Source organism: Sphaeramia orbicularis, chromosome 13 (genome assembly GCF_902148855.1).
Source record: "Sphaeramia orbicularis chromosome 13, fSphaOr1.1, whole genome shotgun sequence".
Lineage (NCBI taxonomy): Eukaryota > Metazoa > Chordata > Actinopteri > Kurtiformes > Apogonidae > Sphaeramia > Sphaeramia orbicularis.
The window spans coordinates 40488784-41404400 of record NC_043969.1 but is presented as its reverse complement, the minus strand read 5'-3'; the positions used below and the strand labels follow the sequence as shown (position 1 = coordinate 41404400).

Sequence of the window (915617 nt, the reverse complement as noted above, 5' to 3'; positions counted from 1 at the left end):
TGAACGCCAAATGAATATCAGTCTGTTCACATGTAGCTTTTCCATTTATTTTGTCCTTCTTGAGCGATTTTCTGACATTTCTATGGCCGGAATGGAAAGTGAACAATACCTCTTTTGTAATGAGACATTTCTTTATGCAAAACAATCTCAGGTCTTATACAGCCATACTTAGTCTTTCAGACAATCCAGGCTGACACATTAACCAACCATTTTTGCACCCGGTGAACTGGCTGACAAGAAGTAATCTACAAACCATACAATATTGCAGCTGATTAGATCGCACACATCACTCCGAGGGACTTTTCATTTTCCAAATGAGTTATCCCGCCTGCACAAATGATGTAGCCGCATGACATCAAGTGTTAAATAAGCTTTGGACTAAGGCTATCCATTCTACTTTGCGGCTGCACTGTAATGCCTACTCCACCATAAAAATCTTATTTTCCATCCAGTGCAGGTAAACGATCTCCAGGGATATTCAAGCGCTCATTTAACTTTCTAATAAAGGACTTTAAAGACATGCAGATAGCTTCTTACAAAGACCAGATAGGCCTTCTCAAGTGCATCCTGGCATGAGAACAGTTGACTCTAAAAAATGCATGAGAAATATAATGGCAGGTGGATGCACGCTTTTCAGGGAAAGGAAAAGAAAATTCAACTGGAACAGCATTATAGCCGTCTTTCCTTTGTGCTCTTATGCAGGTATGATGTAACACCTTTTTGACAATACTGATAATAGGGGTTAAATTGTTCGTAATAGATCCTGAGTCTGATTATACCCTGGTCCTGGTCTATCATGTGCAGAGGATCTTACATACATGTGTTGACAAGTGAAACCGTTCGTAGAAGGACAGAATTTTCACTTGCGCCATAGCTGTTTAAACTGACACTGTTTATTTCAGTGAGTTCCACTGCAGCAAATGTTACTCATTCTAGCAAAGATATCCTGAATACGCTCCAAAACGTCAGACAGTCCTTGGAGCACCAAGGGAGACACATACTCATGATAATAAATCCAGACAGAGCTGTCAGACGAGGAGTGGAATAACACTGATTGAATAGCTGTGTGCGCACATTTAATGTGGTGAGAAAGTGATATCACTTAGATTATATAGGAATTCATAGATTCAAAAGCAATATTTCACTTTCCTGGTACTGTAAATGGAATGCAGCCTGTTTAAGTCCCTATCTTCAATATAAAAATCTAAATGTAATGACATTTAAAATGAAAAGTCAATGTGTACAAGAGAAAACCTGGTTAGGCATCAGAGCCGGACCCAGCAGATAGAAGTATAGATACAACAGAAGCACTGATTCAACTGGTGCAAAAGTTATAAAGTCCAAAAAGTAAAATGTAGGTTTTTGACAGAAAGCTACTGCTATGAAAGGAAAGCCACATGAACCTTACATTATATAATTAAAGGGGCTGTGTTTTTACTTACAAATACTACAAAATTACCTAAAAATGAACACTGGAGTGCCAATCACCTCTTTCTTCTGTATTCATAGCCACTTATTTTCAGTGAAAATAATACATTCTTCATGTGCTCCATCAGCTGATAGTTTACATTACAGCTCTGTTAACTTAGCTCTGTTTTCAGACTGAAAACAGCCACAGTAAAACCACTAATCGCCTCCGTTTTCTGTACGGTTTGTGTTGTCAGTAGCTGAACCAAAGATCTGTTTGGAATCGAACAAACAAGGTCAAAATTGTCACAGTTTAGTCTGAACTGTGGATCAACAAACAGCAATTTAGCAAAGATAAGAACATCCCATAATAACTTTATACCTTCCTAAGCCCCAGAATCAAACTCACCCATGCTGCCATTTCAGCATCAAACTCCATTCTTTACATTTACAGCTGTGTCCAGTGGAGAAAACAACAACTTCTATTTTTATCACTTTGACTCTAAAAGTTGTTTCTTATTGGTTCTCATCCCAACTGGTCACTTTCTGATGCTCACTACTCCCTCTAGTAGTCACAAAAATCCCCCGGCTCATCGTAAATAAATTCAATTCGTATCTCCATAATCCGATACATTGACATCTTTGGCAGAAGCTCTTTATTCTACACACTATAATGATCATATTTGGTCATTTTTTAAGATTTGAAACCAGAAATACTACATATAAACCATTAAGAATCTGTAACTGAATTCACTGAATTCCTCGAAATGTCATTCAATACTAGACTTGAACTGTTCAGTCAGTGTTTCATCATGTAGTAATGAATGTAATTTATTCATTACCCTACCTTGAATGATCTTTACAATTGATTTCTTGATTGATTGATTGTTTATTTAATCTCGAATACATTAAACATTAAAACCAAAACAAGAAACTTTATATATATAAAAAAAAAAGGATATTCGAAATCAATCAATAAAGTATGTATCTTAGGCTACGTTTACACGGCAACACTAAGATCCAATTCCGCAAAGATTTCTCCTTTGCGTTATAAAATCATTCCGCGTTAAGACGAAGCCGCTATGATAACGATCTGCGTTCACATGAGTCCGCGAGGACGGCTGAATACGCTGTAGTGGCCATGCCAGACCAGTAGCTGGCGATGTAGAGCTGTAGTGAAACAGTGGCGGTAAAACACGCGCCTGCGCACAAACGATTTCCGGTTTAGACAGCCTTTAAATGAGAAGAAGAAGAATAGGCGGACAACACTATTTACAAACAACAATGGCGAGTGGTCATACAAAGACGCAGGACTTCTTTGTCTGGACAGACGAGCTGAGCACAGTTAGCAGCACGTATGTTGTTCTGAAACCGGCCATTGTTGTTGTGGTTGTTCCTTCTTTTTCTGCAGTTTTATTGTGTCATAGAGGCTGGCAAACCAGCTTGGAGGCGCATTACCGCCACCAACTGGCCTGGAGTGGGTTAACTGGCGGTTCTTGGCTGCGCGCGCATACGGTGACGTCATATTTTACCCCGGAACGCTCCGACTCGCGTTAACACGGAGCTGGAATGCGGAGCGTATCGATAACGTTCCACCCTGGACCCTGGTATCAAAAGTTTCCGGATTCAGGCACTCTAGACACCGTTTCCATGTTAACAGAAGGCTAATCCGCGATGAAATCTTCCCGGAGTCGACTGAATCCGACGCCGTGTAAACGGCCCCTTATTTTATCTTATCTTCCAGACTTGAGTGACCAGGAGTGAATGAAGTGCAAAATGAAACCAAGGTTAACAAAATCCAAACATGATAATGATGATGAAACAAAAAACTGATTAGAACAGCTCCTAAAAGCTAATATTCCAAACAATCCTTTCTATATGTACTGACAATTAAGTGAAGATGCTTTTATTTTCTCGTGTTGGTTTACTGTTGTATTTTCTAACCTGAAGATGAGTGTGTTTCTGGATGTACAGACAGACCACATTCATTGACTTTGTATTGTGTGAAGGTGCCTCCCTGTCACTTCTGTCTTCGAGTAAAAAACTGAAAATGCCTTAAAGCCGCTGTCTGTTGGGATGAAGAAGTACCAACAGGGTAAAGAAGCCAGAACTAAGTTTTTTATAAGCTGTCGAGCCAAAAAACTGAGCCTTTAAGGAGACAAATGTGGATAAAAGCAATAAGACGCGAGGCATCAACGGGAAGAATGGAGCAAGTGTCAAATGTTGATATTCACTAAGTCAGCCATTGACTGTGTGAAGCTTCACTGTTGTTGGCAGGAGTTTACCATCACGGAGAATGATAATTGGTGTGTTAATACTGACTGGAAGCAACAAATATTTATAGAACAACAATCTTTACACAGTCTTGGTAGTGTGACTTATTAACCACAACTAAAGTGGAGTTGTCTGCAGGAAAAAAACAAAACAAAACAAAATAAGAAAAACATGTTTCATTCTATAAAAACAAGCTCAGAGAGTCCAACTTAGCTGATGAAACCTATACATATCAACACTTGTTTGGCCTAAAATTGTATTAATGGAGCAAAAAAATAAAAAAAGAACCAGTATATTTATTAGAGTCTAATGAAGTGCATGAGATCAGAAAGGTTTTTTCAGATTCCCATGTTAAAGTAATGTGTTAAATATCCAAAGGTCAGTTTTAGTCTAATGTATCCTATATTATATAAGGAAAGTGGACTTTGTCTGTGTGTCTTGGGCATCACACAAAATCCAAACAGAGCTGGCTGCTGCAGATTGGCATACTTATTTATTTTTGGTCAAGGAACAGACTAGCAAAAACAGCAAGTTGATAGGACCAGTATTTTGGGAGATATTAGTAATTTTGGAATACAACAGCCTTACAGAGAGCCTGACTTGCGCAGAATCATAGAATCATCATTGAAGTGCAACAAATAAACAATGGTGCCACGTTGCCATGATGTCAAATTTCATGAGCAGAAACAGACATGCCAGCTGAGAGGTTATTCAACTGAAAATGCCAGTGGAATTTACCAAGAAAGTAAAGGACTGAACTGTATCAGAGGATCTAGAACCTGTGGTAAGTCAACGTACCACTAGGGCCGGGTAAAAAAAAAAGCGATTTGATCGATTTTAGACTGATTTCTTTTTAATTTTGCGTAATCGATTAATGGTGGATGAGATAGATTTTTCAGAGCAGGACTCCGAGTCAATGAACCGGAAACCGCCGACGCAGAAGCGCGGCCGGCTCCATCTTGCAAGCCCCTCATGGAGTCTTGGTCGTGCTCACGACAGTTCTGGCACGGGAGGGATGTGGAGGAAGGGTGGGGAAAACCCCTCTCTGGGAGGTCCTCCTGGCCTCAAACTCGTACCCGCAGGGCGGAGGAACTGGCCGGCAGAGGCAGGTCGCAGAAGCCAGTCGTTCTAGAACTATTAACTTCAATCACCTGTGGCTGAGTGTGGACTTAGAGGGATAGTAAAGTGGAAATCACAAAGCTCCGCCCACCCTCCCCCACCAGTGAGTTTCTTGTACCAAGGGCCCAGCATGATTCTGTTTCAGGGGGGCCAGATTGGTTGCAGTGCCCCAGGGTGATAGTAATGTACTTTAAGGCTGGTAGCCCCAGCCATAAAACAGAATAAAGATGATGAAGAAGTCCATTCTGAGCCACTGGATATGGTTACATGATGTTTTTTCAATCCGATTTATTTTTCCAGAAGAATTTATTTCGGAACTAAAGTATGTTCTCTTCTGTTTACATGGAAATGTTAAACCCGAATAAAGGTTTACATGAGGCATTAATGAGGTAGATCGGTGAGTAAAAGGGTTTGCGCTGCAGTGCTCACGTTGCCTTGTTCTTGCAGCCCTTCTGTTAGCTTAGCTTAGCAAAGTCACTTCATTCCCATGGTCACACCTAGCCAGTTTTTTAAAGGTGATTTGTTGTCTTTTGTAAGTGATTTTGTGAAATCCAATTCTCCCTAATTATTTCTTTTGATCTGTGACTTACTGCACTCATACAATCTTGGGACTGTTGTGTTGACGAAAGTTGGAAAATCTTTTTGTCGGAAGGGATGCATGCGCAAAATTAGCTTTGCTTTACCATTTTAGCTTTGCATTAGTTTTTATTTCCCAAGATTTTAATACTGCAGTAAGTCACATCACCATGATTTGAGCCTCAATTTGTGATCATATTGACCCCACCAGACTAAAGGAATGATCAGGGAGAACTGAATTTCACAAAATCACTCATAAAATAGTACGGATCACCTATAAAAGCCTGGCTACATCTGACCATAGGAATGAAGCGATTATGCTAAGCTAGGCTAAGCTAAGCTAACGGAAGGGCTGCAAGAACAAGGCAATCGGTCCACTGCAGTGCAAACTGATTTGCCCACTTATCGAACTCATTAGTGCATGACAAATGAATTAATAAAAAAACAGGTGATGAACTCTTCCTTCAGGGTTTTAGAGGCTGGTAGATCCCATCAGAATAGCCCACTGGAGCGGTTTGGGTTGACTAGACTGCATTGCATATTCTTCCGCCAGCGCAGAATGTGTGCGTCATCGCGACACGACAAGACAACAAGCATGTGCAGAATGGAAGGAATAAAGTCCAAATAGAATAAAGGGTTTACATGTCCAAGGAATAATTTAGTTCAGAATTAAAAGGGGATTAAACCAGTGACTTTATTCGGATTTAAATGTTTTCCGAACTATTCTTTTTCAGCTGGAATAAGGTGTTTACATGGTCATCTTAAATAGGATCTAACGTTTATTCAGATTAAACCAGGAATAAAAGTTGTCATGTAAAAGCACGGACTGTAGAGACATGGGAATGTTTCTGTCCTGCTCATTATTTAAGAGCAGATTAATCTATTTACTGCTGAAATGTCAGATTTATTTCCTTTCTAATATCAATATTGATTCTGTGTTGCATGGCAGCAGTCGTCAAATAATCAAGTTACAACTCAAAATTGTACTTTGGTATCACGAAATGAATCTGAATCAGTCAATTAATACTGAATCGAATCGCAATTAATCAATTCAGGACCTTATGAATCGAAATCGAATCGATTAAGGAAATTGGCCACATGATACCCAGCCCTACATACCACTGTACTTTAACCATCTAACTTCTTTTTCACACATCATCATCATGTGGAAAAACCAGCCCAGATGCTGCTTGCTTGCTTTTTTCCAGTTGTAGACCTTAATGGCTGAGATGCTCTGGCGTGTTTCTACTGTTAGCGTGACTGCGTAGTGAGGAGACATTAAAAGCTTTGCAAACTCCTCCCCAGGGGTTATTTTTCATCGAGCACAAAGCACAAAACACAAAGCATAATTGTTTGCAAATTTGGAGGCTGAAAATAAATGTGTGCATTTGAAGCTGCAGTTAAAAGCCTTCTACCAGAATGTGTTCTCTTGGTGTTTGGATCATTTATCTTCTGTTTATACGTTCTCAAATTGTAATAATGCTCTATTTGGGGGAAAAAAAAAAAAACACCTCTAACTAATTCCCACATGCAGGCACATCACGTTGGATCGATATTAAGAACTTACATAAGGTAAGTGTTGCCAGAAATTGTGCAGCTCTGCAGTAAAACACACTTCTATACTCTGAGCTGAAGCTAAAGCCAAGCGTTCTGGGTTTTGCCTTTGAAACTAAGGCGTTTTCATTCCCCAGTGGATGGATTATAAATTCCATCGTCCTTTTATTTTTAGATATTTTCATTAGAAAACACTACCATTAGTTTTATTAGAATCAAGGATGTGAATACCATGCCTTAACAGTACAGCAGTTACTTTGTGAAAAAGCAGGTTGAGGTATTCGTCACATTCTGTTTCACGGAACAAATGGAAAGAGTTCAGACGAATCCCCAGATGGTAGATTTTACACAGCGCTGGGGGATGGACTGGTCAGCGCTTTGATAATAAACTAAAGATTCAGCATCTAAGAGTTACAGGATCTAACTTACAAATGGAATATAATAGTCATAATTTTGTTTTCCTTAGTGTATAATGATATGAAAATTAGGACCGTTGTGTTTTCATTACCTCTGAACAAGATGTTTATATCTACAGAGGTAGCAGGTCTGTTGCACTGCCATGTTTCTTCTTTTTATTTCATGGCAGTTTGAAAATTATCAGTCATGAGATCCTCCACATTAGGTGCCTCTGTTTTGTCACCACATCCTTCATTTTACAAAATACATGCAAAAATGACAACAAATCACTACAAAAGCTCAGACAGACTTTGTACTCAACATATTTTTAACCCTTTTGTTCAGACAATGAGAGATGTATAGCATAAATTTTCTGTTGTTTTGTACCAGATTTCATTCAACACATGACAGATGTCTCTAATTATTTGTGCTTGTGGTTACCCGATCCATACCCTGGAAACTGGATCGATACCCCGCATGCAAGAAATTACGTCACATCTGTCATTCACCATTGTCATTTATGGCTGATTCCATGAACATAACTGGTAATATAATGAATAAAGATGTAATGGAAAAAAAACAAAACTGTTAATATAACAATAATATATAAAAATAAAATGCCGCTATTGCATGAAATTCCCAGCAGTTTCTGGAGGTTCTGTAGGAAAAACTCAGGCTACAGTCTTCTCTAGGTGGTGGGCCAGACCCCAAAATCTCGTTTTTGATCAATACCGACAAGCTGTGTGTGATTTCTTGGCATGATGATATAGTAAAAAATCGTTCAAACTCCATAGAAACTGTTTCCTTTGTTGCCTCGCGCACCGATGTTAAATATAGTCTATTAAACACTATTAGTTTTGAGCTGGCAAACAGGCAGGACAGTTAAATGATAATGAGTGATTTGCATTAAATTTCATGGACATCAGGATCCACTTCTGAAGATGAAGCAAGTATGTTGGAAAAGTAACAGACAAGAAAACGTTCTCAATAATAAATTGATCTTTGTGCTTAAACGATGCTGATTTATGCTTCTAAAATTGAAATATTGTCAAACTGTCATGAATAGCGCATGAAAAACAGAACATGGGACAGGAAGTAGATGCGTTTCTCTGTGCTTCTTCGTGTCATGGGGTCAGAGGTCACAATAAATGGTGACTTTAACCTTCACAACCCATTTAGTTCAGTTTTTTGTGTGTCTTTTAAGGCTGTGCAGATATTTCCTGTATTTTCTTGTTGTATGTGAAGAATTGAGAAGGAATAATAAATATTTGTCATTATTTCAACCCTGAAAATACAACAGAGTAAATGCTAAAGCGCTAAAGACATGTCCACAAACTGTATGTATCTGATGTTGGGTTTAATTAAACCTGTCAAAATGTCCAGATGACTAAACTCCACACATTTGATGACTAAACTCCAACATTTGTACACATTTTCCTTTTCTGTCACTTTTTGAAATTAAATAAATACATCTGCATTCAACTGTAAAGCACCTCAAATTGTCTTTTCTTCCAAATATGTTTATCTTCCCAAAAAGTAACATATGGTTGTTTTATATTTTTGACAACAATCTCTGCAAATTAACTTCTTCAAAGTACAAAAAGAATAAAGGTTCAGTGTAGATGACCTGAAGTTTATGTTGGAGTCTTTTTTTATACTGGGAGATGTTAATTTGTCAGAAACACTTGTCTCAGTTGCCTACATCCTTGATAGCAGCTTGTATGTTGATTTCGATATAAGGATTCAGGTCAGTTTTCTGTGAAAATCCCTTTTCTTAAGTCTCCTGCGGTGTAAAATTTAACCCTTTTAGTTCAGTTTTTGTGTGTCTTTTAGAACTGTGCACATATTCCCTGTATTTTCTTGCTGTATCTGAAGAAGAAAATGATTAACAAATATGTATGTTAATTTCAACACTGCAAAAACAACAAAGCTACAGGTGGAATAACAGGGTTCCTACAGGTTTCTACATGTTTAAGACCTTTTTAAGACTACTTAGAGCATAGTTTAATGCACATTTCACAGCCTATTTCACTATTTCACATCCTGGCAAAAATTTGTGACTCCTAGAATTTAGGAAAACTTGTGTCAACCAGGTCAAGAATAATCTTTTCTCCAACCAGGCATTATTAAACTTGCACTTCCTCATGGTTACTTTTTGCTTGCAAGTCATCCCTTAAAGTTCCTAAAGTCAGCTTTCTTGGCTGCACGTGTTGAGCTGAATGTTCTGTGATCATTTCTCACCAGTTAGCAATAACTCCTACCTCAGGTGGAGGAGTTTAAGTATCTCAGAGTCTTGTTCACGAGTGAGGGTAGGATGGAGCGGGAGATCGACAGGTGGATCGGGGTGGCGTCTGCAGCGATGCGGACGCTAAACTGGTCCGTTGGGGTGAAGAGGGAGCTAAGCTGAAAGGCGAAGCTCTCAATTTGCCGGTCAATCTACGTTCCGACGCTCACCTATGGTCATAAGCTCTGAGTAATGACCAAAAGAATGAGGTCATGAGGACAAGAGGCCAAGAGGCCAAAATTAGTTTCCTTCAAAGGGTGGCCGGACTCAGCCTTAGACATAGGGTGAGGAGGTCAGACATCCGGGAGGGACTCGGAGTAGAGCCGCTACTCCTCCACGTCAAGGGGAGCCAGTTGAGGTTGTTTGGGCATCTAGTGAGGATGCCTCAGGGCTGACCCAGGACACGTTGGAGTGATTATATCTCTTGGCTGGCCTGGGAACTAGTCAAGATTCCCCCAGAAGAGCTGGTGGACGTGACTGGGGAGAGGGCTGCCTGAGCTCCTCTGCTGAGGCTGTTGCCCGGACCTGGATAAGCGGAAGTCATCGAGTATGAAAGAGTACGAGTAAGGGTTCCTAATTTCAGTATAACTTGTTGGGTTGGAGCGGATGAAACTGAGTAGACTAACATTACTGTCTTTATAGCTTTGAGATTTCCCAGAAACATTTAAACACAATACAGTGAACAAGTTCATGGCAACATAACTTAAAACCTACCATATCAAACTGAATACTTTTTAAAGGTATTAAATGCAGGGGTTTTGCACAATATCATATGCCACAATTGGAAGTGACTGGTATGGTCTATGAGTAAAAAAAAACCCTCCTGAATACTTTACCAAGTTTTAGTCATTAATAAGGGGAAATTAATAAATAAGAGTAATTATAATAAGAAAAATTAAGTCTAAAATGCTGGTTGGCTGTAGTTTCTATGAGACAGTCTTCAGTCAAAATGTGAAAGTTTGAGAATTAATGAGAGAATGGGTTTTAATCCAAGGGAATGTTTGAGTAAAACACAATCTCTACTTTACAATACGTTCACTTAACAGGTTATACTGGAACACTTATAGATATATTCTATAAAAGTACATAAACCAATATATATGTGTAATAACACTTTGTCATATACATTAAAAACATCAGCACAAACAACCAGCACATTGGTCATTTGTTTTCCAATTCATCTTATTCATGTATGTAAGATTTAGCACATTTAATCTCTGAGGCAGATCATTTCTAAAAATTAAAAAGAAAAAAAAAAAAGTAGACCAGTGTAATCAACATATTCTAAGGATAAATTAAACTGAAGCATGACTGGCCTGTAAATGACTGTAAATGTGAATTTTGTTCTCCTACTTCTGACCCAATACATGCTGGAAGACATGAAAAACACCAGAGTTTAATATCAACAAAAATTACTTATCACACACTGTTATTTGTTGTACTTTGAGTCATTTGCGGTGATTTGAGGATGAGTGCAGGTTCCAGTTGCGTGTGTAATATTTTCACGGTCAAGCAAATGTTTTGCCTTTGGAATATGAAGTGCACTTTAAAATTGTATGGTAATGTTAGATTGAGTAATAACACCCTTCTTCCTACACTGAATACACACAATATGCACACTGGCACCAACACAACCCACAATCAAATTTCACTCGGCATCTGCAAAACATCCCCAGCAGGCCTATATTAGCCTGGGGAAATCTATAAGTCTGACTCACATCACTGGTTTTAGTTTGCTCCTAAAGTTTGAGTGTGTTGTTCTCCGGCAGCTACAAAGAAGTGGCACAACACCTCGAACAAAGGAGCGCCCTGCACTTACACTCCTTTGTTTTGTCCAAGTGAACCATAAATCATCCATGGTTCGTTATGACAGTCGCAGCCACGCTCCAGCACATTACTTTGGAAAAACATTACAGTTACATGTCCAATAATCCCAAAGTTGCAATTTGGATTTCTATCGTATTTGTCCCTGGTTGATGCAATCATGGTTTTAATCGTGGTCGGTTGGATGGAAGAACGAGTGATTGAGTGAGCGTACGAGCATGCTGGAGCCAATTCCGATTTTTGTTTTGTGAAATACTCAGGAGGCAGAGCTGCTCTTGAAGTACAAATCATCTGGGTTTTATGGTCGTTTTATGTCTTGTTCAGCAATCTGTTCTACACTCACATATTGAATGAGACTGTAACAAACACACTGTGACCGTTTTTTAGTCAGATACTGAAAGTGTTTATAGGTTTGTCAAAGTGAGCGTGACCTATGTGGTCAGGCATGGCGGTAAAAGGAGGGGTAAGCATCCCCACAAACACTGCTCCTACTGCTCGAAATATTTTAATATTTACACCAAGGTAAAAGCAACCCACTTGTGGTAATTTAATGCAAAGTACATCCCACTTGACCCTATGCTTTGATAGTTATCCAAGTCTGGATGCATTAGCAGATGCTCCATTATTCATGCATGTGTTGCCCCCAAAAGTTGTGCTCAACCTTACCTGAGTTTCAGGTTTGATGTCCTGAATGAATAATGGTTGGTACTCTCATGTGGTGTAAATATAAAATTAGTTACAGCTAATTATACATTGTGTGTGGAATAATGGGCTGAACTGAGAGACCAAACTGCAAAAACAAAGCAAACAGCTGTAGACTGTCCAGGTATTTACAATGATGCATCCCCTATATGGGAAACCAGACAGACCTGCCATATTCACCATTCTACTTTATATTAAAACTAAACGACAGTACACCTGACCTCCTGTTGTGCCAGTTAATCTAGATGCTGATGTTCCATTATACATTGGCCTTAAATAAAGTACCTCATTTCCTCTAATAAACCAGAGTCAGACACAAGCCAAGTCTCTAATATTAAAGTTGAGCTCGACGTGAAGAAATACAGACCTGGAAAATAATAATACTAGCATTGTCAACCAATTAAAATATTTAATCAGATTAATCACAGGGTTGCTGTTGATTAATTTCAATTAAATATCATTCATTTTTAATCTACATTAATTGCTTTTCATTTTGCATGAGCAAGCAGACTCAAGAAAGAAGGGAATATATATGCACTTAACATGTTTATTAAATACCTTCAACAGTTTCAACAACTTGAAACAACTGTTCCGTCTTGGTTTTTTTGTCCTCATATTTCCATCCAGAGGGCCAACGTGCTGTTTAGCGTTTTCCAACTTTATGGGTTGGTTCTGCTACCTGTCACTACCGGATCAACTGCCAATTTGCTCATGTACAACTGCAACTCTATTCGGACAAAATGCTCGAGTTTTTCTGCGCTGCAGATGGGTTAAAATTTTTAATCAGATTAATCATGATGATGAATTAATCCATGTTAACGCGTTAACTTTGACAGCCCTAAATAATATGGATAAACTTCTGGTGGTTGTCATTTAATGTCCTGTCAGTTAAGTACAATGATTACTTGAGAATTGTTGTCCAAGGTCACTTATCTGAAGTATAAGTGTTGTCTGATTTCGAGGCACTGCAGGTGTGTGTATCTTATTTTTAGCAAAGCTATCACTTCGACAGGTAGACAATATTTGCACAGTAAAAGATCTGTCTCTTAATGGTTTCTATTCACTGAAATATCGTCCGGCTTTTATTTTAAAACAGGTACGTGTTGCATTTGTAGAGAACTGATATCCAGTACTTTTAATATCACCCACGGGGGTGGATCAAAATAAGGTTTCAGATCCCAAACCTCCACTGGCGACCAAAAGCATGTACTGATCTAAAACATTTAATACCTGTTGAGCTACTAATCCTATCAATACATGGAAATAATTGGTGTAAAATGCAGTTTGTCATCTTTTCATGGTCATCAGATATGACCCATTTGGACATTCAGAGGCTCCATAGTTACCGTGGAAACACCATCATCTTCAACATTGATTCACTAGTAAAACCCATGGAGTTTGATCACTGACAGTGGATGGAGATGCTTGCTTTTACGCTGAATCATTGATATATTTGCTGAGAAAGTCACTTTTTCTTGAGTATTTTTTGTTTTGATATGATAACCTTTGAATTAACTCTGAGTTTTCATGAACATCTAAATCAAATATAGGAAAATACACGATTTACAGTGAAGAATACAAAATACAGAGGATAATATTATAACAAATGGTGGTAATTCCCTTATGAAAAGTTAATTAGAGAGAAAAATTCATTTGGGAACTGCCACAAAACTAGCACTGGGTCTTTATGGGTTAATTAAAGTCTAAAATCACCTTTACTTTAATAACTGAACCCCTTCTCACACATGTGAAAGGGAAATGTAATTATTTATGCACACATGACAGAAATTGGAATAATTAAGCACTAGCTAAAGTTAGTAGGTGTCGTTTTTCTCTTTCTTACTGCTTGTCATGACTTGTGATAGCCTAGCGTTATATTTAACACATAATAGAACAATAATAGATCTGGTCTTATGGCAGTGGGCTGATGGTTTCTGCCTTCATTATTACAGGTTATAGTTTGCAAAACACTGAATTCAGTTTGACACATGCAGGCTAAGATGGTGAAAATGTCTGCTTCTTTAATACAACTGCACTTATTTATAGTCAGGTTCATGTATTAGTTGATATCTATAGCGACACAATATAGTATGAGTGTGTGCAGATTTAACTGAAATATTTGGGCCATCTTTTATATGATCATTTCAGAGCGATGATGGGATGAAATTGATGATGATCAGACAGCTGAAGTTCCTCTGACTGTAGCAGGTAAAGGTACAGTAAAGGAACAGTGAAAATAACAAGTGGTTCCAGGCACAACAATGCGTATTGTAGCTTATTTTGGCACAGATCCAGCTGTTCTCATCATGTGTATGCATGTGGGGATGTCAGCATATCAACTGCCTCCATCAATGTCCCAAGTTTGAAGTAAGTTGAAATAAAATTTATGTTTTTATAGACATGAAATTTCCTCTATTCTAAGTAAATGGGAGAAAAAAAAAAGATTTAAAAAATTCATTAAAAATTTGAACTTTGACCTACTGTTCCCAAAATGTAATGAGATCTATTCTGGGTCACTGACAATCTATAAACCCAATTTGGTATGAATTCAACCAATAGTTTTGTTGCTACAAATGTGAAATTTTACCCATTATAAGTAAACTGGGGAGAAAAGATTTTAAAAATTCATAAAAAATCTAAACTTTGACAGATTTTACCCAAAATGTAATCACAGCTTTTCTGGGTCACTGGCAATGTACAAACTCAGTTTGGTATAATTTCAACCAATAGTTTTGCTGCTACAGACATGTGAACTTTCTCCTATTATAAGTAAACAGGGAAGAAAAAAAAAAAAAAAAGAGTTAAAAAATTCATAAAAAATTGAAACTTCAACCTATTTTTTCCCAAAATGTAATAACATCTATTTAGGGTCACTGGCACTCTATAAACCAAATTTAATAGGAATTCAACCAGTAGTTTTGCTGCTGCATCCATCCATCCATCTATCCATCCATCCATCCATCCATCCATTCATTATCTGTCGCTTATCCCGATTTTTGCTACTACAGACAATTGCAATTTTGCCCATTATAAGTAAAAGGGGGAAAAAAAGATTTTAAAAATTCATTAAGAATTTGAAGTTTGACCTACTTTTCCCAACTGGTAATCTATAAACCAAAATTTGGTATGAATTCAACCATCAGTTTTGCTGCTAGAGTGTTAACAAAAAACAAACAAACAATTTGAACCAAAAACAGTCCTAAGTAAACTAATAGCAGTAACATGAAATTATGCAACAGTGGAAGTGAGTGAATCAGTAATGATAAAAATATAAATGACATGAAAATCTATCCCTCTAATTAATATGCAGTATTAACCTTGACACAAAGTAGGAGGTTTTTGAGCTACAAAAGCTTGATAATGATGTTTTATAATAATCCCCCAATGACTAATGACTAGTTATGGTGTGGCCCTTAAACCACTTGTGCAGCCAGGAAATTTCATTTGCCTGGGGCTGGTGGGTGACAGCTTTGTACTTTAACACTGGACACCACTCATCATAAAACAGAAAAAAACAAAGAATGAGGAAAAGGAAGTGTAGAAACACGGCAGTGCAACACCTCATTCAGGTAACGACACCCACCACGACTAATGAAAACATAATTATGGATATTATATTCCAATTCTACAGTCAGATTCATGTACATCTACAACTTTAAAAAACATTTCCAGAAAATTATATGCAGCTGCCATGATGGAATGTGTTAGAATAATGGTCTGAATTCAGCAGCCAAAATGCTAAAACAATACCAGCCATTACGACACCATGCTGGTGTTTACGTTGATAGATCTCCACATGTGGAACCCTATTGTGGCTCCTGACAGTTTAACCACGTTGATCCATGTTCTACCATAAGATTTTCCACATTCATACACAGGCTGTGCCATAAAAGTTGTCAACAAATTCACCTCAGATATTGATTGCATTAATGTTTCTCTTCAGTTTTTCTCATTTATGGAAGAAAACATGACAAATGCTGCAGGTTTAGACTAGGTAGCTGTGCATTAGTGAACACTTGACACATAAATCAGACATAGTTTAGCTATTTAGTTCTATCATTCGGCCACTTACTGCTACTGAATGGAATATCCCCTTGTGGAACTAATAAAGGTATATCTTATCTTATTTGAATCAATAAAATGTTGCCCTATGGGAATCAAAAAAACACATATATACACACACACACATATATACAGGGTGGGGAAGCAAAATTTGCAATGAACATTTAGTTGTTTCTTCTCAGCAGGCACTACATCAATTGTTTTGAAACCAAACATATATTGATGTCATAATCATACCTAACACTATTATCCATACCTTTTCAGAAACTTTTGCCCATATGAGTAATCAGGAAAGCAAACGTCAAAGAGTGTGTGATTTGCTGAATGCACTCGTCACACCAAAGGAGATTTCAAAAATAGTTGGAGTGTCCATAAAGACTGTTTATAATGGAAAGAAGAGAATGACTATGAGCAAAACTATTACGAGAAAGTCTGGAAGATACTATTAAAGAAGAATGGGAGAAGTTGTCACCCGAATTTTTGAGGAACACTTGCACAAGTTTCAGGAAGCGTGTGAAGGCAGTTATTGAGAAAGAAGGAGGACACATAGAATAAAAACATTTTCTATTATGTCAATTTTCTTGTGGCAAATAAATTCTCATGACTTTCAGTTGGAATGTGTTAGAATAATGGTCTGAATTCAGCAGCCAAAATGCTAAAACAATACCAGCCATTACGACACCGTTTATTTATATATATATATATATATATATATATATATATATATATATGTATGTATGTATATGTGTGTGTATGTATGTATATGTGTGTGTGTGTATACATATATATATATATATATAGATAGATAGATAGATAGATAGATACACACACACACAGGGTGGGGAAGCAAAATTTACAATATTTTGAGGCAGGGATTGAAAGACAGTGTATGACCAATTAGTTTATTGAAAGTCATGAGAATTTATTTGCCACAAGAAAATTGACATAATAGAAAATGTTTTTATTCTATGTGTCCTCCTTCTTTCTCAATAACTGCCTTCACACGCTTCCTGAAACTTGTGCAAGTGTTCCTCAAATATTCGGGTGACAACTTCTCCCATTCTTCTTTAATAGTATCTTCCAGACTTTCTCCTAATAGTTTTGCTCATAGTCATTCTCTTCTTTACATTATAAACAGTCTTTATGGACACTCCAACTATTTTTGAAATCACCTTTGGTGTGACGAGTGCATTCAGCAAATCACACACTCTTTGACGTTTGCTTTCCTGATTACTCACATGGGCAAAAGTTTCTGAAAAGGTATGGATAATAGTGTTAGGTATGATTATGACATCAATATATGTTTGGTTTCAAAACAATTGATGTAGTGCCTGCTGAGAAAAAACAACTAAATGTTCATTGTAAATTTTGCTTCCCCACCCTGTATATATATATAAAACTTACATTGATGTAAACTAGAAGCACTCGGAGAGCGCAGACCTCCGCCAAGGCTGATCAGTGCCCCCCCCGTGGGCCCCCCCACGCCAAGGAGGTTATGTTTTTGCCAGGGTTTGTTTGTTTGTTTGTCTGTCTGTCCGTTAGTGTGCAACATAAATCAAAAAGTTATGGACAGATTTTGATGACATTTTCTGGTCTGCGCCCCCCCACCCCCCCTGTGGGCCCCCCCACCCCCGATCACCACCAAAATTTAATCATTTCTTCCTTATCCCATTTCCAACAAACCCTGAAAATTTCATCAAAATCTGTCCATAACTTTTTGAGTTATGTTGCACACTAACGGACAGACAGACAGAAAGACAAACAAACAAATCCTGGCAAAAACATAACCTCCTTGGCGGAGGTAATAAATTTAGAAAAATCGAATGTTTAGTACAGGGGTCAGCAACCCTGGTCCTAGAGAGCCACTATCCTGCATGTTTTAGATGTTTCTCTCTTCCAGCACACCTGATGGTCATTATCAGGCTTCTGCAGAGTTTGATGATAGGCTTATCATTTGAATCAGGTGTGCTGGAAGAGGGATACATCTAAAACATGCAGGATAGTGGCTCTTTAGGACCAGGGTTGCTGACCCCTGATTTAGTAGATCAATTCATCTCTCTAGAATCAAAGGTTTAGTGTGTTTTTGAGACTTAATGATCACACACACACACACACACACACATATATATATATATATATATATATATATATGCATCTTGTATTAGACCCACCTGGATTTAATTGTTCAGATCCTTCTCCTGGATCATTGCAACAGTGATTAATATTAATATTAAAGCTGCAGCTGATTAATCGACTAGGTGCTTGAAGTCAATGCAAAAAGTCCCGATTTGATTAATCAACTCGAATTGATTGAAGGGAGATATTTTATTGCAGTTTTCCTGAATTGAAGCTTCTTTGTGCGTCATAATAAGCATCCGTGTGAAACACAACAGTGGAACCAATGTTTAACAGCAGAGAAATGAAGGAAACAAAGCTTTGATTCAGGAGAATTGTGGTTGAATGATTTTTTTTGGATCACTTTGAGTCGATTAATCAGTTGCAGCTCTAATTAATATGAATTATTTAGCCCTAACTGATGCAGTAAGTAGCTCAAGAGAATATAGATTAGACTGTGTTTCGATGGACGAAGGTCATGTGGTCTGATGAGTCCAGATAGACCCTGTTCCAGAGTGACGGACAGAGGTGGGTGAAATGATTACCCATAATGCCTTGTGCCTACAGTACAAGCCTGCGGGCGCAGTGTTATGATCTGGGGGTTGATTTAATTGGATCAAATGACGAAAAAAAATATGACACTTGATAAGTTTACTGAAACAGTGTTAGTGAATGTATGTCATGATCAAAGCTTAAAGGTGGTTCGATGAATACACAGGCATGGAAAAAATTATTAGACCATCAAAAGTCATCAAAAACAATGGTTATGCAATCAAGTACTAACTCCTGTGTGTATCATGTGAGTAAAACAGACAGAAAACATGGAATGCCTAAAAGCACTGTTTTTGTCAGTACAATGACATAGATATTGATGCAAGAACTGAGGTCATTTTGGTTATTGTCAAGAAAACCATGGAAAATGGATAGATATCAGCTCTGAAATTAAACTACAATGAGCTATTTTTGTTATCATTATATTTCTTCAAACAAATGTACCTTTAGTTGTACCAAGCATTAAAATGAACAAGAAATGGAAGAAAACAAGGGTGGTCTAATAATCTTTTCCGTGACTACATGTGGGACTTTTTTTTGTCCAGGCTTTGTATAATAACAGGCCTCAAAGCCAAATAAGAAACAGAAGCATCATGAAATGTTCACAAACAAAAGATCCATATCCTATATTTTATAAGAGCATTTCCAACTTACCTAAAGTAGGACATCGGTATTGCAATCATATTGTTCCAGAGTAGAAGGACATTTAACAAACCCTCTTAGATAATTAATACTCGCAGAATTTTTGTCACAGCTTGAAAAATAAATATTTTGTCCTAGAATAATAATCAAATTAATAACACAACTGTTGTTCTTTGTAACAGCACCGAACATGGCAGGGCAAAAAAATCTGATTTACGGCTTAGCTCCATTACACATCCATTCACATCTTTTTAACAACATAACATGAAAAAACAGAATAAATGAACTGACAGTCATCAAAGACCCAGCAAATTAAAATATGATTTTCTGTTAAATGTAAAATGTCAGCAAAACTACAGCTAATGAAATCAAAACAAAAGTTAATGCCTCAGGATGAAAGACAGAAGAAAATTTACAGATGACAACACGACTAATTCTCCAAATCAACCCTTTATAGGGAACTCAGAAATACTCTGAAAATCAACATTTCAACCTTAGTGTGTTATTGGAGGACACAAGATTGTATTACTTTTGAGAATTTTCTCTAAATGTTTTATTGTCATATAGAAAATCAAGGTCATTGAAGTTACCATATTTGGTTCCTTGCCCATAAACAAAAAAAAACAAAACAAGCAGTGTATATATAAAAAATACAAGAAAAACACATGTAAGGTAAAAGGAACATGTATTTTAGAAAAGTGTTTCCCAACCAGTGTGCCGTGGGACAGAAGTGTGTCATCAGATTTCATCAGGTGTGCTGCGGAAGATAATCCAATTTTACCTGATTGGTACCGTAAGAGTGCAGCGTGATATAGATACATACGACCGCACGCACCAATGATCCACTCTACGATATTATTCTCTCGTTTCCCTTTGCAAAATAAAAGTGAAAGTGAACCAGCCCCGATGCAGTACATTCTGTTGATAAAATCCCCACCATTAGTGATGCGTGGATTAGCGAGTTATCCGCGATCCCCAGGTATCAGGTTGGGGGGGGGGGTCTGCCTCCCATACCATAATAATAACAATAACAATAATAATAATAATAATAATAATAGTTGTATTTGTATAGTGTTTTTCATGGAACTCAAAGACACTTTACATACATAAAAACAGAAACCAAACAAATATTATCTACATTATAGGACGGACCTCAATCTGTAAACCAGGGGGTCCGTCCGAGGGGTCGCTGACGCACCCCCAGTGTACCAAATGCCCCATGACAACATCACCCCTGCAACCTCAATCCCTCCAAACAACAAACAAAGCTATTTCAGTTCTGCTCCCATTCTCCACAACCTATCTATGTGAGGTGGGTTTTTCAAGCATGACTGATATAAAGACAAAAAAGAGAGAGACTCAGAGCTGTTGAGGAAGATTCATGTGTGTCTTTCTTCAAGTCCTGCAAGAATATCAGCTTTGTGTTCAACTAAACAACTCCAGGGTTCGCACGAAGTAAATTGAGACTAGATTTGCATTATACTAGTACAGTAAAAACTTAGTAAAATTACAAAAAAGAGCTATTAGACTAATTAACAAAGTAGGATATTTTGAAGCAATTAATAATTTATTTGTTCAACTTAAAACCTTAAAATTGTCGGATATTATATATATTAAAATATTAGAGATGATTTATGGAGTAAAAGATAATATTGTTCCAAATACTATTCAAGAGTTCTTTAAATTAAGAGAGAGTAATTATAATTTAAGAGGCCTTTATATTTTTCAATATATGAAAGCGAGGACAAATGTGAAATCCAGATCTATTTCAGTTGTGGGTGTGAAATTATGGGATGGACTTGATGATGCATTGAAGTTGTTCACTTCTCTGACAAAGTTTAAAAAGTGCCGTAAGTATAAGATCATTCAGGAATATTAAGTGGAGATGGTAGATGTGTTTTTGTTATTATTGATTCTTTTGTTGATTTGAGAATGCTCGATGATATACACACTTAATTTAATGTAAGCTGTGTGTCAGGTGAAAAGGATAGGCAAAAAATAAGCTTCTACTTCTGGCCTAGGGATCTAACGATTACCAGTATAACGATAAACCGCGGTAAAATTGCCAATGGTTAGTATTACAGTTTAAATTCCAATTATCATCATAACCATGTTTGATTACTGCACTTTTCTGGAGAAAACCCCCACGTAAAGACATACTTTTATGTCAAATATTTGAGTATAGTTTTAATTTATTACAATTTAAATTTTATATACCTAATATTTGGAACCAATATTCACTTTTAAAGTCTTTGAAAAGGTTTGTTAAGCATCTGTGTGTTATTTATGCAATAAATTATATACATTTTTCAAATTGGATTTTATATTTCTTTCTTTCGTGTTAATATAGTAGGGTAAAGTGAAAAAAACAATAGGCAGATAATATAAATGAAGTTGTACTGAAAAAAAAGATACCAAACATGGGTATAGTAAACATTTCTGTATATAGTATATAAAGGCAAAATCAAAAGTACTAAAAACGGCCAAAATAGGCTCAGACCCCTGAATGTTAATATTTGAATGTTTCTGTCAACAGAGGCTATATTGTGCCAATTATTTTATAAGGAGTTTTTGGTGTTTTTTTTTTTTTTTTTTTTTTTTCAAAATACAATTTGGTTAAATTATTTCAGTGTGCATATAAGTACTTTTTGAACATTTTGAGCACAATTTCAAAAATACCGCAACAATAAAGATAACCGTGATAATTTTGGTCACAATAACCGTGATATGAAATTTTCAAATTGTTACATCCCTTTTCTGGCCTATTCCTTTTTTTTGGTTTTTGTATTTATTGTGCTGTGAGCAGTAATTACTGTACAAACCAAAAATAAACCATTCATTCATTCATTAAATGTACTTTTTGTGACATTTTTGTTTTGGTGGTGTGCCTTATGATTTTTCTAATGTAAAATATGTGCCGTGGCTCAAAAAGGTTAGAACATTAGACCAACATTAGTGCTGATCCAGACCCCTGTCCACATCCACATTATCCCTTTGAACATCATTCCTCACATTAGTACCATTACTTCATGGTACCTAACAAAGCAGGTACACTCACTGTTCATGCAGAGGTGGACCTTACAGACCCTGTAGACCACACTGGACCTGAGATTGTTGACTCACTGTCCTCACTGGAACTGTTGCTGTCACTGTCTTGTAATGTGTACGGAAATTACTGAAAATAGTCACTTGCCCGATAAAGGGTTAAAACCAGGTAATGAACATGATGTGAAAATAAAGTGTTCTTATCAGGTAAATAATGACAAAAGCATCATGCGTCTTTGCAGAAGACGAATGTTCCGTATGTTTTAGTCCAAAGGTTGCTGCTGAACATTTCCTCCAACAGGAACACATTGTTTATTTGCTTAACCTCCTGCACCTCTGCAGTTATTCCCTGTTTCTCTACAGAGCGGATTACTTTGTTTTAATCCAGCTCAGAGTGCCCCCGCTCAGCACGCAATAGTCCTTCGTCATCATAACAGGCCAGGTATCGACATGCGGACCCCTGTTTACCTCCACGGGGCACAGGAGGATTATGGGAGAGCGTACTTTGATGTCAGATTCACTGACAGTAGTGGAGCGAAGCTAAAGCCTCCAAGGGTTATTATGATATCCACGTCCATTCCTCCAGCAGATGTGAAGAAGCCACAGGAAAGACTGAATAGGACTGGGGAAATAGACCAACTGTTGTACGTTTGTATTCATTTTATCTTCCTATAGTGTAGGCCATTGTGCTGCTGGGTTGACCTAGAAATGTTATGTAGCAAAAACCCTAAAATGTCCTCACTAAGAAAAAGCTATGAAAATAAATCTTTGGGTTGTTTTCATATCTTTGAGGGCAACCATCAAGGTTTTTTGTTGTATTGTTTCACAGCTCATTTTTAACTCAGGTTTGTACTAAATGGTTGATTTGACAATTCACAGGAAAAGTATCTGATGTGTTCTTTCCATGATTGTTTTTAAATATGTATTTATTGAGATTTTTTTTCTTTTAACCAAGGCAAGTTACAAACAACAACACACATAGAGCGTATACATGTAAAGAAAAATACAAAATACACACACAAGAAAGAAACAACTACTACTAATAGTACAAAAAAAACAACTATCAAATAAATAAGAATATATATCAATTTGTGTCGCCCATCCAGCCATCAACAGGTCAGACCGATCTCATGAAATTGCGTTGTATGTGACGCCAGTTTATTGCATTTGGCGTGCTATACATACGCATTTTCATCCTTTCGCATGTAATTTAATACCTATGCCTAACCACTAACCCTAACCAGCTAATCACGCTAATGGTGTGTTATTTTACGTGGCATAAATATATATATACGCTCAAATTTTATAATGCATACAGACAACACGCCAACCGAAAGTGCCGTGTTATCTGTACGCAATTAATGATATCACGTTGAACAAGTATACTATTATTTTCAAGAAAATCGTAGAAAATCGTCCATATTTCCCAAAAGTTGTCAAGTCTGTTCTTTGTTGCGCAACGTATCTTTTCCTTTACGTGTCTTAATTTTATTTATTAAAATAACATTATTTTCCCACATAAGCTCCATGAGTCTAAACACTTTTACAGTCTATGTTTCCATCTGTAGATTCCTTCTTTGTAGAATTGCTGAGGCTATCTTTGACACAGTCTTTGTCTTTGATATTTGTCTGAGAACTTTTTGACTCTCTTGTATCTGTGAGCCAGTCGTTCATTTTCATTTTCTTCAAGAGGGCTGCAGAGGTGCTGGAGCCTTTTCCAACACATACACAGATGAACAACCACTCACTCTCACAGTCACATCTATTTACACTGACCAATTTAACCTAATGGCCTCTTCAGCCCAGTCACGCCCAGTAAGGGAGGTAGCCATGGTTCCATCTGTGTTACCACGGTAACGCTACACAACACATGTAGTGATATACACAATCTATACATCCACATAACCAGAAGAACGCCATTCAAAACCTCAACAAAACCAACTGTTTGACCACAGAAGACACTCCAAACAAGAATAAAAATCAGTTTGAGACCAACGTATGTCATGGAAAATTTCCTAAAACATAAGACCAACGCAAAGCAGATCCAGCAGTATTTGTTTTTATTGTTATGTGCCTTCTCTTTTGCACTGTGTGGGGTAGTGCTCCAATTTCCTTGTACTATATATAATTGTGGAAAAAATTATTAGACCATCAAAAACAATGGTTATGCAAACAAGTACAAACTCCTGTGTGTATCATGTGACTACAGCAGACAGAAAAGAAAGCATGGAATGTCTAAAAGCACTGTTTTTGTCAGTACAATGTCATAGCTATTGCTGTAAGAACTGAAGTGATTTTGGTTATTATCAAGAAAAATATGGAAAATGGCTAGAAATTAAACTCTTAGAGCTATTTTTGTTGTCATCATTATATTTGTCCAAACAAATGTACCTTTAGTTGTACCAGGCATTAAAATGAACAAGAAATTAAAGAAAACAAGGGTGGTCTGATATTTTTTTTTTTTCGTGACTGTACATAGTATGTTGGTGCAATGACAATAAAGATGCATCTTACCTTATCTAATTTAGTAGAGGACATTTTCATACATTCATTTCATCATTATGCTAATCTTTAACTCCTTGTGTGTGTCCTAATAGGTAAAGACCTTCCATGCTTCCTTTAGTGTATCCTTTAGCACGACGATCCTTTACAAAGTACATCTGAGAGAATGCAAAACTACAATTCACTACGACGTCAACATCCATTTAGAAAAACCAAACAATCAACCTGACAGGATGGACATTTTCATCTCCTGCCACAGCTGTCTGATTCACTGACAGGGGTTTGACCTTTAACGTAAAGGTGAATATGGACATGGCTGTTTGGTGTAACGTGAAATTAATGAAGCAGAACCTGTGCTTAGTTTGCATGAGTTATATCTTCATTTTGAGTCGAATCCCAGCCCGTAGGAACGTCATTTGTTAATTTCTGGCTTCTTCAGTCACAGATGCTTGAGTGAAACTAAAGTGTAAATGTTGAAAGTAGTTGAATCGGTTCATGAAATGTTATTATTAGGGCTGTCAAAATTAACGCATTAACATGGATTAATCCATCATCATGATTAATCTGATTAAAAATTTTAATGCGATTAATCCACCTGCAGCGCAGAATAACTCTGAACGTCTCTGGCAACGCATTTTGGGCAGTTTGTCAATCTGGATCATCAATTACAGTGTCCTTGGTCTCTGAAATCTCTTCCTCTGCATCACTATCTCAGTTCAAAATCTGTGAAAAAGCCTCTTCAACTGTAAACCCTCTGGGGCTCATTTTTGGCGTGTTTGTCAAAGACATGACATGAGAACAGTGACAAGGACAAGGGAGAGAAAGTTCCTCCTCCACACACACCTGGGTCTCTGGGTCTGAATGGATATTCTTAGGCAATCAAAATACAAACTAGAAAAGCACTCTGAGAGCGCACACTGAAGTGTGCCCATTGAAGTGTCTAGGTAAAAATGACCCGCAACATCATCATTATATTACAAACTCTGCACAGACATTCCACTACACATCAAAGTGTTCAGATTTTACACACCAGTTCATGACCCTAGATGAGGAAATGTCACAAAATGTCATAAAGAAAATTAAAAAAGCATTGGAAGAGCACAGACCTCCGATAAGACCCCCCACCACCACCACCCGATCACGACCAAGATTTAATCATTTCTTCCTTGCGCCACCTTTAGCATTTCCTGAAAATTTCATCAAAATCCGTCCATAACTTTGTTGAGTTATCTTGCTAACAGTCAAATCCCGATGAAAACATAACCTCCACTGTCCCTTGGCGGAGGTAAAGAAAAGATAATCAGTGCTTTGGTGAACACAACAACTGAAATGGGTCAAATTGTCCCTTAACATAATACGAGGGTTAAGTGTTTATTTGCTTCATCTACCCTCATTTAGATAGATAGATAGATAGATAGATAGATAGATAGATAGATAGATAGATAGATAGATAGATAGATAGATAGATAGATAGATAGATAGATAGATAGAATGGTAGATAGAATGGTAGATCGATAGAACGATAGATAGAACGATAGATAGAACGATAGAACGATAGAACGATAGATAGAACGATAGATAGAACGATAGATAGAACGATAGATAGAACGATAGAACGATAGAACGATAGATAGATAGATAGATAGATAGATAGATAGATAGATAGATAGATAGATAGATAGATAGATAGAATGGTAGAACGATAGAACGATCGATAGAACGATAGATAGAATGATAGATAGATAGAACGATAGATAGATAGAACGATAGAAAGAACGATAGATAGAACGATAGAACGAACGATAGAACGATAGAACGATAGAACGATAGATAGATAGATAGATAGATAGATAGATAGATAGATAGATAGATAGATAGATAGATAGATAGATAGATAGATAGATACTTCATTAATCCTGAGGGAAATTCAAGTACTCAACAGCTTTACATACAGCACAATAAGTCAAAAAACAGACAGACCAAACAAAACAAAACCAAACAAAACAAAACAGTGGGTTAGTAACCAGGTTGACATTAAGGTTAGAATATACACTCTAAAAGACACTTGCTAAAAGAACTACCTCTAAAAGAGCTTCCTGTACAATACTGTAAACAAAGACTTCTGATTGTATTTACACATTTCAGGGTGTGTCTCCAACACGTTTGCACCTGTTGTCATTTACGCAGTCACTCTTAGTAAATCACCCATAAACCTCGGTTCAGCCCCACATGCAAAATTCTAGATTGCAAATTAGTTCACCCAAATTGGAATCTTAGTGGATCTGGCCCTAAATCTCTTCCTCATGTACATTCTGAGTGCCTTATTTAGTAAAAACCTGTCAAATTTTCATTTGTCTCTTTGTCTTTTACTGTTATTCCACCCTGTTTTGATCCTAAAAAACATAGTAAAACAAAACCACTGAGGAAATGAACACAAGCACATACTCACAGCAGCTTTTATGACACTGAAAAAGACGCAAACTCACAGCAGTACGTTTCATTGAAACAATGTCTCAGGGGTTAAAGGGTTAATGAGATTTCAGTTCTGTGAGGGCTGGGAGAATGAAGACCTCTGATTAAAGGTGTTGATTAAATGTAGATTTTTATGCACAAAGTTCACGACGTTCGAGTCATCAAGAAAATGTTGACATGGGAAGTAACGAGTCGAGTCATTTCCACATATAAACTGCAGATTTTTACATAATTGTCCATTTTTGTGTTTAGCTTTTCATTATGATGTGTCATTACAATGAAAAAGACATGTTTTAGTGTTCATTATCGCATTCCTATCATTTAAACAGGTGAATTATCGGGAAACGACTCACCGTACATGACCTTTTTAACACTAAAAATAGTTTTTAACATGGAGATACACATGTTTATTTCTGCTGTTGGATAGTTTAACACGGGGGTAAATGGGGAATAATTCTCTGCCTCGAGGAGCCATCGTAAAATCTGCAGTTTTTGGCACATCTATGTTGGCTTCACTTTTCAGCCCTGGAGGATGTCGTTTTGTCTGAAGTGATTTTGTCGAGTTCCGATGAGGAGTTGAAGTAAAAAAAGGCAAACTATTTAAAGACACAGTGAGATGCAACGGATTTTCTAGCATGACATGTTCAATCTGAGTAGCAGGTTACATTTAGTGACCCAAAACGGGACATTAAAGAGTTAAAAGCAGTTGTCCGATCTGTTTCTTAAACAGGAATGATGACAAATAATCTTATCTCCTTCACTATTAGCACTGTAGTAAATGCAATTCCATTATTTATTCCTTGCTGTGTCAGGTAGTCTTTTATAATTAGAGGAAATACAAAGATGGTGTTCATTGCACTGTATTGCTATTAGGATTTTACAACAACCACTACCACTGAGGGTCAGTGTTTTTTGATTTTCCATTAATTTCCCTCTTGGCCCGAGGCAAAAACAGCTCCATTTTTTAGCTCCTCGTGCTGTAGGAGTCTGTAAACACTGTCAATGTGTTTCCCTATTGACATAATCAGGTTGAGTGGTGCTGATGCGGTGACATTTGCAGTAATAGGAGACTGATAATCCTCGCACAATTGCCTCCCCACTTTTGCACTACAGGGGAGGCCATGGGGGACACACTGTGCTTCTGCAGAAAATCTGCTGCTTACCGAGTGACCGTGAACATGATAGCCTAGCCCTCACTCTTTAACTCTTATTACCCTGCGGAAAATGGGAGTCTTGCAGGATCAAACCGTCAGTGCTGACTTGGTGAACGGGGAGTTGGGGGGCCCGGTAGAAATAAAAGAAGCAAGAGCTCTCTCAAGTGGCAAAAAGAGAAAACTTCCCTCTGATCAGGCATTAAAAGGCTCTTTTTTTTTTTAATCCTCTTGGATTTTTATCATCTGAGCAAATAACTATTCAGTCTAAGGTTTTTAATTGCCTTTTTAAGACCTTGCAGTAATTTGTCCAGATCAGATTTTCTTCTAAATTAAGTCCTGGGATGGCCTTAGAATACAGAGTTGCAGCAGCGCAGTGGTAGACGTTTAAATTAGATACTTAAAACCTGCAGCATTAGTCAAGCAGGTGTCATTAAGGATTTGCCGCAAGATGAGTCTCCAGTGTCGTATTCACATATTCTCCTGCATGCATATATTCTGTGCAACATATTTTATACTTTAAAGCCCACTGTTGGATTGGATTAGGGGAAGGGTTCTACCATGGGCCTGAATTTTTCATCATTTTTACAGCTGAACCCACATCACATTACGACAAATATCAATCACGGTAGCACGTACTCTATACAGTGGATCCCAGAGTTTTTCAACTCCAGACCCAGAAAAGAAATTCAGCAACTCCCCAGGACCCAAACTTGTAAAAATACATTATGAATTGCCATGACATCTATATTTTACTGACTACTCCACTGTCAAAACAATGCTGAATGGATGTTGTGCTGTGCTTTTTGCTTCCAGTCCACATCAGGGACAAGTCCAAGAATCAGGGAGGGGGGGCGGGGGGGTAGAAATGTCATGTCGCAGCCAAAGAGATAATGTCAAGAATCACTATTAGCAAGTGTGGTAGCAACTGCCCCGCTGGTGACCAACCGAATCAAAACACAGAGACACAAACACCTATTTGACTTCAGAACATGAAGCATTCTTGCGATACTGTGTGTTTACAAATGTCTGTCTGATTAGAAGTTTTCCTTACTGAGTACCTTCCCACATAAATCATACATCTTATTTCACCTTATTTTATCTGAAAAATTGCATTACTTTGGAGTAAACACATATCAAACATTTATTTTTTTATATCATTTAAGCCTTGCTTGTAATATTAGAGGTTTGTTTATTAGCAGAAAAATCAACTTGTATTACCTTTAGCTGAACATTAACATTAGTGACTTCTGTGGTGTAAGATAATATCAGTTCCACAGTATATCGCAATATTTCAGTGGACGATATAGTAATTGATATTTTTAGGTGTTTATTAAAATGCAGACATGGCAAAGGTTCTTGTTTGTTTATTTTTTTCTTGTTTGTGAATCCTTATTTATATATTTACATGGGTACTTACTCTTTCATTTATATATTCAGATGGGTATTTTACTCTTATTTATAAATTCAAATGGGTATCTTACTCTTTTACTTATATAATCACATGGGTATTTTACTGTTTTACTTACATATTCAAATGGGTATTTTACTCTTTTATTTATATATTCACATGGGTATTTTACTCTTTATTTCATATATTCACATTGGCATTGTACTTTTTTATTTATATATTCACATGGGTATTTTACTCCTTTATTTATATATTCACATGGACATTCTATTTATATATTCACATGGGTATTTTACTCTTTTACTGATATAATCACATGGGTATTTTACTCTTTCACTGATATATTTACATGGGTATTTGACTCTTTTTTTATATATATTTACATGGGTATTTTACTCCTTTGCTTATATATTCAAATGGGCATTTTACTCTTTTACCTATATATTCACATGGGTATTTTACTCTTTTAATTATATATTCACGTAACTATTTCATTTATATATTCACATGGGTATGTTGCTCGGTTGGTCGAGTTGCTGGTCATGCATGTGTTTTTTTGAAATTGCTAACACTGTTTTGTTAAATTATGGTTATTTCAAATATCCTAAAACCACTTTTCATCATCTGAAAAAGGCAGATGGTAGTTCCTTTGTTGGGATTGAACAAAAATAATGTCATGATGATGATGGATGATTCAGGGAATATACACTCTATTCACAACTAATAGAATATGAACATTTGAGCAGGATGTTAAACTGTAATGTCCGTAAAACATAATTTTATCTATTTTTTGTGCATGTGTTTTGTACTGGTAAAGCCAGATGTTAAACTTTATTTATCTAAACCCTGCACGATAAGTTTTTACAGAGGAATGTTTTGTGATGTAGCGTTAGATCCTGTTCTAATCAAATAAAAATGTGTTTAGTATTTGTGCACATTTTGGGTGTAATTCAATTCAATTTTTAAAAAAGAAACAAAACAAACAAAACAAATATCTTCTTGTTGACAGTACCATGATATATCATATCGGGATCCTAGTGTGATTTGTACGGTAGCTCCAGGTTCTTGCCAATAAACACCCCTAGAGACTTGCTTAGTAGAAGAAACAGTGCCACCTACAACTGTCTGCTGTGTTTAGTTAGAATGTAAAACCACAGTTAATGGAGTCCAACATGAAAGTCTACAAACTAAGTGGAAGTCCTCATCTGAAACAGGGAAGTTTTCTTTTTATAGCAGCTAAACCAGATGCCGTTTTAGCCGCTATACTTCAACCGATCCGATCTTGTTGTCCTTTTAGAAGTCCCAGAAGCCCATACCTCCATGAACTCTCTTGTTCCAGATCACTGCTGCCAGTAATTGGAAAAACGCTTTGAGCTGGAACTATTTTCATCTTTGGGATGCAGTTAAACACATTTACTCCAGAAGTTGGAGTCAGTTTTTAAGCCAGTGATATCCACGACTGTGTCTATCTGTGACTTTCCATGTTTTTAATGTTTGGACCAATCTCACCTGTATCTTTAGCTTGTACTTCATTACAGTTGGATTCTCCCGTTGTCACCCAGAATGTTCAAGTCTGTCTCCATCCATCCGCATCTATCCAAGGCTGTTTCTGTGGATATTCATTTAAAAAAAAAAAAAAAGGTTATTTTAATTCCACATGTTTAGGTTCACTTCTACTGAGGTATGACACAAAGTAACACCACAAACCATTTGACCAAACTCTATCTTAAACCAAGGATGCACTGGTTGGAGACTTGGCTGGGAAATATCCCAAGATGCACTTTGTGCTAAGGTATGAAATTTTTTTTTTTTCCCTCAAACCAATTATTAGATTGTAAAATAGAGGGTTTAAGGCAGTGGTTTCAACCTTTGTTGGCTCGTGACACCATTTTAACATCACAAACTTCTGGTGACCCCAAACATTCAAAACAGACATTTTTTTTGCTAAAATTAATTTGTTTTTGATCATGTAAGATTTGGCTATACTATGATACTATGTTGCAAATAAATGTTAATTTTAGATGACATTTAGACTATATAATGTATATAATTCACCTTTTTGGTGTCTGCTTCTCATTTTCTCTTGGAGATGTCTTAGCGAGGCCAGGCGGGTGAAGAAATCTTTCCATTCTCTGTCCGCTCTGGTTTTCTGACTGCAGCTGTGTCCGGGCAGGTTGAAGCGTAGTAACGCACACTGTCACATGATGGAGTCAATCAAGATATGCCCTCACAGATATTATATCCTGCATTTTATTTGAACTTGAGTTTTATTAAGAAAAGTGTGTGGTGTTTTAATTATGATAAAATATATATTGAATCATTTAAAAAATGTATTAGTATTTTTTTTTTATCAATTACTAGAAATTTGAGGCGACTCCATTTGAATTCCAGACCCCAAGGTTGAAAAACACTGGTTTAAGGTATACACTGAATACATTTTAGGATGAAAATTTCATAGGAACTTCACTTTTGAGAACTTTGTAAAAAGACGTTAATTTTTTGTCCATCCGTGACGCAGTAGTTTTTGGTACTTTTCATTTAAAAATATTTGAAACTAAATTTTGCCCTTTGAGTATGTTTAAGATGGCATTTAGACCTTTCCAGTGATGTGTAATATTTGTCTTAAACTTGTCTGGTTCAAAAATTAGGAATCAAAAAGTAGTGGGCTGTCCATCCGTGACCCCCTTGACCCCGTCCTCTTTTGAAAGGCATGTTGTGAATATTTCACACCATAGAAGTACATTTTTTCTAGTTTTGGCCACGTTAAAAAGAAACATCAACCAATCATTTATGTGAACTAGACGTGAAGTGACAACAATAATGAAGTCAGACATGTTCAGTTTACATAATTTAGTTTGAGAGGCAAAACTGGTCACAATGAAGAAGTGAAGGACAACGTGTGGAGCAGCACTGACAAACACCATCAGGGTAGTGAGTAGCATCTGTAACACATCCATCATATGAGTCTGTGTGTGTTTTATTTACCTGGACAATGGACATAGACCCAGAGGACCAGAGGATGATGGATCAGACAGATGGAGACGCAATGCAGACGAGGCTCCAGGTGATGTTGAATCCATTACTTTTTCTGTCGAATGACCTGGAGTGAATATTTTGAAAGCGTGTGAATAGTTTTAATGGAAAATAGTCGCCCATGAAGCGTCTGGCACTTTCATGTTTCTTCATCTCTGCCCTGGTGTACAAAGGCCTTTATGCCTTTAAACACTGGTAAATCTTACATCGCTTACAGGACCACAGGTATGGATGGTGGTCTACAGGGTAAAGCAAAACAACCTTATTATACAGTGCATTTCAATCAAATTAACCTTTTTTTTTTTTACCACAAAGAATTACAGTAAGTGCAACACAATCATGTAGAAATGCTTCACCAGCTGTGATAGGGCTCCAAATATGTCAAATATATACAAAGTTGGAATAAATTCACAATATTAGTCGTATCATTTTTAATAGTTTGTTTATGTAAAGGAATAAATGTGAATAATACTTGCATATTTGCATGTTGCATATTTTTGGTGGATGGCTGTAACTATATTTTACCCTCTTGGTGAATCTGACATTTTTATTAACAGTGAATATTTCACTTGGTTAAAGGACGGATGTAACAAAAAACAATCCATGGTCCTTTATGGAAAAAAAGAGTAAAACAAAAACAAAATTCTTACTAAATGAGTGATGGAATGTTCAAAAATATTCAAAGAAAGCAAAAAAAAAAAAAAATTAAATAGTATTAAAATTGTAAAATAGGTCTAATGAGAGTAAAAGGAAGTACTGTACTGCAGAAAATCGTGTAATATGAAACAGAGTGCAGTAAAATTATTGTTTAAAGTCTTATTGTTAAGCATATTAGCACTGTTGCCAAAATCTGGCATATTCATTAATATGCACTGTCCCAAATAAATAAATAATCGCATGAAAAGTGAAATGTTTTCAACTTGTATATAAAAGTTCAGACTCAGGTTATTCCAGGTCTAAACTTTTAAAGTGAATTATTGACTAGTGACTGTTTTGTGTATTTATATTGTGTATTTTTTGTTTATTTGTGGAGTTTCTGGGACACGCGGAGCTCAGTCTCCCCCTCCCTCGAACCGGCCAGTGCACGCGGACAGCCTGGTGCACGCGGTGGTGGAGAACCGCACACATTCACTGAACATATTGACATATATATTTTCCTCGTCACTCTTTCAAATGTACAGATACACAGACACACATACGCAGATAAAAATAAATAAATAAATAAACGTATATGGCGGCTGTTCTCACCGGCCGTACCTATTGCGATGATTTCTCGGGTCAAACCGGGTCAATTCTGTGTCACGCATGCGCGCTTGCAGTGACCACGCGACCGGTAGTTTGTCTTTTTTTTTTTTTTTTTTTTTTTTTTTTTTCGTTGTAGTTATGAACCTGTGGTGATCAGGAGTGTTTTCTATATTATTTATCTGAGGAGTGGACACTGTGGAAAAAAAATATTATACTATAAAATATGTGACATTATTTTTTAGTTTTTTAGTTTGCACCGCCCAGGGGAGGGGCTTAAGGAGGCACGTAACGGTCATGGCTCAGTCTAATCAGTTCGAAATTAGAACATGAAATGTGCAATTATCTTGTTATAACTACAACGATAAAGCATTTTTTTTAAACAACAAAGATGAATATTTTAACAGTATCAGTGGCTGTAATGAGCCTTTTTTATATTGCACTTTATCGTTATGTGTGCGAATTGTACAATCTGTGCAAAAACAGAAATGTTGCTTGTTTTCATTTACACCACAGGAAAACACTTATCCATTTTTCACTCTTTAACTAGTCAACTGACACATCGTTGCCAATTTGTTTGTTGTATGTCCCTAAAATGAGTTTGGAGTGCTGTGATGCTGAAACAGTTCCTCCCGCTTCATGTGAAATGAAGAAAAAAAAAAAAGTGTTCACACCATTAAGGAAGTGGAAAGAAATAAAACATCAACACAGTTTTGCAACTCAACCATCCTTCATTATTTTTTTAAAGGCTGACTTTGTAACGAACCCTCGATACCAAGACTAAGTGCAGATCATTGTAGGAATTTTGGAGCTGGAGTAATGTGTTCTAGTCCTTTAGTCCTGGTTCAGACTTTTGCAGAAGGGGTTTTATAGTCTTTTTGATTTCAAGTAGGACATCAGGGGGTTTTCTGAACCGGGGAACAGGGGTGCTGCGCCCTCATACTTTCGGCTTGCGCCCCGTTACCTAAATTTACAACATAATTACACTTCTAACAGAAGTATAAGTTACTCTTCGATTGGTTGTAGGGGTGAAACGATTCCTCGAGTAATTCGAGTACCTCGATTACAAAAAATGATCGAGGAATATTCTCTGCCTCGAGGAATCGCTTATTTAATTGTAAAGCTCAAAGCACGGCATTTCGGACGGACTATTTAATGTGTCACTACGCGCTTACGTTACTCAGGCAAAGGAAGATGACAGAGGACGCGAAAGTGTTCGGATGAAGCAGCGGGAAGATAGAAGAGGAGAGCATAGACAGGCGAGTCAAGACAGCAATGATGACGAAAGACAAAAAAAAAAAAACAGAACATGTCAGTGTGGAAGCATTTCAGACTGAACAGCAGGTAAAACACCGTGACATGTATCCGTTGTAACACTGCCCTTCCATAAAACAACAGCACATCTCCAATGTAGCATCTTCTCATAAAACACCCAGAATGGAGAGGAGGACCCCAGATAAAATAAAATTAACGTACCGCAAATCAATGAGATTAATGTCAATGTATGTTACTATAACGTTCGCCCTGCGGAGGGATAGGTTTGTGTTCTTTATGTAACTGTCCAGTGTGTGGATAGTTTACTACGATTTTCACAAGCATAGATACAGGCAGCGAGCCGTGATTTACTCAGTTAATTTCCCAAAAACACGGCCAAAATGGTGTAACGGCTTGCTGAAAGCTTTCTCTTACCTTGTCACGGCCGAATTTTGGCAAAATCCAACGAGTTTTTGCTAAAATGAAGCGAATCATCCATTAACTGGACGCGCGTGTGTGTGTGTGTGTGTGCGCGTGAGGGGGTTATAGGTTATGAGACAGACAGATCAGGTGGGGGGGGGGGCATTGCCTTGATTCTCCTGTATACAGCAGAAATGTGTCCAACTGTTCATGCATGGACGCGTTCACAGCTCCCGTTCAAATGTTCTTGCCTCTTATATGCCACAACACATTCCTGTTCAGTCTAAACTGTAAATTCTGAAACTTACAGCTGCCAAAGTTCAGTTGCACATCAAAAAGGCAATGTTTATGCCTTTTTTTAAATTTATTAATGCCTTATATGTTTGATACTTACAAGAAATACTAAGTTGAAAGTAATTAAATTTTATTTATTTTTATTTGTATTTGCAATTGCCTCTCTGGAAATGTTTTCTAGTCAAGACAAATACATTTTGTTAATTATCAAAAAATAAATAAATAAATAAAAAGGAAACCAATTGGTCCTTCATTATTAAGTGAAATAGCTTATTTCCTCTTGTGTATTTATAATTGCTCTTTAACCAAGCAAAAATACGTTTTATCCGATTACTCGATTAATCAAAGGAATTTTCAGTAGAATACTCGAATACTAAAATATTCGATAGCTCCAGCCCTAATTGGTTGCTTTAAAAAATTGCAGGAGGGCCACTAGAGTTACAATATCCCTCTTACATAGCCTCAGAATATTCCATTTTACCTCAATTTTCAAAAGGGAACTCCCCCCCGGCTTGGTCGCTTCGCGCCCTCGCCTACCTGTGCTCCCTCTTACTAAATTTTTCTAGAAAAACCCCTGGGACATCATTATAGTAGTCTGCTCCACTGGAAACCTTTGATTCCAGCTTTATTTTTAAGCTAATGAAAGGCTGCTTATATGATTGCTTATCAGCCCAGAAATCAGTAAAAAGGAAACATTTGTCCTTAACCCTTTCATGCATGACGTCCACATTTAAAGGCAATATTGTCCAAACCACATGGGGGCAATTTCTATAGACTAAGCAATACAGCGGGAGAAAAAAGTATCATCTTAGCTTTAGAATTTGGACTGCGCTGTGATCTCATAAAGTTAACCTCCTAAGACCAAGCAATGGGTTTTCTGTCCACAATTGTGGACAAGAGTTTCCCTGCTTTATACAAAAAAAAAAAAAAAAAAAAAAAAAAAAAAAAAGCTCTCCAACGCAAGGAACAACCCCTAAAAAGTTTGAAAAATGCATCTGATACATCCAATATAGGCAATTATATAATTTTTAAAAAGCCAAAACTTGTATATTCCTGGGTCTCAGGAGGTTAAATACCTTCTTAATAAAACCATATTTAAAATAAAAACAAAAAAAATTCAGAATCCATTTCAACTGTAGCCTAATTTTGAGTAATAAAATCAGCCTTAAAAAAAAATCTAGCTTTTTTTTTTGTTATAATTCATGCATGAAGGGGTTAAAGTAAGGATGCATGATTTTGGCCAAAAGTAAAATCCAGATTTTTGCCTCTAAAAACTCAATTTTTGATTTGGGCTGGTGTTGGCGTTTTAGCTAGCATGTCGTTTTCATGTGCTGCCTGCAATGCAACGCACTGCTCCCATCTGGTGCGTGATTATGTTTGAGGTGCTGAAATAAGTCAGTTGTGCTGCTGTCTTTGACTGACACCGCCTTCAGGCAGAGTTCACAGCAAGGAATGGTTTGGTCTTCATTGAAAACTTCGAAGCTGTACTAATTCTACTGTACACAACCGACTTGCTCTTGCTATTTTTAGCCACGAATTTCTCACTCTCCTTTTTGTACCGGTGTGTGGAGACCATAGACTGTGGAGACCTCACTCATAGTTAGGAGGAGGAGCCTATGGTAGCTTGGAGGAGGAGCTTACGGTAGCCTGGAGGAGGAGCCTATGGTAGCCTGGAGGAGGAGCTTACGGTAGCCTGGAGGAGGAGCTTACGGTAGCCTGGAGGAGGAGCTTACAGTAGCCTGGAGGAGGAGCTTACGGTAGGTCGGAGACACAAGAGAGATGAAATTCGATTTGATGATTACCCTTTTTTAAACTCTGTCGTAATTAAATGATCCAGTTTCAATTAAAAATCAATTAATTATGCAGCCCTACCTTAAAAGTTCGATATTTGACATTCAGCGGCATCTAGTGGTGAAGTTGCAGATGCTGAAGCAACCTATGGTGGCCACAAAAACACAATAATATACCTTATGCTTTTGTAGCTGAAGGGACAGTAGCACTTTGGGATATTAATGCAGATATTTGGCAGAACAGATATTTTTCTTTCACATTTGTCAATATCTAAACATCATTTTAGGTTGAAAGAACAGACTTTTTTTTTTCCTGAACTGTAGTTTTTGCAAATCCATATGTTCAAGGAAATCATAGAGATTAAAAACAATGCCATTCCAGTTTGTTTTGTTTATGTCTGTTATGTTCTTGTGTAATGAAACTGCACCTGAAACATCAAATCCAGGTGTATGCTCATGTCTATACAGAGATATTTTGTAAAAGGAAGGTTGTGTGGACTGAATTTGTTCAAAAAATGGGGAAAGAAATAAATATCTGTTAGTATGAATAAGTACTGATAAAACACCTTAACACTGAACACCATCTGCTGTAAAACAAAATAAGGGATAATGAAGTCCATTCAGAGCTACTGTAAAGGCAGGAAAAAAGCCTCATTCCATGGTTGTAAAGACAAGATTTTCATTTTCCCATGATTATGATTAGGTTAGATTAAACTTTATTGTTCTAAAAGTAGAAAATTGCATTTGGTTCCACACAAAGAAACATGAAATACTTACAAGAGACAAGCAAACCATAATTAACAGTAAAAAAGCAGAGTAAAACTGGAGAGCTTAAGGTTCAGTTACAGGCAAGTAAATCCAGTGCAAGAATTTAACACTTTAATTGCAATTAAATATATCAGAGATTACTTGTGGATATTTTTTGTGAATCTTAATCTAAAAAAAGGCAGCCGTAAGGAAGTAGTATGTACAGTCACCTGTATAACTACGAATATTACAAACACGTTAAATCTCCTAATTCCACTTTAACCCATAAAGACCCAGTTCTACTTTCATGGTAGTTACCAAATAAATTTTTCTCTCTATTTAATCATTCTGAAGTGATTTATCACCATATATTATAATATTATCCTCTGTATTTTGCATTTTTTTCCAATGAAAATCAGGAATTTTCTGATATTTAATTTGCTGATCATATAGATTTTCATTAAAGCTCAGATTAAAGTTGACGGATATGAAATCAGAAACAGACAAAAGTGAAGAAAACATGACTTTGTCAACAAACGTATTAATAACTGAACGTAAAAACAATTATCTCCATCCACTGTCACTGATCCAACTCCATGGGTTTTACTGGTGAATTAATGTTGTAAAAGATGACAATGTCTCCACAGTAACTACGGAGCCTCGGAACGTCCAAATGGGTCATATCTGATGACCATGAAAAGATGACAAACTGTGTTTTACACCAATTATTTACATGTATTGATAGAATTAGTGGATCAGAAGTTATTGAACAGTTTAGATCAGTAGATGATTTTGGTTGCCGGTGGCTGTTTGGGTCTTTGTGGGTTAATTGTCAAAACAAGCCTGAACACATTGTAATGTGTGTATGTATTTGTGCCTACTACGCTGTATTAAGTCCATGTACTTTGTACTTAATCTCATGATTACTGTCCTTTTTTTTATTTTAATTTTTTTAGACTAGACTGAAAATCATTATAGGCATATACTCACAGATGGTGCTGCTTGCTGTTTTTTTGTTTCTTTTTTTTTTGTATCGCATTAGAGAAGATAGTTCTTTTGTTATTGTGACTTTTGTTGTTATCCTGTTTGATGTATTTGCTTAGGGGTGTGTGTGTAGGGGGGGTTCTCTTACTTTTTCTGTTTTTTGATGTATCTTATGCTAATAGATAGATAGATAGATAGATAGATAGATAGATAGATAGATAGATAGATAGATAGATAGATAGATAGATAGATAGATAATTTTATTGTATGTTCCAAGTAAAAACAGAAATGTTTCAATTGTCATGGTTGTAAGACCAAGTTTAAAAACTACACTCAGGCATTAAAACACCTCAACACATCAAAAAACACAGTACAACAGAAACAAAAACAAAAAAATTCTTGAAATGTAAAAAAAAATTTCTAAATGAAATATATATTTAAAAATCTGATGACCATGTAAAGATGACAAACTGCATTTTACACCGATTATTTATATGTATTGATAGGATTAATGGATCATTTTATTTTTTTAGTCGCCAGTAGCTCTTTGTCTCTTTGTGGGTTAACCCTTTTAACTCTAAGTTTAAAATGGTCCACTTGGACTTTTTTTTTTTTTAATTATTTGACTATTTTGACTAATTAAAAGGTTAGAAAATATGCTGTGAGTGAATCCGTTTGCCCATTTTTACACAGCACTTTTTTTCCCCAGATCTCTGAAAATCTAGCAATCATTTACAATTTACTGCATGTTATCATTCTGCTAAAGCGGCTTCTTCTGCAGCTTCTAGTACAGGCCTGAGTAAAATAAATAAATAAATAAAAATAATAATACATTTTATTTACATTTATATTTTTATATTTTTATTTATAATACATATTATTTATAATAATACATTTTATACCTTTCAAGTCACCCAAGGTCACCTTACAGACAGTAAAAAGCATAAGATAACAACATCAAAACAAAACATCAGCCTAAAAACAAGTGTGGCGTACAGTGTCCAGTCAGAGTGACTATGCCAGTTTGAACAGATGGGTTTTGAGTTTGGTTTTAAATTCTGTAATGACCAAATAAAACCTATAAAGCACAAGATCTCAGGTTTCAGAAACCGTTGGAATTTTTCCAATTGCACAAACAGTGAAAGAGTTCCGTCCTTCCAAACTGCGTATGCACAGTGTGTGTCAGCGATGGCACATCAGGGTTTAAAGAGTTAATTGTTGCCGCTGGAGCTTTTACATAACAAATAAAACCTTCCAGAATGTTCACTCTGTGCTCATATCATCTGACAGGATCTGTTTGACTCTGCTGCTTTGCTTCATGGCATCAGCTCTGCAGAACACTGTCGCCTCTGCTCTGCATTTTTCCCTTAACCAAATACAGATGTTCTCACTACAAACAAGGTTCAAAGTCCACCTCTGCTTCCTCCCCCTTATTCCATTGGCTGAAAGAAATAGTAGAAGGCACAGAGGGGAAGGACCATCCACCCAGCTGAAATTTTAGGTGTCTTGATTTTCCTTTTATGCCATCTTTCTTTCTGTCTTTGGTTTCTCTACACACTGGTAAAATGGCTTCGGTGCATGACAGAGCCGTACTCCAGGCTATATTCAACCCTACAACCCCCTTTGGAGACATCCCTGGCTTGAACCAGGAGGAGGAATTAATTGATGATGGTGAGCGTGAGCCTCTGACTTGATGTGTCTCTACATATCATGTCACAGCTTTTTATGTTTATCACTTTATAGCATATTGAATTCATTTGAACACATTCCATTTCTGGACTAAAACATGACATTTTAATCCAACTTGAGTTCCTGGTGACATTTCTGTGTTTTCCTTTTCCACGGTACCTGTCAATTGAGTTTGAGTGCTTTTTCAACCTGTTTATCTCCCCCTGCCAGACAGTGGCTTTGACACAGAGTTGCTGAAGCAAGTGAAAGAGTTGGAGATGCGGGGTGTCTCGGCGGCTGAGGCTGGGGATTTGCAAGCTGCACTTCAACTGTTCAGCCAGGCAATCCAGATCCTGCCTCAGCGAGCCTCAGCCTATAACAACCGGGCACAGGCCCTACGGCTGCAGGGGAACACAGCAGGTACATGCCACAAATTCAATAATAACCCTCTCCCGTAGACGCCGCGCTGTGTAGTCATATCAGACTGTCGCCTCTGAGGCCAGCATGACACCCTATCACAGCTTTGTCTCTCTGATGCACTTCGTCGACTCGGTTACTGTACAAACTCTGCTTTCCTCCTGGTTGGTTATTTTACTGTTGTGCGTCAAAGGGCTGCAGGTTGTACACAGACTGTACAGAAATACATTGTACTGACGCTTGTGCAGGCTCGTATAAGACATATCAGAAAATTTAAGGAAAATGCATCAAAAATATTAGATTTTACAAGCAAATGAAGAAAAAAACAAACTTTATGCTAAAGTCTGTGTTATAATAGGTTAAAGGTTAACTTTAATATGTCTGTATGGAAATTCAGTTTCTTCATTTTACTCATTCTAATACACACACAGCACCCTGTACCTAAAAGTGTCAATTAAAGGTCCAGATTTAGAAGAATTTTTTAGAATGTAAATGCATACAACAGACAGAATTCAATACTTGTATTTAAAATAAGTGTTGACATTGACAGACTGTGAATTTTCCTTCTGGTTTGTTATTTTACTGTTGTGCATCAAAGGGCTGCAGGTTGTACACAGAATGTACAGAAAAACATTGTACTGATGCTTGTGCAGATTCATGTAAGACATATCAGAAAATCTAAGGAAAATGCATCAAAAATATTACATTTTATAAATAAATAAATAAATAAATATATAAACAAGCTCAATACTAAGGTCTGTGTAATAACAGGTTAAAGTTAATTTTATTTTCTCTGTATGGATATTGATTGCTGTATTTGACCCATCCTAATACACACACAGCACAGAGTACCTAAAAGTGTCAATTAATGTTCCAATGTTTATGATTTAGAAAGATTTGTTAGAATTTAATTGGACACATGGGATATAATTCAATTCTTATATTTTCCTCATGGTTTTTTTTTTTTTTTTATTGTTTTGCTTCAAAGGCCTACAGGTTGTTCACAGAATGTACAGAAATACAGACATTGTACTGACGCTTGTGCAAGTTTATGTAAGAAACATCAGAAAATGTGAAGAAAATGCATCAAAGATATTAGATTTTACAAGCAAATGAAGAAGAAAACATGCTTTATGGTAAGGTTTCGATATTACTTCTGTTTTTTCGACATTTAATATATATGGGTAAAGTTTTGCGCATATGTCCAATGGAAAAAGCAACTATTGACAGACTGAATTTTCCTCCTGGTTGATTAGTTTATTGTTGTGTGTCAAAGGGCTGCAGGTTGTTCACAGAATGTGCAGAAACACATTGTACTGATGCTTGTACAAGTTCATATAAGAAATATCAGAAAATCTAAGGAAAGTGCACCAAAGATAATAGATTTTACACATAAATACATAAAAAACAAGTTTTATACTAAGATCTGTGTAATAATAAGTTAAAGATTAACTTTAACATGTCCGTATGGAAATTTGGTTTCTTCATTTGTCAGTTGAAGGTTCAGTGTTTATGATTTAGAAGGATTTGGGAGGATTTAATTGCATACACTGGATATAATTCAACACTGATGTTTTCCTTATGGTTGGTTATGTTATTGTTGTGTGTCAAAGGGCTGCAGGTTGTACACAGAATGAACAGACGATGTACTGATGCTTGTGGAAGTTCATGTAAGACATATCAGAAAATCTAAGGAAAATGCATCAAAGATATGACATTTTATACATAAATATATATACATATATATAAAAAAAACAAGCTTAATACTAAGGTCTGTGTAATAATAGGTTAAAGGAAACTGATTGCTGTATTTTATCCATCCTAATACACAGCACCTAGTACCTAAAAGTGTCAATTAAAGGTCAAGTATTTACAATTTAGATGGATTTGTTAGAATCTAAACGCATATATGGATTAGGATTCAATTTGTATTGTACTGATGCTTTCGCAAGCTCATATAAGAGATAACAGAAAATGTAAGGATTTGTATCTTGTCAGAAAATGCACCAAAGATAACAGACTTTATAGGTAAATAAATAAAAAAACAAGCTTTATACTAAGGTCTGTGTAATAATAGGTTAAAGGTTAACTATAATATCTTTGTATGGATATTGATTGCTGTATATTATCCATCCTAATACACACACGGCATCTCATACCTAAAAGTGTCAATTAAAGGTCTAGTGTTTACAGTTTAGAAAGATTTGTAAGACATACATGTTATACAATTTAATTATACAATTCAATACTTATGTTAAAAAAAATCATCTGAAAATTTAAGGATTTAAGGTGTGCATGTTGTCAGAACATACATCAAAAATAATACATTTTGCAGGTAAATACATTAAAAAAAAACAAGCTTTATGCTAAGATCTGTGTAATAATAGGTTAAAGGTCAACTATAATATGTCTGTTTGGATATTAATTGCTGTATATTACACACCCTAATCCACACAGCATCTAATACCTAAAAGTATCAATTAAAGGTCTAGTGTTTACAATTTAGAAGAATTTGTTGGATTTTAATTACATACATGGGATATGATTCAATACTTATATTTTCCTCATGGTTTATTATTTTTACTGTTGTGCGTCAAAGGGCTGCAGGTTGTTCACAGACTGTACAGAAATACAGACGACGTACTGATGTTTGTGCAAGTTTATGTAAGAAATATCAGAAAATGCATCAAAGATAATAGATTTTACAAGTAAATAAATAAAGAAAACACATTTTATATTAAGGTCTGTGTAATGATGCAGTGCTGTATTTTCTATCATTGCTGTATTTTACCCATCCTAAAACACACACACACACACACACACACACACACACACACACAAACACAAAAATACCCAATACTTGACCTGACATGGACCTTAGTCTAAAGTTTTACTATTATTGACTGACTTACTGAAAAATAAGTGTTATTTACAATCGGGTAAAATCCCTCGCTCATTTTCTGAGAGGATACACACAACAAATCCTGAAATTTTAAGATATTCTTTATATGAATTTGCACAAACATCAATACAGTATCTGAATTTCTGCACATTTGAGACATTTATGTGCGTTAAATTGTATTCAATGCAAGTATAATCCCACAAATCCTTCTAAATCTTCAACATTGAATATTTAAATCACACTTTACTTAATAACTCTAATAAGAAAACACATTTAACTCTCATCTGTAGTGTAAAGTATAGAGCTTTTGTATATTCTTTTTGTAGATTTTGTTCATTTTAGAAGTTGTAGTAGTACTTTAGTAACATGTGCATTAATATTATATTCTGAAGCCTTTGCACAGTCCTACTTTTTCTTAATACTCTGTGATATTTTTAATTTTTTAATTTAATTTTAATTTTTTTCTTATACAGTCCCTTTTGTACTAAGTGTTTTGGCTAGACTGATTTTCATTGTTCCTGTGACAGTGACAATAAAGACCTATTCTATTCTATTCTATTCTATTCTATTCTATTCTATTCTATTCTATTCTATTATTAACTTGTAAAATCTATAATCTCTCATGCATTTCCTTTATGAAACACAGGAAAAGACACACACAAATAACCCTTAAATTTGAAGACATCTCTTATACAAACTTGCAGAAGTGTCAGTATAGTATCTGTGAATTTCTGTACATGTGGGACTCAACCCTGCAGCTCTTCGACACACAGTAAAATAATGAAGCTCAGAAAATCCAGTCTGTACAGTAACAAGTGCATCAGAGACAGAGCTGTGATACAGTGTCGCTCAGACTCAGCAGTGTAATACAACTACACTATGTGGACAAAAGTATTGGGACAGGTTGAATTCAGGTGGTTCTTTTCTAACAGGGGTCAGGGGTAGAAAACAATACTGACAAATGTCATAACATAGTTTTATATTGTGATTAATATCATTGCATTGGTTAGTTTAGTTTAAATTGTTATCTTTACTTCTAAAATGCCACAGAGATGTTTTTTTTACTCAAGTTCTCTGATTGATTTAAAAAAAAAAAATATATATATATATATATATATATATATATATATATATATATATATATATATATATATATCCATGACTATAATTTTAAATGTTCTACCTCTAAATTTCTAAATAATTTTTGATAGTCTGACTGTAAATACTATTTTATTTTTACAACAGCTAACCATCTACTTTCTGCACATCTCACTTAAGAAGAAAAATCTCCCATTAAACTTTCAAGAAATATTGATGTTTACAAACTATATGGACAAAAATATTGCTACAGCTGTCAAATGTCCTGTTTATGCTGGTTTAATATATAAACATCAATATTTCCTTCAAGTTTAAAGGGAGATTTTTCTTGAATTCAACACCTAAATTTAACGTGTCCTAATATTTTTTTCCAAATAGTCTGTGTAGAGCTGCAGCTATCGATTAATTTTGTGAACACTTCATTTTTAACTCAGGCTTCTACTAAATAGTTGATTTGACCATTCACAGGAAAAGTGTCTGATGTATCTTTGTATGTTTTTTTTTTTTTTTTTTTTTTAAATATGTATTCATTGAGATTTTTTTCTTTTAACCAAGACAAGTTACGAACAAACAACGCCCATAGAGAGTATATTTGTAAACTAGAAAAGCACTCGGAGAGCGCAGACCTTCACTAAGGCAGATCAAAGAAATAAATGAAATAAAATCGTATAAATAAATAAATAAAAGGACATCTTATACAGAGGTGATTTCTCATAGACTGCAAGGGAAGCTCAGCGTCCCCTAAAATTACGAAAATTAAATGGTCAAATATGTACGGTTGTGTTGACATTTCATTGACTACAAATGTGTTAGAACACGTTCATCTCACAGACGAGTTCGTTCAGAATCAGCTTTATCACAAATCAACGGACTCGATGTTGTTCACTTCTCATACATTCCCGTTGCACTGTTTTCTCATTCGATCTCTGCTCAGTGCATTTGTCCGTAGACGCTCAGCGTCCATGCACTTCAATGGGACTGAGTGGAACAGTTTTTTTCATTGCCTCAAAACTGGACGGTAATTGGATAAATACCACGATGTTGTCCCGCCCCTGGACGCTCGGTGTCTCTGGGGGTGAATGGAGCTGTGGACGGAGCTCGGCCGGGCTGGATGCCGGGCTTCCATGTCCTGATTGGAGAATCAGTCGAAAGACTGAATCCCGTTTGATTGACAGCTATTTTGAGATCTACTCCTTCACTTGACAGATTTCAGTTTAATATTCTCGTGCATTCTGCTGTGAAATGAAGAGAGAAACCACTACGAAATTACTTGTTCATTTCTTGCACTGTAAATAAAACACACTCATTGTACTTCCTTGTTTCAATTTAATATAATTTCAACATTTTCTTGTTTCAGTTACATAATTTAATCATTTCTTGTTTGAGTTTAAAATCATTTTGTAGGTAGTTAAATCAATCATACTGTTGGCTAGGTCAGAGTAAACTAGCTATCTAGCAAGGTGCACATGATCGCTAATGGAACGGAGGGCTGAATTTATGTTTAAATAACTTGACAATTTTTTTGATGTAAGCCGACAATGAGCTTCCCCTGTCTGAAAGATGGGCAGCTGCCATTGATCTTATAGCTGTAGCCGTGATGTGTCCCAATAATTTTTGTCCATACAGTTTAGAAACATCACTGGTTTTAAAAGCTAAAATCTCTGAGACATACTGGAAGCAAAGATGACAATTCTAACGAAACTAACCATGCAATGATATTTATCCCAAAGTAAAACTATATTATGACATTTACCATTATTGTTTTGTATCCCAGACCCCTGTTAGAACAGAAACACCTTGGTAAGTTTTATTTATAGAGCACTTTTCACAGACAGGGAGTTACAAAGTGCTTTACAGTGCAAGATACAATTAAAAGCAATTAAAAATACAAATAAAATACATTTTTAAAATGCAGTTAAAATACAGTTAAACATGTCCTAATACTTTTGTCCACATAGTGAACCTACACAACATGACATCGACAGGAAAAGGTTATTACATACTAGAATTTGATATTGGATACAAGGTTATTATCATTAACAAAAACTAACGAAATGATGAAAACTAGAATTGAAAAAACATTTTCGTTAACTGAAATAAATAAAAAAACGATAAAAAAAAAAAGATCACTAACTATAACTGTATTGTGAGCTTACGAAACTAACTAAAATGGATAAAAATTATGGATAAAATTCCCTTTGTCTTTGTCAATGGCGGACTGATATGAAATCGATTTATTTCGCTCGAGCAATTTTAGCTTGCGGCACTTCACGGTCCGTCACTTCTCGTCACTTGTCGTTGTTACCTGGCAACTGGAGACTGAAGTTGCGAGAAAGTAGAGGGGTTCTGTACGGGATTTGTTTGAATATGACGGTGAAGAAGATAAAAGAAATGAAAAAACCAAACTAAAACTAAGCATTTGGAAAAAAACAAAAACTAATAAAAACTAGCAAACCTGCTCTAAAAACTAATTAAAACTGAATTATAGAAAAAAAGTTATAACTAAATGGAATGAAAAAAATAAAATAAATACATTTTACAGGATTTTTACATGTTTGATTATGTGTTTTTTTATTTTGGCAGTTTTTGTTCATTTTGTCTGTCCCTCTCTTAAATATTCCTCTCTAATTTACACTAAACTCAGCCCGTTAACTTCTATCTGTTCTGTTGTGCAGGACTGAAACAGCGCAGTATTCAGCTGAAAACGTCTGCACAAATGGGTTAAAAATAGTTCACATACTGAGTCTGCATCGGACCTGGAATACATAATTGCTGCAGCTCAGCAGTAGATGTTTAAATTAGATACTTGAGGTGTCACTGAGGATTTCCTCCCAGATGAGTCTCTAGTGTTGTATTCACAGATTCTGCTGCGTACATATACACTGTACTGTGTATTTTACAGTTTTAAAGCCTACTATGGAATTGGATTAGGGGTGAGGTTATAGAGGTGTGGACTTTTTCATCAATTTTACAGCTAAACTCACATCACATTAGAGCAAAAATCAATCTGGGGGGGGGGGCTACTTAAACATTCAGCAAAAGTATAATATGATTAATATTAATATGGATATTATAGAGGATGAGTCAGACCCGTATTCATCTGAAAATGTAATTACATAGAGTTCACATACTCAGACTGGATATTTGCTTTAAAATCCAGTATTTGATTGTAATATTTTGACACATAATGTTTAATAACACAACAATGTTTTTGCACACTTAGTCATGTATATTTCTTTAAAGATCTCATTGAAAACATATTGTCTAGTACATATTATACAACTGCTGTTCCAATCTTGTCTTGATAGAGCATTTAATATATTTGGAAAATAATGTGGCACTCCTAGTATTTGACAGCAGGAAGTTTAATAAAAATAATATGAAGAGCACAGGAAGAGGAAGTAGTTTTGTTAACTATTTGTGTCATTACATTAACACATGAGAAAATGATCGATTCATTTCATTGTTGGACCTAGAGCTTTCACTAATGGTGTAGATTAAGAAAAAATCAAAGTGAACATAAAAAGGCAGATTAACGTCATACACACATATTAACCTAAATTCACATGACCACAGTGACCACCCTGAACCCCTCCACATAAAACAGAACACAATACAGCAAAATGTCCAATACCCACAATGCAATGCAGCAAACACGCCACAACATATATATTCAGAGCTAAATATATGTTAGTATATTCAGAGCTTTATACATATAGGGTTAGGGTTAGGGTCAGGGTTAGGTTTAGGGTTAAGGTTAGGTTTAGATTTAGGGTTAGGTTTAGGGTTAGGTTTAGAGTTAGGTTTAGGGTTAAGGTTAGGTTTAGAGTTAGGTTTAGGGTTAGGTTTATGGTTAGCATTGGGGTTAGGGTTAGTTTCAGGGTTAGGTTTCGTTTTAGGGTTAGGGATATGTTTACACTTAGGGTTAGGATTAGGTTTAGGTTCAGGATTAGTGTTAGGTTTAGGGTTAGGGTTAGCGGTTATGGATATGTGAACTGGAGATCTTGGCGAGGGTTAGGGTTAGCATTAGGGTTAGGTTTAGGATTAGGGTTAGGGTTAGGTTTATGGTTAGCATTAGGGTTAGTTTCAGGGTTAGGTTTCGTTGTGGGGCTAGGTTTAGGGTTAGGGGTAGGTTTACAATTAGGGTTAGGATTAGGTTTAGGATTAGTGTAAGGTTTAGGGTGAGGGTTAGCCAGTGTTGGGCAGTAGCGTCGCTACTTGTAGCAAAGCTAGTAACTTACTACAATTCTCAGTAGCTTGGCGGTAACGTCACTATTTCCTGAATCAAGTAACGTTTCAGTAGCTTAACTCTTTTATTGATCAAATAGTGTGGTAACGACCACAGAAGCTATTTTATATGCAGTGGAGAAGCAGTTTGTAGTCTAGAAAAATTCAATTATATCATGCACAACACAAGCACTCAAGATTGTTCGGAACAGGGCCACATACTCTGTCTGCATGGGACTCAGTGTAAACCAGGCATTTAACCCGGAGTGGGCGTGGTTTACTGGAACGTCGTCGTGCACATTCTTGGAAGCGCCGTGCCCGCACTTAAGGACCACGTAGCAGAATCGGGGCAGTGGTGGAGCTTTTCCCCACTTCCTCACTGATGTTCCCCTACCTCCTGCCGCGTCATTGCTGTCAGTACCAGTGAGCGGACAGTGGATACAGGATGGAGCGGACCAGATGTGTCATGTGGGGCTGAGTTTCCATGGAGGAGTTGGAAATGAGACCTGCACCACACACCTGGTATCACCTGGAGCACCTGTCAGATGACGGCGTTCACTTCAGTGCAGAGGGAAACGGTGTTCTGCTGAACATCGGATGGTTGTTGGCTGAGGTGTGTGGACGTTGATCACCACAAAGGCTCTTTTCAGAGCCGCCAAACCCACAGTAAAGAGCATTATAGCTGGTTCCCCTCTGCTTCTGTGGTTAATGGCTGTGACACAAGCACCAAAGGAAACAGTTTGTCAGTGGTGTAGTGGTCCCTGGAGAAGGGGGTAGACTCTCAATTTTTGCATTTTGTTTAAATAGTCCAGAAAAACGCCCTGTTTTTGAAACAGTGACATGTAAGACTATTTAGTTTACCCAAAAAATCTTTTTATTAATTTTAAAAAAAAAATCTTTTTAAATCTAATTATAAAATTATCATGACTTGATTAGGAGCAGGTTGTAGGTAATAGGGGAGAGTGGGGTGATTTGTGCCAGGGGGGAAGTACTGCCACCCCTTGTTTCTAGAAAACCATAAAATAGAAATTGGTCATGTGACCAAGAACCATCCACTTTACTCATCCTTCAAAGAAGAGACACATGGCATAAGAGGTAAGCACATTTTAGCTCACAAAACTGTTTTTTGCTTTTCAAAGTAAAATTTCTATAATCAAGGTTTTTTGATTCTTGTGTCTGAACAATTATAGACAAGTTTAAAAACATTTCACATTTGTTTTAATGCTTTAATAGGCTACACAGTGAGTCTGTATGTGATACACATGATGTTAGCTCTAAACTGCTGGACCATGCTAGTTTTTCAAAATGGTGGGGCTGGGGTGATTTGTGCCAAAGGGCCTGGGTTAAGTTGTGCCAGCGGCACAAGTCACCACTTCTGATTATTTTCAACATATTATTTTACAGTAATTGTATATTGAATGGTGAACGGTGGTGCAGTGGATAGCTCTTGTGCGTCACAGCAAGAAGGTCCTGGGTTCAATTCCAACACCATTCGATGTGTGGAGTTTGCATGTTCTCCCCGTGTCTGTGTGGGTTCTCTCCCGGTACTCTGGCTTCCTCCCACCATCCAAACACAAGCACTGAAAGGTTAATGGGTTAATCTAAACTGTCCATAGGTGTGAATGTGAGTGCGATTGGTTGTTCGTCTCTATATGACAGCCCTGTGATGAAATGGAGACATGTCCAGGGTGTACCCCGCCTTCACCCATAGGTAGCTGGGATAGGCTCCAGCGACCCCTGTGACCCTAGTGAGGATAAAGCGGGTTCAGATAATGAATGAATGTATATTGTACGCTTACATTTTATCACTAAAACTATATGACATTCTTAATTTTAGACCAAAACCCATCATGCCATGCACTTATAAACAGAAGGCTTACAGGGCTGCAGTGTCGACAGGTGGGATTTTAAGTAGTAGAGCTAGACCGATCAGTTAGGGCCTTTATGTTCACAGGACATTATTATTGCCCTTTTTGAAAAAATGTGGACCCCCATAATGTATGTAATTTGCTTGACATAGGCATTGAATTATGCGGTAACATAATGGTGGGGAGTGATTTTTTTAATCATGGCTCCAACAGGTCATGAACATTCATGGCTTTCACATGTGTTAAAAATAAATTAATTACTGCTTCACAGAAGTTTGGTAGAACAGGCTTTTAGAGGCTGTAAGTTCATAGATCATTATTATCACTGCAGGTGATACCCATTCCAATGTCCAAATGTTTCCATTAGGACCATTTATAAATGCTTCATGCTGGCAGAATGATTGTGGTGATTTTCTTTAATGCACCAGCATATGTTGAATGGAGTTCAGGAGGGATTCTAAGATCAGAGGTTTAGGGGTGCTGAGCACCCAGAGTGCTGGCTGGCCAGGCAAGAGAAATTTCACTGTTTAGTACATTTTAACGCAATTTCAGACCATCGTTCCTATATTTGTGAAAGAAAAGCTTAACATTTTTTGGGTATGAGAAACTCTGTGACTAAACCATCAAATCTGATAGAAGTCATTTAAATGCTGAGCCACAGTAAAAGAGGAATGGATTAGAATCATAAAAGAAATATACCCTAACCCTAATTTCTGGTGGAAGACAATCCCCCATTTTGATTCAGCAGCTCCTCTACATATACATATACATATGCATATGCATATACATATACATATACATATGCATATACATATACATATATGCGAGAATGGGTTTAACTCCAGAGGAATATTAGTGTCAGATCTACTTCAAAACACTGTCTGCACATGACAACACATTCACTTTACAGGTTCTATCAGTGGAACATTTTTAAATCTGTTGTATAAATGGACAGAAACCAACATATATGTGGAAGAACACACTATCATATACCATTAAAACATCAGCAAACCAGCACTTTTGTCATTTGTTTTCCGATTAATCTGATTAAAATACATAACATTTAGCACATTTAATCTGTAAGGCAGATCATTTCAAAAAAAAATTGTAGACCAGTGTGTATGTTAAGTATATCTCTGCTCTCCTCTCTCTCTTTGTGCTTTAACCAAAAGGCAAATAACCAAACAATGTGTTTTATATCTAATAAGAGATATAAACAGGTACATTTATTCAATTTATAACATCATTGTAATAGAATATTTGGTTGTTGTGGAAAATGAAGTTACATGAGTTGATCTTACACTCTTACCTGAGTCTGGCTCTTTTTTTTTTATTTTTAGAAAAAAAAAAAAAAAAAAAACAATTGTATGTTCCTGTCCACACACACACACACACACACACACACACACACACACACACACACACACACACACACACACTAGGAGTTAATGGTCATCCAGTCAGTTATCCAGTCAGATAAAGTCAGTATCACCTTTTCTTTAATCTGAACACATGCATAGACACAACAGCAGCTTCTGTCAGTCCAGTTCAGAGGACAGAGGTGGACGGAACCACATGGAACATTTCTTAGGCAGAAAAAACATCAGCCAACTCCCACCTAACAGCATAAACAGTGATCTACGTTTCAGTGCAGCTAAAATTGGGACTGGTGATGCTAATAATGTGTTGGTATTAAGTGGTAGAAGTAAACAAATGTCCTGGTTTACACCAGGTACTTCCACCACTACTGTACCCAACTCCAGAAGGCAGCGCCTGCACACTGCTCTGTACAGGTAGAGCCCAGAGTCCGAGTCAGGGAGAGGGAGGAGGGACAGAATGGATCAAACCATTTTCGAGACTAGATGGGTGAGGGGTGCTGTATTTTTGTTGTTAAAATATTAAGTTTCAGCCATGTACTGTATATGGTTTTGACATTTTTCTAGCATATTAAGTATTGACATAAAGTAAACAAAAAAAAAAGAAAAATTTCAGCAACCTTAAAATATTTTAAGGGTGCTGGGAATCAATTTAGGGGTGCTTCAGCACTCCCAAAAATGGGCTAAAAATGCCCGTGAGGGAGTTTAAAATACTATGTAGCCATTAGTGCGCTTGATCATGCATTGAATTATGTGATTGCACAGTCACATTTTTCTGAAGGGGACCGAGTTTTATTCAGTTTTTAAGTGGCCTCTTATATGTTAAATATGACAGACAGTGTTCTATGTATGTCAACGGTCATCTATTGCCAAAGCCTTTTTGCCTGAAATGATTCACAAGTACCATATATTGTGTATTTAAGTTTTTTGTGTTTTCCCAAAAACTAGAAAATATGTCTTATGTCAATAGTTTAATAGGGTGACGATATTTAAATAAACCTTAAATGAGTAATTTTTGTATTGAATTTGTCTTGCTTTTATATGGCATTACAGTTTATGAGATGAAAAGGTTCTGTTTTACTTCAATAATCACTGGCACAATTTACCCCAATGTATTCTCCCCAAAGGCACAACTTAAAGGAGCTTCACATGTAGTGTGCTACTTCTGTGGTGTTTGTGTAATTTAGCTTGCTGCATTTGACTGGGTGGTAGCTTCTGTGTAGTGAAGCTTCTTTCATGGCAGAGTAACTGGTAGCTTAGCTCACTATATTTTCCAAGTAGCTTGCCCAACACTGGGGTTAGGGGTTATGAATATGTGAACTGGAGATTTTGGTGAGGGTTAGGGTTAGCGAAAGGATGTAAATGCGTACGTATAGCACGCCAAATGCCATAAGAACTGGTGTGACATACAACACGAGTTCATGAGCTCAGTCTGGAATCCACAGTCATTCGTGTAGACTCCAAACTGAATGTCCTTTCTTCTTTCCTAACAGTGCTTCTTTCCTTTCCTCTCAGGAGCTCTGCAGGACCTGAATGAAGCCATCTCCCTGAGCGGCGGCTGTGGACGGACCGGCTGCCAGGCGCTGGTGCAGAGAGGCCTTTTACGTAGATTAGTTTGCCAGAATGATGAAGCCAGAGCAGACTTCGAGAAAGCGGCTGCGCTCGGAAATGAGTTTGCTCGACAGCAGGCGGTCGTACTTAATCCGTACGCAGCTCTGTGCAACCGGATGCTGTCGGAGGTCATCAACAAGCTGCGCAATCCGGAAGTACCCGAAATGGAGTAGCTAAAGCTGTTACCAAAACACCTTTTCTGTGATGAAGTCTGTGAGAAATAAAATGTTTTTTTTTATTTTTAAGTGTCTTTTTTAATTTCACCAGGTTTACATTCAAATAAGGACGCTGAAGTGCAGACATTTGAGAAAAGTCAAAGAAACAGGAGAGAAATAAATAGCATGGACAAAAAAGCATCTTTAACAATAATAATAATAATAATAATAATAATAATAATAATAGGTTAATATTGAAACTGTTGAAGCAAATGCTGCACAACAATATTATTATTTTTTTTTATTATTATTATGTTTATTATTATTATTATTTTATTATTATCTCTAACTTTCTATTATGAAAATTCATGCAGTTAAAATTCAGATTTTTTTCACATAATGTATCGACTTTTTTTTTTCTCTAAGTGTCATATTTTCCCCCTAATTTTCCAGATATTTCTACATATTTCATGCTTGTTTTCTCATGGATGATAAATTGAAACAGCCCTGACTCAGTAATAATATACAATATAGTAATAATAATAATGATTGATATTATTATTATTATCATTATTATTATTATTATTATTATTATTATGATAAAAACGTTTAGAAAAGCTCACAGGAAATTCAAAGGTTGTTACATCAAAATAGAAAAATAATGAAGAAAATGTCACTGTCTCATTAAAATATATCATAAACTGAACATAAAAACAAGCATCTACAACCACTGTCATTAATCCATATCTATAGGTTTTACTGGTGAATCAATGTTGTAGAGGATGACGGTGTTTCCACGATAACTACGGAGCCTCTGAACATCCACATAGGTCATATCTGACGACCATGAAAAGATGAAAAACTGTATTTTATTTACATGTATTGATAGGTTTATTGACAATTAGGGATATAAACAGCCTGTTACATCTCTCCAAATGCATTTATTGACTCTCAAACTATGTAAAGTGCACATTTTTTTCAGTTATATGAAAAAAAAAAAAAATAATAATAATAATAATAATAATAATAATAATTGTACGTCTTTAAAGAAGCTGGTTTGCCAATTCAATATAATATTATGACATGTAGTTCAGATGGTAGTCAGTATGGACAGTGTTTATGCATTTACACATAAATTACCTACTGTCATACATAAGGTCTATCTTGGAATCAGGTTGTGATGGTTTGTCATGTTTATTAAGTAGACAAAAAAAAATACAAATACTAGTCCAAATACAGTTTGGTGTAAAAGTCCTAAAAGTGCCAACTTTAGGTTTTGTTGCTTTATTAAAGTTATTGTTATTATTATTATTATTATTATTATTATTATTATTATTATTATTATTATTATTATTATTATTATATCTTTATTTGGAATGGACATACAGATACATCATAGATACATCATCATAGCAATTTAGTAAAAATAAATACAAATGACCATTTAGTTTTTGGTTTTGGGGCCAGAAAAAGTCGATCAACAGTTATCAGGGCATATGAGTCAGGTTTATTAAAGTTCTAATGTCCACACATATGCATTTGTCTCTGTATTTAGATCCACTGTGATATATGTGAAGCGGTCATATTTATGTGACCTCCTTTTGTATTTAACATGTATTTAACCCTTTTGTTTTGACAAAATGAGATTTATATCATTAATTTTCTGACGTTTTATACCAACTTTCATTCAACACATGCCAGATGTTTCTAATTGTTTGTGCTGCTTCTTGTCATGGGGTCAGAGGTCATATTAAATCGACACTTTAACCTTTACAACACATTTAATTCAGTTTTTAGAGTGTATTTTAAGGCTGTGCACATATTTCCTGTATTTTCTTGTTGTATGTGAAGAAAAGAGAATGAGATTTCAATATATGTATTCGTTTCAACCCTGAAAAAACAGCAAAGATAAAGGTGGTCTAAGACTTTTACACAGAACTGTAGTTGTCAGCAAACACATCACAAACCATGCACTGCAACATTAATTAAATATGGCAACAGGACAACACTGTCCGTCTATAAATACAGCAGTGTGTTTATGGTGAGAAATGTGACACAGATTCAAACACATGTGTTGTTGCATATTTTCTCCAGTAGGTGTCAGTCTGGCTACACTGAAAAACAGTTCAAAGCATCGATGTGCTGCCCTCATTTCTTTTTTTTTTTATTTTTTTATTTTTTTTATTTTGTTTCACACAGCAAACTGAACCACACACACACAAGAACAAAAACAAACCAAGACAAAATACCATGCATCATTCAGTTGTGAATCTAAAACACACAATTCAATAAATGTAAATACTGTAAATTAGATACAAACACCAGAATTGTAAAGTACATTACACTGAACTGTTAAACACATGCTGATCCATTAATCCTATCAATACATGTAAATAATTGATGTAAAATACAGTTTGTCATCTTTTCATGGTCATCAGATATGACCTATGTGGACATTCAGAGGCTCTGTAGTTACCATGGAAACACCGTTATCTTCTACAACATTGTTTCACCAGTAAAACTCATAGAGTTGGATCAATGACAGTGGATGAGGACACATGTTTTTATGTTTAATTAATGATGTTTTTGCTGAAAAAGTAACGTTTTCTTAATTTTTTTCCTGATTTGGATCAGATATCCTTTGAATTTACTTTGACTTTTAATCAACATCTACATGATCAGTTAAATACATGATTTACACTGAAAAAACTTCAAATAAAGAGGATAATACTACAGTAAGTGGTGATAAATCACTTAAAAAAGGTGAAATATAGAGAATAATTCATTTGTGAACTAACACAAAAGTAGCACTGGGTCATTATGGGTTAAATCAATGTAAACCAACACATAAAACACATCAGTACGTATCGATAAATTAAATAATATTTAAGTTAAAGCATGATGTTCATTGAACATCAACATCTCCTCATGGTGTTTTAACCCATGAAGACCCAAACATCCACTGATCTAAACTGTTTAATACCGGTTAATCACTAATTGTCGCTAATTCTATCAATACACGTAAATAATTGGTGTAAAATACAGTTTGTCATCTTTTCATGGTCATCGGATATGACCCATTTGGACGTTCAGAGGCTTCATAGTTACCGTGGAAACACTGTCATCTTCTACAACATCGATTCACCAGTAAAACCCATGGAGTTGGATCAATGACAGTGGATGGAGATGATTATTTTCTGTTCAGCTAATGATATATTTTGCAGAAAAATGTATCTTTTTCATCAGTTTTCTGTGTTTTAGAGATAATAACCCTCAACTTTAATCTGCGCTTTAATGAATCAGGACATTAAATATAGGAAAATACCTGATTTTTACTTAAAAATGCAAAATACAGAGAATAATACTATAATAAATGGTGATAAATTACTTAAGAAAGGTTAAATATTGAGAAAAATTCATTTGGGACCCGATATAAAAATAGCTCTGGGTCTTTGTGGATTAAATCGATGTAGGCCAAAAAGTGCTGTGTTTTGTTGGGCGCAGTTGTGAATTGCCTCCTGATTGGACGCAGCAGCTGCACATGTGGAGGATTTACAGTATGGTGGGCGTCCATGTGTCACGTCTCAGCGATTCTAAACATGGCGTTGCTGGTGTTTTGCGGTCCGCCCACTGCGCTCAGGGACCATGGGCTTCATCTTCTATGCTTTACTTCATCTCCCTGCTTGTCTCTGACCTCTCCCAGGCAGGCTAACGCCGTCGGCTGGGTCCTCTCCTCTCTCTGGTAGAAGGGACAGGTTTTTAGATGATCCGACATGGAGCGAATATTGCTGAAGTTCCATGTGTCCACGGTGGAAAACACAAAGCTGAACTCCCAAACCTGCGAAAACAGAAAGACAAGAGCTGAAGGTGTAGGAGGCGGCTGGCATGGCATCTATCAAACGGAACACAGCTATGACTGGCCGTGAGGATAAACATCTTTTTTATATCCCTGGAATCTAGATCACAGTATTTTTATCGCTCCATCACATGGTGTTACTTGTGTATCCGTCTATTATAAATGTATACAAATGATGCCCTTTACAGAGGAGCCACATACCCAGCTGTCACTCACATATTGTTATCAGCATCCGCCGTTTGTTTCCACGAATAATCACATATCTAGATGTTTTTAGCAGGGCTCTGATTACTGGCAGCCAGACCCCAGGCCATTCCACATCACTGATATCATCCACATGCTCCTCACTGAACCGCTCGTCCTCAGTCGTGTTCGTTTTCAGTCCTTAACAATATGTGCGCAGCTTTAAAAGAAGTACTACGCCCACACTGAGGATAAAAATACACCAGATACTTCAGGAAGAAAGTCTGAATATTATGTATGTTCGTGATATTTCAAGAGGTAATAATGTTTTGACAGTGAAGTGATACAATATCAAGACGAAAATATTAAAAAAGTTGAATTAAAATGAGAAAAAAGTTGCAGTTATGAAAATGAATATAGCAGCTAGCAGATGGTATATATATAAAGTTAGGAATAAACTCTAATATTATGAGAATAAAAGAATAAGTTAATGTATGATTATCCTACCTGTGCTAACAATTAAAATTTAATAAAATTGTAATGTTTCATGAGGAAAAGTAATATTTTTACAATAAAGTGATAACATTTAAAGTAGTAAACATAGAAAAAGCCATGATTATAATGAGACAAAAACTTGAAATTATGAGGATAAATATAGCAGCAAACCACAACAACAAGTAGTAGATGGTTAATTTATAAAGTTAGGAATAAACTACAAATATTCATACTAGCATAAAAAATATATATTTCACGATGAAAATCAGAACATTGAATAAAATTGGAATACTAATGTTTTTACAATAAAGTGATAAAATTTTAAAACGTAAACGAGAAAAAGTTGTGATTAAGATCATAAAAAAAGTTGTAATTATGAAGATAAATATAGCAGCCAACCATAAAAATAACTTGCTAATGGTTAATTTATAAAGTTAGGAATAAACTCTAATATTATGAGAATAAAAGTGTGGGTTAATGTATGACTATCATATCCACACTAACATACGAAAAATGCTATTTCAAGGTTAAAATCATAATATTGAATAAAATTTGAATATTTCATGAGGAAAAGTCACATTTTTTTTTACAATAAAGTGATGACATTCAAAGAAGTAAACAACAAAAAGTCATAGTTAAAATGAGAAAAAAGTTGTAGCCTAATTTATGAAGATAAATATAGCAGCCAACCACAAAAACAACCAGTTGATGGTTAATTCATGAAATTAGGAATAAACTCCACTATCATGAAAATGAAAGTGTAGGTTAATATATGACAATCGTACCCATACTAACATTTAAAAATAAATTAAAGAAAACTGTGAAATTTGATCAAGTGATAACATTTAAACACCTAAATATGAAAAAGTCACGATTAAAATGAGAAAAAAGCTATGATTATGAAGATAAAAATAACAGCCAATCATAACAACAACTAGTAGATGGTTAATTCATAAAGTTAGGAATAAATTCTAATATTATGAGAATAAAAGTGAGGGTTAATGTGTGATTATCATATCCATATTAAAATAAAAAATGCTATGTCAAGGTTAAAATCATCATATTGAATAAAGTTGGAATATTTCTGGAGGGAAGGTAATATTTGTACAAAATAGTGATATCACTTTAAAAAGTAAATAAGAAAAAGTCATGATTAAAATGAGAAAAAAGTTGCAATTATGCCAGAAAAGTGCAAATATAACTACCAGAAAGTTAAGACTATAAATTCATAAAGTTATGGAAAGTATCCAATTCTGTAAAAGTTATAGAAGTTAACATTTAAGGAATAAAATCTGAATATTTGGAGGAAAAAGTATCTTCAACAAGGCTATGATTCAAGAACACAGGAATTTACACAAATTTACACACATACAATGGTACCTTTGAGGAAGCTGTAATATTACACTAAAATAATTATAATTACGAGGGAAAAAAAATATGAATAATCAAAAGAATTATAAGTAATAGTATTACAAGAACAATGCCAAAGTAGGCTGAGAATAAAGCTGTTAAATTGTGGAAAAAAAAGGCCATTATTATGAGAGAAAAGTTGGGATTATAATAGAAAGAAATTGCAATATTAGAAGAAAATACATGCATTCTGTAAGTACTACTACTACTACTACTACTACTACTAATAATAATAATAATAATAATAATAATAATAATAATAATAAAGGGTTAATATTGAAACTGTTGAAGCAAATGCTGCACTGCATTACTATTATTATCTCTTCTTTTATTAAATTTCACGCAGTTAAAATTCAGATTTTTCTCCCATAATGTACTGATTTTTTATCTCTAAGTATCATCTTTTCCCTTCACTTTGACCCTGTACTTTGTGTGTTATCAGAATTAGACGTACTGTTCTTTAACCCTTTCACGCATAGTGGTCACTCCAGTGGACAGTTATTCTACAGCTTTTCTTTTGTATATTCATTAATTTTGCTGTTATAGTTCCATATCAGCCAACACAGTGGACACTTATGCATCATCCTATACACTGACATTCATACAGTTATCGTAAATTGCTGTTTTTATAAACCTAATCTGCAGTGATATGTTAAAGTGTAAAAAATTGCTTGATATCGTTATTTGACTGTAATTGACAGCTTTTTTTTTTTGATGAAAAAGGTGTTTTGTTTTGTTTTTTTGCATATTATCTCCATGAAGTGAGTAATAACTAGTATTAGAGTATGTTAAAATGTGACAAAACATCAGATTAGCTGCATTAAAAATGTGTTCACACAGTATATCAGTAAATACATGTTTATTTGCTTCAAAAATTAAACGCATGACATCCAGCTGAGTGGATATTTTTGCAACTTCATAAAAAGTAGGTTCAGATTTTTTTTTTTTCAGTTGCACTGTTTTTTTTAATGCCTGAAGAGGAATAAAAATACTCAGGGAAAAAACATCTTGATTAAAGTTCTGATAATTCATGCATGAAAGGGTTAAATAAGTACTTCTATTTTGGCTGAAATCAGTTATTTTGACATAAAGGGAGTATTTTAAACATTATTCACTCAAACTAAATGACTCTTGTGCTGGTTTCCTTTTACTTACTCCATACATTTCTACATTTTTAATACCCATTTCCTCATTTCATCAACTGAATCAACCCTGACTCAGTAAATGTGAAAACTTCAGAGAAACTTGATCCTTGTGAACAGCGCTTGTAATTCTGACCAGGATTAAGATAATCTCTATAAAAAAATTAAAAAAAACCCAGGACAGCTGAGGTGGTCCCATGTGGCTCAGACCACCAGGCTCCTTGTGGCCTGGTGGTCTAAGCTTGCAGTCAGAGGTCTGGTTTACTGGGTAATCACAGCATCCCTGGTCCGACCCCAGCTGGTGACCCCCCCCCACTCCCACCACAACACTTATTCCACCACAAAATAAGAGGAAAAACCTAGTGGTGGTGGTCCTGGATTTGAAGCTGCAGTAAAAGGAGTCCATCCTCAGTACAAACACAGAACACGTTCTCTAAGAGAGAAACTTAATTTAAGAATGAATGTGTCAGAACAACTGTGAAAAGGATGTGTGTTTCAATCACAGGGGTTAAATTATGTAAAGTAAGCAAAAAAAAAAAAAAAAAAAAAAGGAAGTAAAATCATACATCAGCTTAACCCATAAAGACCCGGTGCTATTTCGGTGGCTGTTCCCAAATCGATTTTTCTCTCTATTTAACCTTTCTAAAGGGATTTATCACTATTTATTACAACGTTATCCTCCGTATTTTACATTTTTTCAGTAAAAATCAGGTACTTTCCTACATTTAATTCACTGATCATGTAGATCAGGGGTCTCAAACATGTGGCCCAGGGGCCAAAGGTTCCAATACATGTGACCTGGCTGTTCAGACTGAAGTCGCATTGCAAAATATCAGATATGTATGTATGTAGGACCACATATGAAAGTGGCCTGGGTCGGATTTGAAAAACATCGGATTTGTGCTGTTCAAACTGTCTTTAACAGATCCAATACAGGTCACATAAGGGCAAAAAAAATTGGATTTGGGCCACATTTGCCTGCAGTCTGAACATCGCCTTAGTTCTGACCTGTTCTTTTTTTCTGTACTGTATATTTTTATCATGTAAAATTGGGATAGGATAATATAAGTTCAGCTTCTTCCAACTTAATTTCGGACATAAAGCGTTGTTGAGGAGCCACAATGAGCTAGTTGTATATTGTGTTCTTTTGTTGGTTGGTTTATTGCATTGAATATTCTGGAATGTTCTGTTTAAATTTGAGGTTTTTCTTTGCCTTTCGTTCACTTATGTGTTTTGTTATTATGTTCTAAATGACGTTCATTCGTTTGTTCATTGATTAACCGTTGTGTTCAGGTTGTGATCTGTAATATTGTTTGACGACCACTGATGACTGGAGGGTCTTAACAATGCAGCAGCTGTCCCACTGTAGGAATGACTGAAATTTTCCAATGACACTTTACATGATGGAGGCAGATACCACCGGAGGACTGATATAGAAGTCTGGCCTTCCCTTATGTGGTCAAGGTTGAAAACAATAAACACAGGATAATGGAAAACTGTGGTAAACAATCAATGTAAGTATAAAGAAACTAATAATTTTCTAAGTTTCTGAGTTTCCAGGAGTCTGTTTAATGCCCCAACGGACCAAATCCACTTGTATATTACTTTATTTATGTGCTATGATTACTGTGATTTAAAGATGAACATAAAGGAAGCATAAATTGTAAAGTGTTAGAAGAATAAAGAGGTAGTTTAGAATAGAAACAAATAAAAGGATTGGAAATTAATGTAATTTCCTCATTTTTTTCTGAATCTTCGCTATATCTGTTCTTGACTTTCAACACATAATGATGATGTTTTATATTATCCTCCTCCAGTTTCTCTTTTGATTAGTTTTAAAAGGCTGTATGTTGTATTTCCGTTTTCAATTATTAAAAAATTGACATGAAATTTATCATTATTGTTTAGAATAAAGGGTTCTGAAGCTCTGCCAAAGATGCCAATGTATTGGATTGTACAGAAATGAATGGAATTTATTTACAGAAACAAACCAGGGGTTTATAAGATCACTAGAGGGTGAAGTGAGTAACTACATTGGTTTTTCATGGTGAGGAAAACTAACACCAGAGCCTTTGACCAAAGTGTCAGAAAGTGACCAGACGGGATGAGAACCATTAAGAAACAACTGTTAGAGTCAAATAAAGTGACAAAGTGATAAAAGCTAGAAGTACTGTTGTTGTTTTCTCCACTGGACACAGCTGTAAATGAAAATAAGGAGCGTTTCTTCTACATAAGGGAGTTTGATTCAGAGGCTTATGAAGGTATAAAGTTATTATGGGATGTTATTAAATTTATTCACAGTTCAGACTAAACTATGACAGTTCTGTTCAATTCCAAACAGATATTTAGTTCAGGTACTGACAACACAAATCGTACAGAAAACAGAGGTGATTAGTGTTTTTACTGTGGCTATTTTCAGTCTAAAAACCGAGCTAAGCTAACAGAGCTAAGCTAATAGAGCTATAATGTAAACTATCAGCTGATGAAGCATGTCAAGATTATAAGACACAGTGTTACTTTTGAGTGACTGTCAAAATAAGCATCTATAAGGTTTAATTTGAAGAAGAAAACTTGATGAAACCATGATACAGATGTGTGTAAACAATGAGCTTTATACTTTATTCAGTTAGTGTTACAGTCTGTGGATACATGGTGTTGATTTGTTGGTGGTTTTGGTCCTAAGTGAGTTCTGGTACGAGACTTCCCTCTGCTGGTGAGAGTTTGGTTTATCGATATTACATGTTTATATTCTTATTTCTTTCTCTTTTTTTTTGGTATTTACTTATTTGAGGGTATTTTTTTTTATTTGCATTTATTTTAATATAAAAAAGAAGCTTTAATAAGAGATGCCATTTATCCAAGTTATTTTGTTGTTGTTATATTCTTGTAAACCAAAGGTAATTAAAGTTGACATGTTACAGTAAATGCCTTTTCTACTGGTTTGTTTTGTCTATTTTAAATCACCATAATTGAAAAAAAAAAAAAAAAAAATCTATAAAATTCATGGCAGTGGGGGGGGGGGCAAAACCTGATTTCACCTAGGGTGTCATAAAGGCTTGGGCTGGCCCTGTTTATTAATGAACACTAAACTTTATTACTAGGTGAATTTTTTAACATGAAAATACTGTTGTAGATTTTTAAGTAGATAAGTTTATAAAATAAACTAACCATACAAACGTTATCAAACCTTAGGATTTTTCTGTAAAACATATCAAATCCATATAGTTGTGACACCCAACTGACCATATATGTCCAATCCCATAGACTTTATCTGAAAAAGTTGAAAGATACTTGCTTTCTTTCGACACCTCCAGGAACTCCCCCCATGAGAATATGTCTTTTTCTCCCACTTGAGAGAAACCATCCCTCTTTCCTGCAACAATGTGCTGCAGACATCTCTCATCAGATGGGAGACCTGGGACAGCTGGGATAATGTAAAACTGTCAAGGTAACCGGCAATGTGTTGAAGGATCTCCAGGGGCAAGCTGCTCAGGTGATCCATATTACAGCCAAGATTTCTGAAGGTTTTCTCGCTCTCACACAGGAGGGATGAAGGCACTTCTGGCTGGAGGACGAGGGTGTTGACGTCCTGGCAGTATTTGATTGTACCTCGGTGACCTGAGGGGTGAAACCTGGTCTGGGTGAAAGTGCAGCCAAGGTATGCTAAGGGGCAGCGTTGTTGGAACCAGCCGTTCAAACCGGCCTGGATGTCAGAGTGCACATTCCTGAAATGAGAGCAATACTCATCCCGGCGAAAGAAGTGGCCACACATGTAACTGAAGGCTGAGCTGAATTTGTTGTGTCTTCTAGTGACAGATTCAGCTTCAGTATTTACATAAAGCCCAAGTGGTTTATCTGCGACAACATCAGCAAGCGACGCGTTGGTTTTGAATGGAGCTGAGGCAAAGTTATACGTCTGCGTTCCGACGTCTATGTAAAGTCCATCTGTAGACGAGCCCTGGGAGATTAAATGCCCTTTGAGTTCTTTTTCCAGTGAGCAAAGGAGTGTGGCGCTAATTTCGTCGCATTTTGGAAGATCCTCAAGCGACACGCCCAAATCAGCAGTGTCTACGCTTTGGTGTACGGACTTAGCTTTGCATGAAGGGTCTTTCGTATAATTGCGTTTTACTCGATAGCTTTTAGGAACATTAAAAGATCGGATAGTTTTAATCTCAATCGGCTCCAGGTTGCCATAAACAAAATCTTTTTCCCTCGGAGTGCAAGCTGCAAGTTGTCCAAAGTTGATGAGCATTGCCCCATTGTGCGCCAGATACATGTTATATTCAGCAATATTGACTTCTTTTCCGAGCCGCTCAAGGACTCCATCTTCCCATGGCGCAAGGCCAGTCGCACCAATCATGTCTGGAGCTGCAGCAGCAGTTTCTTGGCCCTGGTGAGAGTCTCTTGTCTCTCTCTGACAGTTCTGTGATTCTTGCTCTTCTTTTTCTTCAACTTTTTCGTCCAACCTTTTCAGATTTTTGACAGTTTCCTTGCATCCCTCCATCTCCTTCTTGAATATTCTCTCCCAGGAGCTGTAGTTCTGAATATTCTCTACATCCCTGCTCCTTGCCAAGGCGTCTCTCTCCTCTTTACTCAATTCTTTTCCCTCTATTACACTGCAGCCATTTTCTGCAAATTCAACATAATCTACAGAACAGGCTCCTTCACCTGCTGGACTGTTAACCCCAGCACTCGTAGCCTGAGGGGCAGAATCCTCCACCATCAATTCAGGAAAAATGTTCTTCATTTTGATGGATCGGAATAGCAGCTCTTGGTCCCTGAGAGCTATAGCAGTGTCGAGGTCCAGCTTTGCTTGTGGGTTTTCTGAAACATTTCTGTAGAAGGCTCGGTCTGTGTCTGAAATAGGCCAACGGTTCCACTCCTGAGAGCAGCTGACAACACTGGCAGGACAGACCTCCAGGTGTTTGGCGAGCCGGTGGCGCTGCATGGTGAGAGGGCAGCCATAGTGGGCGTTGAGGCAGCGGACTGTCTCATTAGGACAGAGAAGCCGGTGCTCGTCTTCTTTGCACATGTGGAGGGAGGCGCCACAGTTTTTATGACACTTGATTACCATGCATGACACGGAAATCTGCACTGAAACTTGACAGTGGAGGTTGTAACACTTGTCACAATGCTCATGCTGCCCCACTCTCGTCTTTCTGCTCCTCACCTTAAAAAACAAAAACAACATCACACATTGGAGTGAAAGTCAACAGTATTTTCCCTCACACTGTCACTAAAAGCTGCATCCAGTAAGGTTAGAATCAGATTCTGTCAGACATGTAATTTACACTGCTGTGGTCTCTCAAGTGAAACAACAGACAACTGACACTGATGTTGTGAATTAGCATGGGATCAACAGCTTTCATGTCAACTCCAAATGAAAATGTACCTGACATGACGCAGTAAAACCAATTTACGCTCATCATCTTTTGATAACATAGCCACAAGTAACATTAGTTACTCAAATGTCAATTACTGGGTTAGGGTTAGAGTTAGGGTTAGGTGGACTACAGGTGGAAATTAGCTCTAGGGCTACAACCTGGCACACTACTTCTCTCCTGTTGAAGGTTAATGTATTTTGTGCACTGTCCCTGTCCAGATAAATAAATAAAATATGAAATACTGACTTAACATTAGTTCATCTTAAGATTTTAACATTACCTTACACATTAGCTTAGTAGCTGGAATAAGTCACTGATCAGTCACTTGCAAATGACATGTTTACAGACTCAAGTTTTCTACAAATTCTGCAAAGTAACAAATACATTCTCATTAAATTTCATTCAAATGAATAAAGGGAAGTTAACATTATGTTATGTAATGTCTGAAGCTAACTAAACGTTAGGTGAGTCATCATACCTAATTACCAAATTAGCTTTTAGCAAATATTAGCTTTCAGTGAGTAGTAAAATTAGATTATATTCATTGTAATGAAACAGTTGCATGATGACCAAAGAAATGTTAGAAGCTAAAGTAAGCTGGACAAGTTGACTTATTTGTTACTAGCATATTACGTAACTATATATGTTTACTTAATGGTTATGATAAAGAATTGTTTATACAGTTGTATAAATCATATTTACAGAGAAATATGTAAATATGATTTATATACACACACACACACACACATATATATATATATATATATATATATATATATATATATATATATATATATATCCATTCTAATGATTAGCTACAGGTAACATTAGCAAATGTAATATTAAATGCTAACTCAACACATGTTGACCTATCTGTTGCTAGCTAGATTAACATCACGCTACCACAGGTGTTAGCTTACTGGCTAGCTCAAGTCAATGTTCACACAGTTAGAAATCGTGTACAGAGGAAATATTGAAATATTTTCAGTGTAATTAAGTACCTGCAGGTTTACATTAATATACAGTTATACGTTAATCCTTCTTCGATAGGTAGAATTATCTGTTGCTAGGTTATAAATATTAGGCTAATGTACATGTTAGCATGTTGGCTAGTGTAACTCACTGCTTTTACAATTATAGAAAGAATTTTTACAGAGGAGGTAATATATTAAAGCCACATTCACAATATATTTCAATGCATATGTTTCATATTTCTGTCATAATGAAGAAACCACAAATAATTAGTTAGCATGGAGGTTAACATTAGAGTCCACCTAATCTGATGGTGATCTATTAATAATGTATATATTTTACACCTTAGCTTGTTGTAAAACATAACCAACTGGTCCCAGTGGCAGATTTCATGTTTACAGATGAGGCAAAGAATGAAAGTTTTATTCAAGAACATATATTCATACTGCAAGTAACATTAAACATTAATGTTAGCAAAGGGGGATATGACTCCACTGACAGACGACCAACTGAAACGGATCATTTCACTGAATAAAAATAGAGTTTGTGCTCCATTTGAACATATATAATACACAGGGCTAGTTGGTTTTAGGTGATTTAGTGCAGGTGAGTTAGGCTACAGCTTAAATGCTAATAGTAAACAGGAAAAACAAATGCACTTACCATCATGGTTTATGGACAAAAGCATAGGATGATCTGGGACCGGTTTCATACAACATCACTAAAAGGAAATGATTAAAATGCACCTTAAGAATGCATTGAAAGTCTGTCTGACATATGGTAAAAAACACACACTTAAAGCAGGCTGGTTTACTTTATTAATTTATTGTTAATTTTTAATCACAGTGGAGGTTAAAATATACAATGCAAGTGGTTACATTTTTACATCAGCAAACAAACAAAACAAACAAACCCAAAAGTCTTGAGTCTTATAAGTTTTAGTTGATAAAAATGTCAACAACGGGGACAATAACAGTGAAATTTCTCACCCTTTGTTCCTCTGTGCCTGTCATCTTGTGTTTGCTGGCACCTCGGAATAACCTCTGCACTGTGTCTGGACATTATAAATAGACACAACACAGAGGCAGACGGGCCGGTGGGAAGGGGCATTATTGTCACTCAGCCATTAAGAGGCAAGGTCAAGTTACAGCCTCCACTCCTGCCTCTCAGTCTGAGAGAGGCTGGTGATAATGCCAGGTAATCCAAGTGCTCAACACTTTAACTACCGTATGGTCACATTCATCAGCGCTACAGCATGTGATCAACAACAACACCTCTGGGTGACGACGCCAACACCCCCGTGACCTGATCTGCAATAATCGTAAATAATGAGGGTTTCGTCAGACCTCATATAGTCAACGCTAGCTTTAGTTTTGAAGGAAATGTCGAGCAGAGCCGTTGCAAAGAAATGCCTCATTATGATCACTGTTGTAGATGTATTTTATTATATATTTATGGGCTTTATTAAAGTAGGATATAATAACTATATGACTCATAGTTTAGTTAAGTATAATATAATAAGGTATACAGTATCCCAGGGGTGTCAAACTCATTTTCTTCCGGGGGCCACATTCAGCCCAATTTAATCTGAAGTGGGCCGGACCAGTACAATAATAGCATGATAACCAATAAATAATGACAACTCCAAATTGTTTTAGTGCAAAAAATAATGTTCAATTATGCCAATATTTACATTTACAAACTATCCAAACAAAAAGGATGTGAATAACCTGAAAAAACGGAATTTGTTAAGAAATAAAAGTACAATTTTATCAATATTATGCCTTGACTTATCATTCATACATATACACAAAACATTTAGTAACAGGCAGAAAATTGTTAAAATTGCACATAATTTTCTTAAGTTTTTCATTTTGTTCAAGTTATTAATATGTTATTGTTAAAGGATAGTTTAATGTAAACATTTTCGAATTTAATGTTTTATACATTAAATCAAAGAGAAAAAATTGGTGTTGTCATTATTTATAGGTTATTATGATATTATTTTTGAGTTTGATGGCCTAACTTGCACTTTGCAAATTCATCCCACGGACCAGATTGGAACCTTTGGCGGGTCGGTTTTGGCCCCTGGGCCGCATGTTTGACACCTGTGCAGTATCCTATAAAGTGTGACAATTTTCACATGATTATTTCATCATTTTCTACTGTTTTGCATTTAACCCTATAACGCCAAAATTATCATATTTGTTGTGTTCCCATCTATTCTTTTTAAGACGTAGAAACAAATTCCGTGTCATTACAAAATCCAAAAAAGTATGCATAAAGAGAGTACGACGCCAGTATTTATTATTAAACAAATGCTTCAGTGAATATGATCAAATATTGTCAGATATTTTCTGCATATGAATATTGTGGAGTACAAACAAATTGGATATTGTCATTATTTTAGCATCTAATTGTTAAAAATGCTAAAGAAGAAGCAGTAAAAATGATAGCAAATGTAGCGCTGTGTGTTTAAAACATTAAGACTGGACTTTTAAAAAAAGGTGGCAGCAAATTTTGTGAAAACAAAACTTGTGTCAGTCCCAAAACTTTTAGCCACAGCTGTATGTAGCATCTGGTCTTTAACCCTATAACGCCAAACGTATCATGTTTGATACATGAGTTTTGAAGCCCTCTACATGATCAGTGTGATATTTTTTTTCTTGAAAAACTTGATGTATACAATTAGATACATGTAATACGCAGATAATCCACCGGGGGAGGAATTCATTCACCAGAGGCCTTTCCAGTGACACTACAAGACTGTCATTAATGAGGAAGGAGGCAGAACTTTGACAATTTTGAAAAGGAACTACCAATTTGTTAGAGATGTTTGTGTTATATTATGTTTTTGTTTGTTCAAAAATAATAATACTTGAGCACTGAGACCTGATGTATCAAATATGATACAAAATGAAACTCATGGAAATTGACATTTTAATTTTTTTTTTTTTTTTTTTTTTTTTTTGGGTTGTTCAGAAGGACCAATAAAGGCTCTGGTTTCAAAGAACTGGAATTTTCTGTCAGTGATTTAATGCTTCAGGCTTTACAGGGTTAAAAAAAAAAAAGCTCATAAATATATAACAGAGTAAATCTAAAACAGTGAATTTTTTTTTAGTTAGATTAGTTTTATTTCGAGCACATAAAATCATCAGATAAAGAACCATGCAAACGAAATTTTTGGTGCTCAAAAAGGAGTGGGAATAAGTATAACTTATAGACTCCCACCCCCTTTTTTTTCTTAAAAACTAATATTTAATTTAATTCCGCTTCCTTTGCTTTGATAACACACTTTTTTGATGATACATCTGGTGTTATAGGGTTAAAGTGGGACATAATAACTATGACTCATAGTTTAGTGAAGCATAATATTGATATCCCATAAAGTGTGACATATCAAGTAGTAATTTTTCATTTTCACATGATTATTTGATCATCTCTTTCCATTTTGCATTTAAAGTGTTATATTTGGAGACTAACCTTAGCGAATTATTTAATAAAACACATGCAGCAACATAAAGTTTAATAAACAGACATCAAACAATCATGAAATAATGCCTTTTTTCTTTAATACTGCATCTCCTACATTCTCAAATAACCCATGAGTTACTGTTATATTATCTTTATTCTCTACAAATGATAAACCATCACCTCATTCCTCATCCACTACCTGTATTTTCTTCACTGTATTGTTAAATGTTACCTTAAAATGCACCTACAAAGACCTTAACAGTCACCAAAAGCAGCTACAGATATGTCATGTTTAATAACTTCTTAACCACTTATCCTATTAATACATGAAAGTAATTCACATAAAATACAGTATTTCAGCTTTTTATCATCATCAGATGCTTGTTTTATGTTCAGTTAATGGTATATTTTAGCTGCAAAAGTCTTTTTTCTTCAGTTTTCTTTGTTCTGTTCTGAGCCTTTATGAACATCTACATGATCAGTGAATAAAATATAGAAAAATATCTGATTTTCACTTAAAAAAAAAAAAAAAAAAAACAAAGTGCAGAGGATATTATTATAATAAAGGTTAAATGTAAAGAAGAAAATAGTTCTAGGTCTTAAAGAGTTAAAGACAGATACCAGCATTAGGTCAGTTCCCAAAATGGGTCACATAGATGTGTTTATTGGGTCAGCCATTGTCAGAGATAATATGATATATGATGTATGGGCTTATTTTCATCACTGATATAGAAGCAGAATGTTCTGTGAAAGAGTTTATAGATGTTGACCCCAATAAGACCATGTGAAGAGCAGAGGCGGTGGATGTAACAAGGTGAAAACGAGATCAAGAGCTGACCGCGTGGACATAACACAGAGAAAAATGATGCAAACGATGTGATAACATGAAATTACAGTAAAAACAGATGAAATATGAGTGAAAATCAACATTATTTTGCGGAAATTTGGGTCCTAAGGAGACATGAAGTTGTATTTATGGTGTCAATACAATGAATTACTGTTGTATTTTTAATCAAACCAATGAGCTGAAACAATTCATCGATTAATCAACTCAAACTGATTTAAAAAATTAATCGATTACAACTGTCTTGAATCGAAGCTATATTTCCTTAATTTCACTGCTGCTAAACATTGGTTCCACTGTTTTGTTTCACACGGACAATTATTGTGATGCACAGGAGGCCAGGATCAACACAACCAGCTTCAGCATTTTTGCTTGAAAAAACTTGTTCTTGTGTCAAAGGTGTCTGTTTATATTTTCAAAACTTTGTAAACAAACAACATATATTTAACTGTTATATAAAAAAAATAACTAATTTTTAAAGTAAATATTGTGTGCAAAATATAAACTGAAAAGGGCCTTCTTTCATTGAGAAGAAAAATAAATAAATCAGTCATTAATTAATAAAAAAATAATTACTTAGCTAATAAAATAAACTCATTTTAATAATATAAAATAGAAATGTTCTTCAAATGTGACCAAAGCTTAAACAAGATGATTGACAATAAAACTATTATTGATATTATTGTGTATATTTCAGTGTTAACTCTCATTATTTATTTTTTGTTCAGTACATGATAACTTATTTAATGTATTTTTCCAAAAAAATTCCAAGTACCCCCTGAGCTTCTTTCTAGTACCCCTGGGGGTACACGTACCCCCTTTAAGAACCCCTGCAATACACCAATGACTATTTACTCTATGCAGAAGAATTGTTAATATGCACTTGAACGTTTTGAGCTTGTAAATTTGTGTTATTTTTTTGTTTGTTTTGCTGCTGTAATAATCAAAGTGTTGTTGGTGTAGGTCAGGGGTGTCAAACTCATTTTAGTTCAGGGGTCACGTACAGCCTGATATGATATAAAGTAGGCCAGACCAGTAAAATAATATAAACAATAGGATAAGAACTTTTGAGTTTTCATCTATGAATTGTACTTGAACAAATAGTAATCAGTAAATCAGTGAAATCAGTAAAATAAGTGCAATGTTCACAATATTACACCTTAGTTTATCATTTACACATGTGAATCACAACTTAGAGATCACAGTAGATCTACAAATGCACAAAACATTAAATAACAGGGAGAATATTATTAAAATTCCACATACATCTCTTAAGACATTTCAGATATTCTTTTTTTTTAAAGGCTAGTCTGTAAATGTAAACATTTGTGTAATTTTACTTTTTTTTTTACACTAAAACAAAGAGAGAATTTTACAGTTTTCATTATTTCTAAGTTATCATGATAGTATTTGACTACTCTGACCCACTTTAGACTGAAATAACCCAAAATGATTTTAACATCCTTGATTGTTAATATCTTCAGTGTAATTTTTGCATTTCACAAATTCATCCCAGGGGCCGGATTGGACCCTTTGGTTTTGGCCCCTGGGCCACATGTTTGACACCTGTGGTGTAGGTGAAGGCTGACCATTTTTTCTTTGTCTTTTAATTGTTCAATTAGGAGGCAGACAAATACAAGAAATGTTTTCTTCTTGCTGCTCCTTTGCAGTCATGGAGGTGTTGATTTGAAAATATACCGTGCATTTATGCATACATTCTGTTCTGAATGGAACAAATAAATAAAAAACTATCTACTCAAGCGCTGTCTTGTTGTGACCTGTGTCGTCCACTAGATGTCAGTCACACACTTCCAAACTGAACCCCCCCCCCCCTCATCTCCAGCTGACATTTTTTGCTCCGTCTCCAAAACGAGGCGTTCACTGCATCCTACATAGCTAATGGACTAGGACTCAAATAGCTGCCTCTTTTAATTAAATCACCATTCAGTTCTGTGATTTCATCAGACGCTGCTGCTGTACAACGTCACAACACAGTGCATTACCGCTGATTGTACACACGCTGTTGGCAGAGGTTTATGAGTTGTAAATGTGATGGTTTTAACCTGTTTAGTTGTAAATTGTAGGTGCGAAGGTGCATGTTGTCATTCATTCACGTGCACGATGTGGTGATTCAGGGTAACTAGCTCCGACTAATTGTCCTTATTTACATGTGGTCAGACTGAGCGACCTCCCCACATCCTGACACTTTCCACTCCATGCAAAAAAAAAAAAAAAATCCACACTCCGCATCTGGAAGTCTTCATGTGACTTTTTTTTTTCTTCACCTGCCTCAGATGAACAGCTTATCAGAGGCAGCTGCTTTGCTCTCCATAGGCTCTCTAATCAGCATACATTTCATCAAGCGAGAGGCACAGACAGAAATGTTGGCCTTAAAATAAATCCTGTGATATTTGTGCTGTGTCTGGTTGCAGCTGACGGCACAGAGTTCGACTGTCTGGGTTGGATTTATTGTCTTAAATAGAGTTCAAAGTTGATATTTTATTCATGCCGATGCTAGCCATGGAACCAACCCAAATTAACGGACGTGAAAGAAAGTGTTTGTAGAACAACAGTGACCTCGCTTCTTGTGTTTTACCACAATCGACACAATAAAACAGATTTAAAGTCAAACAAAGACAAGTATTCTTACATTTGTAGGTAGCAAAAAACATTCAGTGAAATGAGCTAATGTTAGAATTAGCTGTTTTATCTAGTAACGTCCTAAAATCAACGTGATATCATGAATTGCATAAATATGCACGTCACTTTTAATTGGTGTGTAATCTGTACGCATCATAAGATTTCCGAGTGTATGTTCACACTGCATCAAATACCACGCAATTAACTGTTAGGGTTAGGTTTAGGATTAGTGGTTAGGTTTAGGGTTAGGATTAGCAGTTAGGTTTAGGGTTAGGATTAGCGGTTAGGATTAGGTTTAGGGTTAGGATTAGCAGTTAGGTTTAGGGTTAGGATTAGCGGTTAGCGGTTAGGTTTAGGGTTAGGATTAGTGGTTAGGTTTAGAGTTAGGTTTAGGGTTAGGATTAGCGGTTAGGTTTAGGGTTAGGATTAGCGGTTAGGATTAGGTTTAGGGTTGGGATTAGCGGTTAGGGTTAGGTTTATGGTTAGGATTAGCGGTTAGGGTTAAGTTTAGGGTTAGGATTAGCAGTTAGGGTTAGGTTTAGGGTTGGGATTAGCGGTTAGGGTTAGGTTTAGGGTTAGGATTAGCGGTTAGGTTTGGGGTTAGGATTAGCAGTTAGGGTTAGGTTTATGGTTAGGATTAGCGGTTAGGGTTAGGTTTATGGTCAGGATTAGCGGTTAGGGTTAGGTTTAGGATTAGGATTAGGTTTAGGGTTAGGATTAGCGGTTAGGGTTAGGTTTAAGATTAGGGTTAGGTTTACGGTTAGGATTAGCGGTTAGGATTAGGTTTAAGATTAGGGTTAGGTTTAAGGTTAGGATTAGCAGTTAGGGTTAGGTTTAGGGTTGGGATTAGCGGTTAGGGTTAGGATTAGCGGTTAGGGTTAGGTTTAAGATTAGGGTTAGGTTTAAGGTTAGGATTAGCGGTTAGGGTTAGGTTTAAAATTAGGGTTAGGTTTAAGTTTAGGATTAGCGGTTAGGGTTAGGGTCAGGTTTAGGATTAGGGTTAGGGTAAAGGTTACGATTAGGTTTAGGTCGAGGGTTAGGATTAGCGGTTACGGTTAGGTTTAGGTTTAGGTTTAGGATTAGGATTAGGTTTAGGGTTAGTGGTTACAGATATGTAAATTGACACACGATCAAATGGCACTGAATAACACTCAAAAGGATAAAAATGCGTACGTATATCATGTCAAACGCCATAAGAACTTGCGTGACATACAATGTGATTTCATGAGACACTTTTTATTTGTTCAGGTAATGATATATTATACTGAAAAAGTCACCTTTTTTCAGTTTTCTCTGTTTTTTGATATAACAACCCTCAGGTTTAGTCTGAAATTATATGAACATCTAGATGATCAGTACATTAAATACTGAAAAATACCTGATTTTCACTGGAAAAATGCGAAATACAGAGGATTATTTGATAATAAATGGTGACAAATCGCTTAAGAAATGTTAAATATAGAGAAAAAAATCCTTTGGGAAATACAACAAAAGTAGCACTGGGTCTTTATGGGTTAAAATAACTTTTTATTTATCTCTTTATTGTCATTATACACCCATACATCCCACACAATGCAATGAAACAATATGTACAATGATTAAAAAATGTGTGTATAAAAAAACCAGAAATGTGCTAGTTTACATGGCATACTGCACAGCCGTAGCAATATTTGATATAGTGATTACATAATAGTTGAAATATTATTGATTGTACAATCGCACACAGAACTGTATCACTTGCACAAGAAAAAAAAAAGGAATATCATAGCCTTCAGTGTTTGTTTATTATTGCAACAGTCATGGGATATGTGTTGATTTTCACTGTTTTTATTGAAAACCAAGATTGCATTTCTAGTCAAGAACATGCTTGATTAGAATTTTTCTGCCTTTTTCCATTTCTTTCAACAAATTACACCTCGAAGGAGCTGTATTTATTTCAAAAGTATTGAAGTTCATTCCAAATCTGTCATATTTCATGAAAGGAATGATTTCTTTGTTTGTTTTTTTAATGGAATTCTGCATTCTCAAACATTTCCCTGTGGTCTACATAAACTGCATGTATGTTATGTTTGGGTCTGAATTCTTCATTAGGGTTTTGCTGAGAAGGAAGGTCTAAAGACACGGGATGCCTGGGACATGAATTCATTTCCTTCATCTACTGTTTATTGACTGTTGTTTGTCTTAATTTCCAACTAATTCTGTAAAGCCCTGTGTGGCAACCTTGTTGTGATATACGGCTCTTCAAATAAAACTGAATTGAAAATTGAATTGAATTAACCCATAAAGACCCAAAGAGCCACTGGCGACCAAAAGCATCTACTGATTTAAAATGTTTAATACCTGTTGATGTAAATAATTGGTGTAAAATGCAGTTTCTAAGCTTTAAATCGTCATCAGATATGACCCATTTGGATGTTCAGAGGCTCCGTAGTTACCATGGAAACACCATCGTCTTCTACAACACTGATTCACCAGTAAAACCCAAGGAGTTGGATCAGTGACAGTGGTCTCTGAGGCTTGTTTATGTTCAGTTAATGATAGATTTGGCTGAAAAAGTCACTTTTTCTTCTGTTTTCTCTTTTTATTTAATAACCTTTGAATCTACTCTTGAGTTTTCATAAACATCTACATGACCAGTTAATTAAATATGAGGGAAATTAAAACCGCAAGCGGTGTTAAGGCCCTCACCCTCCCACGCGACCGCCTCCCGACGCAACCGCCAAGGCCACCGACAGTGAGAGGACACCGTATCTTGGGCTCGAGCCGACATTCTGCGAGATACTTACAGTTTAATACTTCTGAAAATGAACGCTTCATCACAGGCTCGTCACAGCCACGTCCAACATTTGATCAAAAATGTAATTGGTAACTTTTGATCACACGTGTGTAGGTGATTTTCAACAAGTTTGGTCCAAATTGGATGTAAACCCTGGGAGGAGATGATGAAAGTATGAAGGGTGGGATTTTATAGGTCCACACTTCCATCCAATATGGCCGACTTCCTGTTGGGTTTAGGGCGGGGCCATAATGTAATTTTTTACTTGGCCTACCAGGGGCTATGTCTGTATCAAGTTTCATGGTTGTACGATGAAAAAATTTGGGGAGGGCTCCCATCCGCGTAATGTATTTTGATTTTTGAGGGGGTGTGGCCGAGTCATTTTGCAATATTTTTTCTTGGTGACTTCAAATAAAAAAAAATTTCGCCGGGCTTGAATTTTTGGTCAAATAAAATTGACTTTTTGTTAACATTCAGGGGGGCAAATTTGCGTTCAAAGTGTCAAGGAAAAATTATAATAACGGAACCATGCGATTTTAAAAGGCCCTCGCCAGCTAGTGCCTCAGGTCTAAATATATTATTTATGCTAAATTGTGTAAAACACTTAGGAAAATATCATTTTTAAAAAATGATGATAAATCTCTTAAGACAGGTTAAAAAGAGAAAAGTCCATCTAGGTGCTGCTATAAAAGTTGCACTGGGTCTTTATGGGTTAATTCAACTCCACAGATCCATCCTCAACCCTATTTCTGAGTAATGACACCAGAAAGGTCGTTTTGAGCGCTGGCCCTTTAAATGCAAATTAGCCACTTCAGGCCCCGCCCCCTCCAGGTTGTTGACTGTGTTGCTCTGTCCCGTTCAACCAACAACTGAATATTTTAGGTAATCGGCTCAAACTTTGGACATATTTTCAGTTTTTACTACAACTGCTGCTGCTGACAAACAATTATGTCATGTTTGGAGAAATGTTCATTGGAAGTCTTGACCTTATATGTGCAAAGGTCATGATGTAACTAGATATAAAACGTAACAAATTAAGCAGGAATTAAAACAGGTTGTAGAAATCCACTTGATTTTTTCCAAAATTAATAGAAAGATAGCTTTGCAGCAGCTGGAGGGTTCAAATTCAAACTTTTTGAACCATAAATGAACCAAAGACTAATAAAAATGGGTTTAGCAAAATAAGACCCCTTTAACTAAACTATGTAAGTGAAGTTCAACCATCAAGCACAGAAATCAATGAATACCTGCAAACATGTCAGTCTTTTCTCTGCCTTTAAATCCTATTAACCCTTAAACCCTTAGAACTATTTTTGTGTTGACTTTCTAATGAATTTTTCTCTACATTTAACCTTTCCTTTGTTGTTTATCACTGTTTATGTACGGACTACAACTGCTGCTGCTGATAAGAAATTTTGGCGGAGAAATGTTTGTGGGAAGTCTTGACCTTATTTGTGCAAATGTCGTGACGTAACTAGTTATAAAACGTAACAAATTAAGCAGGAATTAAAACAGGTTGTTTAAATCACTTGATTTTTTGCCAAAATTAATATAAAAATAGCACATGGAGGGTTCAAATTCAAACTTTACAAACTATTAGGGTCCAAATACACAAATAAATGAACCAAAGACTAATAAAAGTGGGTTTAGCTAAATATGAGCCCTTTAAAGAAAAACTGAAATAGTAAATTTTTTTTTTTGGAATATCATTAATACATTGCGCTAATTTACACATTCTAATCACCAGTAAAAATGTATAAGTGACATTCCCTCAAATCTCTCTAGACGTCCTTCCACTTCTGATATTTTACTAACAGGCAATAAAGTAATAAGATGTTTAACAGAACAGAGAAGTCTCATTTAATAAAATTCATTTAAATACCCAGCGTGAGCTCTTATGTAACCTGGCAGCTCAAAAAGGGGATAATTACAGCTTGTCTATTTTCTATACCGGGGATTTTAACAATTCTAAGGCTTCAGGTTAATGATTCATGCAAGTGCCATGTCATTTAACTCTAATTTAATGATCTGAAATGTGACTGGACAGCTTTTGATGGTGAAGAAAAAAGGCCAAGTTGATTGGTATTCATGGTGCTCTGTGGACTCCATCGTTAATACGAGCGCCACTGTTTCAGTTTCATGTCGAGGTTTGATTCTTCCTCCAACTCATGAAGCCCGTTGCATCCGTCTGTGGTTCCTCAGTGCGGTGGTTCTCAACTGGTCCGGCTTCAGAACCCACCATGACCCCTCAATGACAAGCTGTGAGCCAAACTGATCAAAGACCAACTTCTGAAATGTATTGAATGAAAATGTGGTTTGTTTTCAACCTGAGATAATACAAAGTATCTGTGTTTTCATGAACATTTACATAATCTGTCAATTAAATAGAGGAAAATACATGATTTACACCAAAAAATGCAAAATATTGGAATTTGATTGGAAACTCAAGACCAGATTTTTTCACACTCCTTTGGTTATATCTTATTTTGTCAAGGATCCATCTACAGCTTTATGCTGGAGAAATTGTGGTAAAACAGGTGACCATACACACATATTTTGGGACTGTCCGAGCTTGTTTATATACTGGAAAAATATCAAAGAAGAAATTGAAAGAATTGTAAAAAGAGAAGTCCCTTCAAATGTTTTGTTCTATTTACTTGGAGTTATACCGATCAATGATTTTAATGCAGAGCAGAGATATATTTTACATATTTTACTATTGATTGCTAAAAAAAATAGTAACAGTAAATTGGAAGAGTGTCAAATCACCAACGGTAATAGAATGGAAACAAAGACTGAAACAAGTGTACACTATGGAAAGAATGACTGCATCACTACAAATGAAAATGGATCTTTTTAAGCGGAGATGGCACATGGTTGAAGACTACTTGTATAATTAAACTTTTTGGGTTGTTAACGAAAATTGCTCTTATAAGCCCTGACATGAGGTGTTTTGTATTTATATTGATGTGTGCAAATGTATACAAATATATGAATGTTTTGATATTTGGCAATGTATCTATAGATGTAGTGTAGTGTCTGCAACAATAATACTGCTATGTGGTGTAAATTTTTATTATTATTATTATTATTATTATTATTATTATTATTATTATTATTATTATTATTATTTTATTTTATTATTATTTTTTTGTGTGTGTGTGTCTTATCCCAGATGTTTTGTTTTGTGCAAAAATCTAAATAAAAAGTTCAAAAAAACAAAAACAAAAAAAAAAGCAAAATACAGAGGATAATATTTTAAAAACTGGTGATAAATCAGTTAAGAAAGGTAGAAACAGAGAAAAATTAATTTGGGAACAGTCGCAAAATTAGCACTAGGGTTAAAGGAGTGATATTTAGCTTTTTTTTTTTACATGTAATTCTGCATTTTAAAATATTTCCCTGTCGTCTACCTAAGGCAAGGCAAGGCAAGGCAAGTTTATTTATATAGCACATTTCAGCAACAAGGCAATTCAAGTTGTTTCAAACAGGACATTGAAATACGACAGGGAAAAAGAAACACATTTAAAACATTACAAAAGAAACGTGTAATAGGTGATTAAAAACAGCAAGTAAGAAAACAACACATAAAATCCAAAAATATGAAAACACACACATAATAAAGTAAGAGTTGCAGTGCAGAGTTTCGAAAGAGAATATAAAATTTAAAAAGTCAAAAGCCTTTTAGTCGAAGGCAGCAGTGAACAGGTGAGTCTTTAACCTGGACTTAAAAGAACTCAGACTCTCAGCAGACCTGATATTTTCTGGTAGTTTGTTCCAGATATACGGAGCATAGAAACTGAACGCTGATTCTCCATGTTTAGTTCTGACTTTTGGAACACAGAGCAGACCTGCACGGTTCATACTGGACTAGAAGGTCTCTGATGGATTTTGGGCCTAAACCATTCAGTGCTTTATATGCTAGCAAGAGAATTTTAAAGTCTGTTCTCTGAGAGACAGGGAGCCAGTGTAGAGACCTCAGAACTGGACTGATGTGGTCCAGTGTAGAGACCTGAGAACTGGACTGATGTGGTCCACTCTCTTGGTCTTAGTGAGGACTGGAGCAGCAGCATTCTGGATCAGCTGCAGTCGTCTGATAGATGTTTTAGGCAGACCAGAGAAGATACTGTTACAGTAGTCAACTCCACTAAAGATAAATGCATGGACAAGTTTTTCAAGGTCCTGCTGCGACATCAGTGCTTTAATCCTAGAAATGTTCTTGAGGTGTTAGTAAGCTGACTTTGTAATTGTTTGTATGTGGTTTTTAAAATTCAGGTCTGAATCCATGACAACACCCAGATTCCTGGCCTGGTCTGAGGTTTTTAACTGAAGCGATTGGAGCTGCATGCTGATTTTAAGACGGTCCTCCTCGGGTCCAAAAACAACTACCTCAGTTTTTTCTCTGTTTAACTGAAGAAAATTATGGCCCATCCATTCAGATATTTGCTCCATGTGTTTACCCAGTGCTTGTATGGGGCTATGGTCACCTTAAACCGTAAACATAAACATAAACTGTAAATGCTCTGCTTGGGTCTGAATTCTTCATTAATTCAACTCCACAGGTCCATCTTCAACCCTATTTCTGAGTAATGACACCAGAAAGGTGGTTTTGAGCGCTGGCCCTTTAAATGCAAATGAGCCACTTCAGGCCCCGCCCCCTCCAGGCTTTGCTGCTCTGTCCCGTTCAACCAACAACTGAACATTTTAGGTGACCAGCTCGAAGTTTGGACATATTTTCAGTTTTTACTACAACCGCTGCTGCTAAAAAACAATTATGTCGTACTTGGAGAGATGTTCGTCGAAGTCATGACCTTTTATGTGCAAATGTCGTGACGCAACTAGTTATAGACGTAACAAATTAAGGAGGAATTAAAACAGGTTGTAGAAATCCGCTTGATTTTTGCTGAAATGAATATAAAGATAGCTTTGCAGCACCTGGAGGGTTCAGATTCAAAATTTAGGAACTATTAGGGTCCAAATACACAAATAAATGAACCAAAGACTAAGAAAAGTGGGTTTAGCAGAATATGACCCTTTTAAGTGATTTACCATTTATTTTCTGTATTTTGTATTTTATCAGTTTAAATCATGTATTTATCATGTATGTAGATGTTCAAAAAGCTCATAATAACCCTCAACTTTAACAGCAGAAAATGTGACTTTTTTTAGTAAAATACTGTATATCATTAACTGAACATACACCAAGCGTCTCCATCCCCCCGTTGGTTTTACTGGTGAATCAATGTTGTAGAAGATGACGGTGTTTCAACAGTAACTACGTAGCCTCTGAACATCCAAATGGCTCATATCTGATGAATGTAATCACATCTATTCTGGGTCACTGGCACTCTATGAACCAAATTTGGTATGAATTCAACCCATAGTTTTGCTGCTAGAGACATGTGAAATTTCGCCCATTATAAGTAAATGGGGAAAAAAAAAAAGATTAAAAAAATTCATAAAAAATTCTAGCTTTAACGTACCATTCCCAAAATGTAATGACATCTATTCTGGTGCATTTACAATCTATAAACCAAATTTGGTATGAATTCAACCTATAGTTTTGTTGGATGAGTGTTAACAAAGAAACAAACCGAACCAAAAATAACACCCCAAGCCCCTCCTTTGGTGGGTGGGGCAGTAAACCTCAGGATTTGTTTCTTAACATTATTTTTTGTCCAGACAAAGACCTGTGACCCACTGAAAACCGGTTTTTGACCCACTTTTCGGTCACGACCCACCAGTTGAGAATCACCACTATGAAGCTCACCCAATCCCCAGAGGTTTACCCACTTGATGCCATTCCTCTTAGAGATTGGCCCCATTTTGGGATTTCCATCTAGTTTATTATACCTGGTAAAACATATTAATAGGCACAAAGCATCCGGAAAAATATGCGACAACAGAATTTCCAAAGACCCTGAAAAAAACCCTGTGGTTTATTACCGAGCTGGGCCCAGCAGAGGCCGATAAATAAGCCTCAGATGACTATGGAAATGGAATGAAAATGAAAATACACAAACTCAAAGGTGAACTCAGGTGCTGGGTTGAGTGTGAACCGTGAGGCGGATAAACCAAAGACTGTTTAGGCTCAGGAAAATAAGGATTTAATATTCTGAATGTTTGAGCAAGGCTGAATATTTAGTGTTTTTCAGCCAAGCAGAACACAGATGTATACTTTTTGTCGTGACTTGGTCCATCACCTGGTCCCTAATGGGTTCATGTTGCTGTTTTAATTGGCGTTTAAAGAGACCAATGTACTTTAGTCCTGAAAAAAAAAACAAACAAACAAACTCCACATTTCATTCTCACTGCTGCAGTTTTAACCCATAAGGACCCAGTGTGACTTTTGTGGCAGTTCCCAAATTAATTTTTCTCTGTGTTTAACCTTTCCTAAGTGATTTATCACCATTTATTACCATATTGTCCTCTAAATTTTGCATTTTTATTCATTGAAAATCATCTGTTTTCCTATATTTAACTGACTGATCATGTAGATGTTCATAAAAGCTCAGAGTAAATTATATCAAAATAGATGTGGTGACTTTTTCAGTAAAATCTATCATTAACTGAACATAAACCAAGTGTGTCCATCCACTGTCATTAATTAAACTCCATGGGTTTTACTGGTGAATCAACGCTGAAGAAGATGACAGTGTTTCCACGGTAACCACGGAGCCTCTGAACGTCTAAATGGGTCATATCTGATGACCGTGAAAAGACGACAAACTGTATTTTACACCAATTATTTACATATATTGACAGAATTAGTGACAGTTAGTGATATAAACAGGCTATTACATCTGCCTACATGCATTTATTGGTTCTCAAACTACGTAAAGTGCACATTTTTTTCAAGTACATGCAAAAAAAAAAAAGGAAGAAAAAAAGAAATGAAACTGTACCTCTTTAAAGAAGCTGGTTTGCCAATTCAATATAATATTATGAGGTGATGTGAAGATGTTAGTCAGTATGAACAGGGTTTATGCATTTGGACATAAATGATCTCCTGTCACACATAAGGTCTATTTTGGTTTCAGGTTTTATTTATTTATTTATTTATTTATTTATTTATTTATTTATTTATTTATTTATAACATGCAAAGAAACAAAATAAAACAAAACAGAGCAAATTAAGACAAAAACAAAATATCATTTAAATGAACAGAATCTATCTCCAAGCACATACAAGTCTGAATATTGCATGGTCAAAAAGGAGTAGGAAGAAGTATAAACTTATTTAATCTTACCCCTCAGTGCTTTTACTCCTTTACCATTAACTTAATACAAGAATCAAACAATACTATTTTCCTAATTTTAGCATCGAACCACAACAATCCATAATGCAGTAACTGAATTATTCACAACAAAATGTTCATGGCAGTCCAGTCATACAAACAGACTCAACAATTCAACCATTTTCTTCAATAATTACAGCAGATTTATCAATACAACATTATCCATTAACAAACAGCCCTCCCTGTCATTATTAAATGCTGTACCTCTCAAGAGTCAATTCTTTATATCTTTTTTTAAACTGAATTATGTTTGATATTCATTTTATCTCCACACACAATTTGTTCCACAGTTTTACTCCACAGATGGTGATACAGAAACTTTTTAACGTAGTGCGTACTTTATGAATCTTTAAATTTAACTTTCCCCGTAAATCATAGCCTCCCTCTCTTTCACAGAACATTTCTTGAATATTGCCCGGCAGTAACTTATTCTTTGCTTTATACATTATTTGAATAGTTTTGAATTCCACAAGGTCAATGAGTTTTAAAGTTTTAGATTGGAAAAATAGTGGATTTGTGTGTTCCCGAAAACCAACATTGTGAACAATTCTTACTGCTCTTTTTTGCAGTAGAAAAAGTCTTTGTAATGAACTTGTATGTGTATTTCCCCATACCTCCAAACAGTAAGTTAAGTTGTGATGGTTTGTCATGTTTATTAAGTAGACAAAAAAAACAAAAAAACAAAAAAAACTAAATACTGGTCTAAATACAGTCCTGTGTAAAAGTCCTAAAATTGCAAATATTAGGTTTTGTTGGTTTATTCAAGTTCTTTTTTTTATTTTTTTTATTGTATCTTTATTTGGAATGGACATACAGATACATCATAGATACATCATCATAGCAATTTAGTAAAAATAAATAAAAATGACCGTCCAGTTTTTCGTTTTGGGGCCAGAAAAAGTCCATCAACAGTTATCAGAGCATATGAGTCAGGTTTATTAAAGTTCTAATGTCCACACATATGCATCTGTCTCTGTATTTAGATCCACTGTGATATATGTGAAGTATGTACAGTAGTAAAAACTAAAGTATCACTGAAAAAACAGCTTCTATAAACCAAAGAAGAATGGATTGATAGGGTTAGCGGGTCAACAGGTATTAAACAGTTTAGATCAGATGATGGTTTTGGTCAACGGTGCCGCAAAGAGCCACCGGCGACCAAAAGCATCTACTGATATAAAATGTTCAATAACTTCTAAACCAGCAATTCTATCAATACACGTAAATAATTGGTGTAAAATACAGTTTGTCATTTTTTCATGGTCATCAGATATGACCCATTTGGACGTTCAGAGGCCCCTTAGTTACCGTGGAAACACCGTCATCTTCTACAACATCGATTCACCAGTAAAACCCATGGAGTTTAATCAATGACATTGGATGGACACACTTGGTTTGTGTTCAACTAATGATATATTTTGCTGAAAAAGTCACCACATCTATTTTGATATAATGACTTTTGAATTTACTCTGAACTTTAATGAACATCAACATGATCAGTCAATTAAATTTAGGAAAACAGATGATTTTCACTGGGAATAAAATGCAAAATTCAGAGCATAATATTATAATAAATGGTGATAAATCCCTTAGGAAAGGTTAAATAGAGAGAAAAATTCATTTGGGAACTGCCACAAAAGTCCCACTGGGTTCTTATGGGTTAAAACTGCAGCAGTGAGAATGAAGTGTGGAGGTTTTGTTTTTTTTTTAGGACTAAAATACATGAGTCTCTTTAAACACCAACTAAAACAGCAACATGAAGCCATTTTCACTGGAAAAAAATGCCAAATTCAGAGAATAATATTAAAATAAATGGTGATAAATCACTTAGGAAAGGTTAAATAGAGAGAAAAATTCATTTGAAGAGTCTCCGTCGTTACTGTGGAAACGCCATCACCTTCTACAACATTGATTCATCAGTAAAATCAATGACAGTGGAGGGAAATGCTTGTTTTTAGATTCAGTTATTGATATCTTTGCTGAAAAAGTCACTTTTTCTTCAGTTTTCTGTATTTCTGATTCAATTTACTCTGAGCTTTCATGAACATCTACATGATCAGTGAATTAAATATGAGAAAACACATGAATTTCATTGAAAAAATGCCAAATACAGAGTATAATATTGTAATAAATGATGATAAATCACTTAAAAAAAGTTATATCTACAAAAAAAAAAAACAAAAAAAAAAAACAACTTTTGGTAGCACTGGTCTTTATGGGTTAATACAGGAAAGTATTTACTGAGTTCATGTTTGCCACAGATCCTAATTAAAGTATCACACTGGACCAGGAGGGGGGCCGGGACCATGTGTCAGTCATTCTGTCGTATCCCAGCATGCCTTGAGCATAGCATGAGCCAAACATGTGCTGTCGTTGCCTGTTGAGGGTGGTGATCAGAGTGTTGTTGATTAGTTTGACTCTGTAAAGAAGTGACAATAAGAGACGGTTGGGCAACAAAACTATTATTATTATCGCAGTACATTGTAATAATGATAAGGAGTTAGGGTTTTAGGGGACATTCTGGGCTAAAATGCTTAAAAATATTAGCTATTTGTTGATTTATTGTGAATTTTTTGACATGAAAGAAGGATTTTAGCTTTTTTTTTTTTTTTAGCAGTTTGGGGTGATTTAAATGCTTGTCGTGTTCTGCCAAAAATAAGAGCTTATCATACACAAAGGAAAAAAAATAAAACTTGAGATCAACATACTGCAAATACATACAGAAGAAACTCACTGTAACAAGTAGGGGCGTGTATTGGCCAGAATGGGGCGATACGATACAAATCACAATACTAGGATCACGATATGATATATCAATATATCATGAAACTGTTAAAAAGGCAATTTTTTTGTTTGTTTCTTTTTTTTCAAAGATTATTTCCTGGAAGAATTGAATTACTCCAGAAATATGTACAAATACTAAACACACTTTTATTTGATCAGAACAGGATCTAATGCTATTTTACAAATTTTTTAAATTCTCCTAGTTTCCAAAGGAACTAACATCTGCCTCTCAGACAGTTAAAAGTGCTTTTAGGATCCTTCAGATAAACATTATTTAATAAAACAGTGTTAAATAAAAATAAGTAAAATATAAACAATACAGAAAAACAAAAAACAAAAACAAACCTCCGCCATATCTGCATTTGAATATATACCTAAAAATATCGATACAGTACTTTTTAATATCGATACAGTATTGTGAAATTAAATATCGCGATATATTGCAGAACCAATATTTTTTAACACCTCTAGTAACAAGTGAAAAACATGAACATTTGCTCCAAAACTACTGAATTATGGGGTAAAAATAACATGTAAGATTTCAAACAAGGGGGAAAAGTAGAAGAAGAGACATTCTTTAACTTTTTTTTTTTTTAAAGCGGTTGAAACTCAGAAATAGCTATCATTAATACATGACGTGAATTATCAGAAGGGTTTCTTGGATGTCGAACACAAATTTCAACCAAATCCAGTTGAAAAACAAGCAGCTCCAGTCCACACTAACGATGAAATGGTGCTCCAAGGGACAAAGTAAAAAGAAAACAAAAAACAAAAAAACCTCAAACTAAATAGAACTTAAGAAAAAAAAAAAACCAAAACAAAACTAGATTTTGCATGAGAACTTAATAGAAGTTTTCAATATCCTTATTATTATCATTATTATTATTATTATTATTATTATTATTATTATTATTATTATTATTATGGTTTATCTTTATTTTCCAAGAAAACCTAACATGAACTGGGAGGTTTCACTGTATAAATAGTTTAGTTGAAATGTCTGGAAAAACTAAATAATGGTCATCAAATATTAATGTGGAGTGTACTTCAGATAAAAGATGCAAGTTGTGTTAAAAGATATAAAACTGGTTTACATAATATGGAAATGAACTGGAATAGTCCTAAAATGAACAAGACGGAGAAAGAGGAGGAGAAGAAGGAGGAAGAGAAGAAGGAAAAGAAGATGGAGAAGAATGAGAAAACAAAGAAGGAGAAGAAGAGGAGAAGAAGACGACGACAAAGGAGAAGAAGATGGAGAAGGAGAAGAATGAGGAGAAGAAGACGAAAGAGAAGAACGAGAAAACAAAGGAGAAGAAGATGATGGAGAAGAAGAAGACGACAAAGGAGAAGAAGATGAAGGAGAAGAACGAGGAGGAGGAGAAGAAGAAGGAGGAGAAGAAGAAGGAGGAGAAGAACGAGGAGGAGGAGAAGACAAAGAAGGAGGAGGAGGAGGAGAAGAAGGCAAAGGAGAAGAAGATGAAGGAGAAGGAGAAGAACGAAGAGGAGGAGGAGAAGAAGAAGATGAAAGAGAAGAACGAGAAGACAAAGAAGGAGAAGATGGAGAAGAAGAGGGAGGAGAAGAAGAAGACAGGAGAAGAACGAGGGGGAGGAGAAGAAGACAAAGGAGAAGATGAAGGAGAAGAATGAGGAGGAGAAGAAGAAGGTGGAGAAGAAGAAGACAAAGGAGAAGAACAGGGAGGAGAAGAAGAAGACGAAAGAGAAGAACGAGAAGATGGAGAAGAAGGAGGAGAAGAAGACAAAGTTGAAGAAGATGGAGGAGAAGAATGAAGAGAAGACGAAAGAGAAGAATGAGAAGATAAAGGAGAAGAAGATGATGAAGGAGAAGAAGAAGAGGAAGAAGGAGAAGAAGAAGGAGAAGAAGACCAAAGATAAGAAAAAGAAGACAAAGGAGAAGATTATGATGGAGAAGAAGGAGGAGAAGAAGAAGATGAAAAAGAAGAAGACGAAAGATAAGAACGAGAAGACAAAGAAGAAGGAGAAGAAGATGATGGAGAAGAAAAAGGAGGAGGAGAAGAAGAGGAAGAAGAGGGAGAAGAAGAAGATGATGAAGGAGAAGGATGTGGTTAATTTCAGTCAGGTATCATAATGTTTAAAAAAATGTTTTACCATTTTATGACAGTTGTTATTTTTTCCAGGTATCTTTAATTTATTTAGACATTTTTCTCTTTAAACTCCACATTTTATCCCAAATATCCACTTTTTTCTCCATACATTTTCCAAAACAGACTATTATGGGAATTATAGATTCTTCTGGTGTATTATTTGTTTGACATCATTATTATGGTGGTTGGATCAGTAACACGTCCAAAAGAAGATCCCTCTGTGTCTTTTCTGTTCAGTGCAAATGCCAGCAGCACCATCCATCATAAGGAGAACCTCTGAACGAAGAGCCTACGAACTCGTAATGAAATCTAAATAATAAAACCTACATTAATATATATTACAATTCTAAAAAAGGGTTGGTTCAGCCTGGGTGGAGCAGTGTGTAAATATCCAGACTACAGAGTAAATCAAACTATAAAAAACAACCAGGACCAGGGACAAACTAATAATCACAACCCATGCACCTTGATATTAATTTGACTGTTTATATATCCTTTATTACCTGTATATATCCTTTATGTATGTATTTATTTATTTAGGCTGTAGTATAAAGTTAGCCTTTTGTATATTTTAGTAGTATTTGTATATTTTAGTATGTTATCTTTTAAGTTTTGTATATTGTTAATATTTTCCAGTACATATTTTTAGTACAGTTTTATGTAATATATATAGTTGTATAGAGTTGGCATTTGTATATTTAAAAGTATTTCGTAGTATTTGTATTTTTAGTATTTTTATCTTTAGTTTTGTGTATTGTTAATATTTTTCAGTATATATTTACAGTATAATTTTGTGTAACATTATATACACAGTTGAATAGAGTTAACCTTTTGCATATTTTAGTAGTATTTAGTAGTATTTGTATATTTTAGTATTTCATCTTTGTAGTTTTGCATAGTTTTAATATTTTTTGGTATATATTTTCAATACAATTTTGTGTAATATCATATATACAGTTGTATAGAATTAGCCTTTTGTATATTTTAGTAGTATTTAGTAGTATTTGTATAATTTGGCATTTTAGCTTTTAAGTTTTGTGTATTGTTAATATTTTTCAGTATATATTTTTAGTATAATTTTGTGTAATATTGTATATATACAGTTGTATAGAGTTAGCCTTTTGTATATTTTAGTTGTATTTAGTTGTATTTGTATATTTTAACATTTTATCTTTTACATTTTGTATATTAATATTTTTCGGTATATATTTTCAGTATAATTTTGTGTAATATTATAAATAAACAGTTATATAAAAGGCCAACTCTATACATTTTAGTAGTATTTGTATATTTTAGTATTTTATCTTTATAGTTTTGCATATTTTTAATATTATTCAGTATATATTTTCAGTACAGTTTTGTGCAATATTATATATACAGTTGTATAGTTAGCCTTTTGTATATTTTAGTAGTATTTGTATATTTTAGTATTTCATCTTTATAATTTTGTATATTGTTAATATTTTTTGGTATATATTTAGTACAGTTTTGTGCAATATTATAAATACAGTTGTATAGAATTAGCCTTTTGTATATTTTAGTAGTATTTAGTAGTATTTGTATAATTTGGCATTTTAGCTTTTAAGTTTTGTGTATTGTTAATATTTTTCAGTATATATTTTTAGTATAATTTTGTGTAATATTGTATATATACAGTTGTATAGAGTTAGCCTTTTGTATATTTTAGTTGTATTTAGTAGTATTTGTATATTTTAACATTTTATCTTTTAAATTTTGTATATTAATATTTTTTGGTATATATTTTCAGTATAATTTTGTGTAATATTATATATAAACAGTTATACAAAAGGTCAACTCTATACATTTTAGTAGTATTTGTATATTTTAGTATTTTATCTTTATAGTTTTGCATATTTTTAATATTACTCAGTATATATTTTCAGTATAGTTTTGTGCAATATTATATATACAGTTGTATAGTTAGCCTTTTGTATATTTTAGTAGTATTTGTATATTTTAGTATTTCATCTTTGTAGTTTTGTATATTGTTAATATTTTTTGGTATATATTTAGTACAGTTTTGTGCAATATTTTAAATACAGTTGTATAGAGTTAGCCTTTTGTATATTTTAGTAGTATTTAGTAGTATTTGTATATTTTGGTATTTCATCTTTGTAGTTTTGTATATTGATAATATTTTTCACTATAATTTTGTGTAATATTATACATATACACACAGTAGTATCCTATATATAGTCTTTTTTTGCACTGAAGATGATTGCTGCTAAACAGAAACAGAGCAGCTAAATTGGTTTTAATTGTTCCTGTAACTGCAACAGTAAAGATCTATTTGATTCCATTAAAACAATGGAGGAAATAATACAATCAGGGAAGTTAATTCAATAAAACTACCTTAAAATGTCCAGTAAAATAAATAAAATAGAAATACACTCACACATACCTTTAAATACAGGCATAAACCTACTTAAAACCAAACAATACAAATGTCAATAAGACCAATAACGGTGAATAAAACCCACCCCCCACCATGCCACAGATTCAGGGTGTCATGGTTTCACTAATCCGATATCAGAGTAAAGCGACACATCCTGAATGTAAAAGTGAGCTGTAAATATGACTGAACTCGTCTCTGGTTCCTTCCAGCATCACCTGAGTCTGAGCTCCAGTTACCAAAGTGACATTGGCCCTGAAACGTGACAGGATCAACAGCAGCAGCAGATTCAACGCTGTGGCTTCGATGTAAAAGCTCCAGGCCTCTGGAAAAGCACGAAGAAAAAGCCAGCAGTGATGAGATCAAGTGACTATTTTTGGTAATTTCAGCAAACATTAAATAAGGGGCCAATCCTGTGCCTCAGTGAAGTAAAGATGCATGTTTTTTTTGTTTTTAAATAAAACTACATAGTGATTCTGAGAGATTCAATACAACTACTGAAGCAGTAAATAGTGAATATAAGTGATTTTTGTCAGTTTTTGACCTTATAATAGTTGTTTTACTGCATGTGTTTACTTTTTAGCGAGTGCTGCTCAGATGTCGTATGGCAAGAGGAGGGAGACTGTTGTCACGGCAACCAACAAAGAGGTAGATGACGATGTCCAATAACACACTAAGGTTGAAATTTTGAATTTCAGAGGATTTCAATGAGTGCCCCATAAAGGGTTCACATTTATCTGTCACAGGTTAGGGTCGGAGTTAGGGATGAGAATCGAGAACCGGTTCTTTTTGAGAACCAGATCCCAGTAGCTCGATTCCTTGGAATCGTTTGCCTCCCTGCTTAACAATTCTGCTTATCGAGTCCACCTTCCTTGCGCATGTGCGATGACGTCACGCATACGCTGCATTGTTTTGGTCAGAACGTGGCCGTGCGTTGAGGCAGAAATGGTCTGAGAAGACGACACCAGGTCCACTGGAACACTGTCAAAGCTTCCATGTCTTCAAAGGGTGGAATCCCTCCAATCTGCTCAAACATTTGTCCACAGCATGTGATTCATTTAAGGAGTGTCACGTATTTGATACTCTACTTAGCGGTGCTTGTGAATCTAGCAGCAGAGTGAACGCCGGGCCCAGTTCTGGTTCCTGTGCGGGCAACAAACGTCGTACCGAAATACATGTTTCCAAAGGTAAGAAGGGAAAGGAAATGAGGTGCACAACAACGGGAGATGAGCTGAGCCGAGTTGAACTGGTTCAACATAGTAGAAATACAGCAATAGAGGAATTAGTAAAGGGTCTTTAGTTTCACTTTCACAGCACTCTGCCACCGCCGCAGCCATCCCCCCGAACTGGGCACGGTGTCATCTGTTGTTATTTGTTCATACTGTATATGTTATATTTTCTGTGCAGAGATGGAAATATAAAAGACAGTAAATTCAAACACATCCATTTGTACTCTTTTATTCCCTCACCCAATGAGAATCGATAAGAGAATTGATAAGGAATCAGATTGATAAGCAAAATTAATAATGGAATCAGAATTGTTAAATTCTTAACGATTCCCACCCCTTGTCGGAGTGGAGCGTTAGTGCCTTTGAGTGGTGGAAATCCTTGATAAATTATACAGTCATTATGGAAAGCTGTGTTTTTTGAGAATGAATTTTGGTAAAAATCTGAGCTGCAAAAAAACGTACATTGTCTAAAGACACCAAACATGCATTTTAATGGATGTCTCAGACTAGTTAGCGATAGTTAACTAGGAAGTAACTGTGTATTTGACGGCAGCAGCCTCTCCACAATGTCAGCTGACAACAAGGAGGATGGTTTAACCCTTTATAGGCACTCGCTGAAATTTGGAATTTCAGAGTATTTCTATGTTATTTGTTATTGGAAGAAAATTTTTCACAAATTTTTATTGTTATGTAGAAAATCAAGGTCACTGACCATATTTGGTGATCATGTGTATGTTAACAGGTGCTGTATCAGCACTTATGTTGTTCTAACGTTCTAAAATACACGTTCCTTTCACCTCACATGTGCTTTTCTTGTATTTTTCATATAGGCCTTTTTTTTTTTACTTCATTGACTGATTTTCTGCATAACAATGAAAACATTTTAAGATTTCACAAAATAAATTCTTGTTATGTCCTCCTATTAACACACTAAGGTTGAAATTTTAAATTATTTAGTATTTCTGTAGCCACTTTTACAGAGATCCCGGAAAAAAGACGAGCTGGTGATCCCACCTTTTTTCCACCATTGACCGATTTCCACAGCCAAGACAAAGGAGTAACAGAGGTGAGACAGGCTGGACTTTTACACAGCGGACCTGCGTTCCAGAATCAAAGGGGCGGTGACACAGCGCAGCATAGAGTGTGACGTGTAACTTGCGCGTCGGAAATACCCCGAGCATAGCGGATTTGCTAACCTCTCCAGAGCCTGTCTTTCACCGTTACACCAATGTTAGCATGGATAGAATCCTCCACCCGAAGTGATAACAGCTCGCAGATCTTGGCGTCTCCCCAGTTCGACATCATTCTAGTCACAGTGATATGTTTGTTTATTGTACACGGCCCGCGCTCATTTTAAATCCCCCCTGGCGCAGAGTCAATACGTCATCAAAACGTCACACCTTGGTTGCGGAACGAGAGGTGTTCCTTTTACGTAGTGTTCCGGAATTATGATTCGACCTCTACTACTACCTCCAGAGGCGTTACAAAGTCACGATAAAGGTGGGACCAAATGAGCCACCGTTTCATTTATGCAGACGTCATTCTGGAATAAAGATGAAATATTCCCGGTACAGAAGTGTTGTGTCAAAAGGGCTTATGAGTGCCCTATAAAGGGTTAAGACATTATTATTATTATTTTTTTTATTATTATTTTATTTTGCACATCATAAAACAGCAAGAAAAAATTTAATAAACATTCAAACAAGTAACATCATTGTGCAGGAGAGGTTAGAAGTCGGTCGTAGATTATTCCACAGATTTGATCTGTTTTGGCGGAGGTCTGTGCTGTCTGAGCGCTTTTCTTGTTTGTTTGTTTGTTTGTTTGTTAGCAACTTTACAGGAAAACTATTCCAACCATCTTTACCAAATTGTACCCACAGATAGGCCTAGGCCCTGGGACCAACCCATTCAATTTTGGGCCAAGTAGGCCAAAGTTCAAGGTCACAGCAAAGTCACAAAATCTACAATTTTCCTATCTCTCATCATTGAGCAGTTTTGAAAATTCATAAAAAATTCAAAACATCTCCGATTAGCCTCCAATTTGATCCACCCATAGCTTATAACAATATCTTGTATCTGGCACAAAATTGTCCACATCCACTGTGGAATGTGGACTCTGTGGACATTTCAATTTAACACTGAAAATCCCATTCACAACACATTTTTCATTATAACTCAACAAATATTGATTGGAATTTAACCCTTTCATGCATAGTGGTCACTACAGTGGACAGTTGTTCAAAGCTGTTCTGTTGTATATTCATGGATTTATTGTTTTAGTTCCATATCAGCCAACACGGTGGATCATCCCATACACTGACATTCATACCATCACTGTAACTTTACTGTTCTTGATAAACCTCATCTACACTAACATTCTTTAGCATAAATCAGTTGCTTTTTATTATTATTAGACTGTATTAAACAGTTTTTTTTTTTTTTTTTTAACAAAAAGTTGTTTTTTTATGTATTATCTCCATAAAGTGATTAATAACTAGCATTAGTGTATGTTAAAATGCGACATCAGAAAACAGCAGATTAGCAGCATTTTAAAAAAATGCTCATAGTTTTCACAAAGTATGCCAGTAAATACATTTTTCTTTGTTTCAAAAATTAAACACATGGTGTCCAGCTGAGTGGACATAAATGCAACTCCATGAAAAATAGGTTCATAAAAAAAAAAAGTTGAATCGCATTGTTTTTTTCATGCCTAAAGAGGAATAAAAACACTTAGGACAAAAATCTTGATCAGGTTCTCATAATTCATGCATGAAAGGGTTGATATAATTTGACATACATATGACTGGTACCAAGCTTCAACTTTGTACAAAATATCGTTCTGCTTCCTTTCTCTTCTGTTACGCTCTGTTGACTTTTTTTTTTTTTTTAATGCACCATTTTCAAAAAATCATAAAAAATGCAGTTTGTGAAATATCATTGTGAAATTTGTTTTGCACACTCATTGTTTAAAAAGAAATAGTTGATCCACACATGCACACGGTTCGGGGTGCTTGGCGGAGGTTTACGTTCTCTGAACACTTGTTTCATAATGTAATTCTACCTTTTTTTTTACTGGTCTGACCCACTTAAGATCATATTGGGCTGAATGTACCCCCTGAACTAAATGTGTTTGACACCCCTGTTGTCCAGTGAATCTACTCCTGCTGCCTCTGTCTTTATTCCTTGTTTATTGCATATGTTGGTAGACTCAGACACTCCACATTCATTAAGTGTGAATCCCCTTTCAGCTCCAGGTTCATTCATTGTGTTTTTCGGTGACGCTGACGCTGTCATATTGTAACGTATGGTCAGCCAAAAATAGTTTGCGCCACACTTCACACCTAGTTTCCACCTCGTCTTCCTCGTCCACGTCGCCTCCCCCCCTTCTCACTTAATTAAGACTGTGTCACACACATTTTCCCTTAAATCCCTCTGCAGCTCAACCCTCCACACTCTGGTCTGACCCGCCCGAGTAAAACCGAGACGGTTTGCTAACCCTGACCAATGAACATGCAAATGTTTATGGGCATATCAATTTAGCTTCCAGCCGTTCTGCACCCAATATTCTGCTTTTAATTACAAAGACTAATTAAAAGTACCTCATAATGAAGTCTGTATAGGTTCCCCCTCAGGGCAGGGTACTTTGTGTCATTTTGCATCATTAATGGAGAATATGCTGAAGAATGAAAAGACCTCAAAAGTTGTAAATGAGACATTTCACTCTGCTTGTTTTCATAATGTTGGGGTCTAATAAGTACGACAAGAAGCCAGACGTCGTTTAGAGGAAGTTCTAAGCAGAGCCGTTTCATGCCCAATATACAGCAGTAATAAATAATAGATCATATAAAATTCATGAAAGTAGTAAAACAGCTTGTTGTAGACAAGTTCAATAATAAAAAGCACTGGAGCCATTCATAATTTAGATCTTATCCCTGTAGGAGGAACTTTACGTGTATAATGTGCAAATTCTGGGCTGTCCGTTTCACATGGTTTTGCATCCAAAAAAACCAAACACAGAACAAGGACTAAACTGAAAACTCCTAAACTCTTCGTATCCGTCTACCATCCGAAATGCAGGACTCGACACTTAGCGCGAAAGCCAATGGTTATATGTGAGATACATTTGTTTTCTCTGAGCGTCACATCTGTCTGCGTTGACAGTTCTCCTCCATAAAAGTGTCAAGAAAACATAAAGATGTACGGCAGCGGCAAAATGTGGAGAAACACTGCTGTCAGTTGTGTTTTTATAGTTTGGGTTTATCATCGTACACACACAGCGAATGTTCGAACACAAGCGCATTAATAACAATTTGACAAAAGACAGTCTATGTACCTTTACCAAAAAGGACGGACTTTGAAAGGTAGATTTGGTGGTCACCGCTGGGAGGGTCAGACTTAAAATGTACATTATTAAAGATTAAAGAATAGACGCTTTATTTATTTATTTATTTATTTATTTATTATTTTTTACATATTCTGATGGATTACTCAAAGTGAATCATGTATTTTAAAGGCTGAATGTGTTTGGTTTGTGCTCTAGTCTGTGAAGGAGTCATTTGTTTGCATTATGGTCGACTGCATTTCTAAAATAATGGTAAAACTGTTAAAATATCAGATTGAAAATACATAAATATAAAGACTAGACATTAGAAAGTGGTGTGTAGTCATGGTAACCATCTGTAGATGTCTCTGTGTGACCAGACTTTGATGATTTTAACTTATTTAACCTGTTGTGTAGAGGACAAGAGTTTCACTATTATAAAAAAAAAAAACTTAAAATGTTACAAAGGATATTCCATACATTTATGAGGAAATTATATCGTTTCCAATCAAGATAATTATTTAATATATAAAAAAGCCAAAACCTTTGCTTTCCTGGGTCTCAGGAGGTTAATACTTTCTCATCTTGAGCTGAAATATACTGAGGTAATAGTCGTTTTGGTGTTGTTAATGTGTGTAATGGTGGTGAGGGATGCAGTCCATTAAGCTACTTAACACAAAACTAGATGTAACTTTACTGTCTTTACCACAAACTCTAACACTGGTAACACTGGTCTGCAACTGGTCTTGAATTTTATACATTGAACCTTTACCATAAAATTTTCATAAATAGATGAACTAGATGAAAGAGCATCATACAAATAAAAACAGCTAATGAGTAAATACTAGTGCAATCAAATGATTAAAATTTTTAATCAGATTAATCGCAGAGTTGCTAAGGATTAATTTCAATTAATCACAATTAAATATAATTAATTTTTAATCTATATTAATCACATTTTATTTTGCATGAGCAAATACACTAAAGAAAGAAGGGAATACAGGGTTATTAAAAAAGAATGAACTGATTTAATTATTTTAATTTTTTTATTATTATAATAAGGAAAAGCAATAGAAAACTCCAGCCAAGTCACAAGTATTCTACTCACAATCAACTTTTATTTCCTGTCTTACAAGTGTTCAGTGTAGTCACCACCTGCAGCATAAGCAACATCAGTGCAATAAGAGATTTCCTCTCAGACACTTATTAGTGTAACAAATACAACCGGAACCCAGAAGCAGACCGACACAAAGGTATGAGTTTGAAAACCTTTACTGAGGCTTTGTTGAAGCAACAGGAGTTCAATATAACAGTTACAGTTTTAGACACAGTTACAAACTCAGTCTCAGTAATCCGACAGGGGTAAGGCAAAGGGGGGCGTCGGGGACAGGCAGATAGTCCAGTAACCGGGGAGTCCGTAGAGTCCAGAGGGGCTGAGACAGAAGACAGGGTCCGAGGCAGAAACAGGTCGAAACCAGACGGCAGGCAGAGAGACGTGGTCAGGGACAAAGGGCAGGTCGAGCACCAGGGAAACGGACGAAAAGGCAGAACCAGGCTGACGAGACAGGCAGGGATCAGACGACAGGTAGCAGAGCGGGTCAGGGACAAACGAGATCAGACACGAAGAATCAGGTAGGTGTAATGCTGGAAAGTTTCTCACAGGTAGAAGACAATCTGGCAAAGAACAAAGGAGGGAGAGGTGAATATAAACCCTCTACCTAATGAGCCCAGGTGTGCTCACAGGTGAGGGGAATGAACTGATGAGGAGGTGTGGCTGAGAGTGAGGGGAAAAAAGAGAAAGAAAGAGAAACAGCAGAACAAAAAGACAGAGATGTTACAATTAGCACATCATGATCCACTGAGTTGATCGCTGTTGTTATTCAATGTTTAAGGTCATCGAGGTTAGTGGGTAGCGGTGGAACATAAAAGTGATCTTTTATGTATTCCCACAAGGAAAAAAAAAAAAAAAAAAAAAAAATCACACACAGTGAGGTCTGGGGATCTCGCAGGCCAAGCACAAAGAACAAGGTATTGGGCCCCCTTCCAACCATTCCATTGCCCCTGGCGCCCCTGTGGCAACCAAACTTAGAAAACTTCTCTTTCAAATGGTCACTGACTCATTCCATGATCACGCTTGAGAACTAAAGCAATGCATGAAATCAGTTCATTCTTTTTGAATCATCCTGTATATATGCCTTTAACTTATGCCACATTTCCACTGCGTGGTACCGGCTCGACTCGACTCAGCCTTTTTGCGTTTCCATTACAAAAAAGGACCTGGAATCTGGTACCCGGTACTAGTTTTTTGGTATCATCTCCTCCAAGTGAAACTAAACCGTGACGTGTACACACTGCAGACCACTGATTGGTCAGACAGTTGTCTCTGTGACCCGCCGTTTTACAAAAAACAGATGCGGAAGTTGACAGTAAATACAGCGGTACATTAATCCACATAACAACAGCCCAAAACTACACCATGGTCGGTCGAGGAGATTCAGTCTTTGGTGGCCGACATAAAAATTCAGATGAGACAACACGCAACAAGCGAGTTTATCAGCAACTCTCTGAACAGACGACACAGAAATAACACGCCGCATCTCTATGACGTCCAGGTACTGTAAAGTCAGTAGTGTCCTGTAACGGAAATGGTCTGCAGGAATACCGAGTTGAGCCGAGCCAAGCCGAGTCGAGCTGGTTCCACGTAGTGGAAATGTGGCAATAGTTGTCGCAAGCTGGGCGACGCATTAGCCACAGTGCTAGCAGAATCCCCAACTAAGATATGTTTCATGTTAATGTGGTATTTTAAACTGGAAGTGCTTCGGTGAAAAAAAAACTCCTTCCTGCAGAGAGTGGATAATAGTTCATGTTGGTCGACTGTTCCTTCTTGTTTTGTTTTTTTTGTACTAATATTTCTGTCCAGCTGTTTAGCCGTTTATCGTCTTCCATCTTTATGGGCTGGTTCTGTTGCCTGTCTCTACTGGATCAACTGACCATTTGTTCATGCACGATGCTAACTCTGCTTGGACAAGTTGCCCCAAATGTGTTGTCAGAGACATTCAGAGTCATCATGATGATAGATTAATCTGTGTTAACGCATTAATTTTGACATCACTAATAAATATATAACTTGATAGACTATGGAGCTTGTATAATAAAGTTTAATGCAACTCAAGTTATTTATTCATTACTATTGATTTTAATACTGTACATATATTCTGAGTATCACCTACAGTTTATAAACTATGATTAAATCCAGTTCATATTCTGTATTCTATGCATCTAAAGCACTTACATTTATTCTGTCCCTCCCACCACTCCTCTTACATGCATTTCTTTTACCATCTGTACTGTCCTTAAGGTTTATATGATTGTCTTGTCATCGTCGTTGTTGTTCTGTCCTCCAGACATATGCAAGTACTTCTGCTTTTAGCTTTAACAATATGTTTCCTTCGCTGCTAGATGTTCGACTTTCTTTTCCCGTTAGCTGCAAACATTGCCTGTCTGTAGTTGTTTTAATCAGAGCTCATTTGCTGAACAGCTGCCAACAGGAGGTTGATGAGAATGGTGATAAACAAAACTGTTGATGTGCTTTAATACCAGAGCCATCAGTGAAAACTAAGTGAATTCAAAACCATTCCTGGCATTGATATTACGGCTACGTTTAGACAGCAACAATCTGAACCGAAAACGCAAAAGTGGCCTTTTAATTCTGCATTTAGACGTGTGTTTTGGGGTGGAAATCTGCATGCAGACAGACACGCAAAAGTGTGTGAAATTTCCTGTTTATCAGTTCTCTTTATAATGAGCTGAAGGACTGTAAAAACACATTCCAACTGAAAATAGTGTACAAAGACAGAACAATGAGATTATATGAACAGTTATAAGTTTTTACACTGTGCTTCGAATTTCTTTTTGCATCTTGTGACATTCATTTACATATTTTGGTCCAGTATCGTAATTGTTTTGCAATCATTTCGTCAGTTATATATTTACCCATGTTTTGTTTGTTTTGTACTTCGTAGATATGTAGTTTTGCACTTGGTTTTGTATTCATTTTGTATTATCTTTGGATGTATTTTGTTTGGTTTGTCTGACTTTTACAGTATGATTTTATAACTAGTGTATGGCTAACCATTAAGGCTATCATTATTTAGAAGGGAGCATGAAATATAAGACTTTCTTCATCCTGCTCCTTTTCAAGCATGGGAGTGTATGTATTTATTCACCTGATGATTACACTGGTCAACAACAAATTTATTGTTTAAGTTTTTTGAGCTGATTTAGGATAATTTTGGTGTGCTGAATCAAAAAAATCACATTAATTTTGCTCAGTCAGGTCAACTTTCTGAACTATGCTACATATTGGCTTTAACATTTTTGCTTACATTTATGGGCATTTTCACATCATATGATACAAAATTCTTTCATATTTCTTGCAATAAATGAGTTCTGAAGAATTTACTTTTGCCAATTTATGATTAATGTTTTTTTTAATATTTCAGGTGAATGAAATGGCTTCGACTAGAAGATCTTGCAAAAATAAGCCTGACATATTCTGCTACATTTGCGGTGAATACACCATTGTACCTAACAGGAATCAAGTGATCAAATGATTTTTTTTCCTCTTAAAACCTATTTTGGGTGAGAACTATATAAAAAAAATCAACTGATAAAGTCACAAAAATGTAATAAATTTTCTGAGAAGATCAAATTTTTCAAAATCAAATTAGCAAAAAAACCTGACCTGATTGAGAAAAACAGATGTCATTTTTGGATTTAGCGGTGCAAAATGGTCCTAATTCAGTTGAAAAAACCTAGACAACTTGCAAAAAACATTTTTTTGTAACCCAGTGTTATTGAATGTCTGCTGATTGTGACGGGCCCGCACCTTCTCTTCAAGCCCAACCAGCTGATGCTGTACCCCCATCTCTCTTAACCTGCTTGCTTGCTTCCATCCTTCCCTCTCCGCTCTTAAACTGCTTCTCCAGGTGCCGGAGTTGCTGGGTGACAGGACAGTGTTAGTAAGCTGGTAACTGGTTGTAGAGATTTGGGTGAGTATAAAATCAAAATTGGTATTGGGTAAATGTTTTGTTAAAACTGTGTTACGGTCCTCTTGAGGAGAGGCCCTTTCTTTTTCTTTTTTTTGCGGGGGGGGGGGGGGGGGGTGATGGCCCTGCACCTTTTGGGCACTAGGGGCACTGTCAGTTTTCTTTTTTTCAGATGGAGATGGCCTGATTGATTGCACCTGTGACGGGCCTATTTGAGCAGGTCAACATGGACGCTCACTCGCTCTCTCTGGTCTGATCTGTTCTACTCGGCTCTGGTCTGATCTGGGGTCTGCTCGTTACCTGGTCTGGTTCTGTTCTGCCCTGCCCTGGTCCTCATACTCCTCTCGACTGGCGTTTTGTGTTGCAGTATATTGGTTTTGGTTGTTAGTTTGATTTAATAAACCTTTGTTACATTTTTACCACCTCCTCCATCTCCATCTTTGTCCAACCTCAGAGCCGGGTTTTGACATGATGAAATACACAACCATGAATGAAATAAATGAAAAGAGATGAAATGAAATATAGTATGCACGAAAGGTGGCTAGGTAGCATCACCACCACCAAGACCAAGCACCTGCGTAGAACCTTTCCACTTCTCTTCCTGTTCTCTCCTAGTGTAAAATGCAATCACAAAACAGGAAACAGAACATGGTGAAGCAACTCACAAAAACTGACAATTTTGCAGCTAGGGTAACCTCAAGGTCCGTCACAGCGAAATAATCCGACATGTTGTTTTCCTGTACTGGCGCATGCCTGTGATGTAAACTCTATCTGACAAGAAAACAACTCTTTAGACCAGTGTTTTTCAACCTTGGGGTCGGGACCCCACGTGGGGTTGCCTGGAATTCAAATGGGGTCGCCTAAAATTTCTAGTAATTGATAAACATAAAAACTTACTAAAAAAAATGTAAGACAGACAGTGACTCGAAGACACATGGTTGTGACGTAGAATCTGTGAGACGGCGAGGCGGCAGATTAAAACAAGGCGTGTTTTCAAATATTTCATGTATTGAGCTATTTAACCGTTTTCTTTTGCCAATCCAAGCCTAATCCAAACCTAAAGTAGAGAAATAGTGTCCCTAATTCTTCACTCTGGAGCACAGCGACAAAGACCTGGCCAGTCTGACAGAGTTGATAGACCGGTGCTACAACGACATCGAAATGGGGAAACCAACACCTGGACTCCCAAAGCGGCGGCTAAAAGATCTCAGAGGGAGGACTCACCAGAAGCGGCTTCTACACCTGGAAAAGATTCGGTGGACATCCTGATGTCCATCGACAACAAGCTGTCCAGCCTTGCCACCCGTTTGTGTCTGCTGGAACTCATGCACAAGGAGTTTCAAGCGCTGTGGGAGTCATTGGAATTCAGCCAGCAGCAGGTGCAGAGAGAAACAATCCCAATCCATAAAGACATGACAAACTGTGAGTCTGAAACTGAAGCACTGTGGTTCTGTTTATCTGTCAAATGTTCATTGTGGTCAGTTTCAGATGCTGCAGCTCTTTCTTAATTCATAGTTTGAGTTCTTGTTTGTTCAGTATTAATTGTCAGCCTTGGAAATCCAAGCTGGACTGACTGTACATATCCTGACCAAGGAAAATAAAATTCTCATTTTGAGCAGTAATCTACACCTGGCTTTTCTGCCTCCGTCCATAATAATACACATTATATAGACTAAATGTCCTCTAAAATTAATGTATATTTGCAACATAGTATAGCAAACTATTACATGATCAAAAACAAGTTAATTTTAGCAAAAAAAAAAAAAAAAGTCTCCGTTTTGAATGTCTGGGGTCACCAGAAATTTGTGATGTTAAAATGGGGTCACGAGCCAAAAAAAAAAAGGTGAGAACCACTGTATTAGTCTGTTTAGAAAAATATATAGAAACAATAAAATTGCATTCACCACACTGACAAGTTGCTTGTTATGACACAAAACCAGCTGGATTTAAAGCCATGATGCCTTCACCGTCAGGTCACTGATGTGGGACACTACGCTTCTTGCCAAAACCAGAAATTGTCCAACGTCATCACTATCAGCTAATACTGATATTCTGCTGATACACTGTTTAACCCATACACAGTGGAGACTAGGAGTACACAGAATATGTATCTGTGTGCATGTTCAGAGGGTCTCAGAGTTTTTATCTGCTTCATATCAGAGTTCAGATGGTATTATTCTGACCCGACCCAAGTTTGTGATGTTAAAATGGGGTCATGAGCCACAAAAGGTTGGAAACCACTGCTTTAAATGGTGACACATGAGTGGAGTGTTTTTAAGATTTCCACTCTGGACGGTGGTTTGACTTTTTTGCATTTTCAACCCTTCAAAAAACACCATTCCTGTCTAAACAAAACGGACATCTGATAAATTTTTTTTTTTTTTTTTTTTTAACCTGAGAGCATTGCCGTGTAAACTGGGCCTAAATATTATCATGTCCAATGAGGAAATTGGGTTTGGGACTATTTGTTTTGCAACCGACGAAAGCTTCATTACTGAGTTTGAGTGCAGAAACGATGACATAAATACATTGCTTATACATTATTTAGGAGAAGCACTAAAATATGAAGAGAGATGAAACAATTAGCTGGGTGTGATGCCGTCTGAGGCCGGTGCGGTGTGTAACAGCAGATACATCTTATTGCTTATTTTCGCTCTGTCTGTGATGCAAAATTGTATCTGGGATTTGCAGGAAAACACAACAGAATGTCATGCATCAGACATTGATAAAGATAATTTCTTCTCAGGTGGTGCAGCTAAAATACTCTGTGTGTGAGTTTGTGCTGTTGTGTGGCTGAGTGATAAGGAGCAGACACTGATAAGAGACCTCGGCGGAACCACAGGATGTCACTCCCACCGCCAACCTTGTACTTTCCTTCCAAGTTTGCCAATGCACCTCGATGCGTGCACACTCCCGTTCACATATACCTGTTTTGATGTTATCGCACTGGAAACACCAATGATATGTGCAGCTCGTAGCATTTGCAGCCTTTCCGTGCCTGTCCCTGCTGCTGTACCCCGTATGCAGTGGTTATACATATGCATTAGAGGCCACGGTTTTGTGTTATTTAGTCTCCTCAGCATCGCCACCGTAATAAAACAGATAAGAGCTTTAAGATTGGAAGTTACCACAAACTCGCAAACGGAAAAAGAGCACTATAAAGCTTTCACAAAGCTTCTATTCAGGGTTGTCTTATCGAACTGTGTTTTCAAGGTGTCTATATTATCTATTTTTGCTCAGCTACCTACGCTGTCTCTACAAGCCTTTGAGGACACGGACCCAATGAACAAATGGGGAGGCAAGGACAGATGGATGGATTAAAAAGGACTTCCTTAAACACCTATAATGGATGACTAATGATATTGATTCCATCTAATTACAAAAACAGGACTAATAGCTCCAGTGGAGCGCTACTAAATTAGAAAAAGTGATAGACAGCCACAGCTCTGTGTGTTAGCAGCCAAACAAGGTGTTTATTTACACCTCTATTCTTACACTTCACAGTAAGAACTTTCAGCCTTTTCTCGAGGACAGCCTCTGTCCCTGCGAGTGTTATGTTTGGTTGTTTAATCAATGAAATGTTGACCTTTAACTATTACTGTATGTGGCCTATGTGTCGTGGGGAGTCGGCAGAATTTGGCACAAAGACAATCAGTCCTTTTCAACTCAAAAACTCCACAGTCAGGATATTCTCGACTGAGCTACCCAGATCACAAATGTATGAAATTCCCCGCTGTGCTGTTCTCCAATTACTGCCACCGATGTTTACCCCTGAATTGGCCCAGACTCTCCCAGCATGCCCTCTTAGTCTCGGTCTCACACAACCACCGCCTGCAGCTCTTCTCCAAACGGGGGCGTGACTCAGCTACACAACTCTGGGGGAACTGCCACTCTCATGCTCCATTAGCCCCTGCGTCCCCGGTGGATGAAGAAAAATGTATTCACTAGTGGGATGCTGCCGCCACAGACATCTGAATAGCAAACCATTTGTCCTTTCTGCTGCGATGCTGACGCTTCGGATGACCTCATGACTGGAAGCACATTCACGGTTAAACTAGTGGAGGGGAAAGTAAGTTTATAATCACTACATGTGAAGATCAAGAGGTTGACGTTGATGGGTTTTGCCCTGAAATTGTGCTGAAAAATGAAGCCAGGCTTCTATCATGGAAACTTACTGTAAGTGGATGAAAAATTAAACCCATTTTACAGCTGATCTTAACGGCAAAGCAATGACTGCAATTAGACCTCAAATATCATTCGCAGTGTGGTGATCTTCTGAGTTTTACATGTTATATAAACAGCATATTTCTTTTGGATTACATGATAGGAATGGTATAAAATGTTAAACACTTCCTCTCTCCTATGGTGGATGTAGTTGGAATTCAGAGTAGAAAATATCTCATGAATGGATCAAAGTAAATTAACCCTGTAAAGCCTGAACCATTAAATCATTGAGGGAAAATTCCAGTTCTTTGAAACTGGGGCCTTTATTGGTCCTTCTGAACAACCCCCCCTCCTTTTTTTTTTTTCTCCAAATATCTATTTCCATGTATGAGTTTCGATTTTGTATCATATTTGATACATTGGGTCTCAATGCTCAAATATTATTTTTGAACAAACAAACACATAACACAAACCTGTCTGCTAATTTTGAAAAGGAATTATCAATTTGTTAAACTCCTGCCTCCTTCCTCATTAATGACAATCTTGTAGTGTCACTGGAAAGGCCTCTGGTGAATGAATTCCTCAAATGATGCAAAAAAAGATTAAAAAAAGATGCATTACCAAATATATTAAAACTTGTAGTGAGCATTAGAAAGTATATTTGAGCAAAAATAGAGTAAAAGTACACTGTTGTCAGGATTACATATTGTCGCTCTTGGGCGGAAACCTCGTAAGTCCACTTTTGGTCTTTTTTTTTTGGCATAAAATTATTCTATTGGTCAGTCTTCATGTTGGCCTGACGGTTTTTAGAAATATTTGATTTGAATATTGATTGATCAGCTGACCATTGGCCTATTTTTAGCATGTTCAAGATGTTCTTATAAAGTGATCAGAATTAACTTGAACAAACATATTCAGAAATAGAGAAATCAAACAAAATACATTATAAATACAAACATAAATAAAAACACATTGTTGAGAGGTGGAAACCTTAAAAGTCCATTTTTGGTCACAAAATGATTCTATTGGTCAGTCTTCACGTTGGCCTCACTGTTTTAAAATATTTAACCAATGAAAAGTATTGAAAATGGCTTGTGGCTATGTTTCTTAACTCCATAATTTCTTTAGAATATACATCGTTCTTGCAGTTTTCTGAAAAATAACCGTTTTGGACATAAGAGGTTTCCACCCCACAGCGATGATATAATAGATCACAGGTGTCAAACATTCGGCCCAGGGGCCAAATTTGGCCTGCCAAAGGATCCAGTTTGGCCTGTGGGATAAATTTGTGAAATGCAAAAATTACACTGAAGATATTAATAGTCAAGGATGTTAAAATCATTTTAGGTCAGTTAAATCTTAAGTGAGTAAGACCAGTAAAATACTATCATAATAACCTATAAATAATGAAAAAAGCTATTTTTTTCTCTTTGTTTCAGTGTAAAAGTGAAATTACACAAAAATGTTTACATTTACAGACTAGCCTTTTGCAAAAAATGGAATAACCTGAACAAATAAGAATAGCCTGAAATGTCTTAAGAGAAGTATGTAGAATTTTACCAATATTCTGTCTGTTACTAAATGCTTTGTGTATTTGTAGATCCATTGTGATCTGTAAGTTGTGATGCATGTGTATAAATGATGGACTATGGTGCAATATTGTTAAAATTGCACTTATTTTTCTTCAGAATTTTCAGGTTGTTCATATATTTTTATGTTATGTTCAAGTACAGTTCGTAGATGTAAACATTTTCATTGAGGAATTTTACTTTTATCACTAAAAAGCATAGAGAAAACTTTGGAATTGATATTGTTTATAAGTTCTTTTCCTATTATTTTACTGGTCTGGCCCACTATATATCATATTAGGTTGTATGTGGCCCCTGAACTAAAATGTGGTTGACACCCCTGTAATAGATTATCAAAATTAGAGATAACTGAAAACTCCAGATATTTGTCAACAAACCAACAGGACAACAGTTTTTGAAGCCCCCCCCACATCAAATAGCACATTTATACATGAGAAAAAACTTGGATGTCAGTGGTCCCAAGAATATAACAACAAATCGAAAGAAAGCAGTTGAATGAATGACAGAGCAAAGAGTGTTTTTGCTAAGTTTGCACTAGTCCACCATCAGTGAAATACTTTTATGGTAATCAGTGCACAGCTCCATATAAATGGGAATATTAGCGGGATATTCATTCTCATTAGCCATGTAAGCAGCTTTTCAAGGAATATTGTCTTTTTCGGAATAAGAGGAGAAAGTGCAACATTTTGTGCATATAAATGTAGTCCCCAGTGACTTTCAGAAAAGGTAATCAGGAGACAAAACTGCAGGAGGCATGATAAGAGCATTAGGTATCAGTAAGTATATTTCCATGCGTGAGTTTCAATTTTGTATCATATTTGATACATTGGGTCTCAATGCTCAAGTATTATTTTTGAACAAACAGAAACATAATATAACACAAACCTGTCTACCAGTTTTGAAAAGGAATTATCAATTTGTTAAATGTCTGCCTCCTTACTCATTAATGACAATCGTGTAGTGTCACCTGAAAGAACTCTGGTGAACGAATTCCACGAATGATACAAAAAAATAAATAAGTAAATCACCAGATACATTAAAACTGGTTGTGAGCATTAGAAAGTATATTTATATTGATTGATCAGCTGACCGATGGTCTATTTTTAGCATCTTCAAGATGTTCTGATAAAGTTATCAAAATTAACTTTAACAAACTTATTTTTAGAATTAGAAAAATCAAACAAAACACATGATAAATACAAACATAAATATAGTTGTTGTGGGGTGGAAACCTTATAAGTCCATTTTTGGTCACAAAATGATTCTATTGGTTAGTCTACATGTTGGCCTGACTGTTTTAAAATATTTAACCAATGAAAAGTGTTGAAAATGGCTTGTGGCTACATCTCTTAACTTCATTCATTTTTTTTTTTTTTAGAATATACATAGTTCTTCCAGTTTCTTGAATAACAACCATTTTGGACATAAGAGGCTTCCACCCCACAGCAACGATATCAGAGAGGATTAAAATTAGAGATAACTGAAAGCTCCAGATATTTGGAGACAAACCAACAGGACAGGTTTTTAGAACCCAAAGAAAATATCACATCAAATAGCACATTTATACATGGGGAAAAGACTTGGATATCAGTGGTCCCAAGAATATAACAACAAATCGAAAGAAAGCAGCTGAATGAATGACAGAGCGAAGAGTGTTTTTGCTAAGTTTGCACTAGTCCGCCATCAGTGAAATACTTACTTTTATGGTAATCAGTGCACAGCTCCATATAAATGGGAATATTAGCGGGATATTCATTCTCATTAGCCATGTAAGCAGCTTTTCAAGGAATATTGTCTTTTTCGGAATAAGAGGAGAAAGTGCAACATTTTGTGCATATAAATGTAGTTCCCAGTGACTTTCAGAAAAGGTAATCAGGAGACAAAACTGCAGGAGGCATGATAAGAGCATTAGGTATCAATAAGTATGTAGATGTGAAAGTAGCCAAGGAAAGCAGGTGGATACGCCGCGGCTAAATCCAGAGGGAAATCATGGAGTTGTCTCTGTCAGGCAGCCAACCCTGTAGCTCTAAATGGGATGAATCACAGAGCAAATGCCCAGGTCACTGCTGCAGTATTGATTACCAATGGAAGTTGTCTGATTCTCTTTCTCAAGTCTCACTCTTTCACCGTGCCACACATAATCACAAACGCACAGCCGCACCACCGATACTTTGCTCTTATAGGTGGAACTCATTTGCAGTCGCGGTGCACGCCGTTAATGTTTATGCACGAGCTGTAAAAACTCATCCGGCCGTCGGCGAGTACTGTACGCAGCCATCGCTTTCAAATCCATTTTCCAATTTGCCGTAGAAGTTGTTCAGCGATGGGCGTTTGTTGAACATACAGTATCATTCATTGGGCAGACATTAAATTTGAAAGCTTGGTGGGGTGTTTATTGAAGTCCTGACCCCGTCCTCTGCTCATTAAATTGATTCATGGATTCAATAAGTGGGGCGCAGGCGGCAGGTGTGCATGTTGGCGTGCACATGAGGCACAGACATCGATCATGCTGATCAGGTATCTTCAGTCGCTCCTCCATGCAGCACTTTCACAAGACCCCTGCAGATGTCGGCTGGCCTACAGCCCAGTTTGACTAGAGGAGAGATGCGACGCAGAGGCACATAGAACCGCATACAGAGGCAAACAGGTGGAGGGGGGAAAAAAGAAAAAAAAGGAAAAACATACAGAAGAAGCATCATGTGGAGGAGTTTCAGTATCTGGGGGTCTTGGTCATGAGTGAAGTAAGGATGTTGCAAGGAATTGACGGATGGATCGATGCAGCAGATGGTTTGTCGTGGTCAAAACTGTCAATTTACTGGTTGATCTACGCTGGTTTGGTTGCGAACTGTGTGTAGTGACTGAAAAAAATGAGACCACGGTACCAGCAGCAGAAATGGATTTCCTCCACAGGGTGTCTGGGGTCCACTAAGGAGACAGAGTGAGGAGTTCTCAGAAGAAAGTCGATGGAGGACTTTACTATTTGTGTGAAATTTTTTTATTGTTATGTAGAAAATCAAGGTTAACGAAAGTACCATATTTGGTTCGTTACCCATAAGTGGCAAACCAGCTGGCTGGTTTCTGTCCTGCTGACATGAAATATTATTTTAATTCAGATATGGAAGTATTAGGATGAATTGTTTAATTAGTTAGTAGTTAATGTTGTAATATAGGATTCATTTGTTTAATTTGTTCTATTTCAATATTGTTAGTGATGAGTTGTTTGTGACCGGATTTATGCTTTAGCCTGTTGTGGTTTAAATAGTTGGTCAGTATGTTAAAGGTGCGGGAGACTTTCATGTGCAATTTTTCACCAAATCTGTAAAACCTCAGTCATATCCTAAGTATCATGAATCTGTAAGTCTTTCTGTGATTACTCATCTGAATCTCTTACATTACGGTGAACAATTTTGAAGTGCCATCCACCATGAACACGTTTACATTCAGAGCCGGAAGGGAACTCTGGCATCTTCATAATTTTGTCGCGACATGCATTTGGGGAAACGGAGGCTCGCGAACCAAATCCAGACTCATCCTCGGAACTTCCAATAGAAGAACACTGCTTATTCAATAAGTTTTTACCTGTGTATTATTTTTACACTTCTGGCGTTTTCGCACATGTGCACTACGTTGGTAAATTTAGTACAGCATGCAGCGTACTGGTTTTACATCCATATTTTTTTTTACCCCTATTAACCCTGTAAAGCCTGAAAAACCATTAAATCATTGGCAGAAAACTCCAGTTCTTTGAAACTGGAGCCTTTATCGGTCCTTCTGAACAACCAAAAAATGTTTTTTTCAAATATCAATTTCCACGTATGAGTTTCAATTTTGTATCATATTTGATACATCGGGTCTCAAGGCTCAATATTATGTTTGAACAAACAAAAACATAAAATAACACAAACGTGTCTAAAATTGGTAATTCTTTTTCAAAACTGTTAAAGTTCTGCCTCCTTCCTCATTAATGACAGTCTTGTAGTGTCACTGGAAAGGCCTCTGGGGAATGAATTCCTCCCCCCGGTGGATTATCTGTGTATTGCATGTATCTAATTGTATACATCAGGTTTTTCAAGAACAAAAAATATCACACTCATCATATAGAGGACTTTAAAATTCATGTATCAAATATGATACATTTGTTATAGGGTTAACCAAGACTCCAATACGTTACACTGGTATGCAACTTATATTTTCATGCTTATTTCCTCCTTCCTTTTTTACTTATACTGGTACTCATTCCAATGACTTTGTAGATACACCAGCTTTACAAAGGCAAATTTATGATGGAAATAAAGGTTCTAACATTGTGTAAGTTCATCAAAAAGGTGCCCCACTGAATATGAGTCATATTCAAAGCTAAAGGCTAAATATTACTGCACTGGACTTTTTATATTTTTTTTGTTCAGATTGTGTATTTTACACAGTGGGAGGAAAGAACATCATATTTCTATAGTTTATGGTTAACATGCTCATAGCTTCGTTTCTTCACTAACGTGCTGTTGAGGCAAAATTCCAAATGAGGTTATTCTGTGTTGTGGAAAAAGATCATTTCTGTTCCACCGGACACTGAGGGCTTCATCCAAAGACTCTCAGCTAAAAATAGAAGCAGCAATTCAAGAGATCTTTGAGTTTTCAGTTTGCTGATGCCAGTTTCTTTTTTTTATGTTTGACGAAGCAACCAAAGGTTAGTTTACATCTTTTATGCAGGAGATTGAAACAACTACAACAGGCAGCCTGAAGTTTAAGGCGATCTGATGTAATTACAGCTTCTGAGACAAAAAACAACTGATGGAGGGAGAAATGATTCCAAAAGGAGAGGCAATAAATATAATATGAATGTTCTGCCGGTAAAAAAAACATTGCCATCACAACATAAATACCAAGCTAAATCAGGCATATCTTGTATATAATATAATGCTGAGCACCGTGTTCATTAATGAACACATAGCCAGTGGTTTCACAGCGCCAGTGGTGAGGAAATAAATGACCTGAGGCATTTCTACCTGACATTTCCCTTCCCTGACTGACTAATGAAAACATTCTCTGAAAATCTGCCTGTTTTTTCACTCATTAGGTTTTTTTTTTATAAATTAAACCTTTCTGCTATAGTGTGCCTTGTTTACTTACAGTCCTGACTCATATCTGAGAAAATCTGTCAAACCACCCAATTTAATGCCAGAAATGTCTTATGCAACAGTGATACAACCAGAACTACTAAAAGCACAAGACGTATTAACAGTTTTCATGTAAGTTGCTTTTATAGCCCCCACAGACACAGATGATTCGGAGATTATGTAACTGTCACCAAGACTTTTTTTTTTTTTAAACAAAATAGCTTGTAATTAGCAAATGGGCGAACCTAAAAACAAAGCCTCAGTCGTCCTACTCACTGCTTCAATAAGTGATGAATAGATGCAGATTGTAAAACTAACTTTAGTGAAAGCAGGAAAGGTGAAAATGTGAGAATTACTGTTAATGTTAAGCAACTTTTGGGCTTTTAAACACAAATCAGCCAAAGCACTGTTCCAACTCTTTAATTAAATGAATAGGATACCAGCCAAAGCCGCTAATCATAGTAACACCTCCTTATTTCTAAATAAAACTATGTCAGTCCTAGGGATGGGAATCAATAAGAATTTAACAATTCCATTATTGATTTTGCTTATCGATCTGATTCTTTGTTGATTCTCATTGGGTGAGGGAATAAAAGAGTACAAATGGGTTTGTTTGCATTAACTGTCTTTTATATTTCCATCTTTGCACAGAAAATACAACATATACATTATGCACAAATAATGACAGATGAGGCCTGGTTTTTCAAAGTGTCCTGGTTAGAGCACACATCTGCAGTACACTGCCTCACCACAGGGGTCCCCCAAGGCTCTGTGCTGAGACCTGTCCTTTCAACCATATACACCACCTCACTGGGTCAGATCATCCACTCACACGGTTTCTCATATCACTGCTATGCTGATGATACCCAGCTCTATCTGGCATTCCCACCTGATGAGTCCACAGTGTCAGCACAAATCTCAGATTGTCTCTCTGACATATCTGCATGGATGAAAGCCCATCACCTTTAGCTAAATCTGTCCAAAACTGAACTGTTGGTCTTCTCAGCTAAGCCAACCATACAGCAGGACATATCCATCAGTACTGACTCCTTATCTCTGGCTCCTACCAATGTAGCAAGAAACTTGGGAGTCATGATTGATAATCAGCTGACCTTCACAGATCATGTTGCCTCTGTCACCTGATCATGTCGCGTTACATTATTCAGTATCAGACAGATCAGACCATACCTAACTCAACAGGCCACCCAGCTCCTGGTCCAGACCATGGTTATCTCCTGCCTTGACTACTGCAATGCTCTTCCAACAGGCCCCCCAGCCTGTGTCGTCAAGCCACTACAGATGGTCCAGAATGTGGCAGCGCGTCTGGTCTTCAATCAGCCTAAAAGGGCACATGTCACCCCCTTACTGAGTTGCACTGGCTACCCATAGCTGCCCACATCAAATTCAAATCATTAACGTTAGCCTACAAAGTTCTCCATGGGTCTGCTCCTACCTTCTTAGGTGCACTGATAAAAGCTTATGTTGCCCCACAACCACTCCACTCATCTATGGAATGTTGTCTGACAGTACCGAAACCTTGCACAAGGCAATCCAGGCTCTTTTCATGGGTTGTTCCACAGTGGTGGAACAATCTACCAAGCACTACCAGAACAGGGGTGTCCCTATCTGTCTTCAAGAAGCTCTTGAAGACCCAGCTCTTCAGACAGCTCCTCCTGTCCTAGCGCTTTCAAACATTCCAATTTAAATGTATTATCATGTCTATTCTGTTGTTTTTACTTGGTATTTTTATTTTACTCTTTAATCTATTCTTGTATTTTAGTCTATTTTGCTGTTTATTCTTCTGTATGATACTGTTTTAATTGTACAGCTATTTTATGTTTTTAATCTATTCTTGTATTTTTCTTTCATTTTTGGTTTTTCCCCCGTAAGTCGCTTTGGAAAAAAGCATCTGCCAAATGCATAAATATAATGTAATGGTTTCAGTGAAACTGAAACTTAGGACACTTTACTAATTCTTCTATGTCTCCCGCTTTTGCGCACCTCGTTTTCATTTTTCCTACCTCCGCCATGGTTGTTACATTACATAACCTTATTAAAATGATGCTACAGTAGGTCAAATCGAAGAAAATATTGGCTGCGTGTATCTGGAGAAAAAAATGGGGTTTTTCCCCACTTCTGAGATGTTTTCAAAGTACTGCAAGTATGATATGAACACTAATACTGGTACTACTTTTCATTCCAATTGATGGTTGTAGATCAGAGGTGTCAAACTCATTTTAGTTCAGGGGCCACATATAGCCCAATATGTTCACAAGTGGGCCAGACCACTGAAAAAATTATTATTATTATTATTATTATTATTATTATTATTATTATTATTATTATTATTATTAGTAGTAGTAGTAGTAGTAGTAGTAGTAGTAGTAGTAGTAGTAGTAGTAGTAGTAGCAGTAGTTGTAGCAGTAGTAGTAGCAGTAGTAGTATAATGACCCCACCCCCGAAGAGGAGGCAAGGGTATTGTTTCTGGTTCAGTTTGTTTCTTTAACACTTTAACAGCAAAACTATTGGCTGAATTCATACCAAATTGGGTTTACAGATTACCAGTGACCCAGAATAGATGTGGTTACATTGAGAAAACTAGGTCAAAGTTCTTTTTTTTCTTTAATAATTTTTTTCTCCCATTTACTTATAATGGGTGAAATTTCAAATGTCTATGAAAAACATCAATTTTGTTTCAATTTATGTCAAACTTGACACATATATTGAGCAATTGATATACTGACATCATCACACACATCGACATGGTGACATCAGCTGGATCGATGCCAAAATAAGATACAATACATGCGAGGGGCGGGGTTTGCTGTGCCTGGAACCACTTATCATTATAATAACTGCAAATTTTTCTTTTAGTTTTGATGCAAAAAAAAAAGCAAATTTACATTATGAAAATATAAATCACCTGAAAAATCTGTGAATTTTAACAATATTATGCCTGAACTTATTTACTCATGTGCGGTGGCATAAAATCATTTGGTAACAGACTTTATGATCAGAATAACATGTCGGGACTCCATGACACCCTTCTGTCTCATTTTTGTACTTTACAAATTCATCCTGTGGGTGGGATCAGACTCTTTGGTCAGCCATTTTTCATTCACAGGTCGTATGTTTGACACCCCCGTTGTATCTATACCAGCCTGGATCAGCTTTATGACTGTACTTCTGATTGTTTCTTACCGCTTTGATATTAGTAAGTTACCGTCTCAACCCTTTGACAGATCGCCTCAGGAAAAGAAGACATGCAAAGAAATAATGTGAGAATGGAAGAGGCTGTATCAAAAAGAGAACAGATGACTTTTAGCCGGTTACTTTTAGAAGGTGATGAAAGTCCAGGTCTTCCAGTCCAGTCACATGTTGTTTGATTACGTTGGTATCTGCAGGTCACAGTCAGTTCTTCGCCACAGGCTTTGAGCGGAAGTGAGAAGGGCAGCAGACAGGAGGAGTCCTCATCAGAACCCCACTCACCTACTGGAACCGCTGCTTAAGGCGCAAAACCACAATTAAAGTCAAGTGTGCTTTTCGCGGTGTCCTTTGAGCATTACATCTGTCTCTGTGTCCGTCCGTGGCCCGGCGCCGGCGGACCTTTCTGCTCGGAGCTGTATGCACTCTGCATAGCGGCTTCTTTTTAGTCCTTGTTAGAGGTAAGGAGTTATTTCATGCTCCTCGCTGTCAGGCCTGATGTCCCTGCATGTGATTCTCCGTCCATTTACTACAGCGAAGGTGATGGAGAGTCTGCAGCAGCTCGGTCCTGCTGTTTAGGCGCGTAAATGCCAGCGATGGACGAGGTGATGAGAATACGGAAACATTTTTGACTGAGGGGATGAAGTGTAACCCTTTCATGCATGAATTAAGAGAACCTTAGTTAATACTTTTTTCTTGAGTGTTTTTGTTCCTCTTTAGGCATGAAAAACACAATGCAATTGATTTTTTTTTTTTTTTTTAATATGAACCTATTTTTCGTGGAGTTACAAAAATGTCCACTCAGCTGGACACCATGCATTTAATTTTTGAAGCAAAGAAACTTTTATTTAAAAATCATCCTCAGAAAGTGATATACTGTGTGAAAACTATGAAATAAAAACATTTTTAATGCCACTAATTGCTAAATTGCTACTGTTTCCTCACATGTTATCATACTCTAATATTAGTTATTACTCATTTCATGGAGATAATATCCTACTGAGATCCAGGAAATTGACAGTTTTAGCTCTTTTACATTAAAAAATTGTCTTGATTGGAAACTGCATAATGTAACAGTTTTTTCAGATCCATTTTTAAAATTATTTTTATTTATTGATGGATTTTTTAATGGAATGTCCTTTGCAATGCACTGCATTTTTTGAGTAAAACTCTCAAACTTTTGTCCCCTATAGAGGACAATATGCATTGCTGGGTCTCAGGAGGATATGAATTTTTTTTTCTTTTTTTGTTAATTACAGTCTAATAACAATTAGCAATTGATTTACACTAAAACATGTTAGTGCAGATCAGGTTTATCAAGAGCAGCAAAGTTACAGTAAATGTATGAATTGCAGTGTTTTGGATGATGTATAAGAGTCCACTGTGTCGGCTGATATGGAACTAAAACAACAAAAGCCATGAATAAACAATAGAACAGCCATAGAATAGCTGTCCACTGGAGTGACCACTGTGCATGAAAGGGTTAATGTTAGAAGTCAACTAAATAATAGAAATGCTTTAACCCAGGGGTGTCAAACTCGTTTTCTTTCAGGGGCCACATTCAGCCCAGTTTGATCTCCAGTGGGCCAGACCAGTCAAATAATAGCATCATAGCCTAGAAATAATGACAACTCCAAATTTTTTAGATGCAAAAAATAACATTAAATTTTAAAAACATTTACATTTTACAAACTATTCAAACAAAAAAGATGTGCATAACCTGAAAAAAATGAAATTTCTGAAGAAAAATAAGAAGAAATAATAAGAAAAATTTGATCAATATTTATACGTGCATCTACCAAGACACAAAACAGGCAGAATATTGTTAAAATTACACATTTTTCTTTAGACATTTCAGGTTGTTCATATTTGTTCAGGTTATTGACATTTTATTGTTAAAGGATATCAGAATTTAATGTTCCTTGCAATAAATCAAAGAGAAAAAAACTGGTGTTGCCATTATTTATAAGCATAATGTTGCGTTATTTTTTTCCCATTAAACCAAGAAGAACATTTGGAGTCATTATTTATAGGTTCTTATGCTATTATTTTCAACTTAGACACCCTTGACTGTTAATATCTTCTGCACTTTGCACAGTCATCCCGCGGGCCGGATTGGACCCTTTGGCGGGCCGGTTTTGGCCCCCGGGCCTTATGTTTGACACCCCTGCTTTAACCCATAATGACCCAAACAACCACTGTCGACCTAAACCATCTACTGATTTAAAATGTTTAATATGCGATCTGTAAGATGTACAAATACACAAAACATTTATGCTGCATTCCAGGCAGGTTTTTGAGCCAGTAAGTCTCGACTTCAAACTACGACTCACAATTTTGTAACGTTCCAGGCAAGTCATGCCAAACTGCCTGAGACAATGCCTGAGCACAAGGAATTGTGGGAGTTAGATGTAAACAAACCAGCATGGTGGACCGTACCAAGGTTATAATAGTTTTGGATTTTTCATTATAGTTTAGTTTTATTTAGTTTTGACTTTTTTTTCTCTAATTCAGTTAGTTCTAATTAGTTTTTAGAGCATGTTTGCTAGTTTTTATTAGTTGTTTTTTTTTTCTGAATGCTTAGTTTTAGTTTAGATTAGTTTTAGTATTAGTTTCAGTTTTTTCATATATTTTATCTTCCTCACCATCCTATTCAAAGAAATTAGTGAGGCGTGGATCAGCGGGTAACCCTGGACACTTTATTTGGGGGTGCGGTTAGGGCGGCTCATTGACTGAGCAGAGACACAAACATATGTACAGTAGGATGTATAAATTCCCTATAACAGGTTGGGGGGGTGCGGTAATGTAGGTGGGGGTGTGATCCATACACAACGTCACTTACGTGAAAATGAAACTGAAACTTTCCATACTTTCACCGTTGACCTCCTGACTTCTATACCACTCTTATACTGCTGATCTTGGTGGAAATTTTCACATGTTCTACCCGATATCAACATTGACAAAGATGAAAACGAAGGGAATTTTATCCATAATTTTTATACGTTTTAGTTTTGTAAACACACAATACAGTTTCAGTTAGTTATTGTCAAGTTATGCAGTTTTTATTGTGTTCAGCTATTGCCCAAACTTGAAAAAGGCCTTGCAAACCATGAAAAATGAGCGGCTCAACTCCTCTTCCTTTTACTTTTTATTAAGCAGGATAATAGGTTGAAAACCTCTGAATAAACAGAAATATGCAACCATCATAAAATCATCAAATTATTTTTACACAAAACAATATCACATGCTTTTCAATAGTTTTTTTTAGACATTTCAAAGTCCTTCATCAAAGAAATATTTTAACTTTAACTTAACATTTAAGTACTTTCACTCAAACATTTTAACTTAAAGTTTTTAAAGTATTCTGTTATTTAAAGCATGTTAATATTAATTTAACTTTTAAAGGTACATAGCTGACAAACAAACAATCTTCATCATAATCTTCAACATGATTTAAACAAATGCTGTAGTTCACTCCTACCAGTAGCCCTTTCATGGATTGTTTCAGCTGAACAGTCCGATGTTTCTTCCTCTGTATCTGCAGCCACCATGAAACTGTGTGACCTCTTTCTCCCAGTCTACAGCAGGTGATCTCCATCCAGCTCATCAGTTGGATCCAAATCACAGAGGAAGGTCACTGCCTCTCTCCTCCTATAGGTGGCAGGCTGATGCTGTTTTGGCTGATACAGATTTGACTCAACAGTTATCGCTTTTTTCTTTTAATTTGAGTTTTTATTTATTTCACTTGACAAAAATATTTTCTCAATTCTAGTTTTCGTTGTTTTGTTAGTTTTTGATAATAACCTTAGACCGTACACAGTTTATGTTCCGGGGGGGAGCAGTGCATAAGGCAAGAGAAGCTGTTCTACCTTTTATGTTAAGTTTTTTGTATATTTGGATACATATTTGGTTTTAATTTATTCTTGTCCTAACGCTAGAGTAGCTGCTGATTATGCAGAACATTTGCGGATAAATTACGTACCTTGTTTTAATAAAGAATTTGCATAAACACCGTATCCATGGGGGCCGCCATCGTTGTTTGACAGGCTACGTGATGTCAGAGTTTGGAACTAGGAGAACATCGATCTAGTACGAGTTCACGGGTGAGAAGCCACAGGTTTGACTGCCATTCCAGTGCATTTTCACCGGTAGAAGGTTGGAAAAACATGAGTTACAGGTGGCCTGGAATGCAGCATTAGTAACAGGTAGAATATTATGGAAACTGCACTTATACCATAAAGACCCAGTGATACTTCTGAGGCATTTCCCAAATGAATTTATCTTTATTTAACCTTTCTTAAGTTATTTATCACCATTTATTATAATATTATCCTCTCTATTTTGCATTCTCTCAATGAAAATCTGGTATTTTTCCATATTTAATTCACTGATCGTGTAGATGTTTATAAAATCTCAGATTGAAGTTGATGGTCATAATATCAGAAACAGAAAAATGTGACATTTTTACATTTTAATGTTTCTAACTCTTGTTTTGAGTTAGAACTATTTTTTGTTCCATATTTGTGCAAAAGGGCCTATTTTATGGCAGGTTATTGAAAATCAATTAGAATAGAAGAATATCATTAATGTAGATAGTTATGAGAAAAAAAGAGTTTAGGTTTTTGGCAAATAAATAAATAATTCTGTTTAACTGCAGGAGCTATAATCAGTTCTGGTGTCATGTCTGATGGAATCTAATCAACGATAGGTAATTACATCTGACAGGTATTTAACGGCTAAGATTAGTGTATTAATAGAATCTAAGAAAGTACATTCAGTTTAACTCCGTTGCTATATTTACAGAAAACATTAAGTGAACTGAAAAGATGGAAAAAGAAAATGCAGCTTCCATAAACTGGTTTGTCATGAATAAAACAACCTGCATTGTGGGTAGGTGGAGCTGTAGGCTCTGTTGCATTTGGCACCAATAAACAATAGAAGAAGTGGAGCTTTTTTCTACCTGTTCTGTTTGTTTTCTTAATGAATGAAATGGGATGTACTAGATCTCTTTAGCATCTTGATCAATTATTGCACATTTTCTACATTCCTGTATATTTTTATTTGTCGTTGCTGTCAGGCGGAAAGCTTTTATGTCCAAAGTGGTTATTTCTCAGGAAACTGGAAAAATAACGTACAGTACATTCTAAATAAATGAATGGAGTTAAGAGATGTAGTCACAAGGCGTTTAACACTTTTCATTGGTTAAATTTTTAAAATTGTTAGGCCAGTGTGACGACTGATGAATAGAATCGTTTTGTGACCAAAAATGGACTTATGAGGTTTCCACCCCACAACAATGATATTTACGTTTGTATTTATCATGTGTTTTGTTTGATTTATCTATTTCTAAATATATGTTTGAAGTTCATTCTGATCGCTTTATCAGAACTTCTGGGAAGACGCAACAAACAGACCATCAGTCAGCTGATCAATCAAGTACAATCAATGTTTCAGAATTTAGTACCCCCCCCCGCCCAAACAGGAGGCACGGGGTATTGCTTTTGGGTCAGTTTGTTTCTTTAATACTTTAGCAGCAAAACTATTGGTTGAATTCATACCAAATTTAGTTTATAGATTACCTGTGACCCAGAATAGATATGATTACATTTTGGGAAAAGTACATCAAACTTAATTTTTTTTAAATTAATTTTTAAAATATTTTCTTCCCAAATTACTTATAATGGCCAAAATGTGTCTATGCTGTCTATGTTTATGCTGACATCAGCACATGCACAGACATGAAGACATCAGCTGGATCGATGCCAAAATAAGCTACAATACATGTGAGGGGCGGGGTTTGTTGTGCCTGGAACCAGTTAAAAAAAAAAAATTATTCATTGCGCAAAACCACCTCAATCAATTGAATTCGTTTCCATAAACATTTTCTAATGTGAAACTCCAAAATGTCCATTAACTAAAACCTCCAAACAACATGACCTTGACCACATATGCAGCGTTCGCAGCATTACACTGAAGCCACACTGAGCTGAAAGATGGAAAAAGGTTATTAATCCAAGCTCAATGGTCACGTTTTCTGATAGAGGAGGTGATGTTTCACGTCTGGTATTAACCCATAAAGACCCAGTGCTACTTTTGTGGCAGTTCCCAAATTAATTTCTGTATTTCTTCCTCTCAACTGATTTCTCACCAATTTTTTTTATTTATTTTTTATATTATCCTCTGTATTTTGCATTAGCATGGTGTAAATCGTGTATTTTCCAATACATTTCCTATATACAGATCATGAAGATCAGGGCTGTTTCAAGATATCTGGGGGCTCTAGGCAAGAATGTAAAGTGAGGCCCCTAATATGCGAAGAAGTGGTGGTCGAATCACCGAAGAAGAAAAATAAAATCCAGATGCAATTTCCTGTTTTCTGGTGCATTTAATGAGTCATGAATTACTCTGTATTACGCAACACAGAGTATCCACTAGAGTGTAGTAAAGGACACAGTGTCTTCAATTAGGTATTGTTGGTGGGAATGACACAAATTGTCACTATCAGTTGGCGCTGACAGAAATTTAAGCAAAGCGCCTAAAAAAGAAGAAGAAGGAAAAAAATGGCATTTGGTGAGTAGGCTTACTTTTGTCCTTATTCTAGAGGTATATGATTAAAGTGCGGAGGATTTGATAGTAACTTTGCAGGAGAAGAACTTCACTTCCCATAATGCACCAAAATGTAACGTCAGATCTCATCAGCAAAACTATCTGAGCACATGGTGCAAAGTGTTGTGATGTGTTGATGGGCAAGTGTGGGAAATATAGATAATTACAGAGTTTAAAATGTAGGATTGTGATTACATGGTTCACAGACATGGTTCACAGACACTGCCATTCATTTTTTTGATTTTGTATTTGAATATTCTGAATATTTGACGATTTTGAAAAGTAATGTAATTTCCTATGTATTGTAATTGTTCCTGAACGCCTCATGTCTTGTTTCCGCGTGCCTCCTTGCACGTGAACAGACCTCAGTTCTGCAGTGAGGGCACAGAGCTGATGTGAGGGACTGAACTAATGTTGGACTGAAAATACAAACTTCTGCTGCAGTCCTACTCTAGTCCTCTTCTGTGCCTAAACCAGCTGACACACAAGGAACAGACGTACTGATGAGACGGACAAACACAATGGAAAAGGGACATTTTTCTCCTAATGGGATGGACAGATCACCAACGGAAATTGCTAGCTAACTGAAAATGTCCACTGAACTGGATGGATTCTTTGTCCAAACTGGATGGGATTCATAGGAGCAGACGGTTTAGTTTGGAATAAAGTTGTGTGGGTGACCGCAGCAGGAGCAGACAACCGTCCAGAGTAAGTGAAAACACTTCAGTTGGCTTAGCTTTGGCTTTTCAGGACTAAATACTGTTAATGCTGTCGTACTTCGGTCCTCCACATCAGAATGATTTAACTCCAAAGAAGTTTTGGAACGCTGTCCAACAGTAGAAAAGGGCGATGGAGAAGTTGTGTTTCTTCTCTCCTTAAATTCTTCAACAGAACACAGCTGTGTTGTGTGTATGTGATTAGTTCTTGAACTGAATCCTCTCCCTCTCATGCTAACATCTATCTGTGTGTTTGGTCACTGATGTGAGGCCTTTTGTTCACACACTTTCAAACATATCACACAGTTGTGGCCTATTTGGACAAAACAGTGGTTTACTTAATACTTACCGCTGTGTCGTTGGCGTTTTTCCTCTTCTTTCTTTTTTTTGTCCTTTTTCAAACCCTGAAGGGTAGGAGCTCTTCATCATTGGTGTTCTTTTAAAATGGCCGCCGCCGTGCTCAGTGTGAACCAAGGTTATTATCGTTAACGAAAACGAACGAAATGACGAAAACTAAAATTGAAAAAACATTTTCGTTAACTGAAATAAATAAAAACTCTAATTAAAAGAAAAAAACGATAACTGAAACTGTATCGTGAGCTTACAAAACTAACTAAAACGTATAAAAATTATGGATACAATTCCCTTCGTTTTCGTCTTTGTCAATGTCGGATTGATATGAAATTAATTTATTTGGCTCCAGCAGTTTGAGCTGGTGACACCATACGACACTCCACAGTCTGTCATGTCTGGTCACTGTGGTTTCCAGTCGTCTTCTGGTCCCCACTCTACCTGGAACATACAGACTAAAGCTGGGACACAGCAGCACAGTCCTGTCTGGGGTTTACTGTAGTAATACATGGGTCAGGTTTTTTTTTTTTTTTTTGGCATACCGTGTGTGTGCGTGAGTGACAGAGCAGAGCTAAAGGACAGAGTCAGACAGGACTAGCATCCAGGTTAAAACTGGACAGTTTATCACCATGAAAAGGCCTTCCAAGCCCTGAACTGCACAGTTTAGAAGAGGAGAAAAGAGGAGGATGAAAACTAATCCAATTACAGAGGTATGGAACCTGTTAGAATGTTAAAAAACGTTTGATGTTACTAGCTACAGCTAGCTGAACTGAACTGAAGCAAAGTTAGCTAATAATGGAACTGGAGAGGATTAAGATATGAGAAATCTGCTAAGGTGTGGTTTACTGATGAGGAACTGGGTTATATATGTTTATAAGTGGTTTATATATGTTTCTGTCTGCTTTAACTGCTGGTTAGCTGGTTTATAATATGTTCCTATCTGCTTTAACTGCTGGTTAGCTGGTTTACATATGTTTCTGTCTGCTTTAAAGCTATACCGTATGATGTGGCATTTTTACACTTTTCTTTTGTCATCTTAAAATGCTCCTGATATGCATGTGTCAAACTAAAATGTAAAAGAAATCCACCAGGTATTGAAACTCAAAAATGTTTAATTCTCATATATTTCTGATAAAAGTCTGACCAATCATTTTAGTCGGTCCGAATAAAATAATTGGCCGAACCTGGCTGAGCCTCCTGTCAATCATCCATTACGGCCGTTCAGCATCCGATCCATTATCTCCGTCTCACATCCCATATGTGTACCTCTGAATCTGACGCGTCACTCGTGCTGCTTCTCCTGTCACTGACCACAGTCTACTGTCTAGGATGTGTTTGGATAGAACTGACATGCACATGTGGAAGGGAAAAAACGGATTTATGAACAGAAACGACAACTGAGGGGCACAAACGGGAGTCTGATGAATGAAGGATGGAGATAAAAGTCCGGAAGTCAGCTGTACTGGACTGAACAGGTCTGCATAAAGCTCAGCTTTTATGACGGTGGGACTCATACAGGTACATGTACATGGTGTCACACATGTAAGATGATGTAGGATGATAATTGTATGGACTATGAAACTTCAAATGTCCACGGAAAATTCGCGGAGGCCGCGCATTCACAGTGCGCGCGCCCATCCCCTGGGCACTGCAGTGAAAACACTGACCCAGTACTGCACAGACCAGGTCTACTGATGGAACAGGAGCCGCGGGCCCGCGGCAGGTGGATGATGCATCTGATTACTGAGGGAGGGGTCCGCGGACACGCCAAAACAGACCGGACCTCCACCTCTGCTTCCTCCTCTGTTTCCATCGCGCATCAGGAGAGAGGAGGAGGAGCCTCAGAGCTCAGGCAGAGGGAAGGGGGCGGGGCTTTGGAGGGAGGCGGATTGTTCATGTTCAAACTTTTGCTAAGTGCTGTGAGAAATGCCACATTGGTAGGTATAGCTTTAACTGCTGGTTAGCTGGTTTATAATAGGTTCCTATCTGCTTTAACTGCTGGGTGCTTTGTGCATCTCCTCTCATGCTTTGCACATCTTCGCATTGTTTCACGTAAGTGACGTTGTGTATGGATTGCACCCCCCCTCAACCTGCTATAGGGAATTTATACATTGTACGGTACATTGTGTCTCTGCTCAGTCCATGAGCCGCCCTAACCTGACCCCCAAATAAAGTGTCCAGGGTAACCCATATCCGCGCCTCACTAATTTCTTTGAATAGGATGATGAGGAAGATAAAATATATGAAATAACTAAAACTAATACTAAAACTAAACTAAACTAAAACTAAGCATTCAGAAAAAAACGATAACTAATAAAAACTAACAAACCTGCTCTAAAAACTAATTAAAACTAACTGAATAAGAGAAAAAAAGTCAAAACTAATTAAAACTAAACTATAATTAAAAATCCAAAACTATTATAACCTTGGTGTGGACAGACCGTTAGTTCCACTGACAGAGAGTGGGGGGTGTGATGGGGGGTGCAGGAGGGCGGAGGTCACTTCTACATGACCCTCATAGTGTTTATCATTGCATAGGGGGAATCCCTCTAGTGTGGGGGTCCCCAGTCACAAAACAGTACAGGAGAGGGTTAGCACTGCCTCACTGTGGTGGTTTGTTTACAATGGATGGTTTTTAATTAGTTGTACAGACAAATGACCATGCGGCCATCAGGGGCCCTCTTCAGTGAGGGGGCCCTAGGCAGCTGCCTACCTTGCCTATGTCATCCCGACGGCTCTGGTTATTGGACGACATAAGACTTTTACTTTTGTGAAATTTTTAAAAATTTGAATATTTTATTGATATGTAGAAAATCAAGGTTAATGAAGTTACCATATTTGGTTCCTTACCCATAAGTGAAAAAAAAAATGAAAAAAAAATCCAAGAAGTATATATAAAAATACAAGAAAAACATGTAAGGTGAAAGGAACATGTATTTTAGAACATTACACTTCAAATTATTTGGTTCTTACAAGATTAAAAAAAACTTAGATTTAGACGTGTTAGATGATTTACCGTGTTTTAAGTGTTCATACATCTGTAGACATGCTTATTTCTAGAATCTTAACTCAAGAAATCTGGTTAAGTGAAATTATCTTGCTGCATGGACAGGTATTTCACTTGTTTTGAGTACCTTTTTCCTCAGATTCAGTGTTTTTTTTTTTTTTCTTGTTTTTAGGCACCCTTTTTTGTACCGTACTGATCCAGACCCCTGTCCACATCCACATTATCCCTTTGAACATCATTCCTTACATTAGTACCATTACTTCATGGTACCTAACAAAGCAGGTCCACTCACTGTTCATGCAGAGGTGGACCTTACAGACCCTGGAGACCACATTGGACCTGAGATTGTTGACTCACTGGAACGGTTGCTGTCACTGTCTTATAACGTCTGTGGAAATTACCAAAACTAGTCACTTGCCAGATAAAGGGTTAAGTCACTGAAATGCGACAAACGTCACAATTGTGCGTCCCAGAAGTGTTACTTTCGTAAACAGTGTGTGGCTCCGTGGTCATGTATTACGTCAGGACCTCTTTTACGCATGTGGATCACTTCAGGGTCGCATTCAGATCATATTCAAAACTGATAGAAGTCGCATTTAATGTGTAATATGAACGAGCACACACACTAAAAAAAAAAAAAATCTGTAATTTAACAGAATTTTCACTTTATTTTACAGATTTTTTCTGTATTTTTAAGATACAGGAAAATATCAATGAAATGGCAAAAACAGACTGATTTTACATGTCAAATGTAAAATAACCTGAAAAAACTAACTGAATAACCATAATATTTCAATTTTTACAATTTTTTTTTCACAGAAAAATACAGTTAAAATACATTTGCAAATGTATCGTAGTTTCACAAATATGTCTTTTCTATTTATGAGATTAAACTGTTAATTTAAAGTTTAATACTGTTAAAAAAAATGAAACGAGATATAATTACTGACAATTAACCATAAAAGAAGTATTTGCTCTGTAAGCTTAACAAGACTTGTTTGTTAATTGACAAATATCTTGTGTAATTACAGGAGGTTTCGCAACAAAAATGTTGAATAAATGTATTTTCTGTTAATGTATAACATGTATAAACACTGATAAACTGTCAAAATACAGTTTTTATCAGTGGATTGTACAACTGAGTGTCACTGAAAATTATTTATATATATTTATAGGTAATTTGTTTTAATACATGAAAATATTCTTTATTAAACATTAAAAAGTAAAAAAAAAAAAAAAAAAAAAAAAAAAAAGCAAAATCTCATGTAAAGTTAGGGCAAACAACTGTATTTTAATTATGGAAAATTACCGTATATTTATGAGATAGTTATTTTACAGTATTTTTTTCGGCACCCCTGCTGCCGGAATATTTTTTTTTTTACAGTGCACACACACACACACACACACACACACAAAAATTGTATTTCACCAAAAAATCCAAATTGTGCATGAAGACCTGCTGTCTGAACGTAGCCAAAGAGACGCCTGAAGCATCCTCTTTCTCTGCTAATAATGAAACTCTGACCGAGGAAAAACAATCCTGTCAGATTATTTTACATATTCATCTAAGTGAATATATGTGAAAATAACACTATTTGTTGGAGGATGCTTTTAGCCGAGTGGTTTTTCTAAAATCGGATCTGCAGGACTCATATCTCATTAAGCAGAGATTGTTGTTACACATTAATTGAAGCAGGTCCAAACATTTATGTCACCAGTAGAAATGTGACCTCTACTTGACTAATTATGACCCTGAAGCCATTCTGAGACACACAAACACACAGAGAAGTGTACACTGTAAAAAAAAAAAAAAAAAAAAAAAAAAAAAAAAATATATATATATATATATATATATATATATATATATATATATATACATACACACACACACACACACACACAATTCCGTCTGTGCAGAATGGAAAAGAAACACATCTGATGAATATACTGAATGGATATTTGATGTTAAAGTCATTTTTTAATCCATGTATTATTCAGATTGATGGATGTACATTCAGATTTCTTGAGTTTTTCAATATTCATGTCCTGGTGCGTAGTCTGTTATTCACATTAATTACAGCACAGTCAAAAGGAAAAAAAAAGTTAAATATGTTGCTGTGTCTTAGTAAACAAACCTATGATTAGTAATTTTGGAAATAGTCGATATCCAGATGAGTCTTAAAGGACCTGTTAAATGATTAAAGAAAATGTTAAAATTCTGCAAATCTTTAAAATTAAATGCATCAAGTTACATTTTTCTCCACTTTTGTGCATATGATTAAAGCTGAGTTCTGTACAGATTAACATTTAAACATCCCTCTAGTTTTAGTTTGCAAGTTACGGCATGATTAAATGATAATCTTGAATTTCCTCTCCAGCAGAAAATAGAAATCTCTGCTTTTTTTTTTTTTTTAAGTTGGGATCATTTCAATGACAACGCCTCAAGACACACAAAAAAAAAACAAAGAACTGCATCATTAAAAAGGAACAACGTTGTGGCTATGTGCCTGGGAGAAATTTATCTTTAACTTCATTCAATAAATGTCACTTTTGCAAAATTGCTTTTATTTGCCAAATATCATTACTGCAATTCTCAGCTGTCATGCTGTATTTGATAATAAAATCATGAAAACTGCACAGGACCTTTTAGAAATCAGTGTGTACAAAGGTTGCCCTCTCACTTAAACGCCTCATTCCTCATCCTAGTAACTGTAACATAAATGTCTTTGCGACCATTATGGTTATTGATGGCTTTGATGGGGGTCATTATACATGCTGTGGGCAGCATATGCTCTGCTCTTCCACTGTTCTCGAGTCCTGTGGGGTTTGAGAACTCCTGGAAGGACACATGTCTAGACCTCAGTGTTTGCACCAACCCAATTACATGCACCTTCTACAGCTGCAATCACAAGCGCGTGCAATCACTTACGTATGTTCATTCAATCAATGTAAAGGACGTTTAGCTGCATACATAAGGTGCTGCTTTGGTTGACATGCATGAAAACCCTTCAACACGTCAATAAACGGTTGCAGGTTAACTAGATGTTAAAGCACCAGTGTAAGATTTAGTGAGTCTGACTGCAGAAATGGAATAGAATATTAATTTTCTGTCTGATGTCTCTGCACTGTAAAAAAAAAAAAAAAAAAAAAAAAAAAAAAAAAAAAAAAAAAATCTGCAATTTAACAGAATTTTTACTGTTTACCTTACAGATTTTTCCTGTATTTTTAAGATACAGGAAAATATCAATGAAATGACAAAATGGACTGATTTTACACGTGAAATTTAAAATAACACAAAAAAACTAACTGTGAATAACCATAAAATTCCCATGTTTTTAAAGAAATGTTTTCTTTTTTCACAGAAAAATACATTTGCAAATGTATCATAATTTCACAAATATTTCTTTTCTATTTATGATATTAAACTGTTAACTTAAAGTTTAATACCATAAAAAAAAAAATTAAATAAATAAATAAATTAAACAAGATAAAATTACTGACAACCGTAAAAGTAGTATTTGTTCTGCAAGTTTAACAAGACTTGTTTGTTAATTGACAAATATCTTGTGTAATCATGGGAGGTTTCACAACAAAAATGTTCAATAAATGCAGTTTTGTGAATGTATAACATGTATCAGCACTGATAAACTGTCAGTTTTTAACTACAGTTTAAACTACAGTTTTTAATCAGTGGATTGTACAGCTTAGTCTCATTGAAAATTATTCATAGGTAATTTGTTTTAATACATGTAAATATTCTTTATTAAACATTAAAAAGTCAAAAAAATATGCAACATGTCATGTAAAGTTTGGGCACAAAACTATATTTTAATTATGGAAAATTACAATATTTTTATGAGATGGTTATTTTCCGTTATTTTACAATATTTTTTCGGCACCCCTGCTGCCAGAATATTACTGTTTTTTTTACAGTGTGGTCATAAATCCCTTAACTGTCAATTTTGCACCTTCTCATTTGGAATATTTCATCTTGTTTTGGACCTTACAGTTGTATTTTAGCACATTACAGTTATTATCCAGATTCTACCTAGATGTTTTTATACTTCTAATTTATTGAGTACAGTGTTTGCTGTGGTTCTGTATTGTTATTGTATATGTGTCATGCTGCTGCTGCCGCCGCACTGTAATTTCCCAGTTTTGCATAAATAAAGTACATCCATCCAGCCATGTTCAATTAACAATGAACTGTTTATATCCAGAAACCTGATTTGTTCCACAGCTGTGCAAAAAAGACTTATTATAATGGCAGGTTATAGAAAAACAACCAAAAAGCCCTTTAATTTAGCTAGTTATGAAATAAAACATTGAGGAGTGCATTTAAATAAAAACATGTTTTTCTTGTTTAACTTAATAAAGACCAAAACATATATTTCATACTGTGTGGAAATTTGGGGCAATGTGTATAAAACTAACAGACCCCATAATTAAACTCAAAAAAGAAAAAAAAGAAAAAAAAGCTATTAGAGTAATAAATAAAGCTGGTTATGTTCTATCAAGTAATCAGTTTTTTTTTTATAGGACCTGGTATATTAAAATTTCCTGATATTGTTAATTGAAAAACAATGGCAATCATGTTTTGTGATAAGAACAAAAGTCTTCCTGTTTGTGTTTAAAAAAAATGGTTAAGAGAAATTAATTATAATTTAATAGGGTTGTTTGTGTTTGAAACATGTAAAGTAAGAACAAATGTTAAATATCGCTGTGGTCCTGTTATAGGTATTAAATTATGGAACCAATCGAAAGATGAAATGAAATTGTGTAGCTCGTTGTCGAGTTTAAAAAAAAAAAAAAAAGCTTTTATTTGTCAAATTCTCAAGGGCTATGAAAGTAAAACAATGTCTAAGTAACTTAAGACACTGAATGTAGACTAATTTGTGTTAATGTTTTATTTGTTGCAACTTCAGGTAATTCAAAAGATGGAAGTAGGAGAAGCAGAAAAAAGCCTCTGACTTCAGCTTCTTCCTTTTTCAGTTACAAATTGTGTTAATTGTATGTTCTTTATATTTATGTGTTTTGTACATAACTGAAATAAAATACTCATTCATTCAAAACCATCTTCTAATGCAACATCTTTAATACCTGTTGATCAGCTAATTCTATTAATACATGTAAATAATTTGTGTAAAATGCAGTTTGTCATCTTTTCATGGTCATCAGATGTGACCCATTTGGACCTTCAGAGGCTCTGTAGTTACCATGGAAACACTGTCATCTTCTACAACATTGATTCAACAGTAAAACCCATGGAGTTGGATCAATGATCGTGGATGGACACACTGGGTTTATGTTCAATTAATGATAGATTTGTTGAAAATGTCACTTTTTCTTCAGTTTTCTCTGTTTTTGATATAATAAACCTCAACTTTAATCTGAGCTTTTATGAACATCTACGTGATCAGCGAATTAAATATAGGAAAATGCCTAATGTTCTTTGAAAAAAAGAAACAAACACAAAATACAGAAGATAATATTACAATAAACAGTGGTAAATCACTTAAGGAAGGTTAAATAGAGAAAAGTTCCTTTGGGAACTGCCACAAAAGTAGTGCTGGGTCCTTATGGGTTCAACTGCAGGAGCTACAATCAGTTGTCATATCTGATGGAATCTAATCAGTGATTAATAATTATATCTGTCACATATTTAACTCGCCTACATATATGAGCAATTAAATCGATTTAATCTGCAGAAAACAGATTCTGGAAACAGACTTTAGAGAAAAGAGTGGTAGAAGTAGTAGTGTTGTTTACTCTAAGGCTTCTTGAATAACAAAATGCTTAAAAAGGTAATTATGGAATTTTGCCCAATGATGCAAAAAACAAAAAAACCCCAAAAAACTTTCATAAGCTTGGATAAATCAGCAGAGTCTGGAGGTGGACTGTCCAACTTCATCCAGTACCTTTAAGGGTTTTAACTTAAGTTGCATCACGTAAGTTGTTAGCTTATATCATTTAACTGCACATGAGCAGAAATGATCTAAATAGTGAAGATACTTTTATTTATTTTAATTAAGGATGCACTGATACCACTTTTTCCAGACAGAGTACAAGTACTTACATTTGAGTACTTGCCGATACCGAGTACCAGAACGAGTACTTAATAATCCCATTCTAGTTCTTAGTTCCTTTTGTAAATGTGCTTTATTGTCGCTGTCATTAGTCTGACCGGAAAAAAGTACTACTACTAACATTTAAAGTGTTGGAATGAGTGTTTCTCAATTAATCCACCAGGGGGCGCCGCTCTGAATTGACCATACTGGACAAATACCACGAAGAAGAGTAAAGTTTTTTGAAAAGAAGAAAGTCAGTAATAACAAACATGGAGACGACAGAGGTAACACTAATGTGATACTAAAGTTTCAGCATTTTCGCTGGTAAGATTTAAAATAAATATAATAATAATAATAATAATAATAATAATAATAATAATAATAATAATAATAATATAAATTTTATTCATAGGCACTTTTCAGGACACTCAAGGTCACTGTACAAAGTTGTTAAAAATAAATAAAACACAATTAAAATTACATATAAAAAACACATAGGTACATAAAATGGCAGTAGATAAAAGTGAAATTATGGAATTGAGTGGGCCTGTCTGAATAAATAAGTCTTAAACTGGGATTTGAAGGTGGTAATAGAATCAGTTTTTTTATGTGTTCTGGGAGGCTGAGCGGCTGAAAGCTCTGGACCCCATGGTAGTCAAGTGGGCAGGTGGGAGGGTGAGTTGGACAAATGATGACCTGAGACTGCGGGTGGGAATGCTTATGTTGAGGAGGTTCCTGAGGTACCGAGGGGCCAGGTGGTTTATGGCCTTGAAGGTAAGAAGTAGAATTTTATATATATATGATGCGAGATTTAACAGGAAGCCAGTGGAGTTGCTGCAGGACAGATGTTATGTGACTCATGGATGGGGTTCTGGTGATGATATGTGCGGCAGAGTTTTGAACCAGTTGCAGTTTATGAACTGATTTGTCCGGTAAACCAAATAAAAGGGAGCTGCAGTAATCTAGGCGGGATGTGACTAGGCTTCAGCAGGTAGAGAAAAGAGAAATGAGCCATAAGTTTGGTTTTCACTTCCACTGGTGGCGGTCCACACTGCTCCGTACCCCCATAGTATTATAAGTAGGACGGAAACTGGCTGAGCTCTGGGTACTGATCCGCCAGCCCCTGGAAAACAGATGGAATGCACGCAGAGGACAGACAGAACGCTGCGTCTGTATCCATGTGTGTCTTTAATGTTACTTGCAGTCAGCGTAACTGTTATCACCGTCATTTATTTTGAAAAATCTCCACACTCTTCACGCATCATTCCTCCACCTCGTACCTGTTGCACTGAACTGTGAATGTCACATGGCCGTAAGTGGTATCGGTGCATTTATATCGGATTACTTTACACACACTGAGTATCGGAGTATTGGAATCGGTGCATCCCTGATTTTAATACTTTGTAAGACTCTTCAAAGATTATTCCATTTAATTCCAGAAAATGGTTTTGAAATCCTGGTGACCAGAAGAAGTCAAGTTTCCATACATTAGTTTTGTCAGTGGAATCTCTCTACAGTCGCCCAGAATGGACAAAAAAGGAAAGGCATTTTGGGTTTTTAAATTGATGCGATGGCCACCATTGGCTGTATTGGAAAGAGTTGGATTCAACCTACATCCTATCCAATGTGTCACTGTCTAAAAAAATGTGTGCATTATAAACGGCAGAGGTGGAGGCTGTTTGTTGTGTTGAACTGTATATGAAAGGTCCTTCACAGGGAGGAGGTAAATGTGTGCGAACAAAACACCCAGTTAACCCTTCAAATCCAATTTACATACATGTATTATATTTTATATATCAGTGATTCTCAACCTTTTTTCCATGATGTACCCCCTGTGAAATATATTTTCAGCCAAGTACCCCTAACCAGCGCAAATCAGTTTTGGTTTAAAAAAAAAAAAAAAAAGACTTAAAACAGAGTGCTGTGCCAACAGTGTATGATTTATTAAACTTTGGAACTCCATTTGTAGTGGCTTCTCTTGAACTGTTTGGAAATAAAAAGTTATAACTAAAAAAAAAAAAAAAAAAAAAAAAAAAAAAAAAGAAAGAAAGAATGAACTTAATGATAAATAAAGATTTGTGCACATAAAAATAATCATCAACATAAAGTGTCCTCCTTTGGGATCATAGTAAAGATCTGTTCTCAAAAAGAATTATGCTTCAACCACGACTCCATTTTTTGTTTTCCAATAATTAACAGGTGATGCTAGGTGGCATATGACAGGTTGGGTTGAACCATTCTGGTATGGGGGAGACTGGGTTTTTAGGATGATGAAATTGAATAGCCGACTGAATGTAAAATTCATTTTATGAACTTATATATTTTCCTGAAATATTTAATTAATTTAATAATTATTTTTAAAGGATTTTTGCATGGATGCTACTTTTTAAATATATTTTAAAATCTCATGTACCCCCTGGAGTGCCTTCATGTGTACCCCCATTTGAGAACCACTGTTATGTATATGATACAATCCAGTCATTTATAATTGTAATTACATAATACATATGGATTTCGATTTGTTCAGATTCGTTGCTGATCCTGTTGTGCAGCCACTTATGTCCTGCACAAAGAAAGACCTTCAGTTGGCGGCTAATCACCATGGCATTGTCCAGGGAACTCCTTAAAAAGGAGCCAGCTGTAACAGTATTCTTGTACAAACTATATTAGAGAGTGATTATATTGAACGACAAGAGTATTTAAGCAGTGTTCAGAGCGGAGTTTGTCGACCCTTCGTCTTCTATGTCTTCCTCAAAGTGCAAGAGGTCAACACACATGGTAGGATCTTCAGTCAAATGATATTAAAGCCCCAAAGGGTAAAGGTTTGAGTTCAGACTTTGCTTGCTAAGGGAATCTCAACGCGATCCCTTGATAACAGCGTGGTATAAGGTGAGAGAGACCTTCCTAAGAGTCTTTACCACCTGCCAAGATCCGCTGACACCAGCAAAAAGTCAGCGCTAATGAACCCCAACCAGGGTCCCATCAAGAGCAGAGACCCCTGTCGTCCCCTCATATAGGTGATCTCAAGGGAGTGTACGATACTTTAGAAATATTGCCTGAATTGGTGTCAAGAGTCTGTTAATCATTTTCAGTGCCTTGGACAAAATCTGTGGACTACGCAGCTTCTTTAAGTGACACCGCAAACGTCAAAAAAAAATGAGCCGAGTCTGTTGTCAATGGATTTTACCCATGAGGCCGAACACTCTTTCCAGAATCAGGCTGCTGATTAGTTACCCTGAAGAGTGTCTGGGTGTTTTGACAGATGTTGTGGACTTAGGTCTCAATCTCTGTTATTCAGGACATGTCAGCAGAAATGAATATCATGGTGCTCACCCTGGTCAATGGGGAGAAAAAAAAAAAAAGGTTAATTTTGGCAAATGACTTCTGATCAACTTCGGCCCCTCAAAGCTATGTTGGGACACCTTTAGATCCTTAACTGATAACTGTCTTTAAAGCAAGAAGAAATACTCATCTATACCATAGAATTCTTTGTGTACAGCAAAAGTCAATACCCTTACAGTGGGGTAATGGTGCAGGGACTGAAGGCAGTAACCCCACTGAGTCTACTTATAAAAAAACACTGGCTGATGGCTAGGGGTGTAAGAAAATATCGGTTCTGCAATATGTCACGATATTTCATTTCACAATACCGTATCGATATTAAGAAGTACTGTATCAATATTTTTGTGTTTTATTTTTTATTTGCATATCAAAACAGCGGAGAAAAATAAAAACAAACAAACAAAAAAACCCCCAGCAACTTTCAAACAAGTAACATCATTGTGAATACCTCCTCGGAAATAAACAAAACACAGGGAAATCAATCAATCAAAAAAATACGATATAACTGAAATAATAAACTAAAGTAAAAACAATGAAAATACAAATCAAATTACAAGTCATCAAATGCAAATCAAAATATGTAAAGCCTTACATTTTTTCATGAATTAGAGTCCTCTTCAGCTGCTTTTTAAATGATGATAAAGAAGATGTTGATTCAAGTTCAGGTCGTAGATTATTCCAAAGATGTGGTCCACGATATTTTAGAGAATACTGACTGACAGAAGTTCGGCAGTACGGAATATGAAATTTTTAGGTATTTTTTCAAATGCAGATATTGTGGAGGTTCCTTTTGGTTTAGATTTTTCATCATCATCATCATCATCATCATCATCATCATCATCATCATCATCATCATCATCATCATCATCAACTAATTAAATAATGTTAGCTCCTTTGTTGGGATTGCACAAAAATAATGTTTTGTTAGTTACGAACTAATAGAATATGAACATTTGAGCAGGATCTTAAACTAATGTCTGTAAACTATGGAACCAACGGAACCAGTAACACCAGCATGAACTACTAGAATGATCTTTTGCACCATGGGGGCCCAAGACCTTCATCTACATCACAGGTGTCAAACATCCGGCCCGCCAAAGGTTCCATTCCGGCCCGCGGGATGAAAGTGCAAAAATGAACCTGAACAGTCCAGGTTGTCCAAATCATTTTAGTTCAGGTTCCACATACAGACCAATGTGATCTACAGTAAAAATAACACAGTGACCCAGAAATAATGACAACTACAAATTTTCTTTGTGAAAAATAATGTGGAAAAAAAATTCATGTGAATAAAAACAAAAACAAAACATTACACTGAAAATATTTACATTAACTAAACTGTTCTTTCACAATAAAATGCAAATAAATGCATAAATAAAAACAAAGATGAACAACCCGAAATGTGCAATTTTAACAATATTCTGCCTGTTACTAAATGTTTTGTGCATTTATGGATCCACTGTGATCTGTAGTTGTGTTAATGACAGATGTAATATTGTAGAAATTGTTCAAATTTTAGTTCCAAACTCCAAAATTTTTAACAATATTCTGCCTGTTACCAAATGTTTATGTAACACTGTGTGTAAATCCACATGTATAAATAAGTTGAGGCATAATCTTGTTAAATTTGCATTAATTTTTCAAATGAAATTTCTGTTTTTTTCAGGTTGTTCACATCTTTTTTGTAAAATGCAAATATTTTAAATATTTAATTGTTTTTTTTGTTCTAAAACAAAAACTTTGATTTGTCATTATTTATGGGTTATTAAGTCATTATTTTACTGGTTTGAGATCAAGTTGGGCTAAATATGGCCATTGAACCAAAATGAGTTTGACACCCCTGATCTACATTAACATGAGGCTCTACTCCAGTGAATATAAATTCATTAACATTTCAAACAAGATTGTTAACTATAGTCATTGGTCTAAGGTAAGTGAGCGCTTTAAGCAAATCATCCTACAGTCTTTTTTCTAAAAAATAAAGAACAAGTTCCTTTCTGATGCAGACCCATTTGGAACGTCACACTCCAGAATATTACTGGCCAAATTACAAAGAATAGGATGAATGGGATGTTTTCTGATGTGCTTCATATGCTGCGTTTCCACTATGTGATACCGTCTCAACTCGGCCTTTTTGCGTTTCCATGATGAAAAAAAAAAAAAAAAAAAAAAGGACCTGGAATCTGGTACCCGGGACCATTTTTTGGTATCACCTCCGCCGAGGTTCCAAGACTGAGGAACAGATACTAAAACGTGACGTGTAAACACTGCAGACCACTGACTGGTCAGACAGTTGTCTCTGTGACCTGCTGTTTTACAAAAAACAGATGTGGAAGTTGATAGTAAATATAGCAGTAGGTTAATCCACATGATGACAGCCCGCAAAACTACACCACGGTCGGAGAAGATTTAGTCTTTGGTTGCCAACATAAAAATTCAGCATGAGCTTGACGAGACAACACGCAACAAGTGAGTTTATCAGCAACTCTGAGGAGATGACACGGAAGTAACGCGCCACATCGCTTTGACGACCAGGTACTGTAAAGTCGGTAGTATCCTGTAATGGAAACGGTCTCCAAGAATAGGATGCGGTACCTGAGTCGAGCCGGTTCCATGTAGTGGAAACATGACATTATACACTTAGAAGTAGTTTTTGGACCAGACTTGGGGTCTAGAATGAGGCTTGCCAGAGGGGGCATGGGATCACTCCTGGGTGTTTTTTTTCCCCTGCAGGTCAGAACATGTAGAAGGTGGAAATTGTGTTTTAGTGTTTGAGCACCCTGGACTCATTTTAGGGACGTACAAACAAACAAATCTACTGCCATGGTGATGTGTCACTAGACGAGATGAAGAGTTTAGGTTTGGAGAATGGACAAGGATTTGACTGACAAAGAAAAATGTAGGATGTTTGTTTTTGCACAGTTTGTACAGTTTGCACTTTAATGTTCTGAGATGTGCAATGGAACCGGGCTCATTGCAGCCACTGATATTGTTAAAAATGTTCATCTTTGTTACCAACATTTGCTTGTTGTTCTAATAAAATAAAAAAAAAATAAAATAAAAAAATATTGTCATAGTTGTAAGATAATTGCGCTTCTCTTATTTTTATTTGAAAAAAAAAAAAAAAAAATTCTCAGAGCAGTCTTGAGTTTATTCGTATTGTTCAAGCAAAAATCTAAGTTATTTTTAATTTGAACAAAAAATTATTCAAGGAAAAATCAAAAAGCATTGTTATGATATTGATGTTTCTTTCAATAAAAGTTAGAATTGCACCACTGTTACAGTGTTGTTGGGGTTCGTCCTCTAAAGGGGGGCCCCGACAGAAAGAGACTGAGAACCACTGGCTTAGACCAATGACTGTATTTAAGTGTGAGCTTTTGGCAAACCATCCTAAAGTCTTTTTTCCCCCTAAAAAGAAAGAACAAGTTCCTTTCTAATGCAGATGCACTGTCCCATTTGGAACAAAATAACATGGAAACATGTTCCAGAATATTACTGGACATGGACAAGGAATAGGATGAATGGGATGTTTTCTGATGTGAGTCATATACACTTGGAAATATTTTTTTGGACCAGACATGGGTCTGTTATGTTTCCCCCAAAATAAATTCCAACAAAACATGGAATGGGGGTCACAAGTTGGGAAACTCACAAACAAAACTGCACAAAACCAAAGAAAAGGGGTAAAACCGAAGTAGAGACCTTTTAAAAAGGTTCTAAAAAGGAGACAGATTCTCAGTCACACACTAAGTCTACCATAAAGACAGAAAGAATGAAAAGGTGGGCCTTAAACTCTAGTGTGGAAAATTGGGGAGGGGGCAAAAGGGGTGGAAAATGGCCAGCCAAAGCAAACTAGGGATGATGATCATCAACCAACCAAAGGGGATGTTGCTTTCTGAATGGCTCACAGCCGACTGGTGTGCTGAGCTCCAGCTCCTTTTAAAGCCTACCTGACTAATTAAACCCAGGTGAGGGAACCATGGCAGGTGAAGTTGATAAACCAGATGACCTGAGGCCAACGTCCTAACCCAGAAAAAACAAAACAAAAAAAAATCTGTTGTGGGATAATCTGTGCCCGTAACAGGGTCCCTTGAGGTAGACCTGCAGGTTAACCCTGGTTATCTCCCCTAACTTAATATACTAGAGCTTGAAATAGAATGTGCTGGGAGATGCTCCAGGTTTCATCTTTCTTAGTTGCAAATCCTCTAGTGAAGAAGAGATTTATGGCCTTGTTTTGGATGCATTTAAGAACTTGGTTCATGTGGAGCTCCAGCCCTGAGCTAGAATTCTATTTAAGTGTTAAGTGCTGGTTAAAGACAGTTTAAAACTGAACCTTTGTAATACTCTTTTATTCTATTGTGTCAAATTAATAAATAATGTGTTTTTATCCACTGAAATATCTGCATGTTTGGCCTCAGTGTGTCCAATAAAAACAGAAGCAAAACAAAAAACAGGGGTTTCACTGTGACATAGGAAATAATTGTAATGCACCGTACGACCGGATGCTCCCTCCATAAAATGAAAAATGTGACTTGAAGGCAGCTGTTGTCACATGATTAGCATCCCATGATGCATTGAGGTTTTATGCTCAGACAAAGGGTCTGTGCAGTCAAAGCACGTTGGTAATGGTGTCCCTACAGATAATGAAGGACTTTTATTTTGGTTGTAGAGTGCCTCACACTCATTTCTGGCTGTTGTATTTTTTTTTTTTTTTACTTTTATGCTCTTTTGTTCTTCATGCATTCTGCTCATGTCCTTGATGAGCACCTGGTTCCTTTACATAAACCAACATTTTGTGTTTTTTGACCCAGTGAAGCACCTACTAATATTTTTTTTTCTAAATCTGTTGAAACAGTGTCTGCAGAGTATCTGTCCATGGAGACTGTCTCAGCAGCTCATTCTGGGGTATCAAAAATAAGGATTCTTACTCTTTCATTTCATTCTAAACTAATTAAATCATAATTAATATTTTCCATGTCTACTTACAGATCAGATTTATATCTTACCCACTACATATATCAAGCAGTACATCAAGTAATTAAACTTATCTCAACCTTCTACAGTAGAATGCAACATATACATGAACACAGCAGTAAAATGAATCCAAAAGCATCATACATACACATATATATACATTCACACACACACACACACACACACACACACACACACACACATATGTATATATATATGTAAGTTGACAGAGAACAACCAGGCCACGATCCTTTGGGACTTCCAGATCCAGACCGACAAGATGGTGATGGCCAATCAGCCTGACGTAGTGGTGGTGGATAAACATGGGAAGACAGCGGTAGTGATAGATGTATCAATCCCAAATGATAGCAACATCAGAAAGAAAGACCATGACAATTTGGAGAAATACCAAGAATTGACACAGGAGATAGAGAAAATGTGGGGTGTGAAGGCCACCAATAGGGTACCAGTAGTGATGGGGGCACTAGGGGCAGTGACCCCCAAGCTGAGAGGACGGCTCCAGCAGTTACCAGGAGCAACATCAGAGATCTGTGTCCAAAAGAGCGCAGTCCTAGGAACAGCTTAGATCCTGCACAGAACCCTCAGGCTCCCAGGAGGACCCGAGTCACATATATATATTAGGTCTGTAACGGTACACAAAATTAGCGGTTTGGTACGTTATCGGTTTTGAAAGCCATGGTTCGTTTTTTTTCGGTTCAGTACAGGAAGAAAGAAAAACCCTCAAAATATCTTTAGTACATTTATGAATGTTTGAAAAATTTTCCCCCAATTTTTGGACACAATAGAATATAGAAAAACAGGAATATAATTCTGCTGCTATAAATCAAACAGAAAATAAAATAAACTATTAATATTACTATGTGTTTTAAACATTAGTATTGCACTTTTCCCTGACAGGTAGTTTTGAACAAACAACAAAAATCTAATCACAGTTCTATCAGTTCACATTCTGCAGAAAAATACCAAAAAATTCCACATAAAGTGCAACATTAACAAGAGGACAAACTGGTATTCTCTTTAAACAAACTGAAGATCAACACTGACAACAAAAAATTAACCAAATGATTTATTTTAGGACAGATAACAAACTGTTTAGGCCACTTTGTGTACGTGCGCACGCATGCAGGGTGCGATTTGTTGGGAGGATGTTTTTTTTTTTTTTTTTTGGTCGGAGCTGGGGGGGTGGGGGTGGATGGGGAGTGTCCATAAGTAACGTAACAAATGCTGGCGTGAAACAAAAGTGAAACTTTATATACTTTCAACGTCCAACTCTGGGTTCTATTCCTTTATTATACAGCATGCGTGAGAGAGAGAGAGAGCGAGAGCTAGTGTAAGTGTTTTAGAACTACCGTAGTTCATAGGCGGTAAACAATGTCCGTCTTATTAACGTCTCTTTCTCCGTTGTTGTCTTTCATCGGGACCTGAACTGATCCCAAAAAGGACTATAATGAACCTTCCAGGTTCACATCATATTTGTTGTTGTTGTTTTTTTTTTACCTTATATCATCTGCTCTTTAGTATTTCGGGTCATTGTGCGCGTCCTTCAATATGTCCGTGTGGAACTTGCGCGGATTTAAAGTTTCGCATCAAACAATGTCTTTCGTTCCTTTTTCTTTTTCTCAACATACTGTGCCGTTTCGGTACAGCTGTGTACCGAACCAAACAGGTGTGTACCAGAACAGTCTGGTTCGGTACGTGTACCGTTACAGGCCTAATACATATATATATATATATATATATATATATATATATATATATATATATATATATACACACACACACACACACACACACACATATATATATATATATATATATATATATATATATATATATATATGACCTCAGCTGCACATGACATTTGACACCATGGCATGGCAATGTGGCCTCATTTTTTTAGCTGTTACTAGGTAACCCACTTCAATGATGATTCTATGATTATGGGCATAGTAATGGGATTGGAAGGTGATTGTTTTCCAAAATTGCTAATATTTCCCAAAATATTGATCCTATCAATTTGCCGTTTACACTAGTCTGTTCCTTGACCAAAAATACATAAGTATACCAAACAGCAGCAGTCAGCTCTTTACGGATTTTATGTGATGCCTGAGACACACATACAAACAGAGTCCACTTCCCTTTTATCATATTCCCTTTTATAATATAGATAGTACAACACTGACAGGGACCACTTTACTGTGCAGCGAGTACATTTAAGTAGATTTTCCTGACTATCATTGTTTACTTTTCACTTCAAAAGAAATCTTCCAACACTGAAAAACAGCATGTTGGCGTGACTCCATGGAATATGTTAATGAACTGTAACCTCGTAGGCCATGATTCACAGTTGACGCCTGAACACCTGCTGATTCACCAAAAACGGAATTTGTCCATCACTTGTTCTTTGACCTGTTGTTTAACTCTAACTTATATGAATGAAATATTTCTGTCTCAATACATTTTGTTAATTATATCAGCTTGAATGTTGGTTTTAAGGGTAAGAGTTACATATTAGCCACATTTACGTGGATTCAGCTCAGATTCTGTTTTAATCTCACAAACAGACACTAGAGGAAGCTTTCTGTCAAATTCATTCATTCAGAACCTACTTAAATCTGCAGAGATCATCGGGGGCATGTCCACATTTTCAGTGATGTGAACAGAATAAATACATAGAAATGATAAAAAGAAAAGTAGTACTGTTCAAAATCAGGGAATAGTTGTTTATTGTTTTAATATAAGTATAATGTTAAATTTTAATGTTCGTTGTGATATTTTTCAGGTAAATGCAGCAGAAAAACAGACTCTTTTTTTCTATTTGAGCATCAGCCAATCACTTAAATGTATTAAATAAAAACTACTGACATCTCAATGGTACACATATTTTGCATAATTTGGCAAAATCCGACTAAAGCAAAATGGAATGAACATCTCTGATTAGACAAAGAGTTTGTATCATTACATACAACACTACGCAAAAGTCTGAGTCCACCTTTATTTTTGTTTTTACAGGGTTGGAATGATCAAGCATATTCATTTCTCATTCTTTTCTTCACACACAACAAGAAAATAAAGGACATATGCGCACAGCCTTAACCCTTTTTTGGGCAAATGACTATTTTTGGTCATTTCTGCAAATAATAAATATGGGGCTAATCCCGTGCCTCAGTGAGGTCCAGAAGCATGTTGTTTTTTTTTTATTAAACTATACAGTGATTCAGAGAGGTTTTATAGACATTTTGGAGCTGTAAATAGTGAATATGACTGATTTTTGTCCATTTATGACATTTTAACCAATGTGATATCATGACAAGTGTAAATATCAATTATATAAATAATATTAAATTTAAGAAAACAAGGGTGGTCTCATAATTTTTTCCACGACTGTATGTTGTAATGTTCTAAAAGTGATGTTCTAATGTTCTAAAATACATTTTGCTATTACATGTGTTTTTCTTATATTTTTTATATATGCTTCTTGGATTTTATTTATTTATTTTTACACTTACGGGCAAGGAACCAAATATGGTAACTTAATTGACCTTGATTTTCTACATAACAATAAAAAATGTGAAAATTTTTACAAAAGTAATAAAATTTTGTTTTGTACTCCAATAACACACTAAGGTTTAAATTTTGACTTAGTATTTCTATTTCTTTTCTTTTTATTGTGTATGTTTTTTATCTTATCTTATGGATCTAGTTTTGTGTCCTTCATAAAGCTTGAATGAATGAATGAATGAATATGAGTATTTCTATGAGTGCCCAATAAAGGGTGAATACAGAGACAAATGCATATCCTCCTGAGACCCAGCAATGCATTTTTATCCTCTGTAGTGGACAAGAGTTTCACAGCTTTACTTTAAAATAAAAAATATTTTAAACTAGAAGCACTCGGAGAGCGCAGACCTCCGCCAAGGCTGATCAGTGGCCCCCCCCGTGGGCCCCCCCACCCCCGATCACCACCAAAATTTAATCATTTCTTCCTTATCCCATTTCCAACAAACCCTGAAAATTTCATCCAAATCTGTCCAGAACTTTTTGAGTTATGTTGCACAGTAACGATCAGTGCCCCCCCCACCCCCGTGGGCCCCCCCACCCCCGATCACCACCAAAATTTAATCATTTCTTCCTTATCCCATTTCCAACAAACCCTGAAAATTTCACCCAAATCTGTCCTTAACTTTTTGAGTTATGTTGCACACTAACGGACAGACAAACAAACAGACAGACAAACAAACAAACAAACAAACAAACAAACCCTGGCAAAAACATAACCTCCTTGGCGGAGGTAAAAATTCCACTGAAAAAGACATTATATTTAAAATACATAAATAAATAAAAAATGTATCGGGGAAAAAAACTGTTGCATCATGCTGTTTCCAATTAAGGCAATTATTTAATGTAAAATGGTGAAAAATGTTTACTTACTGGGTCTCAGGAGAATGGAACAAACTACAGGAACACATCACACAAGAAAACTGGAAAATCAAATTTAAGAAATCAATGAAGAAACATCTATTGACCATAAATGATTGATACCTGTGTTAATTGAATATATGTACTGTATATATTATACCCCTGCTGACCGAAAGAGCTGTCATGTCTGTTTTTTGTATGTTATGTAGTATGTGAAAATTGTTTTGTATGATTATGTTGTATGTTATTCGCATTGAGAAGTTGTAAAGATTATTGTAAGGACCCCAGGAAGAATAGCTGTAGCTATGGTACAGCTAATGGGGATCAGAAAGGAAGGAAGGAAGGAGGATATGTGGTCATTAGAACTGTACCAAACCAACAAACCTGATGATAGGACTCTTGCACAGTACTGTAGATCTGAAGGCTCTCACAGAAGTCCTAAAATGATCTATTTCCATCTGAAAACTGCAGATATTTATATTTTTGTCCATTTTTATTCATTCATTTAATTAAAACTGAATCGTATAATTCAATTTATGGCTCAAAACACATGTTCTAGCATTAGCCTCAGTTGAAGAGTCATGTCTTGCTGTTAAATGAAGTCGAACACTTGCATTTCAGTCTCTCACTTGAAAAGGCCAGTGGTTGAAAGGTTAAAAATGCCCTTTAAGCATGGATTTCACTCAAGTCATTCATTTCTCAACAATATGTCTGTGTCTACTTTCACGGTCGCTGCTTTTCAAACACTCGTTCCGTTGGAAAAAAGAAAAAGAGTCATAGCAATTTCAAGCTACATTTATCGCCGGTGACTTAAAATAGTTATGATGTTGCCGTGAGTGATCGTCGCTTAAGCAGAGTTTTACTGATGTTTCACTGGCGTCGCCTTCACTGTCCTGTCTGAGAAACATCTGCAGTTTTGATGAAGATGCCAGAGATGGGCGACAAAGTGGGAGAAAAGACTTAAAATCAGAAAGTCCACGAGCGAACAGGAAAAGGCCGGTGCACTCCAAATGTTTAGGAATAATGTGCTTTCCTATTACGATGTGAGCCACATGCAGCTGTTATTTTAGTATACATTTATTCATAGGCTTCCTCATAGAAACATGGGCTGTATAAAAACATATATATATATATATATATATATATATATAAATAAGTAAATCAATAAACATTTTGGGGTGGATTTAATTCACTTTCTGTCTGAGCCTGAAATAAAAATAAAAATCAGCTCTTTGTTTTTCCATTCAGTTTCATTTGTAATGTACAAAAATCCACCCTTTCTGGAAAGAAGCAATGAATTAACCCTTTAACTGCTGACGTGTCTGTGGTGAGAGTTGTGAATGTGTGATTTATTTTAGATATTCATAAAAATTCAACCGTTTGCTCAATAAGAAAAATTCTAACATCTGCTGACAGAATAGACCTTGTTTTTTCCATAAACATCTGAGCATGCTCAGTACACGTCCCACTGCCTGTGGAATGGGGGGGTGCAGTGAGTGAGACCGACTCACGATAAAAGTAGACGGTTTGGGATTTGTTTTTTGTCTTTGTTTTTTTTTACATTATATTCCTAGTGGGGTTTTTTTGTTTTTTTTTTACTGTTTACAGTGTTGTGGTGATTTTCCTTTATTTTATTTATTCCTTTATTTATTTATTTATTTTATTTATTTATTTATTTTATCGAGTTTTGACCATGTTACTGCTTTTTGGAGTTCAACCAGGTGTCAAAAAGCAGCTAGATGGATTTAGAAAAAGACAACCCCAAAACAAAAACTTTTGGGCCAAAATTCAAATACTTGTTCAGTGAAAAGAAAATGAATGAAAAGAATTGGGTGAACAGTCTTCAAGAAATGGGTTAAAATCAAAGTTGAAAGTTGGAGAAAAAAAAAAAAAAATGGGGAAAATAACTAACTAACTAACTAACTAACTGACTAACTAACCAAATAAATAAATGATTCTCGCATCAACCTGGGCAGTGCACCTGTCATAGTGGAAAAGAATATGTGTGTAAAAATTTGAAAAACACTTTGTGAATAATATCTGAAATTTTGTCCATCTCATTTTTTTCAAAGTTCATTCATTCATTCATTCATTCATTCATTCATTTATCTGAACCCACTTTATCCTCACTAGAATTACGGGGAATTTCAAAGTCCAAATGTTCAAAAATTTGCAATAAATAAATAAATTACAGCATCAAACTGTGCACATAGTGTGCGATAAATGGGATGGACAAAAATCTTGGACTGACAGACTGAATTCCTGTAATATCTTTATACCAGGTATAAAAATCCAGATTTATTTCTTCGGCCACATCAGCTGATGTATCATTTCAAGGTGTTTTTGTGGCATTGGAATTATTTTGACACTATTCGTCTTCCTCTGTGTCTAAACCATGATTGTACAATAAAACCTGGATACCAATGGTCACCTGCTGCTACTGCAATAAAAAAAAAATCCCCTGGACCTCAGCACCCAATATATATTTAAGTTGTAATACCTCTAATAACCACTAGATGCTGCTCCAAAAAGTCCCTGACTCCAGTAGAACTGCTCTAAAAATACTATACTACACATTTTATTTTATTTATTTTTTTCCCAGGGATTCATTTTTATTGCTTTTATTTTTATTTGTTGACTTTGGACCTCAGATAAAACAGAAGCTTTCATATCCGTTGTGTCGGGCTTTGATTGACAGGCCTGTATGACACTTCACAGTCTGTCAGAGATTGTGTTTATTTTATAAAACACATTTCCTCCTGACAGATGGCTCCACTGTAGTTCTGGTAAACAGGTTCTACCAAAATAACCAGAAAATGACTGTTACATAATTCATGATGAAGTCTACTATTCTGTTAAGTCCGTATGTTAGCATTTAGCATTAGCTGAACCTCAGACACAAATAAACTCCAACAGCTGCACCGGTTTTGTCCAAATATGGTCATTTCTGCCTCCAAAAAGCCAAGATGGTGACCGAAAAATAGCAAACTACTGGTTTCAGAACAGAAGAATTCATAACATTAAGGTTTTAAGTGTTTTATTAGTACAAAGTGGGCAGCAGCTGAAGCACAATGAACGATTAGCATTTAGCACAGGGGGGGTCAAACATATGGTCCGTGAGCTAAAACTGGTCTGCCAAAGGTTCAGTACGGCCCGTGGGATGAATTTGTGAAATGTAAAAATTACATATAAATATTAACAGTCAAGGAGGTTAAACTCAGTCCCAAACTCTAAAATTTTAACCATATTCTGCCTGTTATGAAATGTTTTGTGTCTTTAGATCCAATGCAATGCACATGTATAATAAGTTGAAGCATAATATTATTAAAATTGCACTTATTTTTTCTTAATTTCCAGTTTTTTTGGGGGGTTATTCATGTTCTTTTATTATTATTATTATTATTATTATTATTATTATTATTATTATTATTATTATTTATTTTTATTTTTTTTTTATTTAACCTTTACTTAACCAGGAAAAAAAGACCCCATTGAGATTAAGAACCTCTTTTCCAAGGGAGGCCTGGCCAAGAGGCAGCATGGAATACAACATACAATAATATATTCATCATTTAATTTTACTTTTTCTCACTAAAACAGGGAAAAAAATAAGTTGTCAACATTTATAGGTTGTTATAATAACCTAAGGTTCAAAAATAAGTCAAGGGTGTTAAACTTAGTCCCAAACTCCAAAATTTTAACAATACTCTGCTTGTTACTGAATGTTTTTTGCCTTTAGAACCAATCTGCAATACACATGTATAATGATAAGTTGAAGCATAATATTGTTGAAATTGCACTTATTTTTTTCCTAATTTTTAATTTATTCATAATTGAATTGGACTTTTTTGCACTAAAACAGAGGAAAAAAAATTAAATTGTCATCATTTATAGGTGATTATAATAGTATTTTACTGGTCTGACCCTTGTGAGCTGTATGTGGCCCTTTAAGTAAAATGACTTTGACACCCCTGATTTAGAATTTAATTTATTACCCTTCTCTAACCATTTGCATTTCTTTTATTCATTCATTCATTCATTCATTCATTCATTTATTTATTTATTTATTTATTTAAATTGATTTATTTATGGAAATGGTACAAGCTTCCTGATTGCTACTAATTGACTTCTTTGCACAACATAATATAGAAAAAAATTCAAGGAAGCAAAAAATAATACACACAAAAAAAATCTCTCTAAAATAATGCCTTAAAAACTACAGAAGGAAGAACTAGTTTATAAATCTGGAGTGTTTTTAACCCATAAAGACCCAGTGTTGCTTTTGTGGCAGTTCTAAAACATATTTTTTCTCTATATTTAAGTTTTCTTAAGTGATTTATGGCAAGTTATTATGACATAATCCTCTGTATTTTGTGTTTTTTCGGTGAACATCAGGTATTTTCCTATATTTAATTTATTGATCATGCAGATGTTCATTAAAGCTCAGATTAAAGTTGGGGATTATTATTATATCACAAACAGAGAAAACTTAAGTAAAAGTGACTTTTTCAGTAAAATCTCTAATTAACTGAACATAAACCCAGTGTCTCCATCCACTGTCATTGATCCAGCTCCATGGGTTTTACTGGTGAATCAATGTTGTAGGAGAGGACGGTGTTTCCATGGTAACTACAGAACCTCTGAACGTCCAAATGGGTCATATCTGATGACCATGACAAGATGAATAACTGTATTTTATACCAATTATTGACATAGATTGATAGGTTTAGTGGTTCAGAAGTTATTAAACATTTTAGATCAGTAGATGGCTTTGGTCGTCGGTTTCTGTTTGGGTCTTTATGGGTTAAGCCTCTGACTTGATCATATTATTGGGGACTTTGGGGTTAAGTTAGACTGTTTAACTCTTATTACCTGTAGATTTTTTGAATTGGTAATGATCAGGATAAGGCTGTATTTATTCAACCTGTCTTAAGTTTTACATAAACAGTATAAATCCTGTCAAAAAAGTCAAAAAGATAGTGACAAATTCATTAATATTCAGATGCTAGTTAAAGACTTAAACCAAATCAGTCCACATAATGCTCAGTGTAAAGTTTTCTTTGTTGCTATTTCTATATTTCACCTTAGTTGACTTTATTTTCTTGATTTTTTTGTTAACAAGTGTTTTTAAAATCAATTTCCCTTCATAAATGGGCCTAATATAGTCACATTCTGATCAGGAACCGAGGCCACAGAGGTAGTGCTTAGATTTTACGCTAATAAATACTGTCAAATTAAACTTCAATTATCACTACGTTAGTTATAACACGTGATAATTTTCCCTCAGATGCAACAACACAAAATGGATGGAAATGAGAAAGAAAAGCTGGCGGCAGTAAAAGCAGGTAGAGCAGGGAATGTGACCCTGAATGCATTAAATGTGGATTCATAATGGCAGGTGGTGATGAGCGGAATATTTATTTTGGTCATTACAGCTGACATATTTACAGCCTAGTTTTTCTCCTTTTTTGTCACTTTTATCCTTTCTCATTTATTTTGGTGGGTGGCCGTCAGAACCAGGTCACAAACGCCTCAGAAACCCTGAATTAACAGTCTCGACTCTTGACCATGTAGATCAGAACCACAGTTTTTAGCTTCGATCTTCAATGCTAGAGCCGATAATAGGAACTGTGTTATATGAAGAAAAAAAAAAAAAAAAAACTGACGAGAGAAAACAAGGTCGGCAGGGGTAAGGTCTAGATAAAACCAAGGTGTTCTCACACAGGGAAGGTCAAACCACAGTTCAAGGATTTTATTTTTTCTATAGTTTTGCCTTCAGTAGAAAAATAATACAGGGTGTGCACTCGAGTCATTGGTCCATTTTTCTTCAACAAGAGTACGTGTTTACTTTAAACATGTGACACCACAACTGGACAACCTTCAACCAAACATCATTTTCCAGGTAGATGGTGCACCATCACATTGGGGACTGCATGTTGGTGGGTTCTTAAATCAAACATTTACACACCAGTGGATTGAAAGGGATGGCAAAGTTACTATTATTATTATAAAAACCAATGGATGAACAAGTGGTGCCAGGTAGAACAAACCCCACCCCTCACATGATTTGTAGCTTATTTTGGCATCAATCCAGCTGATGTCATCATGTCTATGTGTGTTCTACTGTCAGCATAATTTCCTCTACACATGTGCCAAGTTTAAAGTAAATTGAAACAAAATTGATGTTTTTATAGACACGTGAAATTTTGCCCATTATAAGTAAATGGGAAAAAATTAAAGATTTGAAAAATTCATAAAGATTTTAACTTTGACCTACTTTTCACTAAATGCAACAACATCTAATCTGGGTCACTGGCAATCTATAAACCAAATTTGGTATGAATTCAACCAATAGTTTTGCTGCTACAGACATGTCGTCGGCTCCCTGATAAAACCTGCTAAGTGACATTTTTGGTTGGGAATAAAAACCTATCTCCCCTATTATAGTTTCAAATTTCAGTCTCCTGTGAAAGTTGTTTACATTCCATCGTAAGTACCAACATTAAAGGAACGGATATTTTTTTGTCATATTTCAAAGTTTCCTGTTATACAAACAGTTTTTTGTTTCTCCTGTAAAATTTGCCAAAAGTCACATAGCAGGTTGTATCAGGAAGCCGACGATGTGAAATTTCCCCCATTATATATATATCTTGAATTTCCCTCAGGATTAATAAAGTATCCATCCATCCATCCCTCCACCCCCCCCCCCCCCCCCCCCCCCCCCCCCCCCTACTTTTCCCAGCATCATTAAGATCCATTCTGGCTCACTGGCAATCTATCAAGGTTGTTATCGTTAATGAAAACTAACAAAATGACAAAAACTACAATTGAAAAAATATTTTCGTTAACTGAAACTGTATTGTGTGCTTACAAAACTAACTAAAACATAAAAATTATGGATAAAATTCCTTTCGTTTTCTTCTTTATCAATGTCGGACTGATACGAAAGTGATTTATTTCGCTCTAGCAATTTTAGCTAGTGGCACCAACGACACGTCACGGTTCGTCACTGCTCATCACTTGTCGTTTAGAGTCGTCTTCTGGTCCCCACTCTACCTGGAAACATGGAGACTAAAGTTGGGAGAAAGCAGAGTCCTGTCTGGGATTTATTTGAATACGAAGAAAAATGCGAAGAAGATAAAAGATACGACAAAACTAAAATTAATACTAAAACTAAACTAAAACTAAGCATTTAGGAAAAAAATGAAAACCAACAAAAACTAGCAATCCTGCTCTAAAAACGAATTAAAACTAACTGAATTAGAGAAAAAAAAAGTCAAAACAAAATAAAACTAAACTACAATGAAAAATCCAAAACTATTACAGCCTTGCAATCTATAAACCCAATTTGGTAAGAATTTAACCAATAGTTTTGCTGCTAGAGTGTTAGCACACAAACAAACCAAAACAAAAACATTACCCCTTGCCTTCCCTTGGGGCGGCAGTCCAAATATGTTGATCAGATTTGTTTGATGTACTCAGTGGTTTTCAGAGTTGGAGTGGTTGGTGTGGGATCATGTTGAATCGAATCGTTGGTCCATTTTGCTTCCACAACTGGTCAATTACTGGAAATTATTACCTTGACTTTTTCACTTAATGACCTTCAACCAACTATCATGTTCCAGGTAGATGGTGCACCACCACATCTGGGACTACATGTTGGTGGGTTCTTAAATCAAACATTTCCAGACCGGTGGATTGGAAGGGATGACCCAATTCCCTGGACACCTCGTTCACCAGATATCACTGCCCTGGATTTCTTTTTCTGGGGTTATGTTAAAGATTTCGTGTATATTGAACAAAAATATGGGACATCAACAACCTGAAGTTAAAGATCATTAATGCCATTGACACCAGTGATGAGGGTATGATGTAGTCAACATGTAAAAAAACAAATCCAGTACCGTCTGGATGTGCTTCATGCAACTAATGGTGTCCATATAGAGGGGGATTAAATGAGGCAAAACAAAACTCATCAATATTTAGTTTTCATTTTGTAATCATTTCCACAGAATTGTCTATTCATTTGCTTTTGTAATACATTTGTTAAATTGTGAAGATAATTGTAGACTTGAAGTGTCTTGAACTTAAAAGGGACACACTTTTTCACACAGAAAAAAAGGGCAAAATAAATTCACCACTCGGGGAGGGGTGAAGGCAGTTGGGTTGGCTGGCCCTGCCAATGAGGTGTCCTTACTGTATTTATGTTTTTAAGGGAGTTGGCAACCCTACTCTGACATCAGTTTTGTTTTGTTTTTTTCTTTCAGGGTGTTGGCTCTTTATCCCCCCAAAATTTCCAGACTTTCAAAACTGCTATTTTTTTCCTCCTAATTCCTTGACTTCATATACTTGTGTTCCTACTGTTTTGGTTGAGTTTGTACCTGTTGTGTGCAGTTGAAAAGTTCATTTTAATAAATGTATGAATGAATGAATGTATAATTTGCAGTAAATTATGTTTTACTGACAGAAACTTTTTCAAAAACATCTGAAAATCCCAAAAATGCACGAATATCACACAAACAAGTTTCACGAGAATCATTCCAGTATTGACCAGTTAGTGAAATTATACCATGTTTTATAAATACTTTCCTCATGTATTTCTCATCTTTCAAGATTATGTGCTTTTGCACATACTCTAAAACTTGACTATGACAGAAACTTTTTTCTATACTTTATTAAGACTTTACACAAAATTCCAGAGTTTTAAAGGTCTGTAAAGGGACTCCTATTTTTTGGGGTATGTACCCAGGGGCAGGGTTACGTCCTGAGTCACTGATGTGTTGTGTTTGATGCAGGTTCTTGTGTCGACACCTAACCCTAAACCAGTGTTTTTCAACCTTGGGGTCGCCTGAAATTTCTAGTAATTGATTAAAAAAAAACAAAAAAACCAACAACTTGCTAATAAAAAATCTGTGGTGAGTTGAGAGAGACAATCACAACACATAAAAGATATGACAAGCTCTGAAGCTGAAACTGAAGCACTGTGGTTCTGTTTATCTTTCAAATGTTCATTGTGGTCGGTTTCAGATGCTGCAGCTCTTTCATAATTCATAGTTTGAGTTCTTGTTTGTTCAGTATTAATTGCCAGCCTTGGAAATCCAAGCTGGACTGACTGTACATATCCTGACCAAGGAAAATCAAATTCTCACTTTGTGCAGTAATCTACACTTGGCTTTTCTGTCTCTGTCCAGAATAATATACATTACATAGACTAAATGTCATCTAAAATTAACATTTATTTGCAACATAGTAAAGCAAACTATTACATGATCAAAAACCAATTAATTTTAGCAAAAAATAAAAAAAAGTCTTCCATTTTGAATGTCTGGGGTCGCCTGAAATTTGTAACGTTGAAATGGGGTCCCAAGCCAAAAAAGGCTGAGAACCCCTGGTTTAGATGGTGACATGTGAATGGAGCGTTTTTTAAGATTTCCACTCTGGAAGGTGGTTTCACTTTTTTGCATTTTCAACTCTCAAAAAATACCATTGCCGTCTAAACAAAACGGACATGTGATAAAATATTTTGTCATTTTCACCCGATAGCATTATCGTGTAAACTGGGCCTAAGTATAACAGTATCCAATGAGGAAATTGGGTGTGGGACTATTTGTCGGTCAGTCTGCCTCAGGACAACTGTGGCTACATATGTAGTTTACCACCACCAGAGGGAGAAGGTGAGAGCGAATGAATAATGGATCAATAATGTAAAGCACTTTGAGTGTCTAGAAAAGCGTTATATAAAAAAAAAAAATCCAATTTGTTTTGCAACCGAAGAAAGCTTCATAATAATATACATTATATAGACTAAATGGTGTCTAAAATTAAAGTTTATTTGCAACATAATATAGCAAATTATTACATGATCAAAAACAAATTAATTTTAGCAAAATTAAAAAAAAGTCTCAGTTTTGAATGTCTGGGGTCGCCAGAAATGTTTAAATGGGGTCACGAGCCAAAAAAACGTTGGGAACCACTGCCCTAACCTGTAGAACATAAACCCAGCCCTGGGTGAAATGCCCCAAAAAATAGGAGTGCCGGTCTGGAAAACACAGTGTTTCCAAATTCCGTACTTTTAGACTTTCAAGACCTGCACAAGCAACCTGTCTTTTGTTTTCTGCAGACTGTTCACCAACCAAACCATGGTCCAGTTTGATCCAGACGAAGACCACCTGGTTTGGGTCCATTTTCTCCTTTTTGTTTTTAACTGTTCAGAAAATAAGTGACCCAGGAGTGATGGAATGTCCTACTTAACCCGATGTACACTTGACAAATCACCTACATCCAGAAAAAGTTGGGTCTTTGTTGCACTTAATGACACGAAGTGGACTAACGGACACGATTCTCTCTATTTACTTAACCCTGATTTCCCTCAGGAGCAGATGTGGGTTAGCTTTGTCCTCTTCAATCCACTATTCTGGGTCATTAAGATTTCCTCAAATTCCCAGACGAAAACGGTGAGTCATGTCTGTCTGATCTCCTGCTTTGGTCATTTATACTTGACTTTTGTGCCTCGACTACAGAGAAAAGAAAAGTTGAGAAAAGAAAGTTAGTTTCCTAGTTTGTCTGTTTTGTTTTTTTTTGTTTTCTATGCGTGTTTTGTATATGCTCTGTTCTGTATAAAAACAAAAATTCCTATTCCTAGATATTTTTTGCACTACTGCTGTAAAAAAACTCAATAAAAAATAACTGAAGAAAAAAAAAAAAAGAAAGAAAGTTAGTTTCCTGTCCTGCTGAACATTTAAATGGTGTTCTGAACAACATTGATCTAATATTTCTGGCTGTGCTTAACCATTTCATGCATGAATTATGAGAACCTTAATCAAGATTTTTTTCCTGAGTGTTTTTATTCCTTTTTAGGCATGAAAAAACAATGTTATTCAAATTCTGTTTTTTTCTGAACCTATTTTTCATGGATTAACAAAAATATCCACTCAGCTGGACACCATGCGTTTAATTTTTGAAGCAAAGAAACATGCATTTACTGTCATACTATTTGAAAACTATGAAATAAATCTTTTTTTAATGTCACTAATCTGATGTTTTCTCACATTTTAATATACTATAATAGTAGATATTACTCACTGAAATAAATATGCAAAAAACAACAAAACACAACAACTTTTTTTTTGGAACTGTTAATTACGTCTAATATCAATTAGCAATTGATTTACCCTCAAATATGTTGCTACAGATCAGGTTTCTCAAGAGTTGCAAAGTTACAGTAACGGTATGAATTGCAGTGTATTATGGGATGATGCATAAGTATCCACTGTGTTGGAACTAAACTAAAATGCAACTAAAACAACAAAACCCATGAATATACAAGAGAACAGCTGTAGAATAACTGTCCTCTGCAGTGACCGCTATGCATGAAAGGGTTAATGATACATCTCTTGATAATTCTCAGTATTTTTACATTGTTTGTATTCGTTGCAGATTTTGACAGATTCAGTATAAATGGAGTCTTCACCGGTTGGATCTCCTGACCTCCTGTCCTTCTCATCGGCTTCATGCTGTTCATCATGGCCTAGAAGCGAGTCCATCAAAAACTGACTTTGCACATATTTACAGCAATGTCGATCGCAGAGCTGGTTCTGTGATGCTTCCAATACCCATGATGGTTCAGGTGGAAACACAAGCATAGGGTAGAGTGGGCATCATCAGGTCTGTACGCTGTGGTGATGCTGTAATGCAACACAACTGGAGCCACTGGATATCATGGGTTAGTTAATTTTCTCTCTCTCTCTCTCATTTTTTATTTTTTTTTAATTTGTTAGAATTTTCCTCATGTCCTTGCCCTTTCGAGGTCCAATTAATTTATATAGCACATTTGACCCATAAAGACCTGATTACATTTTGGGAAAAGTAGGTCAAAGTTAAAATTTTTTTAAATGAATTTTTTAAATCTTTTTTTTTTTTCCCCCATTTACTTTTAATGGGCAGAATTTCAAATGTATGGAGCAGCAAAACTATTGGTTGAATTCATACCAAATTGGGTTTATAGATTGTCAGTGTAGAGAACAGATATAGAATAGATGTAATTACATTTTGGGAAAAGTAGGTCAAAATAAAAAAAAAGTATGAATTTTTACAATCTTTTTTTCCTCCCATTTACTTATAATGGGTGAAATTTCACACATCTATGAAAATATCAATTTTGTTTCAATTTACTTCAAAACTTGGCTCATATACAATACAATTGATGCTGACATTACCACACACATAGACATGATGACATTGGCTGGATTGATGCCAAAATAAGATACAATATGTGTGAGGAGTGGGGTTTGTTGTGCCTTGCACCACTTCGTTTTGTGTGGGATTTTTTTTTTTTTTTTTTTTAGTATTTAGCAGCTATTTTCCCATCATTCCATGTCAGATTGAGTGTTCATAAAAAGTCATCGATCCTTGTCTGCTTGTGTTTCACCCCCCACCCCCCTACCAAAAAAAATATTTAATTCTTGTGCTCAAGACCTGAGTCTGACTTTAAAACCCCAACACTGACACCTGCATGTGCTGCTCAGATGAGTGGCATCTCAAGGTTCATGAATCTGGTGATAAATCAGTGGTGTCTAGTAATTGGAAGACGGAGCCTGGACTGGGAGGCGCTGATTATAAATTCTAGGTCAATATTGATGTTTCCAAAAATGAAGAAAAATTCTGTACTCATCCAGTAGCACATTCAGAATGGGGAGTTTTTAAATAATCACCTTGGAAAAGGGAATAAAGATCCCTGCAAGATCAAGTTTGCACACAAATCTTATTTAAAAAATAATACTTAGTCATCAGCTAATGATAACTTTATCAATTTTTGCCTGATAAACCTGTAAAAATGACATGACATACAGCACTGCGTAAAAGTCTTAGCCCACCTTTATTTTTATTGTTTTTCCAGGGTTGAAATGATTATACATATTTATTTCTCATTCTTTTATTCACATACATCAAGAAAATACAGAAAATATGCACACAGCCTTAAAAGACACCTCTGACCCCATGACATTAAGCAGTACAAACAATTGGATGCTTCTATGAAACTGGGTTTATTTTGGTATCTGGTACTTTTCCAGCTTTTTAGACTCAATAAAAGAAGAAAAATTTAGACATATTTTCCCCCCAGGATGTACCTAATCATAACCTCAGATTAATACAAAAAAAATTATACTCTTGCTCTGACCCATCCTAAAATAATGAATTTTTTTTTACATATATATATATATATAAAATATTGGGGCCAAAAAATAGGACCAAAATTGGGACAGGAAAAACTACCTTGGTGTCAGTTTATTTTATTTTGAAAACATGGCTATAAATACCATACCATACCAACTTTATTTATAAAGCACTTTAAGAACTGTACAGCAGGCCAAAGTGCCGTACACCAAACATAAAACAAGGGATTAAATAAGTAAATAAAACTAGTGATAACACAGGGTGTTATCACTAGATGTCACTAAATGGTCTTATATACCGCTATAAATAAAGACACTGTATTAAATTTGTCGATCCTAGTGGCTTTTCTAATCCAGACTTGTGGGTTTTTCATGAATCTCAGTCTCATTCCAGGTTTCGTGTGTAACCCATTTTGTCCACTTGCATTACATGCAGAACTTGCCCATTTAAACACATATAAACCATGAGTGATTTTGCAACAGCGGTCATTTTTTGTGAAACACTCTGCCTTGCATAATTAGTTCAATTCCCAAAATATACCTGTAAGAATAAAAAGATATTCGAAAAATAGTAACGTGTAATTTTTGTGTCCTTTTTACCATGCTACATACGGATTCTTGTATAAAAATATACAACATAAACATGTTTTATCTAAAAAATAGTTTCTCTTTTATCTCAGTAAGTATTTATTTTTAAAACGGACATAAAGTGCTTCCAGACTTGATTCATAACAGTCTACATCTGGTTTGAATTTTTAGCCCCCATGTCCTGTTTTTAGGGACCAGTTTCATAGAAGCACCCATGTACTTCTTGGATTTTATTTATTTATTTTTTTTTAAATTTTTGCTGCCATGTATGGGCAAGGAACCAAATATGGTAACTTCATTAAACTTGATTTTCTACATAACACATTTTTCTTTCTTAAATTTCACAAAAGTTATGTCCTCCAATAACACACTAAACTTAAAAATTTGAATTTCACAGTATTTCTTTGAGTGCCTATAAAGGGTTAATATAACATTGTAGATGAGCTGTGATTCCCTGTGTTTTGCCAATAAACCAATGTCACTCGTCACAATATTCCGCCCACAGACTGCAGCACCTCTTGCTATGGACCGACTCATGATTTATTTGGTAATACTTTCACATAGTAGATGGAACCAATTGAGCTGCAGAGCTGTCGCTGCCAGAAGACGTCTCGGATGGATTAATACAATCTTAATATTGTGCACACTTCAAATTAACATGTTAGAAAAAAATTAGTGTTTGCACATACAGACTTCATCAACCATTACATACATATACAGTATAAATATATTTGACAGATCTGAATGCATCTCTTCCAAGAAATTCCGCTTATTCTGTCCCAGTATGAGGAAAAAAAAAAAAAGAAGTATATTTGGTGTCAAAACTCGCACCCACACAGGCCTCCTGTTCGCTGCTTCGGGCCAGTCTTTCAACTCGTCAGCCGCCTCCAGTGTCCGGCAGCATCAGATAGCGATGCGTTAAGGTGTGAGAGAGCCAGCTGCCCGTGGGTCTGAACGTTAGAAACACTAGATCCACTCTATGGACCGATCCATGCTCAAGGCCCAGAGGCAAACAATATGGAAAGAAATAGCACTCAAAACAACGCCTAAGATGCATGTGTGTATGTTTTTGACCAGTTCATATCAATAAAAACTGTTCTGAGTTTACACTATGATGTGAGATTGTGAAAATGCAACAAACACAATCAGCATATTTGTATCGTTAGTACTATTCATGGTGTTTTCACAGAATATTTTATTAACACCTTTCTAAAAAGCAGTAACTTTGTTTGCATACAAGCTTAGACGTGATTCAGATTTTTGTTTTAATTTGCACTTGTCAGAAATCTGATGTAAAAAATCCTTAACGTCAACTGCTGCAAACCATTAGTGATGGGAAGTCTGACTGTTTTTACTAACTTGATTGTTTTTGGTTTGTTTGTCTGTTGTGAATCAATTCATTTGAATTAAAGGTGCGGGAGACTTTCATGACCGGTTTTTCATCACATCTGTAAAACCTCAGTCATAGCCTCAGTATCATGAAGCTTTAAGTCTTTCTGTGATTACTCACCTGAATCTCTTGCATTACGGTGAACAGTTTGTTAGTGCCATCCACCAGAAACAAACCATGTGTTTACAAACAGAGCCAGGAGGTTATGAGGGCATCTTCAGAATTTTGTCGTGACGTGCATTGTGGAAAGCAAAGGTTCGCGCAGCCACCTGACAGCGGCAGCTGCTAAAGACACGACGCAGAAATGGCAGTAGCTCCCCTCCCTCTATGCATATTCCTCCAGCTGTTTCTGTGTTTCAGACGTTTCTGCATTGTGTTGGTTTCATCCGTATAATATCATATGGTTGTGCTGCCGATGCCAGCGACTGCACAAACCTCCCTTTCCCACAATGCACGTCGCAACAAAATTCCGAAGATGCTCGAGTGTCATCCCGGCTCTGTTTGTAAACAAATAGTTTGTTTATGGTGGATGGCACTAAGAAACTGTTCACCGTAATGCAAGAGATTCAGGTCAGTAATCACAGAAAGACTTACAGATTTGTGATACTGAGGATATGACTGAGGTTTTACAGATTTGATGAAAAATTGGTCACGAAAGTCTCCAGCACCTTTAAATAATTATTTATTTATTTATATATATATATATACACACACACACACACACACACATATATATATAGCATGCATTGATCACAAACTGGCATTGCAAAATTGCCAAATGTATGCTTATTCCACTACACCACTTAACAAATGAAAGAGGCATTAGGTGTAACCCTTAATTTTTCTATTTTCTGTCCATCTATGAATAATGTAATTAGGAAATTACAAAACTTAATAGAGATTTTCCACTAGTGTATCAACATAGTACTACTTTGTCAATACTTGATTGCATTAAGTATGCTTTTGTTTATCTATCGATCGATCGTTGTTTAAAACAACTTTGTGTGTTGGAAGAAACTAAGATTGCTGCAATAATCAGTATGTGTTAGGTGAAGGTTTGGGGAAGAAGTAAGAAACTAACAAAAACACTTAATAGATATGGACCAAAAACTGGATCTAAAAGGTGGTTTGGGTTGAAACCCCCACCACCCATTAAATCTTATCAAAAGGATAAAATAAATAGGAGTAATTGGACCCAGCTGGGGGTGTGGGTGAGGGGATAATGCCAATCTTTTCTTTTAAACTGAACAGTGAGTGCCAGCCTCCTTATATCCACACCCACTCAGGACAATTCCCCTCAGCTGTGGTATCAACACAGGTGCATCCACTCACACCTGATTAACAGAACCTGAATGCAGGGTCTGCCTGGAACACATGGAACCAAACAGAATTACAATGAATAGTTTAGTCTGTCAGTAGTCAACTTTTTGTACCAACTTCAAATTGTATTTTTCTTCACATTTAACCTCTCTTACACCATTATATTATCTTCTACATGTTACAAATAATTTCCTATGTTTTATTTACTGATAATATAGATGTTCATAAAAGCTCAGAGTAAAATTAAAGGTTATTATATCAAAACAACGAAAACCAATCATAAATTTAAAAAAAAAGCACAATCAAAGGGAAAGAGACTCTTTTTCCTAAATGTTCTACCTCTTGTTTAATTTATTTTTCAGTCATATATGCATTTCAAAGCAACAGAAGAAGACAGAAATAATACAATTTAACTGAAAAAGGCTCAGGCAGAAGCAAAGCTCATTAATGCGGGTCTACTTTACAGCTTCAACTACATAATACTAGCCTGGACAGCCATCCCGTTTTCTTAGTGTATTTAATACTGAGAAAACAGTCTGGAATTGGGCCTACTGTTGTGAAATATGCATAACCTATTCTATACCGACCAATCACAAGTCTGGGGGGCGGGTGTTTCGCGATGCGTGATACACATCGACTTATTTTGTCTTGAGTCAAAGTCAGTTCCAAGTCCGCACATCTCTTTACAACTGTTGTCAGTTATTTACTTGATTCAACAATAAGGATTGAATTACAGATTACACTCTGTATTCTTAAATTTCTCTGACAAAAGTGACACGTCCGTCTTACCTGTGATTGGTTATCTCGGTGCCTCTTAGTCCCGCCTTCATATTTGCGTTCAAGACCTACAATTCCAGACGGATTTCTCATTGAAAAAGATGGATGACTGACCAGGCTAACACAATACATGGTGTCGAGTAGAAAGAAAAGAAAATGCATATATATAATGCATATATTTTTATTTTATTTTATTTTATTTATTTTTTGTCAATTACAGCCATAACTCTCAAATATAGATGCATATAATGCTTTTTTGAACATAACAAAGGAAGTACATGGTTTAAGTTTGAAATTAGCACTACTCCGCAGTTGTCTAGAAAAAAAAAAATCTCACCTTTGTGGTGCTGGTAATAGGGCTTTTTAAAAATGGGTATAAATTAGCAAGACATACTTACAGTTTTGGAAAAATTCTGTTGAAGAATTACAAACTGAGCATAGATCCCAGAGGATGCATTTGGCACACACAGTATGCATTGTCTATAGAAGCAAACACACTCAGTGCAAGAGTTATAGAATGATTTTTCGGTGTGAACAGGAAGGGAGCCAGCACAGTCCCCTGTGGAGCCCCGGCGCTGCTCATTACCGGCCCAGAGACACAGCTCCCCAGCCTGATTAACTATGGCCTTCCTGTCAGGTATTCTGTGATCCAGGAAACAAAGGAGAGGTCAACCCCCATCCCTTTGAGCTGGAGGAAGGTAGGTTGGATGGTGTTACACGCGCTTGAAAAATCAAAGACCGTAATCCTCGCATAACCACCACACTGGTCCTGATGAGAGGAGGTTCAGCGGAGCATGTAGAGGACAACATCATGCACTCCGATGTGTTCCTTCTATGCAAACTCCAGGTCAGCCTGCTCTGTAGTGATCACATGTCCTCAGCAGAGCACAATAAATGATAGAAGGGAAACTGCAGGACGATGAGACCAGACATTACATCCTGACTATTGTAGATGGTCGGATTTGGGAAGAAAAGCACTAAGGTCATATTCAGAATGAGAAACAGACTGTTTGGTCATTTAAACCTGCTTTAATCCGAAAGACAGAACCACCAGCAAAGGACCAATGGATTGCAATTATTGGAGGAATATATACAATGGAAAAAAATAACTGTAAGAAGCACAAATGGACAGAAATATGGAATAAATGGACTGATTACTGAACTCGGAATAGAGGAAGGACTGAATAAATCTGAATGTAATGTCATATAGTGTACCCAAGCAAGTTTTTTTTTTTTTTTTTTTTTTTTTGTTGCTGATAATGTCTTTGTAAAATTTCAAAAAAAACTTGAGTGAAAAGAAAAAAAAAAACCCTGCTGTAATCCACACCTGTGCGTTTTTAACCCATAAAGACTCAGTGCTACGTTTGTGGCAGTTCCCAAATGAGTTTTTCTCTGTTTAACCATTCTTAAGTGATTTATCCCTATTTCTTCTAATATTATCCTCTGTATTTTGTGTTTTTTTAAGTGTATATCAGGTTTTTTCATATATTTGATTTAATGATCATGTAAATGTTCATTAAAACTCAGATTACACTTAAAGGTTATGATATCACAAATAGAGAAAACTGAGGAAAAAGTGGCTTTTGAAAGAAAATATATTAGTAACTGAATGTAAAAACAAGACTCTCCATCCACTGTTATTGATCAAAGTCAATGGGTTTTACTGGTGAATCAGTGTTACAGAACAGGGGTGTCAAACACACGGCCCGCGGGCCAAGATCAGCACGGTAACTATGGAGCCTCTGAACATCCAAATGGGTCATATCTGATGACAACTGTATTTTACACCAATTATTTACATGTATTGATAGAATTAGTAGATCAACAGGTATTAAAGAGTTTTGATCAGTAGATGCACTGAAAAAAAAAGGTGTCCAAAAACAAGATAAAAACACAAAATCTGAGGAAAAAGGTCCTCAAAACAAGTGAAATATTTGTCCATGCAGCAAGATAATTTCACTTCACAAGATTTCTTGAATTAAAATAGTTAAATCTAGAAATAAGCATGTCTACAGATGTATGAACCCTTAAAATAAGAAATTAACTCTGAAAACAAGAGAAATGATTTAACCCATAAAGACCCCAACATCCACCAACAACCAAACTCATTCACTGATCTAAACTGTTTAATACCTGTTGATCCACTAATCCTGTCAATACATGTAAATAATTGGTGTAAAATACAGTTCGTCATCTTTTCATGGTCATCAGATATGACCCATTTGGACGTTCAGAGGCTCTGTAGTTACCGTGGAAACATCATCATCTACAACATTGATTCACCAGTAAAACCCATGGAGTTGGATCAATGACAATGGATGGAGATGCTTATTTTCTGTTCAGCTAATGATATATTTTGCAGAAAAATGTATCTTTTTCATCAGTTTTCTCTGTTTTAGAGATAATAACCCTTAACTTTAATCTGAGCTTCAATGAATCAGGACATTAAATATAGGAAAATACCTGATTTTCACTTAAAATGCAAAATAAAGCGCATAATATTAGAGTAGATGGTGATAAATCACTTTAAAAAGGTAAAAAAAAAAAAAATAGAGAAAAATTCTTCTGGGGGTGGCCACAAAAGCAGCAATGGGTCTTTATGGGTTAACACTCCTAAATCTACTTTTTTTTTTTTTTAATTTGCAGTGTGGTTTTGGTCAACAGTGGCTGTTTGGGTCTTTATGGGTTAATACGACCAGTACACTGCTTACAGCAGTAACAGACCTGGACCTAAACCATCTGATATAGGATTTTCCTCTTAAAACTCTATCCACTGGATTTTATAAATATTTTTATTTCATCATATGCGGGTTTATATCTGCCCATTCCACATATCAGAGGTACATTAATCAATATGACATGTATGTATTCATAAACATTGCTTGTTTGTGCAGTTTGAGATTCAGATGACGATGATGGGTTGCACAGGAGCGGCTAATAAATTGTTCTGTTATGAATTCTATATACATGCTATCTTTTTTTTTTTTTTTTATGTCGTGTCTCTATTTCATTAGGTCTGGTAAAACTGTGCTTTAAAAAAAGTAGCACAACCTCCTAGGTGTGATGGATGTGATAGCCTGCATTATTGAATTTGATGCTGTTTATCTTGGCCATTATTGCTTTGCACACATACATTTGTTTTCTTAATGGCGATATTGAGATAGTGGGCGTCCGGCATGATTAATTATTTTCTAAAAGAGGCACTGCAACACCAGCAACGCCACATAGATTTCAATTCATTTTGAACCAGAACATTACGTTAATAACACTGGGAAACTATCTCGGAACACTGGGAAGAACTATTAGGCTACATTCAGACAGCAGGTCTTAATGCACAATTCGGAATTTTTGGGTGAAATCCGATTTTTTTTGTGTGCTCATTCATATTACACATTAGCCAAAAAAGGTTGGAAACCACTGGGCTACGGCTACGTTCAGACAGCAGGTCTTAATGCACGATTCAGATTTTTTTTGTGCGTGCTCGTTCATAGTACACATTAAATGCGACTTCTATCAGTTTTGAATCTGAACTGAATGCGACCTTGAAGTGACCCGCATGTGCAAAAGAGGTCCTGACGTAATATGTGACCACGCTGACATGCAAAATTGTAATGTTTGTCGCATTTCAATGACGGAAATGTCAGATAAATGTGACCTGGCTGTTCAGACTGAAGTTGCAGTGTTGTGTAAAAATGTACTGCTGCAGGTGGGAGACCTCTTTGGTCCCTTTGACGTTCTTCTACACTGTACTCTGGCATGTTGAATTTATGTCTCTGTCCTCCTTAATCTGTGTAGTGGAGCTTCGTCAAATAAATGCACACAGAGTCGAGTCAAAGTCGGAGATCGAGCTGAATTGGAGCCACATGAAGTGTTTATTCATGCATAAAATAAACACTGAGTTGATATCTGCAGAAACAACTTACTTTTCGCTCTCGGAGACCATTTTTATATCGTCAAAAGTAGGTTGGGTTTAGCTACAAACCATACCCATTTTTATCATATATTGAACATTAATCTACTCAAGTCGGAAACTCCCTTTTTAGCTTGTGTCCGATAGGATATGGTTTTTTTGGTGTGTTTTCAGGATTGATCAAAACATATACATATACAACTAATTCCCAGTATTTGATTATCGTATATTAATATTGAACTTTTTACCAGAAAATGTAAATTATTTCCCAGACTGTTCAAAATTTCATTCATTTTCTGAACCCGCTTTATCCTCACTAGGGTCACGGGGGTCGCTTGGAGCCTATCCCAGCTACATAGGGGCGAAGGCGGGGTTCACCCTGGACAAGTCGCCAGTTCATCGCAGGGCTGAACATATAGAGACAAACAATCACTCTCACATTCACACCTATGGACAATTTAGATTAACCAATTAACCTATTAGTGCATGTCTTTGGATGGTGGGAGGAAGCCGGAGTACCCGGAGAGAACCCACGCAGACACGGGGAGAACATGCAAACTCCACACAGAAAGGTCCCACACAGAAAGGTCCCACCCCCCGTCGACTGGTGTTGGAATCGAACCCAGGACCTTCTTGCTGTGAGGCACGAGTGCTAACCACTGCACCACCGTGTCGCCTGTTCAAAATTTCCACTCGTGTATTTCTTTTGTAAACCACGTTTTCCAAAACTTTCCATGAGCTCACATGTTCCTTCTGCCCGCCCTGTTTTTTAACTTCCTACAATTTCACGTGTTCTTTCAATGGCTACACGTGTTTTTCCTTTTGTGGGTCTCCCAAGGAAAAAAAAGTCAGCTACTCTGGTACAATCTACACATTACACTAAGAATAACCTCTGGCGTGCAAATGAATACAGGTTAAATACGTTTGAACACAAATTGAATACTATTGATTAAAATACTGATTTTTTGACACCACAGCATTGCAAAATATCAGATGCGTATCTGATTTAAGAGCACATACACTGGAAAAAATCTAAATCTTACCAAGTGTATTTTTCTCTTTTTTTGTCAAAATATCTCATCACACTTAAAATAAAACATAATCACCTAAAGAGTAATTTTTCAGTGAAATATAAGAACTTATTTTTAGACAATAGATCTTGAAAATCTTATTTCAAGAAATCTTACCAAGATAATTTTCGCTTGTTCCATTGGGAGATTTTTTTTTTCTTAATTCAAGGATTACATATCGTCGCTGTTGGGTCGAAAGTCCATTTTTGGTCTTTTTTTTTGGTCATACAGCAATTCTGTTGGTCAAGTCTTCATTATGGCCTGACGGTTTTAAAAATATTTAACCAATGAGAAGTGTTGAAAATGGCTTGTGGCTATATCTCTTAACTCCATTAATTTATTTAGAATATACATCGTTTCTCCAGTTTCCTGAAAAATAACCATTTTGGACATAAGAGCCCGACAGCAATGATATAATCGATTATCAAAATTAGAAACAACTGAAAACTCCAGATATTTGGAGACAAACCAACAGGACTACAGTTTTTAAAGCCCAAAGAAATCCGCAAAAGAGGTCCTGACATAATACGTGACCACGCAGGCACACAATGTGTTGACGGAAGTAAGTATATTTTTCCCACCGCTTCTCCTCCCGGGACGCAGAATTGTGACATTTGTTGCATTTCAATGATGTAAAGGTCGGATAAATGCGACCTGGCCATTCAGACTTAAGTCACATTGCAATATATCAGTTACATATCGGCTTTATGACCACATATGAAAGTGGCCTGGGTCGGATTTGAAAAAATGAGATGAGTGCTGTTCAAACTGTCTTTAACAGATCGGATACGGGTCACATACTGTATAGGCAAAAAAATCGGATTTTGGCCACATTTGCCTGCAGTCTCAACGCAACCTCAGTTGTATGTATTAATGAAAAACATTTTCCTTCCATTAAGCTTTATCTACAATGACAGAATACAACATAATCATAGTGGTATCTGTAATTATTTTGTTTAATCACTGGAAAAGCAGTGTTTTAATTCTATTAAATTTACAACAGGTGTAATTCATTGATTGTTCATTGTATCCAGGAGCAGATATTGAATTTCACTGTAGGGAGGACATAATCAGAGACATTCTCCAGGAGTCGTTCTCAATGTAGACACCAACTGTGCAGCTAAACATTAGTTTGTATCAAATGTACAATACATGGGAAAAAATAAACTTTATTGCTGCTATATATACACCAAATAATAATGCCATGTATACATGTAGTTGGTATCTGGAAAAACAGATATTTCTTGTGTTTTTGCCTTTCATCCACATAAAAACTCCAGTTTAGGTTAAAAAAAAAGAGATTATTTCTTAAGCCAAAATCGTTGTCAGCTCTCAGCTTCTTCTTGTGGAAGAATAAAGATGTCACAGGCGAAAACTAAAGAGAAATCGCACTATGCTAACAGTGCTCACTTCATGGAATGAATGAAGTCCATAGTCAGCACTGACTGTAGGGATGGGAATCATCAAGAATTTAACGATTCCGATTCCATTATCGATTCTCTTATCGATTCTCATTGGGTGAAGGAATAAAAGAGTACAAGTGGCTGTATTTGCATTAACTGTCTTTTATATTTCCATCTGCACAGAAAATATAACATATACAGTATGTACTAATAATCATAACAGATGACGCCGGGCCCGGTTTGGGGGGTGTGTGCAGTGAAAGTGAAACTAAAGACTCTTTACTAATTCCTCTGTTGCCGCATGTCAACTACGTCAAACCACTTCAACTCGGCCCATCTCCCGTTGTTGTGCACCTCATTTCCTTTCCCCTCCCTTTGGAAACTTGTATTTGGGTATGACATTTGTTACCGGAACTGGGCCCTGCGTTCACTCTGCCGCTACATTCACAAGCGTCGCCAAGTAGCGTATCAAATACGTGACATTCCTGTAAATGAATCACATGCTGTGGACAAATCTTTGAACATATTGGAGGGATTCCACCATTTTGAAGACATGGAAGCTTTGACAGTGTTCCAGTGGACCTGGTGTCGTCTTTTTAGACCGTTTCTGCCTCAACACCATGTTGGCTACGTTCTGACCAAAACAATGCAGCGTACGCGTGACGTCATCGCGCATGTGCAACGGAGGCAGAATCGATAAGCAGAATCGTTAAGCAGGCAGGCAAACGATTCCAAGGAATTGAGCTACTGGGATCCAGTTCTCAAATAGAACCGGTTCTCGATTCCCATCCCTAACTGACTGGCACTCATTCAGATACAATATGAGCAGTGAACGGCCTATTACAGAAGACAATAATAGTGTGAAGTACCTTGGCATAGCTGGATTCACATGGAAACTTCTCCTTCACTGATTCACTAGTCAAGGGCTATCCCTAGACCACGGGTGTCAAACATGGGGCCCGGGGGCCAAAACTGGCCCACTGAAGGGTCCAATCCTGAATGAGTGAAATGCAAAAATTACACTGACTATATTAACAATCAAGGATGTAAAAATCATTGTAGGTCAATTCAACCTAAATTGGGTCAGACCAGTAAAATACTATCATAATAACCTATATATAATAAACACATTTTTTCCTCTTTGTTTTAGTGTAAAAAAAAAAAAAGTCAAATACACAAATATGTTTACATTTAGACTAGCCCTTTTATAAAAAATGTGAACAACCAGAACAAATATGAACAACCTGAAATGTCTTAAGAGAAATATGTAGAATTTTAATAATATTCTACCTTTTATCAAATGTAGGTACAATTTTATGTCCGTATTCAAATGTTGTGAGGTATGCTGGGCGATTTTAGCCTCTTATGCTGTTGTACAGCGGCACCACGGGTACAATGCCGCTAGTAGGGTAAACATAACTGGCACAAACACACATTTGTACGTCCATCCCTTAAGCTTACCAATGAGCAAACATTCAGTTCATGGCATATTATTATGAAGACATATATGGATAATTCTGCACAGCCTTTTTTATAAACTAGCATTTTTTGCAGCTAACGCATTGATTTTTTATCTGTTCTTTGTTGTTGTTTTTATTGTCTTGTATGCTTTGCTGTTTGTGTAATTTTTACAGTGTTTGTTTCATTGATCTTATTAGTTTTTTTGTTGTTTTTATTGTTGTTTTTATTGCTTTAATTGTCCAGAATGCTCTCCGATAACCAAATTTCTGCTAAGGGAAACTAATAAAGAATCCTTAACCCTGAATCTTGACCCACTCCATCTGCAGATATAAACAGCTGATTCTAAGGTGATATAAATTAAAATGTCATTTTTGAATGAAAACATAACTGTAAACATGAGCTCCTTTTCTCCACTTAAATCCTCCTAAATCCCCTTAAATCTTCCGCGCTAAACCACTAGAGCTTTTTCTTTTCATTTTCCCAACAGTGAGGATGATATTGATTCAGAACACTCGCTTTAACCCTTTAACAATAGCAGTCTCTCCAGCGCTGCATTTTGCACTTCACAGCATTCAAATTAGTAACTCCTGAACCGTTTGTGCTATCCATAAAATTAAAGCAGCGTCGGAAAGCTGAGATCCTGAGCTTTCCGACGCTATCTAACACTTTACGGCAGCAATGTGGGACTGTATTACAAGTAGAAAGGAACTGTTTCAGAGACTTCCACACAGGATAAAATGCCTGGAAATAACAAAAAATATGAAGCTATAATACGGATACTGAATGTTCAAGACCAAAAAAGCATGTTTGAGTAGATATAAAATAGTTCAAAGTTTATTTTTGCCATCTGAAAAAGTTTTGTTATGGACATTTATATTGTTTCTCATCATAAATATGCTAAAAACTTCAAATCCATTTTTGTCTTTTTAATAAAACACAGTTTAAGGCATTTATTTCATATAATAATGATCATTAATGGACATATATTGAAAGTTCAGTTCTTCCTGAAAACAAAGTTGCAAAAAAATTGGTGAAAAAGACATTTTCGGAGACTTTTATTGCAAAGAAAGCATGAAGACACCTAGGCGGCCTGTTATAAAGGCAGCCCATTCCAAACCAAGGATTAAATTTATTTTCGTTTAACCCATTATCAGGCAAGTGACTATTTTTGGTTATTTCCGCATACATTACAAAACAGGTACAATGAGGCAACAATCTCAGGTCTGTTATGCCCCGGCCTAGGGGTTCACCAGGGCAAACATAATATGCTCTACTTTTGTCCCTTCCCAGCTCCCAAGCACACATGTCAGTCGAAACTAAAAATCACAATATTTATTACAATTACTTTTTTTTTTAAACAACTAAAGGAGGGTTAGGGGAGGACACGGCTAAAACAACAAACAAAAATATCTTCTTTACAGTTCAAACTAACTTACCTAATCAAAAATAAATGCATGAAATAAAATACAGAAAACTTACCTGAACTCCTTAACCGAAAAACAGGAGAAAACGGGAAAATAGAAGAGCCGGCCTCCCCTACCAGGAAAAGGATCGAATTTACAAAACATCTATCCACAACTATATACAATCTTGAATTAACACAAACACACGAAGACTGACAGTCACACACGCAGGAACACAGGGTTGAGAGCTGGCAGGAGGCAAGAGAGAGAACGAACTGAAGCTCCAGGGCCAGTTTTAAAGGGGCCGGGCAATCACCCTCCACCAGTCTGCTTCCTGCAAAACAAACAGACACAAAAGGGCACAGCACACCTACAGGACGGGGGAGAACACACACACTAAACCAGGGGTAGGCAACCTGTGGCTTGGGGGCCACAGATGGCTCTTGGGCCCTTTTCCAGTGGCTCAATGTGGCTTTGTTAAAAACCGTTTGGAAATGAATAACACTTTTTTTTTTTTTTTTTAACACATTTTGTTATTACTGCCACAACCATAAAGTGATTCTGATGTAATACAGTTGTAAAAAGGTAGACTATACTCCAAATTAATTAAAAAAAATTGTAGTAGCAGTCGTAAAAGTAGACTACTTTTTAATCTTATGACACTGAAGGTATTTGTCTGTGTTCTTCAATATAAAGAAAGCCTTCACATACCAGGTGATTTTTCCTGCAACAAACAAAAATAATGACAAATATCACTGTTTTCTTTTGTTCTGTAAATGCACTGAAACTGTGACGTATTCCCCACATATTCTGTACAAACTAATCTTGAAGAGCTTTTTAAACAGTCATCACTTTGAGGAAAGATATAAGTGTATCTTTTGGCTCCGGACAGTTTACTTTTTCTATTTCTGTCCTAAAATGGCTCTTTAGATTGTAAAGGTTGCCGACCCATGCACTAAACAGAACATATATACATGTAACACAAATAGACAAATTATGAACCAGAGTCATAACAGGTTCAGTGTGGTTTACAGGGTCTGTAAGGTCCTAATGTAAGGCATTTTTCTTGTAATTTTTTTTTATATTTACGTCTTGTATTTTTTTTTTTTTTTTTTTTTTTTGGGCCACTCACAGGTGAGGAACCAAATATGGTAACTTAATTGACCTTGATCTTGATTTTCTGCTTTTTTTTTTTTTTTTTTTGTTATTTCACAAAAGTAATAAAGTCTTGTTCTGTCCTCCAATAACACACTAAGGCTGACATTTTGAAATTCAGAGTATTTCTATAAAGGGTTAAGGACATGTTTTTACTTTCTACAGTTTGGGCTCAGCTGTTATTAATATGCAACATCTACTCCGCTCATACAAGAATAAACAGAGGTGGCCCATTGACCGAGTGGTGAGGGTTCAGACCACATCGGTACAACTGCCCTGAGCAGGGACTCCCCAGTTTGATCCCTTCAGCCTGTTCAGACAGATGTCCACCCGCCCAGTGTCCGGTTCTGTCAGAGGCTTTCCTCCTCTGTAAAAGAACTTTTTCCTCCTCGCTGTCGCCTCGGGCTTGCTCCTGGAGGACTTGTAGGCTTTCCTTTGTCCGAATATTTTTCTCTGAGGCTTCGACCTGAATAAGTGAAATGCCTGCAGATAATCACGTATAACGACCGCGCCATATAAACAAAACTGAATGGAATTTGCAGCATGTCAATCAACAAACCTGCTCTAATATTGTATGTAGAGCTGCATAATATATCGTTTGAGCATCGTCATTGAAATGTCCATGTGTGCAATAGTCACATCGTAGGTCCAAATGAACTTGACGTGTTCTGATCTAATTTTAACCTGGGCACCAGCGATCCACCTATCACAATCCTTCTTGATCAGTTTGCCGAAGCAGACCACGCCCCTGCACATGGAGTGAGTCAGTAACAACATTGAAAAATGAGCAACGAACAAGAGAAAATCACCAAAAACGAAGACTTGGTGCCAAAAAGAAAAGCAACGTCAGTTATCGGAAATTATTTCGGCTACAAGAAGGATGATACGGAAACACGTGTTCTGTGTCGATAGTGTCTTGCACCTGTTGCCATGAGAGGTAATGACTAATTTGTTTGACCATTTACGTCGGCACCACACAGCTAATATATCCTCCTGAGTATTTTTTTATATATCGCAGCGTTAAAAAAAATTTGCAATGTCACAGTTTTCCAACATCGTGCAGCCCTAATTGTATGTCTCCTGCAACTTTTATTGTCAAGTAAAGGTATGTCAATTCTTACAAATGTCTAAGGCACTAAGGCAGTGTTTCTCAATAGTCGCTTTTCCATTGACCCTACAATTGCGCAAATATAACTTGCGCATAAAAATTAACCTAATGGAAAACGACAATTTCACCAAAAGTCTCATTTTTTGATTAAAAGTTCTTGTGCTGGTAAGAGGTGGTTTTTCGGGTGTAGCGCAAATGGTATATCACGTAAAACTGCAATGGAAAGACCTTTTTTCGCAACTAGAGTCAGGTTAATTAAAAAACAGATGCTGATCTACATTTCAACAAACAAAGAAGAAGAAGAAACATGTCACGGTGTGTGTGGACACTCTAGGAAACCCAATCATTTTTTAATTTAGTACGAGATAGAGGGGTAATATATAATAATAATGAATACATCTGTAAATCAACACCATATTTACATTCATCGCCATGTTTATGGAATGACATCTCGTGTCATCTCATGATAATAAAAAAACAAATCATCATATTTGTGATTTAATGGAAAACCGACAGTACGTACTTCTGTGTTATCGACATTTAGTAAATATCGGTAAAGTTTTGCGCAGATGTTCAATGGAAAAGCGACTAATGGTGGTGGTATGGTTGGGAGGGTGTTTAGGATGAGAAAGTTGAGAGGGGGGCGCTGAGACTGAAATGGCATTAGTCTGTATAATCCCCCCCCCCCGGGTCCTTTGCAATAAGGTTTGTCACATTCCCTCCCCACTTCCACTACCTATGCAACATATATAACCTACATCAGACCCCTTCCCCCCTGCTCGACCACTTGTTATGGAGCATTTCGGAACCTCATTATGACGAGAAGTGGCGTTTGTGCGAAAAAGCTTGAGAAACACTGGTCTAAGGAGAAGAAAAAACCTCGTACTATGCGGCAGACTTTATTTAGTCCAGCCTTATGTGTGAAAGACTTCAAAAGAAGAAGCTGAATTAGTTGAAAGTGAATTGAAACATGCAATGAGTTGTGTGAAGATAATAAAAACTGACCGGAAAACCTCTTTCACACCAGCATTTCTTTGCAGAAATTGACCGACATGGAGGAAAAAAAAAAAAGCAAATTATGGGAACAATTCTGTCTGTGGTTATGTAAATATGTATTTTTGCTCTCACTTTACTGTTTCAGTCAGTGTTTGGAGGCTTGTGCTCTAATAGAATACGGTGTAATTTACCCCTGTTATGGTTATGTTCTTTTGGCTTTCCTGCACCCTCAGGTAGATTTCTTTTTTTTTTTTTTTTTTTATCATTTTATTATAAAATAAATGATTACTTTTGGCTGTGAACTCGGTCTGCAGTTTTATATGTTGCTGGCCTCCTGTTTGAGCCATGCTTTATTGAGGTCGTAACATATGCCATATAGCCTAGATGCTGTGGCTTGAGATATTATTCTTGTTTTGACAACTCAATTTTGGCAGTAGGTCCATACAATATACTCTCCTTTTTTCTGCTGTTGCAAGAGTAAAAATGACTTTGTTCGGCCATTAAAATGAGGTGAATAGTAGGACAGTCGCGGTTTGAGCTAACAGCTCTTTCAAAGTAGTTATTAATCATAAAATGCTCTTTTGATATTTGCACATGCCGTAGCATTTGCAGTCCAATAGAGGTGTGATGGTTCCAGGAGTGGCAGATTTATCCTCCCCTGCCAACATAACTGAGGCCCTATTTTCTTGTTCAGTGAAGTGGAAGTGGGTGGTTCAGCACTGTTTGCCAATGTAATACCAAACAGATCTTATACAAATGCAATTAGAGCACTGTTTGGTTCTATTGTGCATAAAATTGATTGACAATCAGAAAGCAGCATTAGCGAGAAGCATTCTGCTTTTCTCAGAGTGATGGCTTTCTGGAGAGGAGAAATGAGAGGTATGTCTACCGCGAAGGTGAAGACTTATCATCAGACGGAGCTGTGGGTTATTATGCGGAGAAATAATCTGTGAGCCTCCAGGGGTTGGAGATTTACAGAGCCAGTCGGTCTAAAGCAAATATTCAACTTCTGATCAACTCCAGCCCCAAAAAAAGCCTCTTGGATGGAAGGTTTTGGGCGGAAATGTACATTTTTAGAATCGTATGATATAGAGTCGGTGGCATACATTCACTAGAGGGAATAGAGGAATAATCCAAGATAAAAAAAAAAAGAGAGAGAAGAAGAACACAGAGGCAATACAAAAATAAAAGTTTGTACAAAAATGCATAGGGATGGGAATCGATAAGAATTTAGCGATACCGATTCATTATCGATTTTGCTTATCGATCCGATTCCTTAACAATTCTTTTATCGATTCTCATTGGGTGAGGGAATAAAAGAGTACAAAGGGGTGTGTTTACATTAACTGTCTTTTATATTTCCATCTGCACAGAAAATATAACATATACAGTATGTACAAATAATAAGAACAGATGACGCTGGGCCCGGTTTTTTTTTGGGGGGGGGGGGGGGGGGGGGGTACAGTGAAAGTGGAGCTAAAGACGCTTTACTGATTCCGCTATTGCCGTATATGCAGTGTATGAAACCAGTTCGACTCTGCCTGTCTCCCATTGTTGTGCACCTCATTTCCTCTCCCCTACCTTCTGAAACTTGTATTTGAGGGGGTACGATGTTTGTTGCCCACACCAGAACCAGAACTGGGCCCGGATGACGGCCTGGTGTTCACTCTGCCGCTAGATTCACAAGCGTCGCTAAGTAGCGAATCAAATGAATCCCATGCTGTGGACAAATGTTTGAACATATTGGAGGGATTCCACCCTTTTGAAGACATGGAAGCTCTGACAGTGTTCCAGTGGACCTGGTGTCGTCTGGTTAGACCGTTTCTTCCTTAACGCCATGTCGACTGCGTTCTGGCCAAAACAATGCAATGTACGTGTGACATCATTGTGCATGCGCAACGAAGGCGGAATCGATAAGCAGAATTGTTAAGCGGGCAGGCAAACGATTCCAAGGAATCGAGCCACTGGGATCTGGTTCTCAAAAAGAACCGGTTCTCGATTCCCATCCCTGTAAATGCATATATAATCAACACAATTGCGTGTCTCATTAACCATCCACCAAAATCTGAGTAACTGCTGTTGAGACCATTTGTCAGACTGTAGAGGAAGTGACAGATGATGTTTTAACACTTGTAACATTAGCTACAACATCAACAAAGATAGATAACCTTTGTTAACCAAGAGCTAAGTGGTATGGTAATAATAATTATCAATATTTGTCATAATTTGATAATGCAGACTGGAAACTGGGAACGATGGGAGACAACAAACCATCCATCCATCCATCCATCCTAGTCATCCATCCATCCATCCATCCAATCTATCTATCTATCTATCTATCTATCTATCTATCTATCTATCTATCTATCTATCTATCTATCTATCTATCTATCTATCTATCTATCTATCTATCTATCTATCTATCTATCTATCTATCTATCTATCTATCTATCTATCTATCTATGTCATCCATCCATCTATCCTTCCTTCCATTCTATCTATCTATCCTAGTCATCCATCCATCCACCCATCCATCCATCCATCCATCCATCCATCCATCCATCCATCCATCCATCCATCCATCCATCCATCCTAGTCATCCATCCATTCTATCTATCTATCTATCTATCTATCTATCTATCTATCTATCTATCTATCTATCTATCTATCTATCTATCTATCTATCTATCTATCTATCTATCTATCTATCTATCTATCTATCTATCTATCTATGTCATCCATCCATCTATCCTTCCTTCCATTCTATCTATCTATCCTAGTCATCCATCCATCCACCCATCCATCCATCCATCCATCCTAGTCATCCATCCATCCATCCTAGTCATCCATCCATCTATCTATCTATCTATCTATCTATCTATCTATCTATCTATCTATCTATCTATCTATCTATCTATCTATCTATCTATCTATCTATCTATCTATCTATCTATCTATCTATCTATCTATCTATCTATCTATCTATCTATCTATCTATCTATCTATCCTAGTCATCCATCCATTCCATTCCATTCGTCCGTCCATCCATCCATCCTTCCATCCATTTTCTTAGTCCTTGTGAGGATCTCGGGGGGTATGCCACAGGCTACTAACTTGCACAGGTGGGTAAACCCTGGATCCATCAGCAGTTCATCACAAAACCCACATATGGAAAAAAAAGAACAAAAAACCCCAGGTACTCTTACATTCATGCCTACTGTGTTTTAGCTCAACCAAGGGTCAAACACTGAAATCAAAGCCATGACCTTCTTCCTTTGAAGCATAAGTGCTAACCACCGCACCACCCTGGAATACCACATTCACAGTTAGAAGTAGCAAACAATTTTTATTTCGACTTTTTGTTTAAGAAACACCTTTGGTATTTTTCTACAATTCTCAGAAAAGCATTCACAGTTTTGCTCACATCTTCCTCTGATTCCAGCTGCATGTATGGACACACATAATGTAGATAAAACGCACTACAGTTATAAAACAATGCTCTCTGTTACTCACCCTTGTCTACTTCATTCCCACCACTCTTCACTGAACAATTTGCATTGCGTGGAGCTCGAAGCCCCCCACAGTCCACGTCTTTGAAGTCAGTCAGCGGTTGGAAGTAGCCCACTGATTCAGATATTGATTGCTGGGGAACCACAAGTATACTTCCTGCTGTTCTTTGTGTCTTTCTTTTCTTTCTTTTCCCAGCATAATCTTGATATTGATATATCAGATAAAAGCAGTTTGGGCTACAAATAGCTGAGACATGCTTTTAACCGTCGAATGAAAAGCCATTTTCTGGTTGTGAATTTTGGGTGTGGAGGATTTTTTAAAAGCACTTTGTTAAATGGATGGAAGATTGAATGTGGCTTTCTGTCTGTTTCTAATTTGATGTCATCAATTTACTGTTGACGCACGTTTGATGTTTTCAGGGTTTGGTTTATTCCACCGAGGAGGGGTTTTCTGTCAAGTTATTTTTCATGTCACAATTCATATTAGTAAGTTATTAAGCTTTGTCAGGACTTAAACTTGTCTTCCCTCGACAACCTTGGGCTTCATTAACATTTTGAACCTTGGATATGTTTTCTTCTCGCTTCATTGGCTCTCTCCTTCACTGGCTGCTTTATTTTTGTCCCTTTTGAGCTATAGTGAGACAGCTGTCCACTGAGATTTAGAAGCAAGTTGGCACAGAATGTTTTTCTCCATAGTACGAACGGTTACGCACGGGTGATTATTTATGCTGTGTTATAACTTACACCACAAGAGCAAATCTAACAACCCTTGTTATTAAGGTTGTTGGCACATCATTTACACAATGTGAACTTGCGTTAGAAATTCATCACTGATTTTTCTTCCAGTAAATTCAGAAACACATTGCATATATCGCTATTTAACATGTAAGTGTGAGGATCAGAGCTGTTTATTTCACACCTGTAGGCCTTCAATGGTGTTGTACATGACTTAATCTACCATTGCTGCCTAGATGTCCTCATATTTTCATTGCAATAAAAGTGTCAGAAAATGTCTTTTTTGATAATTCTTTACCACCTTTGTTTTCAGGAAGAACTTAACTTTCAATATCTGGACATTAATTATCATTATTAGAAATAATAAAGGCTTAAAACAGTGTGTTTTAGTAAAAAGACAAAAACAGACTTGACGTTTTTAGCATATTTATGATCAGAAACAACTGTAGATGTCCATAACAAAACTTTTTGAGATTGCGGAAATAAACTTTCAACTATTTTACACCTGTTCAAACATGCTTTTTGCTCTTGAACATTCAGTATCCATATTGTAGCTTCATATTTTTTGTAATTTCCAGGCATTTTTTAAGCCTGTGTGGAAGTCTCTGAAACAGTGTCTTTCCACTTGTAATAGAGTCCCACATTGTTGCCGTAAAGTGTTATATAGTGTCGGAAAGCTCAGGATCTCAGCTTTCTGATGCCATTTGAATTTTATGGATAGCATAAACAGTTCAGGATTTTCAGTAATTTGAATGCTGTAAAGTGCAAAATGAAGTACCTGCTGTTGTTGCTGTTGTTGAAGGGTTAAAGCAAATGTTTGAATCGATATCATCCTCACTGTTGGGAAAATGAAAAAGAAAAAGTTCTAGCGGTTTAATGCGGAAGATTTAAGGGGATTTAGGAGGATTTAAGTGGAGAAAAGGAACTAATGTTTACAGTTATGTTTTCATTCCAAAACAGTATTTTAATTTATATCACTGTAGAATCAGCTGTTTATTTCTACAGATGGAGTGGGTCAAGGTTCAAGATTCAAAATTCTTTATTAGTCTCCCTCAGCAGAAATTTAACTGGGGTTGAGGGGAACATTCTGGACGATAAAACCCATAAACCCCCCCCCCCCAAAAAAAACTAATAAGAACAATGAGGCAAGCACCATAAAAATGACAAAATCAAGACAATAAAACAACCAAGAACAGATAAAAAAAAATCAACGTGTTAGCTGCAAAAAATACTAGCTTATGAAAAAGGCTATGTCAATGCCATTTGAATTTTGTGGATAATGCAAATGGGTCAGGAGTTGAAGTAATCTGAAGGCTATTAAGTGTAAAATGCAGATTACTGTTGTTATCAGTACTACACAAAAAACACAATGTTGTCTGTTGTCATTTTCCCTGCAGGTGTGTGAGGAGGTGTGGCCAAACTCTACCTGCTGCTAATGAACTCACCTGTGTTGAATCATCTCCTCAGTATATAAGCCTGGTTTCACCCCCACCACCACATGGATGAATGATTGTACCATGTGCAGACTTCTGGTTTCCCACCATTATGAACTGCTGCCTGCAGATTTTAGATCATCATTGCATCAATCCACCCTTCTGCGTCTGATTTCAATGTGAACTTTAAGATGATAAACCTTCCGTTAAACTCAGTCCGCCTCAAGCTTCTACTTTCAGAGTCACTTCAGTCTCCAGTTTTAACAACAGACCGGCATCTCACCTAAGAATGAATGTTATTATTAAAGCAAGAAACCAATGAACACAACTCAGCAGGTCTCCTTTAACTACAGCCACAGCTGCACCACGAACATCAACTCAAACACAATCAGCAACACTTACTGAATAGAAGGATTAAAAACATACAATCAGTTATTTCCAAATATGTCCATTAAGCTTAAAGCAAATTAAGTGTATTCACACCCACTTCATTTGGTTTGAAATGTACTAGAGTTCATTTTCCTGGAAAGTCCGGACTTTTTTTTAGGTGTGAATACAAACGTGAACTCTGATTCAAATCAAACAAGCAGTAGGTGGTCTCAGTCCGCTTCCAAACGGACTCTAGGCCCATTTACTTGTGTGAATATAACCGGCCTTGAGCTGAAACAAACCAAGGAACCATGCTCCTTTTTGTGCTTGACGAGCCACCGTAGCCACTGGAGGTATTGTTGTTGTCAGAGCTGATAGCAGCAGCCATGAACTGTGGACAGACATAGAGCAATGAGGAAATTGAATGTCTCATTGACATTTGTTCAGATGTTCATATTACCAAACTGGCTCTGAATGAGCTGTTCTTGACAGTTACCGTTATTTTCGTAAATTTGTGTTTGCAAAAATAGAATACATATTCAGAAAATGATAACTGCATGCAGGACCTCCATGTCTGTTTTCATCAACACCAGCAGTCTGTGATTACCCCGCCCCAAATTTTTCTGTCCAATACCAGCGCAGTTTGTCACATGCTTCCGTTTACACACTTCAGTCCACTAGCAAAAAGTGTAATGAGAATGCGATCCGACCCAAACAAACAAAAAAAAAGTTCGCATTTGATCTGAATCGAGTAAGCGGACCAAAGGACTTTCCAGGTGTAAATACAACCTAAAAGGTTATTATATCAAAACAAAGAAAACTGTAGAATTTTATTTTCCAACCAAAAATATTGTTTACTATTTTATTATTTTATTATTATTTTAATATGTGTGTTTTTTATATTTTTGGGTTTTATGTGTTTTCTTACTTGCTGTTTTTAATCACCTTTAACATGTTTCTTTTATAATGTTTTAAATGTGTTTCTTTTTCCCTTGTCGTTGTATTTCAATGTCCTGTGTAAAGCACCTTGAATTGCCTTGTTACTGAAATGATAATACATTTTAGGATTGAGGAGTTTTGAGGGTAAACCACAGAGCAGGCTATTGCAATAGTCGAGTCAAAAAGTCGAAATGTGCTATACAAATAAACTTGCTTTGTCTTTACTAAATAAAAAACGAGTGTCTCCAACTGAGTGACAGGCCATGTATTTCACTCCAAGTCTTTCAGTGACTTAATCCACTTTTAATATCAGTACTATACAAAAAACACAATATAACAGGGCATTGCATCACAGACAGGAATGAATTCAAAGTCTGGAAAATGATGTCTAAAAATTGCAGACTTTTTAAGGCTTTCAAGACTTGCACAAGCACCCTGTTTCCTACCCGGCAACACATGATGCTGAAATATGATTGGACAAACGCTGTAACATCCACATACACGACTGGAAGCAGAACAACCAAGAGGAAATACATGGAATAAAGAGAACAGACTACTGGGAATAGTTTAATGAATATTCAGAGAACAAATAAAAAAATGAAGGGTGTAAATGTAGGTCAGTCATTCTGATTCCTAGGAGAGCCTTGGAGAGAATAAATGATGTTATGTAATGCGTGTAATGACCAATTGCAGATTAATACATATATACAGATGATTAAAAAAAAAAAAAAAAAGATCCAGTGTTGTAACTGTCTGGGTGTGATCACTCACCTCTGGCTCCCAAATGAGGGAAGTGACGGTGCCATTTCTGCCGACAAATTTAGATCTCCGGGTAATGTGAAACTTATCTCCAGTCAAATATTTGCCCGTAGATGCTGTCAAGGAGAGTAAAGAGCCAAGGGATGATGAGAGACAGCTCTCTGCAGGCCACTCTGTTTGCTCAATACTCATGGGAAGTCTTGATACACACAAGTCAATAATGGAGGAAGCACCAAAGCAGATGTCTGCCCTGTGAACGAGGACAGCCTCAGAAACAGCAGCACAAAAAAAAAAAAAAAACACCTTCAGCTGTGGTCTTTAAGGTCGCCTTCACCAACATTACAAAGAAAACGCAAACCTTATCTAGCAAATAAGACCAGTGCAATATGTAAGTGTATTATAATTGAATTTGGACATGTTTAGAGAGGTATGCATGACAGATATTTACATATATATTCTTTATTTTTTCATATTTTTCAGGGTTCAAGGTACTATATTATCTCCTAAGGGCAAATTATTGTACATCCAGCAGTTACACACACACACACACACACACACACACACACACACACACACACACACACATCATCAACAAATGACAAATACAATACAGAAACACAAACCACACACTATTCGCTATTCAGGAGCCTGATATCGTATTTATGCATTTTATACTTTTATACTGCTTATATCTTTGACTTATATTTGATTGTATCTTTTAAGCTTTATCCTTGCACTCTGAGAAACCTCTGCATAATAATTCCTATGTACCTGAATGTGTACAAATGGCAAATAAAAAACTATCTAACTAAAAAGATTTTTATCTCTGTAACTGAAGCAGTACTCAAAAAATAAATAAATAAATTCCAGAACTTTAACCCATACAGATCCAGTGCTACTTTTGTGGCAGTTCCCAAGTGATTTTTTTTTTCACTCTATATTTGACATTTCCAGACTAATTTAACACTCTTTATTATAAAACAATCCTCCGTGTTTTGCATCTTTTCAGTGAAAATCAAGTGTTTTCCAATATTAAATTCACTGATCATATTTATGTCCATAAAAGCTCAGGTTAAAGTTGGGGTTATTGCATCAAAAACAGAGAAAACTGAAGAAAAAGTGACTTTTCCAGTAAAATCTATCATGAACTGAACACAAAACAAATGTCTCCATCTACTGTCATTGATCCAACTCCATGGGTTTTACTGGTGAATCAATGCTGTAGAGGATGACATTGTATCCACGGTAACTTCGGAGCCTCTGAACGTCTGAATTGGTCATATCTGATGCCCATGAAAAGATGACAAACTACATTTTACACCAATTATTTACATGTCTTGATAGGATTAGTGGATCAACTGGTATTAAACAGTTTAGATCAGTAGATGGTTTTGGTCAACGGTGGATGTTTGGGTTAAATTCAATATAAACAATAATTGGTTTTTTTTCTTAGGATTGGGAAGGTTCATAGGAGATTTTATTTTTAAGATTTAGATACAGATTTGCCTTGAAATAACCCCACATTTTAAAATACGGGAAGATTAAAAAATTGATGAGCCTGAGGGAAATTCTATTTTGACCAATTTTTGTGTTATTATGCAGCTTGAACGTCTTCAAGTAGAGAAATGAAAATGTGAAATGCCTGTTTGTAAATATTTCACAATAAAACCATTAAAATTTAACTGGATAAAATCATTATTCATATTAAAATATCCTTATCAAGACTGACCTGGAAACATTCAGGCTGTTACAACAGTAACTAAATGCACTGTAAATGGAAATATGTATAATGGTGTGTGTGTGTGTGTGTGTGTGTGTGTGTGTGTGTTCATTTGGATACATGGGACTATGCTAGGGTTAAGGAATTTTAAATATATATATTTTGTGGTGGGAAAATCTGTCAGTTGAGAACTCAAGAGTCAAAACTGGTCTTTCATGTGAGTTTATTGCTTCATGCAGGAAGAACTCCCCCCAACCGAGAGCACAAGGCTGAGTCATAGGAGACCCTCAAATTAGACGAATATAACTTGCTTATAAAAATTTACGTAATGGAAAAACAATTTCGCCAAAAGTCTCGTTTTTCAATTAAAAGGTTTTTGCACTGGCAAGAGGTGGTTTTTTTCAGGCATAGTGTAAATGGTATGACAAGAAAAACTGCAATGGAAAGACTTTTTTTTCTGCAACTAGAATCACATTAAATGAATAAATAAAGCGGATGTTGACGGACTTTACAACAAGCAAAGAAGAAGAGTTTTAAAAGAAACACAGTGCAGTATGTGTGGACACACCAGGAAACCAAACACAGGTGAAATGCTCATCTGTAAATATTTCACAATAAAACCATTAACATTTAACTGGATAAAATCATCATTCATATTAAAATTTCCTTTTCAAGACTGACCTGGAAACATTCAGAATGTTACAACAATAAGTAAATGCACTGTAGATGAAAATATGTATAATGGTGTACTAGAGGGGTGTGTGTGTGTGTGTGTGTGTGTGTTTTCATTTGGATACATGGACTATGCTAGGGTTAAGGAATTTCATTCATATATATATATATATATATATATATAGATATATATATATATATATATATATATATATTATTCATCCATTTGGGTGCTCCAACCTACCACTGGTCTCACTAATATTTCCTAAATTTAGGCTTTTTTTTTTTTAATTTCCATAATAAAATAAGTCAGTTTTGTGGTGGGAAAATCAGTCAGTTGAGAACTCAAGAGTCAAAGCTGGTCTTTCGTGTGAGTTTACTGCTTCGTGCAGGAAGAACTCCCCCCAACCGAGAGCACAAGGCTGAGTCATAGGAGACAGTAAATGAGAATGGAGCAGTAAGCATCATATACAGAAGACAGGACAATGAAAAAGCAAGATTACAGTCTTAGTCAGCTGACAAGTGGTCAAATGTCATGAGGTAATCAAGGCTTCTATGGGAGGGGTCAGGGTGGGTTCAGAAGCCCTTCGTATGGAGGAAAACATTGAAGGGGTGATTTGGTGCTGCTCATGTACGTCAGTGTGAGATGCTTTGTGTTCTCTGAAACACACGGCGGCTACTGTCCTTGATGACAGAGAATGTGGTGCGAGATACAGATAGTAGTCGCTTTTCCATTGACCCTCAAATTGCGTGACTATAACTTAAAACTTTGACGAATGGAAAAACGACAATTTCGGCAAAACTCTCGTTTTTCAATTAAAAGTTTTTACCCTGGCAAGAGGTGGTTTTTCGGGCAGAGTGTAAATGGTATGTCACGCAAAACTGCAATGGAAAGACCTTTTTCCCGCATCTAGTCACATAAATTAAAAAATAAATAAATAAATAAATAAAAAACGGATGTTGACGGATGTTACAATAAGCGAAGAAGAAGAGTTTTAAAAGAAACATGGTGCAGTATGTGTGGACACACCAGGAAACCAAATATTTTTTAAATTTACTACAGGATAGAGGAATGATAATGATAATAATGATGATGATATCTGTAAATCAACACAGTATTTTTGTTCATCGCCATGTTTATGGAATGACTTCTCGTGTCATCTTGTGATAATTAATAAACAAATCATCACATTTGTGATTTAATGGAAAAACCGACATTACCCACTTTGTTTTTTTGACATTTAGTAAATATTGGTAAAGTTTTGCACATATATCCAATGGAAAAGTGGAAATTAGTATATTTTATAAAAAAACAAACAAAATCAAAACACCAAAAACCAAGGTGAAGTACATTAAAGCTGCGTATGACTTTGCTCACCAATTTTTCATCAAATCAGTAAAACCAGTCATGGCCTAATGCTGCGTTTCCAATACGTTGTATCGGCTCGACTCGGTGTTTTAGCGTTTCCATTACGAAAAAGGACCTGGAATCTGGTACCTGGTACTAGTTTTTTGGTATCACCTCCACTGAGGTTCCAGGACTGGGGACCAGATACTACAACGTGATGTGTACACACTGCAGACCACTGATTGGTCAGACAGTTGTCTCTGTGACCCATCGTTTTACAAAAAACAGATGCGGAAGTTGACAGTAAACATAGTGGTAGGTTAATACAAATGATGTCAGCCCGCAAAACTACACCATGGTTTATCGAGGAGATTCAGATGTAAAAATGCAGCATGAGCTTGATGAGACATCACACAACAAGTGAGTTTATCAGCAACTCTGAGCAGACGACACGGAAGTAACGCACCACATCGCTATGACGTCCAGGTACTGTAAAGTCTGAAGTATCCTGTAATGGAAACGCTCTCCAAGAATAGAACCTGGTACCCGAGGCGAGTCGAGCCAGTTCCACGTAGTGGAAATGCGGCATAAGTATCACAAATCCGTACGTCCTTCTGTGATTACTCACCTGAATCTCCTCCTTCACTGTGAACAATTTCAAAGTGTACTCCACCATAAACAATCCATTCGTTTACAAACAGAGCCAGTAGGTCACTTGGGTATTTTGGGAAATTTGTCACAACGCAGCAAGGGGCAATGAAGCTGTTTCTGTGTTTGTTGCTGCTGTGGCCATAATGCGGCTACGTGGAACTCCGCTTCCCACAATGCACGTCACAACAAATTTCCCAAAATGCCATAGTGACCTACCGGCTCTGTTTGTAAACAAATGACTTCAGATCCATGCAGCATGGGCTGGCCTTACCAACTGAACCACTCGGTGTTATATCAAGGACAATGAAGGTCGCTGTTCTTCACTTCGCCTCAAACAGGCTAATAGACAGACAAGTACTGCCACCACTGTAGACAAATGAACAGAACAGTTTCTCGGTTGATGACGTAAGGGTTTGTCTTCTTCTGACTTCCACGTATGTTGGATAGTGACAGAATTCCTTCCACACCGCCACCTACTGTTTTCGCCCCTGGAACACCCACTCATACTCGGGCACAGGCCACGGTACATGCTTGTGAATGCAACATCTGCAGGAAAGGTGTTAATGCAGTGTTTTTCAACCTTGGGGTCAGGACCCCATGTGAGGTCACCAAGAAATTCAAATGGGGTTGCCTGAAATTTCTAACAATTGATAAAAATAAAAATCAAATAACTTACTAATAAAAAATCTATGGTGAGTTGAGAGAGACAATCCCAATCCATAACAGACATGACAAACTGTGAGTCTGAAACTGAAGCACTGTGGTTCTGTTCATCTTTCAAATGTTCATTGTGGTCAGTTTCAGATGCTGCAGCTCTTTCATAATTCATAGTTTGAGTTCTTGTTTGTTCAGTATTAATTGTCAGCCTTGGAAATCCAAGCTGGACTGACTGTACATATCCTGACCAAGGAAAATAAAATTCTCCCTTTGTGCAGTAATCTACACCTGGCTTTCCTGCCTCCGTCCATAATAATATACATTATATAGACTAAATGTCGTCTAAAATTAACGTTTATTTGCAACATAGTATAGCAAACTATTATGTGATCAAAAAACAAATTAATTTTAGCAAGAAAAATGTCTCTGTTTTGAATGTCTGGGGTTGCCAGAAATTTGTGATGACAAAATGGGGTCATGAGCCAAAAAAGGTTGGGAACCACTGTGTTAATGTATCAAAGTACGATATGGACTCGAGTACGCTGTGTGAAAGTGCCCTATGAGGTCTGTTGGACTGTTATTTATATGAATGTAACGTCTGAAATTGATCAGAAACCTCAAAAAAACATCTTAAAAAGTCAAACATCTGGCTTCATCAAACCTGCAGGATTCTGGCTTCAAATTGTATCACAGAACCAACATGGCGACTCCTTTCAAGGTCCATCTTTACATACATCTGTGTTTGACCCTCAGCCACTGTTCCTTCATTTCCTTCTTTTCACTCCTCTGTATTTCTGTCCTGTGTGAAAATACTCATGACAAATACAACAGTTCAGGAAAAAATCCATCGATGTGTGCACAGAATAAAAGGGCTGTGGGCCGTCTGTGTGGGCGGCGTGTAAAGGGCTTAATGCTAGCGCTCAGGAAAAAAAAAACTTCGACTCACTTTTTATGAGCCATCAATCAGTCCCTCTCCTCATCACAGGAAGCTTAACCCTTTTGTTTTTAGAGTTCCCCTTTTACAATAGAGGGCTACTGATGAAAACTGTATTCACAATAGTCACTTTGAGACCACAAACGGGCCTGAGGCTTATTCAGCATCTCTACGACATTGTTCTTTTTATCTATGTTGCTGTTAATTGCAATTATTTGGGCGTTGTGAAGAGGTTATGGAGCTACTTTTAGTCTTCTGGGGGCGAACCAGCCCGCTAGTATAGCTGAAAATGTTTCTGCTGTCTATTCCTTTTATACACTAAAGCAATAATTTGCATCGTGAGCCAATAAAAACACAGTGTTTATTGTATGAATAATGACAGCTCAAAAAGGTGTTGCAGACAGTCCATTTATTCAGTGATACAATATTGTAAAGAACTCAGCATGACGATAGGATTAATGCTTTTAAGGCTCCACTCAGGAGACACAACAGCTCTAAAATGAGCTACAAACCATTTGATAAATCATTCATGCAGTCAGACCAATGCATTTAGTGGTAGAGCACTCAGTCTTAGAAGACCCCCCTGAGGGTGACTTCATTTGTTTAGTCTGCTTTTGCTGAAAAACTGTGATATTCTACAGGACGAGCTGCTGTACGTTTAACTCTTTATAGGGCACGCATAGAAATATTCTGAAATTCAAAATGTCAACGTTAGTGTGTTATCGGAGGACATAAGACTTTATTACTTTGGCGAAATAAAAAAAAAAACATGTTTTATTATGTAGAAATTCTAAGCAAATGAAGTTACTATATTTGGTTCCTTACACATAAGTGGCAAAAGAGGAAAAAAAAAAAAGGAGAGTGTCTATATATCACAGGTGGTGCCAAGCAAAACAAACCCCGCCCCTCACACATATTGTAGCTTATTTTAGCATCGATCCAGCTGATGTCATCATGTCTATGCATGTGCTGATGTCAGCATATCAATTGTACTGTACAGGGGTTGGACAAAATAATGGAAACACCTTCACCTCAAGATGATAATGCCCCAATCCATACAGCTAGAATTGTTAAAGAATGGCATGAGGAACATTCTAATGAAGTTGAGCATCTCGTATGGCCGGCACAGTCCCCAGACCTCAACATTATTGAGCATTTATGGTCAGTTTTAGAGATTCAAGTAAGACGTCGATTTCCACCGCCATCGTCTCTAAAAGAGTTGGAGGGTATTCTAACTGAAGAATGGCTTAAAATTCCTTTGGAAACAATTCACAAGTTGTATGAATCAATACCTCGGAGAATTGAGGCTGTAATTGCCGCAAAAGGCGGACCTACACCATATTAAATTACATTTTGTTGATTTTTTAAGGTGTTTCCATTATTTTGTCCAACCCCTGTATATGAGCCAAGTTTTGAAGTAAATTGAAACAAAATTTGTATTTTTATAGACATGTGAAATTTCACCCATTATAAGTAAATGGGAGGAAAAAAAGATTGTAAAAATTCATAAAATTTTCAATCAATCAATTCAAATCAATTGTCTCTATACATGCACCAAATATGAAGAAAAAAGAAACAAAATAGTTTTTTTTTTTTTTTTAATGGATGTGAAATTTCGCCCATTTTAAGTAAATGGGAGAAGAAAAAGATTTTTAAAATTCCTAAAAAATTTTAACTTTTTCCAAAATGTAATGAGATCTATTCTGGGTCACTGGCAATCTATAAACCCAATCTGGTATGAATTCAACCAATAGTTTTGCTGCAAAAGTGTTAACAAAGAAACAAACCAAACCAAAAACAATACCCCTTGCCTCCCCTTTGGGGCCGGCGTAAAAATACAAGAAAAGCGCATGTAATGTGAAAGGAACATGTATTTTAGATCAGTAGTTCGCAACTGGTCTGGTTTTGGGATCCGCTGTCACCCCTAAATGACAAGTCGTGACCCACATTGATAAAATGAATGTTTGGTGGTGGTCAGAGGGGCCGTAAGCGCGAACTGGCAGCCACGCTTCTGTCAGTCTGCCTCAGGGCAACTGTGGCTACATATGTAGTTTACCACCACCAGAGGGAGAATGTGAGAGCGAATGAATACTGGATCAATAATGTAAAGCGCTTTGGGTGTCTAGAAAAGCGCTATATAAAATCCAATCTATTATTATTATTATTATTATTATTATTATTATTATTATTATTATTATTATTATTATTATTATTATCATAAGTTAAACTTCTCAAATTTATTTAATGGAAAGATGGTGTGTTTTGAACCTGAGATGATACAGAATATCACAGTATAAAAACACAAAAGACCAGTTTGATAATAAACCAAAAGGAGGGAAATATTCCCTTTAACACTAAATTAGGTACATCAGTGTAGTCAGTTAAAAAATTAAGTGTATTCAGTGACTTATTCATGCATTAATCCTAAAGCTGACATAACCATCAGAACAGTTCAGTGACAGCCATTTTTAATACACTTGTGTTTTCATGCAAAAGGAATTCACTGGGTTTTTTGGAGTTGTTTCTATTTGAGAAGGAGGGTCTGAGGATGGGGTATGTCCAGGACATTGATCCATTTACTTCACTGACTGTTTACTAAGTGATTACTTGACTGTTTGTTTATTTTCACAGTTTTTTTTTTATCAATTCAACAATTTCTATGAAGCCCTGTGAGGTGACTTTGTTGTGATATTGGGCTCTATAAAAACAATTTAATTCATTTAAATTAATAAACTGACACTAGTGTTTCTTAACATTATTTTTTGCCCAAACAAAGGCCCCTAACCCACTGTAAACGGGTTTGCGACTTAGTTTTGAGTCATGACCCACCAGTTGCAAATCAGTTTTAGAACATTAGAAAATTAGACCAACGTAAGTGCTGATCCAGACCCCTGTCCACGTCCACATTCTCCCTTTGAACATCATTCCTTACATTAGTACCATTACTTCATGGTACCTAACAAAGCAGGTACACTCACTGTTCATGCAGAGGTGGACCTTACAGACCCTGGAGACCACACTGGACCTGAGATTGTTGACTCACTGCAGTGGTTACTTTCACTGGCTTGTAAATGTATGTGGAAATTACCAAAAATAGTCTCTTGCCCGATTGTGAAGCAGAATGGCTTTGCATCTTGCCTGGAGGTTCGAAATTGAAGACATTGGACTACGTGGATGTAACTGTGTTGGATAGTCCTCCATCTTCTTTAAACCTTTATAGGTCACTCAGAAATGGTCTGAAATTCAAAACTTCTACATTAGTGTGTTATTGGAGGACATAACAAGACTTTATTACTTTTGTGAAAATTTTCATCAAAATTTATTGTCATGTAGAAAATCAGGGTCAATGAACTTACCATATTTGGTTCTTTGCGCATAAGGTGCAAAACATAAAAAAATATCTAAGAAGTAAATATAAACTAGAAAAGCACTTGGAGAGCGCAGATCTCCACCAAGGCAGATCACCCCCAACCCACCCCAATCACCAAGAAAATTTAATCATTTGTTACTTGTGCCAATAGCAACATTTCCTGAAAATTTTGCCGAAATCCGTCCATGATTTTTTGAGTTCTCTTGCTAACAAACAAACAGACAAACCCAGATGAAAACATAACCTCCTTGATGGAGTTAAAAATACAAGAAAAACCCACAGAAGTTGAAAGAAACACATATTTTAGAACCTTAGAACATCACTTTTTGAACATTAGACCCCTGTCCACATCCACATGATCCCTTTGAACATCATTCCTTACATTAGTACCATTACTTCATGGTACCTAACAAAGCAGGTACACTCACTGTCCATGCAGAGGTGGACCTTACAGACCTTGGAGACCATATTGGACCTGAGATTGTTGACTCACTGCAACGGTTGCTGTCACTATCTTGTAATGCTTGTGGAAATTACCAAAAATAGTCACTTTCCCGATAGAGGGTTGAGAAGCAGAATGGCTTCACATGTTGCCTAGAGGTTAGAAATTGAAGACGGTGGACTACGTAGATATAACTGTGTTGGATAGTCCTCCATCTTCTTTAAACTTTTATAGGTCACTCATAGAAATGGTCTGAAATTCAAAACTTCTATGTTAGTTTGTTGTTGTTGGAGGACATAACTAGACTTTATTACTTTTGTGAAAATTTTTATTGTAATGTAGAAAATCAAGGTCAATGAAGTTGCCATAGTTGGTTCCTTGCCCATAAGTGGCCAAACATAAAAAAAAATTATGTAAAAAATATAAGAAATACACATGCAAGTTGAAAGGAACACATATTTTAGAACATTAGAACATCACTTTTAGAACATTCTCCCTTTGAACATCATTCCTTACATTAGTACCATTACTTCATGGTACCTAACAAAGCAGGTACACTCACTGTTCATGCACAGGTGGACCTTACAGACCCTGGAGACCACATTGGACCTGAGATTGTTGACTTTCTCTGTCTTGTAATGCTTGCGGAAATGACCAAAAATCGTCACTTTCCCGATAGAGGGTTGAGAAGCAGAATGGCTTCGTACGTTGCCCGGAGGTTAGAAGTAGAATACGGCGGACTACTTGGATACCACTTTGTCGGATGTTCCTCCATCTTCTTTAAAATAAGACAGGACAAGAGGATGTGCATGGGAGTATCCACCTTAAAAGAGAGGAGGAAAGGAGATATTGATTTATGGCCTCCTGCTGCTCTTCCCCCTCATTCATCATGCTGTCCCTGTTCACGCCGCCATCACTCGCCGGTAGGGAGCTTTTCTTCCACTCCTTCATCCTCACGTCTTGGTTACAAGCAGTGCCCCCCCCACCCCCTTCAGTCCCCACCCCAAGCAACCCTTACACCAAGCCCTTTCTTTCCCATTTGACTGTCACACTCCCACGCCCACAGATGCACCGTGACAGGATTACTCGCAATACACAAGGCTCTAAAATGTGGAAGAGTCAGATATGTGCAGATGAATACCCCCTGTCATCGTCTATCAAACAGCTTTTTAATTCCTGATTCATTAACAGGATGCTCCATTTGTCAGCTCGTTTGTTTCAGGTTTGGGTTTGTCTTTGATTGTCCTCAATTAAATGTGAAGTTTGTTCGTATATGTGTGTTTCTATCAAAGTGGTCCCTAAAAACAGGACAGAGGGGCTAAACATTCAAACCAGATGTAGACTAATGTTATGAGGCAAGTTTAGAAGCACTTTAGGTTTATTTTAAAAACAAATACTTACTGAGATAAAACTGTTTTTCAGATATAACACTTTAATTTGACGCACGCATACAAAAATCTGTATGTAACACTGTAAAAATGACACAAAATTTACACGCTGCTGTTTTTTTCAAATGTCTTTATTCTCTCTCAGGTACATTTTGGGAATTGAAGTAAATATGCAAGTCAGAGGGTTTTACAAAAATGACCACTGTTGCAAAATCATTCACCATTTATATGTGTTTAAATGGGCAGGTTCTGCGTGTAACACGAGTGGACACGATGGGTTACGCACGAAACCTGGAATGAGACTGTCAATTCATGGAAAACCCACACGTCTGGATTAGAAAAACCACTAGGATCGTCAAATTTAATAGCGTTTTGATATATAGCGGTATATAAGACCATTTACAGCCATGTTTTCGAGTAATGTGATATGAATTGCGTACAGATAATGCACCACTTTTAATTGGTGTGTTATCTGTACGCATTATAAGCTTTCAGCGTGTATATTTACGCCATGTAAAATAACACACCATTAGTGCAATTAGCGGCTAGCGTGATTAGCGGTTAGGGTAAGGTTTAGGGTTAGCGGCTAGCGCATTGACACGCCATCAAATGGCATTAAATAACATGTGAAAGGATGAAAATGCATACGTATAGCACACCAAATGCAATAAGTCAGAGTGATTCACAAAAATGACCACTGTTGCAAAATCATTCACCATTTATATGTGTTTGAATGGGCAGGTTCTGCGTGTAACACAAGTGGACATGATGGGTTACGCACGAAACCTGGAATGAGACTGCCGATTCATGGAAAACCCACGTCTGGATTAGAAAAACCACTAGGATCGTCAAATTTAATAGCGTTTTGATATATAGCGGTATATAAGACCATTTACAGCCATGTTTTTGAGCAATGTGATATGAATTGCGTACAGATAACGCGCCACTTTTCATTGGTGTGTTATCTGTACGCATTATAAGCTTTCAGCGTGTATATTTACGCCATGTAAAATAACACACCATTAGTGCAATTAGCGGCTAGCGTGATTAGCGGTTAGGGTAAGGTTTAGGGTTAGCGGCTAGCGCATTGACACGCCATCAAATGGCATTAAATAACATGTGAAAGGATGAAAATGCATACGTATAGCACACCAAATGCAATAAGTCAGAGTGATTCACAAAAATGACCACTGTTGCAAAATCATTCACCATTTATATGTGTTTGAATGGGCAGGTTCTGCGTGTAACACAAGTGGACATGATGGGTTACGCACGAAACCTGGAATGAGACTGCCGATTCATGGAAAACCCACGTCTGGATTAGAAAAACCACTAGGATCGTCAAATTTAATAGCGTTTTGATATATAGCGGTATATAAGACCATTTACAGCCATGTTTTTGAGCAATGTGATATGAATTGCGTACAGATAACGCGCCACTTTTCATTGGTGTGTTATCTGTACGCATTATAAGCTTTCAGCGTGTATATTTACGCCATGTAAAATAACACACCATTAGTGCAATTAGCGGCTAGCGAGATTAGCAGTTAGGGTAAGGTTTAGGGTTAATGTTTAGTGGTTAGCGCATTCACACACCATCAAATGGCGTTAAATAACATGCGAAAGGATGAAAATGCATACATATAGCACACCAAATGCAATAAACTGACATCACATACGAGATTTTATGAGATCAGTCTGTTTTCAAGATAAAATGCACTGACACCTTGGTAGCTTTTCATGTCCCAATTTTGATCCTATTTTTGGCCCCAATATTTTATTAAAAATTCATTAAATTTGGGATGGCTCAGAGCAAGAGTATAATTTTTTTGCATTTATCTGAAGTCATCAATAGGTACATCCTGGGGTAAATATGTCCAAATTTGTCTTTTATTATTGGGTCTAAAAAGCTGGTAAAGTGCCAGGTACCAAAATAAATCCAGTTTCATGGGAAGACCCATTATATATATGTATAAAAATAAAAGAGATGAGATTAAATATAGCACTCCCACATCTGACCTTTCAACGACTAGACCCACCTCTCAGGTATAAGGTATAACAAGCCCTCGAAACAAAGTGTCAGCCTCTTCATTATTCAACAAAACAAAGTGACAATTGCACCTGTGTGATACCAGCTCATCTCATCACGCCGAAGTCGTCTCATGCTAATTAGCTCCGTTTCCCGCTGTGGGAGGTCTAAATAATTTAATTGCTCGACTTCATTGTTACATTCAGACTGTGATTTCTGCAAAAGAATTTATTATTCCCTCAAATTTTAATGACCTCCTTCAGAAAGTCATACACTTTTATTGAGGTTTTACGGCTGCGTTCATTTAAAAAAACATTTTGTGTTTTATTAATGTGTCCCAGCGCAGAGGTCTGCAGAACGTGCTGTTTATGAATATTCAAATCAGACTCTGCCCTTTAATAAGAATAAGAGATGCCATAGCCTTTAGTGATACGCTGTCAAAGAGACGAGGCGTCTCTGGGAGTGAAATGACACTGGGCTCTATGCTATTTTTGACTTCCTTTCATTGTCAAGCTTCTGCTTTGCATCTGAAAAGACAACAGGATGACATGAAGCAAGGTCTTGGCGATGTTATTCTTCCTTTCCTTGGGTCATAAATGAAAGCGGGGTCGTTGTATGTCTGTTGTGGCCCTTAGAATAAGCATCCAGGGGTCATCTGGCCTTCACCTTTTGTAGAGGTTTTGTGCTTTACCACCCATGTCAGTGGCTTCTCATTTACCGCAAACATTTTCCAGCGCCATAGCAACAGCACAGTGTCATTTGATTATTTTCATGCTGTTTTGAGCCACATGATTAATTAATGTTTCAATATCAATCTTATTTAATGTAACGTGTGGGTTGGTTCATGGTCCTGATGCAACTTATTCATGCATGTCACCAACTAATGCATATGTTAATGAACAACTTACCTTAGATAAGTTGATTTATATAACATATTTTTGTTTATGTGTTAAAATAATTGAGGTAAAATGCCGTTTCTCACATTTCATCATCAGATTTGACCCATTTTGACATTCAAAGGCTCATAGTGAACATGGAAACACTGATTCACCAATAAAACCCATGTTTGACAAATGACAGCGGTTGTTGATGCTTGTTTTTACATCCAATTAATGACATATTTTGCTGGAAAAGTCACTTCTGACTCTTCTGATGTAATATAAATATTGAATGTGCTCTGACCTTTAATGAACATCTACATAATCAGTTAATTAAATTTAGGAAAATACCTAATTTTGGCCAAAAAATGCAAAAATGCAGAGGATAAAAATATTACATAACACAATAAATCACCTTAGAAAGACTGGATGTGTAGAAAAAAATAATTCAGAAATTGAACAATAGTTCTGCATCTTTAAGAGTTAATCTCAATGACCAATTTACCTTAAGATAAGTTGATTTATTGAATTTAAAAAAAAAAAGAGTCAGTGTCCAATCATTTCTAAAATGTGTCTGCTACTTTATTTCATTGTTGCTCATGCTGCTGTTACATCCACCATCACTTTAGAGAAGTTATTGTATTATTTTTTATTTTGTTTGCATATTTTACAGTAGTTTTATGCTATAAAACCAAGACCCGGTTAACTATAGTTCGTTCTATCATATACCATTGATCAAATGATGAAAAGCTGAGTCTGAGTGTAATAACTTTTGAACCACTAATCCTTTCAATATATTAAAATAATTGATGTAAAATGCAGTTTCTCACATTTCATCATCAGATATGACCTATTTGTACATTTAGAGCCTCCACAGTGAACATAGAAACACTGATTCACCAATAGAACCCATATTTAACAAACAACAGTGGTTGTAGATGCTTGTTTTTACATCCAACTAATGACATATTTTGCTAGAAAAGTCACTTCTGTTCTGATGTTATATAAATATTGAATGTGCTCTGACCTTTTATGAACATCTACATAATCAGTTAATTAAATTTAGGAAAATACCTCATTTTCGCCCAAACATGCAAAATGCAGAGGATGAAAATATTATTTATTGTAGAATACACGGCAATAAACCACCTGGGAAATGTTACATGTGTAGAAAAAGTCATTTGGAAATTGCCACAACACTAGTTCTACATCTTAAAGGGTTAATCTTAAGTGGTATCTTGTGGTTAAGGTCGTCTGAAGTGGTTCTTTCAACCGTCAGTGTTGGGTTTTTGTGTTCCAGGCTTTTCTAGTCAATGGGGATGTCAGCTCTGTCTGCAGTAAAACACAGTAAATGACTGTGAAACTGTAAATAATAAAAGATATTCTATTCTATTCTATTCTATTCTATTCTATTAATGAAGGCTATTCTATTGTATTTATCCTATTAATAAAGGCTATTCTATTCTTTTCATAAAGGCTATTTTATGCTATTCTGTTGTATTAATAAAGTCTATTCTATTCTATTAATAAAGGCTATTCTATTGTATTAATAAAGGCTTTTTCTATTATTCTATTCTACTCTATTCTATTCTATTCTATTAAAAAGGGCTATTGTATTCTATTCTATTAGTACATTCTATTCTATTCTATTCTATTCATAAAAGCTATTCTATCATATTCTATTCAATTAATAAAGGCTATTTTATACTATTCTATTGTATTAAAGGCTATTCTATTCTATTCTATTGTACCTATTCTATTAACAAGGGCTATTGTATTCTATTCTATTTGTAAAGTCTATTCTATTAATAAAATCTATTCTATTCTATTCTATTCTATTCTATTCTATTCTATTCTATTCTATTCTATTCTATTCTATTCTATTCTATTCTATTCTATTTGCATGCAGTGATGATTCCAGAGAAGACAAACACTAAATGTATCTAGCATTGAGTCGTCTAACTCACTATTTTCAGTCCATTCTCATCTAATGAAAGGATAATTATGTCTATTCTATTGCATTTCTGCTCTTAAATCCATCCACATTTTTCACATTTTTACCTTTAGTCTTTAACACTATGCGACCTGAAGTTCTTCTGGATTGTTATCACGACGGTGTACATGCTATTTTTGGCTTCTGTTCATTGTCAAGCTGGTTTGCATCTGAAAAGAACATAATGCGAAGCGAGGTCTTGCAATATTCTTGTTCATTTCCTTGGGTCAGAAATGTAAATGGGTATATTTTCACTTCCTTGTCGCTGTTTGAAGAGGAAGGTGCAGATTTCAACTTCTGCTTTGGTGGCCGCCACAAAAAGCTCAAATTGTGTTTTCTGTTGGTGGTCTGTGCTGGGTTTTATGGTTAAGGGGATGTTAAAGTAGGGCTTGATAGTGTTTTGGCATATCGGGGGGGGGGGGGGGGGGCGACATTTTTTTTTGCTAAAATTAATTTATTTTTGATCACGCAATAGTTTGCTTTACTATGTTGTAAATAAACATTAATTTTAGACGATTTTTAGTTGATATAATGTATATTATTATGGACAGAGGCAGTAAAGCCAGGTGTAGATTACTACACAAAGTGAGAATTGTATTTTCCTTGGTCAGGATATGTACAGTCAGTCCAGCTTGGATTTAAAAGGCTGACAATTAATACTGAACAAACAAGAACTCAAACTATGAATTAGGGCGGCACAATTAATTGTTAAAAGATTGTGATCTCGATTCACACATATATGCGATCTCATTTCTCGACATGGATGATTTTTAAGCATTTTATTTCACGGCTGCATTACAAATAAATGCCCACAAACGCAGATCCGCCACTGCCTCTTCCCTCAACCAATGATAAAGCGTCTTTACAACACATGAGCCTGCTGCTGTCGGCTGCAGTTGAGTGAAGAAAGAGTGAAGTACAGCGGAGGAACGTCTGCGGTAAAGAGAGTGAAATGGATGAAAACCCCAGTGGTAGTGGTGAGTCACCTACCTGAACTGGTGCCCAATTAAGGTTCACATTCGGCGGTGTTAATCTCATCTCGGTCTTTTCTGTCGTCCAGATCCAAGTGTGGTTTCATTTTCACTTCTCTGGCTTCTGCTGTTGTTATTCTCCTTTTCTTTGCCGGTGAGGATAACTAACCAAGAATCAAAAGTCTCACCCTCTCTACACATTTTATATTAAAAATATTCCATTGTGCTGCTGGGAAGTTTTTTTTTTGTGCTGCAAATTTTCACAGACGGCTGATGTCACTTAGCAACCGGGACCATAAGTGCAGCATTTCCGCTGGTAAGGTTTATCCATGCCCCACACCAAACATTTCATACAAAAAAATCATCACCGTTGTGTATTATACATATGTATAATATATAATAGGCCAGGACCATAAGTGCACGGAAAAGGTAAATGAACATAAAGTTTCACTTTCACTTCTGCGGGGGGCACGGACTGTGGTGTCAAAAAATCAGTATTTTAATCAAAAGTGTTCAATTTGTATTCAAAAGTATTTAACCTGTGTTCAAAAAGTTTTCAACCTATATTCACTTGCATGCCTGAAGTTATTCTTGGTGTAATGTGTGGATTGTACCAGAGTAGCTGACTTTTTGCCTGGGAGACCTTCGAAAAAAACGAACACGTGAAGCCATCGAAAGAACACGTGAAGTTGTGGAAAGTTACAAAATGGGGCGGGAAGAAAGAGCGTGAGAGCTCATGGAAAGTTTCGGCAAACGTGGTATACAAGAGAAGTACACATGAGTGGAAATTTTGGACATTCTGGGAAATAATTTACATTATCTGGGAAAAAGTTTAATATTAATATATGATAAATTAATTCTAGGAATTAACTGCATATGTATATTCTCTGACCAATCCTGATGGACACCAAGAAAACCGTACCCTACTGGAGACAAGCTAAAAAGGGGGGTTTCCAACTTGACTAGATTAATGTTCAAAATAGGATAAAAAATGGGTATGGTTTGTAGCTAAACCCAACCTACTTCTGATAATATAAAAATGGTCTCCCGGGGTGAAAAAGTCAGTTGCTTCTGCAGATGTCAACTCAGTGTTTGGTTTTTTGTAAGAATAAACACTTCATGCGGCTCGAATACTGCTCGATCTCCGACTTTTGCCTTGACTCTGTGTGCATTTATTCAACGGAGATAGACGAAGCTATAAAGATATAAGTTTGTCTGAAATATAGTGTGGAAGACTTCCAAAAGGGACCAAAGACATCTCCCACCTGCGGCAGTAAATTTTTACCTGACAGGACCCCTACCCCTATTGTATAAGCATGATGGAAACCGACGCATGCGTGCGGGTAACTGGCCAAAACGGACGTGCGCACAACCCCCTTGGCCGAACTGTGCGTGTGCACCCTCCACCCCCCCATTACACACAGCCATGCCAACAGATCAATTCCACAGCAAACACTGCATATGTGACTGGAGTACTTGTAGAGTGATATGAAAGATGCGAATCAGAGGTAAAAGAACCTATTTTCCTTGACAGTGGTGCAATAAACATTTTGTGAAAAAAATCGTGCCAGAGAATCATGATCTCAATTCTAAGCAAAAGAATCATAATTCACATTTTGGCCAGAATCGTGCAGCCCTAGTATGAATTATGAAAGAGCTGCAGCATCTTAAACCGACCACAATGAACATTTGAAAGACAAACAGTACCACAGTGCTTCAGTTTCAGCTTCACTTTGTCATGTCTTTTATGTATATTGTGATTGTCTCTCTCAACTCACCATATACTTAAAAGTAAGGTGTTTTTTTTAATTTTTTTATCAAATACTAGAAATTACAGGTGACCCCACATGGGGTCCTGACCCCAAGTTTGAAAAACACTGATCTACACACATTAACTACTGGTCTATTCACACAAGATTAGTATTACCTGAGGTCATTTTCCTGGACCCTTTTACAGAAGGTAAAAGTCACGGTAATCTTTATTGACATTGAGCGGTAATGATTACTGACGTAGCACATTCGTAAGGGCTAAAATCTCTGGCAATTATTACTTTACCCCATGTACCTATAAAAACTAACCCCGTCTGAATAGGGCTTTAACCCATAAAGACCCAAACAGCCACCGGCGACCAAAACCATCTACTGATCTAAACTAACTTCTGAACCACCAATCCTATCAATCCATGTAAATAATTGGTGTAAAATACAGTTCTTCATCTTTTCATGGTCATCAGATATGACCCATTTGGATGTTCAGAGCCTCTGTAGTTACCATGGAAACACCGTCATCTTCTACAACATTAATTCACCAGTAAAACCCATGGAGTTTGATCAATGACAGTGGATGGACACACTTGGTTTATGTTCCGTTGATGATAGATTTTGCTGAAAAAAGTCTCTTTTTGTAGAGTTTTCTATGTTTTTGATTAAATAACCCTCAGCTGTTTTGAAAAATACATTTTATTTTGCAGTTTTCAGTTCTGTAAAACACAAAAACATAAAAACAACGGCTCAGATGTGTGTAACAACTAACTTACTAATTAATGAACTAGCCAGTCCTTATTCAAAGACAGAGGGGCAGAGGCAGAGGACAGTCACTGGTGTACAAATATAATCCTTAGTCCAATTTAACTTCCTCCAAGTATGTAAGAAACAGAGTCCAAGCACTTGAAAAAGTGTTCACAAAGACCTGAGCTTTTCCATCTGTATTAATGACAACATATCACTGACCCACATTTGAAAAGGAGGAGGATTTGGAGACTTCCATTCTTTTAATATCAGCCTCTTAGCGATTATCAGTCCAAGTTCCAGTGGACGCTGTAGTGTTGAAGGTAGATTCCTGACAGTCTGAAAACAGCCAAATAATAACCCTCAACTTTAATCTGATCTTTTATGAACAGCTATATGATCAGTGAATTAAATATAAAAAAAATACTTGATGTTCGATGAAAAAACACAATACACAGAGGATTATGTCATAATACATTGTGATGAATCACTTAAGAAAAGTTAATGTAGAGGAAAAAAAATATTTTGGAACTGACACAGAAGTAACACTGGGTCTTTATGGGTTAAAACAGATTAGGGCTTAAATACATGATGAATAATGTAGATGTTTTTCGAACTGATTGAATTGGATTCTGCTTTGAGATGCTTTTAAGGAACATTGTTGTTATACTTTTAGTACCTTTGAATTATTGATGGTGTTTCATATGTATGTTCTTAGTTTAGTGATTTATGTATGGTTTTAGAACGGACATTTATTGTGTTTTATGGATATTTTTAGTGTGGATGCATGGCTGTGATATGTAATCTAAATGAGAATTTTTCCTGGTTAAATAAAAATAACCCACATTTCAGATTCAATCAGCTCAAAGTAGAACTGTTCTACTTTGTGGCTTGAAACAGATTCTTGTAAAAGCATCTTCACGTGACCACAAAGATCTGAAAATAACCTATATTTAGTGTGTCGATTTGGACTGAGAGGATGAAGCTGCAGAATGAAGATGTTTGTAATTTCTGGGTGATTTTTTCCTGATTGTAGGGCTTTAACACTTGTTAAAAAATACCATCAGATGGAAAAAAAGATATGTTTTCTGAGCCACTGTAGAAGCATAGTAGTCTGACATTGAACCAGCCCATTTTGTAGGTAAAAAATGGTCAATTTTAGCTAATAAAAATCCAACAATTATCATCATTAGCAGATTATATAGGGATGAAAACATAATTAGGAATTATATAAAGTCTCTAATTATGAAAGATGGTGTGGGGGTGACTGGAAGCCGTTCATTTTAATCCACTTAGGCTGTGTTTATGTACATATGAGAGTTTTAATGGTTACTGTAATTCACTATAATTACATTAATATTTATATACATATATTAAAAAAAAATTTGCCTGATTTTTACTGCACAGCCTTTTTCACACATAAGACTCAGTCGACTTACAATCTGTGACATTATATCACATCTGCTGCCGACTGTCTTCTGTACTTTATTACACATTGAGCTCTTGTCAAATCGGCTGCTGTTTTGTTCCATTAAACACCTCCTCACCTTTCATCACCGGTATTATGGAGTTAGGCCTTTTATATTCCATTAAAATCTATATTTTATACACTTTATTTATTCTTTTTCTGATTTTACCTCTTTTTTTAATTGAATGGCATTGAAATAGAAAGTTGACAGAACTGATTCAATTATGTCCTGTGCATTACGTGAAGTGACAATAAAGAATCTTTGAATCAACTGAATGTTTTGATTTATTATATATATATATATATATATATATATATATATATATATATATATATATATATAGTTAGTTAGTTAGTTAGTTAGTTAGAGAGCCCACACTGTTTATGTGTTGTTCCTTTGTTTTTTGAGTTGAATTGAAAGTTCTATAGTTTGTCTGTAAGTACTCATATGTCCTATGCCCTTAAATGCACCATTGCCTTGCCGATGCCACTGAATGCTAACATGTTAAAACTACTGAAAACCGTTAATTTTCTTCTGACACAGTGATCGTTTTATATTCAGTTGCTTTCCTCATCATTTGCCTGTACCACCCTAGTTAGTTGCTATGTGTGTAGGACAAAAGACCACAGCTAAAATAAATCAAACACTAACTGGACAACTGGACATCTGTATCCATGCTCTTTGACTGGAACACCACCTCCACACCTTGCCACTCTAACCACTTGAATTCCTGGAGACAACAAACCTTTTGTCCTTCATATATATATATATATATATATATATATACATATATATATAAAATAAATAAATAAATAAATAAAGTAACTACAGATTAAAAATCAGTAATAAAATCCATGTTCCTATTACAAATGGATACATGTTCTTTATTACATGGGAAAATGAAAGCAAATCTTTATGTTTCAACATAAGCACCGGTGGTGTCAACCAGTTTCCTCAAACGGTCAGGGATGGAATGAACAACCTTCTGAAGAACCTTGTCTGGGATATAACCGAAAACCTCCTGAATCCGTGAATTAGAAATAAAACAATAATAAAATAAGAAATCCCCATTTGTGTTGTCTGTTTAAAAATGTTTTTGTCATGACTTCAGTGATACTAAAAATTCTAAAAGCAATTTCTAATGCCTTGTTACTGTCACCCACCCATATATATGGGTGTTTCTGTGAAACAGGTCCCTAAAAACAGGACATGGGGGTGAAAAATTCAAACCACATGTAGACTGATGTTGTGAAGCAAGTTTGGAAGCACTTTGGGTCAATTTTAAAAATAAATACTTACTGAGATAAAAGAGAAACTATTTTTCAGATAAAACACATTTTTATATTATTTTACATTATATGTAACTCAAAAATCCACATGTAACATTGTGAGAAGGACACGAAAAATATGCGCTACTATTTTTTCGAATATCTTTTTATTCTCTCACAGGTACATTTTAGGAATTGAACTAATTACGCAAAGCAGCGTGTTTCTCAAAAATGACCACTGTTGCAAAATCATTCGCGATTTATATGCGTTTAACTGGGCAGGTTCTGCATGTAAAGCAAGTGGACACAATGGGTTACACGCAAAACCAGGAATGAGACTTAGACTCATGAAATACCCACATGTCTGGATTAGAAAAAACCACTAGGATCGACAAATTTAACAGTGTTTTTATTTATAGTGGTATATAAGACTATTTCAAGCCATGTTTTCTAGATCAAATGCACTGACACCTAGGTAGCTTTTCATGTCCCAGTTTTGGTCCTATTTGGCCCCAATATTTGTTTGAAAATTCATAAATTTTGGGATGGCTCAGAGCAAGAGTATATATTTTTTTTTGCATTTTCCTGAGGTCATCATTAGGTACATTCTGGGGAAAATATGTCAAAATTTCTCTTTTATTATTGGGTCTAAAAAGCTGGAAAAACTGCCAGGTACCAAAATAAACCCAGTTTCATAGATGAATATATACATATATATCCTGCTAGACCCACCTAAATCTTTCACATTGAACATTTAAGTCACATTTACCATTTCAGCCACAGGAAGGGTAGTGTAGTTTTTGCATCTAAAGAGAAAACATGACGACACAAAGCCAGATATCCTGCTGTTCTACTTCCTTTCCTTGGGTCACGGGTGTAAATGCTTTGCTGTCACCGTTTGAATAAGTTGTTCTTGTGTTTCACGGTGATGCCAGTGTCCGAGGTCATCTGCCCTTCACCCGTACAAAGGTTTCATGAAGCTTTACCGTCTCCGTCACCTAACATTACAATTGCCTCTCATCTTCCATGAATATTATCCCGCAGCATAGCAACAGCACATTCTCATTCCATTCCATTTCCCTTCCTTCAAGGCCCTCGCAAAGTCAACCCCAATTTATTCGCCGGGGATGGACTCATCATCACTCTGGCCTGCCTCTCTCACCAAGCTGCACTTGCATAGGGATAACACAGCCCTGCTGCTCATTCACATGCAGCTGTTCATACTGTATTTCATATATCTTGACTCTGAGTCACACTGATCCCTGGCCGGCCCCAGTAAATTAAAAACAGCAGCTGCATTCAGATGAATCGGCAATTAATAATTTAAATGAAACTAAAGTGTTAAATGCTTGCAAATTTACATATAGTCACATAAAATCCAGCTCTATGGACAGAATGCAAATGGCTGGCTCAGACATAGCCATAAAATTGATAGATTTTCTCACTTAACCGGCCATGCAAGCAGTTTTACTTATTTGGCTTAAGGTTTTTTTTTTATTTATTAATTTTCATGAACATTGCAAAATAATGGATTAATATGTAACATTTCTGCCTTTCAACATTCACTAAGTAAGAGTTAAAGATTGTTCCTGACTCATCTTCTTGAGTGTTTTAACCCATAACGACCCAGTGTTACTTTTGTGTCAATTCCCAAAATTTTATGTTAAAGAATTGTTTTTCGCAGGGTACACATTTCACTTATTTCACCAAAATGACCAGAAGCTACGTGCTAATGCTAATTGCTAATGCTAATGCTAGGTGCTGTGAGTGGATTAACCTATAAAGACCCAGTGTTACTTTTGTGGCAATTACCAAAAATTTATGTAAAATAATTGTTTTTCAAAGGCAACATATTTCACTTATTTCACTAAAATGACCACAGGCTACAAACTAATGCTAAATGCTAATGTTAATGCTAAGTATTGTGTGAGTTTTAACCCATAAAGACCCAGTGTTACTTTTGTGGCAATTACCAAAATTTTATGTAAAAGAATTGTTTTTCATAGGTTACATATTTCACTTATTTCACCAAAATGACCAAAGGCTATGTGCTAATGCTAATTGTCAATACTAATGCTAGTTATTGTGTGTGGATTAACCTGTAAAGACCCAGTGTTACTTTTGTGGCAATTACCAAAAATTTATGTAAAATAATTGTTTTTCAAAGGCAACATATTTCACTTATTTCACCAAAATGACCACAGGCTACAAACTAATGCTAAATGCTAATGTTAATGCTAAGTATTGTGTGAGTTTTAACCCATAAAGACCCAGTGTTACTTTTGTGGCAATTACCAAAATTTTATGTAAAAGAATTGTTTTTCATAGGTTACATATTTCACTTATTTCACCAAAATGACCAAAGGCTATGTGCTAATGCTAATTGTCAATACTAATGCTAGTTATTGTGTGTGGATTAACCTGTAAAGACCCAGTGTTACTTTTGTGGCAATTACCAAAATTTTATGTAAAAATTGTTTTTCATAGGTTACACATTTCACATATTTCACCAAAATGACCAAAAGCTACATGTTAATGCTAATTGCTAAAGCTAACACTAGATATTGTGTATGTATTAACCTATAAAGACCCAATGTTACTTTTGTGGCACTTCCCAAACAATTTTTTTTTTTTTTTTTTTTACCTCTATTTGACCTTTCTTAAGTGTATTATTCCCATTTATTATAATATTATCCTCTGCATTTTATGTTTTTAAGTGAAAGTCTGGTATTTTCCTATATTTAATTTACTAATCATGTAGATGTTCATAAAAGCTCAGGTTAAATTTGAGGGTTTTTATGCCAGAAAACTGCAGAAAAAGTGAATTTATCAGCAAATCTATCATTAACTGAACATAAACCAAGAGTCTCCATCCACTGCCATTTATTAAACTGGTGACAAACATCTTATGTGTAATATTGGAGTAATTTAAAGGGATTAAACAATACTTGTCTATTATTATATCATTTTTCCAAAATAAGTTTCCATGGTTTGTTGCTTTGCCTATTTCTCAAATAAATTCATTATTAACCCTTAACCCCTTCGTGCATGAATTACGTGAACCTTAGTCAAGATTTTTTCTTGAGTGTTGTTATTCCTCCTTAGGCATGAAAAAAAAAAAAACAATGTAACTGAGGGTTTTTTTTCATGGAGTTACAAAAATGTCCACTTAGCTACACCATGCATTGAATTTTTGAAGCAAAAAAAAACAACAACATGTATTTAAAACCCAATGTCAGAAAGGGATATTAAAACAATGAAAAAAAAAAAAAAATTAAAGCTGCTAATCAGGTGTTTTCTCACATTTTAACATATTTTATAACTGGTTATTACTGACTTCATGGAGGTAATATACAAAAAACCCTTTTTGTTTAAAAAGCAAACAAACAAAAAAATGTTAATTACAGTCTAAAAATTAGCAATTGATTGACACTCAAACATGTCACTGCAGATCAGGTTTATCAAGAACAGCAAAGTTACAGTAATGGTATGAATTACAGTGTATGGGATGATGCATAAGCGTCCACTGTGTTGGCTGATATGGAACTAAAACAACAAAATTCATGAATATATGAGAGAACAGCTGTAGACTAGCTGTCCACTGTAGTGACCACTATACATGAAAGGGTTAAAGACCTAGAATTAATGATTTTTTTTCTCTCTATTTAACCTTTCTAACTGATTTATCACTATTTACTACAATATTATCATTTTCCATAAACATAACCATTTCTCCCTCAGCATCAGTTTGACATTTTAATCCATGCTTTTATCACAACTCATTTAGAATACTGCAACGCACTTTATGTTGCATCACTTACTTGACTGCAGCTTGTTCAAAACGCTGCTGCCTGACTTTTAACTGGAGCCAAATAAACGGGACCATATCGCCCCAATTGTAGCATCACTTCACTGGCTCCCAGTTCATTTCTGAAATAGTTTAAAAACAGTTGTATTTGTTTTTAAATGCCTCGGCGGCCTTGCTCTGCAGTATCTGTGCGACCTGCTCCAGCCGTGCACTCCTTCGCCCTCTGGCATGATCAGCAGATCAGTCACTATTAGTCGACCCAAAGACACAGAGGAAGCTCAGAGGTGACAGGGCTTTTTCAGTCACTGCCCCCAAACTGTGGAATGAATTACCTTTCCACATCAGGCAAGACAACTCAATTTCTATTTTTAAGTCCTCTGAAAACAGATTTTTTCTCTTTGGCTTTTAGCTCAGTGTGAGGGGTTGACTTTTATTTTCTTGATGTATAATTACTGTTATTGTTTTTCTTTATTCTTTTATGTTATGTTATTTTGATTTGTATTTTTATTGTTTTTACTTTAGTTTATTATTTCAGTTACATCATATTTTTATTTATTTATTTTTCTTCCCTGTGTTTTGTTTATTTCCGGGGAGGTTTTCACATCAGCCTTTTTTGGCTTCTATCCTCTCCTGCACAATGATGTTACTTGTTTGAATGTTATTGTTGTCTTTTAATTTTTCTCTTGCTCTTTTATGATGTGCAAATAAGTAAATTAAAATAAAAAAATGTGTTTTATTTGTTTTTATGTCTGTGTACAGCACCTTGGCCAACTGTGTCGTTTTTAAGTGCTTTATATTAACAAAGTTGACTTGACTTGATTAATATTATCATCTGCATTTTTCGGTGAAACTCATGGATTTTTCTACAGTTGCGGAAAAAATTATGACACCACCTTTGTTTTCTTCAATTTCTTGTTCATTTTAATGCCTGGTACAATTAAAGGTACATTTGTTTGGACAAATATAATGATAACAACAAAAATAGCTCGTAGTAGTTTAATTCCAGAGCTGATATCTATCCATTTTCCATGTTTTCTTGATAATAACCAAAATCACTTCAGTTCTTACATCAATATCTATGGCATTGTACTGACAAAAACAGTGCTTTTAGGCATTCCATGTTTTCTTTTCTGTCTGTTTTACTCACATGATACACACAGAAGTTAATACTTGATACATAACCATTGTTTTTGATGACTTTTGATGGTCTAATATTTTTCTCTGCAGCTGTATATTTAATTCATGGATCATTAACCCTTAAAGGTCTGAGCCTATTTTGACCATTTTTGAGTCCTTCTGATTTTGCCTTTATATACTACATATAGAAATGTTTACTATACCCATGTTTGGTATCTTTTTTTTTCAGCACAACTTCATCTATGTCATCTGCCTTTTATTTTTTCACTTTAACCTACTATATCAACATAAAAGGACAAAAACACACAAAAAATATAAAATCCGATTTGAAAAATGTGTACAATTTATTGTATAAATGACACAAAGATGCTTAAGGAACCTTTTCAAAGACTTTAAAAGTGAATATTGGTTCCAAATATTAGGTATATAAAATCAAAATTGTAATAAATTAAAACAATACTCAAATATTTGACATAAAAGCAGATCTTTACATATGTGTTTTCTCTAGCTTCCTCACCGCCGCCCCCCCCCCGGTCCTCCCGGTTTCTGCATCTGGTTCAGGTGGGGGTCATTCTCACCCTTACCTGTAATGCTAATGCAGTCTGCGGATTAGAATCCACAGATGCAGCCATTTTTTTCCGTTTTGAAAATGAACAAAAAATGACGAAGATATGGTCAGAAATATAACGCTTGCTTTATATCGCTATAATAACGCTATATTGTTTGTTTGCTCTGGTTTCAAAACATCATATCTCCAGTTGTATTTGCTCTATCAACATCAAATAACAAGTGGGAGAGTGTTTCAAGTCTGCACTTTTGAATGCAATTGTCACTAGTGATCGATGTGAACAACTTCTGATGCTACGACGTATTGAAAATGTCATGTGATTCAGTCATGGGGCTGTGACCGTGGACCCCTAAGGGTTAAAGCTCAGAGTAAATTCAGACTTATTATTATATCTGAACACAAAAAACTAAACTGAAGTGTCTTTTTTCAGCAAAACACACAATTAACTGAACATTAAAAGAATTGTCTACAGAGGCATTTGTCAAACTCAATGGGTTTTACCAGTGAATCAATGTTGTAGAAGATGATGGTGTTTCCATGGTAACTACGAAGCCTCTGAATGTCCATATGAGTCATATCTGATGACCATGAATCTGCATTTTACACCAGTTATTTACATGTATTGATGGGATTATTGGATCAGAAGTTATTAAACATTTTAAACCAGTAGATCACAGGTGTCAAACATGCGGCTCGGGGGCCAAATCTGGGCCGCCAAAGGTTCCATTTCGGCCCGTAAGATGAAAGTGCAAAAATTAACCTCAACAGTCCAGGTTGTCCAAATCATTTTGGTTCAGGTTCCACATACAGACCAATAAGATCTACAGTAAAAATAACCACACAATAACCCATAAATAATGACAGCGACAAATTTTCTTTGTGAAAAATTATGTGGGAAAAAATTAAGTGAAAAAAAAAAATCATTACACTGTGAAAATATTTACATTTACAAAACTATTCTTTCACAATAAAATGCAAATAAATACATAAATATAAACAAAGATGAACAACCCGAAATGTGCAATTTTAACAATATTCTGCCTGTTACTAAATGTTTTGTGCATTTATAGATCCACTGTGATCTGGAGTTGTGTTAAGAATGAGAGATGGAATATTGTAGAAATTGTTCAAATTTTAGTTCCAAACTCCAAAATTTTAATAATATTCTGCCTGTTACTAAATATTTATGTAACATTGTGTGTAATGTATGTGTATAAATATTAAGTCAAGGCATAATATTGTTAAAATTGCACTAATTTTTCAAATGAAATTTCAGTTTTTTTAGGTTATTCACACCTTTTTTTGTAAAATGTAAATATTTTCATCATTCAGTTGGGATTTTTTTGTACTAAAACAAAAATAAAAACTTGGATTTGTCCTTATTTATAGGTTATTAAATCATTATTTTACTGGTCTGGCCTGCTTGAGATCAACTTGGGTTAAATATGGCCCCTGAACCAAAATTAGTTTGACACCCCTGCAGTAGATGGTTTGGGGTCTTCATGGGTTAATGTTTTTTTTTTTTTTTTTTTCCGACCAGGCCACTGCATAAATATAGGATTGCATAGGCATGTTGCTGAGTTTGCACAGCCACTCAACTTGATTTTATCTTCTCAAGTGATTGCATTTACACATGACTTCAGCCATATGTGATGAGTTTTATGTAGAGGACCATTATTGCGTTTTATGCCCTGATGAAGACCCTTCGGAGTCAAATCGCACTGTGTTATCCATGATTTAATAAACGCTTTATTATTATCATCATCAGACTGCCGACTAATAACCCTGGACAAATCATCTGGATGGTCATTGTTTTTTTTCAAGAATCTCATACTGGATTCTACAGTTGTATGTAGATGTACAACACAACACACACTGTTCACCATGGAAACGATTACTTGTCAGCTATTTATATTTTTACTCAGACTTTTGAGTGAAATCGTTTGATATAAATCAAGCTGTTGGAGCGGAACAGATATATGTACTTAGATGTGCAGTTGCTCATGTCTCCTGCAGTGCACAGATGCTTTTACCTACATTTTCTCAGCTGTATATCCATATTTAATGTGTATAAGTGGCAAAATCTTAGCTGAACTCCGGAAGAGCATGTGGCGATAATGCACTAATTACACAAATTGCAACCTACCCAGACTAAAGAGGAAGGGGAGGATGACTGTAATGTATATCATTCCGGTACAAACACATACTGAGACATTTACCCGAAGAAGTTTACATCAAGTAGTATTCACATCTTGCAGAGTTTAAGTTTTATTTTTTTGCCCGTACTACTTGTGCAGAACAAATACTTCTTTTGCGGTTAATTGTCAGTAATTTTATTTGGTTTTAATATTTTTTTTTACAGTATTAACTTTAAATTAACATTTTAATCTCATAAATAGAAAAGAAATATTTGTGAAATTACGATACATTTGCAAATGTATTTTAACTGTATTTTTCTGTGAAAAAAGAAAACTTTTCTTTTAAAAAATGGAAATTTTATGGTTATTCACAGTTATAGTTTTTCCATGTTATTTTACATTTGACATGTAAAATCACAGTCTAGGTCATTTCATGGATATTTTCCTGTATCTTAAAAATACAGGAAAAATCTGTAAAATAAAATGTGAAATTTCTGTTAAATTACAGATTTTTATTTTTTTTTTTTTTACAGTGTAACACTTAATTTAAAAGGGTCATATTTTGCTAAACCCATTTTTCTTAGTCTTTGGTTCATTTATTTGTGTATTTGGACCCTAATAGTTCATAAAGTTTGAATTTGAACCCTCCAGGTGCTGCAGAGCTATCTTTATATTCATTTTGGCAAAAATTGAGAGGACTCTACAACCTGTTTTATTTTCTGCTTAATTTGTTACGTTTTATAGCTAGTTACATCACGACATTTATACATGTAAGGTCAAGACTTCCGACGAACATATCTCAGAGTACGACATAACTGTTCATCAGCAGCAGCGGTTGTAGTAAAAGCTGAGAATGTCCAAACTTTGAGCCAATTACCAAAATTGATCAGTTGTTGGTTGAACGGGACACAGCAGCACACCCAACAACCTGGAGGGGGCGGGGCCTGAAGTGGCTCATTTGGATTTAAAGGGCCAGCGCTCAAAATGACCTTTTGTGGTGTCATTAATCAGAAACAGGTTTGAAGATGGACCTGTGGAGTTGAATTAATGAAGAATTCAGACCCAAGCAGAGCATTTACAGTTTATGTAGACCATAGAGCAATATTTGAAAATGCATTCCAGTAAAAAAATTAAAATATCACTCCTGTAACAACAATATGTGAAAAACTCATAATTATGCAACATTAGCCTGATAATTTTTGGATACTTCATTGTATAAATGCCATTAAGTTACATGTACCTCTTTAATAGATTGACATAATGTGAATATTTGGCACTAAATGTAAAACGCTTAAACCTTTAATACATTTCCTCATGTGTAAAAGTGATGTCATCGATGGTGCTGAAAACAAGAGGGAGCAGAAAAACAAAAGGTGCCTTATTCAATACATTTTTTAACTTTTGCTCCCTGAAGCTGCAGAGCACATGTCAAATAGGATTTAACCACATGTTCGAAAACTGCTTATGAATGAAGAAGTAAAGCAGCGTACATGTACCCACAGATATACTGCAGAAAATAGCCTTTTGGCCAGAGACACAACAACAGAATATCAAACAAACAGAGGGTTGAAACCTTCCTCATCCTTTATTTAACTTTACAATAAAATGTGGCTGTTTCTTATCTGCACTGTGAAAAGGCAAGTTGGAGGGATTCAGAAGAAATACTGTTTTTCCTCTAGGTGTAAAGCCTATGATTAGCATAAAAACACTTTCATGGATATCAAGACCGACATTATCAGAGAACAGAAATAAACATGTCAAACAACATCCTTCCAAGTGTGGAGAGTTTACTTTATATTTGAAGTTTTTATGCCCCTGTGGATTTCACACTGTGAGAACTATCAGACTTTGTATTTTCCAATCAGGCCCAAATTGATAAGAATTTAGCGGTTCTATTATTGATATCACTTATCAATTCAATTCATCGATTCTCATTGGATTAGGGAATATACTATAGTTCCAGTGCAGAGGTGACTTCTCACAGACTGCAAGGGAAGCTCGGCTTCCCCTAAAATTATGAAAATTAAATGGTCAAATATGTTCGGTTGTGTTGACATTTCATTGACTACAAATGTGTTAGAACACGTTCATCTCACAGACGAGTTCGTTCAGAATCAGCTTTATCACAAATCATCGGACTCGATGTTGTTCACTTCTCATACATTCCCGTTGCGCTGTTTTCTCATTCACTGGACGCTCAGTGTCCATGCACTTCAATGGGACTGAGTGGAACAGTTTTTTTCATTGCCTCAAAACTAGACGGTAATTGGATAAATGCCACGATGTTGTCCTGGCCCCGGACGCCGGGCGTCTCTAGAGGTGAATGGAGCTGTGGGCGGAGCTCAGCCGGGCTGGACGCCAGGATTCCATACCCTGATTGGAGGATCAGTCAAAAGGCTGAATCCCGTTTGATTGACAGCTGTTTTCAGATCTCCTCCTTCACTGACACAGTTCAGTTTAATACCGTTGCACATTCTGCTGTGAAATGGAGAGAGAAACCATGACGAAAATACTCGTTCATTTCTTGCACTGTAAATAAAACACACTCATTGGACTTCCTTGTTTCAATTTAACATAATTTCAACGTTTTCTTGTTTCAGTTACATAATTTAATCATTTCTTGTTCGAGTTTAATATCGTTTTGTAGATAGTTAAATCAATCAAACTGTCGGCTAGGTCGGAGTGAAAGGAGCATCTGTAGTTTAAAAAGGCTGAAGTCTTACACCCACAACACTGTCTAAGCAGCCTAGCTCTGCTGGACATTCAGAGGACACTGGTCCAGTCCCTGGAAAAGACGCCTACTTGGTATGATAAGGTCACTGACCATTTTCTTAAAAAGGAATGGAGGGCCAAATTTATGTTTAAATAACTTGAAAATTTTTGTTATGTAAGCTGACAATGAGCTTCCCCTGTCTGAAAGACAAGCAGCCGCCACTGTTCCAGTGGCTTTGTTTACATTAACTCTTTAATGTCAAATATGGACTAACATTTTGCATTTTTACATTTTTAAAGGTGTAGTTAAAGGAGTCATCTCTATTATCTATATTATAAAATCCAAATGGCCTCTGTGTGTGTGTGTGTGTGTGTCTCAGGATACACACAAAATCCAGAAAGAGTTGACTGCTGCAGTTTGTCATACTTATGTATTTTTGGTCAAGGAACAGACTAGCAAAAACGGCAAGTTGAATATATGTACGAGGGCTGTTCAATAAGTTCATGGCCTCACCCAGAAATACTGGTTGTTATAATACAGGATGTTACATTCTTTCGTGATGGGATAGTGATGCTTGAACATCGATGGACCAAGTGCATTGCTGTAAATGGAGATTATGTTGAAAAATAAAATATAAATTATCAGTCTGTGTTGTTCTGTTCTGGGTGAGGCCATGAACTTATTGAACGGCCCTCGTATGTATGTACGTATTATATACATGGATACTCAAAGTTGATGGGCACGGGATAAAATGCCACTATGTCGATATGAGGACCCCTTCTGGTTACGGGAGGGTGGGTAATTTACCAGTGCTCTAATGTTAGTATTTGCTGTGTGATGATGTGATATGTTTGGAAAACAGTCATAAAAAATCCAAGTCATAAAAAAAAAAAATAGCAAGTAGACTGACGATTCCAAGGAATTGAGCTACTGGGAGTTGGTTCTCAATTGTTCTCGATCAAAGTGACTTGTTTCATTGGCAAAATAGAAAAAAAACAAACAAAAAAAAAAACATTGAGATCATCCACCAGATTTCCCTCTACCTCCATCCTTCTTGGCTCCCAGTCCAATGAAATTTACATTTTCAGACCAATTGTAAACTAATCCGACAGCCTGCACAAATTGAGCACAGCACGCTTTTTAATCTGTCTCTTAACAGAAATGATAATCTTGTTAAATTTTACTTTTTTTTCTTCTCATGTATCCAGATGCTACTCGTAGGCAGCTCTCGATTCCATATGTGTGCGATTTTTAAAAGCAAAAATCTACATCCCAGGTCGGTTTAGACAAATAGTCGGTGGGTTTTGAGCGAGTACAATCAGAGCCTCACCTCACCGCTAAATGCCTTTTATTGTGAGCAGATCCATTTCAGAGGTGTGGTTCATCCTGTCCATGCCGCAGTTGTCTCCGGGTGATGGAGAGCATGTGTCTGTGGCCACGCGTGCTGTTGAGTGATCCAGATCACCCGCTGCAGGCGTGACCTTCCCTCTCTCGCTGCTTAACCTAATCAATTATGGTTCAGAACAGAAGCCAAGAGAGAGGGGAGACAGAAAGCCCACGACCTTGTCGGAGCTCTGAGGAGACTGTGAATAATTCCCTTTGAGCCCCATAAAGAAGGTTTCCATGGCAGGAGGAGAAGAGTAAAGGTAGCTTGTTGAGGGAGGAAGGAAGGATTCTGAACAATAGCACGGTGCAAAGGTAAGATTAGGAGCAGCTCAATGATCTAAAGCATCGATTCTCAACTGGTGGGTTGCGACCCAAAGGTAGGTCGCAAACCTGTATTCAGTGGGTCGCAGACCTTTGACTGGACAAAACATAATGTTAGGATTAGATGTTGAAAAACTTAGATATTCAACGAGCGGAACAGAAGACAAGTATCGTAAAACCTGGTCATCATTTATTGCATGTATTAAAAGACTTTCTTTAACCCTTTCATGCATACTGGTCACTACAGTGGACACATATTCTCCAGCTGTTCTATTGTTTATTCATGGGTTTAGTTGTTTTAGTTCCATATCAGCCAACACAGTTGACACTTATGCACCATCCCATACACTGACATTCATACAATTACTGTAACACTGCTGCTCTTGATAAACCTGATCTGCAGTAAAATGTTTTAGTGTCAATCAGTTGCTAATTGTTATTAGACTATAATAACAGTTTTCTGAAACAATTTTTTGTTTTTATTTTTTTTTGCATATCCTCCTGGGACCCAGCAATGCATTTTGTCCTCTGTAGGGGACAAAAGTTTGACAGTTTTACTTAAAAAATGCAGTGCATTACAAAGGACATTCCATTAAAAAAACAATCAATCAATAAAAATCATTTTAAAAATGTATCTGAAAAAACTGTTGCGTTATGCAGTTTCCTTTCATTCATTCATTCATTTTCTGAACCCGCTTTATCCTCACTAGGGTCATGGGGGTCACTTGGAGCCTATCCCAGCTACATAGGGGCGAAGGCGGGGTACACCCTGGACAAGTCACTAGTTCATCGCAGGGCTGAACATATAGAGACAAACAATCACTCTCACATTCACACCTATGGGCAATTTAGATTAACCAATTAACCTATTAGTGCATGTGTTTGGATGGTGGGAGGAAGCCGGAGTACCCGGAGAGAACCCATGCAGACACGGGGAGAACATGCAAACTCCACACAGAAAGGTCCCACCCCCCGTCGACTGGTGTTGGAATCGAACCCAGGACCTTCTTGCTGTGAGGTACGAGTGCTAACCACTGCACCACCGTGTCACCCTCTTTTTATGCAGTTTCCAATCAAGACAATTTTTTTAACGTAAAAAAGCTAAAACTGTCAATTTCCTGAGTCTCAGGAAGATTTTATCTCCATGAAATGAGTAATAACTAATATTAGAGTATGATAAAATGTGAGAAAACGTTAGCGATTTAGCCATTAGCAGCATTAAAAATGTTTTTATTTCATAGTTTTCACACAGTATATCACTTTCTGATGATGAGTTTTAAATACATGTTTCTTTGCTTCAAAAATTAAATGCATGGTGTCCAGTTGAGTGGACATTTTGTGACTCCACGAAAAATAGGTTCATAAAAAAAATAAAATAAAATAAAAAAAAAAATTTGCATTGTTTTTTTCATGCCTAAAGAGGAATAAAAACACTCAAGAAAAAATATTGACTAAGGTTCTGATAAGTCATGCATGAAAGGGTTAACCTGATCTCATGTGGACATTCTTCAACTGACCTGAAAATGTAGGAGGTTGTGTTTAAAATAACTGGAGGCATTGGCTATCGCATTGAACGAGCAATGTAGGATGTCGGTATTCGTAAATGTCAAACCTAATTTCACTTTGAGCCGCTGACACAACTTGTCATTTATATTGTTTCATATGCGTGCATCCCCTTTTTTTCTTTTGGTGTATTTTTGATTATTATTACTACTATTAGGTGGATACAACCTGGAAGAGAGAGGGGGTGGGATTGGGGGACAACAATCTGTGTAACTAACAGATTTCATTGAACTGTAAAATATGCTTATAAAATGATAAATAAAGTTGTAAAAAATTTAAAAAATTATTAAAAATAAATAAAAATAATAATGTGACACACCGCCCTCAGCAGTGCTAGGAATTTATGTGAGTTGGTTTCGTTCATTTCCTGTTTTATTTTGGTGCAGGCTTTGTTCGTCTGTGTGCACTGTGTTTCTTGTCCGCATCCTCCCTGATTCCCTGATTGTCTTCACCTGGGCCTCATGACCTCTCCACCCTTTATATTCCCTCCTCTCCTCGTGTCTGTTGTCAGTGCATCTTTCATGCCACGTCAAGACAAGATCTCCCTGAACCCTCTCCTGAGCTTCTGTGCTATTTTAATTCACTTTGTAAGTTTTTTGATACCACGTTTGTGAAGATCTTTTTGTTATATTTTTTGATACCTCAACTGAGAAGATTTTTGTTTATTTTTTGATACCACATTTGTGAAGATCTTTTTGTTCAAATTTTGTGGATACCTCGATCGAGAAGATTTTTGTGTTGATTTTTTTGATTCCACAGTTGTGAAGAAGTTTTTGTTGCTTTTATATATTGAGTTAATAAATACTCAAACTAAGTTCTTTTTTGTCTCTGTCTTGTGCATTTGGGTCCAAGCCTTGTGAGTTTGTAACAAATAATGTCAAGAAACCAATCCTCTGCTGTATTTTTTTATGAAGTTGAGCGCCATCCATTCACACTCCCCAGCAGTAGGTGGCGGTAATGTGCTGTAATGCTAATTAACACCAGACATTTCAGAACATCAAAGAAGACCCAAAAGTTTCTGTTCATATCATGGCAAAACTCACAAAAGGTTAATGTTTGCCGAAATAACCAAAAATAGCCACTTGCCCAATACAGGGTTAGTGTTTGCAGAAATGACCAAAAGACGTTACTAGCCCGATAAAGGGTTAATGTTTCCTGAAATTAACAAAAAAAAACTTACTTGCCCAATAAAGGGTTAATATTTGCGGAAATTACCAAAAAAGTTACTTGCCCAATAAAGCGTTAATGTATGCTGAAATTACCAAAAATAGTAACTTGCCCGATAAAGGGTTAATATTTGCGGAAATTACCAAAAAAGTTACTTGCCCAATAAAGGGGTAATGTTTGCGTAAATGACCAAAAGAAGTTACTTGCCCAATAAAGGGTTAATATATGCTGAAATTACCAAAAATAGTCACTTGCTCGATAAAGGCTTAACATTTGCAGAAATTGCCAAAAATAGTCACTTGCCCGATAAAGGGTTAATATTTGCGCAAATTACAAAAAAAGTTACTTGCCCAATAAAAGGTTAATGTTAACGTAAATGACCAAAAGAAGTTACTCGCCCAATAAAGGGTTAATGTATGCTGAAATTACCAAAAATAGTCACTTGCCCGATAAAGGGTTAATGTATGCAGAAATGATCAAAAATAGTCACTTGCATGATATAGGGTTAACATTTGCAGAAATTGCTCAAAAATAGTTACTTGCTTGATAAAGGGTTAATGTTTGCTGAAATTACCAAAAATAGTAACTTGCCCGATAAAGGGTTCATATTTGCGGAAATTACCAAAAAAGTTACTTGCCCAATAAAGTGGTAATGTTTGCGTAAATGACCAAAAGAAGTTACTCACCCAATAAAGGGTTAATATATGCTGAAAATGCCAAAAATAGTCACTTGCCCGATAAAGGGTTAATATTTGCACAAATTACAAAAAAAGTTACTTGCCCAATAAAAGGTTAATGTTAACGTAAATGACCAAAAGAAGTTACTCGCCCAATAAAGGGTTAATGTATGCTGAAATTACCAAAAATAGTCACTTGCCCGATAAAGGGTTAATGTTTGCAGAAATGATCAAAAATAGTCACTTGCATGATATAGGGTTAACATTTGCAGAAATTGCTCAAAAATAGTTACTTGCTTGATAAAGGGTTAATGTTTGCTGAAATTACCAAAAATAGTAACTTGCCCGATAAAGGGTTCATATTTGCGGAAATTACCAAAAAAGTTACTTGCCCAATAAAGGGGTAATGTTTGCGTAAATGACCAAAAGAAGTTACTCACCCAATAAAGGGTTAATATATGCTGAAAATGCCAAAAATAGTCACTTGCCCGATAAAGGGTTAATATTTGCACAAATTACAAAAAAAGTTACTTCCCCAATAAAAGGTTAATGTTAACGTAAATGACCAATAGAAGTTACTCGCTCAATAAAGGGTTAATGTATGCTGAAATTACCAAAAATAGTCACTTGCCAGATAAAGGGTTAATGTTTGCAGAAATGATCAAAAATAGTCACTTGCCCAATATAGGGTTAACACTTGCAGAAATTGCTCAAAAATAGTTACTTGCTTGATAAAGGGTTAATGTTTGCTGAAATTACCAAAAATAGTCAAGTTTCCCAATGAAGGGTTAACGTTCGCAGAAAAAAAACAAAAATCGTCACTTGTCCGATAAAGGGTTAACGTTTATCAGTGTGGGCCGCAGCTTGTCTTTGAGGGGTGATAGTGGGTCCTAAACCCAGACCAGTTGGGAACCACTAATCTAAAAGCAGGCTCCATCCTGAATCACCTCTGGTTTTTCGGGTTGATATGAAGCAAACATTCACAGACCTCAAATATTGTGCTTGGATCGTCACTGACCTCAGAAAGTAAAGAGGAAGGAACGCTAAAAGCTTCACACTGAGGTTTTCAGTCACTCAAATGTATTTACAGACTCCAACAGCAAGCATTAAAAGAGAGAGGATGGCACCAAATTAAAAAGCTTTTATGAAAACAGCTAAGTGCTAATTACAGCTTGGGACTGAGTTGCTAATTGCTAACTTCTAATTTTACATTTGACTCTGGTGTTTCGTCAGCTTTTCAATAAGTGTCATCTATGAGTGTTACATCACACAGACATTAAAATCATTCCGTTACAGTGCTCTGCTCATCATTTATCACCTTCATATTAAGATACACTTGTTTACCGGTAGCTAGTTGCTTAGTTACTTATTTAGAATATTATAAAACACAGATTATTGCACCATTTTTCATGACTAGTAGAACGATATATTGGAAAAAAAGTGTGCATAGAAGTTGTTTATGAATTACAATCTGAATACACTATGATCATTATGGCCTCGTAAGGTAGTAAGGACTCACTGATGAATCATCTGTTACTTCACAATTATTTTGATAAATGATGATGTTGCAGCCCTGTTCTTTGGTTTCAAGTAATTAAATTTTATTTTCTGTTTTTTCTTCTTAACTATGATTGACTTGGATGGAATCATTTGTGGAAATCACTTTGTGCTCTGGGGAACACTAGTTTAGAAGTTTTTGGAGCATTTGATAGATTAAATGATTAATCATGACAGTGATTGACAAGTTATTTATCAGTGAATATAATAGTATCCCTGATGCTAAACACAGAAAATGTCGCTTTCTTTTAACAGCACTTAACCCTTAATGACTTACAACTGTTTTGTGGCAACTTCCAAATGATCTTTTTTTCAACATTTAATCTTTCAGAAGTGATTTATCACCATTAATTTCAATATTAGACTCTGCATTTTTCACCGATAATCTCGGATTTTTCTATATTTAACCCTTTCATGCATGAATTATGAGAACCTTAATCAAGATTTTTTTCCTGACTGTTTTTATTCCTCTTTAGGCATGAAAAAAAAAAAAAAAAAAACTATGTGATTTAATTTTTTTTTTTTTTAATCAACCTGTTTTTCATGGAGTTACAAAAATGTCCACTCAGCTACACCATGAATTTTATTCTTGAAGCAAAGAAACATGTATTTAAAACCCAATATCATAAAGTGATATGAAAACAGTGAAATGAAACCATGTTTAATGCTGCTAATCTGATGTTTTCTCACATTTCAACATATTCTAATACTGGTTATTACTCACTTCATGGAGATAATATGCAAAAAATAAATATTAACAATTGATTTCCACTCAAGAACAGCAAAGTTACAATAATGGTATGAATTGCAGTTTATGAGATGACGCGTAAGTGTCCACTGTGTTGGTTGATATGGAACTAAAACGACAAAACCCATGAATATACAAGAGTAAAACTGTAGAGTAACTGTCCACTGTAGTGACCACTACGCATGAAAGGGTTAATTAACTGATCATGTAGGTGTTCATAAAAAAAAGCTGAGAAACTGCATTTTACCTGAATTATGTTACGTGGCAATAACATTAGTGATTCAGACATTATTAGATATTTTAGAATCGTTGCTGTTAAGGATTTTTTTTTTTTTATAAATGAATATTCTTCATCCTTATGTATCAAAACATTGAAACTATTAATATGATAGATTTAGTGTCTATTATGTGTATTTGTGCTTATGTGAGTCACTGTGAGCCATCTGTGCGTCGACATTAGCCAGCTGTTTTAAGCTAACGATGGCTAATGGTTCACACTGTTACCACTGTAGAAGAGCAAAAGAGAGGAACCCTAGGAGCAAATGGTCTTCATTAGAAAACAACTCAAAGCATTTTATGTAGAAATCAATGTCTGGACAGTTGTAAACAGTCATTAGATTAACACGCTAGCTAGCACAAAATGTACCCAATTCAATTCAGCTAAAGTATTTACTGCCAATTGTAAAACATGATTATCTTAATGCACTTCATACATTACAGTAAAGATCTTAAACCATAGAGAAGAAACCCAACAAAACTACTGAGCAAAGATATGGAAAGATAAATACAAAACTAAACATGGTCACATGGTCATGCAGAAAGGTTACATATATAATTTTTAAGTGTCAAAATTAGTGTAAATGTAGTCTTTTGTAAAATATTTAACGCAATCTAGTGTTGCTCTAGAGTGCTTTTACTAATAAAGAGTTAGCATGCTAATATGCTAATTAGCAGCTGAATGGTTAAAATGTGTACCTGAGGAAAAAATGTCAGTTTTTTTTTTTTATTTTAAATGTTATTTGTTTTTATTTATGCTCAAATTGTAGATGACTGATAGATTTTGAAAGTTCTAAGTCAGTGTTTCTCAGTCTTTTTTAAGCAAATGCCCCTTTTTGTCATCATGAGGGGAGATGGGGTGGGGAGGTTATACTGCTCCATAACATGTTGGTGGGGGGGGCTGCTCTGCATAGGTAGTGCCCCCCTCACAATGGGGGGAGGGGATGCTGCAACATACCTTATTGCGGAGTAGTGGTGGTGCACGGAAATTCGCCATTGACAAAACATACTGTTTTATACTGACAATTATACAGACTAATGGCCCCAATTTCAGTCTCAGCACCCCCCTCTCAGCTTTCTCATTCCAAACGCCCCCCAGTAGTGACCCAACACTCCCTAGGTGGTGGCACCAGCCCCATTTGAGAAACACTGTTCTAAGTGCTGTGGAAAAATGGGCTAAAGGACTCACTCAGAGCATATTTTCTAACCTTTTTATAGTCAAAACTAGAAAAGCACTCGGAGAGCGCAGACCTCCACAAAGGCAGATCAGCTCGCCCCCCCCCCCCCCCCCCCCCCCCCCCCGATCACCATCAAAATTTAATGATTTGTTTCTTGTGCCAGTATCAACATTTCCAGAAAATTTCATCAAAATCCATCCTTAACTTTTTGAGTTATCTTAAACTAACCCTGATGAAAACATAACCTCCTTGGTGGACATATAAAAAAAAAAAATGAATTGGTCAATGAATAAATGAACCTTTCATCAACAAAAAATTATTATTTAATGACTAAAATGAAATCATCTTGAACTAGAGGCACTCGGAGAACGCAGACCTCCGCCAAGGCAAATCAGTGGGTGCCCCCCCGATCACCAAAATTTCATCATTTGTCCCTTGTTCCAGTATCAACATTTCCTGAAATTTTCATCCAAATCTGTCGGTAACTTTTTGAGTTACCTTACACACAAACAGACAGACAGACGAACCAACGCCGGCAAAAACATATACATAACCTCCTTGGCGTAGGTAATAAGAAAAAAAAAATTTGGGCTCAGGGTTTGAACCCTATAAGGCTGAATGTATCATATTTGATACATGAGTTTTGAAGCTCTCTATATGATCAGTGTGATAGTTTTTGTCTTGAAAAACCTCATGTATACATTTAGATACATGTAATACACAGATAATCCACAAGGGGGAGGGATTTGTTCACCAGAGGCCTTTCCAGTGACACTACAAGACTGTCATTAATGAGGAAGGAGGAAGAACTTTGGCAGTTTGGAAAAGGAATTACAGTTTGTGTTATATTCTGTTTTTGTTTGTTCAAAAATAATATTTGAGCATTGAGATCCGATGTATCAAATATGATACAAAATTGAAAATCATACATGAAAAATTGATACTTGGAAAAAAAACCCAACATTTTTTTGGTTGTTCAGAAGGACCAATAAAGGTTCCAGTTTCAATGAACTGGAATTTTCTGTCAGTGATTTAATGGTTCAGGCTTTACAGGGTTAAAGGCGACTCTAAGCTGTGCCAAAGCTCTGTTGACACTGTTATCACAAGTCAGCTATCACTTTAGCGTCATTACCATTCACCGAGTCCTGTGCATACGGATAAAGTTAAATGAACATCTATGTAGTTTCGACGGCTGCAGATGAGAACATTGATTTGTTGCACTCGTGAAGACGAAAACAGATTTGAGCTGTGACGGAACCTCGGGGAGAAATGTAATTCTGCACAAATAATGTGACACATTTATGTTGATGCAGCTTAAAGCTAAGCAGCCGAGGGTCTTCTCTATTCCCTCTGCAGATGCCTGAAAGTCACCCTGACTCTCAACTGGACTGCAGAGCCATGACTCTGCTCATTAGACAAGTCCAGTAATTAAACAGCCCTGAGTCAGTCCAGTATGTGCAAGCTTGTGATACTTTTCACATCCTCAAATTAAGCTTTTTTTACTCTCTTTTATGCTCGATACTAAGACTGGAGGTTTGGTTATGGTACTGTATATTCTCACTATAAAATCCAAGAGGTTTGCTTCAATTTTTATGTTTTTAATCATGTCTTAACCCCCTTGGCATTAGGACACCCTGTATCTCAGTTTTTATGCCTCTGTTACAATCCAATGTAATTATTTCTGCAGGAGTTTATGTTGTGTTTTATTGTATTAATCTTAAACATTGCTAGATTACAAAGTTTCCATGGACAATTATATGTCTTAGTTTGCTAGCTAGTGCATTTTACTTTGGGAGTATCGGATTGATTTAAACTGTGAGAACCCAAAAACTGCTTATTTCTTAACCTGGATCGATCGCTTGGTGAAGTACTGGAATGTAGTTAATGTTAATGATATTGTCAATAATGTGTTAAAGGTGGATGAGGCCATATTTTTCATCAGGAGGCGTTTAATTGTCTTTTGTTTGGAAAGAAAAACCAGACTGATCCAAGAAAAAGGCTCAGAGCGAAGGTACATTTTGGGGGTTTTCAGTATCATTTGAAATTCTGAGAAGTTAATATGATGTCCTCTGCATTAGTCTTTCTCAAATGGGGGTACACATACCCCCAGGGGTACTTGGAAGAAGCCCAGGGGGTACTTGACAAATTTTTTTTTTGGAAAATACATTAAATAAGTCATCACTCACTGAATACAAAATAAATAATGAGAATTAATGCTGAAATATGACACAATTGTTACATTCATATTTCATTTCATTTGATTTCATTTATTAAGATCCCCATTAGCAACTGAAACATCAGTTGCTATTCTTCTGGGGGTCTCCTCTATATTACATTACAATTTTGATTATTTACATTAACCTTACACCATTCACGCCCACAAACACACACAAACAGGACATATAATACAACAGCCCAATTCAATAAAAATAAATAAACAAAATAAGTGCTATACATTTGTACTCATTCACCAAACAATAGCCGTCTGATACAAATCATAAGACATCTTTCAATATTATCAATACTCTTTCCATATCATGTCCATTGTAACATGTCATATAATAAAATTGACACCCCTGACCTTATTTCATTTCAATATTTTAAAAAACTCTGAGTCTATTTTATATTATTCAAGATAAATTCATTTTAGTAATTAAATAATTATCTTTTATTGATGAAAGGTTCATTTATTCATTGTCCAATTAAATTTTATAATCAATGAAAGAGGGCACTTTTCAGTTTATATTTTGACTTTTAAAAATGTGTTTTTTTTTAAAATTATTTATTTATTTAGTATATATTACAGTTAAATATATGTTGTTTGTTTACAAGTTTTGGAAATAATAACACACATTTGGCACAGGAATCAATATTGCATAATTTTTTCAATCAAAAATCGTGAGTTGGGGGTACTTGGCTTAAAAAAGATATTTCAGGGGGTACTCCACTGTAAAAAGTTTGAGAACCACAGCTCTACATGGCTCCCCGGTTCTTAAAACTTTAACGTTTCCTGTCATAATACCTATGCATATAATGAAAATCAAAAGTACGTAGTTAAATATTAAACCATCGTTCTCTCAGGAGGGGTTTTACAACATACCGGTGTATTTTTTCAATTTTTTGCAGAGCCGTACCTCAAACCATGTCAGCTGCTTGTAGTTACATTAGCATCGACGCTCAAGGGAAGTTTTAGAGGAAATGATATGGGAATTTCAACTAACAACCTTTACGTTAATGCCTATATCACTCAGGGTTAAGATAATTGTGTAATGACTGTGCTGCACTCATTCTGGAGATTCCTGCATCATTTTTATATGGCACTCTAAAAAAGCACGGGTGGAATTATACGAGTTTATGTTTTACAGAGCACTTATTCATTGGAAATTGTTTTGCTGAAGGGTCGGGTGGTAATGCAACTTAGAGTTATTTCAACAGCTTGTCTCTGCATGAATTTGTGTCTTTAGAGAAGCTTATTACCTTGCGCTGCTGTATTGTAGCCCGGGGAGAGCACAATGTCGAGTTTGCATTACTATAAGGCACTTTTCGAGGAGGTTTTCTGATCCCCTACAGTGTAGTGGGTATTTTAAATCACCAAAGTGTCTGTGGAATAGATGAATAGAACAGCAAATCATGCAGAGTGACACTCAATATAACATATGTTTTCATATGTGTACAAGTATAAATTTGAGTTCAATTCAGCCACAGGAAAGATGGGACGTGCTATTTGGATGGTGAAGGATTTATGACAGGAGTGTTTCCATACATATTTTATGCGCATTCTAAGTATATCAGGAAAATATCAAAGACCTAAACAGTTACTGGTGACCAAAACCATCTACTGATCAATAATGTTTAAGAACTGTTGTACTATTCATCTTAGCAATTCATGTAAGTAATTGGTATAAAATGCAGTTTGTCGTCTTTTCACAGTCATCAGATATGACCCATTTGGATTTTCAGAGGCTCTGTAGTTACCATGGAAACACAGTCATCTTCTACAACAGGGGTGTCAAACTCATTTTAGTTCAGGGGTCATATTCAGCTAAAGTTGATCTGAAGTGGGCCGGACCAGAAAAATAATAACAGAATAACCTATAAATAATGACAACTCCAAATTTTTGTCTTTGTTTTAGTGTAAAAAAAAAAACCCCATTACATTATGAAAATACTTTTATAAACTATCCAAAAAAAAAAAAAAACAACAGAAAAAACTGGAATTTAAATTAAAAAAAGTAAGAAAATTTAGTGCAATTTTAACAATATTATTCCTCAACTTATCATTTCTACATGTGCATTATGGATCAGACCGTAAACACTTCGTAACAGGCAGAAAAATTGTTAAAATTGTGCTTAATTTTTAGACATTTCAGGTTGTTCATATTTATTCAGGTTATTCACATTTAATTGTTTAGGATAGTTTGTAAATGTCAAAATTTTCATATTTTAATGTTATTTTTTGCACTAAAACAAAGAAAAAAAATGTTAATTCTAGATTTTTTTTTTGGCTTAATTCAAGATTTTTTTTTAATTAATTGAGGATTTTTTTTTTTTTTTTGCTTTATTCAATATTTTTTTTACTTAATTGAAGATTTTATTTTATTTTTTTGCTTAATTGAAGTTTTTTTTACTTAATTGAAGGGGTTTTTTTTTGGCTTAATTCAAGATTTTTTTCCTTAATTCAAGCAAAAAAATGTTTTTTCCTGAATTCAATTCAAGACTGGAATTTTTGCACTTGGAAAAAACATCCCAGGGGCCAAACTGGACCCTTCGTTGGACCACATTTGGCCCCCGGGCCGCATGTTTGACACCCCTGTTCTACAACATTGGTTCACAAGTAAAATACATAGAAGTGAACCAATGACAGTGAATGGAGACACTTGGTTTACGTTCACTTATTGATGTATTTGCTGAAAAAGAACCTTTCTGTTTTTTGTTTTTAACCCTTTATATTATTATTATTATTATTATTATTATTATTATTATTATTATATATTTTATACATTAATTCATTTTCCTTATTAACCCTTTATCAGGAAAGTGACTATTTTTTGGTAATTTCCCCATACATTACAAAACAGTTACGGTGAGGACAGTGAGTCAACAATCTCAGGTCCGATGTGGTCTCCAGGGTCTGTAAGGTCCACCTCTGCATGAACAGTGAGTGTACCTGCTTTGTTGGGTACCATGAAGTAATGGTACTAATGTAAGGAATGATGTTCAAAGGGATCATGTGGATGTGGACAGGTGTCTGGATCAGCACTTATGTTGGTCTAATATTCTAAAATACATGTTCCAAGCACACTACATGTGTTTTTCTTGTACTTTTTATATTTACTTCTTGGATATATGTTGTTGTTGTTTTTTGTCACTTATGGGCAAGGAACCAAATATGGTAACTTCATTGACCTTGATTTTCTACATGACAATAAAAAAACTTTTTAAAAATTTCAGAAAAGTAGTAAAGTCTTGTTATGTCCTCCAATAACACACTAAGGTTAACATTTTGAATTTCAGTATATCTCTATGAGTCCATCATTGGAATGACATTAATTCTCAAGACCTAAAAAGCTACTGGTGACCAAAACCATCTCCTGATCTAAACTGTTTATCCACTAAGTTTATCAATACATGTAAAAAAAAAATTGGTGTAAAATACAGTTTGTCATCTTTTCATGGTCATCAGATATGATGTTCAGAGGCTCCATAGTTACCATGGAAACACTGTCATTTTCTACAACATCGATTCACCAATAAAACCTATGTAATTTGACAAATGACAGTGGTTGAAGATGCTTGTTTTCACGTTCCATTTCATTAAAAATTCTCTTTTTCTTAAGTTTTCCTAATCATCTTTGAATTTACTAAAAGATTATATGAACATGATCACTAAATATAATACAGGAAAATAACATGTTTTCACTAAAAAAATGTGAAATTCAGAGAATAATACAATCAATAGTGACAAATCACTTGGTTGAGTTTACATCAAAGTCGCCACAAAAGCAGTTCTCGGATTTTAAGGGTTAAATAAGTGTTGTTTGTGTCATTTCGGGCATGATGAAATTAGTTTTCTTTATTAGTTTTAGAATATGTTTTCATATATGTACTAGTATTAATTGGATTTGTGTTCCTCTTAAGATGGGAATGTTTCCATACATATTTTACATGCATTCTAAGTAAATGTTACTGGAAAAAACAAAAACAAACCTCTAACGTTTTTAGGACCTGTTTGAGATTTTGTTGCTTCCTGTTCCACTTTAATTAAAATGTTTCAGATCAACTGCATCACTTTAATTTGTGGGTTATAGCATTAATGTTGCTAGCACAGGTCACTAGGCTAGTCATTTCATCTCAGTCTGTTTATGCAGGGGGTCTTAAAAGTCTTGAATTTACAAATCTGCATTAATACCTTAAATAAGTCTTTAAAAGGTATTAAATTTGACATGGCTGGTCTTAAGTTATGTTGCCATAAATGTGTTTAAATGTGTGTGTGCGTTAAATGTCCAAGCAGCAAAGAAAGGAACATTAGTCAACTCAGTTCTACCCGTTCCAAACTGACAATATTGAAATTAGGAACCAATTATTGCTAATTTTGCAGCCTCTGGGTAGAAATGACTTAGAACGGTGGGACTAAAGGCATTGGAGTAAATAAACAGAGAAATTTTTGCCAGTGTGGCTGTGAAATAGGCTGTGAAATGAGCATTAAATTCTGTTCTAAGTCTTAAAAAGATCTTAAAAAGTCTTAAATTTAACTTGTCAAAACCTGTAGGAACCATATCTGTCTGCAGGATAGTGTTAAGTTTTAGTCGACCATTTAACTTAGAGTTGAATGTGTAATGTATTGTTTTGATGTTGTTTTCAGCTAATGGCGGCTAATGGTGCACAGATGCTTTGGAGACCTGTAAGTGTGGAGACATTTCTGATTCATTATAAAGCAGGACAAAGTAGGTCAGAGCCTTGGTTATTCATGGAAACACTCCAGCTGTATGTACAGGGAAATGTCAACGAGCATTTACTTCATCTAGATATTGTCAATAATTTGGTCCAAAATGTTAAATCTCTTGTCAGCCAATAACAAAATGAAATAAAAGACATTATAGACAGCCTAAGTGTTCAGAAACAGGATCAAATTAAAGGAAAACTGAAGCTTGTGTGTTTTATGAAGGCAGAAAATTATGGATTTGTGATTCAGCCTCAAAATTTCACCATATAATCTTTTGGTTGGATCACCCAGCTCTACTCCAGACTGGTTTATACAAACATACCCAATTCCCATTTTCCATTTCGCTTATCTTAGCTTAGTTTCCTTCAAATTCGCTTGACGATTCCATGGAAGCAGGCTTGTTGATCTGAAAGAATTTAATTAGGGACTGCTTTCTGAAGAAGACTGAAGCCTCATCTGTGTTCTCCATGTGGAAGTTTTCTCAACGCTGCCAGTAATAAAAAAAAAAAACACAAAACGACACCCTGCTTGTCATTTAACCGCCGCTAATAGCAGGAGTTCCGGGTTGAAATACTGTAACGCCACTTATTTTCTTTGGATTCTTGCTTGTGCGATGAGGCTGCCATGGGAGCGCTAGCCTAATCATAATGTTTGTCCAAGTCCAAGTACTTGAAATTCTAGAAAGCGACTCTCCACAAAGGGACACTGAGCGTATCCGCTGAGAAATCCAAAAAGAAAAGTGTGTTTAAAGAGCAAACCACATCTGAATAGTCTGTCACGGAGAAGACAATGCACATATGGTGGAATGGATGCACCGTCTGCTTGATTCCGCAGTTGGTTCACCTGCAGTTTGTCTGGCTTCCACCGCCATTCCGGCAGCAGCCTATGGTAGCTTATTTGTTTCGAACACATCAATCATAGTCACCTCCTAATGACTTATTCATTAACTCCTCCAAAACACACATCTTGATGATGAGACTGGAAGGAGCATGTTTCAAGACACACAGTTGCCGAGTCTGCAGTCAGCATTCTGTGGAATTAAAGCCACTATTAATCAATTTTAGTCGAGCTGGAACAGATCCCAGATGCATGATCCGAAGAGCAAAACACTGAGGAATGTGCTCTGTTTGTGTCGCTGTGTGTGTGTGTGTGTGTGTGTGTGTGGCGTCGATATGTGTGTGTGTGTGTGTGTGTGTGTGGAGGTAAAGCAGATTTAAATACTAATGATGTCCTGAACACCAGGTAAGCTGTGATAACGGCAGAAAAGCAATGGATTTTATTAAACATGTTGATAAGACGGATTGAATGATAAGATAGTGAGATGGTAAACTCAGAAATAAACATATATAACCAAAATAATCCCCAATTTCCTGAATGCAAATTGTGTTTAACCCTTAATTGGGCAAGTGACTATTTTAATATTAAATATGGGGCCAATCCTGTGCCTCAGTAGTCGCTTTTCCATTGGACATCTGCGCAAAATATTACCGATATTTACTAAATGTTGAAAAAAACAGAAGTGCGTCATGTCGGTTTTTCCATTAAATCTCAAATGCGATGATTTGTTTGCATTTATCCATTTGGCAGAGGCTTTTTTTCAAAGCGACTTACAGGGGAAAACCAATTAAATCACTCAATCAATCAAATTTTATTTATATAGCGCCAGATCGCAACAAAAAACTTATCTCATGACACTTTATATATAGAGTTGGTCAAAACCAGACTCTAAGCCAATTTACAGAAACCCAACAGAATTTACAGAAACCCAACAGAATGTTTATTTATTATCGTGAGATGACACAAGAAGTCATTCCATAAACATTTCGACGAACGTAAATATCATCTTGATTTACAGATATATTCATTATTATTATATATTACTCCTCTATCCCGTACTAAATTTAAAAAATGATTTGGTTTCCAAGTGTCCACACATACCGTGCCATGTTTATTTTTAAACTCTTCTTCTTCGGTTGTTGTAGCGTCTGTCAACATCTGTTTTTTTTTTTTTTTTTTTTATTCACGTGACTCTAATTGCGGAAAAAGGTCTTTCATTGCAGTTTTGTGTGATATACCATTTGCGCTAAAAAAAAAAAAACACCTCTTGCCAGCACAAAAACTTTTAATTGAAAAACGAGAGTTCTGGTGAAATTGTTGTTTTTCCATTAGGTAAAGTTTTATGCACTTCACACAATTTGAGGGTCAATGGAAAAGCGACTAGTGAGGTCAAGAAGCACAATGGTTTTTATGACACTATACATATCTGTAGGTTAATAACAAGAAGTGTTGATTCTTACTGTCTGCAATCCCTTTCTCTTCTCAATCTCAATGGGATTTTTTTCCTGGTTAAATAAAAGTTAAATTAAAAAAAATGAAAAAAAATACAGTTCGGAGAGATTTTATAGAAATTTTGAAGCTGTAAATAATGGATATGAGTGATTTTTGTCAGTTTATGACCTTACGACAGTTGTTTTATTGCATGTGTTTACTTCTTAGCAAGTGCTGCTCGGAGGGAGACTGTTGGCACGGTAACCGACCAGGAGGTCAATGACGATGTCTAATAACACACAAAGGATGAAATTTGGAATTTCTGAGTATTTCAGTGAGTGCCCTATAAATGGTTAAATATTAGTATAAAAAATAGTCAAATTCATGACATTTGTGCTTTCCGTAAACTGGTTCTATTCATGATGGATAATAAAGGTTAAATCAAGTCTTTTACAAATGTATTAAGTTGTTTTTGACCATGTTTTGAGAAACATAGTTATATTACAATTCCAGGCATGCAAAGCTGCCGTTTCAGGGTCAGAAAAAGCAGGACTTGATTCCTTACATTCTAAAACAGTTTTCTACTGATCCGTTTTTTGTTATTAATTTTATTCTTATTTATTGGAATGATGTTAACTCTCACAGACCTAAACAACTACTGGCGACCAAAATCATCTACTGATCTAAAATGTTTAATAAATGTTGATCTGCTAATCTTATCAATCCATGTAAATAATTCAGGTAAATTGCAGTTTGCCGTCTTTTCATGGTCATCAGATATGAGCCATTTGACCATTCAGAGGCTCCATAGTTACTGTGGAAACACCGTCATCTTCTACAACACTGATTCATCAGTAAAATCCATGGAGTTAGATCAATGACAGTGGTTGTAGATGCTCGTTTTCACATTCAGTTACTGATATGTTAGGGTTAGGGTTCTCAAGTGTTCCTTGTTTTGATAATAATCCTTAAGTTTACCAAAAGATGGTATGATATTTGTATGATGGATGGATGGATGGATGACAAGGATGAATAGAATGGATGGATGGATGGATGGATGGATGGATGGATGGATGGAAGGATGGGTAGTTGGCAGGAAGGATAGGATGGACAGATTGACAGACAGCTGGATGGATGGGATGGATGGATGGATGGATGGATGGAAGGATGGATGGATGGAAGGAAAGGGTGGACGGAAGGATGGGTGGTTGGCAGGAAAGACAGGATGGACAGATTGATGAACAGATGGATGGATGGGATGGAAGGATGGATAGAATGGATGGATGGATGGATGGATGGAAGGAAAGGATGGTGGTTGGCAGGAAGGATAAGATGGACAGATTGACGGACGGACGGATGGATGGATGGATGTCAAGGATGAATAGGATGGATGGATGAATAGATGGATGGAAGGGAAGGATGGGCGGTTGGCAGGAAAGATAGGATGGACAGATTGACGAACAGATGGATGGATGGGATGGAAGGATGGATAGGATGGATGGATGGAAGGAAGGAAATGATGGACGGAAGGATGGGTGGTTGGCAGGAAGGATAGGATGGACAGATTGACGAACAGATGGATGGATGGGATGGAAGGATGGATAGAATGGATGGATGGACAGACGAACGGACAGACGGACGGATGGATAATAAAATCAAACATGGTTAAATAAAGTCCAAACAGAACCAAAATAGTCTGAGATGTTGACCAGATGTAAAATGATTGGCGCTGTAGGAAGCGTCACGCCTCGCAATTCATGTTTTTCCAGCGCTGCAACAGGCACATTAGTGTGATCAAGACAGGATTCAAAGCCCAGCTCTGGGATACACAGAGCCTTTCTGGGCTTCCTGCAGCGAAAAGACGACAACATGTGTCCAGCTGTCACGCACAGCTGCCGGCCTCTGAAGTGCTGCCCTGGGTGGGGGCAGCTGCAGTGGGGGGTTGCAACACAACTCTGGAGGTGGCCCCATCAATTGAGTTATGACAGAGCGGCAACCCTGTTAAATAAATATCAATATGTCCTTGGATTTGTACTGCTGCGCTACTGTTATTGATCTTACATAATAGAAACATTATGGTTTCGCTATTCTGTTTTTTTCTTGTTTTTTTTTTTTTTTTTTTTTGAATAATCCATGTAATTTGGTATAAAATTGCTTTTTGCTCCTGCAAAACTGAACAAACACAGTTGGTGGAGGCAAAGTGCTTCTTCCTGGATAAGCATAAGTGATTTCAAAGCAGCAGTTATTCTACTTGTTTGTAAGTTTTGCTTCATCCCCAGGGACGAAAATTGGCCGGTTTTCACATCATTGACTAAGTTGTTTGTTTTTTGTCTGTAGAGGAAAATTCTCAGTGTTCAGGCACCGGTAGAATCAGCTCTGTATTTACTTCAACACATAAAAATAGACATGACTGACCACATGTCCAGCAGGAAAAAAAAAAAAAGGAAGTAATTTGTCAATGAAGTATCTGGTACTTCAGCTTTCCTCTAGTATGCACATGAGAAACAGGACAAAAGCCACTGCAGGTACATCCAGCAAGGTGCACAAACACAACAATAAAAAAAAAAAAAATGCTACTATGAGGATTGAGGAGATGATGTAACGACCCCGCCCCATTTTCCTATTTTGAACTTACAGGTGCTAACAGTCCCATAGCGGTGCGTTCATAGTTTTTGTAAATTGTCTGTAAAACCCCTCCGATGGAAGATGCCTGGGAGACACTGCTGCAGTAAAAACTGTTTCAGTTACTCCCATAATTGACACAGCAAACGTACAGACCCGATGGTACATTATTTAGAGTTTGCAATCCCCCCCCAATCACCGCCAAAATTTAACGATTTGCTCCTTGTGCCAGTATCAACATTTCCTGAAAATTTCAACAAAATCCAACCATAACTTTTTGAGTTATCTTGCTAACAGACAAACAAACTAGAAAAGCACTCAGAGAGCACAGACCTCCGCCAAGGCAGATCAGTTTGCCCCCCCCCTCCCACCCACCCCAATCACCGCCAAAATTTTATCATTTGTTCCTTGTGCCAGTATCAATATTTCCTGAAAATTTCATCAAAATCCGTCCATAACTTTTTGAGTTATCTTTCTAACAGACAAACAAACAAACCCTGATGAAATCATAATCTCCTTTGCGGACATAAAAAAAAAAAAAAAAAAAAAAATAGAAAAGCACTCGGAGAGCGCAGACCTCCGCCAAGGCAGATCAGTGTCCCCCCTGATCACCACCAAAATTTAATAATTTGTTCCTTGTGCCAGTATCAACATTTCCTGAAAATTTCATGAAAATCTATCCATAACTTTTTGAGTTATCTTGCTAACTAACCAAACAAACAAACAAACAAACAAACAAACAAACCCTTGCAAAAACATAAGGTAAAAGGATATTGTTATAAGCTACAGGTGGATCAAATTGGAGGCTAATCGGAGTCATTTTGAATTTTTTTATGAATTTTTGAAAATTGCTCAATGATGAGAGATAGGAAAATTTGAGATTTTGTGACCTTGAACTTTGGCCTACTTGGCCCAAAATTTAATGGGTTCATCCCAGGGCCTAGGCCTATCTGTGGGTACAATTTGGTAAAGATGGTTGGAATAGTTTTCCTGTAAAGTTGCTAACAAACAAACAAACAAACAAACAAACAAACACGCAAACAAACCCACAAAGAAAAGCCACAATACCTCCTGGCGTCGGTAATAATATAAAATAGAAGTGTTCTTAAAATGTTACCACATCTTTGGGGGGGGCTCAGAGTTTTTAAAAATATTGAAATGAAATAAGGGCAGGAGTGTCTTTATTGGGTTTTTTAACGAGGTTCTTTGTTAAAAGTTTGGTTTGTTATATTTATTGACATTTAGCTGTGAAGTCAGGGCTTGCAGCTGACTGAATGCACCCTGCCGTTCTTTGCCGTAGCAGTAAAAATGTGAAAGTGTTTTGTCTGTTTAGCTGAGGGCATATTAACTCTGATCCACACTCTGACAAAGTAAACCATGCCACCTGCTCGAAACTGGAAAAAGACGAGGAAGTTGGGAAGTTTTGTCAGAGCTAGCGGTGGACGACTTGGAAATTGGCCCATTCCATCTGTAGAAGCACAGAAAAAGACTCATTCTAAAACACAGGTCGCAATTTTGTGTAATTATGAAGTGAAAACAAAACGAATGTGAAGACTTTAGTCCAATTTTCCTAAATCACTTGAAAGTTTACAAGCTGCATGTTTAACCCAAACCCTGGTAACTGTAATAAAGTACCTAAAGTGTCTGAACATGAACAAAAAATAGTAAAAAATAAATAAAAAACAATAAAATTTTAAAAAGTTAAATATATGCTTACACAGTGAATCATTAAACCAAAACCAAGTATCTATAATAATAAAGTTCATCTGTATTTGTATACTTTGCTGCATTCCATATGTAGATATACAGAAATCACTTATAATAATGTAACGAAAACACAAGTCTTAATTTTGCATAATTATACACAGACAAAAATACAATTAATATGAATATTTTATTTAATTTCCTTGATGAAATCCTCCTAAATCTCCCTAAATGTTGTACACTGCATCAAGCCCAGGCATTTATAATGATGTTAATTGTATCTATAAGTACTGAAATGACTAAACATAACACATAAAATAGTTAAAAATATTTAACTGTGAACATCTTTGGCCCATTTCATATGCAGATATACAGAAAATGACTCATTCTAATGCAAAAATTGCACAAGTTTCAATTTTACATAATTATACAGGCAAAAACACAATGACTATGAATATTTTATTCCATTTTGTTAATTAAATCTCCATAAATCTTACATACTGGATCTTTAAACCAAACCCATGCACCTATAATAAAGTTCATTTATATCTGTTAGTATTTAAAATATCTACACATCAAATATAAAATCGTTAAATATGAACATCTTTACTACATTCCTTATGTAAATAAACAGAAAATGTCTCATTCTAATGCTGATAACACAAATATCTATTTTGCATAATTATACACTGATAAAAAACACAATAAATGTGAATATTTTAATCCATTTTGTTAATTAAATCTTCCTAAATCTCCATAAATCTTACACACTGGATCTTTAACCCAAACCCAATCATCTATACTAGAGTTCATTTGTATCTATCTGTAAGTACTGAAAGTGACTGAACATAAAACATTAAAGGTAAAAATGTTTAACTATGTACATCTTTGGCTCATTTCATATGCAGATAGACAGAAAATGACTCATTCTAATGGAATAACAGCACACGTTTCAGTTTTACATAATTATACAGACAAAAACACAATGAATGTGAATATTTTATTCCATTTTGTTAATTAAATCTTTCTAAATCTCCATAAATCATAAACACTGGATTTTTGCCCAAACCTGTGAACCTATAATATAGTTCATTTGTATCTGTAAGTACTGAAGGTATCTACACATAAAACATAAAATAGTTAAATCTGAACATCTTTACTACATTCCATATATAGATAAACATAAAATGACTCATTCTTATGCAAAAATAACACAAATATCTATTTTCTGTAATTATACACTAACAAAAACACAATGAACATGAATATTTTATTCTATTTTGCTAATGAAATCCTTCCAAATCTCCCTAGATGTTGCACACTGCATCAAGCCCAGGCATTTATAATAAAGTTAATCTGTATTTGTCAGTATTGAAAGTGGCAAAACATTAAACATAAAATAGTTAAATATGAACATCTTTACTACATTCCATATGTAGATAAACATAAAATGACTCATTCTAATGCAAAAATAACACAAGTTTCAATTGTTCACAATATTACAGACAAAAACAGAGTGAATGTGAATATTTTATTCCATTTTGTTAATTAAATCTTCCTAAATCTCCACAAATCTTACTGGCTCCTTAAACCAAACCCATGTACCTATAATAAAGTTCATTTGTATCTGTAAGTATTGAAAGTATTTACACATACAATAGTCAAATATGAACATTTTTACTACATTCCAAATGTAAAAAAAAACATAAAATGTCTCATTCTAATGCAAAGATAACACAAATACCTATTTTGTGCACTTAGACACTGACAAAAACATGGTGAATATGAATATTTTATTCCATTTTGTTAATTTTATCTTCTTAAATCTCCATAAATCTTACACACTGCGTCTTTAAACCAAATCCATGTACATATAATAAAGTTCATTTGTATCTTTAAATACTGAAAGTGACTAAACATAAAACATAAAATAGTTAAATATGAACATCTTAACTACATTCTAATTCATATCAATCCATATGTAAAAAAAAACAAAACAACATAAAATGTCTCATTCTAATGCAAAAATAACACAAGTTTCAATTTTACACAATAATACAGACAAACACAGAATGAATGTGAATATTTTATTCCATTTTGTTAATTAAATCTTCTTAAATCTTACTCTTTAAACCAAACCCATGTACCAATAATAAAGTTCATTTGTATCTGTAACTATTGAAAGTATTTTCACATAAAATAGTAAAATATGAACATTTTTACTACATTCCATATGTAAAAAAAACATAAAATGTCTCATTGCAACGCAAAGATAACACAAATACTTATTTTGGTCACTTAGACATTGACAAAAACACACTGAATATGAACATTATATTCCATTTCCTTAATTAAATCCTCTTAAATCTTACACACTGACTCTTTAACCCAAACCCAGTCATCTATATTAAAGTTCATCTGAATCTTTATCTTCCTCTGTCGTACTTGAAGTGTCATAATCATCATTTCTGAGCGACAACAGTCAGTTAAACTTTATAATATCACACCTATACCTAAACTGTGTCGTATGAGGGCCTGTTTATATTTTGCAGAAAACCTTTGGCGTCCACATTTTCCTCCTGTTGAACGGGTTAAACTGCGATTACTTCACCCTCAGCTCAGAGAAACGGCGTCTATCACACGTCCTCGACACTTCCTGTCACATAATCTGCGACATCTGCCTGGTTTATCGCGTGTGATGTGGAATGGAGTCGCAGGTGGGGTATGCAGTGTTCCCCTCATTAAAGAGGCTCTTGGCTGTGCTGTGACACACCAATAATCCAACAAGGAATCAATCATTACATAGTTATTGAGGTAATAGGTGAGCAAATATGTTTCCTGGTGGCTGTCCTTATTATTCTAGGGCTAGTGGGGCCCCAGGAGACAGTAGAGCCAGATGGAATTGAGGTGTTGTCACTACTGAGTGAACAGGTAATGAATTACTTCAGGACAAATGGGTTCGCCACATGGGAGATGAATCCTCCCACAAAGAGAAGACACAGCGGGTGAAGCAGCAACCGCCAAACTTCCTGCTTGATGTATATATATTTTTATGTTAATGGTACGAGGTGGGAGGGGACGACTAGAATGAATAAGTTTGCTCTAATATTGAAATGAAAGCATCAAATGACCTATTTTAGCATCAAAAACACAATTAGGTCTCTAAAAAAATGTTGGTTTTTTTCACAATTTCCGTTTAATTTTTTTAATCACACGATATATGATTCTAAAAAATGTTCAATTATAGGCTCTGACTGCCTGTTGTTGAATCAGCTTTATTTTGACATTAAAGAAATGTTATTTCTTCGGTCATTTATTCATTATTTTGGGTTAATTTACCTTCATTTTGTTCATTTTTACTCATTTTCGCTGATTTAGTGCCTGTTTTGTTGATCATTTTGTCTAATAATTTTAATTGATTGCGTTCCACAGTGTGTCTATCTATCTATCTATCTATCTATCTATCTATCTATCTATCTATCTATCTATCTATCTATCTATCTATCTATCTATCTATCTATCTATCTATCTATCTATCTATCTATCTATCTATCTATCTATCTAATTATTTTAACACTTTGCCCTCAACTGTTCATCTGGTCACTGCAGGTGTGTGTGTATGTATGTGTGTGTGTATGTATGTATGTGTGTGTGTATGTATGTGTGTGTGTGTGACTTTTTCAGCTTAAGTGTTTGTTTGTTGCTACAGGAAGACAGTTGCTAATTTTTTAGTAATTTTTGTTGATTTAGGGCTTATTATGTTATTTTTGTTGATCATTTTGTCTAACAATTTTAATTGATTGTATTTCTCAGTATAATGCAGCAGTTTTAACACCTTGCTCTCAATTGCTCATCTGGCCACTGCAGGTGTGTGCACAAAACTTTGTATTAAACACCATTTCTACTTATGAAAGAGGAAATTGATTCTAATATAAGCCTATGTATATTTTTTATGTTAATGGTACGAGGTGGGAGTGAACAAATAGAATGGAATAAATTTGCTCTAATATTGAAATGAAAGCATCAAATGAGTATCGTGTGACCTATTGTAGCATCGAAAACACAATAACATCTCTAAAAAATGTATTTATTTTTTTTTCACAATTTGCATTTAACCCTTTCATGCATGAATTTTGAGAACTTTAATCAAGGTTTTTTTTTTTAATGAGTGTTTTTATTCCTCTTCAGGCGTGAAAAAAACAATGTGATTGATTTTTTATTTATTATTATTATTTTTTTTAATGGACCTATTTTTCATAGTTACAAAAATGTCCACTCAGCTAAACACCATGTGTTTAATTTTTGAAGCTCAGAAACATGCATTTACTGACATACTGTGTGAAAACTATGAAATAAAAACATTTTTACCCTCCTGAGACCCAGCAATGCATTTTTGTCCTCTGTAGGGGACAAAAGTTTGACAGTTTTACTTGCTGTCCATTGCAAAGAACATTCCATTAAATAAATAAAAAAATAAAAAATGCATCTGAAAAAACAAACAAACAAACATACAAAAACTGTTGCATTATGTGGTTTCCAGTCAAGACAATTGTTTGATGGCAAAAAGCTAAAATTTTCATTTTCCTGGGTATCAGGAGGTTAATGCTGCTAATCTGATGTTTTCTCACATTTTAACACACTATAATACTAGTTATTACTCACTCAGATAATATGCAAAAAATAACTTTTTTGTTAAAAAAACAAACAAAAAAAACCCCCCTGTTAATTACAATTAGTAATTGATTTAGATAATTGATTTAGATAAAAGAACAGGAAAGTTACAGGAATGTCAGCGTATGGAATAATGTGTACGCGTCCACTGTGTTGGTTGATATGGAACTAAAAGAACAAAACCCATGAATATACAAGAGAACAACTGGAGAATAACTGTCCACTGGAGTGACCACTATGCATGAAAGGGTTAAATTTTTTAATCCCATTATATATGATTCTACATTTTTTTCAATTATAGGGTCTGTTGTTGAAACAGCTATGTTATTGTAAGTGTCACTGAAATGGTTTAGGCATAAAGCAAATTAATATTTTAAGAGTTAAGATATTTTGCTGAAATGTTATTACAATTTACATTATTGTCTTCATTTGTGGAAAACATGTTTCATCTCATGCATAAGGTGCATTGTTTGTTACTGGACTTGATGTAAATCATTTTTATTTCGGTTATATTGCTAATATCGCAAGACTTGGTCAGAGTATGAGAGGCGGTGAGTCCCGTTTAGTCCAGACATGCTAAAAGCTTTTGACTGAGCCACATCTGCAGCAGTTGGATTAAGTAGCTAGCGGCACAAGGTATTTTGTGAAACTGTTTTGTAGTACTGTGTACGTTTGTAATTGAAGTTGTTCTAGAATGTACGAAACCGAAAGACTGTTCACTTAAGATCTCCGAAGTGACAGGTGGTCACGAGGTAGGATAGCGTTTTCCTATTCACTTCGTACGTTCCCTACGGTTCAGATAAGTGCCTAAATCTACTGTATTTTATTTCCTGTAGTTTTCATGGCGTTTGATAAGCCAAATAAAAGCGCACGTCCTTGAGAAGCCTGTGCTGTGTTCTCATTTTGGAGCCACAGTTATGACATTAAAGTAATGGTATTTCTCTGGTCATTTGTCAATTTTTTGGTTCATTTACCTTCAGTTTGTCAATCATTTTAGTAATTTTTACTCTTGAGGTCGAAGCGAGGTAAACAAATAAAAATCTGGGTAATAACAAAGAGAGGACTGGGATTATTTTGGTCATTTTTTATTATTATTTGTGTTTAGGTTTTGGTTTATTTTTCATTTTCTTGACGATTTTGTCAATGTTTTGCACATTATTGATTTAGAGCTTTTTTTTCCTGTTTTTTGTTGATAATTTTGTTCAGTTTTACTAATTTTTGTTGATTCAGTGCTAAATTTGTCCATTTCATAATAATGTGTTATCTGGTTGATTTCTGTTACATTTTTTAAATTATGTTTATTTTGTTCTTTTTTTTATTTTTGGATAATTTACTTTTATTTTGTTAATTGTTATCTGTAACTTAACTTCTGGTGTCTATCATGCTCTGCGCTCATGTTCCACAGTATAATCCAGCTATTCTAACACTTTGTTTCAGATTGTTTGCCTAGTCACTGCAGGTGTGTGTGTCACTGTTTCATCTACTGTTTTTTCTTTTTTTGTAAAAACTTACACTGAAATCCACTGAAATTGTGGAGGGTTTTAGAAATGTTGTACTTGTCATATTAAAAACAGCAAACAGACGTGCATGTAAACAAATCTAACCTACTTATTAAACAGGAAATTGATTGAAGGCCTGGTGCTTTCTGCCACTCTCCTTTATAAATATATTTTAATGTTAATGATTCAAGTGGGAGTGACCGACTAGAATGAATAAGTTTCCTCTGACATGGAGATGAAAAGACCAATTGAAAATATCCTCTGACCTCTTTTAACACTATAAACACAATTACGTCTCTAACCAAATGTTTTCTGTCACAGTTTGTGTTTTTGATTTTTTTTAAATCACATGATATATGATACTAAACCTTTCCAATTATAGGGTCCAACCTCCTGTTCTTTTTCCGGCTCCTGTTCTTGAAACCAGCTGATTTGTTATGACATTAGAGTAATGGTATTTCTCTGGTGACAGTCATTGCTGAGGGATATGATTACGCTGTGGTAATTATGATTGTTATTTCCAATCACCGCTGAATGGAGTCGGAGTGTGTTATTTCAGCGGCGCAGACGGCACCGGGGCGACTATCTGCACCAGATGATTCTGATGGGGGCGATTTGAGATACGAGCGTTCTGCTGGCACAAGCACTGACAAATGCATTCTGTATTTCTGCAGGGATACACCAGACAATCTCAGTTTCTCTGCAGGTGGATCTACCGGTCACTGAGTCAGCTGAATGACTTTGACAGCACTTTAGAAAGGGGAGTATTATGACCTTACACACGAAAAAATAGCTGAATTCTTTGTTTTGATTGCGAAGATGCACTCTTGCACAAAAAATATGTCAGATCTCTACAACAGAAGTGATACTTTTCTGCTCTTTTCAGCTTTAAACACAGATATTTTTCAACAGAAGACCAAACTTTAGGCTGTTTCTACTACATTTAAGCACTTTCTAAATAAAATTTTTACAGTAACGCTATATTTACAGTAATATTGTCTCTGATAAACACTTGAATACAGTGATACCACAGTTTGATTACTTTTTTGGCATATACAGGGTGGGGAAGCAAAATTTACAATGAACATTTAGTTGTTTTTTCTCAGCAGGCACTACGTCAATTGTTTTGAAACCAAACATATATTGATGTCATAATCATACCTAACACTATTATCCATACCTTTTCAGAAACTTTTGCCCATATGAGTAATCAGGAAAGCAAACGTCAAAGAGTGTGTGATTTGTTGAATGCACTCGTCACACCAAAGGAGATTTCAAAAATAGTTGGAGTGTCCATAAAGACTGTTTATAATGGAAAGAAGAGAATGACTATGAGCAAAACTATTACGAGAAAGTCTGGAAGATACTATTAAAGAAGAATGGGAGAAGTTGTCACCCGAATATTTGAGGAACACTTGCGCAAGTTTCAGGAAGCGCGTGAAGGCAGTTATTGAGAAAGAAGGAGAACACATAGAATAAAAACATTTTCTATTATGTCAATTTTCTTGTGGCAAATAAATTCTCATGACTTTCAATAAACTAATTGGTCATACACTGTCTTTCAATCCCTGCCTCAAAATATTGTAAATTTTGCTTCCCCACCCTGTATATTCGATACTGATACCGATACTTTCAGTGATTTTTTTAAAACCGATAACGTCAAACGTATCATATTTGATACATGAGTTTTATACAATAAGATGAGGCAAATGGATTAGTTTCTTTAAATACAATTAAAGTGTGGTTTGTTTCATAGTTGAGTGAAATGCTTTATAAACTGCTGCTCTAAAAATTTAATTAATTAGGTAACTTTATTGCTATTTCATAACTGCAACCTAAATTATCATTACTGTTAGACTGTGACTATTTTCTGTGGCTGATTGTTGTTTATGTTCTGTATGACAAAGTGAAAAATAACTAATAAAAACTATCAAAAAAAAAAAAAAAAAAGAATATCAACATTTAACCCTATAACGCCAAACGTATCATATTTGATACATGAGTTTTGAAGCCCTCTACATGATAAGTGTGATTTTTTGTTCTTGAAAAACCTGATGTATACAATTAGATACATGCAATACACAGATAATCCACCAGGGGGAGGAATTCAATCACCAGAGGACTTTCCAGTGACACCACAAGACTGAATTAATGAGGAAGGAGGCAGAACTTTGCCAATTTTGAAAAGGAATTACCAATTTGTTAGACATGTTTGTGTTATATTATGTTTTTGTTTGTTCAAAAATAATACTATTTTAGCATTGAGACCCGATGTATCAAATAAGATACAAAATTGAAACTCATACATGGAAATTAATATTTGAAAAAAAAAATTAAAAATAAAAATTGGGGGTTGTTCAGAAGGACCAATAAAGGCTCCATTTTCTGTCAATGATTTCATGGTTCAGGCTTTACAGGGTTAACATTAAAATGTTACACTTAAAATACATCTCACATGACAAATGCTGTCCATTTAATGGCTTTAATGTGCATTACCTTTGGTGGCCATTTTTTTTAAAGCTAAAGCAGTGAGTGGGCTTTTTTTTTTAAATTTTTTTTTAAAATTTTAAACTGGTGTCCTTTTTTGTTTTTACTGTTGTTGGCAGTGTTGTGGTGATTTTCCTTTTTTTTCTTTTTACTGTGTTTCAATTGAGTTTTGACCGTGTAACTGCTTTTTCGAGTTCAACCAGGTACAAAAATGTAGCTTCACAGTTCATGTTCAACATCTTTAATCTCTTATTAATGTACATTCTGTGTGCCGTGTTTCACAAAAACCTGTCAAACTTCAATTCCTCTCTGTCTTTTTCTCTTATTCCACCTCATTTTGACACCTAAGCATGTATTCACACCTGGGAAGTCCTTTGATCTGCTTATTTGGTTTGGATTAAATGCAAACTGTTTTTTTTTTTTTTTTTTTTTGTTTGGGTCGGATCACATTCTCATTGCATTTTTTGCTAATGGACCAAAATTTGTAAACAGAAGCACGCATGTGACAAACTGTGCTGGCATTGGACAGAAAAGTTAGAGTTGGATCAATGACAGTGGATGGAAACACTTGTTTTATGTTCTATTAATGATATATTTTACTGAAAAAGTCCCTTTTTCTTCAGTTTCCTCTGTTTTTGATACAATAACCCTCAACTTTGACCTGATCTTTTGTGAACATCTACATGATCAGCACATTAAATATTGGAAAATGCCTGATTTTCAATGGAAAAATGGAAAATATGGAGGATTATGTTATAATGAATGGTGATAAATCACTTAGGAAATGTCAAATATAGAGAGGAAATTATTTGGGAACTGCCCCAAAAGTAGCACTGGGTCTTTAGACTATGGGTTAAACATTAAAGATTTTAAAATGTGTATTTTTATTTTCCATTTGTTACTCTTTGGCTTCACTATTAATATTTATGGTAATATATGAACTGTGGTGGAAGAGAAAGAAATTCAACCCTCGTAATGGCAGACCGTTGTTACATTTATGAAGAGGTTGATCCATTAATCTTATCAATACATGTAAATAATTGGTGTAAAATACAGTTTGTCATCTTTTCATGGTCATCAGATATGATCCATTTGGACGTTACTGTGGAAACACTGTCATCTTCTACAACATTGATTCACCAGTAAAACCCATGGAGTTGGATCAATGACAGTGGATGGAGACATTTGTTTTATGTTCAGTTAGATATATATTTTACTGAAAAAGTCCCTTTTTTCCCCCAGTTTCCTCTGTTTTTGATATAATAACCCTTAATTTTAATGTGAGCTTTTATCCACATCTACATGATCAGCAAATGAAATATCAGAAAATACCTGATTTTCAATGGAAAAATGAAAAATTTAGAGGATTATTTTATAATAAATGGCAATAAATCACTTAGGAATTGTCAAATATATAGAGAAAATCATTTGGGAAGTGCCACAAAAGTAGCACTGGGTCTTTAGACTATGGGTTAAACATTAAAGATTTTAAAATGTGTATTTTCATTTCCCATTTGTTACCCTTTGGCTTCACTATTAATATTTACGCTAATATATGAACTGTGGTGGAAGTAAAAGAAATTCAACCCTCGTAACGGCGGACCGTCCTTACATTTATGAAGAGGTTACAGAAAAGGTTCTCAGATGTAAAATATAACACTGGTTCTGTTGCTTTAAATCTTTTTTTGGCAGGTCTCAAAACACTTGTCAGTAAAACTCTTGGACCCAGTTGGAGTGAAACACCATGGAGGGTAGGAGGCTTTAAAGGAGATGCCTGAATGTCTAGACAGGATCCATTTATTTGGCAGTGTGCACTCATATCCTGAGTGTTTTTGATGAGTTCTTGTTTAAATTTACTCTCTCCTCTTCTGCCACTCAAACCAATTCTTCACTCTCTAAATGACTTGACTGTACCATGCCAGGCTATGACCAAACCTGGAAAATTGACCGATATATTTTTTTTTCCTTCTGAAATGAGAAAAGGGACTCAAATATAACCGCAGAAAGAAAAAAATAAGTATTGACGAGCCGCCATTGAGGAACCCGGAGTCAAAGTCTTGTAAACAGTAGCAGCTGGATTGATAGTTCTGTCAGTTTTCAGAGTTGACCTGAATATAGACTTAGTTTGAGAATGTGGTTTCATTTTTTTTTTTGTCTCTTGCTGCATCAAAAGTTTGTTGTATGTGCTTCACATATTTATAATTCAAGGAGAAAACTTTTTATTTTCACTCTGTTCAGTGTTTGGTGTGAAATTATTGTGTTAGACTTTAATCCATAAAGACCCAGTGCTACTTTTATGGCACTTCCCAAATGAGTTTTTCTCTGTATTTAACCTTTCTTAAGTGATTTATCACCTTTTATTGTAATATTATCTTCTTTATGTAGTGCTTTTTTTAGGTATTTTAGTACATTTAATTTTCTGATCATGCAGATTTTCATAAAAGCTCGGAGTAAAGTTGAGGGATATTATATTAGAAACAGAGAAAACTGAAGAAAAGATGACTTTTTCATTAACAGAAGATAAAAACAGTGTCTCCATCCACTGTCACTGATCCAACTCCATGGGTTTTACTGGTGAATCAATGTTGTAGAAGATGACAGTAGTCGCTTTTCCATTGACCCTCAAATTGTATGAATATAACTAGAAATAAAAATGTACCTAAAGGAAAAATGACAATTTCACCCAAATTCTCATTTTTCAATTAAATGTTTTTGCGCTGGGAAGCGGTGGTTTTTCAGGTGTAGTGCAATTGGTATATCATGCAAAACTGCAATGGAAAGACCTTTTTCTGCAACTAGAGTCACATGAATTAAAAAAAGCGGATGTTGATGGACGTTACAACAAGCGAAGAAGACGAGCTTTAAAAGAAACATGGCGTGGTATGTGTGGACACACTAGGAAACTGAATCATTTTTTAAATTTAGGACGAGATAGAGGGGTAATATATAATAATAATGAATATATCTGTAAATCAACACCATATTTACGTTCATCATCATGTTTATGAAATGACTGCTTGTGTCATCTCGTGATAATAAATAAACAAATCATCGCATTTGTGATTTAATGGAAAAACCGACATTACAAACTTCTGTTTTTGCGACATTTAGTAAATATGGGTAAAGTTTTGTGCAGATGTCCAATGGAAAAGCCACTACTGTTTCCATGGTAACTATGGAGCCTCTGAACGTCCAAATGGGTCATACCTGATGACCATGAAAAGATGGCAAACTGTATTTTACATCAATTATTTACATGTATTGATAGAATTAATGGATCAACCGGTATTAGATCAGTAGATGGTTTTGGATGGATGTTTGGGTCTTTATTGGTTAAACTACTCCCCAGTATGAAACATTTGATGCAAAAGTCATCAAACTAACAAAATGTTGTAAGTCTGAATCTATTATCTGAATATGGTCACTCTGGGCATTTCAATAAACATATTACAGATCATGTTTAGTGTCATTTTCACTAATATTCTAATGAAAAGACAATTAGTATGAAATGCAAGCTTAATATGCAGGGTGCATGAAAGTCTTAAATAGTATAGAATATGGAAATGTTGTTTTCCAGACCTTGAAAAGTCTGGAATTTTGTGTGAAAGTCTTAATAAAGTATGGAAAAAAGTGTCTCTCATAGTCCAATTTTAGAGTATGCTCAAAGGCACATAATCTTGTAAGATAAGAAATACATGAGGAAACTATATAAAAAAACCTGATATGATTTCACTAACCGCTTGGTACTGAAATAATTTTAGTTAAATTTGTTTGTGTGATATTCATGCACTTTTGTGATTTTCATATGTTATGAAAATATTTCTGTCAGTAAAACATAATTTACTGCGAATTATACATTCATTCATTCATACATTTATTAAAATTAACTTTTCTACTACACACAACAGGTACAAACTCAACCAAAAAAGTAGGAACACAAGTATAAAAGTACATAAAGTCAAGATATTGGGAAAAAAGGAGCAGTTTTGAAAAAGTCTGTAAAAAGAGCAAGTAATCTGAATATTAGTTTATTGTACTTAATTAGGATCCACATTAGCGCTGATAACATGATCCTTTATCAATCCCATGACGGGGAAATTTGTAGCATTACAGAAGCATAGGGATTGTAGTATTAAAAGGAGAAAATAAAACATATATATTTAAATAAAATATATAAAGTAGCACTCAGTAGGAATGACGATAATAAATAAATACAGAAAATACATGTAAAATAGCAAAGTATGGAGTATTACAAGTGCTGTAGCTCGCTGTGGGCCGTATACTACAATGATTGCACATTGTATAAAATGATTGCACAAACAAAGTCTGTTGTTGTGTGTGGGTGTGGATATATGAGGTCTAGTGGATGTGGTGTGGGTTGTAAAGTCTGGTCACAGCAGGAGGGAAAGACCAGCTAAACCTTCACGCAATTAGAGTGAAGCACACATTATAGATTATAAATACACAAGGGTCAATCGATGTGAAACAATTGGCTTCATACTAAGAAAGAAACATTTAGTTCAAATAAACACTGCACAAAACTCCAACGTATACTGTATGTTTTGAGGTCTTGGTATTCTGAAAACTGATTTCACAGTAAAAACAAGTGATACAGAATAGTGCTGCAACAACGAATTGATTAAATTGATCCAAATTGATTCTTAAAAGAGTTGGCAACTAATTCGACAGTGGATTCGTTGGGTCTTGAGTAAGGAGAAAACACAGAGCACAGAGTAGCATGGGTGAGCCATTAGATGACTATTAAAGATTATTATTAAAGCTACATTTACGTTATGTTTGCGGTGGCCACGGCAGCCCCGTTTGCCCAAAACATAGTGCACCGTTTATGTAGCAAAACTTGAATATGGAGAAAAAAATGGCCAAAATCCCACAGTGCACTATGTTTCGGGCAAATGGGGCTGCTGTGGCCACTGAGAACATAATGTAAACCTAGCTTAAGATAGCCTACATGTCGTGATTACTTTAGCCCGCTAGCTAGTTAGACACTAAAGACAATATTTACATCCATGAACTGTACTTGAACATAGCATGAACAAATATGAACAACCTGAAAATTCTGAAGAAAAATAAGTGCAATTTTAACAATATTAGGCCTTAGTTTATCATTTATACATGTGCATCACAACTTCCAGATCACAGTGGATCTACAAATACACAAAATATTTAATAATAGGTAGAATGTTGGTAAAATTCTGCATACTTCTCTTAAGACATTTCATATTGTTCATATTTGTTCAGGTTATTTTTTATTTTTGTAAAAAGGATAGTCTGTAAATATCAACATTTTTACGTAATTGTACTTTTTTTTTTACACTAAAACAAAGACAAAAATTAGCGTTTTTCATTATTTACAGGTTGTTATGATTGTATTTTACTGCTCTGACCCACTTCAGATTGAATTGACCTCAAATGATTGTCACATCCTTGATTGGTAATATCTTCATTATAACATTTGCATTTCACAAATTCATCTGAGGGGCCAGATTGGACCCTTTGGTGGGCCGGTTTTGGCCCCCAGGCCGCAGGTTTGACACCTGTGACTTAAAAGATATTGATTATTCACAGCTATAGGCCCCTCCCCCTCTCCATTCCAAACGCCATGAACACATTGGCTCAGGAAAGATATACATGGCAAACTTAAGAACTCACTGAACCAGAACATATAAAGCATTTTAGATACTTCAGCACAATATGTGATGTTGGAGTCTTTCATAAAATTATAATAATTAGGTTGTCATTTAAGTAGTTGTAATGAATTATTTCCTTCTTTAACATATCCTGAAGATTACTGATGCCTATTTACATCAACAAACAGGCTGCACATTGGCATCTTAAACCAAACTAATTATTTAGGTATTAATTAATTTCAATATTGGAAACTTTTCCGAAACCAGCTGATTTGAGTGATTTACCCATAAGACAACATTACAGCCTACACAACAAAATAACAAGACTAATGAAAAGCTGTTGACAATTGTATAATTAACATCTATTAATTTGTTTTTCATGTACGGAGAGGATTAAAACTATTAGCATATTTCAACTCATTTGATTGTACGGATGTTCAGTCAGACATAAGTTACCAAACCAAGATATTCCATCTATCTTTTCTTCTGTAAATGACAAGTTTTGTACCTGTTAATAGCATTTCCACACCTGCAATCGTTCACCACCTTCATAGCTCATTACAATTCTGTCTTATTTCACTTCCAGTCAACACCATCCAACACTGCTCAATTATCAGGCTTATTCAACACACACTGTTTTCATATATATGTGTTTTTAATTGTGTTATGTCTTAATTCATAGCTCTCTATATAATTGAATTCCCATGATCTGACACCATAGACGTGTCTTACTGAAGCTGATAATGAATAATTGACACATTTCTCTGCATTTGAGCATCAGTGGAAACATTTAACATGAATACAAAAGTCAAGGGCATGCAGTAAACAAAGTCATTTTGATGTTTTTTAATGTATTTTAATATGAAAATGCAATGATGGGTCTAAATCAGGGGTGGGCAGAACATTTTCTTGTTGTGCCACCGATACACCTGCAGCTCTGCTCAATATATATCTGAATAAAAACAGTAAATGAAACAATACAAGGATACAAGGAAAATGCGGAGCACAGAATACCACTATTTAATGAATATTCACAAAAACATCTTTGAAAATGTGCAAAACCAGCTCCACATGAACCCATAAAGACCAAGTGCTACTTTTCTGGCAGTTCCCAAATGAATTTTTCTCTCTCTTTAAACTTTCTTAAGTGATTTATCACCATTTATTAGAATATTATTCTCTGAATTTAGCATTTTTCACTGTAAATCATGTATTTTCCTATATTTAACTTCCTATATTTCATTTAGATGTTCATGAAAACTCAGAATAAATTCAAAGGTCATTATATCAAAAGAGAAAACTGAAGAAAAAGTTACTTTTCCAGTAAAATCTATCATTAACTGAACATAAACCAAGTGTCTCTATCCACTGTCATTGATCCAACTCCACGGGTTTTCCTGATGAATCGATGTTGTGTAAGATGACGGTGTTTCCATGGTAACTACGGAGCCTCTGAACATCCAAATGGGTCATATCTGATGACCATGAAAAGATGGCAAACTGTATTTTACACCAATTATTGACATGTATTGATAGGATTCATGGATCAACAGGGATTAATCAGTTTAGATCAGTCGATGCTTTTGGTCACCAGTGTATTTTTGGGTCTTCATGGGTTAACTTTACATGAAAAACAATGGATGCATCCAGCTTTGTTTGTTTGCACATCTCAGTTTTTTTTTGTCTTTACCTCTGACTTCAGTGAAGAAATACTTAGAAGTCCATGCATTTGTTAAAAACTCTGCATTCTGAATCAATCTTTCTTTTTTTCTGGTGTTAGCGGACATCTTCATGGTCTGAAACTGACCAACAAACCAATTAGTGTATAAGCCTTATGCCACAGGTGTCAAACATAAGGCGGTGGGCCAAAACCGGCCCACCACAGGTTCCAATCTGGCAGGGATAAATTTGCAAAATCCAAAAATTACACTGAAGATATTAACAATCAGTGGTGTTGAACTCATTTTAGTTCAGGGGCTACAATAAATCTCAATAATTCTAAAGTAAAAATGATAGCATAATAATCTATAAATAATGACAAATACAATGTTTTCTCTTTGTTTTAGTGCAAAAAAAAGGACAATTTTTACATTTACAAACTAGCCTTTAACAATAAAATGTAATTAATCTGAACAAATATGAACAACCTGAAATATCTAAAGAAAACTAAGTGCAATTTTAACAATATTCTGCCTGTTACCACAAATTTTGTGCCTTAGTAGATCCAATTCTTAATGCACATGCATATGATATGTTGAAGCATAATATTGTTATAATTGCACTTATTTTTCTTAAGACATTTCATTTTTTCAGGTTACTCACATCTTTTTTTGTTTGGATAGTTTGCAAATGAATGTATTTTCATAATTAAATGTTATTTTTTTGCACAAAAACAAACAAACATTTGGAGTTGTCATTATTTTCTAGGCTATTATGTTATTTTACTGGTGCAGCCCATTTGAGATCAAATTGGGCTGAATGACAGTGGATGCAGACACTTGGTTTATGTTCAGTTAATGATAGATTTTACTGGAAAAGTAACTTTTTTTTTTTCAGTTTTCTCTTTGAATATAATGGCCTTTGAATTTACTCTGAGTTTTCATGAACATCTAAATGAAATATAGGAAGTTAAATATAGGAAGATACATGATTTACAGTGAAAAATGCTAAATTCAGAGAATAATATTGTAATAAATGGTGATAAATCACTTAAGAAAGTTTAAAGAGAGAGAAAAATTCATTTGGGAACTGCCAGAAAAGTAGCACTTGGTCTTTATGGGTTCATGCGGAGCTGGTTTTGCGCAATTTCAAAGATGTTTTTGTGAATATTCATTAAATAGTGGTATTCTGTGCTCCGCATTTTCATTGTATCCTTGTATTGTTTCATTTACTGTTTTTATTCAGATATACAGGGTGGGGAAGCAAATTTACAATGAACATTTAGTTGTTTTTTCTCAGCAAGCACTACGTCAATTGTTTTGAAACCAAACATATATTGATGTCATAATCATACCTAACACTATTATCCATACCTTTTCAGAAACTTTTGCCCATATGAGTAATCAGGAAAGCAAACGTCAAAGAGTGTGGGATTTGCTGAATGCACTCGTCACACCAAAGGAGATTTCAAAAATAGTTGGAGTGTCCATAAAGACTGTTTATAATGGAAAGAAGAGAATGACTATGAGCAAAACTATTACGAGAAAGTCTGGAAGATACTATTAAAGAAGAATGGGAGAAGTTGTCACCCGAATATTTGAGGAACACTTGCGCAAGTTTCAGGAAGCGTGTGAAGGCAGTTATTGAGAAAGAAGGAGGACACATAGAATAAAAACATTTTCTATTATGACAATTTTCTTGTGGCAAATAAATTCTCATGACTTTCAATAAACTAATTGGTCATACACTGTCTTTCAATCCCTGCCTCAAAATATTGTAAATTTTGCTTCCCCACCCTGTATATCGAGCAGAGCTGCAGGTTTATCGGTGGCACACCAAGAAAATGTACTGCCCACCCCTGATTTAGACCCATTGTTGCATTTTCATATTAAAATACATTAAAAAACATCAAAATGACTTTGTTTACTGCATGCCCTTGACTTTTGTATTCATGTTAAATGTTTCCACTGATGCTCAAATGCAGAGAAATGTGTCAATTATTCATTATCAGCTTCATTAAGACACGTCTATGGTGTCAGATCATGGGAATTCTACAGTATAGAGAACTATGAATTAAGACATAACACAATTAAAAACACATATATATGAAAACAGTGTGTGTTGAATAAGCCCGATAATTGAGCAGTGTTGGATTGTGTTGACTGGAAGTGAAATAAGACAGAATTGTAATGAGCTATGAAGGTGGTGAACGATTGCAGGTGTGGAAATGCTATTAAAAGGTACAAAACTTGTCATTTACAGAAGAAAAGATAGATGGAATATCTTGGTTTGGTAACTTATGTCTGACTGAACATCCGTACAATCAAATGAGTGGAAATATGCTAATAGTTTTAATCCTCTCCATACATGAAAAACAGATTAATAGACGTTAATCATACAATTGTCAACAGCTTTTCATTAGTCTTGTTACTTTGTTGTGTAGGCTGTAGCCCAAGAAAGAAAAAGTTTGACGTCCCTGCCTTATGCTAATATGAAAAGTATGTGTGAAAAAACCTTAATTTAGCAGAGCCTTAAAAGAAAAAGCACTGTCATTGTATTGGTCGCATCAGTTACATATGACATATATTTGCATTGACTTTTAATTTACCAATGACCTCATACAGGCCCGTTAGGGTCATTTATTGGGCCGCATGTGGCCCATGGGCCGTACAGTGCCCAGGTCTGGTCTAAATGATAATCCGCTTTGACAGGGTAACTCTATGTATCCTATTACAAACCCAAGTGCAGTCATAATTATAATACCAGGCTTCAGTATGGAGCAGCTGAGGGTTTCATGTTCTCCTCAAGGACCTTTTGACATGCAAAGGAGGACCGGCAAATGAGTCTGCAATTAATGGACAGTGTCTCCTCAGTAACAGCCAGACCGGTGATCATCCGCCAACTGTCCACTCGCCCCCGGAGCTTGACCCTTGACCCCTATTCATCAATGTGTGGACACTTCTAGTCTGGTTTTCACACAGAGCTGATGTCATGTTGTCCAGGTGTGTTTTTGGTGTGTATGTGGTGGATGTCGAGCGACGTTGAGTGGTTTGGTGTAAATGGTTAATTTGATGCTTATTCACATCCCCATTAGTCGTTACCTTAGCAACATTGATTGCGAAATGATGGCTTGTGTGCATGAGATTAGGTGGATAGTTTGACATTCTGGACAGGAGTTGTACTAAAACAATAGAACTGAGATTTGGTTGTACATGAATGATAAATAAATAAAACAGGATATACTGAATATAACAATAAATACTAATACTAATATTGGTGGCACCATTTTAGACTGTATAGTTGTAGTAACAGTCACAGTTGTAATACTAATAGTTGTAACGTTTAAGAGTTTTATGATAATGTGTCTAATTACAGTCATATCTAAGTATTTTGACAGCAGAATTGTAATGAAACAATCAAGATGAGACTGAAGTATGGGGTTTTAGCTTTAATCCAAAGGGTTTAATTAAAAATATTGCATTGACTGTTTATGAATTACAGCCATTTTAATCATAGTCTGGAGTTGATTCCAGATGTTGAATTTGCATTTGGTAGCTGTTTAATGGAATTCTCAATGTGACATCCAAAGGAGTCAATGCCAGGTTGTCATTAAGATAGAAAAAAAAAAAAAAAATCTAAATAAATCAGAAATGTGAGAACTTTAGGAGTGGTCAAATAAACAATTTAGTACATCCTTAAAAAAATAGGACCAACGGCAAATTTAAAAACATTAATTTACACTTGTTTGACCTTTCAAGGTCACTCAAGGTCAAAGGTCATGCCACCAAATGAAAGCTCATATGTGACTTTCTTTCTATCTATTGCCAATAGTAATTATATCAATATCTTTGAGCGTCTTTGAGCACTTAGAAAAGCGCAATATAAAACCGATGTATTATTATCTTCAACTGTTTTGAAGTTATAGCACTTTGAAATGTGTCTCATTATAAACCAATGGGGATGTTTAAATTTTCAAAAGTTAATAAAAAAATTTAAAAATCTATATTTCTCATTTCTTTGAACAAACTTGGTAGACCTTGCCCCAAGGAACCTCTGCTATGAATTTCAATTGATTGTGGTTGACGGTTTTGGAGAAGAAGTTTGTAGAAATCTGGACATAGATGAGCTTAGTTTTGACCTTTCAATGTCACTCAAGGTCAAAGGTCATGGCACCAAATGAAAGCCAAAATGTGACTTACTATCAACTGTCAATAGTAATTATATCAATATCTTCAACTGTTGTCAAATAATAGCACTTTGAAATTTGTCCCATTATAAACCAATGGGGACTTTAAAATGTCAAAAATTTATAAAAAATTCAAAAATCAACATTTCCTAATTCTTTGAACACACTAGGTAGACCTTAACTGAAAGATCTTCCACAACAAATATCAAGTAATTCTGATTGAAGGTTTTCAGAGAAGAACATTCTTGAAAAATTGTTTACGGACAGACAACAGCTGATACCAGTCGTCCATCAGAGCCTTCGGGCTGTTGGACTAAAGAAAATCCACTTGTGAGCAAAGCAACACCGAAAATCCTGGAAGACCACAGTTGACAATTGAAGAAGATGATCACAGAATTCTTATGTTGGTGAAGAAAAATCCTTCTACAACATCCAGCCACGTCCAGAACACACTGGAGGACGTTGGCGTTTCGTTGTCAGTCTGTGATCAAGAGTCGACTCCATGAACATTAATGCAGAGGGTGAACGTTTACACATTAGAATTTGGCAGGAAATATCTGAAGAAGCCCACACAGTTCTGGAAGAAGATTCACTGGACAGATGAAACTGAGTTTAACTTGTACCAGAATAATGAGAACAGCTCATGATCCAGAACAAACCACGTCATGAGTCCAACATGGTGGACAGTGTTGTGTATGGCTGCCAGTGGAACTGGGTCAGGGGCGTTTATTGATGATGTGATGCTGATTGAAGGAACAGGATGAAGTCTGCAGGACACAGATCCAGCCTCTCTGCTCACATTCAGACAAACACTGGTAAACTGATGAACGAAAACATACAACACAAGCAACAAAAGTGTTCAGAGAACGCAAACCTCCGCCAAGCACCCTGAACGGTGTGCATGTGTGGATCGACTATTTCTTTTTAATTAAACAGTGTCCAGGTTGTTCCATACAGCAGAAAAAGTTGAAGCTTGGTACCAGTCATGTGTATGTCCAATTATATTAAATTCCAATCAATATTTGTTTAGTTATAATGAAAAATGTGGTGTAAATGGGATTTTCAATGTTAAATTGAAATGTCCACAGAGTCCACATTCCACAGTGGATGTGGACAATTTTGTGCCAGATACAAGATATTGTTATTAGATACGGGTGGATCAAATTGGAGGCTAATCGGAGTCGTTTTTAATTTTTTATGAATTTTCAAAATTTGCTCAATGATGAGAGATAGGAAAATTTGAGATTTTGTGACCTTGCTGTGACCTTGAACTTTGGCCTATTTGGCCCAAAATGTAATGGGTTGGTCCCAGAGCCTAGGCCTATCTGTGGGTACAATTTGGTAAAGATGGTTGTAATAGTTTTCCTGTAAAGTTGCTAACAAACAAACAAACAAACAAACAAACAAAAACAAAGCAAAGTGATCACAGTGCCTCCTGGTGGAGGTAATAAGAGCTTCAGAAGGTGAAGAAATGGGATGTTCTTCAGTGGCTGAGTCACTCTTATGATCTCATCCCAATAAAGCAACTTTCCAGTTCCTGAAGAGTAAACTGAGGGAAAAAGACCCGTAACAACTACAGGTGGACATAATAAACACCTCGTAAAGGGTCAGTGTATCTTTTGGTAATTGGATTTTCTTTTCAGAAACAAAAGAAAAACTAGTGGTTAATTTGACTTTTGTTTGAAAATAGAAGAATTAAAATAGAATTTCAAGGGATGTTTTTCTTTTTCAGTGTCAAAACAGATAAACCAAATTTAAAAAATGGACTGATTTTCATTTTCTCTTTCTAATAACAAAAAGGAAAGTTACTACCTGACAGGAATGGAAAAACAGACTACAAGTGCATTTTTTCCCCCATTTTCTGAGACTGGATGTTGTCATTTTCAAGAAAAGGGTCACAAAGATTCTTACAAACGATGGGTTTGTATGAAATCTGGACATTGTAGACATCCTCCTCCATGAATATCTGCGAACTCCATTATTTCATACGAACTGGAAGATTCGTACAAAGCCATTGTTCGTAAGAATCTTTGTGACCAAAGCATTAGTGCTCTTTCCTTGAAAATGACAACATTCAGTCTCAGAAAATGAAAAAAATAAAACAGGTGTGTTTGGTCTGTTTTTCTATTTCTGTCGGGGGGGGACTGATCTGCCTTGGCGGGGGCCTGCACTCTCTGAGTGCTTTTCTAGTTTATATTTACTTTTTTGATTTTTTTTTTTTTTTTTGCCCCTTACAGGTAAGGAACCAAATATGGTAACTTAATTGACCTTGATTTTCTACAAAACAATAAAAAAATCATTGAAAAATTTTACAAAATAAAATCTTGTTATGTCCTCCAATAACACACTAAGGTTGAAATTTAGAATTTCAGAGTATTTTATGATGGTTCTATGGTTAAACCCCTTGAATTAAAGCTGAAAGTCCACACTTCAGTCACATTTTGATTAATTTCCATTCCACTGTAGTAGTTCAAAGAGGCAAAACTACTAAATTTGTCCAAATATTTACAGACCTGACTGTGAACATCATGTTTGATGCAGTTCTGTTTGTGAACGCCGAAAATCACAAGTCGGAAATCATTTCTGTTGTCTTCGCTTCAAGTCCGGCCTCCATATTTCATCCCTCAGACTGACTTTACGCAGCTTCTTGCAGGCATAAACACTCTACACAGCAGATGTTGGAGCTACCAGTAATGAAAAGAATCAGTCTACCAACCAAATTATAATTTACCACCTCTATCTAGTCAGCATCTGCTGAGCAGTAAATATAAATTGCTCAAATTTGCTAAGCATGTTAATATAACTGGCCATCTGTACTAGTATACCTTTATGCTTTCCTGACGTTTATGTGGCAGGAGGCCGTGAAAGCAAGACAGATGCAAGGCTTACACTCAACAAATAAAACACATATGCACATGTGCGGCTCTACTGTACATGGAGAGAGAAAATACAAACATATGGAAATGATAAATTCTACCCACTCTGGCATCTTCTTCAGCAATAAAAATGTCTGCACTTCTGAAATTGTACTAAAAGTAGGGTGCTGCTGTCTTCATCTCTAAATCAGAAGTTGGTGCAGCAGTCTGAGCAGCAGCGAAGTGGAAAGCAGTGTACCACAACAAAGCCCTCAGAGTGTGTAATGAAGATAAATTAAGACGTTTTGTTCGCGGATAGTGCTGTGTTAGCTCAAATGCTGCGGATTTGCCATCTTCTTAGCATTTTCTTGGGAAATTAGGATTCACTCAGCTGCAACATCACACACCACCTTGCAAGTCGCAGATGTCAGATGCTTGTATAGTTAGAGGCGTGAAAATGTTCATTCCCGCTCTGACAGAAAAAGGCACCGACTTGAGAGACCGACGATTACGTAAAGAACAGATTCTGACAAGTAGTGAGTCTGATCTGAGGCTCGGTTGAAGCCATCATGTTGATTCCTATAATGTGCAGGAGCAATAGGACTGGCACAGTTAGTCTGAGTCTGATGGAAACTAAGGAAAACCTCAAGAGAACGAGTCGAGAAGCAACTGGTCAGAAAGAAAATGCGAGCTCAGTCTCTGAACGACTGAAAGATGATGAGTTTGCCCTTCAGCGTGATGCCAAGAGTTTGTCTATCACAGAATTAAGTTATATTTAAACTAGGATTGTCAAAATGAACGTGTTAAGGTGGATTAACCCTCTGGTATCCCATCCTGCAAGACCCTTACTAAGCACCAAGTGTGCCTTTTTGGCACACTTGTGGAATAATGTCAAAAAAAATTTCATACAGTTTGTTTTTAATTCTTTTACACTTTGTTTCTATTTCATCAACTTGAGCCGTAAATAAAAATACCAAATACTCAATAATTGTCACTTTTTTAACCCTTTAAATGCTGCGTTTGAATTGTAAACAAACCATTGTTTTGGATAGAAAAAATACAATAAAATTATTTTTTTTCAATATACTACATAAAAAGTGGATCACATATTATTTGATTTTTTCATCCTGGCATATGTCAATGATTAACTCCAACATCAGTTAATTTGCATTATTATTTTTGGCGCTAGGTCAAATGTTCAAAAATACTAGCATCTGTCACCAAGTGTGCCAAAAATGCACACCTATAAATCAAACTACTAAATATTATATATTGATTTATTTTTCTGCTCTAATTTGATTTTATTTTTGTAAATCAAGGTCAGCTCTAATGATACATATCAAATGGAAGAAATAGTGCATTTTAGGCACACTTAGGGAGACAGATGCTAGTCTTGTAATTTTCTTTTGTTCATAATGTGCCAATTTTAGTTGGAGGCCAGAATTTTAAAGATCACGCAAAAATGAACAACTTTTGAATTCTAACTTTATTTAAATTGTGAAAAATAATATGAAGTTTTTTAACACAAAGTGCAAAGTGTGCCTAAAAGGCACACCCGGATTCCGGAGGGTTAATTCATCATCATTTATTTATTTTTTAATTTTATTTATTTATTAGGGACAGTACATATTAATGAACATCTACAACAACTGCAGCTGTAAATATACCAGATTGTGGCAGCAATGCTAATTTCCATTTGTAGTCCCATAGGCAGGTGACATGAAAGCCAGTTGACAAAAAGGCAAAACATCATAAAAACACACAGAACAACACAGTGAGGACTAGGGGTCACAATACTAGGATCAACGATATGTCACGATATATCATGATACTGTTACAAAGGCAATTTTTTTGTTTGTTTCTTTAAAAAAAAAAAAAAAAAAAGATTACTTCCTGGAAGAATTGAATTACACCAGAAATATACACAAATACTAAACACATTTTTATTTGGACAGAACAGGATTTAGTGCCATTTCACAAAATGTTCCTGTTAAAACTTAAATTATGTTTTACAGACATTACGGTTTAACATCCGCCTCAAATGTTCATATTCTATTAGCTCATAACTAACATCACAACATTATTTTTGTGTAATCCAAACAAAAGAACTAACATTATTTAATAAGAGTGCTAACTAATAATAAATAAAATATAAACAAAAATAAAACCAAAAAACCAAAAATGAACCTCCACAATATCTGCAGTTGAATAAATACCTAAAAATATTGATACAGTACTTTTTAATATCAATACAGTATTGTGAAATGAAATATCGCGATATATTGCAGAACCGATATTTTCTTACAACTCTAGTGAGGACTATCTACTGATGGTGACAGGCTTGGTTTTCCCTCATCCAACGTTTAAGTTGTGATTTGAATTAGGCATATGACCGAGATCATGATTAATCTGATTAAAAATTTTAACACAGTTAACCCATCTGCAGCACAGAATGACTGAACGTCGCTGCCAACGCATTTGGGGCAGTTTGTCCAAGTAGAGTTAGCATCGTGCTTGAGCAAATGGGCAGTTGATCTGGTAGTGACAGGCAGCAGAACCAAGAAAAAAGGTAAACGACACACACATCCAAAATAAGAGGTGTGCAGGATCCCAAAAAATGTAACCATGAAAAAATAAAGGAAGGTCCGCACGACTTGTGAGCTCCCAAAAACCTTTTATTCAGTGACGTTTCGGGCCGAGGCCCTTCATCAGACTGACTATTTTTTCAAGGCAGCAGAACCAACCCATAAACATGGAAGACAATAAACAGAACAATGGCCCTCTGGATGAAAATATGAGGACAAAAAAACCCATGACAGAACATAAAGGATTATACACATTCTGCAGGAACGAGTTTTCATTTGATAACACTAATTTAAACCCATAAAGACCCAAACGTCCACCAGCAACCAAAATCATCTGCTGATCTAAAATGTTTAATACCTGTTGATTCACTAATTCTATCAATCCGTGTAAATAATTGGTGTAAAATACAGTTTGTTGACCTTTCATGGTCTGGTTCGTGGTCTTTTCATGGTCCAGTAGTGACAGGCAGCAGAACCAACCCATAAAGATGGAAGACGATAAACAGCACGTTGGCCTCTGGATGGAAATATGAGGACAAAAAAACCCAAGGAGGAACATAAAGTATTATACACACTCTGCAAAGAGTTTTCTTTTCACCGAAGCACTTTCATCTTACCACATTAACGCGAAGCATACGTTAGTCAGGGATTCTGCTAGCATTTCAGCTAACGCGTCACCCTTCTTGCGACAAACTCGTTAAGTGCAGATATATTCCCTTCTTTCTTGAGTCTGTTTACTCATGCAAACTGAAATGCAATTAATATAGATTAAAAATGAATTATATTTATTTGCGATTAATCCAAATTAATCCACAGCAACTCTGATTTATCTGATTAGAAATTTTCATCATTTGACAGCACTAATTTAAACCTAAAAAGACCCAAACGTCCACCAGCGACCAAAACCACCTACTGATCTAAGATGTTTAATACCTGTTGATTAACTAATTCTATCAATCCGTGTAAGTAATTGGCATAAAATACAGTTTGTCATATTTTCATGGTCATCAGATATGACCCATTTGGACATTCAGAGGCTTCGTAGTTACTGTGGAAACACCATCATCTTCTACAGCACTGATTCACCAGTAAAACCCATGGAGTTGGATCAATGACAGTGGATGGAGACACTGGGTTTATGTTCAGTTAATGATAGATTTAACGGCAAACGTCACTTTTTCTTCATTTTTCTCAATTTTGCATTCAATTTAATCTGAGCTCTTATGGACTGTCTACATGACCAGTAAATAAAATATAGGAAAATTCCAGATTTTTTACAAAAAATGCAAAATACTGAGCCTAATATTAGAATAAGCATTGTACATGACTGCATACAATGCTAAAAAGAACAAAGCTCACATTAGTTGTTGTTGCTGTGCTGGCTAACTACTGATGCTAATCAGGGGCACTGCTACCAATTGTGGGCCCCATGAAAGGTAAACATTGTGGACCATTTCAGGAAATTCAGTGTCTTTTTGATCTGCTGGGGGGGGGGTTCCATACATAACGTCACTTACGCTGGCATGAAAACTAAACTGAAACTTAACACACTTTCAACATCTGACTTCCGACTTTATACCTCTCTTATACAGTGGATCTTACACGAAATTTTCACAACTTCTAGCCCATACTCACTGGACCCCCTCCATTGCTCTATGGGCCCCCCACAAATGCTGGGCCCCATGAATTTGTCATGTTTACCCCCCCCTTATTGGTGCCCCAGATGCTAATGCTACTGCTGTTGAAGTTGGAGTTTTATTTCAGGGTCGTTAATTTAGCTAAGGTTTTTATTTATTTATTTATTTTTTTAAACCACAGTAGAACCTTTGGGAAAAATTTCATACACATTTTTGTTGATGTAAAATCTAGCAAACTGCACCCATTAACAGCACGGTAAGTGAAACTCAACAACTATTAAAATGAATGGGAACAACAACTTCATTTAAGAACTGAATTTCTATGCACATCTATCTATCTATCTATCTATCTATCTATCTATCTATCTATCTATCTATCTATCTATCTATCTATCTATCTATCTATCTATCTATCTATCTATCTATCTATCTATCTATCTATCTATCTATCTATCTATCTATATCACAATTACATTTATCTCATGGAATATTTTCACAAATTGACTCAAAATTTGGCCAAACATGCACTTGGACTCAGGGATGAACTGGAAGGACGATGGCGGCTAAACGTGTTCACTGTTGCTGTGATCTCAAGAAATGGTATTTTATGCCAGAGTTCAGATTATGATGCAGGACAGTGGATGCATCCGACTGATTTCATGGTTCGTGTTAAATGTCTATTACATTCCAGTGTGTTTCAGTTCAAGCAGCAGGGGTTTGTCTCCTCCACAGCCTCCTGCTGCTTTCACTTCTCATCTATACCCGAGCTCGCTTTTAGGCTGACTAGACACTACTCCAGCTCTCTGCCGGTCCCAAAGTTTTAGTCGATTGGTAATCCCTCCTCCAGCTCTGTATGTGGGTCTTAGTAGTTGACTAGCAATGTGTTAGTCCTCAGCCCTGAAAGAGGAGGACGGACATGATTTCATTAGTCAAGACCAGTGTTGTTCAAGTTACTTCCAAACTGGAATCCATTATAGATTACTTGTTACTGCTATTTAAAAGTCAAAAGTCAAATAATACCCCCCCCACAATACAAGAGATAGGAGAGCCTTGGAACGCATAAATTTGTACATGTGGACGGATAGCTCAGTAAGTAACGCAATGGTCTGTGATGTTTGAATCCCAGCAGGCCGCAATTGATAAAGAATTCTAACTAGTCACAGTAACATTAGCTTACCTTGTCAGGGATCATGCTAATGCTAACTAGCTTCTGTAAAGCAGGGTTAGGGTTAGTAATGAGCATACGTCCATGTGGACAATGGACTGTCTTCTGCCGTCTTCACCCACTGGCTGAACACCAACAGGAAATAGAACTTTAAAGACACATTTTTGAGTCCTGAAGGTTTTACAGTCATGCTGTAATTTGTTTGTTTGTTTTTTGTCATTTGAGCAATTAAATCATGGCTGAAAAGTGTGTGGTAATGCAAACACTATTGAACATGTACTGAGTAAAATGTTACTGATAATTGCTTAGTAATGCCTTACACTACTGTTACAGCAAAAAGTAATCTGTTACTGTAATGCATTACTTTTGTAAATGGTTCTTCTATGAAACTGGTGCCTGGGGCTAAAAATTCAAACCAGATGTAGACTAATGTTATGAAGCAAGTTTGGAAGCATTTTGGGTCTATTTTAAAAATAAATACGGAGATAAAAGAGAAACTATTTTTCAGACAAAATACATTTTTATATTATTTTACATTACTTTTATACAATAATCCACTTGTAACAGTCAAAATACACCAAAATTACGCACTACTATTTTTTAAAAAAATATCTCTTTATTCTCTCACAGCTACATTTTGGGAATTGAACTACTTATCCAAAGCCGAGTGTTTCACTAAAATGACCACTGTTGCAAAATTGTGATTTCTTTGTGTTTAAATGGGTAGGTTCTGCATGTAACACCAGTGGACACGATGGGTTACACACAAAACCTGGAAAGAGACTGAAATTCATGAAAAACCCACGTGTCTGGATTACAAAAACCATTAGGATAATCAAATTTAACACAGTGTCTTTATTTATACCACTATATAAGACCATTTACAGCCATGTTTTCAGATCAAATGCACTGACACCTAGGTAACTTTTCATGTCCCAATTTTCATCCTATTTTTGGCCCCAATATTTTATTAAAAATGCATTAATTTTGGGATGGCTCAGAGCAAGAGTATAATTTTTTTGCATTTATCTGAGGTCATCATTAGTTACATCCTGGGGGGAAATATGTCTCAAGTTTTTTTGTTTTTTTTTTATTATTGGGTCTTAAAAGCTGGAAAAGTAATAGATACCAAAATGTACTCAGTTTCATAGAAGCACCTAAATGTGTTCTTCCCAACACTGCTCCTCAGCCCTGAAAGAGGAGGACGGACATGTTTTTCATTAATGAAGACGGATGAACCCTGTGTTGTTTTTAACCCATCAAGTCGGGTTTACAGTATGAAAGATGGGCTGTCCTGGGGATATTTCTGTCTGATGGTTTCGTATGTTCTAGCCAATCACAGATGGAGTGACACATATCTGTTAATACAAACCTTGCCTCTTGTTAAACCCTGTCATGTCATTATGTGTTATTACTTGTCAGGCCCTAATTTCTGATGCTGTTCTTGCTTCAAGGCACCACCTTCCTAATTATATGTGACAGTTTCCTCTTCCAGTACCGTCAACATGCCTCCATACTCTTTATCTGTAACCAGCATCCAAGTACATCTACACGTCGAACTGTACTCGACCATGGCATGCCAAACAAAAAGGTTTTTTTTTTACACAACATGACAGATGACAGATGTGGATTTGAGAAGAAATGCTATTTTGAACATGTCGACTTATTTTTCTTCCTCATCTGCTTCATTTTCTGCTTTTCTTAATGCAGTTTTCTGTGATTTTTAGAAGGATTACTCGTGACATTAGGGGACATGTTGTGGTTTATCTCGGTTTTAATTATGCTCTTGTTATCTCTTTTGCACCTTGAGTAGGTGGACTGACTGTAACACCAATGAATCAAGTGCAGGCGACTTGGAAAGCATTTTATCCACTGAATCCATTCCCAGAGAATGAGGATGCACCATGTATTTGCTTTTCTGTTCCCAAACTGCCACGAATATTTGCTTGATTAGTTATTTGCACATGCGAGAATGGACTAGCGTGAATGAGGCCACTGTATCAGAGATAAAAAACGTTCCGACAGTTCAACATATTATTGTTTTGGGACCACTCTACAAGTAAAATGCTTCCAGAATAAAAATAGTGAAATTTTACCACATGTGAGTCAATGATAAAGAAAAATCAAGTCAAAAATGCTGGTTGGCTGAACTTTCCAAGATACAGACTTGGGTTAAAATGTGAAATTTGAGAATTAACAAGAGAATGGGTTTTACTTAAAAGGAATATTTGTCTCAGAGCGGCCAAACACTGTCTGCACATGACAATACATTCACTTTACAGGTTCTATCTAGTGTAAAATTTATAAATCTGTTGTATAAATGTGCATCAACCAACATATATGGGTAAAAATACTTTATCATATACCTTGAAAACATCAGTAAACCAGCACTTTTGTCATTTGTTTTCCAATTAATCTTATTAAAATTTGTAACATTTATTTAGCACATTTAACCCATAAAGACCCAAATAGCTACTGGCGATCAAAACCATCTACTGATCTAAACTGTTTAATACCTGTTGACCCACTAATTCTATCAATACAAGTAAATAATTGGTGTAAAATGCAGATTGTCATCTTTTCATGGTCATCAGATATGACCTATTTGGACGTTCAGAGGCTCCGCAGTTACCATGGAAACACTGTCATCTTCAACAACATTGATTCACCAGTAAAACCCATGGAATTTGATAAATGAAAGTAGATGAAAACACTTGTTACCCTTGACCACACTGGCTGCAGGGTATTGTCATCAGTTGGTCATCCATCTGTCCGTCTGTCTGTCCAAAAACATTGCCATGCACCTGATAAGTCAGGCCAAGGGTTTTCAAGTGAGCACACATTATGTTTTTTTAGTTGAGTTATTGATATATTTTACGAAAAAGGTCACTTTTTCTTCAGTTTTGATATAATACCCAACTTTAATCCTTTCATGCATTAATTTTCCTGAGTGTTTTCATTCCTCTTTAGGCATGAAAAATACAATGCGACTATTTTTAATGGAGTTGCAAAAATGTCCATTCAGCTGAACACCATGCATTTAATTTTTAAAGCAAAGAAACATGTATTTACTAATTTACTGTATGAAAATTATGAAATACATTTTTTTAATGCTGTTAATCGGATGTTTTGTCAGATTTGAACATACTTGAGTATTAGTTATTACTCACTTTATGGAGATAATATAAAAAAAAACCCCAAAAAACAAACCAACAACGTTTAGTTTAAGTTAATTACAATCTAATAACAATAACAAGCAATTAATTCACACTCAAACATGTATGTATGAATGTCAGTGTATGGGATGATGCATAGGCGTCCACTGTGTTGGCTGATATGGAACTAAAACAATAAAATCCATGAATATACAAGAGAACAGCTGTAGAATAGCTGTCTACTGTAGTGCCCACTATGCATGAAAGGGTTAATGAACATCTACATCAGGGGTCTCAAACTCAACTTACCTGGGGGCCGCTGGAGGTAGAGTCTGGGTCAGGCTGGGCCGCATTAAGGATTCCACAAAAAAAGAGTTTCTTTACTTTACTCACTGCTTCATTCTCTTTACTTTCTATCTTGAATAAATATTGTTGCCTCAATAGACATTTTATCAGATTGGCGACCCTGTTTTTCCTCTCATCTCCCTGGTATGTTGTAAACTCCTCAGCATGTCTAGTTGAGTAATGACATCAGACGTTGTATTCCTTATACACCGCAACTTTCCCTGTGCATATGAGACATGTAGGAGTGCCCCTGTGCTCCACAAACAAATATTAAGTCTGCCATTTCTCCTGAAATTGTCTGTGCTCTTTGCTAATCCTTCTCTTCATAGCACATTTTGAGACAGAGATGACTGGAAGTGGGTGATGGCATATGTTTTCCATCCACTTAGTGTCACTCTGGAATATGTTTCAACTAAATGACTAACGTTCATACTTCCCCTGGTACTTTGCGGTTGGCTAGCTTGACAACTGTTGACCACAAATGCCACCGGAAGCTGTCACTAGACTATCTATGGTAACTCATAAGTGATAAAAATAAATAAAAAAATAGGACCAATGGCCCTGTAGCTTACCGGCCAAATTAAAAGCTTTGGGAAATGTATCCAGCCATTTGTTATCACCCAGTTATGTGTATTTATTATATTACAGAAATAGCCCATATTTTGGTCATATTCCAATCAGATCTGTAAAAAAATTCAAATTCCAACTTGGTATCATTGATACTGATTTATTGGATCAATCCACTTCCTATCTCTTATAATGGGAAAATTTGTCAAAGTCGGATCAAATCCAGAATCAGATCCGGATCGAAATAACTTCAATACCTTGTGTTGACATCATCATACAGAAGCTGTATACCAAGTTTGAAGTCAATCAGAACTGGAGTTTCAGAGAAGAAGATGATTAAATTTTTTTCCCCATAGGAGCCCATGTTAAATTTTCCATAAGTTCCCGGATCCAGAAGAAGATCCTGATCAGCATGTGGACATTATGTTTTGGTCATCTCCCCATCAGGGCTGGACTGTAGAAATTTACACTGGATATCATTTATATTTACTGAGTTATTGCATCGATCCACTTCCTATCTCTTATAATGGGGAAATTTTTCAAAGTCGCACCAAATCCAGAATCAGGTCCGGATCCAAATAATTTCACTAACTTTTGTTGACATCATCATAAAGAAGCTGTATACCAAGTTTGAAGTCAATCGGAATTGTAGTTTCGGAGAAGAAGACGATTGAAATTTTTGTAACGGACAACAGACAACGACAGACGCCACATGACGACAGTAGGTTACGGCCTGTCAGCTGGTAAGCTAACTAGAAAAGCACTCGGAGAGCACAGACCTCCGCCAAGGCAGATCAGTGGCCCCAGACGGACAGACAGACAAACAAACCAACACTGGCAAAAACATTATTTCCTTGGCGGAGGTCATAAAAGTGTGGTAAGACTCAGCAAAAAGGTACGTTTCAGAACTACGTGCAGGTCGCACTAACACTAAACTTTGATGTTAAGTAGGGGGCCACAAAATATTATCCCTCAGGCCTCAATTGGCCCCCGGGCCTTGAGTTTGACTCCCCTGATCTACATGATTAGTGAATTAAATAATAATAATAATGATAAATTTTATTTATAAGTGCCTTTCAAGACACCCAAGGACACTGTACAACAAGATAAAACAAACAATCCATAAAATACAAAGAAATAAACAGATTAAAACAAATGACTACTATGTATAGAAATGAAGTTGTAGAATGGAGAGTAGAGCTTATGGGGGGTAGGCTATTCTGAAAAGGTGAGCTTTGAGTCTGGATTTGAATGTGGGGAGAGAATCATAGTTATGGATGGATGGTGGGAGAAAACATGATTTTCACTGAAAAAAAAAACCAAAATGAAGAGGATAATATTATAATAAACTGCGACAAATAAATCAAGAAAGGTTAAATCTAGAGAAAAATTAATTTGGGAACTGACACAAAAGTAGCACTGGGTCTTTACGGGTTAATCACTGAAGCAGATAATCTCTAAAAAAAAAAAAAAATGTAGACCAGTGTATTTATAAAGAAGCTGAATATCGTCTCAATCAGGACCAAGCATCACTATGACACACATGCCCACTACACGGTATAAGTGAAGCTCTCCAGACACTATTGATGCTTTACAAAGGACCCTTAAAACACTGCCTTTCAAAAGATGCCATCTAAGAGCTGATAAGAGCTACAAGCATTGGAATGGATCAATTGTGCAATAGGAAGCGCACTCACTCATGGGTGCTGTTTAATTAATGATGGGGGATAGAGATAGGCTGTTAGCTCCATATTGTCAGTCAAACACTCACAGCAGAGGGTGGCAATATGAGCTATGTAACTGATATGTGAAACAGAAGGAACTAATCTATACTCTCCAGTCAGTACCGTTCATGTTTTGTTGGGAGGGCAGGGATGCTGATGTTTTACATGCATATTCCTTTTAAATGCAGCAGACGACACATAATTAAGACTAAAGTACAGACAGAGCAGGACAGTATTGTCATATGCTTTATTTTTATGGTGATTTTTAGTACTCTCTATAAAATATCAGTCATTATTCGTTGCCGTACTTGTTTTTTTCATTACCCTACGGTCTTTGTTTTCAGTAGTTTTCTATTACTTCCCTGTGCTGCTCGATGCGCCTAAATGAAGACAGAATATGGCACGTTGAAGAATGCATAGCCCCACGGGAGGACAGCCTTAAAACAAACAAAACAATTCAGCACAAACGGTAAAACAAAGACAGCCAAACAAGTCGGCCGATCGAGACAAAAGTCTTTCCGTCACAACAACCTACCGATGACTCCGACGTTCAATGAGCTAGAGCAAAGTGGCCTTATTGATCAGCGACACCTTCATAGATCTAAAGCCAATGGTGGCACATCAATAGGTGTTTTTTCCTATCAAAAAGTCCTTGGGCAAGGCATTAAAACCCCAGACATGTCAGCTTTAGTGGCAGTCTACCAGGAAGCCGGAAAGAGACGACTGCATAAATGTCATAGTCTGGCAATGCTCGAAAATAACAAGACAAGTGGGTGAAAATTGCAACAAATTCATCACTCTCTAATAAGGAGGTGAAGATGCAACTCTAAACTCTGCAGGATTGTGGTGAGCTTAACAATAGGTACATCAAGTCATACTTCAGGACAAAAACACTAAGCTATAGTCTAAAATCCTGCCTATTTATAAGGTTTTAACAAAAAGAAACCAGGCTCTATAATGACCATCTGCAAATTTTCTCAGAATGATTCCAATTTAACTGTGCGTTTATTGAGAAAGTACAAATAATATTGAATATTATTGAATTGTGTCAACATAAGTGTGTAAATGTGTAATTTATGTCAGGGGCTTGTGTTCAAAATAATACAATGTTTCTTTAGTTGAATATACTGCTAGCTGTGGAGTGCTGCAGTGAAACAACCAACCACAAAATATGACATTCAGAAGAATTGTTTACTGCCCCCTAGTGGTGATTTATCATGCAAAATTCAGTGTAACATTGAAGTAGTGAGAGAAAAATTCAGCAAATTAACAAAAGCTGTTAGATTAAGGTAAAAGAGCTCAAATATTCTGCAGAATCAGACATTATGCTGATTTTGAAGACAAATCACTGTCACTTTTGTCAATTTTATTTTTGTTCTTTTTTTTTTTTTTAATTGTTGTTCTTTACTTTTGTCTATTGTTGTCATTGACTGGATATAATTAGTGGATGGAGGAAGCAGAATGTAGCCAATTGGTTTAGTTTGGCTTTGGTTGTGGCTGTCTGTATATTGGCTTTTTTTCCCTCAAAGTGACCATATTTGGACAAATGGGGCGGTGATGTGGGAGAGGTTTCTATTAGAATCAGGCTTTAGTTTCTAACCTCTTCTGTTTAATAAATAGAAACATAGAAATAAGTAGAAACTCTTCTTTATCTATTTTAAAAATAAAATCCTTTTTGCGTTTCAGTAAATAGAAACGATTCATTATTTAACAGTACTTTTATTGGGAAAACATTGCCTTCCTATAGTTCTTTTAAGTCTCTACAAATGATTGTTCTGCTAATAAAGTAACACACACACACACCTGTAGTGACTATAACACTCAGTGTTAGACAATAACACTTCATGAGTGATGTAGAAAAACTGAAAACACTGCTGAAAACACCCAAATTATATTATTGAAAACAATAAATTACATTTGTAGAAACAGTCACCAAGGGTTATCCATAGGATTTGTTTTCTGGTCTGTATTTGAAAACGTCTTATTATTTCTTCATATTGACCACATTGTAACTATTACTAACTATTCCAAAATTAACTGGAAACCAGTTTTTTTTTTTTTTTAATTTCTATTTATTCATTTATTTATTTATCTATTTATTTATTTTTCTGGAGGGAAGTGGGATCTATATCTGGATTAGCAGCTCTCATTAATGTGAACATGAGATGCCACTCCTATTTGATTTTTACCTAATCTGTATTGGAAGACCAGTTTTTAATCTATTTGTACCAACTGACCTCATTCCAACTATAATTAGACCACTTTGTATTTGAGGAAATTCAGTAAATTTAACTATTTCTACTGGTGGTTGAGTTTTTCTGCCCTCTAGTGGTCATACCATGCTAGCCTTGCTTTATCTTCTACCGTATACCTTTAAAATGTAAGATTTTTATTGGTGCAGTTGCACAGTGTCACCACTGGGGGGCAGTGGGAATAGATGTTCATCCACCTATTGACCAGGTGTTGCACTGGTCACAGGTGATGTCACTAATTACATGTTAAGGTAAATCATGCAGCAAACAGTTTCACAGCAGACCTGTGAGTTTAATAACAAGGAGGAAGATGAACCTGAGAATCTGCTTACAGAGTCGGTGAATTATTTTGATGAGACAGTTGAGGTATTTTTAAGAATGAAACAAATTAATTAATCCAGCTTTCACCATGTGACATAAATAATAGCATGTTAAGATAAATGATGTGGCAACATCAGACCTGTGTGAAATGTTATTATGAATGATTTATTTCAAGTATTTTTCTGAATAAAATCCTGTGTTTTGAGCTGATATTTGTTGCCACTACAGGTTGGATAAGGTGATATAATAAAGCCACACATGCTGGATTGTTCTAAAGTGAAAAACATGATGGAGATTAAAAAAAAAAAAAAAAAAAAAAGAAAATTCAGTAAATTTACCCTATTTCTACTGGTGGTTGAGCTAGCCTTGCTCTATTTTCTGCTTTATTCCTTTAAAATTCAAGGTTTTTATTGGTGCAGTTCCACAGTGTCACCACTGGGCGGCAGTGAGAATAGATGTTCATTCACCTATAGACCAGGTGTTGCTTTGGTCACAGGTGACATCACTAATTACATGTTAAGATAAATCATGCAGCAAACAGTTTCACAGCAGACCTGTGAGTTTAATAACAAGGATGGAGATGAACAGAGTAGGTGATTTATTGTGGTGAGACAACTGAGGTATTTGAAAGAATAAAAAAATTAATTAATTAATTAATTAATCCATCTTTAAATAATAGCATGCCAAGATAACAAATGTGGCAACATCAGACCTGTGAGAAAAGTTATTATGAATGATATATTTCAGGTATTTTTCTGAATAAAATCCTGTGTTTTGAGCTGATATTTGTTGCCACTACAGGTTGGATAAGGTGATATAATAAAACCACAGATGTTGGATTATTCTAAAGTGAAAAAGGTGATGGAGATAAAAGGAAAAAAAAATAGAAAATCCAATAAATTTAACGATTTCCACTGGTGGTTGAGTTTTTCTGCCCTCTAGCACAGCTACATGCTAGCCTTGCTGTATCTTCTGCTTTATAACTTTAAAAATGTAAGATTTTTATTGGTGCAGTTGCACAGTGTCACCACTGGGGGGCAGCGAGAATAGATGTTCGTCCACCTATTGACCAGGTGTTGCATTGGTCACAGGTGATGTCACTGATTACACGTTAAGATAAATCATGCAGCAAACAGTTTCACAGCAGACCTGTGAGTTTAACAACACGGATGGAGATGAACAGAGTAGAGGAATTATTTTGGTGAGACAATTAGGGTATTTAAAACTAAAGTAAATGTAGATTTTAAATCCATCTTTTGACCAGGTGACATAAATAATGACATGCTAAGCTAAATAATGTGGCAACACCAGACTTGTGAGACAATTTATTTGAGAAATTTTTCAGAGTACAATCCTGTGTTTTGAGCTGATATTTGTTGCCACTACAGGTTGGATAAGGTGATATAATAAAACCACAGATGCTGGATTATTCTAAAGTGGAAAAATGTGATATAGATAAAAATAAATGAAAAATTCAGTAAATTTCACTATTTCTACTGGTGGTTGAATTTTTCTGCCCTCTTGTGGTCATACCATGGTAGCATTGCTCTATTTTCTGCTTTATTCCTTTAAAATGTAAGATTTTTATTGGTGCAGTTCCACAGTGTCACCACTGGGGGGCAGTGAGAATAGATGTTCGTTCACCTATAAACCAGGTGTTGCATTGGTCACAGGTGATGTCACTAATTACATGTTAAGGTAAATCATGCAGCAAACAGTTTCACAGCAGACCTGTGAGTTTAACAACAAGAATGGAGATGAACAGAGTAGGTGATTTATTTTGGTGAGACAGTTAGGGTATTGTAAAGAACTAAATAAATAAATTAATCCAGCTTTTACCAGCTGACATAAATAACAGCATGCTAAGAAAAATAATGTAACATCAGACCTGTGAGAAATGTTATGAATGATTTATTTCAGGTGTTTTTCTGAATAAAATCCTCATATTTGTTGCCACTACAGGTTGGATAAGGTGATAAAATAAAACCACAGATGCTGGATTATTCTAAAGTGGAAAAAAATGATGGAGATAAAAAGAAAAGAGAAAGAAAAAAAGACCTGAACTAGTGCATCTAAGTGTGTCTGTGTAGCTTCCACTGAGCTGAGATGCCACTCCTTGTAACTAACTGAGGGCCACCTTTTTTTTTTTTTTTTTTTTCCTCCTCTCTCCTCAGCACCAGTGTGAGTCGGGATGCTGCTGCAGAGAAGCCCGAGCGGCTGCAGCGGTGGAGGCTGACTGAGAGATCCGACCAACCCTTCGGTCCACGTCGACGCTCAGCCCCGGCTCACAGCTCCCTGAACCCGGTGTGTGGGGGGGGGATAAAGCAGGTCTGACACCGGAGGGAGCCGGGACCGACAGACACGCACAGATATTAGTGTCAGTTGTGTTCTACTGGAGGATGTACTGTTCACGGTGCCTGACCACATAGAGGAGCCGGACCGGAGTGGATACTGTTCAAACCGCTTCCATTCCGTCGGAAACAGGAGGACACAGGCGGATCCGGATCTCCAAAGCCATCATCCACATCCAGGAGGACAAACCCAAACTAAAACCCAGGACCACTTTTGTTTGGTTTTGTTTTTTCTACATTTCCGTGAGTAAACTCTTTTACTTTTGCGTTTCTATTGTGGTGCGTTTAGGTGCATGAAGCTGTGGGTAATGTCTGTGGTGATAAGTTCAGGCTGATGATGATGGTGATGATGATAGGGATTAAAAAAAACCACCTGAACAGATCCATGTCATGTCACCAGGGTTAGTTCTTGTGCTTTTTCACTGATATCATCCTACTTGGACTTTGGATCATTTCTCCACAGGCTGTTTCACTAACTTCACATAAAGAGTGAAAATTAACCATGTGGGGCTTATCAGGACCCCCAAAATACCCCAGAGCTGCAAAAACAACCTCATATATTCAATTTCTGCTCAATAAGAAACCCTTACCTTGCATTTACACTGAACCAGGAGCATGCACTTTGATAGGAACTCCCAAATATTTCATGCATTAAAACACATTTCTGCAGGTTTAAGGCTCCTGAGACCCAGCGATGCATTTTTGTCCTCTGTAGGGGACAAAAGTTTGACAGTTCTACTTAAAAAATGAGGACATTCCATTAAAAATAGATAAATAAATAAAAATAATAATTAAAATTAATTGTTGCATGAAGCAGTTTCCAATTGTCTTGATTGGAAACTGCTTAATGCAAGAATTTTTCCAGATAATTTTTTATTTATTTAACCCTTTCATGCATGAATTATGAGAAATTAAGTCAATATTTTTTTCTTGAATGATTTTTTTTTTTTTTTTTTCCCCTTTTAGGCATGAAAAAAACTATGCAATTGAATTTTTTTTCACGTTACAAAAATGTCCACTCAGTTGGACACTATGCATTTAATTTTTGAAGCAAAGACACATGTATTTAAAACCCATCATCAGAAAGTGATATACTGTGTGAAAAATATGAAATAAAAACATTTTTAATGCCGCTAATGCCTTTATCTCACATTTTAACATACTCTAATACTAGTTGTTACTCATTTCATGGAAATAATATGCAAAAAAAACCTTTTTGTTCAAGAAAACTGTTAATTACAGTCTAATAACAATTAAAAATTGATTTACACTCAAACATGTTACTGCAGATCAGGTTTATCAAGAACAGCAAAGTTGCAGTAATGGTATGAATTGCAGTGTTTTGGATGATGCTTAAGTGTCCACCGTTTTGGCTGATATGGAACTAAAACGACAAAATTCATGAATATACAAGAGAACAGCTGTAGAATAACTGTCCACTGGAGTGACCACTATGCATGAAAGGGTTAATGTTTTTTATTTGATGTAAAATGTTTCGTTAACTTCACATAAAGAGTGAATGGAGTGAAAATTAAACATGTGGGGCTTATCAGGACCTCCAAAATACCCCAGAGGTACAAAAACAACCACATATATTCATTTTTTGCTTAATAGGGAACCCTTACCTTGCATTTATTCCGAACCAGGAGCATGCACTTTGATAGGAACTCCCAAATACTTCATGCATTGAAACACATTTCTGCAGTTTTAAGGCTCCTGAGACCCAGCGATGCATTTTTGTCCTCTGTAGGGGACAAAAGTTTGACAGTTTGACTTAAAAAATGTGGTCCATTGCAAAGGACATTCCGTTAAAAAATAGATAAATAAATAAAAATAAGGATTTAAAATGTTTTTTTGCATGAAGCAGTTTCCAATTGTCTTGATTGGAAACTGCTTAATGCAACATTTTTTCAGATAATTTTTATTTATTTAATGTAAAATGTAAAAAAGATAAAATTTTCACCTTCCTGGGTCTCAGGAGGTTAAGGCTCTTTTTCTTTTTTTTTTTTTTTTTGGAAGTGCATCTTTAGGTTACCAGAGCATGAGGCTTCTGACACTCCACTTACCTCACAAGTAGACCCACAGGAATTATCTAATCACAGATATGCAAATTTCCCAAAGTCTAATTTTGCAGCTTGGTTGCAGTTGGGTGTTTGCTGGAACACAATCGTCTGACAGAGCCGGTGACAGGGTTGTGGATTGTGGCTCGGGGGGCTCGCAGACACCACTTTGATCTCATTGATTTGGCTTTTTTCTAGGCTGTGCTTTGCAGGATGCACAGAGACCTAGGGTATTATTAAGACCTTATTCAATTAGGGATATTTTTTGGAGTTTATTCTTGACGTTTTCTCCCCGGGATCTTGTCACTTTATTCTCTTTAGTGGCAAAGAAAATAAAGTCGGACAAAGGGAAATAGTACCACTTAGAAGTGCTCTGAAATCTGACATTTCAACCTTAGTGTGTTACTGGAGGACCTGACGAGAGTTTATACATTTGTGAAATTTGGCAGAGTTTTTTATTATGTAGAAAGGTCAGTGAAGTTACCATATTTGGTTCCTTACCCCCCCCTCCCAAAAAAAAAAAAATTATGTAAAAGTAATTATGAAAAAATACAAGAAAAACGCACATAAGGTAAAAGGAAGATGTGTTTTAGTTTTTTAGTTTGTAGTTTATTTCAAACATTTTCGCTCATGTACATTTTGAGGCTTAAGATGTCGCAGTTTTAAGTTACCAGTTTGTTTTGTTCTCATTCTGTTGATTTTCATTTATTTGCACTTCTGTTTTTAAATTGTCATTTACATGATCAAAATAAAGATATCAATCGAAACATAACACAAAATGTGAGGAAAATATAAAACAAGACAAAATTAAACAATAGAATAATAGAAAAAGGAACAACTGTTGTGCCTGAATGGGAGTAGGAAGAGGCCACCTATACCTATCCAACATAAGACTGTGATTATCCATAAACACACCCCTACAAACCTGTACACCCATTCACATACAGTCACATACACACATACAGATATTTTAGAATCAGAACCATGTTTATTGCCATGTAAGTAAACAGGGTTCACATTACTAGGAATTAGCTTCAGTGGTTTGGCACATGCAATTATTAGACCATCCAAAGTCATCAAAAACAACGGTTATGCAATCAAGTACTAACTCCTGTGTGTGTCATGTGACTAAAACAGACGGAAAAGAAAACATGGAATGTCTAAAAGCACTGTTTTTGTCAGTACAATGCCATAGATATTGATGTAAGAACTGAAGTGATTTTGGTTATTATCAAGAAAACATGGAAAATGGATAGATATCAGCTCTGAAATTCAACTACTATGAGCTATTTGTGTTATCATTATATTTGTCCAAACAAATGTGCCTTTAGTTGTACCTGGCGTTAAAATGAACAAGAAATTGAAGAAAACAAGGGTGGGTCAGTAATTTTTTTTTGCAACTGTACATAGAACATGGAGTAGGTAAGAAGCATATGCATTAAAAATAAAATACAGTGGATAGTGCTTGTGTGTCCTGGGTTCGATTCCAACACCAGTCGATGGGGGTGGGACCTCTCTATGTGGAGTTAGAGTGTTCTCTTCTGCTGACAGGTTAATGTTTTAATCTAAATTGCCCATAGGTGTGAATGTGAGTGATTGTTTGTCTCTATATGTCAGTCCTGTGATGAGCTGGTGACATGTCCAGGGTGTACACCGCCTTCACCCATAAGTATCTGGGATAGGCTCCAACGACCCCAGTGAGTAGAGTGAATAAAATAGAATAAACAAGAAAAGCACTCGGAGAGCGCAGACCTCTGCCAAGACAGACCTGCCCCCCCCCCCACCAATACACCACCAAAATGTAATCATTTCTTCTTTGTGCCAGTATCAACATTTCCTGAAAATTTCATGACAATCCATCCATAACTTTTTGAGTTATCTTGCTAACAAACAAACAAACAAACAAACATGCAAACACGCACGCATGCAAACACACAAAGCAAAGTGATCACAATACCTCCTGGCAGAAGCAATAGGATAAAGCTTCAAAATATACAATATACAGTGTGGACAAAAGCCGTACCAGTTATGGTTCTGTGGAAGTCATTAACAGTGCAGTCTTAATCAGCAGGTGCATAAAGTGACATTCCAACATTAGAACATGTATTTTAGAACATCAGACCAACATTAGTGCTGATCCAGACCCCTGTCCACATCCACATGATCCCTTTGAACATCATTCCTTACATTAGTACCATTACTTCATGGTACCTAACAAAGCAGGTCCACTCACTGTTCATGCAGAGGTGGACCTTACAGACCCTGGAGACCACATTGGACCTGAGATCATTGTCTTTTTTTTTTTTTTTTGTCTGGAGATATGATAAATAACCACTGGCATTGCTTGTTAGGCTTTGTTATATTGTCACTGTCGGGCGGAAACCTCTTATGTCCAAAATGGTTATTTTTCAGGAAAATGGAAAAGCACTATATATTCTAAATAAATGAATGAATGAAGTTAACCCTTTGTAGTTCACTCATACGGTGAAATTCAAAATTTCAACGTAAAAGTGTGTTATTGGAGGACATAACAAGACTTTATTTGTTACATTTTTATGTAGAAAATCAAGGTTATTAAAGTTATCATATTTGGTTCCTTAGCTGTAAGTGTCCAAAAGAAGGAAAAAATCCAACAAGCGCATTAAAAAAAACACAAGAAAACCACAGGAAAGATGAAAAGAGCATCTTTTAGACCATTAAACCAACATTAGTGCTGATCCAGACCCCTGTCCACATCATTCCTTACATTAGTACCATTACTTCATTTACTTTGTTTTTAATGTGTTTGGTTTCTGTTTTTATCTGCTGTATGTAAAGTGTCTGAGTTCCATGAAAAGTGCCATACAAATAAAAATTATTATTATTATTATTATTATTATTATTATTATTGTTATTACTTCTTCATGGTACCTAACAAAGCAGGTCCACTCACTGTTCATGCAGAGGTGGACCTTACAGACCCTGTAGACCACATTGGACCTGAGGATGTTGACTCACTGTCCTCACTGGAACTGTCTTGAAATGACCGAAAATAGTCACTTGCCCGATAAAGGGTTAAAAGTGCGTCTCCTGTCGGTAATCCCTTTTGCTGCTTTGGGCTTCCTCCACTTTTAATGCAGGTCCATTAAGACGCTGCATCCTGGTATTTTAGGACAGGGTTCTAATTTAAAGCCCCTAAAGTATGTCACTACAATATTCAAGATGTCCTGAAGATTCACACGATGAACCTCCGGACCAATTTAACTTTTCTATAAATAAACTAGAAACTAGTTTGTGGCGTGCACGTTTCAGTTTCAGTCACTCCACAATCTGACACAAATACCCCTGCAAATACTCGGAAACATTAGACGGCATCGAAAGAAAGGCCGGCAATTACAACATATGGCTCAAAGGCAGGATTTCCATGAAAAAGACATAAAGTCAACATTAAGAAAAAAATATAAATGCGGTAATAAAAATCTCTGGAACACAATTGTCATGGTTTACAGTTTCCACGGCGGGTCTCGACCCCCCAGGCGGAGTTATAATATAATATTTGGTGTGTATTTGTGCGTACGGGGGATGGGATATGCCCATAAAAAGTAGCCCACTCAGTCTATTTTGGCTTCAAGCGCAATTTCATTCACACTGAAACATTGTGACTCCAGCTCATCTCTATTCAACTGTTACGTCAAATATCCTTTACTTGTACTGTATTGTTTGGAACACGCACACGATCAATATTCAATTCTGCAACAATGCAATGCAATTCGAGCTGCTTCAGCAAAATCGTTTTGCTTTTTCTTCGCCGTATCTACACCAACTGCATCCTGGACTTTTTTTTTTTTAACTTATTTATTTTTGTTGCTTTTTAATGATACAGACAATTTGATAATTTCACTGCAAAGTCTGGCTTTGTTTTTTTGTTTATCCTTTATTTATTCAGGAAGGTCCCATCGAGGCACAATATGTCTTCTGTCAAGGTTTTGCAAAGAGGAAGAAAAAAATGACGATAGACACTTGGCAAACAAACCAAAAGAAAACGGAAGAGAAGAAAAAGGACTGAAAACTAAACAAGGAAATGATTACACGTGTTAGAAACAAGAGTAAAGTTAAGTAAAAAGGGATAATGAACAGAAAAAGAGGTGGTTTTGGGAGTTAAAAGTAAGACGGAGCAGAATTAGAGCAGTGTTTTGTGATTGTTTCACAGCAGTTATGTTCTAAATCACAAATAAGGCAAGTTTATTTGGTAACTCAAAGGGCTTTACAAAAAAATCATGACAAAAGCAAAAATAAGACATTGAAATTCCATTAAAATAAATTAAAAAAAGGAAAAAAGACTTAAAAATCTCAGAATAAAAGAAAGACAATTATATTACAATCATACATTAAAATTAACATTAAAATTAAAATAGAGTAAAGTCAGAAAAAAAGTGCTTTTAACCCTGAAAAGCTTGAACCATTAAATCATTGACTGAAAATTCCAGTTCTTTGAAACTGGAGCCTTCATTGGTCCTTCTGGACAACCCCCGAATTTTGTTTTCAAATATCAATTTCCATGTATGAGTTTCAATTTTGTATCATATTTGATACATCTGGTCTCAATGCTCTAATATCATTATTTTTGAACAAACAAAAACACAATGTAACACAAACATGTCTAACAAATTGGTAATTCCTTTTCAAAATTGTCAAAGTTCTTCCTCCTTCCTCATTAATTCAGCCTTGTAGTGTCACTGGAAAGGCCTCTGGTGGATATATTCCTCCCCCCGGTGGATTATCTGTGTATTGCATGTATCTAATTGTATACATCAGGTTTTTCAAGTAAAAAATATCATACTGATCATGTAGAGGGCTTCAAAAGTCATGTAACAAATATAATACGTTTGGCGTTATAGGGTTAAAAGACAAGATTGAAAAGAGTTTACTCACAAACACATGAAGAGGAAGGTTTTTTAAGATGGATTAATAAATATTCATATTTCTTATTCTGTTAAACTGGAAGAACAAAAATCCTCCAACTCATCAGGCTCTGTTGAAAGACATTATGCAACACTTACATTTGGATAAAATCTAATTTTCATTAAAATATTATGTTATTTTATTCAATTTGGCAGCCCTTTGTAGATTACTTTAATATTAAGTAAGTAGGCAGACCCCCCCCTTTTTTTTTTTTTTTTTTTTTAAATATGTGTGTATGTACATGTGAGTGCAGGAGTAGTGTTCTTGTTCTGACGTCACATATATTGGATACTATATGTGACTTGTTTAAATATTGTCATTGTTCTAATTTAAATCAAAATAGTTAAAAAAAAAAAATCACATTTGGGGCTGATTTCAATAAAACTATGTGAAGGATATGGATAAAACCTACCACATCATATGTAAATATTTGTATATCATGAACCGATCTGCAATAATTTCTCAGTTTTTTAGCGACTATTACAGCATTTGCCAAGTATTTTGATAATCCACAATCATTTGAGTCATTTTTCTGAAAGGAAAATCCAAACTCTCTAATTCCAGCTTCATAAACGTGAATATTTTCAGACTTATTTCCACTTGTGTGACCTTGAAACTAATTGGCTCGTGGACCAAACAAGACATCTGCCTTGGGAAACATAGATTTTTCAGTATTTTCTAGACCGAGCGAATAGTCGATTAATGGAGAAACAGATTAATGAGCTACAAAAATAATCGTTAGCCGCAGCCTTAATGATGATACGGCCGTTGTTCTGTAAATTAAATCAAATAATGGGTCATAATAACCATGTTGTACTTCATTACATTTGATTGGTTCCTTCTTTCTGGTTTCTAGCCTTTGTCTTTTCCACATGTGAATATAAAACTGAAAAACGTAGCGTAAGAATTCAACTACAGCAACAATAGGGGTTTGGCGCTTACAACATGATATATTTAACCATGTTGCACAGAAAATAAAAATGCAGCCACATCTGAATCCAACCTCAGACCAGTCATCCTCCTGCTCACTGAAGTCTACGAACCTGTCTTAGTCCTGATTCGAGACCTGAAGCAAAACCCAGAACAGGGAAAACACAGATCTGTGTTTTCCTTGCATGACGGTGCACAACCTACATAAAGGCTGACATCCACAAACATCCCAAACACAGCAAAACATGAGGAGAAATGACAAAATACAGGCAGAGGGCAGTGTCTGTGCAGGGAAATGGACTGGCAGATGCTTTCAACGATAAGAGAGAATCGAACTGTTTGGAGGATTTCTCTTTAACCCTTTCATGCATAAATTATGAGAACCTTAATCAAATTTTTTTTCCTGAGGGTTTTTATTCCTCTAGAGGCATGAAAAAAACAATGCGATTGAAAATTTTCTTCTGAAAAATAAAAAATAAATAAATAAAATAAGAATAATTTAACAAAAATTTAAAAATACATTAAAAAAAATAATAATGGGAAAAAAAATATTCTTATGAACCTATTTTTCATGAAGTTGCAAAAATGTCCACTCAGCTGGACACCACACGTTTAACCCTTTCATGCATGAATTATGAGAACCTTAGTCAATATTTTTTTCTGGAGCGTTTTTATTCCTCTTTAGGCATGAAAAAAACAATGCAATTGATTTTTTTTTTTCTTTTTTTTTAATGAACCTGTTTTTCATGGAGTTACAAAAATGTCCACTCAGCTGGACACCATGCATTAAAGTTTTGAAGCAAAAAAACATTTATTTAAAACTCATCACCAGAAAGTGATAAACTGTGTGAAAACTATGAAATAAAAACATTTTGAATGCCACTAATTTCTAAATTGCTACTGTTTTCTCACATTTTCTCATACTCGAATATTAGTTATTACTCATTTCATGGAGATAAAATCCTCCTGAGACCCAGGTAATGGACAGTTGTAGCTTTTTTACATTAAAAAATTGTCTTGATTGGAAACTACATAATGCAACCGTTTTTTCAGATACATTTTTAAAATTATTTTTATTTATTTATTGATTTTTTTTTTTTTTTTTTTTTTTTAATGGAATGTCCTTTGTAATGGACAGCATTTTTAAAGTAAAACTGTTAAACTTTTGTCTCCTACAGAGGACAAAATGCATTGCTGGGTCTCAGGAGGATATGCAAAAAAAAAACAAACACTTTTTGTCTCAGAAAACTATTAATTAAAGTCTAATGACAATTAGCAATTGATTTACACTAAAACATGCTACTGCAGATCAGGTTTATCAAGAGCAGCAACGTTACAGTAATTGTATGAATTGCAGTGTTTGGGATGATGCATAAGTGTCCACTGTGTTGGCTGATATGGAACTAAAAAAATAAAATCCATGAATATACAAGAGAACAGCTGGAGAATAACTGTCCACTGTAGTGACCACTGTGCATGAAAGGGTTAATTTTTGACGCACAGAAAAATGTATTAACTGATAAACTGTGTGAAAACTATGGGGAGGGCTTGTGATTCTGGGGGTTTATCCTCAGGAGAGATCTACATAATGTTACCAATTCATGTCAGAAAAGATATGTAGTGTCTTAAAACTTTAATAAAGATATGTGTAAAAAAAAAAAAAAAAGAAAGAAAGAAAAAAAAAGAACAACAAAACCCATGAATATACAAGAAAACAGCTCTAGAATCGCTGTCCAGTGTCGTCACCAGTATGCATGAAAGGGTTGAATACTGATGTTTGTGATGTTTTAAATCTAATTTGGATGTATTTTGTTTCTCAGGAGGTCACATCAGAAAGGCCTTATATCTCAGTAGGATCTTTCAAAGCATAAAAAGTAATACAAGACTCAAAAGTATCTACTGCTCTATAATGTTTAATACGTTTTTAACCACTAATCCTATTAATATGGGTGCTTCTGTGAAACTGGTACCTAAATACAGGATATGGGGGCTAAAAATTCAAACCAGATGTAGACTAATGTTATGAATCAAGTTTGGGTCTATTTTAAAAATAAATATTTACTGAGATAAGAGAAACTGTTTTTCAGATAAAACTCATTTTTATATTGTTTTATGTTATTTTTAATGGAAAAATCTGCATGTAACACGGTCAAAAGGACATGAAAATTACGCGCTACTATTTTTTCGGATAGCTTTTTATTCTCTCACAGGTACATTTTGGGAATCGAACTAATTATGCAAGGCAGAATGTTTTACAGAAATGGCCGCTCTTGCAAAATCACTCAAGATTTATGTGTTTAAATGGGCAGGTTCTGCATGTAATGTCAGTGGACACGATGGGTTACACACGAAACCTGGAATGAGACTGTGATTCATGAAAAACCCACATGTCTGGATAAGAAAAACCACGAGGATCATCAAATTTTACAGTGTCTTTATTTATAGCGCTATATAAGACCATTTACAGCCATGTTTTCCAGATCAAATGCACTGACACCTAGGTAGCTTTTCACTTCCCAAAGTTTGGTCCGATTTTTGGCCCCAGTATTTAATTAAACATGTTTTCCTTTGTATTATGCTTATTAATACTACGTGTGTATACATATATATATGTATTCATACATAAATTGCTTTGTCTTATTTCCTAGAAGTGTGGTTGGCTATATGTACCAGCTTGTTATTATCATTATTATCCATTTACATACTTATTTACTTTATTTATATTACACCTTTTTTTTTTTTTTGCATGTGTGTGCTTCATGAACACATCCACAATCATTTATACCTGTAGATAATTGTGAGTGCATGTAAGTAAATATGTTTGGTTGCATATATAATCTTTATTACTATTCATGTTATTGTTCTACAAAGTAGGATGACCATGAAAAGCACTGATCTTCATAAATCCTCTGTTGTGTTTCACACTGCAAAGTCTATGTTTATATGACATTATTAATGTAACAAGGATTCACAAATTAGTATTATTTTCCTTTCAGTGAGCAATATTGACACCCTTTTTATTTTTCTTAAAAAAAAAAAAGAGAGAGAGAACTGTGTATTTTCTTCCAATATTGTCCTGTGTAATATGTTATGAGACTGTTCTGAATGTAAAAAAAAAAAAAAAAAATCATTAATTTTGGGATGGCTCAGAGCAAGATTATAATTTTTTTGCATTTATCTGAGGTCATCATCAGGTACATCCTGGGGGGAAATATGTCTACATTTCTCTTTTATTATTGATCTGAAAAGCTGGCAAAGTGCCAAGTACCAAAATAAACCCAGTTTCATGGAAAGACCCATTTATGTAAATAATTGGTGTAAAATGCAGTTTGTCATCTTTTCATGGTCATCAGATATTCCCATTTGGACTTTGAAAAAAAAAACAAAACAAAAAAAAGTGCTAAAATCAACAATTCGGTACATTTAAAAATAAATAATAATAATAATCCAGACCTTTTAAATGCTTCATTTGTCATAGAATAACCAGGAGACAAGACACATCTACTGATCTAAACTGTTTAATACCTGTTGATCCACTAAATTTGTCAAATACAGTTGGAATACATCAGTTTCTCTGATTTTCCCAGTGTCAGCTCTAATCTGTGTTCCAGTTCAACGCTACGACGGTTTCCTGTTCGTGCTTTACAGCATCTATTAAAACCTAACAATGGAAGCCTAACGTAAAGGCATGCTTTTTTTCCTTTCAGTGAGCAATATTGACACCCTTTATTTCTTTAAAAAAAAAAGAAAGAAACAGAGTGAGAGAACAATGTACTTTGTTCCAGTCATGTCCTGTGTAATATGTTATGAGACTGTTCCAAATAAAAATTTGAATTAAAAAAAAATCATTAATTTTGGGATGGCTCAGAGCAAGATTATAATTTTTTTGCATTTATCTGAGGTCATCATTAGATACATCCTAGGGGGAAATATGTCTACATTTCTCTTTTATTATTGATCTGAAAAGCTGGCAAAGTGCCAAGTACCAAAATAAACCCAGTTTCATGGAAAGACCCATTTATGTAAATAATTGGTGTAAAATGCAGTTTGTCATCTTTTCATGGTCATCAGATATTCCCATTTGGATGTTGAACAAAACAAAAAAAAAAAAACATGCTCAAATGAACAATTTGGTACATTTAAAAAAAAAAATTATAATAATAATCCAGACCTTTTAAATGTGTCATTTATCATAGAATATCCAGGAGACAAGACACATCTACTGATCTAAACTGTTTAATACCTGTTGATTCATTACATTTGTCAAATACAGTTATAATACATCAGTTTCTGTGTTTTTTCCCTGTCAGTTCTAATCTGCGTTCCAGTTCAAAGCTATGACCGTTTCCAGTTAGTGTTTTACAGCATCTATTAAAACCTAACGACAGAAGCCTAACGTAAAGGCACGCTTGTAACTTCTATAATTCGCCATAATGGTAATCTAGATATATATTTCATAAGACTTAATGTGTGTAAAGTTGGGCACAGAACACTCCACTGCCAGCTTTAATTCCTTGGGGTCATGCGAAAAAGCTTCATCTCACCATGAGACGTACGGGTAAAGTTGCCAGATGTGGTTTGTAATAGAAAAGAGCTTCACCTGAATATCAGGGGAATAGACGGAGGGATGAACAGCTGTGGCACCAATCACAGGTTACCCCCTTTTCCTTATCTGTTGTAAATCACACATACGCTGGCGATACACGCTTTAAAATGCGCGTGAATCCACTTGGGATCAGGTGTGAGATGAAATGCAGATTAATGAGTCGATGGGCTTTATTTCTGGTGGCGAGGCGTTCCAGATCTGAGGACCTTTAACCCACAAACACGGCTGAACTAATGTTGTTTTTCAGTTTTCTGGTTTACAGTCTCCACCAGCAGCTCATACACAGCCACACATTTCTAGTACAAGTCCATTCGCACATTCAAAGATGCAGGTTTAGTTAATGAGAAGTTTCTGAAATTGTCATAACTTAACTTATTTAACTTTTCCTGTGTCGTACGAAGGCGATTTTTGCTTTTCCATTTAAAGAATCTGAATCGCTGACCTAAATTCACACTCTACATATTTTCTATATTTGTTCTATGAAGTATTAAATTATTCTTAATAGTCTGTTCTCTTTATTTAGTATCTTTTCTCTTATTTCCATTCATGTATGTGTATGTTCAAGTGTTTGTCCAATCATATTTCAGCATCATGTGTTGCTGGGTAAAATAAATCTGCCTTGATGCTCAGAATCAACAGTTCAGCCTCTGGAGCTTTAAATAAATGGAATAAACCTGTTGGTTTAACCAATCAGATATCATGTTGGCCACAGGGGGGCGATCTAACAGATGTACAATAACTTCTGCATTTTTGCATCATTTGATTGGACGGTCAAAGGAACTAGTTGGAACTAAGTCAGCTACAAACCACCTCTGTAGACTTGGATAAAATAAAATATATTGGTTTAGTTGTAATAGCTGTTTTTAACGCACAATGACTGAAAGAAGAGAAGAAATGGATTAAAAAAATCAGCGTACAGATAACACGCCACTTTTAATTGGTGTGTTATCTGTACGCATTATAAGCTTTCAGCATGTATATTTGCACCGCGTAAAATAACACACCTTTAGCGCGATTAGCGGCTAGCATGATTAGTGGTTAGGGGTTAGCGATAAGCGGGATTAGTGGCTAGCTCACTGTCATGCCATCAAATGGCATTAAATAACATGCGAAAGGAAGAAAATGCATACGTATAGCACGCCAAATGCAATAAACTGGCGCCGCATACATGGTTTCATAAAATCAGTCCGTGTACTTCATGAACAAATGTATAGTTTTGCTGATTGTGTTTGAGTTGATGTAGTGGTGCAGCTTTGGCTGTAGTTAAAGAAGACCTGCTGAGTTGTGTTCATTGATTTCTTGCTTTAATAATGAAATTCATTCTCACTACAACATGCGATGCAACACCCTGTTATATTGTGTTGTTTGGTATTGTATTAATGTTATAGTATTGATATGAAAAGATTCTGTTGGGTTTCTGTAAATTGGCTTAGAGTCTGGTTTTGACCAACTCCATATATAAAGTGTCATGATATAACTTTTTTGCTGTGATCTGGCGTCTGCCAAATGCATAAATGTAAACAAAAGGTGGGTTAAAGGGGTCATATTTTGATAAACCCACTTTTATTAGTCTTTTGGTTCATTTATTTGTGGATTTAAAAGAATGTATAAATCCACTATAATAACAAAATATAGAACATTATAGAAGTACACATAAAATAAGATATTATAGTTAATTGGTTATCATGATAAGAAGATACTATCATATTTATTGATCATTGTATTTGGAGTAAATATTTAAAGTGCATATAAATATTATAGTTTATATTAAAAACGGTTGATTATGCAAATCTGATTGTGTGTGAGGTGACTAAAAAAAGTGTATATGAATGGTTTTTATGGATGTTTTGTGTTTACTGTAAAAAATATACAGAGGAAAATGTGTGCTAACAAAGCACAGGAAGCGGATCTAGTATGATTATTAGTTTGTAAAAAGGGGGTGGGAGTCAATAAGTTATACTTCTTCCCACTCCTTTTCGAGCGCAAAAAAATTGTATTTATTTGTTTTGATCATGTTGTATGATTCTTTATCTGATGATTCTATGTGCTCGAAATAAAACTACTACTATTTGGACCCTAATAGTTCCTAAAGTTTGAATTTGAACCCTTCCGGTGTTGCAAAGCTATCTTTATATTTATTCCAGCAAAAATCAAGTGGATTTCTACAACCTGTTTTAATTCCTGCTTAATCTGTTATTTTTTTAACTAGGTATGTCACAGTATTTGCACATGAAAGGTCAAGACTTCCGATGAACATTTCTCAGAGCACGACATATTTGTTTGTCAGCTGCAGTGGTTTTAGTAAAAACTGAAAATATGTCCCAACTTAGAGATGATTTCGTAAAATGTTTAGTTGTTGGTTAATCGGGAGAGAACAGCACAGTCAACAACCTGGAGGGGGCGGGGCCTGAAGTGGCTCATTTGCATTTAAAGGGCCAGCGCTCAGAACCACCTTTCTGGTGTTATTACTCAGAAATAGGGTTGAAGATGGACCTGTGGAGTTGAATTAATGAAGAATTCAGACCCAAGCAGAGCATTTACAGTTTATGTAGACCACAGGGAAAGGTTTCAAAATGAAGATTTCCATTTAAAAAAGCCAAATGTCTCTCCTTTAAGTCAGGTAGAACAAGGCTTAGGTATGAATTATGTGACCCAACACTGGTTTATATCTTGACTCTACAGGTTTGACTAGTGTGTTGATAAGTGGGGATCCATGGGTTTTAGATGTGGTAGTTTTTATGCTGTTGTGTATTTGTACATGCTGTACTACATTGGTCCAGCAGTCACCACCAAAGCATTCTGGCCATAGTAACATGATTGTAAGGCTATTGTATTCTAAAATCACTAATATCACCCAAAATATTGGCCCTATCAACTTGCTGTTTTTACTAGTATCTTCCTTGACCAAAAATACATGATTATGCCAAACTGCAGCCGTCAACTCTGTCCGAATTTTGTGTGAATCCCTGGACACACACACTCACGTACACACACAGAGGCCACTTGGCTTTTATAATATAGTTTGCGGGTTAGGTTTCCTCATGCCAGATGTTGCGCAATAAGACAAATGTGATAAAATCATGTCATGCACATACACAAGAGCTCATTAATCAAAAGCAATTAAGGTTGGTCTGGATGGTTTTGGACTCTGTCCTAATATATGCATCAGATTTCAGCTATGAGTCCAAGACCACACATTTATTTTTCCAATTAGTCTCTGATTAATAGTTATAGGAAAGCCCTCACATAGATTATGTCTTATTGAGACAGTTTTTGAACAGTTTGTGGAACACTGAACAATGGGCTCTATGCACAGCCCTATTACTTCCTGAATTTAAAGCAGCTCCTTTAGTTCCTGTCTTTCACTATTGGACACACTGATTAATCCAGGTGTGCCTGCTAATTCTGGATTAATCAGTGTGTCCAATAATGAAAGACAGGAAATAAAGGAGCTGCTTTAAGTAGGAAGTAGTGGGGCTGTGCATAGAGCCCATTGTCTGTTCAATATTTCAACAGCTTGCTGTGTTGTCTTTGTTGGTGCATAGCTAATTGTGTCATCAGCATACATTTGACATCTAATTTCCCTACAGCTGTTTGGTTACTTGTTCATAAAGTGAAGGTTAACTTTGTTTGATATTCCCGTAGGGATGTTCAGTCTCTGAATTTTACTTAAAATATACACACAGTACTTAGCATTAGCAATTAGCCATAACACATTAGAAGCAGTATGTATGTTAAATATGTATGTTAATATATGCAGACGAGCAATTTGAATTTCTGTCTTTAAGTTACAGACGTCCCAACGTCCTCAACGAAATGATTATTGACACGGGTAGAGGTGACAGAGGTGCGTTTAAGGGTATCGCTAATTGAAAATGACAACTGCGGTGAAAGCTCGCCCTTGGGACGCTCAGGAAAAGAAAGCGTCCCAGCAGTGACAAGAAAGAGGCCAGAGATAGAAGCTGTCTCACCAAGACAGGGGCACCCAGGGGAGTCCTATTTTCACCAACAAACCCAAGACTAATAGTTGGAATGTGCAAAAAATAAATATATAAAAAAAATGTCTTGCAGATCACACTTTCTGTCCCTGAAGGATTTTTTTTTTCCATGTGATATGTGAAAAGATAATCCAGAAGTGGTGATATATTATTAAAAAAGGTGTAATTATTCTCATAATAAGATGACAGACGTGACACTACAATAAAAAACTGCCGTGCATCAGATATGTAAACATGTTTTTCACTGTCCAGAGAATGCCAGGGTGTAATTCTGCTTTCCAAACACTGCAGTGACTAAGAATGTAGGTCTCTGGACGTCTCTCCCCCGGAACATTTGAGCTGACATGCATTTGTTAGATTAAAGAAATCCTTTTTTCAGAAATGTTGGTAATCTTGACAGGGGCGTCCCCTTTCCCCGGCCGCCCTCCTGTCTAACACTTTGTTCGTTAGGGAAGAGGGCCCGCCGGTCTCGCCGAAGCCTGGAAGACGAACGTCCCCCAGGACCCATCTGACAACTTAATTTATGTAATTGCTGAGAAGCATCTGCGTAAGAAAGAGCGACGTGGAGCACCCTCCTCTTCTTGTCACAGTTATGAATGACTCGGGTTTGATGTCCGATGAGTCAAGCAAACAACTCACAGGCACACTGATGTTACTAAACACGCGTGAAGTACAAAATAAGCCCTGTTAATTTAATTACAGTGTTGCATCAGCGTCATGAATAGATATATTCACAGTGCGCTTGTTGTTGTCGGCCCGTCTTTTCTGATGCAACCAGCTGATTGTACTCCGAGTCCCCGCACCATGACAAATGTGTACATATGTTAAGAGGTAATGTAATTAACAGGAGTGACACGGCGGTGTCGACGTGTGGCCTTTTTCCCATGATATTTGCAGCTTACAATTCCTCTGGTATCTAGCGGCAGATCTAAACGGCTGAGGGAACAGTTTTTTTTTTCTTTTTTTTTTGGTCGACTGGGATAATTATGCAGCTCCTTTGTCTGTTTGTCTTTGCGCCGTCCTCGCTGTGTTCACTTCAAGTCATCTGTGGATACCTGCAGGCTACATCTGTGCTCTGCTTAAATAGGCGCTTTGGTGAAAATGTTAAAGGTGATTAATTGCATGTGCGAAGCATGTAGGCAGATAATGACAAAATTGCTTAGTGGCATTTAAGAGCCAAAAGTTAGCGAGGCACCAAAGTGTGAAACACGGGATATTCATGTGGTTTTGTGTTGCTGTTTATTTTGCATCTTTACAGTAGAGGTTGAGTGTGTTTATAAAGGCAGAGATAATAATAATGAAACAGGATCAGGAATAAGCCTATAGCGTATGGATATCATTTTAGTTCAGAGGCCACGTACAGCACAATTTGATCTCAAGTGGGCCGGATGAGCAGCTCATAAATAATAACTCCAAGTGCAAAAAAAAAAAAAAAAATCATTAGCCTCATACCATAGCTGCCTAACCCTATAAACCCATTTGTATCATATTCGCTACACAAGGTTCTGAGACCTCTGTCTTATCAACAACATCAATACTTTCCTTAAAAACACATTGTATATGACCTGATTCCTGTTTTCTGCCCCCTAGCGGATTATCATCCCACTACAGCCAGTGGAAAGGCTATTTTTCTGCCCTTTTGAACATGGTAGCTATTGTTAAATCATCTAGCACGGGATATTCACGTGATATTCTGTTGTTCTTTGTTGCATCTTTACAGTAGAGGACGAATGTGTTTATAAAGGCAGAGATAATAATAATGACACAGGATCAGGAATAAGCCTATAGCGTATGGATATCATTTTAGTTCAGAGGCCACATACAGCACAATTTGATCTCAAGTGGGGCGGACCAGCAGCTCATAAATAACAACAACTCCAAATTTTTTTTTTTTTTTTTTTTGGCTTAGTGCAAAAAAAAAAAAGTTAAATCATTAGTCTCGTAGCATAGCTGCTTAACCCTATAAAACCATTTGTATCATATTTGCTACGCTAGCTTCTGCGACCACTATCTTATCAACAAGATCCATACTTTCCAAAAAAAAACTGTGTTGTATGACTTGATATGCGTTTTCTGCCCCCTAGTGGATTGTCATCCCACTACAGCCAGTGGAAAGGCTATTTTTTTGCCCTCTTGAATATGGTAGCTATTGTTAAATCATCTAGCATGGGATATTCACGTGATATTCTGTTGTTCTTTGTTGCATCTTTACAGTAGAGGACGAATGTGTTTATAAAGGCAGAGATAATAATAATGACACAGGATCAGGAATAAGCCTATAGCGTATGGATATCATTTTAGTTCAGAGGCCACATACAGCACAATTTGATCTCAAGTGGGGCGGACCAGCAGCTCATAAATAACAACAACTCCAAATGTTTTTTTTTTTTTTTTTTGGCTTAGTGCAAAAAAAAAAAAGTTAAATCATTAGTCTCGTAGCATAGCTGCTTAACCCTATAAAACCATTTGTATCATATTTGCTACGCTAGCTTCTGCGACCACTATCTTATCAACAAGATCCATACTTTCCAAAAAAAAACTGTGTTGTATGACTTGATATGCGTTTTCTGCCCCCTAGTGGATTGTCATCCCACTACAGCCAGTGGAAAGGCTATTTTTTTGCCCTCTTGAATATGGTAGCTATTGTTAAATCATCTAGCATGGGATATTCACGTGATATTCTGTTGTTCTTTGTTGCATCTTTACAGTAGAGGACAAGTGTGTTTATAAAGGCAGAGATACTAATAATGAAACAGGATCAGGAATAAGCCTGTAGCGCATGGATATCATTTTAGTTCAGAGGCCACATAAAGCACAATTTGATCTCAAGTGGGGCGGACCAGCAGCTCATAAATAATAACTCCAAATGTTTCTCTTTGGTTTAGTGCAAAAAAAAAAATCATTAGCCTCATAGCATAGCTGCCTAACCCTATAAACCCATTTGTATCATATTTGCTACACAAGGTTCTGAGACCTATCTTATCATCAAGATCAATACTTGCCTTAAAAACATGATTGCTGATTTGCGTTTTCTGCCCCCTGGTAGATTATCAAGCCACTGCAGCCAGTGGAAAGACTTTTTTTTTTTTTTTTTTGCCCTTTTCAATATGGTAGCTATTGTTAAATCATCCAACATGAGATATTCATGTTATTCTGTTGCTCTATGTTGCATCTTTACAGTAGAGGTTGAGTGTGTTTGTAAAGGCAGCGCATGGATATCAAACTCATTTTAGTTCAAAAGCCACATATAGCACAATTTGATCTCAAACAGGCTGGACCAGTACAATAATAGCTCATAAATAGTCACTCCAAATGTTTCTCTTTGGTTTAGTGCAAAAAAAAAGAAAGTTAAATCATTAGCCTCGTGGCATAGCTGCCTAACCTTATAAAACCATTTGTATCATATTTGCTACGCTAGCTTCTGCGACCTCTATCTTATCAACAAGATTAATACTTTCCTTAAAAACCTGTTGTATATGACTTGATGCATGTTTTCTGCCCCCTGGTAGATTATCATCCCATTACAGCCATTGGAAAGCCCCCCCCCCCCCGCCCCCCCCCTTCAATATGGCTGCTATCATTAAACCAATCAACACACATTTTGTAAGGAAGTCTTTGGTAATTTTCAAAAAGTTATGTTATGAAGAACATTTATTTTGTTATTTGGGTAAAAATTGAGACATTTTATTTTGCCATTCAAGGGAAATAAAAAGGCTGTAAAAAAAAAAAAAAAAAAAAAAAAAAATTACCTGAAATGTTCTATATTTCCAAAATGTTACTGATAAAATGTGTTTTTCTGTCCAAAGTTAATGTTGTTGTTGCCAAAAATGGCCAACGTATCAAATATGATACAAAAATGGATATCAAAAACAAAATGGCGTGGTAAAATTTTGTCTTTGGATCATGTTAAAAGGGCTAATAAACATCTCAATTGTAGACGTTTGTGGCTAGTTTTTAATAGGTCAGATTTTACAGGGCTAAGTCATATTTTTGGCCACATTCTGATATCTGCAAAAAATGAAGCAGCAGTGTTAGAGTAAAGATACAGATATCACGATTTGGCCAAAAATATGACTGAGGCAATTATGCTATGCAGCTAACAAACTGATTGTCTGAAATTTTTTACATTTACTTACCTTAAAAAAAATGTTAATAACCTGAACATGCAAGCAAGGATATCAAACTCATTTCAGTTCAGGGGCCATGTACAGTACAATTTGATCTCAAGTGGGCCGGACCAGTAAAATAATAGCATAATAGGCCATAAATAATGATAACTCCAAATATTTCTCTTTTACTGCTTTTAGAATGTTAGCCCCTTTTATGTATTTGACTGTAACCTTTCAGCCTGAGCAAACTTTCCCATATCTGTCACTGTCTAACGGTTTTTTTCTAGTATATTAGTAGTTCACAATGCATGTGATGTTTTATTATGTTGGTCGTTTGTCCGGGACTACAGATGGAAATTAGCTTCTTTGCTAAATCTGGTGCATGCATCTTGTTCTTTGCAACTAATGCTAGTAAACACTGTTCTGTAACTAAATAAATAAATATTAAAAAAGACCAAAAAAAGGTAAAATCTTTAGCCTCATGGCATAGTTGCGAAATTCATAATTTTGGCCAAATTGTGATTTTTGTGTAAAATGAAACAGCAGTATTAAGAGAGTAAAGTTGTACAGATATCCCAATTAGGCCAAAAATATGATGAAGCCAATTATTATTATTATTATTATTATTATTATTATTATTAATAATAATCATAATCATAATAATAATAATAATAATAATAATAATAATAATAATAATAATAATAATAATAATAATGAAATGACTGTCTGAAATTTTTACATTTAGAACATGTCCCTTAAAAAAATGTAACAAACCCGAACATCCGCAAACAACCCGGAAGTAAAATAAGTGCAGTTTTAACAATGCTACATCAGTTTTAATACCTTTTGATATGTTGTGACCTATAAATCCTCTAAATATACTCCATAATCTGTTTTTCTGTGTAGTATTCCGGTCATTTCATGTTGATGAAAGTTAAATAATGTGTTACTATATTGGTACAATGTGTTTCTGATCCAGTTTTGTTTCAGATGAGTTACATCCACTGAAGAAAAAAAAAGCCTGTTTATTTTCTTTATTCCTCTAAACCCATCAGTCTCCATCTCCATCCTTTTTCTTAAATTATGTACATCCTGAGTCTGGTGTGATTCACAGCTCCAACGGCAGCAAATCTTTGGGCTTTAATGATAAAAATCTGCACGGCAGCATCCTTTTACATAAAGGATTTCTACTTTAGTCGTATTACGCTTGATAACAAAATAGGCGGAGGCAGGTTTGATTTGTCTTTGGAAATAGTTTGTCAGTGAAGTGAACGTCAAGTGTGTGTGGAGATGGTATGGAGAGAGCGGTGATGATGGCGATGGTGGGGAATAGCCCGAGGATGAAGTGTTTTTCAGTCGGCAGCCCCTGATTTTATGTGACAGTAAAGGGCCTTATCTACCAGGGCCATGATGAAGCACAACACCCTTTGATTTTTTATCTTCCAAACGTCTAACAATCTCATGCTCGAGACAGATTAGTGAGATGAAGGTGTAAAAATGGGGGCTGTGCGGTTTCAGGGGAGTCATCCAGCCAAATATAGGGTCTAAGGCGGTATCTGCATCACGCTGATAGACGCAAAACGAAAGATTAGCTGAAATTACTGTGGAGCTTTTGACCTTCAGGTCTGAGAAAAGTCAGAAATGTTGAGTCTGGTCGCAAAATTTGATTAGATTTACCTTAAAAACGCAGACGATGAAGGCGATTCACAGCCCCCCAGCATAATACAATGGTGGGACATGGTAAAGAGGGTGCGTATTATGGACAAACTAGCTGTCAATCAAATGGGATTCAGCCTTTCGACTGATCCTCCAATCAGCACGTGGAATGCCTAGCGTCCAGCCCAGCCAAGCTCCGCCCACAGCTCCATTCACCCCCAGAGACGCCTGGCGTCCGGGGGCGGGACAACATTGTGGCATTTATCCAATTACCGTCCAGTTTTGAGGATATGAAAAAAACTGTTCCACTCAGTCCCATTGAAGTGCATGGACGCTGAGTGTCTACGGACAAATGCACTGAGCAGAGATCGAATGAGGAAACAGAGACACGGGAATGTATGAGAAGTGAACAACATCGAGTCTGTTGATTTGTGATAAAGCTGATTCTGAACGAACTCGTCTGGGAGATGAACGTGTTTTAACACATTTGTAGTCAATGAAATGTCAACACAACCGTACATATTTAACCATTTAATTTTCGTAATTTTAGGGGAAGCCGGGCTTCCCTTGCAGTCTATGAGAAATCACCTCTGTTCTACTTCTACTATTACTACTACTGCTACTACTGGGGCGGCTGTGGCTCAGTTGGTAGAGCGGGTCATCCAGTGACCAAAGGGTTGGCGGTTCGAATCCTGGCTCCGACTGTCCACGTGTCGAAGTGTCCTTGGGCAAGACACTGAACCCTAAATTGCTAACAGTAGGGCCAGGCAGCGTCTTGCATGGCAGCAGTCGCCCGAGTGTGTGTGTGAATGGGTGAATGTGAGGAATTGTAAAGCGCTTTGGGCACCATGAAGGTGTGGAAAATGCGCTATATAAGTTCAGTCCATTTACCATTTACTACTACTACTGTTAAGTAGTAGTAGCACTTTAAGTCAAAGTGGCGCCCCCTGGTGGATTAATTGACAAACACTCATTCCAACACAGTAAATGTCAGTAGCAGCACTTTGTTCCAGTCAGACTAATGACAACGACAATAAAGCAGATTTTCAAAAGGAACTGAGAACTGGAATGGGATTATTAAGTACTCATATCGGTACTGGGTATCGGCAAGTACTCAAATGTAAGTATATGTATTTGTACTCAGTCTGGGAAAAAGTGGTATCGGTGCATCCCTAGACATTATTCCAGGTAAACGTGCTGCTGTGAATATGCGTCTGTTTCAGGTTCATAAAAACTGCTGTGAGTATGTGTTTGTGTTCCTTTTCTTCAGTGGTTTAGTTTTACTGTGTTTTAGAGTCAAAACAGGTGGAATAACAGAAAAAGACAAAGAGAGGAATTAAAGTTCGACAGATTTGAGAATGTACATCAATAAGAGATTTAGGATGTTGAACATGAACTGTGAACTGGAACACACTGAACAACAAGGATCTGAATTTTGGTCCGGTAGTTTTTGTTTCTAAATCAGTCCAGCTGCTTTTCGCACCTGGTTGAACACCAAAAAGCAGTTACATGGTCAAAACTCTGCAAACAATGGTAAAAAAAAAAAAAAACCCACAGGAAAACGATGTGGGAAAAAAAAAAAAATCCCAGACTGTCTATTTTTACAGCGAGTTGGTCTCGATCACTGCTCTGTTTCCTCAAGGGGTGGGGGGTGCACTGAGCATGCTCAGATGCCTATGAAAAGAACCAGATCAGCATGTTTTGAAATTTTTTCTATTGAGTAAATGTTTGAATTTTTCCAAATATTTAAAATAAATCGTACCTTCAGAACACTCACCAGACACGTCAGGAGTTAAAGCATTAACGTAACTTACATCCAAGTTTGCTCTACCTGTGAAAAATAAATATAAAGTAAAATATTTCTTTAATATTTTATATTTATTATAACAGGAGCTGACATGCAGGAGTTGGAGGTTTGCATTTCCTGTCAGTTTATTCTCCACATCTTAATATTATCAGTACAACTGCATATAAAGTAACTCACTCGAAGCCTCTCCCCTTTTATTTCTTTGTCTTATTACCTCTGACAGGGCATGGCGCCGTAAGGAGTTTATCCAGGTGTTTTCTTTCTTTTTTTTTTTCTTGACGCCTCTTAAAATTCATTGGAGGCTGAAGCTTTCTGTGCAACTCTGTCTCTTTTGGTGGCGTCTTAATAAGCCAATCTTCCCCGACACGGAGAAAGTAACTCTGGGCAAGACTCAGCAGCGTTGAGAGGCATCAAAGACACCTTGACAGATCAGTCAATTTTCATCCATCAGTTCTCATTACGCCTTATTATCTAGAATTACTATTTACATTTTGATCTCTCACCCCAATGAAATGACTTCGGGTCCTGTTGATTAATAGCCGTGATTTTGTGTCATAAATAGAAAATTGCCTCTCAGTCTCTTGTAAAACCATGTCCTGAATCAAAATAACATGGAACGTCCTTGTCGGTGTCTCCATTAGGATTTTATTTTATTTTTTGCCCCTTTTTTGTTTAACCCTTTCATGCATAAATTAGGAGAACCTTAGTCAGTATTTTTGTTTCTTGAGTGATTTTATTTGTGTTTAGGCATGAAAAAAACAATGCAATTGAAATTTTGTATGAACCTATTTTTATGGCGTTACAAAAATGTCCACTCAGCTGGACACCATGTGTTTAATTATTGAAGCAAAGAAACGTATATTTAAAACCCATCACCAGAAAGTGATAAACTGTGTGAAATCTATGAAAAAAAAAAAAAAAAATTAATGCAGCTAATCTCATGTTTTCTCATATTTTAACATACCCTAATACTAGATATTACTCACTTCATGGAGATAATTTGCATAAAAAGATCAGGTTTATCTGGAACAGTGAAGTTACAGTAATGGTATGAATGTCAGTGTATGGGATGATGCATAAGCGTCCAATGTCTTGGCTGATATCGAACTATAATAACAAAACCCATAAATATACAAGAGAACAGCTGTAGAATAACTGTCCGCTGTAGTGACCACTATGCATGAAAGGGTTAAACTGGGGTATCATGGTATACATCAGTATTTCAAGTATTCCTATTGAATTCAATTTATTGACATGGTTTAACCCATAAAGACCCAGTTCTACTTTTGTGTCAATTCCTAAATTAACTTTTCTCTCTATTTAAACTTTCATAAGTGATTTATTACCATTTATTATAATATTATCCTTTCCTTTCTTTGGTGAAATTCATGTATTTTCCCATACTGAACCCTTAAACCCTTGAATCATATGGCATTTTCAACACGTTGTAGCGTTGGAAGTCGGTCACGTGGACCACTGGGTACAATTGCATTCGAAACTTGAAACACTCTGCCACTTTTATTTGATGTTGATAGAGCAAATGCAACCAGAGATATGATGGATTGAATCCAGAGCAAACAAACGTGAATAAAAGTCTGAAAATGATTTGGGGGGGGGTGTTATATTTCTGACCACATCTGTGCCATTTTTTGTCCTTTTTCAAAACGGAAAAAAAACTAACCGAATCTGTGGAATCTAATCCACAGACTGCATTAGCATCGCAGCTAAGGGTGAGAATGACCCCCAACTGAACCAGATGCAGAAATCGGGGGGGGGTGTCTATGTAAAGATATGCTTTTATGTCAAATATTTGAATATACTTTCAATTTATTACTGTTTTAATTTTATATACCTAATATTTGGAACCAATATTCACTTTTAAAGTCTTTGAAAAGGTTTGTTAAGCATCTTTGTGTTATTTATGCAATAAATTATAGAAATGTTTCAAATCGGATTTTATATATTTTGTTTTTTTTTTGTCCTTTTGTGTTGATACAGTAGGTTAAAGTGAAAAAAATAATAGACAGATGAGATAGATGAAGTTGTGCTGAAAAAAAAAAAACAAAGATACCAAACATGGGTATAATAAACATTTCTTTATATAGTATATAAAGGCAAAATCAAAAGAACTCAAATGGCCAAAATAGACCAAGACCGCTAAGGGTTAATTCACTGATCACGTAGATGTTCATAAAAACAAATAATATCACTTTATTCAGCTTCCCCTGAACTGGACGACAGATAAATGACTGACAAACAAAATACTGAGTGTGAAAATGTGAAACTCATAAAAGTCTTCAAAAGGGAAACAAATGAGGATCTGGTTTTGGTGAATTCAGTGGGAATTAACCCATAAAGACCCAGTGCTACTCCCAAAATAGTTTTTTTTCCTCTATATTTGACTGTTCTGAAGTAATTTATAACCATTTATTCTAATATTATCGTCTGCAGTTTGTATTTTTACAGGAAAAATCAGGTATTTTCCGGTATTTAATTCACTGATCGTGTAGATGTCCATAAAAGCTCAGATTAAAGTTGAGGATTATTTTATCAGAAACGGAGAAAAGTGAAGAATAAGTGACTTTTTTTAAATAAAATCTATCATTAACTGAACATAAATCAAGTGTCTCCATTCACTGTCATTGATCCAACTCCATGGGTTTTACTGGGGAATCAAAGTTGTAGAAGATGATGGTGTTTCCACGGTAACTACGGAGCGTCTGAATGTCCAAATGGGTCATATCTGATGACCATGAAAAGATGAATAACTGTATTTTACACCAATTATTTACATGGATTGATAAGATTAATGGATCAACAGGTATTAAATACTTTAGATCAGTAGATGGTTTAGTTCAGTGGTGGATGTTTAGGTCTTTATGGGGAAAAAAAAATCTAATTATTTTTTTAATCAGTACTAAATAAATCATTTGCTGTTTTTTTCCCCTCTGAAAACTACTTTCAGCAGGATAACAGTACGAATGTGTGTTTACAGCCACATTGCTAATTAACAGTGTTACATCTTATCGCTGTCTTGTTTTTTCTGTTGTGACTTTTTAAAATAATTGCTGAATTAAGTTTGGTTGGTGTTTCAGAAGTAGGAAACAATTTGGCAAAATATTAAGCAATGTATAATGAGCATTTTCACAGCATATGTTGTGCTTTTTACAGCATGCATTTGTTTTTTTAGGATGAATGTTGGCTCCGGGAAACAGTAAGAGCATTTATGTCAAATGGGTTGATCAGCAACAAAATGCGACATACTAAAAACTGCAATGGTTACTAGAAGAAGCTAGAAAAAGAACTGAAAAACTCTAAAATTTATACAGTGGAGTTAAAAAGGGTGCAGGCAGAAGGTAGAAACAAGCTAAAAGAAGAGGATAAAGGTAACTCAGAACTAAATCATCTGTAGTGAGGCTGTTTTCTTGACTTTTATATCACATTTTTTATGCTGATGTCAAAGGGTCTCTACTAGGGCTGCACGATTAATTGTTAAAAGATCGCAATCTCGATTCACACATGTACGCGATCTTATATCTAAACACGGACGATTCTTAAGCATTTTATTTCACAGGCTGCATTACAAACAAATGCCCACAAATGCAGAACCGCATGTAAAAGAACCTATTTTCCTTGACAGCAATGCAATAAACATTTTGTGAAAAATTGTACCAGAAAATCGTGATCTCAATTCTAAGCAAAAACATCGTGATTCACATAATTCTTTGTTGTATTTTCACTTTAAATCTGTAAATGTGACCTAAAATAACCATTAGTGTTTAAAATAAAGAGCTCTGAAGTTCTGTAAAGACACCAACATATTGGATTGTAGAGATACGAACTGAATTTATTTATAACGACGGATGGGAGGATTTATGTGACCACTAGAGGGAGTAGTGAGTCACTCTGCTGGTCTCCCATGTTGAGGAAAGCTAACACCACAGGGCTTTTAACCAAAGCATCAGAAAGTGATCAGATGGGATGAGAACCATTAAGAATCAACCTTTTAGAGTTAAAAAACAAAACAAAACAAGAACACTGTTGTTTTCTCCACTGGACCGAGCTGTAAACGAAAAGAATGGAGTTTGATGATGAAATGGTAAATGGACTGAACTTATATTGCGCATTTTCTGCACCTTCATGGTGCCCAAAGCGCTTTACAATTCCTCACATTCACCCATTCTCACACACACACACACACACACACACACACACACACACACACACACACACACACACACACACACCAGAACATTCATAGCTACTTACACTCAGAAGTTATTTATTTATTGATTGTTGATGTGGTATGACTGTGTTTGTGGAGCGGTGATGGCATTTTGTATTTTGAATTTCATCTATCTATCTATCTATCTGTCTGTCTGTCTATCTATCTATCTATCTATCTATCTATCTATCTATCTATCTATCTATCTATCTATCTATCTATCTATCTATCTATCTATCTATCTATCTATCTATCTATCTATCTATCTATCTATCTATCTATCTATCTATCTATCTATCTATCTAATTATTTTAACACTTTGCCCTCAACTGTTCATCTGGTCACTGCAGGTGTGTGTGACTTTTTCAGCTTAAGTGTTTGTTGCTACAGGAAGACAGTTGCTAATTTTTAGTAATTTTTGTTGATTTAGGGCTTATTTTGTTATTTTTGTTGATCATTTCGTCTAACAATTTTAACTGTATTCCACAGTATAATCCAGTTTTTTTTAAGACTTTCCTCTCAATTGCTTGTCTGGTCACTGCAGGTGTGTGTATCACTTTGTCAGCTTAAGTGTTGGTTTGTTTACCTCCATTTTATTTATTTCTACTCATTTTTGTTGATTTAGTGCTTATTGTGGTATGTTTGTTGATCATTTTGTCTAACAATTTTAACTGATTGTATTTCTCAGTATAATCCAGCAGTTTTAACACCTTGCTCTCAGTTGCTCATCTGGCCACTGCATCTCAGCTAAAATTTGCTTAGAGGTCTTATTTATGTCTTTGTGCATAAGAAATCAATCTAAGTGAATCCCCAAAGGAACTTTGTGTTGGTAAATGCAAGTTATGCAAATTTACAGGATTTCAGTTCTGTTCAACATGTTGATGGTCATATGAACTATGTTTTCAGCTCAAAAATGTCCAATTTCATCACAATTAATGCTATATTTTCATGTCACAAATGGCCAAGTTATATTTTAACTAAATTTACCTGAAAAACAAATATTCTGTTCTTTTAGATTCCCCAGTTTGTCTTACAAGATTCTATCCTACATATCAATGTTTTATTTTTACAGGTTCAATATGGAGTATGGTGCTGATCCATCCTGCTTATGTTACGCCAATATATACATTAAGAATGTCACACGTCACTTTTTAAATCAACAATTTTCTAATAATTAGCATTTTTATAAAGAAATAACAATTCTATATTGTTATTTACTCTTTAGTATGATGATAAACTATACAATAAATAATTCTGATCCTAGTTTTTGCACAGGGATCATTTGTGGAAACGGTGACATGGCTGCAGAGCATCAGTATGATGGGATCTGGAACAACCATGTCACATCCGTCCACTGCCACATTTTGTGTTTTTGTGTCAGCTGTTATTGTTTTAGATTCACGCTTAGGGCTGAACAAAATTTCATATCTCGATATTCATGCCAGATACCTCGATATTGATACGATATGACTACGGGTTCGGTGAAAATCAAGCATTTTTCAGAAAAATACAAACATAGTACAAAAGAATGTGGAAAGTGCAGTTTTATTCATAAGGACTCACTGCCAGTCATCAACATTAACGTAAAGTACAAATAAATTAGTGGTGCATTCAAGGGCAATCGTAAAAATGATATTTGTTGTGATTTCCAGAGCTGTACATGCAGGGCGAGCGCGGGGGAAATCTATAATGTTGCTTTTTCGATATTAATATCTTGAATGCTCATATGTAGATATAGATACGATAACGATATATCTTTCAGCCCTATCCACAATACTAACATTTATGAACAAGAGGATAATTAGCAATAGTAAGTCTATAAGTTTATTCCTAATAAAGTACTGGTACTGACCAGAGCATCATGGGCAATGTCACATCCGTCCACCAGCAAAAGTTTTCACATACACATGCTATTCAAAATCCAATATTTCTGAAAATAGAGCTTCCACTGTCAAATAATGTCAGCCTGTGCACAAATGGATTAGCATTATTTCAACACAGTTCTATGCATTTCTTACAACTTTTTTTTCTTTTGACAAAAACGGCCACTCATTTGACCCCTTAAGTAAATTTTAGCCGATCTATATATTGTATCGTGATCCCAGTATTGTGATTTGTATCATATCGCCAGATTCTTGTCAATACACACCCCTTATTCTGATGCTAGGCTGATAATATTCTCGCAGTGACGCCTCTGCTGCAAATGCATATAAAAGAAACCCAGCATGCACAAAACGCCTTCAATAATTAATCGGATATTCAATCCTACATTGTTGTTGTTATCGACAGCGTATCCCTTTCGAAGTACACATCCCCGACTGAGACCTACCGTTTTCTGGCTTAAAGCAATTTATCATTTACACTTTGCATCAAAGATGGCATTTAAAGTCTGGGCACCCAGACTTTCAAGAGCACAGACGCCTTTTTGGAACCCATGAAAGTAACCCCTGAGGTCAAGACGCCGTTGAAGAGCTCTCAGATGTTTTTTTTTTTTTTTTTTTTTTTTTTTTTTTTTTTTTTTTTTTTTTTTAGTCAAGGTCTCCTCCCGAGTATGGCTGCATATATCGGCACTCAGAATGTGTGCAAAAAAGCAGCATCGGTGTACATTAAAAGAGCCGGCGGATTGTTTTAGGGTCACCTTCCTTACAGTACTAAGTCATGCATCCTGGAGGCTCATGATGAGTTGCCACGTTCCACTCTCATGCCTCCTTTCTCCCGAGAGATGAAATGTGTATGGAGGTATCTGTCAGAATACAAGTGAGAGGGCTGTGCTGCCTTCGCTCTGCCTCGGCACTACCTCCCCTGTTCATTCTCTTGTGACAAACACTGAATTTATTCTGCTCTAGTGAGGTAGATGTAGTATAATTCATTCAACATATTCAGCGTCATACAGTGACATACAGACACGGTACGTACTGTATATGAAAGGATAATGAATCACGGTCAGGTTCCTGATCTGAGATACGACGGCGCTCTTCAATGACGATCGGGCAGCATTAAACCAGAAAAGACAATGTGTGCTTTAACAAATGTAAAGCGTACATTTTACCAGACACATTGCTGATGAGACTCGCTGGCATATTAGCGCGACGTGAAGCTTCATTAGGCATAAGGGTAACGTGGAAACGCAAGATTTATTCTACAAGATTTCCGGAGTTGAAAGCCACTTTACTGTGTGATATTCTCAGCCGCCGATGTTTGGTTTCACACGTTTTCTTATCTGCTGTCAGTCGACTGTGGGTATAGTGTCAAGGCTGCACTGAGTTCTCTACCAAGTGGTCCTAGAAAATATTACAAATGTGATAAAACTGGAATTCTAGATTTATTCGCTCGGCATTTCACCACCACGTATCACTCTGTTAAAACGCCCGCATCTGACGTCCACTAAAATAGGTTTATTAATCATCGAGTGACGTATGAGTAGAGTCGGATAAAAAGAAAACAAAATATGATAACGTATACCTAGAACTGCCGAGGAGTCGTTTTTCATTCCTCACAGAATCATTAATCTCAGCTCTGGTTTTAAAGCAGTGATATTTAGCTGTTTTAAATGGAATTATGCATTTTCAAACATTTCCCTGCGGTCTACATAAACTGTAAATGCTATTCTTGGGTCTGAATTCTTCATTAATTCAACTCCACAGGCCCATCTTCAACCCTTAAGTACTAGCAGAAACAAAAAGTAGCAAAGTAGTAATAATAACTAAATAATAAATAGTTTGTTATAATATTCTGATATAATATTCTAATATGCATAGTATATATATGTGTGTGTGTATGCATGTAAATGGGGGAAAAAAGATTTAAAAATTTCATTAAAAAAATTTGAACTTTGACCTACTTTTCCCCCAGATGTAATCACATCTATTTTGGGTTACTGGCAATCTATAAACCAAATTTGGTATAAATTCAACCAATAGTTTTGTTGCTCCAGATGTGAAATTTTGCCCATTATAAGTAAATAAGAGGGAAAAAAAATCATAAAAATTTTGACCTTTGACCTACTTTTCCCAAACTGTAAGGACATCTTTTCTGGGTCACTGGCAATCTATAAACCAAATTTGGTATGAATTCAACCAATAGTTTTGCTGCTACAGACATGCATAGGAATACCATGCTAAACACCATAAGAACTGGTGTGACATACATTGAATGAGATCACCTTTGAATTTACAATGAGCTTTGATGAAATTCTGCATGATGAGTGAATTAAATATTGGAAAATACCCGATTTTCACTGAAAATTGCACTATTCATACAGTATTATTATAATAAATAATATAATAAATCGCATAGGAAAGGGTACAAGTGGAAAAAATGAACCAGTTCTAGTCTTTAAAGGAGTGATATTTTGCTTTTTTTAAATGGAATTATGCATTTTCAAACATTTCCCTGTGGTCTACATAAACTGTAAATGTTCTGCTTGGGTCTGAATTCTTCATTAATTCAACTCCACAGGTCCATCTTCAACCTTTAAGTACTAGCAGAAACAAGAAGTAGCAAAGTAGTAATAATAACAACTAAATAATAAATAGCTTATGTTATAATATTCTAATATGCTCTATCTATCTATCTATCTATCTATCTATCTATCTATCTATCTATCTATCTATCTATCTATCTATCTATCTATCTATCTATCTATCTATCTATCTATCTATCTATCTATCTATCTATCTATCTATCTATCTATCTATCTATCTATCTTGTGTATACATGTAAATGGGGAAAAAAGATTTAAAAATTTCATTAATAAAATTTGAACTTTGACTTACTTTTCCCCAAATGTAATCACATTTATTTCAGGTTACTGGCAATCTATAAACCAAATTTGGTATAAATTCAACCAATAGTTTTGTTGCTGCAGAAAAATTAATAAAATGGCCAACAAAATGAGTAAAATTTACCAAAATATCAACAAAAACAACCAAATAAACACGCCGAATACAAAACCAAACAAATAAAAAGATTAATCAAATTTAAGAAAAAATAACAAAATAATCAAAACAGCTTCTATGAACTAATATTTAGTGTGACCTCCCTTTGAATTGAACATGTCTTTAACCCTTTTGTTCAGGCAGTAATGATATTTACTGCATTCATTTTCTGATGTTTTACACCAGGTTTCATTCAACACGTCAGATGTTTCTAAACTGTTTGTGCTGCTTCTTTTCATGGGGTCAGATGTCACTGTAAAAACAGACATTAACCTTTACGACACATTTAATTCAGTTTTTTGTGTTTCTTTTAAGGCTGTGTGCATATTTCCTGTATTTTCTTGTTCTATGTGAAGAAAAGAGAATGAGAAATGAATATGTATGATCATTTCATACCTGCAAAAACCAACTAAACTAAAGTTGACCTTTGACTTTTGCACAGAACTGTATATTTTCTTTCTGAACATGTTCTCACTTTCTTCACATACTGTACTATATATTATATTTGTACTTGTATGTGTGTATTGGTGTATGTTTCTAGTCTACTCTTCACTGTAGCATGAATAACATATTCTGAATTCAAGTCTCGTATAGACTTTACCATAAGTAAATGTTATCAGTAGTTTGACACATCTATCGCAGTCATATCAAGGTCAGAGCGACGTAAAATAAGCATAAACATAAACATTAGCAGATGGGTTTTTCATCATCATTAATGCCGTATCATAAAAAACATGCAATAGTTGGCTGAACAGATGACAAAATCTGTACTGAACGAATGGTTTGGAGTTAAGACATTGTGTAAGTGTGGGTTGTGCGCCTGGTTTATCTTCAGTTCTAAAGCCCGGTCTTCCTCAAATACTGTCCAGTACCTTTATTTACCTCAGCTGCAGAAGGTTCAAGGCCATTAGCTGAAGGAGGCTTGTATTACAGGCAGCTCTTTATTTCGAATTTCCTCTCTTTCATAAGTAGAAATGCTCTTATTTGATACAAAACCTTGATTTGACCCACTCCTGTTTGTGCCGTTTCACAAACAGAACACTTCATTAACCGTTACAAAAGAAAAGTCTAAACCCTTAAGGGGGGGGGGTCAAGTAAGAGTCTGGTCACTTAAAGGATATTTGGTTCATTTTAAGACTATGGAGCAAAATAGACTGAATGGGAAACAGTGTTCAGTCAGTTACAGAGGTTTTATTGTGGAAACGTCTTCCTATTGTGTTTGGAAGTTCCTATAAGAGACAGTTTTACCCAAAAAAAAAAAAAAAAGAAAAAAGATGCACACCTGCAGTGACCAAGATCAGATAGCACTACAGGAAGACGATGTAGAACAAGGTGTTAAAGCATTTGGATTAAACTTGCAGAAAAGAACATTGTGCTAAACCGAACAGTAGTTTATCTGCATTATTTTTACTCAGCCTGAAATTAATAATAATAATAATAATAATAATAATGATAAAGTTAAATACCTGACTTATTTATTCAAGTCGATACCAATACTGTTACTAGACCCGTCTTGTAATTGACTTTTATTAGACTGACTTAGCAGTTAACATTCAACCTATTAAAGACCACTTCATGAAAGTGGTTTGTTCAACATCTGTTCCTTGGCGACTGGTTGCCGAGCAACGCAGATGCTTCACCAAGCTACAGCTAACTCCAGTAGAATCTGTCATTGGTGTTTTAGTTCTGTTTGACTCAAACTGTTCATGACAGTCCTTCGGTGCAGGAGTAGATTCTTTACTGTATGTAATATTTTTATATTTTCTTTTTTTTTTTTTTTTTAATCTAGCTGCGAACTACCCCTAAGAATAAATTTGTTGCATGCACATAACGACAATAAACATTGTTAAATCTTGAATATGTATCTATTGTCCAAAATTAGTTTTCGTTTTCTACAATCCCTCAGTAATGTGAATATGTTTATTATTTCATTTATTTCTTTATACATTTTATTAAATTTTTAACCATGTGACCCACTAAATCTGCTATAAAATGAATGAATAGAGGGTGGGTTGTGTGTTTATTTATTTTTAACACTATTTTATGGTTTGTTGTTGCCTCAGTTTCTTAATACTTTTTTATTTGTACATTAGTTTGTAGCCTAAAGCAACTGTGGAATTCATAACTCGCATAAACTGAATTTTAAATAGTACTTTTTTTTTTTTAAGTATTGCTCATTATTTTTTTTTAAAAAAAGTGAAAATGAGACTCTTTACTGTATGTAATATTCTGTAATATTTTTATGGTTTTTTTTATCCAGCCGAGAACTACCTCGCACAAAAATTTTATCGTAATGACAATAAACATTCTTGAATCTTGAATGTATCTCTATCGTCCAAAATTTCCTTTTATCTTCTGCAATGACTCAGTAATATGAATTATGTGTATTTTATTTATTTCTTTATACATTTTTGGGCGACACGGTAGTGCAGTGGTTAGCACTCGTGCCTCACAGCAAGAAGGTCCTGGGTTCGATTCCAACACCAGTCGACGGGGGGTGGGACCTTTCTGTGTGGAGTTTGCATGTTCTCCCCGTGTCTGCGTGGGTTCTCTCCGGGTACTCCGGCTTCCTCCCACAATCCAAAAACATGCACTAATAGGTTAATTGGTTAATCTAAATTGCCCATAGGTGTGAATGTGAGAGTGATTGTTTGTCTCTATATGTTCAGCCCTGCGATGAACTGGCGACTTGTCCAGGGTGTACCCTGCCTTCACCCCTATGTAGCTGGGATAGGCTCCAAGCGACCCCCGTGACCCTAGTGAGGATAAAGCGGGTTCAGAAAATGAATGAATGAATGAATGAATCTTTATACATTTTATTAAATTAGTTTTCATCTTCTACAATCCCTCAGTAATGTCAATATGTTTATTATTTCATTTATTTCTTTATAAATTTTATTACATTTTTAACCATGTGACCCACTAAATCTGCTATAAAATGAATTAATAGAGGGTGGGTTGTGTGTTTATTTATTTTTAACACTTTTTTATGGTTTGTTGTTGCCTCAGTTTCTTAATACTTTTTTAATTGTATATTAGTTTGTGGCCTAAAGCAACTGTGGAATTAATAACTCGCATAAACTGAATTTTAAATAGTACTTTTTTTAAAGTCTTGCTGATTATTTAAAGAAAAATAAGTGAAAATGAATGACTCAGTTGCAGTCATTGACACAAGGGGTGAGAACGACCGCCTGGAGGTTCTACTGTTAATAAAATATAATAAATAAGCAACAAATGAAAGGCCATGTGTGTTTTTTTGTTTGTCCTTCAGTGCTAAAGATCAGTATGGAATAGAGTGTGATTAATGCATGATGGGATGGTGAGGGGATGGCAGAAAAAGACTGGTGGCACATGTGCAAATTCCTGTTTTGAGATGAAGATAAGGGAAACCATTTACAGAGCAGACTGTTGGAGGTTTAATACACCTGCAGAGCGATTCGGTTGGATTCCCTCAACAGTGTTTGATAAGCAGCTTCCAATTGGAGGGATGTAATTAATCCGGAGCTCAGAATATCATTTGAACAGATGCAGAGGCCACGTTCACACGGATTACATCTGGATTTATTGCTCAGATTAGCTGGTTTCTATTTTGGGCTGTCCATGAAATGATAACTACGATGACTGACATTTTTCGGTTGGGTTTATTTTATTCACTTTTTCCACTCATTAGATTAGATAGAACTTTATTGATCCTTTGGACAGAATCCTCAGGAAATTGAGGTTCCAACAGCAGCACAACACAGAATATACACAAGAAAATATCAATACTAGAACTATAAAAAGAAAAAAAAAAACTGAAAAATTGCAGTTGCACTTTGGAAAGTACTAGTAGAAACAACAAGTAGCAAAGTAATAGTAATAATAAAGTAGTAGTAATGATAAATAGCTGATGTTATACTATTCTAATGTAATATTCTAATATGCACAATATGTGTGTACATGTATGTAAATGGGGAAAAAAAAAGATTCAAAAATTCATTAAAAATTTGGACTTTGGCCTACTTTTCCCAAAATGCAATAAGATCTATTTTGGGTCACTGGCAATCTGTAAACAGAATTTGGTTTGAATTCAACCAATAGTTTTGCTGCTACAGACATGTGAAATTTTTCCCATTGTAAGTAAATGGGGGGAAAAAAAAAAAAAAAAAAAGATTTAAGAAATTAATTAAAAAATTTCAACTTTGACCTACGTTTCCCAAAATATAATGACATCTATTCTGGGTTACTGGTGATCTATAAACTCAATTTGGTGTGAATTCAGCCAATAGTTTTGCTGTGACAGACATGTGAAATTTTGCCCATTATAAGTAAATGTGGGAAAAAAAAAAAAATCAAAAATTCATAAAAAATTTAAACTTTGAACTACTGGTCGTAAAATGAAATCTCATCTAGTCTGGGTCACTGGCAATCTATAAACCCAATTTGGTTGGAATTCAACTAATAGTTTTGCTGCTACAGACATGCACGCCAAATGCCGTAGGAACTTGCCTGACATACGATGCCATTAATGAGATCAGTCCGTAACCTTTGAATTTACAATGAGCTCTTATGAAATTCTGCATGAGTGAATTAAATCTTGAAAAATACCTGATTTTCACTGAAAATAGCTCTATTCATACAGTATTATTATATTCAATAATATAATAACAGGTTGTAGAAATCTACTTGATTTTTTGCCAAAATGAATATAAAGATAGTTTTGCAGCACCTGGAGGGTTCAAATTCAAACTGTATGAACTATTAGGGTCCAAATACACAAATAAATGAACCAAAGACTAATAAAAGTGGGTGTAGCAAAATATGACCTCTTTAAGGGTTAATTTGTCTCTAATATTTGCAGTGGTTCGTTTGGCTGCAGACATTTTAATAGATGATGTGAAGCTGGAATAATCTCAATCCTTATGAGCTGGTTTTGTGTCAAAACAAAACAAGGATTAAAGCCTTAAAGCCATGCGATGATGTTGCATGTTCATTTTAGGTTTTCATCCTGCCGTTTGGGTCCTAATGCATTTAGTTTACTTACATTTAGGGATGTAACGATATGAAAATTTCATATGACGATTATTGTGTTCAGAATGATCACAGTTATTACCTCCGCCAGGAGGTATTGTGATCACTTTGCTTTGTGTTTGTTTTGTTTGTTTGTTAGCAAGATAACTCAAAAAGTTATGGATGGATTTGGATGAAAATTTCAGGAAATGTTGATACTGGCACAAGGAACAAATGATTACATTATGGTGGTGATCGGGGGGACGACTGATCTGCCTTGGCAGAGGTCTGCGCTCTCAGAGTGCTTTTCTTGTTATTATTATTATCATGGTATTGTTGAAGTTGTGGTCAAAATGTTCAAAAAGTACTTATCCACACACTGAAATAATTTAACAAAGTTGTATTTTGAAAAACAAACAAATAAAATAGGCACAATGTACTTTTGGCAGAAACATTCAAATATTAACATGTAAACATCAAACATACAAATGTGGCACCTTATGGTCATTGTTTGACCATTTTTGATATCAAGTTTGAGTTGTTTTAGTTTCTTATAGATAGATAGATAGATAGATTGGGAATTTTACTGCGGTTTATCATAATACCGGTAATTGTTACATCCCTATTCACATTTATATTTATTTTGTTGGTTATTTGTCCATTAGAATAAACGCACAATGATTAAAATCCCATTTTCTTTTTCTTTTTTTGCCGAATCCTCTAAAGAAAAAATAAAGGCATGTGATCACCTATGGGGCCTGACAGCAGAGATCACTTTCAAATAAATTGAGAATTAATTAGATCTATAAATCAGCGCCACTAACGTACCGTGGGACTGCACAGAATTACACCGGGAACGAACACGTGACGCAGAAACTCAGTCACATTCCAACATCGGATGTGAAACACTGACCGTGCATGAAAACTCCCTTTGTCACAACACTCATGTTCCAGCGGAAGCAGGTTTTGGAGAGTGAGGCAACGACTGCAGGGTTTTTCAGACGCACCTTTACCACAACCTTTAATTCTGTGTGGACCATGCTATAGTTACCATAGCAACGTGTGCCCCCCCCCCCCCCCCAATCCTTCTAATCGGAGCAGGGGGGGAAATCAGGTCACATTATTGGTATGTTTGATGCGACCTTTACTTCTAATATAATAGTTGGTTTCCGCTTCCCATCCTGCCACTCAGCGTGCATCTCGCCTTCCCACCTTTAATGGCCTGCATTCGCTCAGATATCGGCCTAATTCAGAACACCAATTTCAATCAGGATTAAAAGCGTCTCGGGCTAATATACAGAGATTATACAATCAAAGCAAGATTTTTGTATCGGGACTTTTAAAGGACCATCTGTGCGTCTGTTGTCTCTCTGTGGTTTTAATATGATGTCGGGGGGGATATCTGTTTTTTTGTTGTTGTTTTTTTGCCGCTGCTGCTGTTATTGTTTGAGGGATACGAGGAAAAGAGCCGACAAATGAAACAGAAAACTAACATACACAGCTCACCGAACCACGTGCAACAACATCAACAGCAGCTTCACTAGGAAGCCAGAGTGGAAATATCAGGTCGTTAGCCTCATAGTATAATTACCTGAGTCATACACTATATGGACAAAAGTATTGGGACACATTGATTTCAGGTGTTTTTTCTTTTTAACAGGGGTCTGTGATAAAAAACAAAAATGACTGATGTCAGAATATAGTTTTGTATTGTAATAAATATCATTGATTTGCATTGGTTTAAGTCTTTAAAAAAAAAGTTAGTTTTGGTCATAAAAACACTTCAATCTACATGAAAATATCACATTTCAGAGCAGCGTTGGTCCTGTTTCAGTCCCAATTTAACACTTCTATTAAAAATGCTACATTTCTAGTGTTTCTTTTCGAACAGGGGTCTGGGATACCAAACTATACTGAACTCAAATGTTATAATGTAGTTTTATATAGGGATAAATATCATTGCATTGGTTAGTTTTGTTTAAATTATCTTTGTTTCCAAAATGCCTCAAAAATGTTTTTTCTTAATTGCTCTAAACATTGATTTTTAAAAAAAAAATTTTTATTCATGACTATGATTTTAAATGTTCTACCTCTAAATTTTTAAAATAATGTTTGTGCTCTGACTGTAAATAATAATTTTCTACCAAAACTAACCCTCTACTTTCTTCACATCTCACTTAAGAAATATCTCACTTTAAACTTTAAGTAAATATTGATATTTATAAACTATATGGACAAAAATATTGGGACACATCATGGCTACAGCTGTAAGATGTCCTTTTCATGCAGATTTGAGATATAAACATCAATATTAATAATCAATGTGATAATTATCACAATATAAAACTATATTATGACATTTGTTAGTTATTAACCCATAAAGACCCAGCACTACTTTTGGGGCAGTTCCCAAATGAATTTTTCTCTGGATTTCACCTCTTATCGCTATTTATTATAATATTATATCTTATATATTTTGTGTTTTTTCAGTGACAATGATATATCTTCCTATATTTAATTCACTGGTTATGCAGATGTTCATAAAAGCTGAGATTAAAGTCGAGGGTTATTGTATCACTAACAGAGAAAATAAACCCAGTGTCTCCATCCACTTTCAATGATCCAACTCCACTGGTTTTAGTGGTGAATCAATGTTGTAGAAGATGACAGTGTTTCCACGGTAACTACAGAGCCTCTGAATGCCCAAATGGGTCATATCTGATGATCATGAAAATATGACAAACTGTATTTTACACCAATTATTTACATGGACTGAATTAATGGATCAACAGGTATTAAAACCTCTTTAGCCCTATTGGCCTGCCCGCGAGCCGAAAAAATTATATTAATATTCATCTACTATAAAAATATAATAAATCAGGACAATGGATGTTTTTTTCAACTTTTGCTCAAAGTTTAGACCCTAATGTTAATAAAAGTACAGCAAAAGTGTATTTTAGTGCAAACTTTAATGTTCAAATATGATTTTTAATCTTTGTGAGGTGAAATATGCGCTATTAAAAATCTCTGACATGAACAATTTATGCATATCATGGTCAATCCAGCTGAAAAAAAAACCAGGCGAGGATAAAAAATTCTAATTTCTCTTTTAGTTTGTTACAGTTTACTCAGGCATAGTAATAGATACAATATTTCAGACAATGGGAATAGATTCTGTGAGGTCTCTAAATGTCCATAGACACCAAGAACATCCATATGAACCTTATTATGGTGAAGTAATGCTTTGTTTACTTTGGGTATGTCTTTTTAGGCGTTTTTCCCCTGAAAATATGGTCAGGGTTAAACAGGCTAAACAGTTTAGATCAGTAGATGGTTTTAGTCACTTGTGGATGTTTGGGTCTTTGGGGGTTTAACATTTTAGATCAGATGCTTCCTGTTTCCTGGTTATTCGATGACAAATGAATAATAACAATGGATTGGATTTATATAGCGCTTTTCTAGACACCCAAAGCGCTTTACATTATTGACCCATTATTCATTCGCTCTCACGTTCTCCCTCTGGTGGTGGTAAACTACATTTGTAGCCACAGTTGCCCTGGGGCAGACTGACAGAAGCGTGGCTGCCATTTTGTGCCTACGGCCCCTCCGACCACCACCAAGCATTCATACACCAGTGTGGGTGGCACTGGAGGCAAGGAGGGTGAAATGTCTTGCCCAAGGACACAACGGACTGACTAGGACAGAGTGGGATTTAAACCACCAACCCTTCGGTTATTGGATAACCCGCTCTACCACCTGAGCCACAGCCGCCCCAATGAAGCTTATAAAAGGTCTGGATTATTATTTTTCAAAATATATCAAATAGTTAATTTGAGCACTTATTATAGGTTGATGTTTTTGGTTTTTTACAGCAGAATAACACGTCCTTAATTTGCATTGGCATCTCTTTGGATTTCATATTGAGAACTCCAGTGAACATCTGCCAAATGTAAATTCAACATTTGGAATCGACCAACTCCAGACCTTCTGTATGCTTCATTTATTATAGAATAACCAGGGATCAGGACACATCTGGACACGAAGCTCCTTGTCAGAGCTTCTCAGTCCTCAGTGTTCATTTAAGGGAAGTGAGACAGCTTTCAAGATGTCAGCTCCAGATCGATTTTCTGGTCACCTTTGGACATAGAGGAACCCAGGAGGTGAAAAATAAGGAATTGAGAGGAGGCAATGAGTGTCAGGGCTTTGGTGTTTGGAATCATGGGTTGTTAGCGTTAATGCGGCTATAGGCTAGGCTCGGACTCGAGTGATTCTTCAGAGCCAGAACTGAACACATTTAGTTAAAGTCATGGTGTCGGAACTTAAAACGCGTTCAGATGGTGCAGATCTGTGGTTTAGAGATATCCCAGTTATTTGTCATTTTATGAACATTAGTGAAACTGTATACTCTATATTTTATCGTCTTTGCTGTTCACTTTATCATGCTTGGTGTTATTTACATGGGAGAGTGTTGCAAGCTGTGAAATTGCGAGTGAATTTATGCGGCATTGGGTTACTTTTGGCTGCAGTGTTAATGTTTTCTTTAACGCTGCTACTGTAACTCGCTGATTAACTGGTAAAGCAAAATCGTATTTTGTTGTGTAAGGAACTATGAGTAATGGGAAAAGATTTAAACCATGGTGATGATTAAAAAAAAAACACCTTTATTATTAGATATTTTTTAATATTTACATAAGTAGTGGGCAACATTTACTGTGTGAAGAATACAAAATAAAAACATGTATCTTTACAGCTGTAAATGGACATAATTATGCTTCTATTTCATGACATTTACCCTTTTACCAGCTGTATTGTCATTTCACCATATGCACCAGATGTAGATGGAGTCAAAAATAAGTTTCCCTCGAACCCACGGAGGAAGAGATTTACATACACAAGATAAAAACTAAACAATAGTTGGATAAACGTATAAAATGAGTTGAGGCAGAAAAGTACTGAAATATTCACCGTAAGTATAATTTAATTAAAGTAAAGATACTTTTACTGAAATACAAGTAAAGCTACCCATCTAAAAATCGGTGTAAGTAGAAGTAAAAAGTTCTTCATTTAAAATGTACTTTAATTAAAAGTTAGTTACTTTTAGCAACTTCATGAAAGTCATTCCTACGTATCGTAAACAAAAGATTATTTTTGATTATCCTCTGATAGAAACCAGTTTGTAAATGTGGTGTTAGGTGATTCATGCCATTGATTTATTTGTTGAAGACATTAGTAATCAGGATAGTTGATAGAAGGCTACTAGCCAAAATTATATAATTAGATTAGATTAATTAAAACTTTTTTGGGCAAAACGCTTAGGAAATTGAGGTTCCAATAGCAGTACGACACTAATATACAAACAAGAAATAATACAAGAAAATAATAAAACAATAACTATAAAAAAAGAAAACAGTGTTGAAAAAACAGGCAAATTATTCTTTCTAAAGTACAAGTAGAAAAAAAAAGTCACAAGGTGGTGATGATGGTGATGATAATTTAATTGTATGTATATTATATATGTATGTATAGTTTAATAATCTCAGCATAAAAGCTGTAAGGTAGTAAGAGTAATAGTCATAACAACATATAATAATAATAATAATAATAATAATAATAATAATAATAATAATAATAATAATAATAATAATTTAATTGTATTTATAGTTTAATAATCACAGTATAAAAGTTGCAAGGTAGTAACAGTAATAGTCATAACAACATATAATAATAATAATAATAATAATAATAATAATAATAATAATAATAATAATAATAATAATAATAATAATGATGATGATGGTAATAATGATGATAATTGTATGTATAGTTTAATAATCACAGCATGAAAGTTGTAAGGTAGTAACAGTAATAGTCATAACAACATATGATGGTGGTGGTGGTGATGATGATGATGATGATGATGATGATGATGATAATAATAATAATAACTTTTGCTCAGTAACAGGAGGGATTTCCAATATAGTGAAGTATACTTATTTCAAAACGTATTTGAGTAAAAGTAAAATTACCACTTTCAAAAATTACTAAGTTCACCAACCAGCTACTCAGTTACAGTAACATGAGTGGATGTAACTCATTACTTTCCACCTCTGTGTATGTAATATTGACTCTCCATACATTATATTATTTGCTCTGTGGTAGGTGGAGAACAGCTGATGATGGAGCAGCAAATGTGGTGCTTTGGACCATCGACCTTCGTACCTCCTCAGCTCCAACCTTTTGTCCAAATATGGTCACTTCAGGCACCAAAAAAGCCAAAACAAACCTCAAGCCATTGGGCGACTTCTTGGCGTTTATTCAGCCTGTGCTCTGAACTCTACCTGATGTATGAACACCATTCTTCCAAAAACACTTCCCCTTATTTGGTTTTGGAAAGTGCTGTTGAAGGTTTTGGTGAAAAAACTTTCCGTTTGGTTCAGGATTTTCTAGAAGTTCCAGAGGCCTCAGGTGCTGTTGGGTTTTAGAAGTCATGTTAGGTTTGTTTCACTTTGCTTTCGACTGACTTTAACTTATCCTTAATGCATTTGTAAAAGAAAGCTGGCAGCATTCATTGTTCTTTTCCACACATGCATATTCCCTAAGGCGGTGGAACATCGGCGCCTGTTTGGGGTCGACCTTCAAGGAACTTTGACATTTTTCAGGGTTTTTGGAAGACTGAGGTACACCTGTGGTTACAGCCTGAGAATTCTCCTGCTCCTCCTTTTAGAAAAACGAATATATTTCACTTTTAATTTTTTTTTAAAAACCAGTTTTATTACTATATTTCTGAATAGAATTGAATAGAATAGAACAGAATACAAAAGCCTTTATTGTCGTTGTGTGTACGATGAAATTAGGAGCGCAACCAGTACTTGAGAAAATAATTGAGGAAATATAAAAATGCAAAAACTAAAATAAGATAAGAAAATAGAATTGGAATTTTACAAAGTAACTTAAGAGTAGAGCTTAGTGGAATAAAAATAAAACAGGACAAAATATGAATAGATGCAAATTTACAGTTTTAACAGTATTAACAGTATGTATTACCCATTAATAACAGTATTTATATCTATGAAAACGCTATGTGTAGCTATGAAAACAGTATTAACAGTATGTATTTCCTATAAAAACATTATGTATATCTAAACAGTATTTACAGTTTGCATTTTCTATAAAACACTATGTATATCTATAAACAGTATGTATATATATATGAAAACAGTATTAACAGTATATATTTCCTATAAAAACATATATATCTAAACAGTATTTAGTTTGTATTTTCTATAAAAAAACACTATATATATATATATATATATATATATATATATATATATATATATATATATATATATATATATATATATAAACAGTATGTATATCTATGAAAACAGTATGAACAGTATATATTTCCTGTGAAAACATTATGTATATCTATAAACAGTATTAACATTATGTATTTCTTGTAAAAAAAAACAAAAAAAAAACAGTATGTATATCTATTAACAGTATTAGCAGTATGTATTTCCTATTAAAAACATAATGTATATCTATTAACAGTATTAACAGTATGTATTTCCTATTAAAAACATAATGTATATCTATTAACAGTATTAACAGTATGTATTTCCTACTAAAAACAGTATGTACAGTATATCTATGAAAACAGTATTAACATTATGTATTTCTTGTAAAAAAAACAACAAAAAAACAGTATGTAAATCTATTAACAGTATTAGCAGTATGTATTTCCTATAAAAACATTATGTATTTCTATAAATAGTATGTATATCTATGAAACACTGTGTGTCTACTAACAGTATGTATCTTCTATTAAAAAACTATATCTATGAAAACAGTATTAACAGTATGTATCTCCGATAAACACATTATTATTATTATATTACATACTATTAACAGTATGTATTTTCTATAAAACCAGTATCTATGTGTATGAAAACAGTATGTATACCTATGAAAAGCCTATTAAAGACGTATTAGATCAAGGAAATGTCACTTTATTCGTGTTTCTTCTCTTCATCTTTAACATAATTTGGTTTCTAAAGCTAAAGTAATCGTTGGCTTAAGATCTGATGATTCACACCATCTTCAGTCCACTTAGATTAGTTTTTCCTTTCGTTTGACGAGTATGTGCAGAATTCAACAGCATTTTATGGCAGATAGAATTTATGTCCTCATTAAAAAGTTTACGGTGGTGTTTTTCTAAATTGCTATTGCCAGAAATTAGACATGAGACAGCGATAAACCGCTCTATATTTACATGATAGACTCATTTCTCTGTTTGCTGTATCTATACAGATAAATCCAGTCAGGGCTGCAGCTTGAGAAACTGTTTTTTTTTTTTTTTTTTTTTTTACTTTGTTTTTCCATTGACGCCTCAGTTAATTTGCCAGAATTCCAATTAATTCAGTTAAAGTAGCTGTTTTTTTTTTTTTTTTGTCGTTAACGATGTAAAATTCATGCTTAAGTAGATGTGTTAACTGTGCTGACCTCAGAAGGAGAGTTCTAACAATGAGCCTTGAGACGGTCACCTCATGTGCCAGATCACATACTCATTAAATCCCAATTTTCACCAGAGCTCATTTAAATCACAATTGTGTGATGCACCGAGCCGCTGTTTCACTCTTTCCTATGAATAGTATCAGGTGCTGAGAGCTGGGATGTGTTATGCGCAGCAGCCTTTGAAGACCAGCCTTGACGATCGTGCTAAACTGTGAAAAATGGATGTGTATAGTATCTGTTCATACCTCTAGATGTACAACACTACCTGCATTCACTTTTTTGAGGATCGGAACATGGCGTCTTCTACTGTGAATACTTCTTAAAATGATCGGTTTCTGCCTTAGACTCTAATGACGCATCATGGTAATAGATTATTCTTCATATTTCATAAATACAGTCATCTGCATATGAAAGCCTGTGTCGGACCATCCACATTCACACCCAATTATAGAGGCTTCCTCTCTAAAGTGCATTGAAAATGAAGCCTCTATCCCATAAAGCTCAAACCCTAGCATATAAAATGTGGAAATTCACACAAAAAATGACTTCATAAAATGAGAAACAGTGCAGATTTCCTTAAACAGATACTAAAGATTTGTACAGCAACACCACTTTCCATAAATACGAGGTAAGTTTGTTGTTTATGTGCATGTATATTGGAAAACTCATTCGACTAGTTGATTTTCAATAAAACCCTTTAACAATGAGATGAAATGGATTAATAACACTGGTCAACAACAAATTTATTGTTTAAGTTTTTTGAGCTGATTTAGGATAATTTTTCACATTAATTTTGCTCAATCAGGTCAACTTTCTGAACTATGCTACATATTGTCTTTTTAACATTTTTGCTTACATTTGTGGGCATTTTCACATCATACGATACAAAATTCTTTCCTATTTCTTGCAATAAACGAGTTCTGAAGATTTTAATTTTGCCAATTTATGATTAATGTTTTTTTTTGTAATATTACAGGTGAATGAAATGGCTTCGACTAGAAGATCTTGCAAAAATAAGCCTGACGTATTCTGCTACATCTGCGGTGAATACACCATTGTACCTAACAGGAATCAAGTCACAAGTTTCATAAAGTGTGCTTACCAATCTTATTTTGGTATTAATTATTATATTTTGTGAGAAGATAAAATTTTTCAAAATCAAATTGGCAAAAAAACCTGACCTGACTGAGAAAAACAGATGTCATTTTTGGATTTAGCGGTGCAAAATGGTCCTAATTCAGTTGAAAAAACTTAGACAACTTGCAAAAAACATTTTTTTGTAACCCAGTGTAATTACAGCAAATAACAGCAAGAACTGAATCTTAATGCAAAATATATTCAGTGAGTTGGGCATAAAAACACAAAGTTAATATCTACAACAGAACCCAAACGGTGGAGCCAGTATATTTGTTTACTGTATCTTCTGTCTGTGTTGAAGCACCAGTTATGGTTCTAAAAGGGTTAAATTCATTTATTTGACTCAAATACTGTTGCTTTTGTAATTTTTTCATAGTTTTTTTTTTTTTTTAACCTACAGTAGAGTATGATCCACAGGGACACAGCAATTATATAATTAAATTGACCCTTATTATTATTTATTCATTTTTTTCACATTTTGGTGTAGTGCATCACTTCACTGTTACAAATAATATCACTTTATTCAGCTTCCCCTGAACTGGACGACAGATAAATGACTGACAAACAAAATACTGAGTGTGAAAATGTGAAACAAACTCATAAAACTCTTCTAAAGGGAAACAAATAAGGATCTGGTTTGGGTGAATTCAGTTGGAATTAACCCATAAAGACCCAGTGCTACTCCCAAAATAGTTTTTTTTTCTCTAAATTTAACTTTTCTGAAGTAATTTATTACTATTTATTCTAATATTATCTTCTGTAGTTGGTATTTTTACCGTAAAAATCAGGTATTTTCCTGTATTTAATTCACCGATCATGGAGATGTCCATAAAAGCTCAGATTAGAGTTGAGGGTTATTATATCAGAAACAGAGAAAAGTTAAGAAAAAGTGACTTTTTCCGCAAAATATATCATTAACTGAAGATAAAACAAGTGTCTCCATCCACTGTCATTGATCCAACTCCATGGGTTTTACTGGTGAATCAATGTTGTTGAAGATGACGGTGTTTCCACGGTAACTACGGAGTCTCTGAACGTCCAAATGGGTGCTATCTGATTCTGATTTAAAGCTGAGAAACTGCATTTTACACCAATTATTTACATGTATTGATAGGATTAATGGATCAATAGGTATTAAACAGTTGAGATCAGTAAAAGCTTTGGCTGTCTGGGTCTTTATGGATTAATGGTTAATCTCCTACTGCTAACTAGTGCCGAATTTTGTAACTTTCCCTCTCAACTTCATCCACTTTATTATCTCAGAGTCTTGGAATGACGACTGGATGTGTTTTATGGACTCGGAGACACAAAACCACAGCAGATTAAATACAGAGGAATGAACAAAACTAGTCCAGCAAGCAGGAAACAAGAGGATTATAAGGTCAAGACGATTAAAACGATCTTATAACTCAACCAAGACGCTTGGAATCAGCAGAACAACTCTTTATTTGAACTGAGAGAAGTAAAGAAGTAAAGTGTAGCTCCAGAAAAGTCTGCAAAGAGGCTGAATACACACTTCAACTCCACGCCATAGTGATCTGACATTTACTTCCACAGCTGTAGACGTATAATACTAGATTTCCATTAACATTAAACTATGAGTTGATGTAAGCAGGTTAATTATACAAGAGCAGTTTTGATTACAATCACCACTCGCCATTTAAGTTAATCATATTCAAAGCTATAGTAGTTAATATCAGACTATATTCAAGTGCACTTTTATTTCAATCAGGAACACTGCATGGCTTTTGTGCTGGATAGTACATGGATGCCATTTAATTCTTAGCAATCAGTTGTAGTAGTATATAAGAAGTGTTGTGCAAGTTACTTCCAAACTGTAATCCATTACAGATTACTTGTTACTGTTAATACTTAGCACTCTAGCAGCAAAACTATCAGTTGAATTCATACCAAATTGGGTTTATAGATTCCCAGTGACCCAGAGTAGATGTGATTAAATTTTGGGAAAAGTAGGTCAAAGTTCCAATTTTTAATGAATTTTTAAAATCTTTTTTTTTTCCTCATTTACTTATAATGGGTGAAATTTCAAATGTCTATAAAAACATCAATTTTGTTTCAAATTACGTCAAACTTGGCACATATTTAGAGGCAACTGATATGCTGACATAGACATGATGACATCAGCTGGATCGATGCCAAAATAAGCTACAATATGTACAAGGGGCGGGGTTTGTTGTGCCTGGCACCACTTGTTTAAGTAATTCCTTACTTGACAATATTACTGTCTCAGAATTGTAATGCGTTAAATAATTCCTGTGTTACTTTTGAGTTAAAAACAGACTCTTGCCATAAACGGCGCAGTAGAACCCAGCCCACCTCCAAAGTCAAATAATAACCCCCCAATACAACAGATAGTAGAGCCTTGGGACGCATACATTTACGCCCTGAAGTACATGTGGACGGAAAGCTCAGTAAGTAACACTATGGTCTACAACACAGGTGTCAAACATGTGGCCTGCCAAAGGGTCCAATCCGGCCTGTAGGATGAATTTGTGAAATGCAAAAATTACACTGAAGATATTAACAATCAATCCACATACATACACATACAGACCAATTAGATTTCAAGTGGGTCTGACCAGCAAAATATTATCAAATAACCTATAAATAATGACAACCCCAAATTTTCTCTTTGTTTTTTGGTGCAAAAAAGTAAAATTACATGAAAATGTTTCCATTACCAAACTATACTTTTATAAAAAATGTGAATAACCTGAACAAATATGAACAAACAGAAATGTCTTAAGAAAAGTAAATGCAATTTTACCAATATTCTGCCTGTGGTACTAAATGTTTTGTGCGATTGTAATGCACATGTGTAAATGATAAACTGATAAACCGAGGCATAATATCGTCAAATTGCACTTGTTTTTCTGAAGACAATTCAAGTTGTTCATGTTATTTAGATTTTTAAGGAAACTTTGTAGATGTAAACGTGATCATAATATAATTTTACTTTTTTCACTGTTGTTATTTTACTGGTCTGGCCCACCTGAGTTCAGTTTGGGCGAAATGTGTCCCCTGAACCCAAATGAGTTTGACACCTCTGGTCTACAATGTTCGAATCCCAGCAGGAACGCTTGCATTTTTTTCAATGTTTTACATGTTCACATGCAGAGGACACCGGTAGATAAATCCGCAATTGATAGAATATTCTATATAGTCATAGAAACGTTAGCTTACCTTGTCATTGCTGATCATAAGGATCATGCTAATGCTAACTAGTGTCTGTAAAGCAGGGTTAGGGTTAGTAATGAGCATACGTCCGTGTGGACAATGGACTGTCTTCTGCCGTCTTCACCCATTGGCTGAACACCAACAGGAAATAGAACTTCACAGACATATTTTTGATTTGATGATAAATGTGTCACCTATTTTTCATCAAATCTGTAAAACCCCAGTCGTAGCCAAAGTATCACTAATCCATTAGTCTTTCCGTGATGACGCACCTGAATCGCTTCCCTCAGTGAACAACTTTGAAGTGTACTTAATCACAAGCAGTCCGTTTTTTACATACCAAACCGATATGTCATTCGGGTCTTTTCGGAAATTTAGTTGCAGAGTGCATTGTGGGAATGGGTATTCCATGCAGCCACAGCAGCAACAAACACGGAAACGGCTTCATTGCTGCAGCAGCTGCGTGGAATACTGAAAACACCTCAGTGACTGTTTGGTTTCAGTTTGGTCTGTAAACAGATGGCTTGTAACAGAGTACACTTCGAAGTTGTTCACTGAATCATGAAAAGACTAACAGATTCACGATACTTAGGCTATCACTTGGTGTTTACCAGTTTGACGAAAAATTAGTGACAAATATCATACGCAGCTTTAAAATCTCACGGTTTTACTGTTTTTTTTTTTTTTTTTTGTCATTTGAGCAATTAAATTATGGGCGAAAAGTGTGTTGTAACACCAGCGCTATTGAACATGTACCGAGTACAATATTACTGAAAATTAATTAGTAATGTCTTACACTACTGCATTACAGCAAAAAGTAATCCATTACTGTATCCAACACTGTATATAAATAAGTACATTCATGAGAAAAGGCTCAAACAAAAGGCTAGTGGTGGAAGTTTGTGGTTACTGTGCATTAGTAACAATTCAGTAAATAATCAATAGATGTTAATGGTCGCTGCAGTCGTACGTTGAACCAAATGAACAGGGTTTAGTCAGTGTACAAAGGGATATTTCAGGCTTGATAGGTTATTTATCGTGTGCCAGTGACTGCCTGAAGTAAAGCGCTGTTTTGTCAGCGTTTTAAGGTCAGAATGAATTGATTAATTCATATACTGTATATCCTGCAGCCAAAGGGATTCTTTAGAACCTTAAAATAACAAGATGTTCCTTGGGTTTGTGGCCTTTGGCTGGTTTAGGTATTATACCGTGACTTCCTTTTGTTTGCGGGGAAAGATGTTAATTCGGAAGAATACAGACTTAACCCATAAAGACCCAAACAGCCACCGGTGACCAAAACCATCTACTGATGTAAACTGTTTAATACCTATTGATCCACTAATCCTATCCTTCTTTGTTATAGACGAATTGGTAGAGTAATAATTTTTCCATAACACATGTAAATAATTGGTGTAAAATACAGTTTGTCGTCTTTTCATGGTCATCAGATATGACCCATTTGGACGTTCAGAGGCTCCGTAGTTACTGTGGAAACAGAGTCATCTTTGACAACATTGATTCACCTGTAAAACCCATGGAGTTGGATCAATGACAGTGGATGGAGACACTGGGTTTATGTTCAGTTAATGATAGATTTTTCTGAAAAAGTCACTTTTTCTTCAGTTTTCTCTGTTTCTGATATAATAACCCTCAACTTTAATCTGAGCTTTAATGAACATCTACATGATCAGTAAATTAAATGCAAAAACTTTATCACTAATATATAGTAATTATTGATCATTTATTTTTATATTTATGTATTTACTGGACAGGGACAATGCAGTCAAACATAGTTACAAGTTCGCAGCTGATGCGATGCATGTAGAGTTTGGAACGGGTTTAGGGCGGCTGTGGCTCAGTTGGTAGAGCAGGTCATCCAGTGACTAAAGGGTTGGCGGTTTGAATCCTGGCTCCGACTGTCCACATGTCGAAGTGTTCTTGAGCAAGACACTGACCCCTAAGTTGCTCCCAGTAGGACCAGGCAGCGCCTTGCATGGCAGCAGTCGCCCGCTGGTGTATGAGTGTGTGTGTGTGAATGTGAGGAATTATAAAGCACTTACCATTTTTACCATTTTAGAACTAGTGATAAATCTCAACTCCAGTCCCGGTCCAATCTTTCCACCCTGTATTAACTTGCTGAGTTTTTATAACATGTTCTTGTGAAAACAATGATAAAATAATGAATTGAAAAATGAACATCTGGTTCAGTTTTGAACTCCTGATTCTGATTTCCACAGATGATCTAGACCACAGGTATCAAACATGCAGCCCAGGGACCAAATCTGGCCCAGCAAAGGTTTCATTCTGGCCCGTGGGATGAAAGTGCAAAAATTAACCTGAACAGTCCAGGTTGTCAAAATCATTTTGGTTCAAGGTTCCACATACAGACCACTGTGATCTACAGTAAAAATAACAACACAATAACCCATAAATAATGACGGCTACAAATGTTCTTTGTGAAAAATTATGTGGAAAAAAATTTAGTGAAAAAAACATTACACTGAAAATATTTACATTTATAAAACTATTCTTTCACAATAAAATGCAAATAAATACATAAATAAAAACAAAGATGAACAACCCGAAATGTGCTATTTGAACAATATTCTGCCTGTTACTAAATGTTTGGTGCATTTATGGATCCACTGTGATCTGGAGTTGTTTTAATAATAAGAGATGTAATATTGTAGAAATTGTTCAAATTTTAGTTCCAAACTCCAAAATTTTAATCATGTTCTGCCTTTTACCAAATGTTTATGTAACATTGTGTGTAAATGCACATGTATAAATAATAAGTCAAGGCATAATATTGTTAAAATTGCACTAATTTTTCTGTTGAAATTTCTGTTTTTTCAGGTTATTCACATTTTTTTGTAAAATGTAAATATTTTCATAATTTAAGTGCTTTTTTTTTTTGTACTAAAACAAAAAGGAAAAACTTGGAGTTGTCATTATATACAGGTTATTAAGTCATTATTTTACTGGTCTGGCCCGTTTGAGATCAAACTGGGCTAAATATGGCCCCTCTATAGCATTGTTTCTCAATCCTTTTTGAACAAACACCCCCTCACGTCATCATGAACCTTCTGATGCCCCCTTCCTCGAAAAACATTTGCAACTGGGGGGTTGTGCGAGTGGGTCTGAGGGGGCTTATATAGGTACGCACCCTTCATCTCATCCTGAGCCTCCTGCCACAACCCCTCCAAAACTAATCTGTGACCGGGGGGCTGGTGGTTCTCCGGTGGTGGTAATACTGCAACCAACGCTAACACAGAAGACCAGATGTAGGGTGTGTAGCTCAGTAAGTACCATGACGTACCTTCTTGCAGAGGGGGGTGGTCATGGAAATTCGCCGTCGACATAACATGCTGCTTGATATTGATACTTATCAGCTAAAATTTACTTAGGAGGTCAAATGAGTGGCCATTTTTGTAAAAAAAAAAAAAAAAAAAAAAAAAAAAAAGTTGTAAAATGCATATAACTGTGTTGAAATAATACTAATACATTTGTGCACAGACTACTGATATTATTTGACAGTGGAAGCTATATTTTCAGAAATATTGGATTTTGAATAGCACGTGTATGTGAAAACTTTTGCTGGTGGACGGATGTGACATTACCCATGATGCTCTGGTCAGTACCAGTACTTTATTAGTAATAAACTTATATACTTACTATTGCTAATTCTCCTCTTATTCATAAATGTTAGTATTGTGGATCTAAAACAATAACAGCTGACACAAAAACACAAAATGTGACAGTGGACGGATGTGACATGGTTGTTACAGATCCCATCATACTGATGCTCGGTAGCCATGTCACCGTTTACACTAATGATCCCTGTGCAAAAACTAGGATCAGAATTATTTATTGTATCGTTTATCATCATACTAAAGAGTAAATAACAATATAGAATTGTTATTTCTTAATAAAAATGCTTATTATTAGAAAACAGTTGATTTAAAAAGTGACGTGTGACATTCTTCATGTATGTATTGGTGTAACATAAGCAGGATGGATCAGCACCATACTCCATATTGCAACCTGTAAAAATAAAACGTGATATGTAGTAGATAATCTTGTAAGAAAAATTGGGGAATCTAAAAGAATAGAATATTTGTTTTTCAGGTAAATTCAGTTAAAATATAAGTTGGCCATTTGTGACATGAAAACATAGCATTAATTGTGATGAAATTGGACATTTTTGAGCTGAAAACATAGTTCATATGACCATCAACATTTTGAACAGAACTGAAATCCTGTAAATTTGCATAACTTGCATTTACCAACACAAAGTTCCTTTAGGGATTCACTTTTCTTATGCACAAAGACTTAAATAAGACCTCTAAGCAAATTTTAGCTGTTATACAGATTAACACCCCCCATTTCTGTCTCAGCCCCCCCCTCAGGTTTCCTTGCCAAACCCCCAAAAGTGTCCCAGTGCCCCCTGGGGAGCAGTACCGCCCCTGTTGAGAAACACTGCTCTCCAGTTAAATTAGTCTAAAAACATTTTTGATTTATTATAAAACCGTTGCCAAACTGGCTCTATTAGGCCACTACAGTCTATGTAATTAAGGGAAATCTGCAGCCGTCACATGAAACTGGAAAATGTTCTGCAGCTACCATCAAAATATCACAAAATATGGCCCAAAGTGATGCAAATTGCGGGGTTTCTAGTCAAAGGCAACAAAACATTTATCACTTAGAGCTTTGGAAAGCAGTAGTTGGGTTGAAAATTGCCTATATTTTAGAAGAAGTGAGAACATTTGCTCGTTCAGATGGTGGATTGTGATCTAACCTAAACAGGATCGGATAAGCTTTTGGCCAAATCACCCACAAGTCAATTCCTTTACCCATAAACACCTCTGCTGGGATTTCCATTCATGGATTGGAGTGGATGTGATTTCAATGTGTGCAATAATCTGACTTGTCTTGAATATCCAGCAACTACAGCAGATTTAGAAATGAAAGTAACCTCTGTCGTGGACCATCCATAAGAAATTGATTTTGTTGCATTTCACATAGTAGTGCCCCAACAGTGTTCAGTCCTTTAAAACAGGGGTGTCAGACTCATTTAGGTTCAGGGGCCACATCCTCCCAATATGATCTGAAGTGGATCAGACCATTGAAATAACATAATGATATATAAATAATGTCAACTCCAAACTTTTCTGTATGTTTTAAAGTGAAAAAAGTAAAATTGCATCATGAAAACATTTCCATCTACTAATGATCCTCTAAAAAAAATGTGAATAACATGAATACCCATCACAAAAAATGAAATGTATAAAGAAAAATAAGTGCAATTTTAACAGTATTACACCTCAGCTTCTCGTTTACACATGTGCATTACAACTTATAGATCACGGTGGATCTACAAATACACACAACTTTTAATAACAGGCAGAATATTAAAACTGCTTTAGTTTCTCTTAAGATATTCATATTTGTTCAGGTTATTCACTGTTTTGTGAAAGGATTGTTTATAAATGGAAACATTCCCATGGTATTTTACCTTTTTTTTTTTTTTTTTTTTTTTTAACACTAAATCAAGGAGAAAATTTTGGTGTTACATTTATTTATAGGTTATTATTATTGTATTTTACTGATCTGACCCTTTTGAGATTGAATTGGGCTAAATTTGGCTCCTGAACTGAAATGATTAATATTTTAAGTGAAATTTTCACATTTTACAATTTCATCCCATGGGCTGGAGTGGACCTTTTGGTGGCACGGGCTGTACACTACAAACAAAAAGTTAAGGATATTTCTTTTTTTTTTTTTTTTTCCATGTTTTTTTGTCATTTTTGGCCATTTGTAAATAAAACTGTGTGGTCATTAAAAATATGTGTTTCAATTCACACATAAAAAAGTAAAAAGCGCTGTGCAAGAATCCTGACTGAAAAAAAAAAAAAAGCCAGAAAAATTAAAAATATCCTTAACTTTTTGTTTGTAGTGTATGTTTGACACTTGTTTTAGAATGATAAAAGTAAAATTACATTATTACATTTGCATCTACAAACTATCCTTTAAAATTGTGAATAATCATGAAAAAAACTGAAATTTTTAAAGAAAAATAAGCACAATTTTATGCCTCAGCTCCACAACTTCTATATAATAATATTGTATACAGGTACTGGTGCAGGTAATAATATTGTTAAAACTGCTTTTATTTCTCTTCAGACATTTCAGGTTGTTTATATTTCTTCAGATTATTCACTGTTTTCGGACAGGATAGTTTTGTCATAATGTACTTTTAGTGTTTTACTGATCCGACCCAACTGAGATCAGATTGGACAGAAAGTGGAACCTGAACTAAAATAATTAATATCTTTAGTGTAATTTTTTAATTTCGTAAATTCATCCCACGGGCTGGATTGGACCCTTTGGCGGGCTGGTTTTGACCCCAGGGGCCACATGTTAGACCCCCGGGCTTTAAGACATTCTAGAGTCCGGATCTGGTTCCGTAGGAGGACTGAGATCTGGTCCTGAGACCTACCTCTGCTAAAAACCACCCAAACATCCTGATTCTGAGTTGTAGTTGTGAACAGATAATCACAGTCACACCGAGTGGCCTCATAAAGATTAAATTAAACAATACAAGTCAGACGAAAAGAAACACAGCTGCCACCGCCGACACCAGGAGCGAAAATTGACGACAAACCACCCAATGTGTGAACGTGAAAATTAATATTCTTATCAATGTCACATCATTAAGTCGCGAATGGATCTGACTATAATTATCTTTGTGTATTCTGTTAAATTAACACAGTGTGTAGATGTATTCTTGTAGCAATTTGAGCTTTACTCTCTAAGCCTCTCCAACCCTGTCGCTGTTAAATGGTCTGGGAACAAGCAAAGAGCAAAAAGGGAATTGAAACTGGTAATAAGGCTGACTGGGAAATCAAACAAAAAAGTCACAGGCTTAAGAATATGTATGTTATTTCCTTATGAAAAATAAAACCAGAGGAGACTGTAACGTTCTCTCTTTTCCAACTGATGCAAGTTGCAGAGTTTCTAGTCAGACGACAAACACAAAGCCGTCATTCACTGCCTAGGAAACCAGTTATCTGGTTGTAAATCACCTACATTTTTGAAAGAACTAACCAGATAACCCAGATAATGTAGTTGATGCTAAACATCTACAGCAGGGGTATCAAACTCATTTTAGTTCAGGGGCCACATGCAGCTTAACAGGATATATAGTGGGCCGGACCAAAAAAATAATAGAAATAATAGGATAAGAACTGATAAATAATGTCAACTCCAAAGTTTTTTCTATGTTTTTGAGTGAAAAAAGTAAAATTCTGTAATGAAAATGTTTACATCTATGAACTGTACTTGAACATAACATGAACAAATATGAACAACCTGAACATTCTGAAGAAAAAAAGTGCAATTTTAACAATATTACGCCTTAGTTAATCATTTATACATATGCATCACAACTTACAGATCACAGTGGATCTAAAAACACACAAACCATTTAGTAACAGGCAGAATATTATCAAAATTCCATATACTTCTCTTAAGACATTTCAGGTTGTTCATATTTGTTCAAGTTTTTCACATTTTTTGTAAAAGGCTAGTCTGTAAATCTCAACATTTTTGTGTAATTCAACTTTTTTTTTTTTTACACTAAAACCAAGAAAAAAGTTTGCAGTTTTCATTATTTATTATTATTTTATCATATTATTTATATTTAGTTTATTATGACAGTATTTTACTGGTCTGACACACATTAGATTGAATCGACCTAAAATGATTTGAATGTCCTTGATTGTTAATTTCTTCAGTGTGATTTTTTCATTTCACTAATTCACCCTTTGGCGAGCCGGTTTTGGCCCCTGGGCCGCATGTTTGACACCTGTGATCTACAGCACCAACACAGTCTAGGAATATGATGCAAGACTAGTTATTTTTGTGGATGTAGGGTATTACATTAACTTTCCCTCAAACCTGCAGACACCATGTAGGAAATTTCAGAGTTTCTAGTCAGACATCATTCACAGAAACCAAAAGTTTGGTTGTGAATCATCAATATTTTGGAAGAACTAGCAAAATAACCCAGATAATATCGGTAATGCTAAATATATCTGCACTGACACAGTATTGGGATACAGTGCAAGATTAGTTCGCATTTGTGAATCTAAGGTATTAAGTTTGGTCAAAGATGCCTTGAAAATTGTCTCAAAAAGTCATAAATTTAGCTTCCTCAAACCTTCAGATAGCCTGTAGGAAAATATAGGATGTTTTGATGTTGAACATGTTCATTAGCTACTATTAAAACATTGCAGTACTATGGTCCAAAGTGATGCAGATTGCATAGTGTCTAGTCAAACTGCAACAAAAAGCCATGATTTATTGCATAGGAAACCAGTAGTTTGGTTGTACATCACCTACATTTAGGAAGAACTACCCAAATAATCCAGATAATGTGGATGATGTTAAACATCTACAGCACTGACAGTCTGGAGATATGAAGCAAGACTAGTTATTTTTGTGAATGAAACATCTTAAATTTGATCAAAGATGCCTTAAATAATGATTCAAAAAGTCATACATTTAGCTTCCTCAAACCTGCAGGTAGCTGGTAGGAAAACCTGGGATGTTTGGATGTTGAACTTGTTCATCAGCTACTATTAAAATATCACAATTTTATGGTCCAAAATGATGCAAATTGCAGTGTTTCAAGTCAGACAGCAACAAAAAGCAATCATTTATTGCCTAGGAAACCAGTAGTTTGGTTGTAAATCACCTACATTTTGGAAGAACTAGTTTTGCAACAATTACCCAAATAACCCAGATAATGTGGATGATGTTAAACATCTACAGCACCAACACAGTCTGGAGATATGATGTAAGACTGATCAAATTTAAGATGTAACATTCACAAAAATAATTAAAGATGCCTTAAATAATATCTCAAAAAGTCATACATTTAGCTTCATCAAACCTGCAGATAGCCTGGAGGAAAATATAGAATATTTTGTTGTCAAACATGTTCATCAGCTACTATTACAAAATTGCAATATTATGCTCCAAAATTACGCAAATTGCAGAGTTTCTAGTCAAACAGCAACAAGAAGCCATCATTTATTGCCTAGGAAACCAGTAGTTTGGTTGTAAATCACCTACATTTTGGAAGAACTAGTTTTGCAAGAACTAGACAAATAACCCAGATAATGTGGGTGATGTTAAACATATCTACAGCACTGACACAGCATGGGGATACAATGCAAGACTAGTTATTTTTGTGAATGTGAGGTCTTAAATTTGACTAAATTCACTTTTAAATGTCTGAAAAAGTCATCAGTCTTGCTTCCTCAAACCTGCCGGTAGCCTGTAGAAAAATCTAGGATGTTTTTATGTTGAACATGTTCATAAGTTACTATTAAAACATCGAAATGTGGTCCAAAGTAATGCAAATTTCAGAGTTATTTTTGTGAATGTAACATCTTAAATCTGATCAAAGGTGCCTTAAATAACGTCTCAAAAAGTCATACATTCAGCGTCCTCAAACATCAGATACCCTGGAAGAAAATATAGAATATTTTGATGTTGAACATATTCATCAGCTACTATTAAAATATTGCATTAATGTGGTCCAAGTTGCAGAGTTTCTAGTCAGACAGAAACAAAAAGCCATCATTTATGGTACGATATGGTTACAGTAGTCTGGTTGTAAATCACCTACATTTTGGAAGAACTAGTTTTGCAAGAACTACCCAAATAACCCAGATAATGTGGGTGATGTTAAACATCTACAGCACTTACACAGTTTTGGGATACAATCAAAACTAGTTATTTTCATTAAATTTGATCAAAGACGCCTTGAAAACCGTTGGAAAAAGTCATAACTTTAGCTTCCTCAAACCTCCACATACCCTGTAGGAAACTCTGGGATGTTTTGCTGTTGAAGGGGTTACATTTTCATGGTAGGTTTACCCTTTTAAATACATTAAAACCAACCTCAGAACCAGGACTTACCCCGCTAACCCCTTAAATCTGCTTTGTGATACCGGCCCCAGAAGCCTTTTATTGTCTGGACTAAACACTTCTTTGCATAACCTCTTGTTTATTCGGCGCACAAGTTTTTCCTCAAAGCATGCAGAGCAGAAAGAGCCTTTTCTCCTCTTTGTCCCATCCGTTTCACTCTATTTTCCTGGCCGTCTTATTGGTTTTTTTATTCACAATGCAGCCTGTGATCCACTCCAGTGCTGCTGATGTTTCCTCTTCATCTGGTCCTTCCAAGCCCCTGTTACCAAGGAAAAGAACACACTATCAAAAGAAGGAAAATAATGAATTCAGCACATGGACAAGAACCAGCACGCCAAGGAGAAGTTCAAAGTATTGACAGAAATACCTCATCACCCACAGAAGGACTTGTCTCTCAGGTGATCCAGTCAAGAGCCACTCACCTGCTTCTGCCTCAACCCAAACTGACAGTCTCTCTGTAAATTGGACTGTAATTCTGTAATATCTACTGACAGCTCGTGTCTCACATGTCAGCGGTTCCCTGGTCCTTTTAGGCTAGACCTTCATAATATGGCTGTAAATGATATTATGATAAACTATTTCTTAGAGGTTAACATCAGTAAATTAAGTCAAATTTTTATTTTTTTTTAAAGGCTCATGTTTAGGCCTGTGTGGAAGTTTAGATTTCATGTCCCGAACATGTGTTTTCCCCCTTCGGTTTTGAAGAATAACTTAATTTTACAAAATACCTCTGCCCACATTTATAGGGAACTCGTAGAAATAGTCTGAAATCCAAAATTTCAACTTTAGTGTGTTACGCTCGACCAAAGTGTTGGTTTGCTGCACCGTTACACCCCTAACAGATATGACCCATTTGGATGTTCAGAGGCTCCATAGTTACCATGGAAACACAGTCATCTTCTACAGCATTGATTCACCAGTAAAACCCATGGAGTTGTATAAATGACAGTGGATGGAGACATTTGTTTTTACGTTTGATTACACTAGTCCATAATTTTTTATTTTTTTTTTAAATCTACTTCAGAGATTAAACATGCTAAATGTTACGTAGTTTAATAAGATTAATTGGAAAACAAATGACATAAGTACTGGTTTGCTAATGTTTTTAAGGTATATGATAAAGTGTTATTACACATATATATTGGTTTATGTACATTTATACAACAGATTTATAAATGTTCCACTAGATGGAACTGGGGCTGGGCAATATGGAAAAAAATCATATCACAATAATTTTTTTCACATCAGAAGATATTGATATGTATCACGACATAAATCAAATCACGATTTTTGTCAAGCTTAAATTTTCCGTTACTCATAAGTTAGTTGTGAAGACATCAGAAGGTTATTTTTGATTTAAATATGATTTATTTTCTGTCAGAGGTTGAACATGACAGATGTGCAGAAGAACAGTATACAACTGTTTCAGATAAAGAAAACACGTTCATATATTTAAAACTAAACTAAGTCAGATCAGCATGATTGGCTTGGTGTGCTGCTACTTAATTATGATTGGCTGTTCTTATGTCTGTCAAAACATGGACGAATGAATTCCATCGAAATTGTATTGGGCATGTCTCATATTTCTATTGAGGAAAAGTTTTTCCTCAAATTTCACATTTTGACCCAAGACTGTATTTTGGAACCTTCAGCCAACCAACATTTATGACTTGATTTTTCTTTATCAGTGACTCACACGTGGTAAAATTTCACTGCTTTTATTCTGGAAATATTTTTCTTGTAGAACAGTGTTATTGGAGGACATAACTTTACTACTTTTGTGAAATTTTTCAAAAACTTTTATTGTCATGTCCATCCAACTAATCAATAGATAGATAGACAGATCATGAATAGGGCTGGGTAAAAAAATTGATTTGATTGATTTTGAATTGATTTCTTTTTAATTTTGTGTAATCGATTAATGGTGGATTAGATCGATTTTTCAGAGCAGGAGCGCGAGTAAATGACCTGGAAACCGCCAATGCAGAAGCCCGGTTGGTTCCATCTCGCAAGCCCCTCATGGAGATGGGGCTTGCGTCTTGGTCGTGCTCGCGACGGTTCTGGCGCGGGAGGAACGTGGAGGAAGGGTGGGGAAAACCCCTCTGTGGGAGGTCCTCCTGACCTCAAACTGGAACCTGCAGTGCGGAGGAACTGGCTGGTGGAGGCGGGTCACAGAAGCCAGTTGTTCTACAAATATTAGCTTCAATCACCTGTGGCTGAGTGCGGAGTTAGAGGAAAAGTAAAACGGAAATCACAAAGCTCCACCCACCCTCCCCCTCCAGTGAGTTTCTTGTACCAAGGGCCCAACATGATTCTGTTTCAAGGGTGCCAAACTGGTAGTGGTGCTCCAGGGTGATAGTAATGTACCTTAAGGCTGGAAGCACCAGGCATAAAACAGAATAAAGATGACGAAGAAGTCCATTCTGAGCCACTGTAGAGACATGGACATGTTTGTGACCTATTCATTATTTAAGAGCAGATTCATCGGTTTACTGTTGAAATGTCAGATTTATTTCCTTTCTAATATCAATATTGATTCTGTGTTGCATGGCTGCAGTAGTTAAATAATCAAGTTACAACTCAAAATTGTACTTTGGTATCACGAAATGAATCTGAATCAATCAATTAATACTGAATCAAATCGCGATTAATCGATTCAGAACCTTATGAATCGAAATCGAATCGATTAAGGAAACTGGCCACATGATACCTAGCCCTAATCATAAATAGATCATTAGATATTATTCCAAGAAAAATTGTTGAAAATGGCCCATATTTCCTGAAACAAATGGGTCATATCTGATGATCATAAAAAGCCATGAAACTGCATTTTACCTCAAATATTTACACTTAATAATGGGATAAATTATTCAAGAGTTATTAAACATTTTACATGAGTGGATGCTTTTGTTCTCTCTTGGCTGTTTTTATGTCTTTGAGGCTGTGGACATTATTGGTGAGAGTTTGCTCTGGTATTGTATTTTCCCCAGCGTAGCCGATTGTATTAAATATACAGGATGTGCTTTACAGTGAAGCAGGTGCAGGAAGTGTTAATGTTGCAGTGTCGATTAGCGGCGTACTGTCATCACAGCGGGTCGGCCAGAGCTGCAACAGCCTCCACGCCCTTGTTTCTGCACGTTTCTGCACACACCTGCTTTATTTTTGCTTCCCTCGTTATTCAGCGATGCTTGGCCCACACAGCATGTGTCATCATGGTGTGGATGTGTGGTGAGCTTTTTAATTTGGATTCCAAAAAAAAAAAAGCAAAAAATAGCTTCCATACAGAGATTAAAGGAGATGTATCATGTAATAAACTGGTGGTGTGCATGCACCAGTTAACAAGGATCTCGAAGAGCGTAGCCCTTGTTTTATGCCACAGAGGATAATCATTTATATAAACCATCCATGTAACTGTTGTAGAATGTTGTTTGTTTAGCTGCACATGTTGAATTTATGTCATGATAAAGGTGTCCTTGTGGCGCTGCTGCATAAAGCACAAGAAAACACAAGAAAAGTCAATAATTTTCTAACCTTTTTCCCGCTGTTGGAGATAGACAGGACACACATAGATGCCTGAGGGTCTATGTGCTGTTGTCAGAGTCACACTAAGCTAAAATATGTGGGTGCTTCTATGAAACTGCCTTTATTTTGGTATCAGCTTTTTAGACCCAATAATAAAAGAGAAATTTAGACATGTTTCCCCCCAGGATGTACCTAATGATGACCTCAGATAAATGCAAAAAAAATTTTACTCTTGCTCTGAGCCATCCCAAAATTAATGATTTTTTGATAAAATATTGGGGCCAAAAATAGGACCAAAACTGGGACATGAAAAGCTACCTAGGTGTCAGTGTATTGGATCTGGAAAACATGGCTGTAAATGGTCTTATATATACTATTAATAAAGACATGGTGTTAAATTTGTCGATCCTAGTGGGTTTTCTAATCCAGACGTGGGTTTTTCATGAATCCCAGTCTCATTCTAAATTTTGTGTGTAACCCATTGTGTCCACTGGTGTTACATGCAGAACCTGTCCAGTTAAACACAAATTAATCACAAATGATTTTGCAACAGCGGTTATTTTTGTGAAACACTCTGCTTTGCATAATTAGTTCAATTCCCAAAATGTACTAGTGAGAGAATAAAGAGATATTTTAACAAAAATAGTAGCGTGTAATTTTCGTGTCCTTTTCTCCATGTTACATACAGATTTTTGTATTAACCCTGTACATCATTGACAGAAAATTCCAGTTATTTAAAACTTGAGCCTTTATTGATCCTTCTAAACAACCCCAATTTTTTTTTTCAAATATCAATTTCCATGTATGAGTTTCAATTTTGGATCATATTTGATACACCAGGTCTCAATGCTGAAATATTATTATTTTTGAACAAACAAAAACATAACACAAACATGTCAAACAAATTGGTAATTCCTTTTCAAAATTGTCCAAGTTCTTCCTTCTTCCTCAGTAATGACAGGCTTGTAATCTTGAAAGGCCTCTGGTGAATGAATTCGTCCCCCTGGTGGATTATATAATAATAATAATAATAATAATAATAATAATAATAATAATAATAATAATAATATAACTTTATTTATATAGCACCTTTAAAAACTAAGTTTACAAAGTGCTTTGACAGACAAAACAGAAGGGCACAACAACAGAATACAAGATGCAAGCAAAGACACTAAAACAGAAAACAACACAATATGCGACACGCAAAAACATGACACTTTGAATAAATTGAGTGAATCTGAGTAACATAATGTATGAGAATATAAATTAATAACCAGAGTAAAATTAAATATTCAACATTAAAATCTGTGTATTGTCTGTGTATTGCATGTATCTGATTGTGTACATCAGGTTTTTCAAGACAAAAAATATCACACTGATCATTTAGAGGGCCTCAAAACTTGTGTCAAATATGATACGTTCTGCGTTATACGGTTAAATGTAATGTAAAATAACATAAAAAAATGTGTTTTTAACTGAAAAATAGTTTGTTTTATCTCAGTATTTTTAAAATCGACCCAACGTGCTTCCAAACTTGCTCCATAACATTCGTCTACATCTGGTTTGAATTTTTAGCCTCATGTCCAGTTTCATAGAAGCATCTATTTACAAATTCAAGATAGATATAGTGACTTTTTTTTTTTTTTTTTTTGCTATATATACACTTCACTGTGGGGAAACCGTGGCTGTGTTTTTTTCACCTTTGCCGTTTATCTGTACGTGATACCGTTGGAGTTTAAACAGTGAGATAAACAGAAGATGAGGCCTCTGATTTTTTTCCCCCTGAATCTAGTAAATATCACCTGACGAAGATCCCCCCTGTGAGAGTCGCCCCATTCACAGAAATGGGAGATGGCGCTTGTAAATGATAAAGAGTAAAGAAAGCGAGGAGTGCATTTTCCCAGGGGAAGAGCTGTGATTTAACTGAAGAGGGTGAAGATGCACCTAAACAGTATAGTGTGGTTTTCTTTTTCTGTGCAGACGCTCCCAGACAAAATTAGGTTTTCTTTCTTAAATGTTTGCATACGCCTCAAAGAAGTGTTTGTACAGTTTATAGAGGCTGGTACAGGAAAGGAGGAACATGCAGGTTTACTCTGATAAAGACACAGACAACAATGAAAAATGCACTTTCTGTTTTATATAAAGAGACTGATGAGCATTAATGTGTTTATAGATTAGATGACACTTTATTGAGCCCACAAAGGGGAAATTCACTGGTCAAGGAGGCAAACTGTGCATGCATAAAGAATTGTAAAGACTGTATTCATATTTACACAACAGTAGACCGATTACCTCCAATTATTCCAACCATCGACAGAAGAGGGTAGATTCTGTTGTCAATATCTGCATTGAATATTTGACAGTTTGATGGTACACGGTTCAGGCCGAACATCATAACACTGTCAGTAACTTTGTATCAGAAACAGACTCAACATACTTTATTGATCCCACAGGAAATTGTGTTGTTTCTTGCAAGGATAAAAGTAGCAGGAAGGAAATTATCAATACTACAAAAATATACATATACACATACAGCTCTGAATACACACACACACACACACACACACACACACACACGTATATGTATTAACAGGGTGCGATTTGTTGGGGGGGACAGCCAACCAACTAACCTACTGAAATAACAGGCAGGTTGTGACAGTTTTCTTCCACCTATATCCTACATTACTGGGGTTAACGTTCACCTGAACCGAATTGTCAGCAGTCTCAGAGTTCGCGAACGCCCCCATGCACTGTTATCCCCCCTTGAAGGGGGGGGGGGGGTAACAAGACAAATTCATGGGCGTCCATAGAGTTGTGGAGGGGGTCCAGTGGATACACGTTAGAATTTGTGAACATTTCGTGCAAGATCCGCTGTATAATAGAGGAATAGAAGAGTTGGACATTGAAAGTATGTAAAGGTTCACTTTCATTTCATGCTGGACAAAGGTGAAACTTTACGCGTTAGTTATAAAAGTTATGGAGCACACCCCCACAGATATAACTGCCCCCCCCCCCCCTGTTTTTTTTGACAAATCGCACCCTGTGTGTGTGTGTGTGTATGTATGTGTGTGTGTATATATATATATATATATATATATATATATATATATATATATATATATATATATATATATAATGTGTGTGTGTGTGTGTGTGTACTGTATATGTACTGTATATATAGCTCTAAATACCGAACATACATATACATACTACTAAAGACAATTAGAACAGCAATTTGGACAGAATATACTAGACAAATATTGTCAATATGATAAATAAAAGAAATGTAAGTTATTTTACATTTTATTTAACCTTTATTTAAAGGGTTCATATTTTGTTAAATCCACTTTCATTAGTCTTTGGTTCATTTATTTGTGCATTTGGACTCTAATAGTTCATAAAGTTTGATTTTAAACCCTCCATGTGCTGCAAAGCTATTTTTACATTCATTTTGACAAAAATCAAGGGGATTTCTATGACGTGTTTTAATTCCTCCTTAATTTGTTACGTCCATAACTAATTACATCACGACATTTGCACATATGAGGTTAAGACTTCTGACGAACATTTCTCTGAGTATGACATAATTGTTTATCAGCAGCAGCGGTTGTAGTAAAAACTGAAAATATGTCCAAACTTCGAGTCGATTACCTAAAATGTTCGGTTGTTGGTTGAACGGGACAGAGCAGTACGGTCAACAATGATTTCGAGATGTGGTAGTCTTTATGCTGTTGTGTATTCGTGCATGCTGTACTGCATTTGTCCAGCAGTCACCACCAAAGCGTTATGGCCATAGAAACGTAATTATAAGGCTATTGTATTCTAAAGTTACTAGTATCTCCCAAAATATTGGTCCTATCAACTTTCTGCTTTTGCTAGTGTCTTCCTTGACCAAAACTACATAAGTATGCCAAACTGCAGCAATCAGCTCTTTCCAGATTTTGTGTGAATCCCCGGACACACATACATACACTTACAGAGGCCACTTTGCTTTCATAAAATAGATTTGTACAGGAAGAATAAGTATCAGAATTTTTCTTTTCGATTAATGTACAAATGCAGACAGGCAAGAGGCCATGTATTGCCTTATATATAAACATATACCAATGGCTGATCCTAGCATATATACATAAATAAGTGTGCAAAAAAGTTATTATAATATATGAATTATTGCTACGTCCAGAACTTGCCACCAAACTTCATTCCTCTCCTCACTGAGCACTTCCTGTGACTGAGTCTTGTTTCCTCCAGCTGCAGTGGTGTTTGTGGTTAATGGTCACTTGGCAGCATGTGTTTACTCTACAGCCTGATGATTCAGACGTGATTGAGGGGATTAGAATTAGCTCGAGGTGACCAGTTAGGCTATTTGTGATGTACTGTAACTCAGAGTATGGGCAGACTCGAGGCCACAGTGACTCACTACTGAGGCTACGAATGCAAAGTGGAATTATAGGAATGTAGTCCAGGGTCTGTCTGATGGTCAGTGGCAGTTGGTGTTAAAGCCGACTGGGGTGTTACGAATTTGTGTGGGGAGTCAAACATTTATCCCTATAACACCAAACGTATCATATTTGATACATGAGTTTTGAAGCCCTCTACATGATCAGTGTGATAGTTTTTGTCTTGAAAAACCTGATATATACAATTAGATACATGCAATACACGGATAATCCACCAGGGGGAGGAAATCGTTCACCAGAGACCTTTCCAGTGACACTACAAGACTGTCATTAATGAGGAAGGAGGAAGAACTTTGGCAATTTTGAAAAGGAATTAACAATTTGTTAGACATGTTTGTATTATATTATGTTTTTATTTGTTCAAAAATATTTGAGCCTTGAGACCCAATGTATCAAATATGATACAAAATTGAAACTCATACACAGAAATTGATATTTGAATTTAAGTTCTTTTTTGGTTGTTCAGAAGGACCAATAAAGGCTCCGGTTTCAAAGACCTGGAATTTTCTGTCAATGATTTAATGGTTCAGGGTTAAGGTTTAATTAGTCCATTCAATTACTGTGTTGGCCACTTAAAGGTCCGACTCTGACCGCGTCGCTGAATATCCACGTTGTGTTTCCCCCAGTATTCTGTTGACCTAAAGCCTCTGGGTCCGATCAAGTGAAAGTGAACATCAACATGAAAAAGTTAATTTGCACACATTTTTCAAGTGAGCTCATTTTTTAGCTAAAGGTCTGTATTTTATGGAACTGTTCTCCTTTTTAAAATACCACTTGTAGAAAAAAAAGTTGCAACCAATTTTAGCGATTGTACGTTTTACATCATAGCCATGCCTCAGACATAAAAATATAGCTTGAATTTTACACTAAAAATTATATCTAAAAAATCTGAAAATGTATTCAATCTGTCACATTTAAAAAGACTATCTGTGAACTGTTACAGAGGAATGACTCTTTATTTGTAATTTACCTATATCAGTATGGACCACCATAAGTTATAAATAACACTGTTAGTATTAAATACTTTAAACAAAGCATTGTGATTATATCTGGTTTGTTGTTTTGTAAAATAAGTCAACATTTTGGGTGATGCGTACAATGGTAAAGAGTCATCCATGTGTTATTATGGCAACCTTTCCACGTGTTACCACATTCTTTTTTTGTTTGGTTTTTTTTGGTTAGGGGTGATAGGGAAAAGGGGAAGAGGGGGGTGTTAATGGAAGTGAGAAAGAGAGAGGGGGGAGTGAGGGGGAAAATAATAATTGTTGTGATAATACAAAAAATATTTAATAATACCAGTACCCTAATTTGCTAGAATTATTGTGGCAGCAGTAGCGGTGGAGGCAGTCACAATACTACTAGTTAAATAATTTAGTATTTGTAACAATGTATTTGTATCAGTAACTATCTGTTTTGAGTTTATATGAATCAGTTTAAACTAGAAGCACTCGGAGAGCGCAGACCTCCGCCAAGGCTGATCAGTGCCCCCCCCACGCCAAGGAGGTTATGTTTTTGCCAGGGTTTGTTTGTTTGTTTGTCTGTCTGTTTGTCTGTCTGTCCGTTAGTGTGGAACATAACTCAAAAAGTTATGGACAGATTTTGATGAAATTTTCAGGGTTTGTTGGAAATGGGCCCCCCCGTGGGCCCCCCCACCCCCGATCACCACCAAAATTTAATCATTTCTTCCTTATCCCATTTCCAACAAACCCTGAAAATGTCATCAAAATCTGTCCATAACTTTTTGAGTTATGTTGCACACTAACGGACAGACAAACAAACAAACAAACAAACAAACAAACCCTGGCAAAAACATAACCTCCTTGGCGGAGGTAATTAATATGGCTATGGGTGATGCGTACAATGGTAAAGAGTCGTCCATGTGTTACTATGGCAACCTGTCCATGTGTTACCACATTCTCATGTCAATAAAACAGAGGCTTTTCAATATTTTACTCGAAAAATTTTTTCCAGCATAGTTGAACATAATATCTAAAAGGTTTTGTCCTACTTGATATCAGTTTCTATCAAGAACCGCATGTGTCTGTTTTAAGTCTGTGTTACCAAGCAGTAATTTGACATTTTTCACCTAAAAATTTTATCTCCCCAAATGTTGTTATATATAATGTTAAAGTGCTTATAAATACCCAAATATGTGCAATACATGCATATAAGTTACTCTGCTTCCATGACAGACAGCACAGGTGGATCCAGTTGAAGCCATTTACAAGTGATTGGTTTTTTTTTGCTCTAGCACCAAAGATTTTTAGAAGGTATTTGTCATTTTTTGTCAAATCATCAGGAAGATCTCCTCACAGAAGTGGTAAAGTAGGCTGCTGTTTCTTTTATTGTCTTTATGATCCAACCTTTATTTGAAATCACAGCAGATGTTCTGGAAGCCCAGGTTGGTTTGATTAACTTGGTGGTACATCTCAGGGTTGAGGTTATACAAGCATCCTTACAGGAGGACACCGGGCGAACCAAATATAGGAGAAAATGTCCCAGATCTCTGAGGGTTTTAAATAACGTACAGATTCATCAAAAGAAACATGAACACATAATAAACACACAGATTATGTACTGCCCTGAAGGTTACTGCAGGGAAAATGCCAGTCTACTCACAGCCACAGTTGTGAAATGATATAAATAATCTGCCATCCAACGCAGATGACATGTCAGGAGGAATGAGGCCACTTCAGATGGACTTAAGGGTCTGGATCTGATCCTTTTACCAGTTTAACAGATGTGACACATTTTCTGTTGTGACAGCTCGGCTCGATGGTTGAATGAATCGATACAGATCGCTTCTTTAGCGCTGGTGATCTCTATGGAGGCTAATGGATTTTATAGACCGGGGAGGGGGTCAAACATATGGCTCGTGGGCTAAAACCGGCCCACCAGACGATCCAATCTGGCCCGTGGGATGAATTCGTGAAATGTGAAAATTACACTGAAGATATTAGAAATGAATGGTGTCGCAATCATTTTAGTTCATGACATGCAGACCAATATGATCTAAAGTGAGATGGATCAGTTAAATACATTTACATTTATGCATTTAGCAGATGCTTTTTTTCCAAAGCGACTTACAGGGGGAAAAACCAAAATAAAAGAATAAAATACAAGAATAGATTAAAGACGTAAAACAGATGTACAATTAAAAAACAGTGTCGTATAGAAGAAAAAAAGCCAAATGATAGACAAATTACAAGAATAGATTAAAAAGACATAAAAACAGCTGTACAATTAAAAACAGTGTTGTATAAAAGAATAAAAAAGCAAAATGATAGACTAAAATACAAGAACTGATTAAAAAGACATAAAAACAGCTGTACAATTAAAAACAGTGTCGAACAGAAGATTAAAAAAGCAAAATGATAGACTAAAATACAAGAACTGATTAAAAAGACATAAAAACAGCTGTACAATTTAAAAACAGTGTCGAACAGAAGATTAAAAAAGCAAAATGGTAGACTTAAAAACAAAAGCTGATTAAAAAGACATAAGAACAGCTGTACAATTTAAAAACAGTGAAATAAAAATACCAAGTAAAACAACAGAATAAACATAATACATTTAAATACTATAATGCTGTATTTCCACTATACTATACTACTATACTGGTACTGGCTGGACTTAACTTGACCTAGCCTTTTTGCATTTCTATTACATAAAAGAACCTGGAATCTGGTACCTGGTACTATTTTTTTTAGTATTTGCTCGGTCGAGGTTTCAAAACGGGTGAAGACATACTAAAATGTGACACTGTAGACCAGTGATTGGTGAGAGTTGTCTCTGTGTCATTGTGTGGTCCGCTGTTAAAAAAAAAAGAGATTCGGAAGTTTACAGTAAATATAGCGGTAGGCTAATCCATGACGACAGTCCGCAAAACGACGAAAACGAAATGTCATCCCATCGATGCCATCGTCCATTGTGTGCATGTATGTATCACTTTGTTGTTCTTCTTCTTTGTTTTTATCATCAGCTGCGTTGCATTGAAAATGATGTTGCTGAAGTTACTCGTAGCATCGCTATGACGACCAGGTACTCTAAAGTCGTTAGTATCCTGTAATGGAAATGGTTTCCAGGAAAAGTACCTGATAGTCGAGTCAAGACGAGGGGGTACCATGTAGTGGAAATGCAGCAAAATATATCCTATAAATAATGACTCCAGTTTTTACCTCCGCCAGGACGTATTGTGATCGCTTTGTTTTGTGTGCGTGCATGTTTTTGAGTGTTTGTTTGTTTTTTAGCAAGATAACTCAAAAAGTTATGGATGGATTTTCATGAAATTTTCAGGAAATGTTGATACTGGCACAAGGAAAAATTATTAAATTTTGGTGGTGATCGGGGGGGCAGATCTGTTTTGGTGGAGGTCTGTGCTCTGAGTGCTTTTCTTGTTTCTCTTTGTTTTACTGTAAAAAAAAAAAAAAAAATGACATGAACGTATTTACATGTACATCGTATGCTAACAAATATCAACAACCTCACAGGTCTGAAGAGAAATAAGAGCAATTTTACTAATTTTCTCCCTGTTATTAAATGCTTTATGTACTTGTAGATCCACTGCGATCTGTAAGTTGTAATGCACATGTATAAATGATAAACTGAGGCACTAGAAATTTCAGGTTGTTCATGCTATTCACATTTTTTAAAGGATAGTTCGTAGATGTAAACATTTTCATGATGTAATTAAATTTTTTTCACAGTTTGGAGTAGGCATGCACCGATACCACTTTTTTCCAGACAGAGTACAAGTACAAGTACTTAAATTTGAGTACTTGCCAATACCGAGTACCGATATGAGTACTTAGTAATACCATTACAGTTCTTAGTTAATTTTGAAAATGTGCTTTATTGTCATTGACATTAGTCTGACTTTAACAAAGTGCTGCTACTGAAATCGGAGTACTTTTATGAGTACAAATACACACGCAGAATATCGGACCCGATACCCGACACTGGTATCTGTATCTGTGCATCCCTAGTTTGGAGGATGGATGGATGGATGGATAGATAGATAGATAGATTCCAATACGGTTTGAGTAGATCATAGAACAGTATACAATAATAGATCATAATACATAAACATACAGATATTTAAGTTTACATTATTTATAGGTTATTTTATTATTTTCTTGTTCTGTCCAACTTCAATCATACGGGTCTGCATGTGGACCCTGAACTAGAATGACTTTGACACCCCTGTTACAGACGGTCAATAATGTGGTTAATTATTTAGAGCAGGCATGTCCAAAGTCCGGCCCGGGGGCCAATCACGGCCCGCGGTCAGATTTTATACGGCCCACAGCTTCAGTTTTAGAATGTGTTATTTATGGCCCGCTGGACTGTTGAACCGAGCACATGAATCATAAAAGGTTCAAAATGCAGTTTCTCCTTTCACCTCATGGTGGCAGCACCACTCTAACTCTATCGGGCTCTGTGACCTTACCGTGAACCCTTTTCGCTAATTTCTAACCACGGCGCCTGTAAATAAAAAAACGGAAGTTGACAGTGAGGGCCGCCGCTTCCAGGAGAGATGGGAAGTACAATTTTTTTCACTGAAAATCGAGGCAATTATGTTTGCCTAATTTGTCAACAGACTGTTGCCTTGTTTAAGGAATTCAATGTAAAGAGACACTAGCAGATAAAACATGCTAACGCATATGACAAGCTAGCAGGGAGTTTGCGCTCCGAAAAAGTGAAGCAAATTCCAGCTGCTTTAAACTCCCAACAGTGACTCTTCATGTGAACCTGAGTTCAGTGAATTCACCACCAGGGCAGGTTACCAAGTTGCCAGGTTAGTTGCCTCTAACTGCTGGTGTTATGGACTTGTAGATGTGACACAAATATTACTTTCTGAATGATTTTGTGAAAGACAAGAGTAAGAGTTATATGTTTTCATCTGAAATGTTAACAGACTTTGCATTACTGAGTAATATATGAGTAACGATTACTCATATAAGTCATGTTTAAAATGAATGTGGGGTTAAGATTTTTATCAACTTCTTGGATGTTTAAGATACTCCACACAGTTTGTTCTATGTTATCTGACTCCAGATGTGAAAGGAAGGCAGAATTGTTTTTTTTTTTTTTAAATTTGTTCACACCTGAGTGGCTCAGATTTGGTTACACTGCCATTTAAAAAAATGATATTGTGACAATGAAAATAAACTTGCTGTAGAACAGTGCTTTTATGTGTAATTTTTACTGTTTAAAAAACGTCCGAAGGGACCACTGGCCCCTGGCAATCTCCACATTATCAGATCTGGCCCTCTTTAAAAAAAGTTTGGACACCCCTGATTTAGAGTATTAGGTCGGGGCCATGCTTCCAGATTTGCATTGTTTTCCAGCTTGAACAGTTTTTCCTCCGTTTCCATCGGACTCAAACTGCGTCTGCACAAGGCTAATGGAAGCCCAATCCTAATGGCAGAAATGTTAGCGGTGTGTTTTGTATTACATGATTTATATCCTGCACAAATGAAATAGAAGATGTTTGCTGGGAGTGTTGTTACCTAGTGCTGGCTTTCAAAGAGGAGATAACTGGGGAGGAGGGAGGAAAGGGGAGGGGGGGGGGGGTGCACAACATTGGCCTGTGACAAGAAAATAGAGTGGGTTGAATGCACTTGCATGACTCAGCCGGCAACTGTTCCAAAGAATATTCTCATCAAAGTCTCACTGATAGGTCTTTTATTCTTTTAATGCACTTTGAACGGAGGTAGCAAATACAACCGCCTGCTTTATTATTGAAAAATCGCATTTACTATAAAAGAAATGTATAAAACTGTACCTAAAAGCTGTAAATATTAATGACATATGTGATATGTCAAAGGTAATGCAGTTTATTGTGTTTGCAGATGATACAAGCTTTCTTTGTGCAGGAGATGATTTAAAAATGTTAGTACAGAAAATAGAGAATGAGACAGTTCAACTCAAAAAATGGTTTGATACAAACCACAGGTGTCAAACATGCGGCCCGGGGGCCAAAACCGGCCCGCCAAAGGGTCCAATCTGGCCCATGGGATGAATTTGCAAAGTGCAAGTTAGGCCATCAAACTCAAAAATAATATCATGATAACCTATAAATAATGACAACACCATTTTCTTCTCTTTGATTTAGTGATAAAAACATTAAACTATGAAAATGTTTACATTAACAAACTATCCTTTAACAATAACATGTGAATAACTTGAAGAAATGAAGAAAATTAAGCGCAATTTTAACAATTTTCTGCCTGTTACTAAATGTTTTGTGCATATGTATGAATGATAAGTCGAGGCATAATATTGATAAAATTGTACTTTTATTTCTTAACAAATTCCATTTTTTTCAGGTTATTCACATTCTTTTTGTTTGGATAGTTTGTAAATGTAAATATTGGCATAACTGAACATTATATTTTGGACTAAAACAATTTGGAGATGTCATTATTTATTGGCTATCATGCTATTATTTTACTGGTCCGGCCCACTTCAGATTAAATTGGGCTGAATGTGGCCCCCGGAAGGAAATGAGTTTGACACCCCTGATATAAACAAATTATCTGTGAATTGGAATAAAACGAAGTTTATGGTGTTCACAAATAGAAAAAAAAAGGAAGAACATGTTTTATTGTCTATTTCAGAAATTTTTTTTTTGGGTGTAATAGTGGGCGATAAATTAACATGGAAGCCACATATTGCTTATGTGAAAAAAGAAAGGTGTCTAAAAATATTTTTGTGTTGAGTAAAGCAAAATGTGTTGGATTATAAAGCAATGAGAATTTTATGTTGTTTACTTATTGTGCCATATTTGAGTTATTGTATTGAAGTATAGGGCAACACATATGAGTAACGCAAAGCCATTGTTTTTATTACAGAAAAGAGCAATAAGAATCATGTGTAATGTTAATTTAAGGGAACATACAAATGAGTTGTTTATTAAATCAGGACTGTTTAAGTTTAACTCTTTCATACATAGTGGTCACTACAGTGGACAGCTATTCTACAGCTGTTCTCTTGTATATTCAGGAATTTTGTTGTTTTAGTTCCATATCAGCTTATGCATCATCTCATACACTGCAATTCATACCATTACTGTAACTTTGCTGTTCTTGATGAACCTGATCTGCAATAACATGGTTGACTGCAAATCAATTGCTAATTTGCTGTTAGACTTTTTTTTTTGTTTGTTTTTTTTTTTGCATATTATCTCCATGAAGTAAGTAGTATTAGAGTATGTTAAAATGTGAGAAAACATCAGATTACCAGCATTAAACATGTTTTCATTTCATAGTTTTCACACAGTATATCAGTAAATACATGTTTCTTTGCTTCAAAAGCTGAGTGGACATTTTTACAACTCTATGAAAAATGGGTTCACAAAAAAATTTCAATTGCATTTTTTTTTTTTTTTTTTTTTTTTTTTTTTTTTATTTACATGCCTAAAGAGGAATAAAAACACCCGGGAAAAAAAATCTTGATTAAGGTTCTCATAATTCATGCATGAAAGGGTTAAAGAGTTGGCTGAATTAAGGACATTGCTGATTGTGTTTAGAGCAGTGGTTCCCAACCTTTTTTGACTCGTGACTCCATTTTAACATCACACATTTCTGGCAACCCCAGACATTCAAAATGGAGACATTTTTTTGCTAAAATTAATTTGTTTTTGATCATGTAATAGTTTGCTATACTATGTTGCAACAAACATTAATTTTAGACATTTATGCTTTATTTTTAAATTTAAATTTTTGTAAGGAAAGGTGTGTGGTGTTTTAATTATAATGACATATATATTGAATCATTACAACATATTTTTTATTAGTATTTTTTTTTTTTTTTATCAATTACTAGAAAATTCAGGCGACCCCATTTGAATCCCAAGCGACCCCATGTGGGACCCTGACCCCAAGGTTGAAAAACACTGGTTTAGAGCGAGAAACGGACTTTTGCCTGCAAATTTGCAGAGATAATTTGTTTTAGTATCACAGGATGAAGAACATAGAAGGAGGTTTAATTTTAAATTTAATGTACTAATGTAAAGCAATGTGTATTTCTGTTGTGGGTGTCAGAATGTGGAATTCTTTGGCAATGGAAGAGAAGAGCTGTACAAATATTTTTCAGTTTAAGAAGTTGTATAAGGAAAGAATAGAGAAGCTTTATAAAAGTATGTAATGCAGTGGTTCCCAACCTTTTTTGGCTCAAGACCCCATTTTAACATCACAAATTTCTGCCGAACCCAGACATTCAAAATGGAAACTTTTTTTTGTTAAAATTAATTTGTTTTTGATCATGTAATAGTTTGCTATAATATGCTGCAAATAAATGTAAATTTTAGATGACATTTAGTCTATATAATGTACATTATTATGGAAAAAGGCAGAAAAGCCAGGTGTAGATTACTGCACAAAGTGACAACTTTATTTTCCTTGATCAGGATATGTACAGTCAGTCCAGCTTATATTTACAATGAGTTATGAAAGAGTTGCAGCATCTTAACCCTTAGGGATCAGTGCCTATTTTGGCCGTTTTTGAGTACTTTTGATTTTGCCTTATATACGATGTAAAGAAATGTTTATATTGTTTTTTATCTTTTTTTTTTTTTTTTTTTTTTTTTTTAGCATAACTTCATCTATAACATCTGCATATCATTTTTTCACTTTAACCTACTTGAGCAACACAAAAGGACAAAAAACACACAAAAAATATTAAAATCCGATTTGAAAAATATATATAATTAACAATGAACATTTGAAAGATGAACAGTACCACAGTACTTCAGTTTCAGCTTCATTTTGTCATGTCTTTTATGCATTGTGATTGTCTCTCTCAACTCATCATATATTTTTTATTAGTACATTTTTTTTTTTTTTTTTAATCAAGTACTAGAAATTTCAGGCGACCCCACATGGGGTCCTGACCCCAAGGTTGAAAAACACTGATGTAATGAAATAATTTAACTCATGGATGTTGGATTTGTTTTGTTTGTGTTGACTATCATGTAAACTGTTCACTGTAATAGCTGTAATGGCAACTTATCTGATATAAGCAGATGTTTCAAGAAAGGGGCAGGTATTAGAAGTTTTCTTCATCCTGCTCCTTTCCAATCATTTAGATTGGCATGAATGAATGAAATGAAAATAAACTGAAAACTTTGCCCATGCTAAAATTAGATTTATTTTTTTGTATTTTCACTTATAACGGTCTACTTTTACTGCTACTAGTCATGATGCCTTTACTGTATACGAACAGTGTATACCCAAACTGTTTATGTGGATTTATGAGGCATGGTGGAATAGGTATCTACATCATTTTTATGTTAGTTTGTAACATTTAATAGTATCCGTGACGCTGCTCTATACTTCAGAACAGTGGAATTCCTTTAGCAGCCTCAGCAGTGAATCAGGCATTTAAATGAGTCCACATATCTCAAGGAAAATGTGACATTGTAAAGAGAAAATACCCCGACGCTGTGCCTGATGAGATTAGTTTTATTTTGATAAATGTTTCCTTCATGGGATGTAATATTTTGGTTGGCTACATATACTTTTACTGGTCTCAGTGGACTTTATCTGGCCTAAAAATCTGAGTAAAGCGCGGGCTCATATGACTTATTGCTTTAATAAAATGTTCACTACAAGTACCAGGTAAGGATTTGTAGAAAATAAAGACAACTGCAGCATAAAGGAGGTCTACAGTTGGAGAGTTGAACCGATCAGCTATAACATTATAATGATTGACAGGTTAAGTGGTATTAGTGGTGAGTATGGCATTCCAGTGGGAACTGTCAGTGGGTGGGATATATGTGAGGCAGAAAAGTGAACATGTAGACAAAGATGATGTGATAGAAAGGGTAAAAATGGAAAGAGTTTGGATCTGAGTTACTTTGTGTGGACATTGTGATGGTGAAGTCACTGGGTCAGAGCATCTACAGATGCTGCTGCTGCTTCGTCTTTGTCGTCTTCTTTTTCGTAGTCATCGTCTTCTTTTTCGTTGTCATTGTCTTTTTCATTTTCTTCTTTTTCATCGTCTTTTTCGTCATCGTCTTAATTTTCGTCGTCGTCTTCCTCTTCTTCTTTTTCGTTGTCATCTTCTTTTTTGATGTCTTCTTTTTCGTCGTCTTTTTTTTCGTCGTCATCTTCCTCTTCTTTTTCGTCATCTTTTTTGTCTTCTTTTTCGTCGTCATCTTCCTCCTCTTTTTCATCGTCATCTTCTTTTTTGTTGTCTTTTTCATCGTCTTCCTCTTCTTTTTCGTCATCTTTTTTGATGTCTTTTTCGTCATCCTCTTCATCTTCTTCTTTTTCGTTGTCATCTTTTTTGATGTCTTCTTTTTCGTCATCTTCTTTTTCGTCATCTTGTTTTTTCTTGTCTTTTTCGTCGTCATTTTCTTGTTTCTTGTCTTCTTTTTCGCCGTCTTCCCTTTCTTCTTTTTCGTCGTAATCTTTTTCGTTGTCGTCTTTTGTCGTCATCTTTCTTTATCATCGTCATCTTCCTCTTCTTCTTCTTTTTCATCGTCGTCTTCCTCATCCTTTTCATCCTCGTCTTCCTCATCTTTTTCATCGTTGTCTTCCTCTTCTTCGTCGTCATCCTCTTCTTCCACTTCTTCTTCGTCGTCTTCCTCTTCTTCTTCTTCTTCTTCTTACTGCTACAAAAGACAGCAGAAGTTACGCAAAATAGAAATCACATCAACATTAAAAAGATACAAAGAACACAATAAAAGTCAGTTCTAAAACCATCAGCATTTTCGCTGGTAAGGATTTGCACCACGGCAAAATCTTTGCTACCACACCATACATTTGATATAAAATTAGACTTATTATACATATAATATATAATGGGCCTCAGGTCTGGTTCCTGCCCCCTCAAATGAAAGTTTCTGAAGTTTCAGGAGGTAGGGAAAAGGTAAATGAGCTTCACAACAGTGGGAGATGCAGTGGAATTGGTAACACGTGTTAAGTTTCACTTTTACTTTGCACATACCCATTGCGGAACGGACTGCACTGCCCTGTATATACCCCCCCCCCCCCCCATCGAATAAGTAGGATGGAAACTGGTCGACGGCAGTAAAACTGATAGGGTAGTTGACGTGAATATGTCTGTAGCTTTTCACTAACTCACAGTTGCTCTTTGAAAAGTTGTGCCATTTCTGAAAATTATTCTCAACGCCGCCCCCCCATGGTTCCTAGTGGTACTGCTCCTTATTCTCCATTTGGGTTTGCATCCACAAACTTCCAAAGGATGGTCAGAAATATGGACGTAATGAACACAAAGGACGGACGGAACACTCTGTCCATATGCGTATACATCTTTAACATGGAGCATGAATGGGCCTTAAGGGTTAACTTGTCTCTAATATTTGTGTACAAAAGTGTCCTTATGGTTGGTAAATCAAATAGAGCGCAGGTGTCAAACATGTGGCCCGGGGGTCAAATCCAGCACGCCAAGGGGCCCAATCTGGCCGTGGGATGAATTTGTGAAATGCAAAAATTACACTGAAGATATTAACAATCAGTGTTGTCAAAATCATGTTAATTCAGGTTCCACATACAGACACATACAGTCTAATTAGATTTCAGGTGGGTCAGATCTGTAAAATATTATCATAATAACCCATAAATAATGACAACCCCAAATTTCCTCTTTGTTTTTTTGGTGTAAAGAAGTAAAATTACATGAAAATGTTCACATTACCAAACTATACTTTGACAAAAAACGTGAAAACCTGAACAAATATGAACAAACAGAAAAGTCTGAAGAAAAGTAAATGCAATTTTACCAATATTCTGCCTGTTACTAAATGTTTTCTTCGATTGTAATGCACATGTGTAAATGATAAACTGATAAACCGAGGCAGAATATTGGTAAAATTGCACTCGTTTTTCTTAAGACAATTCAAGTTGTTCATGTTATTTAGATTTTTAAGGAAACGTTGTAGATGTAAACCTGATCATAATATAATACTTTTTTCACTGTTATTATTTTACTGGTCCGGCCCACTAGAGATCAAATTGGGCTGAATGTGGAACTGAACTAAAATGAGTTTGACAGCCCTGAAATAGAGAAAAATTCCTGATTTTCGCTAAAAATTCAGAGGATAAATCACATAGAAAAGGTCAAATATAAAGAAGTATCAATGTAGTATCAATACGTTTGCTATAATAATGTAAAGGTAAGACACACTATAATAAACTCAATAAGAATAAAATAAGTTAAAACCTATAACATTCCCTGACACGTTCACTCGACCCAGCCGCCAAACACCATCTGAACTCATTTATTTCCTCCTTCAGAGCTGACAGACTGTAAAACACCCCACTGACGCTCCTCCATTTTACACCGTTTGCAAATCACACTCGTTAGGGCAATATTTTATGTCAGTGGACTAAAGTTGGGCAAAATGACAAAACTGTTCAACAGCAGAAATGTGTCCCGGTAGAGATTTAGTAAATGAGTTTCCACCGTGGGAGCTATCTGTAGTCTCTCAGCTGTGTTGTGTTTTGGCTTTTTAACTCGTTGTGTCATGTGAGGCTGTGTTAGGAGAAAATAATGAGGTGTGGTTGTCGGAGCCACACTTGGAGTCTATATGAGAACATGTGTTTTTCCATCGTATTGACTTCTGTAGATGATGAGCTGTGACTTTGTTTTTGGAGACTGTTCTGTTTTTCTTATTCTTTCTAATTTGTTTGTAATGTTAGATGCATGCATTAGTCATCACATGTTGGAAATAAAGGGTCACTTATGTTTTTGGTAAACAACAGATGTGTGGAGACGAGATTTCTGACAACACAGTATGTTAATTGTTGATGTTATGTAACCGGGGTGTCCTGAGCTGACACACTGTGTTGTGTTTGTGGACGGTGGGGAATGTGACAAGGACAACTTCTGGCTTGCCAACAGGAGGATTTATTCTGTATAAAACACACAAAAATCAGTACAGCAACCTCTCAGGACGAGTTTTCCACAAGCAAACCTTTAATAACAAAGGAAAAATACATCAAACAGGGTGACAAACTACCACGACACTACTTTAACTTAACTTCAGATCAGAAACATGACATAAATAAATATTGTATGAATGAATGAATGGTTTATTTATTTATTTTTTTGGTTTATACAGCAATTACCGCACACAGTACAACCACAAAAAACACAAAAACCAAAAAAAGAAATAGGCCAGAAGCAGAAGCTTATTTTATATATTTTTTTTACCTACCCTTCTTACCTGACACACTGCTTACATGAAATTAAATATGAACATCATCGAGCATCATCATTATAACAACAGAATCAATAACAACAAAACATATCTACCATCTCCAACACATCTACCATGTCCAAATAAACACCCCAACAGCACTTAACCCTTTCATGCATAGTGGTCACTACAGTGGACAGCTGTTCAAAGCTGTTCTCTTATATATTTATGGATTTTGTTGTTTTAGTTCCATATCAGCCAACACAGTGGATACGCTTATGCATCATCCCATACACTGTAATTGACACTTACTGTAAATTTGCTGATCTAGATAAACCTGATCTGCAGAAACATGTTTGAGTGTAAAAAAAAAAAAAAAAAAAAAAAAAGCTAATTGTTATTAGACTGTGATTAACCATTTTGTTTTTTAAACAAAAAGGTTTTTTTTTTTGTTTTGTTTTGTTTTTTTTTTGCAAATCATCTCCATGCAGGTATGTTAAAATGGGAAAAAACATCAGATTAGCAGCATTAAAAATGTTTTTTATTTCATAGTTTTCATGCAGTATATCACTAAATACATGTTTCTTTGCTTCTTCAGCTGAGTGGACATTTTTGCAACTCCATGAAAAATATGCTCACAAAAATTTTCGTTTTTTTTTTTTTTTTTTTTCATGCCTAAAGAGGAATAAAATCACTCAGGAAAAATATCTTGATTAAGGTTCTCATAATTAATGCATGAAAGGGTTAACCAATTCAAATATGCACCTCTGGTAAATATATCTACCATGTTTTGTCATTGTATGGACAGGAACACTCATAAACCTCAACTCTCCTTTGGAAACACGGGAAATGATGAGTCTGAAAGGTCAGAGGTCACATAACCTAAACACAAAGTATGAAAAATAAAAGCTGTTTGAAAAATCATGGTAAGCATATAGAAAAATTCCATGTTTAAATGTTAAATTGAGATATAATATTCTTAAAATATCACTTTAAAAAAAAAAAAAAAAGAAATTCCAGGTTGTTCATGTTGTCCATTGATACTTTGTAGGTGTAAACATTTTCATAATGTATGTAATTTTACTTTTCTTACTCTAAAGAACAGAGGAAAATTTGGATAGATAGATAGATAGATAGATAGATAGATAGATAGATAGATAGATAGATAGATAGATAGATAGATAGATAGATAGATAGATAGATAGATAGATAGATAGATAGATAGATAGATAGATAGATAGATAGATAGATAGATATGTGACTGATAGATGACTCAGCTTTATTGTCATTTGATCACAGATATGATCAGAACAAAACAGTTTCCCAGGTCTCGTTGTGCATCATTAATGAACAGGATAAAAAATAGACAATTGGTAAAAATAAATGAAAATAGGTAAAATCAATTGAATAAAAACTACTGAAATATAAAAATCTCTGAATCTGTACAATATTGCGCAATATGCGTGAGCAGCGACAGCTTTAAGGTGGTGGTATATGAACAGCAGCAACATGAGAAACATAGTGGTAATAGTGACCGTGATTTACAGCACCATGATCTGTTTTAACCCTTTGACCTCAGAGACATTATTACAGGTAAATGTCTGTTTCAGGTTCATAAAAGCTGCTGTGAGTATGTGCTTGTGTTCCTTTTCTTCAGTGGTTTTGTTTTACTGTGTTTTAGAGTCAAAACAGGTGGAATAACAGGAAAAGACAAAGTTGGACAGGTTTTGACTAAATAAGGCACTCAGGATGTAGATCAATAAGAGATTTAGGATGTTGAACATGAGCTGTGAAGTGGAACACACTGAACAACAATAAGTATTTGAATTTTGGCCCAGTAGTTTTTGTTTTTGGGCTCTTTTAAAAAAAAAAAAAAAAAAAAAAATTAGTCCAGGTGCTTTTTAACATCTGGCTGAACTCCCAAAAGCAGTTACACGATCAAAACTCGGTAAAACACAGTAAAAAAAAAAAAAAAAAAAAAAAAAGGAAAATCACCACAACACTTTAAACAATAGTAAAAGCAAGGAAAATGGTGAAAAAATAAAAAGTCTAATTTGGCAGGGGGTGTACTGAGCATGCTCAGGTGTCTGTGGAAAGAACAAGGTCTATTCTATCAGCATGTTTGGAATTTTTTCCTATTGAGGAAATGGTTGAATTTTTATGAATATTTAAAATAAATCATACATTCAGAACACTCACCACAGACATGTCAGGGGTTAAAGCAGTGTTTTTCAACCTTGGGGTTGCCTGGAATTCAAATGGGGTTGCCTGAAATTTGTAGTAATTGATAAAAAAAAAAAAAAAAACCTTACTAATAAAAAACATGTGGTGAGTTGACAGAGACAATCACAATCCATAAAAGACACATGACAAACTGTGAAGCTGAAACTGAAGCACTGTGGTTCTGTTTATCAGTCAAATGTTCATTGTGGTCAGTTTCAGATGCTGCAGCTCTTTCATAATTAGTAGTTTGAGTTCTTCTTTGTTCAGTATTAATTGTCAGCCTTGGAAATCCAAGCTGGACTGACTGTACATATCCTGACCAGGGAAAATAAACTTTGTGCGTTACGTATATGTTATAAATACTAAATGTCCTCTAAAATTAACGTTTATTTGCAACATGGTACAGAAAATTATTACATGATCAAAAACAAATTAATTTTAGCAACAAAAAAAAAAAAGTCTCTTTTTGGAATGTCTGGGGTCGCCAGGAATTTGTGATGTCAAAATGGGGTCACGAGCCAAAAAATGTTGGAAACCACTGGGTTAAAGGGTTAAGATGCAAGGTGGACAGTATATGGGGGCAGCATATGGGGGGGTGGAGCAATTCAGCAGCCTGACTGTATCCGAGTCGAAGCTGTTTTTCAGTCTGGACTTTTATGCCCGGATTATGATATAGTCAAAACACAGTAATGTCCTGTCAGAGAGGGAACTTTAGTTGATCGCCATTCCAACATTTATTTCAATATAAAGTAGCTCCTTGTTTTGGATAATCCCTTATGGTCCAACGAAAGCAAAAATGAATTTAAAAGTAAAAATGTGGGTCATTTAGCAACACTAATCTGTCAAATTGTCTGTAAAATGTCCCATCAGAGAGATTTCAAATATCATGTTTTGACCCTATACCACAGGTGTCAAACATGCGGCCCGGGGGCCAAATCCGGCCCACCAAAGGCTCCAATCCGGCCCCTGGGATGAATTTGTGAAATGCAGAAATTACACTGAAGATATTAACAATCAAGGATGTTAAAATCATTCTAGGTCATTTCAATCTAAAGTGGGGCAGACCAGTAAAATACTATCATAATAACCTATAAATAATAATGAAAACTACAAATTTGTCTGTTTGTTGTGTAAAAAAAAAAATTACATAAAAATGTTTACATTTACAGACTAGCCTTTTACAAAAAAATGTGAACAACCTGAAATTTCTAAAGAGAAGTATGTGGAATTGTACCAATATTCTGCCTATTATTAATGTTTTGTGTATTTGTAGATCCACTGTGATCTGTAAGTTGTGATGCATATGTATAAATGATAAACTAAGGCATAATATTGCTAAATTTGCACTTATTTTTCTAAAGAATTTTCAGGTTGATATTTGATCATGACATGTTCAAGTACGGTTCGTAGATGTCAACATTTTCATTACGGAATTTGACTTTTTTGACTCAAAAACAGAGAAAAAAACTTTGGAGTTGACATTATAAGTTTTTATCCTATTATTATCATTTTACTGGTCCGGCCCACTTTATATCATATTAGGCTGTATGTGGACCCTGAACTAACATGAGTTCGACACCCCTGTCCTATACGTTACATCATGTTATTTTTTCACTGGTCCGGCCCACTTGAGATCCTCTTGGTGTGAATGTGGCCCCTGAACTAAAATGAGTTTGACAGCCCTGCTTTAAAGAGTGTTTTAAATGACTTCAGACAGCGTGGTTCTAAATGATAGCTTCTCGTCAACTAAATTCTTTTTGACTAAGTTAAAAGCCTGTACTCTTCCAGTCCTTCTTAACCTATTTTCTCTCATCCCTACCTGGCCTGAATTCCTTCACACTTTTTTTTTTTTTTCATTTTTCCCCGACTAGCACCTTCCCCATTAGGCTTTGAAGTGTCGGCGTCTCCTCTAAGGACATAAAGCATTTCAGGCACATGCTCTGCTCTCACGTCTTCATCTCGACAGCCATCAGCGGCGGCGGTACATGTAATTTTACCTCTGTGAAAGCTACTGGCTCCATTCAGGTGTGCTCTATCGCATGTTGAAGACAATAATTGCCCGTGCTGCTCTTCCCTTTGGTAATTGTCTTTTGATTGAGGTCATCAGGACAATTAAAACCATTGAGGGGTGAAAAGTAGCGGCAAGAGACCTGAGACAGCCGCGCTAGGTGGTAAGAAAGGATGAACAAAATGCACCGAGGAGATAATTGTGCGCGGGGAGACCCGATGAAGGATAGGATGGTGCACAGAAATGCTTTGTCTACACTTCTTTATCCCAGTGTATTAATCAGATGGCTCTTTCAGAAATCTATTGAGGCTCGCAGGATGTCAGGGTGAGAAGTTTTATGTATGTTATGTAATGAATTCACCGGAGCTTTATATCAAATGACCTGATGACATTTTATGAAGGATCGTTTTTGTGAATTATCTGAAGTATCTTTGCCAAAGGTAGGAATTACCAGGGTGTCACAGATCCTTAAAAAGTCTTAAATGTGATTGTTCTAAATTATCCTTAACCCATAACGACCCAGTGATACTTTTGTGGCAGTTCCCACTTTAATTTTTCTCTGTATTTAACCTTTCTGAAGTGATTTCTCACCATGTGTCATAATATTATCTTCTGTATTTTCTTTTTTTTCCTTTTTTTTTGTAGTAGAAATCGGGTATTTGCCTATATTTAATTTTGAAGTAAAGTAAATTTTATTTATAGAGCACTTTTCACAGACAGAGTCACAAAGTGCTTTATCAATTCAAATCAGAATCAAATTAAGTTCACAGAGATCCAACAGAATCCTTCAGGAGCAAACACTTGAAGTGGCTGTTGTCACAGTACTGTAGGAGTATTTTCACATTTGTCTATTACCATAGAGCCAATCAGCATCCTCGTTCTATCTGGTAACCTATAACCTGTCACCATGGCAATAAGCATCGCACATGCCATGGGCCTACCTGGGTACAGGAAAAGGCTCTGGTACCAGTTACCAGAAGCTGGTTTGTGCACCTATTCACACTTTCAGTTTCAGCATGCAGGCAAACATGAAACATGGCGACTGTTTTGCCTCACATAAGGAATTTGCCCGGGTATTTGATGAATATAAATCAGCCACTGGGACAACGTTCAGAGTGCAGAATTCCGATCGTTTCATTGGCTCTGTGGCAATGGGCAAACCCATATTTCGTGCAACAGTACTGTGAGTGTAGCCATTTCCATTTAACCCTTTCATGCATGAATTATGAGGACCTAAGTCAAGATATTTTTCCTGAGTGTTTTTATTCCTCTTTAGGCATGAAAAAAAAAAACAATGTGATTGAGGTTTTTTTTGTTTGTTTGTTTTTGTTTTTTTAAGGAGTTACAAATATGTCCACTCAGCTGGACACCATGCATTCAATTTTTCAAGCAACGAAACATGTATTTAAGACCTTATATCAGAAAGTGATATGGAAAACTATGCAATAAAAACATTTTTAATGCTCTTGTTGTTGTTGTTGTTGTTATTGTTATTATTAATATTATTATTATTATATGTAGTAGTAGTAGTAGTAGTATATTGATATTCATACAAAATAATAATTGCTGTATAGTGATCATAAGGAATAGAAATTGGGGGTTGGAGTACGTAAGTTTTTACTTCTTCCTACTCCTTTTCGAGCATGTTTAATTTCATTTGCTTTACTTATCTTCTTCTTATTATTTATCTATTTATTTACTATTACAATTATTTATTTATTTATTTATTTTGTTGTTGGTTTGCTTATCAATCATTTATGTAACAGAACTTATATTTTGTTGGTTGATTTTTGTTTGGATTTCACTGTCGACATGTTCAAAATAAAGATTTCATTCATTCATTCATTCAATGCTGCTAATCAGACGTTTTCTCACATTTTAACATACCCTAACACTAATTATTATTCACTTCATGGAGATAATATGCAAAAAAAAAAGCCTTTTTGCTTAAAAAAAAACGTGTTCATTACAGTCTGATAACAATTATCAATTGGTTTCCACTCAAACATGTTACTGCAGATCAGATTTATCAAGAACAGCAAAGTTACTGTAATGGTATGAAAGTAAGTGTATGGGATGGTGCATAAGCATCCACTGTGTTGGCTGATATTAAACTAAAACAACAAAACCCATGAATATACAAGAGAACAGCTATAGAAAAACTATCCACTGTAGTGACCACTATGCATGAAAGGGTTAATTTACTGATCATGTACTTTAATCATCATGCTGAGATTACATTAGAGGGTTAATGTGTCAAAAATTAAGAAAATGTTAAAAAAAAAAAGTGACTCTTGCAGTAAAATATGTCAATAACTGATCAGTTGATGTTTATTTTGACTATAACATTTAAACCAAACAACAAAAAGATTTGTGCTAAAAAGGAAAACTTTCGAAAAGGAGTGGAATGAAGATTAATGTAGAATCTCCTGCCTCCTTATCATTTATCAAACTCGTTGGTTTTACTGGTGAATCAATGTTGTAGAAGATGATGGTGTTTCCACGTTCACTACCATTAACCCATAAAGACTCAGTGCTCCTTTTGTGGTAGTTCCCAAATGAAGTTTTCTCTATTTTTAACTTTTTCTGAAGTGATTTATCACCATTTATTCTAATATTATGCTCTTTATCTTGCATTTTTAAGTATAAATCAGGTATTTTCCTATATTTAAGTTACTGATGATGCACATGTCCATAAAAGTTCAGATTAAAGTTGAGGGTTATTATATCAAAAACAGACAAAACTACAAAGAATGTGACTTTTTTAGTAAAATATATCATTAACTGAACATAAAACGAATGTTTCCATCCACTGTTATTGATCTAACTCCATGGGTTTTACCGGTGAATCTATGTTGTAGAAGATGACGGTGTTTCCACGGTAACTACGGAGCCTCTGAGCGTCCAGATGGGTCATATCTGATGACCATGAAAGACGACAAACTGTATTTTACACCAATTATTTACACGGATTGATAGGATTAGTGGATCAACAGGTATTAAACAGTTTATATCAGTAGATGCTCTTGGATATTTTGGGTATTTATGGGTTAAAGTTGAGAATTAATCCTTCAATATAACTCAAATATGTAAAAAAGTTTCAAACACAAATATAATTGTTATATCAACATCGGAAATCCTTGTAAAATAATAAGTTGAATGTGTAATTAGTTTTATCTTAGCAGAGATGGGAATGAATGGAGCTTTCAACAGTCGTTCATGGGTGGAGGGGTTCAGGTGTGAACTTGAACAGCTTTAACGTCACTAGAAACATTAGTCATGGAAAAAAATGGGAATATAATGTTAACAATGAGGCCTGTTGGACTGTTGTATATGTGAATGGAAGGTCTCAAATCTGACGGAATATACCTTAAAAACTGTCTTGGAAAGTCATAAATTTTGCTTCCTCAGACCTGCAGGTAGCCTGGATTAGATTAGAGTGACATGAAGCTGGAGTAGGCGGGGCTTCAGTGCTGTCGGTTGGGTGGTCATGGGAAAAATGGTGGAGAAAACAAGATTGAATTTGTTATTTACTAACCTGGCTCATTTGAAGTCGTCAACTGGGATAAGATTAAGATAAGATAAGATAAGATTTAACCCACTGAGGAAATATCACAGTTAACAGCAGCAAAAATACAACAAGCAAGTGCAGAGAAAAAGGTAGAAAAAAAAGCCCCAAACAAGTGAAAAAAATGAAAATACAAAGAGAAAAATAAGAACTTTGATATTCATATAAATAATGAATTAGGGTGAATAATTAGGGTGAGTATTTCCATAGTGCAGTGTCAACATTGTCGTTCTTCCGTCCTCTATATGTGCGTTTAGAAACTCCATCTCACTACAAACTCCAACTATAACCTGAAAATGCCACTTTTTGACAGATATGTGTCTTTTTAAGTGCAGTTTTCCTGAGTGGGGATGCAGTCTTTGTAATACACCACGCTTCCTTGATGGGCAGATGTTCCACTAAAATGACTTCAACACTGTTTTGCAAGTTTTGACTTTGTTTTGTCATTTTTATTTAAGTCTGAATACGGTGACTCTTCAGCATCTCTGCGCCACAGTATTCAGGTTTCGTCTCTGCTGACTTGGAGTGTTCGAGTTTTGTGTTCTCCTGCTGCTGATGAAGAAATGAATAACAAAGAATTACCATAAGTCTGTTCGTTTCTTGTAAGACACTGAACTCTGACATGCAGTGCATCTGATTTACATGGATGATTTAGAGTTAGAGGCTATAAACATTTTTAGTATATTATAAATATCCAGCCAGACAAATTAGGCCACAGTGGATGCAATTAATCAAATACTGTTGCATTACAGATGTATGTACAGTGAGGGAGATGTGGACTAGTGTTTACTTCATCAGGTATTGTCAGGATATTGCAGAAATATGGTCCAAAAAATACACTTTCTAGTAGGAGACTTTTACCAATTAATCAGACACGCTTGAAAATTGGCTGATTTTCACGTGATCGGCCGTGACCGGTGTCTGAAATTGACCGACTTTGAGCACCGGTCAAATTCCTGCCGCTCCTTATAGCCAGACCCAGAGCTGTTTCCAGATGAGGCAGCTGGTGCACCGTAAAGGGGGGGGGTAAACATGACAAATTTGTGGGGCCCAGCATTTCTGGGGGGGCCCATAGAGCAGTGGAGGGGGTCCAGTGGATACAGGTTGGAAGTTGTGAAAATTTTCGTGTCAGGTCTGCTGTGTAAAAGAGGAATAGAAGCCGGGAGTCAGACGTTGAAAGCATGTTATGTTTCATTTTCATGCCAGCGGTAGTTACATTAGTTATATATATTACATATATAATTGCTGCCCCTACCTCACGTACATACAGTGTGCGATTTGTTGGGGGGGTGGGGGGGATTGACACCCCCTCTTGTTTTTACATCCCTACTTCTGCTCAATGAATTTCATCCTGGGGGGGGCAACCAACCAATGTCAATAACAGGCAGGTTGTAACAGTTTTCTTCCACCTATATCCTACATTATCAACACTAACGTTCACCTGAACTGAACTGTCGGCAGTCTCAGAATTTGCAAACGTCCCCATGCACTGGGGCACCGTAAAAGGGAGATAAACATGACAAATTCATGGGGCCCAGCATTTCTGGGGCGGCACAAAGAGTACTGGAGGGGGTCCAGTGGATACAGGTTAGAAGTTGTGAAAATTTTCGTGTCAGGTCCACTGTGTAATAGAGGCATAAAAGCTGGGAGTCAGACGTTGAAAGCATGTTATGTTTAATTTTCACGCCAGCGGTGGTTACATTAGTTATATGTTACATATGTAATTGCTTCCCCTACCTCACATACATACAGGGTGTGATTTGTTGGGGGGGGGGGGTTGACACCCCCTCTGGTTTTTACATCCCTACTTCTGCTCAATGAATTTCATCCTGGGGGGGACGACCAATTAATGTCAATAACAGGCAGGTTGTGACAGTTTTCTTCCACCTATATCCTACATCACTGGCACCTGAACCCAACTGTCGACAGTCTCAGAATTTGCGAACGTCCCTATGTACTGCGGTGCCATAGAGAGTTGTGGAGGGGGTCCAGTGGATACAAGTTAGAAGTTGTGAAAATGTTGTGTATAATAGAGGAACAGAACCTGGGAGTTGGACGTTGACAGTATGTAAAATTTCACTTTCGTTTCATGCCAGTGTTAGTTATGTTAGTTGTGGCTCCATCCACTGTCATTGATCCAACTCCATGAGTTTTACCGGTGAATCAGTGTTGTAGAAGATGACTGTGTTTCCACGGTAACTACGAAGCCTCTGAACGTCTAAATGGGTCCTATTTGATGACCATGAAAAGACGACAAACTGTATTTTACATCAATTATTTACATGTATTGATAGGATTATTGGATCAGCAGGTATTAAACAGTTTATATCAGTAGCTGCTTTTGGATATTTGGGTATTTATGGGTAAAAGTTGATAGTTAATCCTTCAATATGACTCAAATATGTTATAAATTTCAGACACAATAAATATTATTGCTATATCATCAGAAATCCTTGTAAAGGAATATGTTAAATGTGTAATTCGTTTTATCCTAGCAGAGATGGGAATGAATGGAGCTTCCAACAGTCGTTCATGGGTGGAGGGGTTTAGGTATGAACTTTAGACCAGTGGAGGGGGTCCAGTGGATACAAGTTAGAAGTTGTGAAAATTGTGTGTATAATAGAGCAATAGAACCCGGGAGTTGGATGCTGAAAGGATGTAAAGTTTCACTTTCGTTTCACGCCAGCATTAGTTACGTTAGTTATGGACGGCACCCCCGAGTGTATAACTGCTGCCCCCCTGCGCTCCAACCAAAAAAAAAAAAGAAAAAAATCACACACCCCTCTGTTGTTTTGAGAATTGGCACCCTACATACGAGGGCTGTTCAATAAATTCATGGCCTCACCCAGAAATATTGGTTGTTATAATACAGGATGTTACATTCTTTCGTGATGGGATAGTGATGCTTGAACATCAATGGACCAAGTGCATTGCTGTAAATGGAGATTATGTTGAAAAATAAAATATAAATTATCAGTCTGTGTGGTTCTGTTCTGGGTGAGGCCATGAACTTATTAAACGGCCCTCGTACATACCCAACAACAAATTGACAAGACACTGAATTTTATGAAGGGCCCACATTAGCTAGCGGCGCCCCAGTGAGGTGGCAATCAGGAATGTGAAGGGGGATCATGTGGTTGACAGAGGGTGTGTTCCTTGCCTGTACGTACCTCACACTGAGTACGTACACACGACCATACTACCGTAGGAGGTGAAAATGAAACTTTTAAGACGCTTTACTAATTTCTCTGTTGTGCACCTCATTTCCCTTTTCCCTACCTTCGGAAATTTTCATTTGAGGGGGCAGGATGTTTGTTTAAGGGGACATTGCCCACTCTTACCCCTGCAGGACCTGTGGATCACTACAAAGCATGCCGAAGTTGTGAATGTATCAATGGTATTAATCTGGTCCATTCAGTTTAAGATTCATCCTGTGCGCCACATATGTAGAGACACTTACTTTTTTTCCAAGGTTCTGTTCGATTATTTAAAAGTGAAACTGGGTCGCAGCGTGTAATATGTACGGTCTATGATAATGTGTTGCTAAAGCAGATGGTCTGAGCCATGTCAGAATAAAAATTAGCTGTGTTATGATAATTTTCCTTCAAATATGATAAATTTCAGCTGCTGGTGCGATACGGGACCAGGCGATTCAATCAATGCACCTGTTTTCAAACAGAAAACCTGGCACATTTTTGCACACTTTTCTTCTGTTTTGAAAATAAATGTTCACATGGTAAAGTTACATTGCAATGTCTTGTGTGTTTGGAAAAAATTTTATCAAAATTGGTATCGGCCGTCCAAGGACCCTGCAAATTGGAAATCGGGATTGGCTCAACAAATTATAATCGCCTCCAGAAAGCAGACTTAACTTGTTGTACTTTAGTTGTAACTAAATGGGGAAAAAAGATCTAATCATGGCTGTGTACAAGTATATGACTTTAATTTTTTTTATCTTCTGGTTGTGTTTTTAGACACTATTTATCCTATTGTCTTTTTATTTTTTTCTCTATCAGTTTAACAATATCTTCTCTTGTATGTCTATATTTTTTTTACTAGTTTTATCATATTTGTATTTTTACCTATATCCTTGTACAGCACTTTGAATTATTGTAAATGTGCTATACAAATAAACCTGAACTTGTGTAATTTACAATTATTCCAAAACATTTTTACCATTTATTACGTAGATACAACAGTCTAATGCGGGGGACGGTGGGGGGGGACCTGTGGCTCCGGGACCACATTTGGCTCCTGGGCCCTTTTCAAGTGGCTCCATGTGGTTTTATCCAAAAACATATGGAATCAACAACAGTCTTTTTTTTTTTTTTTTTTTTTTTTAACTGTTATTGTCATAACCATAAAGTTGGGTTTTTATGCAGTTGTAAAAATGTATAAAAATGAATAAAAAAAGAAGTAGAAGTAGTAAAAGTAGACTACTTTTTATTTTTTGTCATTGAAGGTATTTGTGTTCTCCATTGCAAACAATGCCTTCACAAATTAGTCCATTTTTGCTACACAGCCCAATAATGACAAATTTCACCATTTTCTTTAGTGTAGTTCTCTAACTTCTTTGTAGTTTTGTAAATGCACCACTTTATTCTCAACATTTTCTGTACCAACTAATTTTTTTTTCTCTTTCTGTCCAAAAACGGCTCTTTAGATAGTAAAGGTTGCCAACCTGTGTGCTACCATGGTTTCAGAATGAACTACAACTGTTTGCAGACTTCTCAGAATAACAGATGAAATCAAAAATTTCTGTTTTGCATTTTCAGATTGACAAAGTATCTGTGAAAACTAGGATCTGAATCTGCAGCCACCAGCAGTTCAGATACTGTCTGAACCCGTTTAGTGTCCAAACAGAACCTGCTTTTGGATGCTTGGTTTGTGGTCATTTCGGACTCTAATGTAGACTGGACTTAACCCTTTATAGGGCACACATAGAAATACTCTGAAATAAAAAAAAATCAGTCTTAGTGTGTTATTGGAGGACATAACAAGACTTTATTGCTATTTGCGAAATTTTTCTAATTTTTTTTTTTTTTTTATTGTCATGTAGAAAATCAAGGTAAATGAAATTACCATACAGGATTATTCCAAAAGAATGAACCGATTTCATGACGGATTGCTTTCGTTCTCAAACATTGTCATGGAATGAGTCAGTGTGAAAGGAACGTGTATTTTGGAACATTTGAACATCACTTTTAGAACATTAGACCAACATAAGTGCTGATCCAGACACATTATCCCTTTGAACATCATTCCTTACATTAGTACCATTACTTTGTGGTACCTAACAAAGCAGGTCCACTCACTGTTCATGCAGAGGTGGACCTTACAGACCCTGTAGACCACATTGGACCTGAGATTGTTGACTCACTGTCCTCACTGGAACTGTTGTCACTGTTTTGTAATGTGTGTGGAAATTACCAAAAATAGTCACTTGTCCAATAAAGGGTTAACGTCACGGGTTAATGTAGGAAGAAAATGAAAATGAAACACTTAAATTTCAAGGTAGGATTGTATTTGATTTTTAGAAAATGCCAAAAAAGAAGCCTAAATGGGAAAAGAGTCATTGCACAAATCAATAAACAACTACTGCACCAAATAATTACCAGTAAATCTGTGATTAATCTAGTCTTCCAAAAAAAATCCACAATGGTTTGTCGAACTAGACTGTAAAATCCGGTCGCCCTTATTTGCTTTGGGGCCCCCTTTCAGACAAATTGCTGTAATTTTGCCAAACGCTCCTTCTGAAGAACAAGACACATCACTCAGCCAAGTTCTGTCAAAATCAGGTCAGTCATTTCTGGGATGAAGGCGGCAGCGGCGGCAGACAGTTTACGCACCCAAATAATGAATAGGAAACTTGAGCATTCACTAGTCGTTCGTCTCGAATGTCAGGTATGAGGCTTGAGTTAGAAAATATGCACTCACCCCTGGAAATTCCTCCTGTATTGTGTACCAGTGAGGCGTGGGCAGAACAAAGTTGTCTTTTGTGTGTCTGTGTGGGAGATGGTGGTACACACTAAACAGTTGGAGAGTGTGTGGCCAACAGTGTTCAGGGGCTGAAGTTTGGCTGTTTACTTTTTTTGTGATGATTCACTGCCAGACTTTGAGGAAGAAAAAAAGTTAAAAAAAAAAAAAAAAAACTCCTCTAATTGTCTCTGTTACAGACAGAGGTAGCGATCATCCAGCTTGTTCTTTTCAAGCTAATTTCAGAGGTTTAAGGCATGGCTTGACACGAACCTCCAGACATCTTTTTGCAGCTGAACGGAAGGTTGAGCATTACACTCGAACACGGGAATGGAAAATGAATGGCTGATGCTTTTAGACGAAGAAGTGTTTACCTCATGTGAATATTAACCACTTAGCATCTTTTAACCCACAGGTGTCAAAAATGAGGCCCGGGGGCCAAATCCGGCCCGCCAAAGGGTCCAATCCGGCCAGTGGGATGAATTTGTGAAATACAAAAGTTACACTCAAGATATTAACAGTCAATTGTTTTGACTTTAAGGGCCATAAAAAAGCCGTACTTTAGTCTCAAATGGGTCAGATCAGTAAAATACTACCATTAAAAACCTACAAATAATGACCATTCCAAAATTTCCCTCCTTTTTTACTGTAAAAAATTGAAATTACATGAAAATGTGTAAATTTACAAACTTGCCTTTCACAAAAAATACGAAAAACTCGAAATGTGTTAAGAGAAGTATGTGCAATTTTACAAATTTTCTGCCAGTTAATAAAATATTTTGTAAATTTGCAGATCCATCGTGATGTGTAAGTTGTAATGCACATTTACGAATGATAAGCAGAGGCAAAATATAGTTAAAATTGCACTTATTTTTCTGAATAAATTTAATGTTTTTCATGGCTGTTCATGTTACTCACATTTTTAAAAGGACAGTTTATAGATGTAAACGTTTCCATAATGCAACTTTAATTTTTTCACTATAAAACACATTGAAATGTTTGGAATTAGCATTATTTATATATTATTATGTTATTAATTCACTGGTCCAGCCCACTTCAGATCATACTGAGGTGAATGTGGCCCCTGAACTAAAATGAGTTTGACACCCGTTTTAACCCTTTGTCCGGCAAGTGACTATTTTTGGTATTTTCCACACATATTACAAGACAGTTACAGTGAGGACAGTGAGGCAACCATCTCAGGTCCAATGTCCTTTCAGAGTATTTCCTATAAAGGTTTAATAGATATATCACTAGTCGCTTTTCCATTGACTCTCAAATTGCACAAATATAACTTGCGCATAAAAATTACCTAATAGAAAAACGACAATTTCGGATGTTGACGAACACTACAACAAGTGAAGAAGAATTCTAAAAGAAACATGGCGGAGTATGTGTGAACGCACTAGGAAACCAAATCTTTTTTTTTTAATTTAGTACAGGATAGAGGGATAATATATAATAATAATGAATATATCTGTAAGGGCGTTTTCACACAGCATAGTCAAGTCCATACCGTACTTGGATACGTTCACGACTTTCCCGCTTATGTTGCATTCACGTGCGTGTACCCCAGTAACCCATGTCCGAGTACAAGTGGGTGTTACAGGGTAGAAACAGTAGGTGGCAATGTGGAAGGAATTCTGTCACTATCTTACAAACGTGGAAGTCAGAAGAAGACAAACCCTCACCTATCTTTAGCCCAGTGTCGTCAAACTCATTTTAGTTCAGGGGCCACATACAGCCTGATATGATAGAAAGTGGGCCGGACCAGTAAAATAATATAAAAAATAAGATAAGAACTTTTGAGTGAAAAAAGTAAAATTCCATAATGAGAATGTTTACACTTACAAATTGTACTTGAACATGAACAAACATGAACAACAGGAAAATTCTTAGCAAAAATAAGTGCAATGTTAACAATATTATGCCTTAGTTTATCATTTATACATGTGAGTCACAACTTAGAGGTCACAGTGGATCTACAAATACACAAAACATTTAATTACTAGGAGAATATTATTAAAATTCCACATAGTTCTCCTGAGAGATTTCAGATATTCATATTTTTTTTTATACATAAAAGGCTAGTCTGTAAATGTAAATATTTGTGTGTAATATAACTTTTTTTTTACACTAAAACAAAGAGAAAAAGTCGCAGTTTTCATAATTTATAGGTTATTATAATTGTATTACTGGTCTGATCATTTATAGATTGAAATGACCTAAAATGATTCTAACATCCTTGATTGTTAATATCTTAAGTGTAATTTTTGCATTTCACAAATTCATCCCAGGGGCCAGATTGAGCCCTTTGGTGGGCCGGATTTGGCCCCCGGGCCGCATGTTTGACACCGGTGTGTTAGCCTGTTTGAGGCAAAGAGAAGCAGAGCAACGTTCATTGTCCCTGATATATCATCGAGTGGTTCGGTCGATAAGGTGAGCCCATGCCGCACGGATCCGAGGCTTTTCAGGAGACAACAGGAGCACCGTCTATGGCAGTGTTTTTCAACCTTGGGGTCAGAGCCCCACATGGGGTCGCCTGAAATTTATAGTAATTGATAAAAAAAAAAAAAAATTACGAGTAAAAATATGTTGTAATGATTCAGTATATATGTCATTATAATTAAAACACCACACACTTTTCCTTATAAAAATTTAAAAAAAAATTACTTTATATACATTATATAGCCTAAATGTTGTCTAAAACTAATGTTTATTTGCAGCATAGTATAACAAACTATTACATAATCAAAAACAAATTAATTTTAGCCAAAAAATGTCTCTGTTGTGACTGTCTGGGGTCGCCAGAAATTTGTGATGTTAAAATGAGGTCACGAGCCAAAAAAGGTTGGGAACCACCGGTCTATGGTCTTGTGGTGATTAATCCACTTCCGCTGTCGGAGTGGTGATTAGGTCACTTCCAGACTCGGGCACGAACTGCATTCACATGGCATCGTACCATGCTGGAGTACAGGCAGTCCGTACCCAGGACTACCTTCTCAAATGGACTTGGGCATGGTACTCGAGCATGGAACAGTTGCATTCACATGGATAAAATTAAGTGGACTTGGGGGTCCAGTGTACTTGGATATGGACTCAAGTACACTGTGTGAAAACACCCTATATCAACACAATATTTACATTTATTGCCATGTTTATGAAGTGACTTCTCGTGTCATCTCGCAATAATAAATAAACAAATAATCGCATTTGTGATTTAATGGAAAAACCGATATTACGCACTTCTGTTTTTTTTTCGACATTTAGTAAATATCTGTAAAGTTTTGCGCATATGTCCAATGGAAAAGCGACTACTGATGTCAGATGATTGTTATAGTTGATATAAATAATAACATTAAATTTAGCCTTTATACTCATTAAGCGTCAGTAAATTGGAAGATGTGAGCTCTCGTGGGTATGCTGGTAGCCACTGTTGTGCCATACTTGGCTCGTACGCCTCATTACAGGCAATAACCCACTAATCAGAATCATTCATGTGGCATTCATGTGTTGATTTGCAGGAAATTCTTGACTCTTCCCTCATGAATGCCACATCACTATTTAGACTCAGTAGTGTGTAAGTGGATGTCGAACAGTGGCTGTTAAACATCATAAAAATCCCAGTGAAAGCTCTATATATAGCCGCTGTCTAAACCTTCTGAAATGGAAATTCCTCTAAATTTGCTTATTACTACTCAGATTATTTTGAGCAGCGAGTGGAGTATTTACAAATCTATTGCCTCCCCAAGGTATAAATCTGAGCATCGAGCCTTGAAACATGATGTCATCGGGCGACCTTTTGCGGCGCTGATCCTGTGAGACTGAATTAATGACTGACGCTGTGGGCTCGGAGGATTTGTGTTTTAAATATTGCATCCAAATGAGCTTCATTTGAATGTAGGGCTTTCAGCTGTGATTCAGAAAAGCGTCCCCGTGTCCCAGTAAAAATCACCGTGGGTGCTGTCACGGCGTCCCAGGAGCTGTGTCATTATTCACTGTTTGGGAAGCAGCTCTAGGATTCGTCTGGGGATGACATCACCTCCACAGTCCGTCCAGCTGTCGGTCTGTCAGGAGAGACTGTTCACATCCAGGTTTTCTGATGTCACTGGTCGACAAGTTTTTAGAAATTATCTGCTTCAGAGATTAAATGTGCTAAATGTTACATATTTTTAAAAGATGAATCAGAAAACAAATGACAAAAGTACTGGTTTACTGTTGTTTTTAAGGTATATGATGAAGTGTTATTCCACATACTGTATATGTTGGTTTATGTACATTTATACAATACATTTATAAGTATTCCACTAGATCACAGGTGTCACACATGCGGTCCAGGGGCCAAATCCGGCCCGCCTAAGGGTCCAATCTGGCCCGCGGGATGAATTTGTGAAATGCAAAAATTATACTTAATATTTTAACAATCTAGGATGAAAAAATCATTTTAGGTCAATTCAACCTAAAGTGGGTCAGACCAGTAAAATACTATCATAATGACCTAGAAATAGTGAAAAAACACAAAATTTCCTCTTTGTTTTAGTGTTAAAAAAAAAAAAGTCAAATACACACAAATGTTTACATTTAGACGAGCCCTTTTATAAAAAATTTAACAACCAGAACAAATATGAACAACCTGAAATGTCTAAATAGAAGTATGTGGAATTTTAACAATATTCTACCTGTTATTAAATGTTTGGTGCATCTGTAGATCCACTGTGATCTTTAAGTTATAATGTACATGTGTAAATGATAAACGGAAGCATAATTTTGCTAAAATTGCACTTGTTTTTCTTTAGAATTTTCAGGTTCGTATTTGTTAATGTTACGTTCAATTTTGTAAATGTAAACATTTTCAATACGGAATTTGACCTTTTTTTTTTTTTTAACTCAAAAACAGAGAACGCTTTGGAGTTTACATTATTTATAAGTTTTTATTCTGTTTATATTATTTTACTGGTCTGGCCCACTTTGTAACATATTAGTCTGTATGTGGCCCATGAACTAAAATGAGTTTCACACCCCTGCACTAGATCACAGGTGTCAAACGTGCGGCCCGCGGGCCAAATCCAGCCCGCCAAAGGGTCTAATCCGGCCCGCGGGATGAATTCGTGAAATGCAAAAATGACACTGAAGATATTAACAGTCAATGGTGTCAAAATCATTTTAATTCAGGTTCCACATACAAACACATACAGTCCAATTAGATTTCAAGTGGGTCAGACCAGTAAAATATTATCGTAACTAGAAAAGCACTCGGAGAGCGCAGACCTCCACCAAGGCAGATCAGTGCCCCCCCCCACCTCTCAGTTTTCATCCAAATCTGTCCATAACTTTTTGAGTTATCTTGCACACGGACAGACAGGCAAACCAATGCCAGTAAAAACATAACCTCTTTGGCGGAGGTAATGACCTATAAATAATGACAACCCCAAATTTTCTCTATTTTTTTTGGTGTAAAAAAGTAAAATTACATGAAAATGTTTTACAAAAAAACGTGAATATACTGAACAAATATGAACCAACGGAAATGTCTTAAGAAAAGTAAGTGCAATTTTACCAATATTCTACTTGTTAGTAAATGTTTTGTGCGATTGTAATGCACGTGTGTAAATGATAAACTGATAAAACCGAGACATGACATAGTTAAAATTTTACTTGTTTTTCTTAAGACAATTCAAATTGTTCATGTTCACTTCAGAGATTAAATGTGCTAAATGTTGCGTATTTTAATAAGATTAATTTGAAAACAAGTGTTCAGAGAACGCAAACCTCCGCCAAGCACCCCGAGCAGTGTGCATGTGTGGATCGACTATTTCTTTTTAAATTAAACAGTTTCCAGGTTGTTCCATACAGCAGAAAAAGTTGAAGCTTGTTACCAGTCATGTGTATGTCAAATTATATTAAATTCCAATCAATATTTGTTGAGTTATAATGAACAATGTGGTGTAAATGGGATTTTCAGTGTTAAACTGAAATGTCCACAGAGTCCACATTCCACAGTGGATGTGGACAATTTTGTGCTAGATACAAGATATTGTTATAAGCTATGGGTGAATCAAATTAGAGGCTAATCGGAGTCGTTTTGAATTTTTTTTTAGGAATTTTCGAAAATTGCTCAATGATGAGAGATAGGAAAATTGTAGATTTTGTGACCTTGCTGTGACCTTGAACTTTGGCCTACTTGGCCCAAAATTTAGTGGGTTGGTCCCAGGGCCTAGGCCTATCTGTGGGTACAATTTGGTAAAGATGGTTGGAATAATTTTCCCATGAAGTTGCTAATAAACAAACAAACATGCAAACAAACAAACACACAAAGCAAAGTGATCACAATACCTCCTGGTGGAGGTAACAAATGACATGTTTTTCTGATATGAAATGTTTAATAACTTCTCATCCACTAATCTTATCTATACATGTAAATAATTGGTGTAAAATGTAGTTTGTCATCTTTTCATAGTCATCAGATATGACCCATTTGGATGTTCAGAGGCTCCATAGTTACTGTGGAAACACCATCATCTTCTACAACATTGATTGACCAGTAAAACCCATGGAGTTGGATCAATGACAGTGGATGGAGACTCTTGTTTTATGTTAAGTTACTGACATATTTTGATGAAAAGGTCATTTTTTTTCTTAAGTTTACTCTGTTTTTGATAGAATAACCCTCTAATGTAATATCAGCATGATGGTTTAAGTACATGATCAGCCAATTAAATATAGGAAAATACATGAACTTCACTGAAAAAAAGCAAAATACAGAGGATAATATTATGACAAATGGTGATAAATCACTTAAAGGTTAAATAGAGAGGAACAATAATTTAGGAATGGCCACAAAACTAAGACTTTATGGGTTAATTGAATACATTTCTTATATCCAATAGATAAATGATTATGTTAAGAGTTTCTGTAGCCGACCTGCAAAACTATATTTTTTCACCAGATAGTCGATCAATTATATGTTGGAGTGCCGCCATTTTCTGTGTTGTCTCCTGTCCGTCTGTCCTTTCCATCCTTCCCTCTTATAAACTACTTGAGAAGCTACTTGACTCCTCTGTTGTCAGCAGCCAAACTAACATCAGTAACAAGTACCACTTTTTGATTTTTCCAGAGCTGGGGTATATACGGTCCTCTGGCTCTTGTTTTTCTAAGCAGGGAACCAGGTAATTGGCTGATGCTGGTTTGAGTTTGTTGCAGATAAATTGCGATTCAATACACATACTTTGTGCCACTGAGGCCGGACAGTGCAGCAGTATTTACAATAACAGTCAATGGTGATATTAGAGAAAAGTGGAACAGATTTCATGCTTTAAATCTCCGGTGTCTGGGTGAGCAAAGTATACACAGTTTGGTCTCTGTATTATAAAACTTCACATTATTTTTCACAATTTGTATTAGGTTACAATTCAAAGGTGGTTCATTTTTTCAATGATTTTTAAAATTCTGCCCTGCAACTAAAATTTGTACATTGTAAACAATAGAAAATTACAACACTAACACCAGTGTCCGAAGTGTGCCAAAAATGCACCTCTGTTTTTAATCCATAAGCCATTAAAGGAGTGATATTTTGCTTTTTTTAAAAAATGGAATTATGCATTTTCAAACATTTCCCTGTGGTCTACATAAACTGTAAACCCTCTGCTTGGGTCTGAATTCTTCATTAATTCAACTCCACAGGTCCATCTTCAACCCTATTTCTGAGGAATGACACCAGAAAGGTCGTTTTGAGCGCTGGCCCTTTAAATGCACATGAGCCACTTCAGGCCCCGCCCCCTCCAGGTTGTTAGCTGTGCTGCTCTGTCCCGTTCAGCCAACAACTGAACATTTTAGGTAATCAGCTCAAAGTTTGGACATATTTTCAGTTTTTTCTACAACCGCTGCTGCTGACAAACAATTATGTCGTACTCGGAGAAATGTTTGTCGGAAGTCTTGACCTTATATGTGCAAATGTCGTAACGTAACTCGTTATAAAACGTAACAAATTAAGCAGGAATTGAAACAGGTTGTAAAAATCCACTCGATTTTTGAATGTAAGTTAGTTTTGCTGCATCTGGAGGGTTCGAACTCAAACTGTATGAACTATTAGGGTCCAAATACACAAATAAATGAACCAAAGACTAATAAAAAAAACCCTTTAAGGCATAAATCATGCTTTTACTGGTATCTGGGCTTCATTTCAGAGGTGTGGCTTTAAAATTTCACATCAACCACTTTTTTTTTTAACCCTGTGATGTCACTTTTGCCATATTTGGAGGAGAGAGAAATTGCATGTTTTTTTTTCCCCCCACTACATGACTTCACGAAAGGCTGTGAGAGGGTGTGTTTTTGCATATGTGAGTGTGTGAGGCTGCAAAAATCAAAAAATAAATAATCTGATTTTTTTTACCCTGCTCCCCGAAGGGAAGGCAAGGGGTATTGTTTTTGGTTCGGTTTGTTTGTTTGTTTAACACTCTAGTAGCAAAACTATTGGTTGAATTCATACCAAATTGGGTTTATAGATTGCCAGAGACCCAGAATAGATGTGATTACATTTTGGGAAAAGTCGGTCAAAGTAAAAAAAAAAAAAAAAATTTAAATGCACTCCGAGCACTTTCAAACAATCCATTTTAAATGTATTATTATGTTTATTCTGTTGTTATACTTGGTATTTTTATTTGACTGTTTTTAATTGTACAACTGTTTTTATGTCTTTTTAATCTGTTCTTGTATTTTAGTCTATCATTTTGCTTTTTTATTCTTCTGTACAACAGTTTTTAATTTTTCAGCCTCTTTATGTCTTTAACTCTTTCATGCATGAATTATTGCATTTGAACATTTTTTTGTTTTTTTTTTGATTGAAGTGATTTTTTTTTTTTTTTTTTTTATTGATTTCTTTTTTTTTTTTTTTTAATGAATTTTTTTTTTTTGGGTAAGGTAATAAAGAAACAAATCTACCCTCATAATTTTTTGTGGAGTTCTACAAATGTCCATTCCGCTGGACACCATGTGTTTAATTTTTAAAGGAAGGAATGCAATATCAGAAAGTGATATACTGTGTGAAAACTATAATATCAAAACATCTTTAATGCTGCTAATCGGATGTTTTCTCACATTTTATCATATTTTCAATTTTTATTAGGAATTCATTTACACTCAAACATGTCACTGCAGAATCAGGTTTATCAAGAACAGCAAAGTTACAGTAATGGTTTGAATGTCAGTGTATGGGATGGTGCATAAGCATCCACTGTGTTGGCTGATATGGAACTAAAACAACAAAATCCATGAATATATTAGAGAACAGATGTAGAATAGCTGTCCACTGTAGTGACCACTGGGCATGAAAGGGTTAATCTATTCTTGTACTTGATTCTTTTATTTTGGTTTTTCCCCTGTAAGTTGCTTTAGAAAAAAAGTGTCTGCCAAATGCATAAATGTAAATGAAGTTTTATGCACTTTTTCAGTCTTAGCTTATAATGGGCGAAATTCAAATGTTTATAAAAACATCAATTTTGTCTCAATTTACTTCAAACTTGGCACATATGTAGAAGCAGTTGATATGCTGACATCAGCACACACATCAACATGATGACATCAGCTGGATCGATGCCAAAATAAGCTACAATAATTGTGAGGGGTGGGGTTTATTGTGCCTGGCACCACTTGTTAGATTGTATAGATTTTTTGGGGGGTTTGCATCAAAAAAATATGTGGTGTTTAGATTATAAGCATGGCATTTAAAAGGATTAATAGTATAACACTAATTAAGTATTTGGTATTTTTGTTTATGGCTCAAGTTGATGAAAATAAAAAAAGATGTAAACCAGTTAAAAACAAACTGTATGAATAAAAATGTTAATATCCCGCGACTGTGCCTGTTACGCACACTTTCAATTTACTCAAAAAAAAAAAAGTATTTTTTCTGCAGCATAATTTCATGTAGATCCTGCTTTTGCTCAATAGCTTCAGAGGAAAATGAAATACTAATCTCTTTAATTGAAATTGTACTTTTTTTTTTTCCAGTTTTGCCTTAACTGTGATTAACACAGTTTTGCTTTTCTGACCCGGGAATGAACCGTAGTCTTAAACATACACATGATTAACAAGAGGCCTAATTGGGTTGTGTAACTTATTTGCAATTTTACAGATTAGATTTACATTAACAAAGCCTGTATTTACTCTTACTGGTCCAGATGCTTTGAAGAGGGCTGTGGAAGCGGTGTGTGTGATTATGGGTTGTAAAGGCGAGGCAAGTATCTTTTACAGAAAAAAAACATGACATTTGTTGTATTACTTTCTCTAGTTCTAAGAATGGAATCGTGAAAACATGATATTAAATGTTGCATGAGTCATTCCTGTGGCAGTGCTTTGCATAAAAGATAGCTGAAGGGCATGTTGGGTAGATTTTTCATTGAGCTTTCAGTATGTTGTTTGTATGAGAGACGTTTCACTGGACTTAAAGAGGTTTTTTTTTTTTTCTCAGGAACATGGGTATGTGTAGTTGAATCTATTCAGCTCAGGAAACAGTGGGTGGAGATTAAGGCCTGGTGACAGGAGTCATTCAGAAACAAGGTGCACTTTGGTGTTGTTCAGAGATTGCTTGCTTTTGCAGCGTTTTCTGACCTGCTTCTTCGGCATCTTTCATAACTTCATAGAGGCTCTTTACTTTACCCTCAAGCTTTATGGCATTTTCTAAGCAGACGGCTCTTCAAAAGGAGTGACAACACACTGTTTCCCACGTATAGACTTCACTTAGACACACTCTGTAGGTAGATTTGGCACCACATATAGCATTTACAGTGTTCTTTGTTCCAGCTAGAATGAAAAAATGATATTTTTTGGTTTTGAAATATCGTTTTGTACTATTAGAATGCTCATTTTCCCAATATTTTCTTTTCTTTCTTTTGTCTCTGGGGAGTATTTTGCTCACATTCACAGAGAAAAGGCGATTAATGTGATTCATGATATAAAAAAACCATTTATTCTAAACTTGGAACAAGAATTCCCCTTAGTGTTCCCTCAGAATTACCTTTTGTGGTGTTGTCTCATTATGTTTAAAAGTGTTTCTATGTTGTATTGATATTCCAAATGGACGTCACATACCAGAACGTATAACCAAAACCATCAATAAATCAACACAATGTATATACAAACTGGATCACTCATTAAATAATGTATAAAACTCGTCATTTTCACACATTTGTATTATGGTATCGTCATGTTTTTGTCTCCAAACTAAAAGTCATAGATCAGGGGTGTCAAACTCATTTTAGTTAAGGGGCCACATTCAGCTAAATTTGATCTGCAGTGGGCCGAACCAGAAAAATAATAACATAATAACCTATATATAATGACAACTCCAAATTTTTGTCTTTTAGTGTAAAAAACCCATTAAATTATGAAAATACTTACTTTTATAAACTATCAAAAAGAAAAAAAACAACAACCCTGAAAAAACTGAAATTTAAATTTAAAAAAACATACAAAAATTTAGTGCAATTTTAACATTATTCCTCAACTTATCATTTGTCCATATGCATTATGGATCAGATCTACAAAGACACGAAACTCTGAGGAACAGGCAGAAAAATTGTTAAAATTGTGCTTAATTTTCTTTAGACATTTCAGGTTGTTCATATTTGTTCAGGTTATTCACATTTTATTGTTACAGGATAGTATGTAAATGTAAATATTTTCATAATTTAATGTTATTTTTTGCACTAACAAAGAAAAAAAATTAAATCGCTAATTCTAGATTTTTTTTGGCTTAATTCAAGATTTCTTTTACCTAACTGAAGATTTTTTTTTTTTTTTTCTTCAAGATTTTTTTTACTTTATTGAATTTTTTTTTGGCTTAATTCAAGATTTTTTTTACTTAATTGAAGATTTTTTTTTTTAACGTAATTCAAGATTTTTTTTTACTTAACTGAAGATTTTTTTGGCTTAATTCCAGATTTTTTTTTCTAAATTTGAGATTTTCTTGGCTTAATTCAAGATTTTTTTGTCTTAATTGAAGATTTTTTTTTTTTTTTACTTAATTGAAGATTTTTTTTGGCTTAATTCAAGATTTTTTCCTTAATTCAAGATAATAATAATTATTATTTTTTTTGCTTAGTTCAGTTCAAAACTGTGGAATTTTTACACTTGGCAAAAACATCCCAGGGGCTGAACTGGACCCTTTGGCGGGCCGCATTTGGCCCCCAGGCCACACGTTTGACACCCCTGTCATAGATGCTTATTTTAACAGACGTTCAAAATAACACTATCTTATAATCTTCATGTGCTTCATTGGCTGATAGTTTACATTATAGCTCTGTTAGCTTAGCTCTGTTAGCTTAGTTCTGTTTTTAGACTGAAAACAGCCACAATAAAACCACTAATCACCTTTGTTTTCTGTACAGTCTGTGTTATCAGTAGCTGAACTAAAGATCTGTTTGAAATCAAACAAATAAGGTCAGAACTGTCGGAGTTTAGTCTGAACCGTGGATCTAAAAACGACTTAGCAAAGATAATAACATCCCATAATGAGTTCATATCTTCATAAACCTCAGAATCAAACTCATCTATGTGAAGAAACACCGACATTTCATCATCAAACTCCATTCTGTTCATTTAGAGCTGTGTCCAGTTTAGAAAACACCAGTATGTCTAGATTTGATCACTTTGTCATTTTCTTTGACTCTAAAAGTTGTTTATTGGCAGTTCTCATCCCATTTGGTCACTTTCTGGCACTTTGGTCAAAGGCCCTGTGGTGGTAGTTTTCCTCAACATCAGAGACCGGCAGAGTGACTCACTACTCCCTCTAGTGGTCACATACACCCACAGTAACATAACGGTCCAGTGCTGTCAATAGTTAATGTCTCTGCGATACATTAAAATTACATTTTTGAGGAACAATCGGATGTTTTCCAAACATGTGAATACATCTAGGTCTTTTTTTATATACAGGTTGGGGAAGCAAAATGTACAATATTTTGCGGCAGGGATTGAAAGACAGTGTATGACCAATTAGTTTATTGAAAGTCATGAGAATTTATTTGCCACAAGAAAATTGTCATAATAGAAGATGTTTTTATTCTATGTGTCCTCCTTCTTTCTCAATACCTGCCTTCACACGCTTCCTGAAACTTGCGCAAGTGTTCCTCAAATATTCGGGTGACAACTTCTCCCATTCTTCTTTAATAGTATCTTCCAGACTTTGTCGTAATAGTTTTGCTCCTAGTCATTCTCTTCTTTCCATTATAAACAGTCTTTATGGACACTCCAACTATTTTTGAAATCTCCTTTGGTGTGATGAGTGCATTCAGCAAATCACACACTCTTTGACGTTTGCTTTCCTGATTACTCATATGGGCAAAAGTTTGTGAAAAGGTATGGATAATAGTGTTAGGTATGATTATGACATCAATATATGTTTGGTTTCAAAACAATTGACGTAGTGCCTGCTGAGAAAAAACAACTAAATGTTCATTGTAAATTTTGCTTCCCCACCCTGTATATATCTTTAAAGTAGAAATACTACAGTAGTGGAAAAAATTATTAGACCCTCAAAAGTCATCAAAAATAATGGTTATGCAATCAAGTCCTAACTCCTGTGTGTATCATGTGACTAAAACAGACAGAAAAGAAAACATGGAATGCCTAAAAGCACTGTTTTTGTCAGTACAATGCCATAGATACTGATGTAAGAACTGAAGTGATTTTGGTTATCAAGAAAACATGGAAAAAGGATAGATATCAGCTCTGAAATTAAACTCTTATGAGCTATTTTTGTTGTTATCATTATATTTGTCCAAACAAATTTACCTTTAGTTGTACCAGGCATGAAAATGAACAAGAAATTGAAGAAAACAGGGGGTGGTCTTATAATTTTTTCCGTGACTTGGAAGGAGGACTTTAACCCTTTCTTGGACAGTGGTCACTACAGTGGACAGTTATTCTACAGCTGTTCTTTTGTATATTCATGGATTTTATTATTTTAGTTTCATATCAGCCAACACATTGGACACTTATGCATCATCTCATACACTGCAATGGATAACATTACTGTAAATTTGCTGTTCTTGATAAACCTGATATTACATGTTTGAGTGTAAAGCAGTTGCTTATTATTGTTATTAAACTGTAATTAACAACAAAGTTTTTTTTTTTTTTTGCAGATTATCTGCATGAAGTGAGTAATGACTAGTATTAGAGTATGTTAAAATGTGAGAAAACATCAGATTAGCAGCATTAAAATGGTTTAATGTCCTAGTTTTCACACAGTATATCAGTAAATACATGTTTGTTTGCTTCATAAATTAAATGCATGGTGTCCAGCTTCGTGGACATTTTTACAACACCATGAAAAAAAAAAATTCAATCATATTGTTTTCTAAATTCCTAAAGAGGAATAAAATCACTCAAGAAAAAAAAGTCTTGATTAAGGTTCTTATAATTCATGCATGAAAGGGTTAATTCAATGTTTGGAAACAGTTGTGTTGATGAGTCTCAATGTGATCCAGCAGTGAATATATATGTTTAGGTTCCCATTGAGTTGATGGATGACTCTATCCTTCATGGCTGATGTTAAGAACCCATCATGATGTTGACATGATTCCCCACGTCCATCCTCTGCTGACAGTGAATAAACAGTCTGAATAAAGCCTCAATCCACTCTGTTTTCTCTCCAGTCCAACTCTGTATGTGGCTGAGCTTTCTAACTAAACACTTTATTCCATGTGAGTCACGTTTTTACCTCTCAGGTGCACGTATCAATGATAAGTTGTTTTTGAAAACGTCCAATTTCCACCAAGGCAAAGAAGAATCGTCTGTGTTGTGATCATACGGCAGACAGACAGAGGACTGTGGACAGAGTGTATCATAGGGCAGCAGGTTTACCTTTTGTTTTCTTTGTTTTTCTCTCATCTCCGCACATTGGATCATAGAGTGGACTTAACCTTTCAGTTGGAATTCCCTTCAGTTGGGGTTAGTAGGATATATCTGCTTTAGCCACTGACAGAATAACACACTTTTGGCTTTGGTACAGGTTCTACAGAATCAGGCTGACGGAAATGAACAAACACTATAGCACACAGGTGTCAAACATACGGCCTGTGGGCCAAAACTGGTGTCAGATAGAAAAGTGACCCCCATGGAAAAGTGACCCATGGGCCAGTTTTCTGTTATAGAATTCAGACCCCCCCTTATGGAAAAGTGACCCACCCCAATAAATCACCAAAAAAAGTTGGTGTATATATACAGGGTGGGGAAGCAAAATTTACAATATTTTGAGGCAGGGATTGAAAGACAGTGTATGACCAATTAGTTTATTGAAAGTCATGAGAATTTATTTGCCACAAGAAAATTGACATAATAGAAAATGTTTTTATTCTATGTGTCCTCCTTCTTTCTCAATAACTGCCTTCACACGCTTCCTGAAACTTGCGCAAGTGTTCCTCAAATATTCGGGTGACAACTTCTCCCATTCTTTAATAGTATCTTCCAGACTTTCTCGTAATAGTTTTGCTCATAGTCATTCTCTTCTTTCCATTATAAACAGTCTTTATGGACACTCCAACTATTTTTGAAATCTCCTTTGGTGTGACGAGTGCATTCAGCAAATCACACACTCTTTGACGTTTGCTTTCCTGATTACTCATATGGGCAAAAGTTTGTGAAAAGGTATGGATAATAGTGTTAGGTATGATTATGACATCAATATATGTTTGGTTTCAAAACAACTGATGTAGTGCCTGCTGAGAAAAAACAACTAAATGTTCATTGTAAATTTTGCTTCCCCACCCTGTAAACACAAAATATGGTATGACAAGCACAAAAATGTATTAACAGTCATGCATTGCACAAATGTACAAGCACATGCACTGTAAAAAAAAAAAAAAAAAAAAGTAATTTAACAGAATTTTTATTGTTTATTTTACAGATTTTTCCTGTATTTTTAAGATATAGGAAAATATCAATGAAATTACGAAAAATAGACTGTGATTTTACATGTCAAATGTAAAATAACACAAAAAAACCTGCAACTGTGAATAACCATAAAATGTCCATTTTTTTTTAAAGATTTTTTTTTTCCCACAGAAAAATACAGTTAAAATATATTTGCAAACGTATCGTAATTTCACAAATATTTATTTTCTATTTATGAGATTAAACTGTTAATTTAAAGTTTAATACTGTAAAAAAATAATAAAATGAGATAAAATTACTGTTAATTAACCGTTTAAGAAGTATTTGTTCTGTAAGTTTAAAAGACTTGTTTGTTAATCGACAAATATCTTGTGTAATTACGGAAGGTTTCACAGCAAAAATGTTGAATAAATGTGTTTTTGTGAATGTATAACATGTATAAGCACTGATAAACTGCAAATACAGTTTTTATCAGTGGATTGTACAACTTAGGCTCATTGAAAATTATTTAGAAAGAGAGATACTGTATTTGTTATATTTTCTGTGCAGAGATGGAAACATAAAAGACAGTTAATGCAAACACACCCGTTTGTACTCTTTTATTCCCTCACCCAATGAGAATTGATAAGAGAATCGATAAGGAATCGGATCGATAAGCAAAATCGATAATGGAATCGGAATCGTTAAATTCTTATCGATTCCCATCCCTAGTACTCAGGTCCTGACTGTCAGCAGCATTTAGGAAATACTATAGAATACTGATAAAAATACTAACAGACTGATAAAAAAAAACAGTAATAAATGCCCCCACCCCCCCCTTAAAAAGTTACCCATAAATAACTAACTCTTTCCCCGCCAGAGCATTTTCCAGTGAGTTAGTATCCAGCGCCAGCCTTTTTGGTCATTTTCACTAATCTTTGGAGGCTCACTGAAAATGTTGTGTTAGGAGTGTGTGAACATTGAATACATCAAATGAAAGAACAGAACTTCAACTTTTAAACACACACAAAAAAAACAATTTTATTCTATCTTCATTCGTTAGTGAGATATAAACATTTGAATATTGGTCATTTTCAGGAAAAAACTGAATTTTGAGCAAAAAACTGAGAAAATTGCATTTTTTTTTTCAAAGACATTGATTTTCAAGATAAAACTGATTTCCTATTTACATTTTTGACTCTTTCTTATTTACCAACACTAACACTGTATTCAAAACCACAAAATAAAATAATAATAACATCAATAATAATAATAACAAACAGCTCTAAGATATCCCATCATTCCACAAAATGTTAGGGGAATCCACACCAAACTTTAGACCAAACATCTTCTAAAGCACCAGGTTCCTTATTAAACTTTACCCATTTACATACATCAGTTATAAGTCTTCCACATGTTAGTTTAGCTTTTTGATAAAAACACTTCAATATTCCTCATTTTCAAGAAAAAAAGAAACAAATGCACTAAATACTGGAGATTTCTGGCCTTTCCTTGGCTGCACCACATCCTCCTGTTGGACCAGCTGCTGTGTTTGATCTGGAAATAATTATATGGACATCTAGTGATTTATCTATGTATGAATGTGTATTTTTTTATTTCATACAAAAGCCAAATCAAACAGGGTCTTACCTGTGTCCCTGCTGACATTACAGAGCTGAATCTGTTCGGTGTCCTCAGTCTGAATCTGAACTCACTCTAACAGATGCAGACTAGCTGTCCTTTGTCTTGTCCCACATCTGTGTGTCTGTCTTCTCCTTGAATGTCCACTAGAAATGTCTCTTTTCTCTTCCTCCAGTCTGCCATTTTCTCTGTGTCGCTCTGTGCCCCCCCCCTCTTCCTCATCTCCGTGTCGGACCCTCGACGCTCCGTTTTCCCGTGTCCGTCTCCCTCACCTTGTATTTCTCCGTTCCTGTCTCTAAATGCTAATGATAATCCTTTCCCAGGATTATCTCTGGACCTGCTGCGGTGGTCCTGCCTCTCCCCTGCCCTCATCATCATCACCCACTTATCCTCAACTGCCTCCATGTGTCTCCCCCTACTCCCCCCTTCTCCTCCAGTCTCTATCTCTATCGCTCTGTCTTTTTCTCTTTCTTTACTCTCTCTCTTTAACCCCAACTGGACAAGGCAGACGTCCATCCTCCAGGAGTCTGGGTCTGCTCCAGGTTTCTGCTGTTAAAGGGAAGTTTTTCCTCACCACTGTCACCAGTCACAAGTGTTTGCTCCTGGAGGATTCTGTTGGGTTTCGGTAAATTGGCTTAGAGTCTGGTTTTGACCAACTCTATATATAAAGTGTCATGAGATAACTTTTTTGTTGTGATCTGGCGCTATATAAATAAAATTTGACTGAGTGATTTGATTGGTTTTCCCTGTAAGTCGCTTTGGAAAAAAGCGTCTGCCAAATGCATAAACATAAACAACACATAAACATAAATGGTTCTTCTGTAGCTCTGTCATATATTGAATTGTCGGACTCTGTCTCCATAATCATTTTTAAGGCTTTTGAAACTGCGCGCAGTTCCCACGGAGTTGGCATTTCCTCATTCAGAGTGACTGGCGCTGAATGCGTTACCATTGGATACGGTGACTCCAGTGCGAAAACGTTATGCTCAGTCCTTCATTTTTCTGGAAAAGCTGCTTATTAGTTTGTTTTTGGACTAAGGAAAGTAATTCACACGATCTGCAACAGCTTCAACTACAGTGTAACAGTGAAAACATGGATTGACGGACGGAAAATCTCGTCATTGGCGGGGAAAGAGCTAAGATTATTATTTTCTGAAGTGCACAGCAGTAAAGAGCCCAAAAGTTCGGTATAAGTACTAGGCCTGTAACAGTACATGTACCGAACCAAACCGTTTCGGTACACACCTGTTCGGTTCGGTACACAGCTGTACCGAAACGGCACAGTATGATGAGAAAAAGAAAAAGCAATGAAAGACGTCGTTCGATGCAGAACTTTAAATCTGCGCAAGTTTCACATGGACATATTGAAGGAGCACACATTGACCCAAAATATGAAATAGCAGCTGATGTAAGGTTAAAAAAAAACAACAAATATGATGTGAACCTGGAAGGAAGAGACTGAAGACCCTCCACCATCAGTACAGTCCAGTTTGGATCAGTTCAGGTTCAGGTGAAAGACAACAACGAGGAAAGAGACGTTAATAAGATGGACGTTGTTTGGCCCCTAGGAACTACGGTAGTTCTAAAACACTTACACTAGCTCTGTCTGTCTGTCTGTCACACACGCTGTATAATAGAGGAATAAATAGAACGTTGAAAGTATGTAAAGTTTCACTTCCGTTTCACGACAGCGTTCATTACGTTAATTATGGACCGCCCCCCCAGGCCCCCCACCCCCTGGCTCTGACAAAAAATAAATAAAAATACCCCTTGCACAGGCACACACAAATACACACAGTGTCCGAAACAGTTTGTTCTCTGTCCTAAAATAAATAATTTGGTTCATTGTGTTGTCAGTGTTTCTCTTCAGTTTGTTTAAACAGAATACTAGTTTACCCTTTTGTTAATGTTGCACTTCATGTGGAATTTTTTTGTTATTTTTATGCAGAATGTGAACTGACAGAACTGTGATTAGATTTTTCTTGTTTGTTCGAAACTACCTTTCAGGTAAAAGTGCAATACTAATGTTTAAAATACATTTAGTAATATTAATAATTTATTTTATTTTCTATTTGATTTATAGTAGCAGAATTATATTATTCCTGTTTTTCTATATTCTATTGTCTCCAAAAATTGGGGGAAAAATGTAAAAAAAATTCATAAATGCATTAGTAGACATTTTAAAGGGTTTTCTTTCTTCCCGTGCCAAACCGAAAAAAAAACGAACCGTGGCTTTGAAAACCGAAAACGTAGCGAACCGAAAATTTTGTGTACCGTTACAGGCCTAATAAGTACACAGAATAGTCCTATTTGAGTCATAAAGAAAAGCTGTACATCCCATGGTTTCCTCCTGTTATTGTCCATCCATGTTTTAGTGAAGACACTGTCAAAGGCCACACCATCCAACCTTCAACATACTGTAATGTTTTCACCACAGTACCTTATATATACAGTATATGATATTATCTCATCCTTCTCAGATATAATCTAGTATGAACCGACTGAGGGGGAGGAAGCAGATGAAGGGAAACATCAGAGCTAAACACTCTACGCTACAGTTTTTACATCCTGTTCAGATGCCGCTTTCCCGCTGTTTTATACCCACACATGCACACTTTATGTAAGTGCAGCTTGTAGTTCATGTCATAAATGGGAGTGCGTTGTTAAAGGGCATCTTCAGCGTTTACCAAGCGCTGAGTGGAAATCCATCCATGCCGTTCACCTCGTCTGCACTTAGACTGTGTTATGGCTTCGATGTGATGAAGCTAAAGGCTAATCTGGATGGGATGTCCCTCTAACAAAGGGCTTGTTTTGGTCAAAAGAGTGAAACTGTGGTTGGAGTAATCCCCGTATTATCATGTTTTAACTTGATCCTCCTCGCAGCTGGATTAAAACCTTCAGAGTGTGTAATGAGACTCATTCTAAAGAGCTTAGGTGCTTTTATCAGCTCAAAAGAAAAATGTTTATCCGAAAGATAGCTGGCTTTTTAACTACAACTGCCGTGTAGTCGGTGTATTTTTTAATCTTTTATGATAGTAGTTTAATTTTTGGAACCTGACTCTGTTGTTAAATATTGCGTTTATAATGTAAACTAAAAGACAAAAAGTTAAATAATTTTCAAGAATATCTCAATATACTAACTCAAAATGGAAGTTTTCAGTTGATTTAAAAATGTTTGTCTATTATTTTTATATTTTATATAGATTTTTTTGTGTGTTTTTAGTATACTGCCATTTACTTTTGTTGCTTTATTACACTGAACAAAAATATAAACGCACCACTTTTGTTTTTGCTCCCATTTTTCATGAGCTGAACTCAAAGATCTAAAACTTTTTCTGTGTACACACAAGGTTTATTTCTCTCAAATATTGTTCACAAATCTGTCTAAATTTGTGTTAGTGAACACTTCTTCTTTGCTGAGATAATCCATCCACCTCACAGGTGTGGCATATCAAGATGCTGATTAGACAGCGGGATTTTTGCACAGGTGTGCCTTAGGCTGGCCACAATAAAAGGCCACTCCAAAATGTGCAGTTTTATCACACAGCACAATACCACAGATGTCACAAGTTTTGAGGGAGTATGCATTTGGCATGCTGACTTCAGGAATCTCCACCAGAGCTTTTGCCTGTGAATTGAATGTTCATTTCTCTACCATAAGCCATCTCCAAAGCTGTTTCAGAGAATTCATGAAGACTGTGCGAGGAAAATGGTGGTCACACCAAATACTGACTGGTTTTCTGACCCCCCTGGACCACCCAATACAGTAAAAGTGCACATTTTAGAGTGGCCTTTTATTGTGGCCAGCCTAAGTCATACCTGTGCAATAATCCTGCTGTCTAATCAGCATCTTGATATGCCACACCTGTGAGGTGGATGGATTATCTCAGCAAAGGACAAAGGAGAAGTGCTCACTAACACAGATTTAGACACATTTATGAACAATATTTGAGAGAAATAGGCCTTTTGTGTACATAGAAAAGTTTTAGATCTTTGAGTTCAGCTCATGAAAAATGGGAGCAAAAACAAAAGTGGTGCGTTTATATTTTTGTTCAGTGTATATTGAATATTTTGTGTTAGAAGTAATATTTACTGCCTTATAAAATATAGACATAATTTGAACCCTGAGAGTTTTTGCAGATATGGAGAAAGTTTAATGTAGGTTTGGAAATATGGCCAAAGAAAAAAAAGATGTTGTGTTTTCTTCACTGTCATGGATAATTCAGTCTTAACATTTATTTATTTATTTATTTATTTATTTATTTATTTTTCATGCCAATGTGTAAAGGGGTGGGGGGTGGGGTTATGAATCACAATAAAAAACTGATCAATCCCCTGAGTTAAATGATTGCTATGTCAGATTTAACTTTTTTCATTTATCTCCTGTATGTCCATTTACTCCTTGGCCACAAAATGGCAATAAGTTCCTTAAATGACCTACAGAAATTTTTAAGGTTTTGTCCAATTTTGTTAGATTAAACAGACAAAAGTTTCCATAAATTATTTCGAGTGCAAAAATTCCGAATATTCACTTCATAAGTTCATCAAAATTCCATTGACCATCAATAAAAAGCAGTGTTTCTCTAAAATGAAAATAAGTTTAATCAGATCAAAGCACTGGTTAGCAGTGATTACAGAAATACTCTCACAATAACAGTAAATAGTTTGCAATTTGAACTTTCATTGATCAAGAAATGTCTCCAGATGAAGCAATGGTTTATGACTTTGCCATTTTTTACATTGATTAAAAACCAAAGACTTGATAAATCTAATTAATTCAACCTAGTGTCCAGCTTTAACTTTGATGGAGATTTTCTTCCATACATATGAGTTTTTGTCACTCTTATATTTATTATTACTCAGCCCCCTGAAGGGAAGGCAAGGGGTGTTGTTTTTGGTTCAGGTTGTTAACACTCTAGCAGCAAAACTATTGGTTGAATTCATACCAAAATGGGTTTATAGATTGCCAGTGAGCCAGAATAGATCGATTATATTTTGAGAAAAGTAGGTCAAAGTAAAAAAAAATTTATAAATTTTTAAAATCTTTTTTTCCCCATTTACTTATAATGGGTGAAATTTCAAATGTCTGTAGCAGCAAAACTGAAAGGTGAATTTATATGAAACGGAGTCTATAGATTGCCAGTGACTCAGAATAGATGTCTTTAAATTTTGGGAACAGTAGGTCAAAGTTCAAATTTTAATGAATTTTTAAAATCTTTTTGTTTTTCCCATTTACTTCCAAGCGATGAAATTTCACATCTTTAGCAGCAAAACAATTGGTTGAATTCATACCAAATTGGGTTTATAGATTGCCAGTGACCCAGAATAGATCGATTACATTTTGGGAAAAGTAGGTCAAAGTTCAAAGTTTTTATGAATTTTTAAAATCTTTTTGTTCTCCCATTTACTTACAATAGGCGAAATTTCAAAGGTCTACAAAAAAAAAGAATTTTGTTTCAATTTACTTCAAACTTGGCACATACATAGAGGCAATTAATATGCTGACATCAGCACATGCATAGACATGATGACATCAGCTGGATCGATGCTAAAATAAGCTACAATACATGCGAGGGGCGGGGCTTGTTGTGTCTGGCGCCACTTGCATTGAAATTATTACTCACAGGATGCTACTGCTTTTCTTACTATTATTATTAATATTACACTTGCTAGTTATTTGTGTGTTGGTGTGTGGGTTTTCTTGGTTGTAAATCATAGAAAGCTGCTGTTGCAATGTATGGATATTTTTTGGAGGTAAAGGAGACACAAACTTAAGCAGTTCTGGAAGAACTCGTCATTTGATGGATATTTTAAGTGGCTTAATGATGATCAGTTTTATGCATGACTTGTTCTTTTTTCCACACAGTGTTAGAGCAGACAAGTGTGAGAATGGGTGAAAATAGTCACTCGCTGTTATTTAACGCTGGAGGTGTGCATGCTGTCCACATTTACGTGCTGTAACCTCTACGGATACTGCAGATACTGGTGTCATGTGACGCCTAATGCATGAAATTCAGCCCATGTTAATTAGGATTGGTGAAAAGGTGAGAGAAGGGCTGTGGGAATGATAATTATAGCGCAAATTTAAAAAGTTCACCCCCTTGGATGTTCTCGAAACTTTTTTTTACAAAAGTATACAAGAAAGTAAATCAAAAAACCCTTAATTAATAATAATAATAATAATAATAATAGTAATAATAATACATTTTATTTGTATAGCTCTTTTCATGGAACTCAAAGACACTTTATATACAGCAGATAAAACCAGAAACCAAACACATTAAAACAGATAAAAAGCAGGTGCAAAAGGCTGGTATATGAATATGAATAGTTAAAAAAATAATAATGGAAAGTGATTGTGATACATTTCAGACACTTCTCTCTTTTGTTGTTATATTTTTTTCATTACTTTATTTTTTCATAACTTAAAAAAAAAGTAATTAAAATTAACTGTTTTATATGGACCTTTGAGTCTGAAATAAAGATTGATTGATTGATAGATGAGACACAACCTTTTGCTACAGTTGGTTGGTCTTTTTATATGACATTAATCAAAAGGTTTCCAAAATTCCTACATGTCACTATTGAGGTTCATTTATAATAAGATGCTTACCTGTTGCCATGGTTATAAATTTTAATTCTACCTGTTTTGCTTTGTCTCATGGTTCTATTATGTTCCGTCAATGTCATCGTTTTGTTCTGCTAAATTATTGAACCTGAAGTTATTTTTCAGAGAAAATACACGTTAGAACCAAGAGTTAAGGAAAATCTGAATGGAATCAAAGTAAGAATAGATCAGTTTCTGTCACTGTAAGAAAAACTTTAGACTCACTTTAACCAGTATGTTAATGGGTTTAATAACTTATCTACTAATTATCTTACATCAGAGCACAAGTTCTTCTAAATACAAACATTACCTATGCCACTGGACTTATTTGTGGATGATAATTAGTTAAATACTCTGGTGCAGCTGTAGCTCTGATGGTTTCAGAGGTTGCTGGTTCAGGGTCTGGTTTGCTTGTGTTTTTTGCTCATAGGCCTGTACGCACATGTGACAGCTGTAGTTAGTGTGGTTATTTTCATTTTTGTCAATTGCAACTTTATTGGTGCACTCCACATTTGTCCCAAAATGAATTTATATTGTTAGCAACATGATTAACACTTTACTTACAACTTATTGTCGAATCATGGTGATGGTGAATCATGACCAAGGTGGGTGCCCACATATGAAATACATCTGTGACAAAAAACCAATCAGATATATATGAGGGAGAGTCAAAAAGTTCTTAGACAAATGTCAACGACAGCCTCAGCAATTCTACAAAGAAGGAATTTACCAAGGGAAACATAGATTGCAAAAGTGTTTAGACTCTCATGGAGCTTATGTAGAAAAAAAAAAAAAGATAAATAAACGTTTTATTGCATTTGTCTGAGAACTTTTGGACTCTCCCTAGTGGTTATGTATCAGACAATGTTGAAGCCATTCAGTCACTTAGGAGCCATGACCAAAAATGTGTTTTCCAAGGTCACCACCACCTTGACCTTTCACCCACAGATTTTGCTGAGTTCATCCTCAAGTCCAAATAAATATGTGTCAAATTTATACCCGCGTAGGACTTCTGTCACCAATTTTTCATCAAATCTGTAAAACCCAAGTCATAGCCTAAGTGTCACGTGTCCAGAAGTCTTTCCATGATTACCCACCTGAATCTTTCCCTTCACAGTGAACAATTTCAAAGTGTGCTCCAAGAGAAACAATCCATTTGTTTACAGAGTCGGTGGGTCACTCGGGCATTTTCAGAAATTTGCCACAATGTGTATTGTGGGAAGCGGAGCTCCATACAGCTGCAGTAGCAAGAGGTAATGAAGCCGCTTCTGTGTTTGTTGCTGCTGTGGCCATTATGCATCTGCATGGAGCTCCACTTTGCACAATACACATCATGGCAAATTTCCGAAAATGCCCGAGTGACCTACTGGCTCTGTTTGTAAACAAATGAATTGTTCATGGTGGAGTACACTCCGATATGGTTCACCATGAGGGAAAAGATTCAGGTGTGTAATCACAGAAAGACTTATGGATTTGTGATACTTAAGCTATGACTCGGGTTTACAGATTTCATGAAAAATTGGTGACGAAAGTCTTATGCAGGTTTAAAGAAATTACCTCGAGGGTTTTCTGAGGCGCCATTTTGTAAGAGTGAACAGACATGAGGTCACAGCAGCCTTGACCTTTAACCTTTGACCACCAATTTCTGATCAGTTCATCCTCGAGTCCAAATGAACGCTTACACTAATTTAAAGTCAGCTAGAGAAATGCAACCTGAGGTATAAAATTTTAACTGTAATGTGAACCAACAGACACTGAACCGTCTTATAGACCTTCATCTGTGGTTGTGTCTAAAAATGAACCGTTTTCTTAAGCGTGTCAAGGCATCATGGTACTATCACTGAAAGAGCAGACATTTAATACAACAGATAAACATCAGCGCAGACACTTCCCGCCACGGTCATCACCACTTCACTCTTCTGCCTTCAGGGAAACGATACAGGTCAATCAGATCACATACCACCAGATTCATTTACAGTTTTTTTCCCAAAAGCCATCCACTATCTAAACCACCAACTCACACCATAGACACCAGCACTTTAAAAATTCAAGCAAGTGGACTTTTATATGGATGCACTTTTTATAAAGTATTTTAATTATATAGTTGCACTTTTATACAGAAGCACTTTTTATATAGTTGCACTTTTACCCAGAAATATTTTAATACTGATGTGTTTGGTGTGTTTTTTGTACTTGATGAATGTATTTGTGTGGGAAGAGTGTAGTTTGAATGTTATTTGTGTTTCTTTTATATGGGGGGCACGTGCAATTTCGTTGTATTCACTATGCAATGACAATAAAGCGTCTGTCTGTCCGTCTGTCCGTCCGTCCTTCCTTCCTTCCTTCCTTCCTTCCTGTGTTCTGCTATTGGTGTAAAGTTATTTGTTGATAGCTGAGGTTATTCAGTGAAGCCATAGTTCATCTGATGCATCTGCATCCCTATGATCAATAGTCATATATTTAGTGTTTACATATAAAGTGAACTGTGTTTTCAGCGTTATTTTGAGACTCGATGTTAATGTTTTCAAAGCATCATATTATATATCACAAAGTCACCAAAGCCTATCCAGATAGGAGTTTTTTTTTTTTAGCCATATCTCACTCTGCGTTTCTCACAGATCTTTTGTATATTTTAGACGACTGTTCGAACTGCATTATGTTCTTTTTTGTCTTTGAGAATAAAGCGACTGGTTGGATATGATGCAATGTTTATTTGATAGCAGACCAGACACCAGCTCGGCCTTTTGTGTAAGTGTAGTCATCAGTGTGGAAACCAAGAGACCAAGCCTGGGATATCAGATTCAAGCCTGTCGGTGCACCTTGTTACACCCGCCACAATGCCTCATTAATAATCATTGGGCTTGGCTGGATTTGTCTGGACACAAGCAGAATTAAGTCCAACATCCCCCCTACGCTTAAATATAGCGCACAGCTGCAGGGTCATGTGGAGTAAAAAAAAAAACAAAAAAAACTATTGTTCTGTTACTCCAGTAGAGACTAAGAGCTCCTCATTCAGTTTTAACACTGACATGAAAGTAAGGCTCTACTCCAGACTCCAATATCCCAAGTGGACAGGAGTGTGCATTAGTGAAATGGGTAGAAGATGTTCACTGTCATTTTTTTTTTTCCATAGGCCTTTGTGATTCCACCAATTTTCTTCTTCTATATGAGCTGCATGATTGCTTGAAAGTGAAAGCCGAGTCCGCAAATGACATGTCTGGCAGAGGCTGGAGACGCTGAGCAGTCAAGTGGGGTGAACTTTGGGTTGTTTGAATCCAGATGCACTTAATGTGATATACACAAGGGAGCCGTGTTGCTTCAGAATGATCAAATCTAGACAGTAGACAGAACTTAGACTCAATATAGGTAATTAAAGAAGCATCATTTTCATGCTGAGGCATTTTGTAATTGTATTTATGTACTTTGTTTGGTAGTAAATGATACCAGTATTGTTGTTTAGCCAGTGGTGGAGTGTTTATATCAGTATTTATTCTCATTTTTGATCTTCTCAAACTGTAAACATTCACATTTTTATCCAACATACAGTGTGAGCCGTAAACATTTAACTTTCATTATGCGAAGAAGCAGAATGTTGACAGTATTCAGGGTTTTCAGAGAGTGTAGGTGGTGTTTCAGTTAAAGTGTGAGGTGAAAGGGTGGGGGGGTTTGGTGGTGCTTGGGCGGCGCAGTGGTTAGCGCTGTCGCCTCACAGTAAGAGCCATGATTTTCTGATGCAAGATTCCAGTGTGTAGGTGTAACCACGTCACGTCCTTGGGGTCTCCAAAGGGAGACCACAGGTTGTAGAGTCTGAATAGAGTTCTATCAGAGAGGTGACTCAGTTCACTGTATAAACATGTATTTTGCAAAAACGGTTGGTTCCGTAACAGTCAGATGATGGTCTTTAACATCTTGTCCCTAGACCAGTATTGACAAGACCACATGATAAGATCTAACATTAACTAAATGATCATTTTAGGAGACAGTGACTATAGTCTGTCTGGACCAGACACACATGCATTTTTATATCTATTTTATTTTTTATTATTGTAAAAACCAATGGTAGAAATCCCTAAACTAAGGCTACGTCTAGACCAGGTGTGTCAAACTCATTGTAGTTCAGGAGGCACATTCAGCTAAATTTGATCTGAAGTGAGCCGAACCAGTAAAATAATAACATAATATATAAATAATGTCAACTCCGAACATTTCTCTGTTTTAGAGCGAAAAAAGTAAACTTGCATGATGAAAAGGTTTACATCTACAAACTATTCTTTCAAACAATGTGAATAACATGAACAAACTGAAAAAATATGGTAATTTTAAACAATATTCTGCCTCAGTTTATCATTTTACATATGTACATTATAACGTACAGATCACGGTGGATCAACAAACAGAAGATTTAAAATAACAGACAGAATCTTGTTAAAATTGTACTTATTTCTTTTAAGACATTTCAGGCAAAATTATTCTTTGTTTTAGTGAAATACATGAAAATATTTACGTTTACAAAGAGAAAAATTTGGAGTTTTCATTATTTATATGTTATTATTATAGTATTTTACTGGTCCTGCCCACTTGAGATTGAATTGGTCTGAATGTGGAACCTGAACTAAAAGGGTTGTTAATATCTTAGTGTAATTTTTGCATTTCACAAATTCATCCCAAGGGCCGGACTGGACCCTTTGGCGGGCCGGATGTTTGACACCCGTGGTTTAGACAGTAACGATCAGATCTGACAACGCTAAATTGGCTTGCGTTCTTACTTTTAATTCTGCGTTTAGATGTGCATTTTGGGGGAAAAATCTGCATGCAGATGGACATGCAAAAGTGTGTGACATTTCCTATTTACTCATGTAGTATGCATACCAGGTGGCGAGGTGGCATCACCACCACCAAGACCAAGTTAGAACCTTTCTACTTCTCTTCCTGTTCTCGCCTAGTGTGAAATACAATCACCAAACCGGTATCAGAACAAGTAGTTAATGTGCCTTCTCCGCTCTCTACTACTCTCTATTAAGATTTGTGACAATTGCTGAAACGACTCTTGGATGTAAATTGGAGCGGCTAGGGCAACTTGAAGGTCCGTCAGAGGGAAATATTCCAACATGATGTTGTTTTCTTGTACTGGCGCGTGCCTGGGATGTAAAACCTAAGTGATGAGAAAATACAGTTTTGCGTTTTCAACCCTTTAGACCAGGGGTGTCAAACTCATTTTCTTCTAGGGGCCACATTCTGCCCAATTTAATCTGAAGTGGGCCCGACCAGTAAAATAACAGCATGATAGCCAATAAATAATGACAACTCCAAATTGTTCTAGTGCAAAAAATAACATTCAGTTATGCCAATATTTACATTTACAAACTATCCAAACAAAAAGGATGTGAATGACCTGAAAAAATGAAATTTAAGAAATATAAGTACAATTTTATCAGTATTACGCCCTGACTTATCATTTATACATGTGCATTACAGAGCAGATCTACAAAGACATAAAACACTTAGTAACAGGCAGAATATTGTTAAAATTGCGCTTAATTCTCTTTAGACATTTCAGGTTATTTATATTTGTTCAAGTTATTCACATTTTATTGTTAAAGGATAGTTTGTAAATGTAAATATTTTCAAAATGTTATGTTTTTGCACTAAATCAAAGGGAAAAAAAATGGTGTTATTATTTATAGGTTATTATGATATTATTTTTGAGTTTGATGCCCTAACTTGCACTTTGCAAATTTATCTCACGGGCCGGACTGGAACCTTTGGCGGGCCAGTTTTGGCCCCCGGGCCGCATGTTTGACATCTGTGCTTTAGGCGGTGACACAAGAGTGGAGTGTTTTTAAGATTTCCACTCTGGAAGGTGGTTTCACTTTTTTGTGTTTTCAACCCCCCAAAACACCGTTGCCGTCTAAACGAAAGGCACATCTGATAAAATATGAAGTCATTTTCACCTGAGAGCATTGTTGCGGAAACTGGGCCTTACTCTCTCCCATTATGGCTAAGAAATCCACCCTGCTGAAGATCCACTGTTGCAAACATTAGGGGAACATCTGGGGACATCAGGGAACTGAAATGATTGGTTCACAGTCACTGCGGCTTTGGCTAATTACTGCTAATTAGCCAACACATGAAAGACTGGAATCTTTTGTCTTTAGTCCAAAGTATCTTTGCTAAGAGGTCGATTCTGAGTTGGATGTAGGTATTTGTGTGTGGAGTTTTGATATCCCACACTACATATACATATTAAAAAAAAAAAAAGAAAAAGAAGAAAAAAAAAAAAAAAGACGTATGCTAGGTTCATTCTCCAGTCAGTGCCAGTCTACTGACATGCTGTAGATCTGGAGCTGGGTGTCTTCAGTGGTAGCTTACTACTCCTTGTGTTTGTACAAAGATATCAGCTAGACTTAAAAAAACAAAAAAAAAAAACCAACAACACTATTTTAGACTATTATTACCATACTTGTGTACAAAAAAATTGTAAATGCTAGGGATAGATACCTGAAAAGCTAAAAAAAAAAAATCAACTTGCTGAATTCAATAAGAATCAGCTACATTGAGCCTTGATGTCTCCAGATTCATTTAACATTAATTTACCTGAAGTGGTCCCACACCTAATCTTCATCATACTAACATAAACCATGGTGTTGTAAATGCATCTGTTTAAGGAATGATGTGCTCAGATTAGAGTTAAAGGATGTTTTTATGAACTGCGGATATTTGGGGGAATTTGAATCTGATATTAGCTAATATCTAGAACTAGTCTTCTTAATTGAAAATGACTTTGAGGGAGAAAAAAAACCTCACAAAAGAAAAAAAAAACCTCTTCTAGTAGATTTCTTAGTTAGTTTGATGTTCACTGTTCAGATTTTGTGTGATGTATTTGTACTCAGTAGTTAAAAATGTACTTTATAACAAAATAAAGCAGAGTTAATGTATGACAATATCAAGTAATTTGAAGAGGGGTCTGTATCAACTTGAAAAGCTATTAGCTGCTCTGAACTATTTTTATTTCATCAGCCTTAAAAAAAAAACAAAAACTTTTTCCAGAACTATGTGGTGAATAACGGGAACATGATTGTTAGCGTCAAACTTTTCATTAATTTTAACTGCCGTATCCGGTTATGTAGTATCCCCAGTGTCTGTTAAGAACAAATGTTATGGGCTTGTGAAGTATTCCATTCATATTTGTTAGATAATGAAGACTAAAACTTGGCTTTGTGTTTTGGTGTGAACTCAGAATCCCAGATCACATTTCTAATCAGCAGTTTATGACACTGACACACGACATGACATCAGATACTGTTGATGACTTTGTAATGTGAGGATACCTTTGGCACTTGCCAGGAAAATGTATCTACTTTCTGCTGGAAAAAAGACTCCACCTAAACATCTGCTGCACATCAGAATCTGAAACACTTAATGAGAATTCCATAATTAGATGTTAACATATCTCATGAAATGATACGTCTCGTTGCAGCGCTTGTTTCTTTTTATTGCTGCATCATCACAGATCGAGTGGGAGTTTGCAGCTATAGATATTCTTTTATATTTGATTTTTTTTTTTTTTAATTAGAAGATAAGGCAATATAGGTCTTTCGAGTTGAGATGAAAAAATTAAAATGTTTTTAACACAAGTTCTGTCTAATTAAATGTTCAGTCACAGCTGACCAAATCAGAATATTTCAACTAGGGATGCTCCGATACCGATACCAGCATCAGGCATCGGCTCCGATACTCAGTGAGTGTACTCGTACTCGTAAAAGTAATCCGATACAAATGCACCGATACCACTTACGGTCGTGTGACATTCACAGTTCAGTGCAGCAGGTACGCAGCGGTGGAATAATGTGTGGAGAGTGTGAAGAGTGTGGAGATTTAACCAAATAAATGACAGTGATAAAAGTAACGCTGACTGCAAGTAATGTTACAGACACAGACAGATACGAACGGAATGTTCTGTCCGTCCTCAGCCTACATTCCATCGATTTTCCAGGTGCTGGTGGATGCGTACCCAGAGAATACCACCAGGAGTATGGAGCGGTGCGGACCACCGCCAGCGGAAGTGAAAACGAAACTCATCACTCATTTCTCTTTTCTCTACCTGCTGAAGCTAAACTTTTAAACCTTACTTGCAAAAATGTTGCAATATTAGTATCACAGTAGTGTTGCCTCTGTCGTCTCCATGTTTGTTATTACTGACTTTCTCCTTCTTCTCAAAAAAAACTTTACTCTTCTTTGTGGTATTTGTCCAGTATGGTTAATTCAGAGTGGCGCCCCCTGGTGGATTAATTGAGAAACGCTCATTCCAACACATTACTTGTCAGTAGCAGCACTTTGTTCCAGTCAGACTAATGACAACAACTATAAAGCACATTTACAAAAGGAACAAACAACTGGAATGGGATTATTAAGTGCTCGTATCGGTACTTGGTATCGGCAAGTACTCAAATGTAAGTACTCGTACTCGTACTCAGTCTGGAAAAAAAGTGGTATCGGTGCATCCCTAATTTCAACATGTAAAAAAAACCAGTCACTTTCCAGTTTTTCAGCTTTTATTGTGTTTTCAAAATCTTAACCCTTTATCGGGCAAGTGACTATTTTTGGTCATTTCCACATACATTACAAGACAGTGACATCAACAGTTACAGTGAGGACAGTGAGTCAACAATCTCAGGTCCAATGTGGTCTACAGGGTCTGTAAGGTCCACCTCTGCATGAACAGTGAGTGGACCTGCTTTGTTAGGTACCATGAAGTAATGGTACTAATGTAAGGAATGATGTTCAAAGGGAGAATGTGGATGTGGACAGGGGTCTGGATCAGCACTAATGTTGGTCTAATGTTCTAAAAGTGATGTCAGGGTTCCTAAGGGTTTCTACAAGTTAAATTTAAGACTTTTTTGAAGACTACTTATTTCATGGGCATACTGGCAAAAAGTTTGTGACTTCTAGAATTTAGACCCAAAAGCCCAGCGGTACTTTTGTGGCAGTTCCCAAATTAATTTTTCCTCTATTTTTAACCTGTCTTAACTGATTACCATTTTTCTTAATGTCATGTTCTGTATTTTGCATGTACTGATCATGCACATGTCAATACAAGCTCAGATTAAAGTTGAGGATTATTATATCAAAAACAGAGAAAACTGGAAAGAATGTGACTTTTTGTAGTAAAATCTGTCATTAACTGAACATAAACCCAGCGTCTCCATCCACTGTCATTGATCCAACTCCATGGGTTTTACTGGTGAATCAATGTTGTAGAAGATGACGGTGTTTCCACGGTAACATTCCAATGCCTCTGAACGTCCAAATGGGTCATATCTGATGACCATGAAAAGATGGTAAACTGCATTTTACACCAATTATTTACATGTATTGATAGAATTAGTGGATCAACAGTTATCAGACATTTTAGATCAGTAGATGGTTTTGGTCGTCCGTGGATGTTTGGGTCTTCATGGGTTCATATTCGGGTATTTATTACTTTTGCTCATTTCAACAGATATCTAGTGTCTCTTAAAGTCAAACTCAGTTTTTTTGTTTTTTCTAATTTTTATTAGACCCACCAACCAATAGGCCATGACCTACTGTGAAGGTGCTTTGTCCGTCATTGTTTTCATTAGCAATTTCTTCAAATATCTTCTCCAACAAAACTGCTGGTTGCATTCATTTCACTTTCTTGGGACAATGTCTACAAAGTTTGTCCACAGTTTTGACAACTTTTTGAGAATTTTTGAAATATTAAACATTTGTCTTTACTTATAATGGTCCATATTTTGATGGTTTATAACATGGAAATGGTTAGAGATACTATTATCACATTTATTGATCATTGTGTAAGTAGTAAATATTTGAAGTGCATATAAATAGTATAGTTTTTTGGCTTACTGGCTGATAGGCCATAAGCTATTGTTGTCATGCGGTGTCCGTCATCGTCATCTGTTGTTGTCGTCGTCTGTCATCGTCTGTCGTCCGTTACAAAAATTTTAATCGTCTTCTTCTCCGAAACTACAATTCCGATTGACTTCAAACTTGGTATACAGCTTCTTTATGATGATGTCAACAAAAGTTAGTGAAATTATTTGGATCCGGATCTGATTCTGGATTTGGTGCGACTTTGAAAAATTTCCCCATTATAAGAGATAGGAAGTGAATCGATGCAATAACTCAGTAAATATAAATGATGTCAAGTGTAAATTTCTTCAGTACAACCCTGATGAGGAGATGACCAAAACATAATGTCCACATGCTGATCAGGATCTTCTTCTGGATCTGGGAACTTGCGGAAAATTTTACATGGGCTCTTATGGGGAAAAATTTCAATCGTCTTCTTCTCCGAAACCACAGTTCTGATTGACTTCAAACTTGGTATACAGCTTCTGTATGATGATGTCAACACAAGGTACTGAAATTATTTTGATCCGGATCTGATTCTGGATTTGGTGCGACTTTGACAAATGTTCCCATTATAAGAGATAGGAAGTGGATTGATCCAATAAATCAGTAAATATAAATATCAAGTTAGAATTTTTATTTTTTACAGATCTGATTGGAATATGACCAGAACATGGGCTATTTCTGTAATATAATAATTACACATGACTGGGTGATACTAAATGGCATCTGGATACATTTCCCAAAGCTTTTAATTTGTCCGGTAAGCTACAGGGCCATTGGTCCTATTTTTATAAAAAACGGTTGATTATACAAATCTGATTGTGTGTGTGAGGTAACCAAAAAAGTGTATGTGAATGGTTTGTATGGATGTTTGTGTTATTGTAAAAATATACAGAAAAAAAGTGTGTTAAAGCAAAGAAAGTGGATTTAATTATTAGTTTGTAAAAAAAGGGGTGGGAGTCTATAAGTTATACTTTTTCCCACTCCTTTTTAAGCGCAGAAAAATTTTGTTTGACCATGTTGTATGGTTCTTTATCTGATGATTCTATGTGCACAAAATAAAACTACACTACTACTACTACCAATATACAGTAGTTACAATTGAGCACTGATAGGAAGTCATATATGGACTTTAATTTAATTGGTTGAGTTCTCCTTCAGTAAAAGTACCACCCACTTCTACTGGGAGATTGAGCTCCTGAATCAAGCTGGCAGAACCTGACAACCTCACAAATTCAACTTATTGATTCTTGATAGAACTTGCCCATGAGAAACAGGAACTTTGGTCTTACTTTTTGTATTTCCAGGGGCTGATGTCGAGCAACTCGTCATCTATAGGTGTTTTCCTACCGCTGTGTCATTACTATCAACCTTTCAAATTCCACTGTTGGTCGACTTCTATTGGCTTTATGTTAAAGTCACACGTTAGTACATGTTTGGTGTGATGTCTTTGTTGTGTTTGACAGGACCAAATGTGCTTCCATCTTTCTAAAACGAGCCAGTAGACATGTATAGTTTTATCACAACAATCCAGACATGTATAACGGAGCATTACCTTTCATTCTGCAGACGTTTTGAAGGACAGATATGATCAGACCAAGAGTAAAATGCAGGTTATTCAGTCCAACATCCACCCCCAATTTTCTATCTGCAACAAAAACATGAAAACGGTGATGGCCTCTTTTCTTTTGTGTGTTTGAATCTATGCAGTAGGTTTCATCTTTGAACTGTTATGGCGTGATCTATTTTTATGTCTGTGTGCAAGTGAGATGTAAGGACGGTCGCAATGAGTTGAAGGTGGGTAAGAACCTTTTCCTGAAACGGAACGTCGTGTATACGAGGCTGTTCAGACAGCTGAGGAGTCAGCAGACCCTAAGCTACTTAATTCTCCACATCACTGAGCAAAGAGAGTGGAAACTTAGCAAGAGCAGCATGGAAGACCGCTCCACATTTTTGGTTTGTTCTTTTCACTACAGGACAAAAGGCTTAAATGTGGCCAAAATATACGATATGGTATTGGGACTAGGGATGTCATGATACCAAAAATTCAGGAATTGATACCGATACCACTAAAAGTACACAGTTTTCGATGCCAAATTGATACCACAGCTAAAAAATAAAATAAAATATAAATTATAAGAACCCATAAACTTAAACAGGAAGTCTCAAAGGTGCTTTGCTAGGTTTTCCGCGACTATCTCAAATCCACAACATGTAGCCGTGATACGTCCCAATATTTTTGTCCATATTCCTTAAAGTTTACAGGGTTCCTACAGGTTTCTACAAGTTAAATTTAAGACCAAGACTTTTTTTAAACACTACTTAGAGCAGAATTTAATGGCCATTTCACATCTATACTGGCAAAAATCTGTGACTGCTAGAATTTAAGGAAATCTGTTTTTTTACTCCCACCAGGCATTATTAAATTTGCACTTCCCCATGCTTACTTTTCACTTCTCACTTCTGTGATCATTTCTCACTGGTGGCTGCAAAGTGAGCCATAACTTCTTCCTAATTTCAGTATAAATTGTCAGGTTGGGATGGGCAGAACTGAGTCGACTAACGTTACTTTCTTTGCAGTTTGGAAATTTAACAGACACATTTAAACACAATACAGCCAACAGGTTTATGGCAACATACCTGAAGACCTACCATATAAAATTTAATATCTTTTAAAGGCTTTTTGAAGGTATTAAATGCAAATTTGTAAATTCAAAACTTTTAAGACCTTGCAGGAACCCTGGATTAATGAGAGGTTGTTCTTCCAAAGTGAGATATGATGAAGTAGATGGTTAGTTGTTGTAGGAAATTATTATTTACAATCAGAACATAAAAAATATTTTCAAAATTTATAGATTGGACATTTAAAAATCACTGTCATGGGGAAAAAAAAAAACGAGAGAAATTAAGTAAAAACCATCTGAGGCATTTTAGAAGCTAAAACAAAATAAAATAAAATTAACCCTTAGGGGTCTGAGCCTATTTTTGCCATTTTTGAGTAATTTTGATTTTTGCCTTTACATAGTATATAAAGAAATGTTTATCATATCCATGTTTGTTTGATTTTTTCCAGCACAATTTCATCTATCTCATCTGCCTATTATTTTTTCAATTTAACCTACTATATCAACACAAAAGGCCAAAAAACATACAAAAATATAAAATCCAATTTGAAAAATGTATGTAATTTATTGCATAAATAACACAAAGATGCTTAATGAACCTTTTCAAAGACTTTAAAAGTGAATATTCATTCCAAATATTAGGGATATAAAATTAAAATTGTAATAAATTAAAACCGCACTCAAATATTTGACCTAAAAGCATATCTTTACATAAGCATTTTCTCCAGTTTTCACTATATTATGATATTTATCATTATTGTTTTGTATCTCAGACCCCTGTTAGAAAAGAAACACCTGAATTCAATGTGTCCCAATACTTTTGTCCATATTGAATGACCAGAAAATGTCCAATAACAAAGCAGAACAAACAACTTGAATTATAAAGCAAGAGAAGTGATAATTAGATTGTTTTTTTTTCTTCATATAAAGGATCTCATTCTGTTTTCACTCTTCCCGTCTCGCTAAAAAACACAGTGTAATTGCTAAATCGCTAATTGTTTAACCCATGAGGATGAGCACCGGTGCATTCTGGGAGGGCAGGGAGCAAATGAGGTGAGGCAGAGACAAGGAGGCATGAATGATGAATGTGACATGACTCCTGTTGGATCTGTGCATGTTTCCCACAAACCTCAGCGCCGCCACGTTAATGATCTAAATGACACGGACCGCGTAAGTGAAGAAGGGAGGGGCTTTTTAGCGCCGCACAAAGGGAGCTGTTGTTCCCACACGAAGACCGAGATACTGAACGCATCAGATGAATATCGGGGAAAATGCTGTTGTTTGTGTCGCGGAGATGAATGGCACTGACAAAGTCGCACGCATTCCTCTATATATATGTAGTGCAGACATGTTTTCCATTAGCATTGTTTGCCAATACATTTGCATCTATTAGGTAGAGCTTCAGTGGTATCACTTAGTAATGAGGTAGTGTTCTGCTGAACTTTATAATGGTGCTATTGAAGATTAGAGTAAAAAAAAAAAATAGAGCCTTATCTTTAGGTTATATGTGCATTTTGTTGAAATAAGCTGCAGTTTAGCCTTTTATGTTTAGTTTTTAGTCATGGAAGGTGTTTTATTTCATGCAGGTGCTCCGTTATGTGAAGTCTAAAGCTAACTAATACTGTATTTTTATGCCCATGTTAAACTTTATCTGTATTATTTGACTGTATCATTAGTTCTACGTTGATTATAAGTGACATGTAATTTGTGCTGCTCCCAGTTTTGTCCAGGATGCACTTGCAAAAACAGATTTTTAATCTCAGAGACAAAGTAAAACAGGGGTGTCAGACTCATTTTCTTCCGATGGCCACATCCAGCCCAATTTAATCCGAAGTAGGCCGGACCAGTCCAGCGTGATAGCCAGTAAATAATGACAACTCCAAATGGTTTTAGAGCAAAAAATAACATTCAATTATGCCAATATTTACATTTACAAACTACCCAAACAAAAAGGATGTGAATAACCTGAAAAAAATGAAATTTGTTAAAAAATATAAGTACAATTTTATCAATATTATGCCTTGACGTATCATTTATACATACGCATTACAGAGCAGATCTACAAAGACACAAAACTTTTTGTCACAGACTGAATTGTGTTAAAATTGTGCTTAATTTTCTTCAGACATATCAGGTTTTTCATATTTGTTCAGGTTATTCACAGTTTATTGTTAAAGGATAGTTTGTTAATGTAAACATTTTCATAATTTAATTTTTTTTGCACTAAATCAAAGAGAAAAAAATTGGTGTTATTATTTATAGGTTATAATGATATTATTTTTGAGTTTGATTGCCTAACTTGCACTTTGCAAATTCATCCTGCGGGCCGGATTGGAACTTTTGGCGGGCTGGTTTTGGCCCTCAGGCCGCATGTTTGACACCTGTGAAATAAAACATGTCATGATAGGAATTTTAACCCATGAAGACCCAGTGGTACTTTTGTGGCAGTTCCCAAATAACATTTTTCCTATTTTGAACCTTTCTTAACGGATTCATTGCCATTTTTTCTTTTATTATGCTCCGCATTTTGGATTTTTAAGTATAAATCACATATTTTCCAATATTTAATGTACTGGTCATGCACATGTCTGTAAAAGCTCAGATTAAAGTTGAGGGTTATCATATAACAAACTGAGAAAACTGGAGAGAATGTGACTTTTTTTTTAGTAAAATCTGTAATTAAGTGAACATAAACCAAATGTTTCCATCCACTGTCATTGATCCAACTCCATTGGTTTCACTGGTGAATCAATGTTGTAGAACACAGGTTTCAAACATACGGCCCGGGGACCAAATCCGGTCCGTAGGATGAATTTGTGAAATGCAAAAATGACACTCAAGATATTAACAGTCAGTCCTTTTACTTTAGGGCCCATAAAAAGCCCTACTTTAGTCTCAAGTGGATCAGATCAGTAAAATACTACCATAAAAACCTACAAATAATGGCAATTCCAAATTTTTCCTCTGTTTTAGTGTAAAAAAAAAAAAAAAAAAAGGGAAATTACATGAAAATGTATAAATTTACAAACTAGCCTTTCACAAAAAATATGAAAAACTAGAAATGTGTTAAGAGAAGTTAGTGCAATACTACCTATATTCTGCCAGTTACTAAAATATTTTGTAAATTTCCACATCCATTGTGATCTGTAAGTTGTAATGCACATTTACAAATAAGCAGAGGCAAAATATAGTTAAAATTGCACTTATTTTTCCTGAATAAATTTCAGTTTTTTCGTGGTTGTTCATGTTATTCACATTTTTAAAAGGACAGTTTATAGATGTAAATGTTTCCATAATGTAATTTAACTTTTTTCACTATAAAACACTTTGAAATATTTGGAGTTGGCATTATTTATATATCATTATGCTATTAATTTACGGGTCTGGCCCACTTCAGATCATATATGAAGATATGGCCCCTGAACTAAAATGAGTTTTACATCCCTGTTGTAGAAGATGACAGTGTTTCCACGGTAACTACGGAGCCTCTGAACGTCCAAATGGGTCATATCTGATGACCATGAAAAGATGACAAACTGTATTTTACACCAATTATTTACATGGATTGATGGGATTAGTGAATCAACAGGTATTCAACATTTTACATCAGTAGATGACTTTGGTCGTCAGTGGATGTTCAGATCTTTATGGGTTAATATTAGTCACTGATGATAATGATTGTGATAAATCATAAGGCTTATTTCTGGGAAAGTTATTTCTCCAAGTAGTGAAACATGTCATAAAGCTAGAGTTCAAGCATTTGAAACTAAATTATAATAAAACATTTGTTCATCATTGAATTTAGTACAAGTAAAAGTAAAAAGAACAGCAAAGCACTTGTGGTTTAAATTATTAGCATTATTTTGATATAAGTTTAAATAAAATCACAGAAATAATCATTTCATTGCCCCTTCCCTTTACAAAAGGGTACATTTCCTCGATTTCATCAAAATGTTTTGCATATGCTAATGTGGTTTTTGTTAGAAACAGTTATTGTACTTAAAGGCAGATGGGGGATGATGTACTAAAAAGTGACCATCTGCCCGAAACTGATAACCATCTGTTTTAAAGTTATTTAAAGTGATAAAAATGACTGGATTTGTGATATCGAGGGCACAGAGACAGTAAAATAATGCAGATTTGGCAAGATAATTGAAACACTTAATGAACAGTTTTTTTTCCAAATATAGGCCAAAACAAGGTTATATTTAGTAAATCACATACATTTATTGCCTGATGGAGCAATAAACTGGACACCATTGTGTTTAAGGCTCCAACTAGGCATGATGGGATTGATTTTCAATTTTTTCATTGTTAACCACAGTTGACAATTCACAATGATTTTTTTTTGTGGCTGCATGAACTGAAGACACTCTTTCTTCATTAAAACCATGCAATTAACATTTAATATACAGTATTAAAAGAAAGTTAACAGGCAATGTATTAAATTTTTGTTGAGCAAGAAAACTCTGCAGGAATAATCTAAAAATTTCCTATTGAGACTTTTTTTTCTAATTAATTTTTCAGTTAAATCCAATTGTGATATATTGTCCAATCCTACATATGTTCACTGTCAATTAACCAGTTGATTATTCTCACCATTAATTACTGACTTGTTTGATCTGTAAAATAATGGAAAAATCTTGATCTTTTCCTTAAAGTCCATGAAGTCTTTTTAGTTGACAATCCAAAGATTCCAGTTTATTATTACAGAGGATGAAAGAAACCAGAAAACCAGACAATATGATAATTAAAGAACTCTATATGTGTAAGTGTGCAAAAATATGATGTATTCAAAATTATGTGGTGTTGGTGAAAACCAGAGACTGGATTTTCCTTAAGGGGATGAAAAAGTGAGTTAAGCCAATATGCCTTAATAACCCTTTAACCCCTGACGTGTCTGTGGTGAGCGTTCTGAATGTGTGATTTATTTTAAATATTCACAAAAATTCAACCGCTTACTCAATCGGAAAAATTTCAAAACATGCTGATAGAATAGACCTTGTTGTTCGCATAGACATCTGAGCATGCTCAGTGCACCCCCCTGCCGCCTGTGTAATGGGGGGGGGGGTAAAACACAGAGCAGTGAGTTAGACTGACTCACTATAAAAAGACTGTTTTAACTTTTTTTCCCCCTTCCTTTCATTTTTTTGTTTTTACTATTGTTGGCAGTGTTGTGATTTTCCTTTATTATTATTATTATTATTATTTTTTTTTTTTTTTTTTATTTTTTTTTTTTTTACTGTGTTTTTACGATGTTTTGGCCGTATAACTGCTTTTTGGAGTTCAGTTTCATTCTGCAGGTGCACCTGGGTATTAATGTTTTATATAAATTGTCACTTACATTTTAAAAGAATGATTTACCAAACAATTTTTATGTCACTACTTATTAAATACACTCACATCTTTTCCCAAAAGCGAAAAACTACCACATCTACAACCCATGTTTTAAAGTTGTGCAAATTATCTGTGCGAGATGAACAAAGATGCAACTGTTAATCCACATGTCTTTTTCTTTTTTTTCTTTTATTTCGAACATGCAAAGAAATAAAATAAAACAAAAACAAAAAAACAAAACAAAACAAAATAAAACATTTAAATGGACAGAATCTATTTCCAAGCACAAACAAGTCTGAATTTGGCACGGTCGAAAAGGAGAAGGAAGAAGTCTAAACTTATTTAATCCTACCCCTCATGTCCACCATTATCTAATATAAGACTATTATATCCTGTGTATATAAATGTTCTTATTTCATATATCGGCCACTATATCAAATATCAGCCAATAGATTTGATATCGGCATTTTTTTAGCCCATAATATCGGTATCGGCCCCAAAAATTTACATTTACATTTGTGTTTGGCAGATGCTTTTTTTCCACAGTGACTTACAGGGGAAAAACTAAAATAAAAAGAATAAAATACATGATATATTAAAGACATAAAGCAGCTGTACAATTTAAAAACAGTGTCGTACAGAAGAATAAAAAAGCAAAATGACAGACTGAAATTCGAGAATAGATTAAGAGGACATAAAAACAGCCGTACAATTTAAAAGCAGTGAAATAAAAATACCAAGTAAAACAACAGAAAAAACACAATAATACATTTAAAATGGAATGTTTGAAAGTGCTAGTAAAAAGAAAATCCCATATTGGTCAGGCTCTAGTAAAAACCTGTCAAACCTCAATTCCTCTCTTTGTCTTTTTCTGTTCTTCCACCTGTTTTGACCCTAAAACACACAGTAAAACAAAACCACTGAAGAAAAGGAACACAAACACATACTCATAGCAGCTTTTATGCGCTGTAAAAAAAAAAAATCTGTAATTTAACAGAATTTTTACCGTTTATTTTACAGATTTTCCCTGTATTTTTAAGATACAGGAAAATATCAATGAAATGACAAAAATAGACTGTGATTTTACATGTCAAATGTAAAATAACATGAAAAAACTGTAACTGAATAACCATAAAATTTCCATTTTTTGAAGATTTTTTTTTTCACTAAAAAATACAGTTAAAATACATTTGCAAATATATCATAATTTCACAAAATGTATTTTCTATTTATGAGATTAAACTGTTAATTTAAAGATTAATACTGTAAAAAAATTAAAAATAAATAAATAAAACAAGATAAAATTACTGACAATTAACCGTAAAAGAAGTATATGTTCTTAAGTTTAACAAGACTTGTTTGTTAATTGCCAAATATCTTGTGTAATTACGGGAGGTTTCACAACAAAAATGTTGAATAAATGTATTTTTGTGAATGTATAACATGTATAAGCACTGATAAACTGTCTAAATACAGTTTTTATCAGTGGATTGTACAACTGAGTCTCATTGAAAATTATTTATATATATATATTTATAAGTTATTTGATTGTTTTAATGCATGTAAATATCTTTATTAAACATTAAAAAATTCAAAAAAATATGCAAAATCTCATGTAAAGTGAGGGGGAAAAAAATGTATTTTAATTATGGAAAATGACCATATTTTTATGAGATGGTTATTTTCCGTTATTAAACAGTATTTTTTCGGCACCCCTGCTGAAGGAATAATAGTTTTGTTTTTTTTTACAGTGTGAACCTTGAACTTTCGAATGTGCAAACGAAGTCATACTTTTTCCCATGATTTCTTGCTATTTATTTTATCTCTAAGGACTAAGTAAGATTACTTTGTTGCATATTCAAAATAAACTAAACTAAAAAAAAAACAAACAAACCTGAAACAGACAATTTACAGCAGCATGTTTACCTGAAATAATGTCTCAGGGGTTAAAGGGTTAAAACAACAAATTAAACACCAATGGAAAAAAATCACAGCCGTTCAGTCCAGATTTTTGTGAAGTGAACATCACTTGAGACTCAAATTAGCTTCAGAAACGCCTACTGACAGAAAAAAAAAAACCTATTGTTTCATTGCCAATAATGAGAAAATTACCATCGTATGTAAGATCTAAGCACCACTCAGAATCAGTATTGTTGACAGAAGAAGGTTACATCTGGATGTTCTACAGGGAAAATGCAACAGCGCCGTTCTGTAGAAGGGGCAGGAGTATAAGCGCCACAATTAGCCTTTGAGCATGTTAGCTTTTTATAATTGGAAAGTTTAAAAGTTGTAGCGTCAGAAGGAGTTGTCTGCTCGCACAGATGTTCATTATAATTGAGGTCATGCTGTGGAGGCAACACCACCGTTCACTGCTCCGACTTGAACTTTAAATAAGTTTGCTGTTTTTACCGTGCACATTTACAGGGAAAAAAAGTGTTTCTCTGAAGCCGCAACATAGCTTGAAAGACATCGTAGGTGAGTGGGTATAAAAAAAAAAGAGACAAAAAAAGGGGGGCGGATAGGATTTGAGGAGAACAAGAGTTGATTGTTGTGATGAAGATGCAAAGACAGTCGGGTAAAGCGCCGGTGTTTGCATGTGGGAGAGGTGATGACAGATTTTTTATTTATTTATTTTTTCTTAACGGTAGTGTTAAGATGTATGAGACCAGCCTTTAAAAAGTGTGATAGACCGTACGCAGCTGAAGTGTGAAGATAAGAGGAAGTAGCGTGAAGTGTGCCATCACTTCTCCTGATGTTGACGATCGGAAAGCTGTGCTGAATCTGAACCGTGTGCGTTACGTCCTGCTATAAATACTGGCCTGATGTCGTGATTTATTTTCCAACAGAATCTACCGTCTACATTCAAGCCACGCTCGACTAAATGAGGTCATAATACAGTTTAAAGGAAAATAAGATACATTAGAACAGGGGTGTCAAACTCATTTTAGTTCAGGGGCCACATTCAGCTAATTTTGATCTGCAGTGGGCCGGACCAGAAAAATAATAACATAATAACCTATATATAATGATAACTCCAAATTTTTGTCTTTATTTTAGTGTTAAAAAAAACAAAACATTAAATTATGAAAATACTTGCTTTTATAAACTATCAAAAAAAGAAAAAAAAAACAACCCTGAAAAAAAGAAATTTAAATTAAAAAATGTAAGAATATTTAGTGCAATTTTAAAAATATTATTCCTCCACTTATCATTTCTACATGTGCATTATGGATCAGATCTACAAAGACACTAAACACTGAGGAACAGGCAGAAAAATTGTTAAAATTGTGCTTAATTTTCTTCAGACGTTTCAGGTTGTTCAGATTTGTTCAGGTTATTCATATTTTATTGTTACAGGATAGTTTGTAAATGTAAATATTTTCATAATTTAATGTTATTTTTTGCACTAAAACAAAGAAAAAAAATTACGTTTAATTCTAGATTTTTTTTTTGTTTTGGCATAATTCAAGATTGTATTACTGAATTGAAGATTTTTTTTTTTTTTGGCTTAATTCAAGATTTTTTTTAACTTAATTGAAGATTTTTTTTTTTACTTCAAGATTTTTTTTACTTAACTGAAGATTTTTTTTTGGCTTAATTCAAGATTTTTTTTTTTTGCTAAATTTGAGATTTTTTTTTTTTTGCTTAATTGAATTTTTTTTTTTTTAACTTAATTGAAGATTTTTTTTTTTTTTACTTAATTGAATATTTTTATTTTACTTACCTGAAGATTTTTTTTTTGGCTTAATTCAAGATTTTTTTTTTTTTTGCCAAATTGATAGTGGACAAAACCACAAGAAAACAATCAAGAAAATGGACAAAAATTTGCAAAATAATGACGCACTGTGTCAGTTCCACAATCTAATTTGAGTCCTGACCTTAAGTTTGACAATAGTAAGTTTACATTACAGCTCTGTTAGCTTAGCTTTGTTTTTAGACAGAAAACAACAACAGTAAAAATACAAATCACCTCTGTTTTCTGTACGGTTTGTCACTTTGTGTATGTAGTCAGGAAAAAATAGTAATTATAAATATATAAATATTTATAGAAATAAAGAATTTGCATTAAAAAATTTGTCAAACTACATGGGTTTTATTGTTGAACCAGTATTACAGAAGCTGATGGATGATGATCACATGCATCTGAAAAAGACTGTTGAAAAGCTGAGAAACTACATTTTATTATTTCACTGTACTGACATGATTAGTGGATCAAGTTATTAAACATTTTAGATCAGCAGATGCTTTTGTGTCTTTGTGGCTTAAAAAAAGAAAAAAAAAAAAAATCCAAACGTGCAGTGAAATGAACAAGGATGCTCAGCTGTTGTGTTCTATGTCGCATACTGTGAAGATGTAGACGACAAAAACCCAAGGGCTCGTATTCATCACATATATGGAAATGCGAATAAAGCATGGACTACAATATCAAGGATGTTCAGCGCTGTTCACGTGTATGGTGTTATAGTCCTCCAGAACAGACTGTTCCAAGGCCTCGGCTTTGTCTCGGACTCAAGCGCATTTTTCCTTGGCCTTCTGTCCAACTCACACAGATCAGACTCACCGGTTTACGTCCAGAGTACAACTGGAGGATAGAACTACATTTCCGGTGCATTTTCTGAATTATTTGCAGATTGAAAAAAATCAGGGTGTTTGCACAGGTCTCGAATTGATTTCACTGTGATATTCATGCACTTTTGTGGTTTTCATGTTTTTTGAAAATGTTTCTGTCAGTAAAATGTAATTTACTGCGAATTATGCATCCATTCATGTATTAATTTATTAAAATGAACTTTTGTACGACACAACAGGTACAATGTCAACCAAAAAAGTAGATGCACAAGTATAGAAGTACATAAAGTCAAGGTGTGGGGAAAAAATAAGTTTAGTCTGTGATTTTCATTTGGATAAAGAACAAGCATTCTGGAAAAAAAAAAAAAAAGAATAAGAATAAATAAATAAATGACGTGTTTTAGGTGTAAAACTTGCCTATTCTGGACCTGGCTTTCCACAGGCTGCAGGAATCATCTCTACCTTCATACCATAATGAGCCTGCAATATTTGAGTAGTTGTTTTTTTCCCATAATGCCCTTTGCTGTGTATCTAGTCTCATCTGGGTTTCCACTCAAGCATTATAGTTGTCTGGGTCATGACACACTCTGGTTTTAGTCATGATGTGGTCTCGGTTTGAGGTCTGGTCTTGACTACAATATCACCTGTGCACCAGTGGTCATCAAAAATAATTACTGATTTAATCAATAATAGAAGATCAAATCACATCAAGAAATAAAATGTTAAGGTGCTGTGGAATTACATGGAATTACAGATGCATATGTATGTCCTGCAGCTGATTTATGCATTTTTCTGTTCTGTGTTTAGGTGCAGCTTTAATGAAGAAGCGGACCTGCTAACATTCTTACAGAAGGGACCTCTTCAACAAGTATGGGGTCACCATGGAAACCATTTCTCCTCCTGTCTGTCATCAGTGGCCTTTCAGGTAGGACGTTTATAAAGCAAAGCTGAGAAATAATGGTCAGGGCTTTGATTCTTATATTGTGGATGCCTTTCATTTGGTACATAAGCAGCTTTTCAGATGAACTGTTCACTGTAGAGTAGAATTATTGTGCTAACATTATTCTGTTAGAGCAACAACTGATTACTTGACTTGTTGCGAAAACACAAATATTCCATTAAAGTGTCTCAAATCTTAACTTGAAAATCCTTGTCTAACTTAGTATATTCCGTAGCCTTACCTTTAGTGACAGTTTAGGAGAGTGGGCGGAGTTAAGCCATGCATCATTACGTTTTAGTGACATGACGTCCAAATGTATCACAGACATTTATCGGGTGCCTTTTCCAGACATGAACTTACCATCGCTCTTTTGCGCTTTGTTTCAAAGCTGGGAATACATTTTAGAACACACATTATGCATTTGTTTTTCAAAGTGACTATTGCCACAGTACTGTGGGACTACTTTCTCATGTGTCTGTTACCACAGAGCCAATCAGCGCTCTCATTATATCATATGTAGACTGGTAACCTATAACCTGTCCCCCTGCTGCCACAGTACTATGGTAATAAGCATCTCACATGCCATGTGTCTGTTCGGGTAGAGGAAAAGGATAGGGTATCAGTTACCGGAGGATGGTTTGTGTACCATTTCACACGTTCAGTTTCAGCATGTAGACAAACAACATGAAACATGGCAACTGTTTGGCCTCATATGAGGAGTTCGCTCAGGTTTTTGATGAATATAAATCAGCCACTGGGATAACGGTCAGAGTACAGAATTTGTATAATTTGATTGGCTCTGTGGCAATAAACAAACCAATATTTTGTGCCACAGTACTGTGGTAGAAGAAAATGCCTCAACTGTATGAACTTCCATTGTTTGAAATTATGGTAACAAAAATATTTGGAACTTTGCATTTGTATTTTTGAACTGAAATTGCTGCAGCTGAACTGGTAATAGTAATAATAATAATAATAATAATAATAATAATAATAATAATCATAATCATAATCATAATCATAATCATCATCATCAAAATAATCATAATACATTTTAATAATGTTTTAGTTTTGCTAGAAATGGTGATTTGTGAAGAAATGAAAAAATCACACATGTAGACATAAAGGCAGAAGATTATGTATATCATTAAGTCAAAACATGGTTTTCTAGTGGTAAGTTCAGTGGTAAGTTTAGGTGTTCTCTTAATAAGATCACTTTTAAGTTCAAACAAGTACCTCAGAGTTCAACTAACAAACCTGTATCCAACAAACAAAGACTGATGTACACACACAGGGATCTTTCATTGATACAACATGATGTACGTTAGTAGAACGAGCCGTGTTTGTTCATTTGACATAAACATTTGAAACACATTATATTTTACAGTGTACAGATCATATCAGTATTAAATAAACCAGACCCAAAACTGTCGATTAATAGAAGTAGTTTTGTGGGACAAATGTCCATGACAAATAAGGAAGCGCATGGCCGAAGCTCTGCATAAACCCTTGGAAAACCCTTTTACAGTACGACTGCTTTTATTTTACAAGAGGTGACAATAACAGTAATTCACACTGAGGATTGTGATTCTGCTTCAGAGGACCTCAGACTGGATTATCTGTTTTCTAGATTGTGAACGCCTTCTTATAAATAAAAAAATCCTCTTAAGCATTGTTAGCTGCAGAAAGGGGTGCACACCACAGTCAGAAATAATAACATGTTACAGTCCATGCTCATTCATGGACGGTTTCATTTTGTCTGTTCACATGTAATTGGGAGGAATCCACGCTGGCATGGTGCTTGCTATATGTATAAAAGTCTGAAAAGAATAGAAGATTACATGGAACATTGAACAGTTCTGTTATTTTATGTGCCTGAAAATACTTTATATATAAAAACTATTCAGTCTATCTATGTGAAAAATGACTGACGGAAATAATTAATTTGTTAGTCATTTATGTATTTGTAAGGTATGTGGTGTATTGGTGCGTATATATATATGTATGTGTATATATATATATATATATATATATATATATATATATATATACAGGGTGGGGAAGCAAAATTTACAATGAACGTTTAGTTGTTTTTTCTCAGCAGGCACTACGTCAATTGTTTTGAAACCAAACATATACTGATGTCATAATCATACCTAACACTATTATCCATACCTTTTCAGAAACTTTTGCCCATATGAGTAATCAGGAAAGCAAACGTCAAAGAGTGTGATTTGCTGAATGCACTCGTCACACCAAAGGAGATTTCAAAAATAGTTGGAGTGTCCATAAAGACTGTTTATAATGGAAAGAAGAGAATGACTATGAGCAAAACTATTACCAGAAAGTCTGGAAGTGGAGGAAGCAACAAAAAACGTACCAAAGCTTTTATTAAAGCTCTCAAATCCAAAATCCTAAAGGATCCAACCAAATCCATGAGAAAAATGGCAAATGAACTTGAGGTAGACAACAAGACCGTTAGAAATGCAGTAAAATATGATTTGAAGATTTAAATTCTCATGACTTTCAATAAACTAATTGGTCGTACACTGTCTTTCAATCCCTGCCTCAAAATATTGTAAATTTTGCTTCCCCACCCTGTATGTATATATATATGTGTGTGTGTGTGTGTGTGTGTGTGTGTGTGTGTATATATATATATATATATGTATATATATATATGCACTGCACTTTGCTTGCATACTTGTCACTTGAGTAATTGAATCTGCTTTAGTGTTTTGTGTTTCAGTCTATATATTATATATATAATGACTGCACTTTAAATCTTGCTCTTTAAAAACATGCACTATATATTTATTGTGACTGGACTGCATTTTTTTGTTTTTTTGTTTTTTTGGATCTTGGACTATTTGTGTTGACATGAATAGTTTCATTGTTTGTCACTAAGATCTAAATAAGATGTAAATAAGATCTGTATCACATATATTCCTAAGTAGATCTGATGTCGGAAAAGCAGTAAGAATCACATATAAATCATATATGGAATCATGTACCATCCAGACTAATATTAGCATCTGCTTCAGCTCTAATAAACATCTGTGTCATAAGAAATTAATGTTATTCAGACATAATTTCAAGTCCTTCTTTTTCCACTGTTAGTTATATTTATTTACGAGATATTATTATTATTGTGTAACTTAACCATGTTTATGAATGAATGCTCTAGTTTATTACTCTAATATAGGGTTAGGAATCTTAGTTGTAAGGCCAATATGATACGCATCTTGATACAGCATCTCCGATCTGAAATATTAAAGATACGTATATGGCATCTCACGACGCGATGTGATACGATTCACACCCAAATCACGATACAGAGCAATTAAGCACATTCTGATTGAATACATTCATTCTGGTAAAAAAAAAAAAAAAAAAATATGCAGTGCAATTCAGTGAGCTTGATTATTTATTTATCAAATAGGAACATGACTTTTTACAAAGTGGCTTTAGTTCAGTTTCCGAACACATGCCTCATATTCAGTCAGGTGAAAAAGTTAGCACTTTGTTTCCAAAGTCGTTTCTCTGTATGCTTCTAACACTCAACATCTCACTTTCTCGCTGAATCAATTTGTAATGAAATGTATTGGTGATGTAGGTAAAACAGAAAAGGGTTCTGTCACTTTGAGAGACACCTGCGCTAGCTATTCTGGGATGTGCTGTTAGATATGTCTGACACTGTTTAAGGGAGTATCTCCGGTATGTATGGCAGTATTCAGTACAGATGATATAGTAAGAAGTACATGTTCAGAAACCACATGTGGTCACCTCCTTCTATGTCTGTCAGATTCACATACAGACGTTACAGTATTCATCTGCAGCGCTCGTGCCACAGTGCATGAACGGAGCTCAGACTGTTAGTGTACAGCACAGGTGTCAAACATGCGGCCCGGGGGCCAAATCTGGCCCACCAAAGGTTCCATTCCAACCCGCGGGATGAAAGTGCAAAAATTAACCTGAACAGTCAACGTTGTCCAAATCATTTTGGTTCAGGTTCCACATACAGACCAATCTGATCTCCAGTAAAAATAACAACACAATAACCCATAAATAATGACAACTACCAATTTTCTTTGTGAAAAATTGTGTGGAAAAAATTGAAGTGAAAAAAATAACATTACACTGTGAAAATATTTACATTAACAAAACTATTCTTTCACAATAAAAAGCAAATAAATACATAAATAAAAACAAAGATGAACAACCCGAATAGTGCAATTTTAACAATATTCTGCCTGTTACTAAATATTTATGTAACATTGTGTGTAAATGTACATGTATAAATAATAAGTCAAAGCATAAATTTGTTCAAATTGCACTCATTTTTCAAATTAAATTTCTGTTTTTTCAGGTTATTGACATCTTTTTTGTAAAATGTAAAAGTCTTCATAATTTAATTGGGGTTTTTTTATACTAAAACAAGAAGAAAAACTTGGATTTGTCATTATTTATAGGTTATTAAGTCATTATTTTACTGGTCTGGCCGGCTTGAGATCAAATTGGGCTAAATATGGCCCCTGAACCAAAATGAGTTTGACCCCCCTGGTGTGCAGTGTACACATCCACGAATCTACAGCGCACGATAACGTGGGTCTGAAGGAAAGAAAAACTTTACCCAAATAAATAGTTTCTCTTTTAAATGCTAGTAAAAATATATTCTATTGAACGGATCAAATTTTATCGATACAAACATTCAATAACCAATGCATCGCGATATCATCCCAAACTTTTCATTCACTCGCAGCTTCTCTACCGGTGCACTCGGATTGTGCACACGTGTTGACGTATCGATACGTATCGGATAATCTTCCCATCCCTACTTTAATATGAATTATACTGAAAATCTGTTGCTATAACCCTTTTATAATGTGTGTAACATTAAACAGTCAGATTCACTTTCATCAGTTCATTGTAACCTTAGCTGTGTTTTTTTTTCCCTCAACTCTTGTCCTAAATTTGTCCCAAAATTAAATCCCATCGTCCCTGACCCTGTTTCGGCCGTCCCCTGTACGAGGGGACGTCCTTAATTCAGTCCAACAACATCATCCACATCAGCCCGACTGCATGTTCCTGTATTTACTGTATCTGTGCTGCTTTATTTACTCCCAGCAGAGCGGTAGTTATCTGTGAATTCCTCCGCTCTAATGGGTAGGTGGGATGTGTTCTCTTCATTCCAGATAATACCTCAGAAGACGAGCGGTATGTAGGAATGTAAATGAAAAATGTACTTAATGCTCCTCTGACATAAAAGGGCTTTTCTTTGGCTTTGCAGTTGTTATTCTGACAGACATGACCACGTTAATTTCCATTATATCAACTTTCATTCCTCAAAAATGACTTTCATTGTCTTGTGAGCTGCAGAAAAGGCAGATTTTTCTGTTTATCAAAGCTTGAACTAGTTTTTAGGAAGGAACTGAGTGGCTTTTGGTGTTAATTAGTTTCAGTTTAGTCACTTCTGTCCATTGATTTCTCATCTTAGGATCTGTTCTTTGGTGCCCTCGGTGGACTCGGTAGTTGACAGAAGTTCAGCGGCTTGAATATTTTTTATTATTTATCTTGGTCCTGTTATTTATTTTGTGGAACAATAAGCTTTGCAAAGCAGCAGTGAGCTTTGCAAAACAATTGCTTCTTGGAAAATAGGAAAAAAAATGACTGTTTTTCTTCTATTGTTTGGCTTAACAAGAGGATTGATTTTTCCATCTCCAAATCCCTTGTGCTCGGTTTTCTCTTCACTTAAATTGCACTTTTGGTCACTGCAGGTAAAGCCCATGTACATTCTACAACACAATTAATGAGAATATTTCAGGTTCATCAAATCAGTATATTCTTTAACCCATACAGACCCAGTGCTACGTTTATGGTAGTTCTCTTTCTAACCTTTCTTAAGTAATTTATCAGCATTTATTATTATATTATTCTCTTTTTTTTTTTTTTTTTTTGTTGCATTTTTTCACTATAATCATGTGAAATCATGTGTTTAATTTCCGATATTTAATTTAGATGTCAATGAAAACTCAGAGTTAATTTAACCTCCTAAGACCCAGCTATGGGTTTTCTGTCCACATTTGTGGACAAGAGTTTCATAACTTCATGCAAAAAAAAAAAGAAAACAAAACAAAATAAAACAGAACAAAACAAAACTGTCCACCACAAAGGACATTTGATAAAAAATTTAAAAACTGCATCTGAAAAAACTGTTGCATCATGATATTTCCAATATAGGCACTAATTTCATAAAAAACAAAAAAAGCTTGGACTTTGCCGACATTTCCTGGGTCTCAGGAGGTTAAAGGTTATTATATCAAAACTGAGAAAACTGAAAAAAGTGAGTTTTTTTTTTTTTAGTCAAATTTATCAATAACTGAGCATAAACCAAAAAAAATTCCAGACTTGTTCAAAAATGCAAACACTCCCCCCAGACCTTGACTTTATGTACTTGAGCGAGGTTAAGGGCATCACAGATGGACAACCCACTACTTTTTGATTCAGAACTTTTGAACCAAACAAGTTTAAGACAAATATTACACATAATTGTAAAGATCTAAATGCCATCTTAAACATACTCAAAGTTAGTAGTTTCAAATATTTTTAAATGAAAAATATCAAAAACTACTGCATCACAGATGGACAAAAATTAACATCAATTTTTTTTATTTTTTTTTTTTGCAAGAACTACAGAGTTCTCAAAAGTGAAGTTCCTCTGACATTTTCATCCTAAAATGTATTCAGTGTATACCTTAAACCCTCTATTTTACAACCTAATAATTGGTTAGAGTAAAAAATATTTTATCATACTTAAATAGCAAGTGTAGTGTGTTGTAGAAAAGTTCATTTTATCCCATAAAGACCTAGTGGTACTTTTGTGGCAGTTCCCAAATGGTCAACCTTTCTTAAGTGATTTATCACCATTTATTATAATATTATCCCTTATATTTAGCATTTTTCACTGTAAATCATGTATTTTCTTATACTTAATTTATTATATTTCATTTAGATGTTCATGAAAACGCTGAGTGAATTCAAAGGGTTTTATATCAAAACAGAGAAAACTGAAGAAAAGGTGACTTTTTCAGGAAATATATTAATAACTGAATATAAAAACAAACATCTCCATCCACTGTCATTGATCCAACTCCATGGGTTTTACTGTTGAATCAATGTTGTTTTCACATTCACTTTGGAGACTCTGAATGTCCAAATGGAAACATGGAACATGAAAAGATGAAAAAATGTATTTTATGCCGATTATTTACATGTATTGATAGGATTAATGGATCAGCTGGTATTTAACATTTAACATCTGTAGATGGTTTTGGTCACTAGTGGAGGTTTGGGTCTTTCTGGGTATTATCTATAGGTTATTATGCTATTATTTTACTTGAGATCATATTGGTCTGAATGTGGAACCTGAACTAAAATGAGTGTCACAGCCTTGATTGTTAATATCTTCAGTGTAATTTTAACGTTTCACAAATTCATCCCATGGGTCGGATTGGACCTTTTGGCGGGCCGGTTTTGACCCCCAAGCCGCAATTCTGAAACTCTTGGGTTAAAGGGTTAATGAGATTTCCGAAGTGTCCAGACTTCAGGGATATCCTGTATATGGGGGGGGGGGGCGGTGATGACTGACCCCCCCCCCCCCCCCCCCCCCGTTTTTTTTTTTTTTGTTTTTGTTTGAATTTTTTGCTTTTTCAGCTACTTTTTTGATTTGTTTTGTTAATTAGACAATTGTTGTGTCTATTCTGTACTGATTACTTGCAAATATTGGATTTACATTAAGGATTGTTTTCCTTTGGGTAGGGTGGGATTATGGGAAGGACAAAAAGAATCAAATGAAAGAATAGAAGTCCTTCTCATCACATTGTACTGTCATACCTGTGAAATTACTTGCAATAAAGAAAGTTAATGATACCCCCCCCCCCCCCCTTTTTTTTTTCTCAAGAAATCTAACCGAGATAATTTTCACTTGTTCCATTGGCAGATTTTTTAGGGTAATTCAAGATTTTTTTTGCTTAATTCAAGCAAAAAATCTGCCAATGGAACAAGTGAAAATTATCTCAGTAAGATTTTTTTAAATAAGATTTTCAAGATCTATTGTCTAAAACGAAGTTCTTATATCTCACTGAAAAGTTCCTCTTTAGGTGATTATGTCTTATTTTAAATGTGATGAGATATTTTGACTAGAAATGAGGAAAATACACTTGGTAAGATTTAGATTTTTGCAGTGTTGATGTAGAGACACGTCCAGGTTGTAACCCCACCTTTACCTGTTAGAAGCTGGGATAGGCTCCGACCCCCCACCCACCCACCCGCATGAGGATGAAGTAGTTTGGAAAATTAATGAGTATTTCAGTTGTAAACACTCACCCAAAGACACACTCACAAAAACAGACGCCACTCAAAAACCAGCATCGTGCAGATGGGTTTAATGCTCATAATTTACACATTCAACTCTGCTTGGATGACTGTTATTGTCTCCCGTCGCCACTATATTTTAGCCTCTCAAAGTAGTTAATTTCACTAGAAATGTTTCCATGCATCATTTTCAAGTCTTGATAGCTCATTAAAGTTATAACTGATTGAATTTGGAAGTAATTTACCCCAATGATGAGCTTTCCTCACATTTGTTTAATGTGCTTTTATATAGTTTAGTTGGTGCAAACAAATCAGCTCCAAACAGCTGGGCTTCCATTTCCTGAGGTAATCAAAACAAGCACAACTGTTTTTTCCAGGTTGTTGCTCCCCCGTCACAGTATATGGCAGCTGCTGGTCTTCAGTCTGTATGGGTTAACGCCACAATATTTAAGTAAGTTTAGATGAGTTTTGAGACATGTCATACAGGTTTTATACCAGCTGAGGAAAATGGGAAAACTCTTAACTAGTTAATGTTGACATTTGGAGTTTTGTTCTTCATTAATTTTATGTTTTTTGGTGTGTCAATCAAAAATGGAAGCCATGGAACCATGATTATGTATGTATGTGTTTTATTTTGTTTGGACCATCGTGTCCACTCATGTTACATGCAGAACCTGCCCATTTAAACACATATAAATCGTGAATGATTTTGCAACAGCAGTCATTTTTGTGAAACACCCTGCCATGGATAATTAGTTCAATTCCCAAAATGTACCTGTGAGAGAATAAAGAGATATTTAAAAAAAAAATAGTAGTGTGTAATTTTCATGTCCTTTTGACTGTTACACGCCGATTTTTGCATTAAATATAATGTAAAAAATAATATAAAAATGTGTTTTACCTGAAAAATAATTTATCTTTTATCTCAGTAAATATTTATTTTTAAAATAGACCCAAAGTGCTTCCAAACTTCCTTCATAGCATTAGTCTACATCTGGTTTGAATTTTTAGCCCCCATGTCCTGTTTTAGGACCAGTTTAATAGAAGCACCCATTTATATGTAATATTTTGTTGTCAATCTTTCTATCCAGAAGTTAGTCACAAAAACATCTATTATTACAATTTGTCCACAGTTTGAGAAATAAACACGGAATGAACAAACCAAAAGTACAACAAAGGAAAGCAAACGGAACAAACACACAATTTAACAACCCTCATCCACCCCCTACCCCCCCATTCCCAGGACTTATGACATATCACACCAAGGGAGGCCACATGATTTCTAATCATATTCAGGCTGAGTTATCAGTATATTGTTGAAGGGGATGTCAAATCTGAATAAACTGGTGCAGTTTATTTAACAATGAGAACCGGATTCTCTCCAGGTGACAGTTTACCCATTTCTTCCAGCCATCATTTTACTGAAGGAACTTCTGATTTTTTCCAGAACAACAAAACAAGCTTTTTTGCTACAATAAGTGCATAAGATAGCAGTTGACGGTGGTGTTTAAGTTGTGAAAATTGATTGGAGGCTCCAAGTACAAACAAAAGCGGATCAGGTTTCAACTCTATACAAAGCATATCTGTTAAAGTTTTAACCTCCTAAGACCCAGGAAATGTCAGCAAAGTACAAGCTTTTTTTGTTTTTTATTAAAGAAGTGCCTATATTGGAAACATCATGATGCAACAGTTTTTTCAGATGCAGTTTTTAGCTTACCAGCCGACAGGTTATAACCTACTGTCGTCATGTGGTGTCTGTCATCGTCTGTCGTTGTCTGTCGTCCGTTACAAAATTTTCAATCGTCTTCTTCTCTGAAACTACAATTCCGATTGACTTCAAACTTGGTATACAGCTTCTTTATGATGATGTCAACACAAGTTAGTGAAATTATTTGAATCCGGATCTGATTCTGGATTTGGTGCCACTTTGAAAAATTTCCCCATTATAAGAGATAGGAAGTGGATGGATGGAATAACTCAGTAAATATAAATGATATCCAGTGAAAATTTCTACAGTCCAGCCCTGATGGGGAGATGACCAAAACATAATGTCCACATGCTGATCAGGATCTTCTTCTGGATCCGGGAACTTACGGAAAATTTAACATGGGCTCTTACGGGGGAAAACATTTCAATCGTATTCTTCTCTGAAACTCCAGTTCTGATTGACTTCAAACTTGGTATACAGCTTCTGTATGATGATGTCAACACAAGGTATTGAAATTATTTGGATCCGGATCTGATTCTGGATTTGGTGCCACTTTGACAAATGTTCCCATTGTAAGCGATAGGAAGTGGATTGATCCAATAAATCAGTAAGTATCAATGATATTAAGTTGGAATTTTTATTTTTTACAGATCTGATTGGAATATGACCAAAACATGGGCTATTTCTGTAATATAATAAATACACAGAACTGGGTGATAATAAATGGCATCTGGATACATTTCCCAAAGCTTTTAATTTGGCCGGTAAGCTACAGGGCCATTGGTCCTATTTTTAAAATTTTTATGGAATGTCGTTTGTGGTGGACAGTTTTTGTTTTTTGTTTTTTTGTTTAAAGTTGTGAAACTGTTGTCCGCAAATATGGACAGAAAACCCATAGCTGGGTCTTAGGAGGTTATATATGTTAGTCCAGTATGGAATTAATTTAGGACACAAAACATAACGATGGAGAAGAGTGGCTTCTTCAGTAAGGCAGTTGTCACATAATGGGGAGACAGCTGGAAAGAGTTTGTGTAACTTTGTCTCTGAGTAATGTAGTCTGTGGATGATCTTAAATTGGATAAACTGGTGTCTTGAATTAGCAGAGCACTTGTGAATATTCTCTAAAGCACAGGTGTCAAACATGCGGCCTGGGGGCCAAAACCGGCCCGCCAAAGGTTCCAATCTGGCCCGTGGGATGAATTTGCAAAGTGCAAGTTAGGCCATCAAACTCAAAAATAATATCATAATAACCTATAAATAATGACAACACCAATTTTTTCTCTTTGATTTACTGAAAAAAAACATTAAACTATGAAAATGTTTACATTAACAAACTATCCTTTAACAATAACATGTGAATAACTTGAACAAAATGAAGAAAATTAAGTGCAATTTTGTTTTGTGCATATGTATAAATGATAAGTCGAGGCATAATATTGATAAAATTGTACTTTTATTTCTTAACAAATTCCATTTTTTCAGGTTATTCACATTCTTTTTTGTTTGGATAGTTTGTAAATGTAAATATTGGCATAACTGAACATCATTTTTGGACTAAAACAATTTGGAGTTGTCATTATTTATTGGCTATCATGCTATTATTTTACTGGTCCGGCCCACTTCAGATTAAATTGGGCTGAATGTGGCCTCCGGAAGAAAATGAGTTTGACACCCCTGGTCTAAAGCTTTATCCCAAAGTTTGTCATCTAACGCCATATTCAGATCCTGTTCCCAGCATGTCTTGACCTTGAACAGAGGGTGATATTCTGGATAATAGTGACTGTTCGTAGTATTTTATACAATAATACTCTACCTAAACTGTTAATTGTGGATCCGATGGACACTAGACCCTCGTGTTGCAACAAACTCTTCTAAAGTCACAGAGTATGGTGTTGCATCACTGCTGTTTTTACCCAATATTGCATTTGTGTTTGTTTACCTCAGTGAAGGTTGCAGGCTGCTATTCGCTCCACATATTTGCAAACAAAATTATATTTGTTGCAATTTTTACCGATACGGCAACTTTTCTCACTCTCCCAAGCAAAGAACTTTTTTTTTTCACCAATATTTCGACTTTTTTAAGATATTCAGTATCCACTTTATTACGGACAAATTGAAAATGTGAATAGACACCGTTGGATGGAAATACTTTTTTTTTTTTTTTTCGATTTTCCATCCTCAGCGGCGTTTCAGAGCAGATAATGCTGCTTATTCTCCTTGATGTTACAAAGGAATTTCACACACTTAGCAATTTTTTATTCCTGTGGTCATTCAAGTTTTTTTTTCAGATTTCAATGACTCAAAGACGTTTTTTTTTCTATGGTGTTGCAAATGTATGACTACAATACTGCTTTACACAGGCTTTCATTTAATAATAATTTTGTGGGAGTATTGTTCTTTTTACTCCATAGGTAAAAGGGAAATCTCTGAAAGTACCGGCTGCCCACTTGAGTCTTAGCGGTGCTGAGAGCTGCTTTTAACACTCCTAACAACCAGAAATGCGTCATATTGTGGTAAGAGTGTGGCACTTCAAACTGGTTTTCAATATTATCAGCAGCAGGAGCAATGAGAAGCAATTCCCAGGGGTGTGATGTGGTCTTTGTCTGTTACGATACTTTTGACATGATGGTTTGCATAATGGATTATTGACCCACTGTTCCTGCTGAATATTCTGAAAATGCTCACTTTGAACACAATGGTTCCTCTGCTCCGTTTTATTTTCCTAAATATCTGTCTCTTCTGTCTGGTCCCTTTTCATTCTGCAGATATTAAAATTAAACAGGGAAGCACTAATAGGCTCCTTCTTTTTTCTTTTTTTTTTCTCCTTTGTATGATGATCATTAATACTACTTTGTGTGTATACATATATATCTATTTATTAGGGGTGGAAATCTTTTACTATTTCACGATTCCATTCAGATATTTGGGGCTACAATTTGATTCAAAATCGATTTTTGATTCTAAACAATTTTAGATTCAAAACAATTTGATTCATAATGATTTCTGCTTTAATCTATAGGTGTGCATACGATTCTCACGATCTACGCCAGTATAGCCGCTAATCGATAACCCTAGCTGGTAATTAAGCTAGCCGCTAATCACTAACCCTAAACCTAGCCCTAGCCACTAACCATGCTAGCCGCTAATCATTAACTCTACCCGCTATTCCTGCTTGCTGCTAATCACGCTAATTGCTAACCCTAACCGCTAACCCTAACTGCTAATCAATAACCCTAAATCTAACCCTTGCCGCTAACCACGCTAGTTGCTAATCGCTAATGCTACCTGCTAATACTGCTAGCCACTAATCACGCTAATTGCTAACCCTAACTGCTAATCACTAACCACTAATCGTGCTAGCTGCTCATCACTAACCCTAAACCTACCCCTAGCCGCTAACCACGCTAGCCACTAATCGGTAATGCTACCCGCTAATGCTGCTTTCTGCCGTTCACGCTAATTGCTAATCGCTAACTCTACCCGCTAATCGCGCTAGCCGCTAATCACTAACCCTAAACCAAACCCTAGCCGCTAACCACGATAGCTGCTAATCGCTAACTCTACCCACTAATCCCGCTACCCGCTAATCATGCTAATTGCTAATCCTAATCACTAACCCTAACCGCTAATCATGCTAGCCGCTAATCCCTAACCCGAAACCTAACCCTAGCCGCTAACCACACTAGTCGCTAATTGCTAACTCTACCTGCTAATCCTGCTAGCTGCTAATCATGCTAATTGCTAACCCTAACCGCTAATCGCTAGCCCTAACCACTAATCATGCTAGCCACTAATGGTGCTAATGGCGTGAGACTGCCAGTGGATTTGTTCTATTTTTTAAAATCGATTTTGGGACATTTTAAATCCATTCTGAACTGTAGTAAATGAGAATCGCAATTTTTATATGAATCAATTTTTGGGCACACCCCTATTATTTATGCATAATTTACTTTGTCTTTTTTCCTAACATTGTGACTGGCTATGTGTACAAACTTGTTAATATCATTATTATTATCTATTTTTTAATTACTTTATTTTACTTTTTTTTTTTTGTACTGTGATTATAAATACTACTTTGTGTGTATACATATTTATCTATTTATCCATAATTTTCTTTGTCTTTTGTCCTAAATGTGTGATTGGCAATGTGTACAAACTTGTTAATATCATTATTATCCTTTTTTTTTTAAGCTTATTTACTTTATTTATTCAATTTTTTTCTTCCCTTTCTTTATCTTCCTTTAAGTGAGCATTATTGATACCCATTTTTCTTTACAAAAAAAAAAGAACGGTGTACTTTATCCTGTATGATATCCTGTATATTGTCTTATGAGACTGTTCTGACTAAAAATTTGAATAATAATAAAAAAAGAAATTAAGCAGGGAAGTTAAAAAAAGAGTGGAACAATTCCATTTCTCTGTGTTTAAAGTGGGCTGGCCAGGCACAATCTTTTTTTTTTTTTTCTTCCATCAGTCCGCCTGTGATTGAACTACAATGTAGCTGGGAGTGTTAAGTGTGGAATGGTAATTCAGCTGTTCTTCAGCCTCCTCTCAGGTATCTTAATATTAAATGTGGGTTGCAGGGAATATAGATGTATAGTGCTGTATAAGTGATGCATGAAGTCATTTCCACCAAGGGCAAAAGAGTCAAGCAGCAGAAATATGGGCACGTACTGGGAATTTGATGAGTATTCACACGCGCTACATAGAGCCGTGCAATGAATATATTTTTTCTGATTGCATACGTTGACAAATAAACATTAAAATACACCGTTTTTTTAATGTTTTTTTTTGTGGAGGACAGTCAGGAGTCAGGCTGATAGCAGGTTTAGAAGTCCTTCACATTTATTTATTTATCCAGTCGTTAATGCCAAGTCACTGACAACGCAGAGCAATAATAATAATAATAAGCAGTCGCCTTCCTGCAGGTTGTTAATGTTGTAGAGCTGAACAGCAACGGGAACAAAAACGTTGGCTTGTGATTTTAGGCCAGACATCAGGGACTGGTGAACTTTCCAACTGGCAGGAGAACATTAGTTTTCACAGCCTCTTTTGCACTTAGAACTTGAGCCCAGGAAATAAAACAGGAAAGGGAGGGAGGAGGAGGGGGAGGAAGGGGGTGGTGGTGGTGGTAGATTTCTAACAACATGAGAAATGGGCATGACGTTCAAGTCTTGGCATCCTCGAGTCTTCGGTGTGTATCGTGATCGGCACTTTAATCAGCACCCTGGGATTTTTAATTCTGCATTTGAGAGTAAACCGAACATACAATGAGTCTGTGCACTCACATCAAAGTGTGAGGATTGTGTTATGGTTTTATGGTTTTATCAGCCTCCGTATGTCAAACTATATAGAGCACATGTTCTTTTTTTTAAAACTTATTTATTGGACACATAGACATTCAACATACAATCATAAGACTTAGATCGTACATCGACAACAAACTGTAATATCACATCAGATAGATTCATACCAACAAATTTACACACAGACAAAACGAAATAAAACTAAACAGAAACAAAAACTATTGGGTGTGTGTGTGTGTGTGTGTGTGTGTGTGTGTGTGTGTGGGGGGGGGGGTGTTACTCTTTTGGTTCAAAACATTATGAGCAACACAGGGGCCCGTTTCCTTAGGAGTTTAGCCTTAATTCTAAGTTATATCTTCCATTCTATAGAGTTCCCATATGCGATCTTCCCATGACTGGAATGTTGGAACATTTGGTGTCAGCCAATTGACAGACGTCGCTTTTCCATTGGACATATGCGCAAAACTTTACTTTTACATTTACATTTATGCATTTGGCAGATGCTTTTTTCCAAAGCGACTTACAGGGGAAAACCAAAATAAAAAAAATACATTTAAAAAACAAAATAAAATACAATAAAATATAAGAATAGATTAAAGATATGAAGCAGCTGTACGATTAAAAAGTGTCGTACAGAGGAATATAAAAGCAAAATGATAGACTAAAATACAAGAACAGATTAAGAAGACATAAAAACAGCTGTACAGTTAAAACAGTGAAATAAAAATACCAAGAAAAACAACAGAATAAACATAATAATGCATTTAAATTTTACCAATATTTACTAAATGTTGAAAAAACAGAAGTGTGTAATGTCGGTTTTTCCATTAAATCACAAATGCGATGATTTGTTGGTTTGCTGGGTCTTTATGGGTTTAGAAGAAGAAGAAGAATCTTTATTTTTATCAGTAGGTTCATACACGTAAACATGCAACACACTGATATTTGACCTCTGCCTTTAACCCATCAGTGGATCATGCATACATGCATCACACACTGCAGACTAGGAGCTGTGGGCTCACCATATCAGGCGCTCAGGGAGGAAAAAAAGGAAGGGGGGGGGGGGGGGGGGGGGGGGTTAAGTGCCTTAGTCAAGGGCACATCAGCCAACAACTCTCTTCCAGTCCAGGGAATGAAACCAGCGACCTATCGGTTACAAGCCAAATCTCCAGCCTTCTAGGCCACGGCTGCCCCTGTTTATTTATATGAATATCTATACAAATACTACATGTCTTCTTTTTCTCGTTATATTTTTCATTTTCACTTGTGTGGCTTTTTCTGCCTGTCTTTTGTCTGTACTTGCGTGTTGTGTTTTGCTGCTGTTAACTGTGAATAGACCACGGTGGGATAAATGTTGTGTTGTGTGATGGGATCTTATCTTATCTTATCTTATCTTATCTTATCTTATCTTATCTTATCTTATCTTATCTTATCTTATCTTATCTTATCTTATCTTATCTTATCTTATCTTATCTTATCTTACCCTCATCCTTATCTTTTCTTATATTTATCCTTATCTTATCTTTATGTTTACGCATTTGGCAGACACTTTTTTCCAAAGCGACTTACAAGGGGAAAACCAATTAAATCACTCAGTCAATCAAATTTTATTTATATAGTGCCAGATCACAAAAAAAGTTATCTCTTGACATTTTATATATAGAGTTGGTCAAAACCAGACTCTAAGTCAATTTACAGAAACCCAACAGAATCTTATCTTATCTTATCTTATCTTACCCTTATCCTATCCTTATCTTTTCTTATCTTTTCTTATATTTATCCTATTCTTATCTTATCTTAGAATATTTCAACTTGTTTTGCACCTTACAGTTCAGTTCTATTCAGCACATTAGTTATTATCCAGATTCTGCCCAGATCTTTTATACTTCTAATTTATAGTGTTTTCTCTTACGTTATACAGTATATGTCTTTACTCATGTTTGATGTGGTATTCTGTTGTTACTGAATGTGTGTCATGCTGCTGCTACACTGTAATTTCCCAGTTTGGGATAAATTATCTTATCTTTTCGAGTAGAACTTGATGAAATATTATGATAATGATGATAACAAAAATGCTCTACATTAACATCAAGAAAGGAGGGACAGATGTAAACCTACACATTTAAAGGAAAATAATCTAGATGCCCAGTAACAGTGTGATGAAGACCTGAAAGACTGAACACAGATCAGGTATTTTATAATAAATACTAACATGTTTCTTTGCCATTAAAGATTAGGTAGGAAAGCTGCATCGTACTCAATTAAAATATGGTAAAAAAAACAAGCAAGATTATAGTAAAAGAAAGTAAAACCATATAAATATTTATTATAATAAATAACAAGAAATAACATACTAACATCAAGGAGGGAATAAGTAACAAAAGAACAAAAAAAAAAACCTAATAAAAACAAATTTAATAAACCTACATAGAACTGAGACTAGATTTAAAAATTTCAGAAATTTCTCGCAATAAAATAAAATAAAATGAATCCTTCCTGTTTAAAAACATTTGGCTGCCATTTGAGTTTGAGGTGCACCTGAACGCACCATGAAGTCCCTACTGTTACATCTACTACTGTTTTTTAAGTCCATGTAAAGGCAGAAATATGTCTATTAGAAACTGTGCATAGTTTTCACTGTGACAAACTAAGAAAATGGAAAGTCTAGTCCCAATTCTGTGATCGATAATATGTTAATTTTAGTTTGTAATTAAAAAAAAAACATGTAATGCAGTTGTTTCTATACTTGATGCCTCTGTTTCAGTACCAATTCTTAAAGTTTCTACACCAATTTCATAATTTTAACAAAAGTAAGAATGTACATGATGGTAGAAATCATTAGTTTCATTGTTCACTTTATTTACATTTCAATGCATTGATGAGATTTTATTCATTGCAATTTGGTATCAAACAATAACAGACATTTTTCCATTCAGTAGTGCGTATTGTAATTATGTTTAACAGCCATTTTGTTTCAGTACTGAATAAAATAGTGAAGGATTTTAAGTATTTAGATAGCACTTGAAGGGTTTTTGTTCCAAATGTTCACACGTTTTATATAATTTTTTTTTCTGACATGTTGAAAATAGTAACCCAGCGTGGGGATAAACCCAAACCTTGTCCCACATCTCAGCCACTGAAGTGTAAAAAATATACCAGGGTTTGTCTCAGCTTTAACACATCCAATCTAAGACTGTAAGCAATTCTGTCACCGGAATAAAAGTACTGAAGTTCAGTCCCCAGTGCTTCTTATTTCACCACATTCACTGATGTTTTTAAACATTTATTCATCTGAAGTGGAACCAAAATGACTCGCTGAAATCTGCGTTTCCATTCGGATGGTTTTATATCTCGACCATATAGTACGATTTCAGCACTCAACCCTGCTCATCCTGAAACTTATCATTCTGATCTTCTCATTTTAGAGGAGGATTATGCTGTGTCCACACAATCAGTATTAGATTAACGTAGCCCCTGGTGGATAAGGATCTCTACATACTCTATTAAAAAGCCATGACAACATTAATACCATACATCATACAACATCACTTCTGTTTCTTTTTTAACTTACTTTTGGAAGGTTGATGAAACTCGTACAATCCCCGCACAACGCCAGGGATCGGGAGAAAGACTGGCTTTTACTAAGAAGTCCTGTGTGATAGGAGGTGAGCTGAGGCTGCATATGATGTATGGATTGTTCTATCTCTAATGATATTCTGCTGAATAAATGGTCTCAAGCATAATCAGCTTCAGTCAATATAATCTCCCTGTGAAGGTCTTCATTAATCTTACAGGCTACGGCTAATCATGTCCGTCTACTTGAGCCCCATGAGCACCTCACCTACTTACTGTATGTTATTCTAATTAATTTTTCACACCAGTCTAGAGGCTGAAAAGAAGCCCAAGGCTCTGTGCTGTGCCCACCCAATGACCCAGTATTCATGCATATAATGCAATTATGTTTTCAGTCGTTTCTAAGTGTTTTGCTTCTGTTTACTTAAATCATTTCATCCTCCTTTAACCACATATCTGTATATTTTTTTATATAGATCTATAGCTATTTATATATATATCTGGCCATCTATATATCTATTTATAAAATACATAGATATACACTTGGGGAAAAAATTATTAAACCACCCTTGTTTTCTTCAATTTCATGTTCATTTTAATGCCTTGTACAACTAAAGGTAAGGCAAGGCAAGTTTATTTGTATAGCACATTTCAGCAACAAGACAATTCAAGTTGTTTCACACAGGACATTGAAATACAACGACAGGGAAAAAGAAACACATTTAAAACATTATAAAAGAAACATGTAAAAGGTGATTAAAAACAGCAAGTAAGAAAACAACACATAAAATCCAAAAATTTAAAAACACACACATTTTAAAGTAAGAGTTGCAGTGCAGAGTTTTGAAAGAGAATGTAAAATTTAAAAAGTCAAAAGCCTTTTAGTCGAAGGCAGCAGTGAACAGGTGAGTCTGGAACTTTGACTTAAAAGAACTCAGACTCTCAGCAGACCTGATATTTTCTGGTAGTTTGTTCCAGATATACGGAGCATAGAAACTGAACGCTGATTCTCCATGTTTAGTTCTGACTTTTGGAACACAGAGCAGACCTGCGCCTGACGACCTGAGTGGTCTGGATGGTTCATACTGGACTAGAAGGTCTCTGATGGATTTTGGGCCTAAACCATTCAGTGCTTTATATGCTAGCAAGAGAATTTTAAAGTCTGTTCTCTGAGAGACAGGGAGCCAGTGTAGAGACCTCAGAACTGGACTGATGTGGTCCAGTGTAGAGACCTCAGAACTGGACTGATGTGGTCCACTCTCTTGGTCTTAGTGAGGACTGGAGCAGCAGCGTTCTGGATCAGCTGCAGTCGTCTGATAGACTTTTTAGGCAGACCAGAGAAGATACTGTTACAGTTGTCAACTCCACTAAAGATAAATGCATGGACAAGTTTTTCAAGGTCCTGCTGCGACATCAGTGCTTTAATCCTAGAAATACTGTAAATTCTGGTCTATAAGCCGCTACTTTTTTCCACACACTGTGAACCCACGGCTCTAAAATGATTTGGCTAATTTGTTTTCTGGGCTAACGATTGATCCGGCTGATGAAGAAGGAAATAGAGCTGCTGCACGTAAGCTTGGCATCAGTGAATTGATGGTGAGACGTTGGAGACAGGGTGAGTGTGGCTTATAGTCTGGAAAGTACGGTATATATTTTATATATAGATATATGGCTGTTTATATATATACATATATGGCTACAGTCAGGGAAAAAATCATTAGACCACCCTTGTTTTCTTCAATTTCTTGTTCATTTTAATGCCTGGTACAACTAAAGGTACGAGGGCTGTTCAATAAGTTCATGGCCTCACCCAGAAATACTGGTTGTTATAATACAGGATGTTACATTCTTTCGTGATGGGATAGTGATGCTTGAACATCAGTGGACCAAGTGCATTGCTGTAAATGGAGATTATGTTGAAAAATAAAATATAAATTATCAGTCTGTGTTGTTCTGTTCTGGGTGAGGCCATGAACCTATTGAACGGCCCTCGTACATTTGTTTGGACAAATATAATGATGACAACAAAAAAAGCTCATAATTTAATTTCAGAGCTGATATCGATCCATTTTCCATGGTTTTCTTGATAATAACCATAATCACTTCAGTTCTTACATCAGTATCTATGGCACTGTACTGACAAAAACAGTGCCTTTAGGCCAGGGGTATGAAACTCATTCTAGTTCAGGGGCCAAATTTGGTCTGAAGTGGGCTAAACCAGTAAAATAATAACATAAGAATATATAAATAATGTCAACTCCAAACTTTTCTCTATGTTTTAGGGTGAAGAAAGTGAAATTACATTATGAAAATGTTTACATCTACAAATTATCCTTTCAAACAATGTGAATAACATAAACAAACTGAAATTTCTTAAGAAAAATAAGTGCAATTTTAACAGTATTATATGCCAGTTTATCATTTACACATGTGCATTACAACTCACAGATCACAGTAGATCTACAAATACACAAAATATTTAATAACAGGCAGAATATTGCTAAAATTGCACTTCTGAAGACATTTCAGGTTGTTTATATTTGCTCTGGTTATTCTTTTTTTTTTTTTTTTTTTTTTTTGAGAAATGATAGTTTGTTTTTGTATAAATACAGTAAAATTACATGAAATGTTTACATTTACAAAGAGAAAAATCTGGATCTGTCATTATTTATAATCAAACTAAAATGATTGTTAATATCTTAGTGTAATTTTTGCATTCACAAATTCATCCCACGGGCTGGACCGGACCCTTTGGTGGGCCACTTTTGGCCCACAGGCCGCATGTTTGACACCTTTGCTTTAGGCATTCCATGTTTTCTTTTCTGTCTGTTTAAGTCACATGATACACACAGGGGTTAGTACTTGATTGCAGAACCATTGTTTTTGATTACCTTTGATGGTTTAATATTTTTTTCCATGACTGTATGGCTATCTATATATATATATATATGTCTGTCTGTATTTCTATATATTTTTAATAGTTTTATTCATATATTCTGTTTTTGCACATATCCTTGTACATCACTTTGCGTTGTTGTAAATGTGCTATATAAATAAACTTGACCTTGACCACATCTCTACATTTGCTAAGATAAAAACCTTTTCCTTTAAAGCAGTGCATGATTGTCATCACAATGTTTTTTTTTTATTTGTAAAACCTGAGTGATATCCTGATTATCACTAATCCATTAGTCTTTCCATGCTTACATACCTGAATCACTTTCCTCACTGTGAATAACTTTGAAGAAGACTCCATCATAAACACAGTCTGGTTGTTTACATGACAAACTGAAACATCACTCTGGCCTTTTTGGAAATTTTGTCGCAAAGTGCACTGTGGGAATGGGAATTCCACGCAGCGAACAAGCAAAAAGCGGTTTCTCACAGATTTGGCAAAAAAACGAGCCAGATCACTGCATATAATTCTCTAGTCCATCTGGGTTGTTTTAAAGAATGAGTCTAGTCGGTGGATGGAGGTAAAGGCCACATTTGGGTTCAGCACTCACAACAAGGCAGCAAAATTACTGCTGCGTTAAATTCCCATTCCTACAATGCATTTCACAGCAAAATTTACAAATAGGCCAGAGGTACATTTCGGTTTGTTACATAAACAAACGGAATGTGTTTATGATGGCGTCATCTTTGCAGTTGTTCACCATGAGGGAAGTGGTTCAGGTATATAAGCACGGAAGGACTAATGGATTAGTGATAATTAGGATATCACTGGGGTTTTACAAATTTAAAAAAAAAGTTGTGTTGAAAGTCATATCCTGCTTTAACCTTTTATAGGGCACAAAATTTCAACCGTAGTAAGTAAGTAAAGCCTTATTTATATAGCACTTTTTAAAGCAACATGTTACAAAGTGCTTCACATAAAGGGGAGATAGATCAAATCAAATTTTAAGCCAATTTACAGAAACCGAACAGAATCCTCCAGGAGCAAACACTTATGACTGGTGACAGTGGTGAGGAAAAACTTCCCTTTAACTGCAGAAACCTGGAGCAGAACCAGACTCCTGAAGGATGGCCGTCTGCCTTGACCAGTTGGGGTTAAAGAGAGAAAGTAAGGGAGGAGAAAAGAGAGAGCGATAGAGATAAAGAGAGACTGGGGAAGAGGGGGGGAGGTAGGGGGAGACGCATGCACAGATAACTGAACTAGAACATGTATAGAACAGTATAATAAACACTATCGTAACTATATGGATAAGTGAGTGATTATGATAAAGGTGGAGAGAGGCAGGACCACAGCAGCAGGTCCAGAGATGATCTTAGGAAAACCTGTGAAGATCCAGGGAAAACCAGTGAGGTGATAAAGCACAGAGACTCCAGGGAAGAAGTCAAGTCAGTAACATGAGTTCACTGGGGTGTAAACAGAAGAGATTTAGTGAAATGCTTGTTTATAAAAGTGAGTTTTTAAGAGTCGCTTGAAGGTGTCTATAGAATCTGATGTAATGGGGAAGACTATGTATGGCAGTGTTTATTGGCCTTTTTGTGTTTGTTTTCATATTTTTGTAGAGCTGCACCATGAGTCAGAGCCATAGGAAGAACAATGGCTTTCCTGTTCATCTAAGACTGTTATTGTACAATGGAAATCTTAATGTTTAGCCAAATTAAAAGCACTTCCTGTACTGGCAAATGACATTGAGCTAACTTCCATTCATGCTACAGTATATTAAATTGAATAATATCATAACTATTTTGGTCAGGAATAGGATTTTGAGTTTGATTGTCTTAAAAAAGTTGTTTAATCAATGATAAATTAATCTGGCTGCAATTGAGAAAATTAGTCAGTGTAACCTAAAATGCTGAGTTGAATGGTTGGATAGTGGGGTTGATTTTACAACAGATTTAAAGTACAAATAATTTGTCTTTTAGTGTTTTCTACTTAATAGTTTAAGTTCAATACTTTTAGCATGAAAGTTGAACCTACTTAAACCAACTGATTAGTTGATGATTACTCAAATCATTTAAGTGCAATCACTTGCCTCAAATTTTTTGAGTAAACTCTACTTATCTGGGCTTACAGTGTAGGAGGTTAATGTTTGATGAACGGAGTGGTCGTGATGGTGAGTAGGGAACTACGAGGTCAGAAATGTAACTGGGGGCGAGGTTGTTCAGGTCTTTAAGAGTAATTAGGAGTATTTAGAAGTGGATGCAGAATTTTATTGGTAGCCAATGTAGGGATGCGAGTACTGGAGTGATGTGGGACCGACGACTGGTGCGTGTCAACAACCTGGCGGTTGTGTTATTGCAGGACATAACAAGACCTGATTACTTTTGGGAAATTTTCAATGGGCCAATGAAGTTATCATATTTGGTTCCTTGCCCACAAGTGGCAAAAAGACTAACAAATAAATCCAAGAAGTAAATGAAACACAAAAAAACAGATGTAATGTGCCAGGAACATGTATTTTAGAACATTAGACCAACATTAGTGCTGATCCAGACCCCTGTCCACATCCACATTCTCCCTTTGAACATCATTCCTTACATTAGTACCATTACTTCATGGTACCTAACAAAGCAGGTACACTCACTGTTCATGCAGAGGTGGACCTTACAGACCCAGTAGACCACTTTGGACCTGAGATTGTTCCCTCACTATAACTGTTGCTGTCACTGTCTTGTAATGCGTGTGGAAATTATCAAAAATAATCAATTGCCCAGTAAAGGGTTAACTCTGCGCATTTGGTCATGCTGTAAAATAATAATATATTCTGTTAGTGCTAAATGTCATGGGAATAAAAGACAATATATCAATATAAATAAGTTCACATCTAGGAAGTGTTTTCACTGCAATTAGATAACGAGTTTTGAAAATACGGCAATTTGCATTTGCATTTCACATGTAAAAAAATAAAAGAAGTTTAAGTGAAGTTGGCAGGTCTAATCATCTGAAAAGGTGTTCACAGTAATCCAAACCTGCCACCTACAACACCAGTGAAAAATGTTCTAAACTGTAAAAGGAAAAAAGCCTCTTATCAAACTGTAACCTTGGGCTTTGTGCCAAACTTCAATATTTTTTGTACCAACTGAATTTTTTGAAGTATCAAAAATGTCTAGTATCATGTGGTGTCAGGTTTTCTATTCTTTTGGTGAAAAGAAATGCAAGTGAGATATTGTCGTTTCAGTCAGTTTTCACCTCCATCTGAACTCATCATGCGTCATCCAGAGTTCTTCGTCAAATAAAAACCAGGAGTTAATTACAGGCCTGGTTTCTGATAAAGGCCGGGGGCCGACATAAGTAGAAGCCTGGACAAAAAAACAGGCCTGATTTAAAAATAATAAAAAGTACTAGTACCTGTTACATAATGTGTTGGCAGCTGAGCACAATGTTCACCTCTACAACTTTATTAATTTTTACCCATAAAGACCCCAACATTCATTACCAACCAAAAGCATCTACTCATATAAACTGTTTAATACCTGTTGATCCATTAATCCTATCCATACATGTAAATAATTGGTGTAAAATACAGTTTGTCATCTTTTCATGGTCGTCAGATATGACCCATTTGGACATTCAGAGGCTCCGTAGTTACCATGGAAACACCATCATCTTCTACAACATTGATTCACCAGTAAATAAATAGATAAATAAATAAAAACCCATCATAAATGATAAATGACAGTGGATGGACACTTGTTTTTACATTCAGTTAGCTATAGCTTTGCTGAAAAAGTAACTTTTCCTTCAGTTTTGTCTCTTTTGATACAATTAATTTTGAATTTACTCTGAGGCAGTTACAGCTGGGGACAGCATGGTGAATTCTTTCACAAACAAAGTTGTCGCATTTGTTTATAGCTGTTTATAGGTGTTAGAAAATATCGGTTCTGCAGTATATTGTGATATTTCATTTCACAATACTGTATCAATATTAAAAAGTACCGTATCAATATTTTTTAGGTATTTATTCAAATGCAGATATGGCAGAGGTTCATTTTTGCTTTTTTTTTCTCTTTATTGTTTATATCTTATTTATTATTATTTAAACACTGTTTTATTAAATAATGGTTATTTGAAGCATCCTAAAAGCACTTCTTACTGTCTGAGAGAGGCAGATGTTATAGCTAACATCATAACATTATTTTTGTGCAATCCCAACAAAAGAATGTTGGGATATCACAAAAATAATGTTTTGATGTTAGTTATGAACTAACTGAATATGAACATTTGAGCAGGATCTTAAACTGTAATGTCTGTAAAACAATTTAAGTTTTAACACAGGAACATTTTGTGATATAGCATCAGATCCTGTTGTGATCAAATAAAAATGTGTTTAGTATTTGTGCATATTTCTGGTGCAATTCAATTCTTCCACGAAATAATCATTTTACAAGAGAAACAAACAAAAAAATCACCTTTTTAACAGTAACATGATATATTGTATTGTGGTCCTAGTATTGTGATTTGTATTGTATCACCAGATTCTTGCCAGTACACACCCCTATTTATAGCGGCATCGATGACTGCTAATGGCATAACAGGTGTCGAAGGGTTGTCTCAGTTCATAGGGAAATGTTTCAGCCCCTACACCTTGTGACTCCGTTTCAAGGGCCAAAAGGTAGGGGTAAGGAGGAGGGCCCAAGGGTGAATTGAGATTGAACCTAAGTTTTCATGAACATCTACATGATCTGTGAATTCAGTATAGGAAAATACATGATTTACAGCAAAAAAAAAAAGAATATTATGAAAGAAAATTGGTGATACATCAGTTAAGAAAGCTAGAAATAGAGGAAAAATTCATTTGGGAACTGCCACACTAATAGCACTGGGTCTTTATGGGTTAAATGTGCGTTTTTAGCTTACCGACCGACAGGCTGTAAGCTATTGTCGTTATGTGGCGTCCAGCGTTGTCGTCTGTCGTTGTCTAACATCTATTACAAAACTTTCAATCGTCTTCTTCTCTGAAACTACAATTCTGATTGACTTCAAGCTTGGTATACAGCTTCTTTATGATGATGTCAACAAAAGTTAGTGAAATTATTTGGATCCGGATCTGATTCTGGATTTGGTGCAACTTTGAAAAATTTCCCCATTATAAGAGATAGGAAATGGATCAATGCAATAACTCAGTAAATATAAATGATATCCAGTGTAAATTTCTACAGTCCAGCCCTGATGGGGAGATGACCAAAACGTAATGCCCACATGCTGATCAGGATCTTCTTCTGGATCCTGGAACTTACGAAAAATTTAACATGGGCTCTTATGGGGAAAAAATTTCAATCGTCTTTTTCTCTGAAACTCCAGTTCTGATTGACTTCAAACTTGGTATACAGCTTCTTTATGATGATGTCAACACAAGGTATTGAAATTATTTCCATCCGGATCTGATTCTGGATTTGGTGTGACTTTGAAAAATTTTCCCATTATAACAGATAGGAAGTGGATTGATCCAACAAGTCAGTAAGTATCAATGATATCAAGTTGGAATTTGAATTTTTTACAGATCTGATTGGAATATGACCAAAACATGGGCTATTTCTGTAATATAATAAATACACATAACTGGGTGGTAATAAATGGCATCTGGATACATTTCCCAAAGCTTTTACTTTGTCCGGTAAGCTACAGGGCCATTGGTCCTATTTTTGAAAGTAAGAAGGCAAAAGCAGCAAACAAGAACAGGAAAATACTCATAATGGCAGCCAATAAAACATTACAAGGACAATTCACTCATCCACGTCAAAAAAAGAACAAATATTTAATTTTAATGCCAAAATTTTATAGTATCCTAAAATGAATGAAAGCCTCTGACTGTCCGAGCATACATGTAAAAATGTGGACGGTGTGATCAGAACAATTGGTATTCTGTTCTTTCAAGTGTAAAATGGCCATTGTCCTCTTCGGTGATGTTATCATGACTGTGGTGTTAAGGCCTCAAAGATCACCGCTGGCATTGCTCTGCAGCTCTCTGAAATGCAGCAGGTGCAGCCCTTTCAACAACAATGAGTGTTTCTGATTTTAGACCCTCTGAAAGATAGGGATCAGGGAGTTCTGCAAGGGTCATTGCTTTTATCAGATGAAGGTGGCAGCTGACAAGACCAAGTGCCTGTCAGCTTCACTAGTCAAACAAACAAAAGAGACTTTTTTTTTTTTTTTTAGTATGCTTTAGTTGTCAGGATTTAGCTTCAGAGAAAAGAGAACCAGATCTTTGATAACTTGTGCACACGTTATTGAAAATGTATGGGCGTCCATCAAAGACACAGGCCTGTTCGGTGTTTAAGAGCGATGGAAGAAAAGGATTGACGAGGAGGTAACAACTGGACGACTGGTTAAACAAACGCTCTACATTTTCCAGGCGAGAACAGATGGACATTTACCATGATACTCTTAATCATCTTTTCTGTTTGATCCTGTACTATGGGGTCATAGTACAATCATAGTACAGATAGTACATATATGGGGTCAGAGGTCACACTAACTAATGACTTTAACCTTTAGAGCCCATTTAGTTCTTTTTTTTTTTTTTTTTAGTCTCTGCACATATTTCCTATATTTCCATATTGTATCTGAACAAAAGATAATAAGAAACATATATTTTTGCACATTTCAACCCTGACAAACAATGATAATGTTGGAAAAAGACTGTATAAGCATCAGAAATTACAAAAAAAAAAAAAAAAATTATTGTAGGAGCAGTGGAGATATATCTTCGACGTGGCACTCAACCCACAATTAAAAACAAGTTAAAAAGGAAAACGCAACCCAGTATTAGACAACACATAAACACATAGAAGGATTAACATTTCTGCCATATATAGACAAAAGGGGCGGAGTTAAAGGAGCAATAGCCAATGCTAAAAGCTAGATTACTGATGTCAAATACTGTGGAATAAAATCAGTCTTGTTGGTGAGACCTATTAACCGTAACTACAGTGGATATCTGTCAGGAAAGATGTGTTTTAGAAAATAAACAAGCTCCATAAGGCCCATATTAAGATGCAAAAACAAGTATAATTAGTAAAAAAAAAAAAAAAGTACATAAAATATAAATAGAAGAAACAAAAAAATGGGATATATATGTGTGTGTATGTATATATATATATATATATATATATATATATATACATATATATATACATATATATATATATATATATATATATATATATATATATATATATATATATATATGTGTGTGTGTGTGTATATCATCATCATCATCTTTATTTGCAGACTTGGGAGTCCATTTAAAAACAAACAAACAAGCAGCATAACAAGCATATATATATATATATATATGAAATGTGTGTGTGTGTGTGTGTGTGTGTGTATGTGTAAGCCTTTTATTTGACCTGAGATCTTATTGCCAGGAAAAATAATACAATGAAAACAAATGAAACCAGAATGATACCCTGAAAAAGACTGACTGACACTATGTTCAGACAGCAGGTCTTCATGTACAATTCGGATTTTTTGGTGAAATCCAATTTTTTTGTGTGCTTATTCCTATTACACATTAAATAATAATAGTAATAATAATAATAATAATAATAATAATAATAATAATAATAATAATAATAATAATAATACATCACACTTATATAGTGCTTTTTTGACACTCAAAGATGCTTCACAAACAAACAAAACAAAAGGAACAAAGAGAACAAAGGGGCTCAAGCAAATGCAAAATGAAAATGCGACTTCTATCAGTTTGGAATATGAACTGAATATGACCCTGAAGTGACCCGCATGCACAAAACAGGTCCTGACGTAATACGTGACCACGCAGGCACGCACTGTGCTGAATTGTGATGTTTGTCGCACTTCAGTGACGTAAAGGTTGGATAAATGTGACCTGCCTGTTCAGACTGAAGTGTCATTGCAAAATATCAGATATATATCAGATTTAGGACCACATATGAAAGTGGGCTCGGTCAGATTAGTGCTGTTCAAACTGTCTTTAACAGATCAGATACAGGTCACATACGGGTTAAAAAAATGGGCTTTGGGCCACATTTGTCTGCAGTCTGAATGTAACGATGGTTTTAACTTTTAGCCTCTTCTCCATCAGTGTCAGTTTGGAGCTAATGTCCTTGCTTCATCCTTAAAGCACAAATTATCTCCTGATATGTCTTGATTCATCTGATCGTTTTCTTTTTTTTTTTTTACATGTGTTTCAGCCTGATTAAATTTACAATTACCAAATGATTACTGTCAGTCCCAAATGAGGCGATGAATGTACTCATAATTACTCATTCAGATTTATGATTATACAACAGAAGTATGTCAGCCGGCTTTGACATGCTGTGACATATTTACATCTCTGATTTAGCGAAAGGAATCGGTGTTTTGTCCTGACAGTATTTTGAGCTTTGACTAAATGAAGTCAGTGGAGCTGTCATTTTTTAACAAGATGTTTTTTCTTTTTTTCTTTCTTTCTCTCTCTCTTTTTTTTTTTTTTTTGACAGGCTGATTCCTTGTCATCGCCTGCTGCACATTGAAACTGTCACTTCCCAGCTGTCACTCAGGGATACTCTGGGTTGTGTCAAGTAATACATACATGTAATATATACATATATGGATCAGGCAGGTTACAGTTCAGTCTGCCGTTCACCGCTTAGAAAGAAAAACTGCAGCTAATTCCAAAAGCATTAGCATTTTCATCGCATACATGACATTAAATTTAAGAACCCCAACCCAGTGCTACTTTTGTGGCAGTTCCAAAATATTTTTTCTCTGTATTTAACTTTTAAGTGATTGGTCATCATTTATTATAATATTATTTTCTGTATTTTGGATTTTTTTTTAGTAAAAATCAGGTATTTTTCTATATTTCATTTACTGAAAAAGTCTGTTTTCTCTGTTTCTGACATAAAAACCCTCAACTTTAATCTGAGCTTTACTGATAATGTAGATGTTCATAACAGCTCAGATTAAAGTCGAGGGTGTTTATGTCAGAAACAGAGAAAACAGACTTTTTCAGTCAATGAAATATAGCATTTTCATTGTATTAATTATGTTAAATTTAAGAACCATGACCCAGTGCTACTTTTGTGGCAGTTCCAAAATATTTTTTTCTCTATATTTAACTTTTAAGTGATTGATCATCATTTATTATAATATTTTTTTCTGTATTTTTGCTTTTTTCTGTAAAAATCTGGTATTTTTGTATATTTAATTTTCTGATATAGATGTTCATAAAAGCTCAGATTAAAGTTGAGGGTTTTTATGTCAGAAACAGAGAAAATAGACTTTTTTCCAGTAAATGAAATACTGAAAAATACCAAATATTTAACAGAAAATGCAAACTACTGATAATGTATAATAGAATAGAATAGAATAGAATAGAATGCTCTTTATTGTCATTATACATTGTACAATGAAATTGGGGGAGCTTCTTCATATCAGTGCAGCAATATTAAAAGAGACAAAGAGAAATAGTGCAATTGAAAAAAAGTACAATACTATAAAAGTGCAAAATGCTCTATATACAATGTGCAATAAGGCGTCTGAGGTAGAGGGGTTAATACTGCAAATATAGATGTTCATTAAAGCTCAGATTACAGTTGAGGGTTTTTATGTCAGAAACAGAGAAAACAGTCTTTTTCAGTAAATGAAATACAGAAAAACACCAGATTTTTACAGAAAAAAAAGCAAAATACTGATAATGTAGATGTTCATGGGTTTTTTTTTTCTGTAAAAAATCTGGTATTTTTCTATATTTCATTGACTGAAAAAGTCTGTTTTCTCTGTTTCTGACATAAAACCCCTCAACTTTAATCTGATCTTTTATGAACATTTACATTATCAATAAATGAAATATAGAAAAATACCAGATTTTTGCCAAAAAAATGCAAAATAGTGATAATGTATAATACTGATGTATAATACCAGATTTTTACTGGGAAAAAAAATGCAAAACACTGATAATGTAGATGTTCAGGTTTTTTTCTGTAAAAATCTGGTATTTTTCTATATTTCATTTATGGAAAAAATCTGTTTTCTCTGTTTCTGACATAAAAACCCTCAACTTTAATCTGCTCTTTTATGAACATCTACATTATCAGTAAATTAAATATAGAAGAATACCAGATTTTTACAGGAAAAAAATGCAAAATACAGAAAATAATATTATAATAAATGATGATCAATCACTTAAAAGTTAAATATAGAGAAAAAAAATATTTTGGAACTGCTACAAAAGTAGCACTGGGTCATGGTTCTTCAATTAAATGTCATTTATGCGATGAAAATGCTATATTTCATTGACTGAAAATGTCTGTTTTATCATTTTCTGACATAAACACCCTCAACTTTAATCTGAGCTTTTACGAATATTTACATTATCAGTAACTGAAATAAAGAAAAATACCAGTTTTTACAGAAAAAAAGCAAATAGTGATAATGTATAATACTGATAATGTAGATGTTCATAAAAGCTCAGATTAAAGTTGAGGGTTTTTATATCAGAAACAGAGAAAACAGACTATTTCAGTAAATGAACAATAGAAAAATACCAGATTTTTACAGAAAAAAACATGAACATCTACATTATCAGTGTTTTGCATGTTTTTTCCAGTAAAAATCTGGTATTTTTGTATATATAATTTATGGAAAAAGTCTGTTTTCTCTGTTTCTGACATAAAAACCCTCAACTTTAATCTGCTCTTTTATGAACATCTACATTATCAGTAAATTAAATATAGAAGAATACCAGATTTTTACAGGAAAAAAAATGCAAAATACAGAAAATAATATTATAATAAATGATGATCAATCACTTAAAAGTTAAATATAGAGAAAAAAAAATATTTTGGAACTGCTACAAAAGTAGCACTGGGTCATGGTTCTTCAATTAAATGTCATTTATGCGATGAAAATGCTATATTTCATTGACTGAAAATGTCTGTTTTATCTGTTTCTGACATAAACACCCTCAACTTTAATCTGAGCTTTTATGAATATTTACATTATCAGTAACTGAAATAAAGAAAAATACCAGTTTTTACAGAAAAAAAGCAAAATAGTGATAATGTATAATACTGATAATGTAGATGTTCAGAGAAGCTCAGATTAAAGTTGAGGGTTTTTATGTCAGAAACAGAGAAAACAGACTTTTTAAGTAAATGAAATATAGAAAAATACCAGATTTTTACAGAAAAAAACATGAACATCTACATTATCAGTTTGTTGCATTTTTTTCCCAGTAAAAATCTGGTATTTTTCTATATTTCATCTACTGAAAAAGTCTCTTTTCTCTGTTTCTGACATAAAAACCCTCAACTTTAATCTGCTCTTTTATGAACATCTACATTATCAGTAAATTAAATATAGAAAAATACCAGATTTTTACAGGAAAAAGTGCTAAATACAGAAAGTAAAATTATAATAAATGATGATCAATCATATAAAAGTTAAATATAGAGGAAAAAAATATTTGGAACTGCCACAAAAGTAGCACTGGGTCATGATTCTTAAATTTAATGTCATTTTTGCGATGAAAATGCCATATTTCATTGACTGAAAAAGTCTGTTTTCTCCGTTTCTGACATAAAAACCCTCAACTTTAATCTGACATTTTCAGGAAATGAAATCTATCATTAGCTGAACATAAACCCAGTGTGTCCATCCACTGTCATTGATCCAACTCCATGGGTTTTACTGGTGAATCAATGTTGTAGAAGATGATGGTGTTTCCACGGTAACTACGGAGCCTCTGAACATCCAAATGGGTCATATCTGATGACCATGAAAAGATGACATTTGCATTTTACACCAAATATTTACATGTATTGATAGGATTAATGGATCAACAGATATTTAACATTTTCTATCAGTAAATGTTTGGTCGCAGGTGGATGTTTGGGTCTTTATGGGTTAATATTTCTCTGTTCTTTGACATTTTTTTAACATGTAAGAAACACAGGGGCTGAAATCATGGATAACTGGTAATGGGAGCAAACTTGGGAAAGTTGCAAAATTGGCAGAAGGTCTTGAAAAGCAAAAAAAAAAAAAAGTCTCCATTAAACATGTGCCAGGAAATGACAAGATGTCATTCCACACCAGGCGGTCCAGATGAAACTCCACAGAAATAAAAAAAAAAACCAAAAAACAAATAAATGAAAAAAAAAAAAAAAGGATGCACAAGACTAACAGGAATCTGAATCCCAGTCACGTTCAGCCCAGGCTCGAGCTGAACATAAAGAGAATCCTTGGCCACATTTAAGACTCCAATTTAAGGAAGTGTAAGAGAGTCGACAGCTTCATTATGCAGTGTCTAAACTCTGTCCAGAAAAGTGGAGATATCAGCTTCCAAAAACTCTGCATCCAACGTCTGGAAGGGAAATTTCACACGTACTGCAGCTACAGCCTTGCAGATGTAACTTCAAATTAAACTGGGGGTAAAATGTTTTGTGGCATTAGTGTTGTGGTCGAGGTTTGCTTAAAGGTCCAGAACGTAAGATTTACCAGCCAATTTAAGAGACTCACAATCATATGCCTCCTTCAAATCCCAATTTACACATTAGATGAAGGAAAACTAAGCCTGTGACCATCAGGAGATTGTCCTCGCTGTGTTGTTTTGTGTGTTTTTATAATGTTTTGTCTTTTGTCAATTGTCTTTCTTGTCACCTGCCAATGAGACTACAAATGGGTCATTCCATGGCATTTATGTCACTGACCCTGGTGAAATTGGGTCAACTGACCAGCTCCATCCAATTTCCGAGAAGTCTTTACTACAGGCATCAACCTGAGCCAGTTCTGGGAAATCTATAATTATTCTATCTGAACCATCATGCAGTTCCACAGCCTAGTTCAAATATCTCAAGTATTATCATAACTTGTCCAACAATCAATGCCATTATACTGTTAAAAATGCCATGTACACCTACGTTTGTATACAGTTTGAAGAAAATATAGTCATGCAGTAAAAAAAAAAAATATTAAAAATAGAACCAGTTCCATCCCAAAACTAAAAATTTGTCCACAACATCTTGAAACATATATGAAGACATGGTCAAAATTTCGAAATGTTCATTAACTGGCCACATGGTAACTTGGGTGCTCAAATAAAGAGTATTTTTGTGAAAAATTGAAATCGACCTATTTTATTCATTGCCTCACGGCAACACTTTTCATTGAAATGTAGTCTTTTTGCAGTATATTGTTGCATCTTGACCATAAGAATCCATGCAAAAAAAACCAAAAAAGGTCTGTACATTCATCCATTCTGGCACAGTGCAAGCCTGAAGAGAGAGGACATTTGGAAGAATTAGCCTTTTTGCCTGATTTCAAGGCCTCATGGACCAAACATGAAGGCACCTACAATTATTTTGATGCAAAATATGGTCTTTTCAGGCGGATTTCACCCCAGACAGTAAGTTTCAGCAGTGTGGATGGAATACCTAAGGAGATATAGCTCCTCAAAGTTGGCCCAAAAGCAAATTTGCAAAATAAAAAAAAAAAAACAACAAAACATTAGTTTTCAAAGGGTTGTATCTCCTAAACTATTACAGATATGACATTAAAATTTTGGATGTGTTTGTTTATCTGGTAGGTGAACAAGTGTGAATTTTTTCAGAATTTTCTGAGGGGGTCATGTGGGGCACTTTCTGAAATCTGGTTGATTTGGGATGGAATGACCCAAATGGAAATTAGCACTGTTGCTACAATCTGACATATTTACAGCTGCAATTGTAGATCACAGGTGTCAAACATGCGGCCCGGTGTCCAAATCTGGCCCACCAAAGGGTCCAATCTGGCCCCTGGGATGAATCTGTGAAGTGCAAAAGTTACACTGAAAATACCCTGAAGACATTAAAAATCAAGGATATTAAAAATAATTTTAGGCCAATTCAATCTAAAGTGGCTCAGACCAGTAAAATACTATCATAATAACATAAATAATGAAAACAGCTAATTTTTCTCTTTGTTTCAGTTTTTAAAATGTTAAAATTACACAAAAATGTTTACATTTACAGACTAGCCTTTTACAAAAATGTGAATAACTTGAAATGCCTTAACAGTACTCTAATTTTACTAATATTCTGCCAGTTACTAAATGTTTTGTGTATTTGTAGATCCACTGTGATCTGTACATTATAATGCACATGTATAAATTATAAACTAAGTATAACTATATACTAACTATATTGTTAAAATTGCGCTTTTTTTTTTTTTTTTTTTAAAGAATTTTCCAGTTCGTATTTGTTCATGTTATGTTCATGTACTGTTCGGAGATGTTAACATTTTCATTACGGAATTTGACTTTTTTTCACTCAAAAACATAGAGCAAACTTTGGAGTTGACATTATTTATAAGTTGTTATCCTATTATTCATATTATTATACTGGTCCGACCCACTTAAAATATTAGGCTGTATGTGGCCCCTGAACTGAAATGAGTTTGGCACCCCTGTTGGAGATGATCATTAATATACACTATCCCTAGATAGATAGATAGATAGATAGATAGATAGATAGATTTAGAGGGATCTGATTGCAGATACTTGAAAATAATATTTATAATTATGTTCACAACAATATTTTACACACGTATTTATGTGTTTTCTTTTAATTTGTCATACTGATAATACATTTTCTTGTACATATTGGACAAATTGTTGTTCTAATTGCGTTTTAATAGAGAGGTTTTAATACAATGTTTTTCAACCTTGGGGTCGGGACCCCACATGGGGTCGCCTGGAATTCTAATGGGGTCACCTGAAATGTGTAGTAATTGATAATATTAATTGAAAAAAAAAACAACTTACTAATAAAAAATATATGGTGACTTGAGAGAGACGATCCCAATCCATTAAAGACATGACAGACTGTGAGTCTGAAACTGAAGCACTGTGGTTCTGTTTATCTGTCAAATGTTCATTGTGGTCAGTTTCAGATGCTGCAGCTCTTTCACAATTCATAGTTTGAGTTCTTGTTTGTTGAGTATTAATTGTCAGCCTTGGAAATCCAAGCTGGACTGACTGTACATATCCTGACCAAGGAAAATCAAATTCTCACTTTGTGCAGTAATCTACACCTGGCTTTTCTGCCTCCGTCCATAATAATATACATTATATAGACTAAATGTCCTCTAAAATTAATGTTTATATGCAACATAGTCTAGCAAACTATTACATGATCAAAAAGAAATTAATTTTAGCAAAAAAAATGTTTTGAATGTCTGGGGTCGCCAGAAATTTGTGATGTTAAAATGGGGTCATGAGCCAAAAAAGGTTGGGAACCACTGTTTTAAAATGTATATATATACAGGGTGACCCAAAAAAATGGGAATTTTTGAAGTGCGTATTGGCAGACATGAGCAAGTGGCAGCACTGCGAGACAGTGACCTTGAGCAAGTAAACACACCCCCATTTTAGTAACCATTGGCGGCTGTGTGAGAATTGTTTGGTAACCGTGTGATCTCAAGATTCGGTAACGTTCCCTGGCCCCCTAGATTGCCAGATTTGTCTGTTTGTGATTTTTTCTTGCGGGGCTATCTCAAGAGTAAAGTGTACACGACTCGACCAAGAACTCTGGATGAGTTCAAACAGAGAATTCAGGATGAGATTCACAGTATCCCAGCTGAGATGTTGCAGCGGTCAATGGGGAATCTCAACAGCAGATTTCAAGAATGCATTTGTACAGGAGGACGCCATCTACAGGAAGTAATTTTTAAAAAATGAAAATTCCATCATTGTTTCTTAAATGGGATGTTTTAAGGTTTCAGTTACTAGGAATAAAATATTTTTCTCCCATCACTCTTGGTTTTATTGGATTGTTAAAAAAAGTTCCCGTTTTTTTGTGTCACCCTGGAGACAGAGAGAGAGCGAGAGAGAGAGAGAGAGAGAGAGAGAGGGGGAGAGGGAGAGAGGGAGGGGTGTTTAATGTTTAAAAGGATCCCCATTAGCTGCCACCAAAGTAACAAGCTAATCTTCCGGGGGTCCACACAGAAGGACAACACAAAACACAGAACATAACAATACATGATATGCATGACAATCATAATTCACATTATTAACAATGCAAATCTTAAAATACTAACCATTATTAACTTAATTAAAAACATAAAACATCATTAGAAAAATATAGGATTAGTTATTACATTCATGAGTTGCATCCATCAAAGAAAATAACATCCACTCCCCTCCATACAGGATCTACTCAGATATTTAAATAGTGCCTTCTCAGATGATACTTGAAAGATGATTACCATTCAATCTACATATGTTCAGGGGGCAATTATTCCAATAATTGATGGCACGATAATAACTGTCCTCTTTAAAGCATTTGAGTTAAGCATATGTGTGTGTGTGAGTATCGTACTGACAATTTCTTTTCTGCTGCTTTTTTTTTTTTTATTATACTTGCATGGAGCAACTGTAATACACAATTTCCCCTGGGATTAACAAGTATTCTGATTGATTCTGATTATCAACAGTGTACAATTACACAATTATCATTTTTAATCATCATTTTCCAGCCCAATTTTAATCCCCCCCCCTTTGGCCTGTACTCATAGACCGGCCTTTATTTGTCTGTTTCATGTTGCTCAGTTTTTAGATGCATCTGTGTGCACTAGATATGTCATGTTTGCTTCTAATTGTGGTCGCCGAAGGTCAAAGTTCAAGGTTCTTATGAATATAATATCCCACGATGGCTCGAGGGGAAATCCTTAAAATGTAGAACAAACATTCTCTTGGGTACAAGAATAAATCAAAACAGTTTTGGTGGTTAAAGGTCAAGGGTCAACCCCGCGGCATTAGATACTAGAAAACCTGTTGTTCATCAGAACCATTGGGAAAACAGAAGTACTTGTAATTGATTGTTCATACGGCGTATAAATGTCTGTTAAGAATGCTAAAATGTGGTTGCACTGTAGGGCGTCTCAAAAATCATTTTTCTTTTGCGATCACGGTGTTATTTAAACCAGTTAATCTCCAACATGATAATTGCTCCCCCCTGCAAAAATGTCAACAAAATCCGTCAATGTTTGACCCCCCCCACCACCACCACAAAGTCTGAAGGGCCCGTCAAAAAACACCAAAAAAGCTCATTTTAACCCAGAAAATCACATATAATGAGGTCTTAAGTGTCCACAAATTGCTTTTTCTGATATTGTACAGCGTCTCTGTAATATCAACTTCATAGATTATTGTATCAGGTGATATATAAGTGACAATAAGGTGATTTTAAGATAAAATAACTCAATTATAGGCTAAAAACTTGAAATAGAAGAAAGTTCAGAACAGTAAATCTAGTTGAACACAATGTCTATTTTCTTAACCTCCTTTTCAGCAAAATACAGGTTTTGCTAAAGACAAATATAGCTGAACACTTAAATAATGAGGCTAAATACAAGATTTAAGGTTGCATAAATCAAAGACTTTAATGATGACATGGTTCTGATAATCTGGACATACTTTTATGCATGTGCATTTCACAGTTTATTCAGATATTACTCACTCTATAGTTTCTCTTCCATTTCATTGTTGAGAAACTCTGGTAGATTGTTTCTGTGGGAACCAGACACTAAGATGATGATCTCTCTATGGGCTCCATCCATGGCTGCATTGGCATCATCTTGGATGTCCTTAACACCTCTTTCTGCAGTATCGTTAACGACAGATGCCTCCGAGACATTCATTCATTTTCTGAACCCGCTTTCTCCTCACTAGGGTCACGGGGGTCGCTTGGAGCCTATCCCAGCTACATAGGGGTGAAGGCGGGGTACACCCTGGACAAGTCTTAAGTTCATCACAGGGCTGAACATATAGAGACAAACAATCACATTCACACCTATGGGCAATTTAGATTAACCAACTAACCTATCAGTGCATGTCTTTAGATGGTGGGAGGAGCCAGAGTACCTGGAGAGAACCCACGCAGACATGGGGAGAACACGCAAACTCCATGCAGAAAGGTCCCACCCCTATTGACTGGTGCTGGAATCAAACCCAGGACCTTCCATCTGTGAGGCACGAGTGCTAACCACTGCACCACTGTGTCGCCTGAGACAATAGCCCTCATTTCTCTGTACTGCAGTTGTCTTGCCATGGCTGCTTTGGTTTCTACACTGTAAGCCTGGATAAGTAGAGTTTACTCAAAAAATTTGAGGCAAGTGATTGCACTTAAATGATTTGAGTAATGATCGACTAATCAATTGGTTTAAGTAGGTTCAACTTTAATGCTAAAAGTACTGAACTTAAACGATTAAGTAGAAAACACTAAAAGACAAGTTATTTGTACAGTCTACTCTTGTTAAACCGCCCGCCGTTATACCGCCATTTTCGCTCACCGCCGACCAAAACCATTGCACAAAAATCCCCAATGCATTATTCCATTAGCTACCGCCATTTCCGCCTATCGCCATCCGCCAGCCCAGTTCCATGCACAAACAACACTTATTCCATTGATTTCCCGACCGTTATACCGCCAGTGTGATTGCCATCGAGTACACATAAATTTTAACAATGCACTGAAACAAACGCGCCAGACGCTGATCGCGACAAGCTACGAGTAGGTCTATGGAACGGCCACCGTTCATTTATCGCAGAACACTCAGTAGGTCAGGATGTCGGGAAGAGGACGTGGGATTAAGCCAAAGCCTCAAGATGATGGGGTGTCATTTCCCGGCACGGTATAATAATGCTTAAAATGTTTCCCCACTTTAAATGATCCCTTACAACATAACAGAATCAAGATTTATTTAGAAATGCAATTAGAACGGGTTAACGGAGGCAGCATAGACATCATATAGTAAAGACATGCACATTATGGACGCAACCCGTTGTAACGCCATTTTCGCTATACCGCCAATTTGGCCGTGAACGGAAGTTGGCGGTATAACAAGAGTAGACTGTACTTTAAATCTGTTGTAAAATCAACCCACTATCTAACCATTCAACTCAGGATTTTAGGTTACACTGACTAATTTTCTCAATTGCAGCCAGATTAATTTATCATTGATTAAACAACTTTTTTTAAGATAATCAAACTCAAAATCCTACTCCTGACCAAAATAGTTATGAAATTGCTCAACTTAGTATATTGTAGCATGGTTAGATGGTAGCTCAGTGTCATTTGCCACTACAGGAAGTGCTTTTAATTTGACAAGACATCTAGATTTCCATTGAACAATAACAGATTTAGATGAACAGGAAAGCCATTGTTCTTCCTATGGCTCTGACTCATGGTGCAGCTCTACAAAAATACAAAAACAAACACAAAAAGGCCAATAAACACTTCCATACACACATTAAATCCAAATCAACACTAACACCACAACCCCGCTGAACCCCTGCACATAAAAATAACACATTTTCAACAACATGCCCAATACCCACAATGCAATGCGAAGATAAAAAGGTGTGGTCATGACTAAAACTTAGTGATTTAATTCCATTTATCTTAAACTTTTTCGTGCTTTCAACTATGCCTACAAATTAGTAGAATATACTTAACATTTTATAGTAACCATTTTATAGTAATCATTTAAGTGCATTGTAATTAAAGCATTTTAGTAAATACAAATTCCGGGCTTACAGTGTATTGTTACTTCTTTATCAAAGAGACTTAGAGATAAGAGACTCAGTCAGGTACCACATGTGACGCACTATGGATGTCTGTACTTTAGGCACTTTAGTATCCATTAAGCATGGTAATGCATTTAACAAACAGAATTTTTGGCGTTTTTTGACATTTTTGATGGGCCCTTCCTACTTTGTGGTGACGGTGGGGTTAAACGTTGACGGATTTTGCTGAAATTTTTTGGGTGGGCTATTATCATGTTGGAGATTAACTGGTTTAAATAACACCGTGATCTGAAGAGAAAAGTGATTTTTGAGACGCCCTATTGCGCTGACAAAAACCCGAGGACGAAACGTGGCGACGCTAATACGGATGTGATTTTTTTTTTTTTTTCCAGCTGTATATTTTCTAAAACAGTGAATTGTTTAGCCAACTGTGGCCGTTGAGAGCGGGAATGTGGTTTACACCTCAATTGTGCTGATTCTCAGAAAGATAAATGATTTACCCGACTGCGAAGTAACTGCTAATTGCTTCGCTTATCAATTTCCCCCAACTCACAATATCTTTAATTTCACTTGGAGTCCCATATCCTGCTTCTCCTCTGAATATGCAATACAGTAATTGCCCACTCTCCATTTGCAGATAGTGGTATTTTTGCAGCTGACAAATCCCCAAGGGGCATATAATTATTCCTCAGTTTTGCTCAGTTCCTTCATAGCACTTCATCATGTAGTGCAAAACACTCTCCATCTCCTTTTCCAGAACTGGTTTATACTCTTATTGAACTTCAAACGTCCCATATTTTGCTTTTTTCTTCTCTTTTTTTTTTTTTTTTCATGCATTATATTGTATCTGTAGAGCATTGGTTGCATTGGTATCATGAGTAATTATATTTGTGGTACAGTACAGTAGTTTTAGATAGAATGCATTGATGATCAGTGTCGTTGAGAGAACTAATTATGTGTGTAATCTGGAGTTGTTCGGCAATTTTTTTTTTTCAGTAGTAGAAGTGACAACACATCGGCGTATCGCTCTTGAAGTCGGTGGAAGTGATGAATAGTGACAGACTGAGCTGTAGTTTACATTTCAGAGACATTATTCTCACCCTCAGTGGATTCTTGGGTGTAAAAGAAGCTGTTTCTCCTGTGTTCTGTTACATATTCCACTTGAAACCTTCACTCTGATGACAGTGATTCTCTGAATAGCATATGCGGCGCATCTGTGATTCATTTCTTACTGAGCTAGATTCGGTAAAAGTCACTGTCTTCATCAGTCGCTTCTTCTGCACAGCCGTCTTGATGTATTCTTTTAATGTTATTGTCACATTAAGTAGTGAGTAATTTGTAAATGGAAGTAGATTTGGGTCACACACCTCGCAGTATACGTGCATATTCTCCTGTAGTGGAAGCTCAGAGTTAGAAACACATCCCAAATACTGTGTCACTGTTTACTTTTTAATTGGACTCAGATGTCCGGGAATCAGGACACTACCTTATGCTGCCGTCTCAACACTTTTTATTTGTTTTCATTGGCTGTTGAGTTCCAGTCGTCTCGTAGCTCAGGGATCGTAATTGAGTGGTTAATTAGCAAATTGATTTAATATGTTGGAAGTGAAGGGTTTTAAAACAATGGGGTACATGTGAGAAGGCAGAAAAAAGTTAATATTTAATTATGTAAGTGTGGCATTTAACTGAGTAATGTTTTAAAAAATGATCAGAATAGAATAGAATATCCAACTTTATTTATAAAGCACTTTAAAACAACCACAGTTTACCAAAGTGCTGTACAGAAGAATAAAAGTACAGTAACAAATTAAAGAATAGAACAGAATACAATAGAATAGAATAGGCTTTATTGTCATTGTGTGTTTAGTGAAATTAGTTGTGCTACTCCAGTCAGTGCAAACACTATGAACTAGGCCCAACAAAACCCGCCCCTCACACTTATTTCACCCATTATAAGTAAATGGGAAGGGTTTCCCCTTCAAGGGGTGGGGTAATTAAAAAAACAAACAATATTTTAGAATATATAACAAATTTAAAATTCAAAAAAAAAAAAAAAAAAAAAAAAATTAAGATGTAATAAGAAAAAATAACAAATTGTACAAAAGTATAAAAGAATAGAATTAAAGGAATGAAATAAAATAGACATAAAATATGAATAGACGCAACATTTGCAATATTAACAGTGGGAGTATTTCCATAAAAAATATTTAACCTCCTGACACCCAGGAAATTTCACCAAAGTACAAGCTTTTTTTTTTTTTTTTAATTTTTTTTAGTTTTTTATTAAATAAGTGCCTATATTAGAAACATCATGATGCAACAGTTTTTTCAGATGCAGTTTCTGAAATGTTTACTTCCACCAGGAGGTATTGTGATCACTTTGCTTTGTGTGTTTGTTTGTATGTTTGTTTGTTTGTAAGCAACTTCACGGGAAAACTATTCCAACCATCTTTACCAAATTGTACCCACAGATAGGCCTAGGCCCTGGGACCACCCCATTACATTTTGGACCAAATAGGCCAAAGTTCAAGGTCACAGCAAGGTCACAAAAACTCAAATTTTCCTATCTCTCATCATTGAGCAATTTTCAAAAATTCATAAAAAATTTAAAATGATTCTGATTAGCCTCCAATTTGATCCACCTGTAGCTTATAACAACATCTTGTATCTGGCTCAAAATTGTCCACATCCACTGTGGAATGTGGACTCTGTGGACATTTCACTTTAACATTGAAAATCCCATTTACGACACATTTTTCATTATAACTCAACAAATATTGATTGGAATTTAATATAATTTGACATACACATGACGGGTACCAAGCTATAACTTTTTCTGCTGTATGGAATAACCTGGAAACTGTTTAATTTAAAAAGAAATAGTCGATCCACACATGCACACCGTTCGAGGTGCTTGGCAGAAGTTTGCGTTCTCTGAACACTTGTTATGGAATGTCCTTTGTGGTGGACAGTTGTCTTTTGTTTTTTGTATGAAGTTGTGAAACTCTTGTCCACAAATGTGGACAGAAAACCCATAGCTGGGTCTGAGGAGGTTAATGAGAATTTTGATGTTTTGTAATTTTGTTGCACTAACTGTGTAATAACAATAAAGCCTACTTTTTTCTAGAACTAATGTTTTTGGGACTTTTCAGCTTTATTTCTGTTTAATTAAATGCATTGGATATAAACAATTACATGTTAACAGGTTTCCATTCTCGCTGTGTTTCCTCTTTTTTTCCAGACTTTGCCAGAGCTGTCGCAGCGCGGCCTATATCCTACGCTGCAGTATTACGAATGAAATCCGACAGCTCTTCGTCACTGCTCAACTCGCGCAGCAGACCTCGACAACCGCACGGTGGACTGGCGACTCCTGACTGGCCTGGTTTTTCCAGTCACCCCCTGTCAGCCCTGAGCCTGCTCAGCTCTCAGGAGGACTACAGGAGCGAAGGTAAAACTCACAACCGCATGGAAAAATGCAGCCGTCGCTTTGGTAACGCTCACATTCACACAGACAGATATTCTCCTTTTTAACCCATAAAGACCTAAAGGTGACCGGTGACCGAAACCATCTACTGATGTAAATGTTAAATACCTGCTGAGCCACTGATCCTATCAATACATGTAAAGAATTGGTGTAAAATACAGTTTGTCGTCTTTTCATGGTCATCAAATATGACCCATTTGGACGCCCAGAGGCTCCTAGTTACCATAGAAACACTGTCATCTTCTACAACATTGTAGAAGATCAATGACAGTTGATGGACACTTGGTTTATGTTCAGTTAATGACTGATTTTGTTGAAGAAGTCACTTTTTCTTCAGTTTTCTCTTTTTCTCACATAATAATAAACTTTACTCTTAGCTTTTATGAACATCTACCTGGTCATTAAATTAAATACACAAAAATACCTGATTTTCAGTGGAAAATACATAAGATACTGTATAATAAATGGTGACAAATTACTTAAGAAACATTAAATAGAGAGAAAAAATCATTTGGGAACTTCCATAAAAGTAGCACTGAGTCTTCATGGGTTAAACAAAAGCCTAAGTAGAGCATTAACTCATACAGACCCAAACATCCACTGAAGACCAAAATCATTTACTGATATTAAATTCACTAATCGTATCAATACATGTGAATAACTGGTGTAACATACAGTTATTCATCTTTTCATGGTCATCAGATATGGCCCATTTGGACGTTCAGAGGCTTTGTCTTTATCGTGGAAACACCATCATCTTCTACAACATTGATTCATCATAAAACCCGTAGAGTTGGATCAATGACAGTGAATGGACACATTTGTTTTTATGTTCAGTTAATTATATATTTTACTAAAAAAAGTCATTTTTTTCTTCAATTTTCTCTGTTTTTGATGTCATAATAATCAACTTTACTCTGAGCTTTTATGAACATCTACATGATCAGTGAATTAAATATAGGAAAATACCTGATTTTGACTGAAAAAATGCAAAATACAGAGGATAATGTTATAATAAATGGTGATTAAGCACTTCAGAGAAGTTAAAAATACAGAAAAATTCCTTTGTGAACTTCCACAAAAGTCACTCTGGGTCTTTATGGGTTAATGGTAGATTCTGTGACTCTGCTTTAGTCCTGGATATTAAACACCACACCTGTTCAGACACTGTGGTTGAATTCAGAGTAAAGAGGGTCCACTCAAACCACGTTTTAACACTGGTGTAATTGGTGTCATTTCTGTTCTTCGGTTTTGGTGATTGTTAAATCAGGGTCGTATTTCTTTCTGAAGCGCAGTAGGAAAGTTTCAAAAGTCTTAAATGTGTCTTGCCTTAAGCTGTAGGAGATATGGAAGGTGAGAGTCAGTGAAGAGGAGCTTCATTTGACATCTTCCTCCCTCAGAAGAGCTTTGGATCCTGTTCTAAGTCTTGAATTTCACTCTCCGCTCTGACCAGCCACCTTTTACTCACTTATTCCAGGACTGAGAATTGGCTTTTTCAGGCAGGTCTTTGTGAACGATAGGTGTCTCATGAGCAGAAAGGACACTGTGCTCACCCTGCTGATATGAACCAAATGTTAAGGAATGGGACACGCCGTGGGTTGGATAAACCTGTGCACATATGACTTGTGCTTTGTCTGCACACTGTCAACAGTCCGCCACACTGTCGCATCACCTTACGTGCCCGGGCCTCCTGCCTGTTCAGATTTGGTCTGGAAATGAATTTCACCGATCCATCATCGCTGTGCATGGTCTGCAGTGACCAGGGTCACGCCCTCGGTGAAATTGAAGTGGGATCATGGCAATATCCAGCTCTGTCTGTGTTCCTGTCAGTATAGAACCTATAGATGTGATGGATATCTTTGTCAGAAAAGAAGATTTAAACACCTCAGCTGCAGCATGGAAACACCATATCATAAATCTACACGGGTCACTTCCTGTCTGGACTTAGGGTCTAATTACACGTTAATGCTTTTAACCCTTTCGTGCAGGAATTTTGAGAACCTTAATCAAGATTTTTTTTTTTTCCTGAGTGTTTTTATTCCTCTTTAGGCATGAAAAAAACAGGCCTACAGAAAATTTTCTTATGAATCTTTTTTTCATGGAGTTGCAAAAATGTCCACTCAGCTGGACACCATGCATTTAATTTTTGAAGCAAAGAAACATGTATTTACTGATGGTGTGTGAAAACTATGAAATAAAAAACTTGTTTAATGCTAATTATAGGTCATTCATTTCTCAGACAGGGGCAGTTGTTTCTTTACCTGCTTTACTAGTTTGTCTGATAAATGAATCATCCACAAAAATTATATGTGGAAGAGAGTATGAATCTTTACCAGACATTTTTAATGCTACTGATCTGAAGTTTTCTCACATTTTAACATGCTAATACCAGTCATTACTCACTTCATGGAGATAATATGCAAAAAAAAAAAAGTTGGTTTTCAACAAATTTTTAGGTGGTTTTGGGGTGATTTTGGGTGGTTTTAAGGTGGTTTTAAGGTGGTTTTAAGGTGGTTTTTGGGTAATTTTTGGGTGACTTTTAAGTGTTTTTTTTTTTGCATGATTTTTAGGTGGTGTTTACATGGTTTTTTTGGGTAATTTTTGGGTGGTTTTGGGGTCATTTTGGGGTGCATTTTAGGTGGTTTTTGGGTAATTTTTGGGTGATTTTTAGGTGGGTTTTTTTTGGTTGATTTTTGTGTGGTTTTAAGGTGGTTTTTAGGTGTTTTTTTGGGTAATTTTTGGGTGACTTTTAGGTGCGTTTTTTTTGGATGATTTTTAGGTGGTGTTTACGTGGTTTTTAGGTGTTTTTTGGGTAATTTTTGGTGGGTTTTTAGGTGGTTTTTGAGTAATTTTTAGGTGGTTATGGGGTCATTTTGGGGTGATTTTTAGGTGGTTTTTTGGGTGATTTTTGTGTGGTTTTAAGGTGGTTTTTGGGTAATTTTTGAATGACTTTTAGGTGTATTTTTTGCATGATTTTTAGGTGGTGTTTACATGGTTTTTAGGTGTTTTTTAGGTAATTTTTGGGTGGTTTATAGGTGGTTTTTAGGTGTTTTTTGCGTAATTTTTAGGTGGTTTTGGGGTCATTTTGTGGTGATTTTTAGGTGGTTTTGGGGGATTTTTGTGTGTTTTTTAGGTGTTTTTTGGGTGGTTTTAGGTGGGGTTTTTTTGCATGATTTTTAGGTGGTGTTTATGTGGTTTTTAGGTGTTTTTTGGGTAATTTTTGGGTGGTTTTTAGGTGGTTTTTTGAGTAATTTTTAGGTGGTTTTGGGGTCATTTTTGGCTGATTTATAGGTTGTTTTTGAGTAATTTTTAGTTGGTTTTAGGATAATTTTTAGGTGAATTTGGTGATTTTTGACGAGTAACTTATCATGTCTACATGAAAAAAAAAAGACAACTTTAAAAAACAAACAAACAAACTGTTAATTACAGACTTATAACAATAACAAGCACTTGATTTACACTTAAACATGTTACTCTAGATCAGGTTTATCAAGAACAGCATAGTTACAGTAATGGTGTAAATGTCAGTGTATGGGATGTTGCATAAGTGTCCACTGTGTCGGCTGATATGGAACGAAAACAACAAAACTCATGAATGTGCAAGAGAACAGCTGGAGAAGAACTGTCCACTGTAGTGACCACTGTGCATGAAAGGGTTAATGTGGGATTAATCACATCATGGAAACGGAAATCTGAGGTCTCTGCTGAATTAGCAATCAGGATGTTAGCACACATTAAAAGTAGGCAGGAAACGAGGATAACAAAGTCATATCTGTTTGTCTTTGTATCGGCCATTTATTTAGGCTTTTCTTTCTTTGTGCCTCTCGCAGATGTTTCTGTCTTTTGCTGACAGCATTATCACTGTCGAGCCATAAAATCACTTACATCTCTGTAACCAAGGTGAGAGTAATGCCTTTCCATTGTCAGCACTGACAAGAACATTATACCGCTGCACTGGATTGATGTTCGCTGGATAAAACGGTTGCCAACAAGTAATGCACCTATGGTGGCTTAAAGGGAATATTGCTTCTTTGGCTGCAGGACTGACAGATGTTCATGACATTTCATATGAGATGATTTAATGAACTTCTCCATTTGCTTTTTAGACGCCGAGTTTTAAATGACTGACTCATATTTCTTCTATTGTGAGATGTGTCTCGTTGCATAATAGGGTTTATATCAAGTATCCATTGAAATAATCAGTGCTGTACAACGTACTTCCAAACTGTAATCCATTACAGATTACTTGTGATTGTTTTTTTAAAGGGGTCATATTTATCTAAACCCACTTTTATTAGTCTTTGGTTCATTTATTTGTGTATTTGGACCCTAATAGTTCATACAGTTTGAATTTGAACCCTCCAGGTGCTGCAAAGCTATCCTCATATTCATTTTGGCAAAAATCGAGTGGATTTCTACAATCTGTTTCAATTCCTTTTTAATTTGTTACATTTTATAACTAGTTACATCACAACATTTGCACATATAAGGTCCAGACTTCTGATGAACATTTCTGAGTACGACATTATTGTTTATCAGCAGCAGCGATTGTTGTAAAAACTGAAAATATGTCCAAACTTTGAGCCGATTACCGCAAATGTTCAGTTGTTGGTTGAATTAACGAACACAAGTGGCTGATCGGGACAGAAAGCACAGTCAACAACCTGGAGGGGGTGGAGTCATGTACATTTAAAGGGCCAGCGCTCAAAATGATGCTTTTTGGGTCATTACTCAGAAATAGTGTTGTAGGGACGAGAGGTGTATACGTGGAGGCACATTCCACCATAACTGGCGTGAAACTGAAAGTGAAACTTAACTTTGGACGTCCAACGCCCGGCTTCTGTGCCCCTTTTTACTCCAGAACTTACATGAAATTTTCACAACTTCTAACTTATATCTACTGGGCCCCCTGAATTTATCATGTTTACCCCCCCCAGCATTAAGGGCTCGCAGTCTTGCTGTTTTGTTTTGTTTTTTTCATTTGAGTAATGAAATTATGGGTGAAAAGTGTGTTGTAACAGTAGCGCTGTTCAACATGTACCGAATAAAATATTACTGAAAATTGATTAGTAATGCCTTACACTACTGCATTACAGAAAAAAGTCATCCATTACTGTAATGCATTACTTTTGTAACGCATTACTCCCAACAACATTCATTAATTATTTTAACCCTTTCATGCATATACTGGTCACTACAGTGGACAGCTATTTTCCAGCTGTTCTCTTATATATTCATGGGTTTTGTTGTTTTAGTTCCGTATCAGCCAACACAGTGGGTGCTTATGCACCATCCCATAATACACTGCAATTCATACCATTACTGTAACTTTGCTGTTCTTGATAAACCTGATCTGCAGTAACATGTTAGAGTGTAAATCAATGGCAAAAAGTTTTTTTTTTTGCATATTATCTCCATGAAGTGAGTAATAACTAGTATTAGAGTTAAAATGTGAGAAAACATCATATTAGCAGCATTAAAAAAGTTTTTATTTCATAGTTTTCACACAGTATATCAGTAAATATATATTTCTTTGCTTCAAAAATCAAACGCATGGTGTCCAGCTGAGTGGAACTCCATGAAAAAAAGGTTCATAAGAAAATTTTCAATCACATTGTTTTTTTATGCCTGAAAAAGAAATAAAAGAAATAAAATAGGAAAAATATCTTGATTAAGGTTCTCATAATTCATGCATGAAAGGGTAAATGACAGTTTAGTTCACAGGTGTCAAACATGCGGCCCGGGGGCCAAATCTAGCCCGCCAAAGATTCCATTCCGGCCCGCAGGATGAAAGTGCAAAAATGAACCTGAACAGTCAAAGTTGTCCAAATCATTTTAGTTCAGGTTCCACATACAGACCAATGTGATCTACAGTAAAAATAACAACACAATAACCCATAAATAATGACAATGACAAATTTTCTTTGTGGAAAATTATGTGTAAAAAATTGAAGTGAAAAAAATAACATTACACTGTGAAAATATTTACATTTACAAACTATTCTGTCACAATAAAATGCAAATAAATACACAAATAAAACCGAAAATGAACAACCTGAAATGTGCAATTTTAATAATATTCTGCCTGTTACTGAATGTTTTGTGCATTTATGGTTCCACTGTGATCTGTAGTTGTGTTAATAATAAGAGATGTAATGTTGTAGAAATTGTTCAAATTTTAGTTCCAAACTCCAAAATTTTAACAATATTTTGCCTGTTACTAAATGTTTATGTAACATTGTGTGTAATGTACATGTATAAATAATAAGTCGAGGCATAATATTGTTAAAATTGCACTACTTTTTCAAATGAAATTTCTGTTTTTTCAGGTTATTCACATCTGTTTTGTAAAATGTAAATATTTTCATAATTTAATTGTGGGTTTTTTGTACTAAAACAAAAAGAAAACTTGGATGTGTCATTATTTATAGATTATTAAGTCATTATTTTACTGGTCTGGCCCGCTTGAGATCAAATTGGGCTAAATATGGCCCCTGAACTAAAATGAGTTTGACCCCCCTGGTTTAGTTGGATCCAGTTAACCCTGAGTGGAAGAGAAACCCCCAGTATTTGAAAACATTCTGCTCCATTGTGCACTTTTGTCTAATTAGACGGGGTTCGGTGGTTTTACCGGACCAGGCTCTTTTCGTGTTATCCAGCACAAAACATTCAAAGTAGACTTCACCAAGTTTTTGGCTCTGATTTGAGCGTGTTTACATCCACATCAAATGAACTGTGTGGGGACTGTAAACCCTTTTAAGCAGTGTCGACCGTTTTAAGCAACATCGAATCCAACACATGCTCAGTTGGATCGAGATCAGGAAACTGACACGGCCAATTAACACCAGCACCCTGTTTTTCGGCACAAAGTTTCCGATCACTGTCCTAAAATAGGAAATCCCCACAACGTGTAATACATGAACACGAGTCACACACTATGTAGTTTCCGCTGTTAACCCTTTAATAACAGCAATGTCACCGGCGCTGCATTTTGCACTTTACAACATTCAAATTACTGTAACTCCTGAACAGTTTATGCTATCCACAAAATTCAAATGGCATCGGAAAGCTGAGATTCTGAGCTTTCCAACACTATATAACACTTTATGGCAGCTATGTAAAAGGTACTGTTTCAGAGACTTCCACACAGGCTAAAAATCGCCTGGGAATAAGACAAAATATGAAGTCATAATATGGATACTGACTGTTCAAGAGCAAAAAGCATGTTTGAGCAGATGTAAAAGAGTTAAAAGTTTATTTCTGCAATCTCTACAGTTGTTTCTGATAATAAATATGCTAAAATTTCAAGTCAGCTTTTTTTCTTTTTTACTAAAACACACTGTTTTAAGCATTTATTATTTAGAATAATAATTGTTAGAGCCATTTTTTTTGTGCTTCAGTTAAAAATTCATATTTATATTTCGATTTGAGTTCTTAGTAATAATTTATGTATATTATATGAACGTTGAGTAATAATAGCATAAGTCTTGACATCATTGTGTGATGCAATCCTATTGGCTGCTAAGATTATATAAACGTAAAGAAAGAGAAGTGGAACCGGAAGCTTTGAGCCCAGGAGCATCACAGTCTTTTGACCGTTATGTCATTTAATTTAGAAATTCATCTTTTGTTTATATCAGTCTAAGTTTTAAGTAAAGACCACAAACAGAAAAGTTGGATTCCAGATCCTTTGTTTACTGATATGTGTCACGTACAGAAGAACTCTGAGGTTCACGGCTATTGAGTTATACGCTGCACTCACAATAATTAATGAACAGATATTGGAAGTTAAGTTCCTCCTGAAAACAAAGGTGCAAAAAAATTGGCAAAAAACAACATTATCTGACACTTTTCTTGCAATGAAGACACTTAGGCGTTCTGTTATGATTGGCATTCTTAAAAGGGTTAAGTTCCGACCACTATGGTAGGATAGTATTTTCCACTACTTGTCATATATAATTACATTTCACTATATTTTACCTCATTTCACTGAAATGTGACATTTTTTATTCCAAAGAAACCATGAAGACACCTAGGTGGCCTGTTAGAACAGCAGTCTAAAAAGGGTTAATAAGAAAAACAAATCTTAAAACAAGTTGGGGGTTTTTTTTGTATTTTTTTTACTAAAACACGCTGCTTTAAGCATTTATTATTTATAATAATGATAATTAATGAACAGATACTGAAAGTTAAGTTCCTCCTGAAAACAAAGGTACAAAAGAATTGGTAAAAAACATTTTCTAACACTTTTATTGCAACGAAGACTCCTGAGCTTTCTGTTATGATGACAGTCTTAAAAGGGTTAAGTTCTGACCACTATAGTAGGATAGTATTTTCCACTACTTGTCATATATAATTACATTTCACTATATTTTACCTCAGTTCACTGAAATGTGACATTTTTATTTCAAAGAAATCATGAAGACACCTAGGTGGCCTGTTATAGTGGTAGTCTAAAAAGGGTTAATAAGAAAAACAAATCTTAAAACAAGTTTGTTTTTTTTTTTTTTTTACTAAAATACACTGTTTTAAGCATTAATTATTTATAATAATGATAATTAATGAACAGATATTGAAAGTTAAGTTCTTCCCATAAACAAAGGTACGAAAGAATTGGTAAAAAAGACATTTTCTGACACTTTTATTGCAATGAAGACACTAGGCGTTCTGTTATGGAGACAGTCTTAAAAGGGTTAAGTTCCGACCACTATAGTAGGAGAGTATTTCCACTACTTGTCATATACAATCATGTTTCACTATGTTTTACCTCATTTCACTGAAATGTGACACTTTTTATTGCAAAGAAACCATGAAGACATCTTTGGTGGCCTGTTATAACACTAGTCTTAAAAGGGTTAGTAAGAAAAACAAATCTTAAAACAAGTTTTTTTTGTTTTTTTTTTTTTACTAAAACACACTGTTTTAAGCATTTATTATTTATAATAATGATAATTAATGGACATACTGTATATTGGAAGTTAAGTTCTTCCCATAAACAAAGGTACAAAAGAATTGGTAAAAAAAGACATTTTCTGACACTTTTATTGCACTAAGACACCTGGGCGTTCTGTTATGATGACAGTCTTAAAAAGGTTAAGTTCTGACCACTATAGTAGGAGAGTATTTTCCACTACTTGTCATATACAATCATGTCACTATTTTTTTTTATCTCATTTCACTGAAGGAATCCGTTCCCACATTCATACCAAATTCTTTGACCATCCGCTGAACCATAGTCTGTCTTTTTTTTTTTTTGTTTCTTTTCCCTGTCCGTCCTCCTACAATATCCACTGACCTTTATTATGTTTCATACAACAAGCGCTACCAGAAAAATTACAGGAAATAAAACTCGCCCTTGCTGAAAATGTTCTGTGCAACAAAAAAAAAAAAAAAAAAAAAAAAAGAAAAAGAAAAAAGCTCCATCTGGAACTGAACCTTGTTAAATTCTGGGCAAAACACGCCTGTAGGTGCAAACAACATATTGCATTCAAATAAGAACCAGCTCTGGTCTTAGCAGAAAGTCGTCTTGCTCTTCAGATAGAACTGATTAGCTCTAATCCCTTCATCTCTACTGTGGGAAGACAGATGTCACCTGGTTTAACACTTTTCAAACTCACATAGACTCATTAACATACACTCAGATCCATAAGTGTTTTTTTCCTTTTGTTTTTTTAGTTAATTTACTTTACAATTCTGCTCATTTTTATCTGTTTCTTTTAGAATTTTGCTCATTTTTATTTATTTTGTTGACTTTCTTGATTATTATTTATGTCCATTTTCTTTATCATGTACAATCCAATACATATATTTTTGCACAGTAAATATTAAATATTGTACGTCTGCCTCTGTACACAACCACAGTGAATCTTAAATAAAGCAACCAAGATGTGATTAAATTGTGGATTTTAGTTTAATAAAAATATTGCATTAACTATTTAGGAATTATACTGATTATAAGCATAGTCCCTTTATTTCCGGAGGCATTCTTGATTTTTTAGCTCTTTTCCTTGATTATTTCAGTTTGTTTTGTTAATTTATTTAGTAATTTTGTTCATTTCTATTCATTTAATCATTGTTTTCCTCATTTTCTCCTATTTTGTTTAATTTCATGATTATTTTTATCAGTATATGTCCATTTTCTTTATGATATACAATCCAGTCCATATATTTTTGCACAGTAATACAAATGTTGTTCATCTACATCTGTACACAACCACAGTGAATGTTAAATAAAGCAACCAACATGTGATTAAAGTGCATATTTTAGTTTTAATTCAATAGTTTAACAAAAATATTGCATTAACTATTTAGTAATTCTAATCATTTTAAGCATAGTCCCACTATTTCCAGAGGCATTCTTGATTTTTTAGCTCTTTTCCTTGATTATTTTAGTTTGTTTTGTTAATTTATTTAGTAATTTTGTTCATTTGTATTCATTTGATTCATTGTTTTCCTCATTTTCTCCTATTTTGTTTAGTTTTGTGATTATTTTTATTCAACATCTGGAATCAACTTCATTTATCAGAGAATAACCTGGGAACAGGACACATTTGGACACGTCAGTTGTCCAACTACTTGTGAGCATCTGAAAGCTGTAGAAAGTAAATAAATGGGATGTTTCTGGCAGAGTGAGAGTCAGTCACCTAATCTAAACCCAATAGTGCAGCTTCTCAGTTCCTGAAGACTGAACTGAGGGCAAAAAAAAAACACAAACAAAGGCCTGGAGAAGCATTTCCAAGAGGAAACTCAGTGTTTGGGGATGTTCATGGGTCCCAGACGTAAAGTAATTGGCAAAAAAGATATTTTTTATTGCAAAGAAACCATGAAGACACCTAGGCGGCCTGTTATAACGGCAGTCTTAAAAGGGTTAATAAGAAAAACAAATCTCATTAAACAAGTCTTTTATTATTATTATTTTTTTTTTTTTTTTTTACGAAAACACACTGTTTTAATGGACAGATATTGAAAATGAAGTTCTTCTTGAAAACAAATGTGCAAAAGAATTGGCAAAGAAGACATTTTCTGCCACTTCCATTGCAAAGAAACCATGAAGACATCTAGGCGGCCTATTATAACAGCAGTCTTAAAAGGGTTAATAAGAAAAACAAATCTCATTAAGCAAGTCTTCTTATTTTTCTTTTTGTTTTACTAAAACACACTGTTTTAATGAACAGATATTGAAAGTTAAGTTCTTCCTAAATACAACGGTGTAACAGAAATGGCAAAAAAACACATTTTCTGACACTTTTATTGCAAAGAAAGGGCTAAAATGATAGTAATTCCCAAATAATTATTATTATTATTATTATTATTATTATTAATAATAATAATAATAATAATAATAATAATAATAATAATAATAATAATAATAATAATAATAATAATAATAATTACAGTTTTTTGTTTTTTTTTTGTTAATAAATATACTAAAACCTTCAAATTATTTTTTTTCTTTTACTAAAACACACTGCTTTAAGCATTTATTATTTATAATAATGTTGAAATTTGAAATTTGATGTTGAAAATTAAGTTCTTCCTGAAAGCAAAGGTGCAAAAGAATTGGCAAAAAAGATATTTTTTATTGCAAAGAAACCATGAAGACACCTAGGAGGCCAGTTATAACGGCAGTCTTAAAACGGTTAACAAGAAAAACAAATCTTATGAAACAAGTCTTTTTTTTTTTTTTTTTACTAAAACACACTGTTTTAATGGACAGATATTGAAAATTAAGTTCTTCCTAAAAACAAATGTGCAAAAGAATTGGCAAAAAACACATTCTGACACTTTTATTGCAAAGAAAGGGTTTAAATGGTTGTAATTCCCAAATAATTAATGCAATATTATTGTTAAATCCCTTAAATTAAAGCTTAAAGTCCATATTTCAATCCTATCTGGATTGTTTAATTTCAGATGCACAGATGAAAAACTACAAAATCTATGTCACAGCAAATGTAAGAGTTGAAAGTTATTTTTGCAATCACAGAAAGTCTCATTATAGACATTTACAGTTGTTGTTTTTTTTTTTTTGATAATAAATATGCTAAAACCTTAAAATCAGTTTTTTTCTCTTTTACTAAAACACACTGTTTTAAGCATTTATTATTTATAATAATGTTGAAATTTGAAATTTGATGTTGAAATAAATAATAATAAAGCTCTTCCTGAAAGCAAAGGTGCAAAAAAATTGGCAAAAAAAGATATTTTTTATTGCAAAGAAACCATGAAGACACGTAGGAGGTCACTTGTAACGGCAATCTTAAAAGGGTTAAGAAGAAAGACAAATCAAGTCTTTTTATTTATTTATTTATTTTTTTAACTAAAACACACTGTTTTAATGAACAGATATTGAAAGTTAAGTTCTTCCTGAATACAACGGTGTAACAGAATTGGCAAAAAACACATTTTCTGACACTTTTACTGCAAAGAAAGGGTTAAAATGGTTGCAATTCCCAAATAATTAATGCAATATTATTGTTAAATCCCTTAAATTAAATCTTAAAGTCCATATTTCAATCCTATCTGGATTGTTTAATTTCAGATGCACAGATGAAAAACTACAAAATCTATGTCACAGCAAATGTAAGAGTTGAAAGTCATTTTTGCAATCACAGAAAGTCTCATTATAGACGTTTACAGTTTTGTTCTGTTTTTTTGATAATAAATATGCTAAAACCTTCAAATCAATTTTTTTTCTCTTTTACTAAAACACACAGTTTTAAGCATTTATTATTTATAATAATGTTGAAATTTGATGTTGAAAATAAAGCTCTTCCTGAAAGCAAATGTGCAAAAAAATTGGCAAAAAAGATATTTTTTATTGCAAAGAAACCATGAAGACACCTAGGAGGCCTGTTGTAATGGCAGTCTTAAAAGGGTTAAGAAGAAAAACAAATCAAGTCTTTTTATTTATTTATTTTTTTAACTAAAACACACTGTTTTAATGAACAGATATTGAAAGTTAAGTTCTTCCTGAATACAACGGTGTAACAGAATTGGCAAAAAACACATTTTCTGACACTTTTACTGCAAAGAAAGGGTTAAAATGGTTGCAATTCCCAAATAATTAATGCAATATTGTTGTTAAATCCCTTGGATTAAAGCTTAAAGTCCATATTTCAATCATATTTAGATTGTTTAATTTTAGATGCACGGATGAAAAACTACAAAATCTGTGTCACTGTCCAAATACTCATAGATGTGACTGTATCTTATAGTGAAAAGCTGAGTAAAAAGGAAGCAGAGGCAACAATTTACTGTGACTGTCAGGTCATTTTGTGCAGCCTTTTGCAGCCGCTGTTGGACCAATCACTGTAATCCACCTGAGAACTAACATTGGAAACACGCCTGAATAGAAAAGATGTGTTTTTTCATTCAATGCAGAGGCCACAAATCAGCATTAAACGTGACACGGCAGCATTAAACGTACATAGGAAAAACTGTGACACATGCTCACGTGAAAACAGGGTGGAATACATTATCAGAGATGGGGTCAAACTAATAAACCGTAGAGGCGTGAACACGTAGATGCGTCTTGATCCACACGGCTGCAGGTTTTGATTTAAAGTTTTCTCTTATGTGGAATTCTTCTCCTCAGCACAAATGCACCCACGTATCCAAGAGGCGCTGCTCGTGTGTTTTCAGCTTGACAGTCGATGTTGCAACTCCCTTCCGCTCCTTCCCAGTACAGTCGTCTTTGATCTGGATATCAGTTAACACACACATACAATGCAGTTTCATCCTCGACGCACTGCATCAGAAAACGCAGCACTTTACAGCACAACTCCAACCCTTCAAAGCTTTAGATTTCTCCAGGAAAATGAATAGATTGACCACGTAAAGCAGGGGGTGTCGAACCTCATTTTAGTTCAGGGGCCACATTCACCTCAGTATGATCTCAAGTGAGCCGGAAACAGTAAAATAAGAACGGTGAAAAAAGTAAAATTACATGAGGATCATGTTTACATTAGAGCCTGTCCGATTAATCTGCCGGCTGATTAACCCTTTCATGCATGAATTACACTGGGTTACAAAAAATGTTTTTTGCAAGTTGTCTAGGTTTTTTCAACTGAATTAGGACCATTTTGCACCGCTAAATCCAAAAATAACATCTGTTTTTCCCAATCAGGTCAGGTTTTTTTGCTAATTTGATTTTGAAAAATTTGATCTTCTCACAAAATATAATAATTAATACCAAAATAAGATTGGTAAGCACACTTTATGAAACTTGTGACTTGATTCCTGTTAGGTACAATGGTGTATTCACCGCAGATGTAGCAGAATACGGCAGAATACAATTATGTATTATGTATTTCACCTCATCTATATATGGCTCCTTTCCATCCAAGGTAAAAATAAATAGAACGAGTGGTTCTAGGCCCAACAAACCCCACCCCTTGCATGTATTGTAGCTTATTTTGGCATCGATCCAGCTGATGTCATCATGTCTATGCGTGTGCTGATGTCAGCATATCAATTGTCTCTATAGAGGGTATGCACATACGTCACTTCCCCCTTTGGCCACGCCCCTCTAAGTCAGACCGAGTGGCAGAAAACAAACCGGCTCTACATGGCGGAGTATAGCAGTAACTACAGCGAGACCGGGAAAAATGTGGAATATAACATAAAATTAAAGATAACAGTGGGTTACAAAAAAATGTTTTTTGCAAGTTGTCTAAGTTTTTTCAACTGAATTAGGACCATTTTGCACCGCTAAATCAGAAAATGACATCTGTTTTTCTCAATTAGGTCAGGTTTTTTTTGCTAATTTGATTTTGAAAAATTTGATCGTCTCACAAAATTGATGACATTTTTGTGACTTTATCAGTTGATTTTTTATATACACTGAACAAAAATATAAACGCACCACTTTTGTTTTTGCTCCCATTTTTCATGAGCTGAACTCAAAGATCTAAAACTTTTTCTATGTACACAAAAGGCCTATTTCTCTCAAATACTGTTCATAAATTTGTCTAAATCTGTGTTAGTGAGCACTTCTCCTTTGTCCTTTGCTGAGATAATCCATCCACCTCACAGGTGTGGCATATCAAGATGCTGATTAGACAGCAGGATTATTGCACAGGTGTGACTTAGGCTGGCCACAATAAAAGGCCACTCTAAAATGTGCACTTTTACTGTATTGGGTGGTCCAGGGGGGTCAGAAAACCAGTCAGTATGTGGTGTGACCACCATTTTCCTCGCACAGTCTTCTTCATGAATTCTCTGAAACAGCTTTGGAGATGGCTTATGGTAGAGAAATGAACATTCAATTCACAGGCAAAAGCTCTGGTGGAGATTCCTGAAGTCAGCATGCCAATTGCATATTCCCTCAAAACTTGTGACATCTGTGGTATTGTGCTGTGTGATAAAACTGCACATTTTGGAGTGGCTTTTTATTGTGGCCAGCCTAAGGCACACCTGTGCAAAAATCCTGCTGTCTAATCAGCATCTTGATATGCCACACCTGTGAGGTGGATGGATTATCTCAGCAAAGAAGAAGTGTTCACTAACACAAATTTAGACAGATTTGTGAACAATATTTGAGAGAAATAAACCTTGTGTGTACACAGAAAAAGTTTTAGATCTTTGAGTTCAGCTCATGACAAATGGGAGCAAAAACAAAAGTGGTGCGTTTATATTTTTGTTCAGTGTAGTTCTCACCCAAAATAGGTTTTAAGAGAAAAAAAAATCATTTTCTAACAGGATGCATTGGTTTGTCGGCTCCCTCCAAATCCTGGGAATTCCAAACTTCAGAGAACTCTTCTTGCCTTTGGTCCACTGATGCAGATACTCGGTGCATGACTTGCATACCATATGTGGCGCCCAAACTTTATCTTGGTCACCAAGTTTAATACCAAAATAAGATTGGTAAGCACACTTTATGAAACTTGTGACTTGATTCCTGTTAGGTACAATGGTGTATTCACCGCAGATGTAGCAGAATACATCAGGCTTATTTTTGCAAGATCTTCTAGTCGAAGCCATTTCATTCACCTGTAATATTAAAAAAAACATTAATCATAAATTGGCAAAAGTAAAATCTTCAGAACTCGTTTATTGCAAGAAATATGAAAGAATTTTGTATCATATGATGTGAAAATGCCCATAAATGTAAGCAAAAATGTTAAAAAGCCAATACGTAGCATAGTTCAGAAAGTTGACCTGATTGAGCAAAATTAATGTGATTTTTGGATTCAGCACACCAAAATGATCCTAAATCAGCTCAAAAAACTTCAACAATAAATTTGTTGTTGACCAGTGTTATCATAACCTTAGTCAATATTTTTTTTCTCAAGTGTTTTTATTCCTCTTTAGGCATGAAAAAAGCAATGCAATTGAATTTTTTTTTTTTTTTTTTTTTATGAACCTATTTTTCGTAGAGTTACAAAAATGTCCACTCAACTGGACACCGTATGTTTAATTTTTGAAGCAAAGAAACATGTATTTTTACTTTCATGCAAGAATTATGAGAACCTGAATCAATATTTTTTGTCCTGTGTTTTTATTCCTTTTTAGGCATGAAAAAAACAGGCCTACAGAAAATTTTCTTATGAATCTTTTTTTCATGGAGTTGCAAAAATGTCCACTCAGCTGGACACCATGCATTTAATTTTTGAAGCAAAGAAACATGTATTTACTGATAGTGTGTGAAAACTATGAAATAAAAACATGTTTAATGCTTATTATAGGTCATTCATTTCTCAGACAGAGGCAGTTGTTTCTTTACCTGCTTTACTAGTTTGTCTGATAAATGAATTATCTACAAAAATTATATATGGAAGAGAGTATGAACCTTTACCAGACATTTTTAATGCTACTGATCTGAAGTTTTCTCACATTTTAACATGTTAATACCAGTCATTACTCACTTCATGGAGATAATATGCACAAAAAAGTTGGTTTTTGATTAATTTTTAGGTGGTTTTGGGGTCATTTTGAGTTGATTTTTAGGTGTTTTTTGGGTGATTTTTAGGTGGGTTTTTTTGGGTGATTTTTGTGTGGTTTTATGGTGGTTTTTGGGTAATTTTTGGGTGATTTTAGGTGGGTTTTTTGCATGATTTTTAGATGGTGTTTACGTGGTTTTTAGGTGTTTTTTGGGTAATTTTTAGGTGGTTTTGGGGTCATTCTGGAGTGATTTTTAGTTTTGTTTTTTTTTTTTTCGGTGTAATTTTTACACTTCACAAATTTATGCTACGGGCCAGATTGGACCTTGGACCCTTTGGTGGGCCAGATTTGGCCCCTGGGCCGCATATTTGACACCTGTGATATAAATATAATAATAATGAACACTGTCAAATGAGTTCATTCTAATTTGGTATAGACCAGGGGTCTCAAACTCAGATCCTCGAGGGCCGGTATCCTGCATGTTTTAGTTGTTTTCCTCTTCCAGCACACCTGACGGTCGTTATCAGGCTTCTGCAGAGCTTGATGGTAGGCTTATCATTTGAATCAGGTGTGTTGGAAGAGGGATACATCTAAAACATGCAGGATAGTGGCCCTCGAGGACCGGAGTTTGAGACCCCTGGTATAGACCAATTTGCTCATTGTTCTGGCTTGAAGACAAAACACAGGATTGAGTATTTAAAATGTTATTACCTCCGCCAGGAGGTAATGTGATCACTTTGCTTTGTCTTTGTTTGCGTGTTTGTTTGTTTGTTTGTTTGTTTGTTTGTAACTTTACGGGAAAACTATTCCACCCATCTTTACCAAATTGTACCCACAGATAGGCCTAGGCCCTGGGACCAACCCATTACATTTTGGGCCAAGTAGGCCAAAGTTCAAGGTCACAGCAAGGTCACAAAATCTACAATCTTCCTATCTCTCATCATTGAGCAATTTTTGAAAATTCATAAAAAATTCAAAACGACTCCGATTAGCCTCCAATTTGATCCACCCATAGCTTATAACAATATCTTGTATCTGGCGCAAAATTGTCCACATCCACTGTGGAATGTGGACTCTGTGGACATTTCAATTTAACATTGAAAATCCCATTTACGACACATTTTTCTTTATAACTCAACAAATACTGATTGGAATTTAATATAATTTGACATACACATGACTGGTACCAAGCTTCAACTTTTTCTGCTGTATGGAACAACGTGGAAACTGTTTAATTTAAAAAGGAATAGTTGATCCACACATGCACACCCTTCAGAGTACTTGGCGGAGGTTTGCGTTCTCTGAACACTTGTTGAAGTTATTTGATGATGAGAATGGGGGTGGGATTAAATAAGTTTTTCTTCCTCCCACTCCTTTTCAAGTATAGATGAATGATTTTGGAATTTTGTATTTAGTATTCTGTAAATGCTCGAAATAAACAACCAGTTAAATGAAATGAATGAAAGCAATGAGTGATATGCTGTTTGACTGTGTAATATCACAACTGACTTACTGAGCGCTGTATAAATGTAAATGCAAGCGTTAGAGTATCAAACATTTATGTTAGGCTGTCACTGCATTTAAACCGGTGTTTCAGCAAGTCTGTTACTGCAATGCTGAAGTATTTTCGACTATTTAAGAATGATCTGATGACAAGAAAAAAGAAAAAAAAAAGAATCATGGCTTTTTCGTCAGGGTATGTATAATCTCACCAAGTCTTTGTCAGCAATTTACTTCTCTACAGGGAAATAAAAAGCTTTTGAAATAACACCCCAATCAGTGGAGAAAAATGATTCGATATTAAGCTGCAAGCCTCGTGCATATAAAGAAACTATTCAGTGTTTCCAGAGCTGAAGCTGTGGATGAATCCATTTCTTTTACACAGCTCTATTTATACAAGCATTAAACGATATTAAAATGCTTAATCAATATGATCAGATACATTTGTTTTGTAATTAACCCTTTTAAGACTGCTGTCATAACAGGCCGCATATGTGTCTTCATGGTTTCTTTGCAATAAAAATAAAAAATGTCTTTTTTGCCAATTCTTTTGCACCTTTGTTTTCAGGAAGAATGTAAATTTCAATTTCTGGCCATTAATTATCATTATTCTAAAAAAAATAATGTATGTTTTAGTAAAAAAGAAAAAATGGACTTGAAGTTTTTAGCATATTTATGATCACTAACAACTGTAAATGTCCATAACAAAAGTTTTATAAATGCAGAAATAAACTTTTAACAGTTTTACATCTGTTCAAACATGCTTTTTGGTCTTGAACATTCAGTATCCATATTATAGCTTCATATTTTTTGTTATTTACATGCAAGGTTTTTTTGGCCTTTGTGGAAGTCTCTGAAACAGTTCCTTTCTACTTGTAATAGAGTCCCACGTTGCTGCCATAAAGTGTCCTATAGTGTTGGAAAGCTCAGGATCTCAGCTTTCTGATGCCATTTGAATTTTGTGGATAGAGCAAACGGTTCAGGAGTTACAGTAATTTGAATGTTGTAAAGTGCGAGGTGTCTTCATGTTTTCTTTGCAATAAAACTGTCAGAAAATAGTGGCTTTTCCATTGGACTTCTGCACAAAACTTTACCGATATTTACTAAATGTAAAGAAAAACAGAAGTGTGTAATGTTGGTTTTTCCATTAAATCACAAATGCAATATTTTATTTATTTATAATTGTGAGAACTCATTCCATAAACATGGCGACGAACATAAATATGGTGTTGATTTACAGATACATTCATTATTATTACATATATTACCCCTCTATCTCGTACTAAATTAAAAAATGATTCAGTTTCCTAGTGTGTCCACATATACCGCGACATGTTTCTTTTAAAACTCTTCTTCTTCGCTTGTTGTAACGTCGAAAAACCACCTCTTCCCAGCACAAAAACTTCTAATCGAAAAACGAGTTTTGGTGAAATTGTCAATTTTTCCATTAGGTAAATTTTTATGCACAAGTTGTATTCGTGCACTTTGAGGATAAATGGAAAAGTGACTATTTTCTGTCTTTTGCCAATTCTTTTACACCTTTGTTTTCAGGAAGAACTTATCTTTCAGTGTCTGGCTATTAATTATCATTATTATAAATAATAAATGCTTAAAACAGTGTGTTTTAGAAAAAAGAAAGAAGTGGGCTTGAAGTTTTTAATAATAATAATAATAATAATAATAATAATAATAATAATAATAATAATAATAATAATAATAATAATGATAACTAGAAAAGCACTCGGAAAGCACAGACCTCCGCCAAGGCAGATCAGCCCCCCCATCACCACCAAAATTTAATCATTGGTTACTTGTGCCAGAATCAACATTTCCTGAAAATTTCATCCAAATCCATCCTTAACTTTTTGAGTTATCTTGATAACAGACAAACAGACAGACAGACAAACCCTGATGAAAACCCCGCTGTTTCACTTGGCAGCGGTGGTAATAATAATAATAATGATAATAATAATAATAATAATAATAATAATAATAATAATAATAATAATAATAATAATAATAATAATAATAGTAATAAATCAGTTTTATATAGCGCTTTTCTACGTACTCAAAGATACATATTTATGATCAGAAACAACTGTAAATGTCCATATTGAAACTTTCTGAGGTTGCAGAAATAAACTTTTAATTATTTTACATCTGCTCAAACATGCTTTTTGGTCTGGAACATTCAGGATCTATATCAGGGTATATGATGATGATTTATGTGTCTTTTATACGTCTAGTAACACTTTTTATGCTCCTTTTTTTTAAATGCCGTCAGGGTTTTTCTTTTATATTTTAGTTTTTATACTCTTTTATAGACATTATTTATGCTTTTTATGGCACCTAGGATGATTGCACTCGTTGTACCTGTACAATGACAATAAATACATTCTATTCTATTCTATTCTATTCTGGCTTCATATTTTTATCATTTCCAGGTGTTTTTTTTTAGCATTTGTGGAGGTCTCTGACACAGTCCCACATCACTGCCATGAAGTGTTATATAGTGTTGGAAAGCTTGGGATCTCAGCTTTTCGATGCTGTTTAAATTTTGTGGATCACACAAACGGTTCAGGAATTGCAGTACTTTGAATGCTGTAAAGCAGGGGTGTCAAACTCATTTTAATTCAGGGCCCACATACAGCCTAATATTTTTAAAGTGGGCCGGACCAGTAAAATAATATGAATAATAGGATAACAACTTCTAAATAATGCCAACTCCAAAGTTTTCTCTATGTTTTTGAGTGAAAAAAAGTCAAATTCCATAATGAAAACGTTTACATCTACGAACAGTACTTGAACATAACATGAACAAATATGAACTGGAAAATTCTTAAAAAAAAAAAAAAAAAAAGCACAATTTTAACAATATTATGCCTTAGTTTATAATTTATACATGTGCATTATAACGTACAGATCACAGTGGATCTACAAATACACAAAACATTTAGTAACAGGCAGAATATTAGTAAAATTAGAGTACTGTTAAGACATTTCAGGTGATTCACATTTTGTGTAAAAGGTTACTCTGTAAATGTAAATATTTTTGTGTAATTTTAACTTTTTTAAAACTGAAACAAAGAGAAAAATTTGCTGTTTTCATTATTTATAGGTTATTAGGATAGTATTTTACTGGTCTGACCCACTTTAGATTGAATTTACCTGAAATTATTTTAATATGCTTGATTTTTAATGTCTTAAGGGTATTTTCAGTGTAACTTTTGCATTTCACAAATTCATCCCAGGGGCCAGATTGGACCCTTTGGCGGGCCGGATTTGGCCCCTAGGCCGCATGTTTGACACCTGTGATCTACAACAGTTTGATTTGATTTGATTTATTTATTTATTTTGAACATGCAAAAAATAAAGCAAAATAAAATAAAAAATAAAAACAAAATAAAACATTCAAATGGACAGAATCTATCTCCAAGCACATACCAGTCTGAATTTTGCATGGTCGAAATTGCAGCTGTAAATATGTCAGATTGTAGCAACAGTGCTAATTTCCATTTGGGTCATTCCATCCCAAATCAAACAGATTTCAGAAAGTGCCCCACATGACCCCCTCAGAAAAGTCTGAAAAAATTCACACTTGTTCACCTACCAGATAAACGAACACATCCAAAATTTTAATGTCATATCTGTAATAGTTTAGGAGATACAACCCTTTGAAAATTAATGTTTTTGTTTTTTTTTTTTAATTTTGCAAATTTGCTTTTTCAGCCATCTTTGAAGAGCTATATCTCCTTAGGTATTCCATCCACACTGCTGAAACTGACTGTCTGGGGTGAAATCCCCCTGAAAAGACCATATTTTGCATCAAAATAATTGTAGGTGCCTTCATGTTTGGTCCATGAGGCCTGCTGTTTTCATTATTTATAGGTTATTATGATAGTATTTTACTGGTCTGACCCACTTTCGATTGAATTGACCTGAAATTATTTTAATATCCTTGATTTTTAATGTCTTCAGGGTAATTTCAGTGTAACTTTTGCATTTCACAAATTCATCCCAGGGGCCGGATTTGACCCTTTGGCGGGCCAGATTTGGCCCCCGGGCCGCATGTTTGACACCTGTGCTGTAAAGTGTAAAATGTAGCGCCGGAGACATTGCGGATGTTAAAGGGTTAACGCCGATAAAACTCAGGTTATAGCGGGAAATAGCAGCACAGATAAGCCACATTTGGACTGCAGTGTAAACATTGACGCTAGCAGCCCATCACTGCCCCCCCCCACCACCACCACCACCCACCCAAGTGCAAACAGTAATTTGATAATAGTTTATATGTGTGTTGAGTGTAATATTGTGACATTTGTGAGCATTCATTCCTTCCCGTGCGGAGCTTATTCAGCCAGGTTAACGCCGCCATGACACATGATTCCCTCTGACTGACAAAACTGTTATCTACAATAGCCTCCGGGCGTTTTCTTTGAAACCACATTTCGACTCAGGCTATGAGGATGCGTGTCTCCCAAAAGCTGCAAAACCAAATGAGTAATATAGTACATCAGCAGCGGTGTTATTACCTGTCCAAACAATCTCCTCTGTGCACTTTCAAGTAATTGTTTCTCTCTATTTTTTTTGTGTATAATCCTATCCCACTATGGAGCTGCATGTTTTTTCCTATTTCCCATAATGCAGGTTGGTTAAAAATATAAAATGTGAACTACTAACAAAAGTAGGGAAGTCGGAAAAAAAGTAATTAAATGCTAAAGCTGAACCGTTCCTCTGCTGCAATAATTGCAATTATTCTTGTCTAATCTCCTTTTTTTTTTCATAGAGAGTGAAGAATTTGGGCCGGTTTTTATCCAGGAGCCAGACGATGTTATTTTTTCGTTGGATTCTGATGAAAAGAAAGTGGTGATGCACTGCGAAGCACGAGGGAATCCACCGCCCACGTACAGGTGTGACATATATTAGTCTGTCTCCTGATTGCAGACCTACTTGCAGTAGCTCATTATCTTGTCATTCATCACAAACGTATTAAAATCCACCGTGTTTATGTTTTGCAGTTGGTACATCAATGGAACAGAAGTAGACGCCGATGCAGATTACCGCTTCAGTTTCATAGACGGGAACTTAATTATTACCAACGCGAGTGAGATCACCGACTATGGGAAGTACCAGTGTAAAGCGGACAACAGCTTCGGGACGGTCCTGAGTCGGGAGGGATTTTTACAGTTTGCGTGTAAGTTGACTTTTTCGGTTATTTCATGTTAGAGAAATATAATATTAGACCATAATATTCACTATCGTATTACAACAGTATGATCGTACACTGTAGTTTGGATGGTTTGTTCACTTATGTACGAATTTATGTCATAGTACCGTTAGTCTTACGGGTTTTTATATGTAGATACCTGTAAGGTAGACTGGACTACACAATAGCATTAGAAACTAAAGTAAGTGTGAAGGCATTGTGTCCGCCGTCATCTTTGTCGTTGTCTTTGTCATTGTCTTTGTTGTCGTCTTCGTCGTTGTCTTCGTCGACGTCATCTTGGTCATCTTCATCGTCGTCTTCATCATTGTCTTAGACATTGTCTTCGTCATTATCTTTGTCGTCTTCATTGCTCTTTGTTGTTGTCTTCCTCATTGTCTTAGTCATCTTCGTCGTTGTCTTCGTCATTCTTAGTTGTGTCCGTCATTATCTTTGTTGCTGTCTTCGTCGTTGTCTTTGTCATTGTCTTAGTTGTCTTCGTTGTTGTCTTCATCGTTGTCTTCGTCATTGTCTTATTCGTTGTCTTAGTCATCTTAGTCGTTGTCTTCATCATTATCTTTGTTGCTGTCTTCGTCGTTGTCTGTCATTGTCTTTGTCGTTGTCATTGTCTTTGTTGTCTTCATCGTTGTCTTCGTCATTGTCTTTGTCATTGTCTTTGTCATTGTCTTATTTGTTGTCTTAGTCATCTTAGTCGTCTTCATCATTGTCTTAGTTGTTGTCTTCGTCATTATCTTTGTTGCTGTCTTCGTCGTTGTCTTTGTTGTTGTCTTTGTCATCGTCTTTGTCATTGTCTTAGTCATCTTCGTTGTTGTCTTCGTTGTTGTCTTCATCGTTGTCTTTGTCATTGTCTTATTCATTTTCTTAGTCATCTTAGTTGTTGTCTTCGTCATTGTCTTAGTTGTTGTTTTCGCCATTATCTTTGTTGCTGTCTTTGTCGTTGTCTTTGTCATCTTTGTCATTGTCTTAGTCGTCTTTGTTGTTGTCTTCGTCATTGTCTCAGTCATCTTAGTCGTTGTCTTCCTTAGCAATTTCTTCAAACATCTTCTCCTACAAAACTGCTGGTCAGATTCAATTCAAATTTTATATGTAGCTTCCTTTGAACAATGTCTACAACATTTATTCACAGTTTTGAGAAAATGTGTTTTTTTTTTTATTTTTATTTTGAAGAATTGTTGAAATGCAACAAATTTGCCTTTACTTACAGTTACTATTGAGCACTTATAGGAAGTCATATATGGACTTTCATTTGAGCCCATGACTTTTGACCTTGAGTGACCTTGAAGGGTCAAAGTCAAGGTCACCATTGTCTAGATTTCAACAATCTTCCTCTCTGACACTTCTAGTCAGATTCAAATTTTATTTGTAGCTTCCTTGGGAAAATGTCGACAAAGTTTGTTCACAGTTTTGGGAAATTTTGATTTTTGAATTTTTGATGAATTTTTGAAATAATACAAATTTACCTTTACTGACAATGGGTCATATTTTGATGGCTTATAACATGGAAACAGTTACAGACATTAATATAGTTACTACTGAGCACTGATATGAAGTCATATATGGACTTTCTTTTAATTAGTTCAAATCTCCTCCAGTGAAAGGACCACCCGCTTCTATTGGGAGATTGATCTAATGCATCAAGGACTTGACTAGGAAGCAGAGTTGGTTCTGTTATTACCTGATTCCTATTCATTACCACTAGTAATACAAATATTATTATATATATATTTAATTGTTTTAATATTGGCATAATAGAAGATAATAGTGATAGCAGGCGATAACTGTTTTTGCATGAAATTAATGTAATTTTCCTTTGCAAAGTGTCTAATATCTGATACTTATGAAGTTCCTACATAGTTAGCTGTACTATATTTATTAATTCAATTCACCATTATTGTCACACAGCAGAGCCTGAATCATGGTATGTGGTTCCTTGAACTACTGCAGAAATAAATGACATATAATATAATGCGGCTAAAATTTACTTAGGGGATCAAATGAGTGGCCATTTTTGTCACAAAAAAAAAAGTTGTAGGAAATGCATAGAACTGTGTTGAAATAATGCTAATCCATTTGTGCACAGACTACTGATATTATTTGACAGTGGAAGCTACATTTTCAGAAATATTGGATTTTGAATAGCATGTGTATATGAAAACTTTTGCTGGTGGACAGACGTGACATTACCCATGATGCTCTGGTCAGTACCAGTACTTTATTGGTAATAAACTTCTATACTTACTATTGCTAATTCTCCTCTTATTCATAAATGTTAGTATTGTGGATCTAAAACAATAACAGCTGACACAAAAACACAAAATGTGGCAGTGGACGGATGTGACATGGTTGTTACAGATCCCATCATACTGATGCTCGGCAACCATGTCACCGTTTCCATAAATGATCCCTGTGCAAAAACTAGTATCAGAATTATTTATTGTGTAGTTTATATATATATATATATGAGATATACAGGGTGGGGAAGCAAAATTTACAATATTTTGAGGCAGGGATTGAAAGACAGTGTATGACCAATTAGTTTATTGAAAGTCATGAGAATTTATTTGCCACAAGAAAATTGACATAATAGAAAATGTTTTTATTCTATGTGTCCTCCTTCTTTCTCAATAACTGCCTTCACACGCTTCCTGAAACTTGCGCAAGTGTTCCTCAAATATTTGGGTGACAACTTCTCCCATTCTTTGTTAATAGTATCTTCCAGACTTTCTTGTAATAGTTTTGCTCATAGTCATTCTCTTCTTTCCATTATAAACAGTCTTTATGGACACTCCAACTATTTTTGAAATCTCCTTTGGTGTGACGAGTGCATTCAGCAAATCACACACTCTTTGACGTTTGTTTTCCTGATTACTCATATGGGCAAAAGTTTCTGAAAAGGTATGGATAATAGTGTTAGGTATGATTATGACATCAATATATGTTTGGTTTCAAAACAATTGATGTAGTGCCTGCTGAGAAAAAACAACAAAATGTTCATTGTAAATTTTGCTTCCCCACCCTGTATATTTTGCAGCCGCTAAAGCGCAGTGTTAACTTAGCTAATTTTTTTGTCCGCCCCCCAACATTTTCTTTGCCCTCCAGTTGCCCCCCCACTTTTAAAATCCTGGTGCCGCCACTGCTGGTCCAGCCCACTTCAGGTCATATTAGGCTGTATCTGGCCCCTGAACTAACATGAGTTTGATACCCCTGCATTAGAACAACAGACACTTGTGCGTAATTATTAGCATTAAAACATTTCATTTGTTGTTGGTATAAGCTGAATTTATCAGGTTCACGAGCAGGAAAAAGACAAAAGCAGGTAAAACGTGTTGAGAGCCACCACTCTAGTCGACACAGCAGAGCCGAGCAGGAAAGTATAGATTATATAACACACATAGAACACCACATTACCCTCAAGCCCCTTGTCTCTTTGAGTGAAAGTAAACCTGTGTGGTTCCAGGGGTAAATAAACACCGGGCTTGTCCACGGTCAGGTTGTGCTGCTGACTTTAGCTCCTACTGGCTCCTTCTGATACTGTTGAGCCGCTCTGCTAACAGGGTATGTGCCCTCAAATGCCATGTCTCAATGGTAAATGAGAGCAAAAAGCACATTTCTTCCCCCAGCAATTCCCTGGCCGACCTCCAAAACATCATCACAGGCTAAGGCAGCGAACATGGAGAGACGAGGGGCGCTGGGCCGGGAGCAAAATGCATTGTTGGTTTTCTCCGCAGTTTCCTCAGGAGCCGTGGCCATAATAGCCTTACTGGCATGTCTACTGGGAGCTTACCATTCTCGGTCACTAAGCAGTTACTAGAAACTACAGCACACGGGCTGCTGTGTAGTTATGGAGACTTACAGTTGTAGCAGGAAATATTTGGTGGAAATGAATGGCTCGATTAGTCCGGAAGTGAAGAAACAGCAAAAGGGAATGAAGTTTAATTACATTGCTTTCTGTAGGCTGGCGGAAAGTTTCTGCTTTTGACTTTTTTGTCTTTTCTTCTCCAAGTTCCATATATATAAAAGTGTTCAAAAAACTAAAATCATAACAAGACATCAGAATTAGATAGAAATGTAACGAACTGTATTGGCAGGCAGAAATACCCAGATGGTGAAGCGCAGGAACAGGCCTCATAAAAAATGCTGCTTTTTTTTTTTTTTTGCTTCCTGAGGAACAGAAACTGCAACGAAATCTGTCCACCTAAAAATACAGATCTTCTCTGCTTCCTTTTTAACATTTCTTTCCCTCCCAAATAACCCTTTTACTTAATTTTTGCAACTAATCAAAGTAGTTAAACCTTTATAGAAATACTCTGGGATTCAGAAGTTCAACCTTCGTGTGTTATTGGAGGACATGAGAAGACTTTATTACTTTTGTGAAATAAAATAAAAAAAGTATTGTGTAGAAAATCAAGGTCAGTGAAGTTACCATAGTTGGTTTCTTACCTGTAGGTATACAAAAAAAAAAAAAAAATCCAATAAGTATATATATATATATATATATATATATATATATATATATATATATATATATATATATATATATATATATATATAAATACAAGAAAAACACATGTAAGGTGAAAGGAACATCTATTTTATAGAAATCTGAAAATCACTTTTAGAACATTACAACATACATGCTAATCCTTTTTATTTAATCAGCGTAACTTAACCCTTTATAGTTCACTCATAGAAACACTCTGAAATGAACCCTTTCATGCACTAATTATGAAAACCTTAGTTTTTTTTAATAAACCGATTTTTTTTATGGAGTTACAAAAAATGTCCACTCAGCTGGACATTATGTTTTTAATTTTTAAAGCAAAGAAACATGTTTTTAAAACCATCATCAGAAAGTGATGAAAGGTGTAAAAATTATGAAATAAAAGGATTTTTAATGCAGCTCATCTAATGTTTTCTCACATTTTAACACTCTCATACTAGTTATTACTCACTTCATTGGGTTATATGAAAAAAAAAAAACTAACCCTTTTTTTGTTTAAGGAAACTGTTAATAAGATTCTTATAACAATTAGAAATTGATTTAAACTCAAATATGTTGGTGCAGATCAGGCTTATCAAGAGCAGCACAGTTACAGTAATGGTATGAATTGAAACCCATGAATATACAAGAGAACAGCTGTAGAATAGCCGTCCACTGTAGGGACCACTATGTATGAAAGGGTTAAAAAATTCAACCTCAGTGTGTTATTGGAGGACATAACTAAAATGTCTTACTTTTTTGAAATTTTTCCTAAACTTTATGATGTAGAAAATCAAGGTCAGTGAAGTTACCATATTTGGTTTCTTACCAGAAGATAGCAAAAAAAAAAAAAAAAAAAATACAAGAAGAATATATAAAAAATACAAGAAAAAACTCATATAATAACACACCACTTTTAATTGCCGTGTTATCTGTATGCATTATAAGCTTTAAGCATGTATATTTACGCTACATAAATAGCATGCCATTAGGGCGATTAGCGTCGAGTGCGATTAGTGGTTAAGGTTAGGTTTAGGGTTAGCAATTAGCGCAATTAGTGGTTAAGGTTAGGTTTGGGGTTAGTGAGTAGCGTGATTAGCGTCTTGCGCAATTAGCAGTTATGGTTAGCAGTTAGCATCTAGTGTATTGACACGCCATCAAATGGTGTTAAATAACACAAAAGGATGAAAATGCACATGTATAGCACGCCAAATGCAATAAACCGGTGTCACATACAACGCAATTTCATGAGATCAGTCTGCATATAAGGTTAAAAGACCATCACTTTTAGAACATTAGAACATTAGTGCTGATCCAGACACCTGTCCACATCCACATTATCCCTTTGAACATCCTTCCTTACATTAGTACCATTACTAACAAAGCAGGTCCACTCACTGTTCATGCAGAGGTGGACCTTACAGACCCTGGAGACCACATTGGACCTCAGATTGTTGACTCACTGTCCTCACTGACTTGTAATGTACGTGGAAATGACCAAAAAATACTCACTTGCACGATAAAGGGTTAAAGTGAGCTGTGCAGTTGCTGATTTAGTTTTATTTATTTACTACTCATTCAAGCTCAGAAATGAATTTCTATTTTTAGTGTTGCATAAGTACACGTCTGTCAGTGTCATGTGTCGTATATGCTTATATGTGGAATTCTCTGTCAATAGTTCCGTGTTTTTCCTCAAATAAATCCAGGTGGTGTTTTGTTGTGCTGCTTTATTTGGTACCTTTCACTTCTCTAAATGTTTGGCTCATACTCTGGTGCCTTAAATAAAAGACCACATATGTCATAATCCTTGAACGCTTGCCCAGATCCGAAGCATTTGTTTTTTTACTCTTTCACCCCAAACTTAGACTGCCTGATTTTTCCATTTCCACAAAGGTCTGCAAACCACCAACCGACACGAATGTCCAATTACTTTTGTTTCTTTAGATGCAATGCCTGTACTACTGTTCTGTCCCGACTCCTGGAAGATAAATGCACGGTGTATGGGTATATGCGAGGAAATGGGAAAATAAAGCAAAGTTCAAGTTATATCTATACTTGTTTGTCACACATGAGCTTCAGCCAAATCATCGTTGCACAAACGTGGCCTCCAGGAAGAGTCAGTGTTACTCTTTGGGGCGTCACAGAGAGTAATACAGGAAAATGACATATAGACAGATGAGCCAAGTCTGAAGGTCCGATCCCATTTCACCCCTTACCCTACCCCTCCATGTTGCGCATTCTCGTGGAGAGGTAGGGGTGTCCCGATTCTCGATGAGTCGGAGGAGAAGGGCTAAGGGGAGGGCCTTGAAATGGAGATTTTTCACAGGACAACACTACAAACAGAGAGGTAATGAGAAATATCCCATAATTTTGTTCGAATCAGCATCAGGGTGGAGGCAAACAGCGAAAAAGTGCAGTAGTGTGATGAAAGAAACACACAAATGTACGTATTTTCTTGGTTTTATTTTATTTTTTTAAATTTAACCTTTATTTAACCAGGAGAAAAGATCTCATTGAGATTAAGAACTTCTTTTCTAAGCAGAGGCGATTTCTCCCAGACTGCAAGGGAAGCTCGGCTTCCCCTAAAATTACAAAAATTAAATGGTCAAATATGTTCTGTTGTGTTGACATTTCATTGACTACAAATGTGTTAGAACACGTTCATCTCACAGACGAGTTCGTTCAGAATCAGCTTTATCACAAATCAACGGACTCGATGTTGTTCACTTCTCATACATTCCCGTTGCGCTGTTTTCTCATTCGATCTCTGCTCAGTGCATTTGCCTGGAGACGCTCAGCGTCCATGCACTTCAATGGGACTGAGTGGAACAGTTCTTTTCATTGCCTCAAAACTGGACGGTAATTGGATAAATGCCACAATGTTGTCCCGCCCCTAGACGCTCGGCATCTCTGGGGGTGAATGGAGCTGTGGGCGGAGCTCGGCCGGGCTGGACTCTGGGGTTCCATGTACTGATTGGAAGATCAGTCGATAGGCTGAATCCCATTTGATTGACAGCTATTTTGAGATCTACTCTTTCACTTCAGTTTAATACCATCGTGCATTCTGCTGTGACATCAAGAGAGAAACCACTACGAAATTACTCTTTCATTTCTTGCACTGTAAATAAAACACACTCATTGTACTTCCTTGTTTCAATTTAACATAATTTCAACGTTTTCTTGTTTACTTGGTACGATAAGGTCACTGACCATTTTCTTAAAAAGGAACGGAGGGCTGAATTTATGTTTAAATAACTTGACTTTTTTGTAATGTAAGCCGACAATGAGCTTTCCCTGTCTGAAAGACGAGCAGCTGCCTATGATTATATTCATTCTGGCAAAAATTGAGTGGATTTCTACAACCTGTTTTAATTCATGCGGAATTTGTTATGTCTATAACTAGTTATGTCACAACATTTGCACATATAAGGTCCAGACTTCCAGTGAACATTTCTCTAAGTACGACATAATTGTCAGCAGCAGCGGTTGTAGAAAAAACTGAAAATATGTCCAAACTTCGAGCCAGTTACCTCAAATGTTCAGGTGTCGGTTGGTTGTATTAATGAACACAAGTGGTTGAACAGACAGAAAGCACAGTCAACAACCTGGAGGGGGTGGGGCCTGCAGTGGCTCATTTACATTTAAAGGGCCAGCGCTCAAAATGACTTTTCTGGTGTCATTTCTCAGAAATAGGGTTGAAGATGGACCTGTGGGGTTGAGTTAATGAAGAATTCAGACCCAAACATAGCAGTTACAGTTTATGTAGACCACAGGGAAATGTTTGAAAATGCATAATTCCAATTTAAAAAAGCAAAATATCACTCCTTTAATCATTTGATCGACCGTTTTCAGTGTGTTGCAGACCACATTTCTGCGGTTTGCAGTTGATTGCCGCAAAAAGATGCCCAAAGCTCATGCGTCACAGACGGTGACAGCTGCTGACGGCATGGGGAATTCTTTCAAAAACAAAGTTGTCGCATCTATTTATAGCGGCATTGATGACTGCTGATGACGTAACAGGTCTCGAAGGGTTGTCACATCTCATAGGGAATGTTTCAACCCCTACTTGCAAGTCCGTTTCAAGGGGTAGAGCCAAGTGCAAGGGCCAACGGGGGAATTGGATTGGGCCTAAAGTTATTACAGCAAATAAAAAAAAAAAGTGATTACAAAGGATGTATGCACCAAATGTGCAAAAAAAAAATTGTTCTCTAAGGTGGTGATTTGTATGTGTACTGGGATAATTATTGGCAGGGGCACAGAAATTCACCACTGACATAACATGCTACTTGATATTGATACTGATACAGACTAACTCCCCTCATTTTGGTCTCCACACCCCTCTTTCAGCTTTTTCGTTCCAAACACCTCTCGACAGTGTCCCAGGTCCTGCCCCATTGAGAAACACTGTTCTAAACACTATAATGATCATTTCATCTATTTATTTATTCGCCAGCACAACAAAGAATCGCATTGGTTAAAGATTATGTGTGTATTTGTATGCGTGTATGTGTACTTGTATGTTGTGGGTATATGTATAAAAGTATGTATGTGTATATGGATGAATGAGTGTCTGTTTGTGAATAGATATATAAATATAAAAGAGAAACGTAAAAGAAACGGACATATTTATTATTAATAATATTTTAGGGAGAAGGGGTGGGATTAAATAAGTTGTACTTCTTCCCACCCCTTTTCGGGTAAATGTAAATGAAACTACTTCAGTCTAAGATTGTTATGATTGTTGATATTTGTATTATTATCCATGTTTGGTTTGTTCATATATATATATGTTAAATTTCACTGCATGTTTGGAATAAATCCCTAAATCAGCAATCAAAATCAAATCAGATGGCAACATGTGCAAAAAAAATAGTTCTTTAAGGTGGTGATTTGTATCAGATGTGTGTACCAGGATAATTATTGGGGGGGGGGGGGGGGGGGGGGGGGCAGAAATTCACCATTGACATAACATGCTGCTCGATATTTATACTTATACAGACTAACACCACCATTTCAGTCCCCCCCTCAGCTTTCTCATTGAGAAACACTGTTCTAAACACTGTAATGATCATTTCATTTATTTATTTATTCGCCAGCACAACTAAGAAACACATTCGGTAAAGATTATGTGTGTATTCGTATGCGTGTATGTGTACTTGTATGTTGTGGGTATATGTATAAAAGTATGTATGTGCATATGGATGAATGAGTGTCTGTTTGTGAATAGATGTATAAATGTAAAAGAGAAATGTTTAAGGAAGAGATATATATATATTATTAATAATATTTTAGGGAGAGGGGGTAGCATTAAATAAGTTGCACTTCTTCCCACCCCTTTTCGGGCATATAAATGGAACTACTTCAGTCTAAGATTGTTATGATTTTTGATATTTGTATTCTTATGCATGTTTGGTTTCTTCATATATATGTTAAATTTCACTGCATGTTTGGAATAAATCACTAAATCAACATGGGCAAAAACATAGTTCAACACGGTGGTGATTTGTATCAGTTGTGAGCACCAGGATAATTATTTGAGGGGGTGGGGCCACAGAAATCTGCCATTGACATAACATGCTGCTTGATATTGATATTTATACAAACTAACTCCCCCCATTTTTGGTTTCCGCATCTCAGTTTTTCCAGGTCCCACCCCATTGAGAAACACTTTTCTAAACACTACAATGACTATTTCAGGTCATTTTGTTTTTTCCATTTGAGAGTAAAAATATTCCTTATAGCCACTTTAAACTGATTTTTTTTTCTACAAAAAGATTCTAGTCTCTCAGTACAGTCTTTCTATGTAACATTCACTGGATCTTTGACCAAGTTCAATAGGCACTTGAATATGGATCACATTTTATTTGTTAATTATCATTTATAGCAGTGGCTCTTAAGCTGATTTGAATGGCCTTGATGAATTCAAATGGAGCTAGTAGTTGAGAGAAGCACTGTTAAAACCTTCAGTCCGAAGACGGGGGGAAAAAAAAAAAAAAAAAAAACACTCATCAGACCACTTCTTTTTTTCATTTTCATTTTTTCCGTCAAAGTGACAGCCTGAAATTAAATATAAAATGCGGAATATTAAAATCCTGCATATTTTGGCAAATCAAAATCGTTCGCTGTAGGCGCAAATTTTTTTTCACGGTCTCGAATTTGAGAGGCACAGCCTGAAATGTCAGTCAGTGAATAAATATGCGTTGTACCAGTGATTCCACAGTGAATCTCACATTTCAGCGACTGGTGTGGTTAAAGGTCACGTCCATGTGGGATGATTAATCACTCTACATGTGAAAGTGATACGATGATAAAAGAATTAGAATAATCAGAATGTGTGGAGTTCGTGGAGTGTAAAGAAACATAGACGATGCACGAGTCAAAGATTAAACGAAATAATAATTAAGTTTTAGAACCATGTTGCATGTCCGAATAAGAAAATGACATTTCTGCTTCTTATTGTTCTTATTTCTTTTATAAACGGAGCTTCTCTTGTTTTTAGTTTTACCGTCGGCTGCTCATACGATGCAGAACCGGCGTGAGGTTCGAACACATCTCGTATTCTTCTTTCACTTCAGATTCAGTCATTAAACGGTGGTAGTTTCATTGTGACTCTACGTTTCTGTAAAATGTGGCCTTTCAGAAGACTATCCACAGAAACACAGACGTGCCCTGCAGCATCTATTCACTTTCACAACCATCTGTCTCCCTTTCAGCTGAACTAATGCTGGGTATTTATCTCTCAGCTTGAAGTGCAACTTTTTTTGCCACCTTGACACTTTGCATTTCCATCCATTGACATATAGACACTGTTGTACATTTACAGTCGACCACATGAGCCTGAACTAGAACTTTAAAGGAAATAACAAGTCCATTGCACATGATGAAGAAACAGAGAACAGACTTTAACTTTTTCTTCTTCTTCCACCTCTTCCTCTTTTTCCTCTTCCACTTCTTCTTCTCCACCTCTTCTTCCATTTCTTCTTCCTCCTCCTCTTCTCTTTTTCTCCTCCTCCTCCTCATTCTTCTTTTTCTATTCATATTATATCTTTTATCCTGTGATTACATATTTATACTAGAAGCACTCGGAGAGCGCAGACCTCCGCCAAGGCTGATCAGTGGCCCCCCCCGTGGGCCCCCCCACGCCAAGGAGGTTATGTTTTTGCCAGGGTTTGTTTGTCTGTCTGTCTGTTTGTCTGTCCATTAGTGTGCAACATAACTCAAAAAGTTATGGACAGATTTTGATGAAATTTTCTGGTCTGCCCCCCCCCCCCCGTGGGCCCCCCCCCCCCCGATCACCACCAAAATTTAATCATTTCTTCCTTATCCCATTTCCAACAAACCCTGAAAATTTCATCAAAATCTGTCCGTAACTTTTTGAGTTATGTTGCACACTAACGGACAGACAAACAGACAGACAAACAAACCCTGGCAAAAACATAACCTCCTTGGCGGAGGTAACTAGGCCTGTAACGGTACACAACATTTTCGGTTCGGTACGTTTTCGGTTTTGAAAGCCACGGTTCTTTTTTTTTTTCGGTTCGGTACGGGAAGAAAGAAAACCCCTCAAAATATTTTTAATACATTTATGAATTTTTGAACAATTTTCCCCTAATTTTTTTGAAAAATTTGGATATAGAAAAACAGGAATGTTATTCTGCTGCTAGAAATCAAATAGAAAATAAAATAAATTATTAATATTACTAAATGTATTTTAAACATTAGTATTGCACTTTCCCTGAAAGGTAGTTTTGAACAAACAACAAAAATCAAATCAGTTCTGTCAGTTCACATTCTGCATAAAAATACCTAAAAAATTCCACAAGAAGTGCAACATTAACAAGAGGACAAACTGGTATTCTCTTTAAACAAACTGAAGAGCAACACTGACAACAAAAAAGTAACCAAAGTATTTATTTTAGGACAGAGAACAAACTGTTTAGGACACTCTGTGTATGTGCGTGTGTGCACGTGTGCAAGGGTGCGATTTGTCGGGGGGATGTTTTTTTTTTTTGTTTTGTTTTTTTTGTCGGAGCTGGGGGGGTCCAAAACTAACGTAACAAATGCTGGCGTGAAACAAAAGTGAAACTTTATATACTTCCAGCGTCTAACTACAGGTTCTATTCCTCTGTTATACAGCATGTGAGAGAGAGACAGAGAGACAGAGAGAGAGTGAGCTAGTCTAAGTGGTTTAGAACTACCGTAGTTCCTAGGGGCCGAACAACGTCCGTCTTATTAACGTCTCTTTCCTCGTTGTAGTCTTTCACCTGAACCTGAACTGATCCAATCCAAACTGGACTGTAATGATGGTGGAGGGTCTTCAGTCTCTTCCTTCCAAGTTCACATTACAATTTAACAGAATTTTCACTGTTTATTTTACATATCCTGACCAAGGAAAATAAAATTCTCACTTTGTGCAGTAATCTACACCTGGCTTTTCTGTCTCTGTCTATAATAATATACATTATATAGACTAAATGTCATCTAAAATTGACGTTTATTTGCAACATAGTATAGCAAACTATTACATGATCAAAAACAAATGAATTTTTAGCAAAAAAAAAAAAAGTCTCCATTTTGAATGTCTGGGGTCGCCAGAAATTTGTGATGTTAAAATGGGTTCCCGAGCCAAAAAAGATTGGGAACTACTGGCCTAAAGGATCAATAAAGTTTAATTTAATTTAATTTAATTTAATCTTCACATAAATCAGAGATGTTACATAATTACAATCACATTATTAAAATCTATTGTCTAAGTGCATTTACACTGTTATAATACATACAGCGCTGTGTGCACATGTTGCATCTGGGCTTAAAATGGACATTATTTAATGTAATATCACATGTTCATATGTTAAATATCTACAACTGTTCTATACAAGTTATAAGAGTTGAAATGTGTTTAGATGAATGTAAACAAGGCATTTTAATCAGTTAACAGAACTAATTATACAAGTTGATGTGATTAGTTGAAGAATGTAGCTGCTAATAATTTATATTTCTTTGTAAAATAACTGAATTAATGTGCAATCATCAAAAAGAGAATATAATCCAAACCCAATATGATTGTTAACAGCATTTTTTTTTTAAACTTTGAACACTGATTCCCTCCTGTGAACTACAGATTTCCAATAAAACCACAGGCCATCGAAACTGACTTTCACCTTGAAAGACATATTCCTTATCTGCACTGAGAGAATTATTAACAAAACTCAGGTCTATATTTTAAAGTGACAGCCTTCAAGGCCCTTAAAATTAGACACCGGCATGAAAGACTTGAAAATAGACTGAAGAAAAGTTCTGCTGAGAGTTTCTAACATTGGCTTTTTTCTTTTTTTTTTTTTTACTCATAGAAATAATTTGGCTTCATCCTCTTTTACATTCAGCCTGGTTCTGAAACAGAGCCGTCTGGTCCAGTACCTGGGGCCAGTGTGATGTTGGCCTTATACAGAACTACTGCATATGCTGCTATATACCCCCGTGGGACGTGGCATCACATACTCATTATATTATTTTATTGTATTTTCAGGAAAAGGTGGTCTGTGTGGACATGACCACAATACTTAATTAGTAGAAGACCAGAAATGAAAAGCTGTTTAAGAAAACGGTGGCATTAACCCCATAAAGACCTGAACAATCACCACCAAACAAAAGCATCTACTGACCTAAAATATTTAATACCTGTTGATCCATTAATCCTATCAATACATGTAAATAATTGGTGTAAAATACAATTTGTTGTCTTTTCATGGTCATCAGATGTGACCCTTTTGGACGTTAGGAGGCTCTGTAGTTACGGTGGAATGCAAAATACAGAGGATAATGCTACAATAAATAGTGAAAAATCCCTTAAGAAACATTAAAGACAGAGAAAAATTCATTTGGGAGCTGTCATAAAAGTAGCACTGGGTCTTTATGGGTTAAGCAACAGCCTAAGTAGAGCATGAACCCATAAAGACTCAAACATCTACTGGTGACCAAAATCATTTACTGATATTAAATTCATTAATCCTATCAATACATGTAAATAATTAGTGTAAAATACAGTTATTCATCTTTTCATGGTCATCAGATATAACCCATTTGGACGTTCAGAGGCTCCGTAGTTACCATGGAAACACCGTCATCTTCTACAACATTGATTCACCAGTAAAACCCATGGAGTTGGATCAATGACAGTGGATGGAGACACTTGTTTTTATGTTCAATTAATGATAGATTTTACTGAAAAAGTCACTTTTTCTTCCATTTTCTCTGTTTTTGATATAATAATAATCAGCTTTACTCTGAGCTTTTATGAACATTTACATGATCAGTGAATTAAATACACTGGTCTACATTTTTTTTTTAGAAATGATTTGCTTCAGACATTAAATGTGCTAAATGTTACGTATTTTAATAAGATTAATTGGAAAATAAATGACAAAAGTGCCGGTTTGCTGATGTTTTCAAGGTATATGATTAAGTGTTATTACACATATATATTGGTTTATGTACATTTATATAATAGTTTTATAAATCTTCCACTAAATAGAACCTGTAAAGTGAATGTATTCTAATGTGCAGACAGTGTTTTGAAGTAGATCTTGTAGCTCTGAGACAAATTTTCCTTTTGAGTCAAACCCATTCTCTCGTTAATTCTTGAGTTTCACATTTTGACCCAAGGCTGTATCTTAGAAAGTTCAGCCAACCAGCATTTTTGACTTGATTTTTCTTTATCAGTGACTCTCATGTGGTAAAATTTCATTACTTTTATTCTGGAAGCATTTTCCTTGTAGACCAGTGATATAGGAAAATACCTGATTTTGACTGAAAAAATGCAAAATACAGAGGATAATATTATAATAAATGGTGATAAATCACTTCAGAAAAGTTGAAAATAGAGTTTTATGTTCAATTAATGATATATTTTACCGAAAAAGTCAGTTTTCTTTGGTTTTCTCTGTTTCTGATATAATGATCTTCAACTGTAAGACAAATTTCAAGGTATATTTAATCAGATTTTAGACCTTCCATTCACATAAACAACAGTCCAACAGGCCTCCTTGTTAACATTAGATTTCCATTTTTTCCATGAATGACTGTCGGAAGCTCCACTCATTACCATTTCCATTCAGAGGTTCGACATTCAGAGGCTCTGTAGTTTCCGTTGCATCTTGACCACCTGGTGTGGAATGTCATCTTGTCATTTCCTGGCACATGTTTAATCGAGACTTTTTGCTGCTCTGGGAGACCTTCTGCCAATTTTGCTCCTTTCCCAGGTTTGCTTCCATAATCAGTCATCCATGATTTCAGCCCCTGTGTTTCCTACATGTCAAGAAAAATGTCAAGGAACAGAAAAATATTAACCCATAAAAATCCAAACATCCACCTGCGACCAAACATCATTTACGAATATAAAATGTTAAATATCTGTTGATCCATTAATCCTATCTATATATGTAAATAATTAGTGTAAAATACAGTTTGTTATCTTTTCATGGTCATCAGATATGACCCATTTGGATGTTCAGAGGCTCCGTAGTTACCATGGAAACACTGTCATCTTCTACAACATTGATTCACCAGTAGAACCCATGGAGTTGGATTAATGACAGTGGATGGAGACACTTGGTTTTATGTTAAGTTAATGATATATTTTACCAAAAAAGTCAGTTTTCTTTGGTTTTCTCAGTTTCTGATATACTGACCTTCAACTGTAAGACAAATTTCAAGGTATATTTAGTCAAATTTTAGACCTTCCTTGCACATAAACAACAGTCCAACAGGCCTCCTTCTTAAGGGTTACATTTCCGTTGTCAATTTTTTCATTCAGAAGTTAGTTAAAAAAAAACATCTGTTATTACAATTTGTTCACATTTTGAGACATACAGAGTGAACAAACCAAAAGTACAACAAAAGAAAGCAAACACAACAAACACACAATTTAACATCCCTCATCCACCCCCCACCCCCCATCCCAGGATTTATGACATATCACACCAAGGGAGGCCACATAATTTGTAATAATATTCAGGTTGAGTTATCAATATATTGTTGAAGGGGATGCCAAATCTGAATAAACTGGTGTAGTTTATTTAACAACGAGAACCAGATTCTCTCTAGGTGACAGAGTTTAACCATTTCTTCCAGCCATAACTTAACTGAAGGAACTTCTGATTTTTTCCAGAAGAACAAAACAAGCTTTTTTACTATAAGTGCATAAGATAGCAGTTGACGGTGGTGTTTAAGTTCTGAAAAAAGGGTTACAGTTCCATTTTTTCCATGAATGACTGTTGGAGGCTCCACTCATTACCATCTCGGTTCAGAGGTCTGATGTTCAGAGGCTCATCTTCTACAACATTGATTGACCAGTAAAACCCATGGACTTGGATCAATGACAGTGGATGGAGACACTTGTTTTATGTTCAGTTAATGATAGATTTTACCAAAAAAGTCAGTTTTCTTTGGTTTTCTCAGTTTCTAATATAATGACCTTCAACTGTAAGACAAATTTCAAGGTATATTTAGTCAGATTTTAGACCTTCCTTGCACATAAACAACAGTCCAACAGGCCTCCTTGTTAAGGGTTACATTTCCATTGTTAATCTTTTTATTCAGAAGTAACTTACAAAAACATCTATTATTACAATTTATTTACATTTTGAGACGTACAGAGTGAACAAACCAAAAGTACAACAAAAGAAAGCAAACACAACAAACACACAATTTAACATCCCTCATCCACCCCTCACCCCCCCATCCCAGGATTTATGACATATCACACCAAGGGAGGCCACATAATTTGTAATAATATTCAGGTTGAGTTATCAATATATTGTTGAAGGGGATGCCAAATCTGAATAAACTGGTGTAGTTTATTTAACAACGAGAACTGGATTCTCTCTAGGTGACGGAGTTTAACCATTTCTTCCAGCTCGGGCTGCACGATTTTGGCAAAAAAAAAAATCCCAATTTTTTTCCTCTAAAAACTCGGTTTTCGATTTTGATTTTGATTTTTGGGTAAAACTACAAACAACAACAGAAGCCAGCATGTTGTTTTCGTGAGCAGCTCACAATGCAAGGCCCTGCTCTGACCTCAAATCTGTGATGGTATCACGTGATGAACCCACAGAAGTTTATTTTTTCTTAATTAAATCTTTATTGAATGAAGTAGAGTATACAAACAATGTATACAACAAGAAAATAACAGAAGTTTGCCAGGGGGAATACACTATAATACAATGTCCAAATGAGAGCAAATACTTATGTTTTATATACCTTTTTATACCTGCCTTTTTGTTTCCAGATTTATGTAACTGCTTTAAATAAAGTTCAACATCTTTAAAAAAATAAATAATATTTGGTTTTGTGTTACAGAACTTACATTTGTGAATGAAAAATTTAGCAAGTAAGAGGACTAAATTAATTATTAAAAAAATATTTATTTATTTATTTATTTATTTATTTATTTATTTATTTATTTATTTATTTTCTGGGTATCTGGGTCCACAGAAGTGATACCAGTGTAAGTCAGTGACAGGCATCAGTCGTGTGTGCGTGGACCATGTTAATATGAGTGATCCACATGCGGTTCTATTTAAACTGGAGGATCTGTGCATGGAACAGACCGACCCAGGACACACTGGAAGGATTGTATCTGTGAAGCGGGTGGATGTGTGTGGGCACAGGGCTGTGTGGGCTCCTCTGCTGAGGCTGATGACCCCGAGACCCGGACCCGGATCGGAAGAAGACAGTACGGTACGGATCCAGGACAACGGAAAATGAATAATCCGCATGCAGTTCTATTTCAGTTGCAGGATCCATGCGTGAAGTCACAGCTTACATTGCTATAAGTACTGCGGCCTCATTAACACATTTAAAGTCCGGTCATTACACGGACTTCTGTGACAGACTGCTGTCACTGATAGGAGGAGGAGCCTACGGGAGCCCGCGGCCCGCAGGCACGAGAGAGATAAAATCGATTTTACGATTTCCCCTTTTTAAAAATCATCCTAATTAAAAAATCCGATTTGGATTTAAAATCGATTAATCGTGCAGCCCTACTTCCAGCCATAACTTAACTGAAGGAACTTCTGATTTTTTCCAGAAGAACAAAACAAGCTTTTTTACTATAAGTGCATAAGATAGAGGTTGATGGTGGTGTTTAAGTTCTGAAAAAAGGGTTACATTTCCATTTTTTCCATGAATGACTGTTGGAGGCTCCACTCATTACCATCTCGGTTCAGAGGTCCAATGTTCAGAGGCTCATCTTCTACAACATTGACTCACCAGTAAAACCCATGGACTTGGATCAATGACAGTGGATGGAGACACTTGTTTTATGTTCAGTTAATGATAGGTTTTTGACTCAAAAAGTCACTTTTTCTTTAGTTTTATCTGTTTTTGATGGAATAAAGCTTAACTCAAATCTGAGCTTTAATGAACATCGACATGATCAGTGAATTAAATATAAGAAAATACCTTATTTTCACTGAAAAATGGAAAAAATACAGAGGACAATGGAAAAAAAAAACACACAGCTTGTATTTATTGGTATTTGCTTGTTAAGTACTGACATCATTTCCTATTTCCATGTCCATTTCCGTTCATTCCTTAGTATACACTGCGTACTCCAGTGTCCGTAAAACACATCCACCTGGTACTCAGCCATGTTCAAGTTCATGATAAAAAGTAGAAGCAGAGGATGAAACCAAAAAAGGACAATAATAAGTCTTGAACAACGAAAATCAGTGTTTGGTACTGGCTACTATTTGTGGACTGTCGTTCGTATCCACTCCATCTGCCAGACCAGATCTGTATGGATTCCCCTGATATGGAGTAAGCTTTTATGAGGTGTTTCACATCTTCACACTTCATGTTTCATTTGTCAGCCACTCATGTGCACTGTCCATCTCAGGGGAAGATAAATAAAGAAATGATTTACTGTATGTCACAGCTGAGCACGAAGTGAAACGATGCTCTGCTGTAAACGAACCAGGAGCTAAAACAGTGTTTGAGACACTTAAAGTCAGGATTTACTGCAGGGAAATCACTGATGATAGAAACCGATCACTGTACAGTCATGGGAAAAAGTTTTTGGACACCCTTAAAGGAGTGATATTTTGCTTTTTTTAAAAATGGAATTATATGTTTTTAAACATTTCCCTGTGGTCTACATAAACTGTAAATGCTATTCTTGGGTCTGAATTCTTCATTAATTCAACTCCACAGGTCCATCTTCAACCCTATTTCTGAGTAATGACACCAGAAAGGTGGTTTGGAGCGCTGGCCCTTTAAATGCAAATGAGCCATTTCATACCCCGCCCCCTCCAGGTTGTTGACTGTGCTGCTCTGTCCCATTCAACCAACAACTGAACATTTTAGGTAATCGGCTCGAAGTTTGGACAAATTTTCAGTTTTTACTACAACCGCTGCTGCTGATAAACAATTATGTCGTATTCGGAGAAATGTTTGTCGGAACTCTTGACCTAAAACACTACAAACAAAAAGTTAAGCATATTTCTTTGTTGTTTTTTTTGTTTTTTCTTTGTCATTTTTTTGTCGTTTTTGCCATTTTTAAATAAAACTATGTCTGGTCATTAAAAAAAATGTTTCATTTCACACACAAAAAATTAAAAAGCGCTGTGCAAGAATCCCAACTGAAAAAAATAGTGCAAAAATAAAAAATATCCTTAACTTTTTGTTTGTTGTGTATGTGTAAATGTTGTGACATAACTAGTTATAGACGTAACACATTGAGCAGGAATTGAAACAGGTTGTAGAAATCGACAAAATTTTTGCCAAAATGAAAATAAAGATCGCTTTGCAGCACCTGAAGGGTTCAATTTCAAACTTTTCGGGTACAAATGAATGAACCAAAGATTAATAAAAGTGGATTTAGCAAAATATGAGCCCTTTAAAATTGTGCACAATCTGAAATACTGTTATGAAATATTTGCAGAAAAAACTTTTGTGTTTCAAAAAATACGGCTGCATCAGTCAGACACAAACAATTTTATTTTATTTTTTTGATTTATTGTTAACAAAGAAAAAAATAATCATCATAAAATAATTAACCCTTTAGGTGCCAGATTTTTTTTTTTTTTTCAATGTCATTTTGAATCTATCTGTTTCATTCAGTTATGTTGCTTGTTGCAATATTGCAACTATGGTGCTTAAAAGGTTAAATTCTTGGCAGTTTCAACATGTCATGTCCTGGATGTGTTTCATTATCTGCTGAAACATCCAGTTTTGACCTTGATGGAACAGAGCACGTGCAGAAGGGACCATGTGGGTTTAGAGAATGGAACAATACTTAGAGTTCAGTGACTTCAGAGTGATTCTTAATGCTGTAAATCACAATTGCATGTGGTGTCCAAAAACGGTTTTCCACCACAGTATTTGAATTGAATAAATGGATTTAGCTATTTTTGAAGCCTATCTGGTACTTTATTAACCCATAAAGACCCAGAGCTACTTTTGTGGCAGTTCCCAAAAGAATTATTTTCAATAGTTAACTTTCCTTAAATGATTTATCACCATTTATTATCATATATCCACTGTATTTTGCATTTTTTTTATGTTGTGATGTAACTAGTTATAGACGTAACAAATTAAGCAGGAATTGAAACAGGTTGTAGAAATCCACTCAATTTTTGCCAAAATGAATATAAAGATCACTTTGTAGCACCTGCAAGGTTCAAATTCAAACTTTTTGGGGACAAATAAAAGAACCAAAGACTAAGAAAAGTGGGTTTAGCAAAATATGAGCCCTTTAAAATTGTGCACAATCTGAAATACTGTCATGAAATATTTGCAGAAAAATCTTTTGTGTTCCAAAAAATGTGGCTGCATCAGTCAAACAAATTTATTTTTTTGATTTATTGTTAACAAAGAAAAAATAATAATAATCATAAAATAATTAACCCTTTAGGTGCCTGATTTTTTTTTTTTTTTTAAATGTCATTTTGATATCAAGATTTCAAAACCCTGTCTGTTTCATTCAGTTATGTTGCTTGTTGCAATATTGCAACTATGGTGCTTAAAAGGTTAAATTCTTGGCAGTTTCAACATGTCATGTCCTGGATGTGTTTCATTTTCTGCTGAAACATCCAGTTTTGACCTTGATGGAACAGAGCACGTGCAGAAGGGACCATGTGGGTTTAGAGAATGGAACAATACTTAGAGTTCAGTGACTTCAGAGTGATTCTTAATGCTGTAAATTACAATTGCATGTGGTGTCCAAAAACATTTTTCCACCACAGTATTTGAATTGAATAAATGGATTTAGCTATTTTTGAAGCCTATCTGGTACTTTATTAACCCATAAAGACCCAGAGCTACTTTTGTGGCAGTTCCCAAAAGAATTATTTTCAATAGTTAACTTTCCTTAAATGATTTATCACCATTTATTATCATATATCCACTGTGTTTTGCATTTTTTTTATGTTGTGACGTAACTAGTTATAGACGTAACAAATTAAGCAGGAATTGAAACAGGTTGTAGAAATCCACTCAATTTTTGCCAAAATGAATATAAAGATCGCTTTGTAGCACCCGCAAGGTTCAAATTCAAACTTTTTGGGGACAAATAAAAGAACCAAAGACTAAGAAAAGTGGGTTTAGCAAAATATGAGCCCTTTAAAATTGTGCACAATCTGAAATACTGTCATGAAATATTTGCAGAAAAATCTTTTGTGTTCCAAAAAATGTGGCTGCATCAGTCAAACAAATTTATTTTTTTGATTTATTGTTAACAAAGAAAAAAATAATAATCATAAAATAATTAACCCTTTAGGTGCCTGATTTTTTTTGTTTTTTAAATGTCATTTTGATATCAACATTTCAAAACCCTGTCTGTTTCATTAAGTTATGTTACTTGTTGCAATATTGCAACTATGGTGCGTAAAAGGTTAAATTCTTGGCAGTTTCAACATGTCATGTCCTGGATGTGTTTCATTATCTGCTGAAACATCCAGTTTTGACCTTGATGGAACAGAGCACGTGCAGAAGGGACCGTGTGGGTTTAGAGAATGGAACAATACTTGGAGTTCAGTGACTTCAGAGTGATTCTTAATGCTGTAAATCACAATTGCATGTGGTGTCCAAAAACATTTTTCCACCACAGTATTTGAATTGAATAAATGGATTTAGACACTTTTGAAGCCTATCTGGTATTTCTTTACCCCATAAAGACCCAGAGCTACTTTTATGTCACTTCCTAAATGAATTATTTTCAATATTTAACTTTCCTTAAGTGATTTATCACCATTTATTACCATATATCCTCTGTACTTTGCATTTTTTTCAATTTAAAATTAATTTTCCTATGTTTAATTTACTGATCGTGTAGATGTTCATAAAAGCTCAGGTTAAAGTCGAAAGTTAGTATATCAGAAATTGAGAAAACCAAAGAAAAAGTCACTTTTCCAGTAAAATATATCATTAACTGATCATAAAAACAAGTGTCTCCATCCACTGTTATTGATCCAACTCCATGGGTTTTACTGGTGAATCAATGTTGTAGAAGATGACGATGTTTCCACGGTAACTACGGAGCCTCTGAACGTCCAAATGGGTCATATCTGATGACCATGAAAAGACAAAAAACTGCATTTTACACCAATTAGTTACATGTATTGATAGAATTAGAAGATCAACAGGTATTAAACATTGTATATCAGTAGGTGCTTTAGGATATTTGGGTCTTTAGGGGTTAAAGGTGATAGTTCATCATTTAAATGTGGCACTCAAATGTGTGAAAAATTCCACAGACAGTAAATTATATTGATATATCAACTTGGGAAATCCTTGTAAAAGAGTAAGTCAAATGTGTAATTAGTGCTGATCCTTTTATCCAGACAGAGATGGTAATGAGTGGAGCCTCCAACAGTCATTCATGGAAAAAGTGGAAATCTAACGTTAACAATGAGGCCTGTTGGACTGTTTATGTGAATGGTTGGTCTAAAATCTGACAAAATATGCCTTGAAAATTGTGTTAAAGTTTAAGGTTATTATATCAGAAACAGAGAAAACCACAGAAAAAGTGACTTTTTGTGTAAAATATGTCAGTGACTGATCATAAAAACAAGTGTCTCCATCCACTGTCATTGATCCAACTCCATGGGTTTTACTGGTGAATCAATGTTGTAGAAGATGACGGTGTTTCCACGGTAACTACAGAGCCTCTGAACGTCCAAATGGGTCATATCTGATGACCATGAAAAGACGGCAAACTGTATTTTACACCAATTATTTACATGTATTGATAGGATTAGTGGATCAACAGGTATTAAATATATTTGATCAGTAGATGCTTTAGGTTGATGATAGATGTTTGGGTCTTTATGGGTTAATGACAGAAGTTATAGTAAATGAACATACAGGCTCAGCTGTTAATGTACAGTCGCGTAAAAAAATAAAAAAATAAAAAATTAGACCTCCCTTGTTTTCTTCAATTTCTTGTTCATTTTAATGCCTGTTACAACTAAAGGTACATTTGTTTGGACAAATATAATGATAACCACAAAAATAGCTCATAATAGTATAATTTCAGAGCTGATATCTATCCATTTTCCATGTTTTCTTGATAATAACCAAATTTTCTTCAGTTTTTACATCAATATCTATGGCATTGTACTGACAAAAACAGGGCTTTTAGACATTCCATGTTTTCTTTTCTGTCTGTTTTAGTCACGTGATACACACAGGAGTTGGTACTTGACTGCATAACCATTGTTTTTGATGACTTTTGATGGGCTAATAATTTTTTCCGCGACTGTATGTTTGGACCCAAAGATAAGTGTCATGATGTCAGACTGAGCAACGGAGCATTTTCATATTTTTCACACGTCAAATATTTCAAGTGAATCTTAAAGAAAAAAAAAAAAAAAGAGGAATATATTAAAACAAACTCCAGGCTCTTCAACGCAACATGTGCTTCTCATTTTTAATCATCAACCTAATGTGACATTTGTGTAGCGGCGACTGTCGCATCAAAGTATCCGACTGTTGCTATAGAAACGATGGGTTTGGCGTTGAGTGGAGCGACCACAGTGCAGAGGTAAAGGTTCCGTCAGGTTCCTCCACAGCGCTCGGGTTCTGTGCTCAAGAGATGTTTCAGCAGGATGCTTTTCTTTTTTCTCTCTTTGTTTTGAAATTCTGAGCTGAACTCACACTTGGGCTGTTTTTCAGCCGTGACTTTGAAGGCAGCAGGCAGAAAGCAGGCCTCTGATCTTTCTCCCCAAAGAGTTCTCCTCTCTCTGCAGACATGAGTCTGGCTCAGGCTCAGGTATCGAGCCACTCTGAGCTGCACCGACGTAATGAAATTAACCAGATGCTTTGACTTGAGCCTTGGACGACCTACACACACACACATCACACATCGGAATGTTGTATGGATCAGAAGAAATCACTAGTTAATGTCCATTGATTGGATTCATACTCATCTTAATATCACTAATTTACATTGAACACCTGCTTCTGCTCTTTCTGCAAATTTCATCACTGCCTTTCTGGGTTTTAAACATTTATAAGAACATATGTTGGCTTGTAATTTTTCAGGATACTCGAATAACGAAGACGTCTCTACATTATTAAAAAGTCATTAATATTGAATCACTTACATAACTGTAGTTTGCAAAAGAAAATGATAGGTCAGGAACTGTACCATTAGATTCTCATCTGATGGTTAATGTAAAACCTGCAAAAAAAGATGTCTAAGAAAGTGAAAAAAGCCTTATTTCTAGAACATTTGTCTTATTTTTCATCTAAATAGAAAAAAAAAGCTTGCCAAGAATTTTTTTTTACATAAGAAAACTATTCTTATTTTTTAAAACTATATATTTTTCTTAAGATTTTCTAGCTAATATCAAGCCAGATTTTACCAGTGACAAGGTACGGCAATATTTTACATCCAGATTGTTTTCCTTATTTTAAGACTGAAACCACTTCAACAACTTCTCATTTTAAGAATCTAAAAAAATTGCAGTAACTAACTTTAAAAAAAAAAAAAAAAAAAAAAAAAAAAGAAAAAACATTTATTGTTATTTTCAGGCTTAAAACATGACAAAAATGATAACACAGTGTAACAGGACCCCTGACTCATTTGAAAAATGACTGATAAGTTTCTTCCTCCAGTCGAATGTCGTAGAAACGTGAAACCAAAGCTACATTTTCTCTCATTCTCTCCTGTGTTAAATGTCTGTCACGAACATGTTTGACAAACTCCACATTCCAACAGTCACTGCTTATTCAGTTCTGACTTTTTTTCCCACATATTATACATCGATACATTCATAAGACTAACCAAAAGTCTGACCTGCAAGAATTTCTGAGATCGGACGTACGGTTCTGGATTAATATCAGTTTGTTTGAGAGGTGGTTTCTTAGTTTAACATGGACACCCCTGTCTGCTCCATAAGGAGGAGCTAATTGGTTACATGACCCCAGAGTGGGCGTTTATGCCAAACCTGGGTGAGAGTGTGTCCCTCGTCCAACTTAGCGCGGGCCCGTTCAATTTGTACATCTTCGTCATTCGCTTCTTCGAGGACCAATCGTTTGTAATGTTGTTCCGCCGTGCTGTCGGGCTCGAGCGGTTCTCGGGTTACGCTGGACAGCCATGACCGCCTTGCTTCTTCGTTTGTGGTATTAGCTCTCACTAGTGGCCAGGTCTGTTTCAGGTACTCTCGCAGAGACTGTCCTGGCTCCTTTGGGGGAACTGTCATCTTGAGCTTCTTCAGCTCCCCTATGGCTGGACCTGTTACGATGGTCGACTGCTCCAGGACTCTCCCCAATAGGGGTTCCTCATACCTGACTGGCGCCGGCCGTCGGTCAGGTTGCTGTGCTCCTAGACCCCCTTGTTGATCTTGTAACGTCTCTTCCTCTTCATCATCGCTCCCGGACACCACTGTTCTCTCTTTTTCCAATGTAATTTTAGCATGTTTCTTTGCCGCTGTCTTGAGGCACCGAAGCATCACGTCGTACCCCACCGTTGTGAACCCCACTCTAAAGGGGTCAGTCAGATCAGTACAGTTTCTCAAGGAAGGGTAGGAGGGAGCCATCAGAAAATTGGCCCACTCCTTACCCTTCGCTGTAACTGACAGTGTCCACTTTTCTTCCAACGAATCCCTCCATGCATGCGGGATTTCATGGTCAGTCTGGCCTGCCTCAGGGACGTATGCTTTTCTACCATCTTTTGTCTCTAAGAACCCCATGGTTGGGTCCTTAGCCAGCCTTTCTGATGCTGTAAACACATTGAGCAGGGGAACTTTCTTTTTATTTCCCTTTCTTTTTCCATACCTCACGTCCCTGAGCTGAGTGGGATTATCCACTGCGGCTGAGGCATAGGTCTCACCCTCGGGATCGGATGATGGGTTTTCATCCGAGAGTTCCCCATCTTCCTCCGACTGTGCCGCTCCCTCCGGTGCTGCTGAGTTGGCTGGCGATGATGGTGGGGCCGCCGGGGGTTGTTCCAGCTGAATCGATTTCCTGGGTGTTCGTTGGTCTCCTCGTTGTACTGGGGCCGTCGGTGCGTCCAGGAACTCCGTGATTCCCGTTGGTAGGGGCGTCCATGGAGTACCAAACGTGGGTTTTGCCAATCCTGTCGGCGGTATCGTTGACAGGTGGTGGTCCCTGATTGTCGATGGATCAGGGTGCCCGAAGGTTACCTCAGCTGGCTGTTCAGTCCTCCCACTCGCCCTTGTGGATGTCGGCGTGGAAGTCTTTCTTTCCCTCATGGGCTTTGAGATGGTTACTGACAGCCCCGGGGTAGGTTTTAGCTCTGGGGGTGCTTCCTCTATATCCCCGGCCCCCATCACCTTCTGGGTGGCCATGGTTTGCCACTTCTGCCTCTGCTTCTCTGAAGTGACGATCACCACCTCTCTCAGGTTGGACCATAGGTTCCGGCCCATGAGATGGATCTGCCCTGCTTTCAGTGCCGCGTCCTCAGCCTCCATCCAGGGGAATGTTCCGGACTGTAGCCCCTCGACCGGCAGCACCACTCTCCTGAATTGCTGTTCACTGGCAAACTGCAGGGCCTGACCTAGGGCATCGACCAATATTTCTTTGTATCTTTGCGGCCGATCATTGATGCTGCACTGCTCCAACGGGACGTGGATGAATCCGTAATAGCCGGTAGACCCCCCGCTGGTTAATCTCATAATGGAGGTCCCATCTCTTGTTGGTTTACTTGTCTTTCTTACTTCTTTTAACTCTTCACTGTAGTCTTTTCCAGCATTCTCTAGCAGATTATGTCGAAACTTCTTATCTCGTGGTTTATAGTTTTCACCTACAATGAAAACCAGTCCATGGGCTTGCAGATCCCATGGTTGTCCTGTATAATTATACAGGAACAAACCTGCTGGGCTTCTTATCTTGGGTACCCCGTTGTCCATGGGTGGTAAAGTGGGCAGCCATTCGGCACACCGTCGCGTCTCCTCCGCTGCTCCTCCAAAGATTGGCAGCATTGGCTCCCGGCCGCTGGGTGGAAAAACAGCCTTCATGCCGCGTTCGTGCTCCTGCTTGGGCAGCTGAAGCAAGGCACTGGTATGAAGGGGCATCCGCATTCTTGTGCTTCCTAAGCTTGGCTTGGGTAGTGCAGATTGCCCCTCAAACAATCCTTCACCCCGTCTATACTGGTTGAGTACCTTCTTTGCCAAATTCGGTGTTTCCATATTCAGCTCTAGCGGTAGTCTCGTACGCTCAGAGATGTCGTCCCATTCTGCCGATGCCGACTCGAACGAGACTTCAGAGTCACCATCCCTCAGTTCGGTGACATAGCTTCTCAAGCTTTCTCCGTCGTTGTCTAGCTGTGTTACATGGTCTTGATATTGGGCCAGCTTCCCCAGCAACTGGTAGTGGTCTCGGTAACGATTGGCTGCTTTCACCTTCTGTTTTATGGTCACCCTCTGGAGCCCGGCTTCTTTGGCAAGCATCTTTATAATTGAATCAAAATTCTTTTGTGGACTTATCAAGGTTGCTGCTCCCTCGAACGGACCTGACTCGGGAAGCAGAACCCGTATAGCCCATTCTATCCAGTCTCTAACGTCTTTCTTGGTACTGGCCGTATCTGGTGATCTCACCACCTTCACAGCAATGTTGTCTCGTGATTTAGGTGTTGTGTATTCTCCACGCTGGGAAATATCATCACACACCTCAGTCATACAGTCTTCTACCGAGCTACGGCCACTTCGCTTGAAGACATGGGCCCGGATGGTGTCATCCCAAAACCTCCATCCTTGTCCCCACGGAATGATGTGGAAGTAGACTCCGATGCTCTCCTTCTGGGATCCCGCGTCGTCCTCTTCATCCGATGTCGCCGCAGGGTCCCCCAGGTCTCCTTCGTCCGGCGGCAGTGGGTGAAGCTCGGATGTCGTCCGTGGCGATGGTTGCCCCTCGACCCTCTGCGTAGACGCTGCGTCGACCCCGGAGCCTCCTCCTTCCGTCGATGGCGTGGGGTCAGGTGTCGGCTGCGGCGGCGGCTGCTCCTCAGTCCTCGATGCAGATGGATGTCCCAGCTCTGCCGCCGGTGATGAGGGTCCTCCGCTCTGCTGGTCCGACGTCCCTGGTCCCGGTCCCTCCATCGCTGGGGTCCTCTCCAATAGATGATCTGTGGTTGGGGGGTGAGGATTTCCCCCCTCTGCCATCTCTGCGTTGTCGATTGCCGGGCTGCACCACTCCTAACCCCCTTAGTACCTCGGGGCAAGAAAGGAGAGGTGTCAGCTGGTTGGGTTTCTCCGCAGAGTCGACTGCTTCTCCCTAGTCTCGAAGATCTCAGCGACTGCTGCTGCCACGCCCGTTGCTGCCTCTTCTCCGCAGACTTGGTACGTGGAAGGGGCAGTTATGCTCCTCTCAACTGCCCCGCCCTTCTGGGTCCTGGTGTCGTCAGGATCACAATGCCTTCCGCCAGGCCGCGCCCAGAAGTCCTTCGGGGATCTCACACGACCAGTAGTCCCCTGACCACTGGTTTATTCTTTGTCGGGACCCCGAATCCTTTCTTGGTTCGGAACTCGTCCCATCTGGGGTGCCACGTGTTTAATCCTCCGGTACTACCGTGACTCAGCTCTCCGTTTAAATAGGGTCCTGATCTCACGTCACTTAGGCAAGGGTCTTACCCTAGAACACTAGTCGTTGAGATCACTACTTAAGCTGAACTTAATTTGGAACACTCGCCTGTCTTCTAACTACCTTTAATTCCAACCTCTGCCCCGCTAACTCTGATACCAGAACTGCCAGGAGAAACCCACTCTGTGGTCAGTAATAATACCAGTCCAGTTGGTTTTTGGTAGCTGTTCCACATGGATTAGTGCACTTGTTACATGACAGGTAATAATTTAAAAGCCAGGAAAAATAGGCTTTCGGGACATAAAAAGGGTAGGTGGATTAAGGCTAAGAAATTTTTGGGACCTTTGTTGTCATGCACACAATGAACCTAACCTTTTACATTCACCAACATAATGTACCACATTGGGAATAAATCAAGGAGAATTTAGAATATACTTTTTATATATTTATTGTAGGCAAATTTAGCAAAGCAAAGCATATACATAAATCATCAATCAATTAATCAATAATATAATCATCCACTGAACTTTTAAGTTATAAGTCATCAACCGGATCATTAAACTTAACAGATTTCTACTTTCCTTACTTCAACCCTGACCCCGTTGTAATCTTTCAACCCACAGTTCAGTTCTTTGAGTCCTTTCGAAATTGTCCCAAATGGTTGCCTTGCTCGAGGTCTTCAAGGGAAGAAAAAGGAAAGACCTCTGTTTCCGAATTTAAGGAAAATTTGAAAAAGTTCAAATTTCACTGAAATAAACAATTAATACAATTTAGATGAAGAACTCATCAGTTTGGCCAAAACTGATGAATCCAATGCTGGGTAAAAGGAAAAAGAATTTAGAAATATAAAAATCTTCTTCTTTTCCAGTCCGGACCAAACAGGGAAAAACCGAATAAACTCCGGTGAACAGCTTCCTTGTTGACAATGTCCCCGTGAAGATGGTAAAAGTCTCTTAAAAGACAATTCTTGTCTTTAAAGTCTTTGATCCGTTGTCTCACAGATGAGATAGGTCTTTGTCTTCAAATCTCGATTCATCGTTGCAAAGTTACTCTATCTGTTGAAACCTCCAGCATTATCTGAGAAGTAAGATTAACAACTTAGAAGCCAATCTGCCACACTCTTTTCTGGTCCTAAAAGAGCATAACTCTAAGTCTAATCTCTACGTGGAACACGTAGGGCACCCTTTCCTTCGGAGCGTCTCGTACTTCTGCAAATGCTATAATAGCACTTTAGATTTTAACAGAACTTTAAACTTCCCCCGGCTACACCCAGATGACTTCATCGACAGATGAGTCATATCCAGATGTCTCCGTTGGAACTTCCCTTTCTTTCCAGTTTTGACCAGTTTTGGGTGCGACAGATAGCCGATTGTTTCTCTCATTTCTCTGATTGCGCAACACTTACTGTGTTCATGAAGACATGTCCTGACATGCCCCTGCTCTGCTCTAACATGTCTCAACATATCCCTTTGCATTCAAATGAATCAACATTATTCCATCTCAATCATACTTATTGATTACAATACATATATTAGTTTAAATTCAACTTAATAAATCAACTCAAATCATCATGTCAATATTATGTTATATTTAATCACTGTTTTTACCCTGGATCATACGTTCCCACTCTATGCCCATGTCAACCTGAGGAGCCCTAATCCTCTACCTAACTTGACAACCTCAAGGGACTTCCTGGTTAAATACAGGTTAAATAAATACATATTCATGGTCTGTGAATTAAATATAGGAAAACACATGATTTACACCAAAAAATGCAAAATACAGAGGATAATATATATATAAAAAAACTGGTGATAAATCAGTTAAGAAAGGTAGAAACAGAGAAAAATTCATTTGGGAACTGCCACAAAAGTAGCTGTACTGTTGCATCTAATATGTATGTGATCTTATAACAACTTGATTATTTATTTATTTATTGGCACTGAAAATGAAGGAATGTTTTTAAGGAATGGAATCACTCCCATCTTTTTAAATTAATGTGTTGATTTATTAGTTGTATTTGTTATCCCACCCCCCAAAGGGGAGGCAAGGGGTATTGTTTTTGGTTTGGTTTGTGTGTTTAATACTCTAGCAGCAAAACTATTAGTTGAATTCATACTGAATTCGGTTTATAGATTGCCAGCGACCCAGAATAGATGTGATTACATTTTGGAAAAAAGTAGGTCAAAGTTCAAAATTTTAATGAATTTTTAAAATCTTTTATTTTCTCCCATTTACTTAGAATTTCAAATGTCAATAATTTCAAATGTCTATAAAAACTTCAATTTTGTTTCAATTTACTTCAAACTTGGCACATATATAGAGGGTATGCACGTGACGTCACCGCTAGTGGAAGTCACCGTGGTTACGTCCACTGAGTGGCAGAAAGAGGGAGACGAGTAGCGGCTTTGGCTTGAATACTGCGAAAACTGGAGAACAATCTAAAAAATGGGGAAGAGCTGTTGTGCTATTGATCGCACGAATAGGTTTAAAAAGCACTCGGAGCTATCATTTTACCGGCTACCTAAAGGCGGCCTTACACTGTGCGATTTTAGAGACGATTTCTCACTTGTGCGGCTATTTCTGGGATCGGGCCAGATGTGCCTCTAATCGTATGTGGTGCTTCGTGCAGTGTACATGGGGTAAGGACAAGCGAATAACACCTCACGACCACCTCACGACCAGCAATCGTGTGTTCGCAAGGAAAACGGAGCTGTTTGAAATCCTGCTCGCTCCTCGTGAGGGTATCACACTGTCAAAGCAGTGCCACGAGCCCATGTGCCTCAAATTCTCACACTGTGCATGCGCAAATACAATAATAGCTACTGTAAGCTAATTCTAAGCTAACAGTAGCTGGCTCTTGGCCTAGTGCAGTTTAGCTTTTGCAGCTTACCTCTAGTTCCCTTTGCTGTAGGATTGACAGCCCATACTGTCCACATCTGGACAACCAATTCCTGCACCAAACATGTCGTCGTCTTTTCTTCTTTTTTGATTCCCCACAGATAAAGGCGCATATTGCCAAAGCAGCTCGTTGGTTTTTGTTTAGCACTACCATTTCGTGACTCACGCCAGTACACAATCATCTATTCACTTCTACAGATTCCTTGGTATTTTAACGTTGTATTTCCGGGTACAACACTGGAACGTGTGGTGCGTCCTCTGGTGTATGGTCCTACAGTGTGAGCAGTCAGGTCACATACGAGCATCGGTCCGTACAGTGTGAGAACATGAATCGTGAGCCTGACTTTACCATTGATTCGCACAGTTTGAGATGGAGCTGCGTGCAACGATCGAAATAATCGCACAGTGTATGGCCGCCTTAAAGCCAAAGACAGAAGAAGCAGATGGATCGCTACAATTCGTAGAAATAACTGGAATCCAGGCAACGAAACCTGGATTTGTGGTTGCCATTTCGTGTCAGGTAACGTTAATTTATGCTGTGTTCTTGCATAAAATCATACCTTAACTTACATATCATTTTGGCTAACATTACTTCTTAGTGAAGCTCTTAATGTTAGCATCTGTCATTTAGTTCTATATTTCAGAACTGAAACGTTTTTGTCTTCAGTTGTGTGATTCTGAACCTTGTGCTCTACATGATTTGTAAACTAGCTTAAACTGAGGCTAACCTAGTTTTCCAAATAAGAGGGTACTCTAGCACAAAGCTGTTGTAGCTGTGTTGGATCAAGTATTTGATGTTAACTCTACTTAAATCTCCACAGTACCAGTAGATCATCCACTCACTTGGGTCAATACTAAGGGTTCAACTCCAGTAAATCAGTAGTGAACTGTGAGCACTACTGCTGGGCCTTTACCTTGGCAATCACCGCCATGAAAATACGTCTGCACTGACATAAAACCTCCAAAACAATAGTATGTTGAGTTGAAAACACTCACCAGCTGGAATCCTCTAATTAACCATGACGAGGATGTCAACAACTCTTTGGCTTTTGTATGCTTTCAGACTTTGCATTGTGGATTTTCCCGGCGTTGAAATCAGGTTCATATAAATGTCAGGATACGTGATTTCCACCCACATATCAATGTTCGTAGACCACTTGTTGTTTGGTAGCTTGTATGGATCCATGTCCAGTCCAATTACACTGGTCAACAACAAATTTATTGTTTAAGTTTTTTGAGCTGATTTAGGATCATTTTGGTGTGCTGAATCCAAAAATCACATTAATTTTGCTCAATCAGGTCAACTTTCTGAACTATGCTACTCTACCAGGCAAAAGTTTGGACTCACCTTCTTATTTAAATAACATGAGATGGACCACAGATGGCCAACAAGTGCTCAGCATCATTTGGAACTCCTTCCAGACTTTTGGAAAACATTTCAGGTGATTACCTCATGAAATTCATCGAGAGAATGCCAAGAATGCACAAAGCAGTAATAAAAGAAAAATGTGGCTATTTTGAAGGATCTAAAATATAAAACATGCTTTGAGTTTTGTCACACCTTTTTAAACTACATAATTCCATATGTGTTCATTCATAGTTTTGATGCCTTCAGTGAGAATCTACAATGGAAATAGTCATAAAAATAAAGAAAAACCAGGTGAGTCCAAACTTTTGCCTGGTAGTGTACAGGAGTTGGACAAAATAATGGAAACACCTTAAAAAATCAACAAAATATAATTTAATATGGTGTAGGTCCGCCTTTTGCGGCAATTACAGCCTCAATTCTCCAAGGTATTGATTCATACGACTTGTGAATTGTTTCCAAAGGAATTTTAAGCCATTCTTCAGTTAGAATACCCTCCAACTCTTTTAGACACGATGGCGGTGGAAATCGACGTCTTACTTGAATCTCTAAAACTGACCATAAATGCTCAATAATGTTGAGGTCTGGGGACTGTGCCGGCCATACGAGATGCTCAACTTCATTAGAATGTTCCTCATGCCATTCTTTAACAATTCTAGCTGTATGGATTGGGGCATTATCATCTTGAGGTGAAGGTGTTTCCATTATTTTGTCCAACCCCTGTACATATTGGCTTTTTAACATTTTTGCTTACATTTATGGGCATTTTCACATCATATGATACAAAATTCTTTCCTATTTCTCACAATAAACGAGTTCTGAAGATTTTACTTTTGCCAATTTATGATTAATGTTTTTTTTTAATATTACAGGTGAATGAAATGGCTTTGACTAGAAGATCTTGCAAAAATAAGCCTGACGTATTCTGCTACGTCTGCGGTGAATTCACCATTGTACCTAACAGGAATCAAGTCACAAGTTTCATAAAGTGTGCTTACCAATCTTATTTTGGTATTAATTATTATATTTTGTGAGAAGATCAAATTTTTCAAAATCAAATTAGCAAAAAAACCTGACCTGATTGAGAAAAACAGATGTCATTTTTGGATTTAGCGGTGCAAAATGTTCCTAATTCAGTTGAAAAAACCTAGACAAATGCAAAAAACATTTTTTTGTAACCCAGTGTTATCTTTAATTTCATGTTAAATTCCGCATTTTTCCCGGTCTCACTGTAGTTACTGCTATGCTCCGCCATGTTGAGCCAGTTTGTTTTCGCCACTTGGTCTGACTTAGAGGGGTTTAAAGGACTTGTCTTTTAAAGGACTTGTCTTTTCCCCTTACTCATGGCTAACAGGGTTAGTAGGCACTGGAAAGTCCACAAGTGGGTATTTGGATTTTCCAGCTAAATTACCAGAGAGAAATGAATTACGAAACAGGAAAGGAGAAAGAAAAGGGACAAATGGGTGTGGAGAGAGGACATTTGAGGAGTGAAAATGACGAGATCCACTGGCTCATACAGACAAGATTACAGTGTCACCCAAAGGGCATGCCACTTAATATCATTCTTTATTTAGAACTACTTCAACACAAAGCAAGTCAGACAAATAAAAGTTTTGTGGACATTGTGTTCCTGATGCATCCTTTCCACAGTTATTAGGTCAATGATGTGCCACTCATTTTTTATGTGTCCATATGAATTCAGTTTAAAGGGGTTACAGATTTAAGATAAACACACAAATGACATGGTTACAGTCATAATCTTTAAGAGTTTAGTCTAAAATTTCAGGTTTTAACACATTTTGAGAATATTTGGTACATAATTAAATGTCATTGTGGTGTAACTGTAAAAACTTTCTTTGGCACAATGTTAGATTGGAAATGCTAAAAATAAAACTAGGATATTATAGTTGAGTTTAGTTTTAGTTCATGCTGTACATGCGTACTGTAAGTAGTTTTAGTCTTATTTTGACGAGAGTGGTTTTAGTTTTGTGTTTGTTTTTCAGTTATTATGAGGAAAGCTTTAATTTATAGGCAATAAAAAACCTAGGATGAACATGGTTGTCTACACCATGAATCATTACAAAAAGTTGATTTTACCTGCAATGCTGTTCAGATTTATTTTGTTTTGATTTTTAATTGTACTTTTAAGCTATGAAATCATAGAATCTTTGAATAAATGAACTAAAATAACCCTGACTCATCATTTTACACATCAGTGAGACTGAAAAACAGGTCAGTTAGACCAAACCAAGTCTATTTACCTGGTTACTGACCCAACATTAGTCAAAACCAAAGCATGGTATCAACAGTTTACAGGAGCTTGTTTTGTACTTGTGTCTTCGCACCTTTACAACTGAGTATAATGGACATGATATAAGTGGTATCTGACATCATGCTATTGTCCTTCACTCATTTCTCAGCTACTCCTGTCTTCCTTTCACCCTCTCTTCGGTTTGTAAAGTAAGTTGGGGTGTGGCCAAAGGGGGAAGTGACGTATGTGCATTCCCTCCATTGAAGCAATTGATATGCTGACATCAGCACACGCATAGACATGATGACATCAGCTGGATCGATGCCAAAATAAGCGACAATACGTGCAAGGGGCGGGGTTTGTTGGGCTAGAACCACTTGAACTATTTATTTTTACCTTAGAGGGAAAGGAGCCATATATAGATGAGGTGAAATACATAATTGTGATTATACTGACTCCAAAATCTTATGACTGAGTGTGTTTTCTTACTATATGCGTCTGAAAATGAATGCAGCGACATGTAGCACTGGTGTCCAAAACAAATTTACTGAATAGGAAAATAAAGTTTATCCTGACCCTGATCCTGAAATGAACGGCCCTCAGACTTGGATCTGTTTTCTCCTCACATGTATTATTTCAGTGATGCATCTACAGTATTTTTTTCAGCGACTCAGATTTTCCCCTCCCTTTGCATGATGCTGTTATTCCAAACAGCCAGAAACGCCGCTGCTGAAATGTAAAATGCATAATTTCCCATTCATGGGGAGATGTTGTTTCTCCAGGAAGAACTCACCGATTGTTTAGTGCTTTTTTTCAACCCCAAATGTAAATACTTTGAAAGACTGTGTACTGGAGACTGTATTTTCATCGGTTGGTTATGGGTAGAAAAATGGAAAAACACCAAGAGGAAGTTCAATATTTATTAAATTTGGCGTTCCATCAGAGGCTCATTTCCACAGGATGCAGCCTGGTTGAATAATTGGAGGAAAGGCCAACATACTGGACATACATGTGCATAACTACGAAGGACAAGCTCGTGATTCATTCTGAATATCGTTAGCCTCAATGTATAATTTCCTAATACACTATGTGGACAAAAGTATTGGGACATGTTGAATTCAGGTGTTTCTTTTCTACAAAACAATAATGACAAATGTTATAATATAGTTTTATTTCGGGATAAATATTACATTGATTAGTTTGGTTTAAATTGTTATCTTTGCTTCCAAAATGCTTCAGAGATGGTTTTTACTTCATTTCTCTCAACTTTGAATTTTTTTTTTTTTTTTTTTTTATCCATGACTATGATTTTAAATATTCTTCCTCTAAATTTCCAAAATATTTGTCATGCTCTGACTGTAAATAATAATTTTCTACCACAACTAACCATCTACTTCCTTCACATCTCACTGAGGAAGAAAAACCTCCCATTAAACTTGAAGGAAATATTGATGTTTATATCTCATATCAACATGAACAGGACATCTGACAGCTGTAGCAATATTTTTGTCCATATAATTTATAAACATCAATATTTCCTTCAAGTTTAATGGGAGATTTTTCTTCCCAAATGAGATGTGAAGAAAGTAGATGGTTTGTTGTGGTAGAAAATTATTATTTACAGTCAGAGCAGGAAAATATTTTAGAAATATAGAGGTAGAACATATAAAATCATAATCATGGAAAAAAAACCAAACAGGCCCATTAACATAAATTATAGCCAGATTATGTTTTATAATTCACATAATTTGGACATTATTGAAGAAAAACTTACAAAAATGACTTTAAGGTGACTTGTATAATGACTAATGACAAGTCAATGTGTTACTAACACATTATATGGACAAAAGTATTGGGACATGTTGAATTCAGGTGTTTCTTTTCTAACAGGGGTCTGGGATACAAAACAATAATAACAAATGTCATAATATAGTTTTATATTGGGATCAATATTGATGTTTATGTGTCAAATCAACATGAACAGGATCTCTTACAGCTGTAGACATGTGTCCCAATATTTTTGTTCATATAGTTTATAAATATCAATATTTCCTTAAAGTTTAATGGGAGGTTTTTCTTCCTGAGATGTGAAGAAAGTAGATGGAAAATGATTATTTACAGTCAGAGCACGAAAAATATTTTGGAAATTTAGAGGTAGAACATTTAAAATCACAGTCATGGTTAAAAAAACAAATCAGTGTTGAGAGAAATTAAGTAAAAACCATCTCTGAGGCATTTTGGAAACAAAGATAACAGTTTATTTGTTAGTTATGGTAGAAAATTATTATTAACAGTCGGAGCATGACTAATATTTTGGAAATTTAGAGGAAGAACATTTAAAGTCATAGTCAAAGGCTGTCAGTATTATTGTATTTGGTATTATTGATTTTACTGTTTTTTCTTCTTCTCTTTTCTTTTTTCCTTTCTTTCTTTTTTCCCCCTTAATCTTCTTTTTATACTATTATTTAAAACCCTTTACTAATTTCTCATTTTTGTATACTCACATCCTTTGACCCTTTTTACGTATTAGACTGTCAATTTTATTTTCATTCCCTCTTCTGTCTCCACCTGAATATGCCCAACCTGCACAAAATAATCATAAATAATCATATGTAAACACACACACAAACACTCACCTGTAAATAGCCCTCTGTTTGCACCCATCCTTGTTTTGCTTAATGTCTGTGAACTATTCTGTGTCGGTGTATTCGGTGTCGATGAACTTGTATCCCTTGAAGTCTATGAATTAGTGTGTCAGATGTTTTGTCTTGTATTTTTTGTTACCTCTGTCACAATGTTTTTCTAGCACTAAATAAAAACAGAAAAGAAAAATTCATAGTTATGGATAAAAAAAAAAAAAACAATGCTGAGAGAAACTGAGTAAAAACCATCTACACTGTTAAAAAAAAAAAAACAAAAAAAAAACAAAAACATGGTAATATTCCAGCAGCTGAGGTGCGAAAAAAAACCAAACTTTTAAATAACGAAAAATAACCATCTCATAAAAATACGGCAATTTTCCGAAATTAAAATACAGTTGTTGTTTTTTTTTTTTACTTTTTAATGTTTAATAAAGAATATTTACATGTATTAAAACAATCAAATTACCAATAAATATATATTTATAAATAATTATCAGTGAGACTAAGTTGTACAATCCACTGATAAAAACTGTATTTGGACAGTTTATCAGTGCTTATACATGTTATACATTCACAAAAATACATTTATTCAACATTTTTGTTGTGAAACTTCCCATAATTACACAAGATATTTATCAATTAACTAACAAGTCTTGTTAAACTTACAGAACAAATACTGCTTTTATGGTTAATTATCAGTAATTTAATCTCATTTTATTTATTTATTTATTTTTACAGTATTAAATTTTAAATTAACAGTTTAATCTCATAAATAGAAAAGAAATATTTGTGAAATTACAATACATTTGCAAATGTATTTAATTGTATTTTTCGGTGAAAAAGGAAAAAAAAAATTCTTAAAAAAAAATTGGAAATTTTATGGTTATTCACAGTTACAGTTTTTTCATGTTATTTTACATTTGACATGTAAAATCACAGTCTATTTTTGTAACTTCCTTGACATTTTCCTGTATCTTAAAAATACAGGAAAAATCTGTAAAATAATCAGTGAAAATTCTGTTAAATTACAGATTTTTTTTACAGTGCAGGATATAAACAAAACTTACCAGTGCAATGACATTTATGCCAATATAAAACTATATTATGACATTTGACATTATTGTTTGGCAATGGCACAAAATATCAGTTTGTCTATTACCACAGAGCCAATCAAACATTAGCATTTGTATTCGAGCCAATCATGGATGCTGTTCCATGAACTCATTTGCCTCTTGTTGCCACAGTACTGTGATGAGATATACCGTATACTTCAGTTCATTCTTTTGTGCATTTTGCTACCACAGTACTGTGGCAACTGATGAAAGAAACGACAAATTAGTGATAATATATAGTATAGAATAGGAGTTTTTGTTCTGAATCCTCCATATGTTGTTTTATGGTGTTCTTTGCTCTGGAGGCTGGAGAAGGTGGGCGGAGCTACATGTTAGATAGATGCAGTCATGAGCTATGTGACTTCTCAGTTCTGTTGGAAAATCTTTAGAAAAAATAAATAAATAAATTAATTAATTAAATGATAAAAATAAAAAAGCTACTCTGACCAGGAATTGAACCCAGGTCTTCCACATTGTAGCCCAGTGGTTTCCAACCTTTTTTGGCTCGTGATCCCTTTTTAACATCACACATTTCTGGTGACCCCAGACATTCAAAATGGAGACATTTTTGCTGAAATTAATTTGTTTTTGATCATGTAATAGTTTAACTATGTTGCAAATAAATATTAATTTTAGATGACATTTAGTCGATATAATGTATATTATTATGGACGGAGGCAGAAAAGCCAGGTGTAGATTACTGCACAAAGTGAGAATTTGATTTTCCTTGGTCAGGATATGTACAGTCAGTCCAGCTTGGATTTCCAAGGCTGACAATTAATACTGAACAAACAAGAACTCAAACTATGAATTATGAAAGAGCTGCAGCATCTGAAACTGACCACAATGAACATGTCAAAGATAAACAGAACCACAGTGCTTCATTTTCAGCTTCACAGTTTGTCATGTCTGTTATGGATTGGGATTGTCTCTCTCAACTCACCATATATTTTTGATTAATAATTTTTTTTTTTTTTTTTAATCAAGTACTAAAAATTTCAGGCGACCCTATTTTAATTCCCGACCCCAAGGTTGAAAAACACTGTTGTAACCCAATACATTACCATGTGACCTAAACATCCTCTGAGATTTAGGTTAACCTATTCATCATCACATGATTACCTGGTACTTTTTGGGATGTACATGACAGTCTAGATATGATATAACAAGGGCGCTGATTGGATCTGTGGTAATAGACAAACCGATATCACTGGTCTACAAGGAAAATGCTTCCAGAATAAAAGTAATGAAATTTTACCACGAGAGTCACTGATAAAGAAAATCAAGTCAAAAATGCTGGTTGGCTGAACTTTCCAAGATACAGCCTTGGGTCAAAATGTGAAATTCAAGAATTAACGAAAGAATGGGTTTGACTCAAAAGGAATATTTGTCTCAGAGCTACAAGATCTACTTCAAAACACTGTCTGCACATTAGAATACATTCACTTTACAGGTTCTATTTAGTGGAAGATTTATAAAACTATTATATAAATGTACATAAACCAATATATACAGGGTGGGGAAGCTAAATTTACAATATTTTGAGGCAGGGATTGAAAGACAGTGTATGACCAATTAGTTTATTGAAAGTCATGAGAATTTATTTGCCACAAGAAAATTGACATAATAGAAAATGTTTTTATTCTATGTGTCCTCCTTCTTTCTCAATAACTGCCTTCACACACTTCCTGAAACTTGCGCAAGTGTTCCTCAAATATTCGGGTGACAACTTCTCCCATTCTTCTTTAATAGTATCTTCCAGACTTTGTTGTAATAGTTTTGCTCATAGTCATTCTCTTCTTTCCATTATAAACAGTCTTTATGGACACTCCAACTATTTTTGAACTCTCCTTTGGTGTGACGAGTGCATTCAGCAAATCACACACTCTTTGACGTTTGCTTTCCTGATTACTCATATGGGCAAAAGTTTCTGAAAAGGTATGGATAATAGTGTTAGGTATGATTATGACATCAGTATATGTTTGGTTTCAAAACAATTGACGTAGTGCCTGCTGAGAAAAAACAACTAAATATTCATTGTAAAATTTGCTTCCCCACCCTGTATGTGTAATAACACTTAATTATATACCTTGAAAACATCAGCAAACCGGCACTTTTGTCATTTATTTTCCAATTAATCTTATTAAAATACATAACATTTAGCGCATTAAATCTCTGAAGCAAATCATTTCTAAAAAATTGTAGACCAGTGTATTTTGTGCCACAGTACTGTGTCAATAGCCACTTCTTTTTTTTTTTTTTTTTCTTTTTATCCTAGACCACTGTTAGAAAAGAAACACCTGAATTCAACGTGTCCCAATACTTTTGTCCATATAGTGTATGACTTGCTATGAGGCTAACGATATTACAGTTTTATTTTAGGTTCTTTACCCAGATCTTTTTATACTTCTAATTTATTACGTATAGTGTACAGTGTTTGCTCTTGTATTCTATTTTTTATGCGGGTTTGCGCTTGTATTCTATTTTTATTGTGTGCCATGCTGCTGCTACCCTGTCATTTTCCAGTTTGGGATAAATAAAGTACATCTGTCTATAAATCTATCTGTCTGCGCACGACGGTAATTCCACTGGTTCCCTGTCCAACACTGGGATGTAACAGTCTGGGCCAATTGTCGTCAGAAAGGAGGCTTTTCAGTCTTTGTATTATTCGTTGTTAATTTCATTCATTTCTTGTCGTCCTGGCAGCTGCTGGTGAATCAATACTGAACATTTTGACAGTCTCTCCATCCTCATTCTCTGGCGGCAGGTTGTTGGAACAAATAATTCACATGTAGGATATGAGCCAAGATGACAGGACTGGAAAGAATTAAATGTATTATTATTAATTACTGCGTTAAAGGCTTCGGTCTGTAATAATAAGTCATTTGAAATTGTATTGTGCGCGAAGAAAAATAATTACTGCTTTGTGCAAATTTATGGAGCCTTTATGAGATAGAAACATGTTTATTGTGAGATTATAAGACATTTATAAGAAAGAGTTCAGGCTGTTTAATGTATTGTCTATGCTAATCCACATATGTAGCACTAATACAGATATTTTCCTCTGGATTTGTGCTTCACATCCACATATAAAGCACATTTTAAGCCTCTAAAATGGAGATTTTTTTTTTTTTTTTTTTTGAACAAAGCCTTCCAGAAACTCATGTTTTTGTGTGTATCTGTGTGGAAAATGGAGAGATTAGAAAACCACAGCGTCACACTTCAAGTCACACGTCAACATGTTGTGAACAGAATAAATTATTCTGTCTTACCCATGAATAAAGACATCACAGCCATTTGAGATGAAAAAAAAAAAAAAAAAAAAAAAATACACAACACTCTTCTTCTTCTTCTTCTACTATGAATTAGAGTCATGTTTGATGTTGCTTACAGCTCCACCTACTGGTAAATTATTTGTTTTACATACATCACAGTTTAAATTTTTGCGTCAATGGTTTTTGCCACATTTTAAGACATTTTGTGTCATTTTAAAACAGATGTTATAAACAGGCCAAAAAGTCCTTTAAGCTAATTAGCATACATTGCTTTATTTATTTATTAATGTATTTATTTATTTGTATCACACTTGTAAGTAGTTTACAGTCCATAGAGTATAATGAGCATTAAAAAAATTATAAAAAAGGGTTATAAATGTATAAACGACACGCGCGCTCACACCCCATCTTCAATAACAAGTATAAAGATGCTGGTGCCAGTATTTAACAAGTGTAGAATCAGCATAAAAGTCAGAGTTAACAATTGTAAAAATCACAACATTTCTAGAATGACTTCAACGCAGTATAAAATTCAAAATTGCTTTCCGTAACATCTCATAATAAGAGCGAACAGTATTAAAACAGAACATACCACTAGCACTACAGCTACGCTAAAAACAACGTATGCATTTTTAAAAGCAACTCTGACTGACCAGCCGTTCTCAAGCTTTTTCACACTGAGGACCACTTTATCCTAAAAAAAATGAAAAAATTCACAGACCACCTGACCATCACAGCCATTTTAGATGAAAAAACAAACAAAACAAACAAACAAAAAAAAACAGAACACTCTTCTTTTGCTGTGAATTAGTCATGTGTGACGTTGTGTACAGCTCCGCCTACTGGTGACACACAACTTAAATAATTAGTTTCACATAATTAACAATTTAATTTTGGCATCAATGGTTTTTGCCACATTTTGAGACATTGTGTCATTTTAAAACGGAGGTCATAAATGTCATAAACAAACCAAAAACTCATTTAGGCTAATTTGCATACATCGTTATCGACCAGGGGTTCTCACATTTTTTCACACCAAGGACCACTTTAGCATTAAAAAAAAAAAAAAAAAAATTAATTTTAAAAAAAAATTTGCGGACCACCTAACCATCACAGCCGATGAAAGAAAAACAAAAAACAAAAAACAGAACACTCTTCTTCTATTGTTTATTAGTCATGTGTGACGTTGCCTACAACTCCACCTACTGGTGACACAATGCAACTTATAAAGTCTTACAAAGTATATTTTAAGTCTCTAAAAGGGAGATTTTTTTAAACAAAGCCTCCCAAAAATTCAGGTTTGTGTTGTGTATCTGTGTGGAAAATGGATAGATTAGAAAACCACAGCATCACACTTGACAACAGGTCGTGATCAGAATAAATTATTCTGTCTTATCTGTGAATAAAGACATCACAGCCATTTTAGATGAAAAAACATAAAATACAAACAGAACACTCTTCTTCTACTGTTGATTAGTCATGTTTGAAGTTGCGTACAGCTCCACCTTCTGGTGACATGCAACTTAAATAATTAATTTCACATAATTCACATTTTAATTTTTGCATCAATGGTTTTTGCCACATTTTGAGACATTGTGTCATTTTAAAACAGAGGTCATAAATGTCATAAACAAACCAAAAACTCATTTAGGCTAATTTGCATACATCGTTATAGACCAGGGGTTCTCACATTTTTTCACACCAAGGACCACTTTAGCATAAAAAAAAAAAAAAAAAAAATTAATTTAAAAAAAAAAAAATTCACGGACCACCTAACCATCACAGCCTATGAAAGAAAAAAAAAAAAAAAACAGAACACTCTTCTTCTATTGTTTATTAGTCATGTGTGACGTTGCCTACAACTCCACCTACTGGTGACACAATGCAACTTATAAAGCCTTACAAAGTATATTTTAAGTCTCTAAAAGGGAGATTTTTTTAAACAAAGCCTCCCAAAAACTCAGGTTTGTGTTGTGTATCTGTGTGGAAAATGGATAGATTAGAAAACCACAGTGTCACACTTGACAACAGGTCGTGATCAGAATAAATTATTCTGTCTTATCTGTGAATAAAGACATGACAGCCATTTTAGATGAAAAAGCAAAAAACAGAACACTCTTCTTCCACTATTTATTAGTCATGTGTGACATTGCCTACAGCTCCACCTACTGGTGACACAATGCTACTTTTTTTTTTACTTAATTCATATTTTATTTTTGTGGCAATGGTTTTTGTCACATTTTGTGTCATTTTAAAACAGAGCCCATACACAACCCAAAAATTCATTTAGCCTAATTAGCATACATCGCTATAGAAAAGTGATGATGTAGGTTTTGTTTAAGCTAATGAACCACATTAAAAACAGGCTGAAAACATCACAAACAGAGGATAAAACACACATTATTACGACTAAAGCATTGCAAGTATTCATTGTTATTTGGGAGAAAGGAAACCGAACTCTACTGAGCCAGTTAGCATACCTCACCTTAAGCATGCAGCTAATTTATTCATTCATTTCATTTTTCTGTTTATTTCTGACTTTAAAAAAAAAGAAAAAAAAACACAATAGACCATCACAATACTTGAAAGGAATAACACATGCTCATGACTGTTCACAACCTTTGTTCTGATCAGATATAGTCTTTTTAAAGCAGTATAGAGGTGTCAAATTAAGGTATTAACCAGATAAACACGTTTAACAGTTACTTTAGCATGAGTTAACCAATGCAAACTTACCCATCTATCCCTGTAGATGAAGGATCTGTTCATTTTTTTCTTGTCTTCTTCACACTATAAAAATATCTGTAATTTAACAGAATTTTCACAGTTTATTTTACAGATTTTTCCTGTATTTTTAAGATACAGAAAAATATCAATGAAATGACAAAAACAGACTGTGATTTTACATGTCAAATTTAAAGTAACACGAAAAAACTGTAACTATGAATAACCATAAAATTTCCATTTTTTAAAAGAATTTTATTCTTTTTTCACAGAAAAATACAGTTTAAATGCATTTGCAAATGTATAATTTCACAAATATTTCTTTTCTATTTGAGATTAAACTGTTAATTTAAAGTTTAGTACTGTAAAAAAAAAAATAAAAATAAACTGACAATTAACTATAAAAGAAGTATTTTTTCTGCAAGTTTAACAAGACTTGTTTGTTAATTGACAAATATCTTGTGTAATTACGACAAAAATGTTGAATAAATGTCTTTTTGTGAATGTGTAACATGTATAAGCACTGATAAACTGTCCAAATACAGTTTTTATCAGTGGATTGTACAACTTAGTCTCATTGAAAATTATTTATATATATACATTTATAGGTAATTTGATTGTTTTAATACGTGTAAATATTCTTTACTAAACATTAAAAAGTCTAAAAAAATTTGCAAAACCTCATGTAAAGTTAGGGCAAAAAAACTGTGTTTTAATTATGGAAAATTACCATATTTTTTATGACATGGTTATTTTCCGTTATTTTACAATATTTTTTTGGCACCCCCGCTGCCGAAATAATACTGTTTTTTTTTTTTTACAGTGCAGCTTCTTCACTTTCCTCTGCTTCTCCACCCCATGCTGCATTTATTTAAGTTAACATTAACATCCTAATAAGAGGATGTAATGTGATCAAACAGCATCTGCTCCCTTTAGATCATCTGAACCTGATCATCAAACATGACACATTAACTATGATCATATTTAATGGAGTATGACTCTAATGTTATCAGCGTGTAATAATGATATATAATGTGAGTCATGACCTACGGCGAGCTCCATAATTATGTGCTTACATCAGTGACTCCTACTGGTGAACAAGCTAACAGCAGATATGATGTCATCAGATAGCTAGTTTCAAGATGGCTGCCCCCTGCTGGTGACACAGTGAAAAACAAGATAGTTTTATGATAAATCCAAGAGATTAACACATTTTATTGCAGTGCTGTATATTAATTTTTAGTGCAGGGGCAATTTTCAGCCCAATTTGATCGCAGCTGGGCCAGAAAAAGTAAAATTAAATTATGAAAACATTTACATTTACAAACGATCCTTTAAAAATTGTGAATAACATAAACAACTGGAAATTTCTTCTGAAAAATAAATACAATTTAAATAATATTCTCCCTCATTTTATCATTTACACATGTAAATTACAACTTACAGACCACAAATAGATCTACAAATACATAAAACATTTAGTGAAAGGCAGAATATTGGTAAGATATTGGTAAATATTGGTCAATTTACACTTGAGACATTTCAAGTTGTTCATATTTTTCAGGTTATTCAGATTTTTTTGTGAAAGGATAGTTTGTAAATGTCATCATTTTCACGTAATTTAATTTTTTACACTAAAACAAAGAGAAATATTTGTTGTTGTCAGTGTTTGTAGGTTATTACCCCGCCCTCCGAAGGGGAACCAAGGGTATTGTTTTTGGTTTGGTTTGTGTTGTTAATACTCTAGCAGCAAAACTATTGGTTGAATTCATACCATATTTGGTTTATAGATTGCTAGTGACCCAGAATATATAAGATTACATTTTGGGAAAAGTAGGTCAAAATTCAAATTTTTTATGATTTTTTTTTTTTCTCTCATTTACCTATAATGGGTGAAATTTCAAATGTCTATAACAACATCTACAGGGGTTGGACAAAATAATGGAAACACCTTCACCTCAAGATGATAATGCCCCAATCCATACAGCTAGAATTGTTAAAGAATGGCATGAGGAACATTCTAATGAAGTTGAGCATCTCGTATGGCCGGCACAGTCCCCAGACCTCAACATTATTGAGCATTTATGGTCAGTTTTAGAGATTCAAGTAAGACGTCGATTTCCACCGCCATCGTGTCTAAAAGAGTTGGAGGGTATTCTAACTGAAGAATGGCTTAAAATTCCTTTGGAAACAATTCACAAGTTGTATGAATCAATACCTCGGAGAACTGAGGCTGTAATTGCCGCAAAAGGCGGACCTACACCATATTAAATTATATTTTGTTGATTTTTTAAGGTGTTTCCATTATTTTGTCCAACCCCTGTATTTTGTTTCAATTTACTTCAAACTTGGCACATATATACACTGTAAAATAAATGAATAAATAAATAAATAAACAACAGTAAAAAAAAAAAAGGTATTATTCCGGCAGCAGGGGTGCCAAAAAAATACTGTAAAATTACGGAAAATAACCATCTCATAAAAATACGGTAATTTTCCATAATTAAAATACAGTGTTTTGCCCAAACTTTACATGAAATTTTGCATACTTTTTTTGGACTTTTTAATGTTTAATAAAGAATATTTTCATGAATTAAAACAATCAAATAACTATAAAAATATATATAAATAAATTTCAATGAGATTAAGTCATACAATCCACTGATAAAAACTGTATTTGGACAGTTTATCAGTGTTTATACATGTTATACATTCACAAAAATACATTTATTCAACATTTTTGTTGTGAAACCTCCCATAATTACACCAGATATTTATCAATTAACAAACAAGTCTTGTTAAACTTACAGAACAAATACTTCTTTTACATTTAATTGTCAATAATTTTATCTGTTTTTTTTTTTTTTTTTACAGGATTAAACTTTAAATTAACAGTTTAATCACATAAATAGAAAATAAATATTTGTGAAATTATGATACATTTGCAAATATATTTTAACTGTATTTTCCTGTGGAAAAAAAAAAAAAAAAATGAAATGTTTTGGTTATTCACAGTTACAGTTTTTCGTGTTATTTTACATTTGACATGTAAAATCACAGTCTGTTTGTCATTTCATTGATATCTTCCTTTATCTTAAAAATACAGGAAAAATCTGTAAAATAAACAGTGAAAATTCTGTTAAATTACAAATTTTTTTTTTACAGTGTAGAGGCAGTTGATATGCTGACATCAGCACAGGCATAGATATGATGAAATCAGCTGAATCAACGCCAAAATAAGTTACAATCTGTGCAAGGGGCGGGGTTTGTTGTGCCTGGCAGAACTTGTTATAATAGTATTCTATTGGTCTGATCCACTGTAGATCATATTAGGTTGTATTTGGAATTTAAACTAAAATGATTTTAACATCTTTGACACAAATTTTTCACATATTCATCCTATAGGCCAGATTAGACCTTGTGGTGGGCCTGTTTTTGGCCCACGGGCTGTATGTTTAACACCCCTGCACTAGTAGAAAGAAAATAACAGTAACATTGGCCAGTGTTTCAGATCCACTTTAAAGTGTGTTTTTTTTGTCCTTTCCAGGTTATTTCAAGTGTTACCTTATTATTATTTCTCTCTTATATACCTAATTATTTAGCGCTCTCACAGAAATGGTACCAAACACCCCTCAAAGTGACTGAATGAAAGTGTTGGAGTTGCAGAATCCTGCCCCAGGTCATCAGCCCGACACACAGTTTCAGCACTTTGGCACTGCATCAACCTGTAATTAAACTAGCACTTTTATATTCCAATAGACTGTGGTCCTGGGATTTTAAAGCAGGCTGGTTTCATTGGGTTTCAGAGGAAAAACAATGAAAAATACACAAAAATACTATTTATATAACTCTAACTTCCTGATTATTGAACCACAGATTAAATAGCATCGTCAGTAGTAAAGAGGGTGTGTTTTTAGGTTTTAAAAAAGTATCCACTATTACATAGTATCATAACTGAGGCATGAAAATGTAAAATAAAAAGGTTGATGATTGGTTTTAAAGCAGAACAGTGGAGTTTAATAACCCCTAAAGACGTAAAGCTTTTTTTGGTGACTACATTTAATTTGCTATACATGATTTATCATCACTTATTGCAATATTATCCGCGACATTTAGATTTTTCTGTCAAAATCAAGTATTTTCCTATGTTTATTTCACTGGCCATGTATTATTTTGTATTCCATCAGCCTTTTCCAGACTTAGAGTTGGGACATAAAATGCATTATAGAACCCTTTTTACCGGATCGCCAAATTAATTGATTAAATTACACAAGTTGAAAAAGTAAAACACTTACTCATCGAGGTGGAACAGGGTAAAAACAACTTTTATCACCATTTATTATAATATTTTCCTCTGCATTTTTCAGTATTTTCTTATATTTAATTTACTGGTCATGTTGATGTTCATAAAAGCTCCAAGTAAATTCAAGGTTATTACATCAAAATAAAGAAAAGTGAAGAAAAAGTGACTTTCAGAAAAAAATATTTCATCAACTTCACATAAAAACAAACTTGTCCATCCCCATCCACTGCCATTTATCCAACTCCATGGGTTTTACTGGTGGATCAATGTTGTAGAAGATGACAGTGTTTCCATGGTAACTATGGAGCCTCTGAACATCCAAATGGGTCATATCTGATTTGGTATATGGCTATAATTTATTTATGAAAAATAATTCTGACAAATGTATCATAGAATAATGCAAACTCACCCACAGATTACCATGTAGCACTCCATTAGCCCGACAAACTAGAGTTATAGTGTTCAACTGGACAATTCCCAACTCAACTTTCTCTTCTCTTTTACTTTCTCTCCTCCACTTCCTCTAAAAATATTTATATTTTCAAAAATCAGTGAAAAACAATTTCCTGTGTTTCATCTCAGGTTACACTGCAAAACTCAAAATCTTACCCAGTGTATTTTTCTCATTTTTAGTTCAAATATCTCATCACACGTACAATAAGACATAATCACCTAAAGAGTGACTTTTCAGTGAGATATAAGTACTGATTTTCAGACAATAGATCTTTAAAATCTTACTTCAAGAAATCTTACCAAGATAATTTTCGCTTGTTTCATCAGCAGATTTTTATGTCGGAATTGAGCAAAAAAAAAAAAAAAAAAAAAATAGGAAATCTCACACACTTTTGCGGGTCCGTCTGCATGCAGCTTTTTACCCATGTCTAAACGCAGAATTAAAAGTGAGAACACAATGCCACATTTGCGTTTTCAGTTCAGATCTTTACCGTCAAAACAGCCTAAACCATTCAACAAATCTGAAAATTTTAGACACAGTTTTATTCTTCACTGCAAAAATCAAAATCTTACCAAGTGTATTTTTCTCATTTCTAGTCCAAATATCTCATCACACTAAAAATAAGACATAATCACCTAAAGAGTGACTTTTCAGTGAGATATAAGAACTTATTTTTAGACAATAGATCTTTAAAATCTTATTTCAACAAATCTGACCAAGACAATTTTCACTTGTTTCATTGGCAGATTGTTTTGCTTGACTCAAGATTTTTTTGCTTAATTCAAGCCAAAAAATCTGCTGATTGTCTTATGACAGATTATGATTATGACGATGTTTCCATGGTAACTACGGGGCCTCTGAACGTCCAAATGGGTCATATCTGATGACCATGAAAAGATGAATAACTATATTTTACACCAATTATTTACATGAATTGATTGGATCAGTAGATCAACAGGTATTAAATATATTAAATCCGTAGATGCTTTAGGTTGACGATGGATGTTTGGGTCTTTACACTGGAAAAAATCTAAATCTTACCAAGTGTATTTTTCTCATTTCTAGTCGAAATATCTCACCATGCTTAAAATAATAATAATAATAATAATAATAATAATAATAATAATAATAATAATAATAATAATAATAATAAACTTTATTTGTATAGCACCTTTCATACAGAAATTGTAGCCCAAAGTGCTTCACATTGATTGAAAAAAAAATACAATATTAAAATACATTAAGATTTTATTAGAAATACAATAAAATAAAAATCGCACATTAAAATATTTGATTATGCGTAGAATTTTTGAAGTGCAAGAGATAAGATGAAATTTGAGAGAAATACAATAAAATAAAAATAAAAGCAGCGCACATTAAAATATTTGATTATACATAGAATTTTTGAAGTGCAAGAAATAAGATGAAATTTGAAATACAATAAAATAAAAAATAAAAACAGAAATACAATAAAATAAAATAAAAATAAAAAAAACCACACATTCCTGGTTCCTGAATTGTGACCCCATTTTTATCTCCTTTCAAAGGCTAATGAGAATAAAAATGTTTTTAATTTGGTTTTAAATATATTCAGTGAACTGGCTTCTCTAATGTCTTTTGGAATTGTATTCCATAACTTTGGTGCATAGTTAGTAAAGGCTGCGTCAAAAAATAAGACAAAATAAGACAATCACCTAAAGAGTAACTGTTCAGTGAGATATAAGAACTGATTTTTAGACAATAGATCTTGAAAATGTTATTTCAAGAATTCTCATCAAGATAATTTCCACTTGTTCCATTGGAAGATTTTCTTTGTTTGAATTAAGTAAAAAAAAAAAAAAAAAAAATCTTGAATGAAGCCAAAAAATCTGCCACTGGAACAAGTGAAAATGATTTTGGTGAAAATTCTTGAAATAAGATTTTCAAGATCTATTGTCGAAAAATCAGTTCTTATATCTCACTGAACAGTTACTCTTCAGGTGATTCTGTCTTATTTTAAGTGTGATGAGATATATTGGACTAGAAATGAGAAAAATACACTTGGAAACGTTTAGATTTTTTGCAGTGTGAGGTAGGGCTGTGCAATTAATTGAAATTCAATTACGATTTCGATTATTACACGCAACGATTACAAAAATTATGTAATCAAGAAAAAACGATTATTAATTTTGAGTTGTTTCATTCACGCGCACGCAAGCTACCATGAGCTGCTCTGCCCCGCCCCCCTCTAAGCTACAGTTGCCTGCTAGCCGGCAGGTCCACCCAAAGAGGAAAGTTGTACCTAGCGGTCTGGAAAAATAGTGGGAGAATCGCAGCAGAAGTGCTTGGTAAACAAAAAAGGCAAGTCAAATTCAATTGTATGGAATCACTTTGGGTTTGATGAAGAAGACGAAGAGCAAAAACACATCACGTGCAAAAAGTGTTTCACAGTTGTGTCCGCACCGACCGCTAACACAGCAAACCTTTTTAACCATCTAAAGTTTAACCACCGCCACCTTTATCATAATCTTATGAAAAACTAAAACACATTAAAAAAAACTCCGTCTACAACTTCGTCCGCAATGCAATTTTTAGTCTCCGAATCTCTTTACACTGCAACTCCTGTATTAACCTAACTGAAACCTCATGGCACGCCACTGAATTTACTGTTTCATACTACACTGAACATACTTGAATTTATAATTTGCACTTTACGTGAGTTTTTTTTTTTATTGCTCCAGTTCTATGGCAAGTCTATAGCAGTTTAATTCCAGTGCACTATTTGTTTACAAAAGGAAACATACTTGAATTTACAGTATACTTATTTGCATTCAAAGATTTTTTTGTTTCGTACAAAAGTGAACATACTTTGTTTTAATGGTTAAAAGCTTTATTTATATTTAAAAAGTATATCTTCCATTGTTTTGCAAGAAAAAATAAACAACTTTAAGGTTAACAAATAATCGTTTTTAATAATTGTGATTTCAATTATTGCTAAAATAATCGTGATTATTTTTTTTTCTATAATCGAGCAGCCCTAGTGTGAGGGTGAAAACACTAACGTAAAGGTCTTTTGCAGCATTTCTAAATGGCTGTTTTTGGAGAACTCTGCTCTTACTGTCTGTGTTTACATGCCGTTCCAGATCTGGGCGCTTTCAGCACAAAGACCAGAGGTGGTGTTTCGGTGCGTGAAGGTCAAGGTGTGGTTCTGATGTGCACCCCCCCTCCTCATTCACCAGGTGAGACCTTCACAACAAAGAACATTCCCTTTCTCCTCCAGTGCCATTAGCATTGTCAATAAACTCATCGCTATTCATCACCATTCCTACGACGACTTCTGCTGTTATGACTGTGCCAAGGTGAATGATTGTTCCCCTCTATTTATTTATTTATCCGGCTTATTTTTTATTTTTGATGTTTGTTTTCGTGCTGGTTCCAGCCTCCTACCCATCCATCCGTGGTTTTTTTTTTTGTTTTTTTGTTTTTTCTCTCAAGATGACTGATAAGTTATGAAGAAAGCAAAGCCGGAGCGCGGATTCTCTCAGATCAAATTTGCTGGATCATTAGAAATGAAAGGGAAATGTTACGCAGCCAATTATTTCCCATAGTCAGAGCATAGGCAGTGCTCTTTAATGGCATATTCTTGACTATCCCTCTCTGCAGTTGTCCTCTAATGTAAGCTCTTATGTGGGCCATGAATCATCCAGGCTTTTTTGTTTGGATCAGCTCTTGTCGTGCCGCCGTTCTGCACCCGTGGGAACGTTCGCCGAGTGCTCTTCAGCGGCCGGTTAACGTTTCAGGATGTCATATTGTATGAGACGATGCTAAGCGGAAAAATCGGTGACAGAACAGCTGATTAGAAAGGCTCGATAAATGATTCATGATGCTTAATGATTGACAGATGAAAGTGCGCGGAGGATAATTCTCATGCTTGAAGTTCTCCGTTAATCACAGCACAGGTGTTGCCTTCACACCAGGTGTATGTAATATTTTACACTCAATTTCTAGGTCAAACATTTTACACTGCACATGTGTTTTTTTTTCCTTTTGTGAGTGTGTGTGTGTGTTTATCAGACGCACGGTTTTCTTTGAAAATGAGAATGTACATGGTGTAAAATTAGAATCAAATACAAAAAAAAAAGATCTTTTCAGAGGATCAGAGTCGTGTCAGTTGTGATTATCTGTTATGGAGCCTAAATAGTTGTACAGTTTATGCATTGAGCCTGTATTCATTTTAGGGTTCGTACAGATGCTTGAAATGCTTGAAAATGTTGTGTTTTTAAGGTCTGAAAAGTGCTTGAATTTTAATTTAACCCATAAAGACCCAGTGTTACTTTTGTGTCAGTTCCCAAATGAACTTTTCTCTTTATTTAACCTTTCTTAAGTGATTTATCACTGTTTATTGTAATATTATCATCTATATTTTGCATTTTTTTCAGTGTAAATCATGTTTTTTCTTATATATAATTTACTTATCATGTAGATGTTCATAAAAGCTCAGAGTAAAGTTGAGGGTTACATGAAAAATAGAGAAAACTGAAGAAAAAGTGACTTTTTCAGCAAAATCTCGCATTAACTGAACATTAAAACACCCATCTGTAACCACTGTTGTTTGTTTGTTTGTTTATTTATTTTGAATTTACATTAAAACCAAACAACAAAAGGATTAAACAAAAGAAAGTCCAACATTTGAAAAGGAGCGGGATGAAGTTTAATTTATAATCTCCCGCCCCCTTACTCCATCCTTCACCCTACCCTAAATTCCTACACAAAACACAAAATTGATGTACGTATCAAAGACAGACTGTCCATTTTGCAGCAGCATTTCACATGAAAGTAAACTCCTTTCCGTCCTTTTTGTTGCAAAAACAGAAATAAACTCTGTCCATTTCATAATGATAATACACATTAAAAAACAAAAATAAACTTTCCATTTCATAATGATAATACACATTAAAAAACAAAAATAAACTCTGTCCATTTCATAATGATAATACACGTATTAAAAAAACAAAAATGAACTCTGTCCATTTCATAATGATAATACACGTATTAAAAAAACAAAAATAAACTCTGTCCATTTCATAACAATAATACACATATTAAAAAAAAAAACAGAAATAAACTCTGTCCATTTCATAATGATAATACACATATTAAAAAAACAAAAATAAACTCTGTCCATTTCATAATGATAATACACATTAAAAAACAAAAGTAAACTCAGTCCATTTCATAACAATAATACACATATTAAAAAAACAAAAACAAAAATAAACTCTGTCCTTTTCATGACAGTAATACACATGTCAAAAGCGAAAGTAAACTATCCGTTCCATAACAATAATGCACAAAAAAAATAAACTGTCCTTTTCTTTGCAGTAATATGCTTATCAAAAATAAACCATATCCAATTCATAAAAATACCCATATAAAAACACAAAAATATACTCTGTCCATTTCATAACAGTCATACCCATATAAAACAATACAAAAATAAAACTGATTGAACTCCATTGGTTTTACTGGTGAATCAATGTTGTGGAAGATAACGACGTTTCCACGGTAACTAGACGCAAAATCCTTATTTAAATAGGGCGGTCTCCAAGACTTTGCACCTGTTGTCATTTGCGTAGTAAATCACCTGCAAACCACGGTTCAACCCCACACGCAAAATTCTAGATTGTGCACACAAATTACAACACACACAAACCGGGATCTTTGTAGATCCGGCCCATGGTCTTGGATCTGAACACTTCCTTTTTTTATTGAGCTGACTTTAAGAATTTCTATCTAATACCTGCTCAGAATAAGGTAAGATTTCATCAAAAAACACTAAAACTTTGTGACTTTCTCATAAATGCACAGACGCTCATTCCTATTTTTGTGATTTTATTGAAACAGTTGCAAATGACTGCACTCAGACGTTTTGTTCCTTTGCTTGAATTTCATGCAAGTCATTGTTAAAGCGTATTACTAGTGAATGTAGCCCAATATAAGGTGAATATCTTATCGAGAGAAAGTTATTTCCTTCAAATAGGATACATTTTCTAGTGCAAAATTTTCTTGTTAAGGATATTTTTTTCTTTTACGTCAAAAAATAACATACAGTGGAAAAGGGTTTCTGGAAAGAAGGGAATGAAAAAATATAGTTGTTATTTCCCATTAGCTCTATTTTAGGTTGTGTATATTTTTGCTTTTTCCGTCATTCATCTGCTGTATGAGTGTGTTTTTGTTTTTTTTTGTTTTTTCTTTACATATATAGAAGTTATATACTTGGTGTAAAATGCTGATAAGATAAGGCTGCCTGAATTTTTTTTTTTTTTTTTTTTTTTTTTTTTCAAAGCTAATTACAAAAAAAATGAGAGATTAACATTTATGCTGAGGCTGCAAGCTGAACTTTACACGATAAGGTGTGGAAAATGGAGGAGTTTCTTTAAAAACAATTAATGGGTGGTTTGTCTCATAGTCGTGTGAAATGTTATATAAACTGCTGTTCTAAAAATTAAATTGTATAACTTGATTATTTCATAATTGTAACCTAAATTATCTTTACTGTTAGATTGTGACTATTATCTATTGCCGATTGTTGTTTATGTTGTATATGACAAAATGATAAATAACAAATAAAAACTAAGTGTCAAAAAAAAGAAGATAATTACAAAAAAGAACAGATATGCAAAAATAACACCAAAAAATTAAATAAAGTATAGCCAATATTCAACAGTAGCAAAAACATCAAACATCACTTTGAATCGTATAAAAACCCAAACACCCAGTGATGCTTAGGGATGGGAATCGATAAGAATTTAACGATTCTGATTCCATTATCAATTTTGCTAATCGAGCTGATTCTTTATCGATTCTCTTATCGAATTCTCATTGGGTGAGGGAATAAAAGAGTACAAACGGGTGTGTTTGTATTAACTGTCTTTTATATTTCCTTCTCTGCACAGAAAATATAACATATACAGTATGTATGAATAATAAGAACAGATGACACTGGGCCCAGTTGAGGGGGGGTGGTGTCCAATGAAAGTGAAACTAAAGACGCTTTACTAATTCCTCTATTGCTGCATTTCTACTTCGTGGAACCGGTTCGACTCGTCCCGTCTCCCGTTGTTGTGCACCTAAATTCCTTTTCCCTACCTTCAGAAACTTGTATTTGAGGGGGTACGACGTTTGTTGCCTGCACCGGAACCGGAACTGGGTCCAGATGACGTTCTGCCGCTAGATTCACAAGCGCCGCTAAGTAGCGAATCAAATGAATCACGTGCTGTGGACAAATGTTTGAACAGATTGGAGGGATTCCACCCTTTAGAAGAAATGGAAGCTCTGACAGTGTTCCAGTGGACCTGGTGTCGTCTTTTTAGACCGTTTCTGCCTTGTTGAGCCGGATTATGTAATAAAAGTTCAGAATGTAATAAGAATGTCACGTCATCATGTAATAAAGCCGCATTATGTAATAAACTGACACATTTTGTAATAAACTACGTCAACACATTATATAGTAAATTTTTTACATTGTTAAAGACACTTTCCCGAGTATTTTTTTTTCAGCTGCCATAGACACTTTATATTGATCGAAATATATTCAGCAAAATTCATTTTAGTTGCAAGTTAGCCTCCGAAGGTGTGACGGTTTAGCTATTTTTTATATCTAGAAATGTTGTTTACATTGTTAAAGACACTTTCCTGAGTTTTTTTTTTTTTGTCAACTGGCATAGACACCTTACATTGATCAAAATATTTGAATTTGCCTTAAAAAGGTTCTGTTTAGAAATAAAGCCATTTTGCATGTTGGAGTGTGTGTGCTAATTGCGAATGTAATGCTAATAGGTAGGCTATCATTAGCACTACTACAACTACTAATCTGCAGGGCTGCTTCAATTAAAGAGGGGAAAAAAATCTACTTGAGTATCATTATTATGTAATGAACCATGTTATTACATTTGCCTGAAAATAAAAATGTGTCAAGTGCATTTTGTAATAAATTTCTCAAATTGTAATAACTTACTACATAATGCGAAAAAATTTACTACATAATGCACTGAGGTAGTTTATTACAAAATGCGTCAGTTTGTTACATAATGTGGCTTTATTACAAGATGACGTGACATTCTTATTACATTTGGAACTTTTATTACATAATGGGAATTTATTACATAATGCAGCTCAACATGCCTCAACACCATGTTGGCTACATTCTGACCAAAACAATGTGGCGTACACGTGATGTCATCGTGCGTGTGCAACGAAGGCGGAATCGATAAGCAGAATCATTAAGCAGAAAGACAATTCCAAGGAATCGAGCGACTGGGATCCAGTTCTCAAAAAGAACCGGTTCTCGATTCCCATCCCTAGTGATGCTAGAATACAATCACTGCAGCTTTAATAAATATAATAAAAAGAGTGCACAGACCTGTATCTATATAAAAACAAATCCTACAAAACCCTAAATAATATCAACACATCCTACATTTGTAATAAAAAAATCCTCCGTTCCACAAGGCCTAATTCAGAGAATATGCCGAGAACATGACCCATATCAAATTGAGAATAACACTGGAATATTAATGCGCTCAGAAACCGTAGCTCCCTGAATAACAGTTCAACACAGATAAAAAAAAATAACTATAAATGGAATGATAAAGGTACCAGATGGTGTTAAAAACTGCCCTGGAGTAACACTACTACTCTGTTGATCAGTCGGCTCCATATAAACGCACATATCGATAAAATATTCATTCTTATGTGTTGATAAGTGGCAGCTGAGCCTCCATTCGATGTTTATTTCCACACTTACAGGAGCTCAAACACGCATTCCAGGTAAGCCTCTAAATTCCCCCTCTCTGCAATTCTTGACACGGGGTGAAAAACGACCCCCAACACCTAAAAAAAAATAATTTTAAAGAACGAACGTCATCCCCATAAAATTCACCAAGGTGATGAATGTGAGTCGGAGCGTGTCAGAATTGAAGCTCATACAGTATAGGGAGTGTTTAAGCAGTGTTTGGGTTAAATGGTTTGTGGGAGGATTCCGAGACATTAAAATGCCACTTAAATTAGATCGGTTTCATGAGTGAATATAATTTAGAATCACTGAGACGTGAAAAGTGTAGTATTTTCTATTTCATGGCTTTAAGCGTCCGTGATCGGCTTTTATGTGCGTCTTCGGTAAATAGTGTTCCACTTTTATGACGCTTGAACATGATGACCTTAGAAAAACATATTGGAACTGTGGCGTCTTTGTTATTACTAATTCTTTAACGTAAAGATCATTTCGTGCGTGCTGTAATATGTTCTATACAAATTCATTATTGAGTGGTGGCTGTTCATTTCTATGCACTTCAGCTCATCTGGTCATCTCGTCTTTTTGTTACTTTTACATTATATATTGACTAAACATTAAGATGGTTTTGCAGATTTGTGTGTTAAAATATAAAAACCTTCAGTCTCTACCTTATTAAAGTCACTCAGGACCCAAAATTAGAGTCCAGAGAAGGTTGTAGAGGTCTTGTTTCCAGTCAAACCACTTGAAATCCAGTGTATAATGAACAAATTTATCACCAACAGTCTAAAAAACCCCCCAAAAAACTATCAACCACTGCAGGTTTCAAGTGCATGGGGGATGAACTGACTTGAAATGTTGTTGGAGCATTGATTTTTCCTGAGCACATTGATAGTGTAAAGAAAATACAGTCAATAATGTCATAAATAAACACAAATGGATGATCAATTAGTGTATAACACTGGTCTATACTTTTTTTTTGGGGGGGGGGGGGGGGGGGGGGATTAAATGTCCCTAATCTTGCATATTTTAATTTCAGTCACTCAGGACCCAAAATTAGAGTCCAGAGAAGGTTGTAGAGGTCTTGTTTCCAGTCAAACCACTAGAAATCCAGTACATATGAAGGAATTTATGACCAAAAGTGTCCCAAAAAATTATCAACCTCTGCAAATTTTTAGTAAATGGGGGATGAATTGGCTTCAAATCTAGTTGGAGCATTGATTTTTCCAGAGCACATTGAGAGTGTAAAGAAAATGAGCTATGTCATAAAGTAAAAATAAACAGGAATGATAAATCAGTGTATAACACTGGTCTACGTTTTTTTTCCCCCCAGAGATTAAATTAACTAAATCTTACATATTTTAATAAGATTAATTGTGAAATAAATTGAGTTGTGGCCGTCTATTTCTATTCATTTAAACTCATCTGGTGCCTCTTTTTGTCACTTTTACACTATATATTAACTAAACATTAAACTGATTTTGCAGATTTATGTGTTAAAATATAAAAACCTTCAGTCTCTACTTTATTAAAGTCACTTAGGACCCAAAATTAGAGTCCAGAGAAGGTTGTAGAGGTCTTGTTTCCAGTCAAACCACTTGAAATCCAGTGTATAATGAACAAATTTATCACCAACAGTCTAAAACCCCCCCCAAAAAACTATCAACCACTGCAGGTTTCAAGTGCATGGGGGATGAATTGACTTGAAATGTTGTTGGAGCATTGATTTTTCCTGAGCACATTGATAGTGTAAAGAAAATACAGTCAAAAATATCATAAATAAACACAAATGGATGATCAGTTAGTGTATAACACTGGTCTATACTTTTTTTTTTTTTTTTTTTTTGGGGATTAAATGTCCCTAATCTTGCATATTTTAATTTCAGTCACTCAGGATCCAAAATTAGAGTCCAGAGAAGGTTGTAGAGGTCTTGTTTCCAGTCAAACCACTAGAAATCCAGTACATATGAAGGAATTTATGACCAAAAGTGTCCCAAAAAATTATCAACCTCTGCAAATTTTTAGTAAATGGGGGATGAATTGGCTTCAAATCTAGTTGGAGCATTGATTTTTCCAGAGCACATTGAGAGTGTAAAGAAAATGAGCTATGTCATAAAGTAAAAATAACCAGGAATGATAAATCAGTGTATAACACTGGTCTACTTTTTTTTCCCCCCAGAGATTAAATTAACTAAATGTTACATATTTTAATAAGATTAATTGTGAAATAAATTGAGTTGTGGCTGTCTATTTCTATTCATTTAAACTCATCTGGTGCCTCTTTTTGTCACTTTTACACTATATATTAACTAAACATTAAACTGATTTTGCAGATTTATGTGTTAAAATATAAAAACCTTTAGTCTCTACCTTATTAAAGTCACTTAGGACCCAAAATTAGGGTCCAGAGAAGGTTGTAGAGGTCTTGTTTCCAGTCAAACCACTTGAAATCCAGTGTATAATGAACAAATTTATCACCAACAGTCTAAAAAAACCCCCAAAAAACTATCAACCACTGCAGGTTTCAAGTACATGGGGGATGAATTGACTTGAAATGTTGTTGGAGCATTGATTTTTCCTGAGCACATTGATAGTGTAAAGAAAATACAGTCAAAAATATCATAAATAAACACAAATGGATGATCAGTTAGTGTATAACACTGGTCTATACTTTTTTTTTTTTTTTTTTGGGGGGGGGGGGGATTAAATGTGCTAAATCTTACATATTTCAATTTCAGTCACTCAGGACCCAAAATTAGAGTCCAGAGAAGGTTGTAGAGGTCTTGTTTCCAGTCAAACCACTTAAAAACCAGTATGTAATGATGGAATTTAGGATGAACAGTGTGAAAAACGTTATCAACCTCTGCAAATTTTAAGTACATGGGGGATGAATTGACTTGAAATGTTGTTGGAGCACTGATTTTTCCTGAGCACATTGATAGTGTAAAGAAAATACAGTCAAAAATATCATGAATAAACACAAATGGATGATCAATTAATGTGTAACATTGGTCTATACTTTTTTTTTTTTTTTTTTTTACCAGAGATTAAATGTACTAAATCTTACATGTTTAAATTTCAGTCACTCTGGACCCAAAATTAGGGTCCAGAGAAGGTTGCAGAGGTCTTGTTTCCAGTCAAACCACTTAAAATCCAGTGTATAATGATGGAATTTATCAGCAACAATGTCAAAAAAAAGTTATCAGCCTCTACAAATTTCAAGTACATTGGAGATGAATTGATTTCAAATCTTGTTGGAGCATTGATTTTTCCAGAGCACACTGATAGTGTAAAGAAAATACAGTTAACAATTTCATAAATAAACACAAATGGATGATCAATTAGCGTATCTACACTTTGTTTTTGTTTTGTTTTTTTTAACAGAGATTAAATGTGCCTAATCTTACATATTTCAATTTCAGTCACTCAGGACCCAAAATTAGAGTCCAGAGAAGGTTGTAGAGGTCTTGTTTCCAGTCAAACCACTAGAAATCCAGTGTATAATGAAGGAATTTATGACCAACAGTGTAAAAAAAATTTTCAACCTCTGCAAATTAATTAATCACTGATCTACTTTTTTTCCCCAGAGATTAAATTTGCTAAATCTTTTGTATTTCAATAACATTCATTAGGAAATAAATTGAGTTGTGGCTGGAGATTTCTATTCACTTCAGCTCATTTGTGCTTCTTTTCGTGAGTATTAAACTATATTTTAACTAACTATGTATTAAACTATAGGCTGGTTTTGCAGATTTATGTGTTAAAATATAAAAACCTTCAGTCTCTACCTTATTAAAGCCACGCAGGACCTAAAATTAGGGTCCAGAGAAGGTTGTAGAGGTCTTGTTTCCAGTCAAACCACTTGAAATCCAGTGTATAATGAAGGAATTTATCACCAACACCGTCAAAAAATTATCAACCTCTGCAAATTTTAAGTACATGGGAGATGAGTTGATTTCAAATCTAGTTGGAGCATTGATTTTTCCTGAGTACATTGATAGTGTAAAGAAAATCAGCAATGTCATAAAGTAAAAATAAACAGGAATGATAAATCAATGTATAACACTGGTCTACTTTTTTTCACCTCAGAGATTAAATGTGCTAAATCTTACATATTTTAATAAGACTAATTGGGAAATAAATTGAGTTATGGCTGTCCATTTCTATTCATTTCAGCTCATTTGGTGTCTCTTTTCATCAGTATTAAACTAAATATTTACTAACTATATATTAAACTATAAGCTGTTTTTGCAGATTTATGTGTCGATATATAAAAACCTTCAGTCTTCTACCTTATTATAGTCACTCAGGACCCAAAATTAGGCAAAGGGTAGACTTTGTACATCCTGAAATCAGAGTCCAGAGAAGGTTGTAGAGGTCTTGTTTCTCATCAAATCCAGTATATAGTGATGGAATTCATGACCAACAGTGTCCAAAACTATCAACCTCTGCAGGTTTCAAGTACATGTGACTTTAAATCTTGTTAGAGCATTGATTTTTCCAGAGAACTTAGATAGTGTAAAGAAAATACAGTCAACAATATGATAAATAAACATGAATGGATGATCAATTAGTGTATAGCACTGGTATACAATTTTTCCAGAGATTAATTATACTAAATCTTACATATTTCAATAATAATAACTGGGAAATAAACTGAATTGTGGCTGTCCATTTCTATTCACTTCAGCTCATCTGGTGCCTCTTTTCATCAGTTTTAAACTATATTTTAACTAATTATATATTAAACAAGTGGTGCCAGATCCAACAAACCCTGACCCTCACAAGTATTGTATCTTATTTTGGCATCTATCCACTCTTTCATCCATATTCAATATTTGTTAAATACAAAAATTACATATGTGCCAAGTGTGAAGTAAATTGAAACAAAATTGATGTTTTTATAGACATTTTAAATTTCATACAGTATAAGTAAATGGGAAAAGAAAAAGATTCAAAACTTAAAAAAAAAAAAAAAAAAAAACATTCAGAAACAAGCAATCACTTAGATATTTTTGCAGCGTGACGTCTAAAATTAATTTTTATATCTCTGCAACGTTTTAAGTAAATTGAGTTAAAAGTGACATTTTTATAGCAATTTGAAATTTTGCCCAATATAAGTCAATGGGGAAAAACAATATTTTTTTTTAAAAATCATGAAAAATTTGAACTTTGACCTGCTGTTCCCAAAATTAAAACATGTCTATTCTGGGTCACTGGTGATCTATAAACCCAATTTGGTATGAATTCAGCCAATAGTTTTTCTGCTAAAGTGTTAACAAACAAACAAACGGAAACAAAAACAATACCTCTTGCCTCCCCTTCAGTGGGTGGGGTAAAAATTAAATATTACTTACATCGTCACGGCTGCACATGGAGTATTATCATAGAGTTTGTGACAAATGTTGATTTTGGACATTTTCAGACACTTACATCTTACAGATTCAATAGTAAATAAAATAGTTAAATAAAATATATAAAGTGTGAAGTTTGAAGAGAGTCATACTTTACAGACTGTGTTAAAAGTGAAGAAGTCTGAAGCAGATTTCAGACGATCAGCGAGTTCCGGAGTTTTGCTCCTTTCATAAAGACTGATGTCTGAGTAGAAGATGCTTCACAGAGTGGAACTTTGACGAAGCTGCTCCGGTGAATCTGCTGCAGCTTTGCACTTTATGTATTTACAAAGAGGCTGACGAGTAAGTCCGTTCAAGCGTTTAAATGTTAGCTTTATGGAGTTAAAATCAATCAAATTCACAAAACTCAACATCTTATATTTGCTCAAAAATGTGGCAGTGATGGTGTCTTACCCGTCCAAACCGTCTAAGGCCTGATTATACAGATACTACAGCCTGAGAGCAGATTGTCAAACCATATGACAAATGTGGGAATATTGGAAAATTTAAATAGAAGTAGAGAATCTTTGTTCTAAGTCCAGAAAAAAACAAGACGCCAACATTAAAACTGACTAGACCATAGTCGACAGGGCTACGTTCACGTCTTAGTTAACCCATAAAACACCTAAAGCTATTATCATGGTGACTTACAGATGTATTTTCTCTACATTTAACCTTTAGTGGTCTGAGGCTATTTTGGCCGTTTTTGGGTACTTTTCATTTTGCCTTCATATACTATACAAAGAAATGTTTACTATACCCATGTTTGTTTGTTTGATTGTTTTTTCAGCACAACTTTATCTATCTATCTATCTATCTATCTGTCTGTCTGTCTGTCTGTCTGTCTGTCTGTCTGTCTGTCTATCTATCAATCTATCTATCGATATTTGACATAAAAGCAGATCTTTACATCGACGTTTACTACAGTTTTCTCCCCCCACCCCCTCACCTGTGGTCCTCCCGGTTTCCCCATCAGGTTCAGGTGGGGGTCATTCTCACCCTTACCTGTAATGTTAATGCAGTCTGTGGATTAGAATATGCAGATTTGGCCCGTTTACTATTTATAAATGTTTATTATGCCCATGTTTGGTATCTTTTTGTTTTTTCAGCACAACTTCATCTATCTCATCTGTATGATTTTTTTTTCACTTTAACCTCCTATATCAACACAAAAGGCCAAAAAACACACAAAAAATATAAAATCTGATTTGAAAAATTGGTATAATTTATTGCATAAATAACACAAAGATGCTTAACGAACCTTTTCAAAGACTTCAAAAGCGAACATTGGTTCCAAATATTAGATATATAAAATCAAAATGGTACTAAATTAAAACTATACTCAAATATTTGGCATAAAAGCATATCTTTACATCGACATTTACTACGGTTTTCTCCCACCCCCACCCCTGGTCCTCCCGGTTTCCGCATCAGGTTCAGGTGGGGGTCATTCTCACCCTTACCTGTAATGCTAATGCAGTCTGTGGATTAGAATATGCAGATTCGGCCCCTTTACTATTTATAAATGTTTACTATGCCCATGTTTGTAATCTTTTTTTTTTTAGCACAACTTCATCTATCTCACCTGCCTATAATTTTTTAACTTTAACTTACTATATCAACACAAAATGAAGAAAAACACACTAAAAATATAAAATCCGATTTGAAAAATGTACATAATTTATTGCATAAATAACACAAAGATGCTTAACATTTTCAAAGACTTTAAAAGTGAATATTGGTTCCAAATATTAGGGATATAAAATCAAAATTGTAATAAATTAAAACTATACTCAAATATTTGACATAAAAGCATATCTTTACATAGGTGTTTTCTACGGTTTTCTCCGCCCTCCCCCCACCCCCTCACCCGCTGTCCTCCCGGTTTCCGCATCGGGTTCAGGTGGGGGTCATTCTCACCCTTACCTGTAATGCTAATGCAGTCTGTGGATTAGAATCCACAGATTCGGCCCATTTACTATTTATAAATGTTTATTATACACATGTTTGGTATCTTTTTTTTTTTTTTTTCAGCACAACTTCATCTATCTCATCTGTCAATGATTTTTTTTTCACTTTAACCTCCTATATCAACACAAAAGGCCAAAAAACACACAAAAAATATAAAATCCGATTTGAAAAATGTACATAATTTATTGCATAAATAACACAAAGATGCTTAACATTTTCAAAGACTTTAAAAGTGAACATTGGTTCCAAATACTATCTATATAAAATCAAAATTGTAATAAATTAAAACTATACTCAAATATTTGACATAAAAGCATATCTTTACATCGACGTTTACTACGGTTTTCACCCCCTCACCCGCTGTCCTCCCAGTTTCCGCATCAGGTTCAGGTGGGGGTCATTCTCACCCTTACCTGTAATGCTAATGCAGTCTGTGGATTAGAATCCACAGATTCGGCCCGTTTACTATTTATAAATGTTTATTATACACGTGTTTGGTATTTTGTTTTTTTCAGCACAACTTCATCTATCTCATCTGTGTATTATTTTTTCACTTTAATCTACTATATCAATGTGAAAGGACGAAAAACGCACAAAACATATAAAATCTGATTTGAAAAATGTATATAATTTATTGCATAAATAACACAAAGATCCTTAATGAACCTTTTTGTAAGACTTTAAAAGTGAATATTGGTTCCAAATATTAGATATATAAAATAAAAATTGTAATAAATTAAAATATACTCAAATATTTGACATAAAAGCAGATCTTTACATAGGCGTTTCCTACGGTCCCCCCCACCACCCCTGGTCCTCCTGGTTTCCGCATCCAGTTCAGGTGGGGGTCATTCTCACCCTTACCTGTAATGCTAATGCGGTCTGTGGATTAGAATATGCAGATTCGGCCTGTTTACTATTTACAAATGCTTATTATACCCATGTTTGCAATTTTTTTTTTTTTTCAGCACAACTTAGAGTCTGCGTTCGACCAACTCAATATGTAAAGCATCATGAGATAACTTTTGTTATGATTTGGCGCTATATAAATAAAATTTGATTGAAATTTGATTGAACTTCATCTACCTCATCTGCCTATTATTTTTTCACTTTAACCTACTATATCAACACAAAAGGCCAAAAAACACACAAAAAATATAAAATCCGATTTGAAAAATTCCTATAATTTATTGTATAAATAACGCAAACATGCTTAAGGAACATTTTCAAAGACTTTAAAAGTGAATACTGGTTCCAAATATTAGGTATATAAAATTGAAATTGTAATAAATGAAAATATACTCAAATATTTGACATAAAAGCATATCTTTACATAGGCGTTTTCTTGGGTTTTCTCCAAAAAATGACAAAGATATGGTCAGATATATAACCCCGCCACCACCACCATTTCCACCTCATTTTCATCCTTTAACTCATGTTTGTTTGCTCCGAATTCAAACCATCAAATCTCCGACTGTGTTTACTCTATCAACATCAAATAAAAAGTGGGAGAATGTTTCAAGTCTGCACTTTCCAATGCAGTTATCCCCAGTGGTCTACGCGACCAACTCCAACGCTACGACGTGTTGAATATGTCATGTGATTCAGTCATGGAGCCGTGACCATGAACCCTTAAGGGTTAACCTGATTCACCATCATTTATTATATTATCCTCTTATTATACCCACACATATTTATGATTTTCTCATAGTTCTGAACCACAGGTCTGTTTTTAGAGTATAAATAGCATTTTTAATAACACAGAGGTTGTGTTTTTAGGTGTTACACTACTCATTAATGGAGAAAAAAACATTCACTTCGACACAGTATCATGCCCTACTTTAATTATGTGTAAAAGAAAAGTAAAAAGACAATGATTTGTTTTGAAGCTGAAGCTAAAAAGATGAAGAAAACTATCTCAACATTTCACCTTTCCTAAGCGCCATTCTGGGATTTTAGACCAGATTGGTTTTATTTCGTTTCTAAGGAATATACAAGAAAAGACTCTTCCGATAAATCTACAAACTGTTTATTTTTTCATAGTATTGAACCACTGATTGTAGGATGTATCGGTAGCATCTACAGTAATAAGGAGGGTGTGTTTTTAGGTTTTACACCACTCATTTATGGAAAGAAATAATATCTACTATTACATAATGTCATAACTGAGGCATGAAAGTGGAAAATAAAAAGGTTGGTGTTTGGTATTGAAGCTGAACAGTGGAGTTTAATACATTTAAATTTAAAAAAAAATTAAATAGCAATTTCTTTTGGTGACTTCAAGATTATTTTTTCTCCATATTTAAATTTACTAAGTGCTTTATCATTATTTATTATGATATTATCCTTTGTGTTTCACTTTTTTCACTGAAAATGTGGTATTTTCTTATATTTAATTCACTGACCAAGTAGATGTTCATAAAAGCTCAGACTACAGTTGATTATTATGTCACAAACAGAGAGAACTGAAGAAAAAGTGGACTTTTCAACAAAATATATTATTACCTGGACGTAAAAACAAGCATCTCCATCCACTGTCATTTGTCAGACGTCATTGGTTTTACTGGTGAATCAATGTTGCAGAAAATGACAGCGTTTCCATGTTCACTATTGAGTCTCTGAACGTCCAAATGGGTCATATCTGATGATGACAAAAAGCTAAGAAACTGCATTTTACCTCAATTATTTGCATGTATTGATTGAATCAGTGGATCAACTAAAAGATTTGTTCTCTATATTTAACCTTCCTTAAGTGATTTATCACCATTTATTGAAATATTATCTTCTATATTTTGTGTTTGTTCAATGAAAATCTGGTATTTTCTTATATTTAATTTACTGACCATGTAGATAATGATAAAAGCTCAGATTAAAGTTAATGGTTATTATATCAGAAACAGAGAAAACTGAAGGAAAAGTGGACTTTTCAACAAAATATATTATTACCTGGACGTAAAAACAAGCATCTCCATCCACTGTCATTTGTCAAACTTCATTGGTTTTACTGGTGAATCAATGTTGCAGAAAATGACAGTGTTTCCATGTTCACTATTGAGTCTCTGAACGTCCAAATGGGTCATATCTAATGACGACAAAAAGCTAAGAAACTGCATTTTACCTCAATTATTTACATGTAATGATTGGATTAGTGGATCAACTAAAAGATTTTTCTCTATATTTAACCTTCCTTAAGTAATTTATCACCATTTATTGTAATATTATTCTCTGTATTTTGTGTTTGTTCAGTGAAAATCTGGTATTTTCTTATATGTAATTGACTGATTATGTAGATGTTCATAAAAGCTCAGATTAAAGTTGATTGTTATATCAGAAACAGAGAAAACTGAAGGAAAAGTGGACTTTTCAGCAAAAGATAGCATTACCTGGATGTAAAAACAAGCATCTCCATCCACTGTCATTTGTCAAACTTCATTGGTTTTACTGGTGAATCAATGTTGCAGAAAATGACAGCGTTTCCATGTTCACTACTGAGTCTCTGAATGTCCAAATGGGTCATATCTAATGACGACAAAAAAGCTAAGAAACTGCATTTTACCTCAATTATTAACATGTAATGATTGGATTAGTGGATCAACGGCTATTTACCCATAAGGCCTAAAAGATTTGTTCTCTATATTTAACCTTCCTTAAAGGATTTATCACCATTTATTGTAATATTATCCACTGTATTTTGTGTTTTTTCAGTGAAAATCAGGTATTTTCTTATATTTAATTTACAGATCATGTAGATATTCATAAAAGCTCTGAGTAAAGTTTCGGGCTATTATATCAAAAACAGCAAAACCTGACTTTTTGAAATCTGTCATTAACTGAACATCGAAACAAGCATCTCCCATCCACTGTCACTGATCCAACTCCATGGGTTTTACTGGTGAATCAATGTTGTAGAAGATGATGGTGTTTCCATGGCAACTACGGAGCCTCTGAACATCCAAATGGGTCATATCTGATGACCATGAAAAGATGACAAACTTTTTGCAGCAATGCAGAGGAAACAGTGTCATTTATTTTGGGATTGCACCTACTCACATGCGTTTTGGATTGATTTAAATAATTTCATAAACCCCAAAATTGACCCTTCATGTACATTGAACTTTCAACATGTTTTATTTGGACTTTCACAAATTGATAAAATAAATCCAGAAAAAACAGATACATTATCAACCTTTTAGTAATATTTGCCAAATTTCACCTCCTTTGCACTAAATTTGCACACCAGCGTCCAAACATTATTGTTTTTAAAGTACTTTTTTCCAATTATTTAGACAATTTAACCTCCTAAGACCCAGCTGTGGGTTTTCTGTCCATATTTGTGGACATGAGTTTCACAACTTTATCCAAAAAAAAAAAAAAAAAAAAAAAGACAACTGTCCACCACAAAGGACATTCCATAAAAATTTTAAAAACTGCATCTGAAAAACTGTTGCATCATGATGATTCCAATATAGGCACATATTTAACAAAAAAACTAAAAAAGCTTGTACTTTGCTGATACTTCCTGGGTCTCAGGAGGTTAAAGAACATTTTAAACTCTAAAGCAAATAAAATTAAAAAAAAAACTATGTCAAGTATATGATCTTATTTAATTTATATAGTTTCTATTTTATACCTCGAGTTTTTTTTTTTTAATTTTATTTGTATTTAATTTAATTTAATTTTTACTTAGATTTGTTTCTGTATATTTGAAATGTAAAATATATTGTGAAATGTGATTTTTTAAAAAATCCTACTTTGATGTATACTATTATGTATATATACTGTTCAATTGTTCAATTAAAAAAAGAAAAGAAAAGATGCCAAACTGTATTTTACACCAATTATTTACATGTATTGACAGTATTAATGGATCAACAGGTATTAAACATTTTAGATCGGTAGATTTTTATTGTAGATGGTGGATGTTTGGGTGTTTATCAGTTAAACCATTTAGATCAGATGATTCTTATGGTTGCTGGTGGATGTTTTGGTCTTTGTTGGTTAATATCTTGCACTGATTGTGTTGTTTGTGAAAAGTACATTATTGAGCCTGGATGCAGAGAGTGTGATCGTGTGTCAAAGACTATTAACTATGACGGACGCCCCCTTTTTGTCTGATATCCTGCCTCTTTCATTTAATGACCTCTCATTCACATTTGCACATGAACGCAGGCCGAGCCGCCTTTAATCAGTCGGCTCTTTGAATCTCTGCAGTCATGAGCCACATTTACCTCTGACGTTCTCCACCGTTAATTAAAATAAACCTGCTGCAAACAGTCTCATTAACGCCTTGTTAAAGTGAGATTTTTTTTTTTTTTTCTATCTTCTGGGGCCTTTTCTGCCAAGACTTTGTATAGACTAGCATTAATCTACTGCTGATGAGTCAGCTGATGCATTGTTACTGAACAAATCCCATATCCATTACCTCTTTAAATTATTGTTTTTTGTACGTATTGAGCAATAATTAGCAGTGGCCCCATTTCCAGTGATGGATAATTTTCTGTTTCTATTAAGTGCAAGTTTATTCAGTACTGTGGAATATGTAAATGCACCAATCAGCTATAACATTATGTCCACTGACAGGAGAAGTGGTAATAATACTGATTATTTCATTACAATGGGACCTTTCACTGGGTTGGATATACAGTCGCAGAAAAAATTATTAAAACATCAAAAGTCATCAAAAACAATGGTTATGCAATCAAGTACTAACTACTGTGTGTATCATGTGACTAAAACAGACAGAGAAGAAAACATGGAATGCCTAAAAGCACTGTTTTTGTCAGTACAATGCCATAGATATTGATGTAAGAACTGAAGTGATTTTGGTTATTATCAAGAAAAACATGGAAAATGGATAGATATCAGCTCTGAAATTAAACTCTTATGAGCTATTTTTGTTGTTATCATTATATTTGTCCAAACAAATGTACCTTTAGTTGTACCAGGCATTAAAATTAAAAAGAAATTGAAGAAAACAAGGGGTGGTGTAATAATTTTTTCAACTACTGTATTACTGGGTGGTCCTGGTCTGAAGTTGTTTTTTTTTGTTTGTTTGTTTTTTTGGTCTGCAGTTGTTAGTACTGACCAAAAATGGACTAAGGTAGGATGTATTTACATCTCAACAACAAACAAAAATGAGCAAAACCCATCAACAAAACATAGAAAATAACCAACAAACAGAACAAAAGGAGAAGAAACAATCGACAAAATGGACAAAAATGAGCAAAAATGAACAAAATAATTACTAGAAATTTAAAATATAGGGACAATAACAAAGAAACAGTTGACAAAATGAACGCAAATGAGCAGAATAATCAACAAGGACAAAAATGAACCAAAAATTGGCAAAATAACCAACAAAATGAACAGAAATGAAGAAACAATTGATAACATGTTAAAAAAAAAAAAAAAAGAAGCAAAAAACCAATGAAAAGTAACAAAATATTCAACACAAAGTGCAAGGATGAGGAAAATGATTAAAGAATTGGAAAAAATAAACTGAAAATGAGCAAAATTATCAACAAAACTAACAAATATAAAAAAACAGAGTACCTCACACAGGTTAAAGCATAGAGAATTAACCAAAAATGGATCAAAATGAAGGAAAAACTGAGCAAAAATGAATAAAATAATTAACAGTGGCCCTGTTTCCAGTGATGGATAATTTTCTGTTTCTATTAAGTGCAAGTTTATTCAGTCCACTGACAGGAGAAGTGGTAATTATACTGATTATTTCATTACAGGGGGACCTTTTACTGGGTTGGATATATTAGGAATCAAGTGAATGTTTAGTCCTCGAAGCAGCAAAATGAGCAACGTAACAAACAGATGTCGACAAGGTCCATATTGTAACGCTGATGACCGGGTCAGAGCATCTCCAGGTCTTATTAGGTGGTCCTGGTTTGCAGTTGTTAGTACTGACCAAAAATGGACTAAGGAAGGATGTATAAACACTTCAACAACAAACAAAAATGAGCAAAAACCATCAACTAAATGTAGAAAATAACCAACAAACAGAACAAAAGAGAAGAAACAATTGACAAAATGGACAAAAATGAGCAAAAATGGACAAAATAATTATTAGTAATAAAAATATATATATATATGGACAACAGCTAACAAAGAAATGGACACAATGAGCAGAATAGTCAACAAGCACAGTAATGAACCAAAAATTGGCAAAATAAGCAACAAAATGAACAGAAATGAAGATACAGTCAACATGTTAAAAAATGAAGCAAAAAATGAATGAAGTGAACAAAATAAAGTGCAAGGATGTGGAAAATGATTGAAAAATTGGTAAAATGAACTGAAAATGAGCGAAATAATCAAGAAAACTAGTAATTATAAAGAAAATAGAGTATCTCACACAGGTAAAAGCATCGAGAATGAACCAAAAATGGACCAAAAATGAAGGGAAAAACTGAGCAAAAATGAAGCAAATAATTATAAAATGAAAAAAAAAAAAAAACAGTAGAGACAATAATAAAGAAATGGTTGACAACCTGAACACAAATGAGCAGAATAATCAACAATATGGACAATAATGAACTAAAATTTGGCAAAAATAACCAACAAAATGAACAAAAATGAAGAAAATCAACATGGAAAAAAACGACAAAACATCAATGAAGTGAACAAAATATTCAGTACAAAGTGCAAGGATGAGGAAAATGATTGAAAAATTGGTAAAAATGAACTGAAAATGAATTAAATATTCAACAAAATTAACAAATATAAAGAAAATAGAGTACCTCACACAGGTAAAAGTATTGAGAATTAACCACAAATGGACCAAAATTAAATAAAAACTGAGCAAAAGTGAATAATCAATGAATGACTAAAACTGAACCACGGTCATTGATCCAACTCCATGGGTCTTACTGGTGAATCAGTGCTGTAGAAGATGACAGTGTTTCCACGGTAACTACAGAACCTCTGAACATCCAAATGGGTCATATCTGATGACCATGAAAAGATGACAAACTGTATTTCACACCAATTATTTCCATGTATTGATCGGATTAATGGATCAACAGGTATTAAACAGTTTAGATCAGTAGGTGGTTTTGTTTGATGGTTGATGTTTGGGTCTTTTTACCTGGTTATAATGTTATGGCTGATCGTTGTATGTTTCAAACGCTTGCATGAATGGAAAGTTTTCAGCAGTATAAACATCCAAACAGACACGAAGGGAGGTTTGACATTTAATCCTTTTTCCCTCCGTGCTTTTCCAGAGATCATCTACAGCTGGGTTTTTAATGAGTTTCCCTCGTTCGTCGCTGAGGACAGTCGTCGTTTCATCTCCCAGGATACGGGAAACCTGTACATCTCCAAGGTTCAACCCTCAGATGTAGGAAGTTACATCTGTCTGGTGAAGAACACGGTGACGAACGCAAGAGTTCTGAGTCCGCCGACGCCTCTGACGCTGAAAACTGACGGTGAGTGTTTTTCATTGGTTTAATCGGTGCGTCTTTCATAGGTTCACTGCCTCTTTGCCCACGTCCTTTAAGACAAACACATGCTAGAGTTCTATCTATGTGTGATTGCCATATTTTCTTGGAGGAAAAAAAAAAAAGATCTACATTTATCTGCATCTAGAGCCTAATATCCAGGTTAATTTACTTTAATGGTTTGAACCCTGTAATTCTTCTGGTAGATCTAGGACACCATTGTTTCGTGAAGATCGGTTATATTTCTGGTAACACGTCAAATTTCATAACGCATTTAAAACAACACCACCCAACCCAATATTACTGCTACTGAGAGAAAAACTGTAATCCAACTACAGATACCAGCAGCATTTAAACAGCCAAAGGTTCTGATCGCGAAAATGCCATAAGACCCACACAGTAGTGTAAAAACTTCAGCTGTGGAGTGGCGCTGAATTATTCAGAATATGTTGCATTTTTACTTCAGTATAGTTTTTTTATTGAAAATGGTCTCCTTCACTGTACCGAAAAGGTATCGAACTGAAGACCAATGTACTGAAAATGTATCAAAAATGTATCGAACCGAAGACCCCTGAACCAAAAACATATCGAAAAACGTATCGAACCGAAGACCACTGTACCGAAAACATATCGAAAATGTATCGAACCTAAGACCGCTGTACCGAAAACATATCAAAAATGTATCAAACTGAAGACCACTGTACCGAAAACATATTGAACCGAAGACCAATGTACCAAAAACGTATTGAATCGAAGACCAATGTAACGAAAACGTATCAAAAATGTTTCGAATCGAAGACCCCTGTACCAAAAACCTATTGAAAATGTAAGAACCAAAGGTCCCTGTACCGAAAACATATCGAAAATGTATTGAACCGAAGACCCCTGTGCTGAAAACATATCGAAAATGTTTCGAATCGAAGACCCCTATACTGAAAACCTGTCGCAAATGTATCGAACCAAAGACCCCTGTACTGAAAACATATTGAAAATGTATTGAACTGAAGACCCCTGTACCAAAAACGTATCGTATTGAAGACCCCTGTACCGAAAATGTATCGAACCAAAGACCCCTTTACTGAAAACATATCAATAACGTATCGAACCAAAGACCCCTGTGCCAAAAACGTATCGAAGACAAGACCCCTGTACCGAAAATGCATCAAACCAAAGACCCCTGTAACGAAAATGTATCGAACCAACGACCCCTGTACCGAAAATGTATCCAAAATGGATTGAACCGAAAACCCCTGTACCGACAATGCATTGAACCAAAGACCCCTGTACCGAAAATGGATCGAACCCAAGACCCCTGTACCGACAATGCATTGAACCAAAGACCCCTGTACCGAAAATGTATCAAACAGAAGACCCCTGTACTGAAAACTTACCGACTTTTCTTGGACCGTTACACCCTTACTTTGAACACTCTATGAAACTATAAATGAATTATTTAGCAATAAGGAGCTGTAATTTAACTTGAGAAGTCTTTCCGACACTGTGTTTTATACCACCATACAGGAAGTAACCTCTGATTTATGTTCAACCCTCAGCCTGACTAATCTAACAGATTTCCTGGGATAAACCAAAGAGGGATGATTGCAGAGTTCTCCCCTGCTGTTCATTTAAAAAGCGTAAAAAACTGTTTTCACGTTACAGCGTTTCCTCCCTCAGAACTTGTTTAGCACAGATGAAAAAACTAAAAACACACTTTATATTCCGGCGCTGCATCACATTGTATCATAATGTGTTGGTTCACATCAGGTTGGTTAATAAAAAGGGGCGGACTGTGCTTTCCGCAGAGCCTCGTGTTAACGGAGGGCGTTATGAATTCCATACACACCGTAAATAGATAGTGAGCAATGCTTTAACATTAGTGTGGGGAGCCTTCTTTGCTCACAATGTGCTTTGGTGAAACTGGCCATCAGGGAAATCATTTTCCAGCATAAAATTAACTGAATCAATGGCCCTTGCTGTGGATGGGATTTCAGTCTTTTATACTGCCCTCTCAGGAGCCGTAGTCAGGAGCTGTTTGTTAGAATCAGGTGTGAATTTCACCTACAGCCTTTTTTTTTTTTTTTTTTTTTTTTTTTTTAACAACAGACTGCACAGACAAACGTCCATCACCTCACACAGGTGCCTGTCATTGTCATGGTTTCAAAGAAGATCCGGATCGCATCCCCGGAGAAGCCTCTGCAGGAAAAAAAAAAAAGAGGCTTCTGCGATCCTTTTTTTTTTTTCTTTTTTCTGAATGTTGTGACAGAAATTTACCTCTCAAGGATTACATCCCTTCCAGCATGATTCTTAGTCTGAATTAGCATAATCTTGTATGAAGTGGCCCTCAGAGATGAACATAATGCTTAGCACGTAGCCATGGTAACGTGGCTCGTGTCGTTTATTTACCAGTATTGAAAATACTGTAAACATCACATGAATATTCTGCTGCCATATCATAGGACCAAGGGGGTGGGGGGGTGGGCATGATTTCAAATGGGCCTGATCAGTAAAATAATAGCATAATAACCCCTAAATTACAATTTTTTCTTGTTGCTTTAGTGCAGGGGTGTCAAACTCATTTTCTCTCAGGGGCCACATTCAGCCCAATTTGATCTTCAGTGGGCTGGACCAGTCAAATAATAGCATAATGACAACTCAGAATTTTTTAGTGCAAAAAATAACATTAAATGACAAAACTATTTCTATCCAAAACAAAAAAAGATGTGAATAACTGGAAAAAACTGAAATTTCTGAAGAAAAAATAAGTACAATTTTATCAATATCATGCCTCAACTTATGATTTTATACATGTGCATTACAGATCAGATCTACCAAGGCACAAAACAGGCAGAATATTGTTAAATTGCACTTATTTTTCTTTAGACATTCCAGCTTGTTCATATTTGTTCAGGTTATTGACATTTTATTGTTAAAGGATATCAGAATTTAATGTTCTTTGCAATAAATCAAAGAGGAAAAACATTGGTGTTGCCATTATTTAGAGACATAATATGATATTATTTTTCTCACATTAAACTAAGAAGAACATTTGATGTCATTATGTCTAGATTATTATACTGCTATTATTGAGTTTGATGCCCTTGACTGTTAATATCTTCAGGGTAACTTTTGCATTTTGCACTTTGTAAATTTATCTCACAGGCCAGATTGGAACCTTTGGCGGGCCAGTTTTGGCCCCTGGGCCGCATGTTTGACACCTGTGCTTTAGTGCAAAAAAGTGCAATTTTACAATTATTATGCCTCAGTTTATCATTTACACATTTGCATTATAATTAACAGATCCCAGTGGATCTACAAATACAGAAAACATTTAGTATCAGGAAGAATATTGTTCAAATTCCACTTATTTTGCTTAAGAAATTTCTGGTCATTCATGGTTGTTTAGATTATTCACATTTTTGTGAAAGGATATTTTGTGAATGTAAACGTTTTAAACGTAATTTTTCTGTTTTCATTAAAAAACAAAGACAAAAATATGGAGTTGTCATCATTTCTAGGTTATTATGTTATTATTTTATTATTTTAGATCTATTCTGGGTCACTGGTAATGTATAAACCCAATCTGGTAGGAATTCAACCTGTAGTTTTGCTGCTAGAGTGTGTGGGGGGTGGGGTGGGTGAGGTAACAAAGATAAAAATATGGAGTTGTCATCATTTATAGGTTATTATACTGTTATTTTACTGGTCGTGACTCCACCAGAGTGGTCATGTGATGTTTACACAGTACTTTTGCATCTTGGTAAATAAACGGCACGGGCCATGTTTCCATGGTTACCGAGCCACTTGAGATAACATCAGAATAATCTTTATTCGCCAAGTACATAAATACATTCATTGAGTTATCTGCCGGTAGATTTAGTCTCTTTAGTAAATTATAAATGTAAGATATCATTTATTATGAAATGTAAGAAAATGAAAATTAGAAAAATCAAGTGGTTCCAGGCACAATAAACCCCGCCCCTTGCACATATTGTAGTTTATTTTGGTTTATTTTGATCCAGCTGGTGTCATCATGTCTATGCGTGCGCTGATATTAGCATATCAATTGCCTCTATATATGTGCCAAGTTTGGAGTAAATTGAAACAAAATTGATGTTTTTACAGACAGAAATTTCACCCATTATAAGTAAATGAGAGGAATTTTTTTTTTAAAAATTCATTCAAAATTTTAACTTTGACCTACCTTTCCCAAAATGGAATCAGATCTGTTCTGGGTCTCTGGCAATCTATAAACCCAATTTGGTAAGAATTCACCCCAAGTTTTGCTGCTACAGATGTTTAAAAGGTTGCCCATTATAAGTAAATGGAAAAAAAAAAAGGTTTAAAAAATTCTTTAAAAAATTTAACTTGGACCTACTGTTCCCAAAATGTATTGAGTTCTATTCTGCATCACTGGCAGTCTATAAACCAAATTTGGTATGAATTAAACCAATAGTTTTGCTGCTAAAGTGTTAAACCATAAACAATACCCCTTGCCTCCCCTTTGGGCAGCGGCATAATCAAGATTAAAAAAAATATGGAGTTTTCATCATTTATAGGTTATTATGCTGTTATTTTACTGGTCGTGACTCCACCAGAGTGGTCATGTGATGTTTATACAGTACTTTTGCATCTTGGTAAATAAGCAGCACAGGCCACGTTTCCATGGTTACCGAGCCACTTGCGATAACATCAGAATCATCTTTGTTCACCAAGTACATAAACACATACAATGAGTTTTTTGATTTAGTCTCTTTAGTAAATTCTAAATGTAAGATACAATTAATTATAAAATGTAAAAAGAAACGAAAATAAGAAAAAATAAACTCTATATACACAAGGCCACAGTATCAACGTCTGTGCAGTTTAATCCAGTTTTTAAATGTAATAGGTCTGTATGTGACCCCTGAGCTAAAATGATATTGACATCCTTGATTGTTAAAGTCTTCAGTGTAATTTTTGTATTTTCCAAATTCATCTCTTGGTCCAGAACGGAGCCTTTGTCCGGCCGTTTTTGGCCCACGGGCCTCATGTTTGACACCCCTACCTTAGTATGTGAGCTTGATTTTGGTGTAAGACAAATCAATGCTCCAGTTTCTTATTAAGCGTAGACAGATTAGCTGCCCGGCCAATTATCTAATCTGTTATTCAGCATTTTTGCAAATATCAATACTGTTATATTTTTCCATCCAATATGTGGGAAGATAAATTAATTTCTAAATGCTTTGGCTCTGATGCAGCTGCCTTTTATCTGTCTATAGTCACATCAGGGAACTTTTCTTTCAGTACAGCCCAGCTAATACTGGGTTTCTGGAGTCGATATTAACAACTGAAGGAGAAGTAATATTAGGGTGTGGAGATATAACCAATAGGACGTTTGACAAACTGTTGATGTTGGATGAATTTTGCTCCAATACATGGCGTCAGGTCAATGAGCTCAAAGACGCAAATAGATGCTTTTTGGAGAAATACTTTCAGTCCAAAATGGCCGAGGTGTTCCTTTGCTGATGTAAACGCTGGACAGAAATTAACCCATTAAGACCCAGAGCTACTTTTGTGGCAGTTCCCAAATGAATTTCTCTCTATATTTAACCTTTTTTGCATAATTTATCACTAATTATTGTAGTATTATCCTCTTTATGTTGTGTTTTTCCAGTAAAATTCCGATATCATCTTTCATTTAATTCACTGATCACATAGATGTTCATAAAAGCTCAGATTAAAGTTGAGCGTTATTATTTTAGAAACAGAAAACTGAAGAAAAAGTGACTTTTTCAGCAAAGATATAAATAACTGAACATAAACCAAGTGTCTCCATCCACTGTCATTTATCAAACTCAAAAGGTTTTACCGGTGAGTCGGTGTTGTAGAACAGTCTTTCCCAAATGGGGGTACATGTACCCCCAGGGGTGCTTGGAAGAAGCCCAAGGGGTACTTGACATAAAAAAAAATAAAAATAAATACATTAAATAAGTCATCATGCACTGAATACAGAATCAATAATATGAGTTAATGCTGAAATATAACACACAAATTCATTTATATAATAAAATTAACACTCCTAGTTTGATTGTAAATCATCTTTTTTAAGCTTTGGTAACATTTTAAGAACATTTCTATGTTATATCATTCAAGATGAGTTTATTTGAGTGATTAAATAGTTATTTTTTGTTGATGAAAGGATCATTTATTAACGAATGACCATTTAATTTATTTTTCTTATCAGTGCAAGAGGGCACTTTTCAGTATATAATTTGCACACAAAATGTAATTACAAAAATATGTTATTTTTAATATATAATTGATGTTGGGCGTAAACCTCGTAAGTCCATTTTTAGTCTTTTTTTGTCATAAAGCAATTACATTGGTCAGTTTTCATGTTGGCCAATTTTAGAAACATTTAACCAATGAAAAGTGTTGAAAACGCCTGGTGAATAAATCTCTTAACTCTATTAATTTATTTAGAATATACAGTTTTTCCAGTTTCTTGAAAAATAACCATTTTGGACATAAGAGGTTTCTACCCGATAGCGACATTATAATATAATATAATATAATATAATATAATGGTGTCGCTGTTGGGTGGAAACATTGCAAGTCCATTTTTGTTCTTTTTTTGGTCATAACACTATTCCATTGGTCAGTTTTCATGTTGGCCTGACAAGTTTACAAATATTTAACCAATGAAAAGTTTTGAAAACAGCTTGTGACCACGTCTCTTAACTTCATTCATTTATTTAGAACATATATCATTTTTTCCAGTTTCCTGAAAAATAATTGTTTTGTTTTGGACATAAGAGGTTTCTGCCCGATAGCAATATATAATATAATATAATATAATATAATATAATATAATATAATATAATATAATATTCACCCATTCATTCCTTCATCTTTTTGACCAATATGATATAATAATGTATAATAGTATATATTATATGTATTAGATAAAAAGACACAAATGAAACTGAATATAGCTGAAAAAAAATGGCTGCCAATAAAATTAGCCAACTGACCGGTCAGTCAAGTTCAAATTTAATATTTTTCCTTTATTCACTTTCTAAATCTTTCACTTTATTTTATTTGTTTATTAAAAATGTTCTGTTAACTTTGGATGAAATCCTGCTGGATCTTCCTGTACCTTTTGTTTTGAGCTACTACTGAAAGACTGTTTGTTTGTTTTTTAGTGTTATTCTCCATTTTTCCACCAACACTTTCTTTTTCCCTGCATATATGTATCATGTCCAAATCTCGGTTCCCCCTCATTACTATTAACCTGTACGGCCTGAGCTTTAAACCTCCGCTCTTTCATCCCATTGCTCTCATTTGGATGTGTGTGATGGATGGACTGTCACCTGCTGCACAACTTGGCTGGATCACATCTCTACAGCTGCAGGTCCATTATGCCAGAGAATGTCTTGGCATCTCCCGCTTTTGCAAATCTCATGATGTTCAGCGGCCCTTCTACATGGCGAATTTGGGTCTAAAATGACGAAAATTGCATTGGCACACCTCGCAGATTACATCCAAATGTTCCCGTGCCGTTTGCTCCCTCAGTCATTGGAGTCCGACCAATCAGACGCCGCAATCTGTGCCTCCGTAAAAACCCAGCGATTACTACACAGTAGACAGTTCAGGCTGGATCTGTGTGTGGTTCGCCACTGTCAGCTCCAACCCTGACTCTCTTAATCAAAACAAGCATCTGGGCTCCATTATACACTGCTGGAAGCCATTGATCATCAGTTTGCAATGCACCTTGAGCTGAGCGGGGCTAAGCGCTGAAGTATGGACTAAATGTCTGATGTATCTGTTTGGTCTGAAAAGAACTACACACATTTCATTAAGCTGTTTTTAGCCACACAAGTCCCTTTGAGATACAAGAAACATCAACTTGGCAGCAACAGTTTAACATAGAAAATACACTGCATTGCATGTATAAAAGCAGCACTAGGAATATTGTTGTCCTTATTGCTAGGGGTGTGTATTGGCAAGAATCTGGCAATACAATACAAATCGCAATACTACTACTTTTGTATTGTCCTCTATATGATAAACTGAGAGCCCCTTTGTTTGATGATATGTATATCTGAAATCCTGATATGTTCTGGAGCACTGATGATGACCAGATGAAATGGTTGTTTATTGCATTATTTGTTTGTAAAGCCTGGAAAAAGTGGCAGATGTGTTTGTTTAAATAGGTCAGTATTTTGTTTTGTTCATATCTATTGTGCCTATTGTCTGGTATTTGATTTTTGGTGTGTATTTTTGGTGTCTTATAAGCCTATGTAAGGGCTGGGCATGTTCTTTATGCAAGACACAATAATAAAAACATTCATTCATTCATACTAGGATCACACTACGATATATCACGATACTATTAAAAAGGCAAATTTTTTGTGTGTCTTTTTTAAAATGATTATTTCCTGGAAGACTTGAATTACACCAGAAATATGCACAAATACTGAACACATTTTTATTTGATCACAACAGGATCGAATGCTATATCACAAAATGTTCCTGTGTTAAAACTTAAATTATGTTTTACAGCAAGGTTATAAAAGTTTTGGATTTTTCATTATAGTTTAGTTTTATTTAGTTTTGGCTTTTTTTTTCTCTCTAATTCAGTTTTAATTCATTTTTAGAGCAGGTTTACTAGTTTTGATTAGTTTTTGTTATTTTCTAAATGCTTAGTTTTAGTTTAGTTTTAGGTTTTTTTTTTTTATCTTTTATGTTCTTCGCTGTCGTATTCACATAAATCCCAGACAGGACTCTGCTGCTTTCTACCAACTTTAGTCTCCACGTTTCCAGGTAGAGTGGGGACAAAAGCTGACTCTAAACCACAAGTGACGGACCGTTAAATATATGGTGCCAGTGGCTGAAATTGTTTGAGGGAAATAAATCGATCTCATATCAATCCGACATTAACAAAGACAAAAATGAAAGGAGTTTTATCCATAATTTTTGTATGTTTTAGTTAGTTTTGTGAGCACACAATACAGTTTCAGTTAGTTACGTTTTTTTTTTCTTTTAATTATAGTTTTTATTTATTTCAGTTAACGAAAATGTTTTTACAATTCTAGTTTTCACCATTTTGTTAGTTTTCGTTAACGATAATAACTTTGTTTTACAGACATTACAGTTTAAGATCCTGCTCAAATGTTCATATCTATTAGTTCATAACTATCATAACCTTATTTTTGTGCAATCCCAACATTCCTTTATTGGGACTGCACAAAAATAATAGAATGATGTTAGTTATAACATCTGCCTCTCTGGGCTCCATTCAGCTCAATAAAAACCAATGGATGAAACTAAGAAGGAATGTCACACTCCATCATTATTTCCACCTCATTTTGATCTGAGACTTTTTAATAACATCAACTCATTTTGACTCAATTTAAAGACATTTTATTGCCGTTGGTGTCATTGTCATAAGTTATTGTTTGTATATTTAAATTATTGATACAAAACCTGGTGTAGTTAATTAAAAAAAAAACACACACAAAAATATGATCAGATTTCAAGCGTCCATGCCTATAAATAGCTTTTCTTCTTTTTTTAGTTGTTTGTGTATAAATTATCTATTGTTACACTTATACTATACTTATAGCATGAAATAATACAAAAATAGGATTAAAAAGTTAATCACAAGTATTAAAATAACCTTTAGTTGTCGACTAAATGTTCAACTCTTAATCTTTTTCGCTTAAACTAAACGTCCTCCTTGATGTCTTGTTATTAATCTTATTGGTCAAAATTAAATATATTAGTAGGATTTTAGGATAAAAATACATAATATGAGTTAAAGTATTATTAGTAACTGCTTTTAATACTTTTTGATCATGAAGAAAACCTGGCTCACATATTTTTTTCCTGGGATCTGGGCGTCCTCCTCCAAGAACATTTGATGATACTTGAATGAAAACTATTTTCCATTTTCATTCCAGGATAATTTTAGGCTATTAGACCATGTTCTCTAAGTTTTGCTTAAGACTTGAGTGCACAGGTGGGGAATTATGGGCAAGAAAATTGCACTTTTATTAAATTGTATAATTTCATGCCAATTTGGAAATATTATTACCTTATCTATGTGGTAAAAAATTAGAGAAGGGAGAGCGGCCGGAAATAGCAGCCTAAAAATAACAAGTCCAGCAACCATTTGTCCAATAAGAAGTCATTTAATTAGTTTTGAAATTCTCTGTTAATTTTATTCCATCTTGTGAAGGTGCTAAGTTGGTGCTAAGTTGTATAAAGGAAGGCAAAATCCTGTGTTTGTTAAAGAAGGGTTGAAGTTAATACTGTGGTCGACTGGGACAAAGCCATTGCCAGCCGCTATTAATAAGAGTAATAGATGTACGTGTAATTAACATATAATGTTTTATGTCTGCTGTGCACCATCTGCTTTTAGTTTTATTTAATGTTATTAGTTCTGTGCTTTTTGTCTCACCTGTTTCCATTATAAAATGAGTAGTTGTGAGGTAATGAGCATATTTATTTATTTCCCAGTGTATTTTCCTTCTGTTATTATGTTCTTTTTGTTTTCTTAATACCTGAGGATAATCTTCTTTTCAATAGTGAATCTTTCATTATTAACCTTTACCATCTATGATTTTCGTACCATCTGATAATAACACAGTCTCTAGACCCCAGGTCTCAAACATGCGGCCCATGGGCCAAAACTGGCCCTCCAAAGGTTCCAATCCAGCCCATGGTATGATTTTATGGAGTGCAAAAATTACACTGAAGATATTAACAGTCGAGGGTGTTGAACTGGTTTTAGCCCAATGTGATCTAAAGTAAAACAAGTGTTCAGAGAACGCAAACCTCCGCCGAGCACCCCGAATGGTGTGCATGTGTGGATCGACTGTTTCTTTTTAATCTATGGATGTGCCAAACAAATTTCATGATGATATTTCACGAATTGCATTTTGTATAATTTTTTGAAAATAGTGCAGAAAAAATAAGAAAAGTCAACAGAGCGTAACGGAAGAGAAATGGTGCGAAACAATATTTCGTAAAAAGTTGAAGCTTGTTACCAGTCATGTGTATATCAAATTATATTAAATTCCTATCGATATTTGTGAGTTATAATGAAAAATGTGTCATAAATGGGATTTTCAATGTTAAATTAAAATGTCCACAGAGTCCACATTCCACAGTGGATGTGGACAAATTTTGTGCCAGATATAAAATATTGTTATAACCCACTGGTGGATCAAATTGGAGGCTAATCAGAGTCGTTTTGAAATTTTTTATGAATTTTTGAAAATTGCTCAATGATTAGAGATAGGAAAATTTGAGATTTTGTGACCTTACTGTGACCTTGAACTTTGGCCTATTTGGCCCAAAATTTAATGGGTTCATTCCAGGGCCTAGGCCTATCTGTGGGTACAATTTGGTAAAGATGGTTGTAATAGTTTTCCTGTAAAGTTGCTAACAAACAAACAAACAAACAAACAAACACAAACAAAAAACAAACACACAAAGCAAAGTGATCACAATACCTCCTGGCGGAGGTAATAATAGTAGAGCTGCAACCGATTAATCGACTCAAAGTGATCCAAAAAAATCATTCAACCACAATTCTCCTGAATCAAAGCTTTGTTTCCTTCATTTCTCTGCTGTTAAACATTGGTTCCACTGTTGTGTTTCACACGGACACTTATTGTGACGCACAAAGAAGCTTCAATTCAGGAAAACTGCAATAGGATATTTCCCTTCAATCAATTCGAGTCGATTAATCGAATTGGGAATTTTCGCATTCACTTCAATCACCTAATCGATTAATCAGTTGCAGCTCTAAGTAATAGTCTAATAACCCTTACAATAAAATGTGAACAACCTGAAAATTAAGTACAGTTTTAACAATACTCTGTCTGTAACTAAATGTTTTCTGGATTTGTAGATCCGATTTGTATGTTGTGTTAATAAGTTGACACATAATTTTGTTGACATTCTTATTTTAGTTGCACATTCCAAACTTCAAAATTTCAACAATATTATATTTGTGTAACACTGTGTGTAATGCACATGTACAAGTGATAAGTCGAGGCATAATATTGTTAAAATTTAGCTTATTTTTCTTAAGAAATTACAATTTTTCTGATTTTTCACAACTTTTTTGTGAAAAGATAGTTTGTAACTATAAATATTTTCATAATTTAATGTTTTTATTGCACTAAAATGAAGAGAAAAACTTGGAGTTGTCATTATTTGTATGTTTTTATGCTATTATTTTAATGGTTTGGCCCGCTTGAGATCAAATTAGGCTGAATGTGGCCCCTGAACTAAAATGAGTTTGACACCCCTGATCTAGACGAATCCAGTCATTTATCGCTGCTTCTTCTTAAGCCTCATGAGAATAATATTAAAATATGCATAAGCACAAAATCTGTAAATCACAGCGTAATATTTCTTAAACCTACCCTAATGCCTAGAAAAGCATATAGCATACATATATAGCACATATTTAAAATGGCATATAAGGGTTTCTCAAATTAGCATTATTAGCTAGTTACACATTTGTTAGCATGTCTTTGCTGCCATAGTTTGGTCCATTTTTACTGCCTCTCTGACATTACTGCCGACCAACTCTCTGTTTCATGTTGTTATTTAGTAAGTAAAACACACTTTTGCACTTGGAAATAAAAAAATAAATAAATAAATAAAATAAAATAAAATAAAATAAAAAAAGCAGTATACTCACTCTTTCTCCAGACTACAGCTAGCTTAACATGAATCACCTTATGCCTCTGATGTATATTTTATACATGTTCCCGGGCAAACACTGTAAACCCCATAACATGGATAACAAATAAAATGTTAAAGGATAAGTTGCTTTATTATCCTTGTGAGATATCTCAGGTTCTGGATTTATCTAGGATTAGCATTAGCAAGTAGCATTAGCACATTAGCACAGAGTGAGCTACCTATAGAATAGAATAGAATGGAATAGAATAGAATAGAATAGAAGAGAAGAGAATGTTGTTGTCACTGTTACAAGACAATGAGAAACAATTTAGCAGCATTTTCTCTACAGGCAAAATAAAAAAGAATGAAAATAAAAATACACTGCTAATCCAATAAAATGTAGAACAATCTGATTTAAAAAAAAAAAAAAAAGTCCAGTAAAATACGGTGCAAATCCAACATATGATAAATAGGCGATGATAGACAGATAAAAGCAACAGTAAAAACAACACTGTTGGCCATAAAGTTGAATTAAGATATTTTGTACATTTTCACATGTAATGATTTTTAATGATTTTCTAAAGTTTATCTTATCTTATCTTATCTTATCTTATCTTATCTTATCTTATCTTATCTTATCTTATCTTATCTTATCTTATCTTATCTTATTCTTGTTTAGTTTTCTGTCAATGTTCTTGAATGTTTATGTCTCAAAAAACAACATATTCTCATCTGATACATATAAATGATTCTTTTAAATGATTCTTTGGAAGTTTCCCCACAATTAGACGAATAAAGGCTTATCTTATCTTATCTTATCTTATTCTTGTTTAGTTTTCTGTCAATGCTCTTGAATGTTTATCTCTTAAACAACAACATATTCTCATCTGATACATATAAATGATTCTTTTAAATGATTCTTTGGAAGTTTCCCCACAATTAGACGAATAAAGGCTTATCTTATCTTATCTTATCTTATCTTATCTTATCTTATCTTATCTTATCTTATCTTATCTTATTGTGAGTCATTGTTAATAAATAAAATGTACCCTCTCCTCTACTAACGGATACCCATCAGTAATTAACTAAAATAAGAAAATAGATTTCTTATTTATTACTAATACATGCAAGTGGCAAATGTACCCCAGTTCCAATCAAGATACAGTTAAACTTTATTTATCACCAGTTGCTAATTACCTTTTCCATCATCTTAGACTATTTTTAATGATAACCATCACAGTGTCATGTCCATCTCCCTTTGGTCTTCTCCATACTACTCTGTATTCATCGCACCAGCAGGACTGAAATAGCGATGGTGTTATTTTTGTCACCAGACATTTCCTCTCTAACGCTGACAGTGACATCAATGAAACATAATGTTTGCAGGCACATGTCATCTCCACATGGTCATGTTTGCTGCGCTACACTGTAAATTATTATGGAAGAGCCTGGGTCTGTAGCCATATTGGATGTCAGCAGGATTTTTTATTAACCAACTTTATTTTAGTGACATTGTCAAAACAGTTTATTGCTCTCTGTGTGTCTGGATTGTACACATCCTGCTGTCGTTAAAACAGCGATAATAAAAACCCAAACTACAAGAGATTATCTGGTATGGAAGAACATTACTGTGAAATGTTAACCCATAAAGACCCAAACATCCATCAGAGACGGAAACCATTTACTGATCTAAGATGTTTAATACCTGTTGATCCACTAATTCTATCAATACATGTAAATAATTGACGTAAAACACAGTTTTTCAGCTTTTCATGGTCATCAGATATGACCCATTTGGATGTTCAGAGGCTCCGTAGTTACCATGGAAACACCGTCATCTTCTACAACATTGATTCGCCAGTAAAACCCATGGAGTTGGATCAGTGACAGTGGATGGAGACACTGGGTTTATGTTCAGTTATTTAACCCTTTCATGCATGAATTATGAAAAAAAACTATCTAGATTTTTTTAGATTGGTTTTATTTTTATGTTATTCATATATATAGTTGAAATGGATTTTGAATTTTTTATTTTTTTAAATTTTTTTTTCAAATATGGTTTTATTAAGAAAATATTCAACCTCCTGAGACCCAAGTTTTGGCTTTTTTTAATCAAATAATTCCTTAAATTGGAAACATCATGATGCAACAGTTTTTTCAGATGCGTTTTTTTTTTTAATTATGGAATGTCCTTTGCGGTGGACAGTTAGGGTTGTTTATTCTTTTTTTTTTTTCTTTTTTTTTTTTGTTTGTATAAATCTGTGAAACTCTTGTGGACAGAAAACCCATAGCTGGTCTTAGGTTAACAAGGGGAAGGATTACATAAGTGTATACTTCTTCTTAGTCTTTTTCGCTCATGTAAATTTTGAGGCTTAAGGCGTTACAGTTTTAAGTTACCATTTTGTTTTGTTCTTATTCTCCTGATTATCATTTATTTACATTTCTGTTTGTCATTTACATGATCAAAATAAAGATGTCAATCAATCAATCAATCAATCAAAAACTTTATATGATCACAGAGCCGTCCAAATTCTAAAACTAAGATGATACTTTTTCATTGTATTGTTTAGGGTCTGTAGAGACTGCCCCCATGTGGTTTGGAGATATATATATATATATATATATATATATATATATATATATATATATATATATATATATATATATATATATATATATATATATATATTTATATTTAGAACCCTTTGGAAAGTGAGCTTAAACTATGTGGACATCATGCAGGAAAGGGTTAATGACATATTTTCCCGAAAAAGTCACTTTTTCACTGCAGTTTTCTCGGTTTTTGATATAATAATCCTCAACTTTAATCTGAGCTTTTATAAACATCTACATGATCAGTGAATTAACCCTTTCATGCATACTGGTCACTCCAGTGGACAGCTATTCTACAGCTATTCTCTTATATATTCATGGATTTATGTTGTTCTTTTCGTTGTTTTTTTTGTTTTTTTGTTTGTTTGTTTTTTTTACACATATCTTTATTAAAGTTTTAAGACACTACATATCTTTTCTGACATGAATTGGTAACATTATGTAGATCTCTCCTGAGCATAAACCTCCAGAATCACAAGCCCTCCCCATAGTTTTCACACAATTTATCAGTAAATACATGTTTCTGTGTGTCAAAAATTAAACGCGTGGTGTCCAGCTGAGTGGACATTTTTGCAACTTCATGAAAAATAGGTTCATAAGATTTTTTTTTTATTATTATTATTATTTTTGTAATGTATTTTTTTTTTTTACATTTTTTAAATTATTCAAATTTTTTTTTTTTTTCCCAGAAGAAAATTTTCAATCGTATTGTTTTTTTCATGCCTAAAGAGGAATAAAACACTCAGGAAAAAAATTTGTTTAAGGTTCTCATAATTTGTGCATGAAAGGGTTAGGAAAATACATAATTTATATTAATAAAATGGAAAAGACAGAATAATATTGTAAATACATAGAGATAAATCACTTAAGAAAGGTTAAATATAGAGAAAATTCCATTTGGGAACTGACGTAAAAGTAACACTGGGTGTTTATGGGTTAATGATCTTTTGTGTAACACTGTAGTTGAATAGATGGAAGATCAGCATCTTCAGGGAGACATTTGAAACATGACTACAGAAGGCATTAAACATTACCATCAGGTATAATCAAGAGTGGTATCAACTCTTATGTGCAGGTTATTGTGTTTTATTCTAAAGTCTAAAATAATATGTTACCACTCTTTTCTATTTTTGACCGAAGTTTCAAAGTTACCCTGTCTTTCCTGTTACTAAGAGACAGCTCCTAACATTTATCACTGTGACAAACTGCTTCAAAGCGCAACAGAAGAAAGTAATTTTCATGTGATTAGTAAATGAAATTGGAACATAAAATATAAAATTCACCACAAAAAAGAAAAGAATCAGTAATGTTTCACGCAGACACTATTTCTTTCCCTTTCTATCAAGTCCAGCCGCTGTGAATATGGGATATATCGGGGGCGTGAGCCATTGAAATATTGCAAATTCATTACATGCGAAGGGCTGCTTTGGAGCCATAAATGTTGAGAATGAGATTGAAATTGAAAAGTTCTTTGGAACAAATATCATAAAATGTCTTTTCCATACATAGTGGGCCACAATTCAATAACCTCACTCCTTTCTTTCGCGGCGTACATTTTTATCACATAAAAAGTGTCAGGTACACGTAGGAGGTGTAATTATGGTTTCTCAAATGTCACGCCGGTCATTTGTCAGCGCCGCGTACAGTCTGCTGTGCTCCGGTATGTGATGTTCGGGGCTTTAGCAAGCTTGTCCATCTGTGGTGTTGGCATGTGATGACAGAGTTTGCGTTCTCACTTTGTTCTGTAAAGACCCCGACGCGCTCCTGTAATATTCACATTCACAGCACGGACTTTCATTTACTAAGACAGATATAGGTAATTAGATCCCTGATGAAAGTGTTTACCTTTTTCTACTCTAAATTTGCTCCACGCCGTCTGACATATCATCCTGGCAAATGGATATAAATGGCCACCTTAACGTACAGACGAATAAACAAAAAAAGCAAACATGTCCTCTGGCTGTGACTTCGAGCCAAAGTGTTAGTCATAGTGGCACTTAGCAAGACTGATAACACGTTATCACTTTTGTCCTTCGCCGTGTGTTTGCAAATGGTAGAGTGGCTTTCTAATTCTTCAGGACAACACAATATGTATCCTGGTTGTCACCGGGAGTATATCATCTTAATGGGTTCTTTTCGGGATATCACTGGCCTTTTAGGATTTTGCCTTTTTTCATGTGAAGTAACAAATGGTGGTTTGTGCGTAGAAGTCGATGGGCTTCCACTGTAGAATAAGGCTGATATTCCAACATTTTGTTTTTCACCTGGTATGGACTTTTTTAAAGGAAAAGTAGTTTATTCTTGATTGAAAAAAATTAAGTTCAATATGAATTATATAAAAAAAAGGTTGGGTTTACGGATGGATGGATGGATGGATGACTTTCCTGTTTGCTGCCAAAGTACTTTGTAAACTCTTGTAAATAAAGATTATTATTATTATATTCTTCAGTACTTCATATGCTTTACATTTGCATTTCATAACAAGATCGCTGAAATATAACATTTAAATTTCAGCTTTTTCCAGTAAAGTAAGATTAAGTGTGTTTTATTTCAGGTCGTCGTATGAGTCTGGGTGCTTTTTCATTTTATTACCCCACCCCCAAAGGGGAAGGCAAGGGGTATTGTTTTTGGTTTGGTTTTGTTTGTTTTTGTTTGTTTGTTTGTTTGTTTGTTTAACACCCTAGCAGCAAAACTATTGGTTCAATTCATACCAAAGTGGGTTTATAGATTGCCAGTGACCCAGAATAGATGTGATTACATTTTGGGAACAGTAGGTCAAAGTAAAAAAAAAAATTATGCATTTTTTGTGCATTCTTTCTTTTCCCATTTACTTATAATGGGTGAAATTTCAAATGTATGTAGCAGCAAAACTATTGGTTGGAATCATACCAAACTGGATTTATACATTGCCAGTGACCCAGAATAGATTTCATTACAGTTTGGGAACAGTAGGTCTAAGTTTCAATTTTTATGCATTTTTTACATCTTTTTTCCCCCCTCCATTTACTTATAATAGGCGAAATTTCACATGTCTGTAGCAACAAAACTATTGGTTGAATTCATACCAAATTGGGTTTATCAATTGCCAGTTACACAGAATAGATGTGGTTATGTTTTGGGAAAAGTAGGTCAAAGTTCAAATTTTTCATGAATTTTTTAAAATTGTTTTTTCTTCTCTTACAATGGGCGAAATTTCAAATGTCTATAAAAACATCAGTTTTGTTTCAATTTATTTCAAACTTGGCACATATACAGGGTGGGGAAGCAAAATTTACAATATTTTGAGGCAGGGATTGAAAGACAGTGTATGACCAATTAGTTTATTGAAAGTCATGAGAATTTATTTGCCACAAGAAAATGTACATAATAGAAAATGTTTTTATTTTATGTGTCCTCCTTCTTTCTCAATAACTGCCTTCACACGCTTCCTGAAACTTGTGAAAGTGTTCCTCAAATATTCGGGTGACAACTTATCCCATTCTTCTTTAATAGTATCTTTAAGAAAGTCAACATTGTTGTGTGATGTTCTATTGGTAGCATGTTCTAAAACGCCCCAAATAGCAGAATCCAGAGGGTTTAGATCTGGGCTAGAAGGCGGCCATAAACATGATTCCCAAAAATTGCTAAAGTTGGATTTGTTGCTGTTATCAACAAGTGTTTTGGTGTTCTTGTGTAAGATTTTAACTTCAAATCATATTTTACTGCATTTCTAACGCTCTTGTTGTCTACCTCAAGTTCAATTGCCATTTTTCTCATGGATTTGGTTGGATCCTTTAGGATTTTGGATTTGAGAGCTTTAATAAAAGCTTTGGTACGTTTTTTGTTGCTTCCTCCACTTCCAGACTTTGTCGTAATAGTTTTGCTCATAGTCATTCTCTTCTTTCCATTCTAAACAGTCTTTATGGACACTCCAACTATTTTGAAATCTCCTTTGGTGTGACGAGTGCATTCAGCAAATCACACACTCTTTGACGTTTGCTTTCCTGATTACTCATATGGGCAAAAGTTTCTGAAAAGGTATGGATAATAGTGTTAGGTATGATTATGACATCAATATATGTTTGGTTTCAAAACAATTGACGTAGTGCCTGCTGAGAAAAAACAACTAAATGTTCATTGTAAATTTTGCTTCCCCACCCTGTATAGAGGCAGTTGATATGCTGACATCAGCACACGCATCGACATGATGACATCAGCTGGATCGATGCCAAAATAAGCTACAATACATGCGAGGGGCGGGGTTTGTTGTGCCTGGAACCACTTGTTTTACTTTATTTTTTTCTTAGATCTTGTAAGACAAGTATAATTCCAGTAAAAAGAGGGCATGGGTATTATTTCTAAAACACTATGCTCAGTTTCTGTGCAGAACACTGCAAATATAAATGGAAGAAAGATGAGAATGGTGGGAAATGGGGGGTAAGTAGCAGTTTCAGTCTGCTTGCTTCTAATATCTGCAATTCCTCTCTCTTAACCTTTTGCAGGTGTCATGGGTGAATATGAGCCCAAAATTGAAGTGCATTTCCCCACATCTGTTCTCGCAGCCAGAGGAGTCACTGTCAGACTGGAGTGCTTCGCTCTGGGGAAGTAAGTAAACAAAGACATATTGCACAAATACACTGTAGTTTATTACAGCGATATCATATTAATAACCAGGATGGGTAAAATACAGCCTTCTGCTGCCGCTGCCGCTGAGAGATCTTTTAGATAATACTCCTTGTGTTTTTCGCTCTTCTTTAAATTACATTATTCCATTACCTGAATGGGGGAACCAGCCGTATCTTGTCTTGAGGCAGGATGTTAAGTGAGTGTAGAGAAGTGCAGCTCGACTGTTGGATGGCGTGTTAGTGCATGGGGGCAGACTGAATGGGGAATTCAGCCCCAGGGACACATGTGTTCTTATAATTGAGGGCCCTAATGTATCTGTGTTTCCTGGGTGCTTTCAGGGTCCCGTATGAATGTAGAGAGCTAAGGTTATGTCTACAAAAAAAAAAAAAAAAAAAAAAAAAAAAATTAAATTGGTTATAGTTGCCTGCCAGGAGGGAAAACACACTTCTGTCCACAGAGACTCCGGTCTAAAGCACTTACAGTACAGCAGTTTCTAAAGTTAGCGTTGGGGGGTTTGATCGTTTCCTACATAAAACCTTTTAAAAGCTTTTTTAAGTTAAAGGAGTTTTTTGTGATTTTGAGACTCGGACATTAACTGCAACACCCCCCGAAGCATCACTCCATCACCACTGATACACTCAGAATCAGGTCCGAGAATCTGAAATGTAATGCTTATTCTTTATATACCTGTATATATCCTATATGTTGTACATATCTCTCATCTGTAGCTTTTGTATAAGTAGCTTTTATGTATGTAGTAGTAGTAGTAGTAGTTTTGTATGAGTTAGCTTTTGTATATTCTTTCTGTATATTTTGTTCATGTCAGGAGTTCTAGCATTACTTAGTAGTGCATGTGTGTTAATATTTTATTCTGAAGCCCTTGTACAGTTCACTTTTTTCTTAACACTGTGATATTCGTATTTTATTTTACTGTTCTTATGCAGTCCACTTTTGCACAAAGTGTTTTGCTGCTAAATTGAACTGAGCTGCTAAACTGATCAAAGGTTTTTATTGTTATGTATAAAATCAAGGTTAATAAAGTCACCATATTTGGTTTCTTACCCATAGATAGATAGATAGATAGATAGATAGATAGATAGATAGATAGATAGATAGATCGACATTCGTCGCTTTTCCATTGGACAAAACTTTACCGATATTTATTAAATGTTGAAAAAACACAAGTGTGTATATCACAGATGCGATGATTTGTTTATTTATCATCGTGAGATGAGATGAGAAGTCATTCCATAAACACCTCACCTAAATTCGCAGTTAATTTTTTTTTTTTAAATGGCACTTTAAAAATGATCAAATTATTGTTTGTTTGTTTTTTAAAATGTATTATTACATGTGTTTTAAACCTTTATTCTTCTATTGCATGGTCTCAATCTCTATGGGACTCTATCTGGTTTAATAAAGGTTGAAAAAACCCTATTAACCCTTGAAGATCAAGATCATTATCTATGGCAAAATTGACGAGATCTAAAAAATGTTGAGCAACTTTTAGAAAAAATTATTCTACCCATTTTCTTTACAAAACAAATGTAAAGTGGAGTTTCTCAGCTTTTCATTAACTCCGCCAGGAGGTATTGTGATCACTTTGTGTGTGTGTGTGTTTGTTTGTTTGTTTGCATGTTTGTTTGTTTGTTAGCAACTTTACAGGAAAACTATTCCAACCATCTTTACCAAATTGTACCCACAGATAGGCCTAGGCCTTGGGACCAACCCATTAAATTTTGGGCCAAGTAGGCCAAAGTTCAAGGTCACAGCAGGGTCAGAAAATCTCAGATTGTCCTATCTCTCATCATTGAGCAATTTTCAAAAATTCATAAAAAATTCAAAAGGACTCTGATTAGACTCCAATTTGATCCACCTGTAGCTTAAATCCACATCTTGTATCTGGCACAAAATTGTCCACATCCACTGTGGAATGTGGGCTCTATGGACATTTTAATTGATCTACAAATCCACAAAACATTTAGTAACAGAATATTGTTAAAATTGTACTTAATTTTCAGGTTGTTCTCATTTTATTGTAAGGGTTATTAGACTATTATTTTACTTTCGGTCACACTGGGCTAAAACGACTTCAACACCCTTGATTGTTACAATTTTCAGTGTAATTTTTGCACTCCATAAAATTATGCCGCGGGCCGGACTGGAACCTTTGGAGGGCAGGTTTTGGTCCAGGGGCCTGTGAGATGTGACATAAAACACAACTTTCAAAACAAAAACAAGTTACACATGTATATCCACTGCATTTTCTCATAAATTCATTCATTCTGCTATGAGGAAAATGTGAAATTTCAACTGAAAACGAACCTAATCTGACTGTGTTTCTCCTGAATAAGACTGTATTTGTCATCTGAAGCTGACTGGTACTATATAATACCAAAAAAACTAACCAAACTAGAACAGATCAGGATCGCAAAAAAGTCTCTGAGGGTTAACAGCAATTACAGCTCCGTCGACTGACAGGTAAGATGTGTTTTGACATGGCAGGCAATTGAGCTGTCGTCCAAAGCTTCTGTTTGTCCTGACATCCTTCCTGTGTTCCAATAGCGGTTTAAGATGCCTTCGCTGACATCTTAAGTGTTGTTCAAGTTCTCTGAAAAACTGAAGTGGATTTGGTCAGATTGACCCTTGGAGGACTGAGGTAGTAACTCATCATCAAGTGTCACTTCAGGACTGTATGTCACACAGTTCTGACTGGTTCTGCACAGATGCAATTCTGTGTTTTCACACACTATGCATTATGCACCCCAATGTTAAAAGAACAGTATAATAATGACAGCAGCAGGTGGGATCTGGGGTGGGTGTGGATTTATGAGTTTCACTTTCCTTCATAGTTCAGTCCTACATTATGTTACTTCTGTGCTATTTTTATGATCAGCCTCTGCTTTAGTACAAAGAAGGTTTCATATATGTAGAGTTATGATGAAAAGAGACGATGACTGAAGACGTCTGTTCTATTCTGTTTTTTTTTTCTATTCTATTCTATTCTGTTTTCTGTTCAATTCTGTTCTGTTTTCTTTTCTTTTCTATTCTATTCTATTCTATTCTATTCTATTCTATTCTATGCTGTTTTTTGTTCTGTTCTGTTCTAATCTGTTTTCTATTCAGTTTCCTGTTCTATTCTATTCTATTCCGTTCTGTTTTCTATTCTATTCTATTCTATTCTATTCTATTCTATTCTATTCTATTCTATTCTATTCTGTTACCTGTTCTATTCTATTCTATTCTATTCTATTCTATTCTATTGTTACCTGTTCTATTTTATTCTATTCTATGAGGGGAGAAGGTGCATAAATTCAGGATGTTTTTCTCCATATGAAATGTCCACACAGCAGAACAAACAGTACACAAGTGAATGCAATATTTGCTGAATCTAACAGAGAAACACATTTCCCTATATTCACTTCATTTGTCATAATTTTATAGTTTTGGGCCCACGTTGCAACATTGAAATCGACTCATTTGCTGTTTATGAGTTGTGGTTTGATGAGTCATTTCAATAACTGTGGTTGCCTTCTATATTATGTTAATTTTATAGTTCCAGGGTTTCCGTTGGCGTCTGTAGACATCAGTCCGATGCTAAACCTTCAGGTTGTGGTCAGTCTGTGATTGTCAGGTACATTATGTTTATCCTTCCCTGTCCATGTTCCCTCAGCTTTCCAATGACCTCCACATCTTTACAATTATCATCGACCAAAACTAAAGCAATTACTGTAACAGCTCTTATCAGTGGAGGAAAAATAAAGAGATGGACCACAACACTTATTAGGGGGTTTAACTAGTCACTAGTTTGTCACTCCTAGAAGTTTTCAGTGTAAATCTATGAGAGCCAGGTCTTTTTGGAGCTGCAACTAATGATGATTTTAATAATTGATAAATCTGTTGATTATTTTAATGGTATTCATATAAGCCTTTTTTGGCTTCTATCCACTCCTGCACAATAATGTTACTTGTTTGAATGTTGGTGGGTTTTTTTATTTTTTATTTTTCTCTTGCTGTTTATGATGTGCAAATAAATAAACTAGAAAAGCACTCGGAAAGCGCAGACCACCAAAATTCAGTCATTTGTTCCTTGTGCCAGTATCAACATTTCCTGAAATTTTCATCCAAATCCGCCCATAACTTTTTGAGTTATCTTGCACACAGACAGACAGACAGACAGACAAACAAACGCTGGCAAAAACAAAACCTCCTTGGTGGAGGTAAAAATAAAAAAAACTAGTAACACTCAGAGAGCGCAGACCTCCCCCAAGGCAGATCAGTGGCCCCCCACCCCCTCAATCACCACCAAAATGTAATCATTTATTCCTTGTGCCAGTATCAACATTTCCTGAAATTTTCATCCAAATCCATCCATAACTTTTTGAGTTATCTTGCACACAAACAGACAGACAGACAAACCAACGCCGACAAAAACATAACCTCCTTGGCGAAGGTAATAACTAATTGATTCATCGGATAAACACAAAAGACTCAATTCTGAAAGTTTGGTATTTAACCCAAAGCAATATAGGCTTTGGGTATAGTTAGCCAGCACTAGCCCGCTACCTAGACTTGTTATGGTCTTATACTGTAGTCTTCAACAAGCTCCATTTATAGTCTATCAAACTAGCGTTGTATGTATTAGTTCCAGTCAACGATAGCTAACATTAGTCTGGTGGCCTGATAAACGGAGATGGTTGAAAATTATATAATTATGACAATAGTGTCTAATAATAACTAGCTAGCGGGCTAAAGTAATCACAACACGTAGGCCATCTCAAGCTAGGTTTATATTATGTTCCCAGTGGCCACAGCAGCCCCGATTGCCCGAAACATAGTGCACCGTGGGATTTTGGCCATTTTTGTCGCCATATTCAAGTTTTGTAAGATAAACGGCGCACTACGGGGCTGCCCGGCATCCGAAGCCACAGCCCTGCTGCTCTGGTTTTCCTCTGTTCCACTACACAGTGTGTGGGCATGAATCACTACTAACGTGTTCAAGAGCCAATGAATCGACTGCCAAATTCATTGCCAACTCTTAAGAATTGATTTGGATCGATTTAATCAATTCGTTGTTGCAGCACTAATCGGTGATATTACATGTTAATATCAACTTCGTTTTAGATTTGAAGACTGTTTCCATTAGTTCAGGTGAAAGCTCTTCATGTGGAGTGTTGGCATTTAATTTATATTGCTGCTCAGTTTTTACTCCAACACAGTAAAATATAAATCAACTCCATCTAATAACAGTATCTTTATAACTTTATAAACTATAGTCATGGCCAAAATTTTGGCAGTGACACAAATTTTGTTTTGGACGCTTTGCTGCTTAGTTTTTCTTTCCATATTCCTCTAAGACACATTTAAGAACACTTATAAATATTTAATGACTTTGAGGGGAAAATAAATCATATTTATTCGAAGAATTAATACCTATTTGTGAAAAGTATTATTTTGTGTCACTGCCAAAACTTGCTTATGACTGTACATATGTTTCCAACTTATTAGTTTACAAGAAGCATTTCAAGTCCAGCATGGATTTGAATTTGTTTACTTCCTATGTCTGCAACAGTGTAAAGCAATGGCTATGCTAGCTAGATGCTAATAAGCCTACCTGGTGTAACAATAGGCACATGCATTACATTAAAGTAGCTGTATTTCCATTGGATGTCAACTGGTTTGTAGCAAATGGGACTGAATTGTTTTGCTAAAAGTATAATGAGCCACATTACACAACTAATAAAGCAGAAGTATTGTTTGTTCTGTAACAGTTAGCTGATTAGCCCACTCAGTCATATTTACTACTAGTATTAAAAAATAGCGTTTCCATTTCCATTATGCTTGAGGTTAAGGCAAACTAATATTAACACTTTTTTATTACACCTGTAGGGAAATTCATTCTCTACACCAGGGGTGTCAAACTCATTTTAGTTCAGGGGCCACATTAAGCCCAAACTGATCTTAAGTGGGCCGGACCAGTAAAACAATAGCATAATAACCTGTAAATAATGACCACTCCAAGTTTTTCCTCTTTGTTTGAGTGCAATCAAAAATGAATAATAAAAATATGTACATTTGCAAACTCTCCAAACGAAAATGATGCGAACAACTTGAAAAAAAAAAAAAAAAGAAAGAAATTTCTTGAGAAAAGTAAGTGCATTTTTAACAATATTACACCTCAACTTACCATTTATACGTGTATATTACGTATTGGATCTACAAAGGCACAAAATATTTAATAACAGGAAGAAAAATGTTAAAATTTCACTTTCAAAATTTCAGGTTTTTGGCATTTTGTTGTAAATCGATAGTTTGTAAATGTTAATATTTTCATCATTTAATGTAAGTTTTTACACTAAAACAAAGAGAAAAATTTGGAGTTGTCATTGCTTATTTATAGATGTCATGTTATATTACGTTTTTCACATTAAACTCAGAAAATTTGGAGTCATTATTTATGCGTTACTATACTATTATTATTTTAGTTGAGATCACATTGTGTGGAACCTGAACTAAAACTACTTCGACATCCTCGATTGTTCATATCTTCAGTGTAATTTTTGCGCTTTGCAAATTCATCCCGTGGGCCGGATTGGACCCTTTGGCGGGCCGGTTTTGGCCCCCAGGCCGCATGTTTGACACCTGTGCTCTACACTTTATCCATCCTAATACACACAGCACCTAGCAATAGCAATTAGCATTAGCATTAGCGCTAGCATATCAGGAGCAGTACTGGGCATTGATAGGAGACTTCACCTATGCATTTATGACCCTATAGTGACAAGTTTAGGCAATGTTTGAGTAGAAAAGGTGAAATATAAATATTACAAATTTTTTCCTTTAAAATTGTTTGTAATTAAGGAGTAAATTCCAGTAACTGTAACAGAAATCTGTAGGTTGACGATGAAAATTACTGCAAAACTCTTCCAGTCTTCTTTCCTCTCTTGACTAAGTTGAAATGTTGTTTAACATCACAATAAATAATTTTCACCACACAACATCATCTGTAATCCCCGCTATTGAGTTGTGTTTGTAATTATTCTGCTTGAATTATTCATTGTCGACTCCTATCTTTAGTACAAACAATCTCTAATCTACAGATGACTCAGGACCTCATCACTGTTTACCCTGATTTCAATTAATTACCCACATTATGGTAAGCCATTTCATAAGTATATAGACACTGCATTATAATCTCACAAGCCTTAGTTTTGCCTCATATAGTATAAAGAGGAGCTTTTGGAGGCTTGCAGAAGATGCCAAACAGCTTGAGTCCTTGCCTGGTGCTTCCCACAGTGAAGTAATTTGTGCCTGATGGCTTTCAGTCAGACAGCGACGCTAGTGACTTACCCTTTTACAAAGAGATGAATGATTTATCAATGCACCCTATTAAGAAATGCCAGTCTTTATATAGCACTGGAAATGAAGTTAAAATCGGTTTTGTTCTGCTGTTGATCAATATGTATGATGGCACAATGAGCTAAGACAGGGCACAAGACTCTTGTGTGCGAATGCCGCAGCTTCTTGATGCGATTGTGTTGTGGTATTTACCGGTGGCAGTACTTTAGAGGCCACAGTCAAGGGCAAATAACAACGATGATGCAGCAGATCATAGTTTTTGCAAAATCTTTGAAGTACACACAAAGAATGATCTGTGGAATAATCTGGACCGGAACTTTAAAATGTCTTCTTCAGTTTGTGCATTTAAAAGGATATATAAATCCACTATAACAGGGGTGTCAAACTCATTTTACTTCAGGGGCCACATACAGCCTAATACAATATAAAGTGGACCGGACCAGTAAAATAACATAAATAATAGGATAATACCTTCTGAGTGAAATAAGTACTAGTATTGTACTCAAACATAACATGAACAAACATGAATAATCTGTAAATTCTTAAAAAAAAATAAGTGCAATGTCAACAATATTACGCCTTAGTTTATTACACTGGTCAACAACAAATTTATTGTTGAAGTTTTTTGAGCTGATTTAGGATAATTTTGGTGTGCTGAATCCAAAAATCACATTAATTTTGCTCAATCAGGTCAACTTTCTGAACTATGCTACATATTGGCTTTTTAACATTTTTGCTTACATTTATGGGCATTTTCACATCATATGATACAAAATTCTTTCATATTTCTTGCAATAGACGAGTTCTGAAGATTTTACTTTTGCCAATTTATGATTAATGTTTTTTTTTAATATTACAGGTGAATGAAATGGCTTCGACTAGAAGATTTTGCAAAAATAAGCCTGACGTATTCTGCTCCATCTGCAGTGAATACACCATTGTACCTAACAGGAATCGAGTGATCAAATGATTTTTTTTCTCTTAAAACCTATTTTGGGTGAGAACTATATAAAAAATCAACTGATAAAGTCACAAAAATGTAATCAATTTTGTGAGAAGATCAAATTTTTCAAAATCAAATTAGCAAAAAAAACTGACCTGATTGAGAAAAACAGATGTCATTTTTGGATTTAGCGCTGCAAAATGGTCCTAATTCAGTTGAAAAAACCTAGACAACTTGCAAAAAACATTTTTTTGTAACCCAGTGTTATTTATACATATGAATCACAACTTATAGATCACAGTGGATCTACAAATACACAAAACAGTTAATAACAGGGAGAATATTATTAAAAATCCACATACTTCTCTTAAGAGATTTCAGATATTCACCTTTTTTGTAAAAGGCTAGTCTGTAAATGTAAATATTCCTGTGTAATGCAACTTTTTTACACTAAAACAAAGAGATAAATTTGCAGTTTTCATAATTTATGGGCTATTATGATAATATTTGACTGGTCTGATCAATTTTAGATTGAAATGACCTAAATGATTTTAACATCCTTGATTGTTATTATCTTCAGTGTCATTTTTGCATTTCACAAATTCATCCCAGGGGCCAGATTGAACCCTTTGGTGGGCTGGATTTGGCCCCCGGGCCACATGTTTGACACCTGTGCACTATAATAACAAAATATAGGACATTATCTGCATCAGTGTATATCTAGTTATAATATCCTTCTGAGACCCAGCAATGCATTTTTGTCCTCCGTAGGGGGCAAAAGTTTGACAGTTTTACTTAAAAAATGCAGTCCACTGCAAAGGACATTCCTTAAATGAATAAATAAATAAATAAATAACTTAAAAAATGTATCTGAAGAAATTGTTGCTTGATGCAGTTTCTAATCAAGACAATTGTTTAATTTAAAAAAGCCAAAACTTTCACTTTCCTGGGTCTCAGGAGGTTAAAGAAGAATGCATAAAATAACATATTATTGTAATGAATTAATACAGACTATTATGGTTAGGAGATATTATCACATTTATTAATGACTGTATTTGTAGTAAATATTTAAAGTACATATAAATATTATAGTTAATATTAAAAATGGTTGATTATGCAAATCTGATTGTATGTGAAGTGTATGTGAATGGTTTGTATGGATGTTTTGTGTTATTGGAAAAATATACAGAAAAAAAGTGTGTTAACAAAGCAAAGCAAGTGGAACTGATTTAATTATTAGTTTGTAAAAAGGGGGTGGAGTCTGTAAGTTATACTTCTTCCCATTCCTTTTCGAGTGCTGAAAAATTTTGTTTGACCATGTTGTATGGTTCTTTATCTGATGATTCTATGTGCTCGGAATAAAACTAAACTAACTAAAAGAAAGTCAGGTATTTCTTCCTAAATGCATTGTTCATATTATAATATAATAGAGGAAAATACAGAAAAAGACTTGATTATGTAATGAAATGTGTCATTAGACTGAAATGAGCTCCTTCTGACACTCAATTTAGGTTATTACACCTACTTAGTAATCAAATATAATGAAAATATACAGTTTTTGAATTGATGTATTGATGTATTGATTTATTTTTTCAGTTTTGTGCATTAAAAATAATCAAAATGGGAAATGCTGGGAAATTAAAAATGAAATACTGCAAAGACGTTGTGATGCTAGTGAAAGACAGGTCAGTAAAAGGTAGAAGTGAAAGAAAAGAGACACAAATGTTACACAAAAGCCTTGACAAACCATGTCAAGTATGTGGAAGTGTTATGTGACCCAGAGCAGCAGTTCGGCTCAGAGGCAAAAGCTATAATTAGTGTAGGTTTTCCCAGAAATACCCCCAAGAGTTCGTCAGTCAACAGCTCAGGCAGTATGGTATTACAATGAAATACATGATACAAAGATGTACGTATTAGTAGTGGATGGAAATGAGGTCAAATTCACTCTTACTTGGGCTGTTTTTTTTCTGAAAATTCAGTCAAAATTGATGGTAAATTTGGATAGAAATCCTACTTGTAACAATAAAAGACAAATAAAACTATCTGGTAAAATCAGCTTTCTTAGTCAGTGGGTCAAGACCTGAGATCGTGGATCATTCTGAAAGTCAAAGTCAGGGGCTGTCTGTTGCCTTGGTAACAGTGGCGTTTGAATTTGAATCTGACAGGTTAAAGCGTTGTCACTCATGGGGAAGATGTTAAAGCTGGACGATGTCACGTATCAGTGGTTTTCAACCCTTTTTTGAATAAACACCCCCTAATGTCATCATGAGCCTCCTGCTGCCCCCCTCCCTGAAAAAAAAAAAAATTGTGACCAGGGGTTATGTTGCTCAGTGGGTAACGCCCCCCTTGCCTCATCTTGAACCTCCTGTCCCTTTGATTATGACGTGCATTAGCCGTGGCATCACTTCCCTCGGTTTATGCAATGTCAAAACACTTATTTTTCCATATTTGGACACATTGTGTTGCTGAACCTAGACTTGATCAACTGAATCAACCCCACATCATAACATTCCCCCCACATGTTTCGACTGTAGGCACTAGGCATGCTGGGTAATCACCTCATCCATGACTCTGGAACAGGATCAATCTGGATTCATAAGACCACATGACCCTCTTCCATTGAAACAGTCCAATCTTTATTTATTCTGTCTACAAACTGATGGTTGTTTAAGAAATTAGAAGCTCCTCAGTGCATCAGTTAAAGCATAGGTGTCAAACTTGTGGCCCGGGGGCCAAATCCGGCCCGCCACAGGGTCCAATCCAGCCCCTGGGATGAATTTGTGAAATGCAAAAGTTACACTGAAATTACCCTGAAGACATTAAAAATCAAGGATCTTAAAATAATTTTAGGTCAATTCAATCTAAAGTGGCTCAGACCAGTAAAATACTATCCTAATAACCTATAAATAATGAAAACGGCAAATTTTCGTTTGTTTCAGTTTTAACCCTTTAATGCATACTGGTCACTCCAGTGGACAGTTATTCTACAGCTGTTCTCTTGTATATTCATAGATTTTGTCGTTTTAGTTTTATATCAGCCAACACAATACACTGCAATTGATAACATGACTGTAACTTTGCTGTTCTTGATAAACCTGATCTTATTTGTTTGAGTGTAAATCAATTCCTTGTCATTGTTATTAGACTGTAATTAACCTTTTTTTTTTTATTTTTATTTATTTATTTATTTATTTTAGCATATTATCTCCATGAAGTGAGTAATTATTAGTATTAGAGTACACAACAAACAAAAAGTTGAGGATATTTCCTTTTTTTTTTTTTTTTGGTAATTTTTTTTTTTTTTTTTTTGTCATTTTTGCCATTTGTAAATAAAACCATGTCTGGTCATTTAAAAAATGTGTTTCAATTCACACACACACAAAAAAAAGTAAAAAGCGTTGTGCAAAAATCCCAACTGAAAAAAAAAAGCCCAAAAATTTTAACTCTCCATAACTTTTTGTCTGAGTGAGTAATTATTAGTATTAGAGTACACAACAAACAAAAAGTTAAAGGTTATTTCCTTTTTTTTTTTTTTTTTTTTTTTTTGGTAATTTTTTTTTTTTTTTTTTTTTGTCATTTTTGCCATTTGTAAATAAAACCATGTCTGGTCATTTATAAAATGTGTTTCAATTCACACACACACAAAAAAAAGTAAAAAGCGTTGTGCAAAAATCCCAACTGAAAAAAAAAAAAGCCCAAAAATTTTAAATATCCATAACTTTTTGTCTGAGTGAGTAATTATTAGTTTTAGAGTACACAACAAACAAAAAGTTGAGGATATTTCCTTTTCTTTTTTTTTTTTTTTTGGTAATTTTTTTTTTTTTGTCATTTTTGCCATTTGTAAATAAAACCATGTCTGGTCATTTAAAAAATGTGTTTCAATTCACACACACACACAAAAAAAAGTAAAAAGCGTTGTGCAAAAATCTCAACTGAAAAAAAAAAAGCCCAAAAATTTTAAATATCCATAACTTTTTGTCTGAGTGAGTAATTATTAGTATTAGAGTACACAACAAACAAAAAGTTGAGGATATTTCCTTTTTTTTTTTGGTAATTTTTTTTGGTCATTTTTGCCATTTGTAAATAAAACCATGTCTGGTCATTAGAAAAATGTGTTTCAATTCAATTCACACACACAAAAAAGTAAAAAGCGTTGTGCAAAAATCCCAACTAAAAAAAAAAAAAGCCCAAAAATTTTAAATATCCATAACTTTTTGTTTGTAGTGTACGTTAAAATGTGACAAAATATCAAATTAGCAGCATTAAAATCTTTTTATTTCATGGTTTTCACACAGTATATCAGTAAATACATGTTTCTTTGCTTCAAAAATTAAATACATGGTGTCTGGCTGAGTGGACATTTTTTTTAACTCCGTGAAAAACAGCTTAATTAAATAAATAGATAAATAAATAGTTTGAAAGCTGAAAGAGGAGTAGGGTCAGGGTCAAGAAAAAATTCTTAATTCTCATTCTCTTAAATCATGCATGAAAGGGTTAAAACAGTTAAAATTACACAAAAATGCTTACATTTACAGACTAGCCTTTTACAAAAAAAAATCGGAATAATTTGAAATGTCTTAACAGTACTCTAATCTTACTAATATTCTGCCTGTTACTAAATGTTTTACGTATTTGTAGATCCACTGTGATCTGTACGTTATAATGCACATGTATAAATTATAAACTAAGGCATAATATTGTTAAAATTGCACTTTTTTTTTTTTTTTTTTAAGAATTTTCCGGTTTGTATTTGTTCACGTTATGTTCAAGTACTGTTCGTAGATGTCAACATTTTCATTACAGAATTTGACTTTTTTTCACTCAAAAACATAGAAGTTGGAAGTTGTTATCCTATTATTCATATTATTTTACTGGTCCGGCCCACTTTAAAAATATTAGGCTGTATGTGGCCCCTGAATTGACATGAGTTTGAAACCCCTGAGTTAAAGCTACACCTACCGATGTGGCATTTCTCACAGCACTTAGTAAAAGTTTGAACATGAACAACCCGCCTCCCTCCAAAAGCCCCGCCCCTTTCCCTCTGCCTGAGCTCTGAGGCTCCTCCTCCTCTCTCCTCCTCTCATCTGATGCGCGATGGAAATGGGGGAGGAAGCAGAGGCGGAGGTCTGGTCCGTTTGGCGTGTCCGCGGACCCCTCCCTCAGTAATCAGATGCATCATCCACCTGCAGCGGGCCCACGGCTCCTGTTCCATCAGTAGACCTGGTCTGTGCAGTACTGGGTCAGGGTCTTCACTGCAGTGCCCAGGGGATGGGCGCGCGCACTGTGAACGCGCGGCCTCCGCAAATTTTCCGTGGACATTTGAAGTTTCATAGTCCATACAATTATCATCCTACATCATCTTACATGTGTGACACCATGTACATGTACCTGTATGAGTCCCACCGTCAGAAAAGCTGAGCTTTATGCAGACCTGTTCAGTCCAGTACAGCTGACTTCTGGACTTTTATCTCCATCCTTCATTCATCAGACTCCCGTTTCTTCCCCTCAGTTGTCGTTTCTGTTCATAAATCCGTTTTTTCCCTTCCACATGTGCATGTCAGTTCTATCCAAACACATCCTAGACAGTAGACTGTGGTCAGTGACAGGAGAAGCAGCGCCAGTGAAGTGTCAGGTTCAGAGGGACACATATGGGATGTGAGACGGAGATAATGGATCGGATGCTGGACAGCCGTAATGGATGATTGACAGGAGGCTCAGCCAGGTTCGGCCAATTATTTTATTCGGACCGACTAAAATGATTGGTCAGACTTTTATCAGAAATATATGAGAATTAAACATTTTTGAGTTTCAATACCTGGTGGATTTCTTTTACATTTTAGTTTGACACACACTTATTAGGAGCATTTTAAGATGACAAAAGAAAAGTGTAAAAATGCCACATCATACGGTATAGCTTTAAAGGGTTAAAGAACTGAAACGTGTTAATTATCCAATGGAAAAATCTGGACTATGTGCTTAGTTAACATGGACGGACTGTGTTTTATAAAAAAGATAAAAACAAAACATGAACGTCATTGGTATTGCATGTAGAGAAGTACTCACATAAGAGAGTGTATAATTACAGTTATGATGATAATTTCTATTCATATTCATCAGAAACAGCAGTGCACACATTATCAGAGGAATATCCTTTGAATGCAGATGTGAAAATATGTGTTTATTGCGATTTCCTTCTGTAAAACACGGTGGCGACTTAATAACCAGGGGAAAACATGGTTCTCAAGGTGGAATGTGTTTAACCACTAGTGAAGTGATTAAGTGTGCGTTCCTCTACAGTATGTTAATTATTGGTAGCCTAATTCTGTTGGTTTTCCCAAGGTTTCTGCAGGGTTTTTTATGATGCATTTGTTATTAGGGTCTCAGGGTTTAGCAGGTTGATATTATTTTAACTAAAGTCATTTCACTTTCACAACATTTGACTGTTACTGTGTTATTTTTATTTTTTATTTTTTATTTTTTATTTTTCGTTAACCATGTGATACTGGGAGAATATACAAACTCATCATGAAAAGGACCTTTTCTTTCCTGCTTTGGGAAACAGTTCTTACCACTGAGCCAATATTATTGAATACGAATAAAAAAAAAAAAAAAAACAGCTTGTAGATTTTCATATTATGTTCAGATATTCTCAAATAAAATAAAAATAAATAGGCTCATTGATGAAGTGAATATGATATCCTTCGTATTGTCATGTACCATAAAAAATCATAACCTGGAAATAGCATCGATTAAACTCAAAGACCTAAACAGGCAGCATCTGCTCAGATAAAATGTATAATAACTTTTCAACCTATCGACGCATTGAAATGACTCAAATAAAATGCAGTTGTTCATCTTTTCATGGTCATCACATATGACCCATTTGGATGTTCAGAGGCTTCGTAGTTACCGTGGAAACACCGTCACGTACTACAACATTGATGCACCAGTAAAACCCATGGAGTTTGATAAAAGACAGCAGATGGAGACCCTGTTTTTATGTTCAGTTAATGATATATTTGGCTGATAAATCATTTTTTATTCAATTGTCTCTGTTTTTGATAGAATAACCTTTGAATTTACTCTGAGCTTTTATGAGCATCTAGATGATCAGTGAATTAAATGTAGAAAAATACCTGATTTTGCTGAAAAATGCAAAATTCAAAGGAAAATATAATCATAAATGGCAATAAATGTCATTGTTCCACCTTGATGACTTATGTTCAGACAGCAGGTTTTAATGCACAATTTGGATTTTTTTATGAAATAAGATTTTTACCTCCGCCAAGGAGGTTATGTTTTTGCCAGAGTTTGTCTGTCTGTCTGTTTGTCTGTCCGTTAGTGTGCAACATAACTCAAAAAGTTATGGACAGATTTGGATGAAATTTTCAGAGTTTGTTGGAAATGGGATAAGGAAGAAATGATTAAATTTTGGTGGTGATCGGGGGTGGGGGGGCCCACGGGGGGGGCCCGTTAAGAGTTTTAAAAACCAGTAAAAGCACTTTAAAATCGATCCTGAAGCTGAAGTCTGTCGTCTTTTGTCCGTTACAAAACTTTCAATCGTCTTCTTCTCCGAAACTACAATTCCGATTGATTTCAAACTTGGTATACAGCTTCTGTATGATGATGTCAACAAAAGTTAGTGAAATTATTTGGATCTGGACCTGATTCTGGATTTGGTGCCACTTTGAATAATTTCCCCATTATAACAGATAGGAAGTGGATGGATGCAATAACTCAGTAAATATAAATGATATCCAGTGTAAATTTCTACAGTCCAGCCCTGATGGGGAGATGACCAAAACATAATGGACCAAATACAGAACATTATCCGAATAAGAAAAAAATAGGACCAATGGCCCTGCAGCTTACCGGCCAAATTAAAAGCTTTGGGAAAGGAGTCTGGGTCTGCTCGAGGTTTCTGCCTGTTAAAGGGAAGTTTTTCCTCGCCACTGTCACCAGTCACAAGTGTTTGCTCCTGGAAGATTCTGTTGGGTTTCTGTAAATTGACTTAGAGTCTGGTTTTGACCAACTCTATATATAAAATGTCAAGAGATAACTTTTTTGTGATCTGGCGCTATATAAATAAAATTTGATTGATTGAGTGATTTAATTGGTTTTCCCCTGTAAGTCGCTTTGGAAAAAAGCGTCTGCCAAATGCGTAAACATAAACATAAACATAAACATAATGTCCACATGCTGATGAGGATCTTCTTCTGGATCCGGGAACTTACGGAAAATTTAACATGGGCTCTTATGGGGAAAACATTTCAATTGTCTTCTTCTCCGAAACTATAGTTCTGATTGACTTCAAACTTGGTGTACAGCTTCTGTATGATGATGTCAACACAAGGTACTGAAATTATTTGGATCCGGATCTGATTCTGGATTTGGTGCCACTTTGAAAAATTTTCCCATTATAACAGATAGGAAGTGGATCAATCCAATAAATCAGTAAGTATCAATGATATCAAGTTGGAATTTGAATTTTTTACAGATCTGATTAGAATATGACCAAAACATGGGCTATTTCTGTAATGTAATAAATACACAGAACTGGGTGATAATAAATGGCATCTGGATACATTTCCCAAAGCTTTTAATTTGGCCGGTAAGCTACAGGGCCATTGGTCCTATTTTTTTCTTATTCGGATAATGTTCTGTATTTGGTCTAATTAATTTTTTGTGCGACTGCAGCATATGCAGTACAGTATTATGTAATAAACAATATATAGTTACATAAGGTGCAACATAATAAAATATGTTATTTTGCTGTGGACATGCTTATTTTATTCTAATAACCATCATGTTCATCCAGATTTTCTCAGTATTTGATTTTAAAACATTGTCTTCAGTGTGAATTTCCATAAACTCTGTAAAGTGCACCGCTGACATTATATTCATTTGAAAGGAGTAGGAAGTAAAGCTGATGGTTTCCGCATTCTCCCACTCATTTCCACTGAAAATATAATATGTTTCATGTGCTTTCATCCAAATTGCCTGAGAGCAGTGGGTATACTTTTAGTTTCACTGACCTGCTGGGGTCAGTGTAAAATTGAAACCCTTGCAGGTACTCTACTCATTGAACTGCACTGGGCCACGAGGAGCACACTGTCAGCAGCAACACAAAGTGCCTCTTAATGACAACACATCCTGCACAAGGTCCCGGACTTCGGCTTTTAGGAAAAACATAGCTGTTTGTGTAGCCTCGTGTTCCAGGTGGATTTTCACTTTAAACCGAGAGTTGTCGAATTTCCTCCGGGGATGAAGAAATTTAGAGCAAAGCACATGAGCTAAATGGTGGGATAAAAATCGAGATCTTAATGGTCTGAGGCAAAGCGATTCCCTGCTATATTTTGGCATTAGATTTAATTTGAGCCTTTATTATGGAATGAGTCCAGATGAGGGCGAAGCGATTGTGTGGAATGTTAATTAAAAGCGCCGGCCTATGGGCATGTATTAAATGAAAAAAAGAAAAAACTAACACCTTACATAAACTCAGTGTTGGGTTATGTATTACACACCAAGACCTTCAGTGTTGTTCTGTCTGACTTAATTCACCTTTTAACCCTTTCATGCATAGTGGTCACTACAGTGGACAGTTATTCTATAGATTTTCTCTTGTATATTTATGGGTTTTGTTATTTTAGTTCCATATCAGACAACACAGTGGACACTTATGCACCATCCCATACACTACAATTCATACCATTACTGTAACTTTAATGTTCTGGATAAACCTGATCTGCAGTGACATGTTTGAGTGTAAAAAAAAATTGCTAGTTGTTATGAGACTGTAATTAACTTTTTTTTTTTTTTTTTTTTTACTTTTTTTTTCTTTTTTAATAAATAGTTTTTTTTTTTTGCATATTATCTCCATGAAGTGAGTGATAACTAGTATCAGAGTATGTTAAAATGTGAGAAAACATCAGATTAGCGGCATTAAAAATATTTTTATTTCATAGTTTTCACAATTTATATCAGTAAATACATGTTTCTTTGCTTCAAAAATTAAGCACACGGTGTCCTAGGCAAGTTCTCACTGAAAAGTTACTCTTTAGATGATCTTAAATCTTACCAAGTGTATTTTTCTCATTTCTATTCAAAATATCTCATCCCGCTTAAAATAAAACAGAATCACCTAAAGAGTAACTTTTCCAGTGAGATATAAGAACTTATTTTTAGACAATAGATCTGGAGAATTTTATTTCAAGAAATCTTACCAAGATAATTTTCACCTGTTCCATTGGCAGATTTTTTAGTTAATTCAAGATATATATATATATATATATATATATATATATATATATATATATATATATATATATATATATATATATATATATATATATATATATTTTTTTTTTTTTTTTTTTTTTTTTTTTTCAAAAAAAATCTGCCAATGGAACAAGTGAAAATTATCTTGGTAAGATTTCTTAAAATAAGATTTTCAAGATCTATTCTCGAAAATTAAGTTCTTATATCTCACTGAAAGGTTACTCGTTAGGTCAGGAGTGTCAAACTCATTTTCTTCTGGGGGCCACATTCGGCTCAATTTAATCTGAAGTGGGCCGGACCAGTAAAATAATAGCATGATAGCCAATAAATAATGACAACTCCAAATGGTTTTAGTGCAAAAAATGGCATTCAGTTATGCCAATATTTACATTTACAAACTATCCAAACAAAAGTGTGTGAATAACCTGAAAAAAATTAAATTTGTTAAGAAATGTAAGTACAGTTTTATCAATATTATGCCATGGCTTATCATTTATAGGCTACATGTGAATTACAGATCAGATCTATGAAGGCACAAAATATTTAGTAACAGGCAGAATATTGTTAAAATTGCACTTCATTTTCTTTAGACATTTCAGGTTGTTCATATTTGTTCTGGTTATTCACATTTTATTGATAAGGAATAGTTTCTTAATGTAAATATTTTCATAATTGAATGTTTTTTGCACTAAATTAAAGAGAAAAAAATGGTGTTGTCATTATTTATAGGTTATTATGATTATTTTTGAGTTCGAGGCCCTAACTTGCACTTTGCCAATTCATCCTGCAGGGCCGGATTGGAAACTTTGGCAGGCTGGTTTTGGCCCCCGGGCCGCATGTTTGACACCTGTGCTTTAGGTGATTATGTCTTATTTTAAGCGGGATGAGATATTTTGACTAGAAATGAGAAAAATACACTTGGTAAGATTTAGATTTTTGCAGCGGTTTCCTTCAGTGAGACCCTGACAGACGGAGTGTCTCGTATCCACACCTCCTCCCTCCTGGTTTTGCGAACACGTACAAGCCCCAGCGCTCATTATTCTGCCTCCAAAGATGAATCCTGCCACGGACTCAGGAACGATTCACCCTGGTGTTCCATCCCCTCCAGGTCTCTGTAGACTCTGCTGTGCTCTCTGGCTGGTCGGGAGTTTATTTGGACAAAAGGTCTCCAGGTGAACCTCACATCAATAACGCACAAACAAGTGCTTCATAGCAGCTATTTAGCTCGACTGATTCGATTTCTGTGCCCTTTGTTAGCGTGGGTTTGAGGTGTTGTCATGACAGAAAAGGGGCATTAAAATTCAGCGAGACGGCAGGTATTTGATTTTTAGCTCAGTCGCGGCATCTCTCTATGTGGAGATTGTGAGTTAAGATGTTATAGATTGTGTGACTGGATTTATAAAAGCGTCTTTTCGACTGAAACTGGTGAAATTACACTCCACACCACCTGGAATTTAATGTAAATACAATATAATAATCAAATATGGGTGGGACTTTGCATTAAAGCTCAATAATAACAGTAAAAATGATTTAAAGTTGATGAAACCGAGGTATAAAGTAATAATTAACACAAAAAATAAATGTATAATAGCTTGGTATTAACAAAGAGCATAATAGTATAACTCAGAACCTTTAACCATATATAAAATATAATGAAAAAGGCCAGAAATATGGTTTACAATAAAGAAATGCATCTCTTTTCACTCTGTGCAAATGTTTAATGCTGAAGCTTGTTACTTGGAAACACAAATAGAGGATGCTGCATTGTAACAAAAAAAAAAAAAAAAAAAAAAAAAAAAAAAATCAGTAGTTTAATAGAATTTTCACTGTTTATTTTACAGATTTTTCCTGTATTTTTAACACAGAAAAATATCAGTGAAATGACAAAAATAAACTGTGATTTTACATGTCAAATGTAAAATTACATGAAAATACTGTGACTGTGAATAACCATAAAATTTCAATTTTTTAAAAGATTTTTTTTTCTTTTTTCACTGAAAAAAAAAAAAATGTTAAAATACATTTGCAAATGTATCATAATTTCACAAATATTTCTTTTCTATTTATGAGATTAAACTGTTAATTTAAAGTTTAATGCTGTAAAAAAAAAAAAAAAAATACTAAAACAAGATAAAATTACTGACAATTAATCGTAAAAGAAGTATTTGTTCTGTAAGTTTAACAAGACTTGTTTGTTAATTGACAAATATCTTGTGTAATTACGGGGAGGTTTCACAACAAAAATGTTGAATAAATGTATTTTTGTGAATGTATAACGTGTATAAGCACTGATAAACTGTCCAAATACAGTTTTTATCAGTGGATTGCACAACTTAGTCTCATTGAAAATTATTTCTATATATATTTTTAGGTAATTTAATTGTTTTAATACATGTAAATATTCTTTATTAAACATTAAAAAGTCCAAAAAATATGCAAAATCTCATGTAAAGTTAAGGCAAAGAACAGTATTTTAATGATGGAAAATTACCGTATTTTTATGAGATGGTTATTTTCCGTTATTTTACAATATTTTTTCGGCACCCCTGCTGCTGGAATAATACTGTTTTTTTACTGTTTTTTTTTTTTTTTTTTTACAGTGTAGGTAATACCAATGAGTCATTACCCAGAAACAGCCACCAGATTTTCCGTGTATTCATTACATGTCTTTCATGTGTCAGTATTGGCATGAATTTTTATAGAAACAGGGATCCAGGCTAACATTGTCAACATTAAACACATTTATTATATAAGAGGGGATGTTTGGAGCAAGAATATCAGTGTTTTAATAGAATATTTGACTTGATTGCATTGTTTTTTACATGTATAATATTCAGAAAGTATCAACCCACTGTGTGTTAACTCATTATCATATTATTACCTTAATAATCGCACTATTCAACTAATCATAGAATCCAAAATCTCTTTTGTTATTGACTGATTTCATGAGTTTTGTTGATTAAAATTATAACATAACAAGAAAAGCACTCGGAAAGCGCAGACCTCCACCAAGACAGATCTGCCCCCCCGATCACCATCAAAATTTAACCCTTTCATGCATAGGTTACCACGGTGGACAGTTATTCCACAGCTGTTCTCTTGTATATTAATGGGTTTTGTTGTTTTAGTTCCATATCAGCCAACACAGTGATGCTTATGCACCATCCCATACACTGACATTCATACCATTACTGTAACTACGCTGTTCTTAATAAACCTGATCTGCAGTGCCATGTTTTAGTGTAAATCAATTATTTGTTAGACAAGAAGGTTTTTTTTTTTGTTTTTGCATACTACCTCCATATTTACTAGCATTAGAATATGTTAAAATGTGAGAAGACATCAGATTAGCAGCATTAAAAATGTTTTTATTTCATTGTTTTCATATCACTTTCAGATATTGGGCTTTAAACACGTTTCTTTACTTCAAAAATTAAATGCACGGATAATTTTGTAACTCCTTAGAAAAAAAAAAAATTGATCACATTGTTTTTTTCATGCCTAAGGAGGAATAAAAACACCCAAGAAAAAAATCTTGACTAAGGTTCTCATAAATCATGCATGAAAGGGTTAATCATTTCTTCCTTGTCTCATTGAGATTAGGAATGTCTTTTCCAAGGCAGACCTGGCCAGGGTAGCAGCCATACAAAGTCCAAACAACATAAAACACATACATGATACACAATTAACAATTAAACACAATAACAACAAGAAAAGCAGTCGGAGAGCGCAGACCCCTGCCAAGACAGATCTGCCACCCCCCATCACCACCAAAATTTACTCATTTCTTCCTTGTGCCAGTATCAACATTTCCTGAAAATTTCATGAAAATCCGTCCATAACTTTTTGAGTTATCTTGCTAACAAACAAACACGCAAACGCGCGCATGCAAACACACAAAGCAAAGTGATCACAATACCTCCTGGAGGTAATAATTACAGGTGTTCAGGAATATAAAGCAACGTTAAAATGCATAAAAAGCATCAAATAAATTCTAAAGGGAAATAAACAAGACATGAAGATAAATAACATATAAACCTGAAGCACTTACTTAGTTTAGTTGCTGAAAATGTGATTAATTAAATAAATGTAGTGTCTATTATATTTCAAGGTCCTGTATGTGTAAGGTTTGATATCACGTCAATGTCTGCAAGAAATAAATGCATTTCAAAGGCTGATATTTATTCTATTTATTGTATTTGTAAGAGATTCTGTAAAATGATAAGAGTGTTGCTTAGTTTGATTTAGTTTAGTTGCACATTACATATATTAAGATAATAAGTTATCACATTGCGCAGAAAAGGTTAGAAAATGTCTTAAAAAAAAAAAAAAGAAATAATATGAAAATTGCAGAAACCAAAGCCAATAAAGACAATAATATAACATGAAAAAGAAATAAAAAAAAAAACAAAAAAAAACAATGGTTTTACCTTTCATGGGGCCCACAATTACTAGCGGCGCCCCAAGTCCCAGTGGCCATGGTGATGCCCGTCATGATTAGCTTAGCTCTGTTTTTAGACAGAGCTAAGACATTTGACATTATGTGCGAGCACATTCTGTTTGGATATGGGTGCTTCTATGAAACTGGTCCTAAAAACAGGACATGGGGGCTAAAAATTCAAACCAGATGTAGACTAATGTTATGAAGCAAGTTTGGAAGCACTTTGGGTCTATTTTCAAAATAAAAATTTACTGAGATAAGAGAAACTGTTTTTTAGATAAAACACTTTTTTATATTATTTTACATTATATGTAATACAAAAATCTGCATGTGACACGGTAAAAAGGACACAAAAATTACACGCCACTATTTTTTTATATCTCTTTATTCTCTCACAGGTACATTTTGAGAATTGAACTAATTATGCAAGGCAGAGTGTTCTGTTGCAAAATCATTCATGATTTATATGTGTTTAAATGGGCGGGTTCTGCATGTGACAGGAGTGGACACGATGGGTTACGCACGAAACCTGGAAAGAGATAGAGATTCATGAAAAACCAGCATGTCTGGATTGGAAAAACCACGAGGATCGACAAATTTAAAACTGTCTTTATTTACAACGGTATATAAGACCATTTACAGCCATGTTTTCCAGATCAAATGCACTGACACCTAGGTAGTTTTTCTTGTCCCAGTTTTGGTCCTATTTTTGGCCCCAGTATTTTATTAAAAATGCAATAATTTTGGGATGGTTCAGAGCAAGAGTAAAAAATGTTTTGCATTTATCTGAGGTCATCATTAGGTCCATCCTGGTGGGAAAATGTCTAAACTTCTCTTTTATTATTACCTCCGCCAAGGGGGTTATGTTTTTGCCAACATTGGTTTGTCTGTCTGTCTGTGTGCAAGATAACTCAAAAAGTTATGGACAGATTTGGATAAAAATTTCAGGAAATGTTGATACTGGCACAAGGAACAAATGATTAAATTTTGGTGGTGATCGGGGGGGCACAGGGGGGCCCACTGATCTGCCTTGGCAGAGGTCTGCGCTCTCCGAGTGCTTCTAGTTTGGTCTAAAAAGCTGGAGAAGTGCCAGGTACTAAAATAAACCCAGTTTCATAGAAGCACTCATATTCTGAATGAACATGTTTTCTGATGAAAAGGCAGAATATGCTGATATTAGTTCGGTTTAATGCAGATTCTTTGGACATCACATTCAGAACATTAATCTAAATCACTTATTTTACTGCAGGTTGAGCCTTTGGGACCAAGAGGAAAGACCAGATATGTGCTCAGAAGTAGAAACACACATACTGTTGAACATTTCGGCAGAGGATACCTGCAGGTTTATAGATATGAGCAAATATAGAAAAGCTGACCTTTACCTGAAGGTGTTTGAAGGAACTAAAGATGGAGGCGGAGTTCACACAGTGGAATGTCTGCCACCATCAGTGCTTCTAACTTTTTATCACTGTGTCATTTTCTTTGATTCTAAAAGTTGTTTCTCGGTGGTTCTCATCCCATCTGGCCACTTTCTGATGCTTTGGTCAAAGGCCCCTTGGTGTTAGTTTTCTTCACTGTGGGAGACCGGCAGAGTGACTCACTACTCCAGTGGTTTCCAACCTTTTTTGGCTTGTGACTCCGTTTTAACATCACAAATTTCTGGCGACCAGAGACATTCAGAACGGAGACATTTTTCTCTTGGAGATGTCTTAGCGGGGTCCAGCAGGTGAAGAAATCTTTCCGTTCTCTGTCTGGTTTTCTGACTGTGACAGTGTCCGGGCAGGTTGAAGCGTAGTAACGCAGGGTAGCAGCACCAACAAACAAGGATACAGCTTCATTAACTCTTGCTACTGCAGCTGGGTACACCCCCACTTCCAACATAGCACGTCGCGACAAATTTCCGAAAATACCCGAGTTACCTACCGGCTCAGTTTGTAAACAAATTAGTGATGTGTCGGTTGTCGGTCGCAAACGAAACAGCTCTTTGACGTGAATGACGGGAGCCGGCTCCTGATAGAGAGCCGCTTTGTCCCGTTCGTTCGTTCCCCCCCCCCCCCCAACCAGAGGGGAGAGGGGCGGAGTTACACACATAGGAAGCGCACGAACAGGAGGGAGGGAGATGGGAGAGAGAGAGAGAGAGAGAGAGAGAGAAGGGACCACAATGCAAACAGACTGGAAAGGTAAAAAAAAAAAAAAGTTGAGAAAATGAGTGACAATAGGAAACGCAGCAAAATCTGGACACATTTTAATGACATTGACCAAACTAAGGCAGAATGTAGAGTGTGCAAGACAAAAATCTGATATAGAGCTGGCTCCACAAACAACCTGCACAGACACATGAGAACTGTTCCTCCATTAGTGCAACTGGAAGAAAAAGACAAGCAAGTGAACGTGATATTAATGAAGGTACCATTGTGTCTTGTGTGAAAGCTAAAAGTTTAAAATAGTTAAAAGTTAGTAAAGGTCATTTGTAAATAGTTAAGCATTTCTTTTTGCACTTTCTAACCCTTTCATGCACAGTGGTCACTACAGTGGACAGTTCTTCTCCAGCTGTTCTCTTGTATATTCATGGGTTTTGTTGTTTTAGTTCCATATCAGCCGACACAGTGGACACTTATGCATCATCCCGTACACTGACATTTATACCATTACTGTAACTACGCTGTTCTTGATAAACCTGATCTAGAGTAACATGTTTAAGTGTAAATCAAGTGCGTGTTTATTGTTATAAGTCTGTAATTAACAGTTTTTTGTTTTTTTTGAAGTTGTCTTTTTTTTTCCATCTACAAATGATAAGGTACTACTCAAAAATCATCAAATTCACCCAAAAATTACCCTAAAACCAACTGAAAATGACTCAAAAGCCACCTATAAATCACCCAAAAATGACCCCAAAACCACCTAAAATTACTCAAAAAACCACTGAAAAATTACCCAAAAAACACCTAAAAACCACATAAACACCACCTAAAAATCATGCAAAAAAACACCTAAAAATCACCCAAAAATGACCCCAAAACCACCTAAAAATGACTCAAAAAACCACCAAAAAATTAACCAAAAAACACCTAAAAACCATGTAAACACCACCTAAAAATCATACAAAAAAACCCCACCTTAACCCACCCAAAAATCACCCAAAAAAACCACCTAAAAATCACCACAAAACCACCTAAAAACCACCTTAAAACCACCCAAAAAAATCACCCAAAAAACCACCTAAAAATCACTTAAAAATGACCCAAAATCACCTAAAAATCAACCCAAAATGACCCCAAAACCACCTAAAAACCACCTTAAAGCCACCCAAAAAAACCACCTCAAAATCACTCAAAAATCCCCCCCAAAAAACCACCTAAAAATCAACCCAAAAATGACCCCAAAACCACCTTAAAACCACCCAAAAAAACCACCTCAAAATCACTCAAAAATCCCCCCAAAACCACCTAAAAATTAGTCAAAAACCAACTTTTTTGTGCATATTATCTCCATGAAGTGAGTAATGACTGGTATTAACATGTTAAAATGTGAGAAAACTTCAGATCAGTAGCATTAAAAATGTCTGGTAAAGGTTCATACTCTCTTCCACATATAATTTTTGTAGATAATTCATTTATCAGACAAACTAGTACAGCAGGTAAAGAAACAACTGCCTCTGTCTGAGAAATGAATGACCTATAATAAGCATTAAACGTGTTTTTATTTCATAGTTTTCACACTCTATCAGTAAACACATGTTTCTTTGCTTCAAAAATTAAATGCATGGTGTCCAGCTGAGTGGACATTTTTGCAACTCCATGAAAAAACGGTTCATAAGAAAATTTTCTTTAGGCCTGTTTTTTTCATGCCTAAAGAGGAATAAAAACAGTCAGGAAAAAAAATCTTGATTAAGGTTCTCATAATTCATGCATGAAAGAGTTAATTTATTTATTTTTAACCACTATGTAGAGAGTATAAATAAAGGTGTATTTACATAAACATTTGATATAGTGCATGTTTTTTTAAATTAGTAATTCATATTGTGCATAACTTTACATTATTGTTGGTAATAAATTAATTGAAGCACTAAAAAATCTTAAGAGCCACTTGGAAGCCAAAATAGCCGGCTCTTTTTAGTGAGCCGAGCCAAAAGAGCCGGTTCTCTAAAAAGAGCCGGAATTCCCATCACTAAAACAAATGCTCTGTTTATGGTGGTGTACACTTCGAAACTGTTCACTGTGAGGGAAGAGTTTCAGGCGCATAATCACCGAAAGACTTACGGATTCGTGATACTTAGGTGATGACTCGGATTTTACAGATCTGATGAAAAATTGGTGATGAGTCTAACGCAGCTTAAAAGTATTTATAAATACCTACTCAAATATGTATACTTAACGCCATTAAAAAGCAGCAGTTATACGAGGGCCGTTCAATAAGTTCATGGCCTCACCCAGAACAGAACCACACAGACTGATAATTTATATTTTATTTTTCAACATAATCTCCATTTACAGCAATGCACTTGGTCCATCGATGTTCAAGCATCACTATCCCATCACGAAAGAATGTAACATCCTGTATTATAACAACCAGTATTTCTGGGTGAGGCCATGAACTTATTGAACAGCCCTCGTATACGTGGGGTTGCGGTCTATAATTAACATAACTCTGGCGTGAAACTAAAGTGACAAGCAAGTGAACGTGACATTTCGTGACACATACTGTCAACATCCAACTCGCGAGTTCTGTTCCTCTATTATACATGAAATTTTCACAACTGCAAACCTGTATCCACTGGACCCCCTCCACTGCTCTATGGGCCCTCCACAAATGCTGGGCCACATGGATTTGTCCCCCCCCCCCCCGCAATGGCGCCCCAGTGCATGGCGATATTCTAGAATTCTGAGACTGCCAACAGTTCGGTTCAGGTGAACATTGGTGCCAGTAATGTAGGTAGGTAGGTAGGTAGATACAGGGGTTGGACAAAATAATGGAAACACCTTAAAAAATCAACAAAATATAATTTAATATGGTGTAGGTCCGCCTTTTGCGGCAATTACAGCCTCAGTTCTCCGAGGTATTGATTCATACAACTTGTGAATTGTTTCCAAAGGAATTTTAAGCCATTCTTCAGTTAGAATACCCTCCAACTCTTTTAGAGACGATGGCGGTGGAAATCGACGTCTTACTTGAATCTCTCAAACTGACCATAAATGCTCAATAATGTTGAGGTCTGGGGACTGTGCCGGCCATACGAGATGCTCAACTTCATTAGAATGTTCCTCATGCCATTCTTTAACAATTCTAGCTGTATGGATTGGGGCATTATCATCTTGAGGTGAAGGTGTTTCCATTATTTTGTCCAACCCCTGTAGATAGATAGATGGATAGATAGATAGATAGATAGATAGATAGATAGATAGATAGATAGATAGATAGATAGATAGATAGATAGATAGATAGATAGATAGATAGATAGATAGATAGATAGATAGATAGATAGATAGATAGATAGATAGATAGATACTTTATTAATCCCTAGGGAAATTCAAATATTCAGTAGCTTTACATACAGCACTAGAAGACAAAAAACAGACAGACCAAAACAAAACAGTGGGTTAGTAACCAGGTTGACATTAAGGTTAGTATATATAATATATACTCTAAAACAGTGGTCCCCAACTTTTTTTGTACTACAGATCGGTTTCATGCATGAAAATTTTCCATGGACCAGTAAGAGGTGTGGGGGGGTTCCAGTAACAAAAACCTTTGTCAGTTCATAACATGTGATCTGAAACACTTCCACTGTATATCAGGCAATTCCAATGATTCTACAGTAGAATATCAACTCACCCTAATGCAGAATCAGTTGGAACCCTGGACTTGTTTCCCTGCAGCTAGACGGTCCCATCTGGGGCTGATGGGAGACACACAGTCCAGGTGTGTTCTGTAGATCCAGTCTACTACTTGGTAACTGTCATCGCAGAAACCCCAGCCACACAAAGATATGAGGTTGGAAACAGAAGAAGGACTTTCAGGGCTTCTGTGGAGATATCCTCATATTCTGTTTTGACTTGAATCCAGAATGCACAGAGGTTTGAAGTTGTCTCAAATATGGATGGATGTGCTGGAGCAGTTTGGAGGTGCTTGTGTGTCACCTGTTGTGATGAACCTGTAACTGAGGCAGGAACCCTGATAGTTCCTTCTAAATGCAGCTTTCTGTTGACAGGCAGTCTGTGACCCTTCTGCAGCCTCATCGTTTCCTCGTGTCTTCCCGAAAAAGTTCTCCAGTGAATTTTGTTTTTGGCTCATTTCTTTAGCTTGTGTTACTACTGATTCATGAAATGGAGCACCAGAGCCTAGCGGTTGTGAGGCAAGGGCCTAAACGGTCGCTTTTCAAAATAAAATCTCCGCAAGACTAATGGAAAAAAATTGCTTTAACCCTTTCATGCACAGTGGTCACTACAGTGGACAGTTATTCCACAGCTGTTCTCTTGTATATTCATGGGTTTTGTTGTTTTAGTTCTGTATCAGCCAACACAGTGGACACTTATGCATCAGCTCATACACTGACATCCATACAATTACTGTAACTTTGCTGTTCTTGATAAACCTGATCTGCAGTAACATGTTTTAGTGTAAATCAATTGCTAATTGTTATTAGACTGTTCTTAACAGTTTTCTGGAAAAAAAAAAAAGTTGTTGGTTTTTTTTCATATCCTCCTGAAGCCCAGCAATGCATTTTGTCCTCTAGAGGGGACACAAGTTTGACAGTTTTACTTTAAAAATGCTGTGCATTGCAAAGGACATTCCATTAAAAAATCAACAAATAAATAAAAATTATTGAAAAAATGTATCTGAAAAAACTGTTGCATTATGCAGTTTCCAATCAAGACAATTTTTTAATGAAAAAAAAAAAGCTAAAACTGTCAATTTCCTGGGTCTTAGAAGGATTTTATCTCCATGAAATGAGTAATATTTAATTTTAGAGTATGATAAAATGTGAGAAAACAGTAGCAATTTAGCAATTAGCAACATTAAGTATCAAGCATCTCCCCTTCCCCCATTGTTCCTTTTTCACGTCTGCTGTCTGCCTTAACGTTCACGCTGTCCCCCAGTTCCCTTCAAATCCATGAAAAAATTCCAGCATGTGTCCACGTGTACTGTGTGAAAACTGTATGATCCCTCATATTTGTGCTTTGCATTATCTTGTGTTCTTCACTGCAATTTTTTGAAGAAAAGGTTTTGTAGTAGCGCTCTGGTTGTACTCTGTACTAGGAGCAGCAGCCGGATGTCACTAATCATCGAACTTAATTTTGTTTGATATACTCTGTACTGTCAAATGACAATAAAGGCAATTCAATTCAATTAAAAATGTTTTTATTTCATAGTTTTCACAGTTTTTCACTTTCAGATGATGATTTTTTAAATAAATGTTTCTTTGCTTCAGAACTTAAATGCATGGTGTCCAGCTGAGTGGACATTTTTGTAACTCCACAAAAAATAGGTTCATTAAAAAATAAATAAATAAATTGCATTGCTTTTTCATGCCTAAAGAGGAATAAAAACACTCAAGAAAAAATATTGACTAAGGTTTTCATAATTCATGCATGGAAGTGTTAATATTAACCACAATTTTTTTTTTTTTTTTTTTTTTTGCGGCCCAGTACCAAATGATCCACAGACCGGTACTGGTCTGGGGACCGGGGGTTGGGGACCACTGCTCTAAAAGACACTTGCTGAAGAAGTTCCTGTAAGAGAACTTCCTGTACAGTATTGTAAATAAAGACTTTGATTGTATTTGCACATTTCAGGGCATTGATATAAAGTGAAACAGTGATTTAAGTGCTCTACGCTGGTTTGAAAAGTAGGAAAGAAGTGTAAGAAAACTCAGTCACAACCTGCCTGTTGGTTGCCCACCCCCCCCCCCCCCCCCCACACACACACACACACACACACACACACACCGAATGAAAATCATTGAGCAGGTAAGGAATGAAAAAACCAGAGGGGGGGTTGATCCCCCCCCAACAAATGGCAGCCTGCCTATTACCACTTCCTGTCATGCAAAGTGCTGTCCAGATAATCCTCCTCTTTTTGTTTTCGCTGAAAAACATCCGTTTCATATTTAGAAATGTTGGTTTTCTAATAACACATAAAAATCCTCAATAAACGTGTTCTTTTCTTTTACGACCAGACGTGCTCTGACTCCTGATTCCAGTCCGTGGCAGCCGACGGCACTCCGGTGTCCTTGTGAATTTAGAACAGATAAAAAAAAAAAAAAAGCTGAAGGATGCAACGTTTTCATCTTGGCTAAATGATTGATGGGTTCGCTGGAGGTTTGCGCGGTGTCACATTTCCATCTCTCAGAGACCCGTCAAATCTACTTGTCATACAAGAGCCCCGCTGATAGCTCGTAGTAAGACATTTACTCTCCACATGTGCAAGTCGTCCGTCATGAGGATCTATAGGGCAGACCATGAATAAACATGGACGCCCGGCATCGCTCAGTCGCTAATCGTAAAATTCTATTTGGCTGCGCTAATAGTCTGGTTTTAATACTGTTCCTGTCCTCCAAACCTGGTGGATAATATCATCCTGTGTGGGTCATTTACATATTTATGCTCGTGTGTACATCACATCAGCAATGCACTGGATGGTCTCTGCTTCTGGGGTGTAATAATGTAAGAGTTTACTAAATTATTTAACTGTCTATAATTTCCAAAACACCACAGTTTGTGGACATATGAATTATCTCTAAATAGATTTTTAACATCAGCTTATGTCTTCCCCCATTTTCTTAATTTGCTGGTCATTTAACCCGCAGTAAATAGATTTTTTTGTCTTTTAATAGAAAAAGAAGGGATGAACATGAATCAGCTGCATTGGATCATTTTAGTTCTTGGCTGCATTTTAAAGATGTTTTATTCGTTAAATAAATAAATGCACCGAGCTATAGTTTGAACATTAAACACCACTTTAATATTCTGTTGGTGAAATATTAATAGTTTCTAAATTGCTTTTCAACATAAGTGTATTTGTTTATTCAAGTTACATTTTAGGGTAAAAGAAGTGATATCAGTGCTGCATTAGATATTTTCTTTTGCCGAGTTAAATAATGTAAAGGAGCGCTAAATTATTTAACCCTTTAACAACGGCAGTCTCTCCGGCGCTACATTTCGCACTTTACAGCATTTAAATTACTGTAACTCTTGAACCGTTTGCGCTGTCGACAGAATTCAAACAGCATCGGAAAGATGAGATCCTGAGCTTTGAACAGTGTGGAACTCTATGAAAGGAACTGTTTCAGAGACTTCCACACAGGCTAAAAGAAACTCCTGGAAATAGCAAAAAATATGAAGTTATAATATGGATACTAAGTGTTCAAGACCAAAAAGCATGTTTGAGCACATTTATTTATTTATTTATTATTTTTATGTTGATTTCCAAAGGAATTTTTCTCCACATTTAACTTTTCATAAGTGGTTTAAAACCATTTATTATAATATTATCCACTGCATTATGTATTTTTCAGTCCATTTGTTTACTGATAATGCATATGTTCAAAAAATGTCAAAGTAAATTCAATGGTTGTTTTATCAAACAGAGAAAAATGAAGTACATTTTTTCAGTAAAATATGTACATCATTAACTGAACATAAAAACAATCACTGCAATTTACCAAACTACATGGGTTTTACTTATGGAGCGTCTGAATGTCCAAATGAGTCACATCTAAAGATGATGAAAAGCTGAAAAACTGCATTTTACCTAAATTATTTACATGTATTGATGGTTCACAAGTTATTGAACATTTTAGATCGGTAGATGCTTTTGGTTTCTGGTAGACGTTTAGGTATTTAAGGGTTATCAGATGTAATAAGTTGCATTACTTTAACCCTTAGATGCATAAGTGGGTCAAAATTGATCCATTGACATTTTCATGCAATATCTTTGTAATGAAAGTTTTTATTATTTTATTTTTCAGATGTTCCTCAAAAAACATGTCATTGATATTATGGCATTTAATTTTTTAAGTTATCTTTTACAGATTTTATGAAATTGTAGTTTTTGTTTTACTACCTCAAACTTCCATAAGTGGGCCAAAATTACCTGCATTCATTTTCAATGGAACTTCATTGGAATCTTTGATTAATTCTACAGCAAAACCAAAGGACTCACTCACAACATGGATGTTGACATTGTTCCGTGAATGTTACACACTACTTATTATTATTATTTTTTTATTTATCTTTTTTGAGCAATGCCACAGTACATAGAAAGTGGAATCACAGTGCATACATTATACATTTCCTTTTATATAATTTTTCCCCCCATGCCCAAACCAACCCCAAGGCCCTCCAATATACTATATGTTATATACTATATATACTTTGCTTTTCAAATGTTCAAAATATTTTATTTATTTATTTGACAGGGACGATGCAGTCAGACATAGTTGCAGCTAATGTGATGCATATAGAGTGTATAATAATAATAATAATAATAATAATAATAATAATATTATTATTATTATTATTATTATTATTATTATTATTATTATTGTTATTATACATGTTATTTGTATAGCGCTTTTCATGGAATTCAAAGACACTTTACATACAGCAGATAAAAACAGAAACCGAACACATTATAGCTAGTGGTAATTCTCAACTCCAGTCCCCGGATGGGCTTGTCCACAGCATTGCAGTACAATATAAAATATACATCATTTAAAACGATCATACCATAATCATCAATAATCCAGTGTTTCATTTATATGATATAAGGCATTCATTCACTCACTCTTCCACACCATAGACACAATATTTACAGATGAGAACAGTTGTGTTTGTTGTGTCTTTAACCAGGTTTTGGTTCTGGTGGTGAACATCTTTAACTCTGAGATGGATAATAGAATAGAATAGAATAGAATAGAATAGAATAGAATAGAATAGAATAGAATAGAATAGAATTGAATAGAATAACCTTTATTTGCCATTTGCACGGATTCATCGCAGTATAGGTACATTGGAATTCTTGTGCATTTCCCTGAGTCATGGAATCCAAAGAAGAAAAAAAAAACACATGAACAAAAACAGAAACAAAACATAAACACAGCAAAAACATAAACACAGCAAAAATATATAAAAACTGTTATTGCACAGACAAACACAAATGCGCACTTGTAAAATAGTATTTCCTAAAGACTACAATTAGAACCTTCTTTATCAATTATTTGTGCAAGTAACTCCAAATCTGTGCCAAAGTCTAAAATTAAATATACTATAATAAAACAATACTTACGATTATTGTTAGAACTATTAACCCTGTAAAGCCTGAACCATTAAATCACTGACAGAAAATTCCCGTTCTTTGAAACTGGAGCCTTTATTGGTCGTTCTGAACAACCAAAACTTTTTTTTTCAAATATCAATTTCCATGTATGAGTTTCAATTTCGTATCATATTTGATACATCAGGTCTCAGTGTTCAAATATTACAATTTTTGAACAAACAAAAACACAATGTAACACAAACATATTTAACAAATTGGTCATTCCTTTTCAAAATTGTCAAAGTTCTTCCTCCTTCCTCATTAATGTCAGTCTTGTAGTGTCACTGGAAAGGCCTCCCCCCTGGTGAATTATCTGTGTATTGTATGTATCTAATTGTTTACATCACTTTTTTCAAGAAATAAAATTACACTGATCATGTAGAGGGCTTCAAAACTCATGTATCAAATATAATACATATGGCATTATAGGGTTAACTATGGTAAACAGATGTTTCTCAATCAAAATAATAGGAAACTAGAAAAGCACTTGGAGAGCACAGACCTCCACCAAGGCAGATCAGCCCCCCCCCCCCCCCTCCAACCCACTTCGATCACCACCAAAATTTAATCATTTATTCCTTGTGCCAGTATCAACATTTCCTGACATTTTCGTCCAAATCCATCCATAACTTTTTGAGTTATCTTGCACACAGACAGACAGGCAAACAGACAAACCAACGCCAGCAAAAACATAACCTCCTTGGCGGAGGTAATAATTGTTACCTTTCACAATAAAAGCCCTAAACACTATTAAAGGAGAGCCCAACTTTAAATGGATGGATGGAAATCACAATGAATATTTATAAATTGGAAAAGATAACGGCATTTGTTAATCACAAACTGGAGAAATTTTCTTCATACTGGGAAAACTGGGTCAGCTATGTCACACCCCGTAGGCCTGATTTTGTTTTTACAAATCCGTGATTGTGTTGTATGGAAAAGATCACTCCTTACTGGTACAATTTTTTTTTCTCTCTTTTTTTTCTTCTTTTATCCGGTTTTCTGCCTTTGTTTTAGTGTTTGGAGATAAAACTAAAATATTATTCTGGCATTTAAAGCAGACAACAGATGTATGCTATATGTGCATATGATGTACTGAAAGCAAATGTCTGATTCTGAATGTCAATAAAAAAGAAATTCTAAAAATAAAAAAAAAAACCAAAAATGAACAAATAAATAAAAGCCCTAAACACATAGCTTTGTAATTATTAAAACACCCAAGATTTTTCTGTGGAAATTCCATTCAAGCCTTTCAACCTGACTTTTTGTATATATTACTTGCAATATTATTTTTTTTTAAACAAACTGCTTTTCACTTTCTTATTTTTGTTTACACTGAAGTAAATATATGTGGTCAAAATGTAAGTTATTCACATCTTAATGACAAAAGAAGGGATTTACTGTCATAAAAATGCACATAATTCTTGTCAGAACCATATTAACTATAGTAAATCTGTTTATCAATCAAAACAAAGGGCAATAATTGTTACATTTCACAATAAAAGCACTAAACACATGACTTTATAAATATTTATTTAAAAATACACAATATTTTCTGTAGAAATTCAATATAAGCTTTTGATTATGATATTTAGACTCTCTGTCCTTGGAAAACTAATGCTTCTAATTTGCTTTTCAGCGTCTTTCAGCATTTATCAGTCTGTACGTCCACATTTAATAACAAAAATATGCTCCATTGGATCATTTCTTTTGCTGAGTGTTAAGTAAATTCTAAAAAACAAATAGTGCAAACGTGTTGTATTTCCAAAACACAATAATAAGGACCGTTTTTTTGGACACTATTTATGTAAAACTCCAACTTCACAGTAAAAGTACATAGCATAGCACACAACATTGTAGAATGTAGAAATTCAATATAACCCCCCAACCTGACATTTTGGCATCTGTTCTTGGGATAATAATTGTCTCTAAATTGCTTTTCAAAATCATGTGTCTTTATATTCATTTTGTTAATATGTGTCCGTCATTTACGCAGCAGAAAATGCACGTGGTCGAAAGGTCAGTGTTTCACATTTACGACTGTGCATCCATTTTTAATGCCGAAAGAAAGGACGTACATCAGCAGCTTTGGGTAATGTTTATGTTGTGGTAATTACTGTATAGGAAGGTTTTTAATTATTGAAGTAGGATAAAATAAAAAAAAAAAAATAAAAAAAATGGTGGAAATGTCAAGTATTTCCAAAAGATAACATTTCGGACCATCAACGTTCAGTCAACACATAGTTTCATCAGTCTGGTAAATCTTTATGTATGTGGATAAAGCCAGATGTATTATTATTAAATCACCTGAAAATACTGGAATATGCTGATTACAGTATGACTTAGGAAAAGGAAGAGGAAATGAATCGTCATTAGGAAAATAGGCAAATATTTTAAACTATATTTTGTAGTTATTTAGAACATTTGAAGTCTTTAAGATTTTAATGTAAATTATGTCTCTTATCACATGTTGAAGAGCCCCCATTTATAAGCTGAGGATTGGTTCTGGGGTTTCCTATGACAAAATGTATTTTGTTAATGAATTGTTGATTTTAACCCTTTCATGCATGAATTGTGAGAACCTTAGTCAAGATTTTTTTCTTCAGTGTTTTTACTCCTCCTTAGGCATGAAAAAAACACTGCAATCGAGTTTTTTTTTTTTTCATGGAGTTACAAAAATATCCATGCATTTAATTTTTGAAGTAAAGAAACGTGTTTAAAACCCAATATCAGAAAGTGATATGAAAACAATGAAATAAAAAGATTTTTAATGCTGCTAATCTGATGTCTCCTCACATTTTAACATATTGTAATGCTAGTAATTACTCACTTCATGGAGATAATATGCAAAAAAAAAAAAAAAAAAACTTCTTGTCTAACAAATAATTGATTTACACTCAAACATGTTAGTGCAGATCAGGTTAATCAAGAACAGCAAACTTACAGTAATGGTCTGAGTGTCAGTGAATGAGATGGTGCATCAGTGTCCGCTATGTCGGCTGATATGGAACTAAAACAACAAAACCCACTAATATACAAGGGAACAGCTGGAGAAGAACTGTCCACTGGAGTGATCTATGCATGAAAGGGTTAATAACTGTTGGTGATAATTTTGTAACAAATTGATTGATGATGATGATTGAGTTTAGACATATTGATCCACAAGAGAAATTACTTGGTCACAGTAGCTCAGTGGTGTATAAAAACACTCTTGGGAAAAAAAAAAAAAAAAAAAAAAAAACGCTACCTCCTTGGTGGTGGTAATAAAATAAATAAAATCTACTAAATGAGAGATATAAGAAAGGAAAACATGAACAAACAAGTGTTCAGAGAACACAAACCTCCGCCAAGTACCCCGAACGGTTTGCATGTGTGGATCGACTATTTCTGTTTAAATTAAACAGTTTCCAGGTTGTTCCATACAGCAGAAAAAGTTGAAGCTTGGTACCAGTCATGTGTATGTCAAATTATATTAAATTCCAATCAATATTTATTGAGTTATAATGAAAAATGTGTCGTAAATGGGATTTTCAATGTTAAACTGAAATGTCCACAGAGTCCACATTCCACAGTGGATGTGGACAATTTTGTGCCAGATACAAGATATTCTTATAAGATACGGGTGGATCAAATTAGAGGCTAATCGGAGTCGTCTTGAATTTTTTATGAATTTTCAAAAATTGCTCGATGATTAGAGATAGGAAAATTGTAGATTTTGTGACCTTGCTGTGACCTTGAACTTAGGTCTACTTAGGTCCAAAATTTAATGGGTTCATCCCAGGGCCTAGGCCTATCTGTGGGGACAATTTGGTAAAGATGGTTGGAATAGTTATCAAGTAAAGTTGCTAACAAACACACAAACAAACACACAAACAAACAAACACACAAAGCAAAGTGATCACAATACTTCCTGGTGGAGGTAATAAGTGGCATATTTAGTTCATACACAGAGTAATATCTACAGTATTATCAATATAAGTGTCAGCTAACTATATAGGAAAATTAAAATGAACTATTTAGTTCACACTTAATATAGTATCACGTCAAAACAGGCCTAAGAACAATAACTTTACTAAAACAAGAAAAGGACTCGGAGAGTGCAGACCTCTGCCAAGAGAGATCTGCCCCCCCCCCCGCCATTTGTTCCTTGTGCCAGTATCAATGTTTCCTGAAAATTTCATCCAAATCTGTCTGTAACTTTTTGAGTTATCTTGCTAACAGACAGATGAACAACCAAAAAAATCCATCCCTCCCCCCCAAATCACCACCAAAACTGAATCATTTGTTCCTTGTGCCAGTATCAACATTTTCTTGAAAATTTCATCCAAATCTGTCAATAACTTTTTGAGTTATCTTGCTAACAGACAAACGAAACCCCCCCCCCATCACCACCAAAATTTCATCATTTCTTCCTTGTGCCAGTATCAACATTTCCAGAAAATTTCATCAAAATCCATCCATAACTTTTTGAGTTATCTTGGTAACAAACAAACAAACACGCAAACACACGAAGCAAAGTGATCCCAATACGTCCTGGTGGAGGTAAATATCATTAACAACGACAGCACAAATAATACCAACAACAAATCCACACAACATCAGTTCTTCACATCAGTCTCCTGTGTCAGAGTAAAGCAAAGAGAATAATATCATGATATCATGTTGAAAATGGAAGTAAATATACACTGTATACACACAGGTATGAATGTGACTCAGGTACAGTTTGAGCTTCAAACATACATTTTTAATCAACTATTTGTGGAATTAACTCAGAGTCGACTCTTGTTTCTTCACAGTCCGGTCCCGACAATCACATGGAGGAAGATCAACGGCAACATCCCGAAAAAGGCCAGACTGAGGAAGTCCCAGGCCATCCTGGAGATTCCCAACATCCAACTGGAGGACTCAGGAACCTATGAATGCAAAGCAGAGAATCCCAGAGGAGGAACCGCCTTCAAAGGACACCTCCAGGTTTACAGTGAGTGTCTGCAGCGATATCACAATAATAGGTTTTCATCCTGTTCAAGTCACCCAAAAACTTCACATATAAAGTGTTTTTGTTTTTCTAACTATTTGGTTTCGTCTAATCTGTTGGCTGTTAATTTGCTTCAGTCTGTGCACTTAAAGCCAATAATTAAAGACCAAGTGTTTATCATTAAAATAATTGAGCTTTAATTGAGAGAGGTGTATTAGTCGAAAACTCATTTAATGATCAGGAGGGTTTTCTGTTATGAGCTGGTTTTAGTTTTATCGTCTGGGCTGTTTGTGTTATTTCAATAGATTTGTCCTGATGTGATCTCATATGGTCAGGTTGAAGAAATCAGTTCTGCCAAATATAATGTAGTTAAAAATAATACATAAATTACATTAAATAAGTGTCTGTCAATCAAAACAATAGCAAATAGTTATTAAATTGCACAACAAAAGCATTAAATATACAGCTTTGAGAATGAATTTTAGACCATCTGTGCTTTTGTGTAGAAATTTACCCCTGTATTATCCGTCCGTCCATCCGTCTATCTATCTATCTATCTATCTATCTATCTATCTATCTATCTATCTATCTATCTATCTATCTATCTATCTATCTATCTATCTATCTATCTATCTATCTATCTATCTATCTATCTATCTATCTATCTATCTATCTATCTGTACACCTGTACATCAGTCTATCCACCCATCTACCATCTATCTATTCATCCATCATCCATCCATTTTTTTGTCTTTAATGATGAAACTAGTCTTTAAATCTACATCAGCTGTGTTGAAAAATTTGATTTGCTGGCCTGTAAATGAATCCTAAAAAGTTATAGAAAAAAAGTTTGTCTTCAGTGATAATGGTATGATACAACAATTTTTTTTTTCCAGATACTAATTCTAATTCATTTTTTATAGAATATCCTCTGCAGTGCAGTTTTATTTTTGGGTTTTTGTAAATAAAGCCATGAAACTCATTTTTGTCTCCTGTAGAGGACAAAGAGACACAGCTGGGTCAAAGGAAAATATAAATAAAAAATGTAGGAATATCCAAACCAATAGGAATAGTCTGGTAATACAGAATATCCAACCCAACCTACATGTATCTTATGGTGTACATCCTCTATATTTACTATAATTAGCTTTAGCATGCATCCATTTTTAACTAAGCTGGTTAAACACCTACATGCCTCCATAAAACATCTCAGAGACTCGACGTCCTCCATTCCGCTCAGCCTCCAGCGTGCACACAGGACCAGATAATGGACTGCCTCAACCTTGGTCGGACACATTTCCAAGGCCCCGCTCCTCTCGGCATCCTCCATTCTGTTGACATCACAAGGAGAATAGGAGCCTAATTTGTAGCAGCCTCACGCTAAATGTAATTTACACAGGTCAGCTGGTCGTTTGATCCTTCATTGTGAGAGAGACCTTTGTGGCCGTAATCATTCAATCAAAACCACACTAGCGAAGTGTTACACCGACGGCGGCGTATGCAAAGAAACGGAGACGTGTTCAGCATCGAAGAGAAGGAAAAAAAGCCTAGTGGCTTCACTCATGTCTGCAAATAATACAAGAAAAACAGCAGTGTACGGTGGTAGAATGTGTTAATATACCAGCGTACAGTGGTAGAATGTGTTAATATACCAGCGTACAGAGGTAGAATGTGTTAATATACCAGCGTACAGTGGTAGAATGTGTTAATATACCAGCGTACAGTGGTAGAATGTGTTAATATACCAGCGTACAGTGGTAGAATGTGTTAATATACCAGCGTACAGAGGTAGAATGTGTTAATATACCAGCGTACAGAGGTAGAATGTGTTAATATACCAGCGTACAGTGGTAGAATGTGTTAATATACCAGCGTACAGAGGTAGAATGTGTTAATATACCAGCGTACAGAGGTAGAATGTGTTAATATACCAGCGTACAGTGGTAGAATGTGTTAATATACCAGCGTACAGTGGTAGAATGTGTTAATATACCAGCGTACAGAGGTACCAGCGTACAGTGGTAGAATGTGTTAATATACCAGCGTACAGTGGTAGAATGTGTTAATATACCAGCGTACAGTGGTAGAATGTGTTAATATACCAGCGTACAGAGGTAGAATGTGTTAATATACCAGCGTACAGTGGTAGAATGTGTTAATATACCAGCGTACAGTGGTAGAATGTGTTAATATACCAGCGTACAGTGGTAGAATGTGTTAATATACCAGCGTACAGTGGTAGAATGTGTTAATATACCAGCGTACAGTGGTAGAATGTGTTAATATACCAGCGTACAGAGGTAGAATGTGTTAATATACCAGCGTACAGAGGTAGAATGTGTTAATATACCAGCGTACAGAGGTAGAATGTGTTAATATACCATACGGTGGTAGAATGTGTTAATATACCATACGGTGGTAGAATGTGTTAATATACCATACAGTGGTAGAATGTGTTAATATACCAGTGTACGGTGGTAGAATGTGTTAATATACCAGTATACGGTGGTAGAATGTGTTAATATACCAGTGTACGGTGGTAGAATGTGTTAATATACCAGTGTACAGAGGTAGAATGTGTTAATATACCAGCGTAAAGAGGTAGAATGTGTTAATATACCAGCGTACAGAGGTACAATGTGTTAATATACCATACGGTGGTAGAATGTGTTAATATACCATACGGTGGTAGAATGTGTTAATATACCATACGGTGGTAGAATGTGTTAATATACCAGTGTACGGTGGTAGAATGTGTTAATATACCAGTATACGGTGGTAGAATGTGTTAATATACCAGTGTGCAGTGGTAGAATGTGTTAATATGCCAGTGTACAGTGGTACAATGTGTTAATATACCAGTGTACGGTGGTAGAATGTGTTAATATACCAGTGTACAGAGGTAGAATGTGTTAATATACCAGCGTAAAGAGGTAGAATGTGTTAATATACCAGTGTACGGTGGTAGAATGTGTTAATATACCAGGGTACAGTGGTAGAATGTGTTAATATACCAGCGTACGGTGGTGGAATGTGTTAATATACCAGCGTACAGATGTAGAATGTGTTAATATACCAGCGTACAGTGGTAGAATGTGTTAATATACCAGTGTACGGTGGTAGAATGTGTTAATATACCAGTGTACGGTGGTAGAATGTGTTAATAAACCAGTGTACAGAGGTAGAATGTGTTAATATACCAGCGTAAAGAGGTAGAATGTGTTAATATACCAGCGTACGGTGGTGGTATGTGTTAATATACCAGCGTACAGATGTAGAATGTGTTAATATACCAGCGTACGGTGGTGGAATGTGTTAATATACCAGTGTACGGTGGTGGAATGTGTTACTATACCAGCGTAGAATGTGTTAATATACCAGTGTACGGTGGTGGAATGTGTTAATATACCAGTGTACGGTGGTAGAATGTGTTAATATACCAGCGTACAGAGGTAGAATGTGTTAATATACCAGTGTACGGTGGTAGAATGTGTTAATATACCAGCGTACGGTGGTGGAATGTGTTAATATACCAGTGTACGGTGGTAGAATGTGTTAATATACCAGTGTACGGTGGTGGAATGTGATAATATACCAGTATACGGTGGTAGAATGTGTTAATATACCAGTGTACGGTGGTAGAATGTGTTAATATACCAGTGTACGGTGGTAGAATGTGTTAATATACCAGTGTACGGTGGTAGAATGTGTTAATATACCAGTATGCGGTGGTAGAATGTGTTAATATACCAGTGTACGGTGGTAGAATGTGTTAATATTCCAGTGTACGGTGGTAGAATGTGTTAATATACCAGTGTACAGTGGTAGAATGTGTTAATATACCAGTGTGCAGTGGTAGAATGTGTTAATATACCAGTATACGGTGGTGGAATGTGTTAATATACCAGTGTACGGTGGTGGAATGTGTTAATATACCGGTGTACGGTGGTGGAATGTGTTAATATACCAGTGTACGGTGGTGGAATGTGTTAATATACCAGCGTACAGAGGTAGAATATGTTAATATACCAGCGTACAGAGGTAGAATGTGTTAATATACCAGCGTACAGAGGTAGAATGTGTTAATATACCAGCGTACAGAGGTAGAATGTGTTAATATACCAGCATACAGAGGTAGAATGTGTTAATATACCAGTGTGCAGTGGTAGAATGTGTTAATATACCAGTATATGGTGGTAGAATGTGTTAATATACCAGCGTACAGAGGTAGAATGTGTTAATATACCAGCGTACAGAGGTAGAATGTGTTAATATACCAGCGTACAGAGGTAGAATGTGTTAATATACCAGCGTACAGTGGTAGAATGTGTTAATATACCAGTATATGGTGGTAGAATGTGTTAATATACCAGTATACGGTGGTAAAATGTGTTAATATGCCTGTATACAGTGGTAGAATATGTTAATATACCAGCGTACAGTGGTAGAATGTGTTAATATGCCTGTATACAGTGGTAGAATGTGTTAATATACCAGCGTACAGAGGTAGAATGTGTTAATATACCAGCGTACAGTGGTAGAATGTGTTAATATACCAGCGTACAGAGGTAGAATGTTTAATATACCAGCGTACAGAGGTAGAATGTGTTAATATACCAGCGTACAGTGGTAGAATGTGTTAATATACCAGCGTACGGTGGTAGAATGTGTTAATATACCAGTATACGGTGGTAGAATGTGTTAATATACCAGTGTACGGTGGTAGAATGTGTTAATATACCAGTGTACGGTGGTAGAATGTGTTAATATACCAGTGTACGGTGGTAGAATGTGTTAATATACCAGTATACAGTGGTAAAATGTGTTAATATACCAGTGTACGGTGGTAGAATGTGTTAATATACAGTGGTAGAATGTGTTAATATACCAGCGTACAGAGGTAGAATGTGTTAATATACCAGCGTACAGTGGTAGAATGTGTTAAAATACCAGTGTACGGTGGTAGAATGTGTTAATGTACCAGTATACAGTGGTAGAATGTGTTAATGTACCAGTATACAGTGGTAGAATGTGTTAATGTACCAGTGTACAGTGGTAGAATGTGTTAATATACCAGCGTACAGTGGTAGAATGTGTTAATATACCAGTGTACGGTGGTAGAATGTTTTAATATACCAGTGTACGGTGGTAGAATGTGTTAATATACCAGTATACAGTGGTAGAATGTGTTAATATACCAGTATACGGTGGTAGAATGTGTTAATATACCAGTGTACAGAGGTAGAATGTGTTAATATACCAGCGTAAAGAGGTAGAATGTGTTAATATACCAGCGTACGGTGGTGGAATGTGTTAATATACCAGCGTACAGATGTAGAATGTGTTAATATACCAGTGTACGGTGGTAGAATGTGTTAATGTACCAGTGTACAGTGGTAGAATGTGTTAATATACCAGCGTACAGTGGTAGAATGTGTTAATATACCAGTGTACGGTGGTAGAATGTGTTAATATACCAGTGTACGGTGGTAGAATGTGTTAATGTACCAGTATACAGTGGTAGAATGTGTTAATGTACCAGTGTGCAGTGGTAGAATGTGTTAATATACCAGTGTACGGTGGTAGAATGTGTTAATATACCAGTGTACAGAGGTAGAATGTGTTAATATACCAGCGTAAAGAGGTAGAATGTGTTAATATACCAGCGTACGGTGGTGGAATGTGTTAATATACCAGCGTACAGATGTAGAATGTGTTAATATACCAGTGTACGGTGGTAGAATGTGTTAATGTACCAGTGTACAGTGGTAGAATGTGTTAATATACCAGCGTACAGTGGTAGAATGTGTTAATATACCAGTGTACGGTGGTAGAATGTGTTAATATACCAGTGTACGGTGGTAGAATGTGTTAATGTACCAGTATACAGTGGTAGAATGTGTTAATGTACCAGTGTGCAGTGGTAGAATGTGTTAATATACCAGTGTACGGTGGTAGAATGTGTTAATATACCAGTGTACAGAGGTAGAATGTGTTAATATACCAGCGTAAAGAGGTAGAATGTGTTAATATACCAGCGTACGGTGGTGGAATGTGTTAATATACCAGCGTACAGATGTAGAATGTGTTAATATACCAGTGTACGGTGGTAGAATGTGTTAATGTACCAGTGTACAGTGGTAGAATGTGTTAATATACCAGCGTACAGTGGTATACCACCGTATACTGGTATATTATCACATTCCACCACCGTACACTGGTATATTAACACATTCTACCACTGTACGCTGGTACATTAACACATTCTACCACTGTACGCTGGTATATTAACACATTCTACCACCGTACCCTGGTATATTAACACATTCTACCACTGTATACTGGTACATTAACACATTCTACCACTGTATACTGGTACATTAACACATTCTACCACCGTACACTGGTATATTAACACATTCTACCACCGTACACTGGTATATTAACACATTCTACCACTGCACGCTGGTACATTAACACATTCTACCACCGTACACTGGTATATTAACACATTCTACCACCGTACACTGGTATATTAACACATTCTACCACCGTACGCTGGTATATTAACACATTCTACCACCGTACACTGGTATATTAACACATTCTACCACCGTACACTGGTATATTAACACATTCTACCACCGTACACTGGTATATTAACACATTCTACCACCGTACACTGGTATATTAACACATTCTACCACCGTACACTGGTATATTAACACATTCTACCACCATACAGTGGTAGAATGTGTTAATGTACCAGTGTACGGTGGTAGAATGTGTTGTATACTAGAAAATACATTAATGGATTGTTTATTTTATTAATTTGTTTTAATTTTATCGATTGTTTTCTTCATTTTTTCCTTCATTGTGTTGGTTACTTCGTTCGTCTCAGTTCATTTTGTTCATTTTTTTTCCTTGTCCGTTGCTTAATTTGGTCATTTCTGATCATGTTCCGGATTATTTTGTAAAATTTTTTGCTCATTTTGTTCATTTCTGTTCACTTTGTCATGTATTTGGTTGAATTTTCTTCATGCTCTTGCTAGTTTTGTTCATTTTTGGTCATTATGTTGCTTACTTTCTTCATTTCTAATCATTTTGTAAATTTTTGTTAATTTTGTTTAATTTTCTTTTTTTTTTACTTGTACATTTTGTTAATTTCACTTCATTATTATTATTTGTTTTTTGTTCATTTGGTTACTTTTTGCATTTTTGGTCATTTTTAAAAATTATTTTGTTGATTAACTTATATTGATCTTTTTGCTGTTTATTTTGTTATTTTCTCTTCATTTTGTTCATTATCTTTTCCATTTCTGTTCATTTTATGATAATTTTGTCCATTTTTTTTGTCATCTTATTGATCATTTTATTCATTTGTTGTTTGTACTGATCATTTCTGGTCATGCAGGTGATTATTTTGTTGATTAATTTATTTGGGTTCTTTTTGTTGTTTATTTTCTGTTCATTTTGTTCATTATCTTTTCCATTTCTGTTCATTTTATGATAATGATGTTCATTTTTTGTCATCTTATTGATCATTTTATTCATTTGTTGCTTGTTCGGATCAGGTCTGGTCATGCAGGTGATTATTTTGTCCATTTTTGGTCATTTTTTTTTTTAATCAAACCATTTCATTTTCAAGCAGTCTTATATAAGTGTGATTAGAATCTATGAAAAAAGCTTGTTTTAAATTTCATATTCTTGTAAATGCTCAAAGATTAACATTTCTAAAGCCCAGATAAGACGCCGGCAGATAGAAAGAGACTATGAGATGAAAAGGAAACACTCTGAGCCCATACAGATTCGCTGCAACAGGAACCAGATATAGTCTGAGAAACACGAGCATGAGAAAAAAAAGAAAAAGGAAAAGGGCATGGTGTTTGGGGACCTGAAATAAAGACATTTACTCAGGCCAGTGATGCAGAGGGAGAAAGAAAGAAAGATAAAAGTCATAGAAATGATACTAGAAACCTGATCATTTATCGAAATCCACATTAAAAAAAAAGCAAAACATTCAAAGTTTATTATTATTATTGCAACAACTGGTCATAAGTGGAATATTTAGCTCATACACAGAGTAATATCTACAATATTATCAAAATCAGGGTCAGCTAACCAATAATAAAAATTAAAATGGACTATTTAGTTCATACATAATATAGTATCACATCAAAACAGGCCTGATAACATTAATATTATTAAAAATCCCTTTTCCATTATGATCATATGTATCCTAAATGGAATAATTTTTAAATAACTGCTGTTTTTAATTAGCTTTTTGATGCTAAAGAGTTAAATATGGTGGTGGGTTTTATAGTTTTCTTTGGTTTTTGTTTTTTTTGTTTTTTTGTAAAGATTAGATAAAATAAGATAATCCTTTATTAGTCCCGTAATGAGGAAATCTAAACTGAAGAAATAATTTGTATGTAGCACCTGAGAATATATTGATTTTTAAAAGACATATAAACATTCAAGAACATTGACGGAAAACTAAACAAAATCAACAATTTATTGAACAAAATGGCAAACAATCACCAAACTTAACAACAAACACACAAAAGTGCTATAATTATGGACAGAAATGAAGAAAATAATCATAAAATAAACAAAATAATCAACAATGGGAACAAATATGACTAAAACGTTGATAAAATATTGAACAAAATGGACAAAAAAATGAACAAAATTTTAAACAAACAGAACAAATTAATGAAGAAAATGAGCAAAACCTGAAAAAAAAAAAAAAAAAAAAAAGTTCAAGAAAATGAACAGAATAATAAATAAAATAAACAATATTATTCAAAGGACGGAAAAACAATGACCAAAAACCCGAACAAAACTGCAACATAATGTGCATAAATGAACAAAATTAGTTCCATAATGGAGAAATTTACAATAAATCGCCCCATAAAGAAATAATTTGTGTGTAGCAGCTAAGAATATGTGGATTTTCTTAAGACACATTAACATTCATTGACAGAAAACTAAACAAAATCAACAAGTTATTGATCAAAATAACAAACAGTGACCAAACTAAACAACAAACACACAAAACAATGGACAGAAATGAAGAAAATAATCATAAAATAAACAAAATAATCAACAATGTGAAAAAATATGACTATAACCTTGATAAAATATTTAACAAACTGGACAAAAATGAACAAAATTCTAAACCAACGGAACTAAATAGTCAAGGAAATAAAGAAAATGAGGAAAACCTAAAAAAAATATTCAAGAAAATGAACAGAATAATAAATAAAATAAACAATATTATTCAAAGGAATGAAAAACAATGACCAAAACTTGAACAAAACTGCAACATAATGTGCATGAATGAACAAAATTAGTTCCATAATGGAGAAATTTACAGTGAATCACCCCATAAAGAAATAATTTGTATGTAGCAGCTGAGAATATGTGGACTTTAAGCCGCATAAAAAATTCAAGAACATTGACAGAAAACTAAACAAAATCAACAACAACAAACTCACAAAATTATAATAATGAACAGAAAATACTCATAAAATAAACCAAATAATCAACAATGTGAAAAAATATGACTAAAACTTTGATAAAATATTTAACAAAATGGACAAAAATGAACAAAATTCAAAACAAAAGGAACAGAATTGTCAAGACAATGAACAAAATCTGAACAAAATAATCAAGAAAATGAACAGAATAATAAATAAAATGAATAAATTATTCATAGGAATTAACAACAATAATCAAAACAGCAAGATAATACGCATAAATTGGCAAAATAATGATAAAATGAACAAAATAATCAACAAGGTGAACACATATGAAGAAAACTGTGACAAAATAATCAAGGAAATGGACAAACATGAACAAAAATCTCGACAAAAGGAAGAGAATAGTCAAGAAAATGAACAAAATATGAGATAAAATCATCAGAGCATAAATTAAATGAACAATTTATTCAACAGAATAAACAACAGTAAATTCTAATACAGTAAGAACTTCACAAGGAGATGAGGTTTCCAGTGCAAATTACACAGCAGCATGTGGTGTTCAAAACAGTGCAGAATGGGTTTTATCAGAACTTATTAAAAGTGCAGTTTCTGTTTCCGTCTGTTCTGTGTACAGGTCATTTAGTTCCAGGTATTTGACGTATTAATTGTGGCATAAAATAAAAATCCTCTAAAATAGTACGCCCGTCCTCATGTTTAGTCCTGGAGCAGATGTGTCTTTTCAGAAAACTCTTATCTGAAAAAGACAAATCTGAGATGAGACGGTGTGAAAAAACCTCCGACTGTGCATCTCTTTAAACCAGACTCCTTTAGATCCTTAAAACGCCTTAAAACGCCTCGAGTTGAGTTTTTGATGTTAAAGGTCTGGAATTTGAGAAGGTCAGAATAAAGATGTATTTTATATCACAGAAAAAAATAACATCAGTTCAGTTAGAGCCAAAGCTTCGGTGCGTTTTAACCTAAAATAAGGACATTTATAACCAGTGTTAATACTGACAACTATTTTTAATTTAGTTTTAGTCATAGTCTGTAGACAAAAATATTATTTAGACATGTAAAGAGGAGTTGATAACATTATTATTCTTGGTTTTTTTTTTGTTATTGTTGGGTTTTTTTTGTTTGTTTGTTTTTGGGTTTTTCTTTTCTTTTTGGGGGGATTTAATAGGTTTGTAGGTTTGTTGTATCATTTGTTTGTTATTATTTATATATATATATATATATATATATATATATATATATATATATATATATATATATATATATATATATATATATATGTATATAGTGCCTGTGTGGTTCGTTATATATAAGTACATGTTTATGTAAATGTATCATTTGAAATAATAAAAAAATAAAAAATAAAAACATATATATATATATATATATATATATATATATATATATATATATATATATATATATATATTCAGTCATAATTTAGTCCTATCAACTATTTTAGTTTTAGTCTAGTTTTAGTCAACTACATATTATTACAAGTGTTCAGAGAACGCAAACTTCCGCCAAGTACCCCAAACAGTGTGCATGTGATCAACTATTTCTTTTTAAATTAAACAGTTTCCAGGTTGTTCCATACAGCAGAAAAAGTTGAAGCTTGGTACCAGTCATGTGTATGTCAAATTCTATTAAACTCCAGTCAATATTTATTGAGTTATAATGAAAAATGTGTCGTAAATGGGATTTTCAATGTTAAATAAAATGTCCACAGAGTCCACATTCCACAGTGGATGTGGACAATTTTGTGACAGATATAAGATATTGTTATAAGATACAGGTGGATGAAATTGGAGGCTAATTGGAGTCATTTTGAATTTTTTATGAATTTTTTAAAAAATTGCTCAGTGATGAGAGATAGGAAAATTGTAGATTTTGTGACCTTGCTGTGACCTTGAACTCTGGCCTACTTGGCCCAAAATGTAATGGGTTGGTCCCAGGGCCTAGGCCTATCTGTGGGTACAGTTTGGTAAAGATGGTTGGAATAGTTTTCCTGTAAAGTTGCTAACAAACAAACAAACACACAAACAAACAAGCACAAAAAGCAAAGTGATCACAATATCTCCTGGTGGAGGTAAAAAATTAGTCAACTCAGTCTCTTGTAGATTTATTCATCAACAATTATTACATCAATTACAGCGTTTTTAGTTGCAGAGCACTTGATGATTATGCATGTGTTTTCGTGTCTTGCGGCGCATTTTTTCATTTGCACCACATTCTTCTTTTTGTACCTCATTTAGACTTGTGTTTGAGTTTGGGAATTTCCATGGTTTCTGTACTCACAGCTGTTTTCTCTAACTGAGACGCACTGGGCCGATGGAATGTGTTTGGTCCTTGTCGGCCACCGTAATAGTGCGACGATTGACAGGTGGAACCGTTTAGAGATGAAACCGATTAATCGATTAGGTGCTTGAAGCGAATGCAAAAATTTACAATTCGATTAATCGACTCAAATTGATTGAAGGGAAATATTCTATTGCAGTTTTCCTGAACTGAAGCTTCTTTGTGCGTCACAATAAGCGTCCGTGTGAAACACAACAGTGGAACCAATGTTTAACAGCAGAGAAATGAAGGAAACAAAGCTTTGATTCAGGAAAATTGTGGTTGAATGATTTTTTTTTTTTTTATCACTTTGAGTTGATTAATTGTTTCAGCTCTAGAACTGTTTATTTGGCTACAGTTTATGGCCGATACACGAAGTTACAATATCGGACACTTGGAATGCAATGTGCTGTGAGCCTGGTCATGCTGTAGCGAAAGAGTGGAGGGAATATTAACAAATGTTAAAAAAACGGGAAAATGCAAGTTTCAGCAGAAGTGATTGGAGGAGGAACTCTTCAGAACCTGGTTAAAGCCTGTCGACAGTAAAACCTTGTACAGAACCACTTAAAAGTCTGGACTCACCTGGTTTTTCTTTATTTTCATGACTATTTCCATAGTAGATTCTCACTGAAGGCATCAAAACTATGAATGAACACATGGAATTATGTAGTTAAAAAAAGTGTGACATAATTCAAAGCATGTTTTATACTTTAGATTCTTCAAATAAAAGTTGATTGTGAGTAGAATACTTGTGACTTGGCTGGAGTTTTCTATTGCTTTTCCTTATTTTAATATTGCGTAATGAAATCAGTTCATTCTTTTTGAATAACTCTGTATAAAACTAAATATAAAACTGTATCTGCAATTGGACGTGAGCATTAACTCTTTCGGTGCCAGACAGTTAAGGGGCTAATAAGCCTTAAAAGTGCCACAGAATTTGGCCGTTTTTCAGTATTTCGCGTCGTTTTTATAATATTTGAAGAATCCTGCAGGAAACCGCTCTGTAACATCCGACCGATTGCTGATTAGATTCAAAACGCACCAGACGCAGCCGATTCATTATTGATCGTAGTTTGCATAATTTATAATAACAATAATAATAATAATAATAATAATAATAATAATAATAATAATTTATATAGCACTTTTCATACATTAAAAACTGTAGCACAAAATGCTTTACATATCAGTTTAAAAATCAGTACCGCCCCCCACCCACACACTCACCCGCACACACACACACACACACACACACACACACACACACACACGCAAACCCACAAGCTCACACATACTTAAGAAGACTGACTGAGCACGGGTAGACCAGAACAAAAATGTACAAGTAAAAGTGAAACATTAATTTAGGAGGCGCTGTCTCAGGGAGCCTTCCGCACCAGGAGGCAGCCGCCGACCCCGGCGACCAGGCACCAGCAACACAGCCCCGCATCCCAACTAGTGGGAGAGGGCCAACTGGGACCCCCACCCACCAGAAAGGAGCGGACCCCAGTGAGAGAAGGCGCCACAGCCCCCGGAGTCCACAGCCACCCCCCGGCATGGAGGGCTCCCTCTGATGAAACACCGGAGAATAAGAAACATTAAAAAGATATAAAAATATTATTCGGTCGTGTGACCTCAAATTCCCGTCTGATTGGTCTCAAAAGGGGGACACAGAAAGAACGTCATCGAAATGTGAGAAAGAAATGGGGGTGGATGGTTTGTTTGTACACAAATGTGGCGTGTTCTCCAAAGCCGATCTGATCGGCCCGTGGCACTTTACAGGTTGTATTCGTAAAGCCGATTTAATCGGCCCATGGCATTGAAAGAGTTAAATTTGAAGCAGCATTAAAAAGCATTAAATCAGATTTACTGATACCTGTCGAAACCCTGAAGACTAATGGATTAGTGATAATTAGGCTGTCACTCAGGTTTTACAAATTTGAAAAAACAAATTTGTGATGAAAGTCATACGCTGCTTTTAGAAAGTTTAAATAGAGAGAAAAATTCATTTGGGAACTGCCTGAAAAGTAGTACTGGGTCCTTAAGGGTTAATAGAGAAAATATGTGCAATCTTGCATGAAACTATAATTGTGTTGTTTTTCTGCAGGGAGGATGTTGTTGTTTTCCTGGTACCAGTTTAGACAAAGAGCGTCAGAATCATTCAGCTGGTGCAGATCCTCTTCTTTACTTCTACAATTTTATTTAAATCTATTGCCGTGTTTTCACTACGTGGTACGGGCTCGACTTGACTCGGCCTTTTTGCGTTTCCATTACGAAAAAGGACCTAGAATCTGGTACCCGGTACTAGTTTTTTGGTATCACCTCCGCCAAGGTTCCAGGACTGGGGACCAGATACTAAAACGTGACGTATAAACACTGCAGACCACTGATTGGTCAGTGAGTCGTCTCTGTAACCCGCCGTTTTACAAAAAACAGATGCGAAAGTTTACAGTAAATGTAGCGGAAGGTTAATCCACATGATGACAGCCTGCAAAACTACACCATTCGGTCAGGAGATTCAGTCTTTGGTGGCCAACGTAAAAATTCAGCATGAGTTTGACGAGACAACACACAACAAGCGAGTTTATGAGCGACTCTCTGAGCAGACGACACGCAAGTAACCCGCTTCATCGCTATGACAACCAGGTACTGTAGAGTCGGTAGTATCCTGTAATGGAAACAGTCTCCAGGAATGGGACCTGGTAGTCGAGTCGAGCCGGTTCCATGTAGTGGAAACGCCTCATATCTGAACTTGGGGTGAATTTAAAGGTATTTTAAAGCAGCGTGAAATCAGTGAGCTTGGTCAATGTAACTGTTTTTAAACTTGCACAAATGATTGTTTTGTCACTATTGATTGTAAGTTGTTTTTTTTTTTTTTTTATGTGTTGATTATGTCTTGTCAGAAACTCTGTGTTGTGCCGATTTTCTTGGCCAGGGCACTCTTGAAAAAGAGATTTGCAATCTCAATGAGGTTTTTTTTTTTGATGCGCTGTTGTAAAAACCATGAGGCAGGGTCAGTCCAAATAAGAAGTATTAAAGGACTCTTATGTTGCTAAAACCACTTTTATTAGTCTTTGGTTCATTTATTTGTGTATTTGGACCCTAATAGTTCATAAAGTTTGAATTTGAACCCTCCAGGTGCTGCAAAGCTATCTTTATATTCATTTTGGCAAAAAATCGAGTGGATTTCTACAACCCGTTTCAATTCCTGGTTAATTTGTTATGTTTTTTAACTAGTTACATTGCAACATTGGCACATATAAGGTCAAGACTTACGACAAACATTTTTCCGAGTACAACATAATTGTTTGTCACCAGCAGCGGTTGTAGTAAAAACTGAAAATATGTCCAAACTTTGAGCAAATTAGCTAAAATGTTCAGTTGTTGGTTGAACGGGACAGAGCAGCACAGCTAACAACCTGGAGGGGGCGGGGCCTGAAGTAGCTCATTTGCATTTAAAGGGCCAGTGTTCAGAACGACCTTTCTGGTGTCATTCCTCAGAAATAGGGACCTGTGGAGTTGAATTAATGAAAACTTCAGACCCAAGCAGAGCATTTCCAGTTTATGTAGACCACAGGGAAAGTTTTTAGAATGGACAATTCCATTTAACCCTGTAAAGCCTGAACCATTAAATCACTGACAGAAAATTCCAGTTCTTTGAAACCGGAGTCTTTATTGGTCCTTCTGAACAACCAAATAAAAGTTTGTTTTTGTTTTTTTCAAATATCAATTTCCATGTATGAGTTTCAGTTTTGTATCATATTTGATACACCGGGTCTCAATGCTCAAATATTGTTTTTGAACAAACAAAAACATAATACAACACAAACATGTCTAACAAATTGGTAATTCCTTTTCAAAATTATCAAAGTTCTTCCTCCTTCCTCATTAATGACAGTCTTTTAGTGTCATGGGAAAGGCCTCTGGTGAATGAATTCCTCCCCCCTGGTGGATTATCTGTGTATTGCATTTATCTAATTGTATACACTAGGTTTTTCAAAGACAAAAAATATCCCACTGATCATGTGGAGGGCTTCAAAACTCATGTAAAATTCAGACTTGCACGTACTTGAAGATGGATTCTGTTCATTTAAATGTTTTTCGTTTTAATTTGCTTCATTTTGTTTTGTTTCTTTGCATGTTCGAAGTAAATAAAATAAATGAATAAAATGTATCAAATATGATACGTTTGGCATTATAGGTTTAAAAAAAAGAGAAGCAAAACATCACTCCTTTAAAACTGAACACATTGTGACTCTTGAGTTTCATAATTCATAAGCGTATAAGTGGTGCTGTACTTCCACAGCACCAGTAAAAATCAGTGCTTCATTGATGTTCAAGGATTGGCTGTTTTCATGTACTTTAACATCGTAAACCAAGTTAAAATCCAGATGAAAAAGCATCTGTGTGTAGGACTTTTCTCTTCTGTATAACTACTTTGTGAGCCTTGTGCGTTTCAAGGATATATTACTTATTCTTAAATCTTTTTTTTTTCCTTCCCCAGCCCTCCCTCACAAACAAAAACATAATATAACACAAACATGTCAAACAAATTGGTAATTCCTTTTCAAAATTGCTAAATTTCTGCCTCCTTCCTCAATAATGTCAGTCTTGTAGTGTCACTGGAAAGGCCTCCAGTGAATGAATTCCTCCCCCCTGGTGGATTATCTGTGGATTGCATGTATCTAATTGTATACATCCGGTTTTTCAAAGACAAAAAATATCCCACTGATCATGTAGGGGGCTTCAAAACTCATGTAAAATTCAGACTTGCATGTACTTGAAGAAAGATTTTGTTCATTTAAATGTTATTTTGTTTTTGTTTTAATTTGCTTCATTTTGTTTTGTTTCTTTGCATGTTCGAAATAAATAAAATAAATGAATAAAATGTATCAAATATGATACGTTTGGCATTATAGGTTTAAAAAAAAAGAGAAGCAAAACATCACTCCTATAAAACTGAACACATTGTTACTCTTGAGTTTCATAATTCATAAGCGTATAAGTGGTGCTGTACTTCCACAGCACCAGTAAAAATCAGTGCTTCATTGATGTTCAAGGATTGGCTGTTTTCATGTACTTTAACATCGTAAACCAAGTTAAAATCCAGATGAAAAAGCATCTGTGTGTAGGACTTTTCTCTTCTGTATAACTACTTTGTGAGCCTTGTGTGTTTCAAGGATATATTACTTATTCTTAAATCTTTTTTTTTTCCTTCCCCAGCCCTCCCTCAGTGGGTCAGAATGATTAATGATACTCAGATGGATAGTGGAGAGAAACTCCAGTGGGAGTGCAAGGCCATGGGGAGGCCCCGGCCCACCTATCGCTGGCTCCGTAATGGGCTGCCCTTGACATCCCAGGTACCCTCCTTGCTATGATAGCGCCTTCTCCTTTCAGTTGATTGGAGCATAAAGCGTCTAAATCATTCTTCCAGAGCGTCTATCTGTGCTATTATCACGTACGGTGTATCTACATTCACCGCTGATGTCCTGTTTTATTTACTCTCCGCTGTTACAGGGTCGGATGGAGATACTGAACGGAGAGCTGACCATTCAGAGAGTCCAGCAGACGGATTCTGGAATGTACCAGTGTGTGGCGGAAAATAAATACGGAGCTGTCTACTCCAACGCCGAACTCAAGATATTAGGTAATGGGTTTAAAGTTTTGGCAAATAACACATTTAAAGGCAATATACTGGAGTTCAGTCATTCACTGAATAAAACAGTAAACCTCATTTGTGTTATATCATCAAGTTTTCTCATTCAACCAAAATCTAAAACAGTCAAAATATCACTGTGTTTAATAAACTTCATATACTACATCAGCTGATAGTTTACATTATTGCTGCTCAGCCATTTATTTTATTTTATACTATTTTTTTTTTATTTTATTTATTTTTATTTTATTTATTTTTTATTATTTATTTATTTTTTAACACACTTTGTATAGGCATCTATATGGATATGCAAGTTAAAGCATTGGCCTCTTTTTTGTTTGTTTGTTTAAAACCAATAAAAGTTTAAGAAAAAAAAAAATAAATAATTGCTGCTCAGACATTTTCAGCTCAAGACCCAAAAGACAAATGGGACCAAAACCTAAAAAAATTCAACGAGATCCCATATCTCTATTATTATTATTATTATTATTATTATTATTATTATTATTATTATTATTATTATTTTATTTTATTTATTTATTTATTTATTTTACGTACTTTGTGTAGGTATCTATATTGATATGTCAGGTAAAGTATTGGCCTCTTTTTGTTTGTTGAAAAACCAATAAGAGTGTAAGTAAAAAAAAAAAAAAATGCTGCTCAGGCATTTTCAGCTCAAGACCCAAAATAGAAATGGGACGAAATCCTTAAAAAATTCAATGAGATCCCATAAATTCCATTATTATTATTATTATTATTATTATTATTATTATTATTATTATTATTATTAGCATTAGCATTAGCATTAGTGTTATTAGCATTACCATATCTATTTCACTGCTGAAGGTAAAAGATAATATGAATCATAAGAATGATATTTAATTCACTTTGATTTAATGTTGTGAATGACATCATATTCTAAATGAGCAAAATTAACTAAATGAACAAAGTAATACACAAAATGAGTAATATTTCCAACAAAATGAACAAACCGTGTACAATATAATCAAGACAATTAACAAAATAATGAATAAAATGAGCAAAACGTTCAAGAAAATGAAGAAAAATATTAAATAACATGCCAGATTGATCATCAGAATGAACATAGTAATCCACAAAATGGACACTGAGCAAGACCTGAATAAAATACTTTGTGAAAATTAACAGAACAATTTATTTAACAGAATGAACGATGAGCAAAACCTTAATTAGCCTCATAATCAAACTCACACATGTAGAAGAAAAGCTGCCTTTTCAACATCTCAGTTTTTTTTCATTCAGAGCTGTGTCCGTTGGAGAAAAACAAGTTCTATTTTAATCACTTCTTTTCTTTGACTTTAAACCAGCTGAGTGACTCACTACTCCCTCTAGTGGTCACATACATTCACAGCCACATGTTGAATACATTTACACTGTCATTCCACTATGATACTGAATTTGGCAGGTGTTGGAAACAGAATTTTGTTCTGATGTTGTGTTTTGTTTTTCTGAATTGAACTTTTTCTAATCTGTTAACCCCTGGGTCATTTGTTTCTAGTCTGAATCATTTCATTGTGACACAAAACACTGGATTAGCCGATAGCAGAAGCTTCATTCATGTAAAACCAAGCTGTGATCAGAAAGGTCAGACAATATTCCTTATCATCGCTTTGTTATGCAAGTGTGATTTGTGCTGTTCTTTGTCTCGTTCACTGAGTTTTAACCCTTTTAACCCTAAGTCTAAAATGGTACACCTGGACTTTTTTTTTTTGAGTAATTAAAAGTTAGAAAATATGCTGTGAGTGAGTCCATGTGCCCACTTTTCCAGAGATCTTTCCAAATCTAGCAGTCATTTACAATTTATTGCATGTTATACAATGGCTAATTTCTTCAGTTTCTAGTACAGACATGAGTAAAATTACCGTATTGACGCAATAAAACCTGTAAAGCACAATGTTTCAATTTTCATAAACTGTTGGAATTTGTCCAATTGTACAAACTGAGTTACAGCCATTCAAACTGTACATGCACAGGGTGTGTCAGCGATGACGCGTCAGGTTTTAAAGAGTTAACAGTAAAGAGATAATGCTTGTACTGTTGGATCTGTTTAGTGTTAGCTTAGCACTGTAAAGTTTGTCTCACTGGTCTGTTTTATTCAGTTATCCATGACAAATACAGGTGTTAGCTGTTTACACATCCATTTAAATGCTTGTTTTGTGGATTGCGTTCTGTTTCCTATTTTTTTTGTTTTTTTTTTGTTTTCAGCTGATGTTCTGGTTCTGTGGATCTAAACCAGTGGTTCTCAATCTTTTTCTGTCGGGCCCCCCTTTGGAGCACGAAAAATCTCCAAGCCCCCCTCAACCCCAACAACATTGTACCTGTGGTGCAATTATTACTTTTATTGAAAGAAACATCAGTATCGTAAAAATACTTTTTGCTTTTCCTTGAATAATTTGTTGTGCAAATTAAAAATAACGTAGATTTTTGATTGAACAATACAAATGAACTCAGCACGACTGCTCCCTGAGACATTATTTTTCCAAATAAAAATAGGAAATGTGTAATTATCTTAAAACTATGACAATAAGGTAAACATTTTTTTAGAACAACAAACACATTTTGGTAACAAAGATGAACATTTTAACAATATCAGTGGCTGCAATGAGCCTGTTTACGTTGCATATCTCAGAACATCAAAGTGCAAACTGTACAAACTGTGTAAAAACAGAAACATTGCACATTTTTCTTTTCCAGTCCAATCCTTGTCCACTCTCCAAACCTAAACTCTTGGTCTAGTCTAGTGACAGATCACCATGGCAGTAGATTTGTTTGTTGTACATCCCTAAAATGAGTCCAGAATGCTCCAACGCTAAAACATTAGTTCCACCTGCTACATGTTCTAACCTGAAGAAAAAATAAACACCTAGGAATAATTCCATGCCCCCCCTGGCAAGCCTTCATGCCCCCCCAAGGGGGCCCGCCCCACTTTTTGAGAAACACTGATCTAAACCATACATATATTGCTACAAGTGTCGTGTAGCATTATAGAGGGAATGGGTTTAAGGGTGTCTTCAGACCTACACTACCAGTCAAAAGTTTGGACTCACCTGGTTTTTCTTTATTTTCATGACTATTTACGTTGTAGATTCTCACTGAAGGCATCAAAACTATGAATGAACACATATGGAATTATGGAGTAAAAAAAAAGTGTGACATAACTCAAAGCATGTTTTATATTTTAGATTCTTCAAAATAGACACATTTTGCTTTTATTACTGCTTTGCACATTCTTAGCATTCTCTCGATGAGCTTCACGAGGTAGTCACTTGAAATGTTTTCCAAAAGTCTTGAAGGAGTTCGCAATGATGCTGAGCACTTGTTGGCCATCTGTAGTCCATCTCATGTCATTTAAATGAGAAGGTGAGTCTGAACTTTTGACTGGTAGTTTACTTTGTTTGGTCCATTTAATACGGACCAGAGTGTGTTTCCCCAGAAAGTCCGAACTTTTTTTTAGGTGTGAATACAAACATGCAAAATCTGATTTGAAGATTTGAATCAAACAAGACTGAGATCACCAAGAAGGTCCGCTTGTTTGATTCTGGACCGGTTCACTTCTGGTGTAACCGCCCTGGACTTAAAACAAACCCAGGAACCATGCACCTTTTTGTGCTTGACGAGCCACCGTATAGCTGTTATAAGTAGAACATTGAGGAGATCGAATGTCTCATTGACATTTGGTCAGATGTCCATAAAACGAAACTGGCTCCGAATGAGCTGTTCTTGACAGTTAACATCACGTTTGTTTTCATCAACACCAGCTGTCTCTGATTCACTCCACCCACAACGTTTCTGTCCAATCCCAGCGCAGTTCGTCACGTGTGCTTCTGTTTACACATTTGGTTCCATGTAGAAGCCAATAATTCAGTGGTTCCCAACCTTTTTATGTTTGTGACCCCATTTAAACATCATACATTTCTGGCAACCCCAGACATTCAAAAAAGACTTTTTTTTTTTTTTGCTAAAATTAATTTGTTGTTGATCATGTAATAGTTTGCTATACTATGTTGCAAATAAACGTTAATTTTAGATGACATTTAGTCTATATAATGTATATTATTATGGACGGAGGCAGAAAAGCCAGGTGTAGATTACTGCACAAAGTGAGAATTTTATTTTCCTTGGTCAGGATATGTACAGTCAGTCCAGCTTGTATTTACAAGGCTGACAATTAATACTGAACAAACAAGAACTCAAACTATGAATTATGAAAGAGCTGCAGCATCTGAAACTGACCACAATGAACATTTGACAGATAAACAGAACCACAGTGCTTCAGTTTCAGTTTCAGCTTCAGTTTTTCATGTCTTTTATGGATTGGGATTGTCTCTATCAACTCACTGTATGTTTTTTATTATCATTTTTATCAATTATTTGAAATTTCAGGAGACCCCACGTGGGGTCCTGACCCCAAGGTTGAAAAACACTGCAATAATGTAATAACAGCCGATAACAGCTGATAATGTAATAAATTTGCCATTTTTAAAATGTAATAAGCCAATAACCTAATATCTTGCCAACTACATAATAAAAGTCCTGAACTGATAACCTAATAACTTTTGGCCAATAATGTTATAACTTATTGGCTGGTTATTACTTTATTGGCCTGGTAAAAAAAGAAAAATTTTTGCAAATGTAATAACTGAGCCAAAAACGTAATAAGTTATAACGTTTTTGGCCAGAAGCTATTACATTATCGGTTCAGGACTTTTATTACATTATTGGCCAGATAAACAAATAAAAAAACAAATTTAAAAAATGTTTATTTCTCAAACTTTGAATTAAAGTATATATATATATATAATTATAATAAAATTAAAGCAAGAGGTCAATTACATATGCACTAGGCCTGTAACGGTACACGTACCGAACAGAACCGTTTCGGTACACACCTGTTCGGTTCGGTACACAGCTGTACCGAAACAGCACAGTATGATGACAAAAAGAAAAAGGAATGAAAGACGTTGTTTGATACGGAACTTTAAATCTGCGCAATTTTCACACGGACATATTGAAGGATGTACACATTGACCCGAATTACAAAATAGCAGCTGATATAAGGTTAAAAAAAACAACAAATATGATGTGAACCTGGAAGGAAGAGACTGAAGACGCTCTGTCATCATTACAGTCTGGTTTGGATCAGTTCAGGTTCAGGTGAAAGACAACAACGAGGAAAGAGAAGCTGATAAGACGGACGTAGTTTACCGCCTATGAACTACGGTAGTTCTAAAACACACTAGCTTGCTCTCTCTCTCTCTCTCACACACTCGCTGTATAACAGAGGAACAGAGCTCGGAGTTGGACGTTGAAAGTATATAAAAATAAAGTTTCACTTTCATTTCACGCCAGCATTAGTTACGTTAGTTATGGACCGGACCACATCCCCCCACCCCACCCCGGCTCCGACCCAAAAAACAAAACAAAAAAACAACAAACAAACCATCCCCCAGAAAAATCGCACCTTGCGTGCACGCGCACGCACGCACGCACACACACACACACACACACACAAGTACGCAAAGTGGCCTAAACAGTTTGTTAGCTGTCCTAAAATAAATAATTTGGTTACTTTGTTGTCAATGTTGCTGTTCAGTTTGTTTCAACAGAATACCAGTTTACCCTCCTGTTAATGTTGCACTTCATACAGAATTTTTTTGTTGATATTTTTCTGCAGAATGTGAACTGACAGAACTGTGATTAGATTTTTCTTGTTTGTTCAAAACTACCTGTCAGGGAATTGTACAATACTAATGTTTAAAACACTTTGAGTAATATTAATATTTTATTTCATTTTCTATTTGATTTATAGCAGCAGAATTATATTATTCCTGTTTTTCTATATTCTATTGTGTCCAAAAATTGGGGGGAAAATGTTCAAAAATTCCTAAATGTATTAAAGACATTTTGAGGGGTTTTCTTTCTTCCCGTACCGAACCGGAAAAAAACCGAAAACGTACCGAATCGAAAATTTTGTGTACCGTTACAGGCCTAATATGCACCCATCAATGGCCATTAATCACAGAAAAAGTAACGAAATACAATCAATTGAACATAAACGTACATATGAATGAACTCCGTTAATGCTAAACAAGAAGTGGAAAGTCTTTTTAAACAGATTCTGCACGGCTGCATGTAAACAGCGCATTAGGAATTTGTCTTTTTCAGAATAAAGGCAAAAAAACCTGAATATTTTTTGCCCGTAATGACACTGTTGGGTCATTTTAAAGCAGGAATCCAACATATATCTCCGTGATGTACCTTCAGTGGGTTGATGAGTCTATTTATTCCGACTGCAGACTCTAACATTTCCAATCGGGCGCCGGCTGGATGATAGGCAGATTGAAATGCAAGAGGGGAATGTGGAGCGCTGAGATGTGCTGATTGCCAATCAATGGTCCCTGATTTAACCCAGCGAGCGGACGACATGAATAAAAGAAGGGTCCACGTGGTTATATTCAGCCAGACGTATCCAGTCGAGTCCTGACGATGATACTGGAGGAATATCAAAGCGGTGACTCGTAGGTGTGCGTGGATCCTAATGGGAGCAAACAGTGGAAGGTCAACACGATGGAGGCGAAAGGCTCCGTTAGAACGTTAGATTTGAACATTTATCATCGGAGCGCATCAGTAAACAAAGCAAACCTTCAATCCAAAAACTCAATACTTGTCGTATAACAGCACAAGGGTAGTATTATGGGATGGAAGTGTTGGTGTTTTGTCCATTTCTGTTCTGTTTAGGAATAGTTTTGGTACATTTCGTTAAATTTCATTCATGTTTGTTAATTTTTTGTTTGTTTGTTTTGTTTTGTTGAGTATTTTATTAATTTCTGTTCATATTTGTTTGTTTTTTGGTTTATTTTTTTCAGTTTTGTTCATTCTGTTGCATATTTTGTTCATGTTTGTTCATATTTTTTTTTCGCTTAGTAAGTTTTGTTCATTTTTTTGGTTATTTTGTTGTCGTTTTTTTGTTCATTGTGTAAATAATTTTGTTTGTTTTTTTCCTAAATTTGTTGATTATTTAATCCCATTTTTCTTAATTTTGTGGATGATTTTGGTGCTTATCTTATTAATTTCTGTTCATATTTGTTTTTTTGGTTTATTTTGTTCTATTTTGTTCATTCTGTTGCATATTTTGTTCATGTTTATTCATATTGTTTTGTTCACTTCATACATTTAGTTCATTTTAATGGTTATTTTGTTATTTTTTCGTCCATGGTGTTCATAATTTTTTTTTTTTTCCCAAAATTTTTTATTATTTAATACCATTTTTCTTAAATTTGTTGATTAGTTTGTTAGTGTTGTGTTTTGTTGCTTATTTTATTAACTTCTGTTCATATTTGTTTGTTTTTTGGTTTATTTTGTTTATTTTTTAATTTTTTAATGCATTCTGTGGCATATTTTGTTCGTGTTTATTCATATTATTTTGTTCACTTCGTACATTTTATTCATTTTATCGGTTATTTAGTTATTTTTTTTGTTTAATGTGTTCATAAGTTGTTGTTTTTTTCCCCCAAATTTGTTTATTATTTAATCTAATTTTTCTTAGTTTTGTTGATTTTGTTAGTGTTGTGTTTTGTTGCTTTTTAAAATTAACTTCTGTTCATATTTGCTTGTTTTTTATTTATTCATTTATTTATTTATTTATTTATTTATTTATTTCAGTTTTGTTCATTCTGTTGCATATTTTGTTTATGTTTGTTCATATTATTTTGTTCAATCCTCAAGTTTCATTCATTGTATTAGTTATTTTTGTTATTTTTTTGTTCATGGTGTTCATAATTTTTTTCCCCCTAAATTTGTTTATTATTTAATCCAATTTTTCTTAATTTTGTGGATTATTTTGTTATTATTTTATTACCTTCTGTTCATGTTTGTTTGTTTTTTGTTTTATTTTGTTTATTTTACCCAGTTTTGTTCATTCTGTTGCGTATTTTGTTTATGTTTGTTCATATTATTTTGTAAAATCCTCAAGTTTCATTCATTTTATTGGTTATTTTTGTTATTTTTTTGTTCATGGTGTTCATATTTTTTCCCCTAAATTTATGATTATTTAATCCCACTGTTCTTAATTTTGTGGATTATTTTATTATTATTTTATTAACCTCTGTTCATGTTTGTTTTTTGTTTCTTTTGGTAATTTTGTTCATATTTCTGTTCAGTTTTGTTCATTTGATGCTTATTTGTTAATTTATGTTCATGGGGTTAATTATTTTTAGTTTTCCCTGGTTTTGTTGATTGTGATTAATTGTGTACTTTTTTTTTTTTTTTTTTTACACAATTATTCTTGCTAAAATTCATGAATGAATTTTTGTGTTCAGTTTATTATTTTGTTCAGTCTTCTCTTCAGTTTTATTCTTTTGTTGCTTAGTTTGTTAATTTTTCTGTTTAGTTTTGTTAGTTTGTTACCTACTTTGTTAGTCAATATTTATTTTGATGATTATTTAGTTTTTGTCTTTTACATGGTGTTCAGTATTTTGTTCCTTTGTTGATTATTTAGGTCATTGTGTACTTTTTTTTTTGTCATTAAATTTGTTCATTTTTGATCAGTTTCTGTATTTTGCTTTGTTCATCTTTTGCATATTTTGTTCATGTTTATTTAATGAGTTTTATCTTAATTCTTCATTTTGTTAATTTTCTTCATATATCTGTTCAGTTTTGTTAATTTGATGCTCATTTTGTTAGTTTATGTTCATAGGGTTAATTATTTTTAGTTTTCCCTGGTTTTGTTGATTGTGATTGATTTTGTACAATTTTCTTTTACATAATTTTTTAAAAAAATTATTTATTTTTTGCTGAATTTGTTCATGTTTGTTCAGTTTTTTTAATTATTTTGTTCAATTTTCTCCTCAGTTTTATTCTTTTGTGTCTTGTTTCGTAAATTTTTCTGTTCTGGTTCTGGTTTGGTGCTCATTTTGATCATTCTTGTCCATTTTATTTCTTTATTTCTTGGTTATTTCCTTGCGGATCACATGCTCTGTGAACTTTGCGACATTAAAAGCTGAGCCGCTCGGAGGCTCGGAGGTAAAACCATAACATGGTCCTGAACGGCTGTCCAGTGTTCTGTGTTGATGCACTATTTTCTCCTTGTCATCTTCCATACCAGGACACATCTGGTGACACCCGTTCCCCTTTCATTTCCCCAAGAGGAACACTTTGATTTACTGTCTGTGTGTCATGCCCTTTTTTGAAGGGGAATCTGTGGCATTTGGAAAATCTGATTGCAATTGGGCAGCGTCTCGTGGATCTATACGTCACAGTCTGTTTTATATCAGCGTAACATCACTGGATTTATCTATATTCACTGTGTTTGAAGGATTAGTAAGAGTTATGGATAGTTCAGTTAAATTTGTGATCATTCGGTTAGTTATTTTGTTCTTTTTTGATAATTTGATTAAGTACTATGTTCATTTTTTGAGCGTATTCTTGTTCATTTTGGTAATTTTATTCATTTTTGTTCTTTTTATTAGTTATTTTGTTTTCTTGTTTATAGTTTTTAGGATTTTTGTAAAAAGTTTCTTCGTTTTGTAGATTATTATTTTTAATTTTTTCAGTTGTGTTCATTTGTTTTTTATTTTAAGTTTTGTCCTTTTATTGGTCACTTTATTTTCTTGTTCACGGTGTTTGTTCATTTTGTTCAATGTTCCTAATTTTGTCGATTATTTAGATCATTTTGTATCTTTATTGATTTTTGTTTTTTTTGTTTTTTTTCAAAATTTGTTCTTTTTGGTTCATTTTGGTAACAATTTTTTGTTTGTGTAAATTTTTTTGTATCTTTTTCTTGTTCATTTTGGTGATTTTATTCATTTTTATCCTTTTTATTAGTTATTTTATTTTCTTGTTTACAGTTTTTGTGATTTTTTAAAAAGTTTCTTAGTTTTGTAGATTATTATTTTTAATTTTTTCAGTTGTGTTCATTTGTTTTTTATTTTAAGTTTTGTCCTTTTATTGGTCACTTTATTTTCTTGTTCACGGTGTATGTTCATTTTGTTCAATGTTCCTAATTTTGTTGATTATTTAGATAATTTTGTATCTTTATTGATTTTTTTTTTTTTTTTTTTTTTCAAAATTTGTTCTTTTTGGTTCATTTTGGTAACAATTTTTTGTTTGTGTGAATTTTTTTTGTATCTTATTCTTGTTCATTTTGGTGATTTTACTCATTTTTGTCCTTTCTATTGGCTATTTTATTTTCTTGTTTGTGGTGTTTTTTAAATACATTTTCCTAGTTTTCTTGATTATTTAGGCCATTTTATATGTTTTCTTGCTTAATTTTGTTGCAAATTTTTTTGTTCAGTTTGTTTATTATTTTAGTCATTTTTTCAGTTTTGTTCATTTGTTTCTTTTTTTGTTAATTTTTGTCCTTTTATTGGTTACTTTACTTTATTGTTCATTATGTTCACTCATTTTGTTAAATGTTCCTAATTTTGTTGATTATTTAGGTCATTTTATTTCTATCTTTCTTTCTTTATTTATTTATTTTTGCAAAATTTGTTCTTTTTGGTTCATTTTGGTTCTATTTTTTTGTTTTGTGTTAATTTTTTGTATCTTCTTGCTCATTTTGGTAATTTCATTCACTTTATCCTTTTTATTGGTTATTTTGTTTTCTTGTTCATGGTGTTTATTATTTTGTTAAATTTTCCTAGTTTTATTGATTGTTTAGGCCATTTTGTATGTTTTCTGACTTCATAGTGTTGCTAAATTTATTGGTTTTTTGCCCAGTTTGTTTATTACTTTATTGTATTTTTTCAGTTTTATTCATTGGTTTCTTACTTTGTTAAGTTTTGTCCTTTTATCGGTCATTTAACTTTTTTGTTCACAGTATTCGTACATTTAGTTAAATGTGCCTAATTTTGTTGATTATTTGTATTGGTATTTTTATTTATTTTTTTTTTTGCTAAATTTGTTCTTTTTGGTTCAATCTGGTTATTATTTTTTTTTGCTTTGTTTTGTGGTTTTTTTTCTCCTTCATTTTGTTCATTCATATTAAGTGTATGTAATTGGTGTCACCCATTGGTTTTTCAACAGTCTGTAATGTGGTCATTGCCATGTTTTGTCAGTTCAGTTTTATTCGTTTGTTACTTTTTTAAAAATCCATTTTCGTCCTTTTTATTGGCTATTTTATTTTCTGGTTCATGGTGTTTATTATTTTTATAACATTTTCCTAGTGTTGTTGATTATTTAGGCCATTTTGTATGCTTTTTTGCTGAATTTTACTGCTAAATTAGTTGTGTTTTTGTTCAGTTTGTTTATTACTTTATTTATTTATTTATTTATTCATTTATTTTTTCAATTTTGTTCATTTGTTTCTTATTTTCTTAATTTTTGTCCTTTTATCTGACACTTCACTTTCTTTTTCGCGGTATTTGTACATTTTGTTAAATGTTTCAAATTTTGTTGATTATTTGTATTTGTATCTTTATTACCTCCACCAAGGAGGTTATGTTTTTGCCAGGGTTTGTTTGTTTGTTTGTCTGTCTGTCTGTTTGTTTGTTTGTTTGTTTGTCCGTTAGTGTGCAACATAACTCAAAAAGTTAAGGACAGATTTGGATGAAATTTTCAGGGTTTGTTGGAAATGGGATAAGGAAGAAATGATTAAATTTTGGTGGTGATCGGGGGTGGGGGGGCCCACAGGGGGGGCCACTGATCAGCCTTGGCGGAGGTCTGCGCTCTCCGAGTGCTTCTAGTTTTTATTTTATTTATTTATTTATTTATTTTGTTACATTTCTTCACTTTGGCTCAGTTTGGTTATTATTATTTTTTGTTGTTTTTTTGTGTTTTGCCCCTCATTTTGTTAATTTATATAACATTTATGTAATTGGTGACACCCATTAGTTTTTCAACACTCTATAATATGGTCTTTGTCATGTTGTGTCAATTCAGTTTTATTCATTTGTTACTTGTTTGATCCATTTTTTTGTCCATTTTAGTGGTTATTTCCTTATTACATCTTAATGATGTTCATTAACTATCCATACTCTTACCTTAACACCACCTGTTTTATATATATTTGTGTGGTTTTTTTTAGGGTTTAATAAGCTTTATCTAAAAGAACGAGTCCCAGTGATGGTATTTGGAAAGTGGTGATGAATGTTTTCATAACTCCACCCCCCCCAGACGTCTCTTCTCAGTGACCTGTGCTCTGCAGAGATGTCCACAAGCGAACACTATCAGGACAGATTACATGGATAATAACAGCCTGCAGATGAGCGATCACTGGGGGCTACACGGGGGCAGCAGCTGCCCTCGCTACCTCTGATCTTGTCCCAGATCCAGGCTCCACTGGGGGGGGTTGGAGGGGGCAGCAATAAGGGGGGGGTGGCGAGGGGGGGGGTAGTGCCACCAGCTCCGGGCTTGGCTCTTATTTTGATTAAAACAAAAACACACAGCTACTGCTCTGTTTTCTGATCCTTCCTGTGTCTGGAGGGAGCGCCGCCACTCAGAGACACCAGCGTTCCGAGCGCAGAGGTCGGCCCGTGGCTGCAGATGGGATTGGATTGTCATTGTGGATAATGTCACCTATAAAGCATCATTCAGAATCTGAATAATAGCAGCTGACGGGAGCCTCGCAGCTTGTATATAGGCCTGGATGTGCGGTACAGCCCAACCCCCGCCACAACGTCAGCGCCGTCCCCGAGGCTTTAATTAGACCGTTAATGCTAATTTTACTCACGTTAACAGCTTTTAATTGTTAACGACGGCTTCTAATATGTATTTACACTGGAAAAAATCCCAATCTTACCAGTTCTAGTCCAAATATCTCATCACACTTAAAATAAGACACAATCACCTAAAGAGGAACTTTTTAGTGCGATATAAGAACTTATTTTTAGATCCTGAAAATCCTATTTCAACACATTTTACCAAAGATAATTTTCACTTGTTCCATGTGTATTGTGATTTCCTCTCTCAACTCACCATATATTTTTTATTATCAGTAAGTTTTTTTTATTTTATTTTCATCAATTACTAGAAATTTCTGGTGACCCCCAGGTTGAAAAAAAACACTGGAAAAGACTATTAGGAATCATTTAAAACACAGGTGTCAAACATGCGGTCCGGGGGCCAAAACCGGCCCGCCAAAGGTTCCAATCCGGGCCGTGAGATGAATTTGCAAAGTGCAAGTTAGGGCATCAAACTCAAAAATAATATCATAATAATATATAAATAATGACAACACCATTTTTTTCTCTTTGATTTAGTGCATAAAACATTAAATTATGAAAATGTTCACATTAACAAACTATCCTTTAACAGTAACATGTGAATATTTATTGTTGACACTATTTATCCCACAGTATTTATCTTTCATGTCATTTGCACTACTTCTCATGTCATTTGCACTACTTCTCATGTTATTTGCACTACTTCTCATGTCATTTGCACTACCTCTCATGTTATTTGCACTACTTCTCATGTCATTTGCACTACCTCTCATGTTATTTGCACTACTTCTCATGTCATTTGCACTACCTCTCATGTTATTTGCACAACTTCTCATGTCATTTGCACTACTTCTCATGTCATTTGCACTACTTCTCATGTCATTTGCACTTCTCATGTCATTTGCGCTACTTCTCATGTCATTTGCACTGCTTCTCATGTCATTTGCACTATCTCTCACGTAACTTGCACTACTTCTCATGTCATTTCTCATGTTACTTGCACTACTTCTCATGTCATTTGCGCTACTTCTCATGTCATTTGCACTACTTCTCATGTTATTTGCACTACTTCTCATGTCATTTGCACTACTTCTCATGTTATTTGCACTACTTCTCATGTCATTTGCACTTCTCATGTCATTTGCGCTACTTCTCATGTCATTTGAACTACTTCTCACGTTATTTGCACTACTTCTCATGTCATTTGCACTACTTCTCATGTCATTTGCACTACTTATGTTATTTGCACTACTTCTCATGTCGTTTGCGCTACTTCTCATGTCATTTGCGCTACTTCTCATGTCATTTGCACTACTTCTCATGTCATTTGAACTACTTCTCACGTCATTTGCACTACTTCTCATGTTATTTGCACTACTTCTCATGTCATTTCCACTACTTATGTCATTTGCACTACTTCTCATGTCATTTGAACTACTTCTCATGTTATTTGCACTACCTCTCATGTTATTTGCACTACTTCTCATGTCATTTCCACTACTTATGTCATTTGCACTACTTCTCATGTCATTTGAACTACTTCTCATGTCATTTGCACTACCTCTCATGTTATTTGCACAACTTCTCATGTCATTTGCACTACTTCTCATGTCATTTGCACTGCTTCTCATGTCATTTGCACTGCTTCTCATGTCATTTGCACTGCTTCTCATGTCATTTGCACTACCTCTCACGTTACTTGCACTACTTCTCATGTCATTTGCGCTACTTCTCATGTCATTTGCGCTACTTCTCATGTTATTTGCACTACTTCTCATGTCATTTGCACTACCTCTCATGTTATTTGCACAACTTCTCATGTCATTTGCACTACTTCTCATGTCATTTGCACTGCTTCTCATGTCATTTGCACTGCTTCTCATGTCATTTGCACTGCTTCTCATGTCATTTGCACTACCTCTCACGTTATTTGCACTACTTCTCATGTCATTTGCGCTACTTCTCATGTCATTTGCACTACTTCTCATGTTATTTGCACTACTTCTCATGTCATTTGCACTACTTCTCATGTTATTTGCACTACTTCTCATGTCATTTGCACTTCTCATGTCATTTGCGCTACTTCTCATGTCATTTGAACTACTTCTCATGTTATTTGCACTACTTCTCATGTCATTTGCACTTCTCATGTCATTTGCGCTACTTCTCATGTCATTTGAACTACTTCTCACGTTATTTGCACTACTTCTCATGTCATTTGCACTACTTCTCATGTCATTTGCACTACTTATGTTATTTGCACTACTTCTCATGTCATTTGCGCTACTTCTCATGTCATTTGCACTACTTCTCATGTCATTTGCACTACTTATGTTATTTGCACTACTTCTCATGTCATTTGCGCTACTTCTCATGTCATTTGCGCTACTTCTCATGTTATTTGCACTACTTCTCATGTCACTTGAACTACTTCTCACGTCATTTGCACTACCTCTCATGTTATTTGCACTACTTCTCATGTCATTTCCACTACTTATGTCATTCGCACTACTTCTCATGTCATTTGAACTACTTCTCATGTCATTTGAACTACTTCTCATGTCATTTGCACTACCTCTCACATTATTTGCACTACTTCTCATGTCATTTGCACTACTTCTCACGTCATTTGCACTACTTCTCATGTCATTTGAACTACTTCTCATGTCATTTGCACTACCTCTCACGTCATTTGCACTACTTCTCATGTCATTTGCACTACTTCTCACGTCATTTGAACTACTTCTCATGTCATTTGAACTACTTCTCATGTCATTTGCACTACCTCTCACGTCATTTGCACTACTTCTCATGTCATTTGCACTACCTCTCACGTCATTTGCACTACTTCTCATGTCATTTGCACTACCTCTCACGTCATTTGCACTACTTCTCATGTCATTTGCACTACCTCTCACGTTATTTGCACTACTTCTCATGTCATTTGCACTACTTCTCACGTTACTTGCACTACTTCTCACGTCATTTGAACTACTTCTCACGTCATTTGCACTACTTCTCATGTCATTTGCACTACCTCTCACGTTATTTGCACTACTTCTCACATCATTTGCACTACTTCTCACGTCATTTGAACTACTTCTCACGTCATTTGCACTACTTCTCATGTCATTTGCACTACTTCTCATGTCATTTGCACTACTTCTCATGTCATTTCTCATGTTATTTGCACTACTTCTCATGTCATTTGCACTACCTCTCACGTTGTTCGCACTACTTCTCACGTCATTTGCACTACTTCTCACGTCATTTGAACTACTTCTCACGTCATTTGAACTACTTCTCACATCATTTGAACTACTTCTCACGTCATTTGCACTACTTCTCATGTCATTTGCACTACCTCTCACGTTATTTGCACTACTTCTCACGTCATTTGCACTACTTCTCACGTCATTTGAACTACTTCTCACGTCATTTGCACTACTTCTCATGTCATTTGAACTACTTCTCATGTCATTTGCACTACTTCTCATGTCATTTCTCATGTTATTTGCACTACTTCTCATGTCATTTGCACTACCTCTCACGTTATTTGCACTACTTCTCATGTCATTTGCACTACTTCTCATGTCATTTCTCATGTTATTTGCACTACTTCTCACGTCATTTGCACTACTTCTCATGTCATTTGCACTACTTCTCATGTCATTTGCACTACTTCTCATGTCATTTGCACTACTTCTCATGTCATTTGCACTACTTCTCATGTCGTTTGCACTACTTCTCATGTCATTTCTCATGTTATTTGCACTACTTCTCACGTCATTTGCACTACTTCTCATGTCATTTGAACTACTTCTCACGTCATTTGCACTACTTCTCATGTCATTTGCACTACTTCTCATGTCATTTGCACTACTTCTCATGTCATTTCTCATGTTATTTGCACTACTTCTCATGTCATTTGCACTACCTCTCACGTTATTTGCACTACTTCTCATGTCATTTGCACTACTTCTCATGTCATTTCTCATGTTATTTGCACTACTTCTCATGTCGTTTGCACTACTTCTCATGTCATTTGCGCTACTTCTCACGTCATTTGCACTACTTCTCATGTCATTTCTCATGTTATTTGCACTACTTCTCATGTTATTTGCACTTCTCATGTCATTTGCACTACTTTTTATGTTACTTGCACTATTCTATGTTTTACAAATATCTTAGTTCGCAATACTTTTTTTATGTAAATAACTCTGCCTTTTACTGATATTTGGTGTCTGTCTGTAAATTCTTGCACTGAACCGGAGAGCTTTACCTCAGATTCGTACTTGGTACAATGACAATAAAGAGATTTTGATTTTGATTTTGATTTTGATTCTGATTCTGATATGGGCAAACAAATGTGGGCCCACCATGGAAAGTGTGAACAAACCCACATGGGACCCTTATATGCAGCCCATATGTAACCCTTCTGGGGCTCGCGTGGACATGCTGGCTGGGAGTGGATGGAGACACTTTTTGACAAAAAAAAAAGTCACATTTTCTTCAGTTTTCTCTGTTTCTGATATAATAACCTTCAAATTTAATCTGAGTTTTAATGAACATCCACATGATCAGTGAATTAAATGTAGGAAAACATTTGATTTTCACTGAAAAAGTGCAAAATAAAGGTTATAATATTGCAATAAATGGTGATAAATCACTAAAGAAAAGTTCAATACAGAGGAAAATCAATGTGGGAGCTGACACTAAAGTAGCCCCGGGTCTTTATGGGTTAAAGTAAATTAAAAAGTAACTACTTCTACTTTTACTTGAGTATATATTTTACAGTATATTTGTACTTTTACTTAAATACTAAGTTTCGGTGCTGTTTCTACTGCACAAAAGGAAGGAACGCTCACATTGTACACATCATCCAACCATATCAACATTAGCATAAGAGTTATTTAGTCATTAACGAGGCCACGTAACACATTTATGTCTTTAATTGAATAAAAAAAAGACTCAAGTCAATAAAAGCTAATGCACGTATAGAAACACACTGTAATAATTCATGCACAAAGTCCATCTACTGTATTTATTTTACATTTAGTCAAATTAGCATCTTGATCCTGCAGCGTTTTGAGTCATGATGTGTCATTTAAAGCCCGTGGCAGCTCTTCAATAATTACTGTGAAATGTCACAGTTGAAAAGGTGGAAGGAGTGATCGTCTGGAAATGCGTTTCATTCGAGGAGAAGCTTCGTGATTAAAGCTGTATGAAGACTTTGTTTTACCAGGAGGAGCGCACAGAGACGGAATATGACAGGAAGGGAATGTTTGTGGAAAATGTGTCACTGCAGGGTTCGGCTGACACTGAGCACCATGAGAATCCTGTCTGTGTTTGGACGAAATAGTCTAGATGTCAGCGTTTTATAGGAGTTTGTGCAGAAGAAAACAGTCTGTCTTTTAGTTCTACTTTTTTTTAATCTAACTTATTCTGAGCTACTTATACTCTGCATTTGTTTATTTATTTATTGATTGATTGTTGATGTGGTATGACTGTTTTTGTGGAGCAGTGACTGGAGTTTGAATTTCCCCTAGGGGATTAATGAAGTAAATATTTGTCTATCTATCTATCTATCTATCTATCTATCTATCTATCTATCTATCTATCTATCTATCTATCTATCTATCTATCTATCTATCTATCTATCTATCTATCTATCTATCGTTCTATCGTTCTATCTATCGTTCTATCTATCGTTCTATCTATCGTTCTATCTATCTATCTATCGTTCTATCTATCGTTCTATCTATCGTTCTATCTATCTATCTATCTATCTATCATTCTATCGTTCTATCTATCGTTCTATCTATCGTTCTATCTATCTATCGTTCTATCTATCATTCTATCTATCATTCTATCATTCTATCTATTATTCTATCGTTCTGTCTATCGTTCTATCATTCTGTCATTCTATCTATCGTTCTATTTATCGTTCTATCATTCTATCTATCGTTCTATCTATCATTCTATCGTTCTATCTATCATTCTATCATTCTATCTATTGTTCTATCATTCTGTCTATCGTTCTATCTATTGTTCTATCTATCATTCTTGAATTTCCCCTAGAGGATTAATAAAGTAAATATCTATCTATCTATCTATCTATCTATCTATCTATCTATCTATCTATCTATCTATCTATCTATCTATCTATCTATCTATCTATCTATCTATCTATCTATCTATCTATCTATCTGTCTATCTGTCTATCGATCATTCTATCGTTCTATTGTTCTATCTATTGTTCTATCTATCTATCGTTCTATCGTTCTATCGTTCTATCTATCATTCTGTCGTTCTATCTATCATTCTATCTATCGTTCTATCATTCTATCATTCTATCTATTATTCTATCGTTCTTTCTATCGTTCTATCGTTCTATTTATCGTTCTATCATTCTATCTATTGTTCTATCTATCATTCTATCATTCTGTCATTCTATCTATCGTTCTATCTATCATTCTATTGTTCTATCATTCTATCTATCGTTCTATCTATCATTCTATCTATTGTTCTATCGTTTTGTCTAGCGTTCTATCGATTGTTCTATCTATCATTCTTGAATTTCCCCTAGGGGATTAATAAAGTAAATATCTATCTATCTATCTATCTATCTATCTATCTATCTATCTATCTATCTATCTGTCTGTCTGTCTGTCTGTCTGTCTGTCTGTCTGTCTGTCTGTCTGTCTGTCTGTCTGTCTGTCTGTCTGTCTGTCTGTCGTTCTATCGTTCTATCTTTTTTTTTTTTTTTTTTTTTGGTGCTTTGCTAATGTTTTCCAAATATAATATAAACTGTTATGACATATACACATACGTTTATGCACTTTAATGGGATAGATTTATACATTTTACACTAGACTGAATCTGAAAAGTGAATATATTCTAATATGCCGACTGTTTTACCTCAGAGCCAAACTTGATTTTTGACTTAAATGCATTGCCTTACTAATTCATACATTTATTTATTTTTCTTATTTTTTTTTGCATTTTGACCCAGTGGTGTGTATAGTGAAACCTCTTACCCACTCCTCTTTTTAACTCCTTTGGTCTGTATTATTAACCCAAATTTGGTGACGTTTCACAGCTTTTATTGTGGAAGCATTCTTCTTTTAGACCAGTCTTCAGTTGTTTTGTGTTACTGTTATTGTGTTCCAATAAATGCCTCTTCATTAACAGCTTTACTTTGTCAGGATTTAATTAAATCCATGTAATAATTACATCCCTTGAGAGATCATCTATAGAAATCAACACCTTGACAGGAACCAGAGGGGGCGGAACACCATCCCTGTATGTCAGGGGTGTCAAACATGTGGCCCGGGGACCAAAGGGTCCAGTTCGGCCTTGAAACAGTTCGGCCCTTGGGATGTTTTTTCCAAGTGCAAAAATTCCATGGTCTTGAAATTAATTAAGCAAAAAAAATTAGTTTGAATTAAGGAAAAAAAAATCTTGAATTAAGCCAAAAAAAAAAAAGTCTTCAATTAAGTAAAAAAAAATCTTCAATTAAGTAAAAAAATCTTCAATTATGCAAAAAAAAAAAAAAAACTTGAATTAAGCCAAAAAAAAAAAAAATCTTAAATTAAGTAAAAAAAAAATTGTTCAAATAAGCCAAAAAATAATCTTCAATTGAGTAAAAAAAAATCTTCAATTAAGCCCCAAAAAAATCTCAAATTTAGCAAAAAAAAAACTTGAATTAAGCCAAAAAAAAAAAAAAATCTTAAAGTAAAAAAAAAAAAAAAAGTTCAATTAAGCCAAAAAATAATCTTCAATTGAGTAAAAAAATCTTCAATTATGCCCACAAAAAATATCTCAAATTTAGCACAAAAAAAACTTGAATTAAGCCAAAAAAATCTTCAGTTAAGTTAAAAAAAAAAAAAAAAATCTTTAATTAAGCCAAAAAAAAATTCTTCAATTAAGTAAAAAAAAAAAAAATCTTGAACTAAGCAAAAAAAAATTAAAAAAAATCTTCAATTAAGTAAAAAAAAATCTTGAATTAAGCCAAAAAAATCTAGAATTAACAACTTTTTTTTCTTTGTTGTAGTGCAAAAAATAACATTAAATTATGAAAATATTTACATTTACAAACTATCCTGTAACACTAAAATGTGAATAACCTGAACAAATTTGAACAATCTGAAATGTCTAAAGAAAATTAAGCACAATTTTAGCAATTTTTCTGCCTGTTCCTCAGTGTTTAGTGTCTTTGTAGATCTGACCCATAATGCACATGTAGAAATGATAAGATGAGGCAGAATATTGTTAAAATTGCACTAAATTTTCTTACGTTTTTTAATTTAAATTTCTTTTTTTTCAGGTTTTTTTTTTGTTTTTTGGATAGTTTATAAAATTAAGTATTTTCATAATTTAATGGGGTATTTTTTACACTAAAACAAAGACAAAAATTTGGAGTTGACATTATCTATATATTATTGTGTTATTATTTTACTGGTCCGGCCCACTACAGATCAAATTTAGCTGAATATGGCCCCTGAACTAAAATGACTTTGACACCCCTGCTGTACGTTACGATGACTGAAACGGTGTTACTTTGACTTTAACATGTTGTGTATTTGTTGTTGACAGCATCGGCTCCGGTTTTTATTCCCAATCCCATTCGAGTCATCGCCACGTTGGGGAAGGACGTGTCTCTGGAATGTAAACCCCGGGCGTCACCCAAACCCCGGATCACATGGAAGAGAGGAGACCGCAGGATCCAGCCCAGTAAAAGGTACGATAACGCCTTCAGCACAACACAGCGCCATCTACTGATGCGATACCTGCTAATACTGTCAGTACTTTTACGTAATAATGCAGATTCTCAGCTGGTCTGGTCTGGACGTTCACAGGCTCCATAGTCAATTTTTATGTTTTGCAGCATTGAGTCGAGAATGAAATCCATGAACTTTGACAACCGTTAGTGGTGATAGGTCAGTTAATGAAATATTTATGCTGGAAAAAGTCACTTAAGCCTCAGGTTTGTTGTAGAATAATGTAGGAATTTACTCCAAACTTATTTTATACTAAAACTTGTTTGTTTGTGGGGTGTGAGGAGAACAAAAGTACTCATAAGAAGAATAATGTATTTAATTTCATTTATAATAATAATAATAATAATAATCGCCATTATTATTATTATTATTATTATTATTATTATTAATAATAATAATAACAGTCTACCTCCTTTTGCCATAAAACATCTGAGCAGCACTTGCTAAAAAGTAAATGCATGCAATAAAACAACTGTTATAAGGTCATAAACTGATTTTAAAAAAATCACTCATATTCACTATTTACAGCATCAAAATGTCCATAAATCTGTCTGAATCACTGTATAGTTTTATAAAAACCATCATGCTTCTGGACCTCACAGAGGCACAGGATTGGCCACCATGTTTAGTGTTTGTGGAAATTACCAAAAATAGTCAATTGCCACATAAAGGGTTAATGTTTGCTGAAATTACCGAAAATAGTTACTTGCCCACTAAGGGTGAAAGGTTGCAGAATTTACCAAAAATTTTCCCTTGCCCGATAAAGAGTTAAAGTTTGCGGAAATTACCAAAAATGATCACTTGTCCAATAAAGGGTTCATGTTTGTGGAAATTACCAAAAAAAGTCATTCATTCAATAAAGGGTTAATGTTTGCTGAAATCACCAACAGTAATCACTTGCCCGATAAAGGATTAATGTTTGTGGAAATGACCAAAAATAGTTACTTGCCCGATAAAGGGTTAATGTTTGTGGAAATGACCAAAAATAGTCATTCACTCAATAAAGGGTTAATGTTTGTGGAAATGACCAAAAAATAGTAACTCACCTGATAAAGGGTTAATGTTTGCTGAAATCACCAACAGTAGTCACTTGCCCGATAAAGGGTTAATGTTTGTGGAAATGACCAAAAATAGTCACTTGCTCGATAAAGGGTTGTTTGCAGCAATTCCCCAAAATAGTCACTGGCCCAATAAAGGGTTAATGTTTGCGGAAATTATTGAGAATAGTCACTCACTTGATAAAGGGCTAATGTTTGTGGAAATGACCAAAAATAGTCACGTGCCCAATAAAGGGTTGATGTTTGCTGAAATGACCAAAAATAGTCACTTGCCCGATAAAGGGTTAATGTTTGCGGAAATTATTGAAAATAGTCACTCACTTGATAATGGGTTAATGTTTGCGAAAATTACCAAAAATAGTCACTTGGCTGATAAAGGGTTAATATTCATGGAAATTACCAAAAATAGTCACTCACTTGATAAAGGGTTGATGTTTGCTGAAATGACCAAAAATAGTCACTTGCCCGATAAGGGGTTAATGTTCGTGGAAATTACCGAAAATACTCACTCACTTGATAAAGGGTTAATATTTGTGGAAATGACCAAAAATAGTGACTTGCCCGATAAAGAGTTAATGTTTGCAGAAATCACCAAAAATAGTCACTTGCCGATAAAGAGTTAATGTTTGCTGAAATTGCCAAAAAAATCACTTGCCCAAAAAAGGGTTAATGTTTGCGGAAATGATCAAAAATAGTCACTCACTTGATAAAGGGCTAATGTTTGTGGAAATGACCAAAAATAGTCACTTACCCAATAAAGGATTAAAAGACTGCCACTTTCTCTGAGTATCTTTAAAAGCAGAATACTAGGTGACAAAGTTAAACGACAAATAAAATATGCATGTAGTCATGAAAAGTTTGTGTTTTTCATCAGGCTTCCACAGCGCGAAGCGTTCGTTTCCGATTCGGGCCCTTGAGGGACGGCAGACGTGTCTTGTTGTAACGCATCACGGTTTCATTACAGTAACTGAAATGAAGTGTCACCGCTAAAATAAAACACCTTAGGTAGCGGCCAAAGCTCCCGAGACCCTCCCTGGGCTCCACCTCCTCACAATTTCCAGCATACAATTGCATTTGGAATTCACATGCAGTTTGATGCATCATCTTTTATGAGGAACATCTCTCTCGTGCACCTGGGGGGGGGGGGGGGTCCTCATGGAGGCACGGGATTGGCCCCATATTTAATGTTTGCGGAAATTACCAAAAATTATCACGTGCCTGATAAAGGGTTAATGTTTGCGGGAATTACCAAAAATAGTCACTTGACTGATAAAGGGTTAATATTCATGGAAATTACCAAAAACAGTCACTCACTTGATAAAGGGTTGATGTTTGCTGAAATGACTAAAAATAGTCACTTGCCTGATAAAGGGTTAATGTTTGCGGAAATTATTGAAAATAGTCACTCACTTGATAATGGGTTAATATTTGCAAAAATTACCAAAAATAGTCACTTGCCCAATAAGCAGTTAATGTTTGCAGAAATTATCAAAAATTGGCACTTGCCTGATAAAGGGTTAATGTTTGCGGAAATGACCAAAAATAATCACTTGGCTGATAAAGGGTTGATATTCATGGAAATTACCGAAAATAGTCACTCACTTGATATAGAGTTAATGCTTGTGGAAATGACCAAAAATAGTCACTTGCCCGATAAAGGGTTAATGTTTGCGGAAATTCCTGAAAATAGTTACTCACCTGACAAAGACTTAATGTTTGTGGAAATGACCAAAAATAGTCACTTACCCAATAAAGGATTAAAAGACTGCCACTTTCTCTGAGTATCTTTAAAAGCAGAATACTAGGTGACAAAGTTAAACGACAAATAAAATATGCATGTAGTCATGAAAAGTTTGTGTTTTTCATCAGGCTTCCACGGTGCGAAGGGTTCGTTTCCGACTCGGGCCCTTGAGGGATGGCGGACGTGTCTTGTTGTAACGCATCACGGTTTCATTACAGTAACTGAAATGAAGTGTCACTGCTAAAATAAAACACCTTAGGTAGCGGCCAAAGCTCCCGAGACCCTCCCTGGGCTCCACCTCCTGACAATTTCTAGCGTACAATTGCATTTGGAATTCACATGCAGTTTGATGCATCATCTTTTATGAGAAACATCTCTCTCGTGCACCTGGGGGGGGGTCCACGGGGCGAGGCGCCATCAATCAAACTGAGCGACACCGCCGAAAATTATCAGTCGTTGCCGAGCTTCCCTGGTACTGAGCGGGAGAACGGGACCTTTGTTTATCAGCGCAGATGTAACAGTGTGTTGGGCAGCCAGTTGATAATCAGATCCGCACTGTGTCACTCCTTCAAATCCGAACAGGTGGAAGCAACGCCAGTATTCAGGAATTCATTTAAGCGCGGTAATTTGAGCGGTCGGCGCAAATGTGCAAAATATTTCATTTTCCATTAAGAGAAAAATGGTCCCGGGAGGTAATTTTCCACGTCTACTTTCTGTCAAAGCGCCGGCTTGGGTTTTAACTGATGGATGAGGACGTGTTAGTGACTGCCTTGGTTCTAAAATGGTGATTAATGACGCCGGCTTGTCTTGATCTGATAAAACCTCTGAGGTATTTGTCAAACACTTCCAAATCTATTCCTCATTGTTGTTGGGGGAGATTCAGACCTACACGAACAACTTGATCTGCTTTGATTTCTTTAAATTTGACTTTAGATAATGTCTAGACTGGAAAAAGCAGATAATTGTTGGCAAAAAAAAAAAAAACCTCCCTTCGTCTCTCCCCTCAGAGTAATTAATCATGTGGAGAATCCGCTCGTTAATGGTAAAGAATCGGTGCAGATGGTAGATGAATAGATCAGAGGGACGGTCTGCTGTTAGCGCTAACAGCTAACAGTACGGTATTATCTGTTGGAACGTTGTGTATCTGTGTTATAGGACATAACGGAGAAGCATAAATCAAATCTATTCCTCTACCTGTAATATTGTTTCTGCATTTGTTTACGTTTATGCATTTGGCAGACATTTTTTTCCAAAGCTACTTACAGGGGAAAACCAATCAAATCATTCAATCAATCAAATTTTATTTATATAGCACCAGATCACAACAAAAAAGTTATCTCATGACATATATATAGAGTTGGTCAAAACCAGACTCTAAGCCAATTTACAGAAACCCAACAGAATATTGTACTTTTATGTTTAACTTCAATACATTTCTCTCGGGCCCCCCCTTTGGAGGACGAAAAATCTCCAGGCCCCCCTTCAACCCTAACGATATTGTAACAGTGGTGCAATTATAACTTTTATTGAAAGACACATCAATATTGTAACCACAGCCGTTGATCAGGGGTGTTAACCTACACAGCTGTGAGGGGGTCCAAGGGAAGTTAAGATTTTTTTTTTTTTTTAACTATTTTTTTTTCATGTTGTTCAAATAAATTACGATAAATATCAGGCCAGTAACAATAAACAAAATTTTCGGTTCGGTACGTTTTCGGTTTTCAAAGCCACCGTTCGTTTTTTTTTGGTTCGGTACGGGAAGAAAGAAAACCCCTCAAAATGTCTATTAATGCATTTATGATTTTTTTTTTTTTTTACATTTTCCCCCCAGTTTTTGGACACAATAGAATATAGAAAAACAGGAATAATATAATTCTGCTGCTAGAAATCAAATAGAAAATAAAATAAATTATTAATATTACTAAATGTATTTTAAACATTAGTATTGCACTTTTTCCTGAAAGGCAGTTTCGAACAAACAAGAAAAATCTAATCACAGTTCTGTCAGTTCACATTCTGCAGAAAATAACAAAAAAAATTCCACATGAAGTGCAACATTAACAGGAAGGTAAACTGGTATTCTGTTGAAACAAACTGAAGAGAAACACTGACAACACAATGAACCAAATTATTTATTTTAGGACAGGGAACAAACTGTGTTGTGTGCACGGGGGATTTTTTTTTTTTTTTTTTTTTTGGAGCCGGAGGGTAGGGGGGTCATGCAGTTATATACCTGGGGGTGCGGTCTATAACTAACGTAACAAACGCTGTCATGAAACGAAAGTGAAACTTTACATACTTTCAACGTTCTATTTATTCCTCTATTATACAGCATGTGTGACAGACAGACAGACAGACAGGCAGGCAGACAGACAGGCAGGCAGACAGACAGACAGAGCTAGTGTCAGTGTTTTAGAACTACTGTAGTTCCTCGGGGCCAAACAACGTCCGTCTTATTAACGTCTCTTTCCTCGTTGTTGTCTTTCACCTGAACCTGAACTGATCCAAACTGGACTGTACTGATGGCGGAGGGTCTTCAGTCTCTTCCTTCCAGGTTCACATCATATTTGTTGTTTTTTTTTAACCTTATATCAGCTGCTATTTCATATTTCGGGTCAATGTTTGCGTCCTTCCATATACCCGTGTGGAACTTGCGCGGATTTTAAGTTCCTCATCGAACGACGTCTTTCGTTTCTTTTTCTTTTTCTCATCATACTGTGCCGTTTCGGTACAGCTGTGTACCGAACCGAACAGGTGTGTACCGAAACGGTTCGGTACGTGTACTTGTTGGAGCCACTTACATTATTTATTAATATTTTGGATAATGGTAAATCAAAATAAGGCAAATGGTCATATTGATTAATGAATTATGATTGATTTCATATTGTTTTCAGCTGCTCACGCCCTCCTCCTGATCGCACCGTCCTCCTCCTGTGATTAGGGAGAGAGGACAGCTGGTTCAGGCCTTTTGTCTGACTGTCATGAAGAAGGAGTGAGGAGTGAGACAGTTTATCTACCACTAAACATGCTATATCTGCTTAAGAAGTTTTTTTTTGTTTGATTATTGTGAAGTAGAAGTCAACCATGGAGAATATTTTTGTTGGTGAAAATAAATTTTGATCATTTTTGAATATAGAAATATCTCCGCGAGTGCTTATTAAGGAATTTAGTAAGTCATAGACCTCTTCCTCAGACCACTCTGCTATTTTTATTTTTTAGCTTTTTTCTTTTCGAACGCAAGATTAGCCATATCAGTACAGTCACAGGCCTGATATGCAAGCTTCACGCATTACATTTTATAAATTGGTATATTATTGTATTTCAAAAAAGTAAAGACTACTGTCACTACTCTATGAACACCCCTCGAGAAAAGCGCAAAATGGTTCCCTCCACATGGAGTTTGAGAAACGCACCTTGCTTATTAGGCTATTCTCTCCATTGAAAGCACATTGGCAAGAGCATTGGACTTTAAAGACCTCATCAGGGATTTTGCTAGCAAGAAGACCTGTCAGTGGGCATTTTCTGTACAGTAAACTGGAATGTATGGAATTGTGTTATTTTTATTTTTGGAATACTTGTTCAAATCTGTTGCCTTTTTTGTGTCTTTAAAGGAAAATGACTTTTGAGTCTTGTTTTGTTTGGTTACCTTTTATGACATATTACTATAGACTATTGAAAAATTTGGCCCATTCTTGTTCACTCAGGAAATAGAATGGGTAAATACAGTCTTGCGTGGTTGTGTTTTCTTATACAGTAGCTTAAACAGACTTGCGAATTATGGTTATATCATAATGTTAGCCTTGTGTTGGTGGGTAAGACCTTTGGCAGATGGGTGGATGTGTGTGTGTGTCGGGGGGGCATCAGGACTTTTTGTGTATGGGCCCAGAATTTGGTGCTACGGCCCTGATTGCAACAATGCTGTTTGCTTTTCCTTGAATAATTTTTTGCTCAAGCTAAAAATTATTTCGATTTTTGCTTGAATAATACATATAAACTGAACAAGACTGCTCCCTGACCCAATATTTTTCCAAATGAAGATAGGAAATGTGCAATTATCGTACCTAAAACGTTGCTTTTTTGAGAACAACAAACAAATTTTGGTAACAAACATGAACATTTTAATAATATCCATGGCTACAATGAGCCCATTTACATTGCATATCTCAGAACATTAACCCATAAAGACCCAGTGGTGCTTCCGTGGCAGTTCCCCAAATATATTTTTCTCTCCATATATAACCTTTCGTATGTGTTTTATCTCCATTTATTGTAATATTATCCTCTTTATTTTGAGTTTTTTTCAATGTAAATCATATATTTTCTGATACTTATTTCACTGATTATGTAGATGTTCATTAAACCTCAGAGTAAATTCAAAGGTTATTATACCAAAACAGAGAAAACTGAAGATAAAGTGACTTCTTCGGTAAAATCTGTCATTAATTGAGCATAAACCCAGTGTCTCCATCCACTGTCATTCATCAAACTCCACTGGTGAATCAATGTTGTAGAAGACGACAGTGTTTTCATGGTAACTACGGAGCCTCCGAACATCCAAATGGGTCATGTCTGATGACTATGAAAAGATGAATAACTGTATTTCACACCAATTATTGACATGTATTGATAGGATTAGTGGATAAACAGGTGTTAAACCTGTTTGATGAGTAGATGGTTTTGATCACCAGTGGCTGTTTGGGATTTTAGGGGTTAAAGTGCAAACTAAACTGTCCAAAAACAGAAACATTGCACATTTTTCTTTACCAGTCCAATCCTTGTCCGTTCTCCAAACCTAAACTCTTTGTGTAGTCTAGTTACAGATCACCATGGCAGTAGATTTGTTTGTTGTACGTCCCTAAAATGAGTCCAGGGTGCTCCAACGCTAAAACATTAATTAGTTCCACCTGCTGCATGTTCTAACCCAGTGGTTATGAACCCGGGGGGGCAAGCACACGGGGGGTTTGCGAGTGACATTGTTGTGCGTGCATGCATGTGCATTAGCGAGTACTGTTAAACATCACAACATTATAAATCACTCATCACATACTCAGCCCACTCATGTATCGGATTGAGGTCAGTGAAGGGGGGTCATATTGTACCCCCCTGGTCGCAAATTTGATTTTGGGGTCAATGCTAAGGCGTTTACTTCCACTTTCTCACCTTCGTCCACACATCCTCCACATACAGGTCCATGGTGTTACTTGTAGAATTACCCCCCCCCCCCCCCCCCCCCCCGTCCTTGGTCCCACAGATTTTTTCAGGCATGTGGAGGCACTAGTATGCTAATGATACTGTTTGTGGGGCTCGGATCAAAACCCCAAAAACAACATTTTTATGGCAGTATTTAATTATATTATGTCATTTGTCACTTTGCTTTTTTTTTTGTTAGCAATGAAACACCTGAATGTAATTTGTCTAAATAATACTTTTATAGTGTATCATATAATTTATATGTACAAGCCAATCCATTTAGATTTTAACATTTGCATATTCATTCAGGGCTGTAAAATCTGGATAAAATGATGTTTGTTGGGGAAAAAACATCCAAGAAGCAGCTTAGAACCACATCTGATTTGAATATTTACATTGTACAGACTTTACTGACAGTTCCGTATATCTGGAACAAACTACCAGAAAATATCAGGTCTGCTGAGAGTCTGAGTTCTTTTAAGTCCAGGTTAAAGACTCACCTGTTCACTGCTGCCTTTGACTAAAAGGCTTTTGACTTTTTAAATTTGATATTCTCTTTCAAAACTCTGCACTGCAACTCTTACTTTTATATGTGTGTATTTTTATATTTTTGGATTTTATGTGTTGTTTTCTTACTTGCTGTTTTTAATCACCTTTTACATTTTTGTTTTATAATGTTTTAAATGTGTTTCTTTTTCCCTTGTCGTTATATTTCAATGTCCTGTGTGACGCACCTTGAATTGCCTTGTTGCTGAAATGTGCCATACAAATAAACTTGCCTTGCCTTGCTTTTGGTTGCTTAAGAAAAGGTAAAAGTGTGCCTTTTTGTGTTTTTGCTGTGATGCTACTTGTCATTATCGATATAAACTCATGTTTGACTATCATTGCATCCCTCTTTAACCTCTGTCATTGTTTCCTCTTCACTTTAAACAGTGGTTTTATTTTTATATGTTTATATACTTTATATTTTCATCTAAAACGTTGAATCTGACAGTATGGCAGGACGCTAACAGTCCAATTGTGGGTTAATGGAGTGGATAACCGTGTATTGAAGGCCATTTCTGGTCAGCTGCAGGTCAACCTTGTGAGAATAAGATTTTTATCTGCAGAAGGCTGAATAAACAAAAGGATGGGGGTCGGGGTCACGGTGACTCCAAAAAAGGTTTGTCTGACGTTACCTATGGAGCAATGCAAGCGCACAGACGCTGTATTCTTGGAAGAACGAGGCTGGAATCGAAGCAGCTTGACGTTTATCTGCCATTGACAGCTGTTCTGACTTAATGGAGGTTTGTAATTAACATGGATTTCCGCTAATGTTCAGGGCTTTTGTCTCTTAAATAGAAAGTATTAATCCCATTAGTTTGAAAGTATGCAGCAGAGGCTTTGTTTTGACAGTTAAACACTGAGTCTGTAATTTGGACATTTGGGGAAAAATTTGGGATTGGGCAGCGAACAGTTTTATTTGTGGATTTTACCTCTGATGGCTGTGATCGACTAGAGCAGGGGGGGCACACTCATTTTAATTCAGGGGCCACAGTCAGCCTAATGTGATCTGAAGTGGGCCGGACCAATAAAATAATAGAATAATTACCTATAGATCAGGGATGTCAAATATACGGCTTGTGGGCCAAAACCAGCCCCCCAACAGATCCATTCCAGCCTGTTAGATCAGTTTGTGAATGCAAAGACCTCGCACTCTGGTCCGGTTCCACCTTCCATCCATGTTTTTTTGGCGGTTATAAAAAAAATACATATACAGTTATTAATACTCATTATTTAGTATTTTAATGAAGCTTTTATTATTGTTGTTCTGCCTACCTGCACTCTCATTGGCTGAGATTCTATCTACCTGCGCTCTCATTGGCTGATGTTCTACCTGCGCTCTCATTGGCTGATATTTTACCTGTGCTCTCATTGGCTGACGTTCTGTGTACCTGTACTCTCATTGGCTGACATTCTGTCTACCTGCGCTCTCATTGGCTGATGTTCTACCTGCGCTCTCATTGGCTGATGTTCTACCTGCGCTCTCATTGGCTGATATTTTACCTGTGCTCTCATTGGCTGACGTTCTGTGTACCTGCGCTCTCATTGGCTGACATTTCTGTGTACCCATGCTGTCATTGGCTGACGTTCTACCTGCGCTCTCATTGGCTGATGTTCTACCTGCGCTGCCATTGGGTGATGTTCTGTGTACCTGTGCTCTCATTGGCTGACATTCTGTCTACCTGCGCTCTCATTGGCTGATGTTCTACCTGCGCTCTCATTGGCTGACATTTCTGTGTACCTGTGCTGTCATTGGCTGACGTTCTACCTGCGCTCTCATTGGCTGATGTTCTACCTGCGCTGCCATTGGGTGATGTTCTGTGTACCTGTGCTCTCATTGGCTGACATTCTGTCTAGCTGTGCTCTCATTGGCTGATGTTCTGTCTAACTGTGATGTCACTGGCTGCCGTTCTGTCTACTTCACTTTCACTGGCTGACATTATGTCTACCTGTGCTCTCATTGGCTGACGTTCTACCTGCGCTGTCATCGGCTGACGTTCTACCTGTGCTCTCATTGGCTGACGTTCTGCCTACCTGCACTGTCACTGGCTGATCTTCTGTCTACCTATGTTCTCATTTGCTGACGTTCTGCCTACCTGCTCTCTCATTGGCTGACGTTCTGTCTACCTGCACTCTCATTGGCTGACATTCTGTGACGCTGCGTTCTCATTGGCTGACAGTCTGTCTACCCGCACTCTCATTGGCTGACGTTCTGCCTACCTGCACTGTCATTGGCTGACGTTTCTTCGTACCTGCGTTCTCATTGGCTGACGTTCTTCTCTTTTGAAAAATCCTACTGTGTGTGTGTGTGTGTGTGAAAGAGAATCAGTTTGAATGAACTGAAATTGTACGAACACTTGAGTATTTGGTCATAAAAGGGGGAAAAGTTATTAATACTTGCGTCGTTTTTAACCCTTGTCTGTTAATATTTTCAGTGTAATTTTTACATTTATGAAATTTATCCCATGGGCCTGATTGAACCATTTGATGGGCCAGTTTTGGGCCACGGGCCGTATATTTGACACCCCTGCTCTAGTGTTTCTGTAGATTTTCCGAGGTAGAATAGATTTACATATCCTCTCCACCGACCACCACCACCACCATCATCATCATCATCATCGTCATGTCCTCTGTGCCTCCGTGTCCTTGTCAGATGTGGATTCAGCCTCTAATTTAAACAATGTGTCCCGGCGGCAGATTGCATGCGATCGGTCCGTGCGGCAAAAAATTTGGTCACGCCTTCTCGAGCTCCTCGTTGGCAATTTCCAATCACTTCTCCGCTGATGAAAGAGCTGAGTGTTTTAAATCTATAAATGCCAAACAATGTGTATTAAATTAAAGGATGAGAGAACCTGGCGTCCCTTTGTTTGATGTGGGATGAAATTGATTTTCTAATCCAAAATAACCCGCGTCTATACGTCACGCAGAAAAACCCAAATTGTGATATTGATATTTTTATTTTCTCCTCGACGCTTCTTTGATGCATCTGCTCTCTTATCTCTCTCCAGCCTCGTTGGATACAGTCATATCCTTCTTAATCTGATCTCAAGCGCTTTATTCCACAGTTCTTATTTACAAGTCAGTGCAGAGTGTCCTTTAGCTGCATAATGCAGCGTGGTGTTTATCAGAGTAGTGGGCTTTATTTTCCTCTCTATTACAGTCCTGTTTCCCATGAGGACCACGGCTCAATGATATGCTGCAGTTTTGGCAGCGCAGGGTGACATGGGTTGGGTTCCTGGTGCAATTCAAAGAAAATGTGAAATGGTTAGATAATGAAATCGAATTATTAATATGCCAGATAATCGAATAACCAAAAAAGTATTTGGCTGGAGTAAGACAAGGTCCCCTTGGGCGGCAGAGGTCAGATCTGTCTTTGCAGAAGCACAACTTCAATATATATTTCACAACAACCTTTCATCTAGTATATCGGTCGGCAACCTTTGCAATCTAAAGAGTCATTTTAGGACACACTGTAACAAATTTTACCGTTAAATAACAGTAAAATACTGGCAGCTAGAGTTGCCAGCATGTTACTGTTATTCTACAGTAACTCTGCTGTAATCTACAACTACAGTTTCTTGCTGTAAAAAGTATTACGGTACTGGGCTGTATTTAACCCTTTCATGCATGAATTATGAGAACCTTAATCAAGATTTTTTTTTTTCCTGAGTGTTTTTATTCCTCTTTAGGCATTAAAAAAAACAATGTGATTGAATTTTTTTTTTTTTTTTATGAACCTATTTTTCATGGTGTTACAAAAATGTCTACTCAGGTGGACACCATGCGTTTAAGTTTTGAAGCAAAGAAACATGTATTTACTGACATACTGTGTGAAAACTATGAAATAAATGTTTTTTTTTTTAATGTTGCTAATCTGATGTTTTCTCACATTTTAACATACTATAATAGTAGTTATTACTCACTCAAATAATGTGCAAAAAACAACAAAACATAAAAAAAACAATCAAACAAACAAACAAAAAAACCAACAACAGTTAATTACAGTCTAATAACAATTAGCAATTGATTTACACTCAAATATGATGCTGCAGATCAGGTTAATCAAGAACAGGAATGTTACAGTAATGGTATGAATTGCAGTGTATTATGGGATGGTGCATAAGTATCCACTGTGTTGGTTGATATGCAAGTAAAACAACAAAATCCATAAATATATAAGAGACCAACTGTAGAATAACTGTCCGCTGTAGTGACCACAGTGCATGAAAGGGTTAATGTACCTTTTACAGTAAAATACTGTTAGCCACAGTTGCTACATCTTACAGTAACTACCGTCTTCCAAGAGACAATATATTACTGTCAAACATATTTAATGTAATATTTACAGTATAACACAGCGAAAAGCTAGGATTTTAACATTTCAAATTACATTTTAAAATACAAAATCATGAACATTGCTAGAAAAGCTCAAACAAGAGGTAACATTATAACATATAACCATGTCAATTGACACGCTGTTTAGTTTAACGGTGTCCACTTCGCAGCTAGCAAGTATGCTTCAGCTTAAGTTAGCCGCATGTTTGCTACATACGGCTAACACCCCGAAATATAAACAGTATTATCACGCGTGTTATACTGTGCAAGTTGCATCCAGTTTATGGAGGCAATTTAATGTTTAATGAACCCAAAATGCCACAGTTCCATCGATAAAATCACAATTTCCTTGATAAATGAACAGTTGGAGCAGGATGGAGTTCTGGCAGTGTTGGTAGAAGCATCAGGTGGTTCTGTTCCCAGCCTGTATGGGGTTAAGTCCAGCTGAAATTAGTCATCCTCAGTTATTTTCTCATTTTATTTTATCCTTCTGCTTCGAAAAAGAACCACTTACCTTTGATGCAGCAAGTCTATAGTTAGTTAGTTCCTTTGACTGAATCTTTTCTAAATGAGCTGGTGGGATTTGATGCCAGATGATTTTGTTCAAACCAGTCCTGGGCGGACAGCAGTGGAGGACCTGAAGAAAATACTGTAGAATACTGTCAAATTTTGCAGTAGCTTGCTGTTTTAAATTTGCACCTTAAAGACCTCATTATTTACAGCATCATACTGTATTTACAAATAACAGCATGATACTGTACAAAATTTACTGTTTTTTTTTTTTTTTTTTACAGTAATTTGTTACAGTGCAGAAAAAGAAAAACTAAACTGTCTGGAGCAAAAGGAAACCCTATACCTTCCCTCAGACTAGTGACTCTTTAAGAAGCTCTTTAGGATTAGTTTGTACAGAATACGTGGAGAATAAATCAAAGTTTCAGTGCATTTGCAAAACTAAAAAGAAATGACAAAATTAAAGAAAACAGTGATATTTGTCATTATTTTTGTTTGATGCAAAAATCAACTGGTAAGTGAAGGCTTTCTTTGCAATGGAGAATACAGATGAATACCTTCAATGTTATAAAATTTAAAAGTAGTCTACTTTTGCTACTATTACTATTGTTGGAGTAGAGTCTACATTTTTACAACTGCATGACATCAGAATCACTTTATTGCTGTGGCAAAACGTGTACCAAAAAAAAAGGGTTATTCATTTCCATATGTTTTTTGACAAAGCTACAATGAGCCACTGCAAAAGGGCTCAAGAGCCGTATGTGGCCCCGGACCCCCAGGTTGCCCACCCCTGATCTAGTATTAATAAGATCAGAGCTAACCTAATGTCTGCTTTTGAAGAAAAATGGATGAATGGGATCCTGACTAAACTGAAGCTGCGGACATACATTCAACTAAAAAACACACACAGGGTGGGGAAGCAAAATTTACAATATTTTGATTGAAAGGGATTGAAAGACAGTGTATGACCACTTAGTTTATTGAAAGTCATGAGAATTTATTTGCCACAAGAAAACTGACATAATAGAAAATTTTTTTATTCTATGTGTCCTCCTTCTTTCTCAATAACTGCCTTCACACGCTTCCTGAAACTTGCGCAAGTGTTCCTCAAATATTCGGGTGACAACTTCTGCCATTCTTCTTTAATAGTATCTTCCAGACTTTCCCGTAATAGTTTTGCTCATAGTCATTCTCTTCTTTACATTATAAACAGTCTTTATGGACACTCCAACTATTTTTGAAATCTCCTTTGGTGTGACGAGTGCATTCAGCAAATCACACACTCTTTGACGTTTGCTTTCCTGATTACTCATATGGGCAAAAGTTTCTGAAAAGGTATGGATAATAGTGTTAGGTATGATTATGACATCAATATATGTTTGGTTTCAAAACAATTGACGTAGTGCCTGCTGAGAAAAAACAACTAAATGTTCATTGTAAATTTTGCTTCCCCACCCTGTATAAAACAGAATTTTATGTCAGCGCAAATTTGACCAGGAACCAAAGGTCCCTAATTGCTCAGTTGCGAATAGGAATCCTTCCCTTGGCCTTGGAAACTGGGAGATTCACCCAAACCCCAGAAGAAAACAGGCTTTGTGGACTGTGTGATTTGGGGGAAGTGGAAACTGAATCACATTTTCTTTTGTATTGTCCTCTATATGATGAACTGAGAGCCCCTTTGTTTGATGACATGTGTATCCGAAATCCTGATCTGTTCTGGAGCACTTATGATGACAAGATGAAATGGTTGTTTAGTTCTAATGTATATAAATTAGCATTATTTGTTTGTAAAGCCTGGAAAAAGCGGCAGATGTGTTTGTTTAAATAGTTCAGTGTTTTGTTTTTTCATGTCTATTGTGCCTATTGTCTGGTGTTTGATTTTTGGTGTGTATTTTTGGTGTCTTATAAGCCCATGTAAGGGCTGGGCATGTTCTTTATGCAAGACACAATAATAAAAACATTCATTCATTCATTCATATGCACATCTGTGTCTGTATTTAGGTTTCGTCAGCACCATGAAGGTTTTTTTTACCCAGATTCATGAAAGTAACAACATAGAGGGAAAAATAATAATAATAATTATAATAATAATGTCATTTCGTCATTTCTTTCCATACGCTTTAATTTTGTCCTCAAATGACACAAATGGAGCTGTTTTTTTTTTTTTTTTTTTTTTCAAAGGCTCATTGCCAGACCTCAGTGAGACACAGGATTACATTGCTGCTTTGTTCTGGGCATTAAGACACTGGTGTCATTTACATTTGGCTCTCTGCTATTTTCAAGGTTTTCAGTGTTCATTTAATTTAACCCTTTAACAACGGCTATCTCTCTGCTGCTATAATTTGCACTTTTTTTCCCAAAGTTTATTGATGGGTTTTCAATATCATAACATGGGTACATCATACAGTAGTCCAGTGTTTTTCAACCTTGGGGTCAGGACCCCACATTGGGGTCACCTGGAATTCAAATGGGGTCGCCTGAAATTTCTAGTAATTGATAAAAATGAAAGAAAAAAAAAAACAACTTACTAGTAAAAAATGACAAACTGTGAAGCTGAAACTGAAGCACTGTGGTTCTGTTTATCTGTCAAATGTTCATTGTGGTCAGTTTCAGATGCTGCAGCTCTTTCATAATTCATAGTTTGAGTTCTTGTTTGTTCAGTATTCATTGTCAGCCTTGGAAATCCAAGCTGGACTGACTGTACATATCCTGACCAAGGAAAATAACATTCTCACTTTGTGCAGTAATCTACACCTGGCTTTTCTGCCTCTGTCCATAATAATATACATTATATAAACTAAATGTCATGTAAAATTTATGTTTATTTGCGACATAGTGTAGCAAATTATTACATGATCAAAAACAAATGAATTTTAGCAACAAAAAAAAAAGTCTCTGTTTTGAATGTCTGGAGTCACCAGAAATTTGTGATGTTAAAATGGAGTCATGAGCCAAAAAAGGTTGGAAACCACAGCAGTAGTCACTTTTCCACTGACCCTCAAATTGCGCAAAAAATTTACAGAAAGGAAAAACAACAAATGACAAGTCTCATTTGTCGATTAAAAGTTTTTGTGCTGGCAAGAGGTGGTTTTTCGGGCGTAGTGCAAATGTTATATCATGCAAAACTGCAATGGAAAGACCTTTTTTCGCAACTAGAGTCAGGTGAATTAAAAAACCAGATGTTGACGGACGTTACAACAAGCGAAGAAGGAGAAAAAACATGGCGGTATGTGTGGACACACCAGGAAACCCAATCATTTTTTAATTTAGTACGAGATAGAGGGGTAATATATAATAATAATAATAATAATAATAATGAATACATCTGTAAATCAACACCATATTTACATTCGTCGCCATGTTTATGGAATGACTTCTCGTGTCATTTCGCGATAATAAATAAACAAATCATTGCATTTGTGATTTAATGGAAAAACCAACATTATACACTTCTGTTTTTTCAACATTTTGTAAATATCATTGAAGTTTTACGCATACGTCTAACGGAAAAGCGAGTAGTGTGTACATTTTTGCCGTCCCTCTTAACCTAAGTCCCCACCCCCAACTAAGATATAAACATAAAAATGTAAATATATAAACACCGAAAGACATTATGAATATGAACAGGAGGTGCATAATATTTACACAAATTCTACATGTGAAAATATAGCAAAAGCAAAAATAAATAAAATAACATTAAGTAAATTATGTTATTACATATATATATATATATATATATATATATATATATATATATATATATATATATATATATATATATAAAAGAAGAAATAACAATAAAAGAAATAAAATATCCAATCCAACTTTATTTGTAAAACTCTTTAAAACAACCATAGTGGACCAAAGTGTTGTACAGAAGAATAAATAAAAGCCAAAATAACAGAGTAAAATACAAGAATACATTAAAATAAATAAATAAAAATACAGAAGAGAAAATACATATAATACCTGCAGTTATCCAGGTGATGAGTGGTGATTTGATTTAAAGTCATGATAAATTGCTCATACTATAAGTTTCTATGTTTTTTAGAAAAGGCTACCATACTTTATAGAATTTTGCAGTTGATCCTGCTCACGTACATCTCATCTTCTCCATATGTAAAAACCTCATGATGTCCACCATCCACTGATCATGTGTGGGAGGGGTTTCCTGTTTCCACCTCAAAAGTATAAGATGTCATGCAAGTCCACATTTTGTACTTTACAGCTTTCATATTACTGTAACTCCTGAACCGTTTATGCTATCCACAAATTTCAAACAGCATCGGAAAGCGCAGGCTCTCAGCTTTTCAACACTACAGTATATAACACTTTACAGCAGCGATATAGGACTTGATTACAAGTAGAAAGGAACTGTTTCAGAGATTTCCACACAAGCTAAAGAATATGAAGTCGAAATATAGACACTGAATGTACTAGACCAAAGAGTATGTTTGTGCAGATGTAAAATAGTTGAAAGTTTATTTCTGCAATCTCAAGAAGTTTAATTATGGATATTTACAGTTGTTTCTGATAATAATATTGCTTTTTTTTTTTTTTTTTTTTTTTTTTAACTAAAATTGACTGTTTTAAGCATTTATTATTGATAATAATGATAATTAATGGCCAAATATTGAAAGATAAGTTTTTCCTGAAAAAAAAGGTGCAAAAGAATTAGCAAAAACAACATTTTCTAACACTTTTATTGCAAAGAAAACATGAGGACACTTAGGCCGCCTTTTAAAGGGCTCATATTTTGCTAAACCCACTTTTCTTAGTCTTTGTTTCATTTATTTGTGTATTTGGACCCTAATAGTTCATACAGTTTGAATTTGAACCCTCCAGGTGCTGCAAAGCTATCTTTATATTCATTTTGGCAAAAATCGAGTGGATTTCTACAACCTGTTTTCATTCCTGCTTAATTTGTTACATCTATAACTAGTTACATCACGACATTTGCAAATATAAGGTCAAGACTTCCGACGAATATTTCTCGACATAATTGTCAGCAACAGCAGTTGTAGTACAAACTGAAAATATGTCCAAACTTGGAGCCGATGACCTAAAATGTTCAGTTGTTGGTTGAACGGGACAGAGCAGCACAGCCAACAACCTGGAGGGGGCAGGGCCTGAAGTGGCTCATTTGCATTTAAAGGGCCAGCGCTCAAAACCACCTTTCTGGTGTCATTCCTCAGAAATAGGGTTGAAGATGGACCTGTGGAGTTGAATTAATGAAGAATTCAGACCCAAGCAGAGCATTTACAGTTTATGTAGACCACAGGGAAATGTCTGAAAATGCATATTTCCATTAAAAAAAAAAAAAAAAAGCAAAATATCACTCCTTTAAGTCCAACCTGAAAACCATAGTGGATAGACTAGTATTTACAAAAGACTACAATTAGAACCTTCCTTATCAAGTATTGGTGCAAATAAGTCCAAACCTGTGCCAAAGACTGCTTATAAAATGCTTGCATCAGTCTAAAATTAAATATACTGTGATAAAAATACTATTAACTATGGGAAATACTTGTTTCTCAATTAAAACGCCATGTTTTACTTCTACAAGAACAAGGAGTAAACAAACTCTTTGGTTAGAGCGTGTACAAACAAATAAATATGAACTAATGAAAAGAAATCTGCACGATATAGAGTCTCGGTCTGCAGGGAGGATGTGTTGTAATGATCATAATGCCGATATCATCACAGGTAAACCAACAGAGGACTGAAATGAAAAGAGAATCGAATTTTTCATAATAATGTTTCAACACTAGTTTTTATTTTGGCTCCGTAGAAGTATCACTGTTTGTTATTGAGCGCTATAAATAAAATATATCCAGGAAAATATCAAGAAACTGAGAAAATAGTGCATTATTTACAACAGCAGTCAGATAAAAGGGTGTTTTAAAAGGATACTTGAATATTTAAATGCTGTTTTATTCACATTTTATCCCCTCTGTGCTGTCTCTTAATCATATATTTTTAAAATTTTATTGTTTCATTTTGTTTTCTTTTTCCACTGGGTGTTAATTTTATGTATGCAAAGCACGTTGAATTGCTTTATTCATAATTCCCTTTGTATTAATTTATCCTTTACTTATTCAGGAATAAAAGATATTAGATCTCTTCTTCTGGGGAGTTCATGTCAAAATGAACTGACTTTACACATAAAACAAACTGAGAAAAAAAAGTTATTTAAAAAAAGCAATTTAGGAAAGATGGTAAAATAAGTGTTGAAGAGAGGTACAGATATATGCAATCCGATTCTTTCATAACAGTTTGTAAAAAACCCTTAAATTAGCTTTATGTAGTATTTATACTGTAAAATATAGTTTTTTAATCATGGTGTGTTGACTAAAGAAGTACTTTTCGCGATGTGACATTTACATTTAAGCTTCAGCGTCAATTAAGATTAAAGATTAAAGTGTATATTGTGTTATGAAATATGACTGTAAAGCACGTTATGTTCTGTAAACAAAGCACACACTGTAAAAAACAAAAAACAAAAAAAAAACAAAAAAAAAACAATAAAAAGAATGGTATTATTCCAGCAGCAGGGGTGCTGAAAAAATACTGTAAGATAACGAGAAATAACGTCTCATAAAAACACGGTAATTTTCCATAATTAAAATACAGTTTTTTGCCCTAATTTTACATGAGATTTTGCTTTTTTTTGTTTTTTTTTTTTTTGTTTTTTTTACTTTTTGACTTTTTAATGTTTAATAAAGAATATTTTCATGTATTAAAACAATCAAATTACCTATACCTTGTCCTTTTTCAAAACGGAAAAAACTGTCCAAATTTTCTGATTCTAATCCACAGACTGCGTTAACATTACAGGTAAGGGTGAGAATGACCCCCACCTGAATCAGATGCAGAAACCGTGAGACTGGGGGGGGGGGGGAGAAAACACCTATGTAAAGATCTGCTTTTACGTCAAATATTTGAGTATAGTTTTAATTTATTACAATTTTAATTTTATATATCTAATATTTGGAACCAATCTTCACTTTTAAAGTTTTGGAAAAGGTTCGTTAAGCATCTTTGTGTTATTTATGCGATAAATTATATGCATTTTTCAAATCGGATTGAATATTTTTTGTGTGTTTTTTGTGTTGATATAGTAGGTTAAAGTGAAAAAATAAAAGGCAGTTGAGCCAAATGAAGTTGTGTTGGAAAAAAAAGACACCAAACATGGGTATAGTAAACATTTCATTATATAGTATATAAAGGAAAAAACAAAAGTACTCAAAAACAAAACAAACAAACAAATAAATAAATTTAAAAAGTACTTAAAATCTGCCAAAATAGGCTCAGACCTGTGAGGGTTAAAAGCCAAAATCTGCACCAAAATGTGGATTCAATGTCATTTTCTGTCAGGTATTCAGACTTTTCATGACCCACCACCACCACCACCACCCTTCCATTTTTTCTGGATCCGCCACTGTATGCATATGACGCATGAAAAGAAGAAAAAAATGAATTCACCCTGGGAACATTTAGGAGAATTTGGGCAGTTGATCTATTGCTGCAGCGACTGTTAATACAATAAGAGACCAGAGATGTTAGTAGGTAGTTTATTGAACAATGCCTCGGCAGTAAAAAGCAACATCTGCATTTTTCTCCTCTGATTTAAAGGAGACCGTTGTACAGATTCATATAAAATACAGAGGTGAGGACGTGAACTAGTGTTGGCTACAAAGCAAATGCAGTAGAGTCCAGTTTTATAGATGCATGGAAATCATGTCACTGTAATCTAAAACAGAAACAAATTAACACTGAAAGCCTCAAGAGGAAGACTTTTATTGAACAGATGTATGTCTGGGATTCTAAGGGTGTTGTTGTCTGGGTCAGATGGAATGTATCATTCAGGATCGGTCATTTTATGGGTTTACTTTCTGGTTTATCCACTTTGGAAAGAGGTAAATAAAACTGTTCAAGGTTGTGTCTGTTGGGAGGTAGTTTTTTCAGAGGTTTCCAAATCTGCCTCATCATTAACGGGTTTTATTTCAGCATCCAGAGTGACCTGAATACAAGGACCAAATTTAACCTGATGGCAGTGAATGCATCATAAATATGTAATAAAATTATAAATTATAACATTTAATGTTTTGAAGGGATTTTATTAACCCTTAAAGACCTAGAACTGTTTTTTCAGTGACTTCCAAATAAAATTTTCTTTACTTTTACCCTTTACTAAGTGATTTATCACTGTTTTTCATAGTTGTATCCTCTGCATTTTGTATTTTTCGTTGTAAATCAGGTATTTTTCAATATTTAATTTCCTGCTCATGTACATGTTCAGGGTAAGTTCAAATGTTATCATATCAAAAGAGAGAAAATTGAAGAAAACATGACTTTTTCAGCAAAACATATCATGAACTGAACATTAAACAACCACCTACAACCACTGTCATTGATTTGACTCCATGGGTTTTACTGGTGATTCAATGCTGTAGAAGATGATGGTGTTTCCACCTTCACTACGGAACCTCTGAATGTCCAAATGGGTCATATCAGATAATAAACAGTATTTTGCCTGAATGAATAGACTTAGAGGTTCAGAAGATATTAAGCATTTTAGATCAATAAATGTTATTAGGACTTTGAGGTTTAAAGGTGAAATTTTGCAGTGAGATTTAAACTGTACTTTGGCAGAATTTGTACTGTTGCTTTATTTTGCAGTTTACTTTTACTTCATTTTAACAGCATTTTTATTTTACATACATACATACATACATACATACATACATAAACTCCTGTCTTTGATTCCACATTTATGTTTTTATAGACATTTGAAATTTAGCCCATTACAAGAAACTGGAAAAAAAAAGATTTTAAAAATTCATTTAAAAAAAGAGCTTTGACCTACTGCTCCCAAAATGTAATCAGATCTATTTTGGGTCACTGGTAATTTATAAACCCAATTTGGTATGAATTCAACCAATAGCTTTGCTGCTAAAGTATTAACAAACAAACAAAGAAACAAGTGGTGCCAGGCAAAACAAACCCCGCCCCTCAGACGTATTGTAGCTTATTTTGGCATCGATCCAGCTGATGTCATCATGTCTATGCATGTGCTGATGTCAACATATTAATTGCCTCTATATATGTGTCAAGTATGGAATTTGAAATTTTGTCCATTATAAGTAAATGGAGGGAAAAAAGATTTAAGAAATTCATAAAAAATCTGAACTTTGACCTACTTTTCCCAAAATGTAATCGCATCTGTTTTGAATCACTGGCAATATATAAACCCAATTTGGTATGATTTCAACCAGTAGTTTGGCTGCTACAGTGTTAACAAACAAACAAACAAACAAACAAGTGGTGCCAGGCAAAACAAACCCCGCCCTTTGGATGTATTGTAGCTTATTTTGGCATCGATCCAGCTGATGTCATCATGTTTATGCGTGGGCTGATGTCAGCATATTAATTGCCTCTATATATGTGCCAAGTTTGAAGTAAATTGAAACAAAATTGATGTTTTTTTAGACATTTGAAATTTCGCCCATTATAAGTAAATGGAAGAAAAAAAAAAAGATTTTAAAAATTCATAAAAATGTGAACTTTGACCTACTTTTCTCAAAATGTAATTAGTTGTTATTGTTGTTGTTGTTGTCTTAGTTGTTGGCTTAGAGTCTGGTTTCAACCAACTCAATATGTGAAGTGTCATGAGATAACTTTTGTTATGATTTGGCGCTATATAAATAAAATTTGATTGATTGATTTATCATAGTTTTGCTGCTAGAGTGTTAGCAAACAAACAAACAAACCGAACCAAAAAACAATACCCCTTGCCTCCCCTTCGGGGGCAGAGTAATAAATAATCCTATCGTATATCTGCATATCAATCTCATTAAGTCCAGCTGAATCCCACATTCCCTCATTAAAGGTTACACAACAAACACAGACTGTGCTCTTGGCTGGACGTTCTGCCGTCATCGGAGGGTTTTGGTGGCGCAAACAACAACAGTCAGCCAGTTTCTAGTCCTTCAAAAACATTTAGAGTCATTTTCAACTGTTTTCCGTCATATTCTCCAGTTTGTGATTATTTTAAGAACATGTACGCCCTGCTCATCCCCTGTGAATATTGTTATTATTCTTCTTGTTGCTCCGACACATGACTTAGCATCTGAACTTGTAGGGCGGCTGCTCATGTGAATTTGTTTCTCATACTAATATTGATTCGCGTGTCCTTCCTCGCAGGATTATGTTGTTACGGAACAACACTCTGAGGATTGTAAACTCCAGTCGAGCGGATGAGGGGAGCTACGTCTGCCGGGCCGAGAACCAGTTGGGCTCGGCGGAGATGACTGCCATACTGTGGGTAAAAGGTAAGTGATGCCCTGGAGGCCTTTATTTTCTGCCAAATTAGCACAAGTCAGCCACTAGTAAACAGTCCCCAATGTCATTTTTACCTCCCACCTTTGCTTGGGTGCCAGGAAATTTATTGTGCTTACTCAACCATGAACAAGGGCCCTCACATTCAAGAATCATATTACAAGGACACACTTTAGCAGCGTAGAGGCAGTGGTTCTCCCAGGCTCTGAACATGGTCTGCATTAGAGCAGTGGTTCTCAACTGGTCTGGATTCAGGACCCACTATCACCTCTTAACAGTGTTGGGAGTAACGAGTCACAAAAGTAATGCATTGCAGTAACAGATACCTTTTGCTATAATGCAGTAGAGTAAGGCATTACTAATCAATTTTCAGTAATATTTTACTGGGTACATGTTCAAAGCGCTTGCATTACAACACACTTTTCACCCATAATTTAATTGCTCAAATGAAAAAAACTTGAAAACCTCCACCAAGACAGATCAGCGCCCCCCCCCCCCCCCCCCCCCAACGATCACCACCAAAATTTAATAATTTCTTCCTTGTGCCAGTATCAACATTTCCTGAAAATTTTATCCAAATCTGTCCATAACTTTTTGAGTTATCTTGCTAACAGACAGACAAACAAACAAACAAACCCCGATGAAAACATAATCTACTTGATGGAGGTAAAAAAACAGCAAGACTACGAAACTTTAGGGAATCAACAAAGCGTCAGTAAAGTTCTATTTCCTGTTGGTGTTCAGCCAGTGGGTGAAGACGGCAGAAGACAGTCCATTGTCCACATGGATGTATGCTCGTTACTCACCCTAACCCTGCTTTACAGAAGCTAGTTAGCATGATCCCTGTGATCAGCAATGACAAGGTAAGCTAACATTTCTATGACTAGTTAGAATTCTTGATCGATTGCACATTTATCTACCAGTGTCCTTGGTGCCACACCCCCTGTTTGAACATGTAAAATGCATTGCAAAAAATAAAAAATCTTGCCAAGTATATTTTTCTCATTTCTAGTCCAAATATCTCATCACACTTAAAATAAGACAAAATCACCTAAAGAGTAACTTTTCAATGAGATCCATCCATCCATTCTCTTCCGCTTTATCCGGGGTCAGGTCACGGGGGTAACAGTCTAAGCAGGGATGCCCAGACTTCCCTCTCCCCAGGCCAGCCAAGAGACATAGTCTCTCTAGCGTGTCCTGGGTCTTCCCTGAGGTCTCCTCCTGGTGGGACATGCCTGGAACACCTCCCCAGGGAGGCGTCCAGGAGGCATCCGAAGCAGATCCCCGAGCCACCTCAGTGAGATGTAAGAACTTCTTTTTAAACAATATATCTTGAAAATCTTATTTCAAAAAATCTTACCAAGATCATTTTCATTTGTTCCATTTGCAGATTTTTTTGCTTAATTCAAGCAAATGTGAAGTGTCCCCTACTGCCACCTACTGTTGGGGACTACAAATGAACAGCACTCAGTTCCATGAAAAAGACTGGTTTCATTATGTTATTTTTTTGCCCAAACAAAGGCCCACAACCCTCTGAAATCAGATTTGTGATCTACGTTTGGGTCGTGACACACCAGTTGAGAATCACTGCATTAGAGCAAAGTGGGATGTTTGTCTGACTGAGGTCTGAGCCGGGGTCGGGGTTCTCGTGTCGGATCCCGGCTGCCCGATGCTAGCTGTTGGTTATCCTGGGGTGACAGTGCAGCAGCTTTGTGCTTCCAGAGGCCATGCGTGTGGAGCTCAGCCCGATCCGGGTGGAGGTGACGGTGGGCGAGAGCGTGGTGCTGAGCTGCAAGGCCAGCCATGACACCTCCCTGGACGTGGCCTTCCAGTGGTTCTTCAACCAGAAACCCATCAACTTCCAGGAGGACGGAGGCCACTTCGAATACATCCAGACTGTACGAGCCAAAGTAAGACCACGACGACATTCTTTACATGTACAGGGTGTCCCAAAAAATGTATACACACTTTAAATAATTGTAAAGTAGGTGTTTATTTAAATTCATTTAATTTTCAAAATGTAACAGAATTTACGAACATCATTTAATTGTTTTGTCTTTTCTGCCTGTTCTCAAACTGGCGTCCATTCTGGTCCAGACACTGCTGACAACGCCAAGCAATGGAATCGCACACATCACTAAACAATTCCCTTAGCATTTGCGTACATTCATGTTTAATGGCTGCTCTCAATTCAGCGACTGTTGCAAGTCTTATAGCGTAGACTTTGTCGTTCAGGTATCCCCATAAAAAAAAGTCTAGTGGTGTGAGGTCTGGTGAACACAAAGGGGATTCAACGAAACCCCTCGTCCAATCCACCTGTTTGGCAAGTTCCCCAGACCTCAAACCACTAGACTTTTTTATGGGGATACCTAAAAGACAAAGTCTACACTATGAGACCTGCAACAGTCGCTGAATTGAGAGCAGCTATTGAGCGTTAATGCACACAAATACCAAGGGAATGGTTTCGTGAAGTGTGCGATTCCATTGCTTTACAATATTGAACCCATAACGACTCAGTGGTACTTTTATGGCTTCATCTGTGGGGTGTCGGATCTTCTTACTGTTGCTATCATTTAACTAAACCCTTTGGATTTTGCATCATTTACGATGGACATTAGTGCAATATTTGGGCAATAGTTTGAACAAACCCAACACTAATCTGCATATTAATGAAGTAAACCCTGTGTCCACATTTTCCTAATGTACCATACATCTGTGAACATTTTTATTTTATTTTAACTCTTTATTTATGAAATTTTGTTTATTTGTTTTTTACAGATTCAAAAACAAAAAACAAAACAAACAGGTCATGAGGTCAAGGGATTACAAAGATCACACTGCTTAGAAGACAACACAGTTTTATACATTTAAAGGTATGGGAGACTTTCGTGACCAATTTTTCATTAAATCTGTAAAACCTCAGTCTTTCTGTGATTACTCACCTGAATCTCTTGCATTACGATGAACAATTTCTTGGTGCCATCCACCATAAACAAACCATATGTTTACATTCTGAGCCGGGAGGTCACTCGGGCATCTTCGGAATTTTGTCGCAACCTGCATTGTGGGAAATGGAGGTTCGTCCAGCCACCTGACACTGGCAGCAGCAGTGCAACCATATGGTATTATATGGATGAAACAAACATGCGGAAACGGCTGGAGGAACATGCATAGAGGGAAGGTAGTTCCTGCCGTTTCCGCGTCGTGTCTGTAGCGGTTGCCGCTGTCAGGTGGCTGCGCGAGGCTTCGCTTCCCACAATGCGACAAAATTCCGAAGATGCCCAAGTGACCTCCCGGCTCAGAATGTAAACACATGGTTTGTTTATGGTGGATGGCACTTTGAAATTATTCACTGTAATGCAAGAGATTCAGGTGAGTAATCACAGAAAGACTAACAGATTCATGATACTGAGGATATGACTGAGGTTTTACAGATTTGATGAAAAATTGGTCACGAAAGTCTCCCGCACCTTTAAAAGTCTACAAGTTTGTCTCACAGGTTATATAAACGTGCCGTTTCTCCCAAAGTTTTTCACCCAGTTCTTTCTGAAGTCATATTGTGTAGGTCATCTGTTCTAGTCAATAGAGATGTTTTACAATATTGGTAAAGATAGTCATCAGTGGACATTCTCTCTTCAGCCAGTATTTTGTAATTGTCTATATATAACTATATGGAAACAAATGTCCCAGTGTTGACGAGGTGACTGTCAAGGATACGACTCGCTGAATAAATGCACAGTAATGATGAAGGTGAAGCGTTTCTAAACATGATGAATAGAAGAAAATACACCAAATGGCAGGTACCGTCACCATCTTTCAGTGATTGACGTGAAATCCATTGGGAAAATTAGTTTTTTTCTAATTCTTGATGTTGTTTTCCCTGTATCTCCATGATACCAACAGGAGTCATCAGTGCCTAATCCATGAAATGAAGTTAAAAACTAATTTTCCAGACAGTGGGGAGTCCGATTTAGCGTTCGCCACCACTCCTTCAGCGAGCGAGGGTTTGTTAGACTCACATCTGTCCTACTGACGCTTCGTCCTCCGCTCCCCTCGCTCTTGAGAGAAAGTATTTGCAGTGGCAATCCTTTACAGGCACAACAGATTCCTGGCTGATGCATGGTTTGTAATTTTAATCAGGTTTCGTGCTAAACAGCTGCCTGTAGACCTTGAATTATTCCCAGTCTCGCCTCAGGCATTTCTCATTTCAACAGAGACAAAATACAGATAGCTGGAGAATGTAGCAGCGAGCGAGAACCGGAGTTAAACAGGACTCTGTCAAACCACATGAGCCTCCACCAGATCTAAAGGAATTTTAGTGTCAAGCACTAAAGTGTTTACGCCCATTTAACCCATAAAGACCCAAACATCCACCAGTGACCAAAACCATCTACTGATATAAACTGTGTAATACCTGCTGATCCACTAATTCTGTCAATACATTTAATAATTGGTGTAAAATACAGTTTGTCGTCTTTTCATGGTCATCAGATATGACCCATTTGGACGTTCAGAGGCTCTGTAGTTACCGTGGAAACACCGTCATCTTCTACAACATTGATTCACCAGTAAAACCCATGGAGTTGGATCAATGACAGTGGATGGAGACACTTGGTTTATGTTCAGTTAAGGATACATTCTGTTGAAAAAGTCCCTTTTTCTGCAGTTTTCTCTGTTGTTTATATAATAAGCCTCAACTCTAATCTGAGCTTTCATGAACATCTACGTGATCAGTAAAATAAATACAGGAAAATATTTTATTTATACTGATAAAATACAAAATACAGACAATACTGTAATAAACTACAAAAGCAATCAGAGAGCACAGACCTCCACCAAGGCAAATCAGCCCCCCCCCCCCCCCCCCCCCCCCCCCCCCCCATCACCACCAAAATGTAATCATTTATTCCTTGTGCCAGTATCAACATTTGCTGAAAATTTCATCAAAATCCATCCATAACTTTTTACCTCCGCCAAGGAGGTTATGTTTTTGTCGGCGTTGGTTTGTCTGTCTGTGTGCAAGATAACTCAAAAAGTTATGGATGGATTTGGACGAAAATTTCAGGAAATGTTGATACTGGCACAAGGAACAAATGATTAAATTTTGGTGGTGATCTGGAGGGTGGGGGCTGATTTGCCTTGGCAGAGGTCTGTGCTCTCCGATTGCTTTTCTAGTCCCCCCCCCCCTTCCCCCCCAGCCCCGATCACCACCAAAATTTATTCATTTGTTCCTTGTGCCAGTGTCAACCTTTCCTGAAATTTTCATCCAAATCCGGGGCACTGATCTGCCTCAGCGGAGGTCTGCGATCTCGGAGTGCTCCTAGTTGAGTTATCATGCTAACAGACAAACAAACAGACAGACAAATCCCAATGAAAACATAACTTAAGGTAATAAATGGGTATAAATTACTTCACTTGAATGTGCAATAACTGGATACCACTGTACTGTACTTTAGTGTGAATATTTTTCTTCCAAAACACTTGACTAAATTTTTTAGATTTTATACTCTTACTTATTTTGTATTTACGGTGTTTTATCTATTCTTGCTTGTGTGTTACTCTGTAAATTGTCACTGTAATGCACCAGTTGGAACAGCACTCTAATTTAATTGTCTGCACCATCATATAATGACAATACAGGCTTTTGACTCAACCCTTTATCGGGCAAGTGATTATTTTTGGTAATTTCTGCATACATTACAAGGCAGTGACAGCAACAGTCACAGTGAGTCAACAGTCTCAGGTCCAATGTGGTCTACAGGGTCTTTAACCCTTTCATGCATAGGTCACTCCAGTGGACAGTTCTTCTCCAGCTGTTCTCTTGTATATTAATGGCTTTTGTTGTTTTAGTTCCGTATCAGCCAACGCAGTGGACACTTATGCATCATCCCATACACTGACATTCAGACCATTACTGTAACTGTGCTGTTCTTGATAAACCTGATCTGCAGTGACATGTTCAAGTGTAAATCAATTGTTATTTGTTAGATAAAAAGTTTTTTTTTCCCATATTGTCTCCATGAAGTGAGTAATTACTGGCATTAGAATATGTTAAAATATGAGAAGACATCAGATTAGCAGCATTAAAAATGGTTTTATTTCATTGTTTTCATATCACTTTCTGATATTGGGTTTTAAACACGTTTCTTTACTTCAAAAATTAAGTGCATGGATATTTTTGTAAATCCATAGAAAAAAAAAAAAAAAAAACTTGATCACATTGTTTTTTTTCATGGCTAAGGAGGAATAAAAACACTCAAAAAATAAATCTTGACTCAGGTTCTCACAATTCATGCATGAAAGGGTTTAAGGTCCACCTCTGCATGAACAGTGAGTGTACCTGCGTTGTTAGGTACCATGAAGTAATGGTACTAATGTAAGGAATGATGTTCAAAGGGAGAATCTGGATGTTTGTTCTAAAAGCAGTGTTCTAATGTTCTAAAATACATGTTCTTAGCACCTTTCATGTGTTATTCTTGTATTTTTTATATGTACTCCTTGGAGTTTTTTTTTTTTTTTTGGCCACTTATGAGTACATAACAAAAAAAAAAAAAAAAAAAAAAAAAAAAAAAAAAAAAAAGAAACATTGCCCAAAAGTAATAACGTCTTATGTCCTCCAATCACACTGAGGTTGAAGTTTTGAATTTCAGTGTATTTCTATGAGTGAACTATAAAGGGTTAAATAAAGTTCGATACAGAGAACATTTCATTTGGGAACTGACATAAAAGTAGCGCTGGGTCTTTGTGGGTTAATGTCTTACTTTTCATCCTTTCCTCTTCTTTCTTCGTCTTTCCACTTCTGCAGCAGTCGTCTACAGTGGATCTGATGATTAGGAGCATTCTGCTGAGGCATGCTGGGAAATATGGGTGTCGAGCGCAGACCAGCGCTGACACTGTGTTTGCAGAAGCCGAGCTCCTCGTCCGAGGTGAGTTTTCCATCAGCGCATGAATGTACATTTCATTTGAGAGTGTGTGTGTGTGTGTGTGTGGGGTCTATTGAACAGGGCTGCGGGGCTTTTTCCTTGAGGACATCAGCATCAAACACTCATTTCGTGTGTTCTGGTGAATTTTTTATGCACCAATTTGTGCCTTTTCCGTATCAGTTTATGGCAGAAATGTCTTTACTTATGTAAAAATTCCGGTCCCAGACGACGATTCAGAACATAATGGAATATAATGCAGCCAGGCTACATGGTATCCTTTATTTCTCTCAAATATTTATGAACTTTTCTCATTCTGAATAATTCCACACATATAGAGGCCTAATTTATGCTGTGCTTTACCTCTTGTAACGCTTAAATGTGCATGTGGAACCAGTTTGCGTCAAGTATATATTAGGATTTCTGCTTATATCAAAATATATCAAACATAGCTGCATTTTAGGGGATTTTTAAGAATATTAAACCTGATTGACAACCACAACAGGTGACAAATTTTGAGTGTGATTTAGTACAAGTATTGTTGAAAAGGCATTGAATTGTACAGTCGTGGAAAAAATTATTAGATCAATAAAAGTCATTTAAAAAAAAATGGATATGCAATCAAGTACTAACTCCTGTGTGTATCGTGACTAAAACAGACAGAAAAGAAAACATGGAATGCCTAAAAGCACTGTTTTCGTCAGTACAGTGCCATAGATATGGATGTAAGAACTGAAGTGATTTTGGTTAATAATTAATTAATAAATTAAAAAATGATTGGGTTTCCTGGTGTGTCCACACATATCGCGACATATTTCTTCGACTTCTTCGCTTGTTGTAATGTCCATCAGCATCTGTTTTTTTAATTGACCTGAATCTAGTTCCAAAAAAACGTCTTTCCATTGCAGTTTTGCATGATATACCATTTGCTCTATAATCTACCTCTTGCCAGCGTAAAAGTAGCATCCATAAAGCTTTATTTCCTTTAAAGACACTTTGCACCAAACTTTATGACAGAGTGAGTTGAAAAAGTATATTTCCCAACACAAAATTGCTACAAAATTGTGTTTTTTGCTGTCCTCGGTACATAATGTTGTGAAAATATTCCGGGAGTCCAGGGAAATCTGAGAGCGTGAAGCCCAAGGGCGGAAACGGCTGATGAATGAGCGTGACCTTGGAGGACATGAGGCGCCGTGGCAGCAGAAACCATCATTCTGCTGTGATGAATATGGGAATAATAAGACATATGGGGGTCAGCATCACTTTAGAAAACTGTTACTTAACACAGTCCGCCGCTGCATCGGAAAATGTAACCTGACCCTGTATGTTACGCAGGGAGGAAGTGGATCAGTATCAGGTCTGAACAGAAACACTGAGGAGTCCTGTGGAAGTGAACTCACCACAGATAGAGCATATTTTGGCTGATTTTCAGGAAAAATGAAAGTCAGACTGTTTAGATTTGGATGGATGGATGGATGGATGGACGGACGGACGGATGGAACAATTTGAAAATTTCATAAAATATCATATATTTATGCACACACTGAAATAATGTAACCAAGTTGTATTTTGAAAAAATAAAATAAAATAAAATAATAGGCACAATGTACTTTTTGTTGGCAGAAACATTTAAATATTAACATGTAAACATCAAACATCAAACATACAAATGTGCATTAAAGATGGAACCGTATGGACACTGTTTGACCATTTTCCATTTCAAGTTTGAGTTGTTTTAGTTTCTTTTTCATAGACATAGATAGATAGATAGATAGATAGATAGATAGATAGACAGACAGACAGACAGACAGACAGACAGACAGACAGACAGATAGATAGATAGATGCAAACAAACTTGATAAAAATGTTGAATATAAGCAACAAATGAACAAACATGACAACATGACAAAAATGCACAAACATAAGCAGCAAAATCAATGAAAAATGAACAAAAAATTACATAAAATGAATAAAAATTGACCAAAATTGGCAAGAAAATGAATTTTAAGAAATGTAAATAAGTAGCACAATGATCCAGAAAATGTGCAGTACTGTGACTTTTCAAAGTGTGGTAATCAAACACGGTTATCATGATAATTAGAATTTAAACAGTAATACTAACCGTCAGGAATGATGGATGGATGGATGGATGGATGGATGGATGGATGGATGGATGGATGGATGGATGGATGGATGGATGGATGGATGGATAGATAGATAGATAGATAGATAGATAGATAGATAGATAGATAGATAGATAGATAGATAGATAGATAGATAGATAGATAGATAGATAGATAGATAGATAGTTTTAAACTGTGATAAATATCATTGCATTGTTAGTTTGGTTTAGATTATTATCTTTGTTTCCAAATACCTCAGAGATGGTTTTTACTTAATTTCTCACGATTTTTTTTTTTTTTTTAATCCATGATTATGATTTTAAATGTTCTTCCTCTAAATTTCTAAAATATTTTTCATGCTCTGACTGTAAATAATAATTTCCTACCACAACTAACCATCTACTTTCTTCACATCTCACTTAAGAAGAAAAATCTCCCATTAAACTTAATGGAAATATTGATTTTTGTAAAGTACATGGACAAAAATATTGGGACGTATCATGGCTACAGATGTAAGATGTCCTGTACATGTAGATTTGAGATAAAAACATAAATATTTCCTTAAAATTTAAGTAAGACGTGAAGAAAGTAGATGGTTAGTTGTGGTAGAAAATTACTATTTACAGTCAGAGAATGAAAAGTATTTTAGAAATTTATAGACTGATGTCATAATATAGTTTTATATTGTGATAAATATCATTGCATTGGTTAGTTTGGTTTAAATTATCTTCGTTTCCAAAATGCCTCAGAGATGGTTTTGACTTAGTGTCTCTCAGCGTTGATTGTTTTTTTTTTTTTTTTTTTTTTTTTTATCCACGACTATGATTTTAAATATTCTAGCTCTAAATTACTAAAATACTTTTCGTTCTCTGACTGTAAATAATAATTTTCTACCACAACTAACCATCTACTTTCTTCACATCTCACTTAGGAAGAAAAATCTCCTGTTAAACTTTTAGTAAATATATATTTATATGTCAAATCTGCATGAACAGGACATCTTACAGCTGTAGCCATGATGTGTCCCAATATTTTTGTCCATATACTTTATAAACATCAATATTTCCTGTAAATTTAATGGGAGATTTTTCTTCTTCAGTGAGATGTGAAGAAAGTAGATGGTTAGTTGTGGTAGAAAATTATTATTTACAGTCAGAGCATGAAAAATATTTTTGAAATTTAGAGGAAGAACATTTAAAATCATAGTCATGGATTAAAAAAAAAAAAAAAAAAAAAAATGTTGAGAGAAATTAAGTAAAAACCATCTCTGAGGCATTTTGGAAGGAAAGATAATTTAAACAAAACTAACCAATGCAATGATATTTATCCCTATATAAAACTATATTATAACATTTGTCATTATTGTTTTGTATCCCAGACCCCTGTTAGAAAAGAAACACCAAACTTTAACATGTCCCAATACTTTTGTCTACATAATGTAGATAGACTTTATTGATCCCAATCTGGGAAATTGCAAGTTTACGATAGAGTTACAACAATAAACCGATGAGAGATGCACTGATATATCCACCAGACATAGTTATTGGCTTCTATTTACTGAAAGTTTCATAAATTATTCAGACTTAAAGCTTATTTTTACGTCTACATGGTCAAGCGTCTTCTTTATTGACAATATCAACATCAAACGGAGTCGAAACATGAGCCTCAGTAAACGGTGACTGTTGCAAAGTGTAAAACCTCATTTGTACGATCAGCCTCTGGTACAGAAGTAAAACTGTGGAACTGCTGCAGTGACATGAAAATATCACAGAAATTTAGTGTGAAGTTGCAACTGAAACAGGACCAAAACTGCCCTCACATGATATTTTTGTATAGATTGAAGGTTTTATTTTTTAGGACCAAAACTAACTTTTTTTTTTAATGACTCAACAAACCAATGCAAATCAATGATATTGATCCCAATATAAAACTATATTATAACATTTGTCATTATTGTTTTGTATCCCAGACCACTGTCAGTAAAGAAACACCTGAATTCAACATGTCCCAATACTTTTGTCCATATAGTGCATTAGTAGAACATTGACATTAGTCAGTATAAAACTCACCTTAAAGACTTACTTGTAACAGTTTTCCTTCAGTAAAGTCCAAAGTATGAGAATTAAAAAACATAATCTGATTATGGCTAATGACATTTTTTTTTTTTTTCAGACGCTTTTTTCCAAAGCGACTTACAGGGGAAAACCAATTAAATCACTCAGTCAATCAAATTTTATTTATATAGCGCCAGATCACAAAAAAAGTTATCTCTTGACACTTTATATAGAGTTGGTCAAAACCAGACTCTAAGCCAATTTACAGAAACCCAACAGAATCCTCCAGGAGCAAACACTTGTGACTGGTGACAGTGGAAGGAAAAACTTCCCTTTAACAGCAGAAACCTGGAGCAGAGCCAGACTCCTGGAGGATGGACGTCTGCCTTGACCAGTTGGGGTTAAAGAGAGAGAGTAAAGAAAGAGAAAAAGAGAGAGTGATAGAGATAGAGACTGGGGGAGAGGGGGAGAAGGGGGGAGTAGGGGGAGACACATGGAGGCGGTTGAGGATAAGTGGGTGGTGATGATGAGGGCAGGGAAGAGGCTGGACCACCGCAGCAGGTCCAGAGATAATCCTGGAAGAATCTGTGATAATCCTGGGAAAAACTTTATTAGAATATTTAAAATGGAATGTTTGAAAGTGCTAGGACAGGAGGTGCTCTCGGAAGAGCTGGGTCTTCAGGAGCTTCTTGAAGATAGGCAGGGACGCCTCGGTTCTTGTAGCACTTGGTAGAGCGTTCCACCAACGTGGAACGACCCATGAAAAGAGCCTGGATTGTCTTGTACAAGGTCTGGGGACCACCAGACTACGTTCCCCAGATGAGCGGAGTGGTCGTGGGGCGACATAAGCTTTTATTAGTGCACCTAAGTAGACAGGAGCAGACCCACTGAGAATTTTGTAGGCTAGGATTAAAGATGTGAATTTGATGCGGGCAGCTACATTTTGTCTTCAGTTCATGTAATTATACTTTTCTTTTATCTTTTGTTCAGACAAGATATAGTTTTTAGATGTTACCTGCTTGACAGTTTCAGCTGTGACTCCAGTCTTCCTCAGAAGCGTCAGTGGACGTGCTGCTGACGTGCCATTTATCAGCTGGTCTGGTCGACGGATAAGGATGGGAATCGAGAACCGGTTCTTTTTGAGAACCGGATCCCAGTAGCTCAGTTCCTTGGAATCGTTTGCCTGCCTGCTCAACAATTCTGCTTATTGATTCCGCCTTCATTGTGCATGCATGATGACATCACATGTACGCTGCATCGTTTTGGTCCGAACGTAGCCAACATGGCGTTGAAGCAGAAACAGTCTAAGAAGACGACACCAGGTCCACTGGAACACTCTCAAAGCTTCCATGTCTTCAAAGGGTGGAATCCCTCCAATCTGCTCAAACATTCGTCCACAGCATGTGATTCATTTACAGGAATGTCACATATTTGATACGCTACTTAGTGACGCTTGTGAATGTAGCGGCAGAGTGAACGCCGGGCCCAGTTTCGGTTCCAGTGTGGGCAACAAACGTCGTACCCCCTCAAATACAAGTGTCCAAAGGTAAGAAGGGAAAGAAAATGAGGTGCACAACAACAGGAGATGGGCCGAGCCGAGTTGAACTGGTTCAATGTAGTGGACATGCGGCAATAGAGGAATTAGTAAAACGTCTTTAGTTTCACTTTCACTGTGCGCCCCCTCCCCCCAAACCAGGCCCGGCATCATCTGTTATTATTATTTGTACATACTGTATATGTTATATTTTTTGTGCAGATGGAAATATAAAAGACAGCTCATGCAAACACACCTGTTTGTACTCATTTATTCCCTCACCCAATGAGAATCGATAAGAGAATCGATAAGGAATCGGATCGATAAGCAAAATCGATAATGGAATCGGAATCCTTAAATTCTTACCGATTCCCATCCCTATCGACGGACCAATCAGAGCCTGTTGAGCCGACTGCACCTCCCCCATCCTGGGTGGTCTCTGGAGGAGGGAATCCCAGGTGTGTGACAGGGTGTGCGCCCCCTCACCAGCGGATAAATGACATGTCAACAGCACGTCAGATGACGCTTCTGAGCCTTACAGTCATGTTGTGTCACCCATGACGGTTGACAGGAAGTGTAGTACCACACTGCATGATGGGAAATGAAGTTATAAACAGGAACGATGCATTTACTAACTTTAGTCCCTACATATCAGTATTCATATATTATTTGTCATTTAAATTTTAAAGAATGATTTACCAAACAATTTTTATGTCCATACTTATAAAGACTTAACTTAAAAAAACATCTCGTCCCAAAAGTCAGCTGTCCTCTGCAGAAAAAACTACCACATCTAGAACCTGTTCTTCCCCACACGTTAATACACTAGATCAGGGGTGTCAAACATGCAGCCCGGGGGCCAAAGGGTCCAGTTCGGCCCCTGGGATGTTTTTGCCAAGTGCAAAAATTCCACAGTCTTGAATTGAATTAAGCAAAAAAAAAAAAAAAAAAAAAATTAGCTTGAATTAAGGAAAAAATCTTGAATTAAGACAAAAAAAAAAAAATCTTCAGTTAAGTAAAAAAAAAAAAAATCTTCAATTAAGCAAAAAAAAATCTACAATTAAGTAAAAAATTTGAATTAAGCCAAAAAAAAGAAATCTTCAATTAAGTTAAAAAAAAAAAAAATCTTGAATTAAGCCAAAAAAAAAAAAAAACAACTTCAGTTAAGCCAAAAAATCTCCAATTTAGCAAACAATCTTGAAGCCAAAAAAAAATCTTCAATTAACTTAAAAAAAAATCTTCAATTAAGCCAAAAAAAAAAAAATCTTCAATTAAGTAAAAAAAATGTAGAATTAACAACTTAATTTTTTTTCTTTGTTTTAGTGCAAAAAATAACATTGAATTATGAAAATACTGACATTTACAAACTATCCTGTAACAAAATGTGAATAACCTGAACACATCTGAACAACCTGAAATGTCTGTAGAAAATTCAGTACAATTTGAACTATTTTCTGCCTGTTCCTCAGTGTTTAGTGTCTTTGTAGATCTGATCCATAATGCACATGTAGAAATGATAAGTTGTGGAATAATATTGTTAAAATTGCACTAAATTTTCTTAAATTTTTTAAATTTAAATTTCAGTTTTTTCAGGTTTTTTTTTTTTTTTTTTGGATAGTTTATAAAAGTAAGGTTTTTTTTTTTACACTAAAACAAAGACAAAAATTTGGAGTTGTCATTATTTATAGGTTATTATGTTATTATTTTTCTGGTCTGGCCCACTTCAGATCAAATTAGCTGAATGTGGCCCCTGAACTAAAATGAGTTTGACACCCCTGCACTATATAATGACATTTATCATTATTGTTTTTTACCCCAGACCCTTGTTAGTAAAGAAACAAATGAATTCAACGTGTCCCAGTACTTTTGTCCGTATAGTGTAACATCAAATGGTCATGTTTTAACAGGAAGTCTGTAATTATTCCAGGCCTGATTGTGCACAAACTAAAACCACATTTCAACTTCCATTCTTTAAATTCCAGCTGTCATTCCATATATTCTTGGTTCCTTCCACATACCCATCCTTCCTCGTCATATTTACTGACTTTCATTTGCGTATATGTACTGTAAAGGGCACAGTCCCTGTTGTCAGGTGCATATTAATCGATAAAATGCTAATCCACCTTTGTGCGCAACCTTCCGACGGCCACTTTTTGGGGACACGTTACATTAGTTTTCATTGTGAGGACCATCTGTCGTCAGCTTTTCATGTACAGCTGTTCTCCCCGGAGCCGGTCGACGCTTGCTGCACTTGCAGATTACGTTTACTTTTGAGGAAAGAGGTAAACATATGTTCGGCTGTATTAGAACACAGGAACATCTAGCACACACTCGTGCTCAGCAGAACTGGCAGACTGCCTCGGAAAACCCAAAAAGAGGACGCTCCAGTATTCCTTAATCAGCATGAAATCCTTGGCAGCTGATTCGTGTCGGGCCGAATCCTCGTTAGGTTTAGTACGTTGGGTTTTTCTCTGTTGTCTGTGGGAAGATAACAACAAGGAATTAAGGCTGTCACCATTCACACACGGCCATGCATCCTTCTTAATGACTGCGCGGTGGCGTCCATTAGTGTTTCTAATGGGAACAATGGAAGATGATGGTGTGGTAGTGTGGACCAGCTGGGACCGAAGCCGTCTCAGGTCATTCTTTAGCCATTCACAGTTAGAATGAACCCACTCCACGTGTTTGTTTTTTGTATTTTGGAGTTGCACTTTGACCCTTTCATGCACGAATTATGAGAACCTTAATCAAGATTTTTTTCCTGAGTGTTTTTATAACTCTTTAGGCATGAAAAAAACAATGTGATTGAAAATTTTCTTATGAAAAATAAATAAATAAAAGTAAAAAAAAATATATATATAGTAATAATAATAATAAAAAAAAAAAAAAAAAAAAAACTCTTAGGAACCTATTTTCATGAAGTTGCAAAAATGTCCACTCAGCTGGACACCACGCATTTAATTTTTGAAGTGAAGAAACATGTATTTACTGATAATTGCGTGAAAACTATAACTATTACACTCAGGGGAGATCTACACAATGTTACCAATTCATGTCAGGAACGATATGTAATGTCTTCAAACTTTAATAAAGATATGTGTAAAAAAAAAAAAAAAAAAAATCCATGAATATACAAGAGAACAGCTGTAAAATAAGTGTCCACTGTAGTGACCAGTATATATGAAAGGGTTAAAGGTACGGGAGACTTTGATGACCAATTTTTCATCAAATCTCAGAAACATAGCCAAAGTAATGCCGGTTATAAATCGAAAGGATGCTGAAAAACTGGTCCATGCTTTTATCTCCAGCAGACTGGACTACTGTAATGCACTCCTTACAGGTCTCCCAAAAAGCACCACAGACAGACTTCAGCTGATTCAGAACTCTGCAGCTAGGTTATTAACCAAAACCAAGAAGAGAGAGCACATTACTCCAGTGTTGGTTTCCCTGCACTGGCTACCGGTAACCTACAGAATTGATTTTCAGATACTACTCCTCACGTATAAAGCTCTAAATGGAACCGGACCAAGTTACATTGCAAACTCACTGATCAATTATGTACAAACTAGAACACTGAGGTCATCAAACGCAGGGTTACTAGCGACTCCCAGAAATATTACAAAGAAAATGGGGGACGCAGCCTTTACTAACTATGCACCAAAGTTATGGAATACAATTCCAAAAGACATTAGAGAAGCCAGTTCACTGAATATATTTAAAACCAAATTAAAAACATTTTTATTCTCATTAGCCTTTGAAAGAAGATAAAAATGGGGTCACAATTCAGGAACCAGGAATGTGCGGTTTTTCATTTTTATTTTATTTTATTGTATTTCTGTTTTTATTTTTTATTTTACTGTTTTTTAAATTTCATCTTATTTCTTGCACTTCAAAAATTCTATGTATAATCAAATATTTTAATGTGCGCTGCTTTTATTTTTATTTTATTGTATTTCTCTCACATTTCATCTCATTTCTTGCACTTCAAAAATTCTATGCATAACTAAATGTATTTTAATATTGTATTTTTTTCAATCAATGTGAAGCACTTTGGGCTACAATTTCTGTATGAAAGGTGCTATACAAATAAAGTTTATTATTATTATTATTATTAAATCTGTAAAACCTCAGTCATATCCTCAGTATCATGAGTCTGTAAGTCTTTCTGTGATTACTCACCTGAATCACATTACGCATTACAGTGAACAGTTTCTTAGTGCCATCCACCATAAACAAACCATTTGTTTACAAACAGAGCCAGGAGGTAACTCAGGCATCTTCAGAATTTTGTCACGACGTGCATTGTGGGAAATGGAGGTTTGCGCAGCCACCTGGCCACGGCAGCTCAGCACAATTAGGGATGCTCCGATACCAATACGAGTATCGGCATCAGCTCCGATACTCAGTGTGTGTACTCGTACTCATAAAAGTAATCCGATACATACACACCGATACCACTTACGGCCGTGTGACATTCACAGTTCAGTGCAGCAGGTACGCGGTGGTGGAATAATGTGTGGGGAGTGTGAAGATTTTTCAAAATAAATGAAGGTGATAAAAGTAACGCTGACTGCAAGTAACGTTACAGACACAGACAGATACGGACGCAGCGTTCTGTCCGTCCTCTGCGTACATTTTATCCGTTTACCAGGTGCTCACGGATGCGTAAACAGAATGAGAATACCACCGGGAGTACGGAGCGGTGCAGACCGCCGCCAGCAGAAGTAAAAATGAAACTTATCGCTCATTTCTCTTTTCTCTACCTGCTGAAGCTAAGCTGTTAAATCTTACCAGTGAAATCGCTGCAATATTAGTATCACATTAGTGTTGCCTCTGTCATCTCCATGTTTGTTGTTACTGACTTTCTTCTTCTTCTTCTTCTCAAAAAACTTTACTTTTCTTCATGGTATTTGTCCAGTATGGTTAATTCAGAGCGGCGCCCCCTGGTGGATTAATTGACAAATGCTCATTCCAACACATTAAATGTCAGTAGCAGCACTTTGTTCCAGTCAGACTAATGACAACGACAATAAAGCACATTTACAAAAGGAACTAACAACTGGAATGGGATTATTAAGCACTCTTATCAGTACTCGGTATCGGCAAGTACTCAAATGTAAGTACTCGTACTCGGTCTGGAAAAAAGTGGTATTGGTGCATCCCTAAGCGCAACCATATGATATTATATGGATGAAACAAACATGATGCAGAAACGGCTGAAATGCAGAAACAGCTGGAGGAATATGCATAGAGGGAAGGGAGCTCCTGCCGTTTCCGCATCGTGTCTGTTCCAGCTGCCGCAGTCAGGTGGTTGCACGAGCCTTCGTTTCCCACAATGCACGTCATGACAAAATTCCAAACATGCCCGAGTGACCTCCTCGCTCTGAATGTAAACACATGGTTTGTTTATGGTGGAGGGCACTAAAAAATTGTTCACTGTAATGTAAAAAAATCAGGTGAGTAAAATCACAGAAAGACTTACAGATTCATGATACTTAGGCTCTGACTGAGGTTTTACAGATTTGATGAAAAATTGGTCACGAAAGTTTCCCTGCAACCCGTTTTAATTCCACCTTAATTTGTTACATCTATAACTAGTTACATCATTACATTTGCACATATAAGGTCAAGACTTCTGACGAACATTTTTCTGAGTACGACATAATTGTTTGTGAGCAGCAGTGGTTGTAATTGTAGTAAAAACTGAAAATATGTCCAAACTTCGAGCCGATTACCTAAAATGTTCAGTTGTTGGTTGAACGGGACAGAGCAGCACAGCTAACAACCTGGAGGGGGTGTGGCCTGAAGTGGCTCATTTGCATTTAAAGGGCCAGCACTCAAAACCACCTTTCTGGTGTCATTCCTCAGAAATAGGGTTGAAGATGGACCTGTGGAGTTGAATTAATGAAGAATTCAGACCCACACAGAGCATTTACAGTTTATGTAGACCACAGGGAGATGTTTGAAAATGAAGAATTCCATTTAAAAAAGTTAAATATCACTCCTTTAAAACACTGTGCCTTGGGTCTTGTCTTTTGCTAGGACCTCCTGGACCCCCTGGAGTGGTCATCGTGGAGGAGATCACAGATACAACCGCCACCCTGTCCTGGACTCGAGGCCTGGACAACCACAGCCCCATCAGCACCTATAATTTACAGGCGCGCAGCCCGTTTTCATTAGGCTGGCAAACCGTCAAAACAGGTAATCAATAAGGAGCAAATTGCAAACTCTATATCTGGGAGGGTAATGTGGCGCCGTATACAAAGGCCCTAATCCTGTTCACAGTCATGTTTGGAGATTGTGAATCAGTCCAAATGAAATGTGGTTCCAGAGACATAATTAAAAAGGGTTGTGCTAAAGTTCATTTATATATGGTCTGGACCACGTCCGACTGCCAAAGTGTCCCATTACTCGTAGAACAGGCTAATAAAAAATCCACAAAGTGTGAGGACGTAAAATTTTATATATAGTCTTTTCCTTCATAACTTTAGGACTGATTTATTAATCCCAAAAATGTTTGTTTGACTGTGAGGTTTTGTAATTTTGTTATTTTATTACTTTTATCACCAAAATAACACATAATATAATGTCAAAACCAGTTAAAGTTGATTATTGATAACTAATTCCTGCTAAAATCGACTGGATTATGTCTCTGGTATTAACGATTTTAATTATAAACCACCTACAGTGAACAGATTCCTGAATGCTGTTTCTGTTATGTATGATTATGCATATGTTTTTTTGTTTTTTTTTAATATATTTAGCACTTTTAATAGGATCAGTTCAGAGTGCTTTGACTGTAAAGGTAAACAGGACACTGATAACTGATAAGTGCAATAGTGTCATCTATAATTAAAAGATTAATCGTTAAAACTTGCATTAAAACTGGGGAAGAACTGTCGCAAATGATAAAAAATGCAGGTAAATATAGAATTATTTTAGAAATAATTACCTAATTTATCAAAAATCAGTAAGATCAATACCCAATCCCAATAAAAGAGGGATAAAAGTTAGAAAATTCATACCATCACGTGACAGAAATAGTTAAAGTGTTAACACATAACAGCGATAAAAGCAATAAAAGAAAGAATGGACCTTAAAAAAAATTAAAGCAATAGGTGTTAAACGCAGTAATGTAGGATAAATTTACTGGTTGGATTAATTTCAAATTGTATCTGTATCTTCCTTGGGACAATATCTACAATGTATGTTCACAGTTTTGAGAAATGTTTTATTTTTGAATTTTTGACAAATTTTTTGAAATATTGAAAATGTGCCTTTATGTATACTGGGCCATATTGTGATGGTTTATAACATGGAAATGCTTACAGATAGCAATATAGTTACTATTGAGCACTGATAGGAAGTCATATATGGACTTTTATTTAGGTCCATGACCTTTGACCTTGAGTGACCTTGAAGGGTGAAACTCAAACTCAAGGTCACCAATAGATTTCAACAATCTTCTCCAAAACGGCTGGTAGGATTTATTTCAAATTTTATATGTTGCTTCCTTTGGACAATGTCTACAAAGTTTGTTCACAGTTTTGACCAATTTAGATTTTTTTGACAATTTTTTTTTAATTATTAAAAATGTGCCTTTACTTATAAGGGTCCATATTTTAATGGTTTATAACATGGAAATGTTTATAGATATCAATATAGTTACTATTGAGCACTGAGAGGAAGTCATACTATATATGGACTTTCATTTGGGTCCATGACCTTTGACCTTGACCAAACTCAAGGTCAGTAATGTCAAGATTTCAACAGTCTTCTCCGAAACAACTGGTCAGATTCATTTCATTTCTTTCTTCGGACATTGTGTAAAAAGTCTGTTCACAGTTTCGAGAAATTTTTATTTTTTAATTTTTTACAATTTTTTCGAAATATTAAAAATGTGCCTTTACTTATAATGGTTCATATTTTGATGGTTTATAACATGGAAATGCTTACAGATATCACTATAGTTACTACTGAGCACTGATAGGAAGTCATATATGGACTTTTATTTGGGTCCATGACCTTCGACCTTGAAGGGTCAAACTCAAGGTCAATAACGTCTAGATTTCAACAATCTTTTCCGAAACTACTGGTCAGATTCATTTTGCATTTTTTGTGTAGCTTCCTTTGGATAGTGTCTACAAAGTGTGTTCACAGTTTTGACAAATTTAGATTTTTGAATTTTTGACAATGTTTTTGAAATATTAAAAATGTGCCTTTATGTATACTGGGCCATATTTTGATGGTTTATAACATGGAAATGCTTACAGATAGCAATATAGTTCCTATTGAGCACTGATAGGAAGTCATATATGGACTTTAATTTGGGCCCATGACCTTTGACCTTGAGTGACCTTGAAGGGTCAAACTCAAGGTCACCAATAGATTTCAACAATCTTCTCCAAAACAGCTTGCAGGATTCATTTCAAATTTTATATGTAGCTTCCTTTGGACAATGTCTACAAAGTATGTTCACAATTTTAACTAATCTTGATTTTCTGACAATTTTTTTTTAATATTAAAAATGTGCCTTTACTTATAATGGTCCGTATTTTAATGGTGTGTAACATGGAAATGCTTACAGATATCAATATAGTTACTATTGAAAACTGATAGGAAGTCATACTACATATGGACTTTCATTTGGGTCCATGACCTTTGACCTTGACCAAACTCAAGGTCAATAATGTCAAGATTTCAACAGTCTTTTCCAAAACAACTGGTCAGATTCATTTCAAATTTTTTTTGTGTGGCTTTCTTCGGACATTGTGTAAAAAGTCTGTTCACAGTTTCGAGAAATTTTTATTTTTGAATTTTTTTTTTACAATTTTTTTTTTATTTTAAAAATGCCCCTTTTACTGATAATAGTCCATATTTTAATGGTTTATAGCATGGAAATGCTTATAGATATCAATATAGTTACCACTGAGCACTGATAGGAAGTCATACTATATGTGGACTTTCATTTGGCTCCATGACCTTTGACCTTGTGTGACTTTGAAGGTTCAAACTCAAGGTCACCAGTATCTAGATTTCAGCAATCTTCTCCGAAACTCCTGGTCAGATTCATTTGAAATTGTATATGTAGCTTCCTTGAGACAATGTCTACAAAGTCTGTTCACAATTTTGAGATATTCGGATTTTTTAACAAATTTTTTGAAATATTACAAATTTGCCGTTATTTATAATGGTCCATATTTTGATGGTTTATAACATAGAAATGCTTACAGATATCAATATACTTATTATTGATCACTGATATGAAGTCATATATGGACTTTAATTTCAATAGTTCAGTTCCCCTCCAGTGAAAGTTCCACCCACTTCTACTGGCAGATTGATGTAATGCATCCAGACCACAGGCCTCTAACATAGAACAAAACCAGACAACCTCACAAATTCAACTTATTTATTCTTGATAGAACATGCCAATGGGATACAGGGACATTGGTTGTATCTTTTGTTTTTTTGGGTTTTTTTTTTTTTTTTGGTCTTACTACAGGTGTGTGCAATAGTGCAGATTTGAATCCAATGAAGATTTTCACAGTAGGTCGATTCAAGATTCAAGAATGTTTGTTGACATTATGTGCACGAAACGGAATTTTTCTTAGGGGTAGTTCTGTCCTACATAAAAATAATATTAATAATAATTGACTACTTGTCAATATGTTACATTAAGGATTGTCTTCTTTTGGGTAGGGTGGGATTGTGGGAGGGCTAAAAAGAAAAATGGAAATCCTTTTTTATCCCATTGGAATGTCACGCCTGTGAAATTACTTCCAATAAAGAAAGTTAATTAAAAAAAATAATAATAACAATAATAATATGATCTGAATGTTGATGTTTTATGTGTCTTTTATACTTCTAGTAACACTTTTTTACGCTGCTTTTTTTTTTTTTTTTTTTTTTTTTTTTTTTTTTTTTTTTTTAGATATTTATGCCGTCAGGGTTTTTCTTTTGTATTTTAGTTTTTTAAACTCTTTTATATACATTATTTACACTTTTTTATGGCACCCAGGACGATTGCATTTTTTTAATTCCGTTGGACCTGTACAGTGGCAATAAAGAAATTCTGTTCTATTCTATTCTATTCTATTCTATTCTATTCTATTCTATTCTATTCTATTCTATTCTATTCTATTGTCAATATAAAACACTTAAGAATATGTATATCAAGACTATAAAATGCATCATATTGTATAAAATATTCATGGCTGGTGCATGTTTTCATTCACAGTCACATTGAGAATAGGCTCATTAGGTTTTTTTTTTTAAGTGTCATCTTAAGTCTATAGTCGATAACCCTTAAACTCTGACCCGGACGTCTGTCCAAGAGGCTGACGTTCACTTTTACCTCTTGTCTTCTCTAAAGGGGCTTAGTAAAAACTCATTTCATCCCGTATCAAATGCCACCGGTTTTGGAAATTATTCAGCATCACTTCAGCCGTCAGTGAGAAATTAACCTTTAAGCCTTTTTGTCATAGACTTTATGCATGTTCATTGAGTGTGTGTGTGTGTGTAAGTTAGTGTGTGTGTATTTGTGTGTGAGTGTGTGTGCAGTTTTTCTGTTGTGAAATGATTCAATGCCTTTTCACTTCACCCTGACAGGAAAACCATCAGTTACTATCAATTAGCATTAAAGCATGAGAGCCCGCTTAGCATTGTGTGTAATCCATCTTAATACGGCGTGTGATGATAATAGCAGAGTTTAAGGTGTGTGATATTGAGTCATCCCCACAGAAAAATAAATCTCACTTTGTATACTCCGCTCTCACATCATGTCTGTTCGACTACATTTAATTCGATAAAACACAATTAGGACTCTGTGATGTATTTGTCGGTGTTGAACTTGTAAAGATTAACATGGGGGGGATTGAGCTTTTAGCCTCTCTCCGTGCAAACAGAGTTATCAGCTATTGTTTGGAGAGCGCCGTGCATGACAGAGGAGTGTGATGGTGCATCGTTTTTCCATGATGGGAACAAACGCTGTGCTGTTTCACCTCCTATGGTCTGCAGAGGAGGTTCATTTGTGACATTGAGATGCTTCCAGTCGGTGTTTGTTTGTTGACGTTGAATCAATATTGACAACATTTGATTGAAGAAACTGCAGTATCGCTGACAGCTACTTGTAATTCTCATTAACCCCTAAAGATACAGAGGGTTTTTTAGTCGTCCATCAGTGTCAAACGTCACATTATGGAGAAAGTTTGCTTAATTTTGATTCCCAATTTGACTTTTGTTTTGTTCAGGGTATCTGCAGGTTTGATGACGCCATATTTATGACTTTATAAGACATTTTTCAAGTGGTGTTCAGTCAAATTTGGTCAATTTTAGACCTTACATTCTGGAAAATAAGAGTATAGCATGCACCATATTTACTGCCTATATTAATACTAGTACTACTACTACTACTACTACTACTACTACTACTACTACTAATATAATACATTTTACTTATAGATGCCTTTTCTGACACTGAGTCACCTTACAGATAAAAGCTGAAATATAATAATATTAATAATATTACTGTTACTAATAATATTACTACTACTACTACTACTACTTACTTACTTATTGTACATTTTACTTATGGATAAAAGCAGAAATATGATAATAATAATATTACTATTACTATTACTACTACTACTACTACTACTACTACTACTACTACTACTACTAATAATAATAATAATAATAATAATAATAACAATAATAATAATAATAATAATAATAATAATAATAATAGTACATTTTACTTATGGAAACTTAAAGCAGAAATATAATAATAATATTACTATTACTAATAATATTACTACTACTACTACTACTACTACTACTACTACTACTACTACTACTAATAATAATAATAATAATAATAATAATAATTATTATTATTATTATTATTATTATTATTGTACATTTTACTTATGGATAAAAGCAGAAATATGATAATAATAATATTACTATTACTACTACTACTACTACTACTACTACTACTAATAATAATAATAATAATAATAGTACATTTTACTTATGGAAACTTGAAATATAATAATAATATTACTATTACTAATAATATTACTACTACTACTAATAATAATAATGATAATAATAATAGTAATAATAGTACATTTTACTCATGGATAAAAGCAGAAATGTAATAATAATGATATTACTAGTACTAATAATATTACTACTACTACTACTACTACTATTACTACTACTACTACTACTACTACTACTACTAATAATAATAATAATAATAATAATAATTAATAGTACATTTTACTTATGGATAAAAGCAGAAATGTCATAATAATATTACTACTACTACTACTACTACTACTACTACTAATAATAATAATAATAATAATAATAATACATTTTACTTATGAATAAAAGCAGAAATATAATAACGTAGTGAACGCAGAAACACCATCATCTTCTACAACATTGAGCCCGTTTACACAACCATAAACATCGGATAACTGGGAGTAATCTGATAATTGCCGTAATCAAATGCAACACATTTACATATTTACATGCACTTCAGAAATCCGATAATCAAAAAACCCTGGTTTACATGTTTCAGTCCATTATTTGATTTCAGATATGACCCACTGGGATGTTCAGAGGCTCCGTAGTTACCATGGCAACACCGTCATCTTCTACAACATTGATTCACCAGTAAAACCCATGGAGTTGGATCGATGACAGTGGATGGACACACTGGGTTTTATGTTTAGTTGTTAATATCTTTGCTAAAAAAGTCACTTTTACTTTTCTGATAAAATAACTCTCAACTTTAATCTGACCTTTAATGAACATCTACTTGATCAGTGAATTAAATATTGGAAAATACATGATTTTCATTGAAAAAAAAAACGTAAAATACAGAGGATAATATTATAATAAATGGTGATAAATAATTTAAAAAAGGTGAAATCTATTCAAAAATTCATTTGGGAACTTCCACAAAGGTAACACTGGGTCTTTATGGGTTCAAGTGTGATGATAGCAGTGGTTCCAAAGGTATTGAACATTCTATAAGTATAGGTGACATCAGATTTAAGGGTTACGCTGCATTACTCCAACCTGATTTTCCACAGTCTCACATTGTGATTTATAATTACGCCGCTCCGTAAGCCTCCCGTATATACTGTGAGAATTGATTGAATTCACTTGGCTCTGTGTAATTACAGTTGTAATGTATGCAAATGTGCTCCAAAGCTGCTCGAAAGCTCTCGTGCAGGCGACAAAAACAACATAACACGCTGGGGTTTAAGGGAAAGTGTGCATCCTCCACCACCTGCTGTAGAAATCTGCCAAGTCACAGCAGATTTGGAGGGGACGCTGGAAGCCCCTACAGTCCAACACAACAAACACAATAGTGATGTTTATTTGCTCTGTGTTTCGGTTGTTTATTTGTAGGTTTTTGTCAGCTCTGGACGCCAGGTTTGAGATGAAACAATAGCTCCGGGGTTAAAGTGTCATCTCCCAGCTTCTATATGCAGGTATAAACAGAGTCAGCGCCGTTACCCTGTGTTTTATATCCTCCGGTTTGTACGGAACAAGAGACTTAAGTCCAGTTTAGACCGCAGATTCACAATAGGATGAAGCTGTTTTAGGGGTTTGCACGGAAACGCTGCAGCTTTTATGGCTCATCTTATCAAAAAAAAAAAAAAAAACGCCAATGGCTGGTTTTAGAACAGATATACTATAAAGCCAATGTGCAGAATTATTATCAGCTGTTCCACGGGTGAAAGGCTCCAGCTGAACTTAATGCCCCGACGATACGTTTGACATACAGTGACATTTACTGCGCATCTGCTAAAAAAGAAAAAAAAAAAAAAGGTTTATCACTCCACACATGCACATTTCAATGCGTATATGTAAGATAAGGGATAAATAACAACAACAAAACACACTTTCATGGAGTCTTTTCATGCTTCCACCTCTGTAGATGGAGGCGATACAACCAGTTTAACCCTTTAACGCCAAACGTGTCATATTTGATACGTGAGTTTTGAACCCTTTACATCACAGTAGTCAAATATGCGGCCCGGGGGCCAAAACCGGCCCGCCAAAGGTTCCAATCTGGCCCGCAAGATGAATTTACAAAACGCAAAATGCAAAAATTACCCTGAAGATGTTAACAGTCAAGGGCATCAAACTACAAAATAATAGCATAATAACCTAAAAATAATGAGAGATAATGTGAGGAAAAATAATGACATCATGCCTCTAAACAATGGCAACACCATTTTTTTCTTTTTGATTTATTACAAAGAATATTAAATTGTGATATCCTTTAACAATAAAATGTCAATAACCTGAACAAATATGAACAACCTGAAATGTCTAAAGAAAAATAAGTGCAATTTTAACAATATTCTGCCTGTTTTGTGTCTTGGTAGATCTGATCTGTAATGCACATGTAGAAATTATAAGTTGAGGCATAATATTGATAAAATTGTACTTATTTTTCTTTAGAAATTTCTTTTTTTTTTTTCAGTTAATCACATCTTTTTTGTTTTGGATAGAAACAGTTTCATCATTTAATGTTATTTTTTGCACTAAAAAATTTGGAGTTGTCATTTTTTATAGGCTATTATGCTATTATTTGACTAGTCCGGCCTGCTGGGGGTCAAACTGGGCTGAATATGGCCCCTAAAAGAAAATGAGTTTGACACCTATGCTCTACATGATCAATGTGATATTTTTTTTCTTGAAAAACCCAATGTATACAATTAGATACATGCAATACACAGATAATCCACCAGGGGGGAGGAATCTGTTCACCAGAGGCCTTTCTAGTGACACTACAAGATTAAATTAATGAGGAAGGAGACAGAACTTTGCCAGTTTTGCAAAGGAATTACCAATTTGTTAGACAGGTTTGTATTTTTATTGGTGTTTATTTATTTAGTTACGGAACAGTGTGTATTGGCATTAATTACAAAGTACAAGATGCGTGCACCAGATTTGGCAGAGAAGCTAATTTCCATTGGTTGTCCTGGACAAACGACCAACATAACAAACATCACTTATATTACAAAATTGTAATATACTGGAAGGAAACTGTTAAACATGACAGATGTAGAAAGTCTGCTCAGATTGAACGGCTTCAGCCAAATACATAAAACGGGCCTTGCATTCTAAAAATACACGAACTTTCCTAGAGCAAGTATAAGATATAAATGATAGAATGAGGAGAGAAAGAAAAAAGAGAGCAAGAATAAATAAATAAATAAATAAATAAATAAGCTAATTGTGCAATTGCAAACCAGATGTAGAAGAAAGTACGAGTAAACTATTGAGCTAAAAAGTTATGTTATCAAACTTGTGTTATATTATGTTTTTGTTTGTTCAACAATAATAATATTTGAGCATTGAGACCCGATGTATCAAACATGATACAAAATTAAAACTCATACACGGAAACTGATATTTGAAAACGTAAATTTGTTTTTTTTTTAAAAGGATCAGTATAGGCTCCAGTTTCAAAGAACTGGAATTTTCTGTCAATGATTTAATGGTTTAATGCAGGATTAACCACCGCTTCACTAAAACAAGAGCTACACACACTTTTTTCTTTTTTTTTTTTTTTCTTTCAGATGATTCATTTTTTTAGCTCACCAGCTGATTGTCCATGACCTACTGTGACGGCAATGAGTCCATCTTCATCTTTTTAGTCTTTGTCGTCTTCATTAGGAATTTCTTCAAACATCTGTTTGTCGGTCTGACAGCTAGTTTTGATCATTGTAAATAGTGTAAATAGAGTATTGATCCTTTGTTTTTGCGTCAACAGTCCAGTTTCTGTAGGGGAGGGAAGCCATTTTGTTTTTACTGTTTTCTCCTGTTTTGATTAATAAGGTTACAAATTGTTGTTCTTTTGTTTGTTAGATAAGGAAGTTTTCTGTTTAAGAGCCATTTTTGTTTGCTGTTTTGGCCATGCCCTCCCTGATGCCTTTTGTTGTGATGGTAAATAATTAATTATTGTATTGGATGTATCGTAGTTGCACTGCCTTTTATTGGAAGCTGGAAGAAGCAGGCAAGCTATTTTATGTTATGCTGTGGTTCCCCTCACCTGGGGTGTAACAGTTTGTTTACAGTTTAAAAAAAAGGGATAAGTGCAACAGCATCACCATCAAATTAAAAAAAAAAAAAAAGTAAAATCAATACAGCTCGCATTAAAACTGAGGAAGAACTGTCTCGGATGATAAATAATGCAGGCAAATGCAGAAATATTGTAGAAATATTTACCGAATTTAACAAAAATCAGCTTGCAGTGTCACTGGAAAGGCCTCTGGTGAATGAATCCCTCCCCCTGGTGGATTATCTGTGTATTGCATGTATCTAATTGTATACATCAGGTTTTTCCAGACAAAAAATATCACACTGATCATGTAGAGGGCTTCAAAACTCATGTATCAAATATGATACATTCAGTGTTATAGGGTTAAAGTGACTTAAGTTACGTCTTGTGTGTTTCATTTCAGATCTATTGTTATTGTGTACAGAGGAACATGATAACATTTGTGACACTTTCCAAATACTGTTGGACCTGGCAGGAGACATAAAAAAACATACATGTGCCGAGTTCATATGTTGTCTTTTTTTCTTACCGGTTTGTTGCTGAAAGTTTGTTTGCAATTCTTTCAATTCAGTTTTTTTTTTTTTTTTTTTTTTTTTTTTGTGACCCAGTTTAAATCTGCAGCTCATCTGTGGGTCACAACCCAGTTTTTGGAATAGATGTGCTATGCTATAAAACTTCTTCAGAAAAAGAATGGAGAAATTCTCAAGTATCTCTGTTTTGGGTTTCTGCTATTGCATCACCTCTAGAAATCCGGCGACCATTTTCCTCATTCATATTTCAAGACATAACAAATTATATACAGGAACAAAAAGCCTGGAAATGTGGGAGGTAGAAGAGAAACTGTACACCATGTGGTTTCATTGCGTTGGTTTTCACAGTTGCAAGTAGCTTCATGTTTGGTAAATTGAGCTTTAACCCTTTAACAACTACAATCTCTCCGGTGCTACATTTTGCTCTTTATAGTATTTAAATTAGTGTAACTCCTGAACTGTTTGGACTATCCACAAAATTCAAGTGGCATTGGAAAGCTGAGATCCTGACCTTTACGACACTATGTAACACTTTACGGTAGCAATGTGGGACTCTATTATAAGTAGAAAGGAACTGTTTCAGAAAAAAATCAAAATCTTACCAAGTGTGTTTTTCTCATTTCTAGTCCAAATAAGAAATAAAATAAGATATAATAAAATAAATAATAAATAAAATAAAATAAGACAAAATCACCTAAAGAGTAACTTTTCAGTGAGATATAAGAACTGATTTTTTGACAATAGATCTTGAAAATCTTATTTCAAGAAATCTTACCAAGATAATTTTCACTTGTTCCATTGGTAGATTTTTATTTTTATTTATTATTTATTTTTTTGCTTAATTCAAGCTAAAATATCTTGTATTATTTTTTTTAACTTGTTTTTAGAGGGGCATATTTACTAGTGCACATAAACAAAAAAACACCTGGAAATACAAAAAATATGAAGTCAGAATATGGATACTGAATAATCAAGAGCAAAAAGCATGTTTGAGCAGTTGTAAAATTGTTGAAAGTTTATTTCTGCAATCTCAGAAAGTTTCAGTATGGACATTTATAGTTGTTTCTGCTATGTATGTATGTATGTATGTATGTATTTATTTATTTATACATGCTAAAAACTTAAAAAGTGTTTTAAACATTTATTATTTATAAAAAATGATAATTAATGGCCACATATTGAAAGTTAAGTTCCTCCTGAAAACAAAGGTACAAAAGAATTGGCTAAAAAGACATTTTCTGACACTTTCATTGCAAAGAAAACATGAAGACACCTTGGTGGCTTGTTGTAATGGTCGTCGTAAAAGGGTATGGCTTTCTGGAAATCATGAAAAATACCTAAATCACCAAATTAAGGTCATTCCTTTGGAGAACTTTCTTCCTGAACAATAATTCAGAATGTCCCTGTTTGTGTTTAATAATATATTAATTGTAAATGTCTTTCTGCAGTTCATATGTGGCCTGTTATAATGGCAGTTCTAAAAGAGTTAAAGTCATCAAGTTACTGTATTTTTAAGAATATATTGTATCTTGTTTGAATTAACCCTTTCATGCATGAATTATGAGAACCTTAGTTGAGTTTTTTTGTTTTGTTTTTTGGTTTTGTTTTGTTTTTTGAGTGTTTTTTTTTTTTTTTTGAGTGTTTTTATTCCTCCTTAGGCATGAAAAAAATCAATGAGATTGAGGGTTTTTTTCATAGATTTACAAAAATGTCCACTCAGCTACACCATGAATTTTATTATTGAAGCAAAGAAACATGTATTTAAAACCCAATATGATAAAGTGATATGAAAACAGTGAAATGAAACCATGTTTAATGCAGCTAATCTGATGTTTTCTCACATTTTAACATATTCTAATACTAGTTATTACTCACTTCATGGAGATAATATGCAAAAAATAACTATTAACAATTGATTTCCGCTCAAGAACCAATCAACAACAGCGAAGTTACAGTAATGGTATGAATTGCAGTTTATGAGATGATGCATAAGTGTCCACTGTGTTGGTTGATATGGAACTAAAACAACTAAACCCATGAATATACAAGAGAACAGCTGGAGAATAACTGTCCACTGTAGTGACCACTATGCATGAAAGGGTTAATGACTGTGTGGTTTCTGCTGCAAATGCATTTCTACCGTATTTATGTGCTTTTTGCAGGAGGTCATCATTTATCCATCAAAGCGTACTCGCATTTACCGTAGAGCAGTGGTTTCCAACCTTTTTTGGCTCGTGACCCCATTTTAACGTCACAAATTTCTGGCGACCCCAGAAATTCAAAACTGAGATTTTTTTTTTTTTTTTTTGCTAAAATTAATTTGCTTCTGATCATGTAATAGTTTGCTATACTATGTTGCAAATAAACATTAATTTTAGATGACATTTAGTCTGTACAATGTATATCATTATGGATGGAGGCAGAAAAGCCAGGTGTAGATTACTGCACAAAGTGAGAATTTGATTTTCCTTGGTCAGGATATGTACAGTCAGTCCAGCTTGGATTTACAAGACTGACAATTAATACTGAACAAACAAGAACTCAAACTATGAATTATGAAAGAGCTGCAGCATCTGAAACTGACCACAATGAACATTTGAAAGATAAACGGAACCACAGTGCTTCAGTTTCAGCTTCACAGTTTGTCTTTTATATATTATGATTGTCTCTACCAACTCAACATATATTTTTTATAGTAAGTTTTTTTTATTTTATTTTTAGCAATTTTTTAGAAATTTCAGGCGACCTCATTTGAATTCCAGGTGACCCCACATCAGGTCCCGACCCCAAGGTTGAAAAACTGTGCCATAGCGTATGTTGTAACCCCTGATTATACACACGTGCCGGGGGCTACGACATGTCCCATGATGCAAGAGTCAGGTTTTACACCAGACGGGGTCATGTGACCTTTAGGAAAAGAAAGGATCCACATGTTCAGCTGAGCGAAACGAAACAGTACAATGTGATGCAACGTCACAGTGTGGTGTTTGTCACCAGTTGATAAAATACACATGCACCCCTTTTGTCTGCAGACCCCGACCCCGTCACAGGGGACATGGAGTCGGCCATGGCGGTGGAACTCAACCCGTGGGTGGAATATGAGTTCAGAGTGGTGGCCAGCAACGCCATCGGGACCGGAGACCCCAGTGCACCTTCCAGAGGGGTTAGGACCAAAGAAGCAGGTAAACCCCACCCCCACCCCACCCACTGGTCATTCACTGATCAATATTCACCACATTCCAGTCAAATTTTAACCCTTTATCGGGCAAGTGACTATTTTTGGTCATTTCTGCATACATTGTAAGATAGTAACAGCAACAGTTATATTGAGTCAACAATCTCAGGTCCAATGTGGTCTTCAGGGTCTGTAAGGTCCACCTCTGCATGAACAGAGTGGACCTGCTTTGTTAGGTACCATGAAGTAATGGTACTAATGTAAGGAATGATGTTCAAAGAGATAATGTGGACATTTGTTCTAGAAGTGATGTTCTAATGTTCTAAAATACATGTTCCTAGCACCTTTCATGTGTTATTCTTGTATTTTTTGTATTTACTTCTTGGATTTTTTTTTTTTTTTTTACCACTTATGGGTATGGACCCAAATATGGTAACTTCCTTAACCTTGATTTCCTACATAACAATAAAAAAGGTGAAAAATGTCACAAAAGTAATAAAGTTTTGTTAGGTCCTCCAATAACACACTAAGGTTGAAATTTTGAATTTCAGAGTATTTCTATGAATGAACTGTAAAGGTTAAATAAGGTTAGATGTGGATGATGACAGGTGTCTGGATCAGCACTTATGTTGGTCTAATGTTCAAAAAGTGAAGTTCTAATGTTCTAAAATGCACATTCCTTTCATCTTACATGTGTTTTTCTTGTATTTTTATTAGGGCTGTCAAAATTTACGCATTAATGCGGACAGTTAATCCATCATCATGATTAATCCGATTAAAAAGTTTAACACATTTAACCCATCAGCAGAAGGACTCTGAACGTCTCTGCCAAAGCATTGGGGTCAGTTTGTCCAAGTAGAGTTAGCGTTGTGCATGAACAAATGGGTGGTTGATCCATTAGTGACAGGCAGCAGAACCAACCCGTAAAGATGGAAGACGATAAACAGCACGTTGGCCTCTGGATGGAAATATAAGTCCTTTTTATATAACTGTCTGTATAATTTTAACCCTTTCATGCACGAATTATCAGAACTTTAGTCAATATTTTTTTCTTCAGTGTTTTTGTTCCTCTTTAGGCATGAAAAAAAAACAATGCAATTGATTTTTTTTTTTTATGAACGTATTTTTCATGGCGTTACAAAAATGTCCACTCAGCAGGACACCATGCATTTAAGTTTTGAAGCAAAGAAACATTTATTTAAAAATCATCATCAGAAAGTGATAAACTGTGTGAAAACTATGAAATAAAAGCATTTTAATGCCACTAATTGCTAAATTGCTACTGTTTTCTCACATTTTCTCACACTCTAATATTAGTTATTACTCATTTCATGGAGATAAAATCCTTATGAGACCCAGGAAATGGACAGTTTTAGCTTTTTTACATTAAAAAAATTGTCTTGATTGGAAACTACATAATGCAACAGTTTTTTCAGATACATTTTTAAAACTATTTTTATTTATTGATTGATGTTTTAAATGGAATGTCCTCTGTAATGGACAGCATTTTTAAAGTAAAACTGTCAAACTTTTGTCCCCTATAGAGGACAAAATGCATTGCTGGGTCTCAGGAGGATATCCAAAAAAAAAAAAAAACAACAATTGTTTGTTAACCCTTTCATGCACAGTGGTCACTCCAGTGGACAGTTATTCTCCAGCTGTTCTCTTGTATATTCATGGGTTTTGTTGTTTTAGTTCCATATCAGCCAACACAGTGGACCCTTATGCATCATCCCATACACTGTAATTTATACAATTACTGTAACTTTTCTGTTCTTGATCAACCTGATCTGCAGTAACGTGTTAAATCAATTGCTAATTGTTATTAGACTGTAATTAACAGTTTTCTTTATCAAAAAGGTTTTTTTTGCATATTATTTGCATGAAGTTAGTAATAACTAGTATTAGAGTATGCTAAAATGTGAGAAAACATCAGATTAGCTGCATTAAAAATGTTTTTATTTCATAGTTTTCACACAGTATATCACTTTCTGATAATGGGTTTTAAATACAGGTTTTTTTGCTTCAAAAATTAAATGCATGGTGTCCAGCTGAGTGGACATTTTGGTAACTCCATGGAAAATAGGTTCATAAAAAAATTTCAATCATTATTTTTTCATGCCGAAACAGGAATAAAAATACTCAGGAAAAAAAAAAAAAAAAAACTCAACTAAGGTTCTCATAATTTATGCATGAAAGGGTTAATTACAGTCTCATAACAATTAGCAATTGATTTACACTAAAAAATGTTACTGCAGATCAGGTTTATAAAGAACAGCAAAGTTACAGTAATTGGATGAATTGCAGTGTTTTGGATGATGTATACAGGGTGGGGAAGCAAAATTTACAATATTTTGAGGCAGGGATTGAAAGACAGTGTATGACCAATTAGTTTATTGAAAGTCATGAGAATTTATTTGCCACAAGAAAATGTACATAATAGAAAATGTTTTTATTCTATGTGTCCTCCTTCTTTCTCAATAACTGCCTTCACACGCTTCCTGAAACTTGCGCAAGTGTTCCTCAAATATTCGGGTGACAACTTCTCCCATTCTTCTTTAACAGTATCTTTAAAAAAGTGGACATTGCTGTGTGATGTTCTATTGGTAGCATGTTCTAAAACGCCCCAAATAGCAGAATCCAGAGGGTTTAGATCTGGGCTAGAAGGCGGCCATAAGCATGATTCCCAAAATTGCTAAAGTTGGATTTGTTGCTGTTGTCCACAAGTGTTTTGGTGTTCTTGTGTAAGATTTTAACTTCAAATCATATTTTACTCCATTTCTAACAGTCTTGTTGTCTACCTCAAGTTCAGTTGCCATTTTTCTCATGGATTTGGTTGGATCCTTTAGGATTTTGGATTGGAGAGCTTTAATAAAAGTTTTGGTACGTTTTTTGTTGCTTCCTCCACTTCCAGACTTTCTCCTAATAGTTTTGCTCATAGTCATTCTCTTCTTTCCATTATAAACAGTCTTTATGGACACTCCAACTATTTTTGAAATCTCCTTTGGTGTGACGAGTGCATTCAGCAAATCACACACTCTTTGACATTTGCTTTCCTGATTACTCATACGGGCAAAAGTTTCTGAAAAGGTATGGATAATAGTGTTAGGTATGATTATGACATCAATATATGTTTGGTTTCAAAACAACTGACGTAGTGCCTGCTGAGAAAAAACAACTAAATGTTCATTGTAAATTTTGCTTCCCCACCCTGTAAGAGTCCTGATATGGAACTAAAACAACAAAACCCATGAATAAACAATAGAACAGCCGTAGAATAACTGTGCACTGGAGTGACCAGTATGCATGAAAGGGTTAATAAACATGTTAAGTGCATATATATTCCCTTCTTTTCCCTTCTAAACCTTTTTTTTTCTGCCACTTATGGGCAAGGAACCAAAATACGATAACTTCATTGACCTGGATTTTCTACATAACAATAAAAAAATGGAAAAAAATTCACAAGCATAACTAAGTCTTATGTCCTCCAGTAACACACTAAGGTTGAAATGTTGAATTTCCGAGTATTTCTACGAGTGCCCTGTAAAGGGTTAACAGACATGAGCAATGATACACAGTCCAGGAACTTCATCCAGTGAGTGCACATTCCAGCTGATGATTTATTGCAGCTACAGAGTTTAGCTCGTGCCCCGCTCGCCACTTCATGACCACGTTATATTCCCATTGTTAATACACTCGATTTTAATTGGGTAAGAAGCTGAAAATAAGCTGCTTACATGAATTTCAACAAGTTTAGTGTTTCAGCGAAATCAGCCGGTCCTTAATGTCCCGAGGCAAAGACACAGCAGAATACACTATTTATAGGGAGAAAAAAAAAAAAAAAACAGACTTGGTTGAGACAGTGTGGATGGAGTATGCCGCTTCACGAGCTGCTCACTTCTCGTCTACAAAAACGAAATAATTACAAAGGTCAGTGGTCATGTGGATGTGGTTTATTTAATCTGGTCTATCTCCTCAGCATGATTAATAGACTAATTACTGTAACTACACGCAGTCGTGGTAATCCGTCTTTAAAGCCACAGTCTGTAATCTAAATGTCAACAGAGGGTTCAGAGTTAAAACACACGACTGGAGCCAATGACGAACAGGTCGTTTAATGCACAAGAAGTGAGCTCCAACAGTCTGTGTTTAAAGTTTTTTTTTTTAAAGTACTGTGAAAACCAAAACATTAAAATACAAATACTGATCAGCCTTAACCCATGAAGACCCAAATAACCACAGCCGACCAAAATCATCTACCAATATAAAATGTTAAATAACTTCTGATCCGTTAAATCTATCAATCCATGTAAATAATTGGTGTAAAATGCAGTTTGTTGTCTTTTCATGGTCATCAGACAACGAAATGACCAAAAACTGAACAAATACTTACCAAAGTATCTAACAAAATGGTTGAATATGAATGTAAAAGAATATAACGGTCATCAAAATGAACTCAGTCATTAACACAATGAATAATATGGACAAAAAGAAACAAAAACTGACCAAAATGTGCAACAAAATTAACAAAGAATGAAAAAAAAAAAGAACGTAATAGTCAACAAAATGAACAAAAAAATTAATAAAAAAGAACATGATATTCAACAAAATGACCAAAAATGAACACATACTGATCAAAGTAACTAACAAAATTAACAAAAAAGACAAGTAAAGAACATGATAGTCAGCAAAATGACCAAAAAATGTATAAAAAGAACATGATAGTCAACAAAATGACCAAAGTAACTAACAAAACTAACAAAAAAGAAAAAAAAAGAACATGATAGTCAACAAAATGACCAAAAAATTGATAAAAAGAACACGATAGTCAACAAAATGACCAAAATGAACAAATACTGACCCAAGTAACTAACAAAATGATTAAATATGAATGTAAAAGAATATAACGGTCATCAAATTGAACTCAGGAGTTAACAATATGGACAAAAAGAGACAAAAACTGACCAAAATGTGCTACAAAGAATGAAAAAAAAGAACATGATAGTCAACAAAATGAACAAAAAATGAACACATACTGATCAAAGTAGCAAACAAAATTAACAAAAAAGAAAAATGAAGAACATGATAGTCAACGAAATGACCAAAGTAACTAACAAAACTAACAAAAAAGAAAAATAAAGAACATGATGTCAACAAAATGACCAAAAAAGAACAAAAACTGACCAAAATATGCAACAAAATTAAAAAGAAAATAAATAAATAAATCATGACAGTCAACAAAATGACCAAAAAATGAACAAATACTGACCAAAGTAACGAACATAATGATTAAAAAATGAATGCAAAAGAATATAATAGTCAACAAAATGAAATCAATAGTCAACTGAATGAACAATATGGACAAAAATGAACAAAAACTGGCCAAAATATGTTACAAAACTAAGAAAAACTGAAAAAAAGAACATGATGGAAAACAAAATGACCAAAAATGAACAAATACTGACCAAAGTAACAAACAAAATGATTAAAAAATGAATGTAAAAGAAAATAATAGTCGATAAAATGAACTCGGTAGTTAAAACAATGAACAATATGGGAAAAAAAATGACAAAAAACTGACCAAAATATGCAACAAAATTACCAAAAAATTAATAAAAAGAGCATGACAGTCAACAAAACAAAAAAGAAATTAACAAAAACTGACCAAAATATGCAACAAAATTAAGGAAAAAAAAACAAACAAAAAAAACGAATAAACATGATAGCCAACAAAATGCCCAAAAAATGAACAAATACTGAACAAAGTAACTAACAAAATAATTAAAAAATGAATGCAAAAGAATATAACAGTCGATAAAATGAAGTCAGTAGTCAACACAATGAACAATATGGACCAAAATAAACAACTGACCACAATATGCAACAAAAATAAGAAAAAATTTGAAAAAAAGAACACGATAGACAATGAAACGACCAAAAATGAACAAATACTGACCAAAGTAATGAACAAAATTAACAAAAAAGAAAAAAAAAGAACATGATACTAACAAAATGACCAAAAAAATGAATAAAAACAACATGATAGTAAACAAAAATGAACAAATACTGACCAAAGTAACGAACAAAATTAACAAAAAAGAAAAAAAAGAACATAATACTAACAAAATGACCAAAAATTAATAGAAAGAACATGATAGTAAACAAAAATGAACAAATACTGACAAGTAACAAACAAAATTAACAAAAAAGAAAAAAAAGATGAAAGTCAACAAAATGACCAAAAAATGAATAAAAAGAACATGATAGTCAACAAAATGACCAAAAATGAGCAAATACTGACCAAAGAAACTAACAAAATTAACAAAAATAAAAAAAATACAGAACATGATAGTCAACAAAATGAACAAAAAAGGAACAAAAACTGACCAAAATATGCAACAAAATTACGACAAAATTTACATGATAGTCAACAAAACAAAAAATAACAAATACTGACCAAAGTAACTAACAAAATAATTTAAAAATGAATGCAAAAGAATATAATAGTCAACACAATGAACAATATGGACAAAAATAAACAACTGACCACAATATGAAACAAAAATAAGACATTTTTTGAAAAAAAGAAGACGATAGACAATGAAATGACCAAAAATGAACAAATACTGACCAAAATAACGAACAAAATTAACAAAAAAGAAAAAAAAGAACATAATATTGACAAAATGACCAAAAAATGAATAAAAAGAACATGATGGTCAACAAAAATGAATGAATACTGACCAAAATAACGAATAAAATTAACAAAAAAGAAAAAAAAAACATAATACCAAAAAAAAGACCAAAACATGAATAAAAAGAACATGATAGTAAACAAAAATGAACAAATACTGACCAAAATAATGAACAAAATTAACAAAAAATAAAGAAGAACACGATAGTCAACAAAAATGAACAAGAAATTAACAAAAAATTAACAAAATATGCAACGTAAGTAAGAAAAAAAGAGAAAAGAACATGATATTCAACGAAATGAACAAATACTGACTAAAATACTCAACAAAATGATTAAAAATTAACGCAAAAAGTCAACTCAGTAGTCAACACAAAGAACAATATGGACAAAACTGACCAAAATATGCAACAAACTAAGAAAAAACGAATAAAAGAACATGACGGTCAACAAAATGACCAAAAAAATGAACAAATACTGACTAAAATAATCAACAAAATGATTAAAAATGAAGCAAAATAATACAATAGTCAACAAAATGCTGTCTAATGTATCCAACCCAGTGAAAAGTACCATTATAATGAAATAATCAACATTATTAATACTTCTCCTGTCAGTGGTCATGACGTTACGTATGATCGGTTTACATTAACAGAACATACGTTAGTTACGGTGACGTATAACATTAATAAAACACAAATTAATTCAATAAAAAAAAAAAAAACCTCTACCAGGATGATGCAAGACCCAAATGAAATACAATAAGCGACTTTTAATCATTTAGTGTTTGTATTAAAGGTTGTGCTAGCAGTGATAAAACAGTGTGTCATGTTAATTATGATGACATGTGTTATTATAACTGTATTAATCAAATAAATAAGACACGGTCCTGCATCATCCTGTCAGGGTTTATTTCACATTAATGAACACAGTCTCACTTATTACACAGATACATATTAAATACAGCAAAAACGGATGATTTAGAAATGATTTCATTCATTTGTACGCCTTTTCTTAAAGCTGCTATTGAAAGAAAACAGTGCGAGTCTATGGTTGGAGGACAGCAGTGATATGATATTCATTATAACAGCCTGAAGGATTCTCACTGTTATTAAAAAAAAAGTGAATTTTATTGAATGATTTTCACTAAATAAGAGAGTAAGCCTGTTATATTTACACAGGAAGCTGAAGAGACATTAAATAACACGTAAAGGTGCAGATATCAGTGTTTGTATTGGGTTTTATTTGTTGGACATAACTCGCATATATATATTTTTATAAATTGATCTGTATCATTAAATACGGTAACACTTTATAATAAGTACACAATATGAAGCATTAGTTAAGCATTAATAAATACTGAATTCATCATTTATAAAGCATATTTCTGACATGAATACTCATTAGTATATGGTTTATAAGCACAGTTATAAATGTTTTACTCATCATTAACCCTTTCATGCACGAATTATGAGAACCTTAATCAAAATTTTTTCCTGAGTGTTTTTATTCCTCTTTAGGCATGAAAAAAACAATGTGATTGAAAATTTTCTTCTGAAAAATAAATAAAAAATATTTGGTCCTCTGACATTTTAAAGTAAGATTTAAAGTCACACATTCAACTTCCATTTAACATAAGATACGTCTCACATCACCATAAAAGAAATATACCCCATCATACACCATGGTCGGTTGAGGAGATTCAGTCTTTTGTGGCCGACGAAAAAATTCAGCATGAGCTTGACGAGACAACACGTAACGAGCGAGTTTATCAGCAACTCTGAGCAGACGACACGGAAGTAACGCGCCACATCGCTATGACGTCCAGGTACTGTAAAGTCGGTAGTATCCTGTAATGGAAACGCTCTCCAGGAATAGGAGCTGGTACCCGAGTCGAGTCAAGCCAGTTCCACATAGTGGAAATGCAGCATTATTCATATTAACCCTTTCATGCACGAATTATGAGAACCTTAATCAAAATTTTTTCCTGAGTGTTTTTATTCCTCTTTAGGCATGAAAAAAACAATGCCATTGAAAATTTTCTTCTGAAAAATAAATAAAAAATAAATAAAAATTATTTTAAAAATTAAAAAAAATACATACAAAAAATAATAATGAAAAAAAAAAAAATCTTATGAACCTGTTTTTCATGAAGTTGCAAAAATGTCCGCTCAGCTGGACAGCACACGTTTAATTTTTGACGCACAGAAACATGTATTTACTGATAAATTGTGTGAAAACTATGGGGAGGGTTTATGATTCTGGGGGTTTATCCTCAGGAGAGATCTACATAATGTTACCAATTCATGTCATAAAAGATATGTAGTGTCTTAAAACTTTAATAAAGATATGTGTAAAAAAAACAAAAAAAACAATGAGAAGAACAACAAAATCCATGAATACACAAGAGAACAGCTGTAGAAGAGCTGTCCACTGGAGTGACCACTCTGCATGAAAGGGTTAATAAGCACATTAGTTAAGCATTAATAAATACTGAATTCATCATTTGTACAGGGTGGGGAAGCAAAATTTACAATGAACATTTAGTTGTTTTTTCTCAGCAGGCACTACGTCAATTGTTTTGAAACCAAACATACTGATGTCATAATCATACCTAACACTATTATCCATACCTTTTCAGAAACTTTTGCCCATATGAGTAATCAGGAAAGCAAACGTCAAAGAGTGTGTGATTTGCTGAATGCACTCGTCACACCAAAGGAGATTTCAGAAATAGTTGGAGTGTCCATAAAGACTGTTTATAATGGAAAGAAGAGAATGACTATGAGCAAAACTATTACCAGAAAGTCTGGAAGTGGAGGAAGCAACAAAAAACGTACCAAAGCTTTTATTAAAGCTCTCAAATCCAAAATCCTAAAGGATCCAACCAAATCCATGAGAAAAATGGCAACTGAACTTGAGGTAGACAACAAGACCGTTAGAAATGCAGTAAAATATGATTTGAAGATTTAAATTCTCATGACTTTCAATAAACTAATTGGTCATACATTGTCTTTCAATCCCTGCCTCAAAATATTGTAAATTTTGCTTCCCCACCCTGTAAAGCAAGGGTGTCAAACTCATTTTAGTTCAGGGGCCATTTTCAGCTAAATTTGATCTGAAATGGGCCGAATCGGTAAAATAATATATCATATATAACAATATAACATAATGATATATAAATAATGTCAATTCCAAACTTTTCTCTGTGTTTCAGAGCGAAAAAAGTAAAATTACACTATGAAAAGCTTTACATCTACAAACTGTCCTTTCAAACAATGTGAATAACATGAACAAAGTGCAAAAATAAATGTAATTTTAACAATATTCTGCCTCAATTTATCATTTACACATGTACATTATAACTTACAGATCACAGTGGACCTACAAACTCACAAAACATTTAGTAATAGACAGAATCTTGTTAAAATTGTACGTAACTTCTCTTAAGACATTTCAGGTTGTTCATATTTGTTCAGGTTATTCACATTTTTTGTGAAATTATATTTTATTTTAGTGTAAATACATGAAAATATTAACATTTACAAAGAGAAACATTTAGAGTTGTCATTATTTCTATGTTATTATGATAGTATTTTACTGGGTGACCCACTGGAGATTGAATTGGTCTGAATGTGGAACCTGAACTAAAAGGATTGTTAATTCTTAGTGTAATTTTTGCATTTCACAAATTCATCCCAGGGGCCGGACTGGACCCTTTGGCGGGCTGGATTTGGCCCCCAGGCCGCATGTTTGACACCTGTGATGTAAAGCATATTTCTGACATGAATACTCATTAGTATATGGTTTATAAGCACAGTTATTAATGTTTTACTCATCATTAACTTTTTCATGCACGAATTATGAGAACCTTAATCAAAATTTTTTCCTGAGTGTTTTTATTCCTCTTTAGGCATGAGAAAAACAATGCCATTGAAAATGTTCTTCTGAAAAATAAACAAAAAATAAATTAAAAATATTTTAAAAATTTAAAAAAAAAATACATACAAAAAATAATAATGAAAAAAAAATATTCTTATGAACCTATTTTTCATGAAGTTGCAAAAATGTCCACTCAGCTGGACAGCACACATTTAATTTTTGACGCACAGAAACATGTATTTACTGATAAATTGTGTGAAAACTATGGAGAGGGCTTATGATTCTGGGGTTTATCCTCAGGGGAGATCTACATAATGTTACCAATTCATGTCAGAAAAGATATGTAGTGTCTTAAAACTTTAATAAAGATATGTGTAAAAAAAAAAAAAAACAAAACAATGAAAAGAACAACAAAATCCATGAATACACAAGAGAACAGCTGTAGAAGAGCTGTCCACTGGAGTGACCAGTGTGCATGAAAGGGTTAATAAGCACATTAGTTAAGCATTAATAAATACTGAATTCATAAATAGATAAGACAATCAAGAGAAGACACTTACAGACCACCCTTGTTTTCTTCAATTTCATGTTCATTTTACAACTAAAGGTACATTTGTTTGGACAAATATAATGATAACAACAAAAATAGCTCATAATAGTTTAATTTCAGAGCTGATATCTATCCATTTTCCATGTTTTCTTGATAATAACCAAAATCACTTCAGTTCTTCCATCAATATCTATGGCATTGTACTGACAAAAACAGTGCTTTTAAACATTCCACATTTACTTTTCTGTCTGTTTTAGTCACATGATACACACAGGAGTTAGGACTTGATTACATAACCGTTGTTTTTGATGACTTTTGATGGTCTAATAATTTTTTCCGTGTCTGTATATGAGGCTCTGAAACAGTCATATGCTATATGGACAAAAGTATTGGGACACGTTGAATTCAGGTGTTTCTTTTCTAACAGGGGTCTGGGATACAAAACAATAAATGTCATAATTTAGTTTTATGTTGTGATAAATATCATTGCATCGGTTAGTTTTGTTTAAGTTGTTATCTTTGCTTTCAAAATATCCTCAGAGATAGTTTTTACTGGTTGAAGGAGAGATGGAATGATCATTATCCTTGATTTATTTTATTTTATTTTATTCTTAGTTTTACTTTTAAATAAATCAGAGTTGTACTAAAACAGTAAAAATATTACTATATTACTTAAAAGAGGCAGTGAATCAAACAGTTTACTTCCATAAACTGCAGATTTTTATATATTTTGTTGTCAGTTTTGATGTTTTTTGATGTTTATTTTGTTAAATGTCGATTATTTTAGTGAATATTTTGTGGATTTTTATTATTTTGTTAATATTGCTTAAAATTCGTCGCTAATTATGTTGAATTTTGTTCTGTGTTTATTTTACTGGTAATTTTCTTCTTTTCATTTATCCATCCATCAGGCTATTTTTTTTTTTTTTTTGATAAATTTGTCATTAGTCTTAATTAGTCCTGCTTGTGTTTCCTTTCCTTTGGTGTAAAATAAAACTGATAAAGCATGTTTTAATCATATCATTCAATTAACAGCTCAAAAAACAAGTTGCAGTGTTTAGAATAGCTATAAAAAGACTCTAGTGTAATTAATTGTCATATGAAAATAAATTTACGGTGTTTTTCAAATTAATATTCCCTTCAAATATTCAGACTAACCACTAAAGTACTTCTATTACCAACAGCTTAAACTCTATATATCCTTTCATTGCAACAGAGCTTGTACAGACTGAAAACAGTTGTGAAAAAGCTCCACAGTTTTCATCTTTTTCCTCTAATCTCTGTGTCTCCACTCTTTTCTACTGTCAAACCACGTCTATTGATAAGAAGTGAAACTTAATCTTTGTTCATTGTGCTATACCGCCACCATTTAGGACTGGAGGCACTTGTCAAAAACACAGCTTTGCTCCAATACTCGGCCAATAACACTGAGTTATATTATAAAAACACCAGGATCACAAAGTCAGAGCATGAGGGAAAACTGAACTGAAGCCTTGGGGCGCCGCATTATGGAATAACAGTGTAATATGTCATCATTTTTCACCTCATTGTGTAATAATGACGTATTTTGTAATAAAATTCTTGAACGCGTTTTGTCATAAACTTTGACGCATTTTGTTATTTTTTATTTTTATTTCGGTTAGTTTATTTCAGACACAGACATAATACAAAACATATGAAACAAAAATAAAAAATAATAATAAAATATAAATTATTACATATTACATAAGTTATAAATTATTACATATTGCAACAAGTATTACAAAATCAAAATGTGGGTGTAAATGTAATTATTTGGTGAATTATGTAATAAACCATTGAAAAACCATTGAAATTGTTTAAAACCCAATATCAGAAAGTATGGAAGAGAATTAGGGCCACTGGGGAAAAAAAAAAATACAATAAACTAAGGTCCATTAAGTATTTCTTCTTATTATCATTATTATTATGAGAAAAAAAAAGTCAGAATTCTGAGAAAAAAGTCAGAATTTGGAGAAAAAAAGTTAGAATTCTGACATTAATGTCAAAATTCTGAGTTTAAAGTCAGAATTCTTGAACGCGTTTTGTCACGAACTTTGCCGCATTTTGTTATAAATTATTACATATTGCAACAAGTATTACAAAATCAAAAAGTGGGTGTAAATGTAATTATTTGGTGCATTATATAATAAACCATTGAAATTGATGCCTTGTAGTGTCCCATTATGTAATAACGGTGCAATATGTAATAATGTCACCATTTTTCACCTCATTATGTAATAACATGCCGCATTTTGGACTAAAATTCCTGAACGCATTTTGTAATAAACTTTGCCACATTATGTAATAACTCATTTCATATTGCAACAGTTATTACAAAATACAGGTGTAGCACTTTTTTTTTTTTTTTAAAGAAATTTTAATTATTTGGTGAATTATGTAATAAATCATTGAAAAACCATTGAAATTGTTTAAAACCCAATATCAGAAAGTATGGAAGAGAATTAGGGCCACTGGGGAAAAAAAAAAAAAAAACAATAAACTAAGGTCCAATAAGTATTTCTTATTATTATTATTATGAGAAAAAAAAAGTCAGAATTCTGAGAAAAAAAGTCAGAATTTGGAGAAAAAAGTTAGAATTCTGAGATTAACGTCAAAATTCTGAGTTTAAAGTCAGAATTCTTGAACGCGTTTTGTCACGAACTTTGCCGCATTTTGTTATAAATTATTACATATTGCAACAAGTATTACAAAATCAAAAAGTGGGTGTAAATGTAATTATTTGGTGCATTATGTAATAAACCATTGAAAAACCATTGAAATTGATGCCTTGTAGTGTCCCATTATGTAATAACGGTGCAATATGTAATAATGTCACAATTTTTCCACCTCATTATGTAATAACATGCCGCATTTTGGACTAAAATTCCTGAACGCATTTTGTAATAAACTTTGCCACATTATGTAATAACTCATTTCATATTGCAACAGTTATTACAAAATACAGGTGTAGCACTTTTTTTTTTTTTAAAGAAATTTTAATTATTTGGTGAATTATGTAATAAATCATTGAAAAACCATTGAAATTGTTTAAAACCCAATATCAGAAAGTATGGAAGAGAATTAGGGCCACTGGGGAAAAAAAAAATACAATAAACTAAGGTCCATTAAGTATTTCTTCTTATTATCATTATTATTATGAGAAAAAAAAAGTCAGAATTCTGAGAAAAAAGTCAGAATTTGGAGAAAAAAAGTTAGAATTCTGACATTAATGTCAAAATTCTGAGTTTAAAGTCAGAATTCTTGAACGCGTTTTGTCACGAACTTTGCCGCATTTTGTTATAAATTATTACATATTGCAACAAGTATTACAAAATCAAAAAGTGGGTGTAAATGTAATTATTTGGTGCATTATATAATAAACCATTGAAATTGATGCCTTGTAGTGTCCCATTATGTAATAACGGTGCAATATGTAATAATGTCACCATTTTTCACCTCATTATGTAATAACATGCCGCATTTTGGACTAAAATTCCTGAACGCATTTTGTAATAAACTTTGCCACATTATGTAATAACTCATTTCATATTGCAACAGTTATTACAAAATACAGGTGTAGCACTTTTTTTTTTTTTTAAAGAAATTTTAATTATTTGGTGAATTATGTAATAAATCATTGAAAAGCCATTGAAATTGTTTAAAACCCAATATCAGAAAGTGTGAAAGAGAATTAGGGCCACTGGGGGAAAAAAAAATACAATAAACTAAGGTCCAATAAGTATTTCTTTTTTTTTTTATAATGAGAAAAAAAAAGTCAGAATTCTGAGAAAAAAAGTCAGAATTTGGAGAAAAAAGTTAGAATTCTGAGATTAACGTCAAAATTCTGAGTTTAAAGTCAGAATTCTTGAACGCGTTTTGTCACGAACTTTGCCGCATTTTGTTATAAATTATTACATATTGCAACAAGTATTACAAAATCAAAAAGTGGGTGTAAATGTAATTATTTGGTGCATTATGTAATAAACCATTGAAAAACCATTGAAATTGATGCCTTGTAGTGTCCCATTATGTAATAACGGTGCAATATGTAATAATGTCACAATTTTTCCACCTCATTATGTAATAACATGCCGCATTTTGGACTAAAATTCCTGAACGCATTTTGTAATAAACTTTGCCACATTATGTAATAACTCATTTCATATTGCAACAGTTATTACAAAATACAGGTGTAGCACTTTTTTTTTTTTTTAAGAAATTTTAATTATTTGGTGAATTATGTAATAAATCATTGAAAAACCATTGAAATTGTTTAAAACCCAATATCAGAAAGCATGGAAGAGAATTAGGGCCACTGGGGAAAAAAAAATACAATAAACTAAGGTCCAATAAGTATTTCTTATTATTATTATTATGAGAAAAAAAAATCAGAATTTGGAGAAAAAAGTTAGAATTCTGAGATTAACGTCAAATTTCTGAGTTTAAAGTCAGAATTCTGAGTTTAACCCTTTCATGTATACTGGTCACTACAGTGGACAGCTATTCTACAGCTGTTCTCTTGTAAATTCATGGATTTTGTTGTTTTGTTTGTTTGCACATATCTTTATTTAAGTTTTAGGACATTACATATCTTTTCCGACATGAATTGGGAACATTGTGTAGCTCTCCCCTGAGTGTAATAGTTATAGTTTTCACACAGTTTATCGGTAAATACGTGTTTCTTCGCTTAAAAAATTAAACGCATGGTGTCCAGCTGAGTGGACATTTTTGCAACTTCATGAAAAATAGGTTCATAAGAATTTTTTTTATTGTTTTTATTACTATTTTTTTAATTTCTTTTTTTAAAAACTTTTTTAAATTTTATTTTTCATAAGAAATTTTTCAATCACATTGTTTTTTTTTCATGTTTAAAGAGAAATGAAAACACTCAGGGAAAAAATCTTGATTAAGGTTCTCATAATTCGTGCATGAAAGGGTTAAAGTCAGAAGTCTGGAAAAAAAAAAAAAGTCCGAATTCAGAGTTTTAAGTCAGAATTCTGACTTTTTTCTCAGAATAATAATAAAAATATATATTACACCTTTTTTTTTTTTTTTTTTTTTTCCAGTGGCCCTAATCCCCTTCCGTAAGAAAGTGATATGAAAACAATGAAATAAAAACATTTTTAATGCTGCTAATCTGATGTTTTCTCACATTTTAACATATTCTAATGCTAATTATTACTCATTTCATGGAGATAACATGCAAAAAAAACCTTTGTGTCTAAAAAAAACAAGTGGTTTACACTCAAACATGTTAGTGCAGATCAGTTTTACCAAGAACAGCAAAGTGACAGTAATGGTCTGAATGTCAGTGTATTATGGGATGGTGCATAAGTGTCCACTGTGTTGGCTGATATGGAACTAAACCAACAAAACCCATGAATACACAAGAGAACAGCTGGAGAATAACTGTCCACTGGAGTGACCAGTATGCATGAAAGGGTTAAACAGTTCTCGCTGCACTAGTTGTGATTTAACCCTTTAATCCAAGGGTCACCAGTCCTGGTCCTCGGGGGCCGCTATCCTGCATGTTTTCGACGTTTCCCTCTTCCAAACACACCTGATTCAAATGATAAGCCTATGGTGCAGCTCTGCAGAAGCCTGATAAGGACCACCAGGTGTGTTGGAAGAGGGAAACATCCAAAACATGCAGGATACCGGACCTCGAGGACCAGGACTGGTGACCCCTGCTTTAAACACTAAGCCTAAAATGGGCCATCTGGACTTTTTTTTCCCCCTCATTTTGATTATAAAGAGGTTGAAAAATATGCTGTGAGTGAGTCATTTTGCCCATTTTTTCAGAGCACTTAGAACTTTCAAAATATCGCAGTCATTTACAATTCACTGCATGTTATAATTCTGCTAAAACGGCTGTTTCTCCAGCTTCTAGTACAGGCGTGAGTGGAGTTATCATAATGACACAATAAACACTGTAAAAATCTAAATCTTACCAAGTGTATTTTTTTTTTCATTTCTATTTTTTTGAGTGAAAAAAGTCAAATTCCGTAATGAAAATGTTTACATCTCCGAACAGTACTTGAACATAACATGAACAAATACGAAAATTCTTTTTAAAAAAAAGAGAAAAAAAAAGCACAATTTTAACAATATTATGCCTTAGTTTATAACTTATACATGTGCATTATAACGTACAGATCACAGTGGATCTACAAATACACAAAACATTTAGTAACAGGCAGAATATTAGTAAAATTAGAGTACTGTTAAGACATTTCAAGTTATTCACATCTTTTGTAAAAGGCTAGTCTGTAAATGTAAACATTTTTGTGTGATTTTACCTTTTTTAAAACTGAAAAAAAGAGGAAAATTTGCTGTTTTCATTATTTATAGGTTATTAGGATAGTATTTTACTGGTCTGACCCACTTTAGATTGAATTGACCTAAAATTATTTTAATATCCTTGATTTTTAATGTCTTCAGTGTAATTTCAGTGTAACTTTTGCATTTCACAAATTCATTCCAGGGGCCAGATTGGACCCTTTGGCGGGCCAGATTTGGCCCCCGGGCCGCATGTTTGACACCTGTGATCTAAACCTTCTCCATGACTCATCAAGATCCTGAGGCTCTCCCCAAAACATCAATAATAGTCTGATCTCTAATCTAAGAAACAATAATATAAGTAGCATCACAATTCAGAATGCATTTTAGATGGCTGTAACTCTTTCATTGTTTGTGCAATCAGAAAAATTCCAACAGTTTCTGAAACCTGAGACGCTGCAGGTTTTAAAGAGTCAAAGGTTCTGAATTGTGATGCTACTTATATTATTGTTTCTTAGATTAGAGATCAGACTATTATTGATGTTTTGGGGAGAGCCCTCAGGATCTTGATGAGTCATGGAGAAGGTTTAGATCACAGGTGTCAAACATGCGGCCCGGGGGCCAAATCCGGCCCGCCAAAGGGTCCAATCCGGCCCCTAGAATGAATTTGTGAAATGCTAAAGTTACACTGAATTTACCCTGAAGACATTAAAAATCAAGGATATTAAAATAATTTTAGGTCAATTCAATCTAAAGTGGGTCAGACCAGTAAAATACTATCCTAATAACCTATAAATAATGAAAACAGCAAATTTTCCTCTTTTTTTTCAGTTTAAAAAAAGTTAAAATTACACAAAAATGTTTACATTTACAGACTAGCCTTTTACAAAAGATGTGAATAACTTGAAATGTCTTAACAGTACTCTAATTTTACTAATATTCTGCCTGTTACTAAATGTTTTGTGTATTTGTAGATCCACTGTGATCTGCACGTTATAATGCACATGTATAAGTTATAAACTAAGGCATAATATTGTTAAAATTATGCTTTTTTTTCCTGCTTTTTTTTTTTTGTTAAGAATTTTCGTATCGTATGTGTTCATGTTATGTTCAAGTACTGTTCGGAGATGTAAACATTTTCATTACGGAATGTGACTTTTTTCACTCAAAAAAATAGAGCAAACTTTAGAGTTGACATTATTTATAAGTTGTTATCCTATTATTGATATTATTTATATTATTTTACTGGTCCGGCCCACTTTATAAAATATTGGGCTGTATGTGGCCCCTGAATTGAAATGAGTTTGACACCCCTGGTTTAGATGTATACATATTTTGGGAATCTGTGTCTTTAATTCATAAAAGACAGAATAACAGTGGAGTAGAATGGTGTTATTACCTGTAAGTCATGTAAGTGAATTACCTCCCAAACCTGTGGTTGTATTTACATGGCTCTGAATCGAGGACAGGGTCTTAAATGTGCTGTTGAATTGGCTTTGGAGTGTGTGGTCAGTGATGCGGTGTGTATGTTTGCTTCCACACAGTTCCGTCCGTGGCACCGACCAATGTGAGCGGAGGGAACGGCCGCAGGCACGAACTGGTCATCTCCTGGGAGGTGAGTCCGAACGCAAGCCCAGCAAACACATGTGAAAAAGCCCCAGTGTCACAGCGGGCCTGGCCTTTCTGTTCAGCAAACTCAGAGTTTTGTTGAATAAACACAGGAAGGAAACTTTGGCTCCCAATTGGAAACAATCTCCAGTTTCCTGTCGTGTCCTGGAATGTCAACAACATTAAAACTGGAATCTCTACAACTAGAATACAGACATTTTATAAGTGAGGAAGAAACAGGATTATTTTCATTATCAGATAATCGGACGATCATTATTCATTTAATTTACAAAAAGGCCAAAAAGCTTCGTTTAATCTGCTGCAACCCAAAGTGACACCGACAGACACTGTTTTCACTAATTATAGAAGCACATGTTTATAGAATAGAATAGAATAGAATAGAATAGAATAGACTTTATTGTCATTGTGTGTCCAATGAAATTAGGAGTTCTGTTCCAGTCAGTGCAGCAATATTGACAAAACACTAGTGCTACAGAATAAAATAAGAATAATAATAAAAAAAATAATAATAATAATGCAAAAGAATGAAGTAGTCAACACAATGAACAATACGAAACAAAAATGAACAAAAACTAACCAAAAAAATTAAAAACAAATGATAGGCAACAAATTGACCAAAAAGGAACAAATACCACCCAAAGAAATCAACAAAATGGTTAAAAATGAATGCTTAACAAACAAAATGCTGCCTAATGTATCCAACCACTGAAAGGTAATCCCATTGCAATGAAATAAGCAATATTAACACTTCTCCAGTAAAACTGGAATCTCTTCAGCAAGAATAATCATTTTTATAACTCATTAAAGAAGTGCATATTTAAAAAATGCAAAAGATTATAGTAGTTGACAAAATGAACTCAGTAGTCAATACGATGAACAATATGGACAAAAACTGACCAGAATATGCAACAACATGACCAAAAACAGAGAAAAAAAAAAAGAACATGACGGTCAAAAAAATGAACAAAAATGAACAAATACTCACCAAACTAACCCACAAAATGATTAAAAAAAAAAAAAAAAAAAAAATGAATGCAAAAGAATATAGTCATCAACACAATGAACAATGTGGACAAAAATATATAACAAAACAAAAACAAACACTGACCAAAAAATGAAAAAAAAGAACATGATAGTCAACAAAATGACCAAAAATAAACAAATACTGACGAAAGTAATCAACAAAATAATTAAAAATGACTGCAAAACAAACTAAATGCTACCTAATGTATCCAACCTGCGAAAGGTAATCCCTCTGTGATGAAATAATCAATATTATTAACACTTCTCCTGTAAAACTGGAATCTCGACAGCAAGAATATTATTGTTTTTGTAACTGAGGAAGAAACGGGATTATATTCATTATCAGCTAATCAGATGATCATTATTAATTTTATTTACAAAAGGCCAAAAAGCCTCGTTTAATCTGCTCTAGCCCAAAGTGACACCGACAGAAACTGTTTTCACTCATTATGGAAGCACTTATTTTGAATAGAATAGAATAGAATAGAATAGAATAGAATAGAATAGAATAGAATAGAATAGAATAGAATAGAATAGAGTTTATTGTCAGTGCAGCAATGTTAACAAAACACTAGTACTACACAATAAAATAATACAAAAATACATTCAAAAGTGTATAGCAGTCAACACAATGAAGAATATGGATAAAAATGAACAAAAACAGACCCCCCCCCAAAAAAGAAAAGAAAAACAAAACATGATAGTCAACAAAATGAGCAAAAATGAATAAATACTGACCAAAGTAACAAAATCATTTGAAAAATTAATGCAAAATATGCAACAAAATGACCAAAAGTGAACCAATACTGACCAAAGTAATCAACAAAATGATTAAAAATGACTGTAAAACGAACTAAATGCTGCCTAATATATACAACCAGTGAAAGGTAATCCCTCTGTGATGAAATAATCAATATTATTAACACTTCTCCTGTAAAACTGGAATCTCTACAGCAAGAATATTATTGTTTTTGTAACTGAGGAAGCAACGGGATTATATTCATTATCAGCTAATCAGATGATCATTATTAATTTAATTTACAACGGACCAAAAAGCCTCGTTTAATCTGCTCTAGCCCAAAGTGACACCGACAGACACTGTTTTCACTCATTAAAGCAGCACTTCTTTTTAATAGAATAGAATAGAATAGAATAGAATAGAATAGAATAGAATAGAATAGAATAGAATAGAATAGAATAGAATAGAGTTTATTGTCAGTGCAGCAATGTTAACAAAACACTAGTACTACAGAATAAAATAATACAAAAATACATTCAAAAGTATATAGCAGTCAACACAATGAAGAATATGGACAAAAATGAACAAAAACAGACCCCCCCCGAAAAAGAAAAAGAAAAACAAAACATGACAGTCAACAAAATGACCAAAAATGAATAAATACTGACCAAAGTAACAAAATCATTTGAAAAATTAATGCAAAATATGCAACAAAATGACCAAAAGTGAACCAATACTGACCAAAGTAATCAACAAAATAATTAAAAATGACTGCAAAACAAACTAAATGCTACCTAATGTATCCAACCAGTGAAAGGTAATCCCATAGTAATGAAATATTTAATATTATTAAAACTTCTCCAGTAAAACTGGACTCTCAACAGCAAGAATATAATTGTTTTTGTAACTCATTAAAGAAGTGCATATTAAAAAGTGAATGCAAAAGAATATAGTAGTCAACAAAATGAAGTCAATAGACAACACAATGAATAATATGGACAAAAACTAACAAAAAATGACAAAACAACATGATAGTCACCCAAATTACCAAAAAATGAACAAATACTGACCAACACAATGAACAATGAGGACAAAAAGGTACAAAAACTGCACAAAATATGCAACAATGTGACCAAAAAAATAAAAGATTAAAAAAAAGAACATGATCGTCAACAAAATTACCAAAAATGAACAAATACTGACCGAAGTAACTAACAAAATAAATGTAAAACAAACAAAATGCTACCTAATGTATCCAACCTAATCCCACAGTAATGAAATATTCAATATTATTAACACTTCTCCTGTAAAACTGGAATCTCTACAGCAAGAATAGAATCATTTTTGTAACTGAGGAAGCAACGGGATTATATTCATTATCAGCTAATCAGACGATCATTATTAATTTAATTTAGAAAAGGCCAAAAAGCCTCGTTTAATCTGCTCTAGCCCAAAGTGACACTGACAGACACTGTTTTCACTCATTATGGAAGCACTTATTTTGAATAGAATAGAATAGAATAGAATAGAATAGAGTTTATTGTCAGTGCAGCAATGTTAACAAAACACTAGTACTACAGAATAAAATAATACAAAAATACATTCAAAAGTATATAGCAGTCAACACAATGAAGAATATGGACAAAAATGAACAAAAACAGACCCCCCCCAAAAAAAGAAAAGAAAAACAAAACATGACAGTCAACAAAATGACCAAAAATGAATAAATACTGACCAAAGTAACAAAATCATTTGAAAAATTAATGCAAAATATGCAACAAAATGACCAAAAGTGAACCAATACTGACCAAAGTAATCAACAAAATAATTAAAAATGACTGCAAAACAAACTAAATGCTACCTAATGTATTCAACCAGTGAAAGGTAATCCCATAGTAATGAAATATTTAATATTATTAAAACTTCTCCAGTAAAACTGGACTCTCGACAGCAAGAATATAATTGTTTTTGTAACTCATTAAATAAGTGCATATTAAAAAGTGAATGCAAAAGAATATAGTAGTCAACAAAATGAAGTCAATAGACAACACAATGAATAATATGGACAAAAACTAACAAAAACTGACCAAAATATACAACAAAATTAACAAAAAATGACAAAACAACATGATAGTCACCCAAATTACCAAAAAATGAACAAATACTGACCAACACAATGAACAATGAGGACAAAAAGGTACAAAAACTGCACAAAATATGCAACAATGTGACCAAAAAAATAAAAAGATTAAAAAAAAGAACATGATCGTCAACAAAATTACCAAAAATGAACAAATACTGACCGAAGTAACTAACAAAATAAATGTAAAACAAACAAAATGCTACCTAATGTATCCAACCTAATCCCACAGTAATGAAATATTCAATATTATTAACACTTCTCCTGTAAAACTGGAATCTCTACAGCAAGAATAGAATCATTTTTGTAACTGAGGAAGCAACGGGATTATATTCATTATCAGCTAATCAGACGATCATTATTAATTTAATTTACAAAAGGCCAAAAAGCCTCGTTTAATCTGCTCTAGCCCAAAGTGACACTGACAGACACTGTTTTCACTCATTATGGAAGCACTTATTTTGAATAGAATAGAATAGAATAGAATAGAATAGAAGAGAAGAGAAGAGAAGAGAAGAGAAGAGAAGAGAAGAGAAGAGAAGAGAAGAGAAGAGAAGAGAAGAGAAGAGAAGAGAAGAGAAGAGAAGAGAGTTTATTGTCAGTGCAGCAATGTTAACAAAACACTAGTACTACAGAATAAAATAATACAAAAATACATTCAAAAGTATATAGCAGTCAACACAATGAAGAATATGGACAAAAATGAACAAAAACAGACCCCCCCCCGAAAAAGAAAAGAAAAACAAAACATGATAGTCAACAAAATGACCAAAAATGAACCAATACTGACCAAAGTAATCAACAAAATAATTTAAAATGACCTTAAAACAAACAAAATGCTGCTTAATGTATCCAACCTTTGAAAGGTAATCCCACAGTCATGAAATAATCAATATTATTAACACTTCTCCTGTAAAACTGGAATCTCTACAGCAAGAATAGAATCATTTTTGTAACTGAAGAAGCAATGGGATTATATTCATTATCAGCTAATCAGACGATCATTATTAATTTAATTTACAAAAGGCCAAAAAGCCTCGTTTAATCTGCTCTAGCCCAAAGTGACACCGACAGACACTGTTTTCACTCATTAAAACAGCGCATTTTTTTTCACTTTCACTTGAAGAATCGATAGGATAAAATCCAGACAAAAGGATTTCTGCGTCTCTGGTGGATCTTATGGCTCACGGCGTTATGTAAACAGGACGGTGTCAGACACATTGTTATTTCCTTTACATCCCAAACGCCGATGGCTGCCGGTGATATCAGTGGGCGGCCTATCAAATGCATTACAACCATCGGTAGCTCACAGCAGCATCGCATCCCAGACGCTACGTTACAGCGGTGACACCGTACACCTTGTTACAGCGAGTGCTGTACAACATCACAGCGGCGGAGTGCCCACAAGAATGGACCCGTGCCAAAACACTGTCTCTGTTACTCACATAGAGCGTCTGACTGCTTTTCCCTGTTACGCATTAGCATATCGGCACATTAGCACGGCTTATTTTGAACAAAAAAAAAAAAACACAGGAGGTAAATAGAGCAGAACGGTGGCTCTAACATGGACTTTACAGGTAGGAGATATGACAGTATTTAGGATTACCTTTTAAGCCTTTCTAGACGATGTGTCCCCTGTTTCTACGGTTCCAATTTTTCCATGTAAAGTAGGAAGAAATTAAATAATCCATCTGGCCTGTAGACTGAATGAATATAAGCCTGTCACTGTTAACGCCACCCAAATGAATGGAAGATGACGCTACTGTAAAAAAAAATAAGCCATTGAATTCAGATATCCTTAAGCCCTGTTCACATGGGACCAGTATTACCTCTGGACCTCCACTCATTTGGAAGAACTGCAGGGTTGTCTGTGATCTTAATCCCCCTGTGAATGCACCATGTTGGAAAAAAGTCAAAAGTAAGTAAGTAAGTAAATTTTATTTATAGAGCACTTTTCACAGACAGAGTCACAAAGTGCTTTATCAATTCAAATCAGAATCAAATTAAGTTTACAGAGACCCAACAGAATCCTTCAGGAGCAAACACTTGTGATTGGTGACAGTGGCGAGGAAAAACTTCCCTTTAACGGGCAGAAACCTGGAGCAGACCCAGACTCCTGAAGGATGGCTGTCTGCCTTGACCAGTTTGGGTTAAAGAGAGAGCGTAAAGGAGGAGAAAAGAGAGAGCGATAGAGATATATGGGGCAGGGGGGATGACACATGGAGTACGTTATGATGAATACATAGTGTAATCAGTTTGTGGTGGTCCTGGGTCAGGTGGGAGACTAAAAAGCCTTTTTGAACAGGAGGGTTTTGAGGTGTTTCTTAAAGCTCTCTACAGAGTCCATGGACCGTAGGTGTAGATGCAGGTCATTCCATAGACATGGTGCCACAGCTTTAAAAGACCTGTCACCGCGTGTGCTAAAACAGGTCCGTGGAACCATCAGCAGGTGCTGTCCTGAAGACCTCAAGCTACGAGTCGAGCTGTAGGGCTGGATCAGGGAAGCAATGTATGCAGGGGCCTGGCCATGTAGGGCCCGGAAAGTTAGCACAAGAATTTTGAAATGAAGACGATATAGAACAGGGAGCCAGTGGAGAGATTTAAGGATGGGAGTGATGTGGGTTCTCCTGTTTGTGCGGGTCAGGAGCCTGGCAGCAGAGTTCTGGACAAACTGTAGACAGGCCAGCTCCTTCTTGTTTAAGCATGTAAACAGGCTGTTGCAGTAGTCTAAGCGAGAAGACACAAAAGCGTGAACGATCATCTCGAGCTCATTTATGGACACCATAGATCTGAGTTTGGAGATGTTGCGTAGTTGGAAGAAACGAAAACTGCCTCAATTACCTTCCAGGAAACACAGTCCTGTCAATGACATCAGGATGTGCACCAAGTTTTGTTCTTTATCTATGTTTATTTATTTATTTATTTGTTATTTGTACTTTATTGAGGATTTTTTATAACCCCCCCCCCCCCCCCAAAAAAAAAAAAAAAAAAAAAGGGGAGGCAAGGGGTTTGTTTTTGTTTTTTATTTTTGGTTCGGTTTGTTTCTTTGTTTGTTAACATTATAGCAGCAAAATAATTGGTTGAATTCAAACTAAATTCGGTTTACAGATTACCAGTGACCCAGAATAGATGTCATTACATTTTGGGAAAAGTAGGTCAAAGTTTATATTTTTATGAATTTTTAAAAAAAAAAAGCCATTTATTTATAATGGGCGAAATTTCACATGTGTGTATCAGCAAAACTACTGGTTGAATTCATACCAAGTTGGGTTTATATATTGCCAGTGACCCAGAATGAATATGATTACATTTTGGGAAAAGTAGATGAAAGTTCAAATTTTTAATGAATTTTTAAAAAACTTTTTTTCCCCCCATTTACTTATAATGGCTGAAATTTCACATGTCTATAGCAGCAAAAGTATTGGTTGAATTCATACCAAATTTGGTTTATAGATTGCCAGTGAACCAAAAATAAATGTGATTATGTTTTGGGAAAAGTAGGTGAAAGTTTAAATTTTTAATGATTTTTTTAATTACCCCCACCCCATTTACTTATAATTGCTGAAAATTCACATGTCTATAGCAGCAAAACTATTGGTTGAATTCGTACCAAATTGGGTTTATAGATTGCCAGTGACCCAGAATAAATGTGATTACATTTTGGGAAAAGTAGGTGAAAGTTTAAATTTGTTATGAATTTTTAAAATCCCCCCCCCCCCCCCCCCCCATTTACTTATAATGACTGAAATGTCACATGTCTGTAGCAGCAAAACTGTTGGTTGAATTCATACTAAATTGGGTTTATAGATTGTCACTGACCCAGAATAGATCTGATTTCATTTTGGGGAAAGTAGGTCAAAGTTCAAATTTTTAATGAATTTTTTTTTAAAAACTTTTTTTTCCCCCATTTACTTATATTGGCTGAAATTTCACATGTCTGTAGCACCAAAAGTATTGGTTGAATTCATACCAAATTTGGTTTATAGATTGCCAGCGACCCAAAATAAATGTGATTACGTTTCGGGAAAAGTAGGTGAATGTTTAAATTTTTTATGAATTTTTTTAAATGTCCCCCCCCCCATTTACTTATAATTGCTGAAAATTCACATTTCTATAGCAGCAAAACTATTGGTTGAATTCATACTAAATTGGGTTTATAGATTGTCACTGACCCAGAATAGATCTGATTTCATTTTGGGAAAAGTAGGCCAAAGTTTATATTCTTATGAATAAAAAAAAAAAATCCCATTTACTTGTAACGGGTGAAATTTCACATGTCTGTAGCAGCAAAACTATTGGTTGATTTCAAACCAAACTGGGTTTATAGATTGCCAGTGACCCAGAATAGATGTGATTACATTTTGGGAAAAGTAGGTGAAAATTAAAATTTTAATGATTTTTTTTTTAAATCTTCCCATTTACTTATAATGGGTGACACTTTTGTGAGGGGCGGGGTTTGTTGCATCTGGCACCACTTGTTTTGTTTACTTTTACTTCATTACATTTCCTAATTTAATTGCATACTTCTACTCCAATACATTGTTAATGCACAGTATTGTTACAAAAAATAAATTAAAGGAAATTTGGTGGTTTTACCGCTGAGACGTCAGGAAGAATATTTGTCATTCGGCCTAATCGCAACAATGGTCCACACTCAACCTATCAGCAATCTGTTGATGTGAGCAGCAGCATAATATTCAAACATGGTTCTTGCTCTTTATCCAAATAAAAATTCCAGACTTTTTCTAAAACTGCAATTGTTTTCTGCAAGACTTTGACTTTAAGTACTTTTATATTTGAGTGTCTACTTTTTTGGTTGAGATTGTACCTGTTGTGTGTGGTAGAAAAGTTCATTTTAATAACTGTATGAATGAATGAATGAATGAATGAATGAATGAAAGCACAATTTGCAATAAATGTTTTACTGACAGAAACATTTTCAAAACATATGAAAATCACAGAAGTGCACGGATATCACACAAACAAGTTTCACTAGAATCATTCCAGTACCGACCAGTTAGCGAAATCATAAGGTTTTTTATCCGCTTTCCTCACGTATTTCTTATTTTACAAGATTATGTGCCTTTGTGCATACTCTAAAATTCAACTATGAGAGAAATTTGTTTCTATACTTTAAGAATTTTACACAAAATTCCAGACTTTTCAAGGTTTGGAAAACAATATTTCAAAGTTCCATACTTTTAAGACTTTCAAAACCTGCGCAAGCACCCTGTTCCAAATTCTGACTGCCTTTGGTTGTTATTAACATTTACTTGTACTTTTTCTTTCATTACTTGAGTACATTTAACCGTAGATTACTTCAAATACTTAAGTAGAGTAAATACCAGATACTTAAAGACTTTAACTTGAGTCACATTTCAGTCGGTGACTAGAACTTCAACCAAAGTAATTTTTTGGTAGAGTATCTGTACTTCTACTCAAGTGTGATTTTCCGGTTATTTATGCAACTCTGGGGGTTATATATGTGTGACTTATATTCCAGAACAGTATGGAGGCCTGTTCATTCAAAGAGAAAGCGCTAATCTGTCAATAGAGCAAACTCAATAGGTGATCAGATAATTGACGGGAATGAGGAATGCACGTCAGATATCTGTAAGTGGTCGCTTTCGATTTGTTTTGTACTTTCTGTTCTGTATTTTCTCTTGGTGCCAATGCTGCTCCGGTTGCATTAAAATAAAACAGATCTGCTGCTTTTTAATGACTACTTCCTCATCTGTTTCCTCATCTAAAAACACAGGGAGTGGTTATCCCCATGTAGCTCATTTAAAGAGTACCAGCTGTCCTGGATCTCCAAGGTAAAAAATGCTAGCAGTTTTAGATGGAGATGCTCAAAAACCAGATGTGAACCTCCTAGTTTGCAGTGGCACCTGTCAGTGGGTGGGATATATTAGTCAGCAAGTGAGTATTTAGTCCTTGAAGTTGATGTGTTGGAAGAAATAAAATGGGAACGTGTAAGGAGCTGAGCGACTGAGGTAACTATGGCGACTGTATTCCCAAAATTGCCGATCTCTTTGGGTATTCCCAGTCGACAATGGTTAGTACGACACCAAAAGAAAGAAGAAATCTAAGAACAAATGACTGAATCTCAGTCCAGTCCATAGAGGCCCATTGTTTTAACTTATGCTAGTGTCTTGGTGCCAGATCCCAAGGCACATCTTTAGAGGTTTGTGGAGTCGAGGCTTTAGTTTGGCAAAAAAAGGGGACCTCACTTTATTATCCTTGTAGAGAAATTCAGTCCATGCATTTTATCCACCCTATTATAAACACAGAACCTAGTATTAGCAATTAGCATTTAGCACACATTAGGAGCAGTGAGCTGCCATTGAGGGTGCTTGGGGACCAACTCCAGGGCCCGTATTCCTAAAGATTCTTAGTGCAAAGAGTTGCTCCTAGTGGCCAAATTCTAAGTAAATTCTTAGAATCATGATGTTTTCTCAGAATTTCCCCTAAAAATGAAGAGTAGATCTTAGTAAAAATAAAAGCTATTCCTAAAGAATCCTAGCCCTTAAGAGAGCTCCTAAAGTGAGATCTGTTAAGAGCAGGGAAGAGGACTTTTAAGGGGCTTAGGAGTTCCCTAAGCAGAGGACAAAATGGCTGACGGAAGAGGCAGGAGGGATATTCTCCAAACACTGGATGACAGTGAATTAATTAAATGCTACAGATTGGATCGTGCAGGAATCATGTTTGTGGTTGATCTCATTAGAGATGCACTTACTTCTGCAACCCAACACCACAATGCAATACCAACCCAAATGAAAATCATCACAACACTGAGGTATTTGGCAACAGGGAAAATGCAACAATGCAACAGTGATGACTTGGGTCCGTCACAACCCTCCATCAGCAGAGCCATTTTACCCTCGTTAATACCAAATTGAGTTGAAATGTTGAAAGTGCAAAAATTACCAGCCTGCCAATTAATATGAGCAAATAAATTTAACTATCACTATGTGAATACTGTGCAAGTGGGCCTGAGTTTTTCACACATTTTGTCGGATAATTTTAAAGTATAGCTTACTATTCATTGAACAGATATTTTCTTTTATGTGAAATATTATTTACAATTACAGTCTTCATAAGATTAGATTCTGTGATTAAGTTTATCGATTTGAGGGTCCATCCCTTGCCCATTATCACCAAAAGTATATTTTTTTCTAGCTTTTAGGATCAACCAATCACAGCTTTTGAAATTATGACTCATACCTAGCAACGGGGTCAACCACACCTCCTCACTAAGATAGGAATTTCTGTCCATTCCTTGCTCCGAGTTCTCTGAGAGTGTTCTGGAATCACTCCTAAACTACGACTCCTTGCTAGGAATTTTTAGGTTAAGTTAGGAGCTCTGTTAGAGGATTCTCAGAATCTTTAGGAATACGGGCCCAGGTCTTCATCAACACCCTGGACAGGAGAATGAACTTTTAAGTATTTGTTTTTATTGGAAAACAGGTATAAACTCAACGCAGAAAAGCTTGTGTCCAACTGATAATTCAACCCAAAACTTTCTACCTGAGACACCACATATTTTATATTAATAAATAATACGATGGTTGTCTTTCAGAATATTTGATATGAGCTAACTGCAGGTCTTGATGCGATGTTCTTCCCCTGTCATTTGCCCATCACATCTTTACCTTTGTTAAAGTCCCTCAGATCCTCATATTACTCATTTTCCTGCTTCCATCACATCAACTTTGAGGACTAAATGATCACCTGCTGGTCTATATATCCCACCTACGGAAAGGTATCATTTTAACAAGATAATCAACATTATTAGGTCTTCACATGCTAGCAGTCACAATGTTATGGCTGATGGGTGGATATATATGGAAGATGTATAGTATCCCATGGACACCAGATACATTACTAATATATTGTGCATCAAATTTACATGAAACTAATGCACTTTATTATCCTTTTAGAGAAATTCAGTCTATGCAGTTAATCCTTGCTAATATACACACACAACCTAATATTAGCAATTAGCATTTAGCACACATTAGGAGCAGTGAGCTGCCATTGAAGGTGCTTGGGGACCAACTCCAATCTTCATAAACACAGTGGACAGGAGAATGAACTTTTAAGTATTTGTTTTTATTGGAAAACAGGTATAGACTCAATGCAGAAAAGCTCGTGTCCAACTGAGAATTCAACCCAAAACTTTCTACCCGAGACACCACATATTTTATATTAATAAATAATATGATGGTTGTCCCTCAGAAGACCATATTTGATATGAGCTAACTGCAGGTCTTGATGTGATGTTCTTCCCCTGTCATTTGCCCATCACATCTTTACCTTTGTTGAAGTCCCTCAGATCCTCTTGTTGCTCATTTTCCTGCTTCCATCACATCAACTTTGAGGACTAAATGATCACCTGCTGGTCTATGTATCCCACCTACTGAAAGGTATCATTTTAACAAGATAATCAACATGATTACATCTTCACATGCTAGCAGTCACCATGTTATGGCTGATGAGTGGATATACTGTATATGGTAAATGCATAGTATCCCATGGACACCAGATACATTAGTAATATATTGTGCATCAAATTTACATGAAACTAATGCACTTTATTATCATTTTAGAGAAATTCAGTCTATGCAGTTAATCCACCCTAATATGCACACACATCGTAATATTAGCAATTAGCATTTAGCACACATAGGAGCAGTGAGCTGCCATTGAAGGTGCTTGGGGACCAACTCCAGATCTTCATCAACACCCTGGACAGGAGAATGAAGTTTTAAGTATCTGTTTTTTTTGGAAAACAGGTATAAACTCAATGCTGAAAAGCACATGTCCAACTGAGAATTCAACCCAAAACTTTCTACCTGTGACACCACATATATCCTACTATAATGCATGTTCTGTGTCCGTCCGGCGTCCGATCAATGTTGCAGCATGGGAGGGCTTAAGTTTGCACACAATGCCGCTGTTGCACTATAGGAGGGCGTTTTAGCCACGGGTACAATGCTGCTAGTTTTATGAACAAATAATATGATAGTTGTCCTTTAGAAGACCATATTTGATACGAGCTAACTGCAGGTCTTGATGCGATGTTCTTCCCCTGTCATTTGCCCATCACATCTTTACCTTTGTTAAAGTCCCTCATGTTGCTCATTTTCCTGCTTCCATCACATCAACTTTGAGGACTAAATGATCACCTGCTGGTCTATATATCCCACCGACTGAAAGGTATCATTTTAACAAGATAATCAACATTATTAACTCTTCATATGCTAACAGTCACAATGTTATGGCTGATGGATGGATATATATGGAAGATGTATAGTATCCCATGGACACCAGATACATTAGTAATGTGTTGTGTGTCAAATTTTCATGAAACTAATGCAATTAAAGTCATTCCTGAAGCAGATTCATCTAACCAAAATTAAGGATCCCCAACTGTCTAAGTAAAATCCATGATAATAATATGATGGTGGAGTCATTGGCCTTAGTAAAACCAAACGCTGTTCTGTGGAAGAGTCTGTAAACATGAACAAGATGAAAGGAAAAATGATGTAGAAGACAGTGGAAACTCATGCTTGTTAGTGTCCATTGGCATTTGGTTTGTTTGCGTAACATATTTTTTAGCTACTGTTGGTTTCTGCTTGGACCCCATTGCTCATCGGTGTTAGAAATGATTGTTGACGCTCCAACATTCCACCATTTACTTCAATATTTTGTGTTTTTGACAGTGGGAGAGTCGGTAAATATGTAGATAAAATGGCAACTGGTTGTATTTCTGAAAATCTGAGTCCTGGGGAGACTTTTATTTTTAACTGTTGGGACTTGAGCTGAAAAACTCTGAGAACCAAGCTCTATATTATCACATTGTTCGAAATAAACACATTATTCTTGTAGGCCAAAGACCTAGCAGAGATAATAATCATTCCAGGTGCGATGGGATCTCACCTGTAAATAAATAAAATTCAGCATGGACGTGCCAGTTTTTCCTTTTTTCTGATTAATGAGTTGTTTTTGTTATGTTTGTTTTATGTTGTTTTTTGTACATCCATGTGTTTGTTAAAGGGGAATATCTGATTTCCAACACCCTCTTGGTTTAGACTCACTGCTATAATCCAAGCTTGGAAACAAAGCTCACTTAAACATCGGCGCTAAACTGCAGCTTTATCATTGTTCCCTTAGGGATGTAACTGTCACCACGCAATGAATCCTGCATGTGAATGTGGGTTAATAATCATGTAGAAGTTGCTACTGCATGTACCATTCATTAAAATATCTTCACTTTGAGATTCTTGGGAATACTTGTCAGACATTATTAAGGGGGATAAAGCATGGTTGATGGATGACGCCTGTCCTCGCGGTTGCTAAGCTTGAAGGAAACGGTTTAATGATTTGAAGATTTACAGATGATCACATTAGTTCAGTTGTGTTCACTAGAGGTGAGATATATGATGAGTAGCCGTAGTTTTGCAGCATGTGGGATGGGGACCTGCATTAACTTGTCATCCTATTCCCATCGCCGTCAAAGCGGGGTTTAATTAAAACATACGGGGAACTTTCCAAACCTCGATTGAGTCCCGAGACGTTCTGAAAATGCAGAGAAACAGCCTGAGCACAGGAGGTCAGGGATATCTCAGCCTACAGCCATGCACTCCTCTGGTAAAAGCTTTTACATTTTCTGCCGTTAACGTCTCATGTGACAGGTCTATCTCTGGGAAAATACTCGGGTATTTGGTGAGAGTGGTTGTTAGAATGTGATTCGGTGAAAGAAAAGTTCAAGGTAACAATAGAGTGGCATAAAGCTGCAAGATCTTTTTGTCAAAGGCCTGATGTAAGATACATAGAAAACACTGACACCACTTAAAACCCGAATCTCTTCGCAGACCTCTGGAATGTAATCAAGCGGAAGATGCTTTCTCACAAGCCATCAAAGCTGAGCTGCTTACATTTTAGCGCCAGGAGGAGCATAAAGCAACAGCACTTATGAAAAAAAAAAAAAAAAAAAAAAAAAACTGGAGACTGGTGGAGTGTAGCAGGACACAGGAGAAGCAGGGACTGAAAATTGTTATTATAGATATCTGAACTGTCTTTATTCACTTAGAACAGTATTAGGATGTTTAGAAGAACACTATGGATGCTGTGTTTCTGTTACTTGCCTGTTTTCAGAGAGTCGCGGGCCTTTGTCTGGGCAAAAAATAATGTTAAGACACACTAACTGAATTCATTTTGCACGAAAACACTACAGTAAGTGTATTAAAAATGGCTGTTAATGAAATGTTCTGATGTTTATGTCAGCTTTATGATTAACCCTTTCATGCAAGTGCATTTTGTAATAAATTTCTCAAACTGTAATAACTTCCTACATAATGTGAAAAAATTTACTACATAATGCGTTGACATAGTTTATTACATAATGCGGCTTTATTACAAAATGACGTGACATTCTTATTACATTTTGAACTTTTATTACATAATGGGAATTTATTACATAATGCGACTCAACAGGCCCGCATGAGCTCAAATTGGGCTAAATATGGCCCCTGAACCCAAATGAGTTGGACCCCCCTGATGTACATGATAGAATTCTGCAGTTTCATGTCATGACTTTACAGGGTGGGGAAGCAAAATTTACAATATTTTGAGGCAGGGATTGAAAGACAGTGTATGACCAATTAGTTTATTGAAAGTCATGAGAATTTATTTGCCACAGGAAAATGTACATAATAGAAAATGTTTTTATTCTATGTGTCCTCCTTCTTTCTCAATAACTGCCTTCACACGCTTCCTGAAACTTGCGCAAGTGTTCCTCAAATATTCGGGTGACAACTTCTCCCATTCTTCTTTAATAGTATCTTCCAGACTTTCTGGTAATAGTTTTGCTCATAGTCATTCTCTTCTTTCCATTATAAACAGTCTTTATGGACACTCCAACTATTTTTGAAATCTCCTTTGGTGTGACGAGTGCATTCAGTAAATCACACACTCTTTGACGTTTGCTTTCCTGATTACTCATATGGGCAAAAGTTTCTGAAAAGGTATGGATAATAGTGTTAGGTATGATTATGACATCAATATATGTTTGGTTTCAAAACAACTGACGTAGTGCCTGCTGAGAAAAAACAACTAAATGTTCATTGTAAATTTTGCTTCCCCACCCTGTATACTCAAATATTTGACATAAAAGCAGATCTTTACATAGGAGTTTTCTCCCCCCCCCCAGTCTCATGGTTTCTGCATCTGATTCAGGTGGAGGGCATTCTCACCCTTACGTGTAATGTTAATGCAATCTGTGGATTAGAATCAGAAAATTTGGACAGTTTTTTCCGTTTTGAAAAAGGACAAAGAATGACAAAGATATGGTCAGAAATATAACCCCCCCCACACACACACACACACACACACACACACACACACACTATACCCATGTTTGGTGTCGTTTTTTTTTCAACACAACTTCATCTATCTCAACTGCCTTTTATTTTTTCACTTTAACCTACTATGTCAACACAAAAAACACACAAAAAAATATTAAATCAGATTTGAAAAATGCATATAAGTTATCGCATAAATAACACAAAGATGCTTAACGAACCTTTTCCAAAACTTTAAAAGAAAAGAGTGGTTCCAAATATTAGATATATAAAATTAAAATTGTAATAAATTAAAACTACAGGGTGGGGAAGCAAAATTTACAATATTTCGAGGCAGGGATTGAAAGACAGTGTATGACCAATTAGTTTATTGAAAGTCATGAGAATTTATTTGCCACAAGAAAATTTCCATAATAGAAAATGTTTTTATTCTATGTGTCCTCCTTCTTTCTCAATAACTGCCTTCACACGCTTCCTGAAACTTGCGCAAGTGTTCCCCAAATATTCGGGTGACATCTTCTCCCATTCTTCTTTAATAGTATCTTCCAGACTTTCTCCTAATAGTTTTGCTCATAGTCATTCTCTTCTTTCCATTATAAACAGTCTTTATGGACACTCCAACTATTTTTGAAATCTCCTTTGGTGTGACGAGTGCATTCAGCAAATCACACACTCTTTGACGTTTGCTTTCCTGATTACTCATATGGGCAAAAGTTTCTGAAAAGGTATGGATAATAGTGTTAGGTATGATTATGACATCAGTATATGTTTGGTTTCAAAACAATTGACGTAGTGCCTGCTGAGAAAAAACAACCAAATGTTCATTGTAAATTTTGCTTCCCCACCCTGTATTCTCCAGCTGTTCTCTTGTATATTCATGGGTTTAGTTGTTTTAGTTCCATATCAGCCAACACAGTGGACACTTATAGCACAGCAAAAATTGGTGAGTTGAAATTTCTGAGTTAAACATTTGAGAGTCAATTTTCACTCTCAAAGTGTAGTTTTAACTCACTGTGAGTTAAATGTCATTCAGAGTTGGGGTTAACCCTTTCATGCATACTGGTCACTCCAGTGGACAGCTATTCTACAGCTGTTCTCTTATATATTTGTGGATTTTGTTGTTCTTTTCGCTGTTTTTTTGTTTGTTTTTTTTACACATACAGGGTGGGGAAGCAAAGTTTACAATGAACATTTAGTTGTTTTTTCTCAGCAGGCACTAGGTCAGTTGTTTTGAAACCAAACATATACTGATGTCATAATCATACCTAACACTATTATCCATACCTTTTCAGAAACTTTTGCCCATATGAGTAATCAGGAAAGCAAACGTCAAAGAGTGTGTGATTTGCTGAATGCACTCGTCACACCAAAGGGGATTTCAAAAATAGTTGGAGTGTCCATAAAGACTGTTTATAATGGAAAGAAGAGAAGGACTATGAGCAAAACTATTACGGGAAAGTCTGGAAGATACTATTAAAGAAGAATGGGAGAAGTTGTCACCCAAATATTTGAGGAACACTTGTGCAAGTTTCAGGAAGCGTGTGAAGGCAGTTATTGAGAAAGAAGGAGGACACATAGAATAAAAACATTTTCTATTATGTCATTTTTCTTGTGGCAAATAAATTCTCATGACTTTCAATAAACTAATTGGTCATACACTGTCTTTCAATCCCTGCCTCAAAGTATTGTAAATTTTGCTTCCCCACCCTGTATCTTTATTAAAGTTTTAAGACACTACATATCTTTTATGACATGAATTGGTAACATTATGTAGATCTCCCCTGAGGATAAACCCCCAGAATCATAAACCCTCCCCATAGTTTTCACACAATTTATCAGTAAATACATGTTTCTGTGCGTCAAAAATTAAACATGTGGCATCCAGCCGAGTGGACATTTTTGCAACTTCATGAAAAATAGGTTCATAAGATTTTTTTCTTATTATTATTATTATTGTAATGTATTTTTTTTTTTTTTTACATTTTTTTAAATTATTGTTTTGTTTTTTTTTTGGTTTTTTTCAGAAGAAATTTTTCAATGGCATTGTTTCTTTCATGCCGAAAGAGGAATAAAAACACTCAGGAAAAAAAATTGATTAAGGTTCTCATAATTAGTGCGTGAAAGGGTTAATATGAATAATGCTGCATTTCCACTATGTGGAACTGGCTTGACTCGACTCGGGTACCAGCTCCTATTCCTGGAGAGCATTTCCATTACAGGATACTACCGACTTTACAGTACCTGGACGTCATAGCGATGTGGCGCGTTACTTCCGTGTCGTCTGCTCAGAGTTGCTGATAAACTCGCTCGTTACGTGTTGTCTCGTCAAGCTCATGCTGAATTTTTTCGTCGGCCACAAAAGACTGAATCTCCTCAACCGACCATGGTGTATGATAGGGTGTATTTCTTTTATGATGATGTGAGACGTATCTTATGTTAAATGGAAGTTGAATGTGTGACTTTAAATCTTACTTTAAAATGTCAGAGGACCATCATACATCATGAACCAAAATGGAAAAGAAAAAATGAAATATTATAAGACTAATTGCAAATCTAAGTTGTTATATTCTGATTTTTATTTTCTGTGTACTGAGCAGTGAAAGGTCAGGGGTGTTTCAGGTTTGTGTGTGCTGAACTTGGAGAAAAGGTTAGATTCTAAGAAAAAGATCTTATCTTGCAGCTTTGTGGTGAAAGTGAGCTGAGTTAATCTTGATTATGACCTTAGGGACTTTCTGTGGTCAAGAATTGCGCAAGTGTTTGAACTAGACGCACTTACAGAAACTCTTTGTGGTTTAACTATGCAGTGTAAGCTAAATTGTTGGTGCAAATGTCAGACCAAGGTGTGATTAACTCAAGTGAACTTTTAAATGTGGTTTTTCTTAGAATTAGCTTACGTGGACAGTGTGACATGTTTTACCCAGCAACAATATTGTTAAAATTACACTTATTTTTTCAGTTTTTTCATGTTATTGACATCTTTTGAAAGGATAGTTTGCAGATGTAAACATTTTCATAATGTAAATTTACTTGGTTTGCTCTAAAACAGAGAAAATTTCAGAGTTGACATTATTCTTATGTTATAATGTTATTATTTTACTGGTTCGGCCCATTTCAGATCAAATTTAGCTGAATGTGGTCCCTGAGCTAAAATGAGTTTGACACCCCTGATTTAATGGTTCAGGCTTTACAGGGTTGAAATATGTTTGCGTCACAGGGTGGATTTTCTAGACTCCACAGAAGTTGGAAGAGTTCTTGTCACCTTTCAGACTACTGGAATTACAATGTGATGAAAGATAATTATGGAATTTCTTTTCGGTGATGCCAAAAGACTGTCAAAGCGCTGCAGCTTCAGTGTGTTGCAGTGCCTAGAAGTCCTTTTCTACACAGGAAATGGACATGACCGCAGCTGCAGAGAGACATAGAGTAGGAAAAACCACCCAGGTGTGGATGCTACAAAGACTGAGGAAGTGATAGAAAAAAAAGTGATGGCGGTGAACATTATAAGCAGCTGGATACCACAAAGGTGGAGGTTAGAGTCTTTACTGCTATCTGACCCTCAGGGGAGTGGGTCTTCTGAGTTTTAAGGGGGCTCAGGTGAGGGCCCACCGCTAGAGCAAAGTCACCTTTTATCCATTTGAGAGAGGAGGCATCGTAGACCCATCTGGCTGGGTTTTACAACACATATGATCTCCTCTTACGGGATTTTACTGAGGTTTGAGATGTGGAAGTGTTCTGTTTCACTGGGGTATTGTGGTTTCCATAAAACCAGAGGTTGGATTACTAATTGTAAAAAGACAAAACACAAGAGTGACATTAAAAAAAATCAACTTTATTGGTCCCAGGGGAAATAAAGTCATAGCTGCAGCAAAGACTACCACTTATAAGCATTACTGTATAACAAATGGAGCTCATTCAACTAAACCGCTACGTTGATTAGCATAAAAAAACATACAAACATAATTGAAATGATTAAATAATATCCATTGAAATATAGGTTTGTTTTCCAGCACATGATTGCATTAACGTTGGAGCTTTTTCTGTGTCAGATTTATAAATGTGAGAGTATTGTTAACTCTGCAGAATGGCATTACTCATGTTTTTACATGAACAATAGCGCTGCCTCAAGATCACAGCTCCTTGCATTTTAAGCAGGTCCCTCTTATAAATTTGTTTAACCATACAGAGTCTTGGAGTTTGAGGGCACAACTTGGCCACAATTGCAGAATTTGCTGACAATGTTCAAAGAAAGCCAGCTGGGCCCTGCGTTTGCACAGAGCTGCATCAGCCAGGCAAGTGATTAAGATGTACTGAATTGTAAATGTGGTCCCACCAGAGAGGCACAATGATGATTAACCTTGAATTTCAGAGATGTTCCCAATGAATCAACAGTGTTTATGAATGTCTGTTGGTTTGTACGTAACGCTATAAATCTTGCACCAAGTAAAGACGATATTAGCGTTTCCGAGTGGACAGCTTGGCTCCCGGCCAGGTTCAGGGCACAGCATGTACAGAATTACTATGAGCAATGCTGAGAATTTGTAATTGAGATCAGGATCTATTAACAGGGGAACGGTGAACAGATGTGGAAGCAACTGACAGTTATTCTTGTAGTTATTAAGTATGGGAACCCAACTGCCACTGGGAAGATAACCTTCACATGAGGAGAAGAGCACCTCGGTGGTACATTATGGGGGATAATGTCCATTCCAGATGGGCTGGTGTTTGGTGGTAAACCACTCTATTTATAACTCAAGAGTGTCATTAACTTGGCTAATGCAGCACACTGACAAGCTTCTTATGAATAAATACAGGACACGGTGTCTTTAGGACCATGTGCAGATACTTAAGATCACACCAGACCATGAGTGGGTCTTGGTTTAAACATAAAACCCTCAGACTGGGACTTTGTTAATGGTTTTATGAATTTATGATGAGCTTTATTGCCGTTTTTATTTTTAACATACCAAAGACTCAGCAGAAATATCATCAGCAAGACCATTAAAAATGTAATAGAGAAAAGGAAAAATAATAATAAATAATTAATGAATGCACGTTTTGGATGTACAGATCTGGGGCCTTATGTATAAAGCGTGGGTATGCACAAAAAACCTGACGTACGCCCTTTTCCTCGCTCACGTTCAGATGTACAAAGAGTGAAATGACCGTGGAAATGTGCGGTCCTCCACGCCAAGTCCAGAGCTGGCGTACGCACGTTTGTAGTGCTTTGGAACGTTTGGCGACACTTAGAGGTGACACTGAGAAACTGTTAATAATGTGACAAAGGTCGTTTCTCCGATCGATGTGCACATCGGAGATACACAGAAGAATAATGAACACACCAGCACGTCATCCTACTGTCAGAGCAGCACATCCACCACCAGAACCAGAACCAACCAGACCCTGGACCCATCAAAGCCAATCCTGCCCGGGAGAACATTCAGCAACAACCATATAAAGAGACAAGGGCACAAAATTCACTGTTTGATAAATGCATTAACTCTTTCAATGCCATGGGCCGATTAAATCGGCTTTTCGAATACAACCTTTAAAGTGCCACGGGCCGATCAGATCGGCTTTGGAGAACATGCCATATTTGTGTACAAACAAACCATCCACCCCCATTTCTTTCTCACATTTCGATGACGTTCTTTCTGTGTCCCCCTTTTGAGACCAATCAGACGGGAATTTGAGGTCACGCGACCAAATAATATTTTTATATCTTTTTAATGTTTCTTATTCTCCGGTGTTTCATCAGAGGGAGCCCTCCATGCCGGGGGGCGGCTGTGGACTCCGGGGGCTGTGGCGCCTTCTCTCACTGGGGTCCGCTCCTTTCTGGTGGGTGGGGGTCCCAGTTGGCCCTCTCCCACTAGTTGGGATGCGGGGCTGTGTTGCTGGTGCCTGGTCGCCGGGGTCGGCGGCTGCCTCCTGGTGCGGATGGCTCCCTGAGACAGCGCCTCCTAAATTGATGTTTTACTTTTACTTGTACATTTTTGTTCTGGTCTACCCGTGCTCAGTCAGTCTTCTTAAGTATGTGTGAGCTTGTGGGTTTGCATGTATATGTGTGTGTGTGTGTGTGTGTGTGTGTGTGCGGGTGAGTGGGTGGGTGTGGGTGGGGGGCGGTACTGATTTTTAAACTGATATGTAAAGCACTTTGTGCTACAGTTTTTAATGTATGAAAAGTGCTATATAAATAAAGATTATTATTATTATTATTATTATTATTATTATTATTATTATTATTATTAAAAATTATGCAAATTACGATCAATAATGAATCAGCTGCGTCCTGTGCGTTTTGAATCTAATCAGCAATCAGTCAGATGTTACCGAGCAGTTTCCTGCAGGATTCTTCAAATATTATAAAAATGACGCGAAATACTGAAAAACGGCCAAATTCTGTGGCACTTTTAAGGCTTATTAGCCCCTTAACTGTCTGGCACCGAAAGAGTTAATGTAGTCTTCATATCTGTGAGAACATTTATTCGTCGGTCCAGTCGCTCATTGACTCACGATGTCCTCCTGTGACTCGGGTCAGGACAGACCCATGCCAGTCTGACGGGTATCAGCAGTGGGCTGTGGCGGACCGGAGGATCGGCTAACACCGGAGAGGCAACAGGAAGCTTCTGTGACAGGAGGATGATACTGGGTCTGACCGTCTTCTGCCTCATTGTTGGAAAATAATAATTTGAGTGATTGAACATGAGTCAAAGTCTTTGATTTCCTCTTTGACATCCTGACATGATTACACATGAACCATTATCTTGTTTGGCTGTGATCAGACTGTTGGATGACCCGTAGAATGAACTAATGTGTGACTTACACAAATACTAAATATACAGGGTGTCCCATAAGTCTCCATACATAGGAAAAATAAACGTTTCTTGACATAAACCATTTTTATTTATATAATATGCTCTATATGACTGCCATTTTGTCGGGAACACATTTCAATGCGTGTCCTCCACTGCTGAAGAACTATAAAGAAGAAATATAAAGAAATACATGTTAGAACCATATGTATTATGTCTCCTATGTATGGAGACTTATGGGACACCCTGTATATTTACCTTGGGGGTGATCCGCATCAGCCCTGTGAGAAAAGTGTCACCCACAATATCGTCGACTTTCTGCTCAAACGGTCTCAGTTCATCTCTTTTCTCCTTCTGCCTGTTTTGGCCTCTGCTTCGCGTCCACCTTGACGACATCATCCGATCCTGCAGAGAGGGGAATCCCAGAGGGAATCCCACTTGCAGACCCTGTTTATACTGATGTGCATATTTAAATATGGGTGTGGAGAGGGAGGAGTCAGGTACTCCAACACATGCGCTCAATTCCACGCTGATTGAGATGTATAAAGGAAATGTACTTGGATTCAGGTGTACGCTCAGTTTTATACATCTGGATTTTTTTGTGCGTACAGACTTTTTTGGATTTGGGCGTACGCCAGGTTTCAGTATGAAATCCATGCAAGTCTTTATACATGAGGCCCCTGGTGTTTTACCCATATTAACCCTTTCATGCATGAATTATGACAACCTCAGTCAATATTTTTTTCTTGAGTGTTTTTCTTCCTCTTCAGGCATGAAAAAAACAATACAATTGATTTTTATTTTTTTATTTATTTATTTATTTTATGAACCTATTTTTCATGGAGTTAGAAATCACATTTCTTCTTAGACCACTTGAATTATGATAAAACTACAAGATAATGATGGAATTTTGCTTTACCCATAAAGACCCAGTGCTGCTTTTGTGATAGGCCCCAAATGATTTTTTCTCTATATTTATCCTTTCTGAAGTGATTTATCACCATTAATTTTAATATTATCTACTGTGTTTTTTTTGGTATTTTCTTGTATTAATTCACTGATCATGTAGATGTTCATAAAAGCTTAGATTAAAATTGAGGATTATTATATCAAAAACAGAGAAAACTGAAGAAAAAGTGACTTTTTCAGCAAAATCTATCACTAACTGAACACAAATCAAGTGTCTCCATCCACTGTCATTCATCAAACTCCATGGGTTTTACTGGTGAATCAATGTTGTAGAAGATGACGATGTTTCCACGGTAACTACGGAGCCTCTGAACATCCAAATGGGTCATATCTGATGACCATGAAAAGACGACAAACTGTATTTTACACCAATTATTTACATGTATTGATAGGATTAATGGATCAACAGATATTACAGTTTAGATCAGTAGATGGTTTGTGTCACCGTGTTTAGCTTGAATTAAGGAAAAAATCTTAAATTAAGCCAAAAAAAAATCTTCTGTTAAATAAAAAAAAACAAACTTGAATTAAGCCAAAAACAAATCTTCAATTCAGTAAAAAAAAAAAAAAAAAATCTTGAATTAAGCTGAAAAAAATCTTCAATTAAGTAAAAAAAATCTTTAATTAAGCCAAAAAAAAAAAAAATCTTCAATTAAGTAAAAAAAATCTTTAATTAAGCCAAAAAAAAAATCTTCAATTACGTAAAAAAAAATCTTCAATTAAGCCAAAAAAATCTAGAATTAACAACTTTCTTTTTCCTTTTTTAGTGCAAAATATAACAGTAAATCATGAAAATATTGACATTTACAAACTATCCTGTAACAATAAAATGAGAATAACCTGAACAAATATGAACAACCTGAAATGTCTAAAGAAAATTAAGCACAATTTTAACTATTTTTCTGCCTGTTCCTCAGTGTTTAGTGTCTTTGTAGATCTGATCCATAATGCACATGTAGAAATGATAAGTTGAGGCATAATATTGTTAAAACTGCGCTAAATTTTCTTACGTTTTTTTTATTTAAATTTCAGTTTTTTCAATTTTTTTTTTCTTTTGTTTTGTTTTTTTGGGATAATTTATAAAAGTAAGTATTTTCATAATTTAATGTTGTTGGGTTTTTTTTTTACACTAAAACAAAGACACAAATTTGGAGTTGTCATTATTTATAGGTTATTATGTTATTATTTTTCTGGTCCGGCCCACTGCAGATCAAATTTAGCTGAATGTGGCCCCTGAACTAAAATGAGTGTGACACCCCTGGTATAGACATTAACTGATGAGCTAATGTTATTTAACCTGCACTTGCTGTTTTTGCAGTGCAGTCTTTTTTTATTTTATTTGTGAAGAACTGAGGTCACTGTTGTGAAAAATTGAAGCACTTGTATAAAATGACACCTTTACCTCCAGCGGGGTACAAGAACCGGCCACCCATCAATAAATCTGTCAGTTTACAACAGTATCACAGGACAGTGCTGAGACGCTCCACTGAGACGCAGCGTCCTCCTTTTCGGTCCTCAGTTCCTGTTTTTTCGGGGTTGTTTTAGCTCTGTCCTATTTCTTCGGGTTTCTGCTAAATGCTTTTGGAAATAAATCAGGGCTACGTGAGTGATCAATGGAGATGGATATTAAAAGAGACGGAGCAGGAATGTTGGCCCTTTTTGGCAGTCGAAGCATGCGAGCCCACGGTAGTTCTGCCTCTCCAATCATCTGTGGAGAGTTGTCAGAGGCTGGACGGCCATGGTGGGCAGGGTTATTAAGCAGGATGAATGACTAAACAGTCTCCGCAGCTTCATTCAGCCGTCTCATTATAGTCGACGGAGAGCAACGGCGGTGGCGGCGGCGGCGGCTTTTTCTGCAGGAGCCACTGGGAAGAGCCATTAGCGATGCCCCCACCGTCACCATCACGGAGCCCAGCAGGCCCCGCGATTTCCATCCGCAAGACTTAGCTCACTTTTATCAGCCCTGTCACACTTTATTCACACTGAGCTGACGCCATTTAAATTCCCAGAACCGCGACTGTTTCTAGACTAAGCTAATTTGTTCCTGCTGTTTTTTTTTATAAAGACCTATATTCCTTGGCATGTCTTTTAAAGCTTTGCCAGCTCTGATAATAACTTTGATAGGAGCTAATTCATTTCCACTGATCATCCTTGTAATTAGGCAGTCATGGTGATTGGTCGCCGTTGAATCAAACGCAAACTACATCTGTGTCACCGCCGTGTCCCCCGTAGACTGGATGGCTCATTTGGATGATCCCTTCAGGGCACAATATTGCTTTGAAGCGTATGCAAATCAGCATATTAAAGCAGCGGCGGCGGCGGCAACGGACTTGTTGCCAAAAACAGGTGTACAGGTGTTTGTCAATTATTAAATTTAGCCAAAGATTTAATCCCCGTAGCTGGCGTTTTAATTAAATTCGAGCTCACTTAATAAATTGCCATTTGATTTGATTAAGCGTGGAGCAGCTGTGGAAGACAGTCCCCCCCAGTTTCACCACTTCAGGCAAACCGTAGATAAGCTTTGTGAAGCCACAACACAAAACCGGTGCCCCCCCCCTCCAAAAAAAAATCCAACCCCCCTTTGTCACACAGTCGGAAGATAAATGGCAACATAATGAGTACAGCGGAACCAGATATGATTTGTTTCCATTACTCAACACTGGCTGCATCTTTATTAACACTGACAGACAGTTGCAGTAAATGGGTAGTGAATTGAAAACTGGTCAGATGAAAATACCTTCAAGGGGAAATTTATGATTGGAATTGTTTTGTCACCAAGAGCTGTTTATTTGCAGTGTTGTACAAGATACTTCCAAACTGTAATACATTACAAATCACTTGTTACTGTTATTTAAAGGGGTCATATTGTTGGCTTCCTGATAAAACCTGCTAAGTGACATTTTTGGTTGGGAATAAAAACCTATCTCCCCTATTATAGCTTCAAATTTCAGTCTCCTGTGAAAGTTGTTTACATTCCATCATAAGTACCAACATTTAAAGAATAGATATTTTTTGTCGTATTTCAAAGTTTCCTGTTATATAAACAGTTTTTTGTTTCTCCTGTAAAATTTGCCAAAAGTCATATAGCAGGTTGTATCGGGAAGCCGACGATATTTCCTTATAGTGGATGATGTTTTTGGGCTGTTGTCTTTTTTTTTCTTATAGTGGATATTTTTGGGGGCTGTTCTCATTTTTTTTTCTTATAGTGGATAATTTTTTGGGCTGCTCTCTTTTTTTTCTTATAGTGGATAATTTTTTGGGCTGCTCTCTTTTTTTTCTTATAGTGGATAATTTTTTGGACTGTTCTCTTTTTTTTCTTATAGTGGATAATTCTGGGGGCTGTTGTCTTTTTATTCGTATAGTGGATAATTTTTTGGGCTGTTCTCTTTTTTTTTCTAGTAATGGATAATTTTTTGGGCTGTTGCACCCCTGGGCCACCGTACTTTGGTCCACTGCAGCTGTTTTAAAGTGCTTTACAAATAAAGTTGGATTGGATAAACCAGGTCGCTGTGTCTCATTGAATGTTACTCTTGAATGAATAACTGTGTCTTCGTCTTCTGATCGTTCCAGCCTGTTTCTGAGGAGTTCCAGAATGGCGAAGGTTTTGGGTATATCGTTGCGTTTCGCGCCAACGGAACCCGAGGCTGGAAAGAGAAGATGGTGACGTCGGCCGACTCTACAACGTACAAGTACAGAGACGAGACCTTCCCTCCCCTGACCCCCTTCGAAGTTAAAGTCGGCGTCTATAACAACAAGGGAGACGGGCCATTCAGTAAAGTCGTCGTCATCCACTCGGCTGAAGGCGGTGAGTTAGCGTTAGCGGCTATATGGCTGTACGCCTGCAATCACTTTTAGCATCTTAAAAGTTTTGTATTTGCTGTTTCTTTAATATTTTTTGACAGAACCGAGGGAACCACCGTCTGATGTGAAAGCGTACAGTATTTCCTCTTCAGAAATAAGGGTCATTTGGAAACCGCCCAATCCTGGTCCTGGAAAACCAAGAGGATATGAGGTTTATGGACATTTTATATACAATATAGGGTCATTCCATGGCAATTCAACCAATGGTCCCCACATGACCCCCTCAGAAAATTCTGAAAAAATTCACACTTCTTCGCATACCAGAGAAACAAATACATCCAAAATTTTAATGTCATATCTGTAATAGTTTAGGAGATACAACCCTTTGAAAATTAATGTTTTTTTTTATTTTGCAAATTTGCTTTTGGGCCAACTTTGAGGAGCTATATCTCCTTAGGTCTTCCATCCACACTGCTGAAACTTACTGTCTGGGGTGAAATCCCACTGAAAAGACCATATTTTGCATCAAAATAATTGTAGGTGCCTTCATGTTTGGTTCATGAGGCCTTGAAATCAGGCCAAAAGGCTAATTCTTCCAAAGGTCCTCTCTCTTCAGGCTTGCACTGTGCCAGAATGGATGAATGTACAGACCTCTTTTTTTTGCATGGATTCTCATGGTCAAGATGCAGCAATATACTGCAAAAAGACTACATTTCAATGAAAAGTGTTGCTGTGAGGCAATGAATAAAATGGGTCGATTTCAGTTTTTCACAAAAATACTCTTTATTTGAGCACCCAAATTACCATGTGGCCAGTTAATGAACATTTTGGAAGTTTTACCATGTCTTCATATATGTTTCAAATTTTAGCCTTGGGATAGAACTGGTTCTTTTTTTAATTTTTTTTTTTTTTTACTGCATGACTATATTTTCTTCAAATTGTATACAAACATAGGTGTAAATGGCATTTTTAACAGTGTAACAGCATTGATTATTGCACAAGTTATGATAATACTTGAGATATTTGAACTAGGGTTTGGAACCTCATGATGGTTCAGATAGAATAATTATAGATTTCCCAGAACTGGCTCAGGTTGATGCCTGTAGTAGAGACTTCTCGGAAATTGGATGGAGCTGGTCAGTTGACCCAATTTCACCAGGGTCAGTGACATAAATGGAGCAAAGATTTCCCTGAAACAAATCACCCTTGTAATTATGCAGTCACAGTGATTAATCGCCGTTGAATGAAACTACATCTACATCGGTACTGTTTTGGTGTGTAGAGTACATTACTCATTTGGACAATCCCTTAAATTCCTGTTAAATATTTTGTAACTGAAATTAAAAGTAAAAGGTTTAAATAACACAGCACTACATAAAAACTTCAGTGAATAATTCAATGTGAACTGTAAGTTAAATTACAGGTAAAATAAGCTTCATTCTGGGTTTTATTTTTTTATTTTTTTATTCATTTTATGCAGTTAATGGTTTTTAGTCCTAAAGAATAAAACAGCTTTATACAATATGTGACCTTTATCAAATAATATTGACTTTTTTGAGCTTCAATAAACCAAGGTTTTCCTCATAATACTGAAAAAAGTTAAATTAACACCAAAACTAAGCTTATCATTTCCTAAAAGTGAAATAGACATAAAAGGTATTTGTAAAATGAAATGAAACTAAACTGAAAAACTGAATGTGATTCTAAAAAAACAACTCACAAACGGTAATATAGTAGCCTGCTACTTTGAGACTAATTCATATTTATAAAGTATTATTAATACAATTATTATTATTAGACTAATTCTCCTTTACTATTTTGTCTGGGCCCTCTTAATTCATAAAAAAAAAAAAAAAAAATCCAAGATGTGTCATCAGTAGACTTATATCAGAATGTTACTGGATATAACTGAATAACCCAACAGCCAATCAGAGCAGCAGTCAAACAGACACAAATGGTTGTGATTGGCTGAACCTAATCCAGAGTGAGGCTAAAGCAAATGCCTGGATCAATATACAAATGAGGGACTTTTTGAGTTCCCTCTACAGGGTAACATAGTCCACAGGTATAGTTGACAATTTTTCAGACCTAAAATCAACATAACCATAACACCACATTGCATTTTTACCGAAACATTCTTCTAAATATTATATATACAATTGAGTAAAATGGAAATTGAAAGTTATTTATAAAGATATTGTAGTAACACAGTTGACAGAAAAGGGCGATAAATACACACTTGACTTGCACACTATATTAAATAACTAAGAAAGAGGAGTTTTCTTCAGGAGGAAGTGACATCATGCGGAGCAGGTCATGTGATTAGGAATTTACACACTTCCTTCAGAGGTGTTTTTGTAATGTAATGTAACTTAGTTGAAAGGGATTTCTCGGACACAGATAGAATTTGTTATTTTCCGTATAAAATTTGATATATTGCCAAAAACGAAATGTCTGTCATGATTATCTCAACTTAATAAAAAAAAAAAACACAATCAAAACTATTTTTGAATAAGTTCATTTTATTATTGTTTAGCTCATTAGAAGGTGATTGTTATTAAATGTGGTTATTTAGTTGACATTTTAGTATATCTAGTCATTTATTAATCATTTATGAATAAGTGATTGTTTTCATAATTAAATAATTATGGAATTTTTAAAGACATGATCATAACATAAAAATCATTATTATTATCTTTTTTTTTTTTAACTTCTAATGAAGATGTATGCAAGATATATCCCATGGACTTCAAAAGTACCTTAATTATATATTGACTCATGATATAAGATAAGATAAGATAAGATAAGATAAGATAGGTTTTACTTGTTTTACTTTAGGGGTCATAAAAAGCCCTACTTTAGTCTCAAGTGGGTCAGATCAGTAAAATACTACCATAAAAACCTACAAATAATGACAATTCCAAATTTTTCCTTTGTTTAAATGTAAAAAAAAAAAAAAAAAAAAAAAGGGAAATTAAAAAATGAAAATGTGTAAATTTACAAACTACCCTTTCACAAAAAATATGAAAAACTAGAAATGTGTTAAGAGAAGTAAGTGAAATTTTACTAATATTCTGCCAGTGACTAAAATATTTTGTAAATTTGCAGATCCATTGTGATCTGTAAGTCATAATGCACATTTACAAATGATAAGCAGAGGCAAAATATAGTTGAAATTACACTTATTTTTCTTCATAAATTTCAGTTTTTTAATGGTTGTTCATGCCACTCACATTTTTAAAAGGACAGTTTATAGATGCAAATGTTTCCATAATGTAATCTTACTTTTTTCACTATAAAACACATTGAAATTTTTGGAGTTGGCATTATTGATATATTATTATGGTATTAATTCACTGGTTCGGCCCACTTCAGATCATATTGGGGTGAATGTGGCCCCTGAACTAAAATGAGTTTGACACCCCTGATCTATAGCGTCTACCCGAAGGTAGCAATTCATATTTGGAAAACAACACATGAAATATACAACACAACCTGTAAGTCAGTAGTTATTTGTTGTAGCAAAAACATAGCGTATCAAAAATCTATAGAAAATATCCAATAGTTAATTTAACCCTTTCATGTATACTGCTCACTACAGTGGACACTTACTCTACAGCTGTTCTCTTGTATATTCATGGATTTTTTATTTTATTTATTTATTTATTTACACATATCTTTATTAAAGTTTTAAGACATTACCTATCGTTTCTGACATGAATTGGTAACACTGTGTAGATCTCCCCTGAGTGTAATAGTTATAGTTTTCACGCAATTATCAGTAAATGCATGTTTCTTCGCTTCAAAAATTAAATGCATGGTGTCCAGCTGAGTGGACATTTTTGCAACTTCATGAAAAATAGGTTCCTAAGAATTTTTTTAAATTATTATTACAATTTTTTTTTAAAAATGTATTATTATTATTATTTTTTTTTTTATTTTTTTTTTTTTTTAACTTTTTTAAAAATTTATTTATTTTTCATAAGAAAATTTTCAATCGCATTGTTTTTTTCATGCCTAAAGAGGAATAAAAACACTCAGGAAAAAAAAATCTTGATTAAGGTTCTCATAATTCGTGCATGAAAGGGTTAAACAGGAAAACTAATGTTAACTTTTGCAGTTTAAACGAATTTCATGGCCACTGAAGTCTGGCTTACAAGGTGTACCTGAATGCACCATGAAGTCCATTGTTGTGTTTGGCCTCTGGTAAAAAAGAAATCTGATGAATAGAAGCAGCAGTAGTGGGGAATGACACCAAAATACAGTAGAAACTAACACATTTTTTTTTTTTTTTTTTTAAATCTATGACTATTTGTGTACAAACATTTAGTGTTTCGCCTGAGGTGTGGATACCCTAATGAGAATGACTCACCAAAACAAACCCAACACAAAGAAATAGAGTTGAGAGTTGTTTTCCTGTAAAAAAAAAAAAAAAAATGTCAGAGATGGTATCCAGCGAAACCAAGAGACTACATAAAAAATGGATTCAGACGCATTAATATGCAGTATGTGTCATTTTGGACAAGCCTGTACCCTCATGCATGAGCACAAGGTCTTATTTGTTTTATTAATTCCCGTGCACAGGTCAGCTACTGGAAAGACATGGAGCAGGAAGAGTCTGGAACCAAACAAAGAACTCAGAAAAACGAAACATCCATGGTGCTGACAGGACTAGAGAGTAACAGTGTGTACCACGTCACAGTAAAAGGCTTCAACAGCATCGGCCAGGGTCCTGCCAGCGCCGCCGTCACTGCACGGACCAGGAAAGCCCGTGAGTACAGCGCCGACACTAATCACGGAATACTATATATGGAATAGAGGCTACCTGTTAAGTTCGCTCTAAATCCCCTCGTAAAAAGTGAAGTAATTGACCCAGTTGGTTTCAAAGTCTGCGTGAACCCTGACTGTGACGCTCTTTCTTTAGCTCCCACTCAGCCTCCCACCAACCTCATGTGGATTCAAGAGGGCAACAACGTGTCTTTAAGCTGGAATCCGGTGAAGGCGAAAGAAAATGAATCGGATGTCATCGGGTACATGGTAAAGAGCGAGTGTTATCTGTTTACAGGGTGGGGAAGCAAAATTTACAATGAGCATTTAGTTGTTTTTTCTCAGCAGGCACTACGTCAATTGTTTTGAAACCAAACATATATTGATGTCATAATCATACCTAACACTATTATCCATACCTTTTCAGAAACTTTTGCCCATATGAGTAATCAGGAAAGCAAACGTCAAAGAGTGTGTGATTTGCTGAATGCACTCGTCACACCAAAGGAGATTTCAAAAATAGTTGGAGTGTCCATAAAGACTGTTTATAATGGAAAGAAGAGAATGACTATGAGCAAAACTATTAGGAGAAAGTCTGGAAGATACTATTAAAGAAGAATGGGAGAAGTTGTCACCCGAATATTTGAGGAACATTTGCACAAGTTTCAGGAAGCGTGTGAAGGCAGTTATTGAGAAAGAAGGAGGACACATAGAATAAAAACATTTTCTATGATGTCAATTTTCTTGTGGCAAATAAATTCTCATGACTTTCAATGAACTAATTGGTCATACACTGTCTTTCAATCCCTGCCTCAAAATATTGTACATTTTGCTTCCCCACCCTGTAGTTTTAATTTATTACAATTTTAATTTTATATATCTAATATTTGGAATCAATCTTCTCTTTTAAAGTTTTGGAAAAGGTTCGTTAAGCATCTTTGTGTTATTTATGCGATAACTTATATGCATTTTTTAAATCGGATTTAATATTTTTTGTTTGTTTTTTGTGTTGACATAGTAGGTTAAAGTGAAAAAATAAAAGGCAGTTGAGATAGATGAAGTTGTGTTGAAAAAAAACGACACCAAACATGGGTATAGTGTGTGTGTGTGTGGGGGGGGTGTTATATTTCTGACCATATTTTTGTCATTCTTTGTCCTTTTTCAAAACGGAAAAAACTGTCCAAATTTTGTGATTCTAATCCACAGATTGCATTAACATTACACGTAAGGGTGAGAATGACCCCCACCTGAATCAGATGCAGAAACCATGAGACTGGGGGGGGGGGGAGAAAACTCCTATGTAAAGATCTGCTTTTATGTCAAATATTTGAGTATACAGGGTGGGGAAGCAAAATTTACAATGAACATTTAGTTGTTTTTTCTCAGCAGGCACAACGTCAGTTGTTTTGAAACCAAACATATACTGATGTCATAATCATACCTAACACTATTATCCATACCTTTTCAGAAACTTTTGCCCATATGAGTAATCAGGAAAGCAAACGTCAAAGAGTGTGTGATTTGCTGAATGCACTCGTCACACCAAAGGAGATTTCAAAAATAGTTGGAGTGTCCATAAAGACTGTTTATAATGGAAAGAACAGAATGACTATGAGCAAAACTATTACCAGAAAGTCTGGAAGATACTATTAAAGAAGAATGGGAGAAGTTGTCACCCGAATATTTGAGGAACACTTGCGCAAGTTTCAGGAAGCGTGTGAAGGCAGTTATTGAGAAAGAAGGAGGACACATAGAATAAAAACATTTTCTATTATGTACATTTTCCTGTGGCAAATAAATTCTCATGACTTTCAATAAACTAATTGGTCATACACTGTCTTTCAATCCCTGCCTCAAAGTATTGTAAATTTTGCTTCCCCACCCTGTAAAGTCATGACATGAAACTGCAGAATTCTATCATGTACATCAGGGGGGTCCAACTCATTTGGGTTCAGGGGCCATATTTAGCCCAATTTGAGCTCATGCGGGCCTGTTGAGTCGCATTATGTAATAAATTCCCATTATGTAATAAAAGTTCAAAATGTTTATGTTTATGTTTATGTTTACGCATTTGGCAGACGCTTTTTTCCAAAGCGACTTACAGGGGAAAACCAATTAAATCACTCAATCAATCAAATTTGATTTATATAGCGCCAGATCACAAAAAAGTTATCTCTTGACATTTTATATATAGAGTTGGTCAAAACCAGACTCTAAGTCAATTCTACAGAAACCCAACAGAATCCTCCAGGAGCAAACACTTGTGACTGGTGACAGTGGCGAGGAAAAACTTCCCTTTAACAGGCAGAAACCTCGAGCAGACCCAGACTCCTGGAGGATGGCCGTCTGCCTTGACCAGTTGGGGTTAAAGAGAGAGAGTAGAGAAGGGGAAAAAGAGAGAGCGATAGAGATAGGGACTGGGGGAGAGGGGGAGAAGGGGGGAATAGGGGGAGACACATGGAGGCGGTTGAGGATAAGTGAGTGGTGATGATGAGGGCAGGGAAGAGGCCGGACCACCGCAGCAGGTCCAGAGATAATCGTGAAAGAATCTGTGGTTGTCCTGGGAAAAACCTTATTAGAATATTTAAAATGGAATGTTTGAAAGTGCTAGGACAGGAGGTGCTCTCGGAAGAGCTGGGTCTTCAGGAGCTTCTTGAAGATAGGCAGGGATGACTCTGTTCTTGTAGCACTTGGTAGAGCGTTCCACCAACGTGGAACGACCCATGAAAAGAGCCTGGATTGTCTTGTACAAGGTCTGGGGACCACCAGACTACGTTCCCCAGACGAGCGGAGTGGTCGTGGGGCGACATAAGCTTTTATTAGTGCACCTAAGTAGACAGGAGCAGACCCACGGAGAATTTTGTAGGCTAGGATTAAAGATTTGAATTTGATGCGGGCAGCTATGGGTAGCCAGTGTAACTCAATGAGTAAGGGGGTGACATGTGCCCTTTTAGGCTGATTGAAGACCAGACGCGCTGCTGCATTCTGGACCATCTGTAGTGGTTTGACAACACAAGCTGGGAGGCCCGTTAGAAGAGCATTGCAGTAGTCAAGACGGGAGATAACCATAGTCTGCACCAGGAGCTGGGTGGCCTGTTCGGTTAGGTATGGCCTGATCTTTCTTAGGTTGAACAGAGTGAAACGGCATGATCGGGTGACAGAGGCAACGTGATCCGTGAAGGTCAACTGATTATCAATCATGACTCCCAAGTTACGTACTACACTGGTAGGAGCCAGAGGTATGGAGTCAATAGTGATGGAGATGTCCTGCTGTATGGTTGGCTTAGCTGGGAAGACCAGCAGTTCAGTTTTGGACAGGTTCAGCTGAAGGTGATGGGCTTTCATCCATGCAGATATGTCAGAGAGACAATCTGAGATCCGCACTGAGACTGTGGAGTCATCAGGTGGGAATGCCAGATAGAGCTGGGTATCATCAGCATAGCAATGATATGAGAAGCCGTGTGAATGGATGATCTGACCGAGTGAGGTGGTGTGTATGGCAAAAAGGAGGGGGCCCAACACAGAGCCTTGGGGGACCCCCGTGGTGAGGCGGTGAACTGCTGATGTTAGCCCTAGCCAGGACACACTGAAGGACCGACCAGTAAGGTAAGATTGAAACCAGGAGTGTGCGTGGCCTGTGATGCCCATGTTCCAGAGTATGGATAACAGGATATCATGATTGACAGTGTCAAATGCTGCTGATAAGTCCAGTAGAATGAGTACTGAAGACTTGGCTGCTGCTCTAGCCTCTTTCAAGGCTTCTGTCACAGACAACAGAGCTGTTTCAGTGGAGTGGCCAATTTTGAAGCCAGATTGGTTGATGTCAAGGAGGTTATTTTGGGAGAGGAATTCTGTGACCTGTTTGAAAACAGCCCTTTCGATGATCTTAGAAAGGTATGGGAGGAGGGAAGGTTTTTTGAGTAGTGGTGTTACCTGCACTTGTTTAAATACTGTAGGAAATGTTCCTGAAGTCAGTGAAGCATTAATCACATGTGTGATTGGTGCTGTGATAGTAGGGGCAACAGACTGTAAGAGGTTGGATGGAATAGGGTCCAACAGGCATGTTGTAGGACGGCTAGAGGAAAGGAGTTTAGACACCTCGTTCTCTGTGAGGGGAGTAAATGAGGGGAATGACGCAGTTGGGCTTTTATCAGTTGAGTTAGTAGTAGCCATAGTCAGGGGAGAAGAAGCAGTGTGTGATGATGATGATGTTGAAGAAGGAGGCGTGCAGTCTATGGGTGGATCAGTGAACTGACTGCTGATAGTAGACACTTTATTCATGAAAAATGAAGCAAAATTGTCTGCTGTCAGATTAGTAGTGGGCGGTGGAGGTGGAGGGTTGAGTAGTGTTTTAAAGGTTGAGAATAGTTTCTTGGTGTCGGTGGCAGAATGAATTTTGTTATTATAGTAAGCCTTCTTCGCAGCAGTGACACTGGAAAATGTAATAAGAATGTCACGTCATTTTGTAATAAAGCCGCATTATGTAATAAACTACGTCAACGCATTATGTAGTAAATTTTTTCACATTATGTAGTAAGTTATTACAGTTTGAGAAATTTATTACAAAATGCACTTGACACATTTTTATTAAAAAAAAAAAAAAAATGTAATAACGTGGTTCATTACGTAATAACAATCCAAATTAATATAATTTCAGAGCAATTTAGAAGAAATTAGTCACAGGAGCTACAGGTAATATAATCAGAACTTTAACCACACAGTTTAAAGATGAATTTAGCACATTACGTTTTCCTGAAAATAAAATGTGTCAAGTGCATTTTGTAATACATTTCTCAAATTGTAATAACTTACTACATAATGCGAAAAAAATGTACTACATAATGCATTGAGGTAGTTTATTACAAAATGCGTATTGGAATTTCAGTGTGTGTATAAATACTTTTTGAACATTTTGAACACAATTTCAACAATACCACGATAATAATGATAACCATGATAATTTTGGTCACAATAACCGTGATATGAAATTTTCATATCGTTACATTCCTAATGTTCATGCTGCGGCAAATACCACACAATTAGTGGTTCGGATTTGGGTTGGGTTTGGGTTAGGGGAATCTTATCTAAGATGCACGGGCACATAAATCCAAGCCATTCTCCTTCCTTCAATAAATAAAACAAAGGTTCTGAAAAAGAAGAAAATTATAAAATTGATAAAACCCTCATTCAAAACTCTCCAAAGTAAGACCTTCAGATGAGTATGTTTTTAGCCGTAAGACGGATAGACCAAGGGAGATTGAGGAGCTAAGGTGGGGGTTGGAGTTTGGGTCAGGTTGGGTTAGGGGTGGAGGGTTAGGATTAGGAATAAAGGTTAGGGTTAGGGATAAGGGTTAGGGTTAGGAATGGGGTCAGGAAAAAGGGTTAAAGTTATGGATAAAGGTTCGGGTTAGGAATGAAGATTAGGCTTAGGAAAAAAGGTTAGGGTTAGGAATAGGGGTTACGATTAGGGATAAGGGTTAGGGATAAGGGTTTTGGCTAGGAATAAAGGTTAGGGTTAGGAATGGGGTCAGGAAAAAGGGTTAAGGTTATGGATAAAGGTTCGGGTTAGGAATGAAGATTAGGCTTAGGAAAAAAGGTTAGGGTTAGGAATAGGGGTTACGATTAGGGATAAGGGTTAGGGATAAGGGTTTTGATTAGGAATAAAGGTTAGGGTTAGGAATGAAGGTTAGGGTTAGGAATAAAGGTTAGGGTTAGGGATAAGGGTTTTGGCTAGGGATAAAGGTTAGGGTTAAGAATGAAGGTTAGGGTTAGGAATAGGGTTATGGATAAGGGTTTGGGTTAGGAATAAAGGTTAGCGTTAGGAATGGGGTCAGGAAAAAGGGTTAAGGTTATGGATAAAGGTTTGGGTTAGGAAAAAAGGTTAGGGTTAGGAATAGGGGTTACGATTAGGGATAAGGGTTAGGGATAAGGGTTTTGATTAGGAATAAAGGTTAGGGTTAGGAATGAAGGTTAGGGTTAGGAATAAAGGTTAGGGTTAGGGCTAAGGGTTTTGGCTAGGGATAAAGGTTAGGGTTAAGAATGAAGGTTAGGGTTAGGAATAGGGTTATGGATAAGGGTTTGGGTTAGGAATAAAGGTTAGCGTTAGGAATGGGGTCAGGAAAAAGGGTTAAGGTTATGGATAAAGGTTTGGGTTAGGAAAAAAGGTTAGGGTTAGGAATAGGGGTTATGATTAGGGATTAGGGTTAGGGATAAGGGTTTTGATTAGGAATAAAGGTTAGGGTTAGGAATGGGGTCAGGAAAAAGGGTTAAGGTTATGGATAAAGGTTTGGGTTAGGAATGAAGATTAGGCTTAGGAAAAAAGGTTAGGGTTAGGAATAGGGGTTACGATTAGGGATAAGGGTTAGGGATAAGGGTTTTGATTAGGAATAAAGGTTAGGGTTAGGAATGAAGGTTAGGGTTAGGAATAAAGGTTAGGGTTAGGGATAAGGGTTTTGGCTAGGGATAAAGGTTAGGGTTAAGAATGAAGGTTAGGGTTAGGAATAGGGTTATGGATAAGGGTTTGGGTTAGGAATAAAGGTTAGCGTTAGGAATGGGGTCAGGAAAAAGGGTTAAGGTTATGGATAAAGGTTTGGGTTAGGAAAAAAGGTTAGGGTTAGGAACAGGGGTTATGATTAGGGATTAGGGTTAGTGATAAGGGTTTTGATTAGGAATAAAGGTTAGGGTTAGGAATGGGGTCAGGAAAAAGGGTTAAGGTTATGGATAAAGGTTAGGGTTAGGAATGAAGATTAGGCTTAGGAAAAAAGGTTAGGGTTAGGAATAGGGGTTACGATTAGGGATAAGGGTTAGGGATAAGGGTTTTGATTAGGAATAAAGGTTAGGGTTAGGAATGAAGGTTAGGGTTAGGAATAAAGGTTAGGGTTAGGGATAAGGGTTTTGGCTAGGGATAAAGGTTAGGGTTAAGAATGAAGGTTAGGGTTAGGAATAGGGTTATGGATAAGGGTTTGGGTTAGGAATAAAGGTTAGCGTTAGGAATGGGGTCAGGAAAAAGGGTTAAGGTTATGGATAAAGGTTTGGGTTAGGAATGAAGGTTAGGGATAAGGGTTAGGTTTAGGGATAAGGGTTAGGGTTAGGAACAGGGGTTAGGATTAGGGCTAAGGGTCAGTAGTGTCCATCTCAGGCTGGTGGAGGTCAGTATCCACAGTCCTAACCCTAACCCTGTACAACACTGGTTCACCACTAAAACCCACGGAGTGTCTGGAAACACTTGTTTTTATTCAGATAATTCTATATTTTCGGGTGAAAGTCACTTCAGCGCTTCAGTTTTCATCTTTATGCTTCATTTTTATGAGCTACGACGACAAAAAAAAAGTTGCCTTTTCACTGACAAATACACAGGATACTATAATAAAAAGGTAATAAATCACTTCGGAAAGGTTAACTATGGAGAAAAATCCATTTGGAAATCACCATGGAACTAGTCGTAGGTTTGTTGGGGGTTAATGTCGCGGCTGGTGGAGGGTCGAGAGCCTAAAGTGTGTGTTGATATCGCGCAGGTGTTGCTCAGACAGGAGGGCAGAGGACACAACCAGGTGACCAGAACCATTAACCCGTCCACCATGCTGTCGCTGCCGGAGGGAGGCACCTATATCATCGAGGTTCGAGCGCTCAGCGAAGGGGGAGAGGGCGCGGTCAGCTCCCAGGTTCGAGTGGTCACCTCCTCTGGTAAGACCGGGACTAGTTAACCCCCCCCACCCCTCCTTTACACGACCTCCGGTATCTAATCTCTATGCACAGACGCCTCTCCCTGTATCGCCTTCTTAATTGAGTCGCCACAGCTGTTGAGCGAGCCAAGTTTTCTTTGGCTAATACTATTTTAATTACTTCTCCCACACAAACCTTCCTACTCTTGCACAGCCAATTAACTTCTAAGCAACAGTAGGAGCAGAAACTTCTCCGTTCTGTGTGTGTGTGTGTGTGTGTGTGTGTGCGCGTGTGTGTGTGTGTGTGTGTGTGTGACATGACCAGACACTATTTCAGGGATGTGGTTTTTTTTTTTTTTGCTCACTTCTCGCCCATTTTCTTTGACTGTCGGAGTGTTGTGGTAACCTCGAGACCAGTTTCAAATAGCGGAATTGGAATATATTACTTTTATAAACAAGGTATTATTGGCCAAAACCACAACTATGGGATCTTACTAAATTCCCTGTGTATTGTCTGATTTTTTTTTTTTTTTATTTTTTTTTTATATATATCGGCTAAAATTTGCTTAGAGGTCTTATTTATGTCTTTGTGACTCCCCTCCATCTTTTCAGATTTTCCATGATCAGTTGTCTTCTTTTTTACCTTTAGAAAAACTGACTTTGGATCAGTATAATTGGGGCCATCTCTTTAACCCTCCGGTATCCAGGTGTGCTTTTTAGGCACACTTTGCACTTCGTGTTAAAAAACTTCATATTATTTTTCACAATTTAAAGAAGGTTAGAATTCAAAAGTTGTTCATTTTTGCATGATTTTTAAAATTCTGGCCACCAACTAAAATTTGCACGTTGTAAACAAAAAAAAAATTACAAGAGTAGCATCTGTCTCCCACGTGTGCCTAAAACGCACTATTTCTTCCATTATAACCACTGTTTTTGATCTGAAAGTCATTAAGGCATAAATCCTGCTTTCACTGATATCTGGGCTTCATTTGAGAGGTGAGGATCTAAATTAATTTATTAGCATTGTTAATGTTGCTGTTAATCATTGACATATGCCAGGCTGCAAAAATCAGATAACATGTAATCCAATTTTTATGTAGTATTTTGAAAATATATATATATTTTGTGTTTTTTGCATCAAAAAATGTAGTGGCATCATGATGAAAAGAGATTGTTTAAAGGGTTAAAAATATGTAAAATGAATGATTATTTGATATGCACGATGATTAGGGCTGACCTTAATTTACAAAAATAAAATCAAATTAGAGCAGAAAAATAAATCAATATATAATATTTAATAGTTTGATTTATAGGTGTGCATTTTACGCACACTTGGTGACAGATGCTAGTATTTTTGAACATTTAACCTAGCACCAAAAATAATAATGGCAATTAACCAGTGTTGGAGTTAATCATTGACATATGCCAGGATGAAAAAATCAAGTAATATATGATCCACTTTTTATGTAGTATATTGAAAAAACATTTTTTTTTGTTTTTTGCATCCAAAAAATGGTTTGTTTATATTACAAACACAGCATTTAAAGGGTTAAAAAATGTGACAGTTATTGAGTATTTGGTGTTTTTATTTACAGCTCAAGTTGATGAAATAGAAAAAAGTGTAAAAGAATTAAAAACAAACTGTATGAAATTTTTTTTGACATTATTCCACAAGTGTGCGAAAAAGGCACACTTGGTGCTTAGTAAGGGCCTTGCTGGACGGGATACCGGAGGGTTAATGAGTTTTGGTTGCCTTTACTTTCCGGTATGGAGAAAGTTTGAGTTTGTACATCATGAATACTGCCCTATTACTGCTATTTATGTCACAGCGTGCATCATTATGCTCATGCTTATGTTGTTACCCTTATTAATGTTATTGTGGTGATGATGATTTTTTTTTTTTTCTTTCTTTAGACATTTATATTTTTGGCCTGTTGCTTTAGAGTGTGTTTAGTTGGTTTATTCCTTTGGAGGTGGGAGGTGGGAAGAGTGCACAAAAGAGAATTGCAAAAAGTAAGACCAGTATCACTATGTATATACTGTATCTGGAGGATTTTCTTTTGTGAAATAAAAAGATATTTAAAAAAAAAAACAACAACAACAAAAAAAAACAGGGTATTATTGGCCAAAACCACAACTATGGGATCTTACTAAATTCCTTGTGTATTGTCTGATTTTTTTTTTTATTTTTTTTTAATATATCAGCTAAAATTTGCTTAGAGGTCTTATTTATGTCTTTGTGACTCCCCTCCAACTTTTCAGATTTTCCATGATCAGTTGTCTTCTTTTTTACCTTTAGAAAAACTGACTTTGGATCAGTATAATTGGGGCCATCTCTTTAATGAGTTTTGGTTGCCTTTACTTTCCGGTATGGAGAAAGTTTGAGTTTGTACATCATGAATACTGCCCTATTACTGCTATTTATGTCACAGCATGCATCATTATGCTCATGCTTATGTTGTTACCCTTATTAATGTTATTGTGGTGATGATGATTTTTTTTTTCTTTAGACATTTATATTTTTGGCCTGTTGCTTTAGAGTGTGTTTAGTTGGTTTATTCCTTCAGGGGTGGGAGGTGGGAAGAGTGCACAAAAGAGAATTGCAAAAAGTAAGACCCAGTATCACTATGTATATACTGTATCTGGAGGATTTTCTTTTGTGAAATAAAAAGATATTTAAAAAAAAAACAAAAAAAAAAACAGGGTATCATTGGCCAAAACCACAACTATGGGATCTTACTAAATTCCCTGTGTATTGTCAGATTTTTTTTAAATTTTTTTTTTATATCAGCTAAAATTTGCTTAGAGGTCTTATTTATGTCTTCGTGCATATAAAATCAATATAAGTGAATCCCCGAAGGAACTTTGTGTTGGTAAATGCAAGTTATGCAAATTTACAGGATTTCAGTTGTGTGTCATCAACCAATGTTGGCTAAGAAAGTTATGTATTTATATGTATTTGATTAAAAAACAAATCTTATATCTTGAAACTACAATATTTATATCCATTCTCTTTGAATCCCAGAAATTTGGTAAATTATTTAATAGTACGACTGACAGGATGTAGTGTTAGCATATAAAACAGGTCAGGGCAGAACAGTTAGCTTAAAAATTCAGTTAGCCGACAGTAACAAATGACCAGCTCCTGGCAGAAAACAGGCGTTCTGATAGTAAGAAATGTTTTGCTTGTGTATATTTCATGTCAAAATACATATTACTCATATCATCCTTTCTGTATTGTCTGATTTAAAGGAGTGATATTTTGCTTTTTAAAATGGAATTATGCATTTTAAACCATTTCCCTATGGTCTACATCAGGGGTGTCAAACTCATCTTAGTTCAGTTCCACATTCAGCCCAATTTGATCTCCAGTGGGCCGAACCAGTAAAATAATAACAGTGAAAAAAGTAAAATTACATTATGATCAGTTTTACGTCTACAAAGTTTCCTTAAAAATCTGAATAACATGAACAACTTGAATTGTCTTAAGAAAAACAAGCGCAATTTTAACAATATTATACCTCGGTATATCAGTTTATCATTTACATATGTGCATTACAATCACACAAAATATACAGTAACAGGCAGAATACTGGTAAAATTGCTTTTACTTTTCTTAAGACATTTACGTTTGTTCATATTTGTTCAGGTTATTCACATTTTTTTGTAAATGTATAGTTCGATAATGTAAACATTTTCATATAATTTTACTTTTTTACACCAAAAAACAAAGAGAACATTTGGGGTTGTCATTATTTATAAGTTATTATGATAATATTTTACCTTTCTGACCCACTTCAGATCTAATTGGACTTTATGTGTCTGTATGTGGAACCTGAATTAAAATAATTTTGACACCATTGATTGGTAATATCTTCAGTGTAATTTTTGCAGTTTTTCACAAATTCATCCCGCGGGCCAGATTGGACCCTTTGGTGGGCAGGGTTTGGCCCCCGGGCCGCATGTTTGACACCTGTGGTCTACATAAACTGTAAATGCTCTGTTTGGGTCTGAATTTTTCATTAATTCAACTCCACAGGTCCATTTTTCAACCCTATTTCTGAGTAATGACACCAGAAAGGTCATTTTGAGCGCTGGCCCTTTAAATGCAAATGAGCCACTTCACACCCCACCCCCTCCAGGTTGTTGGCTGTGCATTCTGTCCCATTCAACCAAGAACTGAACATTTTCGGTAATCGGCTCCAAGTTTGGACGTATTTTCAGTTTTTACTACAACTGCTGCTGCTGACAAACAATTATTTCATACTCGGAGAAATGTTCGTTGGAAGTCTTGACCTTATTTGTGCAAATGTTGTGACTTAACTAGTTAAAAAACGCAACAAATTAAAAAGGAATTAAAACCAGTTGTAGAAATCCACTCGATTTTTGCCAAAACGAATATAACGATAGCTTTGCAGCACCTGGAGGGTTCAAATTCAAACTGTATGAACTATTAGGGTCCAAATACACAAATAAATGAACCAAAGACTAATAAAAGTGGGTTTAGTTTAACATCAATACCATGATTTGATGTAAGTTTTCTTGAAACTAATACCATGATGCATTTCTTACTTGAAGATTTTAAGGGAAGAAAGTTTGTGGAGGAAACATCATCCAAATTAGTAGTAAAATTTGGCAAAGTACGTCAGATGAAATCAACCAGCAGAGTTTAAACAGTTGGAGATGTGTTGACTTTGTCTTTTGTCAAACACATTGATTTTTCCCTCAGCTGACAAAAGAAGAAGAAAAATACTCGATTCACTTTATGTAGAAGTTTCATCACTTTAACCCTTTATCGGGCAAGTGACTATTTTTGGTAATTTCCGCATAAATTACAAGACAGTGAGTCAACAGTCTCAGATCCAATGTGGTCTCCAGGGTCTGTAAGGTCCACCTCTGCATGAACAGTGAGTGGACCTGCTTTGTTAGGTACCATGAAGTAATGGTACTAATGTAAGGAATGATGTTCAAAGGGATCATGTGGATGTGGACAGGGGGCGGGATCAGCACTGATGTTGGTCTAATGTTCTATAACACTGGTCAACAACAAATTTATTGTTTAAGTTTTTTGAGCTGATTTAGGATAATTTTGGTGTGCTGAATCCAAAAATCACATTAATTTTGCTCAATCAGGTCAACTTTCTGAACTATGCTACATATTGGCTTTTTAACATTCTTGCTTATATTTATGGGCATTTTCACATCATATGATACAAAATTCTTTCATATTTCTTGCAGTAAACGAGTTCTGAAGATTTAACTTTTGCCACTTTATGATTAATGTTTTTTTTTTTATTAATATTACAGGTGAATGACATGGCTTCAACTAGAAGATCTTGTAAAAATAAGCCTGACGTATTCTGCTACATCTGCGGTGAATACATAATAAATAATAAATACATCCTGTTAGAAAATGCTTTTTTTTCTCTTAAAACCTATTTTGGGTGAGAACTATATAAAAAATCAACTGATAAAGTCACAAAAATTTAATCAATTTTGTGAGAAGATCAAATTTTTCAAAATCAAATTAGCAAAACAACCTGCAAAGCATTTTTGGATTTAGCGGTGCAAAATAGTCCTAATTCAGTTGAAAAAACCTAGACAACTTGCAAAAAACATTTTTTTGTAACCCAGTGTAATACATGTTACTTTAACCTTACATGTGTTTTTCTTTTTGGATTTTTTTCCTGCTTACAGGTAAGGAACCAAATATGGTAACTTCACTGACCTTGAATTTCTACATGACAATAAATAAATAAAAATAAAAAAAAAAATTGTGCGGAAGTAATACAAATTTCTATAATGAAACAAAAAAAAAAAAAATTTGAAAAATGTAACAAAAGTAATAAAGTCTTGTTAGGTCCTCCAATAACACATTAAGGTTGAAATTTTGAATGTTAGTGTATTTCTATGAGTGAACTATAAAGGGTTAAAAAGTATTATGGTAAGGTAATTTACTGTTTAGGTCACCATGCCAAACCATGTGTCCAAGGCCTGGTGTCATATTAGGTTCATTACACTCTGGTCTTGGTTTTCGCTGTAGGTTGTATATAAGAACAGACATCACCCTTTAGTTCATGGACCACCATCATGAAACCCCAAGCATTTGACTATCCCCATCTTGGACTTCTATTGATGGTAGTAGTGTCCATATTTGGACAAGTTGGTTGATCTGGGGAGAAGTTAACCAACTGAGACCACCAACCAGACCATCAGGTTAAACAACAATAATTGAGCTTCTCGATAAATGTTAACACATACAGTAATGCCAACTTCACATTAACCCTTTCATGCATGAATTACAAGAAGCTTAGTAAAGATTTTTTTCTTGAGTGTTTTTATTCTTCCTCACACATGAAAAACAAACAATGTGATCAATTTTTTTTTTTCATGGAGTTACAAAAATGTCCATGCATTTAATTTTTGAAGTAAAGAAACGTGTGTTTAAAACCCAATATCAGAAAGTACGGAAGAGGATTAGGGCCACTGGAAAAAAATACAATAAACTAAGGTCCAATATGTATTTCTTCTTATTATTATTATGAGAAAAAAAAAAGTCAGAATTCAGAGATTAAAGTCAGAATTCTGAGAAAAAAATCAGAATTCGGAGAAAAAAGTTAGAATTCTGAGATTAACATCAGAATTCTGAGTTTAAAGTCAGAATTATGAGAAAAAAGCAGAATTCTGAGTTTAAATTCAGCATTCTGAGATTAAAGTCCAGGGCCCTAATCCTGTTCCTTAAGAAAGTAATATGAAAACAATGAAATAAAAACATTTTTAATGCTGCAAATCTCATGTTTTTTCACATTTTAACATTCTAGTCCTAGTTATTACTCACATCATGGAAATAACATGCAAAAAAAAAAAAAAAAACTTTGTGTCTAACAAATAACAGGTGATTTACACTTAAACATGTTAGTGCAGATCAGGTTTATGAAGAACAGCAAAGTGACAGGAATGGTCTGAATATCAGTGAATGGGATGGTGTATAAACATCCACTGTGTTGGCTGATATTGAACTAAACCAACAAAACCCATGAATATACAAGAGAACAGCTGGACAATAACTGTCCACTGTAGTGACCAGTATGCATGAAAGGGTAAAATAAATTAAATTAACTCCCTTATTTAGCAGGCTACCTGACAGACCATATAATGCAATGGTAGTTAATGCTAACATTAGCGAGTGGGGCTAAATTACACTAACATGTCAAGTATTGTAGTTAAGCACACTTGTAAACTTTATGGAACACTGGTGTAATGGAAAACAAGGTCTGGTAAGTGTAACTGACTTTCATAAATAGATTTGATTTTTGATTCAAATGACAAAAGCCATAATCATAAAAGAGAGAATCAGTGCTTCATCTGCAGGATTTTTTTTTTCCAACTAACATCAAAAATGTCGTGTTATTGAAATTCTTTGTTTCTTCTGTCACTGTATGACAGTAGAATGGCTGTGGCTCAGTTGGTAGAGCAGGTTGAAGTGTCCTTGAGCAAGACACTAAACCCTAAATTGCTCCCGTTGCAGCTGCTTACTACCTAAGTACCAGCCATTTACCATTTTATTTTATTCATGTCTTATTCTTTTGCAAGTACCGCTCTTCTTGTTTGATCATATATTGTAAGAAGCAGATATGAACTACTTTTGAATTTTTAAAAATCATTTATTGTTAAAATCTTGAATTATGACATAAAACAAATAGCTATACGATGATGTTTTTTGGCCCTATTGTCCTTCTTCTAACCTCTCATCCACAGGTGCAATAGAGCTGGGTGTTAAAAGCTCTTTCATTCAATAAACAGAAGCTCTACCATCATTTTACATTCTACTCTTCATCATTTTATCAATTTGGAGCTTTAAAAGGAAAATGAATCTAAGGTGAATGACATAAAAATCACTCCCTACACATTTTTCACGATCATGGAAATTATCTTTTTCACTAAAACTTTCCCTCCTTCTTTATATATATATGGGTGCTTCTGTGAAACTGGTCCCTAAAAACAGGACATTGAGGCTAAACATTCAAACAAGATGTAGACTAAAGTTATGAAGCAAGTTTAGAAGCACTTTTGGTCTGTTTTAAAATTAAGTATTTAATGAGATAAAAGACAAACTATTTTTCAGTTAAGGTACATTTTTACATTTTACATTCTTCTTATGCAAGAATCTGCATGTAACACGGTAAAAAGGATGTGAAAATTACTATTATGAAAATACTATTTTTTTTTTAATACCTTTTTATTCTCTCACAGGTACATTTTAGGAATTGAACTAATTACACTGGTCAACAACAAATTTATTGTTTAAGTTTTTTGAGCTGATTTAGGATAATTTTGGTGTGCTGAATCCAAAAATCACATTCATTTTGCTCAATCAGGTCAACTTTCTGAACTATGCTACATATTGGCTTTTTAACATTTTTGCCTACATTTATGGGCATTTTCACATCATATGATACAAAATTCTTTCATATTTCTTGCAATAAACAAGTTCTGATGATTTTACTTTTGCCAATTTATGATTAATGATTTTTTTTAATATTACAGGTGAATGAAATGGTTTCGACTAGAAGATCTTGCAAAAATAAGCCTGACGTATTCTGCTACATCTGCGGTGAATACATAATAAATAATAAATACATCCTGTTAGAAAATGATTTTTTTTTCTCTTAAAACCTAGTTTGGGTGAGAACTATATAAAAAATCAACTGATAAAGTCACAAAAATGTAATTAATTTTGTGAGAAGATCAAATTTTTCAAAATCAAATTAGCAAAAAAAACCTGACCTGATTGACAAAAACAGATGTCATTTTTGGATTTAGCATTTTTTTGTAACCCAGTATTATGCAAGGCAGAGTGTTTCACAAAATGACCACTGTTGCAAAATCATTCGCGATTTATGCGTTTAACTGGGCAGGTTCTGTATGTAACACAAGTGGACATGATGGGTTCCACACAAAACCTGGAATGAGACTGAAATTCATGAAAAACCCACATGTCTGGATTAGAAAAACCACTAGGATCATCAAGTTTAACACATTGTTGTTATTTATAGTGCTATATAAGACCATTTACAGTGTTTTCCAAATCAAATACACTGACATCAAAGGAACTTTCCATGTCCCAATTTTGGTCCTATTTTTAGCCCCAATATTTAATTAAAAATGTATTAATTTTGAGCCTACTTGTATAGAATTTTAATAACTACTGGCTAAAAGGCTGTGACCAGGCACTGGCTCCAACCTGAACCACCTAATCTGGAAAAACGGGTAGATATTGTGAATAAAATTTACCAGATGGAAAGACTAACCTTCTCCCTTCGGTTACAAATGAACAAATTTTCAAATCTATGGTCAAAGTGGATATTTTTTGTTTACACTTACCAAACACAATCTCTTGGAACCCTAAATGTACAAGAAATGACAATATAATGACAATGGATCTGGAATTTTCTTGTTTTTTGTGTATTTAATTAATTCTACTTTTTATATTGTATTTATTTATTTTTTCTTTTTTTCTTTAGAAAGAGGAGGTCAAAATCTCTTGGTCTTTCATATGTGTTTTCTTAATGTAACAACACATACATTGTTCACTGTTCAATTGTTGTGTTTATTAACACAAAAAAAAAAAAAAGAAAGAAAAACTGAAATGTTGAGAATGGAAAGATTGGTCATTGGTCACATACTTGTTACATGACCACAATGTAATTTAAATATATGCTGAATTTTTCTCAATATTTTTAAATAAAAATCTGAAAAAAAAAAAAAAAGTATTAATTTTGGGATGGCTCAGAGCAAGAGTATAATTATTTTGCATTTATCTGAGGTCATCCTTAGGTACATCCTGGAAGGAAATATGTCTAAATTTCTCTTTTATTATTGGGTCTAAAAAAGCTGGAAAAGTGCCAGATACCAACATTAACCCAGTTTCATAGAAGCACCCATTTATTTATTTATTTATTTATTTATATTTCTATCTGATCTGAAGTTGTACATTTCACTTTAGGGGTTGAAGGGGACTGACTCACTTTCAGAACCAGTGTCAACCATCAGTTCAATAAACTTCTTCCACATTGTTCCGGTTTCTTTACTGGGTCTTGGTTCAGGTCTTGACTACAACACCACACATCTTCCTTCTTGTTTCTCTCTCTCCAGCTCTCCACTCCCTGAGCCCGGTTCATTCGGAGGCTGCGGTGTGATTTAGCGTTAAAAATACATGAAGTTAAGAATGAATGATGTTTTGTCCAGGATCTGTGTTTGCATCAGGGCTGACCCAACCTTCCTTTTCTTTTTTTTTTTTTTTTTTTTTTTTTCCCAGGCGTTCGAGCAAAAAGCAACCAGAGCTCAGTGCACGGCGTGGAGCAGGGCCTGACGTGGACTGCGCTGCTCCTGGTTCTTCTGGTGCCTTCAGCTTCCTGGTGAGGCCACTGTGCCATCCTCATTTTCATGGAGGGGAGCCCAGCGTCTCCCCGTCTCCCTCTGACTGCCTGCTTGCTTTGGCCTTAACCATCCCGTCGGGCCCGAGGCCTGCCGAAGGGGTTCGAGTCTGCCGGTTTACAGCGACTCCTCACTCTCCGTCCTCTTTAGTTCCTCCTTCTGAAGCTCCCGGACGTTTGATTTTGCACATTTCTTTCCGACATCGCGGTAGTGTTGTACTGTAGTGTACATTGTGTGGAAAGATTTGTTTCATCATTTCCTTTAACATCATGTGTTCCCTTCTCATTGACTGGCATCTAACCACTTCCAGACGGCTCCTCCAGCTCCGGGGCTCTGCAGAGCGTGAACAATTCCTCGAAAGCCGCTGTGGTAGTAATACAGGGATCAGCCGGCCTGTTTCTTTTCATTACTTATCTGCATCAATTTACCCCTTGGCTGCCTAACAAGCAATGCAGCAGAAGCTCAGTAGAGATAAGTGCATTGTTTTCTTATTCACACATTGAGGAGAAAAAAAAAACAAAAAAAAAAAAGTTTTTTTATGGAACCAAGAATCTTAATATTTCCAGACTTGGTTTTTGTACATTGTGTTACCTTTAGAGACAAAACAGTGGTGTGTGTCAGCTTTGTCAAACTCTCTGTTTTTGGTAGCGGTAAAAGCAATGCTTGGTGGTGAGTTTGTGGACTGTTGGATGTATGGACGTAGGAAACAGGTATTGGTTTACCTGTAGTGCCCAAATACATCATTAGACAAAGACAACTCTGTACGGACTCTTGGTGTCAGTACAAATAAATGTGATGTATATTTTTTAAAGGCTTGTCGTTTCTAATTTCTTATATCTGCTAAAAAAAAACCAAAAAAAGTCATTTAATCACATATCATTTGATCACATTTATTGACGTGTTTCTGTTCAGGTATTCATTTCATCAATAAAATGGGTGGGGATACATTCTTAGCTACATGTATTATTAGCAACAAAAAAAAAAAAAGTGACCGCATTACACCAAAGTTAAAAAAAAAAAAAATGACAAAATGAGACAATCAGGAAAATATGGATTGTTAGGATTACCATTTTAAAATTGATATTAAAATAAACCCTGTAAAGCCTGAACCATTAAATCATTGACAGAAAATTCCAGTTCTTTGAAACTGGAGTCTTTATTGGTCCTTCTGAACCACCAATATAAGTTTTTTTTTTTCAAATATCAATTTCCATGTATGTGTTTCAATTTGTATCATATTTGATACATCAGGTCTCAATGCTCAAATATTATTTTTGAACAAAAAAACAAAACATAATATAACACAAACATCTAACAAATTGGTAATTCCTTTTCAAAATCGGCAAAGTTCTACCTCCTGACAATTTTTGTGTCCTTTTGACCGTGTTACATGTAGATTTTTGTATTAAATATAATGTAAAATAATATGAAAATGTATTTTATCTGAAAATTTTTTTCTCTTTCATCTCAGTAAGTATTTTTTTTTTTAAAATTGACCCAAAGTGCTTCCAAACTTGCTTCAAAACATTAGTCTACATCTGGTTTGAATTTTTAGCCCCCATGTCCTGCTTTTAGGGACCAGTTTCATAGAAGCACCCATGTATGAGTTTCAGTTTTGTATCTTCTTTGATACATCAGGTCTCAATGCTCCAATATTATTATTTTTTAACAAACAAAAACATAATATAACACAAACATCTCTAACAAATTGGTAATTCCTTTTCAAAATTGGTAAATTGCTGCCTCCTTCCTCATCGATGACAGTCTCGTAGTGTCATTGGAAAGGCCTCTGGTGAACAAATTCCTCCCCCTGGTGGATTATCTGTGTATTGCATGTATCTAATTGTAAACATTAGGTTTTTCAGGAAAAAAACATCACACTGATCATGTAGAGCAGGGGTCTCAAACATGCGGCCCAGGGGCCAAATGCGGCCCGCCAAACGTTCCAATCCAGCCTGTGGGCTGAATTTGCAAAGTGTCAAAATTCCACAGTCAAGGCTGTGGAACTCATTTTAGTTCAGGTTCCACATACAAACCAATAATAGCATAATAATTTACAAAAAATAATGACTCCATATTTTCTTTTCAGTTTGATGTGAAAAAAAATAATGTTACTTAATATTATTATGCCTATGAATAATGACAACTTCAAAGTTTTGATTTTGTTTTAGTGCAAAAAATAACATAAAATTCTGAAATATTTACATTTACAAACTATCCTGTAACAATAAAATGTGAAAAACCTGAATTAATATGAACAACTTGAAATGTCTAAAGAAAATTAAGCACAATTTTATCTATTTTTTGCCTGTAACTAAGTATTTAGTGTCTTTGTAGATCCAATCCATAATGCACATGTAGAAATGATAAGTTGAGGCAGAATTTTGTTAAAATTGCACTTATTTTTCATAAGAAATTTCAGTTTTTTTCAGGTTATTCATATCTTTTTTGGTGGATGGTTTGTAAAAGTAAGTGTTTTCATAATTTAGTTGAGTTTTTTTGCATTAAAACAAAGACAAATATGTGGAGTTGTCAATATTTGTAGGTTATTATGCTATTACTCTATTGGTCTGGCCCACTGGAGATCAAATCAGGCCGAATGTGGCCCCTGAAAGAAAATAAGTTTGAGACCCCTGATGAAGAGGGCTTCAAAACTCATGTATCATATATGATACATTTGGCGTTATAGGGTTAACTCACTTTAAACCTTGGTGAGCTGCATCTACAAATGTCATCCAATGGTATCTGGTCGTCCTTGTTCTCAAATAGTGGAAACAGCGATAAAAACTGTTCTGAGTCTGAGCTCGTTGAGTTGATAAAAAGCAGCATAAGACGCTGTGGTCTGTCGTTACACCTTCATTTGTTTAATTTGTTTGTTTATTTCGAGCATTCATAGAATACATGCAAATTCAAAATTCAAAAAAAAAAAAAAAAAATCATTCATTTATACTCGAAAAGGAGTGGGAAGAAGAAAACTTATTTAATCCCACCCCCAATTCTCATCCTCAAACAACTGAACATAATAACATTTTAAATACTCACTCCTGTCCTTTAACTTCAGCCAGAACAATGAACAAAATAGAACAAAATAGGCCTAAACCAAATTAGAATAAACTCATTTGACAGTATTTACATTGCATAACCAAAATGTGTGTAGAACAAAACAACAACAAAAAAACATCGAAACAAAGTACATTCCTGGTGGTGTTACCACAGGTAACAGTTAACCATCAACTTACATGATAATACAGTCTACTCTCGTTATACCGCCAACTTCCGTTCACGGCCAAATTGGCGGTATAGCGAAAATGGCGTTACAACGGGTTGCGTCCATAATGTGCATGTCTTTACTATATGATGTCTATGCTACCTCCGTTAACCCGTTCTAATTGCGTTTCTAAATAAATCTTGATTCTGTTATGTTGTAAGGGATCATTTAAAGTGGGGAAACATTTTAAGCATTATTATACCGTGTCGGGAAATGACACCCCATCATCTTGAGGCTTTGGCTTAATCCCACGTCCTCTTCCCGACATCCTGACCTACTGAGTGTTCTGCGATAAATGAACGGTGGCCGTTCCGTAGACCTACTCGTAGCTTGTCGCGATCAGCGTCTGGCGCGTTTGTTTCAGTGCATTGTTAAAATTTATGTGTATTCGATGGCAATCACGCTGGCGGTATAACGGTCGGGAAATCAATGGTATAAGTGTTGTTTGTGCATGGAACTGGGCTGGTGGATGGCGATAGGCGGAAATGGCGGTAGCTAATGGACTAATGCATTGGGGATTTTTGTGCAATGGTTTTGGTCGGCGGTGAGCGAAAATGGCGGTATAACGGCGGGCGGTTTAACGAGAGTAGACTGTAATTGAAAACCAACAATGGCAAAAAACAAAAAACTGCAATACCACAAGTGGTAAAGAACAGCAAGAATTACAGGCCAACAATGGTAAGAAAAAAAAAAAAAAAAAACTACAACAGCACTAATGGTACAGGGCAGCACATCCCAGCGATGGTAAGAACAATAGCAGATGGTAAAGGACAACACAGACCAACTAGATGAGGAACAACAAGTACACATGAACATTTAAGACAGAGTATTTATGGAACATCAGTTTTAAGACCCTCCATCTTTATACTGGGACCAGACCATATTTTTGGATAACAGTTTAAATCAGTGGATATTTTGGCATAGCTTGCGTTGGATGTCCAGACTGTTCCAAAGTTTCACACCACATACAAACACACAAAAACGTTTATGAATGGTTCAAAATTTGGGTAATACGAAATCTCCAAAACCTCTCAAATAACACTGGGTTACAAAAAAATGTTTTTGCAAGTTGTCTAGGTTTTTTCAACTGAATTCGGACCATTTTGCACCGCTAAATCCAAAAATGACATCTGTTTTTCTCAATCAGGTCAGGGTTTTTTTTGCTAATTTGATTTTGAAAAATGTGATCTCCTCACAAAATATAATAATTAATACCAAAATAAGATTGGTAAGCACACTTTATGAAACTTGTGACTTGATTCCTGTTAGGTACAATGGTGTATTCACTGCAGATGTAGCAGAATACGTCAGGCTTATTTTTGCAAGATCTTCTAGTCGAAGCCATTTCATTCACCTGTAATATTAAAAAAAACATTAATCATAAATTGGCAAAAGTAAAATCTTCAGAATTCGTTTATTGCAAGAAATATGAAAGAATTTTGTATCATATGATGTGAAAATGCCCATAAATGTAAGCCAAAATGTTAAAAAAGCCAATATGTAGCATAGTTCAGAAAGTTGACCTGATTGAGCCAAATTAATGTGATTTTTGGATTCAGCACACCAAAATGATCCTAAATCAGCTCAAAAAACTGAAACAATAAATTTGTTGTTGACCAGTGTTATCCCGAATTGTGAAATTTTTTTGAGTATTACTTGGTAGTAATTTGTTGAATGCTTAAAATAAGATTATTGCTGTATAATATTTTACAAGATCATGGATTTTTCATAGTTTTGACTGAATAAAGAGATGATGAGTGTGTTCTAGAAATCCAACCTTATGTTTCACCTTCAAGTGAAAATCATCCGACTGTTCTGCAATTTGCGCGAACGTCCATGCGTGTCGTGTAAAGTGTGTGTCGATCGAATTCTATACACGTGTCCTCCAATGCCAAAAAAAAGAAAAAAAAAATGTGTGATAAAAGAGCCACTGTGGAGCCAAATAGGGCAACATCAAGAGTATTCTCTCCTTCCTCTCAGGCTCCTCTTTTGCCTTGTCTGCAGTAAAAGCTTATCTCTCACTGGGCAGAAATCCAAATGAATTTGCCTCAAGTGTAATTAATGTTAGAATGGAGATCTGTAGTCCTTAAGCCCGATGCTAGAACAGACCTTTCGCTTGCTCTGCCTCCAGCTCCCTGGACTCTCCATTACAGAGTCAGAGTAACCCGGCTGATCACCCGCCTTGGTTCAGACAAGGGTACGAGCTCGGCCACCAGAGATAGGCCGCTGCCGCCGCCATCGCAAAAAACCAGAGGACGAACACCGCTCCGAGCGCTGTCTATCCCGTGGACACTCTTCTATTAGTCCGCTCTGTTTTGGTTAAATTTAGAAGATGAGGAAGAGGAGAGGTTGGGGAGGATGGGGAGGATGGGCTGCTCTTTGTAATGTGTACATCACTTCTGTCTGTAGTGCAAAGCATGAAGCTGTTTAATGTGGATGGAGGGGTTCGGCGGTGCTTTTAGACTGCTCAATGACGTCGGCTCAAACACATACCTCCACACAAGTGCTAATGTACCAACCTTTAATTATTCATGCAGCACCTGTCTGTGTTGGTGCGTCTGATTTATGATAATGGATTATGTATCCTGCGAGGGGACCATTTGGTACAGAGAGCCAGAAGCTATAGTGTCAGCAATTAAAACATGAACTCCATCCTAGGTTCATGTCAGTGTATGTGTGTGCAGAAACCTACTGTACGCTTTATACTTTCTGCAATATTTTACCTGTTTTGTTTTTTTTTTCTCCCAAGGTTAAGATCAACCATTACCACTTAGAAGTACTTATAAGAAAAGTGTTAACCTTAATGCATACTCTGGCTTTGGATCTGGTAGCTGCAAATAAAAAGCATAATTAGAGGCTGATTTTTTCACTTCGAGTGCCCGTGACCCTATTTTTCCAGCACTTCCTTCAAGCGCTCTTTGTTGCTATGGTTACAAATGTGGCATTCTGGCACTTCAGCGTTACTTAATTATTCATTATTCATTATTAGCTAGCTGTAACTTATAATTGTCAGAATATCACTGCTGGTCGCTCGCTGAAGACTGACAATGCAGGTGCTTATACTTCAGATCTACCATGTTTTTAAAAATTTTTTCCCATATTTTCTACAACAGGGATGTCAAACTCATTTTAGTTCAGTTCCATATTTAGCCCAATATGATCTCAAGCGGGCCAGACCAGTAAAATAATGATTTAATAACCTATAAATAATGACAAATCCAAGTTTTTCTTTTTGTTTTAGTACAAAAAAATAAATAATGAAATAATGAAATATTTACATTTTACAAACAAGATGTGAATAACCTGAAAAAACAGAAATTTCATTTGAAAAATTAGTGCAATTTAACAATATTATGCCTCGACTTATTATTTATACATGTACATTTACACACAATGTTACATAAACATTTGGTAACAGGCAGAATATTATTAAAATTTTGGAGTTTGGAACTAAAATTTGAACAATTTCTACAATATTCCATCTCTTATTATTAACACAACTCCAGATCACAGTGGATCCATAAATGCACCAAACATTTAGTAACAGGCAGAATATTGTTCAAATTGCACATTCCGGGTTGTTCATCTTTGTTTTTATTTATGTATTTATTTGCATTTAATTGTGAAAGAATAGTTTTGTAAATGTAAATATTTTCACAGTGTAATCTTATTTTTTTCACTTCAATTTTTCCCACATAATTTTTCACAAAGAAAATTTGTCGTTGTCATTATTTCTGGGTTATTGTGTTGTTATTTTTATTGTAGATCACATTGGTCTGTATGTGGAACCTGAACTAAAATGATTTAGTCGACCTGGACTGTTCAGGTTAATTTTTGCACTTTCATCCCACGGGCCGGAATGGAACTTTTGGCGGGCCAGATTTGGCCCCCGGGCCGCATGTTTGACACCTGTGCTTCTTTACTATTACCACTTTGAAGTACTTATAAGAAAAGTGTTAACCTTAATGCATACTCTGGCTTTGGATCTGGTAGCTGCAAATAAAAAGCATAATTAGAGGCTGATTTTTTCACTTCGAGTGCCCGTGACCCTATTTTTCCAGCACTTCCTTCAAGCGCTCTTTGTTGCTATGGTTACACATGTGGCATTCTGGCTCTTCAGCGTTACTTAATTATTCATTCTTCATTATTAGCTAGCTGTAACTTATAATTGTCAGAATATCCCTGCTGGTCGCTTGCTGAAGACTGACAATGCAGGTGCTTATACTTCAGATCTACCATGTTTTTGAAATTTTTTCCCATATTTTCTACAACATGGATGTCAAACTCATTTTAGTTCAGTTCCATATTTCGCCCAATATGATCTCAAGCGGGCCAGACCAGTAAAATAATGATTTAATAACCTATAAATAATGACAAATCCAAGTTTTTCTTTTTGTTTTAGTACAAAAAAATAAATAAATAAATTATGAAATATTTACATTTTACAAACAAGATGTGAATAACCTGAAAAAACAGAAATTTCATTTGAAAAATTAGTGCAATTTAACAGGTAACAGGCAGAATATTGTTAAAAAATTTTGGAGTTTGGAACTAAAATTTGAACAATTTCTACAATATTCCATCTCTTATTATTAACACAACTCCAGATCACAGTGGATCCATAAATGCACCAAACATTTAGTAACAGGCAGAATATTGTTCAAATTGCACATTTTGGGTTGTTCATCTTTGTTTTTATTTAAGTGTTTATTTGCATTTAATTGTGAAAATAGTTTGTAAATGTAAATATTTTCACAGTGTGATCTTTTTTTTTTCACTTAAATTTTTTCCACATAATTTTTCACAAAGAAAATTTGTCGTTGTCATTATTTCTGGGTTATTGTGTTGTTATTTTTACTGTAGATCACATTGGTCTGTATGTGGAACCTGAACTAAAATGATTTGGTCGACCTGGACTGTTCAGGTTAATTTTTGCACTTTCATCCCACGGGCCAGAATGGAACCTTTGGCGGCCAGATTTGGACCCCGGGCCACATGTTTGACACCTGTGCTTTAGTTGGACCATAAGGGACTATCCAAAACAAGGAGCTACTTTATATTGAAAGAAATGTTGGAATGGCAATCAATTAAAGTTCACTCTCTGACGGGACATTACTGTGTTTTGACCCATTAACCTGTTTAACCTGTTAAACCCTGACCATATTTTCAGGGGAAAAACACCTAAAAAGACATACCCAAAGTAAATGAAGAATTACTTCACAATAATAAGGTTCATATGGATGTTCTTGGTGTCTATGGACATTTAGAGACCTCACAGAATCTATTCCCATTGTCTAAAATATTGTATCTATCACTCTGCCTGAGTAAACTGTAACAAACTAAAAGAGAAATTAGAATTTTTTATCCTCACCTGTTTTTTTTCCGGCTGGATTGACGATGATATGCATAAATTAATTGTTCATGTCAGAGATTTTTAATAGCGTATATTTCACCCCACAAAGATTAAAAATCATGTTTGAACGTTAAAGTTTGCACTAAAATACACTTTTGATGTACTTTTATTAACATTAGGGTCTAAACTTTGAGCAAAAGTTGAAAAAAACATCCATTGTCCTGATTTATTATATTTTTTTATAGTAGATGAATATTAACCCTTTCATGCATAAATTATGAGAACCTTCGTCGAGATTTTTTTCCTGAGTGTTTTTATTCCTCTTTGGGCATGAAAAAACAGTGTGACTGAATTTTTTTATTGAACCTATTTTTTTATGAAGGTAGATTTGTTTCTTTATTGCTCTAACCATAAAAAAATATTTTCAATAAAAAAAAAATTGCAATAAAAAAACCCAGTTTCAATCAAAGAAAAAAAAAGTGTTGAATACAAAAAAAAAAAATTAAGATCCAAAAAATTGCATTTGAACACTTTTTTCTTTGATTGAAAAGTTTTTTTGTTTTTGTTTGTTTGTTTGTTTGTTTGTTTTTTTGAGTGAAGTGAATTTTTTTTTTTTTTTTTGATTGAAAATATTCGTTTTTGGTTTGTACCTGTAGCATCGTAAATGTACTGTGATTCATTCAACTACTCGAAAACAAAGTCAAATAAAGCAAGTTTGGGTGATTTAACTGGTAAAATATTCAATAAAATAATCAGAAATATAATTAAAAGTAACAAAATAAGTCGAATGCAAAAAATATTTAAGATCCAAAAAATTGCGTTTGAACACTTTTTTCCTTTGATTAAGTTTTTTTTTTTTTCTTGAAGGGATTTTTTTTAATTGATTTTTTAAAAATTGAAAATATATATATTTGGTTAAAGCAATAAAGAAACAAATCTACCTTCATAATTTTTCATGGAGTTTCAAAATGTCCATTCCGCTGGACACTGTGTGTTTAATATTTGAAGCAAAGAATGCAAATATCAGAAAGTGATAAACTGTGTGAAAACTCTAAAATCAAAACATTTTTAATGCAGCTAATCTGATGTTTTCTCACATTTTATCATATTCCCAATTTTTTATTAGCAATTGATTTACAGTCAAACATGTTAGTGCAATCAGATTTATCAAGAACAGCAAAGTTACAGTAATGGTGTGAATGTCAGTGTATTATTATGGGATGGTGCAAAAGTGTCCACTGTGTTGGCCGATATGGAACTAAAACAGCAAAACCCATGAATAAACAATAGAACAGCTGTGGAATAACTGTCCACTGGAGTGACCACTATGCATGAAAGGGTTAATATAATTTTTTCGGCCCGCGGGCAGGCTGATGGGGCTGATAATTCATGCATGAAAGGGTTAATGTGAAGTGTCTCTGTGGCTGAAGACGTGTTCAATTCTGGATAAAGACTATATTCCTGCTTGGTGGTGGTGAATGGGTCTGATTCTGTTCTGAATATTCCAGGAAGGTCACTTTTCCTGCACCTAAAACCCTTCAGATACAACAGCCCTGCCTGCATCAGCTGACACTACTTCTGCCTCCATCTATTCCCACGTGTCCTTCAGCTCTGTGAAACTCACAAAGTCAAGTATTAAATTGTCTCAGCGGTATTGTTGCTAGAAGATTCACTGGCGAAGTGAAAGTGGAGCTGTGACTTTGCTTTTCGGGCGAGTGGGGGTGGTGTGGTGTGGGGGGGGGGAGTCACAGTTTAGCGCTTATCCTAGAATTACCAGAGGCGTGGGCCCATCGAACGGATGCTGCCGCTCTTAATGGAGGAGGCTCAAACTACAGTCGCAGTAAGAGTCAGAGAGTAAGAGTGTGTCTGTGCAATTTGTTATTTTATGCCTGTTATGGTTCGCCTGTTATCAAAACTCTTATAGTTCCTGGAAAATATTGAGTTTTTTTCCAGTTTTTTGAAAGTACACGACTTGTCTTTTTAAAATCACCGCAGAATATATTAACCCATAAAGACCCAAACCAAAACCATCTACTGATCTAAACTGTTTAACACCTGTTGATCCACTAATTCTATCAATACATGGAAATGATTGCACTGTAAAAAAAAAAAAAAATCATAAAAAAAAAAGGTAATATTCCAGCAGCTGGAGTGCCAAAAAAATAGTTAAATAATGAAAAATATGAAAAAATGTTCCATAATTAAAATACAGTTTTTTGCCCTAACTTTACATGAGATTTTGCATATTTTTTTTTACTTTTTAATGTTTAATAAAGAATATTTACATGTATTAAAACAATCAAATTACCTATATATATATATATATATATATATATGTATATATATATATATATATATATATATATATATATAAATAATTTTCAATGACATTAAGTTGTACAATCCACTGATGAAAACTGTATTTGGACAGTTTATCAGTGCTTAAACATGTTATACATTCACAAACATACAGTTATTTAACATTTTTGTTGTGAAACCTCCTGTAATTACACAAGATATTTGTCAATTAACAAACAAGTCTTGTTAAAATTAAAGAAAAAATACTTCTTTTACGGTTAATTGTCAGTAATTTTATCTGGTTTTATTTTTTTTTTTAATTTATTTAAAAAATTTTTTTTTACCGTATTAAACTTTAAATTAACAGTTTAATCTCATAAATAGAAAAGAAGTATTTGTGAAATTATGATACATTTGCAAATGTGTTTTAACTGTATTTTTCTGTGAAAAAAGAAAAATTTTCTTTAAAAAAATGGAAATTTTATGGTTATTCACAGTTACGGTTTTTTCATGTTATTTTACATTTGATGTGTAAAATCACAGTCTAGTTTTGTCATTTCATTGATATTTTCCTGTATCTTAAAAATACAGGAAAAATCTGTAAAATAAACAGTGAAATTTCTGTTAAATTACAGATTTTTTTTTTTTTTTCAGTGTGGTGTAAAATACAGTTTGTCTTCTTTTCTTGGTCATCAGATATGACCCATCTGGACGTTCAGAGGCTCCATAGTTACCATGGAAACACCATCATCTTCTACAACATTGATTCACCAGTAAAACCCATGGAGTTGGATCAATGACAGTGGATGGACACACTTGTTTTATATTCAGTTAGTGAGAGATTTTGTTGAAAAAGTCATGTTTTCTTCATTTTCCTCTGTTTCTGACATGACAATCAACTTTAATCTGAGTTTTTATGAACATCTACATGATCAGTGACTTAAATATGGGAAAATACCTGATTTTCTTTGAAAAAAAAAAACACAAAATACAGAGGAGAATATTACAATAAATGGTGATAAATCACTTCAGAAAGGTGAAATACAGAGAAAAATTCATTTGGGAACCGCCACAAAAGTAGCACTGGGTCTTTATGGGTTAATCGTGTCATCCCAAATATATTATAATATTTAACGTGCATCATTTTCATCACTGAGCATCTAATTTCATCGTCATCGTAACATTAACATGAACAACAAAGACTTTACTTTTCACACTTGATGACACCTGAGCGAACCACCGCCTAACTTCAGATTAACGGCTCTAAATTTCATTCTCACTGCGACATTGCATAACATGATGACAATGATGGAAATGAGTTTAATAAGAATGGCAGTTCAAATAAATGAAGTATTTTCGCTCCATTGTTACCGTGGAAACACTGTCATCTTCAACAGCTTTGATTCACCAGTAAAGCCCATGGAGTTGGATCAACGACAGTGGATGGAGAGGCTTGTTTTTTGATCAGTTATTGATTTCTTTGCTGAAGAAGTCCCATTTTCCTCAGTTGTCTTTGTTTCTGATATAATAACCTTGAACTTTAATTTGAGTTTTAATGAATATCTACATCACAGGTGTCAAACATGCGGCCTGGGGGCCAAATCCGGCCCGCCAAAGGGTCCAATCCGGCCCATAAGATAAATTTTTGAAATGCAAAAATTACACTAAGATTTTAACAGTCAATGGTTTTACTTTAGGGGCCATGAAAAGCCCTACTTTAGTCTCAAGTGGGTCAGATCAGTAAAATACTATCATAAAAACCTACAAATAATGACAATTCCAATTTTTTCCTCTGTTTTAGTGTAAAAAAAAAAAAAAAAAAAAAAGTGAAATTACATGAAAATATGTAAATTTAGAAACTAGCCTTTCACAAAAATATGAAAAACTAGAAATGTGTTAAGAGAAGTACGTGCAATTTTACAAATATTCTGCCAGTTACTAAAATATTTTGTAAATTTGCAGATCCATTGTGATCTGTAAGTTGTAACGCACATTTACAAATGATAAGCAGAGGCAGAATATAGTTGAAATTGCACTTATTTTTCATTAAAAATTTCAGTTTTTTCATGGTCGTTCATGTTATTCACATTTTTAAAAGGACAGTTTATAGATGCAAACGTTTCCATAATGTAATTTTACTTTTTTCACTATAAAACACATTGAAATGTTTGGAGTTAGCATTATTGATATATTATTATGTTATTAATTCACTGGTTCAGCCCACTTCAGATCATATTGGGGTGAATGTGGCCCCTGAACTAAAATGAGTTTGACACCCCTGATCTACACGATCGGTAAATTGAACACTGCGAAAAGTGTTTTTTAAGAAAGGGAAATTCACTTATTTTGGGGATATTAATCTGTTTTTTTTTTCCTAGTTTTAAGTGCTGATAGAAGAAATATCTTGGCAGTGTAAGAATGTCAACTTTGTTTTCAGAACACATAACTACCCCTTTCTAGGTCGGAATTTGCATCTTATTTTGTACAAATGATCTAGAAATGAGCCAATGCTTTGCCACATATGCAAACAATGTTTTCTCCTTATTTTAGTTTAGTTTTTTAGTTTATTTCGAATATGCAATAAAACTAAGTAATCCTACTTAGTCTTTTCAAATGAAACAGATTATAAAAAAAACAACAACAAAACAAACAAAAACCTGTACATACACATGAAAACAAAGTATGACTTCATTTGCACATTCAAAAAGGAGTGGGAGGAAGTAGAACTTGTGTAATCCCACCCCTTTCCCACACAACAGTGTCGTTTAGCTTCCTATCAGCATCATATATGAAAAATCAAGTCCCTTGGATCAGTTAACCTCATTTATCATCTTCGCATACATATACCTACATCAAATTTTAAGCAATAATTTTTGTTAATTCAACAGCAATGCATTTTTTCTACACTCAAAGACATAGTGACAAAGCAATGTCAAACATCTTTAATGATCAGCATCACAAAGATTTTTGTTCCAACACAATTCATAATAGGAAAATACCTGATATACACTTCAAAAATGCAGAATACAGAGGCTTATATTAGAATAAATGGTGATAAATGACTTCATAAAGGTTAAATAGAGATTTAAAAAATGTATTTGCCACAAAGTAGCCCTGGGACTTCATAGGTTAAATAACACTGGTCAACAACAAATTTATTGTTTAAGTTTTTTGAGCTGATTTAGGATAATTTTGGTGTGCTGAATCCAAAAATCACATTAATTTTGCTCAATCAGGTCAACTTTCTGAACTATGCTACATATTGGCTTTTTAACATTTTTGCTTACATTTATGGGCATTTTCACATCATATGATACAAAATTCTTTCATATTTCTTGCAATAAATGAGTTCTGAAGATTTTACTTTTGCCAATTTATGATTAATGTTTTTTTTTTTTAATATTACAGGTGAATGAAATGGCTTCGGCTAGAAGATCTTGCAGAAATAAGCCTGACGTATTCTGCTCCATCTGCGGTGAAAACACCATTGTACCTAACGGGAATCAAGTCACAAGTTTCATAAAGTGTGCTTACCAATCTTATTTTGGTATGAATTATTATATTTTGTGAGAAGATCAAATTTTTAAAAATCAAATTAGCAAAAAAAAAACCTGACCTGATTGAGAAAAACAGATGTCATTTTTGGATTTAGCGGTGCAAAATGGTCCTAATTCAGTTGCAAAAACCTAGACAACTTGCAAAAAACATTTTTTTGTAACCCAGTGTTGTAATTCTAAATGTGTTTTACAATCTAATTTTGCGATTTCTCTTTTTTTTTAATTAGATGTCATCAATTCATTATTTTCTGTCCGTGTGCTTCTAGGTAATAGTCTTTCTGAATTATTAAAATGTCATGTGAAACCTTCGGTGGCAGTAAAACATGACAGTTAGGAGAGCCATCCAGTCATTTCCTTTTATTTTCGGTCTCTGCAGTGGACGGGGCTCTCTGTATTTTTGCTGTATGAATGTTAAAAAATGTGACTGTTGGGACTGGTGATACAGCTAATTTGTGTTTGCTGTTGGATGTTTGTGCCGAGGGCAGTGGCGGCGGATATGGCAGGGAATGAGAATGAGGGAAGTGTGGCCTGTTGCGTGGAAGGGATTAAAAGAGGAGCTTTGTGACGCGAGTCAACAGCCAGCATTGTGTTTCATCAGTCCAGTAATTATTGAAGTTATAATTAAACTTGTCTTTTGACCTCTAGAACCAGCAGAACAGAAGAGGAGCGCTCATAGGCTACGTTCACAATGCAGGCCAATGTGGCTCAAATCCGTTTTTTTTTTTTTTTGCCCATATGTGACCAGTATCGGATCTGTTAAAGGTAGGGTCGGAGATACAGGGTGACCCAAAAAAACGGGAATTTTTGAAGTGCGTATTGGCAGACATGAGTAAGTGGCAGCACTGCGAGACAGTGACCTTGAGTAAGTAAACACACCCCCATTTTAGTAACCATGGATCAGTGGAACGGGCAACAGCGTGCATTAGCCATAAAAGTGTTTTATAAAAATGGTGATAGTTTGACAGCTGCGCAGAGGGAGTTCCGACGTTTTTACAACTTAGGACGTCATGGTGCTGTTCCATCAAAACACGCGATAAAATGTTGGATTAATAACTTTGAAGAGACTGGATCTGCCCTAAAGAAGAAACCAACAGGACGACCAAGAAGTGCTCGTACTCCTGGCCCCCTAGATTGCCAGATTTGTCTGTTTGTGATTTTTTCTTGCGGGGCTGTCTCAAGAGTAAAGTGTACACGACTCGACCAAGAACTCTGGATGAGTTAAAACAGAGAATTCAGGATGAAATTCACAGTATCCCAGCTGAGATGTTGCAGCGGTCAATGAGGAATCTCAACAGCAGATTTCAAGAATGCATTCGTACAGGAGGACGCCATCTACAGGAAGTAATTTTTAAAAAATGAAAATTCCATCATAGTTTCTTAAATGGCATGTTTTAATGTTTCAGTTACTTTGAATAAAATATTTTTCTTCCATCACTCTTGGTTTTATTGGATTGTTAAAAAGTTCCCATTTTTTTGTGTCATCCTGTATTTTCCTGGAGCATTTTTTTTTTACTATATTACTTAAAATCCCCTTCATGTCCTGATTGATGGCATGAGGCCTTCAGGCCAGCGTTACTACACTCCTCAGAGGAGAACCAACGGATATTCAAAATCTTTTATTCCTTCAGCTATCACACTTTTAAACTCTGACAGAAGCCATTTTAGTCATTTTATATGTTTTTTTTTTCTGTTGGCAGAACCAATAGGGTCTTTTAGTCTACACTGGTATTTATTGAGTATTTATTGTTGATTATTTAAATGCATTTGTTCATAGTTGCTTTCAATGATCCTGTATTTGTGCACTGATTTGTTTGTGTTTGTCGTATTGCACTTTGGATGTGGGCTGATGTCTGTGGTGAGCTGCCAATAAATTGCCCATATGGGATAAATAAAGTTTTCTGAATCTGAATCTGATGGCAAGCAATAAATTCAATGCTGTGACACAAAAAAAAAAAAAAAAAAATTCAAAATTTCTAAAAAAGCACCATCCAATCATTTTAACTGGCCCATCGAAATGATTGAATGGTGATATGTCGATCAAACTCAATTGTCATTTGTCCCTCCCCCCTCTGTGCATACCCCTCTTCGTGCACAAATCATGTGTTCTCGGAGTCTTGGAGCACCAGTACAGGAAATAGAGCCGGAGCTTGGCTATATTAGCAAAATTAGGATGGAAAGTTCACCGGAAAGCTGTTTTGTCACAAACATAAATCAGTAGGAAATGTAACGTTAGGCAGATAGGTGTGAACTGGGGCTGTTCTGCAACAAACATAATGAAGAAATGCACAGATGACAGCGTTCAAAACAAACTTTAGTGGACTGCTAGCATAACATCAGTCTGACTGCAATACCAGCCTGAGATTATTTAGAACACGTATCAAAATATCAAGTGAAAAGTCCAACTTCTAAACTAATATAGTAATACACAGACCAGAATTCAGAGGTACGCATGAAACTGCGGAATGGGGGATGAATCATCAGAGTGGGGGAGGTGTTGGAGGAGAATGAATGAGGTAGGCATGGATACATGGACCTGGGGTGAGGCAACTGATGCTGTGCAGTGCTCGTGAACCTTCAGGAAGAAGCATCGTGCGTTCCGGTGCTCTGGAGGTGTGGCTTCTGGGGGAAGTCTGAATAAAGGGGTTTGGACTTTTGAATTGTGTATTTTCTAAATGCAGCTTGCTCGAACCATTTGTCCAGGATCTCCCACCCTACCTTAAAGACAGTTTGAACAGCACAAATCAGATTTTTTCAAATCCGACCCTGGCCACTTTCATATGTGGTCCTAAATCCAATACGTATCTGATATTTTACAATGCGACTTCAGTCTGAACGGCCAGGTCGCATTTATCTGACCTTTACATCATTGAAATGTGACAAATGTCACAATTCTGTATCCCAAGAGGAGGCGCGTCCAGAAAAATATATTTACTTCTGTAAACACAGTGAATGCCTGTGCGGGGTCAGTGTATCTTTTGGAAATTAGATTTTCTTTTCAGAAACAAAAACTAGTGGTTTATTGACATTCGTTTTAAAACAGAATAATCAAAAATTGAATTTCAAGGCATTTTTCTTTTTCATACAAAATCTGGAGTTCGTAGACATTCTTGGAGGAAGCATGTCTGTGATGTCCAGATTTCGTGTGAACTGGAAGATTTGTACATTGTTTGTAAGAATCTTTGTGACCTAGGCATTAGCGCTCTTTCCTTGAAAATGACATCCGGTCTGAGAAAATGAAATAAACAGCTGTTTTTGCTCCGTTTTTCCATTTCTGTCAGGTAGTAACTTTCTTTTTTGTTATTAGGAAGAGAAAACAAAAATCAATCCATTTTAAAAATTTGGTTAATCTGTTTTGGCACAAAAAGAAAAATGCCTTGAAATTCAATTTGAATTCTTGTATTATAAAATGAAACTCAGTTAACCACTAGTTTGTCTTTTGTTTCTTTAAAGAAAACCCATTTACCAAAAGATTCACTGACTGCATTATCACGTATTACATCAGGACCTCTTTTGCGCATGCGGATCACTTCAGGGTCACATTCAGTTCATACTCAGAACTGATAGAAGTCGCATTTAATGTGTCATATGATCAAGCACACAAAAAAATCGGATTTCACCAAAAAATCTGAATTGTGCATCAAGACCTGCTGTCTGAACGTAGCCTTAGTTAATAAAATAGTTTGCAATGAGCACAAAACAATGGCTTTGTTTACCTAAACTGTTAAAGGAATTTTATGTGCATGCACTTGCATTAATAAAAATTGAATTCATGAGGACTTCTATAAACCGGTTCAATGTGAATAATTTTGTCTTGGTTACGTTGCCAGTAGGCTGAGGTCTAGGCAAAATTTCACATCGCTTCTAATAAACAGTAGAAAAAAACAGAATGCTCTATTGTTTTACTTTGAAAATCACTGCGATGTCTTTTTTCGTAGACAGAAGAATGATTTACAAATAGGTCCCTGCAGCTCTGTAGTGGCCCTTATCAAATGTGGAGTACCGCAAAGCTCCATTTAGGGCCCACTTCTTTTTTATTTTTCATATACTACCACTAGGGTCAATCTTGAGAAATCACAACATCTTCTTCCATTGTTTTGCTGATGATCTTTAAATCTACATGCCCCTAAATCCTGTTACAGGCTGCAAGCAAAATCTTGTCAAAACTCCTAGAAATCGCATTTAATGTGTAATATGAACGAGCACACAAAAAAATCGGATTTCACCAAAAAATCTGAATTATGCAATAAAACCTGCTGTCTGAACATAGTGCTGCCGTAATGCTGCTAAAGATTCACTTGTGGAGCTTTTTTCTTTTTTTTTTTTCATTAAACAAATGCTCTAGTGTGTGTGATAGCAGATGGCGCGCTATTATACAGACTTCTTCAAAAAAAACAACAGCTAATTTAATATACTACGAACCCATCCTCACGCAGAATTAAAGCAAAAGTGCCCTGCTGAGAGGCATCATTAGGGAGCCATGTTTAACAGTACATTTAAGACAAAAAAAGACAAATTATGTTTCTGATTAAAGCTCCCGTCCGCTGTAATCAAAGCCTTCTTGTGAGCATTTGTTATTTCCCAGTATTTGCTTCTAAAAATACAGAAATGTAAGGTTTGCAGAGAAAATTATAGATGTATTAGGAGGCAAAGTATGCACGAGAAGAAGAAAAAAAACAGTGTTGGAAAATGCTAATTTGCTTTTTTTGCTTGAGTAAAAGTAAAAAAACAACAAAAAAAAAAACCTTTAGAACAGATAATGAAACAGTTGAAGGACATTCACTCATGTCTTATTAACATAATGTGACTATTCTTTCATTTATCACTCAGAATAATATAAAATTAAAAGACATACTGAATGTAATGGGCGTTAACATTACTCCCATGGAAACCAGTTTTAATCTGATTTATCCATTTTGACTCAGTTCATCTTGTTCATTGTTGTCATGTCTTTACTTTTGTCATGTGTTGCTTCACCAGTGAGTGTTTAAGATTCAAGACCTTTATTTGTCACCAGGGGGGTAATTGTTTCTGCCTCAGTAGCAATTAAACAAGAACAATTTGACAACAACAAACAGCACTGACGAAACAAAGTAAGACACAAGACAACAATCCCGTAAGATTCAAATCAGTCTTGGTAGTGGATGGTGTCATGGTTTATGGTCTGTTTCCTGGTTTATTTTGTAATTTCCATCCTTACACTGGAAAAAATCTAAATTTTACCAAGTGTATTTTTCTCATTTTTAGTCCAAATATCTCATCACACTTAAAATAAAACATAATCATCTAAAGAGTAACTTTTCAGTGAGATATAACAACTTATTTTTAGACAGTAGATCTAGAAAATTTTATTTCAAGAAATCTCACCAAGATGATTTTCACTTGTTCCATTGGCAGATTTTTTTTGCTTATTTCAAGTTAAAATATTTTGCATTATTATTATTATTTTTTTTTTTTTTACTTGTTTTAGGAGGGGCATTTTTTTTTAATTGCAAAAAAATCTTCAGGGATACAAAAAAAAGTGCTACACCCGCATTTTGAATTAACTGTTGCATTATGTAATAAGTTATTACAAAATGAGGCAAAGTTTATTCCAAAATGCGTTCAAGAATTTTGTTACAAAATGAGGTGAAAAATGATGACATTATTACATATTGCATCGTTATTACATAATGCGACGCTACAAGGCATCATTTTCAATGGTTTTTTGATGGTTTATTACACAATGCACCGAATAATTACATTTTCTTAAAAAAAAAAGTGCTACATCTGCATTTTGTAATAACTGCTGCAATATGTAAGTTATTACAAAATGAGGCAAAGTTTATTACTAAATGCATTCAAGAATTTTATTACAATGTGCGGCATGTTATTACAAAATACGGCGTTATTACATAATGGGGTGAAAATTATTATATTATTACATATTGCACTGTTATTACATAATGCGGCACTACAGGGCATGAATTTCAATGGTTTTTCGATGGTTTATTACATAATGCACCAAATAATATACATATATATATATATATATATATATATATATATATATATATATATATATATATATATATTTTTTTTTTTTTTTTTTTTTTTTAAGTGCTACACCTGCATTTTGCATTTTGTAATAACTGTTGCAATATGAAATAAGTTATTACAAAATGATTGTCTGAAAAGAAGTTCTTATATCTCACTGAAAAGCTACTCTTTAGGTGATTATGTCTTATTTTAAGTGTGATGAGATATTTTGACTAGAAATGAGAAAAATACACTTGGTAAAATTTACATTTTTGCAGTGTAACAACCAAAATCACTTCAGTTCTTACATTAATATCTATGGCATTGTACTGACAAAAACAGTGCTTTTAGGCATTCCATACTTTCTTTTCTATCTGTTTCAGTCACATGATACACACAGGGGTCAGTACTTGATTGCATAACCATTGTTTTTGATGACTTTTGATGGTCTAATAATTTTTTCCATGACTATATGTGTGAAGTTTGAAGTCAATTGAAACAAAATTGATGTTTTTGTAGATGTGAAATTTCACCCATAAGTAAATGGGGGGGAAATTATTTGAAAAATTCATTAAAAATGTAATCTTGGACCTACTTTTCCACAAAATATAATGACATCGATTCTAGGTCACTGGCAATCTATAAACCCAATTTGGTATGAATTCAACAAATCGTTTTGCTGCTAGAGTGTTAACAAACAAAGAAGCAAACTGAACCAAAAACAATAGCCCTTGCCTCCCCTAATAACACTGTCTGCATTTTTTTTTTTTTTTTTTTCAGTTTTCACTGTTTAGTTGGACTTCCCGTGTCTTCTAAGTTTGTTTTCTGCAGTTAATTCCTTGTTTTTGCCCCATGAGTCTACATCTGGGTCCTCCCTCTTCTGCACCACAATGACCGGAGTGCAATGATTCTATTGACTTTTACAACATCACAAATCACAGATTCACCTCAGTGGGTTTTACACTCTGTACAATACAGTATACAATGTCCTGTCTTTCAAGCCTTGGCCCAGGAAGGAAAAACTACCCACCAAAAAATAACCTTTAACAGAAGAAAGGGGGGGGGGGGGGGTGTGTGCTTATAAAGAGGAGAGGCAGTGTAGTCTTCATATGGAAGGGAGTGGATCTGTGTTCCCTGGTGCCTTTGCAGGGTTCGGGTCAACTAACCCCTAACCCTTGGTGAAACTAGTGAAACACCGCTGCCTGCAATTATAGTTTGTAGGCGTTCATCCCTACACTTGGAACTACATTCCTATCATGTATGTTGGACTGGGGAACATAGGGCTGACTCCATATAGAATGTACACAAATGCTATATGGGCAGCACACTGTGTTGGGATTACTTGTTTCCAGCAGGTTCACCAGTTTCTTCCACTCTCAATAAACATGTGCATGAAAGTTAATTCTCCTGATGGTGTCTTTGACTGCAGTACTGATGAAGATCTGGAGTCGGACACCTTTAATGGTAGCTCACTGCTCCTAATATGTGCTATATGCTAATGCTAATGCTAGATACTGTGTGTGTGTGTGTGTAGTGGGTAAAATAAAAAGATCGAATTTCCCTACAGGGATAATAAAGCAAGTAAACTTTAACCATACAGAGAATAACTGTATGTATATGATGTACAGCAATTTAATATTAAAGCTGCGTATGACTTTTGTCAACAATTTTTCATCAAATCTGTAAAACCAGAGTCATGACCTAAGTATCACGAATCTGTAAGTCCACCATAAACAATACATTTGATTACAAACAGAGCCGGCAGGTCACTCAGGCATTTCCGGTACAGCCCGACCAATCGGCCGGCCAATTAATCAGGCCGATTATAGCGTATCACCAATTAATCAACATCAGCCAATATGTAGCTGATGTAGCCGATATATTAACTTTTTTTGCTGCGCGGAGATTCTGTTGCTCGCTGCTCCTGTGTGTGTGTGTGTGTGTGTGTGTGTGTGCTGCCTGGAGAATAAGAGGAACTTTAAAGCGAGTTAGTTTCACTTTCACTCCTGCTGCAATGACACTATCACCCCCCCACATACAATCACATAATCACAGAGCTACAACCCCCCCACCCCCCGGCTCCAAAAATCACAGACCCCACCCCTCGTCTTATGAAGTATTCACCCCCACACACACACACCCTGTCTACCTCACAGTTTCATTCTGCCAGCAGGCCTGGGTGTTAATAGTGTAGGGGAGACTGGGGACAGTTGTAACGCGGGTCAGTTGTAACTCTTGCAATTGCTCCAATCAGGAACAACTTAGGACTGTCGTGGAAATTTACCGTTCAACTGATGATCCACACAAAGAAAGAGGGAGAAAGTTAGAGTTCAAATAATAAATGCATTTATTGAGAAATCAGTCACAGACAAAGCTCTGTAAGTGAAGTCTGATTAACCATGAAAATATTAAGGATTATATAGACCAAAAATCCAACCCCCCCAATGGTGACATCCAAATGACAACCCCATATGTAAATCATACCACTCCATACCAGTCCTTCCGGTTCCGGGGGGGAAGAGGCCATATTGGCCTCTTACCCCTTACCTTGTTTAAATAATATCTAGCATGCAGGCGCCATCACATAACCAGACATTTAGATGTTTGGGTTTTAACTCAAGGTAAGAACTTCATTCCCAAGTCGGGGGTGTTACAGAGTGGTAAACATCACACATAGCAATGACTCAGCATGCACTTAATGTATAACATATTAAAAGAGTATGAAATATAAAGAGTATAAAATATAAAAAGTAAATTTTTCCACCACAGGACTCACCTAATTCACTCTGCACATGCTCAGTTTAGTCCTTAGTCCACATAAGAAGTTGTAGTGCCGTGAGGCAGACACATCAAAATTTGTGAGTGAAAACATAATTGTGTGCAAAGTCATATTTTTTGCTCTAATTATTTTTGTGATTGCATAGTTTGCATTTGAAAGTTGTGTAAATTATATTTGTGAGATAAACACAGATTTATGCAACTGTTTATCCACCTGTCTACAATTATCTAATATAAGTTTATTATATCCTGTGTAGATCAGTGTTCTTATTTTATATATCGGCCAATATATCGGTTATCAGCCAATATCAGATATCAGCCGATATACTGGATATCAGCTTTTTTTAGCCCCCAATATCGGCATCGGCCCCAAAAATCCCATATCGGTCAGGCTCTAATTTCTGGAAATTTGTTGCGACGTGTATTGTGGGAAGCAGAGCTCCATGCAGCCGCATTACGGCCGCAGCGGCAACAAACACGGAAACGGCTTCAGTGCCTCTTGCAACTGCAACTGCGCAGAGCTCCGCTTCCCAGAGTACATGTCGCGACAAATTTCCAAAAATGCCTGAGTGACCCACTGGCTCTAAACAAATGGATTGTTTATAGTGGAGTACACTTCGAAGTAGTTCACTGTGAGGGGAGAGATTCAGGTGCGTAATCATGGAAAGACTTGCAGATTTGTGCAAAGTTGAAAAGTTAGCAATAATTGGCTCCTAATTTCAGTATAAATTGTCGGGTTGGAAGAGGTGGAACTCAGTCAACGAACGTTACTTTCTTTGCAGTTTGGACATTTGACACATTTAAACACTTCATGTTTGTCGCAACATAATTTAAGACCTACCATATCAAATTTAATACCTTTTTAAAGATTTTTTTAAGGTATTAAATGCAGATTTGTAAATTTAATACTCTTAAGACTCTTGAACACCCCGTGGGAACCCTGTAGTATATTCAGATTAGGAATACACAATAAAAGGTTTAGCTGCAAGATTGAAAAAAAAATTTTTTTGAACATATTTTATTTCAATAAATCCACATCATACTGATGCTGTGCAAAGAAATGGCAACTTGGCAACCATTACAGTAGAAATCAGTGGAAATTCTTAATTTTCAACCCCCCCCCCAAAACAAACAATCAAACAAAAGACAATGAGGCTTACAACTTAATACAGCAGCCAACAGTTATTCACAGACATAAAATTTTATTTTATCCAACTAAAATGGTTGATTACTGGGTCCCAAATATATAAAAATAATATTTTAAATGAAGTCGAGCTGTACTTTTCTCCATGAAGTATATATTTTTCAAACCCTCTTGCCATTCCTGAAGTGTAGGGGGTAGGAGTTTGAGTCACGACTTTATCATTTTCCTTGCCACTAATAAAAGAATTGGATCAATTGGATATCCTTTTTTACACAGACCTTCCCCTGAGGGTGCAAGATTGAAAAATTAACACCATTATTTGGAATTAGCATGTCTGGTTTAGTCATGATCAGGTGTTTTTCTCCCAGTGATATTGTTAGAGGAAGAGAAATGAGCAATATTCAGGCACCCTCAGGACCAAACCAGGTCTTCTCACCTCCTGCTTTGGGATGTGGACGACAAAAACAGGACATGTAGACACTCAGAGGACACATCACTCAACAGTGTTTACAGCGAAGAGACAAAGACCAGAGGAAGAAAGGGACAGAAAGGAAAGAGACATCAGGACGGACAATGATTCAATTCTCAAGGCATCCTGGGTAAAAGAGAGAACCTGAGGATGAGAATGGCCTTGATGTGTATGGAACATTGCTCGAATAGAATGTAGAATAGAAGCAGAATAAAGCATAATTGCAGATATTTGGAGTAAAAATAAAAATCAGGAACATTATGTAACACATTTAACTGGGAGTCATCATACCAAATCCTGCAAAATGATACTTAAAAGCACAGAAACACTGTAGTAAAAGTGCTTCTGATTTCGGAATTGCTGTTAAAGCTGATGCCAAAGTGCACAAGCAGCATTTTGCAGCTTCGGCTGATTAAAGCAGAGATTATTAGAACTAGTCAGCCCCTCCAAAGGGTCACAAGATCAATCTGAGGGGCTGAGAGATGATTAGTTAGGAAATGAATCATCACCGTTATTTATAATCAGTCACCCCGGAGGTTTACACAGGAAATCAGTCTTTGGTTTAACTGCTCATTACTTATCGCAAATGTGACAAGGGAGTGCGACAGCAGCAGCTAAAGTAACTATGGCCAGGTAAATGGAGTAAAAAATGGAGTAAAAAGTGCAGGATTCACTCTTTAACTTGATTAGAAGTAAGAAGTATGGTAATCCAAAACCGACATTTCCAAATATGCCTCCTTCAGGTGTAACTCAGTTCTAAAACATACCTAAAAATAGTGTCTTTTTTTGTTTTTTTAAACTGATCTAGGACCGGAGCCAAATCCCTGCAGAACAGTGACAGTGGGGATTCAAATATGAAGATCCAAGCCTACTTTCCTCGGTCCCATTGTGTGGCGAAATATAATGGGATGGATTTGTAAATCTGCGGATAATCTAGGTAGTCTGTATAGGAGGAAGTGTGCGGCATCAGAAGATTTAAAGGTCAAGTAAGACCGCGCAGACCTCCTCCAAGACCTTATAATCCTCCCAGTTAACTGTTATCTCCACAGTGCACATACTGTAGCGTGTCGACGACCGAAGACTTATATCAGAGTGACCCAAGTGTGACTGGAGGGTGAATGCAGATCAGAAGTAATTTCATTTATGGGACACAAAATGTACCAGTCTATGAATTAGTTTTTGAATTATTGGATGTTTACAGCCAATGTGGATTAATTTCACAATAAATGCACAACTTTTACCCATTTGATGCCATTTATGTTGAACACAACAAATATTAGGAAATACAAGGAGTCTACATTAGCCATAATATGACAAAGCTGCTAAAATGCTAATGTATAGCATTTAGGGACACAAAGGCTACACATCATGCCAGAGTGAACTACAACATGAAAGTAAAAGAAACAAAATATGAGTAATATGTGTTTTGACACAAAATATACACAAGTAAAACATTTCTTACTATCAGAACGCCTGTTTTCTACCAGGAGCTGGTCATTTGTTAATGTCGGCTAACTGAATTTTTAAGGTAACTGTTCTGCCCTGACCTGTTCTACATGCTAACACTACATCCTGTCAGTCACACTATTAAATAATTTACCAAATTTCTGGGATTTAAAGAGAATGGATATAAACATTGTAGTTTCAAGATATAAGATTTGTTTTTAATCAAATACATATAAATTCATAACTTTCTTAGCCAACACTGGCTGATGAGCTAAAAGCAGCTAACAGTACCTAGCGAGCTTAACTAAGGTATAATTATTTTAAAAACTGAAAACATCTGGAGATTATCAGAAATCATTTGTGGCTGTTAACCCCTGTTTATTTAACCCTCCGGTATCCGGGTGCGCCTTTTAGGCACACTTTGCACTTCCTGTTAAAAAACTTCACATTATTTTTCACAATTTAAATAAGGTTAGAATTCAAAAATTGTTCATTTTTGCATGATCTTTAAAATTCTGGCCACCAACTAAAATGTGCACATTGTAAACAAAAGAAAATTACAAGACTAGCATCTGTCTGCCAAGTGTGCCTAAAACGCACTATTTCTTCCATTTGATATGTATGATTAGGGCTGAGCTTGATTTACAAAAATAAAATCAAATTAGAGCGGAAAAATAAATCAATATATAATAGTTAATAGTTTAATTTATAGGTGTGCATTTTTGACACACTTGGTGACAGATGCTAGTACTTTTGAACATTTCACCTAGCACCAAAAATAATAATGCAAATTAACCAATGTTGGACTTAATCATTGATATATGCCAGGCTGCAAAAATCAAATAATATGTGATCCACTTTATACGTAGTATACTGAAAAAAACAAAATGTTTTTGTATTTTTTGCATCTAAAAAAATGGTTTGTTTACATTACAAACCTGTCATTTAAAGGGTTAAAAAATCTGATAATTATTGAGTATTTGGTATTTTTTACTTATGGCTCAAGTTGATGAAATAGAAAAAAAAGTGTAAAAGAATTAAAAACAAAGTGTATGAAAAATTTTTTGACATTATTCCACAAGTGTGCCAAAATGGCACACTTGGTGCTTAGTAAGGGCCTAGCTGGACGGGATACCGGAGGGTTAATTATTTAATCATTACTTGTATGTATTAATCCTTTAAGTTACACTGAACATTTGAATTTTCAATTACTTAATGATAGTAATAAAAATAGCGAAGTACTCATAAAACAAAACAGGTAAAATAAAAAAAGAAAGAAAAAAGAAAAAGAAATTATTGGAGGAAAGAAAAGAAAAGCAACAGCCTAATAATAGACAAATCTGCTCATTCACAATTACATCCTACACAGATATGGACATGTAGTGTTATTAATATTTTTTGGGTACGTAAGTATATATAGTATTACTAACCTTACCATTTTTAATCAACATCTGTCTTTGTTGCCTCCATCCATAACAACAGACTTTACAAATTTCCAGTGCCTGAAAATCTTGAATGCTAAAATTAAGAAAAATGTATTGTTTGATTGTTGTATTAAGTTAGTGTTAAAGGTGTAAGAGCACTTGAGGGGTGGGATTAAATAAGTTTATACTTCTTCCTACTCTTTTTCAACCATGCACATTCAGACTTGCATGTACTTGAAGACAGATTTTGTTCTTTAAAATGTAATTTTGTTTTTGTCTTAATTTGTTTCGTTTTGTTTTTATTGTGTTTCTTTGCATGTTCGAAATAAATAAATCAATGAAATCAAATCAAATGAAATCTTATGAATTGCAACTTTAATTATTTCTATTTAATTAGAAATTGCAACCTTCTTTTTTCTGCAATGACAAATATTAATCACAATAGTGGTCTTATTAAATATATACTTTATTTTTGAACATTTAAACAAAAATTTTGGCCATTTTTGTGCATAGCAACAATTATTATTACTACCACTGCTCCTAATGCTTGCCTTTACCTGCTAAATCAGGGGTGTCAAACTCATATTAGTTCAGGGGCCACATACAGCCCAAAATGACCTGAAGTGGGCCGGATGATTAAAATAATAACATAAGAATATACAAATAATATCAATTCCAAAATTTGTATGTCTAACGTCTATGTTTTAGAGTGGAAAAAAGTAAAATTATATTATCAAAATGTTTACATCTACAAACTTTTTTTTTTTTCAAATGTGAAAAACATGAACAACCATGAGCAAAATGAAATGTATTAAGAAAAAAATAAAGTGCAGTTTTAACAATTTATGCCATTATTTGGCCTCAGCTTCTCATTTTCACATGTTCATTATAACTTACAGATCACGGTTGATCTACAAATACACGAAACATTCAATAACAGGCAGAATATTGGTACAACTACAATTAATTCTCTTAAGACATTTCAGATTGTTCATATTTGTTCAGGTTCACATTTTTTTGTAAAAGGCTAGTCTGTAAATATAAAATTTTTTGTGTACTTTGTGTAAATTTGTGGTTTTCATTATTTATAGTTTATTATGATAGTATTTTACTGGGCTGACCCACCTTAGAATGAATTAACCTGTAATTATTTTAACATCCTTGATCATGAATTTCTTCAGTGTAAGTTTTGTATTTCACTAATTCATCCCGCGGGCTGGATTGGACCCTTTGGCGAGCTGGATTTGGCCCCCGGACTGCATGTTTGACACCCCTGTGCTAAATGGTTCATTATTCATTCTGTTGAAGTTTGTGTGTCAAAGTTCACATAGTATTACCGTTATTTCTTAAATAAAAATGGGTGTACACATTCCAATTGTTTGCACAGAAAATGGGAGAAAGTCCAGGATCTGTCAAAAACACAAGCTCCATGCATGAGTTTTTTGACATTTGTCACCAATCAGGATGCCTGAGAATGGAGGGTGTCTGCAGATGGTCACATCTAATTGTGCTGCCTTACGGTTTCCTTTGCCCGTCTCAGAACAGGAAAACATGCCATGCCTTGGCCAATCTCAATTTTATAAAATGGTTACCATTTCTCCAGAAAATAGCTTTCCCTGGGTCTTTTTTTTTTTTTCATACTGCTCTTGTACTGCTTCATATGTGCTGCATCTGTCAGTTTCCTCTTAATATATTGCAGTGAATAAGGTCACTACTTCCTTTGTCTTTGGTGTATGTTTAGTCTTTTTTTAGATCTTAATAAGTGGATCTGGAGGTAATACCCAATGTTTTATTCATCGCTTTTAGATTCAGATGAATCAAAGTCTCATCAGTTCCTTAATGCACTGGCTTCGTCTTGGATTGAACCGTCCTGACCTGTCGCTGAGACCTTGATGCATCCCCTACCTCCTATTTTCCATGAAGGAGAGAGACAGAAAGGTAAATGCTGGCTTTATCCTTGGTCTGGAGCCTCGCTGTGAAAGGGAGCATCCAGTTCATCGCTTGGCCTTTTACAGCTTCATTGCCTACTTTACAGTAAAGCCAGGTGCAGCGAACCTTTCATGGGGCTGACATATTGCCTGATTTAAAGATTCCCTGGGTGGCAGGCCACAGTAAAACCTGGATCAGTTGAAGCAATCTGAGGGTTCCCTTCAAAGTGAAACTAAGTAATAAAACAGTAAAGAGGCCACCGTCTCCTCATCTCCTTGCTTCTTCGCCTCCTTCATCTCCTGTTTAAATTGGCTGGATTATCAGAAAGCCCCATATTTGCTCATTTCAGACTCGGAGATATCACCATTTCCATGTCTGATAGAATAAAGTCGAAGCTCCCTCACACTGGCAAGACACTAGTCGCTTTTCTATTGAACATCTGTGCAAAACTTTACCGATATTTACTAAACGTCGAAAAAACAGAAGAGCGTAATGTTGTTTTTTTTTTAATCACAAGTGCGATGATTTGTTTATTATCGCAAGATGACACGAGAAGTCATTCCATAAACATGGTGACGAATGTAAATATGGTGTTGACTTACAGATATATTCATTATTATTATTATTATTATTATTATTATTATTATTATTATTATATATTACCCCTCTATCTCGTACTAAATTAAAAAATGATTGTGTTTCCTGGTGTGTCCACACATACCGCGACATGTTTCTTCTTCGCTTGTTGTAACGTCTGTCAACATCCATTTTTTTAATTCACCTGATTCTTGTTGCGAAAAAAGGTCTTTCCATTGCAGTTTTTCATGATATGCCATTTGCGCCATGCCCGAAAAACCACCTCTTGCCAGCGCAAAAACTTTTAATCAAAAAACAAGACTTTTGATGAAATTGTCATAGTCGCTTTACCATTGGACATCTGTGTAAACTTTACTAATATTTACTAAACGTCGAAAAAACACAGAAGTGTGTACTGTTGGTTTTTCCATTAAATCACAAATGCAATGATTTGTTCATTTATTATTGCGAGATGACACGAGAAGTCGTAAATATGGTGTTGATTTACAGATGTATTCATTATTACCTCCACCAGGAGGTATTGTGATCACTTTGCTTTGTGTGTTTGTTTGTTTGTTTGTTTGTTTGTTTGTTAGTAACTTCACGGGAAAACTATTACAACCATCTTTACCAAATTTTAGCCACAGATAGGCCTAGGCGAGGGGTGTCAAACTCATTTTAGTTCATGGGCCACATTGAGCTAAATTTGATTGCAGTGGGCCGAACAAGTAAAATAATAAGATAATAATATATAAATAATGTCAACTCTAAACTTTTCTCTGTTTTAGAGTGAAGAAAGTAAAAGTACATTACGAAAGTACATTATGAAAAGGTTTACATCTACAAACTATCCTTTCAAAAGATGTGAATAACATGAACAAACTGAAAAAAATAAGTGTAATTTTAAATATATTATGCCTCAGTTTATCACTTCCACATGTACATGATAACTTACAGATCACAGTGGATCTACAAATACACAAAACATTTAATAACAGACAGAATATTGTTAAAATTGTACTTACTTCTCTTAAAACATTTCAGGTTATTCACATTTTTTGCAAAATTATACTTTGTTTTAGTGTAAATACATGAAAATATTTACATTTACAAAGAAAAAAAAATTGGAGTTGTCATTATTTACATGTTATTATGATAATATTTTACTGGTCTGACCCACTTGAGATTGAATTGGTCTGAATGTGGAACCTGAAGAAAAAAAAGATTGTTAATATTTTAGTGTAATTTTTGCATTTCATAAATTCATCCTAAGGGCCAGACTGGACCCTTTGGTGGGCCGGATTTGGCCCCCGGGCCACATGTTTGACACCTGTGGCCTAGGCCCTGGGATGAACCCATTACATTTTGGGCCAAGTAGGCCAAAGTTCAAGGTCACAGCAAGGTCACAAAATCTCCAATTTTCCTATCTGTCATCATTGAGCAATTTTCGAAAATTCCTAAAAAATTCAAAACGACTCCGATTAGCCTCCAATTTGATTCACCCATAGTTTATAACAGTATCTTGTATCTGGCACAAAATTGTCCACATCCACTGTGGAATGTGGACTCTGTGGACATTTCAATTTTACATTGAAAATCCCATTTACAACACATTTTTCATTATAACTCAACAAATATTGATTGGAATTTAATGTAATTTGACATACACATGACTGGTACCAAGCTTCAACTTTTCTGCTGTATGGAACAACCTGGAAACTGTTTAAGTTAAAAAGAAATAGTCGATCCATACATGCACACTGTTTGGGTGTTTGGTGGAGGTTTATTATGTATTACCCCTCTATTTTGTACTAATTTAAAAAATGATCAGGTTTCATGGTGTGTCCACACATACCGCGACATGTTTCTTCTTCTTCTTTGCTTGTTGTAACGTACGTCAACATCTGTTTTTTTAATTCACCTGACTCTAGTTGCGAAAAAAGGTCTTTCCATTGCAGTTATGCGTGATATACCATTTGCGCTATGCCCGAAAAACCACCTCTTGCCAGTGCAAAAACTTCTAATCAAAATATGAGAGTTTTGGCAAAATTGTCGTTTTTCCATTAGGTAAATTTTGATGCGCAAGTTATATTTGCACAATTTGAGGGTCAATGGAAAAGTACTGAAACCCAAATGAAATGCACCTGCTCAGAGGCGGTCTCTGTGCGTCAGGTCACACAACAGCTGCCTCCCGTTTACACCCATTTAACAAAACAGCAGCTGTCTGACACTGAATACATACATAATGTTTTCACCCTGATCCCCCAGTAAGAGCACTGCAAAAAAAAAAAAAAAATTCAATACAGCGCTCTTTGTTTCACGATGCATGAAATCAAAATGTATTAACTGACAAACCATATGGATTGTGTGGAGCAGAAAACACTCGTTAAAACCCATCACACAAAAACAGGAAAAAGGAGAAGACATTGGATAAAGAGCAACTGCCCCGAAGAAAAAAACCACACAAAAAAAGCCAAAAGCAGAAAGTCAGTGAAGTTAACACAAACAGATTAAATTAAGGGGTTTTCTCTGTGTTTCAGATGGTGGTTCCAGCATTTACCCCTAAGTTTGATCAACACGTTCATTGATTGTGTCTAATTACATCATTTTAAAGCTGTAACAGTTCAATGTCAAGGTGTAGTTTATTTTTATGGCACATTTAAAACAGCACAAGCTTCCTAAAGTGCTACCCAGAGTGTTCCAGGGCCTCGGACCTTAACAGAAAAGGCTCTGTCGTCTTTTTAGTGTTTAGGCAGGTTCTCAGCACATCTAAAATCAAGCGACTTTAGAACTGCATTTTCCTAGACACAGTTAAAAGCACAGAGGTAAAATCTCTGAAAGCTATAGGGGTGCCAATCCATTCAGGCACTTAAAAAGATACAATAAAATGTTGAAGTGGATTCAGGAAGGCAAGGCAGTAAGGGGGTGGTGTGGTCTCATCTTCTGGTTCCAGTCAGAAGATGAGCTGCCGGAATCTGGATCATCTGCAGCCGGTGGACAGAGGACCAAGGTTATAGTAGTTTTGGATTTTTAATTATAGTTTACTTTTATTTAGTTTTGACTTTTTTTTCTCTAATTCAGTTAGTTTTAATTCGTTTTTAGAGCAGGTTTTCTAGTTTTTATTAGTTATCGTTTTTTTCCTGAATGTTTTAGTTTAGTTTAGTTTTAGTATTAGTTTTAGTTATTTCACATATTTTATCTTCCTCACCATCCTATTCAGAGAAATTAGTGAGGCACGAATCAGCGGGTTACCCTGGACACTTTATTTGGGGGGGGGGGTTAGGGCGGCTCATTGACTGAGCAGAGACACAAACACATGTACATTTTGATGTATAAATTCCCTATAGCAGGTTAGGGGGGTGGGGGTGCAATCCATACACAACGTCACTTACGTGAAAACAATGCGAAGATGTGCAAAGCATGAGAGGAGATGCACAAAGCAGCCAGCAGTTAAAGCAGATAGAAACATATATAAACCAGCTAACCAGCAGTTAAAGCAGATAGAAACATATATAAACCAGCTAACCAGCAGTTAAAGCAGATAGAAACATATATAAACCAGCTAACCAGTAGTTAAAGCAGATAGAAACATATATAACCAGCTAACCAGCAGTTAAAGCAGATAGAAACATATATAAACCAGCTAACCAGCAGTTAAAGCAGATAGAAACATATATAAACAGCTAACCAGCAGTTGAACCAGATAGAAACATATATAAACAGCTAACCAGCAGTTGAACCAGATAGAAACATATATAAACAGCTAACCAGCAGTTAAACCGCATAGAAACATATATAAATCACTTATAAACATTTATAACCCAGTTCCTCATCAGTAAACCACACCTTAGCAGATCTCTCATCTCTTAATCATCTCCAGTTCCATTATTAGCCAGCTTTGCTTCAGTTCAGTTCAGCTAGCTGTAGCTAGTAACATCAAACGTTTTTTACCATTCTAACAGGTTCCATACCTCTGTAATTGGATTAGTTTTCCTCCTCCTCTTCTCTCCTCTTCTAAACTGTTCAGTTTAGGCCTTGGAAGGCCTTTTCATGGTGATAAACTCTCCAGTCTTTACCTGGATGCTAGTCCTGTCGGATGCTGTCAGTTAGCTCCGCTCTGTCTCTGTCACTCACACACACAGTGAGCAAAAAAAAAAAAAAAAACCCAACCCCACACATCACTAAAGTCATTCCCAGACAGTACTGTGCTGCTGTGTCCCAGCTTTAGTCTGTATGTTCCAGGTAGAGTGGGGACCAGAAGACGACTGGAAACCACCAGTGACCAGACATGACAGACTGAAGTGTGGTATGGTGCTGCTAGCTAAAACTGCTGGAGTGAAATAAATAAATTTCATATCAATCCGACATTGACAAAGACGAAAACGAGGGGAATTTTATCCATAATTTTATACGTTTTAGTTAGTTTTGTAACCACACAATACAGTTTCAGTTAGTTATCATTTTTTTCTTTTGATTAGACTTTCTATTTATATCAGTTAACGAAAATGTTTTTTCAATTTTAGTTTTCGTCATTTCGTTCATTTTCATTAACAATTATAACCTTGCAGAGGACTGAACCAACCTGTACAAATAACTGCAGTAACCACTTGACATGTCATAAAAATATGGACCACATGCTCAAACTGACTTGTAGGCGGATATGGCTTAATCTTTGCTTAAAGATGCAGCGGGAAGAAGCTAACGGCATTTCCACATTCACTATGGACTGGGGCGCCACTACCAACTGTGGACACCATGGAAGGTGAACGTCATGAGCCCTTCAGAAAACAAAAGTACAACTTAACTTAGAACAACTCCTGGCGTCTATGCCACTCTTTTACTGCAGTGCTTACACAAAATTTTCATAACTTATAACCTGCTAGTGGCATTGTACCCGTGGTGCCACTGTACGATAGCATGACAGGCTAAAATCACCCAGCATACCTCACAACATTTGAATATGGACATAAAAATGTGCCTAGTAGATAGTCAGGGAATGTTTCTATTCATTTGACGAGTTTGGCAGCGATTGGGTGTGTGAAGGTCTGTGGTGAGGTCAGGCCCGGTCCGAGGTGAGCGGAGACCCGGGCCAAGGTGAGCTGGGACCCGTTCTGAGGTTAGCGGGGACCCGGTCTGTGGTGAGCTGGGACCCTGTCTGTGGTGAGCTGGGACCCAGTCCGAGGTTAGCTGGGACCCGGTCTGTGGTGAGCTGGAACCCATTCCAAGGTGAGCTGGGACCCTGTCTGTGGTGAGGTCGGACACGGTCTGTGTTGAGCTGGGACCTGTTCCGACATTAGCTGGAACCCAAGGTGAGCTGGGACCCAGTCTATGGTGAGCTAGGACCTGTTCCAAGGTTAGCTGGGACCTGGTCTGTGGTGAGCTGGGACCCTGTCTGTGGTGAGCTGGGACCCTGTCTGTGGTGAGGTCGTACCCGTTCCAAGGTTAGCTGGGACCCGGTCCAAGGTGAGCTGGGACCTGTTCCGAGGTGAGCTGGGACCCGGTCTGTGGTGAGGTTGGACCCGGTCTCAGGTTAGCTGGGACCTGGTCTGTGGTGAGCTGGGACCCATTCCGAGGTGAGCTGGGACCCGGTCTGTGGTGAACTGGGACAGAGGAAAACCCGTACAGACGCCCTCACTCGGGCACAGACTGGACGGACATTATAGTATGAAATCCACTGGGCCCCCTGGAAATGCTGGGCCCCATGAATTTATCATGTTTACCCCCCCACCCCCTTTACGCTACCTCAGACTACGGAGCCTCTAAATGTCCAAATGGGTCATATCTGATGATGATTTAAAGCTGAGAAACTGCATTTTACCTCAATTATTTCCATGTATTAATAGGATTAGTGACTCAACAAGTGTTAAACAGTTTAGACCAGTAGGTGCTTCTGGTCATTGGTGGCTGTTTGGGTCGTTAAGGGTTAGAAAATTATCCGATTAAATTTATCGTCATTCAAAGATAAAGTAATGACACGTTAAAACAGTTAAATTCACCTATTTTATATACATTATATAGATTTTCTCGGCACAAAAAACAAAATAACATACATTAATATCCACCACTGACCACTATAATTCTAGTCTAACATTAATTCAGATAATTTCTATCCATGGTGGTTTTCATCTGTGCAGATTATCGTGACCAAACTGTGAACAAGGCATACACTTTTGTTTGACACAGTTTATTTTTTTTGCAATAATCAAAAGCAATAAAAATCCCAGTGTCCCTACAGATCCACAGTGGTTTACATTTTGTCATATTTCACAGGTGATTTGCTCTATCGTTTCAATTTTTCATGACTTTGTCAATCAGTCTGTTCCTAATGACTTCATATCACTGTTTTCTGTTTTAATTAATGCTTCAGTGAATTGGGGGCGGAGGGGGCGCCTGTCAATCATTCTGAAGGAGACAGACACCGCTTTCCTCTTGTGCTCTGCCGAAGACGTTTATATTTTAGTTTTCCGCAAAATTTAAATTAACCGTAGCTTTTGTAAATGTGTTTTCCAGTTGACATTAATTAAAAAAGTATTATGTTTGGAGATACATTAACATTTAACTGGGATGGGTGTTTGTTAAGGCTGAAAAATCATTCTCTCATTTGTAGCAATGTCAAGATTCAGAGACAATTGGAATGAAAAAAGTTAAAGATAAAATCAATTTAACAAACTCAATGGAAACAGTTACTGAGATGAGATTCTGTCACTGCCTATAGCACAGGTGTCAAACATGTGGCCCGGGGACCAAATCAAGCCCACCAAATGTTCCATTCCGGCCCGTGGGATGAAAGTGCAAAAATTAACCTGAACAGTCCAGGTCGACCAAATTGTTTTGGTTCAGGTTCCACATACAGACCAATGTGATCTACAGTAAAAATAACAACACAATAACCCATAAATAATGACAACTACAAATTTTCTTTGTGAAAAATTATGTGGAAAAAATTTTAGTGAAAAAAATAACATTACACTGTGAAAATATTTACATTTACAAAACTATTCTTTCACAATAAAACGCAAATAAATATATAAATAAAAACAAAGATGAACAACCCAAAATGTGCTATTTTAACAATATTCTGCCTGTTACTAAATGTTTTGTGCATTTATGGATCCACTGTGATTTGGAGTTGTGTTAATAATAAGAGATGGAATATTGTAGAAATTGTTCAAATTTTAGTTCCAAACTCCAAAATTTTAACAATATTCTGCCTGTTACCAAATGTTTATGTAACATTGTGTGTAAATGTACATGTATAAATAACACTAGTCAACAACAAATTTATTGTTTAAGTTTTTTGAGCTGATTTAGGATAATTTTGGTGTGCTGAATCCAAAAATCACATTAATTTTGCTCAATCAGGTCAACTTTCTGAACTATGCTACATATTGGCTTTTTAATATTTTTGCTCACATTTATGGGCATTTTCACATCATATGATACAAAATTCTTTCATATTTCTTGCAATAAACAAATTCCGAAGATTTTACTTTTACCAATTTATGATTAATGTTTTTTTTTAATATTACAGGTGAATGAAATGGCTTTGACTAGAAGATCTTGCAAAAATAAACCTGTTGTATTCTGCTACGTCTGCGGTGAATACACCATTGTACCTAACAGGAATCAAGTCACAAGTTTCATAAAGTGTGTTTACCAATCTTATTTTGGTATTAATTATTATATTTTGTGAGAAGATCAAATTTTTCAAAATCAAATTAGCAAAAAAACCTGACCTGAATGAGAAAAACAGATGTCATTTTTGGATTTAGCGGTGCAAAATGGTCCTAATTCAGCTGAAAAAACCTAGACAACTTGCAAAAAACATTTTTTTGTAACCCAGTGTAATAAGTCGAGACATAATATTGTCAAAATTGCACTCATTTTTCAAATGAAATTTCTTTTTTTTCAGGTTTTTCACATCTTGTTTGTAAAATGTAAATATTTTCATAATCTAAATGGGTTTTTTTGTACTGAAACAAAAAGAAACACTTGGATTTGTCATTATTTATAGGTTATTAAGTCATTATTTTACTGGTCTGGCCCGCTTGAGATCAAATTGGGCTAAATATGGCCCCTGAACTAAAATGAGTTTGACAACCCTGGCCTATAGAGTCGAATCTTTTGGTGATTCTTCTATGTGTTTTTGTTGTTTTTTTTTTTTGCACAATAACTGAAATCACGCTGACACTAAACTCCTGGAACCTGAAGCATTACGCAGTGAATTCAGTCGGCTCCTGTCGCTGCAGCCCAGCATTGATTTTATATAGGAATGTGAGTATCCAATAAGGGATTTATAGATGAAAAGATAAAGTTGTTTATCACGCCTCTGAGCCAAAGAGGACTAAACAACTTTGTCATACAGAATATCCTGGCGAGTGTCATGGATCTCCGGTAATGAATCAGAGGCTGTAGGCGTGATAAACCCAGTCAAGGTTTTCAGATGGAAGCAGCAGCAGGTCTGCAGATTCTGTCCTTGTAGAAGAAATGCTTTTAGCGACTCCACATTTTCGACAGTGGCATCCAAAGAATGGAATTCACTACCGGTTCCCATTAAAGCAATAAACACAGTTGTTATACTCGTCAGCTTATGTTCGTAAACAACATGTGAACATTGAACATGGCTGTAGATTCCATTGCCTTACTGCTGTACTTACTGTATTTGTATTTATTTATTTATTTATTTATTTAGTGCTAGAATCATTATACAGCTCTGGAAAAAAATAAGAGACCACTGCAATTTCCTGTGAAATCAGCATGTGTGCATGTACAGGGGTTGGACAAAATAATGGAAACACTTTCACCTCAAAATGATAATGCCCCAATCCATACAGCTAGAATTGTTAAAGAATGGCATGAGGAACATTTTAATGAAGTTGAACATCTCGTATGGCCGGCACAGTCCCCAGACCTCAACATTATTGAGCATTTATGGTCAGTTTGAGAGATTCAAGTAAGACGTCGATTTCCACCGCCATCGTCTCTAAAAGAGTTGGAGGGTATTCTAACTGAAGAATGGCTTAAAATTCCTTTGGAAACAATTCACAAGTTGTATGAATCAATACCTCGGAGAATTGAGGCTGTAATTGCCACAAAAGGCGGACCTACACCATATTAAATTATATTTTGTTGATTTTTTAAGGTGTTTCCATTATTTTGTCCAACCCCTGTATGACAGCCATTCCATTCCTGTGTCTGTTGAATTCCAACACAAACACACTTTATTCTACACTGCAAAAATCAAAATCTTTTTCTCATTTCTATTCAAAATATCTCATCACAATTAACCCTTTCATGCACGAATTATGAGAACCTTAATCAAAATTTTTTCCTGAGTGTTTTTATTCCTCTTTAGGCATGAAAAAAACAATGCAATTGAAAATTTTCTTCTGAAAAAAAAAAAGAAGATAAATAAATAAAATAAAAATAATTTAAAAAATGAAAAAATACATTAAAAAAAATAATAATAATGAAAACAATTTCTTATGAACCTATTTTTCATAAAGTGGCAAAAATGTCCACTCAGCTGGACACCACACGTTTAATTTTTGACGCACAGAAACATGTATTTACTGATAAATTGTGTGAAAACTATGGGGAGGATTTGTGATTCTGGGGGTTTATGCTCAGGAGAGATCTACATAATGTTACCAATTCATGTCAGAAAAGATATGGAGTGTCTTAAAACTTTAGTAAAGATATGTCTAAAAAACAAACAAACAAACAAACAAACAAACAAAAAACACAACAACAACGAAAAGAACAACAAAAATTCATGAATATACAAGAGAACAGCTGTAGAATAACTGTCCACTGGAGTGACCACTGCACATGAAAGGGTTAAAATAAGACATAATACTGGTCTACAATTTTTTAGAAATGATTTGCTTCAGACATTAAATGTGCTAAATGTTTTATTTTTTTTAAAAAAATGTAATAACGTGGTTCATTATGTAATAACAATCCAAATGAGTATAATTTCAGAGCAATTTAGAAGAAATTAGTCACAGGAGCTACAGGTAATGTAATTAAAACTGTAAGCACACAGTTTAAAGATTAATTTAGCACATTGTTATTATATTGCCGTGTCAGTTGTGTCGGATACAGTATCTTATGATCTTGGAAATGAACCATGTTATTACATTTTCGTGAAAATAAAAATGCATCAAGTGCATTTTGTAATAAATTTCTCAAATTGTAATAACTTACTACATAATGTGAAAAAAATTACTACATAATGCAATGAGGTAGTTTATTACAAAATGTGTCAGTTTATTACATAATGCGGCTTTATTACTAGATGACGTGACATTCTTATTACATTTTCAACTTTTATTACATAATGGGAATTTATTACATAATGCGGCTCAACACCTGTAAAAATATGATTTGGCACCTGTTACATTGTGTTGCTTTTATTAGTCTTTTTTCACAGCTTTACTCATGATTTGGATCATTTGTGACATTTTCCTACTACTGTCCCTATCAAATTAAACAATAAATGAAATGAAATGAATGAATAAATGAATATTCTAAGACTAACAGAAGGAAAAAGCTCCTACATTTTTCCCCTAATTCAGCGTCTACTTAAACTTGACTTTTTCTCGCAGTAGCTTAGTTGTCATGCCAAACATTAGTTCCTAAAAGCAAAGTACTTAACATTTCTCGCTTTTCTTTGTACCATTACTCTTCAGATTCCACCTCCTCTCTACTCATTGAAGAATGAGGACAAATCCACTGTTGAATAGAGAAAGACAGAGAAAGAGAGAGAGCACCAATAGTAAGAAAAAAAGTAAAAGAATGTTTTTTTTTCCTGGTTGTTTTCACAGCAATTTGCTCAAAAGCACAGATTAAGCCGCTATCACAAAACCCTATGAAAGCGATGCCCAAACTTTACAGCTTGACACTTAAACTATAAATTTTATGTCTTCGAGACCCAAATGTGCTGAACTACATAATTAATTGCATAGCACCATGAAAGGCTGACAATTGTACCGACTCTTCCACTGTCAAAGCGATGTTTAATTAAATGTACTTTGCTGGAAAAGCATCAGTCACAGTTAGACAGATGTGACCAGTTCCATCTAATACTCAAGAGTAATATTAGCTAGATGGCAATTAGCAGACATATGAAATAAACAATAAAAATAAACTGACATACGTTTATTTTCTGCTGTCAAAACTCATTTATCCATCTCTGGTGCTTTGTCTTGTTATAGATTTTCATCATATTCTACCTGTACATTACAGTTGTTTTTGTTCAATTTATGTCATTTAGTCTTGTGCTATTTTCATCTGAGGTTTAACTGATATAAATTCCTTCATAGAACATGATATAACTGGTGAAATAATTCAAATATCACGATTGTCAAGTCTTTCACTATGACAATAATTGGCAATTTAATAAAAAAAAAAAAAAAAAAAGCTCTGCTAGCACGTATTTATAGGAATGTGCTTAAGGGAAATATAACCAGAGTATATTATTTTCCTTTAACATTCTCCTCCTTTATGCTTTGTGAGTTTGTGACAGAAAGAGACAAAGAGATGTCTTTGTTTTACCCAAAGTTTTGTCTCTCAGACGGAACTGCAGTCGCCTCTAACCCTATAACGCCGAACGTATCATATTTGATGCATGAGTTTTGAAGCCCTCTACATGATCAGTGTGATAGATTTTTGTCTTGAAAAACCTGATGTATACAATTAGATACATGTAATACACAGATAATCCACCAGGGGAATTCATTCAGTGTTTGCTGGATTTCTAGAGGTGATGCAAGAGTAGAAATACAAAACAGAGATACTTGAGAATTTTTCCATTCTATTTCTGAAGAAATAGAAATCTGTTCCACTTTTCAAAAAATTCAATCTTCTCTCAGTTTTTGATGTGAATGTTTACCAGACCTGTGTCTTCAAGTACAAATAATCACTTAACTCATATTCTTCCTAAAGTTTTTCACAATGTCTTTACGTTGTCTTCTGTTATTCACAACTTTCCGACACGATTTTCAAGCAAATTTTATCTTCCGTACTGCCGAACTTCAGTCTGTCAGTATTCTCTGAAATATGGTGGACCAAATCTGTGGAATCATCTAAGACCTGAACTTCAATCAACATCTACTTTATCATTGCTTAAAAAGCATCTGAAAAGGACTTTAATTCATGAAAAAATTTAAGGCTGTGTATCACTTGATTTGTATTTGATGATTTGTAATGTGGATTACATTTTTATTGTTTTTACCTTAGTTTATTATTTCAGTTATATTGTATTTTTTAATTCTTTTTTTTTTTTTGTGTGTGTATTATTCATTTTGGGGGAGGTATTCATATATGCCTTCTTTTTGGCTTCTAACCTCTCCTGCACAATTTTGTTACTTGTTTGAATGTTGTTTTTTCTATTGCTGTTTTATTTTGTGCAAATAAATTAACAAATTAACAAAAAATAGTTTTTAGTACAGTGCATCTATTCCAATAGCTGGGTTGTGGCCCACAGATGAGCTGCAGATTTAAACTGGCTCAACAACAACAACAACAACAACAACAACAAAAAAAGGAAAAAAAAGAAATACTGAATTGAAAGAATTGCAAACAAACTTTCAGCAACAAAAAGGTAAGAAAAAATGGCAACATAGTAACTGTGCCCATTTGTGTGTGTGGTTTTTTTTTTAATGTATACAGCCAAGTCCATCAGTATTTGGAAAGTGTCACAAATGTTGTAATGTTCCTCTGTAAACAATAACAATGGATCTGAAATGAAACATACAATACGTGACTTAATTCACTTTAACCCTATAACGCTGAATGTATCATATTTGATACATGAGATTTGAAGTCCTCTACATGATCAGTGTGATATTTTTTGTCTTGAAAAACCTGATGTATACAATTAGATACATACAATACACAGATAATCCACCAGGGGGAGGAATTTGTTCACCACAGGCCTTTCCAGTGACACTACAAGACTGTCATTAATGAGGAAAGAGGAAGAACTTTGACAATTTTAGAAGGAATTACCAATTTGTTAGACATGTTTGTGTTATATTATGTTTTTGTTTGTTCAAAAATAATATTTGAGCACTGACACCCGATGTATCAAATATGATACAAAATTGAAACTCATACATGGAAATTGCTATTTGAAAAAAAAAATTGGGGGTCGTTCAGAAGGACCAATAAAGGCTCCAGTTTCAACAAGCTGGAATTTTCTGTTGGAATTTAATGGTTCAGGCTTTACAGGGTTAAGAGCAGTGACATGAGAAGAGCATCTAAGTTTTTACATTGTTTCACCTCCACATGTTGCTGTTATTGATTAGAGGTAGAAAGCTCCACTATCTCCAACACAGCAAAAAAAAAGAGGAAAATTTAAAAATACAGGCAGAGGATGTGAAACTGAATACTTTGTTGGTAGTAAAATGAGGGTAAGGCAGGAAAATATGGCTGAAAAATTCCACATTACTGCTTCCAAAGTATAAACAGTCTGGTTGCAGCAGGTCATGTCGGTGTAGACCTGAAACAGCCCACAGGGAACCAACATCTAAAGGGTGGATACAGCAATGATGCTTGTAAAATCAATTCCAGTATCAATACTCTACAGCAGTGGTTCTTAACCTGGGGTGTGGGCCGCCCTCAGGGGGGTGCCAGAGGTCCCAGGGGGATGCAAGACTTTGTCTGCTTTGAGGTTACCAGTGGTGAAAATTCTATTTGTGGATGTTAAAGAAAAAATACTTATGCACCAAATAAGATAACCAGAAGTCTGTATAAATCCAACTCCGGCTTCCTCCCACCATCCAAAGACATGCACTGATGGGTGAATCAGTTCATCTAAGTTGTCCATAGGTCTGAATGTGAGAGGGATTGTTTGTCTCTATATGTCAGCCCTGAGATGAACTGGAAACATATCCAGAGTGAACCCCACCTTTGCCCATAAGTGCCTGGGATAGGGTCCAGCTACCCCCATGACCCCAGTGAGGATAAAGAGAAACATATTTTTTCTGCATTTGCACTTGAATTTCCCTCAGGATTAATAAAGTATCTATCTATCTATCTATCTATCTATCTATCTATCTATCTATCTATCTATCTATCTATCTATCTATCTATCTATCTATCTATCTATCTATCTATCAAGCTACTTAGTAGCCATGCCTTCTTGACCTCTGAAACTTTGTGACCCTCACAGCCACAGGAACAGTCTTGTCAGGTCAGATAGCTAAGTCATTAGAGTTTTTGTTTTCTCCTGTTGTCAGTGAATCATCATATGTATAAAACACTATGTCCGAAAAATGCAGATTACCCATCAGCTGGGGCATTGTAAAGGTGGGGGGTAAACATGATAAATTCATGGGGCCCAGCAGTCTTAGGGGGCCCAGTGGATATGGGTTAGAAGTTGTGAGAATTTCGTGTAAACTCCGGAGTAAAAGAGAGGCACAGAAGCCGGGAGTCAGACGTCCAAAGTTCAGTTTCACTTTTGGTTTCACACCAGTTCCAGTGGAGCGCACCCCCACATATGTACTCCCCACCACTACACCATGTACATACCCCCTTACTTTATTTTACAAAGGGCCCACAACATTTACCTTTCATGAGGCCCACAATTGCTAAACTCATCAGTATCAAGTGTATCAAGTATTTTAGTGAAGGACAGGACAGTTTTGATGGGGGGGGGCTGGCTTGTGTTGGACACAAGCAGGGGGTCTCCAACAAAAAAAAAGGTTAGGAACCACTGCTCTACAGGTTACCAATACGCTTAAAGCTTAAATGTCGTCCGCCTGGTGTTGGCCCAATATAAAACCCACGTAGAGTTCCACTTGAGGCACAACATCCTCAGAGACTGCTGAGCGAAAACAGGTACACATATGTGCTGTGCAATCAATATACAGGGAGATTGCAGCTGTAAGTAAGACCGTGATGAATGAGACCGACTCGGAGGTGATTGAGCATGTCTGCTCTGATGGTGGCGCATTTAAATTGGGCTGTGCATGTAAATGTTTTCCCTTAATTGGTAGCCAGAAGAGGTTTATCACCCGAGGTGAATACAGCTCTACAACAGAAAGAAATTCAATTCAGATTTAATGAGTTGTAGTGGTGAAATCTAGGTTTACGTTCATAGGTTGAGCAGAGCCACTTCTCTTTGTAGTGAGATGTAGAGATTTTCTTTTTTTTTCAGACTCTGGTGATTAATGTCCGATGTTTGACCTTATTGACTTAAAGCTCAAATGAGGAAATTGCTCTCTAGAGTGGTGCACTTTACCCTTCATTCAGGCCAGCATGTCGCATGTTCAGATCGTGTTTCCCTCGATGGTAGATTAGTCAGACCAATTTTCCCGTACAGAGGAAAGAACAGAACTCAAATCAAATTTGAGAATGCACAACAAACAGCTGGGCCGGGCCACAGATGGCATTTACTGTCTGTTCAGGTGGAGTGGACATAAAGGTCTTTTACCGTTGAGAGCGCTTCTTGATTAACGTTGTCTTAGAGACAAATCAACACATTAGACAGCTCCTTTATGAGCGAGACAAAGAGTGGGCAAAAATACATGACAGAAATGAGCCACGGGGAGCAGGAAAGTAAAGATGTGAAAACAAAGCAGATGCCCATACTGAGAGAATTACAATAAATCATCAAATAATAGTGGGAGCTGTCGGAGCTATCCTCTTCACACATCACAGCGTGCAGACTCCTCACAGTAAATGAGATGCCTCTCATTTGAAAACGGCCATGCACACATGTTTGATGCTGCACATGAGAAGATAAGCGTATTGTCGAGAGACCATTTATCCATTTTATCAACCGAGAATTCTTATCAGTGTTGGAAAAAACAATTTGACTGCACAAAGAAAAATGATTTATGGATATCCTCTTTATGTTAGTGAAATCTAAATGATCGGATTCTGTAGCAAAACTGGATTTATTGTAAAATGCACTGCGTGTAAGTGCCAGTGTCAACTTCTTGTGCTGATAAATGGAAGTAATATGTGAGATTTTTTTTTTTTTTTTTAACCTATATGGCTGATTACAGTATGAATAAAATGGAAATCTTACATCAACATACTTGACGTGAAAAGTTGGCCATTTATCCTACAAAAAAACAGCCAGTGATATCAGTGCAGCCACCGATACATGTGCCGTATTGCACACTGGCACAAAATCAATGCAATATGGCTTTCAGAATATCCTGCTGTACGTCTTAACTTGTGCAATTGGTGGATTTTCTTTAGAGATTTCCTTTGGGGTTGTTTCGGAGCAGCTGTACAGTTTGTTTTAAGTGGTTCAGTGACAGCGCTTTCCATGCCGTCAGAGCCACAGTGTACACACTGCACACTCTTCTGAGGCTCCATGTAGCCTGTTCGACTGCTGGAGCTAATCTCAGTTTAGCATTTCCCCACAAAAGCTGTCTTTGTGGCTCCTCAAACAATGGCCGACCACTGGAAGCCTCAGATCTTAGCCACTCGCTTAAACAACAACACGCAGCCTTCAGTGTCAGTCTTTCTGAAAGAGCAGTTTGTGCTTGTAAGCTGCAGCTCAAGCCCTCTCCCAATGGTCTGTCCCTCAATACTTAATGATTTGGCATCAACACCGGCATGTTTATGAGTCATTTTGCGGGTGCAGCTTGGACAAATTCAGATGGATGACAAACTAAAGGAAAAACCTAATGGAAGTGGTCTCTACAGGATGGATGATGAGTGTTCTTCCATCTATAGGGCACAAAGGGGTCAGTGAATGGTTTTAAAAGTTGGGTAACTTGGACGATGAAGAGGAACCAGTCAGCGACACGTTCTACTTGATTGATTACACTATTAAATCTCGGTAACAAGACTGTTCTCACTTCCAAGTCGTTCCAATATATATACTACTGCTTGGTCATGAGCCCTTGGTGTCAGTTTTCAACACTCGGGGTACAGCATCAATTTTTGACAAGCTGCAAACCAGATAAAAGTCAGTGTAAAAGGGAAATTGATGACATAGGTCAACCTCCAGAGGTGGTTATGGTAGAACGGCAAAGTTTATTGACTTAACCCTTTACAGGACACTCATTGAAATACTCTGAAATTCTAAATTTCAACCTAAGGCTACCTTCAGACAGCAGGTCTTAATACTGGGGGCCAAAGGTTCCAATCTGGCCCATGGGATGAATTTGCAAAGTGCAAGTTAGGGCAAAAAACTCAAAAATAATATCATAATAACCTATAAATAATGACAACACCAATTTTTTCTCTTTGATTTAGTGCGAAAAACATTAAATTATGAATATGTTTACATTAACAAACTATCCTTTAACAATAACGTGAATAACTTGAACAAAATGAAGAAATGAAGAAAATTAAGTGCAATTTTAACAATTTTCTGCCTGTTACTAAATGTTTTGTGCATATGTATAAATGATAAGCTGAGGCATAATATTGATAAAATTGTACTTGTATTTCTTAACAAATTCCGTTTTTTTCAGGTTATTCACATCCTTTTTGTTTGGATAGTTTGTGAATGTAAATATTGGCATAATTTAACGTTATTTTTTGCACTAAAACAATTTGGAGTTGTCATTATTTATTGCTATTCATGCTATTATTGTACTGGTCCGGCCCACTTCAGATTAAATTGGGCTGAATGTGGCCCCCGGAAGAAAATGAGTTTGACACCCCTGCTCTATTTGTGCTTTAACATTTAGTGTTTATGTTCACCAACTGCATACTTCACATGTATCCAGACTGGATCTTAATACAGAGACTAAGGCAGTGTTTTTCAACCTCGGGCTGGGAACATCCACATGGGGTCACCTGGAATTCAAATGGGGTCACCTGAAATTTCTAGTCATTCTCACTTTGTGCAGTAATCTCAACCTGGCTTTTCTGCCTCCATCCATAATAACATACATTATATAACCTAAATGTTGTCTAAAATTAATGTTTATTTGCAAGATAGTATAGCAAACTATTACATGACCAAAAATAAATTAATTTTAGTAAAAAAAAAAAAAAAAAAAAAAATCTTCGTTTTGAATGTCTGGGGCCGCCAGAAATTTGTGATGTTAAAAGGTTGGGAACCACTGGACTAAGTCTACGTTCAGACAGTAGGTCTTGATGCACAATTCAGATTTTTTGGCGAACTCTGATTTTTGTGCGTGTGTGTTCATTCATATTACATATTAAATGCGACTTCTATTAGTTTTGAGTATTAACTGAATGCGATCCTGAAGTGACCATGCAGGCACGCACTGAAGTGACACTCCTGGGACGAATTGTGACATTTGCTGCATTTCAATGATGTAAAGGTCGGATAAATGTGACTTGGCTGTTCAGACTACAGTCGCATTGCAAAATATCAGATACATATCGGATTTAGGACCACATATGAAAGCAGCCTGGCTCAATTTTATTATATAAATGTATTTGTTGTATTTTATATTTCAGCATTAATTCACATTATTTATTTTGTATTTAGTACATGATGATTTATTTAATGTTTTGTTTGTTTTTTTTATATTTATATATATAAAGTACCCCCTGGGCTTCTTCCAAGTACCCCTGGGTACCCATTTGAGAAAGACTGTTCAACAGAATCATATACATAGAAGCCATTTTAAATCCCTTGGGTGTTAAAGGTTATATCGCGAATCTCCTAAAATGTTACCTTTTGTACCAAAGGAATGTTTGTATGAAAAAAGTCAGTACATATATAGCACACAGTAAAATAAAATATAAAGGAACATAACAGGATAGACCCAATACTCAGTGTGCAGTACAATTGGATTAATTGCCATCATTGATACTGACACTATGACCACACTACAGTATGTAAGGTGTGTATGAAGACATATAACACATAACCTGTGGGTGATATAGAAAGAGATCATATGTTACCCCTGGGTCTTGTGATATTTAGATTTAATGTTATCATATGTCACATGTTAGTATTTTCCTAAATGACTTTCCACACATCGTATAGCGTTGTCTCTTAGGTTCCTTGTAAAACCTAAATAGATTAACCCTTTCATGCATGAATTATGAGAACCTTAATCAAGATTTTTTTTTCCTGAGTGTTTTTATTCCTCTTTAGGCATGAAAAAAAAAACAATGTGATTGAATTTTTTTTTTTTTTTTTTTTTTTTTAATCAACCTGTTTTTCATGGAGTTACAAAAATGTCCACTCAGCTAAACCATGAATTTTATTCTTGAAACAAAGAAACATGTTTTTAAAACCCAATATCCTGAAGTGATAGAAAAACAGTGAAATGAAACCATGTTTAATGCAGCTAATCTGATGTTTTCTCACATTTTAACATATTCTAATACTGGTTATTACTCACTTCATGGAGATAATATGCAAAAAATTAATATTAACAATTGATTTCCACTCAAGAACCAATCAAGAACAGCAAAGTTACAATAATGGTATGAATTGCAGTTTATGAGATGATGCATAAGTGTCCACTGTGTTGGTTGATATGGAACTAAAACAAACAAAACTCATGAATATACAAGAGTAAGGCTGCAGAGTAACTGTCCACTATGCATGAAAGGGTTAAGTATACATGAACCTATTGACCCAACTATTTTCTTGTATAGTTTGTATCATTTGCCATATACTGTCTACTATGACTTTATTTCCTTAAAACTTTACTTTTGTACATTATTTAAATATCTGTTTCTTACTTTTCCTTATGTATCAGCTGAATCTTCCTGCACTTTCTGATTATGCCTCATTGGATTTATTTGAAATGAAAAAAGTGTTTTGCAGTCAATCACAAACCCCCTTTATTATGTCATTGCAGTTTGGTGTAAAATCATTACAACATAACATAAAAAGAGAGATAATATTGTAACTGCCACCGTCCATGATTTGTTGTAACCTGTTGAGGACATCTCTGCAGCTTCAACATAATCAGACTTTACCAATTTTACGTTTTTTTAATATTTTTTCACCTCGCTTTTGAAGAATGAGGTAAAATGTTCCGAGGTTCAAGGCATCTGTTTTATCCCCGAGGAGTAATTTCAGAATCAGTATCATCTTTATTCACCAAGTACGTGAACACATACAAGGAATTCTTTGCCAGTAGATGTTGTCTCAAAAAAAAAAAAAAAAAGATATAACTAGAAAAGCACTTGGAGAGCGTTCCCCCTCCCGATCACCACCAAAATTTAATCATTTCCTGAAAATTTAATCAAAATCCAATAACTTTTTGAGTTATCTTGCTAACAGGCAGATAAATAAACCCCGATGAAAACATTCCTTGGCGGAGGTAATAAAATAACCTAAGACAAGAAAAATAAGAAATAAAAAGAGACTCTAGTTATGGGCACAGATCCCCCACCACTGTTGCCTTTCATGGTTGGATCTTGGCCACAGGTTGTTAGATGTTATCGGGTGCACCTGTCGTGTTTCTCCTCACTCGGCTGTGATTGGTCAGTGCTAGTCTTTAAAAACGAGCTTCTCAACTCAGTCTGCTGTCCTAGTGTCAACACCCCAGTGAGGTTTCTACTTTCAGTTGGCCACTTTTCCACCTAATCCTGACCAGTAACTCCCATTTCAAAGTACAATTTAAGGCCTTCTTTTTCATTTATGTATCTCTTTGATGGACTCAGTGGGTGACTGCACCTTTTAGAACCTCATGGACTATGTTTGCACAGTTTGGATTTTTTGGGTGAAATCCATCTTTTTTGTGTGCTTGTTCAGATTATACACATTAAATGCAGCTTCTATCAGTTTGGAATATGAACTGAATGCAACCCTGAAGTGACCCGCATGTGCAAAAGAGGTCCTGATATAATATGTGACCACGAAGGCATGCACTGTATTTACAAAAGTAACACTCCTGGGACGCAGAATTGTGACATTTGTCGCATTTCAATGACGTAAAGGTCAGATAAATGTAACCTGGCCAGTCAGACTGAAGTCGCATTGTAAACTAAAAGCACTTGGAGAGCACAGACCTCCGCCAAGGCTGATCAGTGCCCCCTCCCATGGGCCCCCCCACCCCCGATCACCACCAAAATTTAATCATTTCTTCCTTATCCCATTTCCAACAAACCCTGAAAATTTCATCAAAATCTGTCCATAACTTTTTGAGTCATGTTGCACACTAACGGACAGACAAACAAACAGACAGACAGACAAACTAGAAGCACTCGGAGAGCGCAGACCTCCGCCAAGGCTGATCAGTGGCCCCCCCCGTGGGCCCCCCCACGCCAAGGAGGTTATGTTTTTACCAGGGTTTGTTTGTCTGTCTGTTTGTTTGTCTGTCCGTTAGTGTGCAACATAACTCAAAAAGTTATGGACAGATTTTGATGAAATTTTCTGGTCTGCGCCCCCCCCCCGTGGGCCCCCCTACCCCCGATCACCACCAAAATTTAATAATTTCTTCCTTATCCCATTTCCAACAAACCCTGAAAATTTCATCAAAATCTGTCCATAACTTTTTGAGTTATGTTGCACACTAACGGACAGACAGACAAACAAACCCTGGCAAAAACATAACCTCCTTGGCGGAGGTAAATATCAGATACGTATCGGATTTAGGAACACATATGAAAGTGGCCTGGGTTGGATTTGAAAAAATCGGATTTGTGCTGTTCAGACTAGTGCTCTAAGCCTCCGAGAACACAATTTGTGCACAAAGGGGGGAGGGACAAATGACAGTTGAGTTTGATTGACATATCACCATTCAATCATTTCGATGGGCCAGTTAAAATAATTAGATGGTGCGTTTTTAGTCCGGAATTTTTTTTTTATTTTTGTGTGACAGCATTGAATTTATTGCTTGCAATCAGATTCAGATTCAGAAAACTTTATTTATCCCATATGGGCAATTTATTTGCAGCTCACCACAGATATCAGCCCACATCCAAAGTGCAATACGACAAACACAAACAAATCAGTGCAAAAAATACAGGATCATTGAAAGCAACTACGAACAAATGCATTTAAATAATCAACAGTAAATACTCAATAAACACCAATGCAGACTAAAAGACCCTATTGGTTCTGCCAACATAAAAAAAAAAAAAAAAACATGTAAAATGGCTAAAATGGCTTCTGTCAGAGTTTAAAAGTGTGATATCTGAAGGAATAAAAGATTTTGAATATCTGTTGGTTCTCCTCTGAGGAGCGTAGTAACGCCGGCCTGAAGGCCTGATGCCATCAATCAGGACATGAAGGGGATTTTAAGTAATATAGTAAAAAAAAAATGCTCCAGGAAAATATCTCCGACCCTACCTGTAACAGATGGGCTACAGGTCACATGGGCAAAAAAAACAGATTTGAGCCACATTTGCCTGCAGTCTGAATGTAGCCTTGGAGGGCCCTTTCCCTTTTTGCATAGTTCTTGTGCAGTTTGTTTTCAACTCCGTTCAATTCAGTTTTATTTGTAGACCCCTATATCACAGCAAGGTTGTCTCACAAGGGAAAACAGAATTAGTTGGATATGAAAACTAACAGTCAAATAAACAGTAGATGAAGGAAATAGATTAATGTCCTCAGACCCTCCTTGACAAGGAAAAACTCCAAAAACCCAGTGGGGAAAGAGAAACCTCGGGGAAAACCACAGTGAAGGAGAGATCCACTCCCATGGACGTTCAGGCTGTAGATGCACCAGGACTGATGGACGTCCATTTGTGGATGTACAGGGTGGGGAAGCAAAATTTACAATATTTTGAGGCAGGGATTGAAAGACAGTGTATGACCAATTAGTTTATTGAAAGTCATGAGAATTTATTTGCCACAAGAAAATGTACATAATAGAAAATGTTTTTATTCTATGTGTCCTCCTCCTTTCTCAATAACTGCCTTCACACGCTTCCTGAAACTTGCGCAAGTGTTCCTCAAATATTCGGGTGACAACTTCTCCCATTCTTCTTCAATAGCATCTTCCAGACTTTCTGGTAATAGTTTTGCTCATAGTCATTCTCTTCTTTCCATTATAAACAGTCTTTATGGACACTCCAACTATTTTTGAAATCTCCTTTGGTGTGACGAGTGCATTCAGCAAATCACACACTCTGACGTTTGCTTTCCTGATTACTCATATGGGCAAAAGTTTCTGAAAAGGTATGGATAATAGTGTTAGGTATGATTATGACGTCAATATATGTTTGGTTTCAAAACAATTGACGTAGTGCCTGCTGAGAAAAAACAACTAAATGTTCATTGTAAATTTTGCTTCCCCACCCTGTAGTTCCAGTCTGTAAAGATGCAGTAAATCAAATCAAATTTTATTTATGTAGCACCAAATCATAACAAAGTCGTCTCATGACACTTTACATATAGAGCTGATTGGAACCAGACTCTAAACCAATTTACAGAAACTCAACAGAATCCTCCAGGAGTAAACACTTGTGACTGGTGACAGTGGAAGGAAAAACTTCCCTTTAACAGCAGAAACCTGGAGCAGACCCAGACTCCTGGAGGATGGACGTCTGCCTTGACCAGTTGGGGTAAAAGAGAGAGGGTAAAGGAGGAGAGAAAAAGAGATAGAAGTAGTAGATGCAGTAGGGTGGGGGCACATGAGGGGGTCCATCTAATCAGATGATGATGTTTTGTTGCTTTCCCAATTTGTGACCCCTGCCCATAAATTATTGGATTTGGATTTTAGTGGAAACTTAACACTCTATATACATATACCGTACTTTCCGGACTATAAGCCGCTACTTTTTTCTTGTTTTGAACCCCACGGCTTATACAGCGATGCAGCTCGAGTATAGATTTATACGGGCTAATGGCCTCCAGGGGGCGCTCTAGCAGGAAGCGCAAAAGTGAGACAGACAGGTGGAAGAGGTGATGAAGAGAGGAGAAGTTTTAATCTTAACTTTTAACAATCATTTTGCGTGTCATGCACAAACCCTCATCATGAAAAACACACAAAGAAATGCGTATTTTGCAGCTTTGAAGTTAAAACCAATCGATGCGTCTGTCTAAGAAGGAAAAAGAGCTGCAGCACCGAAGTGCCATTGAGCAACAACGGAGGAGAGACTGAGAAGGAGTGTGACAGAGAATTTGAGGCTCTTCAACTCCAACACTGAAGAAGACAACTGCAGTGGTTTAATGTGCAGAAGGAAGATGAAGATACAGATCAATGACTTTTCTGGGTTTTTTAAAAAGCCGTGTTCCTGCCGTTTTACTGCCGTGTTACAGGCACTGTTTGGAAAAAAGCAGTTAAGGTATGGAAATAAATATTTAAATAATGTTTCTGTTTAACATCTTTCTGTGTAAATATCTCATGTCACATCGTGGACACCTGCGACTTAAAGTCAGGTGCGGCTTATAGCCTGGAAAGTACGGTAATCTTATATGGATTGGATCTTAATACAGAGACAAAGGCAGTGTTTTTCAACCTTGGGCTTGGGACTCCACGTGGGGTTGCCTGGAATTCAAATGGGGTCGCAATTGACCCTTCCCATGTTTCTGTACATCCTCAATGGAAGTTTTCATAATGCATAAAGACACATTTTCAGCTCATATACAGTTATAGTCTATCAATCAAACAGCAGCCAACATTCATTCATCCATTCATTCATTCATTATCCACCGCTTTATCCAGGGCCGGGTTGCGGGGGTAACAGTCTAAGCAGGGATGCCCAGACTTCCCTCTCCCCAGACACTTCCTCCAGCTCTTCTGGGGGGACCCCGAGGTGTTCTCAGGCCAGCCAAGAGACATAGTCTCTCCAGCGTGTCCTGGGTCTTCCCCGAGGTCTCCTCCCGGTGGGACATGCCCGGAACACCTCCCCAGGGAGGCGAAGCAGCCAACATAAGTCCTCCAATAACCAGAAATAGAGGGAATGCACAAATGTCACTTCCCCCTGGGCCACGCCCCTCTAAGTCAGACTGAGTGGCAAAAACAAACCGGCTCAACATGACGGAGTATAGCAGTACCTACAGCGAGACCGGGAAAAATGTGGAATATAACATGACATTAAAGACAGTTGGACTGGACATGGATCCATACAAGCTGCCAAACAACAAGTGGTCTACGAACATTGATATGTGGACCGAAATCACGTATCCTGACATTTATATGAACCTGATTTCAACGCCGGGAAAATCCACAATGCAAAGGCTGAAAGCATACAAAAGCCAAAGAGTTGTTGACATCCTCGTCATCGTTAATTAGAGGATTACAGCTGGTGAGTGCTTTCAATTCAACATACTATTGTTTTTGAGGTTTTCTGTCAGTGCAGACATATTTTCTTGGCGGTGATTTCCAAGGTAAAGGCCCAGCAGTAGTGCTCACAGTTCACTACTGATTTACTGGAGTTGAACCCTTAGTACTGACCCAAGTGAGTGGATGATCTACTGGTACTGTGGAGATTTAAGTAGAGTTAACATCAAATACTTGATACAACACAGCTACAACAGCTTTGTGCCAGAGTACCCCCTTATTTGGAAAACTAGGTTAGCCTCAGTTTAAGCTAGTTTACAAATTATGTAGAACACAAGGTTCAGAATCACACAACTGAAGACAAAAACGTTTCAGTTATGAAACATAGAACTAAATGACAGATGCTAACATTAAGAGCTTCACTAAGAAGTAACGTTAGCCAAAACAATATGTAATTTAAGGTATGATTTTACGCAAGAATACAGCATAAATTAACGTTACCTGACACGAATCCAGGTTTCATTGCCTGGATTCCAGTTATTTCTACAAATTGCAGCGATCCATCTGCTTCTTCTGTTTTTGGCTTTAGGTCGCTGCTAAAATGATAGCTTCGAGTGCTTTTCAAATCTATTTGTGCGATCAATGACACAACAGCTCTTCCCCATTTTTTAGATTGTTCTAAAGTTTTCGCAGTATTCAAGCCAAAGCCGCTACTCATCTCCCTCTTTCTGCCACTCAGTGGACGTAACCGCGGTGACTTCTGCTAGCGGTGACGTCACGTGCATACCCTCTATACCGACACAATTCCAAATTCCACTGCATCCTTACTCTGTACCAGGGCAGCAGATATCTTGTTTTTGTTGAAGTGTATCATGTGCGACAAGAGATGCAGTCCACTCAGCTGTTTAACACAAAACTAGATATTTCTTTACTATCTTCACCACAAACTTCCATTTTGCCAGCTCACAGAACAATGCTTTACATTTACAAACTTCACCTGCATAAATGGTGACACAAACCAGTCACCATGTGGGATTTAAAATAACAGCAAGGGATTTGGGGTATGCAAGATGGCTTCTTGGAATATGTTTCTCTATAAATTATGTCATTCCAAACATCATGGCTGTTATAAACCCTAATAGTAGAGCTGGACTTTAGTGTGGATTTTCCTTTTTTTGTGTGTGTGTCCAGCACCCAGATAATTTCTTGTTTTACCCTTTCGCATCCAAGATGTTTTTAATGCTTAAACCCAACCAAATAATGCATTGTCTAGATCAGGGGGGTCAAACATGCGGCCCAGGGGCCAACTGCGGCCCGCCGAAGGGTCCAGTTCAGCCCCTGGGATGTTTTTGCCAAGTGCAAAAATTCCACAGTCTTGAATTGAATTAAGCAAAAAAATTTAGCTTGAATTGAGGAAAAAAATCTTGAATATAGCCAAAAAAATTTCTTCAATTACGTAAAAAAAATCTTCAATTAAGTTAGAAAATCTTCAATTAAGCCAAAAAAAAAGTCAAAAAATCTTGAAATAAGTCGAAAAAAATCTTCAATTAAGTAAAAAAAATCTTCAGTTAAGCCAAAAAAAATGTAGAATTAACAACTTCATTTTTTTTCTTTGTTTTAGTGCAAAAAATAACATTAAATTATGAAAATATTTACATTTACAAACTATCCTGTAACACTAAAATGTGAATAACCTGAACAAATATGAACCTGAAATGTCTAAAGAAAATTAAGCACAATTTTAAAATTTTTTCTGCCTGTTCCTTAGTGTTTAGTGTCTTTGTAGATCTGAAGCACATAATGCACATGGAGAAATGAGAAGTTGAGGATTAATATTGTTAAAATTTGCACTAAATTTTCTTACTTTTTTTTTTTTATTTAAATTTCAGTTTTTTCAGGATTTTTTTTTTGGGGGGATAGTTTATAAAAGTAAGTATTTTCATCATTTCACTTTTTTTTTTTTTTTACACTAAAACAAAGACAAAAATTTGGAGTTGTCATTATTTATAGGTTATTATGTTATTATTTTTCTGGTCCGGCCCACTTCAGATCAAATTTAGCTGAATATGGCCCCTGAACTAAAATGAGTTTGACACCCCTGGTCTAGATGTTTAAGAAAAATTACACCCACCCCACACATTGAAATAATGATGCTCTAAGGGCGTCTTATGTGTTTTATATAATGCGACATCCTGACCAAGTGTCAGAGTGTGAAGAGGTGGGAAGAGAGACTGCACACAAACAACAACAACACAGTGTGTTATTGAGCTGGCACAGATACTATCATCAAATTAATAGCTACTAGTTTGTACTGGTTGTCATTATTTGTTCGGTAAAATAGTGCAATTTCCTCTGCTCAGTTATTTTGTACTATTATACTACTTTACGTTTTAGTTGAATGTTGTTGCTTTGTTGTAGTTGTACTTAATTACTGTATCACAGTAACCTTATCATTGTACTTTGTCCTTGTTTCTGTTCATCGTCATTGGCTGTTTTCAGTGTCAGAGTTTCCAAAGAGTAGTAGCATGGTCGTGAACAACACAATATGAATAGTGTCCTGCAATGATGTGAAAATGGTATTTACGGAGAAAATATTTAGGCTTGTTGGGTCTTCAAAACAAAGGTGATAACATGAACCTGACATGTCAAATATTCACAAAACTTTAGTAAAATATGTCAAACAAGGGACAACAACTATGATGCTATCACACTGATGCGGCCTCCAATTCACTTCCATTTATAATAATAATAATAATAATAATAATAATAATAATAATAATAATAATAATAATAATAACTTTATTTGTATAGCACCTTTAAAAACAAAGTTTACAAAGTGCTTTGACAGAGGGCACAACAGCAGGATACACGAAGCAAGTAAAAACACTAAAACAGAAGCAACACAATTAGAGAGATGTATGAACAAGTTAATTATCAAACAGGATCAAATTTTAAAATTAAAATTAAAACTTAAGGTTAAAAAGGGGACAGACATCACATAAAAGCAAGTCTATAAAAATGTGTTTTAAGAAGTGATTTAAAAGATGTTACTGATTCCGCAAGCCTTATCTCCTATTTATTATCTCTGTAAAAGAACAAAATCAACATTTCTCATTTGCTTTATTTAGACCCCATAATTCTAAGTGCTCTGTTCTTCCCTTAATATGACTGTATGGTGAATACATGGCTTTTGCATGGTTGAGACGTTACACTAAAAAGGCCATCAAAGGGTTTTCTAACACCCAAATGTTTCATGAAATTTGCCATTTACTATAACTATGTAATTAAGTTAGCATTAGCATCAGGCCACCCCCCTCCCCCAGAGTAGTAGCATGATCATAAACAACACAATGTGAACAGAGTCCTGCAATGATGTGAAAATGCCATTCATGGAGAAAATATTTAGGTTTGTTGGGTCTTCAAAACAGAGGAGATAAGATGAACCTGATAAGTAAAATATCAACATAGCTTTAGTAAAATATGGGGCTACAACTATGATGCTATCACACAGATGCTGCCTCCAATAGACTTCCATTTAACATCTGTCTAAAAGAACAAAATCAACATTTTCCCACAATTTATTTTAGTCTCATTCACTTTATTTAGAGCCCATAATCATGTTCTCTGCATCCATTAATACAATTTCATGGTGAATACATGGCTTTGACATAGCTGAGACGTTACACAAATGCCGCGTTTCCAATTCATGGTACCAGCTCTACTCGACTCAGTCATTTTGCATTTCCATTACGTAAAAGGACCTGGAATCTTGTATCCGGTACTAGTTTTTTGGTATCTACTCTGCAGAGGTTCCAAGAGATACTAAAATACAGGGGTTGGACAAAATAATGGAAACACCTTAAAAAATCAACAAAATATAATTTAATATGGTGTAGGTCCACCTTTTGCAGCAATTACAGCCTCAATTCTCTGAGGTATTGATTCATACAACTTGTGAATTGTTTCCAAAGGAATTTTAAGCCATTCTTCAGTTAGAATACCCTCCAACTCTTTTAGAGACGATGGCGGTGGAAATCGACGTCTTACTTGAATCTCTAAAACTGACCATAAATGCTCAATAATGTTGAGGTCTGGGGACTGTGCCGGCCATACGAGATGCTCAACTTCATTAGAATGTTCCTCATGCCATTCTTGAACAATTCTAGCTGTATGGATTGGGGCATTATCATCTTGAGGTGAAGGTGTTTCCATTATTTTGTCCAACCCCTGTATGACGTGTTAACACTACAGACCAGTGATTGGTCAGAGAGTTGTCTCTGCGTCATTGCATTATCAACTAGAAAAGCACTCAGACAGCGCAGACCTCCGCCAAGGCAGATCAGTGGCCCCCCCACCCCCGATCGCCACCAAAATGTAATCATTTCCTCCTTGTGCCGGTATCAACATTTCCTGAAATTTTCATCCAAATCTGTTCAACTTTTTCAGTTATCTTGCACACGGACAGACAGACAAACCAACGCCAGCAAAAACATAACCTGCTTGGCGGAGGTAATGAGCAGCGACCCACCATTTAAAAAAAAAACAAACTCAGATGCGGAAGTCTACAGTAAATATAGCGGTAGATTAATCCACATGATGACAGCCTGCTAGTGATGGGACTTTTGGCTCTTTGAAGGGAGCCGTTCAATCAGGAGCTGTTCACTGAAAAGAGCCGTTCAAAAGACTGGTTCTTTTATGTTTTTTGCATTATTTTGAAACACCAGTGTTTTAATGACTAAATAGGCTACATGTGATGATTGACATTACATTTTAAAGGTTTTTAATTGGCGCGGCAGTAAATATTATCTTACCGTAAAACAGAATAGTTAGTTAAAATGTGTGGGCTAAATACATGACATGAGAGGTGACATTAGGCAAATGCTGGAATTTGACCAAAAACATCACGGTACATTATGTGGACTAGTCTGTAGCCTAAAAATGAAGAAGAAAATAAAACATATTCTTATGAAATAACATTTTATTCTCCTCAAAACAAGAACAATAATATTGTTATGAAATAACATTTTATTCTCCTCAAAACAAGAACAATAAATGTATGTAAACATACAGAAAAAATTGCACAAAACACAACAATGATTAATCACTGCAATTACTTAAATACCTGAACTATAGTGCAATTCTCAGAACAAGAACAGTATGTTGGTAAACATACAGAAAAAATGCACAAAACACAAAAGCAATTTATCATTGCAATTACTTAAATACCTTAACAACTGTAGAGCATTTTCCCTCAGAACAAGAGCAATAAATGTGTGTAAACATACGGAAAAAATTGCACAAAACACAACAGTGATTAATAACTGTTATTAATTAAAAAAAAAAAAAAAGAACGGCTCTTTACAAAGACTTGGTTCCCATCGTTCATGTCAAAGAGCCGTTCAAAAGATTCGATTCGCTCATGAACGTCACATCACTACAGCCCGCAAAACTACACCGTGGTCTGTCAAGGAGGTTCAGATCGGTTCAATGACCAGCAAAAAAATTCAGTGTGAGCTTGACGGAGCGACACACAACAAGTGAGTTTATCAGCAACTCTCTGAGCAGACATCACGGAAGTTACGTACCGCATCACTATGATGTCCAGGTACTCTAAAGTCAGTAGTATCCTGTAATGGAAACGGTCTCCAGGAATAGTACCTGGTACCCGAGTCAAGGCAAGCCAAGTGGAGCATAAGAAAGCTATCAAATGTTTCGTGAAATTTGCCATTTACTGTAACTATGTCAATAAGTTAGCATTAGCATCAGGCCACCCCACCCCCACCACACTGTCATATCGATGTTATTGTCTAAATATGGACACAAGGATATCCAAAAACCAGTGAGCACCTACAGTATATTGTTTTCTTTTATATAACTTTGGTTATATTTTAGCTCAGTCTTTCTCAAATGGGAGTACATGTACCCCCAGGGGTACTTGGAGGAAGCCCAAAGGGTACTTGAAATAATAATAATAATAATAATAATAATAATAATAATAATAATAATAATAATAATAATAATAATAATAATAATAAAAACAGCATGTTAAATTAGTCATCATGTACTGAATGCAAAATAAATAATGAGAATTAATGCTGAAATATAAAACACAATAAATACATTAATTTAATAAAATTGACACTCCTGACCTTTATTTTATTTCAATATTTTTATCTTTTATTATTTATTATTTTATTATTGTCTGTCTTGTTTAAGTTTTGGTAACATTTTAAGAACATTTCTATTTTAAATGATTCAAGATGAGTTTATTTTAATAATAATTATTTATATAATTATTATATCCCGGAAACTGAGTTTCTGGGATGTAATGGTTTTACTCCAAATGTCACCAGATCCGCCGCTAGATATCCTTTGTGTGAACGCGTTTACTAGGAAAGATTTGTTTGGATTTCTTATCCCTTGATAACGTTGTTTTTTGATGATGAAAGGTTCATTTATTCATTAATGACCATTTAATTAATTTTTCTTATCAATGAAAGAGGGCACTTTCAGTTTATATTTTGCACACAAAATAAGCTTATAAAGATTAGTTATTTTTAATATATTAAAGTTAAACATACGTTGTTTACAAAGTTTTGAAAATAAAAACAGACAGCTTTTGATATAGGGACAAATTTTGCCTCATTTTTTCCAATCAAAAATACTGAAATGAGAGTGGGGGGTTCTTGGCTGAAAATATCCTCCACTGTAAAAAGTTTGAGAATCACTGCTTTAGCTGGTGCAGGGGGCTGCTGGGATTTGATGCCTGTGGTCGTTCAACATTGTACCGAGGTATTTTATTCAGTTTTTCCATGTATTTGGAGTTTTTGTAGAACACAGTAATTAGAAAACAGCGATTTGTAATCTATTATGAGTATCTTAATTAAGTAGTGAAACCGAGGAAAAGACAAAGCAGCAACATGGGAACAACATGTAGGTCAACTTTATAAATACTAACCTTGCACACATGAATAGAGGTGATTTTTTTTTTTAAACGCCATCGCATCTTCCCACCGCCTACACTCTTTAGACAGGTGAACCCAGAGCTGCACCTCCAGTGACTTGATGATCACCACAATGTTTTCCCTCCTGAGACTAAAAACAGGCCAAAGTCCTGACAGCTCCTGGCAGTGATGAAAAACGATGGCGCCACTTTGCAGTTCTGGCATAATGTTATAATATTCTTAGCATTTCCACTGGGCCTTGTTGAAATCCTTGCTTGGTTTGTCACTCATGCCTTGCATACTAATGAGCCATCGCAGTTTGTATGAACTAGTGAATCTTGTGCTCGCCGGCTATTTATAACTTGTAGTGGAATCACAAATACAAGAGAGAGAAAAAGATTTATAGAAGAGCAGCAGCGGTGCAAAGTCCAAAAAAAAAAGAGCATTGTCTTACCTTGAAAACAGTGGCGGCTGCTCGTCTTCCAGAGAGGGGAAGCTCATTGTCGGCGTACATAAAAAAAATGTCAGGTTATTTAAACATAAATTCGGCCCTCCGTTCCTTTTTAAGAAAATGGTCAGTGACCTTATCGTACCAAGTAAAGAAGAAAACGCTGAAATTATGTTAAATTGAAACAAGGAAGTACAATGAGTGTGTTTTATTTACAGTGCAAGAAATGAACAAGTAATTTCGTAGTGGTTTCTCTCTCCATTTCACAGCAGAATGTGCAACGGTATTAAACTGAACTGTGTCAGTGAAGGAGTAGATCTGAAAATAACTGTCAGTCAAACGGGATTCAGCCTTTTGACCGATCCTCCAATCAGCACGTGGAAGCCTGGTGTCCAGCCCAGCCAAGGCCCACCCACAGCTCCATTCACCCACAGAGACGCCGGGCGTCCAGGGGCGGGACAACATCGTGGCATTTATCCAATTACAGTCCAGTTTTGAGGCAATGAAAAAAACTGTTCCACTCAGTCCCATTGAAGTGCATGGACGCTGAGCGTCTACGGACAAATGCACTGAACAGAGATCGAATGAGAAAACAGCGCAACGGGAATGTATGAGAAGTGAACAACATCGAGTCCGTTGATTTGTGATAAAGCTGATTCTGAACGAACCCATCTGTGAGATGAACGTGTTCTAACACATTTGTAGTCAATGAAATGTCAACACAACTGTACATATTTAACCCTTTAATTTGCGTAATTTTAGGGGTAGCCGAGCTTCCCTTGCAGTCTATGAGAAATTGCCTCTGCTTGAAAACCATTTTTGGCGGAAAGTTTTAGAATCACATGAGAAATGTAACCAAAGCGGTGAACTCGTAACAAAGAACTGTACACTGGCTGAACTCTGGTGTAGCATTCACCTTCAGTTTTCTCAAAGTCAGTGTGGTTCAGGGGCCACATACAGCCTAATATGATATAAAGTGTGCTGGACCAGTAAAATAACATAAACAAGTGCTTCCAGGCACAACAAACCCGTCCCTCACATGTATTGTGAGGGACACAGGTGCTGCAAAGCTATCTTTATATTCATTTTGGCAAAAATCGAGTGGATTTCTACAACTTGTTTTAATTCCTGCTTAATTTGTTGCGTCTATAACTAGCTACGTCATGACATTTGCGCATATAAGGTCAAGACTTCTGACAAAAATTTCTCCAAGTACAACATAATTGTTTGTAGTAAAAACTGAAAATATGTCCAAACTTTGAGCCAATTACCTAAAATGTTCAGTTGTTGGTTGTATTAACGAACACAAGTGGCTGAACAGGACAGAAAGCATGGTCAACAACCTGGAGGGGGCGTGGCCTGAAGTGGCTCATTTGGATTTAAAGGACCTTTCTGGTGTCATTACTCAGAAATAGGGTTGAAGATGGACCTGTGGAGTTGAACTAAAGAAGAATTCAGACCCAAACATGGCATTTCCAGTTTATGTAGACCACAGGGAAATGTTATAAAATGCGTAATTCCATTTAAATAAGCAAAATATCACTCCTTCAAACCACATGTGTTGTTTATGTGTAGATGATAGCTGCCTCATGTGTTCTGTGGTCCTTTGGAGCATTAGATGCTGCATGTCCTTAGAGATTACCGCCATGTGAACAAATGATGCAAACCACACATGATGGGAGCAGCAGTGTAGAGGATTACCGCTGTATTTTATTGTTTCTAAAGCCAAGGGTATGGCAAGCTGCTCTGCTAACCTGGCGTGCTCACTGTGTATTAATCAATGAAATCTTAGCAGAAAATACTGATGTTTCTTGTATTTGCAGAACAAGGGAAACATGCACCATCCTTGATTTAAGAACCTTACACATCACCTACTATTGCACCACCGTTTGTGTTTTTTTTGTGCCATAATCACAGAGTTAACAAGATAGAAGCCTCCTCAACTGTCACCATGTTTATTGGTTGTATTATGCGGTTGTGGCAGCTCAACACGGTCTGCATTGTCTCCAGGGCCTTCCAGTCGAATCCCAAACTATGTCGAAAAGTACGTGAACAACTCCCTTCACGGTGCTGCCAGTTGTTTTGCTGCCGGCCTTAGTCTGCATGTTGTTCCCTACAGTTCTAATCAGTCTGAAGAAAACCCGCAGAATGCCAGTCTAATATCCAGGGCTGGGTAATATATTCAGAAATACGCAGTGTATTGCAACTTTTTACACTCGGGATGCAGTAAATGTCAAGACTGTGAACATCAAGCAAATTTTTACATACGTGGTATTTTTAACCCATAAAGACCCAAACATCCACCAGTGACCAAAACCATCTACTGATCTAAACTGTTTAATACCTGTTAAGCCACTGATTCTATCAATATATGTAAATAATTGCTGTAAAATGCAGTTTGTCATCTTTTCATGGTCATCAGATATGACCCATTTGGACGTTCAGAGGCTCCGTAGTTACCGTGGAAACACTGTCATCTTCTACAACATTGATTCACCAGTAAAACCCGTGGAGTTTGGTCAATAACAGCTGTCGTAGACACTTATTTTATGTTTAGTTAAGGATATGTTTTACTGAAAATCACTTTTTTCCTCAGTTTTCTGTTTTTTGATATAATAACTCTCAAGTTTATTCTGAGCTTTTACGAATATCTACGTGATCAGTAAATTTAATACAGGAAAATACCTGATTTTCACAGGAAAAATGCAAAATACAGAGGACCATTTCATAATAAATGGTGACTTCCAGAACTTTTCTATGTTGTCTTCTGTTATACACAATTATACAACACGATACTCAAGCAAATTTTATCTTCCGTACTGCTGAACTTCTGTCAGTCAATATTCTCTAAAATATCGTGGACCACATTTTTGGATAATCTACAACCTCCGCTTCAGTCAACATCTTCTTTATCATTATTGAAAAAGCATCCAAAAAGGGCTCTAATTTACAAAAAAAATGTAAGGTTGTATATCATTTGATTTGCATTTCTATCGTTTTTAAATTATTATTTCAGTTATATCGATATTTTTTTTTCTGTGTATTTATATCCGGGGAGGTATTTTCATAAGCCTTTTTTGGCTTCTATCCTCTCCTGCACAATGGTGTTACTTGCATGAAAATCTTTATTTATTTTTTTCATGCGGTTTATGATGTGCAAATGAATAAAATAAAATAATCACTTAAGAAATGTTAAATATAGAAAATAAATATCAATACCAATATTACTGGTTGACCTTTTGATGTGCACTCTTTTCTGGTAACTCTAACCCTAACTCAATCTGTGCTATATGCTGATACTATTTGCTAATGCTAATGCTAGGTACTGTGTATAACTAGCATACATTCCCTAGACGGAGATAATAAAATGAGTTAACCTTTGACTAGCTGATTAGACTTTTGCAAAAGAACTGGAAGTCCAAATTTGGAATTACAATTTCTTCAGACTGTCAGGATTTTATGTTATGCACCAGTCGATATATAGGCATTATCAGCATCGGTTAGGCCAGTGTTTTAGTTCTGTAGATTGTAAGTGGTCAGAATTCAGATGCTTTTAATACTTGAAAGACTAATGTGGTGCAGCCAAAGATGAAAACTGGAATTTTTATCGGACCCAGATTGGTGATCCTGTATTTACCTCAAAGCTCACCACACAACCATACAAAGTGAAAGTGAAACTTAAGACGCTTTACTGTTTCCTCTAAGTCTCCTACTTCTGTACATCTCATTCTTCTTTTCCCTACCTTCGGAAACTTTTATTTGAGGGGGCAGGACGTTTGTTGCACCCCCCCAAGAACTGGGCCCAGATGACATCCTGGTGTTTGCTCTGTCGCTAGATTCACAAGCATCACTAAGTAGTGTATCAAACACGTGACATTCCTGCAGATGAATTTCATGCTGTGTGGACAAATGTTTGAGGATATTGAAGGGATTTCCCTCCTTTGAAGAAATGGAAGCTTTGCAAGCATTACAAGTGGACCTGGTGTGGTCTTTTTGCTTAAAAGAACTGGTTCTTGATTCTCATCCCTAGCCAGAAGTGTCCATATTTAGACAAAAAAAATGAATATGACAGTGTGGGGTGGGTGGTGGCCTGATGCTAATGCTAACTTATTGACATAGTTATAGTAAATGGTAAATTTCATTAAACATTTGGATGTTAGAAAACCCTTTGATGGTCTTTTTAGTGTCACATCTCATCCACATAAAAGCCATGTACTCACCATGAAATCCTACTATAATGGACGTTCTGTGTCCGACACGTGTCCGGATGTTTGTCCCGATGTTGCAGCACAGGTGGACGTACGGGTGCAGTGCTGCTGTTGCACCACGGGAGGGCGCTATTGTACAATGGCACCATGGGTACAATGCCGCTAGTTATATTAATGGACCAAAAGAACACTTATAATTATGGAGTCTAAATAAAGTGAATGAGACTAAAATAAATTGTGGAAAAATGTTGATTTTGTTCTTTTAGACGGATGTTAAATGGAAGACTATTAGCGGCAGCATCAGTGTGATAGCATCATAGTTGCTACCCCTTGTTCGACACATTTTGCTGAAGCTATGTTGATATTTGACATGTCAGGTTCATCTTATCTCCTCTGTTTTGAAGACCCAACAAACCTAAATATTTTCTGCATAAATGCTGTTTTCACATCATTGCAGGACACCATTCATATTGTGTTGTTTATGACCATGCTACTACTCTGGGCCTGATGCTAATGCTAACTTATTGATGTAGTTATAGAAAATGGCAAATTTCATGAAAAAACATTTGAATGTTTGAAAACCCTTTGATGGCCTTCTAAGTGTAACGTCTCAACCACGTAAAAGCCATGTATTCATCATACAATCATATAAAGGGACCAACAGAACACTTATGATTATGGGCTCTAAATAAAGTGAATGAGGCTAAAATAAACTGTGGAAAAATGTTGATTTTGTTCTTTTACAGAGATAATAAATAGGAGGCAGCATCAGTGTGATAGCTTCATAGCTGACCCTTGTTTGACATTATTTTTTGTTGTTTTTAATTGTACAGCTTTTATATGTTTTTAATCTATTTCTTGTATTTTATTCTGTTATTTAGGTTTTATCTAGTATTCTGTATTTTTATGTATTTATTTTTAATAGTTGTTCTAGGTCTTTAAATCTATTTTTGTTTTTTACTCTGTTATTTTGGTTTTTATTTATTTTTCTGTACAGCACTTTGGTCCACTGTGGTTGTTTTAAAGTGCTTTACAAATAAAGTTGGACTGGATTGGATATTTTAGTAAAGCTGTCTTGATATTTGACATGTCAGGTTCATCTTATCTCCTCTGTTTTGAAGACCTAACAAACCTAAATATTTTCTGCATAAATGGCATTTTCACATCATTCTTATTGTGTTGTTTATGACCATGCAACTACTCTGGGGGAGGGGGGGTGGCCTGATGCTAATGCTAACTTATTGACATAGTTATAGTAAATAGCAAATTTCATGAAACATTTGGATGTTAGAAAACCCTTTGATGGCCTTTTTACTGTAACATCTCAACCACGTAAAAGCCATGTATTCATCATACAATCATATTAAGGGACCAACAGAACACTTATGATTATGGGGTCTAAATAAAGCGAATGAGACTAAAATAAATTGATGCTATGTCACGGATGCTGCCTCCATGGACTCTTAGTTATTATCTTTGTAAAAGAACAAAATCAACATTTTTCCACATAGTTGTTGCCCCTTGTTTGACATATTTTACTAAAGCTATGTTGATATTTGACATGTCAGGTTCATCTTATTTCCTCTGTTTTGAAGACCCAACAAACCTAAATATTTTCTGCATAAATGGCATTTTCACATCATTGCAGGACACGTTTCATATTGTATTGTTTATGACCATGCTACTACTCTGGGGAAGGGGGTGACCTGATGCTAATGCTAACTTATTGACGTAGTTATAGAAAAAGGCAAATTTCATGAAACATTTGAATATTGGAAAATCCTTTGATGGCCTTCTTAGTGTAACGTCTCAACCACGTAAAAGCCATGTATTCAACGTACAATCCTATTAAGGGACCAACAGAAAACTTATGATTATGGGCTTTAAATAAAGCGAATGAGACTAAAATAAATTGTGGAAAAATGTTGATTTTGTTCTTGGAGATGGATGTTAAATAGAAGTCTATTAGCGGCAGCATCAGTGTGATAGCATCATAGTTGTTTCCCCTTGTTTGACATTATTTTTTGTTGTTTTTAATTGTTAAGCTTTTTTAAGTTTTTAATCTGTTTCTTGTATTTTATTCTTTTATTTAGGTTTTATCTAGTATTCTGTATTTTTCTGTATTTATTTATTTATGTATTATAAAATAAATTATGGAAAAATGTTGATTTTGGTCTTTTACACAGATAATAAATAGGAGTCTATGGAGGCAGCATCATCAGCATTTTTTTTTTTTTTTTTTTTTAATTTCAAGTTCCCCTGGGCTTCTTCTTAGTACCCCCCCCCCCCCCATTTGAGAGAGACTGTTCTACATCAAATCAAGATGTCAAAAAATGGCCACTAATAATTAATGGTTGATCTGTGAGTATCATCCAGCTGCATCCCATGCCTCTGTGAGCGTCACGTTTACAATCGTGCAGATGTTTAATGGCGAATCCCCGTAGGGATTAGTCACACCTGAGCATCAGAATATCAGACATCCGTCCTCCCCTCTTTCCCCACACTTGAAGCTGCAGATGAAATCACACGACACATGAAAGCTAAGGGTATAATCGGCTTTCGAGAAGAAAAAAAAAAAAAAAAAAAAGATAAATCCCGACAAACACGGGTTGAGAGTCATGAATTGATAACACAGATGTTCTGATGCACGTGTTCGCACAACGGGAATAACATGGGTACGATATGTTTTACAGTGTAACAGCAGAATATCAGCAGGATCTGTATAATTGTTATAGGCGTCTTTTGTCCTGACACGCTCATAAAAGCTGGCACCGTAACAGCAGCAGACTTGGCGAGCTCGATACAAGCTTTTAGATTAGCATAAATCTTTAAAGTGGAAGCTGTCACTCATTTGGTTTGACTGGCATTACTGGTGATGTGAGGCAAACGAAAAGTGGTTAGATAAGCCTTTTGTCTTTGTCTGTTAAATGCCCTGACCTTGGATTATTGAGCTTCTGTCAACTCCAGTCTCTACTCCCCGTTGCTTATTTACCAGCTTTGTGCTTGTGTAAGGACATTCCGCCCAGGAGACGGATGACAGTTTTGAGGCCGTCTTTACGGACACTCAAGACCGTCATTACACTTGACCTCACCTGGCACTGATTTGACGACGTTTAACACGATGGGATCCAGAGAAAACGTAATAACCTGACATTTGGGAGAAGCATCTGTTACACACTGAGGACGGGGAGGGGGGATGAGGGATGGAGGATCGTGGTCTTGTTTGTCCATTTGGAAAACATTCCCGACAGCGTTGAGAAATGGCCGCGTCCAAATGTCACTATGGTTATTTTACTGCAGTTATGCCTGCTTGGATCCAAAACTGATTTAAGTAATGAACCAAAACATGGTTGAGTGGTGCAAATGTAGGAGCAGCAGCTGCCTGGTGGAAATATCAGTTATCCCAAATAGAATAGACTGTGTTCAGATGTTGTTTCTGGAGAATTAATGCTCTATTTTAATGTCTTTCTAATATCAATATCACAGTGGGTAATAAAACCAATTTAAGTCCAATTAAGATGCTTATTAGCATTATTCAGTGGAAATAAGCACCTTAACCCTTTATAGCAGTGGTCACTAGGGATGGGAATTGAGAACCGGTTCCCAGTAGCTGGATTCCTTGGAATCGTTTGCCTGCCTGCTTAACGATTCTGCTTATCGATTCCGTCTTCATTGTGCATGCGCGATGACGTCACGCGTACGCTGCATTGTTTTGGTCAGAACGTAGCCAACATGGTGTTGAGGCAGAAACGGTCTAAAAAGACGACACCAGGTCCACTTACTTGGAACAGTTTCAAAGCTTCCATGTCTTCAAAAGGGTGGAATCCCTCCAATATCCCCAAACATTTGTCCACAGCATGTGAATCATTTACAGGAATGTCACGTATTTGATATGCTACTGAGCGGCGCTTGTGAATGTAGCGGCAGAGTGAACACCGGGCCAGTTCCGGTGCGGGCAACAAACGTCATAACTCCTCAAATACAAGTTTCCGAAGGTAGGGGAAAGGAAATGAGGTGCACAACAACGGGAGACAAGCCGAGCCGAGTCGAACCGGTTCCACGTAGCAGAAATGCGGCAATAGAGGAATTAGTAAACAGTCTTTAGTTTCATTTTCACTGTACACCCCCCCCACACACACACACCCAAACCAGGCCGGCATCATCTGTTGTTATTATTTGTACATACTGTATATGTTATATTTTCTGTGCACAGATGGAAATATAAAAGACAGTTAATGCAAACACACCTGTTTGTACTATTTTGTTCCCTCACCCAAAGAGAATCGATAAGGAATCGGATCGATAAGCAATATCGATAATGGAATCGGAATCGTTAAATTCTTAACGATTCCCATCCCTAGTGGTCCCCAACCTTTTTTGTACTACAGACCAGTTTCATGCATGAACATTTTCTGCGGACCGGTAAGAGGTGGGGGGGTTCCAATAACAAAAACCTTTGTCAGTTCAGAGCATGTGATCTGAAACACTTCCACTGTATATCAGGCAATTCCAATGATTCTACAGTAGAATATCAACTCACCCTAATGTAGAATCAGAACCCTGGACTTGTTTCCCTGCAACTAGACAGTCCCATCTGGGGCTGATGGAAACCCACAGTCCAGTTGTGTTCTGTAGATCCAGTCTACTCATCACAGAAAACCTAGCCACACAAAGATATGAGGTTGGAAACAGAAGAAGGACTTTCAGGGCTTTTGTGGCGATATCCTCATATTCTGCTTTGACTTTAATCCAGAATGCACAGAGGTTTGAAGTTGTCTCAAACATGGATGGATGTGCTGGAGCAGTTTGGAGGAGCTTGTGTGTCACCTGTTGTGATGAACCTGTAACTGAGGCAGGAACCCTGATATTTCCTTCTAAATGCAGCTTTCTGTTTACAGGCCGTCTGTGACCCTTCTGCAGCCTCATCGTTTCCTCGTGTCTTCCCGAAAAAGTTCTCCAGTGAATTTTGTTTTTGGCTCATTTCTTTAGCTTGTGTTACTACTGATTCAGGAAATGGAGCACCAGAGCCTAGCGGTTGTGAGGCCAGGGCGGAAACAGTCGCTTTTCAAAATAAAATCTCCGTAAGACTAATGGAAAAAAACTGCTTTAATAGTAACCACAATTTTTTTTCTTTGCATCCCGGTACCAAATGATTCATGGACCGGTCCGGGGAACAGGGGTTGGGGACCATTGTTTTATCGGGCACTCATAGAAATACTCTGAAATTCAGAATTCCAACATTAGTGTGGTATTGCAGGACTTAACAAGACTTTACTACTTTTGTGAATTTTTTTATCGTCATGTTGAAAATTAAGGTCTATGAAGTTACCATATTTGGTTCCGTGCCCATGTTGTCCATAACTAACTTAACTAACGCTGGCGTGAAACAAAAGTGAAACTTTATATACTTTCAAGGTCCGACTCCGGGTTCCATTCCTCTGTTAAACAGCGTACGGGAGAGAGAGAGAGAGAGAGAAAGCGAGCTAGTGTAAGTGTCTTAGAACTACCGTAGTTCATAGGCAGTAAACAACATCCGTCTTATTAACGTCTGTTTCCCCATTGTTGTCTTTCACCGGGACCTGAACTGATTCCAAACGGGACTGTAATGATGGCGGAGGGTCTCCAGTCTCATCCTTCCAGGTTCACATCATATTTGTTGTTTTTTTTTTAACCCTATATCAGCTGCTATTTCATATTTTGGGTCAATGTGTGCATCCTTCAATATGTCCATGTGGAACTTGCGCGGATTTAAAGTTCCGCATCAAACAACGTCTTTCGTTCCTTTTTCTTTTTCTCAACATACTGTCCCGTTTCGGTACAGCTGTGTACCGAACTAAACAGGTGTGCACTTAAATGGTTCGGTACGTGTACCGTTACAGGCCTAGTACTGTAAGTGAGCAGCGTGATATAGATATGTACGACTACACACATCAACGATCCACTGTACAACAACAGTTTCCCTTTGCAAAGTGAAAGTGAACCGACCCCGATGCGGTGCGCTCTGTTGATAAAGCCCCCGTCACTAGTGATGTGCAGGACCTGTGAAATTATGGAATGGAGTATCACCGTAAAAATCACCATATTTCATGAAATACTCCAAAATGAACATCTTGGATTTGCTGCGCACTTTGAGAAACTATTGTTATTAGTCCTAGTGAACACCGCACAGAATTTCAACCTTGTACCTTTATTAGTTTTCAGAGATCAAGGCTTTGAAAATGACACTGATTTTACAATAAAAACTAGTGGTTCAATAAATCATTTCTTTGGAGTGATTCATGACAGATGCATGAAGTTTTCAAGAACTGTTCTGAGGTACAAGATGTTTTTAACGTCTGTGAGAGAAGATCCACAGTGGTATTATGGGCAAATTGCAGCTCACTGAAATCTGTTAGAGGTTGTTTGGGAAAATTTCATCATAAAATACAGCTCCCAGATATGTGATGGATCTCCAGTGCAGTGCACATTTATATTTTATTTCCATGTGTAGAAGTCATGGCATGATTGATACCCTATTAACGTAGTCTGGTTATTTGTACCTATGCCATGTTTTGTGCATGTATTAATACAGACATGTTCTTTTCAGTCATACAAGTGTTTTTATGGTGGACATGTATTACAAATATAGGTGTTCTTTTCCATTTTAATGTCAAATAAATGTGTGCAGAAAAATAATTCATCACCATAATAGTGCAACAACACGAGAAATAAAAAACATTTGAAGGAGCTGATCTGTTTCAATGTAGATACACAAGGACAAAACTGGTCTGAGGCACTGTTTTTTGGTTGTTGTTTTTTTTTTTTTTTTACAATTTTCAGCAAGCTATAATTTGGCGAACATAAAACTGTGGGTCTTGTAATAGACATAAAAAAAAACATCTTGCAACACACAACAACTCCATGAAATATCACCCCTCTATTGATTTATTGAACCCCTCATTTTTACAACAAAATCAGCGTCACACCACATTGTCAAAGCCCTAATATCTCAAGAACTTGTGAACATATATGGCTAAATTCTGTTTGAGAAAATAATGCTGTCAGTCCTAGTGAACACCAAAGTATGACGCAAATCCAAGATGATCAGTTACACTGCAAAAAAGAAATATCTGACTTAACCCTATAACGTCAAACATATCATATTTCATACATGAGTTTTGAAGCCCTTTACATGATCAGTGTGATTTTTTTTTCTTGAAAAACCTGATGTATACAATTAGATACATGCAATACACAGATAGAGGCCTCATCAGAGGCCTTTCCAGTGACACTACAGTACTGTTATTAATGAGGAAGGAGGAAGAACTTTGACAGTTTTGAAAAGGAATTACCAATTTGTTAGACATGTTTGTGTTATATTATGTTTTTGTTTGTTCAAAAATAATTATATTTAAACACTGAGACCTGATGTATCAAATATGATACAAAATTGAAACTCATACATGGAAATTGATGTTTGAAAAAAATTTTTTTGATCGTTCAGAAGGACCAATAAAGGCTCCATTTTAAAAGAGCTGGAATTTTCTGTCAATGATTTAATGGTTCAGGCTTTACGGGGTTAAATAAACTGACTTGAAGACTTGAAACAAGTATATTAGTCTTAAAATGAAAGATTTTAGCATTCTCTAATCCTTAGATAATATTTTCTTATTTTTAGAAAACTTGATAAATGCAATTTTCTTACTGCACTGGCAGGTAATTATTCCGTCCCCCAAAAGGGAGGCAAGGGGTATTGTTTTTGGTTCGGTTTGTGTTTGTTAACACTCCAGCAGCAAAACTATTGGTTGAATTAATTAATTCATACGCATTTTATACATCAGTGTGTTTGGCACTGGTATCATATTTGATCATCATTTTTGATATATGAGTTTTGAAGCCCTCTACATGATCAGTGTGATTTTTTTTTCTTCAAAAACCTGATGTATACAATTAGATACATGCAAGACACTGACACTCTAGCAGCAAAACTATTGGTTGAATTCATACCAAACTGGGTTTATAGATCACCGGTGACCCAGAATAAATGTCATTACATTTTTGGAAAAGTAGGTCAAAGTTCAAATTATTTATGAATTTTTAATATTTTTTTCCCCCATATAACAGGCAAAATTTCAAATGTCTATAAAAACATCAGTTTTGTTCCGTTTTACTTCACACATATGTAGAGGCAATTGATATGATGAAATCAGCTGGATCGATGCCAAAATAAGTTAAAATACGTGCAAGGGGTGAGGTTTGTTGTGCCTGGCACCACTTGTTTTACTTCAAATAAGACATTTTAACCCATTAATGAGTTTAATTTTCGTATTTTTGTGCAGGCCTTTTTTGCGGTGTGAATACTTTTTCCTAAATCTGCAAAAATAGTTAATAAACAGTTAATAAATACACTATGAACTCTAACCTTAATTAATCAACAGTTTAGGTCAGTACAAGTTTAACAAAGTGCTGCCATTAACAATTCTAAGAAAAATGTGTTATTAATTGTCTTATAAATGTTTATAATGTCTTGTAATTGGTCCTTTACATGTTTTTCTGCATAACTTGCTTTTACATTAAATTCAGCATCATGTCCCATTTTCAAAGGCCAAAACATCTAAAACTAATAAAGATACAGGAATGAAATTTAGTGTGAAACCTTCTTGCTGTGAGTGCTAACCGCTACACCAACCACTACACAAGGTCAAATTGGGGTTGAGGCATCAAATTTGGCCTTCAGTGACAGTGTCAACACGATTACTGTTCACCGAATCATCTCGTCTCCTTCATGTTTGGTATTTAGCTGCAACTCTGGAAGCTCTTGGATGAGTTCTGTAGGCATTGACCTTGACCTTCATCTTCAAGGTCAAATGGGGTTTGACGCATCAAATTTGGATGACAATATTAACGTACATTTTGAGCCTGTTTGCATTCATATTAAAACGATTATTATTGTTATCATTATCATTATCATTATCATTATTATTATTATTATTATTATTATTATTATCAGTTATTCCGGTGATCATGTAAACAGTGTAATCTAATATGCTTTATCAGGTAACGGCAGATATCTGTAGACTATGCAAAATTGGATTAACACACCTGGATTTCTGCACAATACTCTCATGTCTTCACGCATATATACCCATTAATCTGATTTATTTTATTCTTTTACAGATGTGCATGCGCAAAAAAATTAATAAATAAATAAATCATGGAACTCGGAAGTAATGTCATCAAATGTGACAATAATATGAAGTTTGAGTCTTCCATCACTATGTACTCTGAAAGAAATATGATAATGGATTGAAATATCTAAACCAGGGGTTTATGATTATCGCATTAATGCATGTAAACATGTCACATCTGATGATTACAATTATCTAATTACTCCCAGTTATTGGATTTTAACAGTCATGTAAATGGGCTCAGTGTCAAAACAGGTGGTTAAGGTGTAACAACAGTGTTCAATGTTGGTGTCGTTTCATAAAAGTTGATTATTATCTTTATTTGTATACATGTGTGGACTCTATTCACAGATATTCACAGCTTTTATCATCACGTCTTGAATTACTCATGTCCCCAGTGTTTCCAGATGTGTCTGGGTGGATTACCCCCAGGATTCAGGATGCATAAAGGAATAATATCCACATTTAACCCTATAACGCCAAACGTATCATATTTGATACATGAGTTTTGAGCCCTCTACATGATCAGTGTGATTTTATTTTCTTGAAAAACCTGATGTATACAATTAGATACATGCAATACACAGATAATTCATTGACCAGAGGCCTTTACAGTGACATTACAAGATTGTCATTAATAAGGAAGGAGGAAGAACTTTGACAATTTTGAAAAGGAATTACTAATTTGTTAGACATGTTTGTGTTATATTATGTTTTTGTTTGTTCAAAAATAATAATATTTGAGCATTGAGACCCCATGTATCAAATATGATACAAAATTGAAACTCATACATGGAAACTGATTTGTGAAAAAAAAAAATTGGGTTGTTCAGAAGGACCAAAAAAGGCTCCAGTTTCAAAGAATTGGAATTTTCTGTCAATGATTTAATGGTTCGAACTTTACAGGGTTAATTACTACCAGTTACTTCATTGTTACAGTCATGTAAATGGACAATGTTGGTGTTGTTTCATAAAAGTTAATTAATTATCTTTATTTGTATACATGTGTGGACTCTATTCACAGATATTCACAGCTTTTATCATCACGTCTTGAGTTACTCATGTCCTTAGTGTTTCCAAATATGTCTGGGTAGATTACCCCCAGGATTCAGGATGCATAAAGAAATAATATCCACATTTAATCCTATAACGCCAAACGTATCATATTTGATACATGAGTTTTGAGCCCTCTACATGATCAGTGTGATTTTATTTTCTTGAAAAACCTGATGTATACAATTAGATACATGCAATACACAGATAATTTGTTCACCAGAGGCCTTTTCCAGTGACACTACAAGGCTGTCAGTTATGAGAAAAAAGGAAGAACTTTGTCAATTTTGAAAAGGAATTACCAATTTGTTAGACATGTTTGTGTTATATTATTATATATTCACAGCTTTTATCATCACATCTTGAATTAGTCACGTCCTCAGTGTTTCCAAATGTGTCTGGGTGGATTACCTCCAGGATTCAGGACGCATAAAGGAATAATATCCACATTTAAACTTGTAAAAAGAAACCGTTTGATGGGTTTTACATATGTATTATTAAAGGCAGCAGTGGTCTCAGTGGCTGTTTCTGCACTGGTGTAATTATCCATTCTTAAAGGCTACCTATTCACCACAGGCTACTGACAAAACGTCGGCGGTACCTTGTCGAGAAGCCCCAGCTGTTCTGCGGCATGGCACAGTGAACACGGTCTGTGAAGCGTCCGTTTATTCAGCTCCGCCAGAATTATGTAACTGGTGATGAGGCGTATGGATTTGTTGTTTGTCGTCGGTGCCAGTGCTCAGGCTTTAGCCCTTCTCTCTGTTCCATGACAGCGTTTAACCTGTCAGATTAAATTCAATGCACCATGCTGACGGGCTGTAGAAACCTTAAATTAATCTGAATGCATGGTAAAGTGTGGGTTTAACAAAATCTGCGGGAGAAAAAAAAGGCTTTGATTGGTGTTCTTTTCAGTCACATACCGCTTCTAGTTGTGTGGGCTCTTATTGAAGGTATGACCAATACCAAAACTGCCTTTTCTTTTTTCTTCTTTTCAATTACCTGGCTCCGAGCTATAGGAATCCAGAGAGAGAAAACAAAGCTTCTATCAGTCAATCACCAGCAGTCAAAGCAAGTGAGCCTGTAAAATTGAAAGCTATGTAGTTATTAAACTTTTCCTTCAAGAAAAAGGGATTTTTTTCTCAACTTACTGATACATTTTCAGATCTAAAATAACAGCGGTGTACTACTTCTTGCTGTGTGATAAAGTGCAAAATATGACCGTTGTGTCAGCTCCTGAATGCAACATATGCCTCGGATCCACGGGTCAAATTAATACTGAAACATCTACGAACCTGGAGGCGGGTGTAGAGCCTTCAGCTGAGAGAAGAATTTGGTCTTTGCTGAAAGTATAACAGGGTTTTATGTAGAATTAATGTCACAAACTGTCACCAGGACACGCTTACAGCCAGGGCGTAAAATGAACTTTTTTACCTCATCTGCCACTGACTAGTGACCTCCAAAAATTTACCATCCAAAAATATTTTTCACCAGCCCCCCTAAAAAAAAACATGCCTTATTTGACTTAAATTAAAATTAAACTATTGCTATTTTGTGAGGTTATGTTTCATTCATGTGTTTTTACTTCTTAATCTATTTATTATGGGAGTGTGATTGTGTCTGTGTGTTTTTACTTTTTAATCTATCTACACTGAACAAAAATATAAACGCAACACTTTTGCTTTTGCTCCCATTCTTCATGAGCTGAACTCAAAGATCTAAAACTTTTTCTGTGTACACATAAGGTTTATTTCTCTCGAATATTGTTCACAAATCTGTCTAAATTTGTGTTAGTGAACACTTCTCCTTTGAATGAATGAATGAATGAATGAATGATATCTTTATTTTGAACACGTAGACAGTGAAATCAAAACAAAAATCAACCAACAAAGTATAAGTATTGGTACATAAATGATTGATAAGCAAACAAACAACAAAATAAATAAATAAAATAATAAATAAATAAATAATAATAATAACAATAATAATAAAAAATTAAATTAAATTATACATGCTCGAAAAGGAGTAGGAAGAAGTAAAAACTTATGTACTCCTACCCCCAATTTCTGTTCCTTCTGATCATTATATAGCAATTATTATTTTGTATAATAATAATAATAATAATAATAATAATAATAATAATGATAATGATAATAATAATAATATCATACACCTATACCTTTACCTATGTACACTAATATGATAATACCCATGTACAACTTTTCCTACCAGATATTAATACCAGATATTAATAAAAACTAAAAAGAACAAAAACAAAACAAAAACAAAACGAACAAAAACCCTCAAACCCTCTTTGCTGAGATAATCCATCCACCTCACAGGTGTGGCATATCAAGATACTGATTAGACAGCATGATTATCGCACAGGTGTGCCTTAGGCTGGCCACAATAAAAGGCCACTCTAAAATGTGCAGTTTTATCATGCACTTGACACATTTTTATTAAAAAAAAAAAAAAAAGTAATAACATTGTTCATTATGTAATAACAATCCAAATTAATATAATTTCAGAGCAATTTAGAAGAAATTAGTCACAGGAGCTACAGGTAATGTAATTAAAACTGTAAGCACACAGTTTAAAGATTAATTTAGCACATTGTTATTATATTGCCGTGTCAGTTGTGTCTAATACAGTATCTTATGATTTTGGAAATGAACCATGTTATAACATTTTCCTGAAAATAAAAATGTGTCAAGTGCATTTTGTAATAAATTCCTCTAATTGTAATAACTTACTACATAATGCGAAAAAATGTACTACATAATGCATTGAGGTAGTTTATAACAAAATGCGTCAGTTTATTACATAATGCGGCTTTATTATAAGATGACGTGACATTCTTATTACATTTTGAACTTTTATTACATAATGGGAATTTATTACATAATGCGGCTCAACATACCTTCATAAGCCTTATAGTCAAACTCACCCGTGTAGAAGAAACGCTGCCATTTCACCATCAAACTCCATTCTTTTCATTTACAGCTGTGTCCAATGGAGAAAACAACAGCTTCGATATTTCTCACTTCTTTTCTTTGTTTCTAAAAGTTGTTTCCTAGTGGTTCGTTTTCTGATGCTTTGGTCAAAGACCCCATGGTGTTTGTTTTCCTCATCATTTGGAACCAACAGAGTGACTGCAAATCCACTGGCATCTTTGGCAGAACTTCAGAACTCTTTATTGTTTGTTGTAAACACACTGATGATAATTTTAGTTCATTTTTCATTATTTTGGAGGACAAATACTAGATACAACAGCCCTTTTGTGACTTTTGAGGCAAATCTTTCCTAGACAACCTTCATCAGTTGTTGTCTTCAGTCTCTATTGACCATGCAGGTTTTAATGCATCTTAAGGAGCTTATTGATTCGCCAACGTGAAGACAGTCGTCAAAATAAATGGGTCTGCTTTCACCATGTTCTCGACTACCTACTCATCTGAACCCAAACGTAATACCATTTTAACCCTTTAACCTCTGAGACATTATTCCAGGTGAATTGTCGTCTGTTTCAGGTTCATAAAAGCTGCTGTGAGTATGTGCTTGTGTTCCTTTACTTCACTGTTTTTGTTTTACTGTGTGTTTTAGGGTCTAAACAGGTGGAATAACAGAAAAATAGGACCAATGGCCCTGTAGCTTACTGGCCAAATGAAAAGCTTTGGGAAATGTATCCAGATGCCATTTATTATCACCCAATTATGTGTATTTGTTATATTACAGAAATAGCCCATGTTTAGGTCATATTCCAATCAGATCTGTAAAAAATTCAAATTCCAACTTGATATCATTGATACTGATTTATTGGATCAATCCACTTCCTATCTGTTATAATGGGAAAATTTTTCAAACTCGCACCAAATCAAGAATCAGATCTGGATTGAAATAATTTCAATACCTTGTGTTGACATCATCATACAGAAGCTGTATACCAAGTTTGAAGTCAATCAGAACTGGAGTTTCGGAGAAAATGACGGTTTAAATGTTTTCCCCATAAGAGCCCATGTTAAATTTTCCATAAGTTCCCGGATCCAGAAGAAGATCCTGATCAGCATGTGGACATAATGTTTTGGTCATCTCCCCATCAGGGCTGGACTGTAGAAATTTACACTGGATATCATTTATATTTACTGAGTTATTGCATCGATCCACTTCCTATCTCTTACAATGGGGAAATTTTTCAAAGTCACACCAAATCCAGAATCAGATCCGGATCCAAATAATTTCACTAACTTTTGTTGACATCATCATAAAGAAGCTGTATACCAAGTTTGAAGTCAATCGGAATTGTAGTTTCAGAGAAGAAGACGATTGAAATTTTTGTAACGGACGACAGACGACCATGACGACAGCGAAGACAGACGACGACGGACGACAACAATGACAGACGATGACGACAACAGATGACGACAACGATGATGACAGACGATGACGACGATGATGACGACGACGTTGACAACGACGGATGCCGCATGATGACAATAGCTTACGGCCTGTCGGCTGGTAAGCTAAAAAGACAGAGAGGAATTGAAGTTTGACAGATTTTTACTAAATAAGGCACAAAGAATGTCCATCAGTAAGAGATTTAGGATGTTGAACATGAACTGTGAACTGGAACACACTGAACAACAAGCATTTGAATTTTGGTCCAGTAGTTTTTGTTTTGGGGCTCTTTTTTTTCTAAATCAGTCCAGATGTGTTTTGGCACCTGGTTGGACTCCAAAAAACAGTTACATCAGGGCTGTCAAACTCATTTTAGTTCCGTTCCACATTCAGTCCAATTTGATCTGCAGTGGGCCGGACCAGTAAAATAATAACAGTGAAAAAAGTAAAATTCTATTATGATCAGGTTTAGATCTACAACGTTTCCTTAAAAATCTGAATAACATGAACAACTTGATTTGTCTTAAGAAAAACAAGAGCAATTTTTACAATATTATGCCTCGTTTTATCAGTTTATCATTTACACATGTGCATTACAATCACAAAAAAACATTTCGTAACAGGCAGAATATTGGTCAAATTGCACTTACTTTTCTTAAGACATTTCCGTTAGTTCATATTTGTTCAGGTTATTCACGTTATTTGTAAAAGTATATTTGGTAATGTAAGCATTTTCATGTAATTTTACTTTTTTACACCAAAAAACATAAAGAGAGAATTTGGGGTTGTTGTTATTTATCGGTTATTATATTATTTTACTGGTCTGACCCACTTGAAATCTAATTGGACTGTATGTGTCTGTATGTGGGACTTGAATTAAAATGATTTTTGACAACAATGATTGTCAGTATCTTCAGTGGAATTTTTGCATTTCACAAATTCATCCCGCGGGCCAGATTGGACCCTTTGGCAGGCCGGATTTGGCCCCCGGGCCACATGTTTGACACCTGTGAGTTACACGGTCAAAACTCAGTAAAAACACAGTAAAAAAAATAAAGGAAAATCATGAAAACACTGCAAACAACAACAAAAAAGAGAAAACGTCAATGGATGTGGCTACAGTTCAGAAGTTGTGAAAATTTCATGTAAGATCCGCTGGATAATATAACAAAAGCCGAGAGTTGGACATTGAAAGAATGTATTTACACCAGCATTAGTTACATTAGTTAGATTAGAGGCAAATGAACTCAACGTGTTCTCATCTAATTTCAAGGCAAGGCAAGTTTATTTGTATAGCACATTTCAGCAACAAGGCAATTCAAGTTGTTTCACACAGGACATTGAAATACGACAGGGAAAAAGAAACACATTTAAAACATTATAAAAGAAACATGTAAAAGGTGATTAAAAACAGCAAGTAAGAAAACAACACATAAAATCCAAAAATATAAAAACACACACATATAATAAAGTAAGAGTTGCAGTGCAGAGTTTCGAAAGAGAATATAAAATGTAAAAAGTCAAAAGTCTTTTAGTCGAAGGCAGCAGTGAACAGGTGAGTCTTTAACCTGGACTTAAAAGAACTCAGACTCTCAGCAGACCTGATATTTTCTGGTAGTTTGTTCCAGATATACGGAGCATAGAAACTGAACGCTGATTCTCCATGTTTAGTTCTGACTTTGGGAACACAGAGCAGACCTGCACCAGACCACCTGAGTGGTCTGGATGGTTCATACTGGACTAGAAGGTCTCTGATGGATTTTGGGCCTAAACCATTCAGTGCTTTAAATGCTAGTAAGAGAATTTTAAAGTCTGTTCTCTGAGAGACAGGGAGCCAGTGTAGAGACCTCAGAACTGGACTGATGTGGTCCAGTGTAGAGACCTGAGAACTGGACTGATGTGGTCCAGTGTAGAGACCTCAGAACTGGACTGATGTGGTCCAGTGTAGAGACCTGAGAACTGGACTGATGTGGTCCAGTGTAGAGACCTGAGAACTGGACTGATGTGGTCCAGTGTAGAGACCTGAGAACTGGACTGATGTGGTCCACTCTCTTGGTCTTAGTGAGGACTGGAGCAGCAGCGTTCTGGATCAGGTGCAGTCGTCTGATAGACTTTTTAGGCAGACCAGAGAAGATACTGTTACAGTAGTCAACTCCACTAAAGATAAATGCATGGACAAGTTTTTCAAGGTCCTGCTGCGACATCAGTGCTTTAATCCTAGAAATGTTCTTGAGGTGATAGTAAGCTGACTTGTAATTGTTTGTATGTGGTTTTTAAATATACCCGTATTAGAATTTGATTTATAGCAGCAGAATTATATTATTCCTGTTTTTCTATATTCTATTTTGTCCAAAAATTGGGGGAAAAATGTTCAAAAATTCATAAATGTATTAAAGACATTTTGAGGGGTTTTCTTTCTTCCCATACCGAACCGAAAAAAAAAAAAAAAAAAAACGAACCGTGGCCTTCAAAACTGAAAACGTACCGAACCGAAAATTTTGTGTACCGTTACAGGCCTAACGGGTATCAAGGGTATGTGATACACATCACACACAGCGATCCTCCAATCACAGTTGTTCTTAATCAGTTTGGAGTGAGTCGCTGGTAACAACATTGAAAACGAACAACAGATTATCACCGTAAACGAAGACTTGGTGCCAAAAAGAAAAGCAACGTCAGTTATCTGGAATTATTTCGGCTACAAGGAAGGATGAAACTGAAACACGTGTTCAGTGTCGACGCAACAAGAAGAAACACAACTACCGTAAATTCCGGACTATAAGCCACAACTTTTTTCCCACGCTTTAAACACTGCGGCTTATGCTCCGACGCGGCTTATACAACGATTTTCCCTTATTGCTGCCACACCCCAGGGAAGAATCTGTCTGTTGTTACCAGGTATGCAGGAATGGATAACATGAACAACTTAACCTTTATAAATTTAATATTAACACACGCAAAAGGGGAACTTTTAAGGAAAACTAGTAAACCTTCAAATGTTAATATTGTTTCACAAATATACAAAACAAAACTCTGAATGAAAACACCCAATAAAGCTCTCCAGAGACCGTCATAAATTTAAAGCATCAGAATTAATGCGCACGTCGTGCGTAATGTTAAATGAAAATGAAATTACAACAGACGTAATTACTTGTTTTTAATCTTTACATTTTCAAAATAAATTAAAAGTCCTACTCTAACGAAAAACAAAAATTTGTTCACTTTCAAGTGTCTTTCAAGTCATTTTAAGTCCGTGAATCCACAGCCGGCGCAAAAGCAAGTCAATCCCGTATCAGCACGAATCCAAAGGAAACCCCGATAAGTCTACCGCCAAAAAAAACAGAAAGAGAAAATGTGCTTTTATTACTATCCTTTTATTGCCTCGTTTTTTGTCTTTTGTTTTTTAATCATCATATTAACAACGAATCAACCTATAGATATGACAGCAGGCTCACACATATCATACCCATTTACATACAGGGAAGAATTTCATTTGAACTCAAAGAAAACCTTTATCCAATTACCGTCCAGTTTTGACGCAATGAAAAAAAAAGGTTCCACTCGGTCCCACAGACTCCCATAGAAGCCAGGCTTCAGCGGGGAAATGCACTGACCATAGATCGTATGAGGAAACAGCGCAACGGGAATGTATGAGAAGTGAACAACATGGAGTCTGATGATTTGTGATAAAGCTGATTCTGAACGAACTCGTCTGTGAGATGAACGTGTTTTAACATGTGTGTAATCAATGAAATGTCAACACAACCGAACATATTTAACCATTTAATTTTCGTAATAATAGGGGAAGCCGGGCTTCTCTTGCAGTCTATGAGAAATCGCCATAAAATGAGGGTCTGCAGCTTATATTCAGGTGCGGTCTATAGTCTGGAATTTACGGTAATTAGTCTGACCATTTATGTCGGTACCACACAGTTGTTATATCCTCCTGAGTATTTTTTCATATCGCAATATATTTATCGCAGGGTTAAAAAAATCGCAATGTCATTTTTTTCCCGATATCGTGCAGCCCTAGTCAGTAGCCACTTCGTTGAAATAAATCATACATTCAGAATGCTCACCACAGACACAGCAGGGATTAACGAGTTACAGCAAATTCATCTCCGAAAAATAAAACTTCACTCCCCACTGTTTTTCGCAAAAGTTTCTCCGATCCAACCTCCACGCAGAGTTAATAGATGACCCCGAGGCTGCTGGGAGATCTGGATTCATCACCAATCATCACGCTGAATTTGGAAACCTGAAACTGCAGATGAAGATGGTTAAAGAGTTTTTTTTTACTTCACTTGAGAGAAGCTTTTGTTCTTTATTTTACATCAGATGTGAGACGGAGGTTACACTCGGAGCTCCGGCAGCTGCTTTTGATTTCTTCTGAATCTCTGGAAGGACTTTGATTCCATTTTAGCTCAAAGTCGAATATTTCACATTGAATACATCACTGAAAAATGAATGACTCATCTCATCATGGCCCAGAAAACAGATTCTTTCCACTATGAACAAACACATTTTATTTAAAAGACAGAGAAGAGACGCATTTATGGATAATGAATTCCTACAATGCATGCAAAAAAATGCGATTTTTCCGCTTCAGTTTTTTTTTTAACAAGAGCTGTTTCTTTGCTTGATTTCCTTCCAGTTCTCAGACTAGAAAACGCTGCCACTGTCAACGACCGACTCTAGACCTTTGGTTAAAAACTCTAATCTCATCTTCTCATACAGTAACTGGTGTAATTTATTGAAAGATTCTTTTTAACCATCTGGGACGTAACAGCGTAGGATGCAGTCGATATTCTGGTCCCTACAGAAAACAGCAGATTGGATGTAAAACTGGATTGTTCTCTCTTGCTGTGTATTCCATCTGGACACCATGCTTTTGACTGGCATTTGGGTTGGACACCAAGCCATGGCGGCACTTTTTTCTCAACAAATCCTGAGCTTTAGTAGATTTAGTAGCATTCAGACTTTGGTAATTATAGTATATGTTCTCATGCTTTCCTGGAGCTGGTTGAGATGGAGCTCATTTTAAAATATTTCTTAAACAAATCCCTTGAAATGCTGATAATTTTCACAAAAAAGAGTCGGAATTATCATCAGAATGTACCTGGTGAGCCTTAGTAATGTTTGTCTTCTCCAATAAAGACTGAAAATCACAAAATTATACATGAAATTTATATTGTTTTTTATATATATCATAATTATATATGAAATTATGTATGAAATTAATTAAAATTGATAACATAACTCATGCTTTATTGGAGCTGGCGGAGATGGAGCTCAATTGTTAAATATTTCTTCAAAAAAATCTATTGAAATGTTGATAATTTTCACGAAAAAGAACTGGAATTATCATCAGAATGTACCTGGTGAGCCTTCATAATGTTTGCCTTCTCCAACAAAGACTGAAAATCACAAAATTATATATGAAATTTGTATTATTTTTATATCTATCATAATTATATGTGAAATTATGTTTGAAATTCATTAAAATTGATGACGTAACTCATCCTTTATTGGAGCTGGTTGAGAAAAAGCTCATTTTTTATTATTTCTTAAACAAATCCCTTGAAATGCTGATAATTTTCACTAAATGGAGTTGCAATTATCGTCAGAATTTACCTGGTGAGCCTTCGTAATGTTATTCTTCTCCAACAAAAACTGAAAATCACAAAATTATACATGAAATTTGTACTATTTTTATATATATCATAATTATATATGAAATCATAATACAATAAATCATCACATACAGTATCATAATTATATATGAAATTATTTATGAAATGTATATGGAATATATGAAATTCATTAAAACTGATAATGTAACTCATGCTTTATTGGAGCTGGTTGAGATGGAGCTCATTTTTAAAAATTATTTCTTAAACAAATCCATTGAAATGTTGATAATTTTCACTAAAAAGAGGCAGAATTATCATCAGAATGTACCTGGTGAGCCTTCATAATGTTTGCCTTCTCCAACAAAGACTGAAAATCATAAAATTATATATGAAATTTGTATTTTTTTTTGTTTGTTATATATGTCTTCATATATATATACATATATATATATATATATATATATATATATATATATATATATATGTATATATATGAAATACATAAAAATTGATAATGTAACTTATGCTTTATAGGAGCTGGTTGAGATGGAGCTCATTTTTTATTATTTCTTAAACAAATCCATTGAAATGTTGATCATTTTCTCTACAAAGAGACAGAATTATCATCAGAATGTATCTGGTGAGTCTTTGTAATGTTTGTCTTCTCCAATAAAGACTGAAAATCACAAATTATATATGAAATTTGTATTATTGTTATATATACTGAATATATATATATATAGATATAGATATAGATATTATAATTATAAAGGACATCATAATATAATAAATCATCATGTATCATAATTATATATGAAATTACATATAAAATATATGACATACATTAAAATTGATAACGTAACTCATGCTTTATTGGAGCTGGTTGAGATGGAGCGCATTTTTAAATATTTCTTAAATCCAGAAAAAGAGAAAACTGAAGAAAAACTGACTTTTCCAGCAAAAATATCAATTACTGAAAACAAACCCAGTGTCTCCATCCACTGTCATTGAATCAACTCCATGGGTTTTACTGGTGAATCAATGTTGTAGAAGATGACGGGGTTTCCATGGTAACTGCAGAGCCTCTGAATGTCCAAATGGGTCATACCTGATGACCATGAAAAGATGAAAGACTGTATTTTACACCAATTATTTACATGGATTGATAGGATTAGTGGATCGACAGTTATTAAACCGTTGTGGATGTTCAGGTCTTTATGGGTTAATGCTTTTTATCATTAATGCATATTTTTTCACTATAAATCCATTCATAAACCACATGAAGGGCATGTTATCTTTCTATTATCTACATAAACAGGATAATATTAATCATATCAGAAACACTGGAATATCCACTTAGCACGAAATGGCTTACATAATAAAAAAAAAAAAAGAAACAAAAAGAATGTAATTTATCAACATAATAAAATCTTTTTGACACGAGCATATGTTCGGAGGCTTCATCTGATGTTTTACAGAAGATAAAGAGAATCTACTTCAATCGGACATAATTAGACAGTAATCAGACGTTTTATAAAAGAGACAAATTGCTCATTGAGTGGTCACGGCTACTGTAAAAACACTGGATAATCAGCGTCAAACGATGTTGTTTGTAAGGCCAGACGCTGTTCAGCTCTTCTCCGAACAAGCCATTTCATTGACTATTTTATTAGTATTCCTTGAGCAGACCTGAGGAGGCTGTTGAGACGCTCTTGATCAGATAAATCAGTATTAAGGGTTTTCATCAGAGAGAGAATTACACAGGTCCTCTGATGCTTCAGACTCCTCCTCAGGGAGCCTGTATTACAATTTTACATTCTTCAAAAGTTTTCCAATCATCTTCCTTTCTCATGGTTAAATTTAAAGCCCATTAGTTTTATGTCACCTGAAGTTTCTCTATCCAATATATTTCTTGTGCTGACAGAAAAAGAGGCCACAGAGATTAACTTCCACAGAGCATGCTATAATAGAAATCAGGCAAACAATTCACTCAAAATTCACAATCGCACCGTGGCGATACTGCGAGTTCCCAGAGGCAAAAAAAAAAAAAAAAGGAGATATTAGGATTTTCACTGAAGCAATCTAATCATATGCAGTAAGTGAGCAGCGACATGTGGAAACAGTTAAATGGGTTATATATAGTATTACTACTGTGAATTTTTTTTTTTTATGACCAAAAATGATCATTAGAATGTTCAGAATATAGATATCTAAAGTTCTACCAAAGATGACAGTGTATTGGATTGTAGAGAAATTAACTGAATTTATTTACACTAGTCGCTTTTCCACTGGACACCTGATATTAACTGATATTTACTAAATGTCGAAAAAACAGGAGTGCGTAATGTCAGTTTTTCCATTGAATCACAAATGCAATGATTTGTTTATTTATTATCATGAGATGACACAAGAAGTCATTCCATAAACATGACGACGAATGTAAATATGGTGTTGATTTACAGATATATTCATTATTATTATATATTACCTCTCTATCTCACACTAAATTAAAAAATAATTGGGTTTCCTGGTGTGTCCACACATACTACAACATGTTTCTTCTTCTTCTTCACTTGTTGTAACGTACGTCAACATCTGTTTTTTTAATTCACCTGAAAGGAATTTATGTGATCACTAGAGGGAGTACTGAGTCACTAGTCCTATGGTGAGAAAAACTAACACCATGGGGCCTTTGACCAAAGCATCACAAAATAAACAACTACGAAAAAATTTTAGAGTCAAAGTAAAGAAGTGGTAAAAGTAGAAGCTGGACACAGCTTTAAATGAAAAGAATGGAATTTGATGTTGATGCGCTACATGGTTGAGTTTGATCATGACGCTTACGAAGGTATAAAGTTATTATGTGATGTTATTAAATTTATCCACGGTTCAGACTAAACTGTGACACTTCTGACTAGGGATGGGAATCTTTCTTCGTTCTTTTTGAGAACCGCTTCCCAGTAGCTCGATTCCTTGGAATCGTTTGCCTGCCTGCTTAATGATTCCGCTTATCGATTCTGCCTTTGTTGTGCATGTGCAATGACGTCACACATACGCTGCATTGTTTTGGTCAGAACGTGGCCAACATGGCGTTGAGGCAGAAACGGTCTAAAAAGACGACACCAGGTCCACTTACTTGGAACACTGTCAAAGCTTCCAGGTCTTCTAAAGGGTGGAATCCCTCCAATATCCTCAAACATTCATCTACAGCATGTGAATCATTTACAGGAATGTCACGTATTTGATACTTAGCGGAGTCTTGTGAATGTAGCAGAATGGTGAACGGCAGGCCGGTTCCGGTGCGGGCAACAAACGTCGTAACTCCTCAAATACAAGTTTCCGAAGGTAAGAAGGGAAAGGAAATGAAGTGCACAACAATGGGAGAAGCCGAGCCGAGTTGAACCGGTTCCACGTAGTAGAAATGCGGCAATAGAGGAATTAGTAAAGAGTCTTTAGTTTCACTTTCACTGTACCCCCCCCACCCCCGAACCGGCCCAGCATCACCTGTTATTATTATTTGTACATACTGTATATGTCATATTTTCTTTGCAGAGATGGAAATATAAAAGACAGTTAATGCAAACACGCCCATTTGTACTCTTATTCTCGCACCCAATGAGAATCAATAAGAGAATCGATAAGGAATCGGATCGATAAGCAATGTCGATAATGGAATCAGAATCGTTAAATTCTGAACGATTCCCATTCCTACTTCTGACCATGGATGGACAATTCCAAACTGATCTTTAGTTCAGCTATTGATGACACAAAATGTACAGAAAAAAAGTGGTGATTTGTGGTTTTACTGTGGCTGTTAGCCACAAAGCTAAGCTAACAGAGCTATAATGTAAACTATCAGCTGATGCAGCAGGTGAACATTATAAGACACAGTGTTATTTTGAAGCTCCACAACACTTCTGGACACAGTTAATATAAAGCTCCCTTTTGATTGACGTTGCAGTGGTGGCTGTAACTCCATGTTGCGGCTCTCGATAAAGGCTTTCCATCGTAATCCTTACCTCTGTGCTTCTATCAACTGTAGATGAATGATGGTTCTTGATGCAATTTCATTTGAAGAATCAGAGATCACAGCGTTCGGCTTCGACATGAACCCTTGCCCTTTACTCAATGAAATACTCCCAGATGCCTTGAGTCTTCTTGAGTCTTCTTCTTGTGTTCTGCAGTATAAAGACTGAAATCTCCAAATCCTTTGAGAATTCTTCTACAATATGTTTTTTACACATCGGTGGTACTAGTCTACGCTAGTCTTTGCTCATATACCTGTCCTGGATGCTGCGTTTGTACTAAACTGATGCTTTCAATCAGTGCTCAGGTCACATTTTCTTCTCATTATTTCCACTCATCATTAGTCCTAAACAAATCCAGTTCCAGCTCCAGCCCGACTGGGAGGAATCATATTATCTTCACAAATGAAGCTGACCAGACAAAACATGAAACATTATTTATTGCAAAACTGTTTGGGCGGCAACCTGTCCCACTTATCTCAATAAGATTTTCCTAATTCAAAAGAAATTTTTAAGAATGACCAGCTTTTTTAAGATATGCGACTCATCTGCTCCTCTTTTCAAAATATTCAAACTTCTCTCAGTTTTTTGATGTAAATATTTACCAGACCTGTGTCTTCATGTACAAATATAGTCACTTAACTCATGTCCTTCCTAAAGTTTTCCAGAACTTTTTTTATGTTATCTTCTGTTATACACAATTATCCTTCACGATACTCAAGCAAATTTTATCTTTAGTACTGCCTAACTTCTGTCAGTCAGTATTCTCTAAAATATCGATGGACCACATTTTTGGAATAATCTACGACCTGAACTTCAATCAACATCTTCTTTATCATTATTTAAAAAGTATCTGAAAAGGACTCTAATTTACAAAAAAAATGTAAGGCTTTTTCTTATTTGATTTGTTTTTCTGTTGTTTTTACTTTAGATTATTATTTCAGGTATATCGTATTTTTAATTCTTTATTTGTTTGTTTTTCCCTGTGTATTGTTTATTTCCTGGGAGGTATTTATATAAGCCTTTTTTGACTTCTATTGTCTCCTGCAAAATGGTGTTACTTGCATGAAAATTGTTTTTTTTTTTTTCTCTTGCTGTCTATGATGCGCAAATAAATAAATAAAAAAATAAATTAAATATGTTGTGTTCATAGTGTCTACAACGTATATTTAATCCTTTATAGGCCAATATTCTGAAATTCAAACTTTCAACCTTAGTGTGTTATTGGAGGTCAGAACAAGACTTAATTACTTTTGGGGAATTTTTCAGCATTTTTTTATAATGTAGGAAATCAAGGTTAGTGAAGTTACCATATTTGGTTCCTTACCCATAAACGGCAAAAAAAAAAAACAAGAAGTGTATATTAAAAATTTAAAAATGTGTGTAAGGTGCTAGGAACATGTATTTTAGAACATTAGACTAACATAAGTGCTGATCCAGACACCTGCCAACATCCACATGATCCCTTTGAACATCATTACTTACATTCAACACCATTTGATCACATGTCAATGTACGCCAAGATCTCCGGTTTACATATCCGTAAACCTAACCCTAAACCTAACCCCCACCTGCTGATCGTGAGGTAGTTGACACAACATGAACATACACATGGAAAGCTTATAATGCATACAGATAACACGCCAATTAAAAGTGGCGTGTTATCTGTATGCAATTCATGATATCACATTGCTATAGGGCACTCATAGAAATACTCTGAAATTCCAAATTTCTACCTTAGTGTGTTACCGGAGGACATAATAAAACTTCATTACTTTTGTGAAATTTATAAAAAAAAAAAAAAAAAAAAAAAATTCTGTAGAAAATCAAGGTCAATGAAGTTACCATATTTGGTTCCTTACCCATAAACGGCAAAAAAAAAAAAAAAAAAAAAAAAAAAACAAGAAGTGTATATTAAAAATTTAAAAATGTGTGTAAGGTGCTAGGAACATGTATTTTAGAACATTAGACTAACATAAGTGCTGATCCAGACACCTGCCAACATCCACATGATCCCTTTGAACATCATTACTTACATTCAACACCATTTGATCGCGTGTCAATGTACGCCAAGATCTCCGGTTTACATATCCGTAAACCTAACCCTAAACCTAACCCCCACCTGCTGATCGTGAGGTAGTTGACACAACATGAACATACACATGGAAAGCTTATAATGCATACAGATAACACGCCAATTAAAAGTGGCGTGTTATCTGTATGCAATTCATGATATCACATTGCTATAGGGCACTCATAGAAATACTCTGAAATTCCAAATTTCTACCTTAGTGTGTTACCGGAGGACATAATAAAACTTCATTACTTTTGTGACATTTATAAAAAAAAAAGAAAAAAAAAAAAAAATTCTGTAGAAAATCAAGGTCAGTGAAGTTACCATATTTGGTTCCTTGCCCATAAGTGACAAAAAAAAAAACAACATTTTTTATATTAGAACATCACTTATAGAACATTAGACCAACATAAGTGCTGATCCAGACCCCTGTCCACATCCACATGATCCCTTTGAACACCACTCCTTACATTAGTACCATTACTTCATGGTACCTAACAAAGCAGGTACACTCACTGTTCATGCAGAGGTGGACCTTACAGACCCTGGAGACCACATTGGACCTGAGATTAGTGACTCACCGTCCTCACTGGAACTGTTGTCACTGTCTTGTAATATATGTGGAAATAACCAAAAATAGTCACTTGCCCAATTAAAGGTTAATTACCTCCATCTAGCGAGGTATTAGTTCTCAAACCTGCGTTAAATCCTACACGATGCAACTCAGATGCACAGTTCATGACTTTAAAAATAAAACCCACTCCTATAAATTCACCACAAACCGAAGAGGTGACAGTTAATTTTACACAGAATCATAAGTTCAGGCACTGACTTCTAAACTTCTTCTAAAAGTTGAACACATCAAAGATAATTATGACCTCTGAGCCTTATTACCATGAGGCATTGTCTCACAGTTTTCGGACTGTGCAATATTTTAGAAATATATTTACATATGTATTCTGATTTATCCTTTATTCAAAAGTTTTTCTATTTTTATTTTTAATATGTATATTTATCCTTCTATATAAAGACTGTCACTGTTTCTGTTGTGCACTGAGCATCGTAACCTCATTTTGATGCAAACCTAAATAACAAATAAAGTATGTCTATGTCTATCTATAATTAGACCAGTGGTTTCCAGCCTTTTTTGGCTTGTGACCCCATTTTAACATCACAAATTTCTGGCGACCCCAGACATTCAAAACGGAGACTTTTTTTTTTTTTTTTTGCTAAAATTAATTTGTTTTTGATCATGTAATAATTTGCTATACTATGTTGCAAATAAACGTTAATTTTAGACGACATTTAGTCTATATAATGTATATTATTATGGACAGAGGCAGAAAAGCCAGGTGTAGATTACTGCACAAAGTGAGAATTTTATTTTCCTTGGTCAGGATATGTACAGTCAGTCCAGCTTGGATTTACAAGGCTGACAATTAATACTGAACAAACAAGAACTCAAACTATGAATTATGAAAGAGCTGCAGCATCTGAAACTGACCACAATGAACATTTGACAGATAAACAGAACCACAGTGCTTCAGTTTCAGCTTCAGTTTGTCATGTCTTTTATGGATTGGGATTGTCTCTGTCAACTCAACATATATTTATTATCAGTAAGGTTTTTTTTTTTTTTTAATCAATTACTAGAAATTTCAGGTGACCCATTTGAATTCCAGGCAACCCCACATGGGGTTCCGACCCTAAGCTTGAAAAACACTTAATTGAAGCTTGAGTAAAGGTAGATCACATTAGACATGGGATTGTTGCCTCACTTGTAACTGTTCCAGTCACTGTCTTGTAATGTATGCGAAATTACCAAAAAATAGTCACTTGCCTGATAAAGGGTTAAAACCCCTACTTTTGTCTGAAATCTTTCATATTTGGGCTTGAATCACTGACCAAATAAATTTTTCACCCTCAGAGCAAATGCCTGCATCAAAAAATAATATCCACAGACAGTAATTATAAACAAATATATGGCCATAGTCATAAATATATACATTAATTGACTTTAAATATGCACACCACATAAGGGTTAAGCAAATAAACAAATAAAGTATGTCTGTTTCTGTCTATAATTAGACTTTAATTGAAGCTTGAGTAAAGGTAGACCACATTAGACCTGAGATTGTTGCCTCACTGTAACTGTTGCTGTCAAGGAGATAAGGCTTGCGGAATCAGTGTCATCTTTTAAATCACTACTTAAAACACATTTTTATACACTTGCCTTTAATGTGATATTGCCTCTTTTTAATGTTTTTTAATGTTTTTTAGTGTTGAATATTTAATTTTACCCTGGTTTGGTTATTCATTTATATTGACATACATGATGTTTTATTCCATTCCTTCATTTTTGCATTGATCTGACAGCATCATGTTATGTTATTTCTGCCCTCTTCACGACGATACATTCAAAGTTAGTCATGTTTTCGTGTTTGCTGAACTTATATCTTTTATAATGTTGTGTTGTTTTCTGTTTTTATTCTGCGGTTGGGCCCTTTTGCTTTGTCTGTCAAAGCACTTTGTAAACTCAGTTTTTAAAGGTGTTATATAAATACAGTTATTTTTATCATTATTATTATTATTATCATTATTATTATTATTAGAAGTAGTAGTAGTAGTAGTAGCAGCGGCATTGTACCCGTGGTGCCATTGTATGATAGCGCCCTCCTGTGGTACAATAGCAGCATTGCACCCGTACGCCCTCCCGTGCTGCAACATCAGGATATGCGTCAGACAAAGACACACCAGACACAGAACGTCCATTATAGTAGGATTATTATTATTGTCTTGTAATGTATGCAGAAATTACCAAAAATAGTCACTTGCCTGATAAAAGGTTAATACCCCTACTTTTTCCATAATGTCTGAAATCTTCCATATTTGGGCTTGAATCGTTGACCAAATTAGTTTTTCACCCTCAGAGCAAACACCTGCATCAATAAATAATATCCACAGACAGTAATTATAAACAAATATATGGCCATAGTCATAAATATATACATTAATTGACTTAAAATATGGACAGCACGTAAGGGTTAAGCAAATAAATAAATAAAGTATATCTGTGTCTATGTCTATCTATAATTACATTTTAATTGAAGCTTGAGTAAAGGTAGACCACATTAGACCTGAGATTGTTGCCTCACTGTAACTGTTGCTGTCGAGGAGATAAGGCTTGTGGAATCAGTGTCATCTTTTAAATCACTACTTAAAACACATTTTTATAGACTTACCTTTTTTAATGTTTTTAATGTTGAATATTTAATTTTACCCTGTTTTAGTTATTCATTTATTTTGACATACATGATGTTGTTTTATTTCATTCCTTCATTTTTGCATTGATCTGACAGCATCATGTTATGTTATTTCTGCCCTGTTCACTACGATACATTCAAAGTTAGTCATGTTTTTGTGTTTACTGAACTTACGTCTTTTATTATGTTTTGTTGTTTTCTGTTTTTATTCTGCTGTTATGTCCTTTTGCTTTGTCTGTCATATATAAATAAAGTCATTATTATTATTATTATTATTATTATTATTACCTCCGCCAAGGAGGTTATGTTTTTGCCAGGGTTTGTTTGTCTGTCTGTCCGTTAGTGTGCAACATAACTCAAAAAGTTATGGACAGATTTTGATGAAATTTTCAGGGTTTGTTGGAAATGGAATAAGGAAGAAATGATTAACTTTTGGGGGTGATCCGGAAGAAATCCTGGATTCTGGATCACTTTGAAATTTTCGTTAACATTGTGGTAAATGGGGCCAAAATTTTCGTTTCCCAATATCTCGCTTAATTATTGACCAAAACTCATGAAATTTAACTCAGGAATTGACAATGGGGTCATCTAACACATTTCAAAGGCTGATCCGGATCTGATCCAGAAGGCAGATTTTATCTCAATTTATATAAAAAGTGGGGGTGCCCTTACATTTTGGCCCACTGTGCCTTTAATTTGGATAAAAATTTCAGGAAATGTTGATACTGGTATAAGGAACAAATGATTAAATTTTGGTGGTGATCGGGGGTGGGGGGGGCCCACGGGGGGGCCCACTGATCAGCCTTGGCGGAGGTCTGCGCTCTCCGAGTGCTTCTAGTTCTTCTTCTTCTTCTTCTTCTTCTTCTTCTTATTATTATTATTATTATTATTATTATTATTATTATCTTGTAATGTATGCAGAAATTACCAAAAATAGTCACTTGCCTGATATAAGGTTAATACTCCTACTTTTTCCATAATGTCTGAAATCGTCCATATTTGGGCTTGAATCATTGACCAAATGAGTATTTCACTCTTAGAGCCAACACCTGCATCAATAAATAATATCCACAGACAGTAATTATAAACAAATATATGGCCATAGTCATAAATATATACATTAATTAACTAAAAATATGGACACCACATAAGGGTTAAGCTCCTCTGGGGGTGGGGGTGGGGGTGTGCAGTGTTCCAGAGATGACTTCTTGAATTTCTGTAGCTCCAAATTAAAGCACAAAGTAAAGCACACAAGCTGTTTGCTTACAAAGCTGGTGGCGTGGCTCCTGTAATTTATCACCTGGCTTTAAATGTGTGCCTGGGGTCTTCGTGGACAGGTATCACCTTATGAAGGTCAATGAGGCAAAAAAAAACAAAAAAAAAAAAAACAGCTTGGCTCCTGAGTACAACCCCTTTTTCTTCTTCTTCTATTTTTTTTTTTTTTCTGGTATTTGCACTCGAGAAGCTTTGTAAGTCAAAGCTCCACTCTCACAGACACAGACGAGGCTTTCATGTGCCTCCGATTGCATTTACTCTGCAGCTCTTGCGTTTTCCAGACAACGTGTCCTTTACCTGACACCGGACTCGACTGTGGCATTTCAAGCTGAAAAAACTGGCCATCCCAATTTTTTTCCCCGTGCAGTCAAAAGCAATAAATGGAATCCCCGCGGACACTCGCATGCTTTAGATATGCCTGTTTGTGTAAAGAGGAGGTAATCACGCATAACCGCTCCGACGTCATCTGTACACGGGAGTCGTAAATGAGAGGCCGGTACTCTCCACTTTGGCAGATTGCACTGTCAGGAGGTAAACAACAGAAAGAATGAGGAAGGACTCATCTGATAGGAAATGTCAGAGCATGATTGGATAAAAAAATAAAAAAAAAAATCCTAAATTAGGGTCATTAATCATGAGCTGGGAAAACAGTGACAGGTCTCAAAAGCTCTCCTCTGGAACTCAGCTAAGTGCCACCCGGAAATTGTGCAATTACCTTAATACCTGATTTAAATGAAGAGTATGCACGGCGGTGTCAATTGTTAATTGGGGAAAACAGCTCATATTATTTTAAGGTAATTGCCATCACAAGAAGTCTAGTTATCTAATCCTGTTGTTGTTTTTTTTTTCCGGATGCATCTGTTTGTTTCGGATGCATAATTAACACTACAACGCTGCCATAACTGGGCTTCCATCTGATGTTTCCCTACATTGTGCTGCTGACACTGAATATGACATAAAATGACTTCCTCTGGTGTAATCAGAACTGTCAGTGGCATCCAGACCCGTGAGAAGGATGTCAAGTGAGATGTCTTCAAAATGAAAAAGTATAAAAAGGGTCTAACATGCAGGATGGAAATGATGTTTATCACATTAAAGTTTCCCACGCACTGTCCATTCAACTGGCAAAACACTTTACTGTAGGACAGCAACGTTTCAGTCCGAAAAGTTGCTGTCCTCCACTATGTTAGAAGTGTTTTGCCAGTTGAATGGACAGTGTGTGGGAAACTTCTTTTTTCTTCTTCACTTGTAGTTGTACTCAGTTGTAACCACTTGGGAGCCAATGATGGCAGGATCTGCGCTGACCCATCTGTGTCCTGCCCTGTCCTGTGTCCTGACCCCCTCCCCCACCTGTCTGGATGGACGTCCTCGGCCTCACCACTGTGGATGGGCCTCCTCGCCCCTGCCTGTCTCATCCAGCGGGATGGACCCCCCATGTGTCCACCCTACTGCATCCTTGTAGACTAGAACTACATCTGCAAATGGACGTCCATCAGTCCTGGTGCATCTATAGCCTGTCCGTCCATGGGAGTGGATCTCTCCTTCACTGTGGTTCTCCCCGAGGTTTCTCCCTTTTCCCACTGGGTTTTGAGTTTTTCCTTGCCGAGAAGGAGGGTCTAAGGACGGGGGATGCCCTGGACACTACTCATTTTCTTGCTGTTCATTTGACTGTTGTTTACTCTAACTGACTCTGTAAAGCCCTTTGAGATAACCTTGTTGTGATATTGGGCTATACAAATAAAGTTGAATTGAATTGAAAAATTGTACGCAGAGGCCATTTCTCAACGACTGCAACACTCAAAAAAACAGAACATTGGATTTAAATAACAAGATAACGTCAACCGGTCCCACAAAACTTTTTTATTTAAATTTTAAAAATACTAGATGACTAAATTTCAGCAAACCGTCTTAGTTAAATGCTACATCACACAGTTAAGTTGAATTTATTAAACATGTTGAATTTACTCAATATTGTTACGTTTAATTTAGTATACATCATTACACTGAATCAATTAAACACATTGAATTTACTATAAATCGTTTTATTGAATTTAATAAACATGTTGAATTTACTAAATGTAGTTATGTTAAATTTACTAAACATCATTATGTTCAATTTATTAAACACACTGAATTTACTAAATATTGTTATGTTTAATTTACTAAAGACCATTATGTTGAATTTATTTAGCACGCTGAATTTACTTCATGCTGTTACATTTAATTGCCTTATCCTCATTATTATGACGTAGGTGGAAGTCTGACACAAAGTTAGTTCAGTACCAGCTGTGAGCACAAGTTATGATTTTAATTTGACAGGCAGGGACATCCACACTGGGCTGATCACAACAGGATAGCCATTGCTCTGCCAATGGCTCTCACTCAGGGTGCAACTTTACAAATTACAAAAATACAGAAAAAATAAACAAAAAGTCCAATAAACATTGCCATACGCATATTAAGTCAAAACTAGTACTAACACAACAACCCCGCTGAATTCTTGAGCATAAAAATAACACATTTACAACATAGTACCCACTACCCATAATGCACTGCGGCAAACATGCCAAACTTCATTTTTTAAGTGACTGCGTTGACTAAATTGTATTAAACAGTATTGAATATTCCCAAGACTTGTATTATTATTTAAATGTAACGTAACTCTCTTGTTTTTTTCACTAAAAATGAATTTATTAAATATTTTCAACATAAATACATTGCATAAGGATTACTACATGGGTTTTCCATTTCTTTGAGTGAAGGGAAGCCCGGCTTCCCCTTAAATTATGAAAATTAAATGGTTAAATATGTACAGTTGTGTTGATATTTCATTGACTACAAATGTGTTAGAACACGTTCATCTCACAGACGAGTTCGTTCAGAATCAGCTTTGTCACAAATCAACAGACTCCATGTTGTTCACTTCTCGTACATTCCCGTTGCGCTGTTTTCTCATTCGATCTCTGCTCAGTGCATTTGTCCGTAGACGCTCAGCGTCCATGCACTTCAATGGGACTGAGTGGAACAGTTTTTTTCATTACCTCAAAACTGGACGGTAATTGGATAAATGCCATGATGTTGTCCCGCTCCCGGATGTTCGGCGTCTCTGGGGGTGAATGGAGCGGTGGGCGGAGCTCAGCTGGGCTGGACGCCGGGCTTCCACGTGCTGATTGGAGGATCAGTCGAAAGGCTAGAATTCGAGGCTAGAGTCTAGAATTAAGCAAAAAAATCTTCCAATGGAGTTTCCAGTGTGTTACTCACACTGGCGTATCAATGTTTGGTGGTGGTCGGAGGGGCTGTAGGCGCAAATTGGCAGCCACGCTTCTGTCAGCCTGCCCCAGAACAGCTGTGGATACATATGTAGTTTACCACCACCAGAGTGTGAATGTGTGAGTGAATGACTAATGGATCTACTGTACGCACTTTGAGTATGCGTTAATAGAAAAGCGCTATATAAATCTAGTCCATTATTATTATTATTATTATTATTATTATTATTATTATTATTACACTGGTCAACAACAAATTTATTGTTGAAGTTTTTTGAGCTGATTTAGGATCATTTTGGTGTGCTGAATCCAAAAATCACATTCATTTTGCTCAATCAGGTCAACTTTCTGAACTATGCTACATATTGGCTTTTTAACATTTTTGCTTACATTTATGGGCGTTTTCACATCATATGATACAAAATTCTTTCATATTTCTTGCAATAAACGAATTCTGAAGATTTTACTTTTGTCAATTTATGTTTAATGTTTTTTTAATATTACAAGTGAATGAAATGGCTTCGACTAGAAGATCTTGCAAAAATAAGCCTGACGTATTCTGCTACATCTGCGGTGAATACACCATTGTACCTAACAGGAATCAAGTGATCAAATGATTTTTTTTCGTTTAAAACCTATTTTAGGTGAGAACTATATAAAAAAATCAACTGATAAAGTCACAAAAATGGAATCAATTTTGTGAGAAGATCAAATTTTTCAAAATCAAATTAGCAAAAAAACCTGACCTGATTGAGGAAAACAGATGTCATTTTTGGATTTAGCGGTGCAAAATGGTCCTTATTCAGTTGAAAAAACCTAGACAACTTGCAAAAAACATTCTTTAGTAACCCAGTGTTATTATTATTATTATTATTATTATTATTATTATTATTATTATTATTTCACAAAAATGACCACTGTTGCATAGTCACTCGTGAATTATTTGTGTTTAAATGGGCATGGAGTGTGAGTGGACATGATGGGTTATGCACAAAACCTGGAATGAGACTGAGATTCATGAAAAACCCACGTCTGGATTAGAAAAACCACTAGGATCGACACATTTAATACGGTGCCTTTATTTATTGTGGCATATAAGACCATTTCAAGTCATGTTTTCCAGATAAAATGCACTGTACCTAGGTAGCTTTTCATGTCCCTATTTTTGGACCCAATATTTTAGGAAAACTTAATGAATTTTGGGATGGCTCAGAGCAAGAGTACAGTTTTTTGCATTTATCCGAGGTCATCATTAGGTACATCCTGGGGGGAAATATGTCTACATTTCTCTTTTATTATTGGGTTTAAAAGCTAATACCAAAATAAACCCAGTTTCATGGAAAGACCTACCTAGTTATTTGAGAATAAGCATTTATCCTTTTAAGGTGGAATGAAAACATGCAAAGTCCACAAAGACCAACCCGATCCATCTGCTGTTGTCTTTGACCTACGACCTTCTTGTTATGAAGCGACTGTGCTGAATACTGCTGTGAGTGCACATGGCAGTACCAGTTATTAATGAGGGGAAACAGCCCAAAAAAAAAACAAAACAGCAAAAACAGCCACAGAAATAAACCAAATGTTAGATTAGATTTATTTATTTATTTTGACCATGCAAAAAAACAAAACAAAATAAAACATTTAAATGGACAGAATCTATCTCCAAGCACATACAAGTCTGAATTTTGCATGGTCGAAAAGGAGTAGGAAGAAGTATGAATTTATTTAATCCTACCCCTCAGTGCTTTTACACCTTTATCACTAGCTTAATACAAGAGTCAAACAATAATCTTTTCCTGATTTTAACATCAAACCACAACAAATCCATAATGCAGTAACTGAATTACACCCAACAATATGATCATGGTAGTCCAGTCATACAAACAGACTCAACAATTCAACTATTATCTTCAATAATTACAGTAGATTTATCAGTATTGTCATTTATAAATACTGTAACCTCTCAAGAATCATTTTTATATATCTTTTTTTAAACTGAATTATGTTTGATATTTGTTTTATCTCCATACACAATTTGTTCCACAATTTTACTCCACAGATGGTGATACAGAAACTTTTTTACGTAGTGCGTACTTTGCGAATCTTTAAATTTAACTTTCCCCTTAAATCATAGCCTCCCTCTCTTTCACAAAATATTTCTTGAATATTGCCCGGCAGTAAGTTATTTTTTGCTTTATGCATTATTTGAACAGTTTTTGAATTCCACAAGGTCAATGAGTTTTAAAGTTTTAAATCGGAAAAATAGTGGATTTGTGTGTTCACGAAAATTAACTTTGTGAACGATTCTTAATGCTCTTTTTTGCAGTAGAAAAAGTCTTTGTAATGAACTTGTATATGTATCCCCCCATATCTCCGAACAGTAAGTTGAATAGGGTAAGATCAATGAATTCTACAAAATCTGGTGGGATTTTTGATCTAATGTTAACCAAATAGTTTTGAATTCCAAAAAACCCCTCAGTGCTGGTGGGATAAGCACATTTTCCTTAGCTAGACTTCTTAAAACCAGAATAAATTTAACCCTTTCATGCATGAACTATGAGAACCTCAGTTAATATTTTTTTCTTATGTGATTTTATTCTTCTTTAGGCATGAAAAAAACAATGCAATTGATTTTTTTTACAAACTTATTTTTCATGGAGTTACAAAAATGTCCACTCAGCTGGACACCATGCATTTAATTTTTGAAGCAACGAAACATGTATTTAACCCATTAAGACCCAAACATCCACCATCTACCAAAATCATCTACTGATATAAACTGTTTAATCCCTGATGATCGACTAATCCATATCAATAATTGGTGTAAAATACAGTTCTTCATCTTTTCACGGTCGCCAGATATGACCCATTTGGATGTTCAGAAGCTCCGTAGTTACCATGGAAACACTGTCATCTTCTACAACATTGATTCACCAGTAAAACCCATGGAGTTGGATCAATGACAGTGGATGGACACACTAGGTTTATGTTCAGTTAATGATATATTTGGCTGAAAATGTCACTTTTTCTGCAGTTTTCTCTATTTTTGAAACATTAATCCTTGACTTTTCTCTGAGCTTTCATGAACATCTACATGATTAGTAACTTAAGTGTCAGAAAATACCCGATTTTCACTGAAAAAACACAAAATACATAAAATAATATTACAATAATTGGTGACAAACCACTTAAGGATCGTTAAATATGGAGAAAAATTCATTTGGGAACTGCCACAAATGTCACACTGGGTCCTTATGGGTTAAAACCCATCATCAGAAAGTGATATACTGTGTGAAAACTATGAAATAAAAAATTTTTTAATGCCACTAACCAGATGCTCTAATAGTATTTATTACTTCATGGAGATAATTTGCAAAAAAAAAACAAAAAAAACTTTTTGTTCTAGAAAACTGTTAATTACAGTCTAATAACAATTAGCAATTGATTTACACTAAAGGATGTCACTGCAGATCAGGTTTATCAAGAACAGCAAAGTTACAGTAATGGTATTTGCGATACTGCGTAAGTGTCCAATGTGGTGGCTGATATGAAACTAAAACAACAAAACCCATGAATACACAAGAGAACATATGTAGAATAGCTGTCCACTGTAGTGACCACTATGCATGAAAGGGTTAATAACCCACTGAACGTTCTTAAAAGAGAAACACATCCAAAACGATTCTCAGTTCTTTAAGATAGACTTAATGTTCTTTAATTGAGAAGTTGAGCAAATGGTTTCACTCTTACAATCTGATGGGATATTATGCACAACATGTTTGACAAGGTTATTTTTCATCTTTTTGGAAAAAACAAAACAAGACACTAATTTAGCAGAAACATATTTCTTTTTACTGTTGAATTTCCTTTGTTTCCAGTGTATTATTTTGAGATAACTGATGTCAGAAGAAATCACATCTAATCCTGTGCTTTTATACATCTGTTTGTATAATTACACGGGGTTACAAAAAAATGTTTTTTTTTCAAGTTGTCTAGGTTTTTTTAACTGAATTAGGACCATTTTGCAGCGCTAAATCCAAAAATGACATCTGTTTTTCTCAATCAGGTCAGGTTTTTTTGCTAATTTGATTTTGAAAAATTTGATCTTCTCACAAAATTGATTACATTTTTGTGACTTTATCTTGGCCATCAAGTTTAATACCAAAATAAGATTGGTAAGCACACTTTATGAAACTTGTGACTTGATTCCTGTTAGGTACAATGGTGTATTCACCACAGATGTAGCAGAATACATCAGGCTTATTTTTGCAAGATCTTCTAGTCCAAGTCATTTCATTCACCTGTAATATTAAAAAAAAAAAAAAAATAATCATAAATTGGCAAAAGTAAAATCTTCAGAACTCCTTTACTGCAAGAAATATGAAAGAATTTTGTATCATATGATGTGAAAATGCCCATAAATGGAAGCAAAAATGTTAAAAAGCCAATATGTAGCATAGTTCAGAAAGTTGACCTGATTGAGCAAAATGAATGTGATTTTTGGATTCAGCACACCAAAATGATCCTAAATCAGCTCAAAAAACTTCAACAATAAATTTGTTGTTGACCAGTGTTATTCATTCATTTTCTGAACCCGCTTTATCCTCACTAGGGTCACGGGGGTCACTTGGAGCCTATCCCAGCTACATATGGGTGAAGGCGGGGTACACCCTGGACAAGTCGCCAGTTCATCGCAGGGCTGAACATTTAGAGACAAACAATCACTCTCACATTCACACCTATGGGCAATTTAGATTAACCAATTAACCTATTAGTGCATGTGTTTGGATGGTGGGAGGAAGCCGGAGTACCCGGAGAGAACCCACGCAGACACGGGGAGAACATGCAAACTCCACACAGAAAGGTCCCACCCCCCGTCAGCTGGTGTTGGAATCAAACCCAGGACCTTCTTGCTGTGAGGCACAAGTGCTAACCACTGCACCACTGTGTGGCCCTGTTCGTTTGTATAATTAACACACATCCAAAACAATGCTCAATTCTTTAAGACAGACTTAATATTCTTTAATTGAGAAGTTGAGAAAATGGTTTCACTCTTACAATCTGCTGGGATATTATGCAAAACATGTTTGACAAGATTATTTTTCATCTTTTTGGAAAAAAAAAGACACTAATTTAGCAGAAACATATTTTTTTTTACTCTTGAATTTCCTTTTTTTCCAGTGTATTATTTTGAGATAATTGATGTCAGAAGAAATCGCGTCTAATCCTGTGCTTTTATACATCTGTTTGTATAATTAACACTACAATATTGGCTTAAATATCCTCATATGTGATGCTGCTGTGCTGAACGCTGCTGACAGTAAATGGGAATATGAAATGTGTTCCTCTGCTGTAATCATAACCGTTACAGCGTCCTGACCGATGATACGCGTGTCAACTGTGACATCTTAAACTGCGGCGTCTCCGCACTTTTAGATTGAAATTGGAGAGCTGTGCATTGAGCAAAATTATATATATTTTTGTGGTCCATCTCACAGTCATCATCTTTCACCCCATAACCCAGTTCAGTCCTGCAGAGTGCACGCTGCAATTAACTCCCAGCAACAGGGTTTCCACTAATGTATCACGTTTCTCTGCTCACTCTGTCAATGTAACAAACTGCCCCCCCGAGGGCTGCTGCTGCTGCAGAATGATGGCGCAAGAGCTGGAATTGACGGGGGCATGTTAGGAACCGAAACACACCCCCTCCCCCTCCACCAGACATACTCCCACAGACAGCGACTGCCCCACTGTGAGGAGCTGCGACGTTAGCAGCAATCTAATCAGGAGTCGCCCCACAAGTGTATAACTCATTGCAGAGGTAATCGATGCTTATTCTGCATGGATTATCGATATCTGTTGTGAAATCTGAGCCTTTTTTCCATTTCGGTGATTCATTCTCCTAAATGGTCCTGTTTAACCCTTTGACAACAGCAGTCTCTCTGGCGCTGCATTTTTCACTTTACAGCACAGGTGTCAAATATATGGCCGGGGGGCCAAATCCGGCCCGCCAAAGGGTCCAGTCCGGCCCCTGGGATGAATTTGTGAAATACAAAAATGACACTGAAGATATTAACCCTTTCATGCACTAATTAAATAAATGTTAAAACTGTTAAAAATGTTAAAACTAATTAACTAAATGTGATATTTAGTCAAGATATTTTTCTGCAGTGTTTTTATTCCTCTTTAGCCAAAAAAAAAAAACAACAAAAAACACCCCAATGTGATCGATTAAAAATAAAAAAAAAAGTTCCAAAAATTTCCACTCAGCAGGACACCATGTATTTAATTTTTGAAGCAAAGAAACATGTATTTAAATCTAATATCAGAAAATGATATGGAAAACTATGCAATAAAAACATTTTTAATTTCTCACATTTGAACATACTCTAATACTAGTTATTATTCACTGCATGGAGATAATATGCAAAAAAGTTTTAAAAATACCTGTCAATTACAGTCTAATAACAATTAGGAATTGATTTACACTAAAACATGTCACTGCAGATCAGGTTTATCAAGAACAGCAAAGTTACAGTAATGGTTTGAATGTCAGTGTATTATGAGATGATGCATAAGTGTCCATTGTGTTGGCTGATATGGAACTAAAACAACCAAAACCCTGAATATACAAGAGAACAGCTGGAGAAGAACTGTCCACTGGAGTGACCACTGTGCATGAAAGGGTTAATAATCAAGGATGTTGACATCATTTTAGGTCAATTCAATCTAAAGTGGATCAGACTGGTGAAATACTATTATAATAACCTATAAATAATGAAAACTGCAAATTTTCCTCTTTGTTTTAGTGCAAAAAAAAGTAAAATTAGAAAAAAAAGTTACATTAACAGGCTATCCTTTGACAAAAAATATGAATAACCTGAACAAAAATGAATAATCCGAAATGTCTTCAGAGAAGTATGTGGAATTTTATACAAAATTCTGCCTGTTACTAAATCTGTAAATTGTGTAATGGGACTGAGTGGAACAGTTTTTTTCATTGCCTCAAAACTGGACGGTAATTGGATAAATGCCACGATGTTGTCCCGCCCCCGGACGCCTGGCGTCTCTGGGGGTGAATGGAGCTATGGGCGGAGCTCGGCCGGGCTGGACGCTGGGCTTCCACGTGCTGATTGGATGATCCGTTGAAAGGCTGAATCCCGTTTGATTGACAGCTATTTTCAGATCTACTCCTTCACTTGACACAGTTCAGTTTAATACCATTGTGCATTCTGCTGTGAAATCAAGAGAGAAACCACTACGAAATGACTTGTTCATTTCTTGCACTGTAAATAAAACACACTCATTGTACTTCCTTGTTTCAATTTAACATAATTTCAGCGTTTTCTTGTTTACTTGGTACGATAAGGTCACTGACCATTTTCTTAAAAAGGAACGGAGGGACGAATTTATGTTTAAATAACTTGAACTTTTTTTTTTGATGTAAGCACCAATGAGCTTCCCCTCTTTGAAAGACGAACAGCCGCCACAGTTTCATAGCTCTCTCACTGAGCAAAGCAATCCACCTCTCTCTCTCTCTCTCTCTCTCTCTCTCTCTCTCTCTCTCCTCTCTCTCTCTCTCTCTCTCTCTCTCTCTCTCTCTCTCTCTCTCTCTCTCTCTCTCTCTCTCTCTCTCTCTCTCTCTCTCTCTCTCTCTCTCTCTCTCTCTCTCTCTCTCTCTCTCTCTCTCTCTCTCTCTCTCTCTCGCTGCCTCGGTGTGTTTGTGTGACCTGTCAGCAGTAGGAACTTGACAGTCTTGACTTGGGACTTGAGAACAAAGACTTGAGACTTACTTGTGACTTGGTCCCACCTCTGCTGTTATGACCCTAAAACACACAGTAAAACAAAACCACTGAAGAAAAGGAACACAAGCACATACTCACAGCAACTTTTATGAACCTGAAACAGACATTTACCTGGAATAATGTCTCAGGGGTTAAAGGGTTAAGCCAGGGGTGTCAAACTCATTTTAGTTCAGGGGCCACATTCAGCTACATTTAATCTGCAGTGGGCCGAACCAGTAAAAAAAACAAAACAAAACATAATAATATATAAATAATGACAACTCCAAATTTTTGTCTTTGTTTTAGGGTAAAGAAAAAAAAACCCATTAAATTATGAAAATACTTACTTTTATAAACTATCCAACCAAAAAAGGTGTGAATAACCTGAAAAAAGTGAAATTTCTTGAGAAAAATAAGTGCAATTTTAACAATATTCTGCTTCACCTTATCATTTCTACATGTGCATTATGGATCAGATCTACAAAGACACTAAACACTGAGGAACAGGAGGAAAATAGTTCAAATTGTGCTGAATTTTCTTTGGACATCTCAGGTTGTTCATATTTGTTCAGGTGTTTCACATTTTATTGTTACAGGAAAGTTTGTAAATGTAAATATTTTCATAATTTAATGTTATTTTTTGCACTAAAACAAAGAAACAAATTTGAAGTGGTTAATTCAAGATTTTTTGCTTAATTCAAGATTTTTTGCTAAATTTAAGATTTGGGGTTTTTTTTTTACTTAATTGAAGATTTTTTTTTTTTTTTTGCTTTATTCAACATTTTTTCCTTAACTCAAGCTAATTTTTTTTTTTTTTTTTTTTGCTTAATTCAATTCAAGACTGTGGAATTTTTTAACTTTGCAAAAACATCCCAAGGGCCAGACTGGACCCTTTGGCGGGCCGTATTTGGCCCCCGGGCCACATGTTTGACAGCCCTGGGTTAAGCATTTATTATTTGTAATAATGATAACACTGGGTTACAAAAAAATGTTTTTTTTTTTCAAGTTGTCTAGGTTTTTTCAACTGAATTAGGACCATTTTGCACCGCTAAATCCAAAAATGACATCTGTTTTTCTCAATCAGGTCAGGTTTTTTTGCTAATTTGATTTTGAAAAATTTGATCTTCTCACAAAATTGATTCCATTTTTGTGACTTTATCAGTTGATTTTTTATATAGTTCTCACCCAAAATAGGTTTTAAGAGAAAATAATCATTTTCTAACAGGATTCCTGTTAGATACGATGGTGTATTCACCGCAGATGTAGCAGAATACGTCAGGCTTATTTTTGCAAGATCTTCTAGTCGAAGCCATTTCATTCACCTGTAATATTAAAAAAAAACAATCATAAATTGGCAAAAGTAAAATCTTCAGAACTTGTTTATTGCAAGAAATATGAAAGAATTTTGTATCATATGATGTGAAAATGCCCCTAAATAGAATTAAAAATGTTAAAAAGCCAATATGTAGCATAGTTCAGAAAGCTGACCTGATTGAGCAAAATTAATGTGATTTTTGGATTCAGCACACCAAGATGATCCTAAATCAGCTGAAAAAACTTAAACAACAAATTTGTTGTTGACCAGTGTTATTCATTCATTTTCTGAACCCGCTTTATCCTCACTAGGGTCACGGGGGTCACTTGGAGCAACAAATTTGTTGTTGACCAGTGTAATTATTGGCCAGTTAGTGAAAGTTCAGTTTTTCTTGAAAAAAGGTGCAAAAACAATTAGCAAAAAAAGACATTTTCTGACACTTTGATTGCAAAGTAAACATGAGGACACCTAAGCGTCCTGTTTTAACTGCAGTCTTAAAAGGCTAAGAATGAGAATGAGACTGAGGACGGGGGACGATCTCATTTCCAATTTCTCCCCCTACATGTACGATATGTTAACGCGTCTCAGTCACTTAGCGTTCGCTCGTTTCTCCGTGGACTCGTGTTTGCATGACTAATACGAATGTGTGAACGAGTTTAAGCGCAGGGACACACTTCTCTTTTGGGTATCATCTTAATTAAACCAAATTTCTCTCAAAGACTCTGCAGGCAGCTATTTTAGATTGCAATTAGCCATGCTTCATACATCTAACCATGCAACCACAAGTCTCCACTGGTGTGTTGTTAAGGCTATATTTCAGACTGCTTTCCTGCATCATTCCTCTAACTGTGGCATGCAGCTGCTGTGCACTGCATATTTAGTTTTATTTTCAGAGAATTACCTGTTCACTGAACCAATGCTTTTCCCATGGTCATATCCCGACTAAATGGAAAAGCCATGCAAGGGCATCATACTGACGGCAATAATCGCACACCCACAGGCAAACTGAGCTCCCTGTCCAGCTTTGTCACACGGTGCTTTAATAAGATTTTAGTGGCGACCACAATAACTGTTCCAGCTCCAAATGATTCACTCAGGGTTTCTATTTGGTTTCATTGCCAGACTTAAAATTTCATCACTGTAAATGCACATGTGTGAGGGAACACATGGTGATGCTGATGCTGATTCCTGCGGTGCAGCCAGAGGCCGGTGTCTGTTCCACTTCCACAGCCTCACAGCGGTTTCACTGTAGCTGTCCTGTTGCAACTAATTATTGTATGTGAGTCGCCAAAAACCAGACAAATAATTAAAACCGGTGGCAATACGGTTACCAATGAAAGGTGACAGATTGTGATGAATTATTTGAGTAATGATAATAATGATTTCAGTGAATTCAGACTAAATTAAGACCCAACAGGACTTTAACATTTACATTTATTTGCTACTGTTTATGCATCTGTTTCTTCAGAATTCTACTGTTGTTATTTTTGTTGTTTTGTAGTTGTAATAGTTTTGTGCAGTGAAACACATAGGGGTTGATATATGATATAAAATTCCACATACTTAACAGCAAACAATACAAACTGTTCTTTGTTCTCCAAGTTACCAGTGTCAGACTATTCATTTTAGGATATATATACAGGGTGGGGAAGCAAAATGTACAATGAACATTTAGTTGTTTTTTCTCAGCAGGCACTACGTCAATTGTTTTGAAACCAAACATATATTGATGTCATAATCATACCTAACACTATTATCCATACCTTTTCAGAAACTTTTGCCCATATGAGTAATCAGGAAAGCGAACGTCAAAGAGTGTGTGATTTGCTGAATGCACTCGTCACACCAAAGGAGATTTCAAAAATAGTTGGAGTGTCCATAAAGACTGTTTATAATGTAAAGAAGAGAATGACTATGAGCAAAACTATTACGAGAAAGTCTGGAAGATACTATTAAAGAAGAATGGGAGAAGTTGTCACCCGAATATTTGAGGAACACTTGCGCAAGTTTCAGGAAGCGTGTGAAGGCAGTTATTGAGAAAGAAGGAGAACACATAGAATAAAAACATTTTCTATTATGTAAATTTTCTTGTGGCAAATAAATTCTCATGACTTTCAATAAACTAATTGGTCGTACACTGTCTTTCAATCCCTGCCTCAAAATATTGTAAATTTTGCTTCCCCACCCTGTATTTACTTAGATATTAAAATAAGTACTAGCAAAGTATAAAGTACTTCTTTTTTTTTTTTTTTTTTTTCAATATAAATACCCCTATTGTATTAATTTTTCCATCATATTCTACAATGCAATGAACTGGTCAGAGTGAACCCCAAATGTCAAGTTTTTTTATTTTATTTTATTTTATTTTATTTCAAGATAAAATTTACATTCTATTTTGTTAAACTTATTTTTGCGCATTTTTTTTTCTTTCTGCAGTTGGTGGTTTTTTGTTTTGTTTTTTTTTAAATGAAATAACCGTCATTGCTTTCATTCTATCTAGACAAATACCTGCATGAGAAAAGAATGATTAAAACTATAACTCAGAAGTTTAACCATATTGATAGCTATACAATCCCATCAGTGACCTCCATAGGAAACATGGATCCTCCATTTCATCCAGTCTTTAATTGAAGACCCTGGTACTAAAAGTACTGAGGTCACATTTTTGGACAATTCAACTTGACCAAATAAACATGTTGCATTTGTTTAGCTAAGTCCACCCTGTAAATATTTTTGTGACTTCAGTACTTTTAGTACCAGGGTATTCAATTATCCAACTATTATGTGTTTTAAACCTGTTAAGCCCTAGGCCATTTGTTTCTAGTGGGAATCATTTCAACGTAACACCTAAAAATGGAATAGCCGATAGCAGAAGCTTCATTCATATAAAACCAAGTTATGATTAAAAAAAACAAAACAAAACAGCAAAGCTTAGACGAAATTTATAATTATCACTTTATAATGTGACCCTTATTTGTCCTTTTCTTTGTCTCGTTCAGTGAGTTTTATCAATAGAGAAATACAACTTGTACTGTTGGATCAGCTAAGTGTTAGCTTAGCGCCGCAAAGTTTGTCACACTGATCTGTTGTTTTATTAAATAATTCATGTCATATGCTGGTCTCAGACTGTTTTACATACTTGCCCATTTAAGTGGTTTTGTTTGGATTGTGTTCTATTTTCTGACGTTTTTTTTTTAGCTTTTATCTGATGTTCTTCTGGTTACACGTACATATGCTACAAGTGTCATGTACAGTCGCCATGGCAACACAGACTGAACTGTTACTGCCTCTGTTACGAAAAAAGAAACCAGGAATTTACTTTAGTCATGTTATTTCTCTCGTTAATATTCTCAAAATAATACCTGTACTGTTGGATCAGCTAAGTGTTAGCTTAGCGCTGTGAAGTTTGTCTCATTGATTTGTTATTTTGTCAAATTATTCCTGTCATACACTGGTCTCAGACTGTTTTACATATTTGTTCATTTAAGTGCTTGTTGTTCAAGTTGCGTTTTGTTTTCTGGCAGTTTTTTTTTTTAAGCTTTTATCTGATGTTCTTCTGGTTACATGGATGTTTAGCATGTGTATATCGCTACAAGTGTCATGTAGAATCACCATGGCAACACAGACCGAACTGTTGCCACCTCCGTTACCGAAAAAGAAACAAGGAATTAAATTCATTTACTCTAACTGTGTTATTTTTCCCGTTAATGTTCTCATATTAATACTTGTACTGTTGGATCAGCTAAGTGTTAGCTTAGCGCTGCGAAGTTTGTCTCATTGATTGATTGTTTTTTTTTGCAGTTATTCATGTCATACGCTGGTCTCAGACTGTTTTAGATATTTGTCCCTTTAAGTGCTTGTTTGAGTTGTCGTTGAGGGGATTTTTTTAGCTTTTATTTGATGTTCTTCTGGTTACATGGATGTATAGCATATGTATATTGCTAGTGTCATGTAGAATCGCCATGGCAACAAAGACTGAACTGTTACCGCCTGTTACAGAAAAAGAGACAAGGAATTAAATTAATCTACTCTAGTCATGTTATTTTTCTCATTAATGTTCTCACAATAATACTTGTGTTGGATCAGCTAAATGTTAGCTTAGCGCTGCAAAGTTTTGATTGGTTGTTTTATTAAATTATCCATGTCATACACTGGTTTCAGACTGTTTTACATATTTGTCCATTTAAGTGTTTGTTGTTTGAGTTGTTGAGTTTTATTTTTTTTAGCGTTAATCTGACATTCTTCTGGACATTTAGCATGTGTATATTGCTACAAGCGTCATGTAGAATCGCCATGGCAACACAGACTGAACTGTTATTGCCACCGTTACTGAAAAACAAACAAGTAATTCAATTCATTTGTTCTAATCGTGTTATTTCTCTCATTAATGGTCTCAGTAGACCTGAGGATGCAGGTTTATTTTCAGATTTTCTTTTCATATCATGTTTTTCTTGTCTTTTCTGGTGTTTCTTCGTGTTGTTTCGTCATGTCACAGGACCAGCTGTTGTAGGTGGAGGTTTCATTGAGATTCTGGCTGCCATTCATGTGTGACCACCTCGCTAGCATTAGCAACATATCTGCATCCACCAGGTGTTGAGCACGGAGGCATAATGAGTCGACAGGATGCAACGTGACAGGAAGGTTGGCAACCGGTGATTTAACATGAACTAGTGTGAGCCACTGGTGGGTTTATTTTAAGACTTTGACTACTACAGATACCAGAGTTTTAGTTTGGTGTTTGGATTAGTGATCACTATCAGATGTAAATATATAGCCAAAAATCAATACAGTAGTAATTAATATCATCTATTGTGCAAAAAAGGCCTGTGCAAAATAATAAAATGAACCCATAAAGGCCTAAGTACTAAATTTGCAGCCGTTCCTAAATGAATTTTTCTCTATATTTAACCTTTCTTCAATTATTTATCACCATTTATTACCTCCACCGGGAAGTGTTGTGATCACTTTACTTTGTGTGTTTGTTTGTTTGCATGTTTGTTTGTTTGTTTGTTAGCAACTTTATGGGAAAACTATTACAGCTAGGGATGGGAATCGTTAAGAATTTATTGATTCAGATTCCATTACCGATTTTGCTTATCGATCCGATTCCTTATCGATTCTCATTGGGTGAAGGAATAAAAGAGTACAAACGGGTGTGTTTGCATTAACTGTCTTTTATGTTTCCATCTGCACAGAAAATATAACATATACAGTATGTACAAATAATAAGAACAGATGACGCCGGGCCCGGTTCAGGGGGCGTCAGCGTACAGTGAAAGTGAAACTAAAGACACTTTACTAATTCCTCTATTGCCGCATGTCCACTACGTCGAACCAGTTCGACTCGGCTTGGCTTGTCTCCCATTGTTGTTCACCTCATTTCCTTTCCCCTACCTTCGGAAAATTGTATTTGGGTAAGACGTTTGTTGCCCACACCAGAACCTGAGTTGGGCCCTTCACTCTAGCCGCTACATTCACAAGCGTCGCTAAGTAGCGTATCAAATACATGACATTCCTGTAAATGATTCACATGCTGTGGACAAATGTTTGAGCAGATTGGAGGGATTCCACCCTTTTGAAGAAATGGAAGCTTTACAAGTGTTCCATTGGACCTGGTGCCATCTTTTTGGACCATTGCTGCCTCAACGCCATGTCGGCTATGTTCTGACCAAAACAATGCAGCGTACGTGTGACGTGACATCATTGTGCATGCGCAACGAAGATGGAATCGATAAGCAGAATCATTAAGCAGGCACGCAAACGATTCAAAGGAATCAAGCTACTGGGATCCGGTTCTCAAAAAGAACCGGTTCTTGATTCCCATCCCTAATTACAAATATCTTTACCAAACTGTACCCACAGATAGGCCTAGGTCCTGGGACAAATCCATTAAATTTTGGGCCAAGTAGGCCGAAGTTCAAGGTCACAGCAAGGTCACAAAATCTCAAATGTTCCTATCTTTCATCATTGAGCAATTTTCGAAAATTCATAAAAATTTGAAAACGACTCTAATTAGCCTCCATTTTGATCCACCTGTAGCTTATAACAATATCTTGTATCTATCAAAATTGTCCACATCCACTGTGGAATGTGGACTCTGTGGACATTTCGATTTAACATTGAAAATCCCATTTACGACACATTTTTCATTATAACTCAACAAATGTTGATTGGAATGTGATATAATTTGACATACACATGACGGGTACCAAGCTTCAGCTTTTTCTGCTGTATGGAACAACCTGGAAACTGTTTAATTTAAAAAGAAATAGTCGATCCACACATGCACACCGTTCGGGGTGCTTGGTGGAGGTTTGCGTTCTGTGAACACTTGTTGTCATATTATCCTGTATTTTGTCTTCTTTTCAGTGAAAATCAGGTATTTTCTGAAATGTAATTTACTGATTATTAGGGATGCACTGATACTGATACCAGTATCAGATATCAGGTCCGATACTCGGCTTGTGTACTTGTACTCGTAGTCATAAAAGTACTCCGATACAACCACGCTGACACCACTTACGACTGTGTGACATTTACAGTTAAGTGCAGCAAGTATGCCATGGAGGAGTAATCTCAGCAGTGTGGAGATTTTTCAAAATAAATGACAGTGATAAAAGTTACGTTAAAGACACAAATGGATATGGACGCAGCGTTCTGTCCGTCCTCTGCATATATTCCATCTGTTTTCCAGGTGCTGGCGGATGCGTACCCAGACAGAGAATACCACTGAGAACCGTGGAGGTAGAGGATCTGTTCAAAGAGCGACTGTGTGCGTTAGAGAAAAACTACTGACAGATTTATGACAACTCCCCTCATCAGTATCAACATTAGTATCCACATTAGTGTTACCTTTGTCGTCTCCATGTTTGTTATTACTGACTTTCTTCTTCTCAAAAAACTTTACTCTTCTTCATCATATTTGTCCAGTATGGTTAATTAAGAGCAGCGTCCTCTGCTGGATTGATTGAGTAACGCTCATTCCAACACATTAAATGTCAGTAGCAGCACTTTGTTCCAGTCAGACTAATGACAATGACAATAAAGCACATTTACAAAAGGAACTAAGAACTGGAATGGGATTATTAAGTACTCATATCGGTACTCGGTATCAGCAAGTACTCAAATTTAAGTACTTATACTTGTACGTAGTCTAGAAAAAAGTGGTATCGCTGCATCCCTACTGATTATGTAGATGTTCGTGAAAGCTCATATTAAAGTTGAGGGTTATTATATCAGAAATAGAAAACTGAAGAAAAAGTCATATTTTCAGTAAACTACATCATGAACTGAACATAAACCCAGTGTTTCCATCCACTGTCATGCAGTTTGTCGTCTTTTCATGGTTATCAGATATGACCCATTTGGACGTTCAGAGGCTCCATAGTTACCGTGGAAACACCATCATCTTGTACAACATTGATTCACCAGTAAAACCCAGAGAGTTGAATCAGTGACTGTGGATGGAAACACTTGTTTTTATGTTAATTTATTGATTTCTTTGCTGAAAAAGTCTCTTTCTTAAGTTTTCTGTGTTTCTGATACAGTAACTCTCTGCGCTTTTGTGAAAATCGACTTGATCAATCAACTAATATAGGGGAAAATACCTGATTTACACAGAAAAATGCAAAAATTTAGAGGATAATATTAGAATAAATGGAGATAAATCAGTTAAAGGATAGATAAAGATCAAAATTCATTTGGGAACTGCCACAAAAGTAGCACTGGGTCTTTATGGGTTCATAACAGATATTTTTATTCTGATTGTCTTTTGAAAATGCAGTTCGCTGATGGGCTGAGTGGCTGTTGCTGGAATATGACGCTAACAAATACTAACAACCCGGCTGCAGCCACATGACGCTGCCCAGGAAGGTTATCTGTCGCAGATGATTTATCTCAGCGCTACCTGCAGTCAAAGCAGGTCTCTTATTAGTAAAGGTTGGTAGTTATCAAGAAAGAACAGGACGAGGCCGCCTTTCAAACGACATTGAGCCTGAAGCGTATCCTCATTCAAGCTCTGCACTTGATAGCCAAGCGTTACATTATTAATGTATTTCCATTTGGCCGTGTTGGTTCTGGACAGTGCTACCTCTCCGTAGAGATTGTTTTTACACTTTGCCTAGAAGATAAAGCCCCTTCGCAGCCCCCTGACGCTGTAAAGCACCATAAGTAGAAAGAGTCATCCAAAAGGCTTAGCGCCGCCGGTGACACAGTCCCTGCCTCATGCTTACGTTAATACTCATTTGGACCATGACATCATTATCAGGACGCTTCCCCCCGGTCGGACGAAGAAAATGTGACAAATTCCACTGACTTCAATTAAGGACTGGTTGAACCCTTTATAGTTCACTCATAGAAACACTCAGAAGTTAAAAATGTCAACCGTAGTGTGTTGTTGAAGGACATAACAAGACTTTATGACTTTTGTGAAATTTTTCAAATTTTTTTTTATTGTTTTGTAGAAAATCAAGCTCAGTGAAGTTATTATATTTGGTTCCTTACCTGTAACTGGCCAAAAAATAAATAAAAATACAAGAAGTAAATATAAAAAATACAAGAAAATCACATGTAAGGTGAGAGGAACATCACTTTTAGAACATTAGAACAACACAAGTGCTGATACAGACACCTGTCAACATGCACATTATTCATTCAGTCATCTTCTGAACCCATTTTATCCTTACTAGGGTCACGGGGGGTGCTAGAGCCTATCCCAGCTACCTATGGGTTCACCTTGGATGAGTTGCCAGTTAATGGCAGGGCCGACAAGTACGAGGGCCGTTCAATAAGTTCATGGCCTCACCCAGAACAGAACAACACAGACTGATAATTTATATTTTATTTTTCAACATAATCTCCATTTACAGCAATGCACTTGGTCCACTGATGTTCAAGCATCACTGTCCCATCACGAAAGAATGTAACATCCTGTATTATAACAACCAGTATTTCTGGGTGAGACCATGAACTTATTGAACAGCCCTCGTAGAGACAAACAACCAGTTACTATCACAGTCCCACTTATGGGCAATTTTAGGTTGACCAATTAACCTATCAGCAGGTCATGTCTGTTCGGATGGTGGGTGGGAGCCAGAGTATCTGGAGAGAACCCACGCAAACAGGAGAGAACTCTTCACAGAAAGGTTCCTGCCTGGTTGGAATCGAACCCAGGACCTTCTTGTTGTGAGGTGATAGTGGCACCCCATACTAGGGATGCACCGATACCGATACGAGTATTGGCATTGGCTCCGATACTCAGTGTGTGTACTCGTACTTGTACTCGTAAAAGACATCTGATACAAATGCACCGATACCACTTCCGGCCATGTGACATTCCCAGTTCAGTGCAGCAGGTACGCGGCGGTGGAATAATGTGTGTGGAGTGTGGAGAGTGTGGAGATTGTTCAAAATAAATGACGGTGATAAAAGTAACGCTGACTGACAGTAATGTTACAGACACAGACAGATACGGACACAGCGTTCTGTCCGTCCTCTGCATACATTCCATCTGTTTTCCAGGTGCTGGCGGATGTGGAAACAGAATGAGAATACCAGCGGGTGTACGGAGCGGTGCGGACCGCTGCCAACAGAAGTGAAAACGAAACTTCTGGCTCATTTCTCTTTTCTCTTCCTGCTGAAGCTAAGCTGTTAAACCTTACCAGTGAAAACGCTGCAATATTAGTATCACATTAGTGTTACCTCTGTCGTCTCCATGTTTGTTATTACTGACTTTCTTCTTCTTCTTCTCAAAAAAACTTTACTCTTCTTCATGGTATTTGTCCAGTATGGTTAATTCAGAGCGGTGCCCCCTGGTGGATTAATTGAGAAAGGCTCATTCCAACACATTAAATGTCAGTAGCAGCACTTTTTTCCAGTCAGACTAATGACAACGACAATAAAGCACATTTACAAAAGGAACTAAGAACTGGAATGGGATTATTAAGTACTCGTATTGGTACTTGGTATCGGCAAGTACTCAAATGTAAGTACTCGTACTCGGTCTGGAAAAAAGTGGTATCGGTGCATCCCTACCCCATACACATTATTTTACATCTAAAACTTCTCAACTTCTCCATGACTCAGCAAGATCCCGAGGGTCTGCCCAAAGGATCAATAAGTTCTGTCTAATCTAACCTCTAAAGAAAAAATAATGTAAGTTGGAGTACAATTCAGAACCTTAACCCTCTATAGGCAGACTGAACTCATAAAATCACATTGCATGTCACTCCAGTTCTTATGGCATTTGGCGTGCTATACGTACACATTTTCATCATTTCGCGTGTTATTCAATGCCATTTGATCGCGTGTCAATGTACGCCAAAATCTCCGGTTTTCATATCCGTAACCGCTAACCCTAACCCCTACTCGCTAATCACATGGTATTTGACGTGGCGTGAACATGAAATTCCAAATTTCTACCTTAGTGTGTTACTGGAGGACATAAGAAGACTTTATTACTTTTGTAAAATGTTACTAAATTTTTTATTATGTAGAACAGGGGTGTCAAACTCATTTTAGTTCAGGGGCCACACTCAGCCCAATTTGATCTCAAGTGGGCCGGACCAGTAAGATAACAGTGAAAAAAGTAAAATTACATTATGATCAGGTTTACATCTACAAAGTTTCCTTAAAAATCTGAATAACATGAACAACTTGAATTGTCTTAAGAAAAACAAGTGTAATTTTAACAATATTCTGCCTCGGTTTATCAGTTTATCATTTACACATGTGCATTACAATCGCACAAAGCATTTAGTAACAGGCAGACTATTAGTAAAACTGCATTTACTTTTCTTAAGACACTTCCGTTTGTTCATATTTGTTCAGGTTATTCATGTTTTATGAATATTTTCATGTAATTTTACTTTTTTACACCAAAAAAACACAGAGAAAATTTGGGGTTGTCATTATTTATAGGTTATTACCTCCGCCAAGGAGGTTATGTTTTGGCCAGGGTTTGTTTGTTTGTTTGTTTGTTTGTTAGTTTGTCTGTCTGTCTGTTTGTCTGTCCATTAGTGTGCAACATAACTCAAAAAGTTATGGACAGATTTGGATGAAATTTTCAGGGTTTGTTGGAAATGGGATAAGGAAGAAATGATTAAATTTTGGTGGTGATCAGGGGTGGAAAGACCCACGGGGGGGGCGCAGACCACAAAATTTCATCCAAATCTGTCCATAACTTTTTGAGTTATGTTGCACACTAACGGACAGACAAACAGACAGACAGACAAACAGACAGACAGACAGACAGACAGACAGACAAACAAACAAACCCTGGCAAAAACATAACCTCCTTGGCGTGGGGGGGCCACTGATCAGCCTTGGTGGAGGTCTGCGCTCTCCGAGTGCTTCTAGTAATGATATTATTTTACTGTTTCTGACCCACTTGAAATCTAATTGGACTGTATGTGTCTGTATGTGGAACCTGAATTAAAAGAATTTTGACACCACTGATTGTTAATATTTTCAGTGTAATTTTGGCATTTCACAAATTCATCTTGCGGGCTGGATTGGACCTGTTGGCGGGCCGAATTTGGCCCCCGGGCCGCATGTTTGACAACTGTGATGTAGAAAATCAAGGCCAATGAAGTTACCATATTTGGTTCCTTACCCATAAGTGGATAAAAAAAAAAAATTGAATATTAGAACATCACTTGTAGAACATTAGACCAACATAAGTGCTGATCCCGCCCCCTGTCCACATCCACATGATCCCTTTGAACATCATTCCTTACATTAGTACCATTACTTCATGGTACCTAACAAAGCAGGTCCACTCACTGTTCATGCAGAGGTGGACCTTACAGACCCTGGAGACAACATTGGACCTGAGATTGTTGACTCACTGTAACTGTTGTCACTGTCTTGTAAATGCACGCAGAAATGACCAAAAATAGTCTCTTGCCCGATAGAGGATTAAGAAGCGGAATGGCTTCACACGTTACCTGGAGGTTAGAAATAGAAGACAGTGGACGACGTGGATATCACTGTGTCAGATAGTCCTCCATCTTCTTTAACCCTTTGTACTTCACTCAGAGAAATAGCCTGAAATTCAACATATTAACCTTAGTCTGTTATTGGAGGACGTAACAAGAAAATTAAAAAATTAATAAAAATGTAATTGTCATGTAGAAAATCAAGTTCAATGAAGTTACCATATTTGGTTCCTTGCCCATAAGTGGCAAACATAAAAAATATCCATGAAGTAAGTATAAAACTAGAAAAGCACTCTGAGAGCGCAGACCTCCACCAAGGCAGATCAGTGCCCCCCCCCCCCCCCCCGATCACCACCAAAATTTAATCATTTGTTCCTTGTGCCAGTATCAATATTTCCTGAAATTTTCATCCAAATCTGTCCATAACTTTTTGAAAGATCCGGATCAGTCTTTGCCATTTGATAGAACACCCCATTGTAAATCCCTGAGTCAAATTGCATGAGATTTGCACAATTCCCCCATATTGTGATTTCCACCATAAATATTAATCCCATATTTATTTTATTTATTTTTTTATTTTTTTATTTAAAATTCTTTTTATTTTATTTATTTAAGATTCCTTGACCATGAAAACATACCATTAGCAACTGGATTCATAATTATATCCTTATTAGTTCAGTAGTTATTCACGAAAATCACATTTCTCGTAATGGCGGTTTTCTTCTGGATCTAGCTCCTTAAGTATTAAAGCTACATGAAATCCAGTGGCATACTCCAGATGCGGAACTGACTGAGCTACACGATGGCGCTTGTCAGAAATTTCTACCTTTAATATTAAAGGCACAGTGGGCCAAAAAGTAAGGGCACCCCCATTTTTTATATAAATTGAGATAAAATCCGCCTTCTGGATCAGATCCGGATCAGCCTTTGAAATGTGTTAGATGACCCCATTGTCAGTTCCTGAGTTAAATTTCATGAGTTTTGGTCAATAATTAAGCGAGATATTGGGAAAATTTTGGCCCCATTTACCACAATGTTAACGAAAATTTCAAAGTGATCCAGAATCCAGGATTTCTTCCGGATCACCCCCAAAAGTTAATCATTTCTTCCTTATCCCATTTCCAACAAACCCTGAAAATTTCATCAAAATCTGTCCGTAACTTTTTGAGTTATGTTGCACACTAACGGACAGACAAACAGACAAACAAACAAACCCTGGCAAAAACATAACCTCCTTGGCGGAGGTAAAAATACAAGAAAAACACATGTAAGTTGAAAGGAACATTTACTTTGAACATTAGAACATCATTTTTAGAACTAACATAATAATGGATTGGATTTATATGGCGCCTTTCTAGGTACCCAAAGCATTATTGACCCATTATTCATTCACTCACACATTCACACTCTGGTGGTGGTAAACTACATATGTATCCACAGCTGTTCTGGGGCAGGCTGACGGAAGCATGGCTGCCATTTTGCGCCACCACCAAACATTCATACATCACTGTGGGTGGCACTGGAGGCAAGGAGGGTGAAGTGTCTTGCCCAAGGACACAACAGACTGACTAGGACAGAGCGGGATTCGAACCGCCAACCTTTCGGTTATTGGACGACCTGCTCTACCAACTGAGCCATGGCCGCCCCCCACATTGGACCTGAGATTGTTGACTCACTGTAATTGTTGCTGTCTTGTAATGTATGCAGAAATGACCAAAAATAGTCACTTGCCTGATAAAAGGTTAATTACCTCCATTTAGCGAGGTATTCGTTCTCAAATCCTACACGATGCAACTCGGCTACACAGTTCATGACATTAAAAATAAAAAACCCACTGCTATAAATTCACCACAAACCTAAAGAGGTGACAGAGTTTTCATTAATTTAACACGGAATCATAAGTTCAGGCACTGACTTCTAAACTTCTTGTAAAAGTTTAACACATCAAAGATAATTAGACTTTAATTGAAGTTTGGGTAAAGGTTAACAGACTGAAATGTTTCGCAAATTACTCAGGCAGGTCTGAGGTTTTTCATAGGTCAAATTCACGGTTCAGTCTCAGCTCTAACGAAGAAAACACCGAATAGTAATTTATGACTAAAGGGGAAACAGCGTCAGAGCGTTTGTTTACTAGAAAAAATGGACGTGTTTTGGAAAACACGGACAAATGTTCCAACGTTTGATGGATGAAAAGTAAAAGTAAGGTTTATAGGTGATAAAAATGGAATAGGATTAACTGTCGCCGATGTTTGATAAATTAACTTAAAATAAACACAGCAGAAAAACATTTGTTCACAATTTTCTGGGTCAAAAATGAACCTTTTTCATGTGTTTTTGTGCAGAGCCAAGTGTTGATTTTCTGTATCTTT

General features: G+C 35.5%; 3 protein-coding genes across 3 annotated transcripts; 2 read left to right on the top strand and 1 right to left on the bottom strand.

The window, feature by feature from the left end:
* The first annotated feature begins 41326 nt into the window (after positions 1-41326).
* ttc36 (tetratricopeptide repeat domain 36) lies at positions 41327-55264 on the top strand. The gene is made up of 3 exons (XM_030151327.1): positions 41327-41523; positions 41752-41940; positions 54924-55264. Exons 1-3 carry the CDS (start codon positions 41373-41375, stop codon positions 55190-55192), a joined length of 609 nt encoding a protein of 202 aa, XP_030007187.1. The 5' UTR covers positions 41327-41372; the 3' UTR covers positions 55193-55264.
* Positions 55265-58583: 3319 nt separating this feature from the next.
* On the bottom strand, positions 58584-69774 carry LOC115431892 (F-box only protein 40). The gene is made up of 4 exons (XM_030152585.1): positions 69606-69774; positions 69280-69337; positions 65556-67430; positions 58584-59012 (listed from the first exon to the last, which is right to left on the bottom strand). Exons 2-4 carry the CDS (start codon positions 69283-69285, stop codon positions 58827-58829), a joined length of 2067 nt encoding a protein of 688 aa, XP_030008445.1. The 5' UTR covers positions 69286-69337; positions 69606-69774; the 3' UTR covers positions 58584-58826.
* Positions 69775-278656: 208882 nt separating this feature from the next.
* Positions 278657-791928, top strand: cntn5 (contactin 5). Its single transcript, XM_030151777.1, has 24 exons — positions 278657-279060; positions 423206-423323; positions 468024-468230; positions 491434-491557; positions 491666-491841; positions 545543-545638; positions 566792-566995; positions 586789-586891; positions 626046-626227; positions 643282-643418; positions 643576-643705; positions 665011-665155; positions 688779-688906; positions 690636-690823; positions 695719-695839; positions 707587-707745; positions 721209-721358; positions 740322-740392; positions 768022-768256; positions 768354-768463; positions 772837-773023; positions 773177-773289; positions 780534-780702; positions 790999-791928. The coding sequence occupies exons 2-24, from the start codon at positions 423269-423271 to the stop codon at positions 791100-791102; spliced, it is 3294 nt and encodes a 1097-aa protein (XP_030007637.1). The 5' UTR covers positions 278657-279060; positions 423206-423268; the 3' UTR covers positions 791103-791928.
* Positions 791929-915617: the final 123689 nt, after the last annotated feature.

Coding starts and splice junctions, on each gene's coding strand:
- ttc36 (XM_030151327.1), top strand. CDS start 41,373: ATGCCATCTTTCTTTCTGTCTTTGGTTTCTCTACACACTGGTAAAATG. Junction 41,524..41,751: donor GGAGGAATTAATTGATGATG/GTGAGCGTGAGC, acceptor TCCCCCTGCCAG/ACAGTGGCTTTGACACAGAG. Junction 41,941..54,923: donor GCTGCAGGGGAACACAGCAG/GTACATGCCACA, acceptor CTTTCCTCTCAG/GAGCTCTGCAGGACCTGAAT.
- LOC115431892 (XM_030152585.1), bottom strand. Junction 59,013..65,555: donor CCTGGAGGTGTCGAAAGAAA/GCAAGTATCTTT, acceptor CTGTTTTCGCAG/GTTTGGGAGTTCAGCTTTGT.
- cntn5 (XM_030151777.1), top strand. CDS start 423,269: ATGGGGTCACCATGGAAACCATTTCTCCTCCTGTCTGTCATCAGTGGC. Junction 690,824..695,718: donor TCCAGACTGTACGAGCCAAA/GTAAGACCACGA, acceptor CCACTTCTGCAG/CAGTCGTCTACAGTGGATCT. Junction 768,464..772,836: donor GAAAACCAAGAGGATATGAG/GTTTATGGACAT, acceptor TCCCGTGCACAG/GTCAGCTACTGGAAAGACAT.